This window comes from Panthera tigris, chromosome D2 (assembly GCF_018350195.1).
Source record: "Panthera tigris isolate Pti1 chromosome D2, P.tigris_Pti1_mat1.1, whole genome shotgun sequence".
Lineage (NCBI taxonomy): Eukaryota > Metazoa > Chordata > Mammalia > Carnivora > Felidae > Panthera > Panthera tigris.
Genome location: NC_056670.1, coordinates 61,715,110 through 62,868,542, shown reverse-complemented (window position 1 = coordinate 62,868,542; position 1,153,433 = coordinate 61,715,110). Strand labels below are relative to the sequence as shown.

At 41.8% G+C, this 1,153,433-nt stretch overlaps 3 protein-coding genes, 2 long non-coding RNA genes, 1 other non-coding gene and 1 pseudogene across 16 annotated transcripts; 3 read left to right on the top strand and 4 right to left on the bottom strand.

Annotated features, from left to right (window-relative positions):
• Nucleotides 1-90,981: 90,981 nt before the first annotated feature.
• LOC122232027 lies at nt 90,982-93,268 on the bottom strand. The gene is made up of 2 exons (XR_006209345.1): nt 93,184-93,268; nt 90,982-91,267 (listed from the first exon to the last, which is right to left on the bottom strand). It is a non-coding gene; the product is annotated as an uncharacterized LOC122232027 (long non-coding RNA).
• A 116,136-nt stretch (nt 93,269-209,404) lies between these two features.
• Nucleotides 209,405-209,571, top strand: LOC122232168. Its single transcript, XR_006209527.1, has one exon. It is a non-coding gene; the product is annotated as a U1 spliceosomal RNA (small nuclear RNA).
• Nucleotides 209,572-289,636: 80,065 nt separating this feature from the next.
• SORCS3 (sortilin related VPS10 domain containing receptor 3) lies at nt 289,637-879,112 on the bottom strand. Of its 6 annotated transcripts, none has more exons than XM_042960447.1 (30): nt 858,704-858,973; nt 857,439-857,528; nt 853,364-853,448; nt 825,929-826,052; nt 701,703-701,770; nt 624,841-624,940; nt 567,106-567,264; nt 501,451-501,524; nt 453,832-453,896; nt 433,879-433,997; nt 403,166-403,255; nt 394,893-395,072; nt 385,168-385,314; nt 383,515-383,617; nt 377,909-377,985; nt 374,446-374,537; nt 364,471-364,578; nt 338,794-338,911; nt 337,639-337,772; nt 326,845-326,958; nt 323,486-323,657; nt 320,979-321,165; nt 315,215-315,348; nt 306,231-306,354; nt 304,517-304,629; nt 300,455-300,586; nt 298,474-298,573; nt 297,382-297,487; nt 291,263-291,423; nt 289,637-290,470 (listed from the first exon to the last, which is right to left on the bottom strand). In XM_042960447.1, the coding sequence occupies exons 4-30, from the start codon at nt 825,932-825,934 to the stop codon at nt 290,406-290,408; spliced, it is 3,048 nt and encodes a 1,015-aa protein (XP_042816381.1). In that variant the 5' UTR covers nt 825,935-826,052; nt 853,364-853,448; nt 857,439-857,528; nt 858,704-858,973; the 3' UTR covers nt 289,637-290,405. The 6 variants fall into 6 exon arrangements, with proteins under 6 accessions (XP_042816381.1, XP_042816380.1, XP_042816378.1 ...); XM_042960446.1 differs by lacking the exons at nt 857,439-857,528; nt 858,704-858,973 and adding exons at nt 853,653-853,708; nt 856,246-856,337; XM_042960444.1 differs by lacking the exons at nt 857,439-857,528; nt 858,704-858,973 and adding exons at nt 853,653-853,708; nt 854,887-855,103.
• On the top strand, nt 401,963-408,691 carry LOC122231830. Its single transcript, XR_006209083.1, has 3 exons — nt 401,963-402,035; nt 402,273-402,448; nt 408,505-408,691. It is a non-coding gene; the product is annotated as an uncharacterized LOC122231830 (long non-coding RNA).
• Nucleotides 835,976-842,600, top strand: LOC122231828. 3 transcript variants are annotated; one of them, XM_042960451.1, is made up of 4 exons: nt 835,976-836,431; nt 837,160-837,365; nt 838,131-838,293; nt 842,431-842,600. In XM_042960451.1, the coding sequence occupies exons 1-4, from the start codon at nt 836,387-836,389 to the stop codon at nt 842,488-842,490; spliced, it is 474 nt and encodes a 157-aa protein (XP_042816385.1). In that variant the 5' UTR covers nt 835,976-836,386; the 3' UTR covers nt 842,491-842,600. The 3 variants fall into 3 exon arrangements, with proteins under 3 accessions (XP_042816385.1, XP_042816383.1, XP_042816384.1); XM_042960449.1 differs by lacking the exon at nt 842,431-842,600 and adding an exon at nt 840,954-841,242; XM_042960450.1 differs by lacking the exon at nt 842,431-842,600 and adding an exon at nt 840,954-841,242 and having other exon boundaries at nt 835,976-836,535.
• A 10,814-nt stretch (nt 879,113-889,926) lies between the features above and the next one.
• LOC102968845 lies at nt 889,927-890,281 on the bottom strand (annotated as a pseudogene).
• Nucleotides 890,282-1,047,030: 156,749 nt separating this feature from the next.
• CFAP58 (cilia and flagella associated protein 58) lies at nt 1,047,031-1,153,175 on the bottom strand. 4 transcript variants are annotated; one of them, XM_042960776.1, is made up of 18 exons: nt 1,152,998-1,153,175; nt 1,147,027-1,147,308; nt 1,144,818-1,144,966; nt 1,141,971-1,142,127; nt 1,140,926-1,141,120; nt 1,138,457-1,138,594; nt 1,135,867-1,136,026; nt 1,131,417-1,131,499; nt 1,126,412-1,126,603; nt 1,115,705-1,115,866; nt 1,114,856-1,115,002; nt 1,105,018-1,105,158; nt 1,103,532-1,103,755; nt 1,100,709-1,100,820; nt 1,098,378-1,098,482; nt 1,054,572-1,054,691; nt 1,052,097-1,052,230; nt 1,047,031-1,047,916 (listed from the first exon to the last, which is right to left on the bottom strand). In XM_042960776.1, the coding sequence occupies exons 1-18, from the start codon at nt 1,153,004-1,153,006 to the stop codon at nt 1,047,805-1,047,807; spliced, it is 2,622 nt and encodes an 873-aa protein (XP_042816710.1). In that variant the 5' UTR covers nt 1,153,007-1,153,175; the 3' UTR covers nt 1,047,031-1,047,804. The 4 variants fall into 4 exon arrangements, with proteins under 4 accessions (XP_042816710.1, XP_042816713.1, XP_042816714.1 ...); XM_042960779.1 differs by lacking the exons at nt 1,047,031-1,047,916; nt 1,052,097-1,052,230 and adding an exon at nt 1,086,667-1,086,752 and having other exon boundaries at nt 1,054,616-1,054,691; XM_042960780.1 differs by lacking the exons at nt 1,047,031-1,047,916; nt 1,052,097-1,052,230; nt 1,054,572-1,054,691 and adding an exon at nt 1,056,217-1,056,240.
• Between the last annotated feature and the right edge of the window lie 258 nt (nt 1,153,176-1,153,433).

Here is a 1,153,433-nt window from a genome sequence, read left to right as displayed (position 1 = left end):
CTCTTGTAGGCTGCTCTTAGTGTTTTAGGTAACAAAACACATATGCTGAGCCCTAGGAATCAGATGCTAGGAAATGCTAGGCAAGCCCAGCCAGAGTCATTTATAAAAGAAATAAACATTTACAACAACAAAGCTCAGAGCATTTAAAGCAAACTTCCCTGCTGTTAGTTGTTTACAAAGACCATAAATTCCACGAGGACTCTGAAATTTGGACTGTTGACTTATAACCCTGATTGTATTCACAACATTCATTAAATATTGGAGGTACTTAAAAATATTCATTGATTGAATATATCCATCCTAAATACCATAATCGGTAAATCAGATACTAAAATAGACAGAGAAAACACAGACTAAAGTCCTCAGATCACATTTTCTATCTGGGATACCTCACGCTTCGATTCCATTGGATTTCTTGTCTCTTTCTCATACCACGGAGGCAGTTTGCTGCCACATTATAAATAAAATCCACTTATAATTTTCCAGAAAATAATGCCCTTTACCTTCTTTTTTCTGTAAAAAGCCAGGAAATCAATGTTATTTTGTGCCTCAGAGCATCAAGGGCTCCTCTTGGGACACTGCCTGCCTGAAGTGGCTGCCCCTTTTGATGCCCCTCTGGCCATTCCTGTGAAAAGGAGTGGCACTCTCCATGGATTCCATCAACAATCATTTTTTGACTGACCGTTCTGTGCCAGGCTGCATGGCAGTCACTGGAAATACAATGGTGAAAAAGACACAGCTTCTCCTTCACAGAATGGAGCTTTTTGTAGGACAAAAAGATAATTTGTAGGACAAACACATAATCATGGGGTATGCATAAATAATAAGTATCATCCTGACAAATGCCATGGGGGGTGGGGGCCCCTCTCTTCTGTGCCTGAGATTACATGCAAGTGAAAGGCGTAAGAGTTGGAAACATGAAGAATTTTAAGACTCATGTTTAATAATACAAAATCCTCAAGGTGCAGGCTAAACTGATTTTTATTGTGCGGTGGTTGAGTGGAGAGAGCAAAACAGACATGGGGCTTTGGCGGAGAAGGAAATCCTAAAAAGACAGAGAACAAAAGAATGAGTGGTCCACACATGTTCAGTCTCTTCTTTCTTCACTAATCATGTCTGTGTATGCTTCTCTCCTAAGACAGCATGAGTGAGACAAAAAATAGAGAAGGACACCATTCCAGCAAATGGAGAATGAGGAGAGGGCAGGGAAGGGAAGGAAAGAGCCATGAGAGGAAGTCACAGTTATATTGTGCCCAGAAGGATGTATGGTCATTTGAGAGGCAAACGGGGAGTAAAACCACATCACACAATGGTTTTAGGTCCTGTAAGAATGTTCTTCCCTTTGTACCCTAAACGCAACTACAATTTACAACAGGGAATAGGATGTACATCTATCTGATTTGCATTTTAAAAGTAGTTCTTTGGCAAAAGAATAGGAAAATTTGACTTTTTCCCATGGGCCAGTGAGCAATGATGGGTGTCTGTATTGGAGTGATGATTGTCAAGATCAAGAACATTTGTCATATTTAAAAATTATTTGTGGGGGAAATAGAAAGACTAGTTTATTGAATATGGGAAGGGTGGTGAGGTCAGAGAAAGTACTGAGGGTGACACCCATGATTCTAGTGTATGAACAAGGTGCCTGGCGATTCCATTTACCAAAAGAGGGACCCTGGATGACGAGTGGAAGGAAAGGTATGAGCTCTATTTTCAAGTGTTTCATCGTAAGTGCCTTATGATATCCAAGGAAGCTCAGGCAATGTGTTATATGCATCAAGATCTTGGAATAATGACTATTGCTTCTTCCTATGACTAATTTTGGGGTTGACTTGCATCCCCAATATGGCTTCCCTGCTTTTTCATCATCTGTGTAACAAATCAATATATTGATTTTCTTTGACCTAAGTATCTACAGTGGTATCTGTTTTCATGATTGGATCCAGACTGAGGTTCTGACTTGAGCAGTGGTGTTCCCACAAAAAAAAAAAAAAAAAAAAAAAAAAAAAAAAAAAAAAAAAAAAAAAAAAAAAAATGGAGAAAGCTGGGAAGATACTGAGAAAGTTCAAAATGAGAATGAAAAACTGAGGTGTTTGGTGTTATAGAAGGTAAGAGAAAATGCTATATCAATAAGGCAATAGGCAAATATATTAAATGCTGATGAGGTGTGAAAGTCTCCTAAATTTGGTAACTTGGACGCCAAATTACCATTGACAGTGTTGTAGAAACGAATAAAGTTTTACACCATAAGATGGCCAACGGGACTATAACAAGCTCTGGTTTCTAGCTTGGAGACCCCTCTTCCTGGTTCTTCTTGCCCTGTTTGCCACACACGCGAAAACCCCCACAGATATGCAAGCTGACAACTATAAATTACCCTTCCCACTTGCATTTGGCACTCAGATCTTTGGAGGAACGGTCTCCTCTGAGCCTTCCAGTGTTAAATAAATCTCCAATCCACCAAGATCTCCAAGTGCCAGTTGGTTTTTCCGCCAGTGTTCCACCCTGGTTCTGTAACAACAGATCTGGTACAATTGTTAAGCATAGAAGTCAGACTTAGTGGATAGAAGAAGGACATGAGGAGAAGACAAGAGGATGAGAAGGTTCCTTCAATTACTTTGAGTAGTTTGTTATAAAAAGAGAGGAGGAGAGAGATTGAGATTGAGAGAGACAGGATTGAGAGAGATAGAGGGAAGAAGAGATTGCTACAGTGTCTGGGTGGGTTTGTTGTGGCTATATTTGTGTTTGGTTTGTTTCATTTAGTTTGGTTTATTGGTTTGAAGGTTGATCAGTTTTTTCTTTGTTGCCATGAAAAATTACCACAAACTAAATTAACTTAATTAATTACCACAAACTTAAACTAACAAACTGCCACAAGCTTAAACAGCACAGATTTACTATGTTCCAGTTCTGTAGGGCAGACATCAGACATGGGTCTCACCAGGCTAAGATCAAGGTGTCTGCTGCACTCTTCTCCTTCTGAAGGCTCTAGACAAGATCTGTTCTTTGCCTTTTCCAGTTTTTAGAGACCACCCATATTCCCTGGCTCAGGGTTACCTTTCTGCATCTTCAAAGCCAGCAGACCCAAATGGAGTCCTTCTCACAGTGTATCAACCTGGCCTCCTCTTTTGCCTTCCTTATGTTTCTTTCTTTCTTTCTTTCTTTCTTTCTTTCTTTCTTTCTTTCTTTCTAGAGAGGGGGAGGGAGGGTGGGGTGGGGCAGAGAGAGAAGGAGAGAGAGAGAATCCCAAGTAGGTTCCATGCTTTCTGCGTGGAGCCTGATGCGGGGATAAGGCTCACAAACCATGAGATCATAACATGAGCAGAAATCAAGAGTCAGACACTTAACTGACTGAGCCACCCAGGTGCCCCCTTGTGTACTTTCAAGAACACTTGAGATTATACTGAGCCCACTTGAATAATCCAGGACAATCTCTCCATTTCAAGGTGAGCTAACTAATAATTTGAATTCCATCTGCTCATGTAAGCTAATATATTCACAGGTTTCAGGGATTAGGATGTGGATATTTTGGGGGCACATTATTCTCCTTACTATTAAAGAAAGCTTATGGGTCAGATATAAATGCTGCTCTTAAAAAGCACTTAAAAAGAAGAGGTTAGAAATAAGAGAAAGAAAATAATCAGAGGGGAAAGTCCCCTTCAACTAACAAGTAATCCAGTGCCTACCAGGATATAATTTCTGAGCATAATGTATGGGGGGGCAGGAATGCTCTCATTTGATGGTTTTTCTGAGCATAATGTATGGGTGGGCAGGAATGCTCTCATTTGATGGTTTCTCTTGTATTCATGAAATGTGAAGTGAAGCCATCAATCGAAGGAGAAAAGGTGGAGAGGGGGGCTCAGGTGTCTGAGGGGAGTGGAGAAGATGTGGGGCCACCATGAGAAGTGGGAGAGCCATCTACAGAAAGAGAAGTTGGTTAAATGCCAAATAGCTGATTCCAATCAAATATCACAACCAGAATAACAATTTTCCATGATCCCTTTGCCGTTCAGCATTTACTTTTTACACAAACCAACCTAAGTTATATCAAAGTTCACCTTAACTTTGAGAGTTGCTGATAGGATGGTCACCTTTCTAGAGAAAGTTAACTAGAGTTAGAGGGATATAAATGATGCCATTGAATAAATTTTTAACATTTTATTCGTTTTTGAGAGAGACAGACAGACAGACCATGAGTGGGGGAGGGGCAGAGAGAGAGGGAGACACAGAATCTGAAGCAGGCTCCAGGCTCTGAGCTGTCAGCACAGAGCCCGGAGTGGGGCTCGAACCCATGAACCGTGAGATCGTGACTTGAGCTGAAGTGGGATGCTCAAGCGACTGAGCCACCCAGGCTCCCCTAAAAATTTAATGATGCCACTTAATTATAAAATTGAAATAAACAAAAGAAAGAAAGAAATGTGCAGGAGAAGAAAGCATGGAAAAGGGGAAGACTGGAGTTTCATTTCTAGTTTTTACTCTGAGCAACTTAGGATGCTGAAATCTGAGTATCCTGAAATGGCATAGACGTGCTCTCTTTAGGAGTCCAAGGACAGGTGCCAGAATGGAAGCTTTCCTGGGGTCTCTCCTTAGCTGTTCTCCAGCATTCTCCCTCTCCCCGCCTTGAACTTTCCTGTTCTACCTTTCATGCCCAGAAGTTCATGCCCTGCTAGCTGTGCTGGCTTCAAAGCAGCGACTGCCATTCTTGATCACAGGCACAGGCATGTCTTGAGCACATGGAATTTGCCTAAAAACGCAAATCCGTAAAACTGGCTTGGCCTGAAACCCTCATAAACAGCATTGAACAATATAAGCTGCATGCCACCGAATCTTTCATCTAAGGGAGAACAAATTGTTTCAGTACCAGGAAACTGGAAAGGGAAGGGAGAAAAGAAGGTATTTGAACAGAAAGCTGACAAAAGTTCCTTTGATACAGTTCCTGCTGACACCCTGGGCAAGATGTTCCTTGTGTAAGAGAGATCACAAAATGCATTAAGAGATATTATGCTGTACACTCCAATTAGTATCACTGGGATCCCTTTGCTAGCTCACCATCCAAAAAATTAATTTTATTGTTTCCAGAACTTTGAACAAACTCATATAATCCTTCAAGCAGATGTACGAGGCATTAAAAACCACAATTACATTACTTCAAAGCCATAATTTAAAAGTTTGGTCCTAGTTCCAGGCCTATCATTGATTTCTAAGAGAAACACACTTCGGATCTGATATAAGCCCTAATAAATTACCAGCTTTGAGCAAAATAAGTTTAGCTTCCCATAAAGAATAAAATGGGGTTTTATTGTGAGAAAAGGGGAAGACTAGATGATTGTAAATTTGTATTGCATTTTTATAACCACTTGGGTTTGAAGTCAAATATAATTTGACATTTTATTGATATTTCCAGTGTTTAAAGCTGACAAGAAGTACATTAAATTTTACCATGTAAATCTGATATGACAATAAAAAGCCTTTCGCACTTCTCATTGGAATTGTTGCAATAAAGTGAAATAAGGAAAACTATCAAGAAAGTGATTTTTTCCCCTTCTGGAACCTGTTTCTAAGAAGCTCTGAGATGTTAGGAGTTAAGACATCCTCTTTTCAATAGGATTAGACTTTTCCTCCCAAGTGGTGATGCTCCCTACACTTGTGAGTAGGTCCCAAGATATGCCTTAAGCCTTTCATTCTGTTGCTCTTCTGACAGTAATAGTAAATGATTGTAACAATCTGCCTCATTTTCCTAGGGCTTCTGTAACAAAGTAGCGCAACTTGGCGGTTTGAAACCACAGAAACTCCGGGCACCAGGCTGGCTCTGTCGGTTGGGCGTCCGACTTCAGCTCAGGTCCCGATCTTGTGGTTTACGAGTCCGAGCCCCGCATCAGGCTCTGTGCTGACAGCTCAGAGCCTGGAGCCTGCTTTGGATTCTGTGCCTCCCTCTCTCTCTGCCCCACCCAACTTGTGCTCTCTCTCTCTGTCCCTCTCAGAAATAAACAAACATTTAAAATTTTTTTTTAATAAATAAAACCACAGAAACTCACAGTCTTACAGTTCTGGAGGCTAGAAGTGTGAAATCAAGTGCTGACCTGGCCACACTTGTGTTGGGTATTTTCACGGTAAGCATCATTGTTGTAGATGTCTCTGCTGTAAGCATCTGTGCAGCAAACATTTTCAGTGCATAACTAATTGGCCATAAAAGATAAAAAAAAAAAATAACTGGTTGACAGTTTAGCCTCATCAACTGGTGACCACTTGGTTTCATTTCTCCATTGATATAATGCTCCGTTTTTCTATTATATGAATCTTAGTCCTCATGATGGTCTATACTGTGGTGTAGTTTCTTGCTTTTTTGTTTTGTCTTGTTTTTTTATGGCATATTAAAATATTTTTTAATTTTACCTAAATCCAACGTATAGTGTAATAATGGTTTCAGGAGTAGAATTTAGTGACTCATCACTCACATATAACACCCGGTGCTCATTCCAACAAATGCCCTCCTTAATGCCCATCACCCATTTAGCCCATATCCCCGCCCAACACCCCAGCGGCAACCCTTAGTTTGTTCTCTCTATAGAAGGGTCTCTTATGGTTTGCCTCTCTTTCTGCTTTTATCTTATTTTTCCTTCCCTTCCCCTATGTTCATCTGTTTTGTTTCTTAAATTATGAGTGAAATCACACAGTATTTGTCTTTATCTGACTGACTTATTTCACTTAGCATAATACATTCTAGTTTCATTCATGTTGTTGCAAACAGCAAGATTTAATTCTTTTTGATTGCCTAGTAATATTTCACTGCGCGCACACACATATATATGAATAACACTTTATCCATTCGTTACTCAATGCACATTTGGGCTCTTTCCATACTTTGGCCATTGTTGATTGTGCTGCTATAAACATTGGAGTTCATGCACCCCTTTGAAGCTTTTTTGTATCCTTTGGATAAATACCTAGTAGTGCAATTTCTGGGTTGTAGGGTAGCTCTGTTTTTAATTTTTTGAGGAATCTCCACAGTGTTTTCCAGAATGGCTGCACCATTTGCATTCCCATCAGCAATGCAAAAGGGTTCCGCTTTCTCTGCATCCTTGCCAACATCAGTTGTTTCCTGTTTTGTTTTTTAGAGAGAGAGACTGCGCCCGTGAGTGGGAGAGTGGCAGAGGGAGACAGAGAGAAGGCTTAAGTAGGCACTACATTCAGCGTGAGTGAAGCCCTATGCAGGGCTTGATCCCATGACTCTCAGCCAAAATCAAGAGTCAAATGCTCAACCAACTGTGCACTCCAGTGTGAATAGTTTTGAGTGCACATTTCCTAACGTACTTCGGACCATCTGTCAATGGACATGAGACACTATGTCAAGAACAAACAACATTATAGAAAGTTTTCATAATGCAATGCAAAGCACAGTTATGGATATGCATCCTAGTACTTGGAAAAGGATACCTATATTAATTAAGGAAGAAATTTCAGCAAAAAAAAAAAAAGGCAAAAGAAAATGTGATGCCAGATGAGAAGGCGGATGGACACGTAGAACAGAATGTATAATACTAAACTGAATAATGAATGAAAGATGTTAAAGACAAGGGCTTAGGTATAATATACAAAATAAAATCAGCGATTTGCACAGTATTGTCATGAATCTATCCCATACATTTTTAATGTATTCAAGTATTTCACATTTTGCAACCAAGTCTTTTAAAGTTTATTATTCATTTTTCACGTTTCATTATGTCATTTTTAGTGAATGTCTCGCTTTTATGTTTCATGATTTTATCTTAATAGCAAAATTTCCCTTTGGCCAACTAGTGATGCAGCAAAAAGAAATAAATAAATAACTGTGGAGAGAACGCTTATGGAGAAAATGCTTATAGCAAAGATGCTTAAGGAAAACTACCCAGAATCAGCCATGCTCTCTCTGAACCCTGAAGAGAGCTTTCCTTGCCTATTTTCAGCTTCCAGTGGTTTGCTAGCAATCTTTAGTGTTTTTTTTGGCTAGGAGCTACACAACTCCAATCTTTGTCTTGATTGTCACATGGCATTCTACCAGTGTGTGTCTGTCTTCACATGGCCATCTTTTTGTAAGGATACCAGTCACACTGGAATAGGAACCCACCCTTTTCTACTATGATCTCACTTCAACTAATCACCTCTGCGAAGATGCTTTTTCCAAACAAGGCCACATTCTGAGCTACGAGAGAGTGGGACCCTCCCATATTTCTTGGGGGGATGCAATTGAACTATATCACAATCTTTATTTGAAATCAACAATGCAGGGCCGTCAACTGCCATGAAGCACACACATATGGTTCACAGTGTTCTCTGAACTAAACGTGTTATCATCAAGATGTTTCCAGTAAGTTATACATATTAAAAGCAGAATCTGGATCTTATTAACATGGGGGTCACATTCTATCTCTCAACCACCCATTTGTTCCCTCACCAAAAACATTATTTGACATTGATGAGATTAAACATGAAGGCAGAATGCAATACAATATGCTCACAAAAGTAACGCTGAGAATCAGCCAAAACACAAGACCTAGAAGGACTGAAAAGGGTCAAAAATTGCATTTATGTCTACCTGCGAAGGTTATGCTACAGTCTTTCCATCAAGAACAATAAAAGAATCCTCCATCCAGAATAGATGACCCCCAGTGAAATCTGACTTCTAGATGAGGAATAAATCATCTTTCAATATAAGTATATTTCATGCAATATTTGATTATCTGAAATTAAAATTTAACTGACTTCCTGTATTTTACATTGCTAAATCTGGCAACCCCATTCACAATGCTGCTATTGCCTATTAAGGCCTAATAAACTGCCTAATAGCAGTTTTTTCAGCTATTATTCTAGTGTCTTTGCAGAGCATAGGTGACTGGGTAAAGGGACACATAATGGAATAAGCATCCATTAGGTTCAGTCATCTTTTGAAATGTTTTACTTAAAAAATCACACATTTACCAAGGTTGAGAATAGAAACATAAAAGTGTGTGTGAGCATGTGTGTGTACACACACACACACACACACGCATTTATAATATATATATCTATTATGAATTTGTATATGTGTTGTACTAAATTGTCTGCCAAAACTCCTATGTTGAAGCATTAACCCCTGATGTGACTGTATTTGGAGACAAAGCCTTTAAAGAGGTAATTCAGGCTAAATGATTTCAAAAGGTTGCGGCTCTAATCCCATAGGACTGGTGTCCTTAGAGGAAGAGACACTAGAGAGCATTTTCTCTTTCCACACACACACAGAGGAAGGACCATGTGAAACCACCATGAGGAAGCAGCCATGTACAAACCAGGAAGAGAGGTCTTACCAGCCTCTCTGGGAACACCTGATCTTGGACTTGCATCTTCTAGAATGGTAAGAAAGTAAATATCTGTTGTTTAAGCCACCCACTCAGTAATATTTTATTATGGCAGCCCAGGCAGACTAACACTATGTATGAGTGAGTGTGTGCATACAATTTATACATATAAATGTGTATGAATATGTGGTTGTATATGACCAAGAAAGAGTTTAATGCTCCTCTGAAAAAAATGGGTGTTACCTATTTTATTTTCAACATTAGTAATAGCCATCAGGAAGACTTCCTGGAATTTTTCAAAAACTTAGGTATACACACAATGCTTGAAGCTTAAAAAGTACTAATTGACAATTAATAACATCAGTTTCTGAAGTCTGCTTGGAATTACCTGTCTTCTGTATGGATACTTCTTACGGTTGAGGACTTACTTTTTGAATGAATTGTAAAACGTGAATATCATTATTTTGTCTCCTTACTATGACTTTTGGGTTTACTTCAAATGTGAAATCTATATTAATATGCATTCAATAGAACCTTCATTGGAATAAATTAAGGAAGGATTCGTTTACACATTTAACTGGAAAGACAAAGTATAGAGAAGATTTGATTAGCAGCCTTAGAGTAGTGTCAGTAAGGACATACTTTCCTTCTGCGAGCCACCCCCTGGTCATCAAGAAAGTAGCTCTCCATGATATCTGTAAGCAAGGGCTTCTTCTTCTCCAACCCAAGAGAGAGTGACATTATTCAGAAGCTTTCGTAAAGAGCGAGGAGACTTCCTTCCCAAGAAGACTTCAGCCAACTGCACCCAAATCTTAATAGTCCATTTGTGTGCATACATGCCATGACTGAACCAACAACTATGGCTGAAGGAATGGATCATCTGATTAGTTTCAACATGAACCTAGTGCCTTGACCCACAACCCTAGATACAGAAAAAACATTCAGCTTTGCCCAAATTCAAGAGCTGCATGGGCAAATAATGTGTCCTCATAACCCACAGTCTTCCTGAGGAGACATACTGCATTGCTTATATTTCCCAAGATTTTATTATTAAAATTTTCAAACATAAAATAAATTGAAAGACTTACCTTATGAACATCCATATACCCATCATGTAGATTCTGCAACTGAAAATTTGTTATATTTGCTTGATCACTTATGTAGTCATTTCTCCATTGCATTAGATTTTGATGATCATATAAAGGTGTTGGTACTTACAAAATCCAACATATTTCTAAAGTCAATTACATCTGTATGAGCGTATAATGCATTTGTTCTCAAACTCCTTTCACAAGCTAAGTGAAGTTTGATCATCAAGCTACACATTTTGCATTCAAAGCTTAGAATTTCAAACCTCTAGAGGAGTAGTTTTTGGCACTAAGTTCTGATGCTGAGAGTGAATCATATTTGGATAATTCTCCTGCAAATTGAAACATTCACTGTAGATCTTGCCATTTACATCAATTTTCTTTGATTGTGAACTCAACACACCCATGCTTTAAAAGGTGTCTAAACATATTGCAGCTTTCAATTTCTCAAAGTTCTGCTTCTATAAAACTTGATCACTTTTACTGATTCTAATGGGTTTTGTACATTTGTTCTTTCAAAGTGCAATTCAATTATCCCCTCCCCTCAGTGATCCCAACATCCCATATTTAGCCTTTGGCTAATCTGTCCACCTTAGTGTAATTGTACATTTCTTGATGTAACATTTATCATGTCATAATTATAATTATTTATTTATGAGCCTGTCTCCTTGACCACAGTATTTTTATTATCAAGCTCCAATTTTGTGGTTTCTGTCCCAAAGTGGGCATTCTATAAAGATTTATAGAATTCAATTTAAATCAAGAGATATGTTGGACCTTGGATTTTTCAACACTAGAAACTAATAAGAAAAACTGCTTCACATGTAACTACTTCCAAAAATCTCCATTATATACTTTAGGAATCAAAAAAAGTTCGGCATCATATCGGGCTCTCTGTATTACAAATCTCATTCTTCTTAAAGCCATATGAAACACAACCAATCTAAGTATCATACCTGTTTTATTAAGGCACAAATAGTACTCAGAATGACTAGTCAACATGGAAAAGTGTGGACACTGAGCTAAAGTGCCAGGGTTCAAGTCCCGACTCTGCTCCTTTCTAGCTGTAAGACCTGGGGAGAATTACTAAAACTTTTTACTGCTCAGTTTCATCTTCAATAAAATGGAGATAACATGACTACCTATTCCCTCAGGTTGTTGTGAGTGTTTAATAAATGAATTTACATAAAGTTCATAGTACCTTACACATAGTAAGTTCCCAATATGTGTTGGTTTTTAAAAGAAAATATGTAGTAGACAGAATCTACTGATTTAATAAGATCCAAACCTCCTCAATCTCTCTCTCTCTTTTTTTAACAAAATCCAGATTCATCCAGGTTGCTATAGAAATCCCTTGATCTCATGATAGTAGAACTCTGTCACACCCCAAGCATTAACCCATGGTGCTCTAATCTGGCCATGTTACTGTCCTAACACTTTGGGACTATTGTGGGAGTAGCCAATGAAGGGTTAAGTGGAAGACTCTGGGTGGGGCACCCAGGACAAGTTTTGTTTTGTTTTGTTTTGTTATTGTTGTTGTTTTACTTATTGAAATGGATAGATATAACTCACCTGCCTCTCTCTCTTTTCCCCTTTCTCTTTCTTCCTGTCTATATACCCAAGGGAAGCAGCTGCATGGTCACCAGCAATAGGTAAGAGGACAGAAGTCAGTACACCAAGAAAGGCAGAGAAGACAGATGGAAAGAGCTTTTGTCTGTGTTGACATTACTGCAACAGTTGCTTCAGTAACATTAACCTAACTACCTCTTGGGGCTCCTGGGTGGCTCAGTCGGTTAAGTGTCCGACTTCAGCTCAAGTCATGATCCTGCAGTCTGTGAGTTCCAGCCCTGCCTCAGGCTCTGTGTTGACAGCTCAGAGCCTGGAGCCTGCTTCAGATTCTGTGTCTCCTTCTCTCTCTGCCCCTTCCCCGTTCATGATCTGTCTCTCTGTCAAAAATAAATAAACATTAAAAAAAATTAAACTACCTCTGGACTTTGTTATGAGTGAAAACTACCTGCTATTATTTAATCACTGTATTGAGGTTTTCAACACTCCTGGTCAACACAATCCAGTTGGTACCAACAATGCAATAGAGCATATGTTGATATGGTAGCATTATTGGGAATAATATTCTCAACGTTTCTTTTTTTTTTTTTTTTTTTTTATTTTTGGGACAGAGAGAGACAGAGCATGAACGGGAGAGGGTCAGAGAGAGAGGGAGACACAGAATCGGAAACAGGCTCCAGGCTCCGAGCCATCAGCCCAGAGCCTGACGCGGGGCTCGAACTCACGGACCGCGAGATCGTGACCTGGCTGAAGTCGGACGCTTAACCGACTGCGCCACCCAGGCACCCCTATTCTCAATGATAAAAGAAAAAAGCTAGAGTAGTAAATACCATGTTTTAAATGCTTTATTTTGTTAGAGATGCATAGGTCACCATGAATTTAGTCCCTGTATGAGACCATTAATATTCCCTCTTCTACAGAAAAAAAAAGTTGTATCATCAATACTGCTTTTTCTTAACTTGGCCTTTAACTATAATGAACTAGGGAGGAGGACAAAATAGATCACTTGGAACAGATTCCCACCCTCCATGGAAAAGATAAATCAAACAGATAAACTTCTGTTTAAATATGCAATAACAACTCATTTAAAATCTAAGAAGTATATTTGCAAAGTGAAATACTTTAACCAGTAGAAAACTTAGGGCATTGACATTTATGTTAGCCAATGACAAAGCCATAAAATGAATTTGCAAAATTGAAATTAATTGATGAATTAATTAATTAATTTTTTCATTGATTCAACAAATGTTCATTAAATCTGTACCATTCGTAAGGTACTATGAATACGACAAAACCATCTTTGTGCTCACCGGCCTTCCTATTTGATGGGAGGAGAGGGTTTTTGAGGTTTTTTGAGGGTTTTTAATGTAAGGAAAATGAAGATTAAGATTGGACCAAGTTATGAGGGAAGCCAAGGTGATGTTGGAGACTAGCTTTTCCCCACATACATGAAAGATGTGATCAGAAGATGAGTTGTTAGTATCTATGCCAAAAACAAGAAAGAAATTTGAATTTCTGGAAGGAATCAACTTTTGAAATAGGTTCTATTTATAGACTCAAAAGGCCTTTACAGAATTTGCTTTCCACTTGCCCCAAATATATACCTCCATCCCTTCTTTTAGATCAGCTTTTTGAAGTCAGATGTATAAATTCTGGCCAGATCCTTGGTCAAAACTTTACAGAATTCCCTGGTTGAAACTATAGGAGTTCCTAAATATTGCATGGTGCCATTGCCCTATATTGTTCTAAGGGGAGCAAGCTTTCCAGTATCAGCATAAACTGCAAATGTAGAATTTGTAGAACTTTTACCTTCTTCACATGCAGTCATTCTAACAGCATGTTTTTTTAAAGATTTTGTAAAAGAAAAATTGTACCTGGCCCATTGAAAAGAAAGGAAGACTTTATTCAAAACTAGTGCAATGGGGGAGAGAGATTGAATTCACTTCTAAAGTTTAAGCCTGGAGGCAAGCTAGTGGAAAAGTACTGGAGGATATTAGAGGGGGAGGTTGGTCTCTGTGAATATTAGGTCAGCTCTATTTGCTAATTGACCTTTAGCAAAGTTAGGCTGCAACCCTTTCACAGAGGTTTGAAAATAGGGGTGCTATCTTTCTAGATAATTACATTTCAAAAAAATGACTCCCAGGTTCTTGAGAAAGACATTTAGTGAAAGACTTACATCTCAAAGAGGCAAAGGAAGAGTTGACAAATTTTAAGTTTCCTAAAGTAAATGCTCCAGTTAAAGGAGAGGAGGGGTCTACAGTCCAAAAGAAATCTGTCTAAGGTTGAGTCAGGCTGAGGGAAGCAACCACTGTCTTTGTCGGTTTCTTGTCATCATCCCGAGATGGTAGCACCCAGCATTGCCCAATGGAGGAACAGAAAGATCCCTTCTACTGGGCCACTGGCCCAAATTGCTTTTAACCTTATACATTTTTTGAAAATGTTCATATCTCCTCTCTTTTGAAAAGCTCCCATTTCACTTTTTCCTTTCTCTTTAAAACAGAAATTTACAGTAAGGTTGACTCAGAATGGAAGAAGAGATATCGTTGCATATTTAAATATCCAAAAGTAGATGAAAACAGGTGGGAAAATCCAACCAATTTCCATTAAAAGTCATCCCCTGAAGCCAGACTTCTCTCCACCCCCCCTCCCATTATCTTCAGTTCTCTCCCAAAAGGAGTAATTGTCTCCCTTTTATCTCAACTCCTAACGTGTAGAACAAACATAGGATTTTATGTTTAATGATGTCAATCATTAGCTTATATTGTAAGCCATAGTAATTTCATAGACATTCATTTTCTTCAGGTAGCTTTGTGGAGGGTTAAATACTAAGCAGTTTCATATAGATTTCTGTGTTCAATATCCATTCTTTTCAAGCAAAATTTTCTTCTTGGCTAAAGAAAGAATTTTTGTGGATCAGCACCCTTGTTTCCCCATGACTGCACACCCAACCTGTTGCTTCCAACTTACTTCTCATCTGTGGCTTTATCCTACTCTGCTTGCTCCCTTTTTATACCACTCACTAATCCTTATTGTATTCTGTTCCAGAAAGAATATGGAAATCTTTTCTTGACTGTAGTATGACTGACAGTTTTATGTGTAACTTTAGGAACCTCTCTATAAACTCAAGGAGTTGGAGAGCGTGATGAAAAGGATACTTTTCCTAGTCCTAGAGAAATTTTCTGCTCCCCCTTTCAGAAAGGAGAAAAATCACAAATGTAACCTCTGGCAGGGTAACATGCTACATACCCAGACTTTTTTTCTTACAACATCTGCCTTCTGGCAATGTGATTCTCATTTGCATTTCTAAAGCAGCTCCTATTGACTTTGACTACATTTCTAAAAATACTTAAGCTCTGTCTCCATTTATATTTGAATCCAGATAACTCTGCTTATCCCGTCTAAGGGTTGCTCTCAGGAGGGTGATGAAGGGCATATCCTCTTATAAAATAGTGGACAAAACATACATTATGTTTCTGTAAAAACCTACAGAAGTACAGCCACAGCTGCTAGAGATCAATATCTGGAGAAGGGCTTATTACCTTTAAGAAACATATTAACATGCTACAGGGGGAAGGGGTGTTAGTTGCACAAAGGATTCCTAAGAAGTGAACTGATCAGAAGAAACACAGACATTTTCTTTTGGTCTTATAATGAGATGGATTTCATACACACACACACACACACACACACACACACACAGAGCCAATTGCTCAGAACTATGGAACTGTTAAAGGAAATACAAAAATAGAGTTGCAGCTAAGAACTTGTAAAAGAGAACATATGATAATGAAAGTTTAACATGTGGCATGTCCTAGTCATTTCTCCAGAGTATTTTCATCTAATCACACACAGAGTTGCTGAATCCTCCAATGGAAGTGCTCAAAAATGAGATTAAAGTGTGCAGTATTAGCTTTTTGACAAAAGTAACAATTTTTCTTTCTGAAGGAATGTGAAATCAATGCTGCCATTAATTCTTGTGAAAGAATAAGTGATATAGATATTTATCTATATGTATATGTATATCTATATCTATCTATATGTATGTATTCAAGAATGCCATGATCTCACTTAAATTTTTCTATCTCTTAGCTGATGCTTTGTGAATGTTTTCTTTGCCCCTAAAAAAGACACTGAGACTAAAGTGGCACTACATGTTGGGTTCACCTCAATGTGTTTCCATGTTCTCTGTAACGATAACCCCTGAGTCCTAACTATATGAAGCCCTGGGCTCCCATTTCTATCTTTCTAGCTAAAATAGTTGAAAGTTACGTTGAGCTTTCCAGCATCTTGTCGTCTCCAACTTGATTTCTCAGCCTCTTGGCTCTACATCTATTGGAGATCTTGGTCCTTTAAGCACGGGATTTCTTGTTAGTTCTCTGATGCTGATGCCTTCCTTCATACCTTCATACATATTTTTGAAAATTCTATTCTGAATTTATAGTTGATTCTGGCAGAGCAACCACTCTGCCATACACTAATCTGTCATAGCTTAGAGCAGCATTTATTTGTTTTCACTATATAATTAGATAACTATAATTTACATTTGATGTAAAGAAATATTCCTAGATCACCCATGTTCAATAGTCCAGGAATGGTGCCCTCAGCTTTGGTATCTGCTCTTTCTGATTTGTCCACCCAGGTTTCTTCTTAGAATCCCTGTAGAACCATGGGGGAAAAAAACAACTTTTTGCCTGGCCTACTTCCTTTCCATTTCCTACTCCATTTCCAGCAAGAGTCTAGATGTTCATACTGACCACAAAACGACCACACACCTCCAACCTCCTTTAAGACTGCTACAATGCAGTCTTAAAGGAGGCTTCAGCAGATCTTGTATGTAAGAAGCTCTAACCCTTACTCTTAAGAATTATTATGAGCAAGGCAAGGGGACCCATGTCACTCAGTCACTGAGTGTGGGCCACCTCAGTAATGAGACATGATCTTGAGGGAGGCAGCCCCTTCAACAGAAGTAACCTCTTTAAGTGTTGAGTATGCAAATCCTTCATACTGAAGGGAGATCTGGGTAGTGCATTAAAGTATCAACCACAAAAATATTTGGGACATTTCCTTATGTTTCTTGGAAATCATAACCATCAGGCTTTGAATTTTCGAAGTGACGAGGTGAAATGTTTTCAACACCAACAGGTTCCTCAGACGATCAAGTATCTAGCATTCATTTTAGAAATGGAAGTTCCAGGAGCCTCAATACCAATGGAATCCTACTTTAACAATAAAATTCTTCCTGCTGCGATTGATCTTCTCCATTACTCAGCATTTTCAAGTTGTTCATAAGATAATTCAATGGTCTTATTTGTAAATGAAATTCAGAAACTCATATAGTCTTTACCAGTGGGAGAACACCTGCTCTTCTTGGATTAACTTGTCCAGGTCTCTCATGAAATTTTGTTTTCTATCTTCCCAGTGGTTCCAAGGAGATTTCTGGTACTTTATATGCTTCCCTGAATATAAATTTCAGAAATTCCTATAGAATTTTGTAGCCCTGCTTGTAAGAACATCTATAGAGTGCATTCCTTTTTTTTTCTTCTGTGTTCAAATGTTGCAAAGTGAAGCAAGCTCATTCATTAGGTGCTGCCCGTCACCTAATGAAATTACCTGTGTTACTAATCTGTATGGTGTGTGTGCTTTTATTTATTTCCAGTTATAGTGAAAAAAGGAAGAAGAGAAAGCCATATGAATTTGGGGATGTAATTAGTCTTGGCATAGCCCTGGGTCATAGCCTTTGTTCACTGTACATGCAATTAGAGATGTATAAATAAAGCTAGTATCCCCACAGCAGTGATAGCATTATAAAACTAAGCCTTCACATAAATTTGTCAAGATTGCTGTACATATAAACTACAAGCCTTGGCTTTACCCCAACTAAATCACATCAGAAGTGTTTGCTTTGGTCTACTAATTAAGTTATATAGAAAGGCCAAATTCATGCGGGGGCAGCAAAGCCAAAACCCCCCTAAGACATTTTAAGGATGGCATACAAGAAAGCAGTAACTTACATGCCTGTTTTCTCCTCCATTCATATTCAAAAAATCAAGAAGATTCCCATTGAGGCATGCAGAAAGCTCTCTCTAACAGATGTAGACAAGTGTATTAATAAATCATGACCATCATTAAAATTCTTAAACCAATATTTTGCGATCAGGCAGGCTCCTTGCTATCAGTTTCTGTAGTTAGATAGAAAATACTGCATATATGGAACACTAATTAATGAAATCGTTGTAGTTGACTAGTTGCCAAAGATTACTAGCAACACAATCATAGTTTAGAAAACAGTCAAGAAATTTGACTTGCAAAGTGTCTGTGGAGACGTGTTGCGGCTAATAAATCCGCATGGATCCTGCTCACGTATGCTACCCTTGGGCAGAGCAAGTGGCCTTAATTGTTTTTGTGTTTGTGCATATGCTCTCTACCCTATCGCAACATTTTTCAACTGTGCCCATGAATTCATATGCTTGTATTTTCAGATTGTGCACAGCAAAACCACTTAGGTATAAAGTGGGATTTAAAGAGGCTGATGAAATTGTGTCATCCTAAGAGCTGTGTGGTTTATAACAGATGCTGGGAGTTAAACTTCCCACCCAAACAGCGTCAGAAAATTAGTGAGAGCCACAAACATGACACCAATTACATCAGCAAACTCTATAATTCCAAGAGTAAATTTCCTGAATATTTCGGGATGCCTCAGTGAAATCAATATTTAGCACCTTCTGAATCTTTTAATTCACCAAATCCTTCTTAATTTTTAATTTAGGTTGAAAATATTGAAAATATTTTGTTGTCTAGCTTTAACTACAGAGGGGACATATGTTTTAGGAAACTTCAAGGAAAAATGGTATGGAAAAAGCTAAATGTGCAGCATGTGTGAGCTGCCTATTCTCACTCATTCTACAGAAATTATTTTTTTTAAATCTATTTAACTTAATTTTTTTGGTAAAACAACCTGATAGCTTTAAATATTGATGACAATCACTTAAAATATTAAGGGATTATTTGTCTCAGTGCATTTTTCCCTGGAAGGATGATGTCTTTGAAAGCTCTTAACAAAATGCTGTTACTCAGTCCCTCTCTGCCTCCACCTATTTGTTAAGGGAGCATGTCATTATAACCAAGGTAAAGTGAGCATTATTTACTCAATAAACCTTTACAGCTTTATGGAAAAGCTCTAGATTCAGTTTTTGTAAGAGAAAAGATGCTTATAGCACGACATATTCCTGAAATTTCTTTGATGGACTTTGTTCTAACAAAAATGCAAGTACCTGTCTCTAGCAAAGGACCATTTCTAAAATAATGTGGTCCTAAGTATAAATTGTCATTTGTTTTCAAACTGTTTAAGGAAGTGAGTAGGAGATGGGAGTTTTTGGTCTAACATTTTTGTTTTTGAGAGAGAGAGAGAGAGAGGGCATACACCTGTGCACAAGTGGGGAAAGGGCAGAGGAGAGGGAGAGAGAATCTTAAGCAGGCCCCACGTTCAGCACAGAGTCCGACGCGGAGCTCAGTCTCAGGAAATCGGAAGCTTAACCAACTGAGCCACCCAGGTGCCCCTTTTTTTTCTTCAATTTTAGAGCAACTTCTTGGTCATGGTAGACTAGATTTTGGCAGTTCTTTGATTAAGACATTATGAACCCTTTAGAACACCCCCTTTCAAATGAAAAATTATACTCCTTTTGTAGGAATAAATAGGAGGAGAACATTAGAGCACAATGAAATGTATGCTCTTTTATCTTTAGCCAGCAATTGCTCAATACAGAAATGGTCCCGTCAGTCTTTGTAAAGGTCATCACAGGCACTACAGCCAAGTGCAGTCTTGGCCCAGCTGTGGGAAGACCAGTACCTATTGTTCAGAGACCCAAATTGGAGTTAGTTAAAAAGACTAAAATCTAAAGAGATTTTTCTTGTCCTGGGTCTTAAAACTTACTGCAGTCTCCTGTCTGAACAGTTGTTAAATCTACAATCACAGTCCATATCTCTCTGCCAGGTCACCTTGTTCTTATTCTGTAATCTGTGTCTAATTCTTGTTCTTTTCATTACAGAGAAAAGGTGCTCAGTCTTCAAGTGAAAGTAGATAAAGTGTTGAGGCAGACTAACCTTGCTAACAAATTCTATCTTCTGCTTTTAGTAATCACCCCCTTAAAACAAATGGAAGGTGGGAGGGTATTGTGAGTAACTGAAGAGTATCAGTGGGGGGAATTTCACTTTAGGCTGAGGAAGAAGGCAAGAAGCATGAGAAAAATGAGTGATCCCCCAAATAAAGCTAGGTGGCTAGTGGTAGATACTTAAACTTCATTGTTTCACCCCTGAAATGAAACAGAGACAAAGAAAATCTAAACTTCAACATTGGGGGAAAAAATCAAAAGATACGTTTTCAGTGATGAGTGTTGGCTTACTCATCTAATGGAAGACTTTTGACTCATATGATTAATGTTATACTTTCCTAGATAATAGAAAAATCTGAGTATGAGCATGATGCAGAAAATCTAGTTTTATCTCTTGCTAAGCAAAATTTTGTTACCAGTCTTCCTTAAGAATTCATTCATTATTCACTCACTCAAGAACATTTTTTATTGAGCACTCACATTGGGCCAAGCATTATTCAGTACACTGGGAATAATAATAGTGAATAGAGAATTTCCTGTCTTCCATGAGTTTCTGGTTTTGTGGGGGAGAATAAAATAAACCCATAGACAAACAGATTATTAATTTTTTTTTATACTGGTAAGTGCTGTGAAGGACCTCAAATGTGGTTATCGATTATGATATTTAATTGGAAATGAGGGAGGGCAATATAAGGTTATATGACCAGGGAATATATGTCTGAGGAAATAATTTTGGTGGTTAAGACTGACATAATATAAAGATGAAGTGCTGGGGGTGCCAGGGTGGCTCAGTTGGTTGAGCATCCAACTTTGGCTCATGTCATGATTTCAGGGCTCATGAGTTCAAGCTCCACGTGGGGATCTTTGCTGACAGCCCAGAGCCTGGAGTCTGCTTCAGATTCTGTGTCTCCCTCACTCTCTGCCCCTCTGTCTTGTGCTCTGTCTCTCTCTCTCTCTCTCTCTCTCTCTCTCTCTCTCTCTCAAAAATAAGTAGACATAAACATTTCTTTAAAAAGATGAAGTCTTGGGGAAGAGTGTTCTAGGAATATGGAACACCAAAAGACATGAGGTGGGAATAATCTCAGTCTATTTGGAGGTTAGAAAAATGGCCAGTGTGGTGAGGCTATGATAGCAAAGGAGGTGTATGAGAGAAACATAAGAGACAGGTAGAAACTAAGACATGCAAGGCCTTGAATGCATGGTAAGTGTTGTGGATTTTATTCGAATTGTAATTGAAACCCTTTGGAGAATTTCACTTATTCTTTAAAAACAGGATACTAGTGACTGTGGACAATGAACTAGAGAGATCAAGATTTGAAACAGGAATGTCATTTACAACACTATTTTTGAAGTCCAGGAGAAGTAACCATAACTTGGACTAAGGTAATAGTAGAAAAAAATAGTGAAAAGCAGGCATATACAAGCTATATGTTGGAATTAAAGCCAATGGGAATTCCTGGGTTTGATGCAGGGCATGTGGAAAAAAAGGAGCAATCAAATTTCACTTGTAGGTTTTAGCTATGCACAAACATCAGAGGTGGAAAGGAATATTACAAAGTAGAGACTGAAGGCCAGATGCCAAAGTTGCTAAAAATCCCATTGCTAATTAATATTATAGATAGGACTACTAGACCCCTCTGAGACCCCTACTTTCTGCCATGTCAGGTGGATGATTTATCTTTCTTTCTTCTCCTCTAGGTAGAAAGAAAACTCATTCCAGTGGGTGAGTGAACTCTGTATTTTCTCAGCGGTTATTTCATTTTATTCTTTTTCTACTCCACTTCACTCATATTTTGTTCAGTTTCCTATATTAAAATTAATCATTTTACAGGATCCAACTGTGACAATGTAAGAATGGAAAGAATTTATATGAGCCTTATGACAAAATACTGATTGATTTTGATTAAACTGACACCATATAGCATCAGAGTCTAATGTAGGATGGTGTAGGGGGCTGCTATATAGAGTTTGTGGCTCCAGAAGGATGAGACTAAATTCTCTTTTAAAAAATATATAGTTCCATGTTTTTCAAAGTTGTTTACACTAATGAAGCACAGTATTTTATCATTAAAGCCCACAAATATGTGAATTTAACATATAGTCATTATATTATTTCCTTTATAGCTTTATCAAGATATAATTGACATACAATATTGTTTAACTCTTAGGAGTATAATGTCATTCTTTTATACACGTACATACTGCAAAATAATTATCACAATATGTTTAATTAAAACTTCCATTAACTCACATTAATTACTACGTGTATGTGTGTATGTGTGTGTGTGTGTGTGTGTGTGTACATGTGTGTATGCGTTGTGAGAATATTTAAGTTCTATTCTCTTAGCAACTTTTAAGCATATAAAACAGATCTATTAGCTATAGTCACCATACAGTACATTAGATGCCCAGAAGTTATTTGCATTATAACTAGAGGTTTTTACCCTTTGACCAACATCTCCCCATTTCTCCCACTGCCCTGCCCCTGAAAAGCACCATTCTACCCTTTATTTCTTCAACATTTTTAGATTCTACCTGTCAGCAAGATCACATGGTATTTGCCATTCTCTGACTTATTTCTCTTAGCATAATGCCTTCAAGGTCCATCCTATTGCTGCAAATGGCAGGATTTCTTTCTTTTTCATAGCCAAATTATACACACACACACACACACACACACACACACACACACACGCTCATATACTACACACAATTAAATCTGTTTAACATAATATTTTCATTAATTGCCTGATACATGTATGATAATTTCCCACTACTCTTTGGCTGCATTGTCTTTGATTATCTCTTCTCATATGGCCATGATTTAATAATATCATTTCTCTAGGAAGAATAGAAAGATAATTTAGTATTTTCTCTACCATAGTCTATCAAAACATTTTTTTTGTTATTGATAGATTGAAAAGGTGTTTTTAGTTTCAAAACTCATTTTAAAGATTGTTATCAAACTTCTCCAGGATAACCTATAAGATTTAAGGTCACTTCAAATGTTCTTTTATTTTTGATTTTTTTAAATGAAAAAAAAATGTTTATTTATTTTGAGATAGGGAGAGAGAGAGAGAGAGAGAGTTAAAGGCAGAGCGAGAGAGGAAGAGAGAATCCAAAGCAGGTTCAGTACTGCCAGTGCAGAGCCCGATGTGGGGCTCGAATTCACGAACCACAAGATCATGACATGAGCCGAAATCAAGAGTTGGTCACTTAACTGAGCCACCCAGGTACCCCCCGGTCACTTCAAATGTTCTTATGAGCAACTAAAATTAACTAATTGTTAAAATGATCATACTTTCATACTTGTCAACCAGTTTGTCAATGATGTTGTTGTCATAATGTATTATAAATTTTATTTCATCTTTATCTATGTCAGTAATTTGCTTTAAACTAGCAAGAAATGTAAACCTTCTCTCAATGCATTCATGTGATCCACTCTTCATTAACTAGATTATCAAACTGTCCGAGAGCCTATTCATTCATACAATCCTTCTGAAAAAAATTTTTCAATCTGAAAATAAGGTATACACAAAAGTAATGCAAATGCATTTATAATTGTCATTATGTAGTAATGAACCATATAATTGCATAATCAAATCATTCTTATGCTACATACATTAATTTACTGATGAATATATCTGGACGTTTTGTAAAGGCATGTTTGTGTTTCTAGATCTTTCTCTTTGTTGCTAGTGATGTTGTTTGCTTTTTTGCCTGGCCTACCAGAATTCTCTTTAAGACATGGTAAGTCACATATGCTTAGTGAAGGTGTGTTGGGATAAACAAAACTTGTGAATACACACAAACATACTCACTTTTATAGTACTTATGTAGTTTCATGCCTTACAAACACAAATGTTCGTTATACTTTATGTGATTATAATAAAAAGTAGTAAGTTGTACTTCTAATTACATACTGTCCACCTTATTGAATATGACTCATGAGTATGAACTTTTGTTTTGATTGTCAATGAAAGATCAATCTATCACACTTTGACATGTGTAAAAATTAGAAGAGTGTTGCACAGACTAGTGTCTAGTATATACATTTCAAATCTTGTTTCTCTTGCACTGTATGTGCTTCTAGGACCTGATATCAAAAACCATTATCATATGACTATATAATAACCCCTGGTCTCTGGTGCACTCTCTCACATCTCACCAGAGGAACTGGTATAATAGATGATAGGAGTATTCCCAGAAACCATTCTTATATTGAGGTGGCAATATAATCTAGCACCATATCAATAGCAACAATATCATTAAGCACAGGTGACTGTAACTTTCATAGATTTATGCCACTAAACTACAACTAATTGTAACTTCATCTCAACTTTCCTGGCTTAACTAGATCCCCAAAGGGCTAATGAACACTCTCGAACCAACTAGTGGGAGGAGAAGGTAAATGAGAGGGAAATCAGAGAAGAGAAACCTCTTAAGGTTAAAATATTCTATCTTTGCAGATTTTATAAAGGAAGTATATGATCATGTAAATATGTGGTCAGCATTCCTCCCAGGGTCTTGAAAAGAGTCCATGCAGTCAAAGACTCTGATGCTTATGCTTCACTAGCTTCTTGAGAAATTCAACTCTGCTTGCCTCTCTCAGCCACAATACTGAGCAAGTACCCAGTGTTCTCAGGTATAGAGCACGGGTTCCCTGGCTGCTGCCTTAGAAAGGGCCATCACCTTACCAGAATTTGGCCACAGGCTCTAGAACCTGCAACAGCCTATCTCAATCCAAACTTGCCTCCTGAGTTCCATTTCACTGCTAGTAACATGACCATCCCAGGTCCTCAGTTTAGAGACACCCAGAAACCCACAAAGTCTGCATGTGTGTTTTCTCTCTCTCTTACACATGCATCCTCAAAGTTTATAAGTATGATAGCTACTAAGGAGTCTTTTACTAAGGAGACATTCGAAAAGATCATTAAGAAGGCTATTAACTCACTGAACACATTTTCAGAAAATTTTAAATTGGTCTATATTGAAAATATACACTATTCAGTTTTTTCAACAATGCAAAGACGGGTAAATTATAAATTGCCCCTAGACTTCTCCTTTCTTATAGGCTGATGTTCATCAAAAGATACCATTAAAAAAACAAAAAGGCAAGCCACATGCTCGGAAAATAGGTTCACAATAAACCTATCTGACAAAGCACATGTATCCAGAATAGATAAAGACTATTACAGATATTATACATAAAGACTCTAAGAATACAAACAAGCCAATTTTTTTAATGAGAAAAAAAAATATTTGAACACTTAAGAAAAGCAGATATACAAATGGCCAATCGGCAAATTAAAAAGACATTCAAGTTCACCAGTCACCAAGGAAATGCTAATTACCACCACAATGAGATAATACTACATACTTCCTAGAAAGGCTATAATTAAAAATGGTAATCAATGCCAAACATTGGCAAGGATGTGAAGCAACCAGAACTCTCATATATTGTTAGCGAGAGTGTAAAATTATATAAACACTTTGGTTAAAACAAATCTGGCAGTTTCCTAAACACCCAGCCATTCTACTTCTACCATGTCCACAAGAAGGCTTTCACAAGAATGTTAAAAAAAAAAAACAACTTGAAAACGACCAAAAGCTGCTAACAACCCAAATGCCTATTGGTGAACATAAACATAGTATGATGCATAATTTGTTGCAATTCAGCAATAAAAAATTAATAAACTAATGATTCCTACAACATGCATTAATCTAATAAGCCAGTTTGTTGGAGGAATGAAACCAGACACAAAAGTTTGCAAGCTAAGATTCCATCTACAGGAAGTTTATGAACAGGAAAAACACTCAATTATGATAGAAATCAGAACAGTGGTTAGCATGGAAGTGGTGAGGGTAGCAGTTAACTGAAAACTTGAATGAGGGAACTTTCAGGTTTGATGGATAGTTACTATATTTTGATTTGAGTAGTGGTAACATGGATGCATAGATTTGTCGTAACTTCAACAATATGCCTAAGATCTGTGCTTTTTATTATATATAAGGTGAGCCTCCATAAAGAATAGTTGCATTTGGGGATAGCCAGCCTCAACAGCTCTTTTCTTAGTCTCCTTGAATTCACCAATGAAAGTATTAATGTCTTTTAGGTATGAGTCTGCTAAGAAGAGGAAAAACTTTGGTTTACATTTTCATAGGCACATAAATGGTAAGTAGAAGTCTAATATTTATTTTACAAGCTTAAATTTATAACTGTTAAATATTTTCCCTCTAAACTATGAAATCTAGAGTGACACCTATCAGTAATACTTCTCTTCTACTAGCTTTTCTAATCTTCAGGAAAAAAGTAAATAACCATTACAACACAGCCTTATGAATCGGGACCTCATTATTTTTCCAAAGGGATATCGTGGGAAAGAACAAAAAAGAGAAAATGGCAGAGATAAATCCACATCTTTAAAAAGTGTCACAAAAGACTGAAATACTCTTAAAGCCTTACACAACTATCTTACTTCAATAGTCAGGATTACTTTAATTAGAGAATTTTCTATTGGAGGAGCCCTTTGTCATTATTATGAAGAATATATTAATGCAGGTTTCTCTGAGTTGCCAGTCATATCCAATTTCCTGAAGAGATTTTGCTATTTATGAAATTGTCTTTATTTCTAGAAACACTGTACTGGAAAATGCCATTTTAAAATGCAAGTAAAATCAAGCTGCTCCTGTAAAAAGGGGAATTATATATTTTATAATTCTTCCCTGGATAGAAAAATCTAACTGAAATCAGTGATTTCAGTCCTTGGCTTGGAAGCTGTTAACAAAGCCATGAAAGAATAGAAAACTGTTAACACTGGTGTTTAGAGAAGCAACCCAGAGTCGCTATCATATTTTGTTACATCAATGAAAAAAAAAAAAAAGATTGGCATAAAATTCCTTATCTGTTTCCATAGAACTTCAGATAAATTTATATTTATTTTATATTTTACAAACATAAATTATATTTCTCTCTGACCACTGACAGGGAAACAGAAAAATATTGGTTTGTCTGAACAAAGACACCTGGAACCAGATCAGTGATTTATAAACTTACAATTAAAAATTGTTTTAAAAAGTCTCGTAACATGTTTATGAAGAAACTACATATTCATTTGTTATTGATCTATGCTTGTCCTAAGTTTTTACCACCCCAAACCTTGGGAATAAGTAGATTCTCCTAATGTCCTTATCCATTTCTGATGAACTCAAACATATATAAAAAAGACTCTTTAGCCTCTGAAAAATGGGAGCATAAAGGCACTTTTTTCTTTTATAAATACATTTTATAAATAAAACTCAAATCTATATCTGTATCTATATCTATCCATCTATATCTATAGATAGATATAAATAGATTGATCAATCTCAAATGTGGAAGCTTGCTTTGCTTATACATACTCTAGTCTAAATATTGGGACCACCTCAAGGGGAGAGATAGTTGGCTTGATAGAGGTGACTGTGTTCAGCCACTTAGTCACAGACTCAGAAGGTGAGAAACTGCACTAACTCCCCAACCTTAGCTTCTGTCCATCAGCACCCTTGCCACGACCTCAAAGATGTCTACTAACTGTGGGAAGGGAATATGCTTCGTGCCACAAGCAAACTGATCCAGAAAGGAGAGGCAAAGAGGATGTGCTATCATGGCTCAGATTCTGTCTCCCTGTCTTACCCACCACCCAAGTTATTCCTCCTCTCATGGGCAGAGATGAGTCACTCAGAAGGAAGAAACAAGATTTGCAATACCTCCTAGATGGTAGAGTTGCATTTTCATGGATCTAGGTGGAATAATGAAGAAAATGGACAATTATTTTTCTACAAGTATATCTATCTCAGGTTTGTTTCAGAAAATCTTATCTAACTTTAAACATAGACCTCTACAGAAAACAGCTTTACTTTAAAACTGACAGTAGGGAGGGGAGTTATATTTATATTCCCTAAAATGGGGATCTATGCATATTTTATTTATACTTATTTTGCAAATTATTTTTCATTTAAGATCATTGTGTCTGATTTCCCCAGAAAAATTAAAGTGGGCAGCCAAAGAGAAAGCTTAAGACCATGATGATTTAATAGAAAATTATTATGGAACATCGACTATGGGAAAGAAAAGAATACTGACATTTGCAGAAATTATGAAATGATTCAAGATTATGCAAAATATTTCCTATATTCTTTTAAATCTTGTAGGTTAGATTCTTTTTAGTCCTGAGATTCTGAAAAGAAATCATTCACTCTTCAAACAGCAACAAAGACACCATTGGTGTTGGTATTGAAGTAAAATAACTCCTGATGTGCTGTAAGCCACAAATTACTAAGACTGTCTCACAAGTGATGGATTGGGATGCTGTATACTGGAAGGTGAAGGACGAGCTTACATACATAGTAATTTGGGTATGTAAACACTGCGAGGACACCAACAATAACAAGGCTTGTGGAGAGCACTGACTTTATTCCAAAACAGTTGCTTTGGAAATCTTCCAAAAAGGAAATGATAAGCTGTGAAAGCAAGAAGGTGTCCACAGTGGTGTTTAAAGAGATCCTTATGTCCAACAGAAAGAGGGCAGATTAGGCTGAAATTCATGCCCATTATTTTACTGTAAAGGTGGCAGTGTTGCAAAAAACAAAAAACAAAAACAAAACCCTTAACATGTCATCTCAGTGGGCCTCTTATGTTAAAGTTAGGGCTCTTATAGTAGGTCATAGTACCTGAGGTCTGAGTTGAGGACATTTGAGTGACAAACCTGAGAATCTTGAATCCTAGATTGTTCTGAACACAGGGCACTGGCAGAAGCAGGCCTTCATTTTTTTTTTTTTTTTTTGCCAGCAGTAAACAGCCTTATTTCACCTGGAAGGCTTGCAAAAAAGCACACCTGAAGCACCCTGCTTTCAAGATGATGCTCATTCTACTTTGACACCACTTAAGGCCCTCAGATCAATCACTGCAGACAGGTTTCAACATAATCTGAACAGGAAATTATAGTCCCTCGTTGGAGCAGAAATATCTTAATCCCCAAAAGAACTGAAGGACCCAGGAGCAGCTGGGTGGCTCACTCGGTTGAGCATCCAACTTCAGCTGAGGTCATGATCTCTCAGTTCATGGGTTTGAGCCCCGCGTCGGGCTCTCTGCTGACAGTTCAGAGCCTGGAGTCTGCTTCACATTCTGTGTGTGTCTCTCTGTCCCTCCCCTACTTGTGCTCTCTCTTCTCTCAAAAATAAATAAGTAAACATTAAAACATTAAAAAAAAAAAAAAGAAAACAAGGACCTGGCTGATTTATACAAGAAAGAGGCAGAGCAACAAATGTGGCAGCAATTATGAGGGTGAGGAAGGGAGAGTTCATGGGAGTCATGGGAGCATTCTTCCATGACTCAGGATTTAAAAAACATTTTTTTAATGTTTTTATTTATTTAGTTTTGAGACAGAGAGAGACAGCATGAGCAGGGGTGGGGCAGAGAGAGAGGGAGACCCAGAATCTGAAGCAGGCTCCAGGCTCTGAGTTGTCAGCACAGAGCCTGACACGGGGCTCAAACTCATGGAGTGTGAGATCATCACCTGAACTGAAGTTGGATGCTCAACCTACTGACCCAGCCAGGCGCCCCATTCATGAGTCAGGATTTAATGTCGTAGCAAAGACACCTGGAACCTGTCTTAACGTGCTGTTGGCTCACACAGTAAATGAGGTGGAGACTCTGAAACAGCCTTGGCAGAGTATAAGAAAGGAAGGAGTGGGAAAGCCTAGGAAAGTGGAATGAGAATGCATTCCCTGAAAACAGAGAAACAAACACTTGGCAAAATTCTCTAGAATGTGTACATCCATACCTGTTGTCACTCACTGAAAGAAATCCAAAGAGGGTTTTTGCTTGTAGGGAAAAACTGTTACCATACTAACATAGGTTTATCATAAAAGGGAAGTGGTGTAATAGAAAATTTCAGAAAGTGGGGATACCTATATGTAAAAGGCAATTGATTATAGAAATTGGTTCACGTGATTTGAGAGGCCAAAAAGTCCCACACCATTATCTGCAAACCAGAGAACCAGGAAAGCTGCTGGTGTAAGTCAGCCTGAGTCCAAAGGCCTGAGAACTGGGTCACTGCTGATGTAAAGCCCAGACCTCAAAGGTTCAAGAAGCAGAAGATCTGCTGTCTGAGAGCAGGAAAATGTGGATGTCCCAGATCAAGAGGGAACGGAGAATTTGCCCTTCTTTTGACTTTTCATTCCATTTGGGCCCTCAAAACAAAATAGATGATGCCCACCCATACTGGTAAGGGTGGGTCTTTACTCAAGACACTGAACCAAATGCTAATCTCTTCCAGAAACACCGTCACAGACACACACAGAAATAATGTGTTGCTAACTTTCTGGGCATCCCTTAGCCAAATCAACATGACACATAAAATTAACCATCACATTGGGTAACACAGGCATCTAACATGGAAGATTTCAACAGTTTCTACATCTAGAATGTGTAAGATTTTAACGGGTAGAGACGAGACGAGTCTCTAGTTGTTCTTGCTTGGAAGCACAGCAGAACAAACTCCAAGATTCCAACACGGTTGTTGTAAGTGATACAATTGATTAGTTCTTAATTTAGAGAGCTAGATTGGACCAAATTAGAAAGTGATGGTGGTGGTTTTAGAAATTTATTCTCAAGCTGAAATAAATCTACCAAAGATTTTGGGGCAAGGAATAACACGAGCAGAATGTTTGGGAAGAGTCGTTTGGCAATGATATATATTGAAAGGGTAGATCTTAGAGATCGGAAGAGTATAAAGTTAGCTTTTGGAATAGTCCAGGCTCCAGGCGTCCAGATCCTGAATTAGAATTCAAAGTGTGAAAAATAGAAAAAGAAAATGAAACCATGCATTCACTTTAGATAAACTAGTTTGTAGTGGGCTAGAACTATGTTTAAGACGAGATTAAAGCCACTACAAGCGGTGCTCCAGATTTCACGCAGATAAATATGTTTATGTCTAAATGTAATTGTTTATGTGAGAAGTAATTATTTTATTTTTTGAAAGTATTTAGTGAGCCTTTATCCCTCAATGTGTAAAAACAACCATTCAAATTATGTTTGGTAGCAAATGCATCATTCCCTCCATCCCTAATTCCCTTGCATTCACTCTCCAACCTTGAGGGAGAGCCAATAGTCTATTTCAATCTCAGACCTGGAGATTTGGGATCCCCTTAGAAACTGGACATTCATGAAGCATTCGTATGTCTGTATTCATGGTAGTATATCAAACAATTTTAAAGGTCACCTTTCTGAGAAGCTACATCAGTCTTAACATAAGGAAGCACCAAGTAAGTGAACAAATATTAGTTCCAGGTTTCAAGAGTTCCTAAGTTGCTCTGATATTTTAGGGTAATTAATGTTGGACCCAGACTACCAATACTTTGGGGGGGGGGCAGGGAGTGAATAGGCCAACTGATAAAAGATAAGATAAGAAAACAAAGTACTATGGAAATAGATGACCATGTTTTTATCCATGCCTTCCTTAAAACAATAAAGTAATTTGCTGTGTCCTATTGTTCTGTGGTTCATGTGGGTGGTGAAAAGTCTATAGTAATTGACACTTACTGGTTTCAGATCTGAGAGTCCTTTTAACCCAATGTCACCACAAATGCCCTTTGTCATCTGCCCCTGTTAAAACATGAGCCACCATAGGTGGTCTGAGATGGCTATTCTTAGAAAGCCCTGCTTATAAGATTGGACCTTGGCTGGATCTGAGAACTTGGCTTTTGGAGTGTTCCCATTCAAGAGCTGACTGATAAACGTGGAACATAAGCCAGGCTGCTTGTGAAAACAATATGGTTTTAATGAACACTGGCTTTATTTCTAGGAGTCTGAAATTCTGGTGCATGTGAAGCAGATGGTGCTTATGTGACCAGCCCCCAATAAAAAAAAAAAAAAAAAAAAAAACTTGGGTGCTTATTCTTTCGTGGGATTTTCTGGATAAAAATGTCATGCACGTGTTGCTGTATTTCCACTACTGGGGAAGAGTATGCTTTTGTGGCCTTTCCCAGGAGGAAGAGAACATAAGGAAGCCTGCACATGAAGTTTTGCAGACTCTGCCTGTGTTTTTTCGCTTTATGAAATGGTTGCATCTCCTTACCACTACACTGTTATAATACATCTTAGCCATGAGTACAACAATATACTAAGTCCAAGAGTCCTTTCCAACCCATCTCCAAATGTGATGGTGGTCTGTTCTCGAAGACCCTCCCAACACAGCCCCATTCTTCTCAAAGATTTAATGAGTCTGGGCAAGAGTTTCCATCATCTGTTTAAGAAAGACACAGCACTTTTTGCACCCATTTGAATATCATTTTCCCCCCTGCTCCCCACCTCAAGTGGGAAGATAGATACTTCCTAAGGAAAAATAAACCCACTTTAGCCAAAAGTACAGGATTTATTTTTCTACCTATTTAGGAAACATACTATCATTATTTGCACACAAATGTTTAATTGCTTCAATAATCTTCCCTGGCAATCTGCAGCCACAGAGTCTAGAGTTCATTTTAGGCTGTGAAATTTCCTTTCATTTGCTTTCAGTGTGCTGCTTTTTGATTTCCCCAATTGAATGAGTGCCCTCTTGTTGTTCTGTTGTGGAAAAGGGTAAACAAAAATGCCAACTGGCCTTCCTCCAACCATCCATCATGCTTTACTGCCTCTGACATAAGTCTTCCTTATTTTCAGTACTGCTGAATGGTACTTAATTCCCTGCCTAGAAAAACCTACATTTCTCTTCTTTGAATAGCATGTTTAAAGGTGTTGTAAGCTTTTCTCAGGACACCCTTTGGGTGGCTTTAGTGCAAGCTTTTTGGAACAAGTCTAGGTACCACTGGCAATCAAGCAAAGCATGAAACTACTAAGACACCCTATTAAGGTTGAAACAACTTGCTACACTTCTCTCTGCCCCCACATTGAATTGTGATCAATTGATTTGTCAAGGACACCTAAAACAGAGACGTTCCTTCAAGTCTCTCAGCTGTAATAACCAACGAAACACAGAAGTCCTTTATCTCCACTTCATATCACTACTTTTGATGACTCCAATCCCATTAGTAGAAGCTTGGTTACATTTTCTAAACAAAGGGTGGCTCTGTATCAGTAATTGTCTTATGCCATGTATCAGAATCTCCTACTGAATTTTAAAAATATACATCCTAAAATATATATATATATATATATATATATATATATATATATATATATATATATATATGTATATACACACACACACATCCTTAGGACACAGTCCCCTGAGATTCTGCCTTTTATAGGTCTAAGGAGGGACCCAGGAATTCACATTTTTTAATAAGTTCCCCTGATAATGCTTCATACAGAGGGAAATGATGGGAAAGTAAAAAAAAAAAAAATCTTAATGTGATTTGGGAAAATGTCCAAAGAACAACATTTCAATGTACTTCACTTCCTAGCACGTGGTTATCCAAAACAGATGAAACAGAGAGACAGTGAGCAAGCTGATTAGCCATGGCTTTTAAACCCAAGAGCTTTCAACAATCTATTTGCAGAGGAAGACGCAGAGGAAAGAAATGAACTGACCTTTTGGGGAATTGTCTTTTCTTCTCCTTTCCCTCCCATTCTTCTATGAATTTGCATAGATTTTTCATACTCTTCTGGCCTCTAGAAGCAGTTGCTTTTTTCTTCTAAGCATCATAGGTAGTTTCGTGAGGCTTGGTGGTAAGGACCTGGAACAGCTGAGTCCTCTAAGGATTTAGCCCAAGAAATAATGAAGGGGCATAGAGAAATGAAATCTATTTGCCTGCTTGGTTGCTGGCTTTTATGATTAAGGAGAACATGCAAAGCACAAAACAGGTAATTATAATGCATAAAAACAGATCAGAGTAATCCATCCTGGGCCACACGTGATTTGATGAACTTTTTTTTATAAAATACCTCTGCTAAATTGACTTGAGGCCCTTAAGACAGCAACCCTTTAGGAGTTTCTGGTGGTTCTTTAAAGGGGGAGGAAATCTGCTTTCTTCACTTTTCCACCTGGCCGCCTAATGCATCAAGACAGCTGCCCAGGATACACCTCATTTAATTGCAATTGTTGCGTTTAAGTTTATGATTCTCTCTGAAATGTGGGGCCATTGTTTAAAGTCTTATTTGCTTCTTCTATCTCTTGGACACTCTTGGTAACTTTTACTTGTGTTGTTGTTTATTCTCTTTTTCTCCTTATGCCTTACCGGCACTTTTCTCTCTCACTCTCTCTCACATCTTTTTTTCTCTACTTTCCCCACCACCTGTCCTTCTGACTTTGCATATCGTAATAGGATAAGGGAAAGGGCTGCCTAGGTCATTTGGTCTAACTGCAGACCCAGTCCAGATATTCACTGCATACTATCTGTGACACTGTGGCTTATAATAAGAAATGTGTATTTGGTCTTTGTCCCCATTTCTGGCACAGACCTCCTGAAACTCTTGGAATTTTCCATGGGCTAAGAGTGCTCAAGGTGTCTTTTGTTATGTTAATGATGTGATTTTCCAAATGCACCTTAGGATGGGGGCTTGTTGCCAGGAGAAACAATCTCCTATTTAGAGGGTTGGAACTTTCAGTCCCTTGCCTTGATTTCTGGGGGAGGAGGAGAGGGGCTGAGGTTGAGTTCAATCACTAATGGTCAATGGTTTAATCAATCATGCCTATGTAATGAAGCCTCCATAAAATCTCAGAATGACGACTTAGGGGAGCTTCCAAGATGGTGACTATGTGCAGAATCAGAGAGTGGAAACTTCAAAGAAAGCATGGAAATTGTCTTTCCCCATCTACCCTGCCTTATGAGTCTCCTCCACCAGGCTGCTCCTGGGTTATAGCTTTTTATGATAAACCAATGCTCTAGTAAGTAAAATGTCTAAGTTCTGTAGGACACTCTAGCAAATTAAACAAACCCAAGGAGGTGGTCGTTGGAACCTCCAATCTATAGCCGGTTGGTCAGAAGCACAGGTAACTACCTGAATTTGCAAGGTGTCTGAAACGAAGTGGGGAGACAGTCTCCTAGGACTGAGACCTAAACCTGTGGGATTTGATGCTCTCCCAGGTGGATAGTGTCAGAATGAAATTCAGCTATAGGACACCCAGCTGGTATTGGAGAATTGCTTGTTGGTGTGGGGAACCCCACTCCCACCCCCTCCTGCCACATGTTGAAATCCTTAAAGATTGTCTTCCAGGGTCCCTCTGTATTTCCAGGATCAGGGCACTTACTACTTCTCAGGGCACCCAGCACTACTAGGGGGCAAATCTAACATTTTTTTCTGTGTGCTGAACTTAAATGTGCCTCATTAAAACTGCTGAGTTTTGGTCCTGATTCTCTCTATGGATAACAGAATTTGGGAAGATAATTAAATAAATGATTTGGCTTAGGTATGAAGTAATAAATTGGAGTTAAAATAAAGAATGGTGAGGACTTGACTGAACTGAAATATGCATCTACCTTGTAAAAGAGCGACCATAACCTGTCTTTATTGTAGAAAAGTGTGGTTCAGTGTTATGAGATCTTCCAATCTTTAAGAAAGACCTAGAGACTAGATTGTTACGTAAAAACTCCCAGTTTTTAAATAACAACAATGGGGGCACTTGGGTGGCTCAGTCAGTTAAGCATCCAGCTTAGGCTCAGGTCATGATCTCACAGTTTGTGAGTTTGAGTCCCACCATGGACTCTGCTGACAGCTTGGAGCCTGGACCCTGCTTCAGGTTCTGTCTGTCTGTCTCTCTCCCTCTCTCTAAAACATTTAAACATTAAAAAAATAATGATAATGACTTCAAATTTGAAATATTATGTAGGGTAACACTATGAGCCAAATAAAATGAAATGAGGCTGTTGACTCTAACCAATGTTCTTTGCCCTAAATTCTGTACCTTTTTCATGCAATGGCTTTCAAATTTTTAGACAGAAAGCTCTTAGACTGTAACTTCTTTTTTTTTTTCCTAAACTAAATTTGTCTATATTTCTTGAGATTATTCCTATATAATGTAACACCTAGAACCCTCACTTTCACTGTAGTCCTTTTCAGTCCCTTTCCTGTTGACCAAAGTTTCTCAAAATGAATGTGGGGAAGACCAGTACCAGGGAGGGAACTGATAGGTAACCTTCCAAACAGTGCATTAGACTCGACACCCATCTTCGAAGAACATTTATTAAATTGGCACTTCTCCATTCTCTGAGTGTGCGTTTACAAGAACACACATATAGTTACACACTCATTCACATACACACGATTACATGATACAAGGCATGGATGCACTTCACAATTTTCAGTTGGATTATATCTTGTAAGTGTGACCTTAATTGTAATCTATTGAATTCATATTATCTCTGATTGTGTCATCATCTGTTTGCACCTAATGGTGGCTTCATGCTGTCTGTAGGTTTAATAAGCATATCTCTATGTCTTTATTAAAGGCATTGTTAAAATTGGACAATGCCAAGTACAAGGATAGAGCCTGGAGGCATGATATTAATGTCTAACATACTTGCTGTTATTGAGCTATTAATCAGATACTTTCAAGGTATAATATTGCAACCACTAAAAACAGGCCTAACTTGTCTAGCTCTCCTTTGAGGATACCATGTTTTGCTGAAGTCTGAATACTCATAATTTTCCTAATAATACTCACAATTTAGTTAATATTTACATCTTTGAAGAAAACACAGCTGCTCCCAGGAATGTCCACTTTCTCTATCCATGGTCATACAGAGCCCCATGCCACTGTGGAGAAGACCAGGTTATTTTCCAGCAGAACTTCATGAAAGAAGAAATACGTTTTTCCCAAATTGCTTCAACGGAATACATTGTGATGAAGAAAGCCCCAGCCACATTTCCACACTGATCTTTCTGATCCATAAACAGTTCAAGGACATTCACTATATGAAATCTGCAGTTGAGGGACACCTGGGTGGCTCAGTCGGTTAAGCATCCAACTCTTGATCTCAGCTCAGGTCATGATCTCACAGTTTTTGAGTTCAAGCCCCACGTTGGGTTCTGAGCTGACAGCCCATAGCCTTCTTGGGATTCTCTCACTCCCTCTCTCTATGCCCCTCTCCTGCCTGCACATGTGCGTTCCCTCTCTCTCTCTCACTCTCTCCCTCTCCCTCTCCCTCTCCCCCCCCCTCTCTCTCTCAACAATAAATAAATAAACTTAAAAAAATCTGCAGTTGATATCTCCTTTGACTTCAATGGGTAGCTTCTTCTCTTTATTTTGGTCTCAGCGCAGATGTCACCTCTGTAAGAGACTCTTCCTATTATCCAGTCTCTGCCTCTTATAAGCCATGGGGCCTTAGAAAGCTCCTTAACGTTTCTGTGCTTCTGTCTCCTTCTCTTTAAGAGAAGAGCAAAAACACCACCTGCTTCACTGAGGTTTTGTAGGGATTAAATGATTTAACAAATGTAATATCCTCAGAACTGTATCTTTGCATTTTGAACTTTATCATTAGCATTACTGTTATTGTTACTATTTGAACACTTGCTTCCTTACAGTCATTCTAACACATTTACCAAGTTTTGTGTCTTCAAAGTATTACCTTGTTCACTCTTGACTTGCTGGTTTTCAATAACCTTCAACCTGACAGGTAACTGCCGTAAGAACACGCTTCCTGTCTCTGCATGACAGCATCTCTGTTGGCTGGAATGGCATCAGGGCACCAAGTTATCACCTACTGCTATCAGGTGAAGGAAGGAATGCACACACAAGTGGATGAAAGACAGTCTCCTCTAGGACAAGGCTGGATTTCTCTTCCGTGGCACGTGGAAACACCAAATACCTTTTCATCTTTTTGGATTTGGGAATCTTCCGGCCATTCTAGACTTTATGGAACTTAGGAGATCTATTTTACTAAATTTAGCCTCAGCACTCTTCATAATATTCATATCAAATCATAAGGGAGAAAGAAACAGAGTTGCATTCATAATTGAGGGCCACTGATCTAATTAACAGAGAAAAATCTAGAGAGGAGGACTTAGTGTATTATAAGGCAATTCAATAGCTCCCAAAAGGAACCATGGAATACCATTGTACAAACATAAACAGTGGGCTATTTGAAGCCAGTGTGTCTGAAGAAAATCATCAATGCTTGATTCACACACAAAAAGAAAGTAGGAAATAAGCTTTAAAGTATCCTGACTAAATAGATTGTGTTATTTTATATAATGGAGTGTTATGCAAATCTTAATAAAAGAATATTAGATCTTTAAGTATGTTTCAAGAAATATCCATTAGCATTTTTGAATAGGATATTCAGAATAGTTAAAAAAAATCTCAGATTTTTATGTAATGAAAATTACTAAAATATTAATATTTATTTTCTCCATTTTTCTATATGCATGTGTATGTGCATATGTAAATAAATAGGAAAAGGTCTTGAGGGATGCACAAAAAGTTACAATGGGGGTCATCTTTTAGGGAGGAGCAGAGAAGATCAGAGTTGCTTGAGGTGGCCTAAGTGACCTCTAGGCTTACTTGTAAGTTAATTTTTTTATAAGAGATGTATATTTGTGCCTTGTTTAAATGATAAACTTGATTTAAAAATTAAAAACACACATTTCCCACATGTGGGGAAATTGTCCTCAAATTCTGTTTGCATATTAGACTTCTGTATGGGTAATACAACTGTAATACTTATCAATATTACTTAAATGAAGATAGTTTGGCACATATTATCCTGAATAAACTCATGCTGTATTGAAATTACTGTGCCTTAACTTTTTCAAGGGCATATAAACATCTGTTTATGTTATAAAATCTGCTAGTAGGCTGTTAGCACACTGAGTGATGAGTACTTCTTCCCTATAATCTATTTTTCTGCATCTTTAAAAACATCTTTTTGTTTTTCTATTTTCGGTTTTGGGGCTTCTCTCCCAGTCTCTGAAACCTCTCAACAATCACTCATGGTTTCAACATGAGTGCTTCTCTTAATTTTTCTCCTGAGCCTTGAGCCTTGAATTAACTTTGAATGGGTCTAGAGATGGAAGTTCATTTGACTGTGGCTGAAAATCAATTATTTCCCCTTATACCTCAGATTTTTTTTTTTTTTGTATTGAAAAGCAATTCTTGTTCTGTCTTTTTGAGGTGGACAAAAGTATTTGGAAAAGGCTAAAAAAATAGAAATTAAAGGTTTGTCTCTTCTCTGTGATGGCAAATATATTGCTATCTATCCCATACTGTTGTGTTCTCTCTTTTTGCTTTTTAAAATATTTATTTATTTTTGAGAGAGAGAGAGAGAGAGAGAGAAAGAGAGAGGAAGAGAGAGAATCTCAAGCAGGCTCCATGCTGTCAGTGGAGAACCTGACATGGGGCTCAATCCCATGAAACATGAGATCATGAACTGAGCTGAAATCAAGAGTGAGACATTTAACCAATTGAGCCCCCCAGGTGCCCCATCTTTTTGCTTTTTTTTGCTTGCAAACACAGTTGCCCTACCTGGTGCAAAACCTGTTAATTTAGTCCTTCTGTCATTCCAATTCTCTCTCAGATCTATACCTTTGTTTAGGTTTGGCCTTTTCTTCTATCTCATGTAGTTCCCAGGTATTTTAATGGAGCTCCCTGAGAGCACCCCAAGATGTGACATTGGCTTTCTTAGCCAATTTCCCTTTCCTTGTTCATCTACTTGCTGGATTGTAGGGTCATATTATCAGCTTTTCAAGTTCTATCCCTTTTGAGCCACATTCTTTCAGAACCTCTCATCACAAAGCCTTTCCTTTTTTTTTCCTATGAATTGTTTAAAATCTGGTCTGCATTCTCTTGTTCTCTTGTTGCTACTGTAAAATCCTCACTCACATGGTCACTTTCTGCCAGGGTCCTTCCTCCCTCCAGAGCACCAGTGCATTCTCCTTTATTGGCCATCAGTCTATCCAGAGGGGGCAGTTCCACTCACTATGTCCTCCACCACTGACATTGTTGGATGCTCAGCTCTGACACGAGAGAGATTTCCAGTTGGTAACTGGATAACTGATGTCTACTGGCACCACGGTATTTGGAAATGCTCAGGGGTTTTTGTTTTTGTTTTGTTTTGTTTTGTTTTGCTTCTGGCCAAAAATCCCTTAGTAATTATCATCAGTGGTTTCATATTTTGTTTCTCTCTACTTCCAGCCTCATCCAAAGATCATACTATGTGTGGGACCTCAGCATCCTGACAGCTACATGTAAGGATTTTCCCTCAAACTGGAAAGCAAATGTGATTTTAAAAATCTGCCTGTTTCTGTTCTTCTTAAGAAGAAAGATTTTTGTGTCTCTCCTAAGAGATAAGCTGCAATGTGGAAGAAAATCACATGAAGTCTGAAAATTTCCTATTAAGCAGTCTCTTTTGCTTAGAAATTATTTTCCATATTTTTATAAAAGAATAAGGAAAATCAGTTGTAAAAGAGACAGATGTGTATTCACTATCTCTGTTCTTATTTCCTCTTTTCAGTATTAAAAAATGTTCTCCCAGCTTTACTGAGCTGTAATTGACATACAACACTGTATAAGCTTAAGGTGGACAGCCTGTTGATTTGACACACTTATATAGTGCAAAATGACTACCACCATAGTGCTAATTGTTCCCATCTCCTCCTGCTTCTGGGTGAGCAGCTAGATGACATTTTCCAGCTAGGAGATGTTGTACAGCTGCATTCCAATCAATACGATGTAAGCAGTCACCCCCGTGATTTCAGGGTCTTGCTCCTAGAAAACTTCCCACTTGGCCCTCAGTGATCTGTCTGTAGGTTTTGTCTGAATTCAGAGGATCATGTGGCTAGACCTCAGAGATGCTGGCAGAGGCACAGTGAGACATACATCCCTGTGAGATGTATGAAACAAATTATTCCACCAGATGACCCACTTGAATCTGGCAATTCCCTTCACAGCCCGTGCAGACTGTACCTAGTGACGTGAAGCTATTAAATAAATCCAGGTTATACATTTTAATCCACCTCCTCTTGCTCTTTTGCATTTGTTCCCACTAACCACACCTTGTTGCATCAAGTTATCTCCATCCTTGAATTTCCTGGCATTACCATTTTTTTAAATATTTATTTACTTTTGGGAGAGAGAGAAAGAGTATGAGCGAGGGAGGAGCAGAGAGAGAGAGGGAGACACACAGAATCTGAAGCAGGCTCCAGGCTCCGAGGTGTCAGCACAGAGCTTCATGCAGGGCTCGAACCCATGGAGTGTGAGATCATGACCTGAGCTGAAGTCGGACACTTAACCGACTGAGCCACCCAGGTGCCCCTTGGCATTACCTTTTGTAGTTCTCAGATCTCTAAAGGTTCTCTCCCTTCGCCTTCTCTCAGTGTGGATATTCGTGAAGGTCCATCACTACCTACTAGGCACTCAGCATGCTCTCCCCAGTATTTAATTTCATTGCTATCTTTCTAACTAACACGTAATGACCCATTTCAGAAGGTGACCCCAACTTCTCTCTGACTTCATGTTTTTGTGTTTTTTGTTTTTCCTTTAATGTTATTTTATTTTGAGAGAGAGAGAGAGAGAGAGAGAGAGAGAGAGAGATCAGTGGGAGAGGGGTAGAGAGAGGGAGAGAGAGAGAATCCCAGGCAGGCTCCGCACTGTCAGCGCAGAGCCTGACAAGGGCTGGAACTCATGAAATGCAGAGCCTGACGGGGGCTCACACTGTGAGATTGTGACCTGAGCTGAAATCAAGAGTCAGACACTTAACAACTGAACCACCCAGGCGCTCCTAACTTTGTGTTTTTTAACAACATGCTCTGCCTCCTCCCTGTGTATTGGTGCTAGTGTACTGCTTACCCTTCTATGGATGTGCTACATTATTGTGTGCTCTTCTTCTCACATCCTGGTTTCTTTGCCTCTTAGTATTAAACTCGAATTTTCCCCTCAAGGCAGTCAATCATTGCTGCTTCCCTAAAACCCTTCCTGTTCATCCTTGGGCAGAATTGTGTGCACTCTTCTCTATGATCTGTGACTTCCACATATCTCCATTACTGACCTGTGCCACAAATACTTTCCATGTGTACATAGCCACCAAGGCTATGAATTCCTCAAAGGCAGGTTTTGTATCTTATTTTTGTGAACCCCCTTTCTCAGCAGGGCACCTACGATGTAGCAAGTAACTAGCGAAGGTAAGTGGAAAAATAATGAAATGAACCTACAGTTTCCTACAACTTCCTTTTAGTGTTGACTAAAATTTGGGAGGATTTGCCTTCCCAGACTGCATTCCCACAAACATTACATAAACAAATCACTCAGCTTTTAGTTCTCTGTCAAAAATACTGAGTAGGAATTTTTTTGTTAGTCTGAAAGGAGGTGGCTTGATTTGGTGGTTGTGGTCAGTACAGAAGGGTCTTACCTCTAGTCTGTGCTGTAGGCTTCTGTGGGACAATTGGGTTCCACGAAGTGTTTGAGTGTTGAACCATTTATATTACCTTCCCAGGGAAAGTTATTGTGGGTACATGGCTATATTCTATCTTTATAGTTCTCTTATCTTATTTGAGAATCAAGTGGTATATTGGTGGATTCCTCAGAGGAGGGCTAAATTCGGTAACCAACCAATCAAACAAAAAACATTCAAAACAGCTTTATATGATTTAAAAAAAACCTATCTTTTATCTCACAGTAGAGACAAGAAGTCTGGATAACTCTATCTGGATACTTGAAAAGAGGAAAATGAGATGTGCACATGTGTAATTGTGCACACATGTTTCTTGTCCAATAAATGTAGAGAAATTTTAGTTTATCCTTGTCCACATCTACCCTCCTTGGTTTTAAGACAGGTAAAACTTGAGCATGCTTCTGCTGTGTCTCTCTTTATAAAGAGAAGGAACACAGCAAAACTGGGTGGGTGAAGGAGATTCCAAAGCAAAAAAGATAGTGATGGCATCCATGTTTTACAGTTGGTGAGCCATGGATTGGAAATGGTAGATCACAGTAGGAAATAAAAAGAGGCCTGTGAATCACAATTTTAGGCAATACTGATATTAACCATGTCCAGAAGAGGATGAGTTCTAATGCCTTCTCTTCCAAGAAACACTTAATTCTCCCTACATAAGAGCAAACTTTCCCTCTTCTGAACACAGTTGTGTTTGGCTTCTGCTTCTCTAGTGACCTTTACTCCAGTGAATTTTACCTTGCCACATCTTCTAAGCCACTCTGTAAATTCTATGAGTTCAAGAACAGCATCTAATTGTATACCTTGATATGATCAATAGCAGCTAAGATGGTGACTGGTGCACTCTGGTATTCAACAAGCATTTATTAGACTCACAACAATAACCAGATCTTTTTTGTAGGTTAGAATAAAGCCTATAAAGAAAATTATTTTCACTTCTTCCTCTGCACTCAAATCTCCCAGCCAAAAAAAAAAAAAAAATTAAGAATATTTGTCACATACACCTCTTTGCATGGAATAACTTCCCTGGGTTTCTCCTGGAATTCAGCAAACACTTACTGCATACCAAGCGAAAGTGAAGAATTTAAAGAGACTGGTATTTGGAGTCAGCTTTTCCACCAGCTTCAGAGATTTACCTCTGACAAGAATGAGATTCCTCTGGTGTGTACCTCAAACCACTTCGATTTAATGATGAGGAGAATTTCCTTGGTTAGGTGTGTCTGTATGTGTGTCCTAGGGAAATTCAGAGAAAAATGGATTCTTGAAAGATCTAGATTCAGTGGTCCAGGCAAAGATTTCCTATTGAGGCAACTACTGTGTTTGAATCCTTGTTCTCTCCAGTTAATTGAAACAAATGTTGAGTAGAAACAGAGAGCTTCTTTGTTATCACTGAACATGGATGATAATGACTTTGGGATCGATACCTGCTTTTTTCTCTTTCTTCTCCCTGAACATACAGACGCTGCTCAATCAGAGTCAGGGCTGTTACAAAAGGATTGCTTTACCATTTACAAACACACATGGCTGAGCTTGGAACCAATTGTGGGAGCTACCTTAAACCCTTTTCTAGAAGGAAGAGGATGGAAAGAAAGAAAGAAAAAGAGAAGGAAAGAAAGAAAGAAAGAAAGAAAGAAAGAAAGAAAGAAAGAAAGAAGAAAGAAAGAAAGGGGACCGTATTTCCCTGCCTTCATGAGAATGGATTACTGGGCTCTCTTCTTTCTGGAGAAATTGATGCAGTAGGTTCTGCTGCTAACCCCACATTGTAAATAACAGTTTGACTTCGAGTATCCTGGTGAAATATACTTAAAAATAAATCAGATGAGGCTCTAGGCAAAGATAAATTTGGAAGTAGGTACCTGCTATGGCTCTGCACTCTGTTGCCACAGGGCTGTGCTGCCCAAACTATATTTATTCCTTTTTTGGCCATAAAAAAATAGAAATGTGTGTTTGCAAATTATTGCGTGGACTTTTTTTTTCCAATGCTACTTCATGCTTGGCTTTTCTGGGGATGTCAATAGAGTGGGTTAGCAAAATAAAGACAGATGGCAGGGAAATGATTCTGAAGGTTTTTTTTTTCCTGGTTTTGTCTTTTTTTTTTTTTATTGCGATGCAACTATTATAGACACTCAGTCATACTCATTCTTAACTAGGGACATTGTCATTAGTTTTCTGCTCTCCCTAGAGCTAGTTGCCATTTCTTTCCCTAACAAGGGCAATATTTTTTTTTATTAGGGGGTGGGTAAGCACTTTGATACTCTGTCAGAGTATCTGAAAATCCTTTTCAGAATTTACGGGAAATGAAAGCAAACTGGGCACTCAATGTGCGAGGGAAAAACCAATGTGCCAGAGTAGATGTTGTGGAAATGGATTACAAAAACATCTTCAATTCTCCATCCCTATCCTCATTTCCATTGCAAATGCAAACTTCCCTTTCATCAAGGGGTACAGACTATTTCCCCAATCCTTGAATCTGGGTGCTCTGACTTACTTTGGTCAAAAAAGTACAACAGACAAGAGAGAGAGAGCCAGTTGTGAACCAGACCTCAACAGCTTTGGTCATCTAGACTGTTGCTCTACCAAAGCCCTGCAACTGCTATATAAACATGTCAGGGCTGCTCCATTTGGAGTAGTGGGAGATGATGTGAAGGATGGCCCAGTTGTTCCAGCTAACGCTATTTCAGAGCGGCCAGAACAAGCCAACATGAAAACATTTGAGAGACGCCATCTAAGATCAGCAGAACTGCCAGCAACAGTACCTACCTGACAGTAGATACTGGAGCCGGCCCAGCCCACGCTAGAACAGAAGAACCAGCCAACTGGGCTGAGCCAAAGCTGAAGTGCTAAACTGTAGCATTGGGAGCTAATTAAATATGGGTTGTTTTAAGCTATGTAGTTTTAGGGTATTTTATTATGCAGAAATAGCTAACCAAAATATGTGTTACAGTGAAGATCGAATTAGCTTTTGAGTTGGATCAGCTGGAGTTCAGATGCTGACTGTAGCATGCAAATGGTTAGCTTTGTGGAAATTTTAACTTAATTTCCTCATTTGAAAAGTAATAATACTAACAATACCTACGTTTGTATTGTTTCTAAGGAATAGAAATTACATATGTAAAGCATTTGACTCTAAGCAGATGGTAGCTATTACAAGAAAAAAAAAAGGGGCGCCTGGGTGGCTTAGTCGGTTAAGCCTTTGACTTAGGCTCAGGTCATGGTCTCCCAGTCCGTGAGTTCGAGCTCTGTGCTGACAGCTCAAAGCCTGGAGCCTGCTTCGGATTCTGTGTCTCCCTCTCTCTGCCCCTCCCCCGCTCATGCTCTGTCTCTCTCTGTCAAAAATAAATAAACATTAAAAAAATTTTTTAAAAGAAAAAAAGAATCGGGAGTTAGAAAGAAGGGAGAACACAAGAGCTGTAAGAGAAGATATGAAGAGAGGAAAAAAGGGGGGGGTAGGGAGAGGGAAGGAGAGATGAGGGGAGGAGAGGGAAGGATAGGAAAGAGTTGGGGATAATCTGGGGATAGAAAATCGAGGTTGGGAGGCTGACCTCAGCTCCTTCCTTAATCTGAGCCTGTGGTTGTTGTCTGTATATATATAAATGACTCAGCCATCATTACTGAGCTCATAATATGATTTTGGAACTCTGCTAAGATCTTCAGAAACAGTATTTTATTTAATCCTCACAATGTTCCTGTCAGGTAGTTGTGATTGTTAGTCCCACGTTACAAATGAGGAAACTGAGACCCAGATGCTTTAGGGACTTGTTCAAGGCCACACAGCTGGTGAGGGATGGGGCCAAGTTAGAAGGTGACGTCGGACTCTTGCACATCACAGAGTACACTTCTTCCCTAGAGAGGGTACGTTTAGTGGGTAATTTGGGTTTTACAAAGTTAATGGTAATGGTCCAAGAAAAGACTCCCCTCTAATCAAAAAGCTTTGTAAATCATGTATCTTAAGTACCCATCATGCTTTATAAATCAGACACATCCTTGAGAATGCATGAAGCACGATGCTAGGTTCATCTTTTAAGTATAAGGGAAACTGGGGACCTTATTTGTTTCCAGTGACAATTCCTTTGCCTTCCTTCATCTTTCTCCTACAATGAGAAAGAGACCCGTTGCATTTTGTATAGACTTTGTAGCAATTAATGCAAGAACTAGAATTTTACACAAATTGGGTCAGTAGCATTACTTTGAATCAGATCTTAGAAACCAGTGACATGATATTTTAACTAACAACACATTTGCTGTTTGACATCTTTCCCTAACTGGAAGAGGCATATTCTAAAACAAACTCAAAAAGCCCAAGGGATTTTGCTTTCTCACATTTTGACTGTGGAAGTAAGGGACTGAAAGTGTTATATTTCTAAGCCTTAACTGATTCCCTAGCTGTCATTGTCTTTGCTCCACTGAACACACGACTCTCCTCATCATTACAAATTTCAGTGAAGAAATTTCTGTCTCAAAGTCTGTGTTGTGAAGGATTACACACTGTTATAACACCAGACTGGTGAGGTTTTCAGGATATACATTTACAAGTGATTTAAAAAACAAGGTGTCCCCCATTTTTCGGAAGTTCGTGCCACCTCACTTTTCCGAAAGTCCTACATCAGTAGCTGATTTGCTAAAAGAAAGAAATATGAAGAGTAATTTCACTTTTATCAGAGAAGGAGAAAAGCAAAAATAGCATGCAGCACTTTTGCAGCCAGCCCTTACAGAGGCAGCACACCCCAGAGCAGCAAGAGGGGGTCCGCCACACTCCTTCCCTGGGAAAGATGCTCAGCATCTCAGCATCCAGCCTCCAGAGTTTTGCATAGTCTGTGAGCATCTGTGCTTTATCTCGATTTATTCTGTGCTTTCATTAGCAAGATGCATCCAAGGTATCAGAAAAGCCTAAGAGAGGTTATTTTTTGGAGTCTGGGAACACTCAAATATTTTTCCATATAAATTACTGGTAATTTGCTTCTTCACTTTATGCCACTTGAGCTTATGAAAAGTTTCAGAGGAATACTCTACTTCTGAAGAGCGGGGGAAACCTGTACATACACACCATAGAGTTTGACTTGTCATCTCAGGGTGTTATTTGGGGGATCTCACATTTGGAAAATTTAGTCCTACTGCCTTCAAATAAGTTGTCATTCAGAATCGCAACAAAGCACCATGATTTCCAGCACCGAAGAGAAATCTTGCGCTAGATAAAATTTCAAGTGACCCCTCTTTGACAAAATCAGATGGGCTTACAAAATTATCTTCCAGAGCTTGTATGCATATACCAGAGTGTTCCCTCTGAGAGAAAGAGCTTCTAAGCACAGCAGGGTCTGAATTGATGGCAAGACCATTCAACCCACGATTGTAGCAGAACCAAAAGAGAAGGAAAAGCATCCTTCATGTTTTTCCGAATACACAGTTCAAATGTAGAAACTTAAGCAAGCTTCAGTCACTTTTCCTATTTTTATCTCTAGATGGTCTCCCCATTACATATCCAAAAACTCTTCAATATTCAAAGCACCACAAACTTAAATACTTGATTTTTGTCTTTCGGGAAGATCTGTCCAGCAGCTTCCTTTTTATGCATTATTTATGTTTACACTTAACTTTACAAGTGACTAAGAAAATCACTTTATTTTTTTTAAGTTTATTTATTTATTTTGAGAGAGAGTGCAAGAGCCAGACCTGGAGACAGGCGGGTGGTGGGGGGGTGGGGGGAGGGAAAAAAAGAGAATCCCAAGCAGGCTCCACACTGTCAGTGAAGAGCCTGATGCAGGGCTTGAACTCATGAACCACAAGATCATGACCTGAGCCCAAATCAAGAGTTGGATGCTTAACCACCTAAGCCACCCAGGCACTCCAGATAATCTCTCAAGTAGAGACCCTCCTGAAAAGCCACAGTGAGACCTCTATTCATTTTATGGATTTAAAGACAGTACTTGGTTTAATTAAACCAGGAAAACTTTGAAGTGCAGTGACTGGTCCCCAGCACATTAGACCAAGTTCCCATTTAGAACAAAGGGCATTGCTTGAGTCCCTCCTATTACTCAAGTTCTTTCACATTCATTTTATTCTCATTTAATTCTAATAACTACCCAAGGTAGTAGGTGTTACTGTCTCCATTTTATGCATGAGAAAATGGAAGGAAATAACTTGCTTCTGGATCTGTGGCACTAAGGAAGGGCCAGCATTGAGATTCTAGCCTTTATCCATATGGGTCCCAATTTCCTGTTCCTTCCTGGGCATCAGATTCCTTTTCTGAGAATTTACATTACCAAATATTCTACTTCCCCTTTGAGAACTTAAGAAGTGATATGAATGAATACTTGCTTCTTACAGTGCTATTATAAATGTGTTTTATCCTTTTTATCTTCTACTTTTCTGTTCTTTTCTCTGTTACTTCATTAGCCTGATTTTTGTACCATCTGGATATTTGTTCTCCTAAAAAAAATTGCATTCCCTCTATGCAAGCCATCTTCCCACTGCTCCCAGAAGCACTAGAGTTCTGCCTGTCACTTATTTTTTATTTATTTTGAGAAAGAGAGAGAGGCAGAGAGAGACTGATACACAGAATCTGAAGCAGGCTCCAGGCTCTGAGCTGTCAGCACAGAACCTAACATGGGGCTTGAACTCATGGACTGCAAGATCATGACCTGAGTTGAAGTGGGATGCTTAATGGACTGAAACACCCAGGCGCCCCCCCCCTTTTTTTTTTAATGTTCTGCCTGTCACTTTTGAAGGCAGATAATAATCCAGAGACCATGTAAATAGTCCTGCACAAAAAAACAGGCCCAGGGAACCAGTGAACCATGAGTAAAACAAGAACAGCAATGAAGCTCAAAAATGCAACTATTAATTCACACCATCAGGATTATTGCTTTTTGTAAAGGTATTTTTAATGAGGGGAGATAAACAAAGCTTTTAAAAATCTACACCATTTTAACTCTGGATCATTGATTTTTAGTGATTTCCCTGGAGCATACATTTGCTTATAAAATTGTTTTTGGTAGGGGTGAGAAGTTTGTGTTACATAAACTGATAAGGGCAGAAAGGTCTCTTGCTTTCTTTGAGACAGGGACATTTATAAGTTATGTATTTTTATTATGTAAATATTACCACAAACTTTTCAAAGAAAACCTGAGCATATGCATGAGTGTGTATTATTTTTTTGACTACTCTACATTCCCCAATGTGGGAAGAAGACAACTCTGAATTCTAACGTGTAAGACACAAGTCACTATCATGTCTGGCTATGTGTGTGTGCACTAATGCGTGCACATGCAAGCAAAATGCTTGTTTGAAGGCTTGCAGTTCAATTCATACAACATTCAACGTGCTTATCAGACCCAGGTGAGTCCTCTGAGAGTTCAGGGGGTTCTTGAGAGATGCCTCAGGGACACTAGTCTTTAGTCTTTCTTATGAAATGGTCAAGTGTATAGTCTTCCTGGTTTCCTTGCAGCAGGCCTGTTTTGAAATATAACAACTTGCTCAAAGATACACTTTTCATATTGTGCTAATGTTATCAGGACAACCATATGTGTGAAAGCAGAAGGCCAGACACCCTGTCCCAGGTCTCAAAGGGAATCAGACTCCTAATGAGGTCTAACTCCAAATCTCATGATCTCCTCATGCTCTGACCTGAAGCTTGAATGAGCACAGTGGTGTAGGGTATGCACAAAGAGGTGCTTAAGAACCTGGATCAGACTTTCTATCCCTGGAGGAAAGTCCTCAATTCAGCCTATAAGCTCCAGCAGGACTGGGACCATATCTAGCTTCTTGCCTACTACATCTCCATCACTTAGCACAATATTTAAGATACAGCCATTGTTTTAAAATGTTGGTTTTATTATTATCTGGGTATGGTGAGACCAAGACCAGGAGGCAACTGTTATTGAAAATATGGTTTGTTAATCACAGTTGCAAGAAGAGTGGGCAAGCTTTGCCATATGGGACCACAGGGTTGGTCAGGGGGCAGAAGGAATGGGGGGGGGGAAGGGGGAGAAAGCTAGGCAAATGGTTTTTCACGGTAAGACATGGTTTTTCACGGTAAGAAATGAGTGAGACAAGGTAAGCTGGTTTAGGATTGACTTGTTTGAATAATGTCAGCGGGTTCCAGGGTGTAGGCGCTGTCTGAAGTTTTCTGGTATCTGGTCCCAGGTTGATAACAGCAGAGGAATATTGGCTTGGCTTGTGAGAATTTGATAAAGGAGAAGATTGAGGGAAATGAATTTTAGATTGGTCAGTTTGCATTTAAAAGGCATGTTCTAAGGCATATAGCTTGCCATCTCTAGGAATTAACTAGCCCTGGGAGAGGCTGTCCCTTCCCAGTCAGCAAGGTCCTAAGATATCAAAGCATCATAAAATACAGAAAATTAAAAAAAAAAAACAAGATTAATACAGCCATACAATAAATATATATCAAGTGAATGCAAGAATAAAGGAATGGCTGGGGTGCCTGGGTGGCTTGGTTGGTAAGCATCCGACTCTTGATTTTAGCTCAGGTCATGATGTCACAGTTCATGGGATCAAGCCCTGTATCACGCTTTGTGATGACAGGGCAGAGCTTGCTTGGGATTTTCTCTCTCCCTCTCTCTCTGCCCCTACCTCGACACAAATAAATAAATAAACTTAAAAAAAAGAATAAATGAATGGCTGATTACTGCATCTCAGGTTATAATCTTTGTTCACATCTTCTATGACCCCTGTGAAAATATACAATAGATTTCAAAGAATGCTGAGCACAGATTCGTCTCAAACTTCTCCACTCCAAATGTTACCTGAATCATTGAGGTTACAGATCATATCCTGTCTAAAAGCAAATACAGAGCACATGGGCATGGCTGCCTCTTAAAATCAGGTCCCTCTACTGTGTGTTTTTTAAAAAATATTTATTTATTGAGAGAGAGGGAGAGAGAGAGAGAGAAAGTGAGCACAGAGGAGGGGCAGAGAGAGAGAGTGGGAAAGAGAGAATCCCAAGCAGGCTCTGTGCTGTGCCAAACTCATGAACCATGAGATCACAACCTGAGTAAAAATCAAGAGTCTGACACTTAACAGACTGAGCCCAGGTGCCCCCACTGTGTATTTTTTACAGGTACTCTCCTGGACTTGGGTGATTCATTTTTCTTCAGATCTCAGATCCCTATCTATTGAAGAACTTAGATGCTTGTGTAAGTAAATGTTGCTGGTGTTGGGACAAACACGTAACCACACTTTAAGCTTTCAGGGAATGAATTTCAAGTAAATATTTCGAGAAATAAATGAAAGGGAAAGGTACTTTAATTTCTGGAGGCCTTTAATGACTGTATGATACACATTGAAACAACTAAATAGCAATGTTACAGGAATTTTACTCACATAAATAAATTCACAAGGACAGTTTAATAACATTTGCAATTAAAATTATTCTCCAGCACTGGAAGGACGGCTTTCAATTACATGTAGATCATTGGATTCATTTAATTCATATGACTTGTAAATTTGAGAGTCTGTGCTTCTAAAAATAAAGTCATGAAATTCTTCCTGAATATATACAACTCCATTAACAACTTCCTTAATTAAAATTATCAACAGTAAATACATTTGATTACAGTTGATATATCATACCTTATTTAATGTTCCATCTATTTTATAAGCTATCATATAGGAATTTCCAACAATTGCCTTCATCTTCCTATTTTTAGTTTTATTAGAATTTTATCTGAATTTAGCTTTCTTTTTTAGTTTAGTTTTTTTTTAAGTTTATCCATTTTTAGAGAGAGAAAGAGAGAGAGAATGGGGAAGGGGCAGAGAGAAGGAGAGAGAGAATCCCAATCAGGCTCTGCACCACCAGTCAGAGCTGGACATGGGGCCCCCACCCAAAAACTGCGAGATCCTGACCTCAGCCGAGATCAAGAGTCAGGTGCTTAAATGACAGAGCCAGCCAGGCACCCCGAGCTTCCTTTTTCTTAAAGAGAAAAACTAAGGCACTGTATTTTACTCACAAGCAGTTACATAAAACAGAATCTTTATCTTTTGTGATAGTTTCTCTACACCAAGTCAAGAGAGTCCATCAGATCTTTTTGTCATTTGTTGGCACCAAGGCTACATGAAGAGAAAGCTGTCCTGTCTCATGGAGATACAATAAGCCAGGGCTGGGCTGTTCTACTGTGGCTGGACAATTTTACCCGTTATCAAGAGTCAGAGGTGTTGAACTCAATGAAATAGACAATACCGAAAATTAATCCAGAAACAAAAACACGGCAGTTGGTTAATTCACTGCAGTAGGTTAGCTAAGGACAGGAAGGATGAAACAATGCCAGACGCCCAGCCAAGGCAAGGCCAGAGTGTGAGAGGAAGAAGGCGCTAGTGAATCAAAGCAAGGTTTTTGAAACTTTCAGCTGCATGGGTGTAGCTGGATCTTCTAGCAGAGTGAGAGAGGAGAGGGACAGCTTGGTTCTGACAGAGGCAGGGGAAAAAAGGTTAATCTCGTAGAGAAATTATCATTGCTGTTTTGCAGCATTGCTAAAAAAGCAAAGTGGCACATACGTGAGGGGGAACAGCTAGGTTTGGTTTAAGAGTAATTTTGCTCAACTCCAATGAGACTCATGTATATTCCACTAAGTGAATTTGTGTATGTGGTCATGTCCCACCAGCAGATACAGACTCCCTGGCAAGCTGGCAAATGAGACCTGAAATTTAACAATTTAACATGACTAAATGCATTAAAATACCTTTCTAATTTATATATATATATATATATATATATATATATATATATATATACATATATATATATATATATATGACAAAAATGAAAGTTTATTCACCATTCTCTATGTTTTTTTCAAGTAAATTTAATGTAATTAACAAGATTCGTTCTTGAGATGAGTCATGGGTGGTCCTGGGACTCAGGTATAGCTGGGTGTGTATGGGTCAATTAGCAGAAGTCCTTCCACATGAAGTCCAAGGAGTCTCCTCCTGAAGGAGCTCCTCCTAGGGGCTGCTGATTTCAGTCAATAACAGTAGACATGCTGAGTTCAGCATAGTACTTGCCACATAGATTGTCCTGTTTTCCAGCCACTGGGGAGATTTGCCCAGGTAAAGAAAGAATAAAGAGAATGGAGAAAATGCTAAAAGAATCTCTCTCTCAAAATCCACGGGTCACTGATCTTAGTCCCATGTTAACAATGTTGGGACTGCAGCCTCGGCAGCATTTTTGGAGGGGTCTGCGTTGGTACCAGAGCCTTTGGCATGCTGGCATAAGAAAGCGTGAGGCTCAGAGGAAGACCTGAGAAGTGTAGCACTGTAGACAATAAAAGAATTTTTCAAGGATGAGTAGGGTGTTTTTTTTTTTATAATTTATATAATACCACACACACATGCTTGCACATGTGCTTGTGTGCACGCAGGCTCACACACACACACACCATTAAAAGGTCAAAGAAGAAGTGTGTATGTATGCAGGATTGCTACATTGGAGAGTAGTTGGAGAGGCACTTTCTCTATTGTAACAGAAAAAAGGGTACAAATAAATGGTTCAGTGCCTGGAAAATTAGAATGTATAATAGTAGAAATATTCAGGTTTAATCAAATCTCAAATTATAAAAGGTAACAAGGAGATGCTAGAGGCCCTTGAATTATAAAAACATACTTTGAATTGGAGACAATATTTTTCTTTCAGGAAAAAATGCCAAAATAAATTTACTTTCTTTGGAGAAACTTTTCATTGTTCGTATGATCTTGTTGTCAAACATGTATCTTGCTTCTTCCCACCTACAGGGCCTCATGAAAATCTTCATGTACTCATATTGGACAAAGGGCTAGTATCCAAAATCTATAAAGAGCTCACCAAACTCCACACCCGAAAAACAAATAGCCCAGTGAAGAAATGGGCAGAAAACATGAATAGACACTTCTCTAAAGAAGACATCCGGATGGCCAACGGGCACATGAAAAGATGCTCAACGTTGCTCCTCATCAGGGAAATACAAATCAAAACCACACTCAGATATCACCTCACACCAGTCAGAGTGGCCAAAATGAACAAATCAGGAGACTATATAGATGCTGGCGAGGATGTGGAGAAACGGGAACCCTCTTGCACTGTTGGTGGGAATGCAAATTGGTGCAGCCACTCTGGAAAGCAGTGTGGAGGTTCCCCAGAAAATTAAAAATAGACCTACCCTATGACCCAGCAATAGCACTGCTAGGAATTTACCCAGGGGATACAGGAGTACTGATGCATAGGGGCACTTGTACCCCAATGTTTATAGCAGCACTCTCAACAATAGCCAAATGATGGAAAGAGCCTAAATGTCCATCAACTGATGAATGGATAAAGAAATTGTGGTTTATATACACAATGGAGTACTACATGGCAATGAGAAAGAACGAAATATGGCCCTTTGTAGCAACGTGGATGGAACTGGAGAGTGTGATGCTAAGTGAAATAAGCCATACAGAGAAAGACAGATTCCATATGTTTTCACTCTTATGTGGATCCTGAGAAACTTAACAGAAACCCATGGAGGAGGGGAAGGAAAAAAAAAAAAAAAAAAAGAGGTTAGAGTGGGAGAGAGCCAAAGCATAAGAGACTGTTAAAAACTGAGAACAAACTGAGGGTTGATGGGGGTGGGAGGGAGGGGAGGGTGGGTGATGGGTATTGAGGAGGGCACCTTTTGGGATGAGCACTGGGTGTTGCATGGAAACCAATTTGACAATAAATTTCATATATTGAAAAAAAAAAAAGAAAATCTTCATGTACTCATTGCCTAATATAGACATTACATAGTCCACATTATCTGGTCAGGTAGGACATAAGTCTGAAAACTCGTTGAGGAGTTTCTAGTCTCTGACACTAAAGGAGATCAAGGTGTGTTAAGTCTATAATACAACAAATATAGCATTTGTTGTTAATCTAGAACTTAAGAAAAAAATCCTTGTGGGTTGAAAAAAGAACCTGATCATTTGCGAAATATAGAAATTTTGGCCAAATTCCCTCAAAATGGCATGAAGTATATCTTCTTTAAGGAAATTTCTTGATATTAAAATTATTAAAGGCCGATGATCAAAGCATGCATGCCCCAATTTTTTAACCCTTATTATTGAATTTATTTTGAAGCAGTAGCAATATATTTTTAGAATTTAATATTTGTAGGATTCAGTAGCAGTGCCAGTAAATAGTAAATTCACATAGAACTCACTTTCAAAGGGCTTATTAACCTAATTGTTATAAGCTAATTAGATAGATACAGATGATAGAGAGATGGTAGATAGATAAAAGCCAAAATTAACATATAGTCTATCCCAATAATTTCAAAGGTGTTAGTACTTTAGGAATTGGTAGGTGGAAAAAACTTGATAATCAAGGACCCCTTATAATTCTGTATGAATTTTCAAATGAGCTTGTCAATTTCTACAGAGAAATAAATTGGTAATAGAGATTTTGTTGAATCTATAGATCAGTTGGGGAAGTTTTCCCATCTTAACAATGCTAAGCTTTCTGATCCAAGAACATAAGATATTTTTTCATGTATTTAGAGGTTTTGTTTTTTTTTAACAATAGTTTTCAGAGTAAACTCCTGCTATTTTTTTTTCACTTTTGGTTAAATTTATTGCTAAATATTTTACTCTCTTTGATGCTATTTATGGATGGAAGTATTTTCTCATTTAAAAAATGTTCATTGTAAATGTGTAAAAATACAATTGCTTAACTCATTTATTAGTGTTTGAAAAAAAATTAGTGGATTCCTTAGGATTTTCTATATATAAGATCATGTCATCTGCAAATGCAGTTTTACTTCTTTCTTTCCAGCCCAGATGCCCCATTTTTCTTTTTCTTGCCTAATTGCCTGGATAGAACCTTCAGTACAATCTTGAATAAAAATGTTGAGAGCAGACATCCTTGTCGTGTTCTTGATCTTAGGGAGAAAGCATCCAGTCTTTTACCATTAAATATGATGTAGGCTTTGGTTTTTCATAGATGCCCTTTATCAGGTTAAGAAGTTTCCTTCTATCCCTAGATTCTTCTTATGAAAGGTGTTGGATTCTGTCAATTGCTTTTTATGCATCTATTGAGATGTAAGTAACATGTTTCTTACTCTGTTGATATGGTGTATTATGTTAATTGATTTTCAGAAGTTGAAGCAACTTTGTATTCCTGGGATAAATCCCACTTGGTCATGGCATATATTTCTTTTTATAAATTGCTGGATTCAGTGTGCTAATGTTTTGCTGTGGCATTTTATATCCATATTCATAGGAGATATCTGTAATTTTCTTGTCATCTTTTTGTCTGGTTTTGGTATCAGGGTACTGCTGGCCTTATTAAGTAAATTTGGAAGTGTCCATTCTCCTATTATTTGGAAAAGTTTATAAAGAATTGGTGTTAATTCTTTGAATGGTTGAATTTAGCATTCAAGCCATCTGGGCCTGGGTTTTTATTTGTGGGTAGTTTTTTTTTAAATATTAATTCAATATCTATTTGTTATAGATTTTATTTTTTTGTTGTTATAGATTTTTTTAATGGTTATTTATTTTTGAGAGAAAGAAAAACAGAGTGAGTGGGGGAGGGAAAGAGATAGAGGGAAACATAGAATTGGAAGCAGACTCCAGGCTCTGAACTGTCAGCACAGAGCCTGATGCAGGGCTCAAACTCACTAACCGTGAGATCATGACCTGAGCCAAAGTCGGATGCTTAACCAACTGAACCACCCAGGCACTCCTGTTGTTACAGATCGATTTAGATGATCTTGGGTCAGTCTGGGCACTTTATGTTTTGGAGGAATTTGTTTATTTCATCTGTGTCAGGTAATTTGTTTGCTTATAATTGTTCATGGTATTCCTTTATAATCCTTTTTATTTTTATAAGGTTGGTACTATTATTTTTATTTTTATAAGGTTAGTACTATTATTTTTATAAGGTTGGTACTCTTTTACTTCTAATTCTAGTAATTTGAGTCTTGCTCACTGGTTTTCCCCTTGGCCAATCTAAATAAAAGGTTGTCAGTTGATCTTTTCTAAGAATCATCTTTTGGTTTCACTGAGTTTTTTTCAGTGTTTCATTGTTTTTTACTCTAATCTTGATTTTCTTTTTGTTTGTTTGTTTGCTTGCAGCTTAGTTTTACTTTTTCTCCCTCAACTCTCTTGATGTAGAGGTTAGATTGTAGAGCCAATTTGAGATTGGCTTCTTTTCTTAAAATGCACATTTCCAATTCTAAATTTCCCATTAGTAACGTCTTACTTCTTAGTTCTTCGCTATATCTCATAAGTTTTTGTGTGTTGACTCTTCCTTTCCATTTATTGCAGTTTTTTTTTAAATAATTTTTCTTTTGGTTTCTTTTATGCCCCGTTGGTTAATTACTGTGTTGTATAATTTCTACTTATTTCTGAGTGTCTCAATTTTCTTTTTCTGCTATTTATTTCTATTTTTATTTCACTGTAGTCTGAGAATATACTGTATAATATTCTTAGCCTTTGAAAGTTATTGAAATGTGTTCTATGGCCTAGTATATGGTCTACGTTCTGTATGCATTTGAGAAGAATCTCTATTCTGTTGTTAGGTAACTGCTCTAGAGATGTCTGAAAGGTCTAGTCATGGTGCTGTTCAATTCTAGTTCCTTAGTGACCATCTGTCTAGATGTACTACTCACTAGTGAAGATGGGGTGTTGAAGTCTCTAGGTATTATTATTGTACTGTTTATATCTCCTCTTCTTATTTATGCCTTTTTTTTCCAGGTATCTGGGCACTCTTTTATTAGATGCATTTATATTTATCATTATTATATCTTCTTGATGGGTTGACCCTTTTATCATTAGGAAATGCCACTCATATCTCTAGTAACATCTTTTAAGTGTATATTGTCTGACATTAATATAGCCATTTCAGCTTTCACTGTCTGCACCTGCTAGGGCTGCCATAAGGGAATACCACAGGCTGGGGCACTTAAACAGTGGAAATTTATTTTCTCACAGTTCTGGAAGCTGGAAATCCAAGATCAAGGTGCCAGAATAGTTTCACAGGTGAGGCCTTCTCATTGTACCCTCACATGGCTGTTCCCTTATACAGGCACACTCCTGCTATCTCTTCTGAGGTAAACAATCTCTCTTCCATAGAGATGATGTCAGAGTTCAGCATTCCCAATACATATCCCTCCTCATTTATGCAAGGGGAAACCTTAGAAGAGGCATTTAAAAAAACACACAATGGATATGGGCCTTTAGATGAGTTTAACCATTACAAGAAGGGGGAGATGGAAACATGCATGAGATATTCATGCAATATGATTAGATTACTATAGCTGTATTTTTTTTTTTGTTGGTGGGAGACTTGGAGATAACGGGGGACTATGACGATCTTCAATGTCAGGGTAAGAGGTTAGTTCAACATTCAGAAAGAAGCCATAAGAACCATAGTTCAGGAGTACAATAGTAAAGGAAGTTTTTCAACTATCAAAATCCAACCACTGTGGCAGAACCTTGTGAATATTGTAACTGTGGGCATCATCTTAACTATCTATTCCAATACTTCAGCAATCAGCAGAGTATGGCAAAAGGTCATAGGTTAAGTTTATGATCCCCTGTACGTATGTAGACCAGATGGTCTATTATATACTCTAATAGAAATAATACATCCCTCATTCATGGCAGTGATCATAGATATAACTTCACATATGTTGTGTGATTATTTGATTTCTATTTCCTCATACATAATAGTTCCACAAGGTAGGAAATATACATATGTTTGTTTGTCATTTATAGTTCCAGTGTCTGACTCAGGGCCTGTCACATAGTACAAGCTCAACAACATTTGTTGAATAAGTGGATGGACAGAAGAACGATGAAAAAATAGACAGATGGATAGAAATTAGTTTAAAGATCACCAATTATCTTGATTTGGTGCATGTTCAATTCAAGATGTTTGATATCTTTTTTTCATTGTCAAACTTAAGAAGGAAAGAAAAAACCCTGTATTCCTAGTCAGTGAATTGCAAAAAAAAAAAAAAAACAAACTGAAAAATATCTGTCTTCCTTTGCAGATGATATAACTATCCAGAGGTTAGTGAAGCTCACCATTGATAGCCCTCTGTGGGGACAGGTCGAGGTTCAAGTTATCAAATGAACTAACCATACTGGCTAGGATCCTATAAAAATGTTCTAAGGACTCTCACCTTTAAATAACCACTTTCATTCTTAATAAAATACAGATAACTTCCCCAGTGAAAAACTGCTGAGCGCTGTTTTTCCAATTCATCAAAGCGTAAAGCTAGTCTATACACAAATCAATTCAGAGGGTGTGCAAAAGGGAAGAAAGGAGAAAACCAAGATAAAAAAATATCCATTAAAAGTGCAAAGTGCAGTAATGATTAGGAGCCTATACAAGCTCAGCCTTCACAAATGGCAGCAACCAAATTTCTGAGTAATCCTCCCTAGAATAGGTCAAGGCAGAGCGGATTAGTTGAAGGTGAATGGACAGTAATGTGGTCTGATCAATTGCCCTCAGTATGCTTCAGACATCCCACAGTGTCAAAGCAGCTTGGTCTGATTGGTTGTGCCAAGGGTTATCTTGTCAGAAATTCAATTCACAGAAGTGAAGTAGCCAAACAAACTTATACTTCTCAAGGGCAAGCTTTGTTGGGAAACAGGAAGCAGGTACCCTGCAGTTTTCAAACAATGCACATGGGCTCCATCCTAGTTCAATATTACCAGTTTACTTGCATAAAATGGTCTCATTGGACAGGCCCCCACACTCTCCCGCTATCATTTCATTCAGTTCTAGGTGGGTTTTATCTTACTTAACATTGGCAGTCAAGTTTTATTTCTCTGTTAAAATCTCATGGAGCCAATACCTCTCATTAGAGACATATTAAAAAATCTTGAGACTCTGCTCACGACAGCCAGGTTGCTTCTAGCACAGACTCAGGGGACTAGTGCTTACCAGGAGAATAAGACATGCCTGGAAGGAGAGGGTTTACTCCAGGAAGGGCAAATCCAGAGGCTGATGTTGAGGATCAATCACTCTGGCAGGCTAACCACAGAGCACAAAGGTCATGGCACAAAATGAAGCAGTCCTGGCCCGGAGTAATCTAGCATGGAAGATGAGAGTACTGTCACAAAGAGACATCCAACAGGAAAAGACACTCTTGAATCCCAAGAAAAAGGCACTGAACATTAAATGGGAGTCTTAACAACCATTTGGCTTCCTGCCTCCATTCACTCACTCATTCAAAATTGTGTTCCACTACCTACTCTGTGACAGGCATCAGGGATATAATGAGTTAAACAACTATGCTTCTTGCTCTCATAGATCGTACTGTCTAGTTAGAGAGAGACATTCACGTGATAACTATACACATAGGTGCATTATCATGAACTGTGGGTAATTCTAAGAATCAGAAGCTCACAGAACTATGAATGCAAAACAAGAAGTCCTGACAGAGCCTGGTGGGTATAGTAAAGACTCACTTCCCTTAGGGGGAGATGTGTAAACTGGGATCTGAAGAATTAGCAAGAAAATGGGGGGAAGTGACATTCAAAGTTCTCAGGTAGGAGATAATTGTACATTTGAGGAATTAAAAGAAGGCCAGGGCAGGTGAATCACAGAAAACAAGAGGGATATTGACAGAAGGGGATGGAAAGGAAGCAGAAACCAGTCACTGAAGATCCTGTGAATCAAGTTAAATTTTGGTTTTTATTCTAGAAGCATTGAGAAGACAATGAATGCCTTAAATGAAATAACATCAGTGGATATATTTTTAAAAGATGACTCTGATTGAGACATAGAGAAGAAGGATTGTGTGTCATGAAGGTAGAAGGAACTGCAACGAGCTGATGTTGGGGACCACTTAGGAAATTTTTTTTAATTTGGTTTCTGGATGAAAAATGATGTCTGTCTAGATTAGGGTGCTGCAAACAGAGATGATGGAGAGAGGGTGATATATTACAACAGGTGAGACGAACAAGAGTGGCGATGGATTGAATGAGATGTCTGGTGGTTGGTGGAGAGGGAAATGACAGAATTACTCCTTGAGTTCTACTTGCTGAACTACCCAGATGATGGTCTACTTATAAAAATAATAAGTACTGGAAGAAGAACAGGTTGAGACTTGATGGAGGAGAGGATTGAGTTCAGCTTTACACATTTCCAGTTTGAATTCCTTTGATACATTCTAAGAGATGTAAAGACAAAATAGCTGAATATGTAAGCCTAGAGATCTGGACTAGTCACATAAACTTGGGAGTCATTTGCATATCGGTGATCGTTGATGGAAACATTTGGTAAGTATGACATTGCCTAGGGAGATAGTACAGAATGGGGAAAGAGAAGCACTTGGAACCCAGCCTTGAAAAATGTCAACATTTAGGGTTTAGGAAGAAGAAAATGAATGAAAAAGAGACTGGAAGTAGTAGGCAGAGGAGTAGAAAAGAAGTAAGAGGTATGTGTGATCTATCACAGTAGGCAAGGGAACAGAGTGCTCTGAGAAGGAGGGAGTGATCAACTATATTGAATGTTGGTAAGAAATCAAGAAAGATGAGGATTGAAAAATGTTCATTTAATGGTGACATGGGGGTCACTGGTGACTACAAAGAGCTTTTTTAGTAGAATTTTTGAGGTTGTTGATATTGTTGTTTTCTCTCCATATCAATTAAACTCTTTCTTTCATGATCAATACACCTATTGCTTTGCTGATTAATGAATTAACCAAGATTTTCAGCCTTAAGCAGTTTTTATAAAATTTTTTAACGTTTATTTACTATCGAGAGACACAGAGATATAGAACATGAGCATAGGAGGGGCAGAGAGAGGGGGAGACACAGAATCCAAAGCAGGCTCCAGGCTCTGAGCTGCCAGCACAGAGCCCAACGCGGGGCTCGAATCCACGAACCGCGAGATCATGAACTGACCTGAAGTTGGGAGCTTAACTGACTGAGCTACCCAGGCACCTCTCTTCCTCCGCTTAATTCTCCAGTTTCTGACCCTTGCAACTCCCTACATGGCAGCATCAGAGAGGAGAGGATGGAGCAAGAACCTGAAATCTTTCCTAATGTTGTGATGCTGGGTAACGGACTTAATTCTGTGAGCCTCAGAGTCCCCACCTCTACAGCACAGAGGACAAGAGTTCAATCACAGGAAAAGGTGAGGCGATGTGTATGGGATCTAGCATTTGGGAAACATTAGCTCCCTTTCTCCTGTCACCGATGTATCTCTTTTCCTTGAAGTACTCCTTAGCACATTTATCTAAGCTATTTTACTCATGTTTGATAATATTCTCTTTTATTGGCTTCACAGTCATTTACGCTCATACACAATAGGGTTTCTTATAGATTACTTACAAGGTGTGAAATAAGACTTCTGGAAGGGTTAAGGTTTCTTCTCAGAAAACCATTTGTACTAAAATGCTATCTTGTAGTGAAGCAATCATTTTAGATGAAGTCAGGTGGGGTGGGGGATCCTACTCCCCCGCACCACCTCCTGAAAATTTCAAGCACTGTGGCTTTTGCATAATAGAAAGCACTAGAAAACTTCTGGCTTCAGAGGCACTGAGGGGAAGCCAAAGTTCCTATTATATTTCTAAGCTCTTCTTTTCTGCTTGAACAAATAATGGCATCAGTCACCTATATAGGCTATCAGTAGGAAATTTTGATACTCTCTCCCTCAGGACAAATCCAAAATAAACTGTCAGGAGCCTGTAATGGTCCCAGGCTCTCAAACAACTGGAGTCCCCAGGCATTTCTCAGGATGGATAAGGAACTTGTGAAACTCATTGTGTTCCCCTTCTCCTCGGAGCCCTTGGTGACCTGTTATTGTGGCCGATCTCTGGTTGTTCCGCTTCAGGGGTGTTCATGCAAGCGATTGGAGTTCAAGACCGGGCTGCAGCCTAATCAAGCCCTGGGCTGCCGGGCTGGGAATTCACTCTGTGTGCATGTATGGCTGGGCTTGGTAATATGCATCTGGGATACACTGAATGGCTCAGGGACATTAGTGGGGAAGTTTTATTACTGGGCAAGTGGAGGAAATGTTTAGTCTTCAAAGAATCGCTGAAGAGGGGCTCTGTGAAATCTGCCACCAGCTTGCTGCTTCATCATTTCATCTCCTTCATTCCACATGTGCTCCTGTAATAGGCAAGGTGACATGGCTGATATGAATCCTAGACAGAGGATGGTGTACAAAATCACCCTAGAGTTTGAGCCACCTTTAAAATATTTTTCCGTGAAATTTATTCTAGAGGTTGGAAAAAAAAATTTTTTTCCCCAATGGTGCCTGGTTCTGAAGTAGGCTAAAAGGTACTGTGATATCAGAATTGCCACAACTGGAGTATAAATATCTTTCTTACCCAAAGTCTGTCTTTGGAATACCAAGGGATGGTTTTTAAGAGCATCTTCTTGGAGCACCTGGGTGACTCAGTTAAGCGTCCTACTTTGGCTCAGGTCATGATCTCATGGTTTGTGAGTTCAAGCCCCACTTTGGGCTCTGTGCTGATAGCTTGGAGCCTGGAGCCTGCTTCAGATTCTGTGTCTCCCTCTCTCTCTGCCCCTCCCCTGCTTGCTCTCTCTCTCTCTCTCTCTCTCAAAAATAAACATTAACATTTTTTTAATATAAAATAAATTTTAAAAAGAGTAGCATCTTCTCTGCCTCATTTGTTAACCCTTTATTTATTGATCATTCATTCATTCATTCATGCAGTGTAGACCCTATTAGATGCTGGGATATTGACATGAATTTGCCACGTTCCCAATATGCCTAGTAGGGAGTAAAGATACGTAATAATGGAAGTTTATACAAGATAAGTGATCTCTCCAAGAACAGAGAGATTACTTCTGCCTGAAGGGGTCAAAAGCATCCTCAGAGAGCTGATGACCCTGGATGTCAGTGTTGTAGGATGAATGGGAATTCCCCGGGAGGTGGTGATTTGGCTGGTCCTATCAGAAAAAACATCCAAGTATCCTTTCTTTCTCTTCATAACCAATGACTTGTCTCTACTGCTGGTTCTCAGTCTGGAAGTGCATAGAATCACCCACAGGACCAAAATAAAACCAAACAAAACCAAATCCATACTCTACATAGGGGATATTGTGATGCACTGTCCAGATCTATTCTCAAGCTGCTGGCAGATGGTCCTCCCCTGTGGGACCCCTGTGGGGATTGCCAAGGCCAAAGACTAAGGTTTCATCCCCTCCCTGGGGCAGCCAAGCCAGCATTGAATGACCAGCCAACACGGGGGTATGAAGTCCCAGATCCCTAACCTCAAATGAGTATACCTCTGGGAGGCATCTTAGCCTCATGACTCCTTAGGTTAGCTGAGGCCTCTGTAGAGACTGATTGATGGTAGTTCATCTTTCTCTGCCCAATATCTCCCCTTTTCAGAAGACATCTCTGAGAGTCAGCTTCCTGGAGAGCCCCACCTGTGACAAGAGGCCTCCTTCCTCAGAAGTCTGGATACAGAGAGTCTCACAGAACAGGTTAGCATAGTTTCCAAGAGTCCACAGGCAGCTCTAATGCATATCTCTTATAAAGAATTGCTGCCCAGCCTTCTATTTTTTTTTTAACGTTTATTTTTTATTTTTGAGAACAGAGAGACAGAGCATGAGTGGGGGAGGAGAGAGAAAGAGGGAGACACAGAATCTGAAACAGGCCCCAGGCTGTGAGCTGTCCAAACAGAGCCCGACGCGGGGAGCGAACCCACGGACCGCGAGATCATGACCTGAGCCAAAGTCAGATGCTTAACTGACTGGGCCACCCAGGCACCCCATGGCCTTCTCAAAATGAGGGCTGAACACCCCTTGCCACAAAATCACCTTAAGCAGGTTTAGTAAATAGCGATCCCTAGGCCCTCCCTGGGCCCTTTGAATTATAATTTCTGGATAGGAGGACTGAGAATCTGCATTCCAACAAGCTCCTCCAGGTTCTTTTTATGCCCATTGCTTCTAGGAAACATGAAAGCTCATCTCAAGCATTTGTGAATGTCTTTATCTTTTAAATATGTACCACACGCAGATATGAGTATGCATGATTCAATAAGAAAAACACCGGTTTCCCTTGAAGCTGCTCTTACCCACACATGCTCAGCATTTGGGTAATAATTAAGTGACCTCTGGCCACATGGCAAGAAAAAACAAAAAACAAAAAACAAAAAACAAAAAACAAAGAAAGGGACTTGCCCTTCAAAGAGATTCACTGGCATCTGAACAGTTTTGTTTGGTATCTCTAATGCACACTCTGACTTTGCTCATTGCATCACCCTGCCTTGGCATGCAGTCAATACCAGAGATAGGAGAACAGCATTCAATGTATCCTAAGCCTTTAAAACAGAAGCCTCCAGACGCAATCAGGCGTGACTTCTGCTAGCTCTTTCAGGCTCTCTTTCCGTGTCTCTTTTAATACGCTTTGCTAATCTATTTAAAATTTATTTCCAGTGATGTTGCCTAAATAGACTGTCCTTGGTGGGAACTCCATGGTCTAAGTGGGCTTCTAAGGTGCATTCCTCCTCACCTACATCTTTGCTCAGTCTGTCTTCTTTTTAAAAAGCAGACAAATGTTGGGGCACCTGGGTGGGCCAGTCAGTTAAGCATCAGATTCTTGATTTCAGCTCAAGTCATGATCTCTCCATTCGTGAGATGAAGCCCCTGTGTGGGCTCTGTGCTGACAGCATGGAGCCTGTTTGAGATTCTCTCTCTCCCTCTCTCTCTCTCCGCCCCTCACCCACTTGGGCGCACACATTCTCTTTCTCTCTCAATAAATAAATAAACTTGTAAAAAATGCAAACAAATGCTACTGTATATGTTCCTTTCTCCCTCTACTGTTGCTGTAAACAAAGTACAGAAATAGTAGCAATCTGGTGTAGTCATTATGTAATGGAGCTAAGGTGAGTTAGCTCCTTGGTGAGTTACAGATGGAGGCTATACTGAGTGGAGTTGTCATTTGCAGCCAATGAGATCACAGGGAATCACTTCCAAAGCTGTGACTCTCTGAGTGGGGATGAGTGGGTTTTCTTTTATTGAGGGTTAAGGTGAAAATTCAGAAAGAGGAGCTTTGTCATCCCACCTAGAGGTGGTAGAAGGTTCACAGGAGTACTTAGAAAACAAGTATCCTATGTTGTGCTAATGAAGCTTATGTTCCTCAAAAACTATATCTAGGTAGAGATAACTGTCAGACCCCCCACGGTCCATCTGTGCAGGGGTCCGTCGGTGGGCAAGCTTAAACTGATCTAGGCTGACCAGAGTTCCTCCTGTTATTGGCTTCTAACAGATAAGTGTAACATTCAGGTGGGAAGGGGGGATTGAGTGCTGACAGTTTCAACCTCATTAACCCAGTGTGGCAGGATTTTAGTTAGGCATTGCCCCTGGAATTAAACTCCCTGGATTCCAATCCTGGTTCTGTTCTTTGTTGACTTTGTTACTCGAAATGGTTGTCTAATCTGTTTTTTTGTTTTTTGATCTACAAATCAAAGATAATATTACCTACCTCCTAAGGGTATTGCAAGAATTCAGTGAGTTAGTACAAAGAACTTTGGAACAGAGCCTAGTATGGAGTAGGTGTTCCAACAGTTCTGGCTATCATGATCATAGATGCGGGCAAATGGGAACCAAGTTATACTTGTCCACTTCACATGCCTGGGTCTTATTTGTACCTTTCAAAATTTGCTCAAAATAAAACATACCCAATTAGCAAGAAGTGGGCAGAAAAGATGTGATCAGAGAGGGTTTTTACAGAGATCAGTGGAAGCATGGAAGAGAAAAGTGCTTACCGAGACCAGGATGAGCGTGAGAACGTGTCAAGCTTAAGAGGTCTCAACCACCAAACTCCATTCTGACTCCCATGCAGACAGTTTTTCCCCTGAAGCACCATAGACCAGTGTAGATCTGGATCCTCTTTTGCAAACACTATCCGGGTGGTTTCAGGCAAGCCATTTAACTTCTCTGGACCTCAGTTTTATCTTTAAATTCAAATTACCCCTCCTCTTCACTGGATATTGGTAAAGGCAAATAGGACAGAGTCCATCAGTGCTCATCACAAAGTTGGTGTTGATTAAGCATTAGGCAAATGCAGTGTACATTAAGATGGAGGGAGTTGAAGACACAGCAAGAAGCATGGGGTGCTGTGAGTGCCAGAAAGTGGAGGCCTCCCACTGGGCTGATGGCAGCCCCAGTGCTACAAGACCAGCACGGTCTATTTAACTTCTTTCCGTTTTGATACTCCCAGCAGTGGTTCCCTTAGGAGTAAATACTGATGGCTAAGAAATGCATTTGACAAGCTGAAAGTCAGTGACAGTCACTCTCCACGCAACAAGCAGGCCCAGGAACAGGCAACTTATTCCCCAGACCATAGTCCCTGGAGGGAATCATAGCAGATCTTATTTTTAAAGGTGAATTCCTGACTGTTCACCCCTGCCTTGGATTATACACACCATTGGGCTTTAATGAACAAAGTAAACCAGCCTCAAGGTCCCACGCACAGGACTCATTAAAGAGACCCAAAGAGACACGGGAAGGTTGGGTTTTTTTTTTTTTTGCCCCCAGACATTTGCTATCCTGGTTACCTACAGCCATAAAATGGTGGCACATCTTTCTCCCAGATTACCATTCACTTTCATCTTCAGAGATAAAGAATTAAGACATGTAGGGGCACCTGGGTGGCTCCGTCAGTGAAGCGTCAAACTTCAGCTCAGGTCATGATCTCATGGTTCGTGAGTTCAAGCCCTGTGTCGGACTCTATGCTGATACCTCAGAGCCTGGAGCCTGCTTCGGATTCTGTGTCTCCCTCTCTCTCTGCCCCTCCCCTGCCCACACTGTTTCTCTCTCTCAAAAATGAATAAACGTTAAAAAACTTAAAAAAAAATAATTAACACATGTGAAAATAAAAACAATAAAATATCACTAAATATCTGCTTTGTGTCAAGACCTTTATGCTGTTGGGGAACCTGGGTGGCTCAGTCAGTTAAGCATCTGACTCCTGATTCCAGCTTAGGTCATGATCTCATGGTTCGTGAGCAGCCCGGAGCCTGCTTGGGATTCTCTTTCTCTCTCTCTCTCTCTCTCTCTCTCTCTGCCCCTTCCCCCACTCAAAATAAATAAATAAACTTTTCAAAAAAAGACCTTTTTGCTGTGTGTTTACTTTTCACAATTTTAGTAGATAATCTGTCCCCAATTCCACAGAGGAGGATGTTGTTAATAGACTCAGAAATGTGTAATAATTTGTCCCAGGTCACACAGCTAGGCAGTACTTGGCTGGGATTCCAAAGTTCTTTTGCCTGGACTCAGACTCATGTTCTTTCCATCCACTGTGCTGCTCTTCCCCGAAAATCATTCAGGCTGATAATGATAATAGAAGGAGGAAGGAGGACAAATGGAGTTACCTTCGTTTTCAAGTAACCCACAAATCTCTCCACTTATTCACCACTTCCGCCTATGGACACCTTGAGAATAAAGTAACAGATAAGGCCATTGTGCGAGGACCATGTTTGGGATAGCATTGCAGTGCTTCTCTGGTTATAAAGACTCAGAGAGATCTAGTAATGAAGTTGTCTCTCTTGGCCTCTTGGGAGAAACAAAACAAAACAAACACACTTTAAGCCCCTCACTCCCTGTATACTTTAAGTCAAACATTTTCATCTTTGTTATCCAGAAGAAAGCAAATATTTACTGAGCATATGCTACCCGCCTGTTGCCATCCTAACACCTGAGATATATCACTGCATAAAACAGATAAAGATATTTGAAGTTTATTTTGTCAAATACTCACAAATCCAAAGAAACAAGGATTCTTACGGAAGAGGATGTAGCAACTGGTTTTCCTAAAGTGCATTCTAGTTTTCAATGCATAGGGATAGCAAATGTGTTCTATGTTCCCTGATTTCTAGGTGTCCATGGCATAGTGGGTCAGTATCTTCAAGAGCTCTGCAAATGGGACCTTTTAACTTCCAAATGGGACATTCTGGACCATTATGATGTGTTCAGCAAAAGAAAACAAAGACAGAAAGTGTGCTTGGGGGCACTTCCTGGCAGCCAAGGCAAATTCAGTGGTGCACAATGACACCAAGTCTGGGGTGATTTTACACCTAGACCTGATGAAAGCACACTTGTATATAGAGACCTGTGCCATGATATAAAGAGGCACTGATGCAAATTCAGTTCCCAACTTTGCCATTATAGGGCATGACCTTGGACAAATCAAGTGGCCTCTGTGAGCTTTCCTCACCTCCAAAGACAAATTGTGTCTATGCCATTTTGTTTTGTGTATGTGTATGTCTTTTTCTCTTAGAACACACGAAAGAATGTATACAATTTCATACATTTGCATGACTTTATATGCCAAGCAATTTTTATCACTAATAATACCAGGGGAAAGTTCCTGTCATCCTGCCATCTCTTTTGCTTCTCCTAATAAATTCAGTATTTTCTTTATATGCATTTTCACACATACTTGCCCTTTTTATTCCTGTTGCAATAGTTCAGGTTCCTGTAGTATCACTCCTGAAATAGTGTAATAGCTGCCTAGCTCCCTGACTTTACTGAGTGTACCTTCTAATCCTACATTCAAATGGTTCTTCCATTAGAAACCCATTTTTTCTAATACTTCTGAATGCCCTGCATTATACATAAAATGAAGTCCCAATTGGCCTTTTGGGTCATAGTTTATTTTTCTAGGCTTCTGTGTCTCTACAAGCCAGGCACTGCTATTCACTAGTCTTGATTATGTCTCATAATTTCTTACACCCAAATCTTTGCTCAGACTACTCTCACTGAGCAGCATCACACTTCTTTTCTCTAGTTACAAGTTATGCTTCATTGAATATTCTCTGTTTACTCCCCACCTGTCACTAGAGTCCACTACCAAGTAGGAGCTCATGAAAGTTTGTCAACTTGAAGACGAAAGAAGATGCCAAGGCATATTTGATTGATGAGCAGATTCATTCACACTTCTCAGTATAACTCCCTAGTATTCTAGGAATTTTTGAGATTTTTGAGTATTCCTAGAATTTCCAGTTCATTATTATGTCCACATAAAGAACTACAGTTTTACAACATTGTTAGTGCCTGACAAATTCTTCAGTGATATCATGAAGACTACTAAGATGAATTCAATTTCCTGGACCCACAAACCTTTGGAATCCCCATCACTAAGTACCTAACTCTTCAGGAACCAAGAGCAATACCTAACGTTGCCTAATCCTCTCATTTACTCAAATATAGAGTAGTAAGGAATAAATACTTTTATATATACCTTATCCTGTATTACTTTCATTCAAGCCCTGGGAATGGGGTATCATTTTGTCCTTATTTTACAGGCGTGGAAATTGAACCTTGGTGATTAAAAATAAATGTTATTCAAACTCACATAGTTTGAATTGTTGAACTCCAATCTTGATTGGAACTCAAGTCTTTGTAATTCAGTGTGTACATCTGTTCAACAAGTAAGGTGGTAATAGGTATATTTCTATGTATGATTATCCACTCAGGTTATTCATCTCTTCCCTTGTCTCCTAATGTCAGAATACCATAACACAGTCAGAAATAATTTTCAAATATCAAACTCTTTCCTACACTGAAAACCCTTCAGAGGCTCCCCATGGACTGCTGGATAATGTCCAAACTCCTTAGCATGAGATATAAGGCCCTTCTTGGCCTGGGTATCGCCTGTCTGAACACCTCAGAACTCTTCCTCTGCAACCACTCATTCCACTAAATATGACCTGAAGATTCTGTCTTCCTCTGGATTTGGTTGCCTTTGGGGTTTGCCCCAGGCTCAGTAGATGGACAGTTAGTTTGTCATTATGGATCAGAAGAGTGTACAGTCTTGACCCCTCATCTAGTATTCAGGCCTAAGGGGAACTACTTTCAGACTGTAGCTTGATCAGTGGGATCTAACCCCTATTATCTGAAAAAAGTCATGGTCCAACAAAACATACCCTGAAAATACCTTCATCTACGCATAAATTCTTCAGCGATTGGGGAAAAAAATCTTGATTTTGCTTGACAGGCATGCAGTACATATCATGAAAGAAAAACAAATGTGTGACAGGCTGTGAAATGGAAGGCAATATTGCCTCATTAGAGTTAATTTTAAGTTGGTTTTAAATGACGCTTTGTCATGCATCTAAATAACTTAAGTGGGTACCAGGAATGTGTTTATCATATTGCTTGGAATACGTTTTCTTTTGCTACCCTAAATATAACCCTTCTCAGAATTGCAAAGGGAAAAAAAAAGCCTCCTTCCCTGCAGGAGGTTGTGAATGTAATCAGGATTTTAATGACATTTCCCCCTCAGAGTCTGCCCTTATCTATTTCCAGGAGCAAATCCAAGCCAGGGAACACTAGGAAAATCACCGTTTTGATGGTTTTTCTCTTCTTCTTTTAGTCTTACCTCTCCCTTGCTGCTGTTACACTATCTCGTTGAAACCTCTAAAAAAGAGCTTGTATGTGGTGTGGCTAAGAGTGGAGACCCTTGGTGTCAGACTGTTTTGGTTCTAATCCTGTCTCTGCCATCCAGTAACCATGTGACCTTGGACAAGTTCAAAGTTCTTTCTATGATGCACATTTCTCAAAAAGTAGGCTCCATGCCCAATGTGGGGCTTGAAATCACAACCCTGAGATTAAGAGTTGCATATTCTACCAATTGAACCAGCTAGGTGCCCCATGTGGATGCACTTTTTAATAACTACTATATTAAGACACAATTCACACAGCATATAATTTATGCATTTAAAGTATACAATTCAAGGTTTTTTAGTATCTCGACAGAGCTAGACAGCCATCAACACAATCAATATTAGAACATTTTTGTTACTTCCCCCCCAAAAAAAATCCTGTACCCATTAGCATTCACTTCCTATTTCCTCCCACCCCTCTTCCCATCTCCTGGCAACCACCAATATACTGTCTCTGGACAATTCATATAAATGAAGTCATACACTAGGTACTCCTCTGAGAATGGCTTCATGCATTTATTTTCAGGGTCCATTTATGTTGTTATATCATCAGTACATCATGCCTTTTCATTGCCAAATAATATTCCGTTGTATGAGCAGACTACATTTTGTTTATCCATTCATCAGTTTGGGCATTTGGGTTGTTTCCACTTTTGAGCTGTTATGAATAATGCTTCTGTGAATATTTACGTGCAAGTTTTTGTGCGGAAGTATGTTTTCAATTTTGGGGCATACCTACCTAGGAGAGAAAATACTGGTATATGGTAATCTTATGTTTAGCATCTTGAAGAACTGCCAAAGTGTTTTCCAAAACAATCACATCAATTCTCATCAGTATATGAGAGTTACAAATTCTCCACAACCTTGCCAACACTTGTTATTATTTGTTATTGTTTTATTATAGCCATTCTTGTTGGTGTGGTATCTCATTATTGGTTTTTCCTTTGTTTACTTGTTATTTAATTACTAGACTTCATGTTTTAGAACAGTTTTAAATGTACAATAAAATTGATCAGATATTATAGAGAGTTACCCTCCTCCCAACACATGGTTTCAAGGATTAACATCTGATATGGTACTGTATTAGTGTCCTGGGGACTGCTGTAACAAATCACCATGGATCAGGTGGCTTAAACAACAGACATTTATTTTCTTACTGTGTTGGAGAGTTGAAGTGAACTTAGGGCATCATTAGGGTCATGCTCCTTCTGAAGGCTCTAGAGAAGAAATTATCCTGCCTCTTCTCAACTTCTGTTGGTGGCTGGCAATCCATGGCCTTCTGTGGCTTATAGCTGCATTATTCCAATTTCTGCCCCCATATTCATCTGGCACCTTCCCCGTGTGTGTGCCTGCGTCTTTCATGGCCTTCTTATCAGGATATCAGACATTGGATACAGGGCCCACCTGAATTCAGTATGACTTCTTCTAACTTGAGTACACATGCAAAGACTCTCTTTCCAAATAAGGTTACATTCACAGACATCTGGTGTTAGGACTCCAACCTATCTTAATTGTGGGACACAAACTCCCCAAAATGTATAGTTATGGACTAAATTAGTGAACCAATATTGATACATTGTTATAAGGTCCATCACTTAGATCTCCTATGTCCTAACGTTCTAATGTTCTTAATGTCCTTTTTATCCTAGGATTCCATCCAGGACACCACACCGCATTTAGTTGTCAAGTTTCCTTAAGTTTTTCTTGACTGTGACACTTTCCCTAGTGACTTTCCTTTTATGACCTTGACATTTTTGAGGAGTTTTAGTCAGGTATATTTTAAGATGGTCCTCTGTTGGAATTTCTCTGATGTTTTTCTCATAATCAGACTTGGGTTATAGGAATTAGGAGGAAGGTCACAGAATCTTCCATGAGGAAGACCATACAGTGTCATTTTCATCATATCATCTTAAGGATACATACTATTGGGGCGCCTGGGTGGCGCAGTCGGTTAAGCGTCCGACTTCAGCCAGGTCACGATCTCGCGGTCCGTGAGTTCGAGCCCCGTGTCGGGCTCTGGGCTGATGGCTCGGAGCCTGGAGCCTGTTTCCGATTCTGTGTCTCCCTCTCTCTCTGCCCCTCCCCCGTTCATGCTCTGTCTCTCTCTGTCCCAAAAAAAAAAAAATAAATAAAAAATAAAAAATAAAAAATAAAAAAAAGGATACATACTATCACAGCATGATACCACTCTTGATGTTAACCTTGATCACTTGGTTGAAATAGTGTTTGATTGGTTCCCCAACTATAAAAGCACTCTTTTTATGCTGCTTTCCATACTGTACTCTTTGGAAGGAAGTCACTATGCAAAGCAACCCACACTTGAGTGGGGAGTTTTTTCTCACCTTCCACACTGTTCATCTTCCACATTTTCATCTGTAAATAGGGGTAACAACACTAACTACCAATTCAGAGTGGTGAGGTGAAGGTTTATGGATTAATTTATGTAAAGTCCTAGGAACAATTACTTGTACAGAGTAATAATTCAATAAGCATCAATAATTATGACTGTAATTATCATTATTAAAACCCTCACCCTTTGCCTTCTATTATAATAGATTTGTACCTGTCTGTCCTCTAGTAATCCTTGCTTGTAAATGCATCTCATTGTAATATTTCCCTATTACCTAGCAGTGGCACTATATTTCCATGTCAATGCTCAGCTAAAAAAAATATGTTCATATGTATAAAAAATATAAATACATAGATGTAATTACTCAATAAATCCCTTTCTTGCCCCCAACCTCTATCACTGTGTAGCTATTCTGAGATGATTGAATCATATTGCTGCCCTTGGATAAGTCATCATGCAGACTGAGGCAGCTCTAGATGGGAGCCACAGCTCCAAAATTTTCTATAAATGTCCATTGTTTCAGTATTATAATTTATCTCCTTAGCGCCCTAAGAATTTTCATCTTCAATTTCCAAGTTCACTTTAGTAAGGATTTCTTGGCTGAATAATCAGTCACAGGCACTCTGGGGATCATGAAGATAGATGAGTAACAAATGGTCCTTGGTCCCTGCCCTCATTAACCTTACAATCTAATTGTGGAGACAGAAATAAATAACTCGAATGTGAGTCAGAACTGTAGTATAACTAAAGTTTTTTGACAATGCACAAAAGGGAATAATTAATCCTGATTGTGATTATCACAGAAGACTTCACAGATTTGCAGCTTTTGAGCTGACCTTTGAAGAATACGTAAAATTTCAATAAGAAGAGAGAATAGAGAAAGAAATTCCACCTTATAGGAACTGCATGAGCAGAAACATAAATATGAATGATGATAATAGAAAATATAGCTAGTATTTACTGATAGATCATTAATAAGTGTTCTAATAAGTTTTAGGCCCTTACAGCATTAAATTAAGTAATCATCACTAAAGAAATTCTGAAAGATCAATATTATTCATATGATTATCCCTTAAGAGAGTAATAAGCAGTGACCCTTTCTGACTATTCAGTAGAATTTAGGGCGTGGATGACAGGAAGTAAGACAGGAAGTGTGGAGGGTTGGATGAGGCTGACAACTACATTGAAAACTGATTGTAAAGGGCCTTCAATGCTAGCTTATGAGGTCTGGTTTGGGCTCTGAGGTCACTAAGGAGCCATAAAAAGATGAGTGACTTTGTATGTTCAAACCGGGTTGTATTAGGAAGAAGAAAACTCCATGGTTGGTGGTGAGAAATATGTCAGGTTTAGATACTCTAAATAAATTTAGAGGAACATATTATATCAGAGAGACCTTGTTGAAAAGAAGACAAGGAAAGGGAAATTGCGAAGTGTTTATATTCTTATGACCTTAAGAATGAAATATTTAAGCAAATAGAGCAAGCAGTCCAGAGGACCTAACCATTCCAATGCTCACATGCTTGTTGTTTTAGTAAAGGTGTGTTCTAATTGTGTTATTATTGTAATGTGAAGAACAAAACAAGACCAAAACGTTCTAACCGAGCGAAGAGTTCAAGCCACTACGCGGGAAGGACTAGTTTGGAAGGAGTTGGCACCTTAAAAATGAATAAGAAATATGCTTTGGATGTGGCTTAAAAATAAAAATGAATATATGAAACATGATTATGAAGTTCCCAGTACTACAGACAAGTCAAGTCCTTTGCTGACTTGGTTATGGTTGGTTTATATAAACTAGACTTCTGTATATCCATGTGGCCTTGCTTGTCCCCTGCATAATGCCATCCCAAGTTAAACAAGTTGATAAGGTGGAAAAATCCATGAAGGATGAAGGGTGGAGAAACACTAGTTAGTAAACTCATTTTGAGCTAGACCCAGAGGATGGTCAAATAAAGAAAATTTGGAGCATTAGTCACTCATAAGAGATAATAAACAATTGAATAAACCAACAAGATTTTAAATTCCTTTCTGTGTAATTGTGTAGATACTACTGAAAGGAGCTTAGGCAGCTTTCTCATTGTACATTAAAGTAAGAAAGACAAAATGTTTGATGTAGAAGGCATCCCTTCTATTCAACAGCTAGTTCAGTTATCTCCAGAACAAAGGAGAAACTGAGGTTCCCAGAGACAGATGGAATGTCAGGTCTTAGGTAAGTTAGTCAAAGAATTGGGACCAAAACCAGTTTTAGGATTTCCAAACTAGCCTGCTTTCCAAAACACCAAGTTCACCAGCTATCAATCTAGAGCTCCTTCCTCTAATTAAGGAAAGAATGAGGCAGGAAGGATCCAGGTACTTGAATAATGTGGGATCGAGAGAAATTAAATAAATCAAAAGGAAGGAAGAACATAGAAAACGAACTTCACCAACTTCACATTTTGTGAAGAGGTAGCCCCACCGAACCATCGCTTAAACCAAGTTCAGCCAATGGGAAAGAATAAATGTAGACAGAATCATCTTTTTAAATAAAAACATATTTGCCTTCAGACCCTATCCCGTCTTAGCCACCAGGCATGGCCTAATATTTTAATTTTCTTTAAAGCCTCCTTCGAGCACCACCAATTTATATCCAGTCCCCTGAAGAAGAGTGAAATCTTCAGGGTGAGCATTTTCCATAGATCATACCTTAGCATCATTATCAAGACAAAAAACTATTCTGGACCAGTGTGACACATATTATGTGAATAACTATGACTAAGAGGTAGATAAAATGTCTGTATCCATGATGATGACTCCTTTCTGTTTGAACTAGAGACAGTCACATGACCTTTTTCTTTCTCCATAAAATGCAAATGATGGTATAAACCTACTTTACTAGGCATTTATGAAGGCTTATGGCAACATGTTTCTAAAATTGAAAGCTCAATGTAAATAGCCTTGCACTGTAAGTTGTTATGTGCTTCAAAGTTCTCTCAGTCAACACATTAAAACATCTTTAATTTACCCTCAATTAATTCAAGCTTTGTAAGAATTTCAGAAGCTGGGCCGACGAGTGTTTTATAATATTTGTTTTGTTTTGCATATAAACATTACATATCGTTATCAGAGAAAAACTGTAAAATTAGAGCCAGGAGGTGCAAAGCAGGAAGGCACAGTGGTTAAAACACCCTGGCACTGTCATTTATGAGCGGTTTAGCCCTGTATTTTAAGTAACATCTCTGTGCATGGATCAATTTTTTTATTTCTAGCAAGAGAAAATAACAAGGGTTCCCTCTCAGAGCTGTGCTGGGAATGAAAGCTTGTTGCTGTCAGCCATAAAGCTCTCAGAATAATGCCTGGCTCAGAGTAAGTACTCAATAAATGTTAGTAACTGTTATTATAACTTGTTTTTCTTATTTTAATGAGAGCCAATTTATATAAGTAAATTTCACATGTAAGGTAGAAAGGATAAAAATATAGTTTTAGAGATAAAAAATTAATTGGCACTTTGGAAGTCTTATTTGTCTCCCAGATTCAAGCCCTGTGTATCCCAATGCCCGAGGGAAAATCACTGTCCTGAATTTTGGAATTGTTGTCTCCTTGTTGTGTTCCTTAAAGTCTTCTTTAGGGGCACGTGGGTGGCTCAGTCGGTTAAGCATCCGACTTGGGGTCAGGTCATGATCTCACAGTTAGTGAGTTCGAGCCCCGCGTTGGGTTCTGCACTGACAGCTCAGAGCCTGGAGCCGGCTTCAGATTCTGTGTCTCCCTCTCTCTCTGCTCCTTCCCTACCTATCCTCTGTGTCTCTCTGTCTCTCAATAATAAATAAACGTTAAAAAAAATAAAGTCTTCTTTAAGCACATATCGGTATATCCCTAAGTAGCATTATATGAATGAGATCATTTTTTAAATTTTTTTTAACGTTTATTTCTTATTGAGAGACAGAGCATGAACCTGGGAGGGGCAGAGAGAGGTGGTGACAGAATCCAAAGCAGGCTTCGGGCTCTGAGCTTTTAGCACAGAGCCTGACACAAACTGTGAGATCACGACCTGAGCCGAAGTCAGATGCTTAACCACTGAGCCACCCAGGTGCCCCAGAATAAGATCATATTGATAGATTCTGCAACCACTCTCTTCTCCCACCACCTCCCCACCCCCCCGTCCCACTCCAATATAATTTTCTTTAAGTCCACCTATATTGATTCGCAGACGTGTAGTCCACCCCTCTCTGCTATATGGTATTCCATCACATTCCATAGGAGACACTTGAGATGGACAGTGTGACTTGTTCCTGTGCTCTTGTTTCTTTTTTTCACTCAAGTATGATGTTGTTATTAATATTCCAACACATGTTTCCTTTTTACCAGTACAAAATTATTTCTAGGGTAAATCCCGGAGAGTAGAATTGCTATGCTCTAGCACATGCATCCAAACGTGAACACTGGAATCACTTTGCATCAAAAGAGAGCAGTGAACGTAATTAGGCTTGAACAATAGTTATAAATTGGAACTATCCCAAGGAACGCAGCAGGTGTAGTCATGCGGACCCTCCTAGATAATGTCTTTCTAAACAGATTGCTTTCTAAAGTATTCCAAATTACACATCTACCTGCACGTTGCTTTTATCTTTGCATCTTAATCCAGCTTTGGTAAGACAGTAAGATATACTTTTCTAGTAATTTGCTGATTTTCTAAGCTTTCAAATGTACTGGCATAAAACTGCTTTAAAAATCACCTTAGACTTTATCCCATTCAATTATCTTTAGACATGCCTGCTTGGTCATTTCTAATATTGTCTTTATGTCCAATTGGTTTTTTATTTTATTTTATTTTCATTACGCAAACTTGCAAGAGATCAGTCTCTTGAAGAGACAAACTGAAAATTTCACAAACATTTGTCTTTTTTTTTAATATTCTCTATTCCAAGGGAATTTTAGAGGTTATAAATTTGTTATCACTTATCTCCTTTTGCTTTCTTTCAATTCTTTTGTTCTTATTCTAACTTCATAAATTTAGTGCTTGCCTTATTAATTTAAACCTATCTTCCAAAAGACAGACTTAAGTGTTTAAGCCTATAAACACTTTTAAACTTTTTTTTAAGTTTATTTATTTATTTTGAGAGGGAAAGAGAGAGAGCACAATCAGGGGAGGGACAGAGACAGTGAATCCCAAGCAGGCTCCACTGTGGGTTTCGAACCCACTTATCATGAGATCATGGCCTGAGCCAAAACCAAGAGTCAAATGCTTAACTGAATGAGCCACCCAGGTGCCCCTAAGCCTATAAATTTCTAAGAACTGCTTTACTTTCACCTCATGATATTTTCTAGGTAGAGATTTCTTGTTATTGTTCAGTTCTAAATTATCTAATTTATATTTTTGTTGACTTATTCATTATTCAAAATATGTTCTTTTAATTTTCAAAACTTCAAGGGCTTTTCTAGTAGTTTTCAATTTCTGATTTTTAATCAGTAATGATTACATTTTTCAATAATTTTTTAATGTTTTATTTTGTTTTGTTTGTTTTACATCTCACAATTCTCTGAATCAGAAATTCAAAACGGACTCACAGGCAATTTTATGCTCCTAACAGCTTCCACTGGGGTCACTGAGGTCATCTGATAGCTAGGTTAGGGAACTTCATTCATGTGCCTAATGTGTTGGCATAATGTGTATAAGTCTGGGTTCAGCCTGATCTCTCCCCATTTTCATGTAGTCTCAGAGCCTTTCCATGTGGTCCTGAAGGAGACTTGGGCTTCTCATAGCATGGTTATCTCAGGGTAGTTGGACTTATAAGGAAGCTCAGGGCTCTACACATGAGTGTTCTAAGAGATCTTGGTAGAATCTACAGGACTTCTTATGGCCGATTCACAGAGGTCTAAGAACATCATTTCTAGATTCTTTTGATCAAAAACATCACTAATGTCAGCCTAAACTCAGGGCAGGGGAGGGATTAAGTTCTGCCTCTCAATACCAGGTATCCAGCAGAGAACTTTTGGCCATCCAAATTCTATCACACTTACTAACACCCCGTCCTGTCACTGTATCCAGTTCAAGCTTCAAGACCTCCTAGAGGCTTACAGTCAATACCATCAAATCCAAACATGGCTTTTCATTTTCTGGTAACAAAAAACTAAAAACATAAGTCTGCTGATTCCCTCACACTGAATGTGCAGTGTGGCATGTAGTCAATATAGCCACAGAAAATGCTTCTCTTTAGGGAAAGGAGAGAATATAAGACACAAAACAATCATTTGGTAATTCCGAAATTGTGCTGGGAAGATATTGTGAAGGCCCGGGAATGAGAGAATTTCCTCCCTTTGGCTCTGGTTCTCTGCTCTGGCAGGGGTGCCCTTGACAATTTTTTTCTTCACGGATTCATCTTCAAGTAGTCGTTTCCTAATTCATCATTTTCTTCATGACAATATCGATATGAATTTAGGAGAGCAGATCTATCTTCAAGACTTTGTAACTTTATAGAGTCTGTTCTTGCTCATGAAAATATGGTGGTCTATACATTGTTTTAACTATTGATCAATTTTTTTTTTTAGTTTGAGCTGGTTGAGGTGTTTTTGTTTGTTTGTTTGTTTGTTTGTGGGTTTTGGGCAATTAAATCCCTTAAGCACTTAGATGGCTTCTGGTCTATTCCATTCCAATTTCTTGTGCCAACAACAAAATCCCAAGTTCTTTCTTAAATTTCTGAGATAAGCTGTCTTTCTTTGCTTCCTCATCTCTTTGGTGACTTTAGGGGTGGGTACTCACAGTGAGGCTGAGTAGCTGATACTCCCAGACCATACCATTAATCTGATGTTTGCTGCAAGACTGCATCTTAACAAGTATTTGTTGTACCAAGTTGCTCAATATTACATGCTGATCTTTGTGGTCTATAAACAGTAGGATTATTTGTTTGTTTTTCCCAAAACATAAAAGTCCCAAACTTCTGCACTTTCTAAATTCTCTTGTATTTTTCCTTGCAAATAAGCAATTTATTTCCTGAGTGAATTTCTGTCTTAGAATACATTGCCAAAAGAAAAAGAAAAAAAGTAAGTTGCCAACAGACACTAAAGATTTGGTTAACTCCAATCCCTCCTTACACTGGAGCTTTCAATTCTGTAAGTGTACGATCTGCTTCCCAAGGGCCAACATCTCAATTTTACCACATGTTTTGCTACTATAGTACATATGTTTCCTCCCTGCTCATGGAACAATCATTAAGCCAATGTCCTACTTAGAGATCTCAATTTCTCTTTATGCAGCATAATAGCAGGTGCAGAAATTTACAATCTCAAATTCTCCAAAGCTAAATACAACAAAGGTTTAGGTCTGCCTGGTGACACAGATTAATACAGGTCAATAGGTAAGTAGACTCTGCTTCACTCAATCAGTCAGAGATACTGAGGTTTGAAAATATTACTTTTAAATTCTACTGGTCCAGAATGCCTTCTATGCCTTGGCTCTGCCATTCTCAACATGTGCCTTCAGAGTCATCCTGATATACTTTAGATAACAGATGCGTGTGTGGAGGGGTGGGCGGGTGAAGAATTTGGAGAAGGTACACCTACTTATAACTGCCTTGGATTGAATGTGAGACATCAACTCGCATTCCATAGACAAGAACTACACAGATCATTTCTTCTAGATAGATGCAAGAAGGTTTGTGACATTGGGGTTGCCTGTATGCTTAGAGAAAGGAAACAGGGTGGTGAACATCTAACCAGTCTCTGCCACAAATTTTATGCAGGCATTTAAGTTGTTTATAGTAGGAGAGTAGTTCAGGGTACCACGTCTGCTGGCTAATAGCTAGAAATGAAAGTGTATTTGAATTTTCATTATTCTTTAAATAATCTGAAATTATAGTTTTGACTCCCTCAAGAACTAATGGTTACATATATATTTTTTTTAATCTCCAGGTAATAGACTTTTTTCCTTTGGTTTTTATTAATTGCTATTTTTATGTCATTGTGAGAAGAGAGGGTGACCTGTATAACTTACGTTACTGGGAACTTAATGAACCCCATGTTTAGCCTAATATATGATCACTAAAAAGTAAATGTCACATGAACAATTGAAAATAAGGCAAGTCAAAAAATGGGAGGCTTAACAACCTCCAATTACTTAGTTACATACAGGTCAGCCTCTCTTAAGGCTGTGAGTGACCCAGTCTCCGCCCCCCTCCCCCTACTCCCCTCAGTCACTTTCCTTCCACTTCACCATGAAGCTTGAGCCACCCTACCCCCCTTCTTATTCCTGCCTTGGCTCTTTGCACCTGCTGTTCCTGCTGTCTCAGGATCTAGTCCCTGTTTGTCAGGTAGCTTTCATTCAAATGTCAGCCCTCTGATAGCATCTCTTAGGCCAACACTTACAAATACATCACTGGCTTCCTTCTTACAGAGCATCTGTCACTATCTGAAATCAAATCATTAATTTATGTGTACATTACTTGTCCTGCCCCAAATAAAATGTGACTCTATGTGAGAGGGATTTTGCCTTTCTCATTACTGTTTTATTCCTCATCCTTACAAGAATGCTGAGGCTACAGTAAACACTAAATACATATCTGTTAAATGAATGAACATAAACTCTCTCTCATTCATGCCCAACTTCAAGATGCAGAGGTTATGGAGATAAATCATTCAAAGATTGCTAGTTCTCTCTCTCTCTCTCCCTCTCCTTCTCTCTCTCTCTCTCTCTTTCTCCCTTCTCTCTCTCTCTCTCTCTCTCTCTCTCTCTCTCTCTCTCTCCTGTGCCTCACTCTCTCCTTTCCCTCTACCTCCCTACCTTATTTGGGAAGGTTTTTCTTGTTCAGGTGAGTTGTGCATTCTAAAAAATATTTCTCAACATAAAACTTCAGACTGGGATTTGGTAAATGACTTTCTTTAGCCTTTATTTATTCTCCTATTTCTAAATTTTATCTTCTTATGTATCTTGATTTTTGTTTTTTGGTAGGAGAAGGACAAGAAATGTCTCAGTTATAGTGAGCCATTTACTATGTTTTCCAAAACTCTAGCAGAGGGTTTATCTGTGCCCTGTCCTTCAAAGATGCTCTTAAAATAAAGAACAATCTATATAATATCTTGGGGACAAATTGAAGCTTTTTATGCAAATATATTTTTCAAGTGTTTTAGCAGCGTTCATTTACATGGACTTCATGGGCTTATAAAAAAAGCAGTCTTAATCTCTCTGGAAGCTGCACTCAAGAATCTTCCCTTGGTAACATATGTTGCATTTGCCTATGGTATTGGGTAAAACAATTTGATTCCCCCCTAAAACTGACTTTTAAATTCAAGTTTCTACACCTTTAATTATCTCCCTAATTACTTCAATAAATAATGCTTCATTTTTATTAATTAGATTAATATGATACTAAATCCAGTTCATTTGGCATAGTATATTTCCGAGAAGAGATGCTGTGGTGTGAATGTGTGATGGAGGTGGGGAGGTGGTATGAGGGCTTTTTAGGGTGAAGAAAATAAAAATGAACTCAAACCATCAGTTGCGTTTTGGTAAACATGCCTCATGAGTGAAGGCTGATGGCCCAGGGACATTATCTCATTATTCAGGTCCCTTAGGTAAGAGCAGGATTATTTTCAGGATAGTCTGTGCACAAAGGGCCAGGTACTGCCTTCAAACTGATGTTCATTAGGAATGAAAAGTGCCAAAGCAGTTTATGTACATCCCAAACCATGTCCTGGTTGGTCCTGATTGCTCTGTCCAAGGCAGGCTATCTTGAATTCTGGGAGAACTTCAAAATACAAGCCCCCATGTTTTACTCATAAGAAGCAGCCCAGCTTAAGGAGTTGGTATGTTGGGGGCTCCTACAGGATCTGTAGAGAACGGTTCTGCTTTCTGGTGATGAGCACTATTCAATAAGAGGGTGATTTTCTCTCATACATATTATGTAGAAGGTAATTAAGGAAGGGAGCTGGTTAGCTGGCACATAAAATTTGAATGACATAACAACTACTACTTTTAACACTAAGTGCTTAACTATGTTGCTACTCAGTGCTACTAAACGCTTTAAATCTATGGGGCTAAGTACTATTATTTACCCCCATTTTATACACAAGGAAACTAAAGCTTAGGAAGGTGATTGAACTTGCCCAAGGTTATGCCGTTAAATGGAAGCTCCAGATTCAGAAACCAGGCAGCAAAACTCCAGGGACCATACTTTAAATGACCAGTAATGGATGGATGGATGGATGGATGGATGGACAGACGGACAGAAAGATGGACACACGGACGATGAATGGTGATTGGATGGGTGGATAAATGTATGAGTTAGTTGTTAGATCATATCAAGCAAAAGTAGGCGATTCAAATGCCTTTGAAAACTTTTCTGATGGCAAGCTGACTTTAATGAAATTTAAAAGAAAATGATACTGGTTTTTCTCTGAAGGCCCAGTTGAAACAATGTCTCCTACAAAGCATCTGCATTTCATGGAAGTTTTGGAGAGCCTAATCTCTGATTTGTATCTAGGCACTTGCTACACGTGGAGTCACCTGCCTCAACCGAGAAGAGCTGGCGATCTGCACTGTTCACTCATTAACACCATCTGAGTGCCAAATTGATGTTTTACATTATTTACTTGCCTCTCATTAGGAGCAAGGCCAGAGCACCATCCAATTCTCAAAGCAGAACACCCCAGAGTTTCCTCATATACAATTGCACATCACATAATGGTAAGGTTTGTTAAAATGCCACATGCTTGCAAATTTTTTCAATAATTGCTACAAATATTCACCAGAGGGGGGAATGTTTATTCATTTGCTTAATTTCTAATAATGTTTTCTGCTATGGTAATATTTCCTTAGTCTCTCTTACATTTAATTTGGCATCTGACCAATTGAATTTATGCTTTTAAGCAAATGGTACAGGCTTTGAATGTTTAGCATCTCATTCATGTTATTTGTTCTTAGATTTGGTACCCATACAGCCTGTTGGCTGTTATTTTCTAATGAGAATTTTGTAAAATGCCTTGGAGGCTCATTACAATTTGAGCTCCTTTCTTTCCATTCAAATGAGCCCCATTTTAAAATATAACATTTCTTGCCATTGAATGTGTGTTGGCTCTGGAGAACACAGGTTTTTCTCTGTAGAAAACAAGCTGTTGCTGTGCCTGGGAATATCAGCCCTTTGTGTGTGAGGCTAAAGCTGTTCCTTCTAAGGATTCTAAGGAACTATTCCACCGCTTTCTAGAGATGCCTATGCAGTCACATATTGTGTCTTGTATTTTTTTAACTTTACTGAGAAACTTCCTCATCTTCTCTCCAGCTTTACTGAGGTATGACTGTCAAATAAAATGAAATAAATTTAAGGTGTACATGTGACGATTTGATATATGCACACATTGTGAAACGATTCCTACAATAAGTCAACTGATACAGTCACCACTGTACATAGTTAACTGTTTTAAAAATGAAAAGCCCGAGATCTAACCTCTTAGTGAATTTCAAGTACACAAAGTATTAAGATACTCACCCGTGCTGCACATGGGAGCCTCAGGACTTACTCCTCTTCGAGCTGCATGCTGGTGTCCTTGGAACAACCCCTCCTCATTCCCCCTCCCTATATCTTACAATTCTTGTATGAACCCTAAGGGTGTTCACAGTATTCTAAGGAGGAAACTGAGACATTAGGTGACACATCAACTATCACCCAGTTAAAAATGATAGAAATGCAAGGCTCTGTTTCCAAACACGTATTCTCTGACTCAAAAATCCCTTGTTCTCTTTCTACATCCTCCCAAGGCACACTCACACCTCTGGGATTATCCAACCTCACTCCAGCGCCTCCATGCAATAGCTTGTACTCAACAGTTTTACTGCCAAAAACTTATCTCTCTGATGACCAATTGTTTTTATTTCTATGGGCCGTACCTCACAGAATGAGTCTTAGTTACCTTCCATTTGAACTCCTTCAAGTACTAGGATATAAAATAAATAGCATAATTTATTTCCTTTTTATTTCACAAATACAAATTTTCCAATTCCTTTATCTGTGACTCTTTATTGAGCATAATGTACAGCTGGCCCTGCTGCCGTGGCCACCCTCTGTGATCAAAGTCCCCTTTATGTGTAATCTGACCAGTACGGAGCAGAACAATATTAGCATCTTCCTATTTCTAGACACTCTGCTCTTGTGAATGCTGCCCAAGGTGACACTGTTTGTGTTTTATTTTGTTTGGTGTTTGTCAGACTGACATAGTTAACTCACCTGATTTTCAGTGTGGGCTGACTCCTCTAAGGTAGACTTTTTTTTTAAGTTTACTTATTTATTTTTGACAAATTGAGAGAGAAAGAGGGAGAGAGAGGGAGGGAGAGAATCCCAAGCAGGCTCTGCACTGTCAGCACAGAGCCCAATTCGGGGCCTGAACTCAAGAAACTATGAAATCATGAAACCAAGAGTCGGATGCTCAGCCTACTGACACCCTAAGACATTCTTCTGTGTTTTGCTAATGAGGCAGTTTCCCCTCTACTTTGCATCTGTATGGTAACTGGGCAAGGGGGACCCTTTGAATCAGACACTTCATGTACCACTTCAGACACTCACTGCCTGGGAGCCCCACTCTGCAAGGTTCTGTCCATCTGTCTGTGGGGGGTAACCTAACAGCACCTCACCTCATTTCTAGACCACCTGTCCCCCCACCCCACGGCTTTCCTGCAGACAGGGAGGAACAGGGCACTGCCAGGCTTCACTCGGTCCCCCTGTTTGTGCAAGTCAGGAGTGTGAGGAACTTACCATCTTGTGTAATATGTTTTGACCAAGAAGATATGGGTGTTGATGGGTGAACCCTCACTCAAATCCTTTGAGAAGCAGTTTATGCAGCTTTTCAGAACACAGGTCTGCGATGTCAAATCGTCACTTCCAGCGGTGTCCACTCTCTAGTGTGTCTTTGTACTGGCTTCCGTTCCTGCCCTGTCCCCTCTCCTTTTGCTCACATCTCCTTCTCTCCAGTTTTGTTTCTTTCTTTTTTTTTATTTTTTTTCTTAATGTTTTTATTTATTTTTGAGACAGAGAGAGACAGAGCATGAGCAGGGAAGGGGCAGAGAGAGAGGGAGACACAGAATCAGAAGCAAGTTCCAGCCTCTGAGCCATCAGCACAGAGCCCGATGCAGGGCTTGAACTCACAGACTGTGAGATCATGACCTGAGCCGAAGTCGGACGCTCAACCGACTGAGCCATCCAGGCACCCCTCCAATTTTGTTTCTTAATAAAATAGTGGTATATAAGCTTTGGGCTCAGGCTTTATTTTTCTGAGCAATCCAGGCTAAGACCAATTAATAGAATGTAAACATCTGTCCCTTAAGATGACTCTATTTTACATTTAAAAAATTTTTTTATTTTAAAATTTTTTAATATTTTTTTTATCTATTTTTGAGACAGAGAGAGACAGAGCATGGGCAGGTGAAGGGCAGAGAGAGAGGGAGACACAGAATCAGAAGCAGGCTCCAGGCTCTGAGCTGTCAGCACAGAGCCCGACACAGGGCTCAAACTCACAAACTGCGAGATCATGACCTGAGCCAAAGACAGATGCTTAACTGACTAAGCCACCCAGGAGCCCTGACTCTATTTTACATTTAAAACATTCAAGTTTTTAAGAGATTCTAATTCTTTCATCTACAATATTTGTTCTTGTTCTTATTGTCATATTCTTCATTCAGAGGGTAAAGAATTTTCACATATATGCTAAGGCCTTGACCATAATTATCCTAATTGGAAGGTATACGGTTCGGGAATTATTTTTAGTGTCAAGATGCCTTTCTAACCAAGCAATACATTTGTGTGTGTGTGTGTGTGTGTGTGCGTGTGTGTGTGTGCGTGTGTGTGTGTGTGTGTAGGAGAGAGAAGCATGAAGGGAAAGTACTTCCACGGAGTTAGTACTTACACTGAATGAGGGTACAAGGGAAGTGTTTCTACTCTGGAGATTCCAAAGTAAAGTAGGTGCATCCAGCAGGATTCAAAGACCCATGGTCTCAGCTCTGATAGGTATTTTTTGCCATTCTGCAGATTGTACTTGCCAAGGTCCTATCAATTATAGGACCTATTCTAATTTTAGTGAGGAAACTACGTAATCAATGATCATTTTCAGTTTGAGAAAATACATCTGATTATATACTGCTTACGTATGTGAACACTAAACCTTACTGCTTATCAAACCTCACCATTTTCTTAAAGACTGTAGCTGGAAGGAACCTTAAAAATTTTCTAATTCTGGACTCCCACTTACTTTTCAAATAAAAGGAAACTGAGGCCCAGAGAGGTAGGGCAGCCTGTTCTGGGTCAATTAACAGCAGAGATTAGACTAGATTACTAGACCCAAGGACTTTCTCCCAAGACTCATTTTAGAACTTTAAAAGAGTAAGAGATTTTGTTCTGTTCTGAGGAATTCCCACTGTGGAAATGTGGCTGAGAAGAACACAGTTTGTAAAGCCTATTTTTTTTGTTTTAATATTTTTTAGTCTCTTTTTAACCCTTGAATATAGGATTCCTCTCTTATTCTCAAATACCACAATCCGTTTAGCCCCCAATCCTGACAGCTGCAGTCTCAAGAATATATCCTGAACCTTAACTCTTTCAGCTTCTCCATCCTTAAACCATACTCCAAAAATTTGTCATATCCTAAAATAGCTCTTAATTGGTCTCCTTTCCTTCTCCATTGCATCCTATACAGTATTATGTACATAGCCATCATTGTGATCTTTCTCAATGTAAATCTGACCAGACCATCCTTTTCCTCAAAACTTCCCAATGGCTTCACATGGAAATTCAAAGATGGCCTCCAGGCTTTATATGGTCCGGCCCTTGCTTACCTTTCCAATTTTGTTTTCTACAACTTTCTCCTAACTCATTTTATAGTAGCCAGTATGGCTGTTTAGTATTTCTCCAACAGACCTATGTTTTTCCCACTTCAGGATCATTATGCTTGGTGTTCCACTGCCAAAAAGTTTCCTCTCCCAGGTTTTCATTGTTTGCTCCCTTTCAATACTCCGGTATCTGCCCCTGTCACTTCCATGTAGTCCTTTCCTGACCATCTATTACCTCCTTTCTCCTCTCTTCTTTTATTGTGTTCTTTATCATAGCAATCATCCCTATCTGAAGGTAGATAGCAACAGAGTGAAATACATGCACGTTGTGTCTTGCTTCCTGGAATGTAAGTTCTAGAGGTCGGTGGATTAGTATCACTCAACTTAGTATCTGCAGCACCTAAAACGATGACTAGTACAGGGATGGTGCTGAATAAATGTTTATTGAATGAACAAATGCCTGCATAAGGTTATAAATCTTTACTATAGAGAAGTCATTTTCTGCAAACATATGCCATTATGATTTTACTTCCCATTTTCCAGCAGTTATCCTGTTAACTAACTAAGCAATTCACCATTAATAAAGAGTCAATCAAGAAAGCAAGTCTCCAGTTCAGGCTATTAGAGTGCATTGAATTATCCCATGCATTAGAATGCCTGGAACCTGAATGTCAAAGCCATTTGGCTGTAAGATATTTACTGCTTTTGGACCATAGAGATGGTTGTATTCAAATGATCTCATAATAGTAGAAGAGCTCTTAGATGGCCTATCATCAATTATATTATTACTCTACACTCTGTGGGCAATATTTAATTAGTCCCCACAGCATTGCTGGTTGAGAGCGGAGGCAACTGAAATGACTTGGAGACAGACAACATCATGGGTGGTTTTAATGCATGAGTGAAACCATATTCAAAGAGCAAGCTTTCCTCTTTATAGACCTGCTGTGTCCAGCCCATTATATTCACTGGCCAAATACTACAGTGTATTCTCATCTATGTGTATTTCTTCATTATTTTAAGGAATTAGAGTTTATCTGTAGGATATTATGTAATACAAAAGTTTTCTTTTTTTTTTTTAATTTTTTTTTAACATTTTTTTTTTTGAGACAGAGAGAGACAGAGCATGAATGGGGGAGGGTCAGAGAGAGAGAGGGAGACACAGAATCCGAAACAGGCTCCAGGCTCTGAGCTGTCAGCACAGAGCCCGACACAGGGCTTGAACTCACAGACCTCGAGATCATTACCTGAGCCGAAATCGGACGCTTAACCGACTGAGCCACCCAGGCGCCGCAATACAAAAGTTTTCTAAATGTGCATTAAATGATGCATTGCCAGGGGTGGGCATGGAAGAACTTTAGAGGCAATATGACATAGTAGATCCCTGGAATCAGCCAGGATTGGATTGAAGCCAAGGACCTGAACCTTCCTAGCTGTACATGTTGTAGGCGACTTAGTGAACTTGTTTGAGATTCATTGTCCTTATCTACAAAGTTGAGATGACAGTGGTATCCACCTTACAGAGTACTGTGATGACTAGTAAAAGAAATGCATGAAAGCAGTCAGTATGATGCCTGAGAATGCTTCACATATGTCATTTATAATTATTTTCTTTTAATTTTTTAAATTTATTTTTGAGACAGAGAGAGGCACAGCATGAGCGGGGAAGGGGCAGAGAGGAAGGGAGACACAGAATCCGAAGCAGCCTCCATGCTCTGAGCTGTCAGCACGGAGCATGGCTCTGTGGGCTCGGCGTGGGCTCGAATCCACAAACTGTGAGATCATGACCTGAGCCAAAGTCAGATGCTCAACCGACTGAACCACCCAGGCACCCCATCGTTGCTTTTTTTAAGCGTCAATCAACCGGTATTTTTTGAAGGACATCCTGTATTCATATAACTGAGACTGTAATTGAGACTGTAGGGAACGAAGCAGTGACTCTGCCTTATATGAGTTTATGATCACTTTGGCGAAACAAAGTGTGCCTTCTCTGTAAATGACAAAATGAAATGTCATAATAAAAAACTGCAAATACAGTAAAAGAGGTTGTAATGGATGTAAAGGCACAAGAGAAGATTTTTCAGCTAAGATGATCTGGTTTGCCTCACAATGAAGGATGAAATTCAAGGAATACTGATAGAAGGTGGAGATTCAGAAAGTTAGAAATGTGAGCAAAGAGACATTTCCATGGAAGAAATTATGCTAATTCCAAGTTCCTCTTGTCTAGTTTCATTGCTGTTTATCTTGATTGTTCCTGTCGAATATAGGCCCCCTAGAGACCTCCACTTCAGAAATACTTTGATAGCTTCATTCCGGTGCCAGATGTACCTGAGAATAAGAGAATTCTATTATTCAAGGACGTTATTTTACACCAATGTATTGTGCACCTTACTTTTGCATATCTGAAGATTCAAGTGTTCCTTGCAGTTAGTTGTTGTTCTTCCTATTATAGTCGTTAATTGACTGAAGGCAAAGAATGGAGAGTATTAGGGCCATGGATAAGTAGGCTTATCATCTCAGGGGAAAAAGGACCCTGTGTCTAGACCACACAGAAGAAGTAAAAAGATGAGTGGATTAAATGCTTTCTCCCCAGCATTTCTCCTATATGCACTTTTTCCCTAGTTAAGGACACAAATTACAATGCATTATGATTGTTAAATATTTCAATAAAAAGTGGGACTGTAATACAAAATGACTGCTCTACACGGAAAATGGGACTTTTTACGGGGCTTTTATGGAGTGTGACCTCATTCCATTATTAATAATGCACTTTGTGAGTTTTCTTTCATCCATTGATCTTGCCGGAGCTTTGCTAACATTAATTAATCCTCCTGTCATCTCCGTGAACAAGGTAAGGCATTTATTTAAGGGCTTGCTCTGCCACGATGAAACGTGGGCAAAAACTGCTTGACGGGACTTGATGGATGGGTGGTACCCAGGTGACGGTGAAGAGCTGACTTTTAAAAGAAAAAGGGCTGCTTCAACTTTTCTGGCAGAGGCCACTCCTTCTCAGAAGCAATCTGACCACTTTCTCCATGTACTCTTATTGGCTCAAACCTATTCCCATCTGTTTGGAGGGCACAGTGCCGAGGCGGGCACTGGTCAGATCGTTGGCGCCGATCTTGGGCAATGAGGACTTTCTGGGCAGTCTGTGTTCCCCTGCCACGCTGCATCTGTTCTACCAGATGTCTCACCTCTGGGTCCATTAGTATGCCAGCCCTGTTGCTGTGTGTCTATTTATAGCACATCTGCTGCTGTGTAAATGCCAGGCAACAAAGCAAATGGCAGGGCTGGATGTGGGACCGTGTGCATATTTGTTGGGATGGGGGTTGGCGGACACCTAGAGCACAAATTCCATAATGCACTTATATGGCACTGCCCCCATCAGCCTTCTCAAGGTGGTGTTTGCTGCAGGCTGCAGCCGGGGAGCATTAAGACACCTGCCTTTAGCTGTCAAAATGGATGTCTCAATGTATATTGCTTCCAAAATCAAAGACCATATAAGTCTTCAGCCCTCGAAGTGTGCACCACAAAGTTAAAAAGACAAATCTCCCCCCAATACAAGCAGTACTTTCCTTCATGGCTTCTTCATGTTCTCATATATTCCTTTATTCAGCAAATAATCTATTGAGCATGACTCTGAGGGATCCAACGTATGCATCTCTACAGTAGATGAATAAAGAGCTATAGAGGCATGATGCCAGGCCTTTCTCTACTGGGGGACACAAGAGTTAAGTGAAACAGTTAAGTGACCATGTAAGGTAGTCAGCGATAGGTGTCCAAGGGAGTGCTCTCTGTGGGTTCCAGGGCAAAGGAGATGACACCTAATAGCAAAGGTCAACTTCTGTTACACTTGCCCTAGAAAGAAACACTCGAAGTATTCTGTACACAGAGGAACAGCTCCAAAAATGGCACGAAGGATACAGGTCTGTGCTTTATTGTCTGCCTGATAATTTACTTTAAAAATAAATGTGTACAAATAGTGAAACATATGTTTTCGCATTGTTCAACACTAATCTGTAGCCTAGGGTCAATCAGGTGAAACCTGCATCTCATCAGAAATGTGTACTCCAAGGGTGTTTAACTAGCAAATGAACTACCACAAGCAGGAACTGACACATTCTGATGTGATTATTTGACACTTCATATATCTTTGTCAAAATCCACACCAGAGAGTTTTTTAAATCAGCCTAGTGATATTAGGAATTAGAGTCAGTTAGAAAGAATGCATGGGCTTTGCCAACCTTTAAGAAGTTTAGAGAGCCAGCAAACTTTGCAGTTCAATAACAGAGTGTGGTACTTGAGCTCTGGAACCTTCTTGGCTTCACATTCCTGTACCTCCTCTGTGGTTCCTGCCACGTGACGCCATTATGATGCTAGTTGATTCTACCACTAGAATGTATCCTGTTAGAAAAAGCTTTCTATGCAAGGTGCTTGTCAGAGTGCTTTAGGACACAGAGTAGGAATTTCTCAATCTACAGTACAAGTCATATTCCATGCCAGTTTACCGATACATGTTTGTACACTAGATTTACTCTACATCTTGCTTTTGTTGTAATATACAAACTCGTTTGAGGCATATAGCCCTCCCAGCCCAATCCCAACATTGGAGTTTAACTATAATTACTAAAAGGACTTGAAATTGGCTCAACGGTAAACCGGCTTACATGAGTTCTCTGGTGTGAAGAATGGTTAGTAGTTGAGTTTACAACCAACAGGCAGTGGATGTGTTGGTGAACTTTAAACTATAAAACTCACTATGAGCCACGGTTTATAATTATTGGCCACTCAGAACAACTAACAACTATCACTGCATCAGCAGAGCTTGTATACAGTCCCTTTCTTTCCTCCTTCCCCTGTTCTATCTTATTTATATGTCCGGCATGAAAATTTTATACTATTCAAAGCCCTAAGTTCACTCTTTTCCTGATAAAAATTTATCTTTTAGCAAAGTCATGGCTGGTGTCCTGACATTTAGAATAGAAATTGACAGATTTCTGAAACAATAGTGGTGCCCTCTTCCTTCTGATTTCTACCAACAGATAGTGTTTTAATGGATGCAGGCCAACCTTGAGTTTTCCACACAGTCTTCCATTTACATTTTAGTAATCTTTTTTTTTTTTTTCCAGGAACAACAACAAAAAATTCAAATGAAGATTACATGGGCTTCTAGCTTTATTTAGAAGGTTTAACTTTGACTTTGGACATATTGATTCCAGCTCATCAATTTTAGGATTCTTTGTTTTGCTATTTCCCCCTCCCATTTCACACCGGGCATTTTTCAGCCCAGGGGAATTGGTGCAAAGGTTGAATCCAGGTGAACTGTTCCCGTATACCAACTCTTCCACTAATTCTTCCCATGTCTTAGAGAGTTCTGTGATCATACGTTGATAACTTCATCTGTAGGGGAGATATTTAAACGGTCTTGAACAAGACCGTGGTTTGTATTAGCTATTTTGACAATGGGCCTGTTGGAAATGTCAAATTGGGTTCAGTCAAAGGACAGTCATGAAGATTTTTTGGTGTGTGGCATACAGCCCTAGAACATGTCATTTAAGAAAATCCCAAATGAACAGAACCCAGACACATCTAACCCGGTTGTTGTTTCCATTCTCAAAATGTTCATCTCTGAACAGGGGCTAATACAGATGACAAATGCCTTCTACAATGTGACAGCTTTGACAACTATCCTGGTCATGTTGAAATGGTAGTGCAAAGACATATTAATAGAACATGCATTTAAGTTCCAGAAATGATCAGGACAAGTAGCAGTGATAAAGTGAGAGAGACACGGGTTTTGGATTAAAGGATTTTCTCATTCCAGCCCCACCTCATGGAGCCTTAGTCTTCTCATTTCTAAAATAGGAAAAAAAAAAATACCTATCTTACAAAGTGGATATGAGACAAAAATAAGGTAAAATATGCAGGGGACACTGCACCTATTCTAAATCTTTTCCAGCAGGCTTCCTATCCTCTAGAGCTGGAAAACCAAAAAGCTTTCTTGCATTCTTCCACATGGGTACACTTGTGCGAGATTTAGAAGAAGCCACAAATGGTCCTCGGCAGGCAAACGGAAAAGATAGTGCAATGAGGAGGGGAATAGTGCTTATTTCTTGTGGCAATGGTGATGAAGGTTCTAGTCATTTCATCTAGAGTATTGTAGGTTCTGAGAAGCAGCCTGGAGCCCAGCGGGGCTTTCCAAGAACCCATTCTTCTGGTTATTCTCTGTATCTGTGTATCATCCAAGCATAAGCCCCTAATCCTCCTGGAAAATGTTATGAGCTATTTCATGCCATGTAACAAATACCCTCCTTTTTAAATTTATGGGAATTAATTATAATACCTGAAGCTAAGATCTCTGAGACCCTATCTGAAAAGTATTTTGGGAAAGATAAAAACATTAGCTGCTTTTGAAAGGAAGGCTCATATCATACTTGTATTTATTGATTAATTTCAAAATATAACAAAATCCTCTTAGGAAACAAAGCCTCTAAATCAGATTATTGAGCATCTGTTTTATGATCAGCATGGATATTTTGAGCATACAGTCTTTATCTTCTGGGTAGAGGCTAGACTAAAAATCTTACTAGGTATACCTGAAAAAGAATTTATAATTCATAACAATTGCCTTTTTTAGTTATATTACTTCTTATCAAGTGCCCTCACTCTCCTCTACCCTCCCTAATTCATACCTAATGTTTGGAGTTTAAATAAATAAATAAATAAATAAATAAATAAATAAATGACATTTTAAAGTATCAATGTGTAATAATTATAAAAGCATCTGTACTGGAATTCAATACAGGTAATATTTATAAGAAGTTGATTACTTTTTCAGTCATAAGAGGTTTAATTTGAAAAGAGAAAAGAATTAATTTATTATTTTTTTGTAACCAGGATATAATAAAGGAAGATCTGGTTTCTGGCACAGCAGGTATAGAAACTCAAAGCTGATCTTCAGCCCTCTTCTTCCCTTGTGTTTATTTCAATTACGAGTACTTGTGGGGAAGATCATTTCCGCAGGTCTTTTATTCATAACACTCCTAGAAACATAATCTTAAAAGCATGGTGTCATTCCTTAAGCCCAAGACAAAATCTCTTGGGACAAACACGGCTTGCTAACTGAAAGCACATGTCCACCCTGCAGCCATCACTGTGGTCCGGGGATGGCATCTCCTACACCAGGTCTGGTCCCCACAAGCACCAGCAGGTTTGACAACTGTAACCGGGAACCCGAAAAGCCACATGATTGGAATGGGGCAAAAGAAATTCCCCAAAGAAAGTTAGAGTGCTAGACAGAAGAAAAACAAAGGTCCGTTTCGAGGTTTCCCTTGATTAAAAAAAAAAGAAAAAGAAAAGAAAAGAAAAAGCATTCACAATCCTCATTTTCCTATAGATTGTAAAATACATCTCCAGTGGTTCCTTTATTATGTACTTTCCATCTCTGTTACCTAGTCATCCCGGCATGTAAACTTCCTTTCTCTGAATGAGGTAGTCAAGATATAATCACATATTCTCCTATTAAGAAAAAAAGTATTTTATGAGGAACCACCAAACAAAGGGACACCACACACTCTTAGATTATATTCCAGCACCTTCCAAAGGCAGGCCAGTATGACCTGGGAATAGCTCTAGTATATGACATTGCATGGCCCTTTATAATTTAAAGCAGTTATCTTATCTCATTTAACCTTTTTGATAACTCTTCTAGATAAAGGGTGATAATGATGATGATTTTTACCTATTTTATATTAATGTAGTAGTAGTAATAGTAGGATTTCTGTAGTACAGGTGAAAATACACATAAAGGGAGGTCGAGCAGCTAGCCGGACTCATACAGAGTCATTGAGCAGTAAAGAGAGGATTGTCATTGTGGTAATGGCATACCTCAATAACTTGATCTTTCCGTTCTACTTAGAACACACACTAAACTGTGGAAGATGGGGTGTTTAGGTCTGTTTTTAATGAATTCTGGAATGCCTCGTGAACTTCTGATATGTGGCTTGACTCTTGTGGGTAGTGCTTTGTGCTCAATCTAAAGAGAATGACACTGCATGGAAAAATTCAGGGAGCCCACAAAACTTGTGTTACATGATATGGGATTGAAGTCATCAGATTCCTGATGGTCTACAGGGGAGGAAGCTCCAACTGTCTCTCCTCCTGGGATTTGCATATAAGAATAAGCACAAGAATCAGCTCTTAAACACTGTCAGAGTCAGGAATCCAGAGCTCCTCACTGATGTCCCCATCCTAACTAAAAACAGAATCTGCCACCTTATCTTACTGGGAAAATCTTATCTTGTCTTTAGATCCCTAGAGATGTATTTTCAGCCTAACACACAGATTCCTCAGCAGTGTATATTTAGTCACGACAGCACGCCAAACTTGCAAAGTAAGTTGTTTTCCATTATTATTTTTTTTTAAATTTCTCACGTCAGCTTTGCCACTAATAGCACTTTCTCTCTCCAGGGATATCTAAGTGATTTTTGATCCCCTTAAAACCTCTCTGTTGTTAAGTCATGTTTATAACGAAAAAAGAAAAAAAATGGGGAAAACAAAGTCTTAAGATTTGTTTTGTGCAAAATGCTTTCAAACTGTCCCAATTTCTGGGTTCTCACGACAACCCTGTAAGATATGCAGGGCACATAGGGATATCCGAGTGGAAGAGAGAGGGGAATGGAATCCCCAAGGGGTAAGTGACTTACTGAACTTCTCCAGTTCTTTAAGGCAATTTAAGAGAGCAGTCAGATCTCCCCCATCACAAACCCAAGTGTTTTCTATAAGTCTTCTATAGTGGCTTTCAAAAGTATTTTTAATTTTTTTCAAATAAAATCAGATATTTATATATTGATGCCCAACACAGGAAACAAATAATAAGCAGGCTGCCTTATGGAAGTGGCAGGCTGAGGTCAGCCTCACTGTGGGAATTCTGGGGCATTCCTCCCAGAGGCCGCTCGTGGACGCAGTTTGAGATCCACAGAACTAGCACGGGCTCCCATCTCCTCTTGTCTCTCTAGTCCAGTCCTGCTGGACTGCTTCCCACATGGGGTGCGACAAACACTTCTTAAAAATGTGCTAAAATATTACTTCCCTTCACCCACCAGAATGGTCCAGGAAGCTTGAGCCCTCTGGGGGTGATCTTCTCTACCTCCAGATAATTTCCTAGATGGCAAGCATTGCAGAAAATGTAGGAGTTTATCCATTTTATAACACCACAGGAAGGTAATTAGCCACACAGAATGGACGAAGTTCTACAGAATTCATGTCTTTCTATGTATAATTTGCAGGGAAGAAAGAAAAGTCGGGGGGGGGGGGGCTGTTACAGAGCAAAGCAAACAAATGCAATGTGTAAATCCTTGAGTAAATCAGCTATATATATATATATATATATATATATATATATATACATACATATATACATATATACACATATATATATGTATATATATATGTGTATATATATGTGTATATATATGTGTGTGTGTATACATATATATACATATATATGTATATATACATATATATGTGCATATATATACACATATATGTTTATATATATATGCATATATATGCATATATATGTGTGTGTGTGTGTGTATAAAGACATTATCCAAAACAAAAAGATAACAAGCATTGGGGAGGATGTGGAGAAATGTAAACCCCTGGGCACTATTGGTCGGAATGTAACATGGTGGAGCCTCTATAGAAAACGTTAAGGAGTTTCCTAAAGATAATAAAAATAGAAAAACCATAGACTCCAGCAATCCCATTTTTAGGTGTTTATCCAAAATAATTGAAAGCAGGATCTTAAAGAGATGTGTGCCTTTCCGTGTTTACTACAGCATTACTCACAGTAGCCAAGATATGGAAACAAATGTCCATCATTGGATGAATGAATACAGCCCACAATGGAATATTATTCAGCCTTAGAAAAAGAAAGAAACTACATGTGACACCATGAAGGGACCTGGAGGGTCACGCTGAGTGAAATAAACCAGTCACAGAAGACCAAATACTGCACAATTCCACTTACATGGACAGCTAAAATAGTCAAACTCAGAGACAGAATAGAATGGCGGTTGCTCAAGATTTAGGAGAGGCGGCAACAAAGAGTTGCCGTTCTACAGGTATAAAGTTTCAGTTGTACAAGATGAATAAAGGTTAGGTATCTTCTGTGCAAGGTCATTTTCTATATTTAACAATATTGCATTGTGCACTTAAACATTCAAGAGGGTAGATCTCATCTTAAGTGTTCCTGCCACAATTTAAAGATCAAAAAGCAGCTTGATTCAAACAGAAAATTAAAATGTTCATTTTTATTAAGAAAATACATTTATGGGGCGCCTGGGTGGCTCAGTCGGTTAAGCGTCCGACTTCGGCTCAGGTCATGATCTCGCGGTCCGTGAGTTCGAGCCCCACATCGGGCTCTGTGCTGACAGCTCGGAGCCGGGAGCCTGTTTCAGATTGTGTGTCTCCCTCTCTCTGACCCTCCCCCATTCATGCTCTGTCTCTCTCTGTCTCAAAAATAAATAAACGTTAAAAAAAAAAATTTAAAAAAAAGAAAAGAAAATACATTTATAAGAAATTGGTGAAATATGAACACAGTGTAGATATTAGTGGAAATCTTTTCCAGTAAAAATAGTAATAATAACATTTAGTCAATATTAACAATTAGATAATGGCATTGGATTATTAGGGATTATTGTCTCTTAGAACTATAAAAAGTTACATATCTGTATGATAAACACAATATATAATTTAAGAGAGAGAAAATAAGATTAGCTCTATATTGCTAATTGGAAAACCTGGATGATAAACACATGAGGGTTTAATATATTAATCTCTATTTTTGAAATTTTTATAATAAAACGTTAAACAAAAATGAACACCAATTTCAAGAAAAAAAAGGCACAAGTTGCCACCTCAGTAATAGATCAATAAATTCACCAACACTCAGCCAAATATAATTTGCAGGTCCTAAGACGACTCAGGATGGAGACCAGAAAGATATATAGATAAGTATAGATATACAAATATATCTATATATCTTATTACTGAAGTAATAAACTACCTTTGTGACTGAAAACAAAGGTGGTAATGGCAGCAGAGTTGAGAGTTTTGGGAATCAAAGTTAATCAGAGAAAGTGCTTCGAAGAAATAAAATTGCAAATAGCCAAATGTATAGTCTTATAATTAACAGTGCATAGACAGTTTGGAAATTAACCATAAATTGTTTGAAGGGTTTTTTTAAGTCCTTTTTCTCCCCAAGAGTGATTGATCTTCCATGCTTTATTAAAATTACTCTCTATAGCTTCTCTGTACCCTTTAAGTGGTAACTTCGGTAGACAAGTCTCAGATTTTGCCCACTGTACCAAGAAATGAAAGCCATGATGTGGAAATGGAGCCAGCAGCCATGATGCTGGGACAGGTTCAGATGAAGCCCATCACTTGAGTCAAAATTGATAGCCCTGCCTGTGCTGTGCTGTGCATTTCAGTTCATTGCCAAGAAGAGATTTGTCAAAGGAACGTAACAAGATGTATGGAAGCAGCAGGCAAGAGTTTTGAAAGCCTTTATAAACTAGAGTAAATCTTGAAACTTTGGGCTTAATCTCTGAAAGTTGGGCTTCCAGGTGTGAGTACAGGTTGGGGGAAATCAAAGTAAGGCACTTAGGAAAGCAGGTCTCTAATAAAAACAAGAAGTTGCTATTACACGGCACATGAATAGAGACACGCTTGGGAACCAGACGAGTACATTACTGGGATGGCAATCAGCATTGGGGATTGAAAGAAACAGATCACGTGGTTTTTTTGTTTTTTGTTTTTTTCCTCTAAGAAAGTGCCCCCTGTGGCTCGTTCCCAGCCCATGGTGACTGTGCTAAAACCCAAGATTTTGTGTACAGTTTTTCTTTTTTTTTTTTTTTTTTTCTAGGAAGAGCCAGAGATTTAGATGAGCGTGTGAAATCTTCTGTTTATATAATGTTGGCAGGATGTCCAAATTTATTAAGTCTTTGTGGGCATGCCTACCAAACAAAACCCAACTACAGGTCATGTTCCACCTGAAGTTGGCAGGTGTGCAAACTCAGGTCCATGTTCATTCACTGTTTGTCCCTGTCTTCCTATTTCCCCCCATCTTTAACTTGGTTCAGGACCAGCTATAATATTTTTCCCACATTGAATTTGTTTTCTTGGACCTTTACTGTTGTTTCAGACTTAAAAAAAAATGTTATGTCTGAACCCTTCTGCATTTTCTTTGTTGACTCTTGTTCCAGAGAACATAAAAAGAATGAAAACAAATGGAGAAAGAGTTGATGGTAGAAATCGTGGGGCTAATCTGTAAGCTTCCTTCTCTTGGGCAGGTTAGAGCTTGGTGCTAACGAAACCCACATGAACAGTCCCGCTTTTGTGTGACCTTTCAAAGAATAAACAATGTGTTTCTGTAACCAGAGTTGAAACAACTGTGAATCACTGTGTATAACCTATACTTCTACAAAAAATAAGCCAAAATGACCTTACCACTGGTCAGCTAATGTTATACTCACGTAAGATGGCAACACAGGTATCTCTGATTTTGAACTTTGGCCTAGCTCAGCACCTAAGAGAAACATTTGGGAGTGAACCTGGCAATGCCATGGTGATTATTTATTGAGTCTTCCAGACCACAAGGATGTAAAGTGGGAGACCCACAGTTGCCTGGGGAAAACAGGATGCTATGGAGAGAGGGTTGGGCTTGGAGTTGGAAAGTAGGATCCAGTCTCATTTCTGCTGCCAAGAAGCTATAAAAACCTCTCTGCTCCTTGGCTCATTATTTATTTACTATTTATACCTTGCCTATTTCCAAAACAGATTGGAGGTGGCTTTCAATAAAAACCACTAATGTATCAGAACTCTTTTTACAAGGTAATAACCTGATATTAAAAAAAAAAAAAAAAAAAAAGATACTTACAGCAGCAAATCTAAGCTAAGGGAATATACTGTATTGAGCACCAAATGCTGCCGTGAGCTCTGTGGTTACAGAGCAAAGCAGGAAACAAATCTGTATCCTCATCTGTGGGTCTCAGTTTTCTTATTTATAAAATGGGTGGCAAATGAGAGCCGGATGAAATCACTTTTTAGGTCTTTCTAGGGTCAACTGTTTCTGTTACAAAGTGATACATATGTTTCCAAAAAGAACTAAGCACTAGCAGAGCTTATGGGAAAATTGGGGGTCAGGTACTTCACTCATAACCTATGTAACTTTGTAACCAGAGAACCATAAGAATAACAATGCTAATGAAAACGCTGGCACAGTTTAAAAAGAAATTTAAAATCCCAAGTGAACAGATAGAATGATATTTAGAAGGCTTTACCAGGCAGAGTCCTTCAGATCGGGCAATATAAGCCCATGTAAAGAAAAGTTGAGACTTATGGGTTCAAGGACAAAATGCACACAGATCAGGTGAAACGTACAATTAGAATTTCAAGATGGAGCAGAGGCCATGGTGTTCACACCTCAGCAGACTTCTTGTGTACTTTGAGTTCGGCCACAGAGGAATCTGTGACCAGGAATTGATCAGGCTCACATGATCTGTGTTTCTCAAAAGACATCTGAGAGTTTCTATATTCTGGACACTCCTGGCAGCTTTAGTTACACAGAATATTGATTTGGCTATTAGTGGGAAGAGAAGGTCTGTAGGGCTCATAAGTTGTAATAAAACAAAAGCCACAGTAAGGATATGGCCACAGGGAGGTTATAATCTAAAATGATGGTTGGGAGAGAGAATGTAGGGTAACTTTGAGAAAGAAGGGAGGAAGTATGAAAGGGCATTAGGAAATAGAGAAGATAATGAATAAGTTCACAGTGGGTGTTGCGACAAACTGAATAAAGAAATCTTTTGGTTTGACCAAAAGAGAATTCATGGAATCATTGAAAAAAATATGGAAGGAATTATCTAGCCACTCCCACATTAAGGGATAATCCCTTGATATCAGTGTTTCTCAACCAGGGACAATTTTGCTCCCCAGGGGATTTTGGGAATGCCTGAAGTGGTTTTGGCTCTTGCAACTGGAGAGGTGCTACCAGCACATAAGAAAACAAGACAAAACAAAACAAAAAAAGTTACACAACACACAGGTGAGACCCCACAAGAGTGAATTATCTGACCCAAAATGTTAGTAGTGCTGTGGTTGAGAATTGCTTCTTTATTTTTTTAATGTTTATTTTTATGTTTATTTATTATTTGGAGAGAGAGAGAGAGAGAGTGCAAGAGAACGTGCATGTGCATTGGGGAGCGGCAGAGAGAGAGGGCGAGAGAAAGGCTCCTCACTGCGAGTGCAGAGCCCGACTTGGGGGCTTGAATTCAGGAACCTCTGAGATCATGACCTGGACTGAAATCAAGAGTCAGATGTTTAAGCGACTGAGCCACCCAGGCACCCCGAGAATCCCTGCTTTCAATAAAGATAGGGCCACTTTTGCAGTCTGGAATCAATGCTTTAAACATGATTAATAAGTTCTTTTATCAAAGGCAATTTTCATTTGCCTTTGTAACTTCCATGGAAGTTGTACAGATTTTTTTCAATCCCTTATGTGATGGTGTTGAGGCACATCTACTCTCACCAGCTTGATCTTTGAAGCCTTAAAAAGCAGCTTGGTTCAACCCTAATCCATGTGTAAATGTCTTTAAAACTGTTCCCACTTAGATTATTTTCTGCCCTTTTCTATGATTTAGATTTTTTGACCTTGTGCAGATTGGTGTTTTGACTTCTAGAGAAATGAGCTTCTAGTCCTGCTTATGAGTCTTTCTCTTCCTTCAGTTTGAGCTTTTTCTGATGCCCTGAGTTTTATCACTCTCAAGCGGTATTCATGGCAGTCAATTAAATGAGGGAAAACCCTCTAATTTTGGTATTTTCAGTGTGCAGTCAGGTTTCTGAATATTTGATGGCCCCTGTGTACATCTTCAGGTATTAACTTCATGCCAAACATAGTTTTAACTGCTAAAATTATGAAAATAGCCCTTAGATTACTAACACTTGGCTTGAAGATGAAGTGAATCAGAAGAAAACAAGAGAATTGGAATCAAAAGCATTGTTTCTAAGAAAGCAGAAGAAATAACGTTCTTACCATCATATCAGGGGAAAGATATCGGCACAAACAGTCGACATTGGCATCTCATTTTCTCTGGGATTTAGAATAAGTCGCTGCATACTTGAAGTTTACTTAACCTTGAATCTTTAGTTTGGAAATCAGTTGAGAACTCAGTTGAACCTTTTGGGTGACCCTGTGTGCCCATCGTGGATCTGATTTGAATGGAACATTATTACGGAAAAATCTGCCCTTTTCCAACTGTTTCAAATGCCAGTTGCATCTGAGACTTCTTCTATAAGGGGACATTAATGTCTTTTTCTGACATTTTTCCTCATGACTGACATTCACCAGAAATTTCTCCTCAGCCATTGGTTTCATTAACATTATTATTGCTTTTGCTTGGCACTCTTCCCTCTCTCTAATCCTGTAAAAATCAGATGGTGTTTTTTTTTTTTAAAGATAAAATTCTCTTTCCCAGGCACATGCTTACCACACAAGAAACCCACAGGAACGCAGGCTATTGTCGATGGAGCAGATAAGAGAATGTGTTCCCAAACTCCAGGCAGAGGAAGATGTTTACAGTGATAGCCTCTACTTCTCACTAATGTTCCAGAACAGGAGAGAAAGAGAACATGCTTTTGCCTCTGTACAGTAACTGTCCCTTGTTCTGAGGACGACAAACGGCCATTTCATGGACATCACATCCACCCTTTCTATAGCCTACAAGGAAAGCAGCAATACACAGTTAACTAAAGGTATGTCTAGAAAGGTTCACGAGAGCACAACGAAAGGATATTGTAGTGCTTTCTTCACTGGTCTCTTCGAGTACAGGCATATGTGAGCAATTTTATGCAAGCCTGTCTGCATACAGAAATGAGTGCATCTCACTTTTTTGTTCTTCACAGTGGATCCTGAATTTTAGGATTTATGAGCTGTCAGAATTTCAATAAGTGAAAATGTCATCTTATCTCTAATGATATATTTGATTAAGCTGTGCGGATATGTAATAGAGATTCTTCAAAAGTTTATTGAGACCAATGAGTATGTAAAATTCTTTCTGTATTGGTAACCAGCATTTATGGAATCCCTCCTACAGACATCAGACACTGTGCTGAGGGTTCTACATATGTTATTTAATTCTCCTGTGTCTTAGAATTACATGTTCACCCAAACACTCCTTTCAAGACAAACCTATTTTCCAGTCCCCTTGAGGTTAGGTGGGACCATGGGACTGTTCTGGTCAATAAAATGTGGGCAGGACTAATACATGCCATTTTCAGAACTTGACTTTAATATCTGTCACATGCTCCTTTGCACATGTGCTCTTTTTTTTTTTTTTTTTTTTTTTTTCTTCCTTGGTTGACTGGATAGAGAAAATCCGGGGGAGGATTCTAAGGCCCATGAGGGGACTGGACTCTGTGAAGCCACTCAAGGAAGGTGGTGGTGATGATACTAACTGATGAGTTTTTATGAGAAATAAATAATGCTAGGCTACAGAGATATCATTGCCGTGTCTACCGAAGCTAAATTATTTAACCTGATACAGCAAAGTTAACTGTAAAAAGGGTGCTGCTGTAAGACAAAACTGAAATATGTGATTGTTGCCTTGTAGGCTGGGTGATAGGCAGCAAGGAGAGCGATAATAGAGGTTGAAGGGATGGGAACTCATGTCATTCAATGGCAAAATATTTGGTGTAACTATCTCCTGTAGTAGCATAGAAGGTAAACCACACACCTAACGAGCCAACAGCTAGTATGCGTCCGATGCTAAAGGCTGATCTGATAAGGCTTTGCGAGGAAGAGATGAATGTGGGAAAGATCTGGCTGGTTTGTGAGTAGCAATGAAAGGGAATCGAGACTCAGAAAGCAGCTGCCTTGTTTCCAGAAAACCATCCGCTTTAGACACAATAAGAGGTGGAACATTAAAAGGTACCAAGTGTCCACTAAAACTCAGATGAGTAAAACGTGTAAGGAGAACTATTAAATTAGGAGTGTGGCTTCTCATTCAAGTCTGGCAGCCACCATTATCTTGAAAGAGAAGGGGACAATAATAAAGGAAAGATAAAGGAAAATAAATACGAAGGGAAAGGATAAAATAAAAGAGACCTGAACCTTAGTTTAAAAGAAATATGAGGGGTAGTTTGGCATGTGGAACTGGCTGTAATCAAAAGATCACGTGCACATAACTAACAACCACAATGAGATCAACACCTATTAGAAAGGGTACAATGATTATACTAAGTGCTGCAAGGATGTGCAGGGCCTGGGACTCTCATATACTGCTGCTGGTAACGTACGAGGAGGTAACCACCTTGGCAATCACTTTGGAATTTCTTAAAAAGTTAAACATACACCTACAATCTGATCCAACCATTCTGCCCGTAGGCATTTATCTAAGAGAAAAGGAGGCATGTGGCCATCCCATGGCTTCTAACAAAAGTTCATAAAATGGAAATAACCTAAAATGTCTATCACTGGATGAATAAACAAGTATCAGAGAAGTATGCTCAATACAGAAGATAGATAATAAACAGTATATATATATATATATATATATATATATATACACACATATATGCAGTGTTATGAGTTGAAGTGTGTCCTCCAAAATTCATCAGTTGTAGTCAAAACGAAGGAAGACAGTAACTCAGAATGTGACCTTATTTGATATGGAATATACACAAAGGTTAACAAATTAAAGTAAGGTCATTAGGATGGGTCCTAATCCAATTGGGCTGGTATCCTTATAGTAAGGAAACACTTGGACACAGACATGTATGGAACAGAGACCACATGAAGACAAAGAGAAGATGGCAAAGAAACCAGTGAATTCTCTGCTTTCCCTTTTTAATTTTCCAAATGACACTATCCCTCTGGTTAGTTTGTCCCTACTCTTCCATCATATATTAGGTGTGTGAAGAGAAAGGAAAAAAGTTGTCTTTGAGAATCAGAGGTATTGGGGTGCCTGGGTGGCTCAGTCGGTTAAACATCTGACTTTGGCTCAGGTCATGATCTCACAGCTCATGAGTTGGAGCCCCGCTTCAGGCTCTGTGCTCACAGCTCAGAGCCTGGAGCCTGCTTCAGATTCTGTGTCTCCCTCTCTCTCTGCCCCTAACCCACTCACATTCTGTCTCTGTCTCTCTCAAAAATAAACAAACATGAAAGAAAGAAAGAAAGAAAGAAAGAAAGAAAGAAAGAAAGAAAGAAAGAAAGAAAGAAAGAAAAGAACGAAGAAAGAAAGAAAGAAAGAAAGAAAGAAACGAAGAAAGAAAGAAAGAAAGAAAGAAAGAAAGAAAGAAAGAAAGAAAGAAAAAGAAAGAAAGAAAATCAGAGGTAGTAAACCAAGAAGAGCTACATCTATGAGCAAAAGGATGTCACTCATTACCCAGATATGCTTCTGGACACAATGCCTGGATGGAGCTTTGAGGTGGCAGTAAGAATGATCTATGCATGGGAAGAGCATAGCTGAGACATTGTTCTAATCTCTCCACACCCTTTATCTCCTCTTGGGCTATACTGCCTTTGCATGTTGCCTTACAGGTGGTGAGACAATGTAACTCAGGTATGGGTTAAGGAATATCAGGAACACTTCTAATAATGTGCTCCAAAAATCTCTTTCAGATCCCTTACAGCATTTCTCTCTTCTCCTCTCCTGCCTTCTCCTCTCCTTTCCCCTCCTCCACTTTGTCTAGACAGATGGAGGGGATAGAGGGGATAGAGGGGATCCAGTGAAGAATTGCAGGACTTTGGGAGGAGAAGAATTTCTAGAGTAGATGGAAGGAGCCCAAATCCAGAGCCACTGCTTCCAAGAGCCAAGAAAAACTGTCCATTCTAAGACACTCATAATGGAATTTATGGGAGCTAGAAGTAAAATATATATATATATATATATATATATATATATCTATCTGGTTAAGCGAACAGTTTTCAGGGTTTATCTGTTAATGAAGCAACTGGTATTACCCTGACTCATACGCTTTCCAATAATCTAGAAAATTAACAATAGCAGCAGCCTTATAGGGTAGTCTCTGAAAGATTACAAAATTGCTAGTTTGTACAGTAAATTAGTTAACATGTGGTGGATTAATCATGTCTTGGTGGTTTAGTTTTAGCTCCAGAATAAAGATTGAAGAAATTTTGATATTATGTCATTGTGCAAACACATGGAAAGGGGATCTTCCTGAGCCATGACAGGAGTATACATTTGATCGGTCAATACTGTGTGCACACATGCATATGCGTGTGCACACACACACACATACACACACACACAATTCATATGAAATTATTTCTGCAACCATGTGACCAATCACAGTGATTCAAATGAGTTAACAATGAGGGGAAATCACCAACGTCAGAAAAACATTAGTTGACTCGTATCCATGCCCATTATACAGCAAGTATAATGGACTGTGAACATGAAGACAAAAAGGGGGGGGGGGAGTCACTGCAGTGTTAAATGGCAGTTGCTATAGAATATGTCTGAACAGAAAAATTACTAATGAGGTGGCCCAGGTCTCAAACCAGCTACCAAATGCCAAGTATAAGTGAAATAGCACTGCAGAGCAGGACGCAGTGACAACACAACCCCAGCCAACAGACTCACAAGACCGTAAAGACAGCTGAATGGGCAAAGTGGGTTACCCAGGGGTGGAAGTGTTAGAAGACCATAGTTCACAACGTGCATTAGCGTCCTAATGAAAAACCTAATCCCAAACTACTTGCCTAGTGATTATTTCCCAGGATGACTAATCACAGAGGAAATTAAGAAATGAAATGCATTAGAATTAGCATCATTATAGAAATCAAAGTGTACTTGTTTAAGGGGCGGAAAGTAACAACCAGAAGAGATTTTTTACCAGGAGTGTGCATAGATTGACTACTTTTTTTTTCTTTTGAATGTTGGAGTTATATTCAATTTTACTGACAGTATATTATGATCAGACAGAATTGGATCTTTCCTTTCTATTCAGACATGATTAGATGCTGACCATAGACATGAGCAATGGGCCACTGGTAACAAATGGCCCCAACATCACAGGAGAGGAGAAAACAGAGATCTATGATTCTACTTCTCAGGAGGTATTCAACAAAGCCTGATTTTAGTCATTGCAGAAGGACCAGTGGGTATAGGTATGGTCTGTGTTTGCCTTTACAAGGTAATTCAGCCATAATTACAAGATCATGAACAATCTGTTAGGGTTTTATTGGGTCTTCCTCTCCCTCCCTCCCTGCTTTCTTTCCTTCTTAATAGATGTGGCATATATTGCAGTTAATCTTAAAAATACCTTAAATGATCAGAGGCGTTGTTGTTTTACAAAAATGAAAATGCTTTATATAGTTCCAGAACAAGAAGAAACAACCTAAGACACTCAGATAGTACAAGAAACAAACAAAATTAGAGACTTTCTCCCTCTCCTCCACAGCGTCTTCCTCCCTTCCCATTCTCTTCCTCCATTCTTCTTACTTTTCTCCACTCTCCCCTCACGTGGCTTTGTTACTTCCACTCTCTGTTCTTGTGGTGGTTCCAGAGACTAACCTAGGCAGTTTCTACTTCTTAGCAGGGGGTTTTATCCCCTTTTAATTTAACTCCTTTTTGGGGGGTAAGCTTTCCTCAAATTCCCCCCAGACTAGGTCTTTTTTTTTTTTTTTCCTTTAAATGATCTTTTGATTATACCTTCTTAAGATGCAGAGAATGTCTCCCCTTAGGCCCAGTGTTGCTCTTTCTGCCCTCCTGGCACTGCAAAGGCAGCTGGTGGGGTGAGATGGGCTGTGTTTTATGCAAATCTGGGGTAAGTCCCAACTCTACCATGAATTCCCTGTCCTTAGGCAAATTCCTTCACCTCTGAACCTCTACTTTCTCAGCTATAAAACCACATCAGTGACATCTGCTCCTCAACTGAATATTACAGAATATAAGTGAATGACCTAAACACATGCTGTGGCATATTGTAGTGCCCCCCCCCAATAGATACTAACTTCTCGGCAACCTGAGCCTTTCTTCTCAACTTTGCTATTAAGAGCCAGCATACAGGTTTTTAAAACATTTTCCTTTTTCTTCTCTTCACATCCTAGTTAATCAGTTGGGGATTCTTCTCTCTATGTTGCCTTAGATTTAGATTAAGACTCTTCCAGGCCCAGGATGGTTGGTAAAAACAACTTCCCTCTATTTGCCTGCCTAACAAGGATGAATGACTCTATCTCTGTGGTTTATGTTGAATGCCCGATAATGCATCTCCAAGAGAAGCACTTAGCAAGAATACCCATAAATATAGCTATAATGTTTATTCAAACTACTCTATTTGCAAGGCCAAGTATACAAATGAATGATGAAAACAGACAAAATGTGTCACTAAAATTAGCCTGCACTGTTTGTGAGGTGGGTAATAGTAATACAGTGTGTTGTCTCTTAACAGCCTGTGTTCCAAAGAGCTTTAGTTACGTAAGAAAGATTTATTATAAGAACAAGAAATTTATTCTCTTCTATCCTAATGTGATGTCTGCTGGTTGGGGAATGCAGGTCACAAAGATATATTGCTCAAAGAGCGCTCTGGGGAAGGCCCTTTGCCTCCAAAACCTTGACATTTGAATATTACATAAAGTCGATTTATATTCCTTAATCATACAAAAACATAGAATCTCTTTCCTTTAGCGCCATCACAATCATGTCCTATAGAAATGGAATAGAACTCAGAAGTTATTTACCATTAACAAGAGAAAATAAAAGGGAAGAGAATCGTTGTCTGATCATGAAAGAGCAACTCAACTTAATCCATATCGATTCCAGAGCTGGATGGAGGATAAATGCTTGAGACACAAGAACGCTGATTTTTGCCTCAACAGAAGGAAGGAAGGAAAGGAACAGACTAAAAATATTAACTACCCATTATGTACGAACAGCTGTACCTAAAATATTCATATTTTATCTCATTCATTTATCTTTACAAGTTGTCATTTTACACTTGAGGAAAAGAACAGACCAGAGATATTTATGGGGCTTGTGGTGGCCACTCTGCTAGTGAAGAGCCTAACTGACATTCATCTCCATCTATGACTGATTCTAAAACACTTCCCATTCTACCATTCTGTGTCTATAACCTCAGAGAACACTTCCACACCTCAAGCTGCTGAAAAGTGCAATCAGTGACCAAATGGGTAAACACTCTCAATCACCAGAAATGGATGTCCAGAGCCTATAGGAGCAGAGCATCAAAGAGAAGTTCCTACAGTGGTTGGGGGTTGGACTTCCACTTTGGTTTACTATCTTTCTTTTTATGTCCCTCTCTCTTCCTGCCACCATTCTTGTGGTCAGCCTGTTGGAAGTTACAGCTGCATCCTTTTTTTAAGACAGCAACAAGAGTAGTTTCTTTTACTCTCTGTCCTGGTTAGCGATTAGTCCTTCACATTTAGGTTATTGATACTTGCATATCATTCATGGCTGCATTTAATCCTTAACACTTACCTCAAATGTTGTTTCCTTGTCCCATTTTTTTCTAGGTAAGGAAAGCTCATTTCATGAAGGAAAGACTCTTATGTGGGGACAAATAGCTGAGACATTTGTAAGCTGGGATTCCAATCCGGATCTGTCAGACTCAGCCTCCAAGATCTCAACATTCTTTGGAAAAGAAATTTATAGTAGAAACAAGAAAATCAACCCTTTCTATGTGAGGGATTTACCTCAACATTTTTCTTGCACAAGTTAACTTAGAGGATGATAGAAGTGCTGAACCTAGCCCTGGATTTTAGGCATGAGATTAGTCTTATTCATTCTCTTCTTGCTTAACTATCCACAAGAACTCTCCTTTTTCATTCATCAACTTGTCAAGCTTCCTCTTTGTCTACCAGGGGAAATATGACAGGGAGTTAACACCTTGTACCTGTCCATCAAGCTAAACAAATTGGCTGCAACTATTGAAGGAAAACAATGGACTTGTCCACCCCTATACAAATCCTTATCACCCTCTTTATCTTTGAGGGGATGGGCGTCACTGCTGCATGCAACTTCATTTATATTTGGTTCCTCAATGCCTAAGCAAATGCATAAACACATGAATAAGTAAATGAACAAATAAGTAAATAATCATAACCTCTGAACATTTTCTTTGTTTTTATCCCCAAACTTGCCTTGCTGAAAGGAAAGCCACAGGACAACTTGCAAATGCATAGAAACTTCTGTTTGATCCTCACACTCCCTAAGATTGCAGAGAGAGGTAAGCCAATGCCCCACAGCTCAGGCTCACGTAGACCCCCTTAGAGGAGAGCAACGTTTAAACAGGGGGTCTTTTTTATGGGGGTCTTCGTAGTCTCTTTCAACCCTCTTGCTGCCTTCCTCTCATTTCAAACAGAGAGGTCTGGGAAGGGATCTCTCACCTGCTCTTCTGGCTTTAGAGTAGAGTGGAGGTTGGTTCAAATCTAACAAAACTGTGCATCTGAAAGACTTTTATGACCTCATACTGAATGATGTTTACCTCTTACTTGTTTGCCTTCAAGTTAACTATTAACTTTCTATATAGAAATGGGCTAGGACCCTATACTAAATAAACTTGCTATAAATTAAATGTATCTTCTCTGTTATTCTAATATGTCTTCCCTCTCACCTCTTAGTCTATGTGTCTTAGCTAGTAACCCAAAAGGTAGCAGATAACACTCATGCATTAGAATAATTCAATGAGAATTTACTAAAGAGACTAATTACAAATATGTGGGCAGAGTTTAGGGAAATCACAGGAAACAGAAACATTCTGTGCCACCTCGGTCACTTCTAGGCAAAAGGGGAGAAGGGAGGAAGTGGTAATGAATGCCAAAAGGAGAGAGAGTGGGAAGCGGGTCCATAAGAGAGGCTGTGTTCTCTGCCAGAGGAAAGCTACCAATTACAGTCTCAAAAGGAGAAGGAAGATGCTTCTCCAATTTACTCTTCTTCCTTCTGGTCTCTTCCTGGAGCTCCTCTTTGGACAAAAGCCATAAGAGGCTGGAAGGCAAAGGAGCTCATTAGTGTAATCCAAACAAATCAGCCTCTTGGAGTAGAGTGGTAGATTAAAAAAGGGTGGAGAGAATCTGGAGGGGCCAACAAGATGCCCATCACACTCATCTTCAAACTATACCCAGCGGCTCCACACTTACCCTGGAACCCTTACTGTACTACTGGAACAAAGACCTGTCTCTCCCCTCTACTGCAGATTAAGTGTGATTTCACCGCCTAATTGCTTTTGTTTCATATTTGGCTGATTTTCCTATTAGATTATGCCCTCCTGGAAGGGCTGGGACTACATCTAATTTCTCAGGAAGTCTGGTGTTGGCCAATCAAGGAGCAGACTGTTGAGGTCTAATGTAATGTGAAATCATCAAAACCTGTATAAACTTTACTTAGAGTGTATAAATGAAATGTCAATGGATTTAAGCAAATTGACCAAAGTCTCTCACAGGGAATGAAGTTGATAAAACACTTAGACTTATTCCAGATTTAACGCATTTAGGTTTTGTGGCTTTAGTTTGCAACCAGGACATCTCTCTCTGTCTCTCTCTCTCTCTCTCTCTCTCTCTCTTTCTCTCTCTCAAAACACACACACACAATTTGGGCATTATCTCTCTGGGTTAAGATAATTTTTGGAAAGGCAATGTTCATCTTCTCCAAGAATTCACGTGGGAGAGGTTGATATTCTACATGAATGTAGCAGGAAATAATAATATCCTGCCTTTTATTTTGAGTCTCCCTACCGTCTCACTCCCTCTAAATCACCGTGTAATCAATCTGAAGCAGCAACATGCAACAGCATTAAAATTAGGGATGTTTGGAGAGGGAATTAGTCTACTCACTCATTATTCTTGATTAATAGAAAATTATCCTGCTAACATTTACTGTGCTATTCATTTGTTATTTGGAAGTGATTAGCTACAAATAGCAGTTAAGAACAAGCCAGTTTTGGAGTTTCAGCTACAGCTGTAATTACCTCTGCAGTACCTCTTCCTTCAAACACGCCTTCTTCCCTCGAGCATAGCTCATTCCCTTCCCTAAACACCACCTCCTCTCAGATATTAGCCTTTTCTGTCTCTCAGCCAGTGTGAAATCAGCTCTGCCCACATTCTCCCCCTTTATGAAGACCTGAAAATCATCAGGGAAGGTTAGATTATGGCCCAGAGCTGGGAAAGCTCGGGGTGCAGATGATTCTGTTTCCCAGATTTCCCCATGACCTGCTTACATCTTCAGTCTTCAGCACATTTCTCATTTACCAGTGTTCCTCCAAGAAGGAGACTGAGGGCCCCAGGTCAGCCAGGGACCTAGCCCCACCGGTAGGCTCTGTGATCTCTGCACTCCTTCCTTACTTTCCCTTTTAAACACCCCACACCTGGACATTTCTTTTCTGTTCCTCAGGGTGTGCTCATGATTACCAGTGTTCCCCTGGGCTTTTCTGGTTGTTCACTTTGAATTCTCCCGTTGAAATTTCCACTTTTTTGCATTTTGCTTCTGGTGGGGAACTATCACCTCACTGGTGGTTACTTAAGAGCAAATGAATAATTTACCCTCAGGTGTTAACAATGACTGAAAATTGGCTTGCTAAGGTGTTAATCATCCTGAGATATATACATTTTGTCACTTTTAGGGCCATAACTAGTAATTCTCAGCCCAAACTACTCATTATTATCATCTCAGGAGCTTTTTGAAACGTTCAAAGCCTGGGCCTCATGTCAGAGTCTCTCCCAATAAGTCGGGTGGAGGCTAAAGCTAAGAGTTGGCTCTTGTTGGGATTTCAGGAATTCCTCACAAGATAATGAGGGAATTGTTATTATCCAGTTCATCTGGCCAATATAGTGCACTTAAATTCATAGTTTGTTAGGTGCTAGGTCTTTCTTCTAAGTCTAAACCTTTTGCCTACTTTTACCATTCGACACATTTTTAGAACCTGTTCTAAATCATTCAGAGTGAAGGTATCCCATTCCAGAACTCTGCATTAGATTCTGCAGAGATCCACATTTTAACAAATTCTTGTGACAAACACACACTCAAGTTGAGAACCACTCCTGGTGTTAGGCAGAGCCAAGGCCCAGATCTACCAAAATTACAAACCGATTTGATTGTGAGTTTCCCTTTCCTTTCTTTTTTTCTTTTCTTTTTTTTTTTTAGTTATCTTGCAGTGCACCATTGGTCCCAGCCATAAAAATATACACTCCAAGTGCAACTTTGACTTATGTTAGAGAATATGATTTAATAGGACACAATCAATGAATTGTTTGATATGACATTTACATTGCCTTATGTTCAGGTATGTTTATTCAACCCGTCATTGAACTCAACATGCACCTGGCACCATCCAGCATGAGTCACTGCATGGCAATGAACACAGACAGACTCAGTTCCCTCAGGAAGCTTAGAGCTTAGTCTCCTCAGGAGGATGTTGTGCACTCAACTAGCACAAGGCAGAAGATAACAGGTGATAAAGTCAAGATCTGAAACAAGAATAAGCAGGAGTATATTCTTTTCATTTTTTAATTTTTCATATTTGAGAGACAGAGAGACACAGCACGAGCCAGGGAGGGGCAGAGAGATTGGAGACAGAATCTGAAGCAGGCTCCAGGCTCTGAGCTGTCAGCACAGAGCCTGATGCAGGGCTTGAACTCACAAGCAGTGAGATCATGACCTGAGCTGAAGTCGGGTGCCTAACCGACTGAGCCACCCAGGCGCCCCAAAGCAGGAGTATATTCTAAAAGACCTCCTGTAAAGGAGACAGTAGATGAGTTGAATGTGGTGGAATGGGCTAGTTTACACTGGGGGCTTAGCACCCAAAGCAGATTGATGTTAACCAGGATGAGCCTTGGCTTGTATTATTCCCCCTCCTCAAGGGGCTTTCACACAGCAGATCTCTCTGGTGAATTCTTGTTTGTCCTCCAAAGCCTTGCTCTCCCTCCAATCTCCTCCATGAGGTCTCCTTGCTGCTCTTAGGGCTGAGATCATCATCTCTCCTTTGTTCCACTACTTCGTTTGTGACCACTGCTATGCTAGAAGCATCATGCCAATCATTTGTAGGAATGATTTATTTAAATAACTGACTCCACTAGATTGTGACCAACTTGGTAGCAGAAAACATGACGTATTCATCTTTGAGTGTCCAACGCTTAGCAGACCATCTGGCAGATAGAAGGAGTATAATACATGTTTGCTGATTTAACAATTATATTGCAATGATTAATAGCCTAACTGACCAGTTTGTATCCTGACTCTACAGCTTGATATCGATGTGACATTCATACAGTTATTTAATCTTTCTGTGTCTCCGTTTCCTTATCAGTTAAATGGGGACAAAAGAACTTTCTGATACTATTTAAAATACTATTTTGAAATACCAAATGTCACTACAGCTGATACAAGGATACAATGACTTAATACAGCAAAGTGTACAGGCGTGGGCCTGGGGCATTACAAGTGTTCAATAAATATTTACTAATATTTTTATTAGTACTAAAATTGGATAGATCTTTCTTCCCTACATCATTCTCCTTGGAATTCATTTTATTCCACTATGGCAGGGGAAGTGCTTGGGCAAGTGGCTGGTCATAAATGCATCTGTGACATCTTATTTTGATATAGGACTCCCATTCTCAGCACTTAAACCTTTTATGGATATTGCCTTGCATCACTACATGGCATTAGCAACTGACATAGAGAGGTCTCAGGTATTGTCACAAGTCACCCAGTGAGAAAGCAGAACAGACAGATCAGACGTTACACGTTTAGGTCAATGCCTCCCGCTCCCCTACTAAGGACTGAGAGTTTTGCACAACGGGTCCTACCTTCTAAACTACATGCTTCCAAAACCCTGAGGTCAATTTCAACTTTCTACCCTAAATAATGGAGTTTCTCTCAGCCTGATATATTGTGCAAGTTTTAAAAAAATTCCTCTTCTGCTGAAGAAGAGCTTTCAAGCAAACTATCATAAGCTCTCTTACAGATGGCACTGATCAGTCCACCAGCTTCCACCTCTAAAGCAGTGACTCTCTACCTGGAGTGTTTTTGCCCCTACTTGGGGACTTTTGGCAAAATCTGGAGACGTGTTTGGTTATCACAGCTGGTGGGTGCAACTGGCAGCTAGTGTGTACAAGCCAGGGATGCTAAACATCCTTCACAGGCAGTACAGCCCTGACAACAAATAATTATGCTGACAAAATATCAATAATGCCAAGGTCAAGACATTATGCTCTAGAGGCAGGTTCCTACCTGAGCATGAGTTTAAAGAAATGGTATAAATTTTAAACATCCCATATGCTGGCTCAGCTTGGGGTAGTAAAACCCACAAGAGGACAAGACTAAACAAAGTGAAAGGTGAGGACAACACAGAAGGGCATAAAGACCTGCTTTGGACAGTAGCGTGGACTCCAATTTGATGCACTGAGCTTTCTTTGTTCCAGCAACCCAATTTACTGCCTTTCTCTGACAACAGACATGCTGCACAGTCATATGACCATTGGCTCCTATGGTAATGATACCCAGCAAGAAGAGTGAGCCTTAAGAGCAGCTCTGTGGATTCTGTGGTCTGACCCACTGCCCTTCAATGAGGCTAAATTCCCTTTGTGACTCTCAGTTGGCAAGGATTGGGGTACTGGGAACAGAAGCCTCATTTTATTCATTTTACCCTCCAGTTTTCTTTAAAATTGCACACGTCATATTGGAGGGCCCCAGGTGAGAAGAAAAGAAGCAGGCATCAAATTGGATAAAATAATAAAGCAACTGGAGTCACAACCCCTCTCCTCCCCAGCTGCCTTCCTGCAATATTCACTTCGTTTTCTGCCTATAAAGCAAAATCATCTGATGGTCCCTGAACCATTCCAACTTAACATGCATGTCACACTTTAGTAATTATTGGCCATAATTGTAAATAAGCCATCCTATATTTTTATAGGGAGATTATTTCAGCCTTCTAATCCCAAAGCCAATGAGTTGCCCTAGAGTTATGTAGATAGTTTGTGTTCATGCATTGGTATTTCTAAGGAATTTGTTAAGAGGAAAGGATAGAATGTTTTGTTTTTGCAACTAACTCCTTCTTAATACCCCAATTTTATAATATTTAAGATTTACTCCATTTAAAAACTTATTCAACCCAAAATGAATTATTATTTCTCAGATATATTCAAATTTGATTCTGGAATTTTGGTTTTAAAAGATCAGTGAAGGTATGAATTTCCAAAAATAAATGATGACCTTTCTCTATCGAGATATATCTTCCTCGTTAACTTACCTAGTGTTTTGTAATTCAGTTTCGTGGCTACATTTTTGGAGGTTTCATCTGCTGAAAGGTTTGCAGATGTTTAAACGTATTCCCTTCCTACAAAATTGTTTTCCTGCCGGGTTACTAGGAGCAGTCTCAGTGGAGAGAGCCATGAACCAGTGGAGTCCAGAGGCCATTGCAAATATGGTATTTCCCACTGTTATTAAAGGTTAACTCATTTGCTCCTCAATGTCTTTCAAATCCCAGCACCAAAAGCCTGTGCTGCTGAGTACAGTCAGAGACACAAGATAAACAACCCTGCAACACACCAATTAAAAAAGAAAAGCATTAAAAAAAACATTGTTTAAAACATGGAGATAACCTCTCTTTAGCAACGATTTGCTTTCTGGTTCAAACATATAGACAAAGGACGTCTTAGTTAAGAATTTTTTATGTACTGTAAGTGGAAAAGACCAGCTCATATTTTCCTAATCAAAGAAATGGAAAATGATGACTTCTAAAAGTGACCCCATTAAAACTTAAACAGCTCATGCCATTCCTTTGCTCAAAATGATCCAATGGCTTCCTAACACTTTCAGAGTAAGACAGACTAGGAGAGCTTGTTGTAACCATCATCTCTCTGATCTCACCACCTCTTAACCCCTTTCCTCACTTACTCTCTTCCACACCTGTAGGGAAGCTCCTGCACTGGTACTCGCTGTTCCCTCTGCCTGGAAGGCCCTTCCTCATTACTTCAAGTCCATTCCCTTCACTTCACTGAAGTGTCATCTTCTCACTAAGATTTTAACTAGTCAGCTAATCATAATTGAACTTCCAGCCATGACGCTTCCTACCACACTTTATTTTTCTCTTAGCACTTATCACTATCTATCATACCGTGTACTTTAAACACCTATTCTCCTTATTTTGTATTTCCCACTCTTGCATATAAGCTTTGTTAGGGCAGAGGTCTGGGGGAACAGTTGGAAGAATATTCCAAAGGCAGAGGAGAGGGTAAGTAGCCTCCAATTGCCTAGGTGCAGCTCGTGGGTCCACTGATGGTCAAGTCCTTTTGATGAAAGAGGTTAATCTAGGATTCACAAAGGGCTAGGAAGCTATTAGAAACTTTGAGATCTTCTATCGATTCATAGGTCTTCTTTTTGTGTCATTCATCTTACCATTTCTGGAGATTCACTTTCATTGATTCAATTTGTAACCACTGAGTTCCATTACCACAATTCCAGACAAGAACTCCACTAGTTCTCTAAACCTCAAAATTTCTGGAAGAGAGAATTTGATTGGCCAATACTGGATTAAGGTGTACCCCACCTCTTAGTGGCCAATGAATGATAGCCAAAAGAAGGGGACCACATAAGGCAACAACAGAGCTATAAGAGGTTCATACCTATGGATGTGGGGCAGAGTTTATTTCTTAGATTTTGAGGTATTTTCCAAACTCATACTTGTATTCTTTCATTAATATATAAAAACACAAAGAACAAATAAAGATAAGTACAACAGGAAATGTAGATGGCTGTTTCTATTCTGGCCTTATTTAAATGAACAGAACCTGTTTTGGGAAAAAAAATCCAACTCTGTATAAACACACCTGATACGGTTACAATCTCACAGAACCATAGCTATTACTGGCCACAGTAGTAACTCTACTCTTAAGAGAGTATTTTTCAGCTTTCTCTCTCTCTGTGTGTGTGTGTGTGTGTGTGTGTGTGTGTGCCCTTTCTCCCTTAATGCTCAGGAACTTCATGGACACTTCCCATGACCTTGTCATAACCATATTAGCCACTTAATGGAAAAATAAACGACAAGGGACTATTAAGATTTAAGTAAAACCTTCAAGAAATTTTATGCTTTTGAAATCACAACAGTATCTATATACAGTTAAACAACAGTATGTCCATGAATGAGAATAACTTCTTTTGTTAGCAGACATTATTTTGCAGATTTCCAACAATAGCTTTTGAAATCACAACAGTATCTATATACAGTTAAACAACAGTATGTCCATGAATGAGAATAACTTCTTTTGTTAGCAGACATTATTTTGCAGATTTCCAACAATAGATATGCTAGTCCTTGGGGGTCAATGATGAATGGGTTGGAAACTATAGGGCTATACCTACAGCCTTCAGACCTTAAAAAGTTTGTTCTCCCCTTCATTGAACCAATATATATTTACATATGTATTCTTTGCTGGGTACTATGCTAGTGGTACACTAGAGAGACACGATCTCTGCCTACAGTGTCATACATGATTTCCCATCATTTGCTGGTACTCTTAGGTCCTTGGATGATAATAATAAATAAGTATTTGAGCACTTATTGAATAGCAAGTTCCGTCATCTCATTTAATTATTCACAAAATGTCATGAAGAGGAAATAATTATATTTTTGTTCCATAGAGAAGAATGTGTCCAAATGATTTGACCAAATTTTAAAGCTCATAAATGATGCAGCCAGAACTTAGAGCTCCAACACTCTCAAAGGAAGCAGGCAATTAGGTAAAGAGAATATTAAAATACAAAGCAATAAATTTTCTAATATAGGATTTGACAAAGTTTTATGGGAGATCATAGAATACAGTGACAATCTGTCAGTCCCTGCAATAGATAGGACCAGGGATGGGAGGACATTGGGAGGCAGAATTGGGTTCAGGCTCAGTCTCTTCACTAATAATTTATGTCATTTACTCAATCACTGAACTTTCTGTTGTTTTCATCAGAAAACTGGAAATAGCAGCACATACATTCCATCTTTTGTTCTGGTAAATACCTGATAAATGATGAATGCCAAATATATGCCAGATACATACTATAAGACCATATATGGAAATTATGTATTATGTATACATTCAATGTTATTAATCTCCTTCCTTATTTTTTGTCTTTCCTAACCACCTCTGAATGTGTAAAAGTAAGAATTGGGTAAAACTGTCTTTTCTATTTCAAGAACATGTGTTTCATTTCGGTGTCTATGAGACAAAAAGCAGTTTTGACTCATTTCTGTGTCATGGCTGTCTTTAGTTCACTGGTCTATAACAGTCATAAATATCACTTTGGCTGGGTGCCCTGGAGTCATAAGAAGTGAGGGGCTAATTTTAGGTCTTGACTACTCTGTTGGTAACAAATGCCTTAATTGGCAATCAATGTGTGTAAGGCCATTTAGGAAAGAATGAATGGGCTATATGTGGACACCAGCAGCTCATACATTGGGATCATAGAGAACTCTAAGAATCTGGTGTTAGAGTGTGTTTTACACTTCCTGCTCACCTTACTGAAAGGAGAGCTACATTTTTACAAAATAGGTGAATAACTCTGCCAGTTTTGACATTGCCATCATCCCCAACTTAGTTATTTCTTACTAAAGACATAGTGGGTCATACCCTAAAAGAGTTCTGGGGTGCTGGCTAAGCTCTATGTGATTGGGTAATTCATTAGCGTCTCTGGGCTTCATTTTCTCCCTTCACAAATGGACAAGATATGTATTGCGGCATACTTGGTCTGTGCTAGTTGAGAAAGCTTGTGTACAAAAATGAATCAGGACATTCATACATGGACAATTTTCTACATGTGGAAGACATGCTGGATCTAGGCATATATTTATATTGGCATTTTCTTGTTAATTAATTTTCTCTTATTTTCTATTTTTTGGTCAGGGGGAGCTGCATTGTACTGAAGAAGAAGGGAAGCAGTTTTAAACAAAAGGGGACAGGTATAACTTGGTATGAAAATCTTTTAAATTTTAGAGAAAAGGAGAGGAGGGTACAAGATTTCAAGAGAACTAGGAATTTTGATGATTGTGTTAATGTTTTTGTCCCTGCCTATAATTAATTGGCAAGTCTTCAAGGAACATATCCTGGGCTCTAGGCTAGGTGTTATGAGGAGAAAAACAAATCTCTGTGCCTTTCTCTCCTCAAGGGACTCAGATTCTATCTAGCTTGAGAAGTGGAACAGAGCTGCCAAGGTAAACAAATCATTTCCCCCATGAGGCAGTGTATTCTCAAACCTGGTAAGTGACATGGACATTGGGTTCAGATGTAGGAGATATGGGGTGACAAAGCAAAGAGTCTGAGAAAATCTAGGCATTGGAGAAAAGTAAGTATGATTTAGCTTGTCAACAGTTGAGGAGAGGGAACCTGCCTTCCAAAATGAGGAGTAAGGTGAGCCAAAATGCACGATTAGATAATCACGGTTGGATAAATTCTTGTTATGAAATAGTAGACAATGAAATGAAAAGGTGTGTATTAGTTACCTTGGAGATGTTTTTCAACATCAGATTGCAAGACATTCAACTGGGAATCAATGAGAGTTACTTATGATTGGGGCTGCAACAGGTGAGCCCTAGGTGTGAAGCACCCAGTGATGTGGCCTTCAGCACTATTCCTCCAACCCACCCTCTTCTTTCCTCTCTATCTTCATTTAGACAGGGCTGATGAACATGGCCAGAACTTGCCTTTAGGAGAATTTGAAAGTAGGCCATTTGCCATTGGCCCATTTACCAGGTCTACCAGGTTTATAGGGGCCTTTGAGCACTACCCCATATCCCTACCCTTTTTCACCTATTGAATTTCAACCAAGCTGATCTGTCTGGAAACTCACATGTGGCCTCCCACTCTGCTCCCTAAGACTCTAGTTGGCTAACCTGATAAAATGATTGAGTTCATGGCTAGTAATAAATTCAAAAGCAAAAGATCTCACACTTTTTAGACACTGGATGTCACGTTTGATTCTGGTCACTAGAAGTAGTCCCTTTGCACATATCCAAAGGAGTGATCCTAATAGTAAGAAATGGCTGGAAGGGACGGAGGACCTGAGAGAGTATGCCATCTTTCAGCTTTCCCTGAGGCTGAACACAACTGGTGCTGTGCTCATGCTACATCAGCTTGGACATCTTTCCCACAACTGTCTCCCTATCAAAAACACTACTCCCTTTCAAAGGTCAACTAAAATATCACCACCCCTGAAAAGCCTTCTCCAGTCCTCCTTTATAAGAGCAACACCTAAAATTAATTGGCTACTCGTTCTTCATATCATCCTTAATAAAAGTGCTTTTCTTATCATCTTCAATTTATAAGGGAGAAAGCCAAGGGTTAGAGCGGTTAAGGACTTGTTCAAAGTTGCAGAAATTAGTGAGTGATTAGAGATGTTAGCTCAAAACTCTCAACCAACTAATCCACTAAAATTTAATTTCTTCCTCCTCTATTCCCTCTTAAAGCATGTTGTTGTGTCTTTATTATGATAGCAACTAGTAGTGTGTGCTTTGTACCATGGTAAGGTGTATATACGTCATAGTCTTCTTCAATAAATTATTAATTCTTTGAGTTTAAAGGCCATATATGACTCATCATTTTATCATCCATAGCACCCAGTGCGTGTCTGACGAGAATAATGTGCTTAACAAATTTTATTTGAATTATAGAAAACAAGAGACAAGAAAGTGTGTTAAAATTAATTTTTTTTAAATTTTTTCCACTTTTACCTGGTGTGTGTGTGTGTGTGTGTGTGCATGTATTTATGTGAAGTTCAAGGAAAACTTACCAGCCTAAGTTCATGTTGGATGTCTATTGTTTTGCTCCTTATGAATGGTGTAAAGGTAGGAAATATAGCAGAAATGGGCACAGAAAGCCACTGTTATTATTTTCCAGAGGGAAAAACCTCAAAATATCTATAGGCTATGTCCACAGAACTCCCAGAGAACAAAGCCAATGAAATTTCTAATATGCATTCCTAACAGAATCCCCTCCACATTTATTATTTGGTGTAAATTGTTTGGTAATGTTTTTTTTTTCCAGTTTTATCCCTTCTGGCTTCAGCTTTTAGATAAAAAGCATTTCATATTCCTGGCTGCAATAGCTCCCAGCAAGTGGTAGGGATTTTAGAGGGGTTTTATCTTCCCTTTCTCTTTCTCTAGCAGTGTGGACTATGCAGATGGGCTTTTTATGATCAAAAACTCCCTAGTCCAGGACCAAGGGAGTGGTGGCCTTCTTCAGAACTCAATGAAGAAAAATAACCTTCAAAGGAGGTGTTAGGTCTTTTCTTGGTCCAAAGTGCCAATACAGACAAATAGTTACCTTGTAGGAGAAAACCCAGAGCTAGACACTATTTAAGAGCCTCTTTGTTGAATATTAGGGTGATTCCATAACATCCTTCAGTTGGAAAAGTTGTTCTGAATTTGCTTCTAGAAGTATAATTTCCCCGCTTTCCTCAATAATTCTCTCTCTCTCTATTCCTTAAAAAGTATAGCATTTGTCCATAGCCCATTGGAGATTCTCAGATTAGTTGTAGCCACAGTTTGTTTCTCCTTAGCAAGTAACCTATACACCCAACATGTGTCATCTTCCAGAGAGAGTAAAATGGAGTCCCAAATCAGCTTTTTATTTGTAGTGCACTCTGTCTCTGTCAAATTCACAACTTATGCATCCTTGGCTCATGTATCACAGGCTAATAAACAACAGGGAGATGGTTTAGTGTACAGAATCTGAGGTCAAACAACTTGAATAAAATCCTAGCTCTGCAGTGTTGGCTTCATAAGATTAGACGAGTGCCCTGACCTCATTGAGTCCAATTTTATAAAATCGGTACAATAGTGCCTACCTCATGCAGTTTTTGTGAGGATTAAATGAAATGATGGCTATGAAGGCACTTAGCATAATACTTAGATAAATGTGAGCTATCTCACAGTGTTTTTATTATAACAATCAAGTTCTTTCCATCACTAGGTCAAAGTGAAGAAGCAGCATGGGTTGGGTTCAGTTCCTCAACTTAACCACGTATCAGATAAACGGGCTCAGACAATTTTGTCAATATCAACAAAACTCAGTCTCTTATCTTTCCATCTGTAAAGTTAGGCTAATGATAGTAATTATTTCATTGGGCAGTTGTAAGCATTACATGCTAATGTGTTATAGACTCTAAATCTAAAGTTCTGGATTGAAAGCGAGAGATGGCTAATGTCCGGGAAAAGACAAGAGCCCTGAATAAGGGTCTTTGCCCCATATTTATTAGGATCAGAAGGCTTACAAAGATGGTGATGGACATGCACAAAGGGACAATGAATCTGTGAACATTAACTTGTGGACGTGAGGGAAAGGGAGTCTTGAGGATATTTGTGGCTAGGGGTTTGGGTTAATACAAAACAAAATCCAGGCACCAGGCAGTTGGGAGGCAGGTTGTTTACCACGGACATGAGGCAGCACCTCTGTTTACCTTAGCTAGCCTAGGGGATGAGACAGGTAGGGGAAATAACCTCAGGGTTGACAAGACACCTTTTTTTTTGTTAACCATCTCCGCTCTGGGCTGCTTTGCCTGCAGTGCAGTGGTCTATAGTCCAATTTCACCAATTTATCCAACCTGGCCCTATTCTCCTATGAAAGCAACTTTTCTGCCATCGTACTAAATTGGGGGTGCTTCCACCCTAACTATCTAATCTTGTTTATTTCATATACCTGTGTATTGGGTACCTTTGCGCCATACCTATTTTAGGCCTTTGCCTCTCCCTATTTTGGGGACTCTGCACTCCGTCTCTATTTTGGGGTGCCTGTGCACCTCCATAATCCTGGCACCTTTGTGCCTCCCTATTCTCGGGGTGTCTTTGCACCTCCCTATTCTTGGAGTGCCAATCTGGTTTACCCAAACTCAGGTGTGAGCATTTTATGACTTTGTATTTCTTTATGCCTTGTCAACCCATTGGTGTAAGCCCTGGGGATTCCTAAGCTTATCCCCCACACTAATGAAAATAAAATCCTTAGCATAGAATTTGGCTATAGTAATACACTTAATAAATAAATATTATCATTAAAAATATAGTAAGATATGAGCATTATTATTATTACCAGTCAATTGTATGCTTTTTGAAACGAGAACAAACTTCCTTAGAGCATCTATTCTCAGTTCTCCTTAACCATTCAAGCAATTTCAGCCAACCCAGATGCCAAGTTTCTAAAGCAGCAAACCAGGTGGCATTATTTTGCCACAGGGAACAAGATGCCAGTGTGCCAACAGAGTGGCCAGCCATTTGGCTGAGAAGAATATTATCATAGAAATTCACAACTGTGCTTCTCAGTCCTGGGACTTGTTCTCTCTCCTCCCTTCCTCACTCACTGGGTCCATGGGTATTCATTATTAATAGCAAGAACTTTGATCCTAGGTTTAAATAATCCCCATTAGGCTTTCTTCCCCAGAGTTTTTAGTTTCTCTTGGACTCTCTCTCTCTCTACTTGAGATTTATTGGGGAGGACAGGTACCCTACTCTGGTACCTGTAGTAGGCACCTCTTGTTTGTTCCATGCCACAAATCAGAATAAGAGAGGGAAAAGACATTTGTACTCACTCTATCTCTTCCCCCTCCTATCCTATTCTCTTGTCAACAAACATCTGACCACCTCCACTACAATGTGTACACACCTATGTAATTCTTTTTTCTCAAATTCCCTCTTCCCTGGATGCTGTGACAGGAAGTTCTTCTGCTTAACCTCCTTCCTCTTTGGCTATTCCTTCTCAGTTTTTCTTACAAGCTCCTCTGTCCCATCCTAGGGAGATTTCCTCAAAGTTCTACTTTTTCTTCACAAATGTATGCTTTCCCCAGGGCACCTTATCTCTACAAGTAGGCCCACCCATTTTCTCAAGCCAGTAATCTGGGCAGCATCACTGAATTCTTATGCTTGTTCATCAAGATGAACCTCCCCACAAGAAATCATAAAGTTCTGCTGAGTTTTCTGCCTTATCATTTCTTGAATCCACATACACTTCTTTTCTGTACTCCCGTTACCCCAATTCAAACCCCATACCACTTACTTGAATTACTACAGTAGCTTCTGAACGTGTCCCACCATTGCCAAACTTGTTCCACATCCTTCATATTCGTTGTCTGCTGTACAGCCAAGATGATCTTTCTACAATGTAAGTGTGATCATGTCAGAGCACCATTTAAGACCTGCCGATACTTTCCTTGCCTCTCTAACCTTTGTCTATTTCAAGCCCCGTTCTCTACCCATAATGGATGGTGTCCATGTCCCAGCAAGCTAGGTCAACTTTTTCATACATACCAACTTTTGTTTTGAGAGAAAGACAGAGAGAGCTGGGGAGAGTGGCAGGGGGGGTGGGGAGAGAGAGAGAGAGACAGTCTTAAGTGGGTTCCACATTCATGCAGAGCCCAATGTGGGACTCAATCCCATGACCCTGGGATCATGACCTGAGCCAAAATCAAGAGTCAGACACTTAACAAACTGAGCCACCCAGGCACCCCTTGCTCTTCTTTAAAAATCTCCATTTCCTTACCTCCACACACAGCATAATTACTCAACCTCTAAGTTTGGGTGGAAGAGTGACTTTCTCCAGAAAGCCATCCCCATGCACCCAAGTTTGGATCTGGTAACTTTCCTATGTGTTCACTGACTTGCCTCCTGAGAGCATTATATTGTAATTGCCAATATACTTTCTGTGTCCTTCCCTATGTAATCATTCATGGCCAACAGACAAAGAGCAACTGTATCACTCATAGTCATCCACTTGTCCCCCACATTGTGACTGGTTTCTGCTCAGTAAAGGAAGGAAAGAGGGACGAAGAAAAGGAAGTGGCAGAAGAAATGTAAAAATTTCACAAATAGGAAGAAGAGAGGGAGGCTATAACAACCTGCCAGCACAGAATACCTCCAAAGACATAATTTATTGGTATCTAAGTGAGTTCTATGCCTGGAAATTCACTGTTGTTTCCTTTACTTTATCACTGCCATCTTTTGATTTTTTTTCCTGTGTGTGTTTAATTGCCTACTGGCTTCTTTACTCCAAACAGGTAAATAGATTTGCAGTTGAAAAAAAAAAATGAAATTTCAAGCATACCTGTAAACAACCATTAAATGCACTTTTGTTTACAGAAAATAGCCTGAGCCTTCCCCCACTCACAGTATTTGTATTCTTGGATGCTTTATTCAACACGAGCACTGTCCAAACTCTAAACAAAATGTTCTAATTATCCTGTGCTTATGTCTCAAAAAGCACTAACTCCTACCTGTTAAAGGGCAATTATATCCTATTAGCATGAGTGTCTTCACTTTGAATCACTGGTTTTTTTTTTAGTCCCTAATTACGAAATTGGGGAGGAAAAAAATCCACCTCACAAAAAGCTGACAACAAAATGAATGAGAATATAGCCATCCTCCAGAAATGAAAACAGATTGTCATAAAGATGATCACTGACCAAAGTTAGCTGTTTTGGTGTATTTAATTTGACAAAGGTTCTGATGAAGAGTGACAATCCTGATGATAATTATGGTGACAATAAGGATGATGAGATCAGCGTCCAGGTGGCAGACTCCTGTAGCATGTGAGGCAGGTTGACAGGCCTTTTCAGATGGATCATCTTTAACTAACCACTGTCATAGGCTCAGAAGGTAGATACCATTACGTTCGCATTATCATTTCTATTTTATAGGTAAGAAGGTTAAATTTCAAAAATGTTAACTAATTTGCCAAAGACCCTGAAGTTAATTGAGTGGGTGGGCCAGAATTCAAGTTTAGGCTCCTTAACGCAAAAGACCTGTGACTGACCCCACACCAAAGAAATTCTGTCAGAGTGAGATTAATAATCCTGAGGCTTTATCATCTTTTGTTTAGGTTTGCCCACCTTGACAGGCCATCCTACTCACTTTCTATCTGGTATTTTCCTCACTGTGAGGAAAGAAATCAGCAGTTTCCACTCATTGCTTTCTTATCTCAAGTATCAGAGCTCTTCGTTTAAAAATCCAAACATGATTTTTTCAGAAGTCATTTTATCAGATGACATTTTTAATACATAATAAACATTTGGACTTTTCTAATATACTTAAGTATAATTTAGTTTTACATGCAGTTTCTTAATTTGTATCAGAAGGTCATGATTTCTCATCAGTCTTCTGCAAATCACATAACCTCTTTATGCCGCCATATTCTGATGTATGTCACAATAATAATATCAAACCCATTGGGTTATGGTGAACATTAACCAGTATAACAAGTAAAACATTTAGCACAGCGCCTGGAACACAGGAGGCCCTCAGTAAAGGCCAACTGTTATTATTATTAGAGTTTATAGACTAGAAACTCCTGTTGGTATTTACCCTGTATAGATTCAGATACTCTATAAAGTGGTTGCAAAGCTAGAAAGCAGCTTGTTGAAATGATTCCTTGTGGCGGCTTATCATGTATCTCAACAAGCCACTGCAGTTGTCTCCCTGAAAGATTCAGAAATTTAAATAAAGGCTAAGTCTGGCTTTGCTTTCCTAGTTTCTAATTAACTAAAAAGGTCTACCTTTCTTTCCGCCCACCTTGCTTATTCACCCACATAGCAAAGAACAGAAAGCTACGTGTAGACAAAAGCGGCATGAATTCCATGACGATTTTTAAAACTGAGTTTCTTGGTCATTTCTTTTTTTTCTTTTTACATTTTTCATGCCTCGTCTGCCAGAGGGTGCATGTCTATTTCTTACGCTTCGTTTGCATAGGACCCACTAACGTGCACAGAAAGACACAAGCTTCTGCCTTTTTGGACGCCTGTGGGAGCCAGAGTGTGTCGAGGCTTCAGCCTGGCTGGGTCCTGGCTTTAACTGTTTTTATCAGAAATTTTCCTCTGTAATTCGTGATTTTGCTAGCTGATATTTAGCTTCCCTGTGATACTGTTTTCACATGGATGTTTGATGCATACAAAAATCCAGAGGTGGTAATACTCTTGTACCTTTTTCTTATGCTTAGGCAGGTCAGTCACACTTGACAGTGTGCAGCAAGAAGAGGTGACGTGTCACTTCCAGGCTGACACAGTGAGAAGCACACACTCATAGCTCCCCGGCCTTGGCGTACCTGCAACGTTGACAGAAGAGGCCATGTATCCCAGATGGTACAGCTCTTCCTTTGGATGTTTAATCAGATTGGATCCATGACTCTCCACATGGAGAACTGCTTGAAACGACAGTAGACTGTGGGTGAGAGATGAATACAGGATAAAATGTTTGATGTGTTATTCTAGTGATTTGGGAGATCTGATTACTGTAACATAACCTATCCTATCCTGACTCAAAGGAAGACTATAGGTCTTGCAGTTTACAAATCTTAGAGCAAGACAGTGTTTCTCTTAGTATTTTTGGCAACATCTTAGATAGGATTCCCACAGTCCCTTTTGAGTCAGTCACATGACCATTCTTGAAGCATCACTGTGACCATCTGACGGAGTGATCTTGTTGGCTCGTCCTGTCATGACCCACACCCTAGATGGAGAAGAAAGGAGCAGAATATACATACTATCATCACCTGGGCTGAACAGGGCTACTGTGGAGTGATAGAGGAAACGTTCTCTAATGCATGCTCTATCTACAAAATGGGGCACAGATAGCTTCTGAGACCCAGCTCGTGCTGACATACAATCATTTTGCTATGATAATGTCGTGAAGAGAGTGGAACATTTGCTTTTCCTAAAATGCTTATAGGACAGACAGTTTGGCTTTTTACTCTTGTTTTCAAACACTTTACTAAAAAGGTAAATACACACAAGTTGGCAGTGGAAAAGCTAAGTCATAGGAGTTAGACCTAATCTTTCATTTCCTTCTATCAGCTATCTAATGTGTCACTAATGTGTGCTTCAGTCAACAAAACTATACAGAGAACTTGCTGAGTAAAATATCCCGTGTTAATGCTCTGGGAGGGCGCAGGCCAGTGGGACAATCTGCCTAATAGAACTCAAGTGGGACAAGGGGTTCTGATTTTCAAAAGCAGGAAGAAGTGCAAGAATAAAGAATAAAGAATAGATCAGAATGAGCCTTGCATGATTAGAAGGATGTCTATAGTTAGAAAACGGATAAAATGGCATTGCCATCTCAGAGACCAACTGGAGGAAAGAAGCGAAAGTTTGTGCTGGGGCTGGGATAAGGCATTCACAGTTCCAGAGGATACAGGCATGGTCCTAACCATCCACATGTGGATGATTAAAGAGAGTCTAATAAGAACTTTTGCAAGGCACTGGCAAGGGCTACTGAAATTCAGCAAAGGCTTGTACAACATGCCATGGCCATCAAGAGCAGGAAGCAGTTAAGACATGAAAAGGCTGTTGCAAAACCTAGGGAAATCTGTAGCTGTGGGAGGAGGCCACCTGCCAGGAGTTTTGGCTTTTTGTAGAAGAATGACCCTATCACCAACATGAGAGAGAGAGAGAGAGAGAGAGAGAGAGAGAGAAAGAAAGAAAGAAAGAAAGAAAGGGGGGGGCAGGGGAAGGGAGGAAGAAAAATAGAAACAGGAAGCCAAGGGAGCACATGCCCAGGAAATAATTAGGCCAGACTCCAGGCCTCTTACCCTCTGATATTTTTCTGCTTTCTCCCATTGGCCAAACCCAGCTGGAGGCTCAGTTGAAATCAGCCTCTTGGGTCACACAACAAGATGGACAAGATGCAGATATGCAGGGACAAACAGTGAATTGCAGTGCAGATGCACATGGGGTAGAGTCATAGGTGAACCTGGAAAGGTAGCTTGTAATAAGAATAGGGAAGGCAGTGGACTGAAAGAAGGGGGGCAGCCTGCATATTTGGGGAAATAAGCATCCTAGGTTTTATAACTCTGGAGAAAGTACAAGAGATATATTCTACATGGCATTTCTGCAAAGCTCTCTTGGGTGAGTAGTCACTTTCTGGAATATTATCAGGTATAACACATTGAAAAAGACCCCAGCATCAGAAAGTCTGCAGCAACACTGGCACTCATCAAGCTAAATTAGTGATTATAAGACAGAGTTGCTCAGGTCTTTTAATATGCTAATGTACACCAGGAATCTGAAAAAGTGAAATACAATAGTGTAGTATTTCCAAAATGCATTTGATTATGTAACTTTTTTTAAAAAAATTATTGTCAAGTTAGCTCACATACAGTGTATACAGTGTGCTCTTGGTTTTGGGGGTAGATTCCTGTGATTAATCACTTACATACAACACCCAGTGCTCATCCCAACAAGTGCCCTCCTCAATGCCCATCACCCATTTCCTCCATCCCCCGCCTCCCCCCATCAACTCTCAGTTTGTTCTCAGCATTCACGGGTCTCTTATGGTTTGCCTCCCTCTCTGTTTGAAGTTATTTTTTCTCCTTCTCTTCCCCCATGGTCCTCCATTTTCTCAAGTTCCACACATGAGTGAAAACATATGATATCTGTCTTTCTCTGACTGACTCATTCCACTTAGCATAATACCCTCCAGTTCCATCCATGTTGTTGCAAATGACAGGATTTCATTCTTTCTCATTGCCAAGTAATATTCCATTGCATATATAAGCCACATTTTCCTTATGATTGTGTAACTTTTTTAATAGAACATCTCTTGGTACTATATAGAGTTCAGTGGTGCTAATTCAAGAATTATGACCCGGAATAAATTTGCTTATTCTGTTTTTTTCCATGATGTATTTTATACTTATCTAACTATATTTTAAGTTACTGGAGAACAGTAATTCTTTTCTCTTCTACATCAAGTTTCTTATTGCTAGCAAATTGGAGATGAATAGAGAGAAGAAAGAGTCACCATGGGAGGGGTGCTTGGTTGGCTCAGTGGCTATAGTGTGCAACTCTTGATCTCAAGGGTCAGGAGTTTGAGCACCACCTTGGGGATAGAGGCTACTCTTTCAAAAAAGAACCCACATACACATACTGTATAAGAATGTAGAGTTACTCCAGGTAACTCTGGAGTGAAAGCAGGGGTGTTATGGAACAACAGGAGTCAGAGAGGTGTGCAGCACTTTGGAAAAGATCAAGCCTCATGGAGGAATCAAGTTGGGAATGAAAGTGGTAAAGACCTCCAGAATGGCATGGTAGCCACACAGAGAGGAAATGTGACCAATTTGCCAAAGATGTAAGCAGTTCAATGGGACAGAGAAAAAGAAAAAAAAAATCCATAAGGATGAATGGAATGTATTCCCCCAAAGCATGTGCCTTTTTGTGTTCCAGGCTCTTCCTCCCATGGTCATTTATTTTTTATTCTAAAAATATATAGGTTGAGTGTTGTGCTTAGGGCATACATAGTTCCTGAAAACAAAACAAAACAAACTTTTTATCTGATGGAGATTCAATAATCATTTTCCATTGATTGAGGAATGACATAACAGTTTATCAGTCTGTCACTCAATGATTCAATGAAGACAATATTTACTAAGTACCTACTATGTACACAGAATTGTGTTATCTACTCCCTTCCCCTGTGTTTTGTAAATGAAAAGAGTAAAACAGAATCTACAGAAAGCCAGAAAAGTTTGCGAATGAGTGATTCAGAAAGGCAGAGAAAAAAAAATACTTTTTGGCATATATGTGGTTAAAACAGGACATTCTTCGTTTGTCTGTCTGTGGGTCATGTACAGAGTGCACGCAGAATGCACACAGTGTGCACAGAGCCAGCCAATATCTTCTGCCTTCTCATCCCTCAGAGGTCCCAACCCCAGCTCAGGGAACCTGCCACAGGCCACAGTCAACAGCTAACCCGAAGGAGTCACAGAGGTCTAGAACTGCAGTTTTAAGGGCAAAGCGGCAATGCATTTGGATTATGGTCAAAGTAAAGTCCAGATTCGGAGAAACTTTCTTGTGGAAACAGTGTAAGACAGGATATTTCCTGGTGATCATACAAGTTAAAAAATCATGTCAATTTCACTAAAATTGCTTACAACCTCAACTCTGGTGAACTGCAGGTGAGAGTATTTTAAACTACACCGTTAACACTAGAGGGACTTCGGCAGAAACGGCACTGACCCAGAGATGACTGAAAATTTGGAGTAAGAGCTTTGATGTAGTTCATAAAATTGGATTCAAATGAGAAAGCTAATGTGGGGCCACATGAGTACAACACAAAGAGCTTATCCCTGAATTCAGAAAATAAAGCAGGTGAAACGTGCCAGACTCAGTAAGAACGAGGGTTATTGGTGGGAAAAGTGAAGAGGAAAGTGTTTTGTCTTTGTTATGTTTGTGTTTCTCCTTACTAAGGAATAGAAAGTGGATGGCTTTATGTCTGAGGTAATGAAGTGTCTCATCAATTTGGAAATGGTCATCTGTTCATATTTCAAATATGAACATCTCAGAAATCAGCGTGAAACCTTACAATTCTGTAAGTAATGGAAATTCACAAAGTGGTGGTCGTCATTGCTTGGGCACGTATAAACTTGGTTGTAATTCCTGATGGCCTGACTAGACTCTTTGACACTTTGGTTAAAAAACCATTTAAGGATCATTTGAAGAAGGAATACGAGGTTGTTATCTTTCTAACAACTTGTTATTATCCAAAAACCTTCCACTGCCACTTGCTGGTAATGCAGCAGCATTTGAATTTACGGATTGGGCATTAGCATCATAGAGAAATTCTGGAAAAGAATAATGGAGTACTGTTAAGAAAAGCTGTATCATCTGGGGGGCGCCTGGGGGGCTCAGTCCACTGAGCATCCGACTTCAGCTCAGGTATGATCTTGTGGTCTGTGAATTCGAGCCCCATGGGGGGCTCTGTGCTGACAGCTCAGAGCCTGGAGCCTATTTCAGTTTCTGTGTCTCCCTCTCACTCTGCCCCTCCCCTGCTCATGCTCTGTCTCTCTCTGTCTGTCAAAAATAAATGAACATTAAAAAAAAAGCCGTATCATCAACATGCTTATCACATTTAATGGCACAAAGGAAGATACTGTATAGAAAAAAATATGGATATTGAGGAATCTGAATCAGAGAGTGATTCCTGGAGAGCTGGCAAAAATGGACAGGCTTGCAACAATGAGTCAATTTTGTTATTATGTGAAAGGTTTCAGGAAAAACATGTTGGTATCTAGAAAGGAAGGCAAGTGTCTGACATTAACAGTGCTTACTGCTTTTGATAAAAAGGGGAAATTAAGCTGTTTAAAGTTATATCACTGGCAATATTGAGCTTCAGACACTTTGTGATAGGCAACTTTTATGTGTTTGTTTATCTCTGCAACAAGTAAGTCAGCAATCTATCTTTTATTGCATGTCTCTTAGGGTAGAGTGATCTGAATAATTAAGCCTTTACAGAAAGGAAAAAGAAAAACTAGTAAATATAGATGACCAATGAGAATTTAATTAAAATGTACTAATATGTCCCTAACTTAGTTAAGAGTATAAATGGATCATATTTCACTTTTCAAAGATGACAGCATCATTATATACATAAATTATCGTATATCATTTGAGAAACCGCTCCCCATGTCTGGTCGTCAGTTTCCTGGTCAGGGAAGTAAGGAGAGGAAGGATTAGGTGGGCAATTTCAAAGTCATTTTATGTTTTGAGTATCTATGCTTTTATTGTGTTAAAAACATTAACATGTTAGACTGGGATAAAGCCATTACTCTTCTCCCTCTACATGGAAACTCCAACCTAAAGTGTATTTATAGGCACAGCAGAAAAAAACAGCATTAACTAAGTGTGGCACCTATATGACTTTGGGCAATTCACCATTTCTGGGTCATGATTTCCTTATCTGTAGGAAAAGCATCCATATGAAGGGCCCCAAGCTCTCAGCACACAGGGTTTAGCAAACAATTGGAATCTCAGAAACTTTGGCTTACTCATATGGAAAGCAATTCTCAAGTCAAATCTCTAGTGCTTTTCTGAGCAAACTTCAACCGTAGCATATCATAGAGAGTAAAACTTTTGCTGCTGTGTTCTCTCCTGCCCTTTCAATGGCTGCCCAACTAACAGACCTCTCCTACTTCCTGCATCAATAATCTGATCCATTGGTAAATATACACCAAGTGCTTATTTTATGCAAGGTATAGTTTTAGAAGCTGGTTTTCCTAATGTAGAGGGACACGGTCTGATCAATGTGTTCAAACTAAGGGACTTATACAAAATGTTGCACGTTACTTTCTGTAGGGAAACCATTAGAAACAGAGATGACCCTTCTGGTAGTCTGAACTCTGCTTCCTCTATGATTAACAGGCTAATTAACAAGGCTAGTTTAGCAGTTCGAGTAGAATTACTTGCAGGTGCAAGTATTTGTGAAGATAATTATAAGCTGGCTTAGTTTTTGCCTAGTCAGTAATAATCATGGATACGTATTTTTAAGTTCCTCTTGTAGGACCATTTGAGGCACAAAAATGCTACCTAAGTTCCCAGGATATTTAAAACCAACAAACAAAAAAAGATTAAAAAAAAAAAAAAAGTACAACCCAAACTTTCTATTGTTTTCAGATCAAAGGAATACTTAGAGAATTTCCACCAATTATCATTTGGGCACTTTAAATTTCTTCTTCTTCAGCCATATGTAAATATTCTAAGTTATAAATCCCTTAAATACCAATATTCCTGCTTCCATTTTTCGGTTTAATCATTTAGTATTCATGTGGCACATAGGATTTGTAAATCACTTTACAATAATTAATTGGTTGAAGAAAAACACAGATGGATATTTTGGTATTCAAATTATATTGCACCCTGGTATTTCCTTTAAATATGTATAAATATATATATATATATATATATGTATAACCAAAATGTTTTTATAATTATGAAAATTACAGTGAATTATTTTTTTCAAACTGACTTTCTATTTCTGTCTTCCAAAACTCTATCATTCTACTCTTCCGGTTGTGATTTATTTTGGCAAATAAATATCTACAGTTCCTACTGTATAAATTTGTTATTATCACAGACTTTGGTCTAAAAGCATTTTCATACAACCCTCCATCAAAGGGTTTAGTGAATATTTAAGTAGACTCTCTTGAACCAAAAAATTAATAAATGAATGCATTATTTTTTCCAACACTTTCATTTCTATATTGCTTCATGTTCCTATGGGCTCTCCCTTCACATCCCTGAACCACGCTTTCCTGATTGGTAACAATGTTATGTCTCCATCTATTTTTGTCCCCTCCATCTGTTCTCTTTTCTTTAGATACAGATCTTTAGAACAAGAGAAAATAAATACTACATAACATTAGTTGATTAGACATATAGAGTAAGAGAAAGTACATACACAAAAAAATGTTTGTTAAAAGACACACAAGATTTTAAAAATTGAAGTAGAAATTAGTGATGTGGATTATGTATTTCAAAATAAAGCCAGTAAATTGGATCAGACTCCAAAAAAAATGGCTGAGAAAAAGGGAAAGGGAATGCAAAATATAAGCATTAAGAATATAAAGACAATATGACTACTGATACATAAGCTACTTGAACAATTATAAGTGAATACTGAATGGTATCTTATAAGTCTAAGCTAGAAAATCCAGCAGATCTATTCGCAATAGGAGTTAGAAATCTAAATGGATAAGTGTGAGATAGAGATAGTCCTACATTTAGTACCTTCCCCCAAAAGGAGCTAAACCTAGTTTGTTTTACCAGAGACCTACAGCATATCACCAAAGGTGACCTAATTCTTAGATATTTAAATTGTAATAACCAAGTAAAATACAAAAAGTATCTCAACCAAAAACAAAATAAGCCTGAAAACAAAATTAAATAGACAGCATGGGCATGCACACACATGGGCATGCACACACACACATGCGCGCACACACACGCACTATATATTGCACAAGTTTCTCACATTTTAGTAATATGTGAATTACTTTCAATAAAAAAATAAATCCTAGGGTGCATGGGTGGCTCAGTGGGTTAAGCTTCTGATTTCGGCTCAGGTCGTGATCTCATAGTTTGTGAGTTCAAGTCCCTCACCTGGCTCTGTGCTGACAGCTCAGAGCTGGGAGCCTGCTTGAGATTCTGTGTCTCCCTTTCTCTCTGCCCCTCACCTGCTCCCACTGTCTCTCTCAAAAATAAATAAATAAATAAATAAATAAATAAATAAATAAATAAATAAATAAATGCATTAAAAAAGGAAAAAAAATCTTACAGAACCGCATTTTGATTTACATATTTATTATGTTCCTTATATATGTATAAGCAAAAAGTAAGTTAAAATGCCATATTAGTTATAGTTGTTTTACCTAAAACCCAAAACAAATGCACATAAATTATATGCGTACTTAAAAAAGATACAGTATAAAGTAATATATTCTTAGCCACTCAATCTCAACCATTACATTAAGTAAGTGGGATAGTATTTGAAAGAAGAAAGGTCTATTTTTTCTGTTTTTAAGTTTAATAAAACTGATAATGAGTATGCTTGTTCACATAAATATATTTTTTAAAGAATTACTAATTTCAGGGTTTGATTTAGTAGTTACAAATCATCACAACTCATAATTTTCCAAAAACTGCTAATGAGCAATCTTGTACTCTTTAAACATGAATTTTAATTTTAATCAGGTGCCATATAACAAATCTGTTGCTATGCCTAGTTCACCTGAAAATAAATCAGCATTGTGGAAATATTAAAGCAGGCATTAAATGGCTATTTTACCTTTTATTGCTAGAATAGGAGCAGACAAAAATCTTCATTACTTATTTATAATTTCATTTATTTTTACAAATTAATATATATTGGGGAAAAATTTACATCTGTTCTCATTTCTGGCTGCCTATTAGAATTATTTGTAAGGATTAAAAATATATATTAATGTCCATACCCCGACGTTATAGATTCTAATTCATTTAATACAGAGTGAGCCCAGAAATGTGTAGGAAGTGCCAAGGACTTCTGATCCACACAGTGCATGCAAAAGTACCTTTAATAAATTATTAACTGCCACAATTAAATTTTTCTGAGCTTGGTTTTCCCATATTAATATGTTCTTCAAGGTGTTGGGTGGGGGCATGGGCTAAATGGGTGATGGACATTAAGGAGGGCACTTGTTGGGATGAGCAATGGGTGTTATATGTAAGTGATGAATCACTAAACTCTATTCCTGAAACCATTATTACACTACAAATCATTATTACACTACATGTTAACTAACTTGGAATATATATATATATATATATATATATATATATATATATATATGCACTTATATGTTGGTATTACATATGATATATCTGGAACTATATAGAAAATGACCATAGCAGTTTCTGTGGGAGAGAAATTAGGTGGCCAGAGGACACGGATGGGAGACAGACTTGTTTATAACCATATATATTTTGAGCCTTGGGAAAAAAAAAAAAAGAATGACCCAAGTCTCTCACTTTTCCTACCCCTTGTTGTCTGTGTACCTTGGGATTTTTTTGGAGCCAAATGCCCTACACTGAGCTATCCCCTGAAACCTTATTTTTTTATCTATCCTTGGTGAGAAATCCATCTTAAGCACAAAGGCAAAGTAGGACATTGGACTCACATATAAGTTCTCAGTTGTAGGGTGGTGACCCACATTTTCACGATTATGCTTAGATGTGTATAAATTTAGAATATCAGCAAACTAGGACACAATATGAGACTAAATGTACAGAATACTTGGTCCATGGATCTCAGTTTGAGAAATACAGTTGGCAACCAAAATAATTCATAAATATGCAAATATTCTAGGTAACTAATATAAAATTGAATCCAACTATACTTTAAAATATGAATGGGGGTGTCTGGGTGGCTCAGTTGGTTAAGCATCTGACTCTCGATTTCAGCTCAGTTGAGGAGACTGAGTCCCACGTTGCACTCTGTGCTGACAGCATGGAGCCTGCTTGGGATTCTCTGTCTCTCCTCTCCCTCTCTGCCCCTCCCCACTGCTTGTACTCTCTCTCTCAGAGTAAATAAACATTTTAAAAATAAGCATGAATGGTATATTATAATTAATGAAGATTTTTATCAGGAAGGTTATATAGCTTACCATTAGGAAATCTATTAATACAATTCACAGTATTGATGATTAAAAAAGAAGGAACATAAGACAATCCAAATAATTTTTAAACACTTTGATGAAATTCATCCATTCCTAGAAACTAGGAATAGATAAATTCCATTAACTTAATACAAAGTTTTTTCTAGAACCTAATCTAACTAATCTAGAGCAAACCTTGTATTTAATGGTGAAATACTAGAATCATTGGAATTTAAATCAAATACAATATTTTACTTGCTTTAAACTACTATCAATTCAATGGTAAAAATATTGTCAGTGAAATAAAAAGGAAATAAGATTTTTGGAAATTAAGGAACAATGTTTGTGTTCTGCAAGTGATATTAACTATCACCCTAGAAAATCTAAGAGGATCATTTGAAAAATTCTATGAATAATAAAAGACTTTCATTTGGTAAGTTATCCAAACATAAAGGTAACATATGAAAATTAATAGTCTTCCTATATGCCAGTAATAACAAATCAAGGAGCATAACGGGAAAAAAAGAACTCCTTATTCATAATAAAACAAGAGCTATAAAATAAGTAGACAGCTATCAAATAACTACTTAAAGAAAGGTTTAAGGTATTTAAAAGAAAACAACAAAAATGTAATTCTGGTTTCTGGCCAAGATGAAGTGGAACCGAATTTACTCAATTGCCTTAGCCAAACAGAAAAAAACTAGAAAACATACATAAAACAGAGATTTTTTAAGTACTGGAAAACAGTGCAAGACAGAGACCCCAAAGTGATGAACAACAGATGAGATGAGACCTATACTTGCCTCTCATCTTACACCTGGACTGTGTCTCTAGGCTGTGGTGCAGGGAAAGAGAACCCAGGAGGCTCCTGGTGTCTTGATGTTAAATATGGAGCTTGAGTTTCCAGGGAGACCTGTATAGTTACATTTATAAGGAAGAGTATCAAAAAGAAGAGAGAGAGAGCACTCTGGCAACATGCAGAGGCCTCACTCTTAAGTCTTCAGGTGAATATGGATCAAAGCATGTACATGAAGCAACTACTTAATGCTGGGGAAAGAACAATCAGTAAAAAGCAGGCAATCAGTATTTGACACACAGATTGTTAGACACATGGTCTGCATTGACACTGATGCTCATGATCGTCTGTTAGAGTAGGGAGCACATGTGATGCAGGTAACAAGTGAAGATCTAACCTAAATCTGGTTGACAACGGACACGCTGGGTCCACAGACAAACCTGGTAATCATTTTCTTGGTCTCTTAATGCATATTTGGAATGGATATACTTGAAGTTGTAAGAATCCTAATATTGGTTCTTAGACCTAGGATAAGAGCTACTATATTGGGGTAGATTAAATACATACCTTTGAAATTCCCTCTCCCCAAGGATAATAAATAAATTTAAAAAAAAAACAACAATAATGCATCCTAAGTGAAAGGATATATAGTGTCACCTTCAAAAAACAAAGAATGAAGGGAGATACTTCCTGTCAAATCTTCATTTATTTCACCGCTCTGGTTCCTAAAATACAATACGGATCACACTATGGGAAAGAATGTTACTATGGAATCCATCCAAGTATTAGTGAATGCCTATTTCCCATTCCTATCAGGAAGAAGAATCAGAAGCAGTTTATGTGGGGCATTATATATTTGCGATGCTAACAGGATTATGTTAACACTCCCAACCTTTGTCATAACATTGTCAAAGATAGTTGGATCATCTGCACATTCTGCAGAGCAGTGCATTGAAACACTGTATCAGGAATATGACTACAGGAAGCCTACATAGGCAAGAAGTGGCAAATTGGAGGCTGTGGAAAACATGCATGCTCTAGAGGCTGACATCGGTGCAGTTCTTAGGAATCTAGTGCTCTGGGACATGTGAGGACATTCCCTTCACAGTAAGAGACAAGTTGTTATATTTAGAACTCCCATTAGTAAGAAAAAAACCAAAATATTTTATAGGTTTCTTCAGATTTTGAAAGTAGCATATTCCACACTTGGAAACATCCTTCTTATTCATTTGCTAGATAACATGTTCTTTCCAGTAGTAATGAGACTTAAAAATAAATAAATAAAGGGCCCCATATACCTGGCCCAAGTTATCATACAATCCTGCCACAAGGGCTATATTACCAAGACCTTGATGTATTAGGGGCAAAAACACCATGTGGAGTTTATGGAAAGTCCAAAAAGAATAATCACAACATAGACATCCATGGTTTGGGAACAGGTCCATCTGCAACAGAGATATATACACACTGTTGGAAGAGCATGAGGCATAATACAAGGTCCCCATAGGCAATGAGCTTTTGAACATGAGACATCAAAGGACAAGATGGTCAGAACTGCCCAAGAATTGGATTCTTTCAGACCAACAAGTCACAGATCATGTGGGCCACGCAGCAGTCTATTGTAATATGGAAGTGGTGCAGATTTCCTAGAAATCTATGAAAATAAAACTCCTACAGCTCATAAGGTCACAGGATGTGATATCAATATACAAAAATGGCTTATTTTTTTATTATTTTATTTTACTTTTTAAATTTACATCCAAGTTACTTAGCATATAGTGCAACAATGATTTCAGGAGTAGATTCGTTAATGTTCCTTACCCATTTAGCCCATCCCCCCTCCCACAACCCCTCCAGTAACCCTCTGTTTGTTGTCTGTACTTGAGGGTCTCCTATGTCTTGTCCCCGTCCCTGTTTTTATATTATTTTTGCTTCCCTTGCTTTATGTTCATCTGTTTTGTATCTTAAAGTCCTCATGTTGAAGTCGTATATTTGTATTTTTTTGATTGACTAATTTTGATTAGCATAATAGTCTCTAGTTCCATCCACGTAGTTGCAAATGGCAAGATTTCATTCTATTTTTTAATTAAAAAATAATGTTTATTCATTTTTGAGAGACAGAGACACAGTGTGAGTGGAGGAGGGGCAGAGAGAGGGAAGCACAGAATCTGAAGCAGGCTCCAGGCTCTGAGCTGTCAGCACAGAGCCTGACATGGGGCTCGAACCCATAAACCATGAGATCATGACCTGAGCCAAAGTTGGAGGCTCAACCGACTGAGCCACTCAGGCACCCCCAAAATTGTTTATTTCTATGTTTCTGAAAATGAACATGTAAAGACTGAAAAGTAAACATATTACCAATTATAATCACACAAAAATGAAATATTTTGGTATAAATCTAACAAAATATGTACCTGTACGGTGAACACACAAAAAAAACGATGAAATAAATCAAAGATAAATAAATGGACATACTGTCCATTTATATATATATATATATATATATATATATATATATATATATATATATCTGCAACTTCTGGGTTGAGAACTGCTGACTTCTTGTTGCATTCTCACGTGGCAGAAAGAAAGCTTACTAGCTTTCTGGCCTCCTCTCAGGACAGTACTAATCCCACTCATGAGGGCTGCACCCTCATGACCTAATTACCTCCTAAAGACCCCACCCCAAATCCCATCATATAGGGTTTGAACATAAATTGCGCGGGGGAGGGGGGGACTCAAACATTCAGTTTATGGCCTGCATATAAAACCACTTATACTCACTTCAATCATAAAACTTTTGTTTGTGCATATATCTGAAAAAGGATGCTAATTTGCAGAATAGTTTATATCCATTCACATTTGGAACTTTTCTTCTGCCCCTGGGTCTGGTTTTCTGGGTATTTGGCAGGAAATCAGCTTTCAATGGACCAACTTTCTATGACATACACAGCACTGAATGCAAGGTTTTACCAAAAGGAAAATAAAGATGGGGCAGAGAGGAAATCACTGTCTCATTAAGCAGATGATAATTGCAATTATTCACCAAGAATTATGAATCACAAATGAGGATTGCTAAGTCAATTGGGAAACAATTTGGCTATAAATACTCATATTAAACAGCCTAATGAAATCTGCTTTGCTTTAGAAACTTCCACTCTTGTTTTCATCAAGTGCTTTGCAGAAGTGCAAATCTTGATAAATTATTCCTGTCTTTTGAAATGCAGGAAAAAGCAGCAATGTACTATAATAATCATGTTGATTGTTGCAAGATCTTCTGATGGTAATAATATCACCTACAGTTCAATTGCACAGGGTTTGTAGTTCTCTCACTCCTAACCCTTACTTCATGTGGTCTCACGACACTATGTAATATCAGTTAAGGACAATATTTCATTGCAAATGTACAGCTAAGGAAAATGTAGTATAGAAAGGCATAATGACTAACCTGAGGTCATACAGTCAGTTGCTGGGGTAGAATCTGGGTTTGCATACTTCTTCTAAGTCTTGTCCCTAAATCTCATTGCCTCCACTATCAGTTTCAAAGCCTTTAGTTTCACATAACTGAAAATTGAGCTCAAATTGACTTGAACATTAACAGAATGTATTGGCTTATGTAAATAATAATTTCAAAAGTAGGTGGGTAGATATGGCAATTGGTTTGATCTAGCAGTTCAGAAATGTCACCTGATTTTTTCTCCCTTCACTCTTTTTCCTGCAGTGCCCCCCACCCTTTTTGTCTTAAGAACAAAGCTCACACTGTCACAGCATAACTCTTAGCAGCTTCTAGGTGAGAAAGATAGTGGCAGGGAAAGAGGGAGGGGGAAAATGACGGAGAGAGAAGGAAACCCTACTACAAACATAAGGGCAGGCTTACTTCTGATGGGCCAATGTAATTTAAATGCTCTTTCCATATCCAAGCACTATGACTAAGGCAATTCCATGAACTGATTGGTTTCAACCAGTGTTTATGTCCATTTCTTTACCTATTACCATGGCAGAGAGTTGAATTAATGCTGATTGCAGAACAATCACAGCCCCAATCTAGAGTCAGTGTAGAGTAAATCACACCCAAATTCAAACCACACAGACGCTTACAACGATGTGCAGAGAGCATTCCCCAAAGGAAAACCTGAAGGCTAATATACACAGATCTAAACCATGGAAGATATAGGCTACAGGTGGGGATTAAGAGGGCTATGAGCATATATTAGTTCTCATATAAACTCAAGATTTGAAATGGGGTGGAGAATGGGAATTTAGGCAAGAGGTGGTTTGAAATAAATCTATGAGGCCAGTGATGCATCTTCATTGATGTTCCATGGTTTACCTATATCCACTTCCTCCTTATTTTGCTCCATTTTTGTGTCTCACAGCTTTCTCCTAATATTAGATTGTGTTGATAATTACAGTGCTGACTATTGAACTTATCCAAAGCCATCTAGCTGCACTCCCAGCTGTGTGATCTTATAAAAATGATTTGACTTCTCTGGGCCTCAACTTCCTCTTTCATAAAATCAGTGGTTTTCTAAAGTTAGTTATAAACCACTTCATCATCTCTAAGGTCCCTTCCAGTTTTAATATTCTAATAACTCCCCTGCTCTAGAGATGGGTTCATTTAGCTTGAACATTGTATTTGATTCTGCAAATATGAAGAAGTTCAACAAGACTTGGGATGGATGCCTGTATTTTCCGTTTCATCATACATCAGACTGACTTGCTTGGCTGGGGGACAAATTAAAAGACTCAAAGATTTGAGCTTTCAAATTGACCTGGGTCTTCCGACTTCCATCTGCTGGCAGAAGGAAGGTTACATACAAATAGGCTCCCACTTTCTTGTGCAGGACTTAGTTAATTTTTACAGTAGCATTTGGTAGCCTAAACCAATGATACCTGCTGTTTTGACCGAAAATGCTTCTGGAATGACACCTGAGGTTCACTTTCAAAAACTATTTATTAGCAATTAACTCATCAGCTCCAACCTTGGATCTAATTTTTTGTTGTTCCTAATTCTTCAATAAATATGATTTGTATTTCTGTGCATGTAATCTTTGCAATAGATTCCTAAAAGTGGGATCCGTACTGTGACCATGAAGATGAAACAGACATGTTATTTTGCTAGATGTTACCAAATTTTTGACCATAAGTATTCTATCACTTTGCAGCCTTAGCAGCAAAGTATGAGAGTACCTGTTTCCTCAGAGCTTACAGAGTATGCTAAAACAAAACAAAACAAAAACAAAAACAAAAAAACAAAAAACAAAAAAGCAAAAAATAAAAACTTGGAATTCTGGTCCATAGGCAAGAAATTATATTGCATTGAAGTTTTAATTTGCATTTCCCTTATATATGTGAGGGTGAGACTAGCTTCCTATGATTAAGAGTCATTTGTAATTTTTCCTATGAATTCTATTCATTTCTGTAGTCTGTCATCCTATGGAATAATTGGACTTTTTCTTCTTCTCATGTTTTAAAGTTTATTTATTTATTTTGAGAGAGAGAGAGAGCACTAGCAGGGGAGGGGCAGAGAGACAGGATCCTAAGTAGGTTCCTCACTGTCAGTGCAGAGCCCCATGGGGGGCTGGAACTCACAAACCATGAGATCATGACCTGAGCTGAAACCAAGAGTTGGATGCTTAACCAATCCAATTACTCAGGCACCCCTCTTTTGTCTTTTTTGAAGTTCTTTAAATATTAACTTTTGTCAGCGACATCAGATGCACCTTTTCCCCCAGGACACCATTTGTCCTTTTGCTTTGATTATAGTGTATTTTTCTTGGAGATATTTTTCTTTATGGTATAATCAAATTTATATTTACTTATTCAAAGAATCCTATAAACAAAGTTCTGAGAGAATGTCTCTCTTCAGAGGAGACATTAAATCCCAGAAACCTGAAGGTAGGGTGACAATACATCCAGGTTTACCCAGGACCAAGGGGCTGCTTGGCAATGGGACTTCAAGTGCTAAAGCTAGGATAGTCCCAGACAAACCAGGCTATGTTTATCACTCTTTCCAAAAGTTGAGATAGGTTTTCCATCTGGGGAGGCCAGGAAAGAGTATTTGGGATACAGTGAAAATCAAGGACAAACTTTAAAGCAGAAAAAAACACATGTTTCTTAAGAAGTGCCATAAGACCATTGTAGAGGGAGTCCAGCAGAGGGAGAAGACAGTACCCTAATGAATGATTAGATAGAAGAGGCCAATCTTGAAAGATCATTACACCATGGGTGAAGTGGGGGTAACTTGCATTTGTTCTAAAAGGTTTGGGATGTTATTGACAGGCTTTACTACAAGAGTGGCATGACCCATTCATACCATTTGGAACTTGGTCATCTGTCACTGATTGAGTGTTGTCTTTTGGTTCAGTTTTTAATCGTTGCACTCTGATCTCTCCATAGGGTATAGGGTAACCTTTATATGCTATACTGAATCTTTCCTCCTCACTTCAACACACATGGTGGCTCAAGCCAGGGCTTGCACAAAGAGTGATGACAAATTCTTGCTGGATAAACAAATGGCAGAAGGATTGAAAAGTGGCCCATGTTCCCCTCATATCAATCCTACAAAGTGCCTTCTCAAGGGAAACAAGAGATGGGAAAGATTTTAAAGGCCAGAAATTCCCTCCAATGTAATACATTGCCTTTAAATTTACAGCACTTTTCTTTTTCTAGGTCTCTTTTCTTAAGGCTCAAGGGGAAGTATTTTTAGGTTTACCTGATAACTGGATATTTCCTGTGTTATTGAACATTGTGAACTTTAAGTATAAAAATAGAATGGTTTAATTATCCTTTTTTCAATTCCTGTGCTCAAACATATTCTGTCAAACCACACTTTTTTGATCCGCTAGGTAGATTCTGTGGCTTTACAGTAACTTTAGGTCATTAGAAAATGCACACAGCCCAGACTGATTTAAGACTCTGGCTTCAAATACAATTCAAACACCAACTCCTCCCTTCCGTGCAACAGCCCCACTGCAGGGGATGTGGGATGTGAATGGGATGCATGGTTTTATCTTAGATCCTCACATCCCAAAACCTTAGAGGGGTGGGGGTTGCACGGTCTGGTTATGGAATACCTCGCCTCTCCTCCCACCTCTGTGTCAAGTCCCTCTATGTAGAGGCAGAAGAGAGAGGGAGTAGGAAAGAAGGAAGAGTGTCAGTGGCAGGAAGGTATCTACAGACTTACCACGAGTCAGGCTAATTCCACTTGTTACTGATGCTATCTACCAATATGGTGATTTTCTGCAAACATAGGAGTTGTTTTCATGAGGCTGAAATTAAGTCATGCTCTGGTCTCTGGTCCATTCAATGCTGAGGACTCTGAGAGGAATAGCTGTATCTCCTTACAACCCCGATATTTCCACACACTTAGTCCTCTCTCTCAGAAGCCACGTGGGCAACCACATGGCTCTTGCCCTTGCTCTACTCAAGGTTTTTTTTTACTTCACTTGAAAGCACAAGTGACTGCTGAGATGTTGTTTCACGCCCTACAAGTACAGAACTCTGGCATTCTCTCTGTCATCCATGGTCACCCACATCCATTTGCTAATATCACTCAAGTTTTCCTTTGGAGAATGACTCCTCCTCCATCGTGGTAGCACCTGTGTGGTTGGCTTCAGTTTGGTAGGTTTTGCTCTACCTCTGCTCCAGAAGTGAGATCTGATTGGTCTAATGTAATCACCCTTAATGTAACTCTTTGCCATATGAAATAGGTTGGGTGTGAGTCCTACCCCCTTCATCCTAAGCATACTATCAAATGATTCCAGCTTGTTCTATTAACCTGAACAATTCTGCCTTCAGATATCTCCAGGTGAGAAGCAGTTCCTTGTCTCTTTGGGAACGTCTCTCAAGTCTAGGGAAGAAATTTTGGCCTCCAGCAAGACCAGAAAACACATTTCTACTCCTTTGCAGTGCCTACACATTCTTTAACTGAACAATACCAGGAAGGAGTGACATGCCAGTGTGCCCTTATTGTTGATACTCCAAGCACTCTTCCTTTGTATAGTTTGGAGCCCCTCTCACTTAGCTTTGATGAAGAAAAATGTCCTCAGCCTCCACAGGGAAGAAAAGTCTTGCAGATTCTCTCTCCTCTCCTTAGTTCAGGGATAGGTATGGACTAAAAAGAGATGGGAAGGAACTAGGGTACAAAGGGATGGGGTGAAGTGAGACACTAATAGAGATACTGCTGGTCCATATGGCCCCTTCTTATGAATTAGAGCAAGGCATTTCCATTGTGAGAGGGGGTACCCCATGTGCACACAGCCAGGTTAGCAGGGTGTGGGCTGGATTTCAGTCCTCATTACCTTCTTGGCTGTGCACATTTGAACAATGAACAACCTATACAAAACAACTATGGGATGTGGTCCTGACACTGCAGTGATAATCAGGGATAGCATGGCTGGTTTGGCTACTGCTTAATAAATACTGAAGAAGGGGGTCTGGCCTCAACTTCTATTTGCTCTGTGTCAGCTGTGACATGAAAATGAAAGGCCAAAGACAATTACCACCCAACTTCCTTCTGAATAAGTATAATTAAATAGTATTGGACATTGTGCTCAGTGACTTGTACAGCTGCTGGAAAAATTGTAAAATCATATCCAAGGGCAATTTTAAAGAGAAGCTATTGCTTATAACCATTGAGAGGAACTAAGCACTTAAGGAAACTAAACTATACTATAAGGTTAAGTCACATTATCTTCACATAACATACTCAAAATAGCAGGAACATATTTCAATTAAGAGAACTAAACTCTGGAACCAAATATGAAATGCATTAAGAAAATCATGAAAAGAAAGAGTAGCTAGTCTGAAGCCTAATGAGAATTGAGATATGGCCAAAATTCCCTTCTTATTTTTTTGTTTTTTCATTTAAAGACTTTTTTTCTTCTTTTTCCCTTAAAATAGTACAGATGGAAAGTTGCTCATAGCCCTTAATTCAGGACACCATCTTTATTGGTTCCTCCATTGTCTACTTGTTTATTCATTTATTCTCCCCCTGTGTCCCAATTGTAACTAGCATTCTTCTCCTGCTCACAGGTCACTATTTTAATGGGTTCTAAATATAGCTGGGAATTTCTTTATTTTATTGTATTTTTTTTTTAATTTTAGAGAGAGAGATAGAGAAACCATGAGCAGGGAAGAGGGGCAGAAGGAGAGAGAGAGAGAGAGAGAATCCCAAGCAGGCTCCACACTGAGCATGAAGCCTGACACAGGACTCGATCCCCAATTCAGGGATCATGACCTGAACCAAAACCAAGAATTGGGCACTGAAATGACCAAGTCACCTAGCCACCCCTATCTGTGAATTTCTATATACTGTTGTAGAGTGCATGCATTTGGGGGGGGGGTATTCTTAAGCTTTTAATTCTGATAATTTTTGAAATATTTTAAACTATTCTTCTATTTATATACTTTATTTTTACATTTTTCATTACATATATTTTTTAATTTTAATATACTATAGAATTCTATGTATCTTTTTTTTATTCTTAACACCATTTTAAGATCTTTAAAAAAGATCATTTTTATTGTGTATGCATGATTGTGTGTGATTTTTGCTTCTATTTGGAACACAATATCCCACACTTTGCATTTACTACATTATAATTGTCCTGTCTTTAAATAATGGGTTGCCTGCATCTCTAAATATTCTGATCCACGTTTCCTTATGAACCTGCGTAAGACTTGGATCTCTGTGTCGTAGGGTTCTGCGCACTTAATTTGACACAGTACTACCATGATGTTCTCTAGAATGGCCACCCTAGTGGCCCTAGTGAATTATGAGCTCTCTACTTTGCCAACAAATATCACCTTTACAACTGGCTTGCCTCGATTTTGTTGAGGGGATATGAAGAAGACTGAATCTACTTAATGAATCTACTTAATGAATCTACTTACATGCATATTCTCAGCAATCAGAGAGAAGAAACTGGGGCGGAGATGGCTGTAGGGTGTGTGGATGGATACAGAGAGAATATTATAATTATTAATGAAGCTGTTGCAAATTGAATAGACTAAATTAGATTGACAGCATGAAGAGAGACTCATTCCCTTTCTCTCTCTTTTTAGATTAAACGTTAGTTTATGACTAAACATTTGAGAAGAAAATGTCTCAAATGACTGTGGGAAAAGCATTTTTATAATAAAACCAAAAAATAACCCCCTCTGGAAAATGTCTATTTTATATTTCTCTTCAGGGTTCAAAAAAATGTTTGTTTATTTATTTATTAGGGGGGGGAGAGGCAGAGAGAGAGAGAATCCCAAGATGTGGGGCTCAAACTCATGAACTGTGAGATCATGAACTGAACCAAAACCAAGAGTCGGGCACTTAACCAACTAAGCTACCCAGGCGCCTCTGTTTTCAGTTTGCTTTTATATTATTTTTAATATACATATATGCATCTTTATGCAACATTTCTTAAGTTTTTTATGATTGTGGTAAGAAAACATGTAACATGGGATCTCCCCTCTTCAACAATTTTTAAGTATAGAGTATGGTATTGTTAACTGTAACCACAGTGTTGTACAGCATCTCTCTAGAACTATGTCAACTGCATGTCTAAAATTTTATGCCCATTGAACTCCCCATTTCCTATCACCCCAAACCCTAGCAACCAGAATTCTAATTTCTGCCTCTCTCTTACTCTTTTAAAACTATTTTCCGATTATCACAGTTGTATATACCCAGACTTCTTAATCTCAAAATCACTTTTGAATTTATAATTCTAAATTTTGATTGAGATTAGAAGTCCCTGAAAATAGATAATACATTATAGTAAATTAAAAAAAATAAAGGAGACAGGCCTCTCATATCACTTCCTGACGTCTCCTTTGATCCAAGAATACAAACAACATGAATTCTTAACCTACATTCTAGCAATCCAGCTCAAATACTTGGTATTGAGATGGAACTTTTGTTTGTTTTCTTCTAGGGAGAATATAATTTAAAATGGAAGATTAGGGAATCATGACAGGTCTTGGGGAGGAATCCGTAAAATTTTACCTTACTGGATTATTAGGAAAAAGTCATTACAGAGGGGCGGAGGGCAATTGAAGGAAACTACAAGGACTTGTACCTTTTCTCTTTGGCATTGCAAAAAGGAGAGCAATGTAAGCTAGTTTTAGTTTGATCTTCTCACTGAGAAAAACGGAATTATTGGAACAAAAAAAGTCATTTTAGCTTTTTGAAGTCAGGGAACTACCAAGACAGTGAGAATTTTTAGGGCCAATGTTCCAGAAAGCAGAAAAGCCCAAAATGGTGAACCCAACATTTGGTATAGTTTTTCCCTTTGAGCATTTGGTGGTTTGAAAACACCAAGTGAGAGGTTAAAAATCTGAGCATAAAATAGAAGCTAATATGATGGGCAGTCTTATAGGTCTGGATCTAAAACTGGAATTGAGAAGCCATCCAAACGGAGGGGCTCTTGTTCACAAATGAAACTTTACTGGGGGACTTGAAAAACTATATTGTAAACCTAAGTGTGAATTAGATAGAAACTGGCTCCTACAGTGACTGCGAGTTAGCTTTGAATTAGCTCAAATCCCAATTAAAATACCTCCCTAGCAAAAGGCCTCCTTGGACTTTTGTTTGTAAATGGTATAATGCAAAATATCTAGCATCCACTAAGAAAACAACAGTTTCACTGAGGGTCCATTCAAGAAGCAGAGACCATACAATGAATTTCAGTAGAAATGATTTCATATAAAAAAATTTTCAGTGGAAATTGAAGAACTGAAAGGCAAAAGATAGGACTCTCAATATCATAAGTTAAAACGTGCAGAAGCAGCTACCTTATTTACAACTGGAAGAACAAGAGAAAGAAGCTGGAAATATTTCAAGGAAGTTTGGAAGAGAGGTCTCTCAAATTAAAATTAAGATATTAAGAAGGGATTAATGTTTGCCAGTCATGTCTCTAATCTTGGAAGAGGATTCTTGGGGGACTGAGACCCAGGCTTTTCAGGCCATAATTCTGCCTGGCTGATGCTGGACTCTCCAAACAATTATATTAAGGCTGGTTCTTTGTCTGAAGAACTGGAAACTGGATTCAATTGTTGCTACCTAAACCAACATCTGCTCTCTAGTGAAGAATCATGAGGAAAATGATAGTGATAGAAAAAGAGAACAGATAGGAAGCAAATTTGCAAGACAAATTCCCTTCTCCCTCCAACCTTACAATCTCCCTCTAGTGCCTTTATGGGCAGATATGAATAGGAAGTTATAAGGCATTTCAGAATTTTTTTTTTTTTTTTTTTTGCAGATTCCCACCCTTGGAACATAGTACAGAATGGTGGGTTTCAGGCTGAGAGATAATAGCTTGATAACTGTCATAGCAAGCATGTAAAAGAACGTGACTGACCAAGAGCAAGTGAAAAAGCAGACAAAACAATAGAGTCAGAGGGGATCCAGATATTGGAGTTGTCAAACAATCATTTAAAAATAATTGTGATTAATAACATGCTCACAAAGTTAAATGACAAGATGGGGAGAATTTTGGCAAAGAACTGGCAACTATAAAACCAAATCAGATGGAAGCTGAAAAGCGTAATAATTGAAATTAAGAATTCAATGAAAGTTCAACTTATGATTAGCAAATAGAAGACTATTAAAGACCTTTACTCCCACCAAACTGTCAAGAAATAACAGGGGGGGAAATCACGGTTTTTTTAAAGCCATTGAGATCTGAGGGCAAAAAGCATCTAGGAAACTAAACTCTAGACTGACAAACCCTTCTTAGTGTTATCTACATGGTAGAGTCTTTCCCTGCTCAATACCATTCACCAAGTAGACAAATAACAAAACAGTATTTGATGGCAAGCGGGTAATTTATTCAATGGCTAGACAATGGAGAAGGGGATGTCATGCTCTAAAGGCACCTTCTCTCCATTAGGTCTCATGGGCAGTGTTTTATGGAGTTAGGGCAATTAAGAGGCTAGTAAGCAAGCTGATGTCAGGGTTTTTCATGAAATGGAAAGGAGTTTTCTTCAAATTAGAGTGCCACTTCTTTTCTTCCCTTAAAGGAGCACAGTTGGTTCTGTCATGGGCTGGTAGGTGTGTGGGTTTTTTGTTGTTCATGTTGTTGTTATTACAATTAGATGGTAATGATCTTGAGCTCATCTGGAGGGTTAGCAAATGGGTCAAAAACTGGGTCAGAAGGGCTTATTTGGAGCTTTGGGCTTCTGCCATCTGGTCTTACGTTCTGGTGGTAAGCAGCACCTATAAAACATGGCTGGAAAACTGGGTTCTTTGGAGCTTGTTGTTGAGTCCCTGGTGATACTAGGTGAGTAATACAAAAGAGATTTTCAAGCTTGGCCAGTTGCTAATTTTGGAGAAGGGCAGGGGAAAGGTGAATTTATAACCAAATGAATGGTTGATGAACATGTATGTGTAATAGGTTGTAGAATTTGAATCAAATGCAAAAATAATCTGCCAAGTAATTTTCTATAAGGAAACTTTTCAGGTGGAAACAGATGTGGAGGCAAGGCTGAAAATTAGAAGTATATCTCTTAAAAGTAGAAGTAGAGTTTCAAATTCTCATAATCTCAAAATCTCACTGTCATGTGGATTTACACTCACATCATCTCAGAATCTCATGGTTCTGCAGTCCCAGACTCCACAGTATTGCAATATTAAAGTTTCCAGGAATCATAGTCTTATGGTCTCACAATCTCCAAGCTTTGCAAACTCATGGTCTCAAAATCAAAAAGTCTCCCTAAAAATCTAGCAGCTTTACAGTTTTGAAGTCTACCAACCTTGAAGTCTCACAGTCTTGAGGTCTAGAAATCTTACAGTCTTTGGTCCTAAGGCCCTTCTAGAAGAAGTCTGAAACAAATTCGAAGCACTTAATTTGGGGATAAAATTCGTCCAACCAAAACTGTAATCAAACCTCATTCAAACTCAATGATTTATAAGACTAACATTATCAGTCTATGGCAGTGTAAGAAATTCAGAGTTGTACTGTTAAAAAGAGAGAGAGAGAGAGAGATTTAAAAACTCCCAGCGCTCAACTTATAAGACCATGCAAAGACAACTAAATGTTGAATGTAAAGGTAAAAGGAATAAGAGTGTATTATGGAGCTGATAACATATGGAATTTAAATATATGAAGATAAGAGCATGAAGCACAGGGACGCTGCTATAGTATTATAATGTTGTTTGCATATAATTTAAATGTAGGCTGAGAAAAGAAAAAAAAATACATATATATGTAATATAAACTCTAGAGCAAACACTAAAACTTAATGGGAACTGTAGAATTAAAATGTCAATACATGAGATAAAGTGGTATTCAAAAAGCACACAAAAGTAGCCAAAAATTGACAGGGAAGATACACAGAACATAAATAGGACAATAGAAAACTAATAGCAAAATGGTAAACTTGAATACAATCATATCACTAATTACGTCAAATGCAAACAGACGAAATATTTTATTTGAAAGGCAGGGATTGTAAGACTGGAAGGAAAAGACCAGCTACAAAGGCAAATATTCTTACACTGCATAAAAATCAGATATACATAAAATAGGACAGAAGTTGAAAGTATGTAAAAGAAAAACATAAACTGTGAAAGTACTAAGCTTAAGAAATTGGATATACTTGGGGCACCTGGGTGGCTCAGTTGGTTAAGCATCCGACTTCAGCTCACATCATGATCTTGCGGTTCTTGTGTTCAAGACCCATATCAGGTTCTCTGCTGTCAGCGAGGAGCCTGGAACCTGCTTCAGATTCTGTGTGTGTCTCTCTCTCTCTGCCCCTCCCCTGCTTACACTCCATCTCTCTCTCTCTCTCTCAACACACACACACACACACACACACACACACACACACACACACACGAAAAAGAAATTGGATATACTTCAAGACAAAGAGTATTACCAGAGACAAAATGGAACATTTCAGAAAGAAGCGTCAATTGATCAAGAAGGAATAACCAATTGAAGTGTGTATGCATTTTTTACAAAAACTAAAAGTGGACAAAACCCATAGGAGAACAGAAAAATTTATGTTATAAATAGAGCTGTAATATCTTTTCCTTTGTAATAGATAGGATAATAACTTAGTGAGAATATTGAAGTTTTTTTTTTTTTAATTCTTTTAATGTTTTTATTTATTTTTGAGAGAGACATAGCGTGAGCGGGGTAGGGTCAGAGAGAAAGGGAGACAGAATCCAAAGCAGCCTCCAGGCTCTGAGCTGTCAGTAAAGAGCCTGAAGCAGGGCTCAAACTCAGATCGTGACCTAAGCTGAAGTCCGATGCTTAACTGACTGAGCCACTGAGGCATCCCATGAGAATATTGAAGTTTTGAACAATCCCATTAACTGACATGAACTAATTGGCATTCATAGATTACTACACCTAACTCCTGGAAAATAAACACTCTTTATACATGCACATGAAATATTCACCTATAAAGAGCAATAAAGAGCCATGTAACAAGTCTTAAAAGTTTTCAAAAATTGAACTACAGTACTGAACATTCTTTGACTACGGTGAGATTAAAACACAAGAACAAAAGGATCTCTAGCACATCTCCAAAACTAGAGCAAAGCAACAAATTCCTACGTGGTCCATGAATGAAAGAAGAAACAAAAAAGAAAATTACAAAGTGTTTTTAACTGAGTGATGATTCACAATATATCAAAATTTGGGAGATTAATTTGTAGTCCTTCTTAGAGGAAAATAATAGTTGTGATGATTATATCAGGAAATGGAAAAGAGCTACAGTCAATGCTCTAAACTTCCACCTTAAGATGAGGGAACAAAGAAAAACAATTTAAACGTAAAATGAATCAATGAAGGGAAATACATTTTAGAGCAGAAATCAATGTTATGAGAGACAAACACAAGATAAAATTAAAAAGCCAAGTTGTTCCTGTAAGAAGGTGAATGAAATTGCTATCCTGTAGCTAACTTGGTCAACATAAAATAGAAAATACAAGTTAGTAAAAATGAGGAATAAAAGATACATTGCTACCTATTTTACAGTCATTTAAAGGAAAACAAGGTAGTATTAAGAACAGTATTATGCCAGAGGTGCCTGGGTGGCTCGGTTGGTTAAGCAACTGACTCTTGATTTTGGCTTAAGTCATCATCTCACAGTTTGTGAGGTGGAGTCCTGTGTCTCTCTCTGCCACTCCCCCACTCATCATCCTCTCTTTCTCTCTCTCTCTCTCTCTCTCTCTCTCAAAATAAACAAACTTAAAAAAAAAAAAGAAAGAACAGCGTATGCCAGTAAGGTTGACAACTCAGATATGAAATGAAAAATTTCTCTTTTAAAAGCAACTTTGAAGTATAATTGATATACAAAAAAAATGTACACATTAAATGTATATGATTTGATGAGTTTGGACACAGGCAAATCCATGTGCAACCATCTCAACAATCAAGGTAACAGACATACCATACTCCTCACTAAAAGTTTTCTTGTGCCTCCTTGGGTATTTTGTTTTTGTTTTTGTTTTATAAGAATACAACATGAGATTTTCCTTTTAAAAAAGTTTTAAGTACACAATACAGTAATGTTAACTATAAGCACAACGTTGTACAAGAGAGCTCTAGAATTTATTCATTTGGTGTAACTGAACCTTTATATCCATCGTTTATGGATTTTTAACATATTTTGCTTAAATTTTTAAAAAATCTTTATTTTTGAGAGAGTGAAAGAGAAAGAGAGAGAGAGCGAGAGAGCGAGTGAGCAGGGGAGGAACAGAGAGAAAGGGAGACACATAATCTATAGAAGGCTCCAGGCTCTGAGCTGTCAGCACAGAGCCCGATGTGGGGCTTGAACTCATGAACCATGAGATCATGACCTAAGCCAAAGTTGGGTACTTAACTGACTGAGCCACCCAGGTGCCCCTGACATATTTTGCTTAGATTGTCAGGAAGTTTTTATAATGTTTTAGGTCTCCTCATATATTGACAGAAATGCTGAAACAGTAAGCAAGCTTATTAATTTTTGTCTACGGTCTCTCATTTGTTCCTACGGCAAAAAAACAAGTTTTGGTTCAAGAAAGCATTCAATACAGTTTTGAACTGAGTACAAAGTGTTGAAATAGAATGGTATTTACATTTCTAGACTGGTCAAAAGGGAGGTAGGGAAGGAGAGTTGACATTTTTGAGGACCCAGAAAACATCTGGCACTGGGCAAGGTCATTATGTATATTATGTGTTTGGGAGTTTTACATGGACTGAATGACAACTTATTACTCACATCTGAAGTCAAGTGAGGAGTATAAACAATCCCAGGACACTTACATTGTAAAATGGTATGTAGCTGCATCTATGCCTTTAAATGCTTGTTTTTCTTGTATCCCCTTTTTCCTCTGACAGAACAGTAACAACATGATGATATAAACGGTATCAACATAACCTTCTGAGACTTTCCTTCATCTGAGTACCAGTCTCAGCATGGACTGATGATGTAACCTCTCTCTACCTCTACTTCCTCCTCTATAAAACAAATACATAACAGAGTGACAGGAAAAATTGAGATAACATAGGGAAAGTGCTTTCCACTGTGCTTGTCATCTAACATATACTCAAAATATGTTACATATTTTAGTATTAGTCTTAGACAGGTATTAGAATAACAGGTAAAGCAGCAGAGGATACTAACAGTGTGATCTGTAGCAAAGCATGTGGCCCTCTAAGGACATTAGCTCCCAGATAGGTAAAGATAATGCCTTGGCTTTGACTTCTTAAGGCCCATCCAGTGCCAAAACTTATACAGTGCATGTTTTTACACCAAGGTGTATACATATATACATCACTGGTCTTTATCTGAAACAATTCTATTTTCCATTTTCATGTATTTGATTGTTTTCAAGGCACCTTGTCAGTAGCCCAGCATAGTAAATTTTAGAAAAAAAAAAAGATGTATATTAGAAGAGACATGGCTTATTTTCTACCTACCTACTTACTTACCTACCTATCATCATCATGATCTGTCTACAGAATGTATAATCATTAAACAATATTTGCCTTCTCATGTAGTTCACAAGCTCAAACTCAGTAAAAAAAAAAAAAAATGTCCACAGTGTTCTCCAAAGCACATTCCTACAAAATTTTACTTTTCAATCCAGTAATTTCTATGGGCTCCCAGTAGCTTTGTACAATTACCACTTAATCCTATTTTTGCAGGGAAGATGGCAAAGTAGGAGGATCCTAGGCTCACCTTGTCCCATGAATACACATAGATAACAGCCATATCAGTGTAAATAACCCCAAAAATGACCCAAAGACTGGAAGAACAGACTCTCCACAGCTGAATGCAGGGAAGAGTCCACATTAAAGAGGTTAGGAAGGGTAGAGACATGGTTGGGAGGCAAACTGACCCATAAGACTGTCGCTGGGAGGGAGGGATGCCACAGGCATGAAGAAGGGAGAGGAATAGACCCCAAATTAGGTACTCCAGGCACAGCGGACCCTCAAGAGGAAGAAAATACCCATAATATTTGGCTTTGAAAATCAGAGGTGCCTAATTTTGTGAGTTTTTACAATTACTGGGCTTTAGCACGTGGAGCTTTAAAAAATCAGTGGGCTCAGCTCTGGGAGAGCCAGGAGGGTGAGGAAAATGAGTCCTTGCCCTTAAAGAGACAGCACAACAAAGAGCCCCAGTGAGATACAGCACAGAAACAGCAGTTTGAAAAATGCTAGGGGTATACAGGAAGGAAATTTAATTTACTCATCTCAGAGCATGTGCAGGAGGAGCAGACATCTTTGGGAGACTTCTCCAAGAACAAGAACAAAGGAGCTGCCAGCACCATTTCCCTCCCCTACCTCTGAGCTAGAGATACAATCACCTGCTGAAACTAGCAGAGGTATGTGGGTGATGGGTGAAACAAGGGGACTAAGAGTACATTTATCGTGATGAGCACTGAGTAATGTATAGAATTGTGGAATCAATATACTGTACGTCTGAAACTAATATGACACTGTGCATTAACTTCACTGGAATTAAAATTATATATCTCTATGTAATAATAATTATATTAAAATGAAATTATGTATAGAGAGATCTCTATGCTGGGTGTGGAGTCTGCCTAAGATTCTCTTTTCTCCTCTCCCCCTCTGTCCCTCGCCCACATTCATGTTCTCTCTCTTTGTCTCAAAAAAAAAAGATTGTAAAACTTCAGTGTTTACTAAGTTATAAATTACTTGTGGTGTATATTCTAATTGGAGACGAAAGACCAGGATTTAAAACACCAACGGTAAGAATGATTAATCTAATCAAGGCAAAGCATGCTGGCACAAGCTTGAAAAATAAATTTCTTATATTCAAGTCCTGGATTCAACACTATTTGACCCTGTACATGCAACGTAACTTCTTTACTACTCTATTTTTATATATGTAAAATGGGAATTATTGAAATTGGTCAATATCAGCCTAAAGCTCATCGTGGTTTCCATGGCAAATTCTGATTAAATACAAGATTTTCCTTTTTAAAAAAAAATGTTTTCATGTTTGTTTTATTTTTGAAAGGGATATTGACAGAGCATGAGCCAAGGAGGAGCAGAGGGAGAGGGAGACACAGAATCCAAAGCAGGCTCCAGGCTCCGTACTGTCAGCACAGAGCTGAACAGGGGCTCATACCCATGAACCATGAGATCATGAGATCATGACCTGAGATGAAGTCAGGGGCTTAACCGACTGAGTCACCCAGGTGCCCCAAATACAAGATTTTCTTTTCATAAAATATCAATCACTGTAATTTGAAATAATTTGTGTGATTTGTGAAGTATGAAAGAAGACATTGGGAACAGAAGTTGGGAGAGTCCTGAAGGATTCTTATTTGTACTAACAGAGGGTTTACTACTTCTACACAGTTAACCAGCCAATATCTTTTCTAGCCCTGATTTCCAAGCTTTTTGTTTTGGAGGCTCATCCCTAGCCATTTCTCATTTCTTATGCTCCCAGGTGAAGGTAGCTAAACTTGATTTCACCCTATCATTGCAGTTTGTTCAAATCCCAATTACTATATATATATTCAGATTATTTTCTTACAGATTGTTTCCCTGGAAAACTGAATGCATCAAACATAAGGATCACTACTTAGCATTTTTCTATCAGTTCCATTAAAAACATGGATTGTGTTTGTTTATTTATTGCTATATTCCCAGGGTTTAGCACAGTGCCTGGCATATGATATTTGTGGATTAATAAACTTATGATTTCAATGTGTAATACTTTCTCCCAGAAAACTTTTGGGGAACATGTGAGTGACAGGGGAAAGGGGATGAAGAGAGACAGATGGTTCAATTGAGTCAAAGCTTATACACGGAGAGAAAAATGCCTCATCCAAATCTGTATAGAAAAGTTAAAAATATCTCAGAGGTTACAAAAAGCAGCATACAAAATAGCATACAATCCCTGGGATGGTTTAAATAATATCAATCAAGTCTCTGGTTTCATTTAGGTTATTATTTTATGATATAGAATCCAGATTTCTATGTATTGCATTAAAATCATTTACTCATTTCTTAGCTACACATAGAGGATTTGCCTTTTCTGTTTAGCTTGGTACATGTTAAATCAAGCAGTCTCAGAATGGCATTATACACAACTTTAGAAATAAGAACTCCCTAAAAACAACTAATAAGCATCATATTGTCTATGTTTGCTTTATTTTGGACATTATGTAAGTCTTAGTAGGGTCAGTGCCAAATATTCTTAACATTTTGCTTAGTACACTATAGATTATTGATAAATATATGTTGAACAAACACTACAGGAAAAAGTGAAAGCCACAGATATTTTGATTTAGCAAAGCAGAAAAACACAGAGCATATATTTTGAAAATAAGTGTGATATTTTAAGAAAAATGCATGTATAATCCCATTAAGATATATGGGGCAATAGGACCAGGCTAATAGGGAAAATTCAAGAGTAATCATAACTGAGATTTCCACTAACATGATCTGATAGACTCAACTCAGAAAGTTGAGTCCCAGATTAACACACAAGACAAGAAAGGCCAAATATTTAGAAGTTTCCACTGTCCAGGTCATTAATATACATTGTAAAGTTTGGGTCACAAACCAAGATACTACTTTCTATCTTTGCCCATATTGTCTAGTGGGTTAAAGTAGCTTGGGTCAATGGGTATCCATCCATCCATCCATCCATCCATCCATCCATCCATCCATCCATCTAACCATTAATCCATTTGTTGAGTAAGTATTTAGCAAATATTTACTAAAGACACAGGCAATAGACACTCAGGGGTTGGTGTCTATCTATCTACCTTTCTATCTATCTTCCATCCATACTTGCGAACATGCACACACACACACACACACACACACACACACAAACACACACATACACACCTGCCTTCAGGATCTTAAAGGTTAGAAGAGAAGTATATCAAATTATCAGTAATAGTAAAATGTGATAAATGCTATAATAGGTACATCATATGGAAGAAAGAAAAGGAACATGTTACATATTCTAGAGAGAATCAAAAAGTGGTCCCTGGAGAAAATGATGTCTGAGTTGAGAACTAGAAGATAAGTAGCTTGTGAGAAATTGTTTCAGATACAGAGAATAGCACCTGATGGCATCAGGAAGACAGTCATCAGCCTGAAGATGAAGGCTTTCTCTTATTTGGTAGATAGATAGGGACTGTGGTCACCTCAAGACCATCAACAAATGGAAAACTGGATACAGCAGGTTGGAAACTATTTCCTCTTCCTATTAGTTATTATTACCAAAAAGTCAGAGAAGTTCACTGTAAGCATGAATATTGATATCAGCATTCTATCAAGGAAGGCAAGTGAAAATCTGTGAAATGATTGAATACCACTTGTCAACCAAGAAGTGAAAAAAATTGAAACAAATTTTAGACAGGTACATAGGTTCTTTTATGCAGAGGAGGATTATCAGACAAAAAAGTCAAGTTACATAAAATTCAAACTCAGGGATAGGTGGAATTTATTTTTAGATACTCTGTATAATTGAACTTCCTGATTCTTTTAAGTGTCTGAGCCAGTGAATTCACTGTAGACAGCATTTGTACAGGGAGGCATAAATGTATTGGCCCCCGACTATTCTTTGGTGCCCCAAGTATGTCTGTCTCAAACATATGGGTCAGGAAAAAATGCTTTATTCTGAGATATCTTCCAGTCCTACTGATTTCAATGACAACATCAGAACTCTATAAAATTGTTATTCTCAGGGGTTCACAGGTACTCTTGGCCCTCGTAGATAAAATAATCCAGCAACCCAAGATTTCTGCTTGCCTCAAAGCTCTTCCATTATCTCTGAAGACTTTCCTTGTAAGCACAAGAATTATGGTATCATGTCAGGAATTACTTTCTCAAATTGGTTCAGAATAAGTCTATGCAATTGCCCTGGGCTCTATGTTTTGCTAGTATTGATGAAATTCCAGGAAAGCTTTTCTCTAGAATAGACTTTAAGCCACCTTTTTGTACTCATTGTATTTATTAACCTATTTGGGGCTTTAATATTTCCAGATTAAAAGATACTCTTACCCAGAGGTATCTGCTGAAGAGAAGATAGTGCCATAAAATTCTTTATAAATGTGTAGCTGATTCTGGCCTTGCATACTTGGTTTTATCACTTTTAAAAAAAAGTTTTCCCTTAACTTTATAAATGTGTAGCTGATTCGGGCCTTGCATACTTGGTTTTATCACTTTAAAAAAAAAGTTTTGCCTTAACTTCGTTTTATTAAAAAATAACTATTGTCCAAAAAAAATAGGTAAGAAGAGTAGAATTGCTTTACATTTTTGCCAATTTCTTTTGTGACCTGCTTAATAGAAGACAGCTGGATTCTATAATAACTGCTTCTGCGTTCAATCTATTGTGATTACTGTTGTTTTGGCTGAAGTATATGAAGAAATTATAGCTTCACACAGATAAGTAGTTGAGGACTAGAAGACCGTATAGATCCTCCAAAACATTTGAGGGACCATAGGGTCCTCAGAGCACACTTGAAAGTTGTTCATCTAACCCACAGTGGGCAGTGAGTCTTTACCGAGTTCAAAGATGAATTAAATAAACTCTGGATAGGGAGGGAGAGGAGTCAGAGATATTTAATTGTAAAATTTCATTAAAGTTAAACACGGTTTCCTCTTTATGGTGCTGTTTGTGTTTTATCTGGGAGGAAAATGATGCCTCCGTCTTGTCCCCTTTGTCTAACCAATTGGTGGTTTTCCTATGCTTGCATGGGCAAAGGTGTCAGTGAACGCACAGCATCATTATTGGACAACAACATGTTCCAGGGCAGTTTCCATAATACCATTTATAACACCATTTCCTCAGAGAATGGCATGTCTGCTCTTTGATTATTTAGAGTGAAATACAATTTGTTCATATTCTAAAACATATAGGAAACATTTTACCTGTTGGATAGTACATTTGTGTATATGATACTTTATTTTTTTAATTAAAACTTTTTGCATTCTTTCATTAAGATATAATTGACATAGAACATTTTTTTCTTTTTTTTAATGTTTACTTATTTTTGAGACAGAGAGAGACAGAGCATGAACAGGGGAGGGTCAGAGAGAGAGGGACACACAGAATCTGAAACAGGCTCCAGGCTCTGAGCTGTCAGCACAGAGCCCGACTCTGGGCTCGAACTCACGGACCGCGAGATCATGACCTGAGCTGAAGTCGGATGCTCAACCAACTGAGCCACCCAGGCGCCCCAACATTTTTCTAAGTTTAGGGTGTATAACATGTTGATTTGATATATTCATATATTTCAATATGATTACCACCATGGTGTTAGCTAACACCTCTATCATTTCACATAATTATTATTACATTTTTGTGGTGAGAAGAATTAGCATCTGTGAATAAGCTTGAAATTTATAATACAATATCATTGACTATTATCACTCTGCTGTGTATTAAATCTGCAAAACTTATTTATCTACCAGTTGCACGTTTGTAACCTTAAGTATCTTCCCAGTTCCCCCACCTCCTAGCCTCTGGTAACTACCATTCTACTCTTTGTTTCAATGAATTCAGCTTTTTTAAACTCCATGTAAGTGGTATCACTAATATTTGTCTTTCTCTGTAGGACTTATATCACTTAGCATAATGCCTTCAAGTTATATTCATGTTGTCACAAATGGCAAGATTTCCTTTTTTTCTAATGGCTGAATAAAATTTCATAATATATGTAAATATATACACATACACCCCATATTTTTATCCATTTATTTGTTGATAGGCACTCAGGTTGTTTATGTACATCTTGGCTATTGTGAATAATGCTGCAAGAAACATGAGAATGCAGTTATCTTTTTGATATCCTGTTTTCATTTCCTTTGGGTATACACCCAGAAGTGGGATTGCTGGATCCTACTGTAGTTGAATTTTTAATTTGATGTGGAACCTCCATACTGTTTTCCATGGTGGCTGAACAAATCTACATCCCTACCAACAGTGCATAAGGGTTCCCTTTTGTCTACATTCCCACCAATATTAGCTCTCATCTTCTTAAAGGTAGCCATTCTAACAGCTATGAGGTTATATCTCATTGTAGTTTTGATCTGCATTTTACCAATGATTAGTGATGTTAAGCATCTTTCAATGTATCTTTTGGTCATTTGTATCTGTCTTCTTTGGGAAAAATGACTATTCAGTTCCTCTTCTCATTTTTTAAAATGATTATTTTTATATGAATTATAGGAGTTCTTTATATATTTTGGATATTAACCCCTAATTGGATATATGGTTTGTAAATATTTTCTTCCATTCTTTAGGTTGCCTTTTTATTTTCGTGTTTCTTTTGCTGCTCAGAAGCTTTTTAGTTTGATGTAATAGCATTTGTTGACCTTTGCTTTTGTTGCTTGTGCTTTTGGTATCATATCCATAAAATCATTGCCAAGACCAAAGTCAGGCAGCTTCTGTATGTTTTCCTCTAGTATTTTAATTTTTTTATTTTTTAAAAATTTACATCCAAATTAGTTAGCATATAGTGAAACAATGATTTCAGGAGTAGGTTCCTTAATGCCCTTTACCCATTTAGCCCATCCCCCCCCAAAGCCTCCAGTAACCCTCAGTTTGTTCTCCCTATTTATGAGTCTCTTCTGTTTTGTCCCCATCCCTGTTTTTATATTATTTTTATTTCCCTTCCCTTATGTTCATCTGTTTTGTCTCTTCAAGTCCTCATATGAGTGAAGTCATATGATTTTTGTCTTTGTCTGAGTGACTAATTTCACCTAGCATAATACCCTCCAGTTCCATCCACATAGTTGCAAATGGCAAGATTTCATTCTTTTTGATTGCTGAGTAATACTCCATTACACACACACACACACACACACACACGCGCGCACACACACACCACACCTTCTTTATCCATTCATCCATCAATGGACATTTGGGCTCTTTCCACACTTTGGCTATTGTTGGTAATACTGATATAAACACGGGGGTGCATGTGTCCCTTTGAAACAGCACACCTGTATCCCATGGATAAATGCCTAGTAGTGCAATTGCTGGGTCATAGGATAGTTCTATTTTTAGTTTTTTGAGGAACCTCCATACTGTTTTCCAGAGTGGCTGCACCAGCTTGCATTGCCACCAACAATGAAAAAGAGATCCTCTCTCTCCGCATCCTCACCAAGGTCTGTTGTTGCCTGAGTTGTTAATGTTAGCCATTCTTACAGGTGTAAGGTGGTATCTCATTGTGGTTTTGATTTGTATTTCCCTAATGATGAGTGATGTGGAGCATTTTTTCATGTGTCGGTTGGCCATCTGGATGTCTACTTTGGAGAAGTGTCTATTTACGTCTTTTGCCCATTTCTTCACTGGATTATTTGTTTTTTGGGGGTTGAGTTTGATAAGTTCTTTGTAGATTTTGGATACTAACCCTTTATCTGATATGTCATTTGCAAATATCTTCTACCATTCTGTCGGTTGCCTTTTAGTTTTGCTGATTGTTTCCTTCACTGTGCAGAAGATTTTTATTTTGATGAGGTCCCAGTAGTTCATTTTTGCTTTTCTTTCCCTTGCTTCCAGAGATGTGTTGAGTAAGAAGTTGCTGCGGACAAGATCAAAGAGGTTTTTGTCTGCTTTCTCCTTGAGGATTTTGATGGCTTCCTGTCTTACATTGAGGTCTTTCATCCATTTTGAGTTTATTTTTATGTATGGTGTAAGAAAGTGGTCCAGGTTCATTCTTCAGCATGTCGCTGTCCAGTTTTCCCAGCACCACTTGCTGAAGAGACTGTCTTTATTCCATTGGATATTCTTTCCTGCTTTGTCAAAGATTAGTTGGCCATACGTTTGTGGGTCCATTTCTGGGTTCTCTATTCTGTTCCATTGATCTGAGTGTCTGTTCTTGTGCCATCTTCTAATAATTTTATGGTATCAGGTCTTAGGTCTACGATTTTAATACATTTTGAGTTAACTTCCATAAGTTTTAGGAGACAGGGATTCAATTTGATTTTTCTGCATGTGGTTATCCCAATTTTCCCAACACCTTTTGTGAAGAATTTAGTATATTAGTATATATTTTTTCATTACTTGTTGACATGCATGGAATAGGGATGGTCTGTACTTTTCCTCTACCTTCTGTTGCTACACCAAGTCAGAAGTTAGCTTGGTAGAAATAAGCATAGTATTCAATAAATATTGGTTAAATTGGAAGGTTAAAGGGTTGGTTTGAGGATGAATTGCTCTACCCAAATGTTCTTCCATGCCTAGTTTTTTTATTGCTTGTTTTGATTCATTTTTATTTATTTTCTGAAAGAGATAGAGAGCTAGTGGATAAGAGGCATAAGGGGAGGGAGACAGAATCCCAAGCAGGTTTCATACTGTCAGCACAGAACCTGATGTGGGGCTCAAACTCATGAACCATGAGATCATGATCTGAGCTGAAATCAGGAGTTGAACACTTAACCGACTGAGCCACCCAGGTGCCCCATTCTTCTAAGCCTAGTTTAAGCTTCAACTTTTGTCTGGAATTTTCTTGTTATCTCAGAATGAGTCTGAATAGTGTGGTATCCAATCCTGCAGCAGGGGTGAACACTTCAGATTCTGGTTCTTCTCCTTGCCAGTTTCAAGTGCTGTGATACTTGTTCTCTTTATTTCCAGCAGCTTCAGGTTTGCTGATATAAAATAAATATCATAGTAATTCCCTAAGGATGTTGGGAGCCAGAAATTTAATATTTTGAAAATATTTGAAGGAGTTTTTTTTAAGATAGAAGCAGAAAATAATATTAATAATGAAATTGAAAAGAGATGAAACATTTCTAAATAACACAGCTCCTTTGATCATGTTAGATCAAACCCACTTCATTTGAAAATATATTTACTCCTTATTTTCATAGCACTTAATGGCACAAGTGCTACTTTCTTTATATAAAATTAAAAATGTTAAAGCAATTTCACTACATTTGAGGAGACCAAAGGACACTGATCAGTGCTACCAACTTGACTACAGGTAAAACAATATGATTTGGGATGTGGGGCTCCAAAATATACCTGAAGAATTTTTTGGGTAAATATATAAAAAGATGTTAGTCTAAGGTCAGACTTATTTTTTAGCTTGTTAACTTGCTTATTTGTTAAATATCCATTTATTGTTTTAAATTCACTGTTTCACTTAAAATCCTTGAAAAAAAAAATATATATATATTAAGTGTCTCATTTGTTGAATATTTGGACTATTCCAATAATGATATTCTCACTACCCACTATTATGGATTGAAGTTATAGCCTTTTCAGCTTCTTCAGCCACATGAAATCCTTCCAATGCTTTTATTTGCCTCCAGTAATAACATTCAACTACTCCCACAGCATTACTGTCTTTGAAGGCAGAGGCATTGACAAATATTTGGGTACATAAAATCTGGTTAAAAAAATATAAGGAGGGGAGCCTGGGTGGCTCCATCGGTTGGGCATCCAACTTCAGCCCAGGTCATGATCTCATGGTTTGTGGGTTCAAGCCCCATGTCGGGCTCTGTGCTGACAGCTCAGAGCCTGGAGCCTGCTTTGAATTCTGTGTCTCCCTCTCTCTCTGACCCTTCCCTACTCACACTCTGTCTCTCAAAAATAAATAAACATTGAAAAAAGAATTTTAAGTATATAAGGAAATATCTGTCCACCCACAATGCCCAAAAAGGCTTAGAATATAGGTAAATACAAGTTTGGTTAGGAATAATGTTCCAGATTTTCTAGGAATCTTGACACAAAATATGGAATTAGCCTACTTAATTAACCACCAACTATTCGCTGGGTTCCTATTCTAGGTATGGTACTATATTTAAAGTTGTGGAAATTATAATAAATCATAAGACTCTGTCCTAGAGGGACCTACAATAAAGTAGAAGGAGAAAGAACATAAGTGTTTTCAAAGCTAAGAAAACAAGGCAAAATAAAAACCTAGAGTTACAAGGCTACATTGTTTAAAGTAGAAATTAGAAAAGATGATATATTCCTTCCAAATCTTATCTCAATGATTAAAAATGAACAAGTGCAATAGAAGATGCTTATTTTAGAGCTTTTAATTTTTACTGATATTGTGTTTCCTTGGACATTCATCTTCTCTATTTGCACAAATTGAATAGATTCAATTACTACCTGTATGCTAACAATTAATAAATATATATATTAACGTATATTTCAGTCTTAATGCTTGTCTCATCTCTTATCCATTTACGAAGTACCAGCACCCCAGTGGAAGTACTTGGTGAATAAATTATTTTATAAATAAATCCATCAACTGTCACTTCCTTCACAATTTTGACCAAAAAGGAAAAACTAGCTGATGATTCAGGAGAAGGTATGATATTTTGAAGAAGTACCATAGAAGATCAAGAAATAAACAAAAGAAGGGAACAGATCCATGTTCAACGTTTGGGAAAAACAGATTCATGGAAAAGGTTAATAGTACGCTGTAGCAGATACCATTAAAGGAAAGGATTCTATGGAATCATTCAGCAGTATTTACTGAGCGACTTTCATGTGCCATTGTACTAGGTGTGGAGACAATTTCTGAAGAATGAACTGTCCTAAAAATGAAGTTCTGATGAAAAACTGATCATGAGAAAGCTGATTTCTCAGACATCTTCCAACCCTAAGATTATGTCCTTGAATAAGAAGTCCCAAGTAAATGGAGGAACCACTGTAGATCTCCAAGAACTAGAAATTTCACAACCCATCCTCCCTCAATAACCTTTGACCTATATCAGAACAATGTCTCAAACAAAACATCAGTGTTAGACATGGTATCACTAAATTCGAGATAAAAGTTATCTTACTGTAAGATTATTCACAATCAATTCTTTCTTATCTGTATGTAGCTTCTCTGGAACAAAATATTATTGCTATCATTTTAATAATATTTTTATCATTTTATATCATATCAAATTTTGAATAAAATGAATGTTTATTGAGTAAAATTTGGAAAGTATAAAGAATGTAAACAATAAAAAGAAAAAAAAAGGTATAAAGCATATATATTGAAAGGGTACCAGTAATTTAACTATCTTACTACAAGCAGAATTATGTATTTTATTCATGATATAAAATGGTAATGTTGCGTGTATGTCATTTATTTTTGTGTAACAGTATGATTTGTGTATTGTTTCATAATTTTTAGAAGCATAACTAAATATTATAAACACTTTTCTACTACTCTATTAGGATTATTTACAAAATTGTATCACATAGATATTAACTTATTGATTTAAGATATAATATGACTTATTGACTGGTTATTCTACTGTTGAACATTTAGGCTGTCTCATTTTCATAATTGAGAATAATGCTTAGGTAATATCTTAAGCCTTTGGATATATCTCTGATGACGTTCTTACGATTAATTTCTAGATGGAGTATTATAGGGTTAAAGGGTATGAATACTTCTGAGGATTTTGACATATCTTAGCAAATTGCTCTGGAAAAGGATAGTTCTACAATCCTTTCCACCCTTTTTAAGATTACTTCCTTCTTCATACCCCAAAAACGACCTTTTCAAATGTATAGGTAAAATGTTATTTCAGAATTTGCATTTGTCTAATTAACCTATAAGGCTGACTACATTTAAGTATTGGCTATCCTATGAAGGTTTTGGTTTGTGATTTGTTTGTGAATTGTCTGTGATGTTCTTTGCTAATTTCTTAAAAATTTTAGAGAGGCAGAGATGTGGTTGGCAGGGGAGAGAGGCAGAGGGAAAAGGGTAGCAGGAGAGAGGGAATGTTAAGCAGGTTCCATGCTCAATGTGGAGCTGGAGGCAGGACTTGATCCCACCCCCCTGGGATCATGACCTGAGCTGAAAGCAAGAGTCAGTCACTCAACTGACTGAGTCACCCAGGCACCCCACCATCTATGCTCATTTTAAATCAGAGAATGATTTCTCTTGCTTATTTATAATAGATATTGGAGGTTAAAGATATTAACCCTTTGCCTATTATGTAGACTTGATTTTTCCTTTGTTGGCATTTACTTCTCAATTTTATTCATAGCAATTTTAGATATACTGACTTGTCATTTTATGAAGTATGGTGAAGATAACAATATTTATTAATATTTACTATATGTGGGAAATGCACGAGTTTACTATATGCTTTATCTCTTTCCCTCTTAAGTACATGAAATAAGTATTAGTAATTCAGAAACTAAGGTTTATAAGGATTAAATAATCCAAATGTACAGCGGGTAAGAGGCAGATGTGACATGCTGAAGAAGATGTGTCTGAAGCCAGAACCCTTATTCTTGGACTCTCCCTTTCAACATCTCCCCTTATACATTATTGCAAAGACTTTCCCCACCCAGATATCAGATAAACACTGATCTATACTTTCTTTTCATTGTTTGATAGCTTTATTTTTAACTTTTAAAAATAAACCCAGAATATGTTGTGAGTTAGAGATCTCCCTATGATAATGTGTTTATAACTTGATAATCAACAGTCTTCTAAATAGTTATTACTTAGTTCTCCATTGATATGAAATGATTTGCCATCTTTTATTAGCAGATCAGATACCCTCCTTTTAGGATCCGCTGCCTGGATACAGGTCTATGTTCTGGGAAAATAGATTTTATTCAAAACGTGAACTAACAACTATAATGACAATGCAATCTATTTGTGTGTTAAAGTCCAAATCCAAAGAGAAATCAGTCAGACACAGTCTGTTCTTTCAGAGTCTGACGCCAATAACCAAGGATTGACTCTCTTGTTTTGGACTCTGTAAGGGTGAGTATGAGCCCAGCTTTCATTCACTGAGCAGTTATTAGGTGCCTGGCATGGCAGTGAGCATAATGCATGTTCTGCATAGTTATATTCCTGAGTTCTAAAAAAACTGACACCCAATTTAACACACTGATGGGGATATGGGGATTAGGGGAGCATGTGTTAGAGAGCCTCTGATCTAGGAAGATGAGGTAAATGGAGACAGAGGAGGCTTTTCCATATTAACTGAATTCTCTCCAGGGCAATTCTCGCATGCCTAGAGAAATCATTTATTTCTTTTTAAAAAATGTTTCAATGTTTGTTTATTTATTTTGAGAGAGAGGAGAGCACAAGCAGGAGAGGAGCAAAAAGAGAGAGAGAGAGAGAGAGAGAGAGAGAGAGAGAGAGAGAGAGGAAGAGAGAGAATTCCCAAGCAGGCTCTGAACTGTTAGCACAGAGCTCAATGCAGGGCTCGATCCCACAAACTGAGATCATGATATGAGCTGAGATCAAGAGTCAGATGCTTAGCTGACTGAGCCACCCAGGCACTCCAGAAATCATTCATTTCTAAGGCAAGATCAAATTTAACTGCTGTAACCAGAAGAGGCTGAGTCAAGCCAGGATCATCAAATGGAAGGCCAGAGTGTAAAGGATGGGGCTCTGAGCCAGCCGATAACCCATACCCTGACCCCTGTAAACAGCTCTTTTGCAGTCCCCTCACTTCCAGGCCCTCCTTCAGGGATTGCTAACACAGAATGTGTTTATTCCTTTTTAACAAATTACTGATTACTCCAAAAAAGAGGTAGATTTCAGAGGGAAAGCATGTTAATCTCAAAGGATGAAGAATATGTTTCATTGACCATGGTCTAGAGACATGCCTAGCTGGACAACCATTTAACTTGCAAGTGTTCTTTTATTCAATGGCTAAAACATTTCACAGATAAAACTGAAAGCTTATGGATGCAGATAAAACACGTTTAAGAGATTTAAATCGTCATCCTAATGATAGAGGCAATCATTGAGGAGACAGACAGAAGACAGAGATGGATCTAGAGAAGGGCAGTCCTTTTTATAAGTGTAGGGCAAGTAAAGGTGATAAAAGAGAGCTGCAAATGAGGTGACATTTATATAGCTAAGGGTCACAATACGGAACTGGTCAAGCGGAGTCAGGAGAGCAAAAAGAAGGCTTGGTGCCTGTTGAATGGACACCCCTGCCTTGGCTAATTCCTCCTCACTCTTGTGTCTCAGCTTACTCGACATGTTTCTGGAAAGCTTGAGTTATGAGTTATTTGTACCTTCAACATGTTTCTGGAAAGTTCGAGTTATGAGTTATTTGTCCCTTCAGTGATCTCTTATGGAAGCCTGACTGCTTACTTCTAGAAATTGCCATAAGAATGTAGCATTTTAGGGGGTAACTCTGCAGCCCACTGATCCTCAGTTCAAATCTTAACATCGTCATTTACTAACTGCGACTTTGGCTCAAATACAATTGTTGTTTCTCAATTTCTTCATCTGTACAATGAAGATAGTAGTACTATAGTTCTAGTTCATCATGAGGACTAGATGAATTAGCATCAGTAACACACATTAACACTTGGGAAAGGGTATGATAATTAATCATTGCTCAATAAATGTTGGCCACTATTGTGGCCATTCTTACAGCTCATTTTCTTGTTTATATTCTGCACTAGATAGTAAATTCATGAAAGCCTGGTTTAAATGTTCATTACTGAAGATCTTCTGAAACCTTAACATGCATAAAAATCTCTTGAGAATTTGTAAATGCAGATTCTATTTTAGTAGAAGTTGGTTGGAATCCAAGTTTCTGTATTTCTAATATTTCTAATAAGCTTTCAGGCAATGAGCTATCCATCTACTTTGATTAAGAGCAGTGAAAAACAAAACTACTTGGGAGAAAATAATCCAATTCCTGAATGATTTGGTCAGCACCACAACCCACTACTCCTTTTTGCTTTGGTTCCCTGGAATAACTGTATCTCTGTGAAGATGGTTGGATTGCCCATGTTATTTTCTCTCTCCACATCAGACATGGGCTCCATATATAGGTAAAGTTAGTGTCACTAGCAGAATAGAATCTTAAATCAGTTTCTCTGTGCAGTGGGTTTCCTAGGCTCCTGTTTCGGCATCTACTTCAGGCAGTCAGGTTACCAGAGACCTTGGGGGAGAGTGAGTTCGTTCTATGAGGTGAAGCCAGCTTGTTTTTTTTTTTTCTCATTTTCTTCTGGTCCAGCAAATATATGGAGATCTGAGCAGTAGCTGAGAAGCTAGTTCTCTACCAGGAAAGTGGGATCCCTGATGGCCATAGGTGAGGTCCTTTATGGCCTTTATGCTCCTTTACATCTGTCTAGAGTCCATGTTTCTAGAGGCTCCTATTTGATGGCTTAGATTTCCATCTATTGGTGTCTGCTTTGTGGGAGTAGGCAATACTGATTCTGCAACGGTAGTGATACAAACAGGTGTTCACAGTACCTTGCACAAATAGATAATAGTAGTACCTTGCATAAATAGATAAATAGTACTTAAAGGTGTCTGATTGATTGCAATGATACTGTACTATATAAGAACAGGAGTGAGTATGGCTGTGTTTGCAAAAGTCCTTCGGGAATGTTTCCTTGATTGCTAGAATCCTTAGCATCTTCTTTCCCTTAACTCATACTACAAAAATAATCCAAGTAATTAAAATTTGGCATTTGATTACCTTTTGTTTCCCTCATTGCTTCTTCATAATGTTGTTTCATTCTATTGAAATCTAGTTTCCATGGCTGGACTATATTTTCTTTGAGTGAATAAGAGAGCCTTTGCCTGTATCACCCATATATCCAAGTGTTCAACAAAGTGCTGGACACCCAAGGCCTACAGTGAAGAGCTGCTCAATCTTTGAAAGTAGTTACTATCTTCCTTCTGGAAATTAACAGCAACTAGTTGATAAAGCAACTGAGACTGGAATCTTCAAAACTTTTCTTTCTTTAAATGAAAAGAAAGGCCTTCTAGAGTGTGAGATATAAATATTGAATTAGACCAACCTCAAAGGGAGCTTTTCTGCTTAGGAAAGCCCAGCTACCTCAGGCTTCTTTCTCCAGGAATTTAGGACTCTTTCTTAACATACAAGACATATATAACATGAGTGATGAAAAAGGAGTTCTGTGGCTTGGACAATGCCATCTGATAATTTGGTAAAACAAATACTGAATACATTGCATGTTACTTTTGTGTGTGTGTGTGTGTGTGTGTGTGTGTGTGAGAGAGAGAGAGAGAGAGAGAGAGAGAGAGAGAGGGAAAGAGAGAAAGGAGTGAAATACAGTGGAAGAGACAAACAGAAAGTAACAAGAGTGGAAACTATTAACTATATAAACTATATAACATGTATGGAAACTATTATTACATACATATAGAACATAAATATACATTACATATATTTAATATATATTATGTGTGTATATATAATATATGTATATCACTTTTTTTTCCCTAGTCCAAAGGGACCATATGTAAAAGTAGTAATATGACTAATAGGTTTATTGGTAAGAAGATTAGCCTGTACTTAGAGCAGGAATACCAAGTAAGTGAGTAAAACAAAGGAAACAATATGATAATTAATACTTTCAAACATCAAAATTGTCCTGGGGAAGTTTAGGTCTATATTGTCCTTATTTCAGTTTATTTTATGGTTTAATTTTATTTTTGTTTTGAGTTACAGATGGCCACATACCCCTCTCTGTTATTGGGAGCCTGAAGATCTAAACAGAGTCCTAAGAAGGTGAGGAATTATAAATTAGCAGATGAGAGATGAAAGCGGGATAAATATTTGTTTGGAGTTTTCAGGTTGGATCCCAATTTCTGAACTAATACTATCACATGTGATATGGGACAAATCAGTTCACATTTCAAAGCATTATTATTTTTTTCATCAGAGGTTAAATGACAATAGCGATAATGACCTTCTATTTGCAGCAAAGTTTTGAGAAAAAAAACAGGTTAAAGGTTGTCAAAGAAAACGATTTGAAAAGGAGAAGGTTCTGTACAAACAAAAGCTCTTGATCATTGATGGCATGTGAGAGACAAGGGAAAGAGGATGTGAAAAGAACTTTGAAATTTCCCACTTCAATCACTGGAGGGGGACAATATCATGACAGTAAACAAAATAGGGGGTTCGCTCCAGACAATTTAGAGAACTGTAATAGGCATCAGGTAATAGGTTCTACCCAAGTAATATTCTGAGCTCTCCACACAACACAATTCTTATAGATTTCTTTTCCTAGAAAATAGCCAATGCTTACATCCATCTCTACTGCATTATAAAGCCTTTTGAGGCAAAGATTGTCTTACATGTTTGTTTATTTCTTTGTTTTGTACTTTTTTAGGGGTAAGTTCTCAAAATGAGCAAGATTTGTTGGGTTGGAGTATTTTTTCATCATCTCAGATGCTAGCCTATTTTGAACTTTCTTTCTTCTTGATTCACTGTCTTGACATAGTTCTTGGGCATCTGGTGTAGCCAAGAAGACAGCTGTAGTCTCCTTTCCTAAAGGAGATCCTGTCTGCAAAACATTTACATAGTGCATAGTATATAGTAAGGGATGTAAGTACTAAACATTATTATTCTTTTTAGAAAGAAGTGCTAAAATTATAGGACTATGAATTTTCCTCTGAATAAGTGTTTGGCTGCTTATTGTTTGGCTGCATTTTGAATCACATAATTTTTAATTTTTAGTCATCAGAGATTATATGAACCACCATGCTCACTTTTTAAAAGAAAAAAAACCATAAAATGGAAATGGATTAACCAATATCACACAATATCACAGTGTGTGAGTGTGTGTGTGTACACACACACACACACTCACACACTGTGATATTGTGTATTGTGTGTATATATATATATATATATATATATATATATTTATTTATTCTTGGTACAAATCAACCAGGAAAAAATAAATAAATCTTCTTTAAATTGTCCTATGACTATATTTTGCAGGATCTATATATTGCAGGATCTTATGTGTAAATGTCTGAAATTATAACCAACTTTACTATTGCTATTTTTAAGGAAGCTCTTCTTTAACCAAATAAAAATGAAAAATCATGCAAATGAAAAAGCAAATAAAAATGGAAAATCTCACTTCCATGATGTCCAAATGGGTATTAATTTTATAGATTATCCTAACAAAAGCCAAGATGTTTTTGATTACCTGGATAATTATTGAATTTTCAAAACTATTTTGGAAGTGCCAGATCTAAGCCTTCCTATGTTACATAAGCAAGGAAGACTAGGGCAATATTAGCTCCTTAATTTCATTCTTAAATGTCAGTTATGAGAAGAAACTGCTACCTGGTTGTAGATTCATATTTTTAGCTATTTGAAAATCTTCAGCCACTCTGTGGCAATTCATTCCTTTTTTTGTTATATAATCATTATCATTATTATGGGCATAGGCTGGTTTTCCCTTTGGAAATCTAAAAGAAATCACAGAGACTAGCTATGTAGAGTTGACATGCCCTTCACAAAGTCTCCATTAGGTGTCTCATTTGGAAAATGTGAACCAAGTGAACAAAGTATAGATTTAATTTTGTTTCATTAGATTGTGAAGAGACCAACAGGAATTAATTAGTGTTAACTACAACACGCTTCACTAATATCCTGCCAAAACAAAGATTTCCTACAGTGCCAAGATGAGAGACATGTTCAGGATGATAAGAGAGAAAAGTAAGCGGGTTAGTGCAATTATTATTACAATTATAGCTGCAAAGAGTTCTAATTGAAAGGGGATTTTGCTCTGGGTGGGGGGAGATTGGTAATAAGCTCCCTTAAGATCCTGGGCTAGACATTTAATTTCGATTTAACGGCATAATTTTATATGAAATGGATGCAAATTAATTATTAAGGCATATTTATTGTGATTATTCATACAGGCAACATCTTAAAATGACAAACAGGGGTTTATGAAGGGTAACCCAGCTACTCAGCCCCCCTTGGGTGATGGTAATCTGAGAGGTTTTGGACGTAAGTGTCCATTAATGTGGTGAAGGAGAGGTTCTGTCCATATCAGAGATATGCCATTGGTAAAGTGTTGCCTTCAGGTTATAGCTCTGGCCATTTAACTTGAGTGCCTCTTGTTATTAGAACACCTGTTGTATAAATGATGAAAAATTTTAACCTTCTGAAAGTTGTTCTCACTCTCCATATTGCAACATAAATCACAACAATGTTAGCAAATTAGTGGTAACATTTTGTCCTCCAGGCCTCCTGGAAAGCAAAATATAGGAACCAATGGAACAAAGGCAGGATGCAAACCACCAGGGGTGCTAGATAATGTATACTTACGTGTATGCACATACAAAAATTACACATTACAGTGATTTCTAATGATTATCCTGTGCGTTAAAACTATATCCCACAAAGTAATGTAATTCACCTCTTATGTCTAGCAAGTGTTTTCTGTGATACTTCTAGCTGTCACTCAGAGGTTGTAATGACTTAAAATATTTAAGGTTGCAGAAAGACTTTGTGCACACCCCACCCCATACATCCCACACAAGTATACTATACACACAAAGTTGGTAAATATTTCCTGATCATTTTAGTATTTACCTAACACATAACTCTTTGGGAGACACGCAAGATCTCCGTGGCTTGGCCTCTGCTCTTGACTTTCTAATGATCAATTTAGGGACACTTGAACACATTATTATAAAAAAAATAATTATATACTAAGCATTTCCATGATGTGAGATGACAGTCACCATTGACTTAGGCAGTTTGGAAAGTGGTTAATGGAGGATTAAATTATAGGTATAGGAATTAGATAGGCAGAGAGATCAAAGAATGTTCCGGGATAGGAAATGATAGCAGGATTAGAGGAGACTCGGACTTGTTAATGAGACAGTGAATAGAAACAAACCTTCATACGGGGAAGTAAGAGATAATAATGTCAGATGGGTGGGGTTTAGACTTTGGTTTATCTTGCTGGCAGATAGGAGGACTAATGTATGAGGGATGATATGCATACTATGACATTTTAATATAAGCCTTTGCCTAATATCTCATTTGCAGGCACAGCCACTTCCCAGGAGAATTGAAGCTTTACTAAAGGCAAGCCATTGCTCAGACAGGTTTCCCAGGCGCTGAGATCTCTTAAAGTAAAATATCCAAGAGTAATATATCCAAGTAAAATCCAATATATCCAAGTAATGTCCAAGTAAAGTATCCAAGCTTAGGAGTAAATTTCCAAATCTGATTTCCCTAAAGAAGCGTGGCATAGAGCTCTCGGAAGTTACACAAAACAAAAAGATTTTTATGAAGAATGAGCTGCAAACCAATATGGTTTGTACTTCATTATAGAAAGAATTGGAAAAGATCTGGCTTGATGATGCTTGTATAACGGTAGGGGACTTCCAACATCACCCACACCACTACTTCCCTCACTTTACAAGATAATTATAAACATTGTAATTCTCACAATTCTATCATTTGGACAATGGCCAACCGCATGAAACCATTTATGCCCATGGATGCCTAGAATAATGAAACAAGTCTTCAGCACTAAAATCCTAAAAATTCTAAAAGAGGAGATGGCTGCACTATGGAAATCGAACTTTATCTCCACAGCTGTGCACACTTCAGAAAACTTTACAGAATGCGAAAACACTTTTGTTTTCCTCCTTCGGAATTATGAAAAAAATAATTAAACATTTATGGACATTTTAAATTCAAGGAAAAGTTAAAACATGTTCAAAATAAATTTTGACAACATCTGTTCTTTTTGTGTGTGAAAACTCACTTTTACTTCTTTAATTGAAGTAATGGTTGTTGCTCTTACTTGCTCTTACCCCTACAAGAAAACAGTGAATACTAGACCAGTATTAGACGCCGAATATTATCTGACCTCTGACATAACTTTGACAAACTTCAAGACTGTTTCCTTGTTCCAGGACTATCTTCTCTCTCAACTTCAACTCTGTCTTCTATCTTCTTTGATAGAAAGAAGTTGCTCATATGTTAGAAAAATGTATATCTATTGTTTTCTTTCTAAATAAATAAATGTTTACATTCCTTACTGTATGTTTGAAACTCATGATGAAGTAGTTAATTTTTTATGATATCAAAACGCAAAATAATTTGCTCTTTACCCCCGGAGCTACCCACTTATCCACACCCCCAACTGTTCTGTTCCAGTTTTTCCCTGCTTGCTTGTTTAGTTCTTAGTAGAAAAGATATTTGTTTCTGCCACTCTTATAACTAGCTTTTTAACCAAATGAATCATGGTAAGTATGTGCACCCTTATGTGATTTGTAAGCACATTTCATATCCTAGTCTTAAAACAGAAATGGACTTCTACACACAGAAGAGGTACCTGCCTAGAATCAATTCATTTTTATTATTTATTATCACCCTTACAAAGAGGGGAAAATGGTTTTCCTATCCTCTGAGTTTGCAAAGTCTAAGCTGACAGAGTCAGGAAATGGATATGAATTCCCAGAATTGCCATATGGAGGGCAGACAGGGGACAGTTTCCACGTCTGCTGCTGTCCACTTTCATTCAGGCTGTGAACTTCCTTTGGCTGTTTGCAGCCACAGAGGGTCAGAAGCTTAAGTTAGCTTCTGAGTGTAATGTCTGTTTACAACATTTCACTCACCATGACAAATGGGACCCGGTCAGGTTCACTGTATTTGGAGCCCATTCCTGGTGGGTTTCATCATTCTGTTCTTTGACCGCAAGTACAACTCTGAATATATATCTGTCAGGATACAATTCTACAGAGATGCTGAACATTTAACCCTGAGTTAGGCAGTGCTAGAAATGGAACTGTAAGATAAATTAACAAAGTGCATTTTCCGATGTTAAATCTTGATTTTTCTCCTTTCAGAGAAATCACTGACTTGTCAGTTCATAAAAATAGATTTATGCCTAAAACCTCATGGCACTCAGATTGCCCTGGTCTCTTCAACAATAGTCCTCAGTCCACAATCCACTAATTTATACATGTTTCTTCCTTCTCTGTGTTCACCATCTTTCTGCCTGTATTAGAAGATATTCCAGGGTAAGTAGTCTCTTAATTCACCGCCACATGCCTTCTAATTCCCTCATCCTTAACTCATCCCCTTCTTTCATCTTGTGAAAGATTTTTTAAAATTCTCCATTCAGTAAGCATTAATTGACCAACTCATTTCTTTTGTTTTCAAGTGACAATATTTCTAGTTATTTATTTGCTCACATAACTGAAATTGGGGGTATGGAATAATCTCATATGTGGCTGCAGCCCAGGTGTTGGAGAGAGGGACAAAATAATCTCTTCTCTTCTCTCTCAATTCCATCCTTCCCTGTGAGTGCAGTCTCTGCTTATGTTGAAGCATCGCCCTCAGTGTCTTATTAAAAATGGCTTTCTCCATTCAGAAAAGGAAAATAAACCTAAGATGTTCAGCTCGGATATTCTTACAGCTTCAGACTCTAGAAGAAGAGAACTTCTTTCCCAAAGCTCTTTCTCAACAGTTTGGGGGAGGCCTCTGATTAACCTAGCCTGGTTTTATGCCCATCGCTAGATTTAAAAGGTCCAAGGTCAGACATACCAGAATCACATACAATGATGCCCATATGATTTCTGAAAGGATTCTAGTCAGCGCTCTGCAAATGAACCCATCATTGTATCAGTCACTGGGCTTGCAGAGGTGAAAGACAGGACTGTAAGAAACTTGTAGCTGGTGAAGGAAGCAGACTAACACAACAAAACAGGACAAACAGTTCTAATTTGATGTGATAATTATTGAATATCCTTATGCTCAAGGTGTTCTTGAAGCACAGATGTAGGCAAATCAGAAGAGGTGTTACCTGAGGATTCCTGGAGGAGCTAAATCTTGCAGAATGCTAGGGGCTGGGAAAATCTGATGATGTGCATTTGCAAATAATCGTAACAGTATGAGGAAAATATAGGCAAGACTGCCTGGCATAGTCTACGATCTGTAAGAAGTCCTGGAAATGAAGAGGAAGGAGCAGGAGGAAAGAGGGAAACCATTAAAAGTTGTAACATAATCCTATTCATATATTAGTAAATTTAAGTCTAGGAACAGTAGGAAGAATGAACCCAGAGGTAGGAGAGAAGCGGGGGCAGGGAGACATGTCCCAGGGCAACTGCACTGAACTCAGTGCAGGTCCATAGGAAAGAACAGCAATACAGAGGATACCTCAACTGAAGAACTATGGAGAAGCTCAAAGGGACAAATCTGAGTGACAAATTAGATAGGCTGGAAGAATGTCCACACTGGTTTCCGAGTTTCTGACCTAGATGCATAGAATAGAATCAAGATCTGGAAGGCTAGAAAAGGAATAATATTACCCTGTCATTTACTGTACATCTACTCTACCAGCCAGCTAGTCTTCAAGCATTGCAGAGTTTCAAGGATCATGTACTTGAGGTTAGTTACCACATTCTTCTTCTCTGTCCTCTGTTTTTGACCCACAAAACTCTCAATTTCACTAGACCTCATCTAAAACGGAGGCCCAAAACGCCATATGAAAAGGTATGATCTACAAGTGGATTGAATCATGGGTCTGAGGGAGAATTCTGACTGAGGGAGCCTGGTCAGGGGTTGCTGTAGACAAGGAACAAGCAGTGGTGTATATAGGAGCTTTAGGGGTGGCCAGAAGACCCCAACAGTATCAGTCAGCTCATAACCAAAGATCAGAATGGCGCTACTTGGCTACAAAAGCAGTTAGAAAAATCTGGTTTCCCTTTAGATTATATAAATATTTTGACTTTTATACAAGCAATTAGAAAATGTGAAGTGATCTACCTTTGAATTGTGTATTTACTTGTTAATCCACTTTACCCTCTTTAATATACATTTCTCTTTTGTTTCTTTGAAAACTCTTCTTTCCATCTCAAAACTTCTCAAAGCTTCAGGTTTCTGAATAAAAAGTGAGTATGAGATATCCACCTCTAATTCAATTTTCTTTAAGAAATAAACATGCTTGAAATAAATATGCCAAGAGTCTGTCAGACTTTCCTTTTTCTCATTGTTTTTATCTCCGCCTCTCCCATTCTTTTCTTTCAATCTCCCTCTTGTTTTTCTATATCAAGACATTTTCTTTCTTTACAGAATAAACAAACTGAAATGCTCATAGTCTAACATCTTTCTGACATTCTATAGAAAAAGCAGGCTGTAAATCATGGTGCTGAGTTACCTTAAGGTGAGAAAGAGGAAAAGGGAAAATTTATAGGATGATAGATCATTGTCACTGATTTCTGTCCGTGGGGGCAAAGAATCGTACAGTTCACATGAAATACCATGTGAGCAAAGGCTGCACAGATAAGGCTAATCTTCAGGTGATATTCTCAGAGCTAAAACTAAGAACCTTATGACAAATCAGCATCCTTAGACTCTATGTCGAGATAAACTCTCCCTCCAGACCTGTGACTTCCTGATCTTCATTCTGACCTCCATTCCATCCATACTTAGTTCTTGAGGTACCCATATACGAAGCTCCTCAACCTTTCTCCACTGATTCGATCAACTGGTCCCTTTCTTTTTCCCATATTCCCTTTCAACAGCAGGCTCCATAGGCACTCCCTCCAAGCAAAAATCTCAGATTAACTCCACCTTATAAAAACATTTCCAATCAAGAATACTTTGAGCTTTTCTATATAAAACTGCAACTTTCTATGCACAGCTATTTGTTAATTGTTCCGCATTCTTATTCTAGCTCATTCATCCACCAGCCATTAGATCAAGTATTTGTATAAACATACAAGCCCTCGGTGTATCACTGGTGACATAGAATATATTAAAAGAGATATGCTCCCAGGCTTCACGGAATTTTAAGTAAATTGACAATGTCTATTCAGTAAGTTAAGTTCTAGCTGAAGACATGAAGAGAATGTTATGGGAACACAGAAGAGATGCAGGGCTTTCAGGCTTGGCGGGGCGGGGACAAGAGGCTTGCTGGAAGATAAGGGGCTTCAGCTGAGTTTGACAGAGACAGGAAGTATTACCTGGTTGGGGGATATGGTGGGACATTCCAGAAGAGTTGGAAAAACCTCAGATACTGAGGGAATTTTAAGCAGGTTCGTGTGGTTGCCGCAGAGAATGCCATCAGTGGTGGGAAACAGGATGGAGAAAGTCTCAAGTACAAAGTCTCAAATGTTGATACACATCAAAATCACCCTGGGAACTAACTAAGGGATCAATTCCTGACAGGATCCAGGAAATCTGATTCAGTGGGCCAAGTAATCTGCATTTGAACCATCTCTTTTCCCATGGTGTTATTCTGGATCATGAAGAGTCTTGAATGTTGAACAAAGACATTTGAAGGGGAGCTTAAAAGATTCAGGGAGCCCTGTAGGGTCTTAAGTAGGAGGACAGATCCAACTGACTTAGCAGTTGATTAATTGAGGACCGTTTGAAAGACCATTGCAGTGATTCACTTATTAGATTTATACACAATGGAGATATATGTCATATTGTTTTGTTTTGTGTTTTTCCAATACTCCAAAGCAGTGTGTCTAAACTACATCAAGTCATGGTGGCCTGTTATATTGAAAAAAAAAAAAAAACAAAAAAAAAAACCTCCTGGGCTTTATTCCTTACATACTAGATTAAATCCCTGGGTTGGGACCCAGTGGTCCCATTTTAATAAGTTCCTCAAGCAAGTCCTATGTGCCACACACAGCATCTCTAGAGCATCTTAGACCAAACTTGTCAGTACCTTTCAGACCAACCCTTTAGGTGACCATGGTGGGCTGTGTCTAATCTGAATGCTTTCTAGCATCTCAAACACAGAAATAATAATAGACTGCATCATTCTGAAAGTAATATTTTGTCAGAGTAGGGGTTTAGTCTGTTTAATTCAAAACAACACAAAACACAAAGTCCTCCTGTAAACTTTTCAGGCTCATACTGGAGGAACGGCAGCTTCTGAAAGTCACAAGGAAATAACCACATATTAAGACGTATCTTTGAAAAGAGCTGCCAATGCTTCTGTGAAGCTTAAGGAGCTTTTCCTTAAAAGAAATCAGGTAATTCGTTTTGAATTAAAGTTAAGCACTTGGCTTAGTTCTCTTTCATTTTTATTCTTGCAAATCTCTGACTAAATTAATTAATCTGGTGTTTAAAACTGGCAGCCAACCTGACACAGGGGGCCGTGTAGCAAGCTGGGTGCTGACAGTGAAATTAGAACAAACGTTAGAATCAGCTCCTTGGGAAGAGGGGCCTGCTTTTGCCCTGACCCTCTCCGCCCACCCATGACACACATGACTGACTGCCATGATCTCCCGTGCTGAATGCTTCAACCCTGAGTCCCACAGTTGACTTTCTTGCCTATTATACAGAAGGGATGACAAATGCATGAACAATAAAAAGAAAACTCAGAAATTTTCCACTCACAAACTTAACAGCATGAACAGTTGCTGCTAATCCCATAATCCCAAACTGGATTAAGTCAGAGCATTCAGGCCAATGACAACAGAGAAACCCGCCAGTAGTGGAAGCAGAGGTGGTCCTGAGATTTTTTTTCACACCAGGTATGATGGTTAATTTGATGTGTCAGCCTGACTGGGACAGGGGCTGCCCAGAGAGATGGTAAACATTATTTCTGAGTGTTTATGGGGGGGGTGTTTCAGGAAGAGATTAGCATTTGGATCAGTAGACTGTGTAAAGAAGATTGCCCTCACCAATGTGGGGTGGGAGTCATCTAATCTGTTGAAGGTTTGAATAGAATAAAAAGGTAGAAAATGGCAAATTTGCTCTTTTTGATTGAGATGGGACATCTATCTTCTCCTACCCATGGGCCTCCCCACTCCTGGTTCTAGGATCTTCAGACTGGACCTGGGACTACACTCTCCACTCCCCTGGTTCTCAGGCCTTTGGACTTGGACTGAATTACACCACTGGCTTTTCTGGTTCTCCAGCTCATGCAAGAAAAATTGTGGAACTTCTGAGTCCCTGTTATACATGATCGTGAAGCCAATTCTTATAATAAATCTCCTCTAGTAGATTTCTATATATAACCTTTGAGTTTTTTAATTTTTTAATGTTTATTTATTTTTGAAAGAGAGAGAGAGAGAGTGGGGGAGGGGTACTGAAGGAGGGAGACACAGAATCTGAAGCAGGCTCTGGGCTCTGAACTGTCAGCACAGAGCCCGACACGGGGCATGAACTCATGAACCGTGAGGTCATGACCTGAGCTGAAGTTGGAGGCTTAACTGACTGAGCCACCCAGGAGCCCCATAACCTTTACGTTTTTATTTAAATTTCAATTATGTACAGTGTAATGTTAGTTTCAGGTGTCCAATTTAGTGATTCAACACTTCTATACAGCAGGCAGTGCTCATCACAACCAGTGCCCTCCTTAATCCCCATCACTCATTTAACCCATCCCTCTACCTCCCCTCTGGTAACCGTCAGTTTGTTCTCCATAGTTAACAGTCTGTTTCTTGGTTTGCCTCTCTTTTTCCCTGTGCTGGTTTGTTGTGTTTCTTAAATTCCACATATGAGTGAAATTATATGGAATTTGTCTTTCTCTGACTTATTTTACTTAGCATAATACTCTCTTGTTCCACCCACTTCATTGCAAATGGCAAGATTTCTTGCCATTCTTTTCATGGCTGAGTAAATAACATATCTGATAAATGGTTAGTATCCAAAATATATGAAGCACATATAAACTCAATTTTCCAAAAATAAGTAATCCAATTAAAAATGGGCAGAAGACTTGAGTAGATATTTTTCCAAAGAAGACCTACAGATGCCCAACAAACACATGAAACAAGGTTCAACATTACTCATCATCAGGGAAATACAAATCAAAATTACAATGAGCTATCACCTCACACCTGTCAGAATGACTAAAATCAACAACACAAGAAACAACAAGTGTTGGTGAGGATGCAGGGAAAAGGGAACCCTCTTGCACTGTTTGTGGGAATGCTAACAGGTACAACCACTCTGGAAAACAGTATGGAGGCTTCTCACAAAGTTAAAAATGAGACTTCCCTATGATCCAACAATTGCACTGCTAGGTATTTACCCAAAGAATACAAAAATATTAATTCAAAGGGATACCTGCACCCTGATGTTTATAGCACCATTATCTATAATAGCCAAATTGTAGAAACAGTCTAAATGTCCACTGACTGAATGAATGGGAAAGATGTGTCTACACACACACACACACACACACACATACACACACAATATTCTATATATATGTCCTATTGGTGTTCAGGTTAATTTCTCTTTATACTTCCTCTCTTCTCATTGTCTTTCATCTTTCTTTTCTCTCCCTCCTTTACTCACTCTTGTCCTGCCTTCTTTTTCTCCTTTCTTCCTCTTTACTTAAATTAATCAAGCACCTACCATGCAGGTGGCATGATAAATCAGTGGTGACAATAGAGGCCAAGTCCCGCCCCCTTAGGGATCTTGCATTCTAGTGGAGAAAACATATCAGATTCAATTAGAAAATTAATGAATACAAATAATTAAAGATCAGGACACCTCTAGAAAGTAACAACAAAATGCTATGGGAGAGGATAACAGAGGCGACATTCAATATGGTGGAGTTGGTGATAAGTATTTTTGAATGTTGACATGCAGTATGGGAAGGAGCCCAGAAAGTGGGAGGAGGTGTTCCTGGCAGGAAGAGGCAGTAGTGAAGGATCCAGGGATGATGCTGTGAAGATTTGAGTGGAACTTGTTTGTTTCTTGGAGGCCACTGTCTCTCTCTGTCTCTGTCTCTCTTTCTTTCCATTTCTTTTCAATGAGAAATCACATTTTTCTAAGAGTTCTAAGTGGAAATTTCACAGGGCTCTGTGAGGGAGAGGTTGCTTTCAAAGCAAATTGTTTACCCTCTTTCCTTGTAAGTTTCAGACACGAGTAGCTCGAGTGCCTGAGGATCAAGGTACTCAACAAAAAAATTGTCACTGGAAAAGGACTCAGTGTGAGCAAAGCTGTTCTCTTGTCATAAATAACCTTCATCACAAGCTCAACATTCAGCACAAGATCCTCCTAGAGTTGACTGCGGGAGAGAGGAAGGTATCTCATCATCTGCAGTAATTATATAGGTTCAGTTATGTGAGCCCTGAAATTTGTTTGACCTGAAAATTAAGGCAATTTAAAGAAAAATTTGTTTTGGTTCTAGAATGGGACAGGTGGTGGGGGTGGGAGTGCAAGGGTCCTAAATGCTAAATTGTGGCAGTTTTGAAATGCCAACTGGGCCCTGGTGGGGCAGATACTGGGACAACCCTTTGCCTGTCTGATTTGTGCCTGTCTCTGCAATGCAGGTGATGTGATTCGACACCAATTAGCTGTCATGCACAGAAGTCATCCGTTTCCCCAGTTAGTGGTAACCGTAGACTATCATGCACCTCTTCAAACATGACAAGCGGCACACAAGTCATTGCCTTCGTTAATGCTCATCAGAGCTGACAGGCAGTGAGTTACAGAGAGATGCTGGAGAGGCAGAAAATGTGATTGGCCACACACAGCATCAGGGAGGACAAACCTCCTGATGTTTTGATCAGGAGAAATAACCAGGCAAAATTTAAGTTTATTACTACCCTAAAGCATAAACTCAGAAGGTTTCTGTAAACATCCTGTGCATCTCAGGGGACTTGGACCAGGAGGAAATAAGATGCTTCCCAGAAGACTCCTGGCCTCAACTCTCTTGTGTAAGTCTGACATGTTAACTAACTTCCAGAGAACATGGAAGTTTGTAACATTCCAATGTTTTACAAAATTGTGAGCATTCTCACAAACAAGAAACAAACAAAAACTTAAGTGTGGCTTTGATGGGCATCATTTAATAATTCAAACCTATGTTTACTTATTTTACTTAAAAAATTTCATGTTTATTTATTTTTGAGAGACAGAAAAAAAAAGACAAAGCATGAGCAGGGGAAGAGCAGAGAGAGGGCGACAGAATCCGAAGCAGGCTCCAGGCTCTGAGCTGTCAGCACAGATCCCAACACAGGGCCGGAACCCACCAACTGTGAGATCATGACCTGAACTGAAGTCGCCTGACTAATCCACCCAGGCACCCCTATGTTTATTTATTTTAAATCATGACCCTCCAAGCATGAAAAGATGAACTTGCCTTGTAACAAATGTACATTGTGCCTCTCACTGCCAGAACTGGCCTAAAACTCTGCTGTCTCATGCTTTTTGCCAGTATAGGAACCATAGTGCTCCCCATTTCCTATAAGATCCCCCAAATCCTCAACCCAGAATTCTATAAATTTCTTATCTCTCTGCAAATTTCTCTTTACATATCACATTTTATAGTTACAGTGGTCCTCTTTCTGTCTATGATCCAAACAAAGAAGAGACAAAGAAATTTTTTTTAAGATACAGAAGCCAGGAATGAATATGAATATGTATATATATATATATATATATATATATATATATCATATGATCCTGTTTTTAAAAAAAAAATTTAATGTGTATTTATTTTTGAGAGAGAGAGAGCACACCAGCAAGCAGGGGAGGGGCAGAGAGAGAGGGAGACACAGAATCCGAAGCAGGTACCAGGCTCTGAGCTGTCAGCACAGAGCTCGACGTGGGGCTCGAACTCACAAACTGAGATCATGACCTGAGCCGAAGTCAGACACTTAACTGACTGAGTTACCCCAGTGCCCCGATCCTGTTTTTTGAACCTACTTATTTGTACAGTCAGTCAAAGAAATCCGCAGAGAAATTATAGGCTTGATGAAAAGGAATTTTTTCTTTCTATACTTCAGAATTTTGGACTTTGTACAATTAACATGGATATGAATGTACTGATGTATCAACTTGTACTGATGAACATCAGTGTTATGGAGCAGGAATGGTACCTGGAAGTTGTTTAAGACTCCACCCAAATCCCACAGAACACACACTCAGGAGAAAAAATAGTGACTTACATATATAACCAAAACCAGTTTGTTGGTTTACCATGATATAAATGAGTCAATGAATGTCTTCCTCAGTTCCTTCAATATTTACAGGAGAAAGTCTATCCCCTCTTCCAACTAGGCTGAGAAATAACACGATTCACTCAAGTCAGACCACAGATGTGCTCAAACTCTAAATTAAAACTCAAAAACTCAGTTGATAGCAACAATATTTATGACCAGTTGTCTGGAGGAAGTGTGATTCTGTCACCTCCCTCAATCAGCATTTCCTAAGTGTGTCTTTTGGGACATAAATTCTACAAGATGTCCTGTCCAATGAAGAAAGAATCCTTTGGTCAACCAAGTTTGGCAAATGCTGCATATTATTGCCCCCTCTGGAAATTCAGAATACACAACAGGGCACAAAGAGCTCTGATAATTCATGAAGAAAAAGCCTTCCATTTATTAAACTGGAATTTTCCAAACCTGTGCAAAATCCAGTGTAACATACACAGGGGAAATGTTTTGTGCCCAAATGGGCTTCCCATTTACACCCAAAACCTTCTCCAGTCCTTGTTGTATGCTCCAACCTCCCACTCATCTGTAGAATTGCAGGTAGGAAACTGAAATCCTTCTTGATGTTTTCTATCACTATCTATCTATACATTTCAAAACATTATTTTGACTAATGGGGAAATTACTGTGACTATTTTTTTCTTACATCAAAGATCGAAAGTCACTAAATTTGAGCTATTGTTATGAACAAGCAGAATGCTGAATTCTTTCATAGACTACCTAAGATAATCCTCAGAATGATCCTATGTGGTGAGCACTGCTGTGCCCAATTAGTGACAAGGAAAAGAGCCGGAAGGATCTCGCGCAGTCTTGCCCAAGATGACGCAGAGGGTAAATTTCAGAGCTGGGATTCAGACTCAAGCAGCTCGGTCCCTCAGCTCACGCTTGTAACGTCCATCTGAATGCAGTATCTAAGAAAACCCATGAGGATTAGTATCCTGTTCTTAGGATACCAGAAATATTTGACTCCTCAACACTTGCTTTTTTTTTTTTTTTTTGGTAAATATTTTGTTCACAATCTGTTATGAAATGGGTGTGGTTCCCTTTTCCCATTGGTGCCTAAATATCTTCAGTGCCAAGTGTGACGTAGCAGATGTACAGAACTTCAAGGTACGTGCGTGGTGGACCAAAATTTTATTGGCACCATATGACATTTCTACTCTTATTTTCCCTTTGCCTCATTTTAGCTCATGTTGTTTCTCATCAGCTTTAATTCCTGTTTTTATTGTTATACCGTGCCTAGGCTATACAAATATAAGGTGGCAAGAGAGAAACATATTGCATCTCTAGCATTTCCTAAACATCTAACCGCCACAGACCTTTTCTCTCCAGCTGCATTGTCATAAAGTATCATTATGAAAATGAGCCAGGATTGAGTTTCACTCATAAACATACTTTCTTTACCAGAGAGCTTTCACCCAGCCAATTAGCATCCAGTGCATCACACAGGAGAAACTTTGTCAAGAGCCCAGTTTGTCATCGATAGCTAAGTGAAAGGTAGCTAACGTGAATTGCATTTCTAAAATTCATTCCACTTACGGTTCAGGAAGGACCTTGAGACTGCAATCTCAAGATCGCAGTAAGAGTGAGTAACTCTCCATTTACGTGAGCATCTTTCTCCAGAGAGCACTTTGGCGTTGTCCTATTTACTCCTCCTCGTTACACTTGTTTGGTTGCTCTGGTGTGTTACAAGAGCACTGAAACCCGACCAAATGTTAGTGGCAGTCCCCCAGAGCACTTGCTTAAAACTGTGTTAAGAGATCTGGTTCAAACCAAGCTCATAGAAGTACTGATTGCCCTGTGTGGGGAAAGGCCTTCATTTCAAAGATGGCTGACCACGTGAGGAGCTGATTTAATGCACCTGGGTAGCCGTAGGCCCCACGACCACCACATGGCCCATGTGTTTTCAGTTGCCAGGATAATGGAACTAAAGATCAGACTTAGAGTGCAAATATTTAACCAGCTGTTTTAAAACAACAGCAAAATAATTTTTTATTGTTGAAAACAATAAAGTTTCGTTGTAGAAAATTTAAAAATAGATAGATATACAAAGAGAAGAAAATACACAGCACCAAAACGGTCCTCTGGGCCATGGGAATGTGAGTGACTTATTTCCAGACCTGGATTCAAACACAAACAAACATACACACACATGAAGGCACACACAGTGTAGGTATGTATGTGTGTATGTATGCATGTGTTTGAATGTGTGTGTGTGTGTGTGTGTACATTTGTAGTTTCACAAGTCAAGCTCAGAAGTCAGGAATGTAAACTTCCACTTAATTACCTGGTTGACCATATTCCTCTTCACCATTACCTAGTTCCTCATCCTGCAGGAAGATTTTACTTTCCTGCCACCCTGAAGTCAGACATGACTGTGTCACTTCTTACCTTAGCCAATGAAACATAAGGAAACTGACACGGAGAAAAGTAACAGCCGGCGCAAAATCCACCACATTGTCTCTTTTCTCTCTTTCATGACAGCTCCCTGCCAGCCTGCACTTCAATGTGATGACAGTGACAACACTGTAGCAGAGTGCCTGGCTGACCCTCTGTGGACGTGTCACGTGGCTGGGAAATAAACCTTCTATGTAGAACCGCTACGGTTTGGGGATTGTTTGTTACCACAGCATAATCCAGCCTGTCCTGGCTGCCACACTGCCTTCAGAGAAACCAGTTGCAATCACTTTCAAATGCCTATCTCAAAGCTATAAAAGTTAGCACTTCTTAAGAAGATAACACTAAAGAGCCACAAACATCTATACCAGAAGTGGGACTTGATCACCTGTGCTTTCCATGGTTCTCTTAGAAGGCCATGGGTTTAAGGTAGGACTTTGGTTTTTGCTTCACCTGTGACGTACCTTCAGGTGAGGCAAAGGTGATTCATTCTTATCAATACAGTAATATTCTGCCATACATTAATAAATGGTATCCCAAAAATTCAAATAAAATGTGGTATTGCGTTCTTGCAAGAGTAACTGAAATGATCAGGCCTCAGTCCCACCTCCATGTTCCCCCTCCTCCACTCCAAAATAAGAGACTATTTGACATTTCTTGTTTGGGAATGGGCTAGGCAGCAGTTAGGACCTACATGCCAGTTAAATCTGATATTGTGCTATCACAAAGTTTGTGGGATTTCTTGTTTACTGATATGCACTCAAGTTTATTCCAGATTGGGTTGTCTGGACTTATTTTTCCGTGTTTCCCATTTTCTACCGTTCTACAATATTGTCACTGGGAAAATTTATTAAGAGGCTCTCTGGGTATTCACATGATGAAACCCTCTTAAGTAGTTGATAGTTTCCTTGATGTGTTTGTTTTAGAGAGAGAGAGAGAGAGCACGAGTAAGGGAGAAAGGCAGAGGGAGGAAGGGAGAATCCTAAGCAGGCTCTATGCCAAGCTCGGAGCTGATGCAGGAATCGATCTCACTACAGGGAGATAATGACCTGAGCCGAAATCAAGAGTCAGACACTTAACTGACTGAGCTACTCAGGCACCCCAAAATTAGATAGTTTTATAGTGGACTTGATAACTGTTGTTATAATAAAATTTGACTGTAATCCACACCAAGTAGTTATATGAATAAAAGTAACCCCACATAAACTAATTATGTCAACCATTACCTGAAATCATTTTAAAATAAAAGCTGTAATACCAAAAATAATAGTGATAATATAAGAATAGAATTTATTATGATGTCTTATATTTACTGTTAATCATTATGTTCTGGTGAATAAGCCCAGAGGATGTTTTAGCAACTAACTCAAAATCATACAGCTAGCACAGGTTTTGAACACAACCTGTGTGACCCAGACTTGTCATCCCATCTTAAACTGGCCTTCGGTATCCAAAGCAAGGTGAAATAACTTATAAATAAAAGAGGTATAATTTCTATGGTTTCAGAAAGCTTGTGGTATCTCCAAGCATAATAGTCCTTTTTTTTTAAGCTTATTTATTTTGAGTAAGAGAGAGAGAGAGAGAGAGAGAGAGAGAGAGAGAGAGAAAGCAAGCTCAAGTGGGGGAAGGGCAGAGAAAGAGGGAGAGAGAGAGAGAATCCCAAACAGGCTCCACATAGTCAGTGCAGAGCCCGATTCAGGGCTCGAACCCATGAACATTGAGGTCATGGCCTGAGATGATACCAAGAGTCAGACGCTTAACCAACTGAGCTACTCAGCATAAGAATCTCTAACAAACTGTTGATGAGATGGAAGAGAAGGGAAAGAGTGTTTCATTCACTTGCTTTATCAGTTAGTCGGGAAATCATTAAGTCCAAAACATTTATTGAACACATAGTATACGCTAAAGATGATGCTAGGAACTGCAGATAAAGTAACATCCCTATCCTAAGAGAATTTAGTCTCATGAACTAGAGGCTAAATTTAAATAAATAAATGAACAAGCACATAAATGAGTACTGTTTCTAAGTCTGTAAAGGGAGTAAGCAAAGTGGTGCCCTGGGGACATCACATCGGGATGGATGGATATGGCTAAAGGCACAGTTTAGAGAAGGTAATGGCAAAACCTTGATATCGGACAAGATATCACCTGAACAGAGGGTGAAGCACACTTGAACAGAGGACTGGGGGATAAAGAGCTAACCACGAAGAACCAGGTGAAATAAAACTTTGTGCAAAAGAAACAGCCAGGACCCAAAACAGGGGAAACCTTGAATAAGCATGAACCAGGGGGGGCGGGGCAGGGTGGGAATAAAAGGGCATCACATGAGTCAGAAAGGTCAATGGGACCACATGATGTGGGGACTTCAGGCTGGTGTTACGAAGCTCGATTTCCATTCTAAGGGCTCTGGGCATCCCCTGATGTCTTCAGTGAATGTTTCTCAAGTCGTGAGGACAGCATCCAGAAGCACGGGAAGAACCTTCAGAAATGTTTGACACAGGCGTGCAGAAGCTAGTTATGGCCGATTCAACCTCATGATATATGTCAGGTGTGTAGACATAGCCCAGTGTTTCGAAGCTGCTTGTTCTATGCAAATCCTCTTCCCTTTCCCCATCCCTTCCAACCAAGCAAATCTCTCTGTTGTTTGCTAAACGCTCGCATCCGAGGCGTCTGCTCCCTACCCCAGCCTTCAAATGTATCCCAAACACCCCAGAATGCTATCTTTGGATTCCTTGCTGGTCTAGTTTGCAATTAATTTAAGCCACGGTGTTTGCATGCATCTAGCCTAGATCAGTAATCTTTCATACAAACTAAAACCGTGTTAAATATTTAACAGTTGCACAAAAAAATATTTATAAGGAATCATCCCCCTTAGCATAACTATTTACATCTCTCTATACACACATAAAATTTCACATCATTGTAATCAGTGTTTACATAAAGTTGTGTGGCATTTTTATATTTACATCTTTTGTAGGCATTTTTCATGCTTCTATAATTTTCATATTCATCATTTTTATGGGTGCATACTACTAACAGGTTCATGTATCATAGTTTAATTAATTCTTACTTAAGAAACAGATATATTATCCATACACTTTCCTAGTCCAAATTGGTTCCTAGACCCTTCTTACTATGTTTCATGGATCTTCCATGTTTCTGGAACACTTACGACCTTTTAAAAAACAAGCAATAATTAAGGGAAAATGATCTTTTAAAACGACTATATATTCATGACATTTAAAGAGGTTTTTTCTCCTCAACTTTTAAAATGTTTTTACAAAGTGTGTCTTCCTCCATTAGCTTTTCTGACTTTTTTCCTACAAACTTCTACCATGTCTTTGTCTTTCTCCTTAATCTTAGCTTTTTCTCTGGTTCCATTTCCTTTACACCGAAGGCCCAGAGCCAATACACCCCGTTGTATTCCCTCCTGCTTCTGTTTGAATATTTTCCTCCAGGGCCTGAAGCTTGCTTACACTTCCTCCTCCCGCTCCTGCCTTCTCCTCCTCCTCCTCCTCCTTCTTCTTCTTTTAAGTTTATTTATTTTTAGAGAGTGCACAGGAGGGGCAGAGAGAGAGAGAGAAAGAGAGAGAGAATCCCAAAGAGGCTCTGCACTGTCCGTGCCCCATAGACTTCTTCCTTCTGAAAAGTAAACATGGTTTTTGGTTTTGGGGGTTTTGCTTTGTTTTGTTTTGGGAGGTAGCTTGTATTTTAAAGAAAATGTAGGAGCGCCTGGGTAGCTTAGTTGGTTGAGCGTCTGACTCTTGATTTCAGCTCAGGTCATGATCCCAGAGCCATGGGATCGAGCCCCATGTCAGCCTTCCCACTGAACACAGAGCCAGCTTAAGAATCTCTCTCTCTCCCTATGCCCCTCTCTCCCACTCATACGTGCTCTATCTTTTAAAAAAATAATTTTAAAAATGCGGAAAATATGGAAAATCATAAAGAGGAAATATATATGAAGTTCTACCACTTAGCTGCACTAGATTATTTATTTATTTTAATGTTTATTTATTTTGGGGAGAGAGACAGAACACAAGTGGGGGAGGGGCAGAGAGAGAGGGAGACACAGAATCAGAAGCAGGCTCCAGGATCTGAGCCTTCAGCACAGAGCCCAACGCAGGGCTCGAACCCAAGAACCGCAAGGTCATGACTTGAGCCAAAGTCAGACGCTTAACCGACTGAGCCACCCAGGGGCCTAGAGATTTAACATACTGGTAGATAGTCATCCTTTCCTCTAGGCACAAGTCTGACCCAGCTGTAATCATTCAGCCTTTTAACTTTTGCATCCTTCTCCCGCTCATCATGTGCTAATAAGCATTTTTCATACTATCACAATTTTTTCACAGCCAACATTTTATTTTTTTTTAGTGTTTTATTTAGTTTTGAGACAGAGCATGAGCAGAGGAGGGGCAGAGAGAGAGGGAGACACAGAATCTGAAGCAGGCTCCAGGCTCCGAGCTGTCAGCACAGAGCCCCACGCAGGGCCCCAACTCACGAACCGTGAGATCATGACCTGAACCCAAATCGGACGCTTAACCCACTGAGCCACCCAGGCGCCCCACAGCCAACATTTAAATGGATACATCAACTTCCTTTGACTGGTGATCTCACAGCTTTATCAACCGTTTTCCTATTTTGTATCTTTTAAATTTGCTCAGCGCTCTTGTTGAAAATCGGTTTGCCACGAAGCAGAGAAGATCCTTTAGAGCTTGGAGCAGTGTTTGTACTGTTTTCATCAACTGATGCTGCCTTTCAGGTGTTTGCGTTTCATTTATCAGACTGAATTTTGTCCTTCTTCCAGCTCTTCTTTTTCTCCCATGCCCGTTCTGCCTTCCCACCTAGCTTGGAATTCCCTATGACAAGCACTTGATTTGATTTCCCCCTGGTCACAAAGCACCTTCTAATCTGTCAGGAAAGCTCACGTTGTACATTGCTCACCCCATGAGCCGACGCCTAGCAAGGCATCAATGATCGTCAGACACATCACACACACAGGCCAGAGGGTGTTAATTCAGAGAGAGAGACGGGGGGAGGAAGGCACACCTCCTCTGTGACAGAGGGAAAGAGCCATGGTAAAGAGATGTGGAAGGGTAGCTTTGACTTCCAGGAGAAACATTCTGCAGTGAGAAATGTCGAGGAGGGAAATGGACTTCCATGATGGATCTTTCCACTTTGGTGAGGGAGACCTGGAAATGGCATTGGCTAAACACCACTATCCATTCAGTGCATTAATGAGACAGCTTTCAGAATTCCCTTGTATAAAGAGGGCCATCAATACTGGAGAAGTCCAGAGGTACTGCAGCAGATTACAGCAAGATGGATATTTGCTGAGGGGATGGGGGTTTTTCATGCTGTTCCTCCCTTTCCTGCACCTTACCGTCAAAACGCGGCAGCGCCCTGACATCAGAAGCCTCACCGCACACTTGTAAATAAGCGTATGATAATTTCATTGTATTCAATGTGAAAAACATCAGTGGATCGTTTACACTGGTCAGCTTTCAAAGCTAACCTGACATTCTGGTGATGCAGCCTCCACAAAGCCCTTAAAGTCAAAACATTTTATTTCTCAAACAGCTGTCTAAAGACCACACTGTATCTGATGGGAATTTTTTGTTGTCGTTGCTCTACTATGTTAATAAACAACAGGCATTCATTTATTGTTCATTTATTCATTCATTTCTATATACCCTACTACATATTCCACAGAGGATTTGAGGCATTTACTACCATTATTAGAAAATCTTAGAAGTTGAAAAAATTCAGTTTACTAGTAGTGAAATTGTATGTACTGTGATCACTTTAATTTTATTGGTAGTGGCTACAGCACTCTTCCTACTGACTGAAAATGTATCCTGTTACACAGGATATAATTAACATCTCCTCTAAGAATGGTGCACAATCTGACAATTTATGTATTTGTTTTTAATTTTTTTTTAATGTTTATTTCTGAGAGAGAGACAGAGCGAGCGGGGAAGGGGCAGAGAGAGAGGGAGACACAGAATCCAAAATAGGCTCCAGGCTCTGAGCTGTCAGCACAGATCCTGACATGGGGACGAAATCTACAAACTGTGAGATCACAACCTGAGCCAAAATCGGATGCTTAACCGACTGAGCCACCCAGGTGCCCCAAATCTGACAATTTAGAAGAAAATTTTAAAGATTTCCAAACATACATTGCCAATGTCACATATGAATTAATCTTTGTACCCTCATGAAACCTCATTAAAATATAATAAAATAAATAAAAATAAGCTATACATGTATAAAAGGAGCAGGCCAGGAGATGAGATTTCAAGAATACATTTTCAGAAATGCAAGGCCTCCAGATTCCCTCTCGTGTATCATTCTGAGGAAACCACTTAAAGTTTTACCTCTCCAAAATGACGGAGTAAACCAAGAAAGACAAAACAGACCATTTCATCCAGGAAACATCAGATCGACCACAAAATGAGTGAAAAAAAAAAAAGTCTCAAGAGGCTAGATACAGAGTTTAGAAGACAACATTCTAGTTTAGGCTAGAGTGGGAGGGGAGGGTGGAGGGCCCGGGGAGGAGGACTGTTTCAGAGGAAAAAAAACTGCATAAATATTAGCTCATTCTGTGGAAGAAGGTACTCCAAAGAATTTTCCACTTCTTATGTAGAGTTTGGGGAAAATGATTTTATATTGAAAATTAAGCACATTTGTTTATAAAGGCGATCATTAACTCCAATATAAAAAGTGGTACCAGAAAGGAAAAGGTAGTCATAGTACCCTACTAGTGAATAATACCTATGTAGTCATATAATGTAACAAGTAATATGTGTTTAACCAAAAGTGGATTACAATTGTATTGTGCTAATGGCAGGACAAGAAGGGTGTATAGAGAGGACTCAGCTAGAGCTAAGGGCTAAATCCTCATTTCTCACACTATGAAATAAAGGTCTGATGCTCAACAGCACAAATCAACAATTGCTAATAGTATCAGATTACTTAGAAATATGGAAGAGGTCAAACCAATATATATCAATATAGATAGATAGATAGAAACTGACTCTGAGAACCAAGGTATTCAGGAATAAAGTAGAGTCGGGAAGGCAAAGAGAAACTGGTGGAAGCTTCATAGTACTGATTGATTCTTTTCTCTCCTTTTTCTTCTTCTTCTTTTTTTTTTTTTTTTGTACTGCTTGATTCTTAATTTGCATGTTCTACTTTCATAAATAATTTCTGGGGGAAGAACACTTTTTTTTAAAGGGGGAAAAACAGTAGACACCTTCATGTCCTGAAGATTAAGATATTTACATGGGGGACTGGAAAAAAAGAGACATGTCTGTTGGTCACACTATTCCTGTGCATTTTTGCGTGTTTGAATTGTTTTGTAATTAAATCCTTAAGAGTTATAAGGGAGGTCGATTCTACAGAACTTGTTGACTTCTTGATGAATGGTTGGTGAGAGAAAGGAATAAATCAGTCCCTTGCTGTGAGGATGGAGGCAGTGCTGTTTGAAGAATCAAACACATGAAAAAAGAATTCAAGTGGTAAATCTGTTATTATTTTTCCCCAAATTCCTTCCTACTTTAAGGTTTCATCTTGTCCATTTGACCTAAGAAGCATTCCTGAGCCACTGTAACTCAGAACTCTCAATCTTTCTTGAAACAATAGGTCCTTTGTCCCCATCTTTGGAGCTTAACATTATCTATCTATCATCTCTCTCTCTCTCTCTCTCTCTCTCTCTCTCTACCTATCAGTATATCTATCTGGCTCTCCCTCATTCTCTGTGTTAGTTATACACACAAGTGTGTTACACACACACGCGCGCACAAACACACACAGGCCCTCTGATGCTTTTACATTCACCCTCAGGCACACAATTAGACACACGATGTGTTCGATTTCAGCTCTCTTCCCCGAAAATTCCAGACACCAGGACTGGGAGTCTTATTGTTCTCAATAGACTATTAAAAACAGTAACAGCAAAACTAGCCCTGACATCTAGGAACTGTTCTGACACAGCTGGGCCTCAGTGTTTTTAGAAGCTGGTCTGTTGAACACCACAAGGCCTTTACTGTTCTGGACATAAACAATCTTACAAAACACCAACACCAGACAAAGCCACTGTTGACACCAAGATAAAGTGAGACAAAACAGGGTCACTTCATAACCTTGCATAAGCACAGACAAGGTCAAGTGCAACCCACTAAATGCCAAATATCCCCCTCCCGGCCTGTGTGAGTGACAGATGCTTCCGTACTGACTACAGCTTTATCCTAGCTCTAGGTTGCTTCCGGCAAAAATGCAATGAGTTACCAGATCAAGGGATTGTCTCCCCTTCCTAAAAACATCCTACTCAGAGTAAATTCTTGCTTCCTTAAACTTTAAAAAAAAAAAAATCACCCAACCAAAGTCCAAATCTCGTACAAAGTTCTTTTTAGCAGTGTCTTACTGAGATATTTCCTAGTCCCCGTGGCATATGACCTCCCTTGTTGCAATGAGAAATAAATAAGACTCCTCAACTCCCAGGGTGTTTCGGATGAGCTTTGGCTGCAGGGCACTGATATGATGGAGTTCTTTTGTCCATGGAAGCTTCCTGGACTGAGCAGAGACGATTCTTCATGGGAACAAGAATCACTTTCCTCGGGGCACCTGGGTGGCTCAGCTGTTTAAGTGCCTGACTCTTGATTTTGGCTCAGGTCATGACCCCACAGTTGGTGAGATAGAGCCAGAGTTGGAGTCTGCTTCCTGCTTCCCAGCTTCTCTCTCCTTCTTCCTCTGCCCCTCCCCCACTCTCTCTCTTTCAAAACAAAATAAATGAAAACACTGAAGAAAATAACCACTTTTCTCCTACAATAGGCATAGTGTGCCTTCGATGAGGAGTTCTTCAGTTCACACAACACACCCCGCATATTTCAGGTACACTTGCTTCCTCCATCATGACTAAGAGGTGGGGTTTGGATTCAGATATCCAGATTTCAAATGCCGGTCACACTGCTCACTGTTTCTTTAGTCAGGTAAGATGTTGGGTCTCAGTTGCCACATCCTGACACTCGGATAATACAGTTCTACCCACACTGGGTTGCTATGAACACAAGGAGACAAGGTTATACATAAAGGGCCAAGCAAACCACCCACCACATCTTAGTTCTCACCAACTATTCATCATTACTCGTGTCATCTTTTTCCACCAACAAAACTGTTTTGCGCGAAGGAATTGAAGATTAAATTGTCGAGGAGAGGATTATTTTAAGGTCTTTTAAAACCGTCTAGCACATAGTAGCCATTCGAAAATGTTTTTGAACAAAGGGGTTACAACTTATTTTGTCTTTTTTTGTTGTTGTTTTTTTCCTCCTGCTGAACGGAGTATCATTTCTACAAAGTGAAAGCTAGGCATGTTCAAAGTTTCCTTCTGGTGTATTTTTAGTTAGTGTGAAGGAACACAACCACGAAACTGATTTTAGGTTCGGGATTTCCTTCACATTAAGGGCATATCTGGGGTATGGTCAAATACTGAAATTTTTAGAGAAATGATATATCATTTAATACTTTTTTATTGAAAAAATATTGCTTCTGCCTAAAACTGGAAAAAACTCCCACCCTGATGACATCCTACAATCATTTTTAATGAGGGAACTCCCAATGAGATTTTTCCCAAGTCTTACCAGCAGGTGGAATATTTTCACACGAGCCCACCCACTCAAGTATCACTTGTTTCTAAGTATATTTCTTGTTTATACTTTGAAAAGAACACATCCATCTATCATTCTGTTGAGATTTGGGGAGGAAGATGCAAAAGTCAGCAAGATCCACCCCTGGCAGCCATGATTTAGAACATATTGCAACAATCACATTTGACATTGCTAACAGTTTATCTGGCTCAACCTTAATTCTGATGTATTGACAAGTGCAAATCTGGCGATGCAGAAGCACGGTGTGCAGACTCCCTAATGTTTCAAGTGCTCAGTGAAGCTTCTTTCCAAATGATTTCAGCTTCCGTCTTTGCCTTAACTCTCTCTTGGAACTGTGTATTTCACAGGCTTTCAACTTTGTTTTGTTATTGTTATGCAAGACCAAGTCAGGAGTTAAAAGGATTTAAACGGATCTGTATGTCTGTGTTTGTGTACATGTGTGTGTTTACCTTTTTATCCGTCAATATAGCTCTAGTAAAATCTCAATGCTGGATTTTTTTTTGAATCATGATCTACGTAATAATCTCTTGATAGAAACGCTAGTTTTGATTTACGTATGAAAAAAAAAATCCCAAGTTAATACATAGCAGTGGTTCTCAAACTTTTCCGCACGTTAGAATAAGCTAATTTTAGAAGTTCTGATGCTGAGGCTGCAGCCCATTCCAATGAAATATCTGAGAGTGGAAAGAGCCACCCATATTTTCTGAAACCCCCTGCCAAGTTGATTCCAACATACAGCCAAGTTTGGGACCAGGGATCCACACTGGCTATTCATAGTGCTAACTATGGGTTAGGTTAGCAGCACAGGTGCTATCTGGAAGTTTGTCAGAAATGCATCGTCCTGGGTCCGTTCCTAGTCCTACTTATTCAGAATATGATCTAGACCAGTGCTTCCCAAACTTTAAGGTGCCTTCCAATCATCTAGGCTTCTTTGTCAAAATGTAGATTTGGATTCAGTTGTTAAGTCCTAGAGCCTGAGACCCTGCATTTCAAATAAGCAATAGCTATTCATCTGACAAATATTATTTATAATTACAAACAGAATAATTATTTATGGTTATGGCTTTTAAGTAACTACTGCATACCAGACAATGAGCTGAGAGGTTTGTTCTTTTTTCTTTTTTTCACAGGCTCTATGTAGAACGATGATAATTTGTATTCGAAAAATAAGTTTGAGGTTCAGAGAGCTAAAAAACATGGCTCAAAGCTGCTCACCTTACCTCGTGTCAAAGACGCTCATCCTTCAGAATGATAACGAACCACCCAATGTGTTCATCATATACATAAATTATGAAATACTCTGTTTCAGTGCAGTTGGGGGGAGGAGACCCAAAATCTATTATCACCCAAGGAGATGGCCCTAGTCTCTTCCTAAGTTTCAAATAATGGCATCGAGGCAACAGGATAGAACTGTAAAGTGATTCTTAAAGAACATGCCAAACTAATCCAGAAGGATTTCTACTTAGCAACGCTTTATTAGTATTGGTAATATACAGTTAACAGTATGTACTTAAAGTAACAAGGCATACTATTGAAATGAATTTTTCAAGGGATGAGCTTCTTAGATTTTTAACAAATGGCAAGATACCATCACTGTGCTTACCACTCTGGGACATTCAAAATAAGTGTAATACTCAGCGCATCCATGAAAACCACTTTTATAGGAGACAACTATAAACCCATAAAGTAGTTCAATAATAACACAAAGTGGCATATGGTAGATGCCAATTGAGCAACAGAGGCAGTACTCATAATGATAGTAGCTACCACTTATTGAATGACTATTATGTAGCAGATGTTTTATATAAATTGCCTCAATCACTACAATCTGTGTAAGGTTATAATTAATATTCCTATTTTACAGATAAGGAATAGGAAGCTCAAGGAGTTACGTGATTTTTCCCAAGGACTTACCGATATTAAATGCCAAACTGGGATTGCAAGCTCAGGTCTGTGCGACTCCAAATGAAATTCTATTTCTAGAAGGCCTTATTGCCTCTCCTACATCATACTGCCTCCTCCATATTCTTGGAGGTCAGTGAAGGAAAATACGCAGCAACAGAGAAAGCTTTGAGGGGAGATTTTACATGAGCTGTTTTCATAAAGACTGCTGGGATTTAGATAAACAGAGAAGGGGCAGGAAGAGAAATTGAGCCAGGAAAAGAATGGTCAGGAAGCAAGGGGCTGTTCAAGTTTAATATGAATAGCTTGTTTGGGGAAAAAGTGTTGGGGTGGGGTGTATAAGCTAAGTTCATTTTGAAGGACCTTAAAAATCAATCTTAAGGATATTGGTCTAAGGACAATGTGGTCTCAGAAGTTTTTAGGTGAGGGAGAGAAATGACTGGGGAGTTTACATAAAATGAATAAAACTCCAATGTGATGGTTTATAGGGTGAGAAAGGAAGGAATTTGTGAAGTAGTCTAATAAACCACATTGAAGCTTTGAGGGAATAGTAAGACAATCAAATTTTCAGAGCAGAGGGTTTCTTTATGGAAACTAGAAATATAAAGCAGTAATGTCTTGATAGTTCCAAGTTGTAGAGATCTAAGGGATTTGGAATTTGCTCTAGGCAGTGGGAAGCTGTTATGAAAGTCAGTTTAGGAGAAAGAGGAAACAGAGAGACATCCTAGAAAACAATGAAATTTTAAATTGAGGTGTTGGCCATGGAAATGGGAAGGAAAAGTATAAATAATAGGAACTAAGAATCTTTAGGAGATCAGGAGGCAAAGGGTGACTGATTGGAACTTTGGTTTTCAGAGAGAGGTCAGAATGGCCAGGAGATGGTAATGCCTGGAAGATTGTGAGTTGCTTATCTATTTACTTGGACTTGAAATCTAGACTTGGAATTATAGTGTGAAGGAAACTCAATACCAAGTAGAATGTATTTTTCTTTCAAAACATCCAGAGTAATAATAATAGTTTGTACAATTTCTTAATTTTTATTTATATGTCTTATTTGTTGTCTTATTCAAATGACTCTCACATAAATCACCCCACTGAAATCTTACTTCTCCATAGAGTCAGGGTGGAACTTGTCACCCACATTTTATTTGTGAGGTAAGTGAGACAGAGAGAGGTTCAGGCACTCGCTTGAGCTTACTCGGTATGTGAGTGTCCGAGCCCAGCGTGTTGTGTCTCCAAGTCCGAGATCAGCTTCCTACAGCATAGACAGCACATGTCAGGTCGGAGGAGGCTGGGCCGGATGGGATGAGCACACACATCTCTGTAGTGATGTGTCATTTCTTCAATTAATCCATAAAACAGAAGACAATTCAATAAAAGTAGGTAATGGCTTTGCACTTTAATTGTCATTAGATTTAAATTATAGAGGTACTTCTCCTCAGTTCTAGAAAAAGTAAAAGGGCAAGAGAAGTGGAACTTGAATTAAGGTGTGAGGGTTTTTTTTCTCTTTTCTTGTTGAAATGCAAATGACATGTATCTAAATGTGGATACATTCATGCTTTGCGTGAATCACTGACCCTTTCATTACTGAGCTTCAAAGCTATTTATCTGCCTGTTCAGAAGAAGTCCACTCCAAATGAAGGCTGTTGGCATCAGCAATTCTCAGATCCTCGTCAGGACCTATCTATGGCACCCAGGCATGGAGGTCACTGTCACTCAACACTTGAATTTTATTTAAACTTTCTCTGACTACAACTGGGCAGGGAGATGATGAACCTTAAGGTTGCATAAGCCTCTGCTTACATCCCACACTGTTTTCAGAAAGAAAACAAATACATAAATGAAACGATGGAATTCTGGAGACAGGGATGCACCATCTGTAAATTGCATCCACCTGAGCACATCATTGGATCATTCTGTGCTTCAGTTTCTTACCTCAATGGACAAGAAAAGGCAATAATTTCTCAATCTATTTACTGATTTATTTCATGCATTGAAGATCTTACTTATGCCAAAGATTGAACTTGGTGCTGAAGGACAGCATGGAATAACACAAATTCTAGCCTAAATGAATCTTAGAGATTATCAAGGGAGACTATTATTATCCAAAAAATTATAAAAATAATTCTCTTCAATAAAAGTAAGACCTCAATGCTTTAGTGAGCTTTTCTAGAGTGAAGAGATCTCTAAAAATAAGACATGACGGGGGCTCCTGGGTGGCTTAGTCGGTTGAGCACCCGACTTTGACCCAGGTCATGATCTCACAGCTCGTGAGTTTGAGCCCCGCATCAGGCTCTGTGCTGACAGCTCAGAGCCTGGAGCCTGCTTCAGATTCTGTGTCTCCCTCTCTCTCTGCCCTCCCCAACTCATGCTCTGTCTCTCTCTGTCTCTTAAAAATGAATAAATGTTAAAAAAATTTAAAAAAAGACATGATTAAAACTTAAGCAATTTTAAGGTCAGGGGAAGAAGGATACATTTTATTTATTTTTATTATTTTTAAGTTTTTGTTTATTTATTTTGAGAGAGAGAATGCAAACCAATGGTAGAGGGGCAGAGAGAGAAAGAGAATCCCAAATAGGCTCCATGCTATCAGTATAAGCCCAATGCAGGGCTTGAACTCAGGAACCGTGAGATCATGACCTGAGCCAAAGTCAAGAGTCAGATGCTTAATCGACTGAGCCACACAGATGCCCTAAAAGCTACATGTTATTGAGTACCTACTATCTATTAGGTACTTTACTAGGATCTTTATATGCATATTCTAATTTAATTGTTCCCTCAAACCACACATTATTTGCTATTATATTTTCCCATAAAACAGTAAAAGCTCAGGAAAATTAATTAACTTGCCCAAATTCATCATATTTTGATGCTAAAGAACCCAAATTCTGGAGTTAGACTATATGGGTTCAAATTCTAGCTCTGTCTCTTACTCTGTGAACTTGGAAAGTTACTTACCTTTCCTATATCTTAGTTTTCTCACCCATAAATTGAGAATAATAATTTTATCTATATAATATCGTTGTTGTGAGAATTAGATGAGTTCAGTGTACCTGACAAATATAACGTGTTCTATAAATATTAACTAATATAATATTTTCAATATTAGCTGCTTTGACAGTCAATTTCAGGCATTACCTTGGCAAGGCCATGGTGCCCATTTGCTTCACCAAACATAAATAAGACTAGAGGGGTGGCTGGTTGGCTCAGTCAGTTAAATATCTGACTGTGTCCCAGGTCATGATCTCATGGTTTGTGAGTTCGAGCCCCACATTGGACTCTGTGCTGACAGCTCAGAGCCTGGAGCCTGCTTCAGATTCTGTGTCTCCCTCTCTCTTTGCCCCTCCCCTGCTCTCTCTCTCTCTCTTTCTCTCTCTCTCTCTCAAAAATAAATAAACATTGAAAAAATACATCAGACTAGATGTTGCCGCCTTGGTATTTTTAAGATGTAATTAACATCTAAGTCAGTAGACTTTCAGGAATGCAGATTACTTTCCATAATGTGGGTGGGTATCATCCAATCAGTTGAAGGCCTTAATAAGAAATATTGAGTTTTCATGAAGGCAAAGAAATTCAGGCTCAAGACTAACATACAAACCCATTTGAGTTACTAGCCTGCCTGGCTTACTCCATGGATTTTGGACTTACCAGTCCCTATAATAGAGACTATCTTCTTGGTTTGGTTTCTCTGGAGACCTTGATGAATACAGCCATACAGCCTGAATGTGAATCCCACTCTGATTGCCAAAGCTGGTTTAAAGTTTCAATGGACTTTCCTATAGTTATACTTGAAGCTGTTCAATTTGTGCTGCTCTCCCTAACCAATCTGGTTTTCAAAAAACAAACAAAAGATTTTGATGAGTTTTTCCTGAAAAAGGCAGTGGCAATCATGTCGAAAGAGACCTAACTACAGGTCTTTTCTCTTCATAGTCCAGAACGTTCCTTCCCCGAGGGCTTTGTCACGGTGAATGGGGGCACATGTGACAAGTCGTATTTCTTTCATAATAGAGAGAAAACTTTAAAATGAGATTCTAGACTTTCATTAGTTTTTGTGCTGCCCTAATTTCTTTTTCTCCTTTGCTTTCACACCAGCTGCAGACTTTAATTAAACTGTGGCAAGTCTCCTAAACTTGGCGTGCTTTTCCAGAGAAAACAAGGGCACCTCCTCCCAGGGCAGATCTTTCCCTGAGCCTTCCAGCTTGCATTTATTTTCTCAACTGTCTGGATTCGTGGCTAGAAACCTTATGCGACCTCACATCTCATTTCTTCCTCCCTTTGCTCTCTTCCATTTAGTGGATTTTGCTAGAAGTTCCTGAGCTGTGTATTACTGCCATGACTGACTCAAAGTAGTATTTCATTGCTGTAATTATGGTAAATTACTACACCGGTTTATCATTTTGGTTCTTTTTTTAAAGCACCATTCACAGCCACAGGATAAAACCATCATATCTATATTTATGGATTAAATTAATGCATCCCTTTATTATGGACAATGATAAAATGAAAGGTGAAAAGGAAGCATAATCTTATTAGGCTGTAGACAATGACAAATATGTGAGAGACCATCTCAGAATGCTCCTGGAACCCAGTGGCTGGGTACGTGGGGCTCTCTTTTCCACACCTGTTCTGTGATCATCAAACTGTGTAGCATAGGAAGCTGAAACTGACAGGAAGCTCAGCACTGCTTATGTGGTAAGGTTATTTAAATAAACCAGTATATTTTTTACTTTAAAAGGCCATTTTCTTTTTTAGAGAGAAAGAACAAGCAGGGGAAAGGGGCAGAGGGAGAGAGAGAGACAGTCCCAAGTAGGCTCCGTGCTCAGTGTGGAGCCCGACACAGGGCTTGATCTCATGACCCTGGGATCATGACCTGAGCCAAAATTAAGAATTGGGCACTCAACACACTGAGCCACCCAGGCGCCCCTAAGAGACCATACTTTTCTGCAAAGCTTATTTTGCAATCTGCCTCACTGGACAAACTCCTCTCTTCCACCTTTAAATAATAGCAGACAGTTTATAGGAAAATTCTACAAAACAATGATGTAAAGATACTATCAACTGAATAAATGAGGAGGTTCAGTGTCTGCACAAATGGCAGGGGGAAGGAATCTAGAAGCAAAGACTGAGAAGAAAGACATGTATGTGCCCTGTGCTCAAGAGTGGTAATCCAGGGAACTGGGGCACAGGACACTACAAAATGGGAAGAAAAGGTTTTCACACCCAAACAGGTGAGATCAGAAGGTCCAGGAGAGCAAGAAGTGAAATAAACCTGAAACCAGTCTTGTTCTAACACCTAACCAGGATTTGCCTACATTAAAGGGCATCTTTTACCAGACAATAATCTCAAGTGGTCGGGCATCAGCCTATCCATCTTGGTTAGACACTGGATATAAGTAATTTAATTACTAGTCCCCAAGATTCTACCTTGCGTCTGGCTCTCAACTAGGCACCAGAATGGAGATATGAACAAGAGAGATACAAAGATTGTATACATGATGCTAACAGTTTAATTAGAAAGAGACACATCAACAATCTTTAAAGAGCTGATTATATTTAGAATTGTTAGAAGTGCTATTTACCAAAAAAAGCACATGTGAGCACACACACACACACACACACACACACACACACACACACACAGGATATACTCACCTGACAGGGGAGATGCCATGATCACAAAGGTGGTTTTCCCAGAGCAAGTCTTATACACTGCACTCCCAATGTGCTGAGCCCTGTGATTTCCCCAAATGTGGGAAACGCGACTGTATAATTTGGAGGTGGGGTGGAGGTGGGACTGAGTTCCTGCTTTCTCATGTTTTGTTCTGGCCAGAGAAAGAGAGCTTCATTTTCTGCTTTGGTGTGGGTTTTCTTTTTAAGCCTAAGCCCTTTTTGGCTCATTTTTGAAGGAAACAAATTTGTTTCAGAAGATGAAAAACAAAAACAAAATCGAACACAAGATTTTATGAAAACACATCACATGGGATGCCTAAGTGGCTCAGTTGGTTCAGTGTCTGATTCTTGATTTTGGCTCAAGCCATGATCACAGGTTCGAGCCCTGCACGGGGCTCCACAGCACAGAGCCTGCTTGGGATTCTCTCTCTTCCTCTCTCTCTGCCCCTTCCCTGTTCATGGGTGCTTTCTCCCTCCCCCATCTCAAAATAAATAAATAAAACTTCAAAAAAAATGAAGAAAGCACATCATAGATGGGGGTTGTTTTGGCTGGTCAAAAATCTCAAAGAAAACTCTCCTAAGTGAATTTTCAAACTTACAAATGAGTAAGGCTTTGCACAGTCTGTTCCCTCTGCCTGGAACTCCTCTTTTCCCTGAAGACAGCCAAGGACCTAAGGTGAGAGAAAGCCTGATAAAAGTGAATGGCAGTGAGCCTGAGGATAGTGACGGAGGAGGAAGGGGCCTCAGGTAAGGGGTCAGGCGGCCCTTAGAAGAGTGTGACAAGGATTCACTGACCACATGAAGTTTGGACTTGATTTTCAGAACAGAGAAGCAACTTAAACATTTTAAGGTGAATCACATGCTTGAATTTGCAATGTAAAAAGATGCCCTCTTTGGAGAATGGTGCCTGGTAAAAGAGCAGGTTTGGGACAATTTGAAGATCATCTCAGCAACTACTTTGCATCAAGAGCCTGTTATATGACAGGCAGTACATTCTGTGTATATTAACTCTCTTAACCTTTGTCTCCATTCTGTGTGGAGAGATTCAGGGCTGGGTTCATGGGCATGCTGCAAAGGGCCCCCCACTTAGCTCAGTCAGAAAAGTGCCTGACACCAAGAAGGGCTCTGTACTGGGGGTTTAAGGCTCTGTGGTGTCTGACTTGAAATTCCTAGTAATTTGGTCATGGATTATCTAATTTAAAATTTAATGTTATTTATTTTTGAGAGAGAGACAGAGAGAGAGAGAGAGCATGACCAGGGGAGGGTCAGAGAGAGACGGAGACACAGAATCCAAAGCAGGCTCCAGGCTCTGAGCTGTCAGCACAGAGCCCGACACGGGGCTTGAACCCACGAACTATGAGATCATGACCTGAGCTGAAATCGGATGCTTAAACGACTGAGCCACCCAGGCACCCCAAGTCATGGACTGTATTTTGTAAGAGGAGTTCAATGGGAAAATGGAGCATGCACAGGGGCTAAGAGCCTCAGCTCCCACAAGGTCCTGCTACCCCCAGGCTGTCTGCCTCGCTGGGTTGGGTTGTCAGCACCTTCTCCCAGCACCCTGGGCCCCACCAGACCTCCCCCACTTTCTCCCGGCCCCATGACCACTGACACTCTCCCACCGGGCAGTGACCAAGAAGTATAGGCCTGGAAAGACTTGCACCCCCCCATCATCCTTTGTCCTAAGCAGAGGCTATCCCTCCTCTGGAGCGTCAGATGGAGCTCAGGCACTTGGTGGCCACTGTCCCTGCTCACTGCCTGGGGCTGGCAGTACCACAGGGTGTTTGGTAGGCAACCTGTCAAAGACAATCTTCTCACCTACCCCAATCCAAGTACCCAGACATAACTGAGATTTAGAACTCCCTCTATGTCTGTTTATGAAATTCTGACATATAGACAGATAAATAGATAGATAATAGATAATAGATAGATAGATGAGTTCTAAATCTCAACTATGTCTCATAAGAAAATTATGGGAGCCAATTCACATGTGAACGACCTTGGGGATCTTTCAAATGGGGATGATCATATTAATAATAAGCATATTGAACACTTTATATGACTGACCTAAATCTAAGCTCATTGCATGCATTATTTCTATTTACTTTTATAACTAACCTTAAAATCTGTTACCTCCATTTGGCAGATAAAGGACCAAGTCCTAGATAGTTAAGTAACTTGCCTGAGAAAACACAGCTTCATTTGCAGAAATAAGATTTAACACCAATCTAGCTAAATTCCAGGCCACATCTCATAACCAGCTTGGGTACCAGTTCTAATCGGTCCAGCCTGCCCTTTTAACCAGTCAGGAAGACCAGAGGCAGAGAGCCTAGAAATTTTCCTACAGGTCTTACAGGGTAATAATTGGACAATCAATACTAGAACCCTGTCTTCTTCTTAATGCAAAACCCTTTGCTTTATAAATGATAACATCCCCAAGCCCTGCAGAGCCATTAACCTCAGCTTTACCTGAGAGCATTTCTGCTAACAGGCGTTAAGGACCTACTTTGTCTGTGTCCACAGCTAGCAGAGGAGTGAGATGCAGCCCCTCTTCACTAGTTCACCTTGGGAGGAACAAGAATGAGAGCCGGAGTTAAACTAGCCAATGTGTGGCACTTCCCCGAGTGCTCTGGGTCCAGAGCAGATCCCCTGATGAGTGGGACAGTGGGCTCGCCAGTATACTCCAGCACTGCCCTAGCCCAGAAACTGATGGTTTTGCTTTTGTCTTTTCTCTCTTGATATGGATGAGTGTGATATAGCTTTCCTTTCAAGGGCCATGTTGAGCTGACTACACTGACAAGGAGTCTTGAACTCCCATGTCCTCATGTTGACCCTGCCTCCATGTAAACAAGCAAGAATAAACACAAAGCAAGCAAACATACAAACAAACACAAAGGGTATAGATCGGTGCTTGTGGACCTGTAATAAATTCCAAAAAATCTTCATGGATAAACTAACTCAACTAGTAATAATCATTCATTCGTACATTCATTGATTTTTTAAAAATATGTATTTATTGCCTTTCTACTAGGTACCACACCTTGTTCTGGGTGCTGAGGATTATAGCAGGGAACAGAACAGAAAATGGAATGCTCTCCTGGATCTGATATTCTGGGTAAGAGGCGACATGATAATTAAATATATAATACGTTGAATGGTGATCAATGCTATGGAGAAAAGTAAGCAGGTAAGTACAGAAAGGAATGCTGGGGAGCATGGCAAAGTGCTATTTGTATTTATCTATCTACCTATCTATTTATTTATTTTAGAGAGAGATAAAGAACAGGAGAGAGGGGCAGAAGGAGATAGAATCTTCACCGAGCACGGAGCCTGACACAGGGCTCAATCCCATGACCCTGGGATCATTACCTGAGCCAAACTCAAGTGTGGACCACTCAAACGACTGAGCCACCCGGTACCCCTAGTGTTATTCTAATGGGGGATCAGAGAAAGCTTATCTCTGTTGTATTTGGGCAGAAACCTGAAAGCAGTGAGGGCTAAGCTACATACTGACCCAAGGGAAAACAATTCCAAAAAGCATTCCAGCAAGTGCACAAGCTCTGGGGTAAAAGCTCACTTATCATGTGCAGGGAAGCCTAAGGAAGCCAGGGTGACTGGTGCAGAGTGAGCAAGTGCAGGAAGAATAAGACCACAGAGGTGATGGTAGAAGGGCAGGGACATCACCTAAAGCTTTATAGGCCAAGGCAAAGACTTTGCCTGTATCTTTTTTTTTTTTTAATTTTTAACGTTTATTCATTTTTTGAGAGACAGAGAGACAGCATGAGCAGGAGAGGGGCAGAGATAGAGGGAGACACAGGACCTGAAGCAGGCTCCATGATCTGAGCTCAAACCCACCAACTGCGAGATCATACCTGAGCCAGTCGGACGCTTAACCAACCAAGCCACCCAGGCGCCCCTGCCTGTGTCTTTGAGATGGGAAACCACCAGAGGGTTTTGAACACAATGGTCATGTGATCTGAATAGACTCACTCTGGCCACCGTGTTGCCAGGGTGGGAATGGTGAAGACAGAAACAGGGTAGCCAGTTGAGAAATGATGGTGATGATCCATGTGAGAGCTGATGGCCCCAGTGGTACTGATAGGAGACTTGAAAAGGAGGTACGTTCAGGGTCTGTTTGAAGATAGAGCCCATAGAATTTTCTCTGAGGGTTGGCTGTGAGGAGTAGGAGGAAAAAGATGATTTCCTGAGTTTGGGCCTGAGCCATCAGCTGTGATGGGGAATAGGATGTGAGAGCTGTGTCGGACGTGTTCAGTGTGAAGTGCCTATTAGAGATCAAAAGGAGATGTTGAGTAGACAAGGTTATTTATAGTCTGCGGTTCAGGAGGGATGTCCTGGCTAGGAATAAAAATTTGTAGTTTTTAGCATATCGATTGTATTTAAAGCTATACCACTGAATAAAACCACACAGGAAAAAATGTACTCAGAAAAAAAAACCCATAATTAAAATGTGAATAACATGTTATACATATATATATATATATATATATTATACATTAGGATATATATTACAGGTATAATGTATATAATAGTTTATGAATCTTATAATAACTGCAAGATAGGAAGTATTCATCTCATTTCACAAATGGGAAGTGCAGGAAGGTTAAATGGCTTACCTGAATTAATTCAAGGAGCAAATGACAAAGTGGGGCTCTGATTCAGGACACCACACTCCCTGAGTACAACTGCCTTGATTACCGTATGCTCTGGACACCGCAGTTTTTCCTAAGTGTAAGTTCTTTTCTTGCCTGAGGTTGGGATCTGTCTTAGGCACCAATCGCCAAGTGCAAAGCATCTGAGAGAGGGTGCTGAGGATAGTGATCATTGTTTTAACATCCTTGACCCTCTTTACAGGCACAATCTCCCTCACATTCAGCCTCCCACCTCGCCAAGTATCCAGGAGGGATCTCAAGAAAGGAGGCCACCAGAATTAAATGATTTTGTTGCAGACGAAAAGGACCACAGAGTTTTATGCACCTCCCAAACCTGAGTGTTCCTGAAGTTTATAGCTGATGCAGAAAGGACAGGCTTGCCCTAGAGGCTGCTGTGAGCACAGGGAAGCAGGGCTGGTAGGAGAATGCACCTGAATCCCTGGGGGCTATGCCCGAGTGCAGCAGGGTGGCCACCAGCCCGCCCTCTCCAGGGGCGGCTCCCTCTGCTTCCTAACCTGGACAGCCTTATGGGATTCTTGTGTTTGGCTAATTGTAACTGCCTCTGTCTCGTTCCTGAATGCACCAGTTTTTACAGTGTTCACAGCTGTTAATTAATGTAGAGCTCTCTTCCTGAACAGCCGCTGGCGTCTTTAGTGAAGTTATGGATTTTCTTTCTCAATTGCTCTAGAGTCACCCCGAGGCTATTAATTTGGGCTATTAGCCGTGGGTGATTTCAAAATCCATATTGATAATGCTGGGGCTGTGGTGGCTGCCTGCTACATGGGCTGTAAGTAAACAAGCAGTAGCCTCCTCAGTTATTTCTGCAGCAGCCAGAGTTTTCTGGGATTCTTTCTGGGAGCTAAGCTGGTCAGGTCACTGCAGTAAGAATCCTGTGCTGTGGATGACTCAGAGACAATAGCTGGCTTTCATAATATTAAAAAATGTATCAATAGTCATAATGACAATAACAATACGTTAATATAATAAAGCAATAATACTATATGGCTAATAATGTTAATTTGCATTGACTAATAATTTATTATTTATATCAATAATTTTAAGAAACAAAGATGACAGCTGTTACCATGATAATTCGCTTATTGAGTAACTGCTACTTGCAAGGGATTGCACGAAGCAATATTTTTTTTCATCAAATCTTCCTACTTCCTCTTTAAGAGTTTATTAGTACCACCATGCTGCAGATGAGAAATCTGAAGTTAGAAAGTTTATGCAAATTGTCCCAACCCACAGTGAGTGGCCAGAGCTCAGAGTCCCAAGTACTCTTGGGTTTAAACATTAGTCCTGCAGACTGGCCACTCCCCAAGTACTTGAAGGCACTTGTAAACACACAGATTACCATACTCCTCTCTAGCCTCATTCGGTCAGGACCTCTGTGGCACACCCCCAAAGCTACAGTAGTAACAGGGTCTGCAAACAATAATCACACATGCCCATCTGGTAACCTCTGTTTAATGACTTTCGGCCAACACATTATATAAGTGTGGGCTCTTGACCCTGACTGCTTGACTATGAATCCCAAATACACCACTTATTTGGTGTACATCATTGACAAAGTTACTTAATCTGAACTGTGCCTCAGTTTCTTCATTTTTAAATGTTCATTTTTGAGAGAGAGAGAGAGAGCAAGCACACAAGCCAGGGAGGGGCAGAGAGACAGATGGAGACACAGAATCCAAAGCAGGTTCCAGGCTCTGAGCTGTCAGCACAGAGCCTAATGTGGGGCTTGAACTCACAAACTGACAGATCATGACCTGAGTCAAAGTCAGATACTTAACTGACTGAGACACCCTGGCGCCCCCCCTTTTTTTTGTTTGCTTGTTTCTTTTTTAGTTTCTTTATTTTTTAAAGGAAAGATAATAATAGTACATACTTAACATATTTTTCAATACCCATGTTTTGAACATGTACTGTGTATCAGGCTGAATGTGGTCGGGAGGAGGTGAATTAACACATATGGTTTTCTGTCAGTGCCAGACACACAGTGAGTGTTTTTTTATCATCAATACACCAGTCTAGTATTGTGGATCAGAGGCCACAGCTGCCTATGCGCTCAAAGCAAATGCCCTTGTGCTTTTAATTCTTGAAGATAAAACTAGAGTTTAAGTGTGGGCAGACTAGATGCTTCTCACATTGAAAACTGAGAAGGATTTGCAATCCAGGGACCTGAGTCAGAACTTTATTCTGCCTCTTTCTATCCTGTGACTATAATAAAGTCAGTCACAGAATGCTTTTTAACTCAGCTGTAAATGGGTTAATAGCACTTACCATGTGCTACTGTGAAAAGACAAACATCAAAGTGCCTATCTTGATTTTGATAGTGGCAAAAGGTGGCGCATGAACAATTGTTGACTTCCAGAAGCACTGTTAAGGGCTCTGCCTATGGTAAACCTGAGCTCCCCACCATGCAAGCTTGCTCCCCTGCCTTTGGAATCCAGCAGGAAGAATTTATTATTTGGGGTTAAGGTGTTATTTCAGGTTAGACTGTAAATAAAGCATATATTTTGCACGAGAGGGCCTCCCAACTGAGATGAGCCAATAATCAGACATGGATTGCTGGAAGGATCAGACATAGATTCCACCTGATCTAGTTAACTAAATTTACAGAGGAATATCAGTGTAGACAGCATGCACAGCAGAGTGAGCATAAACATGCTCCAGTGGGGGGTCACTTAGCACATAAACCTGCTGAAAGTTTTTTTTTATAGTTTTATAGTTTGTTTTTTTTTTTCAGAGAGAGAGAGAGAGAGAGAGCATGAGTGGGAAAGAGAGGGAGGGGGATAGAGGATCTGAAGCAGGCTCTGTGCTGATAGCAGCAAGCCCAATGCGGGACTCGAACCCATGAATCTGGGGCTTGAGCCCATAAACCATGACCTGAGCTGAAGTTGGAAGCTCAACTGACTGAGCCACCCAGGCTCCCCCTGCTGAAAGTTTTTACAGCAGTGAGAAAAATGTCCCACTTTTCCCTCCTTTGCTTCTTGAAATTATCATTTGTATGGTTTTTGTTTGGTGGTATCTTCAAAAGAGTCTACATTTTAAGTGTTTGTGTTTTCCTTTTGGTTTTTGTTTTCAAGCTGGGCATGGCTGGTGTGGTGTTGACAAGTGAGACTAGAAAGTCAAAACCACCTCTAAACTCTCCACACACAGATATCAGACTGTTTTCTTCTGATTATTTTCTATGATTGTATTATCTTTGTAATGCCAAGTTCTCTCTGATGTATAATGTTGCTTTCTTCTTTTTTCACATATCTGTATCATAAGCTTTCCTCATCTTTGCAAATTATTTAAACACATCATTTTATTGACAGCCACAGGGTAGATGTGTCATAATTGACTCAAACAACCTACTGTTGTTTGACGTTTCAGTGGTTTCAAATTTATACTCTTTGTAAAAATGGTTGCGTTCAACATGATAATGTGTAAATCTTTGTCCTCATCTGCATTTCTAAATATAATATTTACTTAGGAAAGGTTTCTTAAAATAGGGCTCTAAGGTCCCTTTGTTTAAGGCTACTGATACCCAAACCTACTTTCCAAGAAGATGGTACCAATCTCTGCTCCCACCAGCAGTATATTAAAGTGCCCAATTAATAAAACTTTCCAGGAAACAATCTTTTTACAAATGGCAAAACGGTTGAGAGTATCATAAGACTCGAACTGGCAAAAATGAAGTTAACCCAGCTTTACTATATATTTATTTGCTGATTATTAACCACATGCATTAACCAGTCTAATTCTAATCCTGCCCACAAGATTTGGGACAGAAATAAATGACTGAGAATCAGACTGGAATAATCTAAGTTTACCTATTAGGAGAATATCCAACCAACCTGATTGTGTGTGTGTGTGTGTGTGTGTGTGTGTGTGTTTCTCTGCTTCTCTCCCCACACTCTATTCTATTCACTTATTCCACAATTATTTATTGAGCACCTACCAGATCACCTTTTGATTCATTAAGTACTTTATGGAATCTTATTATGATACCAACCAGATTTTAAGGCATCACAGAAGCAAATAAGGCAAATATGTCCTCGAGGAGCTTCCATCTAATTGAACAAATAATTACAAGTCTGATACATCTTAGGCGAGATAAAGACAGAATGCCAATTCTCTCTGGGATATGAAGGATGATTAGTGATGGGTTAGCTGCAGTGTAGATAGGAAGAAGGAACAGTACATACAAAGAACTTGAAAAGGGAAAGCAGGTGACCTACTTGAGGAAAAGAGAGAGTCCTGGTGTGGCTACTGCACTGGGAGAAGGGATGACGCAGAGTGCCAGGTTTGGATGAAGAGGACGTTGGCATAGGTCACACTTTGCAGGCCATTTAAAACTCAACATTTGGCTCAAACACAAACACGATGGGACGCTTGAAGTATTTTAAGAAGAATGAAATGATCAGATTTGAATTTCAAAAGACAGCTCCAGCTTCTGTTTAGAGAATAAGTCGAAGACAGAAGACTGCAGAGATAGTGGTCCTCTACCAGGTTCATGCAATCCAGGAGAGAGGTGGTGATGGTTTGGACCCAGGAGGCGACAGCGATGATGGAGACAGATGGGTGATCTTAGTATTAATAATCGTGGTGGCAAAGCTCTTTGCTATTAAATCCATTACACAGCTGCTGAAAAATCTTCCTTCTTGTCCCTTCTTCCTTGCTCAGTGAGGATAAAGGATTGCTGATCACCATTCATTCTGTAAGATCTTTTTTCCACATAAGATCTATATTATAAAATTTCTCTTGCTCTTTCTTTTCCTCAGGTCACATAATTGCATTTCCTTTTATCTTCACTCCCAGGGTATACCAATTCTAATGCTTTAAACTGTTGGGTTTTTTTAAATTCCTTTAGGGGATGGTGGAGGGAAAGCCTCAAGCTTTAAAAGGTGCACGTGAATTTGTTATTTTCCTATTATGCAAGACACTTGCACGCTATTTTCCCTGGTTATCGTAGAAACACTGTGTATGTTTACTAACCTAGTCATGAAATACTAGAATTTTATAGTTTGTAAAGCAATATTTCTATTCCGTTTGCTTCAATGTGATGAAAATGTGGTAGGACAGGACAAAGTTGTCTGCAAATGCATTTCTTTTAAGGCATGAATATAGGACTTTCCTCTGTTGGGCGAGGGGGGAAGCTCAGAATTGTCACTTCTCTGGGACGTATCCAGTTATTGCTATGGAGGTAGGAACAATATTGATTCCTCAGACACTTCCACTGGCTTGATCTTCAATTTTTTGCCCCATTTCTGCTGATCACCTCATCTCACAGACAGAGAAGTAAGGATTAAGGAGATACCTTGTGTGACTTTATATAGCTCCTCAGAATAAAAGGGCTATATATATTCAATGCGTTATGAATCTGATTGTGTTTGTGTTCATGATTTTTGCAGTCATTGACTCAGCCCCAGAAACTTCTTGTTTTCTAATTCAGCATGAGGAGAGGAATCCAGTATTAACCCTCCTAGCAAGATATTTTTGTTACATAAGGAGAAACAGGAGGCAGGCAGCCTCCATTCGTGGTTTGTCTTTCCAACAGTCAATCCCTTTCTCTTTTACCAAATGGTCAGTCTTTGAATCCTTTCTCGCACCTCATGCAGCCACAGCCCTACCTCTAAATGACTTCACAAAATAAGTATGTACCCCTTAGTCACTGCTTTTTACTCTTCCATGGTCTCCATCCAACAGTTATGTTTGCTTCTGTTAATTGTATGCTGGCTCTGGGGAATTAAGAGAGAAGAATACCACAGGAAAATCAAAGAGAGTGATATATTTTCTGCTGCTTGCCTCATGGCCTCGTACGCTGACCTCTCACTGAGGGCTTCTGTATTGTATCTGATGTTGCCCGTTATGTTACTTTTGATGGAAGTGCCAGGCTGAGGGTGACATTTCGCCTAAGTGTGTCAGGCAGTCAAGAATACCAGGAGGTTGTTTCCAGTAATTCATGAAGACATCTCAACCCTGACCTTTAATTGTTTTTACAGTCCTCGGCCGTATCTCCCGTGACTTAAAACAATGAGACGGGTCCACATTCAAGGTGGTTTTGTCAAGCTCAAGGAGTACCCACACAAGTCTCACGTTCCCGTTTCTTTACTCTTTGCCATCTTTTCAGTGCTGAGCTATATGGGATAATAGAGCAGGAGTCAGATGGGGGTGGAAGGGGGGATGAGAACTGAGCTTCTCCAACATTCCTGCCTGGAGCATTGTTTATACCTGTAACAATGAGGGCTCTACAAACCTGCAGTCATTTGTATCACCTCCCATGGCCTGCACTAAAGCTTGAACTCCCCCCATTCAGCGTCCTGGATGAAATTCCTGCGTTTACTTGTTTGTGATTTATAAAATTGTACCCTTGGCAAACCGCTGGCTGTGGGGGGCAAGCACGCAGTTGAAACCAGCCACTAAGTCCCATAAAGACCAGTATAGCAATCAACAGCCTCTGTCAGCAGGAACTGACTTAAGGATCCCACTTCGTTCCCAGCAATCAGGGCAGCTTATTTACAAAGATGGGGCCTTCTCTGAGTCCCCAGAGGAGGGAGGTCAGGTTTTCTTCTCTTACGACTCACAAATCCTCTTAGAGCAATTCTGTGTTCTTTTTCCTCCTGAGACTTTATTCCTGATAGCCAAGAGAGAAATTCCACTCCTAAGAAGTCTGGGGAAATCTCAGCAAAACCAGTTTGATAGAGCCCCCTGCGCCTAACCTAGGGTGTTGCATGGGGCAGGTGAACACTCTTGAACCTTTTATTGAATGAGGGTCTTCTGTGCAAAGATAGACATTATATCTCCTTTCGAACCTTATCTCAAGGACTTTAAAAGGGCATTTCCCATGGCCTCTTTCCCTGACAAGATGAGCAGGGGAACCAGCCCCAATCAGGCTGTTGGCTTTGCGAATGAAGGAAAATAGCAAAGAGCTTGCCAAAGAAAGGGTGGTTGGGGAATCTGTGACATTTTTAAAGTGTGTCATGCTGTGCCCTTTGTCTAAAAGACACTACACAAAAGCTGCCTGAGGACTTATGTCCTCTTTGTGCGTAGTTTTCATTGACTGTCATTAGGGCTAAAGAAGGGGAATGGAACTGGCTGCTTCAGCCTCCCCACCCTCAGCATTCCCACCAGCCACAAACACATCTCTTCTCTTTCATTCTCCTCGTCAGAGGAGAGAATGAGAGGATCAAATATGTATTCATTTAGAATCAGGCACACAGTTCATTGAAATCTAGACTTTCTACTTTATTGACTTTGTGACTTTCGGCATTTCATTGACATATGTCTTGGGCATGATGATTAAGGAATGGTGGCTAGCTTTCTTCGGTATTATAATTATGGATGCTATATTCTCTGAGCCTGTTTCTTCATCTGTAAAACAGGTTAAAATTTTACCAAGCAAAACTAGTGTGAAGATTAAGTGAAATAATGCAATATGACTCTCTCTGACATCCCCACAGCTACATGGCAAAGCATCCATTTCCTGTCCCTTCATGAATCCCTCTGCCCCAATGATAGCTCTTTCCAATTTGATCATAGTTGTCTGTATACTTGTGACCACAGCCATGAGACTAATCTCTTGAGGACATGTGTATTAGTCAGTTTGGGCTTCTATAACAAAAACACCATAGACTGGGTGGCTTAAACAATATTTATCTCTCACAGTTCCAGAGGCTGAAAAATCCAAGATCATGGCACCAGTAACTATGGTGTCTGGTAAGAGCCCACTTCCTGTTTGCAATAACCATCATGTCATTATATCCCCACATGGCAGAGAGGAAAGCTCAGATGCCTCTATCTCCCTGTAAAAGTACTAATCCCATTATGAAGGCTCCATCCTCAGGACTTAATCTAACTCTGATTGCTCCCCAAAGGCCCCACTTCCAAATACAATCACATTGGGTATTAGGACTTCAACATATGAATTCAGGGGGAACAACCATTCAGTCTATAGCAGCGGGGAAAATGGTTTCTAGATTGGACCCTCAGGGATCAACATAGTAATTAACAAGTATTCAAAAATATATATTGCATGAATGGGTGGATGGATGGGCAGATGGACAGATGGACAGATAGAAGAACCAATAAGTTTTCTGGCACTTAGTATAATCTGAATAAACACAGTGATATCCTTCCTCCTAATATTGCCCCCAGCATACTCTATTAGTATGCTCCCAACAGTGCTTCTCAGATAAGGCTCAATTTCTAGTCTTTCTCTTTCTCTCTCCTGTAGTCATCAGACCCAATATGTGTCTTATTCCTAACAGAGAGCTAATGGCAACTGGCTGTCTAGGTAAGAAAAAAAAAAAAGCAATCTCACAGCCATACTAGCACTAAATTGCTAATGACCAACACAGTTTAATATATTTTCCCATTTAGAGATATTTGCATTTTAATCAGTGACAGTGCCTTAACCAAAGGATGAGTTTAGAAAGTGGCTTTTCAGGACTCAACATTTATAAGCGGAAACTTTCTATAGTATCCAAAAGTTAAAACCACCACCCACCTACCTATCCCAAGACTTTTAAGTAAAAAGTTAGTTATGAACCAGAATGCCCATGAATCTGCTTTATTCCTCCGTTGCTCAAAAAGAAGCCTGTCACCCAGCTGTAGCATACTCCTGACAACTTGAAATACACACTTACGAAGTGTATTTGGATTTTTTCCCATATAAAATGAGGGCTGGAAGGAAAGCTCTTTCTGGTTCTTTTATTCCTGCAACCAAATACCTGGTCCCCATCCAACCAGGGCCAGCCCACCATCACTACAACCATGTGGGTAGCCAGACCAGAATCACTCCACCTGGACTAACAATTAGAAGAGGACTTATAGGACATAGGGGTGGGATCACTGAAATCTAGACTTTCCTGGAAAATGTTGGACATGGAATCTCCTGCACCTGTGTATAGCTAACGAGGCTGCCTTTGCTCTAGAGTAGTATCCCCTCAATAGACAAGTCTGGTCATGTGCAACCAGCCCTACATGCAGCTTAGGACACAAAGGCGCTGTCCCACATCAACAAACATCTCAGCAAAATCTGTTTAACAAAGGGATGTTCTTGCTCCCGATGATGTTGAATAAGGGAAACAGAGTTTTATTTTTGTGGTCACTAAAGTGATTTGCCCAAGGTCACCCATCTATTAAAATGGAGCAGCCCCATGTTCATGCCTTTAAAAAAGGTACACAAGACTTAAAATACTTTTTAAAAATGACATTTGATTACGACCAACTGATGTGGCAAGCAGGGCAGAGTCATCACTTCCATTACAGTGATGATGAAAAGGAGGATAATAGTAGCTTAATCACATAGAAACTTCTAGATGACCTAGCACAAGAACTCCATTATACCAGCTCATACTCCCATGGATTCTTATGTTTTTGTATTTTCTTTGTTTTGTTGGCTATTTTTTTTTTTATAAAATACCCTCTTATCCCCTTTTTGCAGTATGTATAGGAGATCAGCACAAGTCCTGAGCCATCTCAGCAGAACCTGTCCTTCCCTGCCGGAATTTAGCAGGTGACCTTGGGCATTCCAGGTGCTGACTTTGGGCCATTGATTCTCCATCTTACATAGGGGGAAGGGATGCACCATGTGGTGTCTAAGAGACTTCCCAGCTGCCTTTAAAAAACTATCACAGGGGCGCCTGGGTGGCTCGGTCAGTTAAGCGTCCGACTTCGGCTCATGTCATGATCTCACGGTCCGTGGGTTCGAGCCCCGCGTCGGGCTCTGTGCTGACAGCTTAGAGCCTGGATCCTGTTTCAGATTCTGTGTCTCCCTCTCCCTGTGACCCTCCCCCGTTCATGCTCTGTCTCTCTGTCTCAAAAATAAATAAACGTTAAAAAAAATTAAAAAAAAAAACTATCACAATCTTTGTTCATTTTTCTTCCTGGGCAATGCCCTGGCAGCAAATTCATACAGGGTCTGTCTACAGTCTTCTACTTGCCCCTATCTGCATTTCTATTCTCAGTGGTGAGGAGGATGGCTCACTATCACCATCACAATTCTGATCTCCTAATGCTAATTACCTTTATGTTTGCATTGGATGCTCACAAGTGTCCTGTCAAGAAAGTAGCACTAATGTCACTGTCTGTACCTGCAGGTCCTCTGGCATAATAATTTAGGATATGGGGTCTTGAGTGAGACAGACCTGGGACTGAGTCCAAGGTTCACTAAAATTTCAGCAGTGACCTATAAAGAGTAGTACTAGAGTAGTATGAGTATTAGTATTCAGAAATTGAGACCTGCGGGGATTTTCTGCTTTTCACAGTGGGCCAGCACTCAGCTTGGTATAACAGGTCTCCAGCATAGGGAGCCCTAACATAGAGGTAATGGGAAGAGGAAAGGGAGGGAGCATATTTAATATTAAAATTATTAGATTCTATTATAATTTACATTTGCAAATATACATTTTGTCTTTGCAAGTATACATTTTCAAGTATATATTTGTCTTTGTAACATACAGAACAAGAAAAATTCTGCCAAGTTGTTATGGCTTCTGAGGACACTTTGCACAAGCCAGACTTTGCAAGGGAAAAGGGGTTTTCTGTTTCTCAGATGCAGATGTAGGGTTTCAAAACTGAGAAATCCAAGTGTAGCTTTGGCACTGTGAGATCTTTGCAAGTCACTGAACTACTCATGGCTTCAGTTTCCTCCCTTTTGAAATAAAAACTTGTCTTTCAGTTTTGCAGAACAGAGCATGGGGAGGAAGATGGGGGTCAGGGGAAAGGGACAGGCAGTGGTAGGGCCTGCTGACTTGTCCCTCCTCCCCAGCCAGATTACTCATCCAGCCCTCTCACTGTCTTCACATCCATCCATGTCCAGTGAAGCCGCCCTGCTCCCCCCTCTCTTTTAGGCTGGGTGTTTGCTGCCCTGACAGAGGGAGCACTGATAACTGCTACCTGTGTTACTTCTTCCTGGAAGGCAGGCACCAGGGATGCCAGCCGCCGAGCCTTGACCTGGCTGTCTTAGCCAGAAAATGTTTCTCTAGGCCTGGCTGAGAATAGCACACCTCATCTTCGAGATTTTTGACCTTTTCTCAATGTCTCCTTGCTGGTTGCCTCTGTCCTTTCTAAAAGCTTCATATTGATGTTTGGCCCTAATAGAGGAACGTAAACAAGAGATAGATAAAGGTTAACAATACCCAATCAATGCTGCAGAGAGAGGCTGCACAGGGAGGGATGTATTGAAAGGCCAAATGTAAGGAGAGCTCTATTGACAATTTAATTGCATTTATTCTTTCCCCTTCTATGTTGAACTAATAACAGAGCTGCCTGATACCTTTTCATTTTAGTGACTTCTTTTTGTTTTAACAGAAGAAAAGCTGACATGCAAATAGATACGGGATCATTTCATTAATTTTTAAAAACTCTTTCTCAAGTGTACTCACCGATTGCCTGTTTCCCTGGTAAACCTGATCTACCTAGGGAAGCCCAGCTCTCCTGCTGGCCTTCCTGGGAAGCATTTCCTGAGGCCCACATTATTAGTGATGCCCCTTCCTCTGCCAAGGCCCCCCTATCTTGGCCCCATTGGCATCTGTGCTCCCTCAGACCAGAACTTTCACCCAAACTCAAGGTGAGCAAGGCAGATGTTAAACCATTGATAGAGGAGTAGAGTAAGGCTCAAAAGGGTAATTTGCATTTCTTGGGATCATACAAAATGTCACAAGATTTGGGGTGAGAAATTCATCTTAAGATTTAATTTCTATTATATTTTTCTACTGCGTTATGTACTTCATTTAGTTTCTTATACAAACAGCACGCAATGAACTAGTCAATAGTCGATACCTTATCTATACCTAGAACACACACACACACACACAGGAAGTAAAAAGGAAGGAAGGAAGGGACAGAGGGAGAGAAAAAGGGAACCCTACCATGACAGAAAATGAACCATTCATTGGCAGAATCCTAAGGATGAGGACAAACCTCTCTAATTCCAATATTACTTTTTCTTTATAATAATTTCTTTTGTCTCACTCCTGGTTTTCTACACCTCTGGATCTCTATTACCCAGCTTACAGTGTTCCAAGAGTGAAAAATAAATATTCTCTTTTTTCAGAAGAGTCTAGTAGGTAAGAACCTGGAATTGAAGAAGAAAACACGAAGACAGTAGGAGTGTGGCTTAAGAAAAACAACAAACTCTACCATGATAATTCTTCCTTTACTGCATGTTTATATGATTGGGATTCCCAGCACTTGGCTTACCAATTTCAAATTATGAAATTGACAAAATATCAGGATGACTTGGACAGAAAGGCTGTGCTTTTTATACATCATCCATTATGAAGCTTGTGGCTTGTAAATAGCATAAGTCATGTCTAACAACCTTATATCCCAGGACATGTGTACAGAATAAAGGTTGTGTTTGAGCAGAGACCCTGCAATCCAATAATTGCATGGCTGTTTTCAAAAGTAGAGAGAAAGAAACCCAGGTCTCTGCTCCCTCCAGAGTAGGAAAGGAGGGCAGAGGAGCCAACAACTGGGAACCGATCTCCTTTCTGTGTTCTTCTCCATTTATATGCTGCAGGAAGAGAAATAGCAAAATACTGTTGCATCAAAGAAAATTGCATCAATTTTTAATTATGCACTTAATCATCCTCTTCCAGAAGGGTAAGCTGTCTTTCGTGACATTTTTTACATATTTGAAGGCAGCACTGTGTGAGCACGGGGCAGGATGTTGAGTTTATTAGATGTCACAGACAATTTCAACTGACACTGATGGGTTGATTCAAGGGACAAGAGCCTTTCAAGGGGTATGAGTGCCAGACACTGAAGAGACATGTAGTGCCTGGCCTCAGAATTTTTCTTCTTTTGTTTATTCACTCAGCTAATTTGTTAAGACTAATTCTAGGAGGTATAAAACTGTAAACGTTAGCAATGTAGGGATGAAAGACAGTACCTGCTCTGAAAGAGCTCACAGTAAAATTTACTGATGCAAACATCAATAAGTAAGTTAAAAGTAAGAGCAATATTAATGGAGCCATAGGGATTGTCTGAGATTGTCTAGATCCAGGGCAAGTAGCCGTGTATGTTGCTGGCTTCCCAGAAAATATTCGGAAGGTTCCTAGCAGGGTTTTGAGGGACAGATAGGAGTTTGGAAAGCAGGCAATGTGGTATTGTGGTTTGTCTGTGTGTCTCCTTAATGCATGCTTTGGAAGAAATGGGGGTAACCTCCAGTTAGAGGGAATGATACCTGCAAAGGCCTATAGATATTTTTTTAAAGGTAACCTTATACCTTTCCTGCTAGGGCTGACCAAAGTCAGATATAGTATAAAGATGCTGAATTATTGTCCATAGATCTTTCAACATACAACGTTTGTTTCTGTAATGCAGTTGAATGCAATCAAGGTAAAATATCAGGATAAAGCTGGGATCCTTGTGGTTGAGTCTGTTCTGACTCTTAAACGTGTCATTTTTTAAAAGTGCCCTAAACTTTTGTTGTTGTTATTGTTCATAGGCTGGCTTTTTTGTTTCCATTGTGGCAAAGTACATATAACACCAAATTTACCATCTTGACTTTTCTAAATTGTACAGTTCAGTGGAATTAAGTACTTTCGTGGTATTGGGATACCATCAGAACCACCCATCCACTAAACTCTTTTCATCTTTCAAAACTTAAACTCTGTCCATTAAACAGGAACCTCCACGTCCCTGGCAACCACCATTCTAATCTCTTGCCTTTATGAATTTGACTGTGTGACCACTCTAATCACTTCACGTAAGTGGATCATACACTAGCTGTCCTTTTGTGACTGACTTCTTTCACTTAGAAAATGTCCTTAAGTTTCATTCATGTTGTAGTACACATCAGCATCTCCTTCCTTATTAAGGCAGAATAATGTTTCATTGTAAGTGTACATCACATTCTGTTTATCCATTCATCCATCAGTGGACACTTGCATTGCTTCCGTGTTTCAGGATCGCAGATAATGCTGCTATAAACATGGGTGAACAAGTATTTCTTTGAGACCATGCTTTCAATTGTTTGCATATACATACAGAAGTGCAATTTGTGGATCATATGGATTTTTGTTTTCACAGTGAAGTTTGGGGTGTAGCTAGGATACCTGTTTCTGTCCTGTGGGGATCTCTGAACTCCAAGTGAGAAAACATGGACCATCATCAAATTTGTACCATTAACTTGACATGTAACCTTGAGTAAGTCACCCTACCTTTTTGGATCTTAGTTTCCTCATTTATTAGAAAAGGAGGTTGAATTAAATATTACCTGAGCCCATTTTAGCTCTAACATTCCATGGTTCTACACTTGTGGCTGTGGCTCCAATCTGACTGATGAAGACCATGAACTTGGTTTATCCATTATGACAAAGGCACACCCTACCTTGTTCTAGATAGGGAGGAATGGCACACAATGGCTACTTGTAAGGGTAGGGAGAGTGAGCAGTCTACTTAGGAAAGCCAATTTAAATGTGCATCAATTAAATCACACTGCATTTTGTTGTCTGGTTATGGGCTAATACTATCTTGTGCACATGAGGTCCTTGGACAGAAGCAGTTATTAATTTGGAGTGAAGTTTCTGGAGCGAGACCACCTGGGTTTGAATCCTGGGCTTCCACTTACTAGCTATATGATTTAGGAAAGTCATGTAATGTCCCGTGCCTCAGGTTCCAGAATGTAAGAATAATATACACAGCACAGCACTGTTGTGTTAAATAAATAAAACACCCTGAACAGAGCCTTTTCCTTGCCCATGTTCTTCTCGGCCTTGTTCATATTTATCTCCCTCCTTGATAAAGTCTCCTTCTCTTTGGCAAATGTAAGTGTTGGGGATTTATTCTGGAGCTCTCAGATTCTTTGCTCTCACCTTTATTTTGACCCCTGTTTCTCATTCCCTTGCTCCCATACACACACCCCTCATTCCTCCCAGCCATGTTATTTTTCTTGATTTTATTCTTTTGTCTCCTCACTTCTTCATTCATCCTTCTCATTTATCCAAATACCTTCTGATCTTTCTCTCATTTTCTTTATCTTTCTCTGGCTCCTAAACAGAGATAAGCTCCTCTCTGCAGGTAAAGCACTTAAGATTCTCAAATAAAAGGAGGTCGCAGATAAGATGCTAGCTCCCATAAAGGTCCAGGATACTCCATGGGGCTCCTCTGGGGTCTTGAGGAAAAGAGACAGGAAGCTTCACTTTAAATAGTTCTACCTGCTTCTCAAATCTGGTATCAGACAATTTTGCTTAATCAATTTATTCTCTTGAGTAAAAAATGTTTTATTCAAGACTTTTTCTCTCAAAAAGAAAGATTTTATTACATAACAGCAAGACCATTTTCAAACCTAAGAGCATTAGCTGTATTTTTTAAATAGCATCTGATACCTATGATTATCCATGATCATCCACAGGAGGCCTTTTTACAAGCAGTTTCTTCAATTGGTGTGTAAAGAAAATGTGTAAAGAAAATGCCCATTGACATTTGATAGCTGTCTCTTAACTGTCTTTTCAGTCACTTTCAACCTAAAACAGAACCTCTTTTCCTTTCCTTTGTTTCTTTCTTTTTTTTTTTTGTCACACTTCTTATATTTTGAATAAACTGGGTTAATTGTCTTGACAAAACTTCCACGTTCTGAATTTGGCTAATTATTTCCTCATAGTGTCATTTACCTGTCCCTCTATCCCCTGTGTTTCCTCCATTGCCTGCAGACTGTACATTATTCCTAAAGGCTTCATTAGATCCAGGTTAGGCCATTTTGGCAAGAATGCCTCACAGGTGGCGCTATATGGTTTAGACTGCAACACCCCAGTAGGCACATAATGTCTGTCTCACTTTTGGTGATACAAAGATTGATTGGTGGGTTCAGGTGGTGACAGCTGTATCTCTGCATTGTTCTGTGATTTGCCAGCAGAGCCTAGATTAGGTAATTTGTTTCAACTATCATGGGCAGTGCCTGTCTAGCCTTCATGGAGACTCAATAAATACTAAATGACCTGCATGGATAAACAAATGCTTCCCTCCTGCCTGGAGCCCACTCTCTCCTTAGATATCAACAACGATGCTGTCATTTCCTGAGTGTGTGCCATTGCCAGGGACTATTCTAGACACTTTATAAATCTGAACCCATTTATTCTCACAGCAGTCATCCACATTTTACAGATGAGAAACCTGAGGTACAAAGAAGTTAATTAACTTGCCAAGTTCACACGGCTGAAACGTGAAAGCTCAAACTCAGGCAGGCTTCAAAAGCCCGCTCTTAACCATCCCCCCCACAATTCCTGTCCAGGTCACCTCAAATCTCACTTGTTCCAGGAAGCCAACCTTGACTATTCCAGTCCTTTCTATATTCCATGTGACACAATGTAGCACCGACATTACAGAATGTTCTGTAGTCTGTATTGCTATGCAGCAGAGAGTATAACCCACCTGAAAACATGAGATGTGGAACCAGGAGGGAAAATCTTATTTTGGGCTGTCACTTTGTAGCTGTTTGTCTTGGGGAAATTTAACTTCTGTGGGTCTAGTTTTCTGCCATAGCAGTATTTTTCTCTTGAAATTCTTATGAAGGTTCATTCAAGAGCTTTGTAACTTTGAGGCACTGTCCCAATATTTCACTCCTCTCATTCATTCATTCATTCATTCATTCATTCTCTCTCTCATACATAGCCTCCCTATAATTAAACTCTAAGTTATCAAACTCAGGGGCCACCTTGCCTCTTCCTTTTTTCTCTCCAATAACTTTCACAATTTTTCTTTGCTTATGACCTTTGCTAGGACACCAGTAGCTATGTAGACTGTCTTTACTAACCATCAAAGCCTTATTTCCCAATGGATCCCCATCCCAAAGACAACTCAACATCCCAACAGGTCTTCCAGCCCTGGAGAGCTGCCAGGCCTAGCACTCTGACCGTATCTAATAGCAAACAAAGCACACCCTTTATATCAAAGTCACATTGATTAAGATTCTACTGAGTTACATCATTCAGACATGGGAAATGTGCTTCTCATTCAGAACCAGCTTTGAGCAGCATGATGAGGTTGGCAAGACCTTCTTTGGAGTCTGATATTTTCAGTCCTCTCCCCTCCAAGTCCGAGTATAGAATTCCCTTGATTCCTGGATCTTCTTTAGGGTAAAACAATCTTTCATTTGTGTGTGTGCATGTGTGTTTCTATAAAATGAGGTTTATATTTTATTTATCTCTAGTGCAGATAAGGAATTGAATTGAGATCTTTAGCTGACTATAATTTTACACAAGGAATTAGCTCTAAGAGGTGGAAATTTTAGGCATGCCTATTAGTGTTAAGGTCATATGTGAAGAGAATTTGAGACAGAGAGACATTCTAGAACTCATCGAAATGACTAAGAAACAGATAATGCCTATTCTACCTATCTATAAGTCAAGTCCATTCTTAATGTACAGATTGAGAAGTTCTGAATAATTATTTCTCTGCTGAATCTTCAGGGATTGTTATTCTAGTTTGAAGTTTATTTACTTCATTGCAATTTGAATAAGGCTTCTAAAGTTTATTATTTGGGTCTTCAACTTACAAAATGACACAACTATTAGGTGTTCATTAGAGTCAATGTAATAACATTTTATTGAGCACCTAGGTACAGTAGGTCATTAAAGCCAAGAGAGACATAAGCTGCCTTTCTCTAGATGTTGCATATGTAGAGCCATGAAGAGAAATGGGAACAGATAAATCAGAGTTCAAATCTTGGCACTGAAACTTACTAATTATGAAATTATTTAACCTTTCATACCTCAACTGTTCTCTCCATAAAATGGAAATAATGGGTCTAATATACCAAATACTCTATTTTTTGAGTAACTTAAGAGACAATATAAGAATCACTGTATTGTAAACCTGAAACCAATGTAATATTGTGTGTCAAATATGCTCAGAGAGAGAAAAAGAGAGAGAGAGAGAGAGAGAGAGAGTAGGAAAGTGCATGACATATAATCACCTCTCAAGAAATACAAATTTCCTTTTTTCTATAATATACTGTACCTTATGATAAGTTTCATAACATTAACATAAGTGCAAAGTGTCACAAGCCTATGGGAGGAGATTAATTCTGACTAAGAGATGTTCAATTGTCAGTATGTATCATTATGTCCAATGGGGACCCTTATATATGATGCTTTTTAAAAATATCACTTAACTTTATTTCCTAGAGTCCATTAATCTCTCAGTTTCAAATATGGATAGAGGTTGGTTTTAGAAAAATGCCTTCAAAGAAGAAAGTTTCTAATTGAGACTCTGCACCAAGTCAGAGAATCTGAATGTTTGCCCCTGAGATGGAGTTTTTCACTCTTGATTTTCTTTACCATTTTCTCAACCAGACAGCCAGCTGGTTGGGATCCTTGGGCATTATGCCTAAGCATTACTATGTATCCCCCACAATCAAAACCTATGCAACTTTGAAGGCTACCCGTGTTTCAAAGGAAATCTCTCTCTCTCTCTCTCTCTCTCTCTCTCTCTCTCTCTCTCACTCTCTCTCTCTCTGTCTCTGTCTCTCTCTTTCTCACACACACATGCATGCACACACACACACACACACACACACACACACACACGCAGTTTTTAGTAAAGTTTTTGTGGGGTGGCTTTGTTTCATTCGGGAGGAGTGACCATTAACTCACATTCCTGGGCTTGCAGTTTATGTTTACTATTTAGAAAAAAATATAGATCACGCCATATTTCCTCACTCATTCCTTCTTGTGTTTGTTTTCTTTTTGTTGTTATTATCGCTTGATTTTTTTCTCTCTTCTGTTTTTCCTGTTACTTTTCAGTTAAACTCACTCTCACTGAATACTTAAGTGCTTACTGTGTGCTCTTAAGTGCTCAGACATAACCAGATACTTTCCACATTCTCTGGTGTTTCAGATGAGTGAATGAATGGCTGGTTGATGCACATTGGAATCTATACATCCAAGAAGAGGTTTCCATACAGTGCACATGGATTCTCAGAGTCAAAACCACATTGCCAGAAAAGACCCACCCTCACTTTGTCATGCGCACAGATGTTTATCTGTTCCTTATAAAAAACAAGGTAAGTGACTGAGTGAATATTTAGGTTCCCAGCAAATGCAAACATTCACTGGCCAACCCTGCATGAAGAGAGATCCAAGCATATGCAATGGACAGGCTTATACCATTTTGAAAAGTTTTGTTGGGCAGACCCCAATTGACACCTAAAATTGTGTGCATTGAAGAATATATCTGTGTCTGAAGTAGGGTGACTTTACTCCTGTCTCTAGCTTCATTGCTTATCTAGCACGTAACCTGTGCTGCCTTGTGTGTTTTGTTATTTTTTGTGACTATAAAACTTGCTTTCTGCACACAAGACCTTGTGCCAAATAATAGAAACCACAAGTTTCTATGTTTTCCATTTTATATAGTCTGTGATTAGTTTTTGGTTTACAAACAGATATGCATTACAGATTAAAAAATCCACCCTTGCTACTTTTTATATTGCTTGCAACTACCTGACTCTCATCCAATAAGACCCTTAATATGGTCATCTTACCCCACACAACAGAAGAAGGAACAAAGAACATAATTACAGAATGCTGTACATTTGCTTACCATATGTTGGTCTTCTCTCTGTGTCCAACCTTACCCCATACAAAGACAGCTCTGATAAAGTAGGATTTTCTTGACATTCTTGACCAGTAGTATTCTGCTCTGTAATTATTAGAATAATTATTTGCAAACCTCATGGTTATAATGAGGACTGAAGGAGGAGATTTTTTTGTGAGCTATAGATAGCAATGTTGGATTGCTGTCCTTTTATTTTCCCACCTATTTTTATCAAACTTGTGTCTTTTTTTCTTTCAAAGGCTAAGATCCTTAGGATTTACCCAATCCACTTATGAATCCCTATAACCACTGTTATAGGCTTTGTGGTCTAACAGATAAAATGTAGAAACTCTCAGGGAAGATAGCAGAGTAGGTGGAACCTAGGCTCACCTTGTCCCACAGATACAACTAGATAATACTCACATCAGTGTAAATAACTCAGAAAACTACCTGAAGATTGACAGAATAAACTCCACAGCTAAATGTATAGAAGAGGCCACATCAAAATCAGTCCAGGGATTCACAAAATGAAAGGATATATTTCTGACACCATATACCTAAAATGTGGGGAGGAGAGGAGTAAAGAATGGGTTCAAACTTAAGTGATCATCAACTGAAGACATACTGCTATATGCAGAAGTTGTTATGTGCAAACTGAATGATAATCACATATCAAAAACCAGTAATAACTATTCAAAAAATAAAGAAAAAGGAATCAAAGTATATCACTAAAGAAAGCCAACTTATCGTGAGAGAAGAGAGCAAAAGAAGAAAGGAACAGAAAAAAAAAACATAAAATAAATTAAAAATGACAGTAAATACATACCCATCAATAATTACTTCAAATATAAATGGACTAAATGCTCCAATCAAAACACATAGAGCGACAGAATGGATAAAAAAATCAAGATGTATCTATGTGCTGCCTACAAGAGACTCATTTCAGACCTAAAGACACATACAGATTGAAAGTGAAGGGATGGAGAAGAATTTATCATGCAAATGGATGTGAAAAGAAAGCCAGAGTAGCACATTTATATGGAACAGAATAGACCTTACAACAAAGACTGTAACAACAGACAAAAAAGGACACTATCTAATTATTTGGGTGACAAGCCAATAAGAAGATACAACAATTGGAAATATTTATGCACCCAACATGAAAACACCCAAACACTTAAATCAATTAATAACAAATGCAAAGGAAACAATCAATAGTAATACAATAATAGCAGGGGACTTTAACACCCCACTTACATCAATGGACAGATCATCCAAAGAGAAAATCAACAAGGAAACAGTGGCTTTGAATGATAGATACATTGAGCCAGATGGATCTAACAAATATATTTAGAACAGTCAATCCTAAAAAAGCAGAGTACATTTTTTTTCAAGTGCACATGGAATATTCTCCAGAATACATCACATATTAGGCCATAAGACAAGACTCAACATATTCAGAAAGATTGAAGTGATTTCGTGCATATTTTCTGACCACAATGCTATGAAACTAGAAATCAACCACAAGAAAAACTCTGGAAAGAGCACAAATACATGGAGGTTAAACAACATGCCAATAAATAATGAATGGGTCAACCAAGAAATCAAAGAGGAAATAAAAAATACATGGAAACAAATGAAAGTAAAAACATAATGGCCCAAAATCTTTGGGATGTAACAAAAGCATTCATATAGCAATAAGGCCTACCTCAAGAAGAAAACTCTCATATAAACAACCTAACTTTATATCTAAAGGAACTAGAAGAAGAAGAAAAAACAAAACCCAAAAACAGCATAAGGAAGGAAATAGTAAAGATTAGAGCAGAAATAAATGAAATAGAAACTAACAAAAAAAAAAAAAAAAAAAAAACAAAGCAAAAACAATAGAACAGTTCAATGGAACCGAGAATCTAGTATACATAAGTTGCATTAATTAACTCAAAAGTTGCCTTGTACAATTACATCTCTTCTGTTGTATTTCATAATTACTCTACCTTCCAGAAAGATTGTAAGTGTGTACAGCACCATGTATGATAAGTCAATAAACCAAGAAGGCATATCCCTTTCTTACATATACTCCACAACCACCATAAATGCAGTGCTTATACTTGAGAAATATTTGAATACTTAATCAAACCCAAGCATGCTGAAAAGACACACTGACATAGACTATATACAGGAAAAACAAAAAAATATATAAATATATATTGAATATTTTCATATTTAGGAAAATATGTAACGTATATAAATATAGCTATAACACACACACACACACACACACACACAATTTTAAACTTTTAATTTAAGCCAAGATCTCAGTGGAAGTAAACCATGAATTATCTACAATTCAGTACATTGGGAAGAGGCCGTAAAGCTGAGATGAGTGTCCTTTGGGTCAGATGAAAAGGACAAGGGAAACTCAGGTGATGACTGTCCATCTTTCCTATGGGCCATATCTGAAAGCCCTCACTTAATATGTTTCATCATAAAAAGTCCATAGACTGGGGAGAATGTAAGATGAATGGAAGCCTCCTTATGAACATCTAAGATTGCTTCTCCCTGCAAAAATGAGAAATCCTGAACTTAGGCAAAAAGGAAAGGACTTGGAGAGAGTATTGTCCTTCTTCCTTAGATCACCCTTCCAAAGGGCAAGTGTGCACATCTCAGTTTTGCTATCCATTTCCATTGACTTCTGAATCTCCGTCATGGTGGATTTATGAGACTTTAAATATTTACCATTATAATACATGCCATAAAGATGCATTATTATTTTTTAACCAACATTAAAGTTTAAAAACTGAATAAAAGCTTTGCTCCACTATCGACCAGATTCTCTCTCAGAACAAAGAAATGGAAGAGCAAATCATACAGCAAGATTTAAAGTCCATGGGGGACACATTTGACACTGTTTCTTTTGAGGGGGCCATTTGTATCTGTATGCTTCGCTGCACAGAAAGTTCGGAAAAGAAAGTGCTGCTGTAGGTTTTATAGTTAATGGGCTTTAGGACATTTAAGTTTCCAAACTGGGAAAATGACAAACTAAATCAGACTGCTAGTTAGTTGTCTTTGGATAGGATCCAGTTTGTACAGTATTGGCCTATTCGGGGACTTTAAAAATTAGAATTAATTGTCAACATTTAAAATCTGGCATTATTACATAAGTATTTGGATTTGTAGTTTCATCTTAAAAATTCAAGAGATCTTTAATCCTGTGCAACAGGTTGGGGAGTTGAGAAGAGGCTGCTTCCTTTAGCTCTCCTATGTTCTATGTTTATCATAGTGCCTCTGTTGTCTCATGGGAGCTGAGATTTGCATGCCAATGGTCATTTAACATAGAAGAAGGTGGTTGGGTTCTTTTCCCAGGATTCTATTCAAAGAAAAAAACAAAACAAAAAAGGACTGAATGACCATATGTTTCAAGAAAAGTTGGAGGCAGCATATGTCTTTGTGGAGATATAGAACATTCTTCCATTTGTCTAGGCAGATAATCATGTAATATAATTTAAGTCATCATTATAAAATAAATCTGGCCTGCTTCACTCATTTATTGAATGGCAATAGGGACCAGGTATTTGATTCATGGATTTATTGGACATCTGCTGTTATTCTACAGTATGTTCTAAGTGTGCTTTACCATTTTGACAGACGTAACAAGATAATTTCCCTGTGGGTTTATGGAAATGAATAGTGGAAGAAGAGATAATGGTGTTCCATAAAGAAAAGGACACAAAACTAGAAATAGGAACCATATGCTACAACTCAAGATCCCCTAGGTCGCAGCCCAAGACTATTTCTGCTATTTCTACCATTTCTACTGTTTCCAGATACATTAATCAATAGCAAAGGCATTACTGAGTTCTGCATGTCTCCAAACCTCCTTTCACTTAAGAAAAAAAAAAGTACAAATTCTTAAATTTCACAGGAAATTCTTTTTCATTCTCTCAATGGCTTTACATTTTGCAATGATGGTGTATATTTTTTCTCTCTTCTCTATAATCCCTTCTCAGATCCCTTTGGAACAGCCTCCTCTCTTCTGAGCTCTTCGAGTATTTAGTTTTTACTGTCACTTAAACTAGAATTGAACATTTTCTTAGCTTAACAATAGGATAGGCTTGTTTCCCAAGACAGGCAGTAAATTGTGTTTGGTGCAAAATTGCCTACTGAATTTTTACCATTAATGATTCATGATGCTTTCCATTCTACTTGCAAATGTTGAGTTTTATACATCCCAGGGAAATCCAGAGTTTCTCCATTTTTCCAACCTGGAGAAGTTACTTGAGCAGAACCCACAAGGGCTAGCGGTTCATGAATTTCATTAAAGAGCAGAGAAGAGTACATTTTAGGAAAGCAATATGTCAAGGAGCTCAAGGAAGACCCTCCAGAAAACATGTACCCCCACTCACACACAGAGCAGAGTTAAGGCTCAGAAAGAGGCTCCCTTAAGAGAAGAAAACACTGAAAAGTTTAGTGCTACTGGAACCAAATCTCAACTTCTTACTGTGTGTTTTAAAGTGAAGTAATGCTGTATGAAACTAGGTGGAAGAATTTTTGCTATAAGAACACTTGTCTAAAGAAATCCTGACCCATAGACTCACTAGATGATCTGACTGCAATTTTCCACAAATCTCTCAAAACCTAACACTAGGAAATGCATTAATGAATACAAAATAGCCAGATTCATATCTGAATCTGCTAAAAGTCTGCCTGCATTGGGAAGAAGTCTGCAAGGTCAAATGAAACCCCAAATGTTGGGGTTTCTGAATAACAGAAAACACGCATTATCTTTTCTAGGAGGGGGAAATTAGTACAAGACCTGTGATTTCATTTACAACTTAAGGGGACAATTTTTGTTTCTTAAAATGAATATATTACCTAAGTTAAGTGAATGATATATTTCAAAGGCTATGTGGAACAAAAAGAATGACTCCAATTATATGCAATGTATTTGGTAAATAAAAACCCATTAGTCCATAATAATAATAAAAGGAAAAAATCAATCATTTAGTACTACTGGAGGTGACTATTATGCCAATTCCACACTCTGAAAATAGGCAATGAAGAATGTAGAATAATTCTTTCAACCATCATATAAAGGAAACAAGATAATAAAATTGTTAGATAAAAAGCTGACGGGGAATGGAATATTTGTGCAGTTTTTAAGTCTCACCCCAGAGATGTATTTGATTAATGCGACTGCACAACAAATTACCACAAACTTAGTGGCTTTAAATGACACACAATATACACCATAGGGTCTCACAAGGCTGCAGTCAAGGTGACAGCTGGGCTGGGTTCCTTTGGAAGCCACCTGTAGTTCATTCCCAGGTGACCGTCTCAAAGACCTCTCACAACCAGGCAGCTTATTTCTTCAGAGACAGCAAAGGACTGGGGGGAAAGGGAGCCGGGGAGTTGTTCAATGGATATAGTTTCAGCTTTGAAAGATGAAAAGATTCTAAAGACCTGTCATACGACAGTGTGGATATAGTTAACACTACTGAATTGGACCCATCAAAATGTTTAAGATGGTGAATTTATATCATGTTTTTTTAGCCTAATTTTTTTTTTTTAGCATTTCTTTATTTTTGAGACAGAGAGAGACAGAGCGTGGGCAGGGGAGGGGCAGAAAGAGAGGGGGATATAGAATCTAAAGCAGGCTCCAGGCTCTGAGCTGTCAGCACAGAGCCCAATGCGGGGTTCCAACTCACGAACTGCTAGATCATGACCTGGGCCGAAGTCGGACGCTTAACCGACAGCCACTCAGGCGCCCCTAGCCTAATTTTTTAAACCCATAAGAAGGCAAACATAAAACAACTTTTGATTTTTGAGGATTAATATTGTAGAAGTAAATTGATACCTACCTTTATTAGATGTCCTGGCATTGTTAGCTCTTACCAGTCTGTGTCACAATCAATGGCTCAGATCCTAAAATACTCTCAATGGTGTTGACTCCGTAGGGAGGGTTTTTGGTTTTGGTTTTGGTTTCGGCTTTTTTTGGCTCCTATATTTTAAATAGTTAGAAGCACTAAGAGATAGAAAGTTTCCAGGGAGAGAGCTTTCCCGGCCTCCAAATGTCCAAGAATAGGTGAGGAGGTTTTAAACTGGTGCTTCTTGACATTTCATATGCATAAGAATCACCTGGAGTCTTGTTAAGGTACAGACTGCTATGCAGTTAAGTTTGCAGTGGGATGCGAGGTTCTGCAATTCTAACACTCTCCCAGGTGATCTTGATGCTGCTGTTTTGAGTCGTGAGAGCTTAAAGATTTAAATAATTAGCAAAGGTTGAACTAACTATGCGGCATTTACCAATTTCATGTAGTCATTAAAATCACCTGGTACTTTGTTAATACCAATGTCTAGGCCCCCACCCTGGGGAATATGCCTTAGTTGCTCTTCAGTGGAAGTCTGGTATTTGTGGTTTTAACCTCATGATTTTTACGATCAGTCAGTTTGGTGAAATGCTAAATGATCTTTAAAATTTCTTTCAACGTTTTTATTTATTTTTGAGAGACGGAGAGAGACAGAGCATGAGTGGGGGAGGGGCAGAGAGAGAGAGGAAGACACTGAATCTGAAGCAGGCTCTAGGTCTCATCTGTCAGCACAGAGCCCGACTTGGGGCTTGAACACACAAACCACAAGATCATGACCTGACCCAAAGTCAGACGCTTAACCGACTAAGCCACCAAGGCTCCCCTAAAACAGTTTTTGGTATTGACTTCCCACAACTCTGCTTCTCAATATTTCTCCTAAGGGCTAGCTATAGACAAGGTTTCGACAGATGCCTATGTCCACCATCGGCCTGGTATGTTGTTTCATCCCAGGGACATTAGAACACCTATTACATGGAATCACCTTTTACTGCTCATAACCAAGAGTAAGCACTCTACATGTGAACCTGCTTTCATCACTTGGCTAGATGATTTCGTTAAGTGATAGACTTTCATTTTTATAACAACTCTGTGAGATTTTCATTATTTCTCTCATTGTGTGGATTAGAAGACAGAAGTCTATAGAAGTCAAGCGACTTGCTAAAGGTCGTACAGACGGACAAAGTTGGGGGGTATGGATGTGACTCTTAACTCAGTCCTGAGCCTGGTCCCTCAGACAGCAGATGCCCCATCACCTGTGCCACCTCCTCCTCTGTGTGCCTGGGAGGCACAGGGCCTACAGGCTCTCCGTGTCTTCTGCTCTTCTCTACTTGATGTCTCCATTTACTTCGGCTTTCTGCCTCGTGGTAGGACTTCACGCTCTGACTTTTGCATCTGCTCTCCTCAGGCCCTCCAGCAGGGGACCTCAACCCAGATTCACTCTTCCAGTATCTTCCTCTGGTCTTCTTGAACATGCACACTCATCTCAGTCTGGAGGAAAAGTCAGTTGTGATGTAATGAGGCTCCTGACGTTAGGCTCTTCAGAACAGCAATCAAATACACTTCCTGAATTATTCTTCAGTCAGAACCAGCTGCTCTGTGCAAAGCCACGTGGTGGGATTGGTAGGGTGGGGAAATCTGTACTCATAGGCGGTTAATAGAAACTTGCTGATTCTTTTCTGTTCCTTGGTTATCATTAGTACAAATTGCATGGAAATCATTTTGCCTAACAAATATGCATTGAGCACCAGCCCAGAATTGTTCAGGGTACTTGGAGGATGCAGGGCTGAGCACAAGTGGCCATGAATTGTGTTCTGATGGAGCTTCTGATTCAATGAAGAAGATAATTTTAATTAAATAATCATAACAATCCATGTGTGATTACAAATAGAGATCAGTGCTGTGAAGGGAAAAAACACAAATATTAGAACAAAGTCTCAAATGTGTGGTAGAAATCAGCAAAGATCTGGTCAGGTTAATCTCATTTTTCCTTTTATTTTCTTTAGTGGAGTTGTGATGTTTATAGTTGTAAAAAGAGCTCACATTTATTGAGTTCTTATTATGGACAAGTGGTTTCTTGTAAGTGCTTGATATGCTTTATCATATTATATCTGCCCAGAAACTACATTAGCCCTATAAAATAGCTATTCTCAATCCCCTTGAGTTTCCTCCTTTGAGAGTTTGGGACAGAGTGTTTAACAAACCTTAAGCATCATACAGCTAAGGAGAAATGGGTGCAGAATTGAACACAAGTCTATCTGACTCCACTGCTCAAGCTTTTAACAATTGTTGATTGCTTACTGCCTCAGGGAAATACAGTAGACATTGTGTACTGAGAGCCAGTTGTCATAACTGGGCCCAGGATGGAGAGACAGTGGCAAGAACAATGTAAGAACAATTAGGTAGACTGGTAATTGGTTGAACAAATAGACCCAAAGGAGATATTTTGATGGATGACAAACAGGAGGAAGGTTCGTAATAGCATCTGCCTGGGGCTCTGTCCTTGGCCCTGTCTGAAACAGTTTGTCAGCGGACCTAGGTAAATGCATGAAAGGGAAGGGTTCATCCCATGTGTGGACAAAAATTGCTGAGAAGAGGAGCAAATATGTTGGATGACAAAATTAGTATTCACAAAACTCCCACTGAGGTCTGCTTCTCTTAATTTGAAATTTAAAGCAAATGAAAGTGAAGACTTGCCCTTTGAGTCCAGGACATCAACAGTATAGCTATTGACCTGGGGACATGGAACTCCACATTTTGACATAAAAATTTTCGTGGGCGGGATATTTCATGTGGCAATAGCATGAGGTGACAGGTAAAACACTTAATGAGATCTGTGTTTCACTCTGAGATTATAAAATCTGGGTAAAAAATATAAAACAAAGGAAAGAAGAGACCGCATTTGCTTAATCTGAGTAGACCATTTATGGAAAGAAGCATTCCACACAGTCTGGCACCTTATAGTGAGGTTATATAGAGAGCAATTGAGTCTTCTGGAGGAAAGAAGCAGGATTGTAAAACGTTGGAAATATTTCATGTGAAGAGCAGTCAGAATGTAAATAAACATCTAAAACTAGGTTGTGGAGGTGCCCGGGTGGCTCAGTTGGTTAAGCATCTGACTCTTGGTTTAGGCTCAGGTCATGATCTGACAGTCTGTGGGTTCGAGCCCCGTGTCAGGCTCCATGCTGACAGCAGGGAGTCTGCTTGGGATTGTCCCTCTCCCTCTTCCTCTGCCTCTCTGCTCCTCCCAAAATAAATAAATAAACATTAAAAAAACCTAGGTTGTTGACTGTAGGGCAGAAGAAACTCAGGACAGCTGACAAGCTGTCACCAGCACTTGGACTCTCCTGCAGAGGTAGCATGACATCATGTTGGGGGTTCCCATGGGGAGTGTCGATGAGGCCACTGAGCACAGGAAGATGAAACTATCGGAGAATAATTCTTAGTCTCTACTTTACAGATGAGAAAACAGAGGTCTAGAGAGCTTCAGTAACTTTAGCTCAAGTTAAGGGTTTGCCAAATAAATCAGGAGATAGGGAGGGCAGAGTGGGTGAAAGATTTTAGGACAACCTTCAAAAAGCAAATCAGAATTCATTACAAATAGGTACTCATTGACAAAAATAGTTATAGGTAAAAATGTATTGCTGGTATTTTACTCTGTTACATGCTTTCCATACTTGGTCTCATTTCATATCCCTAGCAATCCTTTCTCCATTTTAAAGATGATAAAACTGAGGGTAGGTGGCACTAAGTAATTGTGTGTGCGTGGCTGAGACCCAGCCATATCTGAGTTAGACTCCAGAGCCCATGCTAATAGACAACACCTTGATGATTCTAATAGTGTAGAACAGGAGTAAATCAGGAGTTTGGGGCAGAAGGACAAGAGAGATTGGGGCCAAGAAAAGAGAGGTCTTTGCTCAAGGGGAGGAACTGGCAGCCTCTAGTAAGAACTGGACTGAAGACACAAGTAGCCTGGATGGAGAGTGATAATGTGGGGAATCACAAGTCCCTAGAATAATTAGGAGTGTGGCAGTTTCTGGAAAGCAATGGCTGTAACCAACTGCAGCTAATATTAGCCTTCCCTGTGGTGGGATCGTTAGCCACAGCCTGTCAAATATCCTTAGACAAATGCCTTCTGGACAACCTCATATCCATGCCCTTTCAGGGCAATATCACTCTGCTTGAGTGGTGTTTTCACCTTCATCTGCCTAGACAGGTTGTCTACACTCAGTCTTTAATGTAAAGAAAAAAAATTGTTAAGGACTAACAGAACACATACAAAGTGCTTCTGACAACAGGGCTATCATACCAATATGTAATTTGTATTGGTGCAATGTCTCCCTGCCCAAGCTTTACATAGTTTCTCTCTTGTAGACTTCACACATTTAGCTCGATAGACATTATCTTTCTCCCTAGCTGATGGGGAAAGAAAAATCACCATGCGTTCTAATGTTGGACTTTGTTCTAGAGCAACTGAGGCTGATAGGATATGATCTGAGTCAACATCAAAGACCAAGTCTAGACTAGACTAGACTCAACTCTGCTCCTCAAAACTTATATTCCACACCTAAACCTCCAGCTTGCTGCCTCTGCTTCTTAAACTAGAGGAATCATTTTGTTTTCCAAGTTCCTCATCCAGAAGGTAATAAGGCCGCTTCTGGAATGGGGTAGGGGCTGTGGTGGAACAAATGCCCCAAGCCTACCCTGCTGGGTTCTGGCAGCAGAGGTCTCTCTTCTCTCCCGAGCACCAACTGCCGCATGAGCTCATTTCTTGCTCCCTGGCATCTTGCTGTGCACTGCTTTATTAAGAGGAATTTACTCTTCAATTTCCTGTAGTGATTTCAAATTCCCAAGGTTACTGCAGCGCCTTGCTTTATAGCAACAATTACACGCCACTCCCTTAGGTCGTAAAGGATTTGGAAATACATCCTCAGAGGAGCCTTTGGATGTCAGATGCCACCAGCTTGCAACAACATTAACTCTGTCATTAGAACCTTGGGTGTGAGATGCTTGGAGGTGGGAGAAGAGAAGGAGCCCAAAGAGAACAAGGAGAGGGTTCTTTAAATATCCTGGCCTGGTCTCAACACTCAGGGAGTGTTGTAAGAAGGGGGGATCACAGCGATGGTAAGGAGCATTGGTTTTCTCTTGCAGAGAGCAGTTTCATGTCTGCAGGGGGTGGGGTTTCTCTTCTCCAGCCTCTGATCACAGAGGCACATAACTCTCCTCACAGAGTAGTTATTTTAAATGTGTACCGTTTTCAAAGAAACTTACTGCTGAGGCTCTTTTAATCCTCAGAGCCAGTTGGCGGGGGGCCTGCACAGAGCTTATTTTATGGCATCCTAACAATGCATACAGGGCAGCATCTCAAGGAATCACACTCTCCAAATGTGAGTTGAGGATAATGCTACAGACCATCAAATGCAGGTCCTACATTTCGTAAAGAGGAAAACTGATACTCAGAGTAATTCAGCTCACATGGTGTCACTCTGCAAGTAAATTGGAGATATTTTTCTTATACTTTTATTGCTCATAAATCCCACATTCATCACAGAAAGAAGAGCAATGCATTGACTGACTCGCAGGTTCCTTTTTCTTAAAACTGATACATCCATTAATTCAGTTTGGCTTGCTAACAACCCAAATTTGGGAGATTTACGAATAAAATAAATCAGGAGGGAGCAGCCTCTGGTACTTGAGTTAATTTAATTTGTTTAAGAGGAAAACAAGATGTGTAATCCCCATTTATGACAATAGTTGGGGAAAGGCCAAGACTTTGTTGAAGGGTTCAGTGGCAACATCAGTAGGAAACCTGAGATGAGAAAGTCACACCATGAAATTATAACCTCCCACTGGCCTTTCCCAGGCAAGAGAGAAAGAGGGAACCCCCAGATGACATTACTCAAAATTCCCACATCTGTCTCATTTATGACCAGTCCCTTGCCTCACTTTGGTGATGAAATAGTGGTTTGTAGAAATATCTATTCGTAGGTGAATAAGTTTGTATTTAACATGACTACTTTGTAAACAAAGAATATAATACTTGGTTTCTCCCTCGAGCTCTGTTGGTAGTAGGGAACAAAGGAGGCTCAGGAATAAGTTGAGGTGTATAGATAGGTGACTTTGGTTTAAAAAATAGTCCCTGCTGGAATTCAGATTAGGAAACTTGGAATCTGCATCCTGGTCAGAAACTTTGCCAAAAAATTCACACATTTATTTACTCAACAAGCAGCTTTAGAGTAAGTACTCTTTGCATGGTGTATATATGTCGCAGTCTTTACGTTTGGATGGGAAATGCAGAGACCCAAATTTGCCAATGGTCATGAAAATGCACATGGGACACAGTCATAGCACAGTAGCATACTAAGAAATCAAAGAATAAAAGTTTAGGAGAAGATATGAAAAAATGAGCATCTGCTGAGCCCCTGCTCTGACCAAGGCATTGAACTGGATGTTCTATTAACATCACAATATTTTCATTCTGAAAGGAATTTAAACTCTGCATGCCCTTTGATGCAGAAAAGTTTAATCACATGAAGTAACGTTCCCATGGTCTCATCTCTATAAGGTGGGTCTGGGGTGGGAATCCAAGCTTGTCTGATTCCGAAGCCCAATATTTTCCATTTTTCTGCATGAAGTGCTCATTGGTACAAGATTTATGTATACGTGAGGCCTAATACATTCCCCAGAATGTTAAAGTTACTTTTTATAAAGTCCATCAGAGCAGAGTTTAGTCTGTAAGAGACCAGTTAAACTGAGCTCCGCATCAAGTATGTAGTCACAGATTTTATAGGGCAGCGTAACATAGTGCTTACCAGCCTGGGCTCTGAAATCCATCCTTGTGATTTTGAGGCCTGCTTTATTTCACCCCTTGGCAGTTGTGTGCTGTAAGCATGCCATTTCATCACTCTCAGTCTCCATTGCCTTGTTGTATTAGTCAGAGTCCCGCTCGGAAAAAGACTGGGGGATTTAATGGGAGTTTAATAACGGTATTGTTTTACAAAGGTGTGGGCAGGTTCCTGGAAACCACCAGCAAAGACTCAGTATCTTCAGCAAGTAACAGTACCAGGAGCTGCTACCTCCCCAAGGCTGCAGAGGCTAATGGAGTGAGAATGTTGGAACCCACAGGAGGAGGGAGGGCTGCATGGAGAGGGCTGCCTGGCAGAAGAAGCAACCTTCTGTCGAGACATGCTTCCAACCAAAGGCTGGACAGGAAGTACCCCAACCTCACTCTCACCCTTTCCTCCGGTAATTCCCTGCTCCCCGTCGGCGGAACTGAAATGGAAACCAGAGAAAAGGAATAGCATTCACACTGGTTGCCCTCCAAAATCTTGTGGCAGGACACGGAATAATGGGAAAATGCAAAAACAAGCACACATCCGTCAAATGGGGGTGGTAGTCGTAGAACCCACTCTGAGAGTCGTCGCAAGGATTACATGAATTAAAGCATATAAAGTACTGACATTGATGCCAGTCGTGTGATAAGCTCGTGTGTAAATCCAGAGCTGAAGTAGACTGAGAATGAGCTACTCCAACATCTTTATTTGACCAGTGAGCACACAGAGGTCCAGAGAGAAGTGATTGTCTCAAGTTACATAAATAACTTGCCCCAAGTTGTATATAAAGACTAAAATTTGTCCTTCCATCTAGTTGCTAGAGTTGCTATCTGTAACTTGCCTGCCTTAAAGGAAGGCACAGTCCCAATTTCAAGTCCAAAAAGGTGAACAAAATGAGTTCTATTACCTGCAGAACTTACATCTCTCTGAGACTTCCAGCATGTTCCCTCTCATGGTCTGCATTCTACAAAGTGGACTGTGATTTCTTGAAATAATTTGTGCACTGGCTGACTTGCATTTTTCTCTCTCATGGGTTTTTCTGTGTAAAAATAAGAATCTGACATGGTAAATCTTAAAGGACCAATAAGCAAAGTGCAGGGACTCCTCATTTCAAACCGAGCAGTTTAAAGAACAGATCTCTTCTGGTCCACAATGACCATCCTGGAGCAGGAAGCAGAGCCAGGATGTTTTTAAAATCAGCCTCCCCTTTCCAGGAAAGATAAATGCTATGCAGGAGCAGCTCTAGCCAAGGGTACCTCATGATAACTGCAGCCGAATAGGTGATGACCAACCATCCCAGTTTGCCTGGGATTGTCCGGTTTTATCACAGAAAGTCCCTCATCCTGCAAAAACCCCCACCCATGCAACCCACCCCATCCTGCCCAGTCCAGGGCAAACCAGGATGCTTGGTCACCCTAGATGATTTACAGAGTTCAGACCAGACAAGTGCCCTGTCCCTAGGTTCTTGCCTGGTGCTTAATTGCATTATTTTGGAATTTAAACAGTTGCATTTCTAAGCAATACTCTGCATTTACCCCTGGGAATTCTAATAAGCATATGCTAATAAATCAAAGAGTGGTCACAAAGATAGAAACAAAAATTAAGAGGCAGCTTAAAAACAAAACAGAGAGCAGATGCTATGACTACTTTTAATTATAAAGCACTAAATTCCTTCACAAGACTGTCCAAAGCACCGATCTATCTGGTGAGCAAAGACTGACTTAGCAGTCACCAGAAAAGTAGGTGGGAAATACAGAAGATTTCAGACCCACTACTGACTGGGGCCAGTGACATCAAGGACTGGATATAATTGCTTAAGGTAACCTCTGTGGTATCTCATAAAGAACTTAGGCTGCTAAAGTGTATATTAACTCCTGGTGAATACATGAATAAAGAATAAAGGAAAAAGAAAAGTGCATCCAATGGTTCATTTTGAGAAGGGTCTTTGGAGTCATTATTTCTAGATGTTTCTGAACTTAAATTTAAGTCAGTCTCCTTGGCCAGTCTGCTTTCATCTGCAGCATCAGGACGCATCACGTCCGCAACGAGGAGCCTTATACATCCAACGTAAGCTCGGTGAGGCTCCAGTTTGTACTTATGACGGGGGGAAAACTCCAAAACAATCTATGATGACCTAAGCCTTTCCTCTTTCCTGAATTAGGTAGTATTATTCTTAGCCTTTATTTTTTGAATTTCACCATCTGAAGGAGAACTCTGTTGTGCCAGATCAACTGTTGAGATCTTTGTGGTAGAAAATCAGGTGGAAACTAGGAGGGGTGGTTTTTTGGAGAGTGATTCAGTAGAAGAGTGAAATGGGGAGTTTTTAGAGACGTGAAAGAAAGTATGATTCACCTGCATAATATTCTAGACATATGAATTAGAAAACTGAATTAATTCATGATTAATATTGTTGTATGAAATATGTTCTTCTAAACATGGCACCATTATGGGATAGAAGCATGTGGGTCATGATCTGTAAGTGTAAGATAATATTCTATGTGGTACTATTTTATCCTACTGATAGAGTATGGAAAATAGGCTACTCTGGTATTTCCACATCAATGCAAGCAGTTACTTTACATTTGCAAACATAACCTGCCCTGACATAGTCTCACATCTACATAACAGCATACTATTCTGTTATATATTCTGTTCACAAGCTAGCACCTACAATTTTATATGCAATTATTGCATTTCTAAGCAAGGTTACAGTACCAGCTAGTCTGGATCATAAAACAGTCTCATTCATTTAAAGTAAATAATGACAATTTTGTTTAGTAGGAAGTACATAGAATCAAAAATCAAAAAGTCTGTGTGGCACTCCCAGTGGGGCCACTAATTTGCTGTGTCAATTTGAGAGCCTTCATTCACTGCTTAGGCCATAGCAAGTGAGAATTACAATACATAGAGTCTACTCACAGATTTGGGGGATGAGACTGGACCCAAATACATCCATTGAGAAAAACTCAAAATCCTACATAAATGAGAAGCTACTATTATACGCACTGCATGAATGGAGACTTGCTAAAGAATCAGGAAGATATCAAGCGTACCTACTATTAAATGGGCTCTACTTTTTGTCTTCTCATGATAGTACAGAAAGGATAAGGTAAAACAGCCCAACAAACAGTAGCAGGGCACTTTGGTTCAACGGTAGTGTTTCTATTTTGGATTTGACCATCAACGTGTTACACATTTTTAATTTGCATTTAAATTTCCTTGAGACCATTTCTCATGGCCCAATGATTTAGAGACCATTTCCCATGGCCTCTGTCAGCTCCTCTATACACACTGCTCCAACTTTACTGGCCCCAGAATACATTTACTAGAGCAACGATTGCATGCAGTCTCGAGCCAGGCATGCCTTGGGCTCCTTATTTTTTTGTACCTTTAGCCTCAGTGTTAGCTGGCACATGGGAACCGTGGCAGAAAACCCCTGCTTGTATGAGGACCCAGCAGTAGCTTCTGCATTAAATCCATGATTGCAGGATTTGTTGCTACTGTGACAAGACGAAGGAGTCGCCAGGAGGAAGCTTAGGTGGTCCATGGGTGCACGTTCTGGGATTAGATATTAACTTCTTGAGCCTCAGTTTTCTCACCTATAACAGGAGGTAACTTTCTTGTATGGCTGTTTTGAGGACACCACAAAATGACTCATGTTTGGCATTTAGTACAAAGTGGGATACATAGTAAAGCACCTGGTACATATATTTTATCTATTATTATTTCCTTACCGTTTACATTAAGTCGGTTTCCACAGTTCTACAGCTCTGAGAGAACTGGATCCCTTTCCTCCATGACCCTGATAACGGCTCACAATTATACCTTGGTTATTTGGTTACTTGCTTAAAAACGTGCTCATCACCTTGTGGGCACAGCATCCTCATTTGTGTTTGCTCGGTTTTATAACTCCTGCTACCAGCACACTGTCTGGCGCATGGGATGCGTTCAATGCACACCTATTAAATAAATACATGAGACCCATAAAATTTAAACTAATGACCACTGAGGAGCAAGCAGAAAAGAAAATCAGCAAAAGCCATTATTAATCATCTACAAGGCCTACGTTTCTTATCCCAACATCCCCACCAACCCCACCATGTGACTCTGCACAGAATGGCCGGTTCTGACTAAAGAATAGTTCAGGGAATATATTTCATCTGGTCCAAAGAGCCTGTCCTCGGGAACCTCAGGCATCAGGATGTGCTTTTCCTCCAGACAGAGATGGATGTGGATGTTCATAAAGATCACAGGGAGATACTGAAGTTAGCAAGTCTGACCTGACACTGATCACAACGTCTGCTCTTCTCTTGCTAGCTTAATGTCTTTGGGTATCTTGGTTTCATGTCTCCTGACGAGAACTTTACTTTTGCTTCTGCTCCCCCAAGTCTTCTAGCACCGAGCATCAACCCTGATCCTCACCAGGGTGCTGTACAGGTATACACATGGATACCAGTGGGATTGTAAGTCTGGTGTCTGAGTGACCAGGATTCAGACAGAGATGGGAATCCACTACTGACCCCACAACTTCTTCCATCTGTGTGACCTTGAGCAAGTCACTTGACTTCAACTACCAAAACCAAAACAGGAAGAAATAGAAAATTTGAACAGACTCATAACCAGTACAGGAATTGAATCAGTAATTAACAATGTCCCAACAAACAAGAGTCCAGGGCTGGATGGATTTCCAGGGGAATTCTAGCAAACATTTAAAGAAGAGTCAACGCCTATTCTTTTGAAATTGTTCCGAAAAATAGAAATGGAAGGAAAACTTCCAAACTCATTCTACGAGGCTGGTGTTACCTTGATTCCAAAACCAGACAAATACCCCACTAAAAACGAGAACTACAGACCAATTTCACTGATGAACATGGATGCAAAAAATCTCAACAAGATACTAGTCAACCAGATCCAACAATACGTTAAAAGAATTATTCACCAGGATCAAGTGGGATTTATTCCTGGATTCAGGGCTGGTTCAATATCCACAAATCAACCAATGTGATACATCACATTAATAAAAGAAAGGATAAGAATCATATGATCCTCTCCATAGATGCTGGTTTCTGATCCACATGATGAGGGAAATAATATAAACCTCACAGAGTTGTTATGCAAATAAAATTTTATAGTTCACAAAGTTGCTTAACCACTAAATGATCATAGCAGGTTCATGTATTGAGTGCTGATTCTTGATTATTAATAATATGTAGGAATCTTACTGTCACTGAGATTTAAAAAAAATACAAAAGAATAAGGCAAAAATTAAAAAAAATATTTTCAGGAAAAAATATAATCAATTGTTAGTTCTATGGGAAAAAAATAAACAGAGAAATAGTATCATGGAAAGCTTATGAAGATCATCTAGTTAGTGTTTCCCAAATTTGCCTGATCATAAATATTTCCTTGTTAAACACACAGCTTCTAGACTTCCACCCAAAATCAACTAAGTCACAGTGTCTAAAGGAAAATGATAGAAAGTTAGATTAAACAGGATATCAGGGGGTTCTTACAACCAAAAACAATTGGGAAGCCCAGCTTCACTGAGTTCAACCTTTCCTAACTCTTTGAGAACTCTTACCTGTGTTCCACAGACCAGCAGTATCAATACTACCTGGGGACTTGATTGAAAGAATATCGAGCCCCATCTCAGACCTACTGAATCAGAATCTGCATTTGAAGAAGATCCTCAGGTGATTCTCAGGGTCATTAATAGTTGAGAAGCATTGGTCTAGGGTATCACACCAACTCTGGAACACCTTCAGTGACAGAAAACACCCTACCTCTCAGGAAAGCCTTTTCCACCGTTTGGAACCTCTGGCTGTTTGAAATATAAGAGCCACTCCTTTCTCTAAAAGTTTGCTTGCAGACAACACATTAGGACTTAAGTCAAAGGTTGCAACACAGACTGGGTGGCAGCTGACATTTCCAGGATACCTAATGACAGTTGGCTATTTTTCCTCTTCTTGTATTGTTTCCTGTTATATTTAATGAGAAGGGCAAGATATTCCTGTATCATTTAATTATAAGTTAAATGTATATTTCTTATCTCAACATTATGACTTTACATCGATTTTAAAAGCTACATGATAAACACATCAGTTTTATTTTGCATAATTAAAAAAACGACTAAGAAATTCTTCAAGAGCTGCCTGGTGGCTCAATCAGTTAAGCGACTGACTCTTGGTTCCGGCTCAGGTCATGATCTCACGGTTCATGAATTCAAGCCCCGCATCAGGCTCCGTGCTGACAGCATGGAGCCTGCTTAGGATCCTCTCTCTTCCTCTCTGCCCCTTGTCCACTCGCTCTCTTTCAAAATAAATAAACTTAAAAAAAAAGAAATTGTTCAAAAATACAGGTAAGTTGAAGAGTAGGATAGAGTAGGAAACACTTCTATACTTATATTGTACTCACTTATCTTAAAGTAAGTTATATTCATCAGGCTAGTTAGCCCTTGTACACTTTATTATGCACCTCCCCAAAAAGTACCCTTTTCTATAATAATCATACCTAAGAAGATTAAAGATAATTCCCTAATACCATCATATAATACTGGACAAATATTTAAATTTTCTTAATTTCCACAAAAACAAGTTTTTGTATCTGGATATCTCTAACTAACATCCAATAAAGTTTCACACATTACACATAGTTGTTTTATATCTTTGGTCACATTTAATATAGAATAGTGGTTCACAAAATTTTAAATCTAAAGACCCCTTTATACTCTTAAAAATTATTGAGGACTTGGGGTGCCTGGGTGGCTCAGTCGGTTGGGCGTCCGACTTCAGCTCAGGTCACGATCTCACGGTTCATGAGTTCGAGCCCCGCGTCAGGCTCTGGGCTGATGGCTCAGAGCCTGGAGCCTGCTTCCGATTCTGTGTCTCCTTCTCTCTCTGCCCCTCCCCCATTCATGCTCTGTCTCTCTCTGTCTCAAAAATAAATAAACATTAAAAGAAAATTAAAAAAAAAATTATTGAGGACTCAAAGAGCCTTTTGTTTTAATGTTGGTAATACCTACCATTGGTTAACATATTACAAATTAGAACTGAGGATTTTTAAATATTAGTGCATTAATTCCTATAAAATACCAATAATTATCCTGTTATACATTAACACAAAGAACACTTTTTAATGAAAATTACTATATATTTTTTCCCAAACAAAACATAATATAGTAAGAAGAGTGATATTGCCTTACAGTTTACAAATCACTTTAACGTTTGGTTAAACAGAAGAGAGCTAGATTCTCATCTGTTTCTGTGTGCTTCTGATGCAATATATTGTTTGGTTGAAATATAAAGAAGAAAATATGGCCTCATACAGATAATCATTTAGAAAATTGAGAAGCCTTAAAAAAATAATGTTTATTTTATTTTTGAGAGAACAAGAGGGACAGAGTGTGAGTAGGGGAGGGACAGAGAGAGAGGGAGACACAGAATCCAAAGCAGGCTTCAGGCTCTGAGCTGTCAGCACAGAGCCTGACGTAGGGCTCAAACCCACAAACCATGAGAGCATGACCGGAGCCAAAGTCAAATGCTTAACCAGCTGAGCCACCCAGGTGCCCTGAGAAGTCTTTTAATAGCCTTTTGAATAATTGTGGATATTCTTTTTTGATACTACACTCGAACCAGAAAAATGGTAGTTTATCACATATTAGTTACAATGTAGAATCTGAAACCGTATCAATGAAATTTTACTGCTCTCTTACATTATAATTGATTAGTCTATCTTGCATTTTATACCTTTGAATAAAAATATAGGTTCACTGGGTTATGCAGATATTGCAAATATTGACACATTTCCTTATAAAATATCAAGTCACACATATTAATATCACCACTGATCTCATCAGGAAAGCCTTCAAATTGTGTTACTCTGTCAAGGCCACAATGGCTTGCCCATGATTTCCAGATTTCAATATTCTTAAATTTTTTCATTGGTGACAAATATGTTCAGTTGTTTTCCATGAAGTGACATTCTTATAACATTTATTTTTGAAAAGATGTCTGCCAAATACTTGAGCTAAATAATCTTAGTTTTCTCCTGCCAGCCATTCTTTCAAGGAAAAACAGTGTTCTAGGAAACAAGTGGCTAATTCAGCTTGCAACTCAAACAATTGTACAAGTGATTTTTCCTGGAGGCAACCGCAGTCTCTCACATGGCGGCAGACATGCTTTCTGCATACCTAATATTTATTTTTATTTTTTAACGTTTATTTATTTTTGAGAGACAGAGAGACCAAGTGTGAGTGGGGGAGGGGCAGAGAGAGATGGGGGACACAGAATCCAAATCAGGCTCCAGGCTCCAAGCTGTCAGCACAGAGCCCGACGCGGGGCTTGAACTCCTGAACCACGAGTCATGACCTGAGCCAAAGTCAGATGCTCAACCGACTGAGCCACCCAGGTGCCCCACATACCTAATATTTAGAAGTCAAGTACTCAAGTTCTGATTTAATAAATGTATTTTTTTTTCTGTTTTATCAGGATGTTTTTAAGTGGATCCGCATCTTTTTTTTTTTTTACTATAACTGTATAGTAGTGAAGCACGATTATTCTGAGTGCAGTTTGACGCCATTGCCTTGATTTGTATTTTAGAGTTTTATCCACCATTGCATTTTGCACCATGAGTGCAACTATCAACAGAGTAAAAAAAAAAAAAAAAAAAGCAAATAATGTCTTAGTAAAGTTGTGAAGATAGTTTTGACTTTGTGGACCCCAAGGCCACTCCTTGAAAACTGCTGTAGTAATTTGTTCTCTGAGGAAATATTTTCTCATTCTGATTTTCTGCCATTCTTCCCTTCCTTCGTAATTTGACCATTATAGAGTTTACTGAAAATATAGATGAGGGGTGACTCGTCTCTGTAACAACCTGTAAAATCTCAATAATTCATTACACTTACATCTGCTCTAAAGTATTTTTACCTACAGTGATTCAGTAATAGGAATCAGTAACCTAAAATGAAAGACATGTTTGGAAACATAAAGTTTATACATTTTTATTATCCTTGTGTATCAGATAGTGTTCTTCTAAGATAACAAAAGTCATTATATGTATTGAGAATGTTATTTTAATTTAATAAAAGCAGATGGTGACAAAGGTTATGGAAAAACTGGGGGAAAAATGTATAAATCAGTAGGGAAATCCAGATTTTAGCCACATTAAAAAGCCATCACCATCCCTAGACCCAAGGGAAGAAAGAGGCATACAGTGTTGTTCTATCCCAGGGGCTAGAATAAGTTTAATTCTTAAAAGTTAACAACCTAAAGCAGAAAGTGCCTGTATAATCACAAAGAGTTAATGTTCAATAGATTGAATGGATCTGAGAGAAAACAGGTCAAGGATTGGCACACCTTGGCTTTGTTGTGATATTGCCATAGAAGAGTTTTATTTGTTTATTTTCAAATCATTTTGTAGTAATTGAGCAACTACTATGTGCTGGCCCCTACTGTGGGCAATGGGAGATTAGTAGCGCATAAGAGAAAGACATGGCATGAAACTGATGTGCTAATGAGAAAAGACAAATAACAACCCCACAAATAAAAAGTAATATTAGCTATGTAGAAATTTAAAAGAAGATGATGTGACAGAGAGTGATTATGTTACTCTTGTAGATCAGGCATGGGACAAGGAGGGTCACTGAGGAGGTGATATTTAAACTGTAATATTGACGTGAGGGACAAGGCCTTGAAGACCTGAGGACATCATTTTTCAGGTCTTAAAGGCAGAAATAAGCTGGGCATATCAGAGAAACAGAAAGAAGGCCAATGTAGCTGTGATTCATGGATAGAATGGAAAGTAAGAATGTGAGTTAGGCAGAAGCCAGACTGGGTAGGGATTTATCAGTCTACAAACCTTTCCACTGCAAGGCTGTAGAATTTCTTTTTATTCTAAATGCACTGAAAAGTCATTGGAGGATTTTAACCATGGCCATGACATGATACGGCTTATTTTAAAAAGTTCTCTGGAGGGCAAGAATGGAAAGGGGTAGCTAAGCTGGTGAGGGATCCAAGAGGAAATCCTACACTGAATTTAAGTGACTTGAATTTAAATTTAAAAAAATGATTTTAAAAAGGAAGTTAATGAATGTGGCACTTGCTGTGTTCTAAAATGTTATAACTTACTGATTGAGAAGAGAAAATTCTGCGAAGTATGTTGCATACTTGAGTATTTTCCTTTTCAGAAATAATCCTATAACAATAACCTGAGATGGTTTTAAATAAGAGTGGCAGGTAGCTACCCCACTTTGATCCACATACAGGTTTTGGGACATTTTTTTTCTTTTATAGTTGCTTCTACTCCAATGTATCATACATGTAAGTCTTAATATCTTTACAGTAAAAGAAGAATAGCTTATATTAAAAAAAAAAATGGTCCCAAGAATCAAGATGGAAAAGAAGACAATGAGACAGCCATAAAGAAGTTTGTCAAGGCATGAAGGAATAAGGTAATTAGAGAAGGGTATAGGGCAAGTCTGATGGCATGAATTTCACAGAAACAATGGTTGTGAAGGAAGACTGAAGAAGTGGTTTATAAGTTGCTTTGAGGTTCTTGGGTAAATACATTGCTTTCCATGAAGATTTCTCTAGAGAAGATAATTGTTGCTATTTATTTTTTTAATGTTTTATTTTATTTTTTGGAAAAGAGAGAGAGAGAACGAGTGGGAGAGATAGAGACCGAATCTGAAGCAGGCTCCAAGCTCCGAGCTGTCAGCACAGAACCCAACAGGGGGCTTGAACCCACGAACTGTGAGACCATGACCTGAGCTGAAGTTGGCCGCTCAAGTGACTGAGACACCCAGGCACCCCTATTATTGCTATTTCTTTATAAGTGGACATCCATATTTCTATTAGGGCAAGAAAGTGAGGAGAAAGTTTAGGGAACGGGGGATGGTATAGGGTATTTCACAGCTAATAGATCATAAATTCAAAAAGAACAACAGAAAGTTCTGGGGGAAATAAGAATTAATTAGTAACTACAGAGAGTAGTCTGAGGATTAAGGTCCTGGCAATGAATAGTTTAGGTGCTGTGAGGACCAAAGAGAGCAGGGATATGAGACATGATTGCATTAACCCCAGAAATGTTCCAAGTCAAGCTGGACATCTAGTACTCCCACGCTCAGGGGGCGTGGCAAACGAACAGTGAGCCAATGGCCTGTCAGGGTTGCTGTTGGTGACTGTGATATGGCAGGCAGCACAGGATGGACTGTGGGGGCTGGTCTTAAGTCTGAAGCCCTCTCGGCTGTGACAGCACATGTGGCCTTTGTCCCTGTCTCTTCTCACCAAGGCACATTCATGGTGCATGAGACACTGATCAAGAATGAGTGTTTCAAACTTCTCAGCTGTAGGACCCTTTCTTTAAAAAGAAAATAATAATGTTTATTTATTTTTGACAGAGAGAGAGATACAGAGCATGAGCGGGGGAGAGTCATAGAGAGAGGGAGACACAGAATCTGAAATAGTCTCCAGGCTCTGAGCTGTCAGCACAGAGCCCGACGGGGTCTCGAACTCACAGACCGCGAGATCATGACCTGAGCCAAAGTCAGCCGCTCAACTGACTGAGCCACCCAGGTGTCCCTGTAAGACCCCTTCTTAAGTGAAAGTGAAAGGCCCAACATGAGGAGTTGAAACCAGACACCCTACACTCTCAGCTCTAAGACTCTAGGAGCGCTCAGGTCCACTGGGGTCAGTGAGGCATGCTCAGCACACCCCTGAATAGTGCGAATTCCAAACAAGCTACAAATTTCAGATTCAGTGTTGGTGTTATTCACAGTATTCTGGCTGACGTCTGCAGCCACGACATACGTGGTAAGGCCTCACTAATTTTGAATAATGAGACTAATATAACTCACTAACAAAACTAAATTACAGTCGTTTTGTTAACAAAATGCAATTTTATTACTCTCAAGTAGAGAATGTGTTATAAACTGAGCTATAAATGGATATTATTAAGCTAAATGGAATAAGTTTATGTAAAATTACAACTCACAACAGGCCGACATAAAGTGGTGATGTATCACAAGCGTGTAAATCCTTTGGCATAAGGGAAATCATTGCTGTGGTTGAGAAATTGAAGGCAGAGCAAAGAGTCTTTGATTTATTGAGTCCTTGGTTTTCAAAGGTAGTACTTATAGTTTGAATTCTCCCTTATATATAAGACCCTGAAGAATCAAAGGCAAAGAAATTATTTCAATATTTACTTGGAAAAACTAAAGTGTAAAAATTATTGGAAATCTCAAGTGAATCCACTTGGCGATAACAAAATGCCATTGTATATTTAGGTCTGGGTCTTTGATGATATTTGAAGACAGATACTAACTTAAACAAGATCAAATAATTTATATGGGTGCAGGACTCCTCAAAAATTTAATATGCTAGCACAGGGTGTCTCAAACTTGAATGTGATTACAAATAACCTGGGGATCAGGCTAAGATCCAGATTCTGATTCTTTGGGTCTGAGATGGAACCTGGATTCTGACTTTTCCATGCAGATTCATGTACCACACTTTGAGTAGAAAAACCAAAACTTTGTACCAAAACTTAGTACCAAAACTTTGAGTCCATAGTTGATATAAGAAAATCGAATACAGAATTCTCTGACCCACGCACTCTGAGGTTGGCACAGGGGTCCTGTAATTGGCTTGTTTTACATTATTTTTTAATAGTGCATTTTCTTTAGGCCAATTAATTTTATTTCACTAATGTTGTTTATTTAGTGGTCCCGCCTAAACATGCTTTTACAAAATGAGAATTTGCTTCACTTAAGAGTAAAGCCAGAAATTGCTCTTTGGGTTCACAGACTTACAGAATTTTAGGGTGAGCAGGTTATTAGAGTGTGTGTCATCTGAAACTCTTGCTTTTCAGATGAGGAGATAGAGGCATCGTGTACCCTGGTAGAGCCACATTTAGTTCCCCTACCTCCAGTCTTTTTTTTTTTTTTTAATTTTTAAGGAAAACGTGAGCCTCAGTGGCTCTTGAATTTAAACTCCAATATTCGCTCCTTATCAGGGAAATACAAATCAAAACCACACTCAGATACCACCTCACGCCAGTCAGAGTGGCCAAAATGAAGAAATCAGGAGACTATAGATGCTGGAGAGGATGTGGAGAAACAGGAACCCTCTTGCACTGTTGGTGGGAATGCAAATTGGTGCAGCCACTCTGGAAAACAGTGTGGAGGTTCCTCAGAAAATTAAAAATAGACCTACCCTATGACCCAGCAATAGCACTGCTAGGAATTTATCCAAGGGATACAGGAGTACTGATGCATAGGGGCACCTGTACCCCAATGTTTATAGCGGCACTCTCAACAATAGCTAAATTATGGAAAGAGCCTAAATGTCCATCAACTGATGAATGAATAAAGAAATTGTGGTTTATATACACAATGGAATACTACGTGGCAATGAGAAAAAATGAAATATGGCCTTTTGTAGCAACATGGATGGAACTGGAGAGTGTGATGCTAAGTGAAATAAGCCATACAGAGAAAGACAGATACCATATGGTTTCACTCTTATGTGGATCCTGAGAAACATAACAGAAACCCATGGGGGAGGGGAAGGAAAGAAAAAAAAAAAAAAAAAAAAGAGGTTAGAGTGGGAGAAAGCCAAAGCATAAGAGACTGTTAAAAACTGAGAACAAACTGAGGGTGGATGGGGGGTGGGAGGGAGGGCAGGGTGGGTGATGGGTATTGAGGAGGGCACCTTTTGGGATGAGCACTGGGTGTTGTATGGAAACCAATTTGACAGTAACTTTCATATATTAAAAAATAAAAAAAAAATAAACTCCAATATTACTTATCTTGTGTATTTCTGGATTATTAAAATAGTTATACTATGTTTTAAGTATATCAATATAGAATACATGAGTTTTATGCTCCTACTTGTGACCTTTTCTTTACTGTTTTTCAGAGGCTAAAAAAAAAAAAAAGTGTGCCTTGAACTGTGTCAGGATGAGTAGCTTGAAGATTGAGTGTCCAATTGCCTCATCTTTCCTGTCCATGTCATGTTTGGGTCTATATGAGCCTTCCTTCCCAGATAGGTTTAACAGAATGGTCATATTGTTCTAGAAAGAGGTGTGTTCAGGGAAGATGTACCACAGGTTCAGGACCACAGACTTACGTAGCCTCTGATTATTGTCCATACAGGGTGCTGACCATCCCCAATAATCTGTGAAATATGCAGAAGGCACACTCTCTAGTTCCAGTCGCTTGCCACTTAGCCCCGGTGAGCTGGCTGGGCTCCAATTCAGGTAATTGCATCCTGTCTGCTCAAATTTCCTCTGCAATTTCAATCAGATATGTTATCCTCTTTAGCATGGCTGCCCAGAATGATAGTTCAGGATTCCCTTACAGCTGCTAAACAGCTGTTGTGTTCAACCCAAGAGGTGACTATGTTTCAGTAGTGGGTAAAATGATTCCTTGTTATTTCCTTTTGCCATCACAGAGGCATTCTGAGGCTTAATTAATTAAGATGTGCACAGCTTCCAAGGTGCAAGTTATGGTAAAGATGGCAGACATTCATTATTAAGCATTTTTAAACAGTTTTGCACCTGCCCTCATCTTAAAGTGGAGTCTGGGAATGATGTGTTTCTTGTACTACAATACCTCCTGCTTACATTTAATAAGAAAATTGTTATCAGAAACTGGCTTTGGCTGAATTTGGAATTATACAACCTATTACCTCTTTTGATCACTTTAAATGATCTCTGGTTCTAATGAAGCAAACATCTTACTTAGAACTGCATTAATAAACTTTCCACTGATGGTTTCACATTACTAATTACAGATTCTACAAAAGTATTGATTTTTTTGTCCATAATTCCCCCAATTTTGACACATGACTTTCTATGCATGCACCTTGTTCATGAGAATACACTGTATTTAAAAAAACTATCCCAAAACTTAATGGCTTAAAACAACCATCATTTTATTACATCTCATGATTTTGTTGATCAGCACTTTGGGAACAGCTAAACTGGGAAATTCTTCTGTGCCACAGGATATTGACAAGAATCACTTGTTAGTATTCAGCTGGACTGTGCTGGATGTCCAAGATTGCTTTATTTACATGCCCAGGGCCTTGTCAGAGTCAGATGAAAGGCTGGGTTTCACTGAGTCGCTCGCCACTTAGTCTCCAGGCCACTTCATTGGTCTTTCTAGCAGGATAGTCAAACTATTACATGGAGACAAAGGACCTCAAGAGACTGAGACAGAGGCTGACAGTTCTCTCAAAGGGTCTCAAAGGTTGGATCCAGAAAAGATAGTGTCCCTTTCATTATTCTTTTTTGATCAAAGCAGTTACAATACAGCCCAGATTCAAGAGGAGGGAAAATAGATTTACCTCTCAATAGAGGAATGTCAAAGAATTAAGGACATCTTTAATCTACCACATTGATCACATTGACAATGTCCTTATCCATGGTAATTTCAACAAAGAGATCTGAGGTTTCACAAGGAACACCTCTACAATTCAACATCCAGATATAAGGACAAATTGGATACCAACATCTTAGCTGTAACATTCGCCTAAAATACCTTTGGAAACAAAGCAAGAGCAGGTATGTTTTATGCCAGCATTGGCACCTAATGAAAGGTGATAGCCACAATAATTCCTGTTTCTGCTCTCTAAAGGATACGGGACTGTTCCCCCTGCACTATCATTTCAAATAAAATTGCAAATAGTTTTAATTATATCAAGTGAATTTACACCTAGAATTCTCAAAAAGACTTGCAGTGGAGACAGCTCAGATACAATCCCTTCTATTTTGAGGCTAAAGAGCTTGAAATAGAGAGATGTAATTGTTTTGCTGAAAAGTCTGCATATAATGAGTATAGGGCCACTTACCTACTTTACTCCACATTCCTTATCTCCATTAAGATGTGACTCACAAACTCACAACCTAAAAATCTTTGATGAGGTTCAAAGTTCCTGACTTCACTATAATGGAGATGTTTTTGCAAGAGGGTAAAGCAGTTCTCAAGCTAGACCCACATATTCATTGAGAAAGTTCTCAGTTGGAGCTGCTGCTGTTGTACCAAGTTTACTCCTTTCTCTGGGCATGGAAAGGAGAGTCTTCCATGGTTTAATGAGGTATGGTTTGCTCCAATTGGTCACAATGCCACCAAAGATGTAAGACCATTCCAGTCCTCTGGATTTTCTCTTCCTTAAGGAAAATACATCATGCGCATTATTCTTGCCCTTTTCTCTAACTCCTCAGGTCATTCTCAGTCTTGAAGACTCAACTCAGTTTTCCCAACTGTTCTAGGAAGACTTCTCCCACTATTTGAGTCACTCTTTCCCCTGAACTCAAAGAATTTTACAATCCAACACATGTATTATCAGAAATTAATCACATTCATTCTTTCACTCATCAACATGTTCTAAGCACCTTCCCTGTGTATATCTCTATCAGAGCTACTCTCCTAATATAAACCAATCATATGTGTGTCTTGCTTTAAAGAGCTAACAGCATTTCAGAAGAGAGTGCTGAAGAATCACTATGTACCATGTACTATGGTATAAGGGCATCACTTATGTTATCTTATGGATAGCTCATGACAATCCCCAAGAGTTTTATAAATAATGAAACTGCAGCTCTGCAGTCCAAGGTCACATTCCTAGTAAGTGACAAAGACAGTACTTAAGCTCAGAACTGTCTAACTCCAGAAACAAAGCTCTTGGCCATTTGTCTATAATGCCCTTGGGTAATTGTATCATATGCCTACACCCCCATGTATCTGTATGTTTGTGTAGATATAATTATTCAAGGAAATGTATGGTGACATTTATATTTCAGATGTCATATGTAGCATAAAAAAAGACATGGTACAGTTGCTAGGAGACCTCGGATGGAAGCAAAATAATTTGACCTGAAATAAAATGTATGGAACTTGACATGAGCCTTATCAGGACAATAGTGAGTAGTTTGGTTTAACATGAAAAATGGGTTGGTAAACATGGTGAGTAAGAACACAGCAGGACAAACACGTGAAAAATATGTTAAGAAGCTTGAACTTTGTCATATGCTCATCGTTAAGTTTTTAAAGGTGTTTAATATAGGTTGACAAGATCAGAAATGAACTCTTAGAGGATTAATCTGCCAGCCTAGGCAACGGGATATATTGGAGTAAGACCATGTCAGTGATATAAATTAAGCCTTGCCCTTTTAATTTCTTCCAAAAGTAATTATAAGTCTATTACAAAAGTCCAAGTGAGGTAAAATGATAGCAGTCTGACTTCATCATATACCTAATCTTGGCTTGTTTGTTGATGGTTTTAAAAGTGCATTTCTTGAATTGTTGACTATTAATAATAAAAACAGTAACTGACATTTTTTTCAGATACTTTCCTCTTTTCATTAAATTTCCACGTAGATGATCCACTGAATTTTAAATGGGCCACCAACTCCATAAAGTTCAGGACTATAGGCTAAAAAAGTGCTAAGGACACAATTGACATTCAAAATGTTTGGTTAATTTACTAATTAATCTATAAGCAGCCATTGTTCCTCTATTCTCAGAGCTGTTCTCCAAGGTGCATCTAATCATAGTTATTAAAGCACAAATAATGATCACAAAAATGATAATAGTATCCAATAAACAAAGTATTGTTAAGATTCAACATGAACCAAATAACTTAAGCACAATCATATAAGACATATATTACTATGTGCAGTTTATACCCTAAAACTGGGAGCAGATAAGGTTAAATAATTGCCTGGGGTTATCTATCTATTGGGGATGAATCTGGAATTTAAATGCAGGCATGATGATTCTAGTATAATTACTCACCAAGCTCCCAAATCCAGATTTTCTAGTCTCAGTTCCCAAGTTTGCACGAGACAAGAGATCTTTTACTAAGGGCACAAGAAAGGAAAGCTATATGCTTTTTAAAAGTATTTTTGGACTCTCTAATCTAAATAGAAATTGGCCATGCACATCTATATTTAGGATATAATTTAAGGACTGTCTACATTGCAAATCACGAGTTTCAACTTAACTGTTCTCCCGAGTTTAACATGTCTAATGGCAAAAAGGGGAACTTGAAAACCAGTAGGTGGAAAGAATCCAAACTCCCTTATCCAAAATGAGACTCAATTTCTAAATCCCCAACAGGTTTCCCTCCTCCTAGCAGCTGGCTGCCAGGAACAGAGTGAGTTCACCACAGCCCTGCACAAGATTTAATGGGGTAATTAAAAAGTGTGCTGAGAATTTGGCCCGGGCCTTGGTTCTGTTTTCACTCTGCACATTTTGTGTTGGTGGAAACAGTTCAGGCAATTCATCATTTGTGCTTGGCAATGCCAGTGACATAAGTCAGTTCTTGGAATGCAGTAGGGGACAATGGTATGGTACCAAATGGGGAGCCAAGGTTTGACAGCAACCTATGGAAGCTTTAGGGACCTTTTGGCTGTGGCTAGTGTTCCTCTCAGATAACTGTTAGCAGCAAGTGGCAGGGAAAAATTGGACTGCCATTCCCCAATCTGCCTAGACTTTGGGGTTTTGTTGTTGTTTTTGAGGAGGTTTTCTTGGCTTATTTTGCTTTTATATCCAAATGCCGACTCTCACTTCAATAAGAAAGCTTCATATGATATCACTAATCTGATGTAAATAAGAAATGCTATCTTTATGTACATGAATGAATAATTACGAGCGTGATAGATCATCTTTTCAAATGTTGGAGAGCCATTTCCTTTTCCATGAACTGTCTATTCATGCCATTGAGCAGAGATCCACAAACTGCCGTGATGAGTTATGAAATGGGTGTCCACATATGATGATTGTGGAATTATAAATGGGTTCAGCAATTTGTTAAGATGTGGTGAAAAATTTATAGCGTCTGTTGCCAGCAATTACACTTTAATGTATTTACCTTATAGATAAACTCATATATGTGGAACATGACATACTTATAACACCTTTCTTGTAGCATTTTGGGTAAAAATAAGATAGAAAACAACATGAATATTTATTAATAGATGCCTAATTGAATAAAGTATGGGAGGACTATCTATTTGTAACCATGATGGTTGTAACTAGTATATGCTAGTTCCCCAGCCTAACTTAGAAGACTGGACGAAATCTATGAGGCAATATTCCTCATCACTAGACAACAAACAGCACAAGATTATGACTCCTGAGGGAAGAGAGAGTGAAAAGTGAGGCCCACAGTGGTCCAGGCTTCTACTTCAGGATAATTTCCTGACCACAGTACAGATAGGTGGCCTCTATGCAGACTGTGGAAGTCTTTCTGAGTTGAGGGGACAGTGATCAGAATTTGGGGAGCTGAGATGGCTGGGATTTGTGGTGTGGGGTATCAGATAAAAGGGTAACTATGTTCACAGAAGGTTCCAAATAATCTACACAAAAGTTACATTTACATTTATAAAGGCAAAGAAAAATTGGGAATCAAAATTAAAATCAGTACTATTTACGACAGCACACACACAAGAAAAACTTATGAAATACTGAGGTATTTCAATATGCCAAATACATATAATATTTTTCATCTGAAAACTACAAAACATTGTTGAGACAAATCAGAGACTACTTCAAAAACATAGGCATCTACCACATTAATGGATTGAGAGTAAGAGTGTTAAGGTGTCAATTCTATAATTCATAAATAGATTGTCACTCCAATTATGTGAATGTAAACACAATAAAATTTATGTGGAAAAGCAAAGCAACTAAAATACATTAGTTTTTATAATGAAGAACAAAGTTGCAAGTCCCACATTATCTATTTTCATTATTATAAAGATAATAAAAATCAAGACATAGATTAAAAGAACACAAAAGAGTCTAGAAACAGACCTTTATATATGGTCAGCTGATTTATTACAAAGGGGCTAAGACGATTTGATCAAAAGTGGTAAGTTTTTCAACAAAGGATGCTGGAATAATCGGGTATCCATATTTAAAAAAAAAAAAGAAAAGAAAAGAAAAACTGATCCTGTAGCTCACACTACCCTAAAACTTGACCTAAAGTAGATTCTAGGCCTAAATACAAAACCTAAATCCATAAAACTTTTCACAATAACACAGGAGAAAATCTTTGTTACCCTACATTAGACAAATATTTCTTGAATGAGACACAAAGAGCATAAACCATAAGAGAAAAATATATATATTTTACTTCATAAAAATTAAAATTGAAGCTCCTTGAAAGACACTGTGAAGACAATTAAAAGATAAGCTGTAGACTGGGAGAAAAGTATTTGAAAAACATACCTGTATCCAGTATATATAAAGAATGATCACAACTCAATAAATAGGCAAACAATTCAATTCAGTTCAATGGGCAAAGGGAAGAATTTGCAACAAATGGTGCTAGGTCAACAGTACATTCATGATATAACAAGAGGGGAGTGGAATGGAATTGACTGTCATACCATATGCAAAAGTTAACTTGAAATGACTCACAGACTTAATATATAACTTAAACCTGTAAAGCTTCTCGAAGAAAATACAGGAGAACCTCTTTGCAACTTGAAATAGGCAGAGATTTCAAACAAACACAAAACATTTTGAGAGATTGAACTTCATCAAAATCAACATCCTTTGGTCTTTGAAATACACTGTGGTAGACAGAATTATGACACCCACCCCCAATAAAAAGAGATCCCATTTCCAAATCCCCAGGATGACTGAATATGTTACTCTATTACAAAAGGAATTTTGCAGTTGCTAAGCTATATTACTAACCAGCTAACCTTAAAATAAGTAGATTATCCTGGATTTCTGAGTAGGCCCCAATGTAATCACATGAGCCCCTAAAAGCTGAAGAGGAAGACAAGAAGGAGAGATAAGGAAATGTGAAGCATGAGAATGATTTAATGTTGCTGGCTGGAGCATGGAGGGAGCCACATGTCAAGAAACAGGAACCTCAGTCCTGCAACAAGAAACTTGATTCTGACAACCACCTTAATGAGCTCAGAAACACATACTTCCCCTGAAGTCTCTAGAAACGAACACAGACACCCCACCAACACTTGGGTTTTGGCCTCGTGAGACCCTGTGCAGAGAATCCAGTCACATGGTGCCAGAATTATGCACTAGAGAACAGTAAGATAATAAGAGTGTTCCTTTAAGAGACTCTGTACGTGGTATTTTCTTACACAGCAATAGAAGACTAACCCAGACAGCATTACGAAAATGAAAAGGTAAGCCACAGATTGGGAGAAAATATTTGCAGCACATACACAAAACAAAGGACTTGTAGCAAGAATATAGAAAGAAATCCTGGAATTATATTAAAAAAAAACAATATTAAACTTAGACAAAAGATTGGAACAGATAGTTCACAAAAGAATATATGTAAATGCCCAATGAAACTATGAAAACATATTCAACATCATGAGTCATTAAGATTCAAGTTAAACACACATTAAGGCATTTTTGAATGATGATTAGAAGGGCTTCAATTTAAAAGATTAGCTATACCTGGAGTTGGAGATCATGGTGGCAGTGGAATAATTATACATTATTGGTAGAAAAACAAAAAGTACACTTTGGAAATTGCTTAGCAGTTTCTTAAAAATGTGAACAGACAATGACCACACAATCCTGCTATTTCATTCTTCGATATTTACCCCAGACAAGTAAAAACATAGGTCTATGTGAACACTTGTATGAAAGTATTCATGGCAGATTTATTTGTGACAAACTGGGGGCGGGGTGGGGGGGGAACCTGAACGCCTACCGACAGTTGAATAGATTTCAATTTTGAAATTATGGTGCACTACTAAGCAATTAAAAGGAACAGATTACTGACACGTACAGCAAAATGATTTAGTCTCAGAGGCATGATGCTAAGTGAAAAAAAGCCAGACAAAACATAGTATATAATGTAAGATTGTAATTATGTAAAATGCAAACAAAACCTTAGTGACAGAAGGACAGTGGTTGTCTGAGCATGGCAGTGGAGGGAGAGAGAGATTATAAATCGGCATGAGGAAACTCTTGAGGTGACGGAAAATTTATTATCTTCATTGTGATGATGGTTTCATAGGTGTATACATATGTAAAAATGTATCAAATTGTACACTTTAAAATTCACAATTATTGTACTTCAATTATGGCTCTATAAAGCCGTTTAAACAATTATATGGCCCACAAAGCACATCTTCCAGCAGGGAGGTCTGGCTGTGCTCCAACGGTCTGAATTCTCAGATGTCATGATTATCATAAAAGTCAGAAGGACAGTCAGATAATTAGGATTCTGTCCCAGAACCATCCAAGTCAGGATACTTACGAGAGGCAGGTGGGGAAAGGAGGAATTTTCCTTCTCCATCTCCATTGCTGATTTGAGGGAAATAAGCCTCCTGAAGAACCATGTTGCTGTGCTCACTCTCTTAATCCACCTTGTTAAAAGCCACTGAATTATAATGAGTTTGCCAGCACTGGGTCCTGCAAAACCAGAGGGATTTCTCAAGGACAGGACTCAGTTCTTGGGATTCTGGGAGATTTTATATCTGGGCCCCCATTGTTATCCCACATTGCATTTGAGATCATTAGTGGTGGCCAACAAGATTAACTACTGACAAATCTCAGGGACTCCTTTGGTTTAAAAGATAAAGGAAAACCCCTGAGAAACGTTTTTAGCGTGACTGGATCACATCTGTGAAAGAAAGAAAATTGTTCTAATCATATATGTTGAATTTTTTATTCCAGAGCCCACTTGGAGGCCTATCTGGTGTTTGTGCCTTGCAGGGCCAGTTTCCCAGCTCAGGGCCCTCGTGAAGCATAGCTGATTGCAGAGCAGAAATCTAGGAACTGCCAGCACAGGGGAGAATCTGGCTCCTCCCCATGGAGGCACCCACAGCATAGCGGAGCAGACTGACCTCCATCCCTCCTGCAACGTGCTTCAGCCCTGGCACAGGCAACAGCCAGCTGCAGAGGCTCTGACCTTGTCTCCATTAACAGAGTCAGTGCCAGTTTGGGAAACAAAAGAGGATTTAATCTCTTCGCTGTCATGGGCAGCCAGATCAGTGAGTACCTCCGACCAGGCCCTTCACGTGACAATATTCCTGTCAGCCTCAAGACCTCCTCCTCCCAATCCTTATTGTCCAGAAAAAGCATTTCATTGCGTCTTGAGTAGGACAAGTCGTTCAACCTTCCTCACCATGCAAGTTAGACATTACAAGAAGCATTATGTAATTGACAATACAAAGGTTGAGGAATTCACCCAAGCCACCAGTTTAAGAATTGTCCAATCTGTAATTTGAACACAGTTCAGGAAATATCTCAAAGCCATGTACTGTCCACTTTAGCAGGCACCTTAGTAGATTACGTAGCCTGTTTTAAGTGATTTTTTTATATGGTGATGCTTCCTTATTTTAGAACTTCAACAAACGTATTCACACTATTATCTCTGGCACATGTGTAAGGCATCATACCTGTAAGATGGCACCTGGCTTCACAGGCCCTTGGTGGATTCCCATAGTCCAGTTTGGGGTTCTCAGTCTATTTTTTTTTTAAGTTTATTTATTTATTTTGAGAGAGAGAATGAGCAGGAAACGAGCAGAGAGAGAGGGAGAAAGACAGAATCCCAAGCAGGCTCCAGACTGTCAGCACAGAGTCCGATGCGGGGCTTAAACTCACCAACCCATGAGATCATGACCTGAGCCAAAATCAAGAGTCGGGCACTTAACTGAGAACGGAGTTCTCAGTCTTTAGATTCAGAACTCAATTTTTTCCATTATCATATACACTAATTTACTAGCTTCACAGGAATCTGATTGGTAAAGAGTTCTAATTCATTCTAAGTCTAAGTAGGCCCAGAAAACAGACTGGAATGTTGGTATACCGTCTCATCCATTCCACATATATTGATTTCACACTAGGTGCCAGCAGAGCTCTAGGTGCTTGGGGTAAGACAGTGAATATGAGCAAGGTCCACACTTTCATGGCGATTACCCTATGAGTCCTGATCACTTAAATTGCCAGTTGAGAGGGAAATAGTCACGTGAGCCATGGGATGTTCAGCTTTGTGTAGAATTTGAAGGGTCTATGGGTTAATCAAGAAGACATTTCCAGCAGAGGCAATGGTGTGCTGGAGTTGGCTCATGCCAGCTCTGGAGAGGCAACTGTTAAATTTTCAGCTATTTTGTGAGCTAGTTGATGCCATGGTCAGTATATTTATGTTGCAGGGATTGGCAAACCTCAAATCAGAGCTTTTCTTTCCTTTTTCCATGAGAGCCAATTGTTAAACAGTGACTAGCACATTACTGGCTAGAGCAGCAGAGGGCTGCGTATGCAGACCAGGAGAAAGACTTTAACCTCCTTGGATTCTAGAGCCTGTAATTAAGTTTAGGGATTATTACAATACTACATATGGTACTAAAAGCCTTAGGATAGACACACTGGCCCAGGGGAGAGTGATAAAAGCAGAAGACTGAGAAAGGAAAGTAAAACACAACAAGGAATTTTAGGGGTGGAGCGCAGGAGACAAATGGCCCCCAAAGAGATTAGTTAGGTTTGAAGTATCAGGAAGGAGATTCACAAGGGAAAGTATACCGAGACATTTGCAGAAGGAAGTGTGCCACTTTGTTTTGTTAATCTTTTTAAACCATTATCTGAAGTGTATCAAGTGCCCAAGAGTTTCATGACTGGGGTGAGGTGAATTGGTGATACACTTGGACAAGACATTTTCAAGGAGTTGTGGGGAATGAAGTCAGGTGCATGAAGTGAATGTAGGTGGGGACCGAAGTGAAGGTAACAGGGAGACAGAACCAGAGAGCACGCATCTGGTGGTGAGGAGGCCCTCTCTCCTTGAAGAAGGGGAGCTGGGTATTCTCTTCCAAGTCTCAGCTCTTGGATCTCCATTTTCTTTTCCTCATGCAGGAAATACCCCTCTGTTAACACATTCCTTCTTCACATGGAGAATGAAGAAGGTGACAGCTTTAGCTCTGCTAAGCAACCACACTCTCCTGAGATTGATGACACCCAAATCACTGAACCTGGAAGTTTACTCCTTATCGTTTAGGATTGCTTTTTCTACAGATGGCTAATTTCATTTCCCGCATGTTGAATTTTTCCTAGCTCTCTGCTCAGAAGGTAATCTAAATTTCATGCTTAGGGAGTACCTTCCTCTTATCCATGAACATATGCTCCAAGAGGGAGTATTTCCTCTGCTCATTTTTAACTCATAAAAGATTCAGGAGGCTTGTGGCAAAGGAGGAAGAAGAAAGGAGCCTGAGACTTACATTGCCTGTTTAGAAGCCACCACACCATCCCCATCTCTGAGAAGCTGCCTTATGTGCATGTGCACTGAGAGGGATGGTTAAGCCCTGTACCATAATACCCCATATCCAGGAGTCAGCTGACAGGCCTTGGATGGACAACTGTTCGACAGATGGTCATTTCAAAATCTGGACAGAGACAGTGACTTGCTGGCTCAGAAAGACAAGCTGCTGTAATTAGATTCCCTACCTCTGAAACTTCCCTGTAGGAGTCTTAGTTTGAATCCTGTCAGTTGCAACAGCACGGGCTGGAAGAGAAAGTAAACAGAGAGAGGAGTAAGTACAGGCAGGCAGAGGAAACCAGAGGTGAGAGAAGATGCACTTCCTGAGAGACAGAAAGAGTGAGGTTATCACTGACCCTCATGAGAACTGGAAAGTCAGAAATCAAGAACAAGGTCTTAACCAGAGATAATTTACTCAATATCTTAGCTCATGACAAGAGCCCCGATTAACACAGAACATGTGTTTTATCCAAGATACTATTTTTTTCATGATTGCAACGTGATGTCCTCAACACACGTTTATTAAGAACTTACTCTGTTGTTAATTTTTTACACTTTCTGAGGAGGCTTCATGCTGTTTTCCACAGTGGCTGCACCAGTTTACGTTCCCACCAACAATGCAAAAGAGATCCTCTTTCTCCGCATCCTCGCCAACTCTTGTTATTTCTTGTACTTTTGATTTTAGCCATTCTGGCAAGTGTGAGGCGATATCTCATGGTGGTTTGGATTTGCATTTCCCTGCTGATGAGTGATGTGGGGCATCTTTTCATGTATCACTCATATGTGGAATTTAAAAAACAAAACAAATGAACAAAGAAAAAAGAGACAAACAAACAAACAAAAAGAGAGACTCTTAAATACACAGACAAACTGAAAGTCACCAGAGGATCGGTAGGCGGCAGGTGCGTGAAATAGATAAGGGGACTAAGAGGACACTTATCATGATGAGCACTGAGTAATGAGTACGATTGTTGAATCACTATATCGTATACCTGAAACTAACATACCACTGTATGTTAGCTATACTTGAATAATAAAAAAAAGAACTTTATATCAGACCTATAGAGCATTAGGCCTTAACTTCACTGTCCTCCAGTAGTTGTCAATAGTGGGAAAAAGAAAAGAAAAGCTTCTGTGTTATGAGTTCTTTGGGAAAAGTAGAAAAGGAAAATCTGAAACAACAGCTAAAGTCACAATGTAGGGGTGGAATATTTCTGCAATAATTTAAGGACATCCTGATTTTCTATCCACAAATTGAGGGCAGCTCAGATTCTAAAAGCCAACCACAGGGTACTTGCAGCTTCTATGTGTGTGTAACCATCGGTTCATCATTTCAGATAGTATAGACCATTTAGTCCACTTGATAGACCGGATGGTTTCTCTCTGCTAAAAAACCATAGTCTGAACACAGCCAAGAGGAATATGTTGATTTGGGTTGGCTAATTCCTATAAAATGCAAACACATTTTTCTTCATTGAGAGCCCCAAACAAGACACAAGAATAATGTACAGGCCAGAGGCACCCGGATTAGCATTTGATAAATGGGACGTAAGTGGGATGCAAGAATTAACTGTCTCATAAAATCCTCAAATACTACCATGAAGTGCACAGTATTATTACTTGCAATTTAAGATGAAACAAAATAAAGGGCTTAGTGATGTTAAGTCACTTGCTAAAGGTGACAGAGAAGACCCAGTGTTGTTTCTGCAGTTTTCTTTATTACACAATGCAGAAGACGTCCTCCATACTTCTCACCCAGACTAACCTATACTTTGGCAATAGCAAGATGACCACAGTCTAAGTTACACATTCACCAGTCACCCTCAGAGTAGCTATGGCTTAGGGGAAGGACAGTTGTAAAGAACAACCTAGAAAGCCTAGGCTCCGTAAGTAAAAGATAATGTATGAATAACATGGGGAATGTTGTCAATACTAGTGTAGTAATGTTGTATAGTGACAGATGGTAACCACTTATTGTGATGCGCAGTCTAATGTAAAGAATGGAATGACTGGGGCGCTTGGGTGGCGCAGTCGGTTAAGCGACCGACTTCAGCCAGGTCACGATCTCGCGGTCCGTGAGTTCGAGCCCCGCGTCAGGCTCTGGGCTGATGGCTCGGAGCCTGGAGCCTGTTTCCGATTCTGTGTCTCCCTCTCTCTCTGCCCCTCCCCCGTTCATGCTCTGTCTCTCTCTGTCCCAAAAATAAATAAAAAACGTTGAAAAAAATTAAAAAAAAAAAAAGAATGGAATGACTATGTTTGTACACCTGAAACTAATATAATATTGTATGTCAACTATACTCCAATGCTTGTCAATAAAAAAGACAATGTATGAGTCGATATTCAATTGTGTGAATGTGTGTGTGAAGATGTATTCAAAGCTACTGAAGCAAAACAAAAACAAAAACAAAAAACACAGAACTTAAAGCAACTGCTGGGAATGGTGAGCTGGTCTTAATTAGCAATATTTGAACAAGGTAATATGGCAGTGTTTGCCCTGGCAAACAGAGTTGCTGGAAACTTTTAATTAGCAGGAAAATCTCGCAAGATGTGGCTTGTATCCCTTCCAGCCAGGCAAGGGCAGTGTGAAAAGAGTTTGTGCAGTGACGAAAGCACAGAGTTAAATAATAAAGCAGTTCTCCAGTCCTTGGAAGGGAAGGAGGGCCGACTTTTTAAAGTATTCACTTAGTGTTGACTGGAGGGAGAGAAGAGAAAAATAATATATCAGCCATTCACACACCAGATGTTCCCACTCAACAATCAGTTTCAAGGAAGTTCAGCTTGTATCGATGGCAATCACTCTTGAGTTTGGGGGCTCTGCGGCCACAGAAGAAAATTCCTGGTAGAGGCAGGATTGCCCTCTAAGGCCCACTGCTCTTACAGGCCATGGTAGTCTAGTCTTGGGGCAGGAGGGCTCCACCATGCTGTGAATCCCATCGCCACTCCCACCCCCCCCATCTTTCACAGGTCCTCTGTGTTGGCTCAGGGCTGGAGACTGGGACTGCAGCACTCAGCTAGCTGTGTTCGGGGTTGGTCAAAGAACTCAGTTCTCCTGCTCCCTAAGATATTATATCGAAGAAAGTGTAGCTGTCCTACATATCTTTTATCTGTGTGGACACTTTTAATCACAGGAATGGGGATGTCTTGTTTTGTGATCTGACCACCATAGGATGGTGTCTTCGGTTGGCTTTCCAAGAAGGAGAGCCTGAGACAGAGACTTGGGGCAGGTAAGTTATTAAGAGGGTGAAATCTAAGGGTAGGAAGGAAAAAGGATGAAAAGGGAACAAGAGTCGAGCGAGGATGTAGTTTCAGGTTAAGTTTCATTTTGCCTTGAACCCCAAGGGGCTCAACAGCATAAATGATACCACAGACGTGGCCCATCAAGGAGCAGGGTCAGGGTGTTGCGTCCAGGAGAAACGAGGATCCCTCTGGGGCAGGAGCAGCTGTGAGACGTTAGCAGCCAACACTCACAGACGCCGGTGCCGGGTGCACTGCTGCAGGCAAAGACGAGCGAATACAGGTGTAGGGAAAAGCCAGGAAATTGCCTTCCAACTCAACTCATCGTGGTGGCAGCTCTGAGCCAGTATATTAAATTCATTACAGGATGGGGTGTCTCATTTGATACACACAATGACCTGATAAGATAGGCAGGGCAAACACAATTTCTCTTCAATACTGACTCCTATTTCACAGAGGAGGAAATGTGTGCGGATAGACCGAATTACTAGCCTCAAGAAGCCAGATAATACGAGAAGAGTTGGAACTAGAATCTAGGACATCTGCCTTCAAGTTCTGTGTGCTTTCTGCTACATCTGTCTCTTAGCTCTCATGGTTAAAGGTGAGAAAAGTCAAACAGTGACAGCAAGCATGCAGGAGGTGGAGGGAGCAAGTGCCACGGGAAGCAGGGGCAGATGAGTGGAATTGAGCTGGCCTCATCAGGAAGCCTTGTTGAGAGGTTACATCGGTGCTGAGCCTCTTCTATGGTGGTTAGGATTTAGATGATCAAGGGACAAAGGCCTTCCAGGCTCAGGTAGTCCAGAAACTAGAACGACCCAGGGTGCATCTGGAGTAGAGCGTGTGGGTCCTTCTCGCAAGGGGCTGGATCTGCACAAGCAATGTTGGCCCGTGTGCGTATGTTAGAAAGAGGGTCCCTCCATCTCTGAAGTCCTTCTCGCAAGGAAGGCTGTCTGTGTTCTCGGGCATCTCACATAGTCCCTCCACGTACCCACTGCACATCCTTTGCCAGCTTGTAAATCAGCTGTGGTTTCTGAAGTGTTAACTCCTGAATAACTGGCCCCAGACTGTGGAGAGCTGCATGAAATTGCTTTCCATGATCAGATGAAAAGGAACAAAGCCCTTTAAACTGAATATGCAGTTTCTATCAAGTCAGGGTAGGATTTTATAGAATTAAGATGGCTTAGGTGAGGTCCAAGTATTCAAATGCCCCACTCTTATCTCAAACACTCCTACCCCAGGGGCTCAAGGAAAAAGACAAAGGAAAACAAATCACCACCTTCTTGTTCCTAAGACCTGGGCCACAAACTCTAATGCAGAATGTTTTGAGAAATCTGAATGTCACATGTGGCCCAGCCTAGACACTGATGAGGCCTCTCCCTTCTCCTTCAAGCTCCAGTGAAATCCCAGGATAGTATGGCTCATTCCATTTCATGAAAATATGGAAAGCTGCAAGAATGCAAGAAAAGAAAACCCTTTTTTTTCTGCAGGATGGCCATATTATAGTGGCACAGTGACCCCGACAAGTAGCAAAGGAGGCCTGATTTGTATCCTAGAATCTGAGCAATTGGGTCAGTCTCTCCCCCTTCAGACACAAGTGGGGGTGCAGGTATTAAGGGGAACTGTCTTGTTGATAATAGACCATGAGGCTTATGGGATTAAAGGACTTATAAAAGTTATGGTGTCCAATAATAGTAATAGCTTATAAAATGCAGACCAGAGCAACAAAGTCATAGTAGACAACCCAGATTCACTTTAGAGAGCAAAAAAACTGGACCACTGGCCTGGTAAACTTTGATGGGAAGGATCATGGGGCTTGGCCTTGGATGCTGAGAGCTAAGGTGGATCACCTTAGCTAGATGATGATCCCGACTTTTATTTCTTTGCCTAAATCTTTATCTTTTTTTCAGGTATAGGCCTATGGTATGAGCTGAACTGATGGCCCTCCAAAAGATATATCCACTCAGAACCTGTGAATGTGACAGGTTTCTTACTTGGAAAAGGGATCTTCCTGGATATAATTAAGGATCTTTGGATGAGATCATCTTGGATGAACTGGGTGTACCCCCTAAATGTGACACATTTAAAGGATATGACACATATCCTTTACGAATTAAGGAGAGGGGCGCCTGGGTGGCTCAGTGAGTTAAGCAACTGATTCTTTATTTCAGCTTGGGTCATGATCCCAGCATCGTGGGATCCAGCCCTGCACTGGGCTCCATGCTGAGCATAGAGCTTACTTGAGATTCTCTCTTCTTCTGCGCCACTCCTTCGCTCACGTTCTCTCTCTAAAATGAAGGAAAAATGTGGGGAGAGAGCACAGAGAGGAGCCATATGAAGTTGGAAGCTGGGGTCAGAGTGACAGAGCTATAAGCCAAGGATGAACAGCAGCCACCAGAGTCTAGGAGAGAGGTGGGATATGAGTCTTCACTAGGTCCTTCAGGAGGAACCAATGCTACTGACACCTTGATTTTGAACCTCTGGCCCTAGAACAATGAAAAAAATTTCTGTGGTTTTTAGCCACCTGGTTTGTGGCTCTAGGAGACTGCAGCCTGTTAGGTGCTAAGACTCGGGAACCCTCTTAGTAACAACAATGTAGATGGATGAACCACCAGACTGCCCCCAACCCAGGTACTTCAGCTACCAGGGCACACGCATATCAACCGGCATTCTAATCTCCACTCACATCCGGGGGCTTCCATACTCTCCTGGGGCCAGTGACCCCACACAGAAGCTTCTGTCTTTGGCCTGGGCACCAGCATCACCGCTCAGAAACATCCCATTACACCAGGCTTAAGCACATCTCAGGGCCCCTGGGAAATATGTTCAAATGACAAAGCTGTTCTCCTTTTTGGCAAAGGTCTTTCATCAAGTGATACAGAGTATATTTTCAATCCTTCCCATATCACAATGAAGAGACAAACCCTGTTAGCGTGTGTTCACTGAGAAAGAAGAAACAAAACAAAACAAAACAAACGTAAAATGCCGCAGCTTGGTACACCCAGGGACTAGCTGGGCTTTGAGCCTCCATGAATCTTAGCGGTAGCTCGCGAAGTGTAATTCGATCTTTTTAACTTCATGATATATATTCATGTCAGTGGCTTTCAGATAAGGAAAAGACTTTAGTGAAAAATGAAACCTCTGATGAATAACTTGGAGGACGGTGAATAATATACAAATATTTTTTGCCCCTCAGTCAGAGAGATTCCAAATCCTGCTGAACTTCCATCCCTGCCACTGCCTTTCTTTTACAGGGAAAAGAATCTGGGAGGAGGAAAGAAAAGAAACTGGGGCACTCGGGGTAGGAGGAGGGTGGGTGGAGAGACCAGGGAAAAGAAGGGGAGGAAGAACTCAGCATGTAGTAATTGAAAGATCTTAAAAGATGCAGGAAAATTGGCACATTGTTGATAATCACCATAATAACGAAGCTAATGATAGGCTCTCAGAAGGACCTCCTTGGTCTCGGATTTGTTATAAAGAAAAAGAGCTGTTCAGCTGGCAAGCGTGGCTGAGTTTAGCAATGTGGCATTCGTCAGCCAACAGCCCAGTATCCTGGTCTGGGGCTGGCTACTTGTCTCCTGCACCGTCCCAGCCTCATTTTGCTCCTACAAACTTAGTATCTAGCCTCTTCTCTGAGACTTGACAAAAGAACAGGTGTAAACATTCATGGGATGGTGGGGATGCTTTAGAAGAGAGGAGAGGCAGCACTGGGCTTGTTAGAGTAGTGCAGACATGGCCTAGGGGGACGAGGAACACGCTTTGGAGGGATGGGGACGGTCTGAGCCTTCCCCTGTTTCTGTCCTGGTGAGGAGTCACCTCCCTTTGCCACGCAGGTGTCCTAGGGAAGCACAGAGGAAAGTTGGGGGCAGAGGGAATGCTCCTTTATGGTGACCCTGTGATGCTCTAGATGTTTTCTATTTAGCATTTTACTTTCCTCATAAGAATACGAGAGAAAATGATGTTTAGGGAGGTTAGAGACTTACCCAAGACCACACAGCTAATAAATGCAGAAGCTGCCACTGAACCCGGGTCCATAGCTCTTTAAATGCAAAATCCCTGTGACAACATGGTGAGCCTGCCTCCACAGGTGGAGGTGGTTCCCTAGATGAGTCTGGGATGAGAAGTGAGCCCTTAATTCTGAGAGCTGAGTGGGAGAGACTCCATTCAAAGGCAGGAAGTTTGCATGAGACATTGATAAACACTCATAAAAAGCATATACTGTAAACAGAAAAACATTTGGAGAACATGCTCTTTCCCCAAGCTGGAGGCGCTAGTTTGAACCTGCTCACCTTCCATTTCATGTCTTCCACAGGTGATCTCATCCAGGCCTGTGGCTTCCAGAATTCCAGTTCGGAACCTTTAGCTATTCCCCTGTCTCAGAGCATCAGGTGGGTACTAAAGCTTAGGCAAGAAACCGGGTCCTAGTTTCCCTTCTGTTTAGCATGTTTTCCAGAAGCAGGCAATGCCTTCCTCAAGCTAACTTCTTCATCTCACAGTTCATGCACAATCTCTTGCCACGTCTGATAACCACTTAAAACCTTAATTGGTGGTGTTTTGTTCCAACATTTATTAACAACAGCAAATTACTTATGGATGGGACATTGCCAGTAAAACTGCTAAGCAGAGAAGTTTCTCCACTTTTGTGAAAGAAATAAAAGAGTAGCAGAGAGCAACACAATCTCCATTTCCTTTGCCAAGAATCTTGAGTAATGATTTCCTGTATCTTTAATACTCATTGTGAAAGACCTAAGTAATTACAGTTTCTTTTTCCATTTATAAAGACCAATAAACCATTCTCTAGCAGATATTATGCTATCACAGTCTCTTTTGAAGTTATTGTCCATCTTTGACCTATGGATGTTCTTATTTTAACTATGCTTAATAATCAGTATAACAGAACAATCTCATTACAATTTTTTTTAAAGTTTATTTAAAAGAACTTGAGTGAAGTACCGCAAAACCTGCTACATCTGGAAAACCATCATGGACATTTGATGTGACTCTTACTTTCTTCTTTCTTTTTTTTTGTCTTTAATTATGAAATGAACATATGCTCATCATAAAAAATTTGGCATAACACGGAAAATACAAACTTTGTTGTATGCAGATTAGAAGGTCGACATTTTTTGTAAATCCAAATCTCTGATTTTTTAATGACTTTTTTAATTTAATTTTTTAAAAATTTACATCCAAATTAGCATATAGTGCAACAATGATTTCAGAAGTAGATTCCTTGGAGAGCCCCTTACCCATTTAGCCCATCCCCCCTCCCATCCCCCCTCCAGTAACCCTCAGTTTGTTCTCCATGTTTATGAGTCTCTTCTGTTTTCTCCCCCTCCCTGTTTTTATATTATTTTTGTTTCCCTTCCCTTATGTTCATGTGTTTTGTCTCTTAAAGTCCTCATATGAGTGAAGTCATATGATTTTTGTCTTTCTCTAATTTCACTTAGCATAATACCCTCTAGTTCAATCCATGTAGTTGCAAATGGCAAGATTTCATTCTTTTTGATTGCCGAGTAATATTCCACTGTATATATATACATATATACACACATATATGTGTATACATATATATATACATATATACACACACACACACACACACACACACACACAAACCCCACATCTTCTTTATCCATTCATCCATCGATGGACATTTGGGCTCTTTCCATACTTTGGCTATTGTCAATAGTGCTGCTATAAACATGGGGGTGCATGTGTCCCTTCGAAATAGCACACCTGTATCCCGTGGATAAATGCCCATGCAATTGCTGGGTCGTAGGGTAGTTCTATTTTTAGTTTTTTGAGGAACCTCCATACTCTTTTCCAGAGTGGCTGCACCAGCTTGCATTCCCACCAAATCTCTGATTTTTTAAATTTATTTTATGCTTGTTTTCAGAGTCCATTTCTCACCATTCCCCTGTTCCTACTCATCCTCTAGTTCTGTCACTTCCTCCACATTCAGGGTTCTAGGACTGTGCCAGGAGAGAAGGGAAAGGAAGATTCTAGGTGGAAAGAAAAGTATAAGCCCCAACATTTGTAAGTGTCCTTTCCTTTGACAGTCCGTCCTTCTGGTCACCACCTTTCCTCTGGGTGGGGCGGGGTGGGGCCCATCTCTCTGTTGGGTAACTCCAACAGAGTAGGAGGGTAACTCCAACAGGGTAACTCCCCCTCTCTTACCTTTCTAGAAATGATCCAAGTACTTTGTCTCCCCATCCCCCAAAGCGTGACTTAAAAAATGAATAAATACAAGATTTCTCCTTAAATTATAAGTTCCACCAGGACAGGACATGGGGCACAAATTCTTATCTCAAATTTCACCACCTATAGCACCAGGTACTTCGTTTCTTGGTTTATGCTCAATAAATATTGAAAGAATCATGATTTTTAAAATGACTTGAAAGCTTGTCCTCTGTCCACTATCCATTCTGCCTTCATTACCACTCACTTCTGTTCACTGGTGGTGGAGGAGGGAGGACTTGTCTCCTCGTGTAGGGACTCCCCACGGGGTAGTAAATCCAAATGCCTCTAAATCTTACTTCAAAAGCCAGAGCAATACTTACAGGTTTATTTCCCCAGTTTTCCTCACCTTTAGTTTTGGAAGGCTGTTGTAACAAGTACCACAGGTGAGGTGGCTTAGACAACAGAAATGTATTTTATCATAACTGTGGAGGCTAGAAGTCAGAGATCAAGGGGTCAGCTCTGTTGGATTCTTCTGAGGCCCGTCTTCTTGACTTACAGATGACTGCCTACTCCTGTGTCTTCACGTGGTCTCCTCTCTGTAACTGCGTGAGTCATTTCTTCTTAAAAGGATATTAATCAGATTGGATTTGTATTCACCCTAAGAGCCTCGTGTTACAGCCTCAGTGTAACACGCTGTAATCACTTCTTTAAAGGCCCTCTTTCCTAATAGGGTCACATTCTGAGGTGCTAGGTGTTAGGGCTTCAACCTCTGAATTTTAGGATGGCCACAATTCAGTCCATGTATCATGCAGTGAGCATGCGACCCACACTTTACCAACTGGGAAATTTATCTGAAACTTTGAATTTTCAGTAACATGAAGATAGGAGAGATAATTAGAGTTCATTCCTTCCTGAGGAGACAGACCCCTGGTGAGATACAATCTACCCAGAAAACATCCCTGTACTTCTTGATCCCCATCCCTCCAAAGCTGCCCTAGCTCCTGCCTCTTTCCAAGGTTTGTTCCTCAAACTTGAGTTGATTCTGTGGGCTTCTGATCGCCTCACCTTAAATTCCTTTTTGCTTGAATTAGCCAGGAGAAGTGACGGCCCTCTGAATTTTAAGTTAGGGTGACCACACATCCTGGTTTGCTTGAGACAGTTCCGCGTCATGCTTGTTTTCCCAGAGTAATTATGAATAGTGCTCCATTCACCCCCAACTGTGTAAAATGATATGGTCACCCTCTATTAAGTGTGTTCCGATCATTATTCTCTGATCCAAAAAGAGTCTGGTGGAAAGCAAGTTCTCAATAAATACTTCTTATTTATTTATTTTTTTAAGTTTTTATTTAAATTCTAGTTAACATACAGCGTACAATTGGTTTCAGGAGAATTCAGTGATTCATCAGTTACATGTAACACCCAATGCTGATCATAACAAGTGCCTCCTTAACAGCCATCACCCACATAGCCCGTCCCCCACCCACCTCCCCTCCAGCAATCCTAAGAGACTATTAGCTATAGAGCTTAATAAATACTTTTTAAATGAAGAATGAACAAAAGGGATCTTGCCCCATTATCATCTACAGATGCACATTTAATTATTTATTTTCTTCTCCCCGATGTCACTTGCTGTGTCTGTATCATTAAGCCAAGAGGTTTTGGAAGGACAGCATCTTGCTAGGAGAGCTCTTAGGCAGAGAGAGACACGTGTTTGGAAACCTGCCATATTTCTGTTAGCACCCATGGTAGTGGTGGCTGCTTCTTTAACAGGGATGCATTTCAAGGCAAGGTGTGAAGCCCACCTGTTGTTAGAAAGTCTGCCAAGATCTAAGCTCCATTGGGCTCGGAGTTCTTTCTCCCCCTACCTTCCCTCCCTGCTGCCTGGATGAGGCTCCAACTTGATCAGTAGGCAACCAACATGCCACTAATTAGGAGGCACAAGGCATAGCAGAGGATGATTAGCTCATGATGAGCACACACTGCCTAGAGTTGTCTTGTTACTATTATAAATAGATTAGAAATCTGGGGAGCATCTGCATTTTCCCCTCACAGAGGAGAATCTGAAATTGACAGGTTGAAATGAGAATGTGTCAAGTAAAGCTTTGCAATTGACAAAGATTAACTTTATTTCTCTAGGCTCATTTCTCTCCTCTTCCTCCCTCACTGCCCCTCCCCCAAAGTGTCCCAGCTGCCAATGGAAGAAGCCCAGAAATTCTCTAATTGAACCATAAGATTTTGGAAGGTCAGTGCAAGAAAACCATTCTGGCGCTCCAAGGACCAGGTGTGTGTTTATGGAGACAATTAAGTGCTTCCCAGGTGATTCTGCCCAGAAACCAAGGAAGATAGATTAGTGACAAGAAAAACAATTCTGTTCTCTGTTGCTTCTGTGTGGCCTCCTTTCTCTTTCCATCCACCATGCTTGGACATACTCTTAATTGCAACCAGTTCCTGGAATGCTGACAGCAATAACCCTCTGCAAGGGAGAAGCAACAAAGGACTTTGCATCGTAAGAAGAGGCTTCTGGGAGAGGCTTTAGGAGGAAGTGGGGCCTGCTCAGTGGTGAGAAATTCCTGGAGCCTAGCAGCCTTCAGCTCATGAGACACGTTGGGCACAGACATTTCATCTTAAGAAGTCTCTGTTCTTCAGGGACTAGACCGCATACTTTCCCAGGAGCAAATCACTAAAGGCCCCACTTTATCTGGTGCATTTCTAGTGGCTGCAGACAGTGCTGTTCCCCAGATACTGAGCCGTAATGACAGACAGCATGTGTGCCTGTCATCATCTATTTCCCTCTGTCTGTGGTGACATTTTGTAAAGAATCTGCATCTTGAGCTCCCTCTCTGAAAGAGCTCTCTTTGAGCTGTGACCAGGGTTGAAGGCAAGAAAGGTGTCCTTGGTACCTGCGGATATAGAAAATGTGTATTTTTACAAATAATTGTTTTCTCTGATTATTTTTCAAGGTATGGTGATGAAGGAACTCACGTCAGTGAGCCTCAGAGGAGCTTTGAGGGACCTCAGGACCTGAATTGCACACATCCTCACAAAAGCTTTGTACGAGAAGGGAGAATAAACAAGAAGCAAGTTACTTATAAATTCTGAAGCCACAAAACCATAAACAAGCGAGGCCGAACTGTTTTGAACCCTGAGCGTCAACACGTTTGGGAAGAGCATATTTCAGAACCCAGCAGCCTCTAGTTGTTAATTTTATGAGGCATTTTAGCCACCCTGATTGGAAGTATCCATTTCTCACAACTTTTATATAGTCCAAGCGTTATCGGAATCAGGTTCTTGGGCCCACAGTAATAGCAACAAGGCCAGACCCCAAAATCAAAGATACAGGAAAGGCTTTACTGGACCTACAGCTCCAGGTGACAGGAGACACAGCAAGAATGAACACTTAGATCAACCTCCCCAAACGCAGTGGAAGGTCCTGCTTATACAGAGAAAGTCCCTGTCCAAGTTCCCGTTCCGGTCCATTATGCTAATAAGTGGAAAAGAAAAACAAACGAACACCTCATCCTGATTGGTTGGAAGGGTCTTGTCCTGACTGGCTGATATTGGCAGGCAACACCGGCGGCTCATTAGTGATTTTTGGAGCCACGGTCCTTTAAGTCTGGCTTGTATTTGGAGCCGCATCCTGGTTCTGCTCTGTAGAAGCGTTTTGACAATAACAGCCAGTAGAAAGTGCCCCAGGTGCATAATATTTTTCACTTGGGGCTCGTTCCCGTGGTCCCTGTCTCACAAGGAAAATTAGATAAGTTATATATTTTTAAACAAGCAATAAAAGTAGCTGTGACTTTTGGCATCAGGTAGAAATAGCTGATTTTTACCAAAATTCTCTTCCTTCTGAGGGGTAATGGAGGGGGATGGTATATCTCCCCAGGTAATTCTGATTCTTTCCCTGAAAGTACAGCCCTAGGTGAGAGTAGGTAAGTGGTCAGATAGTTTTTACAACTGGAGGGCAGGGAGGACAGAGAAAGGAGACCCAGCACAAAAGAACTCAGGCCTCTCAGGTTCAATTCATTATTTGTCAAGCCCTAGTTATTTTGTCTGTTTTTACCCAAATTATCTCATTTGATCTGGGTTCCAACATTGTGAGGTAGACAGATGTCATTATTGTCAATTTATAGATAGGGAAATTGGAACCTGATTATGTGATTATATCCCTCTGGGCCTCAGACAATGAAAAAGTAATGGAGTTTTATTGAGACTTTTTAGTTTCTGAATAAATTGAATTCTAGCTGAGGTTCTCCTCCCATTTTTGTATACAACGTGCCATTGATTCCGCTCTGAATGAACCTATATCTCATCATGATATATGGTCTAAGAACACAGAGGCGAAGAGCATTTTAAAGGGAACTCTGCTACTGTAAAGTTAATGGTAATTAAACTAAGTTTAAGGGACATCAAGACGCAGTACTCTGGAGGTAATTGGGCTACATCTGGTCCCCCTTGGCAGTAATGTTGGAGTAGACGAGAATTTGGCAGGGTCTGGTGTGTGTGTCAGGATGAGGCATTCCCATTGCTTATGTTTGCTCTCTGGCCTTCTTCCCTCTGAACAAGGCCAACTGCTTTAAAAGGCAAGCAGCATAGCATGTGAAGCTGCGGCCTGGCAGCTGTCTATTGAGTAGCCGTATTTCAGTCCAGTGAGGGAAGCAAGGGAGGGCGTCGGGCCATGGGCTGCTAAACAAGTGGGTCAGGAGGGCAATGACAAGTGGAGGGCTGTGAGCCACTAAATGATGAACACACTTGGGAAGTTAGATGCTAAACCATTCTGGACACTATAAATACAGGAGCCATATTGGCATAACCCTTAGGCTTTCCACTGAAGCTCAGTCATGTGCAGTTCAACCAAGTTTGCTTTTGTCAGGAAGGGATGTGGTGGAAAGAACACCGCCCCATTATAAAGAAGACATGGGTTCTGTCTCCAGCTCCACCATAACTTGTTATATAACCATAGGGAAGTCACTTTCCTCTCTCAGTTTATCCCCCTACAGAAGAGAGTTCTCCTAAGTACGCCCGTACTAGTCATCTATCAACTTTGGAATTGGCAATGTGTTCTTCACACCTCTGTAAATCAGAAGTAGCCAGTGAGGCAGGCCATAAAGTGTTCTCCTTTTACAAATAAGAAATCATGGTCCAGAATGACTTGCTGAAAGTCAGAGATCTCCTAATTCCTGGCTTAATATTCTTTCCAACGTCCAATCCATCACCACCTTGACTCGCAGTGTGTTTTTTGTCCCAGATAACTCAATTGGGTGACTCTCTCGGAGCTGCAGCTGTCGCCCAGGAGGAAATGAGCCAATTTGGAAGTGGTTCTCACTTCTGCAGATTAAGGTGCCTTGTATCATGGTAACAGGAACCAAGGGAGGTGACTTTTCCCCAGTAACTCTCCCTGAGCTATTTTAGTGGCAGACCAGTTATTCTCAAACTTCAACAGACAGGAGCATCCTCAGAAACTCCAGGCTCCAGCCTGAGCACTTCTGCAGGCTTATCAGGTTTCAAATCTCCTGAGAGAAGACAATTCTGGTGCAAAGAGTGTCCCCACCACTTGTGAGAAACCCCGCATAGAAATAGCTACAAAGCCAATCACATTCTCCGCCATCTGCCTTTGGCTGTCTGCTAGGAGAAATCTGGCAGGCCCATGTGCTGGTTGCACAGGCTATATTCCTAGCAGGGCTTAGCCCAAATGAACCAACTGACTCATTCTGTTTTACCACTTGATTTCACTGTCATCCTTTCTTAATCTGGTGGAGTTTTATCAACCCCGACATAAATTAATATGGGAAGAATTCAGATCCCCTTGGAAAGCAAAAACGACTTCATTTAGAAAAATCACTTTTGACGCGGGATAAGGATATTAGACACTTTACACTACTGGGGAAGCTTAAAACTATTAAAAAATACCTTAAAGATGTGCAGGCACCTTACATTATGAACCACTAGTTAGACCAAAAAACACTTCATTATTTCTTTTAGAGGCACTATAAATGGCATCCCCCATTGAAGAAGTTACTCCAACAGTATGAATTTTTTAAAAGGTGAGCATAACTCATGTGATGCCAAGAATAATAATTTTTAGATACATTCACCAATCAAAAGAAAACTACCTTTGTTTCATCCTACATCTTTCATTTGAGTTACAAAAAATAAGATTCTGGAATGGTCAGCTAGTATCCAAAATATAGGAACAAATTATTGACCAAAGTTTTAGGGTTTCTTTGGTTTCTGGGATCCGTGGAAATTTATTACCTATTTTGAACACGAAAAAAATAATTAAAACATCTAACTTACAGCCCTTATTGTAAGTACTTAGCTCACCTAAGTACTAATGTTAGGGAACAGCCACTCGTTCATCCCTCCAAATTCCTTACTCAGCAGTGGACAGAAGATCTATTGCTGGTTTGATGCATCAAACAGCATTAAAAAAGGTTAAAATAGGGGTGCCTGGGTGGCTCAGTCAGTTAAGCGTCTGACTCAGTTTTGGCTCAGGTCGTGATCTTGCGGGTCATGAGAACGAGCCCCACATCAGACTCCACACTGATAGTGTGGATCCTGCTTGGGATTCTCTCTCTTCCTCTTTCTCTGCCCCTCCCCTGATCATTCTCTTTCTCTTTCTCTCTCTCAAATAAATTTTTTAAAAAACTTAAAAAAATAAAAAGGTTAAAATAATAATAATAATAATAATAATAATAATAAAGAAATACATCTTCTTGGTTCCTTCTCATTTCCTCTGCTAAAATCTTCAAGGCCCGAGTTGGAGTTCTATCTACCACCCACTGGGATCTGATGCCAGCCTCAAAGGCCTTGTGGTTACCAAGCCTTCTGCTCAGAAGTCCTGGCCACAAATATTGGGATCGAAACTTGGAAATGGGCCATCTAATGAAAGTTCCCCACAGGACCATAGAAAATGAATAAGTATGGTAGATTGAACTGTTGTTAACTACTGTTCTCAATTCTTTGTGCCCTCCCCTAGATTGAAATTATATACGCACACCTTTGCCATGTGACTTGGTGGTGCCTTACACCAGAGGAGGCAGAGACTGTTTCTGACCACTGATGCTGGATGTGGCTATGTGGTTTTCTTTAGACAACAGAATGTAGATGATGGTAAAGAGAGTGACCATTTTGAGCCAAGGCCTTAGAGGCATAGAGTATTCTGCTGGCCTCACTTGGAATTCTGTAATCCACCATGAAATGCCATGCCATGGGTAGCTTCTGGTCTCAGAAGATGACAACGCATGAAGACGACCTGGACCGAACTGAAGCCTGCATCTGAACTAGTTCAGGAGAGATCGGGCCGTCCCAACTGAGTTCAGCCAAACCACAGCCAACCTGGAGATGCATGAGTAAAACATAAATATCTGTGTTGTAAGCTATTTGTTTTTTGTTTGTTTTGTCTGGCCATGTAGCATTGGTTCAGGAACAGTTGACTGATAACAATAATGAGAACTGCCCAAAGAGAAAAATGTCAGCCAAGTATGTAGCTTTGATGTACAAAAATACATTTATTTTCAACAATTTCAAAACCACTGTCTTTTTTTTTACAGTAGAAATATTCAAATGGAACAATAAAATCAAGAACAGTATATATACATATACTGTATATATAGACATGACTCATGCATTTGTATTCCAGTATTCAGTACAAGTATTGCAATTGTCTGCCCCATTTAACCCTTGAAACAAAAAAGCAGGATCTTTAGAAACACTCCTTATCTTCATCTATGTTGTAGCCAGTCAGATTTCTCTAGGTCACATTCTCTCGGGGTCTCACAGAGAAGAATGTGAACAATAGCTCACAAAAATTAACAGGTACAAACTCCAGCCTTTCCTCGTGTATATATACAGTATATCATTTTTTAAAACAAGTAGACTCAGGCTGAGCCCGAAAAGAAAACAATGCTTACGGCATGGCTTAAAGTGACCCTACGGAAAAGAAGTAGTTACGTGTGTGAATGCATGAAGGGGCCGGGATGCTGGAAAGGAGAAGCTGGCTTTGAAAGCCACTCGCCCCAGAGGCAAGAACTATCTTAAGGGAACTGAAGGCAGACATTTGACTTTAAGGAAGTTGTGTACATCTGACAAGCAAATAGCACAGCTTTGCTAAAATCATCTTTGACTAATATCATTAAAGGCTAGCCCCCTATTTGGCCTGCAGGGCTTACATGGACTCATGATGCCACAAATGCCACATCCCTCCCAGCCTCTTGGACTCCTGTGCCAAGACGCACTCGCTAGGCCTAACCTAGTGCTCAGGGGCTTTTCTGAGCTAAAAATAGTCCAGGAATTCTCCATAAGCATTATACATTTCCATGGAATCTGACCAGAAAGCACAAAGACTGTTCCTCTTAGATCTGTGGCCTAGCTTCTTCAGGGAAAACCACCTTCTCCGGCTGGTAAGTACCCTCAATGCTTGCCTTTTGGAGGGGAAGCCTTGTTTCCCCACCTGGGTCTCAGTTAGAAGTCTCTGGTGGGCTTCATCGTGCAACTTCTTCCATGTCACTGATGGAACAGAAAGACCCTCGTTGTTCTAGGATGTCACTCTAGTCCTTCCTTTACTAATTGTCCCAAAGAAGCCCTCCCTGTCCCGCCCTCCCCCCCCTTTATATACATAGGTAGAAACCAGCTATGCATGGACACAGAGATTCAAGAGTTAAGTGTGACAGACAACTGGAGAGCATCCAGAACCCAACACAACTAGCAGGCCTGGGGGTTGGTCAGCTCGGACGGTGAGTGCATAAGCCAACACACGCATCTTTCTTTTTTCGGTTTTCTTTTTTACTAAACATTAAATTATTTCTTAGGAAATAAAAAGCTATTTACACTGTAATTATATACAAGAAGCCACCGGTAGCCTCGCTATCGACATGCACGAGGCAGGGCCTCTTTCGTAAAGATGTGCACGCTTTCTGCAGCTACTTTCACTCCCCACCAACCCACCTCCTGCAGATCTAACTGGGGAATGGTTTGTGTTTTAGGGGTGTGTTCTGGGGGTGGGGGGAGGGTGTTGGTGATTGTGGGGGTGGGAAGCAGGACATGGGAGGTTAATGAAAAGCCAACCCAACTTAACAAAAACAAAAACAAAAAACCCAAAAAACAAATAAACGACAAAGGAGACCACAGTAAAAAGAGTCCTCACACTGTCAGCGGCAGAGTAAAGCCAAGGAGGCCACGGGAAGATGCATCCTTTGCCCTCTGCACAAATACGGCCATTTATTCTTTTTGTCTCATTTTAATCAGCTAAGAACTCCTTTGCCTCCCACAGCTAATAAGCATCTGCCTGCTCTTTATGAAGGGGCCCTTGGTAAACAAAAGGTAAAAAAGCCATTTTCATTTTTCCATAACAAGAGTAATAGTAATCATCAAAAATAAGGTCAGAAAGATGGTTGACCACGTGACTTGTGGATATTAAACACTAGTGCAGTTGGGGATCTCCTTTGTGCTTTCGCTGTTTGCAATGGTGGCAATGCCTCCTGTGGGGAAGAGAACACAGAAGGAGAGAGGATGTCAATTTCACAAGGGCAGGAACCTGTGTCTATTTTATTTACTGCTAAATACCAAGCCACCTTGAACAGGTACCTACTATGTATTTATTAAAAAGGACACCTGGACAGGCTATCCTACTAGCTCATTGGCTTATGCCATCTATGTTTAAGGTGTGCTATCTCCCACATCAGCACGCAAGGTAGGAGCAATGCCTTGCCCTCTTCCACGCCACTAATGACAATGGTCATAGTCAACATGCACTGAACACGTACTATGTGGCAGGCACTGTGCTAATGATACACCATCATTTCATTATCACAACAATTTTGGAAGGTAGGTACAATTATTCCCATTTCACAGATGAGGAATGTGAGGTACAGAGGGGTCACAGAGCAAGCAGATTGATAAAGCAAGAAAATGCACCCAGGGCCCTCTGATACCAGAGCCAAAATTCATGTGGTTATGAATTACGACATCCACTTTTGCTTCAGAGAAAGAAAGACAAATCCCAACAGTAATGCATAGGTGGCCTTATCCCTCCCCTACTCCAACCCCAGCACTTTCTATCCTGGTCTACTTTTAAGGGGGAAAAAAAAATCTACCAATTTCATGTGGCCAGAGGTGGCAGACAAATTTTCAAACATGAGTATGTTTCTGTAGCCAGCGGTTTCCCACCCCGCTCCAGTCTGGTACTAGCTGAGGGACAGGCCACACGAGCCAGCTGACCTCGGGTTTGGAGGACAGAGGACACAGGAGCTTGGTGGTACCAGCACACATACCTATGACCCGGGTGTCCAGCTCTTTGTCCAGCAGTTCCTCAGGCTCGGTGAAGTCACTGAGTGTGATTTTGGGGGCGTTTTCACTTTGGCTCACTGACCCAATCATCTCCTGCTCCTTGTCGTGTTGGACTTGAGCATAGATGTTAATCCAGGGGATTTTCCTACAAAAATCAGATTATGATCACAGGGTATGCCAAACTTGGGCAACTGGGAGATCCTGGGTCATAAGGGGGAGGAAGAAGCTATTTACAGGACAGGCCCATGTCAGGGAAAGGGGCTGGTCATGCCAACACTGCAGCCAGGAGGCCAAGAAGCAGAAGGCCAGAGAGCAGATGGCCCAGTGGAGATGGAAACCGCAGAATTCCGTGAGGGCTGCACCTTCTTCTGGGGTCAAAAAATCCCCAAAAAACAAAAAACAAAAACAAAAAACAAAACAGGTGTAAACAGAAGGGCAATGCTGTCGATCAGGTTGCACTAAAACCCTTAACGTACTTATCTGCCATGAATCTTTTCAAGGAGCTGGACTTTGAGACTCAGAAGGTTCTACCACAGTGAAAAGACAGCTTTTTTCTAAGGTTGCATCTACTGCATCAATTTACATTGGTTTCTTTATGAGTAGCCAAGAGAGAAAAGGCTTCCAGCCATTGCTACCATATTCAGAACACCATCCATGGGCCAAATATCTTAAACAGTTGGACAGTCAGTTTCCTCATCTGCTCGATGGGAATAACAATAGCTTCCTTTCAGGATTGTGGAGAGGATTAAGAGAAGTGAAATAACTTCCTTCCAAGTCACAAAGGTTGTAGGTTTGGAAGCCAGGCAGAAAGACTTGAGGTTGAAAGAGCGGCTGGTTCAGATTGAAATCTTCTTGGATTCATTTCCTGACCCATCTCCATTATCCCCTGACCCACTGTGTTCCAGTCCTGTGGCCTCCTCTGAATTCCTCTAAGCCAGGGCTTCTCCAACTTTAATGTACTTTTTATCACCCGAGTTCTTGCTAAAATGCATTTGTGACTCTATAGGTCTGTACGCAATGGGGTGAAATTCTGCATTTCTGCCAAGCTCCCAGGAGATTCTGAGGCTGCTGCTCTGAGCCCCAAACTGTGAGGTGTAAGAATCTAGGACATCAAACTGGTCCCCACCGTGGGCACTTTGAACCAGCTGTTCCCTCTAGAACACTCCTCCTTCTATTCTTCTCATGATGGTGTGTCCTTTCTGCCCTTCAGAACTTGGCTCTGAGAGGCCTCTCCTGACCACCCAACCTCTCCTGTTAAAAGGATATAATTATGGGATAGTGTTTATGAAAGAAATGGATAGGGTCCTGGGTTTAGGGTGGTGGAATAGTCAACTTTGCCAACTCGTTTTCTGTCTTTGTCTCCATTGCCCTAAAAAGCGTTCTGGGTCTATGTTCTCTGTCTTCACGGCTACACACACAACTTAGCACAGTGCTTGGCACACGGTTTATCTTCAGGAAGTATTTGTTAAAGGAATGAACAGATGATTTCAAAGCATGTGCTCTTTCTACCTTCATGTATTATGTCCTCAAACAAAAAGACCACATTTTTACCTTGGAACGTTATATCTAGAAGAGACCCCTCATAACCCATTGAATGACAGGGAGATTGGATTAAAGTCCAGACATTTCACGAAGCTGATCCCTGGCAATGATATTATTAAAACTTAAGGCATCAGGCGCCCATCCCAATATAGAATGTTCTGTGCCTTTCTAAAGGAGAATCACTCTGTTGCCCTGGTACCAAGCAGCGGTATTTTCAAGCTTCTGTATTCCCTTCCCCACTCCAACCCCAATGAGGTAGAGTGTGGGTATTTAATAAGATTTACTTGTAGCTAATTTGTTAGAAAAGATCCAAAAATGGGGATGAAACATAGGTGGTTTCTACCATTCCTTTTCATTCAATTCTCATTTCCTCCATGGTTGTTTTACATACATTAAGAGAGGTGTCCTTGTGATTCCTACTGGTCTAACCCAGCTTAACATAATTTACAAGAACCTGAAATAAATAGATTCTATGTGAGGCAGCAAACCACAGGCTCTCTAAATACGTATAATTAAAAATTCATGCTGGCCCTTACTTTCTTCTTATCTAAATAGACATGCAGCCTAACAACTTAGATTTCTTCTAATCATAAAAGTACATATTACTCATGAACGCTGGGATCAACTGTAATATTTATTAGGTGCTGGAGGCGGTCACACTATTCCTCATCACACAAGTTTGCGGACTTCAGAGCTGCAGCCAGAGTTCACTGCCTCCCCTTTTCCTGCATTCCTAGTGATACCAGCGAGGATTTGGAAAAATTTTCCCTTATAAAGAATATTCAGTTTCTTGCAATCTCTAAACAACAGGCAGATTTTTTTCAACATTTTCAACAGACGGGTGGAAAGAATTTTATGTCATAATGGGCACATTTAAAAAAAACTGTCAGGGGCGCCTGGGTGGCTCAGTCAGTTGGGCGACCAATTTCAGCTCAGGTCATGATCTCGCAGTTTGTGAGTTCGAGCCCCGCGGTGGGCTCTGTGCTGACAGCTCAGAGCCTGGATCCTATTTCGGATTCCGTGTCTCCCCCCTCTCTCTAACCGTCCCCTGCTCATGCTCTGTGTCTCTCTATCTCTCAATAATAAATAAACATAGAAAAAATTTTTAAAAATTGTCAAATTGTTTTTCATTTCTTAACACGTGCGCTTCAAGGACTGTTGAGAATATCAGACTAAGGCCCATTTTTGCAGGTAAAAAAGGTTAACAATAAAGAGATTTTGGGGCATGTCTTCGCCTCCACATTCATGTAGTTTTTTTTTTTTAATTTTTTTTAACGTTTACTTATTTTTGAGACAGAGAGAGACAGAGCATGAATGGGGGAGGGTCAGAGAGAAGGAGACACAGAATCCGAAACAGGCTCCAGGCTCTGAGCTGTCAGCACAGAGCCCGACAGGGGGCTCAAACTCACAGACCGCGAGATCACAACCTGAGCCGAAGTCGGACGCTTAACCGACTGAGCCACCCAGGCGCCCCTCATATAGGTTTTAATAAGAGAAGGACGATGGATCAACCCAAGTCACCCATAAAAATTTCAGTTTTTGTTTGCTCCAACTCTAAGTGTTAGGAGCCTGTGGGAGAAGCTCAAAAGTATTCTTGGATAACCAGAAAAAAAAAACCAAAAACAAAAAACAGATTTACCATATAGAAAGAAAGTCTTGTTAGGCAGAATTTTCAGAAAATAAAAGCCAGGTCATAATGATTTCTAATTACTGTCTAAAACATTGTCTAAAACTTCAGAAAACAGCTACCCAAGAATAAGATCATATGTGAGAAACAGGGTGCTATTTATTTAAAGGAAGCTTGAGGCTGATGGTAGCTGTCTTCTCCTGCCCCTGGTAAGTGACCACTTGGGACACTGAGATTGTTTTCACTGCCTGGCATACAGTGAACCCTCAGTAAATGTCTGTGGAATGAAAAGGTGGTTTGGTGAGCTAATGCTGATGATTACACAGAGAAAGTTTTGTGTCTGAAAACTCAGCATGGCCAGTGATCTGGAAACAGAAACAGAACTGCCCTTTCTCTAGATGTGCTCAATGTTTGCAAACCAGGTGCAGACACTTAAGTTTAAATTAATCAAAGTTAAATAAAATTTAAAGTTCAGTTTCTCAGTCATACTAGTGGTTACCATATTGGACAGTACAGGTTACGGTGCATTTAAATCATTAATACCAAAAGTTCTATTGGACAGTAATTAAAGAAACAAAGGAGCCTCTGGGAATAACGGGTAAGAACCTGGCCTTTACTTGATAGGAAGCCAGCCACCTCCCATACAGCCATCACTGGAGTTCCAGGTGATGTGGAGGGAAAAAGAGACCAAAGAAATAAAAGAAAATCCAACAGGCCCTCAGCCAAAGAGCTAGAGCATTGGGAAACAAACTTCCAGAAAAGGTAGCTAGAAAAGAAAAGATAACTGATGATTGGTTACCTTAACTGACTCTACTGCTTATCCAGTTTGAGTGGTATTTGCTTCCTGTAGCTTTAGGTACATGATTCACTGTCAGGGACACAGAAAGAGTTGGCTGATATTTGGGGACTATAGAGGTAGAGTAATTCAGAGATGTCATTACCTGGCAGAGATTCAAGAATTCTAATGTACACATTTAGAGATGCCTACTTTAATAAGCTGACTGTCTAGGGAGTTTAGTAGAATTTATAAGAGAACAGAAAACTTCCTAAGTCATGAGATGTCTTGCCTTAGTTTGGAGATGCCTGACACAAATACGTTTTGCAGGACTTCCACCTGGCCCTTGTCCTCAGCAAGCATGGAGCTCTAGAAGCCAGATGGTGATAAATTTGGTTTAGTTGATCTTCCAGCTCTAGCAAACATCAGGCTTCCCCATAATCAAATCCTTGGATGAATAAAAGTGGGCTTTGCATGTAAGTGAAGTACATCCACAAATGGGTGTTTCCCTGACTAGTCTGTTTCTATATGGAATCTTTGCTCTCTACTTGTTCCTTTTTAAATTTTATTATGTTTATTGTTGAGAGAGAGAGAGAGAGAGAGAGAGACAGAGAGTGAGCAGGGGAGGGGCAGAGAGAGAGGGAGACACAGAATCCAAGCAGGCTCCAGGCTCTGAGCTGTCAGCACAGAGCCCAACACGGGGCTTGAACTCACGAACTGCGGGATCTTGACCTAAGCCGAAGTCGGACGCTTAACCGACTGAGCCACCCAGGCACCCCACTCTTTACTTGTGATATGAAGGTTTGTGCCCCTCTTCAAAGGAAACACGGGCAGGTGGGTTGACATGTCTTGATCCAAGAGGACATACTGGTCTATTAATTGGGTAGGAAGGTAAACCTCCTTCAGAAGGAGGACAGTGTTGAAGGATTCCTGCTGAGATGTGTACTGAGTAAAACTGGTGTTTTTAAGCCTGAGGAATCCACTAGAGAGCAGCTAAGGGTTGGGGGAAAGGGTGGAGCCAAACACCTTTCCAGCTGATTTCTTTCAAAATCTAAAAGCATTACCTTCAGAGCCCAGGAAGACTCTCAGGACTAAATTTTGCTTTCAGAATAATTAATGATGTTTTCACTTTAACCAGTATTTCTATGAAGCACTTCTCTATGCCACTGATACAATCTTTTGCAAGCTGACCATGCACCAGTTGGTGACACAGAAGGGACCTTTGGAAGGCATGTTATCTGCTATCTATCATAGGTTAGCATTTTTGATTATTTAGTATGTACCAGCTATCGATATTATTACATTTCAACTGTAGAGCAAGCCTATTAAGTATCATTGTTTTCTCCACTTTACAGATAAAGAGACTAAGGCTTAGGGAGGCAAATCCAATTGCTCAAGGCTACAAATACTAAGTAAAACTTGGGTCTGTCTGATTTTCAGAGTTCATGCTCTTAACCAGGACACCTCTTGGTAGAAGTATTATACTATTCAAATAATGGTACAGCATTATTGATTTCAAGTTCATGTTTTAATAAGTATCCTGTTATGTCACCTCTCCTGTGGCCTTCAAAAGTAATATCTGAATACATGTGAAGTTTGGTTTGCCTGATCAATTGCCCTTCAGAAACAGGAAAAAGAGGGAGAGGGGTAAAGGTTGAATATTTTTAGCATGCAAATTTACACAGAAAGACCAGGTGGCTGCAACACAAGGTAAGAAAGCATGTGTGTGTGTGTGTGCATGCATGTGTGTGTGTGTCCATGTGTGCACCAGATTTCTGCTGCATTTTGTCCGCTTAATCACCCTCAATGGGTGTTAAGAGGCAGAAAATATCTGAATATCCAAGACTTTACTTAAGAAATTTAGGTGAGGTCTGAAAAATCTTTCCACTTCTCTTGAAGAGAAAAAAAGAATTGATTTCATAGGCTACCCCTTACCTTCCTAACTCTATATATCTATAAATTGGATAGAGTTCAGATTCTTAAACCCATTTATTCCTTCCTGGACCCTCCACCATTCCTGCTGTCCCCCAGTGCCAAACAAAACTTCAAAGAGAATCAATTTCACATATTTAGGATTAGTGTAGGAACTCTGGTTATAGGAAGAACCAGACCCCATGAATCTAGCCCCAGTATCAAAGCTGAGTGACAGTAGAACATACCTTTTAAACTTGTAGATCAAAAATACAGCCAGGCCGACAAACACCACTGACAAGAGCATAAGCATGGCTGAGCTGCTGTGCCCAGCACTGGAGTCCACCAATGGAGCTAGGAGGAAAAAGAAGATGGCTCACTTGGAAACTACCACATGGAGGGAGATCCCACTGGAGAAAGGAGGCCAGCTGATGTTCATCCTCATATCCAATCTCCAACTGCCCTGCCCTGCGTGCTATCCGGGCATGGGACGCTTGGCTTCCATGATGAAAATAGTATCCTCAATCACAGCTTCTTGGGACAAGTCAACTCTTCTACTCTGCCTGGGGACATTTACTGTTCTTGGTATCAGGTGAGCAATGTGTGTCTAGCTAAGGGGAGTAGAAGGAGGGTTTGAATGTCCTTTCTCTTAGCCTGAGTGCCTGTTGACATAATGATGGGTGGCCCATCGGGAACCTTCGATTGAATACTGATGCAGTGTTTCATTCCCCTCCTCTACACTCCTTTTGCTAAAACACTGCAGAGTGGGCACATCTGGAACTTCCACATCTGCAAAGTCTTATATTAATAAGAGCTGTAATAGGCTCTCCCAGAGAGCCAGTAGTGGATGCCCAATGGGACATGCCTTTTCAAATTTCTTTTACAAATCAGTCACTAGAGCCTGTCTCTGTATCAACTTAGACTTACCAGATGTAAATCAAAGGGTTTTTTTTTTTACATTACCTGATCTGACCTCCCAACCAAGATTCATGGAATTTGAGAATCACAGAAATTAAGAAACCTTGAAGACTATATATAATAATTTTGACCATGGCAGATTAAAAATCAATCAACCAACCAACCAACCAACCAAGTCAAAGCCTAAGAACATTGTAGGTATTCCCCAAGGTCATACAGGGTTAGCAAAGCCACTTCTAATGAAGTCTTCTTTCCACCTTGACAGGAAGCCCCAAGAAAGATGTGATTAATCTTTCTTGTAACCATCACTACACAAAAGAGCCCTGCCCTCAAAGCTATTGTCAAGGATTTGTGGAGAAGTGTCTGCTAATTATCTCCTCCCTTTTCTTCCCATTTCCCCCTGGATTCCAGCAGGCACTCACCTAATGTCAGTTGCGTAACATACACAATGACTTGAACCCCTGGCTTCAGCTCAAACTGAACCAAGTTTTGGTTTAGAGCATTAAACAGCATCTCTACAATCTGAAAGAGAGAGAGAGAGAGAGAGAGAGAGAGAGAGAGAGTTTCACAGGAAGACATGAAATGAAATAACGCTTCCTCGTGGAGTAAGAAACCAGGGTCAATAAGCAAACAGTGACCACGTTCAATCAGAAGACAGGATATTGGGACATTTTCATCAATTTGGTTCTCACGGCCCTTGGGAGCCCTCTGTGCCCAGGGAAGTAGTTGGTGGTATTCGCTTGGGCTGGAGAGGAGAGTGAGACAGAGAGAGTATGTCCAGAGTTACTTAGTGAATTACAGTTGATAACAGACATGGATATCTCATTCAATTCCTGGTTCAGTGCTTTTTCATCCATGCCTTTCTAATTCACCATAGCACAACCTATTATGGTTTACAATGAAAGAACATCAACCCATTATTAGTTCTTTAATCTAATGAAGTAACACACACAGGGCAGAGACACCCCTGCCAGGACTAAAGCAGGCATATATGTCCCCAGCCCATTCCTCTATTTTTTTTTTTCTTTTGGAGACAATTGAAGGCAGACATCAAAGCAGAAGCTGCCTTCTTTTTATGGGATAATTTTTCCTCTTTACTTTTCCCTAGCAAGTCTCAGAACACATAACATCGATTTAATCACTCCGTAATTCCCACATGAAAGCCGAGGCCGACTTGGGCTGTTGTCCCTAACTCTTATCTGGCTGTACGCGCCTTAATATCACAGCTGCTATTCATCACCGTAATTACCTATTTATCTAAATGGATGGATATTGTAGCTTCCAAATATAGTTCACACATGCCACTTGCTATTTCAGAATAAAGAGGTCTTGTAAAAGTGATGTATGCTTTGAGAAGCTGAATTTATTTCTGGCCAACTTCGCTATACAGCCCTACAAGGCAAGGATCTGCTGCATTTTCCAGAGAAATGGACTGTGCTGGTATCTGTGCAGCTGGAGGATGACTGTGGATGGCCGTATGGAGGAGGGAATGGCCAGGTGAGTAGTATAGGGACAGAGAAGATGTCCTCAGGTGGGAGCAAATGCATGATTTGTGCTGATGTTTAGAAGCCCATTCTTACTTTAAAAAAATTATTTGTTTTTGAGAGAGAGCATGAGCGGGGCGGGGAGCAGAGAGAGAGAATCTTAAGCAGGCTCCGCATTGTCAGTGCAGAGCCCGACCTAGGGCTCGATCTCACAAATGATGACCTGAGCTGGAACCAAGAGTTGGATGCTTAACCCACTGAGCCACCCGGGCGCCCCCTACTGTCACTTTCATTTACTTCTCCTGACTTAGCATCACAGGAAGGTGGGGGCAGTAGGTGAGTGAGGGAGAACCGGCCCCCCTTCACTTCAAGAACGGTGTGCCCATCACAGGAGCCACACGCCCATTTGATGAGGACAATAAGTCACCATCCCTTCGGACACGCTGCTGCCTTAGTCAAGGCAAGATGAAGCAATCCATCTCTCACCAAAGAAACATGGTTAGAAGCAGTTCATTTTCTCTCCTGAAGCAGAACTTAGGTTGACCGGGATGTTTAAGGACAAGAAGCACATTTTCCTAGAAATAGAAAAGGAAACTCAAATTCCTCCCTCCCCCTCCTGTGTCTCCCCCAGGTCAGGTCACCGGGCGGGAGACCCAAGTAAGTTTGCAGGGATGCCAACTGTTGGAATGAGTGCTGCCAGGGACGCTTTCCCTTCTTGTGCACTGAATGTTCCAGTCTGTGCACTCGCGCTAATTCTGGGCCAGGCTGGCTGCTGGCACCGCCCTGGGGGCTGTGCAGACCCACAGGCTGCTGGGCCTATGGGAGAAAGCTCCCCTCCCTTCGTGGCTGGAAAGATCACTGTGTGTCTTCAGACTGTGGGGGGCAGGCAAGTGTCCTGGCCAAGTGTTCTGTCACTTACTTGTTCCAGGTCCTCTTCATTGCCTTTCCTCCTCTCCGTCAAGTTCTTGGGGGGAAGGATGAAGAGCTCTGCCGAAGTGGGGAGACCAGGGAACACGGCAACTAGGATCTGGTCTTCCGGGACGCCGGTTACCTGCAGGGACGTTCAGACCACAGAGTGGAGCCCGGGAGCAGCCGGCCTCCCCGAGTCAACCACAAGGAGCAGGGTGCACATGGGTGTAAGGCTTACGTTAGTTTTTTAAACACAGCATTTTAGGCACACATTCCAATATTCCTCTAGGCTTTCTTTCTGTTTCCCCTTAGAAGTGCTATTATTAGTTTCACTACCTCCTTTGGCTCTTACATACATTTATCCTGAAACTCAAATACTATGATGATTTTCAAAATGTTGGTTGCTGGGAACAGTGGCTAAAGCTCCTCCCCTCTTTTCCATTTTTCTGCACTAAGAGGACTAGAGCTTCTGGCAAAAACATGGATATGCAATGCAAACAAGGAATAAGAGGCTACAAGCAAATGTGGGGAAATGCAAATAAAAAATAAAAAAAAAAAAACCAAGAAACCCTATTTCACTTACAAAAGCAGGATTTTTTTTTAAGTTAAAATCACTAATGTCGGGGAGGCTTAAGAGGCTCCCTCATTTGTTGCCGCCAGCCCTACAAATCAATTGACTTTGCTGGTTTGCTTTTCAAAAGGCTACTTTAAGGCCATAAAAATATTCAGACCCTTCATTTAGTAACTGTAATTTGGAGTGTTTGTCCTAAGGAAATGATCCAAAATATAGAAAAAGCCACACACAGGAAGAAAAACATTATTTGTAATAGCAAATAAATAGAGAAAAACTCGAATTGTCAAAAAAATAAGTAAATAATGGTAGAATCATCGAACAGAACATTATTTTACCATTACGATGATAATTAGTACAGTCAGCCAACATGGAAAAACACTTATGATAGCTGCATTCTGATCTATTTCCTTATATTTCTTTGGTTACAACCCTATAAAAATAAAAATGTATAGGAGTAAAAAAGCAAAATAAAATACTAAAAGTTGTGTTAAGACGCTGAGATCGTGAGTGAAACTTTTTTTATTCCTGAGTGTTTAATAAAAGGATTATATTACTTTTTGATAAAAACTTAAAATTAAGTGCCTCTCTGGAGGCAAATTGCTGAAAAGAACAAAACTCTGAGCTCCCCCTACCCTGGAAAAGAGTATGGTTATTCTTTCCTATGTGTCCCCTGAAGGTCTTTTATCCAGAACACCTCCTCTTCTGCTGCCAATCCAAATAGGGTAGTTTTTGATTTGTCAGAAATCCCTGCCTCCTCCAAGAAGTCTCCCCTGACTATATCCAGTGGCAGCGACCTCCTCCATGTTAGTCTCTCATGCCGACACTTCCAGACACCATGTCTACCAAGTTTCAGGGACTTAGGTCATCTCACCTGTGACATGAATATATCTGGCGGGTATAAGCTTTTCCCTGAGAGGTTCTTACGAATGCTAACCCAGACGTTCCTGGGAGTCTTTGTAGTTAGCTCTCTGTTCTGATGATGTTTGCACAGAGTACAGACTCAATAAACAGTCGCTAGACTGAACAGAAGTGGAGGGGTTGTATTCCATTTGCTCAGCTCTGATTCCTATTTGGGACTAGGCTCACAGATTGGAGTTAATTCCCAGGGACGTGATAAAAGTGAGAGCACCAACTTGCAGAGAACTAACAACCAGCAATCAGAAACCAGAAGAGTCTACCAGACACAGAGGATCCCTTGGAACTGGCCAGACATCTCGGTTTCCTGTTGGGACGCATGACCCGAAGTAGCTGAAAGTCTTGGTGCCCAAGTCTATGGGGCAAGAAGGCCTCATACTAACCAGCCAGGGGAAGCAAGTCTCCAGAGACCATTCTGGAGGGCAAAGCACAGAGAATCACCCAATGGCTGGGCTGACCCTTTGTCCCAGGGAATAGTGGTCTCAGGGGGTATCAGTCAATTGGCAACCTTGGAGAGACTCTGGACCCATCTGTCTAGATTCACTTAATCCCATCCAAAGGGACACTTGAGGGACAGATCCTCCTGAGATTTAAGACCCAGGCATCAACCAACATGTCTGATTATTATTATTTACTATTATTATTATTCCAATTACCAAGTCATTTATTAAAAAGTTAGTATGTTTTTAATAAACACAGTCATATAAAATACAACAGAATTGTGGATGTTACTGTGAATAGGCACACAAGATCAGGGGCATTTTCATCCCTTTCTATGAAAAATGTTTTTGTAAAAAGATTTCAGATGAAGATCATCTGGTAGACAACTCCCCATAGGAATGCTCTCTTAAATCACTCTCTTTTCTTCCTCCTCCTCTTCCTCCTCCTCCTCTTCCTTCTCCTCCCCCTCCCCCTGCTTCTTCTTCTTTCTCCTTCTTCCCCTCCCCTCTCCCCCTCCCCCTCCCTTCTTCTTCTTCTTCTTCTTCTTCTTCTTCTTCTTCTTCTTCTTCTGGCTCCTTCTCCAGGTCCTTCCCTAGATTGTCCTCCTCTGCCTTGGGGAGCATTGGCATTCGTGTCTGCCCTGCATCCCAGTCACCTGGGGGGCCTAATCACCTCCACAGTCACTGCTCCACATTTCTGTCTTCAGGGGGAACATGCACTTGACCTTCAGATCCATAGTTTCAACTCCCCTTGTGCTCCAAACTCACATACAAGATCATACTATTACCGTTCCTCAAGCATGTTTCTCCTACATGGCCTAAGGGCAAGGCCATCACCCCTCTCCTCTTGGAATCAAGAAGCTTCTCTCTCCCTCTCATTCACACTATATTCTATTAGTCACCAGTTCTACTGTTCAACTTCCTAAGTGGCTTTTGAATCTTTCCTCTTCAAGATCTTGTTATCTCTGGTCTAGAGAACTATAGCACTCTTTTAACTGGTCATCTTTTGTGAAATTTACTCCCTACCTTATTCACTTCCTACCTCAGCAGCCCAACCTCTCCACTGTTACCAAAATGAGGGTCTGAATATAAATGAATCTATTCTCAGTATTTTTTGCTTAAATAAGAAAATCCAGTTCCCACTGCCTACCAGATGTATGTCAGACCCTTTTAGCTTCTGTGATGCTTCACAAGCTGCCCTAACCATTCTAGCTCAAGTCTAGTCATACTTGCCTTAGAACCTATAGACTGGCTACACTAAACTCTATCATTTCCCCAATATGCTCCACTCTTTCAATAGTCCATGGCCTGCACATACTGTTCATTCTACCTGAAAGACACCACAAACTCTGTTAACCATTATGTGCTCTTTAAAACAGAGTTCAAGTATTCCCTGCAAAGACCATCCTAATAGCTCACAAGTATTTATCAAATCACAAATAGTGTGCTAATCCTGCATTTGTCTGGGTAGAGTGAATCCTACTTTTCGTCATGCTCTTTTGTAATGCTGACCGTGCCTCTGCCATATAACTAATCATGTTAGACTTATCTCTGCATTTGAAAACCCAGGTTGTATTCATCATTATGTTCTAGTGCCTAGTTCTGAGAAAAGGGTTAACAGAACCCTTTCAAAGCTCTCTAAGGCCAGTATGACCTTGGGTTAACTCTAGAACTCTATTACCCTGAAGGTATGTTCTTTATTCTGGCTTGTAGCCTTCTGATTGTCACGTATAGCCAATGGTAGTCTTGTGAGTCCACATATGTGGTTAAGAAACCCCTTTGGTGGGCAAAGAACAAGCCTAGTGAATGATAATATCTGTATAGATTCAATGAGTGCCCCCATCCATTAGTTCATTAAAGGGGTCAAGCTCTCTTGTCTTAAAAAAATTTGGTATACAGACAGGGCCAATTCCCATCCTCAAACACTGGTTCCCATCTCTCTCTCTCTCTGTGTCTCTCCTCCACTGTCCCCACTTCCCTCCATCCTTGCTTTACCCTCCTCATTCTTGTCTCTCTTTTTACAGAGAATTCTCATATAACTGTAGAATGGTGGTTTTAACCCATGAAAATTTATTCTAGACCAGACACTCTGTTTTTTTTTTCTTTATACACTAACACGTAAGCAAAGATAAAACCAACTTACTTTAACCAGAGCTCTCTTGATGACATTGCCAATATCTTGCCTCCACTCAGGAATGTCAGGGTTGTGGTAATCCAGGTTTGGAGAGAAGGACAACAGTTGGGACTGGAAGTATTCTGCAAGGAGAGAGGGTGTGTGAGTGGGGCTGAGAGAGGGGTGGTGGATTAGCAGATGGCATGATCACTGTGCTTTAGGGAAAGGGTCCAGTCTTCTACGTGGCCTCAACTAAAATTCCTTCTTATCAGTGTGTTTCTTGGCTTCTGAAAAGAAGGTGGAGCTTAGTGACTGGAAGTGGATTTGTGCTCCTACCAGGTAAGAGTTCCTAGCGTCTTAACTGAAATGAAAGATAAATATGAAACTCCAGAAGAAGGAGGCATTTGTTACCATTGGCGGTATCATGTAGAGCCAACGATAAAGTATTTACAACCTGTGCTTGTTTGAATGGAAACTTGTCACTTGCCCTCCCTCATTTCCTGTGACCTTCCTCCTAGAAACTGTCAGGGGATTAGATTGAAACCCTGTGTGTAGGGTGTGGGCTATGTCCAGTTTCTTGATTTGGCTGATGGATACAGAGGTCTGTTTATGTTGTGGTAAGTCATGAAACTAAACACTTATGATCTGTGTACTCTTCTGCATTAAATCTACACTTCAATAGAGGCACCTGGGTGGCTCTGTCAGTTGAGCATCTGACTCTTGATTTCAGCTCAGGTCATGATCCCAGGATCATGGGATTGAACCCTGTGTTGGGCTCTGTACTGGATGTGAAGCCTTGGAATTCTCTCTCCCTTCCTCTGCCCTTCTCCCTGGCTCACACTTGCTCTCTCTCTCTCTCTCTCTCTAAAATAAAAAATTTTAAAAAATGTACACTTCAATAACAATGTTTGCTTAAAAAAAGGCTTCCAGCTGCCTGATGAGAGAGCCAGAGTATCAAATTTGCAGAGATGTAGGAAAAGGCACCCACCTGAAGTGAGGCTGAAGAAATATGGTCTGAGTCAGAGGATCACATACCTTAGTACAACCTTTTAGAAAACCCCAGGTATAGTAATAGTCTTTAGGTGCCTGGGGGAGGTTTTGTGGGATGGTACTAGAAGAAAATGTGATTAAAATAAATTCAATAGCTAGGAATGGTTCTCCAGGATTGAGAACAGCATGGTAGCCCTATTTACCACTCTTCTTTCTAGCTCTGCCTTCATATTCTCAGTCTTGTTTTTGAGCCTTTGCAGCCAAGGATGCTAGAATTTCCAACAATTGGTTATGAGTAGTTAATCTCAGTAACTTATCTATGAGTTCTGCAAGGTCAGGGGCCATGACTCCTCTTTTGAGATCACTGGTGCCCATGGCCACAAATGGTAGGTGATGCATACATGTTGTAGATACTTTAGCAGGACATCAGATCTAGATGCTTCTATGATAGTCTTTCTAGCTTGGTGTCCTTCCACTTATGATATGTCTTTGTCTAATGAGAACCCTGTCAGGATGTGATGCAGTTACTTCTAGGGGAGTAATAAGGGCTTTTCTATGCCATTCTGTGCCAGTTTCTCTTAACCTCAGTGTCTATTCAGGAACAAGGTAGAAAGTGTGTTTGGAAAACTTGTTGACCTATGTAATTTTTTCCCAGCCTGGGGAATTTCCAAAGCAGTCAGGGATTGCCATCAGGGTGAGCAGACAGGATTGGTTGAGCAGGAGGGGGCATCACTGAACAATTTTTAGGGCTTACCATGAACAGCGATATCTTTTGTGTCCTGAATAAGGGCATTTCCAGCAGCCACCTGGACAGTGATGCTGTTGGTTCCCTCTGCCAGGAAGGTGAAGGAAATGCTGCTATCCAGGGTGATGAGGGGCTAAAAGACAAGAGTAGGAATACCCATTTAGTCCTCTGTGGGATATCAGATTTTCTTCCTTTCTTATAAATCTCAGACTGTCACAAATCTGCATAGTATCTGTGTATCCCCAAGGGATCCTCACTTGAAAAAGGGAAAAAGAAAATGACTTTTCATAGCTTCCAAGAACTGTGATTATAGCCTGTATCCAGGAAGAGTACTAATATCCTTGAAATGGACTGTAACATGTAATCCTGAAAGATGAAGATAAGATTGGACACTCTGGATTTTGCACATCACTCTGGTCCTTCTCCAGGGGCCAAGTAGAAGCAACATTAGTAACATATTCCAGCTGGCTCTGGGAACAGATCATTTATTTCTCTTCTCCTCCAATATTCTGTGTCAACTGCATTTTCTCCTATATGCCACTGGACTATAAGACCTTTCAGGGAGGTGATCACACTTTATTTACTTCTGTATCCCCATCCTTCTGTATCTCCATCATTGGCACACCGCCCTCCTATAGTAGAATATATATGTAAGTTGGATGCATGGTCAGATCACTGGCTTTTTGTTTTATTCTGTGTTTTCCATTGCCAGGCCCTCCTAGCATTTTAAGTAGGCTGGAAAACATAAACATACACATCTATGACCATTTTAGTTATTTTCTTCTTCTTTATTTTCATAACATATGGAGTTTCCCAAGGATAGAAACAGAATAATTATATTATTTTCCTGAGAATTAGGATCTTGATATAATTAGGTGCTTATCAGAGAGAAGAATGAAGATCCTGAGGTTGAAGAGTCATTATTCAGTGGTCATCTTAAGCCTGTGCCTGTCCAAGTTCCTGTTGTTTATGAGATAAGAGATAACAGGAGAAGGCTGCTGTAAGGCAGCTCTTAAAGAGAGGTCACAAACACAGATGAGCAGACTCCCTCTCCTCTCTGTATGTCAGGACAACAATGGGATGGAGACCAAGAATGCAGTCAGTTGGGGATGTATAGAGCAGCTCTTTAAGGGTGTGAGTGTGGGTCAGCACTTACACAGCACACGCAGGCACTCTAAACTAGACATGGCCTAGATATGTGTGTCAGAGCCCGGCAGAGGCTCAAAGATGCAGCTTTCAGGCAGTGTCTCTGCGGCAAGACTGGAATTCCTTTCTAGCTCACAATTTTCAAGTGGGCTTCTGAAACATAATTTGATTTCTTCTGCTTTAAAATTCTGGACTCAGACAGACTACCATTGCACCACAAGTATTATGCTAAGTAAAATAAGTCAGTCAGAGAATGACAAATAACATATGATTTCATTCATGTGTGGAATGTAAGAAACAAAACAAATGAGCACAGGGGGGACAAAAGAGAGAGGCATGCCAAGACACAGACTCTTAACTACAGAGAACCAATTGATGGTTTCCCAGAAGGGAGGTGGTGGTGGGTTAAGTAGGTGATGGGGATTAAGGAGTGCAGTTGTTGTGATGGCAGCGAGTAACACACGGAGGTGTTGAGCCACTGTATTGTACACTTGAAAGTAATATTACACTGTATGTTACCTAACTGGAATTTAAATTAACAATTTATTTAATTGTATGCTTGAAACTAATATTTTGCTGTATGTTAGTTAACTAGAATTTAAATTAAAACTTAAAAAATAAAATAATAGAATAGAATAGAATAGAATAGAATAAAATAAAATAAAATAAAATAATAAAGTATAAAATAAAATAAAAATAAAATTCTGTAACTCCATTATTTTATGGCCAGGCAGATAGGTAGAGTTGGGCAAGATTAGAGATATTGTCCTAAGCTTGTGACACTTTCTTTTTTGTTTGCTACATGAAAGAAGTGAGTGTAGAAATAGATACACTCTTTCCTTTAACTAAGGACAGATCCCAGAGTTCAAGTATTAAGACTCAGCAACAATATACACAAAGGTACAGCCTTCTGAATAAAACAGTGAATCAGTTGCAAGTAGGTTCTGTGATGTATGTCAACTCCCATGGGCAGATGGTTGGTGTTTAGTGTCCTGTGTTGAGAAGGAAGCTTAAGTCATGTTGGGTTCAGTACACCAGTGTTGGCCATGACCATGGAATAACAATATGTACACCACAGAACTGCCATCTCTAGTGTAAGAAGAACAAAAATTTGAAACTCTGGCTTTATGAAATTAATGTTGTAATAAATTACCTTGGGCAAAGTTTGTCCCCATTATGGGCCTTCGTACTTTATCTGTTAAATGAAAGCTTTGGGTCAGAAGAGCTGTGAGAACTTATTCAACAATCAGAATACAGAGGATTGATGAATGGCTTTTGGCAAACTTTCTAGTCCCTACTGGTCAACCCATTCCATCTTATCTGTTATAAGACTTTCAACTGCTTCATTACCTAGTCATATTTTTTGGACATACCCAACCGAATGGCTAAATTTTCTTTAAAAATGATAATATAAAACATTAATAAGGATGCAGAGCCACTGGAACTCTCATACATTTTTTGGTGGGCTGTGAAATGACACAACAACTTAGGAAAAAGTTTAGTTTTATAAGAAACTGCAACAATTTTTCCAAAGTAATTGTACCATTTTCTGTTTTATGACTTAGCAATTTCAGTCCTGAGAATTTAGTCAAGAGAAAATAAAACGTATGTCCACAAATAAACAAAAATGTTCATGGAAGCTTATTCATAATAGCCCCAAGATGGAAACATCCCAGGAACTCCCCAATAGGAAAATAATAAAAAAACCATAGTGTATTCACACAATGAACATAATGGAAAAAAATACTGATATATACAACAGCCTGGATAAATCCCAAACCTATAAGAAAGAAACCTTACATAAAAGAATTCATATGGATGAAGTTCTAGAACAGGCAAATCTAATCTATGATGGAAAACAAAGCAGCAGTTGGTTTTGGGGATTGGGGGTGAGTATTGACTAAGAAAGGGAATGAGAGAACTTTTTGGAGTGATGGTAATACTATGTATTTCGACAGGAGTCTGGGTTACATGTGAATGTGTTTCTCAAAACCTAGAAAGTGCACACTTCAGATTTGTGCATTTCATTATTGATACATTTTACACTGTCATGGGGAAGCAAATACTGCACTCTAGTTAATGACTTGCAAGCTTAAGCATCGAGGACAAAGTATATTGGTGTCTAAATGTGAAATAAGTCAAAAATTAAGATCGATTGATGGATGGACAGAACAGAAAGAGAGACAGACAGGTGATAAAACAAGCATAGTAAATGTTAATGGTAGCTACAGCCGGTGGGTATACGGATGTCCACTGTAAAATTATTTCAACTTTAGTGTATATTTGAAGTTTTCCATAATAAGATGTTGGGAGAGAAAACATGAAAGGAACAATCAATATGATTTTACTTTTCCTGATTCCATGAATGACTCTCTGATCGTGGCTATATTCTATTGTCCTCCATCTTGGTTCTCTACCCTCAGCTATCATCTTCCCACCTCTCATCACCAGGCATTTTTCTACGTTAACAGTGTTCTCTTCATGAAACGTTCACTACTTCCTTGTCATCTTCCTTAGCTGTCAGTGGTCTATTTGTGCCCCCTTCCTTTCTCTACACACTACTGTAACCTTAGACTTGGGTAGCTGCAATCTGTCAGGCAAAGGCACCTCTTTCGAGAGTGGTGAAATTCCTCTCGTCCCTGAATATTTTCTTCTCTCCATCTGGCTGTTTCCCTAGGAGATCCAGGGGCCAAACAAGGGTGCAGGGCTGCAGGACAAAGGGAATGCCATCTGTGGTGGGAGAGAGTGTGCTATCCTACCAGCCAGTCAGGGCTCTGAGTCACAGCAAATAGTGCTGAATGGGAACACTTGGTCCCCAGATGGTAGACCACAAGCTTCCATACTAGGGAAGAGGCAGGAGCTAATTTTGTTTTCCAAATTGCTTTTGTTTTTCATCAATTGATATGGCATCATGGCTGATTTCACCTTCCTTGCAAACCTGGAACACTCAACAGGATTCCTGAATTCTTTGTTGGCTACTGATATCTAGTGCGCAATGCTAAATTAAATCAAGTATTTTAAGGTTCATTTACTAAATCTATTAGGCAAGCAGACACATTTATTAAGCCAGACCTCTGTTAATCCCAGCAAATTGGCCTTTCAGAGCCCTACAAATCTAACAGGCAGCCGATTGACTTCTCTATCTCTGTGCCTTGTCCAAGCTGCAGTGGCAGCCCACAGTGAGACCCTTTGGAATAATACCTCATTCCTGCCTGGGTTGTGGGATACATCCCTGCCCACAGAGAATCCCTCATGTGTGACAGGTCACATATTATCCACTGAGCCCAGAAAGATATTGACAAAACTCTGAGTGACTATTTAGTTATGACATTTCCACTTGACTAATGGAACAAGGAGCTTCAGGGAAACCTTTGGATGCAGCCTATACCAGTTTCCCAGACGCTGTAAGTCAAGTTAATATTGAACATAATAAAACCTCTACAATTTAAATATATACTTTTATAAAAGCTACCATTCCCAAATTGGAAAGACTATGCAATGACTATGCCTGCCTTACTTAAAACCTTCAGCAGATTATATAGTTAAATGTAAAATGTGTTCATCATATGAAGTTGAAAAGGTAGAATACATAATTGAGGATATACTATGATTAGACCTATGTAAAAAAAAAAAACCCTAAAATATACACAAAGACCAGCAAAATAGCATCTATACAGGTGTTAGGACTAAGGAATTAATGTGAAAATTCATAGGGGAAAAAATTCACTCAAACACACAACACACACACAAACACATCAAAAGCTCATCAAAAGTATCACTGTCCATGAATCTGATTCTATCTTCTGTCATCCTATCATAAATCTGAATTTCTATGACAAAAAACAAAAAACAAAAAAACATCCATTTGTACCATTGAAAGCCACCTGTCACCTATCTTTCCTGTCTCTCTTTTGTCTGAATCAGTCTACACAGAATACAACCATTCCTTACTTTTCCATACAAATCTCTTTCCCTTTCTCTGCCTCAATTCTGTTTCTTCAATGCCAGGTTAAGACCAACTTCATACGTGACTCACTCCATGACCAACAAGGTGTACATCCATCACCACCTAGGCTGCTTGACTGGGCCAATAATATTACATCCCTACCACCTTCCCTTATAGTACCTATGCCTTCATATTCTCCAAAAGATCGCTTCTTAAAGATAACAAATGGAATTTACACAGATTTGTATTCCTCAAAACATCTAGCACAAAATATGGGCTCTTGAATAAGATCTATGGAGCTACTGATGCAATTTCACATCTCCTGTGATAGGTTTGTAGGTATATGAGACTATTGGTGGATTTGAGGAATGTTTATTCTCTTCTATATACTTGTACATCACATGGGCTCGCCAATCATTGCATCTGTGTTCATCATGCCTTCTCATTTGAACTTTGATCTCCTTGAAGGTAGGGACAATGTTGTATGTGTTCCTCTATTCCTGACACCACCGAGTGAAGGGCTAGGTATAAAGGCAGGGGTGAAATGATTCTTGATTTAATTCGACCATCTGGGTATACTTGCGTAATTCACTCAGTCACAACTCTCTCTCTCTCCCCCTCTCTCTCTCTCTCTCTCTCACACACACACACACACATACCCATAAAACATTACTTTACAAGGTTATTAGCCTAAGTGTTTTCTCTGAAAAATGGGATAATTTTCTCCATCAGTAATGTTCTAATGATTAAATAAAATGATGTGTATCAACAGCCTCCTACAAAGCTGTAGTAGAAATAAATGCCTGAAATTAGTATTAGCTCCTGGGGCGCCTGGGTGGCTCAGTCAGTTAAGTGTCCGACTTCAGCTCAGGCCATGATCTCATGGTTCATGAGTTTGAATCCCGCATCAGGCTCTGTGCTGACAGCTCAGAGCCTGGAGCATGCTTTGGATTCCGTGTCTCCCTCTTTCTCTGCCCCTCCCCTGCTCGTGCTCTGTCTCTCTCTCTCTCTCTCAATAATAAACATTAAAAAAATTAGTATTATCTCCTTTTACAGATCAGTTTGCCAGTTAATGGGAACCAAATAGCACCAAGTCAGAGCCCTCACCAAAACATTCAAAGACACTCATTAACTTGCCAGTCAAATATAATGCTCACTGGATCAATTGGGCGATGAGGCCCCCTTGATATGCTTCTGGTATGGTGCTAGCAAAAACAAAACAAAACAAAACAAAACAAAACAAAACTGAAAATATATCTCTTTCACCTGGACCAAATAACCATTCTTAGATGGGGGAGAGAAATCTAGGAAACCAAATCAGATACACCATTGAAATGTAGATGCCGTTGATGTAAATGACAAGCACCACCCCGACTGATATTTTCAAGGGCTATTAGATATATTCTAAGTACATCTAAGTTACTAATATTAATTATTACTGGTTACTACTTGTTCACTATTAGTTACTAATAGTTACTACTATTATTACTCTGATGTTACAAAGACCAAAACTGAGGTTCAGAGAATTTGCATGATTGACTACACACATACAGCCAAGAAGAACCTGATTCTGGACTGCAACCCAGATTTATTATTTTAAAACTGCTCAATTCTGGGCATTTGTGAAGCACTTCATGCTCAAGCTTATAGGTGGAAATTCCTAACCAAAGAAGACCTCAGGTTACCATCAACCCAAACCAAAACAAAACTGTAATGCCATTCTGTAATTTAAAATTTCCCTTCTCCTAATATGGCATAATATAGATTAGCTAGATGTATATTTCAAATAATAACTCAGTGATGTCTGTGGGTTAGATATTAGTATCCTTGCTCTACAGAGAGAAAAAGCACTGATATTTAGATCGGGTGATTTGTTTAAGCAAACAAAGATAATCATTAGAGAAACAGAAACCTGACTCCCCAGTCACTTTGCCCAATTCTGGGTTTATTTACCAAAATTTAAGAAACTAGATTAAGTAAATGCATTAAGTAGATTAGATTAACTACTAGTCTAGATTAACTAGACTCGATTAAGTAACTAGTAAAAGCCTTAGAATTCAGGTCTTAGAATACTCAAAGGAAAAAAAACATATTCAAAGGGGAAAAATGGTGCTGTAGAGAAACAGTGTCTCCAGCTCCTTGTGGGCTTCTGAGTAAATCACTGTGTTGACAACTGCGAAGAACCTCTCTCCTTGAGCATAGCAGCCTCAGTAAAGATCACCTGGTAAATGAACACTAACAGCAAAGAATTCCCTGGCCTGACAGCCAAAAGTTCTCAGCAGATAAAGGCACTTAAAATCCTCTGTTTCTAATTTTCTCCTCCCAAATGATTCTCTCTTTCCTCTTTCACTATATATGCCTGCTGGTGATTGAAGAAAGATTTTAGGGTCTATAACCTCTAGAAGACAAACAGAGCGATGCAGCCAATGCATCCTGAGGCTGGGGTGGTGCATGGTAGATGGGAGTTAGGAGACCTGGCTCCACAATTAACCAGATGTTTGACCTTGGGATGCTCATCTCATGCAGGGTACTTCACTTCTCTAATGTACCAAATGGGGATCTTAATAACTAACTTCTGTATCTCTTGTCCTGGTGAATAATCTTTCCAGAAATGCAAAAGCATCACAACCTATATTAAGAAACTGACTTGAAAGTATACAGCATGAACAATGCAAACAGAAAAGGGTCCCTTGGGTCCATAAGTCTGTCTTTTATCAACCCATCCTAACTCCAAGTTTTTATAAAAAGCATCCATTTAGTGAGTACCTAGCATGTACTAGGGAGATACATAGCATCTTATTTAATTTTCACAACAATTAAGATGATATAGGCATTATTCTCTCCAATTTGCGCTGACTGAATTAAATTTTAGGTCAAGTGACCTCATCAAGCTCACATAGCTGGCACTGTCACTGTGACTCCAAGGTCCATGTTTTCATCACAATGTCATGCCGCCTCCCTAAAAAAGAGCAGGGTGAATCATCTCCCACTCTTACCATGCAGGGACTGAAGTTCTTTTTGGTCATCTCGAAACAAACAAAGCCATCATTGTTCATTTCTTTTTTAAAGGAATTACTACATAGAACTGAATATTTGCTTCCCCTTTCTTGAGATATCCAGCATTTCCAAGTGTGATACGATATCTTTCTTACTTTTTAAAAATGAAAGGTCTAAGATGGTTAATGCCAATCACATCAAGAATGACCAAGCAAAATGTAGACAAAATCAGGAATGGAGAAAAACATGAAGCCCTTACATTTAGAGACCCTCAGCCTAACTGCTCCCAGCTCCTATTATACAAGTGTAGTCACTGTTGACACAAGTATCACTGTCACCAGTTGCGGGGAGTAGGGAGGATGTGCCAAGTTCAGAGATTAGCCCTCTTAGTCCCCTTCTTAGAGGCTTGGCAGCATCAGTCTAAAAAAGAACCTAAAGAAAACCCTGGGCTTCATAGAACATCTAGTAGGTCTTGGAGAAGCGTTCTTTACATGCATTATTTGATTTGATTTTCACATCTCTGTATTTAGAGATATAATTCACATTTCCAGATGGAATCATGGGATCTCAGAGATGCTAAGTGGCTTCCTTTACATAGCTAGTGAGTGGAGAGCCCAGGATTAAAAAAAAATAGAGCAAATGAAGTTTTAGAAATACTGATTATGGAAGTAGGTTTGTATAGCTTCTCAGAGTACTCTTTCTTCCTCAGGATTGTTTGAACTTTCCCTACTATAATAATGAATCTGGTATAGAGACGTATGTGATATTCAATTATGTGGATTCATAGATTCAGGAAGTACTCCCTATTGCCCACATCTCTGATGTCCCCAACGTCAACATGGACGCTGGTAGATAGAAGAATTCAGCATAGATCTACTCAGACATGGATCAGAAAGGGCCGAACCTTTGTGCTATTGCCAAACCACCAGAAATAGGTGAGGGTCCCCAGTTGACTGGGCCACACAACCGCACTGATGTTGACCTCCTTATTTCTTATGGCAACAAATGGAACTCGGAGATGAACATGCTCCACGGGACCTGTGGGAACAAGGAAAACAACATGAGTGTTTATATCCTGGGAATAAATGAACTTCATCGCACTCCCAGATTCTTAATCTTAACCCCTATTACCATAAACTATAGTAAAACAAGGATCACAAACTCACAAATGTTGAGATGTGGGTGTGTGCTTGAAATAAAGCACCTTGTATAAAAGGGAACATAAATCAGACTTCAGACTTTTTGAATGACATCCGAAATACATTTATATCTGATGTGCCTAACCATGAATACTTATGAACCTCCAATCCAAGGACAAAGCCAGTTTATTAGACACTTAGCCAATAAATAGGAAGATAAACAGCAGTCTCTTTCATTTCTGACAATTAGCCTGTATTGTCATGTGGGGTCAACGCATCATATGGAGGGCTCTTCCATTATCCTTGATTGTTAATTGGTTCCATCCTCTTCAACAATCCGCCATTATGCCCATCATCTGCAATACTCAGTGGGCGTCATTCAGAAGCTGGCAAGGCCGTTTTACGAAAAGGAAAATGTGTATCTCCCTAAATCAAAGGAGAAACAAATTCCAGATTCCCAAATAATAAAAAAGCTGCTTGCAAAAAGGTGAGCAAATTTCTCTTTTTTTCCTGCAGAAAACTGATATAAGCAGCAAGTCAGAGAAAATATATGAACACATCCCACTCACAATAAATGAGGATTTTAATTTAATTCATTTCCAAAATAAAATGAGAAGAGGAAAAGCTGCTGGAAAACATTAACAGGTCAGTGTTGCACTGTGGGGTGGATATGTTATCTTTTTTAACTCTGTGGGGTTTTCCTCTCCCCCCCACTTCCACTCCTTCCTCTTTTCCTTTCCTTTTTCTTTCTTTTCCTTCCTTCCCTTTACCTCCTTTCCCTTCTTTATATCCTTGCTACTTAACCAAACCCAATTAAAGTATTCCATTATCAATTCACACTATGCTAGCACAAATATTCCTGGTTTCCATCGTGATAGTGTCAAGAATAACTAAAAGTCAAGACTGCAGTCCCCACATCTTTTTAGTTGGGGGCCTTGAGTTCTTCTCATAGGTGGGACATTTTTCAGGCCACTCAACCTTCACTATTTACATCTTGGGTTCTTTTGGAGGCAGCTCGGTTTAAAGGGAAGAAAACAGATGGCTTCTTCTCATTTCTGGTCTGGTTTAATGTAGCTGTATGATCTTTTCCTCTTTCTTACAGAGCCTTGACCTTACACAGTCCCTTACCATTACGCCATCCCGCATCTTCCTTAGAGGAATAAGAACATGTGAATGTGATATCTGGATGTTAAAAGTACCATCCCGTTAATTCTGGGTGGGGACTATTTCTACCGCCACTATCGCTGTCTCTGTGTACCATTGCATAGAAGTCCCTCTAAGACAGCAGAAGTTCTTCTGAGTCTCACTGGGCATCGCCGGTATTGTAGGTAGATTTATGCTGAGGGAGAAGGTGTTTGGGTAAAGACAAATGCTGAAAGGAGGAGAGCAGTCAGGCCTGCCTGCCACTGTCCATGCTGTACTTTCCTAAACAGTCAACATGTGTTCGAGGACCTGCGTATCTACAGCTTGAAACTACTCATTGATTACAGCTCTCTGACCTGACCACAGACATACAACCCTCAAGGTTTCTTCCAGCAAATAGTCTCTTCTAGCAAATAATTTCAACCTTGTCACTTCAGATACACATTTGGCTAAAGGTTTAACTATTTTCCTTAAAATTTTTTTTAAATGTTTATTTATTTTTGAGAGAGAGAGAGAGAAAGCACGAGCAGAGAAAGAGGGAGACAGAGAATCCAAAGAAGGCTCCATGCTCTGAGCTGTCAGCACAGAGTCCGACATGGGGCTCGAACTCACAAACCACAAGATCATGACCTGAGCTGAAGCTGGATGCTTAACTGACTGAACCAGGCACCCCCGAAGGTTTAACTATTTTCAATAAGAAATTCTGCTCAATTATTTTTGTATGGTTTAATTGTTGGTGAAAATACAAATACCCACAAGTTATGAGAAAGCACTGGCTACTTTTGTGACTTAATTAGTCATTTTTAGGACCTTATATGATTTACCTTTCTTTGTTGTTTGTGTTTTACTGATTCATGGGGAGGAGAATGAGACAGTGGGAAGGAGCCCCCAGCCAGCCATGTCCTAGGAGGGAGATGAGAACTCTGTTTACAATAACACCCCAGAGTCTTTCTCTGTGCCCAGATACAGAGCTCATTCCTCCCCTGCTGGGAAAGGGACCATTTACCCTTAAAGTCAATTCTCCTGTTATATCCCTCCCTCATAATGCAGGAAGCTTATTCCCCTGGCCAGCTCATCAGAATCCCAGGCCTTTCCACAGTTAAGTGATGATACTGCTAATGGCTTGTGGCCCTGGCACTTCTTCTCAGCTTTCTGTCACTCAAGGGCCTTGGCCCAGCTACACACTGTCAGGTACTTTGATGCCCAAAAAGATAAAAGGAGATATTCTTCTCCCTAAACTCATTGCAAACAAAGGGATACAGTTTCCATGAATTGGCACACTATCAAACATAATCACATTTTTTCCAAATTCAAGACAAGCATGTTTGGGTAAACAGAATCTCAAGGAACAACAACACATAATAGTTTTTTTTTTAATGTTTATTTATTTTTGAGAGGGGGGGGGGGGAGAGGCTGAGAGAGAGAGGGAGACACAGAATCCAAAGCAGGCTCCGGGCTCCAAGCTGTCAGCTGTCAGCACAGAGCCCGATGCGGGGCTCAAACTCGCAAACTGTGAGATCATGACCTGAGCCGAAGTCGGATGTTTAACCGACTGAGCCACCCAGGCACCCCAACATGTAATAGCTTTGTAGGGCAAAGAACCTGAACCAGATGCTCTGGGCTTCAACCTAGGGATATACCAGTGACCAGAGAGAAGAGAGAGGAAGGATTCAGGAGGGAGCACAGCCAACTCATAAAATCCTCACTGTCAAACAGTGCTCTTTTTGATAAAAATCTAATAATTTGTGCGAGATTGGTTATTATGGGTGGCTAACAACTACTTTTGTTAGCTAATGGCCCAAGGTGAGGCCAAGAGCAGTTTCCACTATAATAACTGTCTGGTAAATGCAGCCATGATTGATTTGGAGGGAATTACGAGCATGATAAAAGTTTCAAGGAACATTTCCTCCTTCATGCACATAACCCACAGTATAAATCAGTTCCTTGCTGTTGTGATTTTTGCCACTAAGATACACTGGTCTTTGCACCCTTCGGGTAAGGTCCGCTATTGTTAGAATTAGGAATATGGGTGGGAGAGAGGAAAGTAAATTTTCCCTCTTTGTCTTCATTTTTAAATGCAGCAGAAGTGTCAGGCAGAAAGTTAGTAGGTAGTACTTAGTAATTACTATAACAGGTAACATTCATCATGTGCCAAGCTGGGTGGTTAAGTGGCATTTTGCATACTGTGCAGAAAAATGTTAACATAGACCTGAAATTGCCATCCTTGGAAAGACTTGTGTGCAAGATTGGCTCTTGATAACATCTGGAAACTTGGCTTTGAGAGTATTTCCACTCAACAGTTAACTGCTAAGAGTGGTTCACTATGTCTAGATAGTTTATGCCAACAATATGGTTTATTCTGAGAATGTATTTTCCTTAGGGTGTCTGGAATTCTGGCATACACTAGGCAGGAGATGCTTACCTGACCAGTCCTTCCCAAAAAATCATGGGTACTGTATTTCTAAGCAGCTTCTCTGGTAAAGAGCCCTTCTCATGTGCTTCTAGAACTCCTTGCTGGAGGAATTACCCATGTTGGGTGACACCATGATAGGGGCTGACTCTTTGGAGATCATGACTGGCTTCCTCCAGATTTTGCCCTCTGGCCCTTTTCCTTTGCTCATCTTATTTTGTCACCTTTCACTGTAATAAATCACAGTCTTGAGTATGACAATATGTTGAGTCCTGTGAGTCCTTTTAGTGAATCAACAAACCCAAGGGGGTGGTCCTGGGGACCCATGAACCATATTCATAATCCAATTTGATTCTCATAGCTTCCCTATAACCTAACTATTAAAGATGAGCAATCAGAAGTTTGTAGAGTAAGAAAGTTGATCAGTATTAGATGTTTAACAAAGGGATATAATCAGATTTCAAACAGAGGTCCCTTTGTTCTAAACCCTGACTCATGAACACCCTGCATGCCACCTACCTGGGTTTTGGATCTGGTGCTTCTGGCACAGAATGAGGATAATTGGTGTAGTATGGACCACTAGGGCTATTGATGGCCCATTTCTAGCAGCACCTGCCCTCACCCACTAGAATGTAAAGTCTTCAAGACTCAGGCTATATCTGTATTGTTACTTCCGCGGTGCCTTGCTGAATGCCTTACATATATTCAGATCCAACAAACATTTGTTGAATAAATTAGTAAATAATTGGGTGTTTTATTTACATTTCCTATTTGTTACAAGAGCCATGTGAGGCAAAGTACCAGTTAGAATTAAGCCATTTTGAAATTGGAGTTCAGAAGATCCAGAGAAGAAATAATTTATCTTGTGGCCAAGTATCCTGGCATCTTTAGCGATGTAACTGATCTATCATCCAGGTGTCCCCCAGTGCTCTTCCCCTATCACCGGTGGCCCTTGTGCTACCACTATGATTAAAATGCTAGATGACTAGATAGCTTACTGTTTTCCAGAAGCCTTTTAAATGTAGGCAGCTTATAAAGTGGAGTTTACATCATCACTGAGGTGGAGACACTTCTTGCATTCACCTAGACTCTTTGGGGACATATAATTTTTACCATATATAGCATATTACTCCCCAAACATCATGGGGTATATAAATTAGAACCACAGAATTCCTTAGGCCCATGAGTATCACTGAGAAAGGCATAGGAAATCAATACCAGCCCCATAACATGTCTTGACCCAACATGCTAAAATCATAGTATTTAAGTTTCATTTTACATGAATTAAGTCCCAGGATAGCAAATACACAAAACGTATCCATTACACACAAAGTACTTTGGAACTTCAGCTGTTGTTTTGATTTGGGCCAAGCGACAGTCAATAGTAATGCAATACGTTCCAGGTCAACAAAAACATTTTGGAGAGTCCTTAGAATTGTTTACAATAGGAGTGAACTTACAGTAATCTTGGCCATAAGAATTAGGTTCTTTTGTGTGCTCAGTTCTACATTTTCAAAAATCCGTACATGTTTCTTTAACCCTTCTTTGGTTCTTCTAACAGAGATTAGAAATTTACTTTGATTCGGGCTGCCTTCACTCATAGTAGCTTGGAAGTGACCGTGTGGCCGTGAACCAGGTGAGCTTCCTCTTCCTATATTCTTAGGACTCTCCAAAGCAAAGTGAAATGACTTTCACCTGAATGTGTGTCTGCATGTGCATACATCCATCAGGACGTAGTGGGACTGAAAAGGAGGGGCCAGTTGGTAATGCTATTCCCCAAACTTTCAAGATATTTAATCTACTTCGGTGTCAGAAAACTGAAACACAGATGAGCACACATCTCAGTCTCTCCACTTGGGCCATTACAAAAGGGTGGCAGTCATACCAAAGCTAGTCTCAGCTCTGCATCCCAGAAGTCTTGACACCAGTTGTCAATTGGGAGGAACATAAGAAAGGAGAAGGCTCATGCTACTTACAAACCACGTGCAGGAAGAGAACAGCTGTGTCTGAGCCCAGGTTGTTCTCTGCATAGGCCGTCACCTGGAAGATGCCCGCACTCTTGTACACGTGCTTGATGCCATCCTCGATGGGGCTGAAGTTAGCATAGGACACTGCAATCCCATCCCCAAAGTCAAGCTGGATGTTTGTCCTTTGGAGATCACCCTGCACGGGGGGAATAGCAGTGGGCCTGGGCTCACTCACATGTCCAGTCTGAGTCCTATTGGATGCTTGGTCCTGTGCCTTCTGCATCACCCTCTTGAGGACCTAGAGACTCTCTCAGGGCTGAAGCACCCTGCACACAACCATCAGACTCTTATATGATATCCACTGGGCATCATGGGGAGGTCCTATGGATCTGTTGTCCCCGTAAGCCCAAGCTCAGGGCAGCCTCTGACATGGGCCCAAGGGGACAAGGTAAAGCCTCTAGGGAGTTCTAGGCACACACATGCTTTAATATTCCTCTCCTGTGTCATAAGAATAACAGCAATAGTAGTAACAGCTAACTTACAAAGTTTCTTTTCAGTTCCAAGCAATTGATCTCCTCACAACTTTCTAATGCAGAAAGTATTACTTTCCCCATTTTATAAATGGGGACAAAAATAAATAAGTAGACCAAAGACTCACAGCTAGTAGTGGAAGAGACCAATTTTGAACCAAGCCAGTCTGGTTTCAACACTAATGCTCTCAACTACAATGCTAGAACTATATATAATTATTCCTATGTTTTAATATTTATTATTATGTTCCAAGCATTATGTTTATCACCTAACACATACTCTATACCACACCTTCAAAATAACTCTGTGAGGTAGGATGATTATTCCCAGGCTACACATGGATACTACATACCAGTTAAAATTACATCCATGCTCTGCTGACCTTGGGTTTCCCTAAACCTGCCTAAGCCCCTCTTCCCTGAAGCCTTTTCCAATCATCCCAGCTCACAGATCCCTCTGCCTCTTGGAAGGCCAAGAGCCCCCTGGGAGACACCTAGAGGCATGATGCCATCAGTTCTGGTGAGGTCATCCGAACGCCCCAAGCCGATGCTCAGCTTCTTAAGAGCGGATACTGAAGCTTACCCTCCCTTGTTCTTCCTCCCACTATATTGGGTCAGCGCTTTGGATAAATGCAATTGAACCTGACCACAAAACAAGGATCCTCGATGAAAAAGAAGAATTGGATCTCTCTGTTTACAAACATAGTTGATGAAATTTTAAAAAAAGGATATACATCATTTTGGGATTATGAGCCAATCCTTCTGTCCAGTGAAGGTGCATTGATCACAGTTTCATGTTCCATCTCTTCCCCCATGGCAACCCAGATGTGAATGAAATATTGATAGGTGCTCCCTTGCCCCCTGCACAATGTTAACTACCCTTGGGTTTATGAATATAAATTGAAGTGGAAATGAACTAGAGGCAATTCAAATGGATAAGATCATGGCTCTTCACATCCATTCAGGAGAAGGTTTTTATAGTGCTGGTCCTGGAAACTCCCTAGTGGAAATATGATAGTGACCTCCTCTGAATCTTAAAGTCCTTTAATTCAAGTGCCCAGTGTGGGTGAAGGCTGAAGAATCTGTCAACCCAGGATAAGGAACCTTCACCATCCTGTTCAGTATGGCCCAGACTTTAAAGGTTTCTAAAGTATTCACATTTGGGGGAAAAAAACAAAAAAAACAAAAAAACAAAAAAAAACCCCTCCTGGCCTGCTGTGGTCTCTTTCCAAGATCTGAAGAGCTCAAAGCAATTTGCATACACATTTAGAGGTCTTTGTAAATCAGGCAAGCTTTTTTGCCCCACCCCCTCAGCAAGGAGTGCCTGAAAAGCTCTCTGGTTTGGGAAAGGGATAAAGTAGTTCATGTAGGGAGCAAGAAGTGTAAGACAGAGCTGTTTCCACCCTGGAATGAATGGATGCAGGCTGATTTTACTGCCTTAATTGCAGAAGACACTAAAAAGTGAAATAATGGAGCAGCCAGTTGATGGAAAAGCAACTAATGTGACCTTCTTTATACATATATGTTTAAAAGATTGCAATAATCTTCCCCCACACTCACCCTCACTCTCAAGACTCTTTGAAAGCCTTGTGGGCTTTTTTTAATCAGGGGGGTTAAGTATGAGGAAAAAAGCAAAAGAGGCTCCTGGGAGCAACAGAAAAAATACGAATTCCCTTCTTCTGGCAAAGTTTAGAGCATATGGTCTTATGGTGATAAATATTCCTTCAACAAAGCAGGCCCTAAAGGGGAATCTCAAAGAACATATCCAGATCTGCATCTGCCCTGAGCCAAGTGGGTCTCCTGCAGCCCAGGTCTGTGCCAAGTGATGGAGGGAAGAGGGTCCCTAAATGTCCAAGCCTTCTTTTATCCCTTCTGTCTTCTGACCATTGACTCTGGTACAGGCACCTGGGGGGGGTACATCATCTTTCTTTTTTCCCTCCCTGGGAGCAGTGAGTTATGACCTCAGAGACCCAGGACAACACCTACCTCCTCCATGAGAATGATGAAGGTCGCATTATGCCCCTGCTCTGCTACTAGGCGCCCGTCGGTTGTCACCACATGCAGGCCTCGAGGGGCTTTTCCGGGACACATCTGGGCCTTGGCCGTGTACTTCTCCCTCAGCCCGTCCGTGCAGTTGTTAGATACAATTCTCCGGTACCTAAAGAGTGTTGACAGCTGTTGGCAGTGTGGGGTGAGTGTGTGTGTGCATGTTAGAAAAGGATACCAGAAAGCTAGAGTGAGAGACGTTTTGCACAGCTGCTCCTAAACACTGAGTCTCAAAGAAGACAGCCCTTTAAGAAGCCAAACAAATGCTGAGGAACTGCTATCCCTCCATCTGAGGAAGAGCAGCTCTTTAAACATTATTATTGATCCTACCTGGTGAGCCACAGATCAGATCAGTGTCTAAACTAGCCAAGAAAAATCAATGCGTGACTCACATGCAAGAGGGAAGGAGGCTGACCCACTGGACGAGGGAAGTAAGAAAAGCAAGTGCTCCTTTCTGTGAGGGAGGAAGGGACTTGTTTGGAGTTATCTAAGGCCATCTCCAGTTTTCTCTGTACCGAAAACCATCTAGAAGATCAGACTTCTTTTTTTTTTAATATATGAAATTTATTGTCAAATTGGTTTCCATACAACACCCAGTGCTCATCCCAAAAGATGCCTTCTTCAATGCCCATCACCTAGAAGATCAGACTTCCAACTCTGATTCATCAGGAAGTCTCTTCCTGTCTTCCCTCGACCTGCAGGACATCATTCCATCCTTTAATACCTAATAGCCCTTGCTCTGAAGCCACGGGGCTCTTGCACAGCACATTTTCTCTCCTTACTAATATTTCACTTCCCACTCAACACAAATGCCAATTCCAAAGCACAAATTTGAAATGCCTGTTAAATCCTGCTGAGGAAAAATCAGCTCAGAGAAGAAGTGGGCATGGGGAAAACTCCTCACAAAGCAGTGTGGCCTTTCAGGACAAGAGCATCTTTGCACATAGTGATGCCATGTCATCTCACTTCATGAGTGATCCCAGCATATGAAGCCAAGAGCTTGTCCACAGTCCTGACCTGCACGGAAAATATTATTTCCACTATCTGTAAGACTGCATATAATCAACATTCTGGTAAAACCACAAAATATAAATGTGTCACCACCACCATCATTATATCATGTCTTCTTTCACCCTGTATGTCAGGAGTAATTAACCAAACCATCCATGCTGCCTTCTTCTGATTGCCTTTCAAATGAAAGCAGATGAGAGACAATTCTTTATGAATAATATTGATCCTCCACTATACCTGATATTTCCCCCGGTCCTCTCTCCATCCGTCACCCCCCAAACACTGCTGAACTACCAGCCCTATCTCCACCCAAAGATCTCAGGAGGATGTTAAGCAAATGCTGTGTGTAGTTACTGCCTCAGATAGAATTACAATATACCCCTTTGTAGATACATAATATTTTTTTAATTGCCAACTGAGCTCATAATGGGTCTTCAGATGTGCTGTCCAATATGCTAATCACTTTCTACCTGTGCCTACTGTGCACTTAAAATGTGGTTAGTCTTGCATGTTAAAATGATACTATTTTGGATATATTAGGTTAAGTAAATTATCTTATTAAAATTAAGTTTTCATTTAAAATTATTTTTAATGTAGCTACTAGGAAATTTTAAATTATATATTATAATTCTCATATTATATTATATTATATTATAATTCTTTTGGTTCATATTATAATTCTTTTGGTCAGCACCAGTCTACATCATCAAACTTTTGTAATCAATTTATACTTTCTTGCTGACTTTTAATCATTTACAAGATATTTAATTTTTACTTATGGCAGATATTTTGGTGGGTACCATATCCTAATGCAAACTTGATATCATCTACTCTTTCTCTTCAACCTCAACTGGCCAGCTGGTTGACCACCTATAATATAAGCCAACATTTAAGCAACACAGAGGTATGTGTACACAGTTGTAGTAAATCTTTTGGAAAAAATTGAATTATCTTTCCTTTTCAGCTTCCTAATTTATTTGATTGGCTATTTGGGATTTTGGTATACCTAACTTGCTTTAAATTGGGTGTACATATACGTGTCACATGATCATATGTGGTGTTGTGATGTAATTCTCTTCCAGTTCCGTCCAAGGTATGCTCTGGCTTGGGATTTGGTGGCCTAGCAGATGACTTGTGCCTATCATATTCTTCTTCCTCAAACTTGATAGCACTGTGTTCTCTTCTACCATATCTCTGAAAGTTCATGCTTCTGGATCTGTATTTTGAATGGCTTAAATCCCTGAACTAGACACCCACAATAAAATCGCATCAAAAGTGCTTAAGCCCCAGCTCAGGACCCAGGAACAGCTCCCTAAGAACCAAGTATTTAACTAAAAGTTCTTGTCTTTCAGTAGCTCAGACCACTCAACACATCTCTTCAATCATTTTCTCCCATCACTTAGGTAGATTGTACCTTTTCAGTATTTTACAGTCAGAGAAGGTAAAATTACTGAGGTGGTGAGTAACTTGTGTGAGACGGTAGAGGACCCATTGGAAGAGTTGAGACTGGAGTCCAGAACACCTTAGTCCTCCGCTACTCAAAGTCCTAGGACCAGTAATGCCAATGATGCCCGGGAACTTCTTAGAAATGAAGAATCTCAGCCCCACCCTACATCTACCAAATCACAGGCTGCATTTTAACAAGATCACCAGGTGATCTACAACACATTAAAATTGGAAAAGTGCTATCTTAGACCCCCAATCCACTTGCCAAATCTGTTCTGCACCATGGAGGTAGTAAAAGACGGGAAGATAAGTCTTCAAGGAAATATTTTTTTCCCCCACAAATCTGAGTAACTATAAGTGAGCAAAGAGAGAAACACATACATAGTGTGACAATTAAACAAAGTATGCCTTGACCTTCTTATTCCAGGAGGTTCTAGAATGGGACCTGTAAATTTTCATTTTAAGTTGCCAGCATCACAGTCTAGGAGAGCTTCTGTTCATCTATCACTAGAGAGCACTGTAATATCTGCATACCACTTGTGTTCCTTTATTTCCTTAGGGGCTCAAAAAATAAGGTGGCATCTCTTTCCAGCAAAGAAGACCCGACTGAAACAATAGCTATGGTCTGTCAGAGGCAAATGGAAAAAAGTATTGAAATCTGGTAGATTTCTGATGTTCCCCCTAAAGCTACTCTCAGCTAAAGAAAGCCTCAGCTTTCCTCAGAAGCCACCTATAAACAAACTATCCATACTCTCTCTTGCTTCAGAAGAAATGCTACCTTTGATCCCAATCTAGGGAAACAGGAGACTAGTGAATAGAGTTCCTTCAGGTGTTTTACTTACCCAGTGCTGTTAAGGTAGCTTTGACCAAGGCTGCAGTCCTTTGATGGGGATGCTGGGTTGTACCAGAAAGCTGGGACACACTGGCTCTCTCCGTGTCTCTCATAGCCGTAGTCACTGTCCAGAAAATGAATATTGCACACTAGTACAGATGCACAAATGCCAAAACACCCACAGACACACACAAACACAAATACATCTCTACGGTCTTGCAAAAAGCTGCATTGCATTCTTTCAAATATTCCCAGTGACAGCAAATATTCATATGAAGTTTTAGAGTTAGAAATAATCTCGAATCATTGGAAATCCAGTGTACGGAAGAAATAATGCATTATCAAACAAATATTCCAGGTTAAAAAGAGGTATGGATATACATCATGTAGCAGGTACACTGGCTGGGGTTGGGTGTCAGGGATGCTATGAGCTGAAAAGCATATTCTGGATCACAGTGGAATTACTGACATAAGTAGGTGATAAGCAAGAGGATGATTTTAAAGGTCAAGATTCATTTCTGGATAAAATTCCACAGGTGTTATTCCAAAATTAATTTCATAGATTTTATTTTAATTTTTCCTACAAATTCCTTCCCAAGGAATATAAATATATATATATTTATATATATATTTATATATATATTTATATATATATAAATATATATATAAATATATATATCAAGAATATGATAGGCACAAGTCATCAAGTAAATATATATATATATATATATGTAAATATATATATATATATATATATATATATTTATATTCCTTGGGAAGGAATATGCATTCACATATATACAAACAGTCATTCAATTTGTCCCCAATACATATAACACAGGTCTCCTGTTACCCTACAAAAAACAACAAACTGAGGTTCTTTTCCACATTTTCATAAAAGCCTAGCTGTAATAAAATAAAGAAAGAAAATCAGGTATGATTCCCTCCTGCATTCCTCCCATTCCAAAATGAAGTAAAAGACCAGTGTGTAGAGAGGAGGGCCCCCGTCTGAAATGTGACCGGTGTTTCCTTACTTCTTGGAGTTTCATAAGGCTCCCAGGTGCATAAATGTCAGGGTAGAAAAAGAGCAATAAAATAAGTATTATTGCTCTTGAAACCAACCAGAGGTCACTGAGGGTGTCTTCACTTGGCAGGAGAATTCATGCTTCTAAGTTAAGCACCCAAGGGTTTCCTGAAACCCACAGACTGGGCAGAACAATCTGGACATTTGAATATTGATCCACTGAGTGTTAATAAAACATAAAACAGCAAGGAAAGTCACTCTCTCCAGACCTACCCCTCCTTTCTTTTTCTGTTCCCATGTTCTTTGAGCCAAGATTTAATTAAAGTCCAATGTAAATAGAGGGAAACAGTCTGTGACTAGGGTAGGAATGAAAGGGAGGTAGGAATACAAGTTTAACTCTAGATTTATTTATGACTCAATATGTGCACTGTCCTCAGGAAGAAGTATTACAATCCTTGCCTACAAGGACTTTTAGTCTTTGGAGAAAGAGACCTAACATGCCTCAAATCCAACCAAAGAACAGAATAATACAGCATGAGGCAGAACATGAAAATACAGTATGAAGCAGTACAGTTAGGAAGCACCGACTGATGGAGGAGATTATAGAAATTGTTCTCTCAGTTCCATATCACCTTACTTCCTCACCATATTCCTCTACACCAAACTCATACCTGAACAGTCCAGGCCAAATTTTCAACCCTTTGTCTCTGCATATGTTATTCCCTGGGCTTGAAGCACTCAACGTTGTCTGTGTTTGGTAGTTTGCTTAGTATTCGTCTTCAGTATCTAATCAGAGGAGGCCTTCGCTGATTCCCCAGACAGAATCTTTGTGACCACAGCATGTTGGAAACATTGAAGATACAGAGATCTCTGTTGGTTTTGTTTGGCAATATAATAGTTCAGAGCAGTACTTAGGACATTGTCGGTGTTGAATATTTACTGGGTGAATGAATACTCCAATTATGTTTTAAAAGTAATCACACTTATTATTCCATTACATTGGGTCTATCTCTGCAGGGAGATGTGAACCCATAGTTCACCTTCCAGTGTGGACCACAGAAAACATCCCAAGTGCTAGACAGATGCCTAAGCCAGAAAGGTGGGACTCAAGACCAGCTTTGATATGGCCATGTTTAAATGAAAATGGAAGAAAATAAGGAGCAAGGGACGTGTCCGTCAAACAAATCTTTTGCCATGCCTCCTGATCAATGATCAGAGATCTCCCAGCCCGCACGTTCAATGCGGACTCAGTATTGTGACAGTTGGTAACCACCAGTGGGAACAGACTTAAAATTTCAGGAATTTTGCCAGCTAATTAATAGTTGTTAAACACAGCCAATATCAAAAAAATAAGTTATATCAAATTTCAATTAAATAAATATATTTTAAAAATAAATACATAAAGCACAGAGACCCCTTATATTTTGCTGTATTTGTTATACTACTACTACTACTAATAATAATAATATATTGTTATATATAAAATGTTAGGTATTATTATTTTATCTATGCTCCTGAGGTCATTTGCATCTATGTACCTGTAGGACAAAAATACTACATAATGTGCTTCTGTACATCTCTTCTCAATTCTATATTCACTGGCGTCATGCTGGTAGCTTGAAATTGGCCACATTTGGGGATATTTAAAGCAATCAGCAAATGCTACAAATGAGGGCTTATTTATTTGTTCCAAGAGAGCTAGTAGTTAAATATTTACCAGCACAGCACTATCTGATTTATTTAAAAAAAAAATTTAATGTTTATTCATTTTTGAGAGAGAGAGAGACAAAGAGACAGAGAGACAGAGAGACAGAGGGCATGAGTGGGGCCAGGGCAGAGAGAGAAGGAGACACAGAATCCAAAGCAGGCTCCAGGCTCTGAGCTGTCAGCACAGAGCCTGACATGGGGCTGGAACCCACAAACCATGAGATCATGACCTGAGCCGAACTTGGACACTTAACCAACTGAGCCACCCAGGCACCACCAGAATATCTGATTTCTTTTTTTTTTTTTTTAATTTTTTTTTCAACGTTTTTTATTTATTTTTGGGACAGAGAGAGGCAGAGCATGAACGGGGGAGGGGCAGAGAGAGAGGGAGACACAGAATCGGAAACAGGCTCCAGGCTCCGAGCCGTCAGCCCAGAGCCTGACGCGGGGCTCGAACTCACGGACCGCGAGATCGTGACCTGGCTGAAGTCGGACGCTCAACCGACTGCGCCACCCAGGCGCCCCCAGAATATCTGATTTCTAAGCATTGCTTATCAGTAGAAACATTTGGGCTGTGGTGTGTCTGCAATGCTTCTAGACAATTCTCCAACTGCTGGATGAACTAAATCTACTGAATGTCCTGCTAACCCTAAGAAATATTAATAATCTCTGAAGGAAGGGTGCTCTCCTTAATAGCTTTGGGAAGGAAAGGAATGTCTTAATGCTCTTTCCTAAATCTTTAACCATCTTTAGCAGTTCTGTTCAGCTCTGCTACCTGTTAGCAATGCAGTAATTAAAAAAGGTGCGTCAGGGATGCTGTTTTGCCCCAAAGAGAAAAGGCACCTCATTAATATTTAATAACATTAATGGAAACATCACTGGCTGCCTCCAAGCTGTGGACTTCTTCATTAACTTCTGTTAAATGTATATTAAAATCTCATTCTGCCCAACCTACCCCCCAGCTCTGGAGTTTGCATGATTTTAAAAACAAAAAACAAAAAACAAAAAACAAAAAAAAACCAAGCAGTTCCAGCTGCTGCTCCAACTTTCTGGGGAAGAGGTGTTTTTCTGTTGAATTGTGACATTTGGAGAGAATGTACCAGAAAGTCTGATTTGCCTCAGGGAAGTATGCTGCCACAGCTTCTGCAAACACACCAGCAGTTTCCTTCCAGAAATAAGTCACCTCTGCATCTTTCTTAACTATAAAAGGGTTTAGAACTTCTAAAAGTTTAGGAGGAAACTTCTCCATTTCCAGGAGACGTATGTCCTCCAAATCCCATTCAGGGAGGAGCCTTAGACCATCTAAAGAGGGAAGAGACAAGCTTCAGAAATCACAAAGCTTCTGCGTGTCAGTGACACTTGTATTCCTTGGGTCTAATCCTCTCAACTGGTAGGTTGGAAGGGAGAAACAAAAGAGAAGTGACTTGTTCAAGACTGTACACAGCTGGAAATGGCAGATGGAAGTGATACTTGGGACTCCTGATCCATGCCTCAGATTTAGTAAATGAAGCACCCATTTAATCATCATAAGAGAGAGCCCCCTGGTCCCCAGGAATGACATTCTGAGACTCTGGGAGCCAGCCCAGAAGTCATGCTTTCTATTGGCCCAGTTGCTGGGGCTTTTCTACTCTCAGACCATGCAGAGCCCTATCACTGCCTCAGTGACCCCCAGGCCCTCCATTCTCCCATTTGGCGGTTGAGATTCCAGGAATAGTACTCCCCGGATGTCTCTGTCCCACTTAATGAGACAGGATCACATGCTGGTTTGAAATGGGCAGATAGAAAGTTTTGGCAGATGCAGAGTGAACACTCAACAAACAGAAGCAACTGCAACAAAAACGATGGGATAATAATTAACATCATTAACATTTTGCTAAGGCAGAAGCCTAAATACAGGCTAAAAGAAAGGCGATTACATCCAAACTCTTTCAGAAATTGTATGAAAAACCCAACAAGCATCCCTCAAGTATTTCTCTTTATCAAGCCTCATGCCCTCTAACAACCTTTTCACACAACTGCATTCTCTGAAGTGCTGCCCTTTTCCCTTGTGCTTGGCACCAAGTCTACACAGCTCCATCACAACCTTCCACAGTAAGCCTTCTGTCATTACTCCAGTCCTCAACACTCCTTGCTCTGATCATTTCTGGCACTTGCAGGTAGGAAGGACCAGGGCTGTCTGAAAGACCTTCCTGTTTTACAACTATGCTATCCAATATGGTAGCCACTAGCCACATGTGACTACGAACACCCAGAATATGGCTGGTACAATTGAAGAACTGAATGTGTAATTTAATTTCATTTTAATGCAAATAACCACATGTGACTAGTGACTGCTATATTGGATAATATAGGTCTGGATTGTAAAATTCAGCCCCTAGTTATGTTCCTTATTATTTGCAATTATGCCTTCTTTCAGTTCAAAACTCTGCTTTACACCTTTGCTTTTTCCACAATGCTAGTCTATAGAAAAATATACTTGATTGTACTCTAAATGCAGAATACTAATGGTTGATTTCAGACACCCCTGCACTTATGCACTGCGGCATCCCCATCTCTCTTCCCCTCTATGTTACCACTTGATAAACTCCCTCTATAGATGTGGAACCATACTGCACATGGAAGGAAGCACTAAAACACACCCAGACTTAGAACTCTCAGGTCAGAATATTATCATTTTGAATGAGTTACTTAACCTCTCTGTGTATCCATTTCTTCATCTATCAAAGGCCTACAGTAACAGACTCTCCTTCCAGAAGCTAGCTGAGAAAAGTAAGATAATCCATCTAAAGGACTTAGTGAGTAGTAGGTGCTCAGCAAAAGTTATTGCTGAGTAAGTGGTTGGGTGAATAAGAAAAGAGAATGACTAAACATAATTCCTGGTTCAACCTGGTTCTCCTTGAACAAAGGTAATTGCATCTCTCAGAGGGCCACTCCTTCCTAGAAGCCTCATTTGACTTCAAAGAAGGCCCTTATACTCCCTTTTCTGACTACTCACTAGCCCTTGACAAACTTAATTCACAGGGATGATTCATGCCTGGCCCTTCACCAGTGCCACAATGGAAGTGGCTCTCTAGAATAAGCATGAGGCTAACTAAGTAGAAACATCAATATTTATGCAAAATTCATGCTTAATACTGACATGTACTCCTGAGGAAAGGGTGAATATTATTCTACAAATAAATGCTTCTGAGAATCTGTAAAAGCTTCCCTCTTCAAACAAAGAAAAGATATAGGTTGAAAATACTCTCCCTTTGTGGATCTAGGCTATACTCCTAAACTTTTCCACCAAAATCAAGACGTTTAATGCATCCTCCCCAGCCCATAAACAACCCCCCCCCCCACACACACTAATCTGATTAAAACTAGGTTATACCCTCTCCCTGCTGTCTCTGACACTTAAAAGTTGCTTGAACCAATCAGATGAACATAACCTGATTTGGCTTAGGCAAACAACTAGGTAGAATGCACATAATAATTACTTATACTAACTGAGCTGGGCTTTTCAGATTCTTTAGCTAATAACGCTTCCTGGTAGGAAGGACCATTGAGGAGATAGGGCTATGAAACTCCTGCCATGCACTGATTTCCAGCACTGAAGACAAACAACTGTATTTGATGGAAAAAAATATATTTTTTTTATAAAACAAAACAATTTTAAATACTCAGTAGTTGTTTATATAAAATATTGTAGAAAAACAACAGAAATTTCAGAAATAAAACTTTCTTCTCTACTCAAAAGTAGTGCAAAAATATTTTTAGGCCACACGATTTTTTTTTTTTTTTTTTTGCTTTTGTTCTCAGATTCTGACCACTAACCCAGCCTCAAGTCCTGGGTGTTTGTTTGCTTATCCTATCTCTGACTCAAGTGGTTCGTTTTCAAATTATTATTAAAGTATAATCAGCTTTTTTTGTTATATAAATTTTAGGTGTACAATAAAATGATTCAACAATTCCACATATTTCTCAGCATTTATCAAGATACAAGTGCTCTTAATTCCCTTTATCTAGTTTACTCATCCCCCTCACCACCCAGCTTCCCTCTTATTTTCTCCATATTTAAGAATCTGTTATTTTTTGTGTTTTTGTTTCTTTCTTTTTTAAATTCTACAAATTAGTGAAATCATATGGTATTTGTCTTTCTCTGACTCACTTATTTAAATTAGCATTACACCCTCTAGGTCATCCATGGTGTTGTAAAAGGCAAGATTTCATCCTTTTTTATGGCTGAGTAATATTCCACTGTGTGTGTGTGCATGCACACGCACACACACACACACACACACACACACCACATCTTTATTCATTCAACTATCAATGGACACATTTGCGTTGCTTCCATATCTTGGCTATTTAAAATGCTGCAATTGGGGCACCTGGGTGGCTCCGTCAGTTAAGAGCCCGACTTTGGCTCAGGTCACGATATCACAGTTTGCAAGTTCGAGCCCTGCATCGGGCTATCTGCTATTAGCATAGAGTCTGCTATGTGTCCTCTGTCCCCCTTTCTCTGTCCTGCTCCCCTTCCTCCCTCCCTCTCAAAAATAAACATTACAAAAATTATAAAAATAAAATAAAATAAAATAAAATAATGCTGCAATAAATATAGGAGTGCATACGTATTTTCAAATTAGTGTTTCTGTTTTCTTCAGGTAAATTACCCAGTAGTGAAATTACTCAATCACTCAATCATTTGGTAACTCTATTTTTAATTATTTGAGGAACATCCATACTGTCTTCTGTATTATTTCTAATTTGAGATACAATTGGGTCTAAAATATAATCACATAATGCTTCAAATACCATATTCCCCAAAATTCTATAAGGTCCTCTTGAACACCATACACCTATTACAATTCGAGTACCAATGGTCAAAACTACATCATCTGGAATTTTGTTAGAGTTAACGGAACATTCTAAATAAAAAAAATATCAACAGCAGTTCACCCACGTTATTTGAGGATGTTTTAATTTTAGAATAACTAAACTTGGGGACCTGTTTCTTTTGAAACATAAAGTGAATCTAATAAGACTTGTTTGATTTCTTGAGAAATAGCATGATACAGAGAAGAACATAGGATTTAACTAGACTTGTATTTGAGCTCCAAATTTCTCTGTTATGTGACCTTAGTCAAGTAGCTTACGTTCCACATGCTTGTTTTCATCTCATTAAAAAGTCATAGTAACAATGCTGATGTTACAGAGCATTGGGTCCGGGTGGTACCTCTGTAAATTCAAGTGCAAGAACCAAAGGACACCTTGCAAAGGCTTTTTTCTTTTTTAATTTCTTTTTTTTTTTTTTTGCACTGCTTCACTTACAGATGGATTCTGATAGCAGTTCCCAAAGAAAAGCTCAGAAATATTTTAAGCAGTACCACCTACAATAAATGAACGAAAAACACCCAAAGGTATGACTTTGTAGACAGGGCTCATTTGGATGTATAAGCTCTGGTTTACTTGCTAAAAATACCATGGGGACTACTTAACTGTGGGGTACAAGATTAACAACAGCAGCAGCAATAGCTACCATATGGATGCCTACACCACTAGGATGAATGCCTTACCTACATTAATGATGTAGATTAATTCATTTATTCCTCTCTAGCAACCAATGAGATACATGTTATATTATCTGTATTTTACTGCCGAGAAGGTTAAATCATAGAGATTAAGAAAATTTCCCAAGGTCAAAATCTGTGAATATCAGAGCTGAGATTTTTTATTTCCAGACTAGTAAATGTTAGTGGAATTACTGAAAGAAAAATATTTATGCTATAATTCTTCTTCTTTCTCCATTGTGAGGTTTCCCAATAGCAGACAAGGGTCTATTACAGCTCAGAGAGACACAGGAGAGAATAGTATGACATGCAAGGGCAGTGTGCCTCCATGGAGTCAGTCTTCAGAGGGACCCAAGGAAGACTGAAATTCATATTCAGAATATTCAAGCTGACATCAATATGTCACGCAGCATAATCCTGAGGGGTCTATGACAATTTTTCTGGGTTGTGGTTAATAATTGAAAATTATTCTTCCCAAGTGTGAAAATATCCTCTGTTTCCAAAGGGTCAGAAGTGCCACAGGTAGGACCCTGACATTCAAATTAAATTCCATTCAGCATATCCCATTTTAATGATTCTCACTGAGGTCAAGCTTTCCAAGGCATGTGTTCAGGGATGCAGAGTAGCTAGGGAGCAGTCATAGCCATCTAGCTGGTTTGCAGTTACCAGTGATAGTGCTAGCAGAAAGGGGGGAACAAAACATGGGTTCCAGCACAAAGCAAGCTTCAGGAAGAGGAAGAAATGAGGCTGAATGAGGTTGCTGGGGAGGGGCAGCTGTTCTGCATCCATATGGATTTACTTCTGTTATTCGACACCAGAAAAGCCCAAATGCAACTCTGCTGCTGTCCTGCCAAGTTTAGAGGGTGATGCCTGAGCCCTTAGCTTTGTCTTTTAACCTGGAATGGGTTATGAAAATATCTAAATTGAACTTCACCTTTTGACTGTCCTGAGAAGGAGGAATTCATCTAATAGGGATCAGTGTGGGATCACTAGCAGGATCCCCCATCCCCAGAATTGAAATACTTTTTTGACTCTCCTAAAAGGGACAATGTTCAGGGAATATGGTGCAACCGCTTAATTCTTACTATGGGATAGGCACTGAAGAAAGTCTAAAATTCCTGCCCTCATAGCAGTCTACTGGGGAAAGACAGACAATAATAAAGCAATCAGAAAACATGATCACTCCACGTGGTGACTAATACTAAGACAATGAACTAGGGTGTCAGAGTGTCACGGTGTAGGAGAGATCAGGTGGCCTCAGAAAGCATTTCTGAAAAGCTGATGTTTTTGCTGAGATACGACTCATCCAGAGGTTCCAGCCATGCTGAGATTTGGAAGAAATTCTGCACTTGCTATTGTCTTTGATAGGCGTAAGCCTAGATTAATTAAGGTACAGAAAGGAGACAGTAGTGTGGCTGCAAAACAGGGAATGAGGGCAGAATGGTAGGAAATTAGGGCACAATGGTAGCAGGCCAAATCGTGTAGAGTAGAACAAGCCAAGGAAGGAAGACTGCATTGTATTTTGTGGGAGAGAGGAAGCTACTGGAGTGTTTTAAGCATAGGAATAGTAATATATGATTTGGGTTTTCACAATCTCATTTTGGTTGCTGTCAGGAGGATAGGTTTTAGGGCAACAAGGGTGGAGGCAGAGAGAGTTTGTAGATTGTGGGAGTGATCCAAGTTGTGGTCAACATGGGCAGAGGTACTTTGGGTTAGAATGTGTTCTGGAGGTGAAGACTCACAAGGACTTGCAGATGGCCTGGCCCTTAGGGGAAGAGGAAGGGGAAGGGAAAATCAAGCTCTCCTGAGATTTTGACTTAAGCAACTATATTTTTTATTGAGTTTGGAAAAACTGGTCTGGGAAGAGGGGTTCAAGAAGAGCTGAAAAAATTGCTTTCTAAAGTAGAAGATTCAGGAAGAGCTCCACTTTGGCCACATTGGGTCTGAAATCCCTACTAGCAATTCAAGGGGAGATAGAGACTGAGTATGTACATGGACACACATGTCTCCATCCTAGAGGACAGTGAGGCCAGAGCTGGAGGTATATATTGGAAATTTGTGAATTATTGGCTAATAGGTGAGACTTAAAGTTGTTCTTTGTGGTTGTCATTAGAGGGAGAAAAAAAATGATGAAAGGAGAGAGTACACATGGAAGATCACAGTTTGAGCTAATGTATCTGGAGGTAGCTGTCCAAGGTGGTAGCTCTCTGAGCTTTGTCACTGCTCAGACCAACCTCTCTGGTACTTGCCCAGGGATGCTAACTGAAGATGACAAGTTTCCTCAGACATATTGCTCTGACAGAACAGTGACCTCCCCTGTGAAAATATCTCCTCCTGTCCTCCCTCCAGGGGTACAGGGTTACCCTCGGGCCCAGGAACTGAAACAGTCAGGCCCATAGGCCAGCAAACACACCTCCCACCTGTGGGTCATGACTCCCCTTTCCCCAGCTCGATCTTCATCCTCACCCCCCAACAAGTAAATGTCTGGTTGAAACTGACAATGAGATGCCATGGGACTCACCATTCAAAGTCCCAGTCAGCACAGACACAGGGCTCTGAAACCACTGTCCCTGAGGAATCTCGACCCAGGGCACACTGAGCTCCTGGCTTGCGTTTCTTGAATATTTTTCTTTCTCCCATGACGCAAGGCTCCCCCTTAGAAAGAAAGTCCACGGTGAGAAAGGAAGAAAAACACAAAGAAGGTGAAATAAACCAGCTTCTCTATAGGAAGCGCTGGCCTTTCCATTCTCTTTTGGTCACTCTGTCTACCAATCTCATCCCTAGTAACCATTCAGGAGTCTCAAGGGAAAAAGGACCAGTCTTTTACTACCACATAAGAGGAACACCATGGAGGAGGTGCTGGCTCATCACTACCTCACACCCAACTTAGCCAATGATGTCTACTTCATCTTGTTTCTCTTCCACCTCTGGAGAGAAGGCAAAAATTCCAAGTCATTGTCACAGACTTACAAATTGCCCAAATGACTTCAACAGAAATTGTGGTGGAAAAGAATCCAATTCTGGCATATTTTTCATATCATCTTCAGAGTAAAACTGAAGTTGGCCTGAAAAGTTCTCTCTCTATGATAAATAATCATGCCCAAGTCCTTATTTCCAGTCAAGGGCAAAGAAAAGCGGAGAAACTGGTATAAATCACATGATCGCAATGGTTCTGAAGAATGCAGAAGTCTTACCTATGCTGCAAAGCAACAAATATCTACCATTTCTAGAGGCACTCACCCCAATCCCTCACCCTTTATCTGTGGCCCTGTTTCCAGGGCTCTTGGGGATCTCACTGCAGGCTGGCCTGACAAATATTCTCACCCTCCCCACTAACAGGTGAGATGATGAAACCACTGAAAGTCCTCCTGGCTGTCTGGGTTTATTTCTCCACAGATAGAGCAAAAGCCCGAGGTAATACTTGCCCCCCTCACCCCTCGACTATTCAATCATCTCAACGGGTTGATCAGGATCACAGGGTGAAAAATGGTCCTTAAATACCATCTTTGCATGCTTGACCTGTGTGTGTGGACTCCAACCCTTCCCCCAAATCCATCACTATCTTCAGATGCCCCACTACCTTCTTCCTCCAAATAGGAAGGCCCAGAGATGACCAAACAGGCCTTGTGGTAGTTCCTCTTCCTAGAAGCCAGTATGCCCCTACCACATGGTATACCTGATTGAGCAGGTGCCAGGTCTGATAGTCTTCCTTGGTGCAGCGTCGGCTGAAGATAGATTTGTAGTCCACTTTCACCAACTGCCATTCAGAACGGAGGCTGAAGTGGCCGAAAACTCTAAGTGTTTAGGGGAGGCAGGGGAGAGACAAACAGAGAGGTCCCACTAGTCAGTCACTAATACACAAAGACTGGAGGGCGAGAGGACTAAATTGCGGCCTGGACTCAACAGGTTCTTCCAAATTGAGGTTTTGGAAGGTCACCAAGGAGAAAGTCCACCATTTACACAACTCTAGCCAACTGGGATGGTATTCATAGTGGGTTTAAAACTAACCATTTTTTAATTGGAAAAGTAATATATGTACTTTATAGTAAGCAATGAGAACACAGAAAGATATGAAGAAAAACATCACCCAGTAGTTCAAAACCTTACACAGAAAGATATGAAGAAAGAAAAAAATCACCCAATAGTTCAAAATCTTACACTCAACAGGTAGAACTGTTGTTGATATTTTGACATGTAGCCTTCTTGTTTCTCCTTAATGCAAGCACAGGTATTTTATCTACTGATGTCTACTGACAGGGACTCAGTTTCCTCATCTGTAAAGTAAATGTGTATGTGTATGGTGGGAATGGGGGCAAATTAGCTAATCTGAAGTGTGGCTGCCAGTTCCAAAATTCTGACAGAATCTAAGTATGCTTTAGTTGAAATTCCTATTGTTTAATTCACATGAATAACACCCTCCTTTCCCTTCCCTGAAAAATCACAGTAGCCCCATAAAAGGAACTCATATTTATGTATAGTAAAGAAACACACCATCTATGTGACTTAGATAATCAATACTGACCTTTTCAAAGCCCAGTAGTTGATGGCCCTATACATATGAATGACCAATGGTTTCTAGAAAAATGGAAAAAAATACTGATCACCCATACTCTACTTGGGTGGCATGTCTTATAATTACAATGCAAGATATCTATCATAGTGCTATAAAGAGGAGACCAATCACTCTGGGAACCTAAACCAACTGAAGTCTTTCAAGGCATTGGATGGATTCCATTTCAGCAAGATTTAATCATTTTATCATCCCCGGATTCTCATCTCCTTCCAGTCATATGTTCTTGTGGTGACACCTAAGAGACTACTCCTCAAGGGACAGTCCCTTCTTCTTTCTGAAGGATGAAGATGCTTTGCGAGGGGTGGAAGTTGACTAAAATTGTGAAATGGATGAATAAATAGGACTGTCTTGTAGATCGTACAACTTACATATTACACCTTGAGAAATGCCTTTTAATGTTCTATCAATTTAAAAGTTAAATACATGGGCGCCTGGGTGGCTCAGTCGGTTGGGCGGCCGACTTCGGCTCAGGTCATGATCTCACGGTCCGTGAGTTCGAGCCCCACGTCGGGCTCTGTGCTGACAGCTCAGAGCCTGGAGCCTGTTTCAGATTCTGTGTCTCCCTCTCTCTGACCCTCCCCCGTTCATGCTCTGTCTCTCTCTGTCTCAAAAATAAATAAACGTTAAAAAAAAATTTTTAAGTTAAATACAACTTTTTATGGTCTTGTCTAAAAGATCAAACAGACTTTGGGGTGCCTGGGTGGCTCAGTTGGTTAAGTGGCCAATTCTTGATTTTAGCTCCGGCCGTGATCTCGTGATTTGTGAATTAAAGCCCTGTGTCGGACTCTACACTGACAGTAAGGAGCCTGCTTGGGATCCTCTCTCTCCCCCTCTCTGTCTACCCCTCCCCCACTCATTCTCACTCTCTCTCTCTCTTCCCCCTTCCCTCCCTCTCAAAACAAATAAATAAATAAATAAATAAAAACATATAAAATTAAAAAAACAGACTTTGAGGTGAATAAGTCATAGGGATAACAGGCACTGCATAGGAAATACAGTTGATGATACTGTAATCATTTTGTATGGTTACAGGTGGTAGTTGCACTTGTAGTGAGTGTAGCATAACATATGGAGATGCTGAATCACTATATTGTACACCTGACACTAATGTACCATTGTGTGCCAACTATACTAAAAGAACAAAACTAAAAACGTATGATCTTTATAAGAATCTTAGCTCAGCACTGAGTAGCAGAAGCCATGGGGTAGAATATCTTGGGTTGTGTGGTCAATACCGTGTGAAGCAGAGTGAATGTAAGCATCCCTCCCCTAGGCTTACTCTGATCTCTTGCATTTTTGCTATATTCATTGGTCTCCAAATCCCATACGTCCATGCCAGGTCACCAGTGAGGTACTTTCACCTTCTAGTCCTGATTCATTTCATGGAGAGTTCACTAGTCAGTCCATTTAAAATCTCTAACAAAGCAGTTATGTCTTAAAAGTTTCTACTTATTTGAAGAGAGAAGAGTTAAACTGAAAGACTCTCAGGAGAAACAAACAAACAAAAACCACTGTGAGAAGACCATGATAAATGTCTTCTTCTGTCTCTATCCAACCTTTCTAAATCTTTTCATATTCAAATATCACCTCCTCTAGTCTTCCCTGATTGGAATACTCTGAGTAGAAGAATAATAGTGATGCTAAACCAAACACTTCCACCTACTCCAAATAGTTTACAGTTATTTCATGGATCATAAAATACATCATGTCTGATTAATGCCATTCCTTTCCATGGAAGGATTACTGGACAGACAGAAGAGGGAAATATGAGGCACACGATTTACCTGGGTATGAGCAAGGCATCTGACAGTAAAATTATGTGACTGAACAGTACCTAATTAAGGCATTAAAATCGAAGAGGGGGGAGGGCATGAGTAGTCAGCTGCAAGGTTCTGCTGTCTGCTCTTTCCTGTTCATCATTTTTATTAATGACTTGAAGACATGAAAATAATGGTCATCATTGGAAATCACATTTTCTGATGACACAAAGCTGGAAGAAACAGTCAATATGCTTGATGGCAGAATCAGGACCCAAAAAGGTCTTGACAGACTGAAGGGAAAGGCTGAATCTAATAATGTGAAGTAACAGAAAGATATGTCAGGTCCTTCCCTGGCAACTACATAAGTATTGAATAAAGAAAATGATGCTTGATGCAGCTCAGGTTAAATAATAATAATAATAATAATAATAATAATAATAAATAATAAAAAAATAATAATAATGTGGCATCTTAAGAGTTTTCATACACAATGTGATTAATGTAAGTAAATACTTCAGAGAAACCAAAAATACTTGAGATGATCCTACAACACATTAATTAAGAATTCTGTATATTATCAAGAATGAAAGAGGCAATATCCAGGCCTATTCTACATTAACTAGATCGCAAAGAAAAAGGTAGCCAATTTTGGATGTCACCATTCAAAGATATACACTAAGTGTCTCAAACTAGAATACATGTATGGGTTTTGGTGGTCATAGTAAAGTGTGAATCTCCAGAAATTTTAAATAAAAATATGCATTTACTGGAACATGTGTATTTATTATGGAGAAATTACATACATTTTATCATATTTTTGAAGTGATTCACAGTTCCTAAAGCTTAAGGACCATTGAAATAGACACTACATAAGATAGCATACTGTATTGAATAGTGACTCCCCCACGGGACATGAGCACGTTCTAGTCCCTGTAACCTGTGAATGTGACCTTATCTGGACCTTTGCAGACATAAGTAAATTAAAGATCTTGAGATGAAAACATCCCAGATTATCAAGGTGGGCCCTAAGTGCAATGACATGCATCCTTGTAAGAGAAACCTGCAGAGAGGAGGAGGCCATGTGAAGAAAGGGCAAAGACTGGAGCTATGTGGCCACATGCCAGGGAACACCTGGAGCCCCTAGAAGATGTAATATGCATAGAAGGAATTCTTTCCCCATGCACTAGAAGGAGTGCTACCCTGTTAACCACTTTGATCTTGGACTCTAGCCTCCAGAACTGTTAGAGAATTAATTTCTGGGTTTTTGGCCCCCTAATTTGAAGCAATTTTTTATAGCAGCTACAGGAAATTAATATAGATGGTGATGTGATTCAAGACCAATTTTGGGGGTGCCTGGGTGGCTCAGTTGGTTAAGTGTCCAACTCTTGATTTCAGCTCAGGTCATGATTTCATCGTTCATGAGTTCGAGCCCCACATCAGGCTCTGTGCTGATGGTGTGGAACCTGCTTTGGACTTTGGACTCTCTCTCTCTCTCTCTCTCTCTCTCTCTCTCTCTCTCTCTCTCTCTCCCCCCCCCCTCCCCCCACTCATGTGCAGGCTCTATCAAAATAAATAAACTTAAAATCACTTTTCACCTATCTATCCAAGAAGTGCTATAAAAACTATGGCTGGTTAACCGGGAGATGACTTAGGAAGGGCAGGGGAGGGGAAACCAAAAAGTAGGCCTTCTGGGGAGATCATGTGAGTATAAAAAAAACTAACAAGATAGAAAAACGTGAAAGTTTACAAAATATGAGAGAACTTTCTAATAGATAAACTTGCCCACAGAGGAAAGGAATGCTCAAGAGTTAGTAAACACAGAACCTCAAGCTCAGGCTTCGCCATCTCCCAGGGCTGCTTTGGAGGAGGATGCAAGCATCACCCAAGTGCCCAGCCTAACTGACCCTGACCCTCTAAGGATGTCCATGTTGTTGGTCTTCCCAACTCTCTGGGATACCTGTTTCCAGTCTCAGAGAGCTCATTTCAGAACTGACCACAAAAATAGGTGCCAAGTTAGGACTTGGGGACTAATTCAGCCTCTGTCTTCTGCAATCTTGCAAGGCATATCCTTTCATCTATATTTCTTTGGCTTCTAGCCCAGATGTCTTTACACTGTGTTTCCCAGGTCCTTCCTCAAACTGTAAATTGATACAAAAATATTTTTACTTGGGAGTGTGCTAGTCTACTCTCCCATGTGATCACTTACGTTTGCCAGATACAAAATTTTAAACACTGAATGTCAGGACTATAATCTTTGCTCATTTTCTCATTGGACCCCAACTAAGATCAGTGGACCCTAACTAAAACCCCTTAGCAACTTTCAGATATTAATGTACTCCCCATCTCTCTATCCATTATTGGTTCTGGGAAGAAAAATGTTCAATATGGGCCCCCGCCTATGGGACATAAGTGACTGAAATGGTCTCTTGGATGTATCTGGCTTCCCTAATTCCATTCAATATTGCATTCATTCACAGTTCTTCTGATTGGAGCCCATGGAAGCCAAGGAAATGACAGAAATGCAGCAAACTTAGCAGGAGATAAAATAAGGACTAATTTAAATTCAAGCATTTCTCATCCCTTTTCCTAACTACCCTTAGAACAGATGTTAAAATTCACAATAGGATTTGTAAAAGTGTGAAGCCAGCATAGAAAGCAGGATGACCATCATGAGAAACCATGTACCTTAATCTGGGATGATAATCACCCACAAGGTAGATTAGGAATAGAGAAAACCCAGACTACTTCTGATTAACAAATAAAAAAAACTTAATTTCCCAGATAAAAGTTTCTTATTCACTGGAAATGCTCCTCTAAAGTTACAGATCTCATCACCAGTAAGTAGGCACAGCATATTCATCCCATTTGTGGTAAATTTTGGGGGAAACAAAGCGGTTTATATATCAACTTAATATGAAAACCCAAGAGAGGTAGGGTGAAAGAACCCAAGATATGGAATATCTCTAAAAGGATAACGTGATTCCAAAATCAGGTGATACTTCTTTCAGAAAGACTTCTATGACTGTTCCAGCAACATTGAACTGTTTCCTCAGAAGCTCAAATGGTCCTATTATCTCTAGACAAAAGGTTCTCCACTGTCTCCATCAGAATCACAGAGGGCTTGTTAAATATAGATTGTCTTATTCTCTTACTTTCTTATTAGTATGTTTTGGGTGCCTCATTGCATTTCTTTCTTTTCTTTTTTAAATGTGTAGTTATTTATTTTGAGACAGAGAGAGAGAGAGTAGGTGCCACTTAGTGCAAGTGGGGGAGGGACTGAGAGAGAAGGAGAGAATCCTAGGCGGGCTCCAGTACTGTCAGCACAGAGTCCTCTGAGGGGCTCTGTCTCACCAACCACAAGACTGTGAGACCATGGGATCATGACCTGAGCCAAAATCAAGAGTGCTAATGACTGAGCCACTTGGGTGCCCCTGATTATTTGCATTTCTAAAAGCTCCACAGATGATGCTGATGCTGGTCCCAAGACTATCCTTTAAGAAACATAGCTCTAGACCTCTTATCTAGAATGTAATTTTCCTACCTTTGGTCAAGTTTGTGTTAACCAATTAGAAAGCTCCTTATGGTTTGGAACACTTCTTACGCTTCTTTTTCTTTTTTTTTTTTTAAAGATAATTTATTGTCAAGTTAGCTAACATAGTTTCTACAGTGTGCTCTTGGTTTCAGGGGTAGATTCATGCGGTTCATCGCTTATATACAACAACAAATGCTCATCCCAATAAGTCCCCTCCTCAATTCCCATCACCCATTTCTCCTCTCCTTCACCCCCTCCCCATCAACCCTCAGTCTGTTCTCTGTATTTAAGAGTCTCTTGTGGGTTTGTCTCCCTCTCGGAAACAATTTTTTCCCCTTCCCTTTTCCTATGGTCTTCTGTTAAGTTTAAGTTCCACATAGGAGTGAAAACATGTGGTATCTATCTTTCTCTGACTGACTTATTTCACTTAGCATAATACCCTCCAGTTCCATCCTCATTGTTGCAAATGGTGGGATTTCATTCTTTCTCATTGCTGAGCAGTACTCCATTGTGTACATAAACCACATCTTCTTTATACTTTTTGTATGCCATAAAGCCTTTCAATGGTAGGTGCTTGATAGAGAAACACTAATTGATTATTGAGGAACGAGGAATTCTAGAGTGTGGTTTCAATCTCAAGTCTTTGGCAAAAAAAAAAAAAAGATAATTTCTAGCATGCACAAATCCTCTATCATCCGTAGTCCTTGCAATTACCAAGGTAAACTATTTTGACCCTCTGCTGCAGAAATGTATTCCTAACCCCACTTCTTAACTTAAAGTGTATTTTCGCCAACATATAAAAAACCTATCATGTGAGATAAAGATGTGAAAATCTTGAAAATTCCACTGAACAACAAATGTTCATTACCATCACCATCACTCCTATTGCTGGAACCCCCAGAAATACACATCCAAGTCCCTGCTCATCAAGAACTTTTGACAGGTTTGGCTCAATATCCCCTTTTTAAGATACATACTAACCTCAAATTCAGGGCTTTGCCTTTTGTGTGTGTCTGTGTGTGTGTGACATTTTATACAGAGCCTTGGAGAAAGTAGATACCTCATACATAAATAGAAATGACTGGAAACAGGTAGCCTGCCCGTTAGTTCCCTCGAAGAAGTTGCTCCTGACCAAAGCAAAATTAATGAATTCTCTAAGCCATTCCTCACTATATGGATTTTCAGGAAAAATCAATTAAAATTTATTACTTCTGTTTTTCTTTTTACCTTGTCATCTGGATTTTTTCACAAGAGTTTTTGGCTTAAGATTCACCCTCTTCTTTGGCTCTATCAACCTAAAAGACTGCCTCTTCCTTTTTTTAAACTCCTCTGGTATCAAATGTCTAGACTACTAATGTGACTCTGGTCAGAGAGTGCCCTCATGTGCTCCTCCTGTTGCTTGATTTTTAACACACAGATGGTTTAGTCATGGTGACAAGAGTATGAGGCAAAGAAATAGAAAATATCTTTCCCTATTCCTGATCTGCCACTAAATTAACTAAATAACCTTGAGCAAATAACTTCATCTTTTAAACCAGCAGCTTCCTTATACAAGATGACTTTAATCAGTGACACATATACTCAAAGGTTGGAATGCAGAAACAGTCTAGGTGGAATGTGGCCCTTCTAAGATAATTTCCAAGAGTTTATTTTCTTTCAATCCTTATGCCTACCTCCAGGTGTACAAGCCATCTATCGCCTGGTGACCCCATACACAAAAGATTTATCTTTTAGAGTCATTCGTCTTTATCTCCACTGGCACTTCTTCCATAAAACAGATGCTCATTAAACAGTTCTGAGTTGATTAATGGATAGAATTAATCCATCAAAGTCATTCACTTCTTCAAAATTGGACTAATAGCTTTATCTGCCCTTATTTCTGGGCCAAAGAACATGGTTGATCTGTGTGTCCTTTGGGGTTTAGAAAGACAAAAACAATCTTGAGAGAGAAATAGCAGCAGCTTCTCTGTCCTTTGTTATCCTGGACTTCCACAAACAAATGATTTTCTGGGACCCTAACATACCTTCTCTTACCTACCATCCAGACTTGAGTGAGACTTCTGGGGAGGGGAGTGATTAATCTGAGGGACAGAAGTGGTTCTCAAAAATAAAAAGAAACTTCATTAGAATTCCATACACATAAAGGTTTAGCTACTCATTAATTAAATGATTTCAAAGGGGATCTGGTTATTTAATTGCTATAATTTAGGTGGAAACAATGCCACACTAAATGTAATTAGAGAAGCAGGCTCTGTGAAGATGTTTTTCTCTTTACAGGAGAGCAATTCTGGGTCACCTGATTCTCCCCTGCATAGTTCTTTTTCCTGACCTCCAATTATACCAACCTTTATACACAGTTGTAAAAGCTGAGCGAAGATTCTAGGAGAGAGTGGTTGATCACAGTCCTTCAGAGAGGAAAAGGACAAGGATTCAATATTAGAAAGAAAGGCACTAGAAATGTGCAAAAGAAAGAACAAATGATGCTTGGGGTGGTCCGATTAAGACTTTACTGTGGACTAATTTTTGAAAGAACATCTGATTGAACTCAAGTAAGATGATACAGTGTTGTCATCGACCTGCCCCAGAACCTGCCCTTTCCCTTATCTTCCTCAGGGACTCTTACACCTGCATCTCGAGCTCTTCTAACCACTAATTCCCCCATTTATATCTGCCTGAGGAAAATTTTAAGAGAAGAAGGCCAAAGATGACTTGACAGGTCCTTCCTGACTCTCCTCTCTCTGTGGCTGACCTAGCCAAGTTCTCACTCATTAGGCTAGAAACCTGTGTGTCAGCAGAAACTCAGTCCTCGACTTGGTCCTCTCTCTTAATCTCCTGCCTGACACTCATTCCTTTTCATTGCACTTCTAAATAATCTGTCATATTCACCAACTCAATGGGAATCCCATTTCCATACCCTGATAACAACAATGGCTACCACTGATGGTTATATTTTACAGCATGCTTATCATTTTCCAGGGACTCTGCTAAATGCTTCACGGTTTTTATAATCTGGAACCCCACACACATTCCCTGAGAATCATGGGTATAGTCATTTCATGTAAAGAAACTGAGGCACTAGGTTCATTTTCAAGATCAAGGTTGAACTAGGATTCAAGTTGGCATCCATGTGAAGCCAACTCTTACTGGATGCTCATCTTCCTGCTGAAGAATGTAATCCAGGCTCTCGTACTTACTGCCTCCTCACTGGTTTCACTTTTTTATACCATATATCCATATTCATGAAACCAATTTTCCACCAGCTTCCAGAGAGTTGTCTTTGAGCATGATTCCAAAGACACTACATGGCTGCTCAGAAACTAGTTACAGAATAAAATAGAGATCACATTCCTAGAACTAGCATTCTATCCCAAATCTGGACCTCATAATTCTTTTCCAAAATTGTTCTTCCTTCTTCCCTCTGTTCCAACCAAACTAGTCTACTTTATTTTCCACAAATGCCTACTCTACACAGATGCTTGCATACGTGTGCATTATATAGATATGCTGACGGTAATTGCTGTGGAACACTTAGCAGAGTCCCTGGTGGTGCATGTGCATGTTCATACACACACACACACACACACACACACACACACACACACACATTTTACTAATTCAACACCTTTTTTTGCCATGCTATTTGCTCCTTCCTTCTCTGCCTGCCCCAATCCCATTCTAAGCCCCCACTGAAATGTCACCTCCTCTTAGAAACATTCCTTAGATATTGCAAGTGTAAGGGATCTCTCCCCTCTTCTAAGCTTTTGACATCCTGTATGAGCAGATGCTGATCTTCTCCCCCAGAAACAGAGGCTTTTCCTCAGTTTCTCTAGCTTTCTGCTTCAGTGACACCATATTCTCCTTTCCTTACTGGTACTTCTGTTAGAGTACTTCTCACCTATCTCTTCTTCCCCTCATTTCTGACTGTGGTAACTTAAGTCTTCGTCTTCTTGGTTCTTACACTTGACCTTGGCAATCATATTTATTTCTGCAATTTCAAACTCTTTGTAAAAAACTCCCAAGGTACCTATTCTTGTCTTTGAACTTTCATAAGCTCTAGTCATGACTATCAGGATAATACCTTTGAATTTGATTTAAAAGCCACCCTACAGTAGCCTCCATCTATCTTTGTAATATTATCTCCTGCTCTCCTCCATGTTACTTGCGCTCAAGCATAATTCTGTTCATTCCACCAAAAGCAGCATGATTTCCTAGTGCCTGATTTTCCTCTGCTTGGGGATGCTATTCCCCACATCTGATTTTGTCCAATTCCCACTCATGCTGCAGGTCTCAAGTCAAACAGTAGAGGGGGTGATGGGAAATAATGCATTGGAGTGAAAGGAAAGGAGGGATAGTTTTTCAAATCTAAATATTTCATAGTGGCTGTTTAGATTTCTTCTTTAAAAAACAAAACTACCCCCAAATGACCCAGGCTTTTGTTTCCAAACATAGATGTCTTTTCCTTTATTTTCTTTATCATAATTCTATTTTAATATTTTGATCTAATTATAACATTTAGAGAGAATATGACCTCAATTATATCAGGTCTTTGGAATTAGTCCATAATTTCCATGGGGCCCAGTGTATGGTCAATTTAAAAAAAAATAAATGTTTGCTTAAAAAATATATATTCTCTATTTGTTGAGTAGAAGTTGTATACAGGTCTTTTAAATAAAAACTTACTAATAGTATTCACACCAAAATCATACTCCTTGATTTGACTCCTTGTTTGACTCCTTGTTCTATTGATTTCCATGTGAAAATTATTAAAATATTTCCTATGATACTGCAAATATTCCATTTCTCCTTGAGTTTTTTGTACATTTTTGAATTATGTAATCATAACACTACAGATTTTGAGATTATTCTATCTTCTTGATAGATTATTCTATTAGGTTTAATTCAAATGCTAACTTTTCTATTATGTTTTCCTTGATATTTCCTCCTCTTCCACTCCTTTCCTTAAGAAGAAAAAAAATATCTTTCCTCTGAATTTTTGTAGCATTTTTTCTGTACTTTGGGTATTACCCTTAGTACTTCCAGAAGGTATCAAAATTAATACACTATGTACATAAGTATGTTATCCTCCTTGCTAGATCTTAAACTCTTAAAAGTTTGCAACTTATGACAAGCCATCCTTGTCATATATTTATTGTCTGAGAGCCAGCAGAATGAACTAGTTAAACACACAGGTGTTATTATCAGATAGGGCAAGCTGTGAGTGCCAATCCCAGACCCAATGAAAGTCTTTACACACATTAATTAGACTTCCGTTTTCTCATGTGCAAAATGAGGATAATAACAGTACCTAACTGAGTGCTGAGGTTTAAATGTATCATATATAGTGTTTTGTATAAACTAAGTGTTTATATAGTGTTTTGTATAAACTAAGAAGTAAATAATTTTAAATTATTAATATTTTTATGTAATAGCATCTAATAATGATAATTTGCTTTATGTCCTTTGTTGGATGACTGAGAACTTTGTGGGCAGATAGTGTACCTTATGCTTTTATATACCCATGATCTCTACAAGACTGCAAACAGTAGGCACTCTAGTAGAAGTCAGTCAAATAACAATAATAATCAGGAATATCAATATTTGTGATTATTTATTGAACTCTTACAGTTCATTAACCACTTTGTATGGATTATGTCATTTCATTTATTATTCTCATTTAACAGATAGGGAAACTAAGGCTCAAGTTAAATAACTCATCCAAAAAGAATTATAGAGCAAGTAGGTGTGGCAGCCAGTCCAACTTAGGCAGTTGCTGCTAATATTATAACACAGTTTTCAGCACTGTGCTTTTAGCAAGGCCCATATCTCTTTTAAGTATTTCATGATTCATTAGCAATCATGGACTGCACAGTTTGTCACTGAGGTTTGGGCATGGGGGTCCCCTTAACAACAGCTCATTATAGGCTGCTTGCACAAAAGACAAAAACCCCATGAAATATATAAAACTGAAAGTCCAATTGGAGGAAGGAAGAAAAATCTGCAGAGAAGATATATCCAGAGAGCTTCAATTATGACCCAATTTGTCTCAAGTTCTAAAGCATCAACTATGTGGATGATTATGTACTTGAACCTGAACTATGACAATCTTTATTGGTTCTGCCTCTATTTGGGAGTCCTTTGGGCATGAAAAAGGACAAATAGAATTATAAAGTCTTAGTCATCCAAGGGTCATTAGGGACAAATCATTGACCCAACCCCTTCGTATGCTGGCTAGGGAAAACAATGATGTAGTGGTGTGCTCAAGAACACAAAGAACTAGGACCCAAGACTCCTGGAACCCAGCTCTTCCTCCCACGCTGACTACTTTTCACAGGAAGCCTTTGCAGCATGCAGGCTGAGCCATGATTTGCCAGGGGTGACAGTAGTGCATTACTGGAAGAATGAAGGGTACACCAGAGATCATATTCAGGGCTGTGGCAAACAAGGAAGTCTTCAGCCAAGACTTTCCTTCTACATTTTGCTGGCTTTTCCTTCAGGCTTCTGTGTCTAAAGGATGTTCCAGGTTTTCCAAACTCTAGCCTGCCAATCTGGAACTACAAATAAGTGCTCCAGGTTCTTTTAAGAGAGAGAATTTTTCTTTGATTTGTTAAGATATAGCATTCCTCTGTACACTCTACTGAATCAAATGAATCATCAGAATGACACAGACAATGATATACCCTGGTTTCTGAGGAAGTGAGCCTGCTTTCTTCCAAAGGCAGCTTAGCTCTTCTCACTAAGTTAGGTGAAGGTCAGAGATCCCATAGGTGAAGGTCAGAGATCCCAGAGTGATGGAGTCTAAGTTCAGCTTCACAGGTAGCTGGCAACCGGGCTGGAGGGTAGACACAGACCTTCAATTTATAAATGAGGGAGAAGGACTATGGTTACCAGGGAAAAAGAATTTTCCCACTGGTCCAGGTGTTACCTCCACATGGATATGCAGAAAAATGTTCCCTAAATAAAATATTCTGCAACAAGCTAGTCTGGCTACCGACAATTTCCCCTATTGACACACTGGATTTATTTCTCTAAGTAAACAGTTAAACCTGCTGTGGATTCCTGTGAGTCACACACCATCTTCTCTGCCAACCCCAACCAGGACTTAGAATTAGCCATTGCTAGGAAACCGCAAATCCCAACTCAATCCTTTTACTCAAGCTTGACTCCTTTCACTGGCTGGATGTCATTAATTTGAGAGCAAATTATTAGAAACCTGGAAAACAGTTCTGAAATGCCTGCAGATTTATGATGAAGTCATTTCACAAAAGGTCACAGGCAACCCTGCTATAATTAAATCTTTCATTAATTTTTAAAATACACAATAACTTACAAATGCATCATAAATTAACCAGATGACCTTGAAGAAATTATTTAGAGCACTGCTTCATCAGAAGCCACTATCTAGCAATTTCCTGAATTTTTATTTTATGAGTGGGGTTTGTCTATTTTCCATTCTTGTTTTTGATTGGGTTCCAGTAGCCTATTTATTTGAAATGATTTAGTATTAATTTACTCATGGCATTAGTTAGCACTGAAAAGTGATGGTGGGTAGTTAAGACTCTCCCTTCCTTTAGGTCACAACCTCAAAAGTACAGTGTGACCTACAAAATCACCAAAATATAATTAAATGCAGCTCCTTTCATTATCCAGGAGATACTTTTTTCTCATGTGTATATTTTGATAAATGATTTCCCTTTCCTCATTATCAAAAATTAGAAAACTATAAAAAATGTATAGATGAGAAAATAAAGGACCCATTGGAGGTAACCACTCTTAATAATCTGTAATGTTCCTTTCAATTCATTCACAGTGTTGTTTTTTCTCAAACTAAGATACAAGTAATAATGAGAAACCACAGCCAGGGTCAGAATTGCTGAAAGTTAGAGGTGCCCTGAGGTTTATAGCAATCTCTCCTCTCCTCTCCTCTCTTCTTTCCTCTCCCTCCCCTATCTCATGTGCACCCACATCACCACTACCACCATTAAAAGCTCACAATCAGATTATAGAACAGATTCCATAGCACTAGACCTGAAATAAACCTCATACAAAACTGTTCTTTCTTCTGTAGGGTGTGGAAGAGGCTTTAGAACATAAACTTCCTATCAGAAGAGCCTTTGACTACCTTGTGTATGTCTTAGACCAGCTCCTGGAACTCTTAGAACAGTGCCTATCTTGTAGTGAGCATGCAATGCATCCTGTTGAATAAAGATCTGGTAAGTTCTTGTAATAGAGGCTCGATACATGTGGTTCCCTGAGTCCTTTTCTAAATATCTAGTTCTCTGTGGAAGGCCGAGGCTCCGCAAGCCTTCTCCTGCTTCCTGCCCCATAAGCTTTCCTCTCTACTTCCATTGAGTAAGCTCCTGAGGACCTATTTCAAATCAAAGCGGAAAGAGCAGTGTTCTGAGAAGGCCAGCCATCAGCAGCCCGCAGTTGTTGGTCTCCAGAAATTTAGGCCACATCCTTGGCTACTGGTGTGTGTCCATGCCACCTGATTGTTTTCCCATTAGGGTGTAGATGGGCTTAGCACTAAAGGAGGTCAGCAGCTGCCTCAGAATTACACTGAGTGAAAGTGAGACAGGAACTAGACCTTAATAGAAATAGGCAGGGGATCAGCAGCAAGGGATCCTGCACACAGAGCCTGTATTAGCTGCATGATGCTCCGATCTGTGAGATGGCAGACAGAGGCAGGGATTAGCAGGCTTGAAAGTAAGTCCTGGAAGAGGCAGAGGGTGGAGGGGAAATTGAGAAAGAAACTGAAGGTTTAGCATTGGAACCGACAAGGCAAAGGGAAGAGAGCTGATTTTTTACAAGTATTTAAAGACTCTTTCTGTGTCCAAACAACATTGATTCCTTTCTCAAATCTTAGTTTTGACATTTTAAAGTTTTAAAATTTGAAATTTTGAGTTTAAAATTTGGAATTTTAAAGTCTGTATCAGTCGGTTAGAAACCAGTCATCTGTGGACCTGTGAAAGATGAGTCAGGAGTTGGTGGATGAAGGGGGACCTAAGAGATGCAAACAAGGAGATGATGGATGCTCAAGAGAAGAGGAACTACATGGGAATAGAAAGAGCTGGAAGAAAGGAGAAGGAGTGCCACCTGGTTTTCCCATGGCATTGTATTTCTCAGCCTCCAACTTTGTGCCAAATTCTGAACCAAGAGATAGAAAGAATCCTAAAGAGAATAAAATTCAACCCCTACCCTTAAATATTTGCCAGTCAGTCCAATGGTATCATTCAATCCCTATGTATCTGATGAGTACCAATCGTGCACAAGCCTCCATGTCCACGGCTCTGGGAGATGATGAATAAGACAGTTGTAAACTCTATGACTCTGATGGACTAAAAAATCCCTCACACTCCCACCACCAAGATGACCAATACGTAAAACAATTAGAAAACCGCGCAAAAGTAAAGATGATGATAACAATACGCCATGACCCAGCAATTCCACTTGTAGGTCTGTAGCTCTGAGACTTCTATCTAGGCACTTGGAGGCATGCACAGAGATAGAAGAATACGTTTGAAATAGTGTAAAAAACTGTTTGAAATAAGCTAAATGTCCACTGATAGGAGAATGGAGACATAAGCAGCACATATTCATATCATGACAGAATGCCATACAACATTAAAAGTGTCTGGACCAGATGGATATGCCCCAAGATAGATAATATTGAGTGACAGACTCATGTAGGAGAATGATAGCATTTAGATAAATTATGCACCTTAAAAACAAATAAAGCAATACTACATATATGTTTGTGGATAATTAAATATGTACTAAATGTGTCAACACGCACTTCAAGGATATATATCAAATTAATGGCGGTCACTGATCTGTGGAGGGAATAAAAAAACAGGGTCTGAAAATGGGCAATAATGAGAAACAAACTCTACTGGGATGCCCTGTACATTGAGTAAAACAAATCTGAAGCCAGAGTCATAGTGTGTTAACATAATATTAATTCCAAGGGGTTGGTACATAGGTGCTTATGAGATTATTCTCTGTATTACTGCACTTTTGAAACTTTCAAGGAGAACTTCAAGAAACAACACAGGTATGAAATTGTGGATGTAGAATCTATATTGGAAATCACAAATGGAAACTGTTACAGGAGCCAGAAGGGCAGCCTGAATGGACCATGAGTGAGCTGAAGAATTGGAGCAGACACATGTACATCAGGAGATAGGTGGGGCAGGAAATAGCATGTCCAGTCCAAAGGGCAGCTGTCATACAGCTCTAGAAAACTTCTGGACTATGAGCATTCAGGTTCAATGCTGCCAGATGTTTCCAACTTTGCAAATTTTGACTCCATTAAGAATAGTGCAGATCACACTAAATACACCTGTGTGCCAAACCCTGCACCTTAAGAAAGGAAATTCAATGAAAGGGAACGAGTAAGAGCTGAAGGAGCTGAGGAGGGCTTCCTGAAAGAGATAAGCTGCCTATGTGGGTAGAATAAGAAATGAGGAAACTTCTAAGTCATTCCAAGTGATTTGCCTATTCAATATTTCATAAAGGAGTGCAATAGAGATAGAGTTTGTGGGAAGGGGAGGTTTGTAGAAACTGTGTCAAAGATTCACACTAGGTTTGTAACAAGCCACAGTAAATTAAGCTCCATGTGCCCTGTCCTTCAGAGTCAACAAACTACAACCTGTGGGATAAATCTGGCCTGCTATCTATTCTGGAAGGTCTACAAGCTAACAACAGTTTTTAAATGTTAGGGGAAGAAAAGCAAATGAATAATGGTATTTTATGACATGTAACAATTGCATGAAATTCAAATTTCAGTGCCTATGAGTGAAGGTTTATTGGAATACACTGAGGCCCATTCATTTGCATATTGTGAATGGCTCTGGCTGCTTTCACACTAGATTGGGGATCAAGTAGCATCGAAGACCCTGTGGCCAGCAAAGTCTAAAATCATTAGGGAAAATCTTTGTGGACCCCTATCTGGTTGGCCAAAGTTCTTCCCTGCAAGTGGCTCACATCTTGTTCATTAGACTAGAGAGATTACAAACATCTCTAACGTTCCTCTGTGGAGCTTATTTCCACTTAATTCTCACATCCATGTCAGGAAACCCAAACTCAGAGGGAGAGCAGATAAGGCTTCCAAGGTCACATGGATGCTAAGTGGAAACCTGAGCCCTGTCCCTGGAGTGTGGAGTTCTAAAACCCATGCTCTTGGCCATCACCCCATCACACACAGTCGTTTTTTGGTCAAAATAAATCTTTTCCTTCCAGGCTATTGCCAGCCTCCCGTACATCCCAGTATCACCCAAAATCCCCTACAATCGGCACACATTCTGCTTCTGTGTTCCTTGGCACAGAGGAGTGTGCTTCTGAAATGATGGACGTCTGTTGACAACGTGAAGATTGTGAGCCCGGCAGCCAGCCTTAGAGGCAGTGACTTCAGAGTTCCACTGGATTTACCGATTACTCAAATGACTTACTTTGGGCAAAGTAAAATCGGGTTCTTCCAGCAAATAGCAGAGAACTGAAAAACAGATCAATGGAAGCAGCACTGGTTCATTTCCAACAACTTTATCAGATGCAGTTACCAGAGGCTAAACAATGCATTTATGCTCAGGGTTGGGTCTCTGCGTGGCACTAAGGCTATATTTAAGGGCATTGTTCCCTGCTAAGCATGTGGTCACAGTCTCGTGAGTGGAAAGAAGGTCTTCATTTTTTTTAACCTCTGCAGTTTTGGGGTTTGTATAATTTTCTAGGTAAAATGTTCTCTCTCCCCCTTCACTATGGCTATTAGTTTTGCTAGTGGAACAATGGATCTGAGATTTATGCCAATTAGAATTGGATTTATACGAGGAGTCAGCGAGGCAATTGGCCCTAGACAATTTGCTGCAAGTATCTCCACCTCTCACTGTCCCCTCTGCAGGACAGGCATGGTCTACTGCTCCACGTTTGCTCATAATGCTCCCTGTCTCCTTCTTGTCTGCAGAGTCACAAAACCTTTTCCAGCTATTCTATCTTCAATCTCTTCTTTGATGTCTCATAGCAACTACAATTTGCCCCATACCTTCCAATGTAATCCTTCTCCAGTTCTAGCACATGTTCGCCATATCTTTTCAAACAGGTTGTGTTTGAATGGGTCTTCTGTGACTTGGTGTCTGGAGGACAGTGGCCATCCATCAATACTTAGTGACTAGCTAGCATCCTGTCACTCTTGTTCCCACACACCACGGTCCTTTATTGAACGAACCTTGGAGAATTCTACTACCTTTCCTCAAATTTCAGCTCTTAGCCTGACATTTGAAATTCACAGTCCTTGCTCTCAATTTGCCTCCTACTGAACTTGTGAGGTGAGCAGTGAATTTCTCTGAGCCTCAGTGTCCTCATCTGCTGAGTGATGACAATCTGATCTACACAGCAGGGTTGTTGGGAGAAATCTATAAAATCCAATTTGAGAAAGTGCTCAGGTACCTGACAAAAAAGAAGGTGTTGAACAGACACAGACGGGTAAGAAGGTACTTCTTACGCCTGGCAAGAAGCATCCACTTTCTTCCAGGGAAGCAGGACTTTCCTTTTGGTTTATTTTTTTCCCCCTGAGAGACTATCAGGTTCTCCCTTGCTCTTGTTAAAGATCAGCTAAATCACAGCCAATGGGCTCAAATATTTTATATCAAGAAAGAATTACAAATGTAGCTTTGAGAATGTAGGAAAGCAGTGTTTCTCCATTTGACTCAACATCTGAGTCAAGCAAAAAAGAGTTCTCCTTAACATGCTAATCTGGGGGCAAATACTACACCAAAGAGGCCTGAGTACTTCAGCAGCTGCAAGCAACTCATCCCATCAGGTAGAGAGCCACTGTCTGAGATGGCAATAGGCCCTCTGCTTGTCAATCATCCAGTCCTGTTCTCAGCCTTAAGTAATAAGAATGGTCACATTTCACAATGAATTAGGCTAGACTAGATGGTTCCTGTCAAGGTTACCAGGGAGATGCCGAAATAATAACATTTGAAAAGACGGTGGGAAAAAAGAGCAATGAAAGTAAGTAAACCCCATGCCTGCAAGCTGGGGACTGTCTCTCCCACACGAATTCCCTGTAGAGCTCATGTTCGAAGGTACCATGCTCCCCAAGCACTGGCCTTCAGGAGAAGTGGAAGCCGGGCAGACTCTTGTGAATGGTTGAGGAAATTCGGAATCACCCCCTTTTGGTTCTCGTTCTCCAGCTGCCTCTTGGTGGCCACACATCAGTCCATCCCTTGTGTCATCATACTCCATACACACCTCTGCACGCAGAATGCTGACTCAACTCCCAGACCCTCATTACTTGCAACTAGTGGATTCTGATCGTAGCACTTCAGAGTCCAGATAAGTCACTACAATCACAATAGTGGTGAGATTATTGGGGACCATAAAATGCATTTGTTAATTCATTCATTTATTCATTTAATCACTGACGTATACACCATCATATCCTAAAAACTGGTAAACATATAGCACTCAAAGAACAACATATACAAAGATCCTCCCTCACAGAACTTAAAGTCATATGTGTGTGTTTACACACACACACACACACACACACACACACACACACACACGTGTCTGTGGATCAAGGGCAGATGAAGGTGGAGGAGGAAGCTACTGAAAAACAATGCCATTTTCATTAATATTTATTGTCCAAAGCATGGTGAAGGAAAACTACATAGGGCTAAGACAGCATGTGGCATGAGGGTCCTCAATGTGATCTGGTGGGCTAAAGAAAGTGTGCCAGAAGAGCTGATACTTAAGCTGAGACCTGAAAGACATCCAGAAGTTTGGTTGTTCAAGTTCAGAAGGCAAGAACATTCCAGACAGATATACAAAAACCCAGGGGCAGGAAGGCACCAATGGATCAGAGAAAAGTGGTCAGTGTTGGGGACAGAAATGAGATCCCAGACATGTGATCAAGTATAGATATTTATAGACTATTCAATGACTTAATCCTAAAGGCAATAGAAAGACTTCCACGGGCTTCGAGAAGAGGAATGGCATTACCATATTTTCAAATTCAAGAACATCACTCTGGATACAGGTCAAATTCTTACACATAATTAAAGACCCTTCAAAATATCAATCCCTTGAGACCCAGCCATGTGCTCTTTTGTGGCACTTTGCTTTGTTTGGTTCTTTGTCTTGAAATCAGTCATTGTTTCAACAAATAATTACTGACTTTCTACAATGTGGCAATTCCTCTTTCAGGAGGAGTACTGAGGTTACAGTACTCAATAAAACTGAAAAAATCGGTGCTTTCTTTGAGCTTATATTCCATTACCTATTAATTGGTTCTCCACTGGTGAACTGCTATGAAATTTCAAGACCAACTCAATCATCACTTTTTTTTTGTATGTGTGAAGTTTTCACTTCCTTTTACTCATATCCTGGTTATACAACCAGGGTTCTTTGGTGATTGGTATATCTCCTTCCCCAAACACATTGGTGTGAGTGTTCTTTGAAGGTAAAAAGAATTGTATTTACCTCTTTAATACCCTCTAAGAGAGTCTGAAACATATTAGAAGCTCATTACACAATTTTCAATTATAAACTGTGTATTATTCAGAGCTCTCCAGAGAAACAGAACCAATAAGTTATACATATACAGTTGACCCTTACCCTTGAATAATGCAGGGGGGGTTAGGGGCATCAAGCCTCTGCAGAGTTAAAAATCTGTGTATTACTTTTGGATCCCCCCAAAAACTTAATTTTTAATAGCCAAATGTTGACTGGAAGTCTTACTGATAACATAGTCACTTAGTACATATTGTGTATGTTATATGTATCACATAATGTATTCTTACAATAAAGTCAGCTAGAGAAAAGAAAATCACAAGGAAGAGAAAAAAATACATTTATAGTACTGTACTGTATTCATTGAAAAAAAAAATCCACATATATGTAGACCAGTGCAGTTCAAACCTATTGTTCAAGGGTCAGCTGTATATGTGTGTATATACATACATACAGAGAGAGACAGAGAGAGAGACAGAGAGAGAGAGACAGAGAGAGAGAGAGAGATTTACTTACTATAAGGAATTGGCTTACACAATTATGGAGGTTGACAAGTCCCAAGATCTGTAGGGTGAGTCAGCAAGCTGGAAACCCAAGAGAGCTGATAGAGTAGTTCAGGCTCGAAACCCAAGTGGATTTTTTAGTTGAAGTTCAAGGACAGAAAAAGCCATGTCCCTCAGTTCAAAGGCAGCCAGCCACTCAAGAGGAATTCTCTCTTGCTCAGGGAAAGCTCCGCCTTTTTGTTCCATTCAGACTTTTAACTGACCAGATAAGCCCCACAAACATTAGGGAGGGCAGTCTGCTTTATGATTGAAATATTAATCTTACCCAAACACATCCTCACAGAAATATGTGCGACCAAATATCTAGGCACCCAGAGGCCCCAGTCAAGCTGACACAAAATTAACCACTGTATCCTTATAAATATTTACATCCTCTAAATGAAGGTAGCAAGATAAAGCGATACAACCTCAGTGAGAATGAGCTAGCCTTTCTTTCTCCCTGACCAAAGCTGAGCTACAGAGTTAGGGTTAATCACGAGGAGAAAAATACAGAATTCAAACAGCCTACATCATTAGTAAGTTTTTGGTTAAATGACAAGAGGAAGCACGTTTATCCCCAAATGGACTCCCTGCCCTCACAGTGCTTAGGGAGTATATCAATTTTTTTGAGCTCCTGCTTCCCTCCATGTCCTTGTCATTCCATGAGGGGAAAGCACTGGTTAGCCAATTGGGCCACCTGGGTTTAAAGTCCTTTTCAAATCTGAGGGAGAGACAAAAATTGCCTCTTGGCAATCCTTCCAGGGCTCACACTTGTGGCTGTCTGAAGAACCCTGACAAAACCTCGATTATTTTCATACTAGAGAAACTCTGAATTTGATGAAAAGTTAAAAACAGGAAGCCTGAATTGTTCATACTTGGTTGGACAACTGCTTCCAAACGCATCTTAATTTCATGAAAATACCTGTCTGTCCCAAATCCCATGTAAGGCAATGATGCCCTCCCCTAGTTCCTGCTACTTACTAGCATTTAAAGTATCTTGATAAAGAAGGTAGAAGGGGCAGAAGCTGTGACCGCTCTTGCGGAGTCTTGGTGGGGAGGAAAGAAAAATAGGAGTGCTATCTCGTCTTTTCGGTAAATGGTTTGGCCCTGAGGTCAATCTCCTTCGTATCCATGTGATGAGCTAAACTCTATCTGAAGCTGAGAAAAAAATTATTACCATGTAAGATTAGATGAACACAGAATTTAAAATGTAGCCTTAAACTTGCTGGGGAATGCCAGGTCATGTAGAGACTGGTGTATATATGATATTGTTCAAAGCAATGCCCACGATAAGCATGCAATGCATTCAAAGAGGGCTCATACAAGAAAATGCAGGATCAATCACATTATGGGATGAGAGGAAAACAAAATAAAAGGGGGACTGGTATCTATCTTTGGTACAAAAGCAGGAAACACCTGACTTTAGGACCATGTATACCTTCACTGCCCAAGTTCTAGGACTATGTCAGGTTTGACTATGAAATGCAGCCATATCTGGCTTGATAAATTCAAGCAGAATCTACAACCTTCTTGAATGCACACTTGCCTTATGGAATTTAGAATTCAATACTTTAAATCCTTGATGGATATGTAAAGTCCTAGAAAAGAGGAAGGTTTTCTTTCTATAGCTAGTGATTAAGTGAAGGATAGGAAATAATTTGGAAAAGTTAGTTCATGTCAAAGATCTTCATGAAAAAAGATCATGGTATTCCCAGTATCCCATATGCTTCCCAGAATTCACAAGAAAACATTTTAATCTCTTGGCAGAGTATTCTGGGTAAAATGACAGAGTCATTTGTATGTCACATTTATTTAATGTACAATCAGGTAAACTTTATGAAGACAGGAATTTCTCTGATTTGTTCATCTAGAACAGTATCTACCACATAGGCACCAACGATGTTTTTAACTTCTATTACTATTATTTTTTTTTTTGCAGTATGACTATAAAGGTCATACCAGGTCCCTAGATCCTTAGATTTCTACTTGTATCTGTTACCTATCTCTCTCTCTATACATACATGTATAGGTAAATGTGTATGTGTATGCATCTGTATTTATATACACTTGTATATATATATTTATGATAGATGTATATCTATAGATTTACTAAATCATTTGTATTTTAGAAATACAACTTATATTATGATGCTTCCTTTGAACATCCAGAACTTACACTTCCACCATACATTATTGCTGCATATGCAACAAATGGTGAAGCTTTAGACTCTAAGCATCAATAATATACTGTATCTTAAATACTGTGTATGCTTGTACAGCTACACTTGAATACATAATTGTTAACTTTTAATAAAGTGATTTCTCAGCTTAGCAACAGAGTCTGTTTGTTTAGAAACTTTCATTAGAAATTTGGACAGTGAGACAGTTCTGTTTAGGGTGTATTTTAAGAAAATGGGAAGAAATTCCTGGACAAAACTCAGATTACAACCTTACATCCTGAGCAACAAACTCTGCTCATCTTTTATGACAGAACTGTCCAGAGAAGTCTTACCATAACACAGGTTCTCATCTACAGACATCAGTTAGTAACATAATATACCCCATGGAGAATCAGAGCAGCTGTCTATAGGGTTTGACATCGTATCTTTCAGTTTTCAACCACAGAGCTCCAGGATCCAACCCAGGACCTAAGACAATAGCAGAAGCTCAAAAATGAGCATTGAGTCTTTAAAAGACACAGTTCACCGCCCTTGGAGTTAAGAGATAATATTTTCCTGGCAATTTGGGAAATTCGGAGAGAATTAAAGAGAATTTAAAATCACTCTTTGTTGCACTTGTCCCAAACATTTTAAAGGTATTCTTGTGGAACCATTCAGATTTTCTATTATAAACCTTCCCCCCACGCCCCCCACCCCACCCCAGTAATGAGGATACTGGAAATCCTGGACTGTTTTCTGTATACAAGTCCTGTAGACATGACACCCTTACAGGGCTTCTGCTAAATTTACTAAAAAGGCAAAGAGTTTTAGGATTTCAACATTTTTAAAAGAAGCAGGAGTGATTCAGTCTTAAAATGAAGAAATGAAGATATAGCGTGGTTAGCTACCAGACAGGTAATCCACAGCCACAGTATTCTACAGAATTCTAACTCGGGTGCCCTAAACGTGGGATCAGATTTTGTCCATTTATTATATTTGTTTGTTTTCCCCCACTTGTGCACCATTTCTTCTGTCATTTTTTGTCAGTTTTTTTTCTGTCACTCTGAAAGACCAGTGTGTGTGTGTGCGTGCTGGTCAACACTTTGCGTGTGAGAATGGCAGTAGAGGGGTGGAACACGGCAGAGGAGTCAAGTTGGTGGCCAGTTTATGACCTCTGATCACAACTGCATAGCTGTAGTTAAGACCGATTTTTTAAACGATACCCTGGGAAAAAGATAAGACACAGAACTAGCCATTTGCTCCTGTATCTAACTTCCCTTCAAAGCTGGTTAAGGAATACTGGAAGAGACTGATTAAAACCATAAAGACATTTGTAACGCAAAGTTTCAAAGAACAGCAGTGTTCCCTAGAGGAGGAAGACCAGACTCTTCTCCCAAACCAGCAGAGAAGCATTCTGGGAGCCCTTCTGTGCCAACTCCACCACATGGCAGATTCCCCCTAATCTTACCCAGAAGACTCCCTCAATTCCATTCAGTGATAATTAAGGCATAGAGTGTTCTAGTCACTTGAAAGTGAAGGAGGCGAGGGTGGTATTGGCTGGTAGAAGGTTACCATAACTATCTTCCCATATCCCTCACGTACACACATGCACACAAACGCACATAGGTGATCAATTTTTTAGGAATTAAAATTATATAGAGTTTTAAAAACTCGTAGCAACTTACTATTTTCTTTAACATTCAGAAAATATTTCAGGAATTGTTAAAGCCTTAAGATGATCTATTCTCAATGTAAAGGGATATACAAAACATTCACAGCAAATTAACTCGAAGTAGAACAACAACTCCGTGGTGTGTGTGTGTGTGTGTGTGTGTGTGTGTGTGTGTGTGCGCGCGCGCGTGTGCATGTGTGCACGCGTGCCACAGGCTCCAGGAGTACTTAAAATATTCTCTTATTTCAGTATGTTGGCTATTTTGTTTGCTCTGTCCCTGTGCCTCGCCCCCTACTGGACAGTTTTGGAAAGAAAACATGTCTAAAGACAAGTTTTCCATTTGCTTGGATTTTGGACACACGGAAATTTACAATATCTTAAATTCTGTTAGAAATCTTAACTGCTCAATTAGAAGTCTAGCTTCTCAGACACTGTCAGTAGCCTTCCCAATCAGTGAGTATAAGGTTGCATATTTCCATTTTACAGATGAGGAAACTATGGACCAGATTGAAATGCTTTGGTGTTGGATTCCCTGGGAAAACCCGCGGCCTCAGTGGAAACAGAACCCAGTTCTTGGACTCCTTTCGGCCACAGCAAAACAAGTACTCACGTCATGATTTGGGTCTCCACTCCCGCCTCCACCAGAGCCCCGTCAACAAAGAGAGGAACCGAAGTGAAACCATACTTGTCCCAGGAGTGGCCCTCGTCAAAACTCACCCTGGGTTGGAAACAAGTACATGGAAGAGACAGCTGAAAATAAAACCATACTCTTTTGCAACAATTTTTCAGGTTATTAAATTCTCCTCTGTATCTCACTTTCTGGCAGTTTGAATTATCAATAGGCATTAATCTTCAGCATCTCCCTATATTATTATGAGATTTGATCAAAACTGTAATTCCTGTCCCAGGCAGAGATAGCACCAGACTGCAGAAATATTTCAACATATTAGAATCAACACACACACACACACACACACCGACACCACCAACCAACCCAAGCAGGAGGACTTAGTGGATGGAGTGTAACGTTTCAAGTACTCAGAATAGAACTGAGGTTCAATTTACAGCACAATCAATTCAGTCCCTGGAGTTTCTGACACAGATAAATTGAGTAGTGTGGGGTGTAGCCTATGGGAGGGGAGGTGTGTGTCTTTCAGATCAAACCTTAAGAAAAGCAATTTCCTATTTGTTCAGAATGAACGTTAGGATCATTTTCCCTCCCCAGTGCCACTTTAAGGAGCTGTTAGAGATGAGTGCTGAGTGTCAAAGACATTCTAGACAATACTATCCCATCTTTTGTCCAGTGCTAAGAGAAAGGTCTGGCCCTTTGTGGGCACAGCACCTGAAACTCTTTAAAGAGAAGGTTACTAGTGGAGGAGACTGGGGCGATTCTGAGTGCTTGCTTCTTTTCCTTTCTTGATATTGTCAAGTACCTGACCCTCCTTCTTCCCCAAAGCAGCTTTATTTGCTTTATTCCCTGTGCTCCCTCCTCCTGGCCATATTGATTCTTAATTCCTCCCTGACTCCATAACTCAGGATTCTCTGAGTTCAACTATAGGAACTCTGTAGGCTTTTCCTCTCATAGTGCTGAGTGATAACTTCTTAATGGATCTTAAATCCACCAGTTCAAAACGATAATCTTCAGAGTTCAGGGATCATGTATGTCTTGTTAATTGAATGCTCTCCTAACACCACCCACACATCTTTATTATAAGATTTCTTACATGATATTTCATATACATTTAGATAAATACGTGTCTGATTTTTCCACTGAACTGTGAGCTTTTTGAGGTCAAAGTCCATATTATTCATTTTTGCATTCCTAGCACCTAGCAGAAAAACAGGCACCTAGTCGGCACTATATAAATGTTAAATGAATAAATTAATGAAAGAAATAAGGAATGATTAATGGCACTCTTCCAATCCATCCACTTTTTTCAAGCATGATTTATCTTGGCATTCATGTACTGGCTGCAGGAATCTCTCCATTACTGGTCAACCTACTCAGCCTGTTCTCTACATATCTACTTCTCTGTCTCTCTCAGACTCTCTGTCTCTGTCTCTTTCTCTTTGTCTTGTCCTTTCTTAACCAATTTCTGAATTTATGATACACCTAAGTCTATATTCACACAAAAAACGAAAAGTAGACAGTCCAAACTTAAGTTTTTATGAGTTCACAAATTGTGTCTGTCTTGACTTTTCTAAAATATTGAGTTATTTTTGACATGTAAAAATTATATACATTTAAAGTGTGCCATGTGATATTTTGATATATGTATATATTATGAAAAAATTACCACAACCAGGCTGGTTTCCAGGGGTAGTGGTGAGGAGGCAGGAGGGAGAAATGAGATGTTGCTCAATGGGTTCAAAGTCTCAGTTATGCAAGATAAATGAGTTCTGGCAATCTAACATGTAACATGATGATGATAGTTAACAATACTGCCTTGGGGCACCTGGGTGGCTCAGTCATTTAAGTGTCTGACTTCTGCTCAGGTCATGATCTCATGGTTATGATTCGTGAGTTTGAGCCCCATGTCAGGCTCTGTGCTGATGGCTCAGAGCCTGGAGCCTGCTTCAGATTCTGTCTCCCTCTCTCTCTCTGCCCCTCCCCCACTCACACTCCGTCTCCCAAAAATAAATAAATGTTAAAAAAAAATCCCAAAAAACAAAAAAACAATACCTCCTTAACTTTTAAGAATTTGGCCATTTCAGACTTTTTTTTTTTTTAAATAGGCTGAAAGCTACATAGTCATCCAAGCTGACCTAGAGAAAGTTGGGTAGATATGGACTGCTTTTCTTAAAAATGAGTTTCTTATTTCAAAGGCGAAGATGAAAGCACAATTGGGAATGAACTTCATACCTTTCTTGCCATTGACCTGCTCAGTTCCTAAAATAATCATAGTTGTTTTCGAGTATGTCCTGGCCACTAACTAGTTAACTAGGCGATAGCTCTAGAAGATAAGTAAGCATTTCTTTAGCTATTTGTTTGGGTGACTTTGGATAAACTGGGTTTTATACTGATAGGAAGAAGCCAAAGTGAGATGAAGTCCTCTGTCCTATCTCGTTCTCTGAACTTCCTTACCAGTGAAGATCACTTATTAACACTAGCAGAGAAAATAATGGTGGGTGCTACCAATGTCCCAGGGAAGGAGGAGCCTTCCTACCACTGCCATTGATAACAAGGCAGAAGATAGTCATTATTACTTTGTACAGTGGATGAGACACCACAGAGTAGACCGGAGGGACCATCATAGCCTTCTAGCTCTGAGATGGAAGTTCCAAGGAAAAGCCAAGCCCAAGATGAAAAGAAAAACTGGAAAATAAAAGGCCTGTTGTATGAACTGAGTTCATGTGGAAGGAGTAGAAGCATGGATTAGATGGAAGAATGAGATCAGAAGAAAGACTAAGAAATGCCAAAATCCACGTGGGAAAGCTAGCATATACAATAACCAAAATCCAAAGAATCCATTACAAACCATGCTTATAAACATAAGCAAGGAGACATCCCTATAGAATCAGGGTGAGGAATGGATCCCGTGATTCTCATTTATGGTCAGCCTACCACTTGGAAGGTCACGACTGTGCCATACTGGTGACTTTATGAGATCAGGAACTTCTAACACTTGAATATTGTGAACTGAGGTAATTATTAAAAACAAAACAAAACAAAACTCCTGAACAAACTCCAAAAAATATGACATTAGAAAATTTAATCTCTTGGGTATCAGAAATTTGGGTCTGGATGGCCTGCCATTTATGTGAGCTATTCTTTTTTGATTACAGGGAGGTTTTTTAATGTTTTGAAGTAACTATAGTGAATGGTATCCCCAAGGGATGCACCTTCTGTTCCCTACTCAGTTCAATAACTCATTAATGGCCCAGACAAAGGAATTGGGAATTCTTTATTAGATCCACAGGTGAAATTGAAAATTGTTAGGGTCTCCAATACTTAGACAGGTGTAAAGTTCCAACTGACCTCTAAATAATGGCAAGACAAGAATACAAAATCAAAATAAAATACACTTCCTTTATAAATATATATGATGCTTAACTGTATCTGGTCTGGCAGTGGCCTCTGTTTAAAGGATCTAGGGGTGAACAAGAAAGGGAAGGCCCTAGTGTAAGTGGAACTTACATTCTAATTTGAGGACACAAACAATATTCAGACAAATGGATTAAAAATATGAGTTATAAAAAATATGAGTTACAAATAGGTGTCATGAAGACAATTAAAACAAAGTGATGTGATAGAGAATGACCACAATAGCTACTTTGTATTGAAAGTTTAAGAAAGTCCTCTTTGAAGAGGTTATATTTCAACTGAGGTCTGAATAATAATAAGGAACAAGCTGATTAGACCCAGGTAAGAGCCATTCCAGAGGTAAGACCTAGTGTGAAAGGAAGTTGCTTTCACAAGGGAGAACAGAAAGATTGCCAATGGCTGTAGATCAGTGGGAAAGTAGATTATAGAAGGAAAACAGAGTCAGAAAACAAGACCAGACAGACTATGAAGGACCTTGTTTCCATCTGCAAGGAGAGAGATATAATTTGCTTTAAATTTAAAACATAATTTTCATTTCTTTATAGTGAATGGATTGTCAGGACTCAAAGTGGATGCAAGGAGATGAGCTGAGGGAAAGTGTAACAATTGGAAGATACCAAGTAAGAACAGGGGCCCGGACAAAGGTTATAGTAGTGGAGAAAGAGATGGAAAAGATACTTTTAGAGGTGGAGTCAATATAATGTATACAGGTTGCTTGAGCAAAGGAAATAAATCATGAACAACAGATTTTTAGGGTTAAGCTGTTGAGATGGGGAAAAGGGATGAAAAGGAGACGCAAAGCTTTTTTTGTTTGTTTTTATTTGGTCCACATCAAGGTTTAGGTGCTTTTTGAACTTCTAGGTTGAGACATTGTCAAGGAGACTTTTGGATGGATGGATCTAAACTTCTGGGGAGTAATCAATGTTGGGAATGTAGATTTGGAAGTCACTTATAAGGTAGGACCAACTTAAAACAGAATGCTTAATTAGAGAAAACAAAAAAAAAAAAAGGCTCCACAGTCAGAGAAAGGAAAAGAAGAACTAATGGTAAGCTCAAGCTGAAAACAACTGGGGTCATTGTCAATCATACTTTCTAGAAATGATGCTATTATAAGAGGTAATCAAGCCGTGGTGAGTCTATGTGAGTCTACTATGTGTTCACAGATAGCTAACATGCATAATAGAAAAAACTATCCTTCTATTAAATCCTAAATACTGTGTTTAGTTACAATCATTGTAGAGAAACTGACATTCAATGTGATTAAAGGTAAAAAAAAAACCAGGTTGTTCTGAAAACAGTTTATATGAATTGAAGATAGCTTAGGGTAAAGAAGAATAGAGCTGAATTAATTATCATGTCTTTTACTTTTTTTTTTTTTTTTAGTAAGAAAGCTTTAGTTAAACAAAACACTATTTGTTGACTACTGAAAAGGGTCAATGTCTGTGAAAGAAATAAGTAGTTGGATGCATAAAAATATCAATTAAAAATACAGATAAAAGAGAAAATATTTCCATTCTCATAATGGTTTTAAAGAGAATAGTCAAATATTTTTGCACAATAATTTAAGCTCCCAAGTATTTGTCTTGTTCATTTTTATAGCGCAGCCCTTAAACTAAAGCTGGATAGATAGTATATGCTCAATGAATGCATGAGGAATAAGTGCATAAATGCATAAAATCAGTCTTGAGCTGCATATCTGATCATTTTCTAGAGCTGAGGAAGGTTAGACAAAGAGATCTCTTGAGGTCCTCTCCAGCTATATAATTCTTTAATTATGTGCAATTCTGGATCCCACTTATTCAGTATAGCTCTGGGCAGCAGAACAGGTAATGATGGACATTAATTATAGTAGGTTCACTACTGCTCAACCTAAAAACAATCTTTTAACAGCTAAAGACATTATACAAGATGGGGAAATCTCTGTCTTGGGTGTATGTGAGTTGCTTAGCACTGCGGTATTGTGGTGAAGTAGGGTGATCCTCTGGGGTGTCCAAGAGGTGTCTGGTACACTAGGTGTGAAACCAGGCTACACATTCTCTAAGACCCTTCCTTATTCCAGCATCTACGACTTTATAATACTGAGATGAGATCCACTAAAAGGAAGATATCTTCCAAGGACAACAAAGTCCTCCCCAGAGAATCAGTGTCCTCCCTTTGGTGAGGTACATTGTTCCATCTTATTTTGTCACAAACACATGAGGTGGTAACATTTTAGCCCCCTGGAAGTTCTTCACAATAGCACATGTACTTTCCCTTTTCAGAGGCATGTATGGTTGGAACTGTTGTTTTCATGTGAATGTTTTTCGGACCAAAATACTAACACTCACAGCCATTTATAGAAAAACAAAGGAAGAAAAAAGGCCAGGTGATGTTTCATTTCCTGTTTCCAAGAACATCCTATTGAAAGGAGACACTGCCAGCTTGTCAGGGCAAGCAAACAGTAGGACCCCAATCTACCTGCAGATTAGGAGCTCTGACTATTTTGAGTTTTCATTAGAGCACTGCATTCCATAGGGCTCCATTATTCACTTTACCCTAATGCATCTATGGTATAAAGATAATGCTGGATGCAGGGCTTACCTGAAATAGCACTTAGGTTCTAATCTCTATGCATCCAAGAGTACACGGTCACAAATAGATGGGTTCATTTGTATGCTGTTTTGTCTTCATGCATATCTAGCTACCTATCATTTCAATTTATGGGAAACAGCATGCCTTATTAGCCTAGCTAAAGTTTCCTCAGCTTTTCAATTATGACTCCTATTTTCTCTGAAAGGCAATGTAGCTATTATTTAAATTTGAGAACCACTATACCCTTGTGTGAGAGTGTGTAGGCTGGTGTTGTTTTTTTCTATGTGAATATATATACATCTATGTACAAAATAATGTCAGTTTGAGGCCTACACAGAAAATAACAATGAACTGATTAGTTAACTTTTCTTCCACTGAAAATGAGCTACTTGTTTACCTTGAAAGCTGTGACTTAATTAGAAGCTACTGGTGATGAAGAAGCTGCTTGTGTTTCACAAGCTTGCAGTTCATAAGCAGGAAACAAATATCAGTCAAGAATTTCATAAGGGAACACTGATGATAATGACATGGTCAAGTCCTTACAAAATACTCACTTAGCCTTTGAAAGAGAAGTGCAAAGGAGAATTCTTGAATAAGGTATTTCTTATTGTGTTCTAACACATGACCCCAATAGCTGGTATTTAACCATTGCAGAGATGATTTCAGAGACTGGCATTCATAGGTAGGCAAGCAAGTAGAAATCATGGGTGGCATCCAAGTTCTGGGAAATATTTGTAGCATTTATGACAAACAGCAGTGTCAACATCCTTTAAATGGAGAAAATGCTATCTCAAAAGTTTCATTTGAAAAATACTTTGTAACTTGGAGTAGGCAAGCAAATGGAAGGTAGTATTACCACTGTTACTGTAAGAGGAAGTTCAATGCGAATGCAGCTATTTTCTCCTGAGCTTTGAAAACATTTTCTAACAAAAAAACAGATAGTTCATGGAACAAGGGAAAACTCAAACTTTGTATTGAGGATTTTGAGAGACATGATTTTGTCCTACTTACGTATCCCTGAAAGAATAGTAAGAAATTTTCCCAGCATGCATGGTTTCCCTCCAAAAATTCCCAGATAAATGCTCCTTTGGGAAGTGATCAGGTCTTGGGTGGGAAATAACTGCAGAACAGACTGAACAGTCAGACGTAAGGATGGTAAGATGAACCAAAACCAAAACTCTCTAGTTCATGCCAAATATCCTCTCCTTTTCTGTACCCCAAAGGAAACACCACCACCAAATTCCTCTTTTCCTTAGAATAAGGAAACTGTTGTGCAAAAGGGTCTAGAAATCAACCATTAAGTAAGTACTAGGTTCCTATCATAATGGAGAAAGAGCAGGAGGGTGATGGTCAAGTGTGAGATGGGGCTATCACCCCCCTTCTCTCAAGACTTAAGTGGAGAAAATCTGCTCAGCTATATCTGTCTGCAGGGCATTTATCAATTCTCTTATTGAGACATAAATGCAATTTTTTGGTAGGGGCTAAAAATGTTGCCTTTCTTGGTGAAAAAAACAAACAAATGAATGCATTTTAAGAGTCAAGTAATCCTTTCTGAGAGTAGAAGTCCTACTCTATCCTCAGTGGAGAAACTCTTCCCTCCACAAAGAGGCAGGTCTTTGCAATAAAAGAGATTACTTACAGGTTCAACCTGGGATTTAAGTTCCAATGAGTCCTACCCACCCTAACTTACTCACATTCTTGATTCCAATCAGATATATTTTCTTAACACTCCCCAATTTTCCTGAATCCCAGGGTTTGGTAGGGGTTTCCCTTCCCTTGACTGATTTCATCAGTCCTCTGACTCCTGGCATCTTTTTCTCAAAAATCAACTCTCCTGTCACCACCTGCACGAAGATCCCTTACACACTGGGCAGGACTCCATCCTGTGCTAAGATCCCAACAACGCACAGGGCCAGCATGCTTTAGCAGGCATTGCTTGGATTTCTGGTGACATATAGACTGTCTAAGCTCCTTATCTTGACTATGATCTCCTAGAGGGCTAGGACCATGTGATAAGCCTCTGTATACTCATTAAAGATCTGGAAAATTCAGTTAAAACAGAAGAGCATCCATAACAGAGACCCAACCTAGTGCTGCCAGGTACTAGCTGTGTAGCCTTGAGCAAAGTATTTATTATGTCTGCATTTCAATGCTATTATAATTATGTGATAAAAAGAGTACCCACATACCTAGCGTTGTGTCAAGAACTAACTTAGTTAACTTACTAAAGGGTTTAGAATGCTGTCTGGAATGTAAGAATTCCTCAAAAAATTCTGTCATTAGTATAAGTAATTTCAGTCTTCTGATTGTACCCGAAAAGTATATAATCAGTAGTAACAGGGTGATAAACAATTACAATGGGAACCTTTACACGTTCATTCATCAGTTAGTACTTTTCCTTACAAATGGCTCCATGTATCGTTTCAAAATTTAATCTCATAATCTCATAGGAAAATATAGCAGTTGGTAAAACCACTGAACTTCATGCTAACTTCAGCTCTAAGAAACTGACCGTATTTGACTATTTTCACCCCCCCAAAATGGCAAGTAAATATGGTTTAACCCAATAAAAGGACAAACTGAGAGAAAACTTTTTAAGTCCTTCCAAGGTGGCTGAAGCCTAAATTTGGCACCTGGGAATCCTATGCCTCTTCCTGATTACAGTCTGATACTTCCCAGTAAAACTCTTACTTTAAAAGGGATAGTCTCCCAAAATCAAGGGTCTGGGAGTTAAGCCAGAGTCCATCCTCCAACTTGTGGTTCACCCCAACAACTGTACTCTGGATAGTACCCTCTACTCCCAAATATTCAGTCTCAAATATTCACTTTGCTGCATGTGAAGTCTGAAATCCTTTCCCCTCAGCATATAAATGCACATGATACTTATTTATCTCCTGCCAAAAGCAAGAACAAACAACAGCATCAGTCATCGTCGTCATCATCATCATCATCGTATATTCTCACAGATCTTTGTCCTCACTGGAGGGTCTTGCATATATACACACAACCTCATTCCATAATCTACCTTCCTGAGAAGAGTTATCTCCACTGTCTCCATTTTACTCCATTGCTTACCATTCATTCATTCATCACTCATTTCATTCATAAATCTATTACAATCTATCTTTCAATCCCACTTCTCTTTTGAATCTACTCTGACAGAGTTTGAACTCCTCCACTACTCTACATTGATTAATCCTACATTGTTTTTCGTTCCATAACTAATTTGGTCCAATTATAGAATTTGGTGCTATTGATCACCCCTTTCTTCAGCATCCATGAAAACATTTCTCCTGGTTTTTTTTTTTTTTTTTTTTTTGCTTTTTTTTTTCTCTTTGGCTACTTCTTCTTTGTCTGTTCCATAATTTATTTCCCATTCTGTATGTTGATATTCAACCATGTCCATATAAATCCCTGATTTCTCCTTGTTGTACCTATCGTCCTGAGCCATTGAGCCCACTGCCATGGCTTTACCTATCATCTAATGGCTAATGACTCCAAGTCTAGAGTGTCAGCCCAGACCTCTGTCCTGACCTTCAGATGAATATATCTGACAAATAATCATCATCTCTGCTTGAATATTCACAGACATCTCAAACCCAACTTATCTAGAACTGAAATTAGTATCTGCTACATGAACCCAAGTTTCTTGCAGCAATTTCTATATCCTGTATTTTGGATTCTTAATCTTGGCTGCTTGAACCCACAGGTCCTTCCAGCTCTTTTCTGCCTTATCTGAGCACCCTTTCTACCACTCTACTCTATCATACCTCCCCACCTAAATTATCTGGTCTACTACTGCTACCTAAGAGTTAGATGATGGAATGTATATTAAATGGATGGACGGGTGAATAAATGGATGAGGAAATGGGTAGATGGGTACAAAGTCATGCAGAAAAACTTGTCCCAACACTTTCCACTAAAAGGAAAAAAAAAAAGCTTATTAATAGGGTAGGGAGCTGTCCTTACCACAAATGCCTGACTGGCAGAGGTGTGTGTTTCATGGCCACGAGGGCGCCACCCCAGTCTAGGAACCAGACATTGTACTCTTCATCAAAGATCTGGAACAACAACAACAACAACAATCATAGCAATGCCTCACATTTGCACAGGGCTTGTTACAAAGTCTTTCACATACATTGTTTCCTCTAGGTTCTGAGTCTTCCAACAACCCTACCAGGGAGTTTGGCAAGACTATCATCCTCACTCAATAGATAAGGAAATGGACTTGCAGAGAGCAAATAACTCTCCCTAGTTCACTGAAACGGAATTTCCAGGGATCCTTCCACTAGTACTGTGTCCAGTGTGTAGTACGGTGTGCTACAAGAAGACGAGACAAGAAGATGCATGCTCAGCTAGGAAACCCAAAGGAAAATATGACTTAAAAATGTTTACCCATCTTTGCATTTTGAGTAACTTACTACTCAGTTCTCTCCTTTCTCAACTATTCAGGTTTTTGCTAATTTATAAATGGTCTGTCCCTTACAGTGTTGTTCATAAATTATCTAGGAATGTAAAGACAATTTCTCTAGACAGTCTCGTATACATGGGACAATTTCTCTAGACATGATGACTGAGTTCTTAGACTGAGACACTGCCTCCTAGGTTTCCGTGCAAGCTGGATGAAGGCCTAAGTTTGGCCCTTGCAGATTCTGAAGGTATATTGGAATACAGTGCTTCCAGGGACGTAGAGTTATCCATTCTTTGATTCATCCTTTTGTCCATTACTCATTTCATGCATCCATTAATTCATTCAAGCATTCAGTGATCTATTCATCCATAGGCATTTCCTAAGCATCTACTATGATGCCAGGCTCTGAGCTATGAGAACTTCAGATGTAATCCCACACAACTCAGTGCTTCTATTATATACATCTATCATATCTCCAACCTGAAACAGGAAAAAAAAAATACATTTCTCTAGCAGAGAACCAACCTCCTACCTATAGATCTTCTAGAGGAAACTAGAACTGGATAATCCCTCTAGCTCTTAACCACTGGTGGTGGCTCTTACAGCCTAGAAGGAGAGGTTGGGATGCTGGGTTAAGTGAGACATAGTAGAAAAAGTGAGGAGTCTAAACATATTTAAAAGGGAGAGAATAGGAGGAATGAGGTCTGCCTTAGGGAACACCATGGAGGAAAACCTAACCTCCCAACTGGTTTCCTTTCTCACATTTGTCTTTTAAGAAAATAAGAATGTCCATACTAATGGTAGTATTAATGCAAAAAGGACCTCAGGGTGATTCATTTATATATCATATATAAACATGAACTTTGGGCTTACAATGACAGCATTTTCTTTCCCGAGCTCAAAGGTAGGCTCTGTGATAATCCACATAATGGAGATGCTGGATTTAAGTGTGAGGCTGAGGAGTACAAGAAGATTCTTGCCATGGGGAAAAGAGAAACGTCATTATCTACACTTTCCTCTCTATCATTTTGGCCAATGCTAACAAGTGTCCTGTACAGTAATGGAGTGGAAACTGAAATCCTTAGCTATTTACAAAAAGAGAAAAGAAAACCAAAGTAGTGACAACACAAGGAAGGGATGTTGTGGTGGTCACCTGGCCAGGTGAGCTATTTCTTGAGTTGGAGGGACAATGGTTTGTTGTTGGGAGTTTATATACCAGAAGAGTTGATGTTCCAGATTCCACCCAAATTTGACACTTAAAAGAGTTTATCTTGAGGCTCCTGGGTGGCTCCATCAGTTAAGTGTCCAACTCTTGATTTTGATTCAGGTCATGATCTCATGGTTCATGGGATCAAGCCCTGTGTCAGGTCCACACTTACAGCATGGAGCCTGCGTGGGATTCTCTCTCTCTCCTTCTCTCTCTCTCTGCCCCTCACCTGCTCATACTTTCTCTAAAAATAAATTCAAAAAATTATAAAAAGTGATTATCTTATATTCTGAAGGTATGTTCTTAATTATGTGTCCTCTCCTCATCTGCCTGATTCTGGCCTTGTGGGTAGGAACCTTAACTTATTCTTTGTCGTATGTCTTATAATACTTAAAATAGCTGGTTGTAAGTATTAGTCCTAGGTAAATTTTTCTCTTGATAGTGGTAGTGGTGACAGTGGTGGCAATGGGGGTGGTGATGATGATGCTGGTGATGGTGATGACATTTCACTAAGGGATCCAAACAGGAACTTGTCCAACTAGACTGCAGATGATGGCTTCCCCTTCGTCAAGACATTCAGTGCTCTTCCTTTGTCTTCCTCAGGTAAAAACCTTCTCATCTTTAAAACTTACTAAAATGTCAACTCTTCTTGTTAAGTCTTTCCCAGTTTCCTCAAGTAGAATCAATTCCCTTTACTCTGCAGGCTAAAAATGCCATGAAAATAATTCAATCACTCTAAACTACAGTTCGTTATTTATGAAGCTGTTTTATCTACTTAATTTTGAACTCTTTGAGGAAAGGGACCCCAAAATATTCAACTGCCTCCTCAGGTTTGTACTTGACACCTAGCTGACATTGTATAAATCTGTGTTGTTCAATACAGTAGCCACATGAGACGATTTAAATTTAAATTGATTAGGGGCGCCTGGGTGGCTCAGTCGGTTGAGCGACCGACTTCGGCTCAGGTCACGATCTCACGGTCCGTGAGTTCAAGCCCCGCGACGGGCTCTGGGCTGATGGCTCAGAGCCTGGAGCCTGCTTCCGATTCTGTGTCTCCCTCTCTCTCTGACCCTCCCCCGTTCATGCTCTGTCTCTGTCTCAAAAATAAATAAACGTTAAAAAAAAATTAAAAAAAAATAATAAATTTAAATTGATTAAAATAAATAAAATAAAAAAATTCAGTTCTTCTGTCAAACTAGCCACATCTCAAGTGTTCAGTAGCCACTTGGGATGGCACAACAGAACATTTACATCACTGCTGAAAGTTCTATTGGACAGTGTGCTACAAATGTGTATACAATTGAGTTAATTTTTCATGTAGTCATGTATCTATTAAGCTGCTTCATACTTACTTAAGGCTGGACCTACATATTATTTAAATCACCAGAGATTTCAACAGCCTTGGGTTTTTATTATCCTAACCTATTCATCTTGTACATAAAGAAACAGACCCAGAAAGGCAAAGGGACCTATCTGGGCAGATAGGTCCCATGGCACATTAACGATAGAAACCATTTCACCGGTTGTATCCCCAGAAACTAGCACAGTACTTAGCGTCTGGTGGCTGTTCCATACTTATCACTGAATGAAAGAATGGAAAAAAAATGGGAAAATTCCAGTTCTTCATATTCCTTACCCAATACTTCCATTTTACCCCCCTGTCCATCTGTCAGGAAAATGGACCAAACTGGACAGGTGCTTCAATATTTTTTGCAACCACAAAGTCATAATGAGCCCAAGAATCTATAGGAAAAAGAGATGTTGACAGAACTTGCCCTAAATGCCTCTTCCCTGTTCCCAGTTCTCCCAATTACCTGTCTCCATGTGTTGCCCCCATCAGAAGAGATGAACACACCAATATCAGTATATGAGAGCTCCGGGCCAATGTTGCCTGAAACATAAGCACATCATTTGTAATTACTTACAGATTTGGGACTGAGGGTAAGGGTCGCAGAGGGTAACGATTTTCTAAGTATGTTTAGAGTTGATTTGTGCAGTGTCTTTATTGGTGTCATATCAAAAACACAGCAAGAAGAAAAAATGTAATATGGGAACACAAGTAAATAATATTATAGGAATTCATCTTTAAATGGTAAGACTCAAAGACCCAGTATTAATGAGCTTGGATCTCTTGAACTATTCATGCTTTTACCAATAGTCTCTTAAAATTTATCTTTATAGGCATTTTCTGAAGGTGGCAAAGAGTGGAACAATAGATATGCATGGAGAAGTTGGGCCTAAGGATACCTTCCTCCTCATGGATAATTTTAGCCTAAGGAAAACTGGTGTGTGTGTGTGTGTGTGTGTGTGTGTGTTTACATGTGAGTGTATATCCAACTCAAACATGTCCACCTGTCTCTTGGGTGCCACACAGATGAATGACCCCATATTATCGACCACGTAACCAAATGTATAGGGTGGCCAGAATAAAATGACTATCCTCAGCAGATCATGGCTATCGAGCACTGCAGGAGAAATCATCTGGCTTGTGCCACACTTACTGCCTCCTCCATCACTTCACAACTTCATGCTCTCTCCCCTTCTTTTCCTTCCCTTGAGCATCATCACCCAGTGGTTATACTTATTAAAAGAGGAAATGATCAAGATTTTCTGGTCTACCTATGTTGCCCAAGGTTCCCCAATGGGCATCCCCCACCTCAGAGCCCAATGCAGTAGTTAACCACTGCACTGAATAGTGCCCCAAATGCAGTAGTTAACCACTCAATAAATAATTATGGAATGGATGAATGAGTCAACAAATGATTAAATCATGTTCTGATATTGATGTGTATTTGGGGACGTATCAAGAACCAGGAGAGTACCCTAAAGATTTAAGAATTTATCATTTTGGCTGATATTTTTTTCTTTAAAAATAGCAGGAAGGGAATGTTAGCTCCTACACATCTGTAGCCTAAATAAGAGCACAATAAAAATGCAATAATGAAAATGTTAATTGAGCTCCTGACATTTAATGCTTCAAAATGAGAAATTAAAGCCAGGCTACAGCTTGTCAACCTCCCATCAGCACCAGGGAGCACACAGCTAGCCAACTTGTTTTGACACTCTGGCTTCCAAAAATAACCCCAGGGCTCAGGGCTCAGGCAGTAGGTGTGAGTGGAGCGAAGAGAGGCACCATGAGCAGCTCTGTGGAGATCTGTCTGGAATCTGGAATTCAACTCTCTAGATACAGGTTTTGGAAGAAAGAAAGGAGGGATGGGGCAGACAATATCAACTCATGTCGTTTAGGGATGGCTGCCTGGAGCATTGTGACAAGAAGGATTCTGAAGTCATACTTAGTTTCAAGAGAACAGAGTATAGTGATCAATCAGGAATGTCTACCAAGGTGGCAAAGAGCTAGAAACAGGCACAAAAGCACAGTCACCCTTGAGCTGGAATCTGCTATTCCTGTAATGGCTTCTTAGGGTCTGTCTCATCACCTTGTACTCTCTGTAGGAGCTGGTTCTGTCATCTTCCTAAGCCCCTCTCTTTCAAAGCTCCACCAGACTGACTTTGGAGGTTCTGTGGTGATGAGAATCCAAGGCTCACAGCAATGTCTTTTTCTGGAAATATCTTCCACCAACTGAAAGGAGCCCCTAAAAAATTGCTACTGAGCACAAGAACCAAAAAAAGTCGGTTCCCAGATGAAGGGGCAGAAAAGATGTCTCCAAGACAACTGGATCTCAGAACACAGCAGTCCCTAAGTGGTCCTATGGGGAATCCCTGACAGGAAGAATCTGGGTTATGGTGTCAGATAAAGAAGATTTGAATAAGGCGCCTTACTGGCTGATGTGGGACTGCGAAGCTCACCAAAGTGACCTCTGATCTGATTAGAAGAGGATGTAGCTGTTCCTCACTTAAGAGATGTGATGGGAAAGGGGAAGGGGAGAGACACAGAGAAGAACATGAAGCTTCTCTCACCAATGGCTTAGCTGGTCAGTTCTGGAGGCTCCACTGCCCTTTTGGCAGCTTTAAACAACTTTTAAAAATTCCCATTTCCTCTCAAAGCTACCTTTCTCTGCTCCTTAAACACTTGTGCTAAGAAAAAAAAAAGAAGGAAGGAAGGAAGGAAGGAAGGAAGGAAGGAAGGAAGGAAGAGAAAGAAAGAAAGAAAGAAAGAAAGAAAGAAAGAAAGAAAGAAAGAAAGAAAGAAAGAAAGAAAGAAAGAAAGAAAAGAAAGAAAGAAAGAGATAATTTTGGGGTCTCGCTAGCACAGATGCCCATTCAGGGGACTAAGGGCTCGGTGAAAAGATGGAAAAGGAAGCAGATGGGGCACAACCCATTGCAGGGAGGAGAGCGCCCCCATGGAGCTTCAGTTCACAGGAAGCTTGGTAGGGAGCCCGGGGTATCTTGCAACTGGCAGGTGAAGGGGCTCAGGACTAGACTTGGAACCAGACAGAGTGTTGGTGTGGGCACAATACCTCTTCCTCTTCCTCCTCCATCTCCTCATCTGTAAATGGAGGAGAGTCATCACCTCTTTCACATCCTAGCACTGTTGTGCAATGGAGGCACGGAGAGCGCTTTGCACACTGCAAGGCACTGTGAAGATGCAGGGTCTTGACACCTTGCTTGAAAACACAGTGGTAAGAATATTTAGAGCCCTAGTGTCCCCGCTCTGCTAAAAGCAACTGTCAAACTCTCCAGACTGGCATTCTATCTGCCCTCTGAGATGGCCTCAACAGGAGTTGGAGACGAATCCTTTCCTCCACGCAGCTCCCCCAAGAATACACCTCAGGGCAAAGAGGAAGAGGCAGTGAGCACCAGGGGTGGAGGGAAGGGGGCCCAGGGTCACAGGCACCTGGAGGCAGATGAAATGCCTGGACATGGGAAAGGGCCCTAGAGACAGGCTCCATGCAGGCCACTGAGGGCACCCGTGGCTGACTTCATAATTGTTTTCCTGATAACAAACAACCTCCCAGGGAGAGCTGGCAAGCAGGCTAAGCAGAAGCTGGGAACATGAAGGCATGTGCTAGACATCTAGCTCTGGCTTTTCGTCAGACTCTCCTCGGCTGTGTTATAGCCTTCCCAAAGTCCCAGGGACATTTGTATGGCAAAGAGCCATACAAAGTTATGAGAGTTACAAAGGGGAGAATAAAAGGCATTAGTAAATTCTGGTACACAGTTGACCCTTGAATAACATGAATTTGAACTGCGCAGGTCCACTTATGTGTGATTTTTTTTTTCCAGTAATACAGTACAGTGCTATAAATGCATTTTCTCTTTCTCATGATTTTATTTTTTTAATATGAAATTTATTGTCAAATTGGTTTCCATACAACACCCAGTGCTCATTCCAACAGGTGACCTCCTCAATACCCATCACCCACCCTCCCATCCCTCCCACCCCCAATCAACCCTCAGTTTATTCTTTTCTTAATAACATTTTCTTTTCTCTAGCCTACTTTATTATAAGAATACAGTATGTAATACGTACGACATGCAAAATACATGCTAATCAACTGTTTGTTATTGGTAAGGCTTCTGGTCAACGCTAGGTTATTAGTAGTTAAGTTTCAGGGACTCAAATGTTATATGTGGATTTTTGATGATGTAGGGATTGGTGCCCCCAACTCCCGCTGTTGTTCAAGGGTCAAGTGTCTACAAATAAAAACTTTCAAAACAAATCTGTAATGTCTCCATGTGTGTCAATTTATAAAGACTTAACATTTGACTAATTTAGAAACACATAATGGTCACAGGTAATAACTAAACTAATCCTACCTCACTGTATTCTGAGTACTCTGCTGGGGGTCTTGTGGACACTCTCTTCTAATTCTTACGAACCCCCCACAAGGTAGGGGGAAAAAGTCTGCTTTATAAATAGGAAAACGAAGCCCAGTGGTTGAAGAACTAAGCCAAATTCATAAGGCTGGTGAGTGTCAGAGCTCATCTCGGAAAGCAGGACAACAAGGAGTGTATTCATTCATTCAGTGCATGCATAGTGTATGCATATAATTTATGGATTCTGTTGAAGGAGACGCCCAAATCATACATAGTCTTCTGGTGCAAGATGAACAGGGCTAAACTTCTGTAATATTACTGATAATAACAGGTAACATGTATTGAGTACTCGCTATGTCCTAGGCACTGTTCGAGTGCCTTAAATCCAGTTCTTCATTGAATCCTTCAATTCTGTTATGTCAATACTGTTAATCCCACTTCACCAAGGAAAACACTGAAGTTCAGAGTGGTTAAGCCACATAGGACAATGCCTGGCTACATAGTTGACATGCAAAATAATATTACTTTGATTATTGATTACTGTTTTCCATGTTCCTCCTACTCCACCCCAGGATGTCCTGTAGGCCTTGAGGAAAATTAGAGAGTATTGCAGTCCCTGAGTTGAGAGGTTCAGCCCCCAAGGATTGGGGGTTTGGGGATCACTCCTCAAGCCAGAACAGTAACAGAGCCTGCCGTCATCACTCATTATCTTGGGCGGAAGCCAGTCCTGAAGCCAATGGTGTTAAATATGGGGATCTAATCCCTACGGGGTTGAGAGAAACGGACTGGAATGCTAGAGGGCTACACTTGCTGCAAATCTGATCAGTGTGGTCAGTCATGGATGGTATTTAGAAGTTAATGCAGCTGGAGCCAAGGAGAAGGAAGTCCTGTCTAGGAGAGCAGTAACTCCAGGAGCCAGAGCTTTGAGTTGATAAGACAGGACAGAATATACCATCTCAGGAAGTCACTGTGAATTTATCTTCTCTCATTAGAAAAGAGCCTAACACTGGAGCTCTAACTTCTGAGATTAGAAGCCTGCCTTGCTTTATGCCATCAATGTATTCCTGAAAAGGTACACGTAAATCAAATGCATGCTAATCAGAACACATTCCCCAGAGACTTTCATTTTTCATTTCAGAGTTGCTTTATCTTCATTTCTGATTGATGTTCAGTGGACAGTGGTTCCAACAATGCAACCTTAGGTTTTTCTGCCCTTTTCCCCAGGCTCTTAGCCAAGTGGTTCATCATGTGTAAACAAACCTTTACATGCACCAGAGACCTCCTGATTAAAAACAGCTCTGGGGTGAAACCCTTTGCAAAGAATCCTCTGTGTAAAGAGAAAATGACCTCAACTTATATTTGGTGAGCTGGAAAGTTCACATATCATGATGTCTTAAAGTGAGAATTCCCTATTACAAACAAGCCTTCTGATCAGTCAGTTTACTTTGAGAGGAACTCTGGTCTCTTGCTAAGCCCAGGGGACTGCTCTGTGACTGTGTGGGATGCTCATTAACCTAGAAGTGTCAAGTGTCTGGAGTTCTTTTCCTGGGTCATTAGACTGGCCCTGGGGTTCCGTAACCCTGCCTATTTACTGGGGAGAGCACCCATTGCTTTCCCCCAACGCTCAAATGATTCCAGAGAGGTGATAAACATATTCCAGAAGCCCTCAGAGAGGAAGAAGCCCCAGGAGTGTCTTCCTTACCTGTAGCCACCACAAGCCCCGGGGCTGTCTCCTTACTGGAGATTCTTCCTGAGGAATACGGATTTTCAGAGATCTCCAAGTGCAGGTGTAAGGAGCAGAAGGGCTACAACGGAGAAGAAGAAAACAGCTTCATTCCAGCAAACTTCTGACACACACCCTGCCCCACCAGAGACGAGCCTTCCAGATGCTCAGCTTCCAGAAACAGCCACATATTCGGATTTGGGCAAGGAGACATTTCCCCCTGAGACAGCAGGTATGCTCACATCTGCAGCTGCCCCCCCGCCATCACAACTGTAGCCCCTGCCCCCTCTTCCTCATCACCCCTGCCCCATCCATCAAGGTCCAGTTCACAGTCAGCATTAGGAAGCCTCCCTGACCATTACTTCCCACAGGATGATCCCGACCTCCCTCTGTGTCTGATCTTGACATTCACATCCTGCTTTTTACAGGTGTAGGTGGCCACTGGGAGGGAGGGAGAGAAGCTATGTGAAGCAGTCTCCACATAACATAGAGGGTAGCAGCCCTCTACCCTCTTGTTCAACCAGATTGTTTCAGTTCCTCTTTTATTATGCAATTCCTGTATATGATGTTACTTGAATTTTACCTGAAATGTTTGAAGCCATTGTCTAAAACTCATATAAATGTATTTACTCATTTATTCATATTTAGGTGTTTTTAAAAAGGATTAGGGATTTATAGAGATGTATCTTGTATAATAAGTAAAAACAAGAAAATGATGAAAATTGGGAAAGGAGAAAATGAGGTTAAGAAAATAAGAGAAAGCCTTGGGTAAGGTCTAGGGAAAAATAAAATTCATTCTGTGACCAGCTCCTAGAGGTGGGTGCACATTGGTCTCTGATCTTCCTGAGACCTCAAGCAGAAAACATGGGATTAGACTGCAATCCACAAAAGAGGAAAGGCCCTGTATGTCCCCACAGCCCCAGTCTTTGATATAATGTCTAGAATACAGTAAATGCCTAATAAACCTTCTTAATAAGTGGCAGAAGGCAACTTTTGGCTAAGGGGACACATAACCATTTCTGGGGCCTTAGAAGAGAGCATCCTCTCTAAGAGAGCATGAAGGTTGTGAATTTCACTGTTAATGATGGGTCTTCGCTCCCCACCAAGAGTTGTCACACCTGAGGGCAGAAAAAACTTCTTATACAGCATGTCGTCCTTAGTGCCAACCTCAATATTCCATACACTTGTTACCTTGGGAATGTTGCTAGATTAGCTCCTATCCCATGTGGACACACCTGACCTTTTCTGGGCTTCCAAGGCAACTTTTGCTTCCCTTGACATCTATCAAACATTTCTCAAACTGTATCACAGCAGTATCAGTTAACAAATGTGTTTCTATCCATGAGCTCTGTCTGGGGCCCTGGAACACAGGCACTTTCTCTTAAACATTTCTTTATCTTAGGAGTTGGAGCACATAGTACATTTTCAGTAAAAGCCTGTGGGTTTCAACTGAACTTTCCATCCAGGTGGTATGGCAATCTGAGTCCATAGATCATCTCCCTGGGAGTTGTGGGAAATCCCTGCTCGGCACCACCCAAGTTCCTATGAACCCCATGCTGGAAGAAAGCCCCTGATGCAACATCCCAGGTGACCAGCTTGCCCATGGACCTCATGTGAGACTGAATGACTAACCAGCAGGCAGTGTACCGGACTTCCTCTCAGGTCCACATCTGGAGCTTGAAGTAGGCGCCAATCTCTGCCCTTGTTGTATGTGATGTATGTCTTCACTTGCTCATCCACCTTCTTGTTTGCCAAGAATATCCCTTTGATACCTGCTACCTAGGAAAAAGGGCAAGAGATGGAGAACCATGTTGGGCCAAATGCTGATACTCTTGGAGAAGACTAGCACTTTCCATGGGGTTTTGGGAGTACAAAGGAATAGAAGAGGAGGAACATGGTGAGAAATGCCATATGCCATGTGGTCTTTGGGAGAAGTATAAGTTAATCTCTGTACTCTCCTCACCTGACACCAACCCAGATGTCCCATTGCCCTTTTACTGATATTCATTTTCCCACTTTACATGTTTCTACACTTTGTTTATAGGATTTTATCCTTCCTTAACTATTAACATTCCCTCTGAGGTGGCAGTGGTTGATAATACCCGAAGGAGTTAACTCTTCTAGGGAACGTGCACTTTTGCTCAGGAGGAGCTTGTAGGCAGATTTTGAAAGCATAAAGGTATAATCCCTAATGCTAGAAGTTTAGGCATCCTAATTAGTAGTGAGACATCTATTTGTAGGCAGATGACCCAGCTTGGTAACCTGGCATCCATCTTTGGCTGTGCCACCGGCTCTCTGTGTGACTTTGCGTAACTTCCATATCATCTTTGGGTCTCAGCCAATGGCCACTTTGAAACAGACAGAATCAGACCTGCCCTTCCTATTTTCCTCAGTTGGCTAACAATGGATACATGAGATAATGCACAGCACTCTTGCCAAAGCTCCTGATGTATTGGAATTTGCATACCCTTGATATTTAGAAGACAGAAGAGCATCACCACAAAATTAAAAAAAAAAATTATGATCCAGAAAGGTTCTGGAGTAAGGACAGATTCAACTCAAACTTTTATTCCTTCTATGTCTACATTTTGGGCAATGAACTGATACTCAGAATAACAACACTCTATGTCAAAGAAAGATTCCCTAACTTCCTGTATAATCCCAGCATGTTCCAAAGCCAAAAGGGAAGTCAAATCATTTAAATACATATAAACATGAGGTTGAATGGTAGATTTTCTGGAAATAGATACCTCAGAATTTTAAGTGTATTTATTCCCCCATTCTTTTAGGATCCTGGTTAACTTGCAGAATAACAGTGGGAAAGGATTTCACAGAAGTCAGCTCTTTTATTTAATTACATAATTCAGTTGATGAAGTAAGAAGTTTTGGGGTTTTTTTTGTTTGTTTTTTTTCTTTTAAAGTAAACTGACTGCCCTTGAAAAAGAATGCCAACCCAAATAAAAACAAAAACAAACAAAAAAACAAAACAAAATAATGGACAAAGAATGTCAAGCAGAGAATAGAATCTATCTGGGAAGGACACCACCAGGAGAATTTGACAAATGGCCAACAGTGGAATTGATTAGATTCCTAACTTGAACAGAGGGTGGGTACAGACAGAAGCTGAAGTAGGGGGAGGGGCACTGGTGTCAGAATTCTGTCCTTCCCAAGACAAACCCTCCCTGCCCTCACTGCTTAAACTCAGTGCCATTGCAGGAAGACTGGCGTCTTCCATGCTCAACCAGGGGCTCTGAGTCTCTCAGACCACCTCGGTCTTTAAAATCGACTTCAAAAGTGTTTCTCTTAAACCTGACTATCAATCATTCTTTACAGAGAGTGGACTCTGTGTTTCTTTCTTTTTCTCTTTTTTTTTAATATTTTTAAACATTTATCCATTTTTGAGAGGCAGAGAGAGCACAAGTGAGGGAGGGGCAGACAGAGAGGGAGACACAGAATCTGAAGCAAAATCTAGGCTCTGAGCTGTCAGCACAGAGCCTGACACGGGGCTCGAACCTACGAACCGTGAGATCATGACCTGAGCCGAAGTCAGATGCTCAACCGATTTAGCCACCTAGGCGCCCCGGACCCTGTGTTTCTTTAGAACCATCTGTCTGATGGAGGACTTTTGGTATTATCTTCAGCCACAGAGCTGGTACCTTTTCTGTTGGACCACCAGGTAATGATCTAGAGAACTGTCTCACCTAAGCCAGCTGGCCCCTTCCAACACAACACGTACCTAGGGCCTTGCTGTCTACTTCCTGGGAGAAAATATACAGGTCTGATTTAGGCATCTCATGTGGGGCTCCTGTCACCCCCATCTGCTGCCTCCTAGCTGGATGCCTTACAGCATGAATTACTAGCCATTCAGCTATGTCCAGTTCTTCTGGATGAGTGTCTTTGGCAAATGGAATGGTCACTACCATAGTTTCCCAATGAGCGCTCCACCATTCAGATGAGCAATTTTTGCAATCCCGACATATTAGGAGAGAAAAATCAGGAGAATGGGGTCTGAAAAGATATAAAAGATATAGGAAGGAACCCAGCTGCAGCTCTGAAGGTGTTTCTTCTGCAGTTACAAAGGAGCCACAAGCAATCTCCCTCCAGTCTGAAAGAACCAGAACACTTCCCACTTGCATTTGGATTGTTTAAAACCCTTACATTATTACTGAGTTGCTTCTTGGCTCTGTATCGTGTATAAATGGACTATAAGTTTGGAGGGCCCTTTGCTTTTGCATGCCCTAGACCAACAGCTTTCAACCTTTCTGACTGCGGCCAAGAATGAAATGTGTTTATGCTCAGTCTAGTCCTCACACCCACATATACATGCGTGAGTATACACGTAGACCCATATATGTCTCTGACGCAAAAGTATCATGAAACACTACTTACCCTCACTACCTACAACATAAAGGGATTAGGGAAGGAAACACACATTTTGACTCTTCCATCCAAAGAGGTACTTGGCATCTGATAAACTCTAACCATGTGACCTCCCACTGTTATTTGAAATCAGAAGCATGGCCGCAGCTGCTGGCCCCAGAGTTCAAAGAGAAGGGCAACAGCTTGTGATGGTGCCCACAGAAGAGGGTGGGACAAGTGCGGGCCTGCCTGGCCCACTTTCCTTCTGGGAATCAATTTGAGGTTTGAAGGGAAACTGACAGCGGCCTCTTGGCAGAGTACTAAGTCCAGGTGGCATGGTCATCTGTTGCTCACCTCCCTGGGCCCTTAGGACAAGGAAACCGGGGCTCTGCTGAGAAAAACAATTATCATGGTCTGCTGTGGGCTGTCCCTACAGTGGGACCTATGGTGAGGGGCGGGTCAAGGTGAGTTTGGGAAAGATGGCCCTGTGGAATCTAACAGCAGTTGATCATTTAGCCCAAGATGGGTCACTTAAAGTTATGATAAAGCAAAGGCGGGGCACAGGCACAAGGGACAGGGAAAGCAAGGAAACATCAGTAAGATGGGCAAAGAAAGCAAAATACTATGGATGACTCACAGGGTCTCATTTTATCCATCCTAGGGAAGTCAACATAGTCATTAAGAAATTCAAATTAAACACACAATAAGGTGCCATTAGGCCCCTTCACAGTAGCTACACACACACACACACACACACACACACACACACACACACTCAACTGATAATGCCAAGTGTTGGTGAAGATGTGAAGCAACCAGAACTCTCATACATCTCTGGTGGGGATGCCACTTTAGAAACACATTCAATCCCACAATCCTACTCCTAGGTGTATAACCATGAGACATAAAAAAAAAACTTATGTTCTGGTGAATGTTTATAGAAGTTTTATTCATTAGCTCACAGAACTGGAAACAACTTAAATGTCCTTCAACTGCTGAATGAAGGGATAAACTAGGGCATATCCACAAATGGAATACTACTCAGCAATAAAAAAGGAATATCTACTGATATTCAACAACATGAATGGATCTCAAATGCATTATTATTTTTTTAAATTTTTAAAAAATGTTCTTTTTTACATTTTATTTATTTTTGATAGAGAGAGACAGAGCACAAGTGGGGGAGGGGCAGAAAGAGACGGAGACACAGAATCTGAAGCAGGCTCCAGGCTCTGAGCTGTCAGCACAGACAGCCCGACGCAGGGCTCAAACTCAAAAAGGGTGAGATCATGACCTGAGCCGAAGTCAGACGCTTAACCAACTGAGCCACCCAGGCGCCCCTTAATTTTTTGAAGTTTATTTATTTATTTGAGAGACAGAGAAAGAGAGAGAGTGTGCGCACAAGTTGGAGAGGCACAGAAAGAGAAGGAGAGGCAGAATCCCAAGCAGGCTCCACAGCGTCAGCACAAGGCCCAATGTGGGGCTTGAACTCACAAACCATGTTATAATGAACTGAGCTGAAATCAAGAGCTGGATGCTTAACCAATTGAGTCACCCAGGAGCCCCTCAAATGCATTATTCTAAGTAAAAGAAGCCAAATTCAAAAGGCTATCTACTGTATAATTCCAGTGACATGAAAATCTAGAAAAGGTGAATCAGGAGAGAGAAATAAATCAGTGATTTAGGGTAGGAGGATAGTTGACTACAAAAAGGAAATATTTTGGTGTGACAGAACTGTTCTCTATCTTGATAATGATGATAGTTACACAACTGTGTATCCCTGTCAAAACACATAGAACTGTATACCAAACAGGGTAAATTTTACTACGCATAAATTATACTTCAATTAAAAAAAAAATAAATGTGAAAAATTGCATAGTGGAAAGAGCCTGGGCTTTTTAATCAAATAGACATGGAATGGTTTAAACACAGCTCCACCATTTTACTATATGTATGATCTCAGCCAACTTACTAAATTCTCTGCATCTCTGTACTCTCATAGGCACAAGGGAGAATGATACCTGCCACAAAGAGATAGGGCAATTGATAAATAAGAAAAAGTATATACATTATTTAGGGTTATGCAATTCAGTACCATGGCCACTAACTACATATGACTACTGAGCACTTGAAATGTGGTCGGTGGGAACTAAGGAAATGATTTTTAACTGTATTTGATTTTAAGCAATTTGAACTTCAATTTAAAAACTGACACCCAATTCTGTTATTGGCAAACTTTAAGTATGTTTGGAATAACTTGGGTATGTGAATCTTCTTTTTCTACTGTAAATTTTATGAAATGTAAATACTGATCAAGTATTTATGATGAAAATTTAGCATAGGAATTGAGATGTGTGGGAAGTGTAAAATACACCCTGAATTTTGTAGACTCAGTATGGAAAAAAATAAAATATCTCATTAGTATTTTTCAAATGGAACACATACTAAAATGATAATATTTTAGATAATTTTGTTACATAAAACATATTATTACAATTAATTTCACCTGTTTATTTTTACTTTTTAAAATGTGAGTAGTAGAAAATTTAGAACTGCATCTGTAGCCTGTATTATATATTTATTCAACAATGCCAGTCTAAGGCATTGTCTCATATGCTGTTGTTATTATTACGATGAGGTACAAGTTGGATGCTTAATATCCAGGAAAATATTGAAAAAAAAAATGCATCCGACTAGCAGCTCAGAGCATGTTTCTGTAATATAATTGAGGGCGTTGGAAAGGATATTTGTTTCTTGATTTATCTGTGGAAAGCAACTAAGAAGAAATGAAGTTTAGAATTAGTAATGTGTGATGTAAAGAAACCACAACAAAGCTCTATGCGAAACGAGTATCATAGAAGAATGGTGAACACACATAATAGATTACATTCATTGTCAACACCAGACTTGTTTTGATGGAACAGGCTCTGACACCTTAAAAAACATTATTATTTGTCCTTCAAGAATTATTTTCTCACCTGATTATGTAATTACAGCCATGACAATTTTGTACTTTGAAGCAGGGATTAAAGAACGAGATGGGACTCTACAGTAGGAGACTGCTCCAACAGACCAGGAAACACACAATGTCTCTGCTTTACTTGGTTTTAGGACATTCAGTGGGGTGGAATCCCATTGGTTTCCAAGGTCTTTTAGAGACAAGACCTGTAAGGTGAATTCTCAAGTAAGTTCTCATTTTCTTTGTCTCCTTTCCGCGGTCAAGAAGAAGCTTGAGAGGGCCACATGCAAAATAGAGTGATACACTAGTAAGTAGATTTAAGTGGCTGTGCTCATTCTGAGCCACCTCACATCCATGTTACCTAAAGGCATCCCTGACATTTCAGACAAGGTTAAACAGGTATAATATCCTATCACATTATAATATAAAGTTAGACATTAATGTGGCATACAGGACTATGTCACGCATCTAAATATCATTTTTTAGGTATGTAGATGTAGGGGAAAAACACAGAGAAACGTTAGCCCATCAAATAAATGTGCAACTCTTCAATCCAGCTCTTTACTAGTATAGTCACAATATTTATCCCCAGTGTTTCCAAAAATCTCTCCACATTCCATGAAAATGGGCATCTAGTCATCAGACTCTAGTTCTCATCTCATGCTGGGATTCCACCAGACCTGTCTTTCTCTCAAGCTCCAGTAATTCATCCTTTAAGCCAACTCATTTAAAGGACTCCCCAAATTCCTCAAGTTAGAAGTCACCTTCCTCCTTATTGATCCTACAACATGGAAAATCATAGCCTTAATACAAGTTAGTCTATGATCACTAACTACCCTAATAGAATCACATATCTTTCCAGTAGATTGTGAGTCTCATGCACTAGCCACATCTCATCAAACAAAATACACTCTATGAAAGTGTATTCAATTTAGTTGAATTGAATGTGAAAGCTTACTAGTTTTCCCAGATGCATTACTCAAGGGCATTCAGAGTCCAGAAAAATTATAGTCTCTCTGCTAACTGGCCATATGGTACACTATCTCAGTTTCTGTGAGAATCTCCAGTGAAGAAGGTTAAAAACTAATGACCCCTAGAGACCAATTAAATTTAGCTTTATCTCCAAATCACAGAATGCATCTCCAGGTGCAAAACAGCATCACCCTCTAAAAACCCTTAATATGGTCATAGTCTAGGTAGCGTGAGGATACAATTTATTCCCTTGGTATTAAATGCCTTATAGAATCTGAAATCCAACCATTTATCTGGCACTCATTCTCGTACCTGACAATAATCTGTTCTATGCAATTAGATTGGCTAGTTCATGGTCTCGCAAATCTACACTATCCATCTAGTTCTTGGCTCCTGCCACTCTCAAAATATGGAATGCCTTCTACTTCTTCCTCCCCAGGGCAAAAAAGACTTATAATAAGATTGGTAACATTGCAAAAAAATAACTGGGCATGTGTGGCTCATCCCCATGTTCACTATTTTAGGGCTCTGCCTGCAAAGATCACATTCTCTATATCTCACTGCAATGATGTTACAGGAAGAGGCTTCCACAGAAGAGCATTTACTAATTGTGCATGTGACTGGATGGGTGTATCCAGTTCTGGGGTGCAGTATTAGCAAGCCCACTCCCTCCTACGTAACTTTTAAAAAGAAATAACACTGACATCTGATCTCCATTTCTCTCGCCCTTTGTCTCTGTCTCAACTGATTCCAATCTGGGCAGGTAAAAAAGGAGCTTCGTTCACTGACTTCCTCAAAGTCCAACAAGCTAGATGGCCAGCTTCCTGAGGGTACGAACTAGTATCTCTCCTCCCTTGCTCATGGGCTTTAACACAGAGTAGGGGCACAATGAACCTTGATAAAATTAAATGGAAAACAAGCTCAACAGAACTGGTTTTAGAGAAGTCGCCTTGCCTGGTATGTCTTGCTTCTCTATAGATAAAATGACACCATGCATTTTTCCCAACAAAACTGAAAATGCAAGACTGCCTTCAGCAAGACAAAAGAGATTACATGTATCTAGGCACATTCTTCACTTTAATCCTTGTTCTACTTCAGATCAGAGTGGCTCACTATTCACAATGACCAAGGAGTTTTAGGTGCCTTTATTAGGAAAGGAACAGCACAGTGCCAAACTCACCTGACTTATCAAAAGGACCAGAGACACAGGGAGTTCACAACTGAAAGATCATCTGCAGCAATGCCTACTCTGTCCTACTGGAGTCTAACTGCAGGAGTATGAGTAATCCTCTCACCTCGATAGCCTCACTTATGCAAATAGGAACTTGGTTTGGAATGTTGGTTGGAATGGCCTGAGTCCTGGGAACATTTCATCCAAACCTTCCCACTAGATGTGACTTACTGCCCAGTAACAATGTATATTTCTTCTTCCAGGTATGAATAGAGGCATGTACATGTAAGCTTCCCAAAGCCCTTTACACACCTTAGTCATCTTTGCCCATTTTCATAACTCTGAGAAGAAATCTGGACAATTTTCCAAACTGGGACCTTGTTTGTTAAGGGAATTCTTTCAGTACTTGTCAACTACCTCCTAGGAAATCACGGTTATTTCTACTGATTTTGTTTTTTATACCCACTGACATTCACTTCACCCCAGACCTTTGTGTAATCCTGCCTAACAAAATAACTAGAATCGTATATGTTTCCCCTGCTCTCAGTAACTGAAGAGCCAACTTAGATACCAATACAGGGATGCTAGAACTTTGACGGGCACTGTTCAGAAGAGACCACTGCAAAGTAGAAGCCCCTGCACTGATCCCTCTTTTCTTTTTTTTTTTTTTCAACGTTTTTTTTTTTTTTTAATTTATTTTTGGGACAGAGAGAGACAGAGCATGAACGGGGGAGGGGCAGAGAGAGAGGGAGACACAGAATCGGAAACAGGCTCCAGGCTCCGAGCCATCAGCCCAGAGCCTGACGCGGGGCTCGAACTCACGGACCGCGAGATCGTGACCTGGCTGAAGTCGGACGCTTAACCGACTGCGCCACCCAGGCGCCCCTGATCCCTCTTTTCTAAAAGCTGCTCCCACTCCCCAAAGATGAAAACTCCTAAGGGAGCAGCTCACCCATACCATCTGAAGCTACCACTCATGAAAGACAACTTCCCCCTCCACAAATGAATGTCCTCAACCAGTGTAACGTGTAGGTTGACCACTAGTTACGAGTGAATGCTGGATAATAAAATACATCCCTTTACTCAAATCAATCCATCATACCAAGGTGGGCACTGTGGCCAGGACCATCAAAGGTCATACACAGCCACTAGAGATACAAGAAAGTACCATAGCCTTAGGGGCACTGAAACAATTAGTTTTTTTTTTCTCTAGTTCCTATGAGGAGTCACTTGTTTTCCTAGATAAATTATTCTTTAACTGGTGATCACATTCAAAATCAAACCTCAATATAACTGAAAACTCAGTAAGGTGATGCTGATATTAAACAACAACAATAACAACAACTCAACATAAGTCAAGGCCCGTTCTTCCCTCATGCGCAGAGGTTGGTATCTGGTGGCATTTTAGGGAAACCCTCCTTCCAAGCGCTGATATTCACTTTTATTTTCCTATAAAATTTGTTCATAGGATGGAATTTTCCAAATAACATATATAAGTAGATACGTGCCTCCACTCCGAGTCCATAGAGTTGAAAGGGGAACTTAAGTGAGCCTATCTAGGTCAAATACCTGCATGTCTGGCTTGTAATCATGCTTATACATGCAAGAACATCAACTTCAGCTACCATTTGTTAAAGCTCACTGAGTCAACCACCACACTGGATGCTCTACATACGTTATCTCTCCTTCTCACAACCACCTCATTAGGCAAATGTTTTACAGGTGAGGAAGTTGAGGCACGGGTAAGTTAGTCCCTTGCCTCAAGTCACACAATTGCTAAAGGGTGCAGCTGAGATCTGAACCCAGGACTAGTTGACTGCAATGCTTATGTTTATGCCATTAAAATTCATGAAAAAGAGAGGCAGATCCAGGTGCAGGATAGTCTTGGCTACATACCTCATACAATTCAATAATAATGTTTCCCATTAGACCTCGGCTACTCTTAATGTTCTCCATGGCCAGGGTGAAGTAGATGCCACGCGTGTCTGAGATGTAGAGGTTGTACGTGTCATTCTGGTTCCATTCTTGGACGGCTGCAAACACTTGGTTCTCATCGGTACTGATGATGTGCATGTCCTGTAAGAAGATGGAAAACTTGTAAGGACTCAGATCTCCATATCTCTCTGCCCAGTGGGACCCAGAGTAATTACCATGACTTATTGAGAGGTTGAGAAAATGCCTGAGTTATAGGCAGCGTTAAACAATTCTGTGTCGGACCAAGGCTATATATTAAGAGCTTTGTGATTTCTGTTCCTTGCTAAGTGACAGTAAGATGGGTGTAAGGGGCTTTGGTGGGTATCATTTTCTATGGCTCCAAGGGATTCATCCACTTTCATTTTTTAGTTTTATATCTGAGAGTTAGTGTTAGTGCTAACAGAAACATACAGCCCTGCAAGAGGAAACACACATGCAAAGAAGACAGGGCTTATCCCTTCTTTAGATCTTCATTTATGTTTTCAAACTTTTATTGTAGTGGTTTTGAAACTTGTCATTGGAATCTTCAGAGTCATGGGGATTGCAAGAAGGATGGCATGGAGGCATAGCCAATGAGTGGGATTCTGGGCTTCCAACTCTGTTTCAACTAGAGCAATACCACCTGAATCTGTTTTATACTGGAGTCCCATGTAATATTTTGGGAGTAAAAGGTGAGGGAGGTTCTGCTGCTAATAACATAATATTTGAAAATCACAGATATGGCAGAAAGGATACTCAACCTGGAATTTAGTGTTCTGGGTCATAATAGAAACTCTACTAAAAGTTAGCTATATGGTGTAGAATGTATCTGAGTCCCTGAGATTTAATTTTCTCACCATAATACTGAAGAGGTTGGGCTACTGATAAAAAGAATAGCTAACACCTGAGCACTTATTCTAAGTCATCTAAATGTATTATTTTAGTGAAAAATCCAAATAATTCTACAGTGGAGGCAGTATTATTCCCATTTTACTGAGGAATAAACTAAGGTACACAGAGGTTTGCCAGCTTGCTTCATATTTATTACATAGCTAGTCAGAGGAAGAACCAAGTTTTGAACCTTTGTAATAGGAGTCTAACCTGTTAGCTTCTAAGCATTTGGACAGACAGCCTCCAGATCAGAAGCTGTAATCCAATGACCCATGAGATGAATATGAATCACAAATATTTGGTTCAACCACAGTCTCTGTTCAATACCTGACTGTGCAGTCTTTTAGGTAAAGTCAGCACTCCCGAAGTCTCAGCCTCAAGTACCCAAATGTTCTTATGACCGGCCACTTACATATTAATATCAACTTCCTGATCTCTGAAGTCAATTTAGTCTGCATACCTGGACTAGATCATTTCTAAAATCAAATCTAATCAGTTCACAATTCAAAACAATTTATAAAAGCCAGTTTTCATATGTAGCTAGGCACTATACAAAGATTATCACAAACTCAAGTCCTCCTCTAGGGAATTTGCCCTGTCAGGAGGAGATGTTGACACAGATGAACACTTGACATAATGGAAGCAGTTAAAAAATGCATTAATATACAGATATATATTGCAAAGAGTAATGACATCCTGGGAAAGCAGGAGAGGACCCTTGTCACTGTGGTGGCAAGCACTCATAGTAGGGGCACAGGCAATTGGAGTTGACAGTAACTAAATCACCAAGCTGGGTCTAGCTTTTACCTTATTTGGCCAACCTTTCCCAGAAATGATTTCAGCAGCAAAAGGAGGTAGCAATGTCTATAATGACACAACTACGGAAAGCTTCTCTCAGGATGATTTTAAAAAAGAGAAGCTCATTTGATTTGGACAACCAGGATGTGGGAAAGTGAGAAGAATTCTGGATCTTTTTATTGGCGAATCTGTCAGATCTCAGCCTCTGGCCTTGAACTCCCTAGGTCGCCTTGACTAAGACCTCAGTAGCTCATTTGTGCTTATGCACCTTATAGAATTACAGGTTCCCGCTGAGCTGCTTGAAAATGGAAATAAGGCTTCCTCTTAAAAACCATGTGATGAAATTGTGTTGTGTTGGTGTGGAATGAAAGCCCAAGAACCCGGTAGGAGGGGAAATAGCAGCTGCAGGAAATACGAATTAAATTCACTTACCCAGTTAAAAATGCAATAGAAATGCCGGGCTTTTCCCAGATGTTTTGGTTATAAAAATGAATGAGCTAAGTTATTTTAGACTAAACTAATGTAAAATAAGTGGAAAAAAACAACTTAAAACACTGGGGCATGGTCAGGATTAAAGGCAGCCAGATTTGCTGTGAATGCATCTTAGTTTGGAGCTGTACTGGCGCGTATCACCTGGCCAACAGGTATTGCAGTCTCTGGGAGAGACAGCGCTCTCTAGCACCTAGGATTCTGGGAAGTCTGCTTGTGATATTCGTAATTCCCCTACGTCACTTAGCTAATAAATGATATTACTAAGATTTAAGCCCAAGACTATCTGAATCAAGAAGCTAGCCTCCGTATCAGTGGGAGTATAACTCAATATGCATCAAAATTACCTGCAGATTTTAATAGCATGTAGACTCACATGTCCCACTGCCTGCAGTTCTGATTCAGTACATCTGGCTTTGGAGCCTTAAATTCTACCATCTGAACCAGCCTTGCAGGCAATCCAGGTGCATGCAGTCTGGGGAATCAGTCTTTGAAAAAGCTCTAAACTATGTGTCCTCTCTCCAAATAGATCTTACAGTTGAATAGGGATCAACCAATAATAACCAGGATATTAAGTCTTCAAGAACAATAAAAGCATTATCAGGATTATTGGTCTAATAGGGATCTGATGATAGTAAAGCGTATTTCTTGAATCCTGTGATCTCAAGCTAACCCCAAAGCACGTGTCACTCCTTCTAAGACAATGAAGACATTCTTGCTACTCCTGAGAACATGCAGGGAGAGATCTGATCAGTGATGAAGAGAGAAACCCAAGAGGGGAAAAATCAGTAAGTCAATTCTGATTGGGACTTTACTAAACTGGAATTTTGACAGCATCAGATGTTACCACCTTCATGTTTTTATTTGGAAAACATGAAAGTAGCATTCCCTCTAAACCCTTCTACCATTAATTTGGAAGAATAATAGTTGCCTTTCACAAACCTAAACGTGCGACTTCATAGGTGAGCAATGGTGGAAATACTTCCCTGTGACTGAAACATTTTCTTGTAATTTGGGCCGACTGTTACTTCATTCACTGTAAAAACACATATGATATTCAGCATCTGTCACGTGCCAAACGTTATAATAGGAATACAGAGAAGAAGGTGTAGAACCTGACCTCAAGCAGATGTCCAATGGTGGTGGGGACATCCCTCACTCCTGGCCTTTTTGTTTTTAAAAAATTTTTAATGTTTATTTTAGAGAGAAAGAGACAGAGAGAGTGAGTGGGGGAGAGGCAGAGAGCGAGAGAGACACAGGATCCGAAGTAGGCTCCAGGTTCTGAGCTGTCACCACAAAGCTCAACATGAGGCTCAAACTCATGAACCGTGAGATCATGACCTGAGCTTAACCAACTGAGCCACCCAGGCGCCCCAACTCTTGGCCTTTTGTGAACCTGACGAAGGTCCCCCACACAAGTACTGACAGGAAGAGGGGTGGGGCATCCATGGAAATGTGTGGAACTTGAATGGCCTGAAGGCAGTTTTCTCCTGAGGGAGGTGAGGACAGACAGTGACTGCATCGTAAGGGGTTGTGTATGGCACACCTAAGTTTCGCCCAGAAAAGAAATCCAAAACTAGCACACGATTTTAAGCCTGAGAAAAGAATTCGAGTTGATCAGTGCAGAGATTTGGCTGGGGAACACCAGCTGTATTGTGTGATCTCATTCTTTGGGGAGGCAGTGTGAAAGGTGAATTTCAGTGGGGCAGGGAGGAAGGCTTATGAGGTCACCGCAACAAACTCCAAAGTGACACATGGGGACCTGAGCTAAGAAAGCAGGTATTCTATGAGAATCCTATGAAATGGCTGGTGAGATATTAAGAAGGCAGAACCCACAGGGGGATGAAGGAAAAGGGCATATCTTTAATAATATATCAGATATCCGACTTACAAAATTCTCTGCTTCTTTTTAGCATGTTCACACAATCATAACTAAATACTCATAATTAAATACTTGTGTAATCATTTAGTTTATGTCTGTCTGTCTCACTAGACTGTAACCTCTCAGAGGGCAGACACTGTGCCTTTCTTAGTTATCACTTCATTTCTAGCACTTACTAAGTATCTAGCACACGGTAGATAACCAATGAAAGTTTAGATGGACTAAGTAAACAGAGGAGAAGGATGAAATATTAGGGATATCATATAGAGACTCTGAGCTCAGTTCCAGATTTTTACAATGAGATCATTTAGGGGAGGTACTTCAAATAGGCAGTTGGAGATACAGTCTAGGGTTCAGTGGATATGGGATGGGGCTGTGTATACAGATGTCACCAATATGAAGAGAAGTGATGAGGTCACCAAGGAACCATGCAGAATACCAGGAGAACTTAGGATGATCAACATTTAATGGGTGGCAAGGGAAAGGGATCCAGAAAAGGAAATCAGAATAAAATATTCCAAAGGGAAGATTATCAGGTATGGATTTTTTTTTAACACTGTCAAATGCTCCAGAGTGGTTAAAAAGAAAAAGAGTTATACAAATGTCTATTGGATTTGGTGTGGAGGTGGTCTCTGGTAACAATGGCCAGAGGATTTTTGGTGGAATAGTGGAGAGAGGGCTGTGGGAGAGCACAGGGCATCTGGCAGTGGATGGAAGGGTGGATAAGAAGCAACCAAAGAGATAAGAATTACAGATAACATTTTAAGAAGTATGGCTGTAAGGGAGCAAAGAAGGATAAATCAGTATTCGGGGAAATGTAAACATTAAGGAAAACTGTCCTAAGGAAATTAAGGAAAAGGTTAATATCACCATCATTATCATTATAATAAATTTTCTCAAGCATATTTCCCTCTCCTCTCTTTTATTATTCAAAATGGGATTAAACATATTCTACTGTCAACTAAAAGCAAACCCAGACTTAGGGAGAGACTTTACTTGCAAAGGCTATTGCAAAAGGGGGAACAGTCTGGCTGTCATATCTAAAGTCCCTCAAGAGTAAAGGCAGAAAAGAATTACTTTTATGAAGTGATTAGAAAATAAAACGAAGCTAGAGAGAACTGGGTGTGGGGAGAAGGGGGAGCAGGTGGCAGCAGAGAGGGCCATTAGACAGGAAACCACCTTCCTTAAGTTTTGTCACGTCAGGTGATTTTCAGAAGGGCTGTTAACGGGTTGTTCTGAGTCCAGTGACTGCTTAAGCCCTCAATGCTCGCATTTGCTCAAGAGTGGGCAGAGTTCATGGGTTTGGGAGAAGGTGAAAGGCCAGACTAAGTCTGATCGAGTGAAAATAGCCAGCATTTTGTCCAGATTGGTCAGTGGGGACAGAGAGTTCAGGTAATCATTTGTGAGATAAAGAAGGGGAAGTTGGTCTTGTCAAAGGCAAATAGGCAGGCATCTGTGTCTTAGCGGGGCACACTGGGAAGAGTGGTTCTTTGCAGGGAGCCACTTCCAGCAACATAAAAGAGTGGGGGAATTTCTTAAACCTTATTGTTCTCCAGCAGCACCGGGCTCAGTAATGTTCAATGGTATTATGATGCCCATTTCACAGATAAGAAGACCTGGGCTCATGGATAAGCAAGTGGTAGAGCTGGAAAGAAAGCTCAGGGCTTCCAGCTCAGAAGCTCCATTGCCTTTTCCCCAGTCAGGCATGGCCCCCTGTCTTCTGCCTCCCCACCTTGCTGGTGCATGCCTTCCTTGCCAAGCCGACACCCAGGAACTGGTTCTGGAGAACTCAGCACAAGGTTGCTGCTCCTAATAATGCCACTCGTTATTAATGGTGTTCATTTCATTCTCTGCAAAATACTCCGAGGCACGGAGTGCCCCAGGAGAGCGCGTTCTGAACAGACAGGCAGGGAGGAGAGGTGTGAGGGCAATGATGACAGGAGCTTCTCCTTGTTTTTGTTTTTTAAGTAAGAGGCCCAGCAGCAGCCGCAGCTCATGGAACAGCAACAACTTGCTTAAAAGCCATTTCCACTTTTAAACACTTCCACCCCCTCTGTCCTTACCTCCTCAGCCTAGGCTATGAAAATCTGAGCCAACGCTGGCTAATAAAGGGAATCGATAACCATCCAGCTATTTTCACAGCAGCCCTCATATTAATGAAGCTGCTGTGGATGAAGTTCTATAAAAGGGGCCGCACGGACAGTACTCCACCACAATAAACTGCCATGGGGTTGCTGATCGTTAATGGAGTGTCCCAGCGTTCTGATCAATTCCAGGCTTCATTTGTCCCCACCTGCAGCCACACTGCCCAGGGGAGCGAACTGTTTGTTTTCCTCAGAAGGCTGAGAATACATAAAATATGCACACAATACAGAGATGAAACAGGCCTTACACTGGAGATATGGTTTGGAAAGTTCCCAAAATACTTCTCTCCTGCTCCAATACACAGAAATCATCAAGTGACTGCAAGGGGTCTTTCTCCTTCAGAAAGAGCATGATTATGAACTTCCCCTTCCTCATCTTCTGCGAGCAGGGTACCACTTTCCTGCTTGGGTTTAGACCATCGGATGGGTACACCCTGCAACCACAAAGCTATATAATGGTCCCACTCAAACCCATCACAGAGAGGGTAGAGAAAAATGAGAAATTGATTCCCATGGTTCCTCAGGCTACTTTATACAGTCCCTGTTCATCTCATCAGCCTCTCCACCTCTCTCTCTGCAACCCAGTCTCTTGAGATGGTGTCTTAGTTTGTTGAAAGAATGATACTATCTCTTTTAAAATAGGGCCTATGCATATATGTTCTATTGGCTTCCCAACCCTTGCTTGCAGGGTTGACTCCTTAACCCTCTTAAATCAGCTTAAACATGACTGTCTTTAGGACACTTGTCCTCACTATCCATTTTAGGTAAGCTCCACTTATTATGTCACAATGGCGTTTGAGCTTCTATCCCCCTAACACTCCCTACACCTACAATTGCTTATTCAGTGTCTCTCTTCTCTCCCAGAATATAAGCTCCATGAAGGTAGGGACCATTTGCAGCTTACTTACTATTTTATCCACAGAGCTAATTTCATGCCTGGCACAGAATAAAAGCTTAAATGGGAGAAACGACAGTTCAATGGGTGAATAAAAGAAGGATCAAATGAATGAATGGATGCGAGCATGCATATATGAATGAATGCATGAATAAAACAACCAGCGGGTAGACAATTACCCACCTTCTTATTCCATAATCCCTCCCACCTCTGTATTCACTTAGCTTTTTTCCCAGCACCAGCCTACAGACCCTTTACATCTGATATGTGTCCACCCAGAGACTTGGCTTTTTCGCAGCTACAGTAGGTGATGCAACTGCATCCTGTCCATGTTCAGATTCAGGCTCCAAGATCCATCTTCTGCCAGAAGCCATCATTCACAAGGGATGGAGCCCACAGGGTAAGTTTTATAATTTTTCAATAGAGGAGTTAAAATGCCATTATCTGAGATTAACATTATAGTAAACTATTCCTATTTTAACTGCTCATAGTGGCAGAAGGGAGCAGAAAACAGGCAGTGCATTTATATTTAGCATTAAAATGCAGACAGAAGCAAGAGCACCACAAGACTCACCTGTGCACCTTTATGCATGCATATATATATATATATGGAGGAGGCAGAAAACAGGGGGCCATGCTGGACTGGGGAAAAGGCAATGGAGCTTCTGAGCTAGAAGCCCTGAGCTTTCTTTCCAGTTCCACCACTTGTATGTGTACACACACACACACACACACACACACCCCACATATCTGGGCTCCTGCCTAGGCCCTTCTGAGCCTGTCCCTCTATTTGGCAGTAAGGCCCTTGCAAGAGGGAGGAACGCCCAGAAGAGACTGAATACTAGCTCTCCTTTCCTTACGGCCCCTGGGAAATGGTTCCAGTCCCATACAGGATGTTTGAGACATAGGGAATCAAAGCTCTTGCCTACATAACCTACTGAAAAGGGAATACAGAACCCATGTTTGGGGACATAAGCAGAGGCCAGACCCCAGCAGTGGTATGTCAGGCTGAATGCCAGCTGTCTCCCAGGCAGAAATCAAACCTCCCCAGAGCCCAATATGGCAGCCTCTCCCTGCTGCTTTGTCTGGCAGGACCCAGGACAGAGGTTGTGCATACCTTGGGCAGTGAGTACTTGGGCAGCTTTATCTGGGCGAAGGCCTCTCTTCGATAGGACACGTAGTAGCTGGCTCTTCCACCAGTTGTTACCTGGATCACAGGGGAAACACAAAGAAGTCAGATGGGGCCAGGGGTCAGATTGGGCCAGGGGTCATGGCCAAGTTGAAAGTACTAGCTTCTCCATCAACAGCCACAATAGGTTTGTGATAACCTTTTAGAGAATAACCCTTGCTGGCAACACAGCACTGAGTTGCTCCCATGTCATGGCACGTAGACCACAAATGAGCAATTACAACAGTCTTTCCCAATGGTTGACACTTTCTATGAGAGCAGGGACTCTGTTTGGTCACTGTGCTCTGCATATATACACACCCAATAAGTATTTTTAGAAAACAGAAGCCATTACATGGGATGTACCCATGATCTCTTTATTCTGCCTTAAAAAACAAGTTTCTAATCCAATGCAGTCATGACATGATTGTGAAATGAATTTTTTTCTGATTCTAAATAATTACTATTGCTCAAAAACTCTTGTTACTTTGAAATTAATTTCACTTCTGATCTGAGCACATTTTTTTCCTTCCTATTGACAAATCTATGCACTAAGCAGGTATGCTTTGGCCCATTTCACATGCAAGTTATTTAAAGGAATCAAGGCTTAGAGGAAGAACTCTAGATTGGAAAGTGAGAAATCCTGGGTTTGAGTCCCAGCTCTGCTATCTGACAGCTGGGGGAGTCAAACTCTGTAATCATCTCACTTGGGAAGGATGGATTCTTAGAAGAGTCTGGAAACCACTTCAAGAAATGGTCTGGCCTGGGCTTGTTGAAAAGTCCTGCCAACATGGCACAGTTCTGCAGATGGCTGCTGTCAGCCCAATCGTCTTAACTTGGGGGGAATTAATATTCACAAGAGAAGATACCATAGACTGCTCAGAGAAAATAGCAGGACGACAATAGCAACCAGGCTGCTGTGCTGAGGAGGCAATTACTGGAGGCACCCACTCTGTTCTCACCAAGCACTTATTGGAGACGGGCCAGCCCTCCCAATCCAGTTGGAACGTGGTGCCCATCCACAGCGGGAGGTGCAGGGAGCAGAAATGTCACGCCCCTATTGAAAGCCGCCCATCGCTCCCCATCCAAGAGAGGGCATCTCCCACAGCTCCCCCTTGCTCTGCACAGATTGGGAGCCCACAAAGCAGACAGCGCAAGCTGCCAGGTGGAGCAAATGTTAGAGTCTGTGGGGAGGCAGAACCTTGTAAAAAACTCGGTGCAAAGACAGGCTGTGAATCAAGAGGAGAGACTGATTTTGTCCCCACTGTTCAATGCTATCCCTACATCTCTATTTCCTCATTAGAGCCATTCATGTTTTGTATTCCAGGACTTTGGGGTTTTGTTGTTGTTGTTTAATTTGGGTTTTTGTTTGTTGATAAAGACATCTGTTCTCAATCTATATTGTGCTGCACTGGTTTAGAGATGGGGTGTTCACATATTAAGATCAATGAGTTGTTGAGTAGTCTTTTCCTTTTTAAATCTCAACTGCATAGAACAGATTAAAATGTAATCTTTGGTACTAAACACACAGTCACCACTAGTCCTTGCTTGATCCTATTTGTGTGTTTCATTTCATTTATTTATGTTTTAAATTCCAGTCCAGTTAAAATGAGGTGTTATGTTAATTCCAGGTGTATAATATAGTGATTCACCAATTCTATATATTCCTCAGTATTCATTATAAGTGTCCTCTTAATCCCCTTCACCTATTTTTTTAAAAATTTTTTTAATGTTTATTTATTTTTGAGACAGAGAAAGATACAGTATGAACAGGGGAGGGTCAGAGAGAGGGAGACACAGAATCTGAAGGAGGCTCCAGGCTCCGAGCTGTCAGCACACAGCCTGACACGGGGCTCGAACTCACGGAGTGTGAGATCATGACCTGAGCTGGAGTTGGATGCTTAACACAGTGAGCCACCCAGGTGCCCCTCCCCTTCACCTATTTTACCTGTCCACCCAGCCACCTCTCCTCTGGCAAACATCTGTTTGTTCTCTATAGTTTGTTCTGTTTTATGGTTTGTCTCTTTCTTTCCTCTTCATTTGTTTTGTTTCCTAAATTCCACATAGGGTGAAATCATTTATTTTCTCTGACTTATTTCATTTAGCATTATATCCTGTGGATCCATCCATGTTGTTGCAAATGGCTAGATATCATTAATTTTATGGCTGAGTAATATTCCATTATATATATAATTATATATATTTTAGATATATATATATATACATTATATATATATATATATATATATATATATATATATATATATCACTTCTTTATTCATCTACTGATGGACACTTGGACTACTTCCAGAATCTGGCTGTAATAAACATAGGGGTGCATATTATCTTTTTGAATTCGTGTTTTAATTATAAATTATAAAACCAACATATGTATACCTGTCAACCTGAGAATTGGAATTGTAGTGTTTGAACTTTAGCTACATCAGAATCACCTAGAAAGCTGTTTAAAACTCAGACTGCTGGGTCCCACCTATAGAGTCTTTGAGTTCATCAGCCAGGGGTAAGGTCCAAGAACTGTCTTTTCTAATGAGTTTCCAGATGATGCAAATGCTGCTGGTTTAGGGGACTCACTCTAAGCAGGTCAGAACCAGAACTTCAAATGACAACTGACATACACCTCTGTGACTCTGTGCCTTGCACCTGTCCTGAGACCCTTGCCTCCCTCTTAGATGTAGCTACTGTCCTCATTTTGTGTTGACAATGATGATAAAGTTTTATTTTAGGGGAAATTCCTGTTACATGAAATTAGTCATTTTAAAGTGTACAATTCTTGGGGCACCCGGGTGGCTTGGTCAAGCATCTGACTCTTGATTTTGGCTCAGTTCATAATCCCAGGGTCATGGGATTGAGCCCTAAGTCTGGCTCCACACTACACATGGAGCCTGCTTAAGATTCTTCCTCTCTCCCTCTGCCCCTCTCCCCAGCTTGTGTTCTCTCTCTCTCTCAAATTAAAAAAATAAAAAATAAAGTGTACAATTCAGTAGCATTTAGCACATTTGCAATGTTATATAACCACTATCTAGTTCTACAAGTCTTCCATAACCCCAAAGGAGACTTGATACACAATGATGAAGTTTCTAAACCCCAAAATATATGCTCCGGTCACTTATCATATGCTTAAAAGACAGTTCTCTCTGGGACACCCTGAACATCACCAAACTTGCCTTGGGGAAGGAAACTGGCATCAGAGTAGGCTAGTCCTGTCAGTGAATGCCAGCCAGAGCTCAGCAATGAAAAGAAGGTTCTCCTAAAAAGACCCAGTGGGCTCCCGAGGGAACAAGATGAGAGCATTGCCAAGCCTCTGATAAGCACTGCACTGGGTCCCTTGCGGTTTCCAAATCACCAAGAGCCAAAGGAGAACAGAGTGGTCCCCTCGTTAGGGTGATCAACCCCACCAACTCGGGAACTCAGTCTAGCCATTCCTGATACAGCCCTGCACAAGCACAGATTCTCTCTCTCACAAGCTCACACATACAACCTGGGAGACTTTGTGCTTGAGTAATCAAAGATGGAGATTACACTTCAGATACACAATGGGATGGTCCAAACTACTAAGGGGCTGATAAAGCCCCAGGAGCCCAGAGGTTGTCCCACTTCCAAGGATATCAGAAAATCTTCCAGTGATACCAAGACGACTCCTGCAGTTATGCTTTTGTCCTGGTGATATCCTTCTCTGTACCTACTGATAGCCGGCTGATGGTTTCACGTCACTGTACCACCTATGAGATCATGGAAGGATTTTGGATGCCACCAGTTCATTACAATTTCTCTCCTCTCAACTTTTCAACCCTATTCTTCCTATTTCTACAGCCCTTTCAACATTTTTTCTGATGGTACACATATTCCTATAATCTTCCCTCCATGTCTTATTATACAGTTGCAACCTCCCTGATTCCTAGGCAGTGCTGGTCTTGTGGCAAATGATTAGTGAATACGTAATAATAAGAGTAATGACACAACGGTCATTGATTGAGTTCATCTACCATGTTCCAGAACTGCATGTAGCCGTTATATAAATTATCTAATTCAATTCTCATGACAACCTTTCAGAGACTATAAGGTACTGACTGACTTGCCCAAGATAAGACAAATTGGAACCTGGCAAAGTTTGGCTCTAAACCTGTTCTCCTCCTCCTGTGATTGAGAAGGGTCTCCATTCATCTTACCTCGCTATAACAATACATTTTCCTGACTCCAAGGAAACATATTTTTATTTTTTAAGAAACATATAAAAATCTCTGTAATTGGCACATGTATATATGTTTAGTATTCTTCATATTCCCAGAAAATCTGTGATGGCATTGATGACATATCTTAAAAATGATGTCTTCATAGAAGAGAAGGGGTGAGGTAATAAAAACAAGATTGATAATTACTACCATGCAATGAAACCTTGTTACATAGAAAATGGTACAATAAGCAGTTTAAACACCATCCCTCATTTGAGTCTAATTACATATTATATAATGTACAGAGCCTCCACAGGTCAGGACGAGATTGTTACAATCTATGACTCCAGCCTATGCCCGAGCCCTTAATTATGAATAAGTGTATCCCCACAATGTCAGGCACAGAGCAGGGCTCAATACCTATTGACTAACGGAATAACAAATTGTGGGGATTAAGGAGCTCAACCAGAGACGCTTTTGAGTTTGATTTCCTCCATTATTTAGTGACTAAACCATGGATGTAGAGAACTCTCCATTCCCACCCAGCCTCTAGATGGTTGCAGGAACTTATCTCTAGCACTCCTCCTTGGGAGCAAAATCCTCACAATGTTGGGATGATACAAGCTGATGCATTTGCTGCCTCTCCAATACTATTTGCACAGCTCTCTGGCAACCACACAAGAAAAGAATAAAGTTTAGCGACTATTAATCTATTTTGATGAACTTTTCTCTTCCTTACAAGCAAATCTGCTGGCATTGTAAATCCCAGAGATTATTACCACTTTCCTTTTCAGTGACACCTTTTATTTTACATATGATGAATGTCATCCAATTATTTGCTCTGGGCCCATCCGTCATGCTAAACACTGAATTAGCTGGGTCTTTTCCTCACTAATGACTGGCTCGTTAATCTGATTTTCTGGATTTCCATTTTACAGGTTTAATTGGGCTCCTGGCCAGTGAAAATGATTCCTTTGGACAAATGCACTGGCCATTAAATACATCTATCTCTTCTGACTTGTTCCCATTCTTGCTGTAACCAAGTCTAACCTGACATATCCTTTATTATTTTTTTTTTTCATTTCTCCTTGCTTTTAGATGATGGCTTGCCCTGGAGGAGAGGAAGAAATCTGCCAAAAAAAGAAAAAAGAAAAAGGAACCAAAGGGCCTTGAGTATGTTGAGCCTGTTTCTGCCATAGATAGAAGAAAACTTATATCTCTAGAACTCATAAATGGGCATGGTAATCTAAAAAGAGAAGCAAAAATGAACATTTTTGAGTGTCTACTATGTTGGATGCTTTACATTCATGATATTATTTAATATCCACACTATTAATTACTACTATGATGATTGTTAGTGAAGCTATTAGTACCCTACAAGGCATAAATATTCATAGCATAACATTCTCTGAGTCTTTACTACATGCCAAGCACTGTCCCTATGTACATACTGGCCTTCTCTCTTACATTCAGGTGAGAAATTGACAGGTGCAGAAGTTATGCAACATACTCAAAGACACACAGCAAGTAAATGGTGAAGCTGGAATTTGAACTCAAATTTATCTGACTGTCAAGCCCATGCTGGTCCTTCAGGCTGTGTCAGGTTTCCAAACTTCTGGGGTGGGGAATGGATCCCATGTCACTTGACTTCCAAATTTCCCAGGTAAGATGCCTGCCAACAAAGCAGATCCTTTTATGTGAGGGATCGTAATAGTTTCCCAGCCTTGAGACATCACTGCTCTGTTGTTGGACCGGAGTGAACAGTGCTGCTCCTGGAACTTGTGACTAGGAGGGGCCACAGCGGAAACAAACTGGGCTTGCACAAGAAATGAAGGAAATGGCACTTAGAAGGTGTGTCGACTAGAGGACCTTGCTGGCCCCACGCAATGTGAATAACCAGCCTAAGTAAGAGGAGTGGCCACCTCTCCAGGTACATGTTAGTGACTTCCCACACAGCCTCTGCAGTGCTTCTTCCTCCTTAAAGAAACAAAAGTGGACCACACAGTTGTTAGGATGCACAATTAACTTTTCCAATTTCTTTGCTCATTAATTCTATTCAGATTATTTGAAATAAATCTTGACATTGTTAGGCCTTTCTCTTCCTCTCCACCTACATATTTCCTTCAAAGATCACATTTCTCTTTCAAGAACAAAGAAGCAGGATGCTGACTGCTGGACCACAAGAGTTGATAAAGAGCCATAAGTCTCATCAGGAAGTTGCTCTAAGCATCGGGAGGGCCCTGAGGGCTCCTGCACGGCAGGTTATGTTGACTTTGCCACCCTAAGCTCATTTTCCAAAAATGTTTTGCTAAGGCACCACACTACGTGTCTGAATCAAAACTGTGAGATGGCACTTGGAATAACACGGCATCTTACCAGCAAGTTGTCTCCTCTGCTAGACCATTTGATGTTGAATTTAGTGTTTGTCAAACTGGTGTTTGCTCATTTTATGTCCTGGAGGCTGTGTGATATTAATGTAATATGCAGTTTTATCTGCCTGTTTCTAGAAAGAGTGGGTCTATTACCTACTACACATACACTGTGCTGAGGTTGAACTCCTTTGAAACAGATTTGCACATAAAATCTTTTATTGGGCCCCTAACATAATAAAATCTTTTACTAGGACCCTAACATAACAGCCCCAAAATAACCTCACTGAGAACGGATTTCGAGTAAGATAGTTGGCATTGAAGCCAATATTGTTCTCTCAGTTTGGTGTGTGTGTGTGTGTGTGTGTGTGTGTGTGCGTGTGTGTGTAGTATAGGGGAGGTGTTGGAGGGGAGATGTATACTGAGGTTGCCAGCACACTTGTCAGCCAAAACATATTGATAAACAATTGCCACCTTCCCCAACCCTACTAAGAAACTCCCTGGAACCTTCACTGCCCATTTGGAATGATAGTAAGGGAGAGAAAAGGTGGTGAGTTGGAAAAGCATGGGATAAAGACCTTGTGTCTACACCACACACAGCACTAGAAGAGGAATCAGCATGCCTGACTCTGAGCCTGTTTGTCAAATACCGTAAAGGATCTGGACTTGATAAGTTTCCAATTACATATTTTCAAAGAGGACTCTTCCTCTTATTTTTTAGCATTTTACTACTTTGGTTGGGATCCTAGACCTGTGTTTAAATTCTGCTTCTGCCACTTGCTGGTTTGGTAACTTTGGACAGGTAATTAATTTAACCTTCCCAATTTTTCCTTCTAGAAAATGGAGACATCAGTACAACCTATTAACATGTTATTTTGAGGAGTAAACACAGAACACCATGTAAAGAGCTTTAGCCCCAAAGCTGGCACACAGTAAATGCTCATTGTATATGACTTGTCCCTGCTGAGCTAGAGGTACAGAGACCTGCACCAGTATAACATCGTGGGGGCCTAATGGGGATTGACCATGACCATAGTGGCAGTTTATATATACAAACTGGAGGCTTCAGGAAGTGCTGGGCTAGCCACATTGTGCACCTGGTCAGGGATAGAGGACTGAAATTCTTCTTGTTGCCCTCAGGCAGGATAACTTTATGGAGAAGACACCTATGGAGACCACAAAGCCAACATGGTCTATGCCAGAGATTGAACCATTAAAGGTTGCAAGCTTTATCTTTGTGTTCTGGCTTTCATGACTTAGAGGGAGGACAAGAAGTTCTTGGAATTCCCATAAGACCCTTCAGGATGAAAGTCCTTTGCCTTCCCTCTTTTTCTTTCTTTTTTTTTTTTTGCAGGGGGTGGGGATATAAAAAGGCAAAGGTAAGTGTAGAAATAAAAAAGAACAGATATGGACTTGAATTGTTGTCTTGGAGCACAAAAGTTGGGAGTATCAAGATGTTCAAGATCAATATAATAACAGCTAAAAGCTAAAACCTAGTCCATCTACTTTGTCCCAGAGCTTCATTAAAAAAGAAAAAATCACTACTCATGGAACCTCTAAAGAAACATGTTAAAACTCATTACCAAAACATCTGCTCCTTCATCTCTAGGGAATGGTCCTGTTCCTTGTGGACTGTGAGTTTAATATGATTTTGTAAAAGATGGGACTGAGGAGGCTAGAGCAGATATTACAAGGAGACTTGCTTCTATCATCTTCCTACCCTTATGTAAGTTTTCTCTTCAACTTGAGACCTCACGTCACCTGTTTCCTTTGCACAGGTAGATGCTATGAGGCCAATTCATTGGCTGAAATCTTCCCAGGCCAACACCAGCCTCTGTCTTTTTTTCTACTATTCCAGAATTTTAGAAAATAAAAACAAAACAGTGGGAAAGGAGAAGAAGGAAGAAGGGTGTAAGGTGCTGGTGTATAGAACATCTGTCTTTCTAGTTTCAGCTTAGCCAGGTATCAGACAGGCAATTTTGGCATGGTAACTAATCTCTTGGAGTTTCAGGGTTATTGTTCCATAAAAAGGGAGAAAATAATTACCCTTCTCTTAGGGAGAAGAAAATGAGATAACAAAATGCTATCATGTAACTGTAAAGTGTTCTACAGCTATAACGATGAGAATATTATAAGTGACCTGTGGTATGTACCTAAAAACCCAAAGATCTTAGAAGTATTTGCACTGGGAAATTGCTATAGACTGAATGTTTGTTTTCCCCCAAAATTCCTATGTTGAAACCTAATCCTAGATGTGATGGTCTTTGGAGGTGGGCTCTTTGGGAGGTGATTAGGTCATTAGGGTGGAACCCTAATGAATGGGATTAGTGCCTTTATAAGAGACCCCAGCAAGCTCCATTTGCCCTTTCTACTATGTGTCTATGAACTAGGAAATGGGTTCTCTTTACCCACCAAATCTGCTGTTGCTTGAGTTTGGACTTCCCAGCATCCAGACCTGTGGGAAATACTCTGTTATCTGTACATAAGATTCTATTATATGCTATATCTGCTGCAGCGGTCTGAACAGACTAAGACCGAAATCAAGCTGATGATCCAAATACCCAATCTATTGATTGTGTGGGGGCACTGAAATTTCCCAATTAGGCTATAGCTATCCACAGACCAATGGGGAATAAGGAATGTGAGAAGAGAAGCAAGAAATGGATGGGCAGAGATATAGAACAGAAGTGTATTCAGCCACACAAGATGAATGGCAGGCATATAGAGCCACTTAAAGAATGATTAATTTTATTGATATGCTCAAGATATTTTACATAACATAAAAGGGCATAACAAACAAAGTCATTAATTTTCTAGCTAAGCAGGGATGCTTCTTTGGGACGTGGGATTTCCAGACGGTCTTAGAAATATGTGTGGGCTGCTAGATATGACGGCAAAACTTCACCAACATGGGATTTGCGTGCCTCATGAGTGAGGTTTGGGACAGCAGTGGACAGATTTAAGCCATCTGTCAAGCTTTTTCTCAAGAAACACTGCCACCTCCCCAAGAGAGCCATGAATATTTGTGAAATGCCACCTGCTACTTGGAGCCTCACCATTGCACTCCGCATGTCGTGCTGCTCTCGTCCTCCAGCAGAAGCACCACCACTGGAGAGTCAAGCTCTGTGCTCACACTTTGGATGCACTGCGTGCTCTCATGCACAATGACCACACAGAGAAGATACTATACAGCCTCTCTCAGTACTTAGCATCCATGTCATAACAATATTTGTAGGGTATGCTCTGCTATGCATTAGTTTTATTATTTGACTGAACCTCATTTGGTCAGAGCACAACCCTTTGAGGAAGGTCTCAGTATATTCCCATTTTAGAATTAAGGGGTCTTACTTTAGGTCACCTCGTTACTAAATGGTGAGTCTCAAAGCCAACCACAGAACTTCTGACTTGAAACCCCAGGCCTTTTTCACATTGCCAGGCTGCTTCAGACTGTGTGTGTTGAGTCAAGATCAGAAAAACACGAAGTGGAGATAATTGCATGGGTTTTCACCAGTGGGTCGTGATTTTACATTAAATAATCCTTTGAGTGTTTGGCAACACCACAACATGGAAAACCAGAGGCGATAAGAGAGTGTGCTTCCCTGTGGGAAATAGAGAAGCAGATTACAAGATGTTCTTCCCCACCTACTGCTGACTCCACATACTAATTAAAGGTCTGGCCAAACTCACATTATTCCTTGAACATTGCTCATGTTTACACATCTCATTATGGATACTGGCTCCAATTCTACCATATGTTACATTTATCAAAACATATTCAGCACTTTTGTGCCCAGGCTGTATCAGGTACCATGGGAGTCATAGGACTGTGACCTCATGGACTTCACCATTTCTCTGTAAAAACAAGCCTAGCATAGAAGATATACAAATGGCTATAGAACACCATAATGCTATGGTACCCTGAGCAGGGTGAAGGCTATGTGCCACAGAAGAAAGAAATACCAGCTCAGAACCACAGTAATTTACTCCACTTGTTTTCATGCTCTGTACAGAAGTACTAAAAAATCAGTGCACATACAACATGCACACACACATACATAGAGTATATACATATATATGCACATAAAGTATATACATATATATAGAGTATATATATATATATGTACATAAGTGTATAGTGAATACAAATATATATATAAAATATATGATATATATATATATATATATATATATATATATATATATATACACACACTGTGCAGCTCCACTTTACTCGTAAGTAAAGTGAAATGCACAGGAACATACAGCTCCAAAGTGGCAGAGCCTGAATTTGAACTTGGCTCACACATATTACACATACACACACACACACACACACGGAGGATTTGAACTTGGCATATATACATACACACACACACATACACACACACACACATATACATATGTTTTCTGTTTGTTGAATGGGATGATCGATTTGAGGATGGAACACTAGAGAAACCAGGATATAGCTGAAGTGTTCTATTTAATCAAGGGAGGGATGGAAAGAAAAGGTGGGGATAAGGTGGGGATGGATCTTGAAAGAAGAAAAAGATCACAGCAAATCTGAAGGGGTTGCAGGAGGTGAAATCTAAGAAGGCGGGTCACTGGTGGTCGGTTCCAGAAGAGGTGCTTTGGAGGAATGCCAAGAAACAGTGGGTGTGTGTAGGTTTTATTAAGTGTTTTTTCTGTGCAGTATCTGACACAAACACTCTGCTTCATTTTTGCTTGACATTTCCAATAAAAAGTCTACACCACACTGCTCAATAATCTTTTTAAGATTTTATTTATTTATTTGTTTCTCTTTGCAGAGGTGGTTCATATCAAGAACATAGTTCTGCTTCAAGAAAATACTCAAGACTTATAGCTGGGTTACCAGAAATTCATTTTTCTGAAACTTTCAGCCCTTTGTTTAGTTCTTTGTTGGGAAAATTAACAAAGAGCCTTGCATCAGGAGCCTAGATATGGATTCCAAACCTCCCTCACCCCTACTGGCTATTATGGATCTTTGGGAAAAGCACTGAGCTGCTTCTGGACCTCAGTTTCATCCTCAAACAGGTAAGGCACACTCACAACATATAGGCCCAACACGTGCCAGACACAAAGCAGGGACCCAAAACTGTCACACCTCTGTGTTCTTCATTCCTTCACATCCTAGGTCCTGGTGTCCTCGGCATAAGGATCTTCTTCAACTCTTATATCCTAAGATTCTATGCTGCCAGTTTATTTTGTGCTCATTAAATGACCCCACAAACACGTTGTAGGCTGCTACTTTGTGTTAAAGGTTTCTGCTCTTACTTAACTGCCCCTTACATTGTTCTTGACCCAATTGCCTCAAAATGTAAGAACATTTAGGTTGTGACTCTCATTTAAAAAGCAGAACAAGTGTACTGGTATCAGACAGCCTGGGTCAAAATCTCTGCTCCACTCCTTACTAGCTGTGTGGTCTTAGGAAAATGACTTCACCTCTCTGTGCCTCCCGAGAGAAATGGAGGTAAGAGTAGGATTTACCTCATAGGATGTCATAATGCCCAAATGCATTAATACTATGCCTAGCTCACACTAGCCACTCAATAAGTGTTAGCTCTTACTATTATATGAAATTGACTCCCCAAGAACTACAGATTATGCAGTAAGAAAATTAGCCAGGAGGTAAAAATCACGGAAGAATGTTAAAGGACAAATCTTAAGTAAGGAAATGCTGAGAATCACAGTATTTCTTATACAGAAGGGCTCCGTATAAGGTTCAATCAACTCCACAAGGACTCATACCAGACGTTTCAGAGGAAGGAAGCCACCACTTCCACGCCTTCCCTCCCACGCACACACAGAATACCTAAGAAGCAATTACACAGCAGAACGAAATAATAAACACAATCGTATTAACAGCACTTTGATTATTTCTCCATCCTGCAATCTGGAAGCAATCGCCACCTGGGGCAGGCAGTAAAACCGCAGGCGTTTATTCCAGAGAATCGGACAGAAGGCCTGGGGTACGGCAAGCAGATTCTCCACTCTAATTGGGTTCGGTAGGGTGGTGGAATCACCACTGCGCATTTCAACAAGGTGTGCCTCCCTTCCCAAAACATTTTTCAGAGGAGGAGGTGGAAGCGATTCTGCCTGGCCTCTAGAGGTTGCAAGGCTCCAGGGAGAGGGGAAGTGGCTAAGTTCATGGTCCCATCACACACACGCTGGATTAGAGAAAAACAAGGAAGGAGAGAATGGAGATTAAAGACAGACCATTTGAAAGCCCAAGAGCCCGGAGAGGGAAAAGCCAATCAATTTCTTTTTTTTTTTTTTCTTTTTTCTATTTCACAACAGATGTTTCACTTGCAGTTCCAAATCTAATAGCAGTTGGTGTAGTAAAGATGAAATAGTTGGAGGAAGAAAAAGAGAGAGCTAAAAAGGAAAGGAGGGAGGGAGTCAGGCTGGCAGAGGAGAAGTGAATCTCCAGTGCCTCCCTGTCCTTGTAGGCTTCCGGTCTCTGGCTTCTGCCCACTGGGGACAGGCAGCGTGTATCCCTGTCTCCCCTGCCCTATGGTTCTCCTGGGCTCCTGCAAAAGCAGCCCCCTGCCTGCAAGCATCTCTCACCAGGAAGGCAGGGGTAATCAGGCCCATCCTTCAAACATCTTCATTCTATTACGTTCATAACCGGCTTCTAATGTTCTGTTCGATAGATGTGGGGCCGACCAGACCAAGCGCTTGAACAGCTGCTCAGGCCATGGAGCTATTCTCTGTGCCATTGATCACAAAGACAAAAATCAATCCTGGCTAAGGAGAAAGAAGTTAAAAATAAATTGCTGGGATTGATTTCTGTTCAGACCTTCTGACTCCCAGTTTAGAAAGGGGGAGGGAAGAGTGCATGTGGATGCACCGGTCATGAAATCACTTCATATGTCCCAATCTCAAAAGCAAAATCTGGAGATATTTTACACACACACACACACACACACACACACACACACACAGGCATGTCTGCACATAGTTTTCTTCTAATTTATGCTCTTATTTTATTTTTGCCTCCCAATAACTATCAGAGATGAGAATCCATGTAAATCATAAACTCCCAGGAGAAGAGGGCTGGGTTTGTCTCATTTGCTACAAGATCTCCAAAGTGGGGTCCCATGCTTTGTGGACTGTAGTAACTCCAGAGATATTTATTGAGGGACTGAGAGAATAGATGAATTAATGAAGTGTCTTCTTTTCTATGATTGGCTCTTGCAATTATGTTTATGTCATCAATTATCAATTGTTGATAATTATCAATTGATAATTATCAATTATTATGTTTATGTCATCAATTTATCACAGCATGTAATTATTTTTCTTCTTCAGTTTTGCATAGGTATTATCTCTCTCACTAGACTACAAACCCCCTTATGGCAGGAACTTTTACTTGTTTGCTTTTTAATTTTTGACCTATTGTACCGCCTCTACCTTGTGCCCTTAGTAGATGTATGTGAAAGGAAAGGAGGAAAGGATAGTTCAGCAACTCTGTAAAGGGATGGGCTGCAACCTAAATATTTTTTGTTTTCATTCCAACACTGAAGAAATAACTTGGGAAATACTCCTGAATAACAGTCACCAGCCCATGTTTAACTAAATGGAGCATCCTGTAGAGTGAGCAGACTTCTGGAACTGCACCATTAGAAGGGAACTCTGGAATCATATACTCCATTGCCTTCCCAACTGGATTCTACGGAGTTTGGGAATCCTACAGTGATGCCTTGGGAGTGTCCAAAATGGATGAAGAAGAGGCTGAGTGGGTAGGGGAGCTCCTATAGCCCCTGACCCTCTTTAAAGTAGATCATTCCCTTGTATCTGTTTTGCATCTTGGAATTCCTTGGAAAGGTTGTATGAAAAGCAGTCCCCACTGTTAAGAACCACAACAACAAAAGGTTAAGAGCTCTTCTTGGATGCAATTCTTTCTTTTTGTGACAAGGAAACTGAGCTCTAGGGAGGAAAGGTGGTGGTCCAATGTCACCGAGTGAGTTAATGGTGAGAACAGACTTACATCTAGCAATGCTGTACTGCCCACCCCCACATCCCCCACCAACCTGCACCCCCATCTGGTGGCAAACTGTCTCCTGCCATGGAAGGGTCTCTTCCTTAGAGCATTTGCTGCTCTGACAATTAGACTCCTCAAGTCAATTCTCTGCTTGAAGACCTAGCCTGAGCCTTGCCTTCTCCAGGAAAGTATCTCTGATCATATCATGCCTCATGGATCTCCCTCACTCTGAGAAATTGCCTAGCACTTTCTCAAGAGCTTTTGAACATTGCTCAGAGAGAGTGTCAGGCCATGTAGTCCCACTACCACACCTAGTCTGAAACAGAATGAGGACAACATTGTCAGTCTTGTTTACCAATATATTCCCTTCGTTGAGAACAACAGGAACATATCAAGTGCTCAACGAATGGTTGTTGAATGAATGAATGAATGAATGATCAACACTTCTGTCTCAGACAGAACCTCTCACAGCCCTGGGTACATAGTAGGTGCTCAATCAAATTAAGCTATGATCAGCCAATGGCTCCGCCACTTTTAAACTCCAAAAAGACCTTGTTCTGACTGACCATGAGGGCTTTCAGAATCAGATCCTTAAAAGTTGCTTGCAGAAATCCAAAGCATTTGTTTACCCCATTAGCTAGCTATGGAGTTAAAGGCAGAGCTATTAAAAATTGTAAAAACCGAAACTCTGAAATAAATAGATATGTATCCTCGTTATAATGGTAATGGGGAGAGGACTGAGTTTAATAGTCTGCTTCTCAGTCCACAGCCCAACTGTCTTCATTATCGGCACTGTTGTTTTTACAATACAATTATCTTTAATAGGAGAAGGCCCCAGAAAAGAGATCCTCCTGGGAGCTGTGCTTTAGAAGAGGGGGTATTGGGAAATTGCTGGGACTTAGAAAGGGAAGGACAATGGGGAGACCCAGCTGGGTCATGACTCAGTAGCTCCTCTGTACCCCAGAATGGAACTCAAGAGAAGCTGTGCCCAGAAACACACAATGGAAACTGGATAATTCATGGCAAGAGGTACATGGTAAGTGGGGAAGGCTGGAGAAAGTGGAGCTGGGGATGGTAACTATGATTAACCATGCTGCCACTCCCCCTCCTCTGCACCCTAGTGATGAGTGTTTGAATAATCCTCTAAGTGCATGTGAGGGACGACTCTCAGAGGTTCAGGCATGATTACATTGTACTGAATCCCATTAAGCCCTTCTTTGGTTAATGGTGCAGAAAGTTTCTGATCTGAAACAAAATTGAAACAGATCCTGACAAACAGTCCACTGAACAAGGAGGGAGTAAGGCTTTCCTGCCCCTTGTGTCCACCAAGAATGGGACAACAGCTGCCTCTTTTTTACCTGTACAGTCATCCGGAAAAGTTTCTGGGAACACCAGCTACTTGGTGCTAATGCAAACATATTCCAATTGGGAAAATGAAATGAGAAACAGATCGCTGTCCTCTTTTGTTATCCCTTATGAAGCCAGACAGCTCTGATGTCCATATCCTGACTCTGCCATCTACTGAGCTATAGGACAAAGGGGGATTCTCTAACCCTCTCTGAAATTCAGTTTCCACCCTTAAAAACTAAAGAGAATAATATCCATCACACCAAGATCCTGGGAAGATTAAAGTAGAATTAAAGAAAAGAAAATGCACACATAGCAGACATGCATTTGGCATGAAATAAACATGAGACACAACAAATAAACTGTGACAACAGTTTCAGTTTGCTGACTGGTGGGTAATAACTGGTGGTGTGGCGAGGTGGAAACCGCATTCTGAAGCATCACTGCTTTGGAAACGGGAAATTACAGATTTTCCAGTAGTGGAGGAGACTGAGAGGTGTGTGGCCGATCTCATTCTTTTGGGCTGAATTACAGAAACACTTGTGGTCCCCTGGACAACATATCCACTTTCCAGGCCAGCATTCACAGGCTGCACCTAATCATATGAGGCTCCCGGATAATTAAACACCATGAGCGCCACCCTTCCTATAACATACACTGCACAGCATACACGCCACGCCACCACTCTTCCTTCTCATGCCCATGGAGACACTACTAATTAACGGCAACAGTCTTTCCTACTGAAGCACGACAACACAGCCTTCTATGCAGCTATTAGTAATTACTCAAAGGTGATACACAAAATGGAAACAATTCGACACCCTGGGGCCAGACATATCCCATCCATGTACTACTAGAAAAGCAAAAACCTGTGTTATAATATGGGGCAAATTACAGAACAATTCGCTGAGATTAAGGGAAAACATTCCTTGCTATGCTGGCCTAGTAAATAACAGTATGTAACTTTCACAGAGCCTCGGCAGATCTCCTGGGAAATAAACAAGTCGTCACCATTTATTAGGGACATGCACAGCAAAGCTCTGAAAGGAGCAAAAAGACACCAAGCCGAAAGGATTGATGGGCATTCTGTAAATAAAGAGCCCCTCCTGGAGCCTCTCTGTCTCAGCAGGAGACACTGGGGAATCATCAGCATCTGGATGGTAATTGATGCCACGCTGTAAGAGTCAATGAGACAGGATTGCTCAGAGAGCACAGGAAGTGAACAGAGAAGAGGAACCTATGAAAAGCTCTGAGAACAACCCATATTTCAAGGGTAGGCAGAGGAAGAGGCACCTGTTTAGGAGAGGAAGAAGATGCTAGATGCTGGAGAAGTAGGAGGAGTAGCTGAAGCACACATTGTCAAAGAAGCAAGGGTGAATGTGCTTCCAGAACGAAGCAGCAGCCAAGAGACCCCAGTGCCGCAGACGGGTCAACTAAGTTAATTATCAAGAGGTGTTGTCTAGATATAATTCAGAGACATCTTTGATGAACTTGGCAAAAGTAATTTCAATGGAGTGGACAAGGAGCAAGTCAGTCTCAAGTGGGTTAAAGAGAAGGAAATGAAAAAACGGGACAATGAATATAATATAGATAGCTCTTAAGAAATCTGCTTGCAGATGAAAGATGGGACATTTATAGACAGCAACATGGGATTCAAAGAAAGTTTTCTTGTTTTTTTTAATTTAAAGATAGTAGATATTTAAAAATATTTAAATACTGATGGGAAGTCTGAAACAGGAAGGAATATTGAAGAGATAGGGGAAGAAGGATAATGGGTAAAGCCAGGTCCCTGAGAAGTCAGAAGGGATGGGATTGGGTGTCTGGATTGAGAAATTTTATATAGGCATGAAGAGGATTCTTTTTACTTTTCTTGGATAGTTCGATCTATCCACATACTAGATACATAGTAAGGACTCCATAAATTTGAGGGTTTTTTTTTTTTTTTTTAGTTTCTTTGAGTTGGGTTCCATCTGCCTTGAAATGTAGAGCCTGAGACCAGGGCTTCTTTGCAGGTAGTACTTGTTGTTTTCTGTGGGAGGCTCTTTTGTCTGTTTGTTTGCTTGAGTTTGAGAAATGATCCTAGGGAACAGATGTGGCAGAACTAGAGAGTGGAAAACAAGGAGGGAGAAAAAGCCGTCCCAGGGAGTGTCACTCAACTGGTTATTACTATAAGTAACTAGGGCCCAAGCCCACTGGGGACACTCTAAAGACCCCTAGAGAACAAGGCTCAGTATCGCCCTCCTGACACAGGAAGAGAGGAGTGAGTATCCACTGGCTCCTGACTCCTATCAGTCTAATTGTCCAGGAGGGTCTTGACACCTTTGCACCTCAAGGTTTGTACCTGCATCAGGATGGCTAAGGGGTCTCTCATAAGTATCCCATTTAGGGAGGAATCAGCCCGGAACAAAAAGCAAGAGGTTCACAGTGCAGCTGAGGCAAGGTGACATCAGGCCACCTGTGTGCACAGCTAGCTGCGGAGCAAACAGGAGCCAGAAGGACGTGAGATAGGACCTTTGCGATGCCCAGCACGAAGATCAACTAAGCATCATGACCTTCACAATCAGGTTGCTCATTTGTTTTTGTACATGGAAGCATTTCAAATACTAACAGCAACTTTTACATCAAGCCACTAAAATCATTGCCTGTACAGGAGACACATCCCAGCAACATGCTATTTAAGGATCTTCCATTAGCGCTGGCTGTTGAAAACAACTCACTTAAGATTCTGAAAGCGCTTCAAGAATATTCACCTGAAGATGTCTTTATTGAATTTCTTTTGAAGATGGTGTCTGCAACTCTTTCATTTTCCTTTAAACTCCTGTGTTGTAAATGTGTCCCTAATGATGAGATTGCTATTTATTTAACATTCAAATCTCTCCCATTAAGGCCAAATTAACATCATTTAAAATATTGCCAAATAGTTTTTCTTTGAATAATTACACTCTATTAATTTCTGCCTCAGGGCTTTTTTTTTTTCCTTTCAGAAAGATAACTCTAGAGTGGCCATGCCAGAGAGGCTTTTCTACCTCCCACAGTGGTGCCTAAACCAGGTTCTTAAACAACTATCAAAACCCAGGGGAGCTGGGGGCAAACATGCTACAAGAAGGTACTCGAGAGTCTGGCAAGATAATTAAACCCCAGAATATCTACAGTTACATAGCTGTCATTAGAAGCTGGTTTCTTTGAAGCACTATGGAAGGTATGTGGGAAGATTCTATCATGCACATATGTTGAAACATGAGTTGAATCCATGAATAACTACCAAATGAATTTGGGGAAAAGATTTAGGAATCTTCTATATGACAGGCTTATAAAAACTCTTAAATGAGAATGTGCATACACAAACGTAGCGAGTCTGATTTTTGCATGCGGATTAATCTCTTGATCCTTGCGTTTTATAGGGTTCCGTAGTTTTCAAAGCATATCAAAGCCATTATTATCTCCCTTGATCCTCACAAAAACCTTCCAATTCAGGCAGGGCCAGGGGCATCATTCCATTCTCCAGAAATGAGAAGATGAGCGTTCTGAAAGTCCAAATGAGTTGCCCAGTGTTCCCTGGCTGGTAAGGTGGCGGAGCCCCGACTACAACCCAGGTGTTCAAGTTCAGGGTCCTCTGCCCCACATCAAACCACAGGCTACTTGAATCATAAACTGTCTGAGAGCAGGAACGATGCCTTCTTCCTCTGCCACGCTCCAGTGTACCTGGCATACATCAAGGACCTCAAGAAGCATCTGTTACCTAGCTACTAGTACTTGTTAATTGCTAATACTTCTAGAACATCTTTTCAACTCTTCACAACAGCAACTTGTGTCCAAATTGCTGACTGGCTTCACTGTAGCCCTGGAGTTATCCTAGGACTTCTTTTCTGCGTGCCATTGATCCACACACAGAATTCCTTGCTGTAGGGGGGCCTTCTCTCCTGACTACACCCACACATTACCAGGAGTTGAAAGTGTGGATCTCCACACTGACACTGGTCTAGTTGTGGATGTTGAGAAGGATTTGGCAGAGTTGGGATGACCTTCCCTTTGAATTTTCTGCTGTATCTACACCTCTAGAAGATGTAGCGTGTGTGTATGTTAATTATGGATCGGTCAGTGTTTTCTCTTGTGTTTTAGATATCTGTATTAGAACTGGGTTTTTCCCCCCACAACTGCACTCACAATAAAACTTTATTCAATGAGTAAATGAATCCTCATTACACTGAAGGCCACCTCCCATGCCATGAAGGGAGGATGAGGCCAGGATTTGCATAGTTCAGTAAAGACACACAAATCTCTTACAATGGCTTATTAGGGCTCTGTTCCTGTTTCTTCATCATACCTCCTAATAGCCAGGGTATCAATCCTATCACTGAAGGGATTTTACTGCTATCACTGCTGAACTACCTATTTTCCAGGATAATCATTATAAAAGCTACTCCATAAGGAGAAAAGACAGGATTTCCAACCTTCTTGGCTCAGAACACAGAAACCAACTTATCTCTCTCCCCCTGCCCCTACGAGGAAAGCCGATTTCTCTTTTATCCATGTGGAACGGAGGCATTTCAGGCAGACGCTTTCCCATTAAAACAAGGGCTCTTCTGGGAAGGATTAGCTCCTTCTGATTTCACTATGAAACCCCAGGCCCCCAGGCCCCCTGCACAGAAAAGGCATTGACAGATTAACAAATTTCACAGTGTTCTGTACATCTTCAGCTTGGCTGAAAGCTGGAGATCAAACACTAGGCCCCCTCAAGCAAAACCATCAAGATGATTATCTTTACCTCTTTGTCAATAGAAAAATAAAAGGTGAGGCAGAACCTTCGGGGTCTCTTCTGAACTGTAGGAGCCACATGAGTAGTATAGGGACCCTTCAACGACACACAAGATACAGATCAAAAATAATCATGTTAAAAAAAAAAAGAAAGAAAGAAATGACTGGGCATGAGGAGCTTTCCTTTAGGAGGGCAAAGTTTTTTAAGGGTGAATTTTTTAATGCAAAATTAATGGGAAGTTTATTATGAAGTAGTTACCTGGGTTTTTGGTTATTAACTTTACTCTCAAATGTGTGCATATACATTTGTATATGACTCACTAATGGGTAAACAATTATGCCTTAAACACATACATAACATTTATTAATCTGCAGAGAAAGGAAATGAATCCATGTCACATGAATCCCGAATGGTTCGGTTGTCCACACCCAAAAAGCCTGACCTGTGACCCATGGAACCAACAGTGCTACAAAAAGTTGGCAGTTTCAAACATTTCTTAGCAGCAGATTGCTTTCATCAGATGCAAAAAGTATTAAGAACCCTGACATACAGAACAAACAAAAGCTGAGGTGTGCTATTTAAGGAGGGGGTAAGAGGGCCAGATACCCTCTTCCATTTTTCCATAGCTCCTGAGACAAGTTACCTAAGACTCCATGTAAAAACTGCCAAGAACCACCACATTTAGCGGGGGGGGGGGGGGGGGGGGGGGGGGGGGGAGGCAGAAAGAGTGAAGGGGATGGACTGGCGTCTTTTTCCGTAAGATTCTTCCTCAGGTGTATGTCTCTGGTGGCACTAAAACGAAATAAAAGATACCAATACTCTACAAAACTAGAAAATCCAAGTGAATAGACAGACCCCTTAAAGTTATGAAAAACCAAAGCCACCAAAGTCCCTTATGCTCCTCCTATTGTTATGTAGGTGCTCCAACTGCAGGCAAAGAAAATAATGTGGCTGTACAAGGCTCCCCTTTGAGACCCCAACTATGGAATGACAGCAAGCATCTCTCAGAAAAGACACAGTTCTCAATGTCCAGCTCTACCTTAGCGGTACTCCCCAGAGAGGTCACCCATGAGGGGGCGTGCTGGACCCAAGCCTCCCTGCACTACAGCTTTTGAGATCATTCTTTTCAGTAGCTTTTGCTGGCAGGGTCGGCAGAATGCCACCTACCCTGATGGCCTGATGCCCTGCTCCCATATAAACCTGTGGGTTTAAACCCTGGAGTGAGAAGCTACTGCTGCTCTGAGGAGTTTCTGCCCTCCCAAAAGCCTTCTGCGGCAGCTTTACTTCCATGAACAGAATGAGGCGTCTTTGCCTTCTCCTTGCTTCTGAGATAGACATTAGGCACTGCAGTCCAAATCTTGCCTTCCCCACAAAGCCTTTCCTGATGCCCATTTCAATTTTCAAAACCCATCCCCTGCAAGAAAGATTCAAAACTCGCACTGATTTCAGACATTTCTCTGAGGTGGCTTCCAATAATTAAAACAAAAGCAATAAGCCACAACGACAGATAAACAGATAAAGGAAAGCAGCCACATAAACACAAATGGTCAGCAGTGGAGGAGAAAAGGAAGAATAATAACACACAATTTGATGCAGGGAAGCTGCTATAATTGACAAAAAACTTAGTTGTGAGCTTTTTAGCACTACAAAGAGGGAAATGCGCAATTACCTAGATTTAATGAAAGGGAACAGAAAAGGTTCACCTCCCCAGGACTGTCCTACCTGACAGTCCTGCCACTTCACTCCCTCCCACAACTACACCTATCCTTGGACAAAGAGATCCCCAGGCATTGTTTTCTCTTACTTTCTTAACTTCATTCCTGCCTCCCTTCTGCCTGGAATGCTCTTTTGCCTTCACTTACCCAGCTGGTACTCCTAGTCTCCCTTGCTGGAAAGCTTGCACAGACCCTCCTTCCGAAGCTCCCCCCACTTGCTTTAAGAGCAACATGTGCTTTGCACTAACACAGCTCTCATCATGCTACATAATAATTGTTTAGCTGTCTGTGTTCCCCACTGGGCTGATTGTATTTTAATACATTTAAATGAATGAATATGAAAAGGGTACTGAATAACATAATGGATAACTGTTGGACAGCAGTTTTATAAAAATGCAGAGACATCCTACATACGGTCATTTCTCGTGCAGTGAACAATTGGCAATTACCCAAAGTTGTCTCATATTGTTAGTTGGGGAAACAAGATTCCCTTGCTTTAAAAAGATAACTAACCGCATTCCCTGAGAATAAGGACGGTGTCTTATCTTCTCAGTTCAGTTCAGTTCAATAAACATTTATTGAGTACCAGTCATTATGCTAAGTGCAGGAGAAACAATGATGAATAAGACATAGTCTTGTTCCTCTTAAAGTTTACAGACCTGGCTGGGGAGACATAACACACGTGGATAAGTAGTCAGCAAAGGGGCTTGGTCCAATCCTGATCAAGGATGCCAGGGAAGACTTTCTACAGGCAGCAACGCATAAGATGAATCTAAGGATAAGTTTGTCCAGTAAAGGGACATTCCAAGCAGGTGGGGAAATGCAAGAAAGGCACGTTAGGCAACAAATGACATGATGTGTGTATGGAGACCAAACAGGTTTATCGTTTATGGGAGGGTAAAATATAACCAGGAAGGTATATGGGGATTCCCATGAAGCTAATGGAGTATGCAGGATCCAGATCGTACAGGGCCTTGTAGACAATGTTAAGGAAATTAGATTTTAACCTATAGGTGATGAGCAGCCACTGAAGACAGGAACATTGATTTTTGTTGTAAATAAATTACTTTGAAAGTAGTGTTGTGAATGGATTGGGGGTGGGGGTTGCTGGTCTCGGAATGAGAAAATCAGTTTGCAAGCTTTTGTGACATTTCAGAAAATACATAATTAAGGTTTATAAATGGTTTTAAATAGCCAAGTAATAATGGTGCTTCCCTTTTCCTCTCATAAATCACCCTAGAGCAACAAGGAAAACAAGAAATAAAAATACAAACTCAATACTCAATGAAAATATAACCCTGAAACACAATATATGTGGAAGCCAAATTCAGTGAAGAACAAACAGAGTACCGACAGGCACTAGGGCAAAAATGCCTACAGCTACAAATCTTAGATCAAGCTAGAGAAATAGCATTCTCCAAAGATGACATTTCCCAAGGAGCAAAACTAACAATCAATTACTTGGAACCTAGGGACTGTGGCCCAGGAAGTGGCAGTTTATTTATTCTTAGAGCTGACTAATGACAAGAAGCTGGAGAGGTGTGGCTGGATGAAGAAGCAGCCAGGTGGTTTTACCTTTTGTAAAGAACTCATTCACAGACAAACTATCTTTAGTTATATGGAACCTCACTGAGAAACAAAGAAGAGTCTTGTTAAGCTGAAAGAGTTCTGGTCTGTCACCAAGAAGAATCTCCTCAAATAGTCCAGAAGAGCTCATGTCATAAAAAAAAATGAATAATGGTTAAAAACCTAAAGATAAAAGAAAATAGTGCAGGGATTATAAAATACTATGGCAAAATGAGAGAGAAAGGGACAGAAAAAACAGCAGACTCAGAAAAAAAAATCTGCTTCCAGGAAGCAAATGAAAATTGTGCCCATACTGCTATGATTAAAAATAGCCTGTATGATGAGGAGATTACCTCTGTAAGAGAAGACTTCAAAGTAGAAATACAAGAGCTAAGAATAGATACGTTGGGACAACAAAAGTGATAAAATATAAGCTGGCAAAGTTCAGAAAATAAGTTCAACAAGAGCAGCAAAAAAATATAAAAAAGAGCCTGGACACTGCCAAATACTTGTTCAGGGATAATGTGGGTAAGACTTTCCAGTATTTTTTTTAATGTTTATTTATTATTGAGAGACAGAGAGAGACAGAGCATGAGAAGGGGAGGGGCAGAGAGAGAGAAGGAGACACACAATCTGAAGCAGGTTCTAGGCTCTGAGCTGGCAGCACAGAGCTTGATGCAGGGCTCAAACTCACAAACTGTGAGATCATGACCTGAGCCAAAGTCAGACACTTAACTGACTGAGCCACCCAGGCACCCTTTTTTTTGTTTTTTTTGTTTGTTTGTTTGTTTTTTTAATATCACTTTGCTCAGTGAGTTAAAACTGATTAGAAGGGAAAAAAAAATAATGACTCTCCTTTGATTTTCCTGTCTACTGCACACATCCTAAATGTCCTGGAGAAAGAGAACCAAAATAATTAAAGTGAAATAAAATATATGTTTCAAAATATAAGCAACAGAAAGTTCTGAGATATTAAAAAGGAAGGAGAAATTGAACCAACTGAATGAGACTTACATTTCAGGAAAAGAAACTCACACAGTATGATCAACCACAGAACATACATTAACAAAGCAAATGGTATTAAAAATAAATATTTTTAAAAAGGACTTTTAGGTATCAAGGGGGAAAAAATTAAGATACCCAAAAGGGAAATATCAGACTGGCCTGACACAGTAACATTCAGTAAGTTAATGGAGCAAAGTTATCATGGAAAGCAAATGATACATGCATTTTATAGCTTAAAAAAGGAAATTAAACCTAAAGAGGGAAACTGTTTACAACATTCAAGAATTCACCTTTTTTGTGGGATGCCTGGGTGGCTAAGTCAGTTAAGCATCTGACTCTTGATTTTGTCTCAGGTTATGGTCTCACTGTTCATGAGATGGAGCCCCACATTGGGCTCTGTGTTGTCAGCTGCTTGGGATTCTCTCTTTCCGTCTCTCTCTGCCCCTCCCCTTCTCACACTTTCTCTCTCTCTCCCTCTTTCTCTCTCTCTCTTTCTCTCTCACAAAATAAATAAACATTTTTTTAAAAGAATTTACCTTTCTTGAAGACATTACTAAAGGACAAATTTCAGGGGCACCTGGGTGGCTCAGTCAATTAAGTGTCCGACTTCAGCTCAGGTTTGAGTTGCAGCCCCACATTGGGCTCTGTGCTGACAGCTAAGAGCCTGGAGCCTGCTTCAGATTGTCTCTCTCTCTCTCTCTCTCTCTCTCTGTCACTGCCCTTCTCATGCGCTCGCTCTCTCTCTCTCTCTCTCTCTCTCTCTCTCAAAAATTAATTTAAAAAATTAAAAAAAAAAGAAAAACTGAAGGACAAACTTCAGACAACCAAGAAAAAAAATGCAAAAACTACAGAAAAGAACTAGATTTACCCATATAACTAAGATCAAAATAAATGCAGGAATGATCATTCACAGCAGAATGTAAATGCTCTGAATGATTTAATTAACAAAACTAGAATTGGATACAGGTCATAAACACAGGCTAGTTTTTTCTACCTTTGTTCAACAGTACTTCGTAAAATATTTAAGTCTAAGAGAATTGTATTTGAAGATAGAAAAGCAAACAAAGAGATAATATGACCAACCCAAAACAGGTGGTGAAGGAATCTAAGAGAGAGGGGAGGAAAGAGAAATGTATGGAAATTGTATCACGGCTCACAAAAGGAAATCAATAGATATTATCCAGAAATAGAAGATTTGCTGTTATATTCATAAAGCTAAGTAGCTAGAACAAATATTCAAAATTATCAAAGAAACCCAGAGGCAGGAAAGCAGGAAAAGAGATCATATAATGACTTTTTTAAAAAAGAAGCAATTTTAACTGAAAGCTAAGCATACACTGTCAGAAATAAGACACATCTATCATACTGATCAATGCATAAGGCCAAACTCACCTATGAGAAGCAAAGGACTCATTAAATACTGATGGCCAAACAATACACAACTATACCTTCAGTATGAGCAGCGGTTCATATGTAACCCACTCACATTCTTTTACCTTATTTTAAATTTAGCCAATTGATAGTTGCAAATAATAGCATTTAATCTGTGTTTGGTGGTTGATGAAATTCCATGCTTTTCTCAAGAGTATTGGCCTTTTGCATTATTTGGGGCATTGTTATTCCATTGCTTCCCATCTCTCTCATAGTTTTCTTTTTAAAAATCTGAAAACAGCCTTCAAGGTCCTGGAATCTAATACCCTTGGTCTTTCTGTGGTTATCTCTAAACTCTGTTTCTAGGTCTCATTTACTCCCTCCTCATCTCCCTAATATTAGAGTACCCTCTGCCCTAGTCTATGAATTCTTTCTCTTTTCTGTCTATATTTATTCCCTTGATGACTTCAATTTTGCAACTCAAAAGTGACATCAACATGCTGACATGCTTCCAATTTATATCCTCAGCCCTGGTTTTCCCAACACCTCTGCTCCTAAAGCCAGCCTCAAATCTCTACCTGTTCCCGACACATCGCCATGTAGGGCTCAAGAAAGTACAGGGCCTAACACACCTGGCTCCACGTGCCCATCTGACTGCTGACTCCTGCCACCCTCTTCTGGTTCACCACTCACCGAATGAGACTTTTTCAGGTCATCTTAAAAAAAAAATAGTAGTATCTACAGATGTCTAACATTCACATTCCTCATTAATTTTCATCTAAAACATTATCATCATCTAATATATTTGGTAGATAGATGAATAGATGATAGCACAAGATAGAAAGATAGAGAGCAACATTTACAGAGCACTGTTTTTGTGTTTTACAAATGTAATTAACAAACAGAATCTGCCCAGCAACCAATAAACTAAGTACTCAATTGTCCTCTTTTTACAGATAAGTCAAATGAAGTATAGCTCAAGACCACCCAGCTAAAGTGTGGCCTGCCTAGGCTGGGATAAATGCTGGCCATTGGACTCAAAACCACAGCATCTCAACCACTAATGTTTCACAGGCTTTTCATACCTATATATATATGGATGTATATATTATATACATATTTTCCCATGTCTTCCACTGGAATATAAATACCACTTGGGCAGGAATTTTATTATGTTCACTGTCTTAACCCCAGCTCTTAGAACAGGGGCCTGAAACGTAGCAGGCTGTCAATAAAATTTTATTGACTAACGGGAACTCCTATCTCTTTCAAACAAAATAAAAATTGATGCTTATCAAAGAAAAAACTTTTGCTGGCTTGCAGTATAATAATAATAAAAAGATACTTCAGAATAGTTAGGGAAAAAATCTGGATGTCTGCCGGCAGAGTTACAGAAAACTTTATGCAATAAAAGGAAAAATGAATTTTAAAAAATCTGAACATTTAAAATTCTAAGTCATGTTTCCCAGAAATGGTCCTGTCATGTTCATCATTATATGCAGTATTAGCATTAAGGAAAGGGCAATAAGATTGGTAAATTCATAAATCATCTCTGTGCTTCTACCTTGAAAAATTAAATAGAGATAAAGAAATAATAAAGCCTTAAACTGGGACCATGGGAATGGAATGAAAAACAAAAAACCATCTGAGACTAAGGGTGATATTAGCAGGGACCTGGATTCACTGAATTTGTTGTCATAGACAGATTTCCAGGTTTCTACCTTGAGTGACCAGGTAGAGGGTAATGCCACCAATGCCTCAGGATCAAGGTGGACATGTTGATTTTATTCTAGCTGTGGAACATCCAAGTTGAGATATCAAGATGACTATTCGACAAGAAGGTCTGCTTTCCAGGGCAGAGGTTATAGCTCCCTGGCTTGAGATTCATCAGAACATGGAGATAGTACTTAAGACCCAAGACGGTATATACTGGGTGCAAAGAGAAGCAGGTCAAGGGCAAGAGTTAGGGAGAGCCAGAGTCACGCCTAATACTTTGTTGACTTTACTTTGTATGTGTTCAATAAATATTCATGAATAAGGCAATAATAGTGCTAATGACCTGCCAAGATTTAGACAAAAATATTCTGAGATTCTGGCTTTTACGCAAACTTAGACACAGGGATTTTCTGGGGCCACACAGACCTCTCTTTCCCTCCCTTTTTCAAGCTGGTTTTTGAGTGGATGGCTACATGTCATGTGTTTCAGACCTCAAAAGTCTACACAACTGATTTTTAAAAAGAAGTGACTCCTACATCTACAATCTATCAGTAAGACAAGTAGTCACTGAGCACCCTGGATTTTCAAAGGCTTTCTGTTAGGGCCAAGGATGAGGAGAAAAATTTGTGTATAAAGTATTGTCCCTATCCTCAGATAGTATAAAATGCAATTTGGAAAGACGAAGACAAATCCACTAATATTTAAGTAACAATTCCTAATAGCCCATGTGCTAAGGGAATAGCAGACAAGAACAGCTGTAGTGGTTCAGAGGAAGAGAGGCATACCCAGCTCCTGGGAAACGGGGCTAATCTGGACCAAAGAAACAGGAGTGAGGCAGAGAAAGTCATTCAGGTGCATAGGTCTGAGTAAACTCAGGAGAGTCTAAAGATCAAGGTTCCTATAGGAAAGAGCCTGCAAACACAACTGGCAGCAGAAGGGTGGGAAAGCAGAGTGGGAGAAATCAAAGCTGCTCTCAAAGGTCAAGTATGATTACACACACTCATAGACAGACACACACACACACACACACTGTAAGTCATTCTGGAGCAGAAGCATCACCTTTTCTTTTTCCTCATTTTTGTTCTTCTTTGCATCTCCTTCCAGTGAAACTCAACACCTAAAACAAGGCTTCCCTTTCCTGCCTAAAAATGTGAGTCACACCTAGTTTTCTCTGTGAGTCAGAGCTCTTGGAGTGAAGGATTTCTGGCCTCAGGACATATCAGGGTGTGGTCAGCACTGTAAAGGGAGGGCAAGATTTAGGGAGCTCTACATTTTTCTAGAAAGAAAATCCTAGAGATGCTTCATTTCTTGGGGATTTTCACTCCCAAATGAGACCGGTCACTTTGTGTTTGTTTTTTTTTTTTGTTTTTTTTTCTCAATATATGAAGTTTATTGTCAAATTGGTTTCCATACAACACCCAGTGCTCATCCCAAAAGGTCCCCTCCTCAATACACATCCCCCACCCTCCCCTCCCTCCCACCCCCCATCAACCCTCAGTTTGTTCTCAGTTTTTAACAGTCTCTTATGCTTTGGCTCTCTCCCACTCTAACCTCTTTTTTTTTTTTTTTCCTTCCCCTCCCCATGGGTTTCTGTTACGTTTCTCAGGATCCACATAAGAGTGAAAACATATGGTATCTGTCTTTCTCTGTATGGCTTATTTCACTTAGCATCACACTCTCCAGTTCCATCCACGTTGCTACAAAAGGCCATATTTCATTCTTTCTCATTGCCACGTAGTATTCCATTGTGTATATAAACCACAATTTCTTTATCCATTCATCAGTTGATGGACATTTAGGCTCTTTCCATAATTTGGCTATTTTTGAGAGTGCTGCTATATACATTGGGGTACAAGTGCCCCTATGCATCAGTACTCCTGTATCCCTTGGGTAAATTCCTAGCAGTGCTATTGCTGGGTCATAGGGTAGGTCTATTTTTAATTTTCTGAGGAACCTCCACACTGCTTTCCAGAGCGGCTGCACCAATTTGCATTCCCACCAACAGTGCAAGAGGGTTCCCGTTTCTCCACATCCTCTCCAGCATCTATAGTCTCCTGATTTCTTCATTTTGGCCACTCTGACTGGCGTGAGGTGATATCTGAGTGTGGTTTTGATTTGTATTTCCCTGATAAGGAGCGACGTTGAACATCTTTTCATGTGCCTGTTGGCCATCCGGATGTCTTCTTTAGAGAAGTGTCTATTCATGTTTTCTGCCCATTTCTTCACTGGGTTATTTGTTTTTCGGGTGTGGAGTTTGAGACCGGTCACTTTGGACAGCAATGGATCATGGCTTTGATAAACTACTGAAAGTCAGATCCATTGGAGATGTGGCTCTAAGAAACTTCCAAGCCCTAGTCCAAATCCTGGTCATTTTAAGACCCTTTTGGTATAATAAAACAGCAACCCAGCTGAGGATTCAGTGGGCCACTAAAGACCCCATCCGTGATACTGACCCATAACATCTTCATCTTTCACCAGAAGTCCTGGATCCCCCAGAGAATGGGTCACCAAAGCAGAGACTCACCCCAGCTCCACGTGTTCACAACCTCGGGAATGCTGCCCTCATTTTCCTGACTTCACCTAAGCACCCCCACCTCTACCACTGAATGCATTTTCTGGACTCACCTGAATGAAGATATATTCATCCTGAACAACCAGGGAACTGATGTCAATGGAGCGGACAAAAGGCCCACTCCGAGTGGTCTCAGCACATTCCTGGATCCTGCAGGTGAGGTAGTGAGCATCTGAAATGGGAGAATGGCACTTAGACGCAAAGAGAAATGGTGACAAAGCTCTCATCAGTACACAAGGCTCTACCCCATGGGATATCAGTGATACAGTTCAAAGCAACGAGATTTCATTCTTGTTCACAAAATTTGTAATAATTATTAAAAAATGGCAATATCTAGATGAGGCAAAGGAGTGGAAGAAAGTTAATCTTACATCCTACTGACAAAAGGGTAAACTGATATAGATTTTTGGAAGAACCAATTTGAAATATCAGAATTTTAAATGTGCATATATTATACCAGCAATTCTAACGCAAGGAATGTCTTCTGGAGAAACTCTCATATATTTTCCCAAAGAGTCAGGAGCAAAGATGCTCACTGGGGTATTGTTCATAGCAGTGAAAAATCAGAAACAGGCTAAAGGTCCCTGAACATGTCAATGAACTAAGGTACACATATTACAGAATGCTATGCTATAATTAAAAAAATTAACTAGAGGGGTGCCTGGGTGGCTCAGTCACTTAAGCAACCAATTCTTGATTTTGGCTTAGGTCATGAGCTTATAGTTCATGAGTTCAAGTCCTGAATGGGGCTCTGTGCTGTCAGCACAGAGCCTGCTTCAGATCCTCTGTCTCCTCTCTCTAACCCTCCCCCCATCATGTGCACACTCTCTCTCTCTCAAAACTAAACATTAAAAAATATTAAGTAGATATGGACACATCCACATCCTGATTTCTCTAGAATCCTTGTTCCTTTTCAAATAACCTTTGAAAAAATTATTTGGCAGTATGATACAATTATGTCCCCCCAAAACCTTGCCTTTATAAATGTATAGGTTTGTGCCACAGTGCAAAGAAAAAGTTTTAAAGGAACCCATAAAAATTAGCTATGATTACTTTTGGGTGAAAAGAATGGAAATAGTGTTGAAGTGAGACCTTTCCTTTCCATATCATATACATTTTTATTATTTTTACAATAAGAATGTATTCACCTATTACTTGTATAAAACCTATAAATCCTCTATAATTACTTGTAAAATCTTCGAAAGATCTCAGCAGGTCAAGAGCCCCTCTAGCAAACCAGGAACATGACAGCAGAAGCTGTTGCTCAATAGGAAAATCTCTGACTCTAAAATGCATCCCAATTATGACCATAGGGTCATCCAAGAAAGATAACTTATTCAGTTATTTGTTACTGGGGAAAAAACTACAGATAAGTCTCTGTAAAGAAACCTGTGTATATATGTGCTTTTATTTTATTTTTTTTTAAATGTTTATTTATTTATTTTTGAGATGGTGGGGAGGGGCAACGAGGGCGGGAAAGAGAGAGAATCCCAGGTAGGCTCCGTGCCGTGAGCACAGAGCCCAATGCAGGGCCCAAACCCACAAACCATGAGATCATGACCTGAGCCAAAACCAAGAGTCAGACACTTAACTGACTGAGCCACCCAGCTGTCCCCGTACATTTGCTTTCAAAATGGTTATAATTGGGGGACCTGGGTGGCTCAGTCAGTTAAGCAACCGACCTTGGCTCAGAACATGATCTTGTGATTTGTGAGTTGGAGCCCTGCATCGGGCTCTGTGCTGACAGCTCAGAGCCTGGAGCCTGCTTTGGATTCCATGTCTCCCTCTCTCTCTCTCTCTACCCCTCCCCTGCTCACACACTGTCTCTGTCTCCCAAGAATAAATACACATTAAAAAAACCTAAATAAATAATAAAGTGGTTATAACTGAATAGTACTTGAAAGTAGTAAGTGGGGAAAATGAGAAGTAGGAGTGATTTCAGTATTAAAAGTAGAGAAGTCTTTGTTATCACCTAAAACCATGTTCATTACTACATGTATCTAATGCAATTGCCCCCTTGAATGTGTGCACAGGTGTCACGGGTGACAGGGAAGGGGAGCCTGCAGGCAGCCAAGATAAAGGCAAACAGGTTAAATAAGAAAAAAGCTAATTGAGTTAAAACATGAATACGTTTAATTATCCCTGTTTATCTTTTTTTTTTTTAAGTTTATTTATTTACTTTGAGAGAAGGAGTGCATGAGCAGGGGAGGAGCAGAGAGAGAGGGTGACCAAGAATCCCAAGCAGGCTCTGCACGGTCAGCACAGAGCCTGACATGGGGCTCAGTCTCATGAAGCGTGAGATCATGACCTGAGCCTCCATCAAAAGTTGGACGCTTAACAGACTGAGCCACCCAGGCACCCCTCCCTGTTTATCGTTAATTAACTAATTTACTGATGGCTTCAACAAGTGTTTCTGGTGTGTGAACAATATACTGGGTATTGCTTAGGTACGAGGAATACAACAGTGAATGAGACAGAGGTTTTCGATTCAAAAGGACCTGCCGACTAGGAAGGGGCTTACTCATATTATTTGCAGCTAGCTATTCCACACATTTATGTATAAACATGATGCTAATGTAACAAACACATGTGGGTAAGAAATGAATTCATTATGTGCTACATCCCTACTTCCCGAACGTCCATAGCTGAACAAGGCCTATTTGCGTTGGTATTCTTAATCCAAACATGTCAAACATAGATCTCATTCTTTCCGTCAGCAGTCTTTTCACCCGCCCGTGAGCACAAGCCTCTTAACTTTTCTTTCCTCCATATGCCATGTAATCCAGTTGGTTCCCAGCCCCGACCATCCTGCCTCTGACATGCTTAGTCTCTCCTCTTCTCTCCACAAGCCCTGCCACTTGCCTGGGACAAGTCCTCCTCATCCGTGTGGCCTGTTGCATCCATTTCACGACTAGCCTGCATGTACATGATGGACTGGGAACTGGATGGACCCAAGGCAGGGAGCCAGAGTCATCTCTAAAACCTAAACCTGACCTAGTCTCTCCCGGCTTCAAAACAGTTCTGAGTGCCCTGGGACAAAACCCAAATGTCGTTCTATAGAACAGAAGGCTTTTTACAAGAAGCCGAATAAAATCAAGTGCCTAGGGAGGCAGACAAGTAACGTGTAAGAATAAAACGAGCTGGATGAAGATGACAAACAGCAGTTGGCACACGGCCTCGGCGGCTGGGAGCACTCGGGAGCGGTGGGGACTGCAGTGAAATGGCCAACACTTGACTCTTCATGGAGGAGAAGCTCCTCAGTGTCTGTTCATCATTGGCACACAGGAGTAAGGAGTTCTGTGTCTTATAATAAATCTAACTGTCTCTATTTTTTAAATGTGAAATTGCCTGATTTAAAAAAAAAAAAAAAAAAGGACAGCTATTCTACATTTAAAATAGGGTGTGGGCCAAATACCATAAAGCCAAACAAAACAAGCCTACATCCAAATATGTCACCTGTTCTGTAATTTGGTCCCTACCTTCCTCTCCAGAGAAGCGACCTTCTTCCCCCTCTTCCCTGCCCCATTAGCAAACCCAGCTTGTTCACCGTTCTGTACATACAGCCTGCCCTTGGACTTCCTCTTTGTCTCTGCACACACAGAAAGCTAAGAATGGCCTGGCTTTCCACTTCTGGGTGTGAGAGCGAGGGAAGGCCGAGAGCACAGGCTGTGCCGAGCAGCACATGGCCTGCCCACCAGGAATACTCTTGGACCCATAAAGCCTTAGTAATTTTCTCCTAGAATAAGGCACTAAAAGCCAGTGAAAAGCTGCAGTAAATACACATAAAGAAACCACGAGTGTTGACATGACAACCTGCTTCCTTCTTGCCAGCCAGTGTCTCAGAAAGCTCCTTATACTGCTAATCAAAGGTACGCACAGGAGGACATCTGCTTATCCCCCGCCCCCCCACAGGCTCATTTTCTACTGTCTGTTTACTATTCACTCTCCATTTGGACACTTTGGGAAAAAAAAAAAAATCAAGTGTATTCAAGGCCACCCCAAACAAAATCAAAACCTACCTAAACCTTGGCCCACAGCAGGTGAGCTCTTGTGCCAAACTCATCCTACTTCTTGGCTCTCCCCCTGCTTGCTACTGCCCAGCATGGAACGAAAGGTCCAATTTAACAGGAAAGCAGCACTGAAATGAGTTTTTCAAATCCACTTAAAATTCAGGGGACTTGCAGTCTTTAGCTGGACTCATATATTGGAAGTCTTAACGCCCTTTTTTTTCAAACATACAGAGACATGATAGTAAGTGCTAAGGTACCCACTGCCTGGTGAAAACTCAGAATAGAGAAAAAGGGGAGAGTCAATTACCGGGCAGGCCTGGCTACCAGATGGAAGTGACCGAGGGTGACGAGGGACTCAGGGTGTCAAAAGTGAGCAGGGGACACCAAGAGCCTCACATTTGCAAAAGTTCTCAGATTCGGGCTTTGGACGTTATCCTGAAATGAAGCTGGGTACAGTCATGGAGATTTAAAGATGAAACTGAAGGATATTCGTCATTTAACTTGAATCCCAAACTAGGCTTCTAATACCCGTGGCCTTTTTATTTGCTTTTAATAACACCAAACGTCTGATAAGATGGCAGGGGTCCAGAGCTCTTGAGCATAGTGTGGTATTTGAAAGCAAGGCCTCTGAAGCCAGATTGGGCTGTGTTCGAGTCCTGGACCTGTTACTTGCTTATCACCCTTGAGTAAGTAGCACGGCTCTTCATCTGTGAAATACCCGCAAGTTAGTATCTGCCTCCAGGGACTGTCATCAGTATTAAACAAGATTATGTATGAAAAATGCTTAGCATATCATTGGATACATTTTAAAAGACTAATAGATGGTACCTCTTTCTTAATATGAAAAGAGAAGGAAGGGAATTTAACACTCGGCATCTCTCATACCCTCCATTAATAACAAGTAATGTTGTTTGTCTGTGGAGAGTCAAAAGACCATATCACAGGTCCTACTAGTAAAGTCATATTCCAAATTTATACCCCTGTTTAATTTCTTCAAGTGCTTTGGGTGTGCAGATAACAAAAAAAAAAAAAAAAAAAAAAAAAAAAAATCTGAGCCTCAATAACCAAGGAGGACTTGAAGGAGAAGGCAGCCTTTGTGTGTAGACAAGATGGAGAAGTATATTATGTGAGAAGGAAATTCCTAAAAAGGGAGTGAAAACTGAACCATGGCCTTTTAGGTAGGCAAAGCTCATGGAAGGCACTATATAATCACATGTTAATGGATTAGCTTTGATTAATCCATATTCTTAATCTTTTATTTACTATCCTTTCCTTTGAAATGTTCTCAAATGAAAAATCAGAAAGACCAGATTGAGTGAAGAACTCATTTGGATATCCCTGTAAGAAAATTAGAGAGTGATTTCCCTAGGGGTTGAGAGTCAATCATTACCCTGATGATTAACGTATTTCTAAATGTCAAATGTCTTCCTAATGTATTTTGAAGAGCTGGTGTAGTCACTGTTCCACTTACAAAAGCTAAAAGTCAAAGGCTTTGTTCCCTGCACTGTCAATAGAGGGATCTACTCATTAACGTTAGAAATATCTGGCTCAATTTAACTAGTTCTACTGCTGGAAGACCCTTTAGGGAAGATAAGAACATCTCCCTAGTGAGTCCGGCCTTCACGCCTTCTCACCTAGCAGATATTGGGCTAAAGGTCTCATATAGCAAGAAGGGGTGGTCTCAGACTGACTGATTGATTCCTTTTTGCACTGGGTCAAGGAGTATAGTGAAGCTTCAAGTGTCAGGCACTCAGAGAACTTCCAGGAACCAGAGAACATTCTCGGAAGAATCACAGACCAGTGAGGAAAATGGGATATTCACAAGTGAACATGCTTGGGGTTTGCGTTGGACAGAGGAAGATCTGAGAACTGGAGAATATAGACAGAGAGTATGAAGGAGATTATCTGACATCCTTAGCATTCTTTTATTCCTAAGGAGATATATTTTTGCCAGGAATTCTGTAAGGCTTAGGGAGGCAGTCTCTAACTTCCCCATCCAGCAAGGCAAGTTTCTCATCCATTTATATCCAGTGTTTCTTTCTCTGTCAAACCTTTCCAAAAGGGTCACCTCCTCAGAAGTAGGAATGAAGTCTTAGTTATCTTTGTTTGTCTCCTAAGCTAACTTTATAAAGTCCCCGTAAATGCTAGTTAAATTGAATTGAATGACATTAAAAAACCTAAACACTTTTGTTATGTTGAGTGATATTGTGACTTGTGGCAATGGTTTGCCTTTGAGATTACTAAATATTCAAACTATCCTAGCCATCATGCCTCTTACCACCTCGGAGAAAGAAACTTTCCTTGGATTCATTCAACTTCCATCCCTTTGGGTAATATACATGTTGTCAAAGTTTGAAAAAGTGAATTAAATTGTGAACAAAAAGCAAATCAGCTCCTCAGGTCCTCTCTTAGAGAAATACCCAGGAGCTATTTATTTTGAATAATAGCATTAACTCTCAGATGCAAACAAGTAAAAACCAGCAGATCCAAGAAACTATGAAAAGTTATTTAGTTTCCACAAGCCTCCTTTTCCTTGATTGAGGAGTGGGGCTAACCTGTGTGCAGGGCACCCACATGCTGGAAATGCCTACACAACCCTCCAGACATGGCAGGTACTGAAAACAAAATAAATGAATTGAAAAAGGCAGCTTACCTACCTTATTCCATTCCTGCCTATTGTGCTTATGGATTTAGATTTTGTGAAACTTGTAACTACCGAAGAAGAATTCTAGTGTCTCCTGTTTTCTTATGGCATAGGGGGAATATGGCAGTTATAGAGATTTAGAAATTACAGTGTCCTTGAATATCTTAGGACTCCTGGTACTGCATCCAGAGCTCTTTCCACTCCAGTTGCCAAATAAACTGAGCCTGATTGAATATGATGACTAGATGATAACAATAGTGATGATGACAGTGATGATGACAATGATGATGATGACAGTGGTGATAATGATGATGGTGATAATGATGATGATGACAATGATGACGATAAAAATGATGACAATGACAATAATGATGATAATGACAATGATGACAGTGACAGTGATGACTAGATGATGACGATGATGATGATGACGATGATGATGATGACGATGATGATGATGACGATGACAATAACAAGAAGTAACACTGTTTAAAATGTTTTTTTAAACATTTATTTATTTTTGAGAGAGAGAGAGTGTAAGCAGGGGAGGGGCAGAGAGAGAGATGAAGACACAGAATCCAAAGTGGGCTCTAGGCTCTGAGCTGTCGACAAAGAGCTCAATGCGGGGCTTGAATTCACAGACTGCGACGTCATGACCTGATCCGAAGTCAGGGGCTTAACCGACTGAGCCACCGAGATGCCCCAAGAAGTAGTATTTCTGAATGCTCACTCTATGTCTTCTGGTGTTGCAGAAGCTGTATGTATTAACTTATTTAGTTCCTGCAACAATCCAGTAAGGAGTTGCAATTACTAGCATCCCCATTTCATAGATGAGGAACCTGAGGCACAACAATTAAGTGATGTGCCTGAGTTCCACAGCTTCTGGGAAATGACAGAACCAGGATTAGAACACAGGCATATTAACAGCAGGACCAATGATCCCAACTATTATTTTTTTTTAATCATGGAAGGACAATCAGTCTGAGAATTAGACAAGAATCCATGTTCTGGTTCAGTCCTCATCCACAGCTATCTACGTGGCCTTGAGAAAGTTATTATATATTTTAGTACTTTTTTGCAAGTGATGCAATTTCAAAGTACCTTTTCTATTTCAACTTAAAAAAAAAAAAAACAAACTTTGGAATGCTTTTAGCAAACAAGATCCTATCTTCTCAATATAGAAAGTGAACTTTAGTGCACCATTTCCAGTTGAATGTAAGAATTCAGCAGTCCCATTGGCTTAACTCCACACCCCATCCCCATCTTGCCTCTGAGTTCTTAGAACACTGCTAGAGCTCAGAGTTACATAGTTTAAAATTACTGAACTAGTCAATAATCCAAGGTTCTTTAAGAGCCAATATTCTATGTATCTAGAACCTGAAGTTTAGGCTATAGGGTTAATAGTTTTGCATTGGGTGCCAATACCATTTGATTAGTTAGGATTCCCAGAGGTCTGTTAAGAAGCACTAGGCTTGGAGCACCTGGGTGGCTCAGTTGGTTAAGCATCTTTCCGGTACACGAATTTGAGCCCCATGTCAGGCTCTGTGCTGTCAGTACTGAACTTGCTTGGGATTCTCTCTCCTCTCTTTCTGCCCCTCCCCCCTCCCCCTCCCAGGCTCACGCTTGCAAATGCACTTTCTCTCTCTCTCTCTCTCTCAAAATAAATAAATTTAAACATTGTTTTTAAAAAGTACTAGGCTTCATCCTGGCTTAGTGAGAAGGTGCGGTGATAGATTGATGGCAGGTGATGATGGCACCAGGACAAGAAATGGTGGCATATATGCTACAGATTTTGATTCTAGAAATTTCAAATGTGTCTAGATGCTAAAGAGCTTCTGCCTGTATCCAGGTTCACTTACTATGGTATCCCTATGATACATCCAAATGGCTTATGCTTGAGAATTTCTAATGAAGAGAAACTCAGTACTTCACAAAATAGCCTTAGCCATTTTCGGATACCCTTAATTATTACTTTTCTGTTCACCAAACTGAAATCCTCCCCACTATAAATTCTACTCTGTAATAACACCTTTTTTAGTCCATTGATGAAAAAATGTTATAGAAGTACTTCTTATATTTGTTAGTTATATATTATTATAATATGTATAGTTATATAACTATATATATATACAGTTATATATTTTTTATAATATATAAAGCACTGGAAGAGAAGGGATCTAAGGTCAAACAGCTTCTAAATGGCAGAATTAATCCTCCAACTCAACTCTGAACTCTTAGGGCATCAAGGTGATGAACTTTCTATTGATACCCAAATGTCTTTTGGATGGAGGATATGGGTGTGTATATGTGTGTATCTGAATATGTGTTGGGTCGGATGTAGGGAGAATCACAGGGGACATTCTGAGAAAAATGATTTCTAGAAGACAATGGGAGAAAAAGTCATTTGAATCCTGAATTGTATGGAAGAAATGGGTTCACAATGATTTTAACCAAACTGGTTGGCTTTGCCCTGTTTAAACCCTGCCAGGGCAAGAGATAATTCAATGGCTTCAGCTTAATCTGGAAGTCTGACTCCCAAAAAGAAGGGCCAGGACTGGACCGGAGTGGAGATTCCTACATCAAAACAAGAACAGGGACCGGCTTACACTGGGTTTGCTCCCACGTGTGGGAGCCAGGTTGAGAAAGAGGGTGGTTAGTGTCACATACAGTACAGAAAAAGTGACACCCTGTGCTGATGTACCTGCTGTTCCTCCAGTCTAGAAGAGTGCCGTCCAATGGACATACAATGTAAGCCACAAATAACCTTTACGGATTTTCAGTAGCTACGCTAAAAAGTCTATAGAAAAGTGAAACGGATTGTAACATATTTTATTGAACCCCAAATATCCGAAGTATTATCATTTCATCATGTAGTCAACATAAAAATTATTAGTGAGCTATTTTCCATCATTTAATTCACAGTACATCTTTGAAACCTGGTGTATGTTTTGCACACATGGCATACCTCAATCTGGACAGCATGTTTCAAGTGCTCAGCAACCCCATGTGATGATGCAGCTACCACACTGGACAGCACCACTCTAGCATGACTTTCCTGACCCCCTTTCTACCATCCTCCTGGGAGAATCCAGCTCATCTCTCAAGATGAAGCTTAACTATGGCCTCTTCTGTGCAGCCTTCAGTTGCTCCTCAGCACTAGGGGTACCCTTCTCTTCTGTATAGAAGTTGTTTGTGTGACTTGTCAGGCATTTCTGCCCAGAGCCTACACACACACAATCATGGAAAGCTTAGTTGGCTTGTGCTCCATATCTGGCCTTGGAATCAGAACTGGCCCTTCTGTTCCTGATGGGATTAATTTGCCTCACCTACTTGAGCCAGACCAGGCTGGCGCCATGGAATAGACCAGGAAGGGAAGAGGTATATGCGGATGCCCAGGCTCCTAAGATTGTCAGATACAATAAGAGAAACAGAAAAAACAGCTCCCTCAGGACTGCACTTAGGCAAACTTGGCGACTAGCCCTAAATCACACATGAGTCATATATGCATCGCCCTGGTTGGAAGTTAGTCGGAAGTCTCATCTGAGTGCTGGGGGGACACTCTGCCCAGGACCCTCAAGTGGCACTCCAACTGGGCTATTCACCGCGGGGCTTCCCCAGCCAAGAGGTTGGCTGTTGTGAGTACGTGATTTGACACAGTAAGCCTTCTTTGTTCTTCTCTATACTCTCTCCTTCTTATTGTTACTACAACTGTTTAATTCTTCATATTCTCTTTCCTTTATAATTAATTTTTTCCTCCATGGAACCGAAAGTATGGCTATCATGAATTACTATTATCCAGAACACCTTCCTTTTGGTTCCCACAGCACTTTATTTGGGAGACTTAAATTGGACAATCGGGGGCTTTCAGCACATTATATCAAAATAACAATCTGCGTGTATATCTGCCTCTCCCCTAAAACTGTGGGCTGGCTAGTCAGGGTTGGCTGTGTCCTATTTATCTGTAAATCCCCCACAGCTTAGCATAGTGCAGTGCTGATCGGATTGGGGTCTGCAAACCAGCAGCATCACCTGTGAGCTTGTCAGAAATATGGAATGTGTGTTTTAACAAGCTCTCCAGATGGTTCATATGCATGTTCCATTTGGGAAGGCTCAGATCTAGTGCAGTGGTTTTTAGTACTGCATGTACTTTAGAATCATGAGGACAATTTCATAAAGGGCCAATGCCCAGGACCTTCCGTGTGTGTGTGTGTGTGTGTGTGTGTGTGTGTGTGTGTGTGTGTGTGTAAGTTCTCCAGGTGATTATAATTAATGCTAAGCTTTGAGAACCACTGTCTTCACACATGGAAACTCTTCCATTTCTGTGGAGTGAATGTGAGAGGGTAAATAAACAAGAAATACAAATTTCTTTATCGACATTAGTATGAATGCCCACACATCCCTGTCTTGCTCTGGGAACTACATAGAACATTTAATTGTTGTTTCATAGCCATATCTTGTTTCTATTCTCTGAACATCCTTACAGGTTTCAAACAATTTCTACTACTCCTTATGAATCTCTCCTCACCCCAAGTAACACAGTGAACGTTATCTTGACTTGGAAAGCACTCTGATGAGTTACAATTTATTGTGATTTTGTCTTGAAAGTCAAAAGGGGAAGAAAAAAGGTGCCTGGGTGGCTCAGTCGGTTAAGTGTCCGACTTCGGCTCAGGTCATGATCTCATGGTTCGTGGGTTCGAGCCCGGCGTCGGGCTCTGTGCTGACAGCTCAGAGCCTGAAGCGTGCTTCAGATTCTGTGTCTCCCCCTCTCTTCCCCTTCCCTGCTCATGCTCTGTCCCTGTCTCTCTCAAAACATAAATAAACATTAAAATTTTTTTTTACTTTTAAAAAAAGGGGAAGAAAGAAGGGAAAGACATGTTTGCCCTACTTGTATGTTCTTGTTTCCAACCCTATGACAGCCCAGCTGCCGTGATCATCACATATTGTTTACAACAGGGTAATTCCAGACCCAACACCAAGGCTCTTTCTTCATGCCTATGAGGATATAACTGCTGGCTATAATCCCAGCACCATCTGAGGTTAGGGATCCTCAAAGTGTTCTTGAAGGGGCCATCTGGATCAGAATCATGTCATGAGCATGTTTAACAATATGTCGACTCCCAGGCCCTACAGGAGACAATCTAAATCAAAACCTCTGGGGTGGATCCCAGGAATCTGCAATAGAACCAGCTTGCCAGAGGGTCATGGATGTTAAAGGTTGATAGAAACGGCCATAAGAACTATGCTGCTAGAAGAAGCAGAGAATGGAATTTTACTGCTCAAGGTGCTTTGGGGGATAATTTACAAAATAGTAATTGGCAAATCCAGAACACGGGGTAAGTGGTCCGAAATGGGCTGATTAAGTAACAGACTCTCCAACATGGAAAAAAAAAAAGTGGAATAACAAAGGAAAGTCAGGGGAAGGAAAAATAACTATTACCTAAGATCTACTAGTTCTTTTAAGATGTTCAGAGAATTGTTATTTTCCCTTTAGACATGTGAATGACAAAACAAAAGGGCTAGAAAAATTGAGGTTTCAATTGACTTCAAATACACCAAATATAAAGAAGTCCCCTTTCCTGTGGGTTCCTAGCATGTCCTGTGTATGACTATAAGAAGGCTATCAGCTATTCAGGAGCTGCTGGTTTATTTGTCTGCCCATTCCCTTTTAGAATACAGACTCGGGGTGGGGGGGGGGGGCAGAGACCATGTCTCATTCCCTCTTTATATCTCTAAAAATGCAGGTCATGACTGCCATCCAGGGGACACCCAGTAAATATCCTATAAGAGAATTAGAAAGAAAAGTGAATAAATTATTAATTGTTTCATTTAACAGTGAGGGAACAGGAACCCCAAGAATTTTAGTTGCTGTCCTAGAAACACAGCCTCTCCATGGAAAAACTGAAATTAAGATCTAGGTTTCTACTCTCCCAGTCTGCTTGCCTATAAATATCTGAAAACCATTTCTCCCTGCTCCTCGAAAGGATAAACCCAAATTGCAAACATGGCCCCCAGTGGAGACAGAGCTGGAGGGATGGTGGGTGCTTCTGGTGCCTCCTCCTGGTCTAGGACTGTCCAACCCTCTGCCAGAACTTGGAGAGTGTGCTCATTCCAGCACTCTGCCCAGGTCCACCTGCCTCTCTTGGCAAGTAGAATGCACAGGATATATTAGCAAGCACAGTCTGGCCAGGCAAGAAAAGACCTGGACACAGAGCTGGGAGTGACTAATAAGCCTCTCTGATGCACGATCCCTAAGAAGCAGGGTTCAGGACGTTACCTGGCCTCATCACAGAGGTCATTCTGTATTCTACTCCCCTGTCCCCGTCAAGGATGTCAGACATAGGCCAGTTGCCTTCTCTATCTCTCAGCACCATTCCTGAGTTAGAAGCTAAGTTAGGCAGGATGGGGGACTAGGGAAACATAACAAGGCTGCCTTATGCCTCAGAGATGGGGGCACAGCAGCATTGCAAGTAACTGCCCAGAGCTAGAGTCTAAATGAGCTAGAATGGGTGCTAACTTTTCATCTACCAGCTGCTATAGTTTAAACATACAACAGGCAAACAGAAGAAGCAGAAATAAAGGAACTTGAAACAACCAGGCAGGACTGTCTAGTATAATCAATGTTTAAGGTCACAGCTAGGGAAATCACAATTCTATCATGAAAGCTTTTTTATGATAAAGGTAAAAATGGCCTCAATGCTTGGTGTTCAGTGTGGATCACAGATCAGAAAGCTACCTACCCATTTCTTCCCACAACCTCTCCAGCCTGCCTTTACTGGCCTTATCTCCCTTCATCTTTGCCAGCCACAAACCACAGCCCACAGCCTTGCACACACCACTTTTCATGGGTGAACTCTGGGAACGTGTGAGGTTCTCCTCTCTATCCAAAATGTTCTGATAAAATCCTACTAATCTCTCAAGGGCCAGATCAAAAACTTCATCTAAGAAGCTTCCCCCAACTTTCTTTTACACACACATACACACACACACACACACGCACACGTGCGTGTGTGTGTGTGTGTGTGTGTGTGTGTGTAATCTATTGTTAAATTGGCTAACATACGGTGTGTAAAGTGTAAAGTGTGGTCTTGATTTTTGGGGTAGATTCCCATGATTCATCGCTTACATACAATACCCAGTGTTCATCCCAATGATTGTCCTCCTCATTGCCCATCACCCATTTTCCCCTCTCCCCCACCCCCACCATCAACTCTCAGTTTTTTCCCTGTATTTAAGAGTCTCTTGGGGCGCCTGGGTGGCTCAGTCGGTTGGTTAAGCGTCCGACTTCGGCTCAGGTCATGATCTCACGGTTCGTGGGTTCGAGCCCGGCATCAGGCTCTGTGCTGACAGCTCAGAGCCTGGAGCCTGTTTCAGATTCTGTGTCTCCCTCTCTCTCTGCCCCTCCCCCACTTGCACTCTGTCTCTCTCTGTCTCAAAAATAAACAAACATTAAAAAAAATTAAAAGAAAAAAGAGTCTCTTATGGTTTGCCTCCCTCCCTCTCTGTGTCTAACTATTTTTTTCCCCTTCCCTTCCTTTATGGTCTTCTGTTAAGTTTCTCAAGATCTACGTATCAGTGAAAACATATGATATCTGTCCTTCTCTGACTTATCTCACTCAGCATAATACCTTCCAGTTCCAACCATGTTGCTGCAAATGGCATGATTTCAACCTTTCTCAATGCCAAGTAGTATCCTATTGTATATATACACCACATCTTCTTTATCCATTCATCAGCTGATGGGCATTTAGGCTCTTTCCATAATTTGGCTATTGTTTAAAGCGCTGCTATAAACATTGGAGTACATATGCCCCTATGAACCCCCAACTTCCTTAGACTATTAGCAATACTCCCACTTGTAACTCAACATAATATATGTTCAACCCTATGAACCCTGTGAGATTGTGCTAGAATTACTCAAATCCTTGTCTATTTCCCCAACAAGCCCACAAGCTCTCTGAGGTGGAGATAATATCATATTCATCTCTACATCCCCTCAGTGACCAGAATATGCAGATTTTAATTTTTTTAATATTTATTTATTTTTGACAGAGAGACAGTATGAGCAGGGGAGGGGCAGAGACAGAGGGAGACACAGAATCTGGAGCAAGCTCCAGGCTCTGAGCTGTCAGCACAGAGCCTGGAGCCTGCTCCAGATTCTGTGTCTCCCTCTCTCTCTGACCTTTGCCCGTTCATGCTCTGTCTCTCTCTGTCTCAAAAATAAACGTTAATTTTTTTTAATTTAAATAAACACCAGTTGAATAAAAGAACTAAGTGATCAATAAACTAATTAATTAATTAATAATAAATGGTAGCAAGTTCTATAGAACTAGAAGCTAAGAACTGTGTGTTCTAGTTTTTCCTCACTATAGGTTTTATTTTAGTATTATTATCATTATTTTTTTAAATATTTATAAAACCTCTAGACCCAATGTGGGGCTTGTACTCATGACCTTGAGATCAAGAGTTATAAGAACTCGTGACCCTGAGACCAAGAGTTGCATGCTGTTCCAAATCAGTGAGCCAGGTACCCCCCCCCTCCTTTCTTTAAATACTTATTTTAGTATTATTTTTATTTTTTTTATTTTTTTAGGTTTCATTTATTTATTTCAAGAGAAACAGTGAGCAGGGAAAGCGCAGAGAGAGAGATCCCAAGCAGGCTCCACACTGCTAGTGTGGAGCCCAATGCACAGCTTAAACTCACCAACCTTGAGATCATGACCTGAGCTGATACCAAGAGTCAGTGGCTTAACCTTAATACACAGCTACCCAGGTGCCCATTTAGTATTATTTTTAAATACAAACTTTTTAAAATTTATGTACAGTAATTTTTTTGACATACAGTTCTAAATTTTTAACAGATATATGGATTTATGTAACAACCACCACAGGTTGCCAAACATTTACAATACCCTGAATGATTCCTCGTGCTGCTTTCTTGTCAACCACCCTGGAAACCACTGATATATTTCTCCATTGTTAGTTTTTCCTTTTCCATAGGATCATATAAATGGAATCCTACACTATGTAACCTTTTGAGATCAACTTATTTCACTCAGTATAATGCCTATGAAATTCATCCATGTTCTTTACAGATGTGCCACAGCTTTGCTTACCCATCCATCCATTCAAGGATATTTAGGGTATTTCCATTTTGGGGTGATTATTAATAAATCTGCTACAGACATTTGTGTATAAGTTTCAGTGTGAATTTCTGTATGGTAAATATGTAGGAGTGGGATTTCTGAATCATAAGGGTGTGTGTAAATTTATAAGAAGCTGCCGAAATGTTTTTCCAGAGTGGTGGTACCATTTTGTGTCCCCACCAGGAAAGTACGAGAGTTCCAATGGCTTTACACTCTTGTCAGCATTTAATATTATCAGTTTTGTTTATGTTAGTAATTCCAATAGGTATGTAATAATACCTCATTATGGCTTTAATTTTCATTTCCCTAATGTATCATGATGTTGAGCATCATTTCATGTGCTTATTTGTCATCCTTATATCTTCTCTGGTAAATGATCTACTCAAATTTTCTCCTGTTTAAAAAAAAAAAAATTGCATTGTTTCTTATTGTTATGCTCTCAAAGTCCCTGGTCACAAGTCCTTTAATAAATACATAATTTGCAAATTATTTTTCCTAGTATCTTCACTGTTTCTTTGGCAAAGCAAATACATGCTTTTTTAATTTTGAAATCCATTTATCAATTCTTTGTACTTTTTGTTCTTGGTGCCAACCCACAGTCATGGAGATTTTCTCTTATGTGTTTTTCTATATTTTTTTATAATTTTATATTTTACATTTAAAAATATCCATTTTTGAGTTGCATTTTGTGTAAGTTGTGAATCATAGGTTGAAGTTCAGTTTTCCCCATACGGCTTTCCAATATTTTCCACCACCATTTGTTAAAAATAACATCCTTTCTTGACTGAATTCATTGTCCCTTGCAACTGTGCTCAATTTACTTATTAGTTGTAGGAACTTTTTATTTTTGTAGATTTCTTGGGATAGTCTACATAGACAATTATGTCAATGAGAATAATAATAGTTTTAATTTTTCCTTTGCAATCTATATGAATTACATTTCATTTTTCTTCCTTTATTGCACAGGCTAGGACTTTCAGCATGATGTTGAATATGTGTGTTAAGAATAAACATCCTTTTCTCTTTCCTGCTCTTATGGGGAAAGCATTCAGTATCTCATCATGAAATATAATGTTAATTGTAGGTCTTTTGTAGATGCCCTTTGTTGGAAGTTCCCTCTCATTTCTAGTGAGTTGAGAGTTTTGTGCTTTAGTTTTCATTCTATCACTAGCTAGCTGTGTGAATTTGGGCAAACTGTAGTCCAGACTACCACATCAGAAAAAAGGAAATAAATGTTGTGCCTTTTTGTGATGATTAAAAGATAGACATGTGTGTGTATGTGTAAATGTATGAGTAAGAAGGCCCTCACCACACAGCATGAAAGAAAAGTATCATGCATTTCATTAGGATATACAAAATACAACATCTCTAGATTAATGCAGTCTTGTTATATACATTTTCTAAGTAAATATGGGTTAGAGGCAATCAGAATATTAACTACTGAAAAACTGATTTTGGAAACGTAAAAAATATAACAGGATTAATATATACCATATTTAACCTAAGTGTGGCACATGACATTTATTCCTGTTGTACTTGTTTGTTTTCTTCAATTCTTGACAATAGGCCAGAAACTATTATGTTTTTTTGCATTTTTAATCTCATAAAATTTTGTGGCAGTCCTGCACCATAGGCCTTATCCAAATTTGGATCAGAATTGTTAAACTTTTGGAAAATAGGTTTAAACTTAATGTGAGAAATTACCTTAAATAGACAAACAAACAAACAAGCAAACAAACAAACATGGGCGCTGTCCAGGAGTAGAACAGGATGTTTCTAATTAAGCCTAAATCCGGGAACCTGAGGATACACCGTCAGAAGTTTTCAGGGATGGTATTCCTACATAGACAGGAGGTTAGATAGTCATACAAAGTTTTTCCAACTCTAAAATACTACAACCAGCACAGATCACATCTAAGGCATAAAAATGTTGCCATGGAGGGACACCTGGGTGGCTCAGTTGGTTAAGGGTCCAACTCTTGATTTTCGGCTCAGGTCATGATCTAATGGTTTCTAAGTTCAAGCCCCATGTTGGGCTCAGTGCTAACAAAGTGCAGCCTGCTTAGGAGTGTCTCTCTCTCTCTCTCTCTCTCTCTCCCCCCTTTCTTTTTAATTTTTTTTTAACGTTTATTCATTTTTTGACAGAGAGACAGAGTGCCAGTGGGGAGGGGCAGAGAGAGGGGGAGACAGAATCCGAAGCAGGCTCCAGGCTCCGAACTGACAGCACAGAGTCCGACGTGGGGCTCGAACCCACGGACCGTGAGATCATGACCTGAGCTAAAGTCAGACACTCAACCGACTGAGCCACCCAGGCACCCCATCTCTCTCTCTCCTTTCTGTTTCTATCCCAGTGTCTGACTCATTCTTTCTCTCTTTCTCTCAAAACAAATAAATAAACATTAAAAAAAAAAGTTGATATGGGAAGCAAAGCCAAGATAGGAACTGTACCAAAAACTGGCCTCTAGATCATCTGCGGCTACTGTCTGCTCTTTTCCTGCTGCCCTATTCCTCCTTCACACCCCTACATCTCACTCTTCCCCCAGTTTCTTTCTCAGCAATAAGAGTCAGATAATATCATTTTGAATCCATTACTCTTATGATCAGTGCATTTGAATGTGTGGCATTATTTTCTTAAATCTTAAATAGCTTTTCCGTTAAAAAAATACTTTTTTTTGTTTAAAGAGTATGTGAACCATCCCTCATCCTTGCCTGCTTCAGAGACTTGCATTTATTCAAGGACCAAATGCAACCAAATTACATAGAAAGGAAAGGAAAGGAAAGGAAAGGAAAGGAAAGGAAAGGAAAGGAAAGGAAAGGAAAGGAAAGGAAAGGAAAGGAAAGGAAAGGAAAGGAAAGGAAAAAGAAAAGAAAGAAAAGAGAAAGGAAAGGAAAGGAAAGGAAAGGGAAGGGAAGGGAAGGGAAGGGAAGGGAAGGGAAGGGAAGGGAAGGGAATGAAAGGAAAGGAAGAAAAAAATCAAGTACTCAGCAGAATATAGTAACAAATGCTGGTCATATTCTAAAACTTTTAAAAAGAAAAAGAAAAAGAAAATATTCCCCAAAATGCATGTTTCTGGCATGCACCTGTGTTTGGCATCAAAAACAGATTTATCAGGGACAAAGCGCATGCAGTTTTACTTAATGTATTCTAAATGACAATGCAACGCCCACAGCCAGGTCAAAACGGACCCTCCTTACATCTGTACCTTTGACAATTTCCATAAAATGTCTCTCCACTTGGTCAGCCTATAACCCCATGAGGTGGGGAGAGCAAGGATGAGTGTTCTCAGATAATGGAAGGACTTAGCACTGAGATCAGAGGGCATTTCCCCAGGCCTTAGGGCTAGTGCATGGAACAACCCAGGACCCCAACTCACAGGCTGGGGCCTGTTCCACAGCATTCCTCCATCACTACTATTTCCACAGATTATTTGGCTCTATTGTTGACCTAGGCTAATTATATTTTCATCTCTTTCATTTATATCATATATTTTCACACATTTCATGTGTTGTTGTTTTCTTGGGTAGGGAAGAGCCTTATGATAATACGATCAACTCTGGGAAGAGTAAAATCCTTAAGTGGTGCAAAATGATATGTTATCAATTTCCGTGTAAGACATGCGCAGGTGCATACCATGCAAAGGGGTCACGTATTCAGGATCCTGGGATACCACTGCTTGTTTGCAGGGACAAGAAACAGAAAGGGTTTGCTCACCACTGTATCTCCAGGGCCTAACACAGCACAGAGTAGCCTGACCCTACATATTTGTAGAATGAATGAATAAACAGTTTTGAAAAAATTGCCCAGTGACTTTTTTGGGTAAGCTTGACTATATGAAGGGTTCATTTTTAAAGCTGACAGTCCCTGTAATTCACCATGTGAATGCAAAATAGCCTGATGAGCTATGGACATTCCTATTCGAATTACACTGAAGATGCCAGGAAATTACTAACAGGAGCCTCAAAATTCATCACATTAACTCACATCCCCAGAAAATTCATTCCTGAGGGTGTATTTCAGTGAAACATCTCCCTTGGGACCAGAGGCCTCTCCCCCTACTCTGAAAAATAGGATGGATATGGCAGTAAAGGAGCTCAGGGCTTTTCATTTTCCCAAGCCATTAAAATGCAAATTAGGGGAGGAGGGAGCCTTGCAGGCAGACCCCCCCCCCCCCCCCCCCCCCGGCCTAGCCTCCAGGCCTCAGCACTCACATCCATCTGCAGTCCGCACCTCCATGTGCACCAGGTCCGCCTCCTTATCCAATCCGGCCACCGACCTGGGGAAGGAAGGAGAGACAGTGACCACGCGGAAGGCAGACAACAAAGTGCAAAAAAGAATTCAGGGCTGACTGTTACTTGGAAAGCCACTTTCTCAAGAGGGCCTAGCCTGCATTGTGGGGACCCACAGAGGATGGCCACTGGTGAGCCTGGAAGATACAGCTGTCACCTGCAATGGTCACAACTCATGAGTCCCGGAATGGCATTAGGGAGTCAGTGGCTCTCAAAAAAACCATAAAAGAGTACAAAGTCCACAGTAATACAGGTCTAAATCTCTGTCCTTGCCTCTTCACCACCTGGCACCTAAGAAGTTCTCTCTTCCCCACCTCCTTCCTTCTCCCCTCACACCCAGTCTTGCCACACAGGATTCCTTCCAGCACTTTCTCCCCCTTGTCTTCCCACTGGGAGTGTTCTGTTCCCTACCCTGATCTGTCCTCTGGATGAGGGTGGTTAACCTCCACTCAAGCTGTTTACTTCAAGACACTGTTGCCCTCCTGAGTTTGAGGCTATCTGCCCTTCTTTCCTCCTGCCCCGGAAACAATAAGTGTTTGGTGACACACATTAAAATCTGGTCTGACAAGAACAAAATTCTCGGAGTGATCAGAGTGGGAAACCTTAAAGGTCTATGGCCAACAGCCAAAAGCAGACAGGCTGAGAATCCTGACAAACTAATCCTTGTGGGCCTCCGACCTTCCACACATAAAGCCTCAGTCAGCCATCTCCCACATGAGGTATCCAGGCCAGAGGATGACACAGAAAGTCAGCTAAAAGAGGCAACACAGACATTAAAACATTCATGCACTAAAGAGGTCACATAATCCACTCTCCAGCAAGTTCTTGCTTGGTCTATTTACTCTTATTTTAAATATCATTCTAAGATGGGCTTTCTGGTTTTCCAGTCTTCAACAGGTAATAAGTGGCAAGTTAGAAAGAAAAGGTAGAATTTAAAATTGTGAGAGGGGTGCCTGGGTGGCTCAGTTGGTTGAGCATCTGACTCTAGATTTCAGCTCAGGTCATGATCCCAGGGTCATGGGGTCAAGCTCTGCGTTGAGCAGGGAACCTGCTTGTATTCTCTCTCTCCCTTTCCCTCTACCCCTCTCCCCTGCTTATTCTCTCTCTCTCTCTCTCTCTCTCTCTCTCAAAAAAAAAACAACTAAACTAAATAAATAAAATAAATAAAATAGAAATTTAAAACAGTGAGCATCAATAGCTGATACCCAGATAGCAAGAAAAATAGAAAAAAACCTATGAAAAACAGACCTAAGAACTTAAAACCCAATGCTTCTCCCTGGCCCTTGGGCCATTCATTACTCTATTAGAGGGCCATTCATTACTCTATTGACATCTACCCTAAAGGGAGAACAGAAAACAGGAATGGGGGGGGGGGGGGAAATGGCATCAGTGCACTCTGTTTAAGAAAGTAGGTTGCAAATGCTATATGTTAGGAAAAATAAAATGATTTTTATTTGTTCAAATGAAATGATTATGTTTTGAATGCCCAAAGCTGTTACTTAAAAATCTCACTTATGATCATCAAAATACTGTATTTTAGTTTTTGCTCACCTCAGTTGATCCTAAGGGAAACTTCTAAGGTAAAGAGAGCAGGTATCATTAGCTGGTTTGACCAAAGGGAAACTGAGGCACAGCAAAGTTGATGTTTGTCTAAGATCACAAAGGGATGAGGCCAGAACTAGAAAGACTTATTGATTCCTCAGCCAAGAGCAAGTCATGTCCTTTTGGCTCTTCTCCCTTTTGCTTTCCATGTCCTTCGTATCCAATGGTCTCCTTGTCCCCTTTCTTCTCCAGCTAACTCTCACCCTTCCTTCAAAGCTCACTAGGCTCACCCCTCTGGCAGCCCTTCCACTCTTCATGTTGCTGAAGAGTCCTCTATCTGCTTCCATAGCATCTGTACATTGGTAGTTCTCAATGTTGGCTGCTCATGAGAGCCACTGGAAGAGCTTTAAATATCTGGATGTCCGGTCCCCTCCCCAGACCAATGAAATAAAAATCCTTTGGAGATAATGAGGAAAAAGCTAATAAAAACAAGATAAAAGGGGCCAGCCAGATGTCCAAGGCTGGATACTCCCTTTGCGTACTTTTGGCTTCTGTAATCTTGCTTGCCTCCTGTGTCCACCAACTGCCCAGATAGCAACACTGATCAAAGCCCCTTCCCCTTTTTCTTTTTTCTCTCAACCCTCTACCATCTCAGCCATAAAAGAAGGCCGATGCCAAGGTTCGGGGCTCAGCCTTTGGAGGTGACTCTGCTGGGTCAACACTGGTGTGCAATAAATAGTCTTTTCCTGATTTCCCTAGTGTGTGTGGCTTGTCTCTTCCTGGGCACCGAGCATTTGCTGTAACAATAAGATGATGGTATCGGTAGTTTTTTTTAAAGCTCCCAAGTGACTTCTATGTATAGCCAAGTGTTAGAACCACTGCTTTGCATGGCTCAGTCATATCACTTATGTCATTGCACTTGCCTGCTGTACTTGGATATAAATTTTAACAAAGTAGAACCCTATCTATTTATCTTGGAATCCTTGGCACTTTTGTGCTGAGTATATATCAGGGGCTACCAATGTGTTTATTAAATTAATATATTATTCATTTAATAAGCAATCCAGTCTACTATGATAATGCCAAAATTACAATGTGAAACTCACATTGAGTCATACAAACAGAGGGCTGAAGCTATCAGAATGGACTTTATGGACACCTGCTCTGTTTTACAGTCTCCCTTTCTGTTTATAAGCAAGTTGGTATTGTCAGGATAAGAGGATTCTCAGGTATTCTTCTGTCATTCCCCCAAGGTCAAGGGCAGGGTAGAATGGACAGAATTGGAACCTGGTTCCAATGACCAAGCCTAACTGGTTATCAAGTGCTATTCTATAACAAAAGAAAAGCCCTTGTCTCTTAGGAGCTTAAAAGAATGCAAACACCACCAATAAAAAACCAGAAACCATTCCCTAATTCAGGATTTCTCACTCCCTCCTATCTATCTAAAACCTTATCTTTTAAGGTTGAAATTGAATCACCTCCTGGAAGCTTTCCCTGGTCACTCTAGCTCACATTGGTTTAACTCCTTTGGACTTCTACAGAATTCAGAATCTGGATCATATATCCTCTAGCATTTGTATTTTGATTAAGTTTTTGCTTCCCTAGAGCAGACCTCTGCAGTCTTGGCTATCTTAGTACCCCTATAACCTTTCCATCTTTTATAGAACTATTCTACCCAACTCAAGCCATGTGCTTTGTCCAGGGTCATCAATTACAGCAGCCCACCCATCTGAATCCCCAGGATGGTATATGATCCAGCATGATCATGAGGCATCCTGGCTGTGGTGATTGGAACATGTCAGGACAACTTAGAGGACTTCCTCAGAATTTCTCTAACTGGAGCTCATTAGAAAGAATTGCTTTTCTTCTCTACTCACCAAGTCAAGACTGTTGAGAGAAAATTGTCTAGTCTGATAGGGAGAATAGGTCTAAAGGGATGATGTGGATATAATACAGAAAGATTGGCATTGTGACAAGGAGTCTCATAGAGAGATAGGGATAGAAAGGATGATAAGAGGACAGTGGTTGAGACAAAGACAGACAGAGGTTCAGAAAGAGACAGAGTAGACCAAAATGGCAGCATAGGAGACTCCTGAGTGCCCTTCCTCCCAGGTACACACTGGGTATAGCTATATATGGAGCAATTCTCTCTGAAAGATACCCAGAAACTAGCTGAGTGATTCCCACACACTGGATGAATGAGAAAACACCCACACTGATATGGGGAGAAAAGGCTAAGATACACTCTCACCATGAACCCCACCTCTGGCACAGTGACAGATAATCAGGAGCAAAGGGTTTGGCCTCCATATTTAGCATCACAACTTTTAAGGCTTGCATCAGAGGGATGGGGCCCCAAAATGCCTAGCTCTGAAAGCCAGTGGGGCTTGTGTCCAGGAGACTATAGCAAACAAAGAAGCAATTCTTCCTGTGCAAGAGCAATCACTGAAGCTATTGCCCTAGGGCTCAGTGCACCTTCCCCCAGTCTTTCCCTGAAAGTGGTTTATCTGCATACTTTAAAAGCTGCTGCCTGAGGGCTAGGCTTCTAATTTATCAGGCTTTGAGGGGCTGTGACCCTCCTCACAGACTGAGGAAGCCCACTGATACCTCTCCCGTCTTCTCCCTACAGCCCATTCCTAGTTGCCAGTATCTCCCTGGAAGGAGCTGTGCTACTGGAAGGACCACACCCCAGCTTTTAGGGTTGCTGCCCAAGGGATGGGTCCCCAGATCACCTGGCTCTGATAGCCAACAGGGCTTCATTCATGAGTCCCAGAGGACTATAGCAAACAAAGAATCCATTCTTTAACCATCTACTTCCCCAAGGTTCAGTGCAGAGGAAACAGGTCCAAAACACCCATCTTCTACTCTTTCCCTGAAAGGGATTTATCTGCCTACCTTAAAGGCTACTGCCTGAGGGCCAGGCTTCTAATTTAGCAGGCATCTGGGAACTATCTGCAATCTTCCAAAGACTGGGGAAGCTGGCAGATACTTCTCCTACCATCTCCCTCAAACCTACTCCAATAATAAAACCAAGTCACCAGTATCTCTATGAAAGGAAGTTGTACACGTATGTGGCACCTCAGCTCTTGCAGTTGTCACATGAGGGATGGGACCCTGGATCACCTGATGCTAGTAGTAAATGGGTCTTGCATTCCTGAGGCACTAAGGACTGTAGCAAGCAAAGAAATAGTTATTAATGGACATAGCAGCACCCTTACCCCCTGCAGCTACACACCTAGGCCTAGCACTGAGGGAGATGGCAAAAAGGCCCACCTCCCAGTTTCTCCCTGGAAGTGGCTTATCTACATACTTTCCCAACTTGTGCCTCAGGAACCAGCTTCTCATAAGCCTGTATCTAGACGTTGACTGTAATCCTCAAGTTTGAGATACTGACAGGACTTGGGACACTCATGACTACTAAAAGCCATTAAGAACAAAGGAGGCCTGGACAAACACAAAGTTGAGAGACAGCTAAGAGCTCAGTCAGGCAGGTCAATGAGGTTCATCTCCTACATGAGGTCACTCTGTCAAGACTGGAAAAAGTGGCTGTTTTATCTAATGCTCAGAAACCAATACAAAGAGTCAAGGAAAATGAAAAACAAACAAACAACAACAACAACAAAAACAGAAATATACGTTTCAAACAAAAGAACAAGATAAACCTCTGGAAACTGATCTTAAAGAAATGGAGATAATAATCTACCTAATAGAGAGCTTAAAGTAATGGTCATAAAAATGCTTAACTGAGGTCAGAAGAACAATGCATGAAAACAGTGACAATTTCAACAGATAGAAATATTAAAAATTACCAAACAGAAATCATGGATCTGAAGAATACAATAATTGAATTAAACAACTGAATAGAAGGGTTCAATAAGAGACAAGATCAAGTATAAGAAAAAAAAAAATCAGTGAACTCTAAGATAGAAGTGGACTTCCTCCAAAGGAGCAAAAAAGAAAAAAGAATTAAAAAGAGTGCATACAGTTTAAGGGACTTATGAGAAAACATACAATGGACAAATGTTCTTGTTATAGGGTTCCAGAAGATTTGAAGAAATACTGGCTGAAAACTTCCCTAACTTGGTGAAGGTAATAGGCACCCAGACCTAGGAAGCCCAGAGAGTTCCAAAAACAATGAAACCAAGGAGAACCACATAAGACACATTTACAATTAATGAAACCAAGGAGAACCACATAAGACATATTACAATTAAATTATCAAAATTTAAACACAAGTAGAGAATCTTAAAACCATCAAGAGAAAAACAACTTGTTATACCCAAGGGAATCCTGGTAGGACTATCAACAGATTTTCAGCAGAAGTCAGCAGGGCAGAAGGGTGTGGGATGATATATTCAAAGCACTAAACAAACAAAAACCTTGTCAACCAACCAAGAATACCCAGCAAAACTGTACTGCAGAATTAATGGAGACATAAAGAGTTTTCTAGACAAACAAAAGATGAAGGAGGAAATCCCCATAGATTAGTCTTACAAGAAATGTTAAAAGAGGTTCTTCGAGCTGAAATAAAAGGATGCTAATTAGTAACAGGAAAACAAACAAACAAAAAAGTATAAAACTCACTGGTAAAGGTAAATGTATAGTTAAATTCAGAATACTTTAATGGTGGTGGATAAATCACTGATAAGTCTAGTAGGAAGTTTAAAAGACAAAATATTAAATTGACTATAATTAACTTTTTAATGGATATACATGTAAATAAATGCAAATTGTGACATCAAAACATAAAATGTAGAGGTCCGGGATTCACACAAATAGAGAAATGCACTTAGAGACAAATGGCAGTTAGATGCATCTGAAGGTACTTCAGTCTGAATCCATTTGTGTGATGGTTAATTTTGTGTGTCAACTTGATTGGGTCATGAAGTGCCCAGACACTTTGGTTAAATATTATTATTGATGTGTCTTCTAGGATGTTTCTGATAAAACTAACATCTGAATCAGTAGACTGAGGAAAACAGATTGCCCTCCCTATATGAGTGGGCCTCCTCCAATCTGTTGGAGGCCTGAATAGAACAAAAGAAGGAGTAAAGGAGAATTCACTTACCCTACCTGAATGTTTTCTAGCCCCAAAACTGGTCTTCTTCTGAACTCAGATAGGAATTTAGAGCATTAACTCTGCTGGTCCTTAGGCTTTCAGACTTATACTGGAACTACACCACTAACTCTGTGAATCTACACTTGCAGGTGGCAGACTCTGGGACTTCTCAGCCTCCATAATCACATGAGCCAATTACTTCTAATAAATCTCTTTCTCCCTGTCTTCTCCCCCCATCCTCCTGTTGGTCTATTTGCATATACTATTGTCTCTTCTATATCCTATTGGTCTGTTTCTCTGGACAGCCCTGACTAATAAAATGTTTCTTAGTCCCATTCCAGCACTGCAGCCTGTTTATCCACATAAGGCCATAGCATACCCGTGTGAATGTGTTTCTATATTCGCTTAAGGCATCAATTTCAAAGAGAATGATTCTCAATATACAACCTATCAGACACTGAGTTTCCCAAGGACAGGGACCTTAATTATCTTTCTCTAATATTTACCACCACACACAGCTCAGGATTAGGCATACATTCCGATTAAATGATGGGGATACGAAATTTGTACTTCAGAGCTGCTTTGTCTCTGGATCCACAAGAGAAGAGATTAAGCTGCTCAGCAGGCCAGAGATGCAGCAGAGAAGGTTGGGTGCTGAGGATAAGGAGAATACACCTGCCCTTTTCCAGCACACAGAGGAATGCTACCGCCCACCTTCTGCAGTACTGTTGGCATTAGCCTGGGGTTTCTCCACACTAACACTGTTGATATTTTCGGCTGGATAATTCTTCATTGTGGGGCTGTCTTATGCACTGCAGGAAATTTAGCAGAATCCCTGGCCTCTACTAGATGCAGTAGCATATCCCTACCGGCCTGAAAATGAGAATTGTCTCTAGACACTGCCTACTATCCCCTGGGGTCAAAACTGCCCCGAGTTGAGAACGAGAACCAGTGTCTTACCTGGACTCACTCAACTGATGCCTGGACTCTATCTCCCCTGCTAAAAAGGCAGCAAACAAACAAAACAAACCAACCAACCATGCAGAGATCTCCCTTCCACACTTAGACCTAACACTGCTGATATGCCCATGAACTATCACTATTCTGGGCTACACCACTTTATCAGGAAATTCTCTGACATTCATCAGGTGGAAACAATCAAGTTCCTAATCTTAAAGTCCCCCCCCCCCCGCCAAAGCCCCCATTTTTAAAAACCAAATGTAAGAAAAGTGCAAACAAATACAGCAAGCAAAGAAATACAAGATGCAGATATTTGATAATTTTTCTGGGGGGTAGGCAGAAGTTGTAAGGGATAAACCTGTGGAAATTTGGGGGAAAGTGCATACAGTAATAAGGATAAATGCTAATGGACATTGAGACCATTCACATGTCAGTCATTGTGTTCAGTGTTTTACATGCATTGTCGCAATTAATCCTCAAGATGATCTTTAAGGAAGGTACCATTCATTGAATTTCCATCCTTGGTAGGATGGGGATAATAAGAGAGATTAAATAACATACTTAAAGTCACACGATAGATAGTCACAATTGATAGACACTGAGAGTACCATGTGTCAGGTTCTGTTTTACATGTAAATGCTGATCTTTAATTCTCACACCATTCCTATGAGTCTTGAACCATTCTTCTCCATATTTTCCATATTAAAAAGGTACATTCAGGCATTGAGAGATTAAACAACTCGCCAAAAGGCACACAGTTTAGTAAACTGCAAAACCAGGGCTCAGTCAGGCAAGTAGCTTTGAGCCAGGAGTTTAACCTCTCCTGTAAGCTGCCTCTCCTGGCTGGTGAGAGGTTTGCCTGCAGCCATCTCTCCTAGAATCAAGGACCAGAACCATCTTGCCCCATTGTCTCCACACCTCCCATATGGAGGTCCTCAGTAGCAGCTTTGTAGGAAATAGAAATGCACTCTATACATTTTCAATACAGCATCTCAGAAAATGTTCATTCTAGACTACATGAACCTGAAGCTCCCCCCCCCCCCCCCATTGGTGATAATCAGTAAGAAGGAAATTCTGGGAACAGAACAAGGAGGCTGGGCCAATAACAGAGAAGTAATAAATGGAGATCTTTGCAGAAGCCTGAGAAAGATAAATACAGCTGAGGAAAAGAAAATTTGGTGTTTGGGTCTGAGTCTACTGTAGGTCTATGCAAATGGAATGAGCCAAGACATATATAAAAGGGACCGTGAAATTGCCATGAGTACAGGGGAGGGGATGAGAGGCATGCTTGCTCAGGTAGGCCAAGAGGGTTAGTGTTTGCCCCGACCCCTCTTCCATCACAAACACACAAGCCCCTTCACATTTCCAGGACTAACATGAGGCCAGGATGGATAGAAAGGCCAGGGCCCATATCCAATGCAGAACCAGCCATAGGACACATCAAGTTCCCTGTGCTGAATGGCTACAACAAAGTAAAAATGAATTTTCACGTATGCCATTGAAGTTACATGGAAGGAAACTACCAAAGATTTCTAAAATGTATCAGATAATAAAGAGAAATTACACATGGGTGGATTACTATTAATGCTAACTCATCAATAGTGCCTTTATTTAGTGATATGTATTCCTGGTTTTAATGAGGTGACTATAAAACAATCAAATTTTTTTTTTACATTTATTTATTTTTGAGAGACAGAGAGTGAGCATGGGAGGGGCAGAGAGAGAGGGAAACACAGAATCAGAAGCTCCAGGTTCCGAGCTGTCAGCACAGAGCCCGACACGGGGCTCTAACCCACAAACTGTGAGATCATGACCTGAGCCAAAGTCAGACGTTTAACTGACTGAGCCACCCAGCCGCCCCTATAAAACAGAATTTAAAAGAACAAAACAGACTTAAGGTATCAAGAATATGTATGAGTCTATGAAAATCCTTATAAATATTTAAAAATTCCCTAATGGTTAATTCTCTTTTCACAAGGTTTTCCTGAAACTTAACACCCATGATTGGGGAAAAACTAATCTTTTCCAGGGGATTTTCCCATTCTTCCTCAAAAGGGAAATAATATCAGGCCCTTTTCCACAAGCTCCCCACCCCATTTTGCACAGATGTGCCAATAATGACTTGTAGTTTCTACATCTGTGAAATGGGAAGATCATAATGCTGACTTCACACAGTTATAGGATTAAATGAGCTAAGTGGTAAACACTTAGAACAGTGTCTGGCACAAAAAAGCATTCTTTGCAGTTTGAAGGGCAGGATAAACTAATATGCTTTCCTGCCTACCTTCTTCCTTCCCTTGGACTTCAGTTCTACATCTGTTGAGCACTTAATAATGCAACATTGTGCCAGGCACTGGATATGAGAAGTCGCTGCTATGGAGTTCAGTTTAAGCACCTTTCCCCCTCTTCAGATGGATTATACACCACAAACCTGGGGATCAACCCTTGATCGAGGTTCTTTGAACAGCACGTTCTCCTCTCCAGTGTAGAAACCATAAAGAATTGCAATTGTTTTGTTCTAGCTGTGGGACACAATCCTTGACCTCTCAGGCTTCTGCTGGATCTTCTATTGGCATTTTCCATCACAGTGTTTGGCAAATGGTAGATCATCAATATGTATTTGATGAATGGATGATTACAACACTTTTATTCAGTCAGACAAATTATATACGGCCCTCTGTAAGCCTGGAGCTCACGTTTGGGTCTCAAAGACAAACCTTTCTTAAGGCCAAAAGAGATCTCATTTTCTTTCCTGTGCCCCAGATAATGTTTATCAAGTGGATTGCTCAACTGGTGTTAAAAAGGAGAAAAAAATCTATACAGATGTGAATAATGTGGGAGGTGATTTCCTCCCGGGGCTATTCAGCCCAGCCTCTCATAACATAGCTGCTGTCATGGGGAAGTGGGAGCACTAGACTTCTGTGCATTTTTCTCTCCTTGTGGATGAGAATCCCACAGCAAAATCTTCACCAGAAAAACAAAAACAAAAACAAAAACAAAAACAAAAACAAAAACAAAAACAAAAACAAAAACAAAAACAAAAACAAAAACAAAAACTGGGGATGCATGAGGGAGGTATTAAGGGTAAAACAGTGATCTGGTTGATGAGGGACCAATAAGGCAAGCTGGGGGCCAAGCACAAACTAGCATACCCCCTCCCCTCACCCACGGGGGGGGGGGGGTGGCGGGGAGGGGCTATGTGAGATATTCCTCAAGAGCAACTGGCTGCGCAAGGACAGAGAGGGCAGAAAACAAATGGTTAAACTGATAAGAGTCTCCATCAGTTTACAAATGCCTTAGTACAATTACAAGAAAAGGACAATCTTATCAATCACCTTATTTCCAGGAACTCCCTACTGTCTTAATGTTAATGCTTTGCTAGAGGGAAAAACAACCTTAGTTTGACAACAGCCATGCCTCCAGTAATCTATGAATCTTCTTTAGCATATAGAAATACCTTTAAGAAATTTCCTAGACTTTACCTCCCCCAACTCCATAGTACATAAGCAGTCACTCTTCACAATCCCAGTGCAGCTCTTTCTGCCCATGGGTCCTGTCTCCATGTTTTAACAAAATCACTTTTCAGCACCAAAGACATCTTCAATAATTCTTTCTTGGCCGTTGGCTCTGAACCCCACCATCACTACAAAACCCCATCAAGTCAAAGTACAAATGCTTTATGAACTGATCAGCTAGCCACTTAAATTTACAAAACACTCTTATCTCAACAGATTTCTCCAATTCACACCACATTCTCCCCCTTTGTCTTTGCTCAAGCCACCTCTCCAGTGAAATATTTCTTCCATCCCACTCTGGGCCCTGTGGATGGCCCACCTCAATACCTCTTTCCAGGAAAGCTCCCGACCCTGGCTGAATATTATAACCCCTTGGGAAACTTTCTAAAAATACTAGACACCAATGCACAGGCCCTACCCCAAGAATTCTGGCTTAACTGGTCTGGAGCAATGAACTTCTCACAATTCAACAACATCAGAACCTTCTCCTTAAAACAGATGTTGGGACTCCACCCTCAGAACTTCTGATTCGAGAGTGGGGCCCAAGAATCTGTATTTTTAGGAAATACATAGATGATATCACAATATGGCCAGGCATCACACTATGAGAACTACTAGCCTGGAGAACAGTGCAGGATCAATAGCTTCTAGAATCAATAGCTTTTAGGTATTCCCAGGTGATAAGAATGTGCACTCAGAGCTGAGAATCATTCATTAGAGCTCAAAACACCGCCTCCATGAACTCAGCCTGAAACAGTCGCTTCCTTTGACGTGTCAGAGCAGGAATTTGGAATCAGACTGTGAGGTGCTATTTTTACAAGAACCACAGTTAGTACATGTACTAACTGTGGAATCATAGACCATTTACTTAACCTTTCTGTGCCTCAATTTTCTCATCTGCACAACAGGGAGATAATAATAGCACCCGTCTCATTATTTTTACAAGAACCAAATGAATTAAATGCATGTAGAACATTTTTAAGAGACAGAGGCATGTATTTAACATTTAACATTATATATAATGCTTACTATTATGGTGCTCCCATTATCTTAAGTACAATTAATATTTATTGAGTGCCTAATGGACCAAGAATTTTACTACCAATTTAATGTTATTTCACTTAATCCTTAAACAAACTTTCGTGACTGGTCATATAATTTTTTTTTTTTTTCCAGATGAGGAAATGGAAGATTTTGAGATGTGAAATTACCCAACTGTTGGTACAGGGTGAGAAAGAGATAGAGCCTGGATTCAAACATGGTCTGTCTTACTCCATCTTCAGTTATTCGTGGGCCTGAATTTTTTCTTTCTTGATTGTACTAACCTCAAAGACAGGCTCTAGATATGATCAAATCATGCTTTCCATTGGTGCCTAGCAGTGTGCCTTGCTCTTCGCTTATTAAATATAAGTAGAGTAGATGAATAAATACACAAATTACAACAACAATAACCCTAGCAGTGTGTTTAGGATAAATGTTTAAAATAGCTCCATAATATGGTGAAGCAGATTCCATTCATTTAATTAATCTCTAGGCAATTAAATGAATAAAGTCTTCATTTTACATTATTATGCTGCTATTTTCACCATTTATCCTCAAAGCAATATTGGACCTGTCAAACACAGTCATCTGTGATTTGCCTGACAAATGTGATCTGGCTGTGAAAATGCCAGAGCTGCAAAAACAGGGATCTCATCCAGCTCAAATGAACATGGCTCCCCTAGTGGGCACATTGGGAGCTTGCCTTCTAAATCAGCAATAATCCCCGTCTCCTCCCAGATTCACAGATTTCTAGGGGTACACTCCCATGTCCAAACTATATGGCTCCATCCCTTGTCTATAGCTGATTAGACTAGGGATAGACAGCACCCCCCAACCCAAGCTGGGTCAAAGACATTTGTTTCCCAAACTCTGGGATTGATTGGAGAGAGTACACATAAGACTTAGGAACAATTCATCTTGGACACTTCTAGCTGCTCTGCAAGAAAGAACAGAGGAACAGAGATAAGAGAAAAAGAGGACTCTGTGAGATCTGGAATAGACTCCCTTCTAAGATCTGAATGCATTTATTTTCTTGGATCCTAATGATTCATTTATTGCCATTCATTCTCTCTCTCCCTCTCTCTCTCTCTCCCTCTCTCTCTCTCTCTCCCTCCCTCCCTCCTTCCCTCCCCATCTCTCTCTCATTAAACTAGCTCAAGGTAGTTACTGTTTCTTGCAACCAGAGAGTCATTACGAATATACTTGTTAAAAGCTGTTCAGTGTATATTGAGCCTTCTCATTATGCTTGGATTCACTACTATCTCCTCAGCATTCTGGTCCTCCCAGCAGAAAGGGCCACTGACCACTAGATCAGCGTCTTTCAACCTAGGGGTTTTGACCCATTAGTGGGTCACTTTAATACACTTTATGAAGTGTATTTAGTGGATCACAAGTCCTTTTTTTTTTTTTTTTAATCAAATAGAATGAAATGGGATAGAAAATATCAGAGAGCATCTCATGTGGGAGACTAAGTATTTTTCATGTCAATTTAAGATGCAATAAAAAGACTTAGGTTTATAATGGGTCATAAGCATAACACTGCCTACTAGATAAGCAGTTAAAAAATAAGGAAAAACAATACGGTCTAATTCAATATATTTTTTAAGTTCTAGATGTTTGGAACTGAATATAGCAGTCACATGAATAGTTTCAGGACAAGGCATACGCACACCAAGAGGTCACTCCAATCAAACAAAGAGGTTGAACATAACTGAAGAAGTTCAGTGAAGCATAGCCAACACCATGCTACACGCTGGCAGTGGTAATGTGAGGCTGAGCTTTGGTCATTGGTGATTCTGTTAACACAGTGACAATGCATGAGGCTTTATCTAAATACAACTGAACAACTGGCCTACTCAAAATATGACCAGTAATCCCTTGGCAAGTACTTCCTAAATACCTACTATGTGTGAGCATTCAGTGAGTTACCAGACAGCCTACCACGTGGCTGTTTGTGTGGCCACAGTCTGGCAGAGCTCTAGGGAACAGCCATATATTTCCAAACAAGATAATGTCACATGACAGCTCAAAAAAGACAAATGTTGGGGTGCCTGGGTGGCTCATGTGGTTAAGCATCCGACTTCAGTTCAGGTCATGATCTCATGGTTTGTGGGTTCATGCCCTGCATCGGGCTTTGTGCTGACAGCTCGGAGCCTGGAGCCTGTTTCCGATTCTGTGTCTCCCTCTCTCTCTGCCCCTAACCCACTCGCATTCTGTCTCTGTCTCTCTCAAAAATAAATAAACATTAAAAAATTTAAAAAAATGTTCATCATATATTAATCCATAAAACAGACCAAGCACATTGCAACACTTGCAGAGTGGTTAGAGAGAATGGGTCAAGTCCTTTATCCTAGACATCTGACTTTGGAACTGCCATTCTCAGACCCCACTACCTATTTCCTGAGAGTATACTATTCCTTTCATAGGTATTTATGGAATGATATATAAAGGAAACTTTGGAAAGGCATGCTAGATCACAAAGGGTTTCACAGAGATGGGAAGACAAAGGCTAGGCTTGAAGAATGTGTGGGATTGAAAAGTCAAGGAGAAGAAAGAGGTAAAATGCATGATGCAAGGTACAGTGGGGCAAATGGACATGCTGTAGGGGTGGAATGTTGGCCAGAGGTCACAAGAGATCACTTTGGAGACAGAATAAGAAGGACCTCGAAGGCCACGAAAAGCCACCATCCCACGAATTACGGATCGGGTCCTGGAAACTCAAGTCTGGAATATTCCCTCCATTTAGGTTGCATCAGTGAAAAAAAAATCCTGTTTCTGAAGGTATATCCATTCTATTTCTTCAGAAATAAAGCATATAAATGTAACTTCTGTAAACTGGTTTATTTAGAAAAGTCCAGGCTTTTTAAAATTTTGCTTTCTCCTTTTGTTGTTGTTGTTTTGGGGATGTGCTTAAAACACTATAACTTGGAGCAAGCGTGAGCACCAAATCACAGTATTTGTGGAGACCCTCTCACTCCGTCCTTCACCAATGGCCTGAGTCAATACCCATGGCCACTCAGGTGGGATGCAAACCAAAGCACAAGAAATGCAAACTCTGAGTGAGAGTAGTGCACACCAACTGTGCCAAGCCACCCAAACTCTGCCATGAGAGAAGAGTGAAGGAAGACATCCTGGTTGGCAGGAATTTTATAAACACTTGGATTAGGAAGGAACACCTGCCTATCATCCCCATGGTCACATGACAGCATTGCTTCTCGGCAAAGCACCACACCAAGTAACTTGTCCCACTATTCCCACACAAGTACTGAGCACCAGCTACGAGTCCAGTACTAAAATCATAATGGCAGAAGATGCCAAGCTGAGTAAGATGAGGCTCCATGGCTGATACGGGAAAAGAGGCAGGCAGATATTCATATGAAAATGTAGCAGGGTGGTATGGGAATCCACAAAGGGGTGGGCTTTTAAAAGTGAGTAGAAGAGAGAGATACAAATAGATCCTATTGGTCCACCAGCGTAGCCCTGTGGTTCCCAAATCAAGTCTTTCTCAAGGGCTTCCTGTGTGTTCAGCACGAAGACTGAAGATAAGACGAGCGTCAGGGGGCCAGAGGAAGTGGAGGGGTTGGTAAAGTGGGGCAGGACATAATTTCAGAGAAATACATTCATGAAGGTATAGAGATCAGTTAAACAAAAACAATTAGGGACGAACATAACCCTCAATGCTCCCATCTTCCCCAAACTGGAGTTTGGAATGACAGAGTTAGTGCTTATTGGGGGTTCTGCTGATCACACTGAGTATTATTTTTAACGTATAATGTGTTTTGGGGACATGAACTCAATAGTCCAGTGGTTAAGATAGGAGCTTTGGAATCACAGGTTCTAGATCATAATCCTGGCTCTATACCTTGGGCAAGTTAGTTTCCTTCCCTAAACCTCCAATTCTCTGAAACCATCAAAACTTCCCCTTCTAGTCTTGAAGAGGGTGAAATAAAATGACATAAGCACACATTTAGTGAATGTGCGCACTAGGTTCCAGGCATCTGATGAAGCATCCGGGAATGGACACATACATGTGCACATACGTGCACAACACAGATGCGCATACACACTCATTTCAACACGTACTACGTAGACAGTGTCTAATAAAAATTTGCATCAGAACGTAGCAGAAAGACCCCTGGACTGAAGCGAGGATAAAGGCTTCAATTCTGGTCCTAGTCTATTCAGTGACCTGATCCCAAAGTGCACCGCTCCTTGCTCTGTGGATTGAAGGGCTGCCAGGGCTGTGAGGCACCCACGGATCCCCTCCGTCTCTGGTCCCTCTTGTGGGGTTCACGCCAGCGCTGAAGAGGACTCCGGTATGCAAGCTCCTTCTTTGCACAGACAGATCTTCCACCCCTGACTGTCAGGTTCCTCCATGCTCCACCCTGCCCTGACCCCCTTCTCTGAGGGAGAACTTTCCTAACCAGGAGAGGGCACCACAAGGCAGAGGAGCCTCCTGCTGGGAGGTTCCAGAGTTGTCATTCGCCGGCAGCAGGGCCCACACCCAGCTGGCAAAGGCTCCTCCTGCTTCCAGAAACAGCCTGCACCCGCACCTCCGTGCGGACTGAAAGGCCAAGCCGGGCACCGGCAGGTGGAGAACCTGCTGGATGGACAAGCTGGAGGGGTTCCCCACACCTGACACATCGCACAGCCCTTTCACATCACCATCTAATTTTAACGCCTCAGTCTGGAGAGGTAGGTGTCGCTGTTCCCACTCCACAGGTGAGCAAACTCAGAAAGCTGAGGTCACTGAAGGTCACCAACCAGAGCTGGGGTTCCCACCAGGCTCTGCTGACTCTGAACCCAGGGCTCCGGGCGCGGCGGGCGCGGCCTCTCGGGCCACAAGACCTCACAGAATTAGATGCAAGATTACGTGGTCCCAATGGGAAGTGCTGGAGGAACTCAGAGTTAATTAAAAAAAAGGCAAAGGGCATTAAGGAGACAACTTCGGAGGATGTTCTGTGGAAGTTCTAGAGAAGAAAGAGAAAGGAACCAGGTGTATTTATAGACTAATAATGTGCAGAAGAGGGGGAATATGTGCCGCCTCTGGTGATTCTCATCAAATTAATGGACGTTGCCAATAATTGTGGTAACATTTTTAATTGTATCTTAGCTCTGAAGAGAATAAAAACAGAATTTCCTCATCTTTGCCTTGGGACTGTTAGGGGCACACATTCTGGCACATTACACCAGCACAGACATCCTGCCTGAAGTCCGCACAGCAAGGCCTTACAGCTGTCCCACACCTGACTGGGGTCAAAAGCAGTTAGGAAAAGGGCATCTGCTGTATGAGTTCATGAGTGCACATGGGTGTGGAAGACAACAGGCACGGGTGCGAGGGGACGGGTTGGAATCTTGTGCAGACCCTGTGAAGAATTTGGTAAGCACCCAGCACCCCCAATGACCACGTAATGGTAGCTAATATTTGCATACTAAGCTGCCTGACGGTGGGCTGGTCCCTGTTATATAATGCTTTGTGTGTGTGATCTTATTTAATATTTTATAAGTAATTGGTGTGTTTATTTGGGTAATGTCCACCTCCCTTCTGGCTTAGAAGCTTCTTGAAGGAAGGGGTCTTGCCTGCCCGCTATGGTAACTTTATTTCCTAACACAAAGTTGGTGCTCAATCATGTTGCTAAACAAAGGATCAAAACTCCTATAGGGAGGTACAATTTTTTAAAATGATTTTTTTAATGTTTATTTATTTTTGAGAGAGAGAGATGGGGTGGGGAAAGAGAGAGAGAGGGAAGGAGAGCAAGCAAGCAGGGGAGGGGCAGAGCGAGGGAGAGACAGAACCCAAAGCAGGCTCCAAACCCAGAGCTGTCAGCACAGAGACCTATGCGGGGCTCAAACCCACGAACCATGAGATCATGACCTGAGCCAAAGTTGGAAGCTCAACCAACTGAGCCACCCAGGCATCCCCAGGGGAGGTACAACTTTTACCTGCATTTTACTAACAAGGGCCTACTGGCTTGTCTAAGTCACATAGCTAATAAATGGCAGTCGCTGCATTCACACTAAGGTCAGACGGACCCAGCTCTGGAACAACATCTTGTGATGCACCATGAAGGCTGCCTCTGGTGACTGGAGAAAGAGGGAGGAAAGCAAGAATATGACCAACATGTGTTAATCAGCTACTCTGCACCAGCCACCTTATTTCTTTATATCATTTAATCCTGAGAAGGAGTCTATGAAGCATGCAGTGCCCATAAATTGTAAGTGCAGGAACAGAGGTCCTGACAATTTAAGTGACTTGCCCAAGATTACTCAGGTAGCAACGGAGAAGAGGGAGGATTCAAATGACTCCATAATTTAACCTCTATAGAGCTACCCTTTACTTCACGCCTTCCCAGAAACTGACACCACACAGATGAAATTACATCCTGAAAACACAAGGCATTGAGGTGAAGAAAATAAAAGTATACGGTTTCCTGTTTCTTCAAACAAATCCTTTAGGGACAACTTGGGGACAAACTGTGATGCAGATGATTCTCTGATGACCGCCCTCCCCCAATCCCTGACTCCACCCCTCTTTCAGTTCTTCTCTTATTTCTACAGCCACTAGCCTCATGCTTCTTACCCACAGGCATCCCTGTCCTACCCTAGGACCTAAGACATTCCCTTCTTAGGCCTGCCCTTCCTGGATAATATTCTGGGCTCTAAAATCAGCCACCAGTAGCCCATGGATATGCCCGGGCTCTCAAAGGAAAATAATGAATGAACGTAAAGATATCCTTCGGTAACAAGCAAGGACATCTTGGGGCAGCAGAACAAACCAAAAATAACCAGTTATATTTTCTATGCTGGTGCCAGATGTTGAATACCTCCTGTGCAGCATCACTCTTTAAGCAGGGGATACATGAGTGAAATTCCCCCTTTGTCTATGACTGGAAAGGATCAGTCTAGGTGCACACACCCCAAGGTCTCCAAACCTGGGACTTGCACAGAGAACTCATGCCACGGGTTTAGAAAACTAAACCTGGGTAATCTGAGGATCACCTATCTTCAATTCAAAGTAAGCACTGGTCCCTTCCTGCCTCTGTCTCATTTTCACTCTATTTTACTATGAGGCAGTGACAGAGAAAAGTGGGGTAACACATGCCCTTCACATTCAGAGAGACCTGGGTTCAAACCCAGCCCCAGTGCCTACCAGCTAAGTGACCCTGACATGCCCTTGCTTTCTCTGAGCCTCAGAATCCTTATCTCTGAAGAGGGAATAATAATACTCACCTCACAGTGTTGTCACAAGAATTTAACTAGATAATAGTAGGACACTTCTAGTACAGGCTTAGGAATACCCCATACATGCCAGCCATTCGTGTCTCTGGTCTCTGTAATAGATTATCAGCCTTTGACCCCCCGACCCCTGACTGTACTCAGGAACCTCCATCCCCACATTATACCTGCATAGACACTGCTGTAGGCACATCTCCTGGCTAAAAGAAGAAGCAGGTGAAATCAGCAGAAATTGTCTACAGTAGAGCTATTTAATTTGTCCCCAGAAAAGAATTCTTCCCAGGGCCCAGCACACTTCAGGGGCAACATGTGAAAACTCTCAGGCCGTGGAAAACTGAGTCCAAGATGACAATGCACAGCCCTGGCAGCATCGTCCTCTGAGATATCGCTCACACCTGTATCCTTCTGCCTAGAGAAGGGCTGCCCAGGGGAAGAGCAAGAAGTCAGAGCCCTGGGACAATTAAAATTAAACTGAACCAGACACTCTGGAATCCTCTCCTGGGAGTCATTCTGCCAAGGCAGGGGCAGGGGCGAGATCACTTAATAGGCCCTTTTTCATCTTTAATTTCTCTGATTCAGAAAGTTTACAAGATCAATTGCTAAGAAGGCTAATGTGAGGAGATGACGCAGCAGGTTGTGCTGGGCCCAGCGTCAGCTAATTCCTTAGCTTCTAACTAGAGCCCACAGGGACCCACTTATATAAAGCCTGAGAACTTGCCTGGCTCAATCACCCTCCCATTCCAAATCCTCCTCTATATAAAGAATTTGAACTGCAACCCAGCAAGAATAGCAGATCAACCCCAAGCCAGCCTGCACATCCTAGGAAGTTCGGGAAGATCCTACTTCATACACTTAGGCTTCTGCCCAGAGTGGGGTCCATGAGTCCAGAGCCTGCCTCACTCAGTCTTCATGCCCCAAATCCCAGGGACTTGCACCTTCAAAGGTTCTGTGAAGCAATGTAACATCATGTTCTAGTCACCGAGCTCTCAAAGCGCACACATTTAAATCCCATTGCTACTCTCTCTAAGCCGTGGTCTCCTCATCTGTAGATGGGAGTCCCAACAGAGCTTTGTGGGCACACAACTCAATAATGCCAGTCAGGTGCTTAGCATGGCACCTGAACTTAATAAATGCTAGCCATCGTGCACTGTCCATTATGCTGGGGCCACCTGGTGCCAACGTACTGTGCTTATTTGGAGATTCAGTAAAAGTGGACCAGCACTAGGAAGCTCCTGTGTTTCATAAGAGAAACTGGACCATAATCAGACTTGATTTTAGCTAGTTCCCTAGTAGCTGCTGCATCCCCGGAGAGAAGTGACTGCCTTTTTATTCCTTTTATTATTTTCCCTTTCTCCTTTATTCCTGTAGTAAGTTAAACCCTCCTCTCCTCCCATCCCTCCCCACAGGAAGCCACATATAGGAACAATGCTGGCTGATGACAGTGTTGCTAAATGGTGCCTGGAAACAGCATGGATGAAGCAATAGCTGCCTCCCGTTCAAAAGACCTACATTCTCCGAAAAGAAACAACCCAGAAGGGGAACAGCTCGTACCAATCATTCTGGAAGATCCATCCTCCAGGACCCTTCAATTTCCCTAACAGGACACTTGCTTCTCTTCTCCCATCATTGTCTGCATATTTTCCTTAATGATAGCAGAATTAAACTGAACTTTTTCTGCACAACTGGCTCTGGGGGATTCTAGAAAGCCTAGGAAGGAAGTTTCAATTTGTTCACTTGCTGAGAATGAATTCTGCCTCATATAACTCCTGACAAATTGCCATTTTTAAAGGGTTTGTTAATTTCCAGTGAGCAAATGGCACATCAGATATCTTGTTTATTCAACAGATGCTCCTGAGCTAAACAAATGGTTCTTGTTTAACAAACATGGAAACATCTTGTCAGCTTCGCCGAGATCATCCTGCTTAACTATCAAGGGAGGGTCTCATGGCTTGTGGAGAAAATATGAGCTGCCTCCCTCCCATGTAGGGTTCACAAAAGGGTTGGGGACAGTGGTTCCACTGAAGGAGATGATGTGAATCTCCTTGATCACAGGCTGGGAAGTGGCTCTTTGACAAAAGACCTGGGATCTCTCCCTTTCTCTAAAGATGTTGGGTATTTCTGATTCAGTCTATTTAATCCAGCCATCTCCTCGGTGCTAAAATGAAAGCAGCATTGAAGGAGATCCTCACCTGACATACAGAGGTGGTATAACATTGTGGGTAGATCTCAGCTTTGGGGTAAGCCTAGGTTGGATCCCAGCCCCGTCACTTACTAATTATGTGTGAACTGGGATTACTTCGTAACCTCTGTCAACACCAATTTCCTCATCTGTGAAATAGGTCTAACAACAACATGAAAACCAAAGATGCTGACAATACTGATAAATGTTGACATTATTAATCCTAATTACATTTTTGAGAAATTTTTAAATGAAATCGAACCCAGGAATGAGTGTGACAGGCAGAGAGAAGGTTGGGAAGCACCAGATTCCTATTCCAATGTTTGGAAGGAGTAAATGTGGAATGTTTGACAATGTGATGACTCCAGTCAGAAATGAAATCTAAACAGACAGTGGAGTCTTTCCAAGCCTCCAAACTCCAGACTGATATCATAATTACGTTCAGCCAGTGAGCTAAGGATCTGGCTAGACTAGGAGGCAGGCTGAGATGGGGAGGGCTAGGAAAGAAGGGAAAGAAAGGAAGAGGCCAGCTTGCCAGGGGCACATGGGGACACATGGAGAGAGCTGACGGCTGACCTCTGTCAAGTCCGAATGTGCAAGAAGAAATCCGTCTGCTGATGGGTGCAGCACAGTACAACATATTAATTATACAAGGGATGGCATTTCAAAGCCTCCCTGCTGGAAAGTATCACAGAGAATTACCTTGGGACGACATCTAACTTGCTGAAAATTAATTTACTCCACAGTTTAGATGCTTTGGAGAGATGCAAAGTGAGGTTGACCCCAGCTGAGCGTGGCAATACCATGTACTGTCTAAATGAGCTGCAGATATTAACCAATCTGAATGCATGGAAGGGGTGCAGAAAAAGCCCCCAGGCACGGTTCATTGCCTGACAGAATCTCCACAGCAACTGTCTGAGGTAGACAGCATTAGCATCAGCATGATGCTGATGAAGAAACTGAGGCTTACAAAACTGGCCCGAAATACGAGAGCTTCTAATGAAGGAGTGAAGACATCTATCTCAGGAAATGTGTTCTTAACAACTCAGTGTGAGGGAGGCGGGGGGCTCAGGTCATTTCAAAAGTAAGGTAACTTCAGAACAGAACTTTGCAAGAATTAAGTAGTTTGCCTAGAGCTGTGTGTCCTGTCTTCATTGTCCTGGCAAAGGGGAGGCCTGACCAAAGACCCCCATGGAAAGAGCAGAGCGTATACGCAGACCAGCAACTGGTGTGGACAGCGGGTGGGGGTGAGGAGCAGTTAAGTGACTGTGAATTTGGAAAGATGTCTGGAAAGTGTCTGGTGTGAGAAGGCATGCTAGGGCACGCTAAAGGTTTTGGAATTCAACGTCTAGGGTAGTTCTTGTCAATCTTGTTCCCTGACAAATCTTTGGCAGATGGCGTTCACCTAGGACACAATCCGGTGAGCATAGCACGATTTTGAGAAAATCTCTTTTCTCTCAAATCTTCTTTAGTGAAATCCTGCGCAGTCATAATGCACATTCACTACATCTCTTTAAGGTCCATCCAGAAAGGCAGCTTTACTACGGTCAGTAAGAGAGACAGAAGAGGCCGGGGACACATTCGCTGTCTTTTAATTGATTTCTATTCATTTAGGAATGCAAAGAGCTAAGGATGACATAATTTTATTGATAACCTTGAACTGCCTCGAATTTACCCCCCCAAAAAAATTAGAGGGGAGAGAACTCATCAACATCAGTTATTTATTACTGGCCACAAAAATTTTGTGATACACTTCACAAGGAATCATGACTCACCAGTGTGGCATTACACTTTTATTTAAAATTCTTTTATAGTTTTCTCCTGACTTCAACAGAAGGTTTTAACCAAAAGAGAACATCATTTAGTCTGATTCTTAGCAAACTTACAAGGCAACGTAAAGGATCAATTCAAGTGGTAGCAAAGCTGATGGGAGAGAAGAAGGTGGTCTGGGCAAAAGACGATGTGTTCATCATCTGGTATAAAAAAATGCCAGAAGGGACAAAAAAAAGTTGCATTTGGGAAAAAGGTCTTGCACATGTCATAAAATGGCACGGGGATCAAGTGGGTGGGATGGCTGAGAGAATTAATGAAGGGGGTCCAAGGTGATTTGAGATTTCTAGGTTAGACAGGTAGATGGAGGGACAATCTGTGAAATCAGGAGGAATAATTTAACCAAACTGGGGGAAGAAAGAGACTTTTGTGCCTTTGGGGAATGCAGTATGTTCTGTTATGGAGAGTGTGGGCATGGAGATATATGAGAAATATCACAGTAGAACTTTCCAGTAGTGTCTGAGTGATGTCAGGGTAGAAATGTCTAGCGAAGCATGGGAAGTGTGTGTCTGAAATTCTAGAGAGAGTAGAGTGGGGGAAGGGTTTGGTGGTCTTTATAGGAACGAACAGGTGTGATGATAGTGGATATACTGGGGGAAAATAGACCTTTTCAAGAACAACAAGACAATGATGTGAGTGTCCTGGAAACACAGACATGTACAGGGTACCCAAATCAGGAGGAGCCAATGATGGATGCAGCAACGAAATGAGCAGGAAGACAGAAAGGAAACAAGAAAATTACAGTGATCAAGGAAGTATGAGGACTCTGGAAGGAAGCAGACAATGTGAGAACGCGAGCTGAAGTCAGGCAGAGTGAGAAATAAAGGGAAAGTACAGGATTTGGCATTAGAAGGTCCCTGATGATCACAGTCAAGGAAGCAGCAGTACAGAGACCAGATGGAGGGGGTTTAAAGGTGGTTTGGAGGGAAGGAAACATATTTATTCTAATAATTTCATAAAATCTGGCAATGGAAAAAAGGAGACAAACAGGGAAGTCACTTGGGTGGAAAACCAGACAGTTCGTTTTATTTTTTTCCTCTAATTTTTAGGGTAGAAGAGAACTAACAATGTGTTTAGGTGGAAGAGAATAAAGAATTTGAATTTACTGGACTAAAGAATAACTGAAGAAGAAGCAAAGCCCCTAAAAGGGGAGAAGAGACAGGACAACAGTGTAACTGGAAATTTAAGTTGACTAGCAAGGTACAGCTAGTCTTCCAGTGGGGCAGAGATATAGGGCCAAGCAGACAGAACTTTGGAGGGAAGGACAAAGGAAAGTAGGGTGTACTTAAATACTGTAGCCTCTTGTTTGAGTGAAACAGAAGGCTCAGTGATTGCTGTAAAGAAGGCACAGGGGAGAGAGGGGCACAGGTGAGTGGTGAAGGGCTGCAAAGATTGGGACAAGCCCAAGTAAGGACAGGAGGTGAGCCAATTAGAGAAAAACACTGTGGCAAGAGCAAGGGCCATTTGGCTCATCAAATAAGTGGAAGGAAGCAGGTTATGGCTGATATTGGACAATATATTACAATTCTCTTTCTTCAAGCATGGAGTGACATGCAGTGGCTGCCCATAAAATAAATGGTAGAGAATGATGACAAATTCAATTAGGTGTTTGGATGTAATGATCCAAATCCAATGTGGCAAATCCCCAATCCCATACCGGCTCTGCTCCCCACAAGCAGCCTTTTGTGGCCAGTGAGGTGGCAGCCCCAGTCTGTCTCTAATTTATTTCCAGCTCTTCCAACCTCTAAACCCAGCTCCTTCTCCTCCAGGTGATCTCCACTTCCTGAAATCTAGATCAAGTCTAGAATAGATCCTCCTTCTTTGAACACTGAAGAAGGGGAAGCCAAGGAATTGCTCACAGGGAAAGATTTCAGCAGGGACAGGACACAGGGAAGGGCTTCTTCTTAGTATTAACGCAGGTCTTTTGTACAACACAGTCACAAAATGTCAGCTGTGGATTGTTCGACCGGATGAGCCCATGAATGAATATTAATTTTTAAAAAACCCTTTTTGAGTATTAGCTTTTTATAAAGCACAATGTTTACCCAGGGGACCATCCATAACACAGCAGTTAAACAGAGCCACTCTAATTTATTGTATTGTGGGGTCTTGGGAAACAGAAATCCTTTAAGTACCTTTACTCTGCTTCATGGGAGCTACTTTTCAAAGTTTAAATTGCTTACATTGCACACTACTCCCTTCCTAAATTCCATTTATAAATCAAAGTAGCTTTTGAGCAATTTGATGGGAGTGTAGTGGATTAAGAAGAACAAACAACAAATATATATACGTGTGGTCATTTGAGTTTATCAGATTTTTCTTTTGTCTTCTCTGGAAGACATCTCCTCTTTTATAGAGATGCTCTGAGCTAGGTTTGGTGTATTCGTCTTTGACCTGGAAGTCAGGTGTTTGGCCAGAAAAGGACATGAGCTGTCTTCTTAGAGTGACCAACCTTTGACTCCGATGATGTCCTGACTTCTGTGTTCTATCAGTGCACCAGAGTTGACCTGCCTAAGGTCTCAGAGCCCCAGGCTGAAGCAGAGTTCGTTCCAGAATATCATCTTGCCATTCATAATCACTCAACGCCAGGCTCTAGATCTAACCTTGGGTATTTTATAATGCTGACCTAAAAGTTTCTATCCCACCCAATTAGAATCAAAGGCTCTTAGTCCCAGAAGAGTTCTCAGAGGTCATCTTGTGTGGTTGGTTTTCAAACCACTTGGGATGAATATATCTCCCCAAACTACTGCAAACTGATATTTTTGTAAATGCAATAAAAATATCACAGAATGTCAAATGGCTATACAAGTTCCTAAAAACTCTCAATGGATGTACTCATCCATACTTCTCTCATCCCAGGCCGGAGGCAGTGTGTGGTTCGGCACTGGTCCCTGGGCCGCACTTTGAGTAGCAATGATGCTGGTACAAACTCCTCATGCTTCACGACAGGAGACTGACGTGCAAGGGGAGGAGGCAATTAACCACAAACACACAATTTCTTAGCTGGAGAATTAGGTTTGTACCAGGACTACTGATGCCAGCCACAACTACTGAACCTCCTACTGAATACTCACTCACATATAGATTGAGACAGGTGGACCCAGCAGGAAGACTTCTTACTTGCACCCTACATATTTTGATTTTGTTAAGTTTATTTGTATTTCTGCCTCGTTTAGGTTCTATACACACACACACACACACACACACACACACACACATATATATATGGCAGGTTCCATATATATGGCAGGTCTTTCAGACTCGGAGGTTATGCTGAGTCATTTTACATTCATATGGCAAACTTTAATTGTCCCTTATTGTTTTTAGCACAGTTAGCAATCACATCTTCAATCGTCTGATTATTTGGTTACCGTCTGTTTTCCCTACTGGACTGTGAGTACTTAAGGGAGCAGAGACCATGTGGGTTTGGCCCACCATTATTTCCTGGTGCCTAGTAGAGTGGCTGGCTCCTAGTAGATGTTGAAGGCAAGGCATGTTTGTTGAAAGAACCAGTGAGTGGAGAAGTAACGTGGGGTAGCACTCTGGGGCCATCTGTAGGCATTGTGGAAGCTAGCAGCCTGCCCACAGCTGCCATCCATCGTGAGGACACCAGCCAAGTCACGGAGCACGGTCTGGCTCCACAGGCTACGGCCTGACTTGCTAAGTTTTCTCCAGGGCCGCTCCTCAACTCTAGCAACTTCTCCAGGCTTATTTCATGTGGCCTTTCATCAATACAACAAGCAAGACAGCACTTCCCTCCTCCCTCCATTCCCTGCCTCTAGTCCTGCCTCCTCCTACGTCCTTCCTTCTGTCCTTCTCTCCTCTCTGTAACTATTCCTGTATCTAACACTGGGGGAGGCAATGTATACAGAGACAGCCTAGCAGGACTGCCTCCTAGAGAAGGTTTATAACTGAGCTGGGGAGAGAGAGAAGTACTGTGGGTAGATAAGGAGAGAAGCCAGCAAACATGAACACTGAGACAACACAAGCTCCAGGACTTTTAACCCCTCTGCCTGGATTGTAAACCCTTCACAATCAGATCACATCTGGCCAAGGCTTACCCGGCGCGCTTCAGAAAACCCTGAACTTCTCAGCACCTCCAAACATCACAGTGATTTCAGTCTCTGAACCTCGGGCTCCTGCTGCTGCCCTGCCTGAAACGTTCCTCTCTCCTCCTTTTGGCTTTGCTAGGTCTCACCCTGCCAGACTTCACGGCCACCTATGAGACATACACTAACTACCCTTCTGTCTCCTATGGCACCTGGATCACACAGGTGAACACTGGGGGATCTGACACTTATGATCAGGGCTCCCTGCTGGAGTATAAGCACTTTGAAGGAAGGGACCGTGGCTGGAACATATGCAGTGTTCCCACCGTGCTCCAAGTGTGAAACTGTGAACACTTCAGTGGAAACATACTGCAGGGCCAAAACAATTTCATTTTAGGTCATTTTCCTGGTCTCCACCACCTAGAACACCTAAAAGCAAAGTCATGGCAACCAATACGAATAGGGTCATGGAAAGGCACTGCACATCACCTCAAAAGTGGTTATGTTGGAGGTAACATACAAAAGAGGTTTCCAAGATTTGCTTCATCTTTTACAAAATGAGGACAGTAAAAATAAATAAAAATTAAAAAATAAAATGGGGACAGTAAGGACAGCTGGAAATAACAGGAAAACTACATAATTACCAGGGACAGCAGCACAATGGATACAGTGTGCCACCAGTGTCTACACAGTGACTCTGGGGAGTTACTTTGCCTCCTGGCCTCAGTTTCCTTATCTGTGAAATGAGGGTGCTGGGCCTGTTTCTCTAGAATCCCTTCCCTCTAATCATTCAGGTGTCTTTTAGAAACCAGCCTGTCTCTCCTGGGCTCCCAAGGTCAGTGCCTGTTCCAGAAATGGCAGCTGATTTCCTCTGAGCAGCCGGAAGGAAAAGGTTCCTATTCATTACACAGCCCCATAAATCATCTGGAGTCCATAGGATGTTTAATATGGAATCACTTAATTTAACAGTCATTTTGACATAAGGAATTGTTTTCTTAAAGCTAGAACTGGCTGTAAAATCTCAAGTGATATTTTATGGCTGCCATATAATAAAATCATTCAGCAATTAGTGATTAATGACATACAACAGTAAGTTTCTCTGTGGTCACCTCCCCCACTGCTGTTTCTCTCTGGTCTTACCCATTTCGCAGAGCAGCGATCGTACCTGGAGCAGCGAGCGTCTTTTTATAATCAGGGTAGATTTCTGAGCCTAGAAGACCATCATCACCCTCAGAAAGTGTCCAACAGAGCCTGACATTGTGATGGGGTGGAATGGAACCACCTATATAGACATAGTCCATGGCATGGAGGAAAGTCAAAAAGCACAAGGGCTTCCCTGCACAAACCACCAAGGGCGGTGTTCAGTAGCAGGTGTTGACTCCTTAGGTTCTGTTGTTTTGATGACAGGGTTACCCTTGCCAGGGAAAGGCATGCCGACACTATGAGCCTTTTTTTTTTTTTTTTTTAATGTTTATTTATTTTTGAGACAGAGAGAGACAGAGCATGAACGGGGGAGGGGCAGAGAGAGAGGGAGACACAGAATCCGAAACAGGCTCCAGGCTCTGAGCTGTCAGCACAGAGCCCGACGCGGGGCTCGAACTCACGGACCGTGAGATCATGACCTGAGCCGAAGTCGGACGCTCAACCGACTGAGCCACCCAGGCGCCCCTATGAGCCTTTTTTTTAATGTTTATTTATTTTTGAGAGAGAGAGAGGGAGAGAAAAAGTGTGTGTGTGTGAGTGGCAAAGGGGCAGAGAGGGAGACACAAAATCTGATGCAGGCTGCAGGCTCTGAGCTGCCAGCACAGAGCCCGACACAGGACTCAAACTCACAAACTTTGAGATCTTGACATGAGTTGAAGTTGGATGCTTAACTGACTGAGCCACCCAGGTGCCCCCATCACTGTGAGCTTAATAGTCTTCTGTACCCTCTTGCCTATCACACTTCTGCCTTTACCGAACTTTTAGCCCTGACTCTCCCCAACCCCAAAGTACCCATCGCTAAGCAGGACCCCGTTACAGCACGCTTCTCTGGCCTAGCCTCCTGCAAACACCCAAAACCAAACTTGACGGTATCAGCTCCAAACTAGGAAAGACCAGCCCCACTATGCTCTGGTCCACATTAACACACAATCCCATGGAGCAGACTATTGGTGTTAATCCCATTTTATGAACAAAGAAACTGAGGCCCTGGGCCCAAGATCACACAGCTAATAAGCAGTACAGCTCTGATTCACACCTAAGCAGTCCGTGGCCAGCCCAACACACTCGGCCACCACGACGTTCTGCCCGTGTGCTTGTTAAAAAGAGTTGCAATAACGGGCGCCATGAACTTACCACATTGTTAAATGGTAACTAGTTATGGGCCATGCCCACATAAATATTTATTAACATTTTACATGGCTTTTTATTATTGCACTGTTATTACTATTATTATCAAAGCTCATTTGCGTCTTAGAAACAAGAAGGATGAACAGTATACCTCCCTCTCCCTGCTGCAGTGGACACGGTAGCATGTGGTCTGCACCCTGCTCTGCCCCAGACATTCCTTCCCCGGTGCTGGAAATCTATGTGTGCCTGATAACTCCCAGCTGAGCTGCTCATTGGGAATTTGCTACAGCTGATGACAGCCACCTCACCAAGGTCACCCTCTTTGGGTGTGGAGGGTCACTGTGGAGGTATGAAGGTCCAATCCTTTGGCTCGAGACTGGATGTGTGGAAGGGCCATCCCAGCTACATGGCCCCCTGGAATCAGCTACTGCAAATACATGGCAGGCCCACCTCATCCTACCTGCCATGTTCCCTCACCCCTCAAAGGGTAAGTCTGAGCTCCCAACAAACCTCCTATACATAAAATACTTCTGTTTTAAAGTATACTTGCCAAGGGGCGCCTGGGTGGCTCAGTCGGTTAAGCGGCCAACTTCGGCTCAGGTCATGATCTTGCGGTCCTTAAGTTCAAGCCCCGCGTCGGGCTCTGTGCTGACAGCTCAGAACCTGGAGCCTGTTTCAGATTCTGTGTCTCCCTCTCTCTGACCCTCCCCTGTTTATGCTCTGTCTCTCCCTGTCTCAAAAATAAATAAAACGTTAAAAAAAAATTTAAAAAGTATACTTGCCAAGGAAACACCACCTACAACATCCATGCACCCCACAAAAAACAAACAACAAACACAGAAACAAACAAAAGCATTCAGAGAACAGTTTTAGTGCCCTTTTAATTTTTAAGTTTCTTTACTTTGAGTTAGAGAGAGAGAGAGCAGGGGAGGGGCAGAGAGAGAGAAAGAGAGAGAATCCCAAGTACACTCCGCACTGCCACGGCAGAGCCAGGTGCGGGGCTCAAACTCACAAACAGCAAGATCATGACCTGAGCTGAAATCTAGAATCTGATGCTTAACTCACTGAGCCACCCAGCGCCTCCGCCCCACCACCATTGGTGCTCTTTTATTTTTTATTTTATTTTATTTTATTATTTATTTATTTATTTATTTATTTATTTATTTATTTATTTAGAGAGAGGAACATCATGAGTGGGTAAGAGGGGTGGAGGAAGAGAGAGAGAGAATTTTAAGCAGGCTCCAAGCTTAGAACAGAGCCCGACATGGGGCTTGATCCCATCACCCTAGGATCATGACCTGAACTGAAATCAAGAGTTGGACACAACTGACTGAGCCCCCCAGGTACCCCTGGGTGCCCTTTTACACTAGGAAAAATCACACCTAAGTCCAGAGTGTGGCTTTCCACAAAGTGTGTAAATATCATGCTGAATTTGAACATGTATTAAAAGGTTAATTTGTACATCTAGAAATCTGTGGTCATTATACTTTGTTCATTTATTTCGAAGTACAATTTGAGTTTTTAGATATTATGAAAACATATAACAATATTCTAGGACCAAAGAAGGATGTGGATTTATTTTCTACTCTTCAGGAGTCTTTCTCTTCTGTTTATTTTTTCCTTTCTTTCCCTTTCGTTTCCTCTTTTCATGGCAAAGCGCATTTTCTGAAATTCCCTAGAGTTCTGTCTCTTTCCAGTTCTCACTGCCCCTAGTAATAGCCTTTTAACAGGCCACTTGCTCTCCAGCTCTTCCTTCTATGATTTGCCCTTAATTCCTCTGCAAGAACGACCTTCCTAAGGGCCAGTCCTGAGCGTGTCCTGGCCCTGAGCAGAAGCCCACAATGTGCACGGCATTAACTGCAAAATCTTCAACCTGGCCTTTACGACTGCTCAGAAATCACTTCAATCCTCTTTCCAGCCTTATCAGCATCTCTTCTCCCATAAGAACAGAACCTGAACTTCCGGAAAGCCTGAACCATTCACAATTTTCTAAACACACCCCATGCTCCCCCACTTTTAAAGCTCTCCCCCTGCTTCTTCCTCTGCCTGGAATTTCTGCCATCACATATCACCAGAAGGCACGGGAATACACACATATGCTCAGCCCCATGTAAATGAACCCATCTTTCCAGATTCTATCCAAATGCCACCTCCTCCATGAAGACGTGACTGATGCCACCTCCCAGGGCCGCTCTGTCACAGGCTGCACCTCCCTCACTCAGCCACTTCACTATGGTCCTTCGTATCAGATATGTGTCCATTCGTCTCAGCCTTCCTTCGCCTTACTGTATCAGCTAGCTTTCGCTGCATAATAACGCATCCCCAAATTCAGTGGCTCGCAACAGCAATTATATATTTTGCTTATACATCTAGGGGCCCGGTGAGGATCAGTTTATCTGGGATGGGTTCCATGGGAGGCTTTGTTCCATGATAGGAATACAGCAGAACTTGGTTCCTCTCAGAGATGTGTGCTTATGCACGCACCATGTGTTCGCTGTGGAGCCTGGGGGCGGGGAGGGGGGTGTGGTGGGGGAAGCCACAGCTACTATGCCGTGGCCCAGGTAAAAGAGACACACTCAACTTGGCAGGTACTTTAAAAGACTCTGCTTGTGTCACATCTGCTAAACTTGGAGAAAGTAAGTCACATGGATGAACCCACAGTCAAGGGGGTGAGGAAGTACCTGCAATGGATAGTCAAAAGGCCCCACAAATTTACATGGCGACAGGTTTGGATGTGCAATTCTATCGCTTAAGAGAGCTCAGGATTGGAACAACCCACATCTACTGTCCTTTATATCCCTTTATAGGGATACACAGTTCACAGAGTGGGCACTCAAAACCATCTCTTGGATGGAATTGCTCAGTAAGTACATCTAAACGGACATAAAGAAAAAATCAATAACTTCATTCATGCCATAGTGTTCATAAAAACTACAGGTGTTATTTTTATAATGACTAACATCTAGACAGCATTTTGCAGCTACAAAGCATTTTAATAATGTCTTATGCTTTCAAAGCACACTTAAATATATTATCTCATTTAGCATGGAGTGCGTACATTTCAAAAGATGCCTGGAGGTGGTCATGTCTTTGCTGGTTAACTACTCTCTAACTATGGATGTCAAGTGCTGCAGAGAAAAGGGAAGGTTTTGGTAAGAGGGCCCAGTCTGTATGACTCAAAGCACAAAACCTGATAGTTCGCTAACATGCCTCCCTGGTTTTAAAAACCACTTCCTAACCACCTCCTCTGGTTTCCAAAACCTAAGGTGCAAAGGAGTTGCCAGGAGACAGTGCTAATGCTGAGGCCTAGATCTAGAGATTCCGATCGAGAGTTTTGAGGTGAGACCCAAGAATCTGCATCTTTAACAAGCATCTCAAGTCAATCCACTGCAGGTTCTCCCTTGACCGTCAACCAAGAAACAAAATCCTCCCTGACCGTCAGAGAAGTACACAGAATTTCCTCTTATGCCATCACATAATGCTGGAAACCAACACCCAGGCCGTAAGAGGATTATGGACACCTGGGAGGAAAGCACTGGGCCTCCAAGACTGAGCCTTCAAAACCTTCTGGCCATCCCTTTGTGCCGAAGACACAGAGAGCCAGAAATTTCTGAGTGCCCCAAGGCCTGGTGCCATTCCAGTGGCAGAAGCAGAATCTATACCCAGAAGGCCTGATCCTACTCAAACTCTCCTCCTGCTTATATCGCAGGTCACAGATTTTTCTCTACCCAATTTACTGAGTTTCCCTGAGCTATGGAAAAATCCTAACAAATCTCACATTAGGGAAGGAATAAGGGAAGAAGGAAGGAAGGAAGGAAGGAAGGAAGGAAGGAAGGAAGGAAGGAAGGAAGGAAAGAAGAAAGGGAGGAAGAAGGGGAGGAAGGAAAGAAGGGAGGAAGGCAGAGAGGAAGGAAGGGAGGGAGGAAAGAAGGTAGGGAGGGAGGGAGGGAGGAAAGCACGGCTCCCCCAATTATGTAATCCATGTTCCAAATCTCCTCTTGCGCAGAGAAAATAGTCATAAAACTTAACTCCATTTGTTCTATTTCACTGTTGCTTCTTTTAATGAGACTTGTTAAACAGGGGGCAATAATGCTGAAAAATGTATGTAGCAGGATTTTGGACCTCTCCTTCCCAGAGTCACATGGACAAGTGTATGGCCACCCCATTTTAAACCACCCCCCCCCCCGCAGCCCCGGGCTTTTGGCCTGCTCCTTGGCAACTATTGCATACTTTGGCGCCTTTTATAGATCAGCCTGGTTCCAGGGTCTGACCTTTTCAATACTTCAGTCTCCTTACATCCATCCAAAACGCTGAGTGGGCAGAGCAGGGATTCCCTCAGGGGCACTCTCTCTGCCTCCAATGTGCACAGTTCTGCCCAAATTACTTGACAGCTTCTCTTCAACACCGCTAGAGGAAAAGGTTGGAGAATGTCTCAACAGGACACCACTCGCCAGTGGGGAGATGAGAAGGGGCGGGGCATGCCCCTAATCCATCATCCAGGCTGTCTTCCCAAAGAGCAAACGTGAGTGAGATGCCTAAAGCAGGATAATGTATCTTGACAGGGGGACAGGAGCGGGGGGATTGAAAGAGAAACAACATAGATTCTTGAACCCTGATGTAAGAAAAAGGGATCAAGGTGGTAGAATATCCCAGTTGCTAGATTCACAAACCATGTACACAGGCAGAAAACAGCTGTCTTTGAAAGGCAATATGCTGACAATTGAAAAAAGTCTAATCACCTAAAGGAATTCCCTGTTTTAGGCATCCCTTTGAGAACAAAACAAATTAGGGAGTGACTGAATGAATGATCCTCGGTGGCATTTGCCACCAAGTAAATGAAGGGGTCCATTTCTTCCAATCCAGTCACCACAGCTTTCCATCCTATGCTGCCACACCTATCACTCTGAATTAGCACTTCACTTGCCAAAACCACGTCTAGGTGAGTGTGGACAACTGTCTTCTCACCAAACATGGCGATCCTATTGACAGAGAAGAGAGTCCACTTCTCACTTCTCAATGTCCTCACTTAACACAATGGCTTATATAGTTTGGCAACCATTTAAACAGGGTCTACGCTATGAAGTTGTACATTTCGGGGTATTGTAATACCAGTATGTATTACAATATGTAATACCAGTATGCAGCCTGTGTAAAATGAAAAGACCAGTTTAAATCAATGATTTGTAAACATTTTTGTTTAATAAATGGGGTTCTATCTTCAAAAGAAATTGTAGGCAGAAGCCTAATATATACAACTAATTAAAAAGCTGAGTAGTTCTGGCTGAGGCAAAAATGAGAGGGCCAAGGACCTGATCACTAGGCACCTCACAGGCTTTTCTGTGAACCATGTAGTCCTTGGGGCAAATTAGCTGAACCCCTGTAGAGCTTTCGAGGGCGCTGTCAGAGAAATCATCAGACCAGGTAACATGACAGAGCCCTTTCCACTCTAACGTTTCCATAATTGTTTAGTCTAAATGAGAATGTATCAATTTAGTGGAATATTCTGCCACCATCAAAATGATCTTTATGAAATTATGTACATGTACAGAAAACTGTTCAGGTTAGGTGTAAGTAAAAATGTTTAAAAAGATCTAAAATGAGCAAATATAATTCTATGAGAAACGGCTTTCATGTGTCCAAAAATTGTTACAAGACTAAAGTTATGTTAAAATGATTAAATCCTTAGTTTAATAAGAAAATTTTAATGCCATTGTATCAATTAAAATGCACATAAGAATGTGTCGCTTTAAAAAATCATATACTAGATATGTACTTTTTAAAATTTTTTAATGTTTTATTTCTTTTTAAGAGAGAGAGAGAGACAGAGTATGATCGGGAGAGGGGCAGAGACAGAGTGAGGCACAGAATCCGAAGCAGGCTCCAAGTTCACAGCTGTCAGTACAAGAGCCTAACACGGGGCTTGAACTCACAAAGGGTGACATCATGGCCTGAGCCAAAGTTGGACGTTTAACCAACTGAGCCACCCAGGCGCCCCGATATGTACTTTTTAAAAGTCTACAATTCCATAATTCGTCATTGCAGAATGGAACTTAGGATCAGGATACTGGAGAAGATTTGCATCTGTCCTCAGAAAAACCAATAGCTTATCTACTGACAGTGAGTTGCACAGAAATGCACTTACGCATCTCACAAAAAAGTTCCATATGTTAATAAATCTTCATAAAACATGTATATCATGTCATTCACCTACACAAAAGATGAATGCCCTCCATTAGCCAGAGTGACAAATCTAAATCACTTTGCCGGCATGTGAGGCCCTACACAATCTGAGTGAAGTCTACTTCTATTCTATTCCTCACTGCCCTTCAACGCAAATCCGATTGTTCTGGCACAGTAGTTCTCTTCAGTGGCAGGGGCCAGCCAGGGAAGACTATTTTGCTTCTCAGAGAACATTTGGCAATTTGGGAATAGCTGGAGACATTTCTGGGTGTCACAAGTCGGGGAGGGGTGCTGTGGCTATTTATGGAGTGGGAAGCAGGGATCGAGGTAAACCTCTTGCAAAGCACAGGAGACTCATCCAGACCAAAATATCAAAAATGGTGAGGTTGAGAAATCCTCTTCCAGCATATCCTCCAATGTCTCTCCAAACGTATCATGACCTTAGTTTCATTCTGATTATTCTCCCTTCCCAGGAAAACCGGTCTCTCCCTTCCTTCCTCACCAATTCAACCCACTCTTCAAGATTCTTCGATCCCAACTCCTCCAAGAAGCCTCTGCTGAGCAGTGATAACACTTCCTCCAATACTCTTTCAGTGTTTCCTCCTTCTGGCCATGGACCCTCAGCAATCCACATGGACTTATCTCAACATCTACATCAAATCTGTTAAAGCACTTACGATCCGATACAGAACAATCTTTAATTGATGGTCTTGTAAATTTTATTGAATTTTGTTAACATTATGCCAGAAATAATTTTCTCTAAAAATAGTTTTAACAAGTATAATAACAGATATATGCTGAGAGCCGGAAAAACAGATCAGAAATGCAAACACCGACCATTAGGCAATGGGATTTGGATGGGGGGAAGAAAGATTCAGACACACCCAACCTTGTTTGGTTTCAAAGAAGATGCTAAGTGCTATTTTGCCACCTAATTAATGAGAACAGTCATTTATTTCAATTGTCTGCTTATCTTATAAGTCATTATATTATTAATTTTATAGCTAGTATTTATGAAGTACTTATTATGTGTCAGGCTGAGAAGACTGGCATTCAGCCAGGAGGCAGCGGTAGTGAGTACTAGCTGGTGTCCTTTCTGACTCAAGGGGCTTTGGTCAGAGATCTAGTACAAACGTCACATGGTTGTTAAGGGCAGAGCTCTCCTCCTATTTAGATCCCCAATCCCCCTGCCACAAGAATAAATCCCTAGTCACATCCCACTCTCCCAATCACTTAAAATTTAAGAGATATTTTCATTGTAGTGCGAAGAATCTAATGACACCAACTCTACCTGCATGCAGGCACATTACAGACACACATCATGTTTACCCAGCTCAATCATGCCAATCTGAAGAGAGATGCTGTGTGAAAAACAGCTTTACTTAGTACCAGAAGTGAAAATTCCTAGAAAAAACATTACCTAGAAATGTGTAGGACCCACATGAAGGAAACCGTACAATTCTACGGAAGAACGCCCAGAAATGGAATAGAAGAAGAGAAACCATGTGGTCCAAAATGAAAACCAGATTATTGAAAAAGAATGAGTTCCCTCCAGATGAACTCAGAGCTTTGTTGCAACTCTAATCAACAGTCTACTTAGTTGCTTCAGTGGGGGGGGGGGGGGGGAGTGGGAGATTTTGGAACATAACAAAGTGATTCCAAATTCATTTGGATGGATAAATGAGGAACACAAGCCAAGAATATTTTGAAAAAGAAGTAGGGGTTCTATTTTTGTTTTATTTTCTTACGTAGCACAGGAGAGAAGACTAGGCATGATCATGTATTATCAACAGTAGTTAAACACAGTAAGATCTAGCTCAGGAAACAGAGGACCAACCAATCCAGTAGAATAAAAGCTGACTGATGCCACCAACATCAAGGGTACCTAAGATGACCAGAGCTTCCTTTGCAGGAGATCATCAGATGAGACAGTCCATAGGAACAGAATAAGTGGGAACACACTCATTAGATTTTGTTTTACTTAAAAAAATAGAAATCCTATACGTTCTAAAAATATCCATCAGTATGAATAAAATTATTACTTTATTAAACTGATTATAATATGGTCAAAGGATGATATGGACAACTATTAATATGAGATTTTTGAAGCACAGTGTCAGAGAATGCTCAGTATTTTTCTGCCATATTTTACCTAATTTATGCATAGTATATACTATATTCAATATACATCTAATATATAAAAATATATTATGTATTTATATGTACTTATAAAGCTGCATTACAAATCAGAAAACTTCATATAATATTTACATGATCATACATTGAGGCACTATCTGAACATGAAGTAATAAAAGACACTACAATGGGAAAAAGAAAAAGATCTGTACAAATTTTTTTAACTAAAAAGTATGTTAAAAATCATAAGGCAATTAAAACCCAAAGAACAAACTGGGTACAATATTGAAACAAAATGAGAGACCATATAAAGAACTCATAATAAAGAAAAAGAAAAAACAGATGGCCACATAAAAGAAACACAATGGCTAATAAATATATGAAAACATGTCTAAACTCACCGGTCTGATAAGAAATGCAAATGAAGACAAGAAAAATTCATTTTTGCCTACTGAATTAGATTACTTTTTTAAATTAAATTTTTATGAGGTGTAGTGAAGTGGTATTTTACTAGTTGGAGTGGAAACTGGCATAAACTTTCTGGAGAACAATTTGGCATGACGATATTATATATATATATATTATATATATATATATATAATATATATATATATTGTTTTGGTACTCTATCCTTAAAAATTATAATAATCAGACTTAGGACAAATAATACTTAAAGGTTTTCAAAACAACATTCCAATGCCTTTTTTAATAATAAAAGTTTAGAAGCAAGAATCAATGTTAAATGATGAATGATTAAGTTATATATCCACCAATCAGAATAAAATGCAAATGATATAAGTTCTAAATTATGTTTGGAAAGTGTATAGGATGGTACAGGAAAATGTTAAAGTATGTTTTTTATTTATTTTTTTTTTTTTTTAAATTTTTTTAACGTTTATTTTTGAGACAGAGAGAGACAGAGCATGAGCAGGGGAGGGGCAGAGAGAGAGGGAGACACAGAATCTGAAACAGGTTCCAGGCTCTGAGCTGTCAGCACAGAGCCTGACGCGGGGCTCAAACTCACGAACTGCGAGATCGTGACCTGAGCCGAAGTCAGACGCTTAACCGACCAAGCCACCCAGCCGCCCCATAAAGTACGTTTTTTAAAAGAGACCACATTTTATACACAACATGATCTCAATTATGATGAAACTGAAATATTCATGTTAAAAATTATACTAGGGAAAAATTTATGAAGTACTTGATTTTTTTAAGTGATGTTCTCTGGGCAGTGAAATTATAGGTAATTATTTCTTTTTCTTTTTCTGCTTTTCCTTAAATATCTACAACAGACTTCCATTGTGTCTAAAATCAGGAAAAAAAGTAAAATGTGTTTGTTTCTTTTTAAAATTATTTTTTGTAGTTTTGGCATTACCTCTCCCCCTTTCCCCACATGCCTGGCCATTTCTGTTCCAGAACTCTTGTTGGTAAGAGGTTCTCTAGAAAGTCTGCATTCCTTTCCAAGTTCTTCCCTGCTTTATATCCCGCCATGTACTGATTCCTATCTCCTCTCGTTGCCCAAATTCACATGTTGAAGCTGTAACCCCTAAGTGTCCTTATAAGAAGAGACCAGAGCTTGCTCCCGCCTCCACCATGTGAGGACATGGCAAGAAGGTGACCATCTACAAGCCAGGAAGGGAGCTCTCACCAGAAACCAAGCATATTGGCACCCCGATCTCAGACATCCAGCCTCCAGAAACATGAGAAAATAAATTTCTGTTGTTTTTACTGCCCAGTCTATGGTTTCTCATTATGGCAACCCCAGCAGACTAATACATACCCTTGGCCTCGGCTGTAACAGAACATTCTTACATGTTGCTCAATGAGAAAAAGGGTGACTCCTTTCACAATCCTGCATCCAACCTGCATTTTAAACAGCCTCCATGTGTTCAATGTGGCGTTTTCTCCTTGGGTTCCTCTGTTCAACATTCTATTCTTTTTTCTCTCCCTAGTCCTCTTCCTGACCCACCAAATTCTCATACTTCCTACTCATGAGGGTGCAGAACAATTTATTACTAACCACATTTCTTCATGTAAGGAGCAAGCCCTCCAAGAACAATCTGGCCTTCAAGAAGAGGGCAGCAGTCAAAATGTTCTATTCTACCGGGGGGGGTCTCCCGACCCAGCCCTCATAGGACTCTAACCAACTCAAATCTCTCCCACTGTAAGGACAGTCAAACTTGCTCTCCTCTGAAAGTTTATTTATCAGTGAGATTCCACTGTCTCTAAGCTGAAAGAATGTTCTCATGTCTTCCTCATAATCATCTGTGTGGTATACGCATTTGGAAGTCATGTGTCTCTAATTCCAGAGACACTAGCAGCCAAGGCTAGATAGAGAAAGAAGGAGGAATGGTATTTCCATTTGTGTCCCGGAATTTGCCTTACATTGGATTAGGTGAGTATTGTGACTATCTGTGAATTCTACGTTGAACATACACAAGTATTTTCAGATATCCCGAGGCCTTGTCAAAGCATTGTGTCTTCCTCAGTGCTGACTACCATGTATGGCTTTTGAGCACTGCGTTTGCTCTTAGCATTAACATAGCTCTTCCAAGGCCAAGATGTAACCAGACAGACAGCATGGGCAGCCCCCACCAGCAAAGTAGAAACTGATTTCTGCTTGCATGCTGAATTTTCACATCTCCCCTCATGACCTTGCATGTATTATTTTGAATGTAATGCATTTTTAAATTGCCATACCATTTTAAAAATGTAAGGGAGAGCTGAATTAAATATTATTTGTGGCATACCCTGGTTTGCAAAGGGCCTCTAAATCTGATCTCTTATATCGGGTCGATGCCTAAATCCCATTACTTGAGATTGCAAATGACTGTGTTTGCAAAATTGTAGATGCACATTTAGAGGCAGCTTCAAAAATTCAACCCATAATGTTCACTTTGTTTGAAAAGACCTTGATTTTCCAGGAAGCAATCTCAAGCCATTCAGCCCGTTCCTTAACTCTGTCTCTGTCGTGGCTAATGTATTAATAGCCTAAATGACTTGCCATGTAGTTCTTCAGGAATCATAGTTTAGGGTCTGAATGAGTTCCTGGATGAAGAGGAGCCCATATTGGAAGCAAAACATAGCATACATAGCAAAACATAGCATACAAAACATAGCATACAAGATCTACAGAGTTTAAATGGAGGTAAAGGTACAAGAGGGTTCATGGCAACCACATTATCTCAAGGTAATTATTCCCCATTTTTACCTCCTGCTTCTCTGCCCAATGTCTTCTATACCCATAGCTGCTAGTATGCTGAGAGGGGTAGGTCTAGGATTCAAAAACATGATATTTTTTTTGTCTGAAGTGAAATTAACACTTCTCTGAAAGGACAGGTGCACACTTGCTGTGTGACAGATTACCATAAAACTTAGCAGCTAAAAACAGCAAATGTTTATTATCTTACTATTCCTATGGGTCAGGAATGAAGACATGACTCAAATGGGTGTCTCTGCCTCAAGGTCTCTGACAAGGCAAACAACCAATGTGTTGGCTGGGGCTGCAATCTCAGCTAAAGGATGAGCAGAGAAGAAGCTGCTTCCAAGCACACCCATGTGACTGTTGGCAGGGGTTCAGTTGTTCCTTGTTGGAACTGAGTTGTTGGACTGAGGCTCTAAGTTCCTCACTGAATACTGGCTGGAGACCTCCCTCAGTTCCTTGCCACATAGGTCTATTCACAGTGCAGTTCCCAACATGGCAGCTTGCTTTGACCAAGCAAGCAAGAACGTACCTAAGATGAAAACCACTATCTTTTTGAATCCAGGTGTCTCAAATGACATTCTCATTACCTCTGCCACATTCTATTCACTAGCAACAAGTCACTACATTCAGCCCAAACTCAAAAGGAGGGGACTACACAATGGAAGGGTCCCCAGAAGACAGACACCACTGGAAGCCATTTTGGAGGCTGCCTGCCACAAGGAGGAAGTAAATATTATGTCTACAAATAGACTTATATTTGCCTATGTTGTAGGCAGGAATATACATTAGCACACAACTTTGATAATATTTTCAATGACAGGTATTAAAGACATTCAAAATGTATGTATTTGGATGTAACGATTCCCCGTCTGGTGGTGATCCAACCAAAAATATTAAGCCCTAAAAATTACCAACTCCCCCTCCTCCATGTTCTAAGAGATGTGCACCTAACAAGTATTACATTGATTTGCTGGAGGCATGGGGTGTGAACAATAGACGGAGAAGTAAAGGACAGAGGGTAGGTCACCACATGTAAGAAAAGCCTGTGATACCTGGGGAGGAAGGTGTAAGTGTAGCAGGGCTCTTAAAGGAGACTTCTGGGACAATAAGCCTCTGTGACTGGGAGCCCACAGAAAGAGAAGGAAAAGATAAAGTAACTACCATTATGATCAGGACTTCTAGAGACAAACAGGGGCAAAGGAGTTTTAAAAAGACTTACTGTGTGCTGTGTGATAAAATGCTTCTTTGCAACCCATTTAAGAAAATGTTCAGTAAAAATTGGCATTGCTCTGAAATGCTTTCAATATGGAAATCGGGTCATAATCACTGAAATGTGACACTCTGCTGAGACTGGGAAAAACACAGTCAAAGTTTTTGCTTGGGATACCTAGACACTGGTCCTAGAAAACAATCCCAGATATTGAAGACATATGCATAAAACATTAATGAAACGGTTATTTATGGTAATGAAAGATGTAGAAATTTCCAATATCCAATAAACATAAAACACAGTAATAAAGTATGTATCTTTATATAATGAAGTGTTGCATAGACAATTAAAAATGATGGTTATAAAGGTCTTATAATAACATAAAAATTGTTATCATAGAACATTAAGAGGAGAAAAATCAGACTGCAGAAACTCACATTTAATGTGTATAGGTTATGTATAAATGAGCATATGCAGACAAGAAGAGACTAGGGAAAAAAAGAACAATAAAAGCTTGGAAAGGCAAGATTGCAATGAGAAGACTTTTAGTCTGTTGTTTGTTTTCCATTCCATCCCTTTCTCTTTTAAAAGACATTTTCCTAGGACCTACTATCTACACACACCTGGAGGGACAGCTCTGCTTTTCCATTTTTCTTACTCTCCCTTATGGTCTTTCTGAAAAAGCAAAAGAAAAGATGCTGGCACAACCATCATCATGAACCTACGGTGATTACACTGATCTTAATCAATGTACAATAGAGACGTGAAGCCCATCCTGACTGTCCCTACACAGCAGCCACTGGTCCGCCAGCAACTAGGCATCATAACAGCTCAAAAGAACAGTCCTTAAGGAACCATCTTCCTGGACCCTCTAAAGTGGGTTGATCTAAAACCAGTACTACATCTATTGACTTCCTGTGGGCTTTCTTACTCTCAACAGCAGTCCACACTGCAATCCAAATAGCCCAGAAAAGAAGTAAGAGTTTAAAGTCTGGGATACCTTAGGGTGTATACTTTATTAGAACACCCTCCTGCAGTGATGGCAAGAAATAGGAACAAAAGGACTATGATCTTTCAGGAGACACAATAATTAAGGGAAGTTAATAAGGAAGAGATATTGGGAGATATTCTTTCTCTCTTTCACAACACTATATAAGCAAATGCCATCAGAGACCAGAGGCACTTAGAGGCCAGCCCAGGTACACCAGAAGAAGGTAAACACCTAGGGAGGGTGAGGGGCCACAAAGGCAAAGATGGGACCCACAACAAGTATTCACACTGCATGTGCAAAGAAAACAATCTTCTCAGTGCAGAATGTGCCTGCCTGTTAAATATCTCCCAACGGAAGAGTGGAAATACTATTCATTTGCAGCTCAGTAGGATATTAAAACAAAAACAAAAACAAAACAAAACAAAACAAAAAAAAAACCTAAAGAAATACATACTTTTCCCCCATGATAGCTCTGCTCAAGCAGACTAGAAAGGGATTGTGTTAAGACACATACTCCACTTTTGTGCTCTGCTTGCAAATTATAATTGCTGAAGCAGTTGGAGTGATAAATGGGAACACAAGACAGGCCTGTTGATCTTCCTGTTAACGAGGTATCAAAGGAGTGAAAGGGTCACATACAAAGAAGGAGTTTTCAAGTCAGTCGGTCCTATTCTTTACGCATGTATCGGATAGCTGAATCAATCCATAACGTAAGATTCCTAGGTGACCTCTCTTGATGGGGTGACAAATCTGGAATTCACAGAGAAAATTTTACCTCCAGATGAAGCTTTTCTTATTACTGCTAACCAATATTGTGCCCCATTCCTGGCCTAACTCAAAGGCACTGTGGGGCACTAAGGAGGAAATGGATAATAATGGCAGCCCCTTACTACACCTAACTCATCCATTTCACAGCCATTACAGCAACGATGAGGTATGTGTGTGGTTGGTTCTTCCTCCAGGAGCCTTGGCAAAAATCACCCTGGATCACAGTGTTCTTCCCAAGAATCCTCTCCAGGGGGATTCCATCTCTCCATCAACTGAAGGTGGCATGGGGGAAGAAATCTTATGAAGGATCTTTCTCTAGACAATTGCAAATCTCCAAATTATAGATAACAATATTTGGGCAATATTATCCATGAATTGCACACTCACTCTATTTGTCTACATGCAAGATAAAAGTATTAACATCATCCTTCATCTCAATATCTTGTTTTAAGCATGACTGCACTCCCTTCAATGTGTCCCCACTGTCCCCAGTACCACTTCACTCTGTACCATCCCTCCCAGAGAAGTAGTTTTAGGGATTTTTGTTGTTGATTTGTTTTTGTTTTACCATTTCATAAGAATTATGAAGAGTATTATAAAGAACAGAGAGCAGTGGAAGTTAGGCTGAGAAGTGAATCTGTGATAGTAAATCAGATCCAAACAATTGTTATCAGATGACCATAGGTATACAAACTTATCGGGCGTGGGATACAAATTTGTGTCCCAGAAAAATAGCAAAGCACTTAGGTGTCATGGTCTTTGGAAGTGCTAATAAGCATAATTCTCAATGACTTATAATGTACAAATTATAAATCTGATATGAAATTGAAGACGTGAAATTGCCAAATGTCCAATTGATCATATCTGTTCCTGTCAATAACCTTACAGAATTGACAAGAATATTGTTCCCATTACAGAGATGAGGGAACCAGAGCTCGAAGAGTCCCTGTGTCAGCCAAAGCAGAGCTCCACGACACACTCTTTGTCTTTTCTCAAGGAGGTGCCTAGTGAATGTTTCTATTCCTAACCCACACAGGCCGTGTCTCTTCAACATAAATGGATTAGAGCTTGAGAAAGACATGGATTCTGTCACTGGGGGGGGTGGGGGGGGGGAAGGTCTGTGTAACGTGAGCACTTCCACTGCAACTTCTGTGACACCTAGAAGAATAATCATGGCAATTATACATCAGAAATGAAGAAGTGATAATTACAAAGATGGAATTTCCAGCTACCACTTGGCTAGCCAGCACGGGCACTAACTTTTATATTTCCCCATGGGGCATATATGAAAGAATCTCAGAGTGCAGGAGAGATGAAACACAATTATCAGGACCTGGGGATTTATTCTTTCTGCTACACAAAGGAAGGGGGAGGGCAGACCACAGCTGGAACCTTCTCTTCTTGCTCTTTGCAAAACATAGGAAAATGCTGCCCCTCATCCACTTAATTTAATTTCCTTCAGCAATGATGACAAGGCTTATCCAGTCTATTGTACTTTCCTTTTCCATCAACTTGACTTCCTAGTCAGCCAACAGCCTCACCATCTCAAGAGTTTGTTCCAGAAATAGCAGAGGATTTTTTTTTCTTTCTGATGGACCTCTGCATGATGGTACAGAGAAACAGGTCCTTCTGAGATGAGCAAAAGGCTGTAGTCACATGGCTGGAATATCAGAGAAACAAATACTTCCTTTTGTGTTTAGTCTATTAAAAAATCTTAGTAGTCATAAATACAGATCAAATATTAAGTGTAATAATAGTACAGACCAAATAATAGTCAGTCTGAAAAGGCCAAATTAACTTGGGATAGTCCAGCTGTTGAGCCAAGAGCACTTCCCGGTCCTCACTGCTTTCTCCCAATTATCTTCACTGTGTACAATCAATACACAGTACACAGTGTGTTTTCACAACATGCTTCTACAATTATCCTTTTTAATTCTGGTCATAGTTTTGTGGGTTCAGAGGGAAATGTATGGAGCCACTGCTTTCAAAGATGTTGGTGTGAATATATATATGTACAAAGTACTCATCACCATCCCCCACTACATACACATGCATGTGCGCACACACACACACACACACCACCCCCACCTTGTATAAGACATAAATGGACATTTAATTATTATTTTTTTAATTTTAGAGGTTGGTGGAGAGGAGCAGAGTGAGAGAGAGAGAGAGAATCTTAATCTGACGCGGGGCTCGATGCCATGACCCCTGGGATCATGACCTGAGCCGAAATCAAAAGTCAGATGCTCAGCTGACTGAGCCACCCAAGCATTCCCCATTTCATGATTTTTTAAGGGCATTGAACTAAGGTAGTTAGAAAGAAATATAGAATATAGACTACTTTCAAAGATTAACTTTGCTTTTGTTTTAATTAAGCACAGAATTACACATATTAACCACTTTGATGCATGCTTCCTATTCTCTATTCCTTTGGCCACACCTCTGCTGAAATGAAAGTGAGATACAAATAAGAAGCATTTTCATATTGCAGCAGGGAAAAAGAAAATATAGAATTATACCAAACCACGTTTTCTTTGCTACAACCAAGGTAAAAATAGTATGCACATATAAAGGAACACCAATTAAAAAAAACACTTTCTGATGAGGGGGAGCTAATTTTCCATTTGGAACACACATGTACTCTTTAAAAAGGCTTCTCAAAATGTGCTCCACGGAAGTTCTTCTGAAGGAGTTATCATTTGTGACACGAGAAAACGATTCTGTAGTGAAATAAGTTTGGAAATCAGTGACTGAATGCTTGGTAGACTTCTTCAGTCAGGGCTTCCCCAGAGTCTTAAATATCCTAACACGGACCCTGCATCTTCAGTAAGGCAGACTTAAATAATTATTATTTAAAATCATTTGACCATAGAAATGCTTATCAAATTCTGTGGAACTAGTGTTCTTCAGAGTACATTTTAGGAAATACCACTTTTAGAATGGGTACATAAAATAGATACTCCCCCCCCCCACAAAAAAGGGGGGATAAGTATATAGCTAAGAGCACCTGGTCATGACCTTCTCATGGAACACCCTAGCCCAGTGCTTCTCAACCTCTAATGTACACACTAAATCACTAGGGACCATGTTACATGCAGATTGTTGCCCAGGAAGTCTTGCCTGAGGTTCTGCATTTCTAACAAGTTCCCAGGTGATACTGATGCTGCTGGTCAGTGAACCACACCAAATAGCCAAGGGCTAGAACAATCTGTCTTCAAGTGCTGAAGGTGGCCAGGATTGTCCAGAGAGCTAGGCTGTCTGAGGTTCTTTATCCAAGAGGGCAGTGAGTGTGCCGATGGGGCTTACCAGTAAAACCTGTTGGGTGTGATGCGTTCATGCACGAGTTGCCACCGTCTTCCAAAGTCCATGGAGCTGTACAGCTGCAAAACAATGACGTGAGGAAAGCATAAGCATCGAGGGAACCGTTCAACATAAATACATGTGGTATGCCCCTGGATAAGGACCTTCCAACACACCCAAGTAGACACCCATTTTATCGAGATGAAAATATGAATATGATGCGCTGGGCTTATCATGGTGCCTTCCAGCACCAGGTAGGTGCTCCACATATATCCGATCGGCTGGTGTTTTTGAGCTGAGTTGACGTCATCTATCATTCTCTCCTTCAGGGACAAAATCTTTTGTAAAATCCTATCTTATTTTTCTTCAAATTCCCTGAAGTCTTTTTTAAAGAATTTTTTAAGATTATGTATTTATCTTTAAGAGATTGAGAGAGAGAGAGAGAGAGAGAGAGAGAGAGAGAGAGAACGAGAGAGAGAGAGAGAGTGAGGATCCCAAGTAGGCTCTGCACCATCAGAGCAGAGCCCTGACACGGGGTTCAAACTCACAAACCGCAGGATCATGACCTGAGCAGAAATCAAGCATCAGATGCTTAACTGAGCCACCCAGGCACACCCGTAAATTCCTTGAGGTCTTTAGCTACATTTAAAACAATTCAGCAAAATTCACTAAGAATTTACTTATTGGATATCTCCTATGCATCAGGCACTCTGGTGGATGTGAAGATAAAGAAGAGGTAGATTCTGTGCTCTCAGGGAAATGAAACACACGTAAAAATACTCATCAGTTGGTATCTGAGCCAATATTATATGCAAAATATTGTGCTAGTGAAGTTTTATCTCCTACTGCTCCAATATATAATCCAAATGAAATGGACTCTTCAGTGTCAATCAAGATACCACCCTTATTTATACTCCCATGTCTTCACAGAGATAAGGCCACGCTTATGCCTAAGTAAACATTACTCAGCCATGTACCCACAAATGTGGCTTCCTCCCCGGATCCTTTTCTGCCCACTTCAACCCACTCCTCTTTCTTGCTTCTCAACTCACTGCACCCAACTTTGGTTTCCTCTGAGCACTTGCCATAAGGTAATATGTGGTTATGTCTTTCAGATTTGTCTGTATTATTTAGTTGCATTTATACTCCTTAAATACATAGGAGGTGTTCACTAAATAAATATCTGTTGCATAAATCAGTAATTAAACAGACAAGTCAGTATAGATAGTAACATAGAGAGATGAAAGGAGAAAAAATTCTGGAGGAGGCTCAAGACTTTGGAAAAATGAAGAACTCTCAGTATAGCTAATGAAGTCAGATTCCACATTCACTTACTTTATGGATGTAGAGTGTGACCCTTTTTGAACACATAAAGGAAAGGCCAACATTCCTATAAGAGACTAGCCAAGAGTATGGGGTTTATTTTTAAGTGTATGTCTGGAAGTACAATATCTGTATCTAATTGATAACGGTGATGATAATAATAATAATAATAATAATAATAATAATAGATGGACCACATTGCACTTTCACATACTTTTGAGACTTACAAGGACAATGACAGTAAGGCAAGGCAGTTATAACTCACTTGAATCTTTGCTCTCAAATATTTTCTTTTTTTTTAAGTTTGTTTATTCATTTACCTATTTATTTACTTACTTATTTTGAGTGAGAGAGAGAGAATCCCAAGCAGGCTCCATACCATCAGTGCAGAGCCCAATGCAGGACTCGATCTCACAACCTTGAGATCATGATCTGAGCTGATGTCAAGAGTCAGATGCTTAACCTACTGAACCACCCAGGTGCCCCAAGCATTTTCTAATCTATAACCAGAGTCAACCACTCCCGGCCGGTACCATCACCATTTTTACTGTCTGCCTCTAAGAAGCAGTTCACACCAAGCCAATAATGGTTGGCATGTCCCTCCCTCCATCAGAGTATGAGTCATAACAGGAGCATAGATCATGCCCAATTAACCCTTATGTATCAGCAGTTATACAATGCCTGACACATAACAGGTGAGCACACAAACCTATTTCGAAGTTAATGAAACTTGGTCTTGGAGAAGTTAAGTTTTGGTCAACGTAACTAGGATTTAAGTTTTTTGATGCCTAGCTCACATCTCCTTCCATGGAATCATGGTACCTAGTTTATAATGAGAATTCTATTATGTTTACGTTCTCCACACTTTTACAGGTGGGGAAACTAAGAAAGGCAGAAGCAGATGGGCCTCAAGTTTAGAGAAATGGGGTCAGGTGAAGTATCTTCCCATTATCACATCCCCGGTAGTGCTCACCTATAGGAATGTGCTGCCTGGCACGCCACACCCAGGTAACGCTGCCATCTGTAAAGTTCTGAGTCTGCAGTCATGCAACTCAAACAGAAATAATTTTTTGTATGAACATCTGGTAATCTCAAATAAGCTTTGTGGGGCTTGAGGAAGTTTTAGACCATTTCAATTTAATTCCAATATTTATTGGACATTGGCACCATAAACTACATAACAATGTTTCTTTTTGTCCAGTAAATAACATAGATGTGTGCATGTGTGTGTTGGGATATAACATATGCATACATACATATATACACGTAAATACGTATCTGTATACTCAAAATATCCTATAGGTAGTTAAGGAGATATATTAGCATTCCCATTTTATAGATGAAGATACTGATGCTTGATTCTTTGAAGTGGCTATAACAACTATATGAAAACCAGGATGCCAATACTGATTTAGCTGATCACAGTTTATACTATACTTCACCCACTCTACCAACTCTCACAGTATTTACCCAAACCGGATTCTCATTCCATCGGTAAGTACTAACTACTGTGTGTATTCAACTCTGCATATGGGAAAATCAGGCAAAATTATTCCCCATCACCCTTTGTCCTTTCTCTATTCACGAGCCTAGTGAAGACAGCAACTAATTGTAGACCATTATACTGTAGAACACACAGAGCCACATCCAATTCTTCAGAAACCAAAATGACAACCCCTTCCTGAACCTCGAATACACATAAAAAATCTCTATCTGCCTCCCATCCCATCCACACCACCTATCTCTATTTCTCCAGGAAGCCTCACTCTTCCATTTCCACCCATGTTAATCTTGCCCATCTCTCAATTTATACATAGATGACTCCCAAATACACATACACGACACCAAAGGCTAAAGCTCTAGAAGTTGAGAAATGGGCAAGAAATGGAACAATTAGCCTTCCTGGAGCTACACAGCTTGACCTAGGCCTCTGGAGATGAGTGGTATGGACAGGACAAAAGATGTATACAGATTTTACTGGGTGGAGGAAACAATAAGAACAAAGTGTCAATATGGCCAAGGTCTTGAGCCTGGCTTATGGGGAAGCTTTTTTTTTTTTTAATTAATTATTTATTTATTTTGAGAGAGAGAGAGAACTAGGGAGAGACAGAGAGAGAGGGGAAGAAAGAATCCAAAGCAGCCTCCATGCTGTCAGCACAGAGTCTGAAGTGGGGCTTGAACTCATGAACTGTGAGATCATGACCTGAGCCAAAGTTGGACACTTAACCTACTGAGCCACTCAGGCATCCCATGGAGAAGCTTTTAAGAGGGAGGAGAAATGTGACACCTATCATTGGCTAAAAGGAGGTGGAGGTTGTCTGTCCATTTTTCTGTCTCTCTTCCTATCCATCCAACTATTTGTGGCTAATCTTATATTTATCTGTATGTATATTTCTATTGAGGAGGGGATTGGGAGGAGGGAGAGAGTTGGTGAGGACCAGACCACTGCATTGGAAAGGATATATTCTTGTATTTTATTTCAAGGACTGAGATTTCCTGCAGAGTGTTAAGAAATGGATCACTCTCCTTCCCATGGCAGGTGTCTGAGGGACAGATGCTCAGACTTAAGACACATGTTTCCTAATTAAATATAGAAGAGACTTTGGTTGGAGCCTTCTATAGCCCAAAGATATCAGACTGTCAGCCCAGATTCCAATCATAGAATCAGAGCCCCAAATTCCTTCAAATAAAACCCAGCATGATCGTGTCTTTCTCTGCTGCAAACTCTAAAGACAAGCCAGGGAAGAACCATGAGGGTCACACTGACATTGCTGGCGTCTCAATCCTCTGGGGGAAATTATCAGTCCTTCCATCATGCAGGATCCAGTAGTGGCTAAATGCATCCACCACAGCTCCTGCTGGGGCTCACTCTCAGGGTAAGCATGGCTCCTCTCATCTCATGCTATTTCTAACAGAGAAAGAACAAGAGATCAGCTGCTGATCTCCTCATCCAAGTCTGTTCCACCTCCTGCCTCCCTTGTCTCTGGTTTTGCTTTTTCAGCTCTTCTGTTTGACTGATGGGAGAAAAATTAAATTGAATTCTCTGCCTCGAGGCTGATTCAGATGAACAGAAAGAGCAGGCTCCTATTCATTAGGAGTCTTTGGTTAGCTACCTTGTCTCTCTATCCACAGTAAGTTGCTGAGTCTGAAATGAACTTTATTTTACCACGAGCTGGATCTTTGCAGCCTCTCCATTCATATAAGTGTTCATCCATTTCTTCCTTCCTTCACTCATTGACTAAAATTGTATCAAGCAACCAATATGATTTAAGCACGGAACTAAGTGCTGGAATTATAAAGGTTAAAAATGCCATGAACAGTGGAAGACAGAAACTCAGACAATTATACTGTCATGCAGAGTGTGTCATAATATTATTACTAGCTATCTGTGCAAGGGTAAGATTGTAGGCCATTGGTATTTTTTCTTTTGGTTATGTGGGTTTTTAAATTATTAAGAACATATATTACTTTAGTAATTAAAAAGTTAAAGCTCTAACACTCAAAGAATTTAGGCAACCATTGCATAGTGTTAGAAGATGATTTAATGATATGAAAATGCTTATGATATATTATTTACTTTAAAATATATTACAAAACATGCATACATTCACACCAATTTTATTTAAAGTATTGTAAAAACTTGAAACATATCAGAAGGAAATATGCCAAAATATTAGCAGTGGTTATTTCTGAATTGTGGGATTATGGATAACATGTACCTTTTTTTTTATTTTAGAGAGAGAGAGACAGCATGAGTGGGGGAGAGGGGCAGGAGGAGAGAGAGACACAGAGAGAGAGAGAAAGGCGAGAGAAGAGAGATACAGAGCGAGAATCCTAAGCAGGATTCCATGCTCAGCAGGGAATCCAATACAGGGCTTGATCCCACTATCCTGGAATCATGACCCAAGCCAAAATCAAGAGTCAAATGTCCAATGGACCGAGCCACCCAGGCACCCCCAATGGACCAAGCCACCCAGTATATATTTTAACATATACTTTTAAAACTTTTCTGGGGCGCCTGGGTGGCTCAGTTGGTTAAGCTCCAACTTCGGCTCAGGTCATGATCTCACAGTTTGTGAGTTCGAGCCCCATGGCGGGCTCTGTGCTGACAGCTTGGAGCCTAGAGCCTGCTTCGGATTCTGTGCCTCCTTCTCTCTCTGCCCCTCCCCAACTTGCACTCTGTCTTTCTATGTCTCAAAAAATAAACATAAAAAAAAAATTTTAATAAAACTTTTCTATATCTTTCAAATTTCTTTACAATGAATATAATATTCCAATGTTTTACTGGAATATTATATATATTATATATAATATATTTTGGAATATAAGCCAAGTTTTATTCTATTTATATTTTTATAATAATAATTTCCAACCATAATGTATACACTACATTTATCTTTAAAACTACCTTTTAAAAGGCCAAAAATTAAAATTCCAACTTTTATATGAGGGACCTTGAATTAGACAAAGCAATATGGGATTTTCCACAAAATGGTATTGCATAGACATTATCATGGATAGCAGTGAATCCTTCTTAGGACAAGCAGTGTATTAGCTCCCATGCTGTTTAAACAGTCCTGCATGACTTCAGCCTAACGTGTTTCATGCAACACTAAAATAAAGTATATTTTCCAGACAGCAAATATCTTTAAGAACATTTCTTATTCATATAAAGTTATGTATATGACATTGTTCTTCATATCCTGCCTTATGATGCCCCCTCCCTGCAAGGATGACATTCCTGGACTTTTACCAGAGAATAATCCAGATCCCCTCCCTTCCCTTCTTCTCCTATATATCATGGTCTCATATCTCTTAACAAGCACGTATTCAGTGGCAACACACACACAGAAAGCCCTAAATGAATCATTGGAACAGATGGAAAATATGAAAGAACATGCTCTTTTCCTTATTGATCCGGTTATTAGTTCCCTAATTACATCAGCCTGCCAGGGAAAAGCATCTGATGGCTAAAGAACTAGAGGCAATTTAATCAATGTAATATTCCACAGGAGGAACAACAAGTTATACCTGGAAAGCTTAAGTCCAAAGAATGATATGATTGCATCAGGAGGTTATAGCTTGAACCGTGTCCACCGCCCCTCCCCGCAAAAAAAAAAAGATATGTTGAAGTCCTAACCTCTAGTATTATCAGAATGTGGGCTTATTTGAAAATAAGGTCTTTGCAGATGAAACCAAGTTAAAATGAGGTCAGGGTGGGTCCTAATCCAATATGAGTGATACCCTCATAAGGACAAATTAGGCCTCACAGAAAGGCACAGAGGGAAGACAATGTGAGGACACACAACACAGAGAGAAGGCCACGTGAAGACAAAAGACTGAAGGGGTATATCCACAAGCCAAGGGATGTCAGAGACTAATGGCAAAATACCAAAAGTCAGGAAGAAGCAAAGAAGGACTTCCTTTTAAATTTCAGAGGGAACATGGCCCTGCCAACACCTTGATTTTGGACTTCTAGCCTCCATAACTGTAGGACAATGAATTTCTATTGTTTTAAGTCACCTGATTTGAGGTAGTCTGTTACAGCGGCCCATGGAAAGCTAATACAGTTGATGCTTGAACAACATGGGTTTGAACTGCATGCCTTCACTTATACACAGATTTTTTTTATAAATGCAGTCTAGTACTATCAATGTATTTTCTCTTCCTTATTATTTTCTTAATATTTTCTTTTCTCTAGATTATTATAATAATACAGTATATAATACAGTATATAGTACTGTTCGTGTCATAAGTAAGGCTCCCGGTCTATAATAGGCTATTAGCAGTTAAGTTTTTAAGGAGTCAAAAGTTATACATGGATTTCCAACTGCACAGGGGGTCAGTGCCCCTAACCCTCATGTTGTTCAAGGGTCGACTGTACAGGGATCTAACACCTACCTCCAAGAATAATAATGACAAATCTTGCTATATTTCTTTTTGTTTGTTTCCACTCCTAGGCTAGAAGTCTGATGTGTGACCAGATTGTTGAATCTGTGATTAAAAGCCAAAATCTCATTTGCCTCTATTTTTCTCTGCTATGTGTTTTCACCACACCCTTAAGGATAATATTTTCTAAGAATAAATATGAATTAATAATGACCATATGGCGGTAACCAGACATATTCAGAAGAAACAACAAACTATGCATTTTATGTGAGCTTTTGGTGATTCAGCCAGATTCCCTAGAGCCAGAATACTGTCCATGAAGAGGGAAGAATGGTTTGGAACACATTTATAAAAAAATCTCTCCCTTGTAGCAAATTCAAATTTAATATACATCTGTCCCGATTTTTTTCCTCAAAACCTATGGAATTTAGGTAGTATTCTGCTGAACTGTAGTCATGATGGTCTTTGTCATTCAAATAAAATGAGGCTGTTTCTGATAAAAAATAAATAAATAAGGTGTCTGCACTTGTTTCCTTGGTAGCCACAGAGGGAGTGGTAGGAATTGTCTGGGCTCTTTAGGACTACAGGAAGAATCCCCTGGGTTGTGGCAGTATTTACGGTAGGCAGGAGAGAAACCAGGTCACACAGTAGCAGAGAGTCCTTTCCAACATGTGCCTCTGGTTCCTTCCTCAAATATTCTCCAAAAAACCCTTCCCTTGATAACGGGTGGAGACAATACCCATCCAATGTCCCTCTAAGCTCTGGGTAGTTAGACAAGGGCTTCTGTCCTCAGTAGCCCTTTTCCTTTGCCCTTGACAGATATCAGGCATCTATAGCATAGATATATTTATTTTAAAAACAGGCATTCACCCAGTCATGTCATTCTTTTGTAGAAGGCAACATTTTCTTTTCTTCTTGAAGATTTCTAACCATAGAGGTTTTCTCTCTCTCAGATGGCTTACATCAGTCATTCCTTTGTTTAATAAATATTGATCAAATGTCTATTGACAACCAAGCACTGCTCTACGGGTTTAGGATACATCAATGAACCAGACAAAAGTTTCTGCCCTCAGGGATCTTACTTTCTTGTGGAGATCAGGAACTCAAATGCCCTCAAGTCTGTAAGTGTGAATATGTGAGGGAGGTATAAGAGAAACAGTACCACTGTTTGTGTTCTTTAGACACATGATCATTTTGCTAGCACTTAACACACTAAGAAACTTCCTTTACTTACTCAAGATGATTTTCCCCATTTTTATTGAAACATTTGCCACTTTTGGTTATCTTTTGTTTTCCTGCTTTTGATGGAGACATGGGCTCAAAAAAGGTTTCACTTTCCTCTCAACCCTAAGGAAAACAGGTGCAAGGTGTGATAAACTTTGGCAGACTGCATTTCCCCATAATACTGGGGAGAAGCAGGGAATACACAAAGCTCATGCTCCATCTAAAAATGGGCTTAGCTGTTCCTTATCTGGACAAAGACAGCTGATCTAGTGTGGTCAGGCTTTATAGTTTTTCAAGGGAACTGAAATTTCAGATTTTTATGAGAAATCTCCGTATTTTTCAGTGTTAGCAAAAATTTTAAAAATTTAAAATGTACTAGGGGTGCCTGGGTGGCTCAGTTGATTGGGCGTCCAACTTCAGCTCAGGTCATGATCTCACAGCTTATGGGTTCGAGCCCCGCATCAGGCTCTGTGCTGACAGCTCAGAGCCTGGAGCCTTCTTGGGATTCTGTGTCTCCGTCTCTCTCTGCTCCTCTCCTGCTCACACACTGCGACTCTCTCTCTCTCTCTCAAAAGTAAATAAACATTATTATTTTTTTTTAATTTTAAATGTACTGTGGGGCAAATAAGGTGTATTGATCCTGCCGGCCAGATGTTGCCTGAGGGCCACAAATTTGTGACCTGAATCTTAGCAAAGACATACTAATGCCTGAAGAAGAGAATGGGACTATTTGACCTTGAAGTAAGATTACCAAATTTAACAAACACAATACAGAATGCCCAGCTAATTTGATTTCTGATGAAAAATAAATGTGTGTGTGTGTGTGTGTGTGTGTGTGTATGTCAGATGTAACAGTAGGAATATGATTATGTTTTTTGAAACACTGTTATTTATCTGAAACTCAAATTTAGCTGTATTTTATCCACATGTCCTGTATTTTATCTGGCAACCCTCCCTTGAAGTCTCTCCCATTCCATTTCTAAGCAGCTGGATCATAAGATACATCCCCTTAAACTATGTGCCTTTATTCTTTGACACTGGATTTCCCCAAGTGAATAAAAGAATTTCAAAATCATTGTAAATACTCCCTGTACTCAATTAATTCACATCACTTTATTCAACTTATTTAGTATTCATTAAGCACCTAGCATGTGCTAGGCTCAATGCCAGGTGTGATGATGCAAAGATTAATAACACAAGTTCCCTGATCTCTAGAAACTGAAAACTTAGACGGGAAGACAGACATGTCAACAGGTAAGTGCAACACAACACAATGAGGCGCATGCCCACAGAGGTAGAGGAGGGCTGGAAGAACTCACGGAAGTAGCGGTCAGTGCTGCGGGGTTGGGCAGTGTGCCATGAGCTGAGTCATAATGAATGAGTAGGAGCTGGCCTGAAGGATAAGTTCCCCCCAAACACTGCAGCTAACAAAGGTGAAAAATTACAGTCATTAGGGAAGACACTGGAAATAAAACAGAAACATCATCTCATCCTCCTCCAAAAGTATCATTTGCTTGGCCCTGGATGAGTGCACATTGGTCTAAGTGCCACATCAAAAAAGAGAAAGAACAGAAAAGGAAAAGGAGTCAAACAAGGTCATCTGAAGTGTTTAGGAGGAGGAAGAGGAAGAAACAAGTGCATGAGAGGGTGGGCATATGGGTAAAAGGAAGACCCTGAGAGCAACAGCAAGATGGCAAGAGTAAAATTTGTAAGAAGTGGAGGCAGATACACACTTGTACTCATCGAATTTGGAAATACCGTCCCTTGAAACTTAAAAGAGGAAAGATTAACACACTGAATATGAAGAACTGCCTCTAAAAGTGAGCTCATAAAGCTCATTTCTAGAGGAAGTTGGTGAGAAAGGCACAGGCTATCCTATAAACAGCATCAAACACAAATTAAGACTCCATGCCTCTCAAAGTTGTTCATCAAAACATCTCCCACAGCCAAAGGGAATAAATCATCCACCAGGAATCTGGGGGTTTGGCCTTAAGTATTCTGAAAGAAGGACAAATATCTTCAAATCTCTAACTCTTACCTTAACCTTCCATGGATATTTTGTAGTGTATGCTACCATATCTCTGTGCTTAGAATGCAAGATAAATTTTTTCACGTATCTTCAAGTGAATTGGACCCTCCAGAAAGACACTATCTATCATACTTACTCTCTTTCACCACTGTTCCCCTCTCAAGTGGTTCATTTTTGAGCTAAGTTTGAAGAAGAGGAAGAAGTTACACAAAGAATGTCTGGTGCATAATGAGGGCCCAGGTGCTATTGATTGGGGTGACTCACTTACCTGTCTCAAGCTGACCACAGAGGGGCTATGGTCATTTCTTGGTGCCTATGACAACTAGAATCCTGGACTTGATATGAGAAGACACTCTATGGCCAGGGTTTCCATTAAGTCTCCTTAATTATAATGAACAAGGGAGAGGAAAACACGCAGTCTGGTGACACCATACTTGCAAGAAAGAAATTCCATGTGACCCTATAAGCTAACACAGCAAGTCTCATTTTCACCATGGCTTTTGTACGAATCCTCAGACTTATCCTCCTAGTTGGCTCCAATTTCAGAGGTCATGTGTATATTGGAATAACCAAAGCATTCTATTTCCCAAGTCAGTATCCTACTCCCTAATGGAGGTGCTGGTGCCTTAAAGGCCCATTTGAGAACACAAAGCACAGATGATACTCGTCCCCATTCTCCCAGTGCCCACCTCTCAGTATAGCATGCTTTCCTCCAGATGGGCACACAGAAATAATGGTACTGATGTCTATACTCTGTCAAAGGGTGACCCGTGCTCATTTCCCACATGTCTTTTTCTCCAGGATTCTCCTCTCTGCTCCCTGCACCACCTTATTTTCCAGCCACATCAGTTTTTTGGCTTCTCAAACATATCATGGGCTCTCCAGTCCGAGGGCTTTGCACATGCTGTGCCCTCTACCTAAAATGCCCTCCATCCACTCTGCACTTCTCCCTCTTTGTATTCATGTACTGAACTGCTGCTCAAATGTCAGATATCAGCAGAAGTAACACTTCCTAAGAGAAGCCCTCTTTGGTTACTTCCTACCCTTATGGTTCTCTAGTCTCTCTTATTTCATAACATTCATCAAAATATGAAATTACACATTCATGTAATTATATGTTTGATATCTGTCTTCATTTCTAGGTAGTGGGGATTGCTACCTTAATAATCCCAAGTGTTTAACACCATGCCAAGTACAGGAGAAGAGATGCTCACGTAAATATTCACTGAGTGAATACATAAATATTCCTTTCCAAGTCTTGTAAAGTTATGTGTCTTCCACCCAAAAAGCCCCCCACTTTCCTTCCCAAATTTGTCATAAGTTTACCCTTCTTTCCATGTCTCCCTTCAATGATGCCATCTATGGCCATGCTCGGCCAAAAAAGGCAAAATTATAATAGTAAAACTAAAGAACTACTTTAAAAGCAAATTCATACAACTCATTACTAGAAGATGTTGGGGATAAGGTAAGAATACCTTATAAACAGCATCTCTTTTCCCATATTTAACACTCGGTGTCCAACCAGATTCTACTAACATGTTTCTCTTATAAGTTCTCAAATTGTTTTTATTTAATTCAATCAAACAGTGATCTATTCACCCATTTACTTATGCATCGAAACTTCAGGTAATCTCTTCAAATTGACTAGAGACTCTCGGATGACAGGAATCCCCTCTGCAATCTTGACACTCTCCCCCTTAAAGGAACTTCCCCTGGGCTGCTTAACAACACAGAATCAGAGAATAATAAGCTTTTGTAGCTGAGATTGGAAGTAGGAATCATCTGGACAATTCTTTTTACACATGGCAAGCCCAAGGCTCAGAGAACCTCACTGTCCTGCCTGAGGTCCCACACCTAGTCAGCTGTGGAGCTGGAATTCAAACCTAGGGTCCTGACTCTCATCTCAACGTTCTTTTTACTGCATGTGCTGTCTTTGTTAAATTAAGTGCATGACTTTAAAAGAAAAACAAGTTACCATCACCTCACAGAACAATGGCTCATTTGGGTATGCCATGCATGAACGACACTGTACCTTGAATCTAATGCTTTTATTTACAATTCATTCTCACAATTCACTTTATCCTCTTTTACACTGAAGAGTATTTTCTAAGCCAAAAGTCACATAAGACAATCTTATAAACAATTTACATAGTATCTACCCAAATCCATTCTTTTGTCTCCACACTCCTATTCTATTGACCATTTTCCTTTGCAATCAGATTCTATTCATTTTTATATATTATGATTCAGAAATATCTCATATTAAGCAGTACTCTTTGCACACAAATGCTGGTATTCCTCTGTGAGCTGACTTTTTTGTTCCGACTCATATCCCTCCCTTTACCTGTGTTTTCTCTCTCCTTAATGATTTTGGTGTCGCACCACAGCCCGTTATTAAATCCACTTGATCACCTATTTTCTTGGCCTTTTCACTGCATCCAATTTGTCCCTAACTCTTTCCAACTTCAGATTTGTTTTTCTTCCGAAAAGCCTGGATCTAAAAGAGGCATGAAGTACTCAAATCTCTTAGTTTTAGGTCATTTATGTAATTTAAATTACTACCTCTAAGTATCAAAACAATAATACCTCCCTTCAATTTGGAAGAAATGAAGATTTCACTAACCGTAACATATGAAACACCATTTGAAACATATCTCCAGATACAGACATTTAAACACGCACATGATTTTAGTATTAATATACAGCCAGAAAAAAATTTTAAGTTTGTCTATTTATTTTTAAGAGAGAGAGACAGAGACAGACAGACAGAGGCGGGGGGGGGGGGCAGGGGCAGAGACAGAGGGGCATAAATGATCTGAAGCAGGCTCTGTGCTGACAGCAGAGAGCCCAATATGGGGCTCAAACACACAAACCGTGAAATCATGACCTGAGCCAAAGGCAGAAGCCTAACCCACTGAGCCACCCAGATACTCCTCTAGTCAGAAAATTTAAAAGTTCATTCAAACTCAAGATATTAAAGGAAAAACTATGTACTTCAAAGGCTACTCTTTCAGAAAAACAAGAGGGAAAAAAGAAACTAACATTTATAGAGGATTTTCCCCGACAGGCATTTTTGTATATGCTTTATAGTTTAAATGACACAAAATAAACAGTTTGAGGGTTACTTCTGCCCACACATTCAGGAGGAGAACTTGGTGGCCTCATGGGTTTTATAAATTTGATCAAGATCTCAAGGCAAGTTCTAGAAAACCTGATTCCAAAACCACTCTGCATTCTAAAATACCTGGCTGCCGTTGAGAAATGAATGTTTGCAAGGAAATTTCCTGAAGGCTGATGCAGCTCAAACAATGTCCTAGGAGAAGTTGTAGAAACTTGGGATTGTTGGCACAGAAAATTGGCCAATGAGCAAAGAGGTTTGTAACGGTGTTCAAATGTGGGAAAACATTCTCTCACGGAAGGGGCAATGGAACTTTCTTCTGTGTTGCATCAGAGGGCAGAAGTAGGACTGAAAGGTCAAATCTAAATGGAAGTAAATATTGGCTTGATGTAAGAAATAATATTCTAATGGAATGAACTCTCTGAGCGTGGAAAAGCTGCCTCATAGGGCAGCAAGTTCTCCAGGGACTTTTGGGATGTGTTTGAATAGAAGATGGATGAGCATTTTGATTAAGGTGATACTATCAGGAAATTAAAGTGTCAGATAGGGTTTAAACCAATGACTTCTTAGGTCCCTTAAGATACAGGATTTTTAATCGTTCTTCTAAGAACAGTAATCCTAGGTACAGCACGCAAAAGAATACCACTATGGATGTTCCGTAAACATTTGTAAAAGCTAGGAGATAAATTTTCTTCTAAAGGCACTCAAATGTTGTGGGAAAAACCCAGAACTCTGGCAGGCATTGGTGGATTCATTCAGCCCCCCTGTACCTACCACCTTTGGAAAGCAATTCTCAGCCCTTCCCCCAAGAGCTAGAATTTTCTCACCCCTTGAATCAAGGATGTCCTTACTCCTCATTTTGGCATCAGAATGAGAAGACGTGAGTGTCCCAATTGTGAGTATGGTCTCTAAGAAGCCATGAATATTTTCAATCTTTCAGAGTTCTGTCACCTCCAGGTGACACTAGCCTGATGGGGGAAGAAAGATCACACAGAAGAGAATTTAGGTATCCCAGAGGAGGCCACCTCAAATCACCATACAGCCATCTGACCTCTAAATGTAAGAGAGACCCTGCCAACATCAGTACAGCTGCATACTCAAACACTGATGACCACAGACACATGAATTCATCCTAGTTGAGATCATAAAAACTACCCACTAAACCACAGAGCTATGAACAGTAATGAATGTGTATTGTTTTAAGCCTGTAAGTTTAGGGAGAAGCCTGTAAGTTTGGTTACACAGCATTAGCTACCTGACACACAGACTGAGATTCAAGTCTTACTTTTATGACCTCACTGGGCTGTTTTGAGGAAGACTTTAAATTCCTCAATCTCAGTCTTACATAAGTATGATGAAAGGCTTTCTCCAGAATAGTGGCTCTCAAATTTCAGTTATCCAGATACCTTGTTAAAAATGCATAATCCAAGGACCCCTCCAGAAATTCTGGAATCAGGAGGTCAAGAGTGTTATTTTAACAAGATAACAGATGACCCTATTGTAAATGCTAAGGGGCAATTCTCAGGAAAGCTTCGACATTTATAACTAAGCTCACCCCCAGCCTTCAGCCAAACTCCACCCCATCACAGGTAAACAACGTCCAAATGAAAATTGAGAGCTCCTTAGAGACTTCTAGAAGTATCACAAGCTTGCTCCAGGGCCCATTAGAGAAGAGTGGCTTCACCTTAAGTCAGACACCTTTTGACTGACTACTGGGAACCCGCTCCTAGCTCCATTACAGAAGTCACGGCCTTGACAAAGGAAATGGGCAGAGTGTTTCCACTCAAAACCATTCTGTTCAGCTGCCAATGCTGGAATACAATTAAATAGCAAAAAGCATAGCTTCAGCTAAAATGCACAGTAACAGCTGGACTGTGTTCCCTGAAAGTACAATTCATTTATTACATAGATAATTAGACTTCCCTCTAGATACAAAAGCGATATGGTCTGTGCACTAAGCAAAAGGGACTTACCATAGCCTGGCCAGCCTTTGCCCAAAGCTCTCAAACAGCATGGATCCCTGGGTTCTAAAATAGGAGAATGATGGAGTAGGAGCTAGAAGACAGCAACTGCTCTGAGGGTCTTCTGCTCATGGCTTTAATCATTGGTTCTAATCTCTGCAATACAGTCACCTGGCAGTCTTAAGCAATACTGATGCCTGCGCCCTATCTCAGAAAAATAAAATCAGAATCTCTGGGGATATGCTACCTGGGCATAGATATTTTTAAAGCTCCCCAGGTGATTCTAGTGTGCAGATAGGGTTCAGTACTCTCTGTCTGAAGGACAGGTTGGCAAACTATGATCCACTAGTTTTTTGTAAACAGAAAGGTTGATTGAAACACTCATTTATTTAGAATTGAGTTGTTGCAACAGAGATCCTATGGCTGGCAAAGCCTAAAACATTTACTATTCAGCCCTTTACAGAAAGTTTGCCAACCTTGCTCTTAGGTACTGATCTTTAATACTGGTTAAGGGGTCCTTACAGGATTTTTTTCCTGAGCGTCTCGTGGCTTGGTTTCATATCCCTTTGACCTATTTTTCCAACATCAGGAGCTCAATGTATATAATAATTTTAACAGGCATTTATTATTGATCAGATACTACATTAAGCAGTTTGCATCATCCCATTTAATCCCTATACGCACTAAAAAATTCTGGTTATCTTCACTTAAAAAAAATGCAGAAAACAAAGATTTGGACAAAACTAAGTCACTTGCCTGAAAACAGAGCAATTTTGAAGGTTTTATTCAGGTCAAGTTGTCTGATTCTCTGGCCTGTGTGCTCAGGAACCATATAAGCCAAGATTCACAACCTGGGAATGGAGCTTCTGAGCCACACTGGAGTGTGAACTTGGGCAGGTTACTTCAAGGGGCAGGGAAGGGGGCTTCTAAGATGCCTACATTATAGGGCTAGGGGAAGATCAGAGATAGCATGATGTCTAAAAAAATGAAAACGCTGGCACAGTGAAACTGTAATCTTGTCAGATTTTTGTCTTGAGATGTTCCTGACTATATTTCACTCATTTTTTCCATCCATTTAATCAACTTAGTAATTTAGTGAGCTCCTTCCATAAACCAGGCGTGATTTTAGGTGCTACACATAGAGAACAAGATGCTGGAAAACACAGTTTACTGATCCCTGACTTCATGGAGTTTACATGGAAGTGGGGAAAAGGAACAATAAGCAAACAGATATTTATATGGACATAAATAAACAAATATATGTTTCTCATTATCTGCGGTGGTTATGCTCTTTTAAAGTCACCGCAGACACTGATGTAGCAAATACTAAACCATTGTCCCTATGGGAAATACAAGGTTAGGTCCCTGTGAATCTCTTGTCACAGTTTCATCACACATAATGTGTTTCACACACACAAGCTTGTTTTAGGTATGTTAATATTTTTTAAAAAATTATTCAACATATATTGTTAATAACACTAACATTGAACTAATGGCCATCACATCACAGCAAGGCACATCATAGCCACCTTATGCTTAAAAATACCAGCCAGACACTCAGTACTACATTTGGGGACCATTTTAGACAATGGAACCACTAAAGAAAAGCACAAAAATTACAAAAACCATGGCACAAAAAAGACTACAGAAAGGACAATTGCTTGTGGTATAAGAACTAGAAGGTGCTAGAGTGTCTCCTCATTCAACCTCAGCTGAGAACATGTACATCAGGCGACTCAACTCTTTTTTGCCACTCTACTCATGTCCACAGGTGACATTGACAATACTCTGAGTATTGATTTGGGGATTACAAGTAAATTTTAATGAGTAGGTAAATTCACAAACACAGAATGTGCACATCATGAGGATTTGCCTAATACTGTCATGCAGAGATAAAGCTTGGAAGAAAATTAAAGCAGGGTAAGGGGATACAGTATGACAAGTTGTGCCATTTTTTTTGTTCAGGTGGTCAGAGAAAGCCTCTCTGCACACCTAACCTTTGAGCAGAAACCCAAATGAAGGGACAGAGCAGGTGAGGTGAACATCTGACCAAGAGTGGCCTGAGACAGCAGAAGAGCAATGGTGAAGGCCGTGACATGGAGGTGTGGGTGGGTGTCTCTGAGGAGTCGCCACGCCAGGGTAGCTGGAGTGTGGATGAGAGAGAGGCGATGGGGAGGTGAAGTGTGAGAGAAAATCAGGGACAACATCATGTTAAAAGACATGTGTGCCGGGGCGCCTGGGTGGCTTAGACGGTTAAGCCTCTGACTTTGGTTCAGGTCATGATCTCACAGTTGGGGAGTTCGAGCCCCAGGTCGGGCTCTGTGCTGACAGCTCAGAGCCTGGAGCCTGCTTTGGATTCTGTGTCTCCCTCTCTCTCTGTCCCTCCCCTGCTTGCACTCTGTCTCTATCTCTCTCTCAAAAATAAATAAACGGTAAAAAATAAATAAATAAAAAGCATGTGTGCCTTTGATAGGACCCAGGCATCCTTCTGCTCATGATGGAAACGTACAAGGTGTTTGAGGGGAGGCTGCCATGATCTGGTACAGGTTTTAAAGCTCACTGATAGTTCAGTGGAGAACAGAAAGTGGGGAGGCAATGGAACAGCAGGGAAACTAGGGAAGAGATGGCTGTGCTGGTCCAGGGAGGAGACGTGGCCCGGGATAGTGCGTGAGCAGTAGAGCTGGGGAAGTAGAGGTGATGCCAGGCAGGTCTGGTCACAGACTGGCTGTGAAGTCTGAGAGTAACATAAGAGTCACAGATAATTGAGATGCTGGACTCTGTCCACCGAGGTGTAGAGGAAGGTGAGGCAAATGATCATATTCAGGATACATTTTGAAAGTAGGAGTGACAAGATCTGCTGCTGTATTGAATGTGGGTTTGAGAGAAAGAGACGATTCCAAGAACTGGAGTCCATGGAAAGTGGTATCGTTTACTGCAATTCAAATCTGAGAAAGAATTGAGTCTGTGGGGGCGTCAAGAGTTGTACGCATTAATATATTCTTCAGGTTTTGTGTGTATGTGAGACAAAGAGAGAATATTATAAAGACGTAACAGGTACTCACCAAATATTTATAAATTACCTATTGTACATGTTCTGCTAAGTGCTCAGGATTAGGCACAAAACCCAGCTACCCCGGAGAAGCCTGAAGTTTAATGGGAGAAACAGACAAGTCAACAGGTGATTATTAAAAAAAAATATATCAATACAGGTTTTGAAGCCAGAGAATGTCAGGCAATGCCCACTGCTGTACAGAAGGAACACTGGACAGAGATCCCCAAATCCTAATCTGCAGAAACTCCAATTTCTCCAGAGGAAGACCTGAAGAAGGATGGTTTTCTTGGTCTTGGAAACACACTGTTTGAAGTTTTCAGCCTAGGTAGCTCAGCAGATGAGTAAAGTCCTTCTGGGATCTCCTCGGGAAAAGCTTATGAGAAACCCAGCCAGGCAGCCAAGAGCCAATGTAACAATAAGTGTCACAGAAATGTCTCCTTGCTCAGATGACAAGCAAGAGCCATGAAGACCAGCATCTCCACATTCCTTCATTCAACCTGCTGAACTTGCCTCCAGATGTGCTTGTTGCTTTTAACATGTAACCAAGAGCAATTCTTGGGGAGAGCAGAGAGCCACCAACAAAACCAAAAGCCTCTAAGCCAGGGAACCACCTCCACAAACAAACAAAACACAAATTCCTCCAAGGTTTGAGCAAGGGAGACATAGCTCTCTTGAGGAAAATCTCTGTTGAAGGCAGGATACTTTTTGCTCTGAGTCTGCTTCTACCTTTCTCTCCGGCCCCAGAACTGAGGGAGACAACACGGAAAAATAAGACAATCCTCTTCCTTAGTCCCCCCAGGACAGCTGTTGAAGACCAGCATTTTCAAAAAGGACTTACTCTAGAAATTCAAAGGGGAAATACATAAAGAAAATATGAAAACTGTAAAATCATGTCAGTCACAAAGCAGAGGGTCTTGACCCTACAATAGCTAAGAATGTTACTTACCAGGTGCACAGGCCCTGTTTTGTAGCACATTTTGTCTGAAAGCTCCAGGTTCAGAAAATGCCTGTTGAATTCTTAAGAAGGCAGTTCATGTACACACTCACAGACACACTCCTTGGCTGCGTCTTTTCTAGATAAATCCCTGGAGTGGAAATTCCAGGCCAGGGACAGTTTTAGGGGAGAAACATATGGGTGTTGGGGTTATCAAAGTCCAATTGGGCAAACAAAGCAAAACTCACATTCCTTCAGGCATAGGACAGCAGAGACATGGGTTGGGCCAAGATCTGATCTCTTCTCCACTTCCCCTGCCCCTACTGTATCCTGTTTCATGAAAACTTTGCATTTCAGGGCTGGGAGGGTCCGTGAGATCAATTCCAATATCCCCTTTGAAGTCAGTAACCTTGAACAGAGGGGTTTCTATCTTTATCTGATTGTAAAGTTGCCCTACAACCCTTCCATGTTGGCATTTCACACTCCAACAACAGTGAAAGACAACAGTCAAATGCACTCCTATGTCAATGGTTACAAGAACAGAAAAGCGTGCAAAGTCCTTTGAGAAAAACCAGGAAGATGACCCACAAAATCACACAGGGTCTATCCACTGTGTGCTCACCCCAAGCTTAGTCTGTACTATTGCAGATCACCTATGGAGTGTGAGTCCCATACAGATATACATGCCCCTTCCGCCATTTTGCTTTCCGTTTGCATTTTAATGTTATTGCACAAAGAACACTGCGTTCTCACAGTGTTGCCATGGCAGAGTCAAATAACAAAGATGAAAGTAATTAGGCTGAGAAAGGAGCGGCTGGCTTGTCCTAGAAACGGAGCCTCCCAGCTCCTTGCCCGGCCGGGTAGGTGCACAAACCGCTCTGCCATGTGGACTTGCCCTCCCATTTTCAACTGAATTCCATGGTTTGATAATCTCTTGCTGTTTCTCTTCCTCTGGCCTATCCCTGTGCACAACTCGTAATTTGCCAGGAAACGTAGAATTTATTTTCCACTTCTTCCTCGCTGCATTGCTCACAACTACAGAGGTGCCTGAGCCGGATTTTCCAACACCCCCCCACCACCACCACTGTCCCCAGGCAAGGGACAAAAGTTCCTGTTGGACTCATCACTTGGACGTGTTCACCCTCTGTGGCATGATTTATAGAAAGGCAGCCTCAATTACAATTTCTCTTACTCCTTGCATTGACAAAATGCTGAAAATACAGAATTGCCAAGATGGCACGGTACACAGCCTCCAGCTCAAACAGTTTTCTGCCGACAGCCCCAGGCATAAAACAAAGCTGCTGCGCCAAAAACAATGGCTTAATCCATCAGTGCCAAAGAAGGCAAGACTGGGAGCTGTTTTCCTAACTCCAGATAGCGGCCCCCACACCGCCACTTTCCTCTCCAACCAACACTGGGAACTCTCTGCTCCCTTCCTTCTAAGGCTGGTAGCTGAGAGGCAGCCACTGCTATGGGCCAAGCAATTTCAGGAAAAGCAGCCAGCAGACAGGAATTGAGAGATTAAAAATTAAATTCACATATGTGCTTCCATTTCCAGCCCTGTTTACCCAGAGTAAAAACACGAAACCAGTAACTGAAATGAAAACAAACAGACCCATGTATCTACTGGCCTTGGTTTCACTTTTATTCCATTGCTTTGAGACTGGTGGGAACGCCAAAATAGTGTTTCACCAAGTAGGGGGTTGTCTGTGGGAAGAGCTTACCCTAAAACGCCAATCAGGAGTGAGCCTGGGGACCTCACACATGTCATTGGTTGGTAGAAGAGAGAGCAAGTTAAAAACCAGGTCATTCTTGGACAATCTTCCACAGACATTCCGATCTTTTTTTTTTTTTTTTAATCCTGTCTCTTCTAAAGTCTCTTTATTACAGACTTAATGATCTTCATGGCACCTTAGAAATTATTGTTTTAAAAGCTTCTTGTTTGGAAAAATTGCTCAGAGGCACAAGCTGCCATTTCTGGCTTGCCTGGTATACTTTCAATTCACTTAACCATATAGTCAGACTTGCCATGGCCTTTCACCAACCTCCCAAAATGTCCAATGTTTTCTGGGTAAAATACCTAAAAAATCATTTCTTGACAACTGGGATGTATATTATTGTCTTAATTATTTAAATAAAAAGATTTTTAATTAATACACTTTCTTTGGGGGGAGCAGTTTTTTTGTTTACATAGCAATGGTGAAAAGTACGAGAAATTGCCATATATTCTGTCACCTCTCCTTATTATTAACGTCTTGCATTAGTGTGGTACTTTGCTACAATTTGTGAGCCAATATTGATACGTTATTAATAACTAAAGCCCATAGTTTACATTAGGGCTCACACTCTGTATACATTCTATGGGTTTGGACAAATGACAAATGTATGCCATTTATATGATACTAACGACATGAATCCACCATTGTGGTATGATAGTCAATAATTTCACTGCCCTTAACACATCCTGTGTTCCCCATCTATCCACTCTTCCTTTTTCCCCAGCCCCTGGTAACCACTGATATTTTTACTGTCTCCATAGTTTTGCCTTTTCTAGAATGTCATGTAGTTGGAAGCATATATTATGTAGCTTTTACAAACTGTCCTCTTGCACTCAGCAACAACCAAGTTAAGTTTCTTCCATATCTTTTTGTGGAAAAATTAATTTTTATTTTTGACTGATTGCTTGCTAGAACTAGTAACTTGTAAATACAGGCCTGGAACTGGTAGCTTATAAAATATCTTCCAAGTTTCTCCTCTCTTAACTGTAATCTCTGAAGCAGACTGGGGACACCATAAAAAAAAAAAAAAGTCAAACAAAAGCTTGGTACTTTTTAATACTTATAAGGGCAAAACACTAAAATTAATTTTATACTCTCCAGTGGATATTTATAAATATGTCAAGTGAGTTAACCAAAATATCCCATCTCAGGGAACATTATTATAATTACTAGTTATTAGAATTATTCATTATTAAAATGAGAATGTGCCGGAGTTCAGGTAGGAAAAAAAAAGAGTGTTTGAATTCTATAAAACAGCACAGAAGAGATATTCATTCAACTGATTGGTTAATCCCATTTAAGTGTATATACATGCTGACGGATCAAGTACCAGCCAGTGGATGCTATCTAAGAACGTACTAACGACAAGGCTTTGTGCAATGCACTTTGGATATGAGGATGTCTCGGATACGTGCCCTGTGCATCAGCAGCATATGATCTGAAGGAGTGTGATGCTTGCAATAATTACTACAATGTTAGACATCATGTGCTGGAGGTGGGGCAGGTACAGATACCCAATGTCAAGGGAGCTCAGAGAAGGAAACCCTTTCTGATTAGGTGATATGGGAGCTCACAGCCCTTCAGAAAGTGCTAAAAGTCATACATAAATAATGTCCCAGTGACAAAACAGCATAAGGAAGATGAGGGTGATGGTGAAAGTCAGGGGCCTTGCTTTTTATTTGTTTGTTTTGTTTTATGGGTTATTTTTTCCCAAGGGTCTCAACTTTATGATTTAAATCCAGCTTTTGTTCCTTGTCTTTTCTTTTTCAGAGGAGTTGCTTTGGCTTTCTTCTTTTTCTTCCTTTCTTCTTTTTGTTTTCTTTTGTTTTGATTTTTTTGCTAAAATAGTATTTTTAGTGAATTTGATATTTCTAGGCAGGGCAGGTGCACACCAATTTACTAGTCTAAGACCATTCTTATATACAATCTGCCCCTCCCTAATATGCATCTGAGATAAACCTAGGGTATAGGGTTTGCACAGAGAATCAGAGAGTGATCCATCTGTGATACAAACTGTAGAAAGGATGGATTTTATGTCTATAAGCTTGTAGCTCACCCTGACAGCAAGGGAGAGGCACTGAAGATGTGGCACCTTTGGAAGAAGCTATTTATATGGTCAATATTTATGGGGCCTTTGCCTCAGAAGATTCTCTTTCCATAAAGATATCCAGTAACAGGTAAGTATGGGCAACCCCATGGATGCCAATGACAGAGCCAGGAAGCTTTCTGATGCAGCAAAAGAGCATGCTACATGGTCTTAGAAACAAGACACTGAAATTCTCACAGGGCAAACGTGGGCTCTGGTTTAAGTCAGTTTAGTTAAGTGAAATTGTAAAATATTAGAGTTTCAAGGCCTCAAAATTCAAATATTAGTAGTTGGTGCTTCTGCAAAATTCAGGGAAGAAAAGGAAAGAGAAAAGAATACATTTCTATGGAAACCAGTATCCTCCTGACATAGAACAAAAAAAAAAAAAATCAGCTGCCACTTTAAGTCAGGAAAAGTGGGCCATTGTACCAAGCTGATCTTTAATTCAGAAATAAGTACACCCCTTCATTTATTCAATTTTTCACCCATTCAAAAAAAGCTATTGATGGTCTTCTTGTGCAGGGTATTGTTCTAGATGCTGGAAGAGTGAAAAAGATCATGAGACAGATTCATTCCAACCATTCATGGCTCCTAGATACAAAAAGGGAGTGCACATCACTGAGCAAGGTAGAATAAGTGCTAAGCATAGGATGTGCCACATAGTACACACTTGATAAACAGCTACTCTTGGTATTAGGTGAAAGGAAGAGAGGAATGTCAAGGCTCAAAGGAATTGAGATCACTTGTTGTTGAATGCCTGTGGAAAACTTCATGGAAAAGTGGTAAGACCATGGAAGTACATTAGCATGTGGATCAGAGAGGAAAGAGAAGTGCGGGAAAGAGGCAGAACAATAAATGTTTACAGAAATGAACACGACTCAAACATGTCTAGAGCCTGAAGTATATAAAGAGGAAAAGTAGAAATGGCGGGCGGGGGGGGGGGGTCCAGAATCTCAAGAGCTGGAAGACCCAAATGCTAACTCTGAGTATGAGCAATGGAGAACAACTGGTCATTCTCCTGTGTGTGTGTTGCGGGGGGGGCGTGACACACTACATCACGTAGAACACCAAAGATGGAACTAATGACATTTAGCAGTTATGTCAATCTCTCTTCAGTTTTATTATCTGCAAAATGAGGAAAGGGATGACATCTGAAGAATAATCAAATACGTCATCATTAGGGATTTTAACTTGGCATAAGAAGCATAGAAGGAAAAGACAGAGGGACATCGGAAGCAAGCCAACACAAGTGTTGTAAAACAAACACAAAAACTGAGGTAGTAACAGTGGGGATGGAAAGGAGGTGAAGTCAGTAACAGTACACCAAGGTAAGACAATTTCAACACAAGTGACAAGTGAAAGGAGAAGGTAACGCTTAAGTGGCAGGAAGAATGGACAGATCACTGGTAGAACTAGGCAAGGCGAGGGAAAATTCAGGCTGGAGTTTGACACATGGGGTGAAAGATTCTTAATATTTCTTCCATGCCCCCATGAACATAAGTCTGAGAGAGAGAGAGAGAAGCTGACGTTAGAGTGAGTTACTATAATTAATCAAAGGAGAATTTGGATGAGCAGCTACAGCTTCTTCTAAACTCTCCTGAGGGAAACAATTCAATTCGATCATGTTGAGTCTGTCTCAAATCATTACTGTATATTCTGTTTTAAAAGTTAGGAGAGAAAAAAATGAAAATATAGCCTCACAAGTAATAACCTTAAAATGCAGCTGAGAAAAATGTCAAATCCATGTTTCCACATAAGGCAACATAAGACATCTCTGTTGAACATCTGTTGGTTTCCCACTCCCTGTTCATTTTGATGTTTTCCAGTAACTTCAAATTTCCCTGGGACCACTCCTCCTCCAACCAGTTCATGAGATTTGTGTGGGACCTCCCCCGCTCTTACCATCATATCAGGGTCAGCATGTGATCCAGGTCTATGCCACCTGCAGTGGTCTTGGTAATTTTAGCTGAAAGGTGGGCAGGTGGCACAATCAAAAACAATCAGAAGCAATCCCATTCATTTCTGCTAAAGGATCCTTCCTTCCACCAAGACACTAGGACCGAAGCCTGGTGTTACCAGCCACCACCCTGCCATTCTGAGGGGGAAATTTCCTGAGAACAAAGACAATGTCTGAACAAAAACAGAGCTGAAAGATACCAAAAAAAGAAACAACTGCTGGCATAGTCTGAGACTCAATCATGCTTGAAGCCAGGTCTTCCCTTAAATGCCACAGCTATCTTAACCCCAAAACTCCCTTTCACTTACTGCTACTTTGAGATGGAATTTTTGTCACTTCCATTCCAAATATTCCTACCATACATAGCACATAATCACATGCAACATGCTAACTAAATCCAGAGAGAGACATGCATTGTACAGGCTACCTTAGCCAATGGAAGGTCCGTGTAAGAGACCAGTTCTTGGAGGTTGGTTCATTGTGCTTTGACTAATATAGTTTTTTTATTGGATACTGCAGGGACTATAAAAAATTATCTCAATGTAGCTCCTGCTAGTCAGGAACCTCATGATTTCATGTAGGAAACAGCTGCATGCCAAATTCAACAAAAGAGTGAACCAAGTTTAAGGAGATGAAGAGTGGAGCCTAACAGAGAAGGATCCATCCTCATAACAAATGACATTAAGAAGGACTGGTTTTTTTAAAAAAAGTGTGCATTCATTGAGCAACATTCTATGTGCTAGAACTTCTCACATTTACTACCTCTGTAGTTTTGTTCTCAAAAGCAACGGTAACAATGATAATAAAAGCCATAAAGCCCATGACTGCTTCTTCCATTTTTTTTAGACTGGACTGTATAATTTAAAAGTCTATGCCTCAACCCCTTTACTAGACAACCTAGCAACCTCTTGCTGCCTGACTGATCCAAATGGACTTTCTGATTAATTGATCTTATTACTCATCCCTGAATATGCAGAGAAAATTCTTTATTTGCTCAACACCAGTTGGAAATAGAAAACTACCTTCCTATTCTTTGACTGCCTTTTGGAGTCCTATGAATCATTGAACAGGACTGCCCACCAAAGATAAGACCTTTCTACCAAGGCCACCAGAACTGCCTTTGTGTTGGGCTCCCCCAACCTGCCCCTGACCTACACATCCCCTAACAGTCAACCATTTCATGCAGAGACCTGCAGAAGAAGCAGATGGCTCCCTCAAAAAAAAATCCCCTTCATTACACCAACAAATAACCTTCATAATTACCCAGAAGTGGCAGAAAAAAAATATTAGTAGCATGGGAGAACAAGCAAAACTTAATCTTTAAATGAGACATAATGGAGTCTCTTGCACTGCATCAAAGTCATTGTTAAAAATGCTGTCCTCCAAATGAAAACACTGCTCTCCTGATTCCAAGAGTCAAATCAGCTTAAACATATCTTTCCCCCGAGGCAGTTTTCAAGATTAATAATATTGTGTATGTTGTTTTAGGAAACTTTTTTCCCTGCAACTCAGAATACATTAATTTTGTGAGCTTTGCCAGCCATCCATTCTCCACAGATATGCTGAGTGGAGAGAGGAGGCAACTTTGCCAGGGATGGCAAGAAATTGGAGTGGCAGGCGGGAGTAACGCTGACTGCCATCAGGGTCCACCTTCCAGCCAACATGACAGAGCCCTCAGCAGCCTTCATCCTTTATGGTAACAATTTATACAAAGGGAGAACAGAAAAAAACATAATCCCTGCTTGAAAAGAGTTACAGCTATAATAGCAATTGCTATTTTTTGGTTATTCAGTGACTGGTGTTGAGTTTTTTTAGTTCTACAGTTTCTCCAGTGCTTATGGTCTAGCTTTTTAAAAAGCCTGTAATATTTTATTCCTACAGTATATATGTAATACTTGTAATATGTAATATCTAACATAAATTCATGAAGTACAGCAAAATGAACACCTAATCCTGGCACAGAAAGTTAAGAAGTAGAAGCTTACCTGTTCATTCCACTGAAGCTCTCTGTGCATTCTCCCTGAACCCCTAAGGCAAGCATTCACCAGAATTGACCTTTTATTGACCCCTTGCTTTTAAAAATAATTCTGCTCCAGAGGTATGTAATTCTAAATGCAATATTGTTAGGCCTTGCTTGTTTCTGAAATCTATAAAAATGCCATACTGGTATAAAGCCTACTTGATGTTTTTTTTTTCCCCCACCCAGAATTATTTTTCCAAGATCCATCCATGTTCAATGCAATTTTAGTTTGTTAATTTTCATGACTGAATAATATTCTACTATGTCAGTATAACACAATTTATTCACCCATTCACCTATTTACTTACAGCTTTTTTGACATAACAAGAAATCATGTATGAACATTCATGCATATGTCTCCCAGCAAATGTTTTCCCAGGATTTATACCCAGGAGTAGACTTTTCAATCATAGGATTTGCATTTACCTAGTTGGACTCAAAGGTACTGCCAGATAGTTTTCCAAAGTGATTTGTTCACATTTATATTGCTATCCAGGATAAAATAGATTCCCATTAAACCTCAATTTCCCTCATACTTGAAATTGTGAGATGTCTTAACTTTGTCAGTCTGATGGGTACTGAATGCTATCTTATTGTCATTTTAATTTGCATTGAATTGATGACTAATGAGGCTAAGGATTTTTCTCATGTTGTGTTGCTAGTATTTCATGTTTTCTCTTAAATATTATGCCTTTTCATTTATTTTGACAATTATATTGCTAATTTGACTGCATTTTATTTATAAGTTTGCAATATTTCTTTATATACAATAGATCCTTACCCTTTGATAGAGATGTGTGTTACAAATATCTTCTCCAAGTCTATGGCTTATATTTGCACATGCCATTTATGGTATCCTTTAACGAACAACTATTCTTTATTGTTATGAACTTTAATTAATGTAAATTGAACTTATTCAATTTATGGTTAGCATTTCTTGTGTCATAACTAAGAAAACCTTCCTATCACAGGGTATAAGAGACAGTTTCCAAAATTTTCTTCTTAAAGGTAGTATGTTTCTTTCACATTTAAGTCTTAAAATACATCTGGAATTTTACCTTTATGTGTCTTGAATGTATTTTGTCCCTATGCATAAATATCTCAACATAATAATTAAGTAGCCCATTCTTTGCCCACTATTCATGCCAATTTTGTTATTATCATATATGTGATGTCTGGATCTCTTCTGAGCTTGCTATTCTGTACCAATTGCCAATCAGCCTCAGTCTCTGTGTGTATGTGTGTCTGTCTGTGTGTGTATGTGTGTGTGCGTGTGCACGCATACAAATTGAACTACAACTTTTGACATCTGGTAAGTTCTCCACCCAGCCCAACAACACACACTTTCTCTATTCAGATAAGTCTTCATTATTCTGGGACCTTTGCTATCTTTTATGCATTAGAAAAATTAGCTTGGTTAAGTTCCTATAAGCACCTGTTGTTATTTGATTGAATTGTATTGAAACACAGCAACTGATATTTTTATGCTATTGAGGCTTCCAGTAAACATGCATGGTACATTCCTCCACTTAGTTTGGTTTCTTTTTATGTCTTTTTAAAACATTTTAAAGTTTTCTCCATAAAGGTCTTATACATTTCATTCCTTTTGGATAGTAGAAAAAGTTACACTGTGTAAATTACACTTTGAATTATGTTTTCTAACTCATTATTGCTGGGGAATAAAACTCCATTTGATTTTTCCAGACTTTGTTAAGTTTAATAATTTGCAGGGGTTTTTTGAGTCTTATAGAGAGAGAATCATACTATCTACATAGAATGATTTTTTTCTTTTTCTTTTCTTATTATGATGGTTGATCTCCAAGTACAATGCTGACTTGATGCTATAGTAGATAACCTTCTCTCATTCCTGGTCTTAAAAGAAATGCTTCTAATATTTTATAATTAAAAAGAATGTTTGCTGGGCCGTCTGGGTGGCTCAGTCGGTTAAGTGTCTGACTGCGGCTCAGGTTATGATCTCACGGTTTGTGAGTTCGAGCCCCACGTCGGGCTCTGTGCTGACAGCTCAGAGCCTGGAACCTGCTTCAGATTCTGTGTCTCCCTCTCTCTGACCCTCCCCTGCTCATGCTCTGTCTCTCTCAAATAAATAAATATTAATTTTTTTTTAAAGTTTGTTGTATTTTTATTAATAATCTTTGTAAGTTTAAAGAAGCACTCATTTTTCACTTGTTGGTTAAGGTTTGTTTGTTTTCTTTTCTTGGTTTTGTTTTGTAAATCACTAATGGGTGCTGAATTCTATTCAAGAATCTTTATGAATCAATTGAGTTGTTAATGTAGCTTTTCTCCTGGAGCCTTTAATAGAGAAAATTACATTTTTAGGTTTTTCTATCATTAAGTGATCTGTATTCTAGAAATAAACCAAACTCAATCTTATTATATTTCCTTTTGCATACATGGCTGGATTCAGTTTATCTCTCTGAATGTTCACATTATGAAGTAGGTGCTTTATAATCTCTTTACAGAGTATCATTTACTAGTGGTATGACCTGGGCCTGACTCCAAACTCCAAGATTTTAACCATCTTCCATAGCTCTCCGGGTGCTTTGAAGTTGACAACTCAGGATAACACCTCAACGGATGTTTTTTTTTTTTTTTCTCAACAGATGTTTTTTATAATGTCCACTAGGTGTCCAGTTCTTTGCTCTTAGAAGAATAAAATCCCCACAGGTTAATTTAATTACACTTGACTAGTGGACCTCAAAAGTCAACCCTGTAGATGTGTGTGTGTGTGTGTGTGTGTGTGTGTGTGTGTGTGTGTGTAGAGAAGAAAAGAGGGATAGATCTGCTGGCATTAAAATATTCAAAGACCAGAGGGGATGGGTGTAAATGAAGGCTGAAATGTCTTTTAGCGCTATTAGGGGAATGGCTAGAAGTTTTCAGATTACAATGTTTAAATTTTTTAATGTGTATTTATTCATGAGATAGAGAGAGAGCAGTGCAGAGAAAGAGGGAGACACAGAATCCAAAGTAGGCTCCAGGCTCTGAGCTGTCAGCACAGAGCCCAGTGCAAGGCTCCAACTCACGGACCGCGAGATCATGACCTGAGCCAAAGTTGAAAACTTAACCAACTGAGCCACCCAGGTGGCCCGAGGTTACAGGTTACAATCTTAATGGAAATGGGCCTTCTTATTTCCTTTCCATCTAGACTTATGAATTTATCAAAGCTGTTTACCCAGCCCCACCTCTGCATAAGTTCACACTTGCTCATTAGAACTTTCACTGTTGTCAATCTCAACTTTAGGTTGCAAGGACATTCACCAGAAAATATTGGCAAGCTCTCACCAAAGCATCCAATATCCAAAGGTCCATTTTGACTGCCTCCCAAGTATGTTTTTCACTTTGAATATGTATGTTTTCTCAGCCTGCTCCAGTTTCTCTACATCCGTTTCTAAGTTTAGCTACCAGAACCAAACACCAGAGAGAGTTCAAATGAACTAGGAAGAATGCTTAGCTCTAGAGAGGCAAAAGCCTCGGGAAACTCAAGAAAGGGTGTCATGAGGTTTCATCCCTATATGCTGTTAAAAAGCCTGTCCACCTTCAAAAGATCATGTGCTGAACATTCATGTTATGCTGTAGACCCACAGTACTGGCTGGAGCCTCTGCTCTGGATCTTTGGTTGTCTCAGACAGCAGTCTAGATGAGTCCTTCTCTGGCCACCCTAAGCTGCTGCTCTCCCATCCTGGCTCTCCCCACTCCCTTCTGTGTGTTATTACCTTACATCACTTATGACCAACTAACAATATATATTATTTCTAGACCGACTACAGCAAGAGTTGGCCAACTATATAAAACCAACTATAATAATCAATGTTATCATATATCTATATCTATATCTATATCTATATCTATATCTATATCTATATCTATATCTATATCTAATTTGACCGATACAGCAAGCTTCATAATGGGAGAAATTCTGTGTTTTTGTTTGGTTTGTTTCCCAGTATATCCAGGTGCTTTGAGCAGTGTTTGGGACACAGAGTACAATAAATACTGACAGAAAAAGGAAGGGAAATTGGAAGGGAGGGAGGGAAGGAAGGGATGCCATCCTCACTTCCTCACTGTGCAACCCAGACTGGAAAATGATGATCACCATGGTTGGTCACTCAAGCAGACCCCTAAATGTGGTGACAACTGACATCAGCTCAGATATGCATAGAGAATTTTCCATATATGGAACATGTAATCAAGGTGAGAACTGTGTTATGCTCAAAACACCATAGTCAATAGGAAAGAGTGAACGACAAATATGCACCACAACATGAGGGATGTGAGAATCCTTGTGCTTAGCGAGAGAAGCCAGGCGCACAAAATGGCGTATTGTGTGACTCCATTTGTATAAAGTGCAAGCTAATCAATAGTGATAAAAAGCAGAGGAGGGCTGGCCTGAGCCCAGAGGTGGAGGGAAGGGTGGTCTGCAAAGGGGTATGAGAAATCTTTGGTGGAGGCGACAGATATGTTCTGTATCTTGGTGGTAGTTTTGCGAGAGCTTACAACTGTTAAAACTCATTGAAGTATATAATTTAAATAAATGTGGTTTACTAGACATAAATTATTTTTTAATAAAGTTGATAAGGAAAAGATACCATAACAGGCACAGGGAGAGGCAGATGGCTCTTTCGCTCTGTCTCCTATCCAGGAGCAAAAGCATTCAGACTCTATAGAGTCATCAGGCCAGACATCTACAACATATGATGTCAATTCTGTGGTTTTCTCTCACTCACCGCCCCCCCAACCCCGCTTTCTCGAGCCATGATGCCTCCTCCTGAAACTAAGAAATCCTCTAACAGGATCTCATGCATGCATCAGTTCTGCCCAACCATCCCATTAACTGTATGGTCACAACAGACATTGTTTGCACCATCTTTCACTACATAAACCTAACAATATTTGGGCAAAGACAGCCAAAACCCCCAACATCCCCATAGAGAATCTCACCTTGACCCTAGCCTGCCCTTCCTATTCTCTTAGAAGTGTTTAAACATCAGAAAGGTGCCACAGAAAGAAAGAAAAAAATAGAAAGTGTACTTCCAACAGAAAGATTTTTCATTTAAATGTACTTTATTGTGTGATGTATTCCTTTAATTAAAGTGTGTGTCTGGGTGCATTGGTTGCTATTACAGTGCAATCCCTCATGTTTATTGAATGCAAGAGTAGCTGGGGCAATGCAGTGGAAACTCACACATTAGCCAGAGTGGAACTTAAAGTGGTAGTTCCCTGCTCTTTTGAGCCTCTTAAGAAGTAGATAATCTTCAAGGTGATTTTGGTTAATGGCTGAGTATGATGAGATGCCCTCTATCAATCTGAATAGGTCTTGTGTGAAAAACCAATTTCTATTTCCAAATACCTTGCTCGGTTCTGTCTTGTTGTCTATCCCAGAATGCATCCTTCACCTCCAGAGACAAATACTGAACCAGTGTTCAGGCAGAACAGCAGATGCTAGACTGTTTCAAATACAAAAGTTTCCTTTCAAAAGGTGGTGTAGGGCAATGGAATTATTAACAACCACTGTCATTCATATGACACTTTATGGTTTACAAAGCACTTTCATGTTTCTTCTTGGATTCCCCTTAAGGAGCTTGTGAAGTTAGTATCAGAGCCCCTCCCACAGTGACTTAGGAACAAAGACATAGAGGATAAGTAAGGCACCCAGTTGCAGAGAAAAACCACAGAGATGAGCCAGATGCACATCTCCGACTCTGCGTCTGGTGATCCCTTCACCACTACGGAGCTGGCACATGGTTTTGTTCTGCCTCTGCTGTGAGTTATGACTGACTTCGGGAACGATCTCAGGGCTTCAGTCTCCTTGAGTATAAACAGAGCTGCTATTTCAACATCCCTTCAATTCTTTAATTCCAAGAGTCTTGTACATATGCTTCCCTAAAGTGAGAAATGGGAAACTGGAGGAAAGGGGGTCTCATTTCCTGATCACCTGGAAAGCTGGTTAATTTTCTTCCTAGCCAGGGCCCTGTTATATCATGAAAAGTTCCCCTTTCCTTTGGTATCACTCCTGGTTTTTCTCTCAAACTTACTGAGAAAAAAAAATGCCATCATAAAAATATCAGACGTTCAAAAAAAATCAATCATTAATCAATAGCTCCAATGGATCGCTCTTTTCATGTCCCCGTGATCTTTGTCAGGCCTTGCAAACTTCCATCTATACATTTACATGTATATGTAAATGACATAGGTAATATGTCATCTCACTGCTGTTTCCCAAGGATAAGATACATCTCTTTGTTTTTCTTCCCTCTGGTTAAAACTGTATCTCTTGCAAATTTTTTTCTCTTCAACAGGATTGTAAGCTTAAGGACAGAGACCCTAAATGTCACCTCTTTGGATGTGCCTCAGCATTTACTGTTTACTGACAGAAGCATAGAAGGCTTCAATACACATTTACAGTATGTTTCTCTCCTTCTTGAATTTATCCTTCCACAATTAAAACTCTGCTTCCTTTTTCAGATTCTCCTCATAAAATTAGTTTCTCATTTACACTCTGGCATTTACTAGCTCTCAGTATAGAGGCAAATTACTTATTTCTCCATGTTATGTATTTAATTATTCAGTGTCCAAATACTAATAACAACAACATCAATGATAATAACCAAGCTTACCATGTTATTGTGAGATACAAAGCACATAGAAACACTTAACACAGTATCTGGAGTATAGAAGATGCTCAATAAATATGTGCCAGATCTGAGACTATGAACAATACATGTCTGTGTTCATTGTCTCCCTTAGAGTTAAAGGAGAAAGGAAAGGAGGAAAAAATGTGCATTTAAAATTTGATTCACTGCTACCTTCTCAAAACTACTCAACACTGTTCTGTCAGTAACATTCAGTAGGATAGGTAGCATCCTCTAAAAATACCCTAGCTATGAAGTATCTCAGCACTCCCTCTTCTGATGACACAGATGCAACAAAAACCATAGATCGAGCATCAAATCTAGCTCAAAGCCACATCAGAGAGCTAGATGCATCTGGAAAAGTGCTATAGCCTTCACATTCAAGCAGGTTTGAATATGTTTCCTTGATCGGGGGCTGCAGACAGAAAGAAGAAGATCCATCCCTTCACGGAGAATCTACTAGACATCAGTGAAGTGTAGACCTTTGTCCAAGAGCTGTTTACTGGGTATTTACAATGTTCTGGGCACTAGAGATTCACACAAGAAAAGGCAAGGGGTCTTCTCCACCGTCACTCACAGAGCAAAAAGTAGTGGCTATTGGTAGATGCTAAGATGGACATGGCTGTGTTCAACAATTGGAACGGAGGGAGGACAGCCTGGCAGAGATCAAATGGCTTCCCAGACACTTAAACTGAGAGAGCATTTGCTAAACAGAAACCAAACTATCCAACGAGATTCATGTTTTTCCAGAGACTTCTCTGTTCTTTCTTCCCCATCCCTCTCCAGCTACACGGTTTTGTTTTTGTTTTTGTTTTTGTTTTTTTCTGTTTTCTAGGCCAACCTAAAACTCCTCCTTCTCTGTAACACAGCCTATCATCCCAGCCCAGAAGGACTTCTCTCCTGGAAGAAGATTTCCATACTTCCAGATTTCTAGCTGCTATCCTAATTTCAAATTTATGCCCTTCTACCTTTGAAGCCCTTTGGGCAAGGTCCATGCCTGGGGTTGCTCAAAATTTTATGGCCTGTGCAAAGCACCTGTCTGGTACCACTCCTACAAACAGATAATTAATGAAAAATCATCCCAACAATTGTTCTGGGAACTGATCTTACGCCCTGATTTGTGGGTTCAGAAAACATGTTTGCAATTCATGCCACTGAGAGTCAGGCAGGTGGTTTCGAACCCAGCTTCTGCTGCTTCACTCAGTGCCCCTTCCTCACAAATTACACTCCAACACTCACCTTGGAAAAGTGACTCCTGCTTTCTAGGTTTGTTTGTTTGTTTCTTTCTTTCTTTCTTTCTTTCTTTCTTTCTTTCTTGGGGTGGGGGGGGTGGGATGGAGTGGCAAGGGTAGGGATACAGTGGCAGGGATAGGGACAACATGGGTAGGGATAACCTAGGTACTGCCTGGTGTGGTTAATTACTGCTATTTTTGTGTGTGGATGTGTGTGTGTGGATGTGAGTGTACTTCACCTCAATTAGACTACAAAGATCCTTGAGAACAGAAATTATACCACATATACTTTGGTATCTCTCATCACCCAACAAAAGGCTGCACAGAAAGTTGATTGCTAATAATTATTTTTTAAAGTTTATTTATTTATTTTTGAGGAAGAGAGAGGCAGAGAGAGAGAGGGAGAGAGAGAATCCCAAGCAGGCTCTGCACTGTCAGCACAGAGTCCGACATGGGGCTTGAATTCATGAACCGTAAGATCATGACCTGAGCGGAAATCAAGAGCCAGACACACAACCAAGTGAGCCACTCAGGTGCCCCTGATTACCAATAATCGTTAACTGACCAAATGGTTTAAAAGCCCAGCCCCTAGTTAGGACTTCAGGATGAATTCGAACCCTCAATTTGATACTGGAGTAACTTGCCTCCCATCCTTGTCTCCAAGGAACAAGCTGTCAAGGATGGATCCTCACTATAGTAAGGAACTTTTGTAGGACTTTCTCAGGCTCACTCACACAGCCAGTCAACAGCTGTGTCTAAGGCACCTTTCCTATGCCCGGCCTTGTTTGAAGTACTGAAGTCCCATCCCAGGACTAAAGAGCCCAAGTCCCCAGTTTCCTAGAACTTTAATTTTAGTGGGAGAGACAGACATGCTACCCAAGAATTAACATACTGAATGGTGACAACTTGTCACGAAGAAAAACAAAGCAGGATAAATGGTGCCCAGAGTGGGTCAGAATGAACTTGAACTTTACACGAGGTGGTTGAAGGAGGCATTGCTAAAAAGATGGGGTTTGAGCGGAGACGGGAAAGTGGTGAGAACACAAGGCAAGTGAGTAAGTGCATCCCAATGAGGGTGCTGGAGAAGACAACAGGGACAGGGCTGTGCTTGGTGATTGGAGCCAGGATGGCCAGGGCACCTGGCGAGTACACAGCAGGGCAGAGGGAGATGGAGTCCTAGCAGCACTATGGCAGGCACACGGGGGAGGGGACAGATGACTTCATGAGCCAGGGCAAAGACTGAAGGTTTTACTCTCAGTGAGATGGCATCTACTGGAGGCTTTTAAATAGGAATGGCATAATCCTCACCCTTTAGTAGATCACTGGGCTGCTTTGTGGAGAGTGGACAGCAGGTGGACAGGGAAGATGTTGTTACCCTCACCCATGCAAGAGAGGGTTGGCAGTGTCAGGACCCCAGGAAGCAGTGGGGGAGGGGATGAGAAGCGGTGGGATTCTAGGTGTGTTTTAAAAATGGAGCCAAAATGAGGGCCCCCGGGTGGTTCCGTGACTTCGGCTCAGGTCATGATCTCACTGTCCTTGAGTTCGAGCCCTGCATCAAGCTCTGTGCTGCAGCTCAGAGCCTGGAGCCTGCTTCGGAGTCTGTGTCTCCCTCTCTCTGTGCCCCTCCCTTGTTCACGCTCTGTCTCTCTCTTTCTCTCAAAAATAATAATAAATAAACATTTTAAAAAATGGGGCCAAATGATTTGCTGAGGGACTGACAGTAGAGTGTGAAATAGAAGAGGAGCCAGGACTCCAAAGTATTTTTCCTGAAAACCTGGAAGAACGAATCTGTGAGGGAGGTAAATCTGCAGAGGAAGATGAACAGAAACCAGGTGTTTGATTTCAGGATGGAATATTTGGCATATTTAGGAGATATCCATGTCAAGAAGTCGAGTAGGCACTTGGAGATGAACAAGTCTGGGGTGCAGAGGAGAGATGTTGGGTAATAATTAGGACAAATAAATGGCACTGAAAACCACAAGCCTGGATGAGAAAATAACAGGAATGAATGAGGAAGGACAGAGATGGAAGGAGTCCAAGAACCGTGCCCATGGGCTCTTCAATATTCAGAGAGGCCAGAAAGATGAGGCAGAGGCACGAGAGGCTTCTGAGAAGGAGCACCCAGTGAGGGGGAGATACAAAGGAGAGCAGGGTTCCCTCTTTCACATAATTCTCCCTTTCCCCCTCTCCCCCTCTCCCCACCTCCCCTTCCCCTTCCCTTGCTCCCCCTCCTCCTCCCCCTCCCGAACACATTTCATTGCCTTTACTGGACAACTTCTATTCATCTTCCAAATCTCAGCCTTTGTACTAATTTTTCAGAGGACTTCCCCAAACCTCCCTTGTCATATCGCATTGGTCTTTGCCACCTTAGCACTTGGGGTATGAGTCTATGCAATATTGCCATATGAAGCATGATCATTTGTATCACTGCATGTTTGTTTACACGTACAAGCACCGAATATCTGCCTTTAACCAGGTTGTCACCTGCATGCAAGGGTCACATGTGCTTCCATTCACCCAGGGTGCACCTGGCCCTGGGCTGCATGCCCTGTGTTCATTACCTAATTCCAACTGAAGAGCCATACTGTGATGTCTGTAGAATTCGTCCACTTTACAGACATGAAAAGAGAAGATGAGAAAGGTGAGGGAGTGGTCAAAAGAAAACCCAAGTCCAAGTTAAAGCAGACGGCCCTTTCCAACTTTGCTGTTAATCACTCAGTGAATATTTGATGCTGGACTGTTGAAGGGGAAGCCGATTGCAAATGGGGCACCAAGGAGGAGACTTGATAAGCTGGAGCCTTGCACTCCCACTCCCAGCCACTCCCCTCTCTCTCGGCTCTCTCCCTACCCATTCCTGCACTTCACATTCACACTACACAGCTGTCCACGGGTGTCTATGCCGATTATTCTCCGTGTGTCCTCACTCCGTGGCCATCATCTGCCCTTCTCCGGCCCCCTCCCCACCCCTGCAGGGCTCACCCTCATTGGCGGCACCGACCCACCTGGTTTCCTTGCCTCCCAGATGGGTTCAAAAAAGGGAGGCAATGGGGGCGCCTGGGTGGCGCAGTCGGTTAAGCGTCCGACTTCAGCCAGGTCACGATCTCGCGGTCCGGTCCGTGAGTTCGAGCCCTGCGTCAGGCTCTGGGCTGATGGCTCGGAGCCTGGAGCCTGTTTCCGATTCTGTGTCTCCCTCTCTCTCTGCCCCTCCCCCGTTCATGCTCTGTCTCTCTCTGTCCCAAAAATAAATAAAAAAAAAAAGGGAGGCAATGGACAGAGCTTGGCCGGTGAGAAGAAAGAGAGGTTACAGTCTGCCTTTCCACCTCCCTGCTTCTGTCCTGTCTGCCATGGGCTCCCCCTGCCACAACTTCAGTTTCAGCTGCTGGATGCCCCCACCTCCACTCAGCCACTTGGGCTCACTCCAGGAATCATGGTGCAGTTTCCCACACGCTCGGTTCTTCAGGTGCAGGGGGCTCTCATGTTCCTCCCACTGCTTTCTACTGCTGCAGTCTGCTGCTTGGCCATGCTGTGTGGGGGCCCTTACCCGGCACATCCCTCTGAAAAAGAGTCCGTTCTCCCCCAAATTCCACCAAGGCCAATCTTCTTCTCTGGATACCAGGTCGAAGCGCATCCCTTTTCAGTGTCATCCTGTTCTGGCCCCAACCCTTCCGGGCTTCCTGCACAGTCCTGGCTATTGGGCAGACTGCTGCATCACGCCTGCTCGGATTTTACAGCCATCCACAGTCCCATAAAAATCAATGGAACAAAAAACCCCGAGAATCTTTATCACACCTGAGAAATTTCCCGTAACTGCCCTGGAATCATCCTGGATCTCCTGTGGTAAAACTTAAAGAAGATGCGGGGGCGGGGGGAGATTTGACATCTACGCGTAAACTGGTGGTAAGTCCCATCTTTTCCCCTGACGGGATGAAAAATGAAGTGCCCACAAGGAGCTCAGCCTGTCTGAAGACAGAGATAACACCTCATGCGCTTCCAATTCTAAGGGCTGCACTGTTTGCATAAACATTTTCAAAACCCCAGCTCCCAAGTGCGCAGGAGGGAACCCACAGCGTAAATCAGAGCCTGGTCAGAATGAAAAGGTAGGGGGACAGGCGCCCCTGCCAAGCTCCCTGCCTCGACACACTCACACTAGGACTCTGGATAAGCACAATTAATGACAAAGTGGTTTGTACAGTGTATGTAAACACACTAAACACCTTGCTCTGCACATTTATCTGACATTAAATGATTAACCAGTGGCATAAGCTAATATTTATACATGACTTGCAATTGTGCCATGCAAATTAGTCCCCATTTATCATGGAATCGAAGAATTTGGAAAAGGAAACATAGTCCGGGGACCTTCTAGTTCAACCCCCACATGTTAAGGATGAATAAACTAAAGCAGAGAAAGGAGGGCGCATGTCCAAGACAGGAAAGAGCAAGGGCTATGGGCTCGTCTCCCATTACAGTCCTTTTTCTGCCACGTTTTGCTATTTTCTACTACCAAGGGGAACAAGGTGTCCACCTCTCCTAGAATCTTGAAGAAAATAAGAGTTTCAAGTTTCTCTGACTTCTCTGAAGGCCAGAATAATAACAGCTAACATTTCTGGAGCCCTCACTCTAGGCCAGGAAGATACTAAGATCTTAATGGAGTAAATGATGTAATTCTCCCAACACCACATGATTGATCCCATTATTAGGAATTGTGATAAAAGACTGAGAGCATAGATTCTGGATCCTGACTGTTTGGGTTCATATCCCACTCCACGGTCAACGAGCTGCATGAGTTTCCTGCTCCTGTCTCTACATCTAAAATGAAGATAACAACAGCCTTTCTCTCATGGGGGTGGGTTGTATAGATTACACTAATTAATACACTTAATGCAGTTATAATGGTGCCCAGAACACAGTGAGTGCTCAATAAGATATTCCCTAGTTTACTGTTCTACTATGTTTCCTATTTTGCAGATAAGGGAAGAAAGGCAGATTATTTTTTAAACCTATTCAAGAACTCTCTCTCTCTCTGTCTCTCTGTCTCTCTCTCTCTCTCTCTCTGTCTCTCTCTCTCTCTCTCTCTCTCTCACACACACACACACACACACACACAATCCAGGCCTTCTGATTCTAGAATTAAGGCTTTTCTCACTGATGCCATCCAATAGAACTTTCTATAATGATGGACATGGTCTATAGCTGTTCTAACCAGTATAGTAGACATCAGCCACATGTGGCTACTGAGCACTTGAAATGTGGCTCGTGCAACTATGAAATAGAATTTTTAAATTTATTTTTAATTAGTTGAATTTCATTTACAGCCGCGTGTGGTTAGCAGTTAATACATTAGACAGCTTGTCTCTTCACTACCTTATCCATTTTGCTGTCCTTACACCCTAGCTCAGTGCCTGACATATGGTAGGCATTCTTGTGTCACTCTGCAGGATAGAAACTCTTCTTCCCATCTTTCCGATTTTCCTGCCTTCCCAAGTCTATCCTCAATAAACAGTTATTCACCTCAAATGAACTCCTAAGTGCTTGGAGGATCAATGAATAGATGAATGAAAGTCTCACCTCAGCTCGGTTGAGAAATGGCTCCATGTGAAGCAGGTGGCTCTCCAATCTCCCTTCCTCTAATATGACACAGACACCCCTCCTGAGCCTGCAGCCTTTGGCTTCTGTCTACTCTTAAGGAGAGACTGGTGAGTCAAACTCAGAGCCCATAAAGGTCCTGAATCACCCACCTGGGCCCACATCTTACACATCTTAGTGTCTAGAAAATAATTTGGAGCATGCTGATCTCTCATTTTGATTCTGGGAGTCACATCCCCCCACGTGCCCACGGAAATTTCAAGAACCACTTGAAACAGATCCTACTCTGGGACCTGAAGCATTAAGACGCCTCACCATGGAGTCCAACCAGCCCCTGTTTGAACACCATCTCCGTCATTTCTGGCTCTCATACCTTGCGCACATCAAAATTCTAAACCCTAAGTTACCTCATCTTTAAAGTGGGAATAACAGTGCCATTTTCCAAAAGGTTGAGACACTGAGTACGAAGAGCTTAGGGAAGTGCACAATGCGTTGTATGTGTTTATGAAAGAATGTTCTGCCTCTCCCTACGAGGCTACAGTGACCACATCTACATCCTCCAACTGGCCTGTCCTAACTGATCCTTCCTTTCTGTGATTTTCCCCTGAGGGGGTTCTATAGGCAGCTTCCCAAAGAAAAAGTGTATTCAAAGGGTGAGCATAAAGCCGGACGTGATCCCACATTTTTGCATAAATTTTTCAAATGGGAAGAGCAATTTCAAGGAAAATTTTGGATAATTACCATCACCATCAAAAACCGCTTAAGTGCCTATTTGCAAGTAGTGTTGAAGGAAGAGGACAGAACTCAGTCCCTGCCCTCCAGGCCCACTTCAAACAGCCACTTACACACAATCTGTTCCCTTTAGAAAATTGCTAAACCCAATGATTTTCTCAGTCCTTACCCCTCAAATAGCATTTGATTCTTCTCCAAACCTTGAGCCGCTTTCCTTCCCTAAATTCCATGGCACTGCTCATTCCTAGTTTTCTTCCTTCTTCTACCAACATCCTTCTTTTGTCTCCTTTGCTAGCTGCTGTCCATCTCTGTTATGCCACTTATTGGCTCTGTGACCTCTAAAACTTACCTAACCATCCTGAACATTAGTGTCATCCTGAGATCAAGGTAATGATATTAGGTTAGCTTGAAGATTATACAGGAGAGTGAGGCCACAACTGCATGGGACCTAATCTCTTAACAAACATTCTGACATAGTAAACATAGAAAAATTCAAAATCTTAAATAATTTCTGAGCTTGAAACTAAAATTCCTGAATGTCAAAATCGAACTGAGAACTCAAACCAAAGTGGCAAGCAGGAGCTGACTCACTTTGTGACCCATGGTGTTTTGTGGAACAAATATAGGCTCTGGGAACATTCTAATGGGTGCATTCTAATATTTGTACAAGGGAAAGATTCTTGTCCTTATGCTCTACAAGGCAAATAGCTGGAAACAGTGCATATATAAAGTTTGATGTGTTATCAGACACATAACATGGAGCCTTGAAATATGTCAGCCACTATCTAGGGAAGCAGAAACAAACTGCCTTCTGATCAGAGCCTTGAATTAGAGTGGGGGAGATGGGAACAGTCACTTGAGAGAGAACAAAACCCAAGGCTAGCTGCAGCTATGAATCTGAAGTTTGAATTCACACGGTCTGCATGATGCAGAAATCTACCATAGACAAATACATAAAAATTTGTCTATGTCCGCTGATACTCCTAGACCTCAAGCAGGAACAAAAGAAAACCACCCATGGAGGATATTTGAAAATCCAGGGCATCCTGTGAAAAAACAGACTCAGCAAGATGAACCAACACTTAAAAGACATACATAATCTCACACACACACACACACACACACACACACACACACCCCACCACGAGGTTTGAAATTCATGGAATTAATGAATGAATCAGAAAGACGCTAGAAGAGCAAAACTAGCCTAAATAAAACATTTAGCACCTTAGCACAATGTGTAGTACATATTAGGTATTCACTAGTTCCTATTTCCCAGTCTCTTTTCTTTCATATCCTAAATAATTGGTTTTAGACTCTATTGTTGGTTTTAGACACTTATTTTTGGCTTTGTTATATGTCATTCATTCATTCATTCATTCAGCAGGGGAGTGCATGACCAGAGCTGAGGTTTAGGAAGACTTTACTTTATGCTACCCCATATTGATACATTCACTACTGCCAAAAAAAAAAAAAAAAAAAAAAAAAAAAATTAAAAGAATCAGAAGCAGTAACAAAGGACCAGGGAACAAGCAAGAGACAAGTGGTCCAAGAGAAAGGTAATTCTTCTGCCTACCACAAGAGGGTAGCCATGTGGTTAAAAAAAAAAAAAAAAAAAAAAAAAAAAAAAAAAAAAAAAAAGCATGAGAGAAGGAGCTAAGTGGGAAAGAGCAGGGAAGCACTTAGGAATGTTTAGCTCCACCTGTAGACTTTAATGGGCTGGATCCATGACATGAACCCAAAGTTTAGGCATATAAATATAAAGTATTCTTCAAACTTTCTCTGTGTGCTTAAAAGGCCAACAGTTGGACCACTGGAGCATGGACCCTCCAGCCTCCCCCTGACACAACCAGGGCCCCAATTCAGCATTTTTGGACCTTAACTTGTGGAGCAAAAGAGGATGGTTCTGGAGAGGACAGAGTAGGACAACAAGTACTAAGGTATGTTACCTACCTGAAGGGTTTCTTAAGGAGAGACAGCAGGGATTGGGGGGTGGGGCGCGTGGAACTTGTGGGTTTCAATGAACAGAGTGTTTGAACAAGGTAGCACATAAAGAGAAACCAACTTCCAGTGGAAAACTGAAAGAGAGAAAAATTTAATTTTATGTGTAAGGCTTTAACTTGTAATTAGAATACTCCAAGAGCAGAGGTGGCTTTGAGGGACTGAGATCCCTGAAATTGGAAGTGTGTAAACAGAAACTGTGCTCAGAGATAAAATGTAGAGGTTTGGGGAGTTGGACTAAAGACCTGTCCAGCTCAAAGATTCTATAAGTATTAATTAATAAAATAAAAAGCAGAGAGGTTAACAGAAGCAAAAACAACTACAAAAACATTTACTGGTGAGATTCTGTACAACGAACTCCATGCCTAGAAGTGTTAATAAAAACAGAAGAGTTTAATTAAATGAACGATAGTATGGTTTTTATTCTCTCCTCTTCTCATTTTATAGCAGAGTATGAGTGCATGCGCACACACACAGGCCATCCAAAGGAACACCACCTAGAGACTCTGGCACAATTGAAATGCTAAAAAGGTCATAGTTCGCACGTTGTTATAAATTGCCTCCTCTGTGTGTGTTTCCATGATAAAGAGAAAGAGCTGGATAATCTGAGCACTGCTGTCTTCAACTCTGTAATTAGAGAACACGGACCCTGATGAATTGCAAATGGAGTCAGAAGCCCAGCTTGTGACTTAATGAGCAAAGACAGCCCAGTCACAGACGTCCACACTCCATATTAATCAATGGCTGACGATTTTCTGCTGGGAAATTGTCCTCAATGATATATGGTCCTATTAGCCAACTATTACCCAGTCGGCCTCCTTTGCCTGAGACCTCTGGCCTTAGTTCTGAGTCTGGACAACAAGGCATTAAGGAGACTGAAGTTCCAAAGAATCTTGACAGGTAACTCCACCCGAGAGAAAATACCCCCTGAAGTCTTAGAAAAGTTAAAATTCAAAGTAGCAAAAGAGGAGGAGATTAAAAGAGAAGGCAATAACTGCCCTGAGAAGAAAATCCAAATTACCTCAGCGAGTTCGGACCCCAAATCATATGAAAAGTGACGTCATCTACTTAGCTGTGGTGCCTGGTGGCAGGCAGAGCTAAACACATCTTGAAAGGGAGAAGCACAGCATGAAATCTAGGATTTTTGAGTCTAAGTCATATTCTCTTTCCAGAGCCTAGTACTATGTCCCTCAGTGAGATCCATTTTCAGCTGCATATAAGCTATGAGATTACCTCTAAAGTATTGATTCTTCTTAACTGAGCCCCTTTCTTCATAACTGACCCATCCCCAAGTATGCATTGGGCACCTAACAGGTACACTTAGTAGGTTTCTTTCTTTGGTAAAATCCCCCTCATCCTCTAAAATTCAGCTCACTCCCTCCCCCAATATTCTGTAGACCCTTCACTGCCAGTAGTTTCAGAAAGTCACTGGTTCCTAAGGTTCCAATGGCACCACACATGATTAATAGTTCATTACCTTTTACTTCCCACCCAACTGAGCTACTTCAGGGAAGGTCTGAGTCTGACTCATCATTATATCCACACAAACACTGTATACAATTATTTACACCCTTCTAGTCCTCAGTAAAGTTTTGCAAAATGGAAAAGTAGGCTTTGGTATGAGGATATTGGGGTCTTGTTACAGAGCCAAGACGTACACATGAAACAAACATTGAAGAAAGCAGAAAGGATTAAATGCTAAACTGTGTCCTGAATTGTAATTGCCATAGAGCTAATCCCCAAGGGAGAGTTCCCAGGTGGGGGTCGGGGAGGGGGGGCAGGGAAGCACACAGCTATATCTCCCCGATCCTCGAGCCCTGATGTGCCTTCTTCTTCTTTCAAGAACTGGAAACATCCACAAAGGGCTGTTTCCCATGATTACAACAGTGAAGTGTTAAGAGGTTATCGCCCAATCTAGAATGGATTTAATTGGGATCAAACCATTGATGGAAAGGTCAAGTCTCATACCAAAGAAACAGAGTTGGAGAAAAACCTTCACATCTGGAAGTCTGAAACAAATTGGAGGTTCGTATGAAATTGATTAATGACAAAATTGGAAGATTCTTTTTAGTTTTTGAATTGTTAGTTTATGGTAAATAAATGACTTACTCCAATAGCCTTTGTTATTTAAAGAGAGAGTTCCCAACCTTCCTGTGGACTATGTTAAAAACAAAAGAAATAATTTCCCATCTCTACACAGTAAAGCACAAATTCGCTAGATTAATACCAAATCCACCCCCCCCCCAGGCTGACCACACTTCTACTGCTCCCCATTATGCACTCTGTGCCCCAGTGAAGTGAAAGTAGTTGCTAACCTTAACTATACTTCTCCTTCCCTGCCTTCAGAAATTTACTTAGGCTATTGTTTGCACTGTGCAGAATATCTTCTCCATGTGCTAATCTGACACTTTTTCCAAAAACCAAAAAGCCACATTTTCATCCTCCACTGCACTGTCTTGATCTCTCTCCACTAAACTAACATACACAATGGGATGTGAGGGTGGAGGTTTGTACTTACTTAACATTTTAAAGTCACATTTTAGTAGTAAGGATTTTTTTTTCTATTATTAATTCTTGATTCTCAAAGTCTCTCTAATGGCTTCAAAATACTTATTCACACATTAGGTAATTTTCATATTTCTCTGAAACTAGTCAAAATAGTTCCATTTTACAAGTGAAAAGTTACAATAAGTGTAGTAAGTCACAAAGGACCAGAATATGGCTGATCTTGGTAAGTATTCCATATACACTTAAGAAGAATGTCTTTTCTGCTTTTGTTGGCTGAAGTGTTTTATCAAAATCGATTAAGTCAAGTTAGTTGATTGTGTTGTTCAATTCTTCTATACCCTTACCGATTTTTCTCTCTACTTGTTCTATAAAGTACCAGCAAAAATTAAAGCATTGAATTTTTAATATCATTTTTTAAATCACATTTATTAAATGTTTAGGTATGTCTAATAAAAGAGATACAAGATCTATAAACTAAAAACCATAAAATACAGCTGAGTTAAATTAAAAGAAACCTAAATAAATGGAGAGATATAATGTGGCCATGAATCAGAAAACTTGATATTTGTAAAATGTCCATTCTCCTCTAACTGATCTGTGGCTTTACATAAGCTCAAAATCAAAATTCCAGAAGGCTTTTCTGGAGGGTAGAAATTGACAACTTGATTCCAAAATTCATATGAAAATACAAAATACCTAGAATGACTAAGACAACTTTGATAAAAATGAACAACTTGGGGGGCACCTGAGTGGCTCAGTTATTTGAACGTCAGACGTGATTTTGGCTCAGGTCATGATCTCACAGTTCATGGGATTGAGCCTCACATCAGGCTCTGTGGAGCCTCCTTGGGATATTCTCTCTCTCTCTCTCTCTCTCTCCCTCCCCTTCCCTCGCTCATGTGCATGTGCACATGGTCTCTCTCTTCTCTCTCTCTTTCTCTCTCTCTCTCTCTCAAAACAACAACAACAACTTGGAAGACTTACACTCCTGGACTTGAAGACTTTTATAAAACTATGATACTCACAGTAACATAGTATTGGCGTCAAGAAAGAAAACTAGATGAATGGAATAGAACAGAGTCCAGGAAAAGACCTGAATATATGTGGACAATTGATTTCTGATGAAAGTGCAAAGCCAATTCAGTGGAGATTTGCAATAATAATCTTTGACTCATACCTCACACCATATACAAATTAAACTCAAAATAGATCGTGGGCCTGAGTATAAGACATAAAGCTACAAAACATCTACAAAAAAGCTGAAGAAACAAATCCTTGTGACCTTGACTTTAGCAAAGATTTTTTATGACACCTTATGCATGGTCCAAAATAAATAATTGACAAATTACATTTCATCAAAATTATGAACTTCTCTTCACTGAAAGTCACTGTCGAGAGAATTAAAAGATAAGCTATGGTGGGGCACCTGGGTGGCTTGGTCGGTTTAGCATCCGACTTCGGCTCAGGTCATGATCTCACGGTCCGTGAGTTCGAGCCCCGTGTCAGGCTCTGTGCTGACAGCTCAGAGCCTGGGGCCTGTTTCGGATTCTGTGTCTCCTTCTCTCTCTGACCCTCCCCCGTTCATGCTCTGTCTCTGTCTCAAAAATAAATAAACGTTAAAAAAAAATAAAAAAAATAAGCTATGGAGAAAATATCTGCAAACCACATACAGTAAAACCTTGGTTTGTGAGCATAATTCATTCCAGAAACATGCTTGTAATCCAAAGCACTTATATATCAAAGTGAATTTCCCCATAAGAAATAATGGAAATTCAGATGATTCAAACCACAACCCAAAAATATTCATAGAAAAATGATTACAGGGGTGCCTGAGTGGCTCAGTCGGTTAAGCATCCGACTTTGGCTCAGGTCATGATCTCATGGTTCGTGAGTTTGAGCCCTGCGTCGAGCTCTGGGCTGACAGCTCAGAGCCTGGAGCCCACTTATGATTCTGTGTCTCCCTCTGTCTGCCCCTCCATGGCTTGCACTCTGTCTCTCACATTGTCTCAAAAATAAATAAGCATTAAAAAAAATGATTACAATATTGTCATATAATACAAAATAATTAAAAAATATAAAATATAAAGAAAAATAAACAAATTAACCTGCACCTACCTTTGAAAACTTTCCTGGCTGGTGTGAAGGAGACAAGAGAGAGGAGGTATGTTGTGTAGGACCACTTTCACTATCACTAACAGAATCAGTGCCATCTATTGGCTCAATGGAATCTTCTTTTTGTACAACTTTAACAAGGAACCTATCCAATGACACTTGCTTTTGCCTCCTTTTGAGGATTTCATGGTATTGTCATTAAACAGATTCATCATCCCCACTGCTACAGCCTCATTCAGGTGGTGCTTTTCTACAAAATTTTGCACTGTTTCCAAAATTTTACACATCTCCCTAATCTCATTTGAAGTGAAGGATTCCTCTGCCTTTTCCTCCTCCCCCTCTGCAGCAAAAGAAAGCTCGGTTGTGATCTTGTGACATTCAGCATCCTGTACCACTCGTATTGCAAGACATCACTCCTTTATCAAGTAAAAATTTATTAGAAATGTTCACACATTTTGCAGAACACTCACAGAACAAGTTACTTGCAATCCAAGGTTTTACTATGATAAAGGACTTTCATCCAGAATGCAGAAGGGCTTTCAACACTCAAAAAAAACACAAAAGTGACCCAATTTTTTAATGGGCAACATATTTTTGCCAGAGACTTCACCAAAGAAAATATACAGATAGTAAACAAGCACGTGGAAAGATTTCACAACAGCAAAGTTACCAACAGAATGAAAACTACTGTCACAGAGAGAGACCACGACGTGCCTCGTAGAACCTAGGCTGAAACTGAAAAGACCGACAACCATAACAAGTGTTAATAAGGATATGAAGCAACTGCAAGTCTCACGTGCTCCTCATGGAAATGTAAAATGGTACAACAACTTTAGAATATCGTTTGTCATTTTCTTAAAAATGCGAAGCCACATCTACCGTATGATTCAGCCATTTTGCCACTAGGTATCTACCCAACAGAAATAAAAGCATATATCCATGTGAAAGCTTGTACAGGAATGGCCCCGGCAGCTCTATTTGTAGTAGCCAAAGCTCAGATTCAAACCAAATGTCCATTCATGGGCAAATGAATAAACCGATTTTGGTATATCCATAAAATGGAATGCCACCCAGCAAATAGGTAAATAGATACATAGATAAATAAATAACGACTCATACACACAACAATATGGATGAACCTCAAAATAATTATGAGAAATTAAAAAAGCCACTCAAAAAACTGAGGATATAAGATGCCTTTTTACAAAAATGCTACAGAATGCCAACTATTGTATAGTGACAGTAAGCAAATCCCCAACTGTGACTAGGGTGGCCGTGGGGAAATGAAGAAAGGAGGGAGGAAGGAATTATAAAGGAGGACAAGGAAACTTTGGAGTGGGGGGGGTGATGGATATGCAAATTTTCTTGACTATCATTATGCCTGTGTGGGTATATTTATGTCAACACTTATCCAGTGTGTATGCTTTAACCTGAGTAGTTCCTGAATGCCAATTATACCTCGATAAGGTCTTTACAGAAATCTGAAGGCAACTCATACAGTGACCATAGATTATTTCAAATAATGTTTATGAGCACTTAAAAATGTTTAATTTCCAAAGTATATCTTAACTCTTTGAACACAGTAATTATATCAAACATTTTGAGGACAGGTCAGACCTTCTCCCCAACGTATGCTCTCATAGTTACCAATACTTCCATTTTGTAGCACTTATCATAATTGCCATCAATTACTTATATGATCAGTGCTTCTCTTTCCATGACAGCAGAACTCATATCAGTAGCCTTCATTAGTGAATCCCTCAGCCCTGGTACATTCTAAGTTCTCAGTAAATATTTGTTGAATATAATATCCTCGACCTGGTGTCTGTGTGGCAAAGCACAGGTTATCGATGCTTTTAATGACCTACACTTCAAGCAAAGAAATGCTTTTTGCTCTCTATGCTTTTCATTTTTCCGTTTGTTTTATCAATATTCACCTGAGAAAAAATGGTTTCCAATAGTTTAAAACATGAATCTGTCAGGATTTGTTAGACTCTGGTCTGCTAAGAAGATACTTGGGAGGAAAAACGACAAACACCATGGCATACTTTTCAGTTATTTTTAACGACTGATGGTGTGATATCACTAGTAGACATTACACGAGTATCGGCGTTCTGATTATTAAACTGGCATATTCAGCATCAAAAAAAGGGAAAGAGACTGTATAAACCTAAGGGCAGACAGATCATATCACAAGTAATGATCTACCAGTGAAACTCAAAAGCTCCCTTTGGGAGTTGGAACCTCTGGGCTAGAAGGTTTCAGAGACCATCCAGGCTGATAGACACGGGAGAGAGGATTCCTCAGCCACCTTCCCACATCTTCATTATGAAAACATTCAAGCTCAATATTAGTACAACAGTATTTGAAGAAAGGAAAGTTAATATGTCCTTTTTTTTTCCCCTCGCTCATTCCCCAGCTGCCTATTACAAAGCTTCTAGATTACAACCTCTGGTATCTCTACCAAGCACTTTAAATTAAAAAGTCTCCATTTTAAAAAGCCTTGTTTCAATAACTTAGCTACAGCTGGCTACTGCCTCCGGCACTCAGAGCAGCCAAGGGAGACAACGGGGCAAAATGTCAGAAAAGCAGCTAACGGGAAAAACGACCACAAAGGAAGGTCATTATCCCCTCCATGGTACACCTTGGCGGCAATGCCAACCAGGACCTCCCCTCTACCACTCTGCGCTTTTGAGAAACTGGCATTTTCTTTGTCAGGAAAGAAACATGCTGTGGGCACAGCCCTTGGCCTTAGATATTTTTTCAGGCAATCAGACTATCAGATCAATAGTGTCCTTTTGGCTCTTGTCATGGTCAGAGTTATCAAGCACTCTTCCTTCCTGTGACTTTACACAGTCACAAAGTCTACTTCTATTGTCAAATCACTCTATAATTGGTCCCCTTTCTTTTCGATGCCACAATTATTACCTTAATCCAAATCTTACTTATCTCTTGTCCAGGGACAATTTAAGATCATTCGCTGTCGTAAACACGGAGAAAAACGTTGGTCCTCCCATCCCTGAGGTGCTTATAAAATAAAAAATTATAAAATAAAAAGCTTTCCATATGCTAAAATGAATCGCTTCTTTCCAGATTTTTCTCAAAAATCTAGATAACTTGAGTTACGTTTCCACAGATAATCTTGCCCAGGGAAAGCTTTCTCTAGAAAGCCATATTTGCACTGAGTTTTAGGACTAGCTAGATGAAAAGGGGGAAAGGACTCCCAGAGATAAGTGCCAGAGTTTCACACTCTGGTGTGAAACAGGAGGATACATTCTCTGTTGCATGAATTAAGGGAGTGCATAGAAAGGGGGGGGGGGTAGGAAGTTAGACAGGATCCAAACTACCATGGTCTATGTGCTAAGTTAAATTTATCCTCCAAACTACAGGGAAGCCAAAGATAAATTTTAAGAACAAACTGGTGGTTGCCAGAGGGGAGGGGGTAGGGAGTTGGGTAAAATACGTGAAGAGGAGAGGGAGATACAGGCCTCCAGTTATGAAACAAGTAAGTAATGGAAATAAAAACACAGCATAAAGAATACAGTCAATGACATTGTAATAGCTATGTGGTAGCTACAGTTGTGGTGAACATGGCATAATATATAAATCTGTCAAATCACTGAGTTGTATACCTGAGATGAATGCAATTTTGTATGTCAACTGTACTCAAAGGAGGAGTAGGAGGAGGAGGAGGAGGAGGAGGGGGAGGAGGAAGAGGAGGAGGAGGAAGAGGAGGAGGAGGAAGAGGAAGAGGAAGAGGAAGATTAAGGTCAACCAAACCTCTTTCTATAACTTCTGGCACATCTGAGATCTACTGACATTTTAATGTGCAAAGAAAGAACAAAAATAAAATACCAAAATAAAACCAAACTAAACAAATCTAGCTTATACAAGCACATAGCCATGATTCTAAAGAATAAGTTTCCATCTCTGACTTCTTTCAGACTCTATTCCCTCAAAGTTCTCCTCAGTGGGTCTCCTTGGCCTGGGCACCATATTTTCTGTTGTGCCTCCATGATTTCCTAACCGTATCTAGGGTCAAGGCCAAAGATCAGTTTGAAACCTTCCTGACCAACGTCAGGACCTCTCATGAGGATCTGATTTACATCTTAGGGATAAGTCCCACCCTCACTTCTTACCTCCCACCCCCATTGTAAAATCTTCCTGGTGGTTGTTAGTTCCATTCCATACACCTCAGGAACATCTCAGGCTACAAAGTAGGAAGAGACTCCTACTCTCCCCTCCACAGGGCCATAGAGACCCATATCTCAATAAGACGTCCATCACTCAGCAACCTTGACATGAATATAAGTTATGGGCTATGTCCCCTCCAAATCCATATGCTGAAGTCCTCACCCCAGTACCTCAGGATGTAACTGAATTTGAGACAGGGTATTTAAAGCGTTAGTTAAGTTAAAATGAGGTCATCAGAGTGGGCCTTAATACACTATGACTAGTCTCATTTTAAGCAGAGGAGATTAGGACATAGATACACACAGAGGGAAGACCATGTGAAGATACCGGGAGAAGATGGCCATCTATAAGCCAAGGAGAAGTCCCTCAGAAGAAACAAATCCTACTGACATCTTGATCTCAGACTTCTACCTTCCAGAACTGTGAGACAGTTTCTACTGGGACAGGCCTAGCAAAATAATAATATGTGACAAGACAGAGAACTTTTTTTTTTTTTTTTTTTCACCAGAATTCCTCTCAGGAGGACCTCTTAATTACTTCAGGACTTTACGGATCAATGTAAAGAGGAGTCAAAAGTATAGCCTGGATGGCCTGAGTCTGGGTGGAGGTGCAGACAAGCTGAGGATTTTGTCTGCTGTGGGGACAGAAGACCTGTAAATGCCACAGGAAGGGTTAGTGAGGGTATTAGTTTCCTATCAATGCTGTAACGAATTACCGCAAATTTAGCGGCTGAAGACAACACAAATTTATTATTTTTTATACAATTAATAGAACACAAATTTAATTTATAAGTGTAAATATAATTTATGGAATTTGTAGAATATAAATTAGAATATTTCCTGGAAATCTGGAATTTGAAATCAGTCTCGGGTGAAAAATCAAGGTATCCACATGACTGCAATTCCTTTCAGAGGCTTTAGGGGAGAATCCATTTCCTTGTCTTTTCCAGCTTCTAGAGGCCACCTGCATTCCCTGCCCTCGTGATGCCATGTTCCAAGAGTATCATTCCAACTTCTGTTTCCATTGTCATATTTCTTCAACTCTTCTTTTCTTCTTCCCCCTTATAAGAACCCATGTGATTTTACTGGACTCACCTGGGTAATCCAGGATATTGTCTCCATCTCAGGATCTTTAACTGAATCGCATCTGCCCAGTCCCTCTTGCCCGGTAGGAAAACAAATTCACAGGTTCTAGGGATTCGGAGGTAGACATCTTTGGGGGAGGGAACATCAATGAGCTTACAAGAGTGAGGAAAACCAGAGGGTGGCATGACCCAGGAGAGACTAGGGACACAGAGATGTTAAAGGGGCTTTCCCAAGTGAAAACCTTTGAGTTATGACTCCTGTCCTTGACACTGTAATTCGGCTACCACCACCTAATCACAAAATGCTTGGCATAGTTGGTTACTGTTCCCCCAGGAGCAGTCACTGACACAAGAATTAAGTAGTTTCCTTGGGAGATGGTGTAGGACTAGAGAAGCAACGCAGGCAATGGAAGGCACTTAATATACGGTATATTATAAAGCCAGCTAACTCTGTGGGCAACCACAACTTAACTACAATGGGAAATTCTGGGGAAAAAAGTATATAATAAATACATGCCTCAGAGTTGTCCCACAGGAGAAATGAGGGAACCAGAGTACATATATACCAAATTCTGTTGGTCACTGGCTGAGGACTGCTCCCACATGTTACCTCCCTGGCACTTCTACTGGGTCCTGTGCAGAGGAGTGGGGTAACCTCTAAAGGGTTTGGAGAGTGACTTCCTGCAAAGAAATGCAAATCCTAGCCCTAGGAAGTCAGCAGGAGCACACTACGGTGGAAATACCAAATGCATATGGGCAGGACATCAACCGTGTCTGTGAAAATTAGATTTCTCATGGAAACCAGCGACATGGCTGAGTTTTGCATCCTCACGGATGTGGGGTTGAAACAGTCCAGAAACATTAGGTAACAGCTGACATCTGGAACACACAGAGAATAAACATCAACAGCACAGTGGCTTCTGTGCTTGTCATATACCTTATGCATCCAGAACCGCCATTATTGCAACTCACTCTGTTAACTTCTACACAAAAACCAGTCTCGAACTCTTTGCTAACTGGCTCCAGCTCAGGACTTTCTATAGAGTCCCTGTTTCTAGCATTTCCCTGATCTGGAGCCAGTTTCCCCCTCCTCCCCCACTCCCACCACATTTGGCTTAGACAGAACATCAATCTGCACTGCCACACATCTCTATTGCTCTTTTGAGCAGATGAAAATATATTGGATAGAGTTTCTCTCCACCTACTACTTCCTCCCTTGATTAAAAAAGAAAATTAAAAAAGAAATGACAAAAAGAAAAATCTCCAACTGTTATTTGCTCCTTCCACTTCACTCTCAGTCCTCAGCCCTTCTTCTCCATTCCCGGCCAGAAGTCAGGCACTTCTGGGGCTTCCACATCCACATGCATGAGGACAATACGCATGTGGGTACTTTTAAGTAAGAAGTCAATGTTCTAGAATTTAATTTTCTCCTCTCACATTAAACCTGCCATTCTTCACATAATCGGAGTGATAAATGCAGAGTCAGACCTCGTCTCCCTGACATTAATACCCATCAGGACTTCAAATGCAAACAATTGTGACATTCGACTTTATAAAAATTACCAAGTGCACCAACTCCGCTTAATTAAACCATTTAAAAGTTGCTTTTGTTACATTTAATGAATGATATATTATACTGCAATGAAACATGCAGCAATACAAATACTTCACAATGCTTCCAATTAAGACTCACTTCACTTATGCCAATTGACAACACAAGTGTTCCACACTTCATTCAGTTTGTGCATTTTAAATGAACTGGTTAGTGAGAAGGGTGCTTCTGTGCTAATGAGTTTTGTAATCAAGGCATCTATTTTAATTTCAAATTGGCTAGATTGGGGGAAATTGCTAGACTAAATGACTGGTACTAATTAGGATTATAAAAATATTCATCATGCCATGGAATTAACATGGGGTCTGATTTTCCTACATTTGCATATTGCTTGAGTTTTGGGGAAAAAAATCTTGACAAATTGTCTTCTCTTTAGTAAATTGAACAAACACTATATCTGTTTTAGCCCTTCTTTTCATTTAAAGCGTAATACATATTCATGATTTGTAAATGAAGTTAAATGATTTCAACTTCTATCTTCATTACCATATTAAAGATGTTGTCTTCATAAACTTCCTTAAAAAACTTCAAATCATAGTATTACCTATTTAAATGGCAAACTCTTTGGTTTAATCTACATATTAACCCACATGTTGGAACAAATTAACAGGAAAAGTGAGTAAAAATGGACAAAACCTGAAAAAAACCACTACTGCCTTGTTTATTTTCTGCTTGAGGCAAAATTAATTAGTCCTATGGCCTAACAACAGTAAGCGGGTTTGATGGCTTCCGGCCTCAGGATCTCATCTTGGAAAGTGCCATCAGCTGAGGGATGTGACAGAGGAACCACTGGATGCTTCCAAACGTCTGGTCTTGGCATGGCCAATTGTGTTGTCTCATTATTACAGTGCTCTCTGGGACTGGGATTCAGTATGAAGTGGCCCATATGAATTTCTGCCCAGATGTGGTAGTTAAGTGTGTCTATCCACTAGAGAGAGTGAGGTGTGGTGGTGGGTCCCAATGGGAGATCTCAGGAAGGCCTAGAATAGAGAGAGGGCCAGGCCCCTCATTGGCTATGTGACCTTGAGCAAATTAACACTGCTTGCTCTTAAGAGACATACGCTTACCTATAACTTGGAAATAACACTATCCACCTTGCAGACTCCTATGAGAATTCAATACAATGTACATAAAAGCACCTGTCACTGCCCATACACAGAAGATATTTAAAGACATATATCTCCATTTCTGAGAAGAACCTATATGTCCAATATTAAATAACACAGCATGGACGTGTAAGAGTTACTCAGCACAAACCTTAATTCACTGCATATGTCTACACCCCTTGGCTCCAGAGTATTTGTTTCCATTACAGCTGTCAAATCAAATAACCAAACACTAATTCAATTTTCGGGTATAGTCACAAAATTCATCTGAAAAACTACCAGAATAAATCACTTCCTTAACATCTATCTATAGTGGATGCTTCTAAATAATAAGACCTATATCTATCACTGAGTTGTAAATAATATAGATTGAGGTTATATCCAACAAGAGTATACTTTTTGTTAGGAGAAAAAACATAATTTCTAGAGTTTCACAGTTTAAAAGGGACCAGAGTGAAAAACAAAGCTGAAGAAAAGAGAAACCTTAGACTCAATGTACTCCTAGTTCAAGGAAATTTTCCTCTACACCACCCTGCCTCTTCAAAAGGTATTTAAATAATGATTTGAAATATTTTATCTAAAATGACCATTTTCACACCTAAAATGTTTCTTAAGAGCACTGCTTTAGAACTAGGACTTAACATAAGCTATTTAAGAATAGCTTCAAAAATTTTTTTTAATTATAAAAGTAATCTAACAAAATAATGGAAAATTTAAAAGACAAACGGCATGGAAAACAGAATTCCATCATCTTGAGAGATCCCAGGAAATATTTGGGAATATTTCCTTCCTTCCTTTAAAAATTTTTCTTCCCTCCCTCTTTGCTTCCTTTCTTCTTCCCTTTATCTTATTTTATCTTTTGCCTATCTGCATTCAAATAACACAACTTTACTTAACATTTCTTACGCATGAATGCATATGTATATGAATTCATTTGAAATGTAGACGTATTAAATAGGAATTAATGCATATCCATGCTGCTACATGGCCATCAGAACCACCATTTTGATGGCTGTGTAATATTCTGTCAAATGTATGGACCATGATGTAAAGTCTCTTAATGTTGGCCATTGAATGAGTTTCCATGCAGTTTTCCCCATTATGAATGACTTTGATAAACCATCATACCTAAAGCTTTTGTGGTATTTAGTGTTATTCTCTTGGTAGTCTCAGAACTGGAATAAGTTAATCATTGGATTATAATTATGAATACGTGTACATCTTCTGATACACATCACCAAGATGTCTTCCAGGAAGGCAAACTCATTCACATGACCATCAATATCATGTCAGAATATGGGTTTCATCACAACTTTGCCAACACAGGGTATTGTTCTTATGGCATAGAAAGACACACATTTTTAAAAATGAAACCTGTGAAATTAATTGTAAATGGGCATTTTTTGAAAGTTTCCTTACAAATGCTCTGGATGGATCAGGCTCATTCAATATCAATGAATTATTGCCTTTGGTTTAAAGTTTAAGTTTTTTAAATTCTCCTTCTCTATCACTTCCCTCACCTGCTGTCTTCTAACTTTCCTTCCAAGGAATTTATCTGTGTCTATTCCCTCACCACCTTATCCAGAAATCATCTGCATGACATTAAAAACAACCCTGATCGATGGTGACCCCACTGGGGGTGGAACATAATGATTGCACAGAGCACAAGGGGGATTCTGGAAAGCCAGTCATGTGCTCCTTAATCAGGGTGCTAGTTTCATAGGTGATTTCAGTTTATGAAAATTCATCAAGCTCATGAGATGTAAACTTTCCTATGTATATGCTATAACTTGAGTGAAAAGGATTAAAGATTGACTCTGACTTTAATTCTTTTAATGTTTATTTATTTTTGAGAGAGAGAGTGAAAGAGAGACAGAATGTGAGTGGGCAAGGGGCAGAGAGAGAAGGAGACACAGAATCTGAAGCAGGCTCCAGGCTCTGAGCTGTGAGCACAGACATGGGGCCCAAACTCACAAACTGCAATATCATGACTTGAGCTGAAGTTGGACACTTAACCAACTGAGCTACCCAGGAACCCCAAGACTGACTCTGACTTTAAAAGGCCAGGTGCATACACAAAAATAACTCAAAATTGATGAAAGACCTAAATGTAAGACAGGAAGCCATCAAAATCCTCGAGGAGAAAGCAGGGATCAGCCTCTTTGACCTTGACCACAGCAACTTCTTACTCAATATGTCTCTGGAGGAAAGGGAAACAAAAGCAAAAATGAACTATTGGGACCTCATCAAAATAGAAAGCTTCATCACAGCAAAGAAAACAATCAGCAAAACTAAAAGGCAACTGACAGAATGGGAGAAGATATTTGCAAATGACATATCAGACAAAGGGTTAGTATCCAAAATCTACAAAGAACTTATCAAACTCAACACCCAAAAAACAAATAATCCAGTGAAGAAATGGGCAAAAGACATGAATAGACACTTCTCCAAAGAAGACATCCAGATGGCCGACACATGAAAAAATGTTCAACATCACTTATCATCAGAGAAATACAAATCAAAACCACAGTGAGATATCACCGCACACCTGTCAGAATGGCTAACATTAACAACTCAGGCAACAACAGATGTTGGCGAGGATGAGGAGAAAGAGGATCTCTTTTGCCCTGCTGGTGGGAATGCAAACTGATGCAGCCACTCCGGAAAACAGTATGGAGGTTCCTGAAAAAATTAAAAATAGAACTACCCTATGACCCAGCAATTTCACTACTAGATATTTACCCAAGGGATGCAGGTGTGCTGTTTCAAAGGGGCACATGCATCCCAATGTTTATGGCAGCGCTAGCAACAATAGCCAAAGTATGGAAAGAGCCCAAATGTCCATCGACAGATGAATGGATAAAGAAGATGTGGTGTGTGTGTGTGTGTGTGTGTGTGTGTGTGTATGTACGTGTATGTGTGTGTATATATATATATATGTGTGTATATATATATACACACATATATATACACACATATATATGTATATGTATATATATATGTGTGTATATATACATATATATACACACACATACACGTACATACGTACGTATGTACGTATGTACATACAGTGGAGTATTACTCAGCAATTAAAAAGAATGAAATCTTGCCATTTGCAACTACATGGATAGAACTAGAGGGTATTAAGCTAAGTGAAATTGGAGAAAGACAAGATCATATGACTTCACTCGTAAGAGGAATTTAAGATACTAAACAGATGAACATCAGGGAAGGGCAGCAAAAAGAATAGAAAAACAAGGAAGGGGACAAAATGTAAGAGACTCTTAAATATAGAGAAGAAACAGAAGGTTGCTGGAGTGGGGGGGGGTGGACTATGGGCAAGGGGCATTAAGGAATCTACTCCTGAAATCATTGTTGCACTATATGCTCACCTAGATGTAAATTAAACAATAAATACATTTAAAAATAATTAAAAATAAATAAATAAATGAATGAATGAATGAATGAATGAATGAATGAATGAAAGGCCAGGCACTGTCATACCAGTATGACTGGTCAAGATGGCGGCAGAGAATGGAAGCAGGATAGAAGGTATGGTCAGGTCAGGTAGATAAGTTCCTAAGTCTAGAGAGACTTGCCAAGGAAGGGGCAAGCTAAAGAATTCCTGAGTCCAACTCGAATACTGGAGACCTAGGGTCAGAATTAGGCAAAGGGTCAGAGTTGGGGACACTAGGCAGCAGTGTGACCAGTGCATGCATGAAGACATGGTCACTGCATACAGGAAACGGGTGGAAGAATCCAGAGAAGGCTGTGAGCTGCTCCACCTCCTTCCCACCTGTGGCTGCAGTCACCTCCTTTGCCGAGATACTGTCTTGGCTGAACTTCTACCATGAGAGCAGAACTTCTTTGGGAAGACATTGGGAAAAGGTCCCTGAGTACCCTACTTAATACACATATATGCTGCATCTCCCATCAATTATTTTGGCAAATATTCATGTTCTCTTCCCTGACAGAAATGTGTCAGCTTACCAAAATGGACACCTAGAATGTAGAGGCAAAGCACAGAAACTCTGGAACTTGACACAGAAAAGCAGGTTTGGGAAGACAAAGGCCATGAGATCCATAATTTTATGGTATATTGTTCTTTTGAGCTAATGTTCTCATGAGCAAAGTTGCCATGGGTAGAGATTTTTACTATGTGACCCTCACCGGATGCAAGTTAATATTGTACACTCAACCAGTTGTGTCATTCAGATCTCAGTTCAGATAGATTAGTGGTAATATTTGAATAACACACAGGTTGTTCCATCTTCTTAATAAAAAAAAAAATAGGGCCATTCTTGGTCCACTGTTTTGTTTTCACCTACATGAAAGTAGCCTCATGGAAACTGGTGTTTCTATGGCGATGGAGACAGCACCTCCCCACTATATCCACAAGATATCTCAAAGAACACAATCAGCTTGCCATAGGTGAGTGGAACTCTGGACTGTTGTTCTCTTAAATGATACACAAATGGTTTTATAGGCATGGAAGAGACCTAATGAAATTGCAATGTTTTTCTTGAAATAGAAGGTGCCCTTCAGTAGTACTCTCGTTCCCTGGAGGATACGCTTCAAAACCATGGTCATCCCTAGTTAATCCCCAGCAGCTTTATCCCCACCAGGTGGGGAGATATAAAGCCTTTTTCTGCCAATGGCTACTGAGGAAAGTTGTCATCACCTGCTAATCCTGGAGCTCTGAATACAATTACATTTCTAATCTAAGGGTTTACAGGAGAATACAAATGAAAGGAACAGCATCATTTGTATCCAGCATTCCAGAAATACAGGTTTAAACTTCCTTTTTGAATTTTCAGTTCCTCCACACACCAGATGCTCTAATTCACCAGTGCCCTGTTCATGCAGCCCCAGATAGAGTCCACCAACCAGTAAAGCCTGCATGGAACAACCATCACCTCTTCAACTGTGGACTCTGTTTTGCCAGTGACCATGACCAAAACTGCATCAGCTCCTTAGCCAGCTTGTCAATCTGTCAGCTACTATTGAACTTGTCTGGTAGCAGGTGATCAAAAAAAAAAAAACCCAAAACAAACAAACAAAAAAAAAACATAGCAGTCCACACCCCCCAACTACTGTAACAGCAAGCCTGCATTATGTGTGCTAGTGTTTCAGAAAGTGGTTTTTAAATGGAAATGACTGGCAATTCTAGACCAGTCTAGCTCAGAAGTGTCTGAAAAACAACAGAGTCTGAAATCCCACGGAGCTCCTCATCTCTGGTCTCCAAAGCCAGTTGTATTTGTTAATGTTTCATTTTGCCAAGTAGATAAATGATAATAGAGAGTTGTGTAACTCTGCCTCTCCCACAGAAAAAAAATAGCTGTTTTCAATTCTGTCTCTTGTGGAAGACCCCTGTGCCAGGATATATGCATCTGTAAATACATGAGCATGTGCCCATTAAAAACAAAACAAAACAAACAACAACAACAAAAAACTACACCAAGTCTCTTGTCAAAATGAGGAATGTTTAAAAATCCAGATTTCTACAGCAATGAGAACATCTATCCATTCAGAGGGCTGCAATATCCTCAAAACCTGCCTTGAAGTCTTTTTTTTAAATCTGTTTTAATAATATTATTGAGCCCTCCAGCTAATCCAAAACATCACAATGTAGTTTCAGTTGTCAATGAGGACATAGCCTGGTGGAAACAAAAGAGAATCCTGACTCATAAATACATAGCCCTCAAAAGACATTCTAGGGCTTTGATTTGGGGAGGGGAGGGGAAAAGGGAGGGGAGAGGGGAGGGGAGAGGAGAGGGGAGGGGAGAAGGGAGGGGAGAGGGGAGGAAAGGAGAGGGGAGGAGAGGAGAGAGGAGAGGAGAGAGGAGGGGAGGGGAGGGGAGGGGAGAGGAGGGGAGGGGAGAGGAGAGGAGGGGAGGGGAGGAGAGGAAATACTGGGGAGGGGAGGGGAGGGGAGGGGAGGAGAGAGTAGCTGTTCTCTTATTATTCCAATTTAATCAGCCATAACCTATCATGTTTGCTGGTTGTTTTTTAATCATGAGATTCTTATAAAGTCATCTCTTCTTTTGTCGGTGGGGCAAAAGAAGAGCTGCCACAGGAACTGGGAAGCTCCTGGGATGGCCAGAACGGAAGAAATTGGTCAAAAGTCCAGGTCCAGCTGAACAGGAAACAGAAATAACTGCTACATCATGACACATCAAAATTTGAGAGTCATGGCCCATGTACAGGGTCAAGTACAAGGTGCATTTGTCGCTACCTGGCCACCCCTTTGCAACTTTGGAAGTGGGTGATCTCCCACAACCTGGCCTTGAACCAGTACAGTTCGTAGTACAACATTTCCTAGCTGGCTCACAACCTACCATCCAGCATCTCAACTAACATGTTATATTCATGTCTCAATTTCTAGCTACAATTTTGTCCTATCCGGAAGGTATTTCCTTAATTCTCCTGCAGTGCCTTTACTGAATGAGATCTCCTGGCAAGTCTCCTGCAGCTTTGAGGTAGCAATTTGGAAGGTGAAGCAACTGGATATTGTCCCTTTAAAATATCATTCAATTAGGTCTTTTGTAATACATACAACGTAACGAGATAGCCTTACCGATTCTAAAGAAATTGCCAGTGCATTTCATCAAAGGCACAATAATGAAAACATCGATTCAATCCTCACCACAAACATCTCCCTTTGATGCTGCAGTTACCTTAATACTAACACTTTTCATTTTCTCTAGAAGAAACCAGCTGCCTCAATGCATGCACATCACAGAAGGCTCCAGTCTGAAGTAAGACATTTGTATATCAATCTCAACTCCCCTTGCCTCTTCATCCGCTGCTGCATAGCATCACTGTCCTTGACTCTAAACCAATAAATTATTCCAAAATAAAGAAAAACTCTTCTGCACCCTGGATGACTGAGGCTACATGTTTTATGCCAGCTCTGCAAATGTTGCCAGGGGCATCATCTGCCTCCTCACACCATTTATTTAAAAGAATGGCAGGGTACCAGTTAGAAACTTTATGGGCCTGAAGAACATCCAGCCACTTTATGCAAAAGATGTCAACAAGAAAGAGTACCTAAGGAATAATACATCCAGAAATGTGCAGCGTGATTAGGAAAATCCATCAACACCCACTGCCACATTTCCAAATATTTTTACTAAGTGAAAAAGCAGCCACCAAGCCTGAAAGTATTTTGAACACATTATATCCACAAGAGTACTTCCTGAGCAATGGCCCAGATGTTCGCAGCGCTATGGAGATGGGAGTTAAAGGATATTCCTTCTAGATACACACAAGGCACACTGCACTTGGTTTATTAATCTTTTGGCATGAGAGGTCTAATCTAGTTTGTCTCTGTATAAATAAAAACATAGTTTCGGATTTCTGAGCATCATCTAGATAAATTACTATCCAGCCTTTAACAAAGCCAAATAAATTATCTTTTTTTTCAATACAGCTTCGAAATTCCTAGCAACACTAAGCATCTAAACTCACAGACTACCTGACATTTGGCTAAGTCTTTCATACAATATCCACTCGATGCCATGAAAGAAATGTATTTGCAGTGGCTTTTGCTCTGCAAATGTCATATGGGTGTCCTTAGGGGATTGCATTAAGCACCTGGAACCCACCATGAGGCTCCATTAATGAGACATATAAAGGTTATGTTGAAATTATTGTTTAAAGGTGCTGACATCTCTCTCTCCCTCTCTCTCTCTCTCACACACACACACACTCATATTTACAATCCCATATTTAAATATATACAGGGAAGCAACTGTTTCAGGATTTAAGAGAGAACAGAAAAAGCTAATTCAGTTAAGGTTAATCTGTAGATATCTCTCCGCTAGACAGTGCTTACAATTATCTATTTTCTTTCACTGATTGATTTCACAACATTGTTACATAACAGTTTGTCATCAAGCGTTGTACCTAGGTTCTGTACTAAGGCAATACAAAGAAGCATAGTCTAAAGTCTCTTAAGTGTAAGTTGATCAGTTACAGCAGGCTCATTACCATAGCATTTATGCATTTATCCACTAATTTGTTCACCTCACAAAAATTACTGAGCACTTATTAAGTACCAGGCACTGTGTCAGCACTGGTGTTAAATCAGAGAGTAAAACCAAACCTGGCCCTGCCCTCCTGGAGCTTATAGTCTAGTGAGGAATATAGACAATCCTGACATCGCATAAATCAACGTAAAATTTCAACAGTGACAGGCATTCTGAAGGGGGGTATACAGCATTATGGGAAACAACACCAAGGAGCATTTAACTTTGTCAGGGAGTTTAGGGAAGAGGTCCTGAGAAAGTGATGCTAGAACTGAGATCTGACAGTGACAAAGTTGATTTCGGGGAAAAAGATTCCAGGCCCAGGAAATGGAGCCAGGGAAACAGCTGGGGTGACAAACTGAAAGAAAGCCATTCAAGGGAAAGTGATAACCTTGAGTCAAGACAGAGGAGGGACCAGCTAAGGAAATCTTAACAGATCCTACAAAGGACTTCAGTCTTTTTTCTGTGAGCAATGAGAAAATGATGAAATCCTAAGATCTACATTTGGAAAATAGGTTGTTCAGGTTATAGTGTAAACACACTGGAAGAGGCTCTGATCACAGCTCAAAGGACAGATATAACCCATGTTTGAGTGGTGGTGGTAATCGAAGGGTCCAGGGAATTAAGAGATAGAGATAAGAGTGACAGATTACAGACACTAGGTTTGCAACAAGGAAGTATGAAGGATAACTCCCAGGTTTCTACCTTTTGCCAACAAATGGATACAATTAGGGAACACTGGAAGAGAAACCAGCTATGTTGGAGGGAGAGCAAAGTTCATTTTTGGAATATGTTGAATCAAGAGGCATCCGAGACACATGAGAGTCAAGGTCAAGTACACAGATGGGTAAATGGATCTCGAGCTTGAAGAGGAGGATGTATCGAGTCATTATATCTTGAAGGCACTTATAGAAAACAACAAAATGGACATGTTTGGGACTTCCCTTCCTTTGCTAAACCACAAGCAATGGTATATTCACATTTTACCAAATCAACACCACATGGTATGCTGGAATACGCCCTAGACTTGGAATCTGACAATACGCATTTGAGCTCCGGCTCTTCCAATGACTAGCTCGGCAGGCTTCAACAAACACCTCAGCCCTTCTGCACCTTTGTTTACTATAGTCACCAGCAAATTATTATGAATACACATTCCCTACTTACTTCACAGGGTTGTTTTAAAGGTCAAATGAGTAAAATTATAGAGAAAATCATCTTCAGCCTATGAAATGATAAACAGCACTGCCAATACGTGAAATGCACCTGCCTGCATATTTTGATACTGAAGAGTAGAAAAGAAAGTTCGTTGCTGCAGACAAAATCAACCCAGATGGATGATGAAATGTCATTGAATCCCTTCCAAAATTTGGACTGAGTAAACAAGCGTTTTTCCCCAGGTGGTACCTGGGTGACAAGATGCACATCAAAACAGTGTTTGTTCACCTTTTGATCCAGACTGTAGGCCAGCACCCAGTCTTCCTGCTTGGGATGGAAGAGCAGACTCTGGATGTAGAAGGTGAGCCGGTACTTCTGATAGGTGGCCCCCTCATCTGAGCTGATCAGTAAGCTGCTCTCCATTTCAGGATCACTAAGAAGCATGATCTAAAGGAGAGGGGAGAAAATACTGACAGAGTTAGCATAAGAGAACTACTACAAGAAATTAAAGCATAAATATAAGGTCATCTGTACTTGCATATCACAGCACAGGAAGGGGCACGTGGGTCTCTCTATGAAATATTGGCATTCCCCCCCTGATTTAGTCCTTCATTGCTGAAGGGAGCTGGAATATTGTGCATGGTTAGGTCTGCATACAAATGAGGCTTTGTTTTGTGATGTCCATCTTATAAGTACTTTCATTTTTGATGTCCAGCCTTTAAGTAGTGGGAGCATATTCTTATGGTCCTCTGTCCCCTGACCTTGAGACCGTCACAAATTTCTCTTCCTCCCTCCCCCTCCCTCAATTCCTGTCACTCTTCATCACGCTATTGTTCTTACTGCCCTTTAATCATGAAAAGGATCCCCTGATTATCCCACTGTTTGTTTTGTTCTTTCTGAATGAATTGTTGCAGTGATTTAATTGACTTAAGTGGTCTCAATGATCCCTTTGTTTTCGAGATTTTCCAAAGCACCTATCCCCAAAGGCCCCTGGGGCAAAGACTGCTGCTCAGGAAAGTGTGTCTTCCCCAAGCCAGATGGACAGAATGGTATAGACTAAAAACACTTTGGCATCAGAAGGAGCAGATTCAAACTCAACACTTCTCTGTTCACAATGGGTCACTTGGAAACCTACTTAACTCTAGAGGCCTCAGTTGCCACAACAATAATTGAGTATCACAAGAAGCCAAAATGGCCTTGAACACATAGTCTTGACAAGGGATAGCTATAATTATTATTTATCTTCCAGTATGTATGTAAAAGCTCCCTCCAATCAGCGCACTTTGACTTCTACTTACAGTACCTCAGTGACATTGGCCTCACTGCACGTGTGACTGACTTTCCAGTATTTAATCCAACAGACATTTAGACACTCAGACCTTTCCCATCATGGAACTCCTAACAGTCTTTGATACCACGGCAATTCCATCCTCCCTGAAGCGTTCTCTTCCAGGGCTTCCGTCACATCACACTCATCTAGCCTTCCTTTTCATCTGTTTTGAATATTCAACTTTCTCTGATCTCTATAATATGACCACTCCTTGGGGCGCCTGGGTGGCTTAGCTGGTTGAGCCTCTGACTTTGGCTCAGGTCATGATCTCACAGTTCATGAGTTCGAGCCCCTCATTGGGCTCTGTTGCTGACAGCTCAGAGCCTGGAGCCTGCTTCGGATTCTGTCTCCCTCTCTCTCTGCCTCTCCCCCGCTCACACTCCCTTTCTCTCTGTCAGAAATGAATAAACGTTAAAAAAAATTTATAATATGACCACTCCTCAACCCTCAGTTGAGGGTTTTTATTCAACATACCGTTCCTCAGGGACTTCTTCCAAGCTTTTTTTTTTTTTTATTATTATTATTGCTATCTTTCTGGGGACAACTCATAAATTAAATCTCAACCTGAGGTCTCCTCTCGTCTCAGCCTCAGCTTCCTGGCAGATTGTTCTACCTGAAGGTCCACAAACACCTCAAATTCAACATTCCTCACACTGTACCTCCTCCCAGCCCTACCCATCTCCCACTGTGTCCTGACTCAGTTACTGTTTCTACCAATGATTCAGTATAAAGCCAAAAACCCAAGATTCAGCCTTGACTCTGCTTTTCTACTCACCTCCTAACATTAACTTGTGTTTGAACCCTGTATATTTTACCTACTAATTAACTCTAAAATCAGATCTAGTCTCTCTCTCTCTCTCTCTTTGCCCATTATAACTGCCTTAGCCCAAAATGTGATCATTTCTGCACTGCATCACTGTAAGACCTTCTAGACAACCTCACTGATGTCACATAGCCCTGCCCACCCCCCACCCCCCAGCAATCTACTTTGTACACTGTGACCCCAATAATTGTACTATATAAAACTTATTTGATTCTGACATTTCCCTACTTAAAACCATTCGATGACTTATCACTGATCTTCCCATATATCCTAAAATCCTTAAAATAGCCTGACAAACTCTCCCCTGCTTATGTCTCTGGCTTCAGCAGCAGCAGCATAGCCCTTTTGACCTTTATTATCCAGCTACACCTAGCTTCTTTGAGTTCCTAATGTTTGCTGAGTGACTGAATGAGCAAACGGGTTTATTTCCTCTTACAGATTTTCCTGCCTTTGGCTATAGTTTCACCAGTTGTTAGGGCTACTTCTTACCACGGTCTGAACCACAGGGCCCAGAGTACAAAATAAAGCCAAAACCCGTACCCATACCTCATCAAATAAAACTATTAATGGCAGGATTTTTTAAATGCTACTTATAGTACATATCACTATTACAAAGTAAGCTTTAAAATAGATTCAATCCCTTCAGCTGCTAAGATTCATAGTCCTTTTCCTCTTTTATTCCTTTACAGCTTCCAAGACAAGCTTACTTTCTTTTCCCCAAATATTTGCTTTGGCTTCATTCAAATAAGTTATTACTAGTTATCAGCAAATTTTTAGGGAATGGATGCTGTATAATATTTTTTCCATTCCTATATGAATAATCCAGGGGAAATGATCTGAGATGGGTTTTTCATAGACAGAAGAGAGTCTCTGCCCTTGGGGCTATGAAGGGGGAGGGGCAACTGAGAAAAGCACCCCTCTGCTGCCCTTGAGGAAACCTCAGAGGACATATCTATCCTCCTCACAAAGTCTAAGAGGACAAACACTGAGGAAGAATGAGGCTTTCATCGCAGCCCTGCCCTGCTCCCACCATGTGCTGACGGGCTACATAACAGGCAATGAAATCATTTTTCCCCTGGTGCAGAGAAATTAAACTGCTTATTTTATGCAGGTATAAAAAAGCTTCATGCCTATGATTTTAATTAGAAGATAAGACCAACATCATAAATGGACTTTATTTTATATACCATGAGTTACTATGTACTGAATAATGGTTACCATCAAATATCTAGTGCAATGTATTCTCTTCCCCTAGCAGTTTCCTTCTGGGCACATGTGCACACACACACACACACACACACACACACACACACACACACACACATAAACACACATCCACACACAAACGCTGCATATATGTGCACACATACCTGTTCACACATACATCAATGCTACATACGTATGGGCACACACACATACACACATGCACACACACATCAACCCATACACAAATGCTGCATGTATGTGTGCACATGCACACTCACGCATACATCAATGCTGCATATATAGGTGCACACACGTACACATACACACACATTAATCCGTAAACACTGCATATATATGTACACATACACCCTCACACATACATTGATGCTTCATATATGGATGCACACACATCCACTAATGAATTCATATATAAGGCACATTGACACTGTGGGTGGTCTTAGAGAGCTTTTACTGGCAGGTGTACATTTTTATTGCAACCTTTCTCTGACATTCTCATCAGAATCCCTTTCATATACTTTGATATCACTGCCAGTGTCTGTATTCAGTCCTAGCCTCTGAGAAGAAGGAGATGAAGGGAAACAGAGCCCTGTATGTTCTGGATTTCAAGTCTGCACTGGCCACACTACCAGATACTTTATCAAAATCTCACACAAGTCAAGTGACAAAAGTATCATCAGTTGCACTGATAAGGAAACAGAGGCTCAGAGGAGGAAAGCAACTTTCCCACTGCCTCCTCTGATCGGCTCAAATGCCACCACCTGCACCCAATACTAATGCGTTCCTGGACCTTGAAGCCACAGCAAGTTAGTATCTTTATCAGTGGAAGAGCAGAAGTCAGAGGAGCAAGTCTTCATTCATCCTTTTCTTAAGCATCTCTACGAAAGTCACCAAAACAAACAAACAAACAAACAATGTAGCTTCAAGAAAGCCCTTTTCTTCCTGTGACTCATATCCACCTCTGGCCAAGAAGCCAAGAAGAATTAAATGAGTAGAAATACAAAGAGGAAATATATGTCAGTGCAGAGGAGGCGGAGGAGGAGGAGGAGGAGAAAAAGAAGGGAAAGAGGAAGAAGAAGAGGAAGAAGAAAAAGGAGACCATAATAGTAACATAAATATAATGTGAGAGCAAATACCTCGCCAGAAGTTGTCTCAAGGTAAAATATGGGTATTGTATATTAATGTATGACATATGTAAAGAAAATCATGCCATATCCACCCAAATTTTTACTGCTAAGCAAGGATTTCAAGCACAAATGCATAAGAGGGCAAAATCAGGTAAAATAAGTGAGTGAAGCAAAAAAAAAAAAAAAAAAAAAGCAAGACAAGGAGTGGTGAGGAATGTGCCAGCTTGGAAGGTGCACACCTTTTCTTAAAATATTTAAAGTCAGAGTTTTAAAAAAATGTACCCAAATTAAATATGTCTGCAGCCTGAATTTCTGAACTAGGCATGTGATTCTTGGCCAAGCTACAATACTACTGAAATCAAGAAATGTAAAACCCTTGCCCCTTAATTTTTAATTACAGGTATAGAGGTGTAAAAATCAATGTCTGTGAGCTCTGCATTTGTGAGATTTTGACAATATGAGCAGAGAAGAGCTTCCCTTGGAGATTTTTGTTTTGTTTTATTTTGCTTTTGCTTCCTTTTTGCTTTGATTTTTTATCCAGCTTGTCCTAACATAAGATCTGCAGTGGGTGTATGTGTGTACTGGAAGGGGAAAAGAGTATTTCAACTATGGTTTAGCAGAGTTATTATTAGTATAGGCTCTGGGGACAGGTGGTTTGAGTTCAGATTCTCATTCTACTACTTTGCATGTAAACATGAGGATATTACTCAATTTTTCCAAGTCTTTACCTCATCTGTTAACAGGAGATAGGGGCACCTATGCAGCTCAGTCAGTTAAGCATCAGACTCTTGATTTTAGCTCATGATTTCGCGGTTGTGGGATCGAGTCCCACCTTGGGCTCCATGCTCGGTGTGGAGCCTACTTGAGATTCTCTCTTGCTGCTCTAAATAAATACATTGCTCTCTAAATAAATAAATAAATAAATAAATAAATAAATAAATAAATTCTTAAAATAAAAGGAGATAATAATCATATCTAACTCACAATGCTGTTGAGAGGATTACATGAGATAATGATTCCAAGAGCTTAGCACAGGCCCATAACTGCTAAATAAACATTAACCTTCATCTTTAAATCACCCAGGGTAAGAGCACAACTTAAGTCAGAAGCGATGCCAAGCAGGTTGGAGACAAATTGAAGCAATTTGGGGATTATGTGCCTCCCTCTTGGCTCCCATGATTCCTGAGCTTTGTGGATGAAGATGAAACGGATAGGTGGTAGGGAGAGAGGGGAGTTGCTGTTCGGTGAAAAGAGTTTCAGATGTGCAAGATGATAAAGTTCTAAAAATCTGCTGTACAACATCCATGCTTACAGTTAATAACAGTGTATTTGTACAATTTGAAGAGTTTGATAAGAGAGCAGATCTCACGTTAGGTGTATTTTTTTTTTTAACCACAATTAGGAATACCATGAAAGGGTAAAAGAGAAAAAAGAAAAAACAACTACATTTTACATGTGCTTTACACTGCTGGTAATTTTTAAGAAAAACACTTTATTAGCAAATATCAACACCGCCAAAATGAACACCAATCAGTAGGTAATTGGGAATTTGCTAAATTTGTTTGTGGCTTTGAATGAATGACCACTCTCCTCTCTTCAGTGCAAAGCTCCAGCACATGAAAGATTAAACACATCACTGCCTTAGGGGTGAAAACCTCATATAACTGGTCTCTATGGATCTGGCTGTTTACTGTATGTGAATTGTCTGTATCTCAGATTAGAAATGGACAAGGTTTAGAGTTCACCAACATTTAGAATTTTTTTTTTTTTAGTTTGTAATGTTTTTTGCAGGAAATTCCTCAGGAATTTGAGTAACAGCACCCCTAATTTTCATGGGGTTTTGCAAATCACAAAGGACACGGGTGAAGGTCAGGAATCAGGCGGGGGCTGTGCTTAGTCTTATGCTTTCACAAGCCTGTCAAGTTTATTTATGCCTAAACCAGTCAAAATTAGTATCGAAGAGGTCACAATCCTCCCCACAACTCTTTCCAGAATGCACCCTTTCCTGTTGTTTGGCAAGTCTTACAATATCACCAGTGAATATGTCATTTCATTCAATTGGATCCTCTCTGGTCTGTGTGCCATCTATAAAATGGGTGAAAGCTAAAGGTTTCTCAGTTTCTCACTCTGCCAGAGAACCCGGGAGTGCAAAGGAACAGATTGTTGGTCAATGCTTTGAACATGGTCTCAGAAGACAAGTAGATTCTCCTCTGAATGGAAAAGGAGAAATGCTATAATTTACTATATAATTGAGTCTTAATGGGAGATGCTTAGCACAGTTAGTGTTCAATAAGAAATAACAATAGTATCAATACAAGCTCACAAAGAATATAAGAAAGATGTTCTTTGAGCTGACCCCTAAACCACTGACGTAATTGATATATTGTTGAGTATTGACTTATACACAAATAGAGCCTGTTATAGATAAGGCTTTTAATCATGATATAACGATATACCAGCATTCCCCTCCACTGCCATCCGTCTACCCATCTCTCTGTATTTCTGTCTATCCATCCATCCATCCATCCAACACCTCCTCTTGTATCAGTGGCTCTCAACGGGGGCAGGGTGGGGGACATGATGCCCCCATGGACATTTACCAATGTATAAAGACACTGTAATTACCACAATTGGGGGCAGCAGAGGGAGTTACTGGCATCTAGTGATTAAGGCCAGAGGTGTTGCTAAACACATCACAATGTACAGGACAGCACCCTACAACAAATAATTATCCAACATAAAATGTCAACAGTACTGTTGAGAAACCTTAATCATAATATATGCATAATGTATATAGACATATATATACATATAAATCCTATATTGAAAAAAATATAAACTACATACATTTTACAGATGCACATCAATGCATATTTATGCATATACGTGTCTCTTTCACCTATTGCCATTTATGCATGCCATTCACTTTGCCAAGATTAGACTCCCCATCTTTCTACCCGACCCATTGTATTAAGCATATTTCTACTTGTCCTTTAGAATTTAACATAAGCACCATCAATAAAGCAACAGCCATCGAGGCCAATCAGGGAGGAAAAAGCACAAAAACAACTCAACTACATAAAACAAACTGGATTAAAAAAATGGGCAAAGTACTTGAATAGACATTCCCCCCAAATATGTATATGTATGTATGAATATATATGTGTGTGTGTGTGTGTGTGTATAACTGGCCAAAAAGTACATGAAAAGATGCTGACCATCACTAATCATTAGGGAAATGCAAATAAAAACCACAAATGAGATACCACACCTCACACCCACTGGGACAGCTATGATCAAAAAAGACAGAAAATAAAACTAGAAAATAACAGGTGTTGGTGAGGATGTGGAGAAAATGGAACCCTTGCACACTGTGGGCATGTGGGAATGTAAAATGGTACAGCCGCCATGATAAACAGTATGGTGGTTCTTCATAAAATGAAAAGTGGAGTTTCAAATGAACTAGCATTTCACCTCTGGGTATATACCCAAAAGGACTGAAGCAAGGTCTCAAAGAGATGCTTGTACACCCATGTTCATAAAAGCATTATTCACAACAGCCTAAAGCTGGGAGCAACCCAAATGTCCATTGATGGAGGAATGGATAAACAGAACGTGGCATATACACACAATCAAATATTATCCAGTCGTAAGAAGGAAAGCAGTTCTGACATACACTACATCATTATGAAACACAAGGATGTTACGTTAAGTGAAATAAGCCAGTCACAAATAGACAAATACTATATGATTCCACTTACATGTGGTATCTAGAGTAGTCAAATTCATGGAGACTGGGAGTAGGATGATGGCTGCCAGGAGCTGGGGGAAATGGAGAATGAGGAGTTCCTTAATGAGTAGAGACTTTTAGTTTTGCAAGATGAAAGGAGTCTGGACACTGGCGGCACAACAATGTGAATGCATTTAACACCACTGAACTGTACCCTTAAAAATGGTTTAAGATGGTAAATCTTATGTTATGTGCCTCTTACCACATTTTAAAAAAAAAACAACACAGAAGTAAAGATATACAGGGGCAGTTTGGTGGCTCAGTCAGTTAAGTGTCTGACTCTTGATTTTGGGTCCGGTCATAATCTCACAGTTCACAGATCTCGTGATTCTGAGACCAGCATCAGGCTCTGCACTGATAGCAGGGAGCCTGTTTGGAATTCTCCCTCTCTCTCTGCCCCTCCCCAGCTCATGCTCCCTCTGTCTCTCTCAAAATAAATAAATACACTTTAAAATAAATAAATAAATAAATAAATAAATAAATAAATAAATAAATAAAATACACAATTAGGCACGAAATGACATAGAACAACGTGCTGAGGAAAATTTAAAACCAATCAAACAAACACATAAACACTATTTACTGAGTCTTTATGCCAGGCTCGATTATAAAGACTGGAATTAGAGCAATAATCAAACCAAATGAGAATCCCTGCCCTCAGGGAGCATACATGCTAGGGGGAGAAGAATAGATAGTAAGCAAACAAATAAGTAAAATCTGTAGCTTATCAGATGGTGACAAGTCCTTCAGAGCCAAATAAAGCAGGAAAGGAGACCGAAAGTGCAGAAGAAGTGAGGCTCACTTTTGGCAGAGGGTCAGGAAAGGCTCCCTGGGAAGGTGCCATCCGAAAAAGGCTGTAGGAGTGCAGTGAGCTAGCGCAGAGGGAAGGAGGCCCAGTGTTGGAAAGGGGGTCTGTAGGTGATAGAAGCACCCTGGCTTGACCGCAAGTGATCTGGAAAGCACTGGTGGGCTCGGAGCAAGGCACTGATAGGCCAGGGTTTATATTTTGATCTTTTCACTGCGGCTGCCATGCTGGTTGCATAGAGGATCCCAGGAGGTGGGGAACAGCAACATTATCAGAGTCCAGGTAGAGGCCACCATTATGACCCAGAGGGAGCGGCTGTTGGCCCGGGCTAAGGTGAGGGCTGAGGTACTGAGATGTGGTCCATTTCCGGGTACATTTTATTTTATTTTTCTAAATGTTTATTTATTTATTTAGGGAGAGAGAGAGAGCACGTGAGAGCAGGGGAGGGGCAAAGAGAAAGGGTGAGAGAGAATCCCAAGCAGGTTCCGCCCTGCCAGTGCAGAGCCTAACCCAGGACTTGATCCTGCAAATAGTGAGATCATGACCCGAGCCCAAACCAAGAGCCAGATGCTTTAACCCACTGAGCCATCCAGGCGCCCCTGGGTATATTTTAAAGGAAAAGTCAAAAGGGTCCATTTACAGATGACATGCGCAGTTTAAGAGAAAGTGAGGAGAGCCACTAAAAAGTTTTCTACCTTAGGGGCACCTGGGTGGCTCAGTCAGTTAAGCGTCTGACTTCAGCCTGGTCACGATCTCACAGTTTGTGGGTTCGAGCCCTACATCGCGCTCTGTGCTGACAGCTCAGAGCCTGGATCCCACTTTGGATTCTGTGTCTCCCTCTCTCTCTGCCCCCCCCCCCGCCACTTACACTCTGTCGCTGTCTCTGTCTCTCTCTCTCTCAAAAATAAACATTAAAAAATTTTTTTTTAAGTTTTCTACTTTCTGTGCATCTTGATGTTGCTTATCATAATCAAAAACTGGAAATAATTCAAATTGCCTGATAGGATTTTGGCCTGAAAAACTGGGAAAACAAAATCAGTGTTTATAAGATAGGAAAGCCTGTGGAAGGGCAGGCTGGGGGCCTTGGAAATAAAAAACATGATGGTAGAAAGGCTAAGTTTAAGATGGCTAATAGGCATCCAAAAAAGGCTGTTAAGTAGACAAGTGGTAGACAAGGCTTATTTTCAGAGTGGGCTGGACTACAGATAAGAATTTAGGGGATATCACTGTTTGATACCATTTAAAGATGTGAATCTGGGGGTGCCTGGGTGGCTCAGTCGGTTAAGCGTCCAACTTCGGCTCAGGTCGTGATCTCATGGTCCATGAGTTCGAGCCCCACATCGGGCTCTGTGCTGACAGCTCAGAGCCTGGAGCCTGCTTTGGATTCTGTGTCTCCCTCTCTCTATGCCCCTCCCCTGCTCATTCTCTGTCTCTCTCTGTCTCAAAAATAAATAAAAACATTTAAAAAAATAAAAAAAAATAGATGTGAATATGGAGGCAACAAGACAGTAAATAGAAAACTGAACCTTCTGCCCTGCTTAAGGGTCAAAGAGAAAAAGGGGCACCAGAAAAAGAGTGTAAGACGGCAAGGAAAACCCAGAGAGTGCAGTGTCCTCAAAACCTTGAAACCAAGGTAAGAGAGAGTCCCAGAGAAAAGAATATTCAACTGTGACAAATGCAGCTGACACTTAAGTAGGATGAGCCCTGAGAACTGACCACTGAATCCGGCAACATAGAGGATATTGGTGACCATGGCAAAGGCAGTGGGGTGAAGGAGGCAGACACTCAGTGTTGAAGCAAGGATAAATTGGCAGGACCATTCTGGAAACCAATGTGGCAATATGGAACCAGACTCATAAATATTCATAACTTTGATCCTGTCATTTCTCTTCTAGGAATCTGTCCAAAGAAACCATCAGGGACCCAATAAAAGGCTAATGCACCTATATGATCATCTTAGTGTTATTTATAATAATAAAAAATTGGAAACAACACAAATATCTGATAGAATGATTAAATAAAGTAGGCTAAACCCATTCAATGGAATATTATGCAGCCATTCAGTATGGATTCAAATAGTTTTATGACACGTGAAAAATAATCATATGCTCAAGCAGTATACATAAGAGCAGGCTGAAAACACATAAAGCATAATCTCAATTTTGTTAAAAATTGTTTATATCTCATGCCTATATTTATGCATAGATAAAACAACTTGAAGGAAAAACTCAATACTTGTCAGTAAATACTGTTATGTGGCAAGATCATGAGTAATTTTCTTTTTTTTCTTTACATGCTTCTATTTTCCCCATTCTGCAATGAACTGACATTACCTTTGTAATAAGGTTTTCCCCTCTCTCTCCATGCACACACATGCACACACACACTTTTTGTCGTTAGCCCTTTCAAGAATATCAACAGGATTATGCTACCCATCGCCTACCCTTAAAAAAACTGGGAAGATGGGTAATTATCTGTGTACATTGTGAAGCACTCCTCTGAGCACAGGGAAAGGATGCAGTGAAGGCAGGACAGCGAGAGGACCTCAATAGAGATAGCAGCAAGAGGACCTCCCAACTCAGGACTGGGATTCCTGACCTGCCCTCTGGAGCAGGACCCTCTGGTGCCCACCTACCCTCCATACTTTACCCAGCCCACCTTGCACTGCGTGACGGATCTCCCCAAGGCAGCTCTGAATACAGTGTTTCCTCCCGAGAAGAAACTCCTGTATCCTCTACATGTCATGGAAACAAAGCCTGGCACCTCAGACCCTTCACAGTTGGGTTCCCCTGTTGCTCTCAGGCATGACCACTATGACACAATCAAGCATTCCCCAAAAAAGTGTTGTTCAAATCACTGTCTTACCCTAACACTCCTATCTTTGCTAATGCTATTCTCCAACCTGGAAAGTCCCAGCATCCTCCCTTCCCACACTTCCCTCCAAGGCCCATTTTAATTCCTTCCCTTTCCCAAAGCCTCCAGAATACTCCAACAGAATTATCTCTGCCTTCTACAAACTCCACTGGCAAATTAGTTATCACAATGAACTATGGTTTTATGTTTAAAATAGTTGAAAATTTCTAAGTAGCATTTTTGTATATTTACAAATATTATATTTTGTTTCACTTCTATTCATCTCACTTGACCACCCAGATGTTAAGTTCCTTAAAGGCAGAGAGCTTCACTCATATCACACTCTGGTTTTCTCTGCTGGGCTCAGTAAAGCACATGTTCAATAAACATCTGAAGCATGGCTGAGGGAAGCTCACACAAGGGTTTCTGAGTTGGCTCGGCCAACTACTCAGTCCACCGTATTAGTGGCTTACCAGTGCCCTAGCCAGAGAAGACCACACCGTCTGAATAAAAGTGGTCGGCAAAACTTTTCCCTGAAGCACTGCTGGTGGCCCAGGCAATACCAGCTCCAGCTGCAATATCACCACTCAGTCCCTCTGCCAATCCAGTTCCTCTCTTGTGGAAATACCAAGTTAACAAATCAATAGCCATATTATATTTTTCAGCAAGATTCCATTTCCAGTATTTTAAAAAAGCAAGTCCACCCCTGAGAGAGAAGGAAATGGAAGTTTCATAATTACAAAAAATAATGATAAAACTGAAGTCTACAGGATTTGAGTTAGAAGTAATTTTGATTACTTTTGTTGAATTTCTTTTCTTTCTTTCCGTCTGTCTTTCTTTCTTTCTTTCTTTCTTTCTTTCTTTCTTTCTTTCTTTCTTTTTCCTTCCTTCCTTCCTTCCATCCATCCGTCCGTCCTTCCTTATTTGAGAGAGAGTGAGTGAGTGGGGGAAAGGGGCAGAGGGAAAGAGAGACAGGCTCCATGCTAGCATGGAGCCTGACATGGGGTTTGATCCCATGACCCTGAGATCATCACCTGAGCCGAGATCAAGAGTGGACGCTCAACCAACAGAGCCACCCAGGAGCCCTTGTTGAATTATTATTTTTTTAATTTTTTAAAAGTTTATTTATTTTTGAGAAACAGAGACAGAGCATGAGTGGCAGAGGAGGACAGAAAGAGAGAGGGAGACACAGAACTCACAGCAGGCTGTTAGCCTGTGCTAACAGCACAGAGCCTGACGCAGGGCTCGAACCCACAAACTGTGAGACCATGACCTGAGCCAAAGTAGGACATTTAACCAACTGAGCCACCAAGGCGTCCCTGAATTATTTTTAATGTTTTGTTCTGGTTTGATGTAGGGGCTTTGATTTGTTCATTTTGTCTTTGGCCACATCAGGGGCACTAAAGAAAGATGCAAACCCCACTGTAGACTCCCGACATCAGATGGAGTATGCTGCGACACGGGTTAGATGCGTATAAGGCATGGGATTTGGCATAACGTTGTCACAGGCATAGATAATAACCGGGTGCTTTGGGAAAGGTTTTGACAAATATCAAATCAGTTGCATCAAGATCATCCAAGGTTTTGCTATTTCAAGCATCCAAGTTGCGACTGTGCATGTCTGGGAACACGGCGGAGCCCCAGAGTTAAGAATCCCTGCTTCAAATCATAAAATGAGAAAGCCAATGGCTACATGAAGAGACAGAGAAAAAATGCTCACCAGCATGCATACCACCTACTACAAAACAAATCCTAATTTATAAGCATTTAAATCTGTGTGGGAAGATCCTCAAAAGATTCCAGTGCACAGGGATGGTAAATAGAAATTAATTGCACAGTACCCACTATGACTAATTTAAGAATTGCAGATTGTCACGGATACAGTATTTATTTAGTGTGCTATCTTTAGTGTTTAATTCACTGAACATTAAAAAAAAAAAAAAAAGGACAAGGGCTTTCGTAAGTTCACCTGCTAATCTTATTTTTCCTTTTGGATCTTATTTGTTATGTGAGAAACCCCTGACTGAGGCAATTTTCAGAGCCCTAACCCTCCATATTTGGGAAAGACTCTTTCAGTCAGGAGAGGGAAGACAAGCTTTAGGTTATCATGAGGAAAACAATCAGGGGAGCAAATATGCTTAGAAATACCCCATGTTGTGGTCAGGTTGGAAGACACTGTTCAGTCAAGAGATTCACTGGCACTGGTAGCAAGGTCACTGCATTCAGGAAGCACCACGCTGACCACTGAGAATGTTGATACGTTAGAACTCAACTCACCACCCCCCAGTCACTGTCCCCACTTCTTTGGAGGGGCAGGAAGGAGCTCACATTCAGCCAGATGTTAGATGTGATTAACAATGAACAGGCAATTTTCCAAGGCAACAACCTTTTGGGGTTGAACCATGTAAGAGTCAAACAATAATAACTGATGGTAGCTTCAGTCTTTCACCAGTACAGTAGCTGGCCTGAGGAAAGGGAAAGGGGGCACCAATCCCATTCTTCCAGGGGACAGATATTCAGCTACCAGAAAGAGGATAAACAAAATGGAGCCAGACCACGCAAGGAGTTGGGAGATCCTTGAAGCAGTTGGTCTGTGCTTTCTAACCGCAGCTCAAGATACCTTCTCTGCACACCTTCACTTTCAAGCAGGGCTAAACAATACCACAGGCTTTGCATTGAGTTTCACAGCTTGCTAAGTCTTTCCACAGATATTCTCTCCCTGATTCTCTCTCTCTACTCCCTGGGAAAGCCAGGGCAGGTATTATTGCCTACTGTATTTGTTTCTGGTTGCAGGGAACAGATTACCACAAACTTAGTGGCTTGAAACAATATAATCTCATATCTTACAATTTAGATGTCAAAAGCCCAAAATGCTGGGCTTTTATCTTGCTGGGATAAAATCAAGGTAGAAGCAAGGCTCAGCTCTTTTCTGAAGGCTCTGGGTGAGAATCTGTTTTCTTGCCTGGCCCAGCCCCTAGAGACTGGCTGCCCACATTCGTCAGCTCATGGCCCCTTTCCATCTTCAAAGCGAGCCATGGCCAGGCCAGTCTTGCTCCTATGGGTTCACTCTGACTGCTCCCTCCTTCTTCCCATTTGAAAGATTCCTGTGATGACAATGGTCTATCTAGAGGATACAGAGTACTCTCCTTATTTTAACATCAGATGATGAACAGCCGTGATTCCATCCAGACTTTAATCCCCCCTTTGCCATGTGACCTAACACATTCTCAGATTCTGGGGATCGGGACATCTTTGGGAGGCCAGGATCCTGCCCGTCACACCCCATTCTACAGGCCAGGACCCACCACAGCCAGGGCTGAGCAACTTGCTGGCAGTCACAGCTAGTCACCAAGTGTGAAAACTGGGCTCAAACTCAGAACTTTACCTCCCGAGGTGAGTGCTCTCCTTCTTGCTCGGCTGCCCTGTGCTGGCCACACAGTAAAAATGAGCAAGATGACACAGCAAGGGAATGACAAAGAGTGCATGGGAATAAAGGCGGCAAACAATCAAACTGAAGCATTTCCCAGAAAGGTCTTTGTCCACCATCCTCCCCTTTTTGTGTCCGTCCCTGCAGCTGCAAATCTGACCCCGTGATCCCCAAACAAAAGAGAATGTGGCCGCATGTGTGTGTATTTCTTTTTCCTGCAGGGTTTTTAAGCCTTCCTGTTAGCTGTTTGGTGATGCTTCCTCTCTTTCCCAACGTGAAGCAGGACAGGAGGGGACAGAGAGGTGGCAATTTTGCCATGCAGGTACTCTCTGTAATGACCCCTCATCCTGTGCCAGGTGGTCCCCAGGCAGGAAGGAAAGAGAAAGCCACAATAACAATCACAGACAAGCAGAGGGCCTTGTAGGGAACGACATAATGATGAGCCCCAGCTGCCTCAGTCAGGGAGGGCAGGCAGAGACAGGAGAGAGGAGGCTGCGGGTGAGAGACAGAGGTGCCTAAGGGGGGCAGTTTTCTACTTTGTGCCATGACTGCTCTGAGCCTGTGTGTGTGTGTGTGTGTGTGTGTGTGTGTGTGTATTTTCTTTCCTTCCTCATCACTCAGAGGAAGAAAACACACACCACACATCCCCTTGGAAACTTTCTGTTGTGGTTAAGGACCGAGCAGCACATTTGTCAAAAGGTTCAACTGCCACTTTGGATTCCAAAGCTCGGCAAAGGATCCACCCCTATGGTGATTTAGATTAATTGCTTCTCATTAAGGGCCAATAAACAAACTGCATTCAGTAGCTCCTCTCTGCCATGGCCCACTGTGGCAGGGTATAATTGCCGAGAGGGAAAGCAGAGACACGCCGGAGAGTTGTCAAATGTAATTTATAGGTTTTTAAGATCTAATCATTTTCTATAATATTAGATTAAATGACAGCCTATATTAAAGAGGAAATTACATTTCACCTTGCTTTCTTCACTTTTCCCTCCTTTTCTAGCTATGGTTTTCACAAAGCTCTAATCCCACAGCAAAGGGCCAGAAAACGTCCTTGACAATGTACTTGAAAAGGATCAGCCAACAGCTTTTCCTGCACCCAGGAGTCTGTCCAGAGAAGCAGGACAAGAGATAAATGGGAACATACTCTTAGCTAAGCCAACTCTATCCAGGAACCTGCGGAGTCCCTTCCTCCTTAACTTAAGCCAGAGCTGTGTCATTTTAGCCGCTGACCACATTCACCACAGCTCAGGAGCATTTATTTTGGTGTTTGTGAGGGAGAGAGTCCTGGAACCAAATCTTACAAAATATCACCCCCTTTAGATTTGGAATCAAACAGAGTCAAATCCCACCTCTGTTGGTCTACTGGTCAGCTCATTTATTAGCTCCCTGACATCAAAGCTTCAGATTTTCTCTGTGAAAAAAAAGATGGAATCGTGCCCAACCCCAACATCATGGTGGGTTTAGAGGAGAGAATGAGAGACAGAAGCAATGTCTGGAAACCTCCTGACATATATTGGCATTTGGCAAATGTCAGGGCCTTTCTTTCCCACCTGCTCCCCAAGGCCGTTGAGAACAGATGTTCTCAGCCAAGATGGGGGATAAAAGCAGACAATGAGTTTGTGGAAGAAGGGTGGGGGGGGGTCACTCAAGTTGCACAGCTGAGATGAAGCAAAACCCCAAAATGTAAAGATTGTTGGCTGCTGTTGTAGAAGGTGTCCAACCTCCAAAGCACAAGGAAGGAGCAGGTGACAGCCATTCGTGACTGTCTGGCATATTCAATGGCAGATTACAGAGAACCAGCTCTTTGGCCTGGAGGTCACAGTGCTTCACTCACAGGTGCCAACAGAACTTTCCAACCCGAACCCCCAGAATGCTTATACTCTTTAAAAGAATCACCCAATTCACTTTTTCCATAAGCATCCTGCTTCCCCGTCTTGAAGCCATTGCTGAGGCCGTTCCTCTTTCTGGAATGCTCTTCATTGCACTCTGTACACCCAAACCCGATATGTCACTTAAGGCCATACCAAAAGTCGTCTAAGAAAGCTCCATGGATTCCTCCCTCTTCACTCTGTTGTGCTTTATAGAGCTTACAACTAGCTGCTTAAGTTATAGTAAAACTGTAAGATTTTTCATGGCAGAGAGATTTCCCCTCATCTACTTATTCCCCCACACAGTCCAATTTGGTATCTTACAGAGGGAGCTCAAAAGACCTACTGCTCTGCTCCCCGTGGCTGCATTCATGAGCCCCGCCTGAGGGAGCAGCCCCTGCCATACTAAAGAACTCCCAAATGAGGAGGGAAAGGAGTCTGGCAGCGCCTCGAAATGGCTCATTTTTTTTCACAAGAGGCGTTAGTTACCTCTGCTCTCACAACATTCATTGACCAAAGCCAAGTCATTGGGCCGAGCCTACCCCCATTGAGAGATGGTGTACGATCCTCCCAGGGGACAGCCCTGTGGCAGGGGGGAGGCAAGAAATATTTTGTACAAATAATAGACTCAAATTCAACTCCTCGATATACATTCAAATGAGTCAAAAACAGATACTCAAATAAATAGATGTGCATTCATGTTCACAGTAGCACTATTTATAAAATGTGGCCAAAACATGTGGAAACAGCCCAAATACCCATCAACAGATGAATGGATAAACCAATTACGGGACCTACACATAGAACATTTTTCAGCCATGAACAAGAAGGAAGTATGGATACATGCTACAGTATGGATGAACTTCAAAAACATGCTAAGAGAAAGAAGCCAGTCACAAAGGTCACATATTAATGACTCAGTTTACATAAAATTCCTAGAACAGGTGAACAGGTAAATCCATCGAGATGGAAAGCAGATGGGTGGTTGAGGTGATGACTGCTTGCTGCTTCCGGGGTTTCTTTTTAGGGTGATGAAAATGTTTTGGGACTAGACACAGGTCATGGTTGTACGATACAGTTAATGTACTCAATGCCGCTGAATTATTCCCTTAAAATGATTAATTTTATATTATGCAAATTAAACCTGGATAAAAAATTACAAGAGTTGAGGCCAGTGCCGGTCAGCTTCTGGCTCTCTCCTGCTTGCCAAGAAAAAAAAGGATGACAATATCAAGCTAAAGATACTACTAAGCACCAAACTAATTCCCACCTAGCTTGTAAATTCTATTAACTCCTCTGCTTAATGGAAAATAATAAATGGGTGCCACAGACCACCACCATCAGGAGAGCGTGAACAGCTGTACAAACCTCACAACCAGCTACTGGCTAGTGAGTCTTGTTACAGACCCGCTTGGCTCCCGCGATGCCCAATTCCAGCGTGGCTGCAGCCTGTGAAGACTTCACATGTCCCGCTGAGCAAGCCACAGTTCCAGGTGGATTACCCTCCCCAGCAACAAATCCTATTCTAATTGCCTGAAGCCTTCTCTTCTTATTTCTTAAAAATTAACATTACCAACAGGTTTAATCCACAACCAGAGGCCTCCTCATGCCTAAATGCCATGCTTGAATGCTCTCATTTTAAAGGATGGTATACAGGCACTTGCTTTATACAGCTTTATGAAGCATGTGTTATAAAAGTACCTCACCCATACGGCTTTTTAATACCATGGCAGTCCATTCAATTCAATCTCATAAAATCCAAGCAATATTTAAGTGTTAAAGGTGACTTTCACTATGATATTTATTATTGGATAATGAAAAATGGGACACATAGCCTTCAAAACTCCAGGCAATGAAGTGAACCACATCTCTTCTAAGCTTTTAATAATAGGACCACCATATTTTTTGGAAATGGCACAAATCCCCAAAGTCCCTTTTGAGATTCCCTCTCAGCAGCATGAGTTTTCTTAACAGTTTTTTGTTTGTTTGTTTTTGCTTCTTAGTGACCAAACCTTTTATCCGTCAGAGGAAAATCAGTGAGTTAAATATTTGGATCTGCCTTCTCTATGAGACTGGAAATTTTTAAGGGCAACCTTGCCCTTCCCACATGACCATGTGAAGCATTGCCCAAGATTATTTTCTCCCTTTGTGGTAGATATCTCTAGAGAACCCAATACAGAAAGCTACTAGAACACAGTAGAAACTTACTCTATGGCACTATTCCCAACTCTGGGTCTTCTTGGATCTAACGTCCTATCGCTTCTATCCAGCCAGTATGCTTAGTGCCATTCACTGCTCTGTATATTTGTGTCCTTAGAAGAATGTGACATCTCTGAGAACACTGAGTATCGATGATTTATCTTTCTTATCCCCGGCATTCAGCACAATATCTGGTACACTGCAGATGTCAACAGATATGTCTAAGTGAAGTCATAGTTAACTAACTCTGAGAAAACTATTACAGAGCAAGCAGCTCATCCATCCCAACCATTTCCATATACATTTGATAGAACATGAGACATGTAGCCATCTTCTTAAAATCCCACAGATATCCATGATATAGTGATTGGCCAATAGGGGCACTTTGGAAAAGACCATCAGCATCACCCATAATGCTTCCTAAACACTCTGTCTTCCTGGGTCCTACTTCAGACATCTTGAGTTAAAATTTCTGACTCAGGGAGAAGGAATTTCTGCCTTTAACAAGTAGTGAGATTATTCTAACAAATACACAAATGTGAGCATCATGCCTGTAAAGTGTTTGCAGCAAGAAAACAAATCTTCTCGGGTTTCTTGCAGGATGGAAATAAACTGCTGGTGCCTGATATTCCTCCATCAAGGATGTGGCCATGGAGAGTTTGAAGGACTCATACAAGCAAAAATGGAGTGTGAAATGCAGATGCAGCCCTCATCATGAGGGGGTCAGTCTCCCTGGACTCAATAGGGAATCAAGGACTGCAGGAGAGAATGATGTGTCCCTAGTGCCACAGGGACAAAAGTAATTACAACAAGGGAATCAGGGCACCATTCGTTAATATCTTTCTCTGAATAACGTTTAATCCCCACTACTACCAGAGATGGGGGTCCCCAAATACTCCTTTTGTGACTTCTATAACTGCACACTAAGCTCCCAAAAGGTGTGTGTCTTTCCCCCTAAAGAGCCTACATTTTAGGCTTTCTAAACATCACCTATTTACTTATAACATGGTTGGAAAGTAATTAGCATCAGCTGTGGAGCAATGAGCTTTCAGATTCTACATTTAGTTTCCAGAATAGAAATGAGCAGGAATTAGCCATTCTCCTTCCTCATTAATAGGCAAGCACTGCCATTCCTGCTAGTTTACAACATGTTAACACAACTCTAGCTACTCCGTGGCTGTTGTGCCTAGCTTAAGGTGATATCAAAGGTAAACAAATAAAAGTATTCAGTATCAGTGTGTGCATGGATTTAGACTAGAGAGGCAAGCATGTGTGGAAAGAAGCCACAATCTGATTAGAAAAAAATTGGCACAACTCTCAACTGAGTCCCATGGTGGAAAATGGAAGGCTCCTCAGCATTTGGTTCTGTACCATGAGTGAATGCAAACCCCAAGATCCTAGACATCCAAACCAGGATGGGTTCATTTAAGACTGAGGGGAGAAAACATAGTTGAGAGCAATGTGTTTCAAACTCCAATATGCTCATGAATCACCAAAAATCTTTCTAAATTACAGATTCTGATCCCGTAGGTGTGGTGAGAGGTGTAACATCCACATTTTTAACAAGCTCCTAAATTAAGCCAATGCTGTGGTCTGTAGGTCTTAGAGTAACAGGGACTGTTAGAAAAATCTGGTGTAGTGCTGTGGTTCCCAAACTTTGACGTGCATGAAATCCACCACTGGGAGGGCTTATTTAACCACAGATTTCTGTGCCCCACCCCCACAGTGTCTGAATTCAAGAGTTCTGGGGTGGGTCTGAGATTTTATATTCTTAATGAGTTATCAAGTGATGTATGAGCTAGCTGCTGGTTCAGGAACCCCATCTGAGAACCACTGCTGTAGTAGAAGGACACCAGACTGGGAATCAGGCAGAACTTGACTCAAATCTCACCATGGGGCTAACTTGCTCAGCTCTCTGAACCTGGTGTAAATGGGGATAATAAAATCTACTGGTTGGTTGGTTGGTTGTTTGGTTTGGATGAGGGTTAAATACATAATGTACATAAAATATTTAGCACAATTTGTTAGGACCTCAGAAATGAACAATGATGAAGAATGCCTGAATTACAAGAATATGTGTCCAGGATTCAAGATAATCATGACTCTGTGTGTTGTGTCTGCTATGATTTGCCCATCTCTGACCTTCCATCTTCGACACACAGACTTGTAGGTAAACCTGAGTGATCAGTACTTATTCAATCGAGTCTTACACGTGCAAGGCAGTGTGGAAGGTGCATCTGGAACTGGGAACAAAGCAAGATGGTTTCCGCCTTCAAGAAACTTACAATCTCAAAAGGAAGAGGAGATTCAGGACTAAGCATGCACTTGTTATATGCTACACACTTCACAGGGAACATATAAACAACATTAGTGAAGATTAAGAAAGAAACTCTCTATTAATAGTAAAGATAACCAGAAAATGTAAATATATTGCCAGTACCCACTAGAGATGTCTGAAGGGCTCTGCAATAGGAATACCGGTCCCCTATGGACAGGCAGTTCAAAAAGTAGTCTTTCTTAAAAAAAAAAATATTCAACTTAAGATGGTCCTGTTATAACACCAATTTGCTGAAACCATTTACATTTAGGACTCAGCTTTTAAGTTGTAAGACAGCTGAGAGAATAGCATTTACATACCAAGTTTGTGGGTTTCACCTTTAGCGTGCATAAGATCACCTGGAAAACTTGATAGAACATTCCAAATCCATGTTCCTTGCTCTGGAGATGCTCCTCCTGGAGTTCTGTGGTGCAGATATATACCTCTCCCCTCTCCCCCTTTTCTTCCAAGACAGCATATCCCCAGTCTGAGCCAGAGGAAAATGTTGCTTTTCCCCAATCCACTTGGACTAGCCTTTCTATTCAAATGGAAATTTCCAGCAGGTTTTCTCCAAAACCAATTTATAAAACATGTCTGTAACTAAACCAGATCTATAAAAATAGCCTTAAAATCATAATTAAACTAATAATAGCTAATATCTCTAGCTCTTGTTATGCACCAAGCTGTATGCTAAGAATTGTTTACATGCAGTGCTTTATTCAAATCCTCGCAAGGGCCCTGTGCATTAGGACCCTTTATTTTAACCAGTAGTTAAGAGAAAGATCCAGTGAGGTAAAAGGAACATAGCCCAAGATCTAGTAGGTAATATTGCAAGAACTAAAATCCAATATTTCTAACACCGAAATTCACTATTGTATATTGTCCTAAAGTTAGCCTTTTTTTTTTTTTTTTGTGAAAAAAGGCAATAGGCAGTATCTCATTGGTTGTGAGTAGCGATCACACATGGCTTCATTCCAGAGGATGACATTTTGAAAAGGACCTTGAATGGGGTAGAAGGTTCACAGGAAATAAGCAGAAGGATGTGGAAGGAGGCGAACAGAGGTGTAAAGGCGGGCATGCTCAGAGGAGTCCTACTCTGATTTTTGTTCAACCTCCACCTGATCCTGGCTTCTGCCTCTGCGTGTTAGATGGATGCTTCCTATGACTCACCTGACACCTGTACAGGTGGACTCGTGCTGCTTAAACAAAAACTGAACAAACCGAACTTGTGTAAATCGAATCTTATTCCTCCACTGACTCATTACCGTTTCACTTCAAATTGATATTCAATGTGCAATTTAAAGTTTCTCTGCTCTCAGTTCTCAGGCAAGTAGCTAATGATCTGCAAATGAACAGTGAAATACACCAAGGAACTGACCAATAAATTCACCATTCTTTCCACACTTCCCTCCTCCGTACACACAGAAATTCAAAGCCTACCTACTTTACAATTCAAATGTTTATGTAGTGGGTTTTCTTAAAGAGAACACAAATTTAAACATGCACTTAGTTCTATTCAAGAAGCCACAATGAATGAAGATCAAAAACCTAGACCAAGCCAGATTGCTGCTCTAAGATCTCTCAATTACCTACCTACGTGAAGGAAAATGGAATATATTTATGAAATGCTACAAAGAGGTTCCAAGAGACAGCACTGAATTTCCTAAGAGGGAAAAGATGGAAGTCATATTTAGCTTTTTTTCTTAATACTCTACACCTTGAAACCGTAAGAGAAAGCCTTCTCTGTTAATGTGTTTCACTCTCTTACTGAAATAATTGTGTCTATAATTCTCCTGAACTGCCAAATTACACTAAAAGTCTAACTTGCCAGGCCTCAGCTACATTCAAAACTATTTTGCTTTCCCTATGGCATATAAGCAAAAAGCTCCTTCCACCACCCATGTGTCCCCACTGATGCCCAAACACAAGCATAGTATCTGTGGAAAACATAGCAATTTAAAGACAAAGTGAACATAGCAATTTTAAATAAAGCCAACTTTCAATTTTCTGCCTCTGGAGTGAGGCAAAGATTATATGTGCTAGAGGGATCTACTGATTTTTGTAAACACATAAGAAAAAACAAACTGGGCTTTTACCGTCAAAGCTTGGTTATTCATACCATAGAGAAGACCTGGATGGATGTGTAATCGCAAATAGTGACTAATGAAAGCATTTTCCCCCCTTTATATCCTGGATGGTGGTCTTTTCTGAAACAAATTAGCTTGAATTAGCTTGGGCTACTATTAGCATGATTTCACATTGCTTGACAAAGTAAGTAATATTAGTGGGTGGCTGAGAGGAGTGAGGCTGGTAGCAAATGGGTCTGGGAGAACAGTGGCCAATAACTAAATCTTTCCCATAGAGACACCACTGGCATGCTGGCTTTGGAGCTGTCTGCCCAGTTTGATAACCCCTAAGAAGAGGAACAGCCCATCTTTACTTATTCACTTCCTGTGCATTCTTCCTCTTGAGGATGTTCCTTTTATTTAAGACTCTTCCTTTGAACCCATAAGACACATGAGGATCAAAGAAAAGGGAGCCACTTATAGACTTCAAACTGGAAAGTCAACAAAATGGGGGCAGGGCTATCTTCGGTTTTTAGCTACTGTGTCCCCAGAGTTGATGCCTGGTACCCTGAAAATGCTGTGAAATGAACTACTCCATGTGGTTCCCAGCTAGACCATTTCTATCATGAGAAGTTCATCCCATTCCACTTACCTCCACACTGCCCATTTCTCTATCATCACCCCCATACCCACTTGGTCTTTAAGGTTTGCCGGCCCAGCTAGATGCCTATGTGATGTCTGAGGCTGTTTTCCCAGTTCCTTGATGTTGGTTTCTCCATCTTGCATAAAGCGCCCATATCAGAATTTATTGGTAATAACTAATTTAGTAAAGCCCTCATTCCTGTGCTTTGTATGCCATTCTTTGCAACTTCTATCAGCCACAGCAGAACGCTGTGGCTGAGGTGCCACACAGCTACCAACCCTTTGGAGGAAAGCAAAACTCAGGGGCATTCAAGACAGGGCCAGGCAGGAATCAGTATCCTGAATCAGTCTGAGCGGTAGACAATGCAGCTGGAAAAGCATAAAGGTTGTATATGTGTTATCTGTTCCTCAATGCCAAGCCCATTCTTAGCCCTGCTGGAAGTCCTCTATAAAGAGTCCCTTAAACATTCTCATTCATTTTTACAATCACAAAAATAGCTCTGGTGTCCTGACAAAGGCAGTTTTGTTTTTCAGGTGCTTATGTCCAAGGTCGATAAAAAACCATACAACCCAGTGTTGGGTCAGGAAGTTGGTCCTGGGAAGCACTGCCATTCTCTGGGCCCATGAGGATGGTGTATTACTGCCACATAGGTCAGCTTCACCATCCATGAAGGGACAGCACCTGTGTGTTTGCAGAGCCTTCATGCTTTTGAACGCATTGAGTGTCCCTCAAAAAGAGAGAGAGAGAGAAAGAGAGAGAGAGAGAGAGAGAGAAAGAATGAGACTCTTCTCTCTAAATCCCAGAATTTTCTAAGCTTCCCTCTGTCCCAGATGGTGTATGGGATTCCTAATGGTATCAGTCCTTCTTTCTAGTATCCGCAGGGAAGAGCAAATTTTTCCCCAATCTGCACACACTATTGTAGCCATGGATCTTACTGCTGATCTCTGCCATAGAACCTTCTTTTTTCAAAGCACACCTCTTTCCAACAGAGTCCTTCCTTGGCCAAGTACATTTTCCCTCCCAAAAGGAGAAATAGGAAAAGTGATGGGGCAATGAGAATGGGGGAAGAAGGTTAAAAACGTAGCAGTGCTAATTTTTAAAGGCCACACTATTGCTTTTTCTGGGACGGGAGCTGCCATGCTGGGGATTGCAAACAACCCCAACTTGTCACTCCCAGAAGTTAAGTTTGGCTTTAACACAGACTTGTCCCCTGCTGTCCTTACTGCTGCTACATATGTCCACCCCAAGGAACAGGCTGAGAGCTCAGAGGGAGAGAGGACTCCTGGGTTTTCTGTTTTTGTTTGCTTTGGTTGAGTTGTTTTGTTTTGTTTTTGGTAGGACTTATAAATTCATTCTCATGCAGAAGGAGAGGAGGAAGGAGAATATCTCAGTTAACTTGGACCCATGATGGGAGGGTGGGGAGCAGATGAGGAGAAGCACAGGCTGAGCAGTCCCTGAATGTGGGAACACTCTCAACCAGTGGGAAGGGAACTCCTGGTTTCTTTTGAAACCATCGAGTCAGTCAGCAAGGCTACTGACCTAGAGGCCACTTCATGCCAAAGCAGGAGATGGGTCCATGCATTTACAGAGTTTTGAGTGGCCTGTCTCCACATCAAGCCCCTGCAATGATCTGATGATGACAGAGCATTTATCAAACAATTTTGGTAGCTGCTGCTAAAGTGGATACAACTACCTCCACAGTAACCACACACAGAACTGGGGGAGAGAGAGAGGCAGAATGAGCCAGGCAAGGAGCAGTGTGGCTGGAGCTCACTGAAAGACTGTGAAAATGGGGCGCCCAAGGAAGAGGTAGGTAGCCGAGCACCACAAGAAGGAAGTTCTGTATTTGTGACTCCAATTCTCAGTCCCCTACAGGTGTCTTCAACACCCTCACAGCCCCTCCTTAGCTAGTACTCATAGTTGTTACCACTACCACCAAACATGTCATTTATGAAATACCCCATGTGCCTGTCACTGTGCAAAGCACTTTCATAGGTTATCTTGTTTGATACTCAGCAATACCCAAGAAAGAAAGATTAATATTATTCCCATTTTGCAAATAAGAAAACTTCAGGGGCCAAGGGCAGGCACCCAGGATGAGCCACTTTGGCACGCAGATTATGCTGAGGTGAAAACAATCAAGGCCCTAAAGACTCAGGAAGAAACTTTGACACCCCCCCCACCCACCCACCCACCAAATGCCTGAAAGAACTTAGAGAACTTGTTCCAGGAAGAGAGCTATCACCACAGATAACTACATTGTAATATGAACTAGGTGTGGTAGAGAGGAACCTAGGAAGGACTGCTTGATCAAAGTCCTCCCTATGTCTCATTTTTTGAGTGGTGCAGCCAACATTCATTACCATACATTTACTCTTTTTCATCTTCCTGTAAATTGTATTCCTTCTCTTTCAAGTCCAAGACCCCTATCCCCTTCTTAGTTCAAAATGATACATACTTCATTATGCCTGTCTTTGGAATCTCATGTCTATGTGGATTCTCCCTATATACAAAATTAAATTTTATTTTATTTTGTTAATCTGTCTCAAGTTAATTTCATTCTTAGTCTAGTTATAAGAACCTAAAAGGCAGAGTAAAATTATTTCCTCCCCCACAACACTGAAGTTTTAAGAACTCAACCCACTCACTGTAACTAAATAGCATTGTTAATAACTAGTAGAGCCTAGAACTCAGGTCTGCCTAAAGCTGATGTGGGGGCTCTTAACCACACAAATGGCCACAAGATGGCAACCACTTAATTCAAAACCCATTCCCATAGCACTTTGAAGGGTAAACTATGCCACCGCCACTTCTCCAAAATTACTGAGGTAATACTGGTGTGAAGACAGAGTACAGAATGGAGCAAATAATTTTTTTTTTTGTATGTGTACATGTGTGTGGTTACTTTTGTGGGAAAAAAGTGTGAGCTGCTGAACAGAGAAACCATGGCCTCCTTCTAAAATGAAGGTACCTCCTTATCTTTACAAAATAATTTAATGTAAACAATGTATTAAAGTCAAAACACATAAAGTTCACAAATCATAAAGGTAGAGCCTTATGAATTTTTACAGGTGAGTGTGCCTGTGTATTACACACTTTGGACATTAAGAAAAAGGACATTAGTAGCACCTTGGAAATACAACTTGTGTCCTTTTTCTCCCAAAAGTAACCATTATTCTTTCTTCTATCAACATTGACTAGTTCTGACTATTCTAAAATGTGATAGCAACAGAGCTGTAAAGTGTGTATTATTTTTTGTCTTGCCTATATAGCTCCACATTCTATGAGATTAATCCATCTTGTCACTTGCTTATAGCAGTGATTCATTCTTTCTCTTTAATGTATGGTATTCCATTGTATGAATAGTCTACAATTTATTTATCCATTCTACTACCGATAGACTTTTGGGTTGCTTCTTAAGTGTGGCTTCTATTGCTATGAACATCCTTCTACATGCCAAATGATGCAAATATGCATGTATTTCTATATGACATATACCTAAGAGTAGAACCAGTGACTCAAAGGCTATGTGTATATTCAGTTCTAGAAGATGTTGCCAGATTTCCAAAGTGGTTGTAATAGTTTACATCTAATTCAGAAGTGTATGAAAGTTCCAGTTGCTTCATATCCTTGCCAACACTCAATGTTGTCTTTTTTCATTTTAGTGAATATGTTGGTTAAATAAAGGCATCTCAGAGTGGTTTTATTTTGCATTTCCCAAAGACTGATCAACAAGTTTTCATGTGTTTATGGGACAGTTAGATACCTTTTTTTGGTGCAAAGTCAGTTCAAATATTTTGCCTATTTTTTCTGTTAAGTTGTCAGTCTTTTTTAAATTACTTTAAGAGTTCTTTATATATTCTAGATATGAGTCCTTTGTCATGTATATGTATTACAAGTATCGTCTCTTATTCAGTAGCTTGCCTTTTTACTCTCTTATAATGCTTTTGTTGAATAGAAGCTATGTGTTTTATTAAAGTTCAATTTAGCAATATTTACTTTATGGTCAAAACTCTTGTGGCTTATGTAAGAAATCTCTGTCAATCCAGAAGCCATGAAGACAATCTCTTATGTTCTTGTTGGGGCGCTTTATGATTTTAACTTTCACATTTCTATCTGTAATCCATCAGGAATGATTCTGTGTAGAGAGTGAAATAGAAGTTAAGAATATTTTAAAAAAATATATCAAGATATTCAGTAGATCAAGCTATGTTTTTTAAAAGATCACCTTTCTATCACCAAGAAAGTATCAAGAGCATGTGCGCGCACACACACACACGTGCACACACACACGCGCGCGCGCACACACACACACACACACACTTCTGGGCTTTATTCCACTGCTCTTGTGCTAATAGCATACTGTCTTAATTACTGCAGCTTGAAATAAGTACAGATATTTGGTGTAATTCTTCCTTTTTTCCCTAAGATTGTCTTATACATTCTTGGCCCTTCACATTATTGCATAAATTTTAAAATTGGTTTATCAAATTCCACAAAAAGTGTCCACTGAAATTTTTATTGGGATTGTTTTGACTTAGTAGATGAGTGTGGGAGAGAATTAATATGTTTACAATATTGTCCCTATCCTAATTTACTTAGACTTTTTCTGATTTCTCTCAGCAATGTTTTGTAGTCTTCTGTACTGAGGACTTCTTCGTGGTTTAATTACTTTGTCTGTTATGTTATTATATTATCTATATATTTATCACATATTATTTGATACTATTATAAACAGAACCATTTTATATTTTTAATTTCATATTTGCTCATTACAACCATATAGACATAATTTTTTTATATATTGGCATTGTATCCAGTGACCTTGTTATAATCACTTACTAATTCTAGTGGTTTGTTCATACTCTCTTGAATTTTCCACATAATTATGTTATCATTTCTTTCTCTCCAATCCTTGTACATTTTATTTCTTTCTTTCTCACCTTTTGCACTGCCTAGAACCTTCATTATAATGCTGAAAAAAAGATATGATAGATATTTTCATCCAATTCCCAATCATAGAGAAAAACATTCAAAATTTCACCATTAAGTGTGACATCTGCTGTAGGGTTTTTTTAAAATATATTTTATCATATTTAGGAAGTTATCTTCTGATTGGCTAAGCATTATTACCATAAGAGATGTTGAGTGTTATCAAATATTTGTTCTGCATCAGTTGAGATCATATGATTTCTCCTTTATTATATAATTATATTAAATTACATTTGTTTTTAGTATTAAAGTAACCTTGCAGTAACCTTCCTGAAATAAGCCAAATTTAGTCGTGATGTACTATTCTTTTTATATTATGCTGGCTTGAATTAGGTAATGTTTTGTTAAGGATTTCAGCATCCATGTTCATGAGAGGAATTAATAGGTAATTTTTATTCCTTTTAATGCCACGTAGACTTTGGTATCAAGGTTATGCTGTCCTCATAGTGAGTTGGAAAGTACCCCCCCTTTTTTTATTCTCTGAAGAATTTCTCTAAGATGTGCGTTATTATTATTATTATTATTATTATTCATTATTTTGTCCATAACATTTGGAAGAATTCACTAGTAAGGCCATCTGGGCCTGGTGACTTCTTGGTGGGAAGAATGTTAAATACAGGTTCAGTTTCTCTAATAGATAATGGATGCTTCAAATTTTCAGTATTCCAAAATATTTCAATGGCTGCTCTAGAAGCTATGGTGTTAGCCTCTTAGCAGTCCTCAGAAAATGCTGCAACACATCCTACTGGGCAGGTTCCAGCCATGATTCTCCTTCCACAGTCCTGATCTTTTAGACAGATCTCAGTAATCCTCATCCTAAATCAGCATTGCCTCTCTGATGAATACGAGATGTTTTTATCATTAGAAAAAAATATATATATATGACCCTTGTCCCTATAGCAGGTTGATTTATTGAGAAATAAACACAGCAGAATAAACTATGAAGACATAAAATTGTGTCTTCCTTCTCAATGCTTCAGACTAATCAGTCTGAAACAAAAGTGAAGTCCCAATTCCCCAAATAAACCCTTCCAGACAGGCAGCTAGGCCTTTGTTTGCAAGGACTAGACTCTCTTCTCCACTACTGGGAATGTCAGAGCTTTTTTTCTACTTTGTTTCAGAGCCAGAGCAAGAAGAGAAAGAAGCTTGTGCTTGGAAGCCAACCTTAAAATCATCCCTGCTTTCTTCTCCAAGGTCTGGACCAGTCCAGGGAAATTAGCCAGATTGTCTAAGTTTTGGTGCCCTGGTTGAAAAGAACAGAGCCCAAGTCCTTAGAGTCTTATTCACAGCAGTAAGAATGGCTGAAGTTCTCTGAATCTGACAAGTATCATCTGGAGTGGCAGAAATTCAAATGAAGGTGGCTATGAGTGCCCATGTAGACTGTGAACAAAGTTGGTGACCTTAAGAACCCTGGAGAAGGTGTGTACAGCCCACTCAACATGGAGTAAAGATGGTTTCAGAGTTGGACACTTCTACATGGACAAGACAGACACTTTTCCAGGGCCAAGTAGAGTGAAGAGCATCACTGTATGATGTCAAAGATGTTCCCATTCTTCCCTGGATTGTCTAAATTCCAGCATTTTTACAGGAACCAAGAGAGAGAGAGCCAGAAAGAATAACTGCTATGTACTGAATCAATAAGTCCAGTGATGAAGGGCTTGATCTCCAGTGTATTTTTTTTTTCATTTTTCAATAGGAAAAAAATAACATTTTTTAAAATATGGCTTACCTTCTACCCTCTGAGTTTTGTGGACCAAGAGAAACTCATGTCCACATCTCTTTCACATTATAGAACAGCATCAGGGTGAAAAACAATTAGGAAATTAGTTTTTTGGGTAGGTGAGGACAGTCACTTCACAGAGCCTTGAAGATAGTTTGGCTTAGACCTCCCTCTGCCCCTATGATACTTCCACCCAAAGGACAGAAAATGCCCCTTAAAACTCCAGTATGCAGGAACGTCAAGTCCAAAGGGATACTCTTGGGATACTACCCTTGGAAAGGGATTGGATAGGAACAGGAGTAGCAGGAACACAGTATGGAGTTCAAACGGTTCACCGGCTTGGATTGGGCACTTTCTGGGCCATTGCCAGTTAATAATTGTTTACTGATTTCAGCTTCATTGAAATGAATATCAACCCAGTGCCAAGCACTGTGTTAGGTACCAGGAAGCCTGAACAGATAATGCATGGTTCTAGCCTTAGGGCATCCAATGTTTAGCTGGGGACACAGAAACATAAATGGCTGAGCTGCAGGAAGATACATGCTAGACAGAAGATAAACAGAATGTTGTAAAAGCACCAAGGAGGGAGCAATCAATTCTACCATAAATGTCCCCTTTACTCAGCTCTCTCCCCCTAGCAGAAGGTGCTAGGCTCTGAATTCTGGCAGGGGATGCTAGAGGAAGACTATAAGCTATTACAGCTGGAAGCCATTAGTCCTGTTGAAATGACAGGAGAGGCCAGCAGAATGCTGAACACAGAAGGTGAGTCCAGGATGGAGCAGCCAAACTCAGGTGCCATCTGGACCAGGAAAGCAGATCTGGGAGCTGGGATAAAACCTGAAGCAGAATCCCTCTTCATTAGTTAGCCCTCCACAGGCCTTGCCCAGGGACAGACTGAGAACCATTGACAGGTGGCTGAGATCCAGCTACCCTGGAACTGCCTTGAACACCTGCACCATGGTTTCCCTCCAAAAAAGCAACAAGAATAGTGTGCTCTGAGAGCCTGTAAGGCATTGCACCAGGCACTACAATGGGTACAAGAACGGGAAAAACTCAGTACCTTCTCCAAGAGAGCTAACCATATTTCTACAGACAGAATGTTAAAATATATTATGCAAGGTGGAAATGACAATCAATGTGGGAGGAAATACAGGGAGAGGTGATCAATAAATGCCTCTTATAGGAGATGACTTCTTCATGGAGCCCCAAAGATGGTTAGAATTCAGGTAGTGGAGAGAGAATGGGAAGGATCATTCCAAGAAGACACTGTGAGCAACAGCGCAGGAGCAGCCAGAGGAGATGAAAGGGAACATGGCATGTACGAATCCTATAAAGATACGAAAGTACAAGGGTGATGAAGCAGGAGAAAACACTTGGGGACAGTTGTCAGGGGAGATTTAGTCTCCTGCTACGGAGTTTGGCCTGAATCCTGAAGACAGTGGGCAATCACTAGCAGATTTTGAGCAGGCTAGAGACTGCATAAAAGCAAATTATCTCATGTAACACTCCTCCCCGCAAAAGATTCATCCCTGACCAATAAAGGCCATTCAACTGGAAGATGTCAAAGCACAGACTAGTCTCAGGTTATAAATTCACCTGCCAACTGAGGCCCATATCAGCCTGGGAAGGTTTGGGTCTCTGCACTGTATTTACACCCCAGTCAAAAATTGAAGGCACTGACAACAGTGGAGAAAGAGGCAGGCTGAGGTTGAACGGGCTCCCGATGAACAGAGAGCCCTGGAAGTACACAAAACACATTAAACTTCAGCAAAATGAAAGGGTAAGACTGGAGTCCAAACTCTGCTAATCAGTCATCTTTCACCAGGTCAAGCGTCTACCACTTGGCTGGCTTCCATCCCCACTGGCGCCCGCATGCAAACCACTACTCGCTGCTGTGCCTTGTAATTAAAGGTAAAAGTACACACAAGCACTGCCAAAGGAGAGCAGCCAACATGTGGGGAAGTATCATTTGGAAGTGCCCGATGGTGTGGCAAGGTGCATACAGCAGTGGGATTCTGCCACCACTTTGCTGTGTGACCTTCAATAAGGCCCTTTGAGGTGAGTAAGAACTGGTTCACCAGTTCCTATTTAAGCAGCCATGGGGAATGGGCATCTGCCGGGAGCTTGGGGAAGGGTTGTCCTTCCAAGACCCAAGCTTGACTTGGCTAGTATGGACTGGAGGAAAACATATCAGATATTCAATGTCACTTTTCTTCGTGGTGAGTAAAAATGACACGAGCTTTCAGCCAACCTGCGAGAAAACTTAAAACGGCTTGCAAAACACAACTGGTGTTCTCTATTCTCTCAGAAAAGAACTTCTTGAATTTTATAGAAGACTCTTCTGGTGGATTTAATATTCTGTTTCCTGGCATTCAAATTGAGACCAACTTTTTCTGAAATATGCTTAATTTCTAAAGTGAAATTCAACCGCAGTGGCAATGCATAAAACATTGATCCACTTGGCAAACTCGACCTCATCTTTTTAGTCCTAGTCAAATGTGACCTCTGCTCTGTTTCCTCCTCTAACTACCCTTGGTAGAATTAATCACTTTCTCTTCTTTGTTACCAATGCATTTGATACATCTCTCTATTATAATATGTTTCCTTGGGCAGAAAAAGTCCCATTCATCTTGGTGATCCCAGTGCCTGGCATCGTGCTGAGCACAGAGTAAGTTTTTAATAAATGTTTGCTGAATTGATGGCAAGCTGGGTTATATGCACTCAATCCTATGTTCAACAATAAGAATCGCAAACAGACCGCATTGTCGAATTTATCTTTGTTTGCCAAGACTTATGTGAGCTCTTAAGCATAAGCCTGTCTCCTAGGATCTGGACCCATCAATACAACTGACTAAAAGCCTTCTAACCTGGATGTCCCAGAGTGTCAAACTCAACATGTCCCGACCAAACTGATTATCTGTTGTCCAAAGCCTCTTGCTCTGTGGTCCATGCATGGCTTATGAATACCACCACACCCTACGCATTTACCCAGCCACTCAAATGAAACCCTGAGACCTACACTACAATCTTCTTTGGAAGCTCCACATCCAAGCATGCATTAGGCTGGGCTTACTTTACTTCTCTAGCACTTCTCATAGCCAACTTCCACAGCATCCTTCCAACACTGCAAAAGTCCATGCCCGTGTCAGCCCTTGCCTAGAGCACCATGGCAGCCATTTTTTTTTCTTTCCTTTTCTTTTTTTTTTTTTTTTTTTTTGGCAGAGCTTGCTTTATTTCTAATACACAATTCTATAACATTTTTTGAAAGTTTATTTATTTTGAGAGAGATAGAGTGTGAGCAGGGGAGGGTCAGAGGGAGAGAGAGAGAGAGAGAGAGAGAGAGAGAGAGTGAGAGAGGGAGAGAACCCCAAGCAGGCTCCACACTTAGTGCAGAGCTAAAGGCAGGGGTCCATCCTATGACCCTGAGATCATGAGCTGTGCCAAAATCACAACTTGGACACTTAACCAACTGAGCCACGCAGGCACTCCTCAATTCTATAACATTTTTCAAATTTATATGTAACAAATAGCTTCCTAGATCAACAAATACAATGTTTAATACCTACAGAGTATTCCATCATACTAATGTTTTTAATTTACTAATAAATCTCTTATGGTTGGGTATTCAGGTGGCTTCTCATCTTTTTTGCTTGTGTAAGGCAATGTCATACTAGACTCTTGCTGTCAGGCTCACCAACCTCTTGAGTCCAATCTCCACCCTGTTCTGCTAGTGATCTTTCTTGTTTTGGGGGGGGGGGCATTTAAAAAATACATTTTTATTTTGAGAGAGAGAGAGAGAGAGAGAGAGAGAAAACGTGTGAGCAGGGGAAGGGCAGAGAGAGAAGAGAGAGAGGCTCCACACTGTCACTGGACGGACGCAGGGCTCAATCCAACTAACAGTGAGATCATGACCTGAGTCAAAATCAAGAGCTGGACATTCAACAGACTGAGTCACCCAGGCACCCCCTCCATCCCAGTGATCTTTCTAAGACAGAGATTAGATCCAGTAACTCCCTATTCCATCAAGAAAAACAAAAATACAACTCACTAGCCCAATACAGGAGACCCTTAATCATGCGGCCCTTTACCACCTCTCTTTCCCCTCTGCCACCTTTTCACACGTGCTTTCACCCTACCTCACCGAAGTTCCTGGGCATTCCTGAACACATGCCTATGCCACTGCACATGCTATCTTCTCTGCCCAGAAAACCCTCCCCGCCCAACCCTACCATCAGTCCTCAGCAAAGCCCTACTCACCTGTTCACACAGCTTAAATACTAGCTTCATGCAGAGCCTTCCTGGCCCTGTTAGGCAGGATCAGTGTCTCTTTCCTCTGTGCATTTATCACCCTCCTGGGAAAGCCTCCATGAAAGCAAAGGCCCAGAGCACAAGACACACTCAAAAATAGTCAATGGATTCATTTTTCTTGACTCTAACTAAACCAGTGCTTCTTGATGCTTGAAGCACACTGGAATTATCTAGAAAACTTTGTATAATCCAGGCCTCATGCTAGATACATTAAAACAGTCCCAAGGGTGTTGCCTGGGCATGGGTAGCTTTCTAGCTCCTCAGGAAGTCTGAAGGGCAGCCAGAGCTGAGAATAAATGGCAGTGACTCCAGACCCTTAGAAAGCAGTGATGCGTGTTTTCTAGAACTCAGTAGAGTCGGTGGGTCACAGAATGGAATGTGGAGTCGAGCAAACCTGAGTTTAACACTTAGGTCATCAACTCCTTAGCGCGGCAAATTTCTCAACCTCTCAGCCTCAGTTTCCACAGCTGCCAAATGGGGATAATAACAATGCCTAACTCACAAGGGTCAAGGGCTGTTTTAAGGATTAATCATATAATGCATATAAAAACTTAGTCCTGACCCCAGCACATAGTGAGTATGCTATAGGCTGGTATTTGCTATTCCTTCACAGCCCCCCCCCCTCAGGGCCCAAAACAAGCCAACACTCTCAACAGTCATTTGGAGGAAGTTCATGGACCAGATAACTGTTCTGCTGCTCAGTATCTCCATCAGCTCCCTGAAACTCCAACTGGCGATGCTGTCACTTGCTGTGGAGATCATTACCGGTAAAAAGGAAGCAGCGTAAAAGTGCCCCTTCCCAGCCTTGGCTGTTTTCAGAGATAATGTTAAGTCAATTCCGACTTCTTCCGCCTCTGCAGTTGTAAAGGAAACCACAGTCAGACCTTCTAAATTGGTTATAATTCTGAAAGGAGAGAAAGAAACGCTGAGTGGCAACACTGGAACTGAGCATGAGCCGACAGATCTGTCTATCCCTCTGGCAGGAAGTGCCAGAGGAATAAACCAGCCAACCTCTTTTGGTTGTAAGTCTTAGAGTACTAGAGGTCTGCATGAATGAGTACACTTACCCACACATGTAGAAAAACTCTGGAATTTTTTTTTAACCCTCTCCAAAGACTCCATGAAAACACACCTTGAAAAACTACTGATGGCACACTTGTGCCCAGGCTGTGTGTTAAGCAACACACAAAAATATGAGATGTGGGCTCCTGCTCTCCAGCCGAGGACAGGACTTGAAAAGCTATCCACCATCTTTAAAGTAGGTAATGAAGCCTTCATGTTAGGTTCCAGAAATTACTTCTAAACCTAGCTTGACATCAGGCATGCCTAGGAGACTTTTTGTTTAATATCTAGCCCGAACATTCTCCAGACCTATAAAGTCAGAATCTCCAGGGGGTATATGAGGTCTGGGTTCCAGTATTTTTCAACGTTCTTCAGGTTATCTGATGCAGACTATCCATAGACTGCCTATACTATTTCAGGAATTGGGGGGCATAAGTTCCATCTGGGAGAAAAACAATGGATATGAGATACTGGGGTGTCAGGGAAAACTTCAAGAGGAAGGAAGGTACAAACTCATCTTTTTAAGGGGAGTAAGATTTTTCAGGTGGGGTGGACACATGTCAGTGAGAGCCAGGACATAAAGACAGGAAGGATGGTGAACAGGAAAAGTGCTAACATCTATATAATTTACTGGCTTATCTCATTTGATTCTCAAAAGGTCCCCATGAAGCAAGTGGCAGGCATTGTTGGTTGCCCACACAATATCCACCCATGCCTCTCCTTCTTACTTCCTAACAAATTCTGTCGAGGTACCCCCTCTGTGTGGCCATGTGCCTGGAGGAGGCCGGCCCCACGAAGCCTCCCCTGGTCGGCCCAGTCCTAGCACCGGCACTCCCAAGGGATGCTGGGAGCTGGGATCGTCTGGCAACAGTTCCCTCATTCGGAAAACATGTTGTCTCCTATTCTGGATATTTTTGTGTCTGGATGTGATATGAGAACTGTGACCATCTTTCTTCCTCATCATGAGGAAACCAGCTCGAGGACAAAGACCAACACTCTAGATGGCAAAGTACAAAATGTGAAAGAAACTGGCCCTTGACAATGTCATGGAAGCAGTGAATGAACAACCCAGAAGCATCCTACCCTTAGACATCACTGTATAAAGCAATAAATGCCCCATGCTTTAGAGGGGCAAGGCATGGCTTTCTGTGACTCATAGAGCCAAAGCATCCTAACTGATATAGGCACGGGTTATGATTTCCATTGTAGGGATAATGTCTTGAGGCATGGAGCACTTAAAAAGTGTCCAAGGTCACAGAAGTGACACTGCTGAGGGGGACACAGGGAAGAGTAGACAGCTAAGCTCAGAACCACTTGCTATAACACACATAATGTACAGATTTTCTCCCATGAACAGTGGGGAGCTCGTGAAGGTTTCTGAGTAAGGACTGGCATGATCAAAGTGGTGATGTCTGACAATAAATGAAGGTCTGAAGTTCTGTATCACTTTTTGAGAGAATGACTATGATAACGGCCTACCTCCTTCCCACCTCCTCCTACCTTCCTTCCAGGGGTTGATGGTCAGGCCCCAAGCACCTGTCCTAAGACTTCACAGAAAACTCAGCATACACAAGTTCATAAGCGAGCAACTGTGAGACCCAGATAAATGATTTTTATAGCTGCTCAAGAGAAGAGGGCGACAAGGAGTACTTCAAATCATTTACACTTGGCTTAGGGTCCAGCTGAGGCAAGACAGCTCCCCCAGACAGCCACGTCACACAGCCATTAATGCTGAGGAAATCTTCTCAGAGAAATAACTTTTTACAACCTTGCGTCTAGGAGGCTGGTCTGCTCTGAGCTACCGAATGCTGATGCTCTGTGATTTGGGATCAAGGTGGGGTGGCTGAGACCAAGAAGCCAGCAGTTTATTATTCCAAGCCACCTTTGCAGAGCTAACCTGTGTGCTAAGATTCTGCTCTGACATCAACCCACTCCTCTCCAAAGGTCCAGAGCAGAGTCAGGAAATCTTCCATGCATATATATGCTGTCACTGCCTCCCCAGGGATGATTAAAGATTGGAGGTTCAGGCCAAAGACCACTTTGGATAATTGCATCCTATCTCCCTGCTACTCTTCTTTTGTGACTGTCCTTGTCTGGCCCAGGCTGACTGCTTTAATCAGTCAAGTGCCTCCCCCTGTTACCATCCCCCCGACAAGAGAGAGGTGCCCTATACAAATGCGCTGCCAATAACCTCACAATCTCAGTTTGTGTCCCCATGCCCAAGCCTTCCTTGTACTCCATGGCCTGTCTTCCTGCTTTCTTCCCTTCTTCCTCATCCTTCCATTTCAGGCCTTTTCTCACTGTTTGGACTTTAGAAGACCTTGTCCAATTTCAACCTTTAGTCTCCTCGTTCAACTTTGACTCAAATTCTTCTTTCATGTTGCTGTCTCTGACTGCTCTGGGTCCAACTTACCCTTGGGGCCCTTATCCATGATACATAGCTCCCCACTGGTCTGAAACACTGACTTGGCTCCTTCTAATCCCAGTGCCCTGGAAACTCTGGGTTTACTGGACAAAGACAAAGAGCATCTTAAAGCTCCTAGTTGTCAGTGTCCTCCTCAACTCCATGTCTTTCCAGGTCTGCCTTGCATGGTGAAGTGTCTTTCTGTGTAACTTCATAAGAAGAGCACTGGGCTCAAAGCCAGAAATCTGATTTCAAAAACCACAGTTCCGCCATTAAGTGTCCGTATTACCTTGAATAAATGGCTTCCCTAACTGGGACTCAGTTTCTTTATCAGTTTAATGAAAGGCTTGAACCAGACAACCTTTGAGTTACCAATCAGCCTCATCTCCAAACGGAGAACCAAATTCCTGAGAGAGAGAAGCCAAGAGTGCCCCAGTTAGGCTGAGTATCCATTCAATAAATGGGCAGACCCGACATGGGACTATCCCACAGAAGCCAGTTGTCTCAAAATTAGGACAATGATAATAATAATAAACAGTAGTACTGTTTGGTTTGTCACTGGATAAGCATTTGCAAACATTTCTCAATTAATACTTCTATCAGCCTATGAGGCAGGTACTAGTATTGTCCTGATTATATTAGCAAGGAAACAAAAGCTTGTAATATTTAATAATGTGCCCAAGCCACCAGCTGCTAAGAGGTAGAGCCAGGATCTGAAGAAAATGGCTTCTTACCCAAGTGGAAAGAGACCCTCCAGAACCCAGCCAGCCCCAGCCCTGTGGGGGGGCTTCCAAATGGGAATGCCAGAGCTTGGTCCTGTTGCTTGCTCTTTTTAGTTACTGAATGCTACGGCATTTTCCACAGGCTGGTTACTACCCCCATCCACCCCAGTCTATTGTTTGCCTTATGTTTAAGAAAACACAGCAACTCTACACTCCTCTGACTTCTCCCCTCAGCAGGGAACATTCTTCTGAACTTCTTAACACAGGACCAAGGCATTGTTGAACTAGAAGGAAACTCATCCCTCTGCATACCTACACTCCTTTTAGATAGCAGAGAGCCTCTGGAAGCCTCTTGCCCATCCAAGCCAAGAAAGACCAAAATAATCACTGTCTTAAGACCTTATGTTTGAAAGGTGGACAATCTGAGTTTGAAACCTGGCGTGACCACTGCCCAGCTAGAACTTAGTGGTTTTGTCTCAACGTGCTCATTCTCTCTCCCTCTGGACCTCTCTCCTCTGCCCCTCCCCTATCACTTCCTCCCTCTCTGTCTCTGTCCCTCTACTTCCCTCATGCAGTAGTCATTCTCAGCCTCCCCTGTACCCTCCTCACAACACAGAGATAACAACAGCAGTACCTTACATATTTTTGCATGTGAGAAAAATGTCACGTAAAACCATCAGCATGTCACATGCTCAATCAATATTAGCTTTTTTTTTTTTGTCTTTCTAATGCCCAAGCCAGAGCAAGGCATGTTCCTGAGTTCCTGACATCTAGCAGCAGGCTGAGCGTCCATGGGGGTGTCTCCTGGCATCCAGCACACTGCTGTAACTGCAGTCGCTGAGGTGGTGGCCACCAGCTCCTCTCCCAGCTCAGTCCCAAAGGAAAGTCCCATTTAAATACAACATCTGCCCGTGTGGGATCCAGGCCGGAAGTGCCTGCATGTTTCCTGGGCCTGGCGCCACACAGAAGGAGATCCGAAATGGTCGAGAAGGATAATCTGTACACCACCAAGAGGGAGCAATGCACCTGAATGTGCATCTACACAGACGGAGGTGGTCATGGGGGAATGATGCTGGAGCTCTGAAGCCAGACAGACCTGGATACGAATCCCTGCTCCACCAGCTCCATCTGCCTAATGGGGCTTGGGTGATAACTGGTAGAAGCTTGGTTTACACACACTGCCCAGGGCTGGCAAACATCACTTTTAATTTAGACTTCATTAAGTGAGATAGAAGCAATCAATGCATCAGTCAGAAGACACACAAGGCAGGTGGCTGGGGAGAGAAAAATGGAAGGGATGCCAAGGGGGCAATTCTTCGTTTTAGAAGTTGAAAGGACATTGCCTAATGCTAGTTTGAGGGAAATAGATGCCTTTTTGCAGGACAGCAAAGTCAGCTGCGTGGACATGGAGTGCCTGGGAAGCTGGAAGCATCGCTGAGCAGAGGGGGAAAAGCCAAAGAGAAGTTCATTTAACCAAGAGAAGGACAGCATCTACTCTGTGCACTGTGCGTGCATATGCTATTTAATGCTTAAAATTGTCTTCTTAATCCAATCGGAAGCCCCATCTACAGATGAGAAAACGAAGGCTCAGAGAAGTGAAATGACACATTAAGGGCACACAGCCAGTAGGGCACAGGCTGTGCCATGAAGCTCTTCCCTCCGTAGTCACACACCTTGCTGGGCACTAGGAGGGAATCAGGAACAGGTGTCAAGTTTCTAAACTGGACGCACCTTCCCTCTGGAAGCCAGGTGAAACTCTTGTGTATTTCTCGTAGCTCCTTCCTCTCTGGTTCATTTCTTTCCTCCATGTGGTCATCATAAGACAGCCTGAGCCATTTCTCAGAGTTAGACTCATGCTGTGAAATGGCAGGGCTGACTGTCTGCATCTGCTCCCGGGGGGCCCTCCACATGGACCTGCCAGCACCAAGCTAGGCCTCCATTTGTCACTGAGGTCAGCATCTCGCTCTGCGCTGCCGGCTCAGACCCCCCGTGTGCAAGGGACAGACACTTACTTGCCGCAAACCTGCCCCTGAGCCATTTGGCAGACCTGAGGATCCCAGGACGCTGGCCCCTCATTACCCGGACACGCTCACCAGCAGAATGTGTGCTGAGTGCTGACGTCTATCATTCTGACCTTGAGCCCGTGATGGGGGGGATGGGCTGGGGGCGAGCCATGCGTGCCAACAATCCCTCTGCTTGGTTGAGCCCACCAAGGAAGAAAAAAAATAGAGTCATTTCTTTCACTGGTGGTGGTGGTTGTTTTTGTAACAGATATCTCTACCTCAGGGGCAGTGAGATCCATTTGCTATATAACTGTGCATCGGAACATTAGAAAGAACACATCACCCTGCCATCTCAAGCTCTTTGTTAAAATTGCTCTTGCCTGTGACGCTCAAAAACAAAAACCCAGAGGTCTAGGGAGGGCAGGGCAAGGACGGAGGGCTGGTGTACAACGCTTAACACGGGCACCTTATCAGTGCATAGGCTATCAGCCTTCCCCTACACCGCTCTCACACTGCCAGTCCCCACTCAAAAGCCTGCTGTGGCTCCCCATGCCCCTGCCCTGAGTCCTACTTCCATCCCTGAGATTGGGGGGAAGAGGTTCTACAATATTTAACCTCACTCTGCCACTCTCCTGAACTGCAACTGCTAAACCCAGTATGTCTGGTAAAACCTCCACACACCCTGCCTCCCCTATCAGATTGTCTTTGTTCTTCCTTTCTTCTCCAAATCGCAAGCTTTCTTCCACAGCCCAATCTTCGCCTCTCCTCTTCACTGATTCTGATTATGCCACAGGGTGACATCTTCCTCCAAGCTTGGTGCTTTATTAAATCCTTCACACTGGGATACATTGTTTTTTAACTGCCTTTAATGTGCCAAATTCCCACGATCTCAGACAGCATAACAGAACCAGCATCTCATATGACCACCCAGAAACATAGGCTTTCCTTTACTCCTTAGTTCATTCCAAACCAGAGTACGCACAGAAAGAGAAGGGTTTTGGTTTCCGGGTTTTTTTTTTTCCCCCTTAACCCTGAAGTTTCCATAATGCTCTTTGTCGAGATCTTCTGTACACACAGATGCACAAGTACACACACACACATACAAACACATAAAACCCAAATCCAATAAAAATCAAATTAAAAAAAAATAGGTTAGGCAAACACAAGCCACTAAAAAGTGCAGGAAGTGGCCAATTTTTATTATTCCTTTTAAATGCCTGAACAATCTTACTGCAAATCATATCTTTATTTAAAAAAATGTGATCTACTCAATGCAAACCCCAAAGGGCACTTTGGAGAGAAGCCAGGCTATAGGTTTATATTCTTCCCATTTTCAAATAAAATGCAAAAGAAAAAACTAGTAATCATTTTAATGAGCCTTTAAATAAATTATTGGCTAGAGCACACTGCAGTAATTTATACAGGGAACCAAATACATATATTTGCTGAGAAAGGGACTTTGTGACTAAAGAGTGAATTTCCAAGAATTACTTTAGATTCTTTTTCCTTTAAGTGATTAGTTTGAGTTGAACCACACTTCATATCCGTTCCATCACTGGTCACACTTGTAAAGGCAGGTGGAAATCTGTAAAGCAGGGTCTCTCCCCTCACTGGTCTACCCCCTTCTGATTTCTTAGTTCTCCTTTATTTGGATTCCGTGGCCCCCAACAAAGTTTGACGCTTTCATTCTTGGAAGGTTACTTTCTGGATCACTTTTTGTATATACTAAGAGGAAAAAGGTTTGGACATGGAATCAGTAAATGAAGAAGGTTTGGTCCAAGATCTGTTTTTCCTTTTTTCACTCCTTCCTTTCACACATTTCCCCATAAACGCTGCTCTAGCCTCTTGATAACTGTTAACTGATGAGGCAAGAAAAACGAGGTGGTTGTGAATTAACAAGAGTGGGACCATTTCTCTCCATCAGCAGAATAATCCATCTCCCACAGGCTGTCAGCAAGTTTGGTTTTAAGAGACAAGGAAGAAGATTGGCAGGGGAAAGAAGGTGGCAGTGTGCCTCCTGGACAGGGCAGGATGTGAGGCCCTCGAAAACCCAGGGTTCTGGGAGGTGCAGCCTCCCCTCCCCTCAAGGAAACTGAGAGGCAGGCAGCCCAGCAGGGGAGGCTTGGCAGCCCCAATGGTCAGCACAGAGGCACAGCCAAGGAGCCAGTGCACAGGGAGCCCAGATTCCAGTCTGTGATCAAAATGCCAGCTCCGCCTCAATAGATACAACCCTCCCTTCGCTTTCTGAAGCTTATTTCCTCCAATACAGTATTATGTTTCTCATTTTATCCTAATTTTGCTCCCAAAGGAAGGGATAGGTAAATGATCCTTTATGCCCATTTTACAGATGGGATAACAGAGGCTTAGAGAATTTAAATGGTTTTTCCCTATCCCCATAGCTAGTTAAGAGAAAGGCCTAGACCAGAAATCCTAGTTCCTTCCCCAGGGAAGCATCTCGTCCCCAGGGGAGCCAGCCTCTTGTTTCTAGGATACCCGTTTAGCCTGGAGCACAGTACTCAACCATTCTGTCTTCCAACATGCAAATGGCAGTTTGGATTTCAAGCCCTGGGTTTCTCATCCAGCTTCATCTGAAACAGGATCCCAGTGGTAATGTCCTCTGGACTTTGGGCCAAAGAACTGAGAAGCTATGGATGTTTGTATGACCCTGCAGCTAACACACACATCAGTGAGACAGGTGGGGAGTACATATCCCCAGCTGTTCCCTGCTTGCATTCACTTGCAGCAGGGGTTTTCTATCACATCTGAGTGCCCCAGCTGTCAACAGCCTGTGCGTCTGTAGACAACACTGGATTAGCGGTCAGTAGACCCTGTCCCAGCCCTGGCTCTGCTGCAAATGATGTCATGACCTGGGGCAAGTCCCCAAGTGGTCCCTTCTGCTAAATGAGAGCTGGCAAAGATGATCTCTGGGGGCCCTTTTAGCTCCAATGTGCAGCGAGTCTGAAATTAAATATGAGTAAAAGTGAGTTAGGTGAGCACATTAGACCACGGCAAGTAACCAGGAGCAACTAGACCTCAGCAGGTCACTGGCCTCTCGGTGCCAAACTTTCATCATTTGTGAATGGAATAATGACAGTACCAACATCACAGGGTTGTTGATGAAGTATAAAATGAGTTAGTTCACATAAAACGTTTAGAATAATTTGGGGCACAGAGTTAACTCTCAAAAAATGCTAGCTGCTTATCACTGTTATTATATTATCATCACCACTGTCATTAATACCACAGACACTTGTTACCTTTGGAAACAGAAAGGACCATCAGGAGGGACCTGTCTCACTTGCTCTTTAACACATGGCTTATTATACACATTCTGTGAAGGGATAAAGCAGGGCCCACGGCGACGAGATGCCTGGTTGAGGGTGCACCAAGCAGGTGGCCACGAAGGAGGAAGTGGGATGCAGCAGAGCCTGTCCACTGGCTGCTATCATGAGAGTATCCTCACGCCTGGGTGCTCCAGAGAGAGAATCTCTAGTTCCCTCCCTTGCAAGAGGAGAGCTGCACACGCCTACACGGGACAGGGACATTCACGTGACGCTGCGTCAGCCCATGCTCATGGAAGCCCTCTGTTGTGCCACTGAGGATGCTGCTACTCTGGGTCACAGCAGCAGAGCCACTGAGTTATAGGAAAGCATCCACCTTCTGACCAAGGAACTGTAACTGCAGAAAAGAACTTTCTAGCCTGGATGGAAGGGCTTAGCTGGCCAACATGCATCCCTAAAACCAAGAGCTATGGGGATCGCACCTTCCAAGGTCTACTCAACTGGCTGTGCATTAAGCCCAAGGTCCACAGATCATCACATACCACCATGCAGCCCTCTGAGAGGCACCGTCCAAATGGTGACCATCCAGACAACCCAAGCTGGAAGGAACCTCAGGAAGTATAGGAGCTGATCTTGCCATTATACAGATAGGGAAATGGAGGTTCTGAGTAGGGACTGGCTTACTGAAGAACACAGGTACCCAGGGGCTGAAAGGAAACAGAGGTCGTCTTCTATTCCTACTCTAAAGGTCTTGCCCTTCAAAGACACAAAATACTACATGATTCCTTTGAGTCAAAGGGAAGTCTCTGTGAGCCACACTCAGCTGATCTCTCCCACAGGTCATCAAGGCATCACTGGAGGCCCTCAGTAAGAACACCTACTAAGTGCTATCCTTACCCTGTGGCCCCAAAGGCCGCTTTGCAAATACCAGCTTTTCATCTGGAGAATCACTTAGAACTCAGAATATGGCACACGACACCACCTGGATGCAAGGAATTGAAATGGATTTTGGACCATTTCCCAGGCCCCAAACTCCCAACTCCACATCCTAGCCTATCTAAAACACTTCAAAATGCAAAAGTCTCACAGGAAAATATGCAGAAAGAATCAGGAGACAATGGGAAGGATGTCATAGCTGCACTGGGCCCTCATCCTCGCAAGCAAGCAGTGATCTGGAGCTCCTGAGTGTAAGGCCCTTTGTGGAGTCGCTGCTGATGTCCCCACCTGGCCCCTGCTACTCGCTGGCACCCCCTCCCTGGCCCTGGTATGCATTTGAGTTTGAGACTCCAACTCTATACACACAGCCATTTTTTCTGTGCATGCTGTCTGCCCAAACTGCACACTATTTTTTTTAAGTTTATTTATTTTGAGAGAGACAGAGACTGTGAGCAGAGGAGGGATAGAGAGAAAGAGAGAATCTCAGGCAGGTTCTGCACTGCCAGCACAGAGCCCAACGCGAGGCTCAAACTCACAAAACCATGAGATCGTGACCTGAGCCAAAACAAAGAGTTGGAAGCTTAATTGATTGAGCCACCAAGTGTCCCAGACTGCATACCTCTTTTTCGTTAATTTTTTATTAAGGTTATTTAATTTTGAGAGAGAGGATGAGAGGGGCAGGGAGGAGCAGAGAGTGAGACACAGAATCTGAAGCAGGCTTCAGGCTCTGAGCTGTCAGCACAGAGCCCGATGTGGGGCTTGAACTCAGGAACCACGAGATCATGAGCTGAGCCAAAGTCGGACGCTTACCCAACTGAGCCACCAAGGCGCCCCTGGACTGCACACTTCTAAAAGCAGGAAATTCCCCTCCAAAACACTTTGCTCAGAGCTAGACATTTAACAGATTGCTGAACAGCCTGAAATTATCTTTCTACATTCTCCTTTTTATGATTCTGACTGCTTTGCTTTAGTGTAAGAGATTTTAATATCTGTGAATGGAAAGTGTTCTGCCCCAAAGCCAACTCTCCCTGATCCTCCAACAATCTCAGGAGACATGGTCAGGGAAAGCAGGAGGCCAATAGTTTAAAATTCTGTGTTTTGCTTTCCTTAGAGGTTTTCCCACGTGTCAGAGAGCTCAGGGTTATGCTGCTGTATTAAGAGAATGATATGGGAATAACCAACATCCGACCACGTTCACAACGCCTCTTTAGTAGCCTGACAGAAACGGCTTGCTTGTCAGAGAAATCTGACTGGTAATTCCCACTATATTTCTGCAGGGTAGCCTGGAAGCAATTATCCTTCTCCATGGTAAATCAATTAAGAAAGAACGGTCTAACACTCCCCTCTTCTTCTAAGAAACTGCTAATTCTCTCACAATAATGGACAGAAAACCCCCAGAAGCAGAGAGAGTCCTATGAGGGTGCTGACTGTACTCTCCTGGTCTTCATATCTGTGCAAGGGCAGTCAACTTCCAGGTCAGAGTAGACAGTGTGGCCCATGTGGTCAGACAGAGGTGAACGGGGATCCACATTTTTTTACAAAAAACAAGGGGCTCACCTGCCTGAGCTTCAGTTTTCTTACTTGCCAAATTGGAATACAAGTGCCAGGGTCTAGGGATTAAGAGCAAAACTTAGGATAGGGTGTAGAAGTGAACTCAGCCCAGGGCTTGGAACTTACAAGGAGCTCGTAAGAAGTAATTATCCTGTTCTGATAGCAGACCTTACAGCCTCCCCACACCCCACACATCTACAGAGGCATACCCACCTCTACCCTGCAGTGATTTAGTCACATTCCCTGGCAGTCAGACCTTCCTATGCTCTCTGCCATTTCCAAAACACTGTTTCCAAATCTGCAGGTGGCAGTCACTTTTGAGCCAGAGCAATTAGACCATAGCAGGCCTACATTTCCCTATCCACTTAAAGGTTTGTTCTCTAATAGGCACCCGTAGGAGCCAAACCCCTCTCTTGTGGAGGCACAAAGCCTTCAGCATGTTTGTGTTGTACAAAACACATGTCTGTTAAATGCAAGCTTGACCTTGGCACATGCCATTCTGCATGGACCAGAGGACAAGAATGAGCTGACAGTAATGAGTTCTAGAAACCCAGGGACACTTGTCTCCTGCGAGTAGCAGAAGCTATGAGAGGGAACTCAGACGCCACCAGAGCCCCTCCTCTGGGAGGCAAACCTCACATGTGCCTGTTTCTAGAACTAACACACTGCCAGGCTCAGACATCATGCAGGCAATGAGCTATTTGGCCAATGGCTGGAGAAAGGTAAACAGGGAGGAATATGGAATTCACATCAAAAACAGTCAGGACAGGTCAAGGTCATTAAAATAATGCTGATGCCACCATGTCATATGACAGCCTGGAACAACGTCAACTGGAGTAGCTCCCAGCATTTCATACCAATACTCCCATGTAGGAAAGACTAGTAAATATGGCTAGTATAAATCTCAACTTCCTTAGGGAGTCCACCATTGCTAGATGTATCCTGATGAATCTGTCATTCCTTGTTCTTATCAATGGGAAAGTCGTTGCAGACCCACCAATTACAAGTAACACAGCCTTGGCGTAATTGACATAGAGCTATTTCCTTATCTCACCTGCCTCCTAAAGTGGCTGGGAGGACTGGAGGTTATACAGATGAAGTTATTAAAATGCAACTTAGCTCAGTAGGTACTCAATTAAGGCTAAGATGATTACTGGTAGAAGGAGACTGTACACATATTAACACTTCTATTTTCAATCTAACGGCTTATTGGCTATCTGCAGTTGGAGATTTTATGTCATCACCAAAAGCGTTAGAAAATCAACAGCTATATAAATACAAGCACAATTTACTGCTTTGCCAGGGGCCACAGATCTCTGATGTTCTCACAGCCTCCAAGGAAAGCAAGCCATCTGTTAAATAAATAACTCACTAAGTAAAGAGCAAGTGTTTCCACAAGATTAACCGAAAATCTGCTGGATTTTTCATTGGCTGTCAGTGAACATGGGCAGCTACAGATAATTCAGGCACTGGAGAATCAGAAGATCTTGCATAATGTGAGCTGAGATGAGAATCCAGAGACCACAAGTTTAAACTTTAAGACATATTTAAGAAGGAAGCAAAACCAAAAATTGAATTACAAGGTCATAATGATTCAGAGCACTAGAGCAATAAAGAAACAAATCAGAGAATTTTCATCTAACTGAGTATTTATGTCTAATTGTCATTTTGCCTAAGTGGCTGCTTAACAGTAGTTCTGGTAAACTGAATATTCTGGTTAAAAGAAAGCCACCATGTAAGTATTTGAATTGTCGGCATCTAGAGGCTCAGAAGACAATCAAAAACACAATAAAATGAAGCAAAATCTAATTTCATCTTCCCTTGGATGATTCAGAAAGCACTTCAGGATCACATAGTCTCCTTATGAATTAATTCCTACTGCCATTTTAAAAAAAAAAGTAAATAAATCCATGGCAATAGCCGGTCATTTGTTTTTCCCCAATCTGTGTGAAGAAAATATCTATGCTTTTAACTTTCTGGGCAACAGTACCTCTTAAGTGGGAATTAATTGTGTTTTAATGGCGTTTCTCAGAGAAGACATACAAAATAGGTCCAACTTTTGTTAAGTGGGAATGAATTTCCATGAGAAACTGCTCCAGAGAGCCTATGGGGTAGACGGCACCTCTAGGATGAAGAAGTAGAGACAGCATCTCTACTCCAGTAGTCTCTCAATCCTAGCTCTCTGTTCTTTCTGACCCCAGCATTTGCTTTCACCAACTTTGTTCCCTGCAGGTCTAAGCACATCTAGGCTGTAGCAGGGAGAGATAAAGAAGTCAGAGGTCAAGAAAAACAGCAAAAGACCAAAGAAGACATTAATAGAAACCCAACAGGAAACAGACTTGACAGATGACCACCAAAATGGATGCAAACAGGTGTGACCCTCCACATCCCACTTGGGAGAATCCTCATGAGAGGGCTGACCTATCATCTACGTGAAAATATGATTAATTCTGTTGTGGTCATAGGTCAGAGATCAGTGCTGAAGGGCATCTGCTACATGACAAATGACAAACCAGTTCCTGTTTCTCCCAGAGCGCACACACCCTGAGATGTGATTCCATCTGACCCCACGTCACTTGTGGGAAGCTTTATACTGCAAGTCATGAGACCAACTGGCAACGGAGCCACCAACCAGCTGAGTGACCTGGGTGGACATTTATCGTCTGTGGGCTCCAGCTTCCTTCTTAATGAAGGGAGAAGGGCAGAGACAGAATTGAGACACATCACTTCTGAATTGATTGGGTCCAGTTTTATCATGTGTCCATCATGGACAGGGCACCAGCTTTAATCGAAGTCACGAAGCAACTGCCCCAAGCTTCCAAGACAAGACTAGACTGTAAATTTTAAAATACTAGGCTGTGACTGCATAGAAAGAAAAGGTGCAAAGTGTGGTCTGGAGAAAAGAAATCCGGACTGAGCATCATGAGTCCTGGCCTCTAACTTGGCTCCTTTTTTCACCCAGTTATGTGGGCTTTTTGGCTTCTGTCTTCCTGTAAACGTCATCTGTAAAATGATTACAGATAAACGATTCTTAACTGAGACTCCACGGACATCTTTGGTCCAGGGGTGAGATTCCAGCTGTTCATAAACTGCTAAAAACTGTTTTCCAGTTTTATGTCAGGGGCAGGTTTTAAGAGAAGAGATCTAGAGTTTTGATCACTTTCACAGAAGCACTGAAGTTCAACAACTATTAATAACTCCTTGTATAAATAAAATCTATGATCCCTTCAGCTCTAACGTTCAAGAAGTCACATGACAATACTGAAAACTGTGTGAAAGACAGACTTTGGGGAAAAGGAAAGACAAACGGCTCCACTAAAGCCAGCAACGGGTATCTAAACAGCCCTCCTGATGATCATCTGAGTCCTGGCACTTGACTGGTGGGCACAGTCTCAGGTCTGGGGCTCCCTAGCTAGATCGTTGGGTATCCATCACCAACACTGAACCAGGTGTCACCCATTCTGCTTCCTCCCTTTGCTGGGGCTGTGGAGGCAAAAGTGAGGAGAAGAGGGGGCTATGAGTTCTCGTGCTAAGGGTTTGAGTCAAAGCTGTTCTGCTTTGAGTAGCATAAACAATCATCACCCCTGCTTGGTCTCCACCAGGTTGGAATCAGAGATCAGGGACATCTGCACAATGGGTTCAAGCTCACCCCTGCACTTATTCTCACTAAAGAAAAGGCTAGAAAACCACTGGGGGAATGCAAATCAGATCACAAGAGATCTTGGCAGTGCCATTTTTGTTGGGAAAATGAATAAAGTTTTACACCATTAGATGGCCAATGGGACTAAGACAAGCTCTGTTCTCTAGCTTGGAGACCCCTCTTCCAGGTTCCTCTTGCCCTGTTTGCTGCGCAGGCAAAAACCCCCACAGATAGAGAAGCTGACAACTATAAATTACCCTTCCTGCTTGCATTCGGCACTCAGATCTTTGGAGAAACGGTCCACTGGTATTAAAAAATCTCTGATCTACCAAGATCTCTGAGCACCTCTTGGTTTTTCCGCCAGCGTTCCAGCCTGGTTCTGTAACATATTTGGTTCCCTGACCAGGAAACCCAACTGTGCTGACCCATTGTTGCCACCGGTTTGGGAGAACAGCGAGGCGGTGACGGCACAAGGAATCGCAAGGGAGAAGACACGCCCTGCTTGACTTTCGGCAGTGTCCCGCTCAGTTGCCTCAGGCTGGCTCTGCTCTGCCATTCCGACTCAAGGAGACTTGGCAGGTGAGGATCTGGACCCGACATCAGAACTGGTAAGACTGGGGCTCAATCTAGTGAGGCCCACTCACAAGAGTGGAAGGGGGACCTGATCAGTCCCCAGACACTTCAGTAGTCTCACAGGTAGAAATTCCGTGGGAGGGAATGTAATAACCTCTGGTGTGTATGTGAGTGTGAATGTGCAACTCGGTCTAGCTTGCCTGCCAAGTTCGATTCTGTGGCTCCGTGGGTGGGCACCCTTAAGGTCCCCAAAGCCCACAGAGTCTGAATGGGCCCGTCTGCGATTCTGTGGTGAATGGCACAAAGTCTATGGTGGCATCAGAATAGTTTCTAATCATAAGTCACAAAGCTGAGACCGTTACGGCTAAGCGTCACCTAGGTTCCTTCGGGACACGGCCAGACAGGCATCTGACTGATCTCCTCATTAAAGGAAGCACCCCTATCCCTCTGTCTTTGTGACTCTGTCTCACAGGAACATTATGGGGTCAGGACAGAGCAAAGAAGGAGTTTTTGGAAGACTATGAAATTAAGATAACCCCTGGCATGTTAAGGACCCTATGTGAGTTAGAATGGCCCACTTTTGGTGTAGGAGGGCCCTGTGAAGGAACCTTGGATGTCCCAATGGTCTGCTGCATCTAGCATGTTGTCTCCAGGGACCCAGGTCACCCTGATCAATTTCCATACATCGACTGGTTGAAATTGCCCAAAATCCTCTGCCTTGGGTGCGATCCATCCATAGCAAGCGGAGTCAGGCAAAGGTTTTAGCCACTTTATCCGGAGACTCACCCAGAGAGCCAAAGAAGCAACCCACTGCTCCCCTAGTGTTTGCAGGAGACATGAAGGAAGATCTTCTGCTACCTTCTGCTTCCTTCTGACTACCTTATGCTCTTATGCTTCCTTCTTCTGCTACCTTATGACTCACAGGGCTCCCTCCCCCCTCTGTCTCTCCTCCACCACCAGTACCACCCATTTCTCCTCCCCTCAGGGACCCGGAGAACCCTCCTCCACAGGGACCAGTGACCAGATTGCATCCTCAGCCAGGTGCAGGCGCTCTCCAGATGTAGGTCCATATCCACGGGTACCAAGAGTCTGTACTCCTGGGGATCAGAGCAGGGGCTGAGAAGCCCATAAATATGCCCAGCAGCAAGGGGATTCCCCCGGGGATTATTATAAGAGAATATGCGAGGCTTACACCCTGTTTGCTCCAGAGGCACAAAAAGGCCAAAACAAAAGGACGGGGAAGGTCTAGCCACCAAAAGCGGGGAGGCCCAGAACCTCCTTAGCAAGGGGTCAATGAGCCTACTGCAAGGGGAAAGGACATTAAAAGAATAAGTGTCCCAACCAGGGAAAGTCCCAGAAACCCAGCCGGTATCAGGAGGAACCTCAAGGGGACCTTATTGGTCTGGCCGAAATAGAATCAGACTAAAAGGGACACTGACTCCCTCTCCCTGTTCCTCTGCCTAATAGATGTGAGGGATTCTCCCTCATTTCCCAGGTTAACAGCTATAATTGGAGCCAACTGTGGTTAGTCTACCTGGGGATGGAGACTTGAAGGAATATTCCCAAGCAGTTGCTGCTTCTGCCTTCCCCTCCCCCTCATGTTTCTGCACCAACTTGGGTGTGGTCCTAGACCACCCTCAGTGCCTCTGGCACCATTGGTTCCTCCTCCCACCCTCTAGGTCAAGGAGCAAAGTGCACCCTCTAGGACCACCCATTTCAGATACCTCCACTGGCGCCCCAGGTGAAAATTGACAATGGGGAAAAATTGATGGACTTTTAAGTGGACGCAGGTGAAACATATTCAGTGTTGAAACTAATTTAAGTCTGTTGGCCCTGTCTTTAAAGTTATCAGCAAAGGTCAAATAAGCTCATGTTATCTCTGTTGCAATTTATTAATGATAGTTAATTTTGTCTGTCTCAAAGTTTTCATGGGTAATTGTTGAGATAACTTTCAAGGTCCTTAGTAACCTGAAACTTTCCAAATAGGATGGAAATGCTAAAGCTTTGATTACTGAACATAGGTTTGTTTTTTTAACTTCATATTGCTGAGAAATTAAGGCTATTTGGACCTATTGGAAAACATGCTTTGTACTTAATTGGTTCATGAATTTACCATCTAAAAAAATTCTCATTGTAAACACCTCCCAGTTGGTTACTAAGTCCTCAATTGGAGACTAAAGTTTCCTAAGAGTTAAAATTCTGCTAAGTGTACTTAAGACTGATGGAAATAAGGAAAGCGACCCTGTATGTAGGAAAGTAGGAGGTATGTAAGAAAGATATAAGGAATGGAAATACATTTTTGTTGAGGGTAGAGGAAAGTAATTTTGTCCTAAATGAGACTGGTTATTTGGAGAGAAATAGCTGTAGGACAAAGTCTGAAGGCAAAGGAAAGTTGTAGAAGGTTGAGATAAATGGAATTTTAAAAGTACACTGGTATAAGGTTAAAATTCTGCTTTTCTCTTTCCTCAAATGGCAAAGTTTTCTTGGACTGTTGATCTGCTCTTGGTAAGACAATGCAAACAAAGGTTTATTTTCCAGGAAAACCAAAGTTTTATGTGTCATCTTTATCAGGTCTTTGATTACTTAGTTAAAACTTTTCAATGTTAAAGGAGCTAGGTTTCGGTAACAACTATATAATGCCACACACTCACCTTTAGAATCTTTTACTGCCACCTTGGTTAAATAAAGTTTTAAGGTTTGTAATGATCTGTAATCCTATTTAGAATGGACTTATAACTTCCTAAGGTTTTAACAAACTTCCCGGGATTTAAATGGCAAATGAAGTCTTTTGACCAATTACGCCCTTTTATTTGGGATACTAAGTTACTTGGAAAGGCACTGTCGTACGATGGTAAACCTTAGGTTGTACTGCACAGGTAATGCTGTAACTGGCCAAATATATATGCAATTCCTAAAGTTTTAATGTTTTGGTATAAGGTCATCACTTAATATTCTGATTACTTGAAGTGTTATGTGTCACAGAAATAACTGAATTTCTTTGTCAATTGCATCATAATGAACTCTCATCAGATCTTTAACAATGTCTATTTCTGAGATTTTGTCATTTATAATTGTTCTTATTCTCCCACAAAACGTGTTTCTTCTTCAAGGAGATTTATAAAAAGGACTTTAGGGACAAATACAGGTATTTGACGTCTTTAAGATTAATACTAAAATGGGTAAGAATTTCCAGAACTAAAAAGCTGCATTCAAATTGAACAAGAATTAGGAACATGGGATTAAATGAACTAAGGAAGATTACAGTTTTGTGATTCTTGTTGAAAATATTGCTTGTCCTCTGATGTTTTCTCTTCCAGATTAAGGAAACTTTCTCTTAAGATATCTATGACATACAGAAATGTCATAAAATATTCATTTGTAAACTGAAGCATTTATCTTTTCTCTCTACATAACTCCCCTGAAATTCAAAAACTCTCAGTGAGTATTCTTTCTTTCATGGCAATTACAGTTGTTTGCATAAGTTCAATAAGAATCTGTTCATCTTGTAACAGATCACCATTGGAAATACTGGTTATTTTACCAAGGCTTTGACTGGAATGTCATATTTGAGAGTGACATTCATAGACTCAGATATGACCAGACAGCTTTAAGGAACTAAGGTTGGCTTTATGAAACATGGGGCCATAGAGCCCCTTGGAAATGTTGGCCTGATACCTTGCTTACAGAGTTCCCAGCAGCCTCACCAGGTGATGAAAGAAGGTCACTTCCTGGCAGGTGCAGGAACCTCAGGATATCTTGGGGACCTCATAAAGAGGAATTTTCCCAATTGTACAGGTATCGCAGGCCTGTCTGATGGCAAGTATTTGGCTTGGCTTCTGGCCTGGAGAGGCTACTAAAAGTTCAACCAAGAGATTCCTGATAAAAGGTTCCAGCAAAGCAAACTTTAAAAGATCCTCACGATCAATCGCTATTGGTGAGCTTGCATAAATAATTAGGCCAGGATTGTTAAGACTGGACTTGTTCTACAAATGCATTGGTCTCAATTTGGCTATCTCTAGAAAGGCTGGGGCGGGGGGGGCGGGGCTGGTTTAGAGAGAAAATAAAAAGACTATGTTTCAACAATGCACCGTTAAGGATGTTAAATTCTAGTTCTGACTGTCTTTAAATGTTTGTTGTTTGCCTAAACTAGACAACTTGAGGTAAACTTCAGAAAAATTGTCACAGTATTTCGTGTATAGACAATCTTCTGTGCTTGTTATTCTGTGGGGATAGTACTAAGACCCTATGGGCATATGATTATTTAAACAGCTAGAAAACAGGATCTCTACATATGCAAACCATATCTTCCCTAAACCTGATCTGACAGTTACTAGAAACCAGCCCCTTTTGAAGACTTGGAGGTGGACTTTACAGACACACAACCAAATAGAGGACTCAGTTTCGGGTATCACCCCATGGTGATCACTCCAGAGCTAAGAAGGCCAACTCAGAGGAACCCTCAAACTGGCGAAGTGATCCAGATCCAGTCAACCCACCTAAACTGACCCTCAAAAAGACACTGGCCCCTGAGATCTCCAGCCCTGCTCCAGCCACACCCCGGAAGCTGGCTGGCCTGCGCATGGCAAAAGCCTGAGGAATCAACGTGTGGACTGAGCCCAGGGGTTTGGATGCAACTCGGCCAGCCCTTGCCCCTTACTGGTGTCATAGCCCTAATCTTGCTTCTTGCTGTTGGGCTAATAGGGACTGCAGCAACAAGCTGGATGTAGAACGGATGGCAGACTCCCTGGTAACCTGACAAAGCCAAACAAACTCCCTGGTAGCAGTGTCCCTCCAAAACAGGCGAGCCCTCCACCTCCTCACTTCAGAAAAAGGAGGGACTTGTGTCTTCCTGGGGCGGGGCGGAATGTTGCTATTTTGTAAACCAATCAGGAATCGTCAGGACTAAGGCTAAGGAACTCGAGGAAAGAATTCATTGTAGACAACAGGAAAATATCAGTCAATGGAGAGGATGGGATCTCACAGACTGGGCATCCTGGCTCCCTGCCCTGGAAGGGCCCCTCCTTTCCTTAATTTTACTTGTGACCATCGGCCCCCATATACTAAATACCCTGGTACGTTTCACTGAAAACACTGTTGCTCGCCAAACTGCAGCAGTATCTTAGCCCTCCGAGGGTACCAACCCCTAGAGCTAAAAAGTGATGCTTAATAAAAGATTTTTAAAAAGGCATCAAAGGGGGGAGTGTTGGGAAAATTAATAAAGTTTTACACTATAAGATGGCCAATGGGACTAAAATAAGCTCTCGTCTCTAGCTTGGAGACCCCTCTTCCGGGTTCTTCTTGCCCTGTTTGCTGCACGCGCAAAAACCCCCACAGATACGGAAGCTGACAACTATAAATTACCCCTCCTACTTGTATTCGGGCTCAGATCTTTGGAGAAACGGTCTCCTCTGAGCCCACCGGTGTTAAATAAATATCTGATCCACCAAGATCTCTGAGTGCCACTTGGATTTTCCACCAGCGTTCCAGCCTGGTTCCATAACATTTTCAGCCTTTTAGAAACACTGAAACAGCCTTTTAGAAAGCTGGTATATTTATAGGGGCTCGGCCTTCCTAAGTTTCTAAAGAGCAGTGCCTTCCTAGTTGCAGTAAGATCACCTCTTCCCAGAGCCAACATATTACACAGTATTTATTTTCTAAAACCATCCATTATTCCATGGAATCCAGGACCCTTCCTCCCAATGGGTCTCCATGACCAAGGTCTGGCCTTATATGATCTCCTCCACATCCTGGCTATTGAGTCCATTGGAAAGTCAGAGAGCCAAGGGGCCACCAGAGCCAGGTCTGCTCTCTCCTGCCTCAGCAGCTGTTCTAGATCAAGTTGGTGAATCCAGGAACTGCCTCTCCTTCCCTCGGCAGAAACAGACTCCCCGTTTCCAAGGCGCTGTCTGAAAACAGACCAGCAAGAGGGCAACTGTGGAAGAAGCCAATTCAAGAAACAAGCATATCCATCCTCAAATCACAAAGCTGTTACTCACCGCTGTCTGACTTTAGGCTAGAAAATTCGTATCTTTGAGCTTCAGTTTCTTCATCTGTAAAATGGGGACAATAATAATGTCTAGCGCATAGATTCGCTGTGAGCATAAACGAGATAAGGCATCCCTGGCACAGAGGAACACCTTACTAGTTATATAATTTTACTGTTGTTGTTGAAATTACTAGTATTGAGGCAGTTGTTAGAATTATAAGCAGCGTTTGTGATGTTCTCCTTGGTATATCAAGCGGGCCCTCTCTGATTCCACGGCTGTGGGTTTTCTTCTTCACTCCTGGCCACAGGCAGCCCTACTACAACTCCCCATCCCCGGGGAGCGGTCAGGACCCCTGACCCCTAGTCTTACCTTCCTTTTGTTGGTGGGATTGACGTAGAGATAACTGAGGACAGTCTTCAAACCTACTTTGTCATTCAGCTTTTCATAGGTGGTGCCATAGTCTGTTGATCTGCAGGTAAGAGAGAAACAAAGGGAGAGATGTTTCACCAAATGGGAGATTGTATTCAAGGGAAGCCAGGCTCTCCTTCAACTCGCACCTTTGTTCCCAAATCACAGGTGTGATTCAGAGATAAAAGGCCCCATTAATTTTAGAAGAGCAATTAGACCACTGCATCTACCTAAACTCAGTCCCCTTTGCTCCCAGCCTTTCTCAGAGACCTCCTTTTCTGCCCTCTGTGAGACTGTGGGTACAGGTTGCTGCTGGGGACTTCCTGCTCCACCTTCAGCCCAGGGACCTTCAGTCCCTCTTGGTGCTGTGCAGGGGCACAAGGAGCTATGTGCAAGGCCAGACAGCCTCCTGAGGTCACTGGAGTCCAGCCAACCTCATGCCCCCTCCACTGAGCCTGAGGCTCGGGACCCTCTGGTGGAAAGAAGCCCATTAGGGTCCAGGGGCCAAATCAGGCCGCAGCAGGCAGAGGGTGTGAGCCTTCACAGAGGAGCAATGGTGTGTCAGGGTGAAAAGTCAATGTTGTTGAACTACTGCCAACAGTTCATTATTCCAATTACCCTGTTTGTCCTTTGGGCCTCATTTCCAGGGTTTTGACCTTATACCAAAGCCACAAGTCAGGTCTCAGAGAACAAAGGCAGGCCAAACCACAGGCTCCTTCCTCTCCACCCCACCTTTCCATAGTGGAGGAAGGAGAAGGGGTGCCAAACAGGGAGGCCCCAAGAGCTAGGCTCGCTATCACGCTTTTTACTTCACTTCCCAACTCCACCCCTCACTTGCCCCCCTCCCTCTTCAAACAACCGGTATCATCAGCTCCCCAACTCGTCTTTCCCTCATTGCCTTCCTTGGCTAGATCACGAAACTTCTCCCACCCAGGCTTTAGAAAATCAGAGGTCAGTTTATTTCCTCTATGGTCACCCAACCTCATGGGTGCCTGCATTCTGTCTCAAATCTCAGATCCCAGCTCTAGCTGGGTGCCTCCCCTAGTAACTGCCTTTTCCTGGATTCTTCATCCACCTTCTCACCAGAATCTGCTCCTGTCCTGGCCTACATCTTATTTTTACAAGCCTAGTAGCCAAGGCTTGTACTATTTGATGACCTTTAAGAATTATCCCCACCCCCATCTAATCTAGCAAATTCCGTGTCCCCACACCCAGCTTGGATGCCCACCCTCACCTCTGTTAAGGCTTCACTAGCCCTCTTCCCAGTCACTTTCATCTCTCTGCACAAGAACAAGCTTCCCCACCCATTACATGCCCAAAGCCCACTGTCCATGCCTCCTTTCGGCTCTTTTGATATTGTTATGTTGAATTTCTTTAAGTTCTGTTTCCCCTAGCACCACATAAGCTCCCGGTGGGCAAGGAACCACAGAGAATGCTACGGTGAGATAAAAGAACATGAACTTTGGGCATAGCAAAATCTCTATTTCATTGCTAGATCCAAGGCTCTCTGGTTGCATGACCATGTGCAAGTTACTTAGTCTGCTAGAGCCTCAGGTTTCTCAAATAAAAGAATCAGGGTAATTTAGTCTTACAAGATCTTTGTAAAGATGCAAAAATAGAACAAATGGAAACCTCCCAAAAGGATGTAGGTATAATGAAATGTTAAAAAAATAAAACAAAAATAAAAAGGACGTTCACTTCTCCTTTCCCCAAAATGTACAGAACCAGGCTTCACACATCATATACCCTCAGCATGCTTACTGAATAAACAAACATCAGCATTTCAAATCCCTCCCTAGGCTACTGGCTCCACATGGTCAGTGGCTATGGTAACTTTTATAACCAGCCCCCACCTCAAAATGACTTATTTTCTGTCTCCTGTCTACCTTTAAGCACAGGGAATCACGCCTAATCTTTCTCCTTGCCTTTATCTCTTAAACCCAGCTCAGTCTCCAAGTCTTAATGATCCTATCTCCTAAATAACTTGGACCCTTGGTCTTTTCATCCTCACCCCGATGCTGTGGCTCATGCATCATTATTTTTGCAATAGTTCCCCAATTGGATGCTCTTCTTCTAGCCTTCTCCCCCGCCCCACCATCCTCCATGCTGTCATCAGGCTATATTTCAACCTCCCAGCTCTGTCCATCTCATCCCTCGTAGTAATTACCCACTGCCTACGCACAATGAGTTTGTAGCTTCCAAGCTTAGTCTTGTCAAATTTGGCTTTAATCTTCCTTACTAGACTCATTTCCAGCCATCTGCTCCCTGTCCCTTTCTCTCCAGCCTCACTAAACTTTCCTGAATGTCTTGCATTTTCACTTCCCTCCATTTCTACACATATCATTCCCTTTGCCTGAACTATTCCTGCTCTATTTCTTCTTCTTGGTGCATTCATCTCCAACCCTCAACACCAATATCACCCTCCTTCCAGCTTCCCCACTGGGAAATTAATCAAGATTTCCTTTGTGTTCTCATATCACCTTGTATATAATTCTATTTTGGCACTTATCCTATGGTTTCAGTCATACTATTTTTATTCTGGGATCTCTTCCTTGACTATAAGTCCCTAAGGGAAAAAGCCATTTCTTATAACAGCCCCAATGCCTTGCACCACTTCTGGTGCAAAGCAAGTGCTGAATGTACTGATTTGTGTATTGCTTTGCTTTGCTTTGTCTTTACTTGCAAGAATGAATGTGTGGTCACAAGTTCTTGACCAACTGCTAACATCTGGGAGCAAGTCAAAACATAGCCTGACCTAGAAAACTTCATAAAGTTGGATGTTGGCACAATTGGAAAGGTCTAGCAGCATCTGGTTCCAGGGAAGGACCTACAGTTCACATGCACTAGCATCAAGGTTAAATGATCAATCACTCCAAGCTCCTTTCCTCTCCACAGCAGGGAGGAGACACCTTAATCTCTAGAGACAGTCAGGTGCATACTTTTATTAACCCAAATAAAATATTTTGTAGGATGAATCACTTCTTGATTCTGTACTCTTGAAGGCCTAAAGATAACATGGTGTGGAGAAAGAACATTGAATCTGGAGTCTGGAAATCTAGACTCTAAAGCATACACAAAGTGTTCCCTGGACAAACCAATTCTCTATGCCTGTTAAAGAAAAAAATTACCCAGACACTTGTTAAAATGGTAAGGCAGACTTCATTCAGGGAAATGGCAATAAGTATAGAGACCACTGTGATGGGGTTCTGCAATAGGAAAGAGAGACTGGGATCAACTCTAAAAACAACAAAAAGCAAGGAATTTACAGCCAAAGAGAAGGGTGGGAGTCAGTGAATGGATCATTACTAGAAGGTAGAGTAATTCTTTTCTAAACTGACCTGAGAGGATTCTTACTGAAGGCATGCTAGGGTAATCAGACATCACCTAGGGTCTGGTAGGGGATGAGGAATTCAATCAAATATTGTCAAATATTGAGGGTGGGGGGGGGGGGGATTCTAGCTAAACTGGCTTAGCAGGATTCATGGTGAAACTGGGTAAAAGCTGAACACACCCAAGGACAGGGCCTTGTTAACAAAGCACTCAGAGGGTCCTGACTAGAGTTTGGCAGAGAAGAGGGTCTGTCAAGCCCCATTTTCTCATCATAAAATACAAGAGGTTTTACTCCAATAATCATAAGGCCCCACTTGGACCTTGAATATCTTTATGCCACCAACACAGTGCTTAGCTGTTTTCCAACCAGCAAACTTTCCTCACTCTATACATAGCAAACATCTTACTTTTGTAAAGAGCTGAATTCTCAGGTCCCCCTGCATGACTGACGTCACAACAAACTTCCTTCCAGAATCCAAATGAATCTCATCAAAGGTAGTATGCTTAGCACCACATAGTCCTCTCTTTCTGCCGGCTGCACCACAGATTCACAGGGACTCTGCTCTTCTCCGAGTGGCTGCTTCTCCAAGAGTCGGGACTTTCCAACAAAAGATTCTCCATAGATCAGCTTCCTCTGTGCCTTGGGCATTTTCTGCTCAGGCTGACAGACAGGTGTCTTCACTGAAGACACCTTAAGAAGCCAGGCCGCCTGTGGGATTAAAGGTGCCCCGGACTCTGTCCTTTCCAGTGTGGACACTGCACACCACATTGACCACAGAGCTATGGGGACCCCCTTTGCCTGGGGTGAGGAGCAGCTGAGAGAGAGGCCTCCACCCCATTGCCAGAGACAGCTGCACCTGAGGAACTCACTTTTCCAAGAAAGCAGACCATCCTCCACCTTGTCACTTGAGACACCTGCCAGTGGGGCCACGTGGAGGAAACAGGCTCCTTTCTCCTATTTCAAAGCTAGCTTCCCAAATCTTGACACTGTGGTCCCAACACTGAAATGTCCGGAAACCTGGAAACATCACACCTGCCATTTACCATTCTGGAGATCAGAATGCACAGCTACCCTGGAAGGCGACACGTGAGAGGTATAAAGCCACAGGCTATGGGTTTCTGTGCTTCCACTCAGGTTACTGCAGTCTAGCAAACCGTTCTATGTTCTCTCATTCTTTCTTCCTGCCTTTTTAATGAATTATTTCCAGCACACGGGAAAACACAATGAGATGCCAATCATATGCCCACTACTAGATTTAACAAGTATCTGTGTTCATAAACAACATATCATCTTTTGGAGTATTTTACTTTTACGTAAGCCTTATACAGGATCTATGTTCTGCAGTTTGCTTACTTTGCCCAACATTCAAGTTTTGAGATTTATCCATGGTGGCACATCTAGCCCTAATTCATCCATTTTTCATTGCTGTAGAGCACTGCAGCGTATGAAGAAACCACTGTCTATCTTTCCAACCACTAATAAATATTTCTGAATTTTTTTCTTTTAAAATTTGTGATAGTAAGCAACGTTTCAGTGAACGTTCTTATACATGGCTTCTCATGCATTTATGAAGAAAGGGAAGAAAATGACATATCCTGATGTGCAGTTACTGCTTCATACTCTATGCATAACTTCTACTTTGCTGGTTATTGACAAATTTTCTCCAAGAAGCCTGTATACACTCCCTTACTCTCCAGTTCCAGCAGCTGAGTCCTTCTTTATTTCCAGGGCCTAAGTCCATAGATCCTGACCAGTCTTGTCCCAGGTATCTCTAATTCTACAGACCTGAATTCCAGACCATCTGAACTCAGTTAGCATCTGGGGCCCTGGATCCTGGCCACATGGACCCTGATCCTGGTTTTCCAATTTGCACTGCTGTGGGTCACCTGCTCCATGATGCCCAAGCCTGCCCAGCGACCTGCTTATTGTCTAGCTGGGCCTCCCAGCTGCCAAGCACTCACACTACTCCCTAGGTACCCGAAGATGACTGGTAGGCTGGATACCCTCCGTCTTCAACTTCCCAGACACAGACAGTTCTGTGCCAGGACCTGACTCCTAGTGAGCCCCTCAACAACTCAGGAGTTCTTGTCCTATGCTGATAGGCCTTCAGAAGATCTCCATGTGGGCCAGCACATTCCAGGAGAGCATGGCAGCCTGACCTGCCATAACCCTGGGTGTTCACCAGGGATACTCTCTCCATGACAACGTCCAGAGTGCAGTTGAGAATATCATATACTTTTATCCATCCAGCAAGCTCCCACTCCTCTAGTAAGCTTCTGGGGGAGAGGCTGGTGGCAACAAGCATATGGGCTGCTATTTTAAAAGTAAAAGAACATAAAAGAAAAACTTTCAGGCAACGCAGCCAAGTCAGCCTCCCGGTAGAGTGGAACTGTAACTCCACGCCCCCGTTCCAATGCCACGTTCCTGCCAGAGGTGAGAGGACTCTGGAAGGCACTCTGCCAGTTCTCGCTGGCCCACCAGATGTTCGGGATCAGGTGAGTGCACTGCTTCCCTCGTCCAGGCAGCCGCCGTCCTCCAGTTTACCACCCAGCTCACTAATCAGCCTCCTGCTCCTTCCCTTTCCAAACTTTGCCCCTGACTTCTGCAAAGCAAAGGAGCTGGGAGACCACAAGTCTTTCCCTCCTGGATTCTCTTATCAGTCTCTCTTCCCCTCCATCGGCTCCATTCTCTGGGAGGTCATCTAAATTCAGCAAACAATCACAGGCTCGATTGTTCTCTTTCCTGTTATCAAGTTTAGTTTGTTCCGTTCATTTCTTAACACATACCTACCTATTACCTATTAGGGCACATACTGTGTGCCAGTCAATGGGCTTCGCTTCTCCTTTTGGACACTTACAAGTAGCCCCAGCTCAGGTTAAAACTTTTTTTTTTTTTTTGTAAAAGGGCCAGAGAGTAAATATTTTAGGTTTCCTTGATCTCTGTCCCAACCACTCAACTCTGTACTTTAGCTCCAAAACAGCCAAACACAGCATGTCACCGACTGGGTGTGGCGGTCACAATGCAACTGTATTTACAAAAGCAGGGAGCCCATAATGAGGAGGCCCCTGCTCCAGATTATCAAACCATCAACTTGTACCATCCCCACCACCAGCCTGACTCACTGTCTCTGCTCTAAGACAACTTTCCAAGATTCCCACCAGGGTCACTGATGCCCTAACTCACCCTCCCAGCCCAGCTGCCACATTGGGTCAAAATGCCTACCTGAGCTGGGCATTCATGGTCCACCCCATCTATGTCCCATCCCCCACTCTCCCAGTGATCTGAAGGCTGGCAACTGCCCAGACTTCCCCCTTCTTTGACTCCCAGCTCTTGCACTGATTACATCGTGGAGACTTTCCTACAACTTCAGCCCACACTCTCCTATTCATTTGTATCAAAGGCACCTTGGAGTTCCCTATTTATTCTCTGAATGTGAAATTTGCTTTTTGGCAATTGCTAAGAGCTCCTTAAAAGAAAAATAACAAATGAAATGCCTTTCAAATCTCTGGAAGTGGGGAGCACAGCTCTAAGCAGAGAAAACAAGGAAGGTGGGATCATGGCAAAGACAACTAGATGCAGAGCTTGAAGAACTAGCTGTGTGAGCTCTTTGCTCCTCTAAACCTCAGCTCAGACAATACTGTTGTGGTGTCAATGAAGAGTAGTGAGATACCTAGTCTAGGAGCTGATAAAAGCCCTCGTTCCATAAATGCTTATGGCTGTCATTTTTATGAATGCCCCAGATTGTATTTTCCTCAAGGGCAATCACCTTGTTTTCTTTTCCTTGATTTACACTCCTTACACTTAACAGGGGTGGGGAAGGCCTATGAACACCCAATAAATCATTAAAGAATCTTTGGCCGTTTCAGTTTGCTACCATGAAAGTACAATATGGCCCAGCTGCCTGGAAAATCAGAAGTCAGAACCAAGCTTCAAAGCGGCATGCCTTGGGGTGGACCCTCCAGCCATTCCCCAAGTATGTCCCAATTAACTAACACTGAGGAGAGTCAACAATCAAAACCCACAGGCAATTAGGGGCTCTCAAGTGTGGTGAACCACAGATCATTCCAGGGTCAGGGTCATGAGCTTCCACAGCATAGCTCCAGACCAAGGGCTGCCCAGACAGTCTTTATGATGAAATGGAAAAACCATTGATGCTCCCCTCTGGCCGGCCCCACTTCTCCTCTTAGGGCCAGTGCCCAAAGCCATATTAATTTGTATCTTTGCAATGGCAGAAACCCAGCCTGACCACAAACAGATAACTCACTTGAGACCTCAGCCAAAAGCAAGTGATTTAAATAGCTTCATTCTCCAAGTGGGTATTGGTCCCATCCTCTGTTTAAAAAAAACACAGGCTGATGCCAAGGCAGAAGCTCACAAAGCTCCCACTGACCTCTTTGTGTTATCTGATTCCTCAGCTGCATTATCTAGTCTCAAAAAGAGAGGCACAATGATACAGGATAATTAATCCATCTCTGTGTCCTCCTGCCCCAGCTATTTGAATGAAAACCACCACTGGGTTTCAAATGCAGAGAATTGGGGGTTAGCTGACCCTAAAGACCAGATCGTGCATAATCCATGGTTTATATCAGATAACATGGAGATCCACCAGCAGCACCCACCCAGCACAGATCTGGGAGGGAAGGTTGGGGTGGGTGGGGTTGGCCAAACATTCAGATCTTTGTTCTTTCCCATTGTGTGAACACTTTGGTTCCCACTAAAGAATCTCAGTCCAGACAATAAGGTTGTTGGGTTGTTAATCTGAGGATTCAAAAGGACAGTCTCAATTCTATCATCCAAGAGGTATGTTTATATCATACAGGTAAGGGGAGGAAAGAAGCCTTCCAAAGAAAAAGCCTCTAAAAGAACCCACGTGGGTGCAGCATCCCATAATTCACTGCACCTTTATTCATGTGACCATAATGAAATGGCTATCATTAAGGGAAAGACTAAGTGTATTTTATCACACACACACACACACACACACACACACACGTATGTATACTATATAACAACATCAAAAAATAAGGTAGATATGAAGGTTATTGATCTGGAAAAGTCCCTAACACATATACTGAATAATGATATATTAAATACACAAACAGTACACCCAGACAAAATAAAATAATATATTGCCATTAAGCTTATAAGTGTGTACACAATGCATTTTAAAAATTCTAGAAGAAAACACAAATAACTGGTAATAAAAGTTAACTCGGGGTAAGAGACTGGGGTGGGGTCCATTGGCTACTGGGACTTGAGCTCTTTGTAATGTTATAGTGTTTTAAAATGAAAAGGTATCCATGTAGCACTCACACAGTTAAAAATAATAGCTGGAGGGGCCTGAGTGGCTCAGTCAGTTAAGCTCAGGGATGTTGGCTCAGGTCATGATCTCGTGGTTTATGAGTTTCAGTCCCATGTCAGGCTCTGTGCTGACAGCTCAGAGCCTGGAGCCTGCTTCAGATTCTGTGCCTCCCTCTCTCTCTCTTCCCCTCCCCACTTACTCTGTCTCTCCCTCTCTCTCACAAATAAATAAACATCAAAAAAAATTTTTTTTAAATAATAGCAACATGGAGCACCTGGGTGGCTCAGCTGGTTAAGCGTCTGACTCTTGATCTCAGCTCAGATCACAATCTCACGGTTCTGCGATGGGTGCAGAGCCGTCTGGGGATTCTCTCTCTCCACCCCCCTCTCTCCCTTTCAAAATAAATAAATAAACTTTAAAAAATAATAGCAATAAAGTGATTTGTTACTGAGCAGCTACAATGCACATAGTAAAATGACACATCTGTAGAGGAACCCTATTATAGATAAGCATTTGCATTCAAACAGACAGCCCAACATAATCATAAGAGGATTCATTTCAGAGTCAAGCAGATTTGGTTTCAAATCCAGCCTGTGGAACCTTAGGCTAATTACATAAGTCTCGTGTTTCATATCCACTCAATGAGAATATAAATATTGCCTTCATAGGATTACTGTGAAGCTTAAATAGCCCTAATATCACAGAGCTCCCTTCACTGCCAGTTGTTGGGAGACCCCACGGTAGAATAATAGTCACTGGAGGAGAAATTGTCCCGTCCATTTCTGGCCAAACAGCGGCTGAGTTATAGTTACATAACCACCAGCGGACAGACGAACGCCATCCCATCCCCACCAAATCAGCAGTAAGCTACCAAAAGGCACACGGAAGATGGAGGGGTTGCTACACATAATCAGAGATAGCCTCCAGCAGGTGGCCAACGCTCGCAAATTAAAGTCGAGGGAAAACAGAATCAACTTTTTTTTTTACTAAGTTTTCCTGGGGTAAAAAATAATGAGGCATGAACTAGAAGGTGCTGGACAGTTTTAGCAAGGCATCTCTGTCTTGGGAGCAGATGTTTACCATTTCCCTTTAAAATTACATGCAGCCAGTTGGGTCCCTATGCCATACAAGCAATTATGTCTGTTTGTGCACATCCAGAAACCCCCAGGATAAAATGTGTAGCTGCCTAATGGAGAAATGTGAACTGATGGTGAGCCTTCAGACCATCCCACTACCCTAGAGAAGTTAAATTCTGTGTCCCATTCATCTGTAAATCTTTTTCTTGTCAGAGATAAGCACAATGCCTTTTATGTGGTGGGCACTCAGTGCAGTAATTAATTACTGTCAATTAATGTGAATCTGTTCTTCCCAGGAACAGCCAGCCCTGTAAAGAGAGCATGTACCTGGGCTGTATCCTCCTCCCAGAAGCTTCTCATCTCTCCTGCTTCTGGTTTCCTAGCACCCAGCATTGGTGTCATTGTCAGGGACGATTGTACCTGCTCTCTGGGGACATACATCTCTTCTCCTCTGTTGTCGTTTTATGTCATCATTTAACTTTTTCTGCATGAGGCTTCTTTGTCCAGACAGAATAAGTTCTCTGAGGTCAAGGAAGTATCTTGGATGTCTCTTTTAAACCCTAAAGCATGCTGAATATTGCTACACAGGGTAGATAGTCAAACTGAGCAAATATGTGTCAGGAACTGAAACAGTCACATTCAAACAGATTCCATTTTGACTGTGAAAATGTTCTGCTGTCAGAGACTTACAACAAAGCAGATGTTCCCTCATGCAGAACTCAGACTATCAGTTATCCTACTGGTCATTCAGGGAAGAAGGAAGACTAAAGTTTTCCAACACCTGACATTTCCCAACACAGGAAAGAGGAAGAAATTTCCAGATACAAAAGGAGTGAATTGCAGCTCTTCTATTTGAAGCTATTATGCCATAATCACCTCATCTCCATGGGCTGAGAAACCTCTTCCTGTAGAAGAATTATACATTGGGGCGCCTGGGTGGCTCAGTTCGTTGAGCGTCCAACTTGGGCTCAGGTCATGACCTCGTGGTTCATGAGGTCGAGCTCCACATCAGCCTCACTGCTATCACTGCAGAGCCCACATCAGATCCTCTGCCCTCCTCTCTCTGCCCTTCCCCCATTTGCACTCTCTCGAAAATAAATAAAACGTTTAAAAGAAGTTATTTTAAAAGAATTATACACTGATTGCCATGCTCTCTCTACACTGTGCCAGCTGCACAACATTATTTAAACATTTGCCCTGTTGGGCCCTGCATTCTACACTCCAAATGCTCAAAATGATAGACCAGAGCACTGTAGGGAATGAAAATGAATCCTAGTTTTCTTAAGCTTTTTTGAAAGTCTAAGTAGAAAAAGACAACCAGCTAGAAGTTGAGTTTATCCTCAAATCACAGACTACTTAAACCATCACCCTTGCGAAATGCCCCTTCACGATCTGAAGTAGCCCTCACCTAAACCCCCAGTGACATGGGCTGACTCGGTAGATGGGTTCCCATAGCCTCACATAAAAGAAGATAAAAGGACTGAAAATTTATGGTAGAATACAGAATACAGAAAAGAATAATGCAAAACACAGACATCAATTATAGCTACGCCATGCAGAGAAAAGCTCAGTTAACATCTGGTGTGCTTTTTTTCTCTAATCCGTGTGCATGTGTATGTTTATGAAAATTGGGGTCATTCTTTGTATACAGTTTAATGTCCTCCTTTTTCACTTAACATAATATTTTAAGCTGTTCCCCGTGTTGTTAAATATTCTTCCAAAATCATTTTAAAAGCCCTACAACATTCGAATATATAAACGTATTATAATTTACATTAACTCTCTTCTTGGACAATTGGGTCGGTTTCTGGCCAAACTTTTACAATTTTATACTTTAGTGTGTATCCTTGTACATAAATCCTTGTGTGCATCTTTATTTGTTTCCTTAGAATAGATTCGTGGAAGTGCAATTATTGGTTCAAAGGGTAAAAATTATCATTAACATTCTTGTTATAAACTGCCCTACAGAACTATTCTGGTCAATCTGCACTTCTAGTAATGTACGGCAGGCACCAGCTTCACGGCTTACTTGTCAACACTGGGCTTTACCTTTCGAAGTTTTCCAGACATAGCAGACAACATTTTAAGTTTTCCATACGAGAACACAGGTGTCCTAACATACCAAGAGGACACCCATCTTGACGCCAAAGCATTGTAAAAAACATGAGATCGTGATTGTGTCTTCACACCGGAATGCCACGTCTTCAACAATGCTTCTCAAATGTTTGTGACTCAGGATTCCTTCATACTTCTAAAAACTGGTGGGGACTGGACCCTAGGAGATTTACTTCACCCCACGTACTACATGAGAAATTACAGCTGATAAAATTTTCCATTTATGAATTCATTTTAAAATAACAAAAATAAATACATATTACGCTTTTGCGAAAACCAGCTGGTTTCCAGAATGAAAACAATTTAGTGAGAAAGAGTGGCATTTTATGCTTTTTTGCAAAACTCTAATATTTGGCTTCATGGGAGACCATGAGATTCTTCTATCTATGTCTGCATTTAATCTGATATATCGCATAGATCATGTAGCTTCTAAAAAACTCCACAATGAGAAAATGAGCATAAAAAAGGGAAAATCACATTTTATGATTAGAAAATAATTCAATGTCATCAATCCTCTGAAAGGGTCATGGACATCCCCCAGGGATGGAAGGGCCACCCTTGGAGAACGACTGCCCTATGCCAAATAACTACTAGGTCCCAAGAGGGCCGCGGCACACAAAAAGATGACTTTTTTTTTTTTTTTTATTAAATCTCTGGACTTCTTGAAAATCTCCTCTTCAAGCATTCCTCTTATCCAGTTCCTTTAAAGTTCAGCTCCAGCCTCCCACATAAAGCTTTCTCATCCATGCTGCCCTGTGATCTTTCCCGTCTCTGCTTTTCTCCTGCTTTTCTATAACTACAGCACCACTTGGCCTGTACTCTCTGATTTTCACAGTAACTTGCCCCCACCCAAACTATAAGCTTCTTGAGGTCGTGGGTCAAGCCTCTGGCACACACTCGGGCTCAGTAATTGATTTCTCGGAAGACTGCTACCCTAAATCACCAGCATTTAAGTAACATGCACATAGAGCCTTATGCACAACACTTCCTCTTGAAATATTTTATTTAATTCTCACGAACTTCCTTTGACATAGGTTTTCTATCTTTGTCATAAAAATGAGCAAATAGAGACTCAGAGAGGTTAAGTGTCTGAGTAAACAACAGTGTTGGACCTGGAATCAAGGTCAACGGATTCCAAATCCCTTGTACTCTACTCCAGTGTTTGGCTAGTTATTTAAGCAGTGGTAAATGGAGCGTGTGTTTCACAAAGTATCACATGTTTCACTGACTCATACTTTCAGGGGATCTCCAAAGGCATTGCTTACTAGGAGGCATTACAGGTATCAAAAAGGAGAGTGTTTAGAATCAACATTAGACTAAAATCCCTGCTCTCCCACTTACTAGCATAGGATACTGGGAATGCTGCCTTATTTTTCTGGACCTCAGTTTCCCCATCTCTAATATTGGCATAACAACTTCCACCAGGCAGAGTTGTTTGGGATACTCTCTATAAAGTGAGAAACGTGCATTAAGCATAGTGCAAGAATCAGCTTAGGTCCCTGAAATACTTCCATTCCTTCCTGAGGCCATCTTCCTACCATTTCCTATTTCCCCTCTATAAAACAAGAATGACTTAATGAAATGAAAGCAGGTACTTCCTATAGTCTGAGCAATTTACTGAACAGAAGTATATTTTATACCAAACACCTGGATCTGGGGGTCTTTGGAACACAGAGGCTGCAGAAGCCTGGGCCAAAGGTATGGCTGGGAAGAGAGGATAGTGGTTTTTACCAAGACATTCACTGCCAATTCATGTGAAAGCCTGCAGGGGGCTTGGCTCTGGAAGCTAGCCACCATAGCCCACCTCCCTCAACATGCACAGACATTTGTCAGGCCCATGTCCTCTCTGAATCACTGGAACTCAACATCCTTCCTGACATGGTGGGTTGCTCCCATAGGGGGATGGTAGTACTCAACTGGGCAAGATAAGGTGCTGAGAGGAGCCAGAGCCCTGATTAGGAATAGAGTGTCTCTCAACACGTTAACAAACACCAGGACTGGCAGCAACATGATGCTATTGACTGTCTCCAGTGGCTCAAACTTAAGCATTCAGCCAGCACCATAAGTTCTGGTCTACTTGGTTTCCAGAATCTTGTTGTTACAGATACTCCTTGTTTCCAACCCAAAACAATGCTTCACAGTTTGATTACTCCTCTCTTTTGTAAAATGAGAGGGGCTGGAATCAATGATCTCAAAAGCCCCTGCCATCTCCAACCTTCTGTGCATCTGATCAAGCTCCAAATGCCTTCTGGTTGCTTCCAAAATGCAGATCGATGCTCTAAGGATGCAAATGTGCCACTGAGGTCCTGCAAAAACTGCCTGAGTTAAGGCACGTGCCTAAAACAAGTGCTCAGCTTCCCAAAGGTCTACCAGCATATGGATCATGTAATCTAGGCACCTACAGGACTGTGGTCCAAAAGAACCATATGGTCTTGGGGCAACAAGACCATCTCTCGTTAAATAACTAGAAATCAGGGTATGTGTGAGTCTTGAATGCCAAGGGATGACACCCAACACCTGAACCACCTGAAAATGATAGACAAAATGACTTGAACATAAGTAAAATTCCAATATACTCCTCTCCTGGAGAGATCAAAGGAGAAAGAGAAGTTTGGGGAGGGAGACAGTGATTAGGAAAAAGGCTCAAGAATGCAATTAGATAAAACTCTGGGAGGACAAGGGGTCTACCAAGTCCCTAGTGTCCTCTCCCTGGCACCCAATCACCATTTTAACAAATAAATACTATGAGACACATGAGTAGGAAAGAGTTAGAACAAATGCAATACGATAGAAGTATGTTTAAGAGCACAAGTTTTGGAGTCAGAGACAGGATGGGATCAAGGGCTGGTTCCACACCAGTTACTGATTATGTGATCATGGGCAGGTCACTTCATCTCTTTGAACTTCAGTTTTCTCATCTATAAAATAGGCAAAACCACCTATTCCAACTACCTCACAGGGTGGTTTGAGAGCTCACCGAGTAAAGACACTTAAAGCATTTATCACAATGTCAAGGTTACAGGTTCTTAATAAAAGGTAGCCATTATTAACATGATGACGATGGCTACGATGTTGAAGACAGTGACATTCGTTAGTGCTAAAGGATCTCAGAGAAAAGGAAGGAAGACTTCATAGAAGAGGTAGGCCTTGAGGAAAAGATGGAGGATGAGGAGCCAAAGCAAGACAAAGAGCATGTCCAAAGGCTTGGAACCTGAAACATGCAAATATTTTCAGAAGATAATTAGGAGATGGGCCAGACCTGAAAGCAATGTTCCACATGGGCATAAAGGGGAGTATGTTTAGATTAGTAGAATAAGATAAAGGGTCTTAGATATCTGCTAAAGAGTCTGAATTTTATCTACAATCAGTGGGGGCTGCAAAGGCTTTTGAACAGGGCAGGGACATGATAGATGCCTGTTTGGAAAGACTAATCTTTTGGTGATGTATATGATGGATCAGTGAAGCATGTCCTCCTGGAGGCAGAAATACTTATTAGCAATCTGTCTCACTAGCCTGATGGCAGTAGGTTGTAAGAGATGAAATAGGGACACGGAGAAGAAGCATAATCTGTTTCCCAGACAGGGGGCAGAGATGAAGGAGAAGGGGCTGGTGATGGTAACTTAAAGATTCCAAGCCATTCGAGAGCCTAAGAGAATAGTGTCGCCATTGGCAGAAATAAGAGTGGAGCTAACGCCTCTGGCATAGGTTATAAATTGACTCTGAGAAAGAAGAAAAACATCCCAGGCTGAGTTCTTTAAAAGCAGAGCTTGCATCTGGGATCTGGAAGCTCAAGAATTACTGAAGGAGTGCTCTTAGACAAAACTTACCAGAAGAGAGGAAGGCAAGATAGGCAAGGGGAGACAGACAAGCAATAATGTGGATCCAGAGAAAGCCTGATACAGGTAAAGCCTTCCCCCTGCACATGGCCACCACCTCTCTTGCAGCAGCTGACAGATGGGTAAAGAGAATGTCAACTTAAGGTCTGGCACATAACATTCAACAAATATCTTTTAATGTTATAACAACTTTAGCATGAAGAAGATGGCAAGATGTCCAACATATCTGATGGATGAAGGAGAACAACTCTGGGCAACTCCAGTTCTCTGCCCCTGTACAACCTCTATCCAGTAGTGTAATTCACTTCCCCTCCAATTCTTGACATGCTTTGTGTAAGCAGCAGAATGCTAGGTAGCTGTCATTTTCTGGGTTTTCACCACTGGCCATGTAATTCATCAGAGGTGCAAAAGCAAAGTTAGGTGAGCCTTTCTAAAAAGGTGGAAAAGATAGCTGTCTCTATTTAAAACAGCTGAATATGCATGGAAAAATCTGGCATGGATACCCTATGTCTTTGGGCCACTAACATGCACTGCCAGTTCATATATTCTGGTCTAGGAGTCTGTCTCCTGGTTGGAGCCTATCTGCAAGGCTACTCTAACACTTCCAGGATTCCCTAGGGCTATATTTTCCTTTTATACAGCAGGAATCTCCCAGAAAGGGTTGTGTAACTTTACTGTTAGTTTTAATGTTCTAAGTAAGCTGAACTCTGTTTAAAATCTGCACACAAAATCCTACAGTAGAGAATCACATCCAAACGCATATTTCCTGTGAAATATCAGATCTAACATAAAACATGCTTGCATTTTATAGGAAGCTGCTGTTTCATTCTTTGACCCAGAAATCAATCAGCAGGTGTTTATTACTGAATGCCTATGGTGTGAAGGGCACTATGCTAGATGCTGGAAAAACACAGAATATCTTGGGAATAGTAAATAGACATTTCTGGCTAGAGAACAAAGTTAATGTAGGAGTGAAAGGGCTAGATATGCATTTCAGACATTGCATGCATCGAGGTAGCTAACTGCAGTGGCAAACGGCAGCATTTAGTCACATTTCAGTGACTTAATACCGTGTTAGTGCATTTCTGGTTCACATTATAGGGCAACATGGACTGGCAGAGAGGTAAGGGGCAGGAGGGGACTCTGATGTGGGCGATGCTTCACTGACCCAGCCTCCTTTCATATCAAGGTTCTGCTATCTCACAGATCTTAGGAATCCTCAACTGAATAGGTGGAAGGAGAAATGAGTGAACAGAGAGAATGGTGTAAGAAGCATTTTTTACCAGGTATGGAAGTGGCATCTATTACTTCCAGCCTCTTTCTACCGGCCAGAATTCAGTCCTATGGCTATATTTAAATGAAAGAAGGTAGTCTAGTTGTTTGCCCTGGATGAAGATAGAATAAGTGTAGTAAATATCTATTCAGTCTCTGCCATGGAAACATGATGGTGAAGTTTCAGAATTTGGAAATTAGAATTTTGTCTTTTTACATAAAAGACTGACCAGTTAATGACTCCTTGCTCCTAAGGAGATTCTGAGCTCATAAAACACCCAGAAACACATCCTACTCACCAAAAGAACAGGAACATAATTTGTTGATTACCCATTCATTTGCCATATATTTATGCAGTGCCTATGACTTGCCTGACGCTATTTTAGGTGCTCAAAACACCACATTAAAGGGAAAACAAACCAGTCAAGTGCTGGGCACTTTATATTAAGACAGGAATTTTCACTTGTATCCCAATATTCCAAATAAAGAAACTAGGTCCTTTCAACATCCTTTGATGATTAAAAAAAAACTGCCAACAAATTGAGTATAGAAGGAATGTACCTCAACTTACTAAAGGCCATATGTGACTAGCTAATGAAATTACAGATTACTACTCAATGGTAAAAAGCTAAAAGCTTTTCCTTTAAGATCAGAAACAAGACAAAAATGGCCATTCTCACAACTCTTACTCAAAATGGCATTGGAAGCCCTAGCCAGAGCACTAGGGCAAGGAGAAGTAAAAGGCATCCAAATTAGAGAAGAAAAATCTTCTGTGTTTGCATACGACATGATCTTATATAGAAAATTCTAAACACTCCACCAAAACACTGTTAGAGCTAATAAATGAATTCAGTAAAGTTGCTGGATACAAAATCTATACACAAAAATCAGGTGTGTTTCTATAAGCCAAAAACTAACTATCAGAAGAGTAAATTAAGAAAGCAACCCATTATATCAAAAAGAATAAAATTAACTAAGGAAGTAAAAGATTTGTGTACTGAAAACTATAATACATAGATGAAAGATAATGAAGACACTAAATAGAAGGATATTCTTTGTTCACAGATCAAAAGAACTAATATTCTTAAAAAGTCCACCCTACCCAAAGAAATCTACAGATTCAATGCAATCCCTATCAAAATTCCAATAGCATTTGACAACAGAAATAGAAAAAAATAACCCTAAAATTTGTACTAAAACACAAAAGAATCTAGATGGCTCAAGCAATCTTAAGAAAAACAAAGATGGAGGCATCACAGTTCCGGCTTTCAAACTATATTACAAAGCTATCGTAAACAAAACAGCATGGTATTGGCATAAAATCAGACACATAGATCCATGGAACAGAATAGACAGTCCACAAGTCTGTGCATATATGGTCAGTAAATTTTCAACACAGGAACCAAGAATATACAATGGGGGAAAGAACAGTCTTCAGTAAATGGTGCTGAGGAAATTGGATACCCGCATGTAAAAGAAAGAAACAAGATTCCTATCCTACAATATACACACAAAAAAGCAAATACAAATGGATTAAAGACTTAAATGTAAGGCCTAAAACCATAAAATTCCTAAAAGAAAATATAGGGTGTAAGCTTCTTGACAATGTCGTTGGCAATGATGTTTTGACACCCAAAGTCAACAAAAGCAAAAAAAAAAAACAAAAACAAAACAAAACAAAAAAAAAACCAAGTAGGACTACATCAAGCTAAAAAAATGTCTGCATAGCCACAGAAACCAAGAATGAAATGAAAAGGAAATTTATGAAATGGGGAAAATATATGTAAATGATAAGGGGTTAATATCCAAATAGATACAGGAACTCATACAACTCATTTGCAAATAAATAAATAAATAACCCAATAAAAATTAAGCAAAGGAGGGGTGCCTAGGTGGCTCAGTCGGTTAAGCATCTGACTCTTGGTTTCGGCTCAGGTCATAATCTCATGGTTTCATGAGTTTGAGCCCTGCATTGGGCTCTGCACAGCTGGCAGCGCAGAGCCTGCTTAGAAAATTCTCTCTCCCCCTCCTCTCTCTCTGTCCCTCCCCAACTCATACTGTCTCTGTCTGTTTCAAAAGAAAGAGATAAACTTAAAAAAAATTAAGCAAAGGACCTGAATAAACCTTTTTCCAAATAAGACATACAAATGGCCAATAGGTCCGCAAAAAGGTACCAAACATCATTAATCATCAAATGCAAATCAGAACCACAATGAGGTATCTGCTGACACCTGCTAGGACGTCTATTATCAAAATGACAAGAGATAACAAATACTGGTGAGGATGTGGAGAAAAGGAAACCCTTGAATGCTGCTGGTGGGAATGCAAACTGGTGCAGCCATTCTGGAAAATAGTACAGAGATTCCTTAAATAGTTAAAAATAGAACTACCCTATGATCTGGCAATTCCACTTCTAGGTATTTACCCAAAAGAATTGAAAACAGGATCCCAAGAAATGGAAACAATCCAAATACACAATGAGCAGATTTTTAAGAATGTGGTCTTTGTATATAGTGGACTATTACTGAGCTTAAAAAAGGAGGGGTGCCTGGGTGGCTCAGTTGGCTCAGGTCACGATCCCATGATCCATGCTCAGCGTGGAGACTGCTTGGGATTCTCTCTCTCCCTCTGCCCCTCTATCCCTCTCCCACCCCCTCTCTAAAATTAAATAAATAAATAAATAAATAAATAAATAAATAAATAAATAAATATTTAAAAGATATAAAAGAAGGAAATTCTGCCATGTGTGGCAACAAGAATGAGCCTGGAGGACATCAAGCTAAGTGAAATAAGCTAGTCAGAGAAAAGACAAATATTGCATGGTATCACTTACATTTGGAAAATAAAAGAAAGAAAGAAAGAAAGAAAGAAAGAAAGAAAGTCAGTCAAACTCATAGAAACAGAAGAGTGGTTGTTGCCAGGGGCTAATGGATGAAGGAAATAGGGAGAAGCTGGTAAAAGGATACAAACTCTGTTTTTTAAGATGAATAAAGTATTAAGATCTAATATATATATAACAGTGACTATAGTTGATAATACTGTGTTGTATAATTGAAACTTGCTAAAAGAGTACAATTTAATAATTCTCACCACGAAATTAAAAATTAAAAAATGATAAAAGTGCTGAAGAAATTTAATCACCCAAGTAGAGATTAAAAACCTCTACCCTAAAATCTAAACACATTTGAGAAATGGACAGTGGTGATTATTGCACATTGTGAATGCATTTAAAGCCACTGATTTATACCCTTAAATGGTTAAAATGACAAATTCAGTATTATGTATATTTTACCACAATAAAAAAAATGTTTGTTAGAAAGAAGAAAGAGAAAAAGAATGAGAAAGAGGAAGAGGAAGAGGAAGAGGAAGGAAGGAAGGGAGGGAGGGAGCACTTGAGAGGGAGGTAGAAAGGAAGAGAAGAATGAAGGAAGGAAGAAAGGAGGAGAGAATGAGGGAGGGGGGGGAAAGAAGGAAGAAAGGAAGGAACGGAACAAACGAATGTAGGCTCAGAGAGGCCAAGTGACTTGCTAAAGTTCACATACCTGGTAAGTAGCAAAGTTCATGTTTGAAACCAGGTCTACTTTACTTCAGAAGTCAAGTTCTTCTCCAGATGCCATGCTAGCTCCCATAAAACACTTCTCTGAGCCAAAGAGATACATAGATGCCTTCATTACAGGCCACTATAACCCAACTCTAAATCAGCTTCTCAGTGGTGCTAAGGAAGAGATGTGCAGACTAGATCTAGCCCTCTATTTTCTTCCTCCACTATAACGAACCAGCTGGACAGAATATGAGAAGTCAGTATGGGCTACAGATATCTTGGTGTGGGTTAAAGGCTGGCTGGCAGGCATGAGTGGGATTATCCCAGGCAACCGATTCCAACTCATGGGGACCAGAGCAGGACTCACTCAAAGCATCCCATTCCCAGAACCATGCAACAATTGCTTCACTCACAAGGAAGACTATGTTCTGCACTCACAAGAGAGAGATGAAATTCTTTTCTCTCTAGCTTCCATCACTGACCCCTAAAGTTACTATATCGTCCCATAGTTTATCAAACTATAAAATAATGGGTAAGAGAGCTATTAAGTCAGTTGTATGGGAACAATAGCAAAGAAATTAAAATCTTGGAATTTAATACAGCTTTCCAGAGTGAAGAATACATTTCCCTTAAAGAAAAGTAAATTACTAACTTCATCTTTCTATTAATTGCCCTTTGAACAATCTTTCAGGTTTTAGTAGAACTGATTTTAATGGCTGGACATGTTGTGATATATGAAGTCTCCCCATCTCAAAAACATTCCACAACAGTGTTTTTTCAGTGCCTCCAATTTCATGTTTTGATGTTCATTTGTTTGGATTAAGCAAAATGTATTCATCAAGATCGGTGTTGGAAAAGACAAAATTCTGGGCAAGATACTGAATATTCATTGCCTTTATGGGAATTATTTTATTTGAAATCATTTGGTATGAGCACAAGGACCTAATATGAAATGAAATATGATAGATTCACAGATCTTTACCCCTTAGACAAACTCTTTCTGAAAGACTAACCTAGTCTCCCGAAGCCCAACAAAGCTGATGTTATGTTGACATCTTTATGGTATGGGCCGTTGTCTCAGGTCTGCATGGAAAATAAGCTGAACTGCGCCTAATCAACATGCTGTATAGCAGCACCTAGTGCCTCCCCTAAACATGTTCTCCACCATTATGATCATAATTCCTAATGCCTTAGGCCAGGGGACAATAGACTTTTTCTACACAGAGTCAGAGAGCAAGTATTTTACACTTAGTGGGGTAGCTATTCAACTCTGTCACTGTAGCACCAAAGCAGTCTTAGGCAATACATAAACAATGGGCATGGTTAAGTTCCAATAATACTTTGTTTAGAGAGACTAATATTTGAATTCCTCTTGTTTTTAAGGTATCACAATGTAGTATTATTTTTATTTGTTTTTCAACCATTTAAAAATGGTTTTAGCACACGGGCTATACAAGTACAGGGGGCATTACTGGATTTGCACTGGATTTACACTAGATTTGGTGTATGGGTCACATTCTGCTGCCCCCTGCCTAATGGCCACTGCCTACCTGCCCCCTCCCAACTATAAGCTCCCATTACCTTTTGCTGACCTAGCTGCACCAACACTCAGCTTTCCCCCTAGACCAAAATCCGCACTCACACTCTGAGTCATGCTTCCATGAGCTGTCCCTTGCCTGAACCACCCCAGTCCCAGGATGTCATCCCGGCATCTGTCCTTGGTGGTTGGCATGCTCATGTGATTCCCTGTAGCTTCAGTAGTAGGAAAGCAAACTAAAGGGCTGCCAAATATTGTGATTCTTCATGTCTTAAAAAGATCTGCAGTTTAAGAGTGGCCAAGCTACAGCTTGCCCAATGGACAGACATGCAAGATGCCCAAGCTGGGCTTCTTCCAGAAGAGAATGCAAAAGAATCCACCATTTCACTTTTTTTTGCCACAAGACCAGTGAGGAAGCATGTGTCCCGTAAAGAAGGAAACTGACATTTCCAGCAGGGAAAAAGATGCACCAAACCCATCTGGTCAGTGCAATCTGGCCAGGCCCATGTGGCTATATTCATGTTGCCTAAAGCAACAGTTTACCTCCGGGTTGGAAAATGGCAGCAATAAAAAATAAATGGAATCCAGCCAAAAAGATGACTCTCAGTAAAAAGAGACTTTGCGTCAGAAGAAATGGGGTGGGGGGAATATTTATATACCTAGAGAGAGAGAAAGACATTATCTTCTTCTCCAACACATTTTTCTGAAGTTACACATCTATGGTTTCTATTTATTCCCATTGGAGGGAAAAACAAAAACCCTGAGATTTATGAGCAGTGTTGTTTATTTATAATCCAAAAACTCTCCTCATACCATATGGTTGGGAAATTTACAGAGAGACAAAGTGAGAGGAAATTGCCTGCTTAATTCAATGGCCTTGGCAAAGCTTGCAGGCAGAGATGGCATCCCAAAGTCTACCTCCAACACATGGGTAGGCATCTTCAGGCATGGAGGCATGCATGCAGAGAGCAGAGGGAACTCTTGGCTTGCCAGCAAAGCCACGAGTCGGTGCAGTGGGAATGAGAAGAGCCGACGAGACCAGCCCCGGAAGGGGACTCATTTCTCAATTCTACAGACTGAGACACAGATACAGAGAATGAGACAGGAAAGGAGGGTGAGGGCAGAGAGACGCCGGAGCAAGCAGTTCTCTGGACAAAGAAAAAGGACACACGGTGTCTGAGCGTTCTTATGAAGGCAAAGTGTACCCAGGCCTCTGCAACACTTTTGTCCAATTATCCTCCTTCTCAGTGTTAGTGGGAAATAAGTAGGAATTTCTGATTTCGTTTCTGCCGCCCAGCAAGCTTCGCAAAGAAAGGCAATCACTCACTGCCTTTGAGGAAAAGACACAAATTCACCCCTGATGTTTTTCCTTTACGCTCTACCTCCTTCCACTTTCAGACTTAATGACAAACAGAAAGCCACGCCTGGGTGACTCAATCGGTTAAGCACCGGACTCTGGATTTTGGCTTGGGTCTGGATCTCACGGTTCGTGGGTTGGAGCCCTCAATTGGGCTCTCTGCTGTGAGCACACAGCCTGCTTCGGATCCTCTGTCCTCCTCTCGCTCTCTGACCCTCCCCCACTCAAGCGCACTGCTCTCTCAAAAATCAACCTTTTTTTTAAACAACAAATGGAAAGAAAGGAAACATTGAGGTTGAAGACATTAATGCAAATGAAAATAGTGTGCAGATATGGAAAAGCACTGAAAAGGAAGAAAACAGTAAATATAAATGGCATGAGAAGCAAGGACAGACGGAAGCTCAGCTCTTTGAGAAGGTGTTTGCTAACAACTGGCCGCAGTGCTCCCTCCACTTGATGCCCACAGCCCACAGGACCTGTCCATACCACACTGGGGTCCCACACCTGCTGCCTGTGGTGTTAGCTGCCTCTTAATATGCACACAGCTCCTCCTCAGGTTCCCCTCCCACTTCCGTTTGGATGACTCCCAAAACTTAGTCCCCACCAGTCTCTCCTGTGAGCTCCAGTCCCACATTCCAAATGTTGCATGATGAACCAGGGCCATTGCAATCCCAGGATGCTAACACTGAGCTGGGTACCTCCCCCACCAGAGCACTCATGCACCTCTCTCTCCACCCCTACCTCCTCCTCCTCTGCCATTCCCCATTTCTGTAATGGGACCCAACCCTCTAACTTGCCCAGGTCAGAAGCGTTACAACCATCATGAGTGTTCTCTCCCTCACCTCTAATCGCAGCCAGGTCCTGTCCCCACTTTGCTTCAGAAATACGTCTTGCTGGGAACCTGGGTGGCTCAGTGGATTAAGTGTCAGACTTCAGCTCAGGTCATGATCTCAGGGTTCATGGGTTCATGCCCTGCTTTGAATTTTGGGCTGACAGCTCAGAGCCTGGAGCCTGCTTCAGATTCTGTGTCTCCCTCTCTCTCTGCCTCTCCCCACTCATATTCTCTCTCTCTCTCTCTCAAAAATCAATACATATTAAAAAAATTTTAACAAGGAATACCTCTTGCATTGGTCCGTCCACCCTCCCTCCCTCCCTCCCTTCCTTCCTTCTTTCCTTCCTTCCTTCTTTCTAAACAACCCAAGTTCCACATCATGGGCTGCCTGGGCTACTGTAATACTCCCTGACCTTACTGGCCACCTCCAGACATCTTCCCTCCTCAGTCCAGGGATCAAAGTGGTGTCAAATCCACCTTCCTGAAGCATAGCTGTGAGCACAAAGTCATTTTCCAGCTCAAGAATCTTCACTGTCCCATATTTACTATAAAAGAGAATTCTGGTATTCCATACCCTGTCTGCACTCACCATCACCACCGCTCACACCCAACCCGGGGGGAAGCACACAGTTGAATCTCAGTAATTGCTTGATGATGGAGTGGCTGGTGACTGAAGAATACTGAGAAGAGCTATATGCTTCTTCTGCTTCTTCTTCTTCTTCTTCTTTCCCTCTATGGCTATTTGGGAGGAATGCTGCCATTGAGAGAACCCGTGAGCTTATAAAACTGAACTGATTTGACAGTTACAAGTGTGTAAAACAATGATAAGAACGCAGAGGGTAGAGAGAAGAAAGGAGATTACACCGGAGTTCATGACAAATAACAGGGAGGAAGCCCAGTCAGTGAGCAGCCAGAATAATTAAGAGGATGACCCTGAAAGGAAGTGAATAAAACCTGGGTGAGCCAGGGAAAAGTAATTTATTGACAAGGAGTAGAGACGTAGCTAAACAATGAAATGAATTTGTCGGGTAGGAGTGCTGTGGAAAGGTAGCAGGGAACAGGTGCTGGAGAGAGGCATAAATTTGCCACAGGAGAAAACCTGAGGTCCTTATCAGAATGGGTGAAGGAGAGTCTCAGAAGAGCAGAAGGCTGACCAGACTACTAAGTGCGACAGGGTTTGCCTGAGAAGGAAATAACTGGAAAAGCAAGGAGCTGCTGTTCATCCCGCCATTGAGACTGCTGGCTTCCTTTCAACATACAGAACAGGGCCGGTAAGGAATCTCTAGCATCTAGAAGGAAATGAGCCCTAATTCATTGACACAGACTCTACAGAAGCATCAGTTAAAGGTCTCCATACCAGGGGACTGGGTGACCAGAAGTCAGACGAGGCACAAAGGAAGGACAAAAGGTCTGTTGTATGTCAGAAGCATTGAAAACAACCAGTACCTATCACTGATAGACTTTGAAAGCCAGGAAATCACACTACAAGTGACATCAAACCATGGTGAACTATGCCCTCCCTTGTTCTGAATGCCAAAGCTGACAAAGCAGACAGCATGGGGACTGGATGGAAGAGACCATTGTCATCAGTTGCTCTAGACTCAGAATGAGGTTATACTTTGTGTCTGGCAATGCCCAGGAGACTGGCTCACTGCCCTTGGAGATTCAACTCCCAAGTACCTACTGAGTATCTACATCGGCTTTCAATCATGATCCTACTTCATAGACACAAATCCCAACAAGCGTGAGCTGTATACCTTCCCACAATTCTTAGCCCAAATCAGCCATTCCATGAGTGATAAAGCAAACAAAATCACAGCTCATGTGAAGCTCACAATCTACAGTGGAAAAAAAAACAGCAAACGAGTATTCTAATAAGCAAATTCAAAAATGGAAATTATTGAGCATGCCGAAGGAAATAAAGAGGAAGTATGGCAGAGACTATTGGTGGCAAGTGTCTTTTAAGAGGAGATGCCACTGAGGCTGGACCTAAAGAGCAAAGGCGTAGGATGCCTGAGCACTGCAGTTGGAAAAGCATCTGTAAGGGCCCTGGAGCAGGAAAGAGGTTGACCAATACAAGAAAGTGAACGAGGGAGAGAAAGACATGTGGAAAGAACACACAAGTGGTAAGGACACACTATGTGGCCCAGCCTCCTCTCTCTCACCAAGGACACAACATGGAAGAAAGGAACTAACACAGACTGAGTGTGTCCTATGTCTCAAACACTGGAAGAGGTATTTTTCAACCACAGCCTCTGCTTTTGCCTGTAGAAGCCTACAGAGAGAACTAGCATATATGGAACAGAATGGTCAATCATGGGGGTGCCTGGCTGGCTCAGTTGGTAGAGCATGCAACTTTGGACCTCAGTGTTGTAAGTTTGAGCCCCATGCTGGGTGTAGAGAATGGTCAGTCATGTTGGATAAAAATAATGATCAGTCATGTTGGATATATTTGTGTTGATCTTGATTTGGTAAGTTCGTGTGTGACACATGTCATTTTGCACTGTTCCTCAACCAAAATAACACCTGATTCCAATTAGCCAAATGCATCTCCCCAAATATAGCATGAGCTAGTCCATTATTACTAGGTTTTTCTACACTTAAAACCCAGGTTTCCTAACACTAGAGATGGACAGAATCCCAAATGGACATCTTAACCACCAAAGCAGAATTTTAAAGGGAAACACCAACCCAGTACATATTTTTACACTATCAAACAATAAGAGTTGTAAAACTTAAAATGAGAGTCTTCACAAAATACCCATGCCAACACACAGTCTACATCATCTTCCCAGGGGTCACAATCTTGTCTACAGAAAAATGCATTTAACAAATAAGGAGCAAAGAAGAGGCAGCAAGACTCTAGGACCTTCCCTCTGTTTGTGATTTAAATCTTATCATGAAAGATCCAGAAGCCAAACCATTGCCTGTGGAGTCAGCAGTTGCAGGGTGTGAAATGACTAAAAGAGCACAAACATGGAAGAAAGAAGTCTGGGGACCAGCACCGGTCCTGCCTCTAAACTGGCTGAGTAAGCCTTAGGTAAACACACACCTCTTTTGACCTCAGTTCTGTAAGATATAAAATAAGGTATAGATACTTCTGATTCTGGACATGACAGAGTAAAGAGGACTGGATCAACCCCCCCCCGCTCCCCCCTCCCCCACGAAACAACTAAAAAATAAATAAATAAAATATATAAAAACAATTATTTTGAAATCATTGGACATCAAGCAATGAAGACCAGTGATCCCTGACAGACAAGAAGCAAATGAGGCAAGTGTTCCAGTCATCCCAGACCAATGCAGAAGGAAGGCCTCTAGGCCACATGCAGGGAAGGAAACTGAGGCAAAGCCCAGTGATCTCCCAGAGTTGAGCTGATGCCATGGTGAGCGTGAGCAGGCCAAGGTGGGTCGAGTTTGCAAGTACGGGAGAAGAGACAGCTACATAAGTAGACAGAACTCCAGAGGAATGCAGAAGATCCTACTCAAGTCTTCAGCTGAGTATTAATCAGTTCACCCATGTGAAGAAACTGCCCAAGGCTGGAGAAAAAACCACCTGGAAAGATTAGACAACAATCCCAGAAGATCACACAGGGTCACTAATAGTTACTCTTCCCACCAGCCAGAGTGGTGACCCTCACGGAGCATCAGGTAGAATACTTGAGAAATGCTCTGCCTCAGTCACAGGGCAAAATTAGCCCTACACAAAATGCTACCTGATCCTACCTTCTAAAGATTAAAATCAACACCAGAAAGAATTCAACCATTTCTAAGTGACTTAAGTGTGTCTCAGAAAAAAGCTCAACAATGTTTGTAGGAATTCAAAAAACATCTACCACCCAGTAAGATAAAAATCATAATAGCTGGCATCAAATAAAAAATTATTTGGCATGACAAAAGCAGAAAAATACAACCCATAATGAGAAGAAAAAAAATCAATCAATCTAAACTACTAGGTCTCAGCTAGGAGTGATTTCTCACCCCCTCCAACCTGAGACCAGTAGTCAAGGTCCGGAGAAATTTCTAATTGTCATGACTGAAGATGCCACTGGCATGTAGTGGGTGGTGAACAAGGATTCTGCCAAATATCCTACAACGCACAGAAAATCCCCCCATAACTAAAAATTAGCCAAGCCAAGATTTAATATTACCACTGTGGAGAAATCTTTCTCAGAAATGACACAAATGAGAGAATTAGTAAAAAAGGACATTAAAGCAGCTATTATAACTTTATTCCATATGTTCAAGAAGCCAGAAAAAATGTACATGTTAATTATATATTTGAAAGATATGAAAATCAGACACAAATCAAACTTCCAGAGACAAAAACTACCATTTCTGAGTTTAATGAGAGTTATGGCAAATTTGACACTGAAGAAGGCACGTGAAATTAAAACCATGATAATATCAACAGTACAAATGAAATACAGAAAAAAAAACTGGAAAAACGTAAATAGAACATCAGTGTGCTGCAGGACATCAGGTGTAATTAGAGTCCCCAAAGAAAATTGGCAGTGGGGGTTGGGGTGGGAGGCAAACATATTTGAAAATGTAATAGCTGAAAATTTTGAAAATTTGATGAAAACTATAAACCAACATCCAAAAGGCACAAAAATTCTCAAGCAGAAGAATCATGACTAAAACAACATCAAAGCACATCATAATCAAATTGCTTAATACTGGTAATAAAGACATAAAAATACAGAAAGAAAAAGATATATCACAAAGAGTGGAGCGAAGACATGTATGACAGCAGACAAGAAAGCGAAGCAGTATTTTTAAAGTATGAATGAAAAACAAAAACAAACAAACAACAACAACAACAACAAACCTCTAAATGATGCCAGATGGAAATCTGGATCTACACAGAGGAATGAAGATCAAAGAAATGGTTCTCACACCATATGTGAGATGGCAAAATGTCACTTGATTCTAGACTGTGAACATTTTGAGGTACATGCTATAAACCCAAAAGCAACCATAAAATAACACAATTAAAGAATTATGTCCAATTAAGCCAAAAAAAAAAAGGTACAACGAAATAACAAAACTCAATCCAAAGGAGGAAGAAAAAGAAAAAATGGAATGAGGGAACTATGAGACAAGTAGAAAACAAAGAGAAAGGTGATAGACTTAAACCCAAACCTATCAATAATCACATTAAAAGTAAATGGTTCAAACATTCTAAAAGGCAGAGACTGTCAGACTGGATAAAAAAGCAAGACCCAAAGATGATGTCTACAAGAAATGTGATTTACATTAAAGACACAAGTAGATTAAAAGCAAAATGATGGGAAAAGATGTACCAATCAAGAGAAATCTGGAGTGGCTATACTAACATCAGGAAATGTGAGTTTCAGAGCAAAGTATATTACCATGGATTAAGAAGACCATTGCATAATGATAAAGTACTCAATCTTTCCAGAAGACAGACCTCTCTTAATGCTTATGCATCTGATAATAGAATTGCAAAATATATGAAATATAATAAGGTACAGGCAGGGCTAATATTCAACCATAATAATTTTAAAATAATGGAATTTGGTAACTTGCTGTTGCTCCAGACTCCCCAACATCTCCCAGCCATCTCTCCTCTCCCCCAGGATCTTCCCCAACTCAGAAACTAAAAAGGTAATTATCTGTACACCATGCTGTCTCCTTGCTCGGTTCCAACCCTGTAGCCTCTACCTACCCTGACAGATTGATATCAATTGCTTAGTATTTTGAATACAACCTCTAGGCTTGGATAAAAGTGATCTCTCAATCTCTTGCCATTTATAAGGTTTTATCATTTCATTTATTCAAGCTGGCTTCACACTGAGAAAATGTTGAGTGGTGGAGAGGTATTTAAGAGCAAAGAAACAAGAATGGACAACATCCTCACTTTGCACGGGCAGCACGTGCAGAGCACCCATTTGAAAAACACAGAAAACAAAGGCTTCTTCCACTGGGCCCTTTTGCATTTCTCACTGAACACCACGAAGTCTGATGCCCTACAGCAAAATACAAGCAAGTACAATCCTTGGGATCAACCAGCCCATGAGTCTCGTGGCCCAACCACTCAGCCTGTCACTTTGCTCTGGTGGTAGCTAGGGATTTATGGATTTGATTTCAACGTTTAATTTTCAGTTTTATTCCCAGTACCAGGGGAATAAAAGAGCAAAATCGTTTAAAAGAGGTTAACTGTTACAATTGTCTGAGACTCTAAAAAGTGAAAGGAAGGGGAACGGTTTTACAATGCTCACTAAAAGAAATCTATGATGTCTCAATGCCGTGAGCAAGAGGAAAAGAGGTCCTTGGGGAAAGCACAGCTTCCCAGCCACCTTCAAAAAAGCAGACCATAAACCCAAACTCTGAGAAGCACTCTCATTGGTCTCATGCTGCGTCCACGGGCTTGCCACTCCCCATGCTGCTGGGAAGGTGCAGGAGATAAGGGAAGTGACTTGCCTTGCACTAAATATGCGAGCATCTGTACTTGGACAGTCCGTGCGGGTCTGGCCACCGCACATCATGCCAGATGCAGCAGAACTTAAAACATTCACAGAAACGTGGGTAGAACAATTAAGTAACAAAGATGTGGAAGAGGGAAGCATGATTCTCAAAACTTGTACTGTTTGAAAACAATCCAGTTCATGTGGGATCTAATAAAATTCGGGACAGGAGCCACACACCGTGAATATCACTGCCTGGAGATCTTGGGGCAGAGAGAAAATCCTCAGGTAAGCACCCCACAACCTGACGCAGAGCAGCAATTCTACCCCTTCCCATAACTGAACTCCTGTCTAGGAGCTGCATTCTATGTAACAAACACGCAGGAGCATCCTAACCCATCAGTGGAAATTTGAAAGCCCTCTAAAATCTCCATCTTCCCACCCTCCATGTCTGTGACTGTATCTCTGATTATTCCTCTGCACTCTCACTCCACACCAGTAGAACTGAATGGGCCCAAGTCTCTCACAAAGCCATGTTCATTTCTGACCCAAGCCCTTGTTCATGCCATACCTCTTTCTAGAATGTTCTCTATGACTCCTCCCTGCACAGCTCTTTCCTAACCAGCCTTTCACCCTTGGCCCAAGCTGTTCCCACCCAGGGAGACTTTCCCAATCAGTCCACAATGTTTTTTTTTTTTTTTTATTCTGAAGTCCTTTGGCATTTATAAACAGTGAAGTGTCTATGCCATTTGCTCAAATAGGGCTTTAAATTCTCATATAATTACTGCTTATGTGAATCCTTTATCTCCCCAACTAAATCATAAATTCCTATAAAACGGACACTCTAGAATAAATACTTTCCCTACTATGCTTAGTGGGGTATTCATTAAATTACTTGCTAAACAAAGAAATTTGAATTGCTAGGATAACCCAGACCCTGCCACCCAAATGTTCCCTTTGGATAACTTTGTCAACCCTCACTGCCACTGAGCTCACAGACAGGAAAGTGGGTAACTCGCCTGTGTTCCAGTCAGATTACTTAAAAAATTGGATGAAGAAGATGGTGAGTAAACTGGGGGCGGCGGGGGGGAAGGGAACCCTCTAAATAAGCCTGAAAGGTGTCATCATAGATAAAAGTAAACATTTTATTCAGGAAATCTAGGAATAAAAATTTTCTCCACTGAGTTGCAAATTTTACATATCAGTTTAAACAAATAGCACAATGGCAAAGAGGCTGTATCTGACATGCCATTTCCAGTCAATACCTAGTGACTATCTTGGACTCTTACCTAAAGGATTATAATTCTAAATGTATGTTTAGGGAAAAATACATAATATATACAGGTAGATATCTATATCTATAGCTCTACACTTCTAGAATGTTCTCCATGACAGTATTTTTGTATATTATATACATTATTATATATAATGTATATTAGAAATATATATATATATATATATATATATATATAATTTATTTCTTACATGGCCTCAAAGCATATTCTATGTATGTGCCTATTCTAAACAAAAGGAAATACATATAAAATTAAGTCTCTAAAGTAAATGGAATGAATTCACGAATTATCATTATAACAAAGGTATTCAAATTCAATTTCCAAGAATTTTGAAAAGAGAGAAGCAGGACTTGAATAAGAATTTTGGAGCTGTTGATGAGAAAGGAATCCAAATAGATTTTGCTGCCCCCCAAATGAAAGCTTCCATCCCAACTCCATTGGATCATGTTACTTTTACTGGAAAAAAATTATTAAAGATACATTTAAAGACTATGAAACAGGGAACCAAAAGATAAATTCTACCCCTCACCACTGCTATCTAGCTGGGGTATCTGTGAGACCATCACCTGATACTTCCGGACCCTCTGCTGTCCAATCTGTTCAATGGGAGGAATGCCTAGTTTGTCTTTTTGGCTCTGAGATTCTTGCTTTACTTTGAACATCACCAAATAACCGGTCACAGAGAACAGGTAAACCTATATTCTCTCTCTCTCTCTCTTTGCTCTCTCTTTTCTAACCATTCTGTTGACATTGCTATCTTTGCTATTCGGCTTCAGATCATATGAACCAAGAGAAATTCTTAGAACAATTAAGGAAGAAAGTAGAAATCCTACAAAGTTCAGAGAACGCTAAAGTATACCCAAAACTTTCCCAGGATAATGGGATATTCATCCTTCCTATGTTCCAGCTAGTCTGATGCAGCTATCTGACTTACATCATACACCTCGTGTAAGGAAGATGGCATGGGAATGGGAGAGAAGCAAAAAGAAACAAAAAAATTATTTCTTGGTTATAAATTTTATATTTGAAGGAGAACCTTTTTCTCCTGAGCCTTAATACCCTGCAAGCATTTTAAAAGATTGGTAGCCATTAACATTTTTCTAATCCTAACAAAATTAAAATGCATAACGATATACATTTAAAGCTGTATATATTGAAATTGAAATACAAAAGAAATACAAATTTGCATTTGTATACATTAAAAGCTCTATATATTGAAATTGAAATACAAAAGAAATACAAATACAAATTTCTATATACTGAAATTGCAATACAAAATTAAAACCCATAAAGATATATTTTAAAAGTCCTACTATATTGCCACAAGGAGCACCTACACAGCAGAGTCTGTGGAATAGAAAGGAATGTTTTGAACATCTTTAACGTGCTTCTTGTGCACTTAAAACTCAAGTGTATATGCCCTCACGAAGCTACTAAGTCTCCCTGACAGCATAAACTGGAATCTGCTGTCCTTGAGATCTTTGTTAACATGACCCTGAAAAAGGCCAAAACGCATGATTCCAAAATGTGCAGTAAAGAGATATTGCTGACATGGGAGACTGCAGCCACTTGGCTGTAACTATGAGCGTCAGTAAGGGGACGTGGAGAAGATGCTTCCTGCATGGGTGAGCAGCACTTCAGTCTCCCTTTTGTCAGCCTGGCTTTGGAGCAGAGATCAGCCTGGTCACTATATTCCAGCCCCTGGCATGGTGCCCAGCATTTAGTGGATTCTTGGGAACTCTCTGTCAAAATACTGACTTAGAAATTTACTACTAGTCCACTCACAATTTCCTGACCTCCTATCAACTTCAGTGAAGCAGAAGAAATGGTGTGAGAAAACAATCTATAAGCAAGAAACACAAGGGATGCTCTGGGCAAAGACACTAGTCTAGGTCTACTTTGATTGGTAGCAAGCATGCCTGGAGGAAGATGGAAGAAAGCAAAGCTAGAAAGGTATGTGGGACCAGATTATGAACAGCTTTGCTGATAGGCACCATTTTTTTTTACCCAAATTACTACTTATGGGAGTTCAATACTTCATTTTGAAAATGTCTACTTTTCCTTACACCAAGATGTTCTATGAAATGTGATGGATTCTGTATCCATATTACGTCTTGAAAAGGTCACCTTCTGTCTATACCCAATGGAAACCCATCCCTCTTTTCTAAGACCAACCCATCACATACATCTCATACAGTATCACCTGATTATGCTTCCTAGTTTCCACATCTAATCTCATAATAACCAGCTCAAAACCTTTGCTGGCTCCCCAAAGTCTGCTGACTCCTTCCTTAACCTGGTATCCAAAGTCCACTATCCTATCTTCTCTCTGGATTTTACAGTATTATACTTAAAGATCTCTCATAGGACATATTGATTTTTACCTAACAGATCCTGGATGTTGAATTGCTTTAGATCATTTGTTATGTCTTATTTTTTATTTCCTCTGACATAACCCAGTAGGTGGTAATCCCTCCATGTATGAGGAATGGATGAATGAATGAATGAATGAATGAAGTGATCAAAGCATACTTATGCTAACTTATCTCTTCTCATCTCTAGAGATCTACATCATCTGTATGAGCTAAGTCCTCCTGAATATGTTTGATTTAGCCTGCCATGAATACTTAAAAATATGAACTTGAATGACTTCAGAGGGCATATAAATGCTTTTGTTGACCACAGGCCTCACCCACCTCTACTACCTGTCCTTCTTTACTCATTTGTTCTTCTCTGTATACCTGGCTCTATAATCCTCAACATCAAATTTATAAACATTTGCATCATAATAGTAACTAACACTTATTGAGTATTGACTTGAGCGAGAACTTGTTCTAGGCACTTTTCATGTATTACTGCATTTTACACAATCCAGCAGCCAACAGTAAAGGTCTGATGCTATGCATTACATAGTTTAGTAGTGTTAGCCAGTATCCCCAACTGGACAGTAGAATCTACAAAAGAAGAGAGGCTGGCCCCCACTGTGGTTCACACACAGAAAGAACTGAAGGTATAGTTACTGCCTGCCTGAAGAAAAGGTACAATGTCTTCTTTAGGAAGTCCCTAAACTCCTGGAAAAGGTGGAGTATCAGTCTCAGGGGCCACTCTAACAAACTTACTTCCCAGCCTCCTCTGAATAAAAGAAGCTGAGTTGCCCCAATCTGGCTTCCCAAAATTTAACAGGCTCCAATTAAGAAGACTCTCACCTCCTTTCACAGCCCTGAAATACTTACTAGGATCACCAATAAGAAATAGGGCATTCCCCACAGATATTAGCCCCAGTTGACTGTTTTGAACAACATCTTGGAAAGACTTGACCCAAAGAGCCATTTTTCTTAGCTCAGACTCTCCACCAAGCTTTTCATGATGCTAATAAATGAGGTAAAGTCTAAGGTTCTGCCTTTAAAAATACATATTTCAGAATTGTCTTTATCTTCCCTTCATTGCCAGTGAATCACTCACAGTGTCCTCATAGCCTTTGTGCAAAGGCACTTAATCTTCTCGTCTAATGACACCATCTACGGAAAGAAGCCGCAGTGTCTCCATTCACCAATAGCCAGATCAATCATGTGTCTCTAAGAAAATGAAGTCATACCAAGCTGGTTTTTAACATTACTGAGGGGTGTCGTTAAGACCTCAGAGAGTCCTTCTGTGGATGGGCTCTGATAGCTTGTGATTAATTAGGTAGCTCTTTCCCGGAGACGCCTTCCCCGCCTCTGCTGTCAAACCTACTCACCCCAGTGTGGAGACTCCTGAGCTCCCCAGACCTGGTGGCAACCAGAATGAGTGAGGTCCAGGAAAGTTCCCTACACCCACTGTCCTGCTCTGGAATAGAAAAATGGAGCCCTTACCCTGTCTATGGAGAACAGGTGGGACAGATGGGACAGCCACCTGTAACTTTAAAATGTACACCCTTCCTCCCCGTGATTCTGTGATGTTGGTCTCCTGAGGACCAGGACACCTTCTAGACTTCACTAGAAATCAGCAGGATTCTCTTTTAAGTAGAAGAGAGGGGTCAAGAGGAGAAACATTGTGCGACAATGAAATAGTGAATTAGTATTCTTTCTTCTAGTCCAAATGTTCACTAGCTCTTGTGATATCTGCAAAGATTCTCTCATCCCAAGCTGTGGATGGGAGAGGGCAGTGGATGGGGAGACTGGAACTGGCAGCTGTAATATGGAAAGCGGCAGCACCAAATTGGAAGGCCGTCCAAAGAAATATAAAATCACAGTGTATGTTATGAACAAGGGAGTGGCCCTATGGATGCTTCTTCCCTAAATAGAATGTGCTTTATTTGGGCCCCAGTTTCTTTATTTGTAAAATGATTCTGTAGAATTCTACAGTTCTAGGAGATCATGTTCCTTCCCCATCACAAATGAGACCATATTTACTAGCATTTCCTTTCAAAACCATAAGCATTCTGATGAAGATACTTGTCGTCATAAGCTAATGCTCTACTAGTCATTCTTTTCTTTCTCATTCCAAATAATAGGTTCTAATAGTGGTCGAAAGCCAGGAGATCTCTTTTGACCGAGGAGATAGTCCTACTTTTGATAATGCATTGAAGCCAAACAAAAAAAAGTGACTTGAGAACCACTTTTATAATAAATCTGGACATTTTACAAACAGTTGGGTTGAGGACAAAGCAGAGGTAGAAAGTCAATCAGGTGTATCTCTACCCACAATTTGTTACAAAAGAAAATTCATATTTTTTCCCTGCTCTAAAAAACTGGTATGCTGATCAGTAAGGGTGATCTGTTAAAACTCTTTGAAGGAGAATCTACAATTTTCAAAGGAGAATCTTCCTTCTAAATTTCACTGTGCATCCACTGAGCAGCTCAGCACCTCTAGCTTCCGATCCCATTTGGGGACAGACCTTTTCCCATCAGGGAATACAGATGCTTGCTGGCTGCTGAGGATGCAAACAGCTTTTATATCCCATCTGCTCCACATGAAAACCATGTGAATTCCTTAGGGTAAGTATTGTTGTTCCCATTTTACCAGTGAGAAAAACTGAGCCCAGACAGGGAGGTGGCTTGCCCGACACTACATAGCTCTTTGGAATGGAGGCAGAGCAAGCATCCAAGTCTGATAACACACCACATTCCTGGGCCTCTCTGCTCAGTCACTCTGCTTGGTTTTTGATAAAACTACCATAGACTTCTTCAATCATCAGTACATCAAAGACTTTGCCTTTACACCTTCCAATGTGGGTACTTATGTGTATTCGAATATAAGCAATTGAAAAATGAACACTGCCCACCCTTCTATTCTTTTTTTTTAAATTTTTTTAATGTTTATTTATTTTGAGAGAGAGAGACATAGACAAAGATTGAGAGGGGAAGGGCCAGAGAGAGAGGGAGACACAGAATCTGAAGTAGGCTCCAGGCTCCAAGCTGTCAGCACAAAGCCCGATGTAGGGCTCGAACTCACAAACCGCAAGATCATGACCTGAGCTGAAGCTGGACGCTTAACCAACTGAGCCACCCCGGTGCCTGCCCACCCTTCTATTCTTAATATGAAGCTCCTTACATTGTTACTTTTTTTTTATTAAAAGAATTCTCTGTAATCAAGAAAAAAGGCCCAGACTCTGCGTGTTGTAGGTTCCCTCCCAAGTTTGATCTTTGCAATTGAATATTTCCATCTAAATGTTCCATCAATTCAATCAAAATGTTAATATTCTGATTACAAAGTATTGCTCTATGCATTGCTAATACATTTCTTTCCCACTTCTTTCCCCCAGCAAAGCACAGAGCTGGAGTTCACAAAGAGGTAAGCCATTTTGGTTTAAGGGAGGCAACTGCACACGCCTATTGCCACAGTAATTGATCAGGAGAAATATTTCAGGTTATTAGACTACAATCTATACACACTCCCCCATATTCGGATCTCTTTTGTACTCTGTACAGAGCTACTGCACAGCTGCTAAACCTCTGTGTGTTTGTATTGATCACGGGGACCGGGAAACTAGCAGTTGTCCTTTAAAACCTGCATTAACCATGGGTTTAGTGATGTTATCAAAGAGTGTAACTGTTTTTTCATACTTTGCTGCATCAGTGATACTGAAGTTGAAGCAAATAAATAAAGTTTCAACTTTGAGGCATTATCTTCCAGGCTACAGAGATGATATATTTTAACGAGTCAGATTCAGAGAACCATTGTGGGAATTTTGAAAAATTAATCTCTTTCTCCCCTGCATGTACAGTGACAAACATGTGGTTTTGAAGGCCAATTGTGGCTCACATCACGGCATTCCCACCGCAGAGTGAATTGTCTATGATGAGGATCTTTTCAGTAATGACACCATCGATACGGGCCACCTCCCTACTTATCTGCATCTATAACGTTATAGGGAAAGGCAAGGGAGGACAGATTTCTGCAAGGGAAAGCAGAGATTTCTAATCTGGGTTTAGAGAATGTGCTCGAATGTTTGGCAAGAATGCCTCCTGCCCACAGATGGGCGGTGGAGGGTAGCCACTAGAGGCAACCGTGGAAGAGGTGACAACCTATGTGAGGATGTTCGAGGCACCAAGGAAGACCCTGACCTCAAAACGCTTCTCCCACCTGCTCTGACAACTATTTTAACACAAAGGTAAAGACTTGCATTCTGTAATGGGGCATCAAAGGCATGTATCACTGAAAGGCAGACCACAGTGATAAATTCAGTCATGCTTGAGTCAATACCAGCCAGCAGATTTGGACAGAGGAAAGGAAAGGCAGAGAGCAAGCAGCAGCCTTATGGGAGAGAGCAGTCCCAAGGAAGCAGGGAGCGCTCAGGGAAGGAAGATAAACCTTGATGTCTGATACTCTTTGTCTGTATCACTGTAGCAAGAAGAGCAAGGCAGCACGTGTTGCGAAGCCTCGAAGATCTCTTAAAACCCCTATCACATTTTACTTCAGTCACTGGCTCATTTAGGCCACACGTGTCATTAAGTATCTAATAATCAGGTTAGGCTCTAAGGAATGTAAGGAGAAGACAAGGTAGGCTTTCCGTCCCCCAAGAACTTATAGCCTGGCCGAGGAGGCAACTTATAATTATTTAAATGTATTTATGAAAGCAAAAGGAAGTGAATCTAGGGTGGCCTGGGTCCTGGGGAGAGGGATTTGAGGCGTGGCATGTTCACCTGCCCCAGGGTATCAGCCAGGTTTACCACCACCACCTCCAACACCCTGCCAGAGAAAGAGGTGGCAGGTAAAATTCAATAGACTTCAACACGCTTCTTCTCGATGTTTCCACTCCTTGACCTTGCCCAGGGCCTCTGAACCGCCTTCTACAAGTTAAGGACATCCTGCTATGGGAAAAAAAAAAAAAAAAGGTGTGAAACCCAGTCTGTGCTCTGCTAGGCAGGCTGGGAGGCTCCGCTCAAGACCACATTTGTTCAACAGAAGGGGTAAATTCTCAAATTCACATGCAGGCTCCATCTTCTCACCAATGGGCCATGTCCAACTAGAGACAGTGCCTTTGTACAATTTAGACACATGCATGTGTTAGACAATGGGCTAGTGGTGGCCTGGGCCCACCGTCTTTTCCACATAAATTGCGACAGGCAGAATAATGGTCCCCAAAGATGTCCATGCCCTAATCCCTAGGATCTGAGAATATGCCACCTGTACAAGGGACTTTGTAGATGCAGTTCACTACAGATCTTGAGATGGGGATATTATCCTGGATTACAAGGTGGGCCCAATCTAATCACAGGAGTCCTTGAAAGTGGAAAACTTTCCCCAGCCATGGTGGATTCAGCGATACAACATGGGGCTGCCACTGCTGCCTTTAAAACCGAGGGAAGGGAATCATAAGCCAAGGAATACAATCAGCCATGGAGCTGGAAAAGGCAAGGCAAGAGATTCCTCCAGAGCCCCCAGAAAAGAACTCGGCCTACTATCACCTTGATTTTAGCCCCATGAGACCTGTAGCTTCTCACACATGGAACTGTAAAATAATAAACTAAATGTGTGGTAATTCATTACAGCAGCAATAGGAAATTGACATGACGGATATGATGACTATCCATCAAAATCTGCTCCTCCTAAAACTTTCCAAAATGTAATCCTCATATAGAGCAGACGTCTCAGGAAAAACACATTCTGAACAGTCTCTCATAACATGAAGCCATCCTTAAAAACCACCGATTCTGCTCGTGGAAACTGATGGAATAGGTTGGCGCTTCCCAGAGGCTCCTGGAGATTTGTCATAGCTTCAGGCTGAGTCCATAAAAGCAATCCATTAGGATGCTGCAGGCTGCAGTCAGTGGTGGCATCCCTGACCTACGTCCCTGGCTCTTCCAGTAGATTATGCAGTTCTCTCTAATCTGTTTATTAAAACCCTCCATATTTGGAATACATAAGAGTGTATTCCCCAGGCACTGAAGCATGACCGATGATGGTACAATTCTATGTACTTACATTCTAACCTACGTAATTGTACTACCTTTTTCACAAGTATTTCACAAGTATTTCATCACGTTAGTTTAAAACCTCTATAAAATCATTTGTATGGTAACATAGTATTTCATCCTAGGAGACAAATTACTTAACCATTCTCTGAATTAAGTTCATTTTTTTCTCTTATGAACATCTTCTACTAGTATATACATGTATATACATGTGTGCATGCAAACACACATACATTTATAGTTGAAGACAGAACCACCAGAGGCAAGAGTTCAAACTCCTTACAGGTTTTGAGTAAATCTTCTTGAACACCAAATATTTTATATGACAAATCGAGCCCTTTGCCCAAAATGCTTATATAATGGAATTCTCCATAGCCCAGCCCTACCACTCTCCTTTCCCTATCACAGCACCTTTTTGTTTCCTCTGCAGCATTTATTACCAGCTATAATTATACTGCTAACTCATTAATGTGGTTGTTATCTGCTTCTCTCACTAGCAGGTCAGCTCACCAATGGCAGAAACTATGCATGTCTTGTCCACACATGTACCCCCAAGGGCATAGCACAGTTCCTGGAACAGAGTATAGGCACAGCATCTTTGTTGAATGGACAAACATAGTCCTCCATGAAGATCTCCATGGACTATATACCCTTGTCCCTGAGTTAATGCTTAATAAAGACAAATGAATTTCATGAACAAATGCAACTGAAAAAAAATCTGTGTATATTTCCTAAAAGCTGGAGTTAACATAGACACTGGGATGACAGTAGAGATACATACTATCAGACTACCTGAAATCCTTTCTGGAAAACAGTAAGGCATGTGTGCATAAATAAGTAAAAATTGTTCAAAATAGAAGTGTTATTACCAAAAAGACCTCTTAAGAAAACCAACTTTATAACACAGGCATCATAGAAGATTTTCAAAGTCAAAATATTAAAAATACACTTCGTATGTGTTTTGAAAATTACAGGTAACAACACAGCAAGGACATGCTCTGTGGTATCTGAGTCCTTCCCCAGGAACTTCCTTCTTATCACCCCATATAAGTAGCCTTCCTTTCCTCTCTTGGCTGATTTTCTGTCTCTCATGTGGCATTCCTTTAGAAGACCTTGCCTTGAAATTATTAATGAACATCTTTCTCTTTTAGATTCCAGGCCCCTTGAGAGGGTGGCCAGTTTCTACACTGTTGATCCCCCATGCCTCGTCCAGGTCTCTACACACAGGCTTGAAGGGAAAAATGATGATATGCTAAATTAATCATGGTAGGACATTATATTTCTTGAACATCTTATATGGGCCAAATACTTTTGCACTAACTACTGACTTAGTTCATCCTCGTAGGACATATGCTATACTTGTATCCATTTTATAGATGAGGAAACAGGTTCTGAGGGGTAGATAAAAGTCTCACATAGATCGCTGTGGGCTGAAATTGCTGGGGCTGCACTTTGAATAATAGAAAGTAGAAAAAGCAAAGAAAGGAATGGGGAGAGAGAGATCTCAAGGGAAACAAATAATGTGGGGAACTTCAGGGCATGGAAACAGGCCTTTAACTGCTATACAATTTCTATGCTTCTACAGATTAATTTGAAGGTCGCATAACTATAAAATACTTTTGGAACCTGACTTGTTTTGTTAACATCTAAAATAAAGGAAAGAAGTCCAAAGATAAAGGATAACAATATTAAAATAAGCACCACCCTCCGAGAGCCAGAAAAATCAAAGCAAGTAATTAACATCTGATGGCATAGTTATCCCAGACAAACTGGCTGCAAAAGGAGATGATTACAATCCTTAGAACACAGTCCCTTTCAGGAATGTTTACTGCCCTTAGTGACTTACGACTGAAGTCATAGACCCCCTTTGTCAGCAGGCTTTGCTGTTTTTCTCAAGAAATAGCAAGTCTAACAACCAGGCCAAGGCAAGAAATACGATTTGCTACTTATTGGCATCTAACCTTGACATACAGAGTAACACTAACTAGAGAGAAAAGGCATGGTTCAAAACTCCCAAATACACTTTAGGAGCCTGCAGGCTTATGTTTACAGGGTCATATGAATATTAAAAAAGTCACCTCATTTTAGCCATTCTAAGGCTTTCCCGTCAGTGTTATGGTGTCTAGAGATTCAAAAACACTAATAATTATGTCCATTGTAAAGCTTTGCATTGACCATCAGCCTAGCACTTATTCATTCAGACAGGCGTGCAGGTTTTACAATTTAGAAACATTTCTAATATGCACCATTGAGCCCGTGAGACCATCTATTTTCTCATGGACATGGGCAGGCCAGCGGCAATAACTAACTAGGAATTTCATTAGAGCAACTGGGTCTCAACCACAATTTATAGACTCAAATTTCTTCAACACTGAACCAGAAATTCCAGAGGTTCATCTTAAGCAAACACAGGCTTGAAACCTTGGTGGGTCCATGACTCCTAGTAATAATAATTGTAATTTTTTAGGAGTTCACTAAATTCCAGGAACTAGGTGAGCCATTTTATAAACATCAATTAATGTAATTATCACAGTGACATTATACGGTAGACCCTCTCATTATGCCCCATTTTGCAGATGAAAAAATTTAAGAGAAGTAACTTGCCCAAGGTCACACAACGAGAGCAAGAACTTGAGCTCAGAATTGACCATCCAGGTAAAACCACTATCATGAAACAGAAGTGCAAATAATGGTATTGTACCAAGATGGCATCCCCTTGATCCAACGCATATCCCAAAACAGAAGTCAGAGAGTAAGTTTCTTATTGATTGGTCAAACACTCTTGACTTGAAAAGATCTACCAACTGGCAACTATTCACTGAGCATCTATTCCAAGGAAAGCACGATGTCTGTAGCGGGCTTGATCCCTGCCTTTGAAGAAGATAGTCTTTGAAGGAAGAGGAGACATGTGACTTCAGAACTTGGAGGTAAGGAGCAGTTGAGAAAACGGAAGACATCGTATACTCAAAAACAAATTCAGCAGACATAAGCATGTCAGAAATTTGGAGAAATAGGAGAATGTGATCAGACAGAGAAATTTCAAGGTTCAAGTTATTATCAATCAGGCAGTAAAAATGACGACAGGACCAAGATTTAATGATGCTAGTAGGTGGCTGAAGAAGACGGCTGAAGACTATGAGGTCAGACTAGTGAAGGTGTCTTCTAACACAGATGGAGAAGACATCACAGAGGGTGTTAAAGGACATGATGATGGAGACAGGTTTAAGGTAGGGACACGGTAAGCAACAGGATGCAGTATACTTGAGGTTAGGCACTACGACAGCAGGCAGGATGGTAGTCCCCTTCCGTGATGACACCGTCCCAGAGCTAGAAAATACAGGAAAGCCATTCCTAATGTCACCCATCCCAATTACATGTAAGGCTTACTTCCATTTATTTAGAAAATTCATCTTGAGAGTTTTCAGAAGGCCCCCGTCTTTTGATGTCCTGAAACCTTGGTGAACTTGTCAGTCTACAAACATGAGGAAGTGTCAGTGGTAAAAATGCTGGAAAGGGAACAGCACACACAATTCAGGGGACAGGAAGGCCTTTTAAAATGTTTCTCGTAGCAGTTCGAATAGCTCTCGGGGGCGGATATTCCTAATGTCGACCAGAACGGCAGTGTGAGCTAGAGACAAGATAGCAAGGGAGAAAGGAAGGGAAAGAGAAACCCAGCTGAATGTATGTGCCTGTTGGTGGCAGATCTGAATGGCAGATATCGCAAACCAAGCACTCTCTGAAAATGCCTGGTATTTTTGTCATTTATCAAAATTTGTCAGCATGACCAAACCCTCTCAGTCAAACAAAGAACGGGGCCATGAAGGAAGCAAACAAGATAAGCATGCTGCATTGTCACCCCTATTAATGTGATTTCTGTACTTGGCCATGTTCAGGATAAACTCCCTTTAGTGTGTTAGCCTCACCGCGGCAGTGAATTTTTAATGCAAATCAACTGTCTAACAGTGTTTGTATTACAATAATAACCTGGAAGAACTTGTTTAATATCAGAGGACTTAGTGGAGCAGATGAATAGTTCCAACATGATATCCATGGGATAGAAATTCAATTAAAACCTGCAAGCGGAGTTGGAGAGAGGTAGTTATTGTTCAACACATACCACAGGGCCCTTTGCCGAAGCACAGCTATTAGCTGAACTGGTTGAGAAATTCTGTTTTCCTTTATGGCAATCTGTTAGCTTGTATCAAGTTAAATTAATAAAAACACCAAGCTGCCTCTGCGGTGGGAGAGCAGAATGAGGCCAAGGGCTAGCTGCATATTTTATAATTCTGGATTAAGTGCATTAGGCCACGCAAATTAAAGATATGCCACAATTATAATTAAAATGAAAGATCACGCGTCTGCAAACGGTGATTGTATGACTTGTGCATGCAAAAGAGAATACGGGGGGTTCTACCCACAAACGGCAATTGTTTCTGCTACAAAAAGAGGAGGAGGAAATTACCTTGCATGAACACTTTCCTTCGGAATAGGTAGAACAGAGCTTCTTCTGAAGATGTTCAGGTAAAGCCAAAGGGGGCTGTTGACTGGCTCTGCTCTTTGCTCAGAACTAGCCCCTCCCTAGAACCTGCACGCTGCTGCAGGGAGCACTGTGGGGTGAGTACAGGCTCCCTACCCCGTTTAGGGATGAATCGTTTCCCAGTCAGGAGGAATCTGGCCAGCAACTAAGGAAAAGCAAAGAACCAGGGGTCTCATCCCACTGAGGGAAAGAGGGGCCAGAGCTAGGCAATCCGGCACTCCACATCCTACTGCGTTTCTGTCTCAGAAGCCCTCACTCTGTTTCTATTTTCTGCTAGTTTTGAAAACAAGAAGCGAAAGCTTCTTCTTGTGAGAATGACTGACACACTGGCGTTCCCTGCCCTCTGCTACAGAGAGGGCAAGGTCTCTCTGGATCTTTCTTTGCTCTTTTCTTAACACATTTGTTGTGTGGGAGCATACTCAAGTCTACGTGTCTGTGTGTCTGTGTGTGTGCACGTCATTATAAATCACATTCTGCAAATGGAGTATCAGTCCTTCTAGCCATAAGCTTTCACGCATGGCAAATGATAATGCTTTCAGCACGTAACATAATTTTCCTTCTGCCAAGACTCCAGCATATTGTGCTTTTCAGAAAACAAACTTTTCAACCCATATTGTTTGTGATGGCGTGTGGAGTGGGTGTGCCTGTGCACATTTGGGCGAGCACATGAAACACACACATGAGGAATTGGGGCTCAAGAAAAGAAATTCACCGGAAACCCAGATACCCCAAAAGTAGGGTCAGTACAGTTTGCTATCTCCTCCACTCTCTCTTGTTTTCCCTTCCTGTACTGTAGGAATTATCCAAAGATGGCTTATGGAATAACTACATCACAATCCTTTGGGATGTCAGAAAAAAAAAAAAGGATCCCATACTCCTATCCCTCATTACCAGAGTCCCAGCCCAGGAGGGTGGGACCCAAAGCTGGCATTTCAGCAGGATTGCATTCTGTCGTGGCCAGATACCCCTAATGCACATTCAGTTTGAGAGTGCAACCTCTATTCGCTCCCTTAGGTCAAAGGCCCTGCATGCAAATAGATTCTCAAAAATACTCAATCAGGAGTATCATCCGTCACCACCCCCTCATTTCCCTGAGAATGAAACGAAGGTCCAGGAAGGAAAACCAACTTGCCAAAGGTCACACAGGAGTTGATGCTGCAATTCAGTCCAGTCTGGCAACAATACCTGCTATTTATAATTTAACATATAATTTAAAAGCACTTTGCCAATTTCCTCACAGCATCTTATGAGTTTCATGCGGCAGTTATTATTATATCTATATTACGGACATGGGTACAGAGGATTGGAGTAGGATTTGGTTGGCTAGAATGTAAATTCTCTGTGCTTTATTCAGCCAAATAGCCCAGCGCGGCGTAAACCCGTGAATCAACGGGTCAGAGTGAGCAGAAAAGACTGAGACAGAGCAGAAGTCACTTCCTTGCATCAAGTACAACGGTTCCAATCAGTTGAGACTATAATCAGAACTACAAGGGAAAGGGGCAAAATGAAGACCTCTCCGCAGGGTTTGAGAGTGCTAAGCAAGCATATCCCACAGAGCAGGGTCTGCCCATCGCCCCAGGGACTCCTGCCCTCCCTCTGCAGGCTTCCAGGAAGGGCAGAAACACTATCACCGTTAAGCTGTGTCTCAGAGGCAGGAGCGCCTTGGCCTCACCTCACAAACAGTGAGAGAGAGGATTCCAGCAAGGCGGCTCAAATAAAAATGGATCAAGGATTCAAAACCAATTACCAAAGCATCATCTCATTCAGATGGGCACGCTAAGAATAATTAGTCTCTATAAGGAAAATGTCTGTTGTAGACACATTGCAGAAGTCTGCATAATTAAATACAGCTGCCAATTCTCATTTATCTTCCTGGAAATTTGCATTTGAGGGTCCACCTGGATTGCCAAAGTCCCAGAGCTGGTGCGCACAGTGGGGCTGAGGGCGGGGGCTCCAGATTTCTAAAGTAGAACTCTAAGCACAACACTGGACCACTGATAACTCCTGACCCTTAAAGAATTGGTTTGCACATGGGGCGCTTGTATGGCTCAGTCAGTTGGGTTTCCGACTTCAGGTCACGATCTCACGGTTCGTGTGATCAAACCCCACGTTGGGCTCTCTGCTCTCGGCACAGAGCCTGCTTCGAATCCCCCATCTCCCTCTCTTGGCCCCTCCCCGGCTCATGCTCTCTCTCTCTCCCTCTCTCTCTCTCAAAAATAAACACATATTTTTTTAAATTGGCTTGCACCAATTAGTTATACGGGCCCTGTAGATAAAAGGGCATACCTTTCCTCTTCCCTTCCTGGAAACTTCCCTCCTGTCTCTTTGCATAATTAAACCATAGCCATCCTTTAAGGCCTAATCCACAATGGATTTCTCTGTGAAGCCTTCTCTGTGCCTCTATCTCTTCGTCTACAAAATGGGGATCATTGTAGCATCTAACTCCTCGGACTGCTGTGAGAATTTAAAAAGTTAATCTTTGTGTAATTTTTGAACAGTGCCTGGCACGTAGTGACCTCTCAATATGTATGACTACGACTTTATCATCTGGTTCCTCTCACCTACACATGCTTGTTTCTTCTCTGACTTGGCCTATCCTCATACCCCAGCACACAGGGTCACACACGAGGATGCACAGCTGTTTTGCCCACTGTGATTTCTGCCCACTCCTGTTCTTGGTGTTGGTTTCTATGCTCCCTGACAGCCAGCAGCCTTAAAGCCTCTGGCCTCCCTCTACAAAACATGTTCAGGAGACTGGTGGACCTCAGAGCTGGGCTCACTGCAAGATACTTTCAAGAAAGATGACCAGGTGAAGGGAGAGGACCAATGGTCAGAGAAGAGGGGAGTGTGAGGCAGGCCTGTCCCTCCCAAACGAAGGTGGGCACACTCTCAACATGGCAAAACACTGCCTTTGCCACGGCCAGCTTCTCCCCATCCCGGGTAAACTTGTTTCTCATTCCTTCTTTCCCTTGGTCACCCTGGGGTCTACTCTCATGGCCAGCTCCCTATGCCCTTTGTTGTCCTTGGGCCCAAGGCCCTAATCCACACGCTGTCCCCAGACCTTTGTCAAAAGTCTCTCTCAAAACCTTCCTCACACTGGTGTGCCAGGAAGTCATGACAGTTCTAGGTGTTACTTTTCTTTGAAGTGTTATAACAGAGTCTAACAAGAACAAAAACATTGATTACGTATAATAATGATCTGTCAGCTTCACTGAGGGGCTGGCCTGGAGCCTGGCACACAGTGGGGCTGACGAAATGCCTGTTGAATAAATGCGTGCATGAATGAATGAATAAATGAATGATTCCCACTCAGTGCCACTGGCTAAAGGGGTCTCAATGCCTCTTTTTCCCAAGGATTTAGATTGGCCAAGAAGGACAGTTCCAGAAGATAGGATCAATGATAGAAAAAGTAAGTATTAATTTAATTGTGTGTTTTTTGTTTATATGTTGCATATGCAACATAAAAATAGGGTAGAGTACACCATCCTTGGAGAGCTGTTGATACTCAGAATATGCATCAACTTTGTGATGAAATAATAATAATAATAATAATAATAATAATAATAAAGAGCATTTTTTAGAGCTCTTACAATATGCTGGCACTCTTTCCAGAACTCTCTATGTATCAACTCATTTTCTCCACACAAGTCTATATAGTATATGCCATCATTGTTATGCCCATTCTGCAGCTGAGGACATGGAGGTACAACAAAGGTGAATGATTTGCAGCTAATAATGATGAAGCCAGCAAGAGAACACAAGCAGTCAGCACCACACAATGTGTGCAATGACCATGCTTCCTGACGTTCCAACTGAGTGCTGAGTTCAATCAATCCAACACATTTCAACAGGGCACAGGGTGGGTTCTGCTTTGGGTTTGAGAAGAGATGGTTGGCTGTAGTGCCTACAGGGTTCCATCTGAGAGACACCATCAGGAAAGCAGAGCGAGTGGAAAGATCACTGCACAGGTAGGCGGTCCCCTGGGAACACAGCTTTGCAATAGTGGGAGGGTCTTGTCAGGGTTAGAGTCACCTCCTGCAGACCACATTAGAAAGAGCAATGCATCAGACGGGGCTCAGAAGTTAGAACTTTCCTCGCAGTTTTGGAACTTTGCAATGTGGCGTTTCTCAGTGATGTGTTAATATCATGGATGTGCTTTTAATTAATGATCTCTAGTTGTGCGTGTTAGCTATAAAGAGACATTTCCCGCAAGAAGGCAGCCAAGACACTCTCCCTCAGTCAGAGAACAAACCCCTAAAGCACTGTGAAGTCAGAGAAAAAAAAGAAATGGATAGAGCCACCTGGGCTGAGCCACAAGGCTCCTCAGCAATTAAAAACAACTGTACATGAAAATATGAAGCAAGGATGGGGGCGCGTGTTTCTAAGAACCACACGCAGCCAGATTCCTGTGTGCTAATGAATACAGAGAAGCTCAGGGTTGTAAAACAAGATGAATACCACCCCTCATTAGTGCTGCATTTGATGGCTGTGTAAAAGGAAGAAAATGATCCACTTAAAAAGGGTCTTTAACATTGATGGGTCAATTTTGGCAATTAGGATTTACGTGGCTATCTTTGCACCACTTTGAAATGAGCCACAGCAAAGGCAATCTTCACTCTCTTGTTTAGCTGATGACCACACAGCTCTCTGAAGGCCTAGATCCTCATTATCTTTTAGGTACCAGCTCAGATGTCACCTCCTGGGCAGAGCTGGGACTAGCATGAGACAGGTGAGCAGGGTGCCTAGGGCCCTGCACCATTTTGCACCCTGGACATCTCACCTGCCTCACTGGCCTCCTGCCAGGCCCTGCACCCAGGTGTGGTCTCCCCTGACCATGCTAACGGATGAGCCCCTCACCTCTCCTCTCCCATGCCCACCTAGTGCCTGTCACACAATGCTGTGGCACTCTCCATATTGGTTACCACCTGGTTGGCTGTTTATTCATCTACTGTCTATTATAGTCTGTCAGCTGCATGAGAGCAGGAACATGATCTATCTCCCCACCACCCCCGCCTGCAGTCCCTCATTGCCTCACAGGGTGTGGGGCACACAGCCAGTTCCCAGGAGATCGTGTGCTGAATGGCAATAAAACAAGGGTATGAAAACCTCCTACAAGAATGATGTCTAGTGACCCCAGACAACCCAACAAAATCCCCCTAAGCCCTCATCCGTCCTACTTACCTTAAAGTATACAGAGAGAACCAGTGTCATGGATACATGTTCAAGACTGAGATACTCCAAAATAAGTTTGGGGCCAAAGAAAGCACCTGATTTGGTAAAGAGCAAGTCAGAAAGTATGAACTCCACAAGCATTAAGACCACCTTTTCCAAATCATTGAGAGAGAAAATGGAAAACAACAACAACAACAAAACAATGAATGAATACCTCTTCCAAAGGGACTTCAAGATTATTTCAGTTAATGTTCACATTAACTCTCGGAAGTAAACTCTGCCCACTTTCCACATGAGGACATCAATGTGAAGACTGAAGAGGTTCTAGAATCTGTCACTGATTTTACAGCGAATAACCGAGGCAGCTCGTGTTCAAACTCGGGTTGCTGCCAGCACCAAAGTTATCCTCTCAAATGACCTAACAAAGCACTGAGGTTGATTTCATGTCAAGGGCTCAGGTTAGAAACATGACATTTACTGGTGGTCATAACTAATTGTTACCAACTCTGGCTTTTTGAAAGAATTCCTAGATCAATAAACCCAACAAACCTATCCTCGAAGAGCAGTCAACACAATTAGACAATTGGGTTTTCAGAAATACATGTCTTTTTTACAGATTTTACATAACTACCCCACTCCTTTCACACCATAGGAGTCCTTGTGTTACATAAGCCCTTAGTTCCTTTGCCTGAACCTATTCCTTCTTGTTCAGACCTTGACACCTCAAGCACCTGATTGTGAACAGGAAGTCAGGTTTCAGCACACTTCCCCAAAAGGAACCACCACCACTGGGTCCCTTTTCCCTAACTCACTGTTTACTGGTGCAGCTATGTTCTAAGTAGATTTCCTCGCTCCTTCCCTTCTGACATTTCAGGGATGAACCACAGAAAGCGTCAACCACAGGCTGGTGAGTGTGCGAAGCGAACAGAGAACCACTGTCCGATCCCTTACACATCTTCCCCCCGGGGTGGCCAAGGACAGAAGCACTGCAGTCAGCCTCCAAGCGGGAAGCACTGCCCTGCAAAGGCAAAAGATGGACGAGCCTCCCACCCCCGGGGGACAGTTCTGAGGCAGCGCCTGACTCATTGTGGAGTGCATTGTGCTCAGCTTGTAGGTTCCGCTTCAGGGAAAAGGAAAAAACCCTGTTCTTTCAAGGTCCCTCTTAGAGAAAGGCTTTTCAGACTCAAGAGATTGCTCCTGGGTAAAAGCCCAGCATTTGATTGCCTTCATGTCTTACGTTTCCCACTATTTCTATTGTTCCTCTAGAAAGCAAAAGGTTTAGTCACAAATCCCAAAAGATGGGGGCTCCCAAGATCTTTCAGGGATGCCTGCCTTCCTGTCTGAAGTGTGCTGGTTTGACTTTGGGTCCAACCTCCCGTTAACTAAATGCTACGGAGCAAGGCTTTTCCCTTCTGTGAGCTCACTGTCCCCCTCCCTACAATCTGTAGGGAAGCGTTGATGATAGGTGTTTCTTCTGACGTAAAATATCAGCAATCTAAGTGAAAGCATTCATAAAGGAAGGGATCTACAAGGGGTGAATTCAAGAACCGCCATCCAGGGGACTGGAAAGCACACGTCTACCTGTCTTCCCTGGCTTCTGTCTGTGGATTGCTGCCCGCCCTTCTGCTTCCCTGTCTTTCCCCCTCCCTCCTCCCCTTCCAACGAGCGGCTCCTATCACGTGCCAAGCAGTGCCTGGTGGTGAGAAAAGTTCGTATGAGTCAAACACGACCCCTGAGCTCAGTGAATGTGTTTAGTGGAGAAGGTGGAACAGTAGTGGAAAAAATAATAATAAATAGCTCCAACGTAAGACACAAAGTGAAATGACTGCAGGTTGTAGAAGATGTCATGCTTTGAGAGACTGAGAGACAGACCAGCTCAGAAACCTCACTTAGACAGCATGGCTGGACAACACCTTTCTGGAGAAGAGACGCTTAGATTGAAGCAATCTTTAAAATAAGAGAACAAAATTAAAAAGAATGAGGTTTGTGAAAAGTAAGACTGGGGGCAGGTGGAACGGGGAGGTAAGGAGACAATGAGAATGTTCCAGACAGACGTGAAGTTCCCCAGGGAGTTGAAACAGTGTGGTTTGTTCTAAAGAGAATGCAAGAACACCAGCTTGCCTTTGGTGACTTGGGGTGGCATGCATGATCACCCCACAATTTGCTTCTACAGGCCTATGTGCATTTGGTGCATTCGCCTTATCACTGATACTTTAACAGAGGACAATAGGGAGAATCATGGCACGTATCATAGACACCTACTGATATCTCTGATGCAAAAATGTGGGGTGCACTCTGGTCCAGCACCCATTGGCAGATGCTGTCCATCACAGCATGCCAAAGGGCCATGAAAGGAAGAAGGAAGACAGTATCACCCAGGGAGACTCTTATGGACAAACCTTCTGAACCTCAATACTAGGAACCACTCCAGGGGTGTACTGGTGACAGGAATGAGTGGAACCCTAAAAGGAGAGTATGGCTTTGGTGCCAGTGCATACAAAGACATCAGTGAGGCTTCCTAAGGTGTCCAAGGCTGGACAGATCCCTCTGTGACTGCATGCATCCAGTGATCCCAAGGAGGCTAAACTCTGGGCTCTGGGGCTGTGGTTGCAATGACCCTAAGCCATCCCCCACTCCTACGGGTTCCTAGCACAGCAAAATCTTTTAAAGTCTGTTTAAATCTTAAGACTTTTATAACCATGTAACAATTCCTGACATCTCTGGGCAAGACAGCAAAGCCAGAAGGCCAGGCAATAACCCCACACACGTAGCATCCTGTTCAACTCGTACTATACTCAGCACTTCCCTAAACATCTTGCCATCAGGGTGTTTAGATTAGAGATAATATCAGAAACTCTCCATTCCTGGCGCACAGTAGCCATTCAGTATATGCTAACAATTATAACTGCCCCCAAGCACATATTGCCCCCACTTACCCCCCATCTCTTGGCAATGTTCCTTTTGTCAACCCTGATAAGCAATCTGGCAAATGCCTCAAAACAGCCAGTGAATTTTGATAACTGTGGCATTCTGTGTGCGATTCTCAGTTATCAGCTGGCTGCCTTCCAACACAGGCTGTCACTCCAAAATATCCATTTATCCCATCCTACACCATCTGACTGTGACAGAGGACAAGCTACCGAGCAGAAAACACTGCCACTGCAAAGCTGGTGACGGGTGCAGGAGGGCTATCAAGAACCAAGTGGCCATAAGAGGCTGCCTGGCCTTTGGCAGCATCCACAGGACCCAAGCCTGCCGGAGCCGGGGAGGCCTTCCGCACGCTCCCAATATCGAGACCAAAGACACTCAGGCAGCTCCCGCTCTTCCTCTGCCCAGAAATCACTTATGGAGCACACGCGACACCCCAATCACACAGCCAGGTGCTGGGGGAGATCTCGAGAGGCCGTACATGTGTGGTAAGACCACGTAGCCGAGGAGTGTGTGGAAAAACAGATTCTAAGGGACTCCAAAGAAAGAAGAGAGAGGGTGTTCAAGACCGTCCCTGGGAGAAAGAAGAACATAAATCCCAAAAGTGAATAGGAGGGAAGAGGAGGGAATTCCAGAGTGGGAAGTGGCATAAGGGGAGGTGGGGGAGTCGGAAAGGGAGGCAGCGGTGTAGACGCAACAAATCTATGGAAGCATTTGCTCTGCTGGAACTTCCTCATTTCCACACGCGGAGTAGGTACTAAAGTGCAAAGTGATAGGGTAGAGGCCACCCCAGAAACGACTGACAGCTCCTAGCTGAGAAATTCCAGGTGGTGAAGGAGTCAGGAGTCGGCTCATCTGAGGGTAACAGCCCCAAATCCACCTGTGTGAACTTCAGCACACTACTCATTACACTGAAACTCAGCTTCCCCATCCTCAAAAAGGAAAAGTACAGTAGTTCCTACATCCTAAGGTTTGGGGGAGGATTTTCTGAGATAATAGAGCACAAAACAAGCAGGTGTTTCCTCTAATGAATGTCACAGCTTATTCAACAATTTTAGCACCCATTCCCCACCTAAGGGACAGATTTGCAGCCGCGTAAAAATGCACAAAAAAGTGGGAGCCCTTCAATCCTAACAAATACCAGTAAGAAGAAATGTGGTTTTAAATAAAGATCAGCAGATGTGATTATTTACAAATTGTGAAACTCCGGCTTTATGAAAACGAAAACTAAGATAACAGGAAAAAATAGAATGGGGGAATGTTGGCATCAGAGTCCACGTTTTCAGTTTATATATTATATTAAAAAACCATGCACAGAATGATAAGGAAAAGAAGTCACCAGCAGATAACCATGCAAAATGTGTGGAAAGAAAATGTGCTGTGGAGCTACAAGTAGGTAACAAACAAGAAAAAAAAAATGTTCCATTCACAATAACACAGAATCAGTAATAAAAATTTACATGAAAGTTCAATAATAATGAATCTTTAAAACATTCATTACATGATGGAACACCCCTGCTTAAAGCCTTTTAATTGTCTCCCACATGCCCCAAGTAAAACCCAAACTATTTAAAATGGTTAAGACACCACAGGGCATGCCCCCTGCCATCACCGCACATCTTACAGACCATCACCACACATGTTGGCTTACTCTGGCTCCTTGGAAACGCAAACCCCCCTCCTCCCACCCCCCACCACAGTATCTTTGCACAGACTTGCCTGGAACTTGCCTTTGCAAAGGAACTTGCTTTTGCACAGACTCCCCTCTCTCTTTCCTAACCCCTCAGCTCTTTTTTTTTTTTTTTTTTTTTTTTTAATTTTTTTTTCAACATTTTTTATTTATTTTTGGGACAGAGAGAGACAGAGCATGAACGGGGGAGGGACAGAGAGAGAGAGGGAGACACAGAATCGGAAACAGGCTCCAGGCTCCGAGCCATCAGCCCAGAGCCTGACGCGGGGCTCGAACTCACGGACCGCGAGATCGTGACCTGGCTGAAGTCGGACGCTTAACCGACTGCGCCACCCAGGCGCCCCCCCTCAGCTCTTGATCAATTCTGCCTCATCTTTCACCCCTAGTGTGAGGGGGTAAATTGCATCCCGTTCCCTCAAAATTTATATCTTGAAGTCCTCACTCCAGGACCTCACAGTATGACCTGTTTTAGGAACAAGGTTTTGCAGGAGCACCTGCGTGGCTCAGTTGGTTAAACGTCTGACTTTGGCTCAGGTCGTGATCTCATGGTTCATGAGTTTGAGCCTCAAGTTGGGCTCTGTGCTGACAGCTCAGAGCCTGGAGCCTGCTTCAGATTCTGTGTCTCCGTCTCTCCTGTTCTCTCTCCCTCTAAAAAAATAAATAAACATTAGGGGCGCCTGGGTGGCTCGGTCGGTTGAGCATCCGACTTCGGCTCAGGTCATGATCTCACAGTCTCTGAGTTTGAGCCCCGCGTCAGGCTCTGTGCTGACAGCTCAGAGCCTGGAGCCTGTTTCAGATTCTGTGTCTCCCTCTCTCTCTGCCCCTCCCCTGTTCATGCTCTGTTTCTCTCTGTCTCAAAAATAAACGTTAAAAAAAATTTTTTTTAATAAATAAATAAACATTAAAAAATTAAAAAAAAAAAGAAACAAGGTTTTGCAGAGGTAATTAGTTAAGATGAAGTCCCACTGGAGTAGAGCGGGCCCCTAATTCAATATAACCGGCGGCCTTATAAAACGGATAAATTAGAACACAGACACACACACGGGAGAACATCATGTGAACATGAAGGCAGAGGATGCCAAGGATTGCCAGCAAACCAGCAGGAGTTAGGAGAGAGGCGTGGACCAGATCCTTTCGCACAGCAAGAAGGACCCACCCCACTGGCACCCTGGTCTTGGACCTCCAGCTTCCAGAGCAGTGAGGCAATACATTTCTGTGGCCAAAGTCCCATAGTTTGTGGTACTTGGTTACAGCAGCCCCAGGAAACTCGTACATCCAGGAAAGCGCTCCCTGATCCTTCCCCTCAATACGTTCCTGCAGCCTCAGTGTCTTGGGGACACTGTGCTTTCCTTGGACCACCTCACAGATTACTTGACACCTGCCTCCACACTGGAGGGAAGCATTAAGGTGCAGGCAGTTTGCTCGCTTTCTTGCAATCCCTGTGACATCGAGCAGGTGGGAGCACTCCATGAGCGAGTGCTGGTTATGTCTGGGGAACGTGGGAATCAGCCCTGGCAGGCACAAGCCCTCACTGGAGCCTTGAGGGATTATTAGGACAAGAGGCAGAGCGGTCTTGACAGGAACTGAGGCAAATACAGACAGAGCACAGGCTTACTGTGAGCCAGCACCGTTCCAAACACTTTACCATCATGAACTCATGGTGTCCTCTCAGCTGCCCAGTGGGTATGTTATCACTCTTCCTTTAGAGATGAAAAAGTGGGGCCCAGAGACGTGCCTGGAGCTCAGAGCTGGGGACTGGCAGAGCTGGGATCTGAACCCAGCCAGGAGGTGCCAGAGTCTGTGCATTTTAACCTTTCTGTGTGGTGACTCTCAGGAGTGTGCAGGTAAGCAGGTACAGGTAACAGGTAAGACAGGTATGAACAGGTAAGCTGTGTTCAACAAGTCCTTTATGGCTTATTAAGAGAAGAAGTTCAGGGCTATTCCAAACCTTTATAGAAGGAAGAGACTAGACCCTCCCCATCCCCTCCTCTGCCAATTCCATAAAAGACAGTGCCTTGGGTCTAATCGAGGAGGACTTTTCTCCGTGTCTCCTTCCTTCACATGAGACTTGCACTAGGTGAGTCGTAAACCTAGGCTGTCGAGAACCCCCAAAACAACTTCCAACCTTGGTCAGGTCTAAATTAATGACTATCCACAGTGAGGTTAAGTGCACAGGCTCTAGAATCTGAGGGCCCGGATCCAAATCCCTGCATATCCACTTCCCAAGAGAGCACGGCCTGGGGGAAAGTTACTTGAACTCCCTGACTCTCGGGTTCCTCAGCTGCAAAATGGGGATGACAGCAGTATTTACCTAGCTGCTTTATTAGAAGGCTAGCTTAAACATATGGGAAGCACTCGAGTCAGTGCCTGGCACATAATTAGTGCTCAGTAAGTGTGAGCAGCTGTTATTATTGATGTGGTTATTACTGTTTTCATTTTACCAGTTCAGATGAGCCTGGATATGTTCAGTTAGCAGGAGACATGCATGTTCTTTGTGGCATCTAGGGATACATCATTTTCACGGATCTTACTATCCAAGTCTTATTCCAATGATCTTACAATAACTCTAGGCACACAGATTACCCTAAAGCATGGAAACACACGTGTGAGCTATGAGCAGCCCACACACGTACATGCTTGCACTCTGCAGTGTGTTAACTTCTCTCTTTCAATTTCAAGGTTTTCTTTCCCCAGCATAAGACTTTCAGAAAAGCAACTTTCTCATCACCCATTTGACAATATATACTACAGCCTCAAAAATTCTCCTCCAGAAGTCTCTCCTAAGGAAATAATACAAAATGCAGATGAAAATACAGATTTATGTATCTAGATATTCATTACAACATTTTTAAAATAGTGGGAAACTGTTAAAACAATCCAAATCTCCAATATAGATGAATATAGTTAAGCAAATTACAGAACAGCAATACAATACACTATTATGCAAACATTAAAATTATGTTTGCAAAACATTTTGAGTCACACAAAAAATGCTTACTCAAATGGTATACAAAAATAAGAAACAAAACTGTTGACACAAGAGGATCTCAATTATGCAAAAATGGATAGGTAAAACATGGATAAGTATACATATCCTGAAACAATGGTTATGAACAGGATTATAGATGGTGACTATTTTTTTATAGTACTCTTCATTTTTCAGGTTTTGGAAAATTATCTTTACTGGTGAAATTATGGTATAAAAATTTAAATACACAAAAATGAAAAGTAAAATAGAAGCTTAGGAAACTCATTGTTACTTCCTTGTTGGCCAGAGGCAATCTTGTGTAACATTTCAATTCTCAAATCTTAGGGAATCCAGGCAGATGAGTTTAAAGAGAATGCCAATATAAGGTATCAAAGTATCAAAGGAAATCAGAATTAGGTGCAATTCTAAATTCTACACAGGCTGCCTTGTTACTCCCCCCCTCCCCTATCCCCACAGCGAGCACATGTTGAGGAACGAAATGGAATAATCTTATGAAGTCAGGCCACCTTCTTTATCCTCTGCCCCATGCTTTCAGAATACTGAAGTCTGACCTTAGTCTGAGTTCAGGAAGCCAGAGAAACATGCCATGTCCCTGATGGCCCCTCACCAGGTCCAACGCATAAGCCAGTCACCACAGGTTAACCCCAAAGGTATAGAATCCATGTTTATACATCTGAAAGGTGGGGAGCAAATTTCTGGTCTCCCTCAAGCAAGGGGGCTTCGAGCTTAGGCTTCCTGACTTCCTCATTCCTGACCTATTGAACAGACTACTCAGATCTCTAGAGGATCTACAAGGGTAGGAAGATAAACACACAAGCAAACACATACATACATTTATGAATTCATAAATAAACAAAGAGAAAAAAATACAAATATCCAACCATATCAATCCTGATCCTTCCAGACTACAACTTTTTCCACACTAAATCACCCTTTCTAAAGCACAACTATCATTTACAGCTGCTGTTCACCAACCTGTGCTCTTTCCTCTCTATCCCACAGAAAAGGTTCCAAACTGTTCAATCAGGCCCCAAAGTCTTCCCCAATGTGACTTTCACTTCCTGTCCCACCTCTTCCTCAGTCACTTTCCCTGCCCTGAACCAATATTTCAACTCCCCAGTCTCGTGAACATTCTCCAAACCTGTCCTCGTCATTTTCTACCCCTTGATTTTCATGTTTTTTTATCTAGCATGCCCGTCACCTCACATTACCCATCAAAGTCCTTCTCTCCCTTCAAGACCCACCTCATATCTGCTCTCCACATTAAGCTTCCCCTGATCTCCCAAAGCTAGAATTAGCATCTTCTTTTCTCAGGCCTCTGTTTTAAACTTCTATTATATTTCCTTCTAACAATAAATAATATGAAATGTTTGTATACTCTATCTCTACCTTTCTCTGTCTCTCTCGGCTAGGGATTTCTAAGAGAGAAGATCTCTTTTACATCTTTGCATGGTCCACAGTGCTTAGCACAGATACTGCACATAGCTAAGTCTTATTAAATGAACTGACCTAATGCACGGTCATAGAAGAGCCAAATCTCCTGGACTTAGAGCCCTCACTGGGGAACTTCACTCTATCCCATAATATATTTATTCCATGATTAACAAAAGGCACCCAGCAGAGCAGAGTCCACAATGAGCATTCACAAATACTAAATGAGTTGATCAAGGTCACAGGATACGAGACCAACAGACAAAACATAAATGCATTTCTGTTTCTGTTCACTAATACACATGTGGAAACTGACATCAAAAACACAATACCTTTTATAATCACTCCAAAGAAAATAAAATACTTAAGTACACACTTGAACGTAACATATATAGGTGAAAATGCTTAAATGCTGATAAAAACAGAAACTTAAATAAATGAAGAGGTATACCATGTTCAGGTATTAAAAGATTCAACGTACAAAAGCTGTCATAAATATGAAAGTATAAATCTCACTGGCAAAAGTAAATATATACAAAATAATTCAAGACTGTAACAGTGGTGTATGAATCACTTTTAACCCTAGTATAAAAGGTAAAAGATAATAGTATTTTGTTAATGCATAAATAATATGTAAAAAAGGTAAACTCTGGCATCAGTGACCTAACATGTTGCGGAAGAAAGTAAAAGTGTGGAGTTTTTGTATACAATTTAAGTTAAGCTGTTATGAGCTTAAAATAGGCTATTATAACTTTAAAAAGTTTTTTTAAAGAATTTTTTTAATGTTTATTTTTGACAGAAAGAGAGAGAGAGAGAGAGCGGGAGACACAGAATCTGATTCAGGCTCCAGGCTCTGAGCTGTCAGCACAGAGCCCGACATGGGGCTCGAACCCACGAACCATGAGATCATGACCTGAGCTGAAGTTGGACACTCAATTGACTGAGCCACCCAGGTGCCCCATTAAAAAAAAGTTTTATGCAAGCCTCATAGTAACCACAAAGAAAAAAAACCTTGGGTAAATACAAAAAATAAATAAATAAAGGGATCAAAGTATATCACTACATATAATCATCAGGACGACAGAGAGAGAGGACGAAAAAGAACTACAAAACAGAAAACATTAACAAAATGGCAATAGTAAGTCCTTACTTATCAATAGTTACTTTAAATTTAAATGTTTTAAACTCACCAATTAAAATATAGGGGCGCCTGGGTGGCGCAGTCGGTTAAGCGTCCGACTTCAACCAGGTCGCGATCTCGCGGTCCGTGAGTTCGAGCCCCGCGTCAGGCTCTGGGCTGATGGCTTGGAGCCTGGAGCCTGTTTCCGATTCTGTGTCTCCCTCTCTCTCTGCCCCTCCCCCGTTCATGCTCTGTCTCTCTCTGTCCCAAAAATAAATAAAATATAAAGAGTAGCTGAATGTATTTTTTTCTAAAAAAGATCTAATTATATGCGGCCTAGGAGAGACTGACTTCACATTTAAGAACACTAAATGTGGAGGATGGAAAATGATATTCCGTATACATGGTAGCCAAAACAGAGCACAGGGGTGCCTCTATTTATGGCAATCAAAACTGTCCCAAGAAAAAAACAATGTCATTACAGAATTTTAAATGGGTTAATTCAATAGGAAGATACAGAAATTATAAATATATATGCATCCAACATTAGAGCACTTAAATATATGAAGCAAACACTGACATAACTGAAGAAATAAATAGACAACAACCCAATACTAGGAAGAACCTTCAATATCCCAGTTTCAATAGTTGATAGATCATCCAGAAAGAAAATCAATAAAGAAACAGACTTGAACAACACTACAGACCAAGTAAACCTAACGGACATAGATGGAACATTCCATCCAACAGCAGCACCCAGAACATTCTCCAGAACAAATCATAGGCTAGGTCACAAAACAAGGATTAACAAGTGTAAGAAGATTTAACTTACTCCAAGTATCTTTTCTGACCACAGTGGAATTAAATTAGCAATCAGTAACAAAAGGAAAAGTAAAAATAAAAAAATCACAAATACATGGAAATTAAATATATGCTCTTAATCAATGGGTCAAAACAAAAAGGCAAATTAGAAAATATCTTGAGACAAGCAAAAACAGAACATACCAAAACTTCTGGAGTGAAGCAAAAGCAGCATTGAGAGAGAAGTTTATAGCCATAAGCACATGGATTAAAAAAGATCATCTTAAAAAAGTTAACAATACACCCCAAGGAACTAGGAAAAGAAAAAGAAACTAAGCCCAAAGTTGGCAGAAGGAAGAAAATAATAAAGTTAAGAGCAGAAATCAATAAAATAGAAACTAAAAAATAATTAAATAACTGACAAAACTAAGAGTTGGTTTTTTGAAGATAAAAAAACCAAAAGGTCCTCAGTTAGACTAAGAAACAAAGAAAAGGCTCAAATATATAAATTCTAAAATAGAAGAGGAACCATTACAGATGTCACAGAAATAAAAAAAGATTATAAGAGACCATTATGAACAAGTGCATGCCAAGACACTGGAAAAACTAGAAGGAATGGATAAATGCCTAAAACATATGACATACCAAGACTGAACCCCCCTCCCCAATAGAAAATTTGTACAGACCAATAACAAACAGAGAGACTGAAATAATCAGAAAACTCCCAACAACAACAAAAAAAGCCCAGAACCAGATGGCTTCATAGGTGAGCCCTACCAAACATTTAAAGAAGAATCAAAACTAATCCTTCTTGAACTTTTCCAAAAAACAGAAAAAGAAGAAATTCTTCCAAACTCATTTTCTGAAGCCAGCATCACTCTGATACCAAACCCAGGCAGAGATACCACAAGAAAAGAAAACTACAGGCCAATATCTCTGATGAACATATATGCAAAAATCACTAACAAGATATGAACAAAAACCTAATTTACAACACATTTAAAGGATCATATACCATAACCAAGTGGGATTTATCCCTGGCATGCAAGGAAGGTTCAATATATGCAAATCAATCAATGTGGTACACCACATTAACAGAATAAAAGATAAAAATTGCATGATCATCCCAAGAAGTGCAGAAAAAGCATCTGATAAAATTCAATATCCTTTCACACCCACCAAAAAAGTTTCAACAACTTAGTCATAGAAGGAACTTAGTCATCACAATAGAGGCCATGTATGAAAAATCCATAGCTAATCTCTCACTCAATGTGAAAAAACCACGCTCACCACTGCTATTCAATATGGCACCAGAAGACCTAGCCAGAACAAATAAGGAATAAAAGGCAATCAAATCCAAGGAAAAAGTAAAATTATCTGTTTGCAGACAACATGCTATTATAATATTTTGTGTGTGTGTGTGTGTGTGTGTGTGTGTGTGTGTGTATGAACCCTAAAGACTCAAGAAAAAAAAACCATTAGAACTGATACACAAATTCAATAAAGTTGAAGGATACAAAGTCAACATATAAAAATGAGTTGTATTTCTCTCTTCTTTGTTGAGATAAAATGGACATATAACATCTTCCTGGTGTGCAAAATGGTGATTTGATATTGTACATACTGTGAAATGATCACCATAATAAGTCTAGTAAATATCCATCATCACTACACATAGTTATAAACTGTGTTTCTTATGATGACAACTTTTAAGATGTATACTCTTAGTAACTTTCAAATGTGCAGTACAGTATTATTAACTACAGTCATCATGCTGTACATTATGTCCCCAGTTCCTATTAATTTTATAACTACCAGACTGTATCTTTTGAACACCTTCACCCATTCTGCGCACCCCCTTCCACCCCAACCTCTGACAACCACCAATCTGTTTTCTACATCTGTGAATTTGCTTTCTTTGTTTGTTATTAAACTCCACATATAAGAAGGCTCCTATTGTATTTGTCTTTCTCTGTCTCTTACTTCACTTAGCATAATGCCCTCAAGGTCCATCCACACACTAACAATGAACTATCCACAAAGGAAATTAACAAAATCTCATTTATAATAACATCAAAATGAATACTTAGGAATAAACTTGACCAAAGAGGTAAAAGACCCATATGCTGAAAACTATAAAACATTGATGAAAGAAATGAAAGCAAATACCAATAAATGGAAAGACAGATGTGTTGAGATTAGACAAATTATTATTATTAAAATGTCATACTACTCAAAGTGATCTATAGATTCAATGTAATCTCTATCAAAGTCCCAATGAAATTTTACACAGAAATAGAAAAAAATAATCCTAAAATTATTCATGTGAAACCACAAAAGACCCAAAATAGCCAAAGCAATTTTGAGAAAAAAAAAATAGCTGGGGGCATCACACTTCCTAATTTCAAAATATATTACAAAGCCAAAGTATTCAAAACAATATAGCATTGGCATAAAAATTGACCTCTAGAGACCAGAAATAGATCAACTCATATATGGTCAACTAATCTTCAACAAAAATGCCAAAAATACAGAATGAACAAAGAAAAGGCTTTTTAAGAAACAGTATATGGGAAATTTGGTAACTACCCCTAAAAGAAGGAAACTAGACCCTTATCTTACACCATACATGAAAATCAACTCAAAATGAATTGAAGACTTAAGCAAATGACCTAACACCATAGAACTGCTAAAAAAAAACTGCTACAAGAAAAAAATAGGCGAAAAGTTTCTTGCCATTGGCTTTGGCAATGATTTATTGCATATGGCACCAAAAGCACAGGCAACAAAAGCAAAACTAAGCAAGTAGGATTACATCAAACTAAAAAGCTTCTGCACAGCAAAGGTAACCATCAACAAAATGAGAAGGCAACCTACGGAATGAGAGAAAATACTTGCAAATCATATAACATTATGATAAATGGTTAATATTCAAAACATATAAAGAATCCCTATAACTCAATACCAAAAAAAAAATAGCCCAATTAAAATATGAACTAAAAACTGAATAGACATTTAGATATTTCTCCAAAGAAAACATACAAAATGGCCAACAGGTATATGAATAGGTGCTCAACATCACTAATTATCAGGGAAATGTGAATCAAAACCACAATGAGATATCACTTCCTACCTATTAGTATGTAGATTAACAAAGAAACAAGAGATAATACACGCTGGTGATTATGTGGTGGGACGGGAACCCCCACACACTGTTGGTGGGTATGTAAACTGGTACGGCCACTATGGAAAACAGTATGGTAGTTTTACTACCATATGCTCCAACAATACCACTTCTGAGTGTATATCCATTTGAATTTAAATATGAATCTGAAAGGGATATCTGTACTCTTATGTCCATTGCATCATTTTTCACAAGAGCCAAGACATGGAAGCAACATAAATGTCCACTGATGGATGAATCAATAAAGAAAATGTAGTATACGCATACAATGGAACATTAAGTCTTAAAAAAAGAAGGACATCCTGCCATTTGCAACAACATAAATGATACTGGAGGACATTACGCTAAGTGAAATAAGCCAGACACAGAAGTACAAATACATGATACTGCTTGAATAAGGAATCTAAAATAATCAAATTCATAGAAGGAGAGAATGTAATGGTGGTGGCCAGGGGCTGGAAGGAGGAAGAAATGGGGAGGTATTAATCAAATGGTACAAAGTTCTAAATTATACAAGATAATCATGTCTTAGACATCTGCCGTATAGCATAAAGCTATAGTTAACAATACTGTATTGCAGACTTAAAAATGTGTTAATATGGTAGAACTTGTGTTAAGAGTTCTTATCACAAAAAATAATAATGAATAAAGAAGGCAGCAGGAAACTTTACAGGTGATGGATATGTTTATGACAGAGGTTGTGGTGACAGCTTCACTTACCTCCAAATTCACCAAGATATACATATATATATATATATCTTGGTGAATTTGGAATTAAATTTGTATATATATATACATATATATGTGTGTGTATATATATATATATATATACACATATATATTAAATATGTACAGCTTCTTGTATTTCCATAATATCTCTAAAGTGTATTTTTAAGTGGGCAAAAGACATGAACAGACATTTCACCAAAGACAATATACAGATGCTAAGTAGGCACATGAAAAGATGTTCAACATCATTAGCTATCAAGGATGCAAATTCAAACCACAATGAGATATTACTGCCTCTCTCTTACCATGGCTAAAATTAAAAGTAGTGAGAAAGCCTTGCTGACAAGGCTATAAAAAACTGGATCATTCAGACATTGTTGGTAGGAATATAAAATGGAACAGCGACTCTGAAAAGGTTTGTCAGTTTCTTCTAAAACTAAACACACAACTACGACATGACCCAGAAATCACACTCCTATGCAGTTGTCCCAGAGGAATGAAAACTTATCTCTGCACAAAGACCTGTACTCATATGTTCATAACAGCATTATCTGCAACAACAAAAAACTGGGAAATAGCCAAATGTCCTTCAACAGGTAAAAAGTTAAACCACCTGCGGTACATGCATACGTGGAATACTCCTCAACAATAAGTACAAACTATTGATACACAGCAATCTGGGTGAGTCTCCAGGGAATTACACTAAGTGAAAATGGTAACCCCCAAAGGTTACATACTGTATGATTCCATTTCTTTAACCATTTTGAAATGAAACATTTTATAAACGGAGAACAGATCAGAGGTTGCCAAGGTTTAGTGATGAAGGGTCTGGGGAAAGAGAGGTAGATGTGATTATAAAAGGGGAACACGAGAGATTCTTGTAATGCAACTGTTCAGTATCTTCATTGCAGTGGTGGATAGACAAACCTACACACACACACACACACACACACACACACACACACACACCAATGAGAACAACAAATTTGTGTAACATTGATGATTGTATCAATGTCAATGCACTGTTGTCATATTATAGTTTGATAAAATATTACCATTAGAGAGACTGGGTAGAGAGTACACAAGCTCAATCTGTATCATTTCTTAAAGCTGTATGTGTATCTTCATTTGTCTTGCAAAAATTTCAATTGAAAATGTATATGATCACAAATGTCACACTCATCCCATAGAACACTCTGTACTCAACAACCATAAACGGAATGAGTGAGAATTTGCAGATGATTACGAGCATTTTACCTGCTGCATCTCTGGGTGAGGTGGTGGGAAGGAGGTATGCCAAAAATTAAGAATTTTTGGCAACATGTCTAATTAATCACAATGCCATCATTTATGGAGACTATTGGGACTATGGTACGTTGTCTAAAGTTCAGGAGAACAGATATGGCAATGCAGCATCCAAAACTGAGAAGGTGCTCACTAACTAGACCCCGAACTGAAAATTATTTGGGGAGGCAGTATGACAAGGTCAGACAAGCATGTATTTTTGTTTTACAGGGGTGAGGTCAAACTTAATGTCCATTACTTGCTGATTATAAAAACCTCAGATTCATCTCTACCAAAATGGAATAAAATCCTTGCAAGGTTGTTATAAGTGGTATCTTTACAAGTAAAGCTCCTAGACATTCCCTAACACATTCTAAATTAGTCTTTTAAATTAATAGTACAAGTGAAGGGATGCTCTTTAAAATGTAGTGTATTTTAAGTCTCCTTTATATTAGAATACCTCAGAAAACATTTGATACCCTTGAAGGTTATTGGTCTAGTATTCCCAAAACTCTTCCCTAGTTTTTTTTTTTTTTTTTTTTTTCTAGCGGTCCCAGTCTCCCTATGCACAGGAATGAATAAGAAAGCCAGCCTAGACTGGGAATTCTCACCCCCAAACATAAAGTTTTGCCTGCTTGACTCAAGGGGGCCTTCCAATTCTCTATTGGGAATTTAAATCACGGAGAAGGTTGTTGTCATATTATGGCAGCTCGCTAGAGAGTAGAACCATGACATTCAGATGCTGTGGTCCCTGGAGATGCAGAGAATAGAGTCATGACATACCATGGTCCCGAGAGAGGCCTAGGATTTTGGTCCTTCCTGGAGTCTTCCTGTTACCTGTTCCTCCAAACACGGAGTGATCCCAGTATCCTTCCAACAAATCCTACATCTCGCCTAAATTAGTGATTACTTCTATTGCTTGCAACCAAGTATTATGAATAGAAAGCCTTCCAAAATCACCTGGAAACTATTTCCCATTTGTGGGCCCTTCCAAACCCCCAGGGAACCTGGATTCCCAGCTGCCAACTCAGCCTCACAGGTTTCATCTCAAGCACAACTCCACAGATAGCAGCACCTTGTAACCATTCTCTTGTGGTACCACTCTCTAAAATCAATGTTAATTGCCAATTAAACAAGTTTGATGCTGACAGAATGTGAGCTAATTAGTAAGTATCAGAGCTCATTCCAATTATTAACCTTTATGGTTGTCATTTATAAAGATGAGGGCATGAATGACTGTGCTTCTCATTGTGAACCAGACATAAGGATAATAGATACAAGGGAAAGGTGCTAGGCTAAGGGGGAATTCCCCACAACAAGTTTTTATGCACCTTTCAGAAGTAAAGATGGCCATGACCTCTCTTAGGTCGACAGTTATATCAGAATCAAGAGGGGAGCTCTTTAAACACTATAAACAACTTGGGGAGCCTGGGGGGTTCAGTCGGTTAAGCATCTGACTCTTGGTTTCAGTTCAGGTCATGATCTCACGGTTTGTGGGTTCAAGCCCTGCATCTGGCTCTGTGTTGACAGTGCAAAGCCTGCTTGGGATTCTCTCTCTCTGCCCCTCCTCCACTCTCATTTTTTTCTTCCTCTCTCTCAAAATAAACAAACTTAAAACTATAAACAACTAGATCTTCACCCCCAGAAATTGGCTCAATAGGTTTGGAATGAGGCCCAGGAGACTGGCTTGTCTTATATTTCCCAGGTGATTTTCATGATCCACCAGAATTGAAAATCACTTAGACAAACATCCAAGAAACCCATTCCTAGTCCCCAGCGCAACCCCGTGGCTATAGATCTCTCATGAAATATGAATGGTGGCTGAGCTAGAAAGGCCAGGAAAGAGTGATTACTAATGTAACAGCAAGAGCAGGGGGCTACTGAGAATGGAGAGACCTAGATTTGGGTCCCAGATCTGAATCAGTGAGCACCAACCCATTCGGGACCTTAGTTCATCCATCCGTAAAATGGAATGTTCAATGCACAGGCTTCACATTCCTCCCAGAAATAGGAGACGTGCCAGGCATTCATGTGGGCAGTGACTACAAATAGTATACCAGTTTAAGAGATAAGTACCACTGAAAGGGGGAGCTTTTAAAGATAAACCCTATCTATGTATTGCATTTTAAGACTTAACTTTAGCTCTAATTTGGGTACAAAGCATTTAGACAGCAAGGTGTGAAATGCCTCCTTTGTAAGTTCAGCAATTCTTGAAAAGAAACCTCACCGACATGTGAGAGAGAAAACAGAACATGTCTTTTTACCAGTTTATTGCTTTCCAAATAATATCGAGGGCAGTGGTCTTTGTGGGGAAGCTGCCAAAGGCCTCCTAAAGACATTTACAGTGGACGTCCAATAAAGTAATTGACCACCAAATGATGAGAAAGTAACCATGAAAGCTTGACTACCTTATCTTTATAGGCGTTGTATATACATAAGCAGGAATGGGGTTGGTAAAAATCCACTCTCCTATAAACTTGGTAATAGATAGGCTCTATGTGAGTTGAAAATTTTCCTCTTTTTTTTTTTCCCCTTGGGTTTTAAACCAAATTCCAAGGATCCACCTATCATAGTGTTACACACATGGACATCTGGCAGGGAAATAAATTATGGCTTACCTTAGAGAGTAGGGAAATGCATCCATTTATAAATGTTATTTTAGAAGGGACTGTCTGATCCTGTTTACTTATTAACTTCATTAGAAAGCTAATGAATCTCCTGCTGGGAAAATGAGAGGGAGCACAGGCTCGGGAAAGGGATGGGCAGAATTTCACACCCCTTCTCCAAATGGTGAGGTTATTTATGATTGCGATAAAATGGCACTGCATTTGGATGAAAGCGAAAACAACATAAAATAACAATCAACAGACATGATCCATACAAAAGTGTTACATTCTCTCAGCCACTGGACAAAAATCAAGATTTATACATGTCTGGGTCCTGCCTCATGGAAGACAAAAAGACTAGGCCATAAAAAGAACCCCTCTTTCCCATAATAAATAGGAAAACAACAAATCTGCAATCCAGACCCCATTCTCCAGTATTCTCATTTCTCTATTCTCTAACAAAGTAAGATGTTTGAGGGCTCAATATTTAGGGCAAACCCCTCTCTCATTCTGTTTTTTGGAACAAAGACTTTCACAAGTTGAGTGATGCTCCCTTCGTTTAATGAATTTAAATTAAGTAGTTTGGAGAGGTGTTCTAGCTAATACCTGCCAACTGGCCACTATCCATCAGTGAGCGGCATGGCATGTCAGCAGGGTTGTGTATGTGTTGTTAACAATACCTGATTTTTTAAGGAAGGTGGCTATGCTCGGGAGTGAGGGCGTTATCCGTTGCGCATCATAAATCCCACTGTGGGGGCTTCTTGTTTGATTTCCCAAGGTGGAAGAATCTGTGGACTTCAGAGTTGAAAGAGACTTGAGAGATCATTTCACCTCATACCTTTGTTTATGAGGAAGCAGAAGGATGGCAAGAGTAATCCAATTTACTGGTAACTGAGATGGGCCAGAACCAGGCTTTCTCCTAGATCACTGGTTCCTGGTCCTACATGATGTTAAGAGGCCACTAGGGCACTTCGAAAATTATACATCCAGAGTAATCCTCAGCCTTACTAAATTGGAATCTCTTGGGAAGGACCCAGGAATTTAGATTTTTAGCACATTCCACAAGAAATTGTGAGGATATGCCAAATTTGAAAAACATGCATGATCCCACTCTGACTTCCATGTTAAGTACTTGGACGGTAACAAACCTCTTCAATGTGCTTAGATTCCCTTATGGTTGCATTAAAAAGAAAATAACCAGTAACAGATGAGTTAACTCAACACTATGTTAGGGGAACTTAAATCAGATTGTGGTTTGTATCCTATACTCCAAATCATTATCAGCATCTGGTGTAGAAAAACCAAGAAATATATTCACCTTGCCCTTTTGCTAAGCACAGATTAGTATGCAAAGAGGAAGACTCCACAGTGTTCTCTCAAAAGAAGTGTATCACATCCAGGCCTTACGTGCTTAGGATTCTAGATGTGCTCTGCACCCTGCCCTCCTAAAGTTACCAGCACAACTGTCATGTGGAACCAGGTGGAAGCTGCTGGGCTAGGCAGATGTGGGCCTATCAACAGATGTTACTGTTTATGTTAAGTAATGACTAGATTACAGACATTTTGCATTACATGTACCATCTCAGTGACTTCTTACAAAGCTCTCACAAGACAGGTCTTACTGTCATCCCATTATATTGGTACGTAAATGAGGCTGAGAGAAATTAAAACATTGCTCAAGGTGGTATAACTAATAAGCAGTAGAGCTGGGATTCACATCCAGGCAGTCTGAATCCAGGACCGACTCCTTATCCACTACTCATATTCAATCCCACCAATTACCCGGTGTTTCCGAGAACCATGGGAACCAATGGCACAGGAGAGAGGCTTTCCTATTAAGAGTTTCACACCCTAACAGAGAAATAAATGTTTTATATTAAACAGCAAAACAAAAAATAGGTGCCATATTGATCACTTCTCTAATTCCTTCCTAGAATTATTTTGCACCCTTTATAGTATGAGATGGGTGGTAATAAAAATATAAGTATTTCTACAGCAGGGCAACTTCTTGCAGAAGGCACTGTATTTTGTATATACATATTATTCGTGCATATGCCTGATGTTGGTTCCTAGTACATTAATTTTACCTCTCAACAAAACGAAACATTCCTCGAGGATAACAAGCATGACATAATTATCCTGCATCCCCCAGCAATGAGCACAGGGCTGCTTATATAATTGATGCTCAATTAATATCTGTTCAATTGAATGCTCTGTGACCCATTCAGGAGCTTTCACCAGATTTATTACTACTGAAAGCAAATAGAAGGAGGCCCCAGTTCTAGGGAGAGGATTTCACAGCCTGTATCATCAGCCCAGCCTTCGGGACTTCACATATGAAGAGCCTAGCGAATAGGACGGGAAGTTTTTAATTAACAGCCTAACAAAAAAATGTCATTCCAATCTGCAGTTTTGTTTCCATTAATTCACTCAGATTCAGCAGCAATTCCACTAAGGAATTGGGGTGAGCAGCTGCAGAGGGAGGGAAACACATAAATAAATCATGAGTGTCATTAAAATTTGTAAACTAATAACTTCTGGGAAGTCTTAGCAATTATTATCAGGGTTTTCTTGGCAAACAAAAAATTAATAAATCCAAAGGTCTCCATTTTCTATTTAAAAAAAATACAGCATCCCCCAGAAAGGTCACTGACAGAACAATTAGGGGAGGAAATAAATGGTCCAGCCAACGGCTTGCAAACCGGATGAAAAGTCATTGATTCCCCAGTGGCAGGAGGATGAGACAACTCAATACAAGGAAAGCGACAGGCCAAGGCAAGGCTGATGCTGCGGCCGATTTGGGGCCACTGGTTCTTCAGTTCAGCTCTCCAAGCCCTTCTTTAGTGTAGCCCAAGTGCTATGTGTTATAGATCCAGAAACATGAAAGGCACATGGCCCCTGCTCTTGGGAAGCTCACAGGCTAGAAACAAATCACAACACAGTGTAAGTGGTGCCGGTGGTGAGCAGAACAGGGGCACCCCGCTCGGGGAGGAGGGGCAGGGAAGCTTCCCAGGAGGATAAGCCCAGGAGGCGGTATGCTCCATAAACCCCTTACCCAGGAACTCCTCTCTCTGCTCTCTGGGCCCTAGGAAAAACGGCTGAGCAACCTGGTTGCTTTTCTAAGGGCACAACGTGTCTCACACTGTTGTCAGGAAGAGGAGCCAGCACCAAGAAGCAGATCAATTACCAGATTCCATAGGATTACCAACCCTCCCTGAGCATTTTCCACGGGTGGGCACTGTATACCAGGCACTATGCTAGGCAGTTCACACATTGTATTTCACGTGAAACATCATAACCACACTATGAGGTGGGCACCCATATAATCCTCATTGTACAGTAAAGAAATGGAGGCACAGAGAGGTGAAGAAACTTGTTCAAAGTCACTCCGTGGCTAAGTGGAGGAGTGTGGACTTGAACCCAGGCCACCAGTCTCCGAGCTTCTATTCTTAATTACGTCGATGAGCAGGAAACAGATCAACTAATGCTCAGCCTTTAAATCTGAACTTATCTCTCCTTTTTTGGGTCAGGCTTCTATCAAATCTAACAGTACTGGGGGCCAGCATCACTCTTGACTGATGGGCAACCTCCAGATTTGACACATTATGGACTGAAAACACCCTGAAAGTGAAGCCCTGGGTCTTTTAAATTTTTTTTTTAACATGTATTTATTTTTGAGACAGAGACAGACAGAGCATGAACGGGGGAGGGCAGAGAGAGAGGGAGACACAGAATCGGAAGCAGGCTCCAGGCTCTGAGCCATCAGCCCAGAGCCCGACGCGGGGCTCGAACTCACGGACCGCGAGATCGTGACCTGAGCTGAAGTCGGACGCTTAACCGACTGAGCCACCCAGGCGCCCCAGCCCTGGGTCTTTTAAAAAAATATCAGTCCCCAACCTCCTTAAGTCTATAAGCATGAATTCTCTATGGAAAATGTCCATTGACTAAAGGATACAAACAGATGGTTGTGCTAATAACCAGTTATTAATATACAGCCATCCTTGCATTGGTAGAGAAAAAATTTGACCCTCCCCCCAGGATAACAGCACCGAGGAGTTTCAGAAAGAATGTCATGAGGGCTTAAGATACCCCTACCCTACTGAATGCTTTTCAACAGTCTTTTGTCTATTTAGAAGTAGATGGCCTCTGAATTATTAATCCAGCGAGGCGAATAATTCTATCCCACTGTAACCTGGCAGGGAGTGTCATCTTGTCATGACAGCTGCAGCTCCAGGCTCCTCTGCTGTACAGAAAATTGAAGAAGAATCCCCTAAATTCAATTTCAACTTGGTTAAGCATGTTGGGCCAAATCACAAAACTGAAAGGGTGCGTGTTTAATTTAGTTTCTTTTTCTCTGCACACTGTGTTAGTAAGGAAGATCACAGTGCTCTAGGCTCTAACTGCAAAATACATCATCATTATCGGGACAGAAAAGAGGATGGGAGACGCAGATCTCTAGGGGATGAGCAGGAAAGACAATGCAAGGTTTGAAGAAATGCTGTGAGGCCCCAGCACATTGGAAAATTCCCCCGAAGGATAGAAACAGCCCCTTTTCTCTCTCTAGCTCTATGCAGGGGTTGCTAAGCAGGGCTTTATCAGACCCATGAACCCTTGGAAACAGAGCACAAAAACACATTCATATGTAACAATTATCCAGAGGGAAAGCCTACAAAATCCACCAGCATTCCAAATCCTTATAAGGTCACACCATATGAATCTGTTATCTGCAAACCATGCTTAGTGTAACAAACACTCTTTGGTTTGGCTCCTTCTGTGAACATGAAGAGACCCACCCAAACGTTCCCTCCCTGGTCCAAGACCAGCTGCTCTCTCTTCCTGCTGCTTGGCTCCCTTTTCTCCTGCAGCTCAGGCTTACCTGCCCTTTTCCCTTGTAGTAAGGACGTTTTTCCACTTCTCACTTGCCAAGTCACATCCCACCCATCAGTCCAACCCCCAGCTCATAGAATCCTGTCTACAGAGGAACATCTTCTTGTTGCTAGAAACCGATACTTCAATTCCCTCTAATCAGCACAAGGAACAACCATCTAAATCACTCTTCTCCCCTCCCTAATCCCCTGAAGATCTCTGCTAATTCATCCATATCACAGAATATATCCCCTTGGTGCCCTATAATTTCCATCACATGGACCCCGACATCATTGGATCCTTATAAACAAAGTCAATAATGGGATGAACACTATACAAACACAGAGGGTTATAATAATCAATCATTACAATTAAGTGAACACTTCCTACGTGTGAGCCACTCTTAAGGGTTTTTACATTTATTATTTCATTTAGTCCTTGCAAATCATCCACTAATTCATTGAGCAAACATTTATTAAGTATCTCCTATGTGCCAGATACTGTCCTAGGTACAGAGAGTATAGCCCTGAATTAAAATGGAAAAAAGTCTCTCTCTACAAGCTTAGATGTTAGTGGTTATAGGCAGACAATAAATCATTCAATAAGTAAAATATTTAGCATGCCAGATGGGGGTAAGTACTAAGGAGGAAAATGCAAGTTGAGTGATGGAATGTGAAGTCCTGGAGAAAGGCCTCCCTGATTAGAGGAACCGAGAGGGTAAGGAACAGAGGCACTGCCCGCCCCGCCTTGGAGAGGAGCAGAAAAAGGCAATGAGGGTAAGGGCCGTGGAGGGGACAAGGTGATGTGTCTCAGGGAAGGCAAGAACAATGTGGTTGCAGCAAAGGGGGTTTCTGTACTATCTCGAACTTACATCCAGGGAAAGAGAGATGCGCTGAATGGTGACCACCCAGAAAAATATGTTCAACATCCTTACCCCCAGAACCTGTCACAGAGCTTGTTTGACAAAAAAAAGGATCTTTCCAGATGCATTTAAGGATCTCAGGATGAGATCATGCTGGATTATCCTTGGGCCTAACTCCAATGGCAACCGTCCTTACAAGGGACAGGAGAGGAGGGGGCCAAGGAGATGACGTAGGCAGAGAAGGAGGACCATAGCCTTAGCTACAAGGAATGCCAGCAGCCGCCAAGGCTGGAAGGATTCTCTCTAGAGCCTTCAGAGGGAGTGCGGCCCTACAGACACCTTGATTTCAGACTTCCACATTCCAGAACTGAGAGACAGTACATTTCTGCCGCTTTAGGCCAGGCAGTTAGTGGTACGGTGTCACAGCAGCCCCAGAAAACTGATACAAAGAGGTTAAAAAGTTACAGAGCTCTTTGGGTGGGTGAGGTGGGGTCTGAATCCTGGCGAGTGCACATCAGGGTGCCCTTAGGCTGCCTATGGTCTCTGGTACACACCAGTGAATATACTGGCTCTTATGACCACAGGCCACACACTTCATTACTTAAGGGCCTCTAGCAGTAAGCATGGCCTGGGCCTGGGCATGGGCCCCTGGCTGTGCCTGGCCCACCCCTAGACCTAGCCAAACCTTTCTTGAAATATGGGCTGCCAGGTAGAGCTTCTCCAATTGTAAGGGCAGGATCTTCTGGCTTGTTTTTATTATTTGCCCTCCGAAGGCAGTGCGCGAGTCAGGCTTCAGGTATCACCATAGTATCACTGCGATTGGGCCTGAGAGGAAGTTTTCTGAGGCTCTACTTCCCCAGGAGTCCTGTGTGAGTGGAAACAGGCATGCTCTCATCTATTAGAGGAACAGTGCTTTCTTATATCTGTGCCAATTTTCACTGAGCAGCAAAGTTAGGTTTTGGACATCCTGTGCGAATGGAGGCAGGCCTGAGTCGATATGAGCAATTAACCCCTAAATATTTCATTGATGCTGTGACTGTTCCCCCTTCCTGGGAAACAAACTCTGGCCAGTCCTCTGCAAACAAACAGGTCAGATGAAGAAGAAGCAAGGCACACAGATATTCATGCCCCAGACCACTTCTGCTCCAAGACCCCAGGAAACCCTCAGGACAGAGGTCTGGGATGGTGACGCAGCCCAGTGAAGAGCCTTTTGTGACAGTGCCCCCTCCCCAGTGTTTACAAATGACAAAGCAAACGGCACAGACAACACAGCCTTCCCAGAGCCTGAAGTGCTGACTCAGAGAGACTGATGGAATTTGCTGTTGCCCTGTCACTGCCCGCAGTGTGCACATGTGCTGTGTAGAGCCGGGCGCCAAAGCGCCCAGTGCAGAGAAAGTCCTCAGGCCTCTGCTTCAGTTAAGCTCTCCCTGATCTAACCACCAGCATCCTTCTCTCTGTCCTGTGACCCGCGTCCCATCAGAGCGGACTTATCCAGCAGGCACAATGGGCACAGTGCCGAGGGCTTACCATACTTTTAAGGATCCACAAACATGTTTCATTTCTTTTAAAGTCCAAACAAAAAATGAACTTTGAGGCTGAAAAAAGTTTCCATATACTATATTAACACACTTATCTTTATGCCATTGCAGCCATAAAATACATATTTCGATATATATTAAAATATATGTATTACCAATATACATTTTAACGTATATTAAATTTATTAAATATATAGTAAATGTTTATTAAATATATAGACATTAATATACAGTAAGCATTTATAAATATGTATAGTGAATATACTAAAATATATGTATCAAGAAGCCCATGAAGGTCCCCATCTGGACCTGATCCCCACGTGTATCTATTCCCACAAGGACAGGTAAGAACCACAGCATCTCACAGATGCACAGGGCCGGAAATGGTCCTTGGGCCAAGACTCACGCCCAAGGCAAGACTCTCCCCTCAGCAGACTCCCTGACCCACGGCTCTTCTCATTCCGGGCATGCTCCCCTGATCTCTCTAACCAGACGTGTGTCCCTCAAGCAGAACGAGACAGCGCAGGAACGCAGAAGCAACAATGGTGCCAAGCAGGCAGGGCTGTGACAGGCCCCCAGAGAGATAAGCAGAGTGCTACGGGAGTTCACAGGTGGGGCTGTCCATTCCACCTGGGGGGCTAAGGGGCTCTTCCATGAGGAGGATTGCTTCCTGCCTGTTCCAAAATGTGCCCCCCAGCCGCGTGGCTGGCATTCTTCAAGTGAGCCAAGCCACAGAAGCTTGTTAAGAACCTCTAATCCACTTACCTCCAGAGTGAGCTCTCAGTCACGCTCCCCAGGTTGAAGTCGTACAGCTTCGTCAGGATAAGTATAACCTGTGATGGGGATGGGGAGGAGGGCAGAGAAGAGGAACAAAAGGGGAGGAAAAAAAAGCAAGCTTACTTTAGTTTGTGTAACAATATACAGTGCATCTCAAATCACCCAGAGGAGGGTTTAGTATTTATCCGTTGAGTGGAGGGGTATTATAGGATCAAGCAAGGGAAAACAATTATTAATTTAATGCATTCCTGTAACTGGTAGCATTTATTTTAATCCTGACGACGCTTTGCATTTGAAGTAAAACAAGCCAACAGGAATTAACTGGGTTATCGACAGTGGTTTCTCTACATCTGTCCTCCTTCAAGGTGAGGTGCTGGCCGGCTGGCTCTGATCACTCGTACAGCCACCCAGGGATCAGACGATGGGCTTGCTTTTGATCTGGAGATGACTCTGACTTACAGACTTGGACCCAATGGTAAGAAGCAACCGAGCCTAATTCTCTCCATCTACAGACGGGTTCAAAGAGATTCTGTGTTTCCATTACTAGCGCCTCAGCAGCCGCATCTACTTGAATGGCAGGTAAACCCAGTCCCCAACATCCCCTGATGCCATCTGCCATCTACCATTTGGCATCTGTCCTCATCATGGAGTAAGAAGCAGGTCATTGGACTCCACTGGACTCCGGGACCACTTTCCTGACATCAGCTGAAATTCAGAAACCCAAAAGGAAGCTGTACATGAAAGAGGGCTGGAGCTTTCTCTAATAGAGTTAGCAGTTTCCCGAAATGGTCGTGGGCCGGTCTGGTCCTAGGCCCTTTAAACTTCTCCAGCTGGGGACCTGGATATCAGACGTCTCCCTGCCTGCCCACTGTGTGCCTGGACAGTGGCTTAGGCACAACTCCGAATCACAAGGATGCCAAGTGCATGCACCTGAATCGATTTTAATCAAAACACAGGTGCCTAATATACAGTGCCTGCCTGCACACGTGATAATCCAGTTACACATAATTGTGTTTATCTAAATTTAATGCACAACTCATTTCACTTTTTTCAGTTCCTTCCCATTCCACAATTTAACTTCCTCCAGTTCATTTGCACAGCAGCCATTAAACTCTTTCCAAGATAATGAATTTCTGCTACCAAGATGGGACTTTCCCATTCTAGGTATCTATTTAAGATTAAAGAAAAATAATCAGCCATTATATTGAACATTTTTATGGCATCTCACTGACAACAGAACACTCACTTTGAGATTTACTAACATCCAACACCCCATGAGGTCTGTCCGCACCATTTCCATTACTTTTATGTAAACTAAGAAAAAATTAGAGGCAAGGATGTGACCCATTATAGGTCAGAGAGAGTCCGTGGCAAAGTTGGTTTGGGATGCTCAACTTCTCTGCAGGGCCACAATGGAAGGGCTCTTCCCAAGCGTGCATTCTTTGATGGAGAGTGGTGAATGGGCAAGAAACAGCCAAGCCAAGAAAAATATCAATGACATGGCTATTTGCACAACAGTAAAATCTACCAAGCTACCTGTCCTATTGACATAGCACAACAGTAAGGAGTGTATATCCATTGCAGAGAACTGCTCCCCACAGCCACTCAGTGGTTCTTGCCTCTCCCATTCATGGAGTTTTCCTCATTTGTTAAATTCAGGGGCTGATGAAAACAAGGGATTTATCCCCACCTTCCCCAACCAAATGCCTAGGAATGCACCAATAATCCTGTTTGCTGGATAACCCGCACAACAGACTTCACCTCCCCTTTCTTTTATCCTCTCTCATCTACAAAGTTGTTCCCACAGTCACTATGTAAAAAACAGGGGCTGGCTATGTGCTGGCCATCCCAAATTCTGGACAAACAAACTCAAAACTATGCTTTTCTAGAAATAGGTCAGAACACCCATCCAGAGCTCTGCAGGAGCAAATTAGGTCATTTCATTTTCTCCCAATATCAAGCCTTCAGGGACATCAAAAAACCTCCAGAAAGTGCAAAGTCCACACAGAGAGAAGAAAGAAGTGTAGGGGGTAAGAGTTCCACTTAACCAATAGAGAGCTTCTAACAAACAACTGGGTCTAGAAAGCCCTGGAAAGAGCCCAGAGCTGTTCTCATTCTATCAGTGTCCTGGTTCCCTCTGCCTCAGGATGAACTTGACTCCTTAGCCTGGTATGTAACACACTACACACACACACATGCACTACCCACACACATGTGCTACACACACTCCTCCAACCACTTTTCCCCAGTTCTCAAGACGCTGTCTTCCGCTATAGCAATCCAAGTTTCTCAAGGCTCTGCAAATAAGCCAAACCTGTTCTCACACCTCTGCTTTCTTTCTTCCATGCTATTTTGTATCAACTGTGCCTCAGCCTTTTATTACCACCTGCACCTGCCTGCCTGTTGTTCAAGAAACAACTTGAAGCCCACCTTCTCTAGGCAGCCTCCTAGGACCATTCCAGCCATCAGAGTTATCCCTCTTCTAAAGTCCTATCGCACTTAAAATGGAATTACATAACTTGGCACTTAGTCAAACGCTATCCTGTTACCTTCTGGATGTCACAGGATTTGCGTTCCCAGCTAGATTGAGGCGGGGTTCGTATTTTGTACTTCTGTCTCCCTAACAGGCAAGCTCAACATGTCAAAGGTTCCTAAAAATAATCATTTTGAGTCAATAGAAGATAATGGTGTTTTGGTGATGAATCATAGTCTTCAGATGGGAATGGTATTAATCTAGTCTCTTTCCCTCACTGTACAGATGGGGAAACTGATGCACAGAGAAAGGAAGGGACTGGTTAAAGTCTCAATAATGTGTGACCTTGACCAAGTGCCCAGGGCACTGTTCTTCCATGTCATGAGTACAGCTGGAGCTAACAGTCACCAGAAAGCCTTTAAATGCAGATTCTAAGGTCCCACTCCCAGCAGGTTTGACTTGGTGGGTCCTGAGTGGGGTCCAGAAATCTTCCTGTGGTAACTGGAGAACTACACTTGGGAAAGACTCCATCCCACTATGATTCCTCTCCCAACACTGTTGCTGCAGTGACACTGCCCTTGCACCGTGCTGAGATCCTAACCTAGAAAAGCATCCTGTCCTTTAAATGTAGCTGAACTTCAGAAAGCATGCAGAAAGAGACGTATGAGGAAAATGCCTCCGCAAAATCAGCCCTGCATTTTCCAGAGGAAAGGGGTGAATTAGGGGCTGGAAGCTTCCACTCCCCTGGTGCCAGCACAGAAGGGCAGTAATAAAGCAATGAAGAGATGATAATGTAACCTTTAGCCTTGAGATACTCTGTGCCAAGCAAACAAAACCAAGAGGGAAACAAGGCCTGCCCATCCCTGGCTTCTCTCACCACTCAGAGCCTTCTGAAGGCCACCAGAGAGGAGGGAATTAGGGAAGAAAACTGAAAGCAGATGCAATAAAGCCACTAAGCCCCAGACCATGAGGCAAGGACTCAGATCAGAAAGAGGATGCAAGTGTGCCTCAGGAATCACCAGCGGATGGGATGTGGGGTGCGGGAAGGCTAAAGGGCTAATCCTGGATCCACAGCAAAGCCTGACTTGACTCCTCTTCAGAAGATACTCCCAGATGAGAGCTGGCAGTCAAATTCAGCAAAGGAAAAGCAAAGAGTAAACGTTAATTGAACCCTTACCAGGCAATAAACACTACATGGAGTGCTTCTCAATCCTCACAACAAATTCTTGAGACTAAGCAAGTGTAATATGATATCCCCCTTTTATAGATGAGAAAACTGAATCCCAAGTGCTAAGCTAATTGTACCCCCACCCCAGGCACACAACTAGCAGGAGACAGAACTAGCAGGAGACAGCGCTTCCACCCCTGGCTATATGACACGCTGTGCTCACTCTGCTCTAATGTGATGCTACTCCAGGCAGCAAGTGTTTCTGTGAGCCAGTTGTGTGCAAGACAAGGAGGAGGCACACAGAGAGGAGAAAAGCACACCCTGGCCCTCAAGGAGTTGCACATTCTCTCCTGAAGTTCACAGATACTTACTGGGCTCCTCTTAGGTGAATTGGGAAGGCACCAGCTAAACTCTGGGACTCGGGGAGAGATCCAGAGTTCAAGGCCCAAGGATGAAGGGAACTTCTGTTTTCTTTGTTCTTGGAGAAGGAAATAGGAAACAGAGTTATGGAAGGAGAAAAGACCCAGACAAACTGCTGAGAGACCCAGGTTTGCTGAGAGACAAACTGCTGAGAGACCTCCAGGCAGCAGGATTGCTGCCTAAAATGTGAAAATACATTGGAATAATTCATGAGTAAATAGCATTTCTCTCTTAATATAAGCTATATACATACACACACACACACACACACACAGTATAAAGAGAAATCCGCAGACATGTATGTGTGTGTATATACAAACATAGTTAGAAAGACCTATATAGAGAGAAATGTGTAAACACACACACACACACACACACAGACACACACACACGAACACACACACACCCTTAAATTGGTATCTGACATCTCTGGAATTATACTGTGGTCATTTATCTCTTATAGCTTCTATCACATTGGGTCAGTATGACTTTTCTGTATGTCTGACTAGTCTGTTAGATTGTGGCCTCTTTGAGGTTAGAAATCAGGTCTCATTCAATTCTGCATCCTCAATGCACAGCACATCACCTGACGCTTGGCAGGCACTACAAGTGAATTATGGATGCAGAACAATAAAAGAAGAGATGAGATGATAAATGTATTTGAGAGGTACAGATAATGTGCTATAAGAGTTGAAAAGAAGAAGCAATTAAGTCCATAGAGTGTGATCAGAAAGGTCTCCATGAAGGAAAGATTACATGAACTGGGACTTAAAGTATGCTAAGAATATGCATAAACTAAAATGGAGCTCATTCACTTTTTTTTCTTTTTTTTAATTGAACTGAGATCGATAGAAAAAAAGGAGGGTAAGGGAGGAAGCCATTCCAGTAACAAGAAAAGGTATGGAGGTAGAGTGGCACAGGCCATTAGGGGCAAGAGCAGTCATGTGTTGAATGCAATGTCATGTGTACATGAGCCACTCAGAGACATAGGCCATGTCAAGTTGGGAAAGAAGGCACAAAGGACAATGGGATCATGCAGGAAAGACAGAGGAAGCCCAACCTATGGCCAACTATGGGTAGATAAAAAGTTGTATGAGTGAAGAGGGCGATAACAAGGAGGGACCATATTTACCAAGAGACTTATTATGTGTCTATATGTAATGTATACATAAATATCTAATAAGTAATATATCAGAGGACTAATTATAACAGGAGACATATATAATGCATACATTATATAATAAATAATTCATATATTAAGAGACTATATTAAAATAAGGGACTTATATAGTAAGTGACAATAAAGGGCAGGACTAGCCTCTTATGAAATCAGTTGCTGCTGTCTTTGTTGACCATCCACTACCAATTTTCTTGGCCCCAGGCATCTAGTGTCTTCTAATGCCCCCAGATGTTCAAGCCATCCCTGTGCCTGCTCTTTACACACACTCGGGGCCAGTAACTAGTGTCTTTATTTCATATGTCCCCTCTTCTCTTTCATTCATCTGTTCTTGACTTACGTTAAGCACAGCATAAGCTTCTTGGTGAAGTGATCAAAAGAGAAATGGTGGCTGTCCTCATGAAAGGGACAGTCCTCCTCAACCTGCTGCCTCCAGGATTATGCATTTGAACTAAGGAGTCCAAGTCTCTGGCAGAGTTAGGGAAAGTGATATGTGAGGACAAGGGAGCTTTCTATCCTCTTCCTACCCACTTCCTATGTGAGAGGAGGTACCCACAATGCAGAACTGCAAAGAAGTCTCCATCGCTATCCCACCTGAGAACCCTTCTAAATGTGCCTGTCTCTAGACTCACTTACCCATTGGATCCAGCCGTCTGCCTCCTGGACAGGGCTTGCATGGCAGCATGGAAATAACGGAACACTTGCGACCAGAGGGCTGCCTCAAAACCCAGTCTCACCATATGCTACTGTGTGAGCCTGAGCAACTTATTTATGTTTTCAGAATCTGCTCCAATTTCCTTAAATGGGGATAATGATACACTTGCCCCTGCCAACCTCCCAGGGTTGTTGATTCAAATCAAATAAGGAAAGCTGACCTGCTTTATAAACTGTACTAGGGAAATGGGTGTTATTAGTATGATAATTATTCTTCAGGAGATAAGGGTTCCAAATGATTTTCATTTGGTCAGGGGCTGGGGGAGGGGAATTCAGATTCTAGAGTTTATGCTAAGCTCCTCCTAACAAACTCATCCATTCTCAACCCCAACTTCAGTACAGGAGGCTGCAGATCAGAGTCAGTGCATTCACCTGGCTCCCCCCACTCAGCTTCGGAAAGAAGGCAGGAACCCCGGGGGGATTCCTGTCCTCTGAAAGGATAATGCATAATCTGCAAATTCATAAATCACTGCGACGCTCTCGCCCATGAGCACATTCAGTGAAGGGAGGGCCTTTCATGCCTGTAAAATTTTACTCTGAAGGAAAATTAATTTAGTTCATTAAACCTTCCTGAAATCTTGGTGCCTTTAAATCCACGGGGTCCTCTGCGCATCCCACTCACAGGCTACCGCTTCATTCCTGCCCCTACTTGATAGTTCTTTGTTTCCAGCCAGTTGGAATAAGGACCGCAGCTTTCTTTACCAGAAATGGTTGATAACTGTCACACGACAAAGATGCTACCCCTCTGGGACAGCCTATAAGGCTGCATTTTCCAGTTCCAGCAGAGTCTGAATCCCAGGGTCCTTCTCACACCTCAGGGAGATCCCCTCACCAAGGAACAGAAACTGAACATTTACAACCCAAAGCCCAACAGATCCCCAATACAAGATGTCTGGGCACCAACTGGGCGTCTTGAACTGGGGTAGGTGTGTGCCAAATTCAGAGTGACACGAACTGTGCTCCCTGCCTGCTATGATTTTACAATCTAGTTAAGAAGACAAGGAAACAGTACAAACTATAGCAACTTGTCATGTACAATGCACAGATTTTCACAAAGCTTTTATCCCCTTTCCTGCTTTTTATAAGGGCATCTCATCAACTCTGTGGCTCACAACTGAACCTTAGCATGATCCTTGATTCCTTCCTCGTCCCACACAAATCAAGGCAAACACGGAGTCTTTGAAATACACTGTAGTCCACTGTATCACACAATTACAGGTTCTCATATTTTTTTTTCATTCATTAACTACAAATATGTATGGAATGCTTCCTGATTGCCAAGTAATCTGGATTCAGCACTGAAAATAATACAGCAGTTTCTTTGCCCTCATGAAGCTGACATTCTGGCAGGGAAGATAAATAAGTAAGTAAGTAAGTAAATGACATAGTTAGATGATGGTGAGTGCTATGGGGGCGGGGGTGGAATTAAGGAAAAGGAGACGATGAAGGAGCCCAGGTACATCTTCTATGAAAAATGGACACTCCTGCAAAACCCTGAATGAGGTGAGATGAAGTCATGGGGTTATCTGGGTAAGCAACATTATAGGCAGAGGAGCAGTGAATACAAAGATCCTGAGGCAGGAGTGTCCCTGGCATTTTCAAGGGAGAGCAGGGAGACCAATGAAGCTGATGTGGAAAGTAGGGGGAGATGAAGTCAGGGAGATATTCGGAGACTCAGATCTTGCTGGAACTTGTGAACCGTTGTAAGGACTCCAGTGAGATGCGGAGTGAGTGAGTGAGATGGGGAGCTGCTGAGGATTTTAATAGAGAAGTTTACTTTTAACAGGATCACTCTGGCTGCTGTGTTGAGAAAGGCAGTAAGGGCACAAAAGTGAATTAGGATCCTGTTGTAATCATCCAGGTGAAACATGGTATGTGTTACAGCAGAGCAACAGCAGTGCACAGGAAAAGGGACATGATGTTTATGTATTTTGAAGGTAGTGTCAGGCAAACTGGATATGGAGTGTGAATGAAAGAGAACAGTTGAGGATGACTCTCAGAGTTCAGGACTAAGCAACTGGAGGCAGAGTTGCTGGTTTATGAGATGAAGACTACAGATGAAGGAGGTATGGAGGAAAAATTAGAAATTAGCTTTGAACATGAAGTTTGAGATACCTAAGAGAATTCAAATGAACAAGTCCAATAGTGAGCTGGATAAATGAGTCTGGAGTTGAGGGAAGAGAATCTAGGACAGAAATATCCATTTGGGAATTGTCTCTAATTAGATGGTATTTAAAGACACAAGACTAGATTAGATCACCAAGAGACAGAGTGTGAAGATGGAGTAAAGATATGAGGATTGAGAGCTGAGGTGTTCCAGCATCTAGAGGTCAGGGGAGTGAGAAAGTCCTCTCAAAATTGCCACAGTGGATATGTATGTCCTGTGTGAATGCTCACCAAATGGTATTTACTACAAGGAAGAACCTCAGTAATCAAATGAACAAGATGGCCTTCGGTTGAGGCCAGTAAGCCCAATTCCCCAGAGCCCCCCCCAGTTTGCTCTGGGGGGTCCTCTGTGGTCACTGCTATGACAGAGATGGAGACTTTGCCTAGGCTTCACATGGACTTCCTTTCACCAAGGCTGTTGTGCATATTATCACTGCTACATTCCCGACCTGCCAACATCAGAAACCAATGTTGAGCCTCACTATGGCACCTGGTGACAGTTTGATCACATTGCACCACCGCGCCCCACCCCCGCCCCCATCACATACAGGGAGCAATTTCTTCTCATTGTGATTGCTTTCCCTACCTGCAGTGCTTATGCTAGAGTCAAAATCTTTCCATTTCAGAACCCCTTATTCACTGTCATGGTATCCCACACAACATTACTTCCAACAAAGAAACTCATTTCACAGCAAATGAAGTGCAGTAATGGGCATATCCATGGAATTCACTGGTCTTACCACAAACTTAATCACCCAGAAGCAGCTGGCCTGATACAATGGTTGAATGGATTTTCAAAGATTCAATGACAACACTAGCTGGGAGTCAACACTGTGAGGTTGTGGCACTGTCTTCCATAAAATGCATTTGACCAACATATGGTCAAAATACAATGGTCTGAGAATCAAGGGGCAAAAGAGGTAGTGGTCCTCTCATTATTGTCCCCAATAAGCCATTTCACAGTATCTGCTTCATGTCCCCATACATTTTGGCTCTGTTGAGAGAGAACTCTTGGTTCCTAAAGAGGGAATTGTAAAAAAAAAAAAAAAAAGACAAAACTCTTGTTCTGTTGAACTGGAAGCAGAAACTAATACCCAGCTATTTTGAGCTTCTCACACTATCACTGAACCTACAGGAAAAGAAGGAGTTATTTATGAATTGGGGATGGAAATGGATGCTCACAGTAGCCAGAGAGAGGGGTTGTGCTGTCTGTTTACTCCAAGTTCTCTTTCCTGTCTATGTATTGCAGGTAATCAAGACCCTGAGAATTGTATTTCTAAGACTCTCACGTTATCTGCCTTCCAGTCTGACCCAATGCAGGAGGCAGTATGCCAGTAGGGACCAGTAGGGACCAGTAGGGACCAGTAGGAAAGAAAAAAGCTACTCTTCCCACTTGTATTTTGAAGTCACAAAACAACAGCAGCAACAGAGCTGGCGGGAACAACAGCAGTGACGGTGGACCTCAGTGACAGGAAGCACAGACTTCTGGGTCCCCTGCATGCGAAGCCCGGCACACACAGTAGGAATCTAGGTAGGAGAGATCCTCAGCCTCTTGCACTGTTTCTTCTCCTCCTATGCAGAGGCCTGAAAAGGTTTCTATAGTTACCAATCTTTGGGCAACTTTGCCTTTTCTCTTCCTCACTCCTCCAGCCTTGTAAACAATTCCTGCATTCAATTCCTGTCTTCTCTTAGAAATACTAGAGTCAGAGACCCTCACTGACATAGAAGAGTCTGTGAGATCATAGGAAACCCAGGAAAGCATGTGTGCTAGAAGCCAAGTAAAGAAAGTGCTTCAAAGAGGAGGAGGGATCAGCTGTGTGAAATACTGCTGACAGTTCATGTACAAGGAAGATTAAGAACAGACCAATGGATTTAGCTAATGGATGACTACAGAGGCCTTCAAAATAACTAGTTTACTTAATTTCTGATCTTCACCCCTCTTCTACCATTACACCAGAATGACCCTTCTACAGCACAGGCCAAATCCCATTACCTACTGCCAAAAAAATCTCTCCTGGCTTCATACCATCTTTAAAATCAAATCCAAATTCCTCAACATGGCATGAAAGGCCTTTCTCAACTTGGCCCCTCTAGACATTTTAACCCTCTTCTAGAGCCACTTTCCCAAATGATATCTAAATTCTAGACACACTGGAATACCTATTTCTTCCCTGTTCCAGGATCCCACACTTTTTCAAAAGCTCCCTTCTCTCCTTGAAAGTCCTTCCCCCATTTTCCACCTGCTGATCTCCTTCTCATTCCTCAAGGCCCAGCTCAAACGTCATCAACACTCTGATGTCTCACCTGTCCTCTGAGACAGAATGGATTCTCTTTTAATCCATGTTCCCCTAACTTGTTGCACATACATCCAATTATGCTATTCACCAGATTATATTATAATTCTCTACTTGCATATGCATATCCACCATTAGGCTATGTGTACCTTCAAGATAGAGACCCTGCTTTTCTCATTATACTATAAGAGTATTTTATGCTCTTCCTTGACATGGTGCCTATAACCAACAGAAATACACACATTCTTGAATAGAAAGTGTTGCCATAGGTGTTCAAAGGAGGAGAAGATGAGTCTGGACTGGGGTAATCAAGGTTCTCAGAAAGGATGAGAGCTATAAGTGAAGATCTTAAGAGACAGGAGGAAAATGGAAATTTCCAGCCCTCTTCTTCTGGAGTATTTTGTAAACTCCTTCAAATGTGTCTTTTCCTTAGATAAACTAGTCTGCCAATTCTCTCCAGAAGTGAGAACCCAAGGTGGTTTAGGAGAGAACTTCATGAATTTCCACGAGAGGGTAAGAGAAAGGGGACACAAGGGCAAGAAGGGAAGACAGTGAAAACAATCTTCTAAATATGACCATATTAAGTATTAGAGGGGTGTTATTCTCTAGATACTTCTAGAAAAGACAAAGGTATATCCCTATATCTGATGGGATGTAGGTTAATGAAAACACTAGTCTATAGACAAAAGCATGACCTGATCAAGTAGAGTAGCTTAGACCAGAACTGAACAAATACAGAAAAAGCAGAGGTGGGACACTAATATATACTGAGCACCTACTAAGTGTCTAGCACCATGTTTGGTGCTTTATGTGCATTACACATATAATGGAAATAACCACAGTGAAAAGCAGATATCATTATCCCCACTGTCCAAATGAGGAAACTGTCCAGTCAGGGCCCAACACAGGTTTATCTATTCCTTCTTGATCCAAGCAAGGGATATGAGATACAAAAATTAATAAGCATTAGTCATCCCTATTTAAAGCAGAGCTATTGTTAAGAAAGTACTGTGCAGAATTTGGTTGCTGAATAAGGTAAGAGACAGATGTAGGAAATGGAAATACAGTATTGTTGAAACAAGGAGCTTATGAAAAATGGCTCTTGAATAGTAGGGGGCTGTTCTGGCTTTGTATAACGAGCCATTAAAAATTAATTAAAAATCCATTCACTCTCATTCCCTAAGGGACTTTGAAAATGAGAGAGAGAGAGTCATCTCTTGGAAATAATTTAGGTAGCTTGCAGCCCCCTAACAGGGGTGGGGCCAAATGACCCCAGAATTCCCTGCCAGTGTCTATATCCCATGATGATAGCTCACCAGAACTAGAGTTAATTAGCTCAAGGTGTACCAGTAACTATAGGAGTCTGAGTTCATATCTTCCTATGTGCCCATCACACCTTCCATCCAACCACCACCAGCACCCCCTGAGGAGGAGGCTGAGGGCAGGAACAGATGTGAGCAGACGAAAGATGAAAAGCTGGCTCCAAAGCCACTGGAGTGAAGCTTTCAGAGATAATCACCAACGTAAAGGAAAATGTAAGCAATCTGTTTCCTTGGGAAAGGAAAAAAAGCTCTAAACCAGATAGTCTTAGTGTGGAATCTATACTCTGCCACTCACTCTCTGTGTGACCTTAGACAAGAAGCTGATCCTATGAAGCCTAAGTTTCCTCATCTGGAAAACTAAGCCAATTTCATTTCTTTCATTGGATTGTTGTGAGGATTAGATGAAAGTTGTCTTCTGTCAGGTGCACAGGAAGCCCTCAGCATATATCAGGTCCCTTCCACCCTGGTTTGTCTCTGAGCAAACCAGGTCATTTGCCACCAGAGTAGAAAAATGCCATGTCCCAAGAGGGAGCATGTCACTTCTTTAGTGATGACAACCTGAAGCTAACAAAATAAAGAGCAACCTCGCCAGGCCTCTCACTGATGTAGAGATGAAAGCTCAGAGATTCCCTGAGTGCTGGTGCTCACTTTATGTGGACATGCATTGACAGCCTCAGCAATGGAAAGATCCCAGGTCCATCAAGTCCATTTTGCCTGGTGTGTGATCCTATCCACTTGTCTCTTTCATTTCACCTGCAGGCACACACACTCCCCTTCCTTCTACCACTCCTGTCAGGGGCATCATTCCCTCTTGGGTCTCAGGAGCTGAAAGAGCTGTCAGCCAAACAACTTTCGCTGCTGACCCCAGTGGATTTTCTGGGGATCAGCAATTCCCCAGATTGGAAGTAGCTACCAGCCCAAGGTGCTTCCAATGAGACTAAGAGCAGAGACTTGACTAGATTATAAAATGACCTCATGGCAAATCCAAGAGCTGTCTTATTTGTTACTGTATCTTCAGCACCTGGGACAGTACCCAGACACCCCCCCCCCCCCATCCCAAGATCTCACATACACAAGGGAGGAGAAAAATGATCTATCACCCAATCCATGATCTGTCATTTATCACAACTTATCTCCTATCCAACCCTACAAATTGGGCTCTGCACTGTGCTAAATATCATTTAAAAAAAAGGAGAAACATGAGACACAAAGTATCTGACCTAAGGCACTTTCAGTGTGAGAAGAGAGGTAAATATCTATACAACTACCTTTGGTGAAAATTGAAATTGGTCTGACACGAGGCTGCTCATATTATACCTAATGTTTCACGTGAGTCTTGCAGTAACTATGAAAGATAGACATTTAACAGTAATCAGTGATTCCCAAACTGGGATGAAGTAGAGAATTACCCTTTGTGAAAATTTGAGCTGGCTTATTTTACCAGGTGAAGAAAGCAAATGACTTTTTTGGCTATGGAGGCATCACAAGAAAATACATGGAGGCAAGACTTGTCAGTTGCGTTTCAGGACCAGAGACGGCCTGCTTAGGCTAGAGTCAGGTGCATGGAGAAAGAGATGAAGTCCCAGACTGGAGTCTGATAATGATGGTTTTAAACATCAGGTATGTTGGTGGAAGGTCCAAAACATCACTACAAGTAGGGAGATAAAGTAACCAAAGTCACAACAACAGAGAGCAAGTAACACCCTCCAAAAAACACCTCCTGACGGGTCAGGCCCTGGACAGTGTATGACTCCTCTTTAATATAGTAGTGCTCATAGGTGCAGGGCTCATAACAAGCTTTTGAAACACACAAGGGGCAGAAAACCAGCCAAAATGACACAACAGAATTCTCAAAAGAAATTTGAGGAAGAAATGGCAGCTAAAGAATTTATCAAAACAGATATAAACAATATAACTGAACAAGAATTTAGAATAATAGTCATAAGATTAATCGCTGGGCTTGAAAAAAAGCATAGAAGACTGCAGAGAATCTATTGCTGCAGAGATCAAGGAACTAAAAAATAGTAATGATAAATTTGAAAAAATGCTATCAATGAGGTGCAAAATAAAACAGAGGCAGTCACAGAGAAGACTGAAGAGGCAGAAGGGAGAGGCAGAAATAGAAGATAAAATTATGGAAAAATAAGAAGCTGAGAAAAAGATTTTTAAAAATTCTGGATCATGAGGGGATAATTAAAGAGCTAAATGATTCAATGAAATGGAACAATATCCATATGATAGGAGTTCCAGAAGAAGAAGAAGAGAGAGAAAAAGACCAAAGGTGTACTTGAACAAGTCACAGCTGAGAACTTCCCCAAGCTGGGGAAGGAAACAAACACTGAAATCCAGGAGGCACAGAGAACTCCCTTCAGACATAACTTGAATCAATCTTCTGCGTGACTTACCATAGTGAAACTGGCAAAATACAAAGATAAAGAAAGAATTCTGAAAGCAGCTAGGGATAAATGGGCCTTAACATACAAAGGTAGACACATAAGGGTAGTATCAGACCTATCTACTAAAACTTGGCAGGCCAGAGGAGTGGCAGGAAATTTTCAATGTGATGAACAGGAAAAATATGTGGCCAATAATCCTTTATCCAGCAAGCCTATCATTCAGAATAGAAGGAGAGATAAAGGCTTTCCCAAACAAACAAAAACTGAAGGAATTCATCACCAATAAACCAGCCCTACAAGAGATCCTAGGGGTATTCTGTGAGTGAAATGTTGCAAAGACCACAAAGGACCAGAGACATCACTACAAGCATGAAACCTACACATAACACAATTACTCTAAACCCATATCTTTCAATAATAACACTGAATGTAAATGGACTAAATGCTCCAATCAAAATACACAGGGTATCAGAATGGATTAAAAAAAAAAAAACAAAAAAAAACAAAAAAAACAAGACCCATCTATCTTCTATCTATAAGAGACCCATTTAGACCTGAGGACACCTTCAGATTGAAAGTGAGGGGATGGAAAACGATCTATCATGCTACTGGAAGTCAAAAGAAAGCTGGAGTAACCATACTTATATCAGAAAGACTAGATTTTAAACTAAAGGCTGGTAACAAGAATGAATAAGGGCATTATATAATAATTACAGGGTCTATCCATCAAGAAGAGCTAACAATTATAAATGTCTATGCACCAAATTCAGGAGCACCCAAATATATAAAACAATCACAATCATAAGCAATCTTATTGGTAAGAATGTGGTAATTACAGAGGACTTTAATACTCCACTTACAACAATGAACATACCATCCAGAAAGAAAATCAATACATAAACAATGGCCCTGAATGATACACTGGACTAGATGGAGTTGACAGACATAGTTAGATCTTTTCATCCTAAAGCAGCAGAATATACATTCTTCTCAAGTGTACATGGAACATTCTCCAAGATAGATCACATACTGGGTCACAACACAGCCCTTCATAAGTATAAAAGAATTGAAATCATACCATGCATGGTTTCAGACCACAATGCTATGAAACTTGAAATCAACCAAAGGAAAAAGTCTGGAAAACCTCCAAAAGCATGGAGGTTAAAGAACATCCTACTAAAGAATGAATGGGTCAACCAGGCAATTAAAGAAGAAATTAAAAAATATGTGGAAACAAATGAAAATGAAAACACAACAATCCAAACCCTTTGGGATGCAGCAAAGGCAGTCTTAAGGGGAAAACACATTGCAATCCAGGCCTATCTCAAGAAACGAGAAAAATCCCAAATACAAAATCTAACAGCACACCTAAAGGAAATAGAAGTAGAACAGCAAAGAAACCCCAAACACAGCATAAGAAGAGAAATAATAAAGATCAGAGCAGAAATAAACAATATAGAATCTAAAAAAAACCCAGAAGAACAGATCAATGAAACTAAGAGTTGGTTTTTTTGAAAAAATAAACAAAATCGATAAAGCTCTAGCCAGGCTTCTCAAAAAGAAAAGAGAGAAGACCCAAATGGATAAAATCACAAATGAAAATGGATTTATTACAACCAATCCCTCAGAAATACAAGCAAGTATCAGAAAATAAAATGCAAAACTATATGCCAACAAACTGGACAACCTGCAAGAAATGGACAAATTTCTAAACACCCACGCACTAACCAAAATTCAAATGAAGAGAAATAGAAAACTTGAACAGACCCATAAATAGTAAAGAAATTGAATTAGTTATCAAAAATCATCCAACAAATAGGAGTCCTGGGCCATATGGCTTCCCTGGGGAATTCTACCAGACATTTCAAGTAGAGTTAATACCTATCCTTCTCAAGCTGTTCCAAAAAATAGAAATGGAAGGAAAACTTCCAGACTCATTCTATGAAGCCAGCATTACTTTGATTCCCAAACCAGTCAGAGACTCCACAAAAAAAGAAGAACTACAGGCCAATATCCCTGATGAACATGGATGCAAAAATTCTCAACAAGATACTAGCATATTGAATTCAATAACACATAAAAAGAATTATTCACCATGACCAAGTGGGATTCATCCCTGGACTGCAGGGCTGGTTCAATATTCACAAATCAATCAATGTGATACATCACATTAATAAAAGAAAGGATAAGAACCATATGATCCTGTCAATTGATGCAGAAAAGGCATTTGACAAAATTCAGCAACCTTTCTTAATAAAAACCCTCGAGAGAGTTGGGATAGAAGGAACATACCTTAATATCGTAAGAGCCATATATTAAAAGCCCACAGCTAATATAATCCTCAATGGGGAAAAACTGAGAGCTCTCCCCCTGAGATCAGGAACACGACAGGGATGTCCACTCTCACCACTATTGTTTATCATAGTGTTCAAGTCCTAGCATCAACAATCAGAAAACAAAATGAAATAAAAGGCATCCAAATTTGCAAAGAAGTCAAACTTTCACTTTTCACAGACAACATGACACTCCACATGGAAAACCCAAAAGACTCCCCCAAAAGACTGCTAGAACTGATACATGAATTCAGCAAAGTTTCAGGATACAAAATCTATGTACGGAAATTGGTTTTATTTTTATATACCAATAATGAAGCAACAGAAAGAGAAATAAGGAAACTGATCCCATTTACAATTGCTCCAAGAACCATAAAATACCTAGGAATAAACCTAACCAAAGATGTAAAAGATCTGTATGCTGAAAACTATAGAAAACTTATGAAGGAAATTGAAGAAGACACAAAGAAATGGAAAAAAATCTCATTCTCAAGGATTGGAAGAATAAATATTGTTAAAATGTCAATACTACCCAAACCAATCTACACGTTCAATGCAATCCTAATCAAAATTGCACCAGCACTGCTCTCAAAGCTAGAACAAACAATCCTAAAATTTTTATGGAACCTCAAAGACCCTGAATAGCCAAAGTAATATTGAAGAAGAAAAACAAGGCAGCACTCATCACAATCGCAGACTTTAGCCTCTACTACAAAGCTGTAATCATCAAGACAGTATGGTATTGGCACAAAAACAGACACATACACCAATGGAATAGAATACAAAACCCAGAACTGGACCCACAAATGTATGGCCAACTAATCTTTGACAAAGCAGGAAAGAGTATCCAATGGGAAAAAGACAGTCTCTTTAGCAAATGGGTGCTGGGAGAACTGGACAGCAACACGCAGAAGAATGAAACTGGACCACTTTCTTACACCATACACAAAAATAAACTCAAAATGGACAAAAGACCTAAATGTGAGACAGGAAACCATCAAAACCCTAGAGGAGAAAGCAGGCAACAACCTCTTTGACCTCAGCTGCAGCAATTTCTTACTCGACACATCTCCAAAGCCAAGGGAATTAAAAGCAAAAATGAACTATTGGGACCTCATCAAGATAAAAAGCTTCTGCACAGCAAAGGAAACAATCAACAAAACTAAAAGGCAACTGACGGAATGGGAAAAGATATTTGCAAATGACATATCAGATAAAGGGTTAGTATCTAAAATCTATAAAGAACTCACCAAACTCCATACCCAAAAAACAAATAATCCAGTGAAGAAATGGGCAGAAGACATGAATAGACACTTTTCCAAAGAAGACATCCAGATGGCCAACAGACACATGAAACGATGCTCAGCATCACTTATCATCAGGGAAATACAAATCAAAGCCACACTGAGATACCACCTCACACTGGTCAGAGTGGCTAAAATGAACAAATCAGGAAACTATAGATGCTGGCAAGGATGTGGAGAAATAGGAACCTTCTTGCACTGTTGGTGGGAATGCAAACTGGTACAGCTGCTCTGAAAAACAGTGTGGAGGTTCCTTAAAAAAATAAAAAAAGAACTACCCTATGACCCAGCAATAGCACTGCTAGGAATTAATCCAAGGGATACAGGAGTGCTTATGCATAGGGGCACAGGTACCCCAATGTTTATAGAGGTGCTTTCAACAATAGCCAAATTATGGAAAGAACCTAAATGGCCATCAAATGATGAATGGATAAAGAAGATGTGGTTTATATATATAATGGAATACTACTTGGCAAAGAGAAAGAATAAAATCCTGCCATGCAGCAATTTGGATGGAACTGGAAGGTATTATGCTAAGTGAAATAAGTCAGTCAGAGAAAGAAAGGTGCCGTATGTTTTCACTCTTATGTGGATCCTGAGAAACTTAACAGAAGACCATGGGGGAAGGGAAGGGGGGAAAAAAGCAGTTACAAACAGAGAGGGTGGGAGGCAAACCATAAGAGTCCCTTAAATACAGAGAACAAACTGAGGATTGATGGGGGTGGGGGAGAGGGGAAAGTGGGTGATGAGCACTGAGGAGGGCACTGGTTGGGATGAGCACTGGGTGTTGCATGTAAGCCAATTTGACAATAAATTATATTTAAAAATAAAATAAAAATGTAGAGCTAAAAAACACCATGTATGTAAATTTCCTATTGTTTCTGTAGGGAAAGGTCACCACAAATGGAGTGGCTTAAAGCAATACAACTGTATTATCTTACAGTTTTGGAGAACAGAAGTCCAAAATAGGTTTCAGTAGCTAAAATCAAGCTGCCAGTAGGGCTGTGTTTCTACATCCCTTCTTGGGCTCCAGGGGAGAAACCATTTTCTTGCCTTTCCCAGCTTCTAGATGCTGCACCCATTCCTTTCTTGTGGTTCCATTCCATATTCAAAGCCACAAATGGCTAATCAACACTCTTTCTCACACTGTATCAGTCTCCTACTCTTCTGCCTTCCTCTTCCCCATTTAAGGATCCTCTGATTACACTGGGTCCAGCCAGATAACCCAAGATAATCTCTTCATCTTCAGCTCAAATGATTACAACCTTATTTCCATTTACTATCTTAATTCCCCTGCATCTTATAACCTAACATATTCAAAGGTTGCAGGCATTAATTGTGGACATCTTTGGGAGGCCACTATTATGCCTACCATGTCAGGTTAAGGAGATTCTACTCTACTCAGTAAATAGCACAGAGATGTCTAAGTGCTTGAGGTGAATGATTTGTTGGCACCTATGTTTTGGAAACAAAACTGTCCAGAGTATGAAGGATAGATCAGTGAAGATGAAAAACAAGGAGGTTAGTGAGGATATTGCAATAATCCAAATTTAAGAGATTAAAGATCTGAACTGAGATAATGATAATTGGAAAGAAAAGGAGAAAAAAATCTATGAAAATTGTTGCTAAAAATTGCAAATGATGCATAATAGAAAAGAAAGGAGTCAAAGATGCCTCAGAGATTTCTAGGAAGTTAGTGGGTTTCATTATAATTCGAAGGCCTGCACTTGAATCCAGCTCCAACACTTACAGGAGGAGCATCTTGTATGTTTGCATAATCTAACACTCATTTCACGCCCCAGCTTGGTTAGATGGGATTCCAGCCTAACTCCCTGAATCTATGCATTCTCCCTTTCTTTGGAAACATGTTCATGGCCAAAGCTCTCCCTCTTTCCCCTCTTGCTTTTGTTCATATACCTAAGAGATGGATGGGCATATTTGTTATTGCCTGCCCAACTGCCTGAACTTCTAAGGATTTCCCTCCCTAGGTTAATATGCTTAGCCTCACCCACCTATCTGGTCACCTCTTGAGCACATTCACAAACCACTTGCCTGGATCTCACTTGCGGATTGCCCAGATTTCCATGTTCTTTCTGAGTTGGCCTTTTTCTAGATCTTGATCCAGAATAACTGAGAATTGGGCCATGGAAGCCATATCTCAGGACATAACAGATGAAGGGCTGTCCTATTCATGTGGTAGGAGGTGGGGAGGGGATGTAGATTTTAATCTGTTCAAACTCTTGGACAAGCACTTAGTCAAAACCCCAGAGGTCTGTCCCATATATTCTAGTAAAAGGACCATCCTTTCAAGCAAGACAGTGCTCATAAATCCCAGACATTAGAGGTAAAAATATTTAGTGTGTAATCAGGGCCATGCCATACCTAGAGAAGAATTGCTCCCCTCTGGTCTTCTGCAGTGGCCATCATTCCCCTAGCAACCAAACCAGTGTCCACACTAGAAAGTTATCTAGATTGCCTAAAATAACACAAGCCTAGACTTTGTCTCCATATAACTCCTCGGAAAGGAGCAGAACCTCCAGCGGCTGATGGTGGATGATTTAAGAACCCTCTCTCATGTAGCCTAGGACATAATAACAAAGAACACATAATTTATTTGTATTGATTCACCAGCACACATTTGATCATATCTCCTTGTCCTTTCTTTTGCTAAGAATCCATGGCCACAGTCCTGAAAAATTTATCTTTTGCAGAATATCTCTGTAAAAAATAAGTTCCTCACATATCTTAGGTACAGAAAAAGAGTACAGCCAAGGAGACTTGCCAAGGAAAAGGGGAAAGGGGGCCGGCAGCCCTTCTTGTATACTGACTCTCATCTAAACAATCTCCCTCCATGATATGAAGCAGAAAAGTGTGCATGGGAATCAGGTTTGGGGCAGGGACTGTCAGATACAGAAACAGAAAGTGGAGACAGATCAGATTCCTGCTCTAGAGAAACAAGGAGCACAGAAGAGCTGGTCGGAGTCTGAGACAAAGAGAAGGAATAAAAGTGAGGAACAGAAACAAGTTTGGACCTCACGATAGATTGAGTTGGCATACGCTCTGGAAAGCAGTGTGGAGGTTCCTCAGAAAATTAAAAATAGACCTACCCTATGACCCAGCAATAGCACTGCTAGGAATTTACCCAAGGGATACAGGAGTACTGATGCATAGGGGCACTTGTACCCCAATGTTTATAGCAGCACTCTCAACAATAGCCAAATTATGGAAAGAACCTAACTGTCCATCAACTGATGAATGGATAAAAAAATTGTGGTTTATATACACAATGGAATACTACGTGGCAATGAGAAAGAATGAAATATGGCCTTTTGTAGCAACGTGGATGGAACTGGAGAGTGTGATACTAAGTGAAATAAGCCATACAGCGAAAGACAGGTACCATATGGTTTCACTCTTATGTGGATCCTGAGAAACTTAACAGAAACCCATGGGGGAGGGGAAGGAAAAAAAAAAAAAAAGACGTTAGAGTGGGAGAGAGCCAAAGCATAAGAGACTGTTAAAAACTGAGAACAAACTGAGGGTTGATGGGGGGGGGGGAGGGAGGGGAGGGTGGGGGATGGGTATTGAGGAGGGCACCTTTTGGGATGAGCACTGGGTGTTGTATGGAAACCAATTTGACAATAAATTTCATACATTAAAAAAAAAAAAGATTGAGTTGGCATAAAAATGCCCAGGTGTTCAGCTCTGTTTCCATTTAACCTTGAATGACTAACTTTCTTGTACTGAGCATCTACTGTGTATTTGGCTCTGCTCCAGAAGCCAGAGTAGGTTAGACATAGTTTCTTCTCTCCAGAAATTCTCAATCTAATGAGGGGAGGGGAAATAGATAAGTAAACAAATACATAATGTGATTCCTGCACTAACAAGGGTACTGAACTGCACTAACTCAAGGACTCTGGTGATGCTTATAATTCCATGGTGTAGAGGCTCCCCCCACTCCAAAACAGAACACAAAACAGTACGGAAAATCAAAAGAAATAGCTTTGCATTTTGACAAGCCTGATCAACTTTGGTCAGCACAGGGAACTTTAGACCTGATGTTGAATGTGATTACGTAGAAAGGAGCCATTTGTTTTGAACCCGCTGTATTCCTTGGTGTCCCACAGAGATGTGGCAGTAACGGGGCCCCACCATTAGTTGCCCTTGGCACTAAGAAGATTAGTCTAGAAGACCTCAAAAGGAACATAAACCCTCCCCTCTCCATCTGTGGCCAACTTATTTCTCACTGTCTCCCATGTCACATGCTTATCATCTTACAAATTTGACCATGACACTCCTTCCATTGAGTGGTGGAGTTCACATCCCTCCTTTTGAAAGTGGACAGATCTTTGTTACGGCCCAGACCAATGGCACAGAGGGGAAATGGTATTAAGTGACTACAAAGGCGACACTGTGTGTCCTTAGAATGGTCACTCTCGGGGTCCAAATGCCATGTTTAAGGAAGTAAAAAACCAGCCCACAACAGGACAGACCACAGGCAGGGGCCACAGAGTTTCAGCCCATGGCCCAGTTGAGGAGCCAGCTGAGAATGACAGTCAGTCACCAGACATGAGGGAATACATACCCTCCAATAAGGCCACTGAGTCAGTCTCAGCTTTGATTCATTCAGCTGAGGCACCAGACATGGCATACCTCATGCCCTATCAAAATTCTTGACCCACAAAATGTATGTACATAATAAAATGTTGTTCTTTTGCATCACTAAGTTTCGGGGTGGTTCGTTACACTGAAAAGGTACCTAGAACACCATTCAAAAAACACATGCAGCATTTAAGGCAGACAGCATTAGGCACATGGAATAATTTTTAATGATTTGATTCATAAAGACCTAACCTCCATACCTAGAACATATACCCCTTGAGAGAACACATTAGAACCTAGCAGGCGTATTCCTACAGGTGTACTAAATACCACATGCCCTGAAGAGTATTCATCAAGGAACCCCTCAGACCTATCCCTTCCTTGAGGAATGCTACATCTCAAAGAGAGCACAATCATCCCCTCAGTTGTCCAGGTCAAACATCCAGGAATCCTGCTATATGCAGCACATGCAACCCCACCCTACTCTTCTGTCTCTGATGTTCACATCTCACCCTTCTATGCAGCCCCACCCCTCCTCCCCAAGTTCAAACTGTCATCCTCTCTCATAAGCACTTCTGGGACTGCCTCCTTCTGGTATCCCCACCTCTAGTTGCACAAGCCTCTGGTTCTGCAAAGTGCCATGCTGCCTTCCCAACACCCAAATATGATCAGGTCACTCTCAAAATCCTCCTTGACTCCCTACTGCCTAGAAGGGACAATCTAAAGTAACTGACAAGGCACAAGGGCTTTATCAACCTGGTCCTGGCCTAGGTCTCTATGTCTCTATCCATATTTCCTGCCACCTTGGGTTCTATTTTCTGGGTCACTCATCTGAACCAAAGAATGGGGAAGATGATTTGAGTGACTTTTGTCTATTCTCCTCACAATAATATATAACCAAAGCATTCAGGATTAATTTATTCATTCTCATATTCTCTGTTTCTGTCCTGTCTCCTGGCTTAATTATATTGCAGAACCCTCTCTAGAGTCTAGAACTGTGCTCTCCAAAACCATATCCATTAGCTACACATGCCTATTTAAATTTAAATAATGAAAATTAAGTAAATAAATAAAATTAAGTAAATAAAAATTAATAATTCAGTTCCTCAGTCACACAAGTCACATTCAAGCACTCAGCAGTCACATGTGGCTAGTGGCTAATATACGGGACACAGAAGATCATAGAACACTCCCATCACTGCACAAAGTTCTGATGAATAGTGCTGATCTAGATATTCTCAACTAAGTGTTGTTCTAGAAATACAGTTCCCTATTTTCTCACGTAAAATGCAGACTTTTAAAAAAAATTTTATGGTTTATTTATTTATTTTGAAAGAGAGAGAGCAAGGGAGGGATTGGGGGGGGCATGGAACTCAAGCAGGTTCCACACTGCCAGTGCAGAGCCTGATGTGGAGCTTGAACCCACAAACCATGAGATCATGGCCTGAGCCAAAATCAAGAGTTTGATGCTTCACCAAGCCACCCAGGCATCCCTAAAATGCAGACTTTAAATACCCATTATTGTGTAGTGGAGAGCTAGCTTTGCCATGTCTCTCCATGCCCTCTCCTTCTGGGAACAATATCCCTTTGGGGAACCAGTTTCTCCCCATGATGAGTCATATGGTTCAGGTGGCATGGGCCATGGTACTGAATCTATCCTCAGCTTGAAGAGCTGGCTCTATTTATCCCAAGTCAGTCTTCCACCCCAGCCCTATGGTATAGTGATTGATCCCAAGAAAAACATGTTACTAAACTGGAGCCAATAACATCCAAGATGAGTCTTGCTGGGACTTTTGCGAAATAGAAGCATCCCCTTCCTTCCTCAAGAAACATCAGAAGAGACTTTTGTCTTCTAAATAATATGGAATGAAGGTATGAGTTCTAGAATACTATGACCATTTTGCTGTCTTGCAAGGAAAGCCTGACATTGCTGGGGGAAAACAAAGTGAAACCTGAGGATGTGGCCAACACTGCATAAGCCAGAGTAGAAATACTAAAGGAATGTAAGTACTGATGGTATCATTTGAGCTGCTGTATCAAACCTGACCTGAAGCTGTTAACCTCTAGTATTTTATGTCAAATCAGCCAATAAATCCTTTTTTCTCAGTTCATCCATATTCTAACTACACCTGAAATACTCTAGCCATCCTTTGAGCCTCAGGTCAAAGTTACCTCCTCCACAAGGCCTACCCTGTCTTTTCCAGACAGACTATTATTCCTTCTTTTATATGACCCTTGCTACACCCTAGCATTATAACAACTTCTCACTGAATTGTGATGTTAACATTTTATCTTCTTACTACATTGCGAGATATTTGAGAGTGAGTGTCGAGCCTCTTGATCTTTCTGAAAAATAAGGAAATACACATACATAACCCTACCTGATCCATAATAGATGCTTCCAAGCATCTGTTAACAAGTAAATATCTACAGAATAAATGGTAGCCAGCTGACAAATTTCAGTTCACAACAGTAATGGTAGTAGGACTACAAGTCAACATCTATATCCACTACTTCATTTAACCCTCACAGCAATCCTATGAAATGTGACCACCATTATTCCCTTACCCCACTTTTTTAAAACAGGATCAACCAGAGTCTTGAAAAGATTATATAACTAAACAAAGTCCCATGACACATAAATGACAGCACTTGACATATTCTAACAAAAAAATATGACTGTTCCCTCCCAAGGTTTCATATCCTACTTCCCTCCTTTTTATTAATGTTTATTCATTTTGAGAGAGGAAGAGACAGAGACAGAGAGAGCACGAGTAGAGGAGGGGCAGAGAGAGGGAGAGAGAGGGAGAGAGAGGGAGAGAGAGGGAGAGAGAGGGAGAGAGGGAGAGGGAGAGGGAGAGAGAGGGAGAAAGAGAGAGAGAGAGAGAGAGAGAGAGAGAGAGAATATCCCAAGCAGGCCCCACACTATCAGCACAGAAGCACAGAGCCTGCCATGGGGCTCGATCAGAAACCCTGAGATCATGACCTGAGCCAAAATCAAGAGTCAGATGTTTAACCAACTGAGCCGCCCAGGGCCTCCCCGCCACCTCCCTCCTGATTAAGGGAGTCAACGAACTCAGCAACTTTGGCACTACAGAAATTATCATGCCAGCTTGGCGTATACTAGAACCTCTGCTGGCTAAGCCTCTCTCTCAAGGCTAAGTTCAAAATCAACCAAACAAAATCTTCAAGATGGAACCACAAACTCAATCTCAAGCCAACCGTTTACTCTAAGCTCAGAGGTTAAAGAAGACCTGGGGGACTGCAGGTTGGGCACGAAGACTGCATGAGCGACGTCAGCTCTCTGGAAGCGAGGACAGGGCACTTCTTTTTTTTTTTTCTTTTTTTTCAATATATGAAATTTATTGTCAGATTGGTTTCCATACAACACCCAGTGCTCATCCCAAAAGGTGCCCTCCTCAATACCCATCCCCCACCCTCCCCTCCCTCCCACCCCCCATCAACCCTCAGTTTGTTCTCAGTTTTTAACAGTCTCTTATGCTTTGGCTCTCTCCCACTCTAACCTCTTTTTTTTTTCCTTCCCCTCCCCCATGGGTTTCTGTTAAGTTTCTCAGGATCCACATAAGAGTGAACACATACGGTATCTGTCTTTCTCTGTATGGCTTATTTCACTGAGCGTGACACTCTCCAATTCCACCCACGTTGCTACAAAAGGCCATATTTCATTCTTTCTCATGGCCACGTAGTATTCCATTGTGTATATAAACCACAATTTTTTTATCCATTCATCAGGTGATGGACATTTAGGCTCTTTCCATAATTTGACTATTGTGGAGAGTGCTGCTATAAACATTGGGGTACAAGTGCCCCTATGCATCAGTACTCCTGTATCCCTTGGGTAAATTCCTAGCAGTGCTATTGCTGGGTCATAGGGTAGGTCTATTTTTAATTTTCTGAGGAACCTCCACACTGTTTTCCAGAGTGGCTGCACCAATTTGCATTCCCACCAACAGTGCAAGAGGGTTCCCGTTTCTCCACATCCTCTCCAGCATCTATAGTCTCCTGATTTGTTCATTTTGGCCACTCTGACTGGCATGAGGTGATATCTGAGTGTGGTTTTGATTTGTATTTCCCTGATGAGGAGCGACGTTGAGCATCTTTTCATGTGCCTGTTGGCCATCCAGATGTCTTCTTTAGAGAAGTGTCTATTCATGTTTTCTGCCCATTTCTTCACCAGGTTATTTGTTTTTCGGGTGTGGAGTTTGGTGAGCTCTTTATAGATTTTGGATACTAGCCCTTTGTCCGATATGTCATTTGCAAATATCTTTTCCCATTCCGTTGGTTGCCTTTTAGTTTTGTTGGTTGTTTCCTTTGCTGTGCAGAAGGTTTTTATCTTCATAAGGTCCCAGTAATTCATTTTTGCTTTTAATTCCCTTGCCTTTGGGGATGTGTCGAGTAAGAGATTACTACGGCTGAGGTCAGAGAGGTCTTTTCCTGCTTTCTCCTCTAGGGTTTTGATGGTTTCCTGTCTCACATTCAGGTCCTTTATCCATTTTGAGTTTGAGGACAGGGCACTTCTATGGTTCCCTCCCACCTCTCTGCTCTCCCGACCCCCAGGTTCCACCTCCACATCTTGAGTCACACTCCACCTTCAGTTTCTGCTTCCAGGCCACCTACCTCACAGTGCTCGGATGGCAGGCTCTAGTTTTTCTCCTAAACTTGGAACTTTGATTCAAAAGAGCAGGTTTTGGGTCACAGGTGATGCGGGGAAAGGAAAGGAACACACACCTGTCTCCTACCATCCAGGACACTGATGGGTTTAGGTGGACAGTACGGGACTTCAAAGAAAAGTGAAGCCCAGAATCACAGGAAAGGGATCATTGAATCAGCCAGCATGTGCCCAATACCTAAAATGTGCCAAGGGATTCTCAGGTATTGTGGGCACGTGAGGGAAAGACGGGGCACCTACTGAGACAGGTTAGTGGGTGGGAGGCTGTGAGTGGGAGATTACGGTGGAGGGAGAGATTCAGAGAGAGAAAGTGAGATGGAGATACAGTTTATATATAGCATGTGTGTTTTTACACATAAACACAACATACGCGTCCAACAGGTGAGAACCTCTCTCAGTGTGGGTCGTGGACCAGAGGAATCAGACCTGCTTAAAGAACTTATTTTAAAAAATGCAGATTCTGTTTTCTACCCCTCATGCACTGAGATCTGTGCCCAGAGGTGTCACCCCTTCCATAACTGTACTGGGGCCACCGGCTGCTCAGGGCTCTGTTCCTAAGCAGACCTGAGTCATCTGCAAGAACCTCCAGAGGAGGCCAGATGGCACAACGCCTCTTGGAAACCTAGATTTATTTCCAGACCTCCAGTGACTCAAGATAATCAAGAGCTACATAAGCAGCCCCTCCAGTAGTTATTGTCTGGGGGAAGGTGACAGGGTTGCGGGGGAGGGGGGCACAAGAAACACAGGAGCAGGGCCAAGGGCAGCCACATAGCATCTGCTAATGGCTTCCAAATGTTGACTCCCAGCCACCCCAGCACAAGAAGAACGAACCCCCGCTTTAAGGGCCTTTTGCATTGAGATCTATGGCTCAGCAGGGGCCCAGCTTCTTTTCCACTTATGAGCATCACTCAAATCTTCCAGTAGCCTCTACCGAACCCAGCCCTGAGCAGCATGAGTGCAACATAAAAAAAAACCCCACCCAAGGGTGGGACACATCCTGCCAGATACCCACTGGGGCCTACAAGCCACCTCCAGTAGTACATTCCTGTGCTGCAAGGTGGCCCCACCTCATGGAGCCCATCTCCTCCAGACAGCAGTGCCTGCATAGGAGAGCGCCCACTGGATGCTGAGGACGATGGGCCTCCTGGCACATAGGAGGTTCTCAACAAGCCTCTGTTGGCTGGACGCATGCAAGAGCAAAGCAACCCTGAGCTCCCGGTGTATATACCAGTGGATACAGTAATCCCCTAAAGACTAAGTGTTATAGTAGTTAAAGCCCAAATCCTGAAAGCAGACAGCCCTGGGTTCGCATTCCAGCACCGCCACTTCTGTGTGGTCCCCAGAGCCTCCCCGCCTCCCTCCACACAGGCACATCGACCTCATAGGCCTGCGGTGAGGAACAAAGAGGAAAACCGTGAATCAACTCAGTGTCTGGCACACAGAAAGAAACTGGGCAATGGTAGCTGGTATGTAGAATTAGCTCCGGAAGGTTCCATTTCTCTTACAAGGTAGAGGCGAGAAGGATGAGAGGTGAGTGGCAGGAGGTAGGAAGTGGAGAGAGACCACTCTAAGTAGTACCAATCTGATGCAAACCGGGTTCGGTTTTCCCCAGCATCCCGCTGTGAAAGCCCAAGCTCACAGAGCCAAGAAACCTCCAAAGGTCACACAGTGCAGAGCTGGGATTCAAGTCCAGCTGGACCTCAAAGCCTTGCTCTTTCCTCAACAAAAGTTGATGTGTAAAAGCCCCTGGTGGGTCTGGAAGGTGACTGAGCAGAAACCAATCCCTTCCTGGCCCTGTGGGCACAGCTAAGAATGCACTGAGCTCACAAACTGCCTGCACACAGGAGGACCCGGGATGGGTATTATTAGTGTAACGTGGAGATGAGCCGGGAGGGAAAGGATAAATATAAGAAAAACAATTAGCAAAGTGATGTAGCTCAGTTCTGTTTTTCCTCATACTGGAAAGGATAACCATCTGGGTGTAAGACCCAAGGCTGTGCTTGAAGGCACCAGAGCAAGGATATCTGGAAGCAAAAGACAGTAGTTTATACACAAAGAAATGCAGAGAAAACCAAAGCAGGACACCCGCCTAGCAGCCCACGTTCAACAGAAAACAGAAAAGCAAATTAACTCATTTCTGAAATGCATCTGAATTAGTGAAAATTAATTCTAAAGTTATGAAGTATGCAGATACCCCAAAGAAACCAGGATCCTCTATCCTGTATGCTGGCCCAAGACTGCCAGGGAACATTCTAGCAGAATGACAAAGCTATTTATGCCCATTACCCTGCTAATTCCACTTTTGGTAATATACTTTTATATTCCAAAGAAATCACTCAAAAGTAAAAAAGAAAAAAGCTATTTGTATGGAAATGTTCATAACACTGCCGTCCCTCACAGGGGGAAAAAAAAACAATTAAACAACCTAAATACCCAACAGCACAGACATATTCAAGCAATTAATAGCATATTCTATGATGGATTCCACACTGTTACTACAAATTGAGAACTGAAACTACATGCCTGTATTAATACAGGGGGAAAATGTAGAAACATACCTAAGTTACAAACTAGAGCAAAAGAATGCTGTGCTTATTATAGCTACGTATAAATATGTATATCCACTTGATAACCCTGTGTTTGGTATTAATGAGATTATATTCTACAAAGTTAGATACATAATGAAAAACTATTTTTGTTTTATGTATTGACTTAGCCTAAAGTCTACCTTTAAAAAAATGCGTGTCTATTTAATATGTAATTGTGGAAATGCAAATATACACCCCTGTATAGATGGTCATAAATGACAATCAGGATGGAATACTATTTTTAAATGAACTGGGATCATGATGAATCTACTTTGTACACCAACTTCGAATCTTTATTTGTTTATATTTAAATGTTTCCAAGAACGTTATATTACAGGATGCCCAGGGGCTGACTTCCACATTGTTCTTCATTACGGTGGTTAGCCGTTATTTACCGCTGAGGTTAAGCTGACGTATCAGCGATCGCCATGCACATACATTCTTCTGTTAAAACTGTTTGTCTGTCCTGCCTCTTCCTTTTAGACTGCCAGCTTTTTGAAAAGCGGGATTGTGTCTTCCCTCTTCTTCCAGGTGCCTCCACAGAGAGCATCTTTGAACTGATTCACAGACTGGGGCTCCATTAGGATTTAATGATGAAGGTTAAGAGAAAAGGCAGGATAATTATCAACTATATTTATAAGATAGAATAATGCTGAAAGACTTACAAATCGGAGCTAGGTACAAATAATTAACTTGCTATGTTTTATTTTGGCAAAGGTCTTGAAACAAATAAAATATTCTCCATGTTCATTCACTGATAAGCCATATCTAGTATGTGTTAGTGATACAAAGATAAATTAGACCTGGTCCTGCTCTTCCTACAGAGTATTTCACATTTAGTGAGTTAGACACATGAACATACAATAGCAACATAAAGAGAGTGACTCTGATGGACATCAGCACAAAGTGCTGTCAGTAAGGAGAAAAGGCTGTCTCGGCAGGCTTCCAGGAGGAGGATTACTAGCTGAGCTGAATCCTAAGAGGATGAATAAGGTGTAGCCATAAGGAGACTGCGGTCGGTGAAGGGCTAGGAAGGGGGCAGAATTCCAGGCGAAGGGAACAAAACCTACAAAGGCAGAGGTATGATGATTGGGAACAGCCAGCAGATCTCAAACACAGGATCTGAGTTAGGGACAGCTGAGGCTGGGTCAACATAAAAGCCTGGATTTTGAGAAGGGTCTCACTCCATTATTTTGGGTGGTGTGTGTCCTTAGACTAAGAGCAGGGCAAGAAGATGGGAGGGAAGAAATATACAAAAGGCCAGCGACACATGTCACCGCAGGTCAGGAGAGACAGCAGAAAGCATCTGAACACCGTGTCCAACATAAAAGGAAAGCTGATTTCACTTCCTCAACATGTCTCGACCCTCAAAACACCACCTCTCGGGCTGCACCGAGTGACAAGCAACTTGGAAGCTATTCAAACGAGGGATATTCTAGCAGAACGTTACGTGACTAAGAGAGAACACATACCAATTTCTATTTGGTAAATGCAAAGTTACTCTGGAATGGGGTGAAAAAATTACACACTTTCCTAAACTATTCATAGAACCCCCCCAAAAAAGTGACTCCCCCAGATATCCTTTTCAATAAAAGATTTTTTTTCCTACTTGAAGAAACAGGTTTTAGAATGTCAAAATGTGGACAATGATAAAATACCCTCTTTCTCTTTTCCTCCACAAACCCATGAAAACTTTGTTGTCCTGCTTACAAATTTTGTTTCATGGAAGAAATGGAGTATTTTCCTTTAACATATTTTTTTTGCCAGCCCAGAGGAATGTTCTCATGTGGGGCCATCACTGCCACCCACCCCTGAAGAGAGACCAAGGGGTACAGGAAGGACCAACCCAATGTGCCCAACCTTGAAGAAAGGAAAGCCTTCCTGCTCTGAGGACGTGTGATATACTCTCACCCAGTCACACTCGAAATGAGCTGATATAGCCACAGAAATGGAAGGTCTCAGGTTCAGTCATTCGACAAATATTAATGAAGCCTCTTCTATGTTCCAGCTCCTGAGCCAGCTACACATACACACACACACACACACACACACACACATATATATATATATATATATATATATATGTGCATAAAATAAGCTGTCCCTGCTCTCAGGAAGTATTAAATCTATAGTAAAGATGAGACTTTTAAACTAGACAAAGAAATGAATGTATAACTACAAATTGCAAAGAAATTTTCTGAATTAACAAATAGCAAAAGGGATTATCTGTCACATCCAGAGATCAGAAATGCCCTTTCTAAACAGTGAATGGATCATGAGAAGTAGCTGGCCACTTAAAGAACAGCAGAAGGGAAACCACAGCCCTCACAAGAAACAGTAGTGGTGAAGGCCCTCAGGCTGAAAAGACTTTGGCACACTTAACAAACAAAAAGTCAGAGAGGCTGGAGGGATCAGCAGGCGATGAAGCTGGGAAGGGAGTGAAGCACGCAGGGGCCTTGTAGGACATGGAAAAAGAAAACTATCCTGAGGGTAATTTTGGAGCTAAAGGTCGCATTGCCGGTGTCCTGGAGTTGGAGGTGGGGGCAAGCCACGGCACTAGAGAAAATAAAGAGGTGGGTTCTTCCTTCCACTGCTTACAAAAAAAAAAAAAAAAAGACTTAAAATTCAGATTCCCACTACCTAACTACAACACCCCCATCAACAGGGGTGTTCATACGGTTTTTTCTACTGTTCTGACTAAATCGATAAGAGAATTTCCATAGCAAACAAAATCCTGGAATAACTAAGGATGTGCGTAACTAGGTGGGGACCGATCTCGGGCTAGGATGCACCACCGTCCCCCACTAACATGTGTCTGTGGATGGCTCTCCAAGAGAGATCTGAGTCTCCCCTGGCCCTCATCTAACCCTCAAGGGCGCTACTGCCAGATTCATCTTTCCTGATGCACCTGTCTCGGCAGATGACTTCCTTGTTCTCACAATATCAATCACTTCCCTACCTACTAAGGCCTGTGGCCCTCGGCCTAGAACGCAAGCCCCTCTGATGTCTGGGTCCCCCATCACCTCCCCGCGCTACTCCCCTAAATGAACCTCTGCTCTCCACTGACTCCACTTCTGACCCCCTTCCAGTTCTCTTTCTTCCCTGTTCCATGTTAGGCTCGATCCTAAACCCCAGCTCCTCCCTAGGGACCCAGTGACTAGGACAGACAGTTACAGATCTAGGTGGAATTCGTGACTCTGCCACTTTCAGCTGGGTGACTTTGGACCAGTCACTTAGCCTCTGCGATAAGCCTCGGTTTCTTCCTCTGTGAATCAAGTAGGAGGCCCCTGCTTTCCAGGCAATTGTGAGGAAGAAACAAGGCAAAGCACTATTCTTCCTTTTTGTCTCCTATCAAACCCCCTGGCTTCTCAGAAGCCAGCCACAGCTGCCCCAGGCCGACTCTTTCCTCTTCCATGCACACCTGCTACAGCAACTACCCTGTCCTGCTCGTGATGGTTTGCAGGTCTGATTCTCAGAAGCTGCGGCCTCTGAAAGCAGGCACTCTGGCTTTCCATCTTCCTATTCCCAGGAAATGAGCAAAGAAAGGAATGCGTCAAACACCTGTCCCGGTCTCTGGCACACAAAATGTGCCAAGAAATGTTTTCCCTTCTATGGCATTTTAATATGTCATCCTGTGTTGGAATTGTGGTGCGCGTGTCTTCTCCTCCTCACTGCCTTTCGAGTTCCTTGGAGCTATGGACATGTCTTAGTCATTTTTTAAATTTATTTTTTGAATGTATATATAGTAAAACTTACTTTGGCGTACAGTTTTTTGAGTTTTGACAAATGCATGAAGTTGGGTGACTATCCATTTTAGACATTTTTAGTTCTCTCTACATACTTTCTCTCTCTATAAATGTTTGATGAACAAATGAGTGAAAAACTGAAGGAAGGAAACAATAAACAAACAAATACTTGCTGGCAATTTCCACAATGTCCACCTTAGAGAGTTCTTGAGTCAAAGCAAGTTCAGAGGATGAGACAGTAACTGTTCTGTCACCTTTCTACAAAGCCATTTCTCAGTATCTCGCCACAACCTTTAAAACTTGCATGTACCCTCTGTCCCTGTGAAGCAAATTCTAAGACAATGTCTGGACAAAACAATAGATGCCCGCAATGATTTAGGTGCCAGGAAGGACACAAGAGCATAATTTATAACAGCAAACTACCAGAAACAATATAAATGCCAACAATCAAGGGAAGGTTAATTAAGCTGTGGTACTTCCATACGATGGATTAAAATCGTAATCTCACATTCTTATTTTGTAATATTGAATATAAGGTATAATCATGCAATGTCAAGGGTAAAATACAATCCATAAAACACTGTACATAATAACTAACAAATGTTTTTTTAAAAATACATCATATGGATATACGCATATTCTGTACAAAGACAATGTTAAACACAAAAATTTTATATAACTTTTATATTATTACAAAATAAATGTTCATGTGTGTTGACATAATCCTCAGTGCATGACAGTGGAATTTTTATTTTCTTCATTACAAGTTTCCATATTTTCTAATTTCTTATGATAGATACTCCTATTTCTTTTATAGTCAGAAATGCTATAAAAATAGAATTGAAGGGCCTTTATCTCTGCTTTAAAAATCTCATAACCTTTATTTCATCTCTAGATGATTCAGTGGTGGCTAAATTTTAACATTCAAGATGTGGCATATGGCTCTGCTTAAATGAGAGCATGCTTTCTGTCTGAAGCATGTTCAGAAATAACCCATCCCACTGGTGGGTGACACATTTCCTGCACACCTACAGGAAGCAGACCCTTCTCCAGGGGGCCGGGGCTGCCACCTTGGTGACATTGAGGGAGTAGCAAATAAAGGACACTGGGTAGGGTCTGGGATGTGCAGAGTGGCCTCGCCTTCACCACTAACAGGTACACGACTTCCCTCAGCCTAAGTGCCAAGCCTCTGATGCATCCCCTTCTGTATCCCCAGCAACTAGCAGAGGGCCAACCCACACAGCAGACAACCACAAGATGCTTATTAAACGAGTATGGGTAAGACATGAGTAAGAGCTGGGAGGTGGAAGGCAGAAGACGTACTCCAGAAGCACAGAGGGGCCTTGTTCTCTTGGGTGGCCGACTGCCTGCACCCACAGCCCTGGCTGTTATACCTCCCGGTACCTGCATTTCAACTTGTGACCCGCAGCTTCTCTCATCAAGAGCCAGAAACCGTTATCCCACCCTTTGAATCTGAGTTGGTGTTGACTCGTTTTCCTCCAAAGAATATGGCAGAAGAAATGGTGCCCCAGTTCTGGGCCTAGGCTCCCAGAGATGTCGTGTTTCCACTTGCTTTTTAAGAGCCCTACCCAGCCTCCAGGAGCACAATCTGAGGTTAGTCTGCTGGAAGGAGAGACACGCGACCGGCCACCCCCCAGCAGCCCCGCCACCGGCTGATGTGTGCGGGAGAGCAGGTGCATGAGGAAGACCGGCCAAGACCAGAACAACTGACCAGCTGGGCCCAGCCCGAATTGCTGACTCACACAGTTCTAAGCCAATTTAATGTGTTTTTTTAAGCCACTGAGTCATGGGAGATGTGTGACAAATGGACCTTTATTTCAGCTTTTAAATCTCCATTTATATATCTTAAAGGTATCTAAAACCCAGCACACTTAAAATGGAACTCTTGTTCTCCCTCCCAGAACCTCCAGTAGTCTGTGAATGACAGGATTATCCTTCCCACTGCATGTGACAAAAAATTAGAAATCATCCTCAAATCCTCCCTTGTCTTCTCCTACATGTTTCTATATCCAATGCATCAAGTTCTGTTGACTTTTCCACCTAAATATTTCCCAAATCCATTTACTTCTCAGTCTTTATCACCAACACTTCTCTAAGTTACCATCAATCCATTTCTGCTGTGTGACCTTTAACAGGTTACTTTACTTCTCTGAGTTTCCATTTCCTTGACTATAAAATAGAGACAATACCAGTACCTACTTCACAGAATTGTTATTTACATTAATGACATGATGCATCTGAAGTGCTCAATAGAAAATATGGTACAGAGTAAGCATTCAGTAAATGTTAGTTTGTTTTCCTTAATAATAACAGCACACGATGCCAATTTATAATGGGCGCCAGTCTTCTCATATACCAACAGTTCCTACCCTCTCACTTACCTGAAGACAATGCAAACCACCTTCACCCATGCCCCTTTCCCTCTCTTGCCTCCAGGCCTTTACATATGTTTTTTCCTCCATTTGGAATGTCCTTCCAAGCCATCCATTACAGATGAACTCCTATCCATCCTTCAAAACACAAGTCATATCTTTACCTCCAAGCTTCCACCTCTCCCTGAGGCCCCTCCATACGGAACTAATAACTCCCCTAATCAGTCCCTCTTTTACCCTATTAATATTGCATGCATGCTTCCACTGATTTGCACATTATTGTAACTTATTTATTTATATCCATCTCAGTTTTACTGTTAGCTACTTGAAGGCAGAAGCCGTGTCCTTACATCCCCAGCATGTAAAATCGTGCCAAGTACCCAGCATGTGCTAAGTAAATGCTTGGCGAATGACTAAATAAATGAAGATCCACCTTTATGTCCTCCATCAACTCATAAAAGTAGAACGTACCCCGAATCAATGGAACCAACTTTGTCTAGAAGCTCTGGGAATCTTCGTTCTGTCAGTGCTAAAGTAACTGGCACCCATGTGGAAAATATTTGCTGTCACTCCCCCACCCAGATCCCAAATTCTAGTTCAAAGCCAAGTGCCTGTCTCCCCGCCAGGGCAGCCCACAGCTTTACTGCAAATGTTTCCCTCAGCTCTCCTCTGTGCATAACCTTAGCTATATTATTTACTACCGTGAACACCATAATATGTATTTAAATATGCTGTAAAGGTCAGACAACTGAGCCATACCCCTTCCCGGGAATCCATTTCACACCATGGCAGAATCAGGCCTCCCAGCACTCACTCAAACCCAGATTTGAAGGTAAATTATGAAGGCTTTTTTTTTTCTGGTGTGAGGACGACCTCATCATGCATCATATTCTATGGAATAATAGCGATAAATCCATCTGTTACAAGCTGGGAGAACAGCAAGTGTTGGAAGCCACAGAATGATTTTAACTTCTGGGCTGTCACCCTCATATTCACAAAGTTCAGCTATAAAAACCAAACTCAGGTTAAAAAAAAATAAGGAGAAGAGAGATGGAGAAAGCACTTGGGAGGAGACAAACTGCCTCCCCGCCCCCCCCCCCCCCCCCCCCCCCATCAGCAGGAGATGCTCCCAACAGGGGATTCTTAAACTTTTACAAGGCCACTCATGTCCCCTTCTGGTCTAGGTATCTCTTCATTTGTCCTCACATTGAGCCTTCAGTGCAGTTCTCCTTAATTTAGAGGCTCAAAGAGCTCTTACAGAAGATGATGAAATGATAGATCCTCTCTCCACAGAAGCATACACTTAACACACAATTTTCCACTCAATCTCAGGGTATTCGTGGATCCCCTAAAGCCTCTCCATGGATCAAGAAACCCAAAAAAAAAACCTAATTTGTTCTACAGTATCCCTCAGCTAAGACTGAAAATATAAACGGTGGTAGGCTGATGCCTCCAAAAACAAAATAGAGCCCTCTCTGCCCCACCCCCAACCACACACACAACCTGTACAGGGAACTTAGTGAAGAGATTTTAGAATGAGAGAGTTTCTTAAGATGAATATTCAGATTGTGTGTCAACTAAACTTCAGTTAAAAGTTTAAAAGTTTGTAACAAGAGCAACAGTCCAGAAGTGTCTGTAAATGTAGCCTGGGGGTGCACATCCTACGATGTTTTCCCAGAAGCACTCAGAATGCAGGAAGAGTTGGGTTGCAGGCTCTATGGAACCTGGCTCTGCCCCTAAAGCCCAGGGACCCAGGGAGTTTCCCAGAATTTGTCATAAACTGAAGTAGAAGGGTCTCAACAGCTCAGAGCAAACCCTACCCTGGCACACATCCCTTAGTTCTCTTCCATATGCTTTCATTATAAAAACCATAGAACACCAGAGACAATTCTGGGAAGAAAAAAAAAATACATAATCACATTAGCCTCTTATAACTGTTCCCATATTTAGGATTCCTTTCTGACTGGATGAAATGTAGACCTTTGTAAAGATCTGTGATCAAGGACATATGCCCTTTTGAGCTATCTTTTTGTTTTCACCTAACCTATCATAAATGTATTCTCATTTTTCCTTAAAGACTTCATAACAATCATTACTGCTATCATGGAATGTACCTTATTATGTTTCCTTTTTGGTTTAAATGTGATTGTTTTCATGCCCCTAGCATCTTTTCATTTGAGGGCAAGTTCTTAGGATAAATTCCAAGATGTGGTATTACTTAATCAAAGCCATGCTCAATGCTATAGCTTTGGGTACAACCTGTCATGCTGCTTTCCAAAATAGTTGTTCTGATTTGAAATGCCACCAGAATGATTATTCCAACTGAAGAGAGCTCAAGGGCTTCATCATTAGTCACAATCAAATGTTGTGCTGCTGTTCTTGGAGGGCACTAGCCATACTCCTACTGGGTCACCTGTAACTATGCTCCCTATCTCTCTATGCCTAGACTTAACCTCTGGGCACACAGAAATTCAGCTCAGAGGATTCCAACCTAGAATGGTGGAATGACCTGGACTTAGTCATAAATATTCTGTTTAGAATCCTAGCTCTACTCCTCTTCTATTCAAGAGTACAAAACTGAAGCACAAAAATCACGGTTTATAGCCACCCCCCCCCCCATGATTCAAACAGAACAGGTGCTCATTAGATTGGGGTGGACTGTATTAGAAAACTAAATGACTCCCACGCAACACCTAAGATTTGGCTAAGGGTGACAACTCATGATTTGTCTTCCCCTATTTATCTGCTTATCTAAACCCTACTTGTTTGAAAGAATTAATGAAACTTTGGAGTGTCTAGAGTTGAACCCTTCCTAAGGCACAGGAAGCTCATACCTACCAGCCAGTCCACCTCTGGTAGAAATCAAGTAAGTTGCCCAATTCATATGAAGTGGCATCTATTCTGGCTTCTTGAATGATACCAGTTTTCCAAATCTTATCCTATCTCAATGAGGAGCTTTGTTAACTTCTGAATATTGAATATAACTGCATTAGGATCCCACTTCCACGATGCAGCCAAGTTCATGGAAAGGAACCACAACTAAGCTTCAGTTGGTGGATTTTGCTGCTAATTATGTGACAATGGTAGAGCCACTTCATCTGTTTTACCCTCTGTATCTGTACCTGGATTATTGACTTAATCATGCCCACCTTGCCTATTTCCAGGGCTATAAGAATAGACGAAAGGTGTAAAGGTGGAAATGAGGCACCTTTACAAAAGTACCAGGTATGATAAAGAAGGAAACTAATATTTACTTTGTGCCCCTCCCATGAAGTAAGGACCATTAAAGAAACTTTTAATAACCTATTTCATCCTCTCTACAGTCCATATAAGCAAGATTTTATGTAGATGAAAGGAGAGCCTGGACGACCTAAGTCCAAATCCTGATTCTGCCACCTAGTAGTTGTGCTGACTCAGACCAAGTTCCTTAACCTTTGATTATCACCTGTCTCCTCAACCTTAAAATAGGAATGATGAAAATTCCTTACTCTCAGGTGCTTGTTAGAATCAAATGAGATGCTCCATAAGATAGCTCCATGAGAACTATAAAGCACTAAACAATAGAATGTTTTATACCCCAATATGGTTATTACATAACTGGAGCTAAATGGGAAATGTATACCCACCAACCTGGGAACTGACATCCAAGAACTATTCCTCAGGGTTGATCTGGGTCCCAGCATTGTGTGGTTAAGTGACGACAGAATGGCTCTTTCCCTGGGGTTTGAAACCAGCTTTAGGAGACAGTGAAAGATCTCTGTGACAGCTGTAAATTTAGTCAAAGACAGAGACCTTGAGCCCTGGAGGAGGGCCCTCCAAGAAAGAGCTGGAGGAGAAAACGATCAAGAACAAAATACTGCCTTTCATGAGAATTCAGAAGCAATAATGGGGTCACTCACCTGCAATAAGAGCCTGAGTGAGTTAAATGAGCCTGGGAACTCACGGAGGAGCATTAAATGCATTCCTTATAAACAGCAACCCAGAGATACCCAGAAAGGGAGAAAGGTGATAAGGAAGAAGGAAAAAAAAGTGCCAGTGATGGGTAATATAGAGGATTTTAGAAAGTGCTTACAGCAGTGGTTTTTAAAAATATTTTACACATTCTTTCTTTAAAGGAAATCAATGTGGAAATCCAATGCATATAACAAGTAAAATCAAGGTGAGCTAGTTGAGGAAAGGTCTGGAGCCTGAATGCTCAGCCCTACAGCCCCTCCATCCCCCAAAGGCAGCCTCACTGAGGAAAGTGAGACACAATGGGATCTGACAGTAGAATCAGAAGGCCACCAACTCAAAAAGGGATTGGATCTGTGACAAAGACAACCAACTCCATTACCCACTTCTCTCTCTTCCTTTTAGAGCTGAAACCCCTCGTAGAGATTTCATTTCAAAGCCTCCCTTGCAGCTAGAAGTGACCTTGAGATGACTCAGCTCTTGCCAGTAGAATGTGAGTGAAAGTGGTGTGTGCAGCTTCTGCATCACTTCCTTCAAAAGAAATGGACTGTTCCCTTTCTCGCTCACTACAGGCATGGATAAGACAATGGCTAGCTTCAACCATGTGAAGAGGACAAAGTTAGAGGCTAACAGGGCAACAAAATGGAAGGGGCCTGGGCCTCTAGGATGAGCTTGTGGAGCAGAGCCACCTCCCCTCCCTGGGCCACCCACCTACATCAGACATGGGAGAGAAAGAAATCTCCACCCTGTTCAAGCCTCGGCACCATGAGTGTCACTGTTACAGATCCCCTGTGACCTAGCTAATGAAGTATGTAGGAAGAAAAGAGGAAAATGTAGGGGGAAACCCTCAATTCGGTGCCCCCTACACTACCTCCAAATCTTCTCTGAGCCCATGACTTGGCCCCAATGCCAGAATGATGACCTCTTTCAATGACCAGAAGTTGTTCATAGCTTTGAATGGAAACAGATTCTGTTTATGCTTCATTTCTTAGGAAAAGTGATTCTGTAGATGCTCCATAGTTCCCAAATGGATCCTGGGACTACACTATGGCAGCACAGAGTTCCTTCCCTTTCTTTTCTTTTGCTACATCTGGGCTTCAGACTTGGAGCTGGGATGTCACAGTTCTACACATTCTCCACTTCCCAGCACTGCTGCCTCCAGGATATTCCCAGAATGAGCCCGTTGCTTTCTGGGGGAAACCTCAGCCTAGTATCTTGTTCTTTAAATCCCAAAGAGGTCTATCAGCTCAGGCTGAAAAGTACTATCTCAATGCCAAGAACTATTACAAAATGTTGAAAAACAATTTTGTATAAACCCCATAATTCCTAATGGTGTTGCAAGTGCTACTGAGTTTCTATTCTCTTCTATTCTCCCATCTTAGATGATTCAATTGTTAAATATAGCCAGAATAAGGAGGGTTTTGGTCCTCCTTTCCCATCACCTGACAGGCTCACTTTCTCTTGGCTTCACAGATCCAGTATCGTGAAACCACTGTTAAATACTAGATCATTACTGAAAATGATGATGTTGAGGTGTACAAAAGAAACTAAATGCCTTGGAATATAAAAGCTATTCTAATCACCACATCTAATTACCAAGAAGAATGACTCACCAAAATATTTAAAATGTCTTAAAATATAATAAAGTGAAAAGAAAGAATGTGAGCAATTGCTTAGTGAGCTGGCAATGGAAGTAGATCTCAGAGAATACAAATCCCATTTTAGCATCAAAGAAGCCAGGATCTTTCAAAATCATTGTAAGTTCTATTCTTATCCATGTTTAAACTTAAGACCTTCAGAAGTGAAACTTTCGAATTTTAAATAGGATCTTCTGAAGCTTGCCCTTGCCATATACTACAATGACACTGTGAGCTTTTACATATCTGTAAATTTATGTACAGTTCTGGTCTTAGAACTAAATGTATGCCTCAATGCTTTAGTTTCTCTTTTCAGGCTCTGCTTCCAAACATATATACCCAGATGAAAGTCCTAAGTTGTAAAAATTATGTTCACAGCAGATTCGTATCTTACCCTCAAAGATTCCATTTGCACTATGCACAATACATAATTCATTTATTCACACACTCACTGTGTTTACGGCAGCATGAGTGACAGGCACAAAAGAGACATTAGCACAGACTGAGCCGATCGCAGGGCTGGACCTTTTACAGGTGTATTTTTCACCATCAAAAAAATAGCCACAGGTAGGCATGTTTATTTCCATTTTACAAATGAGGAAATTATGGTCTGAAAAGGTTAAGGAATTTTTCCAAGGTCAAATTCAAAGATCTGTCTGGCTATAGAGCCTGTCCAATCCCCCACACTGTTTCTCTCCAGGGGAGACAGGAAAGTCAAAAACAAATAATGAAAGCTATGGTGCCTTAACCTAGTAGCCCTAAGCTTCAAATGAGACAGGTCCTTTTAATTTCCCCCTGCTTACAGATGAGGAAGCATGGGTATGGACAGATCAAGTGACTTCTCCAGGGGACACCAACTGTAAGTGGTAAGAATAGGATTTGAACCCAGGGCCATCTGGCTATATGCCCCTTACCCCTCTCTCTATTAAAAGAAGTGAAAATCCATGGATTGAAAATGAGCAATACAATAGTCACCAATTTCTACAAATTTAGGAGAAGGAAGAATCAGTCCTGGCTAGCTGAATCAGGGAATACTTCATAGCACAGGTGCTTTCTGAAACTAGTACCTTAAGGTAGGGGGTAATCTCAACATCAGAGTCACCAGGAGTAGAAGGAAATTGATATGCACAGAGTCTTTCAGTGACTGACTTAGTATAACCCAAAAGCCCATGGTTTACATTCACTCTTGGTGTTGTGTAGTCAGTGGGTTTTGACAGGTGCATAATGATGTGTACGCACCATTACAGTATCAGACAGCATCTTTCCACTGCCCTAAGCATCCCTTGTGTTCTACCTATTCCCTTCTCCACTAACCCCTGGTGAACACTGATCTTTTTCCTGTCTCCAGTAGTTTTGCCTTTTCTGGAAATGCCATAGAGCTGAAATCATACAGTGTATATAGCTGTTTCAGATTGGATTCTTTTACTTAATAATATGCATTTGAGGTTCCTCCATGTATTTTCACAGCCTGGTAGCTCATTTCTTTTTAACACCAAATACTATTCCATTGTATGGATGTACCACTGTTTATTTTTCCATTCACCTACTGAAGGACATTTTGGTTGCTTCCGAGTTGTGGCAATTATGAACAAAGCTGCTATAAACATCCATATGCAGGTTTTTGTGTGGACATATGTTTTCAACTCATTTGGTTAAATACCAAATTTTGCTAAATCGGATGGTGAGAGTACATTTAGTTTTCTAAGAAACTGGCACGCCGTCTTTCAAAGTGGCGGCACCATTTTGCATTCCCAGCAGCAGTGAACGGGAGTTCCTGTTGCTTCCCACCTTCGTCAGCATTTGGTGTTGTCAGCGTTTTGGATTTGCACCATTCTAATAGGTGTGTTATCATAGCAGAGTTGCATTTTTTTAAAAGAGCTTCCCTGTGATTCTCCTGCAGATGGCTCGAGGTTGAGAAATTTTAGGAAACTTAAAGAAAAAGGCTTTACCACCAGCTTGCAGTCTCTCATGTGAGGGTTGAGGATCAGGGCTGATTCTCAACTGGTGCTCACTTGGTACAGACTTGTCAGTTAAATACTGACACAGTCCTAGGCCCATTAGTAAAAAGCTGTTACTGCAAGCCTTCTCTGGGTCCCACTACCACCCACATAGCCCCAGACCCACTGCTTAGACTTTCCAGCGTGTTTCGCATCCTGTACCCAAGGAGCTAAGGCTTGGCCCTGAGAAGACCTCTGGAACTGTGCTCCAGCTACAGCCAGGGTCCTTCCTGACTAGTCAAAGCCCAGACCTTTCCTGGCTATTAAATATTTTAAATATCACTCATGGGTTTACACTATGAGATTATGTACTGTTTCCCAAACTTTCCTGATGACTGTATACACCTGCTGGGCTTGTTAGATAATCGGGCCCCACCCTCAGAATCACTGACTCAGTAGATCTGGGCTGGGGCCCAGAAACATGTATATGTGTGATTTTTCCTTTTTCTTTTGTTCAAACATCCAAGGTGTTGGGTTTTTGGTTGTTGCTGTTGCTGTTGTTGTTGTTTTCCAATCTCCCAGGGTTTTTTTTTTTAACGTTTATTTATTTTTGAGAGAGATAGAGACAGAGTACAAGTGGGGGAGGGGGAGAGAGACAGAGACAGAGACAGAGAGACAGAGAGAGAGAGAGAGAGAATACCCAAAGAAGCTCCAGGCTCCCCTGAGCTGTCAGCACAAAGCCCAACACAGGGCTCAAACTCAAGAACTTCGAGTTCATGACCTGAGCTGAAGTCCAATACTTAACCCACTGGGCGCCCCAGGGTGGTTCTTATCTTTGGGAGAGTTTTGCAATTAAAAACAAGAGAGTGGGAAGAACTATTTCCACCCAGGCTAGAAAAATTCTTCTAAGAAAAAGCCAGGTAAGTCCCAATAACATGGATTTGGGATGTTGAGACATAGGTGAGAGATGTGAAATTCAAATCTTAGTCCTACCTTGCCAGCTCTGTGACTTGGGGCAATTGACTTAACCTGTATGAAACTACGTTTGCTGTAAAGATTAGGTGAAATAAATGCATGTGGTGCATAGGAGTTAGACATACAATTTCAGCCAACATTTAAGTATATATATATATATATATATATATATATATATATATACACATATATATACTTATATACTTATATATATATACTTATATACTTGGGTGTATATATATATATATATATATATATATACATATATATATATATATATACTTATATATATACTTATATACTTATATATATATACTTATATACTTGGGGATAGATAAATAGATAGATAGATATAGATATAAGATAGATAGATAGATAGATAGATAGATAGATAGATAGATAGATATGTATATCTCTCAGCCCTGGGACACCTGGGTGGGCTCAGTTGGCTGAATCAGCTCAGGTCATGATCTTGCAGTTTGTGAACCCCACATCGGGCTCACTGCTGTCAGCCTGTCAGTACAGAGCCCACTTCAGATCCTCTGTCCCCCTCTCTCTGCCCCTGCCCTGCTTGCACTCTCTCAAAAAATAAATAAATGTTTAAAAATAAAAATATAAATAAATAAATAAATAAATAAATAAATAAATAAAATATATCAGCCTTGATTCAGACTCAAGGTTTTGCTACCTTTTTCAGAGCAGCAAAATTGGCCAAGGTTGGCCTAGCAAACAGTATGGTGCCATCAAGCCAATGTCAAATGGGGCTCCTTTAATCTTATTTATTTGGTGGACATCCAGCCTACGTCAGTGTTTGCTTTAAAACATGCATTTAGTAGGAAAAAAAAACCTTTGGCTCCATCTTGAGTTAGAAAACATTTAACTCAAGCACTGTCATCAGTCACTAAAAGTTTCATTTTGCAGCCCTCTTTACCTATGCTATTTTTCTATTTTTGCAGCAGCAAAAATTCTTGGCCCAGCAGAAAAAAAAAAAAAAAAAGAGGGGGAATGCCTTCTTTCAAAGAATTTCACCCTCCTAAAGACAGAATGATTCCTGGGAATCCCAGCCCAGCCCAAGTCATTAGGGATGAATGCCACCTTGTCATAAGTGCTAGGCTGCAAAGAGTAGAGAAATGGGCAGATAATGAAATTACTGAACACTCAAAGTGTCAGAGACTGACAGGCTGGGGCCATCCATCACCAATTATATGAGGCATTAACATGCTGCTTTCCTATCCAGGGACAAAGACAGCAACAAGAATAGTAAATAGTCTGGAGTGGGTCTGTGCAAGAAAGCAATAATTTAATGACCTGACAACCAGCCAATACCCTGAAATTGTGGCCTTCCTCTGCCCCAGAACTTGTTTTACACCCAGCACCTGATCCTTGAATGGTACAAAATGTCAATGTTCCCTAAACTTCAATCTTTGCTGCACTACATTCTTTGTATGCTGCTTCTGTGAAACAGCTATACTAAATGCCGTGTATTTCTTAAATTGGCTCTTCTTTTTACTAAAATTAATTGATTTTGAAAGAAAACTTGGTATTACGACCAAAATGGAAAATCTACATCACCTGCCATAAATGCAGAGGGATCATGAAAATAATAGCAAAGCAAGGAAAACAAGGCCATTAAAGTCTTAATACTGTCCCCTGCTGTGGGCTCTGAGACAGAAGCCACCTTTTTTTTGTTAAAATGGGAGATTATCAAGTGTTAGAAAGGTATTAAAGACACACTAGCCCCAAACGGAGATTCTCCCTTGATGTTCTAAAGGGATCAAAAGCAAACTGAAAAGAATTAAGTATCTCACCAAATGAGCCAATACTACTCACAGCCACATCCATGCTTGAGATGAACTGCCACAAGTCCCAATGCTTCGGAAAATACTACGAAGAGTTCTGGCTACAGAAGGTATGGCACTGACAGGCTTTTCACAAATACAAAACAAGCTATGAACATCCAAATGTGAGAAAACAACAATGCTCTTCCCAGGAAAAAGGTAGATAACTTATGGAATCCCTCCTCAAGGCTATTCTTATGAAATATCTTAGTTTGTTATCCCTTCTATCTTTGGATCCAACCAAGAAGGTTCAGCCAAAGCCATACCACCACCCAGGATGTTCTCAGTCTGAAGCAGGACATGGAGGCCTGACTGGTGGCCTGGCCATAGGCACATAACTCACATTATGGAGAAAGCTAAAGCTGGTAACTAGAGCCTTTAATCAGGAAGGCAGGATCACAATGGTGTCGTGGTGGCAGGTAGGACTTAGAACTGGTCCAAGTTGAAGGAATGAAATTAGCTTGTACCAAAATCTAAGCAGAACCAGGGACAGCTCCTTGTGGTCCCAAGAATTGATTACAGAACATAACTGGAGCTCTTCAGTTCCCAGCAGAATTGGTCTTTTCTGGCCACCACCAAGACTTTTTATATACATACACACACACATACACATACATGTGTTTTATTGGACACCTTACATGTGTTGTCAGTAGGACAGCTACTGGCCCTTAGGGAGCATTTTGAAAATTTCGGGCAACAAGGCAATCAACACTGGATTTAGTGGGCAGAGGCAGGAATGCTGATCATTCTATATTGTGTTGTACCATGGAAAGTCACTTCACATCTCACACAGCTTGAAACAGTCACCAGACATTCTTTTATTTTTTTAATGTTTATTTATTTTTGAGAGAGACAGGGTAGGGGGGTGGCAGAAAGAGATAGAAACACAGAACCCAAAGCAGGCTCCAGGCTCTGAGCTGTCAGCACAGAGCCCAGTGTAGAGCCCAAACCCATGGACCATGAGATCATGACCCGAGCTGAAGTCGGACACTTAACCAACTGAGCCACCCAGGTGCCCCACCAGACATTCTTATAGAGAAGAATCTATTTGTCATTAACCACACCTAGAACCTAAACTCATTCTACATATAAGCAGAAAGTCTTTTTTGCATAGCATCAATAGACTGAATTTTTAAGCACATAACTACCACGTAGATTATAAGACTGACTTTTGTAAAGGATCTTACAAAAAAGTATTCACCATTTTAACAAAAAATCACATAATAAATGGCAATATCATTTGTAGTGTTTGTATTGCCAACACACACCTGTATCAGTCTGCTTTTGTAGCTGCCTCTCAGTGATTCTATGTATGGAAGCAAGCATCCAATGACTTCATTATAACTCTAGTGTAGTCGTACCCAAGCATTTATTGAAATACATGCTATTTTGTTATAAATTACTCTCCATTTATTTCTTCTTTATATTAGAGTCAGAGCATTATGTTGATTTTAATTATGTGTGTAGGCAGGTTACATTATCTCTGAATTTCATTTCAGTACAGTAAAGTGAGTGTTTAAAAATATTTGTTGTAAAAATGGGAAGCGGGTCTGAAATGCCTGAAAATACCGTTCTCAGAGATCAGCCCCATGGTGGTTTGTCTTCCTAGTCTCTGTAACCCCAACCCCCACCGAGTCCATGGAGGGCCTTCCATAGGGCAGAGAAACACAGGCTCCTCATCCTCTCCAAGCTCCATGTGGGTGTTAGGCTGTGAAATCCAGAGGCACGGGGTATTTAGCCAAGGACTTCAACTCCAATGGGGTCCCTGCTGCCTCCACAGCAACCTACTTGTTTTGGCAACAAAACTTGTAAGAAGGGGAGTAGGCAGGTATTGCCTATTGAAGTAACTTTCCAAATCCCCTCTTCAACTATATGCTAGATAATAATCTCTCTCTCTCCTCTCTCTCTCTCTCCTGTGTGCGTGTGCGCGCGCGCGCACACACACACACACACACACACACACACACACACACACACTATCTACCTTGAAATCCTTCCTTGATCTTTTGTTTAAATCCTTCCAATAGAGGTTCATTTGGTTCATTTCCCCTAGATTCCTGTAGCTTTTTTCCCTCAAGGCTCCCAAGATGCCCCACCCCCTACCATAGCATCTGTTCTGAGCCCCAGAGCCCCCTTTATCACTGTTTATCTTTCCCACCTACAGCAGCCATCTGGCTCCTAGCACTTTGGCCTCATGATAGAAAATGTCCCAATCATCAACCCTTGAAGGAAAACAGGTGCACAGGAGAAGACCCCATATTCCCGAAAGCTGATAAGCAGTATATGTATGACGTTTTCCAAACCAAAAACCTGGACACAAAATCTGATGAAAATATGGGCTTGGAGTCTGACCCAGAACAAAGTGTTGGAAATCATGACTGTCCCAGAAATTCAGGTATGAATAATCCAGACAGGGTGATCTTAGAACTCTTCTGATGTAGCTGCCAAGAATAGCAGCAGCTGCATATTCCTTTTCTCTGGCCTGGAAACTGAGGCAAAAGGTCCAGTCCTGACCCTCTCCTAACACTCTGCCAGCATCTTCTCCACCTCTGTCATTGCTGTCCTGTCTCACTCTACCCCTTAAATTTTGGTCATTGCCAGTGTTCCACTGTCAGCTCCCTTCTCTCTCTACATTCCACTCCTGGGAAATTTAATCCACTCTGACAGTTCCATTACCACCTAAGTGCCAGTGGATCCAAACCTTCCTAATCCCATCCTGACCTCCCTCCTGATCTTTAGTCCTATAAATCCAACGACCTCCTAGAAAAATCCAACCTTTGAACTTCCAATACTTCAGCGATAATATGTCAAAATCATACACATTCTCCTCCCCTCCCTCCCCTGCTAAGTTAAATCCCTGCTCCTGTCTGTATTCCTGTCTCAGTTAATGGTCATCACTGCCTTCCCAGCACCCACAACAGAAACCTGAAGGCCATATTATTGACCTAACTGTTCCCCAAACGCATGGCTGAGTCCTAAGAACTCTATCTTTGCAATGATAGCATGTTATCACATCCTCCGTTCCCAGGGCATCAGTCCAGATTTTCATCATCTTTCACCTGGAATATTGTAATACCAAGGACTTTCACTGATTTCTCTTCCTCCTCAGATCCTCCCACCCATCTCCCAACCTCTTAGCAGTATGATCCTATTAAAGCGTATAGTCAAATCTGACACTTAGCTCCGCACCAAGCTTTCAGCATGACCCATGGTACAGAATTCTGGTTCCTCAACACAGCCCTCCATTATTGTTTCCTTTCAATCAGGAAGGACTAGAAGCATTTGAATCAGGCAGACCTGAGGTTGAATTATAGGTTCACAGATTTCTGACTGTGTGACCTTGGACAAGAACAAGAGTGCAGACTCATTATTTTAATTACCCTAATTGTAGAGTCTGTATTTATCGTACATAGAGTTCAACTTCCTATTCAGCCACTTTAGGTAAAAAAAGGCATCCACAGGAGATGGGGTTATGTTATCTGACATTCAAAATAACTCACTTCTGAAGTGGTAAAAATCTCTTCTTTTTATCAAAAATGGAGATAATATTGATGCTTTTCCATTTTATTGCAAGGATTAAAAAGAGAAAAAATATATGCATGCACATATACAAATACATTTATATATAATTATATATACATATTACATATATACACATACACATGTATATATAATTATATACATATTGCACACACATATACATATGTGTACATATAATTATAGATACATATTATGTATGTACACATACATTTATATACACATATACATATGCATTTCTATCTATACACATACTATATATGTATCTTTATATATAATTATATATACACATATACATATACATTTTATGTGTGTGCATATTTGTATATGTATATATATCCCAGCACCAATTCCAAGGTTCCTCTCCTCCTTTGCCCAACCATAGTAAAACTCCTTATTAAGAGATAAACTTGGGAAATAAATGACCGAAAAATCACTCAGTCTCAAAGTAGGGACACAGCTGTTGTGAAAGACCCAAGGAAATCCCAGAGTCGACCTGAGGCTACAAGAACAACAACAACAAAAAGGATAACACACAACCTACAAAAATGTGGGACTTTTGACAGGTAGGGCGTGTAAGTCACAGTCATTCGAAGTTTCATGAAGGCGGCTGCTTCTAAGTCTTCTGCTTCTAAGTCTTAGAAGGAAATGATAACTGTGAAGAACTGTAGCCACCTTGATACCAAGGATACTTAGAAATTCACTTTCTAAAGCAGGAAATGTTGCAAAGACCATAAGGATAAATGTTCCCTGCATTTCTTCTCTCCACCAGGAACAGCACAAATGTTGTAAGCAACCCACAGGGAATAAAACACTCACTGCCTTCAAGGACCAAATGGTCTTTACAAAGTTGTTACCATGTTTAACTGGTGAAGCAAAGCAGAATGGAACATGGTCAAAAAGAGGAAACAACCACGTGCCACAGGAGGATGAGGCTCGAAGTGGCATCAAAGGCACACCTGATACAGGTGGCAGCCAGCAGGGTCAGTGTGGAAGTGCCATCATGCATTCTCCATCTTCTTCCCGCCGAGACCTGTTGCCACATACCTCTAACGGGATAGGTATGTGATGTTTTAGGATAACTCTGACTTTCTTGGGCCCTGTATTTTGAATTCAGACCAGAACTATCCCCAAAACATAAGCTTCTCTTTACAGGGAATGTAGACACTGGTCCAGGTTTCTCTCTATATTTATGCCTCTAACCTATTCTCCTTCCTTCTTTCTGATTTGATTCCAAAGCAGAAATATAACAACTCTACAGAAGATTATAATCACCGGCTTTGTTATGGAAAGGTGTAGAAAATATAAATATCTTCTCTGGTCACAGCCACCTAAAGAGTACCAATTTGGAGAGCTCCAATTTCCCCAGAGTTGCAGAGAACTCTAGATGATCCACAGCACATAACAGAATAACAGAAGAGCTCCTCTGCTTATGAATGAGAGAAGGGCTAAAGGAGACACCCCAGCCTGAGATCCTGTGTGTCTGCTGCTGCCCTAGCTCCTGACCACACCAGAGCCACACAAACGCCCTTGCAAGCCTTCCTATGTCACCAAAGCACAGCAGCCAGAATGCAAAATCTGAGATTCCAGGGCTCCCATGATCCAAGTTAAGGGCCAAAGAGGCAGCTTTAGAGTCAGTCCTTGAGGAACCTGGATTTCAGATGAATGCAGTGCCTTATTCCACCAAAATCCAACTCAAAAAAATGTTCACGAAATGGCCACTCCACATACCATGTATCACCACTGGGTTGACACTGGGCTAGGCACCCTTCCTGAGTGGTTTAAGGCCCTTAAGCACCACTGAGCCTCTTTTAAGTCATCTGTTAAATGGAGCCAATATCTTAACCCACATAAAGGCAGGGAGCTGAATCAGACGGCTTCTGGAGTTATCGCCCGGCTCCAACTTGCCTGCATAGCAACCAGGAAAAGGGAAGGCTGTTTTCCAAGTTTGACAATGGACTGTTGTATGCCAAGCTTGGATAGATATATATTTGTTTGTAGGGCTCTAAGTCCATATTGCCTCTAGGACTTTATAAACACCTGCAAAGTGACCAATGAAAGAGGAAGGTGTCTGCATTACTGACCTCACTAGTCTCTGAGCTCAGGGTCTGCTGCCTCAAGGCAAGCCCTCCTATCCATCAAAGTCTCCTCCTCACTTCAGGAAGTCCTGTTTTAGCCTTTCTCAGACATACCCACTACTCCACTGGCCTTGCTTTGAATAGCTCATGCATATCGGTCTTTAGATCTCAGTGTGTCCTGCGAGTTTTATTCCCAGCTTTGGGGGGCTAGGGCTACTGCCAGACTCTCCCAGTCCTACCTTTCATCTATCAGACAGCTGGCCAGGAGAATGATGCTGTTTGTAGACTATAAAACAGAGCAAGAACAGAGTTGCCTGAGTGTCCATCTTTATGCAAACCAGAAGTGCCATCTTCTGAAGATCAAGGAACCATGGACTTCAATCTCCTCATTTCCTTAAAACAGGGAAGAGAGGTTCAAGTTTGGTTCATTCAGGAGAGATCACACATGCATCATGCAAAGAACCCTATTGATTCTGCTAAAGGCAAATGGGATTAATGCTAAGACCACATTGTGTTCATCTAAGTATCCCCTTCTAGCACAGAGAGAAATATATATATAAGCAATCAGCAACACAGCTGCTAAATTGGCAACCATCAAGTTATAATCTCTGCCTTCAAAGTACATATACATTTGTAGAAAAACAAAACGGACACAAGTAACCATCCCAAAAGGTAGAAAGTCAGCACTGAGAGAGATGAGCAATGAAAACAGGTTAAGTCCTAAAAGGGAAAGCTGTTTTCATCTGGAACCTCAGGGAAAGCTTCAGGGAGGAGGTGGCCACTAGACAGGTAAAGAGACAGGTAAAGGCTGTCCCAACAGTGAGGGGACCTTCCAAGGGTAATTAGTCCACCTGGGGATTCCAACTCAAGGCCATAGATTTTTCTCTCCCACTGTCTTAAAAAAAGAACCTCTGTCCCTTTTTCCTTTCCTTTTCTCTGGCCTCCTTGCCAATGTGGTTTATTTTTTGTTCCCCCTTCACTTACTTCCCCAGCCACTGCAAACTCCTACCGGGAAGTGGTTTGTTAATGTTCTTCCCTTCTTTTTGTCAGCCCCAAGTTAATGGGCTTCTGGCTAAATACTTGAATTTATGCACCCTACATTGTCTTTTCAGCACGATTTCCAGTAATTTATGGGAGCCGCTGTCTGCTGCATTGTGTTATTTAGTACTGTGGATGGCTTTCGAATATAGTCTGCACAGTGGTGCTTCGGTGGAGGACAGAAGCAGTGTTATATGGAAACTGGATAGGCTCTCACTCTCCTCTTCTGGGGAAGAAACTCCTGTTCGGGCGAGTTACCGAGGAGAGTTATGGCAGCGTTGGCACAGAATTCCCCGAGTCATGCCAACCCCATTAAGAAGAGACAGGATGAGGGAGAAAGTCCTGAATTATCCAACAAAGTTAGGCACTGGGATAGCCAAGACCCCTGTGAGCCAGAGAAAGCCAGACAGAAGAACCATCACCCCAAAAGTCACACAGCCATATATTCTTTTTATGGTGGTGGCAGCAGAGGGCTCGGAGAGGGACCGACCAAGTGCTCACCTCCACATACAGCTACGCATTCAAAGGGCAACCATTTTCCTCTTAATCCTGATCAAGTTGTTGTTCTGAATTCGCAGTGTGCTAAGAATGATACCACTCATTTATTTAATTTTCTCAGCAAATCTGTTCTGGTTTCTACCTTTCCCAGCAGTGAGATATATCCTGGGAAGAGAGCCTCCCAGGTGCAACACTATAACCCAATAACACCCTGCAAGACCCAGGTTTTCGAAGAAAAGCCCGAGGCAAGATGTGTTAGCCTATGCTCTGTGTGAAATGAACAAGTCCTCACTCTCCAAGAACCTGATGTGCAAGAGAAAAGAGAAGATGCATTTTTCAATAACTTGGGGCAGAATGCATGGAAATGCAAAGAATCAGGCTGGCTCTAAGCTATCTGGTCACCCTTCCCCCCATTCACTCTCAACACTGACACCCAGGAGGATGTTTTCTGACTACCAAGACTGCTATCAAACGTGCAGACCTGGGCATTACTGAGGGAGGAAGATGGGACATGAGAGAAAGTTCAATAAAGAGACTGTAGAACCCCCCGAACCTTGAACAAGATACGACCTACAGATTGTTTTCAAGATGAATTTAATGTTTTTCCCAAGTGGGGCATGCCACTCTGGTTGCCAGAGCCCTGACCACTTTTACTTCCTCCTTTACTTGGCCATTTCAAACACTTACGTTACCTCTCTGATCCCTGGGATTCACAGGAAATCCCAAGAGCCCCAAGAAACAGACTGTCCATGCCAACCTTGCTGAAGAATAACAAGACATTGGCAGAAAAGGCAGGGCGCCTGGGTGGTGGAAACAATGATGTCATTAGGAGGGATGTTTGAGCCTCTAATAGATGGTACGTAACAAATCGGTGTGGTATAAATGCAATTTATGTGGGCCATAATGTACTCAATTCATCCCCATAAATGAAGGTAAAATCGTACCTCACCTGACAGATTCTAGTTCCTACTTATCATTAGCCATGATAAATCCCACACAATAATGGGAGTTCCTGGAGACAACTTTTCATTTCTGGGTAGCTTCAGTTAGTCACATTCAAACCACAATTTGCTCATCCTTCCAAAAGCAAACCTTGCTAGGCATTATTAGATTTCAAATTCATTTTTTAGCCTTAAGTGATTTTTGAGAAAGTAATACAAGCACATAGAAAAAAAAAAATCTAGAAGCACGAAAGGTCTTCTACAAAAAAAAATAAAAAATAAAAAAACCTTTCCCGCCTCTTGTGTCCCTCAGTCAAGTCCTTCCCTAGTAGCAAATAGTGTTACATATTTCTTATGAGTCCTCCCAGAGATCTCCAACATAGACATATTTATAGATCACTCATACTTGTATACAAATAGAAGCACACTATGTATACTGCATTGCACTTTGTTTTTCTCATTTCACATTATACCATGGAGAGCAGTCCTTTCCCATGGAAATAAATCCTCCTCACTCCTTTTAACAGCTGCATTGTATTCTATTTTCTGGATGGACCATAATTAATTTCACCAGTTCCCAGCTGATGGGTATTACGGTTACTGTTTCAGGCTTCTGTTCCCACAATGCAGCAATAAGTGGTCCTTTGGCTCCATTTTCATTTTCTTTCAGTGCAGCCACTGCCTGATTCAATTTCCCTACCTTCTTCACCTAGATTCAGGAGCCCATCCTGAGAGACAGAACAAACGTCTCTGCAGAGCTGTGGTTCTCAGCAAAATGAAATAAAATAAAATCCTGCCTCCATCGGCCCATCTGGAGGGCGCTGCTGTGAGCAGGGTCTGTAAGCATAATAAATCTCTCCTGAAGCCAGAGCCGGGAGGGGGCTGCCCAGGCCGAAGCGATGGGCTTCGTAGTTGGAGATGTCGACAGGCTATATTGAAAGCTGAGAACGGAGCCATATAAATCTGTAATTGCAACCCCATTCTCACGACGGAGAGCTGCCTGCTTGTAGTTGCTTCTCATTACCTGCTTACTACTGTAATTTCTGTGTGGTCTTTTTCCTTTCCTATGCTGCATTTTTCTGGGGATTCAGAACTGGGGAGTGGTGCTAGGCATTTCTAAAAAGGGAACAGAAGGTACCAATTACAGAAAAGTGATTTCTTCTTTTGAATCCAACTGCTACGAACTTCATTGTCCCTCTTCAGGTGAGAACATCACAACCTGATGCAAGCATAAATTGGTTTGGGAAAAAGAAATCCCATCTGCCCATCCTGCCCAAGAGCATCCACTGGTTAGGCTGGATCATTCAAAGTCCTCACCAGCTCAAACAAACAGACCAACATGTCCTCCTCCCAGGCTGCCGAAAGTATGTGTCCTAGCCAGAAGCGAGGAGTCTAGTTGTTTTATTGGATTCTTTACAATTCATTACGAAGCCCAAACAATGGAAACCAAACAGAGACAACCGCGGCATTAACATGATTCATTCCAAAGGTGTTCATCATTCTGCAAAGTTCTTTCTCTACAGAGACTCCCACATCAGTAAGCTCTGCCAAAAAAGATACTGTGATCAGAAAACTCAGCCTTATTCCCTGTCATGCTACAGGAGCTGTGGAGGCTATGGACCATAACTGGCAAGACAAGTCCTAAAACCCCAACGTGGAGACTCTGTGTCCTCTGTTCTTCCCCATAACCACCAGGTAAAGCTACAAAAATGGCCCCAGCTCTGCAGAGGGCACTGAAAAGGGGAAATGGGCAGTGCTTCATTGGAACACTGGAAAGTGCTGGTTGACTTCTTAGTGTTTCTCAGGCCAAGACTGAGTCCAGGGATAAGTGCCAGGCACCAGAGCAGAACCTGCTTGATGTTGCACAATTCTTCAATCCCAGCAGGTGGCTCTGAGAGTAGGGGAGCCGTGCACATTGAATGGAAGCCCCAGTCTCATGGCTTGCTCTCACCCAGCTCACACTCTGCTTCTGAGCTTGAGGCCACTCCTCTCGGCTTCTGCCTTCAAGTTTCAATTTTTTCTTTTTTTCTTTTTTTTTTTTTTTGGCTCTCTTTTAATTCCTGTATCTTTTATTATTGAGGGAAAGAAGTCGTTTTTTCATCGTCTTTGACTCTCCAGTAGTTCCTACTATACTTAACATACAGGAACTAAAAAACATGTGCTGAACAAATGAGCTAAAATACAAGCAGTTATTAACTTGCTGGGGTAATTTTAATTCCCCAAGACCAGCAGCTCTTTGGGGTCTGGAACTGAGGTGGCTCCTTCCCTGTCCTCCCCATTGATAATGCTCGATGTAGACCCACAGAGCAGCCGCAGTCTCCAAGAAGTATCCCTTAAATTAGGCATGTCAAATTCTGAGTTCACAAACACAAAAGTAAATGCACCACCTCAAATCACGTGCAAAAGTGTGTGAGTGCATCTGTATGCACTTTACTGCAAGAAGATCCTTTACTTCCTTCAGACTCTCAAAGGGATCCATGGCCTCCCAAGAGCTCTATGTTCACAGACTTAGAGCATCAGAAAATCTGAGACCTGGAATGGTCTCTTCTGCCCTCCCTGATGCCAAGTGGGACTGAGTGGGGCGGGGACGCTGCAGGTGTGAGTTCTGCTGACTAACAAGCATCATTGCTCTGCTTTATGGGAACAGATAAATCACCAGGATTTAAAGAATCCCAGTCCCCGGAACGCTCTTGTGCTTGACAGCAGGCACATTTTTTCCACCAAGTCAACATCTCCAGAAGGAGCAGCCAAGCCCTGTCAAAGAAAAAAAGAAAAGAGGCTTGGAGAAAGATTAAAGAAATAAATAAAGCACGATCTGCAAGCTGGGAAAACAGGTTTGCCCTACAGTGGTGCTAAACTGCTTGATTCTGAGAATGAAGGAAATGAAGGAGGTGATGCACCTTGTCAGTCCTGATCCCAGATGCCCTGCTGTCAGTACCACCCACATAGGGGGATTCGGGGCAACTGGGTGCTGCCTCTGAGCCTGAAGGAACAGACACTCTGCTCTGGATTTGTGTGCAGGGAAACACCACCTGCAGGCATCTCCTTCAGCACTGTTCAGAAAATACTCAGAAAAGGCCTGACTTGAGTACCTGACTTGGCAGGGACTTGCCCCACATTTAAACAGACCCTGCCCCTGCCTGTCTCCAGAACAGGATTTCTCTACCCCAGCATTACTGACATTTGGAGCCAGATAATTCTCTGTTGTGGGTGGCTATCTGATGCATTTAGGAAATGTAGCAGCATCCTTTAAATAAAGCAGCCTTTATTCACCATCTGCCAGGACCACTCCCTGTCCCATACCAAGTTGTGACAACCAAAAATGTCTCCAGGCTTTGTCAAGTGTCCCCTAGAAAGCAAAACTTCCCCCTGAGAACCAGTACAGTAGGATCTGCCAACTGTGTCTAAGGGAACACCAGTACTTAGGGATGCTAAAAGTTGTTACTTAGGGGAAAATAGGATACTGTCAATAGTTTGGGAAACACTGTATGAAACAAAGATAAACAGGACTCTTCCCTGACAGATTTCTCAGAGTCTGAAATAGATCAGGGTGCACTATGAATCTCTAAGAGGTAAACATAATACCCAGCATTCCCCCCAAAGGCACTTGGCTGCACAGTCCTTTTATCTCAGTGCATTTAGGATTAGTATTCCGAGGAATTGACTTCTGGAAACACTTCTGTAAGGCAAAACTGGAAACATACCTGTGAGGCAAATACGCCCAGAGGAAGGGACGGAAGAAGCTGATGGGTGCCAGGAGCAGCCTCCAGACACACAACTGCCCACAATACGATTTATCTTAAAACCCCAGACTTCATTCATTAGAGATTCATTTTTTGAGAACAGATTTAGACTTTCTGTCTTCAAAAGTCCCAAATATTTTGGAAGATATTTTGGAAGATATTAAAACTTCAAATCATCATCAGCTAACACTTCATAACTAGGGTAAAGTTATCAGAGAATTCCTCCCACAGTGACAGCTGACCAGGTCTGACAGTCTATGGAGAATGGGAAACCCCACAGGCTGGAAAGAAAGTAACAGAGGAAAGAGAGCACCAAAAGAAATCTCTCCCAATTTCCTGCTCTGGCCAGGGCTGCCCCTGAGGTAATACTCACATTCATAGTCTGCATGTACAGACTTTAGAAAGGTCAGAGATAGTAGGAAGGCGGTCTCGTAAGAGGGGTTAGAATTGTTCTGTGTAAAATGGATTTAAAATAGTATTATTCTACTAAAAAGACTTCCTTGTGATTTCCACAGATTTCAAAGATCATAAAACATTAGAACTGAAAAGGACCCTGAATTATCCAGCCCTGTTCTTTTTTTTTTTTAATTTTTTTTTAACGTTTTTATTTATTTTTGAGACAGAGAGAGACAGAGCATGAATGGGGGAGGGGCAGAGAGAGTGGGAGACACAGAATCGGAAGCAGGCTCCAGGCTCTGAGCCATCAACCCAGAGCCCGATGCGGGGCTTGAACTCGCGGACCGTGAGATCGTGACTGAGCTGAAGTCGGACGCTTAACCGACTGAGCCACCCAGGCGCCCCCAGCCCTGTTCTTTTTTAAACTTGTTTATCCAGAGTCTATGAGAGTCGTTTACTCAAAACCCAATACATAAAACACAAAATCATAAATAGTCTCATTTAGTATCGGCTGGAGTCCCACTCAACACTTAACCCCGACTTCAACCTCCTTTGAAGAACCTTCCGGAAGCCCAAGCTTCTCAGAGCAAACATGCGAAACACAGTCCCCACATTCCACAGGCAGGGGAATCTGAGACCCAGACAGATGATGTGACTTGCCTGGGACCCCACACCTTCTCAGTAAGAATCAGGAGAAGAACCTAGGGCAGTGCCTAACTCTTAGCCCAGTACTCTCCTCATCTTACCACATGTTGACTAAATATCAGAAAGAGGGTGCTAACCCTACAGAATGAGTTGCCTTGGGGTGGAGTGATCTCCTCATTTCTGCAGGTATCCAAGAACAGGCTGGTGGTCATTGGAAGATCTGGCGACTGCAATGATGAGTGACCTAGCCACCTGTACAGTCTCTTCTCGAAGGCTCACTAGCACTGCTGCATCCTGCCTGACCGTAGCCACAGGATGCTCAGGGAAGCCCACTCTGCTGAAGCGACACAGCCCCAGATAAAGGATAACCACTGCCCATTCTCTCTGGTCCCCAGGCCCCTGCCTTGTCCTAATGGAAGCAGGCGAGCCGAAATGAACAGCGGGTGCAGCGTGAGTGAGCGATGGTAGACGACCAGGTGACACATCCCTAAAGCCAAGTCAACAATTCGAGGCTCAGTGTGCATCAGGCAGAAATATGACAGTGACTGTCAGTCACAGGAAATGTCGTAAGGGGGGTTTAAAATAATAAAGCTGCCTCAGAACTGCTAATACAAATGATCCACGAGCAAGATGGCAGATTCCACTCTGGATTACTGAGCTGTGGGAGGGAAGTTCAGCCCAGGCATGCCTGTGAGGGTGTTCATGGGTGAGCGTGCAGGCCACGACACGCGGGCACCCCAGTCAACTTGCAAAAACAAAACCAGCAGTGTGTCTCTTTTGTCTGAAGGAGACCCCCCTGTGCAAATGACGGCAGAGGAAGTGGGTGGACCCAGAAGATCCAGGGGAAGACGAGCAGGAAGATCTGCCCTGACCCCAAAGACCAGCACAAACTACCAAGGCCCAAACCGGACCTGAAGGTCAGCAGGAGGAAATGGGGGCACCGGATGGACCCTACCCATCCTTTGCAGTTGCCTCTCTGGGATGTAGGAAAGGGTACCTGATATTGGGCAATTAGCAGGGAACAGTGACACAGCCAAATGTTCTTTGTGGTTATAGCTTCTTAGGACTATTATTTGTTAGCTCTGTGAGTTTGTCTTCTTTTTTTCTTGGGGTGTGTGTGTGTGTGTGTGTGTGTGTGTGTGAGTTTTGTGTCTTTTCTCCTAACAGAAGCTAGTGGGCTACTCAAAGCCATGTCCTCCAACAAGCCTCCCCCAGGACACACCCACCCCTACCTCATGCACTCCTGCTCTGTGACTCTCACAGGTGGCTGATGGGAAAGGACTTGGAAACGTAAAGCGCTGTGACCCACATACCACGTACAAACCCACAACATTCAGTGGGGTGGGCAGCTGTGGTGCAGTGGGAGCAGCCCTGGCCCCGGTGTCACAAGGGGCCCAAACGCCAGCTCTCCCACTTAGCAGCTGTGTGGTATCAGCAAGCTGCCTAACACCCCTGGGCTTCCTGTTGTGAAGATCCCACGACCTGCGAAGCAGAGTGTGAGCTACAAAACATTCTGCAGACGTTGGATGTCAGTATTACTGCTGCACAGAGTTTTCTACTACCTCTAATCTCCAGTGATGCTCATTTTCTGTGCAAAAAACCATCCACGTTGGTACAATAGTGCTCTCCATTTATTACTACTAGGAGCGGTACGTACAGCTAATAAAGCTACATAACGTATCTCATAACAATTATATTGCTCTCTGATACTAGAGGATGATATTGTGTCTGGCAACAGTACTAATAAAAATATTCTGTAGCAACCGCCTTATGTTGTTATTCTCTCCCCAAGAAGACAGTGAGCTCCTGAGGAGGGATCTTATCTGACACTTGCGTGTCCCCTGTAAGAGGAGGATCATCTGACAGACACTCAGCAAACGTGTGCTTGACAAAAGACCCAGCTAACTAACTCCTGGTGGATGCCACCTGACTGACCCCCTGCAAAGGGAATTGGTTTGACAGCCTCGGTTCAGCACATTCCAGCAGAGTCCTTATCTCCCATCCCACCCAGAGACCCAGTTTCAAACCCCATTATCCCAAAGCAGGAACATTTGCTTTTGGATCAGAAGGCCCTCCAGATCCAAACAGGGACAAGAACCAGCACTGGCCTTCCCATCAAACCACAAAGTCCATCTGGAAATAACAGCAGCTACCCACTGACACTACGCTGACACTAGATGGCATGGGCTCCTATGTCATTAAGGTTTGGGCAAAGCACAGCACCGACGGGTTCAGGGGAAGGGGTGAGAGAGCTGAGGGTCATGTCCAAGGTTATTATTAATACTTTCCCGCTCCACCTCTTCCTCGTCACCTTGTCATCTCAGGGCGACCTCCACAAGTCACAGCACGAGACAACATTTATTACTGTCATTACAGGGATCACATGGGCATGCGTGCTCACAGATGCCCCTGGATGTGTGAGGTGCTGGTCCCCTTGCAAGTGCGGTTCAGTTTCTCGAGCCAAAAACACTTCCGCTATCAAACTGCGCTCAGCTCTTTTTGCTCTGCCTCTTCACTCAGGGCAACCCCTCCCAGTCCTCCACAACTCAGCCAGTTCTTTGCACCACCTCACCCCCATCCCACCCCCCACCCCCCCTTCCCACAAGCAAAACAGCAATGTGCTTAAGGTTAATATGCCTGCCAAGCCTCCCTCTGATGAATGACAGGTTAATGATGCAATATCTCCCTAAATAATTCCTACTTCTAATAAGCGTGTTAGTCAGCACCTACACCGCCCTCATCAACCGGCTCAGGGTAGTGCAGGGTGAGGCTGAGAGAAGAGACCTTGTGCGTGGAAAAGAAGGGGGATGCAGAGGGGCCTCCCCTGCCATCCTCTCTAATCAGAGTCACCCGAGAGCCAAAGGCTGTTGTGGAATCTGTCAACCAGCAGCAGGGGCCGCTGTGCCATGTAAGACGGGAGAGGGCAGAAGACCAGGCTGAAGGGCCAGCACCAACGGAGTAGGCTGATCACATGGCAAGAGAGAAGTCATTCCCAAGATCCCAAAATGCCTTTACAAGACATCAGCCACACACTGCAGGAGCAGGCAGTGTCCCAACACCCTTGGGGGAGCTACCTTGGTTTAACAGTACCACTTACGAGGGTCCTGACTCTCAACTTCTCTCAGATGTTTTCATTTGCTCCTTGATGCAAATTCTCCCAACTTTTTCAGCTCTGGGTGTGGGTGTGTGGGTGTGTGTGTATCCTCTCACTGGTTAGACAACAGATATCTGGCCACTCCCCCCACCCCCTTCTATCACTCAGAATTTCTGGACATGAGACCTCAGTAAGTATATTAACGTCTGATGGCTTCTCTAACCAATGACCACTTGGTGGTTAACTTGGTGGCTTAAAAACAACACAAACTTATTTTCTCACAGTTCCGAAAGTCAGAGGTCCAAAATGGGTCTTACGGGGCTAAGGTCAAGGTGTCAGCAGGAGCATGCTCCTTCTGGAGGGTCTAGGGGAGAATCCGAGTCCTTGCCTACTTGACCTTCTGGAGGTCGGTGGCATTCTGTAGTTGGTGACCCCTTCCTCAAATCACTCCAACCTCTGGCCTCCACTGTCCCATCTCCTACTTCCTCCCTATGAAAAGGACCCCTGTGATGAGGTCAGGCTCATCTGGATAATCCAGGATAATCTCCCCATTTCAAGACCCTTAACTAAATCACAACTGTAAAGTCCCTTATGCCATGTAGGATAACCTAAACATGTTCCAGAAATTAGGGTGTGGACATCTTGGGGGGCCATTATTCACCCCACCACAGTCAGAGAACTAAACTGTGCCCCAGCTATAAAACAAGGTCACTGTGAGCTAAGTGGAAAGGATACTGTCAAAGCACTTCACAGGGCCCCTGGCATACAAGTGGTTAATGACCGGTAGCTCTCCTTACTACCAAACACAGGTATGAACATCTATTGTTGCCCAGGAGCTCTGAGGCAGTTATCTCACTGTTCACTCGCTGCAAACCATGAGATGGATGTGGCCGTCCCTCTTTGGAGGAGGAGAAAATACAGGCCCAGAGAATACGTCCAAGGTCACACAAGTTGACAAAGGGCAAAGCTGAAGTTAAAGTCCAGATTTAACTGAATGGGCAAATAACAAATGTTCAGCCAGCGCTGTGACCTAACCCATTATTTTACCAAAACAGGCTCCGTGTTAGAATCACCTTTGGAGCCAAGTTGCAATACAGATTCCTGGGCCCACCACTTGGGATCCTGATTCCATATATAGGGAGTGGGGTCTGGAAATACAGCTGACCCCTAACCAACGTGGGGGTGCCAATGCCCCATGCAGTCAAAAATCCGCATCTAACTTTTGACTCCCCCAAAGCTAACAGCCCTCTGTAAACTGGAAGCCTTACCAATAACGTAGTTGATTAGCACATATCTTGTCTGCTACACGTATTATATACTATATTCTTACAACAGAGTAAGCTAGAGAAAAGAAAAAGTTATTAAAGAAATCGTAAGGAAGGGGCGTTTGGGTGGCTCGGTTGGTTAAGTGTCCCGACTTCAGCTCAGGTCATGATCTCATGGTCTGTGGGTTCGAGCCCCATGTCAGGCTCTGTGCTGATAGCTCATAGCCTAGAGCCTGCTTCAGATTTTGTATTTCCCTCTCTCTCTGCCCCTCCTCTGCTTGTGCTCTCTCTCTGTCTCTCAAAAGTAAATAAATAAACATTAAATTTTTTTTCAGGAAATCTTAAGGAAAAGGAAATAGGTTTATTTATAGCACTATACTGTATTTATCAAAATAAAAAAAAAAAGTGGACCCACACAGTTCAAACCTGTGTTGTTCATCCATCAACTCCTGTTTTGTAACAAGCTAAACATGTTCATTCAGATGCTTGGGCAAATTTGTAAAACAGGAGCCCCCTAAATAATAACAGTATCCTCTCTGCAGTCACACTCAACTCTCATCTCTTTGAAACACACACACACACACACACACACACACACACACACACACACACACAAAATCAGATAGGCAGTTTCTCAACAGCAGCACTATCAACATTTGGGGCCTGATGACCCTTCCTTGTGAGGGGCTCTCCTGCGCATCACAGGATACGTAACAGCCTCCTTGGTCTCCACCCTCTATAGGTGCCAAGAGCACCCTCCCCACCTCCAGCTGTGACAAAAGGCTCCAGATATTGCTGGAGGCAAAACTGCCCCTGGTTGAAAACCACTGAGACAGGGGATCAGAAAGACCAGGTCACAAAAGCAAAGTCACTGCCTGAGAGACGTCCAGTCTCTGGTCAGTTCGTACCTGTCCCTGAACAAGCGGGAAGGCGGCAGCGGGAAGGGCATGTGGAATCGAGAGCGCAGCCTGGGAATCGAGAGCACAGGGTTCTCGTCCCACCTGCCCGCCCTGCAGCTCAGCACGTAACTGAGGAGCCACTCCTTGAGGGCAGCCTCAGACTCTCCCACATCCCATCACTTGCACTTGGCAGACGTGAGAAGCTGCTGAATTTCCTTTGTCTGGGTCTCAGTTTCCCCATTTGCAAAATGAACAAGTTGAGTAACAATCTGTCTAGGGTCACGTCGTGTTCTGAGTTCCCCAAAGTGAGACCATTCTCAGTCAGCTCTCCAAACTGTGAGCAGGTGGGGCCAGAGGGAAGCCCCTCGTGGGCCTGCCAGAAGGAGGGCACGGCCACAGACATCTGCAAGGCCACAGTTCCACGGCGGCCCGGGTGTGTGCAATGAGCCGGACGTCTCTGTTTCCCAACACTCCCATTTCTCTCTCTCAGTCCATGAGCACTCTATCTCTCCCTATAGGTTTTTCTTTATTTCTGTCTCTCTGTTGTTATATAACAAAGAGGAACTCTGCAGGGCTTCCTAAGGCTTTTTTTCTTTCTTTTTTTTTCCCCCACTGCCGAATAAGCCCAGGTACTTTTATTTTGATTAAAGCTGATACCTTCAGTGAAGACAGTACAGAAAAGTTCTCTGAGTCCTGAGATATAAGATTATTACAATTTTGCCTAACCCGGGTTCTGGGAGAGGGATGAGCTGATACGGCGATCTTAGGTAAAGACCCAAGAACATGCTGGTTCTCAGAGGCAGGCCTGCTGTGTGTTTGGATTCTGGACTGCCCTTTATGAAAAGATAAAAAAGACAACCTTCCTTGCAAACTATATTTGACGTAATTATTTGGCAAGGGTGTCTTACACGGAACAGGCACTTAATTCCATTTCAAATTAATCTTGTTTCACTAGCAGAGTGTGACCTGAGAAAGAAAATGTTTTAAAAAGCCAACAACACAAATACCCAAATATTAAGCATAAATGTCTTGTCCCGTTTTCAAAAGGCAGATGCAATTGACTTTCAGATGAGGGCTTCGAGCCAACTCTTAACTACCCTTGCTACGCCTGACAACACTTAAGCAGGCCTAGCAGACAGAACTCAAATCAGACCTAAGAATTCCCCAGCCCTGGGGAGTGTCAGAGAACTCCATAGAGTGTGAGGGCTCCATGGCCTGCAGAAGATCTGAGTAAGAAGCACAGACCTCACTTGCCCTAGAAAACCTCCCTGGCCGCTATGGGCTCCCGCGAACCCCTTCTTCACATGCCTTGGTGCAACCACACGCCCTCACATCCAGGTAGACTCCTGCCTTGCACCCTCCTCCCCTGGCCCCCAACTCTGTCCCAACATTCTGAGCACCTATAATACTCTGCTGAGCACACTTGTTTATGTACCTATCTCCCAGTCAGACTGGAATCTTCCAGAGACAAACACTAGGTTTGCTTACTCCAAGATCCTTAGCACTTGGCACCAACAAGCGTTCAATATCTGCTTATTTAATGCAAGAAAAAGGAAAAGAGGGCAGGAGGGGAAGGGTTACACGATCATGCACTTGCCAGGGTCAGAAGCACCGAGTTCGCTCTGCCTCCAGCTTCTGGCTATTCAAGTGAGCACACCTTGTCCCCAAGCTAAGTAAGAATTCTTGGCTTCGGGGCTGTGTCTTTTAAGCTGTAGAATCCCATCCTGCCCCCATGGTATTAGTCCAGCACTGGAAACATAAATGCCAATGCCCTTCTGTCTGGAAGACAGTGGCACCAAGAGGGAGGCAGTCTAAATGCCATGCCCAAGGCCAAGGCAGCACTGAAGTCTGTCATTCTGTCTTTACAGAACTGATCCCAGCTGCACTGGGTTTGTATCTCCTCATTGCAACCAGGAGCACAGTGACCACTGGCTTGCTAGGTCATGACTCTACAGCTGAACATCTCTGTGCCCGTGATCATGGCATTCCCGCCTCAAGTGCTGATGGATGCCTCATCACAGACTGATGGTGTCTGTCTGCCTGAAGTTCAGTGGGAGCCTCGAAGAATCCCCTGACTTCCATGTATCATTGTACTCCGAACACCTAATCAAGGCCTTGCACCTGACAGGGAAAGAAGGAACATATATCAAGCAGTTCCATGCCTCGCGCATTGTGCTATGTACTCTAGACACATTCTCACATTTATTTTCAGGGAGGAAAGGGCTCTTGCTATCCCCATTTTACAGACGGAAACACTGAGACTCAGAGAGGTCAAGGCCACAGCTAACAAATAGCAAATCACAGATCAAATCCCAAGCTTTTAGCCCTAAATCCTATGTTGTTTCCAGGGCACCATACTTCATCCCCAGCGTTGACACTCAATAAATGCTGGTTGAGTTCAACTGAATCCCCAGAACACTCTACAACTGAATACACGCACACACCAGGCTCCTCATAGCTTACTGCTGCTTGTTAAAATTATTCTTGGCTAACAAGAAATAATTAGAGTCTCTGGAGTACAGTCCACTAGAAATATGTCCTTGGGAATTAGAACATAAAACAAGCCTAAATGGGAATGTCTCTGCTGGTTGGTGAAGTTCGTAAAATCATACACTCTCCATGCCGAGAGGGATGCTGGAGATCATGTAGTTCACGTCCGTGCTTCCCAGAGAGGTTAAATAAAGCACAGATGGGCAATGACTTGCTCAAGGTCGCACATCAAGTTGCAGCCGTGACAGGACCAGAATCCATGATGGTCCCTCCTTGTTTCCTCTGTGTTCTGGGATCCCACTTCTGAATGTCCCGGTTGTTATTTCTCCCTGCCCACAGCCCTCTGAACCAAGCCTCGCCGATGGACTGCTGGCCAAATCTCTCTTTCTTGTCAGGTAACTGGGACTCGTGGCCACAGACAGAAGCTGCCACATCATCTCGGCAGGTAATCACCCACAAAAGCCATTTCCCACCTCATTGGCTCTCACTGCCAGAAATATTATCCTTAAGTAATCAATACACAGCAGCCCTCACCCTCCAACCCCACGAGGAACAACACTGACTTCCCTTTCCCTGGGGAAACAGTGAAATCAGCACAGGCTGCAGAAACAAAGGCGGAGTTTGCTCAGCCTCTGAAGCGTGGGGGTTAACAATGCAGCCTCGCAAAATCGAGTCATAAATTTCAGTGACCCTCTGAGCTCGAGGAGAGTCTCCTTCCTGCTGTCAGGGGAAGGGCCGGGAAGGTCCATTCAGCCCAAAGTAAAGGCTGACCTCCCATTGATGCTGTGAGCACAGGGGTAGGAAGAGGGGTAGCAGAGGGGCTGCGGGCCACTGTAAGGGAACAGAACAGTTATTCCCGGAGTTTGGGCCTTACAGGGAGGCACAGTTCCCACTTTCTCCCAAGAAGGATGAGAAATGGCTTGCAAAATTAACACAACATAGAATATTTGATAAGGTAAAACTTAAAACTATCCTCAAAAAACAATTCAAAAGGAGCAGAGAACAGGTATTTCCAGTTCTTGAGGACACTCAGATAATTGAGAGATGGAGGAAATGAGCTCAGTCTGGTTTGTGTGACCTGAACTGGGGCCTGTAGTTTGAACAGCTTTTCTCGCTTATTCCTCAAATCTGTCTTAATATCCTCATTTGAAAAATGAGGAACCTGAGAATCAGAAAGGCTAAAGACCCTGACCGGCAACACACAGCCAGTATCTGGCTCCCAATTCTGTGCTCCTTCTCCCGGCCTCTGCCTCCTGCTCTGTAGACCCAGCACTATGTCAGCTGGCAGCAACGTGCTGGTAAATGTTTAAACACCAGCTCGCTGAAAGAGAAGATAAAAGAGCCCTGATTTATAGCATTTGCCAATTTCCATAGTGTAAATATTGTCATCATGGCCAATTTCAAGCAACTCATGTGCATTACCCCGTTCAAAAAATTCCTCGAAATGGATCAGTTGGTTCTCAAAGTCACAAGGCATCAGCACACCACTGCTGGGGAGGAATAGAAGGTTTCTCAACGCATTGCCTACCTGCCAGGAGCTCATAGCCTGATGATGTACTGCGAGAGAATGGCATGCTGGGATGAAGGGCCATGGCTCAGTCATCCTAAGGGGTCTGACCCCCTGCCAACCACTTCTCCAGCCTCCTGACCTGCTCCGGAAGCCTCAGGACTCACATCTATGCTTTTCCACTGCTGAGATACCTATTCCTTCATTTCTCATCCTAAACATCGCTTCTCTAGGGAAGTCTTCTCTGCGGTTAAGTCTCTCTGTAAGACACTCCTACGACACCAAGATTGAGACTGCAACAATTCAGTATTATGTGATGTGTCCATTCTCCATCCAGGGATCCCAGGAACCCAAACATTTACACATGGGAGCTCCCAATTTCTCATGTGAGCTATACTTATTAGTTAAACACATCCCCATGGAATCTGAAGAACAGAAAACCTTGGAATTGGAAGAGAGGTCATCTAACACACCTTCTCAAACTTGAAGGTGCACAGAATACTGAGATAGTGCTAAATGCAAATTCCAATTCAGTAGATCAGGTGTGGGGCCAAAGATTCTGCATTTCTATCAAGCTCCCAGGTGGTGCTGATGCTGCTGATGTTTGGACCACACAGTGAGTAGCAAAGATCTCACAGATCAGCACTGTCCAGTACAGTACCCACCAGCCACCTGTGGTTACTAAGCACTTGGATCATGGCCAATCGCAAGTCAAATGGGCTGTGAGTATAAAATCTGTACCAGATCTCAAAGGCTTAGTAGAAAAAGAAGAATGCGAACTACCACATTCATCATTTTAGGTACTGAAATGACAATATTTTGAATATATTCGGTTAAATAAATAAATCATGAAAAATAATTTCATGGGTTTTTCTTTTTTACTTTTTAAAATATGGTCACGAGACAATTTTAAATTTCATATGGATCTCATGTTGTATTTCTGTTGGATAGCACTGTCATAGAACTTCCCATGAAATACCGTAAGCCCCACAAAAGTGGCATCCTCACAGAGTCCCATGGAACAGCACTGTACCTTCACAGTAGGAGTCCCTGCTCCTCTCATATACAATGAGGACGCTTTATCTGGCTCCTGCACCTTGTGAACTTCCAACAAAAGCTACAGTGTACAGGGTTTCCCAAATTAATTTGGCCTCTCTATAGCAGCACCATGTCCCAGACTCACTTTTCAGGCAAATTCCCATGTCCCATCCCAAGCTTGCCAAATTGGGAGTTTCTGGGGGTGGGGGTCCAGGAATCTAATTTTTTTTTTATAATCAGATGATTATGATGATGTTATCTTGGAAACACTCGAGAGTATTCTTTGCTGCTTGAATACCGCTAGTGACAAGGAGTTCATTACCTTGTGAGGCAGACTGTTTCACGACTGGGCAGCACTGTTGTAACAGCTATTATCCACTGGTGAAATTATATCACCATCATCATTACCCTAAATGGGCCCCAGAAGAAGAGTCATTTGACCAAAGGTTATAACTTATAAGATCAAGTCAGTACATAAGGCTCCCCAAGCCAAATCCTTCGTTTTATAGCTAAGGAGCTAAGACACACAGAAGGGCAGGTCCTACTCAAGGTCACACAAGCATACAGAGGTAGACATCAGACTCCAAGTCAGTGCTCACCCCTGAGAGTCCTGCCTCAGACCTTGGCAGCAAAATACCCCTCCAGCTCTGCCCAGCCATCTTAGATCGCCCAGAGGCCTGGTGCCAACTCCTAGTGGGCATCCATTAGCTCTAAGAAGTCATCTTGAAGACCCCCCTCCACCTCTGACTACCAGAATGAGGCCCTGGTAACACCTCACAGCCTCCTCCATCGGATGCTGAATCTTGCATGGGGGCCCCCCCATTCCCAACAGGCATCTCACCTACCTGGGCACATTCCCCTGAGCTAGGACGGCAGCTGGCCTCCCTCCAAGGGGTAGAAATGTCCACTGGGCATGCCAAATACCTCACCAGATACTTAGTTCTAAAACTGTTTCCAGAAATGCAAAAAGCCAGCAGCACCCCTGTGGGCACAGTGCCTGGGGCAGCCTCCAGACCCAACCTCTGTGAACTGGCTTCACCCTGGCTTTGCCTCTGGCCATAAGCTAACAGAAGCCCAACACCCAGCAACCTAGAAGCCCCCTGGGGGGTGCACTAGTTCTCCCTCTCTGCGTTCTCCCTGGGGAGTTGTGAGGAGCCCACGGTCTGTGATTCCCTCACATACAGATCCGCTTCCTTAGGTATAAATAAATTGGTGGTTCTCTGACCCTCTCTTCTATCGATCATAGAAACAGGAGAGGCAGAGGGTTTGGAAGACAGAGGGCCAGGAGAAGAGACGCAGCAGCAGGGAAGGAACAGAGTGAAGCCTGATGTCACTACTGTGCAGAGAGGGCACTCAAAGGTGCAGCTACCCTCTCCAGCCATTTGGATTCCATCAGCACAGGGAGTAGGGCTCTGCGAGCTGCCCTTGACCCTGTACCTCCTTCCATGTCCAGGCCTTTACACGCTTGTCCGTGTGCTCTGTGAACTCAACAGTGCACCTCCAACGTCAGGTCACTACGGTGTCACTCGAGAGGAGGAAGGCCTCCAATTAGGCAGAGAAACAGATGCTTCTTGCATAGAAAATTGGGCTGGAGGGAGCAAGGGGTGACTTGTGGAGCTCTGAAGAGCAAATTCTCCATCGGGAGAAGCCCAACAAGCCCTGAATGGCTAATAAGCACCACGGAGAAGTACACTTCACCATTGCCTTCAAGTGCCTTGGTGGCTTATTATAGGTGTTCTGCGTGGTGGCCATGGATACCACACTGTCAAGGAAAATAAAACATCAGATTAGCAAAGTGATGGGTTTTTTTTCTTTCCTATGTATCAAGAGTTCCCTCTCCTCCACCCACTTTCCCTGGCCGCATCTCAAGCACAACCTCTCTTTAAATATTCCTTGCATCACAGAATACAATTTACAGATAGAAAAAGTAGGGCCCTGGATTTTTTTTTTTTTTTTTACTATAACAAATCTCAGATTTCTCAAAAAGATGCCTGGTCTCCACCTACTCCTTACTGAACTCCAATCAAGGTGCCTACTTATCTCCGCCTGAAGAAGGGAGAGTGCCTACATCAAATGATTCTCAAACTTCCATGCACCTAAGAATCACCTGACAGCTCACAAAACAGCAGATGGACGTCTTCCCTGCAGACTCTGATTCTGTGCATCTACTGTGGAGCTCAGTAAACCCTCATCATAACCAGTCAGGCACACCTTGAGAAGCTCTGCTCTAACAGTTTTAAACAACCCCGATCACATATTTAGTGATTTCTTTACAGAAAATATTTGGTTCAAGGGCTAATTCTGCTTTATCCAGTTAAACCCCTGGGTCGTCCTTCCCTGAAACTGTCCAGTCTTGGAAAGCCATGAGCTTTGATGCCACTTCACCTGTCGTAAAACAATTCGGCACCTACTGGCCATCTTTTATATTACAACCAAGCTCTAACAGACTTGTAAATCATGAAGAATCAAAGGAAAGAGGGAGGGTCACAATTCTAAAGAAAGGGGTGACATTTAACTTTCAGAGTAGAACCTAAGGGCTTTCCACATTCAAGTCCTCTGGAGCAGCATGACAAAAAGCATTAATTCCACAGGCCTGGGAGCTAGGGTTCCACCTGTAACTTCAGGTGAAACTTCATCAAGCACGTAGGCCAGAGATTCCAGGCCTACTTAGAGCTTTTCATTTATTCAGTGTTCAGAAAGCAGACCTTGCCACTTTCTTGAGAAAATCATTTTCTCAGCGGTTCCAGCATAGATTATGTGTACCAACATTTACCACTAACTCAACAAGTATTGACTGATCATTTTCTCTATGGAAATCACACGCTATATCAGAACAAGTCACAGAACCGGCTTTTGGAGGGCTTACACTTGAGATGGGAAAGTAAGACATTTAGAATCAGAACCACATTTAATGGGGGGTAAGGAGGACCTGGGGACATGAAGCTACCCACCAAAAAACCTGGAGGAGGGGCACCTGGTGGCTCAATTGGTTAAGCATCTGACTTCAACTAGGTCATGATCTCAGTTTGTGAGTTTGAGCCCTGTGTTGGCCTCTGTGCAGACAGCTCAGAGCTTGGAGCCTGCTTCAGATTCTCTGTCTCCCTCTCTCTCTGCTCCTCTCCTGCTCATGCTCTGTCTCTCTCTGTCTCTCAAAAATAAACAAACTTTTAAAAAAAGTTTTAAAAACCTCGAGGAATGTGAACCCAAAGAATGACCACTTTTTGTATCCCTCTGCTAAGCCCAGAAAAACTAGGAACCTGACCTGTAGTATCTGGGAAATAATGAGTCTTTCCCATCACAGTGGAATACAGGTAATATTTATGTTAAATCAAACCTCTCAGAGGTCATGGTGGAGAAAATGATGGAAGAACACGTCACAGAAGGCCAATATGCACAACTGGAGAGGGTACATCCAAGTTATAATGGAGAGTTATGCTCTTTATGTATTATGGCCCCATTATCTCCTTGAGCCCAGGGGGAAACATCTGTTCCTCCTACTTATGACTTCCCCAAATCTTATCTTTGTCATGGTCCCTACACTAGCAGCAAGAGACAGCCAAGGTGAAGGCCCAACTTGCCACCATGTTGGAAGCCAGCCTCCTCCAACAATCCACAATATGACGGGCCCTTCTTTTAAAAAGTCATCCATCCATCCATGGTTCATCTACCAACAGTGTGGCCAGCATCGTGCCTGTGCTTAAGACACATGAGTGACAAGAAGACACAGCCCCTACTCCTCCCACAGAGCTCACACAGGACACAGACAAGTAAACAAGCCCTGTGAATGCAATGTTCTAGGAGAAGGGTATGCAAGGATGCCACTTGACTCACTTCCCCCAGTGCTCCTCTCACTCGACACATGGGAGTCAGGGTGGGACTCCCGCACTGGGACAAGGAGGCAAATATCAACCAGATCTAGTGACAGCCTCCACTCCATAGTTCTCTGTGACCCACCTTCTCAGCTACTCTCATGGATACCATAGCCATCAGACAATGGCCTCACCCCCTGGTTCTCTCTAGCCTGACTGTATAGCTTTAGTAGGTCTGCTCCAGGCTTTGTCTCACTGCCCTCTATCCCATTCTGACTTTCTCCTGGGCCCTTTCTCCTGAAGCAGAAGGAGAATACTAGAGTCAAAGATAAGAGCCCCTTCCAGAAAATCTAGAAGATAAGGAATTCTATAGAAAACAAAGCAAATCTCTATCATGTCCAGCTCCAAAAGGCAAGTTGGTAGCTGTGGATGCCAGGATGTCCCCCACCCCAGGCCTAGACGAAGTACCATGTGAAGTAGTTGAAAGCACAGACTCTGAGTCAGACTCCCTGTGGGAACCCCAGCTCTGACACTGGTTGGCTGGGTGGCCTTGAACAACGTATTTAATTTCTCAGGGGCTTGGTTTCCTCATCTGTGAAATAGATAATGATTCACAATATCATTATGAAAATTAAATGAGTTAATACATAATTCACATTATACCTGAAACAGAGCAAGAGCCTGGGAAATTTTAGTTATAAATAAAATAACTGTCCTTCTTTCTCCCCATCCAACAGCATAGGTCATCTAGATTCTGTGCCAAGTCAGGTCACAATTCCTACCCTATCTCGACATTGTTGAAACACTGCACATAATGTGCAGAGGACCAACTGGAAGAGGGAACCAACACTGACTGACCGACTAACTGCTGTACACGAGCCACTGGTGTGGGTATTTTCATATACATTATATATCACTTAATCTCTCAGCAAATCTGGGATGTCAAAATCATTATCTCCATTATACAGATAAGAAGACAGAGGTCCAGAAATTCCTCTGACCTGGTTAGGTACTAGTGACTAGCTCCATGACTATAAAGCTTTGTAAAGGTCCATAAACTTCTTAAAGTCTTCATGTTGGTATCTATCTGTTTCCACAGATGGCACAGGAATTGAGCCCAAAAGGGAATGGGGTTTGTAAGGAAGAGTAGAGCTGGAAAGACGTCCTTCTTTTCTGTTCTCTGATCTGTGGACAGAGAAACAGCAGGGGATGGAGGGTGTGTGTGTGTGTGTGTGTGTGTGTGTGTGTGTGCAGTAGTAGCAGAAAGAAAAAAATAAGGTTCTATCAGGTCAGAAGAAAGGTAAAGCATGGTTGCTGACATGGACCTAGAAAGAGGTCATAGAGTTTAACAAGAGGAGTTTCTGGCATGGTCTGATTCTTGGAGGAGATTCAAACCTAAGTCAATCTGGTTCTAACAACCAGCTCATCACTTCTCCTGTCCTCTGTCAAAGGCAGACATCAATAATCGATCACCGCACTTATGCCTTCAGGCCTGGAGGCAATCCTAGCCTTCAGACTCCAGAAAGCCCTGCCAATTAACCAGAGTTGACTACTAGATAAAATCTATTTGCCATCCCTTCTCTTCACCATGCTGTCAAGAGGAGATTAAGAAGCCCCTAGTCTTCAAAGGATAGGTAATCTACTTCAGGAAATGATTAGGACACTGGAAACAAGTGATAATATATATTCTTAGAACTTCCTGGGTGAATCTTAGTTAAGAATTCCGAAAAAAAAAAAATCAATGGACTAGGCAATGCAGTACAATTAACTATGCTTTCAGAAACTAACGATTCATTACCTTCTTAGCTTAAACTTCTAGAACACTTTATGATTTACAAATTACCATCACTTGATTCTCACAACTACCTCACCAGGCGGGCAAGCACCTTGTAATGTGTAAAGCATAAAACTCTTATTAGTTTTAGTGGTTTGTCAAGTTTTTAAGTAGGCAATCACCTCTGCAAATAATTTCCTTTGCAATTCTCATCCCCCTCATTTCTTTTTCCTATTGTTGCATCAGCCAGAACCTCAGAGCCTTGCTACTCAGTGTACTGTCTATGAAGCAGGAGCACTGGAATTCCAGCCCTCTAGGAATCTGCATTTTAACAGGATCCCCAGGTGATTCGCATGCACATTAAAGATTGAGAAACACTACTCAACTGACTATTGAGAAATTAAAAGAGTAAAAAGTGTCCTGATTTTTGTTCTAACTAAAAAGAGAGTGTGTCTCTATTTTCAACATTATTTACGATGCTGGTAAGTTTTTTTTGAAAGGTATTCTATGTCAGTTAAAGCAGAAAGTTCTACATAAATACTAATCACTCTGAAAAAATTAAAGGTCTAAAGAAGTTCAGTGTCTGCCACCACATCACCCAGCTTGTAAATAACAGGTCAAGCACAATAGTCCATGCATGTGCAGTTCTAATGCTGACTGGTCATCACAGGTGGATATGGACTGATAACAAATTGTTCATGCCTAGCATGAGGCCCCCAGCCATATACATATTGGATGAATGGGTGAGTAAATGAATGAATGAATGCATTTCATTGTACTTTCCATGAGGTTCCCACCATCAATACGTATTTGGTAAATGAACAAATGAATGAATGTCATTGTACTTTGTTTTATGTAATAGGTTTGTTTCCGCACAGCTGAATGAACATTAAATTTTAGATTCTTGACTATTTGTGAACCACATGATTCACTGTGCAAGAAGAAGTCTCTATTTTAAGGTACCCTATACTAAATCCTTTCACAAAGAGAGGGGGGGAAAAAGCTTGCTTCATGAAAATGTACCCCTTGATAGGTTTTAATCAACAAGTGCTGATTGGGCACAGCTGTGTGCCTGTAACTGTCTTAGGTTCTAATAAGGATTCAGAAGACATAAGACAGTAGTTTTCAGTAGTTTTCATATTTAGCGTGCACCAGAATCACCTGGAGGGTTTATGAAACCACAGATTGTGAATCTAACCCTCATTCCTCAAGTCTCTCAGCCAGTAGGTCTGGGGAATGGACCAAAAATTAGCATTTCTAACAAATCCCAGGATGATGTGTCCAGGGATCACACTTTGAGAAGAACTGACATAAAGTATTCCCCCTGCATCGAGGACAGTGGTTCCCACCTCAGCTGTATATCTGAGTCACCTGGGAAGCTCTTAAAACTACTGATGCCTGGTTCCTTCCAACCACCAGGGAAATCAATCTCTGGGGGTGGAGCCCGGGCACTGGAATTTTTGTAGGTTCCCCTGTCGTTTCTAACATGAAGTCAGAGTTGAGCACCAGTGAGCTCAGGAGGTAAGATAGATATGCAAGAGGAGTCCCAGGGCACTGGGTGCCGGAAGCAGCTGGTGCCAGCGGGAGAAAGCCAATGGTACACACCTCTTCCCAACTGTGAATTGAGTCACATCATGTCATTAGTCTGAAACTGGCCACCGCAGGGGTATATTTTCACTACAGAAATTGGCAAGTGCTATGGATCAGGGCTCTCCCCGCACTCCCAAGAGAAGCTTTATTAAACATCTACCAGCACACCACTGATTAGAAGGTATGTGTGATAGGGACCAAATGAACAGTCAGGCAACAAATACTAGAAAGATGAGAAGAAATCTCACTGGGCTGCAGTGGACATGGAGAATTTCATGGAGGTGGTGAGGCCGAGATGGACGATAAAGGACGGCTAAGATCTGTATGGAAAGAAGGTCATCTGCCTGGGAGAACAATAAGCATTATGCGTTTGGAGGTGGGACAGGTCAAGGTGCCTCTGGGCAGAGTGAGGGTTCTTGTCACAGAAAAGTGCTTCTCTGAAAATCTGACTTCAGAAGTTTAGAATTTCATACAATGGGCTTCCATAGAAGAGTGCGCACGTGCAGTGCAGTATGGGATCATATACTGGCCAAACTTTCTGTAAGGACCATTAAGACAAAAGCAGGCCACAGAGTAATCGTCCAACCCCACCAGTGCTTCCGGGGGGGCCTCCTGACTTCCTACCAGTCAACAGCTTGCAGGCAGTGCCCAAGAACCACCTTGGACCAGGCTGTTAGCTTCCATCTCCTCCCACCGACGATACCGATCTATTTGATCCCACACACCTCCTCCCAGAAACCTCTAGGGGTAAAATCCTAACCTCATTCCCAAGAGGAGGTGGAACTGTCAATATCCATTCAGGGCCCTAGAGCCTCTGTAAGAAGCAGATGCATCTCTGTGTATTGGAAAACCAAGATGGCAGAAATGAGAAAAAAGAAAGTTGGCATCGGAGAGGAAGAGCTTTGTCTCTCCCTCCCTTCCCCAAAAGGTCAAAGATAGGCCTGCGGGAGTCACTTCTACATGCTTCCGGTACTCAGAACTTTTGCCCTGGATGCTTTTCACTCCTGCATCTGGGGAGGGAGGAGCGAGAAAAAGAATAATACCTATGAATATTTCATGCAGCGCCTCTGCTGACTTTTTAGTTCCCTGAACATCCATGAAAGTGCCACTGTAATAATGTCATTGCTCGCTCGTCATTTTCTACCTGGCTCTTCGGGAGGAAAAAAACAGAAATGATAATTCCTTGCTCTGATTAGGAGGTCACAGGAAATCATCTACCACTTGTACTAAGGTTTTTGAAGATCAAAAGGCTAAACAATCACATTTTCATTTATTTGGCATCATTCAAAGAGGTAGAATTGCACAGACATACATTTTCCAGATAAATGAAGCTTACCCTTAAGCACCTGATTTGTTTTTGAATTTTAGCCATTTCAAATGGAAATTACTCTAGAATGGTACTCACTTCTCTATTTTGTTAGACAAAATACATGGAGCAAAATGTAACCTTTTTTGTGGCACTTCAGAACTCTCATTGTGAACAGCCTGTATTTTTACCATGCTAGAATATACAGGATGTCTCAGCTTATTGTGATGCGTAAGGCTGCCTTCCCTGAATTAATAGTCTTACCCCGGTGAGCATTCTGCATTCCTGGTTCTTCTTTTTTTCTTCACACCTGTCCACCTTCTTGTTGCCAGTCTGCCCACCATCACGTCATGCCTACATCATGCCGTTTGCCCCTAGTGTCCATTCTCCACCCCCGCTTGCTTCCCAATTATAATTTGTTGCTCTAAATTTGCTAGGACTTGGGAAACTCAAGGACCAACATCATGAGAACAGTATGTAGAAAGAGAATTAATAGACTCTGAACAAGGGCCAAAGGCAGTGTCTGCTAAGTAAACTCTGTGACCTTAAGCACATTAAAACTCTCGACATTTTGCCTTCGCATCTCCGAACCGTGTTTACTTATTTATTGTCTCTTGATGCATCCCGGACAGCAGAGTTTGCCCAAGAAGCAATCCTTGATAAATGTCTAGTGACGTCTAGCATTTAGTGATTTTTAATTAGCATGTGTGCATACTAGCGTATGTACTAATTATGGGTCTTCATAAATATATGTATATTTGCACTGACAGTGTGCTAGGTGCTCTGGTGACGAAGGCTGTGAAATCCTTTACACAATCAACTCGGTCTGGCGGGGAGGCAAAGCTCACACCACCTCACTCCCATTCATCTCTTCAACCCCATCCCCGCTCTCCACTGAGCCACCATTCTCCAGCCACTCCAGCAAGCGTGTGCCAGGACCACCGCCCCCTCTGGGGCTTCGCACTTCGCACTCCCCGAAGCCCGGAACTCTCCCTGCAGATCTTCGTGTAGCTGGCTCCTACTGCTCTTTCAGGTCTCGGCTCACCTATACCCCCCTCTGAGAAGCCTCCCTGACTTCACTGTATCCAGCGGCCCTTCTACTCTATTACTTTGGTTTACTCTCTTTACGTAACCCTCCATGGTGACATTATTCTGATCCATTCACATACTTATCGTCTGCTCCCCCCGCTGCTGATGAGCAACCTGAACACTGAGTCGACCACCATCCCAGCACCCTCAGGACTACACCAGGCCCTCTGCGGAGCACCTGCTGAACCGGCAAAGCAGCACAATGGTTAGAACATGACGTAAGCTGTGGGGGAGGAGGGCAGAAAACACACACCCAAGCCTGGGAGTAGAAAAAGATCTCAAGAAGGGGAGTTCTGGGCTGGATCTCACACATGTAGCACATGGGCAAGGGAAGTCCACTGGTATTCCAGATAAAAGGCCACATATAACAGACAAAAGATTATACACGAAAATAACCCCTACACAAAATCTCAGCCTAATTTATTGTCCAAGAATCCCCACACTGCTGGGATGGCAGTAAGAAGACAGAAGTTCCTCCACTGCCCCTGTCCTCCCCAGGTGATGACTTCCCCTTCCACAAGGGAAGACATTCTCGCTTCGTTTGAAGCCTGTTAGCTTCTAAGGCTACTGTGACCAAGTACCACAAACTGGACGGCTTTAACAACAGAAAGTTTTTGTGTCAGAGTTCTGGGGGTTGGAATCTAAGATCAAGGTGTGGACATGTTGGTTCCTTCTAAGGGCCGTGAGAGAGAAGCTGTTCTAGACCTCTCTCCCGTGGTGTCTGTGGGTCTGCTGGCAATCTTTGGTGTTTCCTGGCTGAAAGATGCATCACCCTGATCTCCGCCTGTATCTTTAGACAGTGTCCTCTCTGTGTGTGTCTGTATCTGAATATCCCTCTAATAGGGATCCTGGTCATATTGCTTTAGGTGCCCACCTGACTCCAATATCAACTCAAATAATCATATCCGCAATGACTGTATGTATTTCCAAATAAGGCCACATTCTGAAGTCCTGGGCATGACAACTTCAACATATGAATTTTAGGGGGACACAACTCAGCCCACAACAGAGCCTCAGATTTAAAATCATTTTCCTGGGGTGCCTGGGTGGCTCAGTCAGTTGAGCATCTGACTCTTGATTTTGGCTCAGGTCATGATCCTACAGTTGTGGGATCAAGCCCTACACTGGGCTCCATGTTGAGTGTGGAGCCTGCTTGGGATTCTTTCTCTCCCTCTCTCTGCCCCTGTCCCCTGCTCACTCGCTCGCTCTCTCTCTCTCTCTCTCTCTCAAATAAAAGAATAAAATAAAATAAAATAAAATAAAATAAAATAAAATAAAATAAAATAAAATCAGTTCCCTAACAGGGGCTGCCTCAGCAGGACGAAGGCATGTCAGAGGTCAAACTGGGAAGCCCATGGAGGCAGACTGACTTTGTCAAGCCACTAAATGGGAAATTCAAAAAGGACAGGCCCCCTGGATCTGAGACGCAGCCTGGAAGAAGAACACGGAAGGGATGGGATCTCTCCTTGCATTCGTGGAGGGCCACGAGACCAGAGAACCAGCTGGATCACCTTATCAGCTCTCAAGTCTCACAAGGTCCTAGCTGTCATTTTTAAGTGATGAGGTACAGGGCATTTGGAAAACAAGACATCCTGGAGCCCAGGCCTTGAAGAGAGACTGGACAGATGGGAATATGGAGATTAAGTTTCTCGCCTACAGAATAAGAGGCTGGATTATGTTACCTCCGGACCCATCTTGTCATTGTGATCTACACCACTGGTTCCTAGCTGGGACACAGTTTATAGCTGGTGGCCCCATGACAAACAGCATCAAATGCTTCCTTAATCTCCACAGCCACAAGAATAAAATGCAGTAACCCTCATTCTATTTAACAACCCTAAAAAGAAAAGGAAAAAGGAAAAAAAAAAGAGTAGGGATGAATCTGGGTTAAAGATCATTGCCCTCTGGAAGTAGTTAAAATCGAATAATATTGTAGCCACTGCAACAGAGTAGTGCAAACACACCCAGGACCTAATTAGATTTCTGAATACATTTGCACACAGGCTCCGTCAGAATTTTCTTTGCCTCCAACACAGATCTCAGACGTTTTCTCCCCACCTGGAACCTATGGGTTGCTGGGGCCTGTCTAAATCCGCTCTTGGGCAGGAGGGTCCCCAAGCCATCTGTTCTGAGAAGCGTCTATTTCTGGGGCTGAGAATTCTCCTGTTTCCACATCTGCCTGATGAAGTTCCTCCCGCAAAGGGCTGAGAGGCTACAGCCAAGAATACAATCAAGAGAAGGACAACCTGTAATCTTGACTTTCCCTTTGTACTTCAGACAAGCGCGATCAACATCGAGGCAGCGGGGGGAAAAGCAGCTGCGTGTAGAAGAATGAAGCACACACCTGTGCAGTGAGACTTCTCCTGGAGAAAATGAAAACGCCTCCCTTTAATGTCAGGGTTTAAGAAGAGAAATCTCTTCAGAAATGAGAACTCAGAAGAAAGAAAGGGGAAGAGAAAGAGATGAGGAGAGAAAGTTCACGCCCCCCCAAACTGAATTTCAAACCGCTCCCACAAAGCAATATCCAGCCGAGAAAAAGCAAGAGGAAAGCCTATTCCCCTGACAATAAAACCACAGTCCGCCAAACAAACAGGAACACAGACACACAGGTGGGGGCCCCAGAGCTGAAGCATGAAGGCGAGCATAAACCTCGGGGCACCATCGCTAAGAGCAAAACGCAGCCCGAGCAGAGGGGCCCCTGGGGGCAAGCTCTGCTGCTGCACCTGCCCACTGTCTGAAGGACCAGCATCCCCTGCCCTGCATCTGAGAGCTTTGCAAATGAGATGAAAATCAGCCCACACTGAGACTTGGGATGAACTGAGGACAAGCACTAATGGCAATTATCTCCTTTTAATAACTGGGTAATTGCTGACCAGACCAGGAGAGGCCAAAAGGCCAATGCCTTTGCTTTGCCAAGGAAACCAAGGGTTAGGTGTTAACTGCGTAAAATTAAGTGCACTGCTGCCCTGGTCACTTGTAATTGGGCTCTGCTGCCACATGATGTGGGGACAGACCATTTGGGTCAGGGGGCCTCTGGCAGACCCACCTGGACAAAGCAGGCACAGACTTTTGTGAGCTCTAATGGGGCCAAAAAAAAACCCACCAAAAAACAAAAAAAAAAAAAAAAAAAAAAAAACCTTAACTTGGACAACAGCAGTTATTCAGCGCTGGAGTGGGTCTGAAAATAATGGTTGATCTTGAACATGGATACAGATGTTCCAGCTTCAGGAGAAGCCAAGTGACTATCTCAGGAGGGTTCCTAAAAGCACGTGGAACTGTTAAGAGGTCAAATCCTTAGCATTCAGTCCCAGAAATCACTAATCTGAAAGTCGGGAAGATTTCCCCAGGCACCAACCAGCACAGAGCGTGAACACCCAGGATCTCAGCCAGTGCACTGCCGGCAGCTTGTGAAGGGAGGTATTTAACCTCCTAAGAGATTCATATTCAAAGCATCACCCTCGCCAGTCTCATAGGGTCCATGCCCTGGGAGGTCCACTGATAGCACAGGCAGTCTCCACTCTGCATGCTCACTCCAGCGTCTAACACTTCACTCGGGCTTTCTCCATCTCTGGATGATTTCTCCTCTCCCACTCAAACTTCACCTGGTACCTTCCAAGTTCTACCTGACCCCACCCTTACCCTGCCAAGAAAGGCTGTTTATGAAGAAGGTGCTGAATAAGCAACACCTGCCCTGTACACTTATTTACCCCTGCTGCACTCTTTGAGCCCTTGATCAATTTCAAGCTCAAAGGGTACTTAGAGATCATCCAGTCCAACTTCATAGACAAAAATAAACCAAGGCCTAGGCAGGTTGCTTGGCTTATCCAGACATTCTTTTGTTAATTTCTGTTTCATGTACTGGACTTTCATCTGTCTAATATGCTACATGTTTCCAAAGACAGAGTCCCTATATTATCCTATATGTTAATCTTTCATATACCCCCATAGTAGTTAACATGGGACCAGACATAAGCAGATCCTTAATAAATAGCTGTCCATCATTGGACACTTTCCTCTGTGGTTTATTAATGACCTCACTCCAATAATAGTACTGTAGGGCTCAGAATAACCTCAACTTCCCCCAACCACATTGATGACGAGCCATATAATAACCTAATAATTTTATACAAGAGTAAACCCCTCTGGCTGGTGCCCTGCATGTAGCAGGCAATAAGGAAGGGAGAAGGGATTGGCCCTTCACCCTTATCCAGATACAACATAATTTAGTCCCTACACCCTTAACTGGGTGCATATTATTTGTCAGTTTTGTGTCAGTGATGGCACTTGAAAGTCAAAAGAGATAGATAGTCCTTGATCAAGAGGAGTTTCAATCTAATGGGACAGACAGACAAGATCACAGAACATTATGACTCCATGTGACAAGTGTGATGACAGAGGAAGGCAAAGTACAATCATTCTAGATCATTAAAGGCTATTCCATTTCTCTTTCTTTGACTCACCAACATGTTCCCCATGAACACAATATGGCTGGCTTGACTATTTGCCAAAGCCCCTAGCACACCTCAGCACACACTCTCCTCGGCCAAAATGCCTTCATTTCCATGTAAATCTAACTCATTTTTGGAACTCAAATTTCAAGTTCAATTCTAAATCATTTAGGATTATTCCTTTCATCCAGGCTCTCCCTAACTACTTTACCACTCACTTTCTGCAACAACATGTACTTGGTTTGTTATGATATTTCTCATCCAATTCTTATGCCCTTACTTAACTTTCATGCACTTTTATTATTGATCTAATTTTTAAAAATTTTTAACTTTTTTTTAGAAAGAGAGAGAGAGAGTGAGTGTGTGCTCGCACAAGCAGGGCAGACACAGAGGGAGAGAGAATCTGGAGCAGGCAGGCTACATGCTCAGCATGGAGCCCTACACAGGGCTCAATCCCATAACCCTGGGATCATGACCTGACCCAAAGTCAGAATCCAACACTCAACCAACTAAGCCACCCAGTTGCCCCATTGATCTAAATTTTAAATTCTTTAATGGTGGATCCCAAGTTCTCTTATATAAAAAATTCACACATGGACAAGTCTCAAGTACACAGCAGGTGGTCAATATTTCTCCTTGCAGAAAGAATGCATGAATGAGTGAATGAATGAATGTGCCTTTTCATTAGTCAGGTTTCAGTTGTTGTTCAACAATTCCAGACAAATCTATCCTCTGTCTCTTCTCCTCCCCATTACACACTAACACAGAGACACATGACACTATTTTCAAATAAAATGAGTTCACCTGGAATGCATTAGCCACAGATCTCTGCTAAGATTAGCCAGGTTATTTCAATAGCACCTTCTCTAATTTAATTTTTTCTCTGGCATCCCCCTCCAACCCACCCTGACTCCATCTGGACTTTTTTAGTGCTTGGGGAAAAGGAGAAAATGAGTAAACAAGCTGGCAGGAATGGGGTATAATTCTGTGGTTCAAATTGCCATCCACTAATGAGTGGAATAACTCTTTATTGATGCTAATAAACAAGATGCTGATACATGGGCATGGAGGTCAGGCCCTGCCTGGTGGGGCCCCAGCAGGGACTGACTTCTGCAATCAGTTTTCATTCCTCTATGAATATCCCAAGCTACAAGCAGGCTGGACAGGAATCATTTTCTGAGTAAATTTCCATGTCATAGCACAGCAAGCAAGGCCATGAGCCCAAAGATTGTTCTCAACCACCAAGCCCAAGGAAGCTTATATTTCAATAACTCTCTTGACTTCTCTGATTACAGCGCCTAAAACCAGAAATGCTAGGGGATAAAGGGTTTTCTCCCAGTGTTGTGGACTTTGTCTCTACCATCTGCTGGTAGGTGTAAGTGCATAGCAAAAATCCTGCCCTCTACAAGGTTATAGTCTAAGACAAGCATTAACGCAGAAGAGCCCATGACCCATGGGCTACAGAGCTGGCCAACAACAGCTAGAGAGATTATGACTTAGTAGGTCTTTGGAGGAGTCTGACAGTCTGATTTTTAACAAGGGCCCCAGATGATCTTGATGTAGCCAGCCCTTATGACAGACTGATAAACAACATGGAAACACCGTGTCATGTGAAGTGCATGTGCTCTTTTTTTTTTAATTTTTTTAATGTTTATTTATTTTTGAGACAGAGAGAGAGCATGAACAGGGAAGGGTCAGATAGAGAGGGAGATACAGAATCCAAAGCAGGCTCCAGGCTCTGAGCTGTCAGCACAGAGGCCGATGTGGGGCTCAAACTCACAGACCATGAGATCATGACCTTAGCCAAAGTTGGAAGCTCAACAGATTGAGCCACCCAGATGCCCCTGATGTGCTCTTAAGTGAGACAGGCCTAGGTGGAAATCCCAGCTGTATTATATACTGCAAACTGGGGCAAGTTACCTCACCTCTGGGTAAGAGTAAGAATAGCTTCTTCAGAGAGTTGTAGGAATTTAAGCTTGTAACATAAAATTAGTAGTGCAGGGTCTAGCACGTGGTAGAGTTTCACTAAACAGAAACTTTCCACAAATAGAGGCTTTGAACTCCTACCTCTCAGACTGCCTGGCCCAGTCCAAATGTCTCTAAATCATATTAGGTCTATCAAATTAAGGCTCTATTTCAGGATGCAAATATGATTTAGTCATTCCACATACATAAATAATTAGGAAAAAAACATTCTTGGGGTTTCTGAAAACATGGTCACCATAATGATGGCACAGAATCCCCTAGTTCCCGGTCAGCTTTGGACTTTTAGGTCACTGACCTCTGGAGAATATCATGATAATGCTGTCTTATCCATAGCATGGTGCAAACATAAAGCCCAAGGACAATGTCATGCCAGAAAATAAGATCACTGATGAGGAAGTCCTCTGAAAAGTCTACCCTAGAATAGTAAAAGTATATTTTTTAAAACCACATTTACTGGGAACAGAGGGAAAAACTATCAACAAAGTCACACATTAGGATCCTTCTTATCCTTCTATTACCAAAGGTAATCAGTATCAGGAAATGAGCTTTGGATTAAAGTGTTCCCATCAGCAAATACTTGCATTCTTCCTGTTCTTGTTTTTACACACACTTTATAGTCACTGCATCCTTCAGCAGCCAGACTTAATGGAAGCCTATGCAGGACTTGAGCACATATGTTCTCCTCCTGACATGACCTGGCCCATCACTCTACATGAATGTAGACCGCTTTTCCTTTTATATTTCTTGGCAAGAAAATTTGCTGGTAAATATCATTTAACCTTTCTCAAATAGTGAAGGCGGCCCCAGTTCCATCCATCAAATGGATTCCTCACTCTTAATTTAAAATATTAGAACGTGGCCTAAACCTTTTTCTGTGGGGGGAGACCTAAGCAAATCTTATTTGGATAGATTCCCTATGGTTGTGTAAAGTCAATGCCAGATTCTTAAAAGATACCTAGCCAGGTACAGCATTTAATTAAAAGAAGGTCAGTCAATAGAGTAGACATACTCCTACTTGAGTGGTTAATTGCTAGAAAGAGTTTAATAAATTATTTTTCAAGCCAAAGTCCCTGTTTCCATGAAGGTTTTTTTTTTCTTAAAACTCTCACTGAATTCCACCAGCAAACTCTTTCCAAGGTTGTTAAATAGACAGAAACAAACAGCTGTCTATAGACATTCAAGATACATGGAAAATATTTAAACTTTCTCTTTTAAGTCCACATTAACTATCTGAAGCCCAACAGTAACTTCATTATTATACACTGTCTCAGACCACTCAGGAAATAATTCAGATGAAAGTAATTAATTCCATCTCACAAAGTCAAGTGCTGGGGAAAGATGGTTATATTTCAATCACTGAGCAGACAGAACAACAATCACAATGGAGCACACCTAACATCCTCGAGATCTCGCTCTCAAGAAAATGGAAGAGAAGGAGCTAAATGAACCTGGGACCCAACCAGAGAGCTGGTGAGCCCACAGCACAGCTCAAATGACTGAAGCGTGCCCTTGAAGCCCGTATACTTGTTCTACCCCCAATGGTGATTCCCCACCCCACTGCGTTTGTCAACTGCGGAATTATACTCAACTCTGCAATCCAAATATTGCCCCACCCTCCATAACAGTCTTTCCTTAAGAGCCTGTGTTTCACTGGAGCTTTTAGAGAAAAACAACCAAAAACCTAATTCCTGCTAGAATTAAACCATTAACTATGGTTTAACGTGTGCATCGTTTAGCATCTATTCAGCTTTTAAAAGAGAGAATGAGGTCTTAATTCAATTGAATAAAACCTGAATGGTGAAATTCCAGCCACTATAGAAGTCATTGCTGGAAAATATGAGAAAATATATCTGGGTAGGAGCCACCTCCACGTCCCTCCTCATATATTAAATAAGAGGGCAGCCACACAGCCATAAATGTACTTTTCCAAAAATGTGATTCTTACAGCTCGTTTTTTTTTTTCCCCAGAATGCCAGTAATGAAAGGGATCCTGATTCTAGCCTCCAGAGGTGAGGAAGCTAAAGACCACCACCATTTAATGATTTGGCCCAGATCACACAGCAAGCCACAGCCACATCAGATTCACTCACTGTACTTTACAAGGGCTTTGGAATGATGGATAATCCTAGACTCTTCTGCACCTACTTAACCTTCACATCCAAACAGTTGCCAATCTTCATTTCACCCAGAAAATAGCAATAGCCTCTAACTAGTCTCCCTGACTGTGGGCTTGCTTACCTCTTGCAGAACGGTGAGAGCCCATGTCACTCAAAAGCTTAGTTCCCCTATTGAAGAATATACCAGCAATCTACAGGAATGTCTGTTAAGATTCACCCTACTTGGTCTTCTAGCCTAGGATTAACTTCCCATAATAGAAACTTCCATACCTCTTATTAAGAAGACTCATCTCATGACCAGGCATTCCTGTTAGGAATTCATTCCTTATTTTGAATCCCAATCTGTCCCCCCTGTGACTGCCACAGATTAGCACAATGTGATACTATATTAAGCAGTCGTAATATCTCTTGTACCTGACACCCCTTCCTGTATCTAAAGGCTGCTATCATGTCTCTCTCTGCCTTCTCTTTCTCTTTTCATGTTAGTAAGGCCCCCATTTCTTCAAACATCCCCTATATGACAGGACTTGAAATCTTCTGGCCATCAGGTTCTCTTTCTCCTACATGGCTTCCAATGTGTCCACATCCTACTAAGCATATACCAGAACAGAAGAAAATTATTCCCAACTAAAATACTACAACCACAATATTCCAAACTAAGAAGTGCAAAGTATAAAGAAATCATCCCCGTTCTCATTCTATACTATACATCTATCAACATAGGTTATGGGTTTGCAAGTTTTGTGGCTTATTATATCAGAGTTGACTCATAGGGATCCTTGAGCTTACTGTTTCCTCAACCATTTAATAATATTTCACTCATGATACTAATTCTCTAGAACAGGAGGGCGCTCATCCGATTTTGGGCAGTTTAATTTTGGGATTTATAGAACTTTACATTTATCCCTGCTACATTTTGTTCTGTTAGACTTGGCCCAGATCTCTGGTCTATAAATATCATTTTATATCCTGTTTCTGTCTTAGTATTCACTGTCCCTCCTGTCTTTGTATTATTTGCACACTGGATGAACTGGGGGATATCGTCCCCAAACTGAGGGAAACGATGCTGGCATCTCTTAGGTAGACAGGAGGGCGGAGCCAAGGGCAGCATCAGCCAGCAGGCTACTAGACTATCTCCAGATTCACTTTCAAGCATGGGTCAGTATCCTTTGAGAATGATTTGTGACCCGTTATTAATCCATCCAGTTTCCCTTACCTACAAATACACGTCCCTATTGATGATCACAAAGATTTCACAAGGAGGTTGTTCAGATATGTTGTTGAGATTGTTTTGCTTGTGTTATTTTCTTTTTCTCAACTAATAGTGACCCTTACAAACAAGGCAAGATTTGCGCTAGCATGAATTGCTTGCATCAAATTCTCACAACATCCCCAGTGATCATCACCACCTCCTCATTAAGCCCACTGCTCCAGGGTTGCGACACCCATCATCTGACATCTGTCTGTCTCATTCTTGAGATTCCTTAGAGTCTTTAACAGTGATCTCCTACATAATGCCTTCCAGAGCCATGGCGAAAATCTCCTGTGTGATAGAAGACTCGAATTTATTTAGATCAATACGATATTCTGTAAGTCTCTTCACATACCTTGTGGCTCTTCTCATGTATTCATGTTCATTTACACATGTTCATTCTACACTGTTCAGTCCAGAGAACATTTTCCTTGACATAGAAGACCAAACTGAAGTGGGAACTGAAGAGCCCTACTTCCTTCCTCTCATCCATCATTCTAGAGGACCTTCCCCAATACCCTTGTCCCAAATATTTCCAAAAACCTCATTCTTGTCCTTGGGATTTTTTTTTTTTTTGAAAAATAAATATTCTAAATTTTTCCCTTCCAAACTATTCTTTTAGGTCAATGCCACCTACTAGTTTGTATTAGCACACCTTGCCTTAACATATTTCCAGACTGCTTAAAAAATCATGTCTGATGCTGATTTGGACAAAATAAATTTAATAACTTTTTTATGTGTTTATTTTTAAAAAGTTTTTTTTACATCTTATTTATTTTTGAGAGAGACAGAGCACAAGTGGGGGAGGGGCAGAGAGAGAGAGACACACACATTATCCGAAGCAGGCTCCAGGCTCTGAGCTGTCAGCACAGAACCTGACGTGGGGCTTGAACTCACAAACCGTGAGATCATGACCTGAGCTAGAGTCGGACGCTTAACCAACTTAGCCATCCAGGCGCCCCACTATGTGTTGATTTTCAAAAGAACAATACTCAATTCCATTATCTTGCAAGGGACCTATGATTACACGGTGCAGGCTTAGGAAATACCAATGAGATTATGGTTTAAAAAAAAAAATGAAAATCTCTCCATGTGGAAACGTAAGGGAAAAAATGGAAAATATGAAACATGAAAAGTAAGCCAAAAAATTTACTACATCTTATAAAAGGTAAAAGCTAGGAGAGTATAGTAGTGAGGAGTCCTGGCTTTGTGTTTTGCAAGGTTGAAACTTGTTCAAATGCTTTCATTCAGCTCACACTTGAGGTGCATAATCTTGAGACGGCTACTTCCTCTTTCTAAGGTCCCATCTCCTCATTTTTGAAATATGCATAATCCTAGTGTCTGCTGTTTAGGGGGCTGAGAGAATTCTAGAGAAAAGGGAAATAATGAAATTGTACAGTTATTGACATACAGTAAGCACTCACTAAACTCTACACTATTTTTTTAAGTTTATTTATTTAATTTGAGAGAGAGGGAGAGAGGACACAAGAAAGTAGGGGAGGGGCAGAGAGCAAGGGAGAGAGAGAATCCCAAGCAGGCTCCAAGCTGCCAGCGCAGAGCCTGACGTAGGGCTCCATCTCACAAACCACGAGACCATGACCTGAGCCAAAATCTAGAGTTGGACATCCAACTGACTGGGCCACCCAGGCACCTCAACTGTACAGTATTTTTTATGCTCTCATTTGAGATCCACCCTCAATACTGAATACTTGGGCCAAAAATGCCCCAATTTGTAAGAAGCATGAAATACAAGGTAGATATAAATAGCTTAGGAGAAAAAGGAACGAGGAAACAACTGATAAAGAGGTCACATTCATGTCCAAACTAATAAAACCATCTCAACCTGGCCTTGTGCTATAACCTCCTTAAGGACGAAGTCCCCAAGGTATGCTTCTTTTTGGCCACCACGCGCACACGCATGCACACACGTGCACATATTCACATAAACACCATTCCCGGCAGAGTGAGGCACATGGTAAGTGCTCAGTAACCATGCCTGACTGAGCAGTGATCTCCTCAGAGCTGAAAGCAAGAAGTAAATTCACAATTCTCCAGGCTACACACAAATTAACTGCAGTAAATACACTGTATACCTTTCCCTGGGAACTGCCTGACCCAGGCCTCCACACACTCTTGTTTTTGCTTCACGAGTCTGGCCCCCCTTGGCCATAGCACATTGGTTTCACGGTGGACACCCAGCCACATCTGGGAAAACTGGATACCTTCTCCCAGGGATCTGTTAAGAATCTAGTTACAGGATTGGTGGAGATCTGTAAGAAAGGTCTACAAACTCCTGTCCCTGAGGCTATGGAATTTCCCTGGTCCCCACCCTTTTTTGAGGCCTGGTTGTTCCCGGAAATGCCTGTAGTACTACAGTATCTTCTCAATAAATTTCCTTTTCTTGCTTAAGGGAATTCCAGCTGGTTTCTGTTGCCTTCAAATTCAAACAAACAAACAAACAAAAAACTGAACTAATACACGAATTAAAATAAAGAGAGAGACCAGTGGTTTCAACAGCCCGGCCATGCACATGGTTGCACAAGCTTTGGCTGATACAAACAACCAAAACAAGGTCTCTTCATTTACTATTTGTCAAATCAGACTCGATGGGACTCAGTAAAGTTATTAGGAAAGAAATCATGGAATCTTGTCATCAAAAGTATCATCAAACTCTATGAGATTATAGACTGTAGAATCAGACCACATGATAGCAGAGAAAAGCTGGAATTTGCCAAAAGAGAGATTTGTCTGAGAAGATTAATCAATGTGTCATTGAAAAGTGAAGAGCCAATAATGACTGAGTACTCACTATGCGCTAGCTACTGCTCTAAGTGCTTTTTCACACATCAGCATACAACCATGTGATTTGGAGTTATCATCAGTCATATAACCATGGGATTTGGAGTTATCATCAGTCATATAACCATGGGATTTGGAGTTATTATCAGTCATACAACCATGGGATTTGGAGTTATTATGAGTCATAACCATGTGATTTGGGGATATTATCAGTCCCATTTAAAGATGAGGAGGGGCACCGGGATGGCTCAGTCAGATAAATGACCAACTCTTGATTTCAGCTCAGGTCATGATCTCACGGTTCATGAGATCGAGCCCCACGTTGGGCTCTGAGCTGACAGTGCAGAGCCTGCCTGGGATTCTCTTTCCCTCTTGCTCTGCCCCTCCCACACTTGCACATGCATGGGCATGAGCTCCCTGTCTCTCTAAATAAACATTAAAAAAAATAAGTAAAGATGAGGACACTCAGGGACTGAGAAGTGAGGCACCTCCCCAAGGTCTCGTGGCTTGCAGGCAGCAGATCCAGCCTTCAAACCCACTACTCTTAACAATGTACAGTAAGCTGTGTCCCTCCAGATGCTGGCATATTCAGGGCAGAAGTGAAAAGATGAAGAGAGGAAAGTGTCTTGGCGAAGGCAATTTGCAAACTCTACATAAACTTATTCATTCATTCAACAGACACTGAGGCCTCCTACTATCAGCACTGTGCTAGGCACTGAGAACGGTCCCAGAAGTGGCCCTCTTATAGCCCAAGAATCCCCATCCATAGGATTCAGAGAGTGGAGCCCAGTATCTTATACCAAGTAGGCATTTGATAATCTTCAAGGCTCAACCTACATACCACATATGGGAAGTGTTTCTTGCCTCCCTACAATCTACAGATTAGGTTAGCACTCCTCACTGATTCTCCAGAAACCTCAGGTATCTATCATAGACTTATCATGTCCCTTTGGAATCATCTGTGTGTCTACTTACTCCCCTATAATATAAGCTATTTGCATACGTGTGACTGTGCTGTTCATCTGTCTCACTAGGGCTGGTAAGAATTCCCAGCATATGTAGGTGCTCAACAAATGTTTGTTAAACAGATTCCTCCATATGACATACTTCTTCTTCAAAAGCCCATCCTTTGAAAACAAGTGACAGTACAACACTTTGAGCAGCTGATCCATTGACAGAGTTGGGTTTGTCCCAAGTGAACCATTCTCTTTCATCCTGTCTTCTTTATGACCAGCTCTACCCATCTGGAAGGTCTTCCACCAGATGAGGGGTGCAGAGGGAGGGGGCCTGTCACTTGGGAGGAAGTACACCACTCTTAGTGGAGCAAGCATGGATTTGAACTCACACTTTGATACCTAGCGTCGAATCCCCATTTCTCCACGCAGCAGTCATGTCACTGGGAGCAGGTCAACTCCTCCTAGCCGTAGTTTTCTCATTTTAACCTCTGCCTCAGTGTCATTCTGAGGATTAAATGGGGTCACACAAACGAAGGTGGCAAAAACATCACAGATGTCTATGAATATGAATAGCCCACCCAGCTAACACAGCATATGTCTTTTAAAAGCGCCTGAGTGGCCCCATTGGTTAAGCACCTGACCCTTGATCTCGACCCCGGTCGGGATCTCTTGGTTTGTGAGATTCAGCCCCTGCCATGAGCCACCATATCAAGCCCTGTGTTGAGTCCCTGCATCAGGCTACCATGGAGCCTGCTTGGGATTCTCTCCCTGCCCTTCCCCCACTCATGCTATCTCTCTCAAAATAAAAGCATAAACTGATCCTTTTCGATGTTTTATAGGCTACTTTTGCATCTCTTCCATTTACATCTTTCTGAGTTGGTAGGCTTTTTAATATAGGTATGACAATAGGGAACAGCTGTGAGATACAAATGATTCAAAAGGAAAACCACGCCATTAATTGAGGATGATAGCCTCATTACCTCAATTTTCTGTAAAATCTCGCATGGGGAGCCCACCTGAAACCTCCCATCACGCAAAAAACCCAAGGCTTACAGCCATGTTCGCCGTGAAAATGAAACATCACTCCTCAAACCTCAACTAATTCTATGTTTAACTTTTTTAAACAAACCGTAACAAATACTAAGTGTAGCTAATCATTCCCTGATTCCTTTGGTATTCATTGTAATAGCATTAATTACGATAAACACATTTGGAATTAATGTGCATGTCATATGCATATATCAATTCCATTCTAATTTGCCATTGATTAACGCCCGTGAAGTGAACAATGAGTCTCCAGTTTTAATACACCACTCACGTCTTGGGCAGCACAGCCTTAAAATGGGTCCCAGGCACGCGACACCAAACCGGCAGCCTGCAGAGAGGCAAAAGGCAAGAGAGAAAGTGCAGGGAGAATATTCTGCTTGCCCTTCACTTGGCAGTACTCCTGATGCATTCTGGGGCTGCAGGCGGGTCCAGATTCTGCAAACCCAGCATGAGAAAACATTCATGAGGGAGAAAATAAGGCTTGGAAGCACAAGCATGAGCTTCAGAATCAGGCAGACCTGGTTCAGATCCCGGCTTTGCCCCTTCCTAGCCACACTGTTGTAGCCAAGTTATACCATTTCTCTAACCTTCAACTCCTTCATCTGGAACAGTGGAGGTAATCATATGTTCCTCACGGGACTGCTGTGAGGAGTATGTAAGAAAAAGCAAACGCTTCACTATTTTCGGCACATGCTTTGTGTTTTAATAAAATACAGCACTAGTGTAATTAATCATCATTATCATTATTGCAATAGAAAAATTACTACTACAAGCTAGGACTCTCATCCAACAGGCAGCACTGTATAAATACCACCCAATCAGGTCCAGTATGTCCAGGGGCCCAAGGTTGGAGGAGGAGAAGGAAAGCAAAGACAACTCTGACAGTCTATTCATTTTCAATTTTTTGTTTTGGATTTTTTAAAAAGACTGTTGAGGAAGATTGCATATAAAGGGCAGAGCGATGACAGGATCAGGGAGAGCTCTGAGGTGACAGGCAGACACCATGCATACACTCAGCAACCTTTCAAAAATGGGTTTCTCCACTTGCAACATGGAGATGATAATACCCATCTCACAGCACCACGAGGGTCAAATGAGCTGATGAACTGGGTAAAATGGGAGGCATCATTATCAGAGCTTACTGCTATTATTATTAGCATGATTAGAAGCAGCAGCATTGTTACTAATGAATGAAGGTTTAGGGAAGCTCATTCTGAAATCCTTTCCTTGGAGCCCTAGCCTTTAAACGGATGCCTGAATAAAGGATGCTTTTCATTTTCCTGTTCTGAACCTCTCTTTCATGTCCACATCTGTACAGACCAGGCAGATGTCCTGTGTCTTCTGGCCCCAGCCCTCTATCTCAAAGAATCGTACTCACGCACACAGAGAGGCTTAGGAGAACACGCAGGTGGCCCAAAACAAACTCATCCCTTCCCCAGGAGAAAGAACTCAATCCACAGGCTGTCCCGAGAGCCCACTCTCAGTAACACCGATTTACAGAGAAAATTTCTTGGACACGGTTATAGGATACCCAGGTCTTAACACCCCTCATCCCCATGATGATTCATCTGGTCAAGGACCTCTATCACAGGGTGAATGCCTGTCACAGCACCTCTCCCACCCTGCCTTCTACTACACCATTCCAGCATTAACAGTAACCTCCCTGGAGCTTCCATTAAGCCTAAATCTGGACCATGAGACCCTTGGGTGAGAAGACCATTTGAACAAAGAAGATTTTTGCATCCGCAACAAGTTATTAGCATATGATGGATGCTCAGTTAAAAAACAAATAAAAACCAAAGGTCTGGATACATAACAAAGTAAATATGCCCTCTAGGACTCCGGAAGGCAAGTGCACCACTATGATGGCTGGGTGGGAATATTGGCATTGCCTTCTAATAATTAAAAAAAAAAGAAAAAAAGAAAAGGATTTAACTGACTTTATGAAACCAAGACTGTCAAGATGAGAAGCTAATATTATTGTGTGGATGGGAAGGTAAATCTTGTTCTGACTTAATGAGGCCAAGCATTTGACAAGATCCCGGAAGAAAATTAAGCCCTCAGAATCACAGAACCTCACCTCTTTTACACCATCATTTCTCCATACAAACCACTTCCTTGCCTTGAGACACACAGAAACCATGAAATAAGAAAACAGGAGGTATCCTTCCTTTATAAACATTCTGTGTGATGCACATTAATCCACTGATCTTCAGGGAGCAATGCACCTGTGTGACCCTGATGCAGGCATCCATTCGGGATAAGAAAACGGGGGTCCACACCGTTATGAAAGTTATCTGGAAGACAGTCACTAAGCAGGTAACAAGAGGAGCATTGTTGTAAAAAAACAAAACAAACAAACAAAACAAACAAAACAGGGGCACCTGGGTGGCTCAGTCAGTTAAGCATCTAACTTCATCTCAGGTCATGATCTCACGATCCTTGAGTTCAAGCCCCCATGTCAGGCACTGTGCTGACAGCTCAGATCCAGGAGCCTGCTTTGGCATTCTGTGTCCCCCTCTCTCTCTGCCCTTCTTCTGCTTGTGTTCTGTCTCCTTCTCTCTCAAAAATAAACATTAAAGAATTAAAAAAAAAAACAGGCCCAGGTTGTGAGAACATAAACAAGGGGACTCTGAATCTGGGAGATCAGCTAACACTTCCTGGAGCGGGTGGCATCAAAGCAAAAAGAAGGAGATGAGACAAAGCAGACGGTCAGTATTCAATGTGTTTTGACCACTGTCTGATCTAGGGAATCTTCTGCTCTTACGAAGCCTTCATTTTATCAAGGGACACAAACTTAGGAAATAAGTATTTGATTCAATGATATAAAAGTGAGGAAAAAAAGGTCCCACAGATTTCTAGGACTATTTGGTACAGGTAGATATTTTTTTAAGGAATTCGCTATAATTAATGTTGACTGTTTCAGTTTTATATAATGAAAATGCTGCCCAGTATGTCTTTGTTAGCCTATGTTGCAAAATTTTAAATATGTACCTTTTAATATTTTTTTACTATGCTAAGAAAGAAATTCTATACACAAATTAAAAGAAATACTTTCAAAAGTAATACTAACTTGTCAAAAGTAATACTAACTACCATTGTGCGGTCCAAGTTTTTCCTCCTCACCATTAAACACACTGCATCTCCTTACATACTTCCTACACAAAGGAGGTACCAAGTGGAACACTGTTTGATAGCTGAATAAACACAAAACCTTCAAATTACCATCCAGGAATCCTGGAGTCCTACACAGATGGGTGAAGCCCATGTTTTATTCGGATTGGCTTTTAATGGAAATACAATCAAAGGAGAGATAATGGGTGTGGCAGGATTTGGGAGGAAGGTGTGATCTCACCTATTCCGATAAAAGGAAAGCAGTGATTCCAGATCCCTCCAGATGCACTAGGAGCCTTCAGCATTGATGCCAGAGGAGAGACAACAATGGCTGTGAAGAGCATCTATGGCTGTGACTCCAGAAAGCACTGACCTCCCTCTGTTTCTGCGACAACTCTGAGAGCCCTCCTCTATGAAGTTCAGACACCGTGTACCTCTAAGGTGCCTTCTCTTTTTGGTTATGGACACTGATAAAAAGGCTTTTCATCTGCCCAGAGTCCTAGGAGAAGCAAATTCAGGAAAACCTGGCACTGGGCAATTTCGTCAGCCTCATCAGAGTGGAGCCAGTAATAGGCACAGGCCTGAGAATTCACCCTGGGACAGTGAATTCCCATGGGACCATGGCAGCAAAACTCAACGAGAACTCCATCCATTGCCTGAACTGTTGTGAAGACCGCTGCTGGCTGTGCTGCAAACACAGCCTCCGCTTCACCTGTCTCAGGCGTTCGGGGAGAGAACCACGAGGTTCTTTTCACTTGTCCCAAGTGTTCTGACATCTCTCAGTTAGAGAGGATCCAGGTCAACAAGACCCTGCGATGGTTGGGAGCAGAGATTATGTCTGTACTGAACATCTGTTCCTGGATGCTCAACTTTTCTATGAATATAAGTCTGGACCTATTCATGGCCAATAGCTTCCTCCTATTTTCTAATAACTTTTGGAGGGTCAGATGTGCAAATGCCCAGCTGAGCCCACTTCCACCAGAAAAGCCCCAGACACCCAGCATGTGTCTGCAGCACATGTCTTGGGTTCCCCTTGCTTCACCTCTGGCTGCCACTGTTGAAAGGCAGAAGCAGGAGAGTCGGCTGAATAGGCTGTGGGTGTTTGCAGGACACCTGCATACTGTCAGGGAACTCCCTCTGAATCTTCAGACCACGGGTGTTGGGCTGTGAGTCTCAGGGGAAACCATGAAGTTGCTGCTGGTTCTCAGCTGTACACTATTCTCCACCTAACCCAAAACGTACACAAAGTGAGCATTTTCCTGGACTGTGACCTAAAAGCCATTTTAGTTTTTAATGCCTCTGATAGTTCCCATCAATGTGCACTCACAAATGTGTCTGCCTCACATTCTTCTGCTTTGGGATCCCAAAAGATAGCAACGAAACCCATCAAAATCTGTCACAAGAAAGCACAAATTACCATTTGGCCACAGTCCCCTCAAGAAGATCAGTTACTTCTGTCCAGAAATAAAGAGTGAGCGGGGGGGTGGGGGGGGAACTACCAGTTCAAATATTCCCAGGTTCTTCTGATATTACCAGGTGTTTATGAGAAGCTACATCTGTGAATTGCTGCTTCGAGATGAATTGAGAACCTGTTTCGGGCGACTGCCTGGGTTGGATCACTGTAAAATGTCATGACGAGTGGGTGAGTTGTGAACAAAGAAAAAGTCACCATGTTAAAAGTCTGAACACCAAGCAAGAAAGAGGACAAATAACTGAATCAAGTTTCCAACTGAAAAAGTCAGAGGACTCAGACATGGAAACATTTTGAAAAGAAAAGGTTCACTTGCAAAGGGTGCAAGAGAAACAGACTTCAGAAGGACTCATTCTCCAAACAGAGAACATAATAACTAATCAAATAAACTGCAAAATTATCAAAGGCATTGAAACTGACTACTGTGCCACAGCGTGTTGTGCCTGGCATCAGTCTATCAATCAGGAATGCTGTGGTGGGACTGATCCTACTGGTTAAGGCTGCAAGATGCCCTTCAGTATCAACCATCAGAACACTTTAAAAAAAATAAAAATTTCTTACAAGACCTGGAAATTACACAACACACCTGGGGCCACAGAGCTAGATCGCAAGTAGAGACAGAGGGAGCACGCTGGGGAGGGGAGCAGGGGGCAGGACAGGGGGATTGTATTGGGGTTAGAGGTGAGGGCTCACCCCTTATTGGTGAATTTAAAACACTAAGAGTGGGAAAAAAAAGCGAGGGGCCCAAATGATCAGTTATGGAAATCATCCAGGATCTCTAAAACAGAGGAGCCTCAGGGAGAGGAGGTGGCCTGTGGCCTGTGACCTGCAATGTATTTATTCCGGAGGGCCGTCTTTGAAGTGAATGCCTCTTTAAGTGGTTGCCTGGCACTAGCATTACAAAAAAAAAAAAAAAAACTATCAGGGTTCACACTACACGTAGCTCTCTGGGGATGCCAACAATATCCAAAACCATGAATGTGAAATTCATCAATGTCAATTTAAAACCTATTTCTAAACCTTGACAGAATAACGAAGTGTCACTGTGCTCTCTAAAACACAGCCCTTTCGGGGCCCCTGGGTGGCTCAAGTTGGTTGAGCAACCAACTTTTGATTTCAGCTCGGGTCATGATCTCAAGGTTCATGGGTCTGAGCCTCTCATCAGGGTCAGAGCCTGCTTGGAATTCTGTCTGTCTCCCTCTCTGCCCCTCCCCCACTCATACTTAAAACTTAAGTACAAAAAAACTTTTAAAAAAATACAAATACAAAAAATACAAAAAAACTTAAAAAAAATTTTTTTTAATAAATAAAACACAGCCCTTTCATGCAACAGAACACGCATGTACCTGCAACATGACCTACCCTGATCAGGTGGACACGTGATCCCCAGGAGTGTCCTTTCCACTCGAGTGTTTATTCCTCTTGGGAAGATAATGGAACGTTAAGAAGAAAGCATCCCTCACACAGGAACAAGAGATCGCTTTGTTTTTAACAAGCTCACACCCTTTATTCCTTTTTAGCCTTCCGTGTTTGAAGTCAGACCCCAGCCACCAGGCTTCTGCACTCCATCCACTCAATTCACAAAAGGGTCTGGCTGAGCACAAAAGATGGACCGTGTTCAGCAATGACACCCATCGGCCTGAGGCCCAGGAACTCAAGCATTCAAAAATTAGGAAGACAAATTTAGTCGGGTCACAGGAGGACAATTCAGAAGGCTGGCTGGTTTGTTTCCTAAGTGGGTTCCTGGGCAGCCTAAGTATGATAGCTGTTTAACACAGGCCCGGAGGGCATGAGCTGAGATTTTGAAAGGGAAAGTGGATCCCACCAACCCTTGTCATTCTGCCCTCAAAAGGAGGAAACAGAAGAAGAAAGAGAGATGCACCTTGAGTCACTACTATACTGTGTTTCGAGGGCTGCATGTTTTCCTGGGGGAGGTGGTGGTCAGAGGAGAGGGGGAAAGGTTACATTTTGAAAGAAAAGGAAACTGGTGATTAGTGAGCAAATCAGAACTAGTTCCAAGAAAGCTGAGGCCTGGCTGGAGCCCACGGCATGTGTAATAACCGTATCCCAAACAGAAATCCTTATCGTAGGGCTCATCCCCAAAGCCGGCTTCCACAGCTGCCTTTTCATCTCGGCAGCCTCCAACAGGCCAGTGGCTCAGCAGCAGCTTTCATTAATTTCTCCTATCACCGCTGATCTTGAAGCTTTAGCCAGGAAGGGAGCCAAGGGCTTTGTCTTTTTCATAGGTAATTTACAATTACAAGGGCCAGTTTCCTTGAACCCTACCACTGGGCAGAGGGGATTGAGGAGCAAGCTTCTTTCTCTCCCAGAGAAACAAAGGGATTGGTTTAAAAAAAAAAAAAAAAAAAAGCCAGGCGGCTAGAGCTCATGAATACCCCAGCTCTGGCTCCAGCCAGAAACAAACACGAGAAATAATGAAAGTCCTCAAAGTGCACAGCTGAGGATGCATCTCCGGCTGCATTTGGGGGCAGAGCTCAAAAGCCACCTGGAGTTTCCTGAATCCCAAGTAATAACTTTCAAACTATTTCCTAAGCCAATTTTTTGAGAGCCCTGAACGGCTGGCATAAGTGCCAAGAACAATGCAGTGGCAGAGCTCTGGAGGAGGGGCAGCCCGGCCCCCTGCCTGCAGACATTCACCAGGCAGGAGAACCACTTGAAAGGGGACCGGTAGGTGGGAAGCCCCCTCCCGGAGCCCTTCTCTTTCTTGATGTTCTTCACCAACTCTTGAATGTGTACTCCACCCCTTCCAGGGAAAGAATTTCTAAGCTGAACACCTTAAAGTGTACATTCTTTTATTAACTATAGAAAAGAGTTTTTTCTTGGAAGGAAAAGAAACCTAACTTGCCAGCTCTATTGAAACTAAGTTAGTAACCAGTCCTGCACACATGTCATGTCATTCAATACACCCAACACAAGGTCAGTGTTGGTTTTATCCCTGGCGACCAGAGGGGTTAAATCATTCAGTCAAGGTCACAAAGGTCCGATGTGCCCGAGGTGGGGTCAAACCCAGCTCCCTCAAAAGCCTGCAGAAAAGTCTCTCCTGTTACGCGGTCCTGAGCATCACCAGCACAGGCTATGAAGGAGGATATCAGAGGTAAGCCTCTCTGCCCACATGTGGACCCCTCTTGATTCATTCTCACTGACAGTTGCTAAGGCCATCATGCCTGTGTGATCCATTATGCTGCAATCCACCTTTCCTGAGGTCCTGTGCACAGGCACAGCAGCGTCTGTGATCTGACTGCTTAGTAAATGCTTCTTAGGGACAAATGCAAACTCTGCTCCCGAAGCTCTTTCCACCTCCGTGGGAAGACAGGGCCAATGTGAGCTCTCAGCTAGATGATAAGAGCAGCGGTTTGTGTTTGGTGCCTAGGCTCTGGCTACCTCCTCTGCCCTTTGCCCTTGTTGGTCTCCTCTTCATCTCCAGAAGCTCCAGGCCACCTCCCACTATTATAATTTCTCCTACAGCTGAAAGAAACGACCAGTGACTCATTCATACTAAAGTGTACAGGACTATAAATATTCATCCTTATAATAAAGAAGTACATCTCATGATAAAAATTACTAGTGTACCCTAGACTAGGAACTGGGACTTATTTCTAGGCAAGAGATTTTTCTTGCATCCCTAAAAACAAACCACAGAAGTAGACCATTTTTGTCACACTTCAGATTAAAGCAACCTGACATGCTCACAACACACATGCACGCAGGCACGTGGGCATGCAGAGAGAGGAACAACTTAGAAATAGTAGTATCTCCACTAACTCAATCCAGTTATTATATGCTGAGTGCCTACTATTGTAGTGAGGGTGTGAGGGCGGGTTGGGAAGGTAAAGAGCACACCAGGACCCTTAAGAAGCTTATGATCTCTTTTGGGACACACAGGTATCCGAAGACACTGCTGGGGAATAGCACCTCCTCAGTTGTTTGGTTTCCAGGAGATGCTTAATGAAGACCAACTCCGTGGCAATGAGGTTCCGTTCACAAGCCTGCTCAACATGGGATCTGTCCTATCTTCCTCCGCCCTCCCCTCCTCCGCCACCAAGCGGGGATTGAGAAAATTTTTTTTAAAAGTGAAACCTTTGGACTTTACAGCAAAGCATCCAACCTGGTGCTTGCCAAGAGAAACTGAAGGGGAAACACCAAAGAGCTGCTCTACTGAATCACACAAGCTACTGGGATTATTTGCAGGCATGTCTCTGGATCTCCTTATTTTTTTTTCAGCCAAGCCCAATGTGTGATACAAAAACTGTGCCCAAAGAGTTGGTGAATAAATGAATGAATGAATGAACGCATGAACAAGTTATAGAACTTAGGGTAGGCATCAGGTCCAGCTCTTTTGGGTCTACCTGGTGTCCGTGTACAGGTCCTGAGGCCCGTCCGCATCTCTGCCCAGGGGAGAGCAAAGCCCACCCTCCCTTCCCCACCTCTCAGGACCGCCGGGAGCATCAGAGAAGCTCATGAACTCCAGAGCGTTTTCAGAAGTATAAAGCACTTTCCGAGTTCAAGGGTTGTTATTATTCTTTTGGAGACACCATGACAATCCGCAATAGTTCTTGTAGGGAAATTGAATCCATCCCTGATTAATCAGCCTGTTTACTGCAAGCTGATTGCAGCCTGACTTGCCCCCACTCTGGCTCTCAGACTCCCTCCTCCACTGTCTGCTGCTCAGCCCCTCAACTTTCAGATGCGGGGGCCAGGAATGAGGCCTGGAGGAGGGGCTCCTTCTCCCCTGCCGCCTCCACCTGCACGCAGTCTCATCACCCCCATCCCTACACTCACCTCCATTCTGGGTACTCCCTGCTGCCCCCAGAACACCCACACAAACCTCCCCAGCAAAATAGCCCCTCTAGATGACAAAGCACTGCTGCGACCCCGCCGCCCTCCTCACCAATCCTGCTTGTTAGCGTGGCTATTTCTTTTCAGGGAGGGGTGACACATCTCTGCTCCACAATATGCATGTGAGCCCAAGACAAAGCCTTCTTAAGAGCAGTGGCAGCCGCACGTATGCAGAAGCAGAGGCTGCTCCGAGCTAAGGGGACTGAGACTGGAGTTCATCCTTCTAATAATTCCATACTGACACCCCCAGCCACCCCCTTTGGGGGACAGAACAGCAAAGGCACTTGGCATTTTTAACTTCCTGCAGCAGAGCCTGGTTCTCAGTGTTCCTCTCTCGGCAGTATCTATCATAATCTCTAAAAGCAGTGTCGTGCTGGAGTGAGTCACCTCTCAAATACAAGCGCCACGGTTTAGGAACATCCTGTCCGGAGACAACAGAGAACACTGATGTAACAATGGCACTGACCTCATGACCCTCTATTTCTCTCTTTGTTCCCATAATGTCTGCTATTAAGCCTCCAAGCTAGCACAATTCTGTTCAAGTAAAACAATACTGTGTTTTATTATAAACGTGTCAGACTCCTCTGCTGAGTCCTTTCTTGCTTGCTTTGTAAATGCTGGGGTCCTTACCCAATAAGCACTCAAGATAGATTTATTGAGAGCCAGATGAACACCAAGTCAACCGGAGTAATAAAAGTTGGTGTCCTGCCCTCCTGACACAGCTACAGCCAGCTAGGGTTTCTTGAGCACTTGTTGTGGCTAATAAGAATATTGCATCCATAATCTCATTTCAACTTCCCAACAACCCTGTATCTTGCCGTGTTGAAGACAGTGAGGTTTAGAGAATTCAACGAACGTGCCCAAGTCAGCGGAAAGGCTGAGATTTGAACGCAAACCTCTGACTTTTGAGACCATAGCTTGAAGGAAATGTCATTTAACCACCTGCATCAAAACAAGCAGAGACCACTGAAGGGCTAAATGGGGCTCGCTGGTGTTCCTCCCTTCCTTTGTTCTCGCTCATTCTTTTAACAGGCCTACTGAGCATCTTCAGAGGGCCAGGAACTTTCTAGGCACAGGGATCCTTGTCCCTGCCCTTCAGTTCCTCAGTCTAGTTCATCTGTGAGGCCTTAATAACTTGGGTCAAGTCATGGAGGGGGCAGAATGCAGGGTAAGAGTTGGAAAAACACACAGGGCACAAGGGACACATCACAGTGGGAGCCAAGTTTAGAGCCTGGGGTCTGGAGTCAAGGTGACTAGAAAACTGAGGCTCTCAGAATCAGAGTGGAGGAAGAGTCAGGAATTAGGCAGCCCTTTCTGGAGGAATCCTGAGCAAGGACGCCTGGGAGGGAGATGATTTACAATTAGCCCCCAAGACCAACTCTTTGTTACAGAAGGAACATGACTCAATAAATGAAGATGCAGACTAAGAAGACACATCAATTTGCATCTCTGCCTCTGGCTGGGACCCAGGAAAACCCTTTGAAAAGGTCACCATGATATTCCCACGGATCATTTGTTATGCTCCAACCCAGAGAAGTAGCTCTCTGTCGCAGATGTGAATGTATGGAGGGTGATGGGGTCTCTCAAAGTGCACCCCCACACACAAGGCCTCCCTACTGGGCAGTCAGCTCAGCAGGAGTGGGGGCTGGGGGAGAGATCAGATAAACAGGCAGTTTCCGGTCTTAGAAATTCATTCATTCACAAACCCCACCAAGTCTCTGCCCTCCCAACCACAGCCCTGAGTCATCCACAGGCAACGCGGACTCCGCACTTCTTTCACTCCGGGATTGCTGGCAATCACCCAGCAAAATGCCCAAAAGACCCAACTGAGGAAAACATGGTGGAAAGGTGTAGGACAGGAATGTGGCTGCTCTTCAACTCAGACTTTCTTGGTGCCCAATCTAGATGGATCTCTCCATTTACCCTAAAATCCTTTCACTTAATACCCTGCCAATTTTCAGCATTCCAGAATGCAAGAGATGTGGCACAGTAATTTCGACAGGGAGGCAAAAGACGAGGGTGGATCCTGCCCCAGCTCGGTCCATGACTAGCCGCGGAGCCTTGGTCTAAACACATCTTGCCTGATCTTCACTTTCCTGATCTGTAAAACGACAACAAAACAGTGTCTACTTCACAGGCCTACCCAGAAAGGCAAATGAAATACTCCAAGCAAAGCACTCAAACAACGCCTGGCGGAAAGTACACATCCATCTCGCAGGCCTCCAAGTCGACTCTTCTCCAGACTGCGTACCTTCACTTGACATGACTTTCAACTCTTCTTAGAATTGTGTTCACTCTGTTAGCAGGGACGACAGAAATAAATCCAAGATTTGCTGAGCACCGAGTCTGGACAAGGGCCTGTTCTAAGGGATGTTCACAAATTATATCATCTACACAAGACTTAGTAAGGTAACTATTGTTCCATTTGACTGACAAGGAAACTGAGGCTCAGAGACATTCAGCACATCCTCAAGGTACACACTGCCTGTCACTGGCAGATTTGGAGGACACCATGTTTTTTCCCTCTAGTGCACCGTCTGCCTTTTGTTGTGTCCTCTCAACGTGCTGTGCCTAGAACAAGTCACCTGGTTCCAGGTGTAACAGAAGCGGTGACGAGGGAGAAGGACTTTCTCCAGCCTCCCCACGGGCCCTGCACTTCGACTCAAGTAAGCTGACACACACCGAACTTGACATTCCATATCTTCTGATATATTAGTCCACCCAGCCTCTCCATCCTGTACTTGAGCAGTTGTTTTACTTTTTTAATGCAAGGATAAAACCTAACATATGACCCTATTAACCATCATTTTGATAAATTAAGTTCGTTTTTTCAAGCCTGAACTAATCATTTTGGATCTGAATCTTTTCATCCGACATATCCATTTTCTCTCCCATCTTCATGTCACCTACATATTTCTTTTCTCTGTCATTGATTAAAGGAAATGTTAACAATGCAAGATCAAGAGTAGAACCTTGTAGCTCTAAAACCTGTCTGTGTCTTAAGAATGCTTCGTTAAAAAGCACTCTTGAGTATATTCCATGAATAACTGATCCAGCCCAAAGCCCTCCACCTTGAGCCCAAGGTTATCCTGCGAGGCTTTTCCAACACCTTGCAAAAATTAGGATACACCATGCCTACTACAAAGAAGGGTTTGAGGTTAGCTACACAATACTTGCTCCTTGCTTAGCACACGATGATTCCTAGCGATTACTATTTGCTTTACCAAGGTTACACAAACCATCTTTCGAATACTCTTATTTTAGAATCTTGCCCAGGATCTTAAACCAGCTCACACATCTGTAAACTAGCTCCTACAGACCAGTTTGAAAACAGGAATAATTAGTGCCTGTCTCCAACCTTCCAGAACATTCTGACTCTGCAAAGTTGTCCTCAAATATTGCCAGCAATATTATATTACACCAAAGTTTGACATCTAACCTGGGATGTAATTGTCGAGATCAAGAGACTTGAGCCCATTTAAGGCAGATGGAGCTCTCTTCTAATTGGAACACCAGAGCTGGTCATCCACACTTATTAGTGCTGATCACCTCAGGCTTGTGACCTGCAGGACTAATCTCCCAGTGAGCCTGGACTTCCACTGTCACTTGCTAAGCTCAGACAAGCTGGGGCTAGGAAAGATCAGCCAGATAGCACTTTCTAAGGCTTACACTGAAATGTTCTTTGAGCCTGCAGGCCCCAGGAGAGCCCCATCACAGAAATTAGTCCTTGATTTTCAGTAGGACAGGAGTAAAAGGCTTCCCGCCTGAAGCAGGATTCACTGCAGAAAGAAGGTCCCCTGGTTTAGTGTACTACATCTAGTGTACGAATCCCCAGATTCAAGGGTCTCTGACCTGATTTGACCTAATCTGCCCACATTGCACTGCCCTAACCTTGTTCCCAAACTCTTTCCTGGCTTCCACCATCTTCCTATTACTGCCTCAGCCACACCCAGACTCCCGGAATCCCGACCCACCATGAACACACCTCATTCTCAGCCTTGCCCCGGGTTTTTTCAGCCCTGCAGTAGAATTAAGTTTCCTCAAACCTCCAGGGCTCAGGTCTTCAAACAGCACTGAAGGGCAAGGTCACTGTCAGAGTTGAGATCTACGCAAGGCTTAACCTCTAGAGCTCATTTCTTCTATCGGGGGTAACCTGCAAACTATACGGCGCACCCCAACTAAATTTTAAAAATCACTCAGAAGGCTCTGACCTAGAAATTCTACCTCTAAGAATTTACCCTTAAGGAAATAATCAGGAATGGTGAGAAAAAAAAAAAAAAAAAAAGCCACAAGAGCAGAATTTCTGAAACAATCCTAATGTCCAGGAGTGGGGAGTTGGTTAAAAAGGAAGGAAAAAAAAAAAAAACGGTCTGTGAGTTCGAGCCCCGCGTCGGGCTCTGTGCTGACAGCTCAGAGCCTGGAGCCTGCTTCAGATTCCGTGTCTCCTTCTCCCTCTGCCCCTCCCCCATTCATGCCCTGTCTCTCTCTCTCTCTCTCTCTCTCTCTCTCTCTCTCTCTCTCTCTCTCTGTCAAAAATAAATAAAACATTAAAAAATATATATTTAAAAAAAAGAAAAGAAAACTGGCACAGCCACAAATGGAATGGCAGGTAAATAGATAGATTGATAAAATAAATAGATGATCTACAATGATAAACATATGTATGACATGTGAGGATATATATATGTATCCTTTAAGAATTATCACAGAATATTTAGTTACATAAGACAAACATTCATGATACATTGTTGAAGGAAACAACAGGTTACAAAATAATCCGTATGATACGACCCAAAAACTTTTATTTTTGTTAAGAGAGAGAGCAGGGTACAGGCAGAGAGAGAGGGAGAGAGAGAGAATCCCAAGCAGGCTCTGCACTGTCAGCGCAGAGCCAACACAGGGCTCAAATTCTTGAACCGCAAGATCATGACCTGAGCCAAAATCAAGCTCCAGACGCCCCCAATGACTTGAGCCACCCAGTCGCCACAAGACCCAAGCATTTTTAAAAAGATATATAGACAGATAGATGATGATTAGATAAAGAGATGAAAAGGAAGAAGGGAAAATATTAGAGATAGACAAAAAAGATATTAATAGTAGTCGTTTCTGGGTAGTAGATTTTCAAGCGATATGCGTGCTTTTCTATTTTATCCAGTTTCTGTGAAAACACAATGAATATGTATTATTTTGTAATTGATAAGAATAAAAATCAATGTGGGTATACTACAGTTTCTCACTGCAAGGATAGAATTCATTCTCCATTCATTCACGCATCAAGATAAAATCTAAACACCTATCACGTGAAAGACCCTGTGCCACGTGCTCCAAAGGGTGGAGAGAATGAGATATGAATGATCTTGTCCTCGAATTACTTACACTTATACAGGGAGACAGTAAGAGAACACAAACACCTATGACCAAAGACAACAGAAACAGTGCTGTATAAATGGACAGGTAACGAGCGCCCAAGCTCAGAGGCCCAGCAAGGAACGGATGATCAGCACCCTGGAACTGGGTAGAATTTCAATAGGTGGACAGGATGTGGGAAGAGGGTGACCCATTTGTCCTGGTTCACCCAAGACTTCACCAGCTTGAGCCCTGAAAGTCCTGCACCTCAGGAATCCCCAGTCTCTAGTAAACCACGACTACTGGCTACCCTCTTTGGGAAGTGCTCTCTGGCTGAGAAAAAGTAAAGGCATTAAGACAGGGCCAGGCAAACCTTGTCCCCTGGAAGGAAGGCAGTCCAGCTTGAGAAAAGGTAACAAGGAACCAAACCACGGATGACTCTGAAGTCTAGCCACAGGGGATGGATTTAACCCAGTGGCAACAGAGAGCTATCGAAGATTTTAGAGGAGAAGCAACTCTGAAAGAATAACCTGGAGGCAGTCTACCTAGCAAACCAGAGGAGGAGACCAGGAATGAAGGGGAGATCCCAGAACAGTACCCAAGAGACTCCCTCTGGGGAAGTGGTGTGGCAGGAGGGCACTAATGCCATTTACATGCAAACATGCAAAACAGATGGGGGGGAACAGGCCCCACAGGTTTGCACCCTGGCGTTGGGCTCCAACCACCACCTCAGCAGCCACTTAATCCACCTAAAAGCAAGAGCTCAAATGAATATGCCCAGTGGGAATGCCAAGCAAAAACACACTAACAAAGTAAAACACCCTTTGCAAGCAAGTGCCTCCACGGTGATGAAGAAATGCCAGGCTCCAGTGCTTGGGAGAGGACACAACCCGATGTTTGCAGCGTCTCCTGAGAGCGAGGTGTCCTTAAGTACAGCATGGTAAACCAATGCAGGGGGTCCCTGGAATCCAGAGCCACTGAACGCTAAGGTAAATTTGCCTCTGCTGGCTTAAAGTTGCCCACCTTGTTTACTTTAGAGACCTCCCTGAGCAGAAAAAGCTCAGCTGGCTGGTTAGCTTCCTGACATGGTCTTACAGACAAGAAAGAGAGCAAGCTCTTTTCAGCTGGGGCTTCCCCAATCCTCAATTCCGATTCCATTTATTTCCCTCACCCCAACACATACAAACAAACTGCTCCAATATCAACCCGAGTATAATTCCCATGGTTTCTTGCTGCCGATAAGGTTACCTTCATGCAAAGACAGCGAGAGGACCTAGCTAATCTCGATCACCTTAAAATAAAAAAATAAATAAAAAATAAAAAAAACACCCCGTCTTACATGCAGGTGATGTTTTTACCTCCTCAAGGGTCCTCTACTCTGGTGTTCCCTGATCCTCAGCACAATCCTGGAGCCAGGCATGAATGACTCCACCCTCCCCACTTTATGGGGAAGGAGACAGAGAAATGGAGAGGTGACGTGAGTCGCCAAAGATCAGACAGTGACACATAATCACGTCTCTCTCTGTGCTACGTCCACCATCCATTCTCCACAGCATCCCTGTTCCCTTAGGGCCTGACAGGAAGTACAGAGGTGAAGGGACAGGGCTCAATCATCTCACATTCCACCCTGACGTTCAGTTACACGAACAAAACCTAAAGACCTGAACCAACCCAACCCACTGGCGAGCACATCTACACTAGACACTCCCGTACGAAGCGCAAGCAAAACCAGGGAATGTTTGCAATGATGAAGAAATCAAAGAACGGAGATTTTAGAGAAAGAAAAAGGATTTTCTAGATCTGTGTGGTCTAACACAGTAGCCATCAGCCGCGTGTAACCATTGAGCTGGTCAGAACGGACATGGGCTGTAGGCGTCTTGTACACCCCTGATTTCAAATACTTCATGTGGAAAAAAATAACAAAACAGCATTAATATTTTATATTGATTACCTGTTGCAATTCTAATTTTTGGAGGTATTGGGTAAAAATGAAACCTATTACTAAAATCAATTTCACCTCATTTTTACTTTTTCAACCTATTAGAAAATTTTAAATTATATGGGGTGCCTGGCTGGCTCAGTTGATAGAGCATGCAACCCTTGATCTCGGGTCCTGAGTTCGAGATCCCACACTGGGCATGGAACCTGCTTTAATGAAATAAAAGAAGAAGAAGAAGGAATATATAAAATTTTTAAGTTACATATGTGGCTCACATTATATTTCTATGGGGCACCACTATTCTAGAAAGTTTTCTTCTTTGTTTTTATGGAATAAAACCAGAATGTCTTTTTTTCCCCAATATTCTTAATAGCATGTAAAAAAAGATGTTTTCATACTGGCATATTCCTGACATTTGTCCCACTTTCCTGGAGCACTCCCAGCCCCGTTGGCCTAGTTTGTCCGTCATGCTGACTCACTTCTCAGGATCAATCAGAATTTTCTGTGTTATGGTCTTTGATGAACCTGCCACACTCAACAAACCCAATTCCTCAGAACTGGGGTCCATTGCTGAAGTGTCCCTGCCTTGCTGGCCTCCAGATTTCTTTCCCAGAGTCGAAGTCACTGGGCGAAGGTCAGGGCACAATCAGATCTGGGAGGCTCTAATTGTACTTCACAGGCACCTCCCAAACTTTTCTTCTATGGTAACAAAATTCACTGTCCCAAGGCTCTGTGTGCCTTACATTTTATCAGGCTGCCCAGCTGGCCTTCTTTTTCCCTGCTGAAATTGCTTCCAGTTTATGATGTGACCATCTCACAAGCATGATATGTAGGTGGTGCCCTCAGGGGCTTCCTAATTGTCACTGTCCCTGGGTTTTATATGTGATCATCAAAGAGAAGATGCTCATAAGCAGAGGCAGCAACCAAAAGGGAAGAAGATAAAGAAAGACACCGGAACTCAGCCACAAAAACTCAGAGGAAAGAACCAGATCATAGACAGCAGGCAACAAAGCAGTGTTGGTGACAGACCGGAAGGGAAGAAATGAGGCTCTGGGTAAGAACAGCAGAAGAGATGGAAACAGACCTCTATTTCCTTTAGTTTTACTGTGTGCTGCCACTTTTGATGCTAGAACGTACTTCTTTTTTGGTGGGGAAGGGGATCAGGATGGCGGTTCCTCTTCCAATGGCAGAGAAGTCAAGCGCCTTTTCTCCCTTCCTCAGTCAGACAGAACTCCAGTGTCAGCTGGCACCCTCCTCACCTAAGAACAACCCTGCAAATGACGATGACAATGAGGGGTGCCTGGGTGGCTCAGTTGGTTAACCATCTGACTCTTGGTTTTGGCTCACGTCATGATCTCATGGTGCATGAGACAGAGCCCCACATCAGGCTCTGCACTGACAGCACAGAGCCTACTTGGGATTCTCTCTCTCTCTCTCTCTCTCTCTCTCTCTCTCTGCCCCTTGCCAGCTCATGTTCGTTCTCTCTCTCTCTGTCTCTGTCTCTCTCTCTCTCTCTCTCTCTCTCTCTCAAAATAAAAATAAATACTTTTAAAAATAAATAAATAAAGATGACAATGGTCCATCCTTGTGGGCAGAGGGAGAACCAGGGTATCTGGCCCCACTGATCTGAGACTCAACTTCAGAGGACTCAGGTAAGATAAAAGAACCACATTCCCACTCCAAAAATATTCCTGGAGGAATGAAGATGATTTCTTATCCTAAAAAACTGCCTGGATGTGGCTAATACTTGTTCTCTTTGGTTCTGATCATTTCTGTTATTTATGTTCAGTTCTCATTCTCTCTCTCCCTCTCTCCTTTCCTCTTTCCCTTCCTCCATTACTCTCTCTCTCTCTCTCTCTCTCTCTCTCTCTCTCTCTCCCCCTCTTTCTCTCTCCGTATCTGTCTCTGTCTGTCTCTCTCTCTTTATGCCCCTGTCCTCTCTTCCTGAAAAGCAACTTGGGGAAGTGTGGGCTCTGGCATCAGAAAACCCTGGATTCGAAACTCAGCTCTGCTTCTTTCTAGTGGCCTCAGCCTCCCTTCTCTGAGGATATATGTTTTCACTCTGTACCCCAACAGTCAACAAAATTTAACACCCCCTGAAATACTGTTTCATGTATTCAACAGGTATTTACTGAGAACCTTCTATGTATGTGTTGAAACTAGAAGACAGAGCATTACCAAAATGGACCAAAACCTTGACCTTGTACATTTTAAATTCTAGCTGGAGGAAGATTATCAGTAAACAAATGAACAAATAAATTATACACCTGACACTTATAAATTTGGGGAAGGGAAAATAAAGCAGAGAGGAGGACTAAGAAATGCAGTGAGTGCAAATTTAAAGGACTTGAAACCGAGAAAGCAGGTCAAGCAGGCTTGGGGAAGAGCACCCAGCCAAAGGGCACAGCACAGCAAAAGGCAGGGGCAGCAAGAACCTTGTACCTGGGTGGCTGTGAGTGAGATGAGCAACAGGGGACAAGGTCCACGGTAAGGGCTTTGGAGTTGGCTTGAAATGAGACAGAGCTGGGGATGCTGGGTGAGGTAGGGGGACACTGACTTATGTGTAAGAGTGTCACCTGGTGTGAACACACAGTGGGAAGGGCAGAAATTAGAACACTGGATCTGAGGCTACTGAAATAATCCTAACCAGAGATCATGATCACTCAGACCAGGGTTTCAGCCGTGGCAGTGGTGAGAGCCAGTCTTCATCTACTTCATAGCCCTGCACTAGTGTGTGACATACATTTAAAAATACACCCCAAAGCAGAAATAGTAAAAGGAAGAGGTTCAAAAATAAAAATAGAGGATCTACTATTTTCTTCCAAACACTCAATGGAATCAACCTCGTCCACTCCCTGGATATACCCCACTTTCAAGAGCACTGGTGTAGATTGCACCAAATAATGTGTGTAAAGTACCAAGCATAGGTGTAAGAACACAGGACGAGCTTCATTATACTGGTCTCTCCTGTCCTGACCCCTATTTAACTTAGCCTATGATCCCTTGCTCTCCCATCGTATCGCCTCTGGCCCTCCTCATGCTGCCTATGACCTGGCCGCTTGCCTGACTAAGGTTACCCTAGTATAACTCTCAGCTATTCGAAAAGCTTCCCTTCTGGAAAGGCACCATCTTCTGGGCTGGGAGGAAAAGGTGAAGAACCCTGGAGTTTTGGCTTATGTCTAAAACAGACATCACACTCCATCTAACAGCAGAATGCCCATCCTTCCCAAGGTGGCAAGGAATTTGACCAAGAGGGATCACATTCTGAACAAACACATCTTATCAAGTTTAAAAGAACAGAAATCCTACAAAGTATATTCTCAGACGACAATGGAATTAGACTAGAAATCAAAAACAAAAAGATGAGCTGTGAAATACCCCAGTATTTGGAAATTAAACAACACCTTTCTATGTTAAATAACACTGGATAAAAATGAAGTTTCGAGGGAATTTTTTTAATATTTTGAACGCCATCAAAATTAAAAGGCAACTTATCAAAAGTCATCAGATGCAGCAAAAGCAGTGCTCAAAAGTATGTAACATTTACAGCATATTAAATGCATATTATCAAAAAATAATAAAGATCTAAGATCAATAACCTAAGCTTCCACCATAGGAAACTAGAGGAAGAAGAGAAATTCAAGCCAGAAACAAAGAAATAAGAAACATAAAAGCAGAAGTCAATGAACTTGAAGCCAGGAAAACAACAGAGAAAAATGAACTAAAATTAATGCTGGTTCTTTGAAAAGATCAATAAATTGACAAACTTCCAGTGAGGAGAGCCAAGAAAAAAAGAAAAGACACAAACACCAATATTAGAAATGAAAGAGTAATTATCACTAATGACCCCATTGATATTAAAAAGATAATAAATAAATATCCATAAATTTAACACTTTAGATAATACGGACCAGTTCCTTGAAAGGCACAAAATACCAAAACTGACACCAGGAGAAAGAGATACCCTAAAGAGCTCTGTATCTATTAAAGAAACAGAATCAATAATCTTCAAAAAGAGAGAGAGAGAGAAATCACCAGGTCCATATGGTTTCATCCCTGAGTCCTACCATCATTTAGGGCAGAAATAACACCAGAAGGCAGAAGCAGAGAGCACATTTGCTAACTCATTCTATGGGACCAAAATTTATCCTAATACCAAAACCAGAAAAAAAAATTTTCAAGAAAACCACAGACAAATATCTCTCATGAACATAGATGTAAAAATCCTCAACAAATATTAGCAAATCAACAATATATAAAAAGAATTATACAACAAGACCAAATGGGATTGTCGCCGGTATGCAAGGCTGGTTCAACATTTGAAAATCAATGGACCTAAGTCATCATCACATTAATAGACTTAAAAAGTCAAACCACACGATAGTATCCATCAGTGCAGAAAACCCAACACCCATTTATGATAAAAACAGCAAACTGGACATAGTGGGGAATGTCCAGAAGAATATCTACCCAACAAACCTACTGCTAACAGGAAGCCAGGAGCTACGGAAAAAATAGGACGCAATCCCATGGAAAAGGACCCACAGTGAATGTGGATAGTTTTTCCTGAGATTTGGGGAAGGCTGAGGGGGGCTGGGGTTCCTTCCTTGTCCCCATCACCCCACCTGCAATTGGGATGATGATGACCACGTTGTGTGGGGAGGGGGCTGAGCCGAGACGAGGGGACACAGCTGTTCCACCCACAGCACGTCCTACACTCTGCTCTCCACAGCACTTAGCACTTGCTAACGTGTTGTGTAATCTATTTTCTTGACTCTCCCCCACTAGAAAGTAAGCTCCGGGAGGCAGGGACTTTGCTGTTTTATTAACTGCCACATCACCACCACACATTGGCGTGTGCATATTTTTGTTGCGTGAATAAACCAGTTCAGGCCTTTGTGATCTTTTAGATTATTCAGGGGCCAAGACCACAGGAAAGAGGGTCGCAGGGTCGGGACGAATAAGGCAGCAAGCCATCCTTCAGCTATGGGCACCTTCTCAGACAGAGGGGGGCACCACAAACACCACGGAAGCTTCTCAGTCTCCTTCCTCCCCCTGGACCCACCCACCGTGCAGGGAGATATCTGCCAGGCTCACAATCACTAACTGGCTCACCTGTGACAAGGAGGGTGTCCTGTCCCTCCTCAGCCACCGCAGCCCTCCCCAAACCTGCACTGGCTTCCTGAGCCAAGAGAACCATATGTGAGGATGGCCTAGAAAACAGCATCGTGCAAATGTTTTCATTCAGCGGTAAAATCATTTGATTTCATTCAGGCTTGTCTTTGCAAGGGCAACTGAAGCCAGCTTGACAGAGAGCCGTTAAATAGACTAATTAGGAAATGATCTGGAGAGGCGGCGTGGCAGAGTGGGGAAGAGTCAAGCAACTAGGATTGGATTCGGGCACAATTACTGGCTATGTGGCTTCTGGCAAGACGAGAACCTCTCTGAAGCCGGGCTTCTTCCTCTTTGGTAAGTGGGAAGTACTACTGAAATCTGTTACTCTTGTTTCATTGTTGCTACTGTGGGAAGAATCACAAAAGAAGGAAGGTTGGAGGAACCTCCAGGAGCTGGAGATGCATCTCAGGAAGGATGAAAACCTACCAATGGCAGCTGGGCTACTTGAGCTGCACCACAGGAGCATCATAGGCAGCATGGGAAAGTGGGGTAAGCCAGTGTGGCTGGCAACCTCCTGCTTCCCTTGGCACCTGCTGCCCACAGAACTCGCAGGGTCCCCCCTCAGCTCAAACACCCCCATCTCTGAACTATCCTCGAGATGTCCCAGAGCCAAACCTAGAGGCCCAGGCTGAAAAGAGAGTCCCTGAACTCAGCAGCCGGTGATGCTTCCCAAACTCCTTCCAGTGCAACTCCACCATCATCTCCAGATGCTGGTTCTCTCCAGGATCCTAACTCCTGAGGAAATGCCAGGCTGAAGAGGGGGCACAGCTTGGTGCTGGCAAACTACACCAGGCTGGCACCAGCCTTGATCCTTTCTGCTCCCCAGAAAGTGAGTGTGGCCATGGGAGGGGCAGCTGGGCCGAGGCATTAACAGCACAGCCTTGGGGTCAGAAAGACCCATGTTAGATTCTGGCCTCTACACGACGACACAACTATGTAACCTTGAGTAAGATGTGTGATCTCTCTGGGCCTGTTTTCTCATATGAGGATGATAGGAGCACTTAGCTTACAGCCCTTACCACAGCGTCTGGCCCACAGTTAGCTAGATATGTCCACCCAGACTAGCCAGGTTTGAAACCTGGACAAGATACTTAGGCACTGGGAAACCCCAGGAAAATTACCAACTTCTCTGTGCTTCTGTTTTCTCAATCATAAAATGTGGACAATAAAAAGAACCTATATCTTAGGCTTATTGTGACAATTAGTTAATCCTTATGAAGTATTTAGAAAAGCATCTACCATATTGTAAGTGCCCAATAATGACAGCTAGTCTTTGTTTAAAAAATTAATAATAATAATAATAATAGAAAATTATTGCTGAAGGAACATGAAAACCAAAGCAGTCCCACCCCATCCCACAGGCTCTTGCACATAATAGAAAATGACAAACATGTGCAGTGAATGATCCTGGTGATCATTCCACCTAATTTCCCATCATTGTCAGGTTCCATCTCCCCATGGTGTTTCTTAGCCAAGAGAGGCAGAAAGTGTGAACCCGTGTTACCGTCACCACAGCCTTATGCTTCACATACATATACAGCCTTTTTGTGGTGATGCTATTTACTTCTTCAACAGACTTCCCAACAAATGAGAGACACAGGTGTTACAGGCAATCTCCAAAGGAGCTGCCCTGGAAGAGGCCTCTAGGAGCCACAAGAAAGAGGTGCTACACAAGATCCAATTCAGGTCAAATCGCTGCTCTCAATAGGGTAGGGGCGTGGTAATTTGGTCTAGCGACAAACATAAACTCTCAGATTTGCTGTTCCCCCTGGCTGCAATGCCCTTCCTCACTTCATTCCCTGGTCTCCTGAGGGGTGTCCTTTGGAACAGCTCCCTCAACATTATGTATCCGTTGTCCTGTTTTGCTTTTCTTCATAGGATGATTTGGGACGCTTGTTCATTAGTTTATCATCTGCTTCCTCCCCCCCCAAAAAAGGCAGAGATACTTGTCTGTTCTGTTCACCACTGAGCCTAGAACAGTGTCTGTTACATACATTAACAAGCACTCAAGAAATACCTGATTAAATGAACGAAGTAAAGGTCTTCCCCCAGCAGAGGTGACCGCCAGCCATGTGGCTGGATTACAGAGCTGACACCCTTCTGCCAAAAGGCTTTTCTCAAGCCCGGAGGATGGGCTGGGCTGGGCTGGGCTGTCGGGCAAAGGGAAACTGTAAACCAAGGTCCCAACCCTGTTCTTTCTGGTGGATGGTAAGACTTTGACGGCCTTTTATCTGGAAAACACACTCAGAAACATTCCTTCATTCAATTAGAATGTTAAAGAGTTGCAACAAAATTAATTTGCTTATCACCAGGGAAATTAAAACGTCTGCAAATAAATTCTACCCCTGCAGCCCAGTTTCAGGTGGTTGATGCATCTGATGTGTTGGCAGCAGTGAGAACCCAGAGGAGAGTATTGGGAAAACTAGTTTCTAGCTGGAAGGGAAAATTCAGCCAAGGTATAAGACACACACATACACACACACACACACACACACACACACACACACACACTCACACACCATCACCAAGCACTGCTGCCTGAGTCTGTGTTTTTAATGTCTTCTCCCAAATGCACAAATGATTTAAGGAACTAAAATGCAGACTATACAGTTCACATCTCTCTGTCAAGCAGAGAATTCACACATTAACTGTAGCCCCAAAGGACTTGAGTCCTGCCATCAACACAGTGTTTGAGAATAGGGGCTTTGAAATTAGATGAGCCTGGGTTTCGATTCCTCCCTGCCACTTCCTAGCTGTGTGACCTTGAGATGTTTACTAACCTCTCTGAACTCTCAGTTGCTCATCTATAAAATAGGGTTAATAAAATTAATCTCACGGATTGTGGAAATAACATATAATCATACGTAAAGCAGGGTAGGCGCTCCACACGGGAAATAGCTTTCGTCATTATATTAATGATGTCAAATATTGGCCATGTGAAGAAAACCGTGGCAAAAATAAGCACAGAAGACAGAGAATGTGCCCCAAGTTTATAAAGGAGGACGGTACACATGAAAACGCAGAGCAGGGCTGGCAAGAAGTCTCGCCAGGACTGCTGCTTCTCCCAGGGCTTTCCTCCCAGCCGTTCTGTTCAAGACCCATATGGCATTCCTGTTCTAAGCTGGGACAGAGTGAGATGGCCTGGAATGATCCCCAGGAGATGAATGAATTCCACGTGACTCATTCATAGGCCCAGACACCCAGCCCAAATCTCCCCACTACCCTGCTATCTCCAAATCCCACAGCAGCCGCCTCCTTCTAAACACGCAGAAGGTGTATGCATACACAAGGAAAGCAGTGACTTGGGAAAGCATGGGGGTGGGAGGTGCTAGCCTGCAGAACAAGAATGAGAGACTGGAGGTCTAGACAGCATTGCTCTCAAACCAAAAGCAAAAGTGAGGCGGCAGACGAGACAAGGCGGGACAGAGGAGGGCGAGGGGGTGAGCTCCACTGGGCTGGAATGAGCCTCATCAGAGTGATAAGACGCGATGGTGAAGCCGTCTTGCCACTCTCCCTTTTGTAACGTTACTGTGTCCCTGGAGTCGCTAGCAATTAAAAATACGTTAAAAATTTTAAAAAGATTAGCTACCTCAAAAGGGCTATGTGATTGCCCGAGGGGCAGGAGTAAAGAATGCGCTAGAAAAGGCATCCGGTTCAGCCTAGGAGGAATAGAATCTCAAGGGAAGAGACAGGAAAATATGACCTGCTGAAAGGAAACCCAAATCAATGTCAGAGTCCCAAACAATGATGGGGCGGGAAAAAATGACCAGCTCAAAGCTTCAAGTTTGGGGAGGTTTACAGAAAGACAGGAGTTATAACCCAACTTCCTTTCTCCCCAACCCAGAACGCAAGCATGAATTTTTGTTGTCTGCATGCAGCAAACAAGTTACCACCAGCAATTTACCAAACAGTCAAGCAAAGATAAATGAACCTACTCTCCTTTTTTTTTTTAACTAAGTCTCTAGCATCTACTCTTTCATTGTACAGTGATTCACATGGACAATGAGGAACCTCCCTTATTTTGCTACCTTGGGTCTCTCAGGAGGAAGGAGGGCCGGGACACGGGCTGGTAAACGTCTATACTTAATTGCAAGGCTGTGGTGGCATGCAGTGCCATCAGGAAGCCGCACCAGGTGACACTGGTACAGTCCATATTCATTCACAGCTGCGGGTGGGTTTATCCAGGGCACCAATTATCTAATTGCTGCTAATGTTCCGTATATTTACTCAGCTGCAAATTTGCAAGATGGGGCCTGACTCACAAGAAGGGGATAATAATGGGAGATATATTTCCATTTGAAAATTCATGAATAAGCAGCAAGAGCCCTGTTTATTAAAATTCAGATGCAGATAAACAATGAGTATAGTTCCAGGAATAATTGCAGGTTTTCCACAGTTACAGAAAACCAACTCCTTTGTCAACACTCCATTGTTCTATTTATACCTTGGGAGATATTGCACTGAGTTTCTATAAATACAATGGAAACTCATTCATCTCAACCTCTCTCACGTGTAAAGTCCCAATCTTCTCAGCAATAAAAGAACTGCATCCCGAGTGTATCTGACATTAGGTCTCAAGACGGTCATAGGTGAATCTTTCCTGATATAAGGGATAAAGAACAGGCTTGCATCGGACTGGGGGAGGGGGAGGGGAAGCAACAGGCATTCTATTCTGGTTTCTGAAATAGACATGAAGCAGATACATTCTTGCCAGCTCTCAGCCCCTGCCTGAGTTAAGAATATCAGAGATTAAAGCAGAGGAAACAAACTGACCAAGGTATCTTGACCTTGGTCAAGGGATGGCAGCTCATCAGTGATACTCATTTATATATTTTCTTTGAATGCAATTCTGTCCTTCTCTATGGATATTATTAGCTCTCCTATTATATTGAAAATCTGTATCATGCAATCTTGAAATCTACTTATTTGACCTTCCACCTTCAAAATGTCTAGATTATACTTTGTACTACACAGTGTTCATCAGAGAGGTTCTAGTTCATTAAAGGTCTCCTGATCCCAAGTAGCCCAAAAAAGTGCCCTGATAGCAGGACAAAATTGTCCTGTCTCCAGATACAACTAATGTTTATAAGAATATCACATTTTTAAGTGTTTTACTGTGGAGCAGGCATTGTGTGAATTACTTTCCATATAAAAATCCAATCATCCCACCAGTTCTGTGAAGAGCGATCATTCTCTTTTCGATAGACTAAAAAGCAAACCTATAAGCTAAATGACCTAGCCACATAGCGAACAAGCAGAGAGCTAGAGCTTGAACCCAGAACTCTCTGAAACTAGGAGATACACCCTTAGCCACCACATCCCCACATTTTTCTGCTTCTTGGATCTAACTCATTCCACTCCGTTTTGTGGATAAGCCACAGAGTGTCCGATCTATGCTATGACTCAGACAGATTTTGCTTCTATTAATTTAACCACTACACACACACACACACACACACACACACACACACTAAAAGCTTCAGTCTGTGTCTCTCCATGATCCTTGGTTTTCAAGAGGTGACCCTATATCTATAGCAATCCTCCATGTTTCATGTTTAGGGGGAAAATAATTGTGTGTGTGTGTGTGTGTGTGTGTGTGTGTGTGTGTGTGTGGTGTATCACACATATACATAAGCTTCTTGCCAGTGTCTCCTTACAGGTAAGGTAAAACATCCACAGGGAAGTGGGACTATATCAGAAATGGGGCCCTGATGTGTATGCAGCCTCCCACCCCAGCTGATGTTCCATACGCTGCAGTGAAACCAGATTCATTAAAAGGGTTTACAACACAGAGAATTTTAATACAAATAGTTTCCTTTGGTGGTATATACCTCTAGAAACTCCAGTCCCTGAACATTTCACAGGTTTCAGAGCCAAAGTAGAAGGGGCTGAAATAAGAAGTAATGGCAAACACAGTATCCAGGGACCATGGGAGACACTTAATTCATCAGCAAGACAGCAGTTGTGTTAAAAGCTGGGGCAGGGGTTTGGGGAGCCAGCTGCAGCCTCCCCCCAAAATCTGTGCCTTGTTTGTTGGAGAGAAATTTCCCTTCACCTCTTCATTTCAAAGACAGTGGGAAAAGTTCTAACCTTTTGATATGGGTTCAGCACTCCTTATAAGATAGAGATGGCCAATTATGAGTTCAAATACCAGTGGCCTATAAAAGTGGTATCCCCAAAAATTCTCTCCTTCACTTACTGGATCGTTCATGTATCCATATAACAAATTATTGAACACCTGCTTGAACAGGTACCATACTAGCTCAACCAAGAACATGCTCCCTAAACAGAACTTTGCTTAACCGACCTGCTGGATTAACTGATTCTCTCCTTGCTTCTGATGCCCACCTCACTCAAGTCCTACCAACTGAGTCACATGTTACCCCAGTCTCGTACACCCAAGCATTACTTCTCCCCCCAGCTGCATTATGCGTTCATGACAGCTAATTACATTTATTCTCCAAACTATGTATAGCTGTCATACTTGTTATGATAATTAAATTAAACAGTGTGTAAATCAACAGAAGATGAAGACCAAAAAAATCCATGTTTCTATAAAAGCTTACTTGAATGTTTTGCAAAGAGCTGATAAAGGTGAGTCATTAAAACATGTGGTTAAGTTAGCTGTGAACAGGAAAAGTATAAAATACTGGGTGTAGGGAAGACCCAGAATCTTTTAATTGTTTTCCCAATGTCTACTTACTCCATGAAAAAAAAAAAAATCAGGAACTGGAAAGTAGAGATGATGTGTTACAGGTGTGATTTAAACAAGCCCCAAGACCTAGAAGGCTAATCAGTAGACCAACATGCAAAGAAAAGACCTAGAGCCTGTCTGTATTTTAAATATAGACTACGCGTGGGTGGCTCAGTCCGTTGAGCATCCGACTTCGGCTCAGGTCATGATCTCACAGTTCATGGGTTTGAGCACCACCTTAGGCTCTGTGCTGACAGCTCAGAGCCTGGAGCCCGCTTCGGATTCTGTGTCTCCCTCTCTCTCTGCCCCTCCCTCACTTGCACTCGGTCTCTATCTCTCTCAAAAATAAATAAACATTAAAATTTTTTTTTAAATGGGTAAACAGGGGCACCTGTGTGGCTCAGTTAAGCGTCTGACTTCTGCTCAGGTCATGATCTCACAGTTCATGAGTTCAAACCCTGCTTCGGGCTCTCTGCTGTCAGTGTAGAGCCTGCTTTGGATCCTGTGTCCCCCTCTCTCTGCCCCTCCCCCACTTGCACTCTCTCTCTCTCTCTCTCTCAAAAATAAACAAACATTTAAAAAAATAAAAAATGGGTAAATAAACATACATCTCTCGGTGTTACATTAAAATAATATGTTCAGGCTCTGTGTGTACTTTTTTAACGACTCTGCAAATTTCACACACATTTTTCAAGTACCAGCAACTGGTCTCCACTGTAAGATACTAACAACCACAATCCTGTGAGTCACAGGCTGTAACAGAGGCACGTGGAATGGGAAGATAGAGGCAGAGGGGGTAAGTAAGAATATCTGAACCAAGCTTGTGGTGGAGGAGGCGGGAAAGGGAAAGAGAAAAGAAACCTTCAGGGAGAAGAAATGTGCACAGAGTCTTGAAGAAGAAGAAAGAGCTAGCATGGCAAAGTTGGGGTGAAGGGTATTCCAAGCACACAGAGCCACGACTATAAAGGCACAAGGTGCATCTGTGAGTCTCCAAATGAGTTGCTGTGACTGAACACCAAACATACAGTGGCATTCTTTCCACAATGATTTGCACACCCGTAGTTTGCCAGGTACCATGCTGAGATCAGCCCTCATGAGACATACTTCCTTGCTGCTTGAGGTGGAAGGTGGCCCATCACGCTTTCCATAGCCTCTTCACACACACTCTCCAGAAAGCAGATTCTCAGAAGGCTAAAACCAGGGTCTGCCTGTGCTTTGGTACCTACCCCCACCCCTACCCCACCCCCATTTTCCAACCCCATGCAGGGCCCAAAGTTATTTCTCAGAAAATCTCACAATAGTGAACTGGAACAGGCTATCAGATCTGATTGACAAGAAATCCATGCTGCCCAAGATGACCCAGAGTTGAAAATAACCATGTTCTTTTCTCTCTTGTTTGGTGCTATTTCCTTCTAAACTGAAATGCTTATCCAACCACCCGAATGCCACTGAAATGGGTGACAGATTAGATTACCTGATAAACACCTCTACACCTTCCAAGAAATTTCCTAGTAATCACAGTAACTGCTATTTTTTTCCAGCTGGTTGCTGACAACGTTTCAAAATGAATCCTCCTACACTCTTATTTTTACCCTCCACTAGCTGACTTTAGTGGTAATCTCCTTAGGTTTAGAGCCCAGATGGAGTTGAAAAATCTCTTTGATTTCTTTCAGAAGGGAACTCTGGTAGGAAGCAGCTTCATCAGGCCACTCTAACACATTTTGTTTTCATTTTCTCCCTGCCCTCACCCCCAATCCTTATCATTCTACCTAAACCACCCTCCCACTGGCTTTCATTACAGTTCACCTTCTAAATAAGGAACCAAATATCTCCCTTGGTCTTTGGCATAATTTTGGTTTAAAAGGATCAGGAAAATTTAAATCTTTGTATAATCAATCAATTTGAAGTTTTATCTCCTTTAATATTAATTTGAACCCTTGAAGGTAACCTTGGTAAGTGTTTTGTTCACCAGTACATCCCCAGTGCCTAGCCAAAGCAACGGCAGAAAGTAGGTGCTTAATAAAGAAAAATGGGATGAATGGGTAATCCTTACATCAGCCCCATGAGGAGAGAAAGGTGGATATTCTTACGGTTGACAATAAACTCATTAAGGTTAGGTAGTTTCCTCAGGGTCACTCAGCCTAGGACTCACCAACATTTGTTGAGTGTCATTTTGCTAGAGGATGTATCCGAACTCCAGCATTAAGCAGAAAGATTTTTCTTTGCTTCTGCAGAGCTAAGATCAGGCCCCTGAGTCCAGTCCAAGGTCCAGTGCCCTTAAGATGGAAACACAGCCACTAGAAAAGGGGCTTTTGGAAACACCACTTGAAATTGAATCCTATAACACACTTGTGCAGGAAACAGGAAGCGAGAAGGATGGAGACTGCAGGAACACTGTGAAAACACAGTTGTGCTTCAGGTGTGCTCAGGTAGAGGAACCCATGTAGACTCCAGCAGACTGTGCACACCAATGGTCTACAAACTACTGTCCATGGGCCAAATCTGGCCTCCCATCTGTTCTTGTAAATAAAGCTTTATTAGAGCATAGGTTCACCCATCCATGTACATATTTGCACATGGCAACTTTACACTATAACAGCAGAATCGAGTAATTCACTCTATGGCCCACAAAAGCACCCTATGTCCCTTTACAAAAAGAGTTTGCCAACTCCTGGCATATTAGATTCACTTAGCTCACTTAACAACAACAAGGGCAGCAGCAGCAGAAATGAAACAAAGTACTACTGATGTTCAATGAGGTGGGAAAGATCATTTTCCACCCAATACAAAAAAAAAAAAAAAAAAAAAAAAAAAAAAATATATATATATATATATATATATATATATATATATATATCACAAACCAATTACTTCAGCATTTGATACCTGCTTAGAAGCCTGTTGTCAATAATATCTACTCTTGCCTGAACTTTTGAACTAGATATCCACTCCCTTCATTACCAGTGCATTTACGATTAGCAATCATTAGAAAAACTACAGAAAACAAACTTTTTTTTACTTTATTTTAAAAGAAAAATCAGAGAAGTGCATATTGAATGCAGCGCTACAAATAAATGGAAACTCAGCATGCCTTATAAAATGGTCCAGATCTCATTAAATGATTTCTTGGCTATTATCTTTTGGGCTCACCAATGGATCTGAAAGGACTCTCCCGTGAAACTGAACGCTCAAGGTGCTACTCTTTTGAAAGGAAACAGCATATTGAAATCAGAAAAGACAGCACCCGATTGTTAGGAAAACGGATTTCAAATGAGGAGTGCCATGTTCTATCTTTAGGCTTTGCCACTAATATTCCCTTGCAAATTTCTTAACCCTCCCTATGTTTTACTTTCCTAACCAAATGGAGAAAATCATATCCATCTCCTACCCCTTATCTCCCTCCTCCAAACCAGTGATGTGAAAAGGATGCACAAAACAGCATTTGCTGTGAGCTTTTTAAGAGCCCCTCACAGGGACAGGCTAAACATTACATGTACGTTCTCCAAGCTCAGACTGTTCTCCAGGGAGGTGGGGCTCAGTAAATATAAACATGACACAGGAGAACAAAACCAGGGTGTCACAAGCAAATGACCTATTAACTCATCTACTACAAAGCCTTATTCCAAATATGGCAACACACGATGGAAAACTCTTCATAGATTAAATTTTGGTAATCTCTAAGAGAAAACCTTCAAATCTTCATCCTCTAAGCAATTATTACTTTCTATCAGTATGAGTAGCTTTTTCTACAATTTCAGGTGGAAATTCAAAGTAAAGTTTAGTCACTTTGTCCAGCAAAAAAGCTTGGATTGCAGTTGACTATGTGATCCAATAGGTCCCTGCCTCTGATACCCACATCCGTCACTGCAGTTCAGGCTAAGAAAAGTCCCTGCTTTTGTTCCAGGTATGGGGCTGATGGTGTGGATCAGAGAGCATCTAAGGCCGTAGGACCACAGGGCCCCACCCCATGATAGCAAGCAACAGCTGGTATCACCCTGATCCAAGCCACTCTCTCTCACTCTCTCTCTGATCTGGTCTGTACCCACATCTTTGGGAAACTGCTTCTTCATTTTATCTCCTCCATTTTATCCTGCTGAGCAGTGCTCTCAATCAGAGAGTGCTGTCTCCTCAAGCTGACCGGTAATTAGCCCAGTGTTGGGGTGAACACCGGAATCAAGTAGAAACAACTTTTTCAGAAAGAAAAATAATGAAAGGGAGAGGAGGACGAGGAGGGAAAGGAGAAGAGAGACTGACTCTCTTGTCATCAGTGCAAGCTCTGAATGGCCATCTTACCCACCACATGGAGAGTGCCTGCTTGAAAAGGAAGCTGACCAGGAGGAAAGTAGAGTTGGAAGCAGGACAGAAAAAGACAGACTCTTAACCACACTGAGCCTCTAGGTCCTGCCACAACTGAAGCTACATCCACTCCAGACATCTTAGTTGAGTTTTGGTTAATTTTTTAGTTTGGTTAAACATTTGGGCTTAAACCAGTTTGAGTTTAGCTTCTGTCACTTGCCACCCAAAGCTTCCTTACCAGTACAGTGAATGCACATCTCAAGCCATCTCGTTTAGCTTCACGGAGTGGTCAAGTGACAGAATGTGGGAGGCTCATGGCAACCCATCCCACCCCTAAAATCACAGCTCAGCACCTGTCCAAGCACTCACTCATCTGAAGCATGGCCTTAGGCAGTGCTCTGACTCCGTTCTGTTCCGTGACATGTTACGTTTGCAATATATCAACAGCCTCTTGAATGGTTATTTATTACATTTTTATTTAGCATTGGGTGAGAAAATAATTTCTAAGAATCTTGGAATATATTATTTCTAGAATAAAGCTCACATTGCATCCAGATGCAATTATCCTAATGAGTAACTGTAAATCATCCATCTTTTAAAATCTGGCATATTTTAAAAATCTGTTAGCTCCTATTATGTTTTGCCAAGCAAGAGTTTCCTGGTTATCTTTTTATCTATTTTTCCTGATTATAACTTTTAATACTTTGTACCCAAATTCTTAAATCTTTTAAAATGATATTAAAGACTCCCATATTACAGTGACTTTCTCCTCCTCCTAAGATCCCACAAGTACCCTACCATCCAGAAACACTGGCTCGCTCTTTCCCAGAAAGACCATCACATTGCTGCCCCAGGATTTGTTCAGGTGGTTCTCTTGGCCCAGAATGGTCTTCCCACCCATATCCCATTCATATATCCAGCCATCCAATCCCAGCCTGTCTCCAGGGGCCTAATTCCCACCTCTTACTTGAAACAAAACTAGGCATCCTAGCCTAGGGCTAACTCTCTCCTCTAGAGTTCGTACCTGTTTGCTACATGGCATATACTTGGTAGAACAGGGATCCATATGTACGATTAGTTTTATAGTCTTGAGGAGGAGCCCTGAGGACTAGTCTTCCCTACACAAGCATGATGTCCCTTCCTGAGCTCTGCCCACACATCCAAGGATGGTAATGATAAAGTGGGGACATAGGAGTGATGACCCAGTAATCAGGGACACCAAAGCCAAAGCCCAGAGTAATCAGCTGCAAAATATTTTGGTGGCCCAGGCCTTCATTCTTTTACATATATACCCTTGGGCCTTTTCTGTCCAAAAAAGTCCTAGAAATCAGTGATTTAGGCACTCTGTAAGTTGCCTTGGAAGCTAACAAACATGATCCAAAGCCACGCGAGGCATCACCTCTGCTTATGAGTATCTGACATTTCCTCACTGAGCCTCAAATTCATGGAGCTAGTAGGGTCCTAGAATGCACTTCCTTTCTCCATTCCTTTCATCTAAGTGTTATCCCATTCCCTTCATCTAAGTGTTACGTAGCCTCTAAGACCTTTCTGTTGGGAGACTAAAGGGACCCATGCTGCTTCCCTGACTCCTCCACCCCACAGGGACCCCACGTCCTCCAAAATCCTGGGGAAGGAGAGAACTCCATGGCTCATGATGGGCAACTGGTCACATGCTTCCCTGTGTCACTTAATCATCTTCTCATCTCCTCAACTGGATCGCAAGCTCCTCAGTATAGGAACACTTCTTTGCACAGCTGGGTTTCCTTCCCTGTGTCCAGGCCAGAGTCACGCAGGGTGAGCATTCAACAGCCATTTGTTTGGTAAGGGGTCTAATTAAGTCTCCTTAGAATGAAATCGCTCCTCTTTCCTCCTAAATGACTTTCTATTTAATTTGTGAGAGCTGATACACGTGTGTATGCACCTGTGCTAAAGAGAACAGTCAGCAATAGACTGAACCATGAGAGTGGCAGTAAGAGGGCCGTTGAATACCAAAAGCGAATTAAAACCCTAGAAATTCTCACCAAGGAATCTGAACACATGGAATTCATTTTGGGCTCCAAGTAGTGTGTTTCAATGTACACGGTCTATGTACACAACTTAGATATGTCCAGTGGTTGTTATTTGCAGGGGTCCAAGGACTTCAAAACAGAAAACTTGGTCCTAGGTTTCCTATCACTGATCCAATGGGACCTTGCATAAGCCAGTAAACTCTGACTCTCGGGTCCCGCATCTGTCCTGATCCACAAGAATGTCGTGCAAAGGAAATGAGGGAGGGTTCTGACAAAATGATAGTGTTGCATAGTGGACTGGCATGGCCCATGATTTCCTGGAGAGATGCTCCAATTAGTGGCCTTCATGAAAACCTCCTTTGCTGAACTTGAGGTTAATACAGCACAAAACACCTTAAAAAGTTGCCCTGTGCTAAAGCACAATGGGGGCAGGCAGCATCAGGTGCACTGGGCTTGCGTGGGCTCCTGGCTGACATAATTAAACCCCAGACAGGACTATGAATATGCTAAATGGCATCACTAAACCTAGACCCTTCACTTAGATGCATTAATGGGGTTATAGATCAACTATTATGTCACAGAGTGTGTTCTGGATGCATTTTAAAATTAACTATTCATAGGGGATCATTTTCAAAGAGTATTTACATGTTGGAGGCTCAGCACTCGCGTGATGCACCTGTTCCCTTTGAACAGCCCTCTCATCTGTAAAGCCTGGAACACCTGTGAACATTTAAACTGGCTCGGGTGACAGCCGTGTGATCGTCAGCGTATGTGCTCGGATCAAAGCCCATACCCTCAAACTGTAAAGGAAGAAAACACCAGATATCCTAATGCCATGGTACAGGCAAAGCCCACCATACAGGAAAGGTTCTTTGTGACATCAAAGCGAATGTCTAGCAGGACCAGGGCCTGGACAATCAGACCAAAACAAACTTTCACCAAGAAAGACTTCAGTGCACCAGACTCTTTCTTGTCCAAATCTATCCCTGATGGTCAATGTCTCCTGAAAACTCAGTGCCTGGTTGCGTACTAAGCACAGCTAGGCCTTTTAATCTCTCCTCAAGCTGCACCGAGCCTTGAAATCAATTCAACAATTATTGATTCGGTGCCTATTGTGCATCCAGCCCTCTGTGAGCTGAGGGTCATTTATTTAAATGGTATAATGGATGTAGGAACAAGGATCTTTCACTGCAGCTTGGTTCACTATATTGAAAATATGGAAACAACTTTGATCCCCACCAATGGAAGTCTTAAATAAATTTGGGTGCAGCCACTCAATGGAGTATTGTGCACAGACATCAAAAAGAATGAAGGAGATTTACATATACAGATCTGGAAAGATGTCCAATTAGAGTATGTGGAAAAAAGTTACACAGTAGAGTTTATGATGGGACCTCATTAAAAAATATATATACACACATACATATATGCACATAAATATGCACACACATATATCATTAATCTATATGAATATAATCATACATAGAGAGAAAATCTGAGGAATACATATGCTAAACTTATGATAGTGGTTACTTCTAGGACACCAAATTTGTGTTGAGAGGCATTATGCATTCCAGTAATGCATGAATTTCTTTCCATTTATTTCTACTTCTGTTATGATCACCTACAAAAGGTTATGTCAAAACGATATACTATAACTTCTTCTCTCAATGGAGCCTCCAATATCCTAACCACTCCCACTGATGACCATCAGCTAAGTTCCCTAATGTTCCAGCAAATAAGAAACCACAAATACTCTCTTAGAGATACACACGTAGACACGCACATTTGGAGGATTGAAAGAGCAGATGCAGATGATAACACATTCCCACTTCCCCTACTGGATTTATAGCACTTCCTTTCCTCATTAATTCCCCACTAAAAGATTGAGTTTGGTTAAGATCTTCCTAAAAGCAAAGATATCTTTGGGAAGATCCTTCAGAGAACATATGGTTTCTAGTAAAATGTTTTTTAAAAATTACCCCAATAATATTCCATTACACAGAGCTGATCCAAATGTCCCAAACATTTCTTACAATGAAGTTTGACATGAATCAATAGGAAAGCTTCCTTCATAGCTCCAAAGAATTCCTACTTTCACTGAAATTTATTGAGCCCTGATCATGACTGCATATTCAGTATTTTTCCAAAATACAGAAAAGTGGCTTCAAATTTCATAGCTATAAATTTTATGAAATGTTAAAGCTAACAACATGAAAGGGACATTTACAGAGGTCCTACTGCTTTTCAAGCACTACACTAGGCACTTGAATCAGTGATCTCATTTAATGATCCCAAAACAGAAGTGTCTTAGGTTGGGTACCCAGAACTCTGAAACAGAGATTTGCATATGGGAGGGTGTTTTCAGGGGAGAGGCTCAAGACAAGTGGCCAAGGAGAAGTGAAGCCTGGGGCCTGGGCAGAAGGACATGAAGTCTCCCCCTCTGGGAAGACAGAGGGATGATGCAGCCACAACAGAGGCCTCTACCCATCCACAGGAGTTCTGGAATTGTCCGGCCTCAGGTCAAGATGCCAAGCCATTATACCTTTGATGTGGACACAGGCTACCCCCAGGGAATAGGTGTGACCTTGGGTGAGGCAGCTGTCTTATGCTGAGGGTGATTCCTGGGGAAAGACTCAGCAGCCGGTGCTCACGGCAGCTGGGGAAAAGAAAGGCTCATCCTGCATCCACCGCATTCACTAGTAATAACCATGGTGAACAAGGAAATTAGCCCAAGGTAAACAGAGAGGCAGGATTTGAATATCTACTTCCAAAAGTCTTCCCCTAATGCCATGCTGCACCCCAAACCAAGTACCCACTTAGGGCACCTGACTCAGAGAAGGGTAGCTTTTGGTACTGGATCTCACACTTGCAATTTGGACCTTTATGCTGATAAGCATATCCATCCGCCCACCAAGACAAAAGGGGTGAGGGGAGTCTTGAATCTGACGCTAGAAGGAATCTATCAAGCCAAAGAGATCTGTCACAAACACAGAAGAAGGGCTTTGCTAACAACCACATGGATAATCAAGGCCCCGTTATTCTGTGATCACCTCTGCCATGAAGGACCTTACACAGAACCCTGTGCTCATCCTATTTGCACTGTGTGTTTACTGAAAGGCTTTGCTTCACATGCATGCTTAAAAGATCCATTTATTCCACTCCATTTCTACTATCCATGTTCCATAGTAAGACTAGAAACTATACAGGATAAACTGGATGGAGGAGAAGGAACATTTTGGCACATGGGAGAAGATAATAAGAGAGGAGAGAAGGAAGCTGAATCAAACAGTCTCCATGCATAATGCTTCCAACAAAGGGACTGTAATCAAACCTCAGATCCATCCATCACCAGCTGTAAATCTCTATTCTGGAAGCCTCAGTTTCCTCCAGTGTTAAGTGGGAAGTGAAAAAGCACAGACCTCCCAGGGTCAATGTGAAGATTAAATGAGATGATGAACATTAAGTGCTTACCACTGTGCATGTACAGAAAGCATTTAGTAAGTGTAAGCTCTTGATTATTACTATCAGGGTGGTTAATATAATCGTCAGCACCCTCCCAATAACCCAACTGCAGCAGGAAAAGTCAGAATGAATGAAAGTGTGGTAGATGGGTTGGGTTTTTCTGAACCTTCTGTGAAGTAGGTTGACTTATAAATGGTTTTCCTTCCCTATTTAGAGACAACCCCTAAAACAGCAAATCCTCCCCCGAAATTCCCTATCCTGTCCTGCATTTCACAGCTCCCACAGTGTGGCCCCCGTGAAACGACAGGAGCTCACCCTCCCCGCCTGTGAGGCTCACACACCCAGCGAGGGCTTCCCAATCCACATACTGGAGCTCAGCCACCTGCCGTTACCTCCTGGCTTCACCAATTAAACATAAAGACGACATTGGTGCTTTCTCCTCTACCAGAGAAGGCAAGGCTCCCAGATCTGCCAGTCCCACAGATGCTATCTTTCTGTTATTAAACCTATCTGTGAATCCCCTAAGAAGAGCAAGTCTTGAAGCTCATGTGGCTCACAGAGGCTTTGCTGTATGAGGAGTGCCCTTGTTTCTAAGTGTTTCTAAGTGTGTGGTCCCCAGCTGACCTCCAGCAGAGTCACCTAGGTAGCTCGTTTAAAATGCAGATTCCCAGGACTCCTAAGCCAGAATCTTTGAAGCAGGGCCCTAGAAGCTGCATATTTAAACAGATTTCTAGATGAATCTGACCCAACTGAAGTTTGAGGTCCCCTAGGATACAGGCATACTTTTCTTCACAGCCTAGAGCACCAGGGTTGGTTTTCACGATCTCTTTTTTCTTAACTTCCCCAATCTCCAAATCTCTAATGCCTGCCCCCATATGTTCCAAACATTCATTCATGCAGTAGCCAGCAAATCCTTATTTTACACTGGAAAACGTGTAGTCTATTAATGTCCCTGGGAGTAAGTAATCCATGGAGAGATGCTCCATTTTCTTAGGTAGAGTGTAAGCTTGACAAGGACAAGAACAGTATCATTCAACAAATACAAGGCATCCAAATACGGGGGCCCATCCCTGTGCAGATGGCATGGGGGATAGAGAAATGTAAGCCATGGCCTAACTTTACAGGATCTCACTGTGTATACACAGAAAACCGGATCCATCATGCCCAAAGGCCTCAAAGACACTTTGCATCTTGACCACTGAGGTGCCTATAATCCAAACTTATGGCTGGAAAGTCAAAGACCACATTTCTTTTCTCTGCTGATATAGGCACAGACCTCCCTGCTGTAGTCCATGCTTCCCTCTGTTTTTTCTCCCCAGGGCTTCCCATATCTTCCATTCTCCCTACCCTTCCACAACTGATGAGAAAGAAGAATGAAGGCTCAGATCCATGCTGAGACGGTCCCATCTCAGAAAGACTGCAAGGCTGCTAAAAGACACCTTTCAATTTTTTTTAATGTTTATTTTATTATTGAGAGACAGAGAGAGACAGAGCACAAGCAGGGAAGGGGCAGACAGACAGGGAGACACAGAATCCGAAGCAGGCTCCAGGCGCCAAGCAGTTAGCACAGAGCCCGACGCGGGGCTCGAACTCACAAACCGCGAGATCATGACCTGAGCCAAAGTCGGACACTTAACCGACTGAGCCACCCAGGCGCCCCTAAAAGATACCTTTTACATTAAAGCCTGTACCCAATCACCTGACCCCAAACCGGGTCCTGGTCAACTCACAAATATCTGCATGTGTCCACGCTGCCCAGTAAAAACCAGACAATGGGGTAAGGGGTCAAGTACCACAGTCCATTTAGTTAGCCAAAACAGACACACATTGAAACATCACAAGCCATACAGCGCGGACATATACGGTGAGGGACAGAACGGCCAATGACTGCTACTGTAACACCTCCTCCCATGTCTTGAGTAAGCAAAAGGAACAGAGAACAATGTTAGGAGAGAGAGGAGGAAAACCAGCAATGAGTGTTGTCTCCAAGGTAAAATGTTCCAGACCAGGCATGAAACGGGGAAAACTCAATGCCCCAAGCGAGGAGAGAGATGAACCAACACACATTTCCTAGGGTATGCAATACAAAGCCAGGCCTGATTCCTTTCTCTTTTATTGGTACTTATCCCACAGAGCCTTCTTTATTTGTTTCTCCCAATAATTTTTTTTTTTTTTTAGTTTTCTAAACCCACACACAAAACAACTTCTTCCAACCTTCGCACCCTCCTCCCACCCAACTCTCATCATAGGAGGCCACAGCCTGGTTGCTAATGCAGTGGGCCAGCTGAGTCTGATAGGTCCAGGGGTCCCCCTGTCACTATGTGGATAGAATTCCTCTATTTGGTTGCTATGACACCATGGCGCTAGGGCTCTCCAGCCTTGTTGCCATGGAATCCTTCCTTCCCCATCCCTCACTGCATGTCAGGAGGGCAACAGCCCTGCAGGCTAGCTGCCCACAGGCTTCTGGCCAGGCCGGTCCCCTGGACAGTGTCCTGGAACGATGCAGTGGTCAGAGCCAGCTGCAATCACACACCTGAACCAAAACAGCCTGCAGAAGAGTTTTCTAGCAGACCCCTCAAAAGGTTAACTACATAGAAACAGCCTTTTGTAATCTGTACCTGAAAACCAAAGTGCTCTGAGCACACGTAGCTGCTCTCTTCCATAAGGAAACCATCAGATGGTTGCTGACAGAGGGGGGCCCTCCGTACAGTCTGTCTGGTCCCAAGAGGAGCAGCCAGGGATCCACGGTACTCGTTTGGATCGTGGATCACTAGGAAACACCTGTTGCCTACCCACTACGCTCGAACCCAAGACTTTGCCTTCATCTGCTCAGTGTTCTCATGCTGCTGAAGAGGAGGGAGAGGAGGAATGTGGAAGAAGAAAAGGTTTAGTTTTGTACAATGAAAATAAACATAAAGCGTCCTGCGGTACTGAAGTGTGCACTTCTGAACTAACATCCTGCATCACATGAGGGTCTCGCTAGATGAGGGTGAGGCGCCCAGAGGAGGTGAAACAAAACCTGGGTTCTGGTCCTGCTTTAACCCTGTGACTCTGGGCAAAGTATTTCTTCTCTGTGAGCCATGGTTTCCCCCTGTAAGAAGGCATGGGGCTCTGAGCGGATAATCTCTCAGGGCCCTTCCCCGGGTGGCTGGCCTACCCTCTTAGCAGGGGCTCCAGGGACTAGACTTCAGAGTCAATGTTCGGATCCTCAAGTCCACATCCTTACCTGGAGGGGTTCCAGGGTCCAGAGAAAGGCGTCACCACCAAGAATGGGCCTTTTTGAGTGCTCCCACATTCATAAGGGAAACTCCCACCTGCAGGCAAGGGACAAAGGCCACTCCAGACCTTTGGTGTGCAAATCCCAGAGCTGACCCAGGCACTCTAGCCACTGTTCATCAAACACCTTACATAGTTGCAGAACAAGGACGTTCCTGTTGGTTAGACAGTAACCAAATGGAAGAATTCCAAGGAAACATGTATTAAAACTAAAATGTACAAAGGGAAAGAAATGATAATGGTACACACTGGAGGTATGTGCTCCGATCAGACAAGATGGGAAGGTACAGTTACAGAGAAATCAGCCCCACATCCCTTCTCTGTTAACCACCTCTAGGGAATCCTGATCTGGAATTCCTTTTCTCCTGGCCTTCAGTGTTTCTGCTGCACATGCCTCTCTCCACAAATGCCTTTCTCCAGCTTATCCACAAATGGCTCTGGGCCAAGACATGGGGACATGATGGTGAACGAGCCAAGAGGGGCTTGCCTTCATTGGTGCCATCCTCCAGTGCTGAAGACTGACAAAACAGAAATAAATTTCAGGTACGAATAAACTATTGTAAGAGAAAACAGGGTATTGTAATAAATAATCATCTAGGGGTAAGGTGAGTCAGGCAGGGCAGACAAGGTGACATCTAAGCTGAGATCTGAGGGTTGATACGGGGCCCATTTCGTGAACAGTGACAGGATGACGGTGTTCCATGAAAATCCAATAGCACATGCAAAGGCCCTGCGGCAGGGATAATTAAAAGACATGATTCGAGGAACTTCCAACGGGGATAAAGAGGCAGATATACAAACAAACAATCACAATTTCACAAGGCAATTTCAACAAGGGCTTCATTGGCACTACAGACAAAGCTGACTATAGGAGAAAGAGCCCTGAAGGTCAAGCCTGCCAGGGGCTGGTCAAGAGGGCTTCTCAGAAGAGGAGGTATCTGAGCTGAATTTTGAAGGATGAGTAGATCTTGCAAAGACAGAAGAAACACAATGCACAAAGGCCTGAAAGTATGAGGGGCACAGAGCTTTCTCAGAATGAAAAGCGCTTCCATTTACCTGGGACTTCATGTGGGAGGAGGAGTGATGGGAGAAACAGCAAGAAAAAATTAAGTAGACCAAAAAAAAGGTGAAAAATTAAGTGGACGAGACATGAAGGGTCTTTTACACCAAGGCAAAATGAATGGGGGCCAGAGTTTAGAGCCCCCAAAATAGATGGAACAACAGAATGTTAACCCGATGAAAGGACACCCCCAGCTGTACTAAAAACGATGGGACCTATGCAACATCACATCCTCGCTTCCCCGGCAGGCTTGCGCACCTGGAGGGGCGTGGAAGTGGCTCATCTCCCCCAGGTCACATAGAACCTGCCCTCGGATGTTCCCTTGCTGCTGGGGGCTTGGGCCATGCTGCCAAGGGACGGTCTGGGAGTCAGCACGTGGAGGGGCAGAAGCCTGTGGGCTTGGAACAGCAGGTAACCAGGAATGCGTCAGAATCCCTCCCACACCAGCTCTCTCAAAAAGGCTGGGGGGGGGGGGGGGAGGGGGAGGCAGGTAGAGAGGAAGAGATGAGGAGGGGCCGGGGGGGGGGGGGGGGAGGACAGGAGGACAGAGAAGAAGGAAATGAGCAGGAACAGGAGAAAACTGGAGGGAGGTGCCCTACACACCCACCAGGGTGAGAAAACTCAGAGCTCCGCTGGCTGCTTCTCTCAAGAAGAAAACAGAAGCGGTCCCCACTGCTGTGCCGCTGCCACTGGGAACCGGCGTGGAGCACCTCCCCACGGGCTGCTAGTCTCCGTGCCCACGGCCTGCTGGCAGGTGCTGGCGTCTACGCGCTCTGATTCACAACGCCCTCCGCATCCACGGAGCACGCAGCTCTGCTGAGTCCCCCGCACGCACACAGCCCCTCACCCCGGCCACCCCTCCTGCCCCCGCCTCCTCCCCATCCCCCGCCTCCTCCCGGACCCCTCTTGGCCATCCTAGTTAGGATCAAGCTGGGGGAGGAGATCCAGACCTGGCTTCTGAGAGGCTTGATTGATGAGGCTTCCCAGATAAAATACAGGACATTCAGTGGAATGTGGATTTCAGATAAATAATGAGGAAATGTGCTTATATTTTTATTTGCTAAACCTGGCACTGCTGTGGCTGATGGTTCAGGTACGCAGATTCCTCTCCCAAAGCTATGGATGAGGGTGATGATGAGGGTGGCGATGATGACGGTGACGATGATGACGGTGACTCATGTTTTGAACCATGTGCCAGGCACTCTGCAAAGCGAAGTGCACGCCTTATTTCATCAGACCCTCAGGACGACCCTATGAGAACAGTATTATTACTATCTCCATGGTACAGACGAAGAACCTCAGGCTTAGAACTTATCTGAGGGCACACAGCTAGGACGTGGGAACCAAGATTGGAACCAGGACAGACAGGCTCCAAAGCTATGACCTCTAGCGCTAAGCTCCCCACCACTCTCTCCAGACGCACAGTGGATTCAAGAGCTACCAGTGAGCCAAAGCTTTGATACGCTGAAATTACTACTTTCAGTTTGAAACCACTGGCCCAGGAGAGTCCTGAAGGGCTTCTCCTCCTGTACTTACTCCTGCGTGGTACCCTTCCAGCCACACCCCTGTACTTATTCCTGTGTGGTACCCTTCCAGCCACACCCCTGTACTTATTCCTGTGTGGGACCCTTCCAGCCACACCCCTGTACCTTACTCCTGCGTGGTACCCTTCCAGCCACACCCCTGTACTTACTCCTGCGTGGTTCCAGCCACACCTCATGCTCTCCCAGCCCCTGCTCTGAGCGCACCCTCACACTCGAAGGACAACTTCACATCAGTCATTTACACCTTAATGTGTATTTGTGTTCGGTGTGACCTCTCCCAGACATCTGAACGTGGGGCTGTCTCATAATAGAGGATATTCACCATTAAAAAAAGCTCAGTCGCTAGTGACATTTTGTATCAAGAAAGGGCTTTTCCACTCACTCAGCCCCACTCCTTACCTGGAGGCAGCAGGAAAGGGGAAGAGACCCAGAGGGCTCCTAAGTGTCTCAAACAGCACTTCCCCAGAAAGGAAGAGGGATGGGAACAGAATAGCTAGGAAATGGTAGGGAGGGCGAAAGCCAGGCAGGAAAACAGGTCAGAAGGAAGAGTGGTGTGGCATTCCCCAGGCCAGACAGGTTGGGTGATTTTTAAGTATCAGTTACATGCTCTGATTGATGGAGCTTACTATCCAGCTGGGAAAGACAGGCCATCTTGATGGAGGGAGGATGTTAAGCAGGGTTGGGGGGGGTGGGTGGATGGATGGATGGACGGACAGAAGGGTGGGTGGGTGGGTGGATAGATGAATGAAGAGCCTGAGAGAGGGATGGATTTGTGGTTCTGAGAGAGACCGCCGAGTACATGGGGCTCATCCCAGGAGCCTGGGTCCTTTCCATCAGGTACGCAAAAGGTTCTAAACACAAGGAGAAAGGAAGAGGGATGGGAACAGAATACCTAGGAAATGGTAGGGAGGGTGAAAGGGAGGCAGGAAAACAGGTCAAAGGAAGAGTGGTGTGGCATTCTGAATTCATCGGGCTCCCTCCCAAGGTTCCTGAACCTTTCAGGCTTGTTATACCAGAGTAGAGCCAGCCCCATGGAGACCCCAGATTTTCATCTCTGTAGTTTACTGAGTGTGGGTGTTCTAGAGCTCACGACGATCAGTTATTCATCACTTTATCTGCCCAGAATGCTGGCTGCAGGGGTGAGTAAGGCAGATGTTTCTGCAGCCTGAGTCTGCGGCAATTGGCAGTTCCTGTGCCTCCCCACCCCAGCCCCAAGCTGGTCACCGCTGGTCCTGTCGCCCCTTCCCGGGAGATGCCTTCCCCCACAAAACTGAGACCTGGAGAGCACTCCTACAGAGTCCCTGTTGCCTCCGGGAATGCCAGACCCCTGCTCAGAGCTTCACTTCCAGAGACACAGTGCCCTCCTCCCTGACCTCCTCTTACCACAGACAAGCTGACAAGCAGGGTCTGCAAGAGAATCAGAGCCAGACGCCCCTCCAGGGACACCCCGTGCCACAGGCCACCTGTGCTTGCCCACTTTCATTCCGTCTGCATTCACTCCGCTGCCACAGCTGTGCTTCTCCCCAGGACTGCCTACCCACCCCCACCAGCGCTGTAGGACCTCACCGCCACCAGGCAATGAGGAGTAAAGTGTCAGGAGGGGGGTCAGCCAACCCTAAAGAGAAAGCAGAGTCAGCAAAGAAACCCACAAGAGGAGAAGCAAACATCCATGCCACCTCAGCTCTCGCAGGTCTCAATGGGGCAGGTGCCAGCCCCCGAGGACATCTGGAAGAGGGTGGGGACAATGCCAGTGATGCCGGCTGGGAGCAGGGGTGCTAAGTCCTTCAGTGCTCATGACAGTCAGCACCAGAAAGAATTTCTCTGCCCAAAAAGTCAATGTGCCCCCTATTAAAAAAAAAAAAAAAAAAAACAACCTTGCATGTAGTCATATCTTCTTTCTAGGCATTTATAAGTTTTGTGAGGGCGCAGAGGTGGGGAGGGTGGGCCAGGGATGGAGTCAGCAGGTAAGGAATTCCAATAAACTGGGGGAACAGTGTTGGGCCCAGGGGCTCAGAACATGCAGGTCAAACAGAAGGAAGAATGTCCCCTGGGTCTGGATGTGCAGGATGCCAGGTGCAGGTGACCCTTGCAGCTGCTGCCTCCCCATCCTGGCTGGGCAGGGAGGGTGCATTAAAGGCCCACGGCCCTGTGATCTCACTCAAGAAAGGCACTGGTGGATGGCCCTCACAGCCTCTGCCACTAAAAGGATTCCTTTGGGGCCAGGGAGCAGCAGACTTGTTGTCAAAGGCGACACCAGGGATGACCAGTACGCCCATGCTTGGACTCGAGTTGTGGCTCCCTTTCTCTCTGCCTCACAGACACAGGCTGTGTGCTGCCTCTGCTTTCCTGCAACACTCAGTGTGGTCCTCCTCCAGAGCTGGCCTCTCACGGCACGACCACTATCCATTCACTGCCCACCTCTCTACTCATCAACACCAACATTTCCTGAGTTACTCTCTAAACAAATGCCTGGTGCTGTGTATGTTCGTGGAATGGCCCACTGAATCTCCACAAAAACCTCCTACGATAAGCATCATTACCATCATCCCCATTTTACAGATGAGCTGCCCGAGCAGCAGAGTGAGTCCAAGGCTGTCCAGAGGTCCCACAAGCAGCTAGCATCGAGCGGGGCTGACCAGCTCTAAAGTCTAGTGAGGGACCACTGTGCCACTCTGCCACACGGCGGTCTGTGCCAATGCACGGGGGCCAGGACTCCCAGCCTACACTATCTCTTATGGCAGCCAAGCTGACTGAGGTAGGCCCATCCCAGGCCTTGCCGGGTGCTGAGCCAGACCCTATGAATCCCAGGGCTAATCCACCCCAGAATTACCAGTCTTATATAACTGGCTTCCCCATCTCTTCCCAGCTTGGATGGTTTGGCTGGGATAAGAGTCAGGCAGTAAACATCAGCTGGCACCAAAAGTTACCCACAGCATAAATAAAAGGAGCCATCACAACAGCACCAAGGCAAAAGAATAAAAATACCTTTCTCTCCCATTTTCAGGCATCCTGTCCTCAGGGCTTCTTCATGTTGGGAGCAAAATCATCCTGGAAGCTTCCCTGAAGCACCAGGTAGGTCTTGGCTGGCCTCTTCTCTTCTATTTCTCCATAAACAAGCAAGTGGGAGGGCCAGCAGGGGTCAGACAATTGGGGCTCCCTTCTAAGCATCTGTTATTTCTGAAGGAAAGGCACGGAGACTCTCAGGCACTCTCGCCCTTAGAAGTACATGCTGTCTCTAAGACCAAGGGGCAAACAGAAGCCCAAACTTACGCTTCCTATTTGATGACTATGCCCAAACAAGAAAGGCTTTCTCTTTCCAAGACTTCCTCAGCTTTCTGAACCCTTCAAGACTCAGCTCCAAGGTCACCTTGATTTGACTAGTCTACTGCGGGGAATGTGGTGGGCAGGGTGAGAGTTACTGTCCCTACCACTGGGACCTTCGGGGTCTTCCTCTGAGCTCTGTAAGGACCTGAGCTGAAGCATGCTTAGATGTCCTGGGTAAGCAGATTCCCTAGAATACTGGCTAAAAGCCAGTGACCCCCAGGCTGGTGGTGATGCCAGGGAGGATCTGAATAGGTAAGATCCTGGGCCAAGACTAAGCAAGATCTGGAGAGGAGAGAAGACCAGAAGCTGCCTGCATCCACCCTCAAGATTGGCACCCAGCTTGCTTCAGAGCCCAGAGCCAGGTCCCTTCATCCCAACCTCCCTCCGGGTACTGAACCCAGGGCATCTGAATTTCCTAACCAGGGGTCAATTTAGAATTCTCCTCTGCCTCGCTGTCCAGTCTCCTAAGACTTTAGCAACATGAAAGCACTGGATGAAGTTGCACCCCCTACAATCTGTCCAGCAGCCCCCACCCTCCTCTCAGGCAGCATCAGAGGCAGGATGCACGAACCATATTAGTGCCTATGGGAGTCATTTCTTGAGGGCTCAACCCAAGATCCTTAACCCTCTGTCCGTAAGTAGAGTATGAGAACTAAAAGCACTTTTAAAAATAAAAGCTAACCTGCTGAGCACCTCCAAGATACAGGCTTTCTTCAGCCTTGCGTGGACAGCTCCCAACAACCCCACAAGGTAGTTACACATTTACCCCCTTTTGAAAAAGAAGGAAACTAAAGTCACTGAGTCTAAGGAGCTGGCTCAGGTTCACAGAGCTGATAAGAGGAGCAGTCCAGGCCATGCGGCCCCAGGCTTGGCCTTGTATTCTTTCCTTCAGCAAGTATCTATTAGGCACCGAGCAGAATCAGCATGCAGATTGTTTTCCAAGTAAACAAACTGCTTTCTCGGGAGGCCGTCTCTTCTCACAGTTCAGGAGATAAAGAACCAGAAAGCTTGCGATCACAAAGTGTCTCCACCACCTTGCTTTGCTGAGTTTCCCCATCTCTGTCACACTCCCCACCACAGGCTGCACCATGTGGGAGGTGGAAACAAAATGGACCAATGCTCTGTCCTTGTGGAGCCTGCATGCCCATGGGAGGGACAGCCAATAAGTAACAGGCAGTACTAAAATGGATAATATGCAAGAGGGTTCCTGAGGAAAACGAAAGCAGGGAAAGAAGGTGAATGTGAGGAGAGATACACAATTGTAAATTGGGGGCCAAAGGCAGGCCTCACACAAAGGCAATTTTCAGTAAAAAAAAAAAAAAAATTCTCATCTCCTTTCAGAAGGAGGTGAGAAAATGAAACATGCAGCTAGGTAGGGACAGAGCATTTCAGAGAGAGAGAGAGAGAGAGAGAGAGAGAGGAGTCCATGCAAAGGTCCTGAGGCAGGAGCATTTGGGATCTATGGGGAAACAGAGATGCCAGTGCAGCTGGACCGAGTAAACCAGGGGAGCAAGCAAGAGGTAAGGTGAGCATAGTGACAAGGGCCAATCATGAGGCCTGGATGGTTACAGTAAGGACTCTGCCTTTACATTCTGATCAATCCTATCATTATGGATGAAGAAACTAGGCTCAGAGAGGGCCGGTGGTGTATTAAAAACCACACAGAGCTCGTGTTTAAACCAAGGCTCGGAAACAAAATCAACCCTAATGGGTCATCCTATCAGACAGTGACCCCAGGGCCTTTTCCTCATGGCCACAACCTCTTCCACTTGGCAACCCATCCCCCTCTGACTTGAAACAGCTACAGTATGAACTGACACAAAAAGGCAAGCTGGGTGGTACTCAGTGGGAGGGCTGACGCTGCAGGCGGGGGTGGGGGAGGATGGCAGAGATGGGCCTCTCGGAGCCAGGAAGGGACGTCGAGGTGCTAGAAACCGACAGTGGTGCGCTTTCTGGGGCTACTTTATCTCTGGGGCTGTAAAAAGAAACCGCCTCTCCAGAAAGTGGGTTTGTTTACTTGGAGAACATCCCCAGGCTGGTTCATGAGCATCTCACCATGCATGTGCTACAAATAAATAACTCACATTTCCCATTTTAAAGCAGGAAAACACGACCCACGGAGTGGGTGTTACACCCACATGTGAGTGCGTCTTCCTCCCCACAGAGCGCAGGGATCCAAGGTGGCATTCACGGGAAGGTGTGCTATTTTCCCCTCCCGCTGTCCCTCCTGCTCTCTGCTCCCCAAGGTGCCCAACCCAGGCTCCCGCCCCATCTCTGAGGGGGCCTTCTGGAAGGTATTTGTTAAGGCCCTGCCTTTGCCTTCCTCTCGCTGGCTCCCGAGGCCAGCTCTCAGCAGTATTCTGGAACTCTCAACAATAGCTCACCTGCCGTTTGCCTGCCTCCTCATGGAGCCAAACCTCACAAGAGGTCTCTAGAGAACCGAGAAGTCCACAGCAGGAGAGAAGCCACAAGAATTCATGGACTAAGGCCTCAGAGCAAACAGCAATGGTGGCTGGCACGTCTATAGTTGAGCACATTCTGTGCGCCAGGCACCATTCTGGAAACCTCACACGCATCGGCTAGTGTAGCCCTTACCACAGCCCTGTGAGGTAGGTTCTGTGATAATCCCCATATCACAGATAAGAAAACTGAGGCTCAGGGCTGTTTAACATTGCACTGGATCATGTTCACCCACTGTAAGCATCAGAGCTGAGATGAGCCCAAGCAGTCCAACTTCTGAGTCCACAGCCTCCACAGACTCTCTAGGGAAAGGGAGATGAGACTCAGTGGGCTGAAGAAAGAAGCATCGTACACGGGACCAACTAATAAGTCCTGACGGGGCTTACGCCACCCCATGCCACTTTATCAACCGCCCGGGGAAGTTACCCTCTGCTCCTCTGGGAACACTCTATTTCGTGCTTTACCTATGCTCACCAAGCAGTTCCGGCATGGCTGATTTGTGTGCCTATCTCTTCCAGGACTAAATCGTGAGCTCCTTAGGTCCTGTTCTAGTCTATTTGTAGCCCACTGAGAGGCACTGTGAGGGCTCATGGTAGTAAATATGTGCTGAGTGAATTAATGAAAAAAATGTGTGAATGAATGAATGAACCTGGCCAGGTCCAGATATTTTACGTGTCTCCTTTAGAAACTCTAAGACAGAACATCACAACATCCAGGTCAAAGCTTCCGATCTGCCTCCCACACAGTCCCACAGCAGGACTGAAATAGATACGTACATATGCTCTCTCTTTTTTTTTCCCTTTTATTGCATTTAATTCCATGTTTCAGTTTAATTAAAAAAACACAATAGCTTAAAGTGTTGGATCCTGATGCACTGTGCTATTCATGAATATTTATCACTCTGGGCTACATAAAATTGAATAATTATTAGCAATTAAAGGAAGGTCAACAGAAAGCTTTCTGGAACTCTCCACCAAGGGGAAGGGGGAGAAATGGGACACTTCAATTGAGAGCCTTGGGCAAGGACTCCGCAGGAAAGAGGAAAGTCTTGGCTGACAAGGCAAAAACCCATCCAAGCCCCTGAAGAAAGTTCCAGAAGAGTTTGAAGCAGGTCTGTTCTACCTGCAAATCATTTATTTAGATGAGGAAAAAGTGGGTGTGGTATTAAAAAAGTATCAACATGACAGCACAGGGTCCCAGGAGATGACTGGAAAGGATGTGAGCCTTGGCCAACTGACTCCACCTGAGTGCTTCCTTCTCTACTACTCACCTTAACGTGTTCCAAGACAAGTAAGTCTGGTAAAGAAAGCACCCAGCAACGCTCCTGATACAGAGACAGTGCTCAGGAAATGGTGGGTTCCTTCATTTATCGTTCAAGATGGATAAGGTTCTCACCAACCCTGACTGCCTCAACAGCTTTCACTTCTCCACAAGCAAGAGAAGCCTGTTCTCATCCCATTTAACTTCTACTTTGGAAGGAAGTCTGAAGGTGGATTCCAAAGTCCTCTGCACACCCCAGGACAGCCACCTAAAAAGCTCCCCTGAGACTCTGCTAACCACTTCTCCCCAGGGTAAAGTCCCTCCTTACAGCGCAACAAAAACAGCTTCTGCAATTTCTCATCTCCCATCAAATTTTTATCCAGAAGGCTATAAGGAACAATTCTTGCCTTCTTCTTCCCAGAAGCTCTTCAAATACTAAGAGCTCTGGACCCCCAGGTTTCTCTTCTCCAGGCTAAACGAACCTATCTTTTTTAATAGTTTATTTTACAGTAGGGTTCCAATGTCCTTCCCTGGCTTGGTCTCTCAGGGAAAGATAATCTGATTTGTCTTGAGCCCCCAGACCTGAGGGTACCCAGTGCAGCTGTGCCCTCGGCGGGAGAGCAGAGCAGGACCTCACTGTGGGCACGATGCTGTTAGTTCAGAGAATATAAACTTAGGGAAATACCACAGCTCACTGTCGAAGCGTTTTGAGCGCATTACCCATTTTTTCAACAACGTATTTTTGAGCACACGCTCCAGGCCAGAGACTGCTGAGGTAGACAAGGTCCCTGCCCTCAGGAGGCTGTGGGAGGCACAACTCCAGAGCACACGTGACCCAACTAGGTTGAACCCAACAGAAGGGTCAGAGGCAGGTAAAGCACTAAGTCTCCTGTACTCTCCAGCACTGAATACTCTCTCTCATCCTAAATGGTGCTCTTGTCCCCAAGCACTGACTCTACCCTACTTTTACCAGGTCCCGATGGCTGTTAATCATCACCTCTTTTTCAGCAATAGCATTCACGTTCACTAACTCTGATGGAGGGCTTACTATGTGCCAGATACAGCCAAGCACTTTACACGTATGAACTCATTAACAGCTGCTTCTGCAGGTCTGAACTTGGCCTCTGAAAGTCACTAGTGTGGACCAGATCTAGTCAACCCAACTAGTCAACCCCACGTAACAGAGTCACCTCACTTCAACAGGATCCACTATTACTAAAGTACCATTACTATTAACCATGCCACCGTCATGTACCACCATCCGGAAGGCCACCTGAGGTCAGAACGTAGGAAGATGTGAAATGTTGAGACCCATCCTTGTTGATTCTCAAAGTATGCTCAAGGGGGTCTATCAATGCCCAGTTAAGGAATTTAATTTTGGCATCCTCATGTTTTTCTAAGACCAGGCACATGTGTCTACAAGTGACATCAATTACATCACTACTAGAATGTTACTAGGAACTAAGACTGCCTACTGCTTTAAACAAATGTCTGGTCACGCAGCACCCCTCCTACTTTAAAATGTTGCATACAACAGAAAAAGTTAGAAAATCTCAGAGCTGCAAGCAATTTCAATGGTCCTCTTTGCTAAACATGCACATGCACATGCGCACACATATGCACGCACACACACACACACACACACACACACACACTGAATGCTTTGTCTCCAGGAATGGGGATTGGATAGTGCTGACTCATCCATACTTCTCCAGAAGGTCATACTCAGAGGACATGAGCTGTAGTCCTGGGGTGGGATAAAGGTTACTGCCTGTACAGAACAACAGGAAAATGTCAGATAATGACCTCATTCCCACCACACCTCGCTTCCTCAACCACCCCTCCAAGGGCCAGTCCTAGGGACCAGCAGGTAGTTTAATGCTTCAGTAATGAATCTGATGACTCATGGGCCTTCAGGCAGGCACCTTCTCACCCTACCCTTCAGCCTCTTCCTCAAAAAAACTTTCCTGCAACATAATAAATACACCAGGTTCCCGGGCAGGCTATGATAGATTGGCTAATGTTAGGGAAGCATCTCGAATGTATTAAAACACTGCAAAAACACATTTGCATTCATCTTTCAAAGACTAAAAAACACTTCTTTATTCGGTTTCTTCTTTGGCGCTTTTTTTGTGGTTGTTTTATATTGTTTTCACCTTAAATGGAACCATCCTAATTCAGTCAGGACTAGAAAACCAAACAATAGCCTCAGGATAGACTTTGCAAAAGAGGAAGCAAAACCGACAGGAGAACGGAGCCAGCTGTGGAAAGCTCAGGCAGCACGGCAGCAGCAAGGCTTGCAAACACACCTAGGCCTGGTCCAGGATAGAGGCCTTAGTTGCCACAGATAAGCTTGGCTTGTCACCACAAAACGTTGGGCTTGTCTAGGGTGAGGAGTGGTGGGTGCACCCTTCACTCCAGGCTGAAGCTTGCTCATCCCTCTTATTCCATGTGGACCAGTGACTGTTGACTGGTCATTATTTGCAGAGCATGGACACCAAGACACCAAGGAGGCACCGACCATGCCCATTAATCTCATTCCCTAGCCATTGTGATCTGACTGACCGTGTCAACCGGCATTATGTAAAAACTGAATTAAAATAAGAGGTGGCCCACAGCAGAGAAGCCTCATATGATCTGGATAGAAGGAGAAAGAAGACACCTACCACCATTCCCCCCTGTGGAGAGCATCATGAGACGAGCTCGAGTCCATGGTTAAGATTATGACTGAATTAGAAACAGAGATTGAAAAAGAGACAGGAAGAAAGAAACAGATGGGGAGACATAGGAAAGAACGGGGTCCTAAAATCCATAAAAGGACTTTACAATAGCTGCTCCCTTCCTTTCAGGTCTTCCTTTATTTACTCTCCCTCTGAGTACAGCAGAAAGAATAAGCCCTGGTTCCGGAAGACCTGGGTTCTCACCCAACCTCCAGCCCTCATTAGCCATGTGACCTATTGATCACAACCTACCTCAGCTCTCAGGGTGCCCGAAACATAGGAAGCACTTAGGAAATTCCTCTTGTATTCTTTTCTTAGCATACTTCATCTCCTTCTCTCTCTTGCCTCTCTGATTCTTACTCATGTTTTCATCATTATTCCTCCCTCCTACAGATTAGGTTTTACTTTTTCCATACAATCAGAGATAATCATCAAATGTCAGACTTGAAAAAGAGACTTTTATCCCTAACCTGGTAAAGATATCTATAACCACCTACAGCAAACATGATGATTCACTGTGAACTATTAAATGTTTTCCACCGAACTCAGGAACAAGCAAAAGATGTCTGCCCTCATTGCTTCCACTCAACACTGTAGGGAGGCTATAACCTGTGTAATAAGACAAGAAAATGAAATAAAAGGTACAAATAAAAGAAAGAAAACATCCTTTCATTATTCATAGATGATACGACAGTATGCAAAGAAAATTTAGAAGAACCTAACATAATACTAGCATCAAACAATTAGAAAATTAACTTTTGAAAATTTCACTTAAAAAAGCATCAAAAAAGCATCAAACTCCTAGAAATGAACATATTAAAAGATTTCTAAAATCTTTCCACTAAAAATTGTGGTACACTGCTGAAAGAAATTAAGAAAAACTGGTGTCAATATTCTCCAAACCGATCATTGATATAATGTAATCCTAGCCAAAAATCCTAGCAGGCTTTTTTTTTGTATGAAAATTGGCAAGCTGATTCTAAAACATATATGGATTTTACATATACATATAATGTAAAGGGCCAAGAGCCAAGACAGTCATGAAGAAAACACAAAAAGCTGATGAACTTAAATTACCAAATAATAAAACAGATTATAAAGCTATAGTATGAAGACAGGTAGCACCGGTGTTAGGATAGCAGAAAAAAAAAAAAATGGAACCAAATAGAGAACTCAAAACCTGCCATACACAAGACCCCTGATTTGCAATAAACATACGCTTTCAGTGAATGACAATGGGTCATTTGGAGTTACATATGAGAAAAGGAAATAAATTTGACCCCCTTCTTCACATCAGACACTCAGCACACACAAAAAAAGAAATTCCAGGTGAATCACTGGCCTAAATGTAAAACGTAAAACAAAGCATGTCTGAAGAAAACATAGGAAAGCATCTTCCTGACACAGGAATGAGCAAAGATTTTATAACCTTAAAAGAAAAAACTGAAAAATTTAACTTCATTAAAATTAAGAGCATCCCATTAATAACAAAGCAAGCCACAAACTGGAAAAAGGTCTCAATAATAAATATAGCAAAGCACTTTAATCCAGAATATAAAGAACTCCTACAAATCCACGTGAAAAACAGATAATATAAAATGGGCGAAATATCTGAATAGATGTTTCACTAAAGATTATATCCAAATGACCACTAAACATTAAAAATGGTCAACATCCATAGTCATCAGATTAAAACCCACATGGCATATACCACTACACATCCACCAGAATGGCTAAAATAATTTTTTTTAATTACAAATATCAGGCCTTGGCAAGGAAGTGGCAAAGCGGGAAGTATCATACATTGCTAGAGGGAGTGTAATCAGTGTAACCATTTGAAAAATTGGAAGTATCTACTAAAGTCTATGTTATGATCCAGTTATTCTACCCTTGGATATATATCAAGAGGAAGTAGAGCATATAGACACACACACACACACACACACACACACACAAAATGTAAAAAAAGTTGTGATGTAGCCAAAAACTGAAACAATCCAGATATCCCAAACTTTAGAATGGATGAATAATTTGGGTATATTCCTACACTGTAATACTTCACAGAAATAAAAGAAAGCAAACTGAAGCTATATACATCAATATAGCTAAATATCAATATACTTGTATCACTAGGGATAGATCTCACATAGACTTCAGTGAAAAAGGCCAGACACAAAACAGAACATACTATACATATTAGTTGTCTATCACTATTGAATTACACCAACACTTAGTGGCTTAAAACAAGAGACATTTATTGTCTCAACCATTTCTGTGGGTCAGGAATTCTGGTGCACCTTAGCTGAGTCCTCCAGCTCAGGGTGGCTCCCAAGGCTCTGATCAAGGTGTCAGCCAGACTACAGTGATCTCAAGGCTTAGCCAGGGGAAGATTTGCTTCCAGGATCACCCATATGGTTGTCGGGCCAAAGGCCTCAGTTCACCAGATGTTCCCCAGAAGGCACCTCCCAACATGGCAACTTGCTTCACCAGAACAAGAGCCAGAGAAGGACCAGAGAGAATGTAAGGAAAATTCAAGTTAGAGTCTTTTGTAACCTAATCATGGAAGCGATATTCCATCATGTTTATCATACCTTATTCATTAGAAGCAGGTTACACAGGCCAGTCCACATCCAAAGGGAAGATATTATACAAGCGCCTGGGTATCAGGAGGCAGAGATTGTTGGGAGCCATCTAAGAAGCTGCCTACAATGCTGTATTATTCCATTTATGTGAGTTTCAAGAACAGGCAAAATTTGACAGAAATCAAAATATTGATTACTTCCAGGGAGAAAGGCCATACAATGTGAAGGGGTAATGAAGGAGCTTTCTGGAATGCAATGAATACACAGTTCTACAGCTTGACCTCATTTATGTGGTGGAGTGACATCTGCGTACTCATATGTAAAAAATGAGATGAAAATCTGTGGACTCGTGGGGCGCCTGGGTGGCTCAGTTGGTTAAGCATCTGACTTCGGCTCAGGTCCCGATCTCATGGCTCATGAGTTTGAGCCCCACATCAGGCTCTGTGCTGACAGCTCAGAGCCTGGAGCCTGCATCAGATCCTATGTCTCCCTCTCTCTCTGCTCCTCACCCGCTCATGTTCTGTCTCTGTCTCTCAAAAATAAATAAACGTTAAAAAAAAGACTGTGTACTCAGTGCATGTATTTTACACATCAATAAACACATGGGAGAAAAGTATCTAGTAGCCCCTACCTTCTGCACTTTTATATCTGAGGATACAGAAATATGAACTGAATTCCTAAAGGTCAGAGTAACCTCCCTCACCTGGTCCCTGTGTGCCTGTCAATTCACATACACATCTGACTGAATCTCCCCTCTGGTAGTACCGTGTGAAGAGAACCGTTTGCTCTTGGAGGCAGAGGACCACACCTGTTTAATTTGCTCTTATAGCCATAAGGTCAAGGCCACACTTGGGAAACCATCTCCAGTACTTGAGACAGTTCTCAGAAATCAGTTCTATGCTAGGAGTTACACTTCCTGTGTCCTTTTCACCTATGGAGACTGCAAATGATGAATAAAAATGCCAATTATCTTGATCCTTCTAATTCAAACTTTGAAACACCTAGATGTGATCTAGGGTATAGTCAAAGTTTTGCACTGAGTTCAAAAAGTGTTAACAAATTATTGGAGGAAATACAAACAGTACATTTAACCCACTAAATTATAGTTAACTTTGACAAGATAGGCACGTGGTTAAGACTTTACAGGTGTTAAAAAAAAAAAAAAGGTTAGAGAGGGAGGGATCCAAAACATAAGAGACTCTTAAAAACTGAGAACAAATTGAGGGTTGATGGGGGGTGGGAGGGAATGGGGGGTGGGTGATGGGTATTGAGGAGGGCACCTGTTGGAATGAGCACTGGGTGTTGTATGGAAACCAATTTGACAATAAATTTTGTATTTAAAAAAAAAGACTTTACAGGTGTATCTCAGTGAATCTAAACATCCATGCCATGATGAATCTAAGATTCATGCCCATTTTGTAAATGCAGGCATTTACAACTAGAGAATCAAAGTCAATTGCTCAAGATCAGTTAGCAAGTAAGAGGCCCAACCAGGATCCAAAACCGTCTCTATCTCACTCCTAAGCCTGGGGTTTTAACTAATTCATTATATGACTCCTCATGCATCCCTTAAAAAAAATAAGCCACTTACTAGTTCTGTAATGTGCCAGTCATAAATGGTCCTGATGCAATCAATAAACGGCCCCCTTATCAGTCAGATTGAGACACTCTAGGTCCTAGAAAGAACAAGCTTAGATTGTAAGTGCATTTAATATGGTTTACTAATTAAGAACTGTACCTGTGTGCACACACATGCATACCACATGCACGCGCACATGCGCGCACACGCTCACACTCTCTCTCACACACACACACACACACACACACACACCTGTCACAGTAAAGTATAATAGCAGAGCTCCAATCAGTATGATGCTCACGTGAGATGGGTAACCTGGACTTTGGAAGCCAAGTAGGGACTTGTCTACCCTATATCCTAGGAAAGCAATGATGAGAACTGAACTCAAGCAGCAAATACTCCTAAAAGCTCGGCAAGGTGGCACAAATGAAGAGCAGTAGGCTTCGCTAGACCCATCTATTGCCCAAGTGAGGCACAAGGATAGGAATGCCCAGAGGTGGCCCATGGCACAGCACCTACAGCTCATAGAAACCTGAAGAGCATTAAGTTACCTGCCACCATCTTACACACTAGGACCAATTCTCCTAACAGAAAATGTTGTTGGACCACATAAATACAATAGGAAATCACAATCAGCATGAACCACACCAACAACAGCAAACAAGCTACTCAACTAAACATGACTGGTCATTTCACTTGTGTGGGGAATTCTCTCCTAATGCACACTTGTTACTTATTCGTTTATTTAGGAGCCAAAATCTGATAAGTCTATAAGAATATTTTTTAACGGTATGAAATCTAGCCAATTTTTTTTTCCTATAAAACGAGCCACTGCATTAATTTTTGCAACAGATCTTCTAGCCTTCTCGGGCAAACCAAGGATGTTTTATACCAGATGAGAGTATCTTCTCTCTCTTGAGGAGTTTACAGTCCAGAGAGAGAGAAGGAGGGGGGATTGGTAGGAAAAAACAGGATCAAGGGAGGAGGACTGGCAGGAATATTTCAGAAAAAGGGAGCAGACAAATGGAGAAGCAGGGTACAGGCACAGGAAAGCAGCTAGGGAAGAGGGTCACAGTCACAGGGCCCAGCAGACAAGCTCAGGCAGGTCAGAGCCTCTATGAGCACAGTGCGTTGTGTGTTTAAGCACACACAACTAGATGCAGAGCCGTGTCCCAAATTTAATAATACACAAAAGTCAGTTCCCACTCACTCTCCAATGCCTCCTCACTGAAGCACCATGTTTACTCTCTCCATATCTACCACAATCTTAACTATATTTTATTTGCTTAATAACTGTCTGTGTGCACACACAAAACTGTAAGCCACGTGAGGGCACAGACTACGGCTCCTACCTCCAACTCTCAGCTCTGCCTTTTCCAGCTTTGTAACCTTAGGGAGGTTATTTAACCTCTCTGCTCTAATAGTTCATGAACATTTTATGAGAATCAAATGAGAAATACGTATAAAATCTAGGATAGGTCTCATTAAAAGTATTTTCCCTAATACTCAGCAAGAACAAAGAGGCCAGAACCCACATTCCGTAACCACTCGTCCTCCTTCTCTTAGGTGAGGTTTATTCTGGCAAGCCATGGTCAGACTCTCCATTCAAGGATCCAAACAGAAAAATCCTACATTCCTGCCACCAAATGGTATTTTGTTGGAATTTCATCCCCCTGGGCAGTCTCATTCCTCTTCTCTCCTCTCTCCCTCCTCCTGCCTGATGCTATGATGCCACAATCCAGTCTCTGTGACTCGGGGGATGTTTCCATGGTGACAAGCAATGATGTCATAAAGGGGGGATTGTTACAGGGTTGAATGAAATCTGGCGCCAGATGCACCCTACCCCCTTATATAAGGTGGGGGGTGGGGTGGGAGACAAACCCTGTGGACACATCCCAGAAAATGGGAAACCGAATCACCCAAGGGATGGCGAGGGCTGACCAGAGGGAGAGAAAGTTCCAATCCCCTCCATACACCAACAGCCCCATTTGGAAAAGAACGGATTTAACAGACCTCACCAAGACAAGAGTCATTTTTCACCAAAGAAAATCAAAGGAACGAACAAGAGGCAATGGCTACCGGAGACTCCACCTTCTGGTCTAGGAAGACCCAAGCAGACAGTGGCTTCATCCATCAAAGCCCCAGGTGTATCAAATATTTACTGAGGCCACAGACTCTTTCCTACCAGAGCCTTAGACTGTCGTGTGCATCTGATTGCCCCAAAGACAGACCACTGGGACCTTCAGTGCAGCATGCCTTTTATTATAAAAAGTCTTAGCCAGAAAAATAGCCACCCCCAGCTTAATTCCTAGAGGAATTCAAACCACTTTGTTAAGAAAATCCCCAGAGGAGATTTTATACTAAGGAGCATCCCACAATGCTGCCTGCCATCTCTAGGTTCTCTAAAAGCAAGCCCAGCCTTGATGAAAAAAGAGTGCCTGACATCAGGGGAGTTTGGCTGGATGGCTGAAGAAAGGAGAACTTTACCCTGAAGCGCAATGCTCAGATGTACAGAAGCTCCTGTTTAACTGGAAGAACCTGATCGGGTGATCATCGTCCACAGCCAGTTCCTTCTCTGACTATCTCCTGAAATTGCAGATTGAGTGAGTGCCACCAATGGTGAGTGTCAAGGAACAGGTCCTTCTCAATAAAATGTTTCCCTTGGTCCCACAGGAGGCTCTGGGTACCAATGGTTTTGACAGTCTATAGTTATTTCTTTCTCTAGGCAGCTGCTTTTCCTGAACACTTTGCTCCTGGAGAGTTTGGTCCACAGCAGTAGCTAAATATGTGTGCAGTGTGTACGTATCTCATGGCCTTCATCGTTATTTATGAACTAACTTTGAAGGGAAGTCATTTCCATCCAGAAAACCTGACATACACTTTTCCATACCCACCCATGCATAGAGATAAGAAAACTGTGCTCTTTTACTATTCTGGCAAGCAGGAGGCAACGTTTTCCAGATGCCGTTATGGGCAGCCCCGAGCCATCCACTGTGTATCCCAGAAAGCCAAATGGCCCAAAGTCTCCATTCCTAACCCACTCTCCAGTCCCAAACATGTCACAATCTCTCATACCTCCTGACCTTGGCCCAGGCTGCCCCTTGGTAGAATGGCCCCACCCCCACCCTACCCTCACAGCCCCTTCAACCACAAGACCTGGGTCCAGGTCAAATGGCCCAGATCCTCCTCTCTAAATGCTTCCTTCTAAGAAGGAGCCCCTCCCCCTCTACTGTCCATCCCCTCCAGTATTGTGGGGGCTCCCTGAGGGCGAGGACCAGCCCCTATTCACAGTGAATACTGGACTGCATCACATGCCCTGGCATCTGCAGTAGACAGAAGCCAAGACCCTTGTGCCCTGCAAATCTTCACTGCCAGCTTCAGCTCTTCCAAAATAAAAGCTGACTTTTAAAAGTAAGTGTCAGTGACTCAAGTGACTCATTTATGGACAAGGGCCCCTTAATAAGATGAAACAGAAGCAGTGTGGTCAACTGAGAAGGCCTGGGACCCTGGAGACCCAAACGCTGGCTATGAGCAAACTGTTTATCCTCCCAAAGCTCCAATTTTCTCATCTGTAAAAGCAAGGAACGGTGGAAGTTTGGGCTCAAAGTCCAGTTCTAACATTCTAACTCATTGAAGCAGGATGTGGCATTTTCACATCCCGAAATAGGAGCAAGTTATACTTCAAGGATGATTCCTCAAGGCACTTCCCCGCCCTCCTAGGTTGATATCGTCCCTTTCAGCCTCCCTTAAAACCCCTGTCCTGTTTACTGCTCACAGTGCGCTCCTGGCTGGGGACGGATGACAATTCCCCATGAAGGGCAGACTTTAAAACAAATGGAACCGCAGCCTAGTCAAGCTACCCTTGTTTATGCCTGGTCCCTTAAAGAGAGTCTGCCCCTCCTCTTCCCAAACGCCTCTGAGCCTAACCTTGGCCAGGGTCCCCTCCCCCCAGCCCCCAGGCACCAGCAAAGCTTTTCCTGGGTCCACCTGAGCCTGGCTCATTCCGTTATTTTGCAAACGCATCTCTGTGTACCTGTATATTCTGTCATTCTCCTTGTCCATGACAAATGCCTGGTATAAAAATTACCTTCAGAGATGTGTTAAGTCAGGCAGCAAACACATCCAGAGGCCTGGGGAAGGTGAGAAGGCTGGAGATTGGTGGAGATGGTCTTCATCACTGTGCATCAGGAAAATAAAAGGAGAAAGGGGAGGGGGTGGGCGAGGGGTGTCAGGGTGAAGAAAAAACTACTGGTTCATTCACCAGCAGCGTGCATGTGTTGAAAGTCTATCCTGGTTGCTCAGCAACCAAGAAAAAGCATTTCAGAGAGCAAGGGGCTAATTGGATAAATGAATTAATTAGACATTTCCGGAGTCAGGCGGTAAATGACAGCAGGCGTGGGTGGCCAGATTTTTGGGTTTTTTGTTTGTTTGTTTGTTTGTTCCCTAAAGTGTCTTCCTATCCCTACCTGAGCTTGGATCCAGCAAATTAGGGAGCTGGAGAGTGTGGGAGCTAGGTAACAATGTGTCAGAGATGATGTCCAGAAGGGGCAAGCATGGAGGGCAGGCTGCCTTGGGAAGGAAGTTGCAATAAATGACCTTAGAGGTCTCTTTCAACACTAACATTGGATTGGTTTTGCCAATGCAGGGTAGGGAGGGGGGGAAAAAGGAGTAAATCCCCACCCTGGCAGCCTGATGGTAACTAACAGCCGGCTTTCCCACATCGTCCTGTGGGGTTTCCCTTTGCTGTATTTAAAGCAAGCAGGTTCCCATGAAAGCCAATAGACGCGGGTTGTAGGGAGTGTGCGTGGGAAATAAAATGTTTTGTTGGTGATTGTTTTTTCCCCTTGCTCTGCTTTGCTCCCTCCCGTTGGCTTCCTTTAATTACAGCAGAACCCCACTGGTTGCTCTAATGATGGAGAGGGCCTGTGCAGAGCTCACGGTGGAAGGGAGGGAGTGGGCAGAAGGCCCTCCTGCTGGAGGGGAGGGAGGGCAACGAGGGAGGGGAAGGCAGCCAGCAGCTGCCAGCGCCCCATCTCTGGGAAGGAGAGAGCTTCTGGTTTTGCTGCTGGAAACAATCTACTGGGAGCCTCCAGGGGAGCTGCCACACCTCTCTGAGCCTTTGTTTTCCCTCCCACCAAGAAGGGAGACCGGGTTTCCTGGTGGTTGGAGAAGGATTGATGCCTCTGCTAACTGTATCTCACCCTTGCCCACAATTCCTAAGGGGTGCCCACTGCCAACAAAAATAAAGCCAGCGGGATATGCAATGCCTCCATAATCTGGCCTCACCTCATCCCTCTCTCTCCTGGTTCCCACACACACACACACACACACACACACACTGTTACTTCTCACCTCTGACTCTTTATTCCTCCTGCTCCAGGCCTGGAAACACCAGAACTTCAGAACAAATGCTCAGTGAGGGCTTCTAGAGAACAGGATGGTCTCACTGGGGAAAGGTCCAGGGGTTGGAAATCCATCTCAGCCCTGGTGGGATCAGGAGGTGAACCTCACAATCCTGGGGCCTCACCCTCCTTGCTGGGAGCAGGTGGGGAAGCAGATTGAAGAGAGGCTCTCTGGCCCTGCCTGTAAGGAACTCTCAAGTCAGCCTAGCCCACATGGGAGTTGTGGCTCTGTCAGTCAGCCGCTGTGTGACCTGAGCCAGGAATGCAACACCTCAGTGCCTTTGTTTCCTCATCCTTACAATGAGGCTCTTAATAGCAGATACTTCAGAAAGGTTAGGATTAAATGAGATGCTGGATGCAGAGATAACAGGTCAGCCCCTGGCACACAGGGAGAATACACTAAATGTTGTCCATGGTTTTTACAAAATTGCATCATTCTAGAATGAAATAAAAGCCTATCTCCTCACCTCTACCCAGCCATTCGCTCTGGTTCTCTCAGCCCATCCCCACACCCAAACTCTACAACCCCATGATTTTCTAGGTCATGAATATAGCAGACTCAGCGACCTGACATTTCCAAAGGGCATGTTGTTCTAGTTCATTACCTACTCTGTAGCTTATTAGCCATGTGACCCTGGCAATCTATGCAACCTCTCTTCATCACGGTTTCCTCACCTGTAAGCCCCAACTTGTAGCTTATTGGCAGAGGGAAATGAGACAGCAGGTACAACACACCTAACACCCCCTCCTGACATACAGTAGACCCTCGGTGAATTAGATCGCCTCCCCCAAAGGCTTCATTTTGGGTGCCAATGTTGGTTTAACATTTCCATCTCTCTCTATTTACATGTACTTATCTTAGATTTCAAGTTCCCAAAAGACCAGATCAAATCTGAATTGCTCTTTACTCAGCATATGCCACAGCACTGAAGCACAGTTTGGAAGTTGTTCACAATATGTTCTGAACTACTGCAGGATGATATATATTATTTGTAAACACATAAAAGTGCCCACACCACAATGCATAGCTCATCATCATTCACCACGTATAATGACAAAGATAATAATGAATATAGGCGATAACCACTCAACTATGGAGTATGTTTGTTTCCTATCTCAGCTGCATAGAAACAAGTCTCCCATTAAAAAAAAAGGCTTAGCAGAGACAAAGTCCCAAGTACAAGACTGCACTGGACATACCCGGCCAGCCTGTCAATGATCTGGCCTATGGCCCCCATGCCAAGAGAACAAGTTGAGGGTGGAAGAAGGCACAGATCTCTGGGTGCAAGAAGCGTGATTATTTTCATAAATGAAGAACATGGAATGTGAAGGGGGGATTGAAATGCAGCCCATTTCTCAGCTCTGAATATGATAAGCCTTCTCCTCACCCCCAACACCACAGCCCCCTGTGGTGGAGGAAAGGAGAAGAGGGGGAGAGGTTAGGGATGGGGCAGGAGAAGGCAGGATCGAGGAACAAACTGGAAGCCCCCTTACCTGCTCAGAGGCTGACAAAGAGAATTGAGAGCAATGGGAAGTCACTGATGCATAAACAGAGTTTCTGTTTGGGCAGTGAGAAAGCTCAGGAGAGGGACAGTGGTGACGGTTCTCAGCAATGTGAGTGTAATCAATGCCACTTCAAAGTGGGTCAAATGGCAAATGTTATGTGTTATATACACACACACACATACATACATACGTGTGTGTGTGTGTGTGTGTGTGTGTGTGTGTGTGTGTGTGTGTATTTTAGAGAAAGAGAGCATGCAAGCAGGGAAAGCAGCAGAGGGGGAGAAAGATAGAATCCTAAGCAGGCTCCACACTCAGGGAGAAACCTGAAATGTGGCTCAATCCCATGACCCTGGGATCATGACCCAAGCCAAAATCAGGAATCAGACACTCACCTGACTGAGCCACCCAGGCACCCCACCCCCCACTATGTTATATATATTTTTAAATCAATACATAAGATTTAAGGAGGGACAGGGGAGACAGTAGAGCTCTCCGCAATTCCCTGCCTCCTTAACCGAAGAAAACCCAGTATTAGAAGCATGGCCACCAGAGACATAGAAACCAGCCTTTGGTCACGGCCCTCACTCTCACGTCCCAGTGGTGTTCCGAGGCTTAGGGAGGGGTCAGAAAGGAAACAAGCATCTCTGGCTAGAGGGTACCCTCCTCCTGCTGCCGCCCTCTTCCTGCTGCCAGCCCTGAAGGTGGACAAGTTAGACAAATGGGACTGGCTGAGATTTCCGGAGTCCCTACCCCTAAAATGCCTTCTGGGTGTACCACGGAAATGAAATCAGGACCTCAAAGAGATATGTGCACTCCTATGTTCTTTGCAGCATTATCCACAACATGATATTTCATCAACCTAAGTGTCCATCAAAGGACGAATGGATAAAGGAAACGTGGTATATATATACCCACAATGAAATACTGTCCAGCCTTAAAAAGGAAGGAAATCCTGTCATTTGTGATGATGTGGATGAACCTGGAGGACATGATGCTAAGTACAGTAAGGCGGGGGCGGAAAGACAAATGCTGCACGATCTCACGTGCAGAATTTCAAAAAGTCAAATTCATACAAGGCGAGAGTAGGAAGGTTGTCAGGGGCTAGGAGGTAGGAGAAAGGGGAGAGGTTGGTCAAAGAGTGCAAAGTTTCAATTATGCAGGATGAATAAGGTCTGGATATCTAATGCCCATCAATGTGACTGTAGTTAATGACACTATATTACATACTCGAAATCTGCTAAGAGAATAGATCTTAAATGTTCTCTCCACCAAAAAAAGAAAAAGAAAGAAAAAAATATGGTAACTCTATGAGGTGATATGCTGGCTTGATTGTGGTAATCATTCCACAATGTATACATGTGTCAAAACATCACATTGTACACATTAAATATATGCAATTTGTATTCTTCAATTATACCTCAGTAAAGCTGGAGGGGTGGGGGCGGGGCAGAGGCAATAAAATGCAAAGGCCTCAGGAAAGGGAACTGAAGCACTACAGGACTGATGTTAGAACATTTTCCCAGGGCGGGGAGAAGGAAGACAGTGGAGGGTGCTGGGCAGAGAGGAGGCAAAGAACCAGAAAGGGGAACTGAACACACTTCCCTGGTCCCTTTCTTTTCTTTACTTCACTTTGAGGCAAACACTAGCCCAGCCCCCAGGCCTGAGAGTTGACACAGGCTCTGGGGTGTTTCAGGTGCCCTTCTGTCTCAGAAAATTTCATCCTCTCGCCAATTGCTAAAGCCCTGCCTTATAACACACACACACACACACACACACACACACACACACACACACACACACACCCCTGAAGCTCGTTTCCCAGAAACCACACTGGTAACTTAAACCCAGAACAAGAGCCCCATAAGAACACAGAACTGAGCAGTATGGGTATGCAAGCACTTTTGCAGCCTCTTCAGAGTCACCTGCTGTTCTTCAAAGACGCTCATTCTCACCTCTTGTCATCCACACGCTTTTGGGGGGACATTTAAATAGGGGCTGGATCTGTGCTGTCTGAGATTAAAGAGAAAGGGAGGGCCATTGGTAAATCTTGGCTCATCCCTCTGGACGTTGCAGGGCTTTCCTCCCCTGGACACCTTACGGGCCCCTCCTCCCCCACCCCAGAGAAGGGAAATGGTGGTGTTGGACGGTGCAACTTCCTTCTGTCTGCCCTTCACACACACTCTCAGAGTAGGAAAAATGGGTCTCAGGAGGAGACCTACTATGAGATAAACAAACCATGCTTGTCTTCACGACTGCTTACCATCTACAAGTCACTTTCCAGTACCCTTCACCGGCAGGGTGGGAACCTTGCCAAGCCTTTCAAGTTCACTAAATCCTCACAACAGCCGTGTAAAATAGGGATTATAATCCCAGTTTATAAAGGAGAGAGCTGGGTTTCAGAAAAGTAACCCACCCAACGTGACAGAGCCAGTCAGAGGAGGAGTGAGGTCCACCTGACTGACCCAAGCACAACTATGCCACCCAGAACATCCCCTGCCCTATGTCTCCCCAAAGTCACCAAATGTATTCATTCTGCCCAAGGCTCCCTTCTGGGAGAGAAAGCCTTAGACTGTATTGAGAACCTAATGGAAACGGAGGAGCCTCAGGGTGTTGCAGGAAGAGCACTGGACTAGGAGTCAGGGACATGGACACTGGTGTGGGTGCTGCCGCCATCTTGGTGAATTTGATCATGCCACAACCTCACCTGGCCACACTTTCCACATCTGAAAAAGGACCTGGTTAGATCATTATTTGTTCTTTCCAGCTCCAAATACCGTCTCTCCATTATTGATACTTTAAGAGGATCTTGGAGAGGATAATGTTTAACCCAAAGGGATAGCTCTTGAATTGTGAAGTTTCTAGCAAAAGTAAAAACAAAAATCTGGCAGAGAATACTTCCTGCTTCCCCTCAAAAAAATCACACCACGAATACAAGCGACTTCGCCTATGATTTAATAGCAAAGGCATTCCCCTAAATATGTTTAGAAATGTATAGTTTCTAACACCTTTTCAAATATATGATTGCATTCTGATTCCTGCAACCATGAAACAGATAAGGAAACTTGAGTCTCAGTTATGGACTGACTTGGGCCATTTCATAAAGCTGGTAGATGGTGGTATGAAGGCTGGTCTTCCAATGTCCATTTAATCACAACCAAAAGGATACTCCTACATGTGCTTTGTGCATGGATCTGGAGTCCTACCACAGCATGAGCCCATCCACACACCTAAGCTGTCAGCATCATCATCATTACCATCATCATCTACAATGATCTTATCTGAGGACACAAGAGACACTAAGCAATGGTTGCCAAGAACAATTACTAAGGGACGCTAGTGTCATTTCAACACATACACCCAAATACCTGCCAACTCCACCTACTGGAAAGATCAGTACTGTGTGCTCGGAGACGTGCACACACATGGCCTCCCCACCATTTTCTGTCCTCATCGCAGCTCCTGAAGAGGCACATTGATGAGTCCTTTCTTCCCAAACACGCCCCTTTTCAGCATCCCTCAGTCTGGTACCACAACAGTCTCTTGGCTGAGACAAGAGACAATCAAGGAACCACAGGTTTTCTCTCCTGCCCACCTATGTTCAGTTACAGGGTGTGACAATGGTGTTTCACACCATATAATCAACCCTGCCCTTCCAACTCCATTTCTTAAAAAATTCATAAGTGCACACGAAAGAGAAGAAAACACAAAACAGAACCAGAGGGGCAAAAGGCAATCTTGAAATGAATTTGACTGCAAAAGCTTATGTTCCTGCAGGCATAGTAGATATTAATAATTCAACAAAATATTACAGTAATTACTATACTTTGCAAAATCACAACAGTGCACTTCAGCGCAACTCCTACCAATCTCCCTCCAACTGCAATTAATAAATAAAACACAATTCCCTATATTAAATTTGTTGTTTAAAAGCTAAATATTTTATCAGAACTAATATATTTTAAATAATCAGTCAAGACCAGAAAAATCCCTGGCCCCGCATGTCTCCCCACTTGCAGTGAAATCCCATCTTCACAGCTAGAGCAGAAACGGACTTCAACTAACAAGAATGCACTGAGTGTTAGGGCTTGAAGGCCCCCCCCCACTGAGGGACCTGAGAACTGCTCGGCCCCAACACTCTGCTGCAATCTGATCAGGCTGCTGGAAAGAGTGAGAAGGAAAAAAAGGGGGAAGATTAATTCTTTTGGACCATGAATTCTGACCTACCTCACTGGGTTCCAGGAAAAGCCATGAATTACAAAGAGAGGTGAGGGACAGGAAACCACCACAGAGACACCTAAGTATAGCCCTGAGCATGTATGAGGCTAATGACCTTGAAATACAGGTGAGCCTCCCTTTATACTCTAGTTATGTTCCCACAAATTTGTTACACACAATCTATCAAGTTCTGTTGACTTTACCTGCTGTATCAGTTAACTTCTGCTGCAAAAATGCTGGGGAACAAACCACTCAAATCTCAACCACTTATTCTCACAAGAATCATTTATGCTCATAAATATATAGGGCAGCTGGAGGTTGGCTGACTCAACTGCGCTCAACTGGGCAGGGCTGCTCTTGGCTGGGCCAGGCTGGTGTAGGCTAGGCTTGGCTGCACATGACTTGTCCTCTCTCCCAGGACCAGCAAGTTGGCCTGGGCATGTTTCCTCATGCAGAGGCACAAGAAAGCAGGTGGATACCTGATGCCTCTTGCTAACTAAGCTTAGAACTGGCACTTCTTCTATTGACCAAAGTGCATCACAAGGCCAAACCCAAAGTTAGGAGGTGGAGAAGAAATGCCCCACCTCCAGAGAAAGGGTACTACCAGGGCCCAGTACAAAAGGGGTTATAGAGAGGCGCGAGGAATTATATAGAGAAACCAACAATACAATCAACTACACCTGCTAAGTACTTCTTCAGCTGGCTTGTCCTCACCCACCTCCACTGCCACCACCCAAGCCATCACTCTCTCTAGCTCCAGCGACAGTCTGGTCTCCTTTCCACCATCTAACTCATAGGGTGATCAGAGTGGTTTTGTTTAATGCACATTTAATTAAATGACTCTCCTACTTTAAACCCTCCCAATGGCTTACCCCTTTGCTCTTAAGATGGAGAATAAACTCCTCCCCCTGGATCCATAAGGCCCTACCCATCCCTGCCTGTCCAGCTTTATCTCTTGCCAGCCTCCAGCCCACAAACCCTCTTCTCTCTGTCCTTCTCTCTGTCCCTTTCAGATACTTTCTTCCCTCATGTCTCAGAAGCTATGTGCCCAGAACACTCTGCCCTCTCCTCTTCACCTAATTAACCCTGTGCATATTTGAGATCTCAGCTCATCTGCTTCTGCCTCTCTGCCGTCTCCAAGTTAAATGTGCCTAGTGTAATCTTTGATAATGTCATGAACCTCTCTTTCAGAGCACTGATCACCATTATATACTCAGAGCCCAGCAGGGCCTGGCATCTAGCAGGTACTCCAAAAATATTTGTTGAATATTGATGACGTTTTCAAAAGCTATCTTACATTTTTTAAAATGACAAATAGCTAAAACTACTCTTTTTTTGGCTGAGTTTTATATTAAAAGTATTCAGATAATAAGCATCTATGGCAAACTGCTCTGTAGAGTTTAATCCCTCACACCATGCTGCTGATTTTGTATAAACCTGGTTGTAATGCATCAGGTCTCCTTAAAGGGTTGCGCATCAGTGACCTGAGCAAAGCCAAGGTGGCCCATGCTAGACACCTCCTTCCCTTACTCTCATTAGTCCTGAGTAGGAGAGGGATACATAGAATCCCCAAATAGCAAAGATGCAAATCAAGCAAGTACACTAAGTACTTCACGACCCAAAGGAAATTTTTTTGACCCTAGACTTCCATGTCCAGATGAACCACAAGCAAATGAGAAAGGCAAATAAATTTTAGACATAAATTTATCATAATTTTAGACCATATAATTTATCATCCAAGCCAGGATTTCTTGAGAATTAAAAGCAATATATCAATATTTATGTCAGGACACAGAAATAATCCAGGACATTCTCATGCCCTCTCTACAAAAAAAACTGGAGGATAAACCACAGAAACATGAAAATCATCCCAAAAAAGAGGAATGGAGCCACTCCCCATCCCCCCAAAAACCCAGAAGTACGAACCCAGGAGTAGAATAAACAGAAATAGTAAGATAAGAACAGGAAGACAGACCTAGAAAGAAATCAGTACAAATAAGAATATCCAGTAATACAGTTAAGAAGCTGGAATATCTTGGCACAATGGTGAAGAAACAGATGTTTCTTCTCTCTGTGAGGATGATAAAACAATTAGAAACTCAAGAAAAAAAAAAAAAAAACAAAGAGCAGTACAAGAAGGTTACAGCCCAAACTACTATGGCAGAATTCTGAGCAACTGTCACAGCATAAAATAATCTACCCAATCTTTACTTCTTATCATGTCACACAGATTTAGTCATGAGTATTGTCAACCATACTACTTTGTTGTAGATAATAAAAACAAGCATAATATTCTGAACATTTTATTAGTTTCATTCGCTGTGCTCTAGGTTACATCCAATGTATTTCCTAAGCACCTTCCGTTGTTCTCTGTTCCTAACATTTTCCTAATGTGTGTTTCCCACACACAAGACTATACACTTTGGGGGTGTCCAGTCTGCACCACTAGGCAGTATAGCAGCTGCTCCCCAAATACTTCATATTATCTGAAAAGAATGAGGCCAGGCAATCAATACAGGTCAAGTCCTGGAACAAATGTTTTTTTAAACTCCCAAATTACACTCCCATCTGAGAATTTTATTATATCAGATGTGGCTTGAAATAAATTGTACATCGTGCCTGGAATAAGAAGCATGAGGTTTTTAACGCCATGCTATGTGTGCTAATGGAAGGGTTTCGTTTGTGCTGGGCGAAGGCAAAACAAGGCGGCTGTTGGACATGGTCTCAAATCTATTGTGGAAGGACCTCCAGCCACTTAAAGCATAAAAGGAGAGGTAAGGTAAACTAACACCATGAGTTCACACCGCCCCTGTTCACATTGCTTTGAGAACCATTCTTTTTAAAATGCTTCCAGGTGCGTTATGTCCTTACTTAACTGTGACATAAAGGGAGCAATGGGATTGTCCCCATTTCACACATAAGGAAATGACTGACCTAGTATCACATCTAGTTTATGCTGAGATAGGCCTGTATCAATTTATGCAGCTCATCCATTCTATAGATAAAGAAATTGAATCCAAGAATATTCAATAACTTAATGAGCATCACACTAAGCAAAGAAATGAATGAAAAAATGAATGAACAAATGAATGCACCTCTGCTTGGGGAAGACCAAACTTATGCATGCTTGAAAGAAGCGTTTTTCAGTATTTTTACCATCATCCTAGACACTCTCCTTACTAATGTACCCATTAAAAAACAACAACTCTCATTCATAGACATATACTGAAGAGTTTTCATCCCCTTACACCTAAGAATGGTGGCCAGCTAAAAGCAGTTACTGTACGTGAGTCAGAAACCCAACTCCACAGATCTCAGCTCCCAGGACAATATTCTTCCCATCCTATTATGATGCTTCTCACTGATGAGATCTTAGAAAGAAAGATACTAATGGGAAGCTAACTGCTCCCTGCCCAAATCCTGACAAAGTCTAAGAAAAAGAGGAATTGCACCCACTCCCAGGTAGGACATCATCTGCCAGCAGGTAGAGGTCAAAATTTTAGGGAGCCTCTGTTTTATGTATTATGAAGAACAACCACAGGTCCTAAGTGAGGTGGGGCTGCTTAGCCTTGAGAAATGACAGTGAACACTAATTTGGAGGCGTGTGTCCCCTTCTCAAAACCCCAGCACCATGTTCCTGCCACTCAGTATAAACCTGGAGTGGGATCCTTTCTTTTGGAAGGTGCCAACTCCAAGGAGGACCTCTCAGAAGTGGGGGCAGTGACTTCATCCCCCTCCCCACACCCAATATGGACCATGGGAGGCCCCAGAACAGGCTTTCAAAAGAGTAGGAGGGAAATTCCTGGCTTGGTGTGATGGTTAATTTTATGTGTCAATTTGACTGGGCCACAGGGTACCCAGATATTTGGTCAAACATTACTCTGTGTATGTCTGCGAGGATGTTTCTGGATGAGATTAATATTTGAATCAGTGGACTGAGTAAAGCACATTGCCCTCCCAGTGTGAGTGCCCTCATCCAAGCCAGGAAGGGCGGATTAGAACAAAAAGGCTGAGTGAGAAATAATTCTTTCTCTTTGCCTGACTATCTTCAAGCTGGGACACTGGTCTTCTCTTGCCCTCAGACTCAGACTTAGACTGGAACTACAGCTGGGTCTCCAGCTTCACAACTACAGATTTAAGACTTCTCAGCCCCATTCATAGTGTCTGTCTATTCCTCACAATAACTTCCTTTAGATACACATATACACACTTCCTTTAGATACACATACATATACACATAGACACACATACATATGTACATATACATACACATACGTAGATATAGACATACACGCACGTACATTCACATGCACACACACACATACCTATACATATATATATGTATGTATGTATATATATTTACTTATATACACACAAAGAGATTTACAGTGAGGGGTGTGTGTATGCACACACACATACTGGATATATATCGGAGATATATATCCTATTGTTTCTCTTTCTCTAGAGAGCCCAGACTAACACACTAAGTCAAGCCAGCATGCAGAGAAACAACAAGTGCCAAGGGGATATGGGCAGAGAACCAACAGATCTGCCTAAATGGACAGATACTCAACCTACCCCATTTCCTGCCTAGGCGAATAATAAGAACATTCTTAACCAACATGATAGCCTTCAATGCTAGACCCTTTATACTATAGCGTACTTTAGACCCACGCCGTCTCTAAGATTACCAACAACCTGGAGGTTCACTATTATCCCACTTTTACAGCCAGTGAAAGTGAGGCTCAGACGTCCGTTCAAAGTCGCTGCTGCTTGGGCATCTTCTCATAACCCAATAGACATTTCAGAGTTTTGAGAAACCTTCCAGTCAAAACTTCACTTTCAAGTATGAGTAACACTGACAGCAGCACAGTGATATGAGCAACTCTTTTGCCTCTAAAAATAGCTTCCTCTACCTACCACCACCCTGGAAAACAAATTTCTCTGCAACTCCAGTTTTATGGTCTCGAAACTCTTATTGTAGCAAGTTCCTCCACTACATGTAATCACATTCAGATATGGCAGCTTGAGCTACTTTTCCAGCCCTGAAAAAAAAATGTTCGATTCAGTAATTGTTCCCCATCTCCCACTGAGAACAGATTTTAAGAAGAAAAAGTTCATTTCTGATGCAGCAGTGTAATCTTTAACCTGACTCTAACCATCTGGAAGAGAAACTGCATACCTCACCATAGATGCCAAAAAGACTTGGAAAGCCCTGAATCAGGCATGTGGGATCTCAGCACCAGTGAGAGGGAACAGAGATGTTCAGGGGTGAGCCTAGGCCCAGGGGCAGCAAGAAGAGGCCTTCCCTCAGCCCCAAGACTCTCATTCTTTACCCAGGCAGTTCTAAGTATTTAAGAAAGTGTTTATTACATTCAACTCAGTAAGCTTCTACTGACCATGCACCATGCACAGGAAGTGAAGGGACACAAAGGGAGAAAATGCAGAAGAGATAGGGCAACCAAGCCTAAGTATCACTTCCTGCGGATTTTTACTTCTAGAGTCTTAGCTGGGTCATTAATGGGTTGAATGGACTGCAGAACGGATGTAATGTATTTAAACAAAACACCCATTTCCTTTTTCTGCAGGAAGAGGCTGATCAACCTCCCTGCCCCCCACCCCCCCAGGACTGAAGTGCCCTGCTGCCAATCAATATCCATCTAGGGGTCACCAAACATCCCCACACACAATTCACCTGCAGGGTGCTGTTTCTCCTCTTCTCTCCTTTGGAACGATTCCTTGTGCAGCATTTTTTTTTATTATTTCATCCTATTTATTTTCACTTCTTTCCCAGGGCAACACTCCCTCTAGTGTCTGTGTAGGGATCTCAGGTTCCACTCTTGGTGCAGAGGGTGCAAGCAAAAAGGGAATACAAGCCTGTATCTCGATGAGGATAAATCACTACAAAATTAATAGTGGGTTTGGCCAGGGTGATAATTCTTGGAAAGAGGCTGCGGATATTCTGCAGATAGTTCTAGTCATGGATATTCCCATTTTACACTAGGCACGAAGCAGAGAGAGCTGGGAGATCAAGAGGAGAAGCACAGCTGGAACCTCAATGTCCATCCCATGGCTTCCATGTAGAGAAGTCTTCGGCACTACATTACAGGTTCCACTTGCCGCCCAGCCCCAGCAGCCCACTGTTCTCCTACTTCCCTGAATGACACATTCCACTAACTCACTTCCTTCAAGAAGTCTTCCGAGATTAGCTGTGAAGCATAATTATGGGTGCCCAAGCCAAGAGAAGCTATTCTCTACCTTTCTGGATGCCTTCCTTAAGGCTTCAATGAAATCCCCCCAAAAAAATGTCCCACATAAAAGCTGTTAATTAGTGTAATCTTTAACCTGGTTCTAACTACCTGATTCTAACCGCTTCTATTACAAATTCTGAGTAGGAATTTCAAGGTCCCCAGTCATTCACTCCTGTCTTTTTCACTATCTCAGCACAACACAGAAGAGAGATATCGCAAAGGCTCATCTGGCCAAGGATAGGAGGTGCCTGACAGGAGCATCTCCCTGAGGGTTCTGGCCAAAGCTTTTGCCATTAGCTCACTGCAAAACTTGGAGCAAGTACGTCCTTCCTCTGCTTCAATGTTTCCATCTGAAAGCGAAGGGAAAGCCCTTTCCAATATAAAAATAACAACTAAAGCAACTAAGGTATCCGCAGGGCTTGCCACAGGTCCAGCACTTCTTTTAAGCACTTGGCCACGTACGTTATGTCATTAATCCTTACAGCAGCCCAGTGTGAACGGTACTATTTCTACCACTCTCTTCTAATAAATGTACAAATAGCGAAGAAAGTATAACAACTTGTCCAAGGTCACAAGGCTATTAAGGACAGAGGCACGATTTAAAGCCAGGCACCCGGTTCCAGAACCCATGCTCCTAACTATTTACTACACGGCTGTCCCCAATAATCTCTGAAGACTATGTTCAGGATGGATACACTCCACAAGCATGAATTCACACCCAGACCAAACAATCCCACAATCCACACCCTAACAGGATCCTTGATTTCCCTATATGGCTCTATTTCCAGTTTTTCCCCTAAACTAGGTCCCGGTGTGGGCCAAGTGACAGGCCCCTACTTAGCAGCAGGCAGTTTTACTGGCCAACCGTCCTGTATGGCTGGCCCCACTGTGCTCCAGGGCCCTCTCATCTCAACCCACTAGGGATGCTTTCCTCCGCTCCCCAGCAAGGAGTTAATAGCAGAAAGCTGTCTGTGCAATCCTAAAGTTCTTAGACTCCATTACTTTTTCCAAATTTACTACAACACATTTATTAGCGTACTATGAAGAAAAGCATTTCCATAAATAATTAAACCCAAACTACACTGATCAAAATAAATGAGCAAAATGTTCCTGGTGATGCAACCAGGCCTGATTCACTAACTCGAATAATGAGGTGATTCACAAGAGGCCCCCATTAACAACGGTTAGTAAGACACAGATTGTCCAACATTGAGGAGGTTGGTATTTATCGTTTGCAGATAACTCACTGGGTGGGCAGGGTGGATGTAGAACACAGCCAGGGAACCAGAGGAGGAACCAGAGGAGCCTCTTTGGTTAGCCTCGTGTATATTCATCCTAGGCCTCAGTCTGTCCTACCTATAAAATGGGCAGCATCCTACCTCCCCTGAGTGAAAATGCATAATCCTCTTGGACACAAAATGGTCTGTAAACCCAAGGGAATGAGTAGGGGACGGCTACACAGAGAAAAGGAACAGGAGAGAGTCCAGATCATAGGATGCCACGTTTCTGTCTGAGCCTCACATCCCTCATCTCTATGCTGAGCGATACAATGAAAACAGTTGCCACATGCCCTTCCTGCCTTGACATCCTATGAGTCTCAATGCCGTAGTATCTCTCACAGTGACCCTCTCTCCCCTGAGCTTGCAGCCCGAAACAACTGCTTAACGATTAACCACGTATCATCCCCATGGCTTCTATCTTGCTGTCATGTGTTATTTAACTTTACAGAACAGCAGTCTCATATCCAAAGCATGTTGGAAGGACCTTGAGGCAAATGCTGTCTTATCCTTATTTGGCTCTCCCTTCATCTCACCCTTACCAATCCCACGGTGCCCAGAACACTGCCACACACACAGGAAACACACAGCAAGCGGTCGACTACCTTCTGTGAGTCCACCTGATCTCTGAAGTCCAAAAGGAAGAAGTCAGGTTGTTGCCTAGCTCCTATCTCCATCTTCTTACTAAGTGGGGTAGAGATGCCTCCAAATCTGGTGTTAAAAGTCACATATGAAGTAATAAAGCAGCTATATTAACTCAGTGCTATTAAGAGCGTCAGCCCGTCCTCCCCACACAGCTAAGGCGCCTTTCCAGCTCTGGGTGTAAGTTCAGTAAGTATGTACTGAGCTGTGTGACAAGCACTGTATGCCACACAACACAAGAAGAAAAACAACACTCACGCTGAGGGGTGGGGGAGGTGCTGTTGTAATTATTTCCTCCTTCATCTCTTACCTTGAAAACACTTACAAAACCATACAAGATTAAAATAAATGAGTACTAAACTCGTGATCAAATGTGTGATGCAGTCTTTGACATTCTATAAACAATTAGGAAAAAGGGAAACAAATGCTTTCAAGGATTTGAAACTTGAGCAGAGCTGTAAATAACAGGTGCATTTCAACAGAGGAAGAAGGGTACCATAAGTGGAGAAGACCTCAAGAGCAAAGGCTCAGAGTCGAGAAGGGGCTTGGGGCAATGAAGGGGCTCCCTTGGCTAGAGTGAAGGAATCCATCAGGGAACAGAGAAGTGGAAAAGTAGAGCCAGGACATACGCAGTGAAGGGCCCCAAATGCCAGGTTAAAGGGCTCTGGATCTGAATGCAAGCAGGTGAAGGCATTTGAGCCAGACGTAGACATACTAGATGAAATACCCCTGGTTACCATCGCTGTCAAGTTTGAAAAACCTGGGAAAGAAATCACTGATATCCCAAAGGACAAGGACTTCTAATTCCTTCATAGCTTCCGCTCAATAAGACTTGAGGCTGTCACCCTTCACCCACTTGGTCAAACACGGCTGAGTCCCTCCTGCATGTGAGACGGAGCTCTCCCATCTCCACTCACTGCCAGCAAAACCAGAGCACCATCCAGACCCTTCTCTCGGTCACTCCCCATACCTGGGGGTAAGGATGGTTACCAACGTCCATCCATCCCCCAGTGTCCATTCCACTTACCCAAGGTGGCCCGCTGACACTACACTCTCTCTTCTCTGCCTCCAACTTCATTAGATCGCTTTCCTCCCAAACTCTGAAAAATCATCCTTCGACATTCTCCCTCTATAAGAAAAGTGTCTCAAGCCTGCCAAGAGGCCAAAGAAAGCAGGAAATCAACAGGTGAGTCAAGCCAGCAGGCCTCAGGTGCACCTACCCTTGGATAAACCCAGCCTTCAGAGGTATCTTCCTATCTCAGCCTGTATGGGGTTGTCGCACCCCCTCTGCTCCTTATGGGATAAATCAGAGCCCACATATCATCCAGTTCCAAAATTCCCCAGTGACAATAATAGATTTACGCAGGCCAAGGAAAAAGCAGTTCTCCCTTCTGCCCTGAGCCTTCTTGCCACTGGAGCTACAACCCTCCACTACCCCCCCCCACCCCCACCCCCACGGCTGCTTCTCTTAAATCCAACACAATTGGAGAAGCCACTTCCCAGCACTTCTTTGCCAACTACAAAGCAAGTTCCAACCACTGCATTTCTGCAATCATTAAATCAGGCCTCCCAATTAAGGAGTTTGCAAATTCTGCTCACCTTGGAAATCACTGCAGGATCTGAGAAGCAAATCACACCCTGTAACCCAGCCATCAGAGGAAACGCAGAGCAGACAAATAGAGACAAACAGCCTGTGTCCAGCCCCCTCCTCTCTCCACCCCACCCCCAACCCCAGGCGGACAATGACCAGGAGCAATTAGGGCTGTGATGTCCCACAGCACTTCCCAGCTCCAGCTCAAAGGAGAGGCTCCCCTTGTAATATTAATTAAAAACAGATTCTTTTTGGCAACCCCCTGAGGAACAGCTTCTGTGGCAGGCTTCTTTATTAAGCCTCTGAGAAGGCAAAATGCATTAAGATATTGTGACACAAGGTTCGTGAGCAGGGACGATGAAGGCAAGACAATCCAGCCAAAAGCTATTTGAAAAATCTGTTTGAGAGCCACAATTAGCTGCTCCAGTGAGTGAAATACAATTAATCTGATCAAAGCTGTCACTATTTTGCACATTAGGAGTAAATATTTTAGAACACAGTCCAGCTGAATTAGTTAAAGGTATGAAATCCCGCCTGGAAAACATCTGTGTGTTCCACCTCCTCGCAGGCTCAGGGATGGGTTATCTGGAGGCACCTGGAGTTACCAGCATCCCCTGCTTCTCGACACCCCTGCCTCTGCACCAATGTGCAGTGTTGGGCACATTAACTGAAAACTATCTGACAAGTCATTTCAACCAGACACGCTGCAGGGGCAGCAGGCTGCAAGTCGCTGCCACTGCCAGTGAGCTGGAAAGGAATGGGGGTCATCCAAGGGAGAATGCAAGGTTCCCACCTTGGCAACACGCACGGGGGATCCCCATGCGGGGTTACTCCAAAGAGGAGGGGGCACAGAGAAGTGAACTGTTGCCTTTACAACCTTCCAGTCTCCAGAGCCTTTTGTCAATCCAGTGAGCAAGCAGGAGGCACCTTCCTGCATTTGAAGGAGAAGGGCAGAATGATGTGTTTTTCTGTTTCCCTGCAAGCTGTGGGGTGTTTGTTCCTCCGGGTTTGTCCCTCCGGGTGTTTGTGACACACTCTCTTCGCCATTAATCACCAGGAATCCAGCTGGAGACTGCTGGAGATAGGGTGGGAATGTCCCTCCAGTGTAGAGGCTCCAAGTCCAAGTCCACTCACCTCTCGCTAGGAACACCTGGCAGGGTAGTAAGGGTCAGAGGGAGACCCAGACTCCAGCCCTTCTTGACACCTTCTAGCTCAAGCCTGCTGGGCACTTCCTCCTTTGTCCCCCAAGCCAACTGAGCACAGTCCTTGAACCAAAGTGGACACATGACCCAAGCCCTGGACAGGGATCTCCTCTGCCCCCGAGTCCCTGGGCACACCTGGACAAATGGAGTGGAGCACGTCCAGTTATGCCTGCCTGACATCCTGCCAAGCGTCAGACTGGAGTTTGATCTCAGTTACATGGGGTGACTGAAAACCGTCCCCAAAAGGGAATTCATATCAAGTAATGAGGTCCACCAAAGGCACTTGCAAGGAGAGCAGAAACCCCAGTTCACACTTAAACTGCTGGTCTTCCCAGAAAAGGATGTGTTTAATACTTCGGTTATCAGAGGCAAGATGGAACTCTCTTTTCACGTCAAAAGAGCCTGGTGCTAGGATATCTCCCTCCACTTTGAAACTGATGATGAGGGAAGCTTCCAGAAACTTCCATCGTCCCACTCATCCCTCACCCTGGCTTTTATGTAGAGCATCTTCTTTTATTGACTTCAGGAATGGGGGGGGGGGATAGTTGAAGAAACCAGCCTGGTAATGTTGCAGAAGCTAGTTTCCCAGTTTCTCTTAGAGGGGTTGTTTCCTTAGAGTCTCTCAAAGAGAGGGCCATGGTAACATACTTCCCCTCTTCCCTCAGAGCAGCACAGATCTGATACTCAGTGAAGCCTTTCTCACTAATACTGCCTACACAGCATGGTCAGAAGAGGCAGGTCCAGCCCAGGAGCTAAAGAGGCAGCCCCCCTCTCCACTAGAAAGAAAGGACAGAATGGGGCCCCTGCACCCACGTGTGTTGCCTCGTCCTTTCTTGGACAGTTAGGACTGGCCAAGAACACAACCAACAAGCATCCCGTGGGCTCTTTGTGGACTGCCTGAATCTCATTGCTGTCACTAAGGGCTCCAAGGCCAACTGGTCCATTCCCCAGGTGCTTCTGCCCCTGGTTCAACTATGAGCCATTTGCCCAGGGGGCACAGGGCTAGACTTGCCCCCTCACTTCCTCTGCTGCACAACGGCATTGAAGACAGGCAGATGTAACTACCATTTGCAAAAAAGTGGTCACTCTCTGAAATTCCATCTTCAGGGGATAAGTCAACACACACACAAAAAACGATCCTTCAAGTAAAAGCAGAGACATAAGAAACGCTTTAGGCATTGTGAATTTATACTGTCCAAATGTGGCAGTAATATAGTCATAGATAATGTGAGGACAGCACCTCCTCCTTCTCCCAGAGATACATTTACTTCCACACATCCTGTTCATCCTCCTCACTGAGTGTGAACATGAACGAACACACACACACACACACACACACACACACACACTTCCTCATTATCAAACTAAAATGAAGTTGAGAGTCACACTCCCTGCTGTCAGAGAATTACCTCTCTCTCCCCCTCTCCCCCTCTCCCTCTGGAGATTTCCAAGACTTCAATCACCCAGCCCTGACAAGGCCTGCTGTGCCCACCCCCTATGCCCAGAGTTGCACACTCCGAAGCTACGGGGGTCTTCACCCGGAGGCAGATGAAGCCAGACACCGCGCCGCTGGGGAGTCGGACCGCGCAAATCCTTCCAACCCAGCATCCGTACCCAGGCTGGGCTGCGCGTGTCATGGAGAACCAGGAAACCTGTTTTGGGCAGCGTGGACATGCTGCACTCTGCGGACTCCCCGCTTTCCTGTTCCTTCTCACCCCTGTGACACCCTAGAGCCCCTTTAAAATAAGACGAAAATTTCCCAGGAAGTCTTGAATGCCAGCCGTAAAGAGAGGCATGAAGGGGAGGGGAGGAGCTTTCCCATCAAATGAGTTCCCCAAAGCTGCCTATACAGACATTCATCACCCTCCAGACTCTGCCCAACGCCGGGTTCTGATTTTATCCGGAGAGCCAGAGAAGCGGAAAGGATTTTTCCCAAACTGGCTGAAAGTGGGGGCCGTGGACAGGAGGGGAGGGGGGGTAGATCGCGGGAAGCCGCCCCCCATCCACCGGAGAGCTCGTCCCCCTCCGTTTCCTGGCTTGGCCGCAAGGCGCTGGGCCCGGGCGGGCGGCGGGGATCGGGACCCCCTCCGAGCGCGCTCTGTGGGCTGCAGCAGCTGCCCGGGGCCGCTGGAGCTCCAAGCCCAACGCAGGGCCGTCAGCACCCGGGCCGCTGGAGTGGAAACTCAAGGGCGCCACCTGTCGGTGCCGCTGCTCTCAGGGGAACCTGGCAGCGGGGAGAAGGGGGTGGAGAGGTGCACTGAAAGCACCGGGTCCCAACTCCACTCCGGGGGCCGATTGTGATGCGGGACGCAGCAGCCGAGGCGAGTGTTTTGCTCAGAGACTTAGGTGTGCCTGTGCATTCGTAAGGGTGAGGAGTGCGGAAAGGGTGTTGAATTTCACTGCACGCTTTAAACTTTTTTACTGCCTCTCCTATAGCTTTCCAGGCAGCTGCCTGGGTTTTGGAGGGGGACTCTGTGACGTGAAGGCCGGGGCTTGGGTGGACTCGGCGCAGCCCCCTCGCCGGGGCTGGGAGAAAGTGCGCCTGGAGCGGAGAGCAGCGGCCCCAAGACCGGCAGGGGTCTGGGAGTCTGAGTGGCCTCCAGCTCCCGGGTTCCCTTTCGCGTGACTGGAGGGGGGGAGGCTCGGCAGTTGCGGGAATCCGTCAGTCTGCCCAGCGGGTCCTTCGCCAATTCAAACCGCGTCCTCACGAATTCAAGCGCCCGACGGGAAAACTGACTCTCCAAGCCGTTTACCAGGGAAAGGGACCACAGATCCATCCCCTGCTCATCTTTAAGACACTTCTTTCCCCCCTCTCTTCCCTCCGGGCTGCCCCAAATCTAGGGTCTCCAGCAAACAAACGTACACACCATCTTACAACAAACTCCGCTAACCTGTTGGGGGCGTGGGGGAAGCCGAATGAACCTGTTCTCTCTACAAGCCAGGGCGCCCCCGCCTCTGCCTCGACCCTCCAGCAACTATCTGTCCCTCGTTCCCGCCCCCCCCCCTTCTGCCCTGCTGTCAGGAGACAGCGGTCCAGCGGGTACTCACGCTGCTGTTGTGTCCGGACCAGTGCACCATGGCTTGATTGTGGGCCGAGTCCCCGGTCAGCGCGAACGAGGTGCTGGGCAGCCGGAGCTCCTCGGCCGCCGCCCCCCCGGCCCGCGGCGCCTTCACCTCCTCCCGGAGACCCTTGGCCGGAGGGCGGCTTCCTTTGGCACCATCGGACAAGGCAGAGGCCCGGGCGTCCCCGCGTTCCAGGGTACTGGGGGGCTGCGCCCGGCGACTCCTCCTCGCGCCGGCAGGCTTGCCCGGAGCCGGGGTGCCTTGTCCCCACCGCGCGCCTGCAGGCGACGGTCCCCCGCCTTCTCCCTGCTTCTTTCCGCCGCTGCCGCCGCCTGGCTGGGACAGCGGCTCCGGGCCGGGCCGGCGCCCCAGTGCGGCGCCTCTCCGCGCCGTCGCCAGCTCCTCTGGCCACTGGCTTGCCACTGCCCGCGGGAAGAGAGGAAGCAACGCCGGCGGCCGCGACGCAGGGGCCTCGGGGCGCCCGGGACCGCCCGTCGCGCCCCAAGTGATCTCGGCGCCGGCCAGGACCCACGTCGACAGGAGCAGGAGCCCCGTCCGGGCGAGAGGCGCCCCGGGCCAGCCTGCGGGGCGCTCGGTGCGCGCTGCCTCCATCCCGCTGCGGCTGCCGCGGCTCGGGCTGCCGAGAGTGTGGCGCCCGCCGAGGTGCGGGTCCGGCGCGGGGGGTGTGCGCGCGCCGGCGAGCCAGCGAGCGAGTGTGTGTCGGGGGGAGTGGGGAGGGGGCGGCCGGGAAGGAGGTGGCTCGGGCTGGCGCGCCTCGCGGGTCCTCTCCACTCTTCCCTCCTCGCTCTCGACCGCTCGCTCTCTCGAAAGGGCGATTCCAAAACCCAAGAAAAATTAATATATGCCCCCTCGGTGCTTTTTCCCCCTTAAAATAAGATCCCTCACAATCTTCCTCACCGAGCTCCTCCAGAAATTTTGTTAAAAGGGGTGTTCAAAGGTAATGAGAAAAATCCTCTTTTAAAATATGAAAATCAAGCCGGATCCAGGAGGAGGGGCTGGCGACGGACCCCAATCCAGAGTCTCTCCGAAACCCAGCCTCCAACCTGCTCCCGCCGAAGAGTTCGCAGTCGCTTCTGGCCGCCTTTAGGGGGTTACTCTTCGGGCCTGTTGTGGGGGGCGGGAGGTGGCGTGCAGGGAGGATGTAGGGGGGGGGGTCTCGAGGGAGGGGGAGGAGGAGGAAGAGGAGGAGGAGTAAAGTGTTTTCAGCGCCAACTGTTCGGGTTCGGAAGCCAAGGGGCAGACCGGAGCCTTCGCGTGCGGAGGCGGCGCGCGGAAGCAGAGCGCGGGATGGACCCGGGACTCCGCTCGCGGCTCCCGGGCCCGCCCCTCCCACCGCCCCCCGCCCCTCGCGGCCTGCGCCTCCGCCCGGTGCGGGGGCACGGGGACTGCGTGCGTGCGCGTGCGTGCGCGCAGGCGGGAGAGGGTGAGGCGAGGGGTGCGCCGGGGGCTGGCGGGCTAGCGGGCGGGCGCCGCGGGGTGGGGGCACCTGGCGGAGCCCAGGGCTGGCTCGGTGTGCGGGGGCGCGCGCCTCCGTGCGTGCGCGTTTGCACGCATTTGTGTGCGTGTCAGTGTGAGCCGTGGGGTGTGGGGCGGGGAGGGGTCCGCTCGGACCGTGGGCGCTCTCGGATCACGCGCGGGCTATGCTTGCATTTCCTGAGCCTGCGAGTCTTCAGAAAGGCAATATTGAGAGTGAGGCAGGCCGCCCTGGACAGCCCCCTCCTCCTGGCGCCCCGCGCACCCATGCTCCCCCCACAGCCGGCGGACGGAACCTGGTGATTCATTAAGCCTCCTGGAAGGCGAGGGGAGAGATCCAGGAGGAGCCGGCGGCGGGGTCAGGTGTTTTCCGGCTCTCCCCCCTCCACGGTTCTCTTTCTCGGGACCCCTGGTCGGAGCTGAGGAAAGACAGTGGAGACCGTTCGCTCCCACGGGGGGATCCAGCCCCCATCTTCTAGCCTGGGATTGAGGTCGCTCACTCTTCCTAGATTCGTTTCTGAACCGGCTCAGTTGTTCCTTCGAAGTGTAGGCTGCCAGTGAGAGGGCCCTCGGCCTAGCCCAGCGCCGGCCTACCAGGCCCCCCTGGACCCCGCTGCAGAAGAGCAGCCTGAGCGCGTGGGACGCAGTCCGGGCTAGGGCCCTTGGAGCCCCCTAGGAAAAGGGAGACTTCGGAGAGCGGGAAGCTAAACTTGAACGAGGAGGAGATGTGGTTTACAGGCCCGGGCACGTAGTGCAGCCCATCGCCTCCGCGAAGCTCCCCGTGATTTCTAGGGGTTGGAAAGGCGAGAAGCGCAGAACTGGAGGAGGGGTTGTTAAGAAAGGAATAGGATGAAGGGAGGGGACTTGGAGAGCGTGGCCGCCTCCAGGCCCTTCCCCTCCTCCTCGGGATTAGAGGAAGAGTTCCTTTGTGGGTGATGTTTAAAGCATAGCCAGAGGGAGGGAAACGCCGGAAGAGGGAAGAGGAGAAATGTGGGGCGAAGGGACAAGAAGGGAATGGAGGGGAAGAGAGAAAGGGGAAAGGGAGAAGAGAGGAGAAATGAGATGGAGGAGGAAAGGCGAGATAACGGTGCGAAAGGAAAGGCCAGAGAAAAGAAGAGGCGAAAGCGCCAGCTAAGGGCCAAGAGGGATGGAGGAGGCAGAGGTGGCCTGGGAATCAGCCGGTCACAGAGGGCGGCAACCGGCGGTTTCCGGGAGCCCCCACCCTGGCGAACAGGCTTTTCCGACCGGAGCTAAACTGGAAATTGGAAACCCAGGAGACTGAGCTGGAGAGCCAAGTCGATGACAACGTCCAGCCCAGGATGAGGCGTGTCTTGGACTCTAGGGGTTTCCAAAGACCGTTGGCAGCGGAACGCCCCAAAAAAGTTGCAGCGCGGAAGGCTGAGGTGGGCGCGGGATCGGGCGCTGGACGCGAGCCGGCCATTCGCAGGTTCCCAGCGCCCCTGCCGGGGAAAGCCAGGCGCTGCAGCCCGAGCCAAGCTCGGGGTGCAGGAAGGATGCGAGGCCTCTCTTCTGCTTGGGCTGTGGGCAGAGGTGCTTTTTGCCAGAGTAGAAGTGATCTTGGCTTTCAGGCTGGCCTCCCGGAGTGGACGTTCACAGAGCCCGGGAGCGGGGCGGGGGGGAGCTGGGGGTAGGCCTCCCAAGTCCAGACCCACAGGGGGAGGTATGCTGTCCAATCCCCAAAGTTCACGTGCAGTACCCCATGGGGGGGGGGCAGTTATCTGCAAGAGCAATGCTGGAAACTCCCTGCTCCCACTCCCATCTGACCTGACCTGAACATAGCCCGTGGAAAGGTCGGATCCTCGAGGGGGACTCTGGGAGATGTGGCTATTAAGTGTTTGGGGAAAAAAGGGGATAAAAGGCTCTAGCAGATGTGATAATTTCACACATCTCCTGCCCGGATTCATCCTCTTGGCCTTGCTCTAGCAGTTATTGGCCCCCATTTTATCTTCAGGCTCTCCCTCCTTCACCCTTTGCCTAACAATTCTTGTCCTCGGCCCTGTGCCCACTCTCCCTCTGCAGCCTCTGAGTCCCCACCAACCTTCTAGAGTTCAGCCTCTTCACAGAGTTCTCTCTTGTACCTGTAGTCCCCTTCCTCACCCGCCACTCTCTACTGGACTTTCTGCAAGCGGACATTTGCCTTCAGGTGACTCATCAAAGGCTTACTCCCAGCAAACACCTCCTGGTGGCTTCCTTGACACAGCCTGGTCAACACCTTCCACTTGCTGCATTTGTAGTGTTCCATCTGGAAAGATCTCCCTTGGTCTATGTGGTACCAGGGTCTCCTGGGCCCTCCCTGACCAGCCTCAGTCAAGCTCATCAGCCTCTCTTCTCCTGTCCACAAATTAAATTCTGAGCCCTAAACCTCCATCAACACCCCATTCTCTATGCTTCATGCTCACTCCCCCCTCCCTGTGTGAGTGAGCTCAACCTTCTCACCCATTTCTGTGCCTCAGCTGTCACCTCTTGCTTGTTGACTCCTGAATCGACAAGCCCACTCTGATCTCTCTTGAGCTTCACATCTGAGTTCCCCACTGCTCCAGACACGTGGAGGTCCACACTGAAACCCGTATGCATCAAGTTCTAAAAACCATCCTCCTTCTCTGTCACCCAGACTAGATACTTAACAGGCAACCCTGTCTCCTCCCTCTTTCTCATCCCCACATCCAGAAAAATCATTGTCAAGTCCTCTTTTAAATTCTGTTAAGTTAATTTTGAGAGAGAGAGAGAGAAAGCACAAGTGGAGGAGGGGCAGAGAGAGAAAGGAGAAAGAGAGAATCCCAAGCAGGTTCTGCACCACCAGCATGCAGGCCCACACAGGACTTGAACCCACTAAGCCACTAACCAGGAGTTCCTGACCCAAGCTGAAGTTAGATGCTCAACCAACTGAGCCACCCAGGTGCCCTGTCAAATCCTGTTTTAAAAGCCTTTTTCACCTGTTGTCTCCTGTTTATTCCCAGAGTCACTGCCTTAGATCTGACCCTCATCCTCCGTCATCTAGGGTTTTTTTCAAAAAAATTTTTTTAATGTTTTTATTTATTTTTGAGACAGAGAGAGACAGAGCATGAATGGGGGAGGGGCAGAGAGAGAGGGAGACACAGAATCAGAAGCAGGCTCCAGGCTCTGAGCCATCAGCCCAGAGCCCGACGCGGGGCTCGAACTCACGGACCGCGAGATCGTGACCCGGGCTGAAGTCGGACGCTTAACCGACTGAGCTACCCAGGCGCCCCCCGTCGTCTAGGGTTTTGCTGTAACTTCCTATCTTCTCTTGGTCTTCAGTTCTTTCCTTCCCCAACCCAGCCTCCACACCAGCCTGTCCAATAAAAGTATAAATTTAAATTTTTCTAGTAGCCTCATGAAAAATCAAAAAGAAATTAATGAAATTAATTGTAATAATATACCTCCTTAACCATATGCAAAATATCTTCATTTTAGCTCATTAAATAAAAATTATTGAGGTATTTTTACATATTTTTGCACTAAGTATTCAAGATCCAGTGTATACTTTACACTTACATCTCAACTTAGACTGACTACATTTCAAGGCTCATAACCACATGTGGCTGGTGGCTACAGTTTTAGACAGCACAGTTTCATGGTTGCCTTTTAAAACATAAGGGAGATTAGTCATGGAACGCCCTCCTCAAAACTCTGCATCGCCAACCATTGTCCATAAAGTCCAAACTTCTCAAAATAGTATGAAGGCTCCATGTACTGCCTTGCCTCCTTGAACTTTCTTACCAAATTCCTTAAGTCTTCATCTGCCCTCTGCCACATTTCCATCAGGGTCTGCTCTCAGTGCCAGTTCTCCCGTGAAGTCTGCCCCCACTATAGCATTCCACCTGACACTACCCATTATCGTCACCACTACCATCTTCATCATCACCATCTCCAAAGTTTTGTCTTCCTGCTGTAAGACGGGAGCTGTCCAACATCTATTTGGAATTGGAAAGACAGGTGAGGGTTAGATGGACTCCAATCTCCCTTGCTGGCATAATGCTCAGTTCAGCTGGAAAAGTCATGTTGGGAGCCAGGACTAGCCTTCACCCAGGTACAATGGGGAGAGCAAAGAAGGCCCTACTGAGAATGCATTTTCCCTCCAGGCTTCTGTCCCTGTTGCAAACAATGGAAAAAGCACACTGTATGCTGTAAATTATCCATGAGATTACACGACTGCCACCCTAATATGACTTCTTTCACGTTTTTTAAAAAAAAATTTTAATGTTTATTTATTATTGAGAGACAGAGAGAGACAGAACGTGAGCATGGGAGGGGCAGAGAGAGGGGGAAACACAGAATCTGAAGCAGGTTCCAGGCTCTGAGCTGTCAGCACTGAGCCTGACCAGGGCTCCAACTCACAAACCGTGAGATCATGACCCAAGGCGAAGTCAGACGCCCAACCAACTGAGCCACCAAGGCGCCCCTCATGTTTTATTTTTTTAATCATCACGGTGAAATAACACTTTGGGACACTATTCTTCCTGACATCAAAAATGCATTCTTATTCATATCCTCTCTATCCCCCCCTTTCTTTCTCTCCCCACCCCAAACCCTTAATATTTTAATAGATCTTGCCATCAACACCCATGGCCAGCACATATGGAGAAGCATTCCAATTAAGCCTGTTTCTCATATTTTATAACATGTTCAGCACTCCTCATATGAGGATCTAAAGACATATTCCTCATAAAACTTAGAGCCGGAAAAAGTGGCTTTCTCCTGTGAAACTGACATCCTTTTTTAAAGGCGTTCTTAAAGTGGCTTTGTCTTCTCACTTTGTCTTCCTCTTGTCTCGACAGTCAAGCTGAGTACCAGGTTCACTTGCTCCAACTGTCTTCAGAACAAGATCTTTATCCTCTGCTCCCCTTTTACTAAATACTGTTTGTTTTTGTTGTTTGATACTCTTCAGTCTTACAATAGCTGTGCGGTGTTGATAAGCCACTTCACATCCTTTTTGGAACTAAATAGGAAATTAATTAATCGATTAACATCAAAACAGCAGTTCACATTGTAACTCTCTGAATTTCTACAGAGGTAAATGATTATAAAACAAACCATGAAATGCAGATGAAAGTAGTCAGAAGACCACTGGAATCAGGACTTCCTACCACTGTGTGTCCACGAAGGCAAGAAGCGTCTGGTTTGCTCCACGCTATAACCTCAGCACCTGGCCCCATCTGTGACATAGCACTGAGCCTCGATAACTGTGCAATCACGAGTGAAACAGATGAGTTTAAATAATAACACTTCTGCTGCAACTTCTAGTCCTCTGTTCTTTTTCGCATATGTATACTTTTTTTTTATAATTTTTTTTAACGTTTATTTATTTTTGAGACAGAGAGAGACAGAGCATGAATGGGGGAGGGTCAGAGAGAGGGAGACACAGAATCTGAAACAGGCTCCAGGCTCCGAGCTGTCAGCACAGAGCCCGATGCGGGGCTCGAACTCATGGACCGTGAGATCATGACCTGAGCTGAAGTCGGCCGCTTAACCGACTGAGCCACCCAGGCGCCCCATATACTTTCTAAAGAGGCAAAATCTCTACGATTTGATGCTCTTCCCTATCACAGGTGACCATCTGCCCAGCATAGTTGCACGTAGTGACATTACAAAGCTTGGCCATTGTTAAAAATAAAAGCAAAACAAAACAAAAAGAAGGAGAAGCTTGGTCATAAAGTCACCAAAGATGTTATGATGAAGAAAAGCGGAAGAAGAAAGAAGGAGCAGAAAAGAACAGCATGAACACTGACATTTAATAAGGGCTTTAAGTCCCACTCTGTGTCTTCTATGCCACTGCTTTACTTATTTCTGCCAGAGTAGGTTTCCTTGGTTCCAATCGGTAGACTGAGAAACGAAAATGTATGTGGTGAAGCAGTGATGATAAAAGCGATTCCATTGGCATTAATGAGTGTTCACACACCCCAAGCACTAACTTGGGACCCGATGTGTGGTAATGATCCATCATCGTTCTAGCAGAGCGATTATGAACCCAAACATTGGAGCTAAATTACCTGTATCCAAATGCCTACCATACCAACCCCAGCTGTGTGACCTTGGACAAATTCTTAACTTCTCTGTGCTTCCATTCCTCATCTGTAAATGGGGATGGCGAAAGTACCATACAGAGTCATAGTAAAGATTAAATAATTAATGCACATAAAAGCAGTTGAATGAAGTGTAGCACAGATAAATTGCTAAAGGTAAATTTGGCTGTAAAGGTTCTTACTCTTCTTAATGGTCCCGTGGAGGTCAGCACTTTGGCCCATTTTATAGCTGAGGAAATCTTGATTCAGAGAGGTTGGGTTGCACAGCTTGTGAGTGACAGAATTCGGGGTTTGAATCCAGATCTGTATGACATTAGAGCTAAGTCCTTACACAGCGGTTTATAGCATCTTCCTCTAGATCACACAACAGGCCTTAGGCAATATTTACATTCAGGTCTCCTTGGCTCTAAAGCCAGTGTTCTTTCTGCAGTGCCACCTGTCTCCCCACACAAGGACACACCATGAGGACTGACGCTGGTAGCTGATCAGGCACATGGTTCCTGCAACATGCCTAGCAATTGAGTAGAGGTTGCTGATTTAGTTGTTGACATTCTTATCTTTAAATGACACCCCTAGAAAGGAAGAGAAAATTATGGTCAATGAATTCCAGGCCTGTGTTCAAGTAGCAAGTTCAGGCTGAAGAAGACAAGTCAACAACAGAAACATAACAACCTCCAGGAAAAGAACACACTCGTTAAGCTGCTGAAAGCCATCACCAACATTGTCAACATCTGCCCCCTACTCATGTCTCCAAAAACAAAAGCATCGACCTAATGAGGTGGGTGCAATGGGAAAGAAGATTGGAGGAAACAGGTTTTTGTTTTACTCTTCTCCCTGACGACTCTAACAGCAATGCTATGTTCCTAGAGATAAGGTGGTCTCTTCAAGACAACGTGGGAAATGAAAGCATCCAGTTGAAACCCTTAATGTTGGTAAGAGGATGGGCCAGGAGGACACACTGATGAGCCTGGGAAGAGGCAACTTGAGCAGTAGAAGGGGAACCCGTAGATAGTGGTATCTCAGAAGCAAGGGAAACGAGTATTTCATAATTGTTCAGAGCCATAGCATTGAGGTCAACCAACAAGGCCATTGCCTCGAGATGATTTACTCTTTAATTCTGCACTTTCACCTTGGGGAATAAAAGCTTTGACTTCTCATGAAGGAAATCCAGGCATCATGGAGCAGATGGAGCACATTTGGTGGCAGGGGGTAGGTGGGTGTAGAGGGAGATAAGAGAGGAGAGGTAAAGAGGTCTAGTAATGATTTATTCAGTGCTTATACGCCAGGCGCTATTCAGAGATTATGTCATTGGATCCCAAAAATCAAGAACAAAAAAAAAAAAAAAAAAACAACAACACAATTTTGAGATAGGAACTGCTGATATCTCCATTTTACAGATGGGGAAGCAGAAGTGCATTTAATCTTCCCAGAGTCCTGAGAGGTCGGCAGGCCAGGTCAGTATCTGTATTTATAGATGGAGTCCCTGGTGCTCAGAGAACTTGGTGGAGGGGGAGGGGGTGCAGATTTCCTGAGTCCAAGTTTGGATACAAGACAAGCAAGAATGAGGAGCCTGGGTGGAGAAAGAGGGGCAAGGATTAGCTTCTAGATGGGTAAGAACAGCCAAGTAAAGACAGAGTTGAAGCTCCGAAGAAGCATCCCACTGAGGACAAGATGGACACCCCCAAGAAGAGCCAGAGGCCATTTAGCTACAGCCAGAGGAGAAGATGTATCATGGATGCTCTGTGGCCCTCCCACCCCCGCACTTGGACCATGACTCTTTCACCCATCCACACTCAGAATCAGGAGCATCACAGGGGACCTAAGAGAGCTGGAAGTTCTTGGGAAATTGTTCAAGCATAGCAAAGAAGAGCAAAGCAAGGAACTAAATGTAGCCTGAAAACAAACATGTGGTTTACACCCAAGTTCAGCATCAGGAAGGCAGAAGGAAGGGAGAGTGCTACTCAGGTCACAGGAACCAGAGCCCAGATGAGGCTTCTCCCACCAAAAACCATGCAGGGATTTCCCAGAGCTCCTAGGAGCACGCTGGGTGCTCCTGCTCCCTCAAGGACAGGCTCTCTCCTGCTGTGGGGTTTTTGCCTGTGTTGCCTTTCCCCTCCCTACCTGCCTGATTCATTCTCAATCTTTCTTCAGATCTTGGGTCTAGCTTCATTTCCCTATGGGAGCCTCCCCCGACCTCAGGACCCCTGCCCCATTATTAGGGTGACCAGTGCCCCAATTTAGGACTCCTTTTTCTGCCTAATTAATAATAGCACCTTCTTTCACTCTCAAAGTGTCCCAGTTTGAGCAATAAATTATATGGTCACACCCTACCTATTACATGTTCTCCTGAGGCTAAATATCTTTTCCTCAAAGCATTATTACAGTTGAATTTTTATGTGTTTATATAGAGATTTAATTAACGACTCCTCCAAAGTACTATAAACCTTAGCAGCAAAGGGTTCATAACTATTTTTTATTAAACTTTTAATTTTGAGGTAATTGTAGATTCACATGCAGTTGTAACAAATAACACAAAGATGGGGCGCCTGGGTGGCTCAGTCAGCTAAGTGTCTGACTTTGGCTCAGGCCATGATCTCATGGTTCATGAGTTGGACCACTGCATTGGGCTCTCTGCTGTCAGCACAGAGCCCTCTTCAGATCCTCTGTCCCCCTCTCTCTCTCTGCCCATTCCCTGCTTGTGTTCTGTCTCTCAAAAATAAATAAACATTAAAAAAAATTTTTTAAGGGAGCCTAGGTGGCTCAGTCGGTTAAGCATCAGACCTCAGCTCAGGTATCTCACTGTTCGTGGTTCAAGCCCCACACCAGGGTCTGTGCTGACAGCTTGGCGTCTGGGACCTGCTTCAGATTCTGTGTCTCCCTCTCCTCTCTTTCCCCCATTCTCCACTTGTGCTCTGTCTCTCTCTTTCTCAAAAAAAATTTTAAAAAAATTGTAAAGAAATAACACAAAGACATCCCATGTACCCTTTACCCAGTACGTGCCCCCTGCCCCCTCACCCCCCGGCAAAGGTAACATCTTACAGAATTACAATACCATATCAACAGTATGTTGACATTGAAACAGTCACGTTTTGGGACATTTCCATCACCTCAAGGATCTTCATGTTGTCATTTTTATAGCCACACCCACTTTCATCCTGTCTCCAACCTCTCCTTAACCTCTGGCAATCACTAATCTGTTCTCCATTACTGTAACTTTGTCCTTTCAAGAATGTTATAAGTGGAATCATATAGTATATAACCCATCAGGATTGGCTTTTCTCACTCAACCTAATTCTCTGGAGATTCATCCAGCTTGTAACTTGTATCAACAGTTACTCTTTTTTATTGCTATGTTATATTCCATAGAATGGACGTACCACTGTCTGTTTAACCCATTGAAGGACATTTGAATTGTTTCCAGTTTGGGACTATAATGAATAAAACTTCCATACACATACAGGTTTTTCTGTGAATGTAAGTTTTTATCTTCCTGGGATAAATGCCTAGGAGTGCCATTGCTTGGTTCCATAGTAGTTGCATATTTCGTTATTTAACAAATTGCTACACTGTTTTTAAGTGGCTGTACTGTTTTACATTCCCACCAGCAATGTGTGAATGATCCAATTTCTCTGAATCCCCTCCAGTATTTAGTGTTATCAATATTTTTTATTTTAGTCAATTTGGCAGATACATAATAAAATATCATTGTGGCTTTAATTTGCACTTCCCTGATGGCTAAGGACATTGAACATCTTTTTTTTTTCTATTTTTCCTACATTTATGTTTATTAAAAACTGACATAAACAAACAAAACCTATACAAAAATGCCCCAATTCACATATCACTTTGAAATAGTAATCCTGAGAGACATTATTGCCTAAGGCCCCCTCTTCCTCTACCTGGACCACTTCCTCTTCCTCTTCCTCTTCCTTGGCCTCAGCTTCTTCTGGCAACATCTCCCCTTAGATTTCACCCTTGGCTCAACATCCATGAGTAGTGTATCCAGAGGAAAGCCATCTGGCAGAATAAAATATTGAATATTTTTTCTTTGAATACTCATTGTTTTCAGCTGTACCTGTTCTTCAAGGTCATTTTGACAGTTTTAAGATGCATGTTCATGCTGATATTTACACCTGTGATTGTTCCATGGACCTATGTTCCATTTTTTTAATTCAATGATTATGGTTTTGTGACTCAATTTCATCAAAAGTCTCAGGAGTTTCATCCTAGCAACACCATCACTCTTTCAATCAGATAGTGCACAAAACCAAACAACCCGGGTCCCAAAGACTATGAGTATGAATGACTGGAAACTGAACATTTGCCAACCGTGTGTCCAGTTAGGTGAAATATCTCTTCAAGTCTTAGATCCATTTTCTCATTGGGTTGGTTTGTTTCTCTGCTGAGTTTTAGGAGTTCTTTCTGTATTCTAGATACTGGTTCTTGTTGACTATATGGTTTCAAAATATCTTTTCTCAGTCTGTAGCATGTCTTTGCATCCTCTTAACAGGATCGCCCACAGAGCAGAATTTTTAAATTGTGATGAAGTCCAGTTTATCAATTTTTTTAATGAATCGTGTTTTTGGTGTCATTAACACTTTTTGCCTAGCCCTGAATCTCGAAGATCTTTTTTTATAAGTGTTTTAGTTTACATTTTGCACTTACCCCATGATCCATTTTTATTTCATTTTTTGTATAAAGTATGAAACAAGTTCACTTTTATGGCTATAGATGTCCAGTTGTTCCAGCACCATTTGTTGAAAAACTATCTTTCCTCCATTGAATTGCTTTTGTGCCTTCATCAAAAATAAGTTGGGGGGTACCTGGGTGGCTCAGTCAGTTGAGCATCTGACTCTTGATTTCAGCTCAGGTCATGATCTCATGGGTTCGTGGGTTTGAGCCCCACATCAGGCTCTGTGCTGACAATGCAGAGCCTGCTTGGGATTCTCTTTCTCCTCTCTCTCTTCCCCTCTGCTGCTCACTCTCTCTGTCTCTCAAAATAAATAAACTTAAAAAAAAATAATAAGTTGGGTCTATTAGTCTATGTCTGAGTTCTCTGTTCTGTGCCAGTGATCCATCAAATGTGCCTATTCCTCTGCCAAAACCATACAGATTTCATTATTGTTGTTATATATTAAGTCTTGAAATCAGGTAGATTGATTTCTTCTACTTTATTCCTCTTTTCAAAATTGTTTTAGCTATTTTAATACTTTTGATAAGAAGGCTTTGCCTTTTGGTGTAAATTTTAGAATACTCTTATCCCTATTTAAAAAATCTTGCTGCAATTTTGATAGAAATTATATTGAACCCATACATCAGTTTGGGGAGAACTTTTTACTATGTTGAGTCTTCCAATCCATGAACACAGTAGGTCTTTTGATTATTTGTATTGTCTTTGATTTTTTTGTCAGTATTTTATAGTTCTTAGCACATAATTCCCATATATGTTTTGTTAGATTTTCACATAAGTATTTCATTTTTTGAGTGAATAAAAATGGTATTATATTTTAAATTTTGGTATCCATGAATTAATTACTAGCACATAGAAATACAGTTGATTTTTTTATGTTTACCTTGTATCCTGTGACCTTGGTGAACTCATTTACTCTAGGATTATTTTTGTAAATTCCTTGGCATTTTCTATGTAAACAATTGTGTCTTTTGCAATCAGCAACAGTTTTGTTTCTTCCTTTCCAGTCCGTGTGCCATTTTTTTTTCTTGCCTTACTGCACCGGTTTGAACTTCCAGTTGAATTCAACTGTACTGAATAAAAATGATAAGAGTGGACATCCTTCCCTTGTTGCTAATCTTGGAGGAAAAGATTCAGTATTTCACCATTAAGTATGATGTTCTCTACTGGTTTTTTATAGTACTCTTTATCCATAAAGTTTCCCTCTATTCTTATTATCCTGAGTTTTTATCATAAATAGGTGTTAAATTTGAAATGCTTTTTCTGCATCAATTGATACGACCAGTTGATTTTTCTCCTTTAGCCTATTAATGTGGATTGATGTTCTTACATTAAACCAATTTTGCATCCCAGCAATAAACCCCATTTTTTCATGGTATAAAATTCATTTTATATGTTGCTGGATTTTATTTGCTAATATTTTGTTACCGATTGTTGTGTCTATATTTATGAATGATATTGGACTGTGGGTTTGTTTGTTGTTGTTTTGTTTGTTTGTTTGTTTGTTTGTTTTTGGACTGTATGGTTTTGGCATCAGGGTAATATTAACTTCATAAAATGAATTAGGAAGTGTTCCCTCCTCTTCTATTATTTGGAAAAGAGTATGTAGAATTGGTTTCAATTCTTTAAACCTGATAAAATTTTCCAGTAAAACCATCTGGGCCTGGAAATTTATTTGGGGGAGTTTTTGAAGTTATGAATTCAATTTCCTTAATAGTTACAGAGTTTTTCAAACAATCTATTTCATACGTTGTGGTGGTTGGTGTCTCTCAAAAATTTGCTCCGTTTTGAGTGGTCAAATTTGTGTGCATAGAATTGTTAGTAGTATTTTTTTATTATCCTTTGATGTTTGCAGAATCAGTAGTGATATTCTCCCTTTCTGATATTGCTAACTTCTTTCTTTTTACTGTGTCAGTCTTCCTAGAAGTTTGTCAATTTTATTGCCCTTTTCAAAGAAACAGCTCTTGGTTTCACTGATTTTCTTCTATCTTCTTCTGTTTTCAGTCTCAATGACTTCTGCTATTTTCTTTATTATTCCCTTCTTTCTGCTTGCATTGGGTTTATTTTGCTCTTCTTTTCCTAGGTTCTTAAAGTAGAAGGTTAAATTACTGACTTGAGGCTTTTCTACTTCTCTAATATGTGCATTTGGTGCTATAAACTGCCCTCTCTGCATTACTCTAGCTGTATTCCACAAATCTTGATATGTTGTGGTTTTATTTTCATTAAGTTCATTATTCTTTTTATTTCTCTTGAGACATCTTATTTGATCCATGGATTATTTGGGAGTATGATCTTTTATTTTCATGTTTTTTGGAGATCTTTCTATTATTGATTTCTAGTGTGATTCCATTATGGTAAGAGTACACATTCTATATGATTTCAATTTTTAAAAAAATATTAAAATATTAAATAATTTTATTAAAATATAAAACTATAAAAATATTAATGTTTGGCTCCAGAGAATCCATTCTGCTAGTCTAACCTCATTGACCTCAGCCACAGCAATTTCTTACTTAACACATCTCCAAAGGCAAGGGAATCCAAAGCAAAAATGGACTATTGGGACCTCATCAAGATAAAAAGCTTCTGCACAGCAAAGGAAACAATCAACAAAACTAAAAGGCAACCAACAGAATGGGAAAAGATATTCGCAAATGACATATCAGACAAAGGGCTAGTATCCAAAATCTATAAAGAACTCACCAAACTCCACACCCGAAAAACAAATAATCCAGTGAAGAAATGGGCAGAAAACATGAATAGACACTTCTCTAAAGAAGACATCCAGATGGCCAACAGGCACATGAAAAGATGCTCAATGTCACTCCTCATCAGGGAAATACAAATCAAGACCACACTGAGATATCACCTCACGCAGTCAGAGTGGCCAAAATGAACAAATCAGGAGACTATAGATGCTGGAGAGGATGTGGAGAAACGGGAACCCTCTTGCACTGTTGGTGGGAATGCAAACTGGTGCAGCCGCTCTGGAAAACAGTGTGGAGCTTCCTCAAAAAATTAAAAATAGATCTACCCTATGACCCAGCAATAGCACTGCTAGGAATTTACCCAAAGGATACAGGAGTGCTGATGTGTAGGGGCACTTGTACCGCAATGTTTATAGCAGGACTTTCAACAATAGCCAAATTATGGAAAGAGCCTAAATGTCCATCAGCTGATGAATGGATAAAGAAGATGTGGTTTATGTACACAATGGAATACTACTTGGCAATGAGAAAGAATGAAATATGGCCTTTTGTAGCAATGTGGATGGAACTGGAGAGTGTTATGCTAAGTGAAACAAGTCATACAGAGAAGGACAGATACCATATGTTTTCACTCTTATGTGGATCCTGAGAAACTTAACAGAAGACCATGGGGGAGGGGAAGAAAAAAAAAAGTTAGAGAGGGAGGGAGCCAAACCATAAGAGACTCTTCAAAACTGAGAATAAACTGAGGGTTGAAGCGGGGTGGAAGGGAGAGGAGGGTGGGTGATGGGCATTGCGGAGGGCACCTGTTGGGATGAGCACTGAGTGTTGTATGGAAACAAACTTGACAATAAATTTCATATTTAAAAAAAATATTAATGTTTGTTTTATAGCCCAGGATATGGCCTGTCTTATCTATGTTCTGTTTTTACTTGAAAACAATGTATATTCTACAGTGGAGTTTTCTATAAATATTGGCTAGATCTCATTGGTTGATGGTGTTGTTTAGTTTTTCTATGTTCTTGCTGAGTTTCTATCTAGTTCTATCAATTGGACAATTGAAATGAGTGCTGAATTCTCTAATTCTAATTGTGCACATGTCTATTTCTCCCTTCAGTTCTGTCAGTTTGTGCTTCATATATTTTGCAGCTTTATTGTTTGATATTTACACATTTAAGATTGCTGTATCTTCCTGACAGACTGACCCTTTTGTCATTACATAATGTCTCTGTCTCTGATAATTTTCTTAGTCCTGAAGTTTACTATATCTGACATTAATATAGCTAGTCCTGCTCTCTTTTGATTAATGTTTTCAAGATATATCTTTTCCATCCTTTCATAGTTATATTTTAAGTACGCTTCTTGTAGACAGCATATATTTGGGTCATGTTTGTTAATCCTCGCTGCCTAACTGCCTTCTCTTTTGTATATTTCAATCATTTACAGGTCCTGTAATTAGTGATATATTAGTGCTTAACCCTGCCATTTTATTTTTTGTTTTCTGTTTGTTCTGTTTTTAATTTATCTGTCTGGTTTTCCCTGCCTTCCTGTGAGTTACTTGAACATTTTTTAAGTTCCAGTTTGATTTCATCTATAACATTTTTGAGTGTATCTCTGTACAACTTTTTTAGTGTGCTCTAGGTATTGCATTAAACATACACAATTTATCATAGCCTGTAGATTTTTCTTTTTACCAGTGTGAGTGAAGTATAAAAATCTTATTTTTTCTTTATGTCCCTTTACCTTCCCCTATTTATAATTGCCTTAAATATTTCCTATACATACATTTAGAACTATATGGAACAGTGTTATAATTGTTGCTTCAACCACTAAAAATTTTTAGAAAACTCAAGAGAAAAAGGAAAGTCAATTTTATTTACCAAGATTTTAGCTTCCCACATTCTTTCTTCATTCCTGATGTTTCAAAGATCCTTCCTTTATCATTTCCTTCCTTTCTTTTTTAGGCTACCTCCTGTTGTCAGTCATTCATTTAGGGTAGGTCTGCTGGTGACAAGACCTGTTAGTTTTTCTTCATCTGAGAATGTCTTCATTTCTCCTTCATTCTTGAAGGATATTTTCACTGCCTGTGGGATTCTGAGTTGATATTTCTTTATTTTCAGCATTGGAAATGCTGAAAGTATTTTGAAAAATGTTGTGTCACTTATTTCTGACCTCCATAGTTTCCGATGAGAAATACATCGTCATTTGAATTGTTTTCCCTTTAGGTAATGTGTGTCATTTCTCTCTTGCTGCTTTCAAGATTTTTCTTTGTCTCTAGTTTTCAGAAGTTTGATTGTAATGCGTCTTGCTGTAGACTTACTTTCTTTCTTTCTTTCTTTCTTTCTTTCTTTCTTTCTTTCTTTCTTTTCTTCTGTTTGAGGCTCACTCAGCTTCTTGGATATGTAGGTATGTCTTTTGACAAATTTGAGAAGTTTTCAGCCATTATCTCCTTCAGCACTTTTCTATCCTTGTTTTTTTTCTCCTCTCCTTATTTGAGTCCCAGGACATGAATGTTAGATCTTTTGTTATAGTCCCACAAACCCCTGAGACTTTGTTCTTTCTTATTTTTTCAATCTATTTTCTGTTGTTCAGATTGGGTGATTTCTACTTTTGTACTTTCAAGTTAAATTATTGTTTTCTGTCCCTTTATTCTGCTGTTGAATTGATCCTTTGGGATTTTTATTTTTGGTTATTATGTTTTTCAATTCTAGAATTTCCACTTGGTTCTTCTTTTTATCTTTCATTTCCTTGCTGAAACTTGCTATACTTCCATTTGTTTCCAGCTTGTTTTTAATTGATTGTTGAAGTATTTTTTTATAATAACAGCTTTAAAATCTTTATCAGATAATTCTAACTTATCTGTCATCTCTATGCTGGCATCAGTAGATGAGATTTTCTTTTTACATTCAGTATGAGACTTCCTGGTTCTTATTGTGGGTATTATGTTTTGGGACTCTGGATCTTAACTTGCTTCCGATATAGCCCTGACAGAGGAACAGGAGGGGGTGCTACCTTGGTACTGCCAGGAGGAGTATAAATTCATACTCCCTACTTAGCCTCCATTGACACCTGGGGGGCAGGGCTGGGCAAAGGTGGGAGTTTCCTGTTCCTCCCAAACCTTCACTGATACCTCTCTGGCTGGAAGGTATAGGAATTTGCTTCATTACTGCTTCCCATGTGGCCTCCACTGATACAAAAGCATGGGGAAGGGGGCTGGCTTCATTACCACTGGGCACTGGGTGGATGTGAGGCCACAGATTTTTCTGTAGTGTTTGGCTAGAGTTAAGTTGTTATTGTCTAAAAGTTCCTATCTTGCCAAACTGCCCCTTTTCTAGTTCTTTGGCTAGGGACAACAGGATTTGCATTGTCTGTGCCCATGGGTATTTCCAAGTTGCTGGCTTCTTCATCTCTGAGTCTGGGATTCATGAGGCAAAAATAAACAAACAAGCAAACAAATAAACCCCAAAAACCAAGAACCAAAAACAAAAGCAGAGAACTCATGTGTCATTCCTTGGTTCCCCAAATATCTTACTGACCTGCCATCTTCTTTCCACCTTTCAGAGTCTTCTTATGTTTGCTCTACACACAATGCTTAAGGGGATTTGTTGTACACAGCAGCAGGAGGTGTAAGGAAAAGTTCGTCTACTCCATCTTCTCAGAAGCTGATCACACCTACTTGTGTTCATCATTATATCTTCAACACAAAACTCAGTTCCCAGCACCTTGTAGTAGAGCCTATAATAACTTGTTTAATGATTGTACGGATACAAGTACATCCACATTGTCTGGAGTTCAAGTAAGCCCCTCCCACATGTAAGCTTCTGGTGCGTCTACACTCTCCCAGGCTGTAAAAGAACCTCTTTAAGAAGTAAGCGACCTTTCGTTTTCTGCAGTAAGCACATCCCTAAAGGGTGATGTGTCTGTAAAACTGAGATAATCATAGAACCAACCTTATAGGTTATGGTAAAGATTAAATAAGGAATCCACATTAATGCCTCTGTCAAACTGTAAGCTCTCAATAAATACTATCATTGTGTGAAGAACAGAATTTTTGTCAGATTGCATTTTTTTTACTGATTTGCCTTATCATTTTAGAGGTGATGTCATTTCATTTCTGATTCATTTTCAACCTGACAGTGGTCCCCAATGCTTAGTTTCTCAGCCTCCCTCCCAGCCTTTGTGATATGCCATGGGTAATCTACAGATGGACTGATCCTCATTGCAGCCAAGGGGCTTTAGAATTCATTGAATTCTGGTGTTCCTTCTTCTGTCCAGCCCTTATATCACCCCCTAATTGTTCCATTTTATAACCTCACATATTGGTGTTTCTAAATCCTGCATGCTTGGAGTTGAGCACAATTAGCTCCTCACATGCCACCCTTTATTAAAAAGCTTTCCATTGGGTCATCATAGGTGGCACAGTTATAATAATACCTAGTTTTACTGTCGATAACAATAACAATTATGGCTGCTTATGGAGCATTGATTATATCCCAGGACCTTTTTTTTAGAGCTTTGCCAGCATTTTCTCAATTAATCCTCATGAAAGAATGGGAATATAAGCTGTCTTCCCATCTTCACTTTTAAAATGAGAAAACTAAGGTTCAGAGAGTTAAATAATTTGCCTAAGGTTATAGGGCCACTAGGTGTTGGAGCCAGCACTCCAGCCCAGGCCTGCCCAAGGCCCAGACCAAGTGCTCTTGCTTGGGAAGAGGGGCCACCTTCTCTAGCAACAACCACCATCGCACAAATCAATGATGTTTCCCTAGAGGCTCGCTTTTCCAGAGGTAAAGCAGTTTAAATCCTGAACAAACATGACTCATGGAAATAAAAAATTCAAACAGGCTAACAGGAGGAGGTGTGAGTTCTGCTTAATTGACCCAGTAAAATTATTTCCATTGAATTGCTCTATACCTATGGATGGGTATTTACTGAGCAGACTGGCCCAGTGGTTCACTTCGGCACCTGCTTTGGTATGGAACAAGTTAATTGCATGGAAAGTTCTCATCTAAATCACTGAGCTCCTTATTCCCACCATTGCCAAAAATACACATGCACGTGTGAGCGTGCACATGCACACACATACACACACACACACATACAGAGTGTCTTGTGCCAAAAGGATTTTTCTAGAACATGGACTTGCTCTTTAGCCCAGATGCTGCTTCCGAATGACACAGCTCAGCCCACTTTGAGGTTTTCAGTAGCAGTTATCCAAAAGAACTAGAACAGGGCCCTCTGCACTGCAGAGAGAAGAGACCAGTGAGCAGTATGGCCTCTGGACCCCTCCCCCCAAACCAAAGACATCCCCCTTTCCCCACCACCAAACCAGCAATATGATGCAGGGAAAATGTGCTTGGCCAAAGTTGCCTTTTTTCCTCTTTGTAAACACAGGGAGAAGATAAATTACAGCTTCTGTTAGTAACATAATTACTTTAATTAAAATTTAGGAGGTTGGAAAAGCCAATTCTGAATGTCAGATTTCCAGTGATGTGTGTTAAGCCAGGGAGAATAGAAATACAGCCCTGTAAATAACTAGTATATTATAACTGGAGCAGTGTGTGCTATATTCACTTAGGAGTTGGAACAGCAATTAGATGATAACCAGGATTTTGTTCCTTTGCCTCTCCCTCACACACAAAAGTAACAATTATAAGCCTTTGACTATGGTGGCTTTTACCTTCCTTCAACCAAGCAATAGTCAACCTCCAAGACCTTTCTCAAATTCTTCCTTGAACCCTTTCCTGAAGACTGTCCCACAGAAATCCACCCATCCTAATCAGCTACTGTGATTGTTTTCTGCACTATTCCTTTTCCCTCTTAATTGGACTGATTTTAGATTTGTACTATAGCCTGTCATGTACAGTCCTCTAATTGTATCATGTTTTCCTAACAAGATTATAAGCTTTTGGGAGGCATCGAACATGTCATGTGAAAGCACAGACATTTAGAGCTGGAGGGATCTCAGAGACTACATTGCAGTGGAGAAAACAGGGCACACAGCTAGTTGGGAGCTGAGCTAGGCACAAGAAGTCTAACTCTTAGTTCTATGTGGGTTCCAACCCCTCCCTGTATCAGTGGCACATCAGTTCCATCAAGTATCACCCTGGTCAGGTATAATGGAAAGAGTAGTGGAGGAGCTTTTCCTTAGACTACCATCACCCCTTTAAGCTCCATTCTAGGGGGCTTGTCCCATTGAGTGGGATGTGAGAAGGCAGGTTAGACAGGGGTGTTGAGGAGAGACTCCTGGTCCAGAACACTGTGCTTGTGGCTGTCAGCACAGCTGGTGTCACTTGGGTCAGCGGGCGGGTCTACTTTCTGAAGGACAATGAAACAGGCCAGGCTGGCCCAACCTCCCTGTAGCTCTCTGATCTGGCAAAGGACTGGACTTGTTCTGAAGAAGTTTCTCTAACTCCTTCCCCTTCTCCTTTCCCATTAGAGACATCAGGTTCCGCAGAAACAGACTGAGTGATTTTCAAAGGTGGTGTTTTCAGAGAAGTGGGGGAAAACAGGAGAAGAATGGGAAGAAGCAAAGAGTGCGATTTCATGAAAAGTCCCACCCTGATCCCTCCAGGGTGCTCTGGAGTGTAAGTTACCCCTCAAGGCTCTCCCAACCAGAGGACAGAGGGTTGGGCCTTCACTCTCCCAACTCTTCAGGCATTGGCCAAGGACCAACTTGGGGAGACATAAGTTCTCTTTCCTCCCCTCATATAACTGGGCAGAGTAGGCTCCAGGTGCACAAGGGCAGGTCTATGAAAAGAAGCACAGGTACTGACTGTTAGAGGCTCAAGAACACTAACAGGGAGCATAAATAGGGAGAAGAGTTCCAGGGAGACCTGGGCAGAGCACCAACATCGCCAGTAGCACTGGGACATGTTTCTTCCATCAACAAAAACCTGAAAACTTAATAACATGGTCTTTGTTTTCTGGTTCCATTAAGGGATGACCAGAGGTGGTGGGGAGCAGGTAGGGGTTCCATGAGGGAAAGACCCTCAGGGCACAAGGAATGTGGTGGTTTAAGGAAGAGGGCTTTCTGATCAACACCTTGAAATGTTCTCCCACCACACTTAGCATGCGCAGTGAGGTGGGAGCCACTAGGAAGGCTGGGTGACAGACTGCCAGAAACTTCCCAGGTGGCATTTACCTTGGTTCACCAGGTGGTGGAGCATATTGTTTAAGAGCACACACTGGTTTTCAAAACCCAACCCTACGACTAACCACCTATTAGTCCCTGGACAAATTACTTAACCTCTGTAAAAATGGGAAATGATAAGAATGATCTCATAGATTTGTTGTGAGAAATAAATAAAGGGTGTGTGTGTGTGTGTGTGTGTGTGTGTGTGCGCGCATGAGAGAGAGAGGGGGAGAGAGAAAGACAGAGAGAGGGAGAGAGAGAGAAAGAGAGATTTAGCAAAGGCACTGAATATAGTAAATGCTTGCATCAGGTTGTATCTTCCAAAGAAAACTACATTACCCCCATCCCACATGCTCTTTAAAACAGTGCCATTTTCTCAGCAACAGGTGGAGTCTGTTTTCTCTCTGAATCTGGATGGGCCTGTAACTCTCCTGTAACAAATAGCAGGTAAGTGACATTGATGTGATTCCTGAGGCAAGATCAGAAAAGTTGATAGCGCTTCACCTTGTTCACTGAGAATCTTGCTTTTGGAGCCCTGAGGATGCCATATTGTGAGGAAGCTCCCAGCAGCTCACATGGAGAGAACAAACGGAGAGGTCCTGAGTCTACATGAAGTCAGAGAGATTCCAGTCAAGTCCCAGATATTGTAGTCACTGTCTGACCACAACCCAAGCGAAAACTGTTCAGCTAAGTCTTCCCAAATTCCTGATCCACAGGGAAAAAAAATGATGATTGTTTCTGATTTAAGCTACTAAGTGTGTATTTGTTACACAGAAACAGATAACTGCAATGGTGCCTCATAAATGCTAGGTATTGACGTTGTCCTTCACCACAGCACTAGGATATCATCCACAGCCTTGCAGGTTCTGAAATGTGATTTTGTTCTATTCCAGAGAGAGTGAATCACTATCTCAGGGATGGACTGTCACTAATCAAGATTACAAAGGACTGATGGCCAATCTAGAATGCCAATTTACTACCATAATAGAACTGCAGGGGGGTTACATGCTCTGCCCTCGGGCCAGATTATTTTTTTTATGTAAGAAATTTACTTTGGAAACTAAACTATAACCAGATTTTCTGGTGAGCATAGATTGAGAATAAGGGAAATTAGTTGTCCAACTCAAATAATCCTATGGTATCAGGTCAAGGGAACACATGGTGTTGTCTCCCTGGAAAGGACCCACCACCTGCAGAACACAGCAGCCCAGATCTCCTCCAAATAACCTTGGATAGACACTGACAACATTTGTCCTTCGGTTTTTGTTTTCCAGATTCAATATAGACCAGTTCTCCTTCTGAGTGGTATATCATTTCTTTAGTCCAGCAGGTAGTAATAATATTCTATGAAAAAATAATGTTTCACATGTTGTATGCAAAACATGAGTCATATAAATTCAATAAATAATAGATTCAACAAAGTGAAAATGGATTCATTACTATAGGACTTCTCAGAACCTTAACAAATATGCTAATTCATGATGTAAACCACACAGAGGAAGATATAATAAGACAATGGATTCTCCCATGTGCACATACCTCTCCACCAGCCCCAGATTACAGTTTAATGCTATATAAAAACAGCTTCAGGGCATCTGGGTATCTCAGTCAGTTAAGCATCCCAACTCTTGATTTAAGCTCAGGTCATGATCTCAAGGTCGTAAGATGATACCCTGCATCATCCATGCTGGTCGTGGAGCCTGCTTAAGACTCTCTGTCTTCCTCTCTTCTAGTCTCCTCTCCTCTCCTCCTCTCTCCTCCTCTCTCCTCCCCTCCCCTCCCTTCCCCTCTCCTCTCTTCTCTTCTCTCTCTCTCGCCCTCAAAAATAAAAAATAAAAACAGCTTCAATCAAGTTATGCTCTGAACCAGGAATAATTTTGACCACTTAAGTTGTTTCTATAAATGACTTTGCTGGACCATTAAGCTGATCTTATAATTTAATGATCAGAAGATTCTTCTCTTTTGCCTTTTGTCATAATTCTCTTGAGAGGTACTAATCTGCTGCTCTTAAAGAGTTCTCAGATCTGGGGTGGACAGGGGATCAGAGGGAGGAGGACATACACATAGTTGTTTAGGGAAGGCGCTAGGATAGAGATCCAAAGTATTATGATGCCTACTAGAAATAACAGAAATGACTTGAGAGAGAGGCAGAATTCAAGGTGGGCTTTGAAGATAGGAGTTTGACAGGAGTTCAACCAGTAGAGGTGAAGAAAAGGACACCTCAGGCTGAAGGGGAAGGTTGAGCTGAGGTCTAGAGAGAGAAGCAGGGAATGGAGTGTTGGGGAAGTTGGGCGGAGCATGTGATGGTGGAGGGATGAAGCTGGTGATGCAGGAGGGCTCTATAAAGCTATATCAAAGACAGAGGGCTTTAAATGAAGGTATAGGGTTCCAGAGATGGGCTGTAAAAGAGGATGAACAGATTAATCTCAGGATCTGGGAAAAGAACTCTGAGACTAGTATATGGAATGTACTGGGAAAGTAAAATATGGGAAGTCACTTAAGAAGTTTCCACAATATCCCACAAGAACATCAGTTGATACTCAGATATATGTGGTGGCTCCATAATTTTCTTTGTATTTCTCTGTGCAACAGGAGACAGACTATTAGAACATCTGCTGTTAAGAAAAAAAAAGTACTGAGCTCTGTGCTTGGGGCTTTTTGAAAAATCATCGCCAGATCATTTCAGGCATGCAACTTCACAATGACAAAACAAAGAGAAAGTGCTCCTTGGTGACAGCACATAAGCAAACCACATAAATCCAGCCCTGCAGGTAGAAGAATGGGATTCATCCCATCTCTCAATACAGGGAGACATGAAGATACAGCCAAACATCCTTAAGGCTAATATATAACAGTTGATGTCTTGTTTCTTAATCAATACCCTGTTCTGAATTCTTTCCTATATCACCAGAGGATACTTAGTTCTGTAATCCTGTGGGCCTTCCTTGAAGTGCTGTTCAGAAGTCCCAGGGTTCTTGTAAATCTTAAATTTTCAGAGGAAAATCCCCTTGTCTTCAGTCCTCAAAATTACAACTGGGTGATCCTTGTCTAAGCTAGCCTGGTGACCTAAGGGGATAGATCCAAGCCTGAGCCCAGAGGTCTTCCAACACCATGATGGAGGGCACAGTCTCCAGTCTCCTAGACATTCACAAGCCATGTCACATCAGCCCTACTATGAGGAGTTAGTGTCTTCCTCTCACAAAACCCAGAGAAGCCAGTCTTCTGCAAGGCTCAGGGAATCTCAACTCTGCTTCCCTTCCACAAGCCCTGACTCCAAAAGCCCAGGAGTCAGAGACTCAACTACCTAAGAAACTCAACAGGTAATGCAAATGAGTGGTACCTGCCAGATGGAAGATGACAAAATGGCAAAGGACTCATGTCTGGGTCAGGAAGACAAAAAGGAGTGGCAGAGACCATGGCTAACCAGAAATGCGTGCCTTCTAAAGGGGACAGAGCCATTGCTGGCACTGCAAATGTGGAGCTAATACTGACTAAGCACTCAAATTTCTGGGAAATGCCTGAAATCTGGGTTTGTATGTAGAATCTCTCCATTTAAAAAATTTAACAAGAATCAAACTTAAAACTCTATACTGACTACGACTATTCAGACTATACTAGGCACATCTCTTTACTGACTTTGGCCCAAGGCTGTGCTTATGTGAGACACAACTGGTCTGGCATTCCTTTTCAGAAAGTCTGGGCTTTCAGAAGCAAAGGAAAATTCTGCTGTAGCCTGGCAACACAGAAGTTCCTAAGGCAAAGGAGTTCAAAGGTTTGTCTATGTTCTATGTTCTTGGACAAGTTTTTGGAACCTACATTGTAGCTTGTAACTACCACATAAAGCACGAATTGAAATCTCAGTATGGAGCCCCACCACATCTGCCTTTGCAGAGCAGCTATGGATCTGGGAGAGGAGAGTGCCTATGGGTGGCCATAATGTCCCAAGGCTTCCTGGAGGAGGGAGGATTATGACCAGGGCTGATATTCAATTAGAACACACTAGTTTGATTATGCCAACTGTTAAAATATTGAAATACAGGATTCCCTCACTGTCCAAACTCTCACTACCCAAAACCACAGACATTCAGACAATTCAGTTCTCTGTTGTTATCTGCACCTACTACCTAAATGCACCCTGTTCAAACTCTGTACCCAAATTAAGTACTCAGAGCTATAGCTTTGAGCTTTATTTTCTTGGGCTTTCCCATCAGGTACCTATGCCCACAAAGGGTGAGTGAAAATGAATGTTTGGTGATCACCAATGTTTGGTGATATTCTCCAGCAGCTCCCCTATACAGTAACCCTAGGTGAGGGGCCAATCCAGTGGAATCCTTAACAGAATAATAGAAAAGTCAGCTACTACGATCTGCCTTTGAGTTTACTGAGAATGACTCCAACCCCTCCAAATATTCCCTCTTGGTTGTCTTCTGTTAATCTCATGCCATTCTTGGGGCTCAGGCCCTTTTATAAGGCACTCTGTGGCCCCAACAGTACAGATATACAACACAGCTCTTTAGTCTCCAGGCAGAAATGCTGGTAAGTAGCAAGCAGGACTCATCTGATAAAGGAACCATTCATAGTACTCTCTTTCTCTCCCTACCTTTCCAGTTTGAGGGGAACTCCACTCTCCCCATTTCTTCTCCAAGATACATCACACCAGTGAATCACCTCATTTTCTTTTAGTTGTTTCTCTGTAAAACTCCTGCTACCTGCTCCCTGCCCCCCACTCTTTGGTCCCTCAGTCTAATAGACCCATGGTCAGAATCAGCAAATAGGAGTTTCCTTTTCTTCAAAGCATAAAGGCTTCAAACCCACTTAACTGCAACAAAGAAAAGGACTAATAAGAAAGCTGTTAATTTTTCATGTGAAAACAGCCCCAGTCTTCACATCTTGCTACAGACAATGTGTCACTCATTTGCCACTTTGGTTTCAGATACATTCCTCTCCTTTGTCCTGAAAACTACACTTCCCCAACTTCCTTGCTAGCTGCCTTCTGGTTTAGCCAATGAGAGACCATGTTGGGAGATTGGAGGGCAAAAGAGGGAGAAATGAAGGTAGTTCTCCCCTTCTTTCTGCTTTGATTGGCAACTGCTCTGTGGTTCCAGCTTATATCACACAGCCTTTTTCATAGATCTAGTTCCTACCTGGAAGCCCCTGGTGTTCTCAGTCCTGCTAGATGGCCCCAGCATTCTGAATCTGACAGCACCACCTCCTCCCTTAATTCCCTGCACCTTAGGGCTTGTAGAGGCTTTCTGCTTCCTTAATATCTGGGTTGCCTTGTGGTTCATTTGGCTCTTGAGTTATCCCAATGCCTTTATGATCAATTCTTCATATTAAATTCCTTCTATCGGACTCCTAGCATGTGCTCTGTTCCTCTGACTGGATACTGGCTGTTTAAAATAGGTCATCTCAACATCAGAGCACCAGCCCCTATTCCTATTCTTGGTTGCATTTTAGGAAGGCAGAATCAAACCACTGAGAGATGGGCAGCAATGCATTAGCGGGACGTCATCCTTAAGACCCCAAGTCTGCTGAGGCTGCCACAACTCAGGAGCCTTTATTTCCTAATGTATATAGTAGTCCTATTGTAATACATTTTATTTTAGTGGAAAGTGAGAAATCTTTTGTTTAAAGGGCAGATGATAGGAAGTGTTGCATTTGCTTCCAGGAAGTTCACAAAATGAAAAATAAACTCACATGTTCTGGAGGAAAAGAAATTGGTCAAATAATAAAACCCAATTCCTATCCTTTACCATTCACAAATATACAGGCTGGACCTAAAGGTCTTCATCCTGAGGTATCTTTCACTTTGGAGATTAAAAATAAATTTCTTAGGACTAGGTTTTTTGTCATTGCTGTTTCTCTTTGTCAATCACTGGTGAGAATGATGGAACTAATAAATTTCTTCAAAAAATATTTAATTAAAAACTTGCCATGATTATGTGTTTTTTTTTTTCCCATCCAGCATCCTTCCTTAATTCTCCTGATACCAATACTCAGACTTGTCTCTGGAGGAAGCACCAGTGGTCCTCTCTCCCACTGCCACTTAGGTAGACCTGATTATATCCCAGACACAATGGGTAATCATGTGACTGAGCTCAGGCCAATGGAAGCCTCAGATGGCCATGGCTATGGTGATTGATTGGCTCAGGAACGACCTAATCCAAACCAAACAGGTCAAACAGAGCTAACCCTGAGACTTGTTTGAGCAGTCAAGACAGGTATTTCATTTTTCTCACAGCTCAGAGCTGTGAAGATGGAGACCTTGGGATCCCATGTGCAGGGAGACTGCCTCAGAGTAAAATCAGAGAGAAATGCACTGAGGAGAGATAGAGAGAATCTAGGTCCTGATGGCAAATTTTGAATCTTTGATCTAGTTGTATCTGAAGCTTGTCAGCTGTTGGATCGTCTACATACATTTTACGGTTTTTGATATAAGGATGTTTGAGTTGGGTTTGTATCCCTCGCAACCAAGTGTTTTGACTAATATACCTATAACAAGTAAAGCATTACATTAGGCAGTATGGAGAATCTTAAGATGAGCAGGCTCTCAGGTAGTTTAGAAAGGAAGGAAATAGATCCATTACTTGAAGCAGAAGATGTAATGAGAATAGCAAATAGAAAGCACAACTACTCCACTTCTCTTTTGCCTCCATTATTTCAGGAAAAATAATCTTCGCATGGAGAGGGTAGAACAAATGTTTTTTCAGGGTTAAGAAATCAGAGATAAGTGAGGAGAAAGAAAAAAGCTCATCACTGCTTTCATGAGTCCAAATCACTTTTCCCAACTGAGACACAGTGAAGTGTGCCTCTAGGACTTAAATATGAAAGTGCTGAGCCACTGGGGCTACTCTCTGAAGGACTGTGGGGAACTGGGAAATAATCTGGATTTTTTTTTTTTACAAATGGATTGTATTATTTAAAGTCTAATGAGTTGTGTTTAATCCTTAGAAAATTAAATAGTTGGTTTTTGAACACAGAAAAATGTGTTCATTTTTCAATTAAATATTTTTTGAAAGAACTAATTACTCCCATCTTCCCCCATCAGCAATTGTATATGACAAAGAGAAACAACAATAACAAAAAAACTTAATCTAAAAAAAAATTATTTTTACTCTCCAAATTAAGAGATATCTCAAGATGAAGACCTTTATGTACCACCTATACATTCATGAATGACAAGAGATTTGAATTGGATTTTAGTATTTGATGAATTTCTTTTCCTCTAGAACAATAGCATGGGTTCAAAAAGAACAAGTTTCACCAAACCACCCCAATCTCCTTTCTTTAATAAAATGATAATATGGGCATAAAAGGAAATGTAACAGACATAATTAATCCAAATGGTAAAGTGGTTGGCAGTCTTTTTTTTTCCTGTTTTCAAAAATTCTTGTTTTCAAATGAAGAAACAAGCCATATAGCTCTGATAGTACAGATAAAATTATTAATTATCAGAGCCAAAGAGTATTTGATCGATGGAATAATGAAATGTACAGAGTGGCCCCCAAGGGAATGTTATGAGGGTTTATCCTATTTAAAATGATATATCAGTAATTTTCATATTATTGATTTTAAAATCATATAAACCTGGGAGAGATTGATTGTGAAATCAAGACTTAAAAGATTATAACAGGATACAATAATCTACCCTAAAAGTAACAAGATAATATTTAATAAAAATGTACTCCTACATTTAAGTTTAAAAACAAACAAACAAACAAACAAACAAACAAGAATTACACAAGTACAGAATGGAGAAGACCTGGTTTGACTGTATTTCATTCATTCATTCAAAAAAAAAAAAAAGATGCAGGTGATTCACTGGACCACAAAGTACAGTTATGTGGCCATCACTACAGATGATAATAAAGAAGGAATTTCCTGACATGGAGAAAATCCCCAGAACATTTTCCTAAGTGGATAAAAGCCAGTTTACTGAAAATACACACACACATATAGATATTAATAGAAAAAAAGACTCAAAAGGTAGCAGCAGTTAACTTTCAGTGGTGAGAATATAGACAATCTTATTTTCTTCTTTGTGTTGTTCCATATTTTATACATTTGCTGCAATTACTTTTTATAATAAAAATGTCATTGCAGTTCAATATGGATCAAAAATGTAACGGCTGATAAAAAACAAAAAGGAATTCAGTCTTAAGCTGCATACATAGAATTACATTTCCCAGAAAAAGAGATATTGATCAGTTCACTATGCTCTGTACTGGGACAGCCATATCTGGGATAATGAATCAAGTCCTGGATGTCATGTCTTAAAGGATCACTTTGACCATTTAGACTCATACAGGGGTGGGGAAGGGTGGAGGGTGATCTGAAGCTTAAAGAAACTTGTAAGCAGGGCCTGTAAAGAAAAAGAGTTAATGGAGACATTTTTGCTTTCTTTATGAATGTTTAGTGTTCTCACATAGAAAGGGCAGTAGATTGGGGCACCTGGGTGGCTCAGTCGGTTAAGCGTCTGACTTCGGCTCAGGTCATGATCTCGCAATTCGTGAGTTTGAGCCCTGCATCAGGCTCTGTGCTGACAACTCAGAGCCTGGAGCCTGCTTTGGATTCTGTGTCTCCCTCTCTCTCTGCCCCTCCCCTGCTCATGCTCTGTCTCTCTCTGTCTCAAAAATAAATAAAACATTAAAAAAAAAAAGGGGGGGGGCAGTAGATTTCTGGCAGATTAAAGATGGCCGCAAATTCTTCAGTACTTACACCATTCAGAGATGGGAATCTATGTCCCCTCCCTTTAAATGTGGATGTCTCTGTGATGGCTTTGATCAATAGAAAATGGCAGAAGTGACACTATGGCAGTTTCTAGGCCCAGGCCTTAAGAGATTGGCAGCTTCCTCTTCCTGTCTTCTGGGGAAGCCAGTAGCCTTGTGAGAAGTACACTGTGACCACCAGGCATGAGGATGCCCAAGCTAGCCATATGGAGAGGCCACGCAAAGGGAGAGATGTCTAAGCAGACCCCAGTGCATCCAGCCATCCCAGACCAGGCACCAGCCATGTGAGTGAAGAAGCCTTTGGACAACTTCTGACTGCAACCAAATGAGGGATGCCAAACAAGAATTGCCCCACCGAGCCCATCAATCCCAGAATCATGGGAGATAATAATAGTTATTTTAAGTTACCGTGTCTGGGGATAGTTTGTTACAGAGCAATAGAAAGTCAGAATGCTTATTATATCCAACTTGATCTCAGTATTGAACAGGAGAAGATTGAGGATTTTTGACCAAGAGAAGATACCTTGCCCTTTATGGTAAGTGCTGTGACCAAACAGCAAAGGATGGAGGGATGTGTGGTCCCTGAGACAAGTTCAGGGATGATACATCAGGCTTTGGAACAAGCTGCTAGATATCTGCTAGCTGTAAGGAAGACTAAACCACAAAGATAACCAAAGTGGACTCCACCCTCAGGAATTTCCATGTGGAAAGGGGACCAGAGGCAGGAAGAGAGGGCCCTGTTTTTCCCTCCAATTCCTTCTTGGCATGAGCCCCCTGGATTTTGGATCTAACAGACTTTGGGTCCAGAGTGTAGGGACCTCCTCTGCTCAGTGCATGGGCATGAACTTCACTACAAGAATTCTGAGTTAGTGTCTGGGAGGAGAGGGAAGAACTCATTCTTCCACAGCATCCAGACTTTAGCAATGTGCAAAACAGGAATACCAGAATGCCTTCTAGCATTTCCCCGGAAATAACTGTATATACATGTAGGTCTTTGAAACAAATCCTCCTAGAAAATTCACCATAAGAAGATGGAGCATTTCCCACACAGATCCAATAGTCCCCATCCAAGAGGCAGTAGCTCCCTTGGCTGTGGGTCTGCCAGAAACTATTTGTATAGGATGGGGGGGGGGGGCGGGGGGGGGGAAATCACTCATTCCTGACTTTTCTCATCTGCAAAATGAGGTCTTTGGGTTGGGTGATCAGAAAGCACTCCCTTCCTGGGTTTTCCCTTCCATGATTGTCTTTCACAATACCCATACTTGCTTCACGCTAAGAATTTATCACAATGTGTAAAATGTCTATTTGCTCTTTCATTGGCTTGTGTGCCACTAGATAGTAAGTTCGTGAGGACAGATGCTGACCTTGTTCATTGCCATGTCCCCAGCTCCTCATACGGTACCTGACACAATAAAGACCTGTCATAAATATTCACTAAATAAATAAGGTTTTATTTTACTTTATTTCACTGTGCCTATCTTTATATATAGGTTTCATTTATTGGATGCATACTTCAGAAACTTTCCATACACATCAGACTCGGAGGAAAAGGAGAAATAATGGAACTGTAAGAAACCAATTATCAAATTTTCAAAGTTTGGGCTTGATACGTATTCACAAATAATGAGGGGCCAGCCTGCAGTGTGGTGGATTAAAAATAAATCACTTCCATGTGCTTAATTTTGCTATCTTTCCAAACATTGTCATTTAGACTCCTTCGGCAGGACATCAGCAAGCAGAAAAGAAGAAGACAACTGTTGTGAAGGAGCAAAATTTAACAAAGTTACAGCTCTTCTGAGTGCTGGGTGTTTGTGCTGGATGGATTCACATTTAAGTTAGATTCTGAGCAGATGAAAGGAAGTGCCCTTAGTGGACTTGAAGAGATGGACAGGTACCTGTGCCCCCATGGAAGACAACCGGGCCTTCAGCAGATGACAGGATTTGGGGTGGGGGTACAGATTGGGAAGGAAGAAGCTGCTGTCCCTGCCGCACTTTCAGTCACCTGCAGGCACAGCTCTGTAGGTAGATCACAGCTGTAGAGGGAGGTGTTGTACCTCCAGGTAAAGATTTCCATATGGAGATGCAAATTAGGACCCCTCTGCAGGGATGTCTGAAAAGAGCCAATAACCCGGGGAAATGCTGGGAAGCAGCTTGGAGAAAGGAAAAGTGTGGTGGAGGAAGGAGGCAGAATGTCTTTGGCTTCTTAGAGAACAAGTTTTATTGCTGTCATTGATGACGATGCTTAATTAGCATCAGGTTCTTGACCCAGGGACCCAGGTAACAAGGGCCAGACTGTTGGCTTCACCACTCAGCACCAGAAGAGAAATGTGCTCTGCTTTTCCACCCCATCTGGTCTTAAGATCTGCTCATACCTCACACCTATACTGCTCGACCTCCTCACCGCAAATGTGTGGGTCCCTTTTCGGCAGCCTCTGCCTGAGGCTCCCTGAACACAAGGTGAGTTTTTCCCTGTTTGCCCTCTAGTCCCCAGACCTAGCGGACAAATGATAGCCAATGTGATGCTTTACAGTTGTCTAAACACACCCACCTACCCTGTCTCATTTGATCTTCATGACAATGCTTTTAAGGAACCCAATTCCAAAAGAGGAAAAGCATTAGTAACAGTGGAGGGTACTCTCTCTGGAGCTGGTCAAAGGTGAATTTGAGTCCTGCTCTCACTTCCTAGCTGTGTGACTTGAGCAAGTTATCTAACATTTCTGTGCCCCAATTTCCTAATCCCAGGCTGACTTTCAGCCCAGGAAGTGATATAGAGTTTGGTTAAGAGCTTAGACTCTGAAGCCTGGCTGCCTGGGTAGAGTCTCTGTCACTGGCTGGCCATTTGACCTTGGGAAATTTACTTAACATCTCGACCTCAGTTGCCACATCTGGAAACTGGGAACAATGAGAGCATCTCCAAGTCAGAGGTTGTGAGGATTAAATAAATGCAGTAATCACTATTCAGTCTTTACTGTGAGTCTTATTACTCTTTATAAAATGTATTTTTGTGGTGGTACTAAAAGTAGCACATCAACATTGTAGAAATCCAGGGACATCTCTATTTTGCTTTCTACTTAATTATGTGTTAATAAGAGTCTTCGTAAAGACTGTTCCAAAATATTTAGCCAATGCCTCCTCCCTCTGGGTACCATCTCCTCCCTCCAGGCTGTCATAATCACTGAGCTAGGACACAGGGGTGAGGATACAGGGGCCATGGCCCACTGTTCACCAACCACCCTCCCCCTCTCCCAGTGACAACAGTAACAAACAACTGAGAAAGAACAGGATTCAAACTGAGGCCCAAAGTGTCCTCCTCCAAGCTGGTTGCTTGTTTGTTTTCCTGGAGTTCTGTTGTTCGGTTGCCATTTTAATTTGGCCTGTCTGCACTGTCTCCCTCTGGCAAGTAGCCACTCCCTTGCAGAACCTAGCAAGACGACAAAGTTCCTATAGTGTGCACTGACCTGGCAACAGAGAGAAAAAAGAAAAAAAAAATCCACAACTTTTCCAGGAGAGGTAAGATGTGTTCTCTGACCACACCAGAGAAGCCCCCTCGTCTTTTCTATCCTTCCCAAACGCCAGAGGTTGACCAAGGGGTACTTCTGACCACATTCTTTAGAGCCATGTGGAGGTGTTTTTCTTAAGGAGGTCAAGAAGGGAGATGGTTTTAAGGTGAAAAAGAGCACAGTTAATAAGAACATCGGGAAGGCAGTCAGAGACCAGGATGGGTGGCCACCCCAGAAGTACCCACATCCACTTTTGCCATCAGTTCCCATCCCAGGTCCCGGGGGGTGTACCTGGTTTGTAACTGGGATCTCCTCATGAGAACCCCAACTCTTTGAGCCAAGGCACCCTTTGGGGATTCAAGTAGTCCTACCTTAGTTTTTTTGTACAATATTCCAGTGTTCTAACTAGGGTAGAGGAAGTAAATATTCCTCCAAAACAGAAAAGATGTGCATGCTTCCTCGTTAGGGAAGGAGCTTTATTCCAGTACCAAGCCCACACTGAGCACTATCTTTACTAATATTTGTTGAATGAATAGTGTTAAATCAGGGTAGTTCTCAAGATTATAAAATAGAAAACATGGATGGTGATTTCTCTACGACAGGCACAGTGCTAACTAATCATTACGTCTTGTCTCATTTGATGTTTGTGATAACCCCAGGACATAAAAGAAACCTCCAGATAAAAGGGGAGGACATAGGGGCTTAGGGAGGTTGAACAATTATCCAAGGTCACAGAGCTGATAAGTGGCAGAGCCAAGACCCAAACCCAAATCTTCCTGCCACCAAAATCCACTCTTTTAACCACTAACAATAATAATGAAGATGATGATAATACTGACAAACACTGTGTGTGCCAGGCACACTCAGAGTTTTACATGTATTAATATTATATGTATACATACATGATCACTAGAACAGTAGTATTATTGTGTCCTTCTTTTTTTTAATTAATTAATTAATTTTGAGAGAGAGAGTGAGCACAAGCAGGGGAGGGGCAGAAAGAGAGAGGGAGAGAGAGAATCCCAAACAGGTTCCATGCCAACAACACAGAACTCCACATAGGGCTCCAACTCACAAACTGTGAAATCATGACCTGGGCTGAAATCAAGAGTTGGGCGCTTAACCAATTGCATCACCCAGGTGCCCCTTTTTGGGTCCTTCTAACAGGCAAAGAGATTGAGGCACAGAGAGGCTAAATGACACATGCAAAGTCACACAGCTCTTAAAGTGCCAGAGCTGAGACTCAAACCCAAAGAGTGGAGCTGGAAAGGCCCTGACCACCCCTTGGCTCTCCCCCGACCTTGCCGCTCTATCACTTACAATGACCCAAGACATGGGGCGCCTGGGTGGCTCAGTCAGTGAAGCGTCCGACTTCGGCTCAGGTCATGATCTCACGGTCCGTAAGTTCGAGCCCCGCGTCGGGCTCTGTGCTGACAGCTCAGAGCCTGGAGCCTGTTTCAGTCTGTGTCTCCCTCTCTCTCTGACCCTCCCCCGTTCATGCTCTGTCTCTCCCTGTCTCAAAAATAAATAAAATGTTAAAAAAAAAAAAAAAAAAAAAAAAAAACAATGGCCCAAGACAACGTTGTTCGAGTCGAAACTTTCCTCTGGCAGGACTCTGATAAAATAAAGACCCAGGCAGACACTTGCATCCAATGTAATAAATCCGTATTATATTATTATTTATTTGGCCCAGAGCTTCATAGGAACTGTCAGGGACACAGCAGAAGACACATACATTTGCCCTTCAGAAACTTAAAGTTCATTCAAGGTTGAGATTCTGGAAGTAGTGAGTATTTACTGAGTACTGAAACAGTAGCCATGTGCTAGGTCCTTTTACATCCCCTGCTTCCTTTTATCTGCACAACCATCCCAAGGGGGAGGTTTTATTCTCCCCCATTTTACAGGTAACCGAACAGTGGCTTTCAGGAGAGAAAGAGGTCCCTCAGCTGTCGACTCTTGGCTCTACCTGCCCGGGAATCCTGCCAGGCCCATCTTTAAGTCAGCCAGCTTCACACACAGCAGCAGTCAGTACTCATAATTTTTTTCTTAATATTCAGCACGCACACATACACACACACACACACACACACACACAATGAAAATCCTAGCTGTTTAAGAACTAAATATAGAACTGACTGCTGGCTTCAGTGTTTATTCTAATCCGTGCAGGTTCATAAAGTCCACTTAAGACCAAAATAAGGCTGACTCACATATGTAAAAGAAAATCAGTTCATATTTACAAGCTTCATAAAACCTGCTGCAAATACTTAGGTAGAAAGATACAGTGAATGCATTTACAACTTTACCCAAATGTCTCACTAGCAGTGGTCTGGAGGAGGCTGAGAGAGGGCTGAAAGGAAGTATAAGGCTCAAATAATCTATAAGAGTAATATATTCTAATTACTAAATGAACCAGGCAATCTAAGAATATTGGATTCAAATGGATTTTCTTGTGTTTGCAAAAACACTACAGAACACACCATAAATGGGGTTTATGGCACATACAGAGGACCCGGCTCATGGACAAGGACGGATGGACACACACACACACACACACACACACACACACACACACACATACACACACACACTATGGGGGGAGCAGAGTGATACCTTTCTGAATGAAAGGTTCAGACAATTGTTGATATTTCCAGGGGCAAACACACTCCCTGTGCCCAGCCTAGTGCTACACAGGCTCATTATTCATCAAACCAACAACGAATATGCCTCCAGCATCTCTTACTTGCCCTGCCCTGTATTGTGCGTTGAGGGAAAGATAAGAAGACAAATGCCCTCAAGAAACCTACTATGTGACTTCCATGGATTATTTAGAGAAGAAATTAGTTGGGGTCCATTTGTTGAGGGGCATCAAAGCCCAAGTGACCGAAGGAAATGAGCCAAGTTGCAAAGGGAGATTTGTAGGCTGGAAGAGCAGTATGGTGAGGAAGTGGGCGCAGGGAGCATAGCCAAGTTCCCATCTGTTTCTCCTCCCTGGGCCCCCCCTGGTTTGCTTTCTCATCTCCATTCTCCAGGCTCCTCTCACCTTGTCTTTCTCTGCCAGCTGCTCTGTCTCCACATCGCCAGCCATTTGGACAGTGGTGGACCTGATGACTAAACCCTGATACGAGGGAATCAGGAGACTGCTCCAGGGCTAAGAAACTCAGAGCCACTCAAAATCATGGCCTCCGAGGGGAAGGGGTGTTGCCTTGAAGACTCTGTGCCCACGGGCAAGGAGCAGGCAAGCTCATTTCACTTGGGCTTTGCAGCTGTGTCTCCCTGAACCTGATTCTGTCTTGGGAGAAGGACTCTCTGCAATGGGGCCACTTTGAAAAGAGGAGTCATAACTTATTGAGGATGTATGAGCTCCAGTAACTGTATCTCCTAGGATACAAAGAAGAGGAAAAGGCATGTGTCCCTGAGCCTGTGGATGACAACACAGCCATTTCAAGCTGCCTCAAACCAGAATGTATTGACTTACAATATTCTCCATGCTGCAAGCATTAATGGAGAGCTGTAGCAAGCCTACACTTGACACAGTGGACCCAGAATTAGGAAACACAGTCACCACCTCAAGAACTCTGGATCCTACCAAAGAGCACAGACATGCCCTTAATCAGCCATAATCTAAGGTAAAGGTGGAATGTGTCTCGTAGTACTGGGAGGAAACTAGGCATTGTTAAAAGACAACTCTATGAAGGCATTTAGGCCTCACATTCTGCCTGAAAGACACTAGGGGTAACCCAAAGAGGCTAAGCAACTTTCCCACAGTCACACTGTTTCTTGCAGGATTTGGGCCCATGATGCTAGGCAGCTTCCTTCTGGAACAGTGCCTTGCCCTAGAGAGTCCAGGGGACCCAGGGAATGGAGAGGAGGAGGAAGTAGACAAGATTGCATTGCTGAGATTTCAACCCGCCATTTGGGGAGAATAATTATGCAAAATTAAACTACTAATGTACTTTCACAGTCTACAGTGTGTGGGGAAATAGATTTTAGAATATTTGTTTGAAGCAGGCAGAGTAAGAGATTTACAATGATGAAGACAGACTTGAGAAGTACCAGGAGCAAACACCAAAATAACATTAAATGAGCCTATGGAGTGTGGGAGCAAACAGACCTACACACCTCAGCCAGCCTTGTACTGCAACATTATATGATAATTAATGTGCCTGATGATACCCTGGGTTATCAAGAAATGGGCAAATTACATTGACATGCTGTCTCTGGTGAATAGAAGGTACAGTCAGGACCCTACTGACTTTGCATCAGTCTTCAGCTACTGGCGTGATCTCGGAAACGCCAGTCAACTCTTTTGGACCTCAGTCCTCTCACTGGTGAAATGGGGGTTATGGCAACTCTGAAAGTCTGAAAAGCAAAGTCTACAAGCAAACAAAGGGATCCGGGAGAGAGAAATTTTTCCAGCACTCCACAGTGTCACCAGCCCTTGCGGAGGACGGCCATGTTCTCCCTCTGGACCATCCAATCCATACATAGATGCTTATTCCCTCTCTGCTCCATTTCCCCAAAAACTCCATTTCACAGCAATTCTACTTTTGCCCAGGTTGTCACTGGTGGTAGCGTGGCCATAATTGTTCCAAAATCAGGGTCACTTTGCTACTGATGAGAAAGGAAAAACATATTCATATGGCAAAATTATTTTCACTTATGGCACGAGTCATGCTGTCTAGATGCTAAGTGACTTTGGCCATCTACAGGCAAAAATGAGAATGTGTGGCAGAGAAACCATTGGCAACTCCAGCTTCTACACTGGAGGATGCTGAGCCTGAATGTAGATGCTCTGCCGGAAGCCTTCTCAGTACTGAGGGCTTGGGGTATTTTCTGTTGTCTGTCCCTTTTGCCCTAGCTTGTGTTCAAGGGTGGGAGCTAGTCAGGGCATGAGATTTGAAACCCCTGCTTCTATCCAAGTCCAGTAAAGGAAGGAACAGCCTTAGAGGTCAAGTCCTAGGAGCATTTCTCTTTAACTCCCAGAGCACATTGTTTGAAACCAAATAAACCAAATACCCCTGGGGGACATAAGACCTTAATGCATGGATGGTAAATAAGTTTAATCTAAACTACCCATTGATCAATTGGTAATGACTGCCTGGAGCATCGTACTGAGAAAACTTTTTAAACTGCTCCCCAGGGTGATATTCAAAAGATTTAACAACCCACCAATTGCTCAGCTAGAGCAAGCTCTACCAGCCCACCAACCTAACCCTAATCCTAAACCCTCTGGGCTCTTCTAGGTTCTAGGCTGGTTTGGATGTTAACTCTTTGGCTGCTGGCTCAGTGTGAGCCCTCCAGGCAGCAGCTATTGACCAATTGCTGAAGATGTTTAAACGACCTGATCACAAGTCCTGTATCAGCTCTGTCTGTCCCCCCAGGTTCACAGGAAGTGGACAACAGTTGGTTAGCCTCCTCAGCCTTACATGGAAACAGAGGAGAGTACAGCAGCACGTCAAGCATTTTCTCTCCCTGCCTGCTGACTTGACCTACATTTTCCTCCGTGGGTCATCTGTTGTAGGTACTGTCAATTTTGCCTGAATACAAATAGAAATTGAGACTGTGCACCTCAGACACATCCATACTGGATATGCTTACACCGATATGCTTTGCATTGTTACATTGCATGTAACCTGTTGACGTGAAACCAGAGTACTCATTGGTCATTTTACTGGCATTAGCCTTAGATAACAAAAAATGACAGAATTGCTTCTGTTCAGCTTCGATTTAAATTATGGGTGGGTCAAGGCTATTAGTCTGACACAGACGATGGCTTTCAGACCCTGGGAGTCCCAGGAAGGTGGCTGAGTTCTCCTGGCCCTTCTTGTGTGCTCACTAATTACAAGCTATTGCTAAAAATATTAGGCAGAGGGCAGCTCAGGGTTAGCTTGCCTGTTGGACACCCGGCCTGGCCGGCAGAGCAGATCACCGTCTACCCTTGAAGAACATCTGGGTTGGGGCGCCTGGGTGGCGCAGTCGGTTAAGCGTCCGACTTCAGCCAGGTCACGATCTCGCGGTCTGTGAGTTCGAGCCCCGCGTCAGGCTCTGGGCTGATGGCTCGGAGCCTGGAGCCTGTTTCCGATTCTGTGTCTCCCTCTCTCTCTGCCCCTCCCCTGTTCATGCTCTGTCTCTCTCTGTCCCAAAAATAAATAAAAAACGTTGAAAAAAAATTTAAAAAAATAAATAAAAAAAAAATAAAAAAAAATAAAAAGAACATCTGGGGCCAAAGACCTAAGTCTCTCATACCCCCGTGTGCATGACTAGGAGTGTGTTAAAGTGACTCAAGGGCCTGCCCTAAAAGATTCTAGTTCAGTAGAAATCTGCCTTTTAACAACTTTCCAGACTGGCTCTGTTGCAAGTTATGGATCACATTTTGAGAACCTTTAGACAGCAGGGATGAGAAGCCAAGAGGCTTCTGGGCAGATAGAAGCAGATAGTAAAATGGAAGAAGATAATGCAGTGGGGACATGGGGTCACTGACATAAACTCCACCCACTCTGGCTTTCCTAATGAGTGGCGGGATTCTGCCTTCATCAGAATAATAAATTAGGTTCGTTTATTGACGCAGAGTAATAGGTGCTTGGTGTGCATTCATTGACTCATACAGCTCACAGCCACAAACACCTAGAAGAGGACACTCATTCTTCAGTGAAGAAACTGAGGCCAACACCAGAACTTGAAGGTGATAAAATCAGGACTTGAAACCAGGCAGCCTGACTCCAGAGCCTGAACACTCACCACCGTGGGCTTCCCACATCTGAGAACTATTCCAATATACCTGAGATAATAGCTCTCAATATCCTCATGGCTTAGCTAGAATATAAATACAACTATCAGCTTTTCTCAACTTATAATGAATATTTCTGGTAGAAAATGCAGGATGGAAAATAGAGCTGAAAGTGGCTAAAATGGTACATAATAAAGTCATTATAATTAGAATATAACTAAAGAATCTTATCTCCTTGACAAAATTTAGATTTGCAAAATTAAGCCTAAGAAAACTGGACCTGAAAAAGGTTAAATCAGTCATTGTGGCAAAAGCTATCATGGTCAAAAAACGAAAAATAAAAACCCTGAGTGACAAATCAAATATTCATTGTATGGTGTATATGGAATAGAATTTCTCATAATAAAAATGGAAATGAAAACCAAAATGATTAGAAATTTTTAGATTCATCACATAGCAGAAGATCAAGAAATTAAATGTACTTAATAGAGTTTGCTCTATAAAATCATTTTTTGACACAAATTATTGTTTTTGTTATTCCAGTTAAAATGACTTTATTTATACACAGGGAATCAAAATTCCCTTAGGGGGTCAAAACAGGAACAAGCTTTCAGGTCACACTGGGTTGTATTTATAAATGTTATCCATCACTTGGGCAGTGACCCTAGGCCTCCCTCACAGTTCGGATTTATGTAATAATCAGGACATAAAATCATGTGGCAGTTTGTGAGATATTGGAGTAGGGCGTCCCACCATGTTCCTCCAACAACAATGTGCTCCTTATGGATTCCATGGGAATCCCAGTAGAGAATCACTGCTGAATTGACACAGTGGTTTTTTTTTTGTTGTTGTTGTTGTTTTTATGTTTGTTTAGGTAGGCTCCATGCCGGGTGTGGGGCTTGAACTTAAACCCTGAGATCAAGAGTTGCATGCTCTACTGATTGAGCTAGCCAGGAGCCCCAGATATACTGTGTTTTTTAAAAAAAAATTTTTAACGTTTATTTATTATTGAGAGACAGAGAGAGACAGAGCATGAGCATGGGAGAGGCAGAGAGAGGGGGAGACACAGAATCCGAAACAGGCTCCAGGCTCTGAGCTGTCAGCACAGAGCCCGACGTGGGGCTCAAACTCAACAACCGCGAGATCATGACCTGAGCCGAAGTTGGATGCCTAACCAACTGAGCCACCCAGGCGCCCCCAGATGTACTGTTTTTGATACAAGTATACAACATTCCCTACATGGGCAGGAAAAAGATGTTTGAGAAACATTGCTTTAAATATTGAGAACTTGCCCTACCTCCTTGTGTCTCCCTATCCCACCCTCTCTGCCCTGGGTATTTAAATATCTGTGCACTGTTTGTCCAAACCATCATCTACACCATCATCATTGCTCATCTGGACCACTGCAATTACCTCAGAAGGCATCCTGTTTCCACTCTGCCTCCTTAGAATCATTCTTCATTCTGAAGCCAGAGAGATCTCTCAAAAACATAAGTCAAATTATGTTCCTCTGCTTAAAGCCATTCAATGGTTCCCTACTGCACTTAGAATAAAGCATAAAATCCTTATCCTGGTTTATAAAACCCTTTACATTCTGACCCCTGCCTACTTCACCAGATATATCGTGTACCACACTCCCAACTCTCACCTCACTCCTCCTGCAATGCCTTTTTTTTGTTCCTGTTAATTCCCACCTTAGATCCTTTGCACCGAGAGTTCCCTCTGCCTAAAGTACTCTGTCCTCATCTTGTCCTGTTTGGGTCCTTGACTTTTAGATCTCACCTTACATGTCCTCAGAGAGGCCTTTACGACCCCTGTCTCAATCCAAGAAACCATGTAGTCATTATTATCTTATCCTGTGTTAATTCTCTGCAAAACACTACATCTCATATTTTGATTAATTTGTGTGTTCGTTTCTTACCTGATCCCTCCTTTATATTGTTAGGCTCCATAAGGGCAGACACTAATTTTATCTTGTTTACTGTATGTAAGCACCCAAGATATGTTTATGGATATAATGAATAGATAGATGGATGGATGGATGGGCAAACGAACGAATGAAATACCTCAAGGCTGTTGAAATTTTAGGAGCCAGTGTGCTGGGAATATCAAAGAGAAATAAAGGTAAGGCAAGCTTTACCTTAAAAAGGTAAAGCCAAGACCCTCCCCAAAGTCCCCCTTTCCATTAGGAAGCCTACCCCATCCACCATGCCTTCCCCTCCTCTGAACTTATAACAGTGATTTACAGTTGCAATTAGCCCTTTGTTCCCTGGATTGGATCTCCCCAACTAAAGTAACCTCCTTGCAGGTTTGAGCTATGTTATTTGGTGACCTTCAGCTCCTAGGGGGCACCTAATAAATATTTCATAAGCCACAGGAGTTCAGGGTTGGAAGAGATCTGAGAGCTCACCTTCTGGAAGCTCCTATCATGGAGGTAAGACAGCAGAGACCTACAGACAGAAAGTGACTTGCTCAAGTTTGCATGGTCAGCCAGACATAGGATGCTCCCTGACCTGTGTCCTATTTCCCAATCTAATATTCTTTCCACTGCTTCAGTGGAGACCTTATTAGAAGTACAGACTCATGGGCACCCCCCACCAGACCTGGGACAGGCTCCAGCATCAGGTGTTCAGCATGCTGGTGGTGACTGTGGTTGTAGGGCCCCAAAGATGGTGCTGTTTGGGTAACCCACTATTAGGATGAACCATATGAAATCCCCAGCATTCAGCAGCTTTTGACACACAAAGTGACAATTTCGTATGGTTCGACCTAATGATATTTAGGTTTAAAGGTGTTAAGGGTAACAGGGGAAAAGACCCAGAGAAGAAATGACAGCTCTATGAAAAAAATAAATAAAAACAAATGAAAGCCTAAGAAGGATAATAAATAGACTCCCAAGTGGAAATTTCATGAAGACAGGAGAGCTCCCTTTGCTGGACACAAAACTGTCCAAAGTGCCAGGAAGGATATGGGGTACAAATGGCCATAGCAAGTTCCTTATCACTGAGAAGATTATGCACAATAAGGAAAGCTTTTGGTTTTTTTTTTTTTTATTTTTTAAGGATTTCTTTATTTTATGGGGCACGTAGGTGGCTTAGTTGGTTAAACATCTGACTCTTGATTTTGGCTCAGGTCATTATCCTAGGGTCATAGAATCAAGCCCCATGTTGGGCTCTACAGTGAGCATGGAGCCTGTTTAAGATTCTCTCTTAAATCAATAAATTTTAAGAAGACTTTTTTATTTTTAAGTAATCTCTACACCCATAGTTGGGCTCAAACTCACAGCTTCAAGATTAAGAGTTGCATGCCCCACTGACTGAGCCAGCTAGGTACCCCATGGAAAGCTTTTAAAGTTGGCATTTACTGAGTGGTTTCTCTTGCCAAGGACTTTACGTCTGTTGCGTCCTCCATACAACAATCTTACTAGATCAGTACTATGATTATTATTAATCTTACTAGTGTCCCACTTTACAGATGAGGAAACTGAGGCAGAGAGAGGTAAGGAACTAGCCCAAGGTTGCGGATTAAAAGTAACAAAGGGGCACATGGGTGGCCCAGTCGGTTAAGCGTCCGACTTCAGCTCAGGTCATGATCTCACAGTTCATCAGTTCAAGTCATGTCAGGCTCTGTGCTGACAGATTGGAGCCTGGTGCCTGCTTCAGATACTGTGTCTCCCTCTCTCTCTCTGCCCCTCCTCCACTCGCACTCTGTCTCTCTGTCTCAAAAAAAATAAACATGAAAAAAATGTTTTAAATAAAAAAGGATCAGACTTTTGATTTTGGCTCAGGTCATGATCTCACGGCTTGTGAGATGGAGCCCTGCATTAGGCACTGCGCTGACAATGCAGAGCCTGCTTGGGATTCACTCTCACCAACCCCCACTCTCACCCCCCCTACTCACCCCTCCCCCCCTTTCAAAATAAATAAACTTTAAAAAAAAAAGAAAGGAAGTGACAGAGACCATGTCCTCACCCACTGTGTTATTTTGAAGCTGTTCCAGGGGAAGTCAGATGATCACTAAGCACAGGCTTTGGAAAGCCATCTCCAGCATCGGGAGGACAGCTGGATAAAATACCTTTAAGGAAAGCTCTGGACCTGGGGTTTCAGGATTCTAGAATGCTGAGTAGTTCTGGTAGAGGAGTGTCTCACCACAGTGTCTTTTCCCCCCAGTACAGCTCTCCCCGCCTCCGTCCTCCCCATCTTGGTGAGGCACACACTGTTGCCTGGGGGGATGTGTAGGGCGGGTCCAAGAATTTAGGGTCATGAACTCCTACTGATTATACACCTGATATGCGCCAGGCAGCGGTCAGTCTATCCAAAGATGACATTGTGTCTTGTGGGCTCCTCTTAACACCATCGAAGCAGATATTTCATTTTACAGACAAGAAGACTAAGTCACCAGAGAGGGCCCTGGCCTTAGCTGGTTAGCTGGTCAGTAACACAGCCAGGATTGGCACCTGGGTATGTCTGATTCTAGAATCTTGTGCTCCTTCTGCGAAACCACAGCATATCTTGGGAATATTTCCAGATAGTAGTGGGTCTGAGCACCGAGTGGCGCTAAAGGGACGAAAAGGAGTTTTGAAATTCTTGGTTCTGACTGCAAATGCCCTGTGCCTCCTGCCACCTCAGCCCCTGCTTCAGAGAAGCTGGCAACCCGGATAAGCTCGTCCCAGGCCATTTCCACATACAACGCCCCGTCCAAAGGCATGAAGTGGGATAGGCAACGTGCAATTTCCAACTTCGGCGGATCAACACACTTGGAAAATCACGAGAGCCTGTCAAGACAATCTGACAGTGAACAAGAGGAAGTGAGGTCGTTCATCAAACATTTAAAATCAAGACCCACCCAGCCTCCCAAGCCGGGAGCTCCCAAAGTTCTTCCCTTCAGGTGAGCTCTATAGGAGCACGTGCTGAGGGGTCAGCGCCCTTGCTCCTGGGTGAGAAGTGCCTCCCCGCACGGCCCCCGGGAAGCCGCCAGCTCCCCAGCACCTCAGCTCCAGCCAGCCACGGCGGGGACAGATGCTGTTTCCTTTACATGCCTGATTCTGATATCATTTACCTTGCGGGTCCCTCTGGCTGGCTTTTGTCTTATATGCTCCACGAGTTGCAAGCAGCCTCCCCTCCACCATCTGCTGGTGAGGGTGATGGCATGCATGGCAACAACTGCTGAGCTCCTGTCCCTCTTTTCTCAGAGCCGATGAGAAGAGACACAGAGCCTGGCCCCTGGGGAGAGTCACAGTCTCCCCACCGCGGACAGATCGGAGACAGCAGAGAACATGGTGAAGGTCTGAGTTTACTACCACATGAGAGAAGATGCCGCACTTCCGAGGCTCACTCACCATGCGTAGCTCAAGGGCCCTGTGCCTGGCGAGCTCTGCCTGGCAAACCTAGTGTCACCCATTCACCAGCCTGTCTGCCGAGCAGGGGCCCTGGCCCTAGTAACCTCGGCTCTGCCCATGGACGTGAGGCGGGCAGCCTCGATCGTGTTGACAGGCCCCACATTCGAGCGAGCGTGAGCTGTGTTTCTGAAACTGTTCTGCAGAACATTTATTAATGGGTGTTCAGTTTAAATGCCCCTTGATCAAGTACAAAGAAACAAGTTCACTCCCAGGTGTTTACCCAAGAGAAATGGAAATACGTGTCCACATAAACACTTACATGCAAATATCCATAGCAGTTTTATTCTTAACCACCTAACATCCATCAGCTGGCAGGTGGATTAACAAACAGGGATGCATCCGTACAATGGACTACAACTTCCAAATAATAAGGAACCAACTGCCAATACACACAGCATGACTGAACCCCAGGAAACATGAAGTAAGGGAAAGAAACCTGAGACACAAAAGATTACTTGCTGTAGGATTCCATTTATGCGAAATTCTAGAAAAGGCAAAACTATATATAGCCACGGAAAACAGATCAGTGTTGTCAACAGTGGGGAGTTTGAGAAGAAGGATAGCTGTAAAGATCTTTTGGGGCTGAGGGAAACATCCTATATCTTTTTCTAAAATTTTTTTAAATGTTTATTTTTGAGAGAGAGAGACAGAGTGCGGGCAGGAGAGGGGCAGAGAGAGAGAGAATCTGAAGCAGGCTCCAGACCCCGAGCTGTCAGCACAGAGCCCGACATGGAACTCGAACTCACGAACCGTGAGATCAAGACCTGAGCCAAAGTCGAACACTTAACCAACTGAGCCACCCAGGCGCCCAGAAACATCCTATATCTTAATTGTGAGGTTAATTGCCTGACTGTATATATTTGTCAAAACTCATTGAACTGCACTCTTAAAATGAGTGAATTCTATTGTTTGTAAACCATACCTCAGTAAGGTTAATTATCGTTTTAAAAAGTAAAGCGGCTTGTTTTTAAACCACAGGACTTTTCAGAGCCTTGAATATGTCAATGTGCATTTTAAACCTTCAAGATGATGCTACAATGTCCAAGGTTTGGCAAATTAGCTTGACCAAGGATTTAATAAGAAGTTTTACATAATACCAAATAAAGCCTTGAAGAAACAGGAAGAGAAGATCGCATTAAGGAATTACCAGTCTGGATAAATCATTGCCCTTTCATCGTTTCCTTTTAAACCTCAGACCCTCTTGAGAAAGGCAGCACATTGAGCAGGACATCTTCCTGGGGGTGGTGGAGCAGGCAGGGCCAGGGCTCAGCAGGGGTGCAACGAGTGTGAGGAGAGGGTGTTGGGCACCGAAGCAGGCATCAGGATCCTGAATGGGCCCCCTGCAAGCTTTGGCCATTTATCCCTCCATCCAACTGTCTTGTGCAAGGCACTCTGCCCAGAGCCAGGGGAACAAATCACCTATGGAGCCTGCCGTCCAGGACTGCTCACAGCCTCACTCACTCTCATAAAGAGCTGCTTCCCCGGACCCCCCTGCCCACCCTCTCCTCCATGATTTTCTTCTCTGGCTTCTCACTGTCTTTTCCCAGAGAGAAAATGGGATGGGTCTCTACCACTTGGGCTGGCACATTCCCGAGTACCTCCAGCCAACGTGGTCATCAGCTGTGACCAGCGGATCATCCCAGACGCACTGACCACCCGAAGGAGCTCAGCACAAGCCGGGGTGTTCTGTCAGACGGCAGCAGAGGGAGAGAGTTTTCCACCTCATTTCACCTCCAGCCACATCCAACTTCTCCCCACCCCTCTCCTGGCCTGCCTGTTGCTCTGAGTCAGGGAGGGGTGGGGGGAACCAGACAAGAGACAGCATCACAGAGATGGCTGTGTGGAACACGCCTGCTTTGTTACATGGAGGAGACCCATCCAGCCAGCTCTGCTCTCTCTGCCTGTTTCTCTTCTTCCTCTCTCGTGTCCCCCTGACTCGGTCACCTGGCTCCTTTCCAAAAACAGCCGAATCCAGGGAAGCAAAGCACATATCCAAGTAGGGACCCTAGTCTGTTCCCAGAAACTGACTCTTAACTCCTGCCCTATACTGCTAAGTTCCTCGCCTGCCCTGTACCTAGGAAAGGAGGCGGACCCAGGAGTGTAACAGGCTCTCCTCACCCCTTTCTGTATTCCATGCACCTCACCCAGCATCCAGCCACAGAAGATCTCCAGCCTCCAAGGCTCGGGAACAGAAGTGTCCAGGAGGCAGAGCCAGAAGTGGTACACACGACTGCCCTTATCTGTGCCCCTGGCATTTCCCAATGGAGGTTTAGAGAGGGCATTTCAAACCCCAGAATTTCTCTGAAATGCTCTGGGGCTGTAGCAATGGAAACCAGTCTGGAGTTCTGGCTGTCCATCACTTCCTGCTCTGGGTTCTCGGCTTCAGACAGTGGCATGTCCTCCGCATGAGCCCACACCATCCTACACACTCCCCAGGCTCTGAGGCTGCCCCAGGCCTTGGACCTGTGTGTGAGCTACGCTCAGCTGAGACACACAGCCACCTGAGACCTCATAGAGGATCTGGGAACCTAAGAAATCCAGAAATGCAGCCCCTTAGCACAGCTGGGAAGAGCGGGACGGGCAGCAGCAAACCAGCGCGCTAGAAGCAGACGCAGTCGCCACCACCTCCCAGCCAGGATAGAAGTTCATGGGGACCATGTGTTGACTCTACTTCGTTCACTGTTCTGTCCCCAGATCCCAGAAGCCCTAGTAGGCACTCAAGAAACATGTGCTGAATGAATGGATTGATAAAATGCATGTGCGTACACATACATTTTAAAGAAGCTATTTAAAATTTTTAAGATTTTTTGAAAGGAAGAAAGGAATTCAAAAGGAAGGCACAGATGCCTTGAGTGATAAATCACATACTGGGACTCTCCTGGCAGAAGATTTCTCTAAGCAGCAGAATACACGAGGAAGCCAAGGAATGATGTAGCCCAGTCATTTTCAATTTCTTTCTTCACAACAGAATCGTTATTCCAAATGGAATCTTCCACCACACAGCCCAAGAGAAAGTGGGGTTGCTCCAGATGAGGCTGGAAGAAAGCTCCTTGCCAGAGCTCCATGCAATCAACCTCTTCAGCTATCCTCCAGCCACCTTCCATCCCCCTCCCCACTTGGCCCCCATTCCAAGAGCAGCCAGTGGCCATGACCCACCACACGACTTGCCCAGGAGACAGGGCGTCCCACCCACATGGCATGCCCAGGAGACAGGAGTGTCGGCAGCATGGAGCCTCCATTTCCAGGTGGACAAAAGCCCCACCTCATTCCCATCCCTGGGCTCTGTGAACCCTTCCCCTGTGTCTGGCAAGATTTCTTGCTATGTTGCATCAGCCAGTTTGAGGAAGGTTTTGGTCACTGGAGATTAAAATGGCTTTAATAAATTTAGGTGATCTGTTGTGAGCACTCTCACAGGTTCCCCTAAGCCTTTGTTTTTCCCAGCATTTGCCCAGACGAGCCCTGATGGGAGCCCATGGGCTGAGGGCGGAGAAGCAGCCAGCATAATAACCCATGACCTTCCAGCTGACCAGCACGTTTCCAGCCCGCAGGGCAGAGCCCCTTCACACTCCATGAAATCAAAGTTAACCCCCTTACCTCTCTTTCTAGCAAGGGAGGGAGGGAGGGAGGGAGGGTGGGAGGGAAGGAAGGAAGGAAGGAAGGAAGGGAAGAAGGAAGGAAGGAAGGAAGGAAGGAAGGAAGGAAGGAAGGAAGGAAGGGAGGGAGGAAGGAAGGGAGGGAGGGAGGAAGGAAGGGAGGGAGGGAGGAAGGAAGGAAGGTAAGGAAGGAAGGGAGGAAGGAAGGGAGGGAGGGAGGGAGGGAGGGAGGGAGAGATTAGGGGGGAAACCCCTCATTTTTGGCAAGATCTAAATGCAATTCTAACTCGGTAGATCCATGAGAAAATTGACAAGAGCCAATCCTTTGCACAAGGCATGCTCTGATTTCATGCCGACAAATTATTTTTTAAAGGGCATTAATATCACAAGCTGATGACTTTTAGCCCTGAGCAAATGATGCATTTTAATGTTTCTTTACACATAGCTCTCAGCCCAAGTGAAGCTGTCTTCAGCAAAGCATTAGCAAACATTTACATTTCAAAATTCAACAGAGGGTTGTTGTTGGGCGTTTCTTTCTTTTCCTATATGCCCAGACAGAGAAATCATATTTCACATGTTAAGTGATGTGGAGCATCCGTTTCTAACCCCTGGCATACCATCAGAAGACAGTGGCACCTGGCTTTCAGGCCTACAACATAAAGACTGATTTTGAAAGGGAGACAGAAATGCAGTGGCTCCATCAAACACCGGTACCGTGGTGGCAGGCAGGCTGTTTGTGAAATGGCCGTGTATTTGCAGGTTCCTTTATTCCTCAGCACAGGGGAAGGCACCGGATATTTGATGCAGGGTCGTCAGAGAGCAAACAGACTCAGTAGTTAGTGTTTATTTCTCCAGATGGAGTCAAAGCCAAAGGGACAGTGAACCCAGGGCTGGGTGAGAATCAGAATCAATCAGGGGTAGGGATTCATTTTCCATTTTAATAAACTCAAATCGGTTAAGAGTCATACAATTAGAGGTCTGCAGCATGCCTTCAAATCTGTCGCATTTAAAGTCATCCTACTGTAGATGAAGAGGTCCTTGCTCTAGACCAGGGCTTCCAGATGCCCCCTAATGGTTTGGGCATGCAGACTCTGTAGGCAGAGAGGTATGGGTTCAAATCCCACCTCGGCCACTTTCTAGCAGTGAGACCTTGTACAAGAGACTCAACCTGTGTTATCTTTAGTTCCTCCATCTTTAAAATGGAAATAACAAGGTTGCCCATCTCCCTGGCTCCTGTTAGAAGCAAATGTGATAATTCGTGTGACAAAGCCAGCATGGTCCCTGACTCACTGTACCTACACCATAGGAACTGCCCGTTCTTGTCATCATTCCCTCCCCAAGGAAACTTGCCATTCAGCCAATCCAACATCTCTCCAACATGTCCTCTCCTCCCAAGATTGGCTGGGCGTCCTCCTCCCGTACTTTGCAACCCGCTCCCAACTCTCTGAATCATTCAGAGAAACAGGATAATAAAAACATATCTTGTTCTAAAATGGGATTGCTGTGATGGTTGTACAACTCTACACTTACTAAAGCCTGCTGAACATGCATAGTGAGGGAATTTCATGGTATGTGAATGAAAACTTCAATAAAAATAAAGAAATAACCAAGACAGGAAAGTTACCAAGGTTCTGAAAGGTTGGTTGACAGTGATTCACAACAAGGTTGAAATCTCCCAAATGTCTCAGAGTCTGGGTCTGGGCCAAACATTCTAGACTCCTCCTCTCACGTCCTACAATCCAGAAGGCCACCTGACATGCTCGTTTACCTCCATTTATCCCCCTGCTCTGTGTTTCAAGGTCAGGACAACTGATTGTGACACCTGAAGGCAGGGGTGCCCAGAAGGAAATCTGCCTTCCTGCTCTGGGCTCACTTTTCCTTCCCCAGGTGACACCAATTAGAAGAAACTCAATGAATATGAATGCCACAGGGTGGGAGGATGATTCCCAAGAAACCCAGACCTAGGAGTCATCTCCATCCTGTTACTGAGCTAGGGGAAAGCTACCAAGACAACACCATCCGTTCTACCTAAAGTTCCCTCGCCCTGACAGCACATCTCTCCCACACACTCATTCCCCCAAATAGGAATCTATCTTGCTTCCTCCCTGGGTACACAACGGGTCCTGGCTGGCTGTAATGGAGATGACACTCTCCTGGAAAATGCCTTTTGCTGTGATGTGTGCACTCTGTTATTTGGGGAGAGGCAAACGGCTGGACAGGGCTGCAGGATGGCTATCTAGAGTCCCCAGGGCGTCTGGCAGGTACAGAATGCCTCGTCTTCTTCTTCATTCTCCATCTCTGTCCCACTGAGGTGAGTGCAATCCAGCCTGCATCAATATGTGACCATGAAAGGAGGGAGGGGACAGCCCTCCCACATGCCTGCAGAGGACACACCAGCTCGTCCACCTCTTTGGAAGCTGCTGGTGGCTCTGCTTTCTTCTCGGGACCACCTACCCCAGTCCCTCTTGCCTGCCACTGAAATTGCACCTGGGACTCTATTTCCCATTTCCTGAGGGTTTTTCCTCCTTGCTTGCATTCTACTGAGTGTGTTCTCAAAATAAACAAAGTACGGTTCCTGGCTATGGTTTGTCCAACAGCCTCTTGGCACATTTAACACAAGGCAAAGGAAGAACACAGGTGAGAATCCCGACAGCCCCAGGAGAGGATGTAAGAGGGGCAGACTGGAACTGCCTGTGCTCCAGTCAGGCCAGCCTTGGGCCAGAGCCACCAACATGGGTGACCAAGCCAGCTAAGTGCTCAGAGGGTAGCAGGCTTCCACAGAAGTGGAGAGCAACAAGGAATCCACTCGGGACAGGGCAATGGACACAGAGGATGAGCCCAGGACAGCCTGCGGACGTGTGCTATCCACTGATTGCATAAGTCTTAGCAGAGCTCAGTTTAAAGATGCTCTGACTTGCTCGTGCCCAGAAACCCTGCTACCCTATGTTCTTTTCAGAACTTTTCTCTGAACACAACAGTCCTGGACCTCAGTTTTCTGAAGCCACTCTGAAAATCCCAAGGCCCAGAAACGACTTGAGGCTTCCTGCTTTCAAGCCTCAGATGTTCTCACGTCCTGTTCTTCTGAAGTACATGCCAGTTCGTGCTCTTTAGCACCTCCCTGAGCTTCCCTGCCAGCAAAGAGGATCCCTCATCCTTCAGAAGCTGTCTGGTTGGCTGTCCAAGATGAATCAGATGCAGGTGCAAGCCTTGGCTTCCTCACTCCCCATCAAGTGCTCACGCACTGTATTATTCTGCCCCATAAGGACCAGTCTTTGAAGAAGACAGAGAAGGGAGCTTATGACATTGCAAACAGAAAGGACCCAGGAAGCTTTCTCTAGATTCCACGTAGCTATGCTTTCCTTCCTGAGGTGACTTCTCTGTAAGTCAACACTTCTTCCAGCTAGGTGTTTCCTCTCAATAAAACCCCTCACTCATTCTCCTGATTGTCACCCTTAATGAGATTTAGCAACTAATGTGTCTCTCTGATCAGGTCTGTCCTGCCTTTATTGACATCCCACCCCACACCCCTGCACCCTCACCACCCTGAATCCTCTCATCGGGAAACATGACAGCTGACTCTGGAATCCCACCCATATGCCTCCTGCTTTCTCCTAACTGGTGAAGATCCCCACCTGGCATCCAGGCATTTAGCTCTAACCCTTGATTGTGAGTATGCCAATTATCCCATTCATCAAGTGTCTCTCCCAGGACTTGGAAATCCAACTGCCTGCTGACTATTTCCATATGAGAATATGGTCACATTACACATTCTCCATGGCCAAAGAGAACACAGGTCCCTCTCTTCCTGGCTCTCCCAAAGCCATTTTCCCCAATAAATCTCTCCAGCACCCACCCAGGGCCCAGACCTTTCTCTCTCAGACCTCAGGGGGCAAACCACCACTAAATCCTACCAGTCCTAACTCCAAAAGATACCCTGGGTCCATTTGCTTTTCTTCATCTTCATCAATGCCACCCTGGTGTCTCTGGACCATGCAACAGCCTCTCCCATGTGTCCATGGGGTGTGCTCCACCATCTGTACCTTGCAGAGCAGCCAGAGGTATAACGGGCCACAGAACTCCCTGGCTTGGAAGTCTCCAAAGACCCCCCCCCCCATAGCATTTGGAATAAAATCCAGACTCCCTTCCATGATCCGCATGGTCTTACTAATCTGCAGCCAACTTTTCAGACCTAATGTCCTACCCACACTCAGTGAATGACTGACTGAACAAATGTCTGCTTCATAGACATCATCTTCCTTTGCTTCTTAAGGAGAAATTAAAACATTCATAAGGCACCTCCGTAGTTCTGACAGTCCTAGAACCCTACCCGACCCAGTAACATTCCCCCACCTCTCCAACCAAAGTAAGAATTAGAGGCATCGGCTCAGCTGTATCATCACAGTTTTCTAGCTGGGGCTTAAGCTTTACCTTCCAACATCGTCCCTTCTGAGTTCACACTATTTTCTTTTGTGTTCCTATTCACTAAGGGTGGGGGGGGGGGTGGCGGGGGGAGGGAGGTGGAGAACCCATAGAAAAGTAAGGAATGAAGAAGTAATGGAAACTCTTTGGTGCCCCCTTGTGGTCATGTTCAGTTAGCCGGCTGAGGAGTGCCCACGGGCATGCTGGCTTTTCTTGTAGTTTTGGAGGTGGATGAGAGGGCTGTGCTGGGGCCTAAGCAAAGGGGAGCCTGAAGTTGGAGAGGGAAGTACTCCCAGGGACCGATGCTAGAGATACATATCTGCCACTCACAGCGGGAGGAATCCAGAATAAGATGCTTGCCAGTAGGGATGCTTGGGTGGCTCAGTCGTTAAGAATCCAACTCTTGATTTCAGCTCAGGTCTTGATATCACAGTTCGTGAGATGGAGCCCTGCATCAGCTGCGTGACAGTGCGGCACGTGTTTGGGACTCTCTCTCTCTGCCTCTCCTCCGCTTTCCCTCTCTCTCTCTCCCTCTCTCTCTCTCTCTCTCTCAAAATGAGTAAACTTTAAAAAAGAGAAAAAAGAAAATAGATGCTTGCCAGTCAATTTCTCTACCTCTCAGATTCCTGTTTGGTAAAATAGATGTGATTAATTCCTGCCCAACATTCTACTAAGGGTGTTGAAGCTGCCATGAGACCATCTGTACTTTTTTGTTGCTTAAAGAGACAAATATATATAGATATTATATATATTTATATATTCTAGTACTCAATCTTGATAAATTCTAAACCACTCCTCCTGCCCCTGCACACTTGCATGTTCACATAAACTTTCTGTAATCACCAAATGAATCAGGCAGGATGGGAACAAGGATGTACTTAAGATAATGTGTGCCTGACAAAGAAGTGCCCAAATGCCACTCATCCTCATACAAAAATGTCCTGGAGAAAATGCCGATGGCAAGACTTCACAAGTGGTGAAGCAGAGAAGGGGGGGTGGTATTACGTCCCCCAGGAAAACCCAAGGGCAAATGTGGACTTCCAGCATCTGCAAAGGAACAGCGGAAGCCAGGTGAAAAGCCAAATATCTATGATTAAGGAAATTAACCCTAATCTCTTGTGCTTCTAACCCTTTTAGAGCTCCTATCTTAAAGATATTATTCATCTTTGCAGCCTAAAGCCTATTAAAGTGTTTGACACTAACCACCACCTACCAAGTAGACAGTGCATGCAAGAGTGAATGAATGCATGAATGGAATAATTTGAGAAAATATTTGCAACATGTATAGCCTCTAGCTTTGAAACTGCCTACTTTCTAGTCCTATCCAAGTCCTAAGGAGCCTTTTCATAGCTTTTTTGGATCTCCTATTTTGAGTATAGTGAAAAGGGTACATGGCTAATTTTGTCATGAATGCCCAGAGTCTCTAATTCCCTTTCTGAACAACTAATTTTGCATTGTCTGCCTACCACATTGTCTTAGTCTGATTAAAGAAAATCTTCCTAATTCTAACAGTGAAAATGGATAACTTTTTCTTCCAAACCAGTAGTTCTTAACGCTGGCTGAATATTAGAATAAGCTAAGAAGTGTGCGCGCACACACACACACACACACACACACACATACTCACACATACACACACACCCCAATATCCAGGTGCCATCCCAGACCAATTAGATCAAAATCTCTAGAGGTCAGCGCATGGGCATCAGTGTTTTTCCAAGCTGGGACAACTTGTTCTAACATGCCTCCAGCATTAAGAACCACTATGAATGAGCTGGCCTTTGCCCAGAGAGCCGGGTCTCACTAATTATGCATGAAGCAAAAGCAGGCTTTAATGTTGCCTTCCACACAACCTTAGACCTAGGCCAGGAAGAAAGAATCTAGAGCCCAGAGCTGGTAAAGAGTTCCAGCCTTCACTCTTCCTTGGGCACCTCTCTTGTTGATGGCAGAAGGAAATGGGAATCCAAGCTCGATCTGCCTCATCCAGGTTGGGTGGGGGCAGCAACTCAGGACCAGGTTCCCACAGGTGTAATGACATCAGCAGACTCTAGTCTGGTCCTGCCCATTCAAGCAAGCCCAGAGAGCAAGCCATGGTCACAGTGACTGCGGTGGGAAGATGCTCCTTCTATGGCACTGAGTGGAAACTGGGTTTCCAATGCAAATAGCCAGATAACCGAGGGGATTCTTCATAAGGAGCCCACCATTCATTTAAAATGAGGTCTCAGACAGCCACTCATATATTTCGAACACAGTGCATGAACCTAAATTCAATCTGCTACATTGTACTTTCTTGCTTTTAACTTATGGCTTCTGGCTTCTACTAATTTAACGGACAATCTGTTGCAAAAAGGAGACCACCCTGTTATAAAAATTGACATTAGCATAAGGCACTGCTTCCCAAATTTGGAGCATAATTGAGACTATCCAAATCTTACCTACAGGTCAGGAGTTATTTTAAGCTATACACCTGAGCCATATAAAATAAAGTTTGTCTATTAAGGAGCAAATCATGGCTGTGTCCATTTCTCCTACTTGCCACCAAACCTTCTGTTCATTTAATGTTTGCATGCTCTTAAACATTAGGTGGCTGCATTCAAAAGCATGGAATAAATATGAGCATGATTCATCACTTTGCCACGTTCAAACAGTGATTTGACCATGTCCTGCTGACTCTCAGTGAGAACAGCAGTCATCAGGTCTCAACAAGCCCCAAGCTGAGATCAGAAGTCACACCCCAGACCTAGGGTACCAACTGCTTGTCACTGATGGACGGGAGCGTCGCCTGAAGGGCCCTTTGTGTCTAGATGGAAACACGGGGGAGAGGGCCATGTGTTAGGGCTCTCTGCAGGCAGCTCTGACTGGCAGGCCAGAGAAAGGGGAAGTCCTGGCTCAAAGGGCAGAAGGCAGACTGGCATTTATCTTGATGGCATCAGCTAGATCCAAGCAGGTACTCTGAGCTTGCTATCCTGGGGCGTCCTGCACAGGGCAGAGGCCTTCAAGCGGCGCTTTTGCCCATAGTGGATCTAGGGAAGGAAAAATTCTTCCTCTAGTCTTGAAGATCTTCCAGCTGGACTAAGAATTAAAGTTACAAGTGCAGACGAACAGGGCAAAGAATCTTAAAGTTTTCTTACAGGCACACGGAGGCCCAATAATGACATGGACACCGAAACGAGTGACCCAGGCAGGCTGTTGTTATACTGTGTAGACAAAGAGACAATAAATCTTTGAGGAGTTGATGACAAAGAAAGCTTAAGTTTGGGAGCTTCGATTAGTAAGAAATTTTAAACAGAATTTGGGCTGAGGTAGTCAATTAGTAGGAAGTAACAAGAGTTGTTTATATAGTCTTCTGGGCCCTGAATTGCCCATCTCTGGTGATAAGGACATCTATCCCCTGTTACAAGAAGGGGCCCTTTCACATGGGAGATTTATTTCCTGCTCCCAGGGGGACTGAGGAAGGTTTGTGTACCCTTCATGCACAGACTGTAACTTTTACTAAAATAATAAATTAAAAGTAACTTATTTAAAATAATCAATACACCAAAGTGGCACATTTTGGGGTGGCCTGCCCTTGGCCCTGACATGGAAAATAAGTTAGAACCACTAATTTTTAGTTTCAGAGGGCTTGTCCCCTGGGATCTGTAGGAAACTAGTCTATGTTTTTTGAAAGCCTTGACTTCCCCTTGCCTAAGCCTCATCCTCACTCCCCCTCTGTCCTCAAAAAGTGCTTGCCACACACAGAACATTCAATAATTATTTGTAATAAAATTCCCCAACACCAAAGAAGCCATCCTCCATTCAAGAGATGGGAGAGAAGGAAGTCCAGGATAAATTCTCCTCTGTTACAGAATTTTTGTTCAGAGATCTCATTCATTAGAAGCTCATGATCTGAAACATCACTGTCTTGATGAGGCTTTCCCTGCTTCCTGAAGAATAAGCAAAAGGTCACAGAAGGTGTTGTGGAAAGGAGTCTCAGAGATTTCTTAAACGGACCCCATTCTTTGGTGGAAGAGGGAGTGGAAAGTCAGAGAACTACAGAGACTTACACATAGAAAGCTTTTGATAAATGTTGTTCAGTGAATAACACAACAGTTTGCTGCATGGAATGTGCCAAGACCTCGGTCTTCAGGCCTCCACCTCCAGTGCCCCATGCATGGCACCACCCACAGGGAAGCAGGTCAGAACACAGCCTAAACTATCCTCCTGCTTATTTGAGCCTGTAGGTTTCCCCTGAAGCCCCTCCAGCCAGTGCACCCCATCTTAATGAGGTCATGTTTCCCAGGAGCTGGAAAGACAGTAAATCCAATCGAGTCAGTTTTGGAATAGATCACACATTCTTTGGACCCCCGGATTATGTAGTTGCCTGTGGTTAGGGGAAATGTTATGAGAAACTAGATAAGATACGGCTAAAGAGAGAGCGATTGTAGAGATAGAGAGATGGAAAGACAGATAACTTTGAATACTTGCTTTACATCAAGCACGAGGAGATGCTCACTCTTGGAAGCTTGAGAAATTGAGCCAGGACAGGGGACAGCAGATTCACACCTCTGACCTCACACTCCCTCCAGGGCACTCTCACAGTGAGTGTATCAGTCTGCTTAGGTTGTTATAACAAAATGCCATGGATTGGGTGGCTTAAAAGAAATTTATTTTCTCAAAATTTTGGAAGCTGTAAGTCCAAAATCAAGGTGATGGCAGAAGCCTGAGGCCAGTCTCCTTGATTTACAGATGTCTGCCTTCTTGCTGTGTCCTCACATGGTCTTTCTTCTGTGTGTGCACATCTCTGGTGTCCCTTTATGAATCTTAATGTCCTCTTATAAAGACACCAGTCAGACTGGATTACAGCCCACCCTGGCAGCCTCATTTTAACTTAATCATCTCTTTAAGGGTCCTATCTCATGTTAAAAAGCAAAATTCAACCAAGTAAGTTTGAAGATCTAATTGATTTTACTAAACAATTCATGAATCTGGCAACACCTTATTAGCTAGTAGCGGGGAGCTCTGCTGAGCTAAACAAAGGAAACGTTTTTAAAAGCAGAGAGGGGTCATGAAAGAAAAGAAAAAAGAGAAAAGAAAAGAAAAGAAAAGAAAAGAAAAGAAAAGAAAAAAAAAGAAGGGAAAGGAAAGGAAAGGAAAGGAAAGGAAAGGAAAGGAAGAGGGGAGGGGAAGGGAGGGGAGGGGAGGGGAAGGGAAGGGAAGGGAAGGGAAGGGAAGGGAAGGGAAAGGAAAGGAAAGGAAAGGAAAGGAAAGGAAAGGAAAGGAAAGGAAAGGAAAGGAAAGGAAAGGAAAGGAAGAGGGGAGGGGAAGGGAGGGGAGGGGAGGGGAAGGGAAGGGAAGGGAAGGGAAGGGAAGGGAAGGGAAGGGAAGGGAAGGGAAGGGAAGGGAAGGGAAGGGAAAGGAAAGGAAAGGAAAGGAAAGGAAAGGAAAGGAAAGGAAAGGAAAGGAAAGGAAAGGAAGAGGAGAGGAGAGGAGAAGAGAAGGGAGAAAAGAAAAGAAAAGAAAAGAAAAGAAAAGAAAAGAAAAAGAACATAGTGCCTGGGTGGCTCAGTTGGTTAAACATCTCTTTATTTTGATTGGAACCATGGTCTCATGGTTCTCAAGATCGAGCCCCACATCAGGCTCTGTGCTCACAGTGCAGAGCCTCCTTGGGATTCTCTCTCTCCTCTCTCTCTGTCCCCTCCCCTGCTCATGCTGCGCTCTCTCTCGCTCTCTCTCTCTCTCTCTCTCTCTCTCAAAATAAATAAACTTTTAAAAAAGAAAAAGAAGAAAGGAATTTATTAGCAAGACATTTATTGTTTAGGCAAGGTTGCCCTCATAAGGGGAGTGGAAGGGGTCTATCAATAAACTTGCTAGTATTGACCAGGAAATTCCATGTTGACTGGTTGAATTTTACATTCCTGAATGGTTGAAAGTTCAGTTAGGTTAGGTATCAAGTCTTAGTTTGCTAACTTGGGGCCTTAACCTATCTGACACCATTCTGGGACTGTGGTTTTCTTTTTAACACTCCAAATAGAGTCACATTCTGCAGTACTGGAGATTAGGGTTTCAACATATGAATTTGATGGTGGGGGGTTGGGGTGGGGGGTTGGGGGGTGGTGGGGGCAGATAAAATCTCTTTCCCCCTTCCCTCTCCTGCAGGTAGAGTTGAATTTTCATAAGGTCAATGAACATGCCATCAACAGCAGTGATTTCTAGGTACAAGATTCATGTTGAATGGATGGCAGGTAGAGTAAATATACCAAGTTCAGAAGATAGTGAGCTCATGGAGAACTGAGAACGTCCACAGGTGGGCAAGATGGGGGATGTAACTTCTGAGAATACCTTTGGACAGATACCTGGGAAAGGAATAGACATTCTAACAGAGGGGACAGGGCAATGGAAAGCACTAATTCTGGAGTGGTCAGGATATATGCAGATGGTGCTGAGTAGCTGGAGGGATTGAAAGGTGGCAGAGGGTTCACACCATGGATGCAGGAGAGAGAACAGTCCAGAAGTAAAGTCAAATTGTGTCAGATCTTGGAGGAACATGAATGCTAGAACAATGAGTATAGAATTTACCTGTAAGTTCCATTACCTGAAAGTTCCATTCAGAACTTTATAGTCTAGGAATGTCCAGTGAGGGATAGGAAGGGCCTGCTTGATGCAAAAGACCAATCAAAAAGATATCATAAGGTCGCAAGTAGCTAGAGCTCTTGGGTGACATAAGACTTCCCGCAATATTCTGCTCAAAGTCAAGGTTAGAAATAGCTATTATGATCTCAGTCTGAATACCCTCCCCGCAAATACCAGAACCATCACATGACTCATCAGCTTCAAGCCACTAATCAAAGTACAAAAACCAACCTCATGCCAACAAAAATCAATTTCTGTTTTGCCCTTTGATTTGCAAATGATCTAGATTTTCCAAGTACAGTAGAAAAAATAAGGTAACTTTTCCAATAAGATTATTTCATGCAAGAAACAGTCTCCTTTTCAATAAATAGTTTTAAACCATTCTCTCTGGTTTCTGAATTACACTACTCTCTGAAGATATATAAATATCAGGTAGCAGTTTTATTTCCTGTGAGTGGGGAGCTTTGGTTTAATAAGGAGGAGAGAGGCAGGGTGATAGACTTTTGGAGATGAAGCAAGATCTATTAGATCATCTCGGCCATTTCACTGGGCCTGCCGAGATTGCTCCCAGCTGCACTGGCATATTCACTGCTGCTCGGGCTAGTCCAGTTTTAAATGATTTAAGGGTAATATATTAAAGGCTCATGACCAGCCATAAAGAGTTGCTTCTTCCTGAGACACTAGCAGAGGCTTGGCTGTAATTGTAGATGGATGCTCATCCTACAGAGGTCTGAGAGCACCTTGCTGCCCTTCAGGCAGTACCACACAAGAGCCGTAGAAGTCACACCCATCCGGGCCGTGGTCATCATCCAAGGAAAAAGTACAAATGCCATGTGCATTTGTCACAACCTGAGAGAAACCATGGGCTGTGCTGCTGACATAAACAACTGTATTCTTACAATCCATGGCAAGGAGATATGGTCATTGAGTTCCTTTCTGAACCTGATTTGTATACAGGGTGGGATACATACCTCAAGCAGCTGGTCTTGGAATATAGGATGGGGTGGGATACATAGTCACCTCCTCCTCTTCCTCATCAAGAGTTACAATTGCCTTCACTGAGTCCTGAGACTGACCCATTGCAGGACTGGGAGGTCCATAACTAGGAATATCCTGACTTGTATATCCTCACCACACCTTAGGTCCAGAGGATCCAAATGCTCTGAGTATAGTTTAACCAGTTGAAAGCCTTGGTGGCATGGTCCAGGACTCAGAAATAGAGGAGCAGGTAAAAAGAAATGGGGTGACTCAACCAAGGAACTAGGGGCCATCAGTAGTCTCAAAAACAAGTCTTTAGAATTATAATAATCATCACTAGATTTAGCAAGTGCATACTACATACCAGACACACATATAATTTCTCCTTTTATGGTCTATCCTTGGATACTATTATTATTATTTTACAGCTAGGGAAAGTGAGGCATAAGGAAGTTAATTCAACTATCCTTATTTTCATAGCACTCTCCCCCACCCACCCAATCAGCAGCATTTGGGCCCCTCATAGGCTTACTGTCCTTACTCTTCACTTGGGTCACTGTGGTGTTAGTATTCCTTGCTGTTCACACATAGGAAGGCCTGGGATTCATGCCGTGGGATTTATTTACTAAAGGAGATATTAGAAGTCACACATCTGACTGAATCCATCAAAGTCTCCTTAATGTAACTTCAGGAGAAATTTCTTCCAGCCTCAGTACCTGATACAGCTGCAGATCTATTGAGCAACTAGTTGGCTTTTACCTTTGGACATTGCAAAAACTAGAAGTGATGATATTTCACTTCCTGCATTACCAACTAGGAAACTCAGGGACAAATTTCTATCCCACCTCTACTAAGTATGTAAGACATTATTCCGTGTACTTGGATAATCATTTTACTCCTGGTTTCGTTTTCCTTCTACATTACTTCTCTCCCCACTTTCCTCACTTAAAATTATTTTTGCTCTCATTGACACTATATACATCTTTGTAAGTTACCATAAATAATTTTTGAAATGAGAGGATACACAGATATGTTTTAAAACACAAAAAGATCTGAAGGGTGAATATAGAGGTATATATGTCTTGTGAAAATTCAACACATCATCTAGCTGTATACTTACGAATTTGTTTACTAAGAAGCAAAATGGTAGAATAGGTAGCTCTAAGAACTGATCCTTCCACAGAAATATAAAAAAATATCAAGGAAATGCTGTCAGAATCAACGTTGTCAGAACACTTGAAAGAAGTCCAAAGTTCATAGCAATCAAGTGAATTCTGAACCAAAAAAAGTCAACTTTAAAATGGTAGGAAGGCTTTGTGACTTTTTAGTTACATTTGACCCAGCCCCTCTTTAGCTTGACAGTGGTCTTGAAGACATTAGCCTATATTACCCATAGGGGTCCCTGGTTTTGAGGGAGGGGAGGAACAAGACTTGTTCACATGGAACTCTGTTGCAACCTATAGGAAGCTACCAGCAGGGTTTTTTGCAAACTGCATGTCCTTCATTAGCCTAACTCAGAACTCACTCAGGGTGGAAAAGACAGTGTGCATTCCCCAGAAATATCATGAGGCAAATTAAAAAACCTAAAGCCACCTAAGACAAAAGATTACAATTGAGGCATACAATACCATGCCTAAAGCCTGGGAACCAAAGCTGGGGAGGAAGTTTCTTTGGGAAATTAGAGCATTCAAAAGTCCCCATGTATACTGGGGATTTAAGAAAGCCACACACATGCTCAGGGTAGAATGCATGCCCAGAAAAGACCTGAGAAGACCTTACACTTTCACCTGTAGCTGATCCTTAAGCTCAGCGCAGGTAGAAATTGAAGGCTAAGGCAAAATTTAAATGATCTAATTGAGCACTGAAGGAGCACTCCTGTACAGAACCAATCTCCATAGACTGAAATTTTAGTCTTTGGTTCTAAATACAAATTTTAGTATTTGGTTCTTTAAGGTTTTTTTTTTCCTTTTTCCTCTCTATCTCTCCCTCCCTTCCTCTTCTCTCTCTTGCTCTCCTTTTGGCTTGGGATTCAGGGAAAACTTTGTCAAAACACTAGCTGAGGGTCGCCTGGGTGGCTTAGTCAGTTAAGTATCTGATTCCTGATTTTGGCTCAGGTCATGATCTCATGGTTCATGAGTTCAAGCCCCCCATTAGGCTCTGTACTAACAGCACGGAGCCTGCTTGGGATTCTCTCTCTCCCTCTCCCTCTGCCCTTCCCCCACTTGTGCATTCTCTCTCTCCCAGAAGTAAACTTAAAAATATATATTAAAAAAATAAAACATTAGCTGAACACAAAAGGAAAGGAAACTTCAGAGACCACACATAAAAAGAATGCAAAAATAGTTTAGAAAAATGTTTTTTAATTTAATGTTTATTTATTTTTGAGAGAGAGAGCAAATGACAGAGCTTGAGTGGAGGAGGGGCAGAGAGCAAGGGAGACACAGAATCCAAAGCAGGTTCCAGGCTCTGAGCTGTCAGCACAGTGCCTGATGTGGGGCTCAAACCCATGAACTGTGAGATCATGACCTGAGTTGAAGTTGGACACTTAACCAACTGAGCCATCCAGGTGCCCTGAAAAATTTCTAAGCAAGTAACTGAAGTCTACAGCAAGCAATAAAAATAAACTCTGAAGATGAATATGATTTACAGAGTTACCACATGACAATGTTCAGTGTCCATTTTTCAACAAAAAAATTATGAGGCATGCTAAGAAAGAAACATGGCCCATTCACACAAATATACACACAAAATTAACAGAAACTGTCCCTAAGGAAGCATAGACATTGGACTTACTAGACAAAGACTTTAAATCAACCGTCTTAAATATGTTAAAAGAGTTAAAGGAAACCAGGAAAATAACATATGGACAAATAGAGAATATAAATTAAGAGAAGTAATAAAAAAGAGCCAAACAAATTCTGGAACTGAAAATATAACAAATGAAAAACTTACTGGAGGGTTTCAGTAGCATATTTTAGCAGGAAAAAAGAAAAATCAGTGAACCTGAAGAAAAGTCATTTGAAATTATACAGTCTTAGGAAACAGGGGAGGGGGAAAGAATGAAGAAAAATGAACTGAGCCAGAAATTTAAAACTCTTAGAAGAAAATTTAGGAGCAAAACTTTATGACCTTGGATTTAGAAATGGATTCTTAGATATGACAACAAAAGCATGATCAACAAAATAATAGATTAGACTTCATCAAAATTACAAACCTTTGTACCTCAAAGAACATTATCAAGATAAAGACAATCTACATATGGGAAAAAATATTTGCAAATCATAGATATGATAGCAGTCTGCTGGCCAGAAGACACAAAGAACCGTTGAGCTCAATAACAAAAAGGAAACCCAATTTTAAAATTGGCAAAGGACTTGAACAGACACTTCTCTAAAGAAGATTTACAAATGGCCAACACACACATGAAAGGATGATCAATATTATTAGTCTTTAGAGAAATACAAATAAAAGCCACAAGATACTATTTCGTATTCACTTAGGATGGTTATTAAAAAAAAAAAAACAGGGGTGCCTGGGTGGCTCAGTTGGTTAAGCATCCAACTTTGGCTAAGGTCATGATCTCATGGTTCATGGGTTCAAGCCCTGTGTCGGACTCTGTGTTGACAGCTCACAGCCTGGAGCCTGCTTCAGATTCTGTGTCTCCCTCTCCATCTGCCCTTCCCTCACTCATTCTCTGTCTCCCACTCTCTCTCAAAAATAAATATTAAAAAATAATAAAATAAAATAAAATTTTTTAATTAAAAAACTAAAACAGAAAATTGCTAGTAGTAACGTAAAACATTCAGCTGCTGTGGTGGTTCCTCAAACCATTAACTATAGCTACAATATTTACCAGCAATTAACCAAATTACCAAAATTTACCAAAAATACCATCCTAGGTATATCTCCAAAATAATTGAAAATAGGTATTGAAACAAATATATTTACACATGTTCACAGCATCAAAATATCCAAAAGATGGAGCTCCAAATGTTCTTCCACGGATAAATGGATTCAAAAAATTGTATATAATAAAATGGACTTAAAAATATATATAAAATAGAAAACTAGGAATTCCATGTAAGGGAATGGAGTACTGATACATGGCACAATCAAGATGGATCTTGCAAGTAGTATGCTAAGTGAAAGAAGCCAGACAAAGAAAATCATATTGTATAATTTCATTTATATGAAATAGAAGAGGTAGTTAATCCACAGAAACAGAAGGCAGCTTGGTGGATGCCATGGGCTGGAGGGGAGAAGAGAATGAGAGGTAACTACCTTCTTTTTGGGATGACGAAAAATTTTTAGAGGTGGTGGTTGCACAACATTGTAAATGTGCTAAATGCCACTGAATTATTTGCTTTAAAATGGTTAATTTTAGGAGCGCCTGGGTGGTTCAGTCAGTTAAGCGTCCGACTTCGGCTCAGGTCATGATCTCGCAGTGTGTGAGTTCGAGCCTCCCATATTGGGCTCTGTCTTGATGGCTTGGAGCCTGAAGCCTGCTTCAGATTCTGTGTCTCCCTCTCTCTCTGCCCCTCCCCCACTCACACTCTGTGTCTCTGTCTCTCTTAAAAAATAAATACACATCAAAAATTTTTTGAATGGTTAATTTTATGTGATGTGACTTTCACCTCATTTAAAGAGGGAATAGTGCAGATAAGCCAATAAAAACAGTTTATTGAAAAACAAAGCTACTGAGGAGTGCCTGGGTGACTGTCAGTTAACATTAAGCGTCTGACTCTTGATTTCGGCTCGGGTCATGATCTCACAGTGAGTTCTAACCCCACATCAGGCTCTGTGCTGACAATGAGGAGTCTGCTTGGGATTTTCTCTCTCTCTCTCTCTATCTCTTTCTCTCTCTCTCTACCCCTCCCCCTCCCTCCCTCCAAATAAATTTAAAAAAAAAACATGAAGCAAAACTACCAAAAGTAGAAATCAAATCCATTCATCTTTATGTGCCCTCATCCCTGTGACCTTTAGCACGGGCTGGCACATAAAGACAATGAACAGTGTCTGCTTGGATGAAGGAATAATTTGAAGAAAAGCTATAAACTTTGAAGGCTCAGAAGTCCCATAAGATCTTCTTCACCTTTCATTCACCATTTTTATTTGTTTGTTTAAATGTTTCCTTAGATTTTTTTTCAACTACAAAAGCAGTACTCACTTGTTAATATAAGCTAAAACCAAAACCAGACAGCTATACTGAGTGGTGGTGGCTGCACTATTCCTACCCCCTAGCCACCCCACTCCCCAACACTGCCATCCTGCACTTTCCAAAAACACCAGGGTCCTGATATTAGCAGATTAACAGACTGGTATATATCTTTTCACTGCTTTCTTCGCGCTCATTCAAATATCTTCCAATTGATGCGTGCAATCCATCTCTCAGCTATTATCCTGGTATTAGTATTCCAAGGACAAATTACTCCTGGTGCTTTTATTCCTTCATCTTCTCCCCTGAGATATGGCCAAGAGGGAATGATTAGGACGCATTTTCCCAGGTCAAAGGAATGACACTTCCACTGCTGCATGGATGGTCTAATTACACAAACTCAGAGTTTGATGTGAAACTGGAAGCAAGAAAGCTTAAGTGGGTGAGACATTTGGCAACACCCATTCTCCCACCCCTAAAATAAGCTATTCATTATTTTATGACCATTCCCATTTGTCAGCTGAGACCATCTGCCTCCCAGCATGGATTTTATCCAAAAGTGTTTTGACTTTTATTAATTCAAAGATGGATTTTCATCACCTTCTAATATTTACTTATTTATTTTGCTTATGGTCTGCCTCCCCCATGATCATGTTACCTCCACAGAGCAGAGATTTTAGTCTGTCCTGCTCATTCACATATGCCCAGCACCTAGCATACCTACCCGGCACACAGATGATCAAAAATATTCATTGAATGAAAGTCTACAATCTCCTCATTGGGGACTTTTATAAAGGTTACATCCTTTTAGAAGAAGTTGAGGGTTTACATCTGGAACATTTCTTCTTCTCTCCTTCCTGGTTTCCCCACAAAGAGTACAGCTAACAAGGAGGGTGGGGGAGCTGATTGGCTGACACACCTCCACATTTCTCACCTTGCTGGGTCCCCACTAAAGTTTAGAGATGATAAGACCCTCGACATGCATCATCCCTTAAGAATCAGTAAGCCCCTCCACATGATCGCACTGGGTTCTGAAGCCATCCTTTGGGAGAGGTATCACCATTTCACAAGACATCTGGGAGGCATCTGACTGTCAGGAGAAAGCCAAGAAAGAATCCATGGCTTCAACCATTTGTCCAGGATTATCTTCATCACCCAAGAGAAGACTCACTGCTCCCTCACAAGGTTTCATGCTAAAACTCCAAATGAGTATCCTATTTTTCTACTTCAGAGAGCAATGTCCCCCAACCCTATTTTGAGACCAACAGAATATAAAAGCAGAGGCTCGACTTTTTTTTCAAAAAGCATCCATTGACTAGCTATTTTATTGAGTGCCCCTCAACACGGGTTCATCTGATGTTTTCTCTTATCAGGCAGAGGTTATGCATTTGGGGCAAAAATACCATAGAAGTGGCATTTTTCCACTGAAGTGAAGTTGTGCCCTCAGTGCTATACTCTTTGAAAGGGTCAAGGCCATAGAAGGCAAAGACAGACTAAGGAATTGTTAGAGGCTGAAGATGAAATGCCATGTGGGATGCTGGAGAGGGTCCTGGCACAGACAAAGGGCAGAAGTAGAAGAACATCCAAAGCCTGTAGTTAATAGTATCAGACCAACATTAATTTCCTCATCGTGTTCATTGTTCTCTGGTTATGGAAATTCTTAACATTAGATGAAGCTCAAAAAAGGGTACAGGGAAACTCTGTACTATTCTGCAACTTCTTCTGTAAGTGTAAAATTAATTCAAAATAAAAGATTTTAAAAGTGGTTGTTCCCTGTTCCACTTAACTGGAAGGAGAGAGAGCTCCTCGCTCCTTTAGAGTGACTGAGGTAGGAGCACCGGACCCCAAGCAAAAGGAGAACTAGACAGCTCCAAGTAGCTTCTGGAATCAGAGTTGGATGACTAGCAGACAGTGAGTTCTTCCTGGAATTCCAAGATATTCCACCTTGAATAATTTGCTGAAATTTTTATTTCCACATACAGGAACCTGGATGGTTGGTCTCATTGGCCAAACTCTCTACTCTTGTTTTCACCTCTGTCTACATGACCACCCACTAATCTTCTCTGCATGCTAGGGCCCTACCTAGGCTGGCAGTTGTTAACGCTGCAGAAGATTTTCCCCCTCCCTTTCCATACTCTGCTTGACATTTTCTGCCATCATCTTTGACAGCTGTGGGGTGTTCTGTGTAGTGTATGCATGTGTGTGTATGTGCACTAAAACAAGTAATTTCCCATCTATCTTGCATAATTTTCATGCCATCAAACAATACTAAATATTTTATTAGTATTTATGAAGTTGAAGTCAAGTCACTATCAATTGTGGGTAGCAAAACAAAACAAAACAAAACAAAACAACAAAGGACTTACAAGACCTCCTCTACCACATGTCGCTCATTCAGTAAGTATGGATTAGAAACCTTTGGAGTGTCCCATACCATGGAGCAACAGGGAGTGGCTCACTTCCAATCCTGCCAACGTAAGTGAATTCTCCATGATGAGCCCAGACCAACCCAGGACTCATCAAGAAGCTAGTTTTATCTTGACCCACACGATATGTGCACACCTACAGACACTCAAAGAGCAAAAGTTAGTATGGACGTGAGAGACATTCTAAAGGAATGAGAAGGGACACTGAGTTATTAGTTGGACATGGAGGTGTCTGAAAGGAGAAAAGGAAAGAATCCTGGAGCCCTCCTCTCTTCCTGTTTCCAAGTGCCAGATTCTATGCAGCAGGAGGCCTCTATAGGTCCTATGGCAAGGAGGCCTTTTCATCACTGTCTTAGTGTTTTTGGGCTACTGGAACAAAAATACCATAGACTGGGTAGCTTATAAGCCACAGAAATTTGTCTGTCACAATTCTGGAGGCCAAGTCTGAAGTCCAAGTGCCTGCATTGTCAGGTTCTCTGTCTGGTTCATCAACTGCCATCTTGGCCATGTAACCTCACATGGTAGAAGGGGGGGGGGGGGTGCGGTGAGGGAGCTTTCTCAGGTGTCTCTTATTAAGGCACTAATCACATTCATGTGGTTCTGCCCTAATGATCTAATCACTTCCTAAAAGCCCCACCTCCTAATACCATGACCTCAGAATTAGGATTTCAACATATGAATTTTGAAGCATTCAGACCATAGCACCAACAGCCTCAGTCCCTATTTCTTCCTGTAATAAATTAAACCCTGGACTCATCCTTATTGGTGGAAATGGGGGGGGGGGGAAAAGGAATGATTTGGGTCCAACCTGACATGAACTTGACTTTTGAGGTTCTGGACAATTGTAGGGTAGTGGATTGAGGAACTACATTGGTTTTGGGAATAGACCCAAGGATCCAGACAAAGTTTTCCACCTCCATCTCACTTCTGTGCATATAATGATATCACCATGGGTTTCAGAAGCCACTGAGCACAACTTTTAGTCCCCACTCCTCATAGTGTCCAGGCTGTTTGGGTCTCTGAGGTAGGAAGGTACTTAGTGCACAGTGCTCAGAGCCACCTCCCCTCAGAGCTGAGAAGGGCTGTTTCTCATTTAGTCCCTTAAATGTCTATGTGAGATACAGCCAGCTACCTTGTTGCCCAACATAACCAGGGAAATGTGGTTGTCCCACATCTGCTTAGCCCATATTTTTAATTGCTTAATAATGGCAAGTGGGCTTCCCCCTCCCCTCCAGCATAGCAGCGTGGGGGGCTTTGACATTCAGGGCCCAGTGTGTGGGCAGGAAACACAGATGAGGCTGGGAAATGTCAACCTCCTACAGCTTCCCTCACAATTAATCACAGCATCATATGACAAGGCACACCTCCAGTGAGGAGCCCTAGGCTGGCAGTCCCCAGAGCTCAGCCCCAGCCCTGGCTCTGACTCCACTGCTAAATTAGCTGCATGACGTGGAATAAGTGGCTCACTCTCTGGGATAGTGATTAAAAGCACAGACTCAGGATCTAGACCACCTGAACCCACCTCCAATTCCTTTACTTGCCAATAGTGAGATCCCAAGTAAATGACTTAACCATCCATGCCACAATTCTTTCAACTACAAAACAGGCACGAGAATACCTATGCAGCCGGGTGCTTAGAAAGACTCAGATTTAATAAGTGTTAGTTGCTGTTATTATCCCAATTCTAGTCACCTGATTTGATTAACTCTATCCAAAGTTGCACGGGACCTCTTTTCAAACATGAGTAACATATGGAATTTGCCCCCAGATACTCAGTCTTAAGGGGAAGATGAACATGTGCATTAAACATTTGGGAGTGGGGGAGGTGGGTTGTCTGGGGCCCACCCTATACCAGAAGCAGGTGTGGGGACTGGGCTCTGCCTGCATCCTCCCATTTAACCCTCACAGCTGTCTGGTGAGCTTGATGCCCCTGTATAAAGTGGGAAGCAGTCTCAGAGAAGTTACAGAATTTGCCTTAGATCACATAGCTTGTACCTGTCAAAGACAGGATTCAAACTCAAGTCTTAAGTCCCTTGCTCTTAAACTCCACATGACTAGGGGATTGGGTGGGATTTGGGGAATGCCTCACAAAGGAAGTGACATCCGAGTGAACTAAGCCTCCACATTTTTGTTATGAAAAGGCAGGATTTCTGGAGCATCTTCCAGCAATGCCTCTTAGCTACATGGGTGAGTTTTTAACCTCTCTGAGCCCTGTTTTTTTTGTTTCTGAATAATCATTGTGTCCACCATGGAGCTGACAGAAGGAATGAGTTTACGGATGTGATGCCGTTAATAGCACCTGGCAGGCACTTAATAGATGTTAATTTGCCATCATCACCACGGTCACCGGGTGTGTTCAGTTGCCCCTCAGCTGACAGGGCCACCTGTTAGTAAAAAGGGAACCTCTGTGTTCACAAGGGCTCTCAAGATAATTTCCCACCAGTTCTCTGAAATGTGACAATCAGCCATTTGTTCCTTAGGTTAAGCATTTGTCCTGTGTCTCGGGTCTCCATGTGAACATGAAAGCCACCAAGAGGAATGAGTAACACATACAATTCTTAAGAGCATTAAGTTAGTTATTCGGGAAGGGAGTCCATGCCCTAGGCAGGATAAATGAACTGGCCAAGGTGAAATGGAGGCAGAGAGGAAAAAGGCCCCTGTAAGTGGAGACTGACTAAAAAGTAGGAAGGATACAGCGAGGTGCTGCCTTTCTCACAATTCCAAGGGCTGCCCTTTCTAGGTCCACCAAGAGGCCAAGCCCCCTCTCCACCCCTAGCCTTCGGGCAGGGATGTTACAGGAGCTGGGCCCTCATTAGCATGTGCCGCCAGAGTTCAGAGAGGTGAGTGATGGCTCCCCCAGAATAGAGGCGTGTTTGATGTAGGCTTGTCAGCCCCACCATCCTTCACAGGGACCTGGAGCCAAGATTCATATCCCCTGTCAGAGGCTCATCCAACACCCCGCGCTGGCCACCACTGGAGTCCAATTTGTATACTCTCTCCCTGAGAATGGCAGGCAATTTTTCAGGGCCTAGAGATGAGGAGACACACAGTAATGCTACATTTTTCCTAGAAATAGCTTAGGGGCTGGAGTCAGGATAAACTAAGAAAAGGGAAAAGGAGAGGAGGATTCAGAAGGAATGTAATTAACCGTGGATTTTTGCCTGTTTTCTGCCATTGCTGTGTCCCTCCACCAGCCCCATCTCAGGTTTTCGGGGCAATATCACTTAAATAATGGTATATTATTCTTTATCAGTTCACAATACTAGTCTGTCACAACAGGCTGTCATCCGCCAAAAGAAAATAATGCTAGGATGTGCAAGATCAGATTCATGAGAAATAAAATCCCCAAATCAAGATGAAACAGTTTGACGACTTCAGTTGGACGTTCTGCTTTGCCTTCCTCCATTTTGTGTCTCACAGGGGTTGCCTGGTCTTTAATTCATTAAGTCCCCATTATGTGCTAAGGACTGGGAAACATGCGGTGAGGAGTGTGGCCAAGTTCTGTGACTAGAAGCTTACCAAGGGCAGGAACTAGGTCTGGGAGGCTCACTCTGCCCTGTGGCTTCCCCAGTCTTTGGTCCACAGTAGGTACTTCCATAGTGCCTCTTCAGTGCTCAATTTCTTTTTTTTTTTTTTTAACGTTTATTTATTTTTGAGACAGAGAGAGACAAAGCATGAACGGGGGAGGGTCAGAGAGAGGGAGACACAGAATCTGAAACAGGCTCCAGGCTCTGAGCTGTCAGCACAGAACCCGATGCGGGGCTCGAACTCATGGACCGCGAGATCATGACCTGGGCCGAAGTCGGCCGCTTAACCGACTGAGCCACCCAGGGGCCCCAGTGCTCAATTTCAATAGCACCTTTCCCACAAAAAAAAAAAAAAAAAAAAAAAAAAGTAGCGCAGAAACCAACAGAAGCAAAGTCTTATTTTCTCTTTTTTCTCTAATCCATTCCAGGGGAGAAAGCATTCTCCTCATTTTTTATTAAACTTGGATAAGAATAAAAAATGTTACAAAAATTGACACCACACGTCAGAGAACATCACCATGCATTTTGTGTGGTACTGGAAGAAGGGAATCCGGACTTGAGACCACCAGCTAATGCTAGCTCTGTCCTCAGCTCCCTGTGTGACTGTGGAGTCCCTACAGCTCTGAGCCAAGAGCATGCAGAATTGGCTTTTCTGCCCAATCTATCAGGATACCAGAGGCAGCTGGAGCTCAAAGATGCTTTCAAACAGAGGTTCTGTGAGTTATGCTCTCAAAGCCTGAAGCTGAGGAAACAAAATGGTGGCCCCCAGTTGTGGGTTTGGGGCCCACATAGGGTTTTAAAGAAAATTAAACTCCCGGCACCTGGGTGGCTCAGTTGGTAAAGCGGCCGACTTCAGCTCAGGTCATGATCTCTTGGTCTGTGAGTTCCAGCCCCGCGTCGGGCTCTATGCTGACAGCTCAGAGCCTGGAGCCTGTTTCAGATTCTGTGTCTCCCTCTCTCTCTGACCCTCCCCTGTTCATGCTTTGTCTCTCTCTGTCTCAAAAATAAATGTTTAAAAAAAAAATAAAGAAAATTAAATTCATTGAATGTTTTAAAATAAGGAGATTTTACATTTTAAAATCAGGATTCTCAGCTGCTCTTAGAAAATCTGACAACACCAGACCAGAAACTCAACCTGAAAATAGTGTTGTGTAATTGAAAAGTGGTTTGTGTCCATTAGACTGAATCTGGCCTCTGCAGGTCACCACACTTGTCACTACCATCAGTAGTGCCTCCCTGGACCCTGTAGGTGTCTGAGCGGGTAAAAGAGTCTGACCAGGTGACAGCACCACGTGCCCAACATCATCTAGGAATTTACACTGACAGGCAGAAGCTGGCTCCCATGAATTTAGAGGAAAGGGAGCTCCAGGGGGTGGAGAGGACCAAGGAAGTTAAGGGAGTTAAGGGAAGGAATTAGAAATGTGTGTGTGGCCCTACTTGCGGCCCAGGCATAAACTTTTATTTGCCAGTGCAGGGGAGTTGGGGGAGTGGTAAGTTGAGCTCATACTGTTGGAACAAGGGCCCCGAAATGCCAAGTACTATTATTCTCAGCTGTTCATGCCACAAACCCCAGATAGGAGACGTGGGATTTAGGGACTAAGGCTGCCAGGCTCACCCCCACATACATTTCCACCCCTTACCTTCACGAGAGTAGAAGTAGGGGTTTAGGCCTCAGGAAATACAAGGTTAGTACCAAGTTCTGGAAACCACCCTCCACCTTCACAAAGTCCTCATCTGTAGGTTTCCTCAAGCAGCCAGAGGCATCCCACAAAGACCCAGTGGCAGCAGCAGGCAAACTTCTGGGTTGAATTCTCCGAAAGCACCTCAGGGGAAATAACAGGAGAAAGAAGGGAATAAACCTCCTTTGTGCTTCATTAGAGCTCTTGCTTAACCGAGCTAAAAATAAAACTAATTGCTTTTGCTATTCTAATGTGAAAAATCAGTTTTTAAAGGATCAAAATTCTCTCCCTGACTGGAGAAATCATTGAATCGCTAATAGAATGACTGCCAATGAATTATGAATGTCGTAATCAAGCCTTCTTGGAAGGCCACAGTCTTGGTTACAAATGGGCACTATAATTAGAAATACATTGAAGCGGCCTAAAGCAGACCCCCTTTTGTCTTTTTTTTTAAGAGTCAAGAGGCGTGGACTGCTCTTCAGGTATCTGGCTTGTTCCAAACAATGCCTTGTTCTTATCATTAGGAGATATGGAAGAGCACAGAATACCATCCCTTCCCCCTCTAAAAAGCCCAACTAATCTCCCCCAATGGTAATGGGGAAGTGCTTCAGTTCTCTACATCTACTGCCCGGAATTCTGCAAACTGAAGATATTCTAGGACAGCAAGCAGCCTCTTCAAATCCAAGAGAGCTGGGGTATGGGTAGGGCTCAGTCACCGACACGTTAGTGGGATCCAATCCTTGCACTTGAACAGATAGCTCAGCTCTGCAGGATTGGGAGGACATGGGTATTCATATCAGGGAGGAAAATGAGAGAAGGGCAACGCTGACGTGAGGATGATGGGAATAAAGCTGCCTCCCAGCACCACACCCCAGCCAGGAAGAAGGGGTCCCCCCACAACACTTAGACAACAAGAAAAGCCCATCTAGATTAGCAGGGCCAATAATAACATCTGCTCCAAAAAAAATTTTTTTAAATCATCTCAGAAGGGATTACCTCACCCCGTGTTTTCTTGAGGATAGATCCGTTTTAAGCAAAAAAAATAAAATATAAAATAAAATAAAATAAAATAAAATAAAAAATCCTCAAATCCTTTACCTTTGAGTTGGCCTCTAGAGATGGATCCATACTAACCAGAAAGCCTGCTGAACCAGAACTCCTTCCAAGAGCTTATTTTAAAGCAGCTCTGGAAATGGCTAGTTGGGGAAAGGAGGTCAGGGCTCTGCTCCTCTCAAGCCCAGAGTGAAGATTGAGCCCAGCTCCTCAATCTCTTGCCACTTGCTGAGCACAACCATATGGGCTTAATCAGTGGTTCTCAGTCCTGATTGTACATTGGATTCACCTGGGAGGTTTTTCCATGTTGCTGCCCAGGTCATGTCCCAGACCGATTAAATATAATATCTAGGAATGGTTCCAGGCATCATTATTTGTTAAGGCTTTCTTAGTGATTCTAATGTTCAGTCATGGTTGAGAACCACTGACTTAATCATCCCCTTCCAGCACCCGTTCTCTGTCTTGCTGACCCTCCTCTCACTTCCCAGACCTGTGCAGAGGCGCTTTTCTAGCATGAGAGACCCCAAAAGCAGCAATGCCTTCATCTCTCAGGGTGGGCCAGGTTCTGAGCCATCTCTGTATGGTCAGGACAGCTTCCCCACACACCTCAAATCATTCCATGAGAAAAGACCTGAAAGCACATCTTATCGGGGGTTTTGTGTATAATAGATTCATCCTCAAGCCAAATTTATTGGATCAAAAATCACTCCCTAGGGAAAATCTTTCTCAACAGGACATGTTGAGAAAGAATACCATCTTCAATGATCAATGCTAGCTAAGAGAGCAGAGAGAAATGGCAGTACCGAAACCAAGCACTTGTCGAACTTGGCAAAATTTTTGTCAACAAATTTCCTCATCTGGCTTATAGGAAAAAGAGAGCCAGAGAAAGGAAGTGATATGTCCATTAGCCAGTTCAGTAAATCAACAGGTTAGCGCGAAAGGTTTGGTCTGTGTCTGATACTGTGGAACTTTGCAACTGAAAGTGAGGTCCATAGAGCATCAGGATCAGCTGGGGACTCGTTAGAAACACAGAATCTCAAGCTCCACACAAGACTTATTGGATCCAAACCCACATTTTAATAAGTTCCTCGGGTGATTCTACTTGACAATGAATTTTGAAATGTCCTGTTGGATAGTGGACAGAAGATGAGAATAACAGCATGGTCTTCCATGGTCCAGATGAGGACTGCAAAGCAAACTCAAGAAAAGGACAATGTCAAGCAGGGTAAGAGAACAGAAATGCTGTCTGGTCCCAGAAGGGAGGGAGACCCACGTAAATACAAAAGCCTAGAAGCTTCAGAGAGAAGGAGGCCTTAGGGCTGGGTACTAAAGGATGGATGGAGTTTGAACAGACAGATAGGGCCCCTGCCACTGTCAAGGAGCTCTCCTCCCCTTGCCTCTGGGAGCCCTCTATCACCCTCTCCCCCACCTTATGTAGAGCAGGTGTTTCCAGTGGGAGTCCTCTACCCAGTGGGCTTGGGCACTCCTTGAGGCCAGGGACAGTTTCCTTTCCCTGCCCCATCTCCTGTACATATCTACACAGGACTAGGCTCAGAATGACCATTCAAAATATTTTTGAATGAATAAAGAAGTGATTGAATGAACAAGGGAGGACTGAAGCCAGACCTGTAAAACCAGAGTCCAGCTCCATTCTGCCCCTCTTCATCACCACCACCTGAAACTGACCCAGTGAAATTTAGGCTGGTGCCTACAATTACCAGGTCTATGACTTTTGAAACAAAGAAAACTTAATCTAGTGCCCCAAAATTCACCCAAGTCTCATTGGCTACTAACCAGCTGGGGTTCCTTTATTCTGAAGAGAACCCCATGCTCTGTGATCCAGCATGCGTGGCTGAATCCCAAGGGGAGAAGCAGAGACTAAGGCTTGAAGAGAGGGTGTGGAAGGCCTGCCTAAAATTTTATGGGGCAGAGGTAATAATCACTCTGGAAGGTAGGCTCCCCCTTAGTCAAGATGTTCCCTCTTATGCAGCAGGAACCAGCCTGCAGACCCGCCCCACAAAATTAATGTACGTGGAAGTATTTGTAGAGAGTAAAGAAATGTGCAGCATAAAACATTGTCATTGCTGTATGATAAAAAAACTCAAAGAGAATATGAAAGTCATAGATATTTTCCATGTATTTATTCTTTCACAGTCTTGTATTTGTGAACTCTGTAGAGACAGAGAGAGAGAGAGAGAGAGAGAAAGAGCAGGTACAGGGGTGATACTATCTGTTTTCAGATCCTGACTCTGGCACTTCTTAGTTGTGTGACCTTAAGCACACTTATTTAACTTCTCTATGCCTTAGGATCCCTGTCAATAAAAGAAAGCTCATAATAATAACACCTATGTCACAAGATGCTCCAAGGATAAAAGAGCTAATGCATATGTAAGTTCCTGGAACGTACTACATATTCGATAAATGGTAGGAATAAGTATCTGCTTTTGGCTCCTGCCCAACATACCTTCCAGAGCCCACCCAACTATACACATCTCATTCAATGCCCACTCTGTGAATGCTGCCCCTGGTTGCCCAGATCCTCCCATGGACATCAACTAGACTTGCATAAGGCAGCATCTCATGCTTCAAAGAAAGCAGTGCCCTCTGACATTTCACTCTTTACAAATCTACCATTCTCTTTGGGTTTATACTCAGCAAACTGAAGAGTATTTGATAATCTAATTCATATGGAGGTGTTACAGAACTTATAGATGTCTATATTCTTTTAAAGGCACAGAACATCTGCTCTTTAAAAAGGAACCAAAAGATAGTAATGCCTCAACAAAAAAGGGACTAAGAATTAGCACTGGAATTTCTGGAACAGTCCCAGATCAGGTAGGTAGGTGCTTTTAAGACAAAGAAGGGGAGAAAGGAACCTGAATGCCCAACTTGGGGACAACTCTCCTCCTGCAATACCAGAGGACAAGGAGATTCAAGAAGGAAATTCAAGGCAGATGTATGATTTTGTTAGTTCCCTATTCCTGGACTTGGAGTTTTCCTTTGAGTAACAACATAAAGGAGCATCTCTGTCTTCATCATTCCACCAACAAGTAGTCCTCCTATGGTTATAGACTGCGAGTGCCACCTCTGCCACTAAGGGTTAAATCCCCATTGGCAAAGTGAGCTCCATGAGCTGACCCTCCCTGAGAACTCTTTAAGCATCAACCAGCCAAAATCTCCACCATTTCCTCACCTCTATCCAAGGAAAACATGCTTCCCCTTTGTGCAAGAGAACACAGTAGTAGGAGAAGGAAGGCTTAACAGTGCTGGCCCTACTTTGTTTAGGGCAGAGCACGTGTGAAGGGGAAAGCTTTGGGGGAGAGAAAGTGATACAGGTATGGCTGGGGCAGTGGGAGGCTGCCTCTCAGCCACATCTCAGATCCTACTCAAGGCAGGTTCAGGAGTCCAGAAAGAAGAGATGGAATTTTATTTTCTATCTCTCCCCACTCATTTGGCACCTGAAGTTCTGGCATCACCCCTCAGCCCTCATCATGTCATGTAATTGCACATACATTTGCCACATACAACAAAGACAATCACGGTAGACACAGCAAGTATACCAGAGGGCAGCATAAGCCACTCTGTCCCCTGAGTGGTATGGATGTCACTTTTATGGTGAAGAAGTATGAGCAGGAAAGGACCAACTGGCTCAACTCCCTTTTTTTTCACAAGCAAACGACTGTAGAAGGACCGCTCTTGCCCTAGATCAAAGTGAGCCTACAGCTGAGTTAGGACCAGACCCCAATTCTTTTTTACTATCTCTTGCTTAGAACTCCTCTACTGGGTGACTTCACACAGGTAATTTTTGGTGGTGGCTGACAATAGATACCAGAAGGATAGAGGAGCCTACAGTTTGAGGGTTCTTCATTCCCCATCTTGCCTTTATGCTGAGCCTCTGGAGCAATGAAGCCTTGATTATGTGCATGTTCCCCATCTGTATGGAGACCATAACCGTATGGTTCCTGCTATAATGCAGCCTTTGCCTCCTCCTCTGACAATGGGTAGGTGTCACAGACTATGAGTCTGGAGTTCTCTCTTGTCCAGCAAGAGAGCGAATGCAGAATTGAATATAAGAGAGGCTGATGGCCAGAAGGAGACACGGGCCCCAAACAGGGGTTTCATCTCTGTATTTATTGAGCTCTCAAGGTAGTACCCACGTGGTGAACGTGAAGAAAGCACAAGATATTGCCCATGTGGTGAATGTGAAGAAAACAAGATCTTATACACGTGAACATGGAGAAAACAATCAGACAGTAATCATTAACTTGTGTGTGTAAGAAGCAAAGATTCTGGGCGGCAAGTGGCCTTTGTTATCAAAGTACAATAGTACATTGGCACCAAATGGAAAGTAATGTCCTGCAGGTGATATAACAAATTACTCATGATCCCATTGCAATATCTTGCTAGCTAACCTCAGGCGCTTTCGCCCCGTGGTGGCGGCTTGCCACTCTAAGTGTTTTTCTAACCAATTTATGTAAGTAGAACCTATTTTCCCACAGGTAGGTCTTCATGGCTGGATCTTCTCCCCAGAAGCAAAGGCTTGTTTGCCATCTGGAGATGTGCCTGGTTGAAGAGCCTCTATTCCAGTATCAATACCACCTGAAACCTCTAGCCAGAATAGGGCTAGCAATCCTTAGGGAAGGGCCTCATTAGAGTCATACCTACCTTCGGAGAAGAACTGGTATATAGGGAAGGGGACAGATCTCTAGGCCCTCACCCTACCCACAGAGAGCAGACAGAAGCCTCTCTGTCTCCCCATTCTTAAACACTCGTTCCCTCTCCACACTTTACAAAAAATGCAAAACTGTTCAGGGAAAGAAGCGGTGATGTTTGAAGAAAAACAATGGATTCTTATCTCAAAATAGTGTCTCATTCATATCCTCTATTAGCATCAGCTACATTCTTGATGAATGTGTCACTTCCACATGCTGCTCATTTTCTTTTCTACAGAACAGGAGAGTCTTGTACTCAAGAGGGAGATGAGGATAGAGGGGGTGGGGCTGAGAGGGGGAACTGCCACAGTCCAGCTTTTAAATGCTGCCTAGGAAACAAAATGAGGGGTCTTCTTCAGACTAGAGGAACATGACGTGCAATCAGTGATCACATAGGAAGGCTGGAATATCACCTGGGAGCTGGCTGTGGAAGAAGCTGGATGACATGAAAGCTGGGGGTAATGAGGAAGAATGTATCTTAAAATCAGAAAGACCTCAGTCTGAAATCCAATTCCTCCACTTACTTGCTGTATATCTCATACAAGAGTCTTAAATTGTACAGTACTTAGACTCCCCACTTAAAATAGGATCATAATATTTGCCTCATGGGAATGTTATTAAACTTAAATGAGCCACTGAGTGTCAAGTACCTGGAACACAATAGACATTCAGTAAATGGAAGCCAATTGTATAATGACTTTTCAGTTTTCCTTTAAGGGTTTTTAATCTCCCAGACCAAGAGTCAGCATATTTTTTTGCAGTGACTTTTAAATCGTTTTAGGGAGCAAAATATTTTCCTCAAAATAAATCAAACAGACAAAATTGGTCCCATCATCCCCTTCTCTCCTGAAGGGTCCCTGAGACACTACCTCTGAACCCTTAGGAAACTATTGGTGCAGGATGAATTGGAAGACCTGAGTTCTAACATCAATGATGCCAGTACCTCCCAGGGAGACCTCGGACAAGTTACTTCTGCTCTCTAAATCTCAGCTCTCACTGTTAAAATAAGGAGCATGGAGTAAGTGACCACTAACAACGTTCTGACTTCTAAACTGCAATGTAACTAAATGCATTGCATTTAGTTACTAAAATGCAATGTAACTCAAGAAAGATTCTGGTTACTGGATCTGATTATTAGTTTTCTTGTCTTTTCCCAGGCCTACCCCAATCTATTATGCTGAATAACGATTGCTACTCTATGAGGGAGTTATAACCCCACCACTAGGGTGCAATTGCTTCTATTAAATGAAGCCATATCATCATGTACTGTCTTGGTCCACACCAGGGCCCTTGCATGCAGCAAAATGTCACATGCTATAGTCAAACTCAGGGTAAGCGAAGGGTCCTGGGAATGAAGCTGTGGCTTTGGTCAGAGGGTGAAAGAAACAAAAAGTGACATATCTACCTTAGTGCAAAGACCCTGAAGTATCCTCCAAAATGAGAAGTCAAGAGTGGAGTTTCATGGTATTTTAGTCAAGAGCGGAGTTTCATGGTATTTTAAAGAACACATCATTTCTCTTTGAAAGTCAATATCATTAACCTCAGTACTAGGTTAAGAAGATGAACACTTACCAAGTACCTGAAGGCTTTCATTAGTGTCCAGAGAATGTATTAGTAGGGGGCAAGTTGTCTGATACTGAGTTAATGGCAGGAACTTGAGCAGAAAGCACAAGAAGGCAAATTCTTGAGGAGGGCGCAGAGAGGGGGAGAGATAGTGAAGAGGCCCGACCCAGGACTTAATGAGTTCAAGGAGTCAAGTGTAGGTCTGGGCAAGATGAATACTGAAGTAAAAGCCAAAGGATGAATACCAAAACCTATCTGTTAAGATCTGCAGGCAAGGCAGAATGAGGCTCAATGAGAGATTGAAACTGAAGATTTAATTGTGAAAATTTAGCTAAGGCATGGTGCAGAAGGAATCCAAACTCTTCCAGGTTCTACCATTAGCATACACAAAACTCTGTTTTGCATACCTCTCAGAAACAATAGCAGAATCAAGTGAAAACACATTTTAGAGTCCTTTGAAGACAAGTCCCTAATAAACTTAAGATCCTACTTATTAAGGTATTGGACTAAATCAGTGCTTGACATCAGCATCAAGGACAGCTGGCCGCTGAGCTAACTGCTTTCTGGGTCTTCCTTCAGCAGGTAGGTCTTCCAGAATGGGCCTTACCCCTGAAATGAATCTTGAGATTTAAAGAATTTGTCAGGATAAGTCCAATTTGCCTAAAATGCAGAGTCCACATGTACGTCATGTGGCATGCATGCCACATATATGTATTGGGTAGAAGCAATGTTTTCCCAGTAAATGGCTGGCTCAGCTGGAGAGCTTACCTAGTGGACTGCATGGAGTTAATTCCTCAGTGTCCCCTTGGAGCTGAGGCAGGAGTCTTGAAACATATCAGCAGATGATCTAGGATAGGGGTTGGCAAAATTTTTCTGTAAATAAAGATTTTAGGCTTTGCAGGCTATAAGGTGTCTGCTCAGTGTTGTCACTGTAGTGTAAAAGCACAGTCAATTATAAACAAATGAGTACGGCTGTGTTCCAATAAAATTTTATTTATAAAAACAGATGGTGGAATGGATTTGTCCCATAGGCTGTTGTTCACTGACCCCTGATTTAATGAGTCAGTTGCAAATCATTTTAGGCAGGACTGGGCAATGCTTCACTGTTATATATCCAAATACATAACCCCATTTGGTTGTATCTAAGGGATGTTTAAAAAGTATGGACCATCGTTTCATTATCCTGAACCTCAACTTTGGCCTTTATTCCAGATATCCATTTGGGAGAGCTCAGGTAGCCCAAGCCAACAAATGGAGAGTGTAAAAACTATCAAGAGAAGGCAAAAAAAAACCTTTTTTAAACAGTTCCAAAACATTTATGGAAAAGAGAACTATGGACATGTGGTGTATTAGCATTGGCTTTGCAAGAGTCATAGTGCTTCAACTGGTAGAATTATTTCCAATAATAATTAACAAGAGTGGTCCACTGAGAACTGAATGAGAGGGGAAAACTATGACTGCCCAGAAGCAACTTCACTCCAGTACAAGAAGGAGAGGCCCCACAGCAGTCACACATCTACTTCATGTTCAGACCAACACTGGGAGATCTGTTATTGTGCTCACTCCTCAGCTTCCCCTCCAATGGCATATTACTCCTCCTGAAACAGGAGAAGTCCAAGGAGCAGAGAAATGAAGTCCTTGCCCGAGTACATGAAGCTCATAAATGGAAAACTCAGGATGAAAACACAGAAGAGTTGAGGGGTGCCTGGTGGGCTCAGTGGATAAAGCTTCCAATTCTTGATCTCAGGGTCATGAGCTCAAGCCCCATGTTGGGTGTGGAGCCTAGTCAAAAAAAGAAAAAAAAAAGGAAAATACAGAAGAGTTGAATGTCAGAGCTGGGGCTCCCCATCCAACTCTCTGGCTGTCATCATATTTAGTGTCTGAGTCACTTAGCAGGGGTCTGGGGACTTGTTCCCATGAGACTCAAGTCCAAAGAGTGGCCCTGCTTCTCCTGGCAATTTCCATTTCAGCTGGGACCACTCTGGCAAGTCTCTAAGTCTCTCTAGTGTTTTCTCCTTGCAGCTACCCAAATTGGGAACCACTAGGAATCACTCGCCCACCCTGAGGACGCTCTCTCCTTCCATGCAGGTGGCACCACGACCTTCCTGCAAGACCCTGGATGCAGCAAGGCTCAGCCAAGTGGGAACTCCGGAGTGAGAGAGCCTGGAGCAGATGAGTCTGTCTGAGGGGCTTGCAGAGTGATTCCCTGCCACCCTGCTTGCTCAAACGGTGCCTGAATGGCAGCTGCAAATTGCCTATGAAATCCATCCTTTAGTGCTGCCAAGCGTAGGGGGAGGAGGCAGTGTTTTGAAGTAAAGCTATAATATGCCTGCAATAAAAGTTTACCGGCTTTTATATAGGTTCCCAATAATGAGGGGAGATATTTCAGCAGCTTGGAGAATGCCGTGAGAGGAAAAGCAATTCCTGGCACCACCTCTTTAAGGCAAGAATCTGTCTCCCCCACATGGTTCGTAACTGGGAGTTTTTCCCATTTAAAGGGGATTGCATCAAGTTCTGTGCCTCTTTCATTCCTCATCAGGGCTTGTAATGATTCCTAAGGCTTCTGAATGAAGAGTCATAAAGTGTAACTTTGCACTGGAGATGGGTGGTGAATTTTTATGCCCACAAATCTTGGAAGAGTCAAGAGTTACAGATACAGAGAGGTAAGGAGGTGGGGAATTCTGGAGTGTTCTAGGAGTTCAGACCTGGAGCCAAGGGTGTGAAGAGAAAGTAGGACCCAGGTTGTAGACCTTGAGAAATAAACCAGGGCTGGATCAAAATGTTGCTGCCTTAGATAAGGACTCTAAGAGGTGAGGCTTCCGTGAGCTGGTCAGAAACCTAAGAGAAAGTATGGAGAAGAAAATACCTGGAAAGGGGGTATTGCCGATGGGCAGTCAGAGAGAATGACTGGCCACCTGGAAGCAGAGGGAATGCCCTTGGAGATGCTGGTGAGGGGGCAGAAGAGGGGTGGAGCCAAGGTAAGGGGATGGCAGGGGGAAGCCAGGCTGAAGGCAAGGGAACCCACTGTGTCACTAGGAGGGAAGCCTGCTCTTGACCACCACTCTCCTACACTACCCAGAGAGCTACACAGGGAACTGATTTCAGTCTGTGCTGAGATGCCCTTGAGATGAGATACAGACCTGCGGGGCCAGTGGTATTCATGGGCTAATGCACATCATGTCAAACCTCATTAACAGAAACATGCCTGATTTCAAATTTGTGATCATTTAGACACAGACAAGACTTGAGTTGACACATGAGCTTTCAATGAAAATAGAGTTTGTTACACAAATAGAGAGTGTGAAAGGATTATGGGCAACAGGGATAATTAACCTACTTGGAAAAAAACCCACTGATTTCAAGAACTTGAAATGACATTAGTTCCTCTCTCTTTGCATCCAAATGATGTCACTAACAAATGACTGCTGTCTCACCTCAGCATAGACCCAGCAGACCCTCTGCCTTGTAACACTTTGTTAATTACTAATCAGTCCTGTTATACATGCTTAACATAGCAATGGCGCCTCTCTCCCTTCCACGGTCCAGCCCAAGCCACCTCCTCCCCTTGTGTGGAGCTTTCCAAGATTTTTCAGCCCACTCAACTTCTAAATCATCTAGTGCCCGTGCCCCCTGTGTGCCATGTAAAGGCTCCCTTGTACTGAGTTCCATCCTGTGCCCACTCTTACCAGCACTAGCTAGACTAGAAGTACTTGGAGACCAAAAACGAGTCTTATTTATGGCAATGTGACCTATTAGGTCACCAAGAACTTTATGTTAGCTAATTGAAAGAGAAGTGTAATTTTCTAGAAAAATCTTTATATATGGGTATAATGAAATATTAGGAAGCGATTTAAAAAGATGAGTTGGGACTATATATATCGATTTATCTACAAAGATATCCATTTCAGTTTTAGTGGGAAAAAATTGATTGTAGGGCTATGCACATTGTGTGATCTCACATTTGAAGAAAAATACTTGGGTATTTTGTAAACATTTAAATGTGTTGAGCATAGAGAAGAGGATAGACACAAAACCCTTAATGTTTGTTTTCTTGGCTTAGGGGATGGGACGGGGGATGAAGGAAGGAGTCAGACTTTCCCTTTGCAGGTCTCTGTGCTGTCTGGCTTGCTGAAATGAGCATTCATGAAAATCTACTTTGGGCGGGGGTGGAGGGTCAGTAAGCATTACAAATAGTACAAAATTCAGCTGTGTTAGACTTTGCTGCCGCTTCATGTGGCATCCACACACAGTCTCCCCCAGGGAGCTTTACAAGAGATCTTCATGAACTCCACATCTCAGTGCATTCCTACCTTTGAGGTTCCATCCCATCACTGGCTTCTCCCGGGGGGTGACCATGAGTGGATCTGCTTCTTGTATCCAGAAAGCCCTGTATGACACAGGAGATAGCACTCGAGAGCTGTCTGTTTTTCCTTCCAGGTCCACTCTCCACCCCTTCCAGTTTGCTCAGTGCGGAAGAGATGCTTCTGCACACTAACATCCATGGACTGCGTCAATAAGACTTCCTCCCCCACTGAGTTGGGTTCAGCCAGCAGGAGACCAGAGCAGACAGGGCCTTCACTCCCCAACTCTGTCACAGCCCAGCCCCAGCTCACCCATGGCTGTACTGCTCTACTAGAAACCACAAGTCCTGGGGTGCCTGGGTGGCACAGTCGGTTAAGCGTCCGACTTCAGCCAGGTCACGATCTCGCGGTCCGTGAGTTCAAGCCCCGCATCAGGCTCTGGGCTGATGGCTCGGAGCCTGGAGCCTGTTTCCGATTCTGTGTCTCCCTCTCTCTCTGACCCTCCCCCGTTCATGCTCTGTCTCTCTCTGTCCCAAAAATAAATTAAAAAAAAAAAAAAACGTTGAAAAAAAAAAAAGAAACCACAAGTCCTGTGGGCCAGCCCTTCTGCACCCATCACTTTCCCTGGATGTGCTTTGTGTCTTATGTCAGGAGAGAGACAAATGTGGGAACAGTTTCTTGCTGTCCTTTGTCCCAAGGCATTTTACCTCCCCTGCTGGTTCCTTCAAACCTGTGCCCTTGTGAACTGTCCCTTCACTAAGCTGTCTTCAATGCCCTTCTTGTGCCGTCTGTTTCCTGACTGGACCCTGAGCAGCCACTAGCAAAGGGCTGTGGGGTGCTTCAATGGAGAGCAAGGGCTGTCTTCAAACCCTGTCTCTGCTGTGAGAAGCTTCTCAAGCCAGAGACACAGGCACTTTGGAAACACCCCTCTCTAGCAGACCATCCTGAACCTAGCGGGGGTTCTAAGAGCAATGCTTCTTGTTTCTCTCATCCACCACCCATGGACAGGTGACAAATCAGCCCAGTTTACCTCCTGGAAGTCCATTTGAACAAAAAAATTGAGGCGAGCTAAAAGAGATGGAAATCTCCATGCCCCCTCCCAGGCTAGAAACAGGGGTGCTATGAAGCCACTTCAGCCAAATCGCTCCCATAGCAAAATTATGCTCCTGTGCCTCTCACCCAGTGGGTGTCAATCAGACAGGGAACAGGGAGAGAACAGATGCAAACAAGCCGACTAAAAATACACCGGTTGGAGACTTCGTTAAGTGTGCGGGAACATCTCAGTCCCTGGGGCAATGATGGGACCTCGGGATCTCAAGAGGCAGAAGAGGGATGGAACTAAAGTAAAACCCAGTATAAAAACAATAGCAGCAATGACAAAAAATATATACCCAGTACAAAAAAGAAAAAAGAAAAAAACCGTTCATGTTTAAATCCCATGGTGTACTAACACCTAATTATTAATCAAGCTGAACTAGGGCAAGCGATGGTCTCTGGATCCACTTCCTTCCACTGTCCAGAGCCCATCGTTCATTCTGTGTGCTTCTGATCTCATGCACTCCAGGAGATGTGAGAAGGACCAATGTCAGGCCCGCTTCTAGACAAAGAAGAAGGCTCCAACCAAGTGTGGCCTGGAGGCCAGGCACCATGATACAGACAAGCAAACAACCCCTCCACCAGCACTCTCTGCACTCCTGGCTGCAAGAAAGCAAAGGATATTCTATACCCAGGTTTAGAACAACCAGGAGAAAAAAGGACTGTTTTTCAAAAGCATGAATGCCGATACATTACCTTTATTTTAATGAAAGCACTGGTTGCATGTTGTAGAAGAGTCCGAACTAAACTGGCTGATGCAGGAGAGGGCATTGGTTGGCTCCTATAATGGAAAAGTCTAGGAATACTTCAGGCATAGCTGGATCTAGGTACGCAATGGATGTCACCAGGAGTCTCCAGCTCTCTGCCTTTCAGATCTGCTTTTCTTGGTGGGACTTGATTTTCACTGCTCATGAGTGGCCTCCAGAAGCTCCAGGCTGACACCTGTTATTAAGCAACTTTAGAAGAGAGTACATGCTCCTCCAAGAGCACCCACAAAAGTATTAGATTTGAATTTCAATGGTGTGACTTGTAGCACTGGCCCATCTGTATGTAACTTATCTCTGTGAGTAGGAGAATGGAATGCTCTGATGGGCTAGGTCTGGGTCATGTGCTCACCCCTGAGTCTTTGAAATGGAATAGTCCATCATGCAGTAGGCACTCCAAAAATTATGTTGAACACATGAATGAATGAAGGCCCCAGAGATGTGAAAGTTCATGGTACATTGGGAATCAGTGAGGGGCTACTGTGGGTGAAAGAATGTGATGGGAAAGCTAAGAATGAACACACAGTATGTGATGTGGTGGCCACGGGCAAGGTACTTGGCCAACTGGACACAGAGAAGCCCAAATGTGCCATCTGCCTTCTGAAGCTTACAACCTGGTAAGAGTCTTGTTACAACCACCCACATGCCATGACACAGAGAGATGTTCCTGCAGGAGCAGAGGATGTCTTGGCACCTGGGGAGGAGTAGGGCATCAGAGACCTTTCACGGGAGGAGTACACAAACGTTATGTTCCTCTTGGAGTTGGTGAGCGGGAAGAGTTTGGACAGGTGAAAGCAAGGACAAGGGCTTGAGGCAGAAATGCTGCACTGTAGGCCGGGATTGGAGTGGGTTGGTCCTGTGAGGGCAGGCCAGTGAGGGCGCCCAGGAAGTCGAACTCTACATGGGCTCAGGATGCCCCCAGGGGAGAAGGATGAGGCTTCTGGGCCAAGGATTTAGAGCTTTACTCAGTTGGCCGTGGGGCATTGCAGTGGCTTCTTGAGCGGATTCCTCTCAGTCATTATCCTGAAAATAGATAGCATCTGCCTTTTCTTGGGGCGTAGCATCTCAAATTCATGGTTTCAGGAAATCAGCAGGATCTCTCAGCCCTGGCTGCTGCTAAAGGAGCTGTGATTCCTCTCCGAGGGGCAGCGTCTTCAGGCTGCAAATCGCCCTCCCTCTGACTTTCAACCACTTCTAGCGACAACGGCATAGCTCATCTTAAAGAGCCAGGTTTCACGGCATGCGTGATAAACTCAGCTTTAACTGACTATTGAAATCTACAAGCTGTTAATCCAGTGGCTGCCAGCAAAGCCCCATTCTCTCCAGTGTTTAATCTTCACTTACAATGACAGAATTCACATGTTCTCTCAGCTGCTCTCAGCAGCCCCCACCGAGCCTCCTTCCCTAGACCTCTCCTGAAGTCACTTGCACAGCAAATACATTCACAACCTCCTCTCTCCCCCTCCCCTCCCTGTCTATCTATCACTCTCTCTAATGGAGGCACACTGGAAATTCTTGGTCAAAGCAAGTAAGAAACTCTCTTGGCATGGGTAAATTCTGTGCAGGGGAAAGTATGGATTCTCCAGGACCCTTATCAGGATTTGCCCACTCTGCCAGCGATTGGCCCAGCAGGCTCAGAGGAATGCTCAGTTTGATGAGTGACCTTTGCCAGCCATCTGGGTGGGGCCCCTGAGCAGTGCAGAACCTTGTCAAGGGCTTCCTGGGGGTAACCTAGGAGCATCACTGGAGTCCGTGTTGCCTCCTCCCCCATTGAGCAGCTTTACCTGGGACTCCCAGGGCCTCTACTCACTTGGCTGAGTTAGAGCTGCCAACCTGTCCCTCACACCAGAGGAACCACAAGCACCGGGGCAGACTGGGTCCTCATTGTCCCCTACTCATAGGGGACGTCTTCAGTGGCACCTGAGATCCTACCCAGACTGGTCCCTCTTCTTCACCCTTCTCTGCCCTCCTCACACACCCTCACTTCCAGCCATACTGAACTGCCTACTGTTTCCCCAGATCCCTCCACCCTTCCTCATTCCTCTGCCTTTGCTCCCCCGTCTCCTCACCAGGTCACCTCCCCCCTGCAACCATCCCCCACCGAGAAGCTCTCCAGATCCTCCCTAACTTTCAAGCTCAAATGCCACTCTTCCACAAAGCCTTCCCACATTCCCGAGCTCACCTGGAGCCCTGCCTCCAAACTCCTGTGGCACTGTTTGTGCATTTGTGGCCATTCCTCCTGTTCTACTTTATCTTTGCAACAGCATGGCATAGAATTTTGAATATAAAGTTTTCTGTGTGGCCCTGAGAAAACGACTTAACCTCTCTGTGCCTCGATTTCCCAATCCATAGGAATACTATTCCTAACTCATGGAGTTGAAAAAACTGAATGAGCCAATATCTTCAAGTGTCTACGGCAATATCTGGCATACAGTGACTGTTTAAAAACCAGCAGGTGTATTTGCATTGCTAGGATGGCCGCTGCTCTAAATATTTCCTTTCTCTTACTGTGTTATGAGTTCCTCCAGGACAGGACAATGTCTTGTTCCTACTGGAAACCCTCTCGTTGCCCAGCATATGTCCTGGCATGCAGTATGCACTTATTAGTTGAAAAATGAATGAACAAGCAAGCAAAAGAACAAATTGCATAGGACTGGCTTTTTGGCTTGCATTAACTAATATTTTAACTTCTTTTCCTACTGGCCCTTCTTTACTCACATTCACACATACTGCTCCTCTCCACCCCCCGCCCCCACCACATCCCCTCACACACATATACAGTCTAGGCACATCAGATGCCTTAGTAATAGAAGCAGGGAAGAAATAAGCCTCTGGGGAGGTCGGCAAAGCCTGCCTTTCTGGATACACGTGGCACAGAGCATTACGACTGGTTCTTCTCATTGTCAGTCATTTCGCTCATTTCATCAGTCAACAAACCTTTGCTCAGCACTTACTCTGCACCAGACACTAGGCTAGGTGCCAAGGCAAGATCAGCCTAGTCCTGCCCTCATGGTGCTTGAATCTAGTAGCAAAGATGGACCTTAATGACTATTAACTCAAATAGCTGTAAAATCCTAACTGTGACATCGGCCACGACAGTGGCATTTAATAGGAGCAGCTGGTCTGTCTGGGAAGGGAAAGCAAGCAGCAGTACACAGCTCAGGGGCCCTTATTTATCACACTTCCTATGGGATTGTACCCCAAGGGGTCCCACTCATATAAGACTCTCCAAATGATGCCTCCCACCAGAACTGTGTGATGCAGAAGCCTGAGAAAGACTTCTCACGGGAGGTCCCCTGGGCTGTGACCAACAGAAAGAGAAGGATTGCACTAGAAGATGGGTCAGAAGAGAGTATTCCAGGCTGTGCCATGGCCCTAAGGCAGAAGGAAGCAAGGTGCCTTATAGGACCAGAACGAAGACTACTGTGGCTGAACCATAGGATGCCAGGGACAGGAGGAGCACGAGCAGGCTGGATGGGACAAAGGTGCCAGACAATGTGGGGTTTTGCTGGTCATGCAAAGGATCTGTGCCTTACCCTTCAAGTGGAGGGAATGTGGGTGGGGTCCTTCAGAGACACCTCAAAGCCCAATTTCCCCAGTACGGAACCTTCTCCACAGAGGCACCCATCATAAAACTGGCCCAGCTGGGAGGGGTCTGCAGCCCCACTTGTCCTGACTCTCTTTCCATTTCCCTTTGGTCCCCTGATCTACACACCCCTTTCCTGCGGCCAGAACACCTTATAGCACACCTGGCCATTAGGGGCCCATAGGTCCCCACCTGCTCCAAATCCACTTCTGGAAACCTCTTTGAAGTCCATCATTCAGCAAACACAGATGAGATTTGTTAGAGGAATTCTTTTCTGGAAATTAAAGCCAATACAGAGTGAGAGAGAGCACAGTTGCAAAAAAGGATGGGAATGACTGAACCTGTCTTCTGCTGAACAGAGCTTCCCAGATTCCTGAACTGACCTTCAACCTCCACCATCCTGGCTCCACCACTGCTTGGGAAGCCATGGTTTGTCCTCCCTACTTCATGGGGGACTCCCAGAATCAAAAGTGTTACCCCTGAACTGGCTCAGCCAGAACAAAGTACAGGGGCCTGTCTCCTCCGTGGACTCACTTCCCTTCTGTAGTGCAGCCTCAGAGCAAGCAGCCTCTTGGCAACTCATGCTGAATTTGACTAGCTTAGCCTTCTGAATTTCTTTGAAGCTTGGCTTTCTCTGAGCCAGTGGTTCTTAAATTTTTGAGCCCTCTGAAGGGCTCTACTCTTCATTAGGTGAACCCTTATATCATTTCATGGGATTTATGGTCTCCCTAAACCCACCTATGGACACGCTGCCCTAAGCCTCCACTTGCAATGCCAGAGCAGGCTTTGGATACCTGGAAACCCTCTAAGACAGCTTCTTCCACCCTATCCCTAAGGAAGAAGGTTCCTTCCTTCTCCCTCCTCACTTCCTAGAACCCCGACCTGCCTTTTCAAGTCTATAACCAGAGATTCCAATGTAGAAGTCTTAGGAAAATCCCAACTGTGGAAATCCCAGAAGTTCCCCCAAAGCTAATCTTTGCTACATTTCTGGCCTTTGCCCAAGCCAGCATACAAAAATCCTTTTGTAGGATTTTAATACAGACTATGCAAGAAAAGAAAAAGAGGGGAGAACTTTGTGAAATAGGTGTGAAAAACACTGGATTTCACAAAGTTAATTCTGTTTCTTTGCTTTTATACTTCTCAGAGCCTTTAATATGCTAATGTGTTCCTCAGGCCTGTTTGACCACAGAACACTTTTCACAGAGCCTCTCAGTGGTGCACAGAAATAACTTTAGAAATGCCATCCTAAACCCCTTCCAATGTCAGCATAGCGTTAGGTAGCTCCTCAAAAGTGCCCCTGCCCTCCCGTTGGGGAGGTGGGAACAGATATTTGGAACAAATGCATTGCTTGACTGTGGGGAAATAAGTTCAAGAATGCCTATACTTACAAAATGGCTTAAGAAAGCTTAGGGTGGAAAGCCACCACAACGGGGCAAAAGCGCGCAAGGTTAGCTAGTGAGATATTGTAATGGGGTCATGAGTAACTTGTTACTTTCCTTATGGTGCCGTTGTAGTATTGTACTTTGATCACAAACACCACTTGCTCCCCAGACCCTTTGCTTCTTACACACACAAGTTAATGATTACTGTCTGATTGTTTTCTTTTTTTAAAATTTTTTTTTCAACATTTTTTTATTTATTTTTGGGACAGAGAAAGACAGAGCATGAACGGGGGAGGGGCAGAGAGAGAGGGAGACACAGAATCGGAAACAGGCTCCAGGCTCCGAGCCATCAGCCCAGAGCCTGACGCGGGGCTCGAACTCACGGACCGCGAGATCGTGACCTGGCTGAAGTCGGACGCTTAACCGACTGCGCCACCCAGGCGCCCCATCTGATTGTTTTCTTTACGTTCACCACGTGTGTAAGATCTTGAGCACTCAGTAAATACGGAGACGAAAGTCCTGTTGGGGGCTCTTGTCTCCTCCCAGACATTAGCCTCTCCCATATTCATTTCTGCATCCTCTGTCTTGCTGGATAAGAGAGAATTCCAGACTCATAGTCTGCAACACTTGATGGAGAGCAGTGATTTTCAACCTTGGCTACATATTAGAATTGGCTGGGGAATTGTGAAACTTACTTCTGCCCGGACCCTACCTCCAGAAGTTCCAGGTCTTTTGGTCTGGGATGGGGCTTTTCTTTTTGACTATCTTCCAGGTGATTAAGATATGTAGCTAGGGTAAGAATGTGTTGAGTTTCTTAATGGATTGGTTTTCACTAGGTTTAGTTATGAGGCTAAGATGAGATGAGATGGCTTAAATAAGAGTTTATTTCTCCCTTATATAAAAGTCATAAGGCTGGTATGCTGGTTCTACCCCATAAAATCCTCAGAAACTAAAGCTCCTTCCATCTCACTGCTCCACCATCCCTAGAGTGTGGTCCTCATCCTCATGGCACAATGTGGCAGCTAGCGCTCCAGCCATCACATCTATGTCTTCCAGGCAGCAAGAAAGGGAAAGAAAAAAGAAGGGACAATGAGCATGTGCCCACTTCCTTAATGAAGGTGCTCCTACAATGACAAACGGCGCTTTGATTTATAGCTCATTGACCAGAACTTTGTCATATGGTCATACCTATCCACACAGAAGGCTGGGAAATACGATCTTTATTTGGTTGGCGTTATGCCCAGATAAAAATCAGATGTTCTATAGAAGACAGAAAAAAAAAAAAAACAGGACAATCTGTCACCTCTGCCATGAGTTATGAGAAGTTTAATTAGACAATGCATTTACACTTGCCAAGCATCTGGCTATGCACGGGTGCCCACAAAGAGGCTAGGCTAGTGCTAGAGAGTGGCAGAGGAAAGAACTCACTTGGCAAGAAGGATCATCTAGGAATAAGTCTTTCCTAGGATCCTGGTTTCACAAATGGCCAGAATGCACACCATGGAGGCTGTGCCACACGTCAGAAGCGACAGAGCCGGGATTCAAACTCGGGGCTGTCTGGGTATGATATCTAATATCATACCCAGGGGGAGGGGAGGGGAAAGTGTGACAACCTTTGCCTGGATCAAAAAGCCCCCAGACATGCATAACCCATAGCCTCCCAAGGTCTTGTTTTGGTGTGAAGATGTAGCCCCTGCATGGAAAGGACCTCCAGGTGCTGAGTGCCTCCTCCCATGTCTGTCCTGCTGGGTTAAGGGTTTGCCCTCTGAAGGCCTCTGGGAACAACATCAAGAGGCTGACACCTGTGCTACTCAGTACATGGCAGTTTCTTCACCTTCTTCCTTAGTAGGGAAGTGGGGGGTGAGGGGAGGGCTAGAGAACCTAGAAATGAAGTTATCACATGGAGTGGAATGGAGAGAATTGGCATAGAAAAGGATCCCCAGGGTAGGGCTCCTTGTGGGAGTGGAGTGAGAGTGGGCGGGTCCCTGCTTTCTTTCTTTGTCAAATTTGATCCATTTGTTCTCAGCACTGGGCTCTCTTCACTCAGAGGGTCCCCAGGATGAATGCTCATCCTGTTTTGCTCCGGGTACAAAACGTGTCAGTGGGTGGTATCTGCTTTCATCAGCCAAGCAATCAACCACCTGTGGAGTCTTGCAGAGTGATGACATCCAGAGCCCTGGGCTTGACCCTGAGTGGGACAGAGGGGGCATGGCATAGCAGAGGTATTCCCTGCCCTGAGAGCTACTAACTCATTAGACAGACAGAAGTAATTCCTAACAAACCTCCCAGACAATTGAATTACAACCAAGGCCATGTGCCAGCTGCCTTGAGGAGGGTCCCTAGAAACCAACATGAGACACCTCTGTCTACCTCTCATCTGTCAGATACAAATATGTCTGCCTTGAGCTGGGTCAGCTGGGCTGGAGCGGCAGGGTGGAGATGGGTGGTCCAAGAAGGCTTCATAAAACACCCAGACCAGGCAAGTATGTGCGTGCATGGGTGTGTGTGCCTGCAACTGCCTGATCACGTGCATGGGTACATGAGTGCACATGCGGACATATGCGTGAGCATCTTCAGACTGGCCTTTGCCAAAACTGTCAAGCTTCAGGTGTATCCCTGCTTCCATTTGAAGTGACTTTCTCCTCCTTTCCTCAACACCCCTTGCCTCCCTACCCTCGCCTTCTCTACTGCCCACTCACAACACACAGAAGAACCAGTGGCCCCCTTCCAGCCCCAGAGATAATTAATTAATTATGATTAAAGGCATAACATCTTACCGTACAGGGGCATCTGTCTCTATATTTTGAAAAGGGGCAATGCTTAACCCCTAGGACTGAATCTCTAAAGGAGGTAACAGCTGGGGGACAGGTTTTCTAACAATTCTTAAGTTTCCTTGAGGTCATGCACAGTGCTGGGCAAATCATGTCCATCATCTCATTCAGCCCTCATAATAATTCTGCAAAAGACACAGTCTCTGTCTTGTTTCTCAGAAAGAGAAACTGAGGCATGGAGGCAGGAACGGGGCTTGCCCAAGGTGGTCCAGTGGTGGCACAGAGTGACCATTTTTCAGTACCCTGTGCCTGGATGGGGACAAAATATCGGAGTGGGGATTGGGATGGATGGCAAGACATGAACTACTCCTCTGTCCAGGCTGACCCCACATCTGTGAGGCCCAAGGTCCTTCTAGAGCCCCACAGCCCTTTTCCCTCCCACTTTCCCCTCCATCCTCCCTCCCTCTCTCCTCTCCTCTGTCACTTTGGGAAGTAATTGACAAGGTGGGATAATTTGCCCTTGCATTCACACCTCCCAAAATGAGGTGGTGGTTTGGGGCTATCCCTGAGCAGTTTTTAAGAAAGCAATCTAAACGGAATCAAGTGTACTTCCCTGCCTGAGGATTTAGCTACGGAGTCATTTCTCTGGGTAATAATGATAATGAAAAATGGCTTCCAATTATTCAAAGCCTGTTTCCATGAATAATTCAGGAGCAAAGAAGCTGGGGCTCCTTACCTGCTTTTGCCACAGCTCCCCTCCTCCACTCCCACACTTTCCTCACTCCTGGGCTGCTTCTTAATTTCCAAAACAAAGACAGTAACTCTCTCCACCCTGAGGTACCCAGAAACTCGTTACCTGGAAATGCCAGTTAAGGTAACCACCATTGAAACTCATGCCATGTGCCCGACCCTGGGCTAAGCATGCTGTATGCATTCCCTCCTGAATCCTCGCAGGAGCTGGTCCACATTGTACAGGTAAGGAAGCAGAGGCTCAGAAAATGAAAGGAATTCTTCCAAGGTCATACAACAAAAAAGTGATCGTGCAAGGATCCAACCCCAGGAAATGCCAAAGCCTGGGCTCCACACCACCACTGTCCATTTGCACTGAGGGGACAGGGCCATTTCCTGGGTCATATACCTGACCGTCCCTCTTCTTGCCCCCACTCTCAAGTCCAAAGCTGGAGAGCTTTCTCAGCCCATTCCAGTGCTTTAAGATTTGTGCAGAATCATCCCTCCTCCTGGAATGTTGCTGGACTCCCCAGTTTACAGCACTGGCTTCTTGCAAGACCTGTTTGGTGGACAGAAACCTGGGAAATCTTTTCAAGCCCTATGACATCTGGGGGCAGGCTTTGGCTTATCCTAAGTCCAGCTCCTCAGAGAAAACTTTTACAAAGTTTTATGTGTAGGTGAAAGCACCCACAACCCCCTCCCTCACCTTCCCATTACTTTAGCAATCTATATCCCATCATAACTAAGAGGACAGGTGGGAGGAGCAAGTTTGGAATAGCACTTTTAGCTTCCTGATCTAAGACGGCTGTGCTTGGTTCTGCTCTGGTTCTTTGCCATCTCCCTGTGACACTGGGCACATGGCCCCTTGCTCTACACTCAACACAGAGAAGGGGCCACGTCAGCCAAAGACCGATGTCTAGACACCTGATACTGGGAGAAGAAAGAAGGCACAGGTGACTCCGTTCACCCCAGTCCCAAAGGGTCTTTAATCGGCCCCACAGCAGAGGCAGCGAATGCACCTCCTGTATCCATTCACCCTTCTTCTTTAGAAACAGAACCCTGGAATTTATTCCCACACTCTGCCTCCAAGAGTAAAGACTACTTATGCAGCTGGTCTCCTCAGGCAGTTGGGCTCTTACCACAGGAAATATAGCAGAAGAGTGTGGGAAACTTCCAGTAAGCCTTCCTCTTCCTTCTCTTCCTCCCATTGCTGCTTAGTATGAGATGTGGTGGCAGGAGAGGACCAGAGCCATTGCCAAACAGGCAGGAAGAGGATCCCTGACCTCATTCTTCTCTTGCCCGCCTACCACCTGCGCACACCTCCCATTGGCCAGACCCACCTGGAAGACAGAGGAGTTGAGCTGAGGGTTCCTTAGTGGTCAGCCTCTAGGAATCAGATAGGGAACCTTCTGCCAGGGCAGGCATGACTCCAGAAGACCCTCTCACCCACTTCCCCCCAAAAGCTCATAACATGTCTGCCAGAACCCCCACCCTCTGCCTTTGAAACCCACCTCAGCACTCACAACAAAAGACGATTGAGTCTGCAACCAGTTTATACCATTATTTGTACTTGCTGATTCTTTCTCTTGTTGTTTCCTTTTTTTATTGTGCATAACATAAAATGTACCTATTTAACCACTTCTAAGTGTACAGTTAGGGGCATTAAGTACATTTACATTGTTGTGTAACCATCACCACCATCCATCTCCAGAACTTTTTCCTCTTCCCAAACTGACACTCTGGCCCCATTAATCACTAACGCTCCCTTTAGCCCCTCCCCATTTCTCCTCCCTCCAGCCCCTGGAGACCACCAACTACTTTCTGTTTCTATTAGTTTGACAACTCCAGGTACCTCATATAAGTGGAATCAAAGAATATTCTCCTTTTGTGACTAACTTATTTCACTTAGCACAAAGTCTTCAAGATACATGTAGCTCGCAGTGCATATCAGAATTTCCTTCTTTTCAAAGACTGACTATATTCTACTGTAAGTGTATACCCCATTTTGGTTTTGCATTCATCCACAGATGGACACCTGGCTGGCTGGCTTCCACCTTTTGGTTATTATGAGTCATGCTGCTGTGGACATGGGTATAGGACATAGTTCAAGTCTCTGCTTTCAGTTCTTTTGGATATACGCCCATATGATAATTCTATGTTTAATTTTTGAGGAATTGCCAGAGTGTTCTCCATAGTGGCTATACCATTTTACATTCCCACCACTGCTGACTCATTTTCAGCATTGTTTTCATGACATTTTATGTTCCTATGTCGTTTCCTCATCCAGACAATCAGTACCTCCAGGGCAAGGACAATACCTTCTCTTGCCTATGGATTTGACAGCAATAAATATTTATGGAGGACCCCCTGTAGAAAGACACTACAAATCACCAAGCACATTAATACAAATGACCAAGAGCCTTTCCTAGACCTCAAGGAATCAAGGTTTTCAACGTAGAAAGAAAAGCATCCAAGCAAATAAATGCAGTGGTATTGGCTACAACACAGAAACAACATGCTTATTCCCATCGGGGTATTTACAGAAGTCTTCCTAGTAAAGACAACACTTGAATCGGGCTGTGAATGGAAAGAAGAAGGTCTCCAGCCAGCATCAAGAAAGGGAACCCCAAGTGAGAGAAACAGGGAGAGCAAAAACACAGCAGTATGAAAGCTTCCAGTGTGTTCGGGGAGTAACAGGGGCTCAGGGGTCCAGCACCACGACTGCAGGGCCAGTGAACTGAGGCAAAGTCAGTGGGGTGAGTTGGGGGGTGAAGACCGTCTTAGCTGCCATGTTGAAGAGTTTGGGCTTAATTGGGACCAATTCATCTTAATTGCTGAAAGTTTTTGAGCAGGAGATGTTATAACCAGAGCTTTGTTTTATGATAAGGAAAGCAACAGCAGAGCAGAGGACTGGGTTAGGAGGAGGAGATTAGAAGCAGGAAGCCAGCTCATGAGACCATTGCAAGTTAGACACAAACCATGTTAGGACCTTGAAAGCAATGCCATGGACAGAGCGGGCTTGTGTTGGGGATGCTGGTAAGAGAGCACTGTGCAGGGAACCCTGTGGAATGCAGGCTCATTCTCTCTGAGCTGAGGGAACCCGTGCTGTGTGCTGCCTTTCCCAAGCCTCCTCTCTCAATTTGCATGTGGTATGGACTCCAACTCAAGGATTAGTTAGCCTTCTGTGGGGCCCACTGAGGCAGAGGTGAAAGGCTGCAAAGGCTGGGAATGGGCCAGCTGGGCCGGCACCAGATTGAGGACACGGCATAGACATAGGATGCCCCTGGGAGAAAGAGCTAAGGGGAGGCCGAGTCAGGATGTCTACTGACTCCAGAGCCCGGGAACTCTACTGGCCTCTGCCCTCCCCTTCCTGGAGTGCCAGCAAGGTGAGCCACGATCAGACGGGGAAGTGGCATCACTGCAGAAACCACGCAGGTCTGAAAACTCCTGTACCCTGATGTTTTGAGGGAGCTCCCCATACTTCCCAGCATCCATTTGGACAGGGCCAGAATAAGAGAAATGAGCAATAGCCTGGATCAGACAATGCAAAGTATGTTTTCCACTCATCAGAAGGCTGGATCTGTTATAGTCAGAATGGAAAAGCTTCAAGTTCTGTACCAGAGAAGATGATGCTCTTACAATGTTACCTTTTATTCCCTGCACTTGGGATAGAACTCCACCACAGGTGCCTAACACACAGGGCTCAGCACGCCCTGGCCATGCAATAGGGAGGCAGGCCCAGACCCGCATCTCCAAGCTGTGGGAGCATGGCTGTGGGTTGAGGACAAACAGAAGGCTGTGGAGCTGAGTGGCAGGACCACCGTGCACACTTTTGCAGGTCACTGATCACGCAAGGGCTTCTGGGAGCTGGGACAGCTTTTCCAAATTTGCACAAAGGCTTCATGTGGAGTAGCTAGGGCCTTGGTGATACAAAGATTTTCAAACTACTTCAGAAATCATCTCCCAGCTCTGATGTTCCAAAGCCAAATACTTCTATTATTAGCTCTCATAGCCCAAGTAGCTCCCTTGTGTAGCACCTGTCACATTTACAGATTTACATTTATTTGTATGAATATTTATCAATGTCTGTCTTCCCTCTGGATCCTAATCTCCAAGAAAGCAGGGAGCAAAAGGTTGCTTGGGTGCCCGGCAGTACTTGGCACATAGTAGAGGTTTATTAAGTGAAAACTGCTGTCCCAGCTGTGGGTCACCACAAAGCTCGGCAGGATGACTTTTGTGCCCCAATCCCTGTCTCCAACACCAGGATCCAGTTCCCTGGAGACCAGCCGTGGCTTGGAAGTGGGTGAGAAATTTGGCTGCACTTAGGCTTCAGAAGCTCCAGATTTTGAAGAAAGCACACTGTGTGAAAACCCTCAAGCCACAGGCAAGGGTGGAAACCGAATTAGGGTCCCTCACCTCCCGTGTCCCATCCCTTATGCCACCAGTAATGCAATGAGCCAGCCAGGGAACCCCATGGCAGAATGACGGAGAAGTCCAATTTTCTAAAAGGCATCTAAAGCCAGACTTTGTCTGAAATCCACACACCCTCGTGCACACACATAGACATTATTTTAGGCTGCAGAGTTACTCACAGAAGTCAGCAATGGTAAACAACGCCTTTTGTCACCATGGGAGAATGGGTCGCTTCTCAAAGAAGCCCCGTTTCTTTTTTTTCCACCCACCAAAGCCGTCATCAGGTTTTAACAGCAACAGGCTTGGCTTAGACAGGAAGATCCGGGGGGGGGGCGGGGGGGGGCGGAATTCGACACCTCCTCCTTCTCCCTTCAGTCTTCCATCGGGAAAACAACCAACCAGTTCTTCAAGTCACTCCTCCATGTTCCCTTTTTTCCTAAAAAGTAGATGCCATCCCTTAAAAACAACTAACACCTCAAGGCCTTCTGTGTTTCTTAGCCCACATTTTAGGTCAACAGCGGTATTTAAAAGCCATTGCTGCATGGCAAACACCCTCCAAATCGCAACAGTAAGCACTTATTTTTCACTCACAGGTTTGCAGATTGGCCGGGCAGCTCTGCTCCGTGTGTTTCTGATCCTCGTCTTGGGGCCAGAGGTGAGTCGGGTGATGATAAAAGCACAAGAGGGCAACTGTATTGCACCAGCACGTCTCAAGCCTCCACTTCCTTCATGTCTGTGGCATCCCCCTGGCAAAGCACGTCCAATGGCCAGACCTCATGTCAAAGGGCAGGGACGTGCTATCCACCAAAGTGACACAGCACGGGCATGGATCTAGAGAGGGGTAAGTCCATCCTTCATAATAAAAAACTATCTGCTTTCTTGCTGTTCACCAAGTCCCTCATTTGCTGAGTTTCTGCTACATGCAAAGCACTATGGGATACCAAGTTGAATTGGATCCAGTCTCCACCCTCCAGGAATTTACAATAAAGGAAACACAAGAGTCCCTAAAAAGGTGACATTTGAATGTGAAGCAAAGAGCTTGGGAACAGGGGAGGAAGTAACACATTCTGCCGGTGCCAATGGAGGAATACTTCACGAGGGAGGGAACATTTTAGGTACAAGAATGCTTTTGATGGGTAAAAAAGGAAAGAACCCTTGGCTTTCAAGCCAAGGGCAAGAAATTCAAGATCAGTGGTGATGTATGATGTTGTATTCTTTCGTATTGTAAACTGCTTTCATAATCCTGGATCCTAAAGACACAGAGGGTGCTGGATTCCCAGCATGATAGTGCTGTAGAGGATTCAAGAGCTCACCTAAACCAGAAGCCTGTATCAGGACCCCCACATTGTGAAGCCCAAGGGGACCCCAAGATGAACAAGCCATAGCTCTCTGCCTTCAGATTGGGCGGTTCTCACCTCAGAACAGAGGTAGACAGGTGCATGGCTTGTGATCGTGGGAAACAACAGGACCAATTTGTAACACCAAAGCATGCAAAGCAAGGAGGGAGAAAATGTGGCAATCTTGAGGACAAGAGAAATGTCGAGAGACTTCCGGTCAAGAAAGACTTCCGCACTCTGAGACCTTTCCTGGGAGAGGCATTCTTTCTCTCTCTGCATGCAGGTGTCTGGAGTGGAATTTCTCTTAAGGCCCATGGGCTCCAAAGCATTTGGGTGAACCCTGTTTATCTTCCTAAAACTTAGAAATTAAAAGTAAAATTGCCTCTTCAGATCCACCTGTTCTATGTTACATTGGGGAAATCAAGGTGGCCCAGTAGACACTTCTCTCACTGATGGTCCAAACTAACAAATGCCCAAGGACACCTAGAGGTTAACATGGCCAGGAATTCTCCCTGTGGAGTCTCAGGATGGCCATGAGTGAGTCTGTGAGCACTGTGAAATGACATATAAGATGTGTGTTTTCATGACTATCATTTTGGAGTAAGAATTCATACCTTTCATTATATTTACATCCTCAATACATTAGGAACACCCCCAAGAAATTAAAAACTTGGTCCACTCCTTCTTTCGTTTCTTCAGCAAACACTTACTGATGCTGACCTCCCAGAGACCACGTGCCCAGCACTGGGGACACAAGGAAGGTGAGGCATCACACAGCCTCCAGATAGGACAATCCATACGTCACCTAGCTCTTGCAAGGAGTCTGTTAGGTCAGCCTCATTTTATATCCTTTCATAATGTGAGACAATATGCCCAACATTCCTCACTGCTCCCCAAATCCTTCCACACACACCCCCCTGCGCACCCCTCTCCCCACCTCCATCCCTTCATGCCTTTAACGAATGTTTAAGGAGCACACACACGTTTTGCGCCTGGCCCGGCCTGTGTCTCGTTTAATTACTGAGACCACAGATCGGACTGAGCCAATTTTGAGGCAATTCATCTCTATGACGAGAAAAAAAAATGTTAAGTCTCTACATCTCCTCTCCGCCCCTCTCCCGGCCCCCCTGCCCTGCCCCAGTCAGGGAAAGCTTTGTTTTCTCCTTGAAGAAGCCATGTTGGAGCTCCCCCCTATGTTTATGGTTTATGGAAGGAGAACATTAGAGAATTGCCATGGTTACAGGCCCCATTCTGCTGGCATCTGAGGACCAGAGGGAGCTGGAGGAAAGCACCGAGCAGCGGCCCCTGGTGCCACTCAGCCCAGAATCATCATTTAAAAAAAAAAAAAAAAATGTTTACATCAGAGGAGAAATTGCTTCCCTAACAGCAAAGAGAAAATGCCAGGTTTGATGAGATTGTTACACAGACTCTTGGCTGGGTTGTTTCTTCCTCACCAGCTCCCCCCTTCCCCCGGCCCCATTATTATTGAAGGTGGTATTAAATCAGGCAAAGGGAGCAGACGACAAAATGCTACTGGGTGTTGGCAGCTCTGGCGGGACGCCCGGGCTCCGTGCTGGCCCCACGCCCCATCCCCTTCATCTTCAGCCGCGGCAGCCTGGGCCTCCAGGGTCGCCGTCTGCCTGCAGGCCCCGCGCGCGAGGCCAGCCCGGAGCTGGGCCGATGGACCCCACTCCATCTCCCCGGGGGCTCGTGGACTCCAGCAGAGCGTTCTGATTCTGAACCAGAAGCCGGCCAGGCTACAGACGGGCAACCAGCGTCCTTGGAAAGGTGTCTTTGCCTCTCCGAACTATGATTTCCCTTCCTGAAAAACGAGGGCGTGGGTGACCGTCCCGAAAGCAGAGCCGAGGAACACTGTGGTGGAGGGTCCCGCTGTCTGGGCCCAAATCCCGCCTCTGCCGTTGGCTGCTTGGATGACCCTGGCCAGGTGCTTAATCTCCCTGAGCTTCAGCTCCCTCACCTGAAAACCAGGAGGGACGGCAGCGCTGACCACGTGGAGCTGTGGGGACAAACACCCACTCAGAGGGGTGTGGCTGTGCACACACTCGGGCAAAGGAGCGCCTCGTTCCTGTGGCCACAGCCTTTCTTCCAGAGAAAGTCTCCTTTCTTCCAGAAAGCCCAGAAACTAATGCATTCCTTCAATAAGGGGTGTTGTTTGGGCTACCAGATGGCAGGCCAAGCTGTTGGCATTCTGATGGAATGATCTTGCACCTGTCTTTCTTCCCCTTCTCCCACGCCCCTGCCCCTCCCTCGGAATGAACCCACGGTGGGTGCGTGAGGGGGCTCATCGTGAGGAGATCTGCGGGGGCCTGAGGGAAGGCTCACCTGCTGCCAGTTACAGAGCAGGGGACCTGGGTTTTTGCACTCCAAGCTCATGGAGGCGCACCTGGCTTTGGGTGGGGTTCCTTGGTGAGGTAAAGTGGGAGCTAACTAAAGAGGTCCCGGTCCGGGGAGCCATAGTGAAGGGAGTAACCAGATCGCATTTGTTAAGGACAACAGATGCATTCCTATCTGCGGCGCCCTTTGGCCGGGCACCATGTTAAGCCGGCGCTGCGCTTGTAGTTGTGATCACACACGTGTGACAACACGTGGCACCTTGCTCAAGCTCATACAGCTTCCATGGGGCCGAGCCTGGCTTCCACACTGGGATAGTTGGGGCCGGACCCTCAGCCTCTCCACACAGTTTCCAAACAAGAGACCCACTAGGAAAAGGACTCTAGCCAGCATACAAAGTGCTGAAGGCCCCCGACCTCAAACCTTTTGCTCTTTCTTATCACTACTCTGTTCCCTGAGGTCTTGTTGACATGCCTGAGAACTTAGTAAGGTATAATGTGAAAATCCGAGTGCCTCTACTGTGCAGAAACCAGGAAGGAGAATTTGGAAGACAAAAGGCAGCTGTGGGAGTGGGAGGCCCAGCAGCCCCATCCCACACAAAGACTCTCCACCCAGAGATGGCCCTGGAAGAACCAGACTCTGTTCTTTCAAGAGGGGAGATTCCTTTACCCAGGTGTGTGGGTGCATTAGTCAGTGGTACTGATCGGTTCGAGCAGCACCGTGCCAGCCCCCAGGGCAGGCAGGAAGGACCCTGGTGATCAGAGACCATCTTCCTTTCCTCCTAAGCCTCATACTCTGTGCCAGGTGCTGTATTACTTAATTCAGCTCCTCATAGCTACGTGATTAGATAATCACTATAGTTATTCCCATTATGTGGAAGGAAAAGGAGCCTTAGAGAGGCTAACTGCCCCCTCCACGTTCCTAAAGTGGAAAGTGACAGAACCGAGATTTAAACTCAGAGCTGTCCAAAATCAGAATCCAAAGCCCTTGCTTTGTGCTCACTGAATCCCTCCTCAAGGCAGAAAGAACTGTCCTAGAAGCCCAAGGCAGGTCTGTCTGACCCCACAGCCCATGCCCTTAGCCCATAGGACACGTTACTTCTCCTCAGGGAAGGACAAGCTAGTTAAAAGACAGGGCAGCCACCAAACCCACTAAGTAGCATGCCGCAAATGTCCATCACTGAGGAATGTAGCAGGAGGTATAGACATTCACCGAAGAAGATGTGGGTTCCCGGATGGACACCTGGGACAGGGTGAGCTGGCAGGACAGAACGGCCATAGCAGAAGGGACCAACCCAAGCAAAGGCAGAGAGAGGAGGGTAAGTTCAGCAGAGAAGGCATCCTGAGAGCCAAGTAAGAGGAGGCCCCCTCCAGTGAGCTAATGAGGAGTAGTGGGGTCTCCACGTTGAGTTATGACGGGCTTCAGGGCTCCAAGTTGGCCGCGGGCGCTGAGCCCAGGCCTCCCCACCTGTTCCACCGCTCAATCCAGGAAGCCTGAGCCCTTATACCCCACCCACCCCCTGTCCCCCACTCGGAAGGAAAAGCAATTTTCCCTATTAATGTATCTGAGTCCCAAACCTGCTGACCTGTGGAAAACCCTTCCTAGTGATTTGTCTCTTCTAAGACGACTGCCATTATTTTAAGTCACATATGTAGTGGAGACACTCGCTCCTCTCTGGGGTCAGATTGGGCTTGCCCTGGAGGCCAGAGAAAGTCCAGAGGCATCTCAAGGGGTTCCTGGCCCCAGGGTGACATCACCTGGCAGGGCCACTTATACCACTCTGGGACCACATGGAACTCCTCAGAGACCCCTGTTGGCAGGTACTTGGCCAGGAGGGACCAGACAGAGAGAAAATCTGGGCTCAGGCCAACAGCCAGCAAAATAACTTTTAGAAGAATTAGTTTACCTACCTATGAAACCAGGGCAACTGTGTCATGGCAGACATCTTAGAAGAGCTTTCACGGATCCCACAGTGGACTCAGGATGACAATCTTGTACTTAAATGACCCTGCTTTTTCTCAGATAGCAAGAGAAATAATAATACCCCAAACATTTCCACCCCACCTCATTTTTTCTTTGCTACAAAAGCAGGGAGGTATTGGGAAATGGATACTAGAGATTGGTCAGACCAAAAACAACTCAGAAATTGCAACTTAGTTCACAGGGGGACAACATTTATTCATCACCTGATGCATGGCTCACAAAAAGGGTGGGAATTGCCAGGGGTAATGGCAAGACCCTACCAGGCACCCTTGACAGAGAGGCAGAATAATGGGGGAAAAAAGGAGCTCTGTGGTCTGAGTATCTGGGTTTAAAACCAGCCCCCTGTGGCATTAGGCATGGTGTTTAAGCTCTGTGTGCCTCCATGTCCTTATTTGTAAAATGGGGATATTAACAACCGCAGCAGATATTCAAGTAACATTATTTCTCTTCCTTCTTATATCTCACTTATTCCACTCTGAATCTTTCAAAGCTCACTTCTCCATTGAAATCTGAGCTGTCTACCCCTCTACCTCCTACAGCCTGCTAGTACTGTTTACTGTGTGCAAACCTCTACTATGCCATCAAATATTTTTATGTGCTGTGTTTTCATATTGTTTTCAGAGTGGAGTGCTGTCTCCCCAATTATAGGAATAGTGTGTTGAGGTACAGCTGCCTTAATACTTACTGTTGATGCCCTCTGGGATCTGCTACAGGACTGGCACAGGGTGGGAACTCAAGCAAGAGGTGTTTAGCCAGGTGACTGTGGAGACAGAAGGGGCTTGTGGATCAGAAAAGTCAGTCCACTGGACTGGCCAGGTAAGGACTTGCTCAATGTATACTGAGGATGTAGCCTGCCATTGCCTACACATACAGGGGATGATGGATGGATGATGGGTGGATGGATGGGTGAATGGATGGGTGAATGGATACTGGAAGATGAATGGATGGAGAATGAATGGATGGCTGGAATGATGACTGGATGCATGCTTAGACACATGGATGCATGGACAGAATGACCTTATTCTGGGGAGATTTCTCTGGCCGCCTAGTCCCTTCAAGTTTACCCTGAATATTTACCTCCTTTCCTCCTCCACAGGCTGTTATTTTAGCCAGGCCACACCCAAATTCTCAAAGGGAAGGTTGGTTAGTTTTCTCACTTGCTTGTGTTGTGTAACTAAATAATATAAAAGTAAATCAGTGTGGGGGCACCTGGGTGGCTCAGTCAGTTAAGCATTGGACTTCAGCTCAGGTCATGATCTCACAGCTCGTGAGTTCAAGCCCCACATCTGGCTCTCTGCTGTCAGCGCAGAGCCTACTTTTGATTCTCTATCTCCTTCTCTCTCTGTTCCTCCCCTGCGCTTTCTCTCTCTCAAAAATAAACATTTTTTAAAACATTAGTGTCATGTCCCAAGCATTTCTGCCAGTTCTTTCAGCCTCCTAATTAATGCCATTGACTGGCAGGCACTCAGTAGTCTGTTCCCCTGAGCTCTGCCGGAGCCCCCAACAGGTCATACCAGGCCTGGTGCAGCCTGCATTGAGCCCCAGCCGGTGACCTCCTCTCCTGCCCACCCTGGAGACACAAACACTTCTGCCAAGTTCAGTGTGAGGCAGTCCAGTGCCACCACGTGCCCAGGAATGTGGTTACCAGGATCATGTAGGAAAGAGTTTCCTTCCACAGCCTTAGCTCTGCTCAACCCACAACTCACCCTCCAGGGCTGATTCCTCAGCCCTCCTCCATCAGTTCCCTTCTCTGGCCTTTGAAACCTTCTATTTACTCTGTGGGGAAGGTGAAACTGTCTCTTCCCTCCACTCATATTTCTTTTTTTTAATATTTATTGTGAAAGAGAGGAAAAGAGCACGTGGGAGAGGGGCAGAGAGAGAGGGAGAGAGAGAGAATCCCAAGCAGGCTCCATGCTATCAGTGCAGAACTCAATGTGGGGCTCGATCCCATGAACCATGAGATCATGACCTGAGCTGAGATCAAGAGTCAGACGCTTAACCAACTGAGTCACCCAGGCACCCCCCTCCCACCCATATTTCAGCCTCAGCCCACCAGAGAAGAGCACCTTTCATGAGTTTCCCCCCAAAGCACATTCTACAAAACACCTAGATGGTACCCCTCAAAACTGTCAAAGTCATCAAAAACAACAAAAGTCTGAAAAACTGTCACAACCAAGAGAAGCTAAGGAGTCAAGATGACTAAATGGGATGAGGTTTCCTGAATGGGATCCTGGCTCATCAAAAGGACATGAGGTAAAAAATAAGGAAATCTGAACCAAGTATGGGCTTTAGTTATTAATAATGTACAAATGCTGGTTCATTGTTTAGGACAAACGCACCATACTAATGTTAAGATGTAACAACAGGAAAACTGTGTGGGTTTCGTTCTTAGTATCTTTGCGATTATTGTTGTTGTTTTTTAATCTAAAACTGTTCTAAAATCACATTATTTTTTAAAAGTTAATGGAAGGATTTGAGTCCCCAACCCCACCCATCCTGAAGCACTGACACATATATCCCCCAGGGTAATACCTGTTCAGATACTGTCTCACTGCCATTTGGGGCCCCAGTAAGTGCAGGTTCCTTAAAGACAAGAATCAAGTCTTTTCTTTCTCTTACTTCATGGATAGATTCTTCACACAGAGCCAAGCAAGTAGTAGGTGCTTAATAAATGCCTGATAATTGTTTAAAACACCTCAGGACTTCAGGAAGCTATGGAGATGGGAGGAGATGGTAAGTGGCCCAATTTTTCACCTTACATAATATATATTTTCCACAAGGAAACCAGCTAAGGTTGATCCATTAAATGCAGCAAATTATCGCAAGTTCACAATTAGCCGACTGGTACAAATAATAAGTCACTCATAATACTTAATGTGTAATCATACTAGTTCCTACTTAAAGCATGAAATACTCATAATAGGCCAGGTGGTGTGCACGATCTCATATAATCCTCAAAACAACCCTAAGTAGCAGATAGTTAGAGTCACTATAATCCCCATTGTATAGATGAGCAAAGTGGAGCACAGGGAGATAATGGGACTGACTCAAGGTCATAGGGCTAGTCATCGGTGGAGTTAGATTTTACCCGAGGCAGAGCAGTCTGGCTCTGAATCCACTTTAAGCCAGTACATTCTTCTTGTGCCAATGACCTACCAACCCGTGTTACTTATTTCAATCTGTTTCTCAACAAGGCCTATGTGCTCTGTGTCCAAATGATGGCAAATCACCAACAAATAAGGTCAAAATAAGCAAGGGCATCTAAAGGTGTCTGTCCAAGGGCACCTAGGTGGCTCAGTCAGTTAAGCATCTGACTCTTAACTTCAACTTAGGTCATGATCTCGTGTTCGTGAGTTCGAGGCCCACATTGGACTCTGTGCTGATGGTGCAGAGCCTGCTTGGGATTCTGTCTCCCTCCCTCTCTTCCCCTCCCCCGCTTGCTCTCTATCTCTCTCTCAAAATATATAAAAAGAAACTTAAACTGTGTTTTTTAAAAATCCCTTAAAAGTGTCTGTCCAGACTAACAGAGAGGGGTGGTCCAGACCTTCCAGAATGGCAGCTTCTCCTCCACAGCACATTCCCTGCCCTCCTCCTGCTACTACGTGCTCAGCTCTGGTCCTGGCTTGGCCATCAGGTGGCTGGGTCAGCTCAGTCAGCCTCAGTTTCCTGCTTGTGCAATGATAGGGCTGGACCAGCAGACCGCTGAGGGCCTTTCCAACTCGAACAGTCCAGGGCTCTTCAGACATGATGGAGTCCCCCAGGGGTAGGCCTGCCTGCATCAGAACCCTGTGGTATGGGAACAGTGGGACCAGGGTCTGGGGGGGACAGCCCTGCCTTTGTCTTTTCCCTCCAGGTCCTCCTAGCTCAAAGCCCAGTCCTGTCATCTCTTCTCCAGGACCGGGATCTCAGAAACAACCCAGCCCTTAGCACAGGTCTTCCTGAACTTCTGCCCTTCCACATCGGAAGGGAAAAGGCCAGCTACAGCAATCCTACTCAGACGCTCTTCTTTGTTTTATTTTAAATTACGAGGACATTCTACTACACAGATTTTTAAAACTGAATCATAGAATCTCCAGGTTGGCAGTCACTTAAAAAATAAATCAGTTCAGTGGTGCCTGGGTGGCTTAGTCGGTTGAGCGTCCCACTTTGGCTCAGGTCATGATCTCACAGTTCGTGAGTTGGAGCCCCGTGTCAGGCTCTGTGCTGACAGCTCAGAGTCTGGAGCCTGCTTTGGATTCTGTGTCTCCTCCCTCTCTCTTTATCCCTCTCCCATTTGCACTTTGTCTCTCTCTCTCTCTCTCTCTCTCTCTCAAAAATAAATAAACAAAAAAAATTTAAATCAAATAAAATAATGATGCACAAGAATAAAATATTTCGGTTCAAACCATCACCACCACAAATAGTTCACCCCACTCCACAGCATCCTTTCTAAGAGGTCTACCCCATCAACACCACGGACTCTCGCTTCATGTGTGCTCTGACCTGGGCACTGGGGTGGAGGCAGGTGGCGCTGGGGAAGGGGAAGACTGGGCAGGGAGCAAGGGAAACAGACCTGTATTATTCTCACCCCCCTGTAACTGTGTACTGGGGAAACGGTAGAGGCTTATATTTTAAACACACACACACACACACACACACACACGCACGCACGCACACACAGACTCCAGGCCAGTCCTCGCCCCTCCCCTGCTCTGTTCTCTGTAACAGGAGACCTTGGAGGAGCTGCTCCCAGGCTCCTCATCAGCTGGCTTCTGGCTGGGTTGGCTCAACCAGAAGCATCAGTGGGAGACTGGAGGGTGGGAAAAAGGGAGAAATCAGAGTATCTCTCCCCCTCCTTCTCTCTCCCCGGAAGTGACTATGGCAACAGATGCCTAACTGACTCCTGCTCCCATCAGAAACACCTGCTCCGTGGCTCCAGTTTCCACCGGATAACACTCCTGGGCTCTGCTAACACCACTCCTTCCCTCTGACTCTCCAGCCTAGAAGGGGACAACTACTTCCTTCTGTTGCTAAGCTCTGAGTTGCCTCACTATCCCTTTGGGCTTTAAGCTTCTCCATCACGTTGTATTAAATGTCCGGCATTGTGAAAATTCACAGTGACGCCTGTTTTCCTGGTTGTACACTGCCTCTGTAACCAGCTCTTTGGTTATGTAAGAACGTCAAGCTGGAGGGCAAAGCCCCTTTAGTCTATTACTTTCCATGCAACTCATCAACGGGACTGTGCCCCAGAGGAAGAACCCTGAGCGGCTAAGGAAGGTGCTCAAATATCCTGCGATCCCAGGGATTTGAACTGCCAGCTCTAACGCCCCCCACCTGTGGCTCAGGGGACCTACCACTCACCTCCAGATGTTTTTGCCCCCCCCCCCCACCGGCCAGATGTGCTCAGAGACCACAGAGAGCAGTGCATACCTTTGGTGGAAGAAGGGGTCTGAAGCAGTTCAGGGAGGCCTTGAGAGATGCCAATGACCTCCATTCTCCCCCCTACCCCCAGTGGACACACGTAAACCCTTATAAGATGTTCAGGGGTTCTGCAGGGCAGCGTCTGGGGCTCATTCCCTTCTAATCAGGAGTGATCTTGCTCATACACCGGCACCGTCCACAGTGGTGACCTGTATCCACAGGTGGCTTTTTCTAATTTTAATTTAATTAAAATTAAATAAAGTTTAAAATTCAGCTCTTCAGTCGCACAAGCCCGATTTCAAGTGCTCACCTGTGGCCAGCGGCTGCCATATCAGTGCAGACACAGAACATTTCCATGTTTGGGGCAGCGCCGTTATAAACCAAACTGCGTTTGTCAACAGAGAAAGAAATGGAAACTGCATAATACAAATTAACCAATTACGTTTTAACAAGCAAACATTCTCCCAGCTACACGTGTGACCAAAGGATGACTGCATTTTTATGCAGAAATGGCTTCTAGTTGTACCAGCCGAGGGTTCAGGCAGAGTGGAAGAGGCAGAGATTATTTTCTAATGCCTCTTCCAAAGATCCATGAATCAAGAGCTGATAGGATTAATGTAAGGATGTAAACCCACCAGAGCGAGGAGCTTTTCAGAAATGGAAGGGAGATATTTACTTAAATGGAAAAAAAAAAAGAAGAAGAAGAAACAACTTGTTTACTCTTTACTTGGTTCTTTTATGAAAAGAAACAAAAGAGCACCAGCTAAAACATATTTAACTACCACACAAGTGTAACAGGCCAGGGCTCTGAAGGCAATGCTGGCGGTGGGAGAATGAGATAGGATATTTAAACTGTCTGCTCTGACAAGAAAATTAAAGACAATTGAGCACAGCACCAAGCCTGGAGAAACTGAGATGGTTTCTTTGCATTATACCTTCTCTTGCTGCAGCTCCTAGCTAGAAAGAGCTCTAATAGAAAGCTCTATTTCCATTTCATTCGGAATCTAGAGCAGCCCCCCTCCCTTATCCACAGAGGATACCTCCCAAGATGCCCAGTGGGCGTCTGAGACCACAGACCGTACAGAACGCTGTCTGTGCCACAAGTGTGCCTTGTTGAATTGCACTTTCCTTTACTGCCCTTCACAGATGCTGCAGTTTTTGCAAAATGAAGGCGTGCGGCAATCCTGCACGGAGGATGTGTCCTCCATCGGCGCCACTTTCCCAAAAGCGTCCGCTCACTTTGTGTCTCTGTGTCCTGAAATATTTCAAACATTTCCTCATTGTTATATTGGTCATGGTGATATGAGATCAGCGATTTCTGCTGTTACTGTTGTAATTCTTTCTGGGGCACCATGAACCGCACCCACGCAAGATGGAGATCTTGAATGATAAAAGTGTGTGGTCTGGCTCCAGCCATTCCCCTGTCTCTCCCTCTCCTGAGGCCTCCCTCTTCCCTGAGACACAACAATATTGAAATTAGGACAATTAATAGCCCTTCAATGCCCTCCAAGTGTTCAGGTGAAAGGAAGCGTCGCCAGTCTCTCGCTTTAAATCAAAAGCTAGAAATGATTAGGCTCAGTGAGGATGCCATGTCGAAAGCTGAGATAGACTGGAAGCCAGGCCTCTTGCGCCAAACAGTTAGCCAAGTCATGAATGCAAAGGAAAAGTTCTTGAAGGAAATTACAAGTGCTATCCCCATGAACACACAAATGGTAAGAAAGTGAAACAGCCTTATTACTGACATAGACAAAGTTTGAGTGGTCTGGATAAAAAATCAAACTGACCGCAACATTCCCTTAAGCCAAAGCCTCATCCAGAGAAAGGTCCTAACTCTCTTCAGTTCTATGAATGCTGAGAGAGGTGAGGAAGCTTCAGAAGAAATGTGTGAAAGCAGCAGAGGTGGGTTCATGAGGTTTGAGGAAAGAAGCCGTCTCCCCAACAAAAAAGTGTAAGGTGAAGCAGCGAGTGCTAATGTAGAATCTGCAGCAAGTTCTCAAGATCTAGCTGACATACTTCATAAAGGCGGATACACTAAACAGATTTCAGTGTAGATGAAACTGTCTTGTATTAGAGAAGATGTCATCTAGGATTTTCATAACTGGAGAGCAATCAATGCCTGGCTTCAAAGCTCCAAAGGACAGACGGACTCTATTAAGGACTAATGCAGCTGCTGACTTTAAGTTGAGGCCAATGTTCATCAACCATTCCAAAAATCCTAGGGCCCAAAAGAATTATGCGACATCTACTTTGCCCATGCACTATAAATGGAAAAACAAAGCTTGGAGGACAGCACATCTGTTTACAATATGGTTTGCAGAATACTTTAAGTCTACTGTTGTGAACTACTGCTCAGAAAAGATTTGTTTCAAAGTGTTACTGTTCATTGACAATGCACCTGGTCACCCAAGAACTCTGAGATACACAACAAAATTAATGTTGTTTTTCATGCCCACTAACACAACATCCATTCTGTAGCCCACGGATCAAGGAGTCATTTGTACTTTCAAGTTTTATTATTTAGGAAATATATTTTGTAAGGCGTAGCTGCCATATATAATGATTCCCCTGATGGTTCTGGGCAAAGTCAATTGAAAACCTTCTGGAAAGGATTTACCATTCTAGATGCTGTTGAGAATACTCGTGATGTATAGGAAGAGGTCAAAATGTCAACATTAATAGGAGTTTGGAAGAAGTTGATGAATCACGACAAAAAACTCCTAGAACCAAGGAAAAGGAATGGCTAACATTAATTAACATTCACCATTTGCTAGGCATACTCTGCCCACATCATCTCATTTAACCTTCGTATCAAATCTAGGGAAGGAGGCACTGCTGGCCTTTTCATTTCACAGATGAGAAACGCTGGGTACAAAAAGGCCTATCTGTCTAAAGTCACAAAGCTGGTAAAGGGGAGATCCCAGATTCTGACTTGGACAGCCTGCTTCCAGAGGCTGAACTCACCATCACTACACCACACAGGAGAGGAGAAATGTCCTAGATTTAGCAGATGCCCACAACACCTGTATTAATTACATATGCCACACAAAGACGTTTCCAATTCAGCCAACTCCTGATTGCACACCTACTGTGCATGGCCACTGGACAAGATTTAGATTCTTTGTTTGCAGTTCTAACCCTTCAGGATTTTACAGATTTGCCTCTTTCAGGCGCACAGAGAGCCTGGTCCTTTGTGGATAATGCCCAGATCATTTGTCTTTCAAAAAAGCATAGGAAAAAAAAATAATGACACATTTTTAGCAAGAAAGGAGATGCCAGAAGGTAATTGCTTTCCAAATTACTGTAAGTTATAAATGGATCAATGATTTTCTCTGGAGTTGGAATCAACTGTAATTAGCAATATGCAAATCCCACCCTGAGCCCTTTGCTGTCCACAATGAAGGGGGAGGCACCCTAAGCAGTCATTTACATTCATCTGGAAGAGGCCCAGATGGGCTCACACCAAATGGGGTTTGCGGACTGTGAACTGAAGGCAAGTGGAGGGGAGCAAAGGAAACCTGTGTCCTCTTGACGCTGGGGGCCAGGTCTGGGGGTGCTCCTCAGAGCCCTTGTAGCCAACGTCCTGCCCCTGTCCCCAGGTTGGGCTTGAGTGGGGATAGCACAGAGGAATCTGGATCACATGTGACTTCCCTTCCACACTGTACAGCGAGATTGTGAGAAGGGTGGGACAACTGTCAGGATTTAATTTCTTTTTTTTTAACGTTTTTATTTATTTTTGAGAGAGCATGTCTGTGCAAGTGGGGGAGGGGCAGAGAGAAAGGGGGACAGAGGATCCAAAGCAGGCTCTGCGCTGCCAGCAGTGAGCCTGACGCAGGGCTCAAACTCACGAACTGGACGCTCAACCAACTGAGCCACCCAGGTGCCCCCAGGATTTCATTTCTAAGTGGAACCGATATGTCTGTCACCTGAAGGAAGATGCCAGCCTGGGTGGGAGAACTGGGCACCTGATGAGAAGTCTGGAAGCCTAAGCACTAGTCCTCACCCTGCACTACTAGCCTTGTGGCTTGGAGCCAGTTGCCTCACTTCTTAGGTACTTGTAAGAGGAGAGGATTGGACCAGGTTTTCCTTAGGGCTCCCTCCATTCATTTACTCATTCAAGCACTTACTCTACCTACTGTGTGCCACACACTGTGCCAAGCACTAAGGACAGAAACCCAAATAAAGTTTGTTCCCGCCATCAGGAGTTCGCAGTTTGCCAAAAGCAAAGGATTTGTAACCAGATCATCTTAACGATGTATACTAAGTGCCCCCCAAACATACGGGACCAGGTTCATCCCAAGGGAATCCAGTAGGCTTCTTGGAGGAGGGGACATTTGAGCTGGACCTCAAAGAATGATTCTATACTTCATTTCCAAGCAATTCACTGGTAACCTCATTCTGGGGCCACAGAAGTTTTAAGGTAGTGCTTCTTGAGCTTTTATGAACACATGAATCTTTGGGGAGCACCTATAAAAGGTCCATTCCTGGAGCCATCTCTCACAGATTCCTGTCAGCCCATCTGGGCCTGGGACTGAGAATCTGCATTTTAGCAAGCTCACCAGTGATGCTGGAGCGGTTGGTCTGCCAACCACATTCTGAGAAATGACTGGTTCAATCCTTGTTGATTCTATTTGTATTGTTACAAAAAAAAAAAAAATCCTAAGGTTTGTTTTCAGATATTTAAGACACTTGACATTGACAACTCCTGAAACTTCCACATAGGTGTCCCTTCCCAAGAAGTAAACCAAGCAGTGGTGCCACCACGAGGATACAGGGAACCTCTGTAGAGGTGAAGCCCCATATTCCATTCATTCTCTGTAAAGGGCCAGTGGCTTGGCATCTGTCCTTCAGAGGTGCCCATGAAGCAGTCTGGGAAAATGTCCCCAAGCTCTTCTCCTGGTCCCTCCCTGCTGACTGCTGACTGGCTCCTGAGCCAGAGGCACGTGGTTTCCCTCCATCCAGTTTCCTGTTTCCCCCGTCCCTATCAAATAGGGGGTCTACATCCAGCTCCAGCCTGGGAAGCAGGAAGTAAGGAGGACATTATGGTAGAGAAAGCCATACTGTCCTGAATAGAAGGCTCGTCCCTCAGATCTTCCCCTAGCTGGCTCCATAGTCAGCCAGGCCTCGGCTCAGATGTCATTTCTTCAGAGACACCTTCCCCAACCAGCCCACCTAACACACACACCCTGCCTCATTAGTCTAGCCACCACCTAGTCTAGTGTACCTGGGATGGCCCTTTAAATGGTGACCCCCAATCCGTCACGCCTCTACATCTTTCTGCCTCACACAGTCTTATCTCCTTGGTTCTAGGCTGCTCCTGGGACCTGTTTTAACCTTAGAATATGGCAGGGGTAAGGCCATGCCTTAGGAAGTACTGGAAGCTTCCACTTCTGTGTTTGTGGAAGCCCGGGGCCCGATTTAAAGTGTCCACCTCCCTTCCTGGAGAGAGTAAGTGCAGGGTCATATAAAGAGTGAGAGTCCGCAAGACTACATGGAGAGGGAAAGGGAGACGGAGACAGAAAGAGGGCCCGGCGGACCTGGCTGATCCCAGACCCTGCCAGCCACCAACCAAATGCAGCCACAGGGGACCATCAGCAAGATCTGCAAAAGAGTCCACCCTGTTGAGTCCAGCCCTGATTGTAGAATTGTAAACAAATTGAATAGGTGGTTTTCTATTTTTTTAATTTTTTAATGTTTTCATTTCATTCATTTTTTAAGAAAGAGAGAGAGTAGGAGAAGGGCAGAGACAGAGGGAGACACAGAATCCGAAGCGGGCTCCAGGCTCCGAGCTGTCAGCACAGAGCCTGACGCGGGGCTCGAACCCACGAACCGTGAGATCATGACCCGAGCCGAAGTTGGCTGCTTAACCGACTGAGCCGCCCAGGCGCCCCTGAATCGGTGGTGTTCTAAACCACTGAGTTTTAGGATGGTGTCTTATGCAGCGGCTGGAACCTGATACCACATCGCTCAGTTTCACTTCTTCATACCATTAGCACAAAGAAACAAAAAGTCTCTGTCTGCCGCCTCTGAAAGGTAAGCTGGTGAGGGAAGGGGCTGTCTGCTCGTTGCCGTACCCCCACCACCTACAGAGCAAGAGCTCCCAATACTGGCTGCATGAATTCACCACCGCCCACATCTGCACCTCAGGCTGGACCAGGAGAAAAATGTAAGATGGTAATCCAGTGCCCAGAAGCCTCTGACTCTGCCAGAGCCAGAGTCAAAAAGACATGTTGATTTTCCATTAACAAACTTCACGCTAATCAGAGCAAACTTTAAAGAATAAAGGAAAACAGTTAGTGAGGAATTTTATGCCTGTTCGGAGGCGCCATAAACAGCTGGCTTGCAAGCAGCAGCCGCGGAGTTTCCCTGGGGTCACAGCACGCAGCAGCGGAGACCAAATGGTACCGGCACCAGTCTCCGCAAAAGTCCCAGAGCCAACAGCTGGCCTTCTGCGCTCCCCTCCGCCACGCCATGCTCGGAGCTCGCCCGCTCACAGTAATGACACTTCCCAAACAGACCTTCGTCTGCCACCTCCCGCAGAGCGCAGCCAGCTGCTGATGCCAGAGGAAGTCAAGGGTCCCCTCCAGGGTGGGCAAGCTGGCTACATACGGGACAAAGGGAGACAGTGCATAAAGATGCTTCCTTGCTGCCTGTTACACAAATGGCCCCCTGACACCAAGCCCCTGACTCCCGTTTGCATGATCTGGTCTCTTGGTTCGTCCCTCCCTGTCTGTGTTTGCAAAGGCCTGAGGAACCTTTCTCTACAGGCAGCAACTGGCTGCAAAAAAGCAAAGAAGTGCACAAGAGGGCCATCCACCAGGACCTTGGGAGCCACTAGATCAGCTTGACAGTGGTATGAGGGGGGGGGGGGGGAACTTGGTCCACCCCCTTAGCTTTAACTTTTCTAAGTTCCCTTGTCTTCTCTTTTTAGGGATTCTCTCAGCACTTTTGTGAAAGTTAAATCCGGCAACGTATTTAAAGTAGCGGTTCTCACACCTTGCTACACAACAGAAGCATTTGGAGGACTTGCTACATCACAGATTTCTGGGGCTCATCCCAGATTTTCAGTAGGTCAGGAATGAGGCCCCCCAAATTCTGCTTCTAGCAGCTAACAAGTACCCAGACGATACTGTGCTGCTGACCCAGGCACCACACTTTGAGAACCACTCACTTCACACAGTAGAAATATAAATGTGAACATCTATATACACACACATGCACATAAGAAGCTCAGGTTTTTCTGGAACTGTCCCAATTTTTAGTCAATGGAAATACATAAATCATTTTAAACTGTCCCTACTACAGCCCTCAAGGGGCTGGCAAAAAAGCAGCCTTGCAGCAGAGAGATTGTAAAGGAAGCAGAGAGGAGAGGATAAATATTTCAAAGGCTCGGAAAGTGGTGTTCCATGTCCAGAAAGAAGCCGGGGAGTGTCTGGAGAAAAGGAGAAATTACACATCTTCTGAATCTATTACCCTGGGAGCATCGCTTCACTACTGATCCGTCAAGGAGTCTCAGTGGAGGTGGGCTCTAAGATCCGCGGCCCCCCTGGCCCGTAATCACAGCAGCTCGGACTCCCAGGCCTCCCTCCACTCCTGCGCACTCAGGGTCTACGAAGGGGAGCTCCACGCCTCTGTTTCAACACGATCCTAGGTCAGACTTCTACGCCCCTGACGAGTTCTTTCCCAGGGTGACTCGAGTGTCCTGAAGGGCACAAGAGGCAGGAAAGGGCAAATGGGCAGTCAGAGTTTCGTGCAGAGTTTCAGTCTGGGAAGATGGGAACGTTCAGGAGATGAATGCCGAGCAATGTAAATGTACTCAGGGTGGTACCCTTGAGTGTGGTTGAAATGGAAGTTTTCTGTTATGTGTATTTTACCACAATAAAAAGTAAGGACCCATCAAGGAGATAAATATGATCAGGGGCCCCTGGGTGGCTCAGTTGGTTAAACGTCCCACTTCGGCTCAGGTCATGATCTCCCCGTTCGTGCGCTCGAGTCCCACGTTGGGTTCCGTGCTAACAGCTCAGAGCCTGGAGCCGGCTTCGAATTCTGTGTCTCCCTCTCTCTCTGCCCCTCCCCCACTCACACTCTGTCTCTCTCTCTCTCTCTCTGTCTCTCTCTCTCTGTCTCAAATATAAACACTTAAAAAAGGACATAAACATGATCAATAAGTTGTATCTGATTAATTACAAACTACCTTGATACAGTTGTCATAATGTATTGGATAGAATGCAGAAAGACAAAAGAGAGAATGTTTTGAGGTATCCCTGCCTAACTGAATCGGGTGGTCTGATTCTAATAACAAACATTTCTGAATAAGGCAAAAAGATCTTCGGGATAAACAGGAAACAATATTCCTGGTGAATATCCAAACTCCTTTGCTTCTCTTCTGGGCTCTGAGGCAATATTCTGAGCTACAACGGGGGTTTTCTCAAGCACCACCCTTCACCTCCACCCCCCCAACCCCCAAGAGGCAATCTCCCCGGCAGATACATGTGGCTGGGGAGGGTTCTGTTGTAAATTTCCACACAGACATTCCACACTCCACTACAGGTGCATTCTTCTGGGAGCAGAGTCCTGTTTGGCCACCACAAATCCATTCCCCAGAACCTCAGTCAGTGCCAAGCCAATTGAAAAAGCTGAAGTTCTAAGCCTGCAAAGTAGGAGATGCAAAGGACCCTCTAGAGGGTCACAAATTCCAGAGGCCCAGCCTGGGAAGTGAACTGTCAACTCCATCGACCTCCTTCCCCCAACACACACCTGCTTATAATGAAAATGCAAGTCAAACATAGGAAATGCTCTCATTTTGCCCAGTAATGGAGGAAGCATTGTCTGCTTTCACTTTCCAAGCTCACCGAGGGGATCTGTCAAGGTCCCACTTTAACCTCCTCAACAGAATAATGGCTGAGTTTTCCAAATGCCGCACATCTCGCCCTCTCCCATCTACATGCCTACTGGACCTACTGAGTCAAGGAGTCAGCACTAAATTATGCATGGCCTTGTGTCTTTTCCTAGCATAAATCACCTGATAAGGTGGGTGCAAAAGGTGTGGGTTTTGTAACCAGAGAGCTTCCTATCGGAGATTAACCCTGCACCTGCAGGCTGTCTAACTTTGATTCTGAGTCTTGGAATCAGCATCTATGCTTAGAATTTAAGAAACAAGAAATTAAAGCAAAGAACCGAGGAGGTTAACTAACATGGCTGCAAGAATGCCAGACCCTGCACAGGCACACGGCAGCTACCTCTGAACACACTGCTGAGCTTCCGGGGGGTGACGAGCACCTACTCTCCCCCGTTCTCAAACTTGACTGCACTGGAGAGTCTGGTGGAGAGCTTCGGATGCCCAGAGGTCCTGGAGCGAGGCTCGAGAATCTATTCTTCTAAAGCTCCCCCTTCTAAAGTTCCCGGGAGCAAACAGCACAACACTGAGTTCAACAAATGTTCAAGACGGACTTAATCAATCGATGGAGATGCAGAGTTCTGTGATCGATATGATTGACAGGGAGGGACTATTCCTTGCAGGCATCATTATTATTAGGTTCCATTTTAATAGTGAGAAAACTCCATAGAATATTAGATGCCTCCAGATGGGCATTAACTGAGCTGCCAAACACTCCGTCTTAAGGCCAAGGATTTCAACAAAGTTTTTGTTAATTATTCACGTTCGACAGCAGTGTCTCTTCACGTACTGAGACTCCTTGTTAGAGAAATAACCATCTTCTCTGAGACATACCTTGTTTGCTGCAATTGTGAAAAAATACAGGGGTCATGGAAGAATTGGGGGAGGAAGAGCTGAGAAGCCCAGTGGTGTATAAATAGATAGCTGGATGGTTACTAAAGTTGATGGCAGAGTCATGTAAGTAGAGAACGGGGGGGGGGGAAGAGGGACCTCATTAACTACAAAAATCATTAGCAAAGAAAGAAAGAAAGGGGCGGGCTGACATTAGAGGTGTTGAGCTGCCAAGGGAAGACTGTTCTGGAGGAGAGCAGGATTGCATCTGGAACAGGTGCTGTGGGTCAGGTCACAAGGAAGGAGCAGAGAGCTGGGCATGTCCCACATCCATCTGTGGTTTCCCACAAGAATAAGAAGGTGAAATGTTCAGGGCCATGGTCTCTGTCTTCCAACACCTATGCTCCAGGTTGTGTGGCAGCAGCCCCCACAGGCAGAGAGGCCTGCAGAGGTGACCCAGACCCTCTCCATGCCATGCATGGACATGAGGGGTCATCCATGATCTGAACAGTAGTCAAGGCGAGACTCAGAATGGAGCCAAGGATCCCGATGAGCACAGACTCCGGATAGCAAGTCCCACCTGATGCCTGCTCCCCAAATCCCAGCTCCTTCTTCAACTCTCCAAGTTCTCCTGGGTCCTGCCTTCGCCCTAAGCAGGGAAAGCGCTGACTCCTACGATGTCCCATGACCTAAGGAGGAATTCATTCACTTTGACTTGAGTCATTCTGCTCACACATGCTGTGCTCCTACTCCGTGTCAGCAAACAGGGATGTACAGCCACAGAGGATAATGACAGATGAATGAATGGATGTTAAATATTTAAAACAACACTAAAAATAACTAGCATTTACTAAACCCACGTCATATACTAGACTCTGTGTTAAGTGCCCTATATTACCATTTTTATCCTTAGCCCATAAAGAAGACATTACTATTCCAGTTTTGCAGATCAGGAAACTGAAGTTCAGAGAATTTAAACAGCCAGGTCATAGAGCCAGGAATTGGTGGAGCAGAAATTTAAGGCCACGGCTACCTGCTCCAGCATTTGAAGAGCTCGAACCTGATTGAACAATGAGATGAGGGTGTCGGATAATAGGGTGAAAGAACCAGAACCCTGGGGACACCAGCACAAAGGGAGCAAAGAAGGAAGAGCTCACAGGCAGAGGCCAGGAGTGCCCTGCAGTGAGGTGAGGTGAGGGTCCACGAGTGTAGCATTTCACGCTCAGAAGAACCTGTACACATTTTGGCAAGCAGTTTTTAAGGTTTGATTCTAACTTTAGATGTGGAATGTGTACCATCCCTAATGTCTTATCACAGTCTGATTCATACAATAGTCAAATGCCCAACTCCTGTCGATTTGGGGACCCTGGGAAAAGATTATGGGCCCCCAGATGAAATTCAAGCCCATAGCAAAGTTACATGACAACATTATGCTTTATTTAAAAAGCACAAAGGGACCGCTTTTTCTTATCTATTTGAAGATGGGTGTGCGTGCTCATGTGTGTATTTGTGTAAAAATTTGCCTAAATATGAAGCCCCACGCACAGGGTGTGTAGAAGTTCTATATTCTCCCTCAAAGAAGATAGGCACATAACTTATAGGATGCAGTGGCCTTGGCCTACCTTGTTTAAGAACAATGGCAATAATTTATTAGTATATTCTGTACCCTTTAGAAAGGGGAAAATCCATCACATGGCCATTCCCAAGGATTTCAAATCCTTTATAGGATTTTCCCAAGGATCCTTCATAACATCTACCCATGTGCTTCTCTGAGTAGCAGAGAAGGAATAGAAGGACATGTAATATCAAGAGAATTGGGTACATGCCATAGCCCATCAGATCTAGAATGTCTATAGGGTAGTATCAAGCAGCCATACATCACCAATCAGGTGTGGAAAGGGGCTGGGAAATGTGTTATAGAAGACATGATCACTTCTCTGGACCAGTCCTCACTCAGATCAGACTTGACTTAGAACTGTCAGCCTCTGCAGGTAGAATAGCACCTGAAATTCAGGCAAGGATGAGCAGAAGGTATAAGGAGAGATTCAAGGGAGTGTTTACTTCCCATACCCAAGCACTGCTGAAGATTTCAAAACACAAGTAACCCCAAGAGATACCCAAATCCCATACCCCAAACCCATCTGGGTTTATTATTAACCTGAGAAGATTTCCTTCAATAGCAACACAGGACATTTAGATGGTAGAAAATTCTGTCATATGACAGAGGAGGTGAGGGATGGAAGGAAAGAGCCTGTACTCATTGCCAGGAAAGTTGGAGCCAAGTGGGTCTGCTGGAGACTCCTGCTTTCAGAGAACATCTGTGTATTCACAGTGGCTCTTGCAGGTTGCTCTGGAAAACTTCTGTCTTCCAAGATGCAATATCATGCCTTTGTTATCAGATGAGGCCTTCCATGAGGCAAGTCCATGTCTTCTGATGTCCCATTCAGATAAGTCTTCTTGAGCATAGGGGAACCAAATTCATCACTGCCCTCTTCTCATAGAGCAGAGCCTAGTAAACAATTCTGCTCACAGGGGAGATTTTCAAGCCATAACATCAAAGAACTGAGTAGCTGTAATTAAGTGTGTGTGTGTGTGTGTGTGTGTGTGTGTGTGTAGCAATTTGCTGTACACACACACATAAATACAGCCAATGGCAACATATAAATACCCATTTGCTTAAATGCATAGATAGATACAATCAGACGATAAGGGAGTGTGGACCTATGTTGAGCCTAAGCTGTATCACCTGTGGGACTCAAACATGTTTTAGAATGTCTGACGAATTGGTGATCCCCTTTAGGAAATTGTTATAAGGACTGAGGAGCTTCCAGCAGTGAAATTCCTAAGGAAAGAAGGAGATGAGGAAAAGTTGGACCCAATGTCACGTCCTCAAGATGAGAGAGGAGGCATGGTTCTGTGGATAGTGCAGAATCTGTCACTTGGCCCTGTCCTGTGCGGTATCACTTGGGCCCTATTAGCTAATTAATATCAGCTAACATTATAGAGCATTACAACGTAAGTGTAGTTTTGCATGCTTTAGCTCATTTAGCCTCTAAACCTGAATTGCGTACTGCTGTTTTAGTTCTATTTCACAAATAAACATGTTAAAGTTCAAAGAAGCAAAGAACTTTCTCTAGCACAGACAACTACTGAGCAGGAGAACCAGGCTTCAAACCCTAATCAGTTTGAACCCATTACCCAGATTCTAACCTCACACTATCCTGTTCCCCCAGGGAAAGAGGACCTTAAATAAAAAATGAAAGAACCTTCTGCCTGCAACGGAAGGCGGGGAGGCTTGAGGAAGCACAAAGACAGCTATTCCCTCTAGCTGTGCCACTAACTGCAATGTGTTAGCACCTCAAAATTCCAGGGTATCAGTGGTGCCTCAGTGGGAAGGCAGGTGCTCACGGAGAGAGACTGTGGTGCTTTGTGGCGGAAGGTGGTGGACGTGGAGAGAAGGCACAGTGCCCTGTGGCCGTGGCAATGTCCAGCACAGGTAGAAATGCACAGCTGGCCCATGGACAGCAGTACCCAGCAGAAACCTGTAGCAGCTGACCAGATTTGCCCATGGGCTTCACGGGAAACTCCCTGGGTACATGCACGAATGCTTGAGGGGCTGTGGCAAGGATCAGGGTCCTGCATTCCCAAGAAGGAGCATGAGCTAGGAAAGCATGGGAGATTACTGGTGACATGACCCACCTTTAATCTCAGGCTGCAACAGCCTGAGGAAACATATAGTAAATCTAAGAGAGAGGAAGAAAGAACTATGTGATCCTCAGCCTGACCTTTTTTTTTTTTAACTGATCCAGATCTCTTTCAAAACAAAAGGCCAAGCCAGATGGCAAAAAATTAAATTAAATTAAATTAAATTAAATTAAATTAAAAATTAAAAAGTTAAAAATTAAAAAAATTAAAAATAAAAAAAGATTGTAAAATTTGCATCAAAATGAGGATAATAGTTTCAGTTGCCTGATGCCACTCTTCCCCTAAATTATCCTCAATAATGGTGAGAATTTCTACCTTCAGTCTGTCCCGTGTTCTGACAATGTCTGACCATCCAGAGAAATATCTACCGGCTCTTAGAGCAGAACTCACAACCCCTAGCCCTCAACCTCATGGGAGTAGACCCCCATATCCATCTCCATGCGAGCTCATAAGTACCTGCACAACATAGACGGGATAGGGTTAAAGGCTCAGCCCTGCATTCTCTTAGCAGATGCCATGTGGAAAAGTGCTGCCCTGGCAGTGCCCTGTGGCTTCAGCAATCAGGCAGGGTAGGCTAATTAGTCAGTCTGAGAACCATGGGGGAAATGCTGACAAACTCAATAAGCAGCCAGTGCCTGGCCCCGAGGGGTGGGGGTAGAACCACAGCAAAACAGAGGGGCAGCAGGTCTGGGGGCAAACAGGTGTTCTCCAAAGAGCCCTTGATCTACTGACCTCTTCAGCCTTTATTCCAGAGACTATTGTCAAGCCACATTAAAGAGGCCTTAGCCAGAAACAGACCCATACGTACAGAGAGCATACTGGTGGTTGCCAGTGGGGAGGGGGTGGAGGGATGGGCAAAAGGGAGTGAAGGCAAGTGGGAGGTGCAGGCTCTCGGCTATGTAATGAATACGCCAGGGGGATGAAAGGCGCAGCATGGGGAACACGGTCAAATGTCTTGCGATAGCGCTGTATGGTGACGGATGGCAGCCACATGATAGTCAGCTACATGGCATAACACACGGAACTGTCTAATCATTATGTTGTACACCTGCAACTAATGCAACATTGTGGGTCAACTGTACTTCAATTTAAAAAAAAAAGCACAATTAAAAAACTTGAATTACGGGCACCTGGGTGGCTCAATCGGGGCTAAACCTCTGGCTCTTGATTTTGGCTCAGCTCATGATCTCACAGTTTGTGAGTTCGAGCCCGACGTTGTGGCCTCTGCACGCACAGTGCAGAACCTCCCTCGGATCCTCTCTCTCAGCCCATCCCCCACTTGGTCTCTCTCTCTCTCTCTCTCTCTCTCTTTCAAAAGTAAATATTTAAAAAACTTGAACTATGTGATTTAAAAAAGAACTGAAAAATAAAGAGGTCTTGCTAAGGCACCAGGCCCTGTGGTCATGCCCTTGAAACGGAAGCAGAGTGGGGACAGGCAGATGATACCAAAGGTCCTTGAGTGTTGCAGGAGGCACAGGATACGCTATCATCCTGAAATGGTGATTCTCTATCCAGAGATGTGGGAGCAGAGAGCACCGTTTTATATCAAACCGAGCATGGGCATATTAAGGTATACAACACAAACTCTGCAGGAATGTTTAAAATAGAGCACAAGGGGCGCCTGGGTGGCTTGGTCAGTTAAGCGTCCGACTTCGGCTCAGGTCATGATCTCACGGTCCGTGAGTTCGAGCCCGCGTCGGGCTCTGTGCTGACAGCTCAGAGCCTGGAGCCTGTTTCAGATTCTGTGTCTCCCTCTCTCTCTGCCCCTCCCCTGTTCATGCTCTGTCTCTCTCTGTCTCAAAAATAAATAAACGTTAAAAAAAATAAAAATATAAAATAAAATAAAATAAAATAGAGCACAAGGCTTTAGGATTAGAACTACACTCGCAAACACCATCCCCCAGCTCCAGGTACGTGCTCAATGTCCGCTACAGTTGGAGTTCAGCCGTGGAAAAGCAGAATATATTTTTACTCTTTGTCTTTTTTTTTAATGTTTATTTATTTTTGAGAGAGCGAGAGAGAGAGAGACAGCAGGGGAGGGGCAGCAAGAGAGGGAGACACAGAATCCGAAGCAGGCTCCAGGCTCTGAGCTGTGAGCACAGAGCCTGACATGGGGCTCAAACCCATGACCGGTGAGATCATGACCTGAGGTAAAGTCAAACGCTCATCTGCTTGTCTGACACTGGGCTCTGTGCTGACAGCTCAGAGCCTGGAGCCTGCTTCAGACTCTGTGTCCCTCTCTCTCTGCCCCTCCCCCGCTCATGCTCACACAAGCACACACACACACACACTCTCTCTCTCTCTCTCTCTCTCTCAAAAACAAATTAAAAAAAATTATAGTGGTTTCCATGTATTTCTGAAGGCTAAAATTCATAGGCAGCGAAAGGCAGGTCTGGAAGCTGCCCCGTGAGGAGAATCTTGGAGGACACAGAGCCTTCCTGCCTGAACAGCTCTGCCCACAGATTACAATCTGTGCAAGGAGAAGCAGAAAGGAGGCGGTTGTGGAATTCACCCATTCCACAGGTAGTTGTTCAGCCAAGCAACTGCTTTTGGCACTGAGGACACAACAGTGAACCAAACAGTCACAATGGTGCTTTCACTGAGTAGCTGAAACTAAAGCAAATTCCCAGTCTTCAGTGAGTATGTATATTACCTTAATAACAGCAGCAGGAGCCTGCAGTAACTGTATTCTCTACCTGCTACTGATAGAGTTCACCTTCCTGGGCCTTACCGAGTTTCCTAGCCTGTAAATGAAGATGGGGGTGACAGCCTTCAGTATGAGGTCTAGGACAACTAACCTGTTTAAAATACATAAAACAGCAAGCACAGTATAGCAGGTGATAATGACATGGGCTTGGATCAGAGACCTGAGTTCAGGACATGACTCTGAGTCCATTATCCTGTGCACTGCAGAGGATATAAACATAAGCGAAAGAAAAGGAACTTAGAACAACACCCTGTCAATATTAACTTCTATTATGAACAATAATACAAACAGGAAGATAGAGAACTCACTGCTCCCTGAATGGTACCGAATAAGCATTCAATATAGGCACCTCAGTTACTTTTCCTCTTGCCTCCTCTTTCTGTCCTCAGGGGGGTGCCGGAAGGGGGCTGGGGACTCCCTGGAGGTTGATGAACCTGTGTCCCATCTCTGACTTCACTACAGACCAAAGAAACAAATGACTTCGAACTTCCTTGGGTTTTTACATCAGTTGTCCCTGAGAGGAGCTGAGTGACGCTTTCATCAGAATGAACTATGCTGGCTTCAGTTACCCAAGTACAGGAGGGGTTTTGTCCAAATTTTATGTCACTTATCACCCTTAATAATTCAGACCATGGCCTTGAGTTCCCCATTGGATGGGGGCAGTAGAAGCAGCTCTCCTTACATGATAAAAATAAATGAAGGCAGGGGAGGAGGAGGGATAGAGCAAATCGTGTCAACTGAGGTCAAAGGAAATCAGGTCTGTATGCTATCTTCAATTGGAAATGGGAGCAACTCCACCAAAGGTCAACGTTAGGTAAAAGCCTGGCCCTGGAAAGCACTCACGGGAGAAAATCTCTCATCATTGTTTCCCTGACTGCCCTCCCTATGTCCCTCCCACTGGTCTTCAGCTGGGAGGAGGGGCCCATTCTTATAAAGAAGGAACCAGTTGATGATCAGAGGGGAACAGATGTCTTCACTTCTTCCCTGGCACCTTCATGCTGCTTTCAGCTTAATTAGCCAACTGTGCTCCCCTCGCACCTGGATGGGAATCTGGACGGGATTCTGGAAGGGAATCTGGATGGGAAATTGGAAGGCTGAGCAAACACCCACTGGGCCGGTGAAGGGCAGTCCACACCCTCTCCACCCTCTCCGTGCTCCACCTGAGCCCCAAGAGCCAGCCGCCTCTTCTAGGACTCTGGCCTATAGCTGGGACCCTCGATCAACTGCAGGGACAGGTCTGAAGGGAAGCAGGCTCCAGAGAAAGGCCCTTACTCCCCAGCTGCCCCCTCAGCACCCAACCTACCTCGGTCCTTGGGAGGAGACGAGCAGATCTCAAAGCACCAGATACCTTTCTCAGTATCTTACACATATGAATTCATTCACTCCTGGCAAGAATGCTAAAAAGTGAGAATGTTGCTATTGTTTTTTTTTTTTTTAACTGATGAAGGAACAGAAGCACAAAGAGATTAAATAATATGCCTCAGGTCATACAGCTATTGAGTAGCAGAACTGGGATTAAGACCCAGACATTCCAACTCTAGAATCTGGGTTCCTCATCATGACACTAGAAGCTTGATGGGTGAGCTCACAGGTGAGCAGAGCTGAGTGAATATATTTGAGGTCTGGAGACCAACATGTGGACGTCCTTCAGCCCATCAAGCCAGAGAGCCCATGCAGAGCCAAGCTGCCCTGGAGAGATCAGCAGAGGAAAGAGACGTGGTTTCTGCTCTGGCGGGTTTAGTGGTTAATAACAATGGCAGGTGTTTGCCGTGCAATTACCAAGTACCCCAACCTTATGTTACTATTTCCATTTTACACATGAGGAAAACAGACTCGGAGGAGAACATGCACAAGGTCATGTAGATAATTCAGAGGTAGAGCTGAGGTTTGAGGGTAGCTCTGTCCCCAAAGGAGCTATGCTTATCCTTCCTTGCGCCAGTTGAAAAGGCCATACTGATTCAGGTACAGGAGCGATCAGGAATGGGATGCCCTAGGGGCGCCTGGGTGGCTCAGTCGGTTGAGCGTCCAACTTCAGCTTGGGTCATGATCTCGCGGTCCGTGAGTTCGAGCCCCGTGTCGGGCTCTGGGCTGATGGCTCAGAGCCTGGAGCCTGCTTCCGATTCTGTGTCTCCCTCTCTCTCTGCCCCTCCCCCATTCATGCTCTGTCTCTCTCTGTCTCAAAAATATTAAAAAAAAAATTAAAAAAAAAAAAAAAGGAATGGGATGCCCTCTCCCCCGACCCCTGCCCTGTGCTACAGAAACCCCTGGGTCAGAAGAGCTAGACTTGGCCCCTGTCCCCTTCAGGCCCACCTGTGACTCCCTGCGAACAAAGCAGAACCTTGGGCTCAGCCCCTAACCCTACCCTTACAGCCCTTCTCGACCAGGGAAAGGAGGTTCCCAGAAGCATGTCTTCCTGAAGGAGTCTGTCTTCTCCAAGCTCCCAGGAGAGTGGGCAGATGCCCGGAAGGATCTGATCCTCCTGGTCTGGAATACCTCTGGGCCTTCCATGGAGCCTTGTCCAGCCTGCTCAGTCCCCACACCCACCTGCCCTATCACCCCAAGAGACGGAAAACTTGGCCTGATGGCCTCCTGGGGATGCTCTCTGTGATTTCAGATTTTTGTAAAATGGCCATTTTGGATTTTTTGAGAAGGCTTTTCTGAAGTTCTGCATTTGGAGACACATTGGCGGTTTTCGAACTCACCATCATCATTACCCATCATTATCCTTGGTAACCTTAGTTTGAAATCTGCTCTGAGATTAATGTAGCTGTTCTTGCTTTCTTTTGATTATTGTTAGCATGGTGTATTTTCCTCTATCCATTTTTTAAAATTTATTTATCTTGAGAGAGAGAGGGTGTGTGCGTGTGCATGTGAGCAGGGGAGGAGCAGAGAGAGAGGGAGAGAGAGAACCCAAGCAGGCTCCATGCTACCAGTGCAGAGCCAGACACGGGACTCAATCTCTCAAAGCATGAGATCATGACCTGAGCCGCAATCAAGGGTCTGACACTTAACAGGCTGAGCTGCCCAGGTGCCCCTCCTCTATCCATTTTTAATCAATATGCATCTTTATATCTAAAGTAAGTTTCTTGTAGACAACATATAGTTGGGTCTTGATTTTGCATTACTGCAACAATCTCTGTCTTTTCATTGGTTCTTTGAGCCCACTGATGTCCAAAGTGATTATTGACATAGGTGGATTAATATTTATCGCCTCTGTTACTGTCTCCTATTTGTTCCCCTTGTTCTTTGTTCCTGTTTTTATCTTCCACTCTTTTTCTGTCTCTTGTGGTTTGAACTGAGCATTTCATACGATTCCATTTTCTCTCCTTCCTTAGCATATCCATTATACGTCTCTCACTAGTGTTTTTGAAAAGCTACCATGGTCATTCCTTTCCAACTTTCTGCCAATCCAGACTGTCTCTCTGTTATTCACCAAGTCCATTCCGTGCAAGCCACTTTCTGCTCTCAGTGGGCCACGGTGGGTTATCAGTTATTCCGTTAACAACTTTATTTTGCATTCAGTCCTATGTAAATGCTGGGCTCTGCCTCCAGGAGTTGATGGTCACAGTTCCCATTTACTGAACATCTATTATGTGCCAGTCGCTTTCCTGGATGTTCTTGCTCCTTCAGAATGGGGATATTACTATTCCAGTTTCAGTGACTCGCTGCAGAAATGTCCCTCACTGTACATTGTTATCATTTTCTCCCCCCCACAAAAAAAAAAATTAGGACAGTCCAGAATCTGAGTGGACATCTAACCCCTGATATCATCTGTTCTTGACAGGTTAGAAATCTGACTTCCTGCCCTCTGATTTCCTCCCATGTTCATTTTTTTACCCCATGGAGGAAGGATCACTTGGCTTTAGTACCAGCAAGTACATATTGTGATTTTTTTTTTAATTAAATGTTTTTTAATTTTAAAAATTTACAGCACAGGCATTTGAGGATGAGTATTAAAAGGGATGACTTCACCCCTTCTGGGCATTCTGATCTAATCTTAGCTGTAATAATAATATTGCAGTAAAATGATAGGGGGCACAAAACATTTTGGGAGCACCTTGTCCATGGCTGATTCAATCAGTAATGGCCATCTTGCCCATGTGATGCCCTTTGTTTTGCCACTTCTGGGAATTTGAAATGGAAACTTTGAGATGGAGCCACCGATGAGAGTAGGTCAGAGTGGAGCTTAGCTGAATCACACTAATGGCGAAGCACTAATGCAAGGTCAGGGCATGCTGCTGCTACTGTTGGCCTGGGAGCAGCCTGGTCCCACCTCTCCTGTGGCCTCATTGTCCAGATTTTACTTGGATTCCAGCAGGCCCGTAGACTTATTCTTACCCTTTCTTAAGCCAACTGCAGGGACTTATGTTCCTAGCAAATATATGATCTGTAAGATAAATTGATTTTGCTTTAAAAAAAATTGTACCTCACTCACAGAAATATAAAAGATATTCTCTTCTGAGTTTCAGATCATACACTGACTCTAACCAAACTCCCAGGCAAGTGGGTGTGAAGTTCCCAGCATGCACCTGACCCTGTGGCCGAAGTTGAAGAAGGGACAGAGAGTGGGGTTGGGGGTGGGGTGGAGGGGAAGGGCAGGTGCAGTGGGCCAGTCCTATTCCATCCTGGAGGGAAGGGACAGGAGTGAGAGCAGAAAGCCTGGCTTAGGGCCAAAGGGAACAGGAAGAAAGGAAAAGGAGCCGACTTTTGTTCAGTGCTTGCTTCTCTCCTGCTGCCAGCTTGCTGGCTGCCACAGAGACAGGCTGGGTTGTTTCCCGGGCCGAGCACTTTTCCAAGAGCTGGGAAATAAACCACAACCAAACCCTCACTGACACCTTTGCCAAGCCAATAAACTGAAGTTCATGGGAAAGGTGAGCTCATCCAAAGGCAGTTTTCACTAATGCAAAACTGTGCAAGATATGAAAGTCACTTTTTTAATAGGAGCCTTGGGATAAATTTCTAAATCTTATGTATCTTTCTATAGAGTCGGGGTGCTTATGTGCATGTATGCATGTGCCTTAGGGGGTAACTCTTTGGAAAGGAAAGCACAGTGTTAGAGAAATCCACTTACTGAGCATCCTTGGGCAAGTTACTTAACCTCTCTGAGCTTCAATTTCTTCATCCATTAAAAAAAAAAAAAAGATAAATCACCCCATATGGTCATTTTGAGGATCAGATGGCCTGACATGTAATGCCTGGCACACGGTAAGCATTCAGTCGCAGGGTTTTTTTTTTTATTATTATTCAACTGGACTTGGGATTCTGTCAGTTCCTACAGCAAGATCCTTCCTCAGCCCTTGCTGTCTGCATAGGAGAGAAAGTTCCACCAGTATGAATCTTAGCCCTCCACTCTTAAAACAGAAACTCTGCAGCATTCTCCTGGTACAATTTCTTTCCCTTTATAAGGAAGCTGTTCGAGGAAAGCAGCAGGAAACCGACTGAGCCCCCCGGGAGCCCCGAGATCAGGCTATCCTTAGGTGGACCAGGTGCAGCCTCTCCTCTAGGCACGTCTACCAATCTGGGTGGGGGTGGTGGGGTGGTGGTTGGCAGTAGACAGAGTGGTAGAGATAAAGGGTGCAAAGTGCTGAGATGGTCACTGATGAACAACAGCCCGCTCCCTAGCTCAGGTCATGATCTCACCCTTTGTGAGTTCAAGCCCCGCATCCAGCTCTACGCTGACAGCACGGAGCCTGCTTGGGACTTCTCTCTCTCTCTCTTCTCCCCTCCCCAACTCTCGCTGTCTCTGTCTCTCTCAAAATAAATAAATAAGTGCTAGCAAGTGCTGGGGAGCGGGCTGATGTTCATCAGTGACCATCTCAGCACTTTGCACCCTTTATCTCTACCACTCTGTCCACTGCCGACCCCCCAGATCGGTCGATGTGCCTAGAGGAGAGGCTGCACTCGGTTCATATAAGGAAAGCCTCATCTCAGGGCGCCCAGGGGGGACTCAGTCAGTTAACTGTCTGACTCTTGGGTTCGGTCAGGTCATGATCTCACCATTTGTGAGTTCAAGCCCCACATCGGGCTCTGTGCTGACAGCTCGGAGCACGCTTGGGAGTCTTTCTCTCTCCTTCTCTCTCTGTCCCTCCCCCACTTGCTTGCGCAGTCTGTCTCTCTCAAAAAATAAATAAATAAATAAATAAATAAATAAGCAAAAAAAAAAAAAGAATAGCCTGAACTCAGGTCACACAAGAATCTTTGTCTGACCCACTCAGGGTTTCATATTTTAATATAGCCAATCAGATTTTAAGAAGTCTAGAATTCTAGTGCCTCTTGAAAAGTCAGACATCAGGCCACACTGGGCTCTCCTTCCTCTGGATCAACAAGACGCTGGCACTCTGTAGCCACTGCCTCTTTCAGTTGAGGTGAGCAGTCTCCAGTCAACCAAAGTCCTGACCATTCCTTATTGCTTTGCACTACGGGCCTGGCCCCACGGTGTCTGCAACATCTAGGCCAGGGCCATTCACTTACCCTGCATCAGCCTTATACTCTGTGAGAAGACAAATAGCAAGGGATCCCACGAAGTCCCCAGCATGGGGCCACAAGAAAAAGGACGGGTGCTTTGCCCTGCAGGCTTTTCCAGTAAGAAAAGAGCCCTGGGTCAGGAGTCTGGCACCTGGGGTGTGTGAATTCATCCTCCCCTCTCACCTCTCTGGACTTCAGTTTCCCCTCTTGTGACTCGGGACAGTTGGAGGAGCGGGACTCAGAGATTCGCTTTGGCACGACTTTGTCATAATGCAGAGTCACGACCGTCTGGCTCAGCTGGGAGTAGAGCTGCCTGATGACCCCAGGCGCCTGGGCCATAGTTCAGAGCTAGTCCACCAGAAACAGGCTGAGCTCCTTGTGGGAATGCCAACTGGTGCAGCCACTCTGGGAAACAGTATGGAGGGGCCTCAGGAAGTTAAAAACAGGACTACCCTACGACCCAGCAATTGCACTACTAGGTATTTACCCAAAGAATACAAAAACGCTAATTCAAAGGGATACGTGCACCTCGATGTTTACAGCACCATTATCTACAACAGCCAAACTATGGAAGCAGCCCAGGTATCTCTCAACTGATGAACAGATAAAGAAGATGTGGCATATATATATATATGTATATATATATACATTGTATATACAATATATACAATGGAATATTACTCAACCAAAAAAAAGAACGAAATCTTGCCATTTGCAGTGACATTTTTTGCTAAGGTAAATAAGTCAGCCAGAGAAAGATAAACATCATATGATTTCCCTCCTATGGGGAATTTAAGTAACAAAACAAATGAGCAAAAGGAAACAAAAGAGAGACAAACCAAGCCTCATAACTATAGAGAACAAAGCGATGGTGACCAGAGGGGAGGCAGGGGGATGGGTGAAATAGGTGAAGGGTTTAACGAGGGCACTTGTGATGGGCACCCGGTGTTGTATAGAAGCGTGGACTCACTATATTGCACACCTGAAACCAATACTGCACTGTATGTTAACTAACTGGAATTTATATAAAAACTTAAAAAACAAAAACAAACAAACAAAAAAAAAACAGGCTGAGCTGAAAACTCCCAGCCCCCGGGCCTCAGCAGGAAGAAGGAGAAGAGCTAGAAGTCTCTGTCTCCTGCTGGGGCTGTTCATTTACCACCCAAAGTCGCATGGTGGGGGGGTGTCAGAGGAAGTGGAGGCCCTGGCTGGGGCCAGGCATGCAGTAAAAACTTGAAGTAGAGGGAAAAACACTAAAAGCAGGAGGGATGGGAAGATAAAAGGAGATAGGGAGAGAGGCTTCTGGCTAAAGAACTGCATAATTCTGGACTAAAATAAAAATTCTATCCCAGGGGGCTAAAACCACTCAAAAGGGTCATCAATTTGTGTTGTGACTTATGCCAGTGCCACCCCAGCTCCTGGAGACATTTCTACCCTTAGATCCCACCCCCCTACCGCCCTGCGGAGAATATGCTGTCTGCTTCCCCCTCCCCACCTGCCCCTCCAAGCCCTGGTTGCTTCCAAATGAGCCCTCCGCGCTGTGCGCTGTTTTCTTAGATTGCATCTAACGTAAAATGTTCCACTAGAATAATTTTGTTTTTGTTTCACCAAGCAAGAGAAAAGACCTGGGATGATTTGAAAAAGCAACCAAGCCCAGGCAGTTTTAATAGCCTAGGGGGTGGGGTGCTAAGAGTACTTTAACACAGATTTAAAATAAGTAGAAGCTCCAGAAATGCAGAGAGAGAGAGAGAATGAGAGAGAGATGGAGAGACAAGAGAGCAACACAGAGGAGCGAGTTTGAGGGCATCCTTCTCAAACCCCCACACCTCACCTGAAACCCAAGACAGGCCCTGGGAAAATGACTGCCCGCAGCCAGAACCTCCCCATCAAAGAGCCCTGGCCTGGCACACTGTCTCTGCAGCTGGAGCCTTAGGCCAGTCTCATCAAACACAGCCTCGGTCTTTTACTCATTCAATACACATTTGCAGGGTTCTAAAGACTGGGGAAACCTTCAAGGTCAGAACTATGTCCCTTTTGTCCACTAACGTAAGTCCAGTGTCCGACATGCTCCTGGCACAGTGGGTTGCTAATAAGCATTTGTTGATCAAACGATTACTTTGTGCCGGGCACTGATCTAGGCACAAGAGGATATGATGCAGAGTAAAAAAGACACAGCCTCTGTCCCACAGAGCTAACAATCTAGCTGGAGAGATAAAGACCTTAAGAGACTATTACACTACAGCATGCTAAGTGGGGGTTGGGCGGGGGGGTCAGGGTGCTATGAATATACATAGGAGGAGCATCTGGAAGGCTTCCTGGAGGAAGAGACATTCAATCTTTAACCCTTAGACACAAAGGATGACAAAGAGTCATCCAGGAGAAGTGGAGGGGGGGTGGTGTGGAGAGACTGCAGGCAGAGGAAACAGCATTGTGACGACTCAGTGACCAGACGGAATGGGACATCCAAGGAACAGAGAGAGATCTGGGGCAACCAGATGGTTGGAGACAAGAAGGTGAAGGTTTGGAGAGAGTTTGGTGAGGGAGAACACACCGCTTTACACAGGGCCTGAGAAGCCAGGGTGAGGCATGTCTGTACTTCATCCTAAAGCAGTGGGGGGCATTCAACAGACGTTTATTAAGCAACTTCTTTATGTCAAGACTGGTCTGGGCATTGTGAATTCAGAGGAAAGCAAATCAGTGGTGACCCTTGACTTCATGGACTTCAGTGTAGTGCGGGGACCAGACACGAATCCAAAAATAACTGAACAAACCAATGTGTAACCATGAAGGGAGATAAACAGTCCAGAAGAGCCCTGCCAGACCTTCCTGTGTTGATGGACATATGTAAATACAGCATAGCCACATAGGCTAGTGTGCACTCAGGACGTCACTAACGTGACTGAAAAACCAAATGTTTCATTTTATTCAATTTTTATTATCTTAAATTCAAATTGAAATAACCGTAGGTGGCTAGTAGCTACCTTATTGGACGGTATAGAAATAAATGAAGCCAGATCTGAGAACACATAACAAAGGAAGCTGGTCTTATCTAGGGGAGCAGGACATTCTTGGGGATGTGACCTGACCTAGCATCTCAATTATGAGGTGGCAGATACTGCTGATGGTCCTGTGTCCAAATTCCTAATATGTAGCGGAAAGAACTCGACAGCCAGAATACAAGAGATCAGGGTCAAAACCCCGGTTCAGTGACTTACGTGCTGGACAATGCATTATTCAAGCCCTCGATTTGCTCTGAGCCTCAGTTTCCTCATCCGTAAAACAGAAATAAACTGTTCCACCAAATTCACAGAACTGTTATGAGGATCCAGTGAAAGTGCGTACGCAAAAAAAAACTTTGAAAACTATAAATACTACACGAGTGTAATACATGATTTTAGTATCTCTTTTGCTGATTACAGGAGAAACACACGCCCATTGTAGAAAAATCGGAAAATGTAGAAAGACTCAAAAGGCAAACAAACAAACAAACAAATTTAAATAACACAATACCTCAGCTGTCTCTTCAGTCATCTTTCTTTGCATATGTGTGCCTATCTGTAATTGTTAAAACAAACACCTAGAGCACACCTGCGTGCTGTTTTGTGGTCTACTTTTTTCCCTTAGCAATATATCACGAACCTTCCTCCGAGTCGTTAGTTTTCTACAACATGGTTTTGAATGGCTGCAGAGTGCTCCATAAGAGGTTGTGATTTTACCTTCAGAGCCCATTACTTCCTTCATTAGCAGGGTGAGAGTGAGTCGAGGGACTCTGCTCCCTCCCCATCTCGGGGCTGGCATTGGGCCCAAGGACGCTGCCCACACGTTCAAATTCACAGTGCCCGGTTCCTAGAATCCATTGCCCCGATGCCTCCGAGCAAGCCGAATCACGAAGGAGGAAGTCTCCCAAGGCGCTCCGCTCACCCCACCCATCTCTTCCCAGTGGTTTCTCCGCGCCCTGGAAGCCAGCCAAGCCCAGAGAGCAGCAAGAGTTGCAGATTCAGCCGTAATTAACACTTCGGCACCTGGCACCTGGTGCTGTGTGGGTGGCACTCTCCAGGGTGACCATCCAGCTGCCCTCACCCGCCGCCTCTACACCAGGCTACTTGGGGAAAGTGTGTTGTGTGTGTGTGTGTGTGTGTGTGTGTGTGTGTGTGTGTGACTGGTCAACTTCCCTGGACTTTAATATTTTCAAAGTTCAGGTGGCCCCGGGGGCCCCCTGAGCGGCCCTCCTGCTGAACTGGTTTTCAGACTGTGCCACTTTAAACATGATTCAAGAAAAATTACCGGAGCCTCCACTCCATCTGTCTCTGGAAATGGTCTTTGTGCTTAGATCATTTGCCAGCGACACTCCATCTCCACAATTACCTCGGCTATTTTATCTTTATCTGTCCGGAACACCGAAGGGGAAGCAGCAGATAACGCCATTATTTAAGTGACTCGTTCAGCCTAAATACTTTTGCACCTCAGACTGCGAAACACCACCCGCTGCACTGGCCTCTCCCCCGCGGGGGACCAGCCCCTGCGCTCCCTTTAGGTTTCAGGCATGGTAAAGAGGGGCTGCTAACGGAACAGTGTCGCCACAGCCCGGCTGCATCCTTAGGAGCCCAGGGACGGAACCGAACCCCTAGTCCCAGCTAGAACTGCTTCTCCACGCTCCCTAACCCCCAGGTGGCCCCATGGCAGAGGCGGGTACTCCAACAAGCCTCCAAGACCAGCGTGTCTTCTATGTAACTGGAAGTTTCTGCAGTGGATGAAGCATGAGAGGTTAGGAGAAAAAGGCAAGGATCAGAGGGTTCGGATGTTACCCTACCTGGTCCCCACCCATGCATCTTTTTACATATTTACTATATGCACATATCTTAGCCACCAAGAGGAAGAAAGATGCTACCACATGCCTCCCTCCTGCCGGGAGATAAAACATCAAAAGATAATGAACGAAACCAGGCAGTACGGGCCAGGTTAATACAAACAGCTAGCACTTACGGAGCTCTCACTACGTGCCAGGCAACCTGCTAAGCACTTCATCACATTTTCTTATTTACTCCTTGCAACTACCCTATGAGGTGTGCCCGAGGAACCTCACTTTTCAGGAAGACACGGAGCTATGGTGAGCTTAAATGACTCGCCCAACGTCAGACACAAGCAGTGGTTGCAGCCAGGACTTGCCGCTTTGCAAGCAAGACGCTGCTGCTTCCAAAGGAAGCAGTTACGGGAAAGGAAAGGGAGGGCACAGCCCCACTTCTACAAAAGCCGATCCACCTGCCATTTCAAGTGTTGGGACCAGAGACTGACACGCCCAGTGGGTGGTGAACGCAGCTCTCCATCCACCCGGTTCTTCTCCCAGAGACGAATTCTCCACATTTCATACCCGAGGTGTGGCCCTTTCAGGATTTCTTTCTTTCTATTCTTTTCTCCCCTAAAACTGAGATTCCATTCTTTCCACTCAAGGACTGGGTCAAAACCAGGAGAAATACCAGCCACATGGAACAGGGGAGCATCCTGGTAGTCGAGCCAGGTCATGGAGCAGAGGTGCCTAGGACAGATACGACCTGAGAAGTCGAATGAATTCCAGGTAAGTAAGGGAGCAAGAAGAGCCCATGACACCATGGGACAAGCCATGCCAGATCTTGGACCCAAGGTAAGAGAGCAGACAGGAAATGAGGCAGGAGGTCTGGCTTAGGGTGCAAGCCCCAGCGGCAGGCTCTGAGACAAGGCTGGGTGTGAGAACTTTTTGGGGAGTGGCTCTGAGAATCAGCGGTAGTGGGGTGGGGGCTGAGACAAGGAGAGGAAGGAAGCAAATAAGAAGATGTTAATAAGAAGTTTACCATTTGGGGGATGCCTGGGTGGCTCCATCGATTAAGCGTCCCACTTCAGCTCAGGTCATGATCTCATGGCTCATAAGTTCAAGCCCCACATTGGGCTCTGTATTGACAGCTTAGAGCCTGGAGCCTGTTTCAGATTCTGTGTCTCCCTCTCTCAGATCCTCCCCCATTCACACTCTCTCTCTCTTTCTCTCTCTCTCTCTCTCTCTCTCTCTCTCTCTCTCAGAAATAAACATTAAAAAAAGAAGTTTACCATTTGGGGCAGTTGGGGCTCGTTGTACCAGGAATCCCAGGAGAAGATGTGGGGAACACCTCAGAGCGGTCCCACCTCAGGGGTTAGGAAACTAGGTTATTTGTCCAGCAACACCTTCACATGAATAGTTGGGGGCTGCTCCCGCGTGAGGTAGCACCCAGCATGTGCACTGCCCCACCTGCTCAGGCTAAGCGGGCTTCTACAGCCAGAGGGAGTCCGCAGGCAGAGGATCGTAGGGGCTTGCAGAAAAGAGGCCTGGTTGGGTGGGCCTCAGCACGTGACAAGGTCAGAGCCAGAATAAGTAGTAACTGGGAGGGAAAGAGAACAAGAACACAAGGCAAGTCCTTCAGCTATAGGGGACAGAAGGGTTGTGTGCTCCTGCGTGCAGCCTGGGTAAGGACCATCTGACACAGAGACAGGCAGGGGCAGAGTCTCCGCGGGGAGGGCTGGATTGATGGGGAGGTCCTCTGGCCCTCAAGGACCTGCTCCCATGCCCCTTCCCTGTCCTCGGGATGAGCTGGCCACCCAACCTGCAGATCAGACTCTGAGCAATGGAAGGCCACCCTGCCAGTCCCTGGTCCTCTGTCACCTTCTAGGTCTCTCTCTTCTCCCACTCTGCTCTTCAGGGCCTGCTTCCCCCAAGCACTTGATCCCCAGGCCAGGGTGAGGTGATCTGACTGAGATGGCTTCTCCTTTCCTTCAGCCCATATTTACAGCCTGACCCTGTGACAGTGGCCCCAGAACTGTCATTCTGCAAATAACTGTGGCCAGGGCAAAGAGAGGCAGAAGCCAACATGAGGATCTGAGACAGACATCCTGTAAGTGCATGTTTGGAAAAACCCAGACCTCTGAGCAGAAACTCTATTTCAACTTTCTCACTTTATTCTTCCTTAACCTCAGACTGAGGGGGAATAAACCTTCTTTGATTTGTAGACTGAAGTCTTTAAAGAGCTAGCTTGTCTTTTTTAAATTTATTTTTTCCTTTTGCTTGGGGCAGTTGCCAGGGGCCCCAAATGGGAATTTGGTACCTTGGTCAGTTGGCTCAAAATGTCAAAAGTTACTGTAGGGGATATCATGCCACCAATCCATCTTTCCTGCTAATCCAAAAGTCAAATAAGTTCATGGAGGGCTTTTTTTTCCCCTAGAATTTCAGGCTCCCTGAGGACTAATTTCTCTGAAAGCTGCATTAAACTAATAGCACCATAAAAGGCCCATTGTGAGATGTAATTGGTTTGCAGGACTTTCCAATAAAAATAATAAAAAGACTGACAAAGGCAGTTTCCAAAGGTCAATTATCTTTGTGTTGCTTGAGTTGAATGGAGGTCAGTCCCAGAATCCCATTTTATAGGCATATTAATCAAAACCGGGCCTGCCCTGCCCATCTGACCCCATCAGCTGTCAGAGAAATCACAGGCTCCACCTCATGTGGATTACCAAAAGGATGCTTTGGGCTCCTCTTTTCCCCAGAAGAGATTGGCCCATCATCACCGTGGATGCAGAGTTGGAAGCTGAAGTTTTCAAGGCAGCAAAACTATACCCTGAACACAAGAAAGAAAAGATAACTCAGTGATCTGGGCAGGTGTATGACAGGCAGTGTGCTCAGAGATAAGGCCACCATCCCCAAGGAGCTGAAGAAATATGTTAGTCTTGGCTCTTGGTTATATTTAACCAAAACTAACTAAAAACTAGCTTAAGTAAAAGTAAAAATTATTTAGCTTAAATAATGGAATTTTAAGGTTGGCTGGATCCAAGGGCTCAAAGAAATTCAACTCACTGATGACAGAAAGTTCTCATTATTCTCTCTCTCATTTATCTATCATCTATCTATATCTATCTATCTATCTATCTATCTATCTATCTATCTATCTACCTATCACCTTTCTCTGTCTATATCTGCACTGCTGGTCCCTGCTCTCAGACAGGCTGTCTGCCACATGGCAGGCAAGAAGACATGAGGCAGCCTTATCGCCCATTTTCCCCAATGAGTTACTTCACCATAAAGAGACTTTTTCTCCTAATGTTCACATATCAATTCCAGGAAAACCAAAATAAAACAAAACAAACACAAAACCTCTCATTAGCCCTGTTTGGATCACATGCCCACCCCTGGACCAATCACTATATCCACAGGGTTGCAAGAATATGATTTCTCAGATTGGGTCACATGCTCAGCCCTGTGGCTAGGAGGTCTAGAGAGAGGGCATAACAACATGTTTGACAATCAACCAGATCATACCAAGTAGGGAGAAAAGAGGCTCCCCCAAGGGCAGGATACTGGCAGACAAAATCGTACCCACCCAAAGACAATTACCCAACTTAAAAATGCACTCTACCAAATAAGAATACTATCTGGGGTCGAAAATAGATTAGAATCCCTCTCTATGGAGATAAAAGAAGAAAAGCTAGTCAGGATGAAATAAAAAATGCTATAACTGAGCTGCAATCTCGAATGGATGCCACGGTGGCAAGGATGAATGAGCTGTGAATCAGCAATATAGAGAACAAATTTATGGAGAATAATGAAGCAGAATAAAAGAGGGAGACTAAGGCAAAAGAGCACAATTTAAGAATGAGAGAAATCTGGGCACCTGGGTGGCTTAGTCAGTTAAGCGTCCAACTTTGGCTCAGGTCGCAATCTCGCAGTTTGTGAGTCCGAGCCCCACATCGGGCTCTGTGCCGAGAGCTCAGACCCTGAAGCCTGCTTCGATTCTGTGTCTCTTCCTCTCTTGCCCCCTCCCATGCTCATCCTCTGTCTCTATCTCTCTCTCAGTAATAAATAAACATTTAAAAAATTAAAAAAAAAAGAATTAGAGAAATCAGTGACTCATTAAAAAGGAACAACATCAAAATCATAGGGGTCCCAGAAGATGGAGAGAGAGAAAAAGGGGTAGAAGGGTTATGTGAGCAAATCATAGCAGAAAACTTTCCTAACCTGGGGAAAGACACAGACATCAAAATCCAAGAAGCACAGAGGACTCCCATAAGATTCAACAAAAACTGACCATCAACAGGTATATTATAGTCAAATTCACAAAATACTCAGGTAAGGAAAGAATCATGAAAGCAACAAGGGAAAAAAGTCCTTGACCTACAAGAGAGGACAGATCAGGTTTGCAGCAGACCTATCCACAGAAACTTGGCAGGCCAGGAAAAAGGGGCAGGACATATTCAATGTGCTGAATTGGAAAAACATGCACCCAAGAATTCTTTATCCAGCAAGGCTGTCATTCAAAATAGAAGGAAAGATTAAAAGTTTCCCAAACAATAACCACAGGAGTTTGTGACCGCTAAACCAGCCTTGCAAGAAATTTTAAGGGGAAATCTCTGAGGGGAGAAAAGATGAAGAAAAAAAAAGACCAAAAGCAACAAAGACTAGAAAGGACCAGAGAACACCACCAGAAACTCCAACTCTACAAGAAACATAAAGGTAACAAACTCATATCTGTCAGCACTCACTCTAAACATCAATGGACTAAATGTTCTAATCAAAAGACATAGGGTAACAGAATGGATAAGAAAACAAGATCCATCTATATGCTGTTTACAAGAGACCCACTTTAGACCTAAAGACAACTTCAGATTGAAAGTAAGGGGATGAAGAACCATCTATCATGCTAATGGTTGACAAAAGAAAGCCGGAGTAGCCATATTTATATCAGACAATCTAGACTATAAAATAAAGACTGTAACAAGAGATGAAGAAGGGCATTACATCATAATTAAGGGTCTATCCACCAAGAAGACCTAACAATTGTACACATTTATGCTCCAAATGTGGAGCATCCAAATATATAAATCAATTAATCACAAACATAAACTCATTGATAATAATATCATAATTAATAGCAGGGGACTTCAACACCACACCTACAACAATGGACACATCATCTAAACAGAAAATCAACAAGGAAACAGTGGCTTTGAATGACACACTGAGCCAGATGGACTTAATAGATATATTCAGAACATTTCATCCTATAGCGGCAGAATATACATTCTTCTCCAGTGCACATGGAACGGTCTCCAAAATAGATCACATGCTGGGACACAAATCAGCCCTCAATAAGTACAAAAAGACTGAGATCATACCATGCATATTTTCAGACCACAACGCTATGAAACTCGAAATCAACCACAAGAAAAAAATTGGAAACATAACAAATATTTGGAGACTAAAGAACATCTTACTAAAGAATGAATTGGCTTATCAAGAAGTTAAAGAAGAACTTAAAACGTATATGGAAGCCAATGAAAATGATAACATGAAAGCCTCTGGGATGCAGCAATGGCAGTTATAAGAGGGAGGTATATAGCAATCCAGGCCTTCCTAAAGAAGGAAGAAAGGTCTCAAATACATAACCTAACCTTACGCCTTAAAGAGCTGGAAAAAGAACAGCAAATAAACCCAAAGCCAGCAGAAGACAAGAAATAATAAAGATTAGAGCAGAAATCAATGCTATTGAAACCAAAAAAACAAAAACAAAACAAAACAAAACCCAGCAGAAGAGATCAATGAAACCAGAAGCTGGTTCTTTGAAAGAATTAACAAAATTGATAAACCACCAGCCAGTTTGATCAAAAAGAAAAAGGAAAGGACCCAAATAAATAAAATGAAGAATGAAAGAGGGGAGATCACAACCAACACAGCAGAAATAAAAACAATAATAAGAGAATAGTATGAGCAATTATACATCAATAAATGGGCAATCTGGAAGAAATGGACAAATTCCTAGAAACAGATAAACTACCACGACTGAAACAGGAAGAAAGAGAAAATTTGAACAGACACATAACTAGTAAAGAAATCAAATTAGTAATCAAAAATCTCCCAAAAAACAAGAGTCCAGGGCCAGATGGCTTTCCAGGGGAATTCTACCAAACATTTAAGTAAAAGTTAACACCTATTCTCTTAAAGCTGTTCCAAAAAATAGAAATGGAATGAAAACTTCCAAATTCTTTCTATGAAGCTAACATTACCTTGATTCTAAAACCAGACAAAGACCCTACTAAAAAGGAGAACTATAGACCAATTTCCCTGATGAACATGGATGCAAAAATCCTCAACAAGATATTAGCCAACTGGATCCAACAATACATTAAAAAAAAATTATTCACCACGGCCAAGTGGGATTTATAACTGGGATGCAGGGCTGGTTCAATATCCACAAAACAATCAATGTGATTCATCACATCAATAAAAGAAGGGACAAGAACCACATGACCATCTCAATAGATGTTGAGAAAGCCTTTGACCAAATACAGCATCTTTCTTGATAAAAACCCTTAAGAAAGTAGGAATAGAAGCATCATACCTCAAGATCATAAAAACCATATGTGAACGACCCACCACTAATATTATCCTCAAGGGGGAAAAACTGAGAGCTTTCCCCCTAAGGTCAGGAACAAGACAGGGATGTCCACTCTCACCACTGTTATTCAACATGCTATTGGAAGTCTTAGCCTCAGCAATCAGACAACACAAAGCAATAAAAGGCATCCAAATCGGCCAGGAGGAGGTCAAACTTTCACTCTTTACAGATGACATGATACTCTATATGGAAAACCCAAAAGATTCCACCAAAAACCTGCTAGAACTGATCAATGAATTCAGCAAAGTGGCAGTATATAAAATCAATGCACAGAAATCGGTTGCATTCCTATACACCAATAATGAAGCAATAGAAAGAGAAATCAAGGAATTGACACCATTTGCAATTGCACCAAAAACCATAAAATATCTAGGAATAAATCTAACCAAAGAGGTGAAAAATCTATACACTGAAAACTACAGAAAGTTTATGAAAGAAATTGAAGAAGACACCAAAAAATGGAAAAATATTCCATGCTCCTGGATAGGAAGAACAAATATTGTCAAAATGTCAATACTACCTAAAGCAATCTACGTATTCAATGGAATCTCTATCAAAGTAACACCAGCATTCTTCACAGAGCTAGAACAAACAAACAACTCTAAAATTTGTATGGAACCAGAAAAGACCCTGGATAGCCAAAGCAATCTTGAAAAAGAAAACCAAAGCAGGAGACATCACAATCCCAGACTTCAATCTGTATTACAAAGCTGTAATCATCAAAACAGTATGGTACTGGCACAAGAACAGACACTCAGATCAATGGAACAGAATAGAGAACCCAGAAATGGACTCACAAATGTATGGCCAACTAATCTTTGACAAAGCAGGAAAGAATATCCAATGGAATAAAGACAGTCTCTTCATCAAGTGGTGCTGGGAAAACTTGACAGTGACATGCAGAAAAATGAACCTGGACCACTTTCTTACAGCAAAACAAACTCAAAATGGATGAAAGACCTAAATGTCAGACAGGAAGCCATCAAAATCCTCACGGAGAAAGCAGGCAACAACCTCTTTGACCTTGGCCGCAGCAACTTCTTACTCAACACATCTCCGGAGGCAAGGGAAACAAAAGCAAAAATGAACTACTGGGACCTCATCAAAATAAAAAGCTTCCACACAGCAAGGGAAGCAATCAGCAAAACCTAAAGGCAACCGACAGAATGGGAGAAGATATTTGCAAATGACATATCAGATAAAGGGTTAGTATCCAAAATCTATAAAGAACTTATCAAACTCAACACCCAAAAAACAAATAATCCAGTGAAGAAATGGGCCAAAGGCATGAATAGACACTTTTCCAAAGAAGACATAGAGATGGCCAACTGACACATGAAAAAATGCTCAACATCACTCATCATCTGGGAAATACAAACCAAAACCACAATGAGATACCACCTCACACCTGTCAGAATGGCTAACATTAACAACTCAGGCAACGACAGATGTTGGTGAGGATGCAGAGAAAGAGGATCTCTTTTGCACTACTGGTAGGAATGCAAACTGGTGCAGCTACTCTGGAAAACGGTATGGAGTTTCCTCAAAAAAATTAAAAATAGAACTACCCTATGACCCAGCAACTGCACTACTAGGTATCTACCTAAGGGATATAAGTATGCTGTTTTGAATAGGCACATGCACCCCAAGTTTATAGGAGCACTATCAACAATAATCAAAGTATGGAAAGAGTCCAAATGTCCACCAATGGATGAATGGATAAAGAAGATGTGGTATATATATATATATATATATATATATATATATATACACACACACACACACACACACACACATACGTACAATGGGGTATTACTCGGCAATCAAAAAGAATGAAATCTTGCTATTTGCAACTACGAGGATGCAACTAGAGGGTATTATGCTAAGCAAAATTAGTCAGAGAAAGACAAATATCGTATGACTTCACTCATATGAGGACTGTAAGAGACAAAACAGTTGAACAGAAGGGAAGGGAAGCAAAAATAATATAAAAACAAGGAGGGGGACAAAACATAAGAGACTCTTAAATACGGAGAACAAACAGAGGGTTGCTGGAGGGGTTGTGGAAGGGGGGGAACGGGTTAAATGGGTAAGGAGCATCAAGGAATCTACTCCTGAAATCATTGTTGCACTATATGCTAACTAATTAGGATGTAAATTTAAAAAATAAATTAAATAAAAAATTTAAAAAAGAAATAAACTTTATAAATAAATACTTTTTTAAATAAAAAAAAGCACTCTACCAGTTAGTGAAAGGTGTTCTTCATTCCAAATAGTCCACTGATTATTCATCCCTCCTTTCTCTCACCCATCCACCCATTTATCTGGCAAAAGAGTTGGTTTTACAGGAATAAGATCATTTACTTCTTGCCCCTGCTCAAAATAAAATTTAAAAAAATAAAAATAAATATTTGCTATTTCAGGGGTCTAAGTCTCTCCAAAATGATGAATTACCCTCAAGTCTTATATTGTACAAAACTCAATAAGGATGCACAAGAAAGAATGGAAGACTGTACAACAGAATGCTAACATTGGTTATCCCTAAGTAGTGTGGGTGGCTCCTTCTTTTTCTTTATTGTGTTTTGTGTTCTTTATATATATATAAATATATACATATATATATACTGTGTTTTGTATTCTTTATTGTGTATTTTATTCTTGTGTTCTTTATGTATATATATATATACACATATATATGTGTATATGTGTATATATATATGTGTATATATATATATTGTGTTTTGTATTCTTTATACTATATTATATATATATATATATATATATATATATATATAATGTTTTGTATTCTTTATTGTGTATTGTGTTTTCCAATCTCACTATAATGAAAATGTATTGCTCATATCATTTTAAAAAGGAAAAAGTAGGGACAACTGAGTGGCTCAGTCAGTTAACCATCCGACTTCAGCTCAGGTCATGATCTCACGGTCTGTGAGTTCAAGCCCCACATCAGGCTCTGTGCTAACAGCTCAGAGCCTAGAGCCTGCTTCAGATTCTGTGTCTCCCTCTCTCTCTAGTCCTCCTCCACTCGCGTTCTGCCTCTCTCTCTCTCTCACTCTCACTCTTTCCCTCTCAAAACTAAATAAACATTAATTTTTTTTTTTTAATAGGGGCACCTAGGTGGCTCAGTCGGTTGAGCGTTCGACTTCATCTCAGGTCATGATCTCGCGGTTTGTGAGTTCGAGTCCCTCATTGTGTTCTGTGCTGACAGCTCAGAGCCTGGAGCTGCCTTCGGATTCTGTGTCTTTCTCCCTCTGCCCCTCCCCCACTCGTGCTCTGTCTCTGTCTCTCTCAAAAATAAACGTTAAAAATTAAAAAAAAAAATTTTAAGTAAATAAAAATAAAAAGGAAAAAGTAATGCTAAAAACCTCTTAATCTCATTATTCTGATTCTATATGCACCAAGCAACCATTTCGAACTTAGACTAGTTTCCCAAGTCAACTTTGCTACAAAAGAGAGAACAGACCATCCAGAGTACTCAGTACATCTTTCCATAATGATAGTACTCAGTCATGCTAATTCAAGTGTTTCCTGAGTCTCGGACTGCTCACAAGATGCTAACCCAACACCCAGCTTCTTCTTGACAAAACTTGAAGGCAGCACCCAAGACCCTGGAGGATAAAAGTGTTTGCCTCCTCACAATAGCCCTCCAGTGGCCAGCCACATTTGCTGCCGGCCACAAAGCCATGACTCATTAGCAGCTAAGTAAAGGACTGTACATTTTCTATCATCTACATGAGGGGTAGTCTTTTGAAGCAATCAGCGATTGTCCACTCTGAGCATGAAAGGAATGTGCCCTTCCTGCGAACAGCAGCAGGAATGTTCCAGCTGGAGTCTGGGGCTCCATAAAGAGTCATTCCAGCATTGAGAATAAAAGTGGAAATTATCAGACCTTTGAAATAGCTTGAGCTTAGATCTTACTATTTTGAATAGGATCAAAGTGCCTTCGTATAGTACAGTACTTTTCACGGAGTGCTTTGTCACACAGGTATGGAAATACACATATATGCCAATCAAAAGTATTTTAAACTCTTATACCCGGACCCATCTTGGTAGAAGTAGGATTGCTGATCAAATAGGAAATACAGTTTTTAAAGGATGTTTGTGCTTCTCCGAGGTGAAACCATTGAATGACTGAACACCAAGCTACATATGTAATATTCCCATGGACTCTGAATCTGATAAATTTCCAAGGAAAGCAACTATCAATCAGAAATCAACTAACATTTACTATTCATTGCCTGTGATTTATACATTCTTTTCAAGAAGTGCCTTACAATAAACCTACAAGGTGTTGAAGGTGGGAAACCAGTGAATAAATCTAGTAACAGGAACAACCAGAGTTTCATCCAAGTCTGTCTTGACTCTGTCCCCTACTTCTTTCTATGACACCTGTGTGACCTTCCCAGCAACCCCCAACTATATCTGCACATAGCATTGCACATCCATGGGCATCACATATAGAACTCGTGCAATGCTCAAGCGCCACATTTTCTGCATTGACTACATATTAATATGCAGGCAATGGAAAAGGATGCCAAGACAGAATAACTCAAATGAAAAAGGAAAATAGAAGGGAGAGTTAACTCTGAACAAATAAAATCAATTCAACTTAGAGTCCCTCTTCTACTCATAGAAAGTAGCAGCTGAGCAGTGGGTTCTGGATGAGCTTGGCCATTTCTGGCTTAAATACAACCTCTTCAGAGGAAATTTCCTGAAGTGTCAGGTGGGCATAATTCTAAAATGTAATGCTAAACATCAGGAGGGAAATAAACCTACTGGTTATAAATCCCATAAGGAAATAATAAAAAGGTCTCTGACTAGATAACAGCATGACATGCCAATGTTCCAGAAAGACAAACATAAACATAAGTTGCTGCCCACTTTAAAAAAAAAGAAGAAGAACTAGTGACAAATTCACTTTAGCTACTTTGCTGAGTCCTTGCTATTAGTGCCTGCAAAGTTACAGGGCCCGAGGGTCTGTTCTCAGATACTGCTTTCTGGGAGGGGTGCCGTCCAGACTGGGTTTATTTCTTCTAAAGCTGAGACTGGGGAGAGTACAAATCTTTCTTTAGAGGTTTATAGAAAACAAGACTGGCTATTCAGAGTATGGCTGTTTTGTTGTTGTTCTTTATAATAACAAGAGGATTTGGATACACACTTGGGTTCATGAAGTATAAATCCTGCTTAAATCTATAGAAGTTAAGAAGATGTGTGGTGGCTCCATGAAGCAGGAAGCAGCATCTGTGTCAAATTGTACTGAGCAATGTTCTTTGTTGTTGTGAGGTATTGATAAATCCCCAGGTCTTCAACAAGGGGAGTCAGGAATAGGAAACTCATTTCAAATCATATCTCAGGTAGGCGTCTGAGCCAAAATAAGATGAAAGTCATTAATTTTTTTTTCCTATTAAGCCACCAAGCACAAGTGGAATAGTTCTCTCTTTCCTTATTTCGACCTGAATTCTGTTAAGAACGAGGGCCAACATTCCTGTTCTAAATCTTCGGAGAATGGCACAGAATTGTTCTTTTCCTTTTTCCTTAGCAAAACAACAATGTGTGAACAAAACTGTCACTTAACATGGTAATTAATACAGGGAGGTATAATTAGCTGCCACAAGCATTTCTCTCCCATCTCAAACACCACTGATGCCAAGGAGATGAATGTCTGTATCACTGTTAGGGTAACAAGCTCACCTGATAGATAGGTATGCTCCGCTTGTCTTGATTTGGTAACACCATGCCCGAAATTAATTTCTGAGTGATTTCTTTATAGATGAAAAGAGTCACAGAGGCAAAATGCTTCCTCAGGCAAATCTTCACATCTGTAAACATACACAGCCTTATAACAAACCACATAACTTTCTGGAACAACGTAGATATAAGCGACTAGAACTCAAGGCAAAGCTGGAATGATCTCTAATGGTAACAAACTGGATAGTGAGCACCCCAGTATTTAGCCACCTAAACCAAAACCCACTCTGCCATCAGTCTGCATAAGACCTTACAACAAAAAAGACTGAAACACTATCTTTGGCAGGCTGTGTTTAGAAGAGGTTGTACAAATTATTTATACTACATCTGGCTTTCCCTTTATTTCAAGAAAGCCAAAGCTGTTCAATCAGAAAATAAAATCCAGCATGCAGTTTGCCTAGCGATAAGCATGCTGCTTCTTTAACTAGATCATTCCATCACATCCTCAACCCTCTTTCTCCATGTACAACAAAACACAAACTTCCACCAGTCCCTTCACCTTGTACCACTGCCCAATTTTCTCCCTACATCTCTGTCCTGCTCACCATCCCCTGTAGCTCAGACACTTGAGTCAGCTCACTGTAGCCTTCGCTTCACATATTTTTTTAAAGTAAGCTCTATGCTCAATGTGGGGCTTGAATTCATGACCTGAGATCAAGAGTCACGTGCTCTACTGACTGAGCCAGGCAGGTGACCCCATTTGTCTTATAATTGGGAGCATTAATGCAGTCTGCCCTGTATAATCAGTTACAAGGTACAATACTTCTTCATGAGTAGAACTGCCATTCCATCAAGTTTATTAATTCTTCAGGAAAACAGGGCTGCATAATATTTCCATTGTGCTTCTTCCAGTGTGCCTGTCCCAAACTTTCTCCAGTGCACAAATCCTGTCTTCCATAGTCCTGAGTCACGATCCTCTCCCTTTGCTTAAACACTTCTGGTGAAAAGAAAGTCAACATGTTTGGGGAAACCTGCTGCTTTGCCAGACTGCAAACATCTGCAGACCATCCTGCCGTAAGCAGGAAACTGGAGGCTGTCTCCTACAGCTTGGGTGGTTGATTCTGGTTCCCCTCTCAGGAGCTCTGCAGAATATGTCAAGTCCTCTTCTATCTTGGTAACCCTTCACTCAACTGGAGACTATGATTTGGTCTCTCTTAGCATGAGTGTTGGGCTCAGACAGCTGCAAAAGCCAGTCACTCCAGATAGCTACATGGGACCCTTGGAGAGAATCATTCAAGAGGACCTTGAATGGCTTGGCACCACAGGGACCCCTGTCATAAGTAAATGAAGATCCATTGCTGCCATATCTTTCAAATTTCCAAGAGAAGTTTGAGATCTTTATTTGTGTGGGAAACTTCCCAGTTTTCCCAATGTTTGTAAATTGACAACCAAGAAAGAAAATCATTTTTTTGACAGAGGCAGGGAGGGAGAGAGAGAGAAAGAGAATGAATCTGAAGCAGGCTCTACACTCTCAATGTAGAGTCCAATGCAGGGCTCAAACTCCCAAACCACGAGATGGTGACCTGAGCCGAAATCAAGAGTTAGACGCTTAACCAAATGAGCCACCCAGGTGCCCTCAGAGAAAGTAATTTTAAATACCATGCAGGTCAAATAAAACACATATGCAAGCTGGATCCAAACCACAGAACACAAGTTGCGATCACTTCTCTAAAACGTTCTCCTCTCTGAATTAGAGGTATGGAGGCACAGATGATAATAGCAAATGTTTGGTATCTCTTTTTATTTTTGTTGTACACATTGGCCTGCAAAAATGATTAAGTGTCTCGCTGAGTGCATTCATTTGCAATTACCTGGAGGTTTTTGGGTTTTTTTAAACCCTTTCAACCGAACTAATCCCTCATGCAAGTCTGTCTGCATAAGTACAGGTTGGATGGCTGCAAGTTATTTAAATAATTAGCCAACATTATTCATCATCCATCCATGTGTGACCTTAGGACATTCATTTAACCTCCCTGTGCCTCAATTTCCTAGGATAAATGTATCTTTCTTGGTGGAACTTAATTATTACCAATCCCTTCACAGGTTGAGGTTGCATTACAATTAGTGACTCTCTTCCAAAGTACAGAGGGTGGAAAGGGAAAAATAGTAATTTTACAGCGGAAAAGCCTGGCAAACACTACCGTAACCAAATGATAAAGATGAACATTACCTGTGATGCCCTGTGGCTATCATGTACCAGCTGGTATGAAGGAATTAGAAGGGCACTTCACCCCTGTGGTGAGCCATGCTGGTAAATATAAGTTATTAAGAATGACCCTACAGAGTAGGACAGACCTATGATGCAGGAGAGAGGTAATAAAACTTCCTGAAACAGCAAGTCCTTGAGGTAGTAAGGAGATGTGATCCAGAGCACAAGAAGAGAGATTGGCCTTGGGTAAAGTGGAAACACTTCTCACCTCTTAATAGGAGAGATTTGAAGACAGGCAAAACTCCAAGCAGATGTCTAGGTTTGTTGGTGGAAAGACCATAGATTCTATGGTCTCACTTAAGTATGAAGCAATCCGTGAGTTTAAAGTAAGAAGGTAAGGGGTGAGGATGGATGGTAAAAGAGGCAGGGGGTGGACACTTGCATTAGGATGCTTGCCAATCCATTGCAGCAGAGAGAGAGGGTCAAGGGATCTGAAAGTGTTTGCAAGGAAACAATGGCAACTATGGGCCATAAAATCTAAGACACATATGGAAGGAAAGGAAGAAAAGAGATGAATAGTGACAAAACAGTAGAATCTAAGTTTGAAAGGGTTCAGTGATGTTGGAAAACTGTTGTATTGGCTATTCTAAAGCATATTATCAAGAAGAATAAGAAGCTGCTGTCAGGGAACAGAATATTTAAAATCAAGATTTCGAGGGATGCCAGGGTGGTTCAGTTGGTTAAGCGTCCAACTCTTGATTTCGGCTCAGGTTACAATCTCACAGTCGTGAGATCAAGTCACCCTAGGCGTGGAACCTGCTTAAAATTCTCTCTTTCCCTCTCCACCCCTCCCCCTCTTGCATGTGCTCTCACTCTCTGCCCAGAAAATAAAATTAAAAAATAAAATCTTTTTTAAAAATAACTAAAATAAAATAAAATAATTGGACAGCGACCCAAGGTGGAAGGGAGGGAAAGTTGCTGGAAGTGAGGAACTCAAGGAACTGAGAGCCCAGGGCACTGTGTGGATCATGCACATGGTTATGGAAGTCACCAGAACCAATGAGAGGAGTAGGCACTAAAATACCACACAATGAGACTCGAGTCAAGGCCACAAGGAGAGTGCCTAGAAGGTGGACAGGTAGAGAATGGAATTTGAAGGGTTGGTGGGTAATATAGTATGATGGCCCAACTTCAAACAGTCTGATATTTTTAAGGAGAAAAAAATCGGAATTAGAGAGTAGAAATGCAGAGCAAATATGACACCTACTCCATATCCTTAGTCTGAAGAGCACAGACTTCCGTGAGACTTAAGAAAATTGTCTCTACTTAAGAGGGATGCAAAGGAGGCAAGGGTGAGCCAGGACAAGGGAAAGAAGAAGGGAATTTCCATTCAGAATAAAAGATTAAGGATGTAGGAAGCTTGCAGATCATAGGTCAGAGTTTAGAGGGCACAATAAAGGAGAGAAGGGATAGGGGATTGGGTCACTTGAGCAGTATGAGAATGGGATGGCCAGGAGCTTGTGCTTTCATCAAAGATGGAGGAAAACCTCAATGTCATAATGTGGGGCATGATAGGATTAGTCAAACTTGCCAGTTCAAGCCTTGCCTCTGAAATCAAGTGCCACATTCCAACAGGCTGCTTCTTCTTTCATGAGAGAGGCTGCATGAATCTGAAGACAGGCTTCCCTCAGGGAAGAGATACTATGTGTAAATCAGCTGTTCTCAAGTCTGACTGTGCATCAGAACCACCTTGGAGCTTTAAAAAATTCTATGTCCACATTACACCTGAGCCAGTGAAATCAGAGTCTCTGGAGAAGCATCCAGATATAAGTATTTCTGTAAGTTCCCCAAGTGATTCCCATGTGCAACCAGGTTTGAGAATATGGGTTCCTCTCCCAAAGACTCTGGGGTGTGGCCTGAGCATTATTAAGGCCACACTCTGGGGTGTGGCCTGAGTTATTAAAAGCCTTTGTGATGGCAGCTATTACAATTATTGTATTGTAATAAGTTCCCATGCATCATCACAATGGGAAGGAGAAAAAGAAATTGTCTTTGTTTAACTAGAAAAGAACAGTGTTATTATGGAACTAGAGGAAAGACTTCCTGGCATTCTGTCTCAGATTAAGTGTGAGAAAGACTAATCACTTAAGTGAAAGAGACAGAATTGGCACAATATACTTTTATAGCCATTCAGTCTTCTAATGCCTATTTAAAGAACATAATAGAAGACTTCAAAATCCAGGGAGGATTCTTGACCGTATCCATTCAGACAGCAGTTAAGCAGTTTTCACGATGTTTATTATCCATTCACCTGACCACATAGAACAATATTTTAAAACTTTCTAGGCCATTATTAATAGCAAGGAGATGATTTTTAGATAATAATAATTAAAGCTGACATTTATTGAGCACTTACTATGTGCCAGGCACTATGGAAATATCACATGTGGTCTTCTGTAATCCTCATAACAATTCTGAGATGGGTTATTATCCCCATTTTGCAAATGAGAGTCTGAAGCCTGGGGAGCCTACATAACCTGCCTGTGATCAAAAAGCTATACTTGGAAGAATATGGATTCAAATTAAAAAGTCTGTCTGGTTCCAAAACCTGTGTGGTTTTAACCACTATGCCATCTCGTCTACTTACAAGATTCCACATGACATAAAAGCGTACAAGGTTTTGGGAAAAAATGGAGGAATCAGCCTTAAAGAAAAAGTAGAGGCATACTCTCTTGCTTGATAGAATAAAAGAATAAGTGGTCTGGGGAGCAGGATGTAAAGGAATTTGGAAGTGAAGAGGAGAAAACTCAAAAATTCTAAAATTTACAAGGACAGTTTTACATTTCCTGAAGCACTTAGTACAATAAGTTATATACAGTAGAAACTCAAAACATACTGTTGACTGAATATTCTTTCATTTGTCATTGTTTCATTAAATGAGAAATCTTAATGGAAATAGTTGATTTTCCAAAGGACTCATATTATGAAAGCTTTTGTTCCTTTTAAAAATTCTCGTGTTTATTACAATCATATTGTTTGTATAAATAGTTTAGAAAATCTAAATACAGGAAGGAAGGAAGGAAGGAAGGAAGGAAGGAAGGAAGGAAGAAAAGGGAAGAGAAGGGAAGGGAAGGGAAGAAGAAAGGAAGGAAACATTCTTCCTACCAGTATAAAGCAAGCTCATAAGTGGAGAAGGAATGAGAAAATATCACCATTTGGCAAAATGTTATAATTGCTGTTGATTAAGGAAAGAATCATCAGTGGTGCTAAAACTAGTGGGTACCAATAAGGAAGAACAGAATATTAACACAGTCTCAAATTTACCTGCTAGATATTTATTAGTCACAGAGCTGCAAATTAAATTTACAGTGGAGAAATATGGTGATGGCATCTTAAGCAAACTGTCAAACTTAACATGATCAGTAATGAGACCAACCATCTGCTTCCTGATATGATGCATTGAGAAGAACTCAATATCACTTCTGTGATATTCTGGTCAAAAGTGTATAACCTAAATAGCCATAAGAAAACACTAAAAAAAAATGAAATTTGAGTTTGAAAATAACCTTCAGTGCCATGAAATACAAAGAAAGACTAAAGATCTCTTCTATATAAAAGTAATTTAAAGAGATGTGGTATTGAATTTTCATTTGCTATAAAGAACATAAATGGGACAACTTGTAAAATCTCCATAAAGTCTAGAGATTAGAAAGTAGTGTTATATCAGTGTTAATTTTCTGAGGTTCATTTTTATTAGAGTTATTTAACAGAGCTCTTCATCTTTAGGAAATACACTCTGACATATTTAGGAATAAAGAGACATTGGTTCAGAAAAAAAATTAATAGATAAATGAATAAAGCAAATAAAATGGTAAAACTTGGATAATCTGGGTGAGTGATATCAATGAATTCTTTGCAGTATTCTCCAACTTTTCTGTAAGTCTAAAAATAAGTCAGAATAAAAAATTGTTTGAAAAACTATCTAAGGTAATCCACAAGCAATTTATCTAGCAAAGGGAGGACAACAAACTCTAGACACTCAATGTTGAAATATGCACAATATTTAGCATCTAATTTAAAAAAAATACCATATATGCAAAGATGCAGGTAAATGTGACCCAAACCAGGAGGAAATTTAGTCAATAGAAATAGCTACAGGGGAGCATAGGTGGCTCAGTTGGTTGAGCGTCTGACTCTTGATTTCAGCTCTGGTCATGATCTTGCGGTGTGGGATCAAGCCCCATGTCAGGCTGCACACTGAACATGGAGCCTGCTTGGGATTCTCTCTCTCTCCCTCTCTCTCTGCCCTTCCCTGCTCATGCTCTCTCCCTCTCTCTCTCAAAATAATAGATAAAGTTAAAAAAATAAATATCCACAAATTACAGTAGATAGGAATTTAAAAATATCCATGGTAAATATGTTCATATTTGTAAAGGAAGCATGAAAATAAAGGAGAGGGAAGATATAAAAATAACCAAATGAAACTTCTAAAGCTGAAATATACAATATTTAAAATAAGAAATTTAGTAAATGTGGTTTAAACATAGAGTTAGCACTGCACAAGGAAATATTAAGTAATATTTAATTTAAATAATAAGTAATATTAGTAAAACCTTAAGACATTGCAAAAGAAAGTACCCAAAGTGAATAACCAAAAAAGGAGGAAAAATAGAAAATGTAATGCCTACTCAACACTATCAAACTGTCCAACATAAAAATAATAGTAATCTGGATGCCGGGGTGGCTCACTCGGTTAAGTGTCCAACTTCAGCTCAGGTCATGATCTCATGGTTTGTGAGTTCAAACCCCACATTGGGCTCTCTGCTGTCAGCACAGAGCCCACTTTGGATCCTCTGTCTCCCTCTCTCTCTGCCCCTATCCCCATTTTCATGCATGCTCTCTCTCTCTCAAAAATAAATATTTTTTTAAAATAGCAATCCCAGAAAAACAGTGTGCACAAAAAAAGTCTAAGAAATAATGGCTAAATTTTTTCCTAATTTTATGAAAACTATAACCAAGATCCAACAATCTCAATACCCCACAAGCAGGATAAACATAAAGAAAACCACAAAAAAGCACATTATAATCAAATCAATTATAAAGATAAATTTTATAAAGCAAAAGACATACTACATTCAGGGGAACAAAGATAAGAATATTTGCAGTCTTCTAATAAAAAATAATACAAACCAGGGGTGCCTAAGTGGCTCAGTTGGTTAAATGTCTGACTCTTGATCTCAGCTCAGGTCTTGATCTCAGGGTTGTGAGTTCAGGTTGTGTGCTCTGTCTGCACTGTGTGTAAAGCCTAATTTAAAATAATAATAATTAATAATAATAATAATAATAATAACACAAACCAGAAAACAATATAACAACAAGCATAGGAAGAAGTTGGCAAAAGGGAACAAACTTGCAGTTATAAGGTGAATAAGGTCTAATGTATAACATGGTGAGTGTAACTGATAACACTGCATTGTATAACTGAAATTTGTTTAGAGTAGAACTTAAATAAAATTACAAAAAGGTAAATGTATGAAATGATGGATATGTCAATTGACTCAATGGGGGAATCCTTTCATAATGTATACATATATCAAATAATCATGCTGTATATTTTACTTTAAATATCTTACAATTTTATTTGTCAATTATACCTCAATAAAGCTGAAAAGAAAATTCAGTACAAAAGCAAACAGGAAAAGAGAAACAGTGAAAAGATGGAACAAATACAAGACAAACAGTAAAATGGTAGACCTAAAAATATTGATAATTACATTAAATGTAATGGGTCTAATTCCTCCAATTAAAAGGGCAAGACTGAGGCTCCTGGGTGGCTCAGTCGGTTAAGTGTCCGACTTTGGCTCAGGTCATGATCTCACGGTTGGTGGTTTGAGCCCCGCATCGGGATCTGTGCTGGCAGTTCAAAGCCTGGAGCCTGCTTCGGATTCTGTCTCCCTCTCTCTCTGCCCCTCCCCCACTCATGCTCTGTCTCTCTCTCTCTCTCTCTCTCTCTCAAAAATAAATAAACATTAAAAATATTTAAAAAGAGCAATACTGCCACATTGAACTTGAAAAGAAAGCAATACCCCACTATATTCTATCCACAGTGAGTATATTTTAATATAAGGATACAAATACCTTAAAAGTAGGGGTGCCTAGGTGGCTCATGCTGTTAAGTGTCTGACTCTTGATTTCAGCTCAGGTCATGATCTCACAGTTCATGAGTTCAGCCCCACATCAGGCTCCATACTGACAATGAAAAGCCTGCTTGGGATTCTCTCCCTCTCCCTCTCTCTCTGCCTCTCCCCAACCCCTCTCTCAAAGTAAATAAATGAAAACTTAAAAAAAAACATACACATTAAAGGTAAAAGGATATAAAAAGATATGAAAACTCTACAAATAATAAGGCTGGAGTGACTATATTAATGTTAGACAAGGCAGACTTCTAGATAAGCAGTATTCCCAGAAATAAAGAGAGATATTTCATAATAAAAAGGTCAATATTTCAAGAAGACACAATCCTACGTATTTATACACTAATTTTAAATCTTCAAAATCCACACAGCAAAAACTAACAGAGGACAGACAAAGCCGCAATCACATTTGGAGATTTGACACTCCACTCACATTAATCAATAAAACAAGAAAATCAGCAACAATTTACACTATTGCCTAACTTGACCTAATTGACATTTATACAATACTCCACCAAAGAGAAGGAAAATACATATTCTTTTCAAGTGCACAAAGAACAAGAACTAAGTCCATATTCTGGCCCACAGGAAGGTGGGGGGATGGGTGAAACAGATGATGGGGTTTAAGGAGTGCACTTGTTGTGAGGAGCATTGGGTGATGTATGGAATTTTGAATCACTATATTATACACCTGGAATGAATGTAACACTGTATGTTAAATATACTGAAATGAAATGAAATGAAATGAAATAAAAATAAAATTAAATTAAAATTAAAGTATACAGGTTGTGTTCTCTGATGACAACAGAATTAAATTAAAAATCAATAACAAAAAGCTATCTGGAAAAGCACTAAAATGTTTGTAAATTTAAAAACATGCAGCCCATGAGTAAAAGAAATAGTCATAAAAGAAGGTAGAAACTAATTAAACTGAATAATAATGAAAACACAGCATATTAAAATGGGTGGGATGCATTTAAAACAGAGTTTAGAGTAAAATGTGTAGCTTTAAAGGCTATTTAAAAAAAAGAAGGAAAGGGCTAAAATCAATTACCTTAAGAAGCTATAAGAACAAGAGAAAATTAAACCCAAAGTAACTAGAAGAAAATACTAAGTATAGAGCAGAAGTCATTGAAATAAAAAACTGACAATAGAGACTAATTAAAGAAATAAAGAGCTGGTTTTATGGAAATATCAATAAAATTTTGTTGATAAACTCTAGACTCTCATAAAGAAAAAAGGAGAGAAAATGCAAATTACCAAAATCCAGAATGAAACATTTGTTCAGATCTTAGCCATGTTAAGAGTAGTAAAAGAATATTCTGAAAAATTGTATGTCAATAAATTCAAAAACTTATATGAAATACACAAATTCTTTGAAAGACACAAAGTATAAAAAGTGACGCAAGATAAAAGAGAAAAATTGAATAACCTTATATCTATTTCAAACTGTCACACAAGAAATATTGTAATTTCAGATGGCTTTACTGGAAAATTATGTCAAATATATAAGGAAGAAATAATACCAATTCCACACATAGTATTTCAGGAAGAAGAGGAGAAGGAGCTTTCCCAATTCAGCTTTTGAGGCCAGCAAACTCTTAATACCAAAATCAGAGAAAGATACTACAAGAAAACTATAGCCCAATAAAACTCATAAACATATTTGTAAAAAGTCCTTAAAAAATATAAGTAAGTCTAATTCAATAATATATAAATACATAAAAATGATAATATGACAAAGTACAGTTTACCCCCAAAAAAAGCAAAATTGGTTTAACATTTGAAAATCAAAGTGATTTATCTACAAAAGCCAAGTTATGGAAAGAGCCCAAATGTCCATCGACTGATGAATGGATAACAAAGATGTATATACACACAATGGAATATTACTCAGTGATCAAAAAGAATTAAATCTTGCCATTTGCATCAACATGGATGGAACTAGAGTGTGTTATACGAAGCAAAGTCAGTCAGTCATGGAAAGATAAATATTATATGATTTCACTCATATGGGGAATTTAAGAAAAAAAACAGATGAACACAGGGGAAGGGAAGGAAAAACAAGATAAAAAGAGAGAGGGAGGCAAACCATAAAAGACTCAAATACAGAGAACTGAGGGCTTCTGGAGGAGTGTTGGGCAGGGGGATGGGCTAAATGGGTGATGGGCATTAAGGAGGATACCTGTTAGGATGAGCACTGGGTGTTATATGTAAGTGATGAATCACTAAATTCTACTCCTGAAACCATTACTATACTACATGTTAACTAATGTGGATTTAAATAAAATTTAAAAATTAAAAAAAAAGAAAATCAAAGTGATTTACCATGTTAACAACAGAGGAAAAAACATGATTATCTCAACATGCAAAAAAAGGGTTGATGAAATTCGATATACATGCCTGATTAAAACCTCTTAGCAAACAAGAAATAAACCCAATAAAAGGCATCTGTGAAAATCCTACAGCTAACAGTATACTTCATGTTGAAGTATACTACAGCTAACATCAAGAACAAGACAAGATACTGCTCTCACCATTTCAACTTAACATTGTACTAAAAGTCCTGGCTAATACAAGTATGGCAATTATGAGCAAAGAAACAAATAATAAAAAGAATACTGACTGGAAACAAAGAGAAACGGTCCTTATTTGTAGAAAATATGTTTATGTTCATAGAATAACTTACATAATCCCAAAAAGCTATAAAAAATTAATTTAGTAACATCTTAGAATGTAAACAATTACAGAAAAATCAGTTGCATTTCTACATATCAATGACAAATGGAAAGTAAAAACTAAAATACCATTTATAGTAGCATCAGAAAATCAAAACACTTAGACATAAATTTAACAAAATATGTGCAATATCTATTTTTAGAGAAATTTAAAACTATCTACATAGGGGCACCTGGGTGGCTCAGTCGGTTGGGCATCTGACTTTGGCTCAGGTCATGATCGTGTGTTCTCTGTGCTGACATCTCGGAGCCGGGAGTCTGCTTCAAATTTCTGTCTCCCTCTCTCTCTGCCCCTCCCCCACTTAAGCTCTATCTCTCTTTCAAAAAATTAAAGAAAATTAAAGAAAAAATTAAGAAAATTAAAACTAAATAAATGAGAACATATACTATATTCATGGATTAAGCCTGAATATTGTTAAAATGACAATTCTCCCCAAATCAATCTATAGATTCAGGGCAATTCCAACCAAATTCCCAGCAGGCTTTGTTGTAGAAATTGACAAGCTGATTTTAAGCTGTATATAGATATGCAAAAGATCTAGAATAATAAAAATAATTCTACAGAAGAAAAAAGTTGAAGATTTTACACCACCTAATTTTAAGACTTACTATAAAGCTATTGTTACCAAGAGAAATAGATATGGAACTACAGAACAGAACAGAGAGTTCATAAATAGAACTAGTTGAATAGTCAATTGATTTTCTACAAGTATGCCAAGGCAATTCAATGGGAAAATGACAGTCTTTTCAGTAAATGGTACTGACCAACTGGATATCCATATGGAAGAAAGATGAACTTCTACTCTAACCTCACACCATACATAAAATTAACTATAAATGGATTATAAATATAAACATAAAAGCTAAAACTTCTAGAGGAAAACAGATTAAAAAATCATTACTATCTTGGAATAGGCACAAATTACTTAGGACAAGAAAAGTACAAACCACATAAGAAAATAAAAATAAGTTGGATCTTATTAAATTTTAAATGTCTGCTCCTCAAGATACACCGTTAAGAAGGTGGAAAGATAAGTCACAAGCTGAGTGAAAATATTAATAATTCATATATCTGAATAAGGTTTTGTATCCAGAATATACAAAAAACTTCTACAATCTAATATGATAAAAAGTGAATAAATGATTGAAGATACATCACATATGAATGACCAAAAGCACAAGAAAAATGCTTAATATTATTATCAGGAAATACAAATTTAAACCGCAATAAGATATCACTACATACCCAAAAGAATGGCTCAAAACTACTGACAATACTGAGTATTAACAAGGATTAGAGTAATTACAGTTGATACACAATATTAGTAGGGATGTAAAATGATCCAATCAAGTTAGGAAAACAGTTCAGCAGTTTCTTATCATGTTAAATGTACACTTACCTTTTGATCCAGCAATTTCATTCTTCAACATTTACCCAAGGGAAATGAAAATATTTTTTCATGTAAAGACTTGTACATAAATGTTCATAGCAACTTGGTTCATAATAACTAAACACTAGAAACAATCTGAATTCCCATCAACAGGTAAATCAATGGACAAATTGTATTATATCAATATAAGAGAATATTACTCAATGATAAAAATGAATGAATTATTGATATACACAACAACATGGCTGAATCTCAAAAAACACACCACACGAAAAAAAGGCAGGTACAAAAGAGTGTACAGTGTATGATTCCATTTATATGAAACTCTAAGAAAGATATAACAAATATATAATGATGAAAACCAGATCCATTGTTGCTTAGGCGGGGTGGCAGCTGTGAATATTGACTGCTAAGGGACACAAGGGCATTCTTGGAAGGTGATGATTGTGGCAGCAGTTGTTTGGGTATATGCGCTTGTCAAAACCACTAAACTTCACACTTGAACCAAATGCTTTTATTATATGTAAATTATATATCTCAATTACATCTTCAGTTTTTAAAAACAAAATATATATTTATGCAACTTATATTAAAAGTCCAGAAAGGTACACTCAAGATCCTAAAACAGTAGTATTTCAGAGGTAATATTCAAAACATTTAATGTTTGGGAATGATAAGTACCAACCAATCAGAACAAATGGTGGGCATGAACAAATGCAACAGCCAACCCATGTAAATGATGCTCCCTGAGCGGCGCATTGGCCCCAGGAAACAACAGATATCAATAGATGGTGGGATTATTGATGCTCTTTTCTTCTTTTTGCTCATTAGTATCTTCTAATTTTCTACCCATATTTTCAATCAGGTACCTTAAAATAAAGGGGAAAAATCTATCTTTCTTTATAAAAAAGAAAAATGGTACCCTGTTGATACCACATTTAACACTGTTATAAAATTCTAATGGGTCTCAAAATCCTAATGGAACTTTTAAATAATAGATACGAGAAATGGTATACTAAAACAGCATTGAATTAGGAGTTAAAAATGGATAATGCCATAAAAATACTTCCTATCCACCACAAAGAAAATAGTGACATATATTTTTAAACTATTTTACCATTTTAATATTTTAAAATGCCCTCCCTTTGATCCTATTCCAGCCAGATCTCCGTATAACTGATTATGTTTACTAAGAGACCTAGTATCTTTCCTCAAATAGCCCAGGCTCTGAAATGCCACATTGCTCAAAATTCATTATATAGTGTTTTCCTATGGGTATCTTGGCCTAGGTCAACCTTCAGAATCTGGCTGAGCAAGCCAAGAGATCAAACGATAATTATCAACCCTGGATAAATTTTTACAGCAAAATTACAGCCCATGATCAGAGAGTTGCTGCTGCCTTCTCTTAGCATAACTACCTCCATCTCTATGGCTTGTCACAGCAACAAACTTTTGCTCTGGGCAATTTCTTTAGAGGTAAGCACAATAAAAATCTGTCTATAAGAGCAGTCGTTGAGATGCTATGATCAGCAAATAATGACCAGGGAGTCCATTTTATCATGTCTCTCTCTATCCACAGAGAAACCCTACCAGTTCCCCATCAGCCCAGTAGAGAGTCAATAGCTGGTTTAGCAACATGACTCCTTTCTGAAACTCTGAAAACCCCAGGATAAAATGATGCTACTGTACAATCTCCTAATGTTGTTTTACAATGCAGTTCAAATTTGTGATTTTAAAAGCACCTCAGCCCACTGTGAGTTCACAGTTATCTTTAATGATTTGCAAATCTCAGTGTTTTTAATGACTCATTTTTGTACTGTGGCTATGCTGGTAATACCTGCACCTAAGTAGTTATTGCTTATAATACCCTGGGCTGTCAGGGTGTGCAGTAAATGAGAAGCAGCGGCAGTATCTTCCACCTTTTCAAGTCTTAATTTACTCCTCCTCCATTTGAACATAAGCCTATGGAGCCTATAGAGTCGCTGTGTCATCTCTTGGAGCGCACGCCATCTTGGCTCATGGGACCTCAGTCATCCACAGAGGCTGACCACCCTTCTCCTCCCCATGGAGAAAAACAAGAAGATGGCAGCTAGAGGCCACCAGGGTCTTTCCTTCTGGACGCTCTGACTTCTGAAGGTGAAAGATCTGTCCCCAAATCACAGTTACAAAAAAAAAAAAAAAAATATATATATATATATATACATACAGAACTTTTCATGAGGTACTCAATTTGGCATTTCCACAAGATATTCAACTATAAATCACATTACCAAATCTAACTTTATCCCAATATTATAGTGTTATCTGTTATTATTAGTATCATGTGACAATTCTTATTCTTTAATTTCAAAACATAAGTTATCACCATGTAATAATAATAATGGCAGATATTTACTGAACAGTTACTACGTGCCTGACATTGTTCTAATCTTATCCATACATTAATTCATTTAATCCTTAAAACAAATTATTGTTATGATGAGCCAGAACTTGAACCCATCTATACCATAATAGGATACATCAAGAATCACAGATCCCTTTTCCCTAGGGAAGTGAATTTCTCATAGGGTCACCGGGGTGGCTCAGTTGGTTAAGCGTCCAACTTCAGCTCAGGTCATGATCTCATGGTTTGTGAGTTCGAGCCCTGCGTCAGGCTCTGTATTGACAGCTCAGAGCTTGGAGTCTGCTTTGGATTCTGTGTCTCCCTCTCTTTCTGCCACTCCCCCACTCGTGTTCTTTCTCTCTCAAAAATAAGTAAATATTTAAAAAATGTTATAAAAAAAAAAGTGAACCTCTCATAGCCACCCAAGGACTCAGTAGGAGGTTGACAATAGATATATTTCAAAAGTCCCTGAATGGACTGGAAAATCTCCAGTGTTGTACATATGTAATAACTGCCTTGCTTTACCTTACCTGCAAAAGTCTTTTGTCTAAACAAAATATGACCCTGAGGTAAGATAACATCAGTGATTTTCAAAATGGAAATGGTCCCACCATGATTCTTTAGGTCTAAGGTGCTCTTGGCAAATTCTCTGGGGTACATTCTCATCCTCCACACTCCTATATGGTACACAAAGAGTTGATGACCACACCTCATCATAGAGTCACCGTCTACAGTGGAGGGTGATTTCCATCTGTCATTTTTCTCCTGGGACCCTGTGGGAAAAGCAAGAGAGGATGGCACTACCTCACCCACTCCCACTTCCCACCCCCAGCCCTTAGCATTTTCACTGCCGATAGTCAGCAACTGCCCTCTCTGTCTCAGGGCTGCCCCCAGGCTGCTGGACCCTGCTGTGCTGCAGGCAGAAGAACCTTTCCAAAGCAGTCCTTGACCAAAGACTACCAGAATAAGGGTTATAAATACTCAGCTGCCTTCCCCTGAAGGGGACAACTCTGAGATGTCTTTACATTGTCTCCAGAGCCCCCTGCGAAATGTAGCCAGTCTCCCACCATGGAACCTGACTTCAAATTGCACCTAGCTTGATTCCCTTCCCTTCTCAGACCCACTTCCCCACTATTAGTGGGTTTCCTGGGATCACTTCGTGATAAATCACTTCATGGCCATAACTTCCTTGGGTCTGCTTCTGGTGGTGAACTGAGGACATGTAGACAATCCCTCTAAAATCCTACTTCTCTGTATAATCTGAACAAGCATCCTGGAGTCATTAAGTTTCCTGCTCCCTGCAGTGGTCCCATAGCACAAATGGAATGATCCACTTGTAATGTCCTTGCTTAACCCTGATCTGCTTACTCCTCTATAATTTCAAAGATCACGGAGGTCAAGTTCTTGTGAGGGGGATGACCATAATGTCCTCACATAATATTACTGAATCAGCACCCTTAATGAGGAGACTTTGAACTGACGTCCAAGTAATTGAGGCTTCAACAGAAAGAAAATACAATGGATTCAATGACTCCAAATGTTGGCACGCAGCCTGAAAGCCAAACAGATCCCGGTCCTATATAATTCTGTTCTCCAAGTAGGAGGTCTAAGAAACGCAAGGTCTTCAGAGGATACCAGCCCAAACCCGTCATTTTAAAGTCTTGGTTCCTCTGAATCAAATCCTATGTTAAACATTTCTCACAGTAGTTTTAAACTTTAATTACATACTCTACCAAAGCAAAGATCAAAATCTCTACAAAGGTTCTTTTTTATTTTTTATGATGAAGTATTTATTAGTATGTCTCTTTGGAATAGATTTTCATACCCCAGGCCTGAAAAGAAATTCCACATAGAAATCATTCTCAAAACACTTTCTAAATACTTGAGAGTTTGTCCTTTTTTCTCACCTCATGCAATGACTTGTTAATGAGGAATAATTAAAATAGATTCTTATTAAAAAGAAATGCACTGCATTTCAAAAATATTTTTTAAATGTAAAACCTATACAGCAATGTTTATAATAGAGAAATTCAGATCCAAAGTTTCATCTATACAGAGTGTCTAGACATAGGGTGCATTTCAAATCAATCAATGTAGTAGTAACAAAAGATCTGCTTTATGCAATGTGTCAGCCTAATTGAATGATATAATTACAATCTGTTAATATCCATGTGGACCAAGCAGAATGTCACCACTCTTTTATGTACATGACGATGATGGTTTTGCATTTCTTTCCATCCTGGAATTTGAACACTGATTTCTCTAAATATTTGTGATCCAAGGGATTTGAAAAAGATTCCTCCAAAACGTTTCAAAGAGAATTTCATGAGCTGCTCTACTGGACCCAGGCAGGAGCTTCAGGTTAGGACTTCACTTTGGATGGCCTGTAGAGGGGAAATCCACCCCCAGTAAAACGAGGGCCAGTTGGCTTGGCCATTGACAGGGTGTTATCCATGGATATTCTGTCCTTATTTCTGTAAGACAGGAGGTGAAAGTTAACTTCCTTACCATCTTTATTCCTCTTTCTAAGTTTGGTGTTCTCTAAGTTCCCTGGGTGAGTTAGCCATTGAAAACTGCTTTGATTAAAGCTTCCAGTTTTAGACAAAGTGGTTGTTTAAATCTAATTAGGTGTTCGCTGATAACACATAAAATTAGGGAAAGACACAATTAAACGTGCCCTCCTAATGTTGATCTAAATGTGGACATAAGACCTCATTATAACTCAATTATGGACTTGAGACTTCTGACTTGTAATCATCTTCCTGTTTTATAAAACATCTGTTTAGTTCCAAAGATTCATCAGAAGAATCTTTCTCTTGGCTCAGTTATAATGACGAATTCATCATTTATCAACTTTTCTATTTCAAATTTTCAGTGGAAACATAAATATTTACCACACGCGTAAGGTATCTTCATCAAACTTGGACATTTATAAAATACAAATTTTACTATAACTTTAGACAAGCAGAAATTATTATTAGAAATAGTTTAAGATACAAGAAAATCTGAGAAAGATAAATAAGATAGTACATTGGGCAACAGATAAAGGGAGTCCTGCCCTAAAATCTATAATGTATCTTCTACATAGATATCCTTTAAATACACACACATACACACACATTCACACGTGTACACACACACACACACACACACACACACACACTCAAGTTTCCTGCAGAGGTACCTTAAATTTATACAAATTCCCTATTGTGAATTCAGGGGTCTTACAGAAAAACATCTTTGGAACCCCTTTTTAAAAATAAAAGTTAAGCTAATAACTAAGACCAAAACCAATTAGATTTGACAACTGGAAGTGATTTACCTCAGAGGAGAGAATTCCACCTTTTGGGAAAGAATCTGACTAGTTCTACAAACTCTAGACCAGCCTGGGGTTCCAGGACAGGAGAGTCAGAGGCAGGTGGGTGGGGGTGCAGGTCAGGATGGAAACATGATGAAAAGGGTGTTTGAGAAAAATGAAAGAAGGCATAAATGCAAAAGTGGCATGAGTTGCTATTTTATAAAGAGCAAGTGTGGGGAGAACGTCCACAGAGATTATTCTAAATTATTCCATTTGGAAAGAACCTGAAGAAGATTGGTTAATCAATCCAGCAGTTTCTTAGCAGAATTGATTTCATTATTATAAAAAAAAATCATCCTCCATAAATAGGACAAAAGCTTTAGCCTTGAATGGATCCAGTTAAGAGGATTCCTTCAAGTGCTTGGCAACTTGTCTACCCCCTGACTGCCGGTAGATGCAGCAAGCACCACCTCCTCCAGCCCTCTCTTGCCTTAAATAACCTAAGTTTTCCTTTCTGAAGTAACTTAAGCATAATGCTTCTGGCTTGCTCTAAGCTGACTGATGGGAATGATGTCTCCTTTATATTGCCTTTGTAATGCATTTACAGACCAGCACAATGGCTCCCTCAGCCTTCTCCCTTCCAGTCCACACCATCTCAGCACTCTTGTTCTTGCCTCAGTAAACTTTCATTCAGCCCTTGAATCCTTTTGCTCTTCTCCTATGAACCCCTCTCTCTGTCTACTTCCAGTTTATGGATCCCCAACTAAATGTAATTGCCAATGGCACCCTAACCAGGGCAGAATGGCTACAAGTGAGCAATTTAGGGAAAGGAGAGGACAGGTAAAGACAAAGATTCTACAGCTGTGCTACCCAATAGAAGTTTCCACCATGATGGAAAAACTCTCTGTCTAGAGCCTGATGTGGCATCCACTACCTCCATGTGGCTATTTAGCAGTTGAAATGTGACTAGTGCAACTAAGGAACTGAATTTTTAATTTGATTTAACTGTAGTTCATTTTTAATTAAATACCTACAAAAGACCTATGGATGGGGGCCGTGCAATTTTAGTAGACGTGCCAATGGGAGGGACTGAGCCAACAGAATGGCATTTCCGTTGGCTCAACACACCATCAGTGTCCAGAAAACTATGGGTGGAAGGGGATCAATAAGGTCAAAGGTGACTAGGCCAAACTGCAGGACCAAGGTAGGGAAGTTGGTCAGCTCTAGGAAGATAATTAACTGTTTAGCTAAGTGAGCTATTTGTAACTGTGTATACTAGACTGCTGGTCTCCAAAATAGATGCATGTACTCTCAAAAATGAGTAAGATGACCCACAGGGAAGTGCCAAGAAGGTAGTTCAGATTCTGCCCATATTTTGTCTTTAAAAATTAAAAACAAAATCTCAGTTTACTAATATTTACTCACAATGTCATAATAGTATTTTGCATGTGATATACAAATGAAGGACTCCTGGGTGGCTCAGTCAGTTAAGCATCTGACTCTTGACTTCAGCTCAGGTCATGACCTCATGGTTCATGAGATGGGAGTCCCCCACGTCAGGCTCTGTGTTGACAGAGCGGAGTCTGCTTGGGATTCTCTCTCTCCCTCTATCTCTGCCCCTCCCTCACTCACACTTTCTCCCTCCCTCTCTCTCCTCTCTCTCTCTAAAGTAAATAAACACTTTTTAAAAATTAAAATAATAGGGGTGCCTGTGTGGCTCAGTTGGCTAAGCGTCCAATTCTTGGATTTCAGCTCAGGTCATACTCTCTCAGTATGCCCTGCTTGGGATTCTCTGTCTCCCTCTCTCTCTGCCTCTCTCTAAAAATTGAATAAATAAACATTAAAAATTAAAATATATTGGAGATATAAAACTATTCTAAAATAAAATTTTGTTTTAAAACTTAACATAAATATATATTTAATATATATGCATATATTGGGGGGGGTGCTACAAGTTCAAAAGTGTTTTACTGATAAGAGTGTACACTAGAAATGCTTGAAGGCCACTGAGCTGGATTCATGCCTCACACAGGAACTAGCCATGTTGACGTCTTACCAGCTCAACCTTGCTGTCCTAAAATAAAACCAGTGTCTCCACTCCAACATTGAGTCACATCATTAATATCAGTGCTTCTCCAGCTTAGATGTGCATGGACATCACCTGAGGACTGATGTTACTGCACATTTCTAAGGCTCATCCAGAGCCTGCTGAATCCAAACATCAGGAAATGGGGCCTGGGAACCTGAATGTTTAATAAATCCCACCAGTGATTCTGTATCAGGTAGTTGCTAGACCCTACAATAAGACAGACCCATAGGAATTAGCTCAAATTTTTAGCAGGATTTTATTCTACCAAGGAGTTGGCATCAGAATGTGGAACAGGGGAATATTCTGATTTACCAGAAGGGCAAATTTTTACTGGCAAATCAATTTGCATCCAGTTACTTTAAATAGCTGTTTGCCACTAATGAATCACAGGCGGATGTACCTCTTTCCCCATGTCCCTGCAATGCCCACGTGAATGAAACACCAAACTTGGCTTAAACCCTCAATGTGAGTACTACAGAATTAACTACATGAGTTGGGTAATGCCACTCAGCCAAACCAAGGTTCAAATCTATTGATTCATCCAAGTCCACTCTCTCACCCTAGCATTAGGCAAATGATGAAAACAAAGTGAAAAGAACATTTACTCTTCCACATGCAGGCATCCTGAAACCCAAAATGTTAACCTGAGATCGCATTATCATCTCCTAGAAAAAGAAGAGCTCACGTCAATACCCCCAGCAGATACTGAAGTCAGTTATTAGACATAAAGATGGTTCAGAGCTAGATTATCTAAAACATAGGTAAAAGTTATTCGTGGGCTCATCATTATCATGCACAAAATGCATTATTGAAAAGTACAGCTTTACCAAGCCTAAACCCCTTAGCAAAATCACCTGTGGTTTTAAGTGTGGACATGCTTTTAGTTTGTACAAGCCTGGCTGTGAACCTCATTTGCAAACATTGTCATGGCATAATTATCTCCAAACCATAAGAACAGTGGGGCGGTGGGGGCGGGGGGGGGCGGGCAGGGAAGACTACATACATTTCCTCTGCTCCGTGTTAGGTCCATCAGTGAGCAGATATTAATGGATCCCTGTTAGGGTCCTAAGGAGAGGCCTCAGTATCAAATGAGACATGCATCTTGCCCTGACACAAACCAGGGGGGGACCTGTAAAATGTCATTTGTTCACCCTGTGACCGACTTTAGCCCAGTGGATTCTGTGACTCCATGACTGTCTGCCAATTATTTTCTTATCAGCAGGTAATAGGCACAACAAAATTAGAATAACATTTGACTAATTCTTACTTCTGAGTGTATTCTTTACGTTTCTGAGCTAGGTATTTCTTCTTTAAGTTCATCAGTTCATTGGTAAGTTTCTCGATTTCATATTTATATTCTTGGCTCTGTGATTCGTACATATTCAGCTCCGAAGACAAAACCTAATGTGACAAATAACAGCAGCATTAACAGAAGATATGCAGTGAGACAATATCCTTTCCTGAACATTTTTCCTAATCTGCTGCCATTTACCTCACTGAGGCTAGTGTTACAAAACCACGCCCAAGTCTAACAGCTAATCCTCGCACTTCCGCCAGCTCTCAAGATCTGCACCGAGGTAAAAATCCGACTGAGGTCTGAAGTCTCATAATCCAGTGACAAACTTAACAAAACCTCTGCTTAAAAGAAGTATCAGGCCACATTCAACGAGGCTCACACATGAATGGTGTAATGTGTTTCAAGAATATGGTGAGTAGAGACAGAAAAACTCCCAGGCATGCAGGATAAAATTGCTTTTAAAGCCTTTTTAAAAAGCATTCAGAGAAGTCATCACTAGGGACAGTGATTCATTTGAGGATTATGGTAAAAAATTATTCTGGAATCATCCTGCCACCACCACCACTAAGTAGGCATTCAATTTCTGTGTTTTCCTAGGTTGCTGTTCTGCTAAATGTCTATCACCTCTTTACTGTGCTCTTTGGGACTCTTCACAGGTTCTTTCTTTCTCCAGGCACAGTAACGCTTTCTCCTGAGAAGCAGGGAGCTATGATATGAACGCAAGAGAGTCCAGGGAATGTGTAATAGGACCCTGATTACCTGCCTCTTCCACTATGGTGTTCAATAGATGCTGCTGGTCTTGGCTGGGCAAGAAGGGTGGGCATTTACTCACCTGACCAGGATATGTAAAGCATTCCTGAGCTAGGGGCACACCTCACAGAAATCAAACGGAAGAAAGGAAGGTTACCATTCTAAGGGGCATGCAACAGACTTAGACTTATTTTTTCCTCTTGCTCACTATTTTAAAAATTTGCACAAAAGGAGGATCTTTGTCCTTTGAGTGTTTACCTGCTTCTAAACTCTTTCCTTTAATCTCTATGAAAATGATTCTGACTATGTTATCATGAGCTAAAGAGTAAGACTTTCATGTTGGGAGAAAATCTGCCTAATAGTTAAGCAATTAGGAACCAAGGTTCTGTTTCCAAACAATGAATATAGCATTTCCTAAAAGAGTCCAGATAATGAGGACAAACTAGCAGACAGGCTCAGTACCACCACCTCTGAACCTCTTCCACCAGGGGTCATATTTCCTCAGAGCAAAAAAAAATCTAGATTTCCTGAGTTAAACGGTTAAAAATACCAAAAAGCTCCTGTGAGTCATATAATGCTACCCAGCGCTAAGTGTGGCTATCTGACAGTGGCATAAAGACAGACCTGTGAGAAAAGGAGCTTTTATTTTATTTGGAATACTCAATTGTTGAGAAGGGTGAAAATGATCAAAAGATTATGCCTCATGCAAAACTCAAACTACGTCTCAGGATACTCGTGTGAAATAAACACTGTGAGTGAGAAGTTGAAAATTAATGTTCTAATTACACTTCTGTTTCATCTGCCTTTTTAAAGAAGAAGGATGTGCTTGTAAAACGTGCTACTTGTGAAGGGATTAGCACTATAGTAGTCGATTTTACCCCAGGCAGAAAGGCAACAATCATCACCCTTGTCATGCAGGTAAGTTCCAGAATTCAGCTGGCGTGTGCTACATTCTGTGCATGCGTGTGTATAAGACTTCTCTGACGTGCCAAGAATATCTAAGTACTTGTTTGGGAGGTAAAGCTCCAAATATAATGGGAACACACAGTTTCTGAGAAAACTTTTTAAAAAGCACGTGTAATAATAAAACATTCCATCTCCCCAGCTGACGTTCTTAAGTCGCCGAGAAGGGAAATTATGCTAACAGAATTCTAAAATGATTTTACTTTCCTTTCATAGCAACTTATTTGAGAGATGGTCATGAAGGAAGGCCCTGGGGGCTGGGCAGTAGCCCATGCTTTCTGTACGTTTATTTCAGGTGGAATGGAATTGCAAAAACCTGCTTTGGCACAGTGGTCTGCTTCGGTGGATGATGGTGTTAAAATATTTCCTCTGCTCTTCCCCACCAACCACATCCTCTACCTCATCTTGAGGTGGTCCCTACACACCCGATCCCCCGAATTTCCATTCTGTCACCATCACCCTCTCTCCAACTCTTTCCTTACTCGCTCACCACCTCCTTTCAGGAAACAGAGAATTGTGAGGTCTATTAGTCTACATGCTGGGTGGGGGGGGGTAGCCCTGAGATGTGCCCTGCTCCTCCTGGGACTGGAATTCTAAAAGGAAAAAAAACAAAACAGGCCAACCTCCGTGGAGTGTGGCATTTGGGAGCTGGGCTCCTTGTACTGAGGGCTTGTCCGGGTCCCCAGCAGGTGGCCGTCCTCTGGCCAGGAAAGCACTGAGGCTCCCACTTACTTTCAGCTGCTTGGTCTTCTCCCGCAGCGTGTGACGGTAGATCTGTAGCTGTTCCGCAGCCTCGGGGCCGGGCTGCCGTGCCAGGATGTGCTTGAGTTCCACATACAGTTTCTCTTTTTCCTGGTGGAGAGCACACCCACAAGGGAGAGAATCAGCCCCGTCAAGACAGAGAAAGCGCCTTTGCCAGCACGGTCAGGAGAACGTGGGGCCACCTAGGTGACTTCAGAGTGCCCCACCGAGTACATCCACCATACATTCTATCAAGAGAGCATCGAGCCAACCCTGGCCAATGGCTTAGGATGTGCCCAGCATTTGGATACAAATAATAAGGCAAATGAGGAAGGGAAAGTCTCTGTTACCTAAGCTTATGATCCCATGACCAAGAGACAAGGGCAATGATGCAAGATTGGGGCATGTGCTGTGGCCAGTAAAAGTAGGGAGTGGGGGAGGTTTCACAAAAATGTCATTTGACTTGTTGCTTGAAGAATGAGTAGTAGTTTTCCCCAAGCGAAGGGAGAAAAGAAAAGCTTCTTAGGCCAAAGTCCAGAGTTAGGACAAGGGAGAAGTGAGTCTAGTTCAGTAGGTGCACAGGAGGAAGTAGTGGAGAGAATAGGCTGGGCTCAAGTACGTTCCAGGCTGTATGGTCTGGGAAAGGATAAGCCATGCCTGGGTTTGTCTTCAGAGGAAAAGCTCCAGCAGGAAGGCAGAGAACAAAGTGAAGAGACTACTCAGTGTACCAGGATAAGGAGAAGATGAAAACAGATGGACCTAAGGCAACTAGGTTGGAAAGGAAGTAGATATGAAGACATTCCCGAAGTAGAATCAGTGGGATTTGGTGAAAAATCAGACAAGTGAGGAAGGAAGGAGCAGGGCCAAGAAGACTCCAAGGCTTCTAACATGGATACTTTGGGGGCTGGAGGGTGATGGTGATGGAGGCAGGGAGGCTAGGAAAGAAGGAGTGGGGAAGGAGGGAGGGAATTGTCCCCACATTGTCTCCTGATTATCAGTGGGGTCCGGATATATTGAGCTTGAGATACGGTGGGATATCAACAAGAGGAGTTGAAAATGAGGTCCCAGAGTTTGAACTGAAGAGCAAATTGGAACTGGTGGTGGGTTATGGCTACAGTCATGAGAGCAGCTCCACCAACCAAGGATGGCCTCTGGGGTGGCCAGGAACTTGAGGTCTTTGGGAAATCCAGCATATCAGGGGAGGTAAGGAAGAAAGACACAGAGAAAAGGAACAAAGGAGAGTAACCAAATGTCCCCCAAGCAAGAAATGGCAGCGTTTAAAAAGGGAGGCATCTGGGGCGCCTGGGTGGCTCAGTCGGTCCGACTTCGGCTCAGGTCTTGATCTCACGGTCCGTGAGTTCAAGCCCCACGTCGGGCTCTGTGCTGACAGCTCAGAGCCTGGAGCCTGTTTCGGATTCTGTGTCTCCCTCTCTCTCTGACCCTCCCCCGTTCATGCTGTCTCTCCCTGTCTCAAAAATAAATAAACGTTAAAAAAAAAATTTTTTTAAAGGGAGGCATGATTTGATGGGTCAATGATATCAGATGGGCTAAAAAAAAAACCTGAGAGGGACTGAAAAGGGCCTTGGGGGAGGGCTGTTAGGATGATACCACTGACCTTAGAGAGGTTGCAAGAACATTTGGGGAGCAAAAGTCACAGAGGCTGGAAAAAAATCAGAAGGAGGAAGTAAGGAAACTGAGTCTTTTAAGCAATATAACATGGGAAGAACAGAACCCTGGAAGTGGTTTGAGAGAATAGGTAAAAAGCCATGAAAACTAGGATGTGCACATTTGTAGAAAGAACGGGCTTCCTAGGAACCCAAAGCAAATCATAATTTTGTAATTAAATTTAACCAACAAACAATATAGAATTCCCATTTGTACCCTAAAGTTTAATTGCTTGTAATGTGTTTTCAGATTCTTGAACTAAAGATACTACATACAAGGCAAGATTTATTTCCTAGGCATCTCAGTTCCAGATTCCCATTTCTCTAAACCGCAATAATTTGAACAAACATTGATAAAGACTAGTGTGTCTACTCATTTGTCTCTGTACATACTTATTTCCCTAAGGTAATTGTGTTAAAGGAAAAAAATATAAGTAAAAGCCCTCTCAATAAATGACACATCCAGGTAAATGGAAACTAATTTCTACCTGGAGCTAAGTCTTCTTAGCATTGCCATCAAATAATCTGTTTTTGACAGAGAACATGAGAGTCATTAAAAAAAAATCGGTAAAAGAACATTCATTAACTACTCATTGTTACCATTTGCTTTGGATTTTCCTTTCCCCCTGGCCAAATTATAGAAATTTGCTCCCAAAAACATGACTCTACTTTCAAAAGAATGTATGTAACTTAAGAATTAGTTGGATGGTGGGGCACCTGGGTGGCTCAGTCAGTTAAGCATCCCACTTTGGCTCAGGTCATTATCTCACAGTTTGTGAGTTCGAGCCCCGCATCGGGCTCTGGGCTGATGGCTCAGAGCCTGGAGCCTGCTTTGGATTCTGTGTCTCCCTCTCTCTCTGCCCCTCCCCCACTCATGCCCTGTCTCTCTCTCCTTCAAAAATAAACAAATAAATAAACATTAAAAAAAAAGAATTAGTTGGATGGAATAAATTCTGGAGAAACATGTATCGAAATATAATACTCACCATTTAAAAAATAATTCCAGAAATGACAAGTAAATCCAAAATCCCACGCAAAAGAAAAAAACTTGAACAAATAGAATTACAAAGTGGTGATTTTCCTTTGTTGAACAACACCTCCCATCACACCTTACAATATAATCTTCCCAGTAAATGGATGTAGCAAGCAATGGGAAAGATGTCAGGAGGTGAGTTTATTTGTTATAGCCACTTAATGCGTGTTCTGTTGGAAAAATAACACTTCTGACAAGGCTTCAAGATTCAATTTGGAGAGGGTAATAAATATGTGGAGAAGCCCATGAAACTGTTTCGTCCATTTGTTTCAGCTCCCCTTCCTCTGTACCAAATTACAGGTAGACTTGAAAAGAACCCCACAATGACAAGGAGGAAGCAATCTGGTTTGGGATATAATAGCATCTTAAACTGAAAAGATAGTCTTACTCCAAGAACCTTAGAATGTTTCCCAGGTGTAACACTTTTCAACTGCTCTTGGCAGGGAGGACAGAGACACAGAGGAGAAAGGCTGGAAGAAGCAAATATTGTTATCTAGTCTCATAAGTGAGCATCCCAAGGTCAACAGGAATGAACGGTGTATCCTTAAGACCAAAGTGTGATAAATCAAAAATCTACTCATGATATACTCATGAATCACTTTTTCCATGTGATGCCTCCTGTGGGGCTTCAAGATATGTTATAACGCTGAAAGAATTTGGATGAAATCATGCTGCATAATTCCTAAGGGCTTCATGATACTATCAGTAGAAGAATGGAGCCAGAAGGTGAAATCAGGTTCAGAGCCAAGTTAGAGCACATCGAGGTAAGAGCCTGACTCAGCTCCCTGCTCTCTGGACCTACACCAGCTGAATGGGCTCTGCCCACACCCTCTAATAGGTGTGTAATCTTCACATACAGAGTGAATGATGCTGCCATTTATCCTGCCTTCTCCTACCACCACTTCCTGGGGTTTTTTCAAGGCTGCAAAAGGAATTGAAATGGATTTATTCTAAAGAAATAACTCAGTGACTGAACAGTGAGAACCCATAAGTGTGGAGAAAAGTGAAGAAGCAGAGTGAATTACCATTAAAACTGTTGGCGTATTCAAAGTCGAAAAGTTCTAAGAGTTAAATAACCCAGGCCAAGTGATGCATGTGTGTTCATGGTGGGTGGAGAGAATCCCAAATGAAACTTCAGGGACCAAGAGAGTGGAACTAGGAAGAGCAGAGGGAAAAGGAGTGGGGGGTACTGGCTAAAATGCATTACCAGGCTTCAACGTGCATGAATTTTGGTCTGTGTTTACAATGGAAAACCTAACGGATGAAAGCAGAGTGAAGGCTGGTCAGCATTAACATTCTAGCTGTGTGTATCATACAGATTTGTATTTTGGGAGAGCATGCTGGTAATTTAGATAAATATGGAGTGTTTGATGGATTGAAGGTCTTAAGTACGATTGTTTTCCAATTTATTTCTCTCCTAACCCTCTACAAGGGCCAACCAAGCTCTTCAAACATTGTGCAATGGTGTGTATAATAACCCCATTTAGAGACAAAGCGTGCAATTCTATTATAAAGAGAATCTATCTTATGCAACAGAGAGACTCATTAGCTGTCCCATGTATATTGTCTCCATAAGCCAGCAGTGGCAGAACCAGCTGCCTTGTGATACATATCCTGTCCTTCTTCGTTAAGCTGCATCCATTTCTTTTTAAACCAAGTCAATTAATTTGTCACTGGGTTAGAAGCACCATATGTCAGTGAAACATCATAAGAAAATCATAAATAGTTTATTATTTCCCCACCAACAAAAGATTGCATCTTCAGGTTGGCATTTCTTTATACAGAGTTTGTTCATAATGTACATCAATATTACTTTGTAGCATGCCTCACTCTCTAAATTATTTTGTGAATAGCTATACTGGAAAAAGCCAGACTACTGACATCAGGAGACTAGCTTTCTCTCTGGCTGAGCACAACTTGCAAGCATAAACCATATTATGTCCATCCCTGAAATATTCCCTTGCTAGACATCCAATTCTCCCAGTTGGACAGACTGTCAGACACGGTTATGGATTCTTTTGCTACAAGAACTCTCCGCTAAGGTGTGCCGGATAACAGTATGGTTCATTGTTAATATTGGCTGAGTAGAGTGGTAAGAAATTAATTACAGTATTAGCTTCAAATAATGCTGTCATTACATGGTGACAGTCTGTAACCCCAGATTGGAAACTCCAGACACGAAGTCACTCAGACTTCAGGTCTTTGTATTTTATCTGACAATGAATTAAAAGTCTGCATTCTGAACAGTCTATGCAAATAGGAGTCAGCGCTATTCTGGGTACAATTCAGAGGAAGAAATTGAGTTGCTCACAGAACTCCTTTCCCTACCGAGCTACAATTTCATATTCACTGTCTGTTTACATTCCCTGTCTTTGGCTCTGCATCTTCAGCTGAAAACAGAAGGTAGTTCACATTCAATGTGCACCTTAACACCTCTTTTTCCTCAGCTCGCCTACTTGAGGCAATAACTGACTAAGAGGAACTAATTTATTCTGTTTTGATCTGAATCTGTGCTTGGCAAATGCCAGTGCATTGATTCTGTTCACCCTGGATTCATCAATTTGTTTGGGCGAGCATTGCAAATAATCGCTTCACCCCATGAACTGGCTAATTCATGTGAATCAGGCAGCTTTGCTCCTGATCCAAAGTCACATGCTTATCTATACCCACCAGGGTGAAAGCCACTCATTGGGATGCTTGAATACCATGTACTCCAAAGAAAGAGACACTACCACCTTGTCTTCACTCTAGCTCACCCAATGGGTTCAAGATGAAGTTGATTCTTTTTTCTTTAAATGCCCCACTCACTACTTCTGAGAGAACCAACCTCAGAGAATATACAGAAAATCTCTTTTCCAAAATGTCAGGATATCAGTTCTATTACTTCAGTATTTAATCCATATGAATCCATTCTTTCTCTCCAGTTGCCTTATGAGCCTTTAAGGTCAGAACTATGATGGATCTTTCTATATGTCCCTCATACCTGCTATTGTGTTCTACTCATTCTACATGCTCAATAATTTTGTTGCTTGTCAGCAAAGTATATTGACAGCAAACTATATCCATCATATTTTAGTAATACACATCAACAGAGGTGAGATATATTTATGTTGAGAACTTTTACTTGAATTAGATCAGTGGGTAACAACTCCCAGGTAGCTGAGCTTGTATAATTCACCTTAATGAGCTAGCTGGTCCTATAAACCACATACCTTTGAGTGAAATGTTTTCATCATGTATATTGTGTATAACTCAAGAAAATACTTGATATACAACCACAATCTCTTAGTATAATGTTTGTAGTGGCTTTCTGATAGTGCAAGTGGTTTCAAATACTTTTTTGAATTCATAAGGCTCGCAACTGTATTCATATTAATTGACTCTGAAGCTCTGTTTGTATGTGCATGTGCACACAGACACATGAAAATGCAAGCATAACTCTTAAACTATGTGTGGACTTTTTAAACAGCCTCCTTAAACACAAGAATTCTAATTGCACACATAACTCTTTTCTACAATTAAAATAATGCATTATTTTTGCCTGTTTGTTTGCCTTTAGTTCTTTTTCCATCTTCCCACCCACATCCATAATGTTTAACAAAAGACTAAAGCCAAATTTAAAATCTTAAGCAAACCTGTTTCCCTCTTTGTATAAAGGCAACTCCAGAACACTAATTTATCTGGAAATGCCTCTTTTCGTTAGTAGGAAAATAAATTAGAAACTCTGTATACATATTACATTTCTATCTAGCTTTAGGAAAGGAAAAAACAATGGCTGATACCTTGGGGCTTTCTTGTTTATTAGCTTTAGAACGAAAGTGTCAGCTAAACTGAACTCTGCACCTGTCTTGTTTATGATGTCATGAAGTGGTAAAGCCCCCTAGACAGGATGGGAGATGCTGGATCTGGGGATGAAACAGAATTACACAGCTGAGTTCCTTATAAGCAGGAAACTACTTGGTTACACAGTGGTTCTCGGCTCCGGATTTAGATGATTAAGTGTTTTATGAGGCATATGAGAAATCTGCATGCACTAACCTTCACCATTTTGGTAATAATAGGAAAAATGCTTCTGGTGCTTTCTGATATAAGCAACACAAACTTTCTTGAAAGATTTCTTTGCAACAGGTTTCGTTCTCAAATGCAAATATATGTTTGTGAAGTCCTGGACAGAGTATATAATTGCTTAGACCAGCCTGAACTTCATCACCAAGAATGTTGGCTTGTTTTACCCTTCACCTTACTTCACAATGTAATGTATGTGAAAATTTTGCACTTATTAAGTAATGATGGTATTGACTTCTCTTAACCCCTATAGTGAAACACGTCTAGAAAAATTCAAGTTCACTAAATTTTTATTTAGTGCCAGTACTATGCATATGATTGTGCTAGTTTCATACAAAGATAAATAAGGTCTAAACTTCAAGGAGCTCACTTTTCAGCACAGGAAAAACGAATAACTAAGTCACAAAATAAGACAGAGTTTGGTCAGGTCCCCAAAGAGGTGTTAGGAATAGAGTGTGGTGTGTGGGTAGGTTCAAAACTAGAGACAATATTTATTTGGTGGACTGTAGAGAGGGAAATATTTCAGATGGATCTTAGTGGGAATAATAGTTGTAGAAATAATATTTACATTCATGAATTAGAGAAGGGCCTCACTACCAAAGAACAAATTTAATAGATAAAACCACTTAAAGTCCGTCCATTGAAAATGTGACCAATTTTCGTAATAAATACTAAGGGGAAAAGTTTGAAATTTTTTTCCTTGAAAAAAATGATCTAAAATTTGTGTTAAGAATTTCTTTAGGGGTGCCTGAGTGGCTCAGTTGGTTAAATTCCTGACTCTTGATTTCAGCTCAAGTCATGATCTCGCAGTTGGTGGGTTCAAGTCCCACATAAGGATCTGCACTGATGGTACAGAGCCTGCTTGGGATTCTATATCTAACTATCTATCTGTCTATATATCTATCTATCTATCTCTGTCCCTCCCCCCATCTCTCTCTCTCAAAATAAATAAACTTTAATTTTTTATTTAGTATTTTGTTTTATAATTTAAAAATTTGTATTTTAATGTTTATCCATTTTTGACAGAGAGAGACAGAACATGAGCGGGGAATACATAATTTGACACAGCTCCAGGCTCTGAGCTGTCATCACAGAGCCCAATGTGGGGCTTGAACCCACCAACTGCAAGATCATGGCCTGAGCCAAAGTTGGATGCCCAACTGACAGAGCCACCCAGGCACCCCTAAAATTTGCATTTTAATTATAACAATGTACACTTACTGGATCAATTAAAATTATTGGGTTTTGGGGGGCACCTGGCTGGTCAGTCAGAAAAGCATGCAATTCTTGAGTTCACAAGTTCGAGCCCCATGTTGGTTATAGAGATTACTCACATAAACTTTTAAAAAATTATTAGATTTCTTTCACATAGCTAACAACATTATAGTACAATTTGACTTCCCTCATATATCTGACTTCTGCAGTACAACATTTAAAAATTTCTTATTATGTAACAAAAGAACATATAGCATATATAACTGTACAGCATATTAATAAAATGAATGCTCATGATGAACCCATCACCCAATTTATGAAATAGAACATCATCAATGTACTCCCTTCTCCATCCCATCCCTGTACCTACACAACTGCCACCATCAGCCAACATAAGCACCTTCTGAATTCTGTTTTTGTCATTCCCTAGACTTTTTTCACATAGTTTTATTATACATCTATCACTTAATTTTGCTTTGCTTTGAGCTTTATAAAAATACGTCCCAGCATACCTAGTTTTCTTTGACGTACTTGTTTTATTCAACATGATGGATCTAAGATTACTGATGTCATTGTGCATTTCTGTACATGTATTTCATCTGATATTCTGTTGGATAAGAATTCCACAATTCTCCTTCAGTGGGCATTTGGGTTGTGTCCAGGATTTTGTTTTTATCAACAGTGTTGCCATGAACATTCTCACACGTGTTCCCAAGTCCCCAAATACAAGTCTTCCCGGCATCCAGAACTATAGGTGGGATTGCTGCACCTTGAAGATATATACATGTTCAGCTTTGTAAGAGAATGTAAAATGATTTTCCAAAGATCAGTTTCCACTGCTCTACGTCCTCACCATTGCTTTGTGTCACCAGGCATCCTTGATCAGAGGCCCCAAACAAGCTATTCCTAGATTCCTATCCACTGAAATCATGAAATAATGTGTATTAAGCTCCCAGATTAGTGGTAACTTATAAGGAAGCAATAGATAAGTAATACAAACATCTTAACATTTGTCCCTCTAGAAATAGAAAAACAATGTCTCAAGGTGGCAATACATTTAATTTCCCTGCTTATAAAATAAGATTGAGCATTTTTTTCAAGTTTAGTCATCATTTGTGTTTCCCCTTCTGAGAAAGGCCTGTTCGCATACACTGCTTTTCCTATTTTTCTACTGTTGCCTTTTTCTTATTGATTTGTAATTCTTTATATATTCTGGGTAAAGATACATAAAGTTTGTGCCTTGCTTTCTTTATGACTTCTTTTGAGGAGCTCTTAATTTTAATGTAGTAAGATTTATCCAGAATTTCTTTTATGGTTAATGCTTTTTGTATCTTAGTTAAGTACTCAGGACCAATTATTTTTAAAAGACTTCCTTTAGCAGAAATATTCAAAGCCCTCATTAATTTCTCCCAAATCCCCTCTTAATCCTTTGATATTTAAAACATTCTGTTTTGAGGTACCTGCACTTATAATTGTTCAATTTTCTTTTTTCCTACCAGATGCTGATTTAACATTGCCTTTGATATGATTCCAGCATTTTTCTAAGTCACTTGCATTGACTTCAAGTGATCTGGCATCTTTTGTAAAGCTTACAACTGCTCTGCATAGTATTTGCATTTCTTGTTGACTGTTAACAACATTGGACAATCTTGGGGCACCTGGGTGGCTCAGTTTATGTGTCTGACTCTTGATTTTGACTCAGGTCATGATCTCATGGTTCATGAGTTCAAGCCCCACATCAGGCTCTGTGCTGACAGTGAGGAGCCTGCTTGAGATTCTCTCCCTCTTTCTCTCTTCCCCTCCCCCTCTGTCTCTCTCTCTCTCTCTCTCTGTCAAAAATAAATAAATAAGTAAACATTTTTTAAAAATAACATTGGACAATCCTATTGAAAAAGAGACCAATGATATCAAGATGGGCAAGTTAGTCACATGATGCTGGTAGGCATACCTGAGTAGGTGATAGTCATATAAATGGCAAGCTCATTAATGACTATATTTATATTATGAAAATATTCACTTTCATGAACAATCTCACAATTTGGGAGAATTGGACAAAAAAAATACCTGAAAAGAGTAATAGAAGCAGTCACAGCAGCTCTTATCTACTGAACAGTTACATTGGATGTACCAGGCCAGGTACTCAGCTCAATGTGGTATTTCAATAACTCATCACAACAAACATGAGAACTGATTGCTATTATTCCTATTTTCCAGATGAGAAAGTTGAGGCTCAGAAGTGTCAGTGACTTACCTAAATAAAACAAGAAACTGGCAGAACCAAGATTTGAACCTATATGAAATAGAACATTTCAAAGATTGAGATAAGCATATATCTATACCACCATGTGTGCATATATAGATACATAAATAGATATAGATAGATATGTGTAAATATGTGTGTATGTATATATGTATGCATGTGTGTATATATCTTCATCCTTGCTCTTAAGCTTACTCACACTGCTTCCTAGAGCAGGTGGAAAGTAAAAGAAGGGAAAAATACAAACAAAAGTATAAAGGTAAGGAGATGAGAGCATAAAAACATCCAGTAAGTCTGCAGTATATACAAGAAAAGTTGTAAGTGACTATCTGACTAGAGTAGAAAAGAAGACTATATGTGTTTTGAATGATAGACAGTTGAGTTTGTTTTCAACATGATAGGCAGCAGGAAACAAAGGAGGTGTTGGTGGTAGATAATATATTAATAACAGTAATTTATAAGACATGTATAAAATAGAATATATATAATATATTATATTATATTATATTATATTATATTAAAATATATAACATAATATAATATTATAATATAATTAATATATATAATATAATATATAATATATTAAAATATATAATATAATATTATATTATATTATTATATTATATTATATTATATTATATTAAAATCTGTGTGTGTGTATTCTAATATTTTCTTCCAATGCTCAGCAGATAGCCTTAAGTACTCTACATTGGAGAACACTGGTCTAAGAAAATAGAATGAGGACCTACAATAGAAGAGTGGCTTGGGGAAAACTTACAAGGTTAGAAATAGATGCAAGAGCGTGGGAGATGGAATTTATTTGACTCAGCAACTGACCTGGCAAGAGGTGGAGGAATCAGAAGTGACTCTGGCATTTCAAGCTTCTGGGTGCCTAGAGATACTGCCACACCATGAATGTGCATACCCAAGCCAGGGAAGCAGCTGGCTGTTCAGGAAGAAAATGGTGAGTTCCGTTTTAAGGAGTCAACAAGACATCCTTTGGTAAACATGTATTAAGGAAACTGAGGCTCAGCAAGGCTAAGTAACTGGTCCATGATCACACACCTACAAACTGCAGAGCCAGGATTGTAACCCAGGCCAGTATAACTCCAAGCCTGGACCAGCACACTTTTGGTTTCTTCCCACCCCTTATCAAGCACCCTGCCTCCACCATTCTCAGTTACCAGCCAAACCACAGGGATAGCCAAAGTAGTGATGGATCAAGAAATAATAGAGCAGCGGTGTAACTATACATCAACAATGACAGTTGCATAAAGAAAGGACCTTACACAATCAGGTTATTAACACATGCAGAGGGACCAATGAAAGGTAGTTCAGGGAAATCTTGCTAAATTGGAAAATTCTTTGGAGTAGTACATAGTTTCAAATAAGCCAAATTAAGTTTTATAACAAGAAATACTCTGATGGAATTACATACTCAAAACAAATGAACTTTTTGGCTACAGAGGCATCACAAGAAAATACATGGAGGCAAGACTTGTCAGTCGCGTTTCAGGACCAGAGATGGCCTGCTTAGGCTAGAGTCAGGTGCATGGAGAAAGAGATGAAGTCCCAGACTGGAGTCTGATAATGATGGTTTTAAACATCAGGTATGTTGGTGGAAGGTCCAAAACATCACTACAAGTAGGGAGATAAAGTAACCAAAGTCACAACAACAGAGAGCAAGTAACACCCTCCAAAAAACACCTCCTGAAGGGCCAGGCCCTGGACAGCATATGACCCCTTATTAACATAGAAGTGCTTGCAGGTGTAGGACATGTAACAAGCTATTAAAACATATAAGGGACAGAAAACTAGTCAAAATCATGAAACAGAAGAATTCTCCTCAAAAGAAATTCCAGGAAGAAATGACAGCTAGAGAATTGCTAAAAACAGATATAAACAATATATCTGAGCAAGAATTTAGAATAATAGTCTAAGATTAATAGCTGCACTTGAAAAAAGCATAGAAGAAAGCAGAGAATCTATTGCTTCAGAGATCAAGGAACTAAAAAATAGTCACAACAAATTAAGAAATGTTGTAATGAGATGCAAAATAAACTAGATGCACTGACAGCAAGGGTGGAGGAAGCGGAAGGGAGAATAAGTGAAACAGAAGATAAAATTATGAAAAATGGCAAAGCTGAAAAAAGAGAGATAAGAAAATACTAGACCATGAGGGGAGAATTAAAGAACTAAATTATTCAATAAAATGTAATAACATCCAAATCATAGGAGTTCCAGAAGAAGAAGACAGAGAGAAAGGGGCAAAAGGTTTACTTGAACAAATTATAGCTGAGAACTTCCCTAATCTGGGGAAGGAAGCAGACATCCAAATCTAGGAAGCACAGAGAACTCCCTTAAGATTTAGTAGGAATAGGTCCTCTCCACAGCATATCATAGTTGAAACTGGCAAAATACAAAGATAAAGAGAGAATTCTGAAAATGGCTAGCGACAAACAGGCTTTAACCTACAAGGGTAGACACATAAGGGTAGTAGCAGACCTGTCCACTGAGACTTGGCAGGCCAGAGGGAGTGGTAGGAAATATTGAATGTGCTGAATAGGAAAAATATGCAGCCAAGAATCCTTTATCCAGCAAGGCTGTCATTCAGAATAGAAGGAGAGGTAAAGGCTTTCCAAAACAAACAAAAACTGAAGGAGAAGGAGTTCATGACCACTAAACCAGCCCTGCAAGAGATCCTAAGGGGAACTCTGTGAGTGGAAGGACCAGAAACATTACCACAAGCATGAAACCTATAGACAACACAATGCCACTAAATCCATATCGTTCAATAATAACTCTGAATGTAAATGGACTAAATGCTCCAATAAAAAGACATAGGGTATCAGAATGGATTTAAAAAAACCCATCTAGATGCTGTCTACAAGAGACCCATTTTAGACCTGAGGACATCTTCAGATTGAAAGTGAGGGGATGGAGAACGATCCATCATGCTACTGGAAGCCAAAAGAAAGCTAGAGTAGCCATACTTATATCAGACAAACTAGATTTTACTAAAGGCCATAACAAGAGATGAAGATGGGCATTATATCATAATTACAGGGTCTATCCATCAAGAAGAGCTAAAAATTGTAAATGTTTATGCCCCCAACTTGAAAGTACCCAAATATATAAATAAATTAATCACAAACATAAGAAATCTTATTGATAAGAATAGGGTAATTGCAGGGGACTTTAAAACTCCACTTACAACAATGAACAGATCATATAGGCAGAAAACCAATAAAGAATCAATGACCTTGAATGATACACTGGACCAGATGGACTTGACAGGTATATTCAGGACTTTTAATCCAAAAGCAGCAAAATGCACATTCTTCTTGAGTGTACATGGAACATTCTCCAAGATAGATCACATACTGGGTCGCAAAACATCCCTCAATAAATATAAAAGAATTGATATTATACCATACATATTTTTATATCACAGTACTATGAAACTTGAAATCAATCACAAGAAAAAATTTGGAAAGCCTCCAAATGCATGCAGGTTAAAGAACATCCTACTAAAGAATGAATGGGTCAATCAAGCAATTAAAGAAGAAATTTTAGAAGATATGGAAGCAAATGAAAATGAAAACATGACAGTCCAAACCCTTTGGGATGCAGCAAAGGCAGTCCTAAAAGGAATATACATTGCAATCCAGGCCTATCTCAAGAAACAAGAAAAATCCCAAATACAAAACCTAACCACACACCCAAAGGAACTAGACACAGAACAGCAAAGAAACCCCAAAGCCAGCAGAAGAAAAGAAATAATAAAGATTATCACAGAAATAAACAATATAGAATCAAAAAAAAACCCAGTACAACAGATCAATTAATCTAAGAGCTGGTTTTTTGAAAAAATAAACAAAATTGATAAACCCCTAGCCAGACTTCTCAAAAAGAAGAAAGAGGGCCCAAATACATAAAATCATGAATGAAAGAGGACATATCAAAACCAACACCACAGAAATACAATTATTAGAGAATGCTACGAAAAATTATATTCCAACAAACTGGACAACCTGGAAGAAATGGACAAATTCCTAGACACCCACACACTACCAAAACTCAAACGGGAAGAAATAGAATATTTGAAAAGACCCATAATCAGTGAAGAAATTGAATCAGTTATCAAAAAACCTCCCAATAAAAAAGAGTCCTGGGCCAGATGGCTTCCCAGGAGAATTCTACCAGACATTTAAAGCAGAGTTAATACCTATCCTTCAAGCTGTTCCAAAAAATAGAAATGGAAGGAAAGCTTCCAGACTCATACTATGAAGCCAGCATTACCTTGATTCCCAAAACAGAGATCCCACTAAAAAGGAGAATTACAAGCCAATATCCCTGATGAATATGGATGTAAAAATTCTCAACAAGATACTAGCAAATCAAATTCAACAATATATTAAAAGAATTATTCACCATGATCAACTGGGATTCATTCCTGGGCTGCAAGGCTGGTTCAATATTCACAAATCAATCAGTGTGATACATCACATTAATAGAAGAAAGGATAAGAACCATATGATCCTGTCAATAGATGTAGAAAAAGCATTTGACAAAGTACAGCATCCTTTCTTAATAAAAACCCTCAAGAAAGTCAGGATAGAAGGAACATACCTTAACATCATAAAAGCCATATATGAAAAGCCCACAGCTAATATCATCCTCAATGGGGGAAAACTGAGAGCTTTTCCCCTGAGATCAGAAACACTACAGGGATGTCCACTCTCACCACAGTTGTTTACATAGTGTTGGAAGTCCTAGCATCAGCAATCAGAAAACAAAATGAAATAAAAGCCATACAAATTGGCAAAGAAGAAGTCAAACTTTCATTATTCACAGATGACATGATACTCTACATGTATCATGTAGAAAACCCATAAGACTCCACCAAAAAGCTGCTAGAACTGATAACATGAATTCAGCAAAGTCGCAGGATACAAAATCAATGTAGAGACATCGGTTGCATTTCTATACACCAATAATGAAGCAACAGAAAGAGAAGTCAAGAAATTGATCCCATTTACAATTGTACCAAGAACCATAAAATACCTAGGAATAAACCTAACCAAAGATGTAAAAGATCTGTGTGCTGAAAACTATAGAAAACTTATGAAAGAAATTTAAGAAGACATAAAGAAATGGAAAACCATTCCATGCTCATGGATGGAAAGAACAAATAATGTTAAAATGTCAATACTACCCAAATAAGTCTATGCATTAGATGCAATTCAAATCAAAATTGCACCACGTTCTTCTCAAAGCTAGAACAAACAACCCTAAAATTTGTATGGAGCCACAAAAGACCCCAAATAGCCAAAGTAATGTTGAAAAAGAAAACCAAAGTGGGAGTCATCATAATCCCAGACTTTAGCTTCTACTGCAAAGCTGTAATCATCAAGATAGTATGGTACTGGCACAAAAACAGACACATAGACGAATGGAATAGAATAGAGAACCCAGAATTGGACCCACAAATGTATGGCCAACTAATCTTTGACAAAGCAGGAAAGAGTATCCAATGGAAAAAAGACAGCCTCTTTAACAAATGGTACTGGAAGAACTGGACAGCAACGTGCAGAAGAATGAAACTGGATCACGTTCTTACACCATACACAAAAATAAACTCAAATTGGATGAAAGACCTAAATGTGAGACAGGAAACAATCAAAACCCTAGAGGAGAAAACAGACAACAACCTCTTTGACCTCAGCCGCAGCAACTTCTTACTCAACACATCTCCAAAGGCAAGGGAAATAACAGCAAAAATGAACCATTGGGACCTCATCAAGATAAAAAGCCTCTGCACTACAAAAGAAACAATCAACAAAACTAAAAGGCAACTTATGGAATGGGAGAAGATATTTGCAAATGACATATCAGATAAAGGGTTAGTATCCAAAATCTATAAAGAACTCACCAAACTCAACACCCAAAAAACAAATAATCCAGTGAAGAAATGGGCAGAAGTTATGAGAAGATACTTTTCTAAAGAAGACATCCAAATGGCCACAGGCACATGAAAATATGCTCAACATCACTCATCATTAAGGAAATACAAGTCAAAACCACATTGAGATACCACCTCACACCAGTCAGAGTGGCTAAAATGAACAACTCAGGAAACAACAGATGTTGGTGAGGATGTGGAGAAACAGGAATCCTCTTGCACTGTTGGTGGGAATGCAAACTAGTGCAGCCACTCTGGAAAACAGAGTGGAGGTTCCTCAAAAAATTAAAAATAGAATTACCCTACAACCCAGCAATAGCACTACTAGGAATTTATGCAAAGGACACAGGAGTGCTGATTCATAGGGGCACATGTTCCCCTATGTTTACAGCAGCACTTTGAACAATTGCCAAATTATGGAAAGAGCCCAAATGTCCATGGACTGATGAATGGATAAAGAATATGTGGTTTGTATATAAAATGGAATACTACTTGGCAATGAGAAAGGATGAAATCCTGCCATTTGCAACAACATGGATGAAACTGGAGAGTATTATGCTAAGTGGAATAAGTCAGTCAGAGAAAGACAAATATCATACATTTTCATTCATATGTGGAACTTGAGAAACTTAACAGAAGACCACGGGGGAAGGGAAGGGGAAAAAATAGTTTCAAACAGAGAGGGAGGCACACCGTAAGAGACTCTTAAATACAGAGAACAAATTGTAGGTTGGTGGGGCGGGGAGAGATAGGGGAGAGGGGAAAATGGGTGATGGGCATTGAGGAGGCACTTGTTGGGATGAGCATTGGGTGTTGTATGTAAGCAATGAAGCATGGGAATCTACCCCCAAAACCACAAGCACACTGTGCACACTGTATGTTAACTACCTTGACAATAAATTATTTAAAAAAAAAAAAAACCTTTATACATAGCATAAATAACACTACAATAAGCACCTTCAATATGGCAGAGTTATGCACAACTGAGTTTTTTCTGGATTAATTCCTAATGTAGAATTCTCAAGTCAAAGTTTGCACATTAGGAGGCCTTTAATATTTGCTACCAAACTCTCTTCTAAAAAGTTGACATCAGTGCAAACTCTACCCACAGTATATAAAAGTGCCTACTGCCCCCATGTTCTCACCAGATGGGTATCATCATTGGTTTTCATCTTTGCCAATTCAATAGGCCAAAAAAAGGGATAATTATTCTTTTAGTTTTCATTCCTTTGGTTACTAATAACGTGAATCACATTTGTATATGTTTATAAGCCGTTCATATTTTTCCTTTGTGAGTTGTTTACTTATGGCCTCTACCAGTTTATTCACAGGGGTGATCATCTTTTTTAAGTTGGTTTACAAAATTTTTTATATATTAAGGAAATTAACCCTTTCTCTGTCATATTTGATGCAAGTACTTTTTTTTGCCTTTCCATTTTTAAAGTACTTCCTACTATACTGATGATACTTTCAACTTTTTCTGAGAGAGAGAGAGAGAGAGAGAGGAAGAGAGAGAGAGAGTGGGGTAGGGGCAGAAAGAGAGGGAGAGGGAATTTCAAGCAGACCCCATGTTGTCAGTGCAGAGCATGACCTGGGCCTCAAATTCACAAACCATGAGAACATGACCTGAGCCCAGATCAAGAGTCAGACACTTAACTGACTGAGCTAACCAGGCACACTGATGCTCTCAACATTTTATGCAGACAAAGCTATTACTCTCTTCCTTTGTGATTTCTGCCTTTGATATTATACCTAGAAAATCTTCACCCTTCCTCTAGGTAACTAACCTAGAAACATGCTCACATATGTATACAAGGAAACTTGTACAGGAATGCCCACTGAAATACTTCTACAATAGTGAAAGTGTGGGGGGGAAATACCTAAATGTCTATCACTTAAATTATAGATAAATACAGTAGAAATATACAATAGAATTATCCACAGCATCTATGTGTATCATCATGGATAGTCTCAAAAATATAATGTTGACGAGCACCTGAGTGGCTTAGTTAGTTAAGCGTCCGGCTCTTGATTTCAGCTCAGGTCATGATCGTGCGGTTCATGGGATTGAGCCCCAAATCAGGCTCTGCACTGACAGCAGAGAGCCTGCTTGGTATTCTTTCTCTCTATCCCTCCCCCCACTCATGCACGTGCTCTCTCTCTCTCTCTCTCTCTCAAAATAAATAGATAAACATTATATGTATACATATATATACATATATGCATATATATGTATATATATCGAGTGTGGGGAGAAAAGAACAAAATAAATAATAATACATGTACTATAATACCATGTGTGTAAATGTAAAGTACACCAAGTAATCTCTATGTTGTCTGTACATGCAACAATTTGCAGTAAAAGGATAAGAAGGAATACACACCAAATTCAAGATAGTTATTGTTGCCTCTAGGAAAGGCAGGAAAGAAAGAGGACTTTGAACGTGTCCACCCAAACCGAAAGAGGTACTCTAGTAATTTTTTTCTTCCAAAACAAATGTGACAACACATTAGTATTCACCATTTGGATGAATATCAGCTGTATTTGTCCTATTAGACTTTACTTTTCTGCATTATAATCTTTCCCGAAATGAAAAAGGGAGGGCTTCCTCCACCTTTCAAGAATATACAGAAATTCACTTTTATTTCTATAACATTTGCAATATGTCTTAAAACTTAGCAGATGGTATTAAGTAGAACTCTAAGCTAATGAATGAATGAGTGAATGAAAAGGAATGAGTGCATGAGTAAATGAATGAAAAGAGGAACGAATGAATGATTCTTAATGACTAAATACTTCTGTCACTTCCATGAGTGCCATCATTCAGATTACATAAACATACTCAGCAAATCAGAGAGAATTTAGTAGCCAAGCTGATATTCAAGTAATCATGGCCAAAGAGTAGATCTGTGCCAGTCAGTATGGTAGCCATTGCCATATGTGCCTAGTAAGCCCTTGAAATGCAGATAGTCTGAACTGATATGTGTTCGAAGTGTAAAATACATACCAGATATTACAGACTTAGTACAAAAAAAGAATCTGAAATATCATCTTACTAACTTAAAGTTCATCTTATGTGAAAATGACAATTATTTTGGATAAATTGGGTTAAACAATGTATATTATTTTTTTTAACTTTTTTTTAACATTTTATTTATTTTTGAGACAGAGAGAGACAGAGCATGAACAGGGGAGGGGCAGAGAGAGAGGGAGACACAGAATCGGAAGCAGGCTCCAGGCTCCAAGCAGTCAGCACAGAGCCCGACGCGGGGCTCGAACTCACGGACCGCGAGATCGTGACCTGAGCTGAAGTCGGCAGCTTAACCGAGCCACCCAGGCGCCCCTAAACAATGTATATTATTAAAGTTAATTTCACTTGGGGCGCCTGGGTGGTTCAGTCGGTTAAGCGTCCGCCTTTGGCTCAGGTCACGATCTCGCGGTCCGTGAGTTCGAGCCCCGTGTCGGGCTCTGTGCTGACTGCTCGGAGCCTGGGGCCTGTTTCGGATTCTGTGTCTCCCTCTCTCTCTGACCCTCCCCGGTTCATGCTCTGTCTCTCTCTGTCTCAAAAATTAATAAACGTTAAAAAAATTAAAAAAAAAATAAAGTTAATTTCACTTAATTCTTTTCACCTTGTTATTGTGACAGCTAGAAAATTTACAATTACAGATACAGCTTTTTATTTATTTTTTTATTGGATGGCACTAAAATAGAACAACAGTGTTGCTTTAGATCTAAAATTGTCGAAGAAAAAACACATGTCCAGTTTTCACATTTGCCTAATCTGAATGCAAACCAACCACCTCTTTAAATAAATAATGGTATGAAACTAGATGAGAAAGTATGAGGTCATTACGTTGCACAGCCGACAACTTGGAAAATTAGACCTTACACAAATTGTTCCATAAGGCACTTAATAAAACTTGAGGGAAGTGGAAAATTTTGTATTAAGTTCTGTAATACAAAATAGATTCACTTCCAGAAGTAGACCATAAGGTGAGAAGGTAACATGAAATACAACAACCAGAAAGGAATGACATTTTGTTGTCAGTCTCCTGAAGTTTCTGTTCCCCCGTGGAACACCACTGAATTAGCTCATGTTATTCATAGTCCTGGGCTTGCTTTCTTTTTAGTGCAGTCTACTCTTGACTGGACAGTGATGATTCTAGTGTAGACCTATTGACAGTAGGATCCAGATGTGGCCCAGGCACAGAGGAGTATCATGGTCAAACAAAGCTACCAAAAAGTAATTTCAGACTAACTTCAGTACTTCGTTGGTATCAGTGACTGGGAAGGAGGCGTATTATCCACATCAATACCTAAAACCCCCTTCCCTCATAACCTACAGCTACTCTTACATCCTCAACTCCAAAATTCCTAGAAAAACTTCTTTCATGTGTTGCCCATCTATTCCTTCCTTCACTGTCACCATGACCATGTATCTCAAAAGCGAGGAGAACTGTTCTGAGAAGGGAAGACCCCTTCCCCTGAGTGGGGAGGAGGGGTTGCCAGTAAGAAAGTACAAAGCCAGAACCCTCTCTAGTAGACAGAAGAGGAAAATGTGGTGGGGGGAAAAAAATGATGTTTGCATTTGGTGTCCTGTCCAAACCAGCCAAAGCCAGGAGTTATAAGTCTACGCATAGCATTGGAGTTCAACATGGGGAACTCAACTGATTAAAAGATCAGATTTTACAGAGCAAAAGTGAGGGGAGGTACAAAAATGTACCTTGAGTTGTGTTTTACTGGAGAGTAATTTAGTAAATTACTGAATGGAAGGATTTCACAAGTCAGAGAGCATCAGTAATAGTCTATATTAAAGAGGAATTAAGTCTTCTCTAAATAGGTGCCATTTGGAGACATATTGATTTTCAGAAGTGACACCTACAAAGGGACCATAAATAACAAGGAAATTTTTTATAAGTCTTAGAAATAGAGACAGATATATTACAATAGGCACTGACTCTTTTTTTTTTTTTTTTTTTTTGGCTTTTATCTGGTTGAAATAGTCTACCTGAAATTCCATGACCAGTTTAATATGAATGTCACTAATTCAAGAGCTAGCTTTAAAATGCTCTAAGTTTGGGGCACCTGGGTGGCTCAGTCAGTCAAGCCTCTGACTTTGGCTCAGGACATGATCTCGCATTCCAAGAGTTCAAGCCCCACGTGGGGCTCTGTGCTGACAGCTCAGAGCTTGGTGCCTGTTTCAGGTTCTGTCTTTCCCTCTCTCTCTGTCCCTCCCCTGCTTGCACTCTGTCTCTCTCTCTCTCATTCTCAAAAATAAACACTAAAAATAAAATAAAATAAAATAAAATAAAATAAAATAAAATAAAATAAAATAAAATAAAATAAAATGCTCTAAGTCTATGTCCCCCCTCTCTGAGTGCTGGCTCCTAACCTGCCATTTCTCCCCCTCCTTCTCTCTGCCTTTGCAGGGACCTGCAATCACTCAACCCTTCCGCTCTGCTTAGCCCATTAGCCTCCTCCTGGCTTTATGGTTCTGTTTCCCCCACCTTACCCCAGAGTCAAGTACTCCTGAGTGCCCTCCACAACACTTTCAACCCTCTTCCCCGACCTCCTATTCACCTGTGACTCACGATCCCAGTGCTACCTTTCTCCTGCTGTCCATTTCTCAGCTTCCAGGACACCAAATGCTGCTGGAGGGCAATGCAGAAGTATGGAGCAGGGACATTACAAGTTCAAGTTAGACACATTGACTCGTTCCTTCCCTCCTCTCAGAAATTCTCATTTTAGGGAGTGCCTGGGTGGCTCAGTCAGTTAAGCCTCCGACTTCAGCTCAGGTCATGATCTCACGGTTTGTGAGTTCAAGTCCCACATTGGACTCTGTGCTGACAGGTCAGATCCTGGATCCTGCTTCGGATTCTGTGTCTCCCTCTCTCTCTGCCCCTCCCCAGCTTGCACACTCCTCTCTCTCTCTCTGTCTCTCAAAAAGTAAATAAACATTTTTTTAAAAAATTTTTTTAAGAAATTCTCATTTTAATTTCTTGTGGAGACCCATATATCACTGGCTCAGCTTCTTCAGACCTCTCTTCTCTGGACCACAGTTTCACCATGGTCACACTCACACTCAGCAGATGACCTGATCTGAACAGACAGAAGGCATCTCAAGAGACCCCAGTCTTCATCACAAGACACCAGTGCTACATAAATCTTCTTCCTTCCTGTCCATATCAAATGAAGAGCTGGTGGCCTTCATCTTCTCTCCTGGTATGTGCATGTGAATAAACATATGTAGACATATACCCATTCATATAAATCCACACACTCTGTAACTCTGCACACATGCAAACACACATGCCTACCTTGAATCTCATCCTCTCCTTCTGTGCATCCTCTTTGTGCCTGACACCAACATGAATTTCATCCTATCTCTAAAATGTTTACTAAGGATTGGAAGAGCACCTCTCACCCCATTACACTCGGGGAGTGGGGCTGCAACTAAAAGGAACAGAGGTCTTGCCTAGTTTATTCCATGTTTCTAAATACTTTGAATTTTTTATAACAAAAACATATTTATATTATGTGTATGTTTAATCGTTTTCCTCCAGTCTTTCGGAGCCATAAGACTTATACATATGACCTAAGTCTACTGCCTCCATTCTCTCACCACCTCTTCCCTTCTGAGCCCGTGGCAGTCAGGTTTCCATGCCCAATAACCTCCCAGAACTGGACTCTCAAAGGGCACTTGTGAGTGACTTCCTTGTGGCCACATCCCTCCCCGAGTTCCACTTCTCCTGGCAGATGCTAACAGCAATAACCTACTCCCTCCCTGAAATTCTCTTTCCTTGGCCTCTGTGAGACTGCCCTCTGAGTTCCACTGCAAAATTGGACACATTTCACTAAAAGATCCTGCAAACAGCCAAATGAGCTTCTTTTTACTTCCTTATAAAATCAGGGGAATGGACAGGCACCGCAGAATGGGGAGCCTCTAAATGTGTGTAGGAGTATTTGCTTCTGAAATGTCACCCTCTAAACAACACACTACACACCCTCACACAGCCACATTCGCCAATCTCTTCACTTTGAGGAAAAGCCAAATACGATAAGATCACTTCAAAGTTCTCATAACCCTCAGAGCTGCCAAGGGGACTTCCTATCAGCCATCTCTACATACACCCCCACCACACGGGCCACAGGGCTGGGTGCTCCCTTCCTGAGCTGCTTCACTCAGCTTCTCTCCACTCCATCTCTGTCTCTTAACTGTCTCTTGTGAGGAGAGGGAAAAAAAATAATGTCCTACCTGAACAGGATTTTAAAAAATGAAGAGGGTTTCAGTGCATGGACAAAACAAGGATGGATATTCTCTGGGGAATTTTGTTTTCCAAAACAGAAAAGAAAGAGTGCCTGGGTGGTTCAGCAGGTTGAGCATCCAACTCTTAATTTTGGCTCAAGTCATGATCTTACAGTTTGTGAGTTCAAGCTCCACGTTGGGCTCTGCACTAACAGCGAGGAGCTTGCTTGGGATTCTCTCTCCCTCTCTCTCTGCCCCTGCCCCCCTCAAAACAAATAAATAAACATTTTTAAAGAAAATAAAAGAAAATCTGTGCATGGAGAACTACAATTAGACAAACTTTTTTAGTGTATGTTAAAAACCAAAGAGTGTAAGCATTAAACGAAGTGATGTAGGCGGGAGCACTTTGCAAAACGTAACTTGCAAGACAAATGTTGGATACTTCCATCATCATCCATCTCAGAGACATTGAATACCAAATGAGATGATATATGTAAAATTGCTTTGTCAACTGGAAAAAAACATTTTTGAATTGTATTTATTATGTGATGTTTTGCCTTGGGCTAGATTAAGAGTCAGATCATGGCAATGTTGAACAAAATTAAAATACCTGCTAATTTCTTTTAAATCTACATTCCTGGAGCTGTTTATAAACTGAAAATTCTAATTAATTTCCATTTTCTCACCTCTTTTCAGACGAATTGATCACAATAAACTTCAAACTCTATTAACAACAGAGTAAAAGTTCCTGGTGACTACTAACTAGAACACAGACTTTGGAGTTGAGGTCTGAAAGTCATCTCTTGTGCTCCGCCCACCATAACATGGCAAGTCTTTTTTCTCTTGTGACTATTTCAGCTTTTTTTTTCATTTCCATATCCTTGGGCATCTTCAAATTATGGTTCTACTGAAGTAGCTTCCAGGACTTTCACTATATCTGAGCCTCTCTGATTTCCAATCCACCCTTCCTTCAGGTGCCCAACAACCCAACATCATTTTTGCTACTGCAACTAATTTCTTAAAATAACTAATATTATAAACAAAGTGATGAGTCAGAAAATAAAAACAAATAGAATACTTATTGGAAAGGAAGAGGAAAACCATCATTTACTAGAGAAGGCATGATTATATAACGAGAAACCCTAGAAAATTAACTAAGAAGCTATGTAGTGGGATGGGTTGGTTACAAATAAGCATGCAAAGATCAACAGTTTTCCAATATGGCAGCAGTAACCAAGTGGAATACATAATGGGGGAAAGAGTTCTTTCGCCTTAACGTCTAATCCCTACCAGAGGTACACTCACCTTGATGAGTGAAATGGTGTTAAAAGATTACTGAAGTCTTTAGTTTTTCTATGATAGTAACTATTTGCAACCTTTATGTGACATGGGTTTTCTTCCCTATTTTTGTTTTATTTTCATCTTATGTTCCAGGTTTAAAGAGCTTCCTGTTCCAAGTTTCAGCCTGGGCAACCTTGCAGGGGTGGGGAACAGGAGCGAGAGGAAGGGTATGGTGTAGTTACTGGGCCCCAAGGCAGTGGGTCAGCTGCAGCACCCTGGGAGTTATCACTGACCAGGATGAAAACTGCAAAACACTTCTGACTCTTCTCCCTTGACCTTCACAGACATTCAATTCTCAAATCCTTTAAGTTGGTCTCTTTAAAGATCTCATGGATTTACTCCTTTCTCCTCATCCCCAGTGCCTGTCTCTTACCAATATCCTCAGGAACTTGGGCCCAAATAGTAACTGTCTCTTGGCTGCTCCTTTAGCCCAGACCCTGACCGCTTGTCTGTTTCATTTTTTTCCTCCTGGTCACATTTACTGTGCCACTCCTCTGATAGTTAATATCCTGCAGAACATAGGCTTGGAAGGCTAACCAAGCCAGGTTAGTATACAGATTCACCTCTAACCAGAGACTGCATGGGTCTGAGACCCAGTTCTGCCACTGATTAGCTCTGTGACTTTGACCATATTACTTAATTATTCTGAGCCTCAGTTTCCTCATTTGTAAAACAGGCCTAATACATAAACAGGAAAAAATTACTATGAGAATTAAAAATAATATATAACATAAAAGACCTATCACAGGATTGGACACATAATGACACAATAGGCATTCAAAACTTGTGACCTCTACCATGGGAGTTGTGGTCATTATCACAATTAGTCTATACCGTCTACTGGAGCAAGTTAAATGCCTAAGTTTGGTCTCTAAGACCATTTAATTGGTCCCCACTTAACATATTCAAAGGTATTCTCCAATACCAAATAGCCAGCTGTGTGTCCCTGCTGGCCAGCTCCGTCTCCGCACCCAAACATACTCACCCCATCTCAGAACTTTTGACTCTTCATTTTCTCTCAGCCTAAAACGCCCTTTTCACTTGTTTCCAAATATGCCCCCTTCAAGAAAACTTTCCATTACCCCATCCATGTGCTTCCACAAGCCTTTTCTATATCAATACCATCAACGTCACATGCAGTTACCTCTTACGACCCTGCGTGACTAGCTCTGTCCTAGACGGTTTAAATGAGGTATCTCACTGAGTCCTCACAACAGCCCTATGAGCCAGGTACTATTACTCTGACCATTCTACAATTCTACAGTTGGGCTCTGAGAGGGTGAGTTGCTTGCTCAAAGTCACAAAGTTGGACATTGGGAAAACCAGGACTCAAAACTAGATCTCAGCTCTCAACTGCCACACCATTCTTCAACACATGCTTTTAGGAAATGGCTGGATAAGTAATTTTAACACATCAAAGTCCAGCCCAATCACATCTTCTTTGTCAGCGAGGAAGCCAGTTCTTATTCATCTCCCCTACTCTTACCCCTTTGGCACTTACAGCTGTTTTAAACAACAAACACCATATTATATTCTCTCCTAGACAGTGTCTCTTCTGCATAATTGGACACTCACTATTGTCAGTGGCCAGTATAATGTAATGATGCATAATTGGGTATTGTTCACTAAGTGGAACCGCAAAGTGATAGTCTGGATTTTTTTATACACTACTCATAGAGACCAGTCTCATTTTTCCCCAGATATACCTCAGAAACCTTCTGAAACAGAAAATAAATTTATTGAAGGTAAGGACCATGTCTTATATTCCTTTATGTCTCAGAAACTTCTGCACACACTAGAGATACCCCAAAATAACTTTTGGTTCATAATTGGTCTTCCAACCAGGCTCTCTACCAGGTGGGGATGGTAGATCCTCGGACATATTCAGGACAAAAGGATTTAAGAGATAATGATCTTCTATTATCATCTCAGAACAGATAGCACACTCGGTCCCTATACACACTGGGAAAAATATTTCCAATTGTCAGAAGGCAAAAGCAAACTTAGTTTGATGGCATCAATATGATGCTTAATATGCTACATATTTGGCATCTGTTCCAGAGGAGGCTGTGTGTCAGGAACTCAGAAAAGGTCTCCTGGGCATATAGGCAGCTCTCAGTCTGTCTCCTACACATTAAATACGCTCAGGCTAGGGAATATACATTTTTAAATGCATGAAACATGAGCCAGACTTGACACCCATCTATCAGGGCTGCTTTAAGGATAATAAAATCAGTGCTGCCATTACAAGGAGAGGAAACTTGATGACCCACTGGAGATTTCTTCCAATCTAAACGATTCTATAAATTCCCCTAAAATCATAAAAAAGCAGATTAAGGATTCATGTAGGTGTTTGGACTATAAATACAAATTAATTTCTGCTCCAGCTGCAATTTTTCTCATCCTTGCAAGAGGCACCTCTATCTCTGAGGTATTTCTGGGTGAAACACCAACAGAGCAGCTAAAGATAGATAGGTCTCCCCCCAGTTGACACCTATTTTCTTCTAATTTCACAAATAAATCTGCTACTTGCAATGAACTGAATTGAATCTTGCTGCTGTCCAAAAACATTTATCACTGAAAATCTGTTTTGTTTAGGGAGTAAGATATAATTGTGTACAGATTCAATAAGAATCTAAATGTTCCACTGAGAAATTCTTCATTGAAAATGTTTTGTTTGGACTCTAAGTAATCTATTTATTTCCATTTTCAGTTACTAGTCATATTATTGTACTTGGTTTTCTTAAAAAAAATTTCCTGCTTAAACACTCCTCTAATGAAAAAAATTGAATAGTTTCTGACATCAAAAACTCATATTATTCTCCTTCTCAATTGGTTTTGTGAAACTTCCAACAGACCTTTATAAAAGAAAGAAAATTAATTATTTTTTAATATTCCTTCAGCTATTAGAGCTCAATAACTAGAAATCAAAAGAAAATAGTAAATAACATTCTTTAAAGATTAATTTATCACCTAATATATTTTTGGCTCTTGTATTTGCTCTGATTCAATGTGAAGTCAGACACCAAAATAGAAATGAACAAATGGATTGTGGATCATTTCTCCAAATGCATGGGGATAAATGCATAACCCTAAGGAAATGTGCTCGGTTATGACATCACAGCTGTTTCTCCTATAAAAAGAACTATGTCCTGCAGCAAACTATAATTTCCCAAATAAAGGGAATAAAAGATTAAAGAAAAGAAAAACATGTCAGCAATAAAATCCAAGGAGTGCAACCAGATGCCAGACACATTAAAATACCATATCTGACAAAGGATTAAAAAAAGAAATCTTGTACCACTTGAATGCCTAACTGCAAAGTATTTCCATTCGAGCTCATGAAAGGTAAGAAATTGGGGTATATTTTTGCAATAATGGCTGCATGTATCCATGAGCCTACACGGTCCTCTCCCACATTTACCTTGGCCATGTGACTTGCTTTGGTCGATGGGACATTAGTAAGTATGACACAAATGGAGGCTCCAACCCCACACGGGGGCTTATCCTTTCTTGCTGTTCTTAAAAAGCTGAGACTGTCAGCATGAGAATCAACCTGGGCCAGCCTAGTGGAGACGTAGTTCATTTGCTGCCATCACCCCAGCCAATTGCCAGAATCAACCACACTGTACAAGTGAATGATGCCACTTAGATCAACCAGCTGCTAGCAACCTGCCAGCTGCCTGCAGAAACATGAGTGAGGCCATCAAGCCCAACAGAAGAACTGGCTAGCTGAGCCCAGCCCAAATTGCCAACTGATAGGATTGTGGCCTAATAAATGATTATTGTTTCAAGCTACTAAGTTTTAGATTGGTTTGTTATACAGCAAAAGCTAACTGATACCAAGGTCATCACAGAACCTATTCCATGAGCACACCAGTTTATGGGCCAGCCACCATAAAGTGAAAGGGAAAGGCTTCCCTAAGGATGGATGAGTCTAGTAACTATTCCACAAAGTGAGTTTAGATATGTAATGCTGAGTTCCTACACTAAGCCACTTACAAATAAGCTTTGTTTTGGAGATGCTTCTAAAGTCTACATCCAAAGTGCGATGTCAAGGCAATAACAGCTAACATTTATTAAGTGCGTGTGTTGAGCTGTGAGCTTGGTAGAGACAATCTCATTTAATCTACACAAAACCACCTATGAAAGGTATTACTATTTTCTGTATTTTACAAGTCAAGAACTGAAGCTCAGGGAAGTTAAGTAACTTGCTTGGGATCACACAGTGTTAGGAGTGAGCTTGAACTCAAATGTGATTTGCTCAATAGTCATGGCTCTTAATCACTAGGCTTTTCTACGTGATACCCCCCAAACTATCCCCCATTGAAAGGCTTCTTTAGTCCATTGGACTGGGAAATTATCTGCACCAAGAGACTTACTCTCCCTTTCTTAAAGCCCAGATGGCCAGTCAGAACAGACCTAGTCAAAGATAGAGAGGAGTTTGAATGGACAGTGGATGTGGTGGGTCTTTCCCTGACCCTCTGACCTCTGACCCAGTGACTCAGAGAGCAAGGGAGCTTCAGGACACCGGCAGGGGCTTTGTAACACATAAGGGCCTGGCCCACCCACAATATGGGGCCCAAGCCTCTTATGATTATGTGCTAATCAGGTTAGCAATGATTCCCTTTCCAGGGGGCATGCAGGTGGGGAGGAAAAAGGAGTCATGGAAGGGCTGGAAAATAGGTGAAAAGCTGGGCAGAAATCCTTTTCTTCTTGGGGGCAGGAAAAGTGTTCCCATGAGGAGAGGGAAGAGGTTCACTGTCTGCTGCACATTTAACGCCTGTCTGTCCTTTGTTAACAAAACCTCTGAAATCAGGCCTGCTGTTTCTTGGGATTCCTGACAATTTTAACTGCCCCAACCCTAACTCTTAATATTGAGAGGAAAACAAGAGTGAGGAGAAGGGAGTCCATCAAGATAACCCCTTTTGAAAGACACTTGTTTCCAAATAAGTAAAATGAACAAAACCCTTGCTAAGCAAATCAAAGATCTAGTACACCAGTCAGCTGAGTATCTCCCTGGGTTAGCTGAAGTTACAAGTGTTTAAGGTACTCACGGCTGAAGGTATAAACTTGTTTTTAACCTCTGCCTGCCTAATGGAGCCTACCAGTTCTCTTTAAGGAACTCCTAATGTGTGCAGGACTCTAACGCCTCAGGAAGTTATTCCCGGCACATTTATAGAGAACTAGTGAGAGGGAATAGAAGAAGGTATGTGATAATTGAGCACATTAAGTACATGTAGGCAAGTGTGAAGGGACACAGGTTGAGGAACTTATTCATTTTAAATGAAGCTGAACACAATTTTAAGAAAAGCCCCAACATCTGCATATTAAAAGCCTGCTCCTGCAAAGGAGACCAGTGGGTCCTGCACCACCCTCCACAGTCACCCTCTTTCTCAAGGCCGGCAGACATTTTCTAAAGGCACACAAACCACTCTGAACGTTAGCGCCTTCATCTGTTAAATGGGGCCGTTGTGAGGATGAAAAGTAGTGGCTCTCGTTCTAGATTCCTTAGATTTGAATAACTCCTCCCCGAGATCTTGAAAGCACCACCATAGTCTTAGTAATTTCTTCTTTTGCTAAGTTTTAACATGAAATAGAAAAAGACTAATAATAATAATGTAGTGTTTGCTCTGGTCCAGGGGTCTATTTCTAAATGTTTTACATATATTAATATAATCTCTCCAACAACCCTATGAGATAGCTATGATTATCCCTACTTAACAAATGAGGAAACCGAGTTGCCACAGACAGGTTAAGTAAGCCACCCAGGGGCTCAGATCTCATGGCAGAGACAAGATTCAAATGGTAGTAATCTAGCAATAGGATCCACACTCTCAACAGACAGCACATTGTCAGGAGCTCTCAGCAAGCACTTCATAAAGGAAAGGAATGCACAAAAAATAAAAGAGAATGCCATTTCAAAAAATAAATAACATTTTACATCTCCAAAACTAAGGAAGAAGAACACAGTGGGGGGAAACTGCAGTCCCCCTAAATAAAAAAAATAAAATGAACCTTATGCTACACAGCCATTGTGCTCATTACATTACAAACAAAGGAAATACTTCTTTGGGAACATATACATTCCCCGCAGTCCCCAGATCAGCATTTGGGAACCAGTGAGATATGACGATGCACGGAAAGCACTTTGACAACATTCCCATCAGACATTAGTGGTTGCTGGGGTGCTGTAAGATCATGAACCAGCTGTCCTGGAACCCACCCTCTTACAGTGTTCACACTACGCAAACCAGATGCAGACAGGCATGTAGCCCCCCACAGGCAGGCCACATGGATGTACACAAATCTTGTTTATGGCCAGCATTAGCACTCTGTTTTCTGAATGACCCCTCTCCAGTTGCTGCTTCATCCTCCCTGACACTCAAGGAGCAGGTGCAGGAAAGCAGACATCCCCCAGGAAGTCACAGGACGAGGTGGCAGTGGAGAAGCTGCCCACAAGGAGCATGCTGGGGAAGAAACCTCAACCATTCCCAATGCTTTCAATACTCTTTGCTGAGGACAACAAGAAGGCTGAAGGTATTTCCCCCTCTCAACTCGTTCTTCTTCCCCTTGATTTTGGAACAGAACAAAAACCTGCAGATGGGTTTCTAGCCAGCAGCTTTCGCTGTGCCTTTCTGTCCCTGGATCTCTGTGGTGAGGGAGCATCTCCAACAATTCCAGCCCAGCTTTGGGGAGGATGACCACTTAGTTATCTGTGAGTGGAGCAGGCAAGAATGATGTTTGGCACAGGCTACACTCCCAGCGACTGAGATGCAATATTGGAATTCTGCCTTCCACATCTTAAAACAGTTCTTTAATAATTGAACAATTCCTTTGGAATTAGAGAAGTTGGAAGTAGTCATAGAAATGAAATGTTCAGTGGCTTTACTGGGAGGCACCACAAAACAGTGGTGAATGGTTCCAGTCTGGCTTCCAGTGACTAAGGTCTATGAGTGGGGTCGGTGAGTGTTTTCTGTAAAAGGCCAGATAGTTACCTTTGCAGACTTTGTGGGCCATACGGTCAGATAGTTACCTTTGCAGACTTTGTGGACCATACGGTCTCTGTCACAACTACTCGGCTCTACTGCTGTCTCATGAAAGGAGCATAGGCAATACATAAATGGAAGAGTATGACAGTGTGCCAATAAAACTTGATTCGTGGACACAGAAATTTGAGGTACGTTTCATCTTCTTTTTATGTCATGAGATATGATCATTCCTTTACATTTTTTTCTAACCACTTAAATACATAAAGCCCATTCTTGGTGTGGGCCATGTTGGGTCATCACTTACCAAACCCTGCTTTATAACTGTAGCTCTGGCATATCTTAGCTGTAAACTCTTGGGCAAGTTTTGTTTTGAAGCCTCAGTTCTCTTCTCTGTAAAACAGAAACAACAGCACTGGCCTCATCTGGGTTTCCCGTGGATACAGTGAAAGCAAAATGCTTTAGCACAGGACGTCTGGGCACGTACTCAGTATGCTATAAATGTGAGCTGTGACTGCCATTTCCCTCCACTCTTCAAAACTCTTGGCAGCTTCTGCCAAATCCATCCAGGCTACCATCAAACAGGACAGAGGTTTCTCATGTCTCTAACAACAAAGAAACATTCTAGACTTTTCATAACAACAGCACTAGCCTTTGAGAGTTTATGGGGCCTTAAAACATGCCTCAAACCCTGGATGCGCTCATCTGTCCATTTCCTGCTAGATCTCAGTCTCTGGAGTTCAGGAGCTGAGGACAAGAGTATGAGGTAGTTTCTCATGCTCTAAGCCAGAAATAATGATATTTTTTTGAGCAGTGGCCAATTCTCATGGCCACTGGCATTGCTGTAAGGGCTTTATGCAATTCTTTCCCTTCATCTTCACAATAACTGAAGGATGCTGATAAGATGGTAAGCTCCAAGTGTCAGACAAGTGTTTCAGGCTTCAGAGAAGATCTGAAGTGTTGGAAGGTCAGGCAACTAGCAAGACAGCAGGCCTAGTAACGAGGAGGTGTGATGTTCCTTCTTGAACCATAGCTCTTGCTTTGGACTAAAGAAAGGATGACCATCTTTTAGAGCCCCAGGACTCTTCCAACTGAACCCATATACTGCACCCCTGGGTAACTTGTTTAAATGCAGATTCTGATTCATTAGGCCTGGGAAGGTCCTGAGATTCTGCATTTCTAAAAAGTTTTCAGGTAATGCCAATGGCATAGGTTCTGGAACCGAGCTTAGTGTGGACAGGCTCAAGACACAGTGAGAAGCGTGAGTTCTTCCTGTTGATGACCAAAGTGGCCTACATGAGATGAATCAATGGCCATGGTTTTCCACAGTCAAGAGCCTTTGGAGCCAGACTGCCAAAGTTAGATTCATAACTCCACCAGGTGCCAGATGTGTGGCCTTGGGGGAAAGTCTCTCAGCCTTTCTGTGCCTCATGTTCCCTGCCTATAAAGGGGAACAGTGGTGGCTCTCATCTCATAGGGTTGTGAAGATGAATTAAATAATCCACATTTAAAACATTTAGAGGAATGTATAATGCATGGTAAATATCAGATAAATGTAAGATAATCAAAAGATTGGGAAAAATGAAGATTTATCTAAAAGTGTGCCATAAGAGGTTTGTTCCCCTGCACAACTAATGACTTGTGCTGATCCATTCAAACCCTCCTCTCACTCAAGCCATTTTATAGTTAAGTAAACCAGACCTGCAACTAGTCAGTTATAAAATTAAATTAGGGAGAAAATTTACCCTGAAAGGGCAGGACCCAGATGCCAACAAAGAAGCAGTGATTTCCAGTTCAGTTCATTATTTATTCATCTAAGGGACATGCCCATTCCCTAGACATCTAGGCACAAGAAATGATCAAGAATGCATATAGCGATTTCCTGAGCAGCATAAACCTGAACTTCACCAGAGTCCTTTTCTCACTGGAGTCATTTAGTCTGTCACTCTCGTAGGTGGTATGCTCCCATGGGTATGACAGTTCAGTGTTAATGTTGTGGGGTCAAGCTTATTTCCTTTCCCCCAAATTATACCATCTCCTCAGGTAAATCGTGCATCATTTCACCCTCCCATCCAGCCAGCTGTCATTCATTGTGTGCTCACCATAACCCCTGAGGTCTTTGTGTGGGTAAAGCACAGGGCCCAGTGCACAGGCTTCATGCAGTAAAAGATGATTGTGATTAGAGCAAATTCGGGGTGCCATCTTTTAAACAAACCACAGTCTGACCATGGCATCTGGTTACTGGATATCAACTAGATACCAGGAGGTTGGAATGGGGGAAGGCCAAGTGGAAACTTGGTAGGAAAATGCCCACTGCCTTTTCTAAAGTTGGAATGGCAATTTATCACTCAAGTGAGAAACTAAGTGACCCAGGGCCTGAGAGGAAGAGGGTCTCCTGGTTGCTGGTCTTCATGACCTGTTGGGAAACCTCATCTCCTTCAACAGCGCTGAGTCTCATCCTCTCAGTCAGTCCATCTAGAAATTTCAGCTGTGGCTGACATTCCTGGCACACTTGATATGGCCATCATTTCCTGGAATAGTCTGGCAGTTTCAGCCTCAGGTACACATGGAGTCAGCTTTTCTGCCTCAGGCCAGGGCTTCCTCAGATGTGGGCATGGATACAACTAAAGTATCTCAATCTTCTTTAGAAGCAACCCAATGACCCTGGGGACAACTTTCAACCAGTGGGAAATGGGAGTCAATGAACAATGTCCCAGCCTCCCCTCCTTTGGCAGGACAATTCTGCAGTGGTTTCAGTAGATCCTCAAAGAAATTCCAGTGGCACTGGAACTGAGATGTCCACAGGGCATCCAGCTGTCTCCCTCCCTTTACTGGCTTCTCCTCCTTCCCAGTCTCACTGTTCTGCTCCCCCACTCCAACTTCCTGAGACAACCTCCCAAACTACCGAAACCCAAGCCCTGTCTCAGTCTCTGATTTGGGGAATCTACACTGAGACCCCTGACCACACCAAAGGTTTTTTTCCCAGAGTCCCATAGCATCCTGTACAGAATCACAGCCCTTTTCACACTGCACTGTGGTTGCAGAGCCACAAGGTCTTCCAAGACCAAGATAAAGAGGAACCCTGGAACCCCAGGTGCCCTGGCACGTAGATGGCTCTCAGTAACTGTTAGTTGAATGGATGCCAGAAATACATCTGCCGCCTGTGCATCGGGAGGTCAGGAGGCAACCCTTTGTCTTTTTAATAATTCACAGAATACCTTTTCTGTTTTAGAAAAGCTTGTAAAAAAAAATTGAGAGACATTAGCAGCAGGGGAAAAGACATCTTAAGGAGGTCCATCTTCATTAATCCCATCCATGACTGCCCCACAAACACACCCCAGGTTTCTCCACCTTTTTGCTTGCCTCCTTGGAAGAAACCCAGCCTCATTCACCTCTGACTGTCCATCGCTGCAAACTACCTGGAGCCTCTCCTCCTCCCTCCTCATCTCCGCTTTACCTTTTGATTCTTATGCTCTGTACTTCCATCAGGGAATCGTGACAAAGGACTAAATCAAAGATACTGAAGCAAGTAAAGTTGATTGTGCTGCTGCTGTTCCTTTAAATCTCTATCTCCCCTGGGCCTTGAAGCTAGAGGTTGCAAACCAGCCTCCTGTGGGTCAAGGGTGGTTGGCAGATGCATTTCTGGGAAGACCATACAATGTTCTAAAGTTTCCAACATTTGAAACTCAGTATAGGGAGCATAAAAATCTACATTTCAAGTTATTCTTGAAAAATTAAAGATCTGATGACATGAGAACGCAACTAACTAGGGTGGGGTGAGGCTGCTTCCTAGAGATGGCACCCGCAGCCCCTCATGCACTGCAGTCCCCCCCCACTCCCTTTTGCCTCTGATTCTGAGGCCCTTGTCCATTTCATGTTGCCATTTCTGATCACGACACACAGTTTTACTTTGCTCTTTCTTGTTACTGGCCCTAAGGGTGGGTATATTTGAGCTTGCTACTCGATCTTTAAACACTTGGAAAAAACAAGTTCCAAATGCTGTGTATGTTTCTTGTGTGTTTAAGTGCCTCTGGCAAGAGGTTAAAGCTTCCTACTGTAATGCTGTCATGCTGTATACCGTTAATTGGAATCCCATCTTGATGATGATGATGATGGTGATGATGATGCACTAATACTTGGGTAATGGATAGCAGTTACTCATGACATGGATGCCTGCCTAAGCCTCCAGATGCTTTTCTTGTTTTTTAAAGAAGTCATTAACACAAGGGATTCAGAATAAATGAGGAATAAATGCATTAAAAACAGAAAGAAGAGGCCACCAGGAGGCGGCACATCTCAGGTATGCTTGCATTGCCCTTGCTTTGTTGAAGAGGAGAGTAGACTGGTGGGCAAGAGAAAAGAAATTCCTCACATTCACAACTTAGACTCCAATTCTGGAAAGAATACAGACTTCTTCATCTTATCACTGAAGCTGTAAAGTCAAGCTCAAGAACCATTTTCACCTTAACCCTGAGCAAGGGGAGAACTTCGAGCACACCCCATGAATCAGCATGCCTTGGCACACAGAAAGGACATTGACAGTTTGCATCAAGTGTATAGATCCATAAACCCAGAGTAAATACTAGGCTCCTCCAAAGTTAGAAGTTAGTAACAAAAATGCAAAGGCAAATAAGAAGAATAATTCCTATAACCTGTCAGAGCTCAAAGTCAGAACTTAAATGGCTACAAGACATACCATTTACTGAAGGACCACCATTCTTTCAACATTTAATCAGTCACTAAACAAATATTTATCTGTGGGCAAGGAACTAGGAATGAAATGATCGTCAAGACAGACACAGGCACTGCCTTTGTGAATCTTACGGTCCAGCAGGAGTCATTAAACAAAAAATTATAATTATTTTGTTAATTACAAATGTAATGAGGGCGTGAAAGAGAAGTCAAAATATGGTAACCTGTACCAGGAGACATAATCTAGGAAGAGGGCCCCCCCTGAAGAAACACCATTTAAGTTGAGGCCTAAAGGCTGAGTAGGACTTGTCCAGGCAGCAGGCCTGTCCGTCATTATTGAGCACTTCCTGTGTGTCCTGCTACCATATCAGGCATCGGGGTTAAAGAGATAAATTACCAAGTGACTTTCCTCAAAGAACTCACTGTCTATTGGGGGTAAGTAGGCTTCTATCTTATCTGCTGCTGGTAAATGATGGGGTCTCTTCATCACCATGCAACAAATTAAATAGTCATTTAACAAATGTTCTGAGACTCAGAAGAATTCAACCAAAAATCTTTCTAATTGTAAAATGTTCTAAGTGCAGAGAATTTCTCAAATAATTTAATAAAACAGATGAAACTGAGCAACTGTCAAATCCGGTGGAGCACCTGGGGCTTCCCCAAGATAATAAAGCATGTTGTCTGGAGATGTGCAAGCCCCAGAAGGAAACTTGCAGCAGGCACAGGGCAACCCAACCATCCAAAAGAAAGATTAAATGAGGAACTGAATAAAAAGCAGTGAGGCTGGATGTTAAACTTTGGAGAACTGTAAAAAACTATTTTGTGATTAATAATATTAATAGTTCTAATACTACTACTAATAATAATGTTAATGAGAACATTGTTCAGGATAACCAAGCATACTGGCAAATCTTTTTATATACTTAACACATTCAATTCTGTGGGTAAGTACTGGGATAAAATGGGGTAAAAGTCCCCATTTTATGGCTAAAAAACTAGGGATTAGAGAAAACAAGAAACTTCTATTTATGACAATATGGCAGACTGAAAGCTAAAGTCCACAAAGCATTAGACCTGCTGAGTAAAACAACACATTCTTTCGATCACCAAATGGAGTTTACAAGTAGTCTGATCCTCGGGTGTCAAATTCAGAGGGTGAACTGCATATAAGGGCAGCTACCTCTTGGGGGTTGAGTGGGACAAGTGGCTGGACTCACTGAACAACGGGCTTGGGTTTTAATGGCCATAAAAGGATAAAAGATGTGGTGCTAGGCCTGTGTGAAGTGGGTAACTGGTACTGAGACATCTCCACATAAAGTTAGGGACTTAACAGCATTACACCCTCAGTGAAAAGAGACAATAGATAGAAATCCACCCACTGGCACAGTAAGACCACAAAGAAACCTAACAATCTCTCCTGGGCTTTGAGTGGGGAAAAAAATGTTGGCTGTCTCGAGAACTTATATCCATGGCTCTTCCATCACAAGAGTTTGGGGTTCTAATATACATGAACCAAATAGTCCAGGAAGTCCCAAGGTGAGATTTTAACATAAAAAAATATCTTAAGCAACTCATCACTCCTAGGGTACCTGGCAGAAACAAATGAAAGGGCATACCCTGAACCATTCCTAAATCCTATAAAGCTTTTCTGAAAATGAGTCCACAATCCAAAATTACAACACAAAGAGAAAAAGATCCATCATGAATGAAAGTCAGCAGTTATAATACACAATAGCAAAGATCTCCAAGGCCTTAAAATTATAGAACAATCAGATAAAGACTATAAAATAAATGTTTAAATTATTTGAAGACATAAAGGAAGGAACAAAAAACATAAGAAAAATCAAGACACTATCAACAAAGACCAGTCATATGGGAAAAAAACCTCTAGAAAATAAAAACAAATTTAGTGAAAACAAGTCTTGTTCAATTGGCTATTAGCAGAGAAGCACACCTTAGTGCATAATAAGATAAAGCTGAGAAAAAGTAACATAAGAGATAAAGAGAAGAAAAATATCAAAGAGTCCAGTAGATAAGGAAGAAAGAATGAGAAAACCCAACCTATATGTGGTAAGAGTTCCAGAAGGGGTGAATAAAGAAGATAAAGGAGACACTATTCAAAGACAGATTCAGATTCAGGAAATAGAGCAAGTCCTAAGCACTGTCATCAAAACCAAATTCATACCAAATGCATTGTGCAAAACTCCAGGACACCAAAGACAATGGGAAGCACTAGCAACCAAACAGAAGCAAAGACAAAATGCCTGAAGAGGATTGAGAATAATGAGACTAATAGCAGACTTCTCAATGCCATTGCTAGAAACCAACACAAAGGCTGTCCAGCTTCAAAGTACACACAGAAAACAGAATTTTGACTCCATCAGTTATAAGTATGGCCAAAATAAAAACATTTTCAGATGAGCAAAGGAGAGTGTTCACCTCTGAAAAATTTATCACTGAAATAACTATGAAAGGCTCCAAAAGGAGATGGAACCTTGAAGAAAGGAACTGAGGATATGAAGAAATAGAAAACAAAAGAACAGGGGGTGCCTGACTGGCTCAGTGAGTAGGGCATGTGGCTCTTAATCTTGGGGTCCTGAGTCTAAGCCCCGTATTGGACAAAGGGCTTACTTAAATTTTTTTTTTAAGAGGGTGGGTGACTCAGTCAGTTAAGCATCCGATTTTTGATTTTGGTTCGGGTCATGATTTCACAGTTCATGAGATCGAGCCTCACATCGGGCTCTGCACTGCTTGGGATTCTCTCTTGCTTCCTCTCGCTCTGCCCCTCCTCACCCGCCCTTTCTCAAAATAAATAAATATTTTTAAAAATTAAAAAAACCAAACTGGTAAACACCTTGGTAAATCTGAATAAGTATTCATTGACTCTATAAAATCATGATGCTGGCTAATGCTGGCAGAACTGGAGTGAGTATTTAGCATTAAAGCACTCCCGGTCCTTGTATTGTTAGGAATAAGCATATGGATCAACTTTAGATTAGTTTAGATTTGACGTCCTCTACGCATGCTCAATTTTTGAGGAAATTCATGAAACAGAAAATGAGAATTACATTGAGTGGTGGCAGCAATTCAGAAAAAATAAATAGATAAACCAGGAAAAGGAGAGTAGGGAGTAATGAGGAGAGAGAAGTAACCAGCAGAGGGAAAAAAGAGGGGATAAAGAAAACTCAATCCAATAGAAAGCAGGAACAGACCTTTTTCAAACCAAAAAAATAATAATAATAATCAGGGTAAATAATAGAAAATAAGTAGGTAGAAATAAACCTAAAATTATCAATAATTATCTGGATTAAATGTACCAATCAAAAGACAAATATAGTAAAACTTTGGATTGTAACTTGTTCTGCTAGTATTCCGCAAATTTAAAACTTTTTAATTTTAACTTGATAAACAAGCGATGTCTTGCAATGTGAGCAGTATGTGACACCGAATGTCACATGATCACAATGGTTCTTCTGAGCCAATGGCTCTTCTCTCTCTCTCTCTCTCTCTCTCTCTCTCTCTGCAGGATTGTGGGTGATCATCTCCCATACTCAGATGCTCAGTCTTAGGCTGTGGTGTTTTTCCAAAATCAGTGATTTTTCAAAATATTGGAAGGTGTCCACAACTGGCACTAGTGTATTTTTTGCCACTTCAAAGCACCTATGGACAGTCCTTTGTTTGTCCATCCAAGAGTAAGCTTAGGAATGCTTTCTTCATTCTAGGTCAGGCTTCCAGCACATAGAGCCCCTTTCCTCTGCTGCCAGTTACGTTAAATACAGTATATGACAAGAGTTTATTAATACTGTACTATTGTTGACATTCGTGTAAGTGTGTATACGATGGCCCCCATACAGAAAAAGATTCCATTGAGCCAACAGTGATTCGTTAGTGATAGTGAAAGTTGTCCTACACAATAACCCTCCTCTCTCTTGTTTCCCTCACACCAGCCACGAAGGCTTTCAAAGTTAAGTGCGGGTTAATTTGTTTATTTTTCTCTATATTATGTATTTTCATTATTATTTTATATTATATTACAGTATTGTAATCATTTTTATATGAATATTTTTGGGTTATAGAATGAATCATCTGTGTTTCCATTATTTCTTATGGGGAAATTTGCTTTGATATACGAGTGCTTTGGGTTATAAGCATGTTTCCAGAACGAATTATGCTCCAAGGTTTTACTGTATATCAGATTCAATTTTTTTAATTATAAGAGGGGCCCCTGGGTAGCTCAGTCAGTTAAGCGTGGGATTTCAGCTTAGGTCATGATTTCACAGTTTATGGGTTCAAGCCTCACATCAGGCTCTGTGCTAACAGTTCAGAGCCTGGAGCCTGCTTCAGATTCTTTGTCTCCCTCTCTCTCTGCCCCTCCTCCACTCCCACTCGCTCTCTTGCGCTCTCTCTCTCTCAAAAATACATAAACATTTAAAAAAAATTTTTTTAATTACAAGAGACTCACCTAAAATATAAAGACACCAAAAGTTTAAAAGTATAGAGACCGTATGCACAAACACCCCAGGTAGAGCTAAATTAATATCAGACAATTCTTTAAGTAAAAGTACTAAGGATTGAGGAAGGTTCTTGCACAATATTAAAGGAACAATTCACCAGGGAGCAATAACAATTGCAACCTTTTACTCAACTTATGAACGTAATGTAAAATATACTTAAAGCAAAGAAAAAAAAGTGAGAAATAGACAAATCTCTAAACTTTCTTTCATTGATTATGCAGACAAAAAAAATTAGGAAAGATACAGATCTGGACAATGCAATTAAGAAGGTTGATCTGGGGAGCCTGGGTGGCTCAGTTGGTTGAGCATCCAGCTTCAGCTCAGGTCATGATCTCACGGTTTGTGAGTCCGAGCCCCGTGTCAGGCTCTCTGCTGACAGCTCGGAGCCTGGAGCCTGTTTGGGATTCTGTGTCTCCCTCTCTCTCTGCTCCTCCCCTGCTTGTGCTCTGTCTCTCTCTCTCAAAAATAAATAAATAAACATTTAAAAAATAAAAAAAATAAAAAGAAGGCTGATCTGATAAACATCATAGAGACTCCTGAATCTTGAACCTTTAGAGAGTACATCACCCTTTCAAGCACACAGGCTTCAGTTACAAAAACTGACCACCTTAGCTGGTCACAAAAGCAAGTTTCAACAAATTCCAAAGAATCAGTAGAATACAGACCACAGGGGCGCCTGGGTGGCTCAGTCGGTTAAGCGTCCGACTTCGGCTCGGGTCATGATCTCACGGTCCATGGGTTCGAGCCCTGCGTCGGGCTCTGTGCTGACCACTCAGAGCCTGGAGCCTGTTTCAGATTCTGTGTCTCCCTCTCTCTGTGACCCTCCCCCCGTTCATGCTCTGTCTCTCTCTGTCTCAAAAATAAATAAACGTTAAAAAAAAATTAAAAAAAAAAAAAAAAGAATACAGACCACAATGCAAAAAAAGTGAGAAATCAGTAACTAAAAGATAACTTAACTGTATGTATATCTGGAAATTTAAAGTTGTACTTTTCATTACCACAGGAGGAATAGTGTCTACTTTTTAAGACTACTCTCGAAGGAGAAATAATTCTGAAATAATTCTGAAAACAGAAAATATTTAGAACTAAATGAAAATGAAAATGCCGTATCTCAAAACCTGTGGGGAGGAACTCAAGAAATCATTTAGAAGACGTATTATACCTGTAAATGCTTCTAATAGAAAAGTAGATTTAACATTAGTGAGCTGAGCATCAGTCTTCAGAAGGTAGAAAAAGAACAGAATAAATCCAAAGCCCATAGAAGGAAAGAAATAATAAAATTAGAGCAGTCAATGAAATACGAAACAAGCTTACAACACAGAGGTTTGGCAAACACAAAATCTTCTTTTTAAAACCAACAAGGCAGTAATAAGAGAAGCAAAGTAATGCAGCGGTAGAAAGTGTGGGCTCTGGAGGTGACTGTCTAGTTTGAGTCCCCACTTTGCCACTTCCCAGTTGTGTGGCCTTGGGACGGGACTATGGCTTCATTTGTGGAGTCACAGCTTAGAGCCCAGACTGCCTGCCAGACCCCAGTGCCCATGCACTAAGTGGTTACCCTCACAACAGGATTTCTAAGTTGTATACTCTAATGAGAGTATCTTCCTCCCATAATGAAATTCAGTATTATTGTCCCCATTTAACAGATGGAGAAACTGAGGTTTGGAGAATTTATGTAAGTCTCCCGAGTCATGTGATACAAAGCACTGGAGCTGATTCAAGACCAGATCTTTCTGACTCCAAAGTCTCATCTATAAGAAAGAGGACTGTCTCCCATGGGCCACTCAGCATAGCTATGTTCTGGAAAGCTACTTACCATATACCCAACTTCAGGGAAAATGTCTTTTTTAAGGTAAAGTGTAAAAGAGAAGGGGCAAACACCCCTTGCTCACGTACAGAAGTTCCTGCTCTTACTAATGGTAACCCAGCAGTTAAGATTACAGGCTTTGGAATTAGAAATAATAAGAATAATTGCCAACGTCCATTAGACATTATGTGCCAAGCAGAATACTAAGCTCTTTCCATCTTCACAACGTCCCTTTCCACAGGTTCTGTTATTGTCCCACAATACGGGTTAAGAATCCCTGGTGCAGAGAGGTTACCCTCATGCAGCTGCAAATTGGCAAAGACAGGATTCAACTCAGCCCACCAAACACCGGAGCTAACATTCTTGTCCACACTGAATTCTGGGAGCCCGGCTTCCTCATCTGCTGACTGGGGGTGATAAGACCCACTCCCACGCCCCCAAACTGTGAAAAGGAACCGAGACCAGTAGGGAAAGCCACCCGCACGGTATTTGGCATGGTGGTGATAATGGTGGTGATGGCTTATTCTCGCAAAAGACACAGGCCTGAAAGGATGCTACCATTCCTGATTGCTCCAGAATAACTGATTGCATACAATTCACAAAAAGAAGTCTTTCCTTCCAGTGCATCTCACAAATCTTCAAGAGGACAGATCATCTGCGCTCTATGTGAAAGCTTATTTTCAAAATCAAAATCATAGCATTTTCCATTATATGAAGATATAAAGAAAAGTATTTAAAAGAATCTGACAAATAAAACTGTAGAGAAGTGAGGGATAAAAGCTCACATTACCCAACTTAATTTTCCAGAATTCTTGAAATATCAGTGATGGCAGCATAAAAGAGCAATTAATCATGTTGTTTGTTCTCTGTGTGTGAGTCACTGTTGCCATCTACAGTTAAAAATGGGGCATGCAATGCTGCCAACTAGCCAATTCGAAAAACAGTCCTGGAGATGGTGATGCCCAGAAAACATGCTTGCTCGGTGAGTACAGAAAACGAAAGTACTACCTGCAGGAGCAGCTCTTTTTCAACCACCTCTTCTGTCTTGCTGATGAGACGCTTCTGCAGGGTATGAATTTTCTGTATCAGCTCATAGGTACTGGGGTCACTGGCCTGTTCAAAGGGAACAAAATAAAGCAGCTGAGCTATCATTAGTTCAAAGCACTGAGGTCCCTGTGTAAAATAATTATTGTTTTGTTAAAATTTATGGCAAACCTGCAGACCCAACTCAGAGAGAATTAGAACCAAAAAACTAAGAAAGCATAACAGATGGCAACGGCCATCAAAGAAGATTGAAGCTTGGCTAATGTCTTATCTACTGGCTCTAGTTAGCCAATAAGTGGACAGCAAATATGTTTATTCCACCAGTGGGATAATACTAATAATAACAATAATGATAGCTACCGTGCATTTTACCTGATTCTTTGCCACCATCCAGACACCATGCTAAGTGCTTTTTGTACAGTATCAAATTTTAGGCACATGACAGTCCTAAGAGACAGTATTAGTCTTCCCCTTTTACAGATAAGGGAACTGAGGCTCAGAGGATTAAGTCATTTGCCCATACCGGTGAGGGTCAGAGCTGGATTCAAGCCCAGACATGCCTGGCTCTAAAGCCTGTGGTTCTTCATTACTATGTTCTGAGGCTTTTCTTCCTATGCCCTCTGTTTCCAAATGAATGAGACAGGGTTCCCTAATGTATTCAAACTCAGGATTCTCCTTTGGTAATTGCCAACAAGAAGATTCATTATAGCCTAAGATGGGGAAGGTTTCTAGGACATAGACTTCTGCTAATCATTGGCAGCAGAACACGACCAGGGCATTTAGCTCTCAAATAGGGTTATCAATCCGTAAAGGTTTGATGCACCTTTGAATTGTACAAATTCGAACAAACTCTACAATTATAAATTGATAATCTGTCTTCTCGACTTTGAGCCAAAGCTCTGCTTTCAACTGTACTGACATTTTGAATTAATCTAGCAGCTAAATATTTTCATCTGCCTCCCCAATATTTTCTAATTTTTAAATAGAAATTGACATGGAATTGGAAACTTTAAAGATCTGCTTGAAAACACATGGAATAAACTAATGTGACAGTAAATGAATTTTAAGTCTTTAGCTCTACTTCCCCAGACACATCCATATTATTGTTAGTTTAGTAAATGACACCACTCTTGGCATTTAAAGAGGAATAAATGAGGGTCGAGAAGAGGTGGGCAGAAAACATTTCACTGACTTTGACTTTGCTTAAGAAATACTAAGCAGTGCCAACTGATATCCACAAACTGGGACTAGATTTGGCACACATTCATCTGGCAAGACTAGATGTTGTTAAAATTCAGGCCTCATGTTTACCTAACAATTTATAATGCATTATCTTTAATGGTTTCTTCATTAAAAGGAAAAAAAAATAGAAATGAAAACCAAAAACTGACTTGGCTGATTGCTCTTTCTTACATCGTGTACTGGTATCCTTCCCAAACCCTAATTGTTCGTGTAGCCCAAGCCCTCCTGGCACCCACATGGCTGGGTACAACCATAAGAGATGGCCGTCTTTTCCTTGAATAAAGCAGAGCTTGTCTTTAACTGTTATCTGCAAGGCTGGTGGGAACATCTATCAGGAAATCATAAAATAAAATATGAGGTTTGTTATCCGTCACCTGACAGTGAGACTTCAGCTATGTCCCCAGATCCTAAGAGAAAGGGTTTGGCTAACACAATGCTAGTCCTTCAAAAAAAAAAAAAAAAAAAAAAAGGGCCTTATTTCCTGCAGGAAATCAAAGAATGCAAAGACCAACTGAAAGACAGCATAGACGCTTGTGGCCAATATAGCTAAAGGCAATTACCAATCCAAGACAGGCAGCCTCAGGATAACTGGTTGACCAAAACTACTTTAACAAGAAAAATGTCAATTGGTGAGGCAAGTTCACATCTTTCCCTGGGTTTTCTTGAAACAGAAGGGATTTTGTCCAAGACTTTTTTTTTTTTTTTTTTGAGATAGGGTCAGGGAAAGAGGGAGAAGGGGAGAGAGAGAATCTTAAGCAGACTCCATGTTCAGTGCGGAGGCTGACACAACACTAGATTCCACGACCCCAGGATCAAGAGCTGAGTGTTCAACTGAGCCGCACAGACCCCCTATTCCAAGACTTTTTAAACAAAACCCAAGTAAACTATCTGGGTTTGGAACAACCCAACTGACATTCGATCCAGCCTTACATGTTAGGTAACAATTTGCATAGGATTAAATAAAACCAAGCTTCTTACTGTGCTTTAGCTAGGACACCATGCAGGGCAGAAGAAGAGATTCGGGGAAGAGAGGAAAGCTCTGCCAGGTGTTACCTGAAGCTTCCTCCATCTGTGCACGTTCATGGGGTTCTCCAGTTCCTCCTCCAGGGCTCGGCATCGCGTCCTCTCCTTCAAGAATTCTCTTTGCATGTGAAAAAACTCCTGCCTGAAAAAGATGAACTTTCTTTTGCAGAGAAATTCTCCTCCCATTTGAAAATCATGTCTTTATGTGGCTATCTACACACTACATCTTACATAAAAAGTTGGAATGAGGGAGACTTCTGTGAACCAAGACCAGCCCCCAATCTGAGCCAGACACAGATGTTACCAATCCCTACAGAGAGCAGACTCCAGCTTTTTCTTTAATGAAAGGACCAGAGCTTCAGAATCATGATTCTGAATACCCAAGGAATTTAGAAGTGTATGGAAAGAACAGGGAGGAAGTAAATTATGAGAATTTTAATATACCTTTCAATGCTTCTAAATATCTCCATATAAAGAACAATATATCTTTTATGTTCTGCTTCAAAATACAGCACCTGACTGCAAGACACTGAGGCTCCGGTGATAACCTGACACCAATCAGGGCGGTGCATTGTACCCGCCTACACCCTGGAATCACCTGGGGGAGCCTTACAACCTACCTTTGCCTAGACCAAGTCCCACAGGAATTCTGCCTTAATTCATCTAGCATGTTACTTGGGTTTCATAGTTGTTGTTGTGTTTTTTTAAATTTTTTTAGTGTTTATTTATTTTTGAGAGACAGAGACAGAGTGCAAGCAGGGGAGGGGCATAGAGAGAGAGAGAGAGACACAGAATCCAAAGCAGGCTCCAAGCTGGCAACACAGAGTCCGACGCGGGGCTCGAACCTACAAACCATGAGATCATGGCCTGAGCCAGTCAGACGCTTAACCCACTGAGCCACCCAGGCGCCCCAGGTTTCATAGGTTTTAAAGTCCTCCTGGTAATTCTAAGGTACAGCCAGGATTGAGAAACACCGAGTTGGGAGTGATATTTTATTTCATGTTCCACAACTACACAGATGGCTGCAACGGTCCTGAAGAGCTAGCTCTGGCTCAAACCTACTTCTCCAAACTGCAGAAATCTCCAGCTAATAGGTACTGTGCGATAGCCATTCGCAGTACGCTGTGAGCTGGCTGCTACCCTATTGAACAAGACGCTTTGCTGGGGGGGCGGAGAAGAAGCAAACACTCACACTGATACGGGCAACAAGGATATTATTATCTGTCCTCGTCTGCTGTGGGTGTGCAGATTACTAATACCAAGCCATCTCTTTTACTTAATTGCTTCATTTAAACCAATAATACAACTTCCCCTCATTAGCAAGACAAACCATTAGAATTAACTGCACGATGTTCACTCAACAGGGAGCTCAGAACAAGCTGCTTAGAATTAAAAGCATATTTTTAACACTTCGATTATCTAGAGCGCCGTCAGACAGGAGGGCAGGAGTATTAGCTACTGTCACTGACAGCTTATTTTGTACTAGACCCTGCGCTAGGCACATTGTGTTTGTTTCCGTGTTTAATTTTAACTACAAGCCTAAAGCTCAGAGAAGTGTAATGATTTGCCTAAGGTCACACAGCTTGTGGGTGGCAAGTCTGAGATTGGAACTCATGCCTGCTTGCCTCCAATATCTTTCCCAAGTTGTCCTCCCATTGAAAAGAAAAATAAAATCTATTACCAACAAACCAGTCATACTGACAAGGAATGGGTAGAATTTGGTCCTTTGTGTATATAACAAAAATAACTCATGGCTGGCAAGTTTAGTGATGATCTTTGAGATCATTCAATAGCTACTTAGAACGAATCCATTTGTCTTCGAAATGTCAATGGTTGGTATCTCTGGTTAGTAAACTTATGAGTGATTTTCTAATCCCTTCTTTATATTTTTGCTTCATTTCCCACATTTTCTACAATGAATTTGCACTACTTTCATCACCTGAAATACGAGCGACTCTAAAAAATAAAAAATAAAAAGTATTGATCCATCCTGGATAGTGGCAACTTCTCTTGCCATTCCTGAATATACTCACTGCATCTAAATATCAAAACTATCTTCTAACTTAATTCATTTAAGAAGCAGATGCAAACCGTGTCCTTGTCCCAAGGTGGTCAAGGATACTGTTCATCTACAAGTCTGGGGAGAATAAGGATAGCTACTGAAACAACACCAGTCCTCTTATTTGGTTTCCTGCAATTGCCTATATAAAACATGGTGATGTTTTCCCAAAGGGGAAGTAGATCTTGTATAATGTAAGATTTAAGGCAAGAAGAAGGCACACTAAGCTAAAGTAAAAGCTGCGGAAGATAAATCAAGAGTGAGACATAAAATTTGGCTGCCTTCTAAGGAAACAGAGTTTTTCAAATCGTGATAAAATTACATTTTTCTCTTCTTTTCATTCTGTATATAATTCCAAGAAAAAAGATGTGCAAATGTTCCCAGGACCGAATGTAAATGTTGCTGATCCATTGCTTGCACACTGCCTTCTTAAAGGAAGTCTAAACAGCTCATTGGGGGAAATTATTTTCTGCATTGTAACTAGTTTGTCTGTGGTCTGTTTTCAAATTCCTTCTTTTTAAATCCAGAATACATTTCTAAAAAAATCTTTTTGCCCTCACTTATATTTCCCTGAGAGGAAATGAGTCCATTCTTTTGTGACATAGAATGGGCACAACATAGATTCTGAATTACGGAAAAGCTGTTCTCATTATTCGTTAATAATGTCATCATATAAAAAATTATTTTGTACAACTTGAGAAAGACTTTCCATGACACACAAGCATGAACATAAGGTCATTTCAGGAGCTCCCCTCAGGCTACTGTGCCCTCAGCTCTGAAAGGTCTTCTATTACCTGAGTTCATCAACATTTGCCACACTCCTGGCAAGAATCCCCTTTTCCCGGCGAAGTTTCTTAATCTCAAGTTTGAGAATTCTCATGTCCTCCACCTTCTGGTTGTACTGGCTCTCGCCTTTATTCAGCACGGACTGTTGGATCTTGATCTTCTCATAGAGCAAAGCCAATTCGTCATTGCGCCGGACAAGCTGAGACCCGAGAATATCTCTCTCGCTGATGACCTAGAAAAATCAGGAAAGGCATGGCTGTCAGGGAACAAAAAGTCTCACTTTACATTATGGCAGCCTCTTTCATTCTGTCAAAGATGTCTCAAATGCCCCTGTATGCTAGGTACCCAGTGGGCAGGGCACTGGAAAGACCCTGCTAGACAGTCAACACTGGGCTCCTTCCATGCATTTGCAGTCCCTTTGGAAAGAGAAAGGGTACAACAAATCATCAATCATCATCATCATCCAATTAATTCTTGGTCCATCAGTTTGGTTTTTTCCCAACCCATTATTTTATAAATATTAAATTTTTAAGTGTATTTGTTTATTTTGACAGAGAGAGAGAGAGAGAGAAAGAGAGAGAGAGAGAAAAAACACGCGCGTGTGTGCACATGAATGGGGGAGGGGCAGAAAGAGAGGGATAAAGAGAATCCCAAACAGGCTCTGCATTGTCAGTGAAGAGCCCAACTCAGGGCTCAAACTCACAAACCATGAGATCAATACCTGAGCCAAAATCAAGAGTCAGATGCTTAACTGACTGAGCCACCCAGGAACCCCTATAAATGTTAAAATTTGAATGACTTTATGATGGGCGAGCTCTTACCAGTTTCCACCACTCCTTACTGTCTTACACCGGTCAACTTTTTTTTTCACTCTCCCAAATTTCTGAAAGCTTATTTAAGTTTCTTTCTTTTTTTTTTTTTTTTTTTTTTTTTTTACTATTTATTTTGAGAGAGAGAAAGAACAAGTTGGGGAGGGGCAGAGACAGAGAGGCAGAGAGAGAATCCCAAGCAGACTTCTCTGAGTTGTCAGTGCAAAGCCCAACCCAGGGCCCTATCTCACAAACTGTGCGATCATGACCAAGTCAAAATCAAGAGTCAGATGGTTAACTGACAAAGCCACTCAGGTGCCCCTGACAGTATGTAAGTTTCTAACCCCCTAATTATGCATTTGAGTTTCTAGCCCTGGAATTATGCCATTTTTAATTACAATTATATGTGAGCATTTATATTATACTAGAATGTAAGCTCCCTGAGAATAAGGACCTTATTTTCTTGTTGGTCAGTGTATCCCCAGTGCCTGGAGGACAGTAAATGCTCATAAATATGACTTGAATAATGAACAAATATTTCATAATTAATCAACAGAAGACGGATCTTCTGCTGCTGCTGTTCTTCCAATAAATAGAATGTAAGAGCATAAAGAATGAGGATTCATGAAAAGCTGAATCACACAGTTGTGCTTGCTGATGAGGTCTGGTGAGGAGATGTTCCTACCTGATCTAATTCCTTCTTCTGTCTCAGCCTCTCCCCATCGGCCTCAGCGATGATCCGCAGGAGCTTTCTCTCCTCCACTTCCTGCTTTTCAATGAAGTGCTTGGTCTCCAGAGCTTGTTGTCTGAGCTTCTGCAGCTCGGCCTGACAAAGAGCGAAAGGTACAGACAAAGTTCACTCTGTGGCAATACCAGCCTGGACTGCAGGGCCCAGGATCAGATGTAGAGTTGTTCTTCTTATACTTTCCTCTGATGTTTCGCTTAATATGGCCTGATCACTCTCACAAGCAAAACAAGCTTCACACACACACACACACACACACACACACACACACACACACACACACAGAGGCCTGTAAAGAAACAGCAGTGAACATTACAGTGGTCATGTTTATTCTATGAGTTGTGCCCTTGAGGGATTTCCATCATTTTTCTATATATGTGTAGCAGAGGCTTCATTGGTATTCAGCAGCACTTCTCTCACCAGCTAAACAAGGTGAGAATTCACAAAGAATAGTGCAGAGGAGGATGTAGGGGTACGGAGGGGTGAGGGAGGGTCTTTGCATGCATCAGCTCCTGTAATGGTCCTAACACCACGGGCATATCAACTGTAAAGATAAAGCCTACTGCAAGCAAAAATTAAATTAACAAAGATAACAACCAAGTGTCTGTCTTATAAAATGTCTTGATGGAACAGAAGAGATGTCATGGTGCAAAAAGATACATAGATCCTATCCCTAAGATGCTTCCAAGCTAGATGAGAAGATAAGATCTACAAGTATTATATGAACATTAACAAGTCCAGGCAGCGATTTTTCAGTATCTTTATTAGCACACAGTGAATGGATGTTATAGGAGGTTAGAGGACTATGGTTGTCAGGGAGACTTCCGGGGAGAGCTCAGATCTTGAGGCTCTTGAGGTCACATGGAAATCGTAAGAGTGATGGAGACAGGGTGCCGTGGACTAGTCAGTTTCAGAAAGAAAATACCTCTCATCAAAGGACACATTCACTCCAATTCCACAAGCATGTTTGTGACCTACAATATCTCAGGCATTTTGATATCAGGCATCTTGCATAGCTACTCTTATCCCCAGTTTACAAATGTGATCCGTAAGACTGTCTGTCTCAAAAATAAATAAACGTTAAAAAATAAAAATAAAAAAGGGCGTCTGAGTGGCTCAGTTGGTTAAGCGTCCGACTTCAGCTCAGGTCATGATCTCGCGGTCCGTGAGTTCGAGCCCTGCGTCGGGCTCTGGGCTGACGGCTCAGAGCCTGGAGCCTGCTTCCGATTCTGCGTCTCCCTCTCTCTCTGCCCCTCCCCCGTTCATGCTCTGTCTCTCTCTGTCTCAAAAATAAATAAACATTAAAAAAAAACAAATGTGATCCGTAAGAGACAAAGAAAAGCAAATTAACTTGCACACGGTCACACAGCTAGTAAGTAGCAGAGTTTGGATTCCAACCCAGATCTTCTGATTCCAAACCCTGTACCCCCACTGCTATCACCACCCAATTGTTGTAAGTGAAATACAAGAATAAAACTTGAAAGATTCATCATCTGTTAGAAATGACAAATAAAACCACACCACAATGTGCAAATGCTATCTACTGAGTGAAAAAGGACATGGGAGTTTCTAATTCCTGCCTGCCCAGGGGTTAGAGGGAAGAACCAGTTGGAGCCTTGGCAACTGACAGATAAGTTCCTAAATGCAGAGACTTGTGTTGGGGGAAGGCATTAAACAGCCAAGCATGCAAATTGTAAAGTACCTGGTATGTTCACCACACAGCCAACATCCAGTGTGGCTGGATTAGTGTTAGGTAGGGAACAGCAGGAGGTAAAGCTGAACCAGACTGGGAAAGGTTTTGTGTGCCACACACTGGACAGAGTCTACAATGGGGAGCCACAGAGGGATTCATATTAAAGGAAACAAAAGTATGTCTTTGAGAGGTTCCACTTCCACATGGGAAGGACAGGTTTTTATCACAGACGGGCTCAGCACAAAAAGTAACAAGTAAGAATAGAGCTCTGTTATTACGCATGCCTGGAAACACAAGGGGGATGACAAGATGATAGTAAGGTTCCAACTTTTCAATGGTTTGCTGGCTGGCAAATGACAGTGAGAAAGTAATAAATTTTTCCTTCAAGGAAGTATTGGGAGCCCCACCACCACCACCACCACCACCTCCACCCATCCAGAAAGTTCACTGGGATGACAGAAAGCCCCATATTTGCAAATGCCTGTGACCCAACCCAACTCTAGTTAGGTTGGACTCACGGAGGCTAAGAGTCATTAACTCCATATCTCAATCTTATCCAAACAGTAGAAGATACTGCACACTTAGTAATAGACGTGTAATGTCACAAACTAAAGGCATCCGGCTACTGTGAAACCAAAGGTTTCTTTTATGACATTTCGTTTGTTCATTCACGAATATGTTTTTGGTACAGGGATAAGCAAAAGCAAATACTTATTGAGAAAAGATCTGGTCTAATACTTACCACTTTGGCAATCCTGTTGGGAAAGAAAGCAAAGAACCAGCCTCTCTCTTTCTTTAATCAGTTAAGGTGACAGTGAAGGCAGCCATAAATACCTGTTTGGCTCATGTTTTCTTTAATAAAACTTTTATTTTCCCAGATGTGCAACATTCACTTCCCTGTTCCTAAGTGCCAAGAGCTGATCGGAATCCATCAGCAGAACAAAATGAAACCCCTGTTATATTAAAATGCAATCAACGGTGTGTAAAAGTATCTGTCTGAAATGTAAAACCGTTCACGCGTTTGGCATTGCTGTGTGTTTTTTTTCCCATAATGTATCAAAATTCTGAGTGGTCTCCTTATGTCATAAATTTACGGGCTGTAAACAAGATGTGGCATTAGACTATGGCAGCAAATGTTAACATCAACAAAACACCTTGAGCCTAATGCATTTAGCAGCTATAAATCTGAGCTGTCTCACCCAGGAAAGATGGTAACAATTGCTGGGCTCCCAAAAGCCCATCAAGCAATGTTCTAGGTGGCACCTGAGGTATCCACGTCTCTGAAAGTGTTACCAGTGGTATGAAGTTGTAATTGTAATGCAATGACGGGACACACCCTTTAGTCACTGCCTCCACAATCATACAGTTTTGTGATAGGTGTTTACGGAATAGATATCATCCAATTTGGCTGCAGGTATAAATCATATCTCAAGAACCATACTCACAGGTGTTTCACCCATTCGTACATGATCCCAACATTCACTGGGTTTCACAGAAATCATCTGTTTACATCTAAGACTAATAGGACCACCTAAAGTTTTCTAGTCGTGAGAATAATTAGGCTTTCTTTCCCTCCCCCTCTCTGTCTATGTGGCAGCTCCCATCCAGGTCACCCTAGAAAGTCCACTAAGTAAAAGGATAAGGTGCCCTGAAGCCAGTTGCTAATGTGATGCTGGGCTCTGGACATAGAGAATCTGCTGCTGAATTATTCACCAGGAATCAAAGTGCTGTCAGACTGATGTGGGATGATTTGAAGGTGACGAGGCAGAATCAGGGGCTTGTTAGGACACTCCAAATGAGATGGCTCCGTCAGCACTGATGAAACAAGACTGGGACAGAATGGGCAGATGAACGCACATGCAGCAATGTCTCAGAGGACTATTGACATTCTGTCATAATCATAATGTGCTGACAATGTCTAGAATCCTGAGAAGTCAGTAAGGCCTGGGAGCAACTGAAAAAGGAAAAGAAATATGGAAGGAGCAAGATGTTTCTTTTGAGGGGGGATGAACGGGGACAAGGGTGATCCATTATGGACAACTCTTTGTCATCTTGGAGAAGTAGTAAATTGGGTTGTCCTGTCAAAAGGCGTATCACGGTCTAAAACGCAGGCTGGGGCTTGCCCTTCCAGGAGGAATTAGGTGCCCACGAAGCTTTGTAGAGCCCAACAATAATAGGCTAAATGTCTCTTGGAGCAAAGGTACTAGAAAATCTGCCCTTCCCTCCAGGGTTTTGGTTTGCGAACTTCAGATGCATGAAATCTAGAGACCTGTGTGAAACGTGATTCAAATATGAGGCTACAAAGGCAAGAGGCTGAAACTCCATATTTGAGCTGTCATGTTTTTCTAAAGAATGTCAAGCAGGCCTAATGGTAGGCCAAAATTATCCAGCCGAAGCACCATTGGATAACCTCAAATAATAGATTAAGCAGACATCCTTTTTCTGTTCCTCATTCTTGCCTCAATGGCAAATGCCAGGGAAAAAAAGTCACCCTGGTTTCATAGGAAGTCCAAAGCAATCAATCACCTTTCTATAATCAACGGTCCAAAGCTATCCAGACCTAGGATTCCCCGTTTAGAGCAGACTCTCTAGGGTAGAAGCCCTTTAATCATCTTTCATGTTCGCCGGCTGCCAGCTGTGCTGGTACAGGACCAAATACCAGCTCTATTGCCCTTCATTTTATTATGACACTTCTTTGGAGCTGTACATGTATGATGATGGAGGGCATAATTGAAACAAATAATAACCAAGTCAAACTCTAGGGAATTAGGAACAATTGATCTCTTGCATAGGACATTGCTTTATCTAAAGCAGAATTTTATAGAAGGCAGTTTAGCTCCACCTTGGACCCCACTCATAGGGTCATAATCTTTTGAAAAGAGCACTAGTTGGGAATACTAACTAGTAAGAGATGAGGATCAATGTCATGATGTACCAAATAGAGCTACACTGAAGCCTTGCTAACATGGGTCCATGAGGCCGATGGGTGAAGCACTGTTTATAAAAAGATTCTTCCGATTCATTCAATGATTAATAAACCCGTCCCACTACAGGCTCCAGGGTGAAACAAGCTACCATCTACAAAACTATTCCTTCGAACAAGGAGAACAGGGGCAAAGATGAAGGATATTTTCCAATTTAAAAATATATATTTATATTTCTTTATATGGAAATGCATTTAAATGCAGATTTGTTATAATTTTTTTAAGTAATTTATTTTTTATTTGGATTCAAGTTAGTTAACTTATAGTATAGTATTGGTTTCAGGAGTAGAATTTAGTGATTGACAATTTATCTATAACATCCAGTTTTCATCCCAGCAAGTGCCCTTTTTAACACCCATCACCCTGATTCAGCTCACCCCTCCATCAACCGTCTGTGTTTACTCTATAGTTAAGAGTCCCTCATGGTTTGCCTCCCTATTTTTATCTTATTTTATTTTTCCTCCTCTGCCCCTATGTTTTGTTCCCTAAATTCCACATATGAGTGAAATCATATGATATTTGTCTTTCTCTGACTGACTTATTTCACTTCATCCATGTTGTTGCAAGTGGTAGGATTTCATTCTATTTGACTGCCAAGTAATTTCCATTGTATATGTATCTCACATCTTCTTATCCATTCATCAGTTGATGGACATCTGGGCTCTTTCCATAATTTGGCTATTGCTGATAGTGCTGCTATAAACATTGGGGTGCATGTGCCCCTTGGAATCAGCATTTTTGTATCCTTTGGATAAATACCTAGTAGTGCAATTGCTGGGTCATGAGTAGTTCTATTTTTAACTTTTTGAGGAACCTCCATACTGTTTTCCAGAGCAGCTGCACCAGTTTGCATTCCCACCAACAGTGCAAAAGGGTTCCCCTTTTTCACATCCTCATCAACATCTGTTGCTTCCTGAGTTGTTAATGTTAGCCGTTCTGTCAGATGTGAGGTGGTATTTCATTGTGGTTTTGGTTTGTATTTCCCTGATGATGAGTGATGTTGAGCATCTTTTCATGTGTCTCTTAGCCACCTGGATGTCTTCTTTGGAAAAGTGTCTATTCATGTCCTCTGCCCATTTCTTCACCGGATTATTCTGGTTTTTTGGGTGTTGGGTTTGATAAGTTCCTTATAGATTTTGGATACTAACCCTTTATCTGATATGTCATTTGCAAATATCTTCTCCCATTCCGTCGGTTGCCTTTTAGTTTTGTTGATTGTTTCCTTTGCTGTGCAGAAGATTTTTATCTTGACTAGGTCCCAGTAGTTCATATTTGCTTTTCTTGTCTCCAGAGACATGTCTAGCAAGAAGTTGCTGCAGTCGAGGTCAAAGAGGCTGCCGTTTTCTCCTCTAGGATTTTAATGGTTTCCTGTCTTACATCTTCCATCTTCCAACCATTTTGAATTTATTTTTATGTATGGTATAAAGAAGTGGTCCAGGTTCATTCTTCTGCAAGTCACTGTCCAGTTTTCCCAACACTGTTTGCTGAGAGACTTTTTTCCCTTGGATATTCTTTCATGCTTTGTTGAAGATTAGTTGGCCATACATCTGTGAGTCCATTCCTGGGTTCTCTATCCTGTTCCATTGATCTATGTGTCTTTTTGTGCCAGTACCATACCATCTTGATGACTACAGCTTTGTAATAACAGCTTGAAGTCCGGAATTGTGATGCCTCCAGCTTTGGTTTTCTTTTCAACATTATTTTGGCTATTCAGGGTCTTTTCTGGTTCCATAAACATTTTAGAATTGTTTGTTCTAGCTCTGTGAAGAATGCTGGTGTCATTTTGATAGGGATTGCCTTGAATGTGTAGATTGCTTTGGGTAGCATAGACATTTTAACAATGTTTGGTCTTCCAAAGCATGGAATGTTCTTCCATTTCTTTGTGTCTTCTTCAATTTCTTTCATTAGCATTCTATAGTTTTCAGCGTACAGATATTTCACCTCTTTAGTTAGGTTTATTCCTAGGTATCTTATGGTTTTTAGTGCAATTGTAAATGGGATCAAGTCCTTGATTTCTCTTTATGTTGCTTCATTATTGGTGTATAGAAATGCAACAGATTTCTGTACATTAATTTTATATCCTGAAACTTTGCTGAATTCATGTTCAAGCAATTTTTTGGTGGAATCTTTTGGGTTTTCTACATAGAGAATCATGTCATCTGCAAAGAGTGAAAGTTTGACGTCTTTCTTGCCAATTTGGATGCCTTTTATTTCTTTTTGTTGCCTGATTGCTGAGGCTAGGACTTCCAGTACTACATTGAACAACAGTGGTGAGAGTGGACATGCCTGTCATGTTCTTCACCTTAATGGGAAAACTCTCAGTTTTTTTCCCACTGAGGATGACATTAGCTGTGGGTTTTTAGTACATGGCCTTTATGACGTTGAGGTATGTTCATTCTATCCCTACTTTCTTGAGGGTTTTTGCCAAGAAAGGATGCTGTACTTTATCAAATGCTTTTTCTTCATCTACAGAAATGATCATATGGTTTTTATCCTTTCTTTTATTAATGTGGTATATCACATTGATTGATCTGCAGATATTGAACCACTCCTGCAATCCAGGAATAAATCCCACTTGGTCATAGTGAATAATTCTTTTAATGTATTGTTGGATTTGATTTGCTAGTATTTTGTTGAAACTTTTTGCACCCATGTTCATCAGAGAAGCAGACACTCAACCGACTGAGCCACCCTGACGCCCCAAGAAAAAATATTTTCAAAAAGAAATTAAAAATTCAAAAAAGGTTTAACAATAAAGAAAATAAATAGAATAACAAATTTGCTCTTTCTGTACCCAAGAAAGAAAAAGAAAAGAAAACAACATAAACAAAAAGAGAAGCAAAGAAAATGAACAAACAAAAAGAAACCCAAATGAAGCTAGATCCAGTTTCCCCTTAGAGCTGAAACATTGCAGCACACTATAAAATGTAGACAAAGCAGGTGGAAGGGATTTGTGCTGGTCTTCTGGACAAGGGTCCTGCTACTCTGGTTCAGGCCAACTTGCCCTAGTGGAGATATGCCTGGAAGGTGTAGGTGGGCGGGGCTTGGCGGAAGCAATTTCGGCCTCTACTAGATGGTGCTGTGTTTCTCTCTGAAGTCTGATACCACTGGTATGCGGGGGGGGGGGGGGGGGGGGGGGGGGGGGGGGGGTGTGTGTGTGTGGAAGATGGCATCATCCCGTCCGCTCCTCCCCTGAGATGGGAACCCACAGCCTCTGCTGTTCAGGAGGAACTCACAGAAAAATGTCCCAGGCTTTTATCAGATCCCTATCCTTAACCTGTCTTCCCAGTGCCACAGTTCTGTGTTTTATTTCTGGCCAATGGCTGGGTTTCGAAACACCAAATCTTAAAAGGCCCAGCAAAACTCAGACCACTCCCCTCCTCTGGAAGAGAGACTCACAGCAAGCCCTTCACCGTTCTGTCCCAGAAAAGTAGTCACACAGTGCACACCCAGTCGCTGGAGTCTATTGTGGCACAGAGCAAAAAGCTGGGACCAGGATATCACCCATCTGAGGGCACCTCTGTTCCCTGAAGTTGAATTGACCACTCAACAGCTCCTGGTGGGCCTTTTGTCCTTGGAAAGGCAAAAAAAAACCCTCCTCAAAATGTACAGTAGGAAGTGGGGGGCAATCTCTCCCAGTGCAACCCAGGGGATCCCTGCACCACAGAATCTCCCACAAATCCTACACTAATTCAATCCCCACCACTCTTTCTCTCTCTTCCTGACCACTCCCTGCCAAAGGGTTCCCTTCCCTACGCAGCACCACTGCTTTCCTCTCCCCCGATTCACAGCTCCAAACCTTGCTTCTGTCACATTCTCTCCCTCCAATTGTGCAGATTGTTTTCATAATCCTCAGACCGATATCCTAGTTGTTTAAAATGATTTCATGTTGATCTAGCTGTATTCGAGGGACAAGGCAAGCTCAGGGTCCCCTTACTATTCCACCATCTTAAGTCCCTCCTCCTATTCCTTTTGTATCATAATCTAGAGTGGGAAGATCAAGTCTTAGACAGGTAAATATCAATTATCATATCTTTTTGTAAAGGCAGTTTTGTTATATTTTAATCTTTCTCAAACCAAATGTGCCTTGATTTAATATAGTAGTTTTATTTACACGAAGACCCATCATTAAGTTGACAAAACCCATTATGAAATTCAGAGTGTATATTCAATCTATGGCATCTTGGAATCAAGGAAATTTGGCATTAAAGCTACACATTTTCAATATAGAAACTATCTTTGAAAACAAATATGTGCAGAAACCAAGACACCCAGTCTCTCATTTGCTATAGATAGTTCCTGCAAGTGGCTTATAGACATCCATGAGTATTCTGCGTATACATTTTCAAATGAAAGTGATACTTTCATACTCTTAGAAGTTCCTTTTTAATTCTTCGGTCAAATGGATTAGAAGGGAAATCTACTGGATTGGATAGGAAAAGGAAAATAGGTTTAGTGAATGTGTATACGAAAACATATTTGGTTCATGGATTTGAAAGGGCATAATTATTTGGTCTGTATTCTTGGGGAAAGTCTTTATGTTATATTGGTAGACATATAATGTTCGAAGTTAGTAGATTTAAAAGGATATGTCTTAGTAGTATATACAAAGACAGAGGTGATCCTCTGGAGGAGTGGCTAATGCTAATGCAGGTAGAAAACTCAGGTGCACATAAAGCAAACAACTATTAGGAGCAGAGGGACAAAGTCTCACCAGCACCACCTTATGGAAGGTCCAGGGAAGAGTTTGGGAGGGTTGGGTATGGGTGTTGGGCTGAGGTTATAAATGCAAAGGGATTGTAGCAAGCCTGAAAGCTCCAGGACTTCCTAGGCACTGCTGACCTGCTAGTTTCTCTTCCACTGATGTGATGATAGCAGTATAGGTGAAAGGGGTGCTTATGCATCTCCACTGGCTTCCTCCTCTGCTCTACCTGGGAGCACTACCCATACAGAAGCCTGACCTGAAGGTGTTAGAGTTCACCCTCCTGGTTCCTCGGTTGTTCTCCCTGCACCTTGTTGCCTTCAATGAGCATGGAGCCTGCCTCAAGTGGGCCAAAGAGGTAGTCTATTGGGTCCATCACTTTTATTATAAGATCTGTACCTTCAAAGTTTCCTTCTCCTTTTCTATCCGCTGCTGTTCCAGATGTAACTTCACAAGTGCTGACTCTTTGGCTGAGATTTCTTCTTTCAGCTGATCTACCTGATGGGTCATAATCTTTAATTTTCTCTTCATTTCTGTTATTTCATCCTAACAAAATGAAAGGAGAAATGTTTGAAAGTGAATTAAATAGACATCACCCTCTGTATAGAAGTTCAATACATAGTCAAGAGCTTTTAAGGGAGGTTCTCTCAAAACAGTGGTCTCCTGGACAATCACCACCAGTTTGTTGTTCTTTGTACCTTGTGCCCATCAACCTGAAAGTACTTTGTAGCATTAACTCTCAAAATATTCTCATGAGATATATACAAAGTATGCATAATGAACAGTTCACACACACATACACACACAACACATACATACAACACACATACAACAAACATATACACAACACACACATTTTATTCTTCATTTTACAAGGGAAGAATTGGCCCAACAACAAACATTATAACTAAGAGATTACAAAGCAAAGAGGTGCAATTAAATGACAACAGAATGCTGCTCCCCTCTCAGCCATGGTAGCTATTAGCAGTTTGAAAAATTAGAAACAAGAGAATGGCAATTCTACATAATAATTAAAAGCAGGACCATGATCTTCACATTGTATCAAGTTGTGTCATTTCTATTTCAAATAATCTGATAGTTTTGCACAAACTGATCCTTCTCTCTCAGGTGAATTCCATGAGATTTCTTGCTTGCCTTGTTCTAAATCCTGCCATTAAGATAACAGAAACTGCTCTGAACCCAGGAAGGGGAGGAGTCAAAACATAAAGACAAAAACATATTCTTTACCTGAGCCTCAACTAGATTTTTGCTATACAGATTCCTGTCTGACCTCACCGCTTCATACAGGTTCTGTTGCTGTTTTAATTTAGTTTCTGATTCAGCGATTTTTTTCCTGTAGTCAAAAATCTGCATTTCACGGATTTTTATGTCTTCCATGTTCATGAGAACCTGGGGGAAAAAGAAGTATAGGAAAATGGTTACATAGCCAATCTGTAATTATCAGATTATCAGTTCAGGACAAACAGATTTTGATCTAAGGGTAGCTGGTAGAAATGTTACCAATCAGGAAATCTGACTGCAGTTCTGATCACTGCAGTGCAACACAGAAATTCAGCCCAGCTGATTAGGGGCAAACATACATTTTATCTACACCAGAGTTCTGCTCAAGCATGAAGGCTTTAGCAGTTATTTTGTGATCACAAGAGGAAAAAAATTCTTTCAATTCTGAAAACCTCTCCTGAACACCCACCCACCAAAAAAAGAAAAAGAAAAAGAAAAGGTGCAGGTTTAAACAGATCTTCACATGGAGCACTAAGAAAGATAAGAGATAACTTAGCTGTTTGGCCACACTCACAGCTTTATAAATTTAACCACGAAAAAGAAAAGTGGCCTTTGGACATCGATAGCAATCAAAGCACTGTCTTGCCAATGTCAAACTCGCTCCATCAGGGAAACTCAAAGGATTTCATAAAAATGCATTCTATTGTGCACAAAACACTTCTAGGAAAGATGAGATACAAGATAACTGCCTCTTTTTTTGCAACTATGAAAAACCGAGGCACAAAATTCCACCGTGAGCCAATGCTTCTCAACAAGCAATCCATACAATTGAAATTATATAATCATGACTCTTAGCTGCAATGTCCACAGAAATTGATTTTTTAAGGACAAACTTCTTCAAAAATTCCTTCAGAAGAAAAACTTTAGCAAGGAAGACTGAATCAATGGAATGATGGTCTAGACAAAAGCTAGAATATATAAGGGGAAAATTCTTCAGAAGATTTTTACTGCATTTCAGTGGCATTATTTTAATTAATGGTTATAACTAAAGGAAAGAAACAGCAATGACAGAGAATAGAAAGAAGGCCATGTCCATGCAGTAACATGGCCAGAGAAGTTTTCTCTGAAAAGGAGGTATTTTATCTAGAACCTAAAGGTCAAAAAGTACTTACACCTTTGACATACTCATATTCATTACGACTCAGGTGTGGGTTACTTGTGAGCAACATGTTCCCAAGTCATTGCACTACAGAAGCCTTTTATTCCCCCATGTGGAGTTAGTATTCCAGAAAACACACTCCAAGAAACAATTCTAATGTTTTCCCATCAGAGTTAATGATGCCTAGTGTTTAATATATTTATCCTTTATATCTTTAAATAAACACCTTTCAAAGTTTTCTTAGAAATATTTAAGGAAAGGGGCACCTGGTTGGCTCCGTCAGTTAAGCCTGCAACTCTTGATTTCAGTTCAGGTCAGGATCTCCCAGTTTGTGAGTTCGAGCTCGGCATGGGGCTCTGCACTGACAGCACGGGGCCTGCTTGGGATTCTCTCTTTCCCTCTCTCTCTGCCTCTCCCCAACTCTCTGTCTCTCTGTCTCTCTCTCAAAATAAATAAATAAACATTTAAAAAATATTTAAGGAAGGATGGAGTTAAATATTAGTAAAAGCCTTTTCAGCGTATATTATTTTATACTATTTTTTTCTTATCGGTTCTATTTATTTGATATACTTACTAATAAATGTTTCCTTTTATAAGTATTTTAATTTTATGTGTTTATAAGTAGTCCCATGTGCCATAATTTTAAATAAATGCATCAACGTGAATTTTTTTTTCTTTTACTTATTTACTTGGATCTTCCTTCTCTCTTCTACCCATATCAACCCCTCATTGACACATAAAGTAACCAGGTTAACAATTTAGTATGTGTTCTTCCACATTTTTCTTTGAATTCTACATATATTCAAGTCTTCTAGCATAATAATAATAACAGCCAATATTTCTCAGGTACATTCTATCATTTAATCTTTACAAAAAATCCTATGAGATATGCATTATTAATCACCCTCATTTTACAAGGAAAGAAATTTAAGTAAAAAAAAAAAAGTAATATCACCCACAGCTCTTCAACTAGTAAATATACAGACACAGGGATTTGTTTGTCTTCCTTTGTCTTGCTTTTTTGGGTTTTGTTTTTATTTTTTAGCAAAATGTAATCTCCTTATACACATTTTGTGCACCTTGCTTTTTAATCTCTCGATAATATTTTGGGGAATCATGTGGAGTAACTCTAATTCATTCTCTTTAAAGGTGGTTTAATGCCCTCCAGTGTGAGTGAGACACTATACACTCAGCTCTTCCCCTCTGAGGGGCCTTAGTTTGGTTTCCACTTTTTTGCTGCTCTGAACCCTGCTGAAATAATCATTTCTGTACATGTGTCCTTATGCTCCTGTGTTTTTACTTCTGTTGGGAAGGATTCCCAGGAGTGAAATATCTGGTTCAAAAGACATATATGTTTTTAACTTTAATAGATATTGATAGATTGATTTCCAAAATGGCTGTAACGCTTTCCATTTCCATAGTGCCAGCAACAGTTTTCTTAACAGAAAACTATCCTTGCAGTTTCAGGACAAACCCTCTTTGGTCATACTGGATGATGCTTTTAATGTACTGTTGAATTTGGTTTGCCAGAATTTCATTTAGGATTCTGCATAAGTATTCACAAGTGATCTAAGTCTCTAACTTCCTTTTTCGTTCTATTTCAGTATCAAGGTTTCTGCTAGTTTCGTAAAGTGAACAGAGTACCTTTCTGTTCACTCTTTCATCCACTCACCCATTTATTCATTCACTCAATAAACATGTATTGAGGACTTATCTATGGCAGGCACTGTAAAAGCACTAGTGATGTAAAGAACCAGAAGACACATTCCCTACCCTCAAGTTCACCTCTGCTGAGTGACTCCACCACAAAATGGATAACCAAGGTACAAATATAACCAGGACATGTATAGGGTGTTATGACAGGTTCAAACACTGGAAGGTTAATGGATAGTTTCTAAGAATGGTCCTACATATATTTTCTAAGCAGTTAATATTTGGGATTTAGACAATTTGTGGGAACTACCTCTTCCTTTTTATTCCTCAACCATCCCAACCAAGGACTCACCTCAGACCCCAAGCTCTCTCCTTGGCCTGGAGTCTTTATTCATTATCACTGCAGAAGGCATGGGTCATACATCACTAGAGCAGTGCCAATCAGTATTACCCCAAAAGATACAAAGTGCATGAGCAGCACTTTTTCGAAAGTTATAGAGCCTGAGAACTATTTGATTCTTAAAAGTCTGAAGAAACTCAATTATAAAGTTATTAGGCCCTCTGTGAGTGTTGGAGCTTATTCTCCCTCATTTTTTTTTTTTTTTTTTTGGTGGCCATAGCTATTGATTTTTCTATGTTTTCTACTTCTCCTCAAGTCATACCTTGATGTAGGTATGTATTTTTGAGAGAATTGACCATTTCGGCCATTTTTTTTAAATTTATGCCACTAGATTTGTACGAGGTATTTTCATATGCTTTTATAGTTTTATTATTATTAATTGCTATCATCCACTCTGTGTGGAAAGAAAGTATCCCAGGGGCGCCTGGGTGGCTCAGTCGGTTAAGGGGCCGACTTCGGCTCAGGTCATGATCTCGCGGTCCGTGAGTTCGAGCCCCGCGTCGGGCTCTGTGCTGATGGCTCAGAGCCTGGAGCCTGCTTCAGATTCTGTGTCTCCCTCTCTCTGACCCTCCCCTGTTCATGCTCTGTCTCTCCCTGTCTCAAAAATAAATAAACGTTAATTTAAAAAAAAAAAAAAAGAAAGTATCCCAAAGTAAGAATGTATACAGACAGTGGTGAATGGTTTCAATGGTTGGTTGAGGATCTAGAAGGAAATAAATTAGAAAATCTGAGACAAGGAGGTCTGGGGAAAAGGCATGTGGATACATCTGAAATGAATGGAAACCCCATTCCTTCTCCCCTCATTTCTTTGATCCATATCTGCAGAATCTATAGCAGGCAGTGTTTTAAGGTACCACCACAGTAACGAAAATGTGTAAGTTAAAAATAAATGTAAAAACCTAAATAAGATATCCATTAGATCAGTTATTTGTTTGATTTTAAAAAAAGAAAAGGCACTACTTTAGACTAAAATTTAGCCTTTCTATGGACATGATTACCCTCTTTGGGGTCAGTGAAACGAATGGATTGAAAATACTTTGAACAGCATCATCAGCATTCAGAATATCAAGCTGCACATCAGAGAAAAGAAAAAAATCGCTTGTTCAATCACTTTGAGATATAACAAGAATAATCCTTTGCACAGACAGAAGAACACTCCAGAAAAAGGATGCAGCCAAGGGCATTTCTTTTGGAGGCATCGGCTGGCAGCGTCCATCTTTCTGCACAAAACAGTGCACAAAATCACAGTGCACATGCTTCTGGATTGTTAAAGCTGGGAGTAATAAGAACCCATCGTGATACCAAGATCAAAGATATTTTAGTTAAGTGACAATGGAAAAAAAAAGGAAAAAGGAAAAGACAATTTACAAAGCAATTTAGTTCTGAGGGTTGGAACTCGATTTTTTTCTATGGAAATCATTCAAACTGATGTCAAATCCTGAAAATTCATAAAATGTGTGGGGTGTTAAGTAGGAGCAAAGCCTTTAGTCAGCAGATTGTCCCCTGTTGAAAATGGCATATCAGAGAATATGGGATGCCAGCTGTGGGACTGGAGTTTAATTAATTGATTACACTTTTAGATACCTCAAACCAACTCATGAGATAAATCCCACACAAATATAGAAAGCTTTGTTACAGCCAGAGACTTGGAGATCCTGGCCCTCATAAGCCTACTTCAGACTAGCCCAGAAAATGCTTACAGTGCACTATGAGGGTACAATTCCAGTTTATAACCTACTACCTTTTCTTTTTCTGTTAAAACAACCTGCCAATAGAAATAAGAGTGAGATAAAAATCAATAATGCATGCTGGAAATCTGCAGCATAGTCAAAACATCATATAGACTAAGGCAGGATAAGAAAGTAGGTCATTGAATTTGGAACCCTTTAACTTACATTTGATGAAATATCAGTATAATAAACTTCTCCAATAAGTTTTTCTGACTCAATGTCAATGGTTTGAATGCTGACAATGCCTTTACCTTCATAATGAAACTAAAAAACTCACTCTCTTAAAAAAAGCAAACAAACCAAAAAAACCAAACAAACAAAAACCCTATGTGGCCAGGCACGTGAGATTTTAAGTCTCCTCTATTTTTCTTGCTTTCTTATTTTATCTTCTACCTTAAATTTAGAGAGGCATATCTATGTGTCTGTTTTTAATAACATATTACATTATGTCATAAAATGAGGGATAGAATAGTATCTACCTCAGATGGCTATTATGAGGATTTAAGTGAGAAGATACATATATTTACACCATCATCTAAGTACCCAGCATATCATAATTTCATCATTTAATAAATAATAGATTTTTGTGACAGGTTAACATTATGTCCTATTCTATAATATTAGTACTTAACAAATTTGATGTTTCTATGGGTCAAATTCTGTTCTGCAGGAAAGCAGTAATCCCTTGTACACTAATTTTATTACAACAGAAAAAGCTTATAATTTGTGTATGTCCGGGGTTCTATCCTATGGAAGATGCTCTTATAAAACTTCAAATTAATATCAAAGAAACAGGAGCTTCATTTCATCATGAAGTACCTATTCAGTCAACAATATTTCTTTGATCAACCTTTGCTTTCCTCATTTACTGCTAAGACCTTGAAAGCACATTATTATTCATGCCTTGGAACTTTGTGCAGGAGGGTTTTGCGTGAGTGACACTGTTACAGGCAAATAAGCAGAGCATTAAGGGACATGTAGGTAAGCATCCATTGTGAAAGAATGCTTTCTGGCATATAAAATGTCTGGGAGAGGAATGGCCAGAAGTTTAACATTTAAAATGAAAAGGGAGGGGTTCTAAAATGAGTTAAGTGCATAATGTGCAAGATGGGTCACAGATTTAACTATTAACCAGGAATGGTTTTACCCAGAATTTACAAAAGTTCAGTAAATATGGTGGACCACAACTCACAATGCCATTCCTAGTGCCTCTCGACTTATCTGAATAGTAAAATTTGGGAGTGCAGCAGAGGAGAAACCATGAGGATAAAAAGTGCTGAAACGTTGGACTAGGTTATCTTATGGTTCTGCAAATATTCACTCCCTCTCCCTGTCCCCACCGCCTCGGTGGGAAGAGTCTATCTCCCCTTGCTGTTGAGATCAGACATGTGACTTGCCACAGCCAATGGGATGTCAAAGGACATTAGGCAAGTAGAGAGCTGTGAATTGTGCTTGTGTGGGTGGGTTTGTCCTTTGCTTTCCTTTCTTTCTCCATGAGAACACCATGCATCCTGAGAATCAGAAACATGTAGAGCAAAACCAGACCCAATTCACAGCCTCAAGCCAAGTACAGGCAAGCCTAGCCTCGATCACCTGACTCCCACTCAACTGCAGATGTGTGCAAAATAAGTGCTTATTTTTGCACTCCAGGGAGATTTGGTGGTTCTGTATTATGCAGCATTATTATGGCAAGTGTTGACTGAGACAGGCACATAAGAAAAGGTGTGGGATTCTGAGCCATCCAATTCTGGCACAGAAAAGGATCTTCTGCCTTGTTTGCAAATGCCAAGTGAAATTAATAAAATGTAATGTAGGCCTTTTAGTATCTAAGATTTCACCTTTTTTTCTCTAAATGGAAAGAAGCAGAAGGCAAATATCGACACTGTTTTTGCAGCCCAGAAGACAGAAGAGACCGTGCCATAAGTCACTCATAGCTAAAACTGCCAAGGATAGTTCAGGTAAGATTGTCCATTATGGCAACATGTTTCAAATGAATCTGAAGTGAGGGAAGGCCCATAATGATAAATATGTTATTGAGGGGCGCCTGGGTGGCTCAGTCGGTTAAGCGTCCGACTTCGGCTCAGGTCATGATCTCACGGTCCGTGAGTTCGAGCCCCGCGTCGGGCTCTGTGCTGATGGCTCAGAGCCTGAAGCCTGTTTCAGATTCTGTGTCTCGCTCTCTCTCTGACCCTCCCCCGTTCATGCTCTGTCTCTTTCTGTCTCAAAAATAAATAAACATTAAAAAAAAATTTTTTTAAATGTTATTGAAGAAGAATTTAATGTAAGTACCTATAAGTAAGTCTTTGAGTAGTTAATTCAGATATCTAATTATACTTTCCATCAATCTTTCAAAAAATATTTGGTACCTATTTAGAAAATAAGTAATACGAAGAGTTCAAAATCAAATATCAACCCTTCTCCTATGCACACGGATAAAATTAGGTCAAACCATATAAGTAATTTTGCATTCTGTTTTTGTCAGATTCATATTGTGAACATGTTCCCTATTTTTAAAACTACTTTTCAAACACGTGGTTTTCATGGTACATAATATTGTCTCATATAAATGTAGCAGAATTTATTTCAAAGAATGTTCTTTTGTAAAACTCTTTGCATTTTCATTTTTCCATAGATTGAGTTCTTACAAAAGAAATTGCTGGGTCAAAACTTGGAACAACATACACTCACTCCAGAAATAGATAAAAACATCAGTTTTGTGACATTATCCCCAGCCCCTGATATCAGTCCTCAACTCCCTATCAATAGAATGCATGAAAGGGAGTTTTCTGTTTGTCTGAATGAGTGAGGTATGTGTGTGCGAGTGTGTGTGTGTATGTGTGTGTGTGTAACAGTAAACAAAGAAAGAAATATGGGGAGGAGCATATTTCTTATATGTATTAAGGACACACGGGACCTTAATAAGAAGTCTAGAGATGACTGGAGTTGCCATAGCAACATATATAAGGCTATCAGGGGTTAAGTAAGAGACAGAAAAATTGCAGTTAATAAATAATATTTTAAGAACTGTGCTCAGATGATTTAGTGATATATTATATAAGCTTATGCGATTAAACATCAGAAATTGTGAAAAACAGTTACCAGCAAAACTTGGCACTTTTAGAGGCAAACCATAAGAGATTTCTAAATACAGAGAACAAGCTGAGGGTTGCTGGAGGGGAGCTGGGTGGGGGGATGGGCTAAATGGGTGATGGGCATTAAGGAGGACACTTGGGATGAGCATTGGGTGTTGTATGTAAGTGATGAATCACTAAATTCTGCTCCTGAAACCAATACTATACTATACATTAACTAACTTGGATTTAAGTTAAAGAAAAGAAAGAAAAGAAAAGAGAAAAAATAAACAACAACAAAAAACTTGGTACCCTTACCTTTTACAAGGAAACAGAAAAATATATAATCCTGTATTAACATCAGTGGCAGCATTCTTTTTATCACTTGCCATGTATCCATCTGTTTAACATACACTTTATTGGTGCCTAGTATTTACCAGCACACTGCAGGTGAAGAAATGAATGAGGTAAAGACCCTATTCTCAAGAGCTCTCTGTAAAGTAAGAAAAACAAATGTGCAAAGAAAATACTCGAGAAGATGATAAGTGCCATTCCAGAGATATCAACAAATCCGTAAAGTAGAGGTCAGGGCAGGCATGACCCCAGAGACGAGCACTTGAGCTGGGTATTGAAGGATGAAGAGGAGTTTTCCATACAGAGAAGGGAAGGAAGAACAAAGAGCTTGGACTCTGTCTCATAAATCACAGCATACCAATTACTTTGTCTTGCATGCGTTATAGATATGTGTCCAAATACTGACTCACTCTACCAGGGGGGACCAAGGCATCCCTGGGTTAGTCCGCTGCAGCCCTGAGCAGTTTCCCCCTAATTCCCACTAGCTATAGACATATTATTTTCTACATGTGCTAAAGATGCACTGCCCCAGTTGCTGAGAAGTGACAGAGGTTTGTAAGGCTGGGGGGTGATACTAAGATCACATCGGAATTTTTAACAGCTAGTTTTGATAGTGTGATGGCAGCCAGGAGTGGAGAGAGATTGATCATCAAGAAGGTGAAGTAGGAAGCTGCGACAGATTATATGTTCAGATATATTTACTGTCTCACCAGACAGTGCCTCTCTCTTAGAAGGATTTATACTCCTATCCAGGGATGTTGGGCTTGGCCACGCGACTAGCTTTGGCCAAGGGAATATGAATGGACAAGCCCTGCGCCCTTCCCTTACCAGCAGAAGCTCTGAGAGCATCACAAGGTTCACTATTACTCTGTTTTCCCTCTGTACGAGGCCAGCCTGAAGTGAAGATGGCATGAAACAGGGCTGCAGCTGACCCTCAAAGGCCATTGATTTGAGCAAAAGATAAATCTTTGTTGCTATAAACCACTGAAATTTGAGGGTTATTTGTTATAGCTTAAGCTGACGGATGCAGAGCCTAATGGGCCAGCCCAGGCTGGAGAATATGAGTTCCTGAACTGACAGCTGGTCGTCTCCGAGTCAGGAAATCAATCAATGGCGCTTGTAAGATGATTAAGTCAGAAGACAAATGCTGTATACCAACGGCTCCCAGTCAGGGGTATGAGAATCACCGGGGGGATCTTTTACAAGGAAGACACGTCCAGCCAGGGCTTGACAGAGCATATGCATTTGTGTTCCTCCAAACTTACATTCTACAAACATCTGCTCGGCATTTATTTAGTCTAAGCGGGAAGAAGCTGATTTCCTAACAGTAATGCTTGTTTCCCACTTTCTTAATGTTTATAATTCAAATGTTGGCTGTCCTCCTTGTCATCTTCTCTGAGATCCCACTCCAGAAAAAACACAAAACAAATGTAAACATTCAAGCGCACTGGTAAACACTGTAGAATGCACTGAAGATTTCATTGAGGAGATGATAAAGAGGGCTTATGCTACAGAGTAGAGAACACTTTTCGAGGCAGCCGGGGGTGGTTGGGAACCTCATTAAATGAGTCTTTTCTCCCAAACTCTCTTCTCTCAGCCTCATACTTAAAACTTTCCCCCATTCCTCAACCCCACCTCCTGACACCATGAAACCCCCTCGTGAAGCCCCCTGCTCTATGTAGCTGTGAATGCACTGAAGGTGGATAGTCTGACCAGTCATGCTTAATGCTGGCAATGTGCTAAGACAACTGGTTAAAGTAGAATCCAAATCCCCGAAGTCATTCTTCAAGATACTGCCTTGAGCATTCTCTCTCCTCAGCAGCTTACAAGAGGTAGAGATGTGGGACTTAGCTACGCACCCTGTGAATTTCTGCCACAGGTGAGGTTTCAGGTTCCCCACACTTGTGTGAACGTTTGCCTGGTGCCAGTAGTTACTCACGTCTTAATCTGAGGTTATTTAATTGGATACCTTGCTCCTAACTACTAGCTGCAATCCTCGGTCTGAAGGGACAAGGGTTTCAGGGCCAGACGTGGGGGGTGTGAACAAAGGGTGCAGAGATAACGATGCCAAGAGCTCCCCCCCATCCCATCCCACCCCCACGCATCCAGCTCCGGGAAGCTGCACGGCACGACAACAGGTGAAGGGGACCCCTAAGCACTGGCCTTGTCCATTTCACAGTTTGGCCCAGATCAGCTCTGGGACAGCTTTTACTCTGCTGACGTCATTTCTCTTAAATTCTCATGCAAACCACAAGCGCACATCTGAATAAATCCTCTTTGCTACAGTGTGTGACGATCAGAAAGAACGTGCTTGTGCTCCATCCACATCGTCAAGGAGTGACTTACCTTTTGGGTAAGGTCACTGGCTTCATTGATGTACCGATCTCGCTCCTTTTCCAGCTGAAAGATGATCTTTCTCTGCTTCTGAGCCTCATCCTTATAGTTCTGGATTTCTTCTTCCAGGTTCCTCTTGGATTGTTCATGGAGCTTTACCAGGTCTATCTGTTTCTGGGTCGCATGGATTGCCTTAAGCATGTTCTAAAAATAAAGACAAGAGAGCAGTCACGTTACTCAAAATGTATGTGCGGCGAGGGCGGGGGGGGGGTAAATTTACCCTGTTTCACCCCTAAAATAATTAGATACATTGTTTTTTGGGTGAATAAAAATAATCATATTCTCTACATCTTATTTAGAGATTATGTTAATTTTGCACAAGACACACACATACGTAAGTGCACTAAGTGACCACAACATCCAAGGGAAATGAGTACTTTTTTTTTTTTGAAAAAAATAGTCTGTATTTTAAAATACAACAAATATATTATGGTATCATCATAAAATGTATATGTATATGACAGCATATGCAAAAATAATTTTTTAAGGGAGATTTTCTTTTTCTTTTTTTTTCTTTTTTTTTTCCAATATATGAAATTTATTGTCAAATTGGTTTCCATACAACACCCAGTGCTCATCCCAAAAGGTGCCCTCCTCAATACCTATCACCCACCTTCCCCTCCCTCCCACCCCCCATCAACCCTCAGTTTGTTCTCAGTTTTTAAGAGTCTCTTACGCTTTGGCTCTCTTCCACTCTAACCTCTTTTTTTTTTTTTCCTTCCCCTCCCCCATGGGTTTCTGTTAAGTTTCTCAGGATCCACATAAGAGTGAAACCATATGGTATCTGTCTTTCTCTGTATGGCTTATTTCACTTAGCATAACACTCTCCAGTTCCATCCACATTCCTGCAAAGGGCCATATTTCATTCTTTCTCATTGCCATGTAGTACTCCATTGTGTATATAAACCACAATTTCTTTATTCATTCATCTGTTGATGGACATTTAGCCTCTTTCCATAATTTGGCTGTTAAGAGTGCTGCTATAAACATTGGGGTACAAGTGCCCCTATGCATCAGTACTCCCATATCCCTTGGGTAAATTCCTAGCAGTGCTATTGCTGGGTCATAGGGTAGGTCTATTTTTAATTTTTTGAGGAACCTCCACACTGTTTTCCAGACTGGCTGCACCAATTTGCATTCCCACCAACAGTGCAAGAGGGTTCCCATTTCTCCACATCCTCTCCAGCATCTATAGTCTCCTGATTTGTTCATTTTGGCCACTCTGACTGGCGTGAGGTGATATCTGAGTGTGGTTTTGATTTGTATTTCCCTGATGAGGAGCGACGTTGAGCATCTTTTCATGTGCCTGTTGGCCATCCGGATGTCTTCTTTAGAGAAGTGTCTATTCATGTTTTCTGCCCATTTCTTCACTGGGTTATTTGTTTTTCGGGTGTGGAGTTTGGTGAGCTCTTTATAGATTTTGGACACTAGCCCTTTGTCCGATATGTCATTTGCAAATATCTTTTCCCATTCCGTTGGTTGCCTTTTAGTTTTGTTGGTTGTTTCCTTTGCTGTGCAGAAGCTTTTTATCTTCATAAGGTCCCAGTAGTTCATTTTTGCTTTTAATTCCCTTGCCTTTGGGGATGTGTCAAGTAAGAAATTGCTACGGCTGAGGTCAGAGAGGTCTTTTCCTGCTTTCTCCTCTAGGGTTGGAAATGAGTACTTTCTTGCTCCCATTTTAAGCGTAGGAAACTAAGACTCAGAAGTTAAGCTGCTTGCCTATAGGTTCATACAACAGGATTGGGGCAGAGCCAGGATTTGAGTCCAGGGCTGGCTGACCCCAAAGATAACCTCAATCCCAGCTCTACTCTTGTTCTTGTGAGCTTAGAACATTTAAACCTAATCACATAACAGGGCTTTGACTACACAGTAAAATAAAACCAGCTCATTCAAAATGCAAATATCTAGAATTAACATGTGAGCCAACAATTTCACTCCTGGGTATGCACCCAAAAGAACTGAAAACAGGTGTCGAACCAAGAATTTGTACATGAATGTTCACAGCAGCACTAGTCACAAAAACCAAAAGGTGGAAACAACCCAAATGTCCATCATCTAATAAACAGGTCATCAAAATGTGGTATATCCACACAGTGGAATATTATTCATCCATAAAAAGGAATGAAGTCCTGCAGTGCCTGGGTGGCTCAGTCGGTTAAGCGTCCGACTTCCACTCAGGTCATGATCTCATGGTTTGTGATTTCCAGTCCCGATTCGGGCTTTGTGCTGACAGCTCAGAGCCTGGAGCCTGCTTTGGATTCTGTGGCTCCTCCTCTTTCTGCCCCTCCCATGCTCATGGTCTGTCTCTCTCTGTCTCTCAATAATAAATAAACGTTTAAAAAAAATTTTTTTAATGCTACAGCACAGTTTCAGCCTGAAAACATCATTCTGAGTGAAAGACGCCAGACATAAAGTCATGTATAATATGAGTCCAGCTACATAAATATCCAGAATAGTCAAATCCATAGAAGAAAAAAGTAGACTAGTAGTTTTCAGGGGTGGGGGAAACAACTGTTTTACAGGTGTAGGGGTTCCTTTGGGAGTGATGAGAATGTTCTGGAACTAGATAGTGGTGATGGTTGCACAAACTGTGAATGTAGTAAATGTCACTAATGGTAAATATTGTCTTATGTGTATTTTACTACAATAAAATAACTAACCCAGTTTCTTAAGGAAATGCAGATGCCTGTGTCTCAGATCCAGAGATTCTGATTCTGGGATGGGATGCAGCTGCCGATATTTTTTTTTTAAGCTGCACTAGTGATTTCTGATGCTGAAGCAGAAAGTCCTTGGATTGGCTGCCTGAGAAGCGAGAGTGTTCCCTGAAAACATGGAGGCAACAACAGTGTCACCCTGACAGCCACACTCATGCAAGAGGGTTCACTTCTCTGGCCATAGCTGAAGGGATCAGGGATTTTTGAAATAGGGCCTTTAGCTTTTTGAAGGTCAGTATAGGATGTAAACTGGGAGCTGTTGATGATAGCCTTTTTTTTTTCCCAAACAGACTGGGAAACAGGGAGGCAATCTTCTGTGAAAGAGAGAAACGAAAGCAAAAACTCAGCAGGAAATCCAGTGGTGGTGAGACAGGGCTTTCGTGTATCCCAAGATGTCAGGTCAGGTTCCCATCAGTTCCACCTGGATCCTTGGGTTCCACGAGGCACCTGGTGGCCCCTTCCCAAATCTCCTACCAATACAGATGCAGCCAGGGGTCTGAAAACCACGGAATATAAAGACCGTAAACCTTGGCTGGGTGATGATGCAGAAAATAGAAAAGGTCAACTTTATTTTCAAGTATTGAATTAAACTTTCACTCCAGAAAAGACAAAGCCACTTTAACATGACACTGAAAGAGCCAAAATATATTAACATTGCTGCCTGTCAAAACCATGTCACTCATTCATTCAGTGAAGGTGGCATTTCAAGTCGTTGGGGAAAGAATGTATTACCAGTAAAGGTTGATTGCATACCTGCGGAGAGCTGGATGCTGTGCTAGGCATTAAGGATGTGCCGACCAGAAAAGAAAAAAGAAAGTATACCCTGCCCTAGAGGAGGAACTGACATCAGTCAAATTAAACAAATAAATGTAAAAGTAACGGTGCTCTATATGTCCTGTTGTGGCAGAAAAATCTACTGGTTGTTTACCAGAATACATAAAATATAAATGAATTAAATGTATATGTTTAAAATAAATTAAAAGGGGGCACCTGGGTGGCTCAGTCAGTTGAGCATCCAACTCTTGATTTCGGTTCAGATCATGATCTCAGGGTGGTGAGATGGAGCCTTGCATCAGGCTCTCCGCTAGGCATGGAGCCTGCTTAGGATTCTCTCCCCCCACCCTTTGCCCCTCTCCCCAATTCATGCATGGTCTCTCTCTAAACTAAAAAAAATTTTAATTACAAATCTAAATCCAACAACATTGTTTGCATGTGCAAATTTATAGAATAAAGGAACAGTTTCCAGCATTATGCAAAAAAAACACAAAAAACCACAATGATTTTCTAAGGAGAGCTCAGCATGTAAAGATATGTAATTTCCTGCTACTTCCTGAGATCCCTAGTCTCAGTTAAGCTTACAGAGTGGCCTATTTTGTCAATATTTGTTCAACTCTGGAAAACCGAAAGAAATCATAAAAGTTGGAATGAAAAGATATAGGCTGTTTCTACTTGATGAGACGAAGCTCTCTTGGACAAAAGCCATCAGACTAGACTGTTCTGCAAGCAGCCTCCCCCCTCTATAACTGGCCCTTTGATTTTTCCTCCCTGGAGGAAATCCTTGAGCAAGAAATTTACCCTAAATCCTTGAAAGTAGTTAATCTCCTAAGAGTGACTATCACTGGAAGGAATCCTCTGGAAGGGTTTGGAGAGGAAAGGGGTGGGGGTAAGGGTCCCCACCTTGAATGGAGGCTTTCCAGGCCTCAAGCCTCCCCCAACCCCTTCCTCAGCTTTGGACCAGATTGAGCTCCAAAGACTAGGAGATGTAAGGGCCAAAAGCAAAACCAAAAACCTACATCCCGAAAAGGTACAGGGAAGGTTTTTGTCATCAACCAGCTGTTCTTTCAGCAAACACCTCAAAGTTAGAATTTTATTCGCGCTCACTTGTATCTTCTGGATTAGCAAAAGTTGCAGATTACAGATATTAAATTCAGAAATTTTGATCAACTGCTTAGGATGCCAAATAACACACCAGCAATAAAATTAGAATCCACACAGCGCTCTGAAATCCGCTCCTCGTTTATATGATAATTCCCAAGTCCCTTTGTGTTCCCTGGTGATAATGCAGTTTCAATTCTCAGCCAGTGAATGGTGGACTGTGCACAGCAGCTTGGAAGAAAACTGAGCACGATTATTTATTTCTAATCTACTTTTGTTCGCCTCAGAGTTTTCTATCCCCTAATAGGCAGATATCATAGCACTAAGGAAAGACATTTGTTTAGCAGTGCTACAGAAAACAAACTCACCTTATTTAATATGTCCCTTTCTCTCAGAAGCTCATCCATTGCTTTCTTATCAAGTTCTGCTTGTTTCTTTGAAGCCTCCACCTCTAAATGACCAAGGAGAAGAAGAAGAAGAAATATGAAGCCAACCTAAGAAAGAATCTGCCAAAGCCAATGTAACAGAGAAACTGCTTTATAGATTTATCTGCAGCTATAAAACTACTATTTATTGAGGGTTGCATGATCTTCACCATAACGCCATGAAGGAGGTCCCCTGTCCTCAGACGGAAACTGAGGCTTAGAGGAATTAAGCCACATGCCAACAGTCTGCAGCCAAGAAGTGAGGGGCTGAGGCTGGGAGCGTGGTTTCTCTGACTCCAAGAGTCCTTGCTCTTTTTAAATCTTTCTAATTATACAAATAATTAGGAATACAGACAGAAATGAGACATCCAAATAACAAAAGGGAAAAAATTTCAAGTCAACCAGAATCTACTTAGGATTTTCATATGTCTCTTTCCAGACTTTTTCCTATGCAAATATGTGTGTGCATAAAAATATAAATATATACACATTCATATACATACACCAAAATGAATTATACTACACATACTGTTTTGTAGCTTGCTTTCGTAATTAACTAACATAAAATAAATGCCTCTCTATATTATAAATGTGCAACTACAACAGAATTTTAATGACTCTGTGATATTTCACTATATGAAAATGCGTAATTTATTTAGCCAATCCCCTACCTTAACATTTAAATTGCTTCCATTTTACTTATTTATTTGCAATTATAAGCCATAATTCTGTGAAAGTTCTCATTCATTTGTTACTCTAGAAGAGGAAGTCCTGGATTGAAGGTGATAAAAAAAAAAGACATCTCTCTCCTACTGCCAAATTTCTCTCCAGAAAACTAATAGCAGCTTAAATCCACACCCAGACCATCACTGGATATTATCACTCTTTGATCTTTAACAAGCCAATAGAGTATCAAAGCCAGTATGTCTGTATTTCATTTACATTTCCTTGATTAGTAGTGAAATCAACTACTTTTTCATGTTTAATGACCACTTACTTGTATTTATGGGTTTTTTTAACAGTGAGTTTTTTAAGTTTATTTATTTATTTTGAGGGGGGAAATGGAGAGAGAGAGAAGAGAGAGAGAGAGAGAAACCCAAGTAGGCTCCACACCATCAGCGCAGAGCCTAATGAGGGACTCCAACTCACAAACCATGAGATCAAGACCTGAGCCCACTGAGGCACCCAGGTGCCCCCTGTATTTGTTTTTAAATTTGCCCACACTTGCCCTATGCCCATTTTTCTCATGAATTGTTTACCCCTTTTATGGATTTGTGAGAACTCTTTCATTAAATCTCTCAATCTTTGCTTTATGGTTTCCACATTTGGTGTTAACTTTTTTTTCCCAAAAAGTAACTTACTGTTCTGCTACCATTTTCTTAATAGTCCATACAGAACACCGGTATGAAACACCTTTATCTTAATGATAATCTTGGGTATTTTTTGTTTTTTCCAATCTCTTCCATTGATCTGTTTATCAGGCATTTTCACTACACTACTTGATGACTATTGAAGCTTTATAATATTAAAAACCTAACCCAGTAAGGCAAATACTCCCTCATCACCCCTTTTTCCAGAATTTTATGGCTATTGTCACCTGTTTATTTTTCAGGAAGAACTCTAGAATCAGTTTTCAAGTCCCAACAATATAACTTACTGAAATTTTTATTGGAAATATCAAATATACAGATTAATTTAGGCAGATTTATATCTTTATCATATTGAGCTTTCTCATTCAGGAACTTTGTATATCTCTCCATTTTTCAAGTCTTCGTTTATACCCCTCAATAGAATTCTGGAGTGTGTTTTATATACATGTCTTGCAGATATCCGGGTAACTTTATTTATAGATATTTTATTACTTGAGTTGCTATCGTGAAAAGGGGTTTTTCCATCATATATTCTAACTGATTCTGTGTATGAAAGGAAGCTATTGATACCTATATATTTATTTTATAACCTGCCACCCCAGTGAACTCTCATTAGTTCTGGCAGTTTATCAGTTAGTTTCTTGGGTTTTGTGATAGAAAAATCACAACCCATGGAGGACTCATGCTTCTAACTCTTATGTCCAGTGCCACTGTTTGATCAGACATTCAAAAGGAAGAAGTCCCCAAGAAAAAATAATGTTAACGATACCTATAAAATAACCAAAAGAGAGCATGATGACTTCTATAAATATGACTTAAGGATGAAGAATTGGGTTCAACACAGAATGAATAATTTTTTTTTCAAAACTTAGAACTACTGCAAGTAAAAAATACACTGATTTAAATATGGGAGTGTTTTGAAAGTCACTAAACCAATTACAAAATATGATCTAGTAGGGGCGCCTGGGTGGCTCAGTCGGTTGAGCGTCCGACTTCGGCTCAGGTCATGATCTCATGGCGTGTGAGTTCGAGCCCTGCGTCGGGCTCTGGGCTGATGGCTCAGAGCCTGGAACCTGCTTCCGATTCTGTGTCTCGCTCTCTCTCTGCCCCTCCCCCGTTCATGCTCTGTCTCTCTCTGTCTCAAAAATAAATAAACGTTAAAAAAAAAAAGTAAAAAAAAAATATGATCTAGTAGTTTTATTTTTCTTCCTAACTATCACTGAAAACATTAGATTGTAAACTCACGCAAGACTGTAAGCATCCCGAGGGCAGGGACCTCCATACAGCCAATGCCTACCTTGGTGACTACACATAGTAGGCACTCAGCTTATTGAATAAAAGAATGGAGAAATTTTCAAGGTAAGCTCTAGCTGTACCTCAATAAAAGATTATTTCCTGATGTCTTTGAAGGAAAAATTCCTGTACTTTTCAAAGGCTTACATAACAAATACAGCTCACTGTTGAACAACATCAGACTTACGAATGCCGATCCCCTGTGAAGATGAAAATCCATGTATAACTTTTGACTCCCCAAAAACTTTACTAACAGCCTACTGTTGACCAGAAGCCTTACTGATAATACAAACAGTCGATTAACACATATTTAGCATGTTATATGTTTTATATACTGCATTTTTACACTACAGTAAGCTGCAGAAAAGAAAATGTTACTAAAAATATCATAAGGAAGAGAAAATACATTCATAGTGATGTACTGTATTTACCGAAAAAAAAAAAATCCACAGGTAAGTGGACCCATGCGGTTCAAACCCATGTTGTTCAAGGGTCAGATGTATTTCTAATAACCTTGCCTAGAGATTTAGATTTTACCTTTTAGGGGGGCAATGTCTGCTTTTATGCTGGTATGCATGTTATCTCATTCAGTGACCTACAACCCATATGAGTTCAACGAGGTGTTCCTGCCTCACATACTCTGGTATAGTCAAAGTCAAACCCAGATCCTCTGTGTCCAAGTTCAGGGCTGTTTCTGCCACACCAAATTTGACTAGCATATCCTATTTTCAATTATATTCTTTTTCAGAATGAGATGGCATTCTCTCTTACTGCTTATATAAATAGTAATACGCCCAGATGATAATAGATGCCATTTAGTAAGCATTTACTGTGTTAGGTACTGTCCACAAGTGCTTTATATGTATCAGCTCATTTCATCCCCTAACAATAAATACGATGAAGGTGAGATCTTTACCCAGGTAGACATGACTCCATGGTTTGTATCCTTAATGATTTTTCTGTGCTATGTGACCTTCCATAGCACTTAAATTTTTCCTCCACGGGGCAATGTGATAGCCGGTAAAAACAAGGTTCATCACATGGTAAAGTAATAACAGAGAAAAGAAGTTAGGAGCCATTGTGATGCCTGGTGTCTCAGTCAGTTAAATGTCTGACTCTTGGTTTCAGCTCAGATCATGATCTCACAGTTCATGAGTTCAAGCCCCATGTAGGGCTCTGCACTTACAGCTGCAGAGTCTACTTAGGATTCTCTGTCTCCCTCTTTCTCTGCCTCTCCCCTGCTCACTCTCTATCCCTCTCTCTCAAAATAAATAAATAAACATTTTTTTAAAGGAAGTTAGGAACCACTAATTTTTGTCTCACTGATTCTTGGTACAACATTGTCCCAAATATTGCTAGTGGGGGGACATTTGTTTTAATTTATCCCCTATCTTCTCTGAGAAAAGGGACTAAAGCATAAAGTCATGTAGAACCCAGACTTAAGAGTATAGATGCTATTTATTCCAGCGACAAATACTGAGCAATACTTTTGGCTGGATTTACATTGCGCCAATATAGTCTGTTGAAGAATTTTTTAAGGCAGGATAGTTCAAGGTATTCAAAATGATGTCCCCTGCACATTGGCTGCTTACCAGTTTGAAAGTTGTTTTACTGATTACATCTGGCATGGTTTGTGTTTGGACGCATAGAGCCCTGGGTTGCCAAATCACAGTCACCAATAAAATGTTTACAAAAGAATATGACAAAGCACGAAATGTTTCTTGGATTACCTCTCTCTAATCCCAAGATCTGATTTTTTAGGGTTTCCTTGTGCTGTTCCACCTCTGACTTTTGATCTTCGATCTGATGCAATTTCTTATGGATTTGTTCTCTGATTTTATTGAGCTTCCCAATGTCAAGCCGCATCTGATGGACTTCTTCCTCTTTGGCCTGTAATTAGTGAGAGAATTAACCAGGGATATTCAGTAAATAAAGTGCCAGTGACTAGGTGATGGTGAACTCAGAACCCATAAAAGGAAATTATTCCCATGTTAGTGTAAAGTTGTTGTATGGGTTAAACAAAAACACACATTGTTTGGTTTTGAGAGAAATTGAAAAACTATTCTCTGAATAAAATATGTTGCTATATAAGCTAAAAAATAATGGAAAGACTGATTAGAGCTGATGTCTCAAGGTACCACTGAATTGTTGAATCAAACAGGGTAAGAATGCTGAGTTGTAAATATCACAAATGTGTGAATTTTGTATACGAATGCTGTATTTGATTAGCAATTTTTATGGACTCACAGAGTGATCTCGTTCAGAAGGTTATTGAAATTTTTTTAATGTTTATTTTTGAGAGAGAGAAAGAGTGTGAGCAGGGGAGGGGCAGAGAGAGGGGTAGACACAGAATCCGAAGCAGGCTCCAGGCTCTGAGCTGTCAGCACAGAGCCCAAAGCAGGGCTCGAACCCACCAACCGTGAGATCATGACCTGAGCCGAAGTCGGACGCTTAACCGACTGAGCCACCCAGGCACCCCTCTCTCAGAAGGTTGTTGACATGCTATTAACATATTCAGATACTCTTTTGAACCCACATGGCCACTGGAGTACAACTACACACATTAGAGAAAGGGCCCTACTTCCTCAGAGGATGTTAGTCAGTGGGTGTACATACAGATACATGGACAGGGCATCATCAATAGGCAAGTCTACATAATGGCAAAAGGCACCAAAATAATAATTCTAACACTAGAAAGCCCCAGATTTTTGCCAATGGACCTCAAGTTTTATTAATTTTTTAAAATTCAAATTCATTTTTTAAATCTGCCATTCTTAGAAATTACTGGAAAAGCAAAGAGAGCAAATAAACATTAGCAGTTATCCCTAGCTGTTGACAAGGAAGAAACTGCACTCAGCTGGGCATGTCATTCTCAGATTACTGCTAGAAGTAGAATCCCATAGGTTCAGGATCTGATAACAAAAATTTTCCATCTTTCAAGGTGCCCCATTCATGTTACCAAAGAAGAGAATTAATGGCATACGTATTTTTACTTTAATTTTACCTTAGGGGCTAATATATTATTTTGCTTTAAGAAGCCATTTCATTTCTGCTTCAATTTACAGCTTTCTCATAAAGAATGGTTTCAAGTCAAACTACTCTGGACTGTTTTAAATACTCCTCGGCCTCAGATTTACATGGTCGAAATTAGCTGAACTAGGGCCCTTTCCAATTAGAACAATAGAATGTTGTAATTCAGTAGTTATTAATCCAGACCCCGTGGTTAGACTTCAGAAAAATCTTGGAAACCTGAGACTGCATTCAAAACAGGATAGAAGATGTGCAAATAAGTGTGTGTGGGGGGGGGGCGCACGTACACCCATGTTCTCATCAGATTTTCAAAAGGGCATAAGAACCAAAAACTGTTATGACTCACTGATCAAATCTATGTATCATTCTTGATAGGTCACTCATTTTATGCTTAGTATCCTAACATTACCAGAGAAGGGTTTATGGATTTTTTTCAGAATCAGTGATAAACATAAAGTCGCTCTGTCAAACACGTAGGTATACAATATGTACCCAAGTATAAAACTGTTACCCAAACATAATTTGCAAACACTCTTCATTGAGGACAGGGAGAAGAATGGGAAGCCTGTCTTGAAATTTACAGTGTATAGAAGAAAAAATCATGGTTCTACAATCTTGGAAGTAGATACTCAATAGTACCAGTCCATCCCCCAACCCTCCCATTCTACCTTCTCCATATAAAAGTAGTAAAATATAATCTAACTTCTTTGCTACTCACTCATGTAAATGGTTTCTAGCTCAGGGCACCTAGTTACTTGCAAGGCTAAGTTACAGAGATGAGTATCTGAGCTTGCTCTCAAAAATACTTGCATAATCATATGATCAATATTCAGGTTTGTGGTTTTATGAGCATGGAAGTCATCAAACTATCTACTTCCAAGCAGAAAGCAATCACTGTAGGCTTGAGCCTGCCTCTGACATATCAAGGCTAATACAGGTTATCCAACCAATGGCTCCAACCACTACAGCAAATCTGTATTAATAGGGAATGAGGGAGGGGGCCTGGGTGGCTCAGTTGGTTAAGTGTCTGACTTCAGCTCAGGTCATGATCTCAAGATCCTTGAGTTCAAGCCCTGCATCAGGCTCTGTGCTGACAGCTCCGAGACTGGAGCCTGCTTCAGATTCTGTGTCTCCCTCTCTCTGTTCCTCCCCCACTTGCAATCTGTTTCTTTCTCTCTCTCTTTTTCTCTCTCTCTCTCTCTCAAAAATTCGAAAAACATTAAAACATTTTAATAAAATAGGGAATAAGGGAGGAAGTGCTAGGCAACAAATCAGTCACTTGGTGTTTACTTTGAGCTCCAATGCCTTCTGCTGGTTTTCCTGGGATAGCTGCTCACAAACCAAACTGTGTTGTTCATTCTCTTGCTGAAGTTTAGAATTTCGCATCTGAAACTGCTCCAGTTCCTTTGCAGCTCTTTCGTTCAATATCTGAAAGATGCATAATGAGCTGGTTAATGCTTTTAATCTGATTACAATATCTGCATATCCACACAGGAGGCCCTGCAAACCTCCTGGGATGATCACAGCAACCACACTTTTTTTGTCTTTGTAGAAATTGTTCTTTATCCCCGGTGAAAGCACTAATGCACTCAAATATGATGAATGTTAAATGGCTGAGGAAAATGACACCTTCTAATGAATAACACAGAGCGCATAATTTTTTTTTTTCTGAGAGCCTTGGGAAGTCTTGTTCACAGGTGGTGGATAAATATTTTAATGCCTGTTTGCCGTTTGGCAAGCTTCACATATGCAACAATTGCTATAATCATTGCAAATGAGCTAGAGATTCAAACGGGTTTTATCAGTTGTGGGGCTGGGAAGCCACATCTTCAGAAGCAAATCCTGCATTAACATGCCTACAACATTTTCTTGGACAGAACCATTCACTAACACCAGCACAGAGACAATTCCCCTTAAATCCAACTCAAGTCAAAACCGTGGAACGGCAGAGGAATGATTTCTATCTGCCTGACTTCAGTGTCAATGGGGTTTCCTCTTCCCTACCTTGCCTATCCTCAGCAGACACAGTGTTATAAAAACAGGATTATATTTTTTGGCGGGGCGGGGAGTCATCATTTCTATTGGCAGACGAGTGAGAGGATGGAGGGGGAGAAAATGCGCTGAAGGGAAAAGAGAGAGAAGATAGTTTAGACAGTTATCCCAAAATATAACTAGATGCAAGCAAAATTTAAACATGGAAAGACTTCATCCAATTTCCCATCAATAGGGACCAAACAAAATACAGCCAGCTATGCTAAAAATGAAATTGTGTTTTACGTGAGTCCTGGATATTGCTAAACAAAGCACTGTAATTTAATCGTGATGTTCAAAAACCTCTCGAATTTCATGCTCAAAGAAGTCTCGTTTTTCTTGTGGATACTTGCACAATGTGTATTACCCATCTGATTTCTGCCTTTATACAATATTAATAAGGCAATTGACAAAGAAATGTGTTCTAATATCTATTTTTTAAGTGGAAAAAATGCTGTATGTCTTGGCAATTCTTTGAAAACTTCCTAAGAGAAACTATTTTCAAGAAACAACTTTTCTCAATTATATGAATTGCCTCTTTAAGAAATGAGAAAAGACAGAGCACAATTATTACTATTTGAGTTACCTTCAACTGCTGTTATAGGGGAAATATTAAAAATAGCACCATATTTAAAATGCAGATAGACTGAATATGGGTTCCTAAACTTGAAACTTAAAAATAAGCCGCTTAAAAATAAACCATGTTATGGTCACACAAGGAACACTATGACGGTGAATGTTCTATTGAGCTCTGTGCAACAGAACTTTCTGCAATGATGTGAATGTTGTCTATCTGTTCTGTCCAATAGGTTATCTACTAGCCCTGTGGCTATTAAGCACTTGAAATGGTACTAGTTCAACTGAGCACTTGAGGTTTGATTTTGTTTTGTTTCATTTTATTTAAAATAACTTAAATTTAGGGGCGCCTGGGTGGCTCAGTCGGTTGAGCGTCCGACTTCGGCTCAGGTCATGATCTCATGGCGTGTGAGTTCGAGCCCCGCGTCGGGCTCTGTGCTGACAGCTCGGAGCCTGGAGCCTGCTTCAGATTCTGTGTCTCCCTCTCTCTCTGACCCTCCCCCGTTCATGCTCTGTCTCTCTCTGTCTCAAAAATAAATAATAAAACATTAAAAAAAAATTTTAAATAACTTAAATTTAAATAGCAATGCATGGCCAGTGGCTACCATACTGGATAGTGCCATTCTATAACCATGTGGCAACACAAATGAATCTCACAAACAGACAAAATATTGAGCAAGTTAGTACAAAAGAGCATTGCATGACTGTATGAGTGCATTTCTGCAAAGTGCAAAAACAGACAAAACTAAACTCGGCTTAGGTTTCAGAATAGAAGTGACCTTTAAGGGAGAGAGTGACTGGGAGGGGGCACAAAAGGACATCTGGCGTACTGTTGCTTGGGCCTGGTGCAGGTGACCAAGATATGTTCAGGTGGAGAAAATTCATCAAGCTGTACACTGTTGACTTACACACTTTTCTATGTGTATATTACACATCAACAGAATGTTAAAAAGAAATTAACTTGCTGGAGCTGGGGGAGAAAAGGTCATAGATACCCATACGAGCGCTTCAAAGAGCAATGCAGTGCCCAGTGCTGTGTTACCAACATCTCTAGTGCAGAGAGTCTGCTCCTTTCCAGAGAAAACTCAAAGTGTTCCAGAGGCCCCCTTCTTGTCTTTGCGAGGACCGAGGCGCAGCCCACACCCAGCGCACCTTCTGTTCCTTCAGCTGCTGCTCCAGCTTCTGAAGCTCCTCCTTGCTCTTCTGCACATACTGCTGCAGGGCCCTAATTTCCGTCTGCCTGGTGTCCATGTCTGTCTGAATCTGCCTGAGCTCTTTCTCCAGTTTTTCCTTCTTCCGAGACTCCCGTGACGCTTCATTCTGACGTTGCTGTATCTCTTGTCGGAACTAGGGGCACAGGAAGGATAGGGGAGGAAAGGGATGAAGCCCTCCCCAGGACAGATCTCAACCAGCTGAGCTGCTCCTCATCTCAACTCTTCTAGTTTCGGGGCAGTCACCTCGTGGTAGCCTTTCCCCTGCAGGACAGTCATCTTTGAACCCCAACGTTCAAACTTTTCGAGAATGTTCTGTGTTGTTTTCCAGAGCCTTAACACCAGACATCCACCCTAACGGTGGGAACAAATCCACAAAGAATGGTATAAAATCCAATTAAATAGGGAAACCCAGAATTCTGGAGAGTTAAACATTGAAAGAATTCACCGAATTCTCTATCAATAGGATCTAAATAAAATGTCGCCAGTTACCCTAAACATTAAATTATGTTTCACATGAGTCCTGGATGTTATTACATAAAGCATTATAGCTTTATCAGGATGGTCAAAAATCTATGAAAAATCTGTTATCTCATGCTCAAAGTAATCTCCTAGGGGTTGCATGTGTGTATCATCTATTTGACTCCTGGGTTATTATAAAAAGTGTTCAAAAGAGGTCCTTACAAAGGAGAAGGGCCAAGGGAACTACTTGCACCATCTCCAGATGCAGAGCATTCTCGCCTTTGCCAGGGACACATTCTTAAGCCAAAACTGTAAGCAGTGCCCTGTCTTAGTGACTTCTCAGACACAGAATGTTGAGAAGAAATGAACAAGTATAACTGTTCTTGTAAGAACAAACCAGACAAATAAGCAGACCTGTGGATGCTTCATTTGGGCACCAGGGGGTAAATCTGAGAGAGGAACAATATGGGAAGGACTTCTAGAAGGTAATGTTCTTTCATCTTGCCCTCCATGACAAAGCAGACCTGACTGATGGTCTGCTCTGCCTCTTCTCTGCATCGCTCCGTTTCCTGCTGCTGTTCAGTAGTCTGAGCTAAGGACTCTCGTAATTTCACCACTTCTGACAAGAGCTGGTCTCGCTCCTTTATCACTTCTTCTTTGAACTTCAGTAAATCTCGGATACTAAAAAAGAAGAACACTGGAGTCAGACTAAAAGGCCTTCTTCTCAGGAGCCCTTCCTATCACCCTCTGAGCACATTTTCATGGGAAAGACTTGAGGTCAAGGACTAACACCATTCAAGTGTGAAAGAGAAGGACCTTTATGCCCTGACATGGACATGGTAGCTGCTTGTGAGTTGTTAACTGAAAAAGACATTCCAATAATAATATATATAACATGATCCCTTTTCTGATGTTTAAATAATTACAGTGTCTGTATATAGGTGTATGTATGTGTTTTATAGACATTTTTATAGAAGTCCAAGAAAATAGATCCAAACTGGTAATTGGTAACTGGTTATCTCTGAAAAGTAGAATATAGCATTGGAAGAGTTGGAGGGGTAATTCTTACTCCTTAGTTGCCACACCTCTGTATTATTTGAATTTGTTACAATAAGACTATACAGCTACTGTCAACTCTTGTAATTAATCCTAAAGAAAATGTTAATTTAAGAAATTATTTGTTTAATATACCCAAGGGAGGGCTATGATCACAACTATAAAGTCTAAAATAAAGCATAAAAATAAGCAAATAATACACATTGCCAGTTTTCTAATCATTCACCCATAGAGATTAGTTTCCACCAAAGGGATGCAACTCTGATAAAATGTTCCCAAGAACAAAATTTGGAAATCATTCATGTTGCCAGCTTTTGGAGAGTATGTGATGATATTTGTTGATTTGAATTGTTAACCAGTTACTTCCACATTAAAAAAAAAACATTATTTATGATTTGGCATGACTTTCTGCAGAATTAGTGTTCTTGAAATAGAAAGACTGTGTCTGATCTGACCTGTGCAGCAGAATGAAGGTCTAGAACAAGGCTGCCACATGAGAGTTGAGAAAATAGAGAACTTGAGGTACTCACTACTGAGTCATCAAATGACCATTGGAAGCACCTCTGACAATGTTTATTTACCAACAACTTTGGTAGAACATAAGTATTTAATAAGGAACTTTCAGAACTGCATTCAACTTCTTCTCCAGAAACAAAACTTCAAATTCTCAGGTTACTCTGAAGACAGCTACACCTAAGCACATTGTTAGGGCTAGATAGTTTCTTCAGTTCCCCTCCTCACTGTGCTCCAACTCTCATTAAAACTCCTAACTGATCAGTTCCCTCACATTGCTCTTCAGTAGTTGCTCTGATGATGCTTGACTTCTTTAATGAGAAAATAGAGTCCATTATGACAGATATCACATCTTCTTTTTGTTTTTCCTGTTCCTTCCTCCAACCCTGGCACTTAGAACTATCTCTCAACGTTGGATAAATGCATCTAGAAAACATAAGAAACCTAGGCAGCAGTTAGAGTTGGTGAAAAATGCCTAAGGAAGGGGCATCCCGGTGACTTGGTCAGTTGAGTGTCCGACTCTTGATTTCAGCTCAAGTCTTGATCTCAAGGTCATGAGTTCAAGCCCTGCACTGGGCTCCACACTGGGTACAGAGCCAACTTAAAAAAAAATGCCTAAGGAAGTGTGTGATCATTTCTGATTCATAAACTAATGCAAGGTTTTGCATGCCTTGCACAGTGTTAGACACCTAGAGGGAAGGTAAAAGTGTCTTCCTTCAAGAGTTTGTAGCCTAACAGAGAGTGAAGTATTTCAACAAATAATTTCGATACAATGTGATCAATGCCATACTTGAGATACATGTTGGGTTCTACAGAAACAGAGAACACAGTGACTCTCACTGAGGCTAGGGGTAGGGAGAAGGTTGAAATAGAGGTGCCAACAGTGATGAAATTAAGATGGTGTTTGAGATGGGTCATGAAGGGTGCATAGTTGTTTACTGTGTGGAGAAATAAAGAAAAAGCATTCCTGGAATAAAAACAGCATGATCAAAAGTATTGAGGCATCAGCAAGCATGGTGTTTCGGGACATGAGTCTAGCAAGGCTGGTGAACAGATCTATGTAGGGCCCTAAAAGACATGTTCATGACTGGGCTGCATTCTTTGGGAGTGGGGAGCTATTGAAGGTGTTTGGAACATGTGCTGGAGATGGGAGCACTCAGATACACATTTCAGAAGCCTAATCTGGTGTGTGGAAGATGGTGAAGAGGGGATATGTCTCCTTGAAGGCAGCTAGAACAGTTAGCAGTCCATCGCCAAATCCAGCCAAGAATGGGGAGCCCGAAGCAAGGCATTAGCACTGCTGATAAGGAGCAGGGATAGACACAAGTGATGATTAGAAGACAGAATCAACAAGACGAAGCTTTCAGGGTTAAAAGAGCGGTCTAGAATCTGTTTTCTGGCCTAGAACCAGAGAAGTTAGAAGAATGGTGATGGGACTAATGGGGGTTCAGAGCATGGGAAGGGGCTGGAAATCAGAGCAGAAAGGCAGCGAGTTCCATTTCACACAAGTTTGAGAGAAAGAAATCTAAAATATTTACTCATTTTGAAATTGTAGTACATATTCCTGCAGAGCCAAAAGTTTAATATAATCACAAATTATGAGTTCTTGGGTATGGAGAAAGGGAGCATTGAAAACAAAAAATAGCAATAGATGGAAAACAATCTCCGGGAAACTACCAAAGAAGAAGACTGTTGTATCATAAAGAATGTTCAAGGTGACACGGCAAACCCCAGGCCATCTGCTGAATAAGGGGGCGTCCACAAAAGCAAGTTCAACATACATTAACAAGTCTATGACCTACTTGCTATCCTGGTCCAGTGACAGTCCAGACCCCTGCTCGACTAGTTTGGTTAAGTTCACTATTTCCTCTTTCAGGGCAAGGATCGTCTCCTTTGCCTTCTGCTCTTTGTCATAGGCCGAGTCCACCATCTTCCAGGCCTTTTCGATTTCCTATATGGGCCACGGCACATCAGTGAGAAAAACCAAACTAGGATCCAGATGCAAGATAAACTGAGTAAATAGAATAATAAAACAACTCCAATATAGTTGTCATTTATGGGGAAGAAGATTATATATTATACATTATGCATTCCATTTATATTGACTTACTAAATTGTTCAACATGAGCTAGTCGATACTGAACAGCAGTGTTAGAAGGGGTCCTGGCAAATGGTATTTTTCCTTGTGTAGGTGAGTGGGGTTACAAGGCTCACATCTTGCAAGGGCCACTATAACTAGGAGGATATTTCTAATAAAAATGTTAAGATAGGTTTACAAAATTAAAAAACGAAAGCCTATGTGTTTTCCAAGCCCAAATATTATGGAGAAAAAAAAAATAAGGAGTGGCCTTGGATCCAAGCCCTAAATCTGAAGCTCTTGATCGATTACAAATTTTTAAAAAATCTATTTTGTAGTCAGGTCTCAAGTAAGGGGTCCTGGATGGCTGTGTCAGCTTTAGAACAATTCATAGCAAGGTGGTCTTTGCTGTCACCTAATTGTACATAACAGCCTTGATAATTCCCATTCCAGAAATCCCCTCCCAGATCTTCTCATCAGATGCTCACAGGGGAAAAGCAAAGCCCTAGCTGGGAATGGGAACAAGGACTCATGCAGTTTTGGCTTCCTTACTATTATTAAATCCAATGTGGAATATTAACATAAATACTTAAAAGTGAATTACAGCCATTCAAATAAGTGAACAAAGCATAGTAAATGTTGTAACAGCCTTCAGTTTTACCCCACCACTCCATTTTCTTGCTAAGTTCTGTCAAGTGCAATGTGAGTCCTTCATATAGGTAAGAACCTATAAGCTTAAGGTGAAAACATTCTGCTTTTATGTTGACAAGGAATAAAATGAGTGGAAGAGAGTATTTACACAAATTCGTGCTCACCATTACATGAAAGAGAGATAGATGAGTCTTGGGTAACTTCACATAATTTAGTGATTCAAAATAATTACAGGGTATATTTTTCTGTAGCAACGATATGTACTATTTTCAGCAAAACAAATGAAGGGTATTTAAATGAAAATACAATTATACGAAGTTTTGTCCAAATCAACTTCACCAATTATATTTTAACCAGCTCATGACTTCCATTTACAGTTTTTTAATTTGCAATAAAAAAATGGTTTTTTTCCTCATCATACAATGATTTAAAGCCTTCTTTTATTGGTTTTCCAGCAAAGAGAAGAAAATGACATTAGAAAATAGCACTTTAAAAAAAGTAAATTCTAAGATAACAGATGTCATAATTTGCACTGGTCTTGGAAATTCATTTAAATTGCCTGATGTTTCATTGTATGATATCAAGGGAATTATCTAAAAAGTTTATGAGTTATTTTTTACCACTCGGGTTTTAATTATAAATTAAAATCTCTCAACTTCTTATCACCCCGAGAGCAACAAGGAACATTTACATTTTACCCTCAAAATAATGCAACACACTTGAGGATGAAAAACTCCATGGTAAAGTAGAACCATGCTTCCTCAGTAGCCCCCAGACTGAATCCCCGATCTCCCATTATAAGGAATTGGGAGGATCAAGGAGGAAACAAGATCATGAAAATTACTATCTAGGAATTCTCAAGGCAATTTCTTCTAAAACAGTAGGAAAAGCAGAAACATGAAAACATCCTTCAAAAAATATCCTTCACAAGCTATCATCATGAGATATTTAATTACTCATCTTCTATCAAACAAGACCTACCAAGGTCCCTAATATTACATTTCCTTACTTCTCATTCTTTCTGCTAACCCAGTACTTCTTAGAAAGCAAGCCAGCAAGGTTCTATATTATTTTCTGCCCAGTGAAATTCACCAGGCTAATTATTTCCTTTGAAAATAACATTATTCCCTAGGCTTAATGAATATATAAATCATGTAGATTTTTACTTAATAACTCACTTACTACCAGCCTAGAGCTGCCAATGTAAGGAAAGAATGACGTTTTAAATATAGGATGCATTTATGGCAGCTCTCCTTAGGCTCTGTTTCTATGAGATCACTGACCTTCTTCAGGGATGCAATGGTGGTCTGATCATCCTGGGAGAGCTTCAGGGCAGTGGCGACCTTTGCAGAATTAACCACAATCTCTGCGTTTAGCTCTCTGCATTTGGCCATCAGACGCTTTTCATTGTCATAAGACTTTTTCATGACAGCATGAAGCTTCTCATATTCAATTCTAAATTTCTCCAGACTTTTATCTCCCGAAAGTTCATTGAGAACCTCCTGAAAATCCCTTTCGATTTCTTCAAATGCAGTTTCTTCCAGCACTAGTTTCTCACTCTTTTCCTGTACAAAACAGCAGGAAGGGGAATGAGTATTACAATATGTCTATGTTACTATTCAGGGGTTGCTATTATTATCTATGAATACAAGACCTTCATAGAAGCAAAATAAAAATCACTGAAAAAACAGAAACATTAAGACTATATGATGGAAAGACATCTTGTTCATCCCCTGATGTATGTATATATGTACACATATGCATTAGGATAATAATATTTCCTACCACATGGTGTCAAAGATCAGATTAAATAGTATCATTCATTAGGCATGCTTGGTCGGTTAAGTGCATGACTTGATTTCAGCTTAGGTCATGATCTCATGGTGTGAGACTGAGCCCTGAATTGGGCGCCATGATGACAGCACGGAGCCTGCTTAGGATTGTCTCTCTCCCTCTCTCTCTGCCTCTCCCCCCTCCAAAATAAATAAATAAACTTCAAAAAAATAAACAAACAGGATCTTTCATGTTAAACACTTGGCCAAGTGCCTGGCAAAGAGGAGGCACTCAATAAATTTTGATATCTGTTATGATTATTCCAAGCCCTGATTTGTTTTCACTTCATCCTGCAGAAGAAAGCCAAGGGATATTATGGTCAGATATACGGAATCTTGGTGTGGATACCATGATATCACACATACTCACAATGAACCCCATCCGAAACATGGAATCTTCCCCTAAAAGCTATTCCATCATTTTTATCTCTTAAAATGATAAGACAAGGTCATCTTCACAGGTGTATTGAGATGCCCTTTGTGCAATGTTCACAGGTCTTCTCTAGATTTGCTTTCCATGATCAGCTGGACAACAAATTATTTTTTTTAAAAAAAAGCCTGGACATACAGATACAATTCAAACACATCTGGCTATGACTTAGATGAGAACCCGGAGTTAGTTAAATAAGATTTTTTTTTCAGTTTATTTTATTTATTTTGGGGGTGGGGGGAGAGGGTGCAGGGGAGAGACACAGAAGGAGAGGGAGAGAGAGAATCCCAAGCAGAATCTGCACCAATAGCACAATCTCACCAACCGCGAGATCATGACCTGAGCTGAAATCAAGAGTCAGACGTTCAACTGACTGAGCCACCCAGGCACCTCAAGAGTTCTTATTTCCCTAGTGTTAAGGGTTGAATTTGTCTCCCAGAAAGGTATGTTGAAGTTCTAACACCCAGTACCTATAAACCTATAAATGTGACTTGTTTGGAAGTAGAGTCATTGCATATATAATCAGTTAACTTGAGGTCACACTGGAGTAGAGTGGGCCCTCATCCAATAAGACTGGTGTCCTTATAAAAAAAGGGAAGACTGTAACTATGTGTAGTGATGGATGTTAAACTTATTGTAATAATCATTTTGCAATATATATATATATATATATATATATATATATATATATATATAATCATTATGTTGTACAACTAAAACTAATACAATGTCACATGTCAATTCTATCTCAATGCAAAAAAAGTAGAGGATGGGATTTGGACAGCGACACAAACACAGGAAGGAAGAAACACCACGAGGGGCGCCTGGGTGGCTCAGTTGGCTAAGCATCTGACTTCGGCTTAGGTCATGATCTCACAGTTCATGGGTTCGAGCACTGCATTAGGCTCTCTGCTGTCAGCCTGGAGCCCACTTTGGATCCTCTGTTTCCCTTTCACTGCCCCTCCTCCACTTGTTCTCTCTCTTGCTCTCTCTCAAAAATAAATAAACATCAAAATAAAAATAAAGAAAGAAAGAAATACCACGTGAAGACAGAAACAGGGTGTAAGCCAAGGAAAGCTAAGGATCACTGGCTGCCATCAGAAGCTAGGAAGAGGTAAGGAAGAATTTTACTTAGAGTCTCAGAGGAAGCATGGTCCTGCCAACATCCTGATTGCAGACTTCAACCTCCAAAAGTGTGAGACAAGAAGTGTCTACTGTTTAAACCACCATGTTTGCAGTACTCTGTTATGGCTGAGTAACAGCCTAGTAAACTAATACACCTTCTCCTTGTTAGACACAGCACAATAATGAAAAAGAATGGGGGTGGTTAATAAATTTCTTCATTTATTCAGCAAATATTTATTGAACATCTGCCATTTGTAAGTTGGAACGAGGGAGCCTTCGTAGGAGGTACCAAGGTAAGGAATAAACAGCCCTCCCACAGGGAATTTATACATTAATAGTTGATGGAGTATGTTTTCAGATAGTGGAAGTACAGAATTTGATACATGCCATAAAATGGATTCAAAATTCTACAAGGACCTATAGGAAGATGGAACTACTCCCAGCAGCAAGAATGAAAGCAAATTTCCTAAAGGAGGTGGTATTTGAGTATGCCCAGATGGGAGAGTGAAATATTCACAGGTGAATGTGGAGGGAGAAGGTATGCCTGGCCCATGGCAAAGCTTGAACAAAGGCTCAGGCCCAGAAAGTATCCAGGATTTGAGATTGGTTAAGAAGCTCAAGTTGGGGGTGTTGTATGTAAGTGATGAATCATGAGAATCTACTTCCGAAGCTCAGAGCGCGTTGTATACACTGTATGTTAGCTAACTTGACAATAAATTCTATTAAAAAAAAAAAAAAAAAGCTCGGGGCGCCTGGGTGGCTCAGTCGGTTGAGCGTCTGACTTCGGCTCAGATCATGATCTCACAGCTCATGAGTTCGAGCCCCGCGTTAGACTCTGTGCTGACAGCTTGGAGCTTGGAGCCTGCTTCAGATTCTGCGCCTCCCTCTCTCTCTGCCCCAACCCACTCGCATTCTGTCTCTCTCTCTCTCTCTTTCTCAAAAATAAATTTTAAAAAACATTTAAAAAATAAAAAAAAAACTCAAGTTAGCTAAAGAGTAAGAAGTATGACAGGGAGAAGGAAAGAGAAGACTAGACAGGAAGTTAAAGACAGACTGGAGGCCGTGAATGGCATTCTAAGGAATATGGAGTGAATTAATCTGTAGGCCCACAGACCCACTCAAAACTTCTGACCTGATAAAGTTTGAGAGGACTTATTTATGTATGCAACATTACACTTTGATATTCTACATGAAAAAGAGCTCCAAGATCGACACTGTATTGCTAATCAAAGAAATCAACTGAGATGATCTCCAATCCCAAAAATAAAGTAAAATTTAAATTCACCCTGCAGAATCGGGGTAAGCAGTCTAGTTTACCTTCTGCCTTAACAAGCCTGTCTTGCCCAATACAGAGAAAGTCTATGTATTTTTGGTTTTCAAAAACACTTGTACTATTGATTTCTAAAGATTACATGCAAGCAAAAAGAATCCACATCTTAAAGTAGATGTGGAGTACCAAGCCTACCTATAACATTTTGTATAACATTAGCACTAATGTTAAACTCAACAGAGAGATTTTCTTCCCAATGAGAAGCAGCTTACTGTAAACATCACAACACAGCAATTCCACAAAGAAGAAAAAAATCATATTAAGGAAATATGGTGGTGCTGCCGCCCTGTGTTTTCCCCTTGTTGATGCTAAACATGAGCACACACAAAAATTTATCATAGCAATGTTCTCAGTTCCATCCGTGTAAATGGTATTAATGCCAACACTTGATCACTAGCCTGATGATTTGTTTGCAGACCAGGTTTTCCCTGTACACCTGGCACTTAGCATAGGAATGGAAAAATGTCAAAGAAAGAAAAGGTTTTTTAAAAACATTCACGAACAGATTTGTTCATATTGTCATTTTAAAAATATACTACTATTGGGGCACCTGGGTGGCTCAGTCGGTTAAGTGTCAGACTCCAGATTTCCACTCAGGTCATGATCTCATGGTTCATGGGATGCAGTCCCATGATGGGCTTTGTAGAGCCTGCTTGGCATTCTCTCTCTCCCTCTCCTGCTTGCTTACTCTCTCCTTCTCTCAAAATAAATAAATATGCATATATGTGTGTTGTGTATATATATGTATATATATACACAACACACATGGATACATATGTGTATGTGTGTGTGTGTGTATATATATATATGCTACTACTAAAAGCACAGCAAAAATCATCTCTGAGCTGTGACCCATAACCAGTTGGTGTCTTGGTGTCTACATTGTTAGAGCATATAATGATACCTACTTTAGAAGCATGATTTCAACATGAACTGGTCAGAAAGGAACTATGATGTTCCTTCATTCAACGCCTGTCTATTAAGTGCTTACTATCTGCCGGGCACTGTTGTAGGTGTTGGGAATATCATTCAGTGGGGAGAACAAGGAAAAAGGACAAGAGAGTTGCAGTGACAAATGAGGCCAGAGTGGAAATAGAGACTTGTGGAAGTAGAGGTGAGGAAAACCTGGCTGAGATCAAGTGAGAAGAAAAACAAAAGAAGGCAAGAAATGAGGGGAGATAATGCAGGAGAAGGGAGACTGGGAAATAAATTGTTAATGGTATTGGTATCTGGGCTTATGTGTGGAAAATGAAGAATGAAATGAACCAAGATGACTGGTGAGGGAGAAAAGGAAGGTATGCTAAAAATCAAATAAAGGAGAAACTAAAGGAGAGCTAGAAGGAATGGGAGGAAGAGATGGGAAGGAAAGAGACACGAATGAGTGTAGGTAATGGGGTGAGTATTGTGGCCACCACAGTATGGATGTGTGAGGCACCTACCTGAGAGTGAGGAAGATGAGGGTGGGAGAGGGATTGTATGATAAGAGAAGGAGGGATCTTTGCCCACAGGAAGGAGGCACCAGATATGGAGGAGACGGAATGGTGAGGGATGTGAGGAGATATGAGAAGGAACTGGAATAAGAGTGGGGGCATGATGGTGATGAGAGAAGTGCGGACCGGTCTGGTTCCCTAGACATAAAACCTTGAGAGTGCCCAGGGCCCCTTGTTCAGATAAGCCCCACCTTTGGCTTAATGCTCTGCTGTCTCACTTTGGAATTCTTAATAATTTGTTGACAAGGGGCTCTGCATCTTCATTGAGCCTCACAAACTATATGGCTGACCCTGGCTGGGACTGATCCTGTGACGTGTGAGATGAAGGAGGGATCTGAAGGGGTGATGGAGGAATAGGGTATGGCCACGGTGAATGGGGACTGTGACTGACAAGTGATGACAGGGACATGAGGTTGTCCAAATTACAAATGAAGGTGCTAATGGACAAAGGATCAATAAAGAGCTACAGAAATGGTCCCTCATTGGTGAGCCTGAAGATGGAGTATGCTACAAAGTGGGCTAGAAGATTTTACACGGTGGTCAATGACAACATGGGGCAATGGTGATAGGTGAAGAGCTTAATGAAGATGTGTCACAGCAGGTGATGATAGGGAATCGTGGAGTGACAGGTGGACAAGGGTCAGTGAATAGGGGTGACAGTGGGTATCTATGAAGCCTTCCTCCAGGTCCCACCAATCAGTGAGACATCAATATTTCTACCTACCTCTCCTGGGCTCAAAACCTTATGGCTCAAAATCTAGGAGTGGGTGCCTGTCACGTGTGAATCTGGGAAATCATGAATTTCATACTATGTTGAACACAGCGCCAGTTTTAAGAGTGGGGTTGGGGTGTGTCCACCCAGTTGAAGGAGGGACAGGAGGTAAACACTGAGGGGTGGGGTGAGGCTGCGGGTGCGGGGAATAGGATGTTGATGGGAGGAATGTAGGAATCAGCGGATGTGACAGCGGAGAAGTCAAGTCGACAGAAGAGGGTTGATGGGGAGGGGACGAGCGAGAGACGACAGAGAGAGGGGCACTGACTCCTGACCTCGGCCATCCTGACGCTCTCTGGGGGTGGCCTCAGAGGCTTCTGCGGTGATCGCGGAAACCGGGCCGGAGTCTGCGGATGGGGCTGCGCACTACCCCCGGCGTCTAAAACAGCGCCACGTTATTGGTATCCCCCGCAGGGGGCCGAAACCCGGCGCTCGGCGCGTCCTCCCGTCGCCAGGCAACCGCCACGCCCTCTGAGGAAACTGGAGGACTTCCGAAAGGGGAGGAGCCTCCGGGGAGGGCACCCGGGAGGCGTCCTAAGAGGCACAGGCAAACTGCCCTGTGTGGGGCGGGACCAAGGGTGTGAGGGGCGGGGCCCATGAGAGGCTGGGCGGAGTCCCAAGGTGCCCTCGGAAGTTGGAAACTCCGAGGAACGAGAAGGCGCAGAGCTGGGAGGCCGCTAAGGCCAGAGGAGAACTAACGCCTAGATGAAA

What these genes read in the sequence shown, in the direction of transcription:
- LOC122231828 (XM_042960449.1), top strand. Translation starts at nt 836,387, where the DNA reads ATGCTGCTGAAGAGGAGGGAGAGGAGGAATGTGGAAGAAGAAAAG. An exon ending in GGAATGTGGAAGAAGAAAAG is followed by an intron (nt 836,432 to 837,159) that starts GTTTAGTTTTGT and finishes AACCACCTCTAG; the next exon opens with GGAATCCTGATCTGGAATTC. An exon ending in CTGTGGGCTTGGAACAGCAG is followed by an intron (nt 838,294 to 840,953) that starts GTAACCAGGAAT and finishes GCTTCTCCCCAG; the next exon opens with GACTGCCTACCCACCCCCAC.
- SORCS3 (XM_042960443.1), bottom strand. Translation starts at nt 879,112, where the DNA reads ATGGAGGCAGCGCGCACCGAGCGCCCCGCAGGCTGGCCCGGGGCGCCT. An exon ending in GTCCGGTACACTGCCTGCTG is followed by an intron (nt 383,618 to 385,167) that starts GTTAGTCATTCA and finishes TCTCCGTTGTAG; the next exon opens with CCCTTCTGCTCCTTACACCT. An exon ending in TCAAGAGAGCTCTGGTTAAA is followed by an intron (nt 300,587 to 304,516) that starts GTAAGTTGGTTT and finishes ACGTCCCTGCAG; the next exon opens with GTAACCGGCGTCCCGGAAGA.
- CFAP58 (XM_042960776.1), bottom strand. An exon ending in AGAAGGCATTGGAGCTCAAA is followed by an intron (nt 1,136,027 to 1,138,456) that starts GTAAACACCAAG and finishes CACTAATTACAG; the next exon opens with GCCAAAGAGGAAGAAGTCCA. An exon ending in AGAAGACCAAGCAGCTGAAA is followed by an intron (nt 1,052,231 to 1,054,571) that starts GTAAGTGGGAGC and finishes TTGTCACATTAG; the next exon opens with GTTTTGTCTTCGGAGCTGAA.